At 36.4% G+C, this 944,876-nt stretch overlaps 2 protein-coding genes, 3 long non-coding RNA genes, 1 other non-coding gene and 1 pseudogene across 14 annotated transcripts, besides 13 other annotated features; 4 read left to right on the top strand and 3 right to left on the bottom strand.

The window, feature by feature from the left end:
• USH2A (usherin) lies at positions 39,307–839,864 on the top strand. 2 transcript variants are annotated; one of them, NM_206933.4, is made up of 72 exons: positions 39,307–39,541; positions 40,215–40,903; positions 44,076–44,241; positions 97,670–97,802; positions 135,101–135,164; positions 137,156–137,450; positions 138,403–138,587; positions 139,060–139,281; positions 140,779–140,872; positions 170,385–170,580; positions 173,345–173,475; positions 211,657–211,852; positions 215,529–216,170; positions 230,619–230,802; positions 245,205–245,368; positions 255,324–255,482; positions 262,634–263,128; positions 264,171–264,440; positions 266,033–266,202; positions 272,388–272,532; positions 287,273–287,503; positions 365,542–365,672; positions 373,616–373,742; positions 375,935–376,036; positions 377,878–378,057; positions 379,169–379,299; positions 384,393–384,666; positions 389,455–389,658; positions 389,786–389,866; positions 392,463–392,654; positions 414,108–414,221; positions 416,163–416,324; positions 462,193–462,352; positions 463,697–463,868; positions 469,588–469,735; positions 491,979–492,130; positions 497,276–497,438; positions 527,960–528,139; positions 561,850–562,000; positions 562,538–562,680; positions 573,701–574,329; positions 583,657–583,991; positions 584,875–584,997; positions 595,585–595,748; positions 616,722–616,931; positions 618,259–618,461; positions 624,652–624,764; positions 645,560–645,758; positions 648,851–649,019; positions 663,630–663,848; positions 672,473–672,696; positions 675,881–676,085; positions 679,820–680,017; positions 680,559–680,713; positions 682,714–682,912; positions 695,967–696,074; positions 702,912–703,095; positions 704,003–704,160; positions 719,420–719,578; positions 721,218–721,380; positions 734,371–734,725; positions 782,379–782,606; positions 787,139–788,655; positions 791,462–791,783; positions 811,954–812,163; positions 813,989–814,227; positions 815,025–815,233; positions 822,021–822,197; positions 823,517–823,600; positions 828,052–828,296; positions 833,720–833,941; positions 836,885–839,864. In NM_206933.4, the coding sequence occupies exons 2-72, from the start codon at positions 40,419–40,421 to the stop codon at positions 836,972–836,974; spliced, it is 15,609 nt and encodes a 5,202-aa protein (NP_996816.3). In that variant the 5' UTR covers positions 39,307–39,541; positions 40,215–40,418; the 3' UTR covers positions 836,975–839,864. The 2 variants fall into 2 exon arrangements, with proteins under 2 accessions (NP_996816.3, NP_009054.6); NM_007123.6 differs by lacking the exons at positions 365,542–365,672; positions 373,616–373,742; positions 375,935–376,036; ... (46 more) ...; positions 833,720–833,941; positions 836,885–839,864 and having other exon boundaries at positions 287,273–288,809.
• Positions 69,510–69,611: a silencer, noted in NCBI's record as "fragment chr1:216566486-216566587 (GRCh37/hg19 assembly coordinates)". NCBI's record gives its function as "represses an EF-1alpha promoter that drives an FKBP-Casp9 reporter gene in an ReSE screen in phorbol 12-myristate 13-acetate-treated (for megakaryocytic differentiation) K562 erythroleukemia cells {active_cell/tissue: K562(+PMA)}" and the evidence as "EXISTENCE:reporter gene assay evidence [ECO:0000049][PMID:32094911]".
• Positions 213,171–213,340: an enhancer, noted in NCBI's record as "experimental_4209 CRE fragment used in MPRA reporter constructs". NCBI's record gives its function as "activates a minimal promoter by MPRAs in K562 erythroleukemia cells, with activity observed for the non-introgressed 1:216422842 variant allele {active_cell/tissue: K562}" and the evidence as "EXISTENCE:reporter gene assay evidence [ECO:0000049][PMID:34662402]".
• Positions 215,666–216,272: an enhancer, noted in NCBI's record as "OCT4-NANOG hESC enhancer chr1:216419825-216420431 (GRCh37/hg19 assembly coordinates)". NCBI's record gives its function as "activates a minimal SCP1, AML or CMV promoter by ChIP-STARR-seq in naive H9 embryonic stem cells {active_cell/tissue: H9 hESC(naive)}" and the evidence as "EXISTENCE:reporter gene assay evidence [ECO:0000049][PMID:30033119]".
• Positions 215,734–216,028: a silencer, noted in NCBI's record as "tiled region #8762; K562 Repressive non-DNase unmatched - State 24:Quies". NCBI's record gives its function as "represses a minimal TATA promoter and a strong SV40 promoter by Sharpr-MPRA in K562 cells {active_cell/tissue: K562}" and the evidence as "EXISTENCE:reporter gene assay evidence [ECO:0000049][PMID:27701403]".
• Positions 224,720–269,033, bottom strand: USH2A-AS1 (USH2A antisense RNA 1). 3 transcript variants are annotated; one of them, XR_922596.4, is made up of 4 exons: positions 268,526–269,033; positions 266,830–267,012; positions 237,261–237,368; positions 224,720–224,920 (listed from the first exon to the last, which is right to left on the bottom strand). It is a non-coding gene; the product is annotated as a USH2A antisense RNA 1 (long non-coding RNA). The 3 variants fall into 3 exon arrangements; XR_922595.4 differs by lacking the exons at positions 224,720–224,920; positions 237,261–237,368 and adding an exon at positions 258,389–258,725; XR_922598.1 differs by lacking the exons at positions 224,720–224,920; positions 237,261–237,368; positions 268,526–269,033 and adding exons at positions 258,389–258,725; positions 268,210–268,510.
• Positions 260,929–261,697, top strand: MRPS18BP1 (mitochondrial ribosomal protein S18B pseudogene 1; annotated as a pseudogene).
• Positions 279,188–279,841: an enhancer, noted in NCBI's record as "OCT4-NANOG hESC enhancer chr1:216356256-216356909 (GRCh37/hg19 assembly coordinates)". NCBI's record gives its function as "activates a minimal SCP1, AML or CMV promoter by ChIP-STARR-seq in naive H9 embryonic stem cells {active_cell/tissue: H9 hESC(naive)}" and the evidence as "EXISTENCE:reporter gene assay evidence [ECO:0000049][PMID:30033119]".
• Positions 366,914–367,458: an enhancer, noted in NCBI's record as "NANOG hESC enhancer chr1:216268639-216269183 (GRCh37/hg19 assembly coordinates)". NCBI's record gives its function as "activates a minimal SCP1, AML or CMV promoter by ChIP-STARR-seq in primed H9 embryonic stem cells {active_cell/tissue: H9 hESC(primed)}" and the evidence as "EXISTENCE:reporter gene assay evidence [ECO:0000049][PMID:30033119]".
• USH2A-AS2 (USH2A antisense RNA 2) lies at positions 375,838–390,290 on the bottom strand. Of its 2 annotated transcripts, NR_125992.1 has the most exons (3): positions 390,155–390,290; positions 383,554–383,682; positions 375,838–376,033 (listed from the first exon to the last, which is right to left on the bottom strand). It is a non-coding gene; the product is annotated as a USH2A antisense RNA 2 (long non-coding RNA). The 2 variants fall into 2 exon arrangements; NR_125993.1 differs by lacking the exon at positions 383,554–383,682.
• Positions 404,030–405,229: an enhancer, noted in NCBI's record as "MED14-independent group 3 enhancer chr1:216230868-216232067 (GRCh37/hg19 assembly coordinates)". NCBI's record gives its function as "activates an origin of replication core promoter dependent on BRD2, BRD4, P300/CBP and CDK7 cofactors, and independent of MED14, by STARR-seq in HCT116 cells {active_cell/tissue: HCT116}" and the evidence as "EXISTENCE:reporter gene assay evidence [ECO:0000049][PMID:35650434]".
• Positions 518,384–518,553: an enhancer, noted in NCBI's record as "experimental_4139 CRE fragment used in MPRA reporter constructs". NCBI's record gives its function as "activates a minimal promoter by MPRAs in K562 erythroleukemia cells, with activity observed for the non-introgressed 1:216117629 variant allele {active_cell/tissue: K562}" and the evidence as "EXISTENCE:reporter gene assay evidence [ECO:0000049][PMID:34662402]".
• On the top strand, positions 832,638–832,729 carry LOC124904778 (small nucleolar RNA SNORD116). Its single transcript, XR_007067356.1, has one exon. It is a non-coding gene; the product is annotated as a small nucleolar RNA SNORD116 (small nucleolar RNA).
• Positions 837,232–837,432: a silencer, noted in NCBI's record as "peak696 fragment used in MPRA reporter construct". NCBI's record gives its function as "represses an SCP1 promoter by STARR-seq MPRAs in K562 erythroleukemia cells {active_cell/tissue: K562}" and the evidence as "EXISTENCE:reporter gene assay evidence [ECO:0000049][PMID:32103011]".
• KCTD3 (potassium channel tetramerization domain containing 3) lies at positions 840,948–895,451 on the bottom strand. Of its 5 annotated transcripts, none has more exons than NM_001319295.2 (18): positions 894,987–895,451; positions 888,916–888,969; positions 888,637–888,682; positions 886,781–886,854; positions 885,027–885,085; positions 884,674–884,826; positions 883,618–883,755; positions 882,756–882,846; positions 876,070–876,260; positions 867,284–867,399; positions 860,801–860,888; positions 860,554–860,670; positions 858,453–858,623; positions 854,583–854,738; positions 850,834–850,930; positions 843,685–843,869; positions 843,464–843,596; positions 840,948–842,698 (listed from the first exon to the last, which is right to left on the bottom strand). In NM_001319295.2, the coding sequence occupies exons 6-18, from the start codon at positions 884,762–884,764 to the stop codon at positions 842,137–842,139; spliced, it is 2,136 nt and encodes a 711-aa protein (NP_001306224.1). In that variant the 5' UTR covers positions 884,765–884,826; positions 885,027–885,085; positions 886,781–886,854; positions 888,637–888,682; positions 888,916–888,969; positions 894,987–895,451; the 3' UTR covers positions 840,948–842,136. The 5 variants fall into 5 exon arrangements, with proteins under 5 accessions (NP_001306224.1, NP_057205.2, NP_001306223.1 ...); NM_016121.5 differs by having other exon boundaries at positions 843,464–843,602; positions 884,674–884,754; NM_001319294.2 differs by having other exon boundaries at positions 884,674–884,754.
• Positions 878,253–879,452: an enhancer, noted in NCBI's record as "CDK7 strongly-dependent group 2 enhancer chr1:215756646-215757845 (GRCh37/hg19 assembly coordinates)". NCBI's record gives its function as "activates an origin of replication core promoter dependent on BRD2, BRD4, P300/CBP, MED14 and CDK7 cofactors, with strong dependence on CDK7, by STARR-seq in HCT116 cells {active_cell/tissue: HCT116}" and the evidence as "EXISTENCE:reporter gene assay evidence [ECO:0000049][PMID:35650434]".
• Positions 894,377–895,237: an enhancer, noted in NCBI's record as "H3K27ac hESC enhancer chr1:215740861-215741721 (GRCh37/hg19 assembly coordinates)". NCBI's record gives its function as "activates a minimal SCP1, AML or CMV promoter by ChIP-STARR-seq in primed H9 embryonic stem cells {active_cell/tissue: H9 hESC(primed)}" and the evidence as "EXISTENCE:reporter gene assay evidence [ECO:0000049][PMID:30033119]".
• Positions 894,377–895,319: a biological region, named in NCBI's record as "H3K27ac hESC enhancer GRCh37_chr1:215740861-215741721".
• Positions 895,050–895,319: a silencer, noted in NCBI's record as "silent region_1816". NCBI's record gives its function as "represses an Ori minimal core promoter by ATAC-STARR-seq in GM12878 lymphoblastoid cells {active_cell/tissue: GM12878}" and the evidence as "EXISTENCE:reporter gene assay evidence [ECO:0000049][PMID:35858748]".
• On the top strand, positions 895,398–896,328 carry LOC124904599 (uncharacterized). Its single transcript, XR_922599.2, has 2 exons — positions 895,398–895,475; positions 895,621–896,328. It is a non-coding gene; the product is annotated as an uncharacterized LOC124904599 (long non-coding RNA).

Raw genomic sequence — 944,876 nt, 5'->3', positions numbered from 1 at the left:
GCCATAAAAGGTGGTGAGTTCTATAAAGGTGGAAAAAAAAGGTTGTCTATGTTATAGCCATAATTTTCCAAATATGCCATGTGATGTGGTGTAAAAATAGAAGAAGAGTTATCTTGTGTACTTGAGATCAAACTAAGTTAAATTATTCCGTCACCATTCTTTGTGAGTCAGAAGTAGGAATGGAGTTGGAATGTTAAGTAATGTCAACATTACTTAAAAAGATTACAACTGACTACGTTTACATTTGATGCTTCCCAGGGTATTAAAGAGATAATCACTGACTAGGAGACACTTATAATGAAAATACCATCTTTTATTATATAAGGAGGTACAAAATATATTTAAATAAATACATTTTATTTCATCATTAAACGTTCCAGGTGTATAGCATGCTACTGATGAGTTTGACAAAACTACTCTAGAGTGACATGCAGCATATTCTTCTGCAAAAATGGTCCTGACTACATTGGAATTCAATGTTAAAAATAAGCCAGCATGGAAATATGACTCATTTGCAATCAACTGAAAGTTTTTGTTAGGAAACCTGTCCCAATGGGGCAAACAGAAATATTTAGGACACATAGTTGTATGGTACTTCTTGGTGGCATTTGTGCCAATATTTTTAAAATAATCACCAGAAATTTGATTGATTGGCCTTGGACTAGGCAACCAGAAACAAAATCCATTCCTTGGGAGTCCTCGTCACAAATTGTATTTGTTTCTATAACACTTGTTTCTTTTTACCTCCAGGACTTAAAAAAAAAGATTTCCTTTCACCAGAATTGTGCCTGTAATGTGCAGCCGTATCTCTATGAACAGTGCCTGCCCTATGTCTATCCAGATGAATATGCAATTTGCATGTTGCTGATTAAAATGAAAGTCTGCACATGTATATGAATGTCTGGTCACATTTTAAAAGGAAATCTCAAATGCTAACAGAATACCTTCCCCCTTTCTGTACAATCCAACAGCTGGAGTTCTTGTATACACACTAAGCCTTATGCCATATCTTTTAAACAAAGAATGAACCTGTATATGAAAAGCAGCCAGGAAGACTTTGGCTCCATGGCTCTGCATGAAACAAATGCCCCCTGAGAGCCTCTTCCTGCTCCTCTACTCTTGTGCTTCAGAATCCCTGGCTGTTGGTATTTGAGTGATGTGGCAATAGATGCTCTTGGGATTTCTACAGGCAGTGAGAAGCCCAGTTTTAGATTATAATAGACCAGGTACTGGTGAAGAACACAGAATGTTATCAGTCAGGGTTTATATTGGTGTCTTGGGAAGGGATTTGGGGAATGGGGGTGGAGAGCAAAGGAGAAACTGGGTAGGAGAAGATGCTATACCCTGTTAGTCTCCTGAGTTACACTAGGAGACCACGAAGACATTTATTCTAAACTATATGAAAAGTAGCCATTGGTAAGAATTCATGTTCTTTTAAGAAGTGGCAGGTTGAGAATAAGACAGCCACTGCTGATATGGTCAAAAGGGGTCATTTTGTATACTTACATTTTAAAGTGTAATTAGATAAGTGCTCACAAAACTTTTAACTGCTTGGAGTAAATTATGTGAAAGCTCACTATTTTCCTAGAACACATCAAGGCTGCACATATGAGAAAAATGCCCTGCCTTCTAGTTCTGAAGCCAATATGTCTACCTATGTCAGGTTTCCCATTTAGGTCATTTATTCACTTTCTAACTGGGTAATAATAATAATAGTTGAAATGGTCAAAAGGCAAAGTTTCTTCCTCCCTTATCCAGAAGAGATAAGAGTAGGGTTTATTTTAGATTAATTTGTCTTGCCTCTGCTGTCAGAAGAAGGCAATTCCTTTGACCACACTACTTTTTTATATTTACAAAGTGGACCTAGAAAAAAAATGTTACCTGACATATGTTTAATGCTTGGTGGCCATTGTGTAAAGTGTCAGGAATTATTAAAAAAAGAATAAATAAGTAGAAAACTACAATTCATCATCTAGCACTTAGCTGTTGGCTACATCGTAGAAGTTGAATGAAAGTTTATTAATTGAAGGAAGTCTATTGTAGGAATAAAACCCTATGGGTAGCTATAACAGAGTAGTCTACCCTCTCTGAGAGCCAAGAAATCTTTCTTAGAAGAAGAGACATCTGACTTTGGTATTTATATATGATTAGGAATTCACAATTCAGAGAGAGAAAAAAAGAGCAGGTCATGTTAAAATAGAGAGCCTAGAATGTGTGAACAATACGGAAGCACAACACACAGAGCATATTTAGGAAACTCTGGGAAGTGTGGTGTGAATGGAGCATAGGGTGGACGTGAAGTAGGGAAAGAGGATGGGGTTGAAGCTAGAAGGTGTGATAAGGGCCAGGGCTCAGAGAAGGCATGGACTTGTATTTTACTCCCTATTGCACGTTCAAGACAAAGAGTACCCGGTTTTTAGGAGGGGTTGACTATTTGTTGAGTAAATGAATGGATAAATAAATGAATAAATAGATGGATGAAATGATGACAATGAAGCCACTAATTTATTGTTATAGACAGGGAGAGGTCAATGAAGACTTTTAAGCAGGATAGTGACATAAGATATATAACATTTATGGAAGAGTTTCTGGGCTGGTTGATGGAGAGACTGGGGTTAGGAAGGTCCTTGAATTAGCTATGTATTGTCTGCTGATGAATTTCTAAGGAGAATTTTGTTTAACGTAAATATAGTACTGAGAGAGCTGCATATAAAGCAGAATCAATAAATACTGTTGACTCATTAGATGTAGTGGGTGGACAGTTGAGAATGCCTGGCTGAGCAATTGATTCAGACAAGTGGCTTGTAAGGAACCTGAGCAGGTTTTAGGTAGAGATGTTCTATAGGTTTTCAGACACGCAGGTCTAGATGTCACAAGAAAAATGAGAATTCAAGATAGAGCCCCAGGCACCCTTACACTATAGATGATATCTGAGAAAAAATGTGAGGGTGGAATTTTGAGGATCATCAAACAGAAGGGTCTAAAAAGGAGCTAAAAAATGCACTGAAAGGGAGATTACAAAACAACAACCAGGTAAGAGGACCAGGAAGAAGTAGGACCGGCTATTTCTTGTTTGTTCATTAGGACATTCTGAGAAATGTCATCTACTGGAGTTACTGAATGTAAACTCTTTTTTCGGTCAGTTTCCAATTTTCATTTATTATAATGCTCTAGCACTTTTCTTTGGTTGCTCATTTAATGGGATTGTGCCATACAACTCGGCTTAATGAATATTTAGGATACAATGGTGCTTTGTGATAATTTTCAGAAGACTGCTTCATTTTCTTTATCTGTACTTTATCTGTAATACCAGGTGAAAACTTTGCCCCACATCCTCACTTTCAAAGTAATAGTAATGACACAGGTATTCTGTTAAAATCAGGCCCAAACCTGGGGAAAAAAAAAGTAAACATACTTAAGTTAGGACACAGATTATTTTCCAAAGAAAAGGAGGAAGGAGGAGTAGAATTCAGGGGTTGGGCAGGGGGGCAAACCACATCAATCCTTAGAGATTAGAAAATTTCAAGTTTCCTTTCTTTTTTGAAAACTATTTCCCTTTTGGGATTTAACAGCTACTCAGAGTAACCAGGTGAGTCAAACAGTCTCAAGTGGGCATTTGTCCAGATCCCCAAATTGGAAACCATTTAGCACAAATTGTCAGTCTATGCTGAGAATAGCAGGGGCTGCTTTTTTGCAGTTCTCTAGCTCATTTGACAGATCTTTGAGGGGAAATCCAAGCACTTACTGGCACTAAGTCATTAGTCAGTGTTTCAGTCAGCACTGGCTCACTATGTCTTTCAGGCCCTAGAAAGCAATTGCTGCCCCTTCTAGAAAATCAGGGATAGTGTGGCAAAAGGGAAATTAATTAATTTAGCAAATAATAACAAATACTCATAAGGTAAATGAGATCATGGAAACAAATTAAGAAATGTATTGCACTTTTATTTCCGTTACCATACAAATTGGTTTTTATAAATTAGGACATTAATGTATATATAAATCTGGTTGCTGCTTACACTATTAATTCATTATCCCTTCCCGAGACAAATGACAGGGATTTAGATTCTATTAAAAGTGTTAGTTGAATTTTGAGTTCATTTATGAAATGAGAACTAAATGTCCAGTTTCCTTTGGTATAACTATCATCTATTTTCATTCATTATTTACTTTCTGAGGTTAATTAAAAAGATAGTTTTACTGTTATCTTTCAAGGCAAAGTATTTTTTACCTATCTATAAACTTAGAGTTAATATACCAAAATACACAGGGAGAGAGCTTTGTATGGTAGAGTGTTGTGTTATATTAAAGGTTTCCTTTATTGTAGAACCTTGAGAAAGTTTGGCTGACTTAACCCCAACTTAGCCTTAATGTGAACACTACAGACATTCATAGTTTTAGATAAAGTTCCTCCCATTTTTCTCCTCTTTTTCTAAAAATTGAAGTTCCTTACTGATAAAGACAAAAGAGTACATAATACAGTGAAAAATATATTCTTCCATTGAACAACCACTGATTGCCTTCTATGTTTTAGAAACTGTGATAGGAACTATGAATACAACAGTGAATAAGATGTTTCTTGAAGAGTCATGTGACATAATTAGATATGTATAATTATTGATTTATACCAGCTAGAATTTTTAAATTATTAATTAACTTACATACTTGTACTCAGTTTACTCCACAGAATATTTGAAGTGAAACATATGCACACACACACACACACACACACACCCCTTTACAAGAGTAAAAGTAAATAACCAAGACAGCTGAATATATGGGCAGTAAAATAATAAATAAAAACCAGGGGTAAAGTTGCACTCAGAAATGTATATCATCTGGGCCCATGCAGTTGCAGTTACCAAGACAGTCAGAAAAATTGGTCTGTAAGCTTCCCAGAGACCAAGGCAAAGAGGAAAACAGAGTAAACAGTCATTTACAAGATTAAATGCCCACTATTTCAATGATATCATCTGTAGTCACCATTTATATTGGGCACTTATTTTTTTTGTTGATTCTCCCAATAACTCTGATGGAAGAAAAGTTCAGTAATTTGCTCAAGGATCCACATCCAGTAAATGGTAGAACTAAGATCAGAACTCAGGGCTGTTGGACTTCAAAGCCTGACCTCTAACTAACCTATACAGTCCTCTCCTCTAAAGTTCATTGTCTCACAGAGTGCATGGGAGAAGCCTTGCATGGACTCACTGTAAGGTGATATCCTAAAGGAATTTTGGAAATGCTGTGGACACATAGAGAAGGAAATCCTCCTGCTTGTATATGTGAGAAGAGACAGTGAATTTATACAAACATTGGCATATGTGTACATACTTTTAAAAGAAATAATTTGTATGTTTTTAGAAAACAGTTTTTACAATCACTCAGATTCCTTCCTGGTTGTTTTATTTTAGACATGTGAGCACACCACTATACATATCATCCTGTTCTGCTCCCTAAATTTGTCAATGATTCCAGAAGATAGAATGCTAATTATTGAGATTGGCTCACAAATCTCATATTAAAACATAATCTACAATGTTCAGAAGATAGACACAGGCCAAAATTTGGTGGTGACCTGTCATATCTCTTTAATCAATAGGCCAAGCACAAATGTGTTATTTCAGAGCTGGTTTGAACATTGGTAATGAGTAAAATGGTATTTTTTTATGAGTTGTATAAATGCTTTGTGATGTTACTGAAATATCTTAATTGCATTTATGAATGTATTTAATGAGTTCCATTTAAAATGCGATGTTATGTACCTCATGGGACTAAATGACTCATTCTATCCAGACACAGTGCAAACCCAAAGGAACATTGTTTTTTTGCCTGCGGTGCAGGGTGAACCAGAAAGCTCTAATCCAACTGTTAGTCACTCTGCTCTGCCTGTGTGAGCTGTGTGCTGTGCCCACAGGAGATCTGAGCTGGGGACTCTCTGTCCAGGAGCCTCTGGTCTGGTATCCAGGCTTAATTGAATAACAGCAGGGGCTTCAGCTGGAAGAGACGAGATGGCCAGTCAAGATGGCTACAAGGTCAAGAAACAGCCTCAGAGGAAGCAATGTTTATGTCACAGAGTTGGTAGAAGATCAATTTCAGACAGTTAGTGAGTTGCTGAGAAGAGATTTGCTTTATTACAGAATGAGAAAGAGTGAAGGCAAGTGTAACACCTACTTTGCTAGAACCCTGATAATCAGTGTAGTCCAGAGCCAAAACTCTGATTTTTCTTTCAAATCTTTTTTATTCCCATTCCTCCTCCATGACTTTATAGTTCATTTATGATGCATATGCTTAGTAATAATAGCTAATTTAATAAGCACCTACTATGTGCCAGCCACTGCACTAAACACTTTTACGTGCATTATCTCCTATAGTTTTCCCAGCAATTCTATGCAGTACCTATTGCTATTACTATTATTCCAGTTTTATACATGAAGAAACAAAGGCTTGGCAACTTCGCTCAGGGTTATGTAGCTATTAACTGCAAGAGGTAGAATTTGAATCCAACATTTAGCCACTAAGTTGTCTTTTCATTTATATACTTATATTTATTTATTGTTTTGAGCCAGGTTTTTGAGTTATAATTAACATATAGTAAAATTTACTGGACAGTTCAATGAATTTCGAACGGACAGTTCAATGAATTTTGCCAAACGTACACAATCATGTAATCATATCTCAATGAGGATGTAGATGAAAATATTTCTACAACCCCAAAAGTCTCCCTCATGCCCCTTTGCATTGTAGGAATATTTTGTACAGTCCCCTCCTCTCTCACACAGCCCCTGGTAATCAAATTTATTTCCGTGTTTATGGTTTTGCCTTTTCCATATTCTTTTCCATAATAAAATAATACAGTTTTGGTTCTTTGTTTCTGGATTTTTTTCACTTAGTGTTTGTTTTTTGGATTCGTCCATGTTGCATGTATTAGTAGTTTCCACCTTTCCGTTGCTGAGTCATTTTCGATTCTGTGGAGGTGCCACAATATATTTATCCATTCACCATTTGATGGACATTTCCAGTTCTAGGTTACTATGACTAAAGCTGCTATTAACATTTGAGTATAGGTCTTTGTGTGACATGTCTTTATGTTTTTTGAGTAAATACCTAGTAGCGGGATTAAGTTGTGTGGTGTGTGCTTAACTTTATTAGAAGCTGCCAAATTGTTTTTCCAAAATGGCTGTACTATTTTGTGTGCATTTTAGTTACTCCATATCATCAGCACTTCCTATTATCTATCTTTTCACATTTAGCCACTCTTATATGTGTATAGCGTTATCTTGTTGTGGTTTTATTTTGTATTTTCTTCTTTCTTTTTTTTTTTGAGACGAAGTCTCGCTCTGTCGCCCAGGCTGGAGTGCAGTGGCGCGATCTCGGCTCACTGCAGGCTCCGCCTCCCGGGTTCACGCCATTCTCCTGCCTCAGCCTCCTGAGTAGCTGGGACTACAGGCGCCCGCCACCACCCCCGGCTAATTATTTGTATTTTTAGTAGAGACAGGGTTTTACCGTGTTAGCCAGGATGGTTTCAATCTCCTGACTTTGTGATCTGCCCGCCTCGGCCTCCCAAAGTGCTGGGATTACAGGCGTGAGCCACCGCGCCAGGCCCCTATTTTGTATTTTCTTAATGGCTAATGTTGTAACATCTTTTCGTGTTTGTATTTGCCTTCTGCATATTTCCTCTGTTGAAATGTTCGTTGAGCTCTTTTGTCCATTTAAAAACTTGGATTCTTTGTCTTATTATTGAGTGAAACCACTTTTATACATTATGGATATAAATCCTTCTGTTCATTCTGTTATTTATTCATTCATTCTACCTATCAAATAATCAATAATCATTTGTTGACTATTTCTTATCAGACACTTTAGTGGGTTGATTAGTGTGTCCCCCAGAATTCATGTCCATCTGCAACCTCAAAATGTGACCTTAGTTGAAAATAGGTTCTTTGCAGATATAATTCATTTGGGAAGTTCAAGATGACATCATCCTGGATGGATGGTGGGCCCTAAATCCAAAGACTGGTGTCCTTATTAGAAGAGAAGAGGACACAGTGAAACATACAGAAGGTGGCTATGTGAAGACAAAGGCAGAGATTGAAGTTAGACGGACAAAGGACAAAAGCACCAGGAACCACTGGACACTGGAAAAGGCGTAGAAGGATTTCCCCCAGAATCCTTGGAGGAAGTATGGCCCCACTGACACCTTGACTGCAGACTTCTTGCTTCCAGAACTGTGAGACATAAACTTCTGTTGCTCCAAGTTAATGGTAATTTGTCCCAACACCCCTAGGAAATGAATACAGTCACTATTCCTGGAAAATGGGGCTACTACAATGAATAAGATGTAGTAATAAGATTCTGTTAAGAAGTTCAAGGAGAGCTGATATGAAGTAAACTGGCAGCTATTTACAGAAAGCATCTGCAATATTTTTACAAAATTAGCAATATTTGAAATTATTTTTAAAAGGATGATTAGGCATCACTTGGTCAGATTTAGGGTGGGAGGAAGGAACAGAGATGCAAGGTGGGCAGAGCAGACATAGCAAAGAGTGAAGCCATGAGAGGTCTTGGTGGGGAGGAAAATTATGTGTCTGTGAGCAGAGCATAGAGGGGACAGGGCAGGAGATATGGTTGAAGAGTTTGGGAGGTAGACATAATCTGAACGGCTTTGTATGTCATGCTAAAGTGTCTGTTTTATTCTATAGGCAATGTAGAACAAGCCAAGATCTTAAAGATGGAAAACAATGTAATCAGATATCAGTATAGGGGAGTGATTAAGAGCACATGTGCCTGGGCCTGAATCCTGGCTCTGCTGCTTATTAACTATGGAAACTTGAGCAGGTTTCTTATCATCTGTCTTTCATCTATACAATGGAGATAATAATGGCACCTATGGCAAAGTGCTGATGTGAGGAGTAAATGAGTTAAACAGGCATAATTCTTAGCAGTGTCTAGCATATACGAGACACTGAACTGAATGTTAGTCATTATTATCTGGCAAGCATTTTATTAATGGAAAGTTCATCCTGGCAGGAATGTGGAGATAATTTGAGGCAGAGAAAATGTGTATGAGATAGTAGCAATTATTTAAGCAAATGTGTGAACAATGTAGGGAGGAAGGAGAGATTTGGGGCTGTTTCTTATGTACAATCTGAGTTATGCTGGTCAATACACTGTGAAGAATTGGAAAAAAGAAAATACATTGGCTCAAAGATTTCTGCCTTGAGACCGAGTAGATAGATATTGATGCCGTTAGCAGTGAGCAGAATCATAATATAAGCAATGGCATTTGGGGAAGGTATGGCGAGGAGTGGGGAATACATTTTATTTCAGAGATGTTAAGATTAATGTGACTGTGACATCCAGGTAGAGAAGCTTAGAAGGCAGGTTAGAAGGCATCTTCAAAGGACGGGAATAGATGTAAATTCCTAATGTTTCTCAAGGAGGGCCCCTAGAATACTTTATGAGCATCATCTGGAGCTCTTGTTAAAAACATAAATTCATGAACCCTATTTGTATTAGTCAGGGTTCTCTAGAGGGATAGAACTAATAGGATAGATGTATGTATGAGAAAGGCAGTTTATTAAGGAGTACTGACTTGCACGATCACAAGGTGAAGTCCCACAATAAGCCATCTGCAAGCTGAGGAGCAGGGAAGCCAGTCCAAGTCCTAAAACCTCAAAAGTAGGGAAGCCAACAGTGCGGCCTTCAGTCTGTAGCCAAAAGCCTGAGAGCTCCTGACAAACCGCTGGTGTAAGTCCAGTAGTCCATAAGCTGAAGAACTGGGAGTCCAATGTTTGAGGGCAGAAAGCATTCAGCACAGGAAAAAGATGGAGGCCCAAAGACACAGCCAGCCTAGTCCTTCCATGTGCTTCTGCCTGCTTTTATCCTAGCTGTGCTAGCAGCTGATTAAATGGTGTCCATTCCAGATTAAACGTGGGTCTGCCTCTCTCAGTCCACTGACTCAAATGTTAATCTCCTTCGGCAACACCCTCACAGACACACCCAGGAACAATATTTTGCATCCTTCAATCCAATCAAGCTGACACTCAATATTAACCATCACACCATTCAAGTCCTACTGAATTTGAATTGCTGGCAGGCAGTCCTTAAGAATTTGCATTTAAGGACTCTTCTAAGTCATGCTTGTGTATATAAGAATCACTGGCTTCTGGAAAACCTGTGGGCCTCCAATCCTTAGTTGTTCATGAAAATCACCTTGAGAACTTTAAAAGAATCACCTTGAGAACTTAAAAAAAAAAAAAAAAAAAAAACTGATGCCAGGGCTCCACCTCCAAGATAATCAGATTTAATTGGTGTGAAATGGGGGCCACAGCTTCAGGCTGTTTAAAAAGTACCCCAGGTAATTCTAATTTGCAGCCAGAAACTAGAAGGAAAAAAAAGGTAATATTTAAGAAGATGAGAGAAATGACCTGGTGATCAGAAGAGATCCGGATGTCAGGTGAGGAAAATAGTTTTAAAAGTGGGAAGAGGTAACATTACTAAATTTGACAGTGCTGATAGCTGCAAGAGACATAGAACTGAAAATAGGTTAGTGGATTTGACCAACAGGAGTTCAATGATGATTTTACGGAGGGTATTTTCAACGGAGTGGAATAGATACAGAAACGAGAGAGAAAGATTTAAGAGCATGGAGAAAACAAACACAGACTATGCTTTCACAAAGCTTGAAAAGAGATGGAACACAGCTTACAGCAAGGACAATATATTCTCTGTGTGTGTACACACATAAGCACGGTTGACCCTTGAACAATACGGGTATGAACCAGCAAGTCCTCTTATACATGGATTTTCTTTCATTTCTGCCACCTCTGAGACAGCAAGACCAATCCCGCCCCTTCCTCAGTCTACTCAATGTGAAGGCAAGAAAGATGAAGACCTTATGATGAGGAGTAAATATATTTCCTCATCTTTATGACTGCTTCTCTTATTGGTAAGCCTTCTTTTCAACATTAGACCACTAGTAGTTAAACTTTGGAGGAGGCAAAACTTACATGAGGATTTTTAACTGCACCGGTGAGTACCCCAACCCCTACTTTGTTCAGGGGTCAATTGTATATGTTTTTAGAATGAAAATATGTAGAACTTTTTTAGGCAAAAAAGAAAGCACCAGAGGAGAACATGTTGAGGATATAATTTTAAATAGTTTATTTCATGGAGCAAACTCTAGAAAAGGAGAAGAAATTCAGTTTTCGATGTGCAGTAAGTCTTCACTCAACATTGTTGAAAGGTTCTTGGAAACTGTGATTTAAGTAAAATGATGCATAACAAAACCAATTTTACCACCAGCTAACTGATATAAATAAGAGTTATGTTCTTACATCATATTTCTGCTCATAAAAACACCACCAAACCTAGAGGAAGACTACACACACTTCTAATATTAAACATTGAAGTAAATATGATCTATATATCCATTTTAAAAAGATTAATAAAAACATATAAGATAATTATTTACTCAAGTTTTGGTGAGTTAATGAATGAATGTGGTCATAGTGGTGAGTTCAGTCAAGGAATAAATGTTTGTAAGGAGCCCCTCTCCCACCACGTAATTTAAAAACATTAACAAGTAGGGCTGCTCGCTGAGTGCTTTCCTACCATTTTTGTTTTTGTGCATTTGTATGATTATCATTTACTTTACAAATTTTTATTTTATAATAATTTGTATTCATTATTTTCATTTTCTGACATGCTTATTCCAGTTCTGAGTCATGGGTGACTGCTGGGTGCCCAAAGCCTCTCCCAAAAGCTCAGGGGCAAGGTGGGAATCAGCCTTGACCAATACACTATTCCATCATAGGGTGCACTCACACACACCCACACTCACTCAGATAGGGACCAGGTAGACATGCCAATGAACCTAACAGGCACAGCTTTGGTTTGTGGGAGGAAAATGGAGTACCAAGAGAAAACTCATGCAGACATTGGGAGAACGTGCAAATTCCACACAGGCAGTGGCCCTGGCCAGAATTGCTTTTCTTTTCCTCCGTCATCAGTGTTATACTGAAATGATGTTGAATGAAATGACATTATTTGAGGATTTGCTGACCAGAGGCAAAAGACTGTTCTCCCCCTGAGAATAGGAGGTAAGGATAAAAGAACGGGTAGTTTGCTGGAATGGGACAATATTTGCTATTTGTGGCCCCACTTTTCCAGTGCTGTATGAGGTTCAATCCTCTGTGAGAGAAGGGACTGGGGGTCATTGGAGAGCTTGAAGAGGCAACGAATTGTTTGCGTGGAGAATGTGAGAGGAAGCTGAATAAGGACCAATATAAACAGTGCTGGACAGTGTTCGAGAGTCCCATTGGGATGTGAAGTCATAGATTTATAGTGGCAGCAATTCACAGAGCCAGGTGATTTTCTCTAGCAACACTTAGCAGTTCATACTCAGGAAATAGGAGGCTGCCTCTGGGTTAGGACTGGCAGGGGTGGGGTGGAAGAAGAGAAGGAGAAGAACTGACAGCATTGTTAGAGCACTGTTAAAGTGATTGATATAATGAGTTTGTGGTGTGGGCAGGAGAGGCTAGCCTGGGATAATAAAGAAGGATGATGCAAAGAGTAATAGTTTTTAGGAGCTCCTGATATAGGTTTAATAAAAGTAGGAGAGTGAGAAAAAGGTGGAAAGAGTGAAGGTTATGAAAAGTAAGTGGGATCCTTAGTTTAAGATTTCAGAAGGGGTAAAGATGTTGGTAACTATAATGGCCTTGGTTTAGTTAAGTCAGTGAATTGCTGATTATAGCAGAATAATGGTAAAATGGGATAGGAGAGAGAGACACTGAGATCAGATGCCCGGGTTCTTCATGAACTTAGGTAGTAATCTGGTGGGTGCTAGATATGAAGGATAAAAATTTGACAAGGTGTGGGGTGTGGCCCAGATTTGAGCAAGTCAGAAGGAGAGATGGTCCTGCGTTGGAATCCTATCACCACCTGGGGAGTGTTGGCCATGTTATTTCTGTGAGACTCAACTTTTTCATTTATAAAACCAGATATTACAGTAGTTACTTCCTACTGGGTTTTAATTATTTTATTTCTAGGATAAGGAACTTAATACACGTAAAGCACTTAGCACTGATGCTGGTGCTTACAAATGCACATGAAATACTAATTCTCCAATCTCCTCCCACCTCCCCATATTCTTGCGCCTGAGAGGCCATCAAGTAGATACTTACTTGATGAAGTGCTGTGTACTATGAAAATCTGTAATTAAGGTATGCAAAACTACACTTTTTTTTTCTAAGTTTAATTTCAGCTCATGGAAGTTTCTTTCCAAATTGCAACTAAGTTTTGTGGAGCTTACCTAGCATAAGAAAACAGTGACTAAGGAATCCTCTAGTCTAATAGATGACCAGCCTCCAGGTTTTTCTTTGGCTCTCGATTCAAGCATGCTGTATGGAGAGATTCCTTTTTGCTTCTGTTTCAGTGCAATACTTTGGGGTGTGTGAATCAGCCTGTTGCTTCTGGACCATTGAAGGGCAGGAGTAGTATCTGTAAGGGTTTTGATCTTGTTCAACCTAAACTCACTCTGTAGCCTTTCTTTCTTATGGAGCTTGTCACTTTTTCATGATGCCTTCTGAAGGAACAGGGCATAAGATTCTACTGTCAGAGTCTATAAAATGATCTTAGGACCTGAGAACAAAGGACCCATTCCCCTCTCTCATCTTCTGAACTGCAAGATTCTTGTTTTTTTGTTTGTTTGTTTTGTTTGTTTGTTTGTTTTTTTCTCCATCCCTTTCCACCACCCCCACAGCCTCCATCCAAAATACCATAGGTTAGAAGATTTGGGAAGGATTGACTGGGAGCCCTACCCTTTACAATTCTCAAGACCCCTGCCTACAAACATTTTATGACTGTCTAGGGAGCTCTTTATTTTCTGAAGTGCTTTAGGGTTTTTGATTTATTTTTATTTTTTGAGATGAAGTCTTGCTCTGTCTCCCAGGCTTGAGTGCATTGGAGTAATCTTGGCTCACCTCAACCTCCACCTCCTGGGTTCAAGCGATTCTCCTGCCTCAGCCTCCTAAGTAGCTAGGATTACAGGCATGTGCCACCATGCCTGGCTAACTTTTTTGTATTTTTAGTAGAGACTGGATTTCACCATGTTGGCCAGGCTGGTCTTGAACTCCTGACCTCAGGTGATCCACCTGCCTCGGCCTCCCAAAGTGCTGGGATTACAGGTGTGAGCCACTGTGCCCAGCCCTTAAACCAGTCATAAACAGAACTCTTTTGCCCACTCACCCCTTTTCTGCCCTATCTAATCTCACCCTTGAGGCAATAATCAAACAGATTAGCCATCCAGGAAAAACAGGATGTGAGGGAAAATAAATTTTGTGGAAAAAATAATTCAGAAGGGTCACTCCACTATCTGTATCTATCTATGTCTCTTGTAAATTGTCCCTCTGTAGTTAATGCACTTTCAAATCTCTTATCTAAGCCAGGCCAGAAAAAGCAGTGATGAAAATTCCAGACACAGGAGATGGAGCATTTTGTAGGTTTGTCAGCTCAATTGAGGAGCTGAGACTCCAAAGAGGGAATGAGAGAGAGACCCTGGAATTAGACTGAGTAAATAGCAACCTATTTGGCTCAGCTTCTACATAGAACATAGGGCTTTTACACTTGATCAAATGGTAAATAAACCTTTAGAGAGATTGTATAATAAGGCTGGGGCACTGTATGATATTGACTCATCTCAGAGGAATGCTTATTTCCCACTTTAAAAATTATTCATCATTATTTACCTTAGAGTAGATGTTTCTTGTTTTTAAAAGTCTAATAGAATACAATAGACAGAAATGGTTTTAAAAACCAAACCTAAAGGGCTTACAGACAAATGATAACAATTTTCTTTTAAATGTTCAAAACATTCTGTTAGCCTAACTAATGTCATCTAACTGCATATCACTCTTTTACCTTAACAAATATCAGAAGAGAAAACGTTACCCCTCTGCTTTTCTTTCAAAATAAACCTGCCAGGACTATAATATTGTACTAACACATGGGATGCTATTTACATTTTATTCTACGTGAGGGTTTTTTTTTAAACTTTATTTTATTTTACTTTAAGTTCTGGGATACATGTGCAGAACATGCAGGTTTGTTACATAGGTGTACATGTGCCATGGTGGTTTGCTACACCTATCAACCCATCATCTAGATTTTACGCCCCACATGCATTAGGTATTTGTCCTAATGCTCTTCCTCCCCTTGCCCCCTACCTCCAGACAGGCCCCAGTGTGTGATGTTCCCCTCCCTGTGTCCATGTGTTCTCATTTTTCAACTCCCACTTATGAGGGAGAACATGTGGTGTTTGGTTTTCTGTTCCTGTGTTAGTTTGCTGGGAATGATGGCTTCCAGCTTCATCTATGTCCCTGCAAAGGACATGAACTCATCCTTTTTTATGGCCTCATAGTATCCCATGGTACATATATGCCACATTTTCTTTATCCAGTCTATCATTGATGGGCATTTGGGTTGGTTCCAAGTCTTTACTGTTGTAAATAGTGCTGCAGTAAACATACGTGTACATGTGTCTTTATAGTAGAATGATTTATAATCCTTTGGGTATATACCCAGTAATGGGATTGCTGGGTCAAATGGTATTTCTAGTTCTAGATCCTTGAGGAGTCACCACACTGTCTTCCACAATGGTTGACAAGTGGGATATAATTAAACTAGAAAGCTTCTTTTAAGACACAATTCTATTCACCTGCTATGTGAAAGAAGCAGCAATGTCAAGAAATTAAGAATGGGGAAACTAGGAATAGCTGTGATGTGAAAGACCAGAACAAGAGCATCAAAATCTATTAAATAGAGATCGAAGTCAAGTTGTCCTAAATTTGTGTAAAATTAGTCTGAAAGACGATTCATATAGCAAATAGCAGAAATAAGGATTCTAAACATTTAAAAAAATAGGACGTTAGATCAGGAAGAGGTAATAGTAGAGAGAAGTAAAGGTATAACTATTTCAACACTTCTTAAAACTGAAGGCAAAAGACCTTTGGTTGTATTAATAACTTTGACAATTGTAAATGTGTTAGGAAAAGTTTTGAGACGTGTGATTCAAAATGATTGAATCATGTTTTAGAGGTAAGGTCGGAGGTGCTATAGCATGTAAAACATGTTACAACACAATGGCATGTGCCTGTAGTCCCAGCTACTCAGGAGGTTGAGGAGAAGGGTTTAAGTCCAACCTGGGCAACATAGTGAGACACTGTCTCACTTATTAATAAGACACTCACTTATTAAAAAATAAGTATTTTTTAAAGTTAGTAAAATGATTAAAAATCAACACAACTACACTGGGAGAAAAAGGATAAACCTTAATGCCAGAAGCTATGGGAGAAAATTAGAGATGGTAAGCAGATGGATCCAGATTGAAGAACTAAATTGTAGTTCAACGCTAAATGGCACCTTAACACCAACAAAGGTGGAAGTAGCACCTGGGAGCAGGATGGGACAGAGAGGCATTTATAGGCTGATGACTTCCAGCTGCACTTGTTGGTCGACTGTTGCATCCTCCTGCCCCTTTTCCTTAGGCTAGAGAGAAGCAACAGATAGAGGGAAGGGAGCTTGAATGGAGCCAACTGGAAGGCAGTGTACCCAGAGCCTCCTTAGATGTGAGAACAGGGAACACCAGCAGCCATAAAACCAGTAACCAAGACATCTTGTTTTTTTTTTTTTTTTTTTTTTTTTTTTGAGACAAGAGTCTTACATTGTTGCCCAGGCTGGAGTGAAGTTGTGTGATCTCGGCTCACTGCAATCTCCACCTCCCCAGTTCAAGTGATTCTCCTTCCTCAGCCTCCCAAGCCCAGCTAATTTTTGTATTTTTAGTAGAGATGGGGTTTCACAGTGTTGGTCAGGATGGTCTCAATCTCTTGACCTCATGATCTGCCCACCTCAGCCTCCCAAAGATTTTTTTTTTTTTTGTCGCTTCGGTGGCCTTTTTTTTTTATTGCAGGAATACAGTGTAGCCTTAAATTCCCTATATCTTCTTAAGTAGGCTGCCCAAATAGAAACTGCAGGCTAATGGACAATTTCTACTAAACCGAATTGTACATTCAGAACTCATCAAACATTTGAGGAAAACTTGCCATTTGAGAGAGGACAGATGCAAAAAATTTAAAAGTTTCTAACAGTTTGTATTATAAAAAATAACTGTAGAATAAATATAACTAATGTCATAACAAATGAACTACAAAAACAGATTAAAGCCAGAGAAATTAAACTTTTATTGTTGCAATAAAAAGCTTAAAACCTGATTGAATTGGCTGAAGGGATATAGCCAAAGAGACCAGTTATAACCTGGAAGATGAACAAAGATTACCCAAGATGTGGCACGATAGATGAATGCAAATAAGTAGGAAATATGTAGGATGAATATGTTGGTTTTTATAATTTGGCTAATAAAATATATAGATGAAAAATATAGAATTATGGAAAAGAGAAACTATGTAAACCGGAAACAGGATAATTTCTAAAGTAGAACTTTCACATTGAAAGGGATACTTCTGACTAGCAGCAAACATTTAATAAATGACCCCACACCTATACTCAACATATGGAAATTTCAGAAAGAAAGCTGTAAAACCCCACAGATGAGCGTGGAGTGAAACCCGCTTAGCTACAAAGTCATGATAATCAGATTGACATCATTTTTCTTAAACTGGATATAAGAAGGCAGAGGAACAAGATCTAAGATCTGGGGACAAGGAACTTTAAACCTAGAATCTACGCCCAGTCAAAGAATCATTTAAGTGCAAGAATGAGATAAATACATAATCAACAAGTAAGAACTCAATAAATCTGGTCATTCACAGACATTCTCTGGAAAGGAAAATATTGCTTCAGAAAGAAGAAAATGAATGTAGGAAGTATAAATCGAATGCAAGAATAAACATTTAGGGCCGAGCGCGGTGGCTCATGCCTGTAATCCCAGCACTTTGGGAGGCCGAGGCGGGCGGATCACGAGGTCAGGAGATCCAGACCATCCTGGCTAAAACGGTGAAACAAACGCAAAAAATTAGCCGGGGGTGGTGGCAGGCGCCTGTAGTCCCAACTACTTGGGAGGCTGAGGCCGGAGAATGGTCTGAACCCAGGAGGTGGAGCTTGCAGTGAGTCGAGATCAGGCCACTGCACTCCAGCCTGGGCGACAGAGCAAGACTGTCTCAAAAATAAAATAAAATAAAATAAATAAATAAACATTTAGTTATGTTAGTAAAACTCATGGGTATGGCCAGGTAAATTTTGGCTATTTATTTAAAATACGACTTGAAACAAACATTCCAGATGGCATTTACATGATAGGGAGAAGAGAGGACAGAAGTAGAAGTAAAAATATGCCAAAGTTCTTGATTTCTTTATGTAAAAGACACAGATTCTGATGAACTCTATACATTTTTCTGGAAAATAATATGTGGGCAAAAAAATGGAATGATTATTATAAGAAAGTGAATAAAATATGTCCCTTTTCATCAATGAGGAAAATAAAATGAATCAGAAAACTTGTTCAAACTGTATAAAGGGAAGAAAGGAGAAAAATAATAGGTAGAATAAATAAATTCCAAGAAAGCAGAAAAAAAAACAAATGTTCATGGATTCAACTCACCCATTAAAACGCAGACAATGTCTGATTGGCTTCTTTCTAAATGTTCTATTGAATTATAACATATATACAAAATGTACCAATCATAAATATATATTATAGAACTTGAATGTTTGTGTTCACAAGCTGAACATACTTTGGAATCACAGTCAAAATCAAGAAACATTTATGGACCTGCAAATGCATCCTCCCTCCTTTGGCTTCATACTTCACCACTACCATCTACCGCTTTAACACTACCTCCATTCAGACATTACCTTTTCCAAGGGAAAGCACTATTTTGACTTCTATTATGACAGATTAGTCTTCCCAGTTTCTGAATTTTATGTAAATGTGATCTACATTATGTAAACTTTCATGTCCAGCTTCTGACACTCAGCATCATATTTGTGAGATTCGAACATGTCATTGCATATAGTTGTAGACTATTCAATCTCAATGCTGCAAAGAGTTTTATTGTGACAATATTCAACACTTTATTATTCATTCCATTGTCGATGAACATTTGGATAATTTCTGGGTTTTGGCTATTATAAATAGCACTGTTATAAACATTCTAATTCATGTAAGTATATATCTTGTGGTAAACATATGGGACAAATTTCTGTTGAGTTGAAACCTAGGAATGGAATTGCAGTACATGAGATCTCTAGTTGCACTGCATCTTTGCTACACTTGGCATTTCTTATCTTTTTAACTTTATTTTGGTCGAGGTGAATTGTTTTTAAATTCTCTGATCACAGGAGAAGCTAAGTACCTATTTGTATTATTGCTGACTTTTTTTTGTGAAAACCTTCAAGTATTTTACCCATTTTTCTATGTTGTTTCTATTTTCTCATTGACTTGTAGGTGTTCTTTATATACTCTGATAATAATTGTCACATGTATGTATTGCAGGTATTTTATCCCACTCTGTGGCTTGCCTTTTTACTCATTTAGTGATGTCTTGGATAAGCAGAAATTTCTAATTTTAATATACAGAAGTGGATTAATCTTTTCCTTGTGGATAATCATTCCATGTCCTGCTTTAAATATTCTCCCTAGCCTAAAGTCATGAGTATATTATCCTACAGTGTCCTCTAGATGCTTTGCTATCCTACTATTCACATTTATAAATATAATTCATCTAGAATTAATTTTAGTGTATAGTACAATTATTATTTTTTCTTTCTTATTATAGCAAGTCAACACAGAATCACTTGTTTTTAAAGCAAAACCAAAACAATAATAAATTTTTCCACTACTCTGAAGTGCATCACTTTCACATTGTGTCTATATATGTCTGAATATGTTTCTGGACAGCCTATTCTGCTTTCTTTGGTGCATTTTTCTATTCTTTTCATCAGTGTCACACTATCTTAATCTAGCTTTATTACATCTTGGTGTCCATTAGTGTTCTTTGTTCTTTGCTTACCCCCATTTCTTCTTCTCCCCCTCCTCCTCCTCCTTCTTTTTATTCTTCTTCTTTTTTTTTTTTAAGATGGAGTTTTTACTCTTGTTACCCAGGCTGGAGTGCAGTGGCAGATCTCAGCTCACTGCAACCTCTACCTCCCAGGATCAAGTGATTCTGCTGCCTCAGCCTACCGAGTAGCTGGGATTACAGGCAACCACCACCACTCCTGGCTAATTTTTGTGTTTTTAGTGGAGACAGGTTTTCACCATGTTGGCCACACTGGTCTTGAACTCCTGGCCTCAGGTGATCTGTCCACCTTGGCCTCCCAAAGTGCTGGGATTACAGGCATGTGCCACCGTGCCCAGCCTCCCGTTTCTTTTTACCTGTCCAACTATATTTTTCTTCTTTATAGTTGTCTTGACTATTCTTCATCCTTTCAGTTTTATATACATCTTGTAATTAATATGTCAGTCCCCACCATCAAACCTTGCTTGGATTTTCTTTGGGCTAAAATTAAATTTTGTTGCTCAATTAAGGGAGAATTAACATCTTTATAACACTAAGTCTTTCAATTCATGAATATAAAGTAGCTTTCAATTTATTCGTGACTTATTTTACTTATCAAAATAAAATTTTAACAGTTTCTGTGTCTTTCATTAAAGTTATCTCTTTGATTTGTGTAAGCTATGCTTATAAAAATTTTAAAATTTGCTTTAATTGCATGTTGGTAGATAAAAATGTAACAGATTTTTCTTTGTTTTGATCTTTTACCCAGCCACTTTAGTAAATTTACTTATTAATTTTAATTGTAGATTTTTTTGGATTTTCTACATGTTCATTAATGTTGTCTGTAAATATTGACAGGTGTATTTATTCCTTTCCCTGTATTTCTACAATTTATTTCTTTTATTTACCTTATTGCACTGGTCCAGATTTTCAGTTTCATGATAAATGGAAATGGTGACAATGGACATCTATATCTTGTTCTCAATCACTTCATTTTATTTTTCACAGGTTTGTATATTTGACCAATAACTATAATATCTACTATAATCCTTTTATTTTGTTGGTATTATTATTAGATGAGGGAATTTTTTTTCAATTCCTAGCTTACTAGAAATTGTTTTCTTTTTAATCAAGAATGAACATTAAATTTTATACAATGATTTTTCTGTAATCACTGAGATGGTCACATGCACTTTCTCCCTAGTTAAGTGGCATATTACACTGGCTTTCTAAAGGGTAAATCAAACTTGCATTTTAGGAATCAACTTGACTGTGATGCTTTGTACTTTATAGACATTACTCTATTATGTATGCTAATATTTTTCCAGATTTTTTCACATTGGAGGAAAGATTAACATGTAAAGTTTCTTTTTTTCATATATCTCCTTTTCAGATTTTAGACTTATAAAACTATTTGAAAAATTTCTTCTTTATATAGTCTCTAGAAGAATTTCTATCTTCTTAAAGGTTTGGAAAAATTTCTTGGCAAAGTCATTTGGGTCAGCAGTTATTTGTGGGAATATTTTTAATTATAGAACTACTTAATTTAACAGACACAGAAATATTCAGCTTTTTGAATGTTTCTAAGCATTTTCTCAGTTCATATAATTTTCACTTTTATTGACATACAGATGTTAATAATGTCACATCTTTTCTGTAAATTTTGTAGAATATTGCTGTGATATTGGTAAATTTTGCTTCTTTTAGTTTTTTACTCATTAGTTATTAATTTTATTAGTTTTTCCAAATAAATAATTTTGGTTTTCTCTATTTTTCTATTATACAATTTTCTTTGCATTGATTTCTGTTTATTGGTTTATTTCCTTTCTTCTACATTTATAAATTTTAATTTATTCTTTTCTAAGTATTTGAGATTAATACTTGAGTCACTGATTTTTAATCTTTTTATCATAAGTGCATTTAGATTTCTCATTTCCTCTTAAGGAATATTTGATGTCTTATTTTGATTATTGGTAAGCTCAAAATATTTCCTAATACTTATTTTCTCATTTTTCTTTGATCCATGAATTACCTTAAAATGTATTGCTACATTTCTAAACTCTTGAGATTTTCTGAGTATCTTTGTCATTGATTTCTGGCTTAATTTCACTGTGGTCTGAAAATATACTCTGATTGACTTAAATCTTTTGAAAGTTCTTGGGAATTGCTTCGTGGCCAAGCACATGATAAATTTCAGGAAACAGGCCATGTGTGCTTGAAAACAGTCAATTCTATTATGATTAGAAACTGTGCTCTCTGTATGTTGAGTGGGTAAAGTGTGTTAACTCTCCTATATTAAAAAAATCATTATTGATGTTTATTAATTACTATGATGGATAAGGTAAAATCTTTTCCATATGGTTGTGGGTTTGTTTATTCTTTAATTTTATGTATTTTTCACTGTATATATTTGAAACTTGTAACTACCAACATATATAATTTCTTATGCTGTTTTTGTGGATTGACCCTTTCAGCATTATACAATGTACCTTTCTATCTCAAACACTTCTTCTTTAAGTCTATTTTCCTGAATATTTTATTATGATTACCACACATTCTTTTAGTTAGCATTTGCTTGGTATATCATGTCCACTTTCAGCCTTTCTAAGGTAAGCAGCATATAATCTGATAATCGTGTCTTAAAAATTTAACTATAAACTCTTTAATTTCATTTAATCCCTCCAAATTTTTGTTTTACTTTTGTTGTTAAATTATTTTTTTGGGGGCTGGGCATGGTGGCTCACACCTGTAATCCCAGCACTTTGGGAGGCCAAGGCAGATGGATCACGAGGTCAGGAGTTCAAGACCAGCATGGCCAACATGGTCAAACCCCGTCTCTACTAAAAATACAAAAATTAGCCGGGTGTGGTGGTGCGTGCCTGTAATCCCAGCTACTCAGGAGGCTGAGAAAGGAGAATCTCTTGAACCCGGGAGGCGTAGGTTGCAGTGAGCTGAGATTGAGCCATTGCACTACAGCCTGGATGACAGAGCGAGACTCTGTCTCAAAAAAAAAAAAAAAAAAAGTTTCAATTTAAATGCCAAAAAACATTACATCTATTATTTTGTACAGTAGGTATTTATGTTTACAAACATATTTGCTTTTCATGTTTCTTTACATTCTGCCTGGCATCTCCCTCCCAAGCTTGTTTTTCTTCTGACTGAAGGACTTCTTTTAGTTCTACTTTAAATGAATGTCTACAGACAACAAATTTTCATAAATTTAATTATTGGAGAATATCTTTATTTTATCCTTGATTTTGAAGGTTATTTGTAATGGGTATAGAATTCTGGGCTGTCATTTACAATCCATCAACACTTTAAAGGTGCTGTTCAATTGTCTTTTGGTTTCCATCGCTTCTGTTGAGAAATCAACTCGCAGCTTTGTTTATTTAAACCTTGTTATTAACTTGTGGTTTTAGTCATTATGGTTGGAGAATGTGATCTCCAAAGCATCTTCTTTTTGTAACTTATAGAAGTTTCCTTGGAGTGTAATATGCAATATTTATACATGTTTTATCATGCTGGAAAGGAATTTTAGTCGCACTAGATACAAATATTAACGTATGTCCATATCAATATATTCTAATTATTTTGAAATTTGTCTATTCTAATGTAAATTTCAAATTTTATATTTAAAATGCATTAGAATAAACACATTACATTTTTTCTTTATATTTAAAATTTCGATCTCAATGTATCAACTTTGGGGAAATACATATGTTAAAATCTCTATAATAATTTTCTAAATATTTCTACTTGTATTTCTAATTATTTTTGCTTAAAAATTTTTGACCTCATAAATCCATGCTAGCTTCATGTTCATTGTGAACTGCACTTTGGAGTAGTTTTTTCTTGACTTATACTTTCTTATCTCTGTTTTTATGTGCTTTATATTATTTTTTTACTTTTGTTTCAGTACAGTTCCATAATGATTAACTTTGGTTTTTCAGTTATGCAGATTGGGTTTCAAATATGACCTCTGTAATTTATTGGCCATCTATTATTGAATTCCTCAGACAATAGTTTTCTCATGTGATAAGTATTCTGAAAAATGAGAAGGTCTGAAATATCTTAGCATAGTAAGTGTATCACAGTGTAAGCACTGTCACAGTGATCACCTATCAGAGTGTAAGCACTCAGTAAAAGGCACTGATATTGTAATTGCCTGAGTAATATTAACATTATTTAATGAGAAAAAAACAGTAATTGAATATGCAATGCCAAGTAAGTCCAAGAAAAGCATAAGGAAGAATTTAATAGGGATAAAACAAAAAAAATGACTAAGAATATAAAAACAGTTTATACATTGATAAATACATTTAAGAATGAATGCTTAAAATAGATAAATTTCTGTCAAATCTAATAGAGAAAAGTAGAAAACCAAGTAACAATAGATAGAGGTCAGTATAATTATGAGACCATTTCTATGGTAATCAATTTAAAAACATTGATAATATACATAATTTTCTAGAAAAATACAAACGTAAAATCATGCCAGAGAAAACATGTCAATAATACTGCGACATTTTAGTTATCCAGTAATTACACCCCCTCACCAAATAAAAGCACCAGGGCCAAATGGTTTTGTTTTGAATCCTTCCCAATTTTCAAGAACTTTTAATCTCTGTGTTACATACACTTTTTTCAGAACTAAGTTGATGAAGGAAGGAAAATCTTTCAAATTATTTCATTTAATTAACAAAACTAATATAATTGTCTTACAAAAAATACCATCTGATGCCATGAATATAAGTGTACAACTCCCAAATAAAATCCTAGCACATCTAATTCACCATCAAAAGAAGCAGCCACCACAATGAAGTAGGGTTTTTCCTTCCATAAATGTATAAAGCGTTTCATTGTTCTGCCAAAATAAAAAAAATCTGTTCACAATATGAAAAATGAGAACACATGGACACAGGGAGGGGAACATCACACACTAGGGCCTGTCGGTGCATGTGGCGCTAGGAGGGATCGCATTAGGAGAAATACCTAATGTAGATGACAGGTTGATGGGTGCAGCAAACTACCATGAAACGAGTATAACTATGTTGCAAACCTGTGTGTTCTGCACATGTATCCCAGAACTTAAAGTATAATAAATAAAAATATTAAAGGCAATATGAATAGCACCCTAGAAATAAAAAAAAAAACACATTGGTGACATTTTAAAAGAATAATTGATTTTTGCAGTCAAACTCTGGGTGTCTTGGCCTTATAGTTTTCCAACGGTGTGAGAAGCATTTATATTACATGAAGGAATAAGATAACAATGCCTGCAGTTACCCTTATTATTAAGTATTGTTCTGGATGTTTCAGTAAATGTGATACTGTATAAAATAAGAGCAATTACTATTAGTATTATTAGAATATAGAGGGTAATATTATCAATATCATCACTGATATTCTGTAATTAAGATCTAAATTAATTAATTGAAAGCTTAATATATGATAATATTGTTCAATCAGGTAGCCAGATACATAATTGTACAAAAAATATCAGTAGCTTTTTCACATATGGCAATGATCATTTTAACAATATAATGAAAATAAATGATCCTTACATAATATGTTTAATATGTAAATTACGTAAGAATAATAAGAAATATGTGAGACTTTTATGAATAATTGCAATAAAACACTTTCCTGGGAATTTTCAAGAAGTCTTGAATAAACAGAAAGAAATATCGTGTTCCTGGAAGAAAAGGATAAACATTTTGAACAATGTTAATTCTTTATAAATTAATTGCATGTTTAGTGTCATCTCAAATATGTTTAATTTCTTTATTCAACTTTGAATAAAGCATTTATAATAATTCTAAAAGAATACATGTGTAAGAAGACCAATGAATTTTTCAAAGAATAGGGAAATAAAGGAGTAACATGTTACTTGTTACAAAAATGTAATACAGCTCTTCAATATTTAATTAAGCAATCTATAAGATTCAGTGGAACACAATAACGAATAAGAGTTCAGAAACAAAACTTAGGAAACGTATAAGGATTTTTGTATATGATAAAAAAACCATTATTACATTTGTGGAAGAAATGGAAGTATCTTTAATAAATGGTGCTCTATTAATCAGTTAACTTCAAAAATAATACTTGAGTTAAAACTTATAACATAAAAATGATTGGAATATATAGATGAATTTCTTGCAGATCATGGGATAGTTTGTTGTTTTAAGCATGAAATAATAAAACAATCACAAAACAAGGTTGATTTGGATAAATTAACATCTAAAGAAATAGAAATTACTTACATTAAAACACATAGTCAATAAATACATAAAAAGATGCTGAACATCACTAATCATTAGGGAAATGCAAATCAAGACCACAATGAGATACAACTTCACACCCATTAAGATAACTATTAAAAAAACAAACAAGCAAAACTGTAACAGTTGTTGGCAAGGATGTGGGTAAATTGGAGCCCTGTATGTCACTTTTGGGAATGTCAAATGGCACTACCACTATGAAAAATTGTATGGTAGTTCCTCAAAATATTAAATAGAATTGCCATGTAATCCAACAATTTAATTTTTGGGTATATACTCAAAAGAATTAAAAGCAGGGACTTGTTATTTGGACATCTATGTTCATGGCAATATTATTAAAACAGCTAAAAGGCGCAAGCAACGCAAGCATCCATCAATAGATGAAAGGATACACAAAATGTAGTATTTGTGTATATAGTGTATTTGTGTATAAAAAGGAAAGAAATTCTGACATATCCAACTATGTGGATGATCTTAGAGAACTCTGCTAAGTAAAATGCACTAGCCACAAAAATAAAAGTATGGTATGATTTCACTTATATGAGGTGAGGTACCCATAGCAGTCAAATTCATGCAAAGTGGAATGGTGATTGCCTGAAACTGGAGTAAATGGGAATTGTGTATTGTTTAATGGGCACAGAATTTCTGTTTGGAAAGATGAAAAAGTTCTGAGGGGAATGATGGTGATGGTTATATAACCACATGAATGCACTTAGTGCCACTGAACTATGCCTTTAAAAATGGTTAAAATGGTCTGGGTGCAGTGGCTCATGCCTGTAATCCCAGCACTACAGGAGGCTGAGGCAGGAGGATCACTGACCAGCCTGGGCAACATAGTTGCCCAGGGTGTTCAAGACCAGCCTGGGCAACATAGTGAGACCTTGTCTCTACAAACAATAAAAAATTAGCTGGCTGTGGTGCTGTGTGCCTATGGTCCTATCTACTTAGGAGGCTGAGATGAATCACTTGAGCCTGGGAGTTCAAGGCTACAGTGAGCCATGGTCACACCACTGCATTCCAGCCTGGGTGACAGAGCAAGACCACGTCTCAAAAAAAAAAAAAATAACAAAGTAACAAAAATGGTTAAAATGATAAATGTTATGCTATGTATATTGTACCCCAATAAATAAAATCACATTCACATTCCTTGAAAAAATAAGATACACAATAATCTAGAGAAAATGTTTTCTGCAAGCATGCCAAATTAACATTCTCAATACATAATATAAACCTTTTTTTGAAAACCTAACTCAACAAACACAAGCAAAGAATATGAACTGATGAAAAAGAGATGGCAAATAATCATAACATGTTCAACTTTACTAGCAAATAATTTTAGAACAAGAATAAGATTTTATTCACCCCCTATCAAGCGAGTGAAGAGTAAAAATTGGTAATATTCGGTGCTGATTTTGGTGAGGTGACATGAACACTTTTACATACTGCGTAAGAATGTCAGTTGGTTATGGCACTTCTGGAAAGCAATTAGGACAATATGTTTTGTATCTTTACAATATCCATAGTCTTTGATCAAGTCGTGTCACTTTTAGGAACTGCATTTAGGACAATTAGTTATAATGGAGGCAAAAATGTTCCTGATATCATTGTTATAATAGGCAAAGATAGTGTTAAATACAAAAATGCTAAAAACAATTAACCAAATTTTGTTAAAAATATACGGACCATAAAGACTGGAAGAAAATGTAACAGTGTGTTAGTTGTGGTAATCTTGGTGCTAGACTTATGGGTGTTTTTTCTTGCAAGTTTTCTGTGTTGAAAAATGAATACTGACGTATTAGTTTTATAATTTCTTCATAAAAGGATTATTAAGTAAAAATATATTCTTCATTTATTTTTATCTTATTTCATCTCTCCTCCTGGCTTGTTAAATCATGCTGGGGAACTACTGCATTTGTAACTGAAGAGGAAAAAAATAATGAAGAAACAAAATGCTATAAGTGGCTTAAGACAGGAGTGTCCCAAGCCTGCTGAAGTGACAAAGTACTGGGTACAGAGCAGTTGCTGCTGGTGCAGACTCTCTCTTTGCACCTAGAGGCAAATTCAGTAGACTTTATTTTTCAATATTTTGTCCTGACAAGAACAAGCTAAGCCAACATGTTAACAATGGTGTAATATTTAACAGAATGCTGACTTTTAAAGGCAATTTTATTTTCATTTTCCCTCTGACTCTTTTATTTTCTCTTTCTTCTCTCCTACATCCCTCTTCACCCTAAGTTGGTGTTTTTAGGAACTCTGAAAGCTATTGAGTCTTGTCGTGGTTTTTTGTTTTGCGGGTTCCTCTGATGCTAAATCTGGAGCCCAGAGCATGGCTCTCAGCTTCTGAGTTGATACCCCAGCTATCATCTGCATTATAGATCTGGGTCATCCCAACATGCAGAGTGGCCCTTTCTTTGACTGAGCTGCTGAGGATACAGTGAGTCCCTCAATCATTCTTCCAGGGATTCCCCTTGTGCCCCATTTCCTTCCCTGTTATCTGTCCCATTTGGCCTTTGCCCACACTACTTGAGTTTTTCTAACTACAGCTACATTTGGTGGGTCATTTGTCGACTGTACTGTTCTATTTCAGTTCTGGTGACCAGCCCTGCAACTGCCTAACAAAGAGCTTTTCTGTGGTCATAGTGTCTTGTCAAGTTAGGTTCCTCTTTATTACATTCTCACTGCAAGCTGCAATTCAAATAGAGAATATTTATCCAAGTAGAAAGAATTTTACAGCCCCTATAGTGGTACTTTAGGTTAAAATTATAGTCGATTCATTTGCCCCTACATAAAGTGATTCCCTTATTACCAATAACTTCAATCGTATCAAGTAGTCATTCAAAACTATGCTTTCCTCCTCATTTTTTCCATCCTTGTGGCTTTTTCTCAGATGATCCTTCTGAAAGTGCTCTACTAATGTTCTAGAACAACAGAATTGGAGGCATCTGAGTACACTACAGTCCAGCAGGGCCACCTTTGTGGATCTCAGTTAAACTAAGGGCTTTCCCTTTTGCCCTAAAATAAAATCCTTTATTTATTTATTTATGAAGCAAAAGGTCAGTGCTTAATTTCAGGAGTTGTCTTAGGGTTAGTATCCGTTCACCAGACAGTAAATATTGACAGTATTCCAGGCACTCTGTTACACTACCACCTAAATTACTTTAGAGGATACATTTAGAATATAAGAAAACGTCTAATCTTAGAATGTTCTTTGAGATTGTTGCTTTCAAGGACAACTGGTATTGTGATAAAGGTTTGGATGGAGTTTGATTTGAATCTCTTTTTTTTTCTTGCTAAATATTAATTGTCAGACTTTAATGAATTATTTACTGTCCAAGACTCAGCAATCTCATATATATGAGTCTCAACATTCATATATATATATTCAAATCTCAACATTCTCATATAGTGGTAGCATTATTGCTTGAGGTTTTTTGTATAGATTAAATGACATAGTATTTCTGGGCTTTTTTTTTTTTTTGAGATGGAGTCTTACCCTGTTGCCCAGGCTGGAGTGCAGTGGCACGATCTCGGCTCACTGCAACATCTGCCTCCCGGGTTCAAGCAATTCTTCTGTCTCAGCCTCCCTAGTAGCTGGGATTACAGATGCATGCCACCACTCCCAGCTAATTTTTGTATTTTTAGTAGAGATGGGGTTTTGCCATGTTGGCCAGGCTGGTCTTGAACTTCTGACCTCAGGTGATCCACCCGCCGTGGCCTACCAAAGTGCTGAGATTACAGGTGTGAGCCAGCACGTCCAGCCAAATGACATAGTATTTCTAACATGATGCCTGACACATACTATGCACTCAGTTAATATTATTATTAGCATTGTTACTATTTCAAAAGGATTGCTTACATACTTATGTTCTTTGATTCCTTTTTTCATGAATATTTTGATTTTACATAGTACTTTAATATGTTTGTGGGTATGGAAGAAGGTAAAAATGCTGATCCGGTCCTCAGGGCACATGGACTTTGGTTCAAGCAGTAAGAGTAATTAGCCCCATCAGAGTTGAGCATCATGTCACTTCTCTCATATTTAATTTTCTTTTCAGTAAAATACCTTATGTCTCACATTGTTTTAATTATACTGATAATGATGGTGTTTGCAAATGTTTAGAAACTGTACTGCCAATGCATTTTGCTCAACTTTTATTATCCTGATCATTTTTCTAATTCTTGCTTTTCTCTTCTTTGAAGGCTTTGTCTACTGAACCAAAAAATCATATTAATAAACCACATGAGTAAATTACATAGAAAAGAATTTACAGAACATTTTTCAAAGAGTTTATTGACAGACCATACTCCCTATGATTTCCTTTCAACTAAAACAAACAAACAAAAAAGCTTTCAAACACCCAATGCTGCTTTTTCTCCCAAACAGAACTATTTTTGTTCCTACCATCATGACTTTTATGTCTTCCATTTCACTCTAAATGTCGCACGTATTTTTTCACTCCATGGGACTGTGTTAAGTGTTATTCAAATGGATTGAGTTTCTAAGACCAAACATACCACCCTTCCTGCTTAGCTTACTGTCCCCTGAATCCTGATGTTTTTGTCACATTTCCTCCCTCAATATATTGTCACCTTCTGAAAAACATTTTTTAAAACCACACACTCATGGGCTTCAGGCAATCCAGTGCATTCACACTTTGTGAAAGGGGGACCATGTCATTGCTAGGAGCATAGCTCTTTGTAGAAACTTGACCCTTAATTACTGCCGATTGCCTGTTTGGCTTGAGCTCAGTTCTGTGCTCCGCTTGCCTGCTGTCCCCCTCCACATTGTGTCATTTTCATTTTCAGATCCACACCCACCTCTTTGTCCTGCTCCCAGCCATTAACTTGCCTGCCGCTACCTGTCCCATACTGCTTCGCAGCTGTTATCTCACTGCCAGGCTCAGACCTCGAAAGCCACTCTTGAATTCACCTGCCAGGCTCAGTCTGGGCCCTTGCCCAGGTTGACGAGAATGAATGGACAGGAATTAGATGGCCTGCCACATGCTATCAAAGGTATCAAGTTCTCCCCTTGTCCCAGGCTAACCTGAAATATCAACGTGAAGCTTTTATGCCTCAGACAAATACAACCTTGGAGTTCCTGAGAGTTTGCATAATTTAAGAAGTATAAAAACATGGGTTGAAAAATTTTGACCAAGCCAATAGAATATGAGCTACTAAGACCCAGGTATTGAATAAAAAACTGAAGCTCCTCCAAATTACTTATAATACATTTGTTAATGCTCTGGAAATTTTCAGAAAAATCTGGAAATCTGGTAAGTTCTACATTTGAGATCTGAATTCTGTTACTCTACATATTTCTATAGAAAAAGTCCCACAAATGCAGTACAATCTTATTCCAAACTCAGTTCATGTCTCATGAAATTCTCATTGTTTTCTCTTCCGTCTACAAAAGTCCTCAACTTTCAAGGCACAGTTCAACACCTTGTCACGTCCACAAAACCTCTGATCAGTTCAGCCTTAGTGCAGGGGGACTAAATGTGTACCAGGCTTAATCTAGATAATCTGGACTTCTTCCCAGGATTTTCCACTTGCCAATGAAGTGACTTTAACTAGGCCACTTAACCCATGGTTCTCATTTTCTTCCTGTGTACACTGGGAGTGATACAGGCTCTGTCCAATTTGTAGTGTTGTTATAAAGATCAAATAAGGTAATCTATAAAAGTGTTTGGTGAACTATGATGATAGAGAAATGTAGGGTAGTCTTTCCTCCAAATGTCCTTATTCTCTCTATTATCTTTAATGTACAATTATAGAAAATGTGGTAACTCTAAATTGGAAAAAGAATACATACAGAGAGCTTTGGTCATTGTTCTACATTCTTCATATTTTTTTGTGTGTTTTTTAAATATTTCTTTCACACATGGATCAGGAGCAACATTCTTCACACTGAACCCCTCAACACCCCTAGGAAGTGGGTAATATTATTCCCACTTTACAAATAAAGAAGCCACAGCCAAAAGAGCTTAACTAACCTGCCCAAGAACACACAGCTAATAGTTGGTTGAGCCAAGATTCTAACCCAGGCTGCAGTTTGCATTCTTTTTTTTTTTTTTCTTTCTGTTTGAGATGGAGTCTCACTCTGTCTCCCAGGCTGAAGTGCAATGGTGCCATCTTGGCTCACCACAACCTCCACCTCCTGGGCTCAAGTGATTCTCCTGCCTCAGCCTCCTGAGTAGCTGGGATTGCAGGCATGCACTACCATACCTGATTAATTTTTGTGTGTTATTTTTAGTAGAGACAGGGTTTCGCCAAGCTGGTCTCAATCTCCTGACCTCAGGTGATCTTCTTGTCTTGACCTCCCAAAGTGTTGGGATTACAGGAGTGAGCCACTGCATCCAGCCCAGTTTGCATTCTTAATCACCAAATGGTCTTACCTCTCATAATGCTCTATGTGATGGAGAGTATATGCTCCATTAATTTAACTTTATCTTTTTTTTCTTTTTTGAAATCTCCCTTAAACATACTATGTCCCTCATTGTCTTCTCTGGATCTTATGGGAGATAAGGCAGAGCAACAACAGCAAGACAGGGTACTTTGCTAGTCTTTTCAGTGACTGCCTCTTCAGGCTGTAAAACATTACTTCACTGTGGCCTCCCTAGCCCTCAATGGTCCAGAGGGCAAGTTTCTGGCTACCCCATCAGTTAGTGCTGTGTCATGTGGCTTGTCTCCTTATGTCTTATTTTATTTTTGGCTGTGACAGGTTCTGAAATTTACGAAGTTCTTTAGAAGGCAAATACTCTCTTATCTGGATTCTAGGCCTGGCTTTGGGGATCAAGCAATTCCAAGAAATCAACTTCCACAGAGCGCCTAGGTGAATCCGTAACCTCCAAGGAGGGAGGCTTCCCTTATGTGGGATACTGGGAGATTTCCTAGAATCATGATGCAGCTTCTGCCTGAGACTTATATGAATGAATGTGGATGGTATAAAGGGGAACTTCCTACTTCTCTACTAGATAGGATGTTTGACTGACAGTTTCACACATAATCCCCCTGCCAATGTTTCTGATTGTTTTCTTTGACTTGACTTTGTATAACCTCTGCTGCTTGAGTTCCAGCCATGCCCATACCTGTCATCTTTTACCCACAGACCTTTGTTTGGAGGTTTCTCTATCTCTTGAAGAGTTTTGCTTGCTAGAATGATATGCTAGTACTTGGTAAAATGAATTATCTCTGTATGTAAGATCCATCTGAGAAGATTGTGGTTAGTTTTGTTTGTTTTAAAAATATGTTTATTCTCCAACCATGTCCAACATTTCTAAAGAAATTCGAGCCACTTGTGGGCCAAAGAGCTACTGCTTCCTCAGCTATAACTGAAAAATTAAAGATATAATCACTCCCTTTCAGGCCTCACAAGTAGCTGCTTCCAATCTGCAAGGTCAGGCCTGTCAGCCAACTGAAGGAAATATGTTTTTGTGGATGCAGATTAGGTAATGCTTAGTGTCCACTGAGTGCATCAAACCTTGCTCCCAAGTCCAGTGGATAGGAGTGTCAGTAATTTTCCTAGTGCAGGTAGAGCAAGATGATGTAATGTAGCAGGCCCTGTGCCTCATATAAGGATAGTCTATATTATCATTACAATCTTAAAATCTGAGTGGTTGAAAACCATATGGGTTTGTTTCTGCGTGGTCTTCATGCTACCTGTTCATCACAGGTCTTCAGGGTGTTCTGGGTATTGTAGTCATTCACAGACCTGGATGGTGGATGTTACATTTCAATATTGACACGTCAGGGGAGAGGACATCTTCAGCACTGGCTCTTCAATTTTTACCTGCAAATGGCACATCACATTTGCTTGAATACCATTTCTTAAATTTTACCTTGTAGGTATTAGCAACCTTAGCAAGAATTCAGAAACAGCATAATGTGTGCATTATTGCTGTTCATCAAGAAAAAACTGATTTAATTTGCTGTCTGAAATTTAAGCACTGCAACGAATTGTACTGGTTCAAAAAAATCACAAAAGAAAATAGACAGGAATTTCTGAAAATAGACTGGCTAAATTTTTCAGAACATTGAATCTGTTTTGTGTTGTATACATGTATTTCATGTGTATAGAAAAAGTCACAATTCTAACAGAAGAAGCATAATGGATAGATGACAGTGGGAGGTGGGTGAAGCCTGCAATTTTGTCTCTCCATGTTGCTTGAAAGAAATCTTTTTCTACAGTAGTCATATATTACTTGTGTAATTTTAAAAGACAAAGAAAATGTATGGGGTGAAGGAAGGAATAAACTGATTTTTCTCACCTCGTTAAATATGCCTTCACATATATTTAAAGCACATCAGTCGGAATGGGTACCCCTTAGCCTACCTATCTCAGATTCTGGGAGGTGTTACCTCACCTTCCTTCTCTGTTTCAGAATCAATCTGCTGATGCTGGCAGTCATACTCCTTTCTGTACTGTTTTCAGTAACAGCTCAGTAATTTGCCTCTATTCTCCCCTTCCCTCTCCCCATTGCCTCTCTCTCCTTCTTTATGGGGTATTCATTCCCTGATTTTAAAATTGCCGACCATGCTTTTGTCTTTCCCGCTATTCCTATGTTATTTAGTGAAAGAGAAAACATAGTAAATGCACATGGTACTTGTAGCTTCACCCTGGTAATGGCACATGTCACTTCTCACATTTCATTAGCTAAAGCAAGTCATATAGCCACTTTTACAATGGGTAAAATGGTATGTGCCTTCAAAAAAAAGTATATATATGTGTATGTGTGTGTGTGTGTGTGTGTATACACAGTAAAAAATTGATGGACAGCATTTGTGATGTGTGCATCTTCTCCTCCAGACACCTAGGTCAAATATTTATCTTTAGACTGTGTTATCTAAAGTGATATACAAATTTGATGATCTCATGTCCAGTACTTTTCCTTTAGTATTTATTTTCCTTATTTTAATTCACTGGCAACCAAAATGTTAAATAGAAGCAGTGGTAGTGGTGGCTTTGTTCTACTCCTGATTTTAACAAAAATGCTAATTATTATAAAGAAGGTTTTTATTTTTCATGATGTTAGTAGTTTTCTTGCAAATGACCTATGTTAAGTTACAGAAACTTCTTTCTGTTTTTAGTTTATTCCATATTTTGGGCCTAAATAAATAAATCCTTTAGTCAGGATTTTGGTCCTAAATAAATCATATGACTTTTTCCCTTTAAGATATTTTATGGTCAATTATAGTAATATATTTTCTAATTCAAATCAGTTTTGCAAATCAAATCAAACTTGGTCAGGAGACTTAATCTTTGTATACATTCCTTGATTCAGCTTGTCTATGTTTCATTTAGAATATTTTTTGTATTTATATATATGAATGCAATTGGCCAGTAATTTTTCCTTCTCATATATTCCTGTCTTTCCTAAATATCAATGTTATATTAGCCTCATCAAATAAGTTGCGAGAAAGAGAAAACAATATAAATTGGGAAATAGTCCCTCTTATTGCTTTAATAAGAGGGTAAAGATTGGAATTACATTTTCCCAGAATGTTTGGTATAACTAATTACATCACTATCTGGACCCATTGTTTTCTTTCAGGGAAGAAATTTAACAACAGACTGCTTATTCAGTGAATAAAATGATTTGTGTTTAATATTTTCATTTTTTAAATAATTTATTTTCTTGAAGTATAATTGGGATCAAGCACACAAATCTTGTGTATAACTTGATGAATTTTTTTCAAATGTGACCCCCTGTGTAACTGCAACCCGTATTAAGATACAGAATACTATTCAAGGCACTCCTGCAGGCTTCCCTGAACCCATTCCCATTTGATCCTCTGCCCTAAAGAGAGTATTATTCTGACTTCTATCACCAAAGATTAACTTTGTCTGTGTTTGAACTTCGTATAAATGGAATCAAACAGCATGTTCTTGATATGTCTGGCTTCTTTCACTCAAACCATGTCTGTGAGATTTATCCACGTTGTTGCTTGTAACAGTAGCTCATTTTTCTTCCATCGTGTTATATTATTGAATTGTATGAATATACCATAATTTATTCATGCATTCTATAGTTGATTGATTGACATTTGGGTTATTTCCAACTCTTTCTTCTTAGAATCAGCTTAGGTTGGAAATTGTTTTAGGTATTTGTCTAATTTGTTCAAGAATTCCAGTTAATTGTCATAAAATTATCTACAATATTTTGTTATATTTGTAATCACATTGTATCTGTAGTTTATGCCTCTATTTTTATATCTAATATTACTTATACACCCACTGTTTTTTATATTGATCAGTTAGGCCAGAGTTAGTCAATTTTGATAGTAAATCCATGGGTGCCAAAATACCCAGGAATAGGGGATACCCCTTGTTTCTTCTCCATTAATAGAGCTAAGCCTCAAGCACTTGAAAAACTAAGCTGATTATAGGCTTATTATAGTAAGCTTTTCCAGACTAATGAGCAGAACTTGCTTATAGTTGTCTAACTAAAATATCATTTTCTTGACTTTTTCAAAACAAGAAAATCCTGATGCAATGTGACTTGATGTTTTTACAACTAGAAAAAGAAGTTGCTAGTTACTCTGTAGTAGCTTGCAAAATGTTCACAAATTCTTTCCGTTCCTGTTAGCTGTGTTCCCCTTTGCAGTGCGACTTTGCCATTCAGTCTTTGATAAGGGGAGTTGATTTCAAAACCCTTGAATCTGTGCTAGGTCACACGACTTGCTCCAGCCAATGGAACATTAGCAAATGTGATGTAAGCAGAGGCTTGAAAATACTTTCACATTAGGGCCTCCCACGTTATGTTGCTGGAAAATTTTCTGCTGCTATCAGAATGAGCCTGCAGTAGACTCCAATGCCTGTCAAACCAACTGCTAAATGAGTGAGGACGAGTCAGACCATCCAGCCCCAGACAAGCTTATGCAGACCAGAACTACCTGGTGAATCCACAGAAATGTCAAGAAAGGAAATAGCCCATGGCTACATATGTTTAACTAGAGGTGCCCTCCATATACATCTACTTTCCTTTTAAAAAATCTGTACTTATTTCCCAGGCACTTATAGGGGTGATGGAACTCTTAGTGTCTAATTCATTTATCAGATGCACCCTCAGGATTGATAGCCCTGAATTGCAAAGGTTGAGGGATATGTGAATCCATTGTTTGCCTTTGCAAATAATAGGCAGAGTTTCTTAATGTGGACTAGAGTTGCTAATCTTAGATTATCCATTTGAGTCATGATTTCCTACTATACAAAGCAGGAGTTGTTATGGGGTAGAAGAATTTTTATCCCAGGAATGACAAAGATAAGTTGAAGCACTACAGTAAAAAATTAGAGTTAGACATGGACACGTAGAAGGGAACAACAGACTCTACAGACTCTAGGACCTACTTGAGGCTGAAGGGTGGGAGGAGGTGGAAGATTGAAAAACTACCTATCAGGTACTGTGCTTATTACCTGGATGATGACATAATCTGTACATCTAACCCCCATGACACACAATTTACCTATATAACAAACCTCCAAATGTACCCCTGAACCTAAAATAAAAGTTTAGAAAAAATGAGAATTAGTTCTTGGATTCACAAGATATAAAGAGAAGCCAGCCATTGAATACCTTGTTTGAAAGTAGGTTGACTTCATGTTTTGTAGCAGGTCTGAATAATCCATTTGTCTAATTCACTGTGCTCTATAATACCTATTTTCAAAGATAGTTTCCCAAGTTCTGAGAAGTCCTTACATATTAGCTGACTTTATACTAAAATTTGGGTTTAAAAAAATTTTTTTTTAGAGACATGGTCTCACTCTGTCATCCAGGTTAAAGTGCAGTGGTGGTGTGATAATAGTTTACTGCAGCCTCGAAATCCTGGGCTCAACAACCCTCCCACCTCAGCATCCTAAGTAGCTGGGACTACGAGTGTGTGCCACCATGCCTGGCTTAAATTTTTTTATTTTTATTTTTATTTTTATTTTTTTTTTGGAGACGTGGGATTTCACTATGTTGCACAGCATGGTCTTGAACTCCTGGCTTCAAGCAATCCTCCCACCTTGGCCTCCCAAATCCCTAGGAGGCACAAGCATGAGCCATTGTGCTTTGCCCTAAAATTTGTTTTAAATTAAAGTTTTTCTGGTAAGAATGTAATAGCGTATTTTGACAAAGGGTGAGAAAGGCTTCTTCTGGAAGCAACTAATGCTAATTGATAAAATTGATATATAAATGGGTTGTGGTTTCCAGCTCTCTTCTGGGAGAGAAATAAAAGGGAATCTAATAAAGAACAATGTTGGTTTTTCTCTGGCTGCTTTACTAACAAGAAACACCATGAAACATTTCTCTCATTTCTAAACATTTCTATAAAAAAGATAACTTATAGAGAACAAAATCACAATCGACCAGTTATTTCCCAAACAAATTTTCCATTTTTACAATACAAAGGGAAAGCTACAAGTATTAGCTGATTTAGAATATTTCTCATCTAGGATGAGATGTCCCAGATGGCAGAGTAGAGAGAGTTTTGGATATAATTGAAACTCTATAGAATTGGTGGCAAATGTGCACATATACACACACACACACGTTCCTATCCAATTAAGCAGCCAAAAAGTCAGCAATCCCATTGCTTCTTTAGTTTAATTAAAGTCACTGATTTTCCAAACCCAACATTTAGAGATCACATCAGATGCTACTCATAATGTAAGGAAGCATGTATTATGGAGAGGTTATCCTGGGTGAAAGGTACAGCAACAACTGAATAGTCAACCGAAACTTCTATCAATGGGCCAAGCTTTGGGAGCATCAATATATAAAAGTTTAGAATTCCATTTTGTATCCTCTTCTCCCCCAAAAAGAAAGAGCACTGGAAATTATTCCTTGTGTGGTGTTTAATAGTGGTAGATCATTTTGATTAAGGAATTAAATGGATTGAGGTGCATGAGAGCAAGAAAGAGGAGGGGCAAGAGGGGGGATTATAGGATAAGGTGTACTGCTACTTTAAAATTATGTATGCATGATCCCATCCAGGTCCCTCCCACTGCTTGAGGTACCAGCGGAAAGCTTGGGCAGCTCAGTTCCAAGAGGGCCACCAAGCAGACCACGCTCTGAGCTTCAGGTAACCAAGTGTTTGCTCTGCAGAATACTTTACCTGGGCACCCAAGTCTTCCTTCCAGCATTCCTGCTGCTACAGCCTATTTGCTGAGTAACCAGGGGTTACAGCAGCGTTGCCAGGCAACGAGGGACAGCGGTCCTGTTGAAGAGCCATTTGTCACACTGAGGGGACTGGTTGAAATGCAATAAAGAAATGGTAACTCAGCTTATTTATCAATACAATTACTTGCACAGTATTAGGGATCCATGTGTAACCTACAAATTCATAGTCATATGAGGAAACACAGAAACATTTTGCTAAATATTAAAGCATAGGACAGACAGATGGTGTTGGGTTTCTAATCAGCTTTACTCTGAGCTTAAAGTTGCTGCACATGCTGGGATAAGGGGAAAGGCCCAAAGTCCTTTGCCAGCTTTATTTTGGGCATCTGTAAGTTAGCTCTGGGTTACAATGTACAGTGCATGTGTAAAGAAAATCTACAAGATTCTTTTCCCTGTTAAGTAGAGCTGGTAATGCCATTGCTAATTCCCTGGGGTGAAGTAACAACACAAAATTATTGTATGTGTAATATATTATTAATAATTATATATATATAAAACACACACATATATTATATAAATATTTATGTATAACTGGTTATAAATATTACTGGTTGTCCTGTGGACTTATAAAGTGCTTGATTTGCCCAATGCAATCAAGAGATTTACCAAAAGGATGAGTATTTTACTCTGAGCACTGTGCTTCAAAATGTTTTTTGAGAAGTTCAGTAGTGTTGCTTCTAGGAGCTCAAAGTCCTCAGGCCTGGGATGAGCTTCAGTTTTAAAGGTGCAGCAGCTTTCCCTTGACGCCCTACGTTTTTGATTCCCAGATACCAGCAGCTACTCATGTCTTCGCCATTGCTAAGAACGTCGTTGGTATTACCTTACTCTGAGAACGTGTCTGCAGTTTCCAGAAAATGGAGTATCGCAACATCACTTAAAGTACCCTGCTTCAAAGTATTGCTGGCAAGTGGCGTGGGCCTGATTATTTATTTAGAAATGCTTTATCAGGAGGAGAATGCTTTTTTGTAAACATGAATTGCCCAGTTCTTTCATTGGGCTCTGGCTTCTTGTTTCAGGTCATTGAAATGTTGATCTTTGCCTATTTTGCTTCAATATCCTTGACTGAGTCACGAGGTCTTTTCCCAAGGCTGGAGAACGTGGGAGCTTTCAAGAAAGTTTCCATCGTGCCAACCCAAGCAGTATGTGGACTCCCAGACCGAAGCACTTTTTGTCACAGCTCTGCTGCTGCTGAAAGTATTCAGTTCTGTACCCAGCGGTTTTGTATTCAGGATTGCCCATACAGATCTTCACACCCTACCTACACTGCCCTTTTCTCAGCAGGCCTCAGTAGCTGCATCACACCAGACAAGAATGATCTGCATCCTAACGCCCATAGCAATTCTGCAAGTTTTATTTTTGGAAATCACAAGAGCTGCTTTTCTTCTCCTCCTTCTCCAAAGCTGATGGCATCATTTACCTTAGCTGTATGGCTGAAACCTGAGCAACAAGGTGTAATGTAAGTAGTAGTGTAGGTATAAGCTTTCATAGGTCCCCAAAACCAGTAGTAGTGAAGATCATTTCAGCCTGAATTCCAAACCGGAAGTGAAGGCTATATAGAATTCATGGTATTGAAGACTAACTCTTCCAGTTGTTTCCCCAATTAAAATTTTTTTCTCTTCTATGGATGAAATGGACCATGAAAAAAAATGTGAAAATAGTTTATCAAAGGCAAATGTGTTTATGCAGGAATCATTTATTTTCTATAGCTTAGCGCGACCTTTGGTCTTAGCCTTCAAAGCCTAAAGAAGACTCAGAGTGAGTTTTAAGGCATGGAAACTTGTAATTAATACAAATAATTAATATTTTCAAAATCTTGAACTGGGTTTATATAATCAACATTTCCTTACTAGGGTATAACATTTTCATTAGGCAGATAGTTCTCCCAGTCCTTGGGACTGTTTTCTTCATCCTCGTTTCCCCAAGAAGAGCTGTTTGTTTGACTCATGGAAGATGTTCAGTAATATAAATTGAATATATAAATAACCCTCCATCTCTAAAAACATATAGCTTTTAGTTCTTTATCTTGTGGTATTTTCATTTTCCAATTAGTTAGGAAATATGTAGGTAAGTGTGAGAGATTCTCAAAAGCTTTCATGCTGTTCATCCCAGAGAAATGCCTTCAATGAGTCTGGGTCTTATTACTGCCATTTTTTGTTATTTAATCACCAGTTTTTCATTCTGTAATCTTTTCTCAAGCTGATATCTAATGAGTTTCTTCTAAATATTTATTGCCAACCTGGAGATTTTAATATACAGGACAGTTTTGAGGAATTTTTGCTTATCTTTTTTCTTCCTAGAGGGCTTTTGGCCCTTTCTCTTGTGACATTTTCTGTGTGTGACAGCGTTGGCTGGATATCTAAAAACTTGTGAAACAAACCAGAAAAGGATTACAATCTCATAAGCAAATAGGACTTAAATGTTTTTGGTGTTTAGTTTCAATTTGCCAAGTGAAAGTTGGCATGTCTTCATTTTGTTTTAAATTTGGATTAATCACAAAATTAATCACAAACCATTCCCATTTCTACATCTCTCCTCAAAGAAAACCTTGTTTTCTTACTGTTTGAAATTCTAGTAAATTCAAGCTACTCAGTTTATATAATTAACATCTGAAGAGTCTTAAAACATTGTCTTTTGACAAATAGGGCTAAGATAAAATATCCTTCTGAGCTTGTAGGGACATATCTGTACCAAATTCATCTTCTATTGACATCATTTTGTATAAATAAGACAGAGAAGTATTTACAGGGTTGGAAGAACATGGTTAATGGTTTTGAGAGTTCCTTGTATCAAGGTCGTTTCCATTTTCAAAATTAAAATACCTTTGGGAATTGGGGGAATTTCGGGGTGTTTGCACTAGATAAGTAAAACAAACAAAACATGGATTATCCAATTATTGTTTATTCAGGAGCAGAATAAATCCAGTTCCTAAATATTTTGCTACCTGCCTTCCTCTCACATTTATTATCTACCAAAGCTAGTATGTTTACAAGCAAACAAAATAGCAAGGAAGATAATCAATAACATATTAAGAAATGCATTTTCAGTAAGCTTGGGAAAATAAGTCTGCATTTGGTAAATACATTCTTGAGTAATGGTCGAATTCTCACTTGTAGATTTAAACAGAAGAAAAATGAATAGGGGCAAACTCTTTTCAGGTTAAGACCTGATGGGTAGGGATAAAAACAAATTCACTTCAGTAAATTAGAAATATTCAACTACTGAAGGGTTAAAAATATAATTTGCAGTAGAATTTATATAAAACTTTTATTTCTACTTATATAAAACCTTTATGTCATCTAAATCTATTTGCCTAAATTAAAAATATACTTGCACTCATAACTTTATACCAAATATACATACAAAATATAGTAAAATTGTGACAGTAAATGAGGGACTATTAGTGTTTTACAATCTTATTCTTACCTCCCAACTCAGGAAAAAAATAGATGCAAGTGATAGATGCAAGTGAGAAGAAATTATGTGTGAAAAACATGCCCTTTAAGGAAAGCTTTAAACCATCTTTAGCAGTAATTCTTGATTGGCTCAATTTTATACATTTGCCTCTCTGATACTTCCTACCAAATTTGATCACAAACTCATCATTTTTTGAGAGACTACTGTATCCTAGGTGTTTGTGTGTGTATCCTCAGAATACTCATGATCTAAATGATCTAATGGAGTGTACAGATGGATGAGTGTTATTACCTAGGCAGCACAGTGTGTTAAGTGAGCACAAAGTGAGACCCCTCAACCGACCCTGAGCAGGAAGAAGGGTGCCAGGACCAAGCATAATCATTCAGATACCAAAGCTAAGTAGGAGGTAACCAGGTGAAGAAGAGACCTCAAGGTCTGAAAGGTGTGTCACTCTAATAAGGGTAGAGATAACTTAAAATAATTTGATAACTGCCCTGACACAAGACCTGGAAGTTTTCTGAAAACTCTTCTAGTTTTTCAAAATCTTATTTCACTGTGTTCTAGAAGGCTGAAGGACCTTTCACCTCAGATATTTAACATGATCTCAGTACCTCAGTTGGACTGTACGGTCATGGAGAGGTAGCCAGTCATCTTACAGACACTGGCTTTGGCTTTGTGCCAGTTGATGATGGGGTGAGTAGAGACTATAGCTGTCCATTCTTCATTTCACCATGGGAATTAAATAGAGTGATTCTGACTTCAGGGCTACCAATTTAGAGCCTTCCATGGACACTAAATTTGCTTTACATTAAAAAAAAATTTTTGCACTGATGACTTAATACTCAAGCGGCCTGTAGTGTGTTGTACCACTTCCTCTAAAAGAAATAGCAGGAGAACTAATGAGCCAATAACCTAAATGTTAGTTTTGCAGAATGATTCAACCACTTTAGTTTCCATCATGAATCTCTAATGAAGGGTGCTGAGGCTCTGGGGAATATATTGTAAATAAGAATTCTATTTTTTATTGAAATAAAGGGGCTTCTTCATTGGAATAAAGCTTTCATTGAATATAATGACATTCAGGCACTTATTCATAGTACACCATTTTGAGCAAAGTTTGAGGTCATTTTAACACCACTGTAACTGCACAATACCTTAGCATGTCTTTTTGGTTGGATGCTGACCTTTTCTCTCTTTTCCGGTTGCTTCCTAAGGTGTGTTATAGAAAAGACAGTAGATGGGCAGATTGTGTTCAAACTTACAATATCTGAGAAAGAGACCATGTTTTATTATCGCACAGTAAATGGTTTGCAACCTCCAATAAAAGTAATGACACTGGGGAGAATTCTTGTGAAGAAATGGATTCATCTTAGTGTGCAGGTGAGTAAAATAAAAAATATTTAACATTTGGTTAAACACAAGGATTTGTCTTCCTTTCTCTCTTTTAAATGGCATCTACTCACAAAATCTGCAGCAGTATCTTTTAGATTTCAGGTGTGTATAAATGACAACTAAAGAAGAAAAATATTTAAATGACCTAATGATGTATCTCTTGATATACTAGCATTTCCTCCCCCAAAATTGCTGTAAAAGCTCTCACAGAAACTTAAAGACAATGCTATCTGTAATTGTAATATCCTCAGAAAATTTTTGTTTTCTTGGGTTCGTATATTCTATTTTGTTTAAAAATGTGTAAGGGCTCATTTGATGTCTGGTACTAATTTTACTAGTCATGGATGTATTAATACCCCAGCTTGATTTTTACATCTGTCTTTCTCAGCAGCTGATGATGTGAATAAAATTTGTCTGTTGCATTAAAATGGTGACCTTAGAACTAATGAACTTTACACTTGAGGCACTCAAAAGGTGTTATATTATTATTTTAGTTGTCAACCACAGTTTGTATGAGCCTTAGAAGCTGCTAAAGGCTGAGAGAGCTGTGACATGTCTGGTATTTACAGTCTCCAGAAGAGAGGCACAGTTCATCCTTTTGTTTTTTCAGGGCACTGGAATGGCCCAATACAGTTAAAGCCACACCTGCCTTTCAAACCAGGTGTATTAGTCCATTCTTCCACTACTATAAAAAATACCGGAGACTGGGTAATTTATTATAAAGAAAAGAGGTTCAATTGGCTCATGGTTCTGTGGGCTATACAGGAAGCATGATTCTGGCATCTGCTCAGCTTCTGGGGAGACCTTAGAAAACTTACAATCACGGCAGCAGACAAAGGCTGAGCAAGCACTTCATGTGGCCAGAATAGGGAGGAAAAGAAAGAAAGGGAGGTACTTCACACTTTTAAACCACCAGATCTCATGAGAATTCTATCAGGAGACTAGCACTAGGTGGATGGTGTTAAAGTACTGATGAGAAAACGTCTACATGTTCCAATAACCTCCCATCAGGCCCCACCACCAAAGCTGGGGATTACAATTGGACATGAGGTTTGGGTGGGGACACAGAGCCAAATCATGTAACTTGGGGTGCTGGGTACCACAGTTTCCAGTATGAGCTCTCATATGAGCATCCATCCAGTGGCTCATGTGAACCTCATTTGAACTAGAGGACATTTACATCCTTGTTCATTTTATAAAAATTATCTTTGATTTCTCACTTTTTTTTTTTTTTTTAATCTTGAAGCAGATAATGAGTGTGCGTCCTCAGAGGGTCTTGATAATTGTTCATTGTTTTGGCTTTCAGATACTAAGATATGAGTTTAGCAAATGTGATTGGCAGGGGTCAGAGTTTTCATACACAACTAGGGTTGAAATGATACACAAAGGGGACGTCATGTCTGACGTCAAGCCTTGTGCATAGGACATGATGGTTTCTGATTCTCAATGCTTATTCTCCATGTGTTCAGTAGTTAACAGATAGGAGACCAATTTGTCCTAGTCTTGAAGTTTCCATTGTCTTGAAGTCTCCATTCTGCCCACTGACCAGTCCTACAGAATTGGGTTTTAATATTAAAAACGTAGAAATAGAAACTTTTAAAGACAGTGCCATCTTTGCAGAAGATGCCAAATAGATATGTTTGTTGCATATTTTTGTATCAACAATGACAAAAAAATTATCTTTACTTGCCTTTATTTTGTGTTATCTGTGAAACTGTGCCATGTTTTGGCAGGCAGTAGTACATTAAAAGCTTCACAAAGAAAGTTTAAAATCTAAATGCAGAGCGGTAACCATGACTGAATTACTCCCTTGGGGATAAAATGCTCTTAGAGTGCCTACTGAAATCAGCATTATCATTTCAATACATGTCAAATATGAGTCATTTACTAGTTTAGGCAAAATTTCTTCATGAATCTTTAAATCTTTCTCTTCTTTCAAGAAAAGGTTAAAGTACTTATGATTTAATGAGACTGCTTTATTTCATAACTGTTTGACTATCAAGAGAAAACTTGTCCTTTTCGATTTGTACACTCTTTTATTTATTTTTTTGCATAAGTTTTAAACTATTCTGCATTTTATATTAAAACTACAGAACTAGGCAGTCACAAAATGTTAGAAAACCATTCAGATCTGTCATTTAATCATCTAGCACTTATTAAATATTTGAGGGGTATGCAGCATTATGGGAATCTGGATTTATTCAAATGAAAATTAAAGAGCAATTATTTACTCTAAAATGGAGCTCTATATAAGGTTCCTTTATATTGGACAACAGTCTGAATATGTTTAAGGTATTATGAAATTTATAAAAATCCATATTATAGATTTTTTTTTGAGACAGAGTTTCTCCCTTGTTGCCCAGGCTGGAGTGCAATGGCATGATCTTGGCTCACTGCAACCTCCGTCTCCTGAGTTCAAGAGATTATCCTGCCTCAGCCTCCCAAGTAGCTGAGATTACAGGTGCCTACAACCACACTGGCTAATTTTTTGTATTTTTAGTAGAGAAGGAGTTTCACCATTGTTGGCCAGGCTGGTCTCGAATTCCTGACCTCAGGTGATCCACCTGCCTTGGCCTCCCAAAGTGATGGTATTACAGGCATGAGCCAGAGTGCCCAGCCTAGATTTTGAAAAAGGAATGTACTGATTACTCAAAAGTTGTTATAAGAAATAATGGAGGCCAGGCGCAGTGGTTCATGCCTGTAATCCCAGCATTTTGGGAGGTAGAAGTGAACGGATAGCTCGAACCAGGAGTTCGAGGCCAGCCTGGGCAACATGGCAAAACCTCATCTCTACGAAAAAACACCCTAAAAAAATTAGCCAGGTGTGATGGTGCGTGTCTGTAGACCCAGCTACTCAGGAGGTTGGGGCTAAAGTGAAAAGATCACCTAAGCCTGGAAGTCAAGGCTTCAGTGACCCATGATCATGCCACTGCATTCCAGCCTGGGCGAAAGAGCAAGATCCTGTCTGAAAAAAAAAAAAAAAAAAAAAAAAAGTGACAGGAAGGACAGGAGATTAGGAGTTGGGAAATCTGATTTAGGTTATGCTACTCTGTAGTCTTAAGAATAAAATTTATAGGAATCCATATGATAGTTGTTTAATAAGGAATGTACTAATTGCTTAAACGTTGTTATAAGAAGTAATGGAAGCTGGGCACAGTGGCTCACACCTATACCCTGCCCGCCTTGACGTCTCAAACTGAGTCATTTGACTCAGTTTTCCTATTTACATAAGAAGATTGAACTAGATGAACAAAATGAGGGCCTTTTGAATTCTTCATAAACAAGTAAGTGGAGTGTGGAGTGTAGCACAAGTCATTAAAGTATGGCAAGCTGTTGAGTTGTGTAGGGTTATTTAGGTAGTAAGTGACAGAGCCAGCCCCATTAACCAATGATCAGTCTTGTGCTTTTTTTCTCTTCTCCCATGCTGCTTGGCATTTACATAAAAACATTTTTTTGCTAGATTTTCTGGACAAAATATAGAGAAATGTAGATTGTTACTATTCCATTGTATAACTGCAAGAACATTTCCAGAAAAAATATTTTAGTATAAAATGTAACTTACTGTTGCATGATTATATAATGCATCTAAACTCCATTTAATTTGGGGATTAGGGACTTTTATCATGCTGGGCATAGGACAGAACAAATGATTAATAATCTTGTTTAGTCAAGTTTCAAACTACAAACCTGCACTTTATGTATATGTGGATTTTCACCCATCTTCCAAATGGCCACAAATTGATGAATTTATATAGTGTGTGTGTTTCTGTGCATGTGAAAAAATAAAACATACAACTCTATTCGTGGAATGGCCCAGAAACCAGAATTTTAGTTCGTTGCTTATAGTGATTTTTTACTGGTTAGCTTATACCTGGTGGCATAAAATTAATTAGCAGATCTCAACTTATGCTTTATCTCAGACAGTTCACTTGTATCAGCTTTCCATCAGTAAAATCAGAATTCTAATTTACCAAAATCAGAAAAAAAATTATTTTAAATAATTAAATATCTGGGGGAAAAGATGTCAGGAAATCCAGACATACCAAAATTGGAAATCGAATTTCCTAAACAAACAAATAGACAATATGCTCAATATTGCTATGGTAATGAATCTCACAGCTTTTATTCCAAAACTAGCATTTTAAAGTGTCAATCTGTTGGAAAATGATTAGTGTTTAAATTAATATTCATTTATGGACTTGAATCTGACAGGATTGCCAATTGAAATTTTACTTTGGGGTTTAATATATTGGCTATTTCAAATTATATCAAGCTAAAATTCATTGTGTCATTTTTTATACTAAAACTAGAAAAAATCAATTCATAGTTTTTATTATCATATAGGGAACACTGATCATATTAGCAAAATTTTTAAAGCTTAGTTTTCATATTAAATCAGCACATGCTGTAGTTATAAGATTTCCTTTGGTTACTCTTATAAAAGTTTTGAAATATGTAAAAAAATTTACTTTAGCATTTCGTTATGGATTGGTAGGTAAAACAATATGGAAATAAGTATATGTGTTTAGTGGCATTTCATTTAAAAGTAAAACTTTAGGGTTTTCTTTGACAATATATTTTGCCTTAAGCAGTTCCACACATTTTATAGCCCAAATAGTGTCAAAGAATCATCAGTATAGTCATCCTTCTAGTAATTATGCAGAATTGCAGTAAAACAATTACTACGATTTGAAGCTGATGAAATACTACAGCTGTGGAACCAAGAAATGATTTAGCATTGGGCTTGTTCACATTTTCTATGCTATTTTCAGGGCTCCTTGATACATTGACAATTCAAGAGCCATAGATGACTCTAGCTACAATAGTGTGAAAAAGAGCAGTTCTAATATGATACAATGAAGAAAAAAATGCATGGGTAAATAAAGTTTTAGGAATCAATATATGAAGGATAGGAGTTTCATAATCACAGTTCATGAAGTATGCTCTTTTGATTTATGTATTCAATCTAAGAAAGAAAAACTATTGATAGTTCTGGAGGAAAACAAAATGCAATTTAACCAACATTTGTTAGAATAGATAAACCAAGTCTCTCAATTAATCTCTGAACTGTATGCCCATGTGCACACTTTATAAAGGTGTTTCCATGTTCCTATTGATTGAGGGAACATAAAACATCCATGTCACCTTATGGAAGCCTCCTCATTCAGTTCAGTAAGCTTTATGGCATAGAATTGTCATAGGAATACCATCCCAGCCCCACTCCCATTCTAAGAGAATCTCAACCCATATTATTTCTTTAATATATCATTGCATTTAGCTCTGACTCTGTGTGTGTGTGTATGTGTGTGTAAGTATGCATGCATATGTGTGCTAAATGTTTCTTTGTGCAAAGCCTTCTCTTTATATCTAGCCAGCTGGGTTAACAGCTCAAGTTAGTTGAATAGTTTTGGGTTATTCAAAATAAATTAAGATCAATAGAATATAATGAAGTTTTTCAGAACAATCAGTTACAAATTATCATAGCTGCTATTAATCATTGATTTATGTGCACTATATTAAACATGTTACATATTTGCAGTTATACAATGAAATAGTGACATGCTTGTAACATGTTTAATATAGTGTTAATAATAGCTCTGTGCCACTGACTTATATTATCTCCATGACAGAGATTTTAAAAAATTAGCCTTAGGAAATTTAAACTACCTGCCTACATTTATAGTCCCAAGCTTCTCTGACCTTAAACTAAAAGTAATAACTTGCCATGAACATGGGTCACTGAGCAGATCTAAATAATAGTTTTTAAAATTCTCCAAACCAAAAAAAAAAGGCACAGAATCCCAAAAGAACTGAAAACATATATTTATAATGTAAATATAATTTTGTATATTTATACATATTTGTAATATAAATATTTTCAATGCTTCAGATATTTACATGATTTATACAAATAATTAAAGTCAATATATTTTTTAACTATACCCCTCATTGATACAAGCAATTTAAATGTACAACAGAATGTAATTTTGTATAAAGTTCTGCGCAATATTTTCATGTTTTATGGCAGTTGCGATAGACTACAATGGCTTAAAGAAAGAATATTTCCCTTAAGCCAGCCTGATCACCTGACCCATGCCTTATAGAATCAACCCTTATTACAATAAAATACAAAGAAGGAAGCACTTCCTACTTTATTATGGAAGAGGTAAAACCATCCAAGTAAAAAAGTAATTATTCTCTGTACGTTTTTTGCATGTGATTTTAAAATGCAATATTTAAGCAGAAGGCAAGGCTTTAATTCTTGACCTTTTAGTAAAAAATTGTGCAACCCTGGGAAAACTATGTAACTCCTCAAAATGTTAGGATACCCATTACAAATTGGAAACAAACAAACTTGGCCTATTTAGCTTACACCATAAATTTGAACATATAAAGAAAATATTGTCTACTAAAACACTTTATAGCCTATAACTTCCTGCTATGAAGGAGCTTACAGTCTCTTCAGAGGATAAGCAATCAAATAATTACACAAATAAAGGCAAAATTATAATTGTGGTAAGTGCTACATGATCACATGAAGAATGATTTGGTCAAACCACTGAAGTCAAGAAAAGCTTCCTTGAGTAAATGTTATTGAATATGTGTATTAGTTTTCTAGGCCTGTACTAAAAAATTATCACAAACTGGTGGCTTAACACAACAGTTAATTCATTGTTGAAGAGTTCTGGAGGCTAGAAAGCTGAAATCAAGTTGTTAGAAGGGCCATGCTCTTTCTGAAACCTCTAGAATCCTTCCTTGTCTCTTCCAGCATCTGGTGTTTGCACAGACACCAGAGTATGTGATTGTGCTACCTCCTGGGGTTTGTCTGCCCACAGCAAGGCCGGGAACCCAGAAAAGAAAAGAGGAGTGCCCAGTGTAGCCACCACCCACTGCATGAGAAACAGAGCTGGCAGCAATCCTTGATGCTCCTTAGCTTGTAGCTACATCACTCCAGCCTCTGTCTGCATTATCATATGGTCCTCTCCTCTGATCGTGTGTGTCTTCTCTTCTTATAAGGACATCAGTTGTACTGGATTAGGATTCTTCCTAATTCGGTAGGACTCATCTTAACAATTACATCCAAAAAGACACTACCCAAATAAGGTCAGAGTCACAGGCACATAGGGTTAGGGCTTCAGTATGACTTTTGATGGGACACAGTTCAACTGATAGTAAGATTTATTCAAAAGAATGCATAGGATCCAACTGGGCAAAGAGAATTGATAAGAACATTCCATAAATGCATAGCAAATAGTGTAAATGCCCTTGTATAAAAAGAAATATGTTACATAGACTAAAAAACCAAAGTGGTTAGAGTGTCGCTGGCAAAGTGGGACATGGTGTGAAATGAGGACAGAACAGTAGGAAGAGGCTATGTGTTAAAGAGAATCACTGGATATGTTAAGATTTTTTTTTTAAATGGAACTCTATTGAACTGTTTTATGTGAAGGACAGGAGATGAGGGATGAGGATAAGGAAGGAAAACGTATGATATGCACAGATTATTTTTTCCTAAAGATCACTTTGGCTGCAGTGAGGGAGAATGGTTTGCTTGAAGACAAGTGTGAAGGGTTGTTATGGTATTTTCATGGACCAAGTCAGATGTAAGTGTTACTTACTTACAGCATGAAGACAATAGTGAATATGCAAATGAATGGTCAGCTTTGAGAGGAGTTTAAGAATTAAATTAAAGGGCTTGTTGATGAAGGAATATGTAATATGAGGGAAAGGGAGTTGATGAATCCCAGCTTTCTGGCTTATGTAATTGCAGGTACAGTGATTTCTTTTTCTCAAATAGAAATACTGGAAGAGAATCAGATTTTGGATGTGGAGCACATATGAATTAGATTCCAGTTTAGGGTAATAATTCTCAACTATAGAAATTATTAGCATTATTGAGAAACTTTAAAAAATATTCTGATGTCCATATCCCTTTATGTCTTCATTGGTCTAGGTGGGGCGCAGGCATTATTTCTTTCTTTCTTCCTTCCCTGATGGATTTAAAAAGGTGTAACAAAAGAAAATATCAGTCTACCATTGATGAGCATTTAGGTTGGTTCCATATCTTTGCTATTGTGAACAGTGCTGCAACGAATATACATGTGCATGCGTCTTTATGATAGAATGACTCAGATTCCTTTGGATATATACGCAGGAATGGAATTGCTGGGTATAATGGTAGTTCTGTTTTTTTTGGTCTTTGAGGAATTGTCACACTGTTTTCTGTAATGGTTGAAGTAATTTACACTCCCAACATCAGCCTATTAAGCATTCCTTTTTCTCTGCAACCTCACTAGCACTGTTGTTTCTTGACTTTTTAATAACAGACATTCTGACTGATGTGAGATGGTATCTTTCATTGTGGTTTTGATTGACATTGCTCTGATGATCAGCGATCATATGCTTGTTGGCCACATGTATGTCTTCTTTTGAAAAGGGTCTATTTATGTCCTTTGCCCACTTTTTAATAGGGTTGTTTTTTTCTTGTAGATTTGTTGAAGTTTGTTATAGAGGCCAGCTATCAGACCTTTGCCAGATGTATAGTTTGCAAAACTTTTCTCTCACTCTATAGGTTATCTGTTCACTCTGTTGATAGTTCGTTTTGCTGTGCAGAAGCTCTTTAATTTAATTTGATCCCATTTGTCATTGCTTTTGGCATCTCTGTCGTGAAATCTTTGCCTGTTCCTATTTCCTATGTCCAGAATGCTATTGCCTAGATTGTCTTTCAGGCTTTTAGTTTTGGGTTTTACGTTTAAGTCTTTATTCCAACTTGAGTTGATTTTTATATATGGTATAAGGAAGGGGTCCAGTTTCAATCTTCTGCATATGGCTAGCCAGTTATCCCAACATTTATTGAATAGGGAGTCCTTTCCCCATTGCTTGTTTTTGTCAGCTTTCTCAAAGATCAGATGGTGGTAGGTGTGATGGCCTTATTTCTGGGCTCTCTATTCTTTTTCTTCGGTCTATGTGTCTGTTTTTGTACCAGATTCATGCTGTTTTGCTTACTGTAGCCCTGTAGTATAGTTTGCAGTCAAGTAATGCAATGCCTCCACCTTTGTTATTTTTGTGTAGGATTCTCTGTCTATTTGGGCTCATTTTTGGTTTTATATGAATTTAAAAAGTTTTTTTCTAGTTATTCCAAGAATGTCGTTGTTTGTTTGATAGAAATAGCACTGAATCTGTAAATTGCTTTGGGCAATATGGCCATTTTAACGATATTGGTCCTTCCTATTCATGAGCATGGAATGTCACACAAACCAATGATATCTGTTTGTGTCATCTCTGATTTATTTGAGCAGTGCTTTGCATTTCTCATTGTACAGATCTTTCCCCTCCCTGGTTAACTGTATTCCTGGTATTTTATTCTTTTTGTGGCGATTGTTTCACCTGCTTCTAATCAAATCTATTTAGTAGCTGTTATTAAACTGTGTAGCCATTAGTATACAGTAGTACTCCATTACCCTTGGCTTTGCTTTCTGTTGTTTGTCACCCACAGTCAACCACAGTCTGAAAATATCAAATGGAAAATTTCAGAAGTAAACAATTCATAAGTTTTAAATTGGGTGCTGTTCTGTGTAGTGTGATGACATGTGAGGTGGTCACCATACCTCCTGCCTGGGAGGTGAAGCATCCCTTTGTCCAGCAGCTTCTCCATATTGTCTATGCTCCTAGCCCTTCAGTCACATAGTAGCTCTCTTAGTAATCAGATCAGCTGTTGCTGTATCACAGTTGTAACTTGTGTTCAAGGAAACTGTATTTCACTTCTTAATGGCCCCAAAGTGCAATAATAGTAATGCTGGCAATTTGGCTATGCCAAGAAGCCATAAAGTCCCTCTTTTAAGTGAAAAGGTAAACACTCTCAACTTAACAAATGAAAGAGAAAAGATCATATGCTGAAATTACTAAGAACTTCAGTGTAAGAATGTATCTTCTGTCCATGAAATTCTGAACAATGTATTGTTATAATTATTCTATTTTGATAGTTATTGTTAATCTCTTACTGGGCCTAATTTATAAAAATTAAACTTTATCTTGGGTATGTATGTATAGGAAAAAACATAGCATATATTGGGTTCAGTAATATCCACGGTTTCAGGCATTCACTGGGAGTCTTGCAACATATCCTCAATGGATAAAGGGGGACTACTGTATGCGCAATATATGTATACGCTTAAAAAGAGTTTTGTTTAGCTAGTGTGTGTAAGAAGATTATCACAAGTCACACTGTAGTGTTTGCCTTTTGCCAGTCTGAATGTTATCATCAGTCTAATATTTTATAGCAAAGATTTAAGTTCATTGAAAACTTCCCTATGGAAACACTTCCAATCAAGACCTACAGCAAGCCATGAATAAATTAACATTTAAACATGAAAACTGATATTTGAAGAAGAATTAGCAATTAATAATTTCTGCTAGAAAATGGTGGTTTCTCAGCCAATAGCTATAAATTGTATAATATATGTAAAAGGAAATATATACAAATATCATATGGGACATATATCACATATACTACTAAAATTGAAAATTGCTATAAATAGAAGACTATGTTCCAATGTCCACTGATTTTTTTTTTTTTAACAATCTCTAGTCTTGAAAATGCCACTATGGTAATTCTGTCAAATTTGTAATGGTTGGGATTTGATGGTAGTGCTTTTGAAACCTGTATTATCTAATGGAATTGTCATTTATATTATATCATTTTCACCTAAAAGCCAAATACAATAAGACTTAAATTATTTTTGCTTTTTTTGTGGATAGTCATTTTTGTGCCCAAAGGGCTAACTGATGCCTTCAGTTATACATGAACAATTCGCACTAACGTCAGGAAGAACAGTGTGCATATAACCTAGGGCAGAATTTGGTCTATGGAATGTATCACTCAGTAGTGGAATGGAGATTATGACTTTATTTAAACATGGACTTGAGTAGTTTTATTTTTCCTTACTGTTTCCCTTGGCATTTCTTTCTCTAAAGTGCAACATTCAAAAGTATTCTATGCAGCTGTAGTGTCCTGGATGCATAATAAGGGCATATGTTCAAGGCAAGTTTAAATATCCACATAAGCCAAAGACAGAGTAATTAACATTAAAAAAATTAAGACAACTTTTCCAAGAATGAAAAGCTTTAATAGATTAGCTAATTTTAGAATTATTTAACAACAACTGTGAAAAATTATTAGTATTTACAAATATGTATATATAAATATATGTAATGTCTTATGTTAGACAGCAATTTCATTCTGCTCTCTAATGATTACATGACATACTTCTGAAAAAAGTCAAACAGTGTGTTCTAGAAGGACAAAGAAATAATTGGTTCAGTTTTGCTTATACTTAGTGTTCAATTGTTATCAACCTGGGGTGGGAGGAAGGGAAAGAAAGAGGGAAGGACAGAAGAGAGCAAGAAAAGAAGGAAGGAGGAGAGGAAGGAGAGATGGAAGTCATGTGACATAGCTAGGGATTTGGGGCAAAATTCAAGACCCATGTTTTCCTTGATGGAAAGCCAAGGAACCTGAGAAGGAGAGTCAGCCCATGCCAATTTCACTGTGGTAGAGGTGACCAAGAAAGTTTACATTATGGATGTATAGTAGGTAATTTTAGGTTGTTTTTGTCTGGGATATAAACCCATTGTGTTATTCCAGTTATTTGGCCAAAATGTTCCATGCAACCATTTTGGAGTGCTAGCACTTTAGGGAATTTATAAAAAGGGGTGGTGTTCAGTGTCTGGGTTGAATACAAGGTAGGTAGAAAAGGACAATCAAAGGAATTAGCTGCAAATGAGATGAAATCTATGGGAACATATATTGAGAAAACTAGTGACCATTATAATTTAATCCTCTGAAATACCTGCAACAATCTGAGAACAAGGTAGGTGGCAAGATGCATTTATAAATATTAAAGAAACACAAGACCCCATACACTTTGAAAACTGGGGAGTACCGAACTTGGAGAGGTCTAGTATAGGTAGTGCTTGTTGGTTTGCATATTTTTAAAACCACTTTATTGAGGTCTGATTGACATAGAAAAGTCTGTCCATGTTGCATGTATGCAACTTAATGAGTCTAAAGATAAATATATGCCCATGAAAGTATCACCATAATCTGTGGCATAAACATATCCACCTATTTGTTTATTCTTAATTAAACTTTTTCCTGAGATAATTGTAGGTTCACAGGCACTTGTGAGAAATAATACAGAAGTCCCATGTACCCTTTACTCATTTGTTCTCATCAGTAACATCTTTTATAACTATGGTACAATATTACGACCAGGATATGGACATTAATATAACCAATATTATTCACATTTCCCATTTTTCATATATTCCTATGTGTATATGTTTAGATCCATATGATTTTATTAAAATTTTATCCACCACAGCCGAGTTGCAGAAAAGTTCCATCCCTACAAGGACACCTCAAGCTGCCTTTTTATAACCATGCCCACTGTCTCCCTTCCCCTACTGCTGCCACAGGTGTCCCTAACTTCTGGCAACCACTCACTTGTACTCTATTTCTAAAATTTGGTCTTTTCAAAATGTTGTATACATGACATCACACAATATGTACTCTTTTGGGATTGTTTCTTTCTTTTTTACTCAACATAATTCCGTGGGGATTCATTCAAGTTGTTAAGGGCATTGATAGTCCACCTTATTGCAGCATAGCATTCCACGGTATGTGGGTACCATGGTTTGTTTAACCCTTCACCCATTGAAGGACATCTAGGTTAATTCTAGTTTTGGGTTGTATCAAACACAGTTAAAGCATTCGTGTGGATGTTTTTGTTAACATACATATTCGTTTCTCTGGAATAAATGCTCAAGAGTGCAATAGCGTATGGCAGTTGCATGTGTGTGTTTTAAGAAACTCATTTCCAGAGTGGCTGTTCCATTTTAGAATCCCACCAGTGATGTATGAGTGCTCCAGATTGTGCACATCCTTTGTAGCATTTAAAATAAAGGCTACATTTATTTTACTATTTAAAATAACATTTTAGCCATTCTGATAGATAATATATCACTGTGGTTTTATTTTGCATTTCTTTAATGACTAATGGTGTTCAGCATATTTTCATGTGCTTATTTACCATTCATATGTCCAATTCGGTGATGTCTCCCCATGTCTTCTGCCCATTTTCTAATTTGATTGCTTATTTGTAGCTTGCTGTTTTTATTCTTTTTACAGGGTTTTGCTGAGATTGATTAGGTCCAATTTATCAATCTTTCCTCTTATGTATTGTGTTTTCCATGTCAAGTCTATGAAGTCTTGCCTAACCCTAAATCCTGAGTATTTTTTCTAAAAGATTTTTTTTATTTTATATTGTTAAATTTAAGTATGTGTTTCAGGCCAGGCATGGTGGCTCATGCCTGTAATCCCCACACGTCAGGATGCTGAGGTGGGTGAATTGCTTGAGCCCAGGACTTCGAGACCAGCCTGGGCACCTTGTCTTTACGAAAAATTGGCTGGGCATGGTGCTGTGTGTCTGTAGTTCCACCTATGGGGGAGGCTGAGGTGGGAGAATCAGTTGAGCTCTGGAGTTTGAGACCAGCCTGGGCACCTTTTCTTTACAAAACATTGGCTGGGCATGGTGCTGTGTGTCTGTAGTTCCACCTATGGGGGAGGCTGAGGTGGGAGAATCAGTTGAGCTCTGGAGTTTGAGACCAGCCTGGGCAACTTGGTGAAACCTCGTCTCTACTAAAAATACAAAAACAATTAGCCAGGCATAGTGGAGTGCACCTGTAGTCCCAACTGCTCAGGAGCTGAGGAAGGAAGATCACCTGACCTCAGGAAGTTGAGGCTGCTGTGAGCAGAGATCATGCCACTGCACTCCAGCCTGGGCAACAGAGTGAGACCCTGTCTTAAAAAAAAAAAAAAAAAAAAAGCCTATGTTTCACTTTGAGTTAATATTTTTTTAAGGTGTGAGATTTGGTTTTGAGCAGTGGATGTCCAAATAGCCCTTAGTTGAAAAGGCTATATCCTTCCTTCACTGAATTGCTTTGGCACATTTGTCAAAAATTAGTAGAAGATATTTATGTTGATTTATTTCAGAATTCTATGTATATCCTTCCACCAATTCCACATGTTCTTGAGTACTGTGAGCTATAATATCTAGTAGAGCGACTCCTTCTACTTTATCCTGCTATTTCAATTACAAAAAATAATAAACCTTTTAGGGCCTATGATTTTCCATATAAATTTCACAATAAGCTTGTTGATGTTTTCAAAATATCTTGTTTAGATTTTGATAGGAATTGCATTATATCTATAGATGGATTTGGAGTGATTTGAAATCTTTTACTATATTGAGTCCTCTAATATATAAACATGGTGTAAGTATCACCATTTAGGTCCTCTTTTATTGGCATTTTGTAATTTTTAGCACATACATTGTATTAGTCTGTTCTCACCCTGCTATAAAGATACTACCAGAGACTGGGTAATTTATAAAGAAAAGAGGTTTAATTGACTTGGTTTCACATGGCTGGGGAGGCCTCAGGAAACTTACAATCATGGTGGAAGGTGAAGGGAAAGCAAGGACCTTCCTCACGTGGCGTCAGGAGAGAGAAGAGTGAGGTGTGAAGGGGAAAGATCCCCTTATTAAGCCATCAGATCTCGTGAGAACTCACTCACTATCATGAGAACAGCATGTGGGAAACTGCCCCCATGATCTAATCACCTCCCGCCAGGTGCCTCCCTAGACACGTGGGGATTATGGGGATTATACAGTTCAAGATGATATTTGGGTGGAGACACAGCCAAACTATATCATACATCCTGCACCTGTTTTGTTGAGCTTACCCATAAAGTGTTTCATTTTCTTTTTGGTGATTGTAATTGGTTTTGTGTTTTAAATTTTGGCTTCTGCATGATTATTGTTGGTATATAGCAATGTTATGAATTTTCTAGGGTGATCTTGTATTTCAAAACTTTGCTGAACTCACATTTATAGTAGTTCTGGAAATTCTTTATTTGTTGGAATTTTCTACATAGACAATCATGACATCTGAATTTGGAGCAGTTTTTTTAATCTTTCCAATATGTAGTTTTTATTTCTTTTTCCTTACTGCAGTGACTAGAATTTTTAGTAGTATGTTGAATAAGAAAGGTAAGAGCAGAGATTCTTGCTCTTCTTGTTCCTAATCTTAGGAAGAAAAAGAGTTCAACTTTCACCATTAAGTATGATGTTAGCTGTAGATTGTTTGGGTAAGTGTTCTTTATCAAATTAATGAAGTTCCTCTCTATTCCTAATTTCTTGGAGTTTTGAGTATTAAATATTGTCACAAGGCATTTTCTGATTCAATTGATATGATTATATGATTTTTCTTCTTTAGTCTATTAATGTGGTTGATTACACTGATTGATTTTCAATTGTTGAACCAACCTTACATACCTGAAATAAATCCTACTTGGTCATAGTATACAATTATAGTATATGTAGTATACAATTCCTTTTATATAGTGCTGAATTGATTTGCTCTTCTTTCTCTAGTTTCTTGAGGTAGAAACTTAATGTTTTAAGATCCTTCCTCTTTTCTCATATAAGTATTAGATTTAGCTTAGTGTTGTAATTTAATGTGTAATTTAATTTAGTATTTAATTTAGTTTAGTGCAATAAATTTCCCCTTCCACGCTGCTTTAGCAGCATCTGACATATTTTATTATGTTGTATGTTTGACTCTTGGACAAAATGAGGGCTTGGGGTATTGACTCCCGATGGAGTTAAAAATTTGCATTTAACTTTTGACCACCCCAAAATGTAACTACTAATAGCCTACTGTTGAATGGAAGCCTTACCAATAAGATAAATGGTCCATTAACACATATTTTGCATGTTATATGTTTTACGTGCTGTATTCTTATAATTAAATAGAGAAAGAAAACATTGTTAAGATAATTATAAGGAAGATAAATATATATTTACTATTCATTAAGTGGGAGTGGATCATTATATAAGTCTTCATGCTCATTATTTTCACATTGAGTAGGCTGAGGAGGAGGAGAAAGAAGGGTTGGCCTTGTTGTCTCAGGTGGCAAAGGCAGAAGAAAATTTGTATATAAGTGAATCTGTGTAGTTCAAACCTGTGTTGTTCAAAGGTCAGCTATATTTTCATGTGCATTCAGTTCTATGTTTTTGAAATTTCCTTTGAGGTTTTCAAAATTTTCTTTTACAACTTTCTTTTTGACTCATGGGTTATATAGAGATGTATTGTTTAGTTTCAAATAAATTGGAGATTTTAAATATTATAATTCTGTTATTGATTTCAAATTTGAATCATTTTCAATCAGAGAACACATTCAGTGTGAATTCAGTTCTTTAACATTTGTTCAGGATTTTTTAACAGGCCAGAATGTAGTCTATCTTGGTGAAAGTTTCACAAGTATTTGAAATTAATGTGTATAGTTTGTTTTGTGTTTACACACGCACACAAACACAGATGCATACACATATAAATCTTCTGTTATCTTTTTATTTCTATTTAAAGAACTTCTTTTAGTCATTATTTAAGAGTAGGTGTGAAGAAAACCAATTCTCTTATAAATAGAACTAAGTACATCTACTTTGTATACTTTTCTTGAGTGATTCTATATTGTAATGATGTCCTTTTTACTAGTTCTATCAATTGCTGAGAGTTTGCTGTTGACGTCCCTGATTTAATTGTGGGCTTATCTATTTCTCCTTTCAGCTGTATCAGTCTTGCTTCATGCATGTTAAAGTTCTGTTGTTAGGTGCATACATGTTTAGGATCATTAGGTCTTTCTAGTGGAGATATCATTTTATCATTATGTAATGTCCCTCTTAACCTCTAGATATTTGGTTTGTTCTGAAATCTATGCTATTTGATAGTTACTAGTTATTCCTTTTTTCTTTTGATTAATGTTTGCAGATATATTTTTCTGATTACTAATTTCAACTGACCTGTGTTGATGTCCATGAAGTGAATGTTGTACAGATAGCATATTTTTTGGATACTTTTTTAAAAATTAAGTTTATATTCTAATACACTCTGCTAATCTCTGTCATTTATTTGTATATTTAGACCATTTACATCTGAGATTCTTACTGATATGCTAGCCTTATGTGTGCAATTTTATTTTTTCTATTTCTTGTCTGTTGTGGGTCTCTGCATTTCTCTTTTCTGACCTTGCTGTAGGTTACGTGAACACATTTTAGGATTCTATCTTGGTGTTTTAACAGCATTTTGGGTATATCTTTTTTGTATAGTGTTTTTAGTGGCTCTAGGTATTAAAGTATATGTAAGTCACTTATCTACTGACATGGACATATTACTACTTCCATTAAAGTGTACTTTTATTTCCACTTAGGTCCTTTACTCATTCTACCTTTTCAGTATAATTGTCTTAAGTGTTTCCCCTACATACAGTGAGCATCACATTACACTGAGTTGTAATTTTTGCTTCAACCGTGAAATATTATCTAGCAAACTAATAAGAGGGAAAGTCTAACTTATTTCCCCCTAATTTTATTCATTCTGATATTCTTATTTTCTTTATAAGTTCTGAAGCTTTTATTATCATTTTGTTTCTATTTAAAGAACTTCCTTTAGTCATCCTTTAAGAATGGGTTTGATGAAAACAAATACTCTTATTTTTCACTCATCTGAGAGTGTCTTGATTTTTCCTTCATTCCGAAAGGATATTTTTGCTGGATATAAAATTTATGATTGACAGTTAATTGCTTTCATTACTTGATAAATGTTGTGCCACTCCTTCTGGCTTCTAATTTTTCAGATGAGAAATCTGTTGTCATTTGAACTGGTATTTACTTATAAGTTTTACATCATTCCTCTGGCTGCTTTCAAGGTTTTCTCTTTGCTTGTTTTGTATTTAGCAGTTTAATAGTGAAAGCCCTAGCATGAGTTTCCTTGGTTTTATCCTATTGTATGAGATTTGCTCAGCTTCTTGCATGTGTTTGTTAATGTCTTTTGCCATATTTTCAGTATTTTCAGACATTCTTTCTTGAATACATTTTCACTGCCATTCTCTCCTCTTATTCTAGGATTCCAGTTATACAAATGTTAACTCTTTTGTTTTTAACTCACTGGTTCTTGAAGCTCTCTTCAAGTTTTTTTTTTTCCTTTTAATCTCTCTTTTCTTATTTGTTCAAATTAGGTAAATTCTTTTGATTTCCTTCAGGTTCAGGAATCCTGTCATCTTCCTGTTACCCTTGAACCCATATAGCAAGTTTGAGTTTGTTTCAATGGTTGTATGTTTCAGTTATTTAGTTTCCGTTTGGATCTTTTATATATATATATATATATATAACTTCTATTTCTATGCTGGGGTTTCTCTCATTTTTTTTCTTGCTTGAAAGAATTCACAATTGCTTGTTGATGCATTTTTATTGTATCTGGTTTAAAATCCTTGCCTGATAATTCCAACATATGATTCATATCACTGATGGCATCTGTTGATCTTCTTCTTTCATTCAAGTTGTTATTTTGATGGTTCTTAGTATGACAAGTGATTTTTATTATATCCTGGATGTTTTGGGTATCGTAGTATGAGACTCTGGATCCAAATTCATCTTCTTTTTTTATTCAGAAGCTGTCCTTACATTGAGGTGTGCACAGAGGCCAGGTGGGTGTGTATGTTCATTCATCACCCCGTTGTCACTGCCAACATCATCCAGCAGAAGTGGAGCACTGACTCACACTGCAGCAGATGGGTAGGGTGAAACTTCAGCTTCCCTGTTGACCCCTTCCCAGTGAAAGCGGGCCGCCTATTGCTGCTGCCTTGTTGCCCCTCATGGTGACATATTCCTAACTCCCCACTGAGCCACGGAAGGGAAAAATTCATTGCTTGTTCACACTACTTTGTTGCTGCAGGGTAGGGGTGGAAGCTGAGCTTCCTGCTGGTCTCTGTGACACCAGGGGAGGTGGGGAATGGAGTGTCAAGTAACCCTCCTCCTATCACCTTATTCTGCCTCATTGATGCCAGGTGTGAGAGAAGGTTCTGCTTCTCTCCAGAACTCTCCCAGTTCTTGTGAACTGGGTCCAATTCACAAGAAAGGGAAAAAGGATGTAGAGTATTGATTGGCCCTAACACCTAGCACACAGTCTCACTAATACCACTGGGAGTAGGGGCTCAGCTCCCCTCTAGGCCCTGCTCACTTAGTGAGGGTGGGGTGGGAACAGAATGGAGACTAACCCTGACACACACCACCTCATGTGGTCTTGTGCTGTGAAGAGAGTGGAGAGGTTCATTCCCTCCTTGGTCCCACTGACACCAGAGGTTGGAGTAAAGTAAAGTGCTGATGAGCCCTGACTCTCGTGTCCTTGTTTAGTCTTGTTAATATTGGGTGGATGTTGAGCTTCAGCTCCTGACTGGGGCCCTGCCAGAGCCGGGGGGAATGTAATGTGCTGACTAGTCCTGCCTTGCACCACTTCACTAAGTCTTGCTGCTACCAGGTAGGGGTGGTGGAGATGGTTTAGCTACTTGCTGGGCTGAGGTGACACTAACTTAGTAAAGAGTTGGAGCATGGCTGACTCCTTTCAGACAGGGGATGAAAGATCAGCCCTCTGCTCACTCTGCCAATACTATTTAGAAAAGAGAATCAGAGTGGCACAACTTCCACTGAGCAGAGGACAGAAAATAAGCTCCTTATTTGGTCTCATCAAAACCACCCCTACCTACAGTTAGACAGCTGCCTGTTTCAACAAGTGGAGAATGGAAGATCAGCTCTCTGTTTGGTTTATTGGAACCACCAGGCAAGGGGAATTGGAACACTGACTGCTTCTGCCAGTGGGAATAGAAGGTTAGCTGCCTCTTGGCCCTGTCAACACCACTGTGAAAGGGAATCAAAAACTACTGCTTACTTCTGTTGGGTGAGAGGGTGGGGTGAAAGATTAGCTCCCTGATGAGCTCGGCTGCTGGAACTATGAATGTGTGTGAGTGTGTGTGGGGAGAGAGTGTGTGTGTGTGTATGGGTGTGCTTGTGTGTGTGTGTTTGGTTTTTCCATTGGAGTTTGGCTAAAGTATGACAGGTACTTTTTGCTAAAAAGGTTTTCTCTTGTAGGCCAACATTTTCCTGATCTTCTGTCTAGGAAAATAAGCCTTTCCTTGGAGCTTATTTTGTCTGTGCCTGTTGGTGGTTCTACGTTAGATGTTTCTGGATATTAAAACAACAACGAAAACTAGGGAATTTGCCATGTTGTTCCTCAAGTCCTCAGATTCCTAATTTTTTTTCTTCTACCTACTTCGCAAAGTCATCTTACACTTATTTGTTTTGTTATGTTCAGGGCTTTTTAATTATAGAAAGAGAACTGGGAGGAATAAGGCTGCTCCATCTCTGTCAGGATCAGAAGTCATGTAGTGTTATAAAAAGGACTTTGTCTACCATTTTAAAATAGCTGTTGGCTGTAAGCTCCTTATTGTATTTAAAGTATATTGGCTAAAATTGTGGGAGGTAAGGAAAACTCTTTGTAAAGTGAACTGACATGGTGAAAAGAGAGAGAAGATATGCTTGTCAAATATTGCGAAGTCTATTCAGATCAAGCTAGACATGGTCTGTATTAGTCAGGGTTCTCCAGAAGAAAAGAACCAATAGGAGGTGCATGTCTGTGTGTGTATGAAAAGGAATGTATTAGGGAGAATTTGCTCACATCATTATAAAGGCAATGTCCCACGACAGGCTGTCAGCAAGCTATAGAATGATAGAAGCCACTAGTATGTCTCCCAAGGAAGGTGATACTATGTCTCAGTCCAAGTCCCAAAGCTTCAAAACCAGGGAAGCTGACAGTGCATCCCATAGTCTAAGGCTGAAAGCCTGAGAACCCCCAGATCCCCCAGAGACCACTGCTGCAAGTTTCAGGGTCCAAAGGCTAAAGAACCTAGAGTCTGATGTCTAAAGGCAGGAGGAAGAAAGGGCATTCTGCACTGGAAGAGAAAGAGAGAGGCAGCTCACAAAGCAAGAAAAGCCTGCAAGCTGAATATCCCCCTTCTTCTGTCTGCTTTACTGTAGACACACCTGCAGCTGATTGGATGGTACCCACCTACATTGAGGGTAGGTCTTTCTCTCAGTCCACTGGCTTATATGTCAATCTCCTCTGGAAACACCGCAATAGATACATCAAGAAACAGTGCTTTACCAGCCATCTAGGTATCCCTCAATCCAGTCAAATTAATATTAACCATCACATGGCCTATTCACAATTTAAAAATGTAGCATAAATTGCAGCAGTGGTCAAGTGTATTGGCAAGTTGTAAAGTGCCTATAAGAAACCTATACACGAGCATTTGCAGATTCCCTTAACACTTTTCAGCAAATATTTTGTTACAATTGAAATTAAAAGGCAGTTTGAAATTGTTCCTCTACTAAATATCACACTGGATATGAATAAAATAACTAGATAGACTAACAAGGTACATACTTTATTGCCTGTGATTATTGCAACTACCACTCCTGGTGGAGAGCCATTCTTCTCAGGTGTGCAAGTGGAAGATTAATTCTCAATCAGGAATATAGATTTGATACAAGGAAAGCATTTCACTTGGCATTAGTGTGTCAACATTTCAGCTAATTTGCCTAACCACAAATACTTCAGGGGGAAGAGAAATTGCTAGTGCTTTATATTAAACATTGGATGGAGCTGGCGGAGATAATACAATTTGTACTTTTTTTACATAGTTTCAACGAATTTTGGCAGATATGTCTTTTTGAGGCAACTTTAGATGTTGAAAAGCTGCTTGTGGATATTCAAGACTTGTCTTTTTTTCATGTTACAATGACCATCACCATAGTTTGTATCTGATTTTTTTTGTGTGAATTGAGGAATGTGGAGTCATAATGCAAAAGTCATTGCCATAATTCTTTGCAGATCTTATGACTGGAAATTCTTGTGTATGTAGTTTGATATTCATTTGTAACACATGTAACTGGTTCGTGTAATGATTAAAATAATAAGTAATGCTTGATCATGGTTAAAATAAATACCAAGGATAAATTCTTCTATTAATTAGTGTAAGCTTATCCTAATTAACATCTTTAATTATGGGCTGTTGTTAATTTTTGTCGCAACCTATTAGATATACTGTCCTAAATCATTAACACTAGTGTAACTGAGCATAAACTCTAGGTGACTCACGGCTACAGTGGAAGCGCCCATGGAAAATATATATTTCTAAGTACACAGTTTAGATAATTTCAAGCAGAATCAGAAAATTCTTGATGAATTCTAAATTTAGTATAAACAGAAATGTATTAGGTTTGGTTATTGAGCCAAGCTTCAAACATTGAATATCAGAATTGTGTCCATTTGCAATGAGTAAGCATTTGATTCAAGATTTTTTTTTGTACTCAGACTCATTTTTGTATATCTTTCTGTTTAAGTCATATTGTATTTACTGCGATTACAGATTTTTTACATATTTCTTAAACTGGTTCTATGTTATGCCATTATATAACAGGTGATAAGGAATGTACTGTCACTGCCCCTTGACAATGAAAAGGGGACATCTCTACTAGTGTATGTGTATGTAGCTGTGGAGGAGTTGAAACAGTGTAAGTGAAATGCCTAGAAATTGTCCTGAGTTTTGATTTTGTTTGTGCTTACATTTTTATTAGTATATGTACTTTCTTGAATAGATAATTGATTTGGGGCAATATTTCTCAATCTTGGCACTACTGACATTTTGGACTGGATAATTATTGGTTGTGCCTGGCTTTCCTGTGCATTGTAGGATGTTCAGAAGAATCTCTGGTCTCTACCCACTAGATGCCAGTAGCAAACCTGCCACCTCTCTGCCTACTTCCGTCCTGTCTTGCAATAGTCAAAAATGTCTGCAGACATTGCCAAGTGTCCCCTAAGGGGCATGAGCCTTGGTGGAGAGAAACTTCTTTACAGTCTCATCCTTGGCGATGTCATTTCCTTATAATTTGCGTAGTTAAACATTTTTGTTTTGAGGAGCATAAGTTGTGATACCATACCTGTACAGAAGAGGCTTGGATTTAAGGTTAACCACATTTAACTGAGAGAATTTTATCAAAGCATGAAATAAGAAAAATAGGGGCAAAAAATGAAATTCTAAAATGGCTTATGCAATTTCTAAGGGTAGCTAATAAGAATTCTGAATTGGTGACATTGTTTTTAAAAAAAGTAAAGCATTAAAAGAATTTCAAAGATAAAATATATTTTTTGGAGTGTGAACACTGTAATTAAGGAGACCCAATAATGTTAAGTTACTTAAAGGATGTATTTTTACTTAAAGTAGGATACAAGTTGGAGAAATTAACATTCGGTTGATTGTTAAATATTTTGATTCAAAGAAAGAACATAGAATTGTCAGCCTCAAAAAATATGCTTAAGATAGAAAAATAATTTTGGTTGCATGAAAAGAAAAAGATTTTAGTAAATTGTTGACTTGAAAAGGGGAACTATTTGACAGAAGTCTCAACAGTGTTTTGGAGTGGCATAGTGATTGGGGGGTGACATCAGATGATTAGAGTTAAAAACGACTGGACCGGCTGGGCGCGGTGGCTCACGCCTGTAATCCCAGCACTTTGGGAGGCCGAGGCGGCTGGATCACAAGGTCAGGAGAGCGAGACCATCCTGGCTAACACGGTGAAAACCCGTCTCTACTAAAAATACAAAAAATTAGCCGGGCGTGGTGGCGGGCGCCTGTAGTCCCAGCTACTTGGGAGGCTGAGGCAGGAGAATGGCGTGAACCCGGGAGGCGGAGCTTGCAGTGAGCGGAGATCGCGCCACTGCACTCCAGCCTGGGCGACAGAGCGAGACTCTGTCTCAAAAAAAAAAAAAAAAGACTGGACCAGTTATTAGGCCTTAAGTTGATGTAAACTATATGACAAATTGACAATTTAGAGACATTGTGGGGACATTTCTATGAAACGTCTGTTTATTATTCATTCCTGTGATGATTTTGAAAGGGCAAATAAAATCATAATCACATATTGTATAATGCTTTTTGTCTTTCAAATACATATACATTAAAAATGACTTATATAAAGCAAAATGTACCTTTTTGTGCACAATTCTATTGGTTTTTGTGGATGTATACTGTTGCATAACCACCATCCAACCAATACACAGAAGAGTTCTATAACTTCAGAATATTCCTTTGTGCTACTCTTTTATAGTCATTCCCATCTTCCCATCCCCACCCTCTATTGACCCGTAAACTGTTTTCTGAATAAATATCTGGGAAAAGGATTGCTGTGCCACATGGTAGGTGTATGTTTAAAGTTTCTCAGAAGTTGACAGACTTTTTCCACGGTGGCTGTACCATTTTGCCTTCTCACCAGCAAAATGTCAGATTACAGTTGTTTTGCATCCTGGCCAGCACTTGGTATGGCCACTTCATTTATTTATTTAGCTCTTCTTCTGATAGGTGTTTAGTGGTATCTCATTATGGTTTTAATTTACACTTCTCTAATGATTGATGATTTTCCCCGGTGACTGATGATGATTGAGGATCTTTTCAGGTGCTTATTTGCCTCCCATGTGTGTATCCTCTTTAGTGAAATGTTTGTTCAAATCTTCCCATTTCAAAAAATGTTGGCCCTTTTCTTATTATGAAATTTCTATGGCTCTTTATGTCTTGTGCATAGAAGTCCTCTGTCAAACAGATGTCTGTTTTGCAAATATTTTCCTGATTTGTAGCTTGTCTTCTCAATATTTTAACAGTGTCATTTATAGATCAGAAGTTTCCAATTCTTCAGGTCTGGCTCCCCTCCATAATCTGTTTGCTTTGATTCACTTTTCAGCATCCTCATGTAGTTGCTTTTTGTGTTTGGTCTGAGATTTTACTTGTGATTGGCAGGGAGAGATAGGCTGAACGTGACTGAGTGGAGTATAGCATGAGAAGACTTGCATAATATTTTTTTTAATTTTCAGTGTTTTGCAAACATTATTTTTGATCCATTAATAATGTTAATGATTGCCATTTTATATACGAGAAAATAAAAAAATCAAGAGTCATAAGAGTTTAAGTTCATAAATAATAAAAAGCCACATGGAAATAACCAGTGATCTAAATCACCTGGAACAACTAAAACCTTAAGGTATTATATCCTAGTTTGTGTGTTCCGACCACAAGCCCCTAGAATGCAAATTACTTATGTACCTTATTTAATTATGTTTGCTTTACGTAATTTTAGTACTTTAGGAACTTCCTTGATTAAATTTCAATTCATACATTTGCTGAAAAATAACTAATTTTAAAACTAAGTAAGGTTATTAAGTAACTTTTTTCCATCTGGAGGAGAATTGTTTTTGTTCCAGATTCTTTACTGACACAATAGTAGCACACTCGAATAAGTGCATAGTATGCTTCATGGAAGATCATGTGTAAAAGCCAGGCTTAGTCAATGTTTCTTCTGATAATACATGTGAAAAGTTGAAAAGAACCTTTATGGTCATTTTCCTAGTAAGCAAGTCAATTCCTTTTGCTTAAAGCATTTTAACTTCATTAATGTAAAAGACAATAGATATCTACTATGTATACAACACTTTTTAAGAGATCTTGAGGTTACAGAAGATAGTAAAGCCATGGTGTCTATCCTTAAGAAGCTATACATAATAAGAAAGAAAGAAATCTCACTGTGATATTGAGTATACATTTTTGGAAAGTAATTTTTGAATAAAATCAGATGTTTTAAAAAATCGTAAAAGGTTTTGAATCAACATTTTCAAATATTTAGAAAATAAATGAGAAAAAAGACAGACCCAACCAATTCCTTCCAGTAATTTTGCTCTGATATTAATGTAATTCCCTTCAGCTTTTATGTGCATATTATATATGTTATTAACCATAGTACATCTTTAAAACATATATAATTTTGTCTGCTCACTTTTTTTTAAAAAAACAGCATTGTATCACAGTTTATTTTCATGTACCTTCATAGTTCAAGGTACAAGGGAAGTAACAGAGATTCCCTGAGAGAAGACAATGGATGTTCCTAAGAAAGACCTAGTGTGAGAGTTCAGGGAACTGCTACACTTTGGATTTTTTTTTTTTTTTTTTTTTTTTTTGAGACGGAGTCTTGCTCTGTCATCCAGGCTGGAGTGCAGTGGCACGATCTCAGCTCACTGCAAGCTCTGCCTCTTGGGGTCATGCCATTCTCCTGCCTCAGCCTCCCGGGACTACAGGCGCCTGCCACCATGCCCGGCTAATTTGTTTTGTATTTTTAGTAGAGACAGGGTTTCACCGTGTTAGTCAGGATGGTCGGGATTTCCTGACCTTGTGATCCACCTGCCTCAGCTTCCCAAAGTGCTGGGATTACAGGTGTGAGCCACCACACCTGGCCAGGATTGGTTTTTTAAAATAATGTAGAATGTTTTGTATTTGTCCTTGCATCATGTAAAGATTTATCCTTAAAAGTGCAATTTGTCTTTGGACTATAAACTCTGCGAGGGACAGGACAGTACTTACATAGCATGTTAAAAATTCAAGTATCAATCTACCCATTTAGGTCTATTGGCTCTTTACTGAGTCCAGGGTTTTATTTACATGTATCACTGAATGAATGGCCTTAAGAAGGTACAGATGAGACTACTGAGGCATAGAGAGATTTAACAGAGGCAAGCAGAGCATCACAAGCAGTTTGGAACTCAACACATGTTTCTTGTTTGAAAATATGCACAGACAAAAGAGGGATGGATAGAAAGTTGGTTCAATATAGGATTAAGACCTGGAACAAAAGCACATGGGCACCAGCAGAATCTACTTGAGAGGTCACAGCGCCCAAGGGGAAACAACCCTAGGCAAGTCACTTAACCTCACTCACCTTAGTTCTCTTGTTGGTAAAATGCAGAGTTTATGCAAACTCAATACATGTCAAGAAATATCTGCAAGGCATTGTTTAAAATTGACCCTCTGGATTTTTTTCATGCATGCCTGGTTATTATTTATTAAGATGTACTAGGGGCAAGTCTCAAATGGAAGAAAAAATAAAAGGCACATCTGCAAAGTGAAGAAGTGGGGTTAAGCGCAATGCAACAGAAACTCTTATACTAATCCAGGAGGACTTTACCTGTCAATCAAATCTATATTCATTTTTTTTAAAGATTAATAATGGTTTGTTAACTGAGTAAGCTGGCAGATGGTAAAGTAATGTGATGAGATCTTGGGGCATCTATGACCAGTTGATGACTGACTGACCAATTTCAAAAGATGCTATGAAGGATCATAAAGTTTAGTTCCATGTGGATTTTGATGATAGTTGCATCTATATTTAAAGCCTTCTGTCACTGGAAGCACTCTTGGTGTTGTCAGACTGTCTATTGGACTGGATGAGCTGCAACTTCTCGCAATTGAATGTCAATAAGACCAAAGCAATTTTGGTTGATTCATAGCACCAGCTTAAGCATATTCACTTGCACAGATTACATTTGACAGATAGTTACCTTCAGCTGAACTCTGTGGTTAGAGGCTTGGGCGTATTCTTGACAGTGAGCTTAGAGTTGATGTCTAATGTTTATTTCATATCCTGTTTTTACCTTCCCTAATATTGCATGTGTAAATCTATATTTAAATATATTCACAGCTGATGTTCTTGTCGGTCCACTTGTTATCTCTGGACAGAATGCTGTAATGATTCAATTTAATTATTTTAATAAAAATAACTTGCACCCCTCCAGTTTTAATTTCAATAAATCTGACGAGTAATGATTAATTTTAAGGAGTCTTATTGATGAGCAATTGCAACACTATAATGCAGGAAAATGCCCAAGTGGTGGGAGCATGCTTACATCTATAGTAAACTTAAAACCTTCAAAATTTGGTGTGTGATTATGAACACCGAGGAAATATATCCACATTTATTTACCAAATTATTATTCCTGTATCTTTTTTAAGTTATTTAGGTCCATCAGTTATCTTCAAAGTTTAGGTTTGAAACTATCCATTTCAAGAATATTAGCCTTTTAAGATGATTATAATTTAAATAACATATTCTAAAATGTTTTAATTGAACAGTAGAATGCATGTAACCCAAAACATTATAAAATTTAAAAAGTCACGGCCATTTTTGAATATTTAGATTGGGAAAACACTTAAGATGTGGTTTTATGTTCAAGAAGAGGTGCAATTATGGTATGGATTCATTCATCATTATGGTATTGTATTGTCAACTTTTCAGTTATGTTCAATTTTTAAGATGCTGGGTGGGAAATTTAAGGGACATATAGATCTAATAATCTGAGCCTAAATCTCCTGCTCTATACAAATAACTCTGCAAAGCTTTGGAATCCCTTTATTTGACTAGGTGAATGGCAGTTTTGTTTGCATCAGCCTAAACCTAGCTTGGAAATCATGATTTTAAAGCAAACACGTTTTCCTCACACATTTCCATATTTCCTAGAATCTATGGTTTTAAGATATCAAACAATTCAAATTATGTAGTTATACATTTCACACAGGACAAAAACTCATGCTGAAGTAGGTAAAATATTTTTCAAAATTATTTTCTCTACATTTACTGGCATACTTTCTCTTTCTTACTGTCTTTTAAAACTGACAGTCAGTTTTTTTTATTTTTCTCTTTTACTGACAGCTAGTAAATGTACTGACAGTTCAGAAGCAAGATGTAAATGTAAGTCACTATTATTTTGTTCACCTGATACCTGAGCATTAGTAGAAATGCATGGCTATATTTTAAAATAAAAACTAGATTATTTCCAATGGTTCTGAAGGGAAGATGTATAGAAAAACTGTCCTCTGTAAATAAAAATGTGTTTGAGGCAAGATTGCATTACATTTAGAAATAGCATACTTTCCTCATTAGGATGTGATTGGTATTTGTACTGAAGAAAATGGGCTAATTATTTAAGTAAGATGTATATTTACTTTCTGTTTCATTAGCTGTAAATCTTTATAGCATATAAATCTCCTTTAGAAATTAATGGGAAGTATATAAGTGAGGGAAAGAAAGCAGGTTATGAAGTTAATAAATACCATGTTAAAAATTAGTTTCTACTTAAATATAAAGTTCAAGATTAAAAATTAAAAATTGTTTTATTTTAATTAGAAAAATCTTGCTTAGTTAATTTCTCTGGAAGAAATGCTATATAAGCAGTTAAATGTGGAGAATTATATTCTATTGATAAAAGTATGTTGGGCCAGACTGAACCAACAACATCATAGAAGGACTGATTCCTTACTTCCTTTAAAAAGTGATCTGTCATTTGTCTACATTATAAATAACAGCTGAGTTTTAAAACACAAGGAGATTTTTAAAAAGTGGCAGCATTTATTTATTTACTGCTTAGACAGTATTCACAGTATTTTATTTCATCCTTAAGACTCTTTTTTTGTTTTGCTCCCACATTATTGTTACACATATGGGAATTGGTAAAGTGGGAAAACTTAGCATTTATAGATTTTTATACTGAAGCATGCGATGATAAAGTAGTCACTTTCATCCAAGAACCTTTTCCTCTTTTCACTTACACTAGCTCTTCCAGAAATGGCCCCTTTAGTGCCTTTAATGGTTTTATTCTCCTTCTGTCACTATTTTTAATATTCTTATTCTTATACTGCCATCATATATAACTTTGTGAAAATTTGTCATATAAGGTTAAAATTGATTTGCCTTTAAATACAGTAGTTTCCATTTTCTGTTAACTGTTTGAAGAACACCTATTGAGAGGCAAGGAAAGACCTGCGGGATAAGTTACAAAAGGCAAGAATTCCTCACAGAAAAAGCAGCAGGAGCTTCCTTGTCAAGAGCTTCAGCAAGTAGTGTCAGCAGCTTAGAAGTTGCTATTGGACTGCTGAGTGTTATGCAGATAAATTGTGGCTCTAGCTTGTCCTCCGATGTCATTCTTTGATTTTTCTCTGTTAACACTGCATTTGCATTTGGGTCTCACTGAGAACAAGGACCAGTGCAAATGCCTTATGGCATGTGTAGAAAGCTGCTTTTATGTTAAAAGTGATATGTTTTCTTGTTCACTGTGTTCACAACAAAAATTCATCTTCCGAGTCTTGGAATTCCCTTATGTATTTGTAATTTTCCTTCCAAGTCATAATATTCATATACAAAGAGTGGAAATTTTTCTTTAAAAAAACCTACCAAACAACAAAAACAGTAAAGTTAGTTGGTTACTAGCAGCAACAACTGAAAAGCAGCATCACCAAAACATATGCAATTCATGGGTTTCCAGCAAAAGAGGAAATCTGGAAAGAGAAGATCCTTAAGTATTGCTTTAAAGTGAGCACTGAAGGACAGCCGTTAAAACAATCCCAATTTTTAGAAAAGGTATTATTCCCTGACATTTACTTGTTTTATTCCCTTCTCAATCTGAAGACACATTTTGGACAGATGCTCTTGTCTTACATGAACATTCAATTCATTTGAGAAAATAATGGTTATACTTAAACTCGTGAAGTGAAATGTATGGAAGTCTGTTGCTTTATAACTTTAAATAGCCATGTAACTTGTTCATGGCAGAATATAGTCAAGTCCTGGGCAAGGACTTTTTTTCTCTTCTCCAATAATGCTATTCAAGGGGAAGCTAGTTATTGTGTGACACATGCTTGATTCTCAGGAGGTTTGGACAAAAGAGAGGGTTAGAAGGTCAGGAGAGCCTGACGCTATTCAACTAGATATTTGAGTAGAATTCCCACACCAGAATTTTGCCTCATACCTAATTCAGACAGTGTAATAATGGGGGAAGGGCAGAGAGAGGGAGGGCAGATGGAGGTGTCCTTTCAGGTTAAATGTTAAAATAAGGGTCTTCATTTCTGTCTCTGGTGGCACAGAGCATTAAAAACCCTGTGACACATTTTGGAAGTGTTGCTATAAAATAGATTTTAACGTTTGAGGATCTATAAAGGGTATTATTGAGTACTTAATAGATTCTGTGTTTGCCTACTGAAATCACTACACCGCCGATATATACCTCATTAATTTGTAAAGCAGTTTGGCCCAACTTGAGACAATGTACTGTATTAAAGCAAAGTCTATATCCCAAATTTTCATGGCTAATAATTACAAAACGTTCAGCATCTGAAGAAAATTATCTAAATGTGACAATATTGGTCTTGGATAGTTTAACTTGCGTGAAATATTTCACACAGAAACATTTGATCTATATTGAAGAGTTGTTTCTTTTTTCATCAGATCAGCTATATCACAGTAAATTGTGGAAATAGAAAATGGAAACTAAATTGTTGAAAATGCATCTGATAGTTTGTTTTTATTGCCAAAATGTCATTGTCCTTGAGGTCCATCACTTTGTAGCTTAGTAAAAACAGATTTAGGCATTGCAAGTGAGAAGTCATTGACTGTTTTCCTTGTAACCAATTTATTTATCAAGTTGGTAAGTTTCAGAAGTATTTCCAGTGTTCAGCCTATTTCTTCACTTTTCTATTTTCCAAATTATATCCTATTACTTCAAAGATGTATAAAGTTCACACATTCTGGATTCTTTATCTCTTTTATTGTTTTCTGCTTCATACAAAGTAATTAAATTATGTTCTTGAAGTAATTCCTCCTATCTTACTTAAAATCACCTTCATGATCTGTCAAGAGTTTTCAAGTTGTTCTGTGATAAAGTTCTTAGAGTTTGAGAAGCTAAATGGTGGAGTTGGTGCTTAAGCTCTTCACTGAAAGCTGCAAGAGTATAAACGAAGTCAGAAATTACTATTATTATTATTTTTTTCTCATTGAGACGGAGTCTCACTCTGTCGCCCAGGCTGGATTGCAGTGGCGTGATCTCAGCTCACGGCAAGCTCCGCCTCCCGGGTTCGCTCCATTATCCTGCCTCAGCCTCCCGAGTGGCTGGGACTACAGGTGCCCGTCACCACGCCAGGCTAATTTTTTGTATTTTTAGTAGAGACGGGGTTTCACTGTGTTAGCCAGGATGGTCTCGATCTCCTGACCTTGTGATCTGCCTACCTCAGCCTCCCAAAGTCCCAAAGTGCTGAGATTACAGGCATGAGACACCACACCCAGCATATATATATATATATATATATATAGTTTTTTGGTTTTTGTTTTTTGTTTGTTTGTTTGTTTGTTTGTTTGTTTGTTTTTTTGAGACGAGTCTCGCTCTGTCGCCCAGGCTGGAGTGCAGTGGCAGGATCTCGGCTCACTGCAAGCTCTGCCTCCCGGGTTCATGCCTCAGCCTCCCGAGTAGCTTGGACTACAGGCGCCCGCCACCACGACCAGCAAATTTTTTGTATTTTTAGTAGAGATGGGGTTTCACCGTGTTAGCCAGGATGGTCTCAATCTCCTGACCTTGTGATCCGCCTGCCTTAGCCTCCCAAAGTGCTGGGATTACAGGCATGAGCCACTGCACCCGGCCTGAAATGACTATTCTTTTTAATAACTTCTATTTATTGTTTTGTGTTATTCATAATTGTTGTGCAATTTAATTTATTTCACTAGTAGAACACTATGTACAGGACTGTACTGTGTGGAGGTTTTAGAAGTGACAAAACCAGTTAACTAGGCTCTTGGTCCAAAGGAATTTAGTGAAAGAGATAAGACATAAACACTAATGACTGTAACATTTATGGAATAATAAATAGGAGCTGCTGAAAGTTGTGATTTCTTCTCATTATGATAGTGCTTCTTGGATTATAAAAAATTTAACCTAGAACATGAGGTTTCAAGAGGCAGAGATGGGGAGAGAAGAATTCCAGGTTTGGGACTAGGATGTAGAAAGGCAGAAAGGTGAAAATATTCTTGTGATGATGGCAAACAGTGACTGGTCAAGTTTGCCAAGAGTAGGTTTTATGCAAGAGCGTAGTAAGATGAAACCCTGAAGGAATTTTACTGTCAGATGATAGAAACCGGAATAAAGCTGAGGATACAGTTCAATAATCAAAGGGAACCAAATGAAAGTTTTGAGCAAAGAAGGGATCTTATTAAAACAGCCTTTTATTATTTCTTTTAAGCTAGAGGTAGCTTGGCATTATCTGTGCCAGCTCAGAGTGACCTTCACCCCAAAATTCTAGTTGGATTATGGAGCAGTTAATCTTACAGGCTCTAATAATTCTGTCACCCTTTGTTGTCATTCTATATCTGTGTCCCTTCAGTTATGTGTCTTCTCCCATATTCTCATACCATTATTTCTCTGTCTTTCATTTCTTTACTTTCATCATCCACATCAGGACAATGTTTTTATTCTATAGTAGTTTGTAAACATGTCACATTCTTTAGACTTTCAAGCTCTTTGTCAACAGTTTTTCAAAGTCCTTGCCTTACATAAACACTAATTCTTTCCCTTTAGGGACCCCTTTCCTGGCCCTTCCAAGCAAAGGGTGCTCATTCATCCACTCCTCATGCACCTCATTGCTGGGAGCAAGTAGAGATGTAGGGATTGCTTTCTTCTTTTTCTTTTACCTCATATTGGAAAGAGATGTTTCCTTTAAAGCTCATGTTAAGTTGTTGTGTACCTTTCTTCAATTTTTGCATCAATTTTTGCAAACCTTGCATCAATTTTTGCAGCTGCTGACACCTTGGATACCCCAGCCACCTGCCTGCCAGATACAATGAAAAATTTCACCTCTGACTCACAGTGTTTCTCTGCATCATTATCAGCTTTTGGTTAATGACCATGAAGCTTCACTTTTTCACCTCTTGAAAACTTTTGGCTACAGAATGAAGTTAAGCGCCTAGGTGCTTATATTGTCTTTGAGTCTGTTGGGTTCCTTCTAGGTTCAGTTTCTTCACTTCTAGCCTAGCCCACAAGGAAAATATCTTTAGTAGTCTTTTAACCATTTTCTTTTATTTCATTTTTTTTCATTCTGTTGCCACCAGACACCTATTCTCAAATCATTCACCTGACTGCCTTCTTAATTCCTGTGTATAGATTGCAGAATATTACTGAAAAAAAACAGGTGTGTGGATTGAGGCCACTAAAAATTAATGATTTCCAACTAGAGATGGACCCTTAGTGCAGCCTTAGGGTAAATTTCAGAGGTGCAGCTGATTCAAAGGGTGTGCACAATTTCAGGGGTATATTGACCTACTGTCTTCAGAAAATGTTTGACTAGTGCAGACTCCTACCGAAAGAGAATCAGAGTGCCTATTCCTCAAATTATTGTTAATATAAGGAATTATCTTTTCTCATTTTTTTCTAATTTTATGGGCAAAATAGTATGAGTGTATTCTTATTTCATTTAGCATTTCTTCCCCTACCTCGTACTTATCTTACCTTACATAGGCTTATTAGCCAGCCACATGTATTTTTTGCTTCTGGGTAATAGCTGTGTATTGTTCTCTTATTTTTTTAAATAAAGGGGTCTGCATTTTTATTAATGACTAAGAAATCTTGATATATTTAGAAATTATATGTAAAAATAATTTTAAATTTTTTTTATTCTACTTTAAGTTCTGGGGTACACATGCAGAACTTGCAGGTTTATGTCATAGTTATAAAAAAAGAAAGAAAGCATAGGCAGAGAAGGAAAATCACTCTGGACAGAAAAAAATAATTGGTTAAAATATTAAAGAATAAAATTTGTAGGTAAAAATAATAAATTTTAAAATGACAGTTTAAAAATTTATATGTAGGCTGGGTGTGGTGCCCCATGCCGATAGTCCCAGCACTTTGGGAGGCCTACGCAGGAGGATCACTTGAGTCCAGGATTTCAAGGCCAGGTTGGGCAACATAGCAAGACGTCATCTCTACAAAAAAAAAAAAAAAGAAAGAAAGAAAGAAAGAAAAAAAATTAGCCAGGCATGGTGGTGCATGCCTGTAGTCCCAGCTACTCAGAAGGCTAAGATGGGAAGATCTTCTGAGCCTGGGAGGTCAAGGCTGTGAGCCATGGTCGTGCCACTGCACTCCAGCCTAGGCAACAGAGCCAGATCCTCTCGCAAAACAAACAAACAAACAAATTACATGTGAAAAGAATTATACGTGAAGATAATAATTTCAGACATACAATCCTATGTTAACTCCCATAGAAAATTAAGGGAGTTATCACACCTTTGCTTTTAACAATTCTTTCTCTTCCCACATTCCAGTTTTGTTGAAATAAGCAGAGCTTCTTATCCCAGCTTATTGTAGCAAAATCATTATAGTAAAATGATATTTTTATTTCAAGCATTACAATAGCACTTTATAACTTATTTAAAAATTTATATGATGTTAAAAGGATTCAATACTCATTGAGTATCCTTTCATAACATACATCTCTAATTTCTTAATTTGAATTGAGCTTTCTATTTGGTGAGAGTATTTCTATTCTGAAAAGGAACATGGCCAGTGATGTACCTTCTGAATCTTTGCGTAGTTGAGCCTGTCTTTCTAATGCCTGTACCCATGAACAATGTCTGGATGATGATGGATTTTTTTTTCTTATACCCTTTCGTTTGTGAGCTTTTAATACATTGCATCGTGTTTCTGAAGAGAAATCTGAGACAAGCTTAAGGATTATTTTTCACTGTGGGTGACCCGTTTTTGTGTGCCTGAGTGAGATTCTTACAGGTTTCTTTCTTTATCCTTAAAATCCCAGGACTACCAGCCTATAGTTTGGTGTTAATTAATCTTTGTTTTCTTGAGAATATGGTAAGCTTTTCTTAGCTGAATATTCAGGTCATATTTTTAATCCCTTAATTTTGGTTTCTATCATGTCTTTGAGTTTATATTTTCATTATTTGTTTTCTTCGGGCTTTCATCCTGTGAAATTTAGTGACCAATATAGTTTTATTCCTTTTATGTCCAAGATACATAAGAAGTTGTATGTACTCTAGTGTCCATTCGTTCATCAACTTATTCCAATTACCCCAAACCCCTATTTCCAAGGGCTTTTCTTCTTCCGTTCAGACTCTTTATTTGGGTCTTTTCGTGGTTCCTTGCTTAACACTATGCACTTTTCACGGCACACACTTTCCCTGGGAATTCTTACTCACAACCATGACTCCTAGTACTATTTTCATATGCATAGTTATAAAACCTGTAATTTCTAAATTTATATTGCCACAGTGCTATCAGTGAGCTTTCAAAATTCAAATTCAAGTATGATTTTTCTTAGTTTTAAGATTTCTTCAGTTGGAATGGAGACCCTTAATGACTTAGCTCTGACAACTGTTCAGCCTCATGTTCTGTAAGGTCTCCTCTGGGACCTCACATTCTAGTAACACTGAGCTGTCTAGTCTTTAATTGTATCCATCTTTCTTATGTTGCTACAACTGCACATGTTCTTTACCAAGAATACTCTCCCTTACTATTTATTCCGCTTAATCCTACTTTTTCCTTTCACTCATTTGGCATCAACATTTTCAGGAAGCCTTTTCTTATCTCAAAATCTGAGTAGACATGCACTCATCCTTTCTATGAAATTATCGCAATTTACTCAATGTGCTTTATTTGTGTCCATCACTAGACTCCAGAACTTTTAGATCAAGAATTTTACCTTATTTAGTGTTGTTCCCTTCAGGGCTCGGCATCATGTTTGAATGTGATCCATTCTCAATAAACAAAGTTTGATTGAATGAGTGATGGCATCATCCAGTATTAGAACAAAGTTGATAGGACAGTTTGTTTAGAAGCTCTTGCAAGAATACAGTTGACCCATGAACTACAAGGAATTGAATTGCCCAGGTCTGCTTTTATGTGAATTTTTTCGAGCTAAACACAGATTGAAAATACAGTACTTGCAGGATGTAAAATCCGACTATGCACAGGGCCGACTTTTTGTATCCCTGGGCTCCGCAAGGCTAACTGCGAGACTTGGGTATGATTAGATTTTGGTTATTTATGCCTGGATCCTGGAACCAATCCCTTGAAGACTGTACAGATGAGAGATATTAGTTGATCGAATATGTAGCAGGAGAAAACTGAAAAAGGAAAAGAAATTTATGAAGTAAATTAATGAGACCGCTGCATTTCATTACTACTTTGGAGATTAGAGGAACAATAAAGGTGACTTTAAAATTTTGAACCAACTTCTTTATAACATGGCTTACAAGTGGTAGCTAGAAAGAGGAGGGTTGGTTACTTTTGCTTTGTATATTGCAATACATTTCTGATTGTTCCCTTTCCACTTTTCCCCCTAGTATTGTTGATTACTTTGTCTTTGTAAAAAACTTCATCGTGAAAATTTCTTTCTAAAATGTAAATGTGATTACCTCCTTCCTCTCCTTAAATAAACACTATGCTCACGATTGCTCACACTCCAGAGAATGAAATTTCCTTCCCTTAGCAACATGTTCAAGATCCTTCAAAATTTGTTAGATGGTGCCTCTATAGCTTCATTGTCCTTCTATGTACTTTGAGTTTTAACCATGATATTTTTTTGCCTCCCAAAATCATGTACTTTGTGGTTTTCATGCAAGCTCTTCCTGTTTGCCTTATTCAGTTGCTTCTAGCTTGTACACTTTTCCCTCTCCCTCTTCAACTCCATTTCTTTGTGTACGTATCTCAATGACCACCACAAATACAACTTCCTCTGTAAAACACACTAATTTCTTCTCTCCTTTTCTCCTCTCTGCTCCTATAGCACTTTTTTTTCTTATTGGCTGTATGACATTTATTACATAGGCATATTTTATTAGATATTAAGTAGGTTTTGCATTAGGTATATTTTTGAATGTACTGAAAGGCAGATACTTTATTCATTCATATGTGCTCAGAAGAGCAAAATATCTCTTACATAATGTATGTTTAATATAAGTAAATATACAAACAAATAGAAATATTGAGTTTGGTAAAAGATGATATTGAGAAAAAGTGATATGTGATAGAATGAAAAGCTACATATATTTTCTAAATGATGGGTGGACATTTACAACTTTGCTAAATTATATATTAAATCATCTCTTTATCCTGAAAAAATTATCTTTTCCATGATTAGTAAGTACTTTACAGTCTCTTCTAGGTTATAAAGCTCAGTACTCTAATTAGTTTTAGAAAAACTGTGACTAAACTAGCAGTACTGTTTTTTCTCCCATATTTTGTCTCACACTGAAGTCAGTGATATTTTTTTCTGTTCACAGATATATTCACTCTTAGCCTTCCCTGAGCTCTATTACAGCCTGGAAAATAACTGGAATTTCCTTTAAAATAATACACATTTTCTTAACTTATCATATTAAATGAAAAACACACAAACACTGGCCTCCTTTCACATTCCCTAGAACTTTTTGTTTTTTCTGTATTTGGCATTTCTGATGTCTTTAATTTTTTGTGATTCTGGCTCTGTATTCTGGTGCCTGGAACAGTGTTGCTTCCAAATAAATAGGCAGTAGTGATAGCAATACTCATAAATATTTTAAGCTATTTGGAAAAAGATATTTTTTAGAAGCTGTGTTTTGAATGACCTTCCCATTTAACTACAGTGAATTTCATTCTTAGTTCCTTCCCAATATCTACCCTCTTGCATCTTCTTTTATGTTGTTTCTAACGTCTTTTGCGGTACCTATCAATTTACTGTCATCTACTGTTTTCATTAAGATTGCTACTTGTAGATCATTAATAAAAAGGTGAAATAAAACTAAATTCCTTATCAATTCTCTCCTTAAGTCAATAAGTATCCAGTTTTAAATGACAGTGCTTGAATTCAAGTTCATATTAAATGTTACTTCAAATAAGTTTGGGAGTTTACACATACATGGCTCTTTGGTTCAATTACATTTGTCTTATTTATTTTGTTTTCTGTTCCCTTGTAGTATTCTTTGATAAACTTGTCCTTTAAAATATATATTCCAACTAAACTCTGCTTAGGGCCTAAGTGGTGTAGCCCTCTGGGGAGGGTCGCAAATGTAATTTGTTTGATTGGATACTCAAGCTTTTCAATTGTTTTCTTTTCCTTAGAGAAATAGAACCTTTCTAGCTTTCAGGTCAATTGATGTAATGGTTGGATTCAGATGGAATGACACTTTCTCCCCATTGTAAGTCTCTAGTTCCTCAGAGAAATCCTTGGGAAATCTGTTGACAACTTGCTGTCATCCAGCTGTTCTGATGGTATAAATGACTTAGACACTGATTCCTGGTAGTTTAAAAGTCTAATGGAACAGTGAAATTTTGAGATCTCAAGTGCATCATGAATAAAGCACTTAAGTAGCACTTGTATATACTTCTTACAATTTGTTAACTGGTTTTCTGCTTTTTTTTTTTGCTGGAGAAAGAGATTTACAGTTTTAATCTGATTAGACATTAGCAGCTGGTTGAAGATGCTATTACTGTGAAGTATGGAAAAGAACACAATCATGATGAAAACTTTTTACTCAAATCCTTAGAAGAAGAAAGCAGATGAAATTAGATTGGCAAAGGAAACCAGCCCAAATTACACACAGGAGAGAAATGTAGCAGAGGAGAGTACTGAGTTGGTGCTGCACGCATAGAGCTTACAGCCTCCATGGGCAGGGGACATGTGGGTGTGACTGCCAGGGACAGGAATTGCAAACAGCATTTGGAGTGACAGTCTGGGTCAGCTTCTCATGCTCTTTCCCATCACCAGGCATCAGCGAGTGGAAAGATTTGACCTGATTTTGGAGCACAGAGTGTGGGCTCTAAGGCCACAGGAAGGCAGGTGAATGGGACTAGGATGTAGTGGAGTCCCCATGGCTAAAAAATAAGTTGTATTGCATACCTGCCTTTGCCCCACAATTATCAAATCCAATCTAGGGTGAATAGAAACACATCTGCAGACAGATCCAATGTCCACCTACAAAAAGTTTCAGAAAATGAAAACAGATGGAGAAAAAAAATTATAAAAATATAAAGAATTCTGGTAAAGTTGCCAAAAGAAATGAGTCTTCTAGTCAAATGGGCTTTGTTCTATTAGTAGATGTTGAGACGAATGCAGTGAATTGATTAGAGCTGATGTTATTTGTTTGGGTGCATACATGTGTGCCTGGTGAGGGGTGGGTGAGGGAAGAAAAAAAACTCAAACAAATAAGAAACATATTGAGAGAAAAATAATACCTAGAGAATTAAAATAGTACACTATAACAAAGTTTGTGAGTGATTATTAAGGCTTGTGTGGGTATTCGGGGGCTCTCTGAGGTGTCAATATGTAAACTGAGATCTGACAGTAAAGACTCAGCTACCTTATATCTCTTCATCCCTACATCTTGTTCTAAGAAAACATCAGAAGTCCTGTGATCTCAGCATAAGTTGAAAACTCGTAAGTAGTCATTCAAAGGTGGATTTGTGGAGGGTAGAGGTAAACTACCTTGATTATATTTACATAGAATGGAAGTGATGCTAATTTAGAAATGTCCATTGCTGTAAGTCTTAGGAGATGTAAAGTACCAATGAAAGATCCTGAACAGTATTATGTGACAGAAAATGAGCGTTACACTTTTAAAAAAATATTAGATGTTGTAACTTTAGTCATTCTCACCTTTACCTTTTAAGTATTTCACCATTTAATATCAACCTTCATTATTGATTTATTTCTAAAGATATCTGGAAATAGTTTAGGCTCATTAATTTTCTTTTTAAGAGTCAAATCGGCATGCAAATGTTTCTCCCACCAAGAAATTTTTTTCCTGGACTTCACCTTCTGAGGCATGTCCACCTTTGAGGCAAGCTAAGCCAGGCTTTGTGAAGGCAGAACCATCCGAAGCACACAGCCCCACCAAATTTCTCTCCCTCCTTCCCTCCCTCCCCTGTTCCTCTCTCCTTCTCTTTCTTTTTTCTCTTTCTTTCTCTTTCTTTCTCTTTCTTTCTTCCTTCCTTCCTTTCTTTCTTTCCTTCTTTCTTTCTTTCTTTCTTTCTTTCTTTCTTTCTTTCTTTCTTTCTTTCTTTCTTTCTTTTTATTTCTTTCCTTCTCTTTCTTTCTTTTTATTTCTTTCCTTCTCTTTCTTTCTTTCTTTTTTTTTTCTTTCTCTTTCTTCTCTCTTCCCCCCTCCCCTGCTCTCCCCTGCTCTCCCCTCCCCTTCCCTTTCTTTCAGCTGCTGCTTACCTGGGGTAACATGGTTTGGGAAGAAACATGTCAGAATTGGAGTGAATAAATATAAATGATAAAAAGACAAAATGAATATTATTTTCAAGAGTAATTACCAGTATGAAGTTCTTCAGATGATAACAAAAACTATTGACTTATTTTGTCTAAATCAATGCCACTATCTTATCTGTGTGATTGTGAAGGGAGGAAAGGAAACTGTTCACTGAATATTCTGCATTTGACCCGTAAATACCTACTTTTGTATTCAGGGATGATATATTCTTACCTTAAATTAATGACTGTTTTCTACTGTTCTTTTTTGGTGCAAACAAATTAAATGTGTGCACTTCTCCATGACTGATTGTGCAAAAACTGCTTAGACAATTACTATCTCTCTAGCTTTTGATCAGAAAGGACTACCTTGAAACAATGGCCACAATAATGGTATTATTCTCAATTCTAGAATTTATTTAAACAAACAATTCAAATCATATTTCATAATACAGTTCTCTGAAGGAGCTTAAAGAGATTCAGATTTTTCCTTTTGTTTAACATGGCTCTTCATTTAGTTTTTGAGGCATATTTTTAATAAATTTTGCTCAGTACTGTCTACTGGAGCTGAAAAAATCTAAGAAGACACAAAATGGCTGAAGCATAGGTACTTACAGAAAAGCATGCCTTTCTTTTAAGAATATAAAATTAATACATTATTTATTTATTATATAATGGGATGTTCTACCCTTGTTGAAGATTTTAGCAGATATAACTCATGCACAGTGTAAGTGAGCATTCACCCCTGTTTTGTTTATATGGCAGGACTATTTCTACAAATTTTACAAATTACTGTTTAGGATCTTTATGACATCCATTGAGTGCTGGCATGATAAATGATTTTCTATATATCTGTCTACATATTGAGGGCCTGATTGATGGCCCTTCTGACTTGGGGTCAGCAGTGAGTTCACATCTCTTGGTATACTTTGGCTTATTCCCTGGAAGTATAAACAGAAATCCAATGACCACTATTTTCATTATTTTCCTTCAGGCATAATCTGACCTAATGATATGTAACTGTATTACTGTGATTTAAGAGATTTTTAAAAAACTATAAACATTTTGAGGAAAAGTGAAAATGGTGATTTTAAATTTAACACATTTAAATATTCATTTTATGAAAAGAATATTTGAAAGAATAGGGATTTATCAGGATCAATAGAAGGCTTGGAGTAACCTAATCATTTTAAATTTTATTCCTTCTTGTTTTTTTCTGTTTTCCCACAACTTATTCACTACCCTCTATATTCTCATACTTTGCTAAATCATATTAATCCTTCAAGAGTTGGTTTAGATGAAGCTTCATTCATTTGATAAAGATTAAATGAGTGTCCAGTAGTTGCTAGCTCACCTTGTTCTGTTGTGCTTCACAGACAATGTGTTTTATTTTTATTTTTATTTTATTTTTTTACAAAGTGAAGGTTTATGGCAACCTTGCTTCAGGCAAACATGTCATATATTAGTGCTATTTTTCCAACAGCATGTGCTCGTTTTGTGTATGCTTCACATTTTGGCAATTCTCACAGAAATTTAAATTTTTTTCCAATCATTATAGCTGTTATGGTGGTCTGTGATCAGTGATTTTTGATGTTATTATAATTTCAGGGGGTGCCATGAACCACACCAATATGATATGGCAAAGTTAACCAATAAATGTTGTGTGTGTTATGACTTCTCCACCGACAGAATGTTCTTCTGACTTGTTCCTTCTCCTTGGGCCTCCCTGTTCCCTGAGACACAACAATATTGAAATTAAATTAGACCGAGTAATAACCCTACAGTGGCCTCTCAGTGTTCAAGTGAAAGGAAGAGTAACATTTCTCTCACTTGAAATCAAAAGCTAGAAATGAGTAAGCTTAGTGAGGAAGGCATGTAGAAAGTTGACAGGTTGAAAGCTAGTCCTCTTGCACCAAACAGCCAAGTTGAATGCAAAGGAAAATTTCTTGAGGGAAAATTAAAGTGCTACTCTAATGACCACAAAAATGATAAAAACTGAAACAGCTTTATTGCTGATGTGGAGAAAATTTGAGTGGTCTGGATAGAAGATCAGACCAGCTACAATATTCTCTTAAACCAAAGTCTAATCCAGACAAGGCCCTAACTATTCCATTATGTGAAGGCTGAGAGAAGTGAGCAAGCTACAAAAGAAAAGTTGGAAGCTAGCAGAGATTGGTTCACAAGGTTTAAGGAAAGAAGTAGTTTCCATAACATAAAAGTGCAAGGTTGAAAGAGCAAGTGCTGTTGTAGAAGTTGCAAGTTATCCAGAAGATCTAGATAAGATCACTGATGAAGGTGGCTACACTAAACAACATAATTTCAATGTGGATGAAAAAGTCTTCTGTTGGAAGAAGATGCCACCTAGGACTTTCATAGCTAGAGAAGAGAAATCAATGCCTAGTTTCAAAGCTCCAAAAATAAGACTGAGTCTCTTGTTAGGGGCTAATGCAGTTGGGGACTTTACTGCACAGGTGGTAGGTGCCCTAACCCCCATATTGTTAAAGGGTCAATGGTTTATAGAAATAATATAGAAGTAAGTGTGTGATTCTATCTAATCTATCTATCTAGTAGTATCTGTCTATATTCATATTCCCTATATATCCATAGTCCCTACAGCCATCCACTGAGGGGAGAGAGTGGGCCTGGGAGTAGTAACACTGAAATAGCACGAATCTACTTAGCACCGAATCTTTGTTCCTAAAGACCACTCATCTCTTAGAGGAACCAGGATTCCTTGGAGAAATGGCTGATTCCAGGGCTGTGGTGGGGAAGTACAAAATGAGCCTAGAACATCTTGTGTCATAAAGTAAGAAGATACTTAAAGAATTATTAGAACATGTCAATATGATCCAGAATGCAGCTGTATGGGGTCTATACTGTCCAAACCTGGAACAACTTGAGCACTGAAATACATATTGAGAGTAATTAATTATATCCCACTGAGTAAAATAGAGACTCATGAGTCTATATAGATAAAAATAAGCCTAAGCATATATTGAATTTTTAATAAGCAATAGGATATTTATACAGTCTTGAAGTATCTGCTCGCAAAATGTTTGCTAATTGCAAAGGGGAAAATTGTATTTTTACAGTGTGGAAGCCTGGCAGATATATTAATGCAAATGATTAAAGTTAACATCATTAATAATGGAACAAATAGAAATGATGTAAGACATGATAAGATATAATATGATCACTGTATCACCTGAATTTAATCATGAGGAAAAATTAGACAAACCCAAATTGAGAGGCAATCTACAAAATAACTGGGCGGTCCTCTTTAACAGTATTAAGATCAGAAAAGCCAAGGAAAGATTGAAGAACTCTTTTTTTTTTTGGGTCGGCACTGCTTTTTTATTTTATTTTATTATTATTATACTTTAAGTTTTAGGGTACATGTGCACAATGTGCAGGCTTGTTACATATGTATACACGTGCCATGTTGGTGTGCTGCACCCATCAACTCATGATTTAGCATTAGGTATATCTCTCAATGCTATCCCTCCCCCCTCCCCCCACCCCACAAAAGTCCCCAGTGTGTGATGTTCCCCTTCCTGTGTCCATGCGTTCTCATTGTTCAATTCCCACCTATGAGTGAGAACATGCAGTGTTTGGTTTTTTGTCCTTGCGATAGTTTGCTGAGAATGATGGTTTCCAGTTTCATCCACGTTCCTACAAAGGACATGAACTCATCAGTTTTTATGGCTGCATAGTATTCCATGGTGTATATGTGCCACATTTTCTTAATCCAGTCTATCGGTGTTGGACATTTGGGTTGGTTCTAAATCTTTGCTATTGTGAATAGGGCCGCAATAAACATACGTGTCTCTTTCAGATCAAAAGAAAACTTAGAGTCATGACAACTAAAGGCAACATGTGATTTGGGGCTGGAGGTGTTTTTTCTATAAAAGACTTTTTGGGGTCATTGACAAAACTTGAATGGGCTTTAAAGATAAAATGGTAATGATATACGAATAACTTTGATGTTTACATCGTGCTTATGTAAAAGAATGTCTTTTTGTAGCAAATACACGTTGCGGTATTCAGGGGGAATGGGTCATTAGGTCAAAAATTTAATCTCAAATGGGTCAGAAAAAATTCTTTGTACTACTCTTGTGACTTTCCTGTAACGTTGAGATAGTTATTTTTTAAAGTAATAAAAAACAGAAACTACTGATTGAGCTGCATTACAGATAGAATGGGAAAAGAGAAAATGGACAGAGGAAGTACAAACAACTTACTTGAGGAACACCTCAATAGAGAGAAGAAGAGTAACAGGGAAATATTTGGTGGAGGAGACTTCCAAGATATTTTCACGTTCTCATCTTTGTTCCTAACCACTTTATTCATATTTATTTATTATATTGCCTCCTTTCATTGAAAGTATTTTATACGCCATTTCTATTACAGATTGTAAATTCCTTGAAGAAAAGGTCTGTGCTTTATATACCCCTTATGTGTAGTATATGTAGCATCACACTTAGCATATCATAATGTGCTTGTTTCATATTCAAACAACAGGACCATTTTCAAACAAGTGATTGGATTTTAGTGAGAGTATGAAGAGCAGTTTTCTTTATAAACATGGGAGACAAAAGAGGTTGACTCACTTTTAAGGAGAGGACATTGTAGTTATAACAAGTAACTTCTAGCTCATTGGGATGTAACATGCTGAAAAAGTTTTCTAAGGTATTTTACAGCTAACTTGATAATCTTTTGGAAATCATCTGTTCTCCATGAGTAAAATAGAAAAAGGCACAATGATATATTGAAATAATTAAGAGTATCTAATATTGTGATGAAGTGTGCACCAAAAGCTTTCTTAAATGTAGAAGTGTACATGACACCTCTTTAAGCAGTATCTACAAAAAACCAGCTGGAACTCTCCCTATTCCTTAGGAATTCAATAAATCAGACTGTTGGCAGATTTTCCATCATGTATATGTGTAAATTAATAGCTTTTTTTTGGCAGTAGAGAGAAGAGAGTAATCTAAATGTGTAGGAAGAAGAGGCCATGAGAGTTTCACATCCAGTCAAGATAGGACAAAAAAAAATCTACTTGCATTCCTATGTTAAATTTTTAAAGATCAATTAAATGGAGACTTGTTTGGTGGAGGTTGCAGTATATGAAGAGCTTTAATAGAGATGAGGGGAGAACAGCAAATCCAGAGAATCATACCCAGGGCACAAATGTAATACACGTAGGCTTTTTCTGTAGATTGCTTCAAGAGCCTGGCTTGGCTTGTCTGAGTTACTCAGAGAGGAAAAAATGAAAGTGAGTGTATATGTTGGTTTGGGGTGTGTGAAGGTGTGGGAATGGAGAGAAGTGGACAGAGGGAAAATGTGTTGAAATAAAACACCAGGAGCTCATGGAAAATGCAAAACAGAAACAAAACCAAGAAAAAATCTTTGAGGGGCATACCTGTGTATGAATTCATTTTTCCATAGCACCTTTAACATAGTCAAAACAAATAAAATTTAAGCAGTTATTCAGTCAAACTAGTAGCAGGTGCACACACACATTCCAAACATTACAAATATTTGTGGGCCACCCACCTGGTTAATTTCTGCCAAAGCAACTATCCCTGAATAATTTCCTCAAGTACTTATTCATATTGTTTGTATAAACGTCACTCAATAGAGAATATTTAATAAACTGGAGCATTTATAATTATATAAAAATTCATGTCAGTAAACAAGGCCACTCTGAAAAGTTATGTGAAGAATCACAGTATGACACATTTTGTTAGAAAACGGTGCCTTTTCTTTATTGCTTAGAGTTGTAACATCACATAGTTCATGTTGTTGTTTTCATTTTCGGGGTATCAATTAGTTGATCAATCAGTTAGTGTTTATTAAGCTTCTGTCCAGCAGGTAAAGCATGCTCATCAAATTTGCAAATGACATAAATGTTAGAGGGATGGTAAAGGCACTGCATGACAGACATAGCATCCAAAAAGATTTTGACAGCTCGGAGCAATAGGCTGAATCTAACAAGATGAAATATAACATAGATAAATATAAATGCCTACCTTTGGGTCCACAAAGCCAACTGTACATGTATAGCATTGAGTAGATGTGAATTAGCTGTTGATGTAAGCAGGAAAAAAAAGACAGTATTTTAGTTAATAGTCAGCTCAACTTAATTTATCAGTTTTAGCTGCATGATGTCATTGCCAAAAATCTAGCCTGCAATTTTGAATTGTATTAAGGTGACAATCCTGTACCAGTTTGACAGGTCAGACCACATCTAGAGATTGTAGTATTTCTGGAGCCACATTTTAAGAAGAGAGACACTAAAAACTATGTCATATTTAGAACATCACAGAAACTAAACACATTTATCCTGAAGAAGACTTAGGAGAGGAATGACATCCTTCTTTACATTTATGTAAGCTCTCACATGGAAAAGGGATTAAATTTGTTTGGTGCAGTCTCAATAATTAGAACTGGAACTTGTGAACTGAAGTTATAAGGAGATACCTTTGGGTTCAATCATTTATAATAATTACATATAATAGTAAAAGCTGTTCAGAGAGAAAGGCGTTCCCAAAATCTGCAGAGGCAGAATACTAGCACAGTTTAGCCTGAGTGTCCTCCTTTGCAAAGTGGGGACAACACCATTGTGAAGCAGCGATCTGGGAAGGCAGTGGGATGATATAGGGAAAATGTTCAGCACAATGAGGGGCATGTAGTAAGTAAGTGGTTATAGTACACAGGGGATGTCACCTTTCCTATTGTGGGAGGTGGTGACACCAATCCTGAATCATCACTGGGTAGAGGTATAGAAGAGATGCTAAATGGATGGATTTGACAAACTGACTGTTACTTCAAAACCCTAACTGACTGCAACTTATTAATTAAATTTGCCATTTAAAACTGTCTCTGAAACCACCAGTCACGCTTCTATAGCACCTTGAGTATTTTTTTTTTTTTTTTTTTTTTTTTGAGACAGAGTCTGGCTCTGTTCCCCAAGCTGGAGTGCAGTGGCGCGATCTCGGCTCACCACAACCTCCGCCTCCCGGGTTTAGCAACTCTCTGCTTCAGCCTCCCGAGTAGCCCGGATTACAGGCTCGTGCCACCATACCCAGCTAATTTTTGTATTTTTAGCAGGGACAGGGTTTCACCATCTTGGCCAGGCTGGTTTTGAACTCTTTACCTCTTTACCTACCTCGTGATCCACTTACCTCTGCCTCCCAAACTGCTAGGAATACAGGCGTGAGCCACCGCACCAAGCTATTCTTTTTTTCTTTTTTTTCTTTTTTTGGATAGAGTCTCACTCTGTCGCCCAGGCTGGAGTGCAGTGGCGTGATGTCGGCTCACCGCAACCTCCACCTCCCCGGTTCAAGTAATTATCCTGCCTCAGCCTCCCAAGTAGCTGTAATTACAGGAATGCACCACCACAACTGGCTAATTTTTTTGTATTTTTAGTAGAGACGGAGTTTCGCCATGTTGGCCAGGCTGGTCTAGAACTTTTCACCTCAAGTGATCCGCCCACCTCGGCCTCCCAAAGTGCTGGGATTACAGGCACGCGCCATTGTGCCTGGCCAAATTTTTGTTTTCAATCCTCTGTGCTTATTTTTAATTATCTTTAAAATGGAGAAAAAGGTAAACCTGCCTTAGGTAACTGTAAAGTTAAAAAGAATGAATATGCATAAATATTTTAGAACAATGTCTGACATACTTTTTTTTTTTTTTTTTTTTTGGCAGAGTCTCACTCTGTCACCCAGGCTGTAGTGCAATGGCGCCATCTTGGCTCACTGCAACCTCTGCCTCCCGGGTTCAAAAGATTCTCCCGCCTCAGCCTCCCGAGTAGCTGGGACTACAGGTGTGTGCCACCACACCCAGCTAATTTTTGTATATATATATATTTTTTAAGTACAGACGGGGTTTCACTATGTTGGCCAGGCTGGTCTCAAACTCCTGACCTCATGATCTGCCTGCCTCAGCCTCCCAAAGTTCTAGGATTAGAGGTGTGAGCCTCCATGCCCGGCCCATACTAGCTTTTTAATATATGTTAACTACTTTTGTAATGCCAAAGTAGGTGGCAAAGGATTATTGGAGAAGAGAGGACTTGAGATGTGTGTTTTGAAAAATACTAAAAATTTAGTTAAGTGCCTATATGGAAATAGCTTGAACACATCATGAGATTAAGTGGTGTGTGATCGTCAGACAGTGAGGAGACTTTACCAGTTAGATTGGAGGTCGGCTGTTGGTGAAGGTTAGAAATAAATTGGGTGAGATGAGTGAGGAAAAATCTCAGAAGGCCTTAGGTTTAGGATGGTAAGCAATAGGATGGGATGTGTGGGGATTCCACGTGTTCGTAGGTAGGGGAATACAACATACATGTGATTTTTAAAATAAACTTATAGAGTTTTCAGGATACATTGCCTTACTTTAGCTTAAAAATTATGGATGGAATAGTGGAATCTTTTTATGCAAATCCTTCTTTCACTTAGAAATAGAAATTTCTATTTCAGGGCAATTTCTATTTCAGAAAGTCCAAGACTTTTCTCCTCCATAAAGTTTTCTCTTCTGATTCATATTACAGTGGTTTTCTTTTTGTTTGAATTTCTTAGCATTCAAAATGATGTTCCTTATATTTGTATCATCCATCATGATCTTTTAAGGGGAAATTTAAATTTAAGATACGTTGTCAAATCGCTTAATGTTAATCTATTAGAAAGGTGTTATTCTGAATGCATAAAATGGTTTTGCTTTAAATGAGGCCCTCCAAATTAATAAAACTGCTCTTCCTGGGAAGCTTCTAAGTTGGTTCTGGGAAAGCAAGTCACACAGAGAAGGTCCAAAAATACGTTATACACCACATATATTAACAAATTAAGACATAATTTCTCAAAGCAACTCCTTGGAAAAGATAATCCTTCTTGACTGCATTAAGATTCAGTATTTAAGTTAGAAACAACCATCATCATTTATAGTGATTCAAACACTATCTAGCATATTAAAATGTATTTTGTTGTCATCATACATACAAGCTCCTTGAGAGAAAGGATCATGACTTAACTCTTGTTGGTGTAGCTCATAGGGCCACTGTGGGTACCGAGTTGATGCTTTATGAATTCAGTTTAAATTAGAAGAATGTAGGCAATGGGATTACCATTTGTCCAGTAACAAATTCAGCACAGGTATTCTGTCTCTCTATTTCCCAGCCTGAGTCAGCAGTTTCTTTTAGTTCTGATGGCCAGCAGGAGTAAAATAGCAGCAAAGATCTGGCATTTCAGTGGCACAGGTGATTGTGGAAAATTACTATAATCTAGGTGGACTCGATTCTATTTTCCCCTTGCTAGGTACTGAGATATTGTGTAACTTTCTGGACTTTTGAATTATACTTCTCACTAATCTAGCATGAGAATGGGTGGATAGTGTCAAGAATTCTACTTAAAAAAAAAAAAATCTAGTGTACTCTTGTACTCAAAGGGATGAGTACAATCTATCACAGGGACACAAATGTGACCAAAAAAGTGGTTAAAATAAAATATGAAACTGAAGAGAATGAAGATTTGAGCATGACCTTCTCTGTATCTTCTTTCCAAAGTGTTTTCGGATCTCTTATGAAGGGGATTTAAAGGCTTTTCTACAACTGCTACTGCTTTTGTCAATTCATTCATTCAAGACACACCAATAAACATGCACGAGCTCCTCTTGTCCTCATAGGGCTAGAGAATGAGATAGGTGCAAAGTTTATTTTAGCAGAAGGCTTTCTTTTCACAAATCAGAAATTCCATTGTATGTATTCCCTTAAATAACTGGCAAGGGGACCATCGGAATGAGCTATGGCAAAAATCCACCTCAGTCTTTACAGCTTCAGGGTGATGGGGCCCCAGATCAGAATTGTAAAATAGTTTAGAGAATCTTGGAACATAAAACATGGTGCAGAAAAACCAAGGAAGATTTAATCTTATGTATGGAAAGGTGGTTGGTAGTGGAGGGGGCAATGGAAGAGAGTGGCTTGGGATCATCATTAATCATTATTTAAGTACCTATAAAGTGAAAATATCCTTCTGGAATTCACTGCAAGTGACACTGAATTCTTCTACTAAGCAAATATGTGATGAGTTGATAAAAAAGAAGGTCCTGAACTCTTGACAACAGATATAATACAGTGAATACAGAAAATCAAAAACATGCTTTCTATCTGACTCAAAATAAAGGTGCACTTAAACTTGTAAAAGACAACATTTTTATTTGAATGATATGACAGAAGTGTCACGGGAGTGTTACCTGCTATAAAGAAAGCCTAAGAATTATTACCTTTATTAGACCAGTGACACTGAGCTTTAGCCATACATTTCTAACTTCTGTCCCTCTACAGAGACAATTTTCTTTTCTTAAATAAACTGTCATGCTAGTGTTAATATATTGTTGGCTCTCTCATGCTCTGAGAATACTGCTGATATAAAACATGTATATGTTAGATTGGTAATAGTATCTTTAGTGTAGCTGACTAGAACAAATGTGTTTCCCTCATGGCTGTGCTAATGTGATAAAGGAAAATTGGCTGTTCATCAGCTTTTGGCTGGGTAAAGACAGTAGAGATGGAACCACATTCTTTTTTATGCATTAATACCACTGAGAACTTTTCACTAGTTATATTTCATGTGCCTGCATGTTGTGCAAAGATGTTGTAAAACATGAGATAATGCTACAAATAACAAAGTAGAAAAGCCTGTATCTTTTATAATGATAACAGTCAAACACCAAATGACAGTAACAGGCTGTAAAAAATGGGATGCAAAAAAAATGCAGCCCTACTACCCAACAAAGCGGAATATATCCAGGCCCTTGAGGACTTGGTATATGATTTGAGGTATATTAAAGCTTTGTTTTAAAATTAAATCAAATGCAACACTAGATCAATGGATTTAAGAAAGAACATAGTTTAAATGAAAGTAGGGTGGTTAGAATGGAGAAAAGCCATTGTGGGTAACTTCTTGAAATAATCCGTATTACCAAGTAATTATTGTAGTAACTTCCTGTTTTTTTTGTTTTGTTGTGTTTTGCTTGTTTTTTTGGGGGGGGACATTGAAAAAGATTTTTAAGGCAATAGTACACATGATTTTAAGATGTTTGAGAATAAATGTTTATCTTCATTAATTATTGCAAGTCTTTTTAACATAAAAGCATTAAAAGTATAACCAGTTTCAGGCTCACAGCAAAACTGAGTGGAAATTTCAGAGATCTCCCAAACATGCTGTACCCCCATGTACCCACAGCCTCCCCCTCTATTAAAGCCCTGCACCAGAGTGGTATATTTGTTACAATTGCCGGACCTACACTGATACATCATTACCACTCAAAGTCCATAGCAGAATAGCATGTTGAATGTTTTGCTATCATTTTAATTAAAATGTTAACATCCAACCTTTCCTTTGCATGACCTTAAATCTCACTCTTTCCTCCCCTCTCTCAACCCCTCCCCTTTCCAGAGCCTTTTATTTGCCATTTCAGCTCCTTCACTAATTAGAGTACCAATTATTCCTTTTTCATTTAAGCTAAAAGCACTTGAACAAAAAGACTATTTGCAGAGATGAAGTTGATGTCCAAACAGCTGATTAGTTTATTTAGAAGTGTATGCAATTAAAAATTTTGTGCAGGTATCTATGGGTGTTTTCCATAAAAGTTTGATAGCATTGGCTATTCTGGGCTCCAGTCGCATAAACAAAAATCCCATAGCTTTTTAATCATGTAATCCAAGAGTTATCAAGCTACAACCTGTGGGTCAAATTGGCTGGCCACCTGTTTTTATAAATAAAGTTTTATTTGGACACAGCCATGCCCATTTGTTTATATATTGTCTGTGGATGCTTTTGCATTACAGCATTAGAGTTGGGCAGTTGTGACAGTAACCATTTGGCCCATAAAACCAAACCATTTGACTTGCAGAGAAAAAAACATTCTCTAGCTATTTACAGAAAAAAAAAATTGCTAATCCCTAATATGTGCAGTTATTAGGCTACTTGCTTGATTGATTAGTCTAGAATATGATTGGCAACTTTTTGTTACCCTACATTGGAAAAGTATATCTGAAAATCACCAACCGGATACCAATACCCAAGACAGTAAATTCAAGAAATATTTGATCCTAGTAACTTGAATTATATCCACATGCAATTCTTTGTTGTTATATCTGGTTTTAATTATTTCTTTCCCTTGTACTCATTTTGCTCTATTTCCAAATATAGCCATAACAAATTTAATTTGTATTTAAAGAAGTAACATATCCTCAAAAACCCTGTAAAACATGGCAACCAGAGCTGTTACATGTATGGGACAAACTATTATGTATACCTGTGAACACCCTGGGAGATATCATCACAGCACAAAATGACACTATATAGGTTTATATCTAGATAAACACATGGAGATATCACTGAGCTATTAAAATAATGTTTTCAGTCTTCCCAGCTGAACAAAGTAAAGAAGAAAGAAAGTTACTTAATAAAAACTGCTGAAATGTGTTTAATATAAAATAAAAGTTTATGCACTTAAACTAATAATGGTGGTAATTTCTTACAGGTGCATCAGACAAAAATCAGCTTCTTTATCAATGGCGTGGAGAAGGATCATACACCTTTCAATGCAAGAACTCTAAGTGGTTCAATTACAGATTTTGCATCTGGTACTGTGCAAATAGGACAGAGTTTAAATGGTAAGTTTCTGACTTCAGAATGTTATTTATTTCATCCAATTACATTGTTCTTAAAAATGCATCAAACAAATAATATTTTAAAATATCTACGTGTATTCATCTTCTAGGGCTACTGAACAAATTACCACCAACTGGATGGCAGATTAATGAAAGTAAAATTTATTTTTTCACAGTTTTGGAAGCTGGAAGTCAGAAATTAAGGGTTCAGTGGTGTTGGTTCCTTCTGGAGGCTCTGAGGGCAAATCTATTCCATGTCTCTCTTCGTGGTAGCTACTGGCAATCCTTAGTGTTCCTTTACTTGCTGCTTCCTAACTGCAATCTTGCCTCAGTCTTCATGTGGCCTTCTCCTCTGAATCTTCTCCCCTTTACCTCTGTTATAAGGACACTTGTCATTGGATTTAGGGCCCACTCACAGTCAGGAGGATCTCACCCTGAGTTCCTTAACTTAATTATACTTGCAAAGACCCTTTTTCCAAATTAAAGTCATAGTTACAGGTTCCAGATGGATAATAGATCTTTTGGGATCTACTATATAACTTACTACATTTGGGAAGCTTTCAAATATAAACTTCTTTATTCTGATCAGTTTTTAAGTAATTTCAATGTGTAATAAACTATATTTCCTTTCTGTCTCTTTTCTGAGGGGTTTGCATTTTCATGTAGAGAATTGTTAAAGTAGAACTACGAAGTATTAGATGGAACCTGAGAAATAGTATTGACATGTAATTAACTGGACTGATGTTTACATTTACTACATTAAAAATGGGCCATATAGTTTAAGAAGATATCATATACTATATATTGAATAAAACCAGAAGTTGAAATAAGAAATTATCTTGAAATATCTAGTACAGTGGTCTTTAAAATGCCTGCATATTAAAATAAAAATAGTATTTTATATTATTATATAATATATGCTCATTATAAAAAAATCTAAACAATATGGAACTCTGTGAAATAGAAAGTATTTTCCATATTTCTATCTTCAGAGATAGATATAATTTAACTTTTTTATACTCCTACAGATTTTTAGTACATTTTTAGCTAGAGATATAGTTATAAATACATTTTTCCAAAAATAAAATTACAATACATATGCTTCCTCTGAGCCTTCTAAAAATAAATACTTCTCCTTCAAATGTTATAAACAACGTTTCATGTCAATGTATCTTCTCATTTAGATATATGTTCTCATTTAAAATGGCTGTATTCTATGCAATTGTATAGTTGCAATCCATGAGATTTCTTAAGCTCCTATAATGAACATTTAGGTTTTTTTAATGTTTCAGTGCAATTAGCAGTTATTTTATGGAAAATATTATATATATATCCACATATATTTATATATCTGTGTCTATATCTACATTTCCATTTATATATATCAACCATCAATCTATCAATCATATACATAGATGTATACATACGTACATATGTATTTGAGCAGTTGCCTGATTGCACAGTTCCTTAATATCCTATTTGGTGCCAACCTGCGTGAATTCATATCCCATTTCCTCACTTACTAGCTATATGGCCTGGCAAGATATTTTAATATCTCTAAAGTGTAGTCACCCCAACTTTAAAATGATGATGATGATGATCATAATATTGATTTCCCATAGGGCCAATGTAAGGATCAAATGAAGCAATGTCATGTAAAACATTACTGTGTTTCAAGCACCTGGCATGTATTAGATATTCAATATTTATTTGTTAAATGAATGAATGGATGAAGTGCTAAGCACAATGCCTGTATATAAACTATATTTTCTCTTTCTTGGGCATGGGGCTGGATTTTAATGTACAGCATTGTTAAAGTAGGACTGTACAGTATTAGATGAAAACTGAGAAATAATATTAACATATAATTAACTGGACTATGTGGTTTATATTTTCGCACACTAAAAATTGGCCATGTAGTTTAAGAAGATAACATATATGCTATATATTGAAAAAAATTACTAAACTATATCAGTAAATAATAATAATATTATTATTTTATTATTATTTTTTTTTGACAGGGAGTTTCGCTCTTGTCGCCCAGGCTGGAGTGCAGTGGTGCAATCTCGGCTCTCTGCAACCTCTGTCTCCTGGGTTCAAGTGATTCTCCTGCCTCAGCCTCCTGAGTAGCTGGGATTACAGATGTGCACCACCACGCCTAACTTTTGTATTTTTAGTAGAGATGGGGTTTCACCATGTTGGCCAGGCTGGTCTCGAACTCCTGGCCTCAGGTGATCCACCCACCTTGGCCTCTCAAAGTGCTGGGATTACAGGCGTGAGCCACCGCACCCTGCCGTAAATAATACTATTATTAATGTTATTATAATTATTTCCAAAAAATAAATTCATAGAAGTTGAATGGCTGGGTTGAAGTATATGGTCATTTTATATTTTAATACATATTACAGAGATTGCTCTAATGCATAACAATGGGCTACCTCCAGAAAGGTTGTGAAAATTTATAACCTCATTAAAATATATAGCCAAGTACTTGTTTCCTTAAACACTAACTATCCTTACAAATTATCCACTTTTTTTTCACCCTTGACATTCCTCTAAGTGAAAAATATTGTTGAATGCTGACTCAGAATTATTTGGCCATTAATGAGTTTGAGTAGCTTTTTACGTATGTCTTGATCATTTGCATTTCATTTATGAATTCCTTATTCATACAATGTGTCCATATTTATACTCTATAATTCCTTATTTATTTATAAAAACTCATTTATGTTAAGAATATTATGTTGTATAAGTTTTCTTCAGTTTTTTGATGGCTTATGAACTTTGTGGTCTAGATATTTTAAAGTAATCCTTTAATATTTAAGCAAAATAAAACATGTATGCAAGATAGTGCATAAATATAAAAGGTATAGCTTGATGAGTTTTTAATATTTATATACACCTGTGTAACTCTCATTTAAAAAAAGTCGTAGAATATTTCCAGAATCTCAGAGTCCCCTAATGAACATCCACTGTAAAGATAAAAACAGAATAGCATCAATGTAGCCCTCTATAACCATAGATTAATGTTGCCTGTTCTCAAACTATCATACAAATAAAATCATGAAGTAGGTACTCTTTTGTGTTCTTTTTGCTTAGCACTATGCCAATGAGATTTTTCCATAGTGTATGCAGTTATATCTTTAGCTTTAGCAAATAATTCTGTAAAGTTTTCCAAAGTGGGTGTCCCAACAAGCAACATTTGAGGATTTCAGTTGTTCCACATCCTTATCAACTGTTAGTTTTGCCAGATGTTATCATTCTTTGCCATTCTTGTAGCCATGTAGTGCATTTCCTGATCATTAGTGATACTGAGATCTTTTCATGTGCTTATTTGCCAAATGAATATGCTTTTTTGGGAAGCCTTTTGCCAAGTTTTAATTGGACAGTTTGTATTTTTCTTAATAATTTATAGGAGGTCTTCCATATTTTGAATATGAGTTCTTTGACAAATACATGATAGCAAATATGGTCTTCTGGGCTAAGGCTTACAGTCACATTCTCTTGATGGTATTTGTCGATAAGCAGATCTTCTTAATTTTAATGAGTCTAATTTAGTCATTGTTTTATACTTAATACTTTTTGTGTTCTGTTTAGACTATTTTTGCAAACCCTGATATCACGAAGATATCCTCCTACAGTTTATTCAGGAAGCTTTATTATTTTACTTTTCAAATTTTGGTCTATGTTCTATCTGGAATAGATTTTTTGAGGTTATATAAGGTAGGGGTCAAAATTTTTGTCCCACCTGAATGTGTAATTAACCTAGAAAACCTTGCCTCTTGAAACAAATCAATGTTTCTACCATTCTGCAGTGGTAACGTTGTCGTGAATCAGGTCTCTGTATATGTGAAGATGGGTTTCTTTCTGAACTTTCTATTCTGCCCCAGTGATCTGTCTGTCTGTCTATACTTGGGCCAAAATATTTAGTTTTAATTACTGTAACTTCATACATGTCTTCATATCTAGTAGTTCTCCAACTTTTTTTCTTTTAAGATTGCCTTGGCTATTATATATGAATTTTAGAAACAGTTTTTCAATTTTCATAAAAAATTCTGTTGAGATTTAAATTACTCATTTGTATTTAGGAGAATGGGCATCTGAACAATATCAAGTATCCAGCCCATAAATGTAATATATTCCTTGATTTCTCCCAGCAATGTTTTTAGTTGTCTGTATAGAGGTCTCACTCCTATTTGTTAGACTTGTTCAAACATATTCATTGGTTTTCCTTCTTAATAGACTATTTTTTTAGAGCAATTTTAGAGTCACAGAAAAATTGAGTGGAAAGTATAGAGAGTTCCAGTATACTCTCTGCTCCTACACACGCACAGCCTTCCCCATTGTCAATATCCCTCACCAGAGCGGTATATGGTATATTTGTTACAATTGATGAACCTACATTGACACATCATTATCACCCACAGTCCATAGTTTACATTAAAGTTCACTCTTGGTGTTGTACAACGACAAGTATCCACTACTCCAGTATCCTACAGAGTAGCTTCACTCCCTAAAAATCTTCTATGTTCCTCATATTCATCCTTATCTCTATCCTAACCCCTAGCAATCACTGATCTTTTCACTGTCTCTGTATTTTCACCTTTTCTAGAATATCATATAGTTGGGATAAAAAAATCATGTATCCTCAGATTGGCTTGTTTCACTGAGTAATATGCATGTAAGATTTCTCCATGTCTTTCATGGCTTGGTGGTTCATATCTTCTTAGTACTAAATAATATTCCATGGTTAGATATAGCATAGTTGATTTATTCATTCACCTACTGAAGGACATCTTGGTTGCTTCCAAGTTTTGGCAATTATGAGTAAAGTTGCTATAAACATCAGTGTGTAGGTTTTTGTGTGAACATAAGTTTTCAACTTATAAATACCAAAGAGCGCAATTACTGGATCGTATGGTAAGATATGTTTAGTTTTGTAAGAAACTGTAAAATTGTCTTCCAAAATGACTATATCGTTTTACATTCCTATCAGCAATGAAAGAGAGTCCCTGTTGCCCCACATCCTCACCAGCATTTGGTATTGTCAGTGTTCTGGCTTTTTGGCCTGTTGGTTTTCATGCAATTATACTTAGTATTGTTTTTGAACTTCATTTGCTAATTTTGTTACTATTGCATTAAAATCTAATCAGTTTTTATATTTACCTATGTTTAGTGACCTTGCCAAACTCATTATTATGATAGGTACACAATCCTATCATTTGCACATATCAGGAACTCAACTCTTTTTGAATGTTTGTAATAAATGTATATAATGGACATGCCATAAATATCTCCTGTAGATATTTTTGTCTGATGCACTTATTAATTCTGAAATAATATAAAATGTTATTTTGTTTTTCTGTATGACCTGAGTTATTAGACCAATGTCTAGTTTTAAAAAAGAAGGTATATATTTTTGATATTCAAAACACTGTGGTTAAATTGCCAAGCTCTGGTTTAAATATAACCCAGGTGTGCTTCTTTGATCAAAATATTAACTCTCTTTAAGTCTGGTTTCTAATCTATTAAATGGTGGTTTAATATATAATTCATAGGAATCTTATAAGAATTATGTGAGATGATGTATGTTTAGAATATAAGTTGCTTGTTGTATAGTAAATGTGCATTAAGTGGTAACTATTTTTAAACTCTTTGAACATCAATTTTCTTATTGTGAAACAATAAGATAGGGATAACACTATATTTCCATATGATTGTTGTACCAATCAAAAGAGAAAATATGAAGACCGTATTACTTTAGTTTGTGTATGCTCTTAGATCAAGCTAAACTCATGTGAAGAAGCAATATTTTAAGGAACTTATATATTTAGGAACTTGGTTTGAGTAATTAGTATAATGCATAATCTTATAAAATACTCTGCGTGAAGAATTTTTAAATAACACATTAAATCTTGTGAGCCTTATTTCAATATTTAATCCCCATTAGTACTTCTAAAAGTGTTTTATTGCACCAAATGTTGCTCAAAGTATTTGATAGCGCCATAAATTAGTCCCCTATGCACTGCAGGGTTAAAATGGCTTGCTTCTATTCTACTTCAGTATACTAAATGTTGGATTAATGCTTCAAAAGAACAGTGTGAACTGAAGATGATATTTTTAAACTGTGTAGAAATAAATTTCACTCCTGATTAGAAAACATGTAACAGGAAACCGGTTTATTTCAAATATTATTTAGTTTTCATTACAACTTTCTCCTTTATGTTCTTGACATCTGAGAGCTACAGAAGGAAAAGGATATTTTAAATAATTTTTATCTTTATTCTATCAATTTATATGTACAGTCGTACCTACTGTATCTTTTCTCTAATTAGAGATGGCGTATAGACTGGCTCATTACTTCTGCCTAATGAGCCAGGCTCCATGCCACCTCTCTAATCAGAAAAGAGATAGGTACAGAATGTTCCTATGGACTTATTATAAATCATTTTCTTTCTCTTACTTGCTCCTTTTTTTAATCAAAAAATTAAGTCACTGTCCTCCATACTTTTGTCCATATCCAAGATGGTTTCTTTCAAAAGAGGTAATTGTGCAAGCGATTACTGAGCTGAATTAAAGGTGCTCTCATGCAGTGCCAGGCCGGCTGTCTCTGCTTTGGAACAGACACTGCCTCAAACACAAGCACATCAAATGAAGGCCTATAGCAGATCAAGATGGATCTTTTCTGTCTTTCTCTGATTAGGTTTGACTTGGTTCTCTGTTTCTGCACCCAGAAAGTAACAACCTTCCATATGAGTGTTGGCTACTACAGAGCTTTTTCTTTGAGTCTTATCTCTAGCATAACTCTCTAGAAAAATGTGTTGCCAGTGACACTTTCTGTTACTGCAGGACTTGTCTTTGCTTTCCCTGGAAAAGTAATCAATGGACCAAATGCATGCTTTTTACTGAACCCTCATTTATCCTTATTAATGGTATAATCTGATTTGATCAGGCTGAATTTTATGTATACAAATAGAAACACCTTAGACCATCTATATCAACCAAAGTGTGATGGCTCCTTTTTAGAACATTTTCTTTTAGTTGTAGATTTATTTTAGTGCTTCCAATTGGGTATATAACCTGGAGCACTTGTGTTAGCAGATATGTAGTTATGAGGAGTCAGCAATGTCATCGTGGTAATAAACCATACTAGCTCTCCAAATTTTGGATTTAAAATTACAGAACTACATGAATCAAAACTTTTCCCAGTTATTTCTGAACTTGTTTATCAACAGAGTTCTAGTTGCCGATTAAAGGTGAGAATTTCTACATTATACATTCAAATGTGCATAGCACTTTCTTAAGAAGATCATTGGTCATTAAGGAATCAATAAATATTTGTTGAGTGTCTGTTAAAGTGAATATGCAGGGAAGAAAAGGATCATCGTCTAAAGCTAACTCCTACTTGCCTTCCTTTCTGTGTTTTCAACGTTGTGTGTCTTAGCCCATATGCTTGTACTTGATTCTAAAGTTGGAATGCTACTTCTAATTTCTACCAGTTTCCCATGGGTTCACATTTCTAACCTCTGCTAGATACACAAACTCCATTTTAGTTCAGCTGAAATCATGCTAATTTTTTTCAGAGAGAATTATTTTTGGGAATTAGATTTAAAAAAAGCTTAGAAAGTATTGAAATTGACTAAGAGATTGGAATGGAAGAAGAGTATAGGAATATAGTATATAGATAGGAGTTTACTTAGTTTCAGAACATTGCAGACAAGGTATCTAGCAATATTATCAGACAAGTTATGTTGTATATTTAAAATGATGTTAATGTAGCTCTCTCAACCATACTAAGTAAAAACTGCTGATTAATTAAAATTTGAATGCAAAATATGCAATCATAAGGTAGTAGAGGAAAATGAAGGCAAGTGTTTCTATAATTCTAGCATATTAAGGACCTTTATTAGCACGATACCATGTCCAGAAACACTAAAGGAAAATATTGAAACATCTGACTATTAAACTGGGAATTTAAAATTCAAACAACGATTATCATTTTGTACTTGATAGTTTGGCAAGGACTAGAAAAGCGATTATACCGGTGTTGGAAATAGTTTGGGGTAACCTGGCAAACTATCAAAAGTAAAAATGCGAAAACTACTTAATCCAAGATTTCTACTTCCAGGACACTATCTCGAGAATATAATTAGACAAAGACTTAAATACATACTCAAAATGTTCATTGTAGAATGATTTAAAGTAACAAATAACTGGAATCAGTTAAAAACTTCAAAAAGGAATTGATTTAATAAATTATAATTCATGCCTACTGTGGAATAGTATACACCATCAAGAGGAATGAAATATGTCTCTTTCTATGTACATGGCAATGGGTTCATGATGTGTTATTACATGAAACAAACAAGATTGTATAGTACAAAATTCTATAAATTTAATGTATATGTTATAAACATACATATACATATTAAAGTTCTGGAAGGAAATATGCCAAAATGTTCTTCAGAATGTTAGTAATGTTAATCTCTATGAGTGGGATTGCAAATAATTGCTTTTTAAATTTCTTTTTGTGCAATTTTTTTCAGTAAACTATAATTTTATAATAAGAATTAAAAATATTTTCCAATTTTGGACAAAATAATAAATGGAAGCATTTTCAGAATAGATTTATTCTATGAATGTAACAAGTTCAGCCAGAGACACCTAATTTGTATAGTACAGAGGGTGGTCTTGAAAATGTTAGTCATTTAAATTCTGTACTTGTCACATGGATTCAGGAAACACAAGCGTTCATTGGACATTTAACTCATTGTACATACAATTATTATTACTATAATAATTTGTGCCTGAGAAGCAAAGCATGAGATTTAGAATCAGACAGATTTGGGTTTGAATGCTAGTTCTGCTTCTTAACAGCCAAGTGACTTTGGCAAAGAATATAACTTCTCAATCCAATTTCCTAATATGTTTTCTCATTTATAAAATGTGTTTTATACACATACTTTTCAGGGTGATCAGAGAGCTTATAAATAACACATGTTTGATTCATGTTAGGTATTCAATAAAATTTCGCTATCATAAATATTATTGTTAATTTAGTTATTAAGTTTATTGACTGTGATACTTAAAATTTTAACATAATGGCCATGACCATATTTAATTTTTTTTGGCTGAAAATCAAAATTTACTTAGGGTGAGGGAGAAAAAAAGTCCAGTTTAGATTCATTATGTAGCAGATATTTTAAAATTCTGTGTTTTGTCTATGTAAACCCCACAAAATAATTTCTCTCTCTTTTTAAAGATCTGTCCTTTCTAGTGTTCTTCAATGTTTCCTGTTCATCCTCACTTCCACCTGATGCTATTTCTTCTTAATCCGAAGAACCTCCCTTTTCATTGCTTGTAGCTCAGCCTGCTGAAGCAAATTCTCTCAGCTTGTGTAAAAATGTCTTTACTTTTGCAGGATATTTTCATTTGATATAGAATTCTACATTGATTACTGTTACTTCTTTTAGAACTTTAAAGATGTTGTTTCCTTGTCTTCTTGCCTTCATTGTTTCTGGTGAGATATCAGCCACTATTTATATAAATGTTTTCTTGTATACTATATGTTTCTTTCCTTCTTTCTTTCTTTCTTTCTTTCTTTCTTTCTTTCTTTCTTTCTTTCTTTCTTTCTTTCTTTCTTTCTTTTTGAAGCAGAGTCTTTCACTCTGTCAACCCAGGCTGGAGTGCAGTGGTGCGATCTTGGCTCACTGCAACATCTGCCTCCTGGGTTCAAGTAATTCTCATGCCTCAGCCTCCCGAGTAGCTGAGATTACAGGTGTATGCCACCATGCCAATTTTTGTATTTTCAGTAGAGACCGTGTTTCACCATGTTGGCCAGGCTGGTCTCGAACTCCTGACCTCAGATGATCCACCCTCCTCAGCCTCCCAAAGTGCTGGGATTACAAGTGTGAGCCACCATGCCTGGCCTATATATTGTTTTCCACTTGATGCTGTTAAGATTTTATTTTTATCTTTCATGTTATCAGTTTATGATATGCCTAGGAATGATTTTCATTATATTTGTCCTGCTTGAGGTTTGCTTAAATTCTTGGATATGTACGTTGGTGTTTTCATTACATTTGGAAGTTCTGATAGTTGTATCTTCAAACTTTTCTTTCTTTTTTTCCTTTTTTTGCTTCCTTTTCTTTCTTCTGTAATAAGACTCTAGTTAGATTGATGTTAGAGCACTAGATATTGTCCCATAGATATTGGGTACAGTTTTGTTTGTTCCTTTGTTTTCATTTTCCCCACTCTTTTTTGTGTTTCAGTTTGGATACTTTCTATTTGACTTGTCTTTATTTCACTGGTCAATTTCTCTTTTGTGTCTAGGCTGCTGCTAAGCCCATCTAGCAAACTGTTGATTTCTAAATTATACTTTTCATTTCAAGTATTTTCATTTGGCCGTTTTGTAGACTTCATCTATTGGCTCAAATTCACCCATCTATTTGCATGTATTATTCACTATCACCCCTAGATCTTTTAGCATTTATATTATAGGTATTTTCAAATCCCTATTTGATAATTCCAACATCTGGGCCATGTCTGCATCTCCTTCTATTGACTCTTTCCTCTCTTTACAAAGGGCCACATTGTGTTGATTTCTCATGTGTCTTAAATATTTTTATTGTATGATAAACACTTTGCGTAAAAGAATGAAAGAGGTGGAAGTAAATCATATTTTTTGGCGTTTTTCCCTTTACAAAGAAGAGCACTGCTGGTTCTATGAGACCTTTTGAATGGGGGTGGGCAGTAGGAAAGAAAAAATACCAAACTGACTTGAAGTTGATCTGTACGTGGGCTTTACTACAGTTTTAATATTATTTAGCTCACTACTGGTTTCAGATATCTGTGGATAGAATTGAAAATAGTTAGACACATGTCTGGTGGGGCCTCCTTAGAATTCTAATATGTCATTCTGGCCTCTGTATGGCTGCTTCTTTCTTACTCCTTCTATGCCTGAATCCTCTATTTCTTACCTCTGAGCTAAGTATGGGAGTAGCCCTGGGTCTCGTCCAATGAGTTACATGTCCAGTAAATGTTTGTGTTTCCTACAAAAGGCTTATTACTTTCTAGAATTTAATTCATTTAGTTTTTTCTGTGCGCTCTACATTTTGATTGGTTAAAAAATAATGACTTTAGGGCTTATCTGGCTTGTTTTGGTTGTTAGATTGACAGCAAAGTGATGGTCCCTTACAACTTTTTACATTTAAAGCAGATGTTGAACTATTATAACAACATCTAATTTATACCCCTTTTTTTCTTTGGCACAACTCTGTCTATACTTAACTCTCCAACCCTCTAGATTGTTTCAGCTATGGCTGGTCACTGACTCTGAACAAAAAAGGTGCATATTACTTGGCCCCAAAGATTATTTTGGTAGAATTCAGGCATCGACGTTTTAATTACCTCCTCTAATTTTTCATGGGGATTTTCAGCTTTTGTGGGCCCTAATTTATCCCTGACTCTTAACTTTTATATCTGTTTCTTTGGTTTGCCTGAAATCTGTTTACTGCTAATATTTAAAACTGAAACATGTTTTTTTATAAATCTAGCCATTGGATCTTGTTTCACTAATGATCATGTGGCATCGTTTAATCTCGGTGCCCCCAGCGGCTCTGTTTGTTCAGTTTGTATAGCACATGCATCTCTTGTGTTTCTTTTTCTGTCAGATACATAATCATATTGATTAGTGTATACCCCTTATACCCTGAGTCCAAAAATTCCTCATCCCTCCCGGGATCTTCAAATGATTTAACGACTTTCCACTATCTCTCACTTTTTGATGTGGTCTGTTCCCTCCTTACTCAACTTAAGTTTCATGGCCAGTTATTATAACCACTTCTTTTCATGGAACTGGACTTCCCTGCCGTTTTTTCTTCACTTCTACTATGATCTTGGCACTACCACAGCATAGGTTAAATATACCCAAAGAGGACGACTCTTCCCACCTTAAACTCATGACCATGAACTTCCTATGTTTCCTGATGCTGCCCTGTGATCATTCCATATTTCCCTCATTCATTCACTTTCCTGTCTTATGCCAACTATTTATACATTTTCCTTTCTCATTATCCTGATCCTCAGTGATTATATTACCTCCAACTTTACCATAAAAATTAACAAAAAGAATAAAAGAGCTTCTATAGATTTCCACTGCTATATTTATCCACCACTGGCATACCACCTATTAATAGATCTGACCAAGAATATCTTGCCTCATTTTTCCCCAATTTACTGCTGTATTGTAAAATTTTCTTGTATTAATGGAACATTTTCAAGGGAATAAAGGCATGTTGTTATTTTTCCATGAAAAATTATTCTTGACCCTCCCCCATTTCTTCTACTAGCCATTGTCTTATTTATTTGCTCTCCTTTTAGCAAAACTTCACCAAAGTATATTCAACCATAGGAGCCTTTAATTCCTCTTTTCAAATTCCACCATCTACAGTCAGACTTTAGCTCACCACTGCACTTAAGCTACACTTGTCAAATCTCTACTCACCTTCACATTATAAATCTAATAGTTAATTTCAAGTCTTTATCTTTTTGACCTATTAACATCATTTAATGGAGTTGATCGCTCCTTCCTCCTTGGTATACGTTCTTCACTTGGCATCTAACACTCCATCATCTCTCTGAGTTTCTAGTTGCTGCGTCTCAGTTTGATTTACTGGTTCCTCTTCATCTACTTGACCTCTTAGTATTGGTACCCCAAGCCTTAAGACTTAGCTCTGCTCCCGTGTCTACAGACACTCACTCCCTTAAAGATCACCTCCAGTCTTATAGCTTTAAATGTCATCTAAGTGACTTGACCTCCAAATATAAATCTCCCCACCCCAGCCTCTTTCCTGAACTCCAGACGACTCTGTTACATGTATCAAACTACCCAAAGTCTCCATTTGAATGTTTAATTTACATTTCAAAATTAAACTTACTTTTTTTCAAAATGGAACTGGTTTTCTTAAGCTCTCTCACTTTGATCCATATACTACTTCTTCCATGGTCTTCCTCATCACAAGTGAAGGCAATTTCATTTTTCCACTAAGACAGAGAAAAAGATTTGGAGTCATCCTTGTCAATTCTCTTTATCTCATGTTCAACATTTTTTTTTTTGTTTTGCAAAATCTTGTTGGTGTTAGAATCAAAATATATCCAGATTTTGAATCCTTCTTAGCACTTCCACTAGAATCATCCCAGTCCAATTCATGGTTGCTGCTTTGCCGGGATTACTGCATTGTCTTTTAACTACTTCCAGGCACTCCGCTTTATTCTCAACACAGCAGCCATAATTGTTCTGTTAAATATCAGTCAAGCATATTACTTCTCTGCTCAAAATGCTCTATTGTTTCTCCATTTTACCAGAGTGAAAACCACCATTCTTACTATAACCTACAAGACCTAACTGAGCTAACAGCAGTTACTTCTCTGGCTTTATTTCTTACATTTGTTTATTTTGTTCTCCTTGTTTTACACAAATTGGCCTCTTTGCCGATTTTTGACTATGGGAGGTGCACTTCTGCCTTGATACCATTCGCTGTTCTTTCAACCTGGAACTTTTCACCTCCTGATATCCATCAGGCTGACTCCCTTACCTGATTAGGTCTGCTCAATACCAGTTTCTTAAATACATCTTTCTTATCACCCCGTTTACATCTGCAAACACCACCTCCCCACTTTGGGTCTCATTATGTTGCTCTATTCTTTTCCATAGCACTTAGCATCTTTAATGTATTATAGAATTGACTTATTTTTGTTGAATATATCTGTTTTTCCCTCTATAATATAAAAGAGAAAGCAAGATTTTTTTTATTTGCATTACTCACTGATATACCCCAGGATCCAGAAGATTGCCTATCACATGGTAGCTACTCAATACATATTTTCCAAGTAAATGAATCGATGGGCAGCTTCCATGCAGCATTAAGCCTGTGGGTGTGTGGAATGCAAGAATTGAAGCTTGGGAGCCTCTGCCTAGATTTCAGAGGATGTACAGAAAAGCCTGGGTGTCCAGGCAGTGGCCTGCTGCAGGGGCATAACCCTCATGGCCCTAGAACCTCTATTAGGGCAGCGAAAAGGGGAAATGTGGTGTTGCAGTCTCCACTGAGTCCCCTCTAGGACATTGCCTTGTGGAACTGTGAGAAGAGGGCCACCATACTCCAGAACCCAGAATGGTAGCCACTGGCAGCTTTCACCCTCAGCAAGGAAAAACTGCAGGCACTCAGTGCCAGCATATGAGAGCAGCCACTGGAGCTAAGCCCTGCAAAGTCAGAGGGGTAGAGCTTCCCAAGGCCTTGGGAGCTCACTCCTCCCACCAATGTGCCCTGGATATGAGACGTGGAGTCAAAGGAGATTATTTTGGAGCACTAAAATTTGATGACTGCCCTTTTGGGTTTCAGACTTGCATGGGGGCTGTAGCCTCTTTTGTTTGGCTGATTTATCCCGTTTGGAATGGAAATATTTACTCAATGCTTGTATCTGAATTATACTTTGGAGGTAAATAACTGGGTTTTGATTTTACAGGCTCATAGGTAGAAGGGAATTGCCTTGTCTCAGATGAGACTTTGGACTTTGGAGTTAATGCTGGAATGAGTTAAGACTTTGGGAGACTGTTGGGAAGGGATAATTGTATTTTGCAACATGAAAATGACATGAAATTTGGGAGGGGCCAGAGGCAGAATGACATGGTTTGGATCTGTGTCCCCATGCATGTTCAGTTGTAATCCCCAGGGTGGAGGTGATACCTGGTGGGAGATGATTGGATTCTGGAGGTGGATTTTTCATGAATGATTTATTGTGATAGTGAATGAGTTATCACAAGATCTGGTTATTTTAAAGTGTGTGGCACCTCCTCCCACTTTGCTCCTGCTTTCCACATGTGATGTACCTGCTTCTCCTTCACCTTCTGCCATTATTGTGGGCTTCCTGAGGCCTCTCCAGAAGCCAAACAGATATTAGCACTATCCTTCCTGTAAAGCATGCAGAACTATGAGTCAACTAACCCTCTTTTCTTTCTAAATTACCCAGCCTCAGGTATTTCTTTATAGCAAAGCAAGAATAGACTAATACATTATCCTTTGTTACTGATGTCTAAAAATCTTTTTTAAAAAAATTAAAAGCAAGTATATTAAGACAGTAAAGGAATAAAAAATGGCTACTCCATAGGCAGAGCAGCCCCAAGGACTGCTGGTTGCCCATTTTTATGGTTTTTTCTTGATTATATGCTGAATAAGGGGTGGGTTGTTTGTTAGTTTTCCCTGAAAGGGGTGGGCAATTCCCAGAATTGAGGATCCCTCCCTGTTTTAGGCCATATACGGTAACTTCCTGATGTTGACATGGCATTTGTAAACTGTCATGGTACTGATGGGAGAGTATCAGTGAGGACAACCAGAGGTCACTCTTATTGCCGTATTGGTTTTCGTGGGTTTTAGCTGGCTTCTTTACTGCAATCTGTTTTATCAGCAAGGTCTTTATGACCTGTGTCTTGAGCCAACCTCCTATCTCATCCTGTGACTTAGGATGACTTACCCTCTTGAGAATGCAGCCCAGTAGGCCTCAGCCTTATTTTACGGAGCCCCTATTCAAGATGGAGTTGCTCTGGTTCAAAAGCCCCTGACAATTACCCCCTCCTTTTTAAAAGAAAGCTCTTAATCTTAAGAGTTGTAGAGGGATGAAGATCCATCTTCTCTAACTTCTTCAAGCTGAATAGGGGTGATGATATTCCTGCCTAACAATTAGGGTCTCTTGTCTTTGGGATAGAGAGGAACTCAATCAGAAAATGCTGGTATGTCAAGGTCCATTCAGAATACTTGAGTTCTGACAAAAGTTGATACCTGGAAGATTAATAAGTATTTAATTTAAGAAAACATTCGGTAAGCTTATCCTACACAAAGAGTATAACAGCAATACATTCCGCAGCAGTAAAGCAAAATAAATAAAATTATCACAACTAAACTAAATTAGAAGACTTTCCATGAACTGGGCAATTGTTAGAACCAAGCTAATATGTGGTTGCTAGTAAATCCCAGTATGTGCCCAGAATTAGAATATTGATCCAGATTTTGACATTGCCCATTCATTTTGGTTTTTTTTGAATAGTAGTCAGAGATCACTTGGTGGTACACAGAAATAAGCAGAGTCTGTCTAAATTACAGAAAAAAAACCTTAAACACAACTAATGAGACTAGAATCTAATAACAGGTGTACCATAGTTTTTGAAGCAATTCTTTTTCTTTTCAGTCTCTCATTTTTACTAAAGACAAATTATAATAGAATCGATTTGTGCGCAAAAATGAGCTTTAGTCTTATACTTGGCCTGATTACTTGTATAAAATGCTAAAAAATAACTATTTTTCACATAGGATTTTAAAATTGGCTTTGATGGAACTTTGTTCCATAAAAAGGAATCTCAGATAAGACCTTTTTAAAGCTGAGCCCAGCCCTGGGTTTGTACAATCAAATACCTATGAGTTGGGTTAATTCCTTTACTCTTGAGGTCCTAAGATATCTTCGGGCCCCTGAGTCTATCAGAAAGTGACATTCTTTACTTATCACAGGTCAGGAACCCTGTACAGGGCATGTGTAAACAAAGAATGTGACCAGTTTTCCCAAGGGGTTTTTATTGGCTTTATAAGTCAAGATTGATTCCTTAAAGGAAAGCACACCATTCCAGTGAAAGTCTTGGTAAAATAACAAATTTTTCCAATTGTGTCCTGTTACAAAATAAAACAGATGCTTATTGCACTTATGCAAATATCTATTGTCATAAGTTAAGAATACTCACAAATAGTTTCTAAATTCTGAAGAAATTAGGTAGAATCAAATATGCCCCAAATTTTGTTTACAGGAGTAAAATTTACTCAATTGTTAAAAAGCTGTAAATAGCTTAAAAGAAAAGTTGCCTTGGCTCTGATAGCAAAACAAAGGATCAGCAACATTTTAAGCAAAAAGTTTTAAAAGATTACTTCAGCTATCTATTATTCAGCCCATGCAGTTAACTCTTGTTCAGCTTGATATTCATGAACATTTCAGCTCTCCATCAGTACTGAAAGTTTTATCCTCTCTTCTAATGTCACAATCTTCAAAGTTATTAGAAACGTGCATTCAAGAGCACCTGTCAAAATCCTATAGCTGACTCTAAACTTACTTTTTAAAGAGGATTAAAACAGGTCAACAATTTTCTATGGATGACAAAAAGTTTTAGAACGACATATATTAAAGCCACAATTGATAAAGAAATTTTGGTTAGTTCTGTGACATACAATGATTTTACTGACAATTATAACTATTACTGATAATGTACACTAAGTCATATCAGAATTACAGGACTTTCCCATAATTTTGGAACACAAACCAATAACATATTTTTACAAATACAGTCCAAAGAAAGCAAAGACCATTTCATATTTTTCTATGCTTCCTGTATGATATTTATACCAAATAACCTGAATATGCCATTTTGGACTTTAGGCCACCTAATAGCTAAGAGATTAATTAGGTCAGAAGAAGACATACTTTGTAATTTTATTTTGGAAAGCTTGTCAAATATTAAAGGTTTAAAACACTGGATATCACAAAATATAATTCCAGGTCATCATAAGTCATTCATTAGGCCAAAATAATAACTCAAAAATATTTAAAGGGGAAAAACCTTTACTCATTAATAGAGGGAAGACTTAGATCTCCAAACCATCTGTCTCTTTTCTTTCCTTTCCTATATAAAATTTCTTTTTTAGAAACAACCTCTTTGCATAGTTGGGAATATGGCTAATTCCACATGTCCCCAGGCCTTATCTAGAATCTAAAGTCTCCAAAGTAGGTAAATTGAACAATTTTCAAAAGTCAAAGAAGCAGTTTCTGACCTTAAAGCATTTAGTAAACTTAATATGTGACCTGCCTAATTTAGACCAAATGTCTTTATTTTATCAATAATTTTTAAAGCTGTTTTTATTTCCCAAACATTCCTAAAGTCACATGAACTAAAAGTGATTACACTTTTTACTTTTCTGACAAAATATTTGATTTAGACACTTATTATTTTTAAACCGATTAATCAAAGCTCTTTTATATCACATATGCAGCACATATAAATACACAGACAGAAAAAGATCCAGTAAGATTTTTCATTTTTCGGTTTCTTAACTGGATTACTGGCTTCAGGGTGGAGCCTTAGAGGAACAGAGCCAAGAATGCGTGAAATTTCTAAAGCCTAATAAGCAGGCACAGCTGGAAGGCAAACTAGATCTTCAGGAATTAAGGGTTCCATTTTAATAGCAGATTCTGGATCCCAAAAAGAGGGAATTAGCCCATCTCCCATGGGAGTCTTACCTCTCAGTGGGGAGTGGGGGCATTTCCATAACTTCTAAGTGACCAAGAGCATGCTTCTCTGATCCAAATGTGCAAAGAGCCAAGTATTCCATAACTGCCATTAGCCATTCTCAAAAGTGTATTTCCTACCTAGTTATTGCATACCAAAGCTCTTTCCTAATGTAAAGTGATTTCTGATACCCCCAAAAGTAAAAAACATCAGATAACGCAATGCGAAACACAAGACAGCCTTAGATTTTGAGAGGGATCTATCCATTTCCAATTCCTGGGATTTCATGAGGAAAACAGATGTTTTTTCTCAAAATGGGGTCTGTGGTGCTCCTTTTTTTCCCAAGGAGTCCCAGGCTGTTAGAACTTAAATATCTGCTTTTAATTAAGCTGACTTTTAATGGTACTGCTGTTTTTAAAAAGTCCTCTTAAATTTCTTATTACCTGACTTTAGCCAGGCGAAACTGTCAATAATTCTGGCTTTTGAACTTTATCAAAGGTAACCTCCCAGGTGTTCAGAGAAAGGAAAATTCAAGACAGACCATTGAGGGGAAGAGAATCAACAAATGTTCATGCGCATATCAAACCAGAAAGGACTCATTCCCTAAGCTGGGAATTGAACCCTGAACCTGGGTCACCATTGTGAAAAGAAAGCCTCAGCTACTGAGCTACTCACTGGGCAGTTTCCATTGCTCTTCCCAGAAGGAGTCTAGAGCAGCAGATTTTGAGCTTGCAAAGGTTTTAAATGCTCAAGATAATTTTGTAGAGCTAACTATGACATGAACCCCCAAATTCCTGTTTTCTGGATGGTAGAGACCTAGAGAAAGTACCGCCATGTGGTCACAAGGTCAAGCTCCCAAGGACATAACTAGCCAGTTTGCTGGGCCGTCTTGAACAGTAGGCTTATGGGGTCCTAAGCTTGTGTTCTATCCTAAGGTACCCCTCTTTCTAACAGAAATATACAGGAAGACAAATTCACAGTGCAAAGTACAACAGATTCACTGTAGCTTAAAACTAGCCTCACAAATCCTTTTTCACATTAATCAGAACTTTACAGAGGAGATAAACAGTGATTTTTACCATTCTTTGAACTAGTTTGCACAGAGAGAAAGAGAGAGGACAGAAGTCTCACTGGTAAGAAATTCTTACCCTTTTGCTGGCATGCCAGGCTTCTGGGTTCCCTTTCCCTGAGCAGTCCTAGTGACCCAGCTTGACGCATCATAGCCCTGGGGGCCAAGCTGCAACACAAAGGAAAATTGTCTTTTTTTCTGTCCTGGCCAGAGCAAAATATGTGTGACATAGACATTAGCCACTCTGCTCAGCATCCAATATCAAACTAACAAGGCTCAAATTTGCCCCTGGTTGGACCCTGTCATCATTAATCCAACCTCTGACCAGAAGTTTCAACATGTGGTCTCTGGGCAAGATGGTCACCCTGAGTAAGAGAAAAGGTAAGAAAGGGAAAGGAGAGAAAGAAAGAAAAGCATTGGCTGCATACAGCAGGGTGGGGAAGGCAAAATAATCAAGGATACCAGAGAAAGACCCTCCCATTGCGCAAAAGTTCAGGCTGCCGCTTGAAGGGATCTGTCATGAAGGGATCTTTTCCAGTAGTCCCATTAGCTCTCAAACATCCCCCTTTTGGGAGGAAAAAGCTCCCCAAGTCCCACATTCACATGCATGCCTAATTATGTCACCCACAGCCATCAGCAAAGAGGGCAAGGCAGATTAACCCAACGAGAATAGCAGTTAATATCTCGTATTGCCAAACCCATTATTAGCTGAGAGGGACTTTACTGAGAGGGGCCTGAAACCCCCTAAATCTTAGGAAGGACTCTAACCTTCTTAAGTTGGGCCTTGAATCCATGTTCTGTCAAGTGTCCTTGTCTTTTATTAAGAGGGGCCTTTAACCACCTCTGTCTTAAGAGAGACTCTAACGCCCCTAAATTAGGCCTCTAACCCATTTCCATCCTTTACCCAAGCAAATGTACCCCACTTACCCAGAGTCAGCCAATAAGTGCTGAAGTCTATTTCCTTTGGGTCAGGGGAGTCTCCTCCGTGTTGTCCCTTCCATGGTTCACCAGAAAGATGTTACCAGAAAGAGGTCCAGATCCAGACCCCAAGAGATACATTAAAACAAAGCAAGTTTTCCTTTTGAACTTGTCAAAAATTCCATCTTGTAAAGGATATTAAATGTTGCTTTAAGCTGAACCTTGAGCAAATTAGGTGGTTTGTGTGACCATACATGTATGTGGTGGCTTCTTGTTTGCAACTTCAAGGAACAAGTATTAATAGTTCAGTGTATGATGTTGATTTGAGTTGAGCATTTGCAGTTTGGATAATCTTAAATTTTGACAGACACTAGCTGTGGAGACTCTTTCTGTTACTAAATCCTTTTGTTTTGAAGCTATTGCCATTCGTCTTTCTCTTGTCCTTTATATTTTTTGTCTGTTTCTTTAAGCTTTTATTGGAAATGTGCATAAGTAAAGAATTACTTGTGTTACTTGCCAAGCAATGCACATTTCATAGTTTTAAATCTGTAATCAGCAATAAAAATCCTAAAATATGTATCTAAGAACATCTTAAAAAATTCTTTCTCACTCAAGAAAGAATTCAAGGTGAGTCCATAGAGTAAAGTGAAACCAAGTTTATTAAGAAAGTAAAGGAATAAAGAATGGCTACTCCGTGTAGAGCAGCACCCCCAATGTCTAAAAATCTTAACAATGATAATAAAAGCAGAAAACATATGGTAATTTTTTGGCATAAAACCCTTACTGCAGTGAGCATTAAAAACAAATAAACTGCTTTGGTTCTTCATTCTAGAGACATCATATTTAAAAACTTAGATTTCATTATTTGATTTTCATTTTGTTACAAAATAAAATATTCTTAGTGTCACACTAAACAGAGATCAGATAATTAACCTGACCCCATGATGCATAATTTTAATTTTAATTTCAATTTGAGTTCTTAATAGAAATAATGAAAGGCTGTTATCATATTTTGGTTGAATGGACACAGATCTATTTTTTTATGGTACCACATTGAGAATTTGTTTTTTTACATATATAAATCTATTAATGGTATTGTCAAAATACTGTCTTTTTTTTTTTTTTTTAAGATGTAGTATTGCTTTGTCGCCCAGGCTGGAGTGCAGTGGCATGATCGTATCCTAGTGCAGTCTCAAGTAATCCTCCTGTCATAGCCTACTGCATAGCTGGGAGTACAGGTGCACACCACCATGCCTGGCTAATTTTTTTTTTTTTTTTTTTGTAGAGATGGTTCTTACTATGTTGTCCAGTCCAGTTTGAAGCAATCCTCCTACCTCAGCCACCCAAAGCATAGGCATGAACCATCAAGCCCAGCTAGTCTTTTAAGCTTTGTTGTTTTGAAAATAATGAGGATTATTACTTTGATATCATATTAGAATTTTTTCTAAAAATTTAACAAGAAATTATCTTTAGTTCTGTATAATCTGTGGGCAGCTATATCTATTTATAAGCATCTATGCCAATTATTACTTTACTTCTAGTTGTAATTTAAATTTGTTTTAGTTTTCAAGGACACAGCTAGTCTTAATAACTTGATTTGTTTTTATTTCCATTTATTGAGTTTAGCATTTATAATAACTTAAAAAAAATTTTATTTCACTTTAAGTTCTGGGATACTTGTGCATAACGTGAAAGTTTGTTACATAGGTATATGCGTGCCATGGTGATTTGCTGCACCTATCAACCTGTCATCTAGGTTTTAAGCCCCACATGCCTTAACTGTTTGTCCTGATGCTCTCTCTCCCCTCCCCACACCTGAAAGGCCCTGGTGTGTATTGTTCCCCTCCCTTCGTCCATGTGTTCTCATTGTTCAGCTCCCATTTATGAGTGAGAACATGTGGTGTTTGGTTTTCTGTTTCTGTGTTAGTTTGCTAAGGATGATGGCTTCCAGCTTCATCAGAGTTTCTGCAAAAGACATGATCTTATTCCTTTTTATGGCTGCATAGTTTTCCTTGGTGTATATATACCACATTCTCTTTATCCAGTCTATCATTGATGAGAATTTGGGTTGGTTCCATGTCTTTGCTATTGTAAATAGTGCTGCAGTAAACATATGTGTGCATGTGTCTTTCTAGTAGAATAATTTATATTCCTTTGGGTATATGCCCATTAATGGGATTGCTGGGTCAAATAGTATTTCTGGTTCTGGGTCTTTGGGGAATCACCACACTGTTTTCCATAATGGTTCAACTAATTTACATTCCCACCAACAGTGTAAAAGTGTTCCTGTTTCTCCACAGTCTCACTAGCGTGTTGTTTCTTGACTTTTTAATAATTGCCACTCTGACTGAAATGAGATAGTATCTCATGGTTTTGATTTGCATTTCTCTAATGATCAGTGATGTTAAGCTTTTTAAAAATGTTTGTTGACTGCATTAATGTCTTCTTTTGAGAAGTGTCTGTTCATATCCTTTGCCCACTTTTTGATGGGGTTGTTTTCTTCTTGTACATTTGTTTAAGTTCCTTGCAGATTCTGGATATTAGACCTTTGTCAGGTGGATGGGTTGCGAAAATTTTCTCCCATTCTGTAGGTTGCCTACTCACCCTGATGATAGTTTCTTCTGTTGTACAAAAGCTCTTTAGTTTAATTAGATCCCATTTGGCAATTTTTGCTTTTGTTGCAATTGCTTTTGGCATTTTTGACATGAAATCTTTGCCTATGCCTATGTCCTGAATGGTATCGCCTAGGTTTTCTTCTAGGGTTTTAATGATTTTGGGTTTTGCAATTAAGTCTTTAATCCATCTTGAGTCAATTTTTGTGTAAGGTGTAAGGAAAGGTTCCAGTTTCAGTATTCTGCATAAGGCTAGCCAGTTTTCCCAGCACCATTTATAAAATAGGGAATCTTTTCCCCATTGCTTGTTTTTGTACAGCTTGTCAAAGATCAGATGGTTGTAGAAGTGTGGTGTTATTTCTGAGGTCTCTGACCTGTTCCATTGGTCTATATGTCTGTTTTGGTACCAGTACCATGCTGTTTTGGTTACTGTAGACTTGTAGTATAGTTTGAAGACAGGTAGCATGATGCCTCCAGCTACGTTCTTTTTGCTTAGGATTGTCTTGGCTATATGGACTCTTTGTTATTTCCATATGAAATTTAAATTAGTTTTTTCTAATTCTGTGAAGAAAGTCAATGGTAGTTTGATGGGAATAGGACTGAATCTATAAATTACTTTGCGTGGTGTGGCCATTTTCATGTTATTGATTCTTCCTATCCATGACGATGGAATGTTTTTCCATTTGTTTATTTCTTCTCTTATTTCCTTGAGCAGTGGTTTGTAGTTCTCCTTGAGGAGCTCCTTCACGTCCCTTGTTAGCTGTATTCCTAGGTATTTTACTCTCTTTGTAGCAATTGTGAATGGGAGTTCATTCATGATTTGGTTCTCTGCTTGTCTATTTTTGGTGTATAGAAATGCTTGTGATCTTTGCACATTGATTTTGTATCCTGAGACTTTGCTGAAGTCGTTTATCAGCTTAAGGAATTTTGGGGCTGAAACAATGGCGTTTTCTAAATATAGAATCATGTCGCCTGCAAACAGAGACAATTTGACTTCCTCTCTTCCTGTTTGAATACCCTTTATTTCTTTCTCTTGCCTGATTGCCCTGGCCAGAACTTCCAATACTATCTTGAATAGGAATGATGAAAGAAGGGATCCTTGTCTTGTGCCAGTTTTCAAAGGGAATGCTTCCAGCTTTTGCCCATTCAGTATAATATTGGCTGTGGGTTTGTCATAAATAGCTCTTATTATTTTGAGATATGTTCCATCAATACCTAGTTTATTGAGAGTTTTAACAAGAAGGGGTGTTGAATTTTATTGAAGCCCTTTTCTACATCTATCGAGATGATCACGTGATTTTGTCATTGGTTCTGTTTATGTGATAGATTACGTTTATTGATTGTGTATGTTGAACCACCCTTGCATCCCAGGGATGAAGCCAGCTTGGTCGTGGTGGATAAGGATATGCTGCTGGATTTGGTTTGTCAGTATTTTATTGAGGATTTTCGTATTAGTGTTCATCAGGGATGTTGGCCTGAAGTTTTCCTTCTTTTTTTTTTTTTTGTCATGTCTCTGCCAGGTTTTTTGTATCAGGATGATGCTGGCCTCATAAAATGAGTTAGGGAGGAATTCCTCGTTTTCAATTTTTTGGAATAGTTTCAAAAGGAATGGTACCAGCTCCTCTTTGTACCTCTGGTAGAATTCAGCTGTGAATCTGTCTAGTCCTGTGCTTTTTTTGGTTGGTAGGCTATTAATTACTGCCTCAATTTCAGAACTCATTATTCGTCTATTCAGGGATTCGACTTTTCCTGGTTTAGCCTTGGGAAGGTTTATGTGTCCAGGAATTTATCCATTTCTTCTAGATTTTCTAGTTTATTTGTGTAGAGGTATCTATACTATTCTCTGATGGTAGTTTGTATTTCTGTGGGGTCAGTGGTGTTATCCCCTTTGTCATTTTTTATGTGTCTATTTGATTCTTCTCTCTTTTCTTCTTTATTAGTCTAGCTAGCAGTCTATTTTGTTTGTTTGTTTGTTTGTTTTCAAAAAAAACAGCTCCTGGATTCATTGATTTTTTGAAGGGTTTTTCGTGTCTCTCTCTCCTTCAGTTCTGCTCTGATCTTAGTTGTTTCTTGTCTTTTCCTAGATTTTTTTATTTGTTTGCTCTTGCTTCTCTAGTTCTTTTAATTGTGACACTAGAGTGTCAATTCGAGATCTTTCTAGCTTTCTGATATGGGTATTTAGTGCTATAAATTTCCCTCTTAACACTGCCTTAGCTGTGTTCCAGAGATTCTGGTATGTTGTTTCTTTGCTCTCATTAGTTTCAAAGAACTTCTTGATGTCTGCTTTAATTTCATTATTTACCCAGGAGTCGTTCAGGAGTAGGTTGTTCAATTTCCATGTAGTTGTGTGGTTTTGAGTGAGTTTTTTAATCTTAACTCTAATTTGATTGCATTGTGGTCTGAGAAACTGTTATAATTTCAGTTCTTTTGCATTTGCTGAGGAGTGTTTACTAATAACTTTTTAAAATATCAGTGATTTTTCCAGGTAATAGACATTTATGGCTTTGAAATTTCAAAGTATGTTTAAACAAAAAAATTCATCAACAACCTCCTCCCACATTCTGCATTTACATTTATCATTATCATGTGTGTTCTTATACTTTTATTATTAGATTGAAAAATATACAATTGCCATTCTTATAGATTAAAAATGGTCAAACATTGGCTATTTCAAATAGTTCAATATGTAAGTATCTCAAAATAATATAACACATGCTGTTATCTTTATGTTGTTAGTATTTATGTAAGTGCTCATATATATATATGCACATATATAAAAATACAGAGTATATCTTCAATTTGCCTTTTTCATAAATAATTTTTCTGAGAATTACCCATTTTGATATTTTGTTCATTCATTTTAGTTTCTCTATTAGTATTCCACTTTATAAAAAAAAGTATGGATTATGTATTTGTTTCCATGTGGAGAGTTAGCTTTTCTCTTTATATAATTTATAGAAGATTGCAATTAATATTTTGTATGTCTCCTTGTGTGCATTTGTGAGAATTTGCACAGAAAAAGCACAGTGAAAGGTATCATAGGCTTCTTAAGTATTCTTATCTTCCATTTTGATATATCGCCAAACTGTTATCTAAAGTGGTTGAACCAATTTGCCTTCCTATGGCAACAGGTAAAATACCCATTTGCCTGTGTTATCAACATGTTTTGTTTTCCAACATTTTTGCCAAAATCATGAGTATAAAATACTCCCTTATTTTCGTTTTAATTTTAATTTCTTTAGTAACTATTAAAATATTGAAACATATGGCATTTGAGTTTTCGCCTCTGTGAATTGCTTGTTCTGGTATATCTTTCATTAAATTTTCCATTGCATTTCCTTGTCAGTAAAAGTTACACTTATAATCTGCATTTTACATGTTTTAATTATATTGATTGTAAAAATATTTCCTTCAGTGGTTTGACTTTTAAAATTTTTTGTATTTTTGGTCTGTCACACAAGAGTTTTAAATTTTAACATTGGCGAATATATCAGTTACTTTTTATGGTTCAGATAGTTTTATATCTTACTTAAGAAATTCTCTTTTATCATGATATATATTGCCTTCTATTTTTTCTGAAATTAATTTTTGTATAATGTGTGAGGTAGAGATTTAATTTTAACTTATCTTTATTGGCACATTCTTGTCCCACTGATTTTTATTGAACACACATTATTTCCTCACTGATTTTTAAAGCCACCTCTACTGTATCTCAAGCTCCAATTTGATGGTAGTGTGTTTAACATCTTGTTTCAGAGGTCAATTTGATTAACTTCTTGCCAAAAGCTATAGCACTTGATTATCTTTTGATATCTTGCAGTGGATTCCTTCTTACCAGCCTTCTTCAGCTATTGTTAGGTCTTACTCCTCCAAATGAATTTTAGGATCAGTTTATATAAAAATGTTTATTGAGATTTTTTATTGGAATTGAATTAAATTTATACAACAGCTTAGGGATAATTTATATTGTTATGCTGATTTTTTTCATCCATGATCATAGTATATCATTCTATTTATTTAGATCTTCTTTTATGTCTTTTAGTAAATTTCTATAAATAAAATACTCATAACTTATAATAAAAGGGATAAATATAAAATTTATTCCTAGGTATCTCAAGGTTTTGGTGCTATTGTAAATAGTATCTTTTATTAAATTGCATTTTATATTTATTGCTGATATAAAGAAATATTATAAATTGTTATATATCATTCTTATTTCCAACACCATTTTGGAACACATTAATTCGAATATTTGACTATAGATTTATTTGAATTGTTGAGGTAGAAAACCATGTAATTTGCAAATAATATATTTATGTCATTCTAATTCTTATGGATTTTACTTCTTTTCTTTGTCTGATTGTGAGGTCTAGACATTCCTTTAACAATCTTGGAAAAAAAAGCAGTGAGAGCAAGCATCCTCAACTTGTCATTGCTTTAATGGAAATGGCTTTACATTTTTTCCTTTAAATAAGATGTTTGCCATATCACGTTAAAAACTTTCCCACCTATTCCTAATTGTTTAGGGTTTTCTACTTGTATATTATGTATTTTTCAAGACATGGCAGATTTAATTTGTTGAGATATAATTTTCATGCCTATGCTACCAAGTGAGATTGGTCCTGTCGTTTTCCTTTCTCTTAATGTCCTTGAGAACATGTTTCAGCTCTCCCATTTATGACCTGTTTTACCTTGGGCAAATTTCTTAATATCTATATGCTTCAGTTTCCTCATCTTTAAAATTAGCATCAAAAGAATATCTTTCCATAGTGTTTTTATGAGGATTAAATAAAATAATATACATAAAGCACACAGAACAGGGCCTGCTACTCAGTATGCAATAGTTATTAGCTGTCATTGTCATCATTAATATTAAGATATTTTAAAACACTTTTCCCCTAAAATACTTAGAGTACTTTGATGCATATCCTAAGATCTGTCTCTGGCTGCTATTTCTGGACATTTCTTTGTTGTAATATTTCTGGTAGCTCTTACTTGTGACTGTGAATTGTAGACATTTGATGCCCACAGACTATTCAGCTCTTTCAACTTCTACCTTGTTCCTAAGGAAATCTGAATCAATTCATCAGGGTCTTTCCTAAAGAAATTTGTCGAAGTTATCCAATCCAATGCCACGATTATATTTCTTCTTGTATGATTGTGTTTTTGTTGTTTGTCAAAGAAATTTTTGCCCAAGTCAAGGTCACAAAGAATTTTCCTGTAATTTTTTCTAGCTATATTATAGTTTTAGGTTAGTTCTATTATCCATATTGAGTTAAACTTTTACATAAGGTGCATGATATGTTTTCAGGTGCTTTAAAAAACATAAGATATCCAATATTCCAGGACCGTTCTTGGAAAGAAGAGTATTCTTTTTCCATTTAATTTTCTTTGCCACTTAGTTAAAATACAGTGGACTGTGTATGATTTTATTATCAGCATTTTCATTGCTACTGAAATGCAGTAGGTATGCAATTGATTTTCATGTATTGATATTGCAACTTGCAACTTTGCTGAACTCATTTATAATTCCTAATAGATTTTAGTAGATTTCTTAGAGTTTTCTATGTACAAGAGATAGTTTTACTTCTACTTTTTCAATATGGAAAGATTTATTTCTTCTGCTTGCCTATTTGCCCTGTCTGGTAACTACAGAAAAATGTTGACTAGAAGTGGCAAAAGTGGACATTGTTATCTTGTTCCTGATCTTAGGGAAAAAGCATTTTTTCACCACTAAATATGATGTTAGCTGTTGGTTTTTCACAGATACCCTTTATTAGATGAGGAAGTTGTCTTCTTTAATAGTTAGTTGCTTTTTAAAAATTTTATCATGAAGTGTTAACTTTGACTATGTAGCTATTAAGATGATCATGACGTTTTTGTCCTTTATTTTTCCAAGTTTGTGTATTACTTGATTACTTTTCGTACATTGAACCAGCCTTGCATCCTTGTGATAATTCCACTTGCTCATGATGTATGATCCTTTTTGTTAGTACTGTATTTGGTTCACTAGAATTTTGTTGAAGACTTTTGCATCTGTATTCATAAGGCATATTGGCCTATAGTTTTCTTTTGATGTCTTTGATGTTTTTGGTATTAGGGTAATACTGGTTTCATAGAGTAATTTGGAGAGTGTTTCTTCCTCTTCTATTTTTTGGAAGGGCTTGTGAAGTAATGGTGCTACTTCTTCTTTAAATGTTTGGTAGAATTCGCCAATGAAAGCATCTGGTCCTAAGCTTTTCTTTGTGGAAATTTTTAAAAAATTACTAATTTGATCTCTTTTAGTGGTATAGATCTATTCAGATTGCTAATTTCTTCTTAAGTCAGTTTACATAGTTTGTGTGTTTCTTGGAATTTGTCTATTTTATCTAGGTTGTCTAATTTTTGGCATACAGTTGTTCATAGTATCCCTTATGATCCTTTTTTGTGACTGCAAAGTCAGTTGTAATTTCCCTTTTTTAATTCCTGATTTTAATCATTAGAGTCATCTCTTTTCTTGGCTAGTCTAGTTGAATGTTTGTCAAATTTGTTAATAATTTCTAACAATCAACTTTTGTTGTTTTTCTTGTTGTTTTTCTATTCTCTATTTTATTTGTCTGCTCAAATCTTTATAATTTCCTTTCTTCTGCTAGCTTTAGGTTGAGTTTGTTTTTCTTTTTCTAGTTTCTTAAGGTAGAAGATTAGGTTATTGATTTAATAAATTTCTCTTTAAATATAAGTGTTTACAGCTCTAAATATCACTTTAAACACTACTTAAATCCCATAAAGTGTGATATGTTGCATGTTCACTTCCATTAATCTCAAAGGATTTTTAAATCTTTTTGTAATTTCTTCTTTGATCATTAGTTATTAGGAATGGGTTAATTTTCACACATTTGTTAATTTTACAAATTTGCTTCTGTTATTGATTTCTAATTTTTTCTATTGTGATCCAAGAATATACTTTGCATGATCTCAGTTATTTTAAATTTATAGAGACTTGTTTTATGGCCTAACATATAATCTATCCTGGAGAATGTACCATATGCACTTGAGAAGAGTTTGTATTCTGTTGTTGTTGGGTGGAGTGTTCTGTTGGTGTCTATTAAGTCTAATTGGTTTATAAAGTCATTCAGGTCTTCCATTTCTGTTTGTATTCTGTGTAGTTGCTCTCTCCATGATTGAAAGTAGGATATTGAAGTCTCCACTATTGTTGTTAAATGGTGAATTTTTCTCTTTAAATCTTTAAATTTGTCATTTTACTGTTGTTAGACACATACATGATTATAATTGTTTTATTTTCCTGATGGATTGATATCTTAAAATATTCTTGTCTCTACTAAAAATTTTGTCTAAAGTCTATTTTGTCTGATGTTAGCATAGGAGCTCAAGCTCTCTTTTGGTTATTGTTTACGTGGTGTATCTTTCTTTTCATTCTTGAACATTCAATCTATTTGTTTCCTCGAATGTAGAGTTTGTCTCTTGCAGAACTCCTATAGGGGGTCATGTTTGTTTGTTTTTCCATTTTGTAAATATCTACTTTTTGATTGAAGTGCTTAAGCCATTTACATTTAGCACAGTGACTGATAAGGTAGTTACAATGTCACTTTGCTGTTGGTTTTTTAAAATATGATTTATGTCTTCTAAATTTCTCTATTCTTTCACTGTCTTCTTTGGGTTAAAAAGTTATCTTCTAGTGTATAATTTAATACCCTTGTCATTTATTCTACTATGTTTGTTGCCCAGGATGTTATCATTAACATCTTAATTCATAAAAATCTAATTCAAATTAATACCAACTTAATTTTAAGAGTATGCAAAATTTTGCACCTATATAGTTTTTGTTCACTCTGCTTTCTTTTGTGCCGTTATTGTCTATGGAGATTTTTTACATTGGATGCCCATCAACACAGATATATAATTATTGCTTTATAAAGTCATCTTTTAAAACAAATGTGAGAGAGAAAAAGAATTACAGTAAAAATACATTTATAATCTTTTTAAATATTTACCTATTTAATTACCTTTACAGGTACTCTTTATTTCTTCATCTGGATTACATTGCTCTCTAATATCCTATCATATCAGCCAGAAGGACTTCTTTTGGTATTTCTTGTAGAGCAAGTCTGATAGTGATAAAACCTCTCAATATTTCTTTATCTGGAAATGTCAATTTATCCTGCATTTTTGAAGGAGAGTTTTGCTAGAAAAAATAGTTTTTGGTGTACAGTTTTTTTTTACGACTTTAAATATGTCATTCTTCTCCCTTCTGGACGCCATGGTTTCTTCACAAGAAATCTGTGGTTAATCTTATTGAAGATCCCATGTAGGAGATGGCCTTTTCTCACTTGCTGCTTTCAAGATTTTCTCTTTGTCTTTGTCTTTCAACAGTTTGATTTTTAATGTGCCTAGGGTGTGGATCTATTTGAATTTATCCCACTTGCAGTTCATTGAGCTTCTTGGATGCATAGATTAATAGTTTTCATCAAATTTTGGAAGTTTTTGGTAATTATTTCTCTAAATATTCTTTCAGTCCTTTTACCTCTTCTCTGAAACTCCCATTATGCCTATGCTGGTACTCTTGATGGCGTCCCACAGCTTTCTGGGGCTTTGTTAATTTCTCAACATTCTTTCTCTTTCTATTGCTCACACTGAATAATCTCAATTGACCTGTATTCAAGTTCATTAATTATTTCTTCTGATCATTTAGATCTGCTAGTGAGCTCCTCTAGTGAATTTTTCATTTGAAAGTTTTCTATTTTCTATTTATTTTTTCTTTTTTTGATGAAATGAGGTCTCACTACGTTTCCCAGGGTGGTCTCAAACTGCTGGGCTCGTGATCCTCCCACCTCAGCCTCCCAAAGTGCTGGGATTACAGGCATGAGCCACCATGCCTGGCTAAAAATTTTCTATTTCTTTTCTCATATTCTATATTGTCTAAAGCATCATTGTCATACTTTGCTTTAGTTCTTTGGACACTTTGTTTTGTTTTGTTTTTAGTTATTTGAACATATATAAAATAGTTGATTTAAAGTCTTTGTCTGGTAAGTTTAATGTATGAGCTTACAATTGACCCATTTCCATTGCCCATTTTTCTTCCCCTGTATATTGTTTGTAGGAGTTTCTTTGCATATGCCATATTCTTTGTTGAAAACCAGACATTTTAAACACATAGTGTAGCAAATCTGGAAATCAGATTATTTCCCTTTCCAGAGTTGTTTTGTTGCTGCTATTTGTCACTATTACTACTGTTTGCTTGTTTAGTGGCTTTCCTGAGCTAATTCTGTGAAGTCTGTTTCTTTGTCATATGTGATAAATGAAGTCATTGTTTGCTCATCTTAGTAGTCAGGCAATGACTGAACAGAGAATTTCTTAAATGCCTAGAACCAATACATTTTCCAGTCTCTGGTGAGAGATCTGTACGCATGTTGCAGAATGCCATCAACACTGAGGCAGTTTAACACTCTCCTTTAGTCCCCACTTCCTGCTTGTGCAGAGCCTCAAAGTCGAGCTGAGGTGAGACCTTAGGACTTTCTCAGGTCTTTCTTTAGCATGCGCATATACCTGAGCACATACTTAGCCTTTTGCATGTTCATAATCTTGTAGATTCGCAGGCATTTTTTAAGGATTTGCAAAGCGTTTATGGACATGATGTTTCACATCTTCTCCTTTTAAGTATTTTGGATTGTTTGTTGTTTCTTCTGACTGTTGTTACTGCCTGGGTCAACTGCAATGTTAAGCAGTTGCCAGTGATTATTTTTAGCAAATAATTGTTTTAAACAAACAGAGTAAATGCTGTTTCCAGTGGATGAACTCTGAGTCAATTCAAGCCTTACTAGTGGGGCTTTCCATGGTACTTCCAGGCAGATCGAATAATGACAATCATCTGAGGATAGAGCTTTGAAACAGCTCCACTCCCATTCTGATCCTCTAGCAGTAACTAGGCTGCTGGTTTTCACCCTGATTGCAAACTGTTCATTTTCAGGGCTTCCAGAGAGTGGCAGAGAGGAGTACGGGAATAGGAAAGCTAAAATGCCATAGAACATGTTGTTCTTACCAATATTCAGTCATTTAAAAAATAAACACTGTCCACATTGTTGCAAGTCTTTGCTTTATTTCCAGAGTTCTCAATAAGTTGATGTGATATTCTTTGCCAGTGTTCCCATTGCTTTTATGGAAGACAGACTCTTCCATTGTTTTCACTCTGCCATTGCTGATGTCCTTTTATTCGTTTCCTCAATGTCTTATAGTTTTTACCTATATACATTGCCTTGCTTTAATAGATTTATAACTAATATTTCACATTTTCAGTGCTAATAAAATAGTATTTAAAAGTTTTAATTTCCATTGGTTAATCACTAGTATATAGAAATTAAATTATTACTCATTTAACTTCTATCAAACAAAATTAACTAATTCACTTGTTATTTCTAATAGCTTTTATGTACAGTCATGGAAATTTTCTGAGTAGATAATTATGCTATCTGCAAATGAGAGTTTATTTCTTTCCTTCTGATTGTTGTGACATTTGTTACTTAGCCTTATTATCTGTTTTTACCCTGATTTATATGTTGGATTACTTAGTTTTCCCATTTGACTAATTTTGTTGTGCCACCCAGTTGTAATGCATAACAACTTCTTTCCAGTCATCACCTGTCTATTTTCTGACTAGACAGCTATGAGGTCTTTCTTGTATGAGTCATGTCTATTTCCTTGATCAATTTATATAATTTAGACATATCTTTGCCATATGAATATTTTTCAAAGAAGAATTTTTATGGAATGTTTATCCCAATGAATATCTGTTGTTAAAAAATTGGCAAGTAGCAAAGGAATAAGTAAAATTTATTTCTATGGCTGTCCTTGAAATATTTGATAGTATTCTCACCTCAAATCATAATTCTTTTATTTGGGATGGATGATTCACATTAACTCTAGGTCTTTAGAAAACTTGCTGTAACTCTTTTTTATGAAGAATTTCTTCAAATATGAATTCTTTAGCAATGGATATGATTGCAAGCTCCAAAATTTAAAACTAAAATGGTTTTTAAAGGTTATAAAACCCAGCCCCTTTATTTTATAGATAATAAAATAGATTTCATTATCCCCCTGCAGCAGAGCTTCCCTTTAGCTATTATTAAAATATAGGGAGTGAATTCTAATTTATCAGCATTGAAAGGTACACCTCCACTTCTAATACCCTGGTCTGACTGCCAACATTTTTCACACATATGACTGTAATATCCTCCTAACTGGCCTCTTGGCTTCTACTCTTATCTTCCTATATTCTAGTCTCAGAACTTTTGAATAATCCTGAGATCACATCACTCCTCTTCTCAAAACCCTCCAATGGCTTCCCATTTTACTCAGACCAGAAATCAAATTTCTTACAGTAGGCTATTAGACTTTGTATATATAACAATTTGTACCTCCATCCTCCCCTCTCCCCCAGCCAGCTACTTGTCTGACCTAACCTTCTAATAACCTCCCCCCTTTTATTCTGCTCCAGGATGCTAGCTCCTTGCACCTCCTCTAACATGCCAAGCATACTGATTTAGAGGTCTATGTGCTTATTAATGCCTGCCTGGAACATTTTGCCCCTAGATATACGTATGACTCATTCCCATTCCCCTGTCAATGCCACATTCTCAATGAGGCCTCTCTTGGACATAACATCCCCACTAAAATCTAGCCATGCTCTCCAACCTGCTCTAATCCTTCTGTTTTTCATAAAATGTATTGCATTCTAATATACTATATGAATTTCTCATTCATTATGTTTATCTACGTGAATGCAAGCTCCATAAAAGCAAGGGTATTTTGTTGTTGTTGTTAACTGATTGTACTTTTGGCACTCGTGAAAGTGCCTGGCACATAATAGGCTTCCAATAAATACTTGTGAATGAATCAATACGTAAAAGAATGAAGCCACCCTGACATTTAAAGCCATGGTTCAGGCTTTAGCAACATCACAGTGTTCATCAGTTTTGCTGTCTTTCAGTTATGGTAAGTCTTTCAAAATTATGAATGGCTAGCCCCTGTTTGTTATGATCTGGGTTCTTTGAGATAAAACACTTCCCTAGAGGTTATATAAAATATTTTAGACAATATTTTATCCTGAGAAAGCAAATTGGATAACATGAAATGCAGGTAATTTCTTTTTTTCTCCTTGATATCTCATTATGTTGGCAAAAATAGGAAATGAAGACTGTCAGTTTTCCACGGCTGCCATGCAAAAGTACTGCAAACTGGGTGGCTTCTCCCAGAAAGAGAATGCCTAGGACTATAGCGGGGCACAGAAAGTTCCCCACAAGGAGTATTTCAAAGCTGAGACATTAGGGGCTGTATGAGGCAGAAAAATTGGAAGCAGAGGCAAAATGGGAACCTTAGGGCTGAGAGAGCCTGAAGGTTGTGGGGCATTAAAAATTCATGCTGTAGATTAACAGTGTGGGGTGTAAAGGATGCTAGGAGAGGAAGAACTGAGCATGGTTAGGGATAGTTGAAGGTAAAGAAAAAACGGGACACAGGCCCAGCTTCCTTGACAACATTATCTCTTACCTCATAAATAAAATTTATGCTATGAGGAGTGACTTTCCTATTCGTCTTTCCTATTCCCCAAATAAAAGCATAGGCACACAATGGCTTTGCTGTATTTGCATGTATTCTTCTCATCTTTCTTCTAAGAATGACATGTCCATCTTTCTACCATTCCCTCTTTGTTTAACTTTAGATCCTGGATCCAGGTCAATTGATCATAAATCATGTTGCCTGGATGGCCAATTAACTGAAAGAATATTTTACCATGTTTTCTTATTTCTTGTAACTAATTATAAATTTTAGAACAATTTGTGTTGGAAATCTTCTAAAGATTTCTGCAAAGTTTTAGTAGATTTAGTTTTGTCTTCATAACACCACTTGGAGGAATAATTCTTTGCACTTGTGCCAGCTGCCTGTTTTAGGATAGATAGAGTAGAGAAACTCTCCCTACGGGAAAGTCAGAGCAGGAGGCTGCCTAGAGCACATCTTCTTGTGGGCCTCAGCTCATGGGGTATGTGGAAGACTGAGACTAATGGGTAGAAAGAGAGAGCCTATAAGTGTATTTTTCTTAGACTACATCAGCTGAGAATACACTAATGAAGAAATATTTTTATATGTAATATTTTGGTTATTTTCTCAAATATATTATTTAATATAAATATAACATGTAAATATATGAATATACACAAATATATGCATACACACACTCACACACAGACACATACTCTTTTTAGGCTCCTAAGTCTCACACTTTGCTTGTGAGTTTCTTCCTGATTCTGAGATCACTATCTCAGACTACTTCGTGTGCTAATTCTCCTCTCCATGTTTTATTTATCAGCCATATCCTCACTCTGTCCCAGTTTCCTCCAAGCAACCACCAAGGAGCAGCAGAAAACATAAATCAAACATTCTTTAAAACTCTATCAAGACAGAGTGAAAACTGAATAGTTAAAAGAAAAAACACATTGGGAAAATGGTCATTTGATGATTAAAATTGCTCCAATTTTATTTTTTTAGAACTATTGAAATAAACAATTATTGAAATAAATTTTGTTATTAAAAATATAACAAAAAACTTGGAGTCGGTAGTTTTTCTGCTTTATTCTGTCTCCACTCTCTTGGGCTTATTTGTCTCAGTAAGTTCTGAAAAAATATTTGCCAAACAAATAAAATAATACCATGTGGATTAAGGTTGATAGCTACATTTGCCTTGAAAGGTCACCTAATTCAAAGTAGATTGGTCTTTGAACCTGGTTTTCTTAGAAGATTTTCCCTGAGGCAATAAAATTCTGAGAGTGAACTATGATACTATTGATATATGTGAATGACACAGAACCTACAAGTAGGAAGTCTTCGATGAGTCCTCATTTGGAGATTTTCTAGAACAGACATTAATTTAACTTTAGAGAGAACCCAAACAGATAGCCTGGAGCTTGGAGCTATAACAGGTGGGATGTGAGAGTGAGGAATCTTCCTTTTGGCATTGCAAATACTCTGGAAATTGCAATCAGAAGCAGATGACAATCAAATTTAGGGCTGATGAGATAATATATCTATGGAGTTATAAACTAGAGAGAAATTTGACTTGGGAAGGGACTTCTGGAGAAAGCCATGAGTTCGATCAGTAAATAGGCTGGCCAAAGTATTCACTTTGACTTAAGTCCTACAGTGTCCATGGAGATAACTATGATTATTTTTGTTATTAATGTGGAATTAGCAAACTAGAGATTGATCTGTAAAAGTTTCAAAGGGCAGTGACATAAATATCTTTTTAACCTTAACATCTTCAAAGGAATATCACTTAAATACTTGTCAGGTATTGCTTGGTAAACAGAGACTTCTTATATTATGCACATGTGTGTATTTGCAGGTTTAGAGCAGTTTGTCGGAAGAATGCAAGATTTTCGATTATACCAAGTGGCACTTACAAACAGGTAAGCAGATGTTGCATTGTAAACCTCAAGAACCGAAAGGATAAATGCTGAATTCACTTAAATAAGAATACTATGTAGATTATACCATTTTTTATCTTTATACCATTTGGCAAACTTCACCTAATTAATGTTTACAGTGTTTGCTTTGGCTTAGTCTATGGTTGTTATTCACTAGTGCTACTCTTGAGGAACTCCTTGTAATATGAAATTGATCACATTTTTCCTAAGGATATTCTGTAAGAAAACTTGATATTTGAACATTTTATAAAACTTGGGATACAATGCTTAAATTTTCTATATGAGGTAGTTTCTATTAACAATACTTGAGAAACTTCTACATCTGCCTTTTTTAAATTGGTTTGTTGACTTTATACCTACTAGAGAATGTAGAACAATAAACGTGATTAATTATTTTGATACATGGGAAATTCTCAAGAGACTGATCTATTAGACTTGGAGACAAGAAGAATGAGCATTTGAAGTATTGTGATATATTTTTCTATTTTCAGTGAACAAATAATTATATAGACTCAGGCTAGCTTTAATGACATTATTTCCTTATCTTGAGAGTAGATGGGAAATCTTTCTTAGGGCTTCTTAAAAGCACACAGAATTTTAAAAAATTTAAGTGAAATTCTGCTTAGGATGCCTTTGAACTTTCTTCTTCAGCTTATGATATCATGGTATAATAGTATATTGTTGTATGGATGAGTTGATCTTATTTACTTCTATTAAAAATCAAAAAGAAGAATGTTCATTCATATTTCTTCAAGGCAGATATAAATTAGTGTGGTGGGTTTCCAAATGAGAAGACTAGCCCTTGTAAATTTAGAAGCATTGCTTTTGATGTGGTTCTTAGTCCATGGCAGATCATTAACAATATAAACATTCTTTCTTACCAGGCTATATAATCAAGGTATGCCTCAGTAAAGGGTGCCATGGCCCTGGAACACAGTGTTAGGTGTATTTACTGCCAAAAGCCTTACTATATTTTAGATCACCTTTGTCTAAAATGCTGAAGGGCAATGTTGTAGTAATTCTTTGGGAATAAAGTTTTTCCTTGGGAGTGAAAGATTTTATACTGGATTCTATACTGGTAGCTTTTGGTCCCATTCAAAACTTGGTATCAGTTGAAAAGAATTGATGAGATTTAAAGAAGGTATGACTTCATGTGATTTAATGAATGGAAAAGCTGCCTGACTCCTTCACTGCTCCACTGGGGTCTGAGAGGAAAAGCCTGGTTTCTCTGGTAAGACCTTGATTACTAATTTTGGCCTACCTGAAATGTCTGGGAAGGTGCTATGTGGAAGAATGCCTATAAATAGAATGACTAATTCTGGTCTAGAACAAGTATATTGCCCCTAATGGAAAAATTAAATATATCTACCTGGAATTGGCATTCTTTGACTGTTGGCAGCCGCCATATGATCTGAAGCCAATGAAGCATTACAGGATGTCAGGATCTGTACTGATGAGTCACAGGAAACCATTGACAAATGGCCTTGGCCTCAGTCCTTCACTTAAAACAGAAGCAGATAAAATGATACTTGCTTTCGTACTTCTTTCCCATGGATGAACTGAAAACATTATCTATAACTCTCATTGTTCTCCATATATTATTGTTCACTCTCAGTAGTTAGTTTAGCATCCTAAGTAAATGTGATCATTTCTATATTATCACAAATAGACACGGTAAAATATTGTGGTATTTAAATAAGTATCTTAATAATCAGACAAGGGCTTATGCATGCTTCTTGATATAAATAAAAAGTTAATATTAAAATGTGTGGGTTTTGATATACATTTTATGATAATGAATTTGTTTATTTGGCCAAAAATAAGTTTTATTTTATGTTTCATGCATCAAATTATTAAAACTAAATGGATACTCATGAAAGCACTAAACGAGTGACATTCATTTGTAACGACTCCTAGAAGTTCTATTACTGTTAAGCTCTTTGTCCTTACAGTCTCCCTCTTGACTCCCACAGAGAGATTCTGGAAGTCTTCTCTGGAGATCTTCTCAGATTGCATGCCCAATCACATTGCCGTTGCCCTGGCAGCCACCCGCGGGTCCACCCTTTGGCACAGCGGTACTGCATTCCTAATGATGCAGGAGACACAGCTGATAATAGAGTGTCACGGTTGAATCCTGAAGCCCATCCTCTCTCTTTTGTCAATGATAATGATGTTGGTACTTCATGGGTTTCAAATGTGTTTACAAACATTACACAGCTTAATCAAGGAGTGACTATTTCAGTTGATTTGGAAAATGGACAGTATCAGGTAATGAGAAACGATAAGGTGTACATTAATTTCCTGTGGTTATTGCAACAAATGCCCACAAACTTCATGTCTTAAAACAACAGAAATATATTCCCTAACAGTTCTGGAGATCAGAAATATGAAATCAACATGTTGGCAGGGCTACATTCCCTTAAAGATTCCAGAGGAGGATCCCTCCTTGCCATTTGCAGCTCCTGGTGGCCCTTGGTGTTACTTGGCTTGTGGCACCACAACTTCAATCTCTGCCTCCATTTTCACATGGTGTCCTTCCTTGTTTCTCTGTGAGCATCAATTATCCCTTTTCTTTCTCTTATATAAGGCCCACCCTATTAGACCCAGGATGATCTCATATTGACATCCTTAATTATACTGCAAAGACCCTATTTACAAATAAAGTCACATTTACAGGTTTGGACAGTAGTACTTGGACATATCTATTTGGGAACACAATTCAACCCACTACAAGGTGAAAACTGAACTAGGCAATTGAACCTTGCCTCAATAAAGTAGTGTATTATAATGTATACAATAAAAATATCTAAAAGACAACATGTAGGACCTTATGTTTGAGATTTGTATCAAAATGATATTTATGAAATGTTGAAAATAATTATTTTTATTAAGTAGCAAAAATTAATACAAACTAAGGTGCTTTTTCTAAATTAAGAAGTCTCTATATATGACATTTATTTCATAGAAGTAATGTTCTTTGTTTATGTCTTTATTTGCATGTTGATTTATAAAATCCTTGAGCAAATGAACAGATACACAATTATAGAATATGTTGCTTTTACCACAGGGCTATGAAGTTTCTGGATGTCTAATACATATTTGATAACTATAATTATGATGAAGTGAGCCAATATATTTGAATCTAATAATTCCATGGTTTGATATATACTGATGGTTAAACTTAAAACTTTAATTACATTAATTAACTTTCCATTTTCAGGTGTTTTATATTATCATTCAGTTCTTTAGTCCACAACCAACGGAAATAAGGATTCAAAGGAAGAAGGAAAATAGTTTAGATTGGGAGGACTGGCAATATTTTGCCAGGAATTGTGGTGCTTTTGGAATGAAAAACAATGGAGATTTGGAAAAACCTGATTCTGTCAACTGTCTTCAGCTTTCCAAGTATGAATATTTTTAAACAATTAATTTAATAGACTGATTGGTTATTAATAATGTACAAGTATGCTAGCTCTCTAGGCTGGTGGAGACTTCCCTTCACCACCAACTTCCTTGAGGCAGATTCTCCTAAGTCTTATCCCTAAATTGGGCTTAAAACTATGTTTAAAGTTCTTGTAAAAGACATTAGAGTGACTCTTATTTCAATCTCACTGATGTTTCACAATCTGATTTTCAGATTGTTTGGCAAGTTATCTATGTAAATAGAATTTTCATTATGTTTTCAAGGAACTGTTTTAGTGTGGCTTTCTATGATAATCCTGTATTGTTTATATATGAAATATATGGAATATGCTTTTCCTAGAATGAATAATTTAAGCTTTTATTGATACTGTGTAGTAATTTCTCAACATTTTGATTTCTGTTTTGCCAAAAATGTGAATAGATTTTCATGACATCGAATTTCTTTCATTAACAGTTTTACTCCATATTCCCGTGGCAATGTCACATTTAGCATCCTGACACCTGGACCAAATTATCGTCCTGGATACAATAACTTCTATAATACCCCATCTCTTCAAGAGTTCGTAAAAGCCACGCAAATAAGGTTTCATTTTCATGGGCAGTACTATACAACTGAGACTGCTGTTAACCTCAGACACAGATATTATGCAGTGGACGAAATCACCATTAGTGGGAGGTATTATTATGAATTTTGTTTTCAACAAGGTTTTTGTCATACTTACTGTCTTAACAGCACATTAAGATGTCAGAGCAAGCCAGATTTCAAGCTTTACATTTTGAAATGATTTCATACTCTAAGATTTTAGGGGAAGATCTGTATGTGAGTCTTTTCTCTATATAACATTGTTATATATATATATATATATATATATAAAACGTATTTTATAAATAAATATATATATATTTATATATACAGGAATTGATTTTCAAAAGCTGTTGCTTTTAGAAGCTATGATACTCTGAATCTGACTTAGAAGTGATTTATCCAATATTTTACTTGATTTGTTCTGGAATATAATTTTCAAATATTCTCAAAAGCAAAGAGATGGAGCTGAATTTGGAGTTGTAACTATAGCACCAGAGAGTTTTTAAGTACAGATCTTGATCTACCTGAGTTCATAGTGCACAGTTCCATGGGTAATACTTGTTTTTCTTTAGTGGAAAGATCTGATATGCCCTAAGTAGTTTATAAATGTCTGATCATAATTGAGAACATGACTCACAATATTTAAAAAGAAATGACAGCTGCAAACCTAGGCAGCATACTGTCTAATATAGAAATGTACATATAGAGTATATTTAGAATGGATTGTTCTGGAGGAATGATAGGCCTTGTGAATAAAATATGTCTTTAAAAGCAGACCAAAATACCAGTATATAAGCATTGTTTGTTTGCTAAGTCATAGCATAATGAACAAAGCAATACTATTAAATATTCATCATCTAACTTTGGAAAAAAAAATAAAAAAATTGAAATATGTTAACTGCATTCTGCAGTTTATTGTCAACTTTATATTCTTTTTTCTTTCTTTTTTTTTTTTTTTTGACAGGCTTTTGCTCTGTCACCCAGGCTGGCATGCAATGGCATGATCATGGCTCGTTGCAACCTCGACTTCTGGGCCTCAAGTGATCCTCTCATCTCAGCCTCCAAAGTAACTGGGACTACAGGCATGTGCCACCATGCCCAGCTGATTTTTTTTTTCACTTTTTGTAGAGATGGGGTTTTGCCATGTTGCTCAGGCTGCTCTCAAACTCCTGACCTCAAGTGATCTACCCGCCTGAGTCTCCCAACATGCTGAGATTACAGGCGTGAGCCACCGTGCTCAGCCTGAACTTTATATTCTTAACTGTATTTTAAATAGTGTAGTAAATGCCTTCCCTTGGTACGTGGTTGGTATAGATATAAAAAATTCCATTTCCCTTTAGAGGTTGGCTTGAAAATTATCTTTACAATACACGGGTTTGGATATTGGTGACAGTCCTTCTGACATTTCCAGATAAATTAAAAACGTGTATGGATATCCACACGATTAAGGAGAAACTGATTTTGTATCAATTAAATATACAAAAATCTTCCCTGTTAAATTCACATAATGCATATAGTCCTAGGACCTTAAATATATTCACAGTTGAGTTGGTGTTCCTTAGGAGTGTGTGATGCTCATGTTTGCAGATGTCAGTGCCATGGTCATGCCGATAACTGCGACACAACAAGCCAGCCATATAGATGCCTCTGCTCCCAGGAGAGCTTCACTGAAGGACTTCATGTGAGTTCTATTTTATGCATGGAAATCTAAAAAAAAAATAGTAGAGATGGTGACTATAAATTCTATGAACTTAATCTTGGCCTAACAAATGAAAATAAATTTAAAAACTGATATGAACTTAAAATGTCAATTATTGCAGATTTTTTAAGAAAAATAACAGCCATCAATTAAGTTGAAATTGTAGTTTTTAAAAATAATTTCAGCCAGAGAAATTACAACTGAAACCAAACCCTAAGGTTCTTTTCTCTTTTGTTTTTCTTTCTTTGTTTCATCAGCATTATCATGTTTTATAAAACAATTTTTAATGTGTTTGGATAGCATGGCACTAAACAAAAAATAGTTTGATTCTTACTAAAGGGTATTTATACAAAAGTATCAATAAACAAAAGCATCGTTAGATGAAGAACAATGTTTATGTATTTATGTCAATCAAGGTTCATTTATTGCTAATATCAGGCATTTTAATTAATTGAAAATCTATAGTAAAATGATTTATGAGTTATGTTACTTTAGTTTTCTGTGACGATCAGGGGAATTCCATAGTTGAGGTGGAATTTTAGCTTCATCTTTAGGGAAAAGAGGTAAGTGGAAATAAAATCAAGAAACATTCGTTGGTAGGAATATCTAGCAACAACATCAGAAATAGCTGATATGAAAGACGGTTCAGCAGCAGTAACAATTATACCAATAATGAGAGTAGATAATATAGACTCTTCAGTAAATATGTTTAAGACAACTGGCTGCTAATTTGCAAGAAAATAAAATTAGAGCTCTACTGATTGTATGTACAAAAATGTATGTGGCTTAAACTTTTAGTGAAAAATAACTATAAATATATTAAAATAAAGATTAGAATTCTATATCTTAAGTTGAGGGCTTTTATCAGCTAAGCAAATGAAATACAAACAGAAACAAACATCTGGAGCTATGAAGGAAATTAATGACATATTCTGTTATATAAATATTTAAAATTCTACACAGTATAAGGGTTAACATAAATGTAAGGTAGTGATAAATGATGGATTGATAGAAAATATTTGCATCATGTTAACAGGTAAAGAGTTAAGATTCCTAACACACAAACATTTACAAAATATTAAGAAAAATATAACAGTCTGATAAAAATGAGCAAATATATGAACAAGCAATTTACAAATGAACAAATTGTAACTTTAATAAACATATAAAAGATTACCCAACCTCAGTTTTAATCATATTCAACAATTGTTTTTAACATTTCAAATTAGCAGAAAATATAAAGATTGGTAATATTTAGTACTTGTGGGAATATAACCTTTAACACATCACTGATGGGATTGCCAATTGACACAATAGTTTTGGGGAAAATTTGTCCACCTCTACTAAAATTAAATTTTCAAATATAGTGAACTACATTATATAATTGCTGTCATTCTGAAAAGCAGTTCTTCAATGACAAGTGTATGGAATGGTGTATTAGTCTGTTTGCATTGCTGTACAGGAAGACCTGAGACTAGGTAAATATAAAGAAAAGAGGTTTATTTGGCTTGTGGTACTGCAGGCTATACAAGCTTGGTGCCAGCATCTGCTTGGTTTCTGGTGAGGCCTCAGAAAGCTTACAATCATGGCAGAAGGCAAAGCCAGAAGCCAGCCTCTTTTAAACAGCCGTGTCTAAACAGCCATGAACTAACAGAGTGAGGTCTCACTGCTGAAGGGAAGGCACTTCATGAAGGATCCACCTCCATAACCCAAACATCTCCCACCAGGCTCACCTCCAACACTGGGGATCACATTTCAACATGAGATTTGGAGGGGACAAACATACAAACTATATAAAATGCTTATATTTCTATCATTTTGTTACATAAATATGGGCTTATATGTTAGTGCATTTTAGCTTTTCAGATGGTAGCACTGTCTCATACACTCATGTATGACTTGTGAACATCTCTGCCTCTTGGACCTTGCCCTACACTTGTGTTTTAGTTAGTTACTTCACTTCTCTGTGAAATTTATTTTAGGATATTATAGAGCATCTTGCTTTTTAAAAAACCATCTGTAAAGGTTTTGGCAAATTCCATTTCTGTCTTCTGATTCTTACTCTGATCTAATTTGCTTTTGACTGTAACATTAGTGAGAATAGTTCAATGGTAAGAATATTATCTATAATGCAGACTTTCTCTAGCACATTCAAAACGTAGTCCCACTCCTCAGTTTCAACTAAGAGTCTTTGATTTAGTTATGGCCTACTTTCTTTCTTTCTTTCTATGTGCTCAGACCAAAACTTTCATGTTCTAATTTAGATATTCTTTTGAATTTATTTTCTAGATCACTACTTTATATACATCTAGTCCTCACCATTAGTCAATACTTGCTTTAAAAGAAGAAATCTTTTATGGTTTTCTTTTGGATTTCTAATGCCTAGAGTCTTTGCATTTGATTTCATTAGTATATTATGAGGAAAAATCTTTTAGAAGAACTGATTTTAATATGCTTGATTGTATGGCTTATCATATTGTCACAGAAATGAAATTAATTGGATTAACTTGATTGATTTATTCTTCACTGAGCCATAATTGTGTGTTTAAATTTTTGCCAATTTTATTTGTTCTAGATTTTAAAGTTAAAGCAACATTTATTATATTTTTCTACTGTCTTCTTTTGATCCCTTAAGATGGACACTTACTTCCTTATAATCAGTGATTTCTTTCATTAACCTTGTCCTCTCCTCCACAAAGCCACTAACACCCCAATTAAAAAATGCTTTGGGATGAATTTAGCAGGGCACCTTGAACTGAATATGTCTAGTATTTGCAAGCTACAGTTTGGCTAATACCTTCATATGATATGTTCTTTTCTGAGCTTCTCTTGCTTTCTGTTGACTAGTCAGTCGGTATTAGTCTCTCTCATTTGCTTGTGACGTCCTGTCTTGTTTTATCTTTCTGTCTTTAATTGCTCACAGTTAAGTGTTGGATATTTTCTGATTCTTGGATGATTTCATGCTTCCCCTTAAAAATAGAGCCATTAAATGAATGAAGGCTCATGATTGGTTTCAGAAGACAAGTTGGGATTTTCAGACTTGGTCTCAGGTGGTGAATGTTGGATTATGAACTAGTGAATTAATTAACTATAATTTGGGTTGAGAATACATTTTAATGCTTCTTATTTAGACCTTAAGTACCTTTTGAAAACAAAAATGAAAAACTAAACTTTTTTTGTTATTTTCCTCCTTGACATATTTTGATAGTTTATGAATTTAGCCATAAATTTTAAAAAGCAACAAATATAATTTACTTAGCAAACTTTGGCAAATGCAAATGCAGCTGCAGGGAAAAAGTCAATAGACTGTTAAGTTGAATGATTTCTCAGTCCTATGATATTTTCAATAATGTGTTGAAAATGAAAAATGATTTTATAGAAACATTCATAGGCATGACATTCTCCTTTGTTACCATTCAAAGTATTTTAATACAAGTAGAGACTTACATATCTGAGAAAAGTCGTCTTACGGTAATTTGAAAATATACCTATTCTAATGCTTTTCTTGTTGTTCTACTTTTTAAAATTATACGTTTTAATATAAGCCATTCACTTCCTATTGGGATCCATGTTCTTTTTAAGACCTGGACATAATCCAAAAAGAATGTCTTCAATTCCACAGTGTTATGCTATCCATTAATAATATTACTTAATAAACAGGGCTTTTGTGAATTATATTACAGACATTTGGCAAACAGATGAAAATGTAAGGACTGAAAATATGCCAATTCTTGGCAATTGTCTTTCCTATGAGAAAGTGTTTTTAGTAGAAACAAAAATGAATGAAGTTGAGAAAAGGTGAATGGTGAATTCAGGGGCAGGTTCACATATTTAGCCATCCTAAGGAATTTTCCGTACAAAATACTATTCATTTGTTTATAAGGTCAATGTCACAAATTGGTGGCTCACAGGTAGAAACAGTGTTTAAACAGTTTTAATTTAATTTTCTGCAAGAGTTTTCACTTTAAAATATTTATTTATTCTTCAATCTTTTTTATTTATTTATTTTTTTGAGAGGGAGTCTCACTCTGTCACCGAGGCTGGAGTGCAGTGGCATGATCTTGGCTCACTGCAACCTCAGCCTCTCAGCTTCAAGCAATTCTTCTGCCTCAGTCTCCCAAGTAGCTGGGACTACAGCTGCACACCACCACACGCGGCTAACTTTTTGTATTTTTTTTTTTGTAGAGATGGGTTTCACCTTGTTGGCCAGGCAGGTCTTGAACTCCTGACCTCAAGTGCTCCACCTGCCTCGGACTCCCAAAGTGCTGGGATTACAGGCATGAGCCACCACTCCTGGCCCTCAACTTTTATTTTAAGTTCAGAGGAACATGTGTAGGATGTGCAGGTTTGTTACTTAGGTAAAGGTGTGCCATGGTGGCTTGTTGCATAGATCATCCCCTCACCTAGGTATTAAGTCCAGAAACCATTAGCTATTCCTCCTGATGCTCTTCCCCCCACAGCCCCCACCATCCCTAAGAGGCCCCAATGTGTGTTGTTCCCCGACATGTGTCCATGTGTTCTCATAATTCGGATCCCACTTGTAAGTGAGAATACGTAATGTTTGATTTTTTGTACCGGCATTATTTTGCTGAGAATAATGACTTCCAACTCTATTCATGTCCCTGCAAATGATTTATATTTCTGGTAATACACAGTAATGGGATTGCTGGGTCAAATGGTATTTCTGCCTCTAGATCTTTGAGGAATTTCCACACTGTCTTCCACAATGGTTGAACTATTTATACTCCCACCAACAGTGTAAAGGTGTTCCCTTTTCTCCACAACCTTGGAGCTTCTGCACAGCAAAAGAAACTATGGTCAGAGTGAACAGACAACCTATAGAAGGGGAGAATATTTTTGCATTCTATCCATCTGACAAAGGTATAATATCCAGAGTCTAGAAGGAACTTAAACAAATTTACAAGAAGAAAACAACCCCATTAAAAACTGGGCAAAGAACCCTGAGTTAGCGAGTTGTTGCCAGGGGAGGACATTAATGTCTTCTTTTGAGAACTGTCTGTTCATGTTCATTGCCCAATTTTTAATGGGGTTGTTTGTTTGAGAACAGTTCTCAAAAGAAGACATATGTGTGGCCAACAAACGTATGAAAAAAAGCTCAGCATCACTGATCATTAGAGAAATGCATATCAAAACCACAATGAGATACCAGCTCATGCCAGTCAGAATGGCGATTATTAAAAGTTAAAAAATGACACAAATTTTTAATTCCTCACTTCTCTTAATCAGAACATAGTCTAACACTGTGTCCATTTCCTGCCATCAACAACTCACTGATTCAGGGTGACATTTACCACATTTACAACAGTATCACTCTTGGGCTTGCTACAACATTCACTACTATGTATATCCTTATACATGGGCGACATCACTTTGGTGAACTACCTGGCCTTGAAAGACTCGGAGCTTCTTAACCTCCTAAAGCAAAACTGATGGATAGATTGAGACACTAGAAGCTAGAATACATTTTTAATTATTCTGAGTAGAGAAAGACCAGCTGTTCATTGCTATATTCATTGTTAACTCCTATTTCTTTTACCCCTTTATAAAAATAAAAACTCACAAATAACCGAAAACAACTCAAGAAAATCTATTAGCAAAGACACTGTTTACTCTGAGATGAAATTAAAGCCATGCTTACTTTTTTTTTAATTACATTTTTGACATCTAAAAACATTTACCTTGGGGAGCCTCACTGATTCTCCTCTGCACTCTTTGACCAGGAACTCCGATACATTTTTGTATTGTACTGGCAATTTTAAGGCCTTGACTTTAATGTATGATACATACCATAAATACTTCACTCATAGAGAATACTTTTAGAATACTTGTCGCATTTCTTTCCAAGAATGAAAAAAAAGCAGTAAATGCTTAATTTACTAGGCTCACTTTAGAACTGATTTAGGGTGAAACAAATCCAAAAGCCTAGATGCTATTCATTAACTTTCATACAAAGTTAAATATTTCAAAGTAGAAATTAGAAATACATGGTATTGAACTTGCATGAATCATTATATATCTCACAAGTTACAAACATGTTATTTATAAATGTTTAATTTCATTTGAATAAAAAATAGCCACTGTTACTTGCATTTTTAAGTAAACTTTTAATTTTGAGATAATTATAGATTTATATACAGTTGTAAAAAATAATATAAAGACAATTTGTGTACTCTACCAATTTGTCCCATGGTAACATCTGGCAAAACTAGTGTTTTTTTCTTTTTACATCAAAAGTGTGATTTGTGTACAATAAAATATACCCACTTAAAAATATATAGTTTGATGAGTTTTGGCATATGTGTACCCTGTGTAATCACCATCCCTGTCTAGAGATGGAATGTTTCACTCTCCCAAACGTTCTCTTATGCTTCTTTGCAGTCAGTGCTGTCTCTGAACCCCCAATCCCAGGAAACCACCAATCTTATTTCTATCAATACAGATTAGTTTTGCCTGTTCCAAAATTTCTTAGCATAGTGTTATTTGGTATGTAATATTTTCGTACATAGGCTTTTAAATCCCACCTCACCCCCACTTTTAGATCATTCCCTAATTACATGTGCTGTTAGCTTTACTGCAACATGGTATCTCTGGCCCACTTAATCAGAAATCCATTATAAGTATCAAAGTGTATATATTAAGCTCATAGGTACATAATACAAGCTAGGAATTGGAAGCCTGGGTTTATCTGTCAACTAACATATTTGCAAAGCTATAATATATTTATTACTTCTTTTTCTTATCTAGTACTTTCTTTACTTGATCTAAGAGTTCAAGTGTTGAATAGAATCTAGTTTTAAGAAAAGTGTTGTCAGTTGAAACTTGAATCCTTATGAGTTGTCTTTTTCCTTTAATAACTACATTTACCTTTCGGGGCTCTGGCCAAGAGTGATGCAATGATCAGTGTCTCAGCCAAGCATTGGCACTTCATTGGCTACTTAGCTATTCTTTCGTCATTTTGTGACATCATTACCTGCAAGGGTAGCCAAGCCTTCACAGAGCAATTTATTAGTAACCATGAACACTTCTTATTCTTTGGCTCTAACTTATGACCCTTTTATAACATTAATCATAGATCTTATGAATTAACTACAATCAAACTATCAGTATAAATTTTTGTTAGCATTATAAATAGCACAGCCAGCTTGAAACTTTTTATATAATAAGCCTTCCTACCACTCAATAATTTGAATGGTGCCAACATCACACTCTAGAATGCTTATTATATAAATGAATATTTCTGTTATTTTTGAAAGATTCCTTTAGAGCACCAAAGTCCAAAAGTATGAATCATCATGACTAATTTGTGTCATATTTATATTATATATCAGGCTTTACCACTGCTTATTTTTTCTCTGTTTGTTCGCAGATTTTACCCTAAATATATTTTATTTATATTTTAATTATTGTAATGCTAGTAAATTAATTCATTTTTATATAACTAGCATTCACACAGTTCATATTATAGGATCTACATTTGATATATGTTTAGTAAGTCAAGGTAAAGAATTTTCTTTCCTCACTGACATGATGATATTATTAATCTTTGAAAAACACTTGTACTAGTTCTTTCCGTGAGATAGGTATGTGCATAAATGCTTTTAAAATATAAGTTGAAAACATGAAAAAGAGGTTATGAGCATGGAGATAAATTAAGACAGCCTTACAGAAGAAGCAAATAGAGATAGTGAAAGTATAAACATAGTAAAAGAAAAGATAATATTTGAAGGGATAAGAGTAAAGAATTATCTAAAGGTGAGGAATGACATGATTTTTCTGAATCCCAAGTAGGCTAAGAAAAGTAAATGCATACATAGGTATAATATAATGAATCCAATAATCACCAAAGACCAAGCAGCCAGAAAGACAGAAATCTGATAATCACCAAAGACAGAACAGCATCCTAAAAACAGCCAGAGAGAAAAATACAAAGTGTAAGAAATTAATTTCTAAGACACTACTGATATATTTCTCAACAGCCACAATGAAAGCCAGAAGACAGCAGAGTAGTGCCTTTGAAATGCAGAGAGAAGGCAACCAAGAAATATGGAATTGTATTTGTAGTAGTACCATCAATTAGAAACAAGAAAGAAAGAATGCATTTTTAGTTTACAGATATATATATCAATATTATCACCAGCAGACTCTCAATAAAAGAATTTTTCGAGAATACTTTTCATAAGGATATATAATGTTTCCAGAAAATAGGCCTGGTGTGAAGGAAGGAATTGTGAGCAAGTAAACCAGCAAATATGTGGATAAATATAGAGGAAAATTTACTGCGTTAAATAAAAATAAGGTTATATGTAAGAAAGAGTATAAAAAGTAGCAGGATACCATTAAATGGTCATTAAAAATAGCATTTAAAGGGAAGGGGTAAACTCCAACTTCAGCTCCCTCTAGCCATTCTGTTGCACCTTGGGGTAAGAAGAGCAGTTACTGAGAAATACTTGTAAAGTTCACAGCCAATGAGCACAGGGCTCATTAAAAACTGAAAACTAATCCTAGAATCATAGAACAGGGGTCCCCAACCCCTGGGCCACTGGTCAGTAGTGGTCTGTGGTCTATTAGAAACCGGACTGCATAGTAGGACGTGAGCAGCTGGTGAGCTATCATTACTTCCTGAGCTCTGCCTCCTGTCAGATCAGCAGTGACATGAAGTTGTCATAGGAGCATAAACCCCATTGTGAACTGTACATGTGAGGGATTTAGGTTGTGCACTCCTTCTGAGAATTCCTGATGCTTTGAGGTGGAATACCTTCATCTTGAAACCATTCCCCATGTGCTGCCCTCACACCCAGTTCGTGGAAAAGTTGTCTTCCACAAAACCGATCCCTGGTGCCAAAAATATTGGGGACCACTGCCATAGAACGCTTTCCCTCCCCTCTCATCTTACCACCACACCATGAAAGGCCTGTTTGCCAGAGTTCCCTTTACTCAGTACATCATGTCTGGATTTCAACAAAAAGTTACAAAGCACACTAAAACACCAAAAACAAACAAACAAAGAAACAAACAAACAACCTCACAGTTTGAAGAGAGAGAGCAAAAATGAGAATGAGACTCAGACATGGAAAGGATATGGAAATTATCAGACCAGAAACTTAAAGCGGCTCTGATGAATACACTAAAGGCTCTAATGGAAAAAGTAGACAACATGCAAAAATAGATGGCAATATAAGCTGAAAGATAAAAATTCTGACAAAGAAGCAAAAAGAAAAGCTAGAGATCAGAAACACTTTCATAGAAATAAAGAATGCCTTTAATTGGATCATTAATATTTGGGGACAGCTGATAAAAGAATCTGAGTTTGAAGATGTGTCAATAGAGACTACCAAAATAGAAAGGTAAAAAGAAAAATGACTGAACAAATAGAGCAGAATATCTAAGAACTGTGAGACAGCTACCAAAAATGTAAATACATATAATGGGGAAGAAGAAGAAGAAGAGAAAGGAACAGAAGAAATATTTGGAACAATAATGACTAAGAATTTTTCATATTCCAAATGCAGAAAAATCAAAGTTAGGGAAAAATATCTTAAAAGGAGCCTGGCTGAAGGGGGAACATCTAGCCTATGAAAAAGCAAAGATAAGAATTACATTCTACTTCTCCTCAGAAAGCATGCAAGCAAGAAAAGTGGTTAAATAGTTAGGTGTTGACAGAAAAAAAAAAATCCACCTAGAATTCTGTATCTTGCAAAATTATCCTTTAAAAGTAAAGGAAAAATACTTTCTCAAACAAAAACCAGTAGACTTTTCTTGCCTTGCAAGAATGTTAAAGGAAGAACTTCAGAGAGAGAGAAAAAATGATACAGGTCAGAAAACTCAGATTTATGTAAAGAAAGGGAGAACATTAGAGAAAGAATAAATAAAATAACTTTTATTTTTCTTATCCTTAATTGATCTAGTAGATACCAGTTTGTTCAAAATTATAATAAGAACAATGTATTTCATTATTATAGCATGTGTGTAAGTGAAATGAATGATAGCAACAATACAAGACACCAGAGGGAGGAACTAGGAATACTTTATTATTATTAGGTACTCATGCCACCTTTTAAGTGGTATCGTGTTATTTAAAAGTCAACTTGGAACTCTCGCATGACATTATTTTGTCTTGATAGTTCAAGCTCCACCTGCGGTTCTCCCGTCCTCCATGCCAGGTGTCAGGGGCTGCTCTGGATGTTAACTCTTCCGCCCCATGACTTCCAGTTCCAAAATGGCGGCACAGAAACAAGCTGCCATGCCACAACCCCACCGCGCCCCTCTCCCGCCAAAAAGAAAAATTAACAAATATACATTGCTGAGATTATCACCAGAAATTGTCACGATAGTCCAGAACTCAAATATGAAGATATAACTGTTCCCAGGGCCATAAGGAAATGAGAAACACCAAGTGGATGGTAAGAAACCTGACTTTCACATTTGTAGCACTCGTTACCCCATTTTGCCTGACACCAAATATGCAGAAGATTTTCCTCCAACTCACTTTTTTCTACACTGGAAAAATTAAGATTGAGGTAAACAACCAGCTTCCCCAGCCATTCTGGGTTACCGGAAAGAGACCTGTCCTATCCATGCCTCAACCCACTGGAAGCGTCATGAGTGCCTAAAGGGAGACATATTCCTGAAGATAGGCAGAGACAAAGGGGGATGTAGGTCTGTCATCCCCAGCCTGGGAAAGTCTGCTCTGTAACTTGACCAATGCAGACACAATGTCAGAGTAGCTGCTTAGCAGCACTATGATGCAGGAGGATTATTTCACTGTTCTCCTCGGCACAAACCCTTAGGCAGCCTTCCCATACTGTCAGGATATTCCCTTTGGGACCTCTCTTGTTAAGAAGGGCACAATTGGATTGTTTACTGAAGCCAAGGCGAACCTGGGCTTAAAGCGCCCCCTATAGCTCCCTAGAGGAAGCAATTTAGCAGCAAAGACATAGATGTATGTCCACAAGAAAAACAGCAGTAGGAAACTATGATGTCTCCAAACAGACAAAGCAGGGAACCAGGGACTGGCCCTAACAAGACAGTAATATGTAAGCTCCCTGACCACGAATTTTAAAATGCAGTTTTAAGAAAACTCAGTGATCTCCAGTAGAACACAGAAAAATAATTCAGAAATTCATTAGAGAAATTTAACAGAGATTGAAATTTTAAAAAATCTATCAGAAACCTTGGAACTGAGAAATAAATTTACCGAACTGAAAAATTCACTAGTAGCTCTCACCATCAGAATGGATTGAGCAGAGGAAAGAATCAGTGAGCTTGAAGACAGAATATTTGAAAATATATGGTCGAGGAGAAAAAAAGAACACAAAGAAATGAAGATTTCCTACAATATATAGAAAATTATTAATACCTCAAAAGGCCAAATGTAAGAATTAATGGTATTCAAGAGGGAGTTGAAGAGGAAGGATTAGAAATCTTATTCAACAAAATAATAACAAAAAATTCCAAAATTTAAAAGTATACTTGGATTAGTTATAAATGTATATTATAAGCTTTATAGGGCAACCCCCAAAAAAGTTTTAAAAAGGTATAGTTGATATATTTAATACTTACAAAGGAAAGAAAATGGAACCATGTAAAAATGCTCAACTAAAACCACAAAAGGTAAAAAGTATATAGAAAACAAGAATAGAAACAAAGAACAAGGGCAATGAATAAAAAGTAGTAGATATTAATCCAACTATGCCAGTAACTACTTTGAGTGTCAATGGTCTAAATATACCAATTAAAAGAGAGAGATTGTTAGAATGAATTGAAGAATAAAACCAGCTCATTTTATAATGCCAACATTACCCTGTACCAACATCAGACAAAGAAATTACAAGAAAAGAAAACCACAGACCAATAACTCTCATAAAAATAGATGCAAAAATTCTCAACAAAATATTCAAAATAAAACTATTAAGCAATGTGTAAAAATAATTATATATCAGAACCAAGAGGGATTTATCTCAGGTTTGCAAGACTGGTTCAGCATTCAAAAATCAGCTAAAGTAATTCCTCACATCAACAGGCTAAAGGGGAAAAATTACAAGATTATATCAATAAATGTAGAAAAAGTATTTGACAAAATCAAGCATCCATTCATGATCAAAACTCTCCACAAATAAGGAGTAGAGGAGAACATACTCAACTTAATAGAAAATATGTATAAAAACCTAGAGTGAACATCATACTTAAGGATAAGAAACCAGAATCTTTCCTACTAAGATCAGGAATAAGACAAGAATGTTTCCTCTCAGCACTCCTTTTCAACAACGTATTAGGAAGGAATAAAAACAACAACCTCATTTCAAAATAAGGCAGTAAAGGAGAACGAAAGAAAAAGGATATATAGAAAATAGAAATTCCAAATAAATAAACAATCACAACAAATCTAAATGTGCTGAACATATTAGAATTATGAGACTGTCTGGCTGAAAGAGAAAACAACATCCACCTATTGTCTGAGCAGAGGCTGAATTAGGGCAAGAGAATGTCTTAATCACAAACTTTACAAAAGCACCAAAAACACCCTATTAAGCAAGATCTATAATATTTTTATGTTATATTTCAAAAAGTCAAATGATTTAGAAATGTATAATTAAAAATCAAAATTTTAAGTAAAGACACATTAGTGTTGCTTGTTTTATGGTCCTGTGTTATTTTGTAATGGGAGCTGTTGTTTCTAATCAGTCCATAATTCCTACCTACCAGTTTTATAAGGTTGGCATGTACCTGTCTCATAGAAGGTTTTACAATCGTCTAGAAACAGACTAGGCATGATGGGACATTATACACAGCTATTTTTTTAAAACTGTAGAGTGTTTATTAACTTTTTCCATTTGGCTCCAAAGATTGGTAAATATTTTCTAGTTGTATACAGAGGTTCGTATTTTTCCTTTGCCCTCATGCTGCAATGCAGCTCAGCATGGTACTTGTGCTGAGGGTGTGAGAGACATACTCAAAAAACAAGCACACTTCAAGTTTGAAAATTTAAGAAAGCTAGCATGAGCTACATAAATATTAGGCAAAACAGACATTACTGTTTCATTAAAGAAAAAGAGGCTTATTGTATAATTATAAAGTATAAAATTCTAAGTTTACATGCATCTCATAATATAGTTTCAAAAGTATAAAGCAGAATTTTATAGAACCAGAAAGAGAAATTGGCAAGTTCTACCATCAGCATAGAAGAATTTAATACATCTCTTATTAAAAATGTCTTTTTATAAAAAGAAAGAAAAGCTACATACTAGCAGTTGTCATTAGCAAGACAACACATATATAACTGACAAAGGTAACATTTAAATTAAGCAAACTATTTGAAAAACAGACAAAAGAAGTGAACAAGTAATTCACAGAAGAAGCCAGAAGTGGCAACTGAAATGGTCAATATACATGTAAAGACATGTGCAACTTTACTGGTTATCAGTAAACTAAAAAAAAAGAATGTGATAATATTTTATACTCATCAAGTTGTCAAAGATGGCAAAATCTGGAAATTTCAGGAACTGGTAAGTGGGGACTCATACACCACTTATGGGAAGGTGCTGCTGCACTATGGAAAACAATTTGCAAATGTCTACGTGGAACACTTTACAGTAGTGGATATGAAGGAATATAGCTATCACATCAACATGACCAGACTTCTCAAACAATCATACTACAGAAAGCTTGTTTTAGAATAATACATACACTGTATACACTTATATAAATTTTAAAATCATACAAATAGAAAGAAGAAACTGATAAAAGGATAGGAGGCAGGACTAACTTGCAGCTCCCCCTCGGACAGACAGAGCAGCATGTGAAGACACACATCATGAACTTTTCTCCAAGAACTACTGCAGCAACATACCAGGAAAGCCACGAGAATCCACAGATCCTTTGAAGGAAATAGATTGCTGCTGCAGGCTCCAGGAGACAGCCGAAAAACTGTAAGTGCCCAAAGTGTGAAAGGGGGATCTTCCACCCCTGAACACATAGCCTTCCTGGGGAACCTGAAGGTCCAGGTCACAGGTGATGGATTTGGCCTTACCTGGAGCTGAGACAAACTTAGAGAGCTGAACAAAATATAAGGGTAAAGGAAGCAGGGGGAAGAGCCCTGTGGACTCTCTCAGCCCCCAGGAAAACCATTTCTGACTTTGTCTCCTAGGGTCCTTGGGTAGGACTGCCAGTGGAAGTGGGGAAAGACCACAAGGAGAAGGAAACTTCCAGATGAACTCTGTAACAATTTCGACTGAATGCCAACTTTCCTAGCAGAATCTGGGGGTGAGGGTGAACTGGGAGTGCAGACACAGCACAGAAGTTGCATCAGGCAGGGAGGTGTGAAACCTGAAACCCCTGCTTGCTTTTCCAGTGGGGAGACCTGGAGCAGGGGCAAGTCCTCAGCCCTGTTCACCCATTGCCTGGAAATAAACTCAGTGCTGTTGTGGAGAGTATTGTGGGAGTGAGACTGGCCTTTTGGGTTGCATGGGAGCTGGGTGAGGCCTTTCACTGCCAGCTTTCCCCTACTTTCCTGGTGACCTGTATGATGTAGCAGAGGCAGCCATAATCCCCCTAGAAACATAACTCCATCGCCCTGAGAACCACACCCCCAACACTCAGAGCAGCTTCAGCAAGGCCTGCCCAAGGAGAGTCTAAGCTCAGACACACCTAACCCTGACCCTACCTGATGGCCTTTCTCTACCTGCCCTCGTAGCCAGACAAAGGACATAATCTCTTGAGAGCTCTATGGCCCTGACCACCGCCTGAGAAACTTATCCAGGAGACTCTAGAGCAAGCTTGTATCCTCCCTATGCTACTGCCGTTGATGCTCTCTTGAAAGCGCCACCTCCTGTCTGAAGGCCAACCAACACAAAACTAGTGCAATAAACAAAAATACAACAAAGGACCCTCACAGAGTCTACTTCACTCCCCTGCTATCTCCACCAGAGCAGGTGCTGGTATCCAGGGCTAAGAGACCTGAAGACTGATCATATCACAGGGCTGTTTGCAGTTACTCCCCACTACCAGTCTGGAGGCTGCTAGCTCCACTGGGTGGCTAGATCCAGAAGAGAAACAACAATCACTGCAGTTCAGCTCTCAGGAAGGCACATCCTGGAGCACCCACATCCAGGGAGCACCCACATCTAGGGAACACCCACATCTGGGGAGCACCCTGTGGGAAGAAAGAATCTGAACAACAGCACTTGAGCCCCAGATCTTCCCTCTGACATAGTCTAACCAAATGAAAAGCAACCTGAAAAACAGTTCTAGTAATATGACAAAACAAGGTTCTTTATTATCCCCAAAAGATCACAATAGCTTACCAGCAATGGATCTAAACCAAGAAGAAAACTCTGAATTCCCAGAAAAAGAACTCAGAAGGTTGATTATTAAGTGACTGAAGGAGGCACCAAAGGTGAATATGAACTCAAAGGAATTTCAAAAATGTTACAGGATATGAACAGAAAAATCTCCAGATAAATAAATAGCATAAATAAGAAGCAATCATAATTTCTGGAAATTAAGGACACACTTAGAAAAATGCAAAATACACTGGAAAGTCTTAGCAATAGAATCCAACAAGTAGAAGGAAGAACACCAGAGCTTGAAGACAAGGCTTTTGAATTAACCCAATCAAACAAAGACAAAGAAAAAAAAAAATTAAATGAACAAGGCCTCCAAGAAGTTTGGGATTATGTTAAACGACCAAATCTAAGAATAATTGGTGTTCCCAAGGAAGAAGAGAAATCTAAACGTTTGGAAAATCTATTTGAGGGAATAATCAAGGAAAACGTCCCCAACCTTGCTAGAGATCTAGATATCCAAATACAAGAAGCTGAAAGAACACCTGGGAAATTCATCACAAAAAGGTCATTGCCAAGGCACATAGTCATCAAGTTATCTAAAGTCAAGATGAAGGAAGGAATCTTAAGAGCTGTGAGGCAAAAGCATCAGGTAACCTATGAAGGAAAACCTGTCAGATTAACAGCAGATTTCTCAGCAGAAACCCTGCAAGCTAGAAGGAATTGGTGTCCTATCCTTATCCTCCTTAAACAAAACAGTTATTGGCCAGGAATTTTGTATCCAGTGAAATTAAGCTTCCTAAATGAAGGAAAAATACAGTCTTTTTCCGACAAACAAATGTTTAGAGAACTTATCACCACCAAGCTAGCACTACAAGAACTGCTAAAAGCAGCTCTAAATTTTGAAACAAATCCTTGAAATACACCAGAATACAACCTCCTTAAAGCATAAATCTCACAGGACCTATAAAAAAAAAACACAATTTAAAAAAAAGCATTCAGGCAACAAATAGCATGATGAATAGAAAGGCATCTCACATCCTAACACTAACATTGAATGTAAATGGCCTAAATGCACCACTTAAAAGATACAGAATGGCAGAAAGGATAAGAACTCACCAAGCAAGTATCTGCTGTCCTCAAGAGACTCATCTAACACATAAGGACTCACATAAACTTAAGGTAAAGAGGTGGAAAAAGATATTCCACGAAAATGGACACCAAAAGCAAACAGCAGTAGCTATTCTTATATCAGACAAAACAAACTTCAAAGCAACAGCAGTTAACAAAGAGGGACATTATATAATGATAAAAGGACTAGTCCAACAGGGAAACATCACAATTCTAAATATATATGCACCTAACTCCAGAGCTCCCAGATTTAGAAAACAATTACTACTAAACCTAAGAAATGAGATAAACAGCAACACAATAATGGTGGGGGACTTCAGTACTCCACTGACAGCACTAGACAGATCATCAAGACAGAAAGTCAACAAAGAAACAGTGGACTTAAACTATGACTTAGAACAAATGTACTTAACAGATATTTACAGAACATTCTACCCAACAACTGCAGAATATACATTATTCATCAGCAGGTGAAACATCCTCCAAGATACACCATGTGATAGGCCACAAAACAAGTCTCAATACATTTAAGAAAACTGAAATTATATCAAGTACTCTCTCAGACCACCGTGAAATAAAATTGGAAATCGACTCAAAAAGGAACCCTCAAAACCATGCAAATACATAGAAATTAAATAACCTGCTTCTCAATGATTCTTGGGTCAACAATGAAATCAAGATGGAAATTAAAAAAGTCCTTTAACTGAATTGTTTGATATAGTGACACAACCTATCAAAACCTCCATGATACAGCAAAGGTGGTGCTAACAGGAAAGTTCATAGCATTAAATGCCTATATCAAAAAGTCTGAAAGAGCACAAATAGACAATCTAAGGTCACACCTCAAGGAACTAGAGAAACAAAAACCAAACCCACTCTTATTGACTTAATAAGGAAATTAAAAAAAGTATGCTGAGATTGCTAAGATCTATTATAATAATGAATCTTCTATCTGTGAAATAGTGAAAAAAAAAGAAATTAGTGCTAGATTTGCTGTCAAACCACAAAGTGCAAAAGTTACGGCCGCAGTGCTAGATAAGTGCCTAGTTCAGATTGAAAAAGCATTAAATTTGTGACTGGAAGACATGAACAGAAAATATGTACTATATGGAACCAAAATATGTACTACATAGTACACATAGTACCAAACCCAGTTGCTGTCACTTGGCACATAGAGATCTGGCATCTACTGGAGGTCTTCAAATGTATTCCTTGTGGAAAACAGGACTACTTACTATACTACTAAATTCAGATATTATTAGCGGAGTGGAATATATATGGCAGTATCTTGTTTCTAAGTTGAGTGGTACATAAAATGGTACAATTCTTTTTTTAATTATTCATAAATTTATTTTTAATATTTCAGTATAATTTCCCTTAAACACAATAATATGATTGATTAATCTATCAGGAATGTATCACCTATGTAAATACTCATGCTACTACTAAAGACAGAGTGGAGGTGACTCTATTCACAATGGAATAACCATTACTAAATTCATGATTACTGTGTACATTTATAGTTTTACTGTAAAGATTGATCATTTGCTAGCTTTAGTCACTCAACAAATATTTATAAATGCCTTCTATGTGTAGTGCATTATGCTAGAGTACAGCCATTATGTCTTGATTACAGATGCAAGTATTTGAAAATATTGAAGGACCTTCATTTGTGAAATTCAAAAAAGATTCCCTGGCAGACACCAATTACTATAATAAATAGAGATGACTTCAGTGCAAACAAATGATTCAGGCTAACAATTAGTAATTAACAAATAATATAAATAGTATAGACATTTTAAATCTTAAAGAAAAATTTAAATGCAGCAATACTTAAGAAAGGGTTTTTTAATTTACTAATGTAGTAATCAAGTCTAATACTACAAAAAATTTCTAATATGAAATACCCTTTATATTTAAATAATCAAATACCTTGTATACCAGTTGACTAAGTTTAGAGGAATCTTAAATATTAAAAAACATCAATAACGCCTTATACTTCTTAGTATGTGAATTCGTATTTGTATGATGTATATTATTTTGGAGAGTTGCCTGTAAGCACCATATTAATATAATGAATGAAGCTTTTCTTCATTGAAGTCCTTTGTAAAATAATGCAGGTTATCCTGAATAAATATGGTCTCTATTCCAGGCCATATTTCCTGGAATATCAATAGGGTTAAATTATTATGGTTGCAATAAAATAGAATTGCTTTATCTTGTCCACTATCTACAATCTTGAATAAACTTTAAAATCCTCCTTCTGTTCTCTTAAGGGAACGTGGTGTGTCCCCATGTGTCTTTTTTATTTAGTGCCCTGAACAATCCATAAATAAGAGGAAGAAGGAATAAAGAAGGACAGAGATTTCAAAGGAGAAATCAAATACCTAACAACATGCAGTATTGAAAATTAACAAATAAGAATGCAAGGCCTCTCATGCAAATGGTTCCATCTCATTCAACCACTAGACATAATTACTTCTGTATTCACAAGGCCTACAGTAAGGAAATACTGTTTAAAAAAATAGGCTATCAATTATATTTATATATAGACAACATGTAGACTGAAGGATTATCCGAATAATCCTGCCTAGAGTTTCTGTTTTTCTAAATATAGGTTTTATGTCACGTATTACAATTTGTTTCATTGGATAATTTTCCAATCTTCCATTTCACTTTACCCATAGAATTAGACTAGGCATTACTTGAATTAGAATGTTTCTAAAAATAGCCACTTATATTAATAGTTGAAATATTGAAGTAACTATGTATGATGTGTTTGTCGTCATTGTATTGTCACCTATGTTTGATCAGTATTGTCCAACAGTATTAGTAGTTATTTATTTTATGCTATTAATTTCAGTATCTAGAGAGTGAGTAAGTACATTGTATCTGTGAACACTTTAATTATGTAAGAATTTCTAGCCAAGGGAAAGATAATTACTGAAAAAGGGATATGTCATTGAAGGATAAACACGTGGCATTTCTGTCTTCTCAGTGGTAAAGAATAGTATTTGTTTTGGCTTTTCCAATTGAAATTACATAATCTGTAGGTAAAAATTCACAGGTGAAGTATTATTGCATTTGCCTTTAAACCTTTAATGTTACTATTCAATTAAATGCTAGTCACATTAAAGTACAGTCCTGTAATGTGTCATAAATGCAATGAGTCTGTTAGGACATTCACTCACACATTCACCAAATATATATGATCACCTCCCATGTGCAAAGCACAGAGCCATTTTCTGTCTAGATTCTCTATGTAGTTGGGCACTTTATCTGTGTTCCCCTCTGAAATCTATCACTGATAATAAATTAACAAGTTTGTCTAACATTACCTTTGCCATGGGAACATTAGAGCTACCTAGGGACACTTCCATTGGAAAAAAGATACCTGAGTACACTAAAGTTTTTATGTTTATAAAGATGATTTCTCTACCTAGTAGACAAATCACAGTGAAACTGGATCCTTTGAATTACCATGGAATTGCTCCAGCCAGAGGAAAGGGGAAGCCTTGAATAGAGCCGGAGGACAATTACTATTATTAGAGATTTAGGCTCTTAACATTTCCAACATAGGGGGCTGGTTTCTACTGATGAGAAAGGGAAAATGTACAGATTTTCAGAGGGTCTGCAATTCATTCAGGCCATCTGGGAATAGTTAAAAAAATTACCTCTTTTATTCAGTGAGCAGTACTGTAACAGTACTAAAAAGTGATCATTTTATAATCTTTCACTTTGAAGCAGATTGTCTTTCTCTCCTTCTCACATAGGCAGTGCTGCATCCATATCTCTAAATTTTATAGCCAGGAGTGGAATAACTACATCTTTTGGTTTCTAGGGCTTTGCTGTCCAGTTTAGACTCAGCAGAAAGTAAAGATGGACTGAGCCAGAGTGACTCCAGTCAACACCTCTCTCCCTCGAATACTATTTTCGGTCCCTGAAGCCAGTATAAACATGGAGATTAGAAGTGAGGTCTTTGAAGGAAAACATCCAGATATATAAATTGAGTACCTACTATGTTCTAGGGCTCCTTCTAGGCACTTCTTCAACATATTGAAGACAAGTTGTTTTCGATGACTCATTGTGATCATTATGAACTTAAGCTTCCAAAGGTCATTGACACTGGGAGCTCTCAGGACCTTGAAGGGAAATTTTCTCCCTAGCCCCCAGCCTTTTGCAAGGACTTCATATATCTTTGTCTAAGAGGATATTTTTCTTCCTTCTTTTTTCAAAGATACATAGTAGGCATTTAAGATTGTTGTATAAGTGACTGAATAAATAAATTGCTCTTGCAGTTAAATTACTTAAACTTGTATTTTACACAAGTTTCTACTTTCTCTGTAAATTTGAAGGTGTTAAGAAATAAGTAAAATTGAGTGTGTGGCTTGTCATGGTGGCTCCCGCCTGTAATCCCAGAACTTTGGTAGGCCGAGGTGGGCGGATCACTTGAAGTCAGGAGTTTGAGACGAGCCTGGGCAACAAGGTGAAACCCTGTCTCTACCAAAAAATACAAAAATTAGCTGGGCATGGTGATGTGTGCCTGTAGTACCAGATACTCGGGAGGCTGAGGCATGAGAATCTCTTGAACGTGGGTGGTGGAGGTTTCAGTGAGCCCAGATAGTGCCTGGGCTCCAACCTGGGCAACAGAGCAAGACTCTGTCCTTTATCTCCAAAAAAAAAAAAAAAAAAACATTGAGTCTATCAGGAGTGGAGTTGATAAAAATGCTTTGGAGACTATGGGTTATCTTTGAAAGATTGTCTTTGCTGCTCTGTAATGGTAACGAAGAAACACTATACTTCAGTTTAATGATCCATAAGAAATAACTGTCATTGTGTATTATTAGAATATAATGTAATAAAATAAATTTCATCAGTGTCTTCTAGATTCAATGACTATTCAATGATTTTCATACCTGAACATGTCAAAGTATTTGGCTGCAACTTAGCGGAGTTGATTAGTAGCCTTTAAGAAGCTATCAAAATGAAAGCAGTTAAATGAATCAGTGGTAAAGGTCCTTGACCCTGATATAGCCATTGTCTAATCTCATAATTTGGGCATTCAGGGACATATCGGGGGAATCCAGTTGTTACAGAAGAAACCGAAACATAATTGAAAGTGACAAATGATCAACTGGAGATTGGGAAAACATGAAATAGAAAACCATTTGCTTCAGGAGCTGCCTAAAATATAAGATACACACAGAGTTCTTGATTTTAAATCAAACTTTAAAATCACTGGTAGAAAAGGCAGTTGAAAATTATGAGAATTCAAAAATTTACTTATAATGCACTTACCAATTATTATTTCTTCCATTTTGTCATGGTTATCCTTGTATTATCTGAAACGAGTTGTTAAGAACCAATTATGGGACCAAGAATTTAATACTTCATGAAACTTTATAATCAAAGAATAGACTACAAAGTATTCCTTCTGTCTTTGCAAACCATACAAAATGATAATAGAACAGTATCATCTTTAGGATCAAAGACCCAAATAGGCATTGGTGTGTCATTTAGTTGCATATGTCTTAAATCAAATTTTAAAACAAATTTAGGCATCATCTCTCAAAATCTTTGCTTCTGTATATTAATCCCATTGTTTTGGAAAAAATGTATATTTTTTACAAATCATACTCTGTTTACTGGTGGCTCAAAAACTTTTTAGCTTACATAGTAGTTGAAAAGAGAATCATTTTTTCTGCAGATTTTTGCTCATCTGTGTGTAATTTAAAACTGAAACATATTAATTTTCTTAGGTTTTCTTAGTGAAATGTTACATGCAAATGATGTATAATTATCTTGTAACTATCCATGCAGTTACATTTTATTTGCTCTCAATTTTTAATACATTAGTAATAAATGTACACTGTGGAAAAAATAAAGTTATAAACTTTATCTGTAAACCTACCACCCACCGGTAACCCCAGCCAATAATCTTAGTTTATATACTTTCAGGCATTATATTATTGTTATTATTAGTAAACCTGTCTCATCTGTCTCTATCTTCTTAAAATTGCATATTTATATCTATAGATAAGTCCACCTTTATCTAGAATAGAGGATTATACTCTGTATATTATTTTTAACTTGATTTTCAATTCAAGCTGTATTATGAATATATTTCTCTATTTATATTTATAAATGTTAGCCTTTTTTTTTTTAGGAATTGGAACATCTTAAACCACTCTCTTGCTTTTGGGCATTTAATTTGTTTCCTTCTCTTCAGTATTATCAACACCCCATTATTAAAACAGAAAATCTTTATCAAGCAGCTTTAAAAACATATTCTCGGACAGGCACGGTGGCTCACGCCTGTAAACCTAGCACTTTGGGAGGCCGAGGCGGGTGGATCACGAGGTCAGGAGATGGAGACCATCCTGGCTAACATGGTGAAACCCCGTCTCTACTAAAAATACAAAACAAATTAGCCGGGCGTGGTGGCAGGTGCCTGTAGTTCCAGCTACTCGGGAGGTTGAGGCAGGAGAATGGTGTGAACCTGGGAGGTGGAGCTTGCAGTGAGCCAAGATTGCGCCACTGCACTCCAGCCTGGGCGACAGAGTGAGACTCCGTCTCAAAAAAAAAAAAAAAGTATTCTCCTAAATTCTCAGTGGAATTTCTGGGTCCTGTGGAATGTATACATATGTTGCTCCTCCTAAAAGGAGTGGATAAACTCCTCTCCTACAAGCAGTGTTCTGCACTGGCCCTTTCTACAAATTCCTTTCACCCTGGTATTATCATAATCTAAAAAATAATAATTTGAGAATCAAAAAATAACAGCTATGCTTGTTTTCTTCAGGAAAACAGAACAGGTTATCCATATATCTGCAGGGTTTTTTTCTCCACAAAAGAAAGGCCAGCCATTTTCAATAACAAGTAGTTTGGCAGGACCAGAACCATTCCATTGGGTCACTGGTAAAATTTGTCTTTGGCTTTAAACATTAAGGCAGCCAGGACTGTGTCTTTGGACATTGATACAGCATTTAGTCCAGTCTTATTTACAATTAGGCTTTTTGATAATGGCTTTTGGGCTGACGTTAAGTATAAAATCTGAAATTAGATTTTTTAAAGATTATAATCAAAAAGCAAAAATGTCTTCCTAGAAATAGCAAAGGAATGCTTTTGCTGGATTTGCTCCACTAACTCATGTAGGCAATATACCAAACTCAAACAGCCAGCAGTTGTTTTGTAAAAGACAAACTGCATCTGAAATCAGTATGACAGGACCACAGTTTCCATCTCATCACTTCCACCAACTTACATTTAAGAAAGCACAACTTGAATAATAAAAACCACCATAGAGTAAACAAATTCTTCAATGAGAATGCTTTGAAGTCAAGAGAAAAATAGGCTCAGGGCATTGTGTTACAGCAAAATTTTGCCTTTGGCAAAAGTTTTACGATGGAATAGGGTTTTTAAAATATTGGGAATCAGGTAAATTGCATGGCTAATTGAACTGGGGAAGACAGCTTAATGAGCTCATTTCTCTCCTTCAAATCCAAGAAGTCAGAAGGCAAGTTTTCATCTATTCTTTCATTTATCCAATTAGAACATATCGTCCCCACACATAGGGCTACTAGAAGAAGTAATAGTTATGTCTGATGGCTCTTAGGAAGTATTGTCAATAGATAGGACCTCCTCTGTAGTTATAACTACAGATGATCAAATTAACCAGAAATAAATTTTGGTCATAAATTTCTTCTTGCTCCACTCTGTAGGCTACCTCCTCCAAAGCAGATCGTAGACCAGTGCATTTATAAATCACAGAATCACCTTTTAATGGTTATAGACTATATATAGCATAGTGACAGTCATATACTGCTGGTGCTGGTCAAACTTGAGATCAACAATTCTGTTGGATTTTTACCCCTCTCTTCCTTCTTTTTCCTCCTCTTCCATATTCTGACTTTCAGGTTTGAGCATGTAATAACTTCCAGGATTTGTTTTGGGCATTATTTATATATTACCACTTATCCTAAGATTATTTTGAGTCAGATAAAAGTAAGACATTCTATTAAGTTATCTTCATTTTGAAGATGAAGAAACTAAGATTCATAGAAGTAAAGAGGACTCTAGGAGTAACTAACTGTCCATTGTCATTGTTAATGTTACTTAACCTCTTTAATCCTCTGTCGTGAATCCAATAACGATCAAAGTAGTAGGCAAGTTTGCTGAGGGCCAACTGTGTGACAAGCACTTTGATAACTGATTGGTCTTTACAGCAACCTTATGAGAGAAGTATTATTACTCTCATATTATGAGTGAGAAAAATAAGGATTAAAGAGGTACAGGCAATTACTCAAGAACACAGGGCTAGCAAATCAAGAAACAGAAGTTAGATGTGAGATATTGTATCACCCAGGCCTAAAAGATGCAATGAAACAACCCATTTTAAATGTTTAATATAGTAACCAGAGTATACTCTCATTTGATGAGAGTATACTCATCAAATGAGAGTATGCATTTGATGTTACTTTTCACAGTGGCCTTTTTGCAGTTAGGAAACAGCAGCACCAATAATAGAACTAAGCTGTCTGACTCCCAGCCTGTACCTAAATCTCTAACTTTTGATTTTATGAAATAAATTTGATTTGCAGATGGGCATTGCTGGTGAGGGAAATGTAAAGAGGTCAATTTCCCCACTTTAAATTTTTTTGGCTAAAGACCCATAGCTGACAATATTTTAATGGTTGCCACATATTCTTCTTTTATGAAGTGAGTTTCATTTTATATTTGTAAGTGGTTTTTATTGCAAATCATCACCTAACAGTCAATTCTGAAGACTTTCCATAAATGTCACCTTGTTTGTGAATTGTTCTCATTCTGTCTCCTCTCTAAATTCCCTCAAGAACAACTTTCTTTGGACATTAATATCATTATTAATTGTGAATTGTCAGCTAACAGCTTAGCAATTGTCTATCATGCTCCTAATGCATGGATGATACAGAGAATATAAAGTCAATAACTTGTATTTCCTGAAAGATACATATACAGAAGCCAATCATTTCAGTAGAGTGACAGGAGCAAGATTGAGGTATTAATAGAGTACTCTGAGAGATGAGAAGCGGGACAACTACCTTAGCCTAAAGGTTTGCAAATGATTGTGGGGAAAAATAATCTTTATCACTCCAAAAAGAATATTACAGTGATATTTTAATTGACCATAGAGTTTAACTTGACCATTGTAAAATGACCAAAAGGGTGAATTATTTTTTACCAATTATTAAAAAGTAGCACTACCTGATATAAACAGTGTGACCTAATGTTTACATTCTTATTATTTTTTCTCCTTTTTGTCTTTTTCTCTCTCCCCAGCTAAGTAGAAAAAACTCACTTTGTTTTCATGCTAAAATTTTGGAATACCATTAAACAGCAACACACTGGACAACTACATTCTTATGTTTTATCTTCTCCCTTTAAGATTGTTAAAGGAAGAAATTGAACTAGTGGGGAAAAGTAAATACTGGCCAAAAAAAAATGCTTTTGACTAGTGTATGTTCCAATGATGATTATGAAATATGTCAAACTGTTCTAAAATACTAAATATGTGTTACTATTTATTCTGTATTAAAATAGAACAATAGAATAACCTTTGTTGTCCCAATATGAAAATAGTTTTTAACAATGTTAATATAAAACAAAGAGCAAAGGACCATTATCTTGGATAAACAGAGAGACATTACTTTACATGGTTTGACTCCCCTGATTCATAATTTAACATGTAACTCTGGCATATGCTGGGCACTTAGGGAAGTCACATTAAGTATTTCACAGCAAATGGAGAGTGAGAAAAATGATTTTCAGAAATCCTGGTATTTACTTATTATAAATCTTGTCTTGAATTTATTGTACTTTACATGAAATATAATTTGATAAAATGTAATTGGTTTCAGTGTGTATGCAAAATGAGAATTTTCTGATCATTCAGATATCAAAATTAACTTTATAAATACAAATACATATAATTACCTATTAAAATTCTAAGGTGTATTTATTTTAATAAAAGTCTTTATCAAACCTAGATAAATCTCATTTATGATTATAAATGTAAAACTCCTAAATTTTTTTTTACTTGGCTTTATTTACTATTAATGATGTTGGGTTTATTAAAAAATGCAAGCACAGACTCCAATTAGCCTACTAACCTATTGTATAATTTATCAATTCAATAGGTCAAACAATTAAATCAGAACATTTAATAAAATTGACAATATTTTTTTATTTTTTTACAAAAATCCATATTGGTTGTTTTGAAGTAGCAATTTCTTCTTCAAAATGATAAAAATTGTCTATGTAAAATCAATAGTCAATACTATAAAAGCTGCAACATTATAGACATTTTCATTAAAATGAGTAAAAAGATAATTATGCCTATCACACTACTATACCATATAAATTAACTATTATGCTGAAAATTCTGGCCAATAAAGTAGGGGAAGGAAATAAATATAACTGTATATTTAAAATTATGAACTAAATCTTCACTGTTTTACAGGCAAAGGAAAATTCTAATATCTGATAAAATCTTTAAAGTCAATTAAAAAAGAGTATACTAAAGAAAAATGAATAATTTTCTCAAAAAGGACTATATCTAACCAAGAACTAGGTGAAGATTGGCATTACTAGTATCCAAAGACATAAATACTAAAACAGTAATTGACATATTATCTAAAATCAAAATAGTGAAGATATAACAATTATGGGCAGAACACAAGAAAATGGACATTCTCAGATATTGCTGGTGTGAGTATGAGTTTAATTTTTCTAGAAGGAATTTGACCATATTTAACAAAATCTTTAAAATGTTTATACTCTTTGATAATGTAATTTCATCTCATAATTTTCTTAAGGTAATACTTAGATATATATCCACTCCCGATCCCCAAAATAAAATGGAAAAAAAAAAACTAAATGTGTAATGATTGCAGAAGGGTTGAATGTTATTTTATGAGAAATATAAGAAATAATGCAGCAAAATACATGATGTTTAATTATACAAAACTATGTAGTAATACAAAATATATGATTTTTAATAACACAATACCCATGTATATTCATAATTTTGAAAAGAAGAAATATATGCATATACAAATTTGAAAGAAATTATCTCATGTTGACATTTTGACTTATCATTTGCTAGTCAAATTACCAGTGCTTTTAATTTTCTACCTCCTGCCTTTGTTTTATAAAGAATATTTTTATTATGTCTATAGTTATACTAAACTCAGTTCAGTTGAATTGTTATTTAAATCTATGGAAAAAATTTTGCTTTGTCCATAAATTGTATTTATATTAGAAAGTTAAAATAATTAATTATAAAACATATATCCAGGTTTTTTTATTTGTTCCAGTACATAACAGACCTATTACATAATTTGAGTAAATTTTGTCTTACAGTTATACAGGCAGTTCTCTCCTTACACAATTCTGATATGCATGAATATCAGTTATCATAGTTTAGTTAAATGCTAACAGTCCTCCAACAACGTAACTCAAGTGTTGGGTAACATTGAATATTACTGTGAGTAATTACATAAACAAACATTGCTGCTGGCTCTGCAGTCCACAAATTACCACATAAAATAACAGATGCACATTGTGATCAGTGACCGATCACGTTTATTTTTTTCAGTATCTGTTGGTGATTGCGCACTACACATTTATCATTCAGTTTATTTATAGAAGAGAAGCGTGTGGTTGTGTTGCCTCCTTGTGAGTGATAAACCCGAGTGACACTTTACAAACACAGATATTCAAAAAAGAAGAGGAATTGGACAGCAAAGAGGAAAGCACTGCAAAGAAAGAAAATACTTGAAGTAAAATTCAGATTGAACCTAAGTGGAGTCATAGAAGAAATAGTCACTACTGAGGTTTGAGAGATTCTGAATACGTAGCCAGAGCTACTTAGTGAAGGTGAACTTAACATAAGTGAGGGAAGTGCTTGCCACAAATAGGGTGAAGATGTCCTGGAGGAAGTGACACCCAAACACTTCACATTAGAGGAATTCTCACAGGTACTTCACAACACTAAAAGCATAAAAGTTAAAATGTTGGAAGCTGATTCAAACTTAGAAAGGAGCGTGACAATTCACCAAGGCATAGAAAAGAAGTGGCCGGGTGCGGTGGCTCACGCCTGTAATCCCAGCACTTTGGGCGGCCGAGGTGGGCAGAACACGAGGTCAGGAGATCGAGACCATGCTGGCTAACAGGGTGAAACCCCGTCTCTACTAAAAATACAAAAAATTAGCCAAGCGTGGTGGCGGGCGCCTGTAGTCTCAGCTACTTGGGAGGCTGAGGCGGGAGAATCGCTTGAACCCGTGAGGCGGAGCTTGCAGTGGGCAGAGATCATGCCACTGCACTCCAGCCTGGGGAACAGAGTGAGACTCCATCTCAAAAAAAAAAAAAAAAAAAAAGATGCTTGTGTTCAGTGTGATAAGTTATAGGTGAGATGAAGGCAAGCACTGTTCAAAGTACTTTTAGTGAGTATTTTACAAAGGACTAAAACAACTTCTCCAAGTTTTTAATGTTTTAAATTACAGAGTACTAAATAAATGGTCATTTTTACTGGTTTATTTCTTTACATTTATAACCAGCATTGGAGAGTTGTTAACATGTTGAAGTTTTACAAAGTCTTAGAGCTATCATAACCTTTCCTGTTGATTATTAAGATCACTTTGCATGTTTGTAACACAAAGGTTAAACACTTGAGGGGATAGATGTCGCATTTTCCAAGATGTGATGATTACACGTTGTATCTCTTTTTCAAAACATCCCATGTAGCCTATAAATACATACACCTACTACGTACCCACAAAAATTAAAAATTAAGAAAAAAAAAGATCATTTTCCATGGTTCAAGTTTGCATGGTCACTTTTACAATTCCACCCTACCATGCCCGTAAATATGCTATTTCTGACTTACGAAATATTTTTCAAATAAAATCATTGCTGACTTTTAACTCACTGATATGTGCTTTACTTCTGGTGAAAGGCCTAACATATCAATAAAATGAAAGAAAATCACAGCTTTATTTTCTTTACTGTTCTGATATTTTTTGTTCTAGTGTGATCGCTGCTTGCCTCTTTATAATGACAAGCCTTTCCGCCAAGGTGATCAAGTTTACGCTTTCAATTGTAAACCTTGTCAATGCAACAGCCATTCCAAAAGCTGCCATTACAACATCTCTGTAGACCCATTTCCTTTTGAGCACTTCAGAGGGGGAGGAGGAGTTTGTGATGATTGTGAGCATAACACTACAGGTAAGTAGCAAATAAATTCCTGAGTTGGTTTGGAGGCCTGTGTGCTTCTATCTACAATGCATATTATTTTAAATTATGTTATTGCTATCTTATTTAAGGATGTACTTTCATACCTTTAAGTTTGAAAATCAAAGCTAGTTCACCAAATCTTCCTATTTCCAAATCACTAGGTAGTTTTCAGAAATAGCACTCTAGTCTTAAACTATATCTTTTCAGGAAAAGGATTTTGTTGTTGTTGTTTTGTTTTGTTTTGTTTTTTAAAGAGTTCACACCATTTGACTAAACCACAACCATATTTAGAATAACTCGGGAATGCTTACTTTGAACACATATCCTTAAAGTAAGTTTCCTTTTGTCCCCTTTATTGTCCTTTATGTCTGGATTCTCATGTGGAGATGGCATTCATTCAGATTTGGCATGGACACTGGTAGTCTGAGAATACTCTTTTTGAAAATACTAATTAAATGGAGACGATGATAATCAAAGTCCTGTTCTAAAACTACAAAGCCTTTGACTAGTCATTGAAAAATACCATCCTTATTTTGAAAGGCAAGAAATGGCCAACATCTGAATTTGTGAAATATAATAGCATATATCTGATGGGTTTCAAAGTGGTACTCTTAAGCATGAATCCATTTATCGGCTGATTATTGATAACTTAAATATCACAAGATCTTGGGTAGGTGCTGGGGACATGAAGATGAATAAGACAATGAATTTTCTGTCTTTGGGTTATTGTACAGTGGGAAAGACAGACTATTGAAAGGAATGATTACAAAGTTGTCTGATGATTGCTAAGATAGGGCAAGGACAGTAGGAGTTAACCAGTTGAAAGATTAGGATGGTGAACTAAGGCTTACAATTAGGGAAACATTTTGTGCAGTGGCCTAGAGGAGGGAGAAAAATGACACGTTTGAAAAACCATAAGATGGGCAAATGGCTGGTGGTAAGAGATATTAGGAAGGAAGGCAGGACAATATCATAGAGGACTCTGGAGCCATGATAAAGCCTTTGGCTTTTATCTAAGGTCAAGGAGATGACACTTAAGGGTTTTATATGGGAAAGGGGCATAATGAGTTACTTGTTATTAAAAGATACACCTGGTTATAAAGTAAAAAATGGATTGGAGAAGGTTAGAGTGGTTGGGGAAAACTAGTTAGTGAGGTGCTGCAATAGTCCAGGTGAGAAATAATGTCAGAATACATTTCAGATGGTACGGATAGAGAGAAATGGATCCAAGAGATATTTAGGATAAAAAAGTGAGTGTTTTGTGAGCAGAGTGTAGGCAAGGGAAGGAAGGAGAGCCAAGACTGATACCTAACATTACATTCTAGCTTGAGCAGTAGGCTCAACATTGGTGCCAGCCATTGAGATAGAAAATACAGGAGGATTGAGATGAGGGAGGAGATGGCAAGTTCTGTTGTGGATATGTTCACTCGGTTTCTAAGAGACATAGGAGAAACTCCTGGGGGCAGTTGGAAACACAGTTCTGAAGCTCTTTCCTTCAAGGAAATCCTCTCATGATGCTTTAGAGAAGATCAGAATCACTTACACATGTTAGTGACAACTATGCTTATCATGGTTTATAAATGTGTATTACTCCTGGTATTATTTAGTTCAGATTCCTCTTACCTCCTAGACTGTAAGAGAGCTTTGTGAAAGAGATGCAATGGGTATTGTGTATTTAGTTTACTACTGTATTACACAGCACTTAGCACAGTATTTGGTACATAGTAATCACGCGATAAATATTCATTAATTCATAAATAAAAGAGAGATTTCTGGATTGGAGATATGGATTTGGGAGTCAACAGCATATGTAAATGGAAATAGTCTAGAAATATTATAAATCAATTTAATTTTTAACTAGCTCAATAGCCAATATCTATCAGAATATGAGTTTTCATATTATTGATTATTGATTATTTCTGTAGTCTTCAAATATTGGAGAAATTTCAATATTTTTTGAGCAAAGTACATCATGTTTAAAGGGGGAATTGATAGTCTTGAGTTCTACTTCAGCTTATTTCAATTATCTTATACACTAGTCACGTTCACTTTAAAAATTCCTTGTAGTTTAGGTTTTTTATTACATAATATAGCAAAGGAAATTTGTAATTATAAATTATAAACTATGGGAATTACCTGATATATCTAATATGTCAGGCTATTCTAGTATTTAGTATGAAAAGTACTTGGTATCTCTAAATATAATGAATTTCTATTTCAATCTTTGAAATGAAAAATAATGGCCACTAACATAATCATTTGTTTTTAATTGTGTTAACTACAGAATAATAAATTATATTAAGAGAAGTCTCCCATTTTACATGATTGAGTTCTAGAAAAATATTTCCAATACTACATACCTGCTTGCTTCTTACTGTATAAGTATCATCTACCACATATGTAGAAATTTCTCCTGCTGTATTGAGTTTAGATAAAGTGCCTGGCCCCAGATATAAAGTTTTAAGTTTAGGAGCAAACTCTTTCCAAATGTATGGGCCCCTATAAAGCACAGCTTTTTAGAAGTGTGGTATTATATAACAGATGGGAGTTTAATGAAGTAAAGCACAGTTTGTAACAGGTTCATTGTTTCATATGCTCTGGATCACTAAATTGGCAGGTAGAGATGAAAGGTGCATTAAAACGGACGTTCCGAAAATTATAGAATTCCCTCAAAGGAATACAGTCTTTAATTTTGAATTATGCAGCTGATTTTAATGAATTAGAAGTCATAATGCATAACCTTTCCCTGATGCAGGAAGGAACTGTGAGCTGTGCAAGGATTACTTTTTCCGACAAGTTGGTGCAGATCCTTCGGCCATAGATGTTTGCAAACCCTGTGACTGTGATACAGTTGGCACTAGAAATGGTAGCATTCTTTGTGATCAGGTGAGTTTTTCTGAGTATTTAAGGTAAAGGATTACTCTGTCTGCCAGAAACTTATTTGGATGTTATTCCACTAGTAGAATTGAAGACTGCATTTGCCAGGAAATCCTCTATGTGCATTTGCATTTCAAAGAGATGGTTGTTCGTGTGCAACTTTGAGTATGGACATGAAATATAGCACTAGTTCGGTGGTCCTTTGCATATAAAAAGGCTTATTTTAGTTTTAATTTTACAAATGTCAAAAAATCGAAGGGTAGGGGTTCTAAGTAAATTGGGGTATATGTCTTGGAATTATTGGTGAATTAATATTAATACATGATATAAATAAACAAGAATAGTTTCTCCAAAAATTCCATAGAAGATCATATAGCAAAAGTCACTTACACTTAGGGCCAAATGGAAATTATGATAGCCTCGCTTCTCAATTTCTTAGTCTAACTTTCCCTCTTAAAAGTACAATGGATTTTTTATAATTTTAAAACTTTCTGTTTACTTACATCACAAATATCGATGTCTAGCCTACATGCACACAGATTCTAACTAACCTCAGTTCATGTATCCTACCTCAAGCAGGAAAACAGGCTTCTTATTGAAGCTGAAGTTTTTCCTGTTCTGATAATACTAATAAGTGAAAATTGTGAAAATCGGTAAAGGAGAAATTTACTTTGAAGAATCAATTCAATGATTGTATTAATTTTAAACAGTTATATACTCTGTTATGAATAAATAAGGCTAGGAGCATAAACCACAATCCAGTTATAGAATATTTGTTAAAAAGTTATATTGTGAACATAATACACACAAGACAAAATATCTTTCTCCTATAATTTTGAGAATTCATTAAAAATTGCTTTCCCAAATAAAAGACAAATATAAACCAAGACAAAATATGGATTCAAAGACCTTCAGAGTAACCATCATGTGTCAATAAGGGGGCATTACATGCTTCATTAGAAAGCTGAAGAGTAGAAAAATTATTAATAAAGACAATTTCTACTATTTTTATTTTATAATATTGAGGGACTATTTTCTCAGAAAGTCATACTACAGTTTTCCATATATTAATTAGTAAACTCTGACTGTATCTTTAGATTATATTTCATTTTTACACATCCACCCTGAGTTTTCAGCATGGCTATCTTTTGCTTATCATTCAAATATTGATATATCATATTTTGAGATATCTTTGCTGACCACCCAATTACAAAACATTCTCAAGTCTTTCATATCACCATGTTACTCTCATTACAGGCTCTGTAAAATTAATTTATTTGTTTACTTTTCTTCTTCTCTCTTTCCAACATAAACAGAACAGTTTCGATCATATAAAAAGCCCCCAATAAGTATTTGTCACATAAATGTTGAATGAATAAAGAGAGATTATCTGAGCACTGATCTTATAGTTAGATTGTTATTTTAAACGGTCATTACAATAATCTGAGCATTATGTAAATTTTCACTTGCAGAACAGTTTTTCTCCCTGAAAATCTAAGGTCAAGAGCTTTGTTATATAGTATAGGAAGACTGTAAACTATAGTTTTACCTCCCAGAATCTCAGTTACGTGTCTAACCTACACGAGTTACAGTGCATCAGATTTGTCTCTCCATTTCACCATTCAGATCTACAAGAAATTGAAACCTGATTTTTCTGAACTCAAACTTCTATTTCAAGTCCGTTTTATAGGGATGCTAGACAACCTTGGGTGGTTCTGTGCTTGTAAATAATTAACAACTGACTAAGAAAAAAAAAAGGCCACCATAATCAATTTCAATCTACCAGTGAGATGTCACTGAACATGGATTTCAGAAGAAATGTACTTAATCTGCTCTTATGAGCCAGTGCAGTGTACTCCAGCATACTACTGGCTCTAGATTTCTTTCTTAACATCTTATAAAGTGGAGCTAATTATTGGATGGAATTATGAAAGACTGTACCATTTATAAGCAGGATATTAGCTGTAGATAGTGTTATTTTTTAAGTTGGAGAAATTTTTCTCTATTCCTAGTTTTTCTGAGAGTGGTTTTTATGAATGGTGTTGAATTTTGTCAGCTGCTATTTCTGCATCAATTATTATGATCATGTGATCTTTTTTTCTTTAGTTTGTTAGTGAAGTAGAATACATTGGTTGCCTTTCAAATGTTGAACCAGCATTGCATCCCTGGAATAAAACCACCTTTGTGTGTGTCTTTGTGTGTAATTCTTTTCATATATTGTTAAATTTTATTTGCTAAAATTTTGCTAAGGATTTTACATCTGTATTCATAAGAAATATTGCTCTATGGTTTTGTTTTTATAAATTGTGTTTGTTTCATTTTGTTATTAGGATAATACTCTCGTAAAATGAATTATAAAATCTTCCTTCCTGTTGTTTTTCTATAAGAAATGCAGAACTGGTGTTAATTACTCTTTAAAGTTTACCCCATTCTAATACATAGTATTCTAGTAAATACAGTACCCCATGTATTAGTCCATTTTTGTACTGCTGGGAAGAAATACCCAAGACAGAGTAAGTTGTAAAGAAAAATAGGTTTTTATTTATTTATTTATTTATTTATTTAGAGACAGAGTCTCGCTCTGTCACCCAGGCTGGAGTGCAGTGGCTCAATCTTGGCTCACTGCCACCTCCACCTCTGGGGTTCAAGCTATTCTCCTGCCTCGGCCTCCTGAACAGCTAGGATTGCAGATGCTCACCACCATGCCTGGCTAATTTTTTTCTTTTTTTTGTATTTTTAGTAGAGACAGAGTTTCACCATGTTGGCTAGACTGGTGTCAAATCCCACCCACCTCAGCCTCCCAAAGTGCTAGGATTACAGGCATGAGCCACCACACCTGGCCAGAAGAATAGATTTAATGGACTTACAATTCTACGTGGCTGGGAAGGCCTCACAATCATGGCTGAAAGCAAAGGAGAAGCAAAGGCATGTCTTACATGGCAGCAGGCAAGAGAGAAGTGCCGAGTGAGGAACAGGGAAAGCCCCTTTTGAAACCATCAGATTTCATGAGAACTAATTCACTATCATTAGAACAGAATGGGGGAAACTGCCCCCATGATTCAATTATCTCCACCTGGTTCCTCCCACAACACATGGGGATTATGGGAACTACAATTCAAGATGAGATTTGGGTTGGGACACAGCCAAACTCACACTTGGCCCCTCCCAAATCTCATGTTCTCACCATTCAAAACAAAATCATGCCCTTCCAAGAGTCCCCCACAGTGTTAACTCATTCCAGCATTAACTCAAAAGTTCAAGTCCAAAGTCTCATCTGAGGCAAGGCATGTCCCTTCTGCCTACAAGCCTGTAAAAGCAAAAGCAAGTTAGTTACTTCCTAGATACAATAGCGGTACAGGCAATGGGTAACTACACACATTCCAAATAGGAGAAATTGGCCAAAGCAAAGGGCCTACAGTCCCCATGCAAGTCTGAAACCCAATGGGGCAGTCATTAAACCTCAAAGTTACCAAATGATCTCCTTTGACTCCATATCTTACATCCAGGGCATGCTGATGCAAGAGGTAGCTCCCACAGCCTTGGGCAGCTCGGCCCCTGTGGCTTTGCTGGGTACAGCCCTCCTTCTGGCTCCTTTCACAGGCTGGCATTGAGTGTCTGTGGCTTTTCCAGGCACACGATGCAAGGTGTTGGTGGATCTACCATTCTGAGGTCTGGAGGATGGTGGCCCCCTTCTCACAGATTCACCAGGCAGTACCCCAGTGGGGACTCTGTGTGGGGGGTCTGACCCCACATTTCCCTTCCACACTACCTTAGCAGAGGTACTTCATTCATTAGGGCTCTGCCCCTGCAGCACATCCTCTGCCTGGACATCCAGGCATTTCCATACATCCTCTGAAAGCTAGGCGGAAGTTCCCAAACCTCAATTCTTGTCTTCTGCACACCTGCAGGCCCAACACCATGTGGAAGCTGCCAAGGCTTGGAGCTGCCATTCTCTGATGCAATAGTCTGAGCTGTATGTTGATCCCTTTTAGCCATAGCTGGAGCAGTTGGGACACGGCACCAAGTCCCTAGACTGCACACAGTGGGGGGGCCCTGGGCCCATGGGACCATTTTTTCCTCCTAGGCCTCCAGGCCTGTGATGGGAGGGGTGATGAGACATGTCCTGGAGACACTTTCCCCCATTGTCTTGGTGATTAACATTTGGCTTCTTGTTAGTTATGCAAATTTCTGCAGCCAACTTGAATTTCTCTCCGGAAAATGTGTTTTGCTTTTCTACTGCATTGTCAGCCTGCAAATTTTTCAAACTTTTATGCTCTGCTTCCTCTTTAACACTTACTACTTAGACATTTCTTCCACTAGATACCCTAAATCATCTCTTTCAAGTTCAAAGCTCTGCAGATCTCCAGGGGAGGGGCAAAATGCCACCAGCCTCTTTGCATAGCAAGAATGACCTTTACTCCAGTTCCCCACAAGTTACTTATCTCCAGCTGAGACCACCTCAGCCTGGCCTTTATTGTCCATATCACTATCAGCATTTTGGTCAAAGCCATTCAACAAGTCTCCAGGAAGTTCCAAACTTTCCCACATCTTTCTGTCTTCTGAGCCCTCCAATCTCTTTCAAACTTTCCCACATTTTCCTACCTTCTTCTGAGCCCTCCCAACTGTTCCAGCCTCTGCCTGTTACCCAGTCCCAAAGTTGCTTCCACTTTTTTGGGTGTCTTTACAGCAGCGCCCCACTACCCAGTACTGATTTATTGTATTAGTCCATTCTCACTCAACTATAAGAACAAACCTGAGACTGGGTAATTTATAAAGGAAGGATGTTAATTGACTTATAGTTCCTCAGGGCGGGGGAGGCCTCAGTAAACTTACAATCATGGCAGAAGGGGAAACAAACACATCCTTCTTCACATGGTGACAGCAAGGAGAAGTGCCAAGTGAGGGTGGGGGAAAGTTCCTTATAAAACCATCAGATCATGTGAGAACTCACTATCAGAAGAATAGGATGGGAGAAACTGCCCCTCATGATTCAATTATCTCCACCTGGTTCCTCCCATGACATGGGGATTATGGGAACTACAATTCAAGATGAGATTTGGGTGGGGACACAGCGAACACATATTGCTCCAGTAAAACTATCTCAGATTTCTTTGGAAACAGAAATAATTTATTATTAATTCAAAATTAAATACTACATATATATGTACATATATGTGTGTATATATGTATATATATAGAGAGAGAAAGACAGAGAGAGAGATACAAGGAAATGAGAGTCATATTAACATCATTAGGAATTTAATATTACTAGAAGACAGTTCAGAATAACCTTAAAATCCCAAAAGAAGACATTTTGAAGAAAAACTTGATACTCAGTTCTATCCAAGCTATGGCACCAACATGAGGTTAAGATTCTTTTTGTACGAGAGATGGTCAAAACATTACCATTCATAACCCCATATTAAAATATTCAATATGCAAAGTGAAAAAGGAATGTAAGACTGGGGACAACATTAAACAAAGGAAATGACAAACAATTATGATCCAAAGAAATAAATACATAAGTCAAAAAATATTTTCAAAGTATCCATTGGTCTTTATGGTCTGCAAGGATAGTTTCCTTACATACATGTTTAGTAATTCAATTTTATTTAAGATCAAATCACAATTTTTTGTGATTTGAGATAAACAAATAACAAGTAGAGGGCTAAAAATACTATATCCAAATATTTCAGTGAGAAACTGGATGCTTTTTTCCTAAGATCAAAAGCAAGATAACAATATCCCATAACATTGTACTGAAAGTTGTAGCCAAGAAAATGAAATAAAAGACATTGAGACTGGAAAAAGAGAAGTTATTTGTATTTGCATATGCCATTATCTTATAGATAGAAAATCCTAAGGAATTAATTCAAAAGTATTAAAACTAATAAATTCAGGCTGGGCGCGGTGGCTCATGCCTGTAATCCCAGCACTTTGGGAAGCCGAGGCGGGTGGATCACGAGGTCAGCAGATGGAGACCATCCTGGCTAACATGGTGAAACCCCATCTCTATTACAAATACAAAAACAAAATTAGCTGGGCATGGTGGTGGGTGCCTGTAGTCCCAGCTACTGGGGAGGCTGAGGTGGGAGAATGGTGTGAACCTGGGAGGTGGAGCTTGCAGTGAGCTGAGATCATGCCACTGCACTCCAGCCTGGGCGACAGAACGAGACTACATCTAACAACAACAACAGAAAAAAACCTAATAAATTCAGCAAGGTTGCAGAGTACAATATCAATACACAAAGATCAATTATATTTCCATATATTTGCACTGAACAATCTGAAAATAAAATTAAGAAAACGTCTTTTAAAAATCACCAAAAGATTAAAATATTTAGAAAAACATTTAGTAAAAGAAGTGTAAAATTATATTCTGAAAACCATAAAACATTGCTGAAATAAAGAAGAACTAAATAAATAGAATGACACCCAATGCTCATGTATCAGAAGACTTAATATTATTAAATTAACAACACTCTCCAATTGATCTACAGATTTAGTGTAATCTTTGTTAAATGCCCACCTTACTTCTTTGCAGACATTGACCATATGATCCTAAAGTTTGTATGAAATTCATGGGACTCAAAAATGTCCAAGATAACCTTATAAAAAAAGAGTTGGAAAACTCACCCTTCCCAATTTCAAAATTTACTATAATCAAGACAGCATGGTACTGGGATAAAGATAGACATAGAGACATATTCACTGAAATAGAATTGAGAATTTACAAATAAGCCCTCATATTTATAGTCAATTGATTTTTGACAACAGTGCCAAGACAGTTCAGTGGAGAAAGTGTAGTCGTTTTAACAAATGGTCCTGGGACAATTGTGTTTTTATATGCAAAAGAATGAACTTGGACTCCTACCCCACCTCACATATAAACAAATTAATTCAAATTAAACAAAATATTGAATATAAAAGCTAAAATTATAAAATCTTGAGAAGAAAATGTAGATGCAAATCTTCATGTCCTCGGATTAGCCAGTGGCTTTTTAGATATGACACCAAACGCCTAAGAAACAGAAGATAAAATGTGTAAGTTGGACTTCATTAGAATTAATATTTCAAAGCACACCAACAAGAAAGTGAAATAAACAACCCAAAGAATTAGTTGCAAAGTATATAATAAATCTGTAATAATGAAGAAAATATTTGCACAGCATATATCTGATAAGAAGCTTGTCTAGTATATATGAAGAACTTGAAGTGAATAATCAAAAGACAAATAACTCAATTTTAAAATGCGCAAATAATCTGAATAGATATTTCTCTAAGGAAGATATAAAATTACCAGCAAGCACATAAAAAGATTTTTGACATTAGTCATCAGGGAAATGCAAATCAAAACTACTGTGCAAGCCCACTTCCCAACCAGTGGGATGACTGCAACTCAAAAAAAAAAAAAAAAAAAAAACAGACAAAAACAAAATTTGGTGAGGATGTGGAGAAATTGGAGTCTTCTCATAGGCTGCCTGTGAGAATGTAAAATGTGCACCGACTTTGGAAAATGGCTTAGTGTTTCTCAAAATATTAAAGATGGAATTACCATATAACCCAGAAGTTTCACTCCTCTGTATGTATCATATATCCTCATAAAATCTTATTGGTGAATGTCAATGCCACATTGTTTGTAATAGTCAGAATGTCCATCAACTGCTGAATGAATAGATAAAATGTAGTATAATCACACAATGGAATATTATTTTACATTAAAAAGAAAGAAATTACTGGTACCTGCTACAAAATGTGCTCAAGTCTCAGAAATTAGAGTAGGGAAAGGAAGACGGACGAAGAATAGAGAAAGCTTGTTTTGTTTTGTTTCCAAGTGCAAAAATCTGTTTTAAAAATATATGGAAGGAAAGACATGCTTTAAAATGTTAACTTTTTTGGTTTTAAAAACATTTTTCCTTTTATATAAACTTTTTTCTCTTTCCAAATCTGCTTTATTTATAACTTTTATAGTCAGAAAAAAAGGAGAATTTTCATTCAACCTGATATATAGCCAGAGAGAATTACACATAAGAATAGGAATGTAAATAAGAATGATAGAACTGTTTTCTGACTTTAAACCCCCACATTGTTTATCTTTAAATCACATTCATATATTATCTTAATTTTTATTATTTTCTCATGCTCCAAGTATAGAGACAAAGTTTATGGAGTATCGTTACATGTGGAGATATTGTGTCAAGTCTACCTTACCTAAATAATGTTATAAAAGATTTCAAAAAATGTTTCCAGACATTGTCAATAGGATAACAGAACACACACTTAAAAAGTTGTCAACAGTGTCAGAATTATAAACTGCAAAATTGAATTCAAGGACATTTAAAAAATTCATGCAATTTCAATCCTTAATAATATTAGGGAGCACACAAGGAAATTAGGCAGTAGTTCAAGTCTCATTTTGTTATAATAACTTAGGAATGAAGCCAGCCCCAAATGGCCTGAGTGACTGTGTCGTGCGCTCTATGTTCTGGAAGGGAACTTTCCCTTTGGCACTTGTCATTTGAAACTCAATCCAATCTCATAAGATATGGCATGTTTGCCTTATTCTTCCATAAGAAATGTTGTAATTCTTCCTTATGTGAATGCCAAAATCTTGAGAGGGGCATAAAGTAATGCTCTGAGTCACTGAATCCTAAAAATACTGATGCCACAGTCAAGACAGAGAGAACATCTAAAGCACAGTACTAATATTAATAGGAGAGAGGAAAATGAAGAGTAATAATGATTATTGAGGAATAACTAACATGGAATCCTTGGATCCCTTGGGTTACTATATGAGTGTATATTTTATGTCTGTATAAATTGAGTAGGATACAATTTATGTCTGTGTCATACAACTGTAAGTCTGTGTATTTTTCCTTTTTTTTTTCTTTTGTCTGTATTTTTGAGGGTGAGAGCTTTCAGTACTTTCATCAGATCCAAAAGGGATACATGAACCAAAAAAGATGATAATTATTTCACCATGGAAAAGAAGTCTATCTTATGAACAGGCTGGGTTATTAGTTCAGGTACATATTATGTGAGTTTTTCAGGATACCACTGCACTTCCTTCTTGTTTGCTTGAACTTAATGCATGAATTACTTGACATGCATCCTGAGTTGGAGGTTAACTGTCCTTTTCCATTTCCTCATCTAGTGTGACTTAAGTTCAGATCAATCAAATAGAGTCCCAGGCCTAGATGATGCCTCTTCTGTACTTTGACATATCTGGAGAAGGGTCTGTGAATCCACACCTAAAGTGCATACATCTAGAGATCTCAGTCTGATCCTGACCCAAGGTGGGAGTGAGCCGCTTGTCTCCATCCTTTCCCTCCACTGACCCCACTCCTCCACATATTTTCTGGTAGCCCCAGAGTCCCTGCTATAGCCACCTCCACAGGTGATGGTGATAAGGTAGGGAGACCGGTGAAAGTCCCTAACATAAGTCCCTAGCATATGGCCTGACTCATGTAGAATGCATTCAAGAAATATTGTCTGAGTGCTTTCTTGCTTGGGACTTTTTTCATCCCTGCTACCTTCTCTCCCGTTTACTTTGCTTGTTATTGGGTTGAGCTGAGGAAGCCATGGGGGTTCAGCCACTGTAGTCAAGATGGTGGTCATCAGCTAGGGTAGTCCTCAAACTTTTAATGCACATGTGACTATCCTAGGTATCTTTTTAAAAGACAGATTCTCATTCAGGAAGTTTGGGGTTGGGGCTCAGATTTTACATGTGTAAAAGTTCCCAGATGATACAATTGCCGCCTGTCTGTGAACCACTTTTTGATAACCAAGGAGTTAGAACACTGTATATCAAAGATATGTAGACCAAAGAAGCTGAATGTAGATGGGGGTAGGGGAGTTGTGAGTGTGTACTCACGAGCACATGTATACTCTTGGTCAGTTGTGGGTTTACTTTGCTCCATCCTCTGAATCCCATCTTAAAAGCAAGGATTTTCCAAGTCATCCAAATTAAGTTAGGCTTGAATTGTGCCCTGGGCTCTACCTTTAAAATTAGAGTATATCACCTAATAGCCATTTTTAAAAGGAAATAAAAACAACAAATAAGGGAATTAAAAAGTTGTGTGAAAACCAAAAATATAGTTGTAATTATATAAAAAGAGAGAATAGCAGATTGTAATGCTCAATAAAGCATCAATAGGTTACTGTAATAGCAACAGAACAGAAATAAATGATTAAGAGATATTTAAAAATAGATTAATAAGAAAGGAAACTGAGGTTGAAATGAATTAGACGAAATGGAAAGGCATCAGTGAAAGAAGCATTTCTAGGTCTGACCTATGGAAGATGGAATAATAAGGAACAGAGACCCTACTCATGAAAATTGATTGTTCTGGTGAAGTGATAATTTTCAAAACAATACATTTAAAATTTGAACAGAATATACTTTCTCTGCATAATGTACCATTTTTCTGCAGTTCATTAATGGTTTCTCTTCTGTTCAGAATTAGGTATTTGTCATTAATTACCATAACATGTCCAAAAGTCATCAGGTGAACTTCCCTGAAGTATATTCTTATATTTTGTATGACTCAAATATTAAAGTGTACAAATAGAAAAAATAAGTATTGCATAAGTTTCCTTAGCTTATGAGAAACCTGACCATGAATAGTATGATCCATGGATATTGGATGTATACATTGAGGTGGTGAAGGATGTGAAAAGAGGAGAGTTTTCCCAGAGCTTCAATAGAGACAGAAAGGTCTTGGCACAAGCCACGTGGTCTCTCCTTCAGAGAATTAGGGAAGTTTAGTAGTAATATTTCTCATAGAGCTGGTAAATTGAGTAATATCTCATTATTCTGAGATTGTAGAGGATGAGATTCACAAAGACAGGAACAAAGGTCCTGGGGTATAAATGGGAAAAGAAGGGAAAAATTAATCTTAGCTGGATAGGAAGGTTAGTATTGAGGGAGTTATCCAAGAATCAAGGTTGTGACAAACTGCCTGAAAGTAAAAATAGATGGAGTTGTAACTGAGATGAGGTCTTAGCCTCCAGTTTATGTTGAGTTCCACATGTTTGAATACATCTGACATCTTTTTGGGAACAAGCTCATCACAAGGGCCCAGGTATACAAAATTGGCCAAATACCAATACCTCAGGCATTTAAGGCTAGATTCAATAGCCCTAAATAGCCATAATAGCACTAGCAGAAGCATTAGGTAGTGTCTGGATATTGGAAGAACTGATTTAACTAGTAAGTGCAAGATAATGTGATACAAGGCCCATTGCCTTGCTACCAATAGCAATGTAGTTAGAATAGGCTAAACAGATGTAACAAACCCCCAAATATCTAGTGGCCAAAACAATATACAGGCTCATTTGTTGCTCATATAACCTCTCCAAGACAGCTGTTCCTACCTCCTTGTTGGATCTTCTCTTTGTGACAATTCAGGGACACATGCTCCTTCCATTGCCTGGATATGCCTTTAACTAGGGAAGGAAAAGACAATGTGGAAAACAACTTCCACTTTTAAAATGCTTTGGTCCAAAAGAGGTGTGTGTCGCTTCTGCTATCATTGCCATTGATGATAGCTAGTCACATTGCTAACTAGTTATATAGAAGGCTGAAGACATGTAGTCTCTAGCTGGGTAACCACTTTGCAGCTACATTTGTGTACTATTGAAGACTAGGGAGAATGAGTCTTGATGGGGAGCATGTCATCTCTGCTTAATACTCATGCAACAGAAGGTAGCCCAAGAGCGAAAGGGGCATTCTCTTCTTTTCTACACACAGAACAGGATAACTTCTGTTTAATGAGGACCTCTGAGAATAGAGTACCCCATGAGCATCTCAGGGGTGCCAAGCCATTAATATTGGTGGGACTACCTGCTTGGAGGTGGACCCTGTAATATTGGTAGATGCACCTGTGAAAGCACATATCATAGCAGCATGTATCAGCAAGAGAGAATTGGACATAGGAGGAGAAACAGCTTGTGTGCAAGGTTAAAAGATTTGTTCATGAGCACATGTGAGAGAGAAGCCCCAGGAACAAGGAAATGAGAAAACAATTACTGCCTCCTACATGTTCCCAGAGGAGGGGGCTGGGAGAGCAATTAAGCATAAAGAGCATTAATTGCATAGAAGATGCTGAGGGATCATAGATTTGAAAGCAATTTCAAAATATGAGTATTTTAAGACTTTTAGCAAGAACAGACACCATAGGCTGTATATAGTTTCCTGGAGTTATGATTAAAGGATGAAAACAACTTTTGTTTAGATATGTAGGTAGGTAAGTAGGTAGATATAGATAGATATGAGAATAGTAAGTTTGTTTAAACAAATTATTCATTACATCATAGTGACCCTTAGTGCTTTTTGATGATACTGACTGATATGGTTTGGCTGTGTCCCTACCCAAATCTCATCTAATAGCTCCCATAATTCCCACGTGTTGTGGGAGCAACCTGGTGGGAGATGATTGAATCATGGGGGCAGGTCTTTCCTGTGCTGTTCTTGTGATAATGAATGAGTCTCATGAGATCTGATGGTTTTAAAAATGGGAGTTTACCTGCACAAGCTTTCTCTGCCTGCTGCCATCCATGTAAGAGGTGACTTGCTCCTCCTTGCCTTCTGCCATGATTGTGAGGCCTCCCCAGCCATATGGAACTGTAAGTCCAACAAACCCCCTTCTTTTGTAAATTGCCCAGTCTCAGGTATGTCTTTATCACCAGCGTGAAAACAGACGAGTACACTGGCTTATTGAGGAACAGAATATAATCAGCCTCCTTCATTCCTCACTCACTAAACCAATGTGCTGATCATTTCTAGAGGCAAGGACACTCCAAGAATCAAGAAAGAGCCGATGATGAGGCTTTCTATTATTCTCCTGGACTGGACGTTGTCTCAGCTTCTGCTGGGCCATAGAACCCTGCCTCTACCTTGACTTACCCACATGTTGTTTTGGTGCCAAGTATTGAGTGCTGCATTTTGGGGTGTACAAGACAGATTGGCATATTGCTAAAAATGTGCGAGGACAGAAATGACAGAAACTAGTCTGTAAGATTCTCATAGGTTCCACTTGTCTTGCACTCGTCATGTACAAAAATATGCCAAGCATTGTAGTTCATTAATTCAGTCCTTACCAAAGCTGGTAAAGCAGTTATTAATTTATCCACTGTAAAGTTGAGGACATCCAGCCTTTTGGAAATTAAATAACTCCTCCAATATCACACAAGTAATAAGGAGGTTGTGCAGAAATTGAAAACTTGTGAATTTCCAAAGCTCATGCCCAGCTGGAGGTTAGAGACATAGGGTTCCTACCAAAAATGTGTTCCTAGCACTCAGCATAGTGTTCAGCACTTAAGAGGAAACCTACAGCAGATTGCTAAACTGGGTATTTACTTACACTATCCAAAAGTAGGAAGGAAACATACCCATTTGTTTGTGAATTATTGTATCAAATCCTATTAATTTCATCCTAAATATTAAATAAAATTCCTAAATAGGAAATAGCAATGTTCATATAAAGAAGCAGCAAATTAATTTATTGGAATCGACACATTCCTCAAATGGAGATTTGGTTGATATTAGAGACTTAATGTACCTCCCTTAGTGCTTAATGTATAACAGAGATTCCACTTATCTTACCTATATAACCTAAGAAATTTGAATATTTTATAAAGTTACTTTTTAGAAAACCTGATTTATTTGTTTTCCTTGTCATCTCAGATGGATACCTTCCTCTCAAAATCTATTTGGAATTTATATTTTCAAGTATTCAATTAACTAACATATTAAGCAGGCATTCTCCTGTGTAAGTTCCTAGCAACTTTTACCACTTGTACTAAAATAAAACAGATAGTTAAGCCAAATGAGTTAACTTTTCTGAAAGTGTATCTTTATACAACATTAACTATAGACATGGAAAATACATTTATTCACGTTAGAAATAAATGCTTCTGTGAGATCTTTCATTTTGATAAAGTCAAAACACCATCTTATTAATAACTACTATATTAATTTTGCAGCAAATTACAATAAGACCACACTGTATAGTTGTGCCATTCAGATGACATTTATGAAATGCTCTAATTTAACATGGTGACATATATTACCTGCATCTTTTACACATTATAGCTTATATCCTCTGAGCGAAATAGACCTAAACCATCCAAAAAAAAAGAGAGAGAGAGAGAGAATAATGCAATGGGAAATTATACCCCTTTGAGAACTAGAAGGACTATAATTACATTGCTTCCTCTTAAAACCATTCAAATATGTAACCATTGCTGGGAACAGCAGTATGTGGGGAACCTCTTTACACTCTTTCTGTCTTGAACACTCAAAAGATTGAGAAAAAAATATTCCTTTCCTACTATAGTTTTATTTGAGCATGCTTCAGAATTTTACCTTTTTGCACACTCCTTAGAGATTATCGTGGGGAAGTTTAGAAAGCAGTTTCTTGGAAATGCCTTTTGGAGGGGAAGAGGAGCTATAAAAATATACCAGCCTGACAAATGACAGGCATTGTAGACTGGAAAAGAAAAGACATCTTGGTTTTACACCAATGTAGAAGCTTTTCTTTGCAAATGAGTATTTTTGACAGCTGAGCAAGATGATAAACAGAAGTATCACAAAACACTTAAATGGAAACAAGTATTATGATGTACTTTATTCACCTGGCATTCTCCAATTCATGACATTTATATGTGGCAGAACCCACTGCAGATTCATTTATTTATTTTTGAAGTGGAATGAGTTCCTTACGAAGGTAGCCTGTTACATTAATGTGGACTTTTCTTCTCTAGATGCAGAAGCTTAAGGAAAAAAGTTATTGTATCTGTACTATAAATAAGTGGTAAGTCTCAGAATCCACATCTTAGGGCTGAGAAGGCTCCTAGCAAGTACAATATACTGTATAAATATAGACAAATAAATATAGATATAGATTTTTTGTGTAAGCACCGGCAGTGTTGCAAATGATTAGATATTTCATAAATGCCTTTTCTAAAAAGGTATTGCTGAAACCAGTCTATTTCTAGAACTTATATTCAGATGTTTAGAGGTATAAATGCTTCAATATTGGCTAAGCTTAGAAAGGCTATGTTTCTCTGAGGCTCAGTGATAGACATACCAACAATTTGATGAGATGCATGACTAAGAAGAAAAAGAGAGTAAGACTGAGTCCCTGTGAATTGATTGACTTGGTGCAGTGGCAGAGTAGGTAGCAAGTATTAAAGCAATAGTTCTTAAATGTTAGTGTTCATAAGAATCATCAACAGAACTTTTTAAAAATGAAGATTCCTAGGTTTTAACTTTAGCGACTTTTAATTCTTTAGGTCTGGTATATTTGGTTGTGGGAAATCAAAAGACTCAACTTCGGAATACACTGAACAGTTGCTGACTATAGATTTGTATATTCAAAATTTTTTGGTATTTAAAAATGGTATGTATGGTTTATTGAGTCAAATATTTTAAAAACTATGAATGTGTGCTGGTTTGTTTTTTTTTTTTTTTCTGGATTGGAGGACAATTTGGGGTAAGCATTCTCTATTTAACAAGTCATAATTAACTCCCTGCCAAAACTAAGTAGAAATTGTGATTTCTATAACTCCTATATTTGATAATATCTCCTAAAAATATTTCAGTGATATAGCATTTAATTGCAAATAATTCATCTAGTCACCAAACAAATGTAGGGACGTTCCTATATACCAGGCACTGTGCATATCAAGGTGTATATTACAGTGAATAACAGAAACACTCACGAAGTGTTCAATTGAATTTAACCTTGAAATGTATTATTTATTATTATTATGTTTAAATAAACTATGTGAGGTTTTTTTTTCATTGCCAATGAGAAACCCACCCTAACTTCAGAATTTTTATCTTTAAGTATATCCTATTTTAACCACCCTTACCCATCCACTCTCAATGATTTCTCCTCAGTGTGGGGCCTTGCCGTGGAAGTGTGCCCTGGTCAGTGAGTTTTGAGAGTCCGTGGAAGCTAGATTGCCCTCGGCTCTTCAGTTCCCACTGCAGAACTCTTGCAGTCACTGGCTATTGGATCAGCAGAACCTCTTCTATTTTCAGTCGCCCATTTTCAAATTGGCTCACTGAACTTTAGGTTCTCCAGTTTTCAGGTCTTTCAAAAGTCCGACACCCCTTTACTATCATCTGCTTTCTCCTACACAGGGGCTAATGCCATGCAGGTTTTGTGACTGCTGGTGGTGTGTTCCTACCTGCTTTTTTTGGGAGGCTTCTGGGCACAGCTGGTCACCTAGTTTCATTATAATCATTTTTAATGGCTTTGCTGTTGTTGTGTTGCTGTTTAGTTCTGTCAGCTTTTATCCTGGGATTTAGAGAGACCCAAGAGTTCTGTGGCCACATAACCATTGATCCTGATTCCCCTGGAGTCTCTTTTGACTTTTACTGCCTAATTTAAGCTGAACATATGAAATACATGAAAAAACTGAAAGCTCAAGCTCGTTTGTTGTTTGTCTTCCTAGGTTATGGTTTCCATTTCTCCCTCTTTCTCAACCTATTTTGCCAATCAATGTCTATCCTTCCTTCACTTTTTGCCTACTCACTACAATATTCAATTACACAAACATAATTTTTCCTCTGCCCACCCCAGCACCAGCATTTTTCTGGGAGTTTAAGTCTCTTATGAATCTGGGAAGAAAGGAACTAAAAATGAGCAGGGATGAATAGCAAAATGAGTGAGTCAACGAGTAGCAGGCAGGACATTAGAGTGAAGCTGTTTTCTTACCCAGAAGACTGATGATGGGAAAGGAAAAAAGAACAATTCAAAATTAGTAGAAGAAAAGAAATAATTAATAAAACATGAGTGGATATTAATCAAATAGAAATTGGACAAAAAATAGTGAAAATGAACAAACGCAATAGTTTGTCCTTTGAAAAGGTTAATAAAGTTGATGAGCAGAAAACACAAAGTACCAACATCAAAAACACAAATTACCAACATCAGAAATTTAAAAAAGAGACATCAATGTCGTTGCACATTTTATAAACATTAAAAAATTACAGTTTTATGAACAGCTCTGCTAATAAATCTGATGTCCTGAATGAAATGAACAAATGAACACAAAACCAACAACAAAAAATAGAAATAGCCTCACATATATTAAAGACATTTAATTCATATCTAAAAACCTTTCAACAAGGAAAATCTCAGTCCCAAATGGCTTCACTAATGAATTTGCCACTAACATAAAGGAATAAATAATATTAGTCCTACACAAACTCTTTCAGAAAACCAAGGAAGGGCATATATTTCTCAGCTCATTTTGTGAGGGCTACCTAACTTTAATCCCATAACCTAACAAAGCACTAAAAGAAAAGCCCATTAGAATATTCCATATGAACATAGATGTAAAATACCTTAACAGCATATTAGCAAATGGAATCCTGCAATATATAATAGGGTAATGCATCATAGCTGATTGGATTTCTCCCAGGAATGCAAAGTTAGTTTAACATCTGAAAATCAGTTAATGTAGTAAGCCACATAAATAGAATACAAAAGAATTCCCAGGTAATCATCTCAATAGATCAAAAAACTTTGAAAAAGAATTCAAAACACTTTCATGATAAATACCCTCTGCCTACTAGGAATACAAGAGAACTTCCTCAAACTGAAAAGGGCATCTGCAAAAACCCTATAGCTAATATTATGTTAACAATAAATGTTAAATTTTTTACCACTACATCAGGAACAAAGCAAGGAGGTTTGCTCTTATAACTTCTACTAAAAATTGTAACAGAAGTCTAAAGTAGGACAAAATGAAAAAACAAAAAGCCATGAATATCAAGAAAGAAGTAAGACTATTATTATTTGCAGAAAATATGCCACTGTATAGACAGTGGGAGTATAAAAATTGCTTGGCAAGCATCAAGTCCCCCACATACAATCCCCTCCTCACACTACTCTCCTTCGTAAAGCCATGAAAAACCGCTTTATATTCTAAGTAAGGACGGGATGTTTGATGTGCAAATGCAGCTGTAAGATAAATCCCTGAGCAACATTTTTGGCCACCCTGCCCTTCCTATAGAAAGTCTGGGGCTGTCACTGAGGTAGGGTTAGTAATGGTATGTGAGACTGGAGAGATATGTGGAAACCACCTCATGGTATTTGGTCTTCACTAGTTAGGCAATAGGGAGCTATTGAATATTTCTGAGCACAGGAGTGACACAGAGGTGTACCAAGTAGGTAAGAGGCAGTGGAAACAATCTACCTCAGTGGGGAAGAGTATTGTATCACAAAATTTGTTTAGAATTGCTAGTACTTGGTGATAATTAAAAGCAAAACAATTTTAACTGAATCTTATTATTTTAATTTTACTTACAGAAAGTGCATCCTCTTTTGTGTACCCAGGTGTTTCATTCTCACCACCTTACCGTAGGATTATTATCATCAGAATTAAAGTAGATGAGGCAAGGCACAGTGGCTCATGCCTGTAATCCTAGCACTTTGGGAGGCTGAGGCGAGAGGACTGCTTAAGGCCAAGAGTTTGAGTTTATGGTAAGCTATGTTCGTGCCACTGCACTCCAGCCTAGGCAGCAGAGTGAGACCCTGTCTCTTAAAAAAAAAAAAAAATTGGAATGAATGAAAATTAATTGATAGCAGTTTATTAAATGGATTAGGGAGAGGAACAGACTGGTAGATATCATTCAGTATACAATAGCTGGTTAGTGATGGCAATTCTGAAAGAAGAAGTGGTAGAAACTGGGAGGTGTTGCTAGTGTAGTATGACCTTTCAAAACTCACAGAGTGCATAGCTTGTGGATGTATAGAACAATGTGAAAGAATAAATTCTCCAGAAAGGAAGAAGAGGAGTTAGAGATTTTATAAAAGAGAAGTCTATGATGTTCTCTAGGAAAGAAAAGAATTTTCTGAAGAATATATGCATTGATTAAATGATTTCCTTTTGCCCTCATTTATATTTATTTTCTGTTCAAATGAAACACTTAAACTAACACTCAATTTCCGGGACAGATTTCCTGTTCTTACATTCTTCAATTTGCTTTTTAAATTTTTACTTTGTTTAGCAATATCAACATTGCCTCATTGGCTTTTAGTGAGTTTCTTGAGAAGATGTAATCTATAGAACATTAGTTCTTCTCTCCCACCAGACAGATGAGTGCATAGAAAGACATATAGTTATACTGCTGCTGTTTTAAAAGTGTTGCTTCAAATTACCTAAAATATAGTGACTATTAGATAATCACTGATAAAAACTGTGTTCATCTAATTTATTCATCTTGAAATCATGCTTCATATTTCCTTTAAGCACAAAATAGTTATGTTCACACATGCACAATAAATCATATATGGATTACTTGATGCCTTGAATTCACCCTCATAGAATTTTATCTCCTAATGTAAAGAAAACTGACTGGGGTAATTATTGCAGGATCTTACTCTTTTCTGTTGTCAGTAACCTTCCCACCAAACTCATTGTGACAATTGTCACCCGGTTGACTGTGCATATCCACCATTGCTCCAGAGCCTAGGCCAGCAGACTTTTGCTGCATGGTCCAAAATGGTGAGGTCCTGGGTGTGATCACAAGGCAATATGCAGCAAACATTAGTGACCATCAGTGCTAACAAAGAAACTTACAAAGTAACAACTTGACCACTTGGCCAATTCTTCCACTGTGTTTTCAGCTCTTCACAGGTGTAGGCCATGCCTTAAACTTAATTGAGTCTAGCACTCTTCCTGTTACTATTATTATATTTGTAGCTTATGATAAGCAGAGTGAATTTAACATAGGGGTTATGATCATGCATTTGAGAGTTGGGCCACTTAGTAACTGTATTAGTCCGTTTTCACACTGCTGATAAAGACATACCTGAGACTGGGTAATTTATACAGGAAAAATTTATACAGGACTTACAGTTCCACATGGCTGGGGAGGCCTCACGATCATGGCAGAAGGCAAAGAGGAGTAAGTCACATCTTGTATGGGTGGCAGCAAGCAAAGAGAGAGCTTGTGCAGGGGAACTCTTGTTTTTAAAACCATCAGATCTCGTGAGATTTATTCACTATCATGAGAACAGCACAAGAAAGACCTGCTCCCATGATTCAATTATTTCCCACTGGGTCTCCCCCCACAACACATAGGAATTCAAGATGAGATTTGGGTGAGGACACAGCCAAACCCTATTGGTAACTGCACCACCTTTAATAAGTAATTTGATCTTTCTAAGGTTTAAATTCTTCTTCTGTCAAATGAAGATTCATGTATTTTCACAAATAATAAAATGACGAAAATTCCTGCCACTATGGAGCTTACATTGTAAAGTGATTTGGGGAGTTGGAAGAGAAAGAACAATCAATAAATATAAAAATAAGTAAGTTTATTTACTAAGTTAAATGCTATAGGAGAAAACTAGACAAAGTAAAATGCCTTGAGAGTACCATATTAAGGAAAGGAATTGCAGTTTTGGAAATGTAGCCAAGAGACTTTTAATTGAAAAGATGGCATTTCACTTGAGACCTGAAGGAGATGAAGGAGTTAGTCATGTGGAAATCTGGAAGAAGAGACCTAGGCAGAGGCAGCAGCCTATGCAAACACCATAAGGTGGAAGCACCCCTGATGTATTCAGAAAAGGGGCTGTATAGCTGAAGTGAGCAGAAGAAAGAGTAGGAATGTCCCAAGCCTACGGGATCCTTGTGCAAGCTGCAAATAATTGGTCCTTTCACTTTGCAAGTACTGCCCCACATCCATCAAATACTTTAGAAGGTTTGAAAAAAGTTTGACTATCAATCACTTGATGAATTTTCCTGCCCACTATTTGCTCTATACCAGTGTGAAATGTACAGAGTAATACTTCCACTTCATCTTTACCGAGCACTTACTATGTTCCAGAGATGATGCTAAACATGTTTACATTAATAATCTCAGTTAATCCTGACAACAGACCTATGAGGTAGATATTATTATGCTCATTTTATTGATAAATACGTGAAGACTTCAGTAGATTTAAGTTGTTCAGAGTATAGTTAATTCTGTGGCTAGTAATTGTGGCACATAATCCTAATGTTCCAGGAATTTATATCATTTAGTTGAGGAGACACTCCTCAACTCCTGTCTCAGGTGACAGGAGTAAGTGAAATTCTAAGGCACAATATAGCATGGTGCATAAGCAGGCAGGACTGCAGCCACAGAACCCTCAATTTTAATTCAGGCTAAGTCACTTACTTTCCCTTTTATGTTAGAGACGTCTGTTAGTTTTTCTACAGGAAGTATAATACCTCACAGGGTAATTTATTCACAAATACGAAAACATGTATAAAACATCATAGCAGTCTGCCTGCAATATCGTAAGTGTTCAAAAGGGTTGTGGATATTATTATTGTTGTTGTAAGCTAAGGAACGCTAGAAAAACATCAAAGATTCAATTACTCAAAATAACTTTTGCTGAGCATCTACTACATGTAAAATATGTATACTGTGGGATCAATGGATGATGTAAAGGTGCAAAAGGTTCTGGCCCTTGGGGAGTGTATGGTACACTGGGAAGTTATATTTTCAGACAAGACATAATAATTCTAATACAAGCTAGACCTTAAGGAATTGAATGACAGAGGTAACAAGAAAATGCTGTAAAATGGCTGAGGAGAGAAAAATCCTCTAATTTGGGAGGAGCTCAGTATTGACAAAGGCTAGAAATGGGTAGAGAACACTTTCCCAAAAGAGATGTCGTGGTGCCTGGTGAGACAGGCTGTGAACTTGACTTCTCCCATCCGTTCCATTATTAATGTGTGTCTCTGTGCTCTAGCATTCATTTCATCTTGTGGACATGCTATTGTTTCCATTTAAAAACTCTCTTGATCACAATTTCTTCTGTGGCGATGGTCTCATGTCCTGCTCTCCTTTTTGGCAAAACTCCTTAAAAGACTTGTCTAGGCTCATGCCTCCAAATCCTATTCTGCTATTATTTCCTGGAAATATATCTGTCAGGCCTTCACTCTCATCATTACTTTGCAACTTTTCTTGTTAAGGTCTCCAAGGACCTCTGTCTTTTTAAACAAAGCTAAATTCTGTCTTCATTGTATTTGACATACAAGCAGGATTTGACACAGTTGATCACTCTCTTTTCATTTAGAGGACTCCACATTCTCCGGGTTTTCCTCCCATATCCCTGACTATTTCTTCTGTATCCTTTTTCTGTGCCCTCCTCTTACCTTTGAACACTTATTGTTGGAGTGCTCTGGAACTCTCTTTAGAGGACTTTCCTGTATCTACGCTCACGCCCTTGGTGATATTTTACTTCAAATACCAATTATACACAGACAATACTCAAATGAATTTCACAATCATATTTCCAATTAAACACTTAACATGTTTTATATATATATATAAAATATTATTTGAATTTAATTATCTTTATCTTCACATCAATACATAATAATCTATCAGCAAATCATGTTGGTTCTATTTTCAAAAATATCCATAGTCTTTCATTCTTCCTAGATTCAATAATTCCTTTGCTTGTCTATTTAGTTTTCTATATGTCATTAATCTTCCTCATGCTGACGTCTTTGCTACATGAATATATACATATATATGGTACACATACATATATATTTTATGCACACACACATACATATTTATGCTCAAGGACCTCCTGCCCTGCTATCAGCCTAGAGCTTTTCATATACCTCTACATCCTCATTTCCTGAATCCCATGCCTTCCATTCTTGTTGCTGTTGTCTGTTTACTTTCTTTTTGCTGGAACTATATTACTCAATAGCTTCCTGATATAGGAAGTTAAAGTTTTGAATCCTTGCAAATCCAGAAAATGTTTGTATTCTTTCTTTACAGGCAACCGATAATATAACTTAGCATAGAATTCTGGATTAGAAATAACTTTACTCATAATTTGGAAGGTACCATTCTTAGCTTTTTAGTTTACTATAATGTTGCAGAATACTGCAGTGATATTCTGTATTTTCTATGTGACTTATTTTATTGGTCTCTGGAAATTTTTGTTTCCTTTTTATTTTTGGAATTTGAATGCTTCATGAGATTGCACCTTGATCTGGGTTTTTCCACCAGCATGTGGTGAGCCTTTTTTTTAACTTTTTAATATTTTATTTTTAATCAATCAACACATAATATTTATACCTATTATGGGATACAGAGAGATATTTCAATACATATGTAAAATGTGTGAGTATCAAATCAGTGTAATTAGCAAATCCATTACCACCAACCTGTATCATTTCTTTGTGTTGGGAACATTCAAAATCCTTTCTTCTAGCTATTTGAAAACATATAATAAATTGTTGTTAACTATAGTCACCATACAGTACTATAAAACACAGGAATTTATTCTTCTTACCTATCTGTGATTTTGTATCTGTTAACCAGCCTCTCCCTATCCCCTTCTCCCTGCTATCCTTCCAAGACTCCAGTAACCACTATTCGACCTTCTACTTTCATGAGATCAACTGGTTTAGCTTCCACATATGAGTCAGAACAGGTAATATTTATCTTTCTGTGCCAGGCTTATTTCACTTAACATAATGTCTTCCGGGCTAAACATAATGCCCTCTAGGCTAATCCATGTTGCTTCAAAAGACAGAGTTTTATTCCTTTTCATGGCTGAATAGTATTTCATTATATATTTATATATGTGATATATGATATATATATATATATCAAATTTTCTTTATCTATTCCTTTGCTAATGAGCACTTAGGTTGATTCTATATCTTAGCTATTGTAAATAGTACTGCAATAAACATGGGAGTGCAGATATCTCTTCAACGTACTGATTTCAAAACGTCTGGATATATGTACCCAGTAGTGGGATTGCTGAATCATATGGTAGTTCTCTTTTTAGTTTTTTTAAGTGACCTTCATACTTTTTTCCATAATGGTATGCTAATTTACATTCCTACCAACAGTGTATAAGAATTCCCTTTTCTCTGCATCCTTGTAAGCATTTGTTATTTTTTGTCATTTTTATAACATATTTTAACTGGGAAAAGATAATATTGTGGCTTTTGTTTGCATTTGTCTGATGATTAGCAATGTTGAGCATTTTTTCGTGTACTTGTTGGCTATTTGTATGTCTTCTTTTGAGAAATGTCTGTCCAGACCATTTGCACCTGTTTTAATTGGATTATTTGGGGCCATTGAGTTGATTTTCTTATATATTCTAGGTATTAAACATTTCTTGGATGAATACCTTGCAAGTATTTTTCCATTCTGTAGGTCGTCTCTCCACTTTGTTGGTAGTTTCTTTTGCTGCGAAAGGGCATTTTAGTTTGATGTAATTCCATTTGCCCAGACCAATGTCCTGAAGCACGTCTCCTAGGTTTACTTCTAGTATTTTCATAGTTTTGGGTCTTACGTTGAAGAGTTTAGTCCATTTTGAGTGGATTTTTGTATATGGTGAGAGACGGGGGTCTATTTTCATTCATTTGCACATGGATAGCCAGTTTCCCCAGCACCATTTATTGAAGAGGATGTCCTTTTCCCACTCTTTGTTTTTGGTGACTTTGTTGAAAACCCGTTGGCAGTAAATAGGTGGATTTATTTCTGGGTTCTCTATTCTGTTCCATTGGTTTCTGTGTCTGTTTTACGACAGTATCATGCTGTATAGCTTTGTAGTAAATTTTGCAGTTAAGTAGTATGATATCCTCAGTCTTGCTCTTTTTGAACAGGTGACTTTGTCTCAAGATTGATTTGTCTAGCTCAGTGGGGTGGCTCACGCCTGTAATCCCAGCACTTTGGGAGGCTGAGTTGGACAGATCACTTGAAGTCAGGAGTTCGAGACCAGCCTGACCAACATGGCGAAAGACTGTCTCTACTAAAAATTCAAAAATTAGCAGAGCATGGTGGCGGGCACCTGTAATCTCAGCTACTCAGGAGGCTGAGGCAGGAGAACTACTTGAACCCAGGAGGTGGAGGTTGCAGTGAGCCAAGACTGTGCCATTGCACTCCAGCCTGGGTGACAGAGAGAGACCCCACCTCAAAAAAAAAAAAATTGCTTTGTCTATTCTGGGTCTTTATGGTTCCATGGGAATTTAAAGAATTTTTTCTTCTATTTCTGTGAAGAATATCATTAGTATTTTGATAGGAATCATATTGAATCTGTAGATTGCTTTTGATAATACAGTCATTTTTATAATATTAGTTCCTCTAATCCATGATCATGGGATGCCTTTCCATTTTCTTATGTGTCCTCTTTAATTTCTATTATAAGTTTTATAGTTTTCCTTGTACAGAACTTTTACCCTTTGGTTACATTTATTCCTCAGTATTTTTGTTTTTTTAGCTATCGTAAGTGAGATTTCATTTTTACCTAGTTTGTGCTTGTTGTATAGGAATGCTACTAATTTTTATATATTGATTTGATATCCTGCAACTTTATTCGTTTAGTTTATCACTTCTAAGAGTTTTTTGGTGGAGTGCTTAGTTTTTATTACATATAAGATCCTGTCATCTGTAAACCAGAACTAGTTGACTTCCTCCTCTCCAATTTGTATTCCTGTTATTTCTGTCTCTTGCCTAATTGCTCTGGCTAGGAATTTCTAGTTCTAGGTTGAATAAAGAGTAGTGAAAGTGGGCATCACCATCATGTTCCAGTTCCTAGAAGAAAAGTTTTCACCTTTTCTCCGTTTAATAAGATGTTGGTTGTAGGTTTGTCATATATGGCCTTTATTATTGAGGTACATTTCTTCCATACTAATTTGCTGACAGTTTTTAGCATAAAGGGATGTTGAATTTCATCAAATGCTGTTTCTGTCTTTTGAGATGGTCATATGGTTTGTCCTTCATTCTGTTGATATACTTTTATTTATCCCATTTATTCAATTTGCTCATATTGAATCATTCCTACATCCTTGGTATAAATCACACTTGATCCTGGTATGTAATATTTTTGATGTGCTGTTGGATTCGGTCTGCCAGTATTTTATTGATGATCTTTGCAACTATGGTCATCAGGAATATTGGCCTGTAGTTTTTGCTGTTGCATATTTGGTTTTGCTATCAGGGTAATGCTGGCCTTATAAAATTAGTTTAGAAGAATTTCCTCTCCTTCAATTTTTTGGAATAGTTTAAGAAAAAATGGTATTAGTTCTTCTATTAAAGTTTGGTAGATTTCAGCAGTGAAGCCATTGATCCTGGACTTTTCTTTGTTGGGAGACTCTTAATTACTGAATCAATCTCATTACTTGTGAGTGTTCTGTTCAGTGTTCTATTCCTCCTTGGTTCAATTTTGGCCAGTTGTATGTATCCACAAATTTATCCATTTCTTCTAGGTTTTTCAATTTGTTGGCATATAGTTATTCATAATAGTCTCCAATGATCAACTGTATTTTTGTGGTTTCAGTTGTAGTGTCTCCTTTTTCATTTCTGATTTTATTTGAGTCTTTTTTCTTTTTTTCTCAGTCTAGCTAATGGTTTGTCAATATTATCTTTCAAAATATCAACTTTTTGTTTTGTTGAGCTTTTGTATTGTTTTTGGTCTCAATTTTATATCCTTCTTCTCTGATCTTTTTTATTTCTATATTGTGCCTTGCAGAGGACCTTTCTAGTTAAATACATTTGGGAACTTTTGAGCTTCCTGGATCTGGGTATCTATGTCTGTCCCAAGACTTAGGAAGTTTTAAGTTAGTATTTCATTAATAAGTTTTTATTACCCTTTTTGTCATCTTGTCTTTCTAAGCTCCCACAGTATGAATAGCTGTTTGCTTAATGGTGTCCCACAAGTCCTGTAGGCTTTCTTTATTCTTTCTTATTCTGTTTTCTTTTTCTTTCTGTCTGCTTGAGTTATTTCAATAGACCTGTCTTTGAGTTCATAAATCATTTTTTTCTGCTTGATCTAGCCTGTTGTCAAAACTCTTGATTGTATTTTTATTTCATTAACTAAATTGCTCAGCTCCAATATTTCTGTTTGGTTCATTTTTATGATACCAATTTCTTGTTGAATTTCTGATTTAGATCATGAATTCTTTTCCTGATTTTTTTCAGTTGCATATCTGTATTTTCTTCTATCTTGCTGAGTTTCCTTAACATCATTATTTTGAACTCCTTTTCTGGCATTTTGAAAATCTCTTTTACTTTGGGGTCTGTTACTAGAGGATTATTGTGTTCCTTTGGTAGTGTCATGTTTTCTTGCTTTTTCATGTTTCTTGTGTTCCTACATTGATACCTGCACATCTGGTAAAGTAATTGCTTCTTTTAATGTTATGGACTAGCGCTTATAGGGAAAGATTTACTCCTGTAGATAAGTTCTAGAGTGTTAAGTAGAGGGTGATAACTTGGGTCCTGAGTGGGCACAGTAGTGTAGTCTCTGTGAAGTTTCTTCAACTGTAATCCATGTCAGTAATGTTTGTGAATGCTTCACTGACCTAACCTGTGGGAGTTTGTGGCAGCAGTGACATGACTTTACTGGAATCAGGCTTATTGAGTGAGTTATCAGGATGGAGGCATGTTTGTGCATGTGATGGGTCACCTAGCTTAGGAACTGGCTTGCTTTGGGTGAAGCCGTGGGCTGTTTCTCAGGCCGGGGGCATGAGTGTTCAGTGGATCAGCTGGTTCTGGAACTGGTTCACCAGGAGTGAGGCTGTTGGGTCGTTTCTCAGTTTAGGGGCATAGGCACATGTTGGTTTGCCAGCCATTAAGCCTTTTAAAACTATGGTTTCATGTCTGGAAAATGTGTATTTTATACTAATTCTTTATTAACTTATTCCTTTAATTTTTTTTCCTTTTGGTGTATTTCTGAAAATTTGTTTTCATCTCATTATTATTGTTAGCCTTTCTGATGTATTTTCTTATCTTTCTCTTCTAATCTTTTAGTTGAGATTTTTTTCCAGCCTTTTTTTTTTTTTTTGGATATAGAATCTTAGTATATTGTCTAGGCTGGACTCAAACTCCTGGGCTCTAACAATACTTCTACCTAAGCCTCCTGAGTAGCTGGGACTACAAGCACATGCCACTATGCCTGGCTGTATATTTTTAATATTTAAGAATTCTTTCTTTCACCAATTGTTTATTCTTTTAGGCTTTTTTTTGTTTCTATATTTTTTAATGAATGCAACTTTTATCTTCTGGGGATAACAGAGATATTTTATTAAATTGTTATTAGTTGATGATTTCTTCCATCTCTAATTCCCTGCATTGTTTGTTTCCTCATCTGGATTATCATTTTTCATCCTCCTCCTTTATTTTTGTTTCTGTCATTCACATTGTATATTTTGCACATTTGATGAATTTTGCCATCTGCTTTATTCTGTAGAGAAATGGTAAAACATTTCCAAAATGGCCTTTACTCATGTTTATGAGCAGCAATACAGCTTTACTTTGCAGAGGTTAAAAGCTCAAATATTAGTTCTAGAGTTCTTATCTTTGTAGTATTTTTCTGCCAGTTTCCTCTTTATGGAAAATAACTCTGGCTCCCGGCTTTCTTTAAACTGTGTAGAAGGGGAGTTGTGGTGGTAAAGGGGAGAGGCAGTGTATACAGACTTTCACTTAATCCTTTCATGTCTACCTTGTGCCTCTTCCAATAACAAGTTGTTGATGTTCCAATATAATGGAGCTGGTTAATTTCAATTATTCTTGACAATAAGACTGATGTCACTGTGGAGTAGGATTAGTTTGGCTGGCTGAGTGGGGTTGAAAAGGGGACCTGAAAATCTAAATACTTTCTATGTGGAATACCTCTAATTCATGATTCTCAACCTTGGCACTATGGCTATTCTGGGCTGGGTAATTTGTTGTGAGGGATGGATATGTGCATTGCAGGATGTTTAGCAGAATCCCTGGCTACATATCAGTATACTACATGCCAGTAGAACTCCTCCCCTCACTGGGACAACCAGAAAGTTCCTCTGGGGACAAAATCTTCCTTAGCTGAGAACCATTGTTTAACTTTAGACCTGTGTGTGTCCTCTTACTTCTCTCAATGTTTCATTATCTTCAAGTCTTAAGGCTCTCAAAGATTCTATAGGAAAAATCAGTTTTCATGTTTTAGGAATCCAATTCAGCTAGCACTCAAGCTGTAACTTCTCTGATTATTCAAGAATGTTGTCAATATTTATTTCTATTTCTTAATTTCATTTTCTGTCTTCAAAATTTTTGTAAAATGTATTTCTTCCCTATTGATTTCTCTGCTGGCCTCATTAAAATTATGGGTTATATTTTTTAAAATTCCTATTTTTTTAATTGAAGTATCAAGAAAAAGAGGAAAAGGCACATGCTTGATCTGAACTTTATCAAAAATTGGTAATTGTTTTCATCTCTTACTATTAACTCTTTTTTAAATCGATCCTCTTGCTTTAGGAATCCAAATCAGCCTGCACTCGTACTGCAGTTTCTCTGATTAGTCAAGAACGTTGCCAATATTTATTTATATTTCTTCATTTCATTTTTCGTCTTTGAAATTTTTGAAAAATATATTTCTCCATTATTGTTTTCTCTGCTGGTCTCATTAAAATTATGGGTTTTACTTGTTAAAATTGCTGTTATTTTAAAGTAGTGAGAAAAAGAGGAAAATACATGTGCTTAATCTAAATTTTACCAAAAATTTTATATTTTAGTAAATGTATTCAGATGCATATTTTTCTGACAATGGGCAGTCTTAGTTAACACCTGTATCCTTTTTCTTGAGCAAGAAAATAAATTTATTATAATTTTTACTTATTCTGCCCTAGTATTCCTCATGGATAAATCGTGTCTTAATTTTATTAATCTTTGAATGCATCAATTCTAATAAGTTGGATCCTTTGTCAGAAAGCAGAATGTGTACAATATACTTATCCCTTAGTTTTGTCTTCCTGGGAACTGGCTCTTGATCACAATAGGATATATACCTACAGATCAGCTTCATTATAATTTAATTTACTGTATTTGGCAGCAACATCTTCTAGTGGTAACCTAGACCGAGATGAAATATTCCATTTCAATTGACAGTTATAAAGCTACAGACCATAGATTTCAGTTATTTGAGTAGTTACTACATTAAAACACATCTTTTTTTCCCTTCCTTTGCTCCCAACCACATGTGCAGCAACCAGTATGTTTCTAAATTTTGCTCCTGTTTATAATGCTATTTCTTAAGCTTCTAAACATCGCAGTGTGCATTTCACCTCTGCTAATCTCCATCCAAATTCTGCTATGTTTTGGAGTTTGTAAGAAAGTGTAGTGCTGATGAGGGGATTGAAGTTTCAGGATTCCAATTTTGGCTGCTTAACAGGAACAGTTGAAGGATGGCATGAGGTTTTTGATCCATGGTTTTCCATTTCCCTGGTATAGTAAGCATAGGTATCACTGCCAAACTTCTTTGGAGCTCTATGTTATTTGGGTTGAGAGCTTGGAGCTATGTTAAACAGCTGAATAAATGTTTCCCAATGCAGCTCTGTCTATGATGCAGCTCCTGAAAATTCTCTCTGAATGTTGTCAACTAGTTTTCTCTTAAATTGAGTTTATAGTTGTTTTGTCAGGTCCAAATGTCTTTTTGAGACTTTACTTTGACTGAACATTGTGATAGAATTTATCCTCCTGCTTGAAATGATAAAAATATGGACAAAATGTATTAAATAATTGTTTGCTAGATGTTGGACATCAGGCAATGAGGACAATGTTTGCTGAGAAATAGGAAATAAATTATGTGAATCTTACAATTGACCCGGATTACTGCTTACAGAGTATTTCTAGACCACGACTTAGGGAGAGAAATCCCAGATGGAGCTCAGAGAGTTCTCCAAATTGAAGAGATATAGCCAAGTGTTTCAGGAATTCAAAGTAGTTAGAGTTTGCAGAGAGCAGATAGAGGAACACAGAGATAATTTCACAGATCTACAGAGCATCTTCCTTAAGAATTCACTTTACTACGGTTCACTGCATGTATGAGGCTGCAGAAAGCACAACTTTCAATTATTAAAAGTAACAATAATTAACACTCATGTAATGCTGGGTATGTGCCTATTTCCACTAGCTGAACTGGCGAGAAAATTTATGATTCGTGGGATATTTGATAAGAGTACACAAAAGGGTCTAGCCTCAACAGTGGAGAATAGCCCTAGGCTGATAACTACTTCAATACCACCTAATAAATCTTAAGAGCAAGACTCAAAAGGAACTGTTTCCAAGTAATTTAACTGCATCCAAGAACAAAACACAAATATATTTGTAAGAACACTGAAATATGTAGTACCTAACAAGAAAAAATTCACAGTCTCTGGCACCAAATCAAAGATTATCAGGCATGTAAAGAAGCAGGAAAGTACAACTTATAATGAGGATGTAAATGCATCAATCAAAATTGATCCAGAATTGTGAGAAATGTTAGAATTATCAGGCCAGTATGTTGAAACAGATATTACAACTCTACATAGTTTAAAAGCTACATAAAAATATGGAAGGTACTAAATAACCCCACAGATCAAAATTCCAGAGAAAAACCTACACTGTATGGAATGAAAATACACTGGATATAATTGATTATACATTAAACATAAAACATTTATGTTATATATAAAAAATTAGTGAACTTGAAGTCATAGCAATATAACCTATCCAAAATGAAACAGAGTTGAAAGAGCATTTGTAAAAATGAAAACAGCATTTGTGAGCTGTGGGACAACTTTTAGAGGCTTGGTATATGTGTAATTGGAGTCCCTAAAGGAATGGTGGGGTGGAGGTGGGAATATAAAAAATATTCAAATAATTTATGGCTGAAAAATTCCAAGTACAGTACACTGAAAACCATAAAGCCACAAACCCATGAATCTCAAGAAAACTAAAAAATAAGTAACATGAAGGAAATCACAAAAGGCATATTATAATTGAATTGCTCAAAGCTAGTGATAAATTTTTAATGATAAAATAAAATACTACAGCAGCCAGAGGAAAAAGACGTGTTAAATACAAAGGCAAAACAGTAAGAATGACAACAGATTTCCTATCCAAAATAATGCAAAGAAGAAGACAGTGGGGCAACATTCTTATAACTATGAAAGAAAATAAATAGTGCACTTATGATTCTATATCTAGTAAAGATATCTAAGATGAAGGTGAAATAAAAACTATTTGCAATACATATAATGAAAGAGTTCATCACACAGAAACCTATACTATAAGACACATTAAAAAGAAGTCCTTCAGTAGGAAATAAAATGGTATCATATGGAAATATGGATCTGCACAAAGAAACAAAGAGCACCCAAAATGGCAACTGCATTGGTAAATACGGAGGGTATTTTTCTAATGATTTAATTTTCTTTAAATATAGTTGACAGTTTAAAAAATAATAATAATATAGTAAAAGTTTTATAACATGTGTAAGTAAAATGTTTGGCAGTAATAACACAATAATTAAGAGGGGGAAAAGGAAGTACCCTTGACCCTTGAACGACATGGGAGTTAGGGGCACTGATTCCCTGCACAGTCAAAAATTCAAGTTTAATTTTGACTCTCCAAAAGCTTAACTACTAATGGCCTACCATTGACCAAAAACCTTACTGATAACATGAACAGTCAATTAACATTTATTTTGTATATATTATTTACTGTATTCTTACCATAAAGTAATCTAGAGAAAAGAGAATCTTTAGGACAATCATAAGAAAGAGAAAATGTATTTACTATTTGTTAAGTGAAAGTGGATCATAAAGATCTTTGTCCTCTTTATCTTCACTTTGAGTAAGATGAGGAGGAGGAATAAGAGGAAGAGGAGAGATTGGTCTTGTGGCCTCATGGCTGGCAGAGGTGGAAGAAGATTCTTTTATAAGTAGACTCATGCAGTGATAACCCATGTTGTTCAAGGGACAATTGTATACCGTTGTAAGATCCTTATACTCTATTTGAAGTAGTCTGTCACTTAAAGCTAGGCTGTGATAAAGATGTAGGATAAAAACCACTAAAATCATAAAACAAAGAGTTATAACTAATAAACCAACATGGAGATAATTTGAATCATAAAGAAATATAAAATAACACAAAACAGGCAAAAAAAAAAAAAAGGAAAAAAGAAATCCCAAGCAGATGGGACAAATAGGAAATATCAAGATAATAGATTTAAACATAATCATATCAATAATAATGCTAAATTTACATATTCTAAATACTCCACTTAAAATATACAGATTGGAAGATTGGTTAAAAAAGGAAAAAGTACAACTTAACTATATGCTGCTTACAGAAAAGATATTTAAGTATAAGACACAACTAGGTTAAAAGTAAATGTTGGAAAAGATAAATCTTGTGAACACTAATCATAAGAAATCTAGGGTGACTTTATTAATATGAGAAAACATGAATTTTTAGAAATTTTGTCCAAGATAAAATATTGCCCAGGATGAAGAAAGTAATTTCATTTTGCAAAAGGAGTCATTTTGTCAATAGGACATAACAATTCTTAATATTTCTGTACCAACAGCAGAGCTTCAAAATGCACAGAGCAAAAACTAACGTAACTGAAGGAGAAAGTAAAATCCACATTTGTCGGCAAAAATTTCAATACCCTTCTCTCAATAATTAATAGAACAAACTGACAGGAAATAAGTAAATCTATAGATTAGAACAACACTGTCAACCAACTTGACCCAATGGCCAGTTATGGAACATTCAACCCAACAGAGCAGCAAACTACACCTACTTTTCAGGCCTACACAAAACATCTACCAAAATAAATCAAATTCTGAACCATAACACAAGCCTCAATAGATTTAAAAGAATTCAAATCATATAAAGTACATTATGGGGCTGCAGTTAAATTAAATTAGAAATCAATAACAAAATAACCTGGAATTACTCTAAATATTTGGAAACTAACTAACAAAATTCTAAATAATCCAAGATTAGAAGAGGAAACCCAAAGAGGAATTAAGAAGTATTTTGAACTGAATGAAAATGAAAACACAGCATAACAAAATTGTGAGATACCCAATATGGCAGGACTTAGTAGTATATTAATAGCACTAAATGCCTATGCTAGGAAAGGATGAAGATTTCAAAGAAATATCTTCTACTTTACAAAACTAGCAAAAGAAGGGAAGACCCAAGCCAGGCTAATGAAAGCTATTTCTGAGTTTCTAACTGCATCTCATGGGGATGATCATTTCTTTTCTCTGCTCTTGTGGCTGAAAGCATGTTAAGGCCAAAATTGTGATTCAGGCAAGACCCAAATTTATAAGACCAAGATTGCATTTTAAGCCATAAAGAGCAGGAGAATCTCCATGGCTTGAACTGTGAATAGATATTTGTTTGTTATCAGAGATAGTAATTGTACTGCTTTATCTGTATTTCCTTCCATGTTAGTAAAAGAAAGCTCAGAAGTAGTTGATCACATGATCATAGAGAATAAACTACATTTCTCAGTCTCCTTGGCAGCTAGGTGTAGAAATGTGGTTTAAGTTCTGGTCAATGATATTTTATCTATTAACGTTTGCTGTTTAAGTTAGTGGCTAAAAACAATAAAAATTGCGTATTTATTTAGGATTCTATGGTTTGGCTCAGTGCTGGTGTGCACTGGCTTGTCCAACCTCTTCTGGGCTCTCTCATTTGTCTGTGATTAGCTAGCTGGTCAAGCAGCAGTTAGATAGGAAGACCTCACTCTCATATGTGGTGGTTGGCAAGCTGGCTGTTCACTGGGACAGTAGGAGCAATTATTAGCTGGGGCACCTCAGTTCTCTGCCATCCAACCTCTAATATTCCAGCAGGATAGCATGAGCTTGCTCACAAGGTGATCTCAGAGTTCCAAGCCCAGCAAGAAAGAATGAACTCTAAATTTGCAGGCATTTTAAATTGTCTGTTTGAATCATATTTGCAAGCATTATATGTGCTAGTATTTGGCCGAAGAAAACCAATAGGTCAATCTAGAGTTATTGTGGAAGGATCGTACCAAAGAGTGTCTTAGTGTATTTTTAAAGGAAAGGGGAATGCCTTTCTCTCTTTCTACTTCTTGGTGGACAGCAATTGGTTTTAGAGTATGAGTAGATTTGTATTTTCTCACATTAAAAAGGTAGAATCTACAACTGTGGAATCTATAGAAGTAAACTGGGTATTTTCAGTTGAATCTTGGGAAACTGACTAAAGTTAACATTTTTAAAAATAATAATGCTTTATTTTATTTTTAAACTACATTTTAAGATATAGTTAATATACAGAAATTATAATCTATATGTGTTACAGAGAGATTAATGAAATGGGAGTAAACTTGTTATTTTATTAATTTGTGGCAGAGTTCATATAGAAAGAATTGTTTTTATTGACAAAAATATCTCGATAAGACTTAGGTTTTGGCAAGAATCAAGGCAATATTATACACTTTTGAGATGTCTGTGAAAAAGTGACCATGTAAAGTCAGGTGTATAGAAAAAAGTGAATATGCTTTATAGCAGAGCAAGGAGGAAGAAGAGAGAAGCCACAGAAGATGGTAGATAATTGGAGTGCAAGATGGTAGGTAATTGGAGTGCCAATGAAAATCTCTAGCTATAGGGAAACTAAAGGGATATTATGAATTGCAAAGTAATGATTTAATTCCTCTTTTACCCCGAATCTTTAATAAGGTTTAACGACTACAATTTGTTTGTTTGTTTTGAACAAGACTTCTTGAAATTGAGGCATTAGCTGAGTTTCACCTCTGGGTGACATAGGGCAGTGCTGGCAGAAGCCAGAAAGACTTCAAAATGGAAGAAGCAGAAGTGTAGGGTCAGGGCGACTACGAAATGATCAATACGCATAGAATTCTTATAAACTTAAGGAGGACTTCTGTCATTCAGGGATGGAATTAGGGTCATAGGCTGCCTTATCTAGATTTCAAAAGGCAAGGACGCTCCAGATGATACATGCATTACATGTAAATAAGAATACAACAAGGCCAGGTGCAGTGGCTCAGGTCTGTAATCCCAGCAATTTGGGAGGCCGAGGCGGACAGATCACCTGAGGTCAGGAGTTCAGGACCAGCCTGACCAACATGGTGAAACTGTGTCTCTACTAAAAAGATAAAAAATTAGCCGTGCCTGGTGGCCCAGCTACTGGGGAGGCTGAAACAAGAGAGTCACTTGAACCTGGGAGGCGGAGGTTGCAGTGAGCCGAGATCGCACCATTGTACTCCAAATTTGCAGGCATTTTTAAATGTCTGTTTCAATCATTTTTCAAGAGTTAAACTCCATCTCAAAAAAAAAAAAAAGAAAAAATAACAAAACATATAAAAGATAAAGGTTTTGCACTTTTATTTCTCTTTACCTTTTGCACACTTCCTTGCTCTTTGAAAAAGTATTGTTTACATGTAATGTTTAAGATTATTCTTTGACGGAAACATCACATATGTCCAATGCCTTAAGGTGTTTACTATCTCTTTGGAGAACAGGACTGATCCTGTAAAGTACCAGCAAAGACTCAGGCCTGAGTTATGGGTTGATGTACTTGAAGTGTTACAAGTATGTACCCACACGCCTATTGGATTTTCATGGTATGCCTATATGTTACACATATCCACCAATAAATGCCATCTATTTTTGTAGGCTGAATCAAATCTCTGTCTTGAGTAATGATTTTGTATCCTTTGGACTAGATCTGAATAAGACTGAGAAACAGCCAGGCACAAGAAGGCAATTCATTGTTCTCACTCATCTTTCTAAACCTATATGCATCTTTGATATTGAGGTTCATTATTAGCTACAACTACATTTGGTTTGCATATAACCATTTATTTTTCAGTCTTAGATATTTTCATATCAATTGTCTTAATTATCCTTAAATAAAGCTTCCAGTGAGTCTCTATTTCTTGGATGAGGACAATTGAGGCAGTGATAGTTCTTTAAAAATTATTTAATTTCTAAGTCCTTCACTATATCTTGTAACTGAATCCCAACCTAGATATTTTTAAATATCCTTGAAATTAAATATAAATCAAATAATATCTTTCCACATGTAGGTTACTTCCCTCTATGGTAACTCTGCCTCCAAATGTGAAGAGCTGGATTCAATCCAAGTGAAAGAAAATCAGTGGGGAAAATGTCAGGGACTATAAAAGAGATTTGAAGTCTGTACCCACATTGCTGTGTTAGAGTCCTGAGTTATTAAATTTCTCATATTTATTTGACATTTTATATACATATGTCCACTTATGAAGAGTTTAGTTCTTATCTTTCTTTAATCAACACAGTATTAACTATGCATGTAGTAGATGAACACTGTATTTTATGTATTTGCATTCTTTTCAAACCAGATGCTTAAAGAATAAAATGACACAGTGTTTTAGCTGTTATTTTGCTTTAAAATGCTTTAAAACAAGAAACATTTTTGGAATTTCTTATCACAATATAAATCAGCTAAGTATATTTAATGTGGTGAAATGAATCATAAATAGGCTGAAATAGTCCTAAAAGGGGAGTTGGGTAAGAAAAAAATGTATTAGGATCAATATCAATAGGCATAAATAATTCTATTAACAAATAACATTAAACATTGTTACACTGTTTATGGGATGATATCATTATATCATTATAGAAAGATTCTCCCTTAATTTAAATACCTAGCATGTACAAAACAAGTTTAAATCAATGAGACAGTAAACAAGAGGAATAAAATAGAGAGGTGGGCTGGGTGCAGTGATTCACGCCTGTAATCCCAGCACTTTGGGAGGCCGAGGCGGGCGGATCACGAGGTCAAGAGATCAAGACCAATATGGTGAAACCTCGCCTCTGCTAAAATTACAAAAATTAGCTGAGCGTGGTGGCGGGCGCCTGTAGTCCCAGCTACTCGGAAGGCTGAGGCAGGAGAATGGTGTGAACCCAGAAGGCGGAGCTTGCAGTGAGCCGAGATTGAGCCACTGCACTCCAGCCTGGGTGACAGAGCGAGACTCCATCTCAAAAAAAAAAAAAAAAAAAAAAAAAAGGGGAAGTGGTGTCCTAAAGACTAAATTAACTGCTGACTATTTTCTATTTTCAGTCTCTACATATTTATATTTTTATTTCTTTATATAGCATTGAATGGTTAATTCCCCATTTCCCTTTTATTCTTATACGACTAACTTCTATGGGTTTTATTTTCATTCAGTTCTGTATATTCCCCCTGCTGAAGCCTCCCATGTTGTGTGTCAAGAGGAAAAATATCTTATTACCTTCTTGTCTGTTGAACATTTAGTTTTCTTCTCCCTCCCTCCCTGTCTTGTACCTAATGAGCAAATTATCTAAAAATAGATACGTTCATCATTCTACAAAATGTTGTATCTTCTCTAGATTGGAGGACAGTGTAATTGTAAGAGACACGTGTCTGGCAGGCAGTGCAATCAGTGCCAGAATGGATTCTACAATCTACAAGAGTTGGATCCTGATGGCTGCAGTCCCTGTAACTGCAATACCTCTGGGACAGTGGATGGAGATATTACCTGTCACCAAAATTCAGGCCAGTGCAAGTGCAAAGCAAACGTTATTGGTACGTGTAACGCAAAAGTTTACAGTCACATCTCTATTACCATCTGGAATAAAATTCTCTATTTGATTTCTTAACTGAAGAGTAAAGCAAATTTCTTTGCTCAAGACAGGCTGGAAAAAAAAACAATTTGGATGAAATTAACTGTTTAAAATGATTAAATTAATAATTCTATCAAACTGCAGCTTGAAGCTTAGTTTAATCAACCCTTTAGAAGTTTCTTTATTCTGTAGATGCATTAATTCCCATGGTCCCATACTAATAAGTCATAGAAAAATATAATTTGCTTACTGCATAGATGTTTCTTTTAGAAAATTAGCACTTTTTCAAAATGTTTTACACTTAATGAGTTCTAAGCAAATCATTTCCATGCTAGTTTTCTTAATAGACCAAAATAAGTGGATTTTTTCAAAATATTCTGTGCTACAGGGTCCTTTGTGATAAATCTTTCCATTTTTTTCTGTTATATTTCTTTGAACTGTTCCTATGAAATGCAAAATAAGTCAACATAATTCTACAGATCATGTATATTGCTAGGGTTACTTACAAAGGGCTACATAATTTTAATTTTGTAATTCAGCACCAAGTTGATTATAATAAACAGCTGCCTTCGGTGTTATTTATCATTTTTTTATACAAGACGTGCTTTTTTGTTTGTTACTCCCACAGGTATTTTTCGGAAATTAGATTTGATTATAGCAATTTATTACATCCAACATTTTTGAGGGGAACCACCGCCACATAAGGACAAAATTTATCAAGTGCCTAAAATGCACTATGTTCATAATGCACTTTGAAATTTTGATATATGAGAATATTATGAGAGGAAAGTTTCCTGATGAAGTGAGCCCTGTATTGTAACTGAATATGTCTTGGTTCCTATAGGAAGTTTAAAAAAGACCTTTGCCTTTCTATTGTCATTCAAGACACCAAGTCATCCATGGTTTTTCTAACACTGACCTGAACCTTACAATAGTAAAAATATGCCTGGCAGTGATTACACACACTCCTCTCTCTCTCTCTCTCTCACACACACACACGAATGCTTACATGTACACATGCATATGTACATATCATTCTGAATACTATTTTCATTTCTGTGATATACCTCTAAATCTAATTCTTTATCTTTTATTTATGTAAGTGTACATCATGCTACACAATTCAGCTAGACAAGCGTTTCAATTTAATAAAGAGAATGTAGGTGTGTTTAGTGGCATTACACGAGATTTCTCTGGTTTAAAGAAACATTACATGAAAATCTGTACCATAATTTACCTATATGCATCTCAAGCATACAGAAACTAATTTTTTAGAAAGAAAGAATAACGTGTAAAGAGAAGTACATATTTGTATGTGCTATCCATGATGCTGAAGGAATTCTAAGACCCTGAATTCAATTTGTATGGCATCCTTTGTTCTTTAATGTGAGATATATTTTAAACTCAAGATGTGAAAACAAAAGTTAAAGCAAGACCTTTAAAGACAGTGAAATAATTACTTCTTTGTATCAATGGAATCTTTCTTGTGATGGTTAGATTCCAGAGCTTGAGGAAGGGAAAAATCAAAATTAATTTAGAATGTATAATGCCATCCCTACTATTTGCCTGTTTTGTTGATTGATCCAGATGGTTTTCTGCAGGAAACATAAATATATATTTTGTGAAGACTAAATTACTTCAGTATTATAAATAATTATTATTTCTAGTGTTATTTCTGCAAATGTAGTACTTTTTATAAAAACAAAAACTTGATATGCATATATATTTACTTTCCTAATGGGATCAGCAAGTAACTTTATTCAATTTCACCTTGTTAATATGAAAAAAAAAGAAGCCCAGAAAATACAAGTGTATGTTGTATACGCTTCAGAAAGCAAACTGTTAGAGTTAACAAAACTGTTAAATCTTACTAATGATTCTATCACCAGTAAAATACATTAGCACCAATAATTTTATTAAAGTAGGTCATTCATCTAGAATAAAAAGGGAGAAGAATGTGAATTAAATGCCAAGTGTGCTAACTCGCCTGTACTTGTTAACACCGAATGTGATGCCCTGTAGGCCTTCCTGACTATCGTTAGGAATAGATTACCTGTCAGGAATATGTATGGCATATTCAAATAAGCACTGTGCATATTTTTAAAACTGATATGATATGAATCCATGTAGACCAATTTTAATAGTTCAAAATGAGTCATAATTCTTGTTAACAATACAGTTATTTTTAAAATTTGCAGCAATAGTGGTCCTTTTTTATTTTCCTTATTGAAATTAAATGATATGCCTTAGGTGAGTCATTCATCACTGTTAAAGAACTTGCCTTCATTGGAGTTCTTGAATTTTTATCCATATATATACATATATATTATGTATTTCCTTCCAGTTTAGGAAATGCTTTTCTACATATGAGTTCCTGAGTATGTTTTTGACTCTTATTTTAAGATTAATTTTTAAATTGCAATTATAGCTTGAAATAAATGTTTCAGTTGATTCAACCCATGCAGTGAGTTATTTAAATTCATGGATATTTGGAAACTATCTAAAGGAAGTATTTTGCATCTAAACATTTACTATTCTAATTTTTTTATTTCTTTGCCTTGTAATACCCTTTTATCTTTTAGAATAACCTTACTTGTCAGAGATTTAAGTTTAGGTGATAAAACATTTTTCTTCATTCGTAAAATGTATATGTGTACTCCTTTAAATAGAAGTAATATAAAAAACAGAATTTACTTAGTGTTTAAAGAGGTATGTTCTGAGTCACACAAGATGACAAGCAATGTGATTGCTTTATGAGCCAAGGAGAGCATGATTTATATTAATTGAAAATGATAAAATAGAGGAGCATACAAAAGGATTAAACCAAAAATTGCCCTGGATAAGTTTTATTTATATTAATTACTTAAATGTGTGGATTCAGAAATAAGTGTATATGCTGTTTTCACAAAAATAGTTATCAGCTGACATTTTTTTCTTTTTTCCCAGCTTCACGAAGGTATAATTAAATAAAAATTGTATATATTTATGGCAGACAACATGATGTTTTGATATATGTACACATTATAAAATGATTAATTCCAGCTAATTAATGTATCCATCACCTCATGTACTTATCATGTTTTTGGGGTGAGAACATTTAAGATCTAATCTCTTAGCAATTTTCAAGTATACAATACATTATTATTAAGTATAGTCACCATGCTGTACAATAGAGCTCCAGAACTTATTCATTCTGTCTAGCTGAAACTTTGTACTCAGCTTAACCTTTTATTAAACATCTTTAGAGATTTCTTATCTTTAGAAAAACAACTAATTTGTTATATGTAATTCTACTATAATTTTAAATGAGCACATTTGTTAAAATAGTTTTTAAGATTTGTTAAAGAGAAAAAGAGCTCCAGCATATGTAACAGAAACAACATTTGCATTAAGCATTTTTCTTTGCATTAAGTAATAATTAAAAATTTATGAAGTTCATCGCAAACAGTTGTATATTAAAGCTAAATTAAATATTGTCATTGAATTTTGAGAGTAAGATTGGCCCCCTATGGCATTGCTTGTGAGAAAACACTCAATATTTTGTGTTCGTATCATCTGCAGTAGCATTGTTTGTGTCTCGTCTATCTTGAATGAAATCATTTTCCCATCCTCACCTTTTAAATATATTTTATCTTTAGGGCTTAGGTGTGATCATTGCAATTTTGGATTTAAATTTCTCCGAAGCTTTAATGATGTTGGATGTGAGCCCTGCCAGTGTAACCTCCATGGCTCAGTGAACAAATTCTGCAATCCTCACTCTGGGCAGTGTGAGTGCAAAAAAGAAGCCAAAGGACTTCAGTGTGACACCTGCAGAGAAAACTTTTATGGGTTAGATGTCACCAATTGTAAGGCCTGTGACTGTGACACAGCTGGATCCCTCCCTGGGACTGTCTGTAATGCTAAGACAGGGCAGTGCATCTGCAAGCCCAATGTTGAAGGGAGACAGTGCAATAAATGTTTGGAGGGAAACTTCTACCTACGGCAAAATAATTCTTTCCTCTGTCTGCCTTGCAACTGTGATAAGACTGGGACAATAAATGGCTCTCTGCTGTGTAACAAATCAACAGGACAATGTCCTTGCAAATTAGGGGTAACAGGTCTTCGCTGTAATCAGTGTGAGCCTCACAGGTACAATTTGACCATTGACAATTTTCAACACTGCCAGATGTGTGAGTGTGATTCCTTGGGGACATTACCTGGGACCATTTGTGACCCAATCAGTGGCCAGTGCCTGTGTGTGCCTAATCGTCAAGGAAGAAGGTGTAATCAGTGTCAACCAGGTAAGAAAGAAATGTATTACATTTTCAGTGCACAATGACATTCCTTTTGTTAACTTAGGTAACTTCTCCCTGTTTCTGGTTTGTGGCTTCTACAAATTTTATTTCCAAAATCATTACTGTATTTATATCATTATCCAACACATATATAACTATTTAACTTATTCAAAATTATCTGCATATTTATGTTACTATTTTGAGAGGATACTTTAGATAAAACTCAGCCGATCGGATTTATTTCATAATTGAGACTCAATTTCTACACTTGAAGTAAATCTCCTTTTTAACAGTTTTTTAAAAATCAGATCAACAAGAGTCAATTTTATTTTCCAGAGAAAGGAAAATTTGAGTTGAATATCCATACAATGCCAAATATTCAAATGATGAACTAAATCTCTGAATAAAGCTGGCTAAATGTTTTTGCTGAAGAGGCTATATGTTCTAGTTTTATATAGAAATACCTAGAATTGTTTCCACATGCCATCAAATTAATAAAATAGGCCACTGTTTAATCTCATTATATACAAACTTATCTTTCCATCTCTTTCCCAATTGGGAGAGGGATAGACCCCATCTATGGCTCTCCTTACATTTAAGATTTTAACTAAAATACTATACCTTCTTTACAATAAATTCATTATGATATGATGATAAATATAAGTACTTATCCGTTGTTTAACAGCTGTGCTAATTGTTGTCCTGTCAGCCAATATTAGCTCTGAGTTATATGGGTCTATAAAAATGAGCATGATACCAACTCAAAAGTGTGATTTGCTTGCCAGAGAAGGAGTAGAACAAAAGTTCTGTTAACATAGCAAAGAATCCAGCCTAGGATAATTGGGCCATGCTTTTCCTTTGGCATTGGTCAGTGTGTAAGATCAAAGAGACAAGAAGGAATTGATGAAGAGTTCATTCTTTTTGTGATGTAAGTATTAAAAAACAACTTGAACTGGTTTAAACATAAATGGAGACTATATTATAACTAGATACTCCATAAAAACCTAAGGAGAAGGACCACTGCAGTCAGGACTCAGGAATTAGAATGCTTCCACTGATACATATTCATTTGTCTCTCTCTCTCTCTCTCTCTCTCTCTCTCTCTCTCTCTCTCTCTCTCAGAAGGGGACTTTACCTCTCTCTTTCTCTACATGGGTATATGGCCACCCTATGTCCCCTGAAATTGTTTATAATTCTACCACCAGCCACAACAGAGCGATTTATTAGCTACCTCTTAGTTATAATTTCTAGAGGAAAATTCGAATTGACTCAGTTTTGTTTGGTTGGTTACCTCTGAGCCAATTCATTGTGGCCAGGGGTGTCACGTACTTATAAAATGAGTATAGCTTTTAGGGACCATTTCATCAGGTAGAAGCAAGGTGGTAAGTATCCCAGAAGACAGGAAGATTATGGAGACCTGGGCAGACAGCCTAAATGACAGATACAGCACATTCACTCTTTTTACCTTCAGGTTAATCCTTTCAAATTTGCAATCAATTAACTTTTTGATATCCTAAGATGAGATGTTTTTTTCTCTTTTAGTGTTTATCAATATCTCTAATTTTGGCAACAAAGTCCTTTGTCTCCTACACAGTCAAATAACCATGATTTATACATCCTTCTTTCTAAGTAAACCAAAACAAGCTAATAGATCAAATGTTATATCCTTTTGAGTAATTATCAATTGTTAAAATTTACTGTTCCAGTCTAACTTTAATTGTATGTATAATACAAGTCACATGTTTTAAACAATTTTTCTGATTTTGGAAAAACTCTGAAATCATAGTTACAAACATTTGTTCCCTTTGGTCCTTCCAATGAAAGACCCAATCCATCATCTCAATACTTTGTACACCTACCAGATATCTAAATGATGAACTAAAATTGTTAGAAAACCTTTGTTTTTCTGGTTGTTTTGCATATCATTGCAGAAAAAGCCATGGATAATTTAATCTACACCATGCATAAGACTGTCTCATTTGTTCCCTTCCTAGGATGAAGAAATACTGACTTCATTGCTCTTTCCTTTATCTTTGTGGCTCTCATTGTGGTGATCTCTTTGTTCCCAACTCTAAGCCCTTTTCTCCCACCCAAATCTATGGCTCTTTCCTGTCTACCCTATATAGTATTGGCAGAATAATTCCCCTAAAGCACTTAATTCGTTATGTCATTCTCCTGTAGGGTTACCAAAAATGGGTTTTATTTTGCTTATCATTTGAGTCCAATCTGGGCAAACCTTTATGAGTTTTTATCTTCCAGTCGCAGTCTAGACACCTAGCTTTGCTTCCTGATATTCCCTTTCTCCCATCTTCTTCAGTCACTGCAGCCACTTCACTGGAGCTACACATGTCACATGCAGAGCCGATTTCAATCTACCTGATGCTTTGGTTCATTCTCCTTTCCCGACATGGAATGCAGTATAATCCTCCTTTTCAATGTTAGTTGGCATCCTCTGACTAGTTTTACTACTCAACATACTGCCTAAAATTCTCCATCACTCAGTGAACAACAAAGTTGACATGAGCATCAGTGTTTTAAGAGGTGGTTTAACTCAAACCTATAGAAAACTTGAAAATAAGGTGTTTTTGAAAATGTGCTCAAGCTTCTATTGTCTTCATGTTCAATTTATTATATGACCTTGAAGAGAGGTTTATGTTCAAGAAATAATAATACAGATCTCATTGTAATTACCCCATAATTATGCTTCTTTTTTCTGAAGACCATATGGACCTATAAATGAAGTCAATGAGTTAAGAGTAGGGAGCATTAAACATGGTGAAAATATTTTTATTTACTGAAAAAATTCAACAGCGTATTGTAAAATATTTAGTAGAAAATGTACCAGACTGAGAAAACATATTTGGAGCTCCATTTCTTCAGCTTACTGACTCTCTAAAGGCATTCCCCTGTCCTTCTCTACAGGGAACTTCCATATTTTCTTCCAACTGTCCATTTCTAGCCAGGGGTAAGCAGATTTATCTTTAAGCTGTTACCTGAGTGGAGCCTGTATCAGTTCTACTCATATCCTATTGATCAGAGCTGCTTTGTATATCCATACCTCACTGCAAAAGAGGCTGGCAAATAGATGCTCTATCTGAATATCAAGGTATATATTTAAAACTTGGGGCCTCTTTTATTATAAGGAGTAAGAAAGAGATTGATCCTTGAAGACAGCCTTGGCTATACTAGGAATGTCCTACACCTAAAAAAATTAGCTGGCAGAACATTAGTCAACTTCCGAATAGATGCTTTTAATGACCATGAGTTTTGTACTTTTATTGATAGATCCCATTATTATCATTTTTTAAAAAAATCAGCCAAAGTTAATGAAGGCCTCTTGAGTCCTGAGGAAATATATGCACAAAATCCCTTCTTGGGATCTTCGACTGTTTCTTACATGCTTTGCCTTATAGACTCACTGCTATTCTAGTCACTCTTCCTTCCAAGGACATGCTACAGTTTATAGTGGCCCTGCTGAGTTATTGACCCAGGATATTAACCTGGTTATGAAAAGCTAGAATGATCAAGCTACAGATTTGGATTATTATATTTTGTTGAACAGTGCAGTTATTTTCATATAGATAAACATTTCTCTTACTGAGAAATCATTTTCTTCTGGGTACTGTTGAGTTCTTAATTTAATCAGAGAACATTTTATGTGTAGTAGCAAACGGTACTTTCAGTGAGCTTAAATTTTGATGGGGAAACTGACAGAATAATTTGCAAATAAATATATGATATGAATTTAAATAGTGATGATTTTTGGATCTGTGGCTCTACTCAATTATGTTTCTTTCTTGCTAAGAGTTTAAGATATTATCGAGGTTACCAAATAGACTATTTATTTAGCACTTTTATATCAGTGTTTAGTTTCCAGAAAGGTGAACTGGGTAGCCATGTTTATATTGTACAAGTGAAGTCACATTGATATTTTATTGCAATGGAAACAGTAAGTGGTTTAAAAGGAGGAATGGTGAAGTGAAAGAAATTATCAACCTGTTTCTTTTTATATTATTATCTAAAACTAGTCATTTTTCTGTTTTTCTCTTTTGCATTTTTTCTCATTTAAGATCATAAGTGCCTGTTTTAAAAAGCAGCCCAATGAGATGACCTTGTTAAAACTCCTGATTATTTCTCAGTATCGTCAATTAAATGAACCCCTTATTGTGTGCCCACAATGTACAAGGAATTATATATACATATATATATATTTTTTTTTTCTTTTTTTTTCTTTTGAGATGGAGTCTAGCTCTGTCGCCCAGGCTAGAGGGCTAGAGTTCAGTGGCGCAGTCTCGGCTCACTGCCAGCTCTGCCTCCCAGGTTCATGTCATTCTCCTGCCTCAGCCTCCCGAGCAGCTGGGACTACAGGCCTGGCTAATTTTTTGTATTTTTTTTTTTTTTAAAGCAGAGATGGGGTTTCACCGTGTTAGCCAGGATGGTCTCGATCTCCTGACTTCGTGATCTGCCTGCCTAGGCCTCCCAAAGTGAGGAATTATATTATTATTGTAGTTATGCAAGTTGAATAAGGTAATCCTTGCCCTCAAGATATTGAAACTTTAACAAGGGAAATAAGACATTTGCACAAGTAAATAAAATACGATAATACTTTAAATGTGATCATTGTTTTTCAGTATTAGTGTTGATGCCCATTCTACATCTTCCTCTAAAGAAAAGAAGACAATTTGCAATAAACCTTTGGAAAGGAGTTTTGTTGCGTCTGTACTTAGGCAAATCGTGACTAAGAAGTTATTCTCCTAATGGCCGCACATGGTGGCTCATGCCTGTAACCCCAGCACTGAGAGGCTGAGGCGGGTGGATCACCTGAGGTCAAGAGTTTGAGACCAGCCTGAGCAACATGGTGAAACTCCATCTCTACTAAAGATACAAAATTAGCTGGGCATGGTGGCACATGCCTGTAATCCCAGCTACTTGGGAGACTGAGGCAGGAGAATCGCTTGAACCTGGGAGGCACAGATTGCAGTGAGCAGAGATGGCGCCATTGCACTCCTGCCTGGGCAACAAGAGCCAAACTCCGTCTCAAAAAAAAAAAAACAAAAAGACAAATATATACCAGATAAAGTCCTCCAAAAAAAGAGCCAGGAAAAGAGAAAGGAGACCAGGAGGGGGTTGCATGAAGAAAATTTAGTATTATTATCCAGTATTGCCATTGTTTAACATAATTTGAGTTTTAATCAAAATTTACATTTGCATAATTTAAAAAACCAAATAAAATGTAAAGAGCCCTGCCTTATCATTTTCCTAGGAATTTCCGTGCTTAGAGAAAACACCTTCAACTCCTTTAGATGTTTATTCTGGGCTTTCATGTCTGTAATTCTGGGTTTTACATATATTTCACCTTGATTTTTAAAATGTAGATATTATCTATTGTCTTCCTCCTATAGAAGATGAATGTTTAGCTCCTTTCACCTCCTGCTTAGCAATCCCTTTATTTGGTTAAATCAGTATTCAGAGATTTCTTTATTATGACTATATAAATTTACTGTACAGCTATGCCATATAATATGATTTGACTATATTTTCTTTGCTCAAAAAATTTGTCTTCCTTAGTTTTTCAGGACTCTCTTTGGCATTTCTAGGAAACAAAACTCTCCAAGGGAACTCTGTTCAAGAAATCTATCAGGTTTTGTTTTTTCCCACTAGATATATGAGTGGGAAGTTCAGGCTGGTTGATCTTTAGTTCTGTTGCACAGCTATATCCAAGGGCTAACATTTGCTGCTATACTAGGGATTTCCTTCCCCTGTCTCCTATGTTGGATCCTCCATTTCCTGAATCCTACACGTTCTCTCTTCTTGGTTTATTTGTGTATTTGGTAGAGCACATGTTCTAGTAGCTTCTGAAAAAGAATACAAGGAGGGAAGTAATTTGAGGAGAAAATTTTGAATATCTGAAGTGTCTTTATTGTCTACAAGTGTCTAAACATAAAGAACGATTTGAAATTTTACTATTATATGAAAACTTTTCATTAAAAAAATTTAAATGGTTGTACCATTAGCTGTTAGCAATGTTAATCAGATTCTTTCTTCTTTTCTACTTTTTTTTTTTTTTTTAACGACCTGGAAGTTTTTACCATCTCTATATCCCTGGGCACTCAGTGGACCCTTTTGCCTATCAGTGATGGTTCTTATGTTCTGAGAAAATCTGCAAACACATTCATAGCAACATCTAGACTCATGTTCGACCAAACAGTTGGACACCAAGCCTAGCCAAGTTGATGCATAAAATCAACAATCACAAGCAACCTTTCACATAATGCCTGTTTACATACTTGTTGAGTCCAGACTTTCTTTAGTTTAACTTCTAAAGGAAAAGCTTACTGCATCTTCCTGAAGTGTAAGAGGGACAACTTCCTGGTTGGGGAAGGTATTTAGCACACCTTATATCTGACTTCGGAAATCTCTGGGGCTTTCAATTCCAAACCTTTCTGTCTAGAGTTACACAACTTGAATAAATTAGCTTATTGTCGGGCTCTCCACTGCAAGAGCTTAGCTTTTTCTTATAGGTATCTATAATTGATTGTCATTTTTCTCCTTCTCTCTTTTTTTTTTTTTTTTTTTTGTTTATTTCATCTCTGGGGATTTCAGGAGGGAAACATTATTCAATCTACCATGTTTTACTGACAATGTTCCCCTAGTGTTTTTGAGGTTTTAATCTTTTCAGACCAAATCTTTGCAGACATCCTTGAGCCCTCTCTTTTCCCCACAACCTTTGTCTCATCTAATAAAACCAATTCTGCTGATTTTACCTTCAAGTATATCCAGAATTTGACCACTTCTTGCCACCCTTACTTACACCAGCCAGGTCCAAGCCACCTTCCTCTGTTCCTGGACTATTCAAGTAGCCTCCTACTCCCCTTTATCTTTCTTCCATCACTTCTCAACAGACAGCCAAAGTGATGCTGTTCAAACTTGAGTAACATCCCATCACTCCACCTTCCATTTGCTTTTCACCATAGCTAATAAGAAACAAAGTTGATATTCTTTAATAATCCTCATGGTCTATAATGTCCATGAACTCTCTGACCTCATTTCCACAAGTCTTCAGATCATTTCTTCCTCTCCAGCCAACAAGCCTCATTGCTGTCCTTCACAACTGTTCAATGCTCTATCTCAGGCAGGTATAAAAGTACCTCCATAGCAGTGCTCCCTATATATTTTCTGAATTAATGGATAATTATATTTCAAAAATACCTCAGTGGCATTCTCCTGTTTTTAGGTGTGAGCCTAGCAAAGGTCTGTGGTGTTTTTTTCACAACACTTACGAAAAGCGTTGTGTTCAACCTTGCAAATGAGGAAAAATAACAGTGACCTAAGTATCATATATTTTTTAACAAAACAAGATATAGTCTGCACATATTCATAGCCCACGAAAAGAGCAATGTGTGCTTTGGGGTGGACATTTTTTTATTTTTTATTTTTTATTTTTTTTGTTTTGCTTCAGAAATTCCACTTTAATGTTTTTTTTTTTCCTGGTTTTATGGTCTCTTACAGTAAAACTTGCATTGAAAAGAGAAACCCTTATCCTGAAGTATCTTTATCATAAACAGATGTTTGCAGTAGCCAGCCCTGCAATGTGCACAGTAAAATGTGCTGCTACAATCTGAAGCTTTCATTTACTTATTTAAACATGTCTGAGAGACCTAGATCATATACCACAGGGGCAGACAGCATGCTGGTGTGTGAGCAGTGGGGCATGGAGGGAGAAGGATGGGGTAGGAAGGGATGAGTAGCAAGCTTAAGGACTTCTGCCTCCCTTTCATCTGTGATTGCAAATACTGCTGACCCATAGTAGATGACTGCACATAGATTCTTGTCCCACTTTCCTAAAAAACATTATTAAGGAAGGTGCATGTAATGAAACCTCATGTATTATTAACCTAACCTTACTACGAATGTACAAGGAATAGGTTTAATTCAAGTAAAATTTATAGGCAATTTGTTAAAGCAGCAGTGCACATTAGAAGGTACATTAGAGACACATTGGTTTTAATATGCCATTCAATAACTTGAACAGAGGTTAAAAATGCTGCTTAACCTCCATTAAGTATTTTAAAAATGCTTTAATTTAAAATTATTTGGAGTGTGTGTACATATATGAATGTACACATATCCACACTAATAAATATAACACTAAATATGTTTTCCCAGTTCCCTTTTTCAGTGCTGGATGACCTTATAATGTTCAGCAGTAGGCACTTAATCAGAGGCCAGGCCGAGGAAGGCAGGGAAGGATGTCAACGCATCCCGAGCCAGTGACCCACCCTTGTCCTTGAGAACTAGAGGCAGAGAGTGCATATTGAAGACTCTGTAGCTTTGGAATAAAACAAAGGCTAATTTATAATGAAAACAGCTTCCTATGACATGTTTTGTACTAATAGGGCAGTGCCTCCTGCTTCCCCCTAGTATTTACTTTTGGTTTTCTTTTACAATTCATAAAACAAAGTATCTTGTTTCATTAAGTAGCACATCATATTTATTAAGTAATGAGCTCATAAACTAGAATTGTGTACAAGACCCTGCCAATGGAATTGGAATCAGATGCTGATGTTCCATTAAAAATCAATGCATCAAAGTTGATATCCAATTATGCCACATTTCCTAGTGTTTGGTGAGACAACTTTCTAGGTTAACATGTTTTTCACAGAGAGACCTGAATCTAAAAGTAAGAACCTCTTCCTTGATAAATCATCAGGAAGGAATCTTGTCACAGGAAATACAGACCACAATCTTAGGTACATCTGGAAAACAAAAAAAAGTAAAAGACACTGATAAGAAAAATTTCTCTGTCATAGAAAACTTGCTAATTGACAATTACAAAGATGATAATAGATAATGTTTACTGAGAGTCCGCTGTGTGCCAGGCTCTGTGATAAGGTTTTGCCTGCAAACTTTCATTTAATATGCACAATATTTCTAAGATGGAGGTGCTGGGATTATTCTCATTTTAATCTAATTGGGGGAATGAAATCTAATTAAGTAGAAGAGCCATTTATAAGTCCAGGTCCATCTGACTCCAGAATGTATACTCTGAAAGAGTGGAACTTTTTCTTTTTCTTTCTTTTTTTTTTTTTTTTTTTTAAGACGGAGTCTTGCTCTGTCGCCCAGGCTGGAGTGCAGTGGCACGATCTCAGCTCACTGCAAGCTAAGAGTGGAACTTTTTCTAAATAACTAACTCAATATTTATCTTACACATTCACACAACAAATATTTGAGGGTGAGTTAGATAAATACTGTTTATTTCATCCACTTTCAAGCATACCTCAACTCATGATTCTGGCTTACTGCTTCACATTCTGGGATACCTCATTTGTTGTTCAAAACCCAAGTAGTAGGCATAAAATGAAAATTAACAGAGTCCTGGGAAACCACAGAGTTCAAATAATGATGAGGTAAATTGAAGGGGTCTAGAAATGGAATTATCTCCGAGAACTTAGTTGGAGAAATTCTGGAGATGGTTGGAATGGCACAGGAGACAGGCTTTAGAGCATGCATTTGATAAACACTGAATGGGAACAGAGAATATAAGTTTTGCTGTGGATTTTGAATATGCATACACATACATATATTAATTATAATCTCCAAGATGTAATCAGAGTTGTCATTATTTGGGTTATTTGTTGTTATTGGATTTGATTCTTAGAGAATATGTTAATGAGGGCCTTTCATGGGTATTCACATAAATAGAAAAATTGGATTATTTATGAAACAGAAAATTCCAATAATGTTTTCCCTTACATGAGCATATTATTATGTCCTTTGTTTAAGAGCTAAGATATAGTTTTAGGGTGACATTTTCTTTCTGCAGCTCTGTTCCATCTGTTGCTGTGACGAGCACTATATTTTAAATTTATTGTGTCTGATCCATATACACTCCTCTCTAGACTCCCTGATAGGACAGGCCACTCTGACCAACCACTCTCATGACTCACAGATTTATGTTTACCATTTTCCTTTTCAGTGTTAAAGGGATCATCTCATATTTTAGAGGATAGAAGATATTTATCCATCTATCCACCCATTCATCCATTCAGCTATCTATCCATTTCATTCATACATCTGTTTTTCAATAAACATCTATTGAGTAAATTACCAGAGACTATGTTGGTGTTAAGGTATACAATCACAAATATACTAAGACATTGTGATTTAGTAGGGGAAACTGACTCACATGTAAATGTATCACAATGTGATGAGAGCCATATTAGAAATATACAATATAGAGAAGTAGTAAAGTGAAGGAAATGATTAATTCTTGAAGGATGAGGGGTCTTAGGAACTTAGAGAAAATGATTTCTGAACTGACTTTTAAAAGGAAATAGGAATCAGCAAGCTGCTCAAGAAGGGAGTAGCAGCCCAGAAAAAAAAAATAACAGCAGAACATTTAAAGCATACCTAATTTAATTGAAAAACCCTTAAAAATTGTTTTAAAAAAGAGAAATTATACCTTGGGATGAATAATATTAATATTTATGTATTCACTTGATCAAGTCTAGAAGTAATTTTAGCGTGATTTTATATAAAACTACCAAATGGAGGAAAATTATTATTGTTTTAATTTGAAAACTACCATCATCAACTATACTGAAATATAGTTTACAAACAATACAACAATATTGAAAATATTGATTCATAAAGCCATTACCAAGATAGTCTTTTGTTGCATGGATATAGGTGAGCCACCCATCCCTCCCCAGGCTCTTGTGTAACTATTATGTCCATTTTCTGCCTTAAGGTGAGAGTAGTTTCTTCTAAATGTCTTACAATTAGTGCTTAGCCCCAGCATTGCCCTCCTTTCTTGAATAAAGCCTAGAGGTTACACTTCTTTTCTTTCTCCCTCTCAAGACCTTGGCAAAGCCTAGTTGTTCATGGTCCTCAGGAGAGACATTGCTGGGAAATGGGCTCTTCTTTTATGCCCAGGACAAGTACTGTGCTATGCAAATAGCCGCTGCAGGAGATAATACCAGCTGCCTTGCTAATAACTTTGAACTCTGTAGATTCTTCTCCTAGGCAAAGCCACACTATTTTACAATATGGGTGACTCTTTGTTTTAGCTGGATGATACATTTTTTTCCACTTGAGATTTGTCATGTCTAAAACCAAGGGTCAGCTAAATAATATGGGAAAATAATAAACTAGCGAGCTGATTTGGACCATGTATATGTGAACTCTCAGCACTACGTAATGCAAGGTAATAATGTTGTCCTAATGACCATGCTTAAGAATGTGGTACAAAATCATTCATGGAATGAAATCTCAATATGATCAGTTACAATGCTACAGATATATAAAGATTTGGAACATGAAGAAGAGCTAACAAAGGGGTATCAGAAATGCATTACATTAAAGTAAATTGAGGTCAGTTATAATTAAGCCACATTCAGGAGTTGATGTTTAAGTGGAAGGGAAGGGAAAAGATTGTTTTCTATAGTTGGAAGTCATAAAAGGAGGTAATGGTCTAGAATTAGGCACATTCAGGTAAGGCAAGAGGTAATCTTTAAGCAGGAAGTTACCTGAGTCATCCTAATTAGAACTGCTTAAAAATAGGACAGCTAAAATACTGGTGGGATTAACCTTTATAATCAGGCTCCTGAGAGGAGGAGGGGAATTAACCCCAAGGCAAATTCCCATGCAGTCTTTTCCTGGAAGCCCTACCTTCACTTTCAGTCTCCCTAGGTGCTTTAGCATCTTTTTAGTTCTTCTCTGCTTGTACTTCTGATTTTTCTGTGACATTCTTTATTCCCCAAAACTTGGACTACCCAACTTCTGCACCAAAATGCTATCCCCTACTTGTACTTACAGGTTTATCTAATACATCATTTCTTCTAAAAATCACCCTTAATTTTTCCAAATTCTCTGTGGCTTGGAGCTATTGCAGTAAGTCTAAATTAATTCTACTTGTAAGTATCTGTGCTAATGGGTAATTTATCCAAATTGGAGAGCTGTTAGCACATTCATGATGCCATCATCATGGATTTAAGGGCCTAGATACCTTCACAGGAAGAAAAATACAAAGAATCACAACCACAGTGGCCTTGAATTTAAATGGAAGCCTTCTGAATTTGACTTTGATCATGTGATGAATCAGGTACAAGAATATATACTAATTGTCATGGCCATGCTCTATTTCTGGATATGTATATATAAGGGAAATTGCTGTCAGGTGGTACAAATAAACAAATAGCGTAACCTGGCTGTAAATTATGATAAAAATGATAGTATTAGTTGATTTCCGCCAACTGAATGGCACATATTTTGAGCTCTTTCTTTTCCTCTCATTGAGCACAATGTTTTCTATTTTGCTGCCCTTGAAACTTTGTAAGACAGAATGTATAGGATCTAGGGGAAGGAAAAAAACCCAATTGTTGGTAACTATAAGAAAATGGCTTGTTTTCAACAAGAGCCTGGAATGAGTTTTAGAGTATCCTAATTACTTTTTGCTGTTCCCTATATAATAGATAAGAGAATAGATTCACTTTTTGCTCATGCTCTCCTTCTTTCAATATCATTGCTATTTTATGAACTTTAAATTAGTGTCATGACAATTGTACAATTCATTTTTATTTGCTGTAACTGTATTCATTAGAATCCTTCTGTGATCCTTCTACCCCATTGTTTCAGTAAAATTCTTTGCAGCATTTTGCACGGGCTTGTGTGTGTACCCATGGGTCTGTGCATGTGTGTATATGTATATGTACACATACATGAACACACACATCACACAACACTAAGAACCATTTCTCCCTCATATGCCTGCTCCACATTCAACTGCCTGATAACTTTCTAATTCTATAACAGTTAACTTCCATCTCCTGGGTCTGAAGAGATTTTAAGTAATTTGAATAAACTTTTGAATCATATTTGTATTTCTTTCCTTTTTCCATAAGAAAAAAAATATGAGTTTTAGAGGTAAGCTAAAGTCTCTAAATTCTGCAGGCTTTTTTTGTGTGTGTACTACTTGCAGGGCTCACAGCCTGTTTAATAATTGAACTCATTTTTATTTGTTCATCGAATGTGTTTGGAATGCCTACTATGTGCCAAGCAGTGTACTGGCTGCTAGGGAGACAATGATGAATGAAGCAGATGGGTTTTCTGCCCTTATGGAAGTTAGATTTTGGTGGAAATGAGATTGATTATAATTTTCATGAACACTTAGGAAACAAACAGGATGCTATGCATTTGTAACAGGTATACCTAGCCTGGCCTAGGGAAAGTTGCCTGAGGAAGTCACGAGACCTGACTTACATGAGTGAACTGAGCAACAGAGATAGGTCAAAATCATCCCAGCAGACAGAACGGCCCATGAAAAGGCCTTTAGGTCTCAAGAAGAGGAACAAATATGACTGCAATGGACTGAGCGGGGGGATGAGCCATGAGCTAAAGCTAGAGACGTAGCTGGGACCTGACTGTAGGATTGAAAGCTGAGTGAGAGATTTGGATTTATTTCCTAAAGGGAATAGGAAGTCATCAGTTAGTTTCAAATAGAGAAGTGAAATGTCCAAACTGCACTTTGGAAAAAGACTGCTACGAAGAATAGATTGGAACAGGACAAGAGGGATGCAATTAGAAGAGATGGCCTCCGGGACTGGGTGGTCTGGGTGTAAACCTGGGTTTTGCTATCCATTAACTCTACCATTTTAGGAAAGTGTGTTAACCTTCTCAATCTTCTGTTTTCCAATTGACAGAATAGATGTAATAATAATTCATGCATTATTTGCATTTCTATGACAACTAAATGAGATGCTCAAGATAAAGCCCCTACAGTAGCATCTAGTTTGAAGTATTAGTTATAAAAAAAGTGGTTGGTGACTTTATCTGGGAGGTCGTAGCGGGGATGAAGAGTGGAAGGTTTAAAATTGTTAGGAGGCAACATCCATAGGACTTGGTAATTAGCAAAATATAGGGGGTCAGAGAAGTGGAGGATGCAAGCTTTTGTTTTAGTAAAATACAGAATTAGTTTAATTTGAATTTCAGATAACTTTTTTTAGTCTGAGCAAATGCTGCATGGGCTGCACCTTTGCTAAAAAATTTCATTATTTGTTAGAAATTCAAATGTAACTGGCTTCCTATATTTTATAAGTCTGCCCTACCAAAGGTACCTCAGTGTTCTAGGCAAAGCAACTGAATGACTGGTAATATCTGTTGGAATGGAGCTGATTAGAGGAGGTCAAGTTTTTTGTAGAAATATTGAAATATTGCATGGTAGATTTTAAATACATTGAATTGTAGGACCTGGGAGGCACCCAAGTCCAATGTAGATAATTTACTCAGTTTTTCTTTGGTCATAATTGACACACTGAAGGACAGATATAACCACATTTGTATTGGGAATTAGTGCCTTGGTAGAGTATTCTGTTTTTCTGTGTAATCAATTATTATGCTTTAAATAAAAGAGTGGATAAAAAGTATATATAAAACTTTTAATTTCTTTATTTCTAGGTTTTTATATTTCTCCAGGCAATGCCACTGGCTGCCTGCCATGCTCATGCCATACAACTGGTGCAGTTAATCACATCTGTAATAGCCTGACTGGTCAGTGTGTTTGCCAAGATGCTTCCATTGCTGGGCAACGTTGTGACCAATGCAAAGACCATTACTTTGGATTTGATCCTCAGACTGGAAGGTACATCTTTATAAGCTTTAATAATTTAACTCTTTCTTTAGCAACAGTTAACTTTTTTTGGCAGTTGCAAAGCAATAACTTCTGTAAAAAGTATTTTTTTTGCCCGGCTTGGTGGCTCACACCTGTAATCCCAGCACTTTGAGAGACCAAGGCAGGCGGATCACGAGGTCCGAGGTCAAGAGGTCGATATCATCCTGGCCAACACGGTGAAACCCCGTCTTTACTAAAACTACAAAAATTAGCTGGGCAAGGTGGCATGCACCTGTAGTCCCAACTACTCAGAAGTCTGAGGCAGAAGAATCGCTTGAACCGGGAGGGGTAGGTTGCAGTGAGCCGAGATCGCGCCACTGTACTCCAGCCTGGGAGACAGGGCAAGACTCTGTCTCAAAAAAAAAAAAGTGTTTTTTTGTTATTGATATGTTTTTTGTTCCGTGACATCCACATTTACTTAATGTATGCTAATCTTTGAATATTTCCTAGAGTGGGTTGCTATATATTGATAGATGTGGCCCATCCTAGCATCTGGGAATGTTGAATGAGATAAAATATATTTTCTCTCAAAAAGCTGAGAGTCTGGATGTGGAGAAAGACAGGAAAAGACATATCTGAAGAAGAAAATACACATACTCATACTTTCTCTCTCTCTCTCTCTCTCTCTCTGTCTCTCTGTGTATATATATTATATATATATATTATATATATAATATATATATATATATGGGATATATGTATGTGCTTTGTTCTTCATTGCCCTTGAATTTATTGCATATTTATTAGTTCATTGCATCTATTTATATTTTCCTTGCGTTTCTAATTTAGCTTTAAAGACTGGCAGATGAGAAACATAGCTTTGTATTCTGTGATATGATTTTTTTCAGTATGTAAAGTATATTATGAAAGTAAATCATTTTTCAAAGTTACACTCTCTTTAATATTCTACTTCTTATTCTCTGGGTATCTGTGGCCATTTGCCTTCACTCATTTGTGTTTATTGCTGTATTTTTGAAGATGTGCTATAATGCCAATTCTGTGTCTGTGTGTGTGTGTGTGTGTGAGAGAGAGAGAGAGAGAGAGAGTGAGATTATGAGCTTGTCTAAAGTTCAGACTAAATCTATGAATTCTTTGAAGCTCCTATCCCTGAGAAGCTAGTAGTGTGTGCTGAACTCAGAAAGCATGTAATAAAATGAGTCAAATCTGTCTCTCAATATGTGTATATTTATAAATCTAATTGCTAATTATTTCAGGGTTTGTGATTATCTGGGCTCTTTTAAACTCATTGCCCCCCTGCTGCCTGCCTTTTGGCTGTTCCACTCCTCATTAACACCTCCATTAGAGGGTGGACAGGTGACAGGGTAATTACTGAAAAAGAACTTAAACTAGTTCATTTTGACTTTCTTTTAAAATTTGATGTGATTTTTAAAAACTACAAAAATCATTTAAAATTTTATTAAAATAATTTTTGTTTTCTTGACATACATGCATATATTTTAATCTGTGACGCTCTACTTCTATCACCGTAGAAATGTTACCTTGATGGTCTGAGACCATTGTGACTCTTTTCTACAGATGTTATTATAAATCATCTAAATGAGTATACAAAGCGCATGGTACAGTAAATAGTAAATAAAAAGCACTGTCAGGATTTTGATAGTAAAATAGGAGCCAGTTACTGCACATACTAGCTCCTAGATGTAATTTTTTTGAAATAATATTCTACAGATTCCCCAGTTGGAACTCTTGGGCTGGTTTGTTTCACTCCTGGCCACCTCTGTCTTTTTCATAGTTCTGACCACATTTACCAGGAGAAAAATATCTTCCCCAACCCACTGTCCTCCTTGCAACACTCATTCCCATCAGTGCCATTTTGTGACATTCAATTACCCATTTTTGTTCTACTCATCCCCTTTGTCAGTCTTCCCAGGGTTATCAGCAAAACGCCTGCTCAGTGACCTGGGGATGTCTGATTGTCTCAGCTTTTTCACTTAACTTTTTTTCTTTAAGTGAGATCTGATTCCCTTCATTACACTGCTTCCTCTACCCTACAATGTTCTTAAATTCGTGGCTGAGCCTTTTACCCCATTCTGTTCCTCTCCCATTATCTACCCATCTCACTCTCACTCCCCACCTTACTTTAGTCCAGGAACAAGAATTGCTTAATAAGTACTGTTCCATCACCTGTCACTCTGCAGTAGGCCTGACTAGCACTGGAGCTAGATTCCCTGGGTTAGAAGGTGGATTTAAATGTTTACATAAATTGATAAGGAATAGGAAGGACCAAAGAAGTGGGTATAAGCTACATTTTTAGAAGATACCGAAGTTACAATAAAGAAAGAATTCAGTCTAGGCACTATGGCTAACTCATGTAATCCCAGCACTTTGGGAGGCTAAGGTGACCAGATCCCTTGAGTCCAGGAGTTTAAGACCAGCCTGGGCAACATGGCAAAACCCCATCTCTGTAAAAAATAAAAAGTTAGCCAGGTGTAGTGGCTCTTGCCTGTAGTCCCAGCTACTTGGGAGGCTGATGTGGGAGGACTGCTTGAGACTGGAAGGTCGAGGCTGCAGTGAGTCAAGATTGTGCCACTGCACTCCAGCCTGGGCAACAGAGCGAGACCCTGTCTCAGAAAAAAAAAAGCAAAAAAGAGAGAGAGAAAGCAGACTTCAGATTCGCAAAAAGAATGAGGGGCAGGTTGGAGTCTAGAAAATAGAGCTAAAGTATGAGAAGCTGAGTAGATTTCTAAAAATATGAATGATTCAGATTAAGTGTGGGGTTTTTTTTTTGGACAGAGTCTCACACTCTGTCGCCTAGGCTGGAGTGCAGTGGCGTGATCTCGGCTCACTTCAACCTCTGCCTCCCAGGTTCAAAAGATTCTCCTGCCTCAGCCTCCTGAGTAGCTGGGATTACAGGTGCATGCCACCATGCCTGGCTAATTTTTTTGTATTTTTAGTGGAGACAGGGTTTCACCATGTTGGTCAGGCTGGTCTTAGACTCCTGAACTCGTGATCCGCCCACCTCGGCCTCCCAAAGTGCTGGGATTACAGGCTTGAGCCGAGTGTGTGTTTTAAACAAAAAGATCCACAAGTTTTATATAAATGAGTTTGGATATCTTTACATATTAGTTGGCTCCTGTTATATTGATGGGGGTGGTGAGATTACCTTTTTAAAATTACAAATTGTCCTTGGAAATGGTCGCACTTTTCTTCCATCCCTGTATTAGTCCGTTTTCATGCTGCTGATAAAGACATACCTGAGACTGGGCAATTTACAAAAGAAAGAAGTTTACGGGACTTACAATTCCACATGGCTTGGGAGACCTCACAATTGCAGTGGAAGGTGAAAGACACGTCTCACATGGTGGCAGAGAGAAGAAAGCTTGTGCAGGGAAACTCCCCTTTTTAAAACCATCAGATATCGTGAGACTTATTTACTCTCATGAGAACAGCAGGGGAAAGACCCTACCCCATAATTCAATCACCTCTCACTGTGTTACTCCCACAACACATGGGAATTGTGGGAGTTACAATTCAAGATGAGATTTGGGTGGGGACACAGCCAAACCATATCAATCCCCTTTGTTCTTATCTTTCCAGTTCCAGGTTTTCCTTTTCAGAGGGATTCTATTTTTCTCCCTTTTCTAACTCCTGCCATTATTTTAAACTACTTTGACATGTACTGATGCAGTTCTTTGGCCTCTTCATTCATTCCCCACTCCAGCAACCCATTTCCATGGCTACACCCTGGATTTTGTGATCACTTATAATTTCTCTATTTCTCAAATCTTCCTAATCCCATGAATGCTATTCTATGGATATATCACATCTTTCCAATTCCAATTCACCCTGGAAGCCTCACATAACCTGCTCCTTAACTTCTCTTAATCTTTATCCCATTATCCCTCCTTAATCCTCTTTTGATCAACCCCATCCCTAACTTCACTGTCTTCTACTTCTAGCCTGAGGCAAAACCTTTTTAATTATGACCCTTTTGAGTACCTGATTGTGGGCTCCCTTCTGCTGTACTGTGGGGTCAGCTCCAGAGACGATCACCCTACACCTGCCCTGATCTGTGAGGACGTGGGGAAAGATCATGTGCCTATGCTGATCTGAAGCACTACCATGTATGTACTTCTTATCAATTTACTTTCTTTCCCCCTTTAAACTCCTACCAGTCTCCTCAGTTTTAATTCCATGCTCTTGCCCTTGCAGATAATCTGGCCCTCTGCTCATAGACAAAATAAAGCCAGATATATGTATCTCCAGATTATCTTTTCTCCACCTCCAGCTTGTCTACATTGTCACACATTTTTAATTTTTTATCTAGTCTTAGAAGAAAATCCTGTGTATTTTTGCCTAAAAATAACCTGTTCCCAGTCCTTGATATGATCCCTTCCTGTTTTCCTACTCTTGTTCCTCCATTCCATGATCTTTGCTCCATCAAATCCTCCCTTTATTTTAACTCAAACATCTCTCTATAGGTAATATCATAACTGCCTACAAAAATGCTATTCATTCTACAAACTCCTTCCTTTGATTCTGCCCTGCTTTATGAGCCCTGAAAGTTATTGTCTAATCTCTCACTCTTCATTCACTTACTAACATTTAAAAAGAGCACTATGATTCAAGAAAACATGATTTAAAAAATAAAAGATCAGATTTTTTTTCTTCTTCATTTTGTTTCTTTCTCATTCATTCTTTATTCACCATGTGTGGTACATACATGTTAGCAGAACATACAAGTTAGCAGAACTTGCAACATGCAGACATTCAAGAACTAGTTATGTGACTATTAAATTCTCATCCAAATCAAAGACAAGGTCTATAAAGAGATATAATAAACAAAAATGGGTTAAGGAAAAGACAGAATGAGGGAACAGGTTTCACTGGTGGGAAAAAGGGAGGGGTCAGTGGTGCTTTCCACTTGAGTCCAGTGAGAAGGTCTTATTTGATCCCTTGAAGGGTGACATGTGTCTCCTGCAGTTGGAGAGACCAGTGCATTGATATCTATCTTAGACCTGGCAAATCTAACTGAGAAGAGACAGTCTACCCAGGTTTGGATAGGTAAGCTAGAAGACAGTGCCCTGCATATCTTAGACTCCCAGAGTTCATCATGACAAGGAAGACTACGTATTTCTCATGACCGGATGAAGACCACAAGGAAGAAAGACAGGGTAAGGTTGTCTTAGTCTGTGCTCAAAGTACCACTTAGAAGATAAAGGGGCCTGTGTAGAATAAAGGACAAGATTACTGTGGACTACAGGTTAATAAGCAACCAGTCGAAAAGAAAATGCATCTGACTGCACTAAAACAAAAGGTGAGAGATACCTAATGGTGAGAAAGATCAATGAAGAAGTCAGGAATGTACCACTGTCAGTGATAAGTCAGTTTTATGTATATGCAGGACCAGAGACAATAGACTGCTTTGGGTGGTTCTAGTCCAAGTGAGTTTCTACCCTTCCTGCAGCCTCTACGTGAGGGAGGAGGCTAACCAAGCTACCTTCTCTGATTATAGACTTGCTGCCTTTATCATGTCCTAGCTTGATGAAAGGAAGAGAAGTATGTTCTTGAAAATGTCTGTTCTTTAAATAAAGATTGGAATGTTGACTAATATACAGGATTAGACTTTCTATTTTCTGAATTGAATTTGTATTTTGCAATGTAAAGTAACTGTAGGACATTCTATTGCCTGAGAAAGACCAGAAAAGCCAAGTGACTAACTCATTTTATATCCACATGGAACATGGGGGAATTAGCTCCATATTATATGTTTAAAGGGTCAGTGAAAGACAAAAATAAAACTGATTTATGATTGCTTCTCATGACTTATGGTTTCTCAATGTGCTGGTCATTTCATTGTTCCCATTTATTTCTTAAAATTACCTCTTCCTTTGGTTTCCAAGATTCTACTTCTCTTATTTGTTTTCTAACTCTTTTTTTGGCTACTCCTTTTTAATATGTCCTTTCAATTTCCACAACTGTGTCCCTGATTTCAACCACTACATACATGTTAATGGCTTTCAAACACATGATCACCCATTCAGATGCCTGCCACGCACTCTAGGCCTGTAGCCAGCTGTCTCTCTGAGTTTTACGCTTGCAAGTCCCTCGTGCATTTCATTTTTAATATAGTCAGCACAGAACTAACCATTACTTCCTCATCTCCACCCAAATAAAAATAAGTCTTATGCCATCTCATGCTATCATCATCTTGGTGAAAAAGACGTAAAACTTCAAATAATTATTCAAGTCCAAACTTCCCAAGTTTGAGTGGGGCTTAGATTCTTCTCAGGTTTGGCAGAATTGGCTCTGTTGTTGAGTAGAATGAGTCTACAGGCTACTGCTGGAAAGTGCTATGGAAAGCAAGAGCTACTGTATATAATGCAGCTTCTCTAAAAAGAATAGAAAGAATAAAGCTTCCCATGGCCATATGGGACCCAAGGAGATCAGCAGGATTTGTCTCTTACTAAATCAGTCGTGTGGAATGCTGGTAACTTGACTTGACCCTCCTATCCCACTGATGAATTCAGCTGTCTCTTTTCACTTCAACATTGATAATCATTACACAGGAAATCCTGTAGCACAGAAGGGCATGGAGAAGGATATTTTAAAATGTGACAATGAGAATTGCTTGAGTTTGGACTTTTGTTCAACATTGAAAAGAGATAAAAGTGGGTTCTTTTTAATGTTTTTCCATTCCTCTTTTGAATGATACCGTTCTTGAATCTTTTTTTGACTTCTGGTTGTTATTGTATATACACCAACATTGGCTATATTGAAAATGTGTAACAATTGACTAAGATATATGGGATTCCATCAAGTATAAGAAATTTTTGTTTTTTAAAGGAAAAAATTCACATGTAATGTAAATATATACAGATATGCAGTATAGGAAAACAGCTATGTCCTAATGTTAAAACAATGTTTTTGAAAACAAAGTAGATTCAAAATCATTTGAATCTACTTTGAAATCTAGGCACTGTGGTAGGTTATTACAAATAGAAATGTTTACATTTATAAAAATTACATTCCAATTATAACAAATGGAAATTAAAACATTAATTTTCAAAATATACAGTAGATTATAAGTAACTTATTATTATGAAAGGGGAAGATACAAGTATCATATTATTTCTTCATCAACTTGGAAAATAACCTCACTTCCTTATCTGCCTGGTTCACATATTCCTTACCTTCTTCATGCTCTATTTGTTGGATATAGCAAGGTTTGCTATATTGTTTTCTCTTGGTTTATTTGCTACACAGTTTTTTGTATTCCCAAGGGCAAAATAAATAAAATAAAATAGACCTCGGCCCTAAACTACACAACCAACAACAAAAATCCAGGCAACACAACAATGACTTTTTGTGACCAAGCTGGAAAATCATTTGCCTGTTTCCATCTAAGTGGTTTATTCTTCAAAAGTTACTGACCAGAAAAAGGGGGCATGTATTTTAAAAAGCTGATCCTAGTGCAAACATTACTCCATTTACCTCTGACACATAAAGCAAACATGATTTAATCAGTATCGAAAACAATGAAGCAAAAAAAATCTGCCCACTGAAAAATCAATAATGCAAAAAAGTATATAGTGTTTGTCTAACCCAAAAACAATGAGACAAAAATGGGCCATATTTAATTCATCTCAGTTGGTAGTGGAGACCCATATTTGACACCCTGCACTTACTGGCACTGTCCTCAAGTTGACCTGTGACTATGACTACTCTCCCCCATAGCCCCCAGGACTGCTCCAGTTCATCTGGTACCCCACAGTTTTCTTACATAACAACCACACATCACAACCCCCAAAAGTTTCTTCCCTAATGATATACCCTCTCTATATTCTATGTTACCTTGTTTTAAGCCTTAAGGAGTTAGTGGTATCACTATTTGTCCCATTTACTAGCTGACACACACTGAAGTTGTCCATAGAGGGTAGGACACCAAGGCTGGTTAGGGAGAATAAAGGCTCAGACTTCTGGAGCATAAAATACAGGGAAGTTCTTCTATGCCCAGATTATTTTTGGTTTTACTGCAAATGTTCTACATTTCAGCACTAGGTTATAGATTTGGTCCAGTAATCTTTTCACAGGCCTTTATCCGATTGATCTCAATTGGTCTTTTCTCTGAGAACCAGGTCAATGACTTCAGATGAAAGCAGATAACTTCCTTGTCAACTGATTTCCTTTTATGGTGTGATAATGGAAAAATTAGGGAGTGTGCCTCATAGATTCCCTCTCCTCAGTGACTCTTTGTCAGACAGCTGGCTGTCATCTGGGGTGACAGGGTAAATGGGCCACAAGCCTGTCATCATCTGGCAGCCAAGGCAGGGCTTTCTCACAAGGCAGTGGCAGATTTCCAAGAAAGAAAGCAGAAGCATGCAAAGACACTTGAGGCCCGAACCGTCAGGATGTTACTTTTACCTTATTCTACTGGCCAAAGCAAGGCACGAGGCTTAACCATGTTTGGAAGTGGTGGGGAATAAACAGACTCTCCTTTTGATGAGTAGAACTAATTATACAGTTAGCTGCAAAGGACCTGCACAGAGGGAAAGGTGAAGAGTTGTGATTTTTGCAATCTCCTATGGCTGCCAAACTATATATTCTCTCTTAGTATAGATGATATATGATCTGATAAGAAGTATCAGTTTTTATATATTAGTAGCATTTATTCAACGTGATGTAATAGGAATAACATGCAACTGGACATCAGGATATCCAGGTTTCAGTTTTGTCTTTTCCACTAGACCAGATACAGTAGCTTCCTATTATTGGTGGAATAAATTATCTCAAACTCAGTGGCTTAAAACAACATGAATTTTTATTATCTTATAGTTCTGGAAATCAGAGGCTCTAAATGAGTTTCACTAGGCTAAAATCAGGCCTGTGTTTCTTATGGAGATTCTAGGAAAAAAAAAAACATTTCCTTGATTTTCCCAGCTTTTAGAGGCAACCTACAATCTTTTTTTTTTTTTTTTTTTCTGAGATGGAGTTTTGCTCTTGTTGCCCAGGCTGGAGTGCAATGGTGCAATCTCGGCTCACCACAACCTCCGCCTCCTGGGTTCAAATGATTCTCCTGCCTCAGCCTCCCGAGTAGCTGTGATTACAAGCATGCAGCACCACCCCCAGCTAATTTTGTATTTTTAATAGAGACAGGGTTTCTCCATGTTGGTCAGGCTGGTTTCAAACTCCCAACCTCAGGTGATCTGCCCGCCTTGGCCTCCCAAAGTGCTGGGATTACAGGCGTGAGCCACCGCACCCATCGTACATTCTTTAGCTCATGGCTCCTTCCTTCATTTTCAAAGCCAGCAGAGCAGTGTTTCCTTGGACCTCTGCTTATGTCCTTACATGTTTTCTCTCTGACTCTTACCCTCCTGCCTTCCTTTATAAGGACCGTAGATTACATTGGGCATTCTTGGATAATCCAGGATAATCTCCCCATCTCAAAATCCTTAACCACATCTGCAAAATTCCTTTTACCAAGTAAGGTAACATTCACAAGTTTGGAGGATTAGAACTTGGATATTGTTGGCGTGGGCATAATATGACCTGCTCTACCAGAGTTCAGCAATCTATAGCCTGGGGGTCAGCCACATGTTTATGTAAATAGAGTTTTATTAGAGCACACCAATGTTAATTCTTTACATATTTTCTGTGGTTGCTTTCCTGCTACAGCAGCAGAGTTGAGTTACAATAGAGCTCATATGGCCTGCAAAGCCTAAAATATTTACTATCTCATCCTTTATAGATAAAGATTGCTGACCTTGTAACTAGATTTACTGTCACCTTGGACAAATTAGTCTCACTAAGCATAATAGAATCATAACTTTATAGACTGGGAAAGAACCTTAAAAGTAATTTTGGTTAAACTCTACCCTATACATTTCTCTGCGTAAATCACCTTTTCAGAAAAACTGGTGAATGGCCATTCAGCTTCTGCTCCAAAACATGGAACTAAAAGGAGCTCACTGTCTCATGAAGTAGCTCATGTTTATTTCAAACAGCTGTAATTCTTCAACAAATAGAAATATATTATTTATATTGACCAAAAAGTTGCAGTCTTTTGACTTTCTTGCCTAGTCTTATTTATGCCTTCTGAGACCATAGAGAATAAGTGAAATCTCTCTTCTATCTGTGAGCACTTTAAAAATTTGATTCTGCTATCATATCTGAAAGTTATTTAGTTATTTGCATAAATATGTGGAGTGTCAACAAAGGAGAAAGAGACAGTGTTCTCAGATCAGAACCTTGCTGAGCAAGCTGCCTGGACTTAGCTGTCACTATTGCATGGATGCAAGGGAGTCACTGCCCCTGGTCCAGCTTTTATGAGTTTCTCTATTTGTGCCTGGGAAATTCACCAAAGAGGGTGGGGTTGCACACTGTTAACGTCTCCCTTTCAGATGAGGCACTCGTATTTCCTTGTTCAATAAGCCATGTAAATATGGCTTTCAGTTCACACAGCGTGGATGCCCAAGCCTCAAATCCCTCTCCTATAATTCTGATTCCATCTCCAAGAGAATTCAGATGCTGTTAGTAGTCTGTAACTAAAGCGAAACTAAGAAGCTCAATGAAACCACAGCTCCTCTGTTAATCGGGGAAAACCAAACTCCTCTAGAGGGCACTGTAGCACTCACCGAATTCTGTGAACTGAGAACACTGGTTTAAGAGAATCTGAACAGATACCAGCTCTTAAAGAAAACTGTCCATTCCCTGGGAGTGAGGTTAGCCAGGGGGACAGAGTTAAGCCAATAAAAAGGGGCTCAAAAGAGCTAACTTGTTACTAGAGCTACAAACCATGTTTGGATTAATCTCCGGTGTCCTATCCTAAGTCTAAAGCTTCCCTGGTGCTTTATTCACTATTAATTCCTGTATCCGACAATATTTACTGAATCCTTACTGTGTGCTAGCCTTTGTGTTAGGGACTGATGGAAAAAACTAAGACAAAAACAAACAAAAAAACTCTGCCGAATTTCTCCAATTTGCCTTGAAGTCTCATTCTCTTTTGTTTATTAATAATCCTTATCTAAAATCCCTTAGCAATTGGAGATCTCTTTCTCCTTCGTTCTTTATGTTGAATGATGTCTTCATCATCCCCATTAGCAAGTTAGAAGACCGGGAGTAACTTTATACCTATCCTCCCTTCTCTTTTCAATTCGGCCTCCCATTCTACCAATTTTACTTAACATTTCTCAGGTCTATCCTACTCATTTCCATTGCTCCTTGCCACTGCCCCAAGGTAGCATTATCTTACTTCTGCTCACCTTTCCAGGTTTATCTATCACCATTTCTCATTATGAATTTACATCCAGGAGTACTGAGGTGCTTGCAATTTCATACCCTCTTCTGCTTTTTCTTTTTTTTCTCTATTTTTGCCCCTCCCCGACTTCCCTGGCTTATTTCTACTCATCTTTTAACGTTCAGCCCAAGCATCTCCTCCAAGACTTCTACTTAAAATTACCCTTCCCATCCCTTCTTCTGCTACCAGACTAGTTAAGTTGCCCCTTTTCTGGACCTTTAGAGTCTGGATACATCTTTATTAATGCTGTTTCCGTTTTTTCTTGCATACGAGATTGTGAGCTCCTTGAGGACCGGGGCAATTCTATAAGATTCATCTCTACATCCTTGATGTTTATTCCAGTCCTGGAACATAGCTGGCCCTCAATGAATGTTATTTATGTCAATCAATATTTAAATCAATTTGATAGTACCCATGAGCTGAGGCCCCATAGAGAGGAGGGGTGTACAAAGAGAAATGTCAATAAATTGACCTATATATCTTGGGATATATCTCTGGGCCTCCTACAGCAGTTCTCCCTCAGATGATGAATTTTCTGACAATGATGTGCATTACTGAAACATATTCCTTTCATTAATAGTTAGGTTTCAACAGTAATAATTAGGATAACCATTTCTCTCACTGTTTCCACAACTGGAAGAAATTCCTAAGAAAGGAAGGTATATGAAATTTGTGATGTAGGAGACAGAGGCCAACTTCTTTCCCATTGTAACCAGCAAATACTGAGTTATGTAAGGGTCCAAAGAGAACTATCATAGCAAAGTGCTGGCAGAGATTAGTGATGCTTTACTCCTGTTTTGTTTACCATAATGAACTGGTCAATAAACATCACAAATTGTTTATCTATATAAATCTTGACAGATTACTCTTTATGAAATCCATTTAGCAAGCGAGGTTTTCCCATAAGGATGAAAAATGAAGATTTTAAACAGATTGCGGGAGAAGCTCTGGCTGTACCAAGAGAGTCAGTGTAATAAAGGTTTCTTTATATTAATATTACAAAAACCATTTATCCTGGCAAAATCAATATTGCAATTCATCTTAGTTTGGTGTTTCTCTTTCTAAGCTTAAAATGTCTTTTCCTTTATTATGTATAATTTTGTTTTAATAAATGTGAAATATATTTCATTTAGGAGGTACTCTTGAGGAGGGATAACTTATAAAATGACATCAAATTTGTAGCTTATTTGCTAAAGAGTCTTGGAAGTGTTTAAAATTATATTTGAGTGGCTGAGAAATCTAAAGGAATCATTTTGCTTAATCCTTAATTACAAAATTATCCCTGTGTCCTTTGGGGTAAAAACAAACTACAATTTTCAGAAAAGTCTTCGCTTGTGAACTTCATTTAGGAAAAATTCTCTCTTACTGAAGTCAAGTGATTATAACAAGTCAGATAAGTTGACTATAACAATGGCTTGGATAAGAGACTATAAAATCAAGAATAGACACATTTAATTGCTCAAAACATTGCGTGCTTTGGCTGGAAGAAAATAGAACTACATCAAGGAACGGAATTATGTTATACATTGGAAGCTATTACTCTAAATGTACTGTATGTAAAATAAGTGTGATTGTCTCATGAGTGAATGGTAATAAAAACTGAAATACTCAAGAGACACTTATTCATGAGTGGTGCAGTTACACATACATATATACACACACACACACACACACATACATTGAGAGAAGCTTTTCTCTTATTGTTTATGCTCACTAATATTATATTAAAAGCCTATAAACAATAGACTCTACATAATAGCCTATAAAGAAATTAAGAGCAAATCAAGTATTTTTGCATCTATAATTCCATTTTAATTATAATACATAATTTTCTTCAGCTCTAAAACTTAACCTAAACAAAACATCTATTTGAAATGGAATTCTGATGTAATGTGTATAGATAAAAGACCTAATATAGTTGTTTGAAGGGGGAAAATGTCCTTTTATCATGACCATAAAAACGGCAAACTACAGTACAGTGGTTTTCAAGAAAAACTGTACTTTATTTATTCCCAAGGGGATATTAGTCCATAAAACAAATTTGCAGCTTATTTGGCAGTCTTAGCTTTTATCAGCCTTTTTAAGGGTGTTGAATGATTACCCAAGAGATCACACTGTAAAAATGGCAGTGGGGAAAAGTAACTCCATCCGTTCAGCATCTTTATTAGAATATATAGGTGAATCCATTTGATGTTGTTTTAAACGTACCACAAGGAGAGTACCTTTTAAATGGTGAGTGGTCTTCTTACATGTGCTGTTTTGCTTCTCTAATACCTCATGGCACCAACGTTGCTTATCCTAATTAGTGCCATTGGCATAGGCTACATGTTTGAATAATTCACTGTGAAGAAACAAGTTTTAGTTTCTATCATGGCAAAATGCCACTACTGGTATTTTTACAAGCAACTTTGGGTCCAAGAAATTTAAGTTGCACTAAAGTTATCTTACTATATTTATGTCATTAGCATCTTTTCATAAATCAGAATAATGCTGTATTCTCCAACCATTATGGATAACTAAGTTTAGTTCATAAAACAGAAAATGAAATATAACCCATATTAAGGCATCAAAAATATTTGAACCTGTCTTTCTCAAGCAATTTTCTTAGTGAAATTTAGTCTTCATCGAACTAACTATAGAATTTTAAGATTTTTAGGGAGAGCAATGATTTACCCCTGATTTTCTATTTCGCAATTGGAGAGTCACTTGAAAAGATAATTTTATGGGTACCTAATCTAAATGTTTAGCTGACAGGAACACTGCTTTTGTAAAAGCAAAATTTACAGCATTCTTAATTGAACAACTGGATTCAAACTAATCCATAAGATATATTGTGGGATGTAAAAAAGCAATATAATATCTTTTTTTGCTATTAATTAGTTTATAAAGAGAAAGCTTTATACGGGTTTTACCAGGAACAGTAGTTTTATAAAGATCTTTTCTATTTTCCTTTATTTTATGTTGATTCTTTGTTTGTTTAGCTCAAGCATTCTTTTCAATATATTGGCTAAAACAAGCCGTCTTACTCTACAATGCTATTGGTAGGTGTAACTTATACTATGAATTATTAATCAAAACACTATTCTCTTTGATGGTTTATTTGCCTTGTTTTCAGATGTCAGCCTTGTAATTGTCATCTCTCAGGAGCCTTGAATGAAACCTGTCACTTGGTCACAGGCCAGTGTTTCTGTAAACAATTTGTCACTGGCTCAAAGTGTGATGCTTGTGTTCCCAGTGCAAGCCACTTGGATGTCAACAATCTATTGGGTTGCAGCAAAAGTAAGTGAACTCTGGTTCAGTGCTGGTGTGTGAAGCAGCATCATACAGGGGACTGCATCTCATTGTTTTCTTTCTCCATTTAGAACCCATCAGAAAGGCTTAGTACAATGTGAAGAACGTAGGTAAGAGATGGAAAAAAATACACTGAATGAAATATGTCTGCTTTTCCTTGATTAGACAATTGGAAATGGTAATATAATTATGTTCATGGTGGGAAATTTACAATAGTTTTTTGGAGTGAAATCAACAATGAGGTGATTAAAGTCCTAGGTTTTCCCAGACCAAGGGTCTTCCCAGGACACAAGACTTTTAATGGTAAAATCAGGACTATATTGGTTAAACCAAAACAGTTGGTCACCGACACAAAGACATTTCCAGGTAAGTTATTTTTTTTTGACAAATAAAGGGTGAATTCTTGTTTATTATATGTTTGATATTCTTCCATCCCCCAAATTTTGTGGGCAGTATTATACCATTAGTTGTTTATCGATATTGTAATAATTAGTATCATTCGTCACGCATATTATTCATCCCATAATTCATGTTTCTTTCTACTTTAAGTTTCACTCATTTAAATATCTCTCACATTTATATTTTTAATTCCTTAAAGCCTAAGATTACATGTAAGTATCTTTTGACTTTTCAACATCGCTTTTCAGTACCTTGAATTGACCTCACAAGGTCACCTGCAGTTCTACAATTTCATAACATATTGACCGTTTTCCTATATTTACTTCAAGATCATACATCCTTACCCTTTCCAGAATCCCTAAGAAATGCCTGCTGGGAACATGTGGTAGGAGCCCTCTACAACATATTGTGCTATGCATATTCTCCTTGGGGTGTCCTGAGACTGTCATGAGTCACAATGATAGGAAACGCCACAAGTCATGACAGATCATCACAAACCAGCATGCCTGGAACTCTGCTATCTACATTTAAGGGGGGAGGGAGAAAGATAAGTAATGGGATATTGGACTCCACAACAACTGTACTAGATTTTGAGGTAATGGAAAGCAGGATATAGCTAGTGATTAAGAAGACGTATTCATATTTTGTACCTGTGTAGTTTCTCTTCAGCATCCCGCATTTCATCAGTCCCTCTGGATTTCAGTATAAGTAAAACTGTAGGTATTTATGCTTCTTTTGGGAAAGAACTGTCATAATTCCTTTCATGTATAAATACAGTCTAAACATAAATCTGGACTTCATTGGCCACTTAATTACTATGTGTCATTTATTGATTAGCAATACAATTGATTGCTTTGTATGCAACAAAAATTCTAGCATATTCCTTTTGGATATGAGTTATGGATCGTCATTTATAATGGAATTACAATACCTAATCTTAGTGATTTCTGATTGGTTCTGCCACTAATTTTGTGACAATATTGGCACCTGCTCTACTTTTTGCTACCTATTCCTTCTTGCATTTGAGACATAGTCTGGGAATTATCTCTCAGGCAAAACTGGATAGTCATGTCACTGGAAAGCTAGCCTACAACTCTTAGTAGTGGTAGACATTTAATTTTATGTTTTATTAACTGGACATTCTTTCCAAGTGTTTCTGATTTGTTAGAATTTTTAAAAACTCTCACATTCCTAATGATTCTTCCCTGGACATATTCCTTTTGGTTTTTTATCTCTTTAAAATTATGATATATCATACTGAGCACAGTTCTTCAACTCTTGTGGTTGTTGCTGCTTCTGTTTTAGGTTTTTATTTAACAAAATTTTTGAAACACTGTGTAAAGTTGGAAGCTCAGCATCAGCAGAGGCAATTTATTAGAAACAAATGAGACAACTTTCCTGCCTTCAGAGGAGGTCAAAACATAGCTAGAGTGATGGACACTGATAATAGGAGGGGAGCAGAAAAATGTAAATGGTGGGATGAGGATGAAGGGTCCCAGCCTTCTCTCCTGTTCCAGCTTGATTTTCACATGGTACTTGTGTTTGATCCTAGCAGAAGCCAGCCAGAACAATTGGCTTCACAAAGATATGATGAAATTGAAAGGAATGTAGTGCTATCTATTGCTGACACAGTGAACTACCTCTGACTAGTATTTGTCTCTGTATCCAACAGATGTCAAGAAATATTTTCATTTAAAATTAAAATTTCTCATGGTACCCCACCCCCTACACAGTTTGGGAACTGCAGGATTATAACCCTCATTATATCTTCTAGGGGCCACTAGCAATAATTTAGTAATATCATCTGTGATTTTTATTTTTGGTGGGCTGTCAGGGTGGGAATCCTAGGATGTAATTTCCAAAATGCAAGAGGATTGAATGAAAATAAAGTAGTTAGACCTTTTCTTATAGTAAATTTCCCTTTTGGGTGATTCACTTCTTTCCTTTAAATATTGGTATCATGCTTTCAAAATGATAGTCATTCTTCTTGATAGGAAGCAAAACAAGAATTAACATAAATTAAATAGTCCTATTTTCTGTATGCTTTCCTAGCGAATGATATTCTAGTTAGTTCAACCATCTATGAACCTAACTAAAATTATACACATACACACACACACGTATACAATTAGCCACTTATTGTTTGATAGTGTTTGTCTTCTTGACACTATTCTCATTGTTATTTATTCATCTTTATATCCACATTTTTTCTTTATCTCTCCTTGCCAGAGAGCCTCTTCTAGCTCTCCTTTTATTAACAGCTTTATTAAAGTATAATTTACATATTATATATTTAACAATTTTAAGTATATGGTTTGATGGATTTTAGTAAATTTAGACTTGTGCAATCATTACTATAATCCAATTGTAGAACACTTCTGTCATTTCAAAAAGTTCCTTTGTGCCCATTTCCAGTCAATCATGACTCCCACCTCTAGCCCCAAACAACTAGTTATAGGGTCTTTGATGAGATAATTTTGCCTTTCCCATGAGTTTTATATAAATGAAATTATACAACATTTAGACTTTTTGCAATGTATAGGCTTTTGTATCTAGCTTCATCTTAACAAAATGTTTTTGAGGTTCAGTCATATTGTTGCATGTCTCAGTAGATTCTTTTAATTGCTGAGTAGTATTTTATGGATACACTATATTTTGTTTATCCATTGATCAGTTGACATTTAGATTGTTTTCAGCATTGGTCTACTATGAATAATGCATCCATGAACATACAGTTACAAGTCTCTGTGTGGACATGCATCTTTATATCTCTTTATATCCTGAGAATAAAAAGGCTGGTTTGTATACCAAATATATTTTTAATGTTTTAGGAAACTGCCAAATTATTTTCCAACATGGCTGTATTATTTTACATTTACATTAGCAACTTATAAGAGATCCAGTTACTCTATGGTCTCAGCAACATTTGGCATTGACTCTATTTCATTATAGCCATTCAGTGAGTGTGTAGTAGTATCTTGTTGTGATTTTAGTTTGCATTTTTCCTGCTGACTAATGTTGAACAACTTTTCATGTGTATTGTCATTCATGTGATTTTTGGCAAAGTATCTTTGAAATATTTTGCCCGTGTTTTAGTTGTTAGTCCTCTTACTGAGTTAAAGAATTCCTTATTAATTTGGGATAAAACTTGCAAATAGTCCTCTCATTCTGTGGATTTGTTTTTCATTTTTTTTATTGGTATACTTTAAAAAGCAAAAGCTTTTACTTTTCATGAAGTCAATTTACCAAGCTTTTCCTTTATGGGTCATGTTTTTGTGTCCTATCTAAGAAATTTTGGATTGACTCAATGTGAAAAAAAAAAATTCTCCATTTTTATCTTACAGTTTTATACTTAAACATTTACATTTAGATCCATGAAATAATTTGAATTAGTTTTGTACATGGTATGAGTTAAGCATCTAAGTTCTTTATTTCATTTTTATTTTTTGACACATAGGTATCCAAATGTTCCATTAACATTTGTTGAAATTGCCATCCTTTCCCCATTGAATTACCCAAGCATCTATGCAAAAATGCAGTTGACCCCATAGCTAACATCATATTCAATAATGAAAGACTGAGATCTAAGATCAGACATAATACAGAAATGCCCACATATTAGCCAGAGCAGGTAATCAAGAAAAAGTAAGTAAAAGTCTCCCAAATTAGAAAGTTGATTTTCTTTACTTGTAGATGATATGATTCTATATGTGGAAAATCCAAACAAATTCACAAGAAAGCTACTAGAGCTAGTAAACAAATTCAGCAATGTTCTATGTTACAAGATCAACACACAAAATTAGTTGTGTTTCTATAAGCCAGCAATGAATAATTTGAAAAAGAAATTAATAAAGCAATTTCACTTATAATGCATCAAAAATTTAACCAAGGAGATGAAGACTTGTACATTATCTGTTTTCTGTGTTTCCAGGAAACCTATAGTATAATTGCGCAATGTTATTTCTATGCACTGTTCCTTTTATGCTTAGCCATGTGCTCTCCAGTGTCTCATGAGTTTCATGCAGGATCTGTGTGTGATCACTTTTCTATTAGGATGCTAAGATAGAAGTAATTTTCCCATTAGTATATATTATCTGTGGTAATAAATATATTACTTATTGCCAAATAAGCCATTTATAATTCTTGGGATGTAAGAATCAAGGATGCCTTCCAGCACACTGGAGGGTAGAGGAAATAAAGGTGATATTTATTGAACAATTACTTTATACACATATACACACACACACACCCCTACATACATATGTGCATGCACACACACACACACACACACAAACACACACACACCTTATCTTCAAAATAACCCTGACGGGGAGACATTATCATTCTCTTAATATAAATGAGAAAAGGTTCAGAGAGTCCAATCAATATTTGACTATAATCATACAACTACCAAAGTTCCAAAGCTGGAGATTCAAGCTGGTGGTTCCCAAAGAGATGGATCTAGTCACAATATTATACTCTCATCCCATAAAAGAGAGTCTGGCATATGCAAAGACCATTCTTGGCAATTTTGATGAGTGAATATGTGAACATTTTTTAGGAATTCTACTTCAAGCACATAAAGGTTCAAGTTCTCTCATGCTCAAGATTTAATAATATTATTCTCAAAAGTGTTGGTAAGTCATCTAAACCTTCTGGCTTATGAAAATTTCAACTTAAATACCAAAGAGGTACTATTTATTTATGCTGTGGAGTCAGACAAGATTGTGGTTGACATGGTCATAGCAAGTAATCAGCTTAAATGTTTGGAAAGAGCCTCTGTGTGTGAAGAACTTTTGTTGCCAAGGATATTTTCATGTAATGCAAATCATTTTCTACACCCTTTGACATGGGAGTGAAACATCTATCTCTCTTTCATTTTCATTCATCCCCAAAGCATTTTGCTGCCTTAGAAAATCATCTGAAGGTCAGTTTTGATTGCTCTAACTCTGAAATCTGTTGTGTTCCTGATAGCATGCAGAGTTTTAGATGAAATCACTAATATTCACTAAAAAATGTTAAATTACCATGAATTGCAAGGTTCTTTGAGAGTGCTGTAAATGAGGCAGTTGATGATATTTGTGGCTCCACCAAGAACAACAGGATTTAAAACCCTAAATTAAAATCCACTGAAAGGGTCAAATGCATTTTCAGTGTTCAACCGATCAAAGTGACCATATCAAATATGGAAAATTCATGAATTCAAAAATGTAAGGTGTTATTCGGAAATAATTCTTTTCTCATGTGTCATTATGAGATTGTTGCTACTCTTTTCCTATGTCTAAATAGGCATATAGACTGTTGGAATGTTAATAGAACAATGCAAATTCCAAAGAAGAAAAAGACAAAAGGAGGGCAATGAGCATGTATCTAGTTTGAATATTTTAAAACATATGATGTAAATATTATCTGCCTTAGGATCAGACTTTGTCTTTAGGAAGCCTATTCATAGTACATGGAATTTTATATATTTTACATTCAGTGCTGTGCAGAATAAAACAACATTTTCCCCCTCTGTTCTCACACCACCATCAACATAGTTGAACAAGCAATTCTGCAGCATTAATATCCTACAATCCAGTTCAACTCTTGCGCTATATACCTGGAAGTAGTGGCAGATTCCACGGGTGAGGGGTCAGTCCCCAAGGCTGCCCCCAACTTCTAACACCAATCACAAGCTCCAGGTTATTTTGCCTGTGCTTGTAACCCACTGGCTATAAATTGGGGCTCCTATGACTCCCTCCTTGGGTTCAATTACTTTGGCAGCTCAGCTCAAAATAAGGAAGCACTTATTTTTACTGATTTATGATACAGGATATTGCAAAGATACAGATGAAGCAATGCATAGGACAAGATACGTGGAAAGGGGAGCTGAGCTTCCATGTCCTCCCTAGGTGTCACACCCTCCAGGAACTTCCACGTGTTAAACTACATGGAGCTCTCCCTGTACCCCCACCACCCCCCACCACCCCAAACACCCTTTTTGTTGTTGTTGTTTTAGACAGAGTCTCGCTCTGTCGCCAGGCTGGAATGCAGTGGCGATCTTGGCTCACTGCAACTTCCGACTCCCGGGTTCAAACGATTCTTCCGCCTGAGCCTGCCGAGTAGCTGGGATTACAGGTGTGTGCCACCATGCCCAGCTAATTTTTGTATTTTTAGTAGAGACGGGGTTTCACCATGTTGGCCAGGATGGTCTTGATCTCCTGACCTCGTGATCCGCCCGCCTCGACCCTTTATAGCAACTTCATTGGATAGGCATGACTGAAGCATGGATGTGGCAGACTACCACAATTACTACTTGAGACCATCACTACAACAGTTACTACTGTTACTATTTGAGACTGTCATTACAAGACTGAATGAAGGAGGATGAACGCAGAAATGAAAACTTAAAACAAAAATAACTATTTTACAGGAAGGGTAACATGGGGAAGAAGAAGAGGGGTCCCTGCTTCTTGTGAGCAAGGGCAGCTGCCTGAGCTGCTTCAGCCCTTCATATTTATTGGGTAGAAAGAGCAGGGAGGAGGAGGGCATGATTGGTCAGCTGCTTGATTGATCACAGGGTCATATTATTACTAACAGGCTTCAGATTTGCCTAATAACAAGAAACACTTGTGCCTGGGTCATGACTGCCCTCAGCATTCCTTCCGGGTGCAGACGCAGTTTGTCAGCTTGCCAACATCCTGCTTTCATGAGAACAGTTTGCTGTTTACTCATATAGCCTCCAGTGGTATACTTAGTTGATCACGACCCTCATTCTTTTGGCCTTCAACACATGGACAACTATGTAGAAATGTGATTTAAAAAAAAAAAGGAGTATGATTTCATACTAATCGACTGAGTGGGGAAACCCTGCAAGGCTGCCTATTCAGAGTCTTCTTGGCCTCTCTCTGCAGTATTCATTCCTCCAGGGCATGGGGCAGGACTCCTTCTAAAATGAGGGTCTCATGACCCACAGTCAGACAAGGTAGGTCAGAGAATTTCCTTATGGCCGGCTCTAAGACAGAAAGGTGGAGGAACATTAGAGTATATTTTTAGTTTCCCTGGCCTGCCTTGGGGAGAAAAAGGAACAGGTAGAAGCAGAACAGAACAGAGACAGACCCTATTTTCTGAGGCCTACTTCTGAAGCCTAAATCTCCCCAATATTGTAACAAAAGACTGTCCTTCACCTGTATCACTCTTAAATTGTTCTGAAGCTGCTTCAGGACCCTTGGATAAAAGACCAATACTTCAACAAAAGATAGGCTTATTGTGTTAGTCACCAAGGAAATAGCAAAGGCTATGGAAGTTATGAGCCAGGAACCATGGACAAAAACGTGTGTGTGTGTGTATGGTGTATAAATATCAAAGTGCTCTTGAAATCCTGTCTTAAAATGTAATAATTTGATTATATTATATCTTTTAGACAGAGTTCATATATTATATCTATTAAAAAGAGTTCATCACTCATGGGTCCTGGTGAATTAGCAATAGCTCTGGGGTGGAAGTCTTTGCTTAGTTTGCAGAATAACTTCACTTTACTGTTCCCTACTTTTCCACTTTGCTCTGTCCTCCAAGATTCTATGTGGTTTGCATCAGCAGCCTCCATTGCCCTCTGGCCATCAGTTAGTTGATTTCAGCTGCTAAGAGGGACCCACCAAACATCTGGAGGGCAGGTGGAAAAGGAAGTCAGGATATTTAATTCCCCGCTCCCTGTGTCCATGTAGAAGCAGCCTCAAGCTAACTGCATCCCTCCATGAGTGGTCATAGCTCCTGTCAGGTGATGCTCTTCATACAGTCATTTCTGTCCCTGAGTTCTGTCCCCATTTAAGCTAGAGATAGTGTGCAGAGAAGAGTTAACATAGCAAGCCTGACTGCTTATTTTTAGAAAGACCTGCTTACAAAGTTGGCCTTTGGCTGACATCTGGATCCCCACTATCCCCAGAACTGATAAGAGAGGACCACTGCACTTAAACATTTGTACAAAGTACGGTTTATGCTTAACACCTGCTTTCCTTGTGGGGGTCTTAAATTTGGGTAAATGCCAGATAGAGGCTGCTCATAGGAACAGCCCCCAATAAAAACCCTGTGCACTGAGTTTCTAAGGAGCTTCCCTGATTGGCAACACATCACACATATTTTCATAATGCATTGCTGGGGGAATTAGGCCCATTCTATCTCTACTGGAAGAGAATTCTTGGAAGCTTGTGCTTGGTTTCCCCTGGACTTCATTGATATGCCTTTTCCCTTTGTTGATGAATTCTGTAACATTTCACTGTAATAAATTTTAGCCATGAGTAGGACTATATGATGAGTCCTGAGTCTTCCTAGTGAATCATTAGACCCAGGGTTCAGGGTTGGCTTGAGAAACCCTGACATAAATAGCAAAAGAGCTCTGCAGTTCTGTACCTGAGAGTACTGGACCATCTCTTTTGCCCACCCTTTTGAAAGTGGTTCCTTTATTGAGCTCTCCCCAAGTTACTTTTTTTGAGTGTGCTTTCTTTTACTGAGGCTTCTAGTGACTGTAGATATTTCATATAAAAATATTAATTATTTGATGGATTCTTTTCTGTACCTTACATTTACATATTTCTTAACAAAAAGATGAATGGTTTAAAAGTAAGGTAACACAGCAACCTGTACCCTTGACATCTTATTTAAGGAGAATGTTTGATTAGGTTGTGCTTCTTTAAATGGATGGGGGATTGTGCATCTTGTTTAAACTAGAAAATAGTACGTAAACTGGTGGTTGATTGTCCCTAAAAATATTTAGCTGTTGTTTTTCTCCTTTATCTTTGCGTATTCTGGTGAAAAAAAAGAAAATTCACTCTCAAAAGCAGGGAGACTAAGAAAAATTTACAGTGACAGAACACAATGTTTTCATGGTATATATTTATATTATAGAAAACATCACTTAAGTAGTGAGATGAATGTTCTTATTTCTTATGTGCCTGATAAGCAATTGTATTACATCTTAAAAACACCTCTAACAGGTGATGGTACATTCATATAGTATATTCAAATCGTTTCTTGATAATATTTAGATTATTTAACATCCATAGCTATTTATATCACCAAATATTATTCTTTCTTTTACACTGTGCTCTCTGAAGCAAGATAAAGCATTGTGCTTAATGGAATGGAAAGCTTCCTCTCAAAAACCCAAAGATTATGCTACTTAAATTTCAAGTTTCAATGGAACTTATGTCAACTTTTAAATTAACTATGTAAAAAATAAATGTTGTGCATCCTTGGATGGTTTCTCAAAAAAAAAAAAAAAAAAGGCAAAGAAAGAAATGCTTAATGTAAACTATGGTGGTTTTTTACCCCCAACTATATTTATGCCAGCTGCTTTGACCTAAAAAGTTTTTTTATGCTTATAGATAAAAAGCTTTGTTTTAGAGAACTCATGAACCCTTTGTTTATTAATGTCTTGGTAAACCACATGTCTTCTTGATAAAGCAATCCTGAATCAGAAAGACCTCTTTGCTGGATATCTTACTTCAGTTTGCTTTTCTGTTTATTGATTGCTTTGCTAATAAATGCTCTCTTCATTGTAATTTAGCTCCATTCCAGCAACCTCCGCCCAGAGGACAAGTTCAAAGTTCTTCTGCTATCAATCTCTCCTGGAGTCCACCTGATTCTCCAAATGCCCACTGGCTTACTTACAGTTTACTCAGGGATGGTTTTGAAATCTACACAACAGAGGATCAATACCCATACAGTGAGTTTAAGGGTTTGGTAATAGAAATAAATATTCTGAGAATTGACACATTAGTTAAGTTCTTTGACATTGAGGATAAATGCTGTTGTGGTTTCCTCTGTCTGGCACAGAGTGTTTCAAACAGAGATAAAATTACAAATTTCACTAGTAATCAAAGAAATACAATAAAAATGAGATGCTTATTATCTGATAAATACTAATGCTTATCACATTCTCAAAGATGAAAAAAAAATGACCCCATCAAGAATTGATGGGAATGTGGGGAAGCTGGAACTTTTATAAACTGCTGAGGTGTCTGTGTGAGTTCATTAGTACAACTTTTCATGTACAATAATTTGTTAAAATCTATGAAAAAATCTTTCCTTTTAACATAACATTTGACTTAGCAAACTTATTTTAGGAAGTTTATCTCAAGTGAACAGTCATTAAGTAGACACACAAGATGTCCATACCTATTCTATTTGTAACATCAAAATATTGAAAATGATTCAGATGTTCAACAATGTTTCAGGAAATTATAGTATATGGCATAACAGAATCCTGGTACATTGTTAAATAAATTATAGGCTATGATAGCATATAAACTGATACCTTAGTTCACATATCAATAAATGGAAAATGTTCATGACATATTGTTTAAGGCAGGGGTCCCCAATCCCCAGGCTGTGGACAGGTACTGGTCTGTGACCTGTTAGGAACAGGACCACACAGCAGGAGGTGAGCAGCAGGCCGGCGACATTACTGCCTGAGCCCTGCCTCCTGTCAGTTCTGTGGCGGCATGAGATTCTCATAGGAACAGGAATCCTATTGCGAACTGTGCATGCGAGGGATCTAGGTTGCACGCTCCTTATGATAATCTAATAATAAATATAATGCGCTTGAATCATGCCAAAACCATCCCTCCTCACCTTCCCATCCTGGGTCCATGGAAAAACTGTTTTCCATGAAACCAGTCCCTGGGGCCAAAAAAGTTGGGGACCACTGGTTTAAAGTAAATAAAGTTATTAAAATAATCTGAGAATTATACCATTTTAATTTACAAATACTGGAAGACATAATAAATAGATCTAGTTTTCTCTAATTGTAAATATTATAGAAAATGTATCAAATATTTCTATTATAATGAATTCAAGTTTTTTAATTCTCAGGTTAAAGAACTATTAAATCTGGCAGTGGAGTACTAACACTCAAGCAAATAGTGTAATTTAATACACACATTGCTGTTTCCGCAGAGATAGAACACAGCAACATAAACTTTTGAAAGAGAAAGGATATAAACAAGCCATCAAGCCTATCTTTGCCTTTGTAACTTTTATGAAGATTTTAAAGGAGCTTATAGAAATCAAATTATTAGAATTCATTGACTTTAAAAAACATTTACTCAGATGTTTTAGATACAGTTTCCCTAAAGACAGAATGAAAAAAATAGGAATTTTTACATTATTCCAGCTCTATCTTCTCTGATTTTTGCTTCTAGCCATGTTTAGCTACACACTAGTTTAAGAAACCTCGGAACAGCAATTCCAATTCAAGTTTCTATTTTGTTCTCTTCATTTAATACACAGTTTTCCAAATTCTACTTTAACCATGCTTAATTAGTTGGAGAACTGTTTAAAGCTCTGTCGAAACACTGAAATTCCATAACCTTCCTTAAAATGGTTAGGAGGATGCCTTGTTTTAACATTTTAATTGACTTTAAAACTCCTGCATCGCATAGAGTTTTATTTTGTATGCATTATACTGGGTTTCATTTTGCACCTAATTCATATAACTGGAATTTAGTTTCTTATGTCCACCCCTTTCTCTTGGCTCTACATGTCTCTTCAGTATTCCAAGTCTTCTTTAAAGTTAATGGAAACTCTGAACTTCATGATGCAGATTGCAAAGGGAAATGAACATCTGTCTACATCTGCCATGTTGGCAAAGTATCCTGAAAACCTGCTACTAGAATGTTTATTTTCTTCCAAATATCAGCATGATCCAGGTGTCCTGAAACTTAAACTTTTGTGACAGAGAAAGAGAGGAGTTATAAAAATATTGAAAATGATTTTGAAGATGACAGTACCACTGATTATTTCTGAAGTTGTGAATTAGGGTCACCCTACTTTCCATACAGCTTAATGCAATAGCAAAATTAAACTTAAAACTATCAATGATATTATTCAAGCCAGAGGCATGATTTCCATAGTAACATATTGTGATCTATTTTATAGAACATCACATGTTAGTACAACATTGGCTGTTTTTGACGATTGCACTAATAAGGAATCCAAATAACATTTTCTTACATAATAAATGTGTATTCATTCACTAATCAGACATTTATATAATCCTATTAAACAAGGTATCATTTCCTAAAACCATATTTTTCATTAAAAAATGCCACTTCTGGCATTTCTTGACAATCACTGTAATTAATGATGTGAAAATTATCTGCATGATGGCATTTGAACAGTAAGAACAATTGGTTAACACTGTCAGAACTTTGTATCATTCTAACAATAGCCTCATGTTTATTACTCTATTTCTAGTGCGTGGCTAGCATGTGTAACATGTAAAGGAAACACTACTTATATTCAGCTGGATGAACACAAATCTTTGGGTTAAATAAAGGCATTAGGAATTATAGGTGGAGAATCATTGAACTTTTCAAAGAAAATTAATAGTGTTGTCTTCCAAGCAAGTTTGATAGTTTGTTTGAGACCTTTATAGAATTCTTTTTTAGAATGGAAACTTTTTCTAGCTGGCCTAATGTACTATGGGATTCTCTAAGACATATTTTCCTTCTTAGGATCATGATATACTGGTGTACCATCTTTAAAGCTTTCAAATTATTTGTTATTATAATAGCATGCAAATAATGAATAATTTTAAAGATTGTGAATAATTAACTTTAAAAAACAAGGTATATCTTTACGTTTTATTTAAGGTAGAGGTCAAGCTAGCGCTTCGAGAATCATACATAATCAGCCCTAACAGTATCTCTATTGTAGCCCCCTTCTGGGTTGCTCATAGGTATCTTACGTGTCATAGGAAGGAAGTGAACAGTTATTGGAGGAAATAGCACTCTTCTGTTAGTGTTGCAGGTTTAGGGAGTGGACAGTAACTCATACTGTTTTTTGGTGTTGTTCCTATTTGAGTTTGGAATCAAAGGAGCACTAGACATAGTAGGCAGATCAAATTTAAAAATAAAAACGATCTTCATTACTGATGAAAGTCAGATTAGAGACTATATCCTTTTTCCTGCAGGAAGACAAATTAGAAGAGAGAAAAATCAATGGGCTGATCTGCACATAATTTGCTCCCTACACCCTGACTCCCCAGATTCACAGTCAGATGAGTTGTTCCTCATTTGGGATGGCATGAATGGGGAGATAGCCCTTAAATGTCACTTTAGAGAAATCCTTCCACAGGAACTAGAGGATGATTATTTTTACATGTAACAATGACTTCTATCACCTACAGATATTATCGTAGTTTAAGCTTAGAATTTTAGACAACCAAATATTTTAATGAGCCCTGGGATTTCATTTCTACCCTTATTCATTTCCATCTTTAAAATTATAATTTATAATCTCATACTACATCAAGGGATCAATGTAACAAGTGGTAAGATGATTCAGTTAGCTCTGAGAGGAATAAATGAAGAAATATAAGATATAGAGACAGGATGAGAAAACAGAAGAGAAGATGACAGGCAACTGTTTTTATAAGGCTCTTAATATTCTTAATGCGGTAGTTTCCCCTTATCCATGGTTTTGTTTTCTGCAGTTTGTTACTCATGGTCAACAATGTTCCAAAAATAGGTGAGTCTACAGTACAATAAGATGTTTTGAGAGAGAGAGAAAGACCATATTCACATAACTATTATTGGGGTATATTGTTATAATTGTTCTATTTTATTTTCAGTTATTGTTGTTAATCTCTTACTCTGCCTAACATAAATTAAACTTTATCATAGATATGTATGTATAGGAAAAAGAACAGTATATATACACACATATATATGTATGTATATATATGTGTATATGTGTATATATATACATATATGTATGTGTGTGTATATATATATAGTTTAATACTATTTGTTGTTTTAGGAATCCACTGGAGATCTTGGAATGTATCTCCTGTGGATAAGAGGGGACTACTATATTCTTTCCTGGAACAATAGATCAAATATGTATAGAAAAATCATTCATGTGTTTAATAAAATTTTGTTCAGTGCTTATTCCAGACCAGAAACTGTATCAGTCATTAGAAATACAAAGATGAAAGGAATAGTTCTCCTTACTGAGTGGGGAGACATATAAGTAAACCAAAGTAACAATAGAATATATAAATGTTGAAGCAGAGTAAACTTGGGGTGTTAAGGAAGCACACGGTGGCTTGGGAGGTGTAGGAAATGTAACCATGCCTGTGGTGGCAATGATGTGATGGAGAACCACTGAAAGTTTCCCAGTAAAGAAAGAATATAAGCTGAATTAGCCAGATACTGTAGTTGAGGAAGCGTGATGGTCATGAAATAAATTTTGTATTAAAAGAAAATAAGGTATATTCAGCAATCATGGGCAGTTCCATGTAGCTTTGGTAAGTGGTACAATGGGGGAGTGCTACAAACCAGGAGGGTATCAGCCAAGATCACAAATCAGTGCTGAGCCAAGGACTGTAAATGTTTCTCTGAAAATGCAGAAGTCTGTAGTAACAGCAAATTTTCAAATTCAGTGTTAAAGATCCGTACCCCAACCAAGGAGAGCAACTACCTTGAGATAAGCACTCTTTTAACCTGAGTATTATTTTTTTGTTATGGATCATTAATGGATATCCTATTCATACCCTTTCAAATGCTTTTATATCTTTCACACTATAAATTGCCTTATATGATATTCCTACACAAATGCATATTTCCATCCCAATTCTATCTGATTCTAATTTCTTATTAAGTAGACTGCTCTTGTATAATACATTCTGATCTATTAGGATTATATTCCACTTTTCAGATGCTACAAACATTCAGCAAGTACTGTACTTCTTTTAATTGTCATCAGGTTATAAGTCTTCCAACTTCCAGTTTAAGCTTATGCCAGACAATCTTTTGGAATATTCAGCACTGAAATTTATTTTTTTCTTTTAGGTTTTGGCTTTTGGCATGCTAAATTATTTTCCATCGTTGTTCTAGCCTTCAGTGATTTTTCAAATTTTGTTAATGTTTTCAACAACCTTATTGTGGGATAAGGGTAACTTTAATCTAATCTAGTAAATATTTATTGAAATAACAATGAGCCACAGCTGCACGCTCTCTAGAAAGTCTGAATCTCAGCCCTAGGGGACTTTTCCAAATATGATCCTTCTTTGGGTGCTCTGCCTTAGCACTAAGGATGGTGACTTTCCCCTGTCTCTTCTATTCCTATATTCTTTAGAGTTTTCTGTACCACTTAGAAAGTAAAACCAGGCGACCTCTGGTACCCATGGTACAACTGAAAACAGCCACCAGAGAGAGAACTGTCTCACCTTCCTCGGCTCTATCAGGGTCATCTCTGATAAGACAGTGGCCCTCACCTGAGTCAGTGCCCAAGGTGCCCCCCACAACACCAGCGGAGGCCTCCTCCACTGAGCAGTCGGACCCCAGAGTGCTCTGTAGGAGCTGTAGACTGGGAAGAAGGGCCGGGTGTGGTGGCTCATGGCTGTCATCCCAACACTTTGGGAAGCTGAGGTGGGCGGATTGCTTGAGCCCAGGGGTTCAAGACCAACCTAGGCAAAATGGTGCAACCCTATCTCTACAAAAAATACAAAAATTAGCCGGGCGTGGTGGTGGGCACCTGTAGTCCCAGCTATTCTATTTGGGAGACTGAGGCAGGAGAATCGCTTGAACCCGGGAGGCAGAAGTTGCAGTGAGCCGAGATTGTGCCACTGCACTCCAGCCTGGGTGACAAAGTCAGACCCTGTCTTCAAAAAAAAAAAAAAAAGAAAAAAGACTGGGAATGCCTAGGTTTACACGATGGGTTATCACTCCAAAGATTTGTGTCTTTTGTGGCCAATGGCAGATCCAGGAAAGAAATGAAAGTTGCCGATGGGGATAGGCTGGGGGAGAGCAATACAGATGTGTATGGGAAACCCCAACCCATATATATTGTAAATAGATGGACTAGGCTAAACATTGTTGCTGTTTCAGTCTTCTGCAAACTCAGCTTTTCCACAATAAAGCTCTATCTCCTGTCGGAAGGAAGGAAGGAAGGAAGGAAGGAAGGAAGGAAGGAAGGAAGGGAGGGAGGGAGGGAGGGAGGGAGGGAGGGAGGGATGGATGGGGGGAGGGGAAGGGGAAGGGGAAGCACATAAATATGCTGGGACCTTCATATTGCTATAGGGCACCCCTGCTTAATGGAACCCTCCTCGCATCTCCAATGCAAACAGCCCCATGGCGGAGCAGGCAGCAGCCACTCTGGTATTTGTGTGTTTCGCAGTCCTACAGTGTGTTTCCTGTCCTTAGAGAACAAGGATTTCCAGCCATGTGCCTAATCACCTCCACTCCCTATCTTATTTTTTAAAAACCTCTTTGTAGCTGCTTCTCTTTGCCCTCACAATCCTTCATGCATAGAAGTCCTGCTTATCTAAAACTTCTGTTGTGTAAATTCCTCATTGCTGATAACAAATGTCTCCAAAATTTAGCAGCTTAAAACAATAAACATTTATAATTTCTGTAGGTCAGAAAATAAGAAAATTTTCCATTCAAGATGTTGGCCAGGTGACAGATTTACCCCTTGGTGGTAGTTTACTGACCCTTAGTCTGGTGTGTTTAGTGTTTAACAAGCAAACAAGTTACATAGAGGAAACATAGTTACTTTTCTGTTTTGGAGAACCGCAAGGACTTTCTCTTAGACCTTCTAACAAAAGGACACTATGAAAAGCAAAAGAAGAACTAAAACAAACATCTAAACATTCTTTATTATGAATGATACTTTCTTATACTCAATAATAAAAGCAATCAACCGGTATTTACATTATTTCAATTTTAAAAATATGAAATGTATCCTTAATCAAAAGAGTAGATTGGTATAGTTTATGTAATTAAATAATATGATAGGAAAGCAGTTAGCAATGATTCTTCACCAACTTGTGAAATGTAACTTTGTTTTTTTTTTTTCTTTTCATTTCAGGTATTCAATACTTCTTAGACACAGACCTGTTACCATATACCAAATATTCCTATTACATTGAGACCACCAATGTGCATGGTTCAACAAGGAGTGTAGCTGTCACTTACAAGACAAAACCAGGGGTCCCAGAGGGAAACTTGACTTTAAGTTATATCATTCCTATTGGCTCAGACTCTGTGACACTTACCTGGACAACACTCTCAAATCAATCTGGTCCCATAGAGAAATATATTTTGTCCTGTGCCCCTTTGGCTGGTGGTCAGCCATGTGTTTCCTACGAAGGTCATGAAACCTCAGCTACCATCTGGAATCTGGTTCCATTTGCCAAGTACGATTTTTCTGTACAGGCGTGTACTAGCGGGGGCTGTTTACACAGCTTGCCCATTACAGTGACCACAGCCCAGGCCCCTCCCCAAAGACTAAGTCCACCTAAGATGCAGAAAATCAGTTCTACAGAACTTCATGTAGAATGGTCTCCACCAGCGGAACTAAATGGTAAGAATCCAAGGCTGAGATTCCCCTTTTTGGTCAAGACATGAATGAGAATCTATTGTAATTGTGCAATTAGGAATTTGGCAGTTGTATTCCTTTTTATAACTGCACAATATAATAATTGAGAAACAGTTTCTAAAGATATAAGATAGTATTTGTCCTGGTTAGTGGAACAAGTGTATTTCTTCTAATCTAATAACAAATTCCATTCAATTAAATTGCCCCTTAAAAGGCTAATATTATCTTTGCTCTTAATGACATCTGCCATAACACAAATGATGTTTATAATTTGAAACTCACTTATGAAATGCATTATATTTGACTGTGTCACAAGTTAGGGCACCCACAAGCAGTACATTTTTCTCTTCTAAGCAAGAAAAAGATATAAAATGATACAAAAAATATGTATATAAGCTAACTGACTCCATTAAGTTAATTTTTGCATTCATGCATTTGAACCCTTGGTTATATAGGCCAGACACACATTCACAGATTTTTAATCATTTATATCATGTACATATTATAGCAAAATCTTTCTTTAGATTTGTAAAGTTATTTGGTAAAACTGGGTAGAGATTGACTATAACATTTATGCAAACAGGGCTTATGTTAAACAAGTTAAATTAAAACCTCCAAATTTGAAAGGATACAGACTGGAGCTATAATGATCAAATTCCCCAAAAGAACTGGCCATTCTTAACAGAAATTGTGAATATCAATTCTGAAAAAGATTGAATTTACCTATGATAAAGTGTAGTTATTTTTTGTCTATGTGTTATCCATTTTGGTTTGTTTTCCTCATGAGTATGCCTTTAATAGTATTTTATACATTCATCTATATAGCAGTTTGTTGTCTTCTATGTACCTGTCATCTAGATTACTAAACTACTAAATCACTACATTTTGAATGCTAAAGAAATTGACAGTAATCTAATTAGAAAGACAATGAATATCCAGCACTCTTTAACTGACCTGTCCCTACCCTACCCCTAAAGTAACCCCTTTGTCTGATGAGTTACGTAGGTTCACTATTTAATTTCTCTAGGAATAATTATAAGATATGAACTATACATGAGAAGACTGAGATCTACTAAAGAAACCACATCTGAGGAAAGTCGAGTTTTTCAGAGCAGTGGTTGGCTCAGTCCTCATTCATTTGTAGAATCGGCCAATGAAAATGCATTAAAACCTCCTCAAACAATGACAACCATCACTGGCTTGGAGCCATACACCAAGTATGAGTTCAGAGTCTTAGCTGTGAATATGGCTGGAAGTGTGTCTTCTGCCTGGGTCTCAGAAAGAACGGGAGAATCAGGTAAAGATCAATGTTTTAAATTCTACTTTTAAAACCTCTGAATGCAAATGTTTCCTCAAATTAAAGTCAAAGTACTGTGAAAGTACATTTTGAAAAGCAAGAATTAGAAACTTCCATAGACCAAGGAAAATTTTCATATATATGGATTTGTTACATAAACAACTCAAGGTCATAAAGTACTTGCAGCAAGTTCTAGGGGGCAAAAGTAAATGCTTTAGTTATTAATTCATGGGGCGAAAATGGCTTAACTATAGTTATAGTCTTCTGGGAATGTTTGTCAAAAATAGCATTTGGTTTCCACTCCTGAAGTGGATTGGACACATGTCTCATCTTGCTCCATATACAGCCTAATTTATGTTCAATGAAAGAGATAACTGTCACCAATTCCACAAATTTGTCTTTGTTTTTATTTATCTTTCCAAAATAAATAGTTTAGATACTAGATTGTACATAATGACAGAATCGTGGACATCAAAATCTATAATTCACAAGTGTGCTTGTAAGCAGTTGGCATGATGATAAGGAAGGAGGACAACATATCTAAATTTTCTGGATTATCTTCATTAAGGCAAAAATTTTTAATCCTCCACTTTATTTTTTATATTAAAACACTTCAAATTTCATGAGCCTTTAAGAAAAAAAATACACTTTTGTTATGTGTTTAATCTGTAGATATCAAAGAAACCCAAACCCTGATCTAAACTTGACCTGTTAGGAATATGGAGGATGAGGGTAGCTTTAGGTTGATGTCCAAGGGAATCATTTCATGAATAAAATACGCATTGTGCTTGAGCATCTCTTAATGACTACCAGCCATCTTGGACAAATAATAGAGCCATGATAGCACAAGTGATGAGGCATGGCATTCTGGAAGGGGAAAATCAAGGTCAGAAATGAAAAGTAATGGGTGAAACTGCAATACTGGTCCCTCGTAATCTTATGGGTCACTAGCTAATGAAAGTGCAATGAGTTCCTTTGATAATACACCTTTGGTTAGCACATTTAAAATCCCTGTAAAGAGCTCAGGAGTGGCAGGGGGGAAAGGGAAATGCATGTGTATGTAACCTGAACATTTCAAGAAAAATTTAACAAAAACTTTGAGACATTCATTGGGGTTATTTAGAATGCTTTAGGTTTACCTCTTTCTGAAGAATAATATTCAGCCAGCTGCATTGGATTGGCTCAATGACATATTTCCCTACATGGGAAATCCAGTACATCACCATGCATTTTTCTGAACTTTTTGAACTGAGATGTTCTATTTTTGTGACGTTTTTTAGATACTCGTAAGACTTATAATTTCCTATCTATCCACTTTCCTATCTTTATGAACATGAGCAAATTCCTATGAGATTTTTATTTTGCAAGTAGAAAGTAGCTGGTAATATGAAGATGGAGAATATACTTTCAGATAACATTTTAAAAAGTGAATACCTTTTACATATACCAGCATATTCTTGGACTTTTTCAAAGCAGAATATTTTAAAAGGTAAAGGTATTTCAGAAACTAAATGAATGTGTGAATTAAATTTAAAAATATATAGGGACGACATTCATTGTTTTGATGTTATTGTTATTGTTCTCATTGATAGCACCTGTATTCATGATCCCTCCTTCAGTCTTTCCCCTCTCTTCGTACTCTCTCAATATCTCCTGGGAGAAGCCAGCAGATAATGTTACAAGAGGAAAAGTTGTGGGGTATGACATCAATATGCTTTCTGAACAATCACCTCAACAGTCTATTCCCATGGCGTTTTCACAGGTATTGTTATTTTTAACTAATGTCCTTTCAGAATTGGCTTAGGGCTTCATTTGGACATTTTTTGAGTTTGCAGAATTCTGTGACAGAATTCTCCCTCTATATTGATTAAACAGGGCATTTTTTCTTAATATAATATTATGTGTACAAGCCTCCCTCTTTGTATGTCACTTGTATTTTTCCAGTATAATCATATATTGAAACTAAGTTGGTATAATTTATTTCATAAGACTTGTTTTTTTTCCATTTATCATGTATCCTTAAATATTTTACATGAAGTTGACTTTCATTAACTGTGTACTATCATGTTATTTGGACACACAATAATTATTTAACCAGTCCACACTCAGTTGATATTGTATTGTATTAATTCTTTTGGAAATATAAATAACATTGATAAAACTTCTTATATGTACATTTCATATACATTTCTACTTCAAAAATCTGAAGAATTGAATTTATCACAGCTTATAACAAAATGAATTATGAATATGTTCAAAGTTTTGAATATACAGTCATATATTGCCTTCTAGTAATTCATCCCCCAGCTAGCAGTAGTGAGAATAATTATCATAGCTAAAAGTTACTGAGGCTTTACTGTGTACGTGAACTAATTCATCTGATACATACAGCAATCCTAGAGGATAGGAGGCTCTTGTTCTCTCCAGTTTACAGTTGTGGCTGATATACCTCTCTGCCCATTTTACCAGCATCCAGGTGGCCAATAGCAGAAGCTGATGGAAGGATGTCAACCGAACAAGTTCTTCTGTGTATTTGGCTGTTCAGTGCCTCCTCTGAGAGAGATGCTCTTCTCTGGGCATTAGCATAAGATAAAAAGATCTTTACACTTTATACCTACTCCCATAGATCTAGCCACATTTTTCTTTCCATGAATTCCTAGTTCCTGATCCTTCCATCTTTTTTTTTCATGCCCTTGGCCAATATTTCCAAGCCACTGCCATATTGTCCAGGTACATTTTACCTTGAGACACGTCTCTTTCCACACAACATGGGTGACCAGGTGAACTGCCTGAAGTTCTGCCCACTAAGAGGATTTCTTCGCTCTGCTGTTTCACAGGGTCATCTCTGACAAGGGTTTTAGAGCAACAGCTACCATTTAGACTTGCAGCCACATACCAAGACATCCTATCTGTAAACTAAATTCTGCTTTTTTTCCACATTCTTTCAGCTCTTAAGGGACCTCCCATGGGTCATAGGTATGAGCTGAGGTTGAGCCACCAGTATAAGAATGGTGGATGTCATGGGGGCCTGAACCACCTGCTTGCACAATGTATTACGGCTTTTGGCTCTGCTTATACCCAATCTCAGACATCCACTTCCATTTTATGATGAATTTCTGTTGGGCCCTTCTAACCTCAAGACTTGGCTGAGACAATTCCAAGATTATAAAAAAGTAGCTCTAGCTGCATGGCTATTTGGTGTTCCATGACCAGATGTTCTGTTTTTACTGAAGCCTGAAAGCATGCTAGGGCCATTTAGCAAATGGTATATAGTTTCCATTACATGTTATGCCTTTGTTCCAAGCTCTTGGGGTCTATCTGCCCTGTGATTCTCTTTCTATGTGTGCCTTGCAACATTTTTTCCCACAATGCTTACCTCTAGTGCTGTAAAAATTACTACATGTTATGTCCCAAGTGGCTCATCTGCCTGTACCACAGGCTGGACCTGGTGCAGAGCCCTTTCCGCCTCTGGGATACACTCAAAACTGGCAGCATTCCATATTACTCAGTAAATTTCTCAGAACAGTATTCTCAAATGTGGAATATGCTCCCTTCAGAATGTGAAGAGGTCAACTAGACATTTTGTTTCCTTCTTAGTGGTGGTAGAAGCAAGGTGCAATAATTTGTCCTTTATTTTGGAGGGGATATCCTAGCATGTCTCAGGCCACTTGAACTCCTAAAAACTTCACTGATATGGTAGATTCCTTAATCTTCATAATATTGCTGTCTCACTTTCTAGAACACATATGTCTTACCTCTGCATACCTACCATTTCTTGTTTGTCTGATTCATTTAATATGATGCTATCGATATAAAGAATACTGTCAAGGTGGCATTTATAGTTTGTCTTAAATTGGTGATTAATCACCCTCAGATTTCCTTTGTCTTTCTTCAGTGCATTGATGGCGACCAGCAAGATCCATGCATTGTCCTTATAATTACTAGTTTCCCCAGAGTAGTCCTTGTAATTACTAATTCCACCAAACCAGTGAATTACCTTCTACTGGTAACTCATCGCAGTTCACCACTAATGGAAGTTTAAGCATTGCACCACTAGGGCATGCTGTGGACTGTTAGTACTCTACCTGCTGTCTATGATGAGATCATTGTAAACCAGCAAGTGGATGATGGAGCTCCAAAATATCATTTTAGAGTCTCCTTCCTAGGGCCAGTCCTGTTACGACTATCTTAGGGCAAATTCCCCCGGAAGCAGACTCTTGGTAGAGGACTGAGTACAGGAGGTTTATTGGGGGAACTCTTTCAGAAACAACAAATGTGAAGTGATAAAGTATGTAGGATTGAGCAGCAAAGAAGCTGAACTGTGATGCAATAGTGGAAGCAGCCTCAGCGGATTCCGTGGGTAGTTCTGGAGCTGAAATGACCCTCTTAGCTTATCTCAAATTAAGCTAGGAAGTCAGACCTTTGTACCCTAGAGTATTTGTGTCCTCGGGCTGGTGTAACAAATTAACATAAACTGAGTGTCTTAAAACAACGGAAATTTAGGTGTTAGTACAGCCAGGTCCCCCACAGGCTCTAGGAGACAATTCTTCTCTTCTACCTACCTGTGGCTCCTGGTGTTCCTTGGCTTGTGGCAACATAACTCTAATATCTGCTGCCTCTGTCTTCACAAGTCCTACTCTGTGTCTCTGTCTCCTCTGGGTCTGTGTGTCCGTCTCATTTCTCCCATAAAAATACCAGTCATTGGATTTTAAGCTAACCTGAAATCCAGGATGACAACTAATTAATTACATCTGCAAAGACCTTATTTCCAAACAAGGTCTTATTCTGAATTTTTGGGAGACACTATACAATCCACTACTAATAGGTTTGCCATTTTTTTCTAAGCCTTTTTAGGAGACCAGAACCCATGTACAACACACAATTTTATTTTCTATACTGATGAAAAAGAAGAGCCAATAAATAATTTATGATTACTTATTTTTCATTAATCTGTCTACGTGTTCACTCATTTGCAATTATCTCATGATGAATACACAACTGGCATAATATATATATTTTGACTTAAACAGGTTAGTCTACCGATCTGGTATACCATGGGATTTAAGGTAAAGTTAGTTGTAACTTTCATGTGGTCTTTGCCATGTTGTATCTCATTTATACTCAATGTTTTATTTTGTTGTTTTTACTATTCTCTGGCTTTATAAACTATTCTTTCTTTGTAAAACACAGTTTTGATTTATCTATTACTTATATTATAGTAGTTGTTGTTCTAAGAAAAAAATAAGGTGAGAAATATTATTTATAAAATACAGCCTTAGAAGTCAACCTGTTTGTTCATATTCCACATCTCCCAATTATTAGCTGTATCACACGTCTCTCTGCTTCTGGTTTTATTCATCTGTGAAATGGGAAAACCATTTTTGCTCACCTACCTGCTTAAAGAGCCTGATAAATATTGACACATTATTATTAGTGATTATTATTAATGGTGTGGAACTACATTATACTTTATAAACTAGCTATCATTTAATGGGGCAGGAAAATAAATATTTTTATTATTGTTGTTGTTATTTAAAAGGCTGTTCCTTATGGCTGAACTGGAATAAGGACATAGATATATCACCTTATTCTCTTTTTTATTTTTATTTCTTTGAGACAGAGTCTCGCTCTGTCACCCAGGCTTGAGTGCAGTGGCGCAATCTCAGTTCACTGCAATCTTCTCTTCCTGGGTTCAAGCAATTCTTGTGCTTCAGCCTTCCAAGTAGCTGGGACTACAGGTGTGTGCCACTACACCTGACTAATTTTTTTTTTAATTTTTATTTTTAGTAGAGACAGGGTTTTGCCATCTTTGCCAGGTTGGTCTTGAACCCCTAGCCTCAAGTGATCCACCCGCCTCGGTCTCCCAAAATACTGGGATTACAGGCATGAGCCACTGCACTGGGCCTACCTTATTCTCTTTTGAACTCTCTCTCCTGTGCAAATATTCTCTGTTCAAGGAAATGAAATCAAAAGTAGCAGAACAAAGTCCAATTTTTTACCTTCTCAATGATTAAATTTGTATCTGAACTGACCTGAGTATGTCTTGTTATAATCTTTGTAAATAAATAGCCAAAATTCCCAGGGAAAATCTACTATAAAAATAACTAGTAAGAAACCTTTGCCTAAGAATGAGACAGGGGGGATACGTAAAAGTGGTGATGATGTAGGATTCATTGTGGGGGATCAAGCTGCTGTAGAATTTTTCCTACCCCTTTGAAGACTTATTTCATGAAAAACTTTCAATTAGATAGATTTTATAAGACTTATAAATTGACTCTATGTACATGATAAAGACAAAGTCTATCCAAGTGATAATTTTATGCTGCAAGTTCTGGGGCCAATAATGTATTTTTAAAATAATGTAATTTATAATAATCATCTGTAAAGAAGGAAAAGCCTTTTCAAAATAAATATTAGTGTAGATTTCTTCTTTCTTATTTTATTTCATCGTGGGTTCTTGCTACAAAGAATATTTTGCTTAAAAAATAGTTGTACTTCCTAAATTAAATAAGAAATAGCTTCATGTACTTTATCCTAAAAACAATACCATTTTCTAAAAATTTACATTGAAATCTACCAGGATTATTCTAAAAGGGATGAATATTACAGCAATATTCATAAGTTTAACTCAGTTCAAGGTTTATTTTACTTAGAAAATTTTAAATCACATTTCACAGAAAAGTTTGTATCTTCATTATATCAATAATGATTTTAAAATTAGAAAAATAAAGAATTACTTGGTATTTGATGTTTTTCTTATTTCAAAATGTAATTGCAAGGAAATGGTTTTAAAGTTTTAAATTTAAATTATTCCTAGAGTTTTAGAATCTTTAAAAACACCTTTATTTCTGAATGTTATTGAAACACTGTATTCTACATTCCAATCTCACTGCTTTTTAGAACAACTCATGTAACTTACGAAATTTTAAAGTCAACACCTAGGCAAATATTCCAAATGAATTTTATTTTACCCCTAAAGAGAAAGTCTCTAGAAAACTACTCCAAATGTTACTGAACTTTACATTTATCTGTATTTATATTTATGGAAGATTATTTTATATGACTATGTATCAGTAGCCCTAAGAAAATTAGTTTTGTACTCATAGTTACTGTCATACTCTCTGTTTTAATGACTTTTATTTTCTGAATATAATTTCTAGTGGCCTTTGTACCTACAACCTAAACAAATTTACATGGTTGCTTTTGATCACTTCAAATTATAATGACAGAACCAACTCTCAATGTTAATTGTTTAATAATTTATTTATGGACTGTGAGTTTCCTGTCAGTCTTCTTTGCTCAAATCTGCTATTTTCATTTGAAATTATATGATAAAGATAATATTTCAAATAACGTAACTGTTTGATCTAATCTTTATATGTTTGTTTATATAAGAAAGATGATTGAGAATTGACTTAACGTGGATGCTCAGTAATATGCTTAATGTTTAATTTTTTCCCCTTTTTCTTCTGTGACTTTTTTTCATAAAGAAAATGATAGTATCGATTTAACATAGCAACGGCATTTCTTTCTGTCCTAGCACCATCAAATAGCTTGGGTATTACTGCTCTGGGTTACTTTTGGCCAAGCCCCATGGCTTTGTTTGGACTTTATCATGATAACAATGACAATGTCACCGTCTTTATCTCTACCATTGGTGACAATAACCATACCACCATGCTGCTTTATGAGGCAATAACTTGGTTTTCTCATTTATCCACTCAGGAACTGGATTATTACCTCATAAAACAGTGTGATTGTACAATAATCAATTAAATCCTGGCTTGTCGAGACTCTTCAGAAAAAAAAAAAAAAACCCTTTTCCTAATGGTGGTTGGCAATAATTCCCTCTGTCTGAATTCATGGAACTTTGACTGCCAAGGTTATATTTTCACACTGATTACCTATTATCTTTCTTTCTTTCTTTCTTTCTTTTTTGCCTTGAAGCTGTTGCACACTGCTAAATCCCAAGAACTATCTTACACTGTAGAAGGACTGAAACCTTATAGGATATATGAGTTTACTATTACTCTCTGCAATTCAGTTGGTTGTGTGACCAGTGCTTCGGGAGCAGGACAAACTTTAGCAGCAGGTAAGCAAGTTTTAATGGATATGAAAAATCTGTTGCCTATCAAGAAAAAAAACTTATAATATTCAACACCTTCTCTACTTGAGACTTTATATTTGTCTTCTCCTCCCTCACTAACTCTGATTGCTTCTTACCTCAACAGTTTTAAACAACAACAACCAAAACGTAACTTAAAGAGGTACCTAGGAGCTACGAGTTACAGCTGTGTCATAATAAGAAATATAATTAGTGGTAGAGTGACTCCACTCTACAACTAGAAATATATAGAATATACAACTAGAAACATATACAAATATATAGAACTAGAAATACATAGAAATGTAATTAGTTGTAGCGTGACTCCAGGGCTTAACTACCAACCTGTGTCCTAGCAGTGTCCTGACAATTGTGAGAAACAATCAGGAAGCTTCTTATGAGGACGTTAGGATACCTCTTCCCTCAGTCCAGACATTTTTTGTAGGCTTGGCTCTACTCACTCCTGATCCATGGGAACATCTAGAAATTACTGTGTGGCCTGGTGTTATATTTGGCTTTCATGAAATAGGTAAATGTTTATCTATTGTTTTATTAAGAAGAAGCTTTTAAGTTAATAAAATTTAAATAAAAGAATTGTTATTAAGTATAATCTGAGTAGAAATGGTTTGTATAATTTGTGCTTGCTTCATTCAGGACTAACTGGATTCATACAAACCTGATTACATGTATTAGTAAGACTTATAAAACCCAATTATTTAGCATTAATATATTTTCAAATCAGTGTTTTTCTGATTCTAGATAAAAGCTTAGTTTCCTGGTTATCTTTAAAGAAATGTCCATGTGTAAGGAGGTTAAGACACTCTAGATGAATTACAGATATTACGAAAATTCATGTTTACCTGTAAAAACATTTCCTAGACCTCCTCCCCAAATCCCTTCATCCTATTATTAATAGGTCCAATTATGTAGGGTTTTTTTTCTGGTTCTGGAAAAAATTGCTTAGCTCAAATGATCTCATCCAAGTAATTTATTTTTTTCAAAATTTTCATTAATGCAAACAACTCTGAAATTCTAAGAAATTATGGTTTACTAAATTTATAACTGAACACTTTGTATTTTTATGTATTTTATAGATGTGCATTTCAGATGCATGAATACATTGATGGAGTACCTAGCTTGTACAAAACACTCTTCTCCTATAAAACTATCTGTTTTTGTATACTGTATTATTAAAGGTTTACTGAATGCTGAATATGGACAGCAGAGGAGGACTCTATCTCCTTTAAATGATACAATTTCAGACTAGAAGACAAAAATTAAAATAAGAATCAGTCTTACAAGTTGGAGAAAGTAAAAATGGAGACAACGGAGGGTGAAGACTGGGTGTGTTATAGTAGGGGACATAGGGATCCCAAGCACGTGGCCATGCAAAACTGGAATCACATCCTCTCAGGGTTGCAAAACATGTAAAAATAATCTAGTGTTACTATATAGCCAGTATCAATATATTCTTTGTAATATTCCCCCAAGTGTTCATCTAACCCATGTCTGATACCTTCAGTGTTACAGAAACTACTACGTCTCAGACAAAGCTATACCATCTTTAGATACCTCTTTTAGAATGTGATTTCTTAGATTGGTCAAAAATATCTCCTAGTAACTTCTACTCAACATTCTTATTCTACTTCCTTGGGGGCTGTCGTTAACCTAATTTATCATCCTTCCAATAACATTTTCAATAACATTATATCCACCCAAGTCTTTTCTCCTTTAGGCTGCATATCATGGTGGTTCCCATCTGAACCTCATATGCAATAGTGTCTAGAGCTGTTATTAGTATAATTCTTGTAGATGAGATCTAGTCTGCCTTTTCATAGATATAAGCAAACTAAAGAACCTGAAGAGAGACATGCCCGTCCCTAGAAACTAGCTGGATCATGGAGATGGGAATAGAAGAGCAGGAAACATGTCTACAGAATAGAATCTGCCTGCCCTATGCATTAGTGGTAACATCTGTGCTAATAGTATCCTCATTGGTTGCAGTGGCAAAATCCTGTTGCGTAAAAGATGATGTACCTGGGTGCTCTGTGCAGCTCTCATTTTAGTTACTGGTGAGGCGATTAAAACGACTCCTGTCCACTGGCAGGATTGTGAAGTAAAACTAACTAGTCAGAGCCCTCTGAATCCTCTCTCTATTTTTTTTATCCTTGAAAAATAGAACTGGAAACTTATATTCGCTAAAAGTCATGTGACGTGAAAGTTAGTTGACTTACAAAAATAAGAGTTTATTCATATATGTGAGGGGAAAAAAATGGTTAGCCAAAATGCCAGGGTTTCAATCCGGGCTCTGCCATTGACTAGCTGTGTGACCTTATATAAATTATCTAACCTCTGTGCCTTAGTTTTCCAATTTATAAATAAGCATAACTTATTTGTAGGGTTCTGATGAGGATTAGAATTAGTTAATACATGTAAAATATTTAAAGCAGTGCCCATCACAGTTCATTCTCAATAAAAATTTATTGTCATGATTTTTATCATAATATTATAGAAGACTTTTGTTAGTCACAGTATAAATGTTATGGAATTTCTAATGTTATCAAAATCAAGGAGAGTTTATTTTACAACTTTGATTTTCTAACATTATTATAAAATATAAAATGGAGAGTTCTAAAACTAAGGATTGTATTGTGAAAATAAAACTTAGAAAGGCTTAAAATCTGAAAGCATTATTTATTATTTCTGTAAGAAGTATGTCATTCAGAATTATTATGCACATTTCAAAACTTTGCTCAAAAACAGCAAATTTCACATTTGTTGGTTGCAATATAGAGTTAATAATGTGCCATAAATGTATTATTACTACATTTTATTGTGAATGCTCAATTCAGAACCATCTCTTGAGGGCTTACTATTTAAAGCACTGTGGAGGATTCTAAGATAATTATACTCAGCATTTGGGTTAAGGAGTTGAGATCCAACAGGTAGGATTAACACCATGGCGACATGTGCTAAGGGCTGTGAGAAAGGTGAAAAAAATGCTATGGGAAGGTAGAAAATGAGATAAATGATTTTGATTTGGGAGACTGAGTAGATACCTCATTAAATGCTATTTCAGATAAACTATAAAAGAATGGTAAAGACTTTCGCAGATATTTACTGAGCACATACAATGTGCTAGTTTCTGTTTTAGGGGCTGGCACTGTTCCAAGTACTGATGTAATGAAAGCAGAGATTTATGAAGACTTCCCTGGTGGTAGAGTACACAATAGATTAGAAGAGGGAGTGTAATAAGTGTCTGGTAGACTTTTTTAAAAAGGCAATAAGAGAGTAAATCAGACGAGTAGAAGTGAAGATTGAAAGAAGGGAATGGAGTGACTTCAAGGAAGACAGACCTGGAAGTTAAGCAGTGGGAAGGATGGACAATGATAGCAAATATTGCAGCCCATGGTGGTGCCATTAAATAAAAGGGGAAAGATGAACAAAGAACAGATGGGAGAAATAAACTCGTGAGTTTATTTGATCATTTGATAGAAACACATCCATGCCAATTATAACCATCCAGGAGCAGAAATTGCAAATCTGGGGCTTAAAAATGATGCAGATTTTGTATTCATCTGCATATAGATGGGAGCTAATGCTATAGGTTATAATCAATTAGTGAAAGCAGAGAAAATGCAAAATGGAAGCCCAAAGAAAACACCTTAGTGAATATTCTATCTGGGAAGAAAGAAGAAAGGAAGAGTGAAGTGAACAGAGGTATGGTCAGAATTAGGAAAAGAACTGAGAGGAAGCAGTATCAGAAAAGTCAAGGGAAGAGAGAATTCTAGAAGGAGAATATTGTCTGCAGTGTCATATGGTATAGGGAAAGCAAGAGAAATGTGACCTAAAATGGATGCGAGGTCACTGGTGACTCTCTGGGGATTACCCTAATTAGCATGGTTGAAGCAGAAGCTGGAACATGAAGGATTGAGCAGCGGCAGGAGGAGATATAGTGGTAAATTTCAAATGTGTTTTTTTTTTTTTATTCTTTGCTAAAATTTTTCTTCTACCCAATTTTCATTCTTCAAAAAATTGTATTACCTTTTGTTTCCATATAAAATCCTTTCTTTTCTAAAGAAAAATTTATTTTAGTGTTTGTTTTTTTCTGGAAAAAATGTTTATTTTCTAATTCCTTAATATATTTTGTTAGAACTATCTGATTCTTCACCTGCCCAGCAGAAAAAGAAAGTCTCTTATATGACAAAAGTATGGAAAAATAATTTTTACTTACAGTTGGGTTTATTATAAAATACATCATTTTTAGGGTTGTTCAGATCAGTGAAAATAAACTTATTTGCTTTTATTTGAATACCAGGAAAAAATTATAAATCCATCATTCTTTTTGCCTCCTTCCTTATTCAGTAGATGAATGTGTATTTCTAAATGTTTTTCCAAAACAAAACATCTGAATAGAAAGTATAGACATTAAATCATAGAAATACACTGCAGACCTATAATAAAGCCAGTTCTTTAGAATGGTCAACAATTTTGCTATAGGAGAGTAATAAAAGTTGACTTGCAACTTTACTGTTCATCCTGCTCTGTTTTTTCTACTATTAACATTGCAATTTGGAGAGTATATATTATTCCAATGAACTCCAATGGATTTGTGGGAAATTTAACTCTTATGTCTAATAGCTCATATGAGCTCATTATCAGACATCAATGGAAACGAGTGACCATTCAAAAATTTTGAAAAAGAGCACCACAAATTAGAAGTAGTAATTAGCCTTTTGGAAGCATTTGAATCATGAAAAGATATGTTGCCCCCTTAAATCTCGGTCTCAAAAATCAGAAAGATACTTGTGAAGATTTATCTTGCTGTTTCATTAAAAAGCTTGAGAATTATAATTGGCTCTCTCTTGTTTTAAACATTTTTTCAATTAAATATATGATTAGAATGGGTACATTTCATCCAGAGTATTGCACTGCTGCTTCTTTAGTTTCAATGCCTGTGACAAAGTCTGAGAACTGATTTGAGAGAGGTGTTCTCTCAGGAGCAGCTGCATCTCTCTCCATTGCAAAATCTTCAAGCAGTGTTATTAATGGCTTTGGAGTTGCTTCTGGGTGTATGAAGGTAATGAGTTGATGAACTGGGCCCTCTTAAAATCCTTGTTACACTTTTCTTTAAGATTCTCCTTTTAATCCGAGAAATTTGTGCATTTCCACCCATTGCAAATTGAGTTTAGTTTAAACCCTTCTTATGAGAAATTACTTTTGGAGATCCATTCCTGAAGGGACAATGTGATATTTCCCTTGCCTGTCATAAATTGACCTCCATACTACAAGCTTAGAAGTGCCCATCTCGCATAAAACAAGTAATTGGTGTGCATTAAATTTTCTTTCTGAATGCAAAGTAAAATGTATAGGCTGTTTGCTGCTGGGTTGAAAACACACATTGTTTTGCATTCGGGTACATAAGTCTTTTCCTTGTGAATAGGAGCCAGAGTGATTAAACAAGCACTCTTAATATGTTAATTTATAATTTTAATTACAACAATCTTGTATATATAGTCATTAGTGAATACTAATATAAATATTTTTCTACCTTTTTATTCATAATGCATAAACCAATCACCCAGTTACTTCTCTGAGGTTGCCTGTTTTTGTTTCATAATACAATCTTTGTTCTTAGTTATGAATGCATTTTGTTCATTCCTGTCTTCAATAATCCCTCATTAAGCTAGTCACTTTCTGCTCCATGCTAAAAAGGAAAAATTATCATGCAAATGTGGCATGCCATATTAAAAAGCACATTACCAAACACTTTTGTTGCTGTCCTTCAATTAGTTTCCCTTCTTTGAATTTAATTCCATTTGTTGTTAAACTACTGACTTGATGTATGGACTCATGAATCTGAGGCTGCTGCCAAGAAAGTGGGGAAAAAAAATCAAAGCCTCTTCGAAGAGCTGCAGAGGCGAGCTGAAATGAATTTGCTTCACCTTTGACAAGAACACTTGAACAGCATTGGAATCCTCTGATGATTCAACTTGGCTAATTATCCAATTATTTATTTCAAGAATAAAGGCACCATTTTACAATTAAGGAAGTGTAAAGTAGTCTGAGAAATTTGGTAATGACAGATGACTTAAGTAACTTCTAAGATAAACAGTATCTGTGCAAAACTTGTCCCACCAATTGTTTTCAGGCAGCAGTTGGTGTGTCTTAGCATCAGTGAAATCCTGAGTACACTGAAGGTTTTTTGTTTGTTTGTTTTGCTCTTTCAACAGAAATTATTTTACACTTGTAACCAACATGTCAAATTTCCATGGCTCTTAAGCAATGTTTAAGTTATATTTCTCTTGATTAAAAGCTTTCGGTTCAAAGCAATACTTTTTAATTGCCTAATGATATAAGTCAGTTCTTAGGAAAGAACCGCACATTTAGGAGTTCATTTGCAATATAACTGAAAAATTCATTGCATGGCAGTAAAACAATTTACTGTTAATTACAAGGAGAAGAATTTGCTGTAGCATGCTCGCAGATTGCCATGAATCATGCAGCACTCCTAGAGATTTATAACAGATGTGTAAATGGGATGAATTAGCAGGGTTTAATAACAGAGACACAAATCATGCAGACTTCAAGGAGCTTTAATTGATATACTAGAATGTGACGGGCATGAATCACTCAGCCATTCAACAGCACTGTAACATATGGTCAGCTCAATATGCCGCATCTTAAATCGGTTGGTGAGTCGTAGGTTGTCCCATATGGTGGAAGCAATACATTTTTCATGATTAAAAAAAAGAATCCATTTTTTAAAGAAATATGATTGCAAAGCATGTTATTGAACAGTCTTCTGAATGCCAAACTGCTTTTTTTAAATGCTTTTTTTTTTCTTTAACATGGCAGCTTCTCAAAATAAATAGGGGCTACTCCTTGTAATACCAGATCGCTGGAGGCATTATAAGAACCAAATCGGTGCTTGTTGGCACACTCGATCCACAGCAAGCCTATAGAAAAGCGCAGCTGATGATTGCTGTGATTGTCAGGGAAATCCTTCAGGCTGGGGCAAAACAAACAAATGAAAGGATGATGTCACTTTCAGAGAAGTTCAGGAATGCCCAGCTTTGTAAATTGAAGAAAATGAGTTGGATGAGAGATCCCTGCTTAGCAGGGTAAGAAAGTGGCTGTGATAAATAATACCATGACCCCTAAGGTAACAATTGGATGTAACATTTTATACTAACTTCTTAATTAAATGCTCAGTCCTACAGGGGCATGTGAAAAGAAGCACTGGCTGGTCATCACATAGATGGTAGCACCAATTCCAAGTCATTCTTGAAGAATTATTTCAGTATCTGCAAACAGGTACCCTGGTTGAAGACTGGTAACTGGTAGTGTGCAAACATGTTTTTATTGGAACTGGGATCTGGCAGCTTTTGGAAAAGCTTTTGCTGCATTAGTAAATCTGACAGACTTGAAAAAGGAATATTGCAGCCTTAGAACTGTGGCTGCCAGAATTTAATGTCAACAATTAAAATTTATTTTGATCCTTACCTAGTGTTTATTACTGTTTGTATACACAACAGACCTTACTAATACAGAGATGCACTATTAGATGGAATTACCATCTGTTCAGAGTGAAATGCTGGCATCTGTCTTAGATGCTAAAACTAAAATGATATTATTTCTAACAAAACAAAATTAACTGCTTTTTACTCACCAACTTTAATTTGTAGTGTGTAGTTGTATCCAAGGAAAAGGCTTGATTTTGAACTATGTGATGACCTCTGTGGCCAGGTCTATATTTAGATATGCGACTTTATCAGGGGCTCTACTGGCCTTTTTGGCATATGAAAATGGCATGTAGAAATCACACTTTCAATACACAATTATAGCTTCATAATATACTATGTATCCTATAAGTCATTAAAACAACACAACCAAGCTATGTAAAAATTGACTGAATCAGAGAGACTCTACTATGCAAAATATTTTGACAGATACGCCCTAAAAAACTGCAAGGAAAGAAATTAAATAGGCAAAAAATCATCTGAACAAAGTTGCTATAGGTCCCACAGTGACATCTTTAGGAAAATACAAACTGTATCTTTCTTCTCTGTTAGACTATTTTAAATTTTCTCCCACATGGACATATATAAAAAATTTACATTCAGTGCCCCCTCCTTTTAATTTAAAGCCTAAGTATCCTATTAAAATAGGTCTTTAGCTTTTGGAAGTTAGAGAATTTGGAGGATCAAGGACAATGGTAGTTTCCATACTGATGTTAGATCAGTGACGCTACTTTCTGAGAAGCCAGACTTCTATTCTATATATCACAAAATAATAAATTGTGTCACACCAGCATTTAATGCATGTACACAGTGCATTAACTGTAACTGTAGTACATTTATTTGTGCTGCAGGAGACTTGAAAATGATGAAGAAATCGATACTTTGCTGTCAGAGAAGCAAGTGTTACGATGCATTTAAGTAGTTAATTGCATAAGCCCCATAAAAGCTTCAAGTTTGGGTAGCAAGGATGCCATAATTACAGTCTGAGCAACTACCTTTTATTAGTGGTGGACTTTAGGGAATGGTGGTTGCTGTCATCATTGCTGCTATATGTGCAGTTTAGAAATAATGGATCCTCTTCTCTCTTCATGTGTAGGATGGTAGTTTTGTGCAAATTATTGTGATCGCCAGAACAATAACTGGTTAAGGTAGTGTTTGTTCACCATGTTCACTGAACTTCTCTAAAAGCAGGGTTTTCTTTATGTCACAGAACACATAGACAAATCATATTTGTATGCCATGCTAAGGTAAAGGAACAAGGTGGCTGAGAGCTGAAGGGGATAAACCAGAGGGGCTCCTGCTGGCTTCCCAGGAGCAAAGGGGATCAGGATGTCTGGTACCCATTCGTGGCTTATGAACTTAGAAGTACTGTTTTAAATTATTCAACCAAAGAATTTTGAAACTGGAAGAGGTCCTAGACATAATCAAGCCTGTCACTCTAACAATTGAAGTAACCGAAGAATAGAGAGACCTAATAATGGATTAACCAATGTTCCATAATCAGGGTCTTAAAGAGCCAATCTAGAGCCTACATTTTCTCCTTTCCAGATCTTCTAGTAATATCCTCTCCTGAAGGTGACTTGTCAACAAAGAAGAAAGTGGCAAAATATATTTTATTCTTTCTTCCCTGGTCAGATAATAGACAGTCAACAAGATGATGCTGAGTCACCCCTGAGAGTTTCGGGGGAAAACTTTTCCTCTTTAAGACACTGATTGGTGAGCAGCTGATTCTGCAGCAGTCTCTCTGCAACAGAGAAATCAGGGCTCATGACCTGGACTTCTTGTTTGCGTCCTGGTCCAGTGCCCTTTTGCAAGTGTTCTGGCCTAGCAGTGTTTGGCAAATTGTATTTCCTGGCATAGTTTTGCATTTCTGCGAAAAAGTCAAAATCATATTCTATTGACAGGGTGCTTATTAAGAATGTCTTATGTAGTCTGCTCCCCACCCACCCCTGAAACATAGAAAAATTGTTTATTCTTAAATTCTTGTCATCATCATAGAAAGCTGATGATGCTTTAAGATATTGACACAGCCATACAGTCTTCATAGGCAAAAAATGAACAGATTCCTTAAAAACAAATGAACAGATTCCATTTTAAAGACCAGTACCTCAGAAGAGCTTTGTTCAGCTTTTAGTTCTTATCCTATGGTGCTCAAAATGCTACACTACATAAATTTTGCAAGTCTAAATGTATTCATTTGGATATACTACTAATTATGTTATAAAGTAATAAATGCTGCATAAAGAATGCATATTATAACATTTTATAAAAATATCTATACATCGAATAGATAGACAAGAAATTAGATTACCCCTATTAAAAAATACAAGTGCTATTTTAAAAGTACAAGAATTTTGTACTTTTATTCAAATAGACATTTTATTCTTAGAAATGATGGATAATGAACATTCATTTTAAACTTTGTATATTATCCTTAGAAATAATGAATATTGAAGATTCGTTTTAAACTTTACATTTACAAGAATTTTCTGGGTAAATACAGATAGATTTTGAATATAGATGAATTGTATTCCTTAATCATACATAATTTGAAAGATTTGTTCTTGTAATGATAGCACCTTATATTTGTATAGAAACTTGTTTTCTAAAACATAAAGCAAATATGTATATTGTTGTAGAAGCAATTGTTGTCAATGTATGTCACTGAAAATGTATCCTCATGTTGCAGATGGGAAAGTGGGAGCAGATATAAAGGGATTTTTCTAAGATCACACAGATTTAGACATTAAAAAGTGAAATATAATTTTTAAAAGTCTACCAAATCCCTTTCATTATTCAGTGTTGTCTCTTAACGAACTGTTTTGTAAATTAACAAATCTTTAAAAGTCATATCTACTTTTACCTATAGTTCCTTTTCCTTGAAAATCTGACGAATAATTCATCATTACCCCAATCTCTTGGTGATTCTATGTGCATGTATGTGTGTGTGTTTAATGGTTCAGAAGTATCTATTTTTCTTCTTATTCTACTTGTGTGTATGTGAGACCAGTCTAGTTTAATTGATTGACAATTTCACTTAATTCCCCCTTCCAGCCTTAGAAGAACTCTGAAAAGAATAACTCAGTAGGATGTTCACCCTTTCAAACAGGCTTAGTTGACTCCTCCATGTGAAACTGTAAAACACACCTACTGGAATGTTTTTTGTTTTGTTTTTCTTTTAAGCAAGAGAATAAAAAATGTACTCTAGTTCTATTCATTCTCAGGAATTGACTTCTAAAGGACAGTCCCATTGCTAGATGGAATAATTCCTCTGGGAATCAAGAAGTGCTCTACTACTTAAAGTTTAAATGGTAAACATTAACTTTAATGGACTCTCAAGAATTTCCCTATTGATTAGAATCACTTTGCCAAATTAAAAAAAAAGTGTGCTCTAATTTTCAATAATTATTACACAAAAACGACAGAGTTGCCAGAATTCCTTTTGTTTAGTTTTGTTTCCTATTACTCTTAATCTATATTCCTGTTTAAGACGTAATTTTTGGATTATGCTACTGATGGGGGAAGGAATTTGATTTCTGTGGTGGTGCTGAGCTTCAACATTATCTCCATTGAGTTGAGTGGTTGGAGTAAAGTAGAGATGTATCAACTTTCAAACAAATGGGACCTGGAGAAAGGCTGCTTTCAAACAGCAATGAAATTCTTCAGCTTTTAAGAAGCATAGGAGGCATATTCATACTTCTTCTCAACATTTAGTTAAAATGGAAATCCTATCCTCAACACACCAAATATGTATAATTTGTGATGCTCTGTCTACATCTTTGGTGTCCAGTATGGTAGTCATGAATCATATGTGGCTATTTAAATTCAAAATACAGTTAATTAAAATTAAGAAATTTGACATTCAGTTTCTCATTCTCACTAGCTACATTTCAAGTGCTCAATAGTCTTATTATAAGGCTAGTGGTTACCGTATTAAACATTACAGTCCTAGAACATTTCCTTCATTGGAGAAAGTTCTATTGGACAGTACTGGTAAAGTAGTTTTTGGCTATTGGATATTACTAGGTTAGTAGTTTATGAAACTAAAAAGTTCAGGTTTCTGTGTCCCAAAACCCTAGGGAATCTAGCAAATTTCAATTTAAACATTATGTAATTGGTTCTCCATTGCTTCCCTGAGCCCAGGACTAAAAAATCTTTGGCAGCTTTCCTTTCCTAGTTGAGATTATAGCCAAGAATGGCCTGCTAAAATCTTAATACAAATATGTAACTCTAAACTCTGAAGAGAGACTCTGGGTGAAGAAATTTCTGAATGGCTTAGCCTTTTATTTTGTTTTGGATTATTTTGAAGTGAGATCATAACTTGTAGAATGAAATCTTTGAGAACCTACCATTTAACTGATTTTTAGCAGAAAAAAATGCTAAGAGAAATTATGCATATAATTCACAGATTCATACATATATAAAAATAAAATATCACATGGGCTGCAGTGGCAGAAAATAACCAGAATTGTTAATTATCCTTCTAACTTGATGAACTTTTTGCTCAGTGCCTTTTCTTTTTTACTAAAAGTTAAAATAGAACCAAAATGAATTGTTTCTTTTTGAAAAGCTGGCCGAAGGTCTAAAAAGTAACAAATACTAATTGTTCTAAGCTGCTTTACGGTGAATTTCCTTTCATGGTTTAAGGGCTTCAATTCTTATATCCACATCATTTTGATTTATATTTATTGAAACAGGCAATGACTTTGCGTCTGTGTATGGCTGTGTTAACACAGGTGTAAATTGAAAGTCCACAGATGTAGTTTGGGCCCTTAATAAATAGGCTCGGTGATTATGACATTTGTTCCTTTCTCCACATTCACCTCTCAAATCCAGCAGACATACTTAAAGGGGGAATAAATCTCAGCTCACAAACTCAACTGTTTAAGGGAAAAAAAAATCAAACCAAAACAAACCTTCATTTTCAATAAATCAGCTGTTAATCTGAATGAGCAAGTTGTAGGGAAAACCTTAATCTCCGTGACTCCTAGGGTTTCCCAGGAACCTTCAAAGAATTGCCAGTGTCCCACCACCTGAAAGGATGGCAAGGTCCCAGTGTATGCAAGGGCATGAGGTCACTACTGCTCCAAGGCTAAGCCCACTGCTGGTGGTGGGGTCACTTCAGGGCCAGGGTGCTCTCTAGGACCAAGAGGCTGACCAAAGTTAGTTGCCTGGACCGTTGTGTGTAAACTGCTGAACTCACAGGCTTGTTATTTTGTGCTGATGCTCTGTTTAACATTCAGAGTGCTATTGCTTGTTTGCTTTCATTTAGATCAGTTTTTAAGCTTTAAAAATAGAAAATAGCGTATAAAAGGAGCTTTTTTGACCAAAGAAGATATACAGATGGCAAATACACATATGAAAAATGTTCTATATCATATGTCATAAAGGGAAATGCAAATTAAAATAAGATACCACTACACACCCATTAGAATGGCCAAAATCTGGAACACTGACAACACCAAATGCTGATGAGGCTGTACAGTAGAAGGAATGCTCATTCATTGCCAGTGGGAATGCAAAATGGTACAGCCACTTTGGAAGACAGTTTGGCAGTGTCTTGAAAACCAAACATGCTCTTACCATATGATACAGCAATTGCACTTCTTGGTATTTACTCAACGGAGTTAAAAACACAAAACCCTGATATATAATTAGATGTACACATATATATGCACATCATAGCAGCTTTATTCACAATTGCCAAAACTTGGAAACAACCAGGATATTTCATCAGTAGATGAATGAATAAATAAACTGTGATAAACTATGCTACATCCAGACAAGGGAATATTATTTAGCATTAAATGAGCTAGCAAATGATGAAAAGACATGAAGGAAACTTAAATGCATATTACTCAGTGAAAGGTCAGTCTACAAAGGCTACATGCTTTATGATTCCAACTATATGACTTTCTGGAAAAGGCAAAACTACGGAGATGAGTAGTTACCTGGGGTTGGGGGGAAGGAGAGATGAATAGGCAGGGCACAGAGGATGTTTTGGGTAGGGAAAATTTTCTGTGTAATAGCATAATGATGGATGCATGCCATCATACATTTGTCCAAACCCAGAGAAGGTAAACACCACGTGTGAGCCCCAATGGAAACTATGTACTTTGAATGAAAATGATGTGTCAATGCAGATTTATCTACTGTAGCAAATGAACCATTTGGGTGCCGGATGTTGATATTGGAAGAGACTGTGCATGGGTGGGGAGATATGGTAGAACTCTGTACCTTCTTCTCAATTTTTCTATGAACATAAAACTTCTCTTAAAAATTAAGTCTACTGGGCGTAGTGGCACCTGTCTGTAGTCCCAGCTACTTGGGAGGCTGAGACAGGAAGATTGCTTGAGCCCAGGAGTTCCAGGCTGTAGTGAGCTATCATTATGCCTGTGCATAGCCACTGCACTCCAGCCTGGGCAACAATGTGAGACTCCATCTCTAAAAAAAAAAATAAATAAAGGTTACCCCTGGCACATTGCCTATGGTGTAGCCGTGCTCCACAGGAGCAATCAAAAACAAAAATAATGAAAGTCTTTTTAAAAATGACTTTCTGATGTATTTTTACACAAGCACAAAGTTTTGGCAAACTCGTGTTAATATTCCTTCATTACCCATTGGTTGGCACGGATTATGCTTTGCCTGTGTAAATTACAGCACGGAGTTGATGCCTCTTTAAGGCAAGGGGCTCTGCCCTATGGGTTTAGTGCTAGTCATTGGCTGTAGGTTTCACTGCGGGATCCTGTGGCTCCTGGGTGAGGCAGCTCTTACTCAGCCAAGGGAAGTTCTACGCAGAAGGGGGCAGCCATGAGCCATCAGAAACCAACGGGCACAGAAACTGGGCCATTGGGGTACCTGCTTGGTAGAGGGACTGTGGTTGGGGCACCACCCAGAGTACAGCAGCTACTATAATATATAAGATCTATTATTTAGCTAAAAAGAATAGAGAAGTTATTTTCAAGAAAAAATTTAATTTGAAAGTTTTGTGTGTAGTATATTGGCCATTTAAATTTTGTTTCACTGCATTTAAGATAAACTCTATATTGTGTTTTCAGTTCCTAGAGCCATACAGATACTTGAAACCACAACTGATTTGATTTGAAGTGTGATATATACAAATACATATATACGTATATGTGAATATGTGTGTCTAGAGACAGAAACCAAATTCTTGAATATAACAGGTGTTTTCTAATATTTAGCACCAGCACAACTGAGGCCACCTCTGGTTAAAGGAATCAACAGCACAACAATCCATCTTAGGTGGTTTCCACCTGAAGAACTGAATGGACCCTCTCCTATATATCAGCTGGAAAGGAGAGAGTCATCTCTACCAGCTCTGATGACCACGATGATGAAAGGAATCCGTTTCATAGGAAATGGGTATTGTAAATTTCCCAGCTCCACTCACCCAGTCAATACAGACTTCACTGGTAAGTGTGTTTGACATTGCTTTATTTAGGAGACACGAAGCTCCAAAATGTTTTCTATATTTTCATATCCCTTTACAATGAATTTTTATTATACCTACTTAGAGAAATACTAATTCAGCCCTTTGATAGCTTTTGCCTGATTGTTTCAGCATGTCCATCTTTTTAGAATTCTGGGGAAAAAAGTCAGGTAAGTGAAGGAAAGGAAAAATAAAAGATGAAGATGAAGAAGCAGCCTTATTGGATCAAAGTATGTGCTTTGTATTTGTCTTTTTGTGAAGTATGTGCCAGGACATGTTTCTTGAAATATTATTCACTGTGTTCTCTGAGCAAATGAGTTTGCAAAATGCCCTCATGCTATTGGAGATTCTCAGTATGCACCCCGTTACTGAAACTCCAAAAAGCATTGTAAGAAAGCTATTCAACTTTGCTTAGCTAATCATGCCTAACAGATATTTGATGTAATGTTTTCTTTTTCTTTCTCTTGCTGTTTCCTTCTTCTTTTTTTCACTGTGACAACTTAATATCTCATGTTCTATGAAGAACATTGTGGGGAAAACTAATCCCAGGGAAAAGATAACTTCTCTAAGCCAGGACTATGGTAAAGCAAGTGAGGCTCTTGTTTCGGTCACAAAATTTAAAGGCACTAAAAAACTCAGTGTTAATGTAAATTTTAATGCAATATTTTTAAAAATGAAAATCAATGTGAAAGCACTATAAAAATATTATCAAAAGCTTAAATAAAGACAGATTGAACTCTGTACCAGCACAATCCTGCCTCACTGGCCTTACCCTCCTCCTGGCCTTACTAGTACCGCAATATTTTGGAAGTCCCATGACCTCTGTGACTTACAGCTTCTAATAGCATGATTTCAATATAGCTGTAAAAAAACTCTACTTATGGTACACCATTTTTCCAATTTTTAAAAAAATTTACAAAGTATAAGATATATATTATTATGTAAACTCATAAAGATGTTCATTTAATCATCCATGAGAAAGTCATTTTGGAGCAAATAGCTAGTCTTTAAAATATTGCATATGTGAAGACAATGAAATGGAATTCGAGCTATAAAAATTTGTATTGTTTTATTTTTACTTAAAATAGTAAATAGTTTGCTTTTCATTGAGACTGGCTGCTGATGCACCTTGGTAATGAATCATGATTATATTCTAACTGAGATATATTGAGATTAATGCATGATTAACTACTCTCTCAGTACATCAAAATCATTGCAGAGTATTAGAAATTGAACCATTGAGCTAAAAATGCTCAACTTCTGCTTTATATTCTTAAAATGGCAAAAAAGAAAAGAAAAAAAAGGTAAGGAAAAGGAATACATGAATAATAGTAAAACTCTTTTCTCAAATGAAAATGGAAACTACCTCCCTGATCCAATATTTGGCTTGAGATGTGTTTCTTCCAAGAAATAGCATCCGTTTCCATTCAGCTGGGCATAGCTGCTGCAAGGATGTCAGCTTGGATTTGCAGGCTAGCCAGCAGACAGATTTTTGATGGGATCACCTACTGTTGTTGCAGTGAAAGATAGAATGGCCCGTCCACCGTTAATAAATTTGGTCATCCTCGCTATCTCCCTTGCTGGCCTTATACTCTGAGGTGCAAGGGCTAGGGGCAGATGCAGTGTCTGGGAAGTTTTCCAAATTCCTCTTTAAAAAAGTTAGGCTGTAAACACTGGCCTCACTAAGCAGGATCCTTCTGTCTATAACAAAGCCTCCAGCTGCACAGAAAATATGCTTGGAGTACACACCATTTGAAGGACAAGGCAGGGAGATCACAATTTTGGCTTGAACTACTCCCTGGAGCTTTGGTGATTCCTGGAGAATGAGAAGTTCTTCTGTGTTCAGGCATGTTCTGGGACATTGCTGATGCCCTTTTTAGTGGTAGCTTGGCTTTACTTTTAAGACCCCTTTAACTTTTAATATAACCATGTATATACTAAGTTATTGGTTTGATCCTTTGGCTGACTTGCCAGGTTTGGCTGAATGATTTTATTGAGTTGTACCGAAGCCTAACTAAATGTACCCAATTAATGAGCTAGGACAGGTTTTCAAAACCAACTCAATAACTTTCTGTAAACTTGCATCTTTCCTAAATAGAGAGGTAAGCATATAATTAGCATCTTACATTATTCTTACTGATATATTATCCTATTTAATCCCTCTGCAACCCTATAAAGTAGCTCTTTTTACCCTCGTAGTACAGGAGGAAAAGAGGCTCCAGTGAGTGACTTGCCCATTGTGCCACAGCTATTGAATTTCAGGGTGGAAACGTGAATTGGAGCCTTCCAAATTTAAAGGCAAGGTCTCTGCTACAGGGTGGAAAGGAACTTTTGTAGACTGTTCTTTGGAAGTGATAGAATAGGAAGTATACAAAAGTAAGAAAGAGGGATAGGAGGTGAAATAATTATCACCCAAATATTCCTTATCTGACACTGCTAAACTTTTTGGATTTGTCTTTCAGTTAGTTTCAGCTCACAAACAGCAAGTAGTGTTGGCATTATTTATTCATTTATTTGTATCCCCAAAGACATGTAGGCATCAGGTTTTTTTTTAATAGCAATTAAACCCAGAGTGTTACTAGAAGCTAGATGTTTAAAATATAAATAACATTATGTGAAATGGGCTGAAGTGTTATGCGTTAAAACAGTGCTTTCAACTCACATTCCTTTATATTTCATTCAGTTTTTATATTCTGAGGCAAATTTAATGAGCAAATCCTTGAAACCTCTAATATGATGAATTACATTTTAAAAGTTAATAACTTTAAGATAAACTAAGATGTCCTTTGTTTTGAATTATTCAATTCAAAATCTCAAACTTCAACTAAAATGACTTCTGAATAGAAATATCAATTAGTACTCAAATACAAATATAAGGTTGATGTACATAATTATACATATTTTATATATGAAAAGATAAGTTAGATTGTACCCATCAATGACAGGAATTATAAACGCATTCATAACACATTTCATGGCCATGAACATTATGTTGCAAGTCTCAGTAAGAAATATCTCATTATTGTAGTACAAGAAAGGGATCTCTTACACAACTTATGCCTCTTTCATATTTGCTTTAAATATTTTTATCTTACACAATAGAAAGAGAATAATTCAAGCATATGAATATATGTCCTAAAATGTTGTTTAATATTGTAAATTACCAAGCTTAATACTGTAAATAAACCCTGTCAATATCTACCTTTGGGCAGAATAAAGAACCAGATAAAGCTATTTTGGGACCTATTTTTGCTTCCTTTTCTTTTCTGATACAAGTGTTCTTTTAAAAAATCTAATCTTCAGGAAGAATGTATTATCAGTCATTTACATCATAGTTTAAATTTAAAATAATTAACTCTCTGTATATTATTATGAGGACTTCGAAGAAGATTAACTGATAAATTACTTTCAAATCCAGGCCCCATTATTTATTAGCTAAATGTAATTAGACAACTCATTTAATCATTTTTTGTGCTTCTGTTTCCTTTTCTTTAAAATTAACATAATTCCACTGACAGTATTGGTATCTAGCAGGTAGGTGAGGATTTAAAGTAGATAGCCCACCTAATGAACTTTGCACAGTGCCTACCACACAGATTATTTAGTACTCATTAAACATTAGCTATTAGTTATTATTCATTTAATAAATATTTATTAAGTGCCTACTATGAGACAGGAGCTTTCCTAAGTGAGAGTATTCTGCAGTTATAAAATCAGCATTCTATTAATTTATTTGCTGTTACACATGCAAAATATGTTTGCTCAAATGTTATATCTAGGGCATGAGTAATATGCAATATTCCATATTAAAATGTGATACTTAATTTTGCTATTGAAAATAGTAAAATTAATTGACTTAGTGGTGAGGACTTGGGCAAACTACTTTTCTGAGTGTCTAATCTTGCTCATCTATTAAATTGAGGATTTTGTTGCATGATCAATGTTCTAACCTCTAAAATTCCAATTCTGTGAACATAGAATGTTTAGGAGGCCCCACAATCCAAAATACAGGCTGTAATCATGGCATCTGTGAGTTAAAAAAACACCTAGAGTTTAAAATAAATTGTTTTCTATAATATTTTGTTTATTAATACAATTTAAGATTGATACAAATTTACTGCTTTTCTCTAATAATTTAAGAAATTTAGTGATATGGGCAGAGTTCAACATAAAATAGATATTCAATTATTGGGTCATATCAGATGTTATAAAAAAAGCAGAAAATTAAAATAGTTTCGTGATCTTGTAATTGGGCAATGATATAAACAATCATGGTGAAACAGTGCCCCAGTTACATGGGGTTAAAAATACTTTCTTCTTCCAACACAGAAATAGCAAATAGAGCCTCCCCTCCCATATGCAACTAGAAGGGGATATCATTGTGCCTTTGGAGAGAAAAAAAAATCATGCTCGTTTTTTTCAGGAATGCAGAGTAAATCTACTTGATTTATACAAAGAATTTAGTTCTTTCCTTGTAATGCTAGTAATCCAAGTGGAACCTGGTAAAAACAGCAAGTAAAATACTGCTCAGATTGGCATTCCAAAGGTGACCCTCTTTCTCCTTGTCACTTATTTTTTCCTATTAGCGAAAACAGGTCCATGATCATTTGGGGGAAGGTTTGACTATTGTAGTATCCAGATGCCAATCACACCAGCCTTTTAAACTGCCTTTACTGGTGACCCTGCCCAGAAATCAGGAACTGCCTTTGGGGAGATCTTTGTAGCAAACCACTGGGGAGATGAGCACACACATGCACCTGGATATAATTCCCTTTTATTTGTCTTCACGAGAAATGTGATTACTGATGTTGAATATCTTGCAGATGAGAACTCTATACAGTTTCTTCATAATAATGATGTTCAAGGACACTAAATGATTGTCATACATTTTTGTATCATAGTATTCACCTTCCCAAAAATGGTTGAACTAAAATGCTTTAGAATACGAAATGCAATTAATTACCAAGGGATGAAAAAAGAAATGCAACCACCAAAAATCAATATGTTTAAGAGCATATTCTTTATTTCTTTTACTCCATAATATTTATGCCTTATTGTTATTAGTCTTCTTATTTTTAGTGAATTGGGACATTTAAGCACTTCATTAAAAGAAAGCTGATTATAAGCATTTATAGTGAAGGTGCAAGTAGGGCAAACTTCTTCAGATAGACTAATTAGTAAAAGCATATTAATTCTGACCTTCAACACCCTTGGTGTCCCACTATTTGTTTTCCTTGGAGTGGGAGCAAGTATTTTGACAGAAAGCGCTTGAAAAAAATAAAAAACAAAACAACTAAACAAAACCCCAGTTCTTTTCAAGACAGATTTAAATCACAAATTTTACCTAACCTTTGATGTTAGATTTCAGCCCTAGTTATTGAAAAACAAATATAATAATCTACTATGTGTCCTAGAAGTTTAATGAACAGGCAGTAATTATACTAAAAAAGTAAAGGAAAGAGTAAGAACATGGTATGTGGCAGCAAAGTAAAGGAGAAATAATTCTCAGGCAGTGACAAAACTCTGCTGTGTTTTCTGATTATGAAACAATCAGAAGAGATGAGAATGGTTGAGTTAATCAGTTTGGACTGAGGACAAGGATCAAAATGCATATCTTCTTAGAATAACAGAAGTCACACTGACTCATGATAACTAGAGATATGGAGATGTAAATGTCAAGACTGTTTATTTTTTATTATATTTAGTAGAGAGGTATAAGTAAGTTCTCAGGAAATGCCTTCAGGTGGCATTGATGGCACTGCGAGATGGGAGAGGACCATTATTTCCCCATTCATCAACTACATCATAAGACCAATTTAAGAATGCATGTGTTTTAACCCTTGCCTTTTAAAAGTGACTTATTTTGAAGTACATTCCTGTAAGTCTCCCTTTTTTTTGAAATATTAATGTTAGGTAACTGGTAAGCTGAGCCAACACTGAAAACAAACTGTTTTTGTTAGCTGTTAGCAGTATTTTAGTTAACTTAAAGCATCTGTTTTTGTCCATCACTGTTAAAATTTTTCAAAATGCATTGTCACCTGATATATAAACCACACGTGTGTTCCTATATACTCATCCCACATGCATAAACATATGTTTTCCAGAAGGTCTCTGGGTTTTCCGCAACCACTCAATGGGTTCTCCTTGCCCACTGCCTAGACAGAGCCAGTTTATCAAGACAGGGGAATTGCAATAGAGAAAGAGTTTAATTCACATAGAGCCTGCTGTATGGGAAACTTGAGTTTTATTATTACTGAAATCAGTCTCTTGGAGAGTTTGGGGATCAGAGTTTTTAAGAGTAATTTGGCTGGTAAGGGGTTGGGAAGTGGGAGTGCTGATTGGTTGGGTCGGACATGAAATCCTAGGGAGTCAAAGCTGTCCTCTTGTGGTGAGTCAGTTCCTGGGTGAGGACCACAAGATCAGATGAGCCAGTTTATCAATCTGGGTGGTGATAGCTATTTCATGAGTTAAGGGACTGCAAAATATCTCAAACACTGATCTTAAATTTTCCAACAGTGATGTTATCCCCAGGAGCAATTTGGGGAGGTTCGGAATCTTGCAGCTGGAGGCTGCACGGCTTCTAAACCATCATTCCTTATCTTGTAGCAAATTTGTTAGTCATACAAAGGCAGACAGGTCCCCAGGCAAGAAGGGGGTCTATTTAGGGAAAAGGCTGTTACCATCTTTGTTTCAAAACTAAATTGTAAACTAAATTTTTTCCCAAGGTTAGGTCAACCTTTGCCCAGCAGTGAACAAGGACATATTAGAGTTTATAAGTAAGATAGAGTTATTTAGGCCAGGTCTCTTTCACTGTCATAATTTTCTTAGTTATAATTTTTGCAAAGTCATTTTCATTTCTATATAGTCTCAAATATACCTGCTCAAATTGTCCAGTGTCTTTTCTGCCAGTATGTTGGCATTTTGGAATCTTTTCAAAGACTTCATTGCTTAAAAAAAATGCTGTTGCTTAATGATATTTTGTATCAATATAACACATTAATTTTAATTTCCCCTTCATTCAGCTTAAATGGGTTGGAAAAGGAACTTTGAGCAGAAAAAGAATCATAATTGGTCAGCAATGGTAGTGAAACTAGCACCTTTGAAGATGATTGATTTTTGATTTAGTAAGATGAATTATTTTGTGTATGTTTTCTTGAAAAAAATTAGTTAAAACATTTAAAAATGTATAGTTATAGTTATTTTATACCAGTTACAGCACTCTTGAAGTGTATAGATTAAGTTCCTTTCTATTCAGATAGAGAGGAATCTGGGAACATCATTGTCAAAATGCCATCTCTTTCAAAACTTGGTTCCAGTGCTCTAAAGAAATGTTTTAGAAGATTATGCACTAATGTTACTGGCGGCAAATTCATATAGATCTGTAGCCACCTCAATTTTTGCATTCTCAGAAGAAAGAATTTGATTGAGGGGACATAAGGCATATTAAGAGACCAAGACAAATTTTAGAGCAAGAGTGAAAATTTATTTAAAAATTTTAGAGCAGGAATGAAAGGAAATAAAGTATACTTGGAAGAGGGCCAAGTGGGTGACTTGAGAGATGATTTGACCTTTACTTGGGGTTTTATATAATGGCATGCTTCCGAGGTCTTGCGTCCCTTCTCCCCTGATTCTTCCCTTGGGGTGGGCTGTCCACGTGTACAGTAGTCTGCCAGCAATTGGGAGAAGTTGAATGTCCAGTGTGTTTACTGAAGTTATAGGCATGCTCACTTAAGGCATGTTTCCTTGCCAGTTAAGTGTTCCCAGAAGGTCATATACCGGTTAAGCGCCAACATTTTGCCTCTTAGTGCGCATGCTTGAGCCCACTCACCCATCTCCTGAGATCTCATTGGGAAGCTGCTGATCACCCGTCTCAGGTGTTTCTATCTATAGGGAGACTGCCTTTCCCTGGCACTGGCTGTGACTGATTCTTATTATTTTAGAGAGATAGTGTAACAATTATCACCTGACGGTTGCCTGACATTTCTGGTGGGGCGTTGTGGGGGGCGGTGCTTCTCTGACCCTGCCCATAGTCTAACTGCCAACTGTAACACTAACAGTTTCATTGAAGTGGGGGAAATGTTAAGTAATAATATGAAAACCATATTTAAGGTATATATATATAAGGAGGCTCACAAACATAGCCATAGGCCGTTTGTTTGGAGCTTTGAAAAGGGAGGCTCAGTTCCTTGACTGATGAGCAGTTTCCATTTGGAAATTCTTTGACTTTAGTGCAACTTCAAAATAAAGGCATGAGACAGAAGGAGAGAGGAAGAAACCCTCAAGCCATCTAAAGTCATCTCTGGCAATGGTGGCCATATCATTTTCACAAAAAAGGGGCATCCTTGGGGAATATCATAAAGGAAGAATAAGGACTTAAGGGAAATGTGTGGGAATGATTGACTGATCCTCCCTCCAGCAGAAAATTAAAAATCAATGTAGATGCATTTTTCTCAGCTTCTTCCCTTCATTTTTTTCCTCTCCTGAAACCTGTTCCTCCTTCCGTGTGTACCATCTACAGTGAATATCACTATTGCCTTAGGCGGAAACCTTGGAACTCTCCTTGAATTGGCACTTGAACTATTCACTCATTTCCTCCCATTCTATTAATGATTCCTCCTCTGGCCGTTCTTCCTCGGATACATCTCTTGGAACTACCTGCTGGTCCTACGCTACTGCCTAGTCCAGACCTATGTTGTGGGCTTCTCTGCCAACAGTTTCAATCTTCTCCAGGCTGTTCTTCAAACGAATTATTTTTATTGGCATTCTCTTGTGTAAAACCTTTTAATGGTTTCCCAGCGAGAGATGCCCTTCACAAACCCTTTTCTGCTTACCTGCTTTCTACCTATATACCTCCTCATCTCTCCCACCAAGGACTGGTATACTCTCTAGCTCTAGACCATTTTTTAGTCCCAGTGCTTGAATATAGCACACTCTCTCAGATGCCCATCTCTTTGAACATATTGATACCTTTGCCGGGTATGCCCTCATCTATTTGCAAGTACTTCGCTTTCCTTTCACCTGGCTAATTGCTACTCATCATGAAAGGGTTAGCTTAGCTGTTCCCCTAAATAAACTTCCAGCAACCCCAGCCTCCTCCCATGCCAAATCTGGGTTGAGGACCTCTCTTATGTACTACTATAGAAACCAACAATTACTCTATTTTAGCTCTTACCGCATTCTATTAAGACAGGTTGTTCAGGGAGCTAAGCTATGAGGACGCAAAGGCATAACGATGATACAATGGACTTTGGGGACTCAGGGGAAAGTGTGGGATGGGGTGAGGGATAAAAAAAACTACACATTGGGTACAGTGTACACTGTTCAGGTGATGTGTGTACCAAAATCTCAGAAATCAACACTAAAGAACGTATTCATATAACCAAATACTGCCTGTTCCCAAAAACACCTGTTGAAAAAAAAAAAAAACTGGTTGTTTGCTTATCTATGTTTCATGTAGACTGAAATTATGACTATCTTTTTCATGCTTAACACATTTGTGTCTTGCACGGCATAAGACATTTACCAGATACTCAATAAATATTTATTAACTAAATGAGTGATAGAAAAGAGGGAAATCCAAAAGATGGATCACTTAGCTGTAAGAATTATTTAATGGCAAAATTCATTATGCTTTTGAATATAGTTCACATTTTTAAATCCACGTTTTTGAAAGTATTGATGGTTTAGAGTGATAACTCAATTTGTTTAGTCTCTATTGGCCTTAGATGTGTAAGAAAATACATTTTAAACTGTATAGTACCAGAGACAAAAAGAAATTTCTTGTTAATGGTCCTCAGTTGCTGGCAAAGTTACTTGTACACCAGTTGTTATAGCTAGAGTGTTATATCAGAAATTGTTTTCTGCCCCACCATAGCTATCACATTGTGTTGCTGAAAACTAGGTGGTTGCACATCTCTTAGATACATGATCTCCTTAGGCTTATTAAATTTTGAGGTTAATGAATATTTTGACACTTTTACCTATACATATCATTAGGGCTTATTGCAATAGGTTTAAGATGACAGTCATAATAAACATATACAGTACAATAAAAAGCACTTTTAATCTTGAAAGTGCTTTAAAAACAACAGTGATCAATGCTATGGATGGATTAACAGCATCATGCTGATTGAATTCTATTTCAAGGACAATGGAGGTATTGATGTTGGCAGTCTAGTTCAGAAAGTGGCAATGGCTGTAGTAAATGGTGCAGGTTCTGGAGTCAGACTCCCCAGGTTTCAAATCTGGCTCCCCAACATGCTGGTGTGCGACTTTGCACAAGTCATTCCCCCAGTGTGAAACTCAGTTTCTTCATCTGTTAAATGGCTTATTGTAAGGTTTCAATGCAATCACTGTAAAGGATTAGTACACAGTGTCTTAGTATTGTGTATGCATTTGTGACCAGCATTCTGTAATTCTGGACTTCAATTATGTGCCTTTCCATTGCATACATATATTTTATGTCCCTAAGTCACATAAATCTTGTTGATACTTCTTTATGACCTCTCTCTACTACACGGTACTCTGATCATTCACTTTATTTTACTCATTCTGTGAACCTCTGACCTGTTTTTTGTTGTCATTGTTACCTTTCTTCTTCCACTAGAAGCATACATGTTCTGCATCTCATTTCTCCACATCTATTTAAACAGCCAACTTTAAATGTTATGTGTACTTATAAACCTAACTCTATTATTCCCCCTGTCTTCATAATCAGTCTTCTCGAAAACTAAGACTCTCTATGTGTCATTTTCTCATGGATCAATTACTCCTCAATCTACTGTCATTTGGATTCTTTTCTTCCACTTCTTTATTGTAAATACTTTCTTCTAGATTATCAATAGTTTTCAAGTCAGAGAACTTTCCTTAATCCTCACCCTATGTGCCAATAAATAATATTGGTGCCATTTTTTCCTTTTAAAAAATAAGAAGAAACTAAATATTTCTCACTAGGTTTCTCCTTCTATTTTCCCTAAACTGTGTTTCAAGCTTTGATATTGCTTTCTACATCCACCTTTAAATGGAAGAGTTCAATCACTCATTCGGTTCGTATGCAGTTTTTCCTTATTTCACTCCACTAGCTGATGTTATGATTGCTGTCGTAAAAAGGATACTGAGCAACACAAGAATGATTCCTAACCTTAGGGAGCTTAAAGTCTTGCAGTGAAATCATGCATCAAACATGTAATTAAGTAATTACAAGTGACTTCTGTCTCCAGCTATGAAGCATATCAAAAAATCCTCCTGCTGAGAAAAGAAATAGAAGCTGGAAAAAATTTCTCAAAAATATGGTTAAAGACATAAGTGAGTAACAAAGGCTTCTAGGACTTGTGGGATCAAGATCCTAGATATAAGAAAAACCATGTAGGTGAGCCTTTTAAATTATCTTTGTTTTTCCTTCTGTTTTGTTTGTTAATTCCTCTATTGCATAGTCTTAGGGAAAAAAAAAAGACAGGCAAAAAATTAGAGTCTAGGTGGGGTCCTGGTATACATGCCAGGTTTTCAATTGAAATCCTAGAAGAGCAAATCATTAATAGGCTCTTCTTCCTCAGATAAAGCCTCAATTATTCTTAACTACTAATTATACTGAGATAAAAGTTATTTTTTTACCAAAAATATTTAGATATTTGCTGAAAGATCACATCAACCAGAGTCCCAGAGTGTGCAATTTTTTCCTATACAATGTCGGGCATTCAATCAAATATTAACAGGCATACCAGAAAATAGGGCCAAATAACCAAAAGATAAGATAAATAAAATAAAAAATAGAAACATATCCTCAAGTAATTCAGATATATGGAAATATGTATTTGCATACACACATAGGCATATACACACATATACATGTAGATATATATGCATATATCCAGACACAGACTTTAAAATAACTATAATTAATATTATCAATAAAATCAATGAAAATGTTCAGAATTTAAGTAGCAAATGGGAATATATTAGAATAGGAATTTTAGAGCGGAGTAACAGCTGAAGTTAGCAACTCAGTAGATAAAATACCAATTCCATCCCTGATAAAGTAAATAGCCTTGTTCTTAATATCGTATGCAACAATGTAAGTTGGGAACAAAATATATATGAAACACCTATTTGTAGCCAATATATAGCAACAGTGCAGAGCTATTATGCTTAAGTGAAGAAAAGCAAATGAACTGAGTTGCACACACCTGGAATTATTGAGCTCAAGCAGAGACATTAGTATATCTGGTAAAGGAATAAAAACTGGAATTCAGGGCTACAAAAGTAGATTTGGAGGGTAGGTTCCCAGAGAGAAGATTGATGCTGAAAAATAATTCAAAAATTCTGTGTAACAATTCTTTTTTGGGTGCTTGGCCAACATTTAGAATAATCCTATGAGAAACATAGTAGAGAAGATCTGCTTGGTAGTTGGAGCTAAGTAGAGATTTCACAGGCAACATAGAGCTAAGGATGCACACATGGAGTTTGGACTTAACCACAGTAGAGAAACCTTGGTGAATACTCTGAGCTTTCACTCGACTCTCCAAAAGTCCGTCCTTTATGAGTAAATTCCCATGCTTTAGGAATAAGGGCTATTCTTTAGGAACATTGAGATAATTGAAACAGATTCACCCTAGTGAAGCCTAAAGCCAAGGCTGAGTAAGGTCGAGGTAATCTGGTAATTTTACTTCCCGTCAAAACAGAATTTTGTATTCATTAGTAAAAGGTAAAATAATCCAGAGGTTTTACTATGCGTCATCCATGAAGTGACCAATAATGAAATGTTAATAGTCGATAGAGGCAGACAAAGACTTCAAAATAACTTCAGTTAATGTTAAGAGAAAATAAAGGACAAGGTGGACAGAAAGGATGATAAGATAAAAAATATTTCAATGCAAAATTGAAATCTGTACAGTAATTAATAGGAAAAAATGGTATGTAAAGTAAAATACCTGAAATGAAGAGAATATTGATAAGTTTTGCCAATGAAACATTGCAGAAGGCAAGATTAGAGAACTCAACGGTCAATTGTAATTGTCCAAACTGAAGCATATCGAGAAGGAAATGAAAACATGAAAAAAAGAACAATGAGGTATTTGAGGACCCAGAAGGAAAGAGTGAAAGAATGAGACAATAGTAATATTGTAGAATAGCCAAATATTATCAAATATGAAAAATAAGTTCACACATAGTTTAACAAAGTTTAGCAAACCATAAGGAGGGCAAATATAAGGAAAGCCATATCCAGGTATATTACAGTCAAATTGCTTAAAATAAAAGACAAAGAAAAACCTTCAAAAGCACCTGGGGAGGGTGGGGAGACTTATTACCTTCAGTGGAGCAAAAATAAGAATGATGTCTGAGTTTTCAACAACAACAATAAATGAATGCCAGAATATAATGGAATGATACTTTTTAAATGCTAAAATTATTTTTTTAACAATAATAACAACAAAAGAAAACTACCAGTCAAGATTTCTGTACCCAGGAAACATATCCATCAAAAATGATAAAATAAAATATTTTTCTTAACAAAAGAGTTGAAAAAAGTTATCATCAAAAGACTGGCATTATAAAAATCATAAAGTGTATTAGGACATAGGAAAAGATCCCAAAAGGAAGCACAGAGCTGCAGGAAAGAGTGCAAACCTCTAGAAATGGTAACTAGGTGTGTAAATAAAAAGTAATATTTATGATAAAAGGCATAAAAATCATACTTTGAAGTTGATAACATGTAAGAAAAAATGTATGACATCAATTATTTTGTCACAAATGATGACGGGGTCTATATGGAGCTAAACTGTGGTAAAATTCCTAAAAAGTTATGGAAGTTGAAGAATTAATAATATGAAGTAGGCCATAGTAGATCAAGGATTCAGATTATGATGCCAAAGGTAACAACCAAAAGAATGATTTAGAAAATTAATGTAAGGAAACACTAAATGTTAAATAAACACAGGTTAAGCTGATAAAGGAGTTTGAGGGTGGCAAGAAGAAGCCAGAAACAAAGAGCAAATGTGGGGAATAAAAGGACAAATACCACTGTGGTGAACATAAACTCAACTATATCAGTAGTTGCATTAAATCTAAATAGTCTACCCAAATAAGCATAAAAGTTCTCAGATTGATTTAAAAAATAAAAATATATGTTGTTTATTCTTATAAACATACTTTAAATATAAAGACAAAATTCGAAAACAAAGAAAGAGATAAGATGTATTGATATATAGATAGATTTTAAGACAATAAATGTTAGTAGACAAAATGGAGGACATTTCATAATGACAAAAAGATCAATTCAATAGAGGGACATATAATCCTAAATTTAGGTGCTACTTATAGTTTCAGATATGTATATAAAACTGAAGTTGACAGAAATAAACAGAGAATAAATATATCCTCATAGTTGAAGATATAAATCCCCATCTAATATTTTGACAGGAAAAGTACACAAAATATTAGTATAACTATCAAAGATTTGAAAATGAATAAACAATTACATCTGTATATAAAACATGTGACATTTTATAAGTGTTGTCATATGTAGAACATCACTTCCAACAACTATATAATATGCATTTTTGAGGAACACATAGGACATTTTCCAAATAGTTAATATCCTGGGCTATAGAAATCGCATAATTTTTTTTTTTAAGAGACGAGGTCTTACTGTGTTGCTCAGGCTGGTCTTGAACCCCTGGGCTCAAGCAGTCTTCCCACTTCAGTCTCCCAAAGTGTTAGGATTACAGATGTGATGAGCCACTGCATTCAGCTTGATCTCATAATATTTCAAGTTCTCTGACAACTGTGAGATTAAACTAGAACTCCAAATCTAAAACATAATCCGATTGGAAAATATCCCTGGCTCAAAAAGAAATTATGGAAATTAAAAATTATTTTTATCTAATGATAATAATGCCTTAATACATATAAAAACATTGTAGGATGGACAATATCAGGAATCTGATATTGCTTTATAGCTTTAAATGCATATATTAGAAAAAGGGAATAGTTAACAATCAATTAGCTTCCCACTCAAGAAGAAACCAGGAAATTAAAGCAGCATATGACACCCAAAAAATATTTGAATAAAAGAAATTATAAAAATAAGAGAAATCAATGATATAGCAAACAGAAATGTAATGGAGAAAATAAGACCAAGAATTGATTCTAGAAAATTTGGGGAAAAATTTCTTTGCAAGTGATCAAGGAAAGGAGAAAGTACAGATTACTACTCTCAGGGATGCAAAGAGCCATTACTAGAAATCTTACAGACATTAAAAAAAATAATAATGTATTAAGAACAGCACTACGCTAAAACCTTGACAATACAGGCAAAATACAGAGATCCTTTGCATGGGAGAAAAATCTCCAAATTTAAACTGACACAAGAAGATCTAGAAAATCTATGTGGTCCTAGATGTGTTTTAAAAATGAAATCTATAGTTAAGTCTTTTACATAAAGAAAACCCCAGGGAAGGTGGCCCGATTGGTGGATTTCATCAAACAATTACAGTAGAAATAATAGCAATCCTACAAAAAAACTCTTACAGAAAATAGAAAATTGCAATGGTTTCTATCTCATTTTATGAGGTCAGAAGAACTTATACACTAAAATCTGACAAAGAAATTAACATAAAGGAAAACACAGGTCAATAATAATCACAAAAGTAGATTCTAATATTCTCTGTGTGTGTGTGTGTGTGTGTGTGTGTGTGTGTGTACATAAATAAAATGTTATATCATGACCATGCAGGTTTTATTCCAGTAGTGTGTAATCTTTTCAAAATGTATGTGATTCAACACATTAACATAGTAAAAATGAAACATTCTAAATTATCACCACAGATTTAACAAATGCATTTAATAAAATATAATAACTATTCATAACAATTCTCAGCAAACTAGTAATGAAAGAACACATCCTAATAAATTGTTTTTGTAAAAGACCTCTAATAGTAAAATATCAAGTGCTTTTTCCCAGAGGTCAGGTACAGGACAAGGAAATTCACTATCACCACTTTTATTTAATGTTGTACTGGAAGTATAGTACTAGCCAGAGCAATATAGCAATAAAATAAATAAGTATTAGGTATGTCAAAGAAGAAGTAAACCATCTTTATTTGTAGATGTCATTATTTTTATTGATGTCAAAATAATATATAAACTATTCAGTTTACTCAGTAAACTTAGAAAAGTGTCGAATAAAGGTCAATGTACAGAAATCAAATGTTTCTATTGAATAGCAAAAAACAAGTAGAAAATGAAATGTTTAAAAGTACCATGCTTACTAGAACTAACACACATAAATGACTTAGAAACAAGTCTGCTAAAAGGTAATGTAGGACCTCCACTCTGAAAACTACAAAAAATTACTGTGAGAAATTAAAGACCAAATAAATGGAAAGTTACGCCATGTTCATGGATCTAAACACTTAATATTGTTAAATAGCAAGTCTTCCTAGTTTGATCTGTAGAATCCATATAGTCCCTCTCAAAATCCCAGGATTTCTGTAAAAATTTACAAGCTAATTTTAATATGCACATGAGAGAGGAAAGTACTTAGAGTAGCCAAGGCAATACTAAAAAAGGGCAAAGTAGGAAGGCTTATGTATCAAGACTAACTATAAGACTGCAGTAGGTAAGCATGTATAGTATAGGCAAAAGAACAGATAAGTATAGTAATAACATATTGCCACATAAATACCCCAAATAAATACATATATATGCAGGGCACAGTGGCTCACACCTGTAATTCCAGCACTTTGAGAGGCCAAGGCAAGAGTATTGCTTGTGCTCAGGAGTTCAAGACTAGCCTGGGTGACATAGTGAGACCTCATCTCTACAAAAAGCTGAAAAATTAGCTGGGCATGGTGAGGCACCTGTAGTCCCAGTTACTCAGGAGGCTGAGGTAAGAGAATCTCTTGAACCCAAGAGTTCAAGGCTGCGGTGAGCCTTGATTGCACCACTGCACTCCAGCCTGGGTGACAGAGCAAGATCCTGTCTCTAAAAAATAATAATAATACATACATACATATGTGCTCTAAAAAGCACATGCAAAGTTGTTCATAGCAACTTTATTTCTAATAATCAAAAACTGGTAACAATCCAAATTTCTATCAACAGTAGAATGGATAATAAATTATAATAAATTTATTCAGTGGACTGCATATAGAAATAAAAATGAGCCAACTATTGCTTCAGAGAACAATGTGGGTGAATCTTATAACCTGTTAGTGAGTAAAAGAAGCTAGAATCTAAAGAGTCTAGTATTCTATTTATATAAATTTCTTCTTTTTCATTTTAACATTTATTTTAGGTATAATGGGTACAACATGCGGGTTTGTTACTTGGCTATATTGCATGACGCTAACGTTTGGGCTATGGGTTCCATTACGCAAGTAGTGAGCGTGGTATCCAATAGGTAGTTTTTCCAATTACAGTCCCCTCCCTCCCTTCCAGTGTCTGTTGTTCTCATGTTTATGTCCATGTGTGCTCAATGTTTAGCTCTCACATATAAATGAATATGTAGTATTTGGTTATTGTTCCAGCATTAATTCACTTAGAATTATGAACTCCAACTGCATCCATGTTGCTGTAAAGGAAATGATTTTGTTCTTTTTTGTGATTGGGTAGTATTCCATGGTGTATATGTACCACATTTTCTTTATCCAGTCCATCATTGATGGGCACCTAGATTGATTCTGTGTCTTTGCTATTGTGATTAGTGTAGCAATGAACATATGAGTGCATGCGTCTTTTTGGTAGAATGATTTATTTTTCTTTGGGTATAACAGGATTGCTGTGTCAAATGGTAGCTCTGTTTTAAGTTCTTTGAGAAATCTCCAGACTGCTTTCCACAGTGGCTGAACTAATTTACATTTCCACCAATCGTGCATAAGCATTCTCTCTTTTCCACAGCCTTACCAGCATCTGCTGTTTTTTGACTTTTTAATAATAAACATTCTGACTAGTGTGAGATGGTATCTCATTGTTGTTTTGATTTCCATTTCTCTGACAATTATTGATGCTGCACATTTTTTCATGTTTGTTGGTTGCTTGTATGTCATCTTCTGTGAAGTGTATGTTTGGCTGGGCGCGGTGGCTCACACCTGTAATCCAGCACTTTGGGAGGCCGAGGTGGGTGGATCACGAGGTCAAGAGATCGAGACCATCCTGGTCAACATGGTGAAACCCTGTCTCTACTAAAAATACAAAAATTAGCTGGGCATGGTGGTGTGTGCCTGTAATCCCAGCTACTCAGGAGGCTGAGGCAGGAGAATCACTTGAACCCAGGAGGCAGGGGTTGCAGTGAGCCAAGATGGCACCACTGCACTCCAGCCTGGCAACAGAGCAAAACTCCGTCTCAAAAAAAAAAAAAAGAGATAGAAGTATGTGTTCATGTTCTTTCCCATTTTTTAAATGGAGTTGTTTTTCTTTTGTTGATTTGTTTAAGTTCCTTATAGGTTCTGCATATTAGAACTTTGTCAGATGCATAATTTGTATATTCTGTAGGCTGTCTGTTTACTCTGTGGATAGTTTCTTTTGGTGTGTGTGCAGAGACACTTTAGTTTAATTAGGTCTCAGTTGTCCATTTCTAAAGCTGCAAAGTGAAATCAGTGGTGACAGAAATCAGTAGATGGGGTAATAACTGAAAGGAAGCAAAAAGAAGCCCTCTGAGATTCTGGAATTATTTTATAAATTAGTCTGAGAGGAGTTTATAAGTGTAGATTTATTTTGTAAATGTCCATCAAAATATACCTTGATAATTAGTGCACTTTATTTTTGTTATACTTTACTTTGAAAAGTTACTGAATAAATGTTTCAAGCCTGCAAAGTCCAAAAATAAGATGTGAAAAAATACTGTAACATAACAGAAGCACTCAACCCAGTCTAGAGGATTAGTGAAGACCTCTCCGAGGATGAGGCAAGTTGAGTTAGCTAGGCCAAAAAAAAAAAAAAAAAGAAAAAAAAAAGAAAGAAAGAAAGAAAAAGAAAGAAGGAAAGTAAAGGAGTCCAGGTAGAGAAAGTATCATGTATCAATGTCTTAATGTGGGAGATGACATGTACATAAATAAACAAATTAGTAAGCAAGAAAAACTTGGAAATTCTAATATAAATTAGATTCTTGCCAGAAGGGTGCATGGTGAGGCTGAAATAAAAAAGGGGCCAGATCATGCAAGGGCCATCACATTGAAAATTTTGAACGTAATTTTATTCATCTTTATAAGACCACTGTGGAGGTTACAGCCTGATACCAAGAATGTTTTTAAGAAGGGCATGCTGATATTTTCACTGATATTGTACATGTACCATTCATAGATTGACTCACTAAAAGTTGCAATTTTATTTAATCATCTAATAAGATTATTTATAGAATGTCTGCAAAATGTTAGAAGATCTTCCTTATAAGAATTAGCATAGCTGAATGGTTTAAAAAAAAATGAAATTCTGAATCCCAGCATGGATCTATTGCATTCTTGCAATTGTCCAAGGCAAAAGGTTCTGCTTGCCTGCTTCATAAACAAAATCAATTAACCGAGACTGCAGCATTGCAGTAAAAAGTTTAATTTAAGCCAAGCCAGCCAAGTGGAAGAACTGGAGTTATCACTCAAATCAGTCTCTCTGAAGTCTTGAAGGTTAGGATTTTTATGGATAATTTAGTGGGCAGAGGGGCTAGGGAATGGGTGCTGCTGATAAGTTGAAGATGAAATCATAAGAGCATGGAAAATGGTCCTCCTGTATTAAGTCTGTCTCTGGGTGGGGCAACAGGATGGGTTGAGTCATGAGTCATTAGTCCAGGTGGGATCAGTTTGAAAAACATCTCAAAAAAGCAATCTTGGGTTTTACAATAGTGATGTTATCTATAGGAGCAATTGGGGAAGTCACCAATCTTGTGACCTCTGACCACATTATTCCTGAACAGTAAGCAATTATAAAAATTACACCTACATTTTAGCAGCATTCAGGCCCCTCCCGTAATCCTATTCTTGTGGCCTTTCATTAGTCTTATGAAGGTGGTTTTTAGTCTCTGAGAAGGGAGGAGGTTAGTTTTAGGGAGGGATGATCATCTATGATCATCTTTGCTTTCAAGTTAAACTATGAACTAAATTTCTCCCAGTGTCCAGGAATGGCCAAAGACAGCTTGAAGGTTAGAAGCAAGATGGAGTCAACTATGTCAGATTTCTCTTACTGTCGTAATTTTGTAAAATCAGTTTCATCCTAATCTCTGGAGAAGTACCTAGAAATTTGCATTTGGATAAGATATACAGATCTACACTATTAAAGACAGAGCTATCTTACCCACCCCCACCCCAGCTATTTGTCTAAGGGAAATGAAACAATTTGTACATACAAAAGGCTGGCACACACATACGCATTGCGCCTACATTCACAAGAGCCAGAAACTGGAAACAACTCAAATATCCATCAGTAGGTGAATTGATTAATAAAATGTGGTATATGTATGTGATGAAATACTAGTAAGCAATACAAAGGAAAGAGCAGAAGAACACTTAATCGTAATTCCACTTATATAAAATTCTTAATAATAATTAATGTATAGTGACAAAAAGGAGATCAGCAGTTGCCTAGGCCTGAGGAGGAGGGGGTGATGGAAATGCTGTGTAACAATCAAGGTAGTGGTTTTACAAGTGTGTACATCTGTCAAAACATATCGAACTGAACCATTTAAACAGATGTGCTTCAGTATATATGTAAATTTTTATCTCACTAAAATTAATAAAATATTCTCCAAGTGATTCTTGCAACATTCAAGTATGGGAACCATTGATTTACACTGTAATGAACAAGTTGCTTTAACTTTGTTTGGAAACCAAACAATTTTAATATTATTTTACCATTTAAATTCTGAGCTCTTTCAGATAGAAACTTAAGCAGTGTGTATACTGCTTATCACTCCAAATTTCACCTGAAACAAATTGGTATATACTGTTTGTCATAAAAATAAGAAAATGACTTTCATTAAATTATGCTGACAATGAGAATCTTGTACAATTTCAATGAAATAACTTTTTTTAATGAAATAGGGTTTCTTTTGATCTCATTCACATTCAGAAGGGAATTTTTGTAAATAGAAAGGACTATATTTTATTTTATCCTAAGAAGGAATTTAGTCAGTAAAAATATGAAATAGACACTTGAGTATACAGTTGACCAGTTATTGCCTTGAAGCTACTGCACCTCTGTAATGTATTTTTCATAGCTTATATAATCCGTGTTAATATGCTACATTATTAAGTTCAACTGTGAGAAATATAGTTGCTTGAAAACAGATTTCTTCTGCATACTTATAAATTCAGTAGTTGGAAAAAAATTAAAGAAATATAATTAAAGATTGCAAAATCAATTTGACCCTCACTTAAAATGTGTTGAGTGGAGGCAGCAAGCAGCAGCCTACATCTGATGCTGTTCTCTCCTTGTTTACTTCACAAAACTGTGCAAATTAGAACTTTAATTTACAGAGCTGTTAAAGCCTCATTAAAAACTTTCAGCAAGTATCCTATTTTGAGGGTTTTTTTCCCCTTATATCTAATATGCAGCATTATCTCTGTTTTGTGGGCATGTATGAGGCAATATCTATAGGCATATTAATGTAAACTGCATATATGAAATGAAAGTTTTTCACATGGAAAGGACACTAGTGGTGTCTGTCAATTGCTTCCCAAAGTGATTAATTTCTCCATTTACTTGGTGTTTATTGGCATCTACTAACACTGGATCTCTGTTGGATCATAGGAATATAATTGGGCTCCAGTGAAATGGGAGAATTCCCTGACACCCTGTTGCAGGATATGTGACAGAGGTGTGGCTTGTCTGCTTGACCGCCTTGCACTCAAACTCCTTGCAGGAGAGGGAGCATGCAGATGGGCAGGTGTGGGAGCCAGGGCAAGAACTTTTGGGCTCCAGTCCCATGGTAGTATCTAGGGGTGGGTGCTTGTGACTCCCAAAGCCCCAGTGGGTGTGTTACAATGCCCTTTTAGCTGTGCCATCCACATATGGCTTAAGTGTTAACCAGCTCAGTGCTTTCTTGGTACCTGGGTTCTTGTCCGGTGTCCAAGAAGAATCAGGTTACATGGATAAACTGAAGGATGGTAAATGTGGGGGATTTTATTGCTGGATGGAGGTGGCTCTCAGTGGAATGGATGGGAAACTGGAAAGGGGATGGAGTGGGAAGATGATCTTCCCCTGGAGTTTGGGCATCCGGCGGCCAATCTCCTCTCTGACTAACCCCAGCCGAAATCCTCTCAATGTTCAGATGCTCCTTTTCTTCTCTTCTTCTATGTGGCACTGCTCTGCTATTCTCCTGTTCCTCTGCTCTTCTGCTCATGGAGCCTGGGGTTTGGGGTTTATATGGGTATAGGATAGTGGGGCATGGTGGGCCAAAAGGCAACACTTGGGTGTGAAAACAGAAGTGCCTTTTTTTATTTAGGGCTGTGGGTTTCCAGGCTTCAGGGTGGGGCCTTTGCCAGGGAACTGCCCTCTTCTACCCAGCATTTCCCTGCCTCCTGTCTTTATCACCAGTAGACTTGTTCCCTGCTCTTACAGGATTTCATGCGTGTCCGTGTGAAGAGACCACCAAACAGGCTTTGTGTGAGCAATAAAGCTGTTTATTTCACCTGGGTGCAGGCGGGCTGAGTCTGAAAAGAGAGTCAGTGAAGGGAGATAAGGGTGGGGCCGTTTTATAGGATTTGGGTAGGTAAAGGAAAATTACAGTCAAAGGGGGTTTGTTCTCTGGCGGGTGGGAGTGGGGGTCGCAAGGTGCTCAGTGGGCAGGAGTGGGGGTCGCAAGGTGCTCAGTGGGGGTGATTTTTGAGCCAGGATGAGCCAGGAAAAGGACTTTCACAAGGTAATGTCATAAGTTAAGGCAAGGACCGGCCATTTACATTTCTTTTGTGGTGGAATGTCATCAGTTAAGGTGGGGCAGGACATATTCACTTCTTTTGTGATTCTTTAGTTACTTCAGGCCATCTGGGCGTATACGTGCAGGTCACAGGGGATGCGATGGCTTGGCTTGGGCTCAGAGGCCTGACATTCCTGCCTTCTTAATAAGAAAAATAAAACAAAATAGTATTGAAGTGTTGGGGCGGCGAAAATTTTTGGGGGGTGGTATGGAGAGAGAATGGACGATGTTTCTCAGGGCTGCTTCAAGTGCGATTAGGGGCGGCGTGGGAACCTAGAGTGGGAGAGATTAAGCTGAAGGGAGGTCTTGTGGTAAGGTGTGATATTGTGGGGATGTTAGAAGAAACATTTGTCGTATAGAATGATTGGTGATGGCCTGGATATGGTTTTGGATGAATTGAGAAACTAAATGGAAGATACAAGGTCCGAATAAAAGAAGGAAAAAAATGGGTATTAAAGGACTAAGAATTGGGAGGACCCAGGACATCCAATTAGAGAGTGCCCAAGGGGGTTCAGCGTAATTACTTGCTTGGTTGGCAAGTTTTTGGGCTCTATCCTTGAGTTTTTTTATGTTGTCATACACCAGGCCAGATTGATTTAGGTAAAAACAACACTCCTCATTTAAGAATATGCAGAGTCCTCCTTTTTCAGCATTGAGTAAGTCAAGGCCTCGGCGGTTTTGGAGGACAACTGCAGCTAAAGAGTCAACTTGGGCCTGGAGGACTGATAAAGTTTGTGATATGTGTGTGATGCTAGCAGAGAAGTCATTAGACAGGCTACAGAAGGTCATGACAGACGTTGAAATGCCTGCTATTCCAGTACCGAGAGCAATCATGGAGGCAGAAAGTCCTAAACCGACCATCAAGGGAATTAGTGGAATAACTCTTTTTTGTCATGTCGGTGTCATGAGGGGAACAGGGAGCTCTTCGGTCCCATTTGCAAATTGAATTTTGGGGGTAAGGAAGACTAGTGTACATGTGGCTGTCCAATTGGCAGGTAGACACATGTAGGTAGAGGATCCACAGAGGAAGAAGAGACCTTGTGCGAGGCAAAACTGGAGATGTAAAGTAAAAAGGTGAGAAGGAGTGCTGAAAGGGGTGTCTTGTACCCAGACTCCTAGGGATCCACCTAGGGCGGCAGCTGTCAGAGGTTGTAATGGGGACTGATGGGGTAACTGCGTAGAGGGGGAGGTTCGATTTTCATGGTGTATGAGAAAACGTTGAGTATCTACGAGCAACCTTTCACTGTTATTTTCGGGGCTGGGTATAAGTAAACAAGAAGAGGGCCTGGGAGGAGAGTCTGATGAGCAAGGGGAAGGTAGCCAAGGATGGAGTGAAATACAGGGCACGTGTCTTCCTAAGCAATAATTACTGCTAATGTTTTTAAGTTTGTCAGTATTGATAGAGGGCTTGTCTGTAATATGGAGCTGGAAGGCTCCAATTGTTTCAGTGATGTGTGTAGTTGGACTTCGGAGATGAAGAGTAAAGGAACATCGAGAAGGTGAAAGGTTACCCAGGGGAATTCCAGTGGGTCTTTGCCGAGAGATACATAAAGGAGCAGCCACAGGAATAGTAGTTTGTGTTGTGAGAGGTCCAAATATGGGGGGAGTAGAGTTAATATAAGGAGAAAGGTTTTTTAAATAAGTGCGAAGGAGGGCGGCAGCTTGCTGATGTGAAATGTCTGGGGAAGTCTTGCTGAACCTGTCTAGAAAGTAAATGAGTTCTTCAGGAGGGTAAAGGTGAGGGCTGTTAAAGGAAGTTCGGAGGTGTAGGGAGACGGGAGATGTTGCCCAGTCTGTCTGTAAGACGGGGACAGCTGTGTAGGCACTGGAAGAAAGGGAAATGCAAAGCCAGCAGTTGTTCGCTAAGGAGGGATTAGAAGCAGCTAGGAGAGAATGGGTTAAGGTTGACAGTGTGGTGGAGATAGCTGGGGAGAGGTAGAGGGTGACATAAGAATGGGAATGAGAATAAGAGTGAGTATAAAAGTAAAGAATAGAACTTCATCAGGGTGGAAGTATTGGAGGGTGCCTTGCCAGCAAAGATCATCTATCCACTTTAAGAGGGAGTTAAGAGTGGCAGTTTGGGGATAGCACCAAGAGATATCAGCTGTGATGGCTTGAAGAAACAGTGTAAACCAGCAGTGTAAACAAGAGTAGGGCATTTATAAGTAGTTGAGAATGGAGAATAGGAGTATGACCGGACAGAAGATAGTAGGGATGACTAGTTTTTTGGGGCTCGGCCTAAGTGGTGGGGTGACTTCGTAAAGCCCTGTTGCAAAAAGTAGGGTAAGGACGAACAGACCTAATAGAATGAAGGGATGTATTAGGCTCATAAGGGTTATTACTGTTCTTCAGAAATACGAGTGAGTTTAAGGGAAGTGGGGGAGAGTACTTGCGACTTCCAGGAGGAAGAGGAGGGATTAGGCTGGCTGTCCGATGGACACAGCTTTATTCTGGAATGGTGAACCCAGTGGGGAGGATCCTGCAGGCGGACGGCAGTCGGGGTACTATAGATGACTAAGTAGGGTCCGGTCCATTGAGGTTATAGAGTTTGAGGGGTCAGATTCTTAACAAGAACTGATCGTCCAGCTAGGTTGTCTTCATATGGCTGGGGATCTGGAGTAGGCAAGAGAAGATTAGCAGCCTGGCGAATTTCCTGTCTAGCCTGCTAGAGCACTGGAAGATAGTAGCCTAGAGGGCTGGTGTCTGGGATGAGGTTGGGGCCAAGCAAGAAAGTGCGTCCATATAAAAGTTCAAATGGACTGTACCCTGTAGCATCTCGGGGACAGGCTCTGACTCTGAGAAGAGCAAGAGGTAAAAGTACTGTCCAATCCTTTTTAAGTTGGAGGCTGAGCTTGGTGAGGTGTGCCTTTTAAAAGACCATTAGTCCGTTCTACCTTTCCTGAAGATTGAGGACGGTAAGGGGTATGAAGGTTCCACTGAATACCAAGAGCCTGAGAAACTGCTTTGGTGATTTGGCTAGTAAAGGCTGGTCCGTTATCAGACTGTATAGAGGTGGGAAGGCCAAACCGGGGAATTATGTCTGACAGAAGGGAAGAAATGACCGTGGTGGCCTTCTCAGACCCGGTAGGAAAGGCCTCTACTTATTTTGAGGGCCTCTAACAGTATTAAAGCAGCGGCAGCCGCTGCACACAGACATGAGGGCTAGGTTAAAACAGTAAGGTCAAGTTGTTTGGACAGAAAGGCTACAGGGTGTGGTCTTGGCTCTTGTGTAAAAATTCTGACCGTGCTAACCATGCCTAGGAAGGAAAGGAGTTGTTCTGTAGAAGGTGCTTGGGTTTGAGAGATTAGTCGGACAGGATTGGCAGGGAGAGCACGTGTGTTTTTATGAGAATTATGCCGAAATAGGTAACAGATGAGGAAGAAATTTGGGCTTGATTGAAGTAATGGGGGCTGTCTGTGAAGCTTTGCAGCAGTACAGCCTAGGTAATTTGCTGAGCTTGATGGGTGTCAGGGTCAGTCCAAGTGAAAGTGAAGAGAGGCTGGGATTAAGGGTGCAAAGGAATAGTAAAGAAGGCATGTTTGAGATCTAGAACACGATAATGGGTTGTAGAGGCAGGTATTGAGGATAGGAGAGTATATGGGTTTGGCACCACAGGGTGTATAGGCAAAACAATTTGGTTGATAAGGTGCAGATCCTGAACTAACTTGTAAGGCTTGTCTGGTTTTAGGACAGGTAAAATGGGGGAATTGTAAGGAGAGTTTATAGGCTTTAAAAGGCCATGCTGTAGCAGGCGGGTGATAACAGGCTTTAATCCTTTCAAAGCATGCTGTGAGGTGGGATATTGGCATTGAGTGGGGTAAGGGTGATTAGGTTTTAATGAGATGGTAAGGGGTGCATGATCGGTCACCAAGGAGGGAGTAGAGGTATCTTATACTTGTGAGTTAAGGTGGGGGGATAGAAGAGGAGGATGCAAAGGAGGCTTTGGATTGGGAAGAAGGGCGGCAATGAGATATAGCTGTAGTCCAGGAATAGTCAGGGAAGCAGATAATTTAGTTAAAGTGTCTCAGCCTAATAAGGGAACTGGGCAGGTGGGGATAACTAAAAAGGAGTGCTTAAAAGAGTATTGTCTAAGTTGGCACCAGAGTTGGGGAGTTTTAAGAGGTTTAGAAGCCTGGCCATCAATACCCACAACAGTTATGGAGGCAAGGGAAACAGGCCCTTGAAAAGAGGGTAATGTGGAGTGGGTAGCCTCCGTATTGATTAAGAAGGGGACGGGCTTACCTTCCATTGTGAGAGTTACCCGAAGCTCGGCGTCCGTGATGGTCTAGGGGGCTTCCGAGGCGATCGGGCAGTGTCAGTCTTCAGCCCCTAAGCCGAGAAGATCTGGGAAGGAGTCAGAGAGCCTTGGGCCAGAGTTCCAGGGGCTCTGGGAGTGGCTGCCAGGTGAGTTGAACAGTCCGATTTTCAGTGGGGTCCCACACAGATGGGACGCGGCTTAGGAGGAATCCCGGGCTGCGGGCATTCCTTGGCCCAGTGGCCAGATTTCCAGCACGTGTAGCAAGCTCCTGGGGGAGGAGGTTCTGGAGGAATGCCTGGCCGCTGCGGTTCAGGCGTTTGGAAGTTCTTGTGTGCTGGAGATGTGGCTGGGGTTTGTCTCACAGTGGAGGCAAGGAATTGCAACTTTTTTCTATTATGGTACACCTTGAAGGCGAGGTTAATTAAATCCTGTTGTGGGGTTTGCGGGCTGGAATTTAATTTTTGGAGTTTTATTTAATGTCGGGAGCAGATTGGGTAATAAAATGTATTTTGAGAATAAGACGGCCTTTTGACCTTTTAGGGTCTAGGGCTGTAAAGTGTCTCAGTGTTGCTGCCAAACAAGTCATGAACTGGGCTGGATTTTTATATTTGATGAAAAACAGCCTAAACGCTATCTGATTTGGGATAAAGAAAAAGGAGCATTAACCTTGACTATGCCTTTAGCTCCAGCCACCTTTTTAAGAGTAAATTGCTGGGCAGGTGGGGGAGGGCTAGTCACGGAACGAAACTGTAAGCCGGACCAGGTGTGAGGAGGGGAGGTGATAAAAAGATTATAGGGTGGAGGAGCAGAGGCTGAGGAAGAATTGGGACCTAGCTCGGCCTGGCGAGGAACAACCTGGGGAGGAAGGGAGAGGTCAGATGGGTCTGTAGAAAAGGAAGATTAGAAAGACTCAGCGATGCTTGGGGTTGGTACTGAGGGGACAGGCAGGAGGGAAAGAAGGAAGATTTGGGATGAGTTTAACTGGTCACAGAGACTAGGAAGGGACTGATGTGTAAAAGAATGCCTGGATGTCAGGCACCTCAGGCCATTTGCCTATTTTATGACAAGAATTATTTAGATTTTGCAGGTTGGAAAAATTCAAAGTGCCATTTTCTGGCTATTTGGAACTACTGTCGAGTTTGTATTGGGGTCAAGTGGCATTGCAGAAGAAAATAAGGCATTTAGGTTTTAGGTCAGGTGTGAGTTGAAGAGGTTTTAAGTTCTTAAGGACACAGGCTAAAGGAGAAGAAGGAGGAATGGAGGGTGGAAGGTTGCCCATAGTGAAGGAGGCAAACCCTGAGAAAAGAGAGCATAGAGACACGGAGGAGGGGAGTGGGGTTCTTGCCCTCCAGAAAAGCAGAGAGGGGGTTGGGACACGGAAATAAGGGATTGGGGCACAGAGATAAGAGGTCAGGGTGCGGAAATAAGGGATTGGGGCACAGAGATAAGAGGTTGGGGTGCGGAAATAAGCGATTGGGGGTTTCTTGCCCCCTAGGAAAGCGGGACTTGCCGCTAAGGGTGAAGGAGAAGGGGTTGAGGGGTACTTGCCCCTGCCCCAGGAAAGCGGGACTTGGCGCTAAGGGTGAAGGACCAAGGCAGGTGTCCCTGCGTGGTCTGACACCCTTGAAACGTGAGTGTATAATCAGAGAGGTGTCCCTGCAATGATTAAACACCAAGGGAAGGCTGCCTTCCCAGTCTGTGACCAGCGCCGGAGTTTTGAGTTCACGGATAAAACATGTCTCTTTTGTCTCTACCAGAAAATGAAAGGAATTGAAATTAAGAGAAGGGAGAGATTGAAGTGTGGCACCAAGATTGAAAGGAGAAAGCGGTTGAGGGATAGTGAGGGAGGTTGGAGAAGAGAGTAAAAAAGGCCGCTTACCGGATTTGAAATTGGTGAGATGTTTCTTGGGCTGGTCGGTCTGAGGACCTGAGGTCGTAGGTGGATCTTTCTCACAGAGCAAAGAGCAGGAGGACAGGGGATTGATCTCCCAAGGGAGGTCCCCCGATCCGAGTCACAGCACCAAATTTCATGCGCGTCCGTGTGAAGAGACCACCAAACAGGCTTTGTGTGAGCAATAAAGCTGTTTATTTCACCTGGGTGCAGGTGGGCTGAGTCCGAAAAGAGAGTCAGCGAAGGGAGATAAGGGTGGGGCCGTTTTATAGGATTTGGGTAGGTAAAGGAAAATTACAGTCAAAGGGGGTTTGTTCTCTGGCAGGTAGGAGTGGGGGTTGCAAGGTGCTCAGTGGGGGTGCTTTTTGAGCCAGGATGAGCCAGGAGAAGGACTTTCACGAGGTAATGTCATCAGTTAAGGCAAGGACTGGCCATTTACACTTCTTTTGTGGTGGAATGTCATCAGTTAAGGTGGGGCAGGACATATTCACTTCTTTTGTGATTCTTTAGTTACTTCAGGCCATCTGGGCGTATACGTGCAGGTCACAGGGGATGCGATGGCTTGGCTTGGGCTCAGAGGCCTGACACAGGACTTGTGGGAATATAATCCATGGCTGTTTGACTACTCTGAACTGTTATACTGCTGTTTTTCTGCCCAGGGGGATGTTAAAGCCAAAAGCAAGTAATCAACAAGATTTTTTTTAATCTTAAAATACTGAATTAAGCCTTAACCTTTAAAACAATTTTTGTTGTAGACATAGATTTGCTATTTGTTTCAGACATCCTTTAGGCTTTTGATCTAGCACATGACTACCCCTTCTTACCGCATTGCCCCTGGATCCCCCAAGGAGAGACACATGGCTACCTCCTTTGTACCTTGGCCCTTGCTGTACTGATCACAGCTAGTTAGGACAGCTATGAAAGCCTGCTCCATGCAGAACTGATTCTGTTCGCATGAGAATTTGGAATTGGAATTTAGAGCTAACCAGTTGGTCTGTGTTTGTCCTGAACATAACATAAAAATTAATTGAAATGAGAGACAGAGAGAGGTGTATTGTTGTGGGGGCGGGTGAGAAAGTAGGGTGAGGGAAGGGAAGGAGGGAATGCTGAAGTATAGAGCAGAGAGCAGCAGAGAGGTGAGAAACAGGAAAACATTCCTCAAAGCTTCTCCACTCCCAGTCCAGGAATCTTGCCTAGCCTTGAGTTACAGAACACACTGTTATCTCTGGATAATACATTTCCTATTTTGCTCAAAGTCCTGGTGTGAATATGCAACCAGAGATTTTTAACGTAAAAAGAAGCTATGAGCATATGAATGGAAGTTGAAGACCTGAGAATGGACTAAGGGACTCAGGGTTAGGGACAGACCCTAGGAGGAAAGATGGCATTCAGAGATAGATAGTTAAAAAACAATCAAGAAAAAGTAGCCAGATAAGTAGGTGAAGAACTGCTTGACAATCAAGGAAAGATTGGTGAATTAGGTAATATTCATTTGCATAAAATGTTGCCCAGTGGTCAGGTAGGCGAAAAGCTGAATATAGGCAGTTAGATTTTACCATTTTTATGTTTCTATCCCCTGCTACCTGACTAAACTATTTTCAAAATGTATTTTATAGCTTAGAGCCTTCCCAAAATTCCTAGTATTATATATAAATTTCCAATACATATTGATAGCTGAACAATCATATTTTCCTGGGGTTTATTTTAATAATATATGCATTTATTTTAGCCAATGATATTCACAAAGCTTTGCTGAAATGTGTTTTGTTTAACTTGGTTCTGTATATTTTTCCATGAAAAGCCATACTAAAAGGACATTTTCCAAGTATTAAAAAAAAAAGCAAAAAACCCTGCAGTCCAGAATGCATAATTTGTTCTGGGATAGTTAAAATTCTAAGAGAAGTCTTCTTTGTTCTTTCCTTGCTCTTTCTTTGTTCTCCAAAAGGGTCGTATTTAAACTATGGGTCATTTCTCATCTGAATAGCCAGGGAAGATTAGCTACATTGCTACTGATGCACTTGATATTTTCTCATTACATAACATGTGGCCACAGATTCTAGCCAGTCTGATAAGATAAAATGTTCATAATACTTAGAAGATAAAAGGGAATCATCACTACTTAAGATCCCTTTAAATCCAATCTGTTGATCTGTATGAGATTACATTTTTGGCTCTCATTTACTAGTTCCCCCTAAAGAAAGTCTTGATATAGCTACTGGGTTCCTGGCTTGTATTTTGATAGTCAAAACGGCAGTCTGGATATTTTTCTACTCAGTAGATACAATAGAAGACCAAAGCTTCTTGCATTGTAGTCACTGACCTTGCCATGTCATTTCATATTTTCTGTAGATTTGGTCCTGGAAAATCAAATATTAAGCAAGTTTGACAGTTCAGCTAAATTCCATAAGGTCATCTATCACATTACATACAGTAATTGATTTTACGTTAATTGGTCTTTAGTTTCATGGTTCATGTTTCTGGTTTTCTGGTAGTTTCCAGAAACTTTCGTGTTAAATGAAGAGCTATGCTATGTAAATAAAATTCAGTAAAACTTCCCTTTCATTTTAATTATGTGCTTTTGAAAACTAATTTTATTGGGTTCTTTAAAAAACTCCGTAGGAGTCAGGCATGAATTTTCTACTCTTTAGGGCATTTCAATCATGAAAGAAAGAACCATCTATATTTTTCATCATCTCAAAACAATTTTAGACCACTACTATTTGTAGGTACAAATAATGTTCATTGATTTGCTTTATATTTATTAATCACCTAATAGTTATGAAATGGTGCCCTAAGTACTGTGACTAAAAAATAAATATTAGTAAGTTAATTTTACTAATTTTTATCCTTAGGAGCTTTAATTTATGCTAGATAATATCTGAGAAAAAGTCAATAGTATGATGCTGTTTAAAGAAAGAAAGCAACTGCTATCCTGTGTTGTTGTATTAGCAGAATTGTCAAGGATAAAATAAATAAGGTGAAGATTAGACTCCACTTGGCAATCTTTAGCCCTTGATTGGAGTACCATGTTCCATTTGGGAAGGCACACTTATTACAACATAGACAAGTTTGGCAGAGGTTTCAAAAGAAAGCAACAAAAAAATGATGAAGGGCCTTGAAAATGGGGCCTGTAAGAAAAGGCTGAGAGACGTGAGAATGTTCAATCTTGAGGAAAAAAGGCAGAGGGGACACATGATAACTGTTTACAGATGCGTAAAGAGGTGTTATGGAGAGAAGAGGGACCTATTTTTCTCATTAGTCAACAAAGACACTTCAAGAAGTAATGGGTTTAAAACACGTGGGGGGAAATTCAGGTTAATTATTAGATTAAGTTAGGTAAAATTTAAATATTTAAAATGTTATGATTCCAAGCATAATTAGGCTGTGGAGACTAAATCACATTAGAATTGGCATAGGAAAGTGAGATGAAAACAAATTCAATCTGAATGCAGAGGGTTAATTATTGCAAGTTTATATTTGCATTAAATGTTATCATATTTCAAAATACTTTCACATATATTGTTTTACTGATCTCTGGACATTCTTAGGAAAGAGAGAGTGTATCAGCTAGTTTTACAGCTGAGAAAATGGAATTTCAGAGAGGCAAAATGTTGCTTCGAACCCCCACACTCCAGATTAGATAGACAAAACTGCTAAGTGCATAGGATTAGACAAGCAGGACTAAAAGCCAACTCTTCACATTTTCTGTCAATATGTTTCACATGGTACCTTGCTATCTTTTCATTTGTAATATGATTTCTATTGTGGAGAAATATTGTTTACATAGAGGAACAAGAAACATGATTGAACTTATATCTGCATTACCTATATCTATTATTTATCTCTCACTACTCACAATTGTGAAATAAACTCAGCACTTTGGTATTATATTTTGACAAATCATTGCCAAACGTAATACAATCTCCAGTTGGTATGATGTGGTGAGACCCTACCTTCTACCATTACCTAGAGGTGGAGACACATTTCATCTTTTATGAATTTCATATTCCTCATCTGTAGGAAGAAAATTATAATATCTTCTGGTTTCTTCTAGTTTTACAATAAGGAGTGAATGAGAAAATACCTGTAGAAGTACCTGAACTTGTTCAAAGAAATAAACTTGTTCAAAGCATAAACTTTGCTTGGGGGGAAATGTGTGTTGTTTTTGGTGTACTGTGGATTTTGATAATCCCTTTCCAGTTTTATTTTCAATCCTACCTTTTTTTTTTTTTTCATTTCCTAATTTCAGATTCCTGAGGTCAAGGCCAATGTCTTTGTTGAAGCACTTAAAATTTGCTAGTCTAATGTAGGTGTTCAGTAATAGTTGGTGGGTGACTGAGTTAACAAATGGATGAATAAATACTTTCAGTTGGATATTATGTCTGGGATATGAGCAAGAGGTGATAAATGCCATATATAATCATCTTGTTATACTCCTTTATGTAATGATGTATGTTTAAAGTATTTTATAGAAACATGGTATGCCAGATTCTCAGTTAGATCCTGAGAATACAAGCCACTCAAAGTCTAAAGGGGTTTTGCAGACCACTCCAATGCTAGGTATAGACAAAACTCTTCCCAGCAAAGCAAGGTAGCTGATGCCAAAATGTTACCAAGGAAAGACCCATTGGTTGGTTGCCAAGACCCTTATGGAGTCTGAGAAGATGTTTTAGACTCCCTCAACCATGCACACAAATTGTGTAAAGTAATCCAGGAGGCAGCCTAAATGGAAAGGCTGTTAGTATGCTGAGCTTGCTAGGAAATGGAGGAATTTTACGGAAAATGTCAGCCTCTGTAGACTCCTGTGATGCTCGCTAGGGTGCCAGCCTTCCCCAGGGAGCCCACAGCACCTGGCAGGCAGACTGCAGCAGGGAGTCTCACTGGGAGGATACAAAAGAGCTTAATGGCCCCCTGTGCATAATGTTGAAAGAGGCTGCAATTTTTGTTTTCTTCGGAGATTAACGTGTGTGTATTGCAGGTTCAAAATGGTAAGAATCTTAATTAGAGTTGCAGGAAGTTGCATAATATACTCCATGTCTTACTTTTTCCGCACACCAAATAACAGAATCTATTTGCCAAATTATGAAGGTTGATGGAGAATGAAAACTGTAATTTGAGTAAATGGGAGCCCTGCCCCCATTTTTTCCAGTTAGTCACAAAGTTTAAAATGCAAAGAAGTAAATCTCCCAAGGGAGCAATTCTATTTCATCTGTGGAAGAAAGACATATGTTGTTACTGATGAAACCTCTGTTGTGAAAGCAGAGCCAATGCTGGGAAAAACTTGAAGGAAAAACTAGCTGAGAGCCCTCTGTCTCAGGAGCCTGTGGCCTTTGGGTCCACCCAGGGCTGCCTGTGCCTCTTCCTGAGGCTTTTCTTGAAGGCCTGCTCTTTCCTCTGATTACCTTAGGGCAATTGCCTGCCTCTCTTAAGAGAAAATGTACCTGTTTTGTGCCACATCCCTTCAGGCCCCTGAGCTGGACAGTAGATTGATCTGACAGATGTCACTTTGATATTAAATCAATAGTACCAATATGTTTCTGGGTTTTCCTGGCCTTAGCAAGGTTTTATGTTCACTTACTTAGAGACATTCTGGAGAATATCTCAGAACTCAAAACATGAGATCAAATTGGAGTTCTATGGGAGAGAGGATATTGAATTACTTGGCTTTATTATGGCTGCACTCATAGGGCCAGCCACGTGTAAAAGTTTCATTCTCTTTTTTTGAACAAATATTTATTGAAAACAATAAATTACCAAGAACTGTGTTAAAATATACAGATGTCTAAGCAGACACGGCACAATCTATGGCCCTAAGAAGTCTAGGAGGTACAATATTTTATATAAATTATTCATCTTCATTCAAAGTTATTTATTGAGCATCTACTATGTGCCGTGCACTGTGCATGCCCCTGGAAAGCATAAGAGACAAAATTCCTTTCTTTGTGGGAGCTGTATTCTAGTGAGGTTCAGCAGGTGAACAGCAATCCGTGTTAATTATTTCTTCTTCCACTGAAATGAAAATTCTATGTTTCTAAAAAATATTATAAAAGTACTCTTCAAACCTCATATTAAGAAAGTCAAATTGTCTTTAGCCACATTTGATAAGGATTAAAGATAATCTTACTATTTTATTTTAAACATATTTAGAGCAGTCCTTGTCTGAAGGAAGCTTGTGTTGAATTTTTTATAAAGTGAGTTAATTACCTTCTAATTAATTTTGTGTGTGTGTAGTGCTCACCTAACACAAGATTTTCATGCTGAATTTGCTCCCCCAAAAGAAAAACAATTCCTATATATGTTGTAAAGGGTCGCAAGTCAGAACTGAGATGGAGGCAATACAAATATATAACCAGCGGCCTCAGACAAGTTCCCAAAATTGGGAAGAATGAAGAGATAGGGAATGACTGCAGAGCCTTTTTCAGGAAAGCATGAGATTGGAAGATGAATGCTCAAGTAAATTAGAACTCAGGAAAAGTACTGAACAGCAGGATCATATCATCAAAAATCTGGCTGATAGGTTTTGAACTCACTGAACTGAATCTATTTAGAAGTACATTTTGGGAAGACTAAATAAACATCAACACTATGGTCTATTCTAATTCAGGCTCTTGCTTTGTCTATTTTCCAGGTGATAAAACACTGATTGTTATTAGTGTTATCATCAAGCATATTGAGCAGTCAATCTGTAAGTTAATAGCAATACACAGCCATATAGTCCTGGAACTAGAAGGAAAGAAAATGAATTTTTTCTTTTTTTTTTTTCTTTTTTTTTCTGTAGAGGGGAAGAAAAATTCAACACCTTGAGTCAGCTGCGACTCAAGGGTCCATTATAACTTCGAGATTTTTAACAGCCTGTGCCTAGGGTATGGGAGATGAATTTTGTTCCAAAGTGGTGACATGGGCAGATATAAACCCCTGGGAGCAATTTCAGGCAAGTTGAGAGTCCATTCTAAACAAAAATGGACAGAATGTGGAAGATGGAATTCCCACACTTGCTTTCTGACCTTGGCTGATATTCCTCAGCAGTTGGTAATTAGAGGAAATACTGAAGCTGAGAGGATGAAAGAATAAAGAAGAGTAGAATAATCAGAATTGAAAGAATGTAAATAAGTAATAAGATGGGGCAAAAACAGGAATGGTGTCACTGACAAAGGTGGCCACACTTTGCAGTAAGATGTGAGTGGGACATAGAAACTAGATTTGGTTGAGTAAGAGGAAAACCATATATACACACACATATATATACACACACACACACACACACACACATTAATATATGCATATTTAAAAATATATACATTTCAAAAGCTCATTTATGTTGAATACTAAGTGGGAAATTCATCAGCTGTTTGGCTTCCTGTCTGTTTTATTCTTTGCCATTGCAGACTTGAGTTGTCTTCCTGAAATCTTTCTGGGAGATAACTGCATGCCCAGCCCTTTTCTTTCATCAGAAAAAGGGTATTCTGCCCTGAGTCAGAAGCAGGGGGAAAATAGATGATAATATCTACATGTTATTGCTAGAACAGAGTCAAATAAAAATTAAAAGTCCATCAAGTGATCAGGTTGAAGTCAATAAAAAGGTCAATAAAAAGCAAGGATGAGCCAAAAAAGAGGACTTGGTGTACTGGAAAATGCCAGGAAAAATAAAAGACAGAAAAAACACTGTGGCAAGATCTTCTCCTGTGGCCTCAGGGAAGTGCATGATAAAATTAATTGAAGCTTATCACCCATGAAAAAGGGCTACAGTTGGAGCAATAGCTGCACGGACTACATAACAGTACAGGTTCTTTAGCCTAAGACAAAGATAACAGATTTTTGTTTTACTTTTGCAAGCTTTTTTAATATACTGAGTTAAAACTCTCTTTTTTTGCCTTTATTCAACTGAATGCTGCATTTTTTGAGCAATACTAAGTGTTGATTGGCTTACTTGAACAGCAATTTGTTAAGAGGCCTGCTGTGTACCGGCCATTATCCTAAATACCAGTGTACAAAGATTAGTGATGTGTCTATCTGCTTTCAAAACTCTTATAATCTGTAGCAACATGAGATTAATTTTTACATATGGTTTATATATAACAATCTAATTCCAATACAATCATATCATTCTCCATATCTCATAAGAAATTGTTTTGGGACATTATTTAAAGAAAACTTTATACAATAAATCTATAAATTGTTAGTAGATTTGACTCCTCCTTTAGATGAAAGTTTTCATCTTGTCGTTTTTTTAAATTCAAAATATGTTATTTTAAGTTGATATAAAACAATCATATTAGCAAAATGCATCCACATTGAAAACTTAGCTGGATGGGTAAAGATCGCTCTATTAAACTGTGATGTTTAATACTGAGTGTCAACTTGATTGGATTTAAGGATACAAAGTACTGATCCTGGGTGTGTCTGTGAGGGTGTTGCCAAAGGAGATTAATATTTGAGTCAGTGGGCTGAGAAAGCCAGACCGACCCTTAATCTGGGTGGGCACAATCAAATCAGCTGCCGGTTTGGCTAGAATATAAGCAGGCAGAAAAAGGTGAAAAGAGAGACTGGCCTAGCCTCCCAGCCTGCATCTTTCTCCTGGGCTGGATGCTTTCTGCCCTTGAATATTGGACTCCAAGTTCTTCAGTTTTGGGACTTGGACTGGCTCTCCTTGCTCCTCGGTCTGCAGGCGGCCTGTTGGGAACCCTGTGATCATGAGTTAATAAACTCTTTTACATGATATTCTCATGATAGTGAATAAATTTCATGAGATCTGATGGGTTTATCACGGGTTTCTGCTTTTGCTTCCTCCTCATTTTTCACTTGCTGCCACCACGTAAGAAGTGCCTTTCACCTCCCACCATGATTCTGAGGCCTCCCCAGCCATGTAGTACTGTAAGTCCAATTAAATCTCTTTTTATTCCCAGTTTTGGGTATGTCTTTATCAGCAGCGTGAAAACAAACTAATACAGGCACTGTTCCATCTCCAAATGGTCATAATTTATCAGTTCAAAGGAACGTACTTTGCATGCCACCAAAGGGTTTTCTAAGAATTGGGTCAGCAATTTTAAGTCAAGGTTGTTGGTTCTGAGTTGTACCTTTGAGTCAGTCTTTCAGCATTTTAGTTCTCAAATCTAGTTTTCTACTCTTTCCAATGGGGTTATTCATCCAATAGACATGGGAAAATCATCCTAATCAAAACAAATTTATGATCATTTCTCTCTGGCATGACTGCATCAGGTAGCTTAAACCATAGAAGTTTATTGTCTCACAATTCTGAAGGCTAGAAGTTCGAGAAAAAGATATCAGCAGGATTGATATCTTCTGAGGGGCTGTGAGGAAGAATCTGTTCCATGGTTCACCCAGCTTCTGGTGGTTTGCTGGCAATCTTTGATGTTCCTTTTGCAGTGTCACCCCATTCTCTGCCTTCGTTGTCACATGGCATTTTCTTTGCATGCACATCTGTCTCTTCATATGGTGTTTCTTTTATAAAGACACCAGTCATACTACAGTAGGGCCTCACCCTACCCCATTGTGACTTCATTTTAATTTATTACATCTGCAAAATCCCTATTTCCAAATAAGGTCATATTCTGAGGTATGAGTGGGTTGGACTACAGCATATGAATTTTGGGGAGACATAATTCAATCCATTATAATCATACTGCATAACTGACGAGAAAGTAAAGAATCAATCTGATGCAGGAAAGATAACCTAATCAAAAAGAGGAATTAAACAACTCCAACTAATTCCTTACATTTAATCTATTTAATATAAAATTATAATTTTGCAAACACAGCATGGTGCACTATGGTAACTAAAGCAATTGGATGATATTTCAAAAGCTTTAATAACTAGTATTTAATCACAGATGCTGTGTGTTTTTACCTGAAATTCATCCTGGTAATGCAACATAATTAATTGCACAATTTATTTTAGCATGAGTTTTCTTATATTTATAGAGATAGCATAGCAATCTTGTTTTCAAATTTCCCTCAGAATGCTTGAGATCAGACATTATTAGCATGGAGACAATAGTTTCATTGTCAACTCCTGCTGGTTTGGGTACATTTACAGTAATAACCACAATCCACTAGCTTGAATTATTGTTCAACATTCTATGTGACTTCATGAGGGTATTAATATGCAAGAGAGTTATTTGATACTAATCAAAGATACACATTTGTCTTCACACTTATTACAATATGGTAAGGTAATCACATAAAATACTTAAGATGGTAGACTTCATACATATATATATATATACTTTTAATGAATATACTAAAGCTAACCGTTAATGGAAGCTTTGACAGAAACTCATTGTTCAATATCCAAGCAAATCAATTTTGGACTATAAATGCAGAATTCTAACAAGCAAAAATTCTAATCATTCATTTTATTTTTCTGTTATTCGTGGCTTCTTATATTGTTAAGGCTTAACATATTAAGATGCACATAGGATTTAATCTTCATGAGAGAGCAATGAATACATCATTGAATACATACCAATCATGTGTAATTGTTTTCATATGTATGTAAGCCCAGCGGAAAAGAGTCGTTCATTGACAGTACTCATTTTCCCATTTGGTGTATTTTCCTAATTGTACAGTATAACAGTTATAGTAAATGGTTATAAATATTACCCTTTAGCTGTAACATCTATGACATTTTTGTTGATCATGATAATATGTGATTGTTTAGTCAACTGAGTTTATTGTAATTGAGATTGGAAATCACTATAAGAGTGAAATTGAATATATAGATAGAGAAATAGGATAAGTTAATATGGCAGCTCAACACTGAACACAGACTACAACTTCTTGACCACCGAAATATGCAAAATATTATATAATAGCTTGTATCTGGACAGCGTGCTAAGCTGTTCACTTGTTCTTTATCATTTAATCCTCTTTTCAAATATGTGAGATATGTTCTGAGAAGATAAGCACCTTGTTGAGTCATACAGGTAATACATTTTAAAGGAGGAATTTATATACACTTAAGATTGTGTGTGTGTGTGTGTGTGTGTGTATGTGTGTGTGTGAGAGAGAGAGAGAGAGAGAGAGAGAGAGAGAGTTTCAGGCTCCAAGACAGATATTAATGGTAGACTGCCTTTGTTGCATAACTGTAGCAGTGGTGTACAACTGCTACTCCCATCTTCTCAGTACTTCATCTCTTTCTTTGAATCAACTACAGCTATTCTGATGGCTAGATTATGATCTGCCAGTTTGAGAATCCAACTCTTGCTGGCCAGAGACTTACAGTTAAAAAATAAATCATTTAGAGTCATATGCTTATGTACTACTGGGCTGTGATCCTCACCCTAAAGCTCACTTTGGCATAGCTCTTTACTTGCCATCGATTCTTGACAGCCTTATTTCAGAATTCTTACAGACACAGTGTCTATTTAATTTTAATACAATCAAGCAATGGTTTCTGGACATATTTGGCTATTTCTTTGAAAACAATGGAATCTGTCTTATGGGCAAAATGACTTTTTTCTGCCCTAAATGCTGACACTGAATTGCGTTCAATCATGACAGAATTTGTGCAATATGAAAAGTTTGTCCACTGGGTGGACAATTTCTATCTAGCATTTTTCTCTCCTTCAGGGATGGACTTTAAGTTGATTTGACAAAATTGGTTTCATATGAACCCAAATGCAAACCCTATATTATCTTTAAACACTGGTTTCTGTGAAGTTGTTTGATTAAACTAATACTGTTGACTCCCTGTTTTCTGTTTTATTTCTTTAAGATGACATCCCTTATTCTGTTCTGCTACCTGGGACATTGCTCTTCTCTCCATATTAATTAATTAATATTGTTTCCTAAATCTGTCTTCCTAGTCTCTGTGTTTGTCTTCACCATGTGTATTGGGATATATTCTCGAAGGGTTTCATGTGTGAATTCCCTCTTGAGTCAAATTGTACATGTAATTTCCCTTCATTTTAAAAATAAATAAGAAATATGAGAAGAATTTTCAAAACTTTTATGTTCTATATGCTTTCCTCTGGTTTGGAAATTAATCTCTGAATTTATTTATATTTTAGGTATTGCAATTTGAGAATTAGAAGAGTTGTTTTTACAAAACACAGAAAACAGCTTTTGTTTTAATTATTTTTCCCAGTGTGTCTAAGAGTCAAAAAGACTCTGTATTAGTATTCACTGGCAAACAGAACACAATGCAGAGCAGATATCCTAGAAGCAACATGATAGATCCAATCATCCGATTCATTATAGTACAAATATTGTAATCAATCATAATATTCAGTGTTCCATAAATCCACAATTCTGTGAAAGGGATAAGAAAAAAGAAATTAAGCTATCAGTGAGTTTACTAAAAAAGGAAAAGAGATTTCCTGATTATCATCATTCAGAATTAGTCAGACATATACATGGTAATCATTCATATTTTAAGCAATAAAAGGAAACTCAACACAAAGCCTGGAAAGCAACAGCCTTTTATTTTTATTTTCTCTAAGATGTGAAAAAATAGACCTAGGTGCTAATTTAATTCCCTTTTAAGTTAATGACATAATGGGTTTGTGGAGCATTAAATAGGGAATAAATATGGCCTTACATTTCCATGTCGGAGCTAAATGCTTTCTCTTCCCTCAGCTTCTAATTCCTCAGCTGAGGGAAGTGATCAGCAGTCAACGATCACAATGAGGGAGCTACGCACACATCCTCTGGTTTCCTGAGCTTTGGAACACTTAATGCTTAGTGCAGCTTCTCTATTTTGAGTTCTACCATGAACCCCTCTCTGATGACTCCCACATATGTCTTTTTTATGTAAGCACACCAAGTTCAGCTATCCCTGTAGGTAGACAGCATTTGAGACTTCTCAGTTGGGTATGATTTGAGAAGATAATGGAGCTGATCCTCTTGACATAAACTAGCCTATTGGTCCTGCCCAAACTGGTGTTCCCTGGAACAGAGGCCTAAAAACAAAATATATTTAAAATGTTCAAATATATTTAGAAAATATTGTGTTAAATCAAGTTAGCCAGATTTTTGTTGCTTTCATTGTCATTTTTGTTAATATTGTTGCATGATTTCCAGAATATTCAGTATGCAAATAAATATTCATTATGAATTTAACAAAATAGGTATTTTCTAAACTTCTTTGACCTTGGAACTCTTGTTCTCCCTTCCCAACCCCACCATTGCACTTATTTTAACATTGCACTCAGCAGGGCTATACGCATCAACATTTTGGGAATTTGAGGATGAAGATATGTTTTTCCTATTAAAAATGAATTCTTATCCCACTGGGAAAGAAAACACATTAAGCTTTTATCAGTCTTTAACATTTTAACATGGATTAGCCATTCTGCTCTTTCTGGATTATAAGCAGCTGAGAGCAGGCTTTCATTATAGGGAGAGGGAAAGATGATCTGAAGTGTCATGTGTCCCCAGAGAGGATTTTCAAGTGGAATGCCACCATGAGAGTTCCTGGGCTAGCAGAGGACAACTTCATATAGTGCAGGGTTGCAGCAAGGCCACTGACACCAGCTGTATATAGAAAGTTATGTTTGCCTCAGTTTCTTCAGCCAAAACAGAGGAAATTTACTAGATAGTAGCTATCTCCCTCTTAGCTCTAACAATACAATCTGATTATCTTGATGGCTAAGTGTGGGAACTGAGAGAGTTAGAAGAGTGGGGGTCACTAGTTGAAAAAGCAAGGTTAGAAATGAATGTTTTCTCAGTCATGGCTGGCCTAGGGCTGGCTCTGCAGGAGTTCATGATTCTCATCTCCCCAAACAACAAAGAGCCATGGAAAATTCATCAGATAACAGTAATTCAACAGATAACAGTATAAAGACTATACATATTTTTAAGATAGATTTAAAAAATGCATGACATATTTCTGGCCTCCAATGAGTGTTCAGTATGAAAAAATACCAACTAGATGAATAAGTATAGGCAAGCAAAAGATTCTAAGTATAAGAAAGTGTGAAAAGTAAAATTTATTTTATTTTTCTTTGAAAGAGCAGTCTTCCCAGGTCAAGAGATTAGAAAGACAAGTAAGGTAATGCCTCTTCTCTGAAGTTTAGAACAGATGAAAGTGACACATAAAAGCAGAATAAGATAAATATTATATCATAGTAAAAGGAATGAGAGGTTGTATGTAGAGTGGTTGTGGACTTGGACTCAAGAGCATGTGGACACAAATTTCTAGGTTAAATTCCCTGGATTCAGAACCCATTTCTACCATCTTACTAGGTCTGTGTCCTCTTGTGTAAATGGTAGTGGTGATGATAATTACCATGCCTTTCTGCTAGAACTATTATTAGGAGGATTAAAGAAAATTAATATGTATAAAGCATCTAGAAGAGTGCCTCACATAAAATAACAAACATAAGTATTTACTATCATTAATAATAAATTATATCCAACTAGAATCATTATAAGGGGTTTTAGAAAAGAAGTAGCAATAAGATAATAAGTGAAGAATGAGTAAATTTTTGAAGCTACAAATGGATTGAACATAGTACTCTAGGGAGAGGGACAATCATGAATGAATACATCAAGATGAAAAGTCAAAGGGTAAATTTTAGAAATAGCAAATAGATTGGTTTGCTAATATAACATACTGGCCCTTTACTGATCATGTTGATCATTTTGTGAGAAAACAGTAGGAAATGACTTCAGAAAGAATATAGTTTGGTAAAAACCATTTTAACTGTAGGAGAATGAAACTGGATTCTCATCTCTCACCTTATACAAATATCAACTCAAGATGGATCAAGGACTTAAATCAAAGATCTGAACTAAAAATTCTAGAAGATAACATTGGAAAAACCCTTCTAGGCATTGGTTTAGGCAAGGATTTCATGACCAAGAGCTCAGAAGCAAATGCAGTAAAAACAAAGATAAATAGATGGAACTTAACCAAACTAAAGAGCTTTTGCACAGCAAAAGGAATAGCCAGCAGAACAAACAGAAAACCCACAGAGTGGGATAAAATCTTCAAAATCTATCCATCTGACAAAGGACTAATATCCAGAACCTACAACAAAGTCAAACAAATTAGCAAGAAAAAAATGAACAATCCCATCAAAAAGTGGGCTAAGGACATAAATAGACAGATCTCAAAAGAGGATATACAGTGGCCAACAGACATATTAAAAACATGCTCAACATCGCTAATGATAGAGAAATGCAAATCAAAACCACGACACAGTACCACCTTACTCCTGCAAGAATGGCCATAATCAAAAAAATAAAAAAATAATAGATGTTGAAGTCGATGAGGTGAACAGGGAGCATTTCTTCACCGCTAGTGAGAATGTAAACTAGTACAACCACTATGGAAAACAGTGTGGAGATTCCTTACAGAACTAAAACTACCATTAGATCCAGGAATCTCACTCCTGGGCATCTACCCAGAGGAAAAGAAGTTATTATATGAAAAAGATACTTGCACACACATGTTTATAGCGGCACAAATCACAATTGCAAAAATATGGAATCAACCCAAATGCCCTTCAATCAATGTGTGGAAAAAGAAACCACTGTATATATATATACGTGATATATATTGCATATATATATGTGTGTATATGTATAGTATAGATATATGTATATATATAGTATATATACACATGATATATAATGTGTATTATATATTATATATTATATATAATATATATAAATATATATTTTATATATATAAATATATATGATGGAATACTACTCAGCCATACAAAGGAATTAGTTAATAGCATTCACAGTGACCTGGATGAGATTGGAGATTATTATCCTAAGTGAAGCAACTCAGGAATGGAAAACCAAACATCATATATGCTCACTCAAAAGTGGGAGCTAAGTTATGATAATGCAAAGGCATAAGAATAACACAATGGACTTTGGTGACTCAGGGGGAAAGGGTGGGAAGGCAGTGAGGGATAAAAGACTACAAATAGGGTACAGTTTATACTGCTTGGGTGATGGGTGCACCAAAATTTCACAAATCACCACTAAAGAACTTACTCATGTAACCAAACACCACCTGTGCCCAGTAACCCGTGGAAATAAAAAATAAAAGAAATTTTTGCCCAAACCAATGTCCTGGAGTGTTTCTCCAGTGTTTTCTTCTAGTAGTTTCATACTTTCTGGTCTTACATTTGAGTCTTTAACCTATTTAAATTTGATTTTTGTTTATGGCAAGAGATAGCATTCTAGTTTTATTCTTCTGCATATGTATATCCAGTTTTCCCAGCATCATTTATTAATGAGACTGTATTCTCCCTAAGGTATGTTGTTCACACTTTTGTCAAAACTGCATTGGCTGTAAATATGCAGATTTATTTCTGGGTTCTTTATTCTGTTCTTTTGGTCTATGTGTCTGTTTTTATGCCAGTACCATGTTGTTTTGGTTACTATAGCTGTGTAGTATAATTTGAAGTCAGGTAATGTGATGCTTCCAGCTTTGTTATTTTTTGCTCAGGATGTCTTGGACTGTTCTAGGTCTTTCGTGGTTCCATATACATTTTAGGATTTTTTTTCGATTTTTATAAAGAACTTCATTAGTATTTCGATAGGGATTGCATTGAATCTATAAATTACTTTGGGTAGTATGGACATTTTAGCAGTTACTGATTCTTTTAATACATGAACATAGAAAATGTTTTTATTTTTCATATCTTTTTCAATTTCTTTCATCAATGTTGTATTGTTTTTATTTTAGAGATTTTTCACTTCTTTAGTTTATTCCAGGTATTTTATTTTATTTGTGGCGATTACAAATGGGATTACTTTAATTATTTCTTTTTCAGATTGTTTGCTGTTAGCATACAGAAATGCTACTGATTTGAGGGAAACTCTTCTACACTGTTGGTGGGAATGCAAATTAGTATAGCCGCTACGAAGAACAGTGCAGAAGTTCCTTAAAAAAGCAAAAACAGAATGGCCATATGACCCAGCAATCCCACTGCTGGGTATTTATCCAAAAGAAAAACATCAGTATATCAAAGAGATATTTACACTCTCATGTTTATTTCAACACTAGTCATAATAGCCAAGATATGGAGTCAAACTAAGTGTCCATCAATGGATGAATGAATAAAGAAAATGTGGTACATATTCATGATGAAATATTCAGCCATTAAAAAAGAATAAAATCCAGTCGTTTGCAGCAGCTTGGATAGAACTGAAGGACATTATGTTAAGTGAAATAAGCTAGGCACAGAAAGACACATATTGCATGTTCTCCCTCATAGGTGAGAACTAAAAAAATTGATCTCATGGAGACAGAGAGTATAATGATAGTTATCAGAGCCTGGGGAAGGAAATGGGGAGGGGGATAAAGAAGTGTTCGGTAATGGGTAATGGGAACGGAAGTACAATTAGATAGAAGGAATAGGATCTAATGTTTGGTAACAAAATAGTGTGACTATAATTAACAATAATTTATTGTATATTTGAAAATAACTAGAAGAGTGGAATTGGAGTGTTCCCAACACAAAGAAATGATGCTTGCTTGGGGTGATGCATATCCCAATTATCCTGATTTGATCATTATACATTGTATGCATTTGTCAAAATTTCACGTGTGGCCCATAAATATCTACAACTATTAAGTAACCATGAAAATTAAAAATTTTACAATTTAAGAAAAGTTAACTTGACGAGAAAAAGAATACAGTTTGGAAGTCTTCGAGGATAGATAGGAAGAGATTTTCCATTTAATTTGGTTTTAAATGGGATCTTGTCTATGTTTGCTCAGGGTAATCATATGAAAGGCATTATAATTTGAAAGCTTAATCTCAAAATAGTACTTTTTTTGGTAACCAGTTGTCTTGCAGCAAAAACAAAAGCACTGAACTTGGGTCAAAATACGTGAATTCAAATCCATACTTTATACCTTCAGAATCAAACACTCTAAGCCTCATTGCGTTACTCTTTAAAATAAGGAAAGTGCATCTAAATTACACATTGTTTTTAGTAGCAAATAAGTTAGATGAAAAAGCATCAAATGTAATGTTGGGCATACATAAATTTTCAATCAACTTTTAACTATATAATATTATCTGAACAAGACAAGTGAAGAATACAATTGTAATTTTTTAAATTGCAAGGCAACAGTTTCTACCCTAATAATATCTACATTTTCCTCATAAAAGTCAGTGCATCAGATTCTATACAGTATGCTCTTCAAATTCTTGGCTCCAAAGTTAGCAAATTAAACATCCCATCTCATTTCTAGTTTGCAGTGAAATTCTCAAAAAGTTTCCAGAATCCCTGATGTTACTCATCCTGAGCTACATCTGACTTCTAATCAGCATCTTTTACTTAGAATACAGATAGCAAATCTGGTTGGCAGTTATTTTCCAATGATTCTTCTGCCATACTGATGCTTTATAATGGCTCCAAGGAAAGGCCATTCTACAAATAAAAGCAAAATTAATAAAAGAATGCGGGATAATTGACAGTTTTGCTACAACAGCATTTAATTTGAATCCTTTGAAACTTACTCTTCACTCATTGATTTTTAGGCTCACAAATTCTTTGTGTGAATTCTCTCTTTTACTTTTGCATTGTGAAATGATTTATCATTTGGGTAATTTTCCAGAATTACACTTTATTATTTTGTAAATGGCATGCAGCACAGATGGATATTAGCAAGGTCTCTGTATAAACGCCAGCAATAGAGGTGGTAACATTGCCCTGAGAGTTTTCTCCTGAAACAAATCAAATAAAGAAGAGAAAGCATTGCCAAAGCTGGCCATGACAGAGGAAGTGGATCCAATAATAGACATCTCGATGGATACATATATATGATTCAATATTGTGTGACCTTTACTTTCAAACTCACTTTCAGAAAATATATTCTAAAGGGGTGCCAAGGATATTGCTGTCTACTCTCTACTGACTTCCATGAAAGGAAACACCATTCCTCTGTATCTCAGTCATCAATGAGTACATTTATGAAAGAGTTTGGCCATTGTCAATTCTAATGCCGTTAAGAAGAACTTGAGCATAGCTTACATTTTTTTCCTCATTTTACTCCTACTTGTATATTGCTTTGGCATATACTATTAGTGCAATGCTGTGACTTCCAAAACTTCTCAGAAAGTAACAACTTGGACTGTTAAGAGACTCCAGCATTTGAAATATATTTTAATGCAAACTGTCTCCCTGAAGACCTCTATCCATAGCTAAGATAGTTGTATCCGAAAGCTTTGCGCTTACTTCTTTGCAGTGCTATTTGTAAACATTGGCATAGTAAGAGTGATAAATTTCTATGGAATCATCTTTATCAAACATACATTATAGAAGTAGAACTTATTCCAGCTAACCACATTATCATGAATAGCATTTTCCATATTTCTTTGAAACAATACAATAGAAACAATATTATCTTAAACATTAAGTATCCCCATTGATTGGTCCAGTGAAATACTGCTTGGAATGAAGGCTTCAACTTTAAATCTATTTAATCAAATTTGGTAAAACAATCATGGATCAAATATATTATTAATGTTACGTGGCTTTTATTATTATTATTATTATTGCAAAAATTAGGAGCCTTGGTTTTTGTGGCCTTATTCTATTTCAGTTAGATATAATATCTCCTGGCCTTGGGTGCTTTTTACATACAAATGGGGTAAAATAGTTATTATAAAGAATAGAGATTGAATAGATGTGCTTAGAGTAATGTCTGACACAAAGCAAGCACTCGGCCCAGCACAGTGGCTCATGCCTGTAATCCCAGCACTTTGGGAGGCCAAGGCAGGCAGATCACGAGGTCAGGAGTTCAAGACCAGCCTGGCCAGCATGGTGAAATGCTGTCTCTACTAAAAATACAAAAAATTAGCCAGGCATAGTGCCATGCACCTGTAATCCCAGTTACCCGGGAGGCTGATACAGGAAAATTGCTTGAACTTGGGAGGTGGAGGTAGCACTGAGCTGAGATCCCGCCATTGCACTCCAACCTGGGTGACAGAGCAAGACCTCATCTCAAAAAAAACAAAAACAAAACAACAACAACAAAAAAAGCAACGGCTGTTAATTGCCAGGAAGAAGAGCTCCTACAATTGTTTCATGTGCATTTAGGCACTCTCTTCCATGTGAGACCCCAAGCAGTCAGCAGGACTATCAAAGGAACCCTTTTAAGACTTAGATATCTATTTTTAATTCTTGCACTGCATTTCTACTTTGATAAGGGGAAAAGGCATTAAAACACATTTTTGAAATGTAAATTTCCAAAGTTACAAAAATTAACCCAACACATCATATGCTCTTTGAATCACTTAAATTGGCAGCTGTCTTATAATGATAAAAGACCTACGGCGTTCTTAGATGATGTCTACATGATGCCAGACAGCTAATTGAATTAAGGAATTAAGGAAGATATCAACTAGTCCTTCCCCTTATTTGCCAGATGAAGAAATGGAGGCCAAGAAATGTGTAGTGATTTATTTACATCAGGGGTTGAGTCTGTTGGTCGTGAGAACTTCTAGCCTAGTTATTTTTTCCACCCCATCTATCTGTCCTGAAATTTGGTTTCTTATTGCTGCAGCATTGAAGAGATGGAACCACTAAAAAAATACTGATAAAAAGATGTTTATCCAGAGGCAACTTTAATGGCAACTCAAACTATTTGAAATATGATGGAAAATTTGTTACTGAGTGAAAAGGCCATCGCACAATCAAAATTGATGTTTAAAGCTCGCCTACTAACTCTTCCACACTATCCAATGTAGTGGTCCTCCTTCATTTTGCTCTTTAGAGTTTCCCTAATTTTCTTTATGCATGCATCTGATTTCATCTTACTTTAGAGAAAATACTAACAGTGTATGTCTAGAACATGGCAGATTGGAGCCTTATAGCACGAGAGGCAGGGAAAAGACAGCTAATAGCGATTCACTGATAGGAGAAGAAGGGGTCCCATATTGTTTGAGTTTTAGATAACGTTTAATGATCTTCCTGGATAACAGATTCTATGAGGATTTTTTTTTTTTGCTTGTTTAAATAAAAGCTGATTCAATGATAACAAAAGGAGAGACAGTAACTTCAGAAAAATATAGATATGCTAATTCTTACATTTGTAGAGCCCTTTTGATATTAAGGTTCAAGATCTAAAAATGTAATTCTCATTCAAGACCGTATAAAAATTGTTAGTTCTATATAAGCATATTGAATCACTGATAGATTAAAGCACATTCATCATACTCTAGAAAACAAGGAAATGTGTAATATATTTGATGTCATTTTTATTACAATTGTTAAAATAGTGAAGAATAAACCTGTTAACTAGAAATCTATGCATGCAGAATGTCTTATTACCTAAATAACACCAGATAAATGAGGTGTTACTGTCCACAGTCTCACAACAGAGACATGAAAAACCCTTCTTTACACTGGTAACCCTTAATTAAACTGAATTTTTGGTGTGTCCCTTCAGGAGAAGGTCACCATATCAGCAATAATTAGGGGAAATGGCATTGTGAACATTACTGGATGAGATGTGGTGTATTTCTTACTTTCAATTATTGCCTCCTTGTTTGAATCATTAGCATTTGGCAGATTTGTTGCTGAATTTGTTGTTCTGATTTAAAACTCGGTGTAAGGTTGAATATGTTCTTATCTTGATCTTATATTTCTGCCATGACTTGCATTTCTTGCTGAGTTTCTGACTTGAATTGCTCTATGTTTTTGCTGAGCTTTTGCTTTGTCTTGTTGTATTTCTATCTGGAGGGGTTTCCCTCCGCCTTTTTCTTTTTGTTATATCTCTTCTTTGGCCTATTGTATTTCTCTGGCCCATTCATTAGCTTTTTTTTTCCTTTAAAGTTATTCTCTTGTTCAGTATATGCAGTACCTAATCAATACGCTTCCTTGCTTGCTGCAGGATTTCCAACTTACTGTGTTTTCTGTCAGCTTTGATACTGCCTGAGAGGGGTTTCTGTGCTTTGGCTAATATATTGTTGTCTGAATTCGCAGTGTTTTCAGCTCATTACACTGACTTTAATTTTGATGTATTTGTATTTTATCCAGTTCAAGTCATGTTTCTTTCCTCTGTCAATTTAATTACTTTCTGCCTGGGCAACATTGTGTTTATACAATTGCTGCTAAAGCGACAAAAGGTTTCTATTTAAATTACCACCCAGAGCATCAGCAATTCAGCCTAAAAAATATGCAGAACTCCTCTGATTGATGTCTTACCTTTCTGTGGATAAGGAAATCTAGTCTATTGAGAGGATCTTCTTTATAGAACATAGTCAAGCCTGGTTTATAGCTGTAGAGTCATTAACAGAGGAGATGAGTGTAGGGCTATGGGGTCACTGTATGACTTCTCTGTAAGAAAAAAATGTATGACTAGGTTCTATTCAGTACAAGTCATGTCCTAACAGCAGGAAAAAGAAAACTTTCTTAGGTGTTTAACTTATATTTAGGTGGGCTACCCAAGCTCCAGCTCTTATTTTTCTATGTGTTATATATATTATACACATTTCTGGGTTTGAATCTTGTTCTTTCTAATAATTTTGCATTGGGCTGTGTAAGTCAGGAACATTGAATTTCCATTGTGTACATAAAACTATAGCAACTGGTCTAAAAACAAATAATGTGGGAAACATAGTAACTGTTCCTGTTTTCAAAGGCTTACAATAATGCGAAAAAAAGGGAAAAGCTTATGAGCAATACATCTTTGAAAACAGAAACAGTGAAAACACTCCAGTAAATACATAATTGGTTATTAATAGAATTTTAAATTGGAGAGGCATAACAATTGCAACAGCTCTTGGAAATGCTTAGGAAACTGAGGCTTATAGGTTTACCCGAACATATGTCATAGATAACATTAATCAACTAGCTGATGAACATGACCAGCAAATGCATTGATTGCCTGATCAGCAAATGCTTCAACTGTTTTGTTTTACAAGACTTAATATGTTTAAACAACAACTTACTCTTTACCTACTTTTTAAAAATATCCTTCTGTATTTTCTGCAACAAACCATTGTTGAGTCCCTGTGCTTAACAAAACTGTGCAACTGTGCTATTTACCCAGAGGAAGAAGAAAGATTTTTTTAAGTCAGTTCTTTTCTGGTAAGTGTAACTTTTCTAGTATTGGATAATCTTTCTGAGCCTCAGTTTTCTTATCTGTATAATTGGCATAAATGAACCATGAGAAACAAATAAAATGACATATTCAGCTCAGTGTGTGTCACATGGTGAGAGACCCATTAAGTTTGCTCTTTTCCTTTTGCCTTTCTCTTTTCAGTGTTCAGTCATTATACTGTCAAATAAATTGGAGTTTCTGGCTTTTCTCACACTCAAGATTATTATGATATACTACACTAGTACATCTGACCTTGATAAAAAGCAATTTTCTATAGTTTAATTGTATAGCAATAGGATGGGAAAGTCTCTGATTCTCACTCTGTAGCTTCTTCTTCCCAGGGCTGGAGTCATTTAATCTCTACCTTTAGGCTCATTCTACCCTGGTCCCTTGGGTCATGAATTCATCTGGAAGATTCAGACTTATGCTTTAAGGCTCTCAGAAACTCAATCTTGCAGAAGAATCTGGCCTCCATTTTGTACACACTTTGTTCAAAGAGCCTCCTAGCACCTTCCCAAGACCCACATATACCACTCCCATTTTCTCTCTTGGTTCTGGTGATTGACTCTCTTTATGTTCTTGGAAAGCTGCCTAGTATCCTAAAACCAGTATTGCTGCCTGGCTGTTACCAGGCTGCACCCTCGACTAAAGTTGATCCCCTGCACTCATCTTTGGACTCTAGATTTCTATTACATGCACATCCCTTGTGCCAAATTATGCTGGCTTGTCTGGCCTTCCAAGTTTCACCTATTGTTATGCTTATTTGTCAGTTCAAGTCTCTATTCCAGCTCTATCCCACTTCCTTCTTTCTTTAGCCTGTGTCCCTCTCTTGGATCCCTGAAACATTTTGAGTACTAGCTACTCCTATGTCCTGCCCATGTGATTAAGAATGATACTTTTCTCCCGTGCTTGCAGCTGGGTAGTCATACTCCATACCCACCCAGGTAAAAATGTCTGGATCCAAATCTACCTTTCATAACAGATCTGATGTGCTATTCTAGACAGCTTTACTCCATGATATATTGCAGACTTTATGTAGGTTAACAAAGCATTATGGTGTCATTCTTGTGACAGCCCTACATTTTCATTATGATTTTTGTGTTTGCGGTCCTTTTTGTGACAATTTCTTTTAGATGAAAATGCTTTTAATGAAGCCCTTTTGGTACTTGGGAGCCTCACTGGAATGGATTTAGTACAAACTTGCCTTATTTCAAATTTATGTTCAATATTGAACAACACTGTTACCCATATTTAGGACAGTAGACAGGTAAAGGTTGCAGAATTTTTATGAAATATAAAGCAATATCCACTGTTATAATGAAGCACTACATAAAATTGTATAATACGTGAGTTTCTTATTCCTCAAATAGTCTAACTGATTGTTCATTGGGCTCACTCAGCCAAAAGTAGAGGGAAACTTTGTACAGACATCATTAGTTTTTCTCCATTTAGAGATTAATCATGAAGAGCTCTGGCTCTTTAATTCTGTAATTTGTATATTTAATGGGCTGCTGCAGAATCTATGACAGTAATTAGCATAGCCTGAAAACTCATTAATACGCAACAACATGATTAATGCAGCATTAATGCAAACATGACTGAAGTTATTTGGGTTATGTAGTAAGAAGATTAAAGCTAAAATGTCCTGTTTGTTTTACCAGTGGTGAGTATAATAGAGTGGCAAAAAAATAAAATAAAAACAGGTATCAAATTAGCTGTTTAAAAAAAAGAAAAAAACCAGCAAAATTTAAATCAAGGTGATTTTATTTTTCCCTTAGGTCTAAAATTTGGGATATAAGTTATGTTCTTTACTTTTATATTTATTCATTTATTCATAAATTTATCATTACTGAAGGAAAGTTCATTCAACCTTTTAGTTTAACATAGTTAACCTTTTAGCAGCTTTAACATAATATTATTAGTCTTACATTGGAAACAATTTTAAATTGTACTAATCTTTGACCAATACATTACACATTTCTGTTTTGAAACTAATATATATTATTGGCTATGCCAAATAATTAAAGGATTTGTTCCTACTTATTCAGAAGTTACATATTATGCCCTCTTCTCACTGTGTTCACCTCTTAAATAAATGTTCAAATACTTTATAAAATACTACCATAAAACTCATTTTTTTAAACAAAACTATCAAATATGACATGTTAAATACTGAAATAATCAATAATGTTTGGGGATGTAAAAGTATATAAGTTTTGCTTGTTCTTGCTGTCTCATGTAATCATATTGAAGTCCTCTCATTCTTACTTTTTTTTGGCTTTTCTTTTTTGAGACGGAGTCTCACTGTGTCGCCCAGACTGCAGTGCAGTGGCGCCATCTCGGCTCACTGCAATCTCCACCTCCCGGGTTCAAGCGATTCTCCTGCTCAGCTTCCTGAGTAGTTGGGACTACAGGTGCCCGCCACCATGCCCGGCTAATTTTTGTATTTTTAGTGGAGACGAGGCCGGGTGCGGTGGCTCGCCCTTGTGGTCCTAGCACTTTGGGAGGCCGAGGCGGGTGGATCATGAGGTCAGGAGTTCGAGACCAGCCTGGCCAAGATGGTGAAACCCCGTCTCTGCTAACAATGCAAGAGATTAGCTGGGCGCTGTGGCGGGAGCCTGTAGTCCCAGCTACTCGGGAGGCTGAGGCAGGAGAATGGCGTGAACCCGGGAGGCGGAGCTTGCAGTGAGCTGAGATCGCGCCATTGCACTCCAGCCTGGGTGACAGAGCGAGACTCCATCGCTAAATAAATAAATAAATACATAAATAATACAGACGGGGTTTCACCGTGTTGGCCAGGCTGGCCTCAATCTCCTGACCTCAGATGATCCATCCACCTTGGCCTCCCAAAGTGATGGGATTACAGGCGTGAGCCACAGTGCCCAGCCATTTTTTTTTTTTTTTTTTTTTTTTTTTTTTTTGCTATTTAGTATGACCTGTTTTAATAGCGGTCCTAAACTTTAAATGACTTATTTTTCAATCTTATAGTCAAATGTCAAGAGTCATTAATAGTATCTCAAACAAAACTTGCATTTTAAGGTTAAGCAATCCTGGATGACTGAAAAAAATATGTATCTGCTTTTTTGTACTTATTTTATTCTAAATCCACATTAGAAAAATGTTTATGATTTTATTCTTTTTCAATAAAAAAAAACAAGTGAATATCCACGAAGTACCTGACTCTTGGCTAGGTGTTGAGGAGGAAAAGCAAACCCATCAATGTCTGTGCACTTGGAAATAACCATCTGGGAGAAGAGAAGCTCCTTTCAACCTAGGGATGTCTATAGATAAGAATGAAATTGCACCATAGAAAGAAAGCATATCAACATTGCCTGCTACCAACAGATGGCACTGTTAATGGTTTGTATCACAACTGTATTTGTGGGACCAATAGATTTGCTAACATTCTCAGAAGGTAGTCTGGAAGGAGAAGAGCCTCTGTTAAGGCAGTGAAATGATATACATGCTCAATTTTGTTTAATTATCTTGTCAAAATTCCTGGAAAAAAATAAAAAAATATATTTATATGGGATATTTCGTTTAATTAAAATACATCATCTTTTACCAAAATTAATATATGTGAAATTAAATTGTAGTAGAACTTTAAAACAACATAGAGTTCCTATTGCTTTGAATAATTGGTCTTTACATTTAGTATTATATTATATGTTATATTGTTATGTATACCATATATATAATGTTATATTATATACTGTAATATTAGAGTAGCAACTGATACTCACAAAGCTAAACAACTCAGTTCCACTGAAATATACCAGATTTTGACTTAGTTTTAAAAGGGAGGACCTAGAAACAGAGAGAAAATGCATCAGTGGGTAAAATCATTTACCTCTAATGTTTTATTTCACCTCTATGGTTTTTAGTGTACTAGAGAGCTGTTTAATCAGACCATTACCAAATTGAATAAATGGCTACTTAGTGATTACTGAACTATTTAGTGATGGGGTTGGGGAGAACTCCTTTTTTAAAAATAAGCCTTTTGAATAGTTCATATAAGACCATCCTAATAAATAAAATGGAACAGAATGTGTTTGCCATGTAATAGCTTAGTGATTTTTAATTTCTGTATTGTGATGAAACAACCAGCTTTTCTAGAATGTAGCCAGTCCTTTGTTTCTCAGAAGCTGTGCACACTTGCGGCATTCAGTCCTAGTGCTGCCATAACAGAGTTTCTAAACACTAGTTCAGAAATGAGACATTTTTGTTTAGTCTCTGTTTGGGCACAGCCAAGAGTTTAAGACTGTACATGGAGAGAAACTTGCTTTTTTCTGTGGATGTAATCCAGGGGACCTGTTGAGGTCTTTAATGGGTGGCTGACAGGATGAACTGGGCATTCAATATTAAAGGGTGGTATCATAGCAAGGGGGTTACCCCAGCAGAGTTTGTAGATCAGGAATTGTTTAGAGCCTAGATCTTGGGAAAGTGAACAAGAAGCATGTTAACTAAAGATAAAAAACAGAAACCAGGTATTGTCTTTTTAAACTCTGAGCTCTTGGAGTGGCGATCATGTCTTTTCCATATTAGTATCTCCAGTGATGAGCATTGTCTGTTGGAGACACTCAATATACATTTCTTGAATAGAGTAAGGATTTACTGGACTTTGACACAGAACTAAGGTTCTGTGTGATAGAGGTCTGTGTGCTTATGAGAAGCTGGACTGTGTAGGTGAGGATGCTAAGGCTCCTGTTCCCATAGAGAAGTCCTTGAGATGGCTCAAGCTGCTGGTTCCCTTTTTTCTTGGACTTTGCAGGTATTCAAGGTGTCTCTAGTTAGAAGCTTTATGTTTTGTAATGGGTAAAAATAGTGCTAAAATATATAGCTCTTTGCTATTTATACCAAATTGAGGGTCTCTCAGAACAAATACAGTGGACGGATTTTAATAATAATAGCTAATACTTATATAGGGCCAAATAGTTCTGAGTACTTTTCATGTATTTAACTCATTTAATCCTCCCAAAAGACTTGTGAAAGAAGAAACTCTCGTTGCCCACTTCTAGAGGAGGATATTAGGTGTAGAAAAGTTAAACGATTTGTCCAAAGTTACATATAAATTAAGTGCAGAAGCTAGTTTTTGAAAGCTTGGCTCTAGCATTTGTTTTTTAATCATTAAGCCAAACATCAAATTCCCCTTCCCACACTTTTTTTTTCACTTTTACCAAAGAAATATCTTAACAAAATGACTCCTTTGGAGGAGGAATACATGCATATATATATCTGTGTATACATGCATATATATATCTATATATGTGTATACATGCATATATATATCTGTGTGTGTATATATATATCTGTGTATATATATATACATATATATATGTGTGTCTGTGTGTGTATGTGTGTCTGTGTTTCTGTGTGTATATGAGGTCAGAGTGAGGGCCAAGAAGCTATTTTTTCTCTAAAGTGGTTCATATATTGCAAGTGATTTAATTGAGGGAAGATATAGTTGTATTAGCTAAAACACTTAAAAGTTTATAAATAGGTGTGTCTACACAAAGGCAAACATTCCTCTAATTTCTAAACAGTTTTTACTTCTATTGAATTGAATATGCCTAATATTTTAGTGTCCTGATGATTAAAGTATGAGGAATGAATTAATAACCAGGTTCAAATATGTGTATTGTTACCATGCAGATCTGTTAATACTTATTAATTCCCACATCAGTGTGAACTAAGGAAAATGAAATTAAGTTGCATTAAGAATGTGCTCAGTTATATATAAAGATTTACTTCCTGTAAGAGTGATTATATAATTATATGGTTTACTAAAATAGTTATGAGATTTTATTCTTTCATTCATTTGACATGCATTATTGGAATCTTAGTATTTTCAAACTACGTATTTGGAGATAAATATTGCAGTCTGACCATAATGATAGTTTAGGTATTCCTTGGCCTGGAAGGAGGACACTAGTTCATTTTATTAACATGTTCTTTGTCTGTGGAGAGCCTCCACAATGCCATTTTAGTAAAATACTGGATCTTTACTAAACCATGGCTACCAAAGACAAAGTGTCATTCTAGGCAGCCAACAGACTTCTTGCCCTACTCCTGACAAGCAAAATAAAATAGCCTGGGGTAAGAGAGGTAATGGCCATGAGTTAAGTCATTTTCATAGTTATGCTAAATCAGCTTCCCTCAGGAGCACCCCCTTCCTTTCCTTTCTCTGTTTAAATGAGGTGGAGTATGATGTGACTATTCCAGCACACTCAAAATTAGATGTGTGATCAAGTATTGATCTTCAGGAAGTTCCTAATCCTGTCTGATGTTTTCTGTGTTAGCTTTTTTTTTCCTTCTGTCATAATGTTAGATTAGCCAGCACCTTCATTTTGTTATTCCCTTACTTTTTAAGGCAGGATTCTTCTGTACAAGAACCCTGAAGCGACCCTAATATTGTATCCAAAATGTAGGGTCAGAATCAGGAGTGGAGACTGTGAGTTCATTGTGAGTTAACAGTCTATTATTTAAAAGTGCAACAAGAAAAATAGTTTTGCTTTCATTCCATTTCTGGGACTCTAATTTTTTCCAAGGGAGTCTGGCATAAAGTATCGTATTGGTCCAATTGCTTGGGATCCACTGAGATTGTTACTAGAGAGGGCTTTGGTGTAAAACCCCAGAGTAAAATTCTTTAATGTCCTTTTGGGTCATTGAACACTTTCTACCATTATGCTTGACATGGACACCATTGAAATCATTCCAAGGTCAAGGTCACTCAGCAATTTTACTAATGCTTCAAGTTAGTGGAATTTTATTTTTCCCCCCATAATGCTTGTTTTACAAAATAAAATACAGTATATTTTAGTAGATATTGTAAGATCAATTTTTGAAATTTCTTTTATCAAAATAAATATAAATTTTATGAAGTATCTGTATGTTTATTATATGTAAACGTGCAATTACAAATATGAAATATAATTTATATACATGTATCTATGCATGCACCTGGATCTTATTTGAGGTATAAAACATGAAACTAGAACTAATGTGTTTTACAAATATACGTAAAAAGTTATTATTTTTTTAATTTTATAGAAACACAGAGTAAGTAATGATAAAAATTCATTTGTATTAAAAATATTTTTATAACTACAATTAGTACTAACATTTTGCTTTAGCCTAAGCTTAAATGCTTTATTTGCTAGAGTCACTTGTTAAAATACTAAAAATTTTACAAGGTATGAAGGTAAAATAGAAATTATTTCAAAAAAACAAAAATGCATGCTGAATTTTCTCTTTTCCTTTATAAAACAAGCAAGTCCTTTATGTAGATTTCTACAATTCATAATTCAATGTCATTAAATGGCATTCAATTTATATTTTAGACTATTATGATTTCAATTTGAGACACAATTGTTTTCCAAATGAATTCAATGTGGGGTATATTTATGTAATAGATGAAATGTATTTCATCTATTTTGGAATTGAATAAATTCAATTTATTCAATTGTTTGGAATTGAATAAATACAGTACGTATAAAGGGAGGATGAAAATGTACAACTATTGGATGTTGATAGAAGCATTCTGAATAAGAAGCATTTTTACAATAAACTCAAGTATATTTTTATAATGTACTTTTTAATAATACACTGATTTTAAAAGTCTTTTTTATAATGTACTTTCATATATTTTTTCTTGAGAAATCTTGATCTTGTATTGACAATTGCATAAATATATTTGTGCCCAGCACAATGGCTTACGCCTGTAATCCTAGCACTTTGGGAAGCTGAAGAGGGAGAATTGCTTAGTCCAGGAGTTCTAGACCAGCCTGGGCACTGTGGTGAGACCCTGTTTCTACAAAAAAGTCTTTTAAAAATTAGCTGGGTGTGATGGCACATGCTTGTAGTCCCAGCTACTCAGGAGGCTGAGGTGGGAGAATTGCTGAGGATTGTTTGAGTTCAGGAGGTCAATGATGCAGTGAGCTATGATCACGCCACTACACTCAAGCCTTACAACAGAGAAAGACCTTGTCTCAAACAAAACAAAACAAAACAAAACAAAACAAAACAAAAATAAATAAATATCTTGGTATGTAAGGGCAATTTGGGGTTGATAATTTGGAGAGGGATGGAAAGATACATAGATGCCTATATCTACATAGATAGAGCTCTCTCTATACATACGGATACAGATATAAATAGATATCTATATGCAGATAGATATATATCTATGAAAATACACATCTAAATAACCATAGATATCTATTAATATCTATGTATCTGTATCTATCTATACATTTTAACTTAAAACTTTATATACACATAAGCCTATAGTTCTATATTTGTAGCTAAGTTTAAAAAGCTATTCAAGGGAAGCCCTGAGTTGTTCTTTTATGGCATCTGGTGGCATTTCATATTTGACGTGTTGGTTGCTATTGGTGTTTGCACTGGTGAATCCTTCCACTGGAAATTTCATTTCTTCAGGGTTTACCAATCACCTAAAATGTTTTCTTTCTGGATAATATCCCCTGACTGCTTTCTTCCTCTTTTAGCCTAAAGTTTCCTAAAAATTTAAAATGCATTGTAGTCAGCTTTACTTACCTTTCACAGAATAGCAACTCAAGAAGTGTATGCTAAGAGGAGGAATAAAATTATGTAAAAAATGAACTAGAAACATAGTTACCTAAGACAAAAATAATAAGTGGACAAACCAAGAGTAAACATTTTACTTAAGGGTTTAAAAATGATATCAATTTTTACTAGTTAGGGACAATGAATAATGCTTATCACCTCCACTGTTATTTAGTGTTGTTCTGGATGATATAACCCATGTGTAATGACAGAAAAAAGAATTATGGCTGTTGAAAAGGAATAGATGAAATTTCCAGAAAATAAGTTTATACCTAAAAAAGCCATCAAAACCTATTATAAATAACAGAAGTACAATAAGATGGTTAGCTATAAATAAATACATAAAAATAAATATTTTTTCCATAATTCAGCAATAACAAATCTGAAAATGATCTGATTCTTAATATCAATTAAATATATAATAAGTACTATAGCTTAACAAGAAATGTGCAGGATCTATTTAAGGAAAAGAGAAAAGAAGAACTTATAATAATCATTTTAATACAAAAGAGTGAATTAGTTGATAGGTAGCTAAAAGCAGAATTTTAAAAATTTACTAAAAAAAGCAATTTTGTAAGTAAATTTGTAAGTAAGAAAGAAAACTGGAATATATCCCTATCTCACTTTACATGTCAAAATAAATTACAAATTTTATATTTAATACTTTATTTTTTCCAGAAAATTAAATATAAAAATACAGAAAATGAACAGAAAAAATATAAGTAAGTTACAAATTCTGGGCTAGGAAGCCCAATTATAAAAAGCAAAGGAAGACGCCATTATTGAAAACATTTAGATTTTAAAACAAAAATAAACCCCCTTTTTACATTTAAAAATAACATTTAAAAGTCAATTGTTAAAAAAAAGTAAATGACTTTAACAAGTGACAGACAAAGAAACCATACCCTTAATGTGGAAAAAACGCTTACAGATCAATAATAAGGATGCACAAATGACAAAAAAGTATCCAAATGAAGAACTACGATGAAAGTTCAAAATCACTATTCATCTTGTAAATACAAATTAAAACTAGAATAAGATTTCATTTTAAATCTATCGAATACTAGTTGGCGTCTTTCAGAAATGCCAGGCCAAACTATTCCTGATGCTAGAAATGTTTTGCCTGACAGTGGCTGAAAACTATTTATAACATATGGAAAGGAAATTACACAACTTGAGAAATTTCTTGCAGTGAACTCAGAAATGAAAAGGCGGTTAGATGACAATTTCAGTTCATTAATTTATAAATTCACATGCTACCACAGATTTTAGAGATCATGCAATTCAGTATCTCCATTTAAGAGTAGGAATCTATGGGCTATTCTGCTCAGGAAATCAGCACTATAGCATGTATATGTATTTCATAAAGTATCTGGTGGATATTACTTTCTTGTTTTGTTTTTTTTTTTTTTTTTTTATCATTTGGAGGTTGTAAAGCATGATCAGTCCTTATAAGGGTCACATTTAGACAGCTACAGATTTTAATCGTTCCAAGGAAGGAATGGGGGATTATTTCAAAAGACGAAAGAAAACATTCTTTGATCTAAAAGCAGAACCACCATTTGACCCAGCAATCCCATTACTGGGTATATACCCAGAAGAATATAAATCATTCTACCCTAAGGACACATGCTCGCGGGTGTTCATTGCAGCACTATTTACAATAGCAAAGACATAGAATCAACCTAAATGCCCATCAATGACAGACTAGATAAAGAAAATGTGGTACATATACAGCATGAGATACCATGCAAACATGAAAAAAAACAAGATCATGTCTTTTGCAGGAACATAGAGCTGGAGGCCATTACCGTTAGCAAACTAATGCAGGAACAGAAATCTAAATACTGCACATTCTCACTTATAAGTGGGAGTTAAATAATGAGAACTCATGAACACAAAGGAACAACAGACACTGGGGTCTATCTGAGGGTGAAGGGAGGCAGAAGGGAGAGGAGCAGAAAAGATAATTATTGGGTATTAGGCTTAATTCTTGTATAATGAAATCATCTGTTCATTGAACCCCCGTGACACAAATTCATGTATGTAACAAACCTTCACATGTACCCCACAACCTAAAATAAAAGTTTTTATAAAACACATTTCTTTGTTTTATACAGACCAGAATGAAATCATTTCTCAACACTTCTTTTACATTAAAGCACATTATTCTTGTTTTTTTCCTCAGGTATTGCCCTACTTTTTAATCCTAATCTATAGTTCCATTGTAATTTTTAGAATGCTAATCTAATATTTATTGAATTCTTTTGTAGTAAGCAACTGAAAAAAATTTAATTTTCAAAAGGAAGAAAAAATACATGTTTAAATAATAAGATAACACAACTTTGGTATTCTAAGGAATGTTTGGGGATTCATTCCAGGGCGCTCATATTTTCAGGTTAGCTTTCAACTGTTATTTTGTCGAGTATAATCAATGGAGATTTTGTTATTCATGTATTTATAGAGCTGGTTAGCCATAAATAGTTTATGAATGGAGACATTTCTAGCACCACCTAATGGCAGTCAAGTAAAAAGAAAAAGTTTTTCTAATTTAGGAACTGTTTTGCATAATTTAAATTAAACTATATAGCCAGAGTTACTTCCATATGAAAATGAACTTTTACATTCCCTAATGCACTAACTAGGCATGGAAATCCATCTCTGAGCAATTGGATTGAGTAGGAATGAAGCTGAAGGGATATTTGATAATGAAACCAAGGGGTTTCTGCTGTCTTTATGTGTGCAAGAATAAGAAAATACCTAGCTAATAGAATAAATTAATTTTATGTGAAAATTTTCTTTTTAGTTTCAGAAGCCTATGCATACTAGATTTTCCATACTGTAGTTTCCTGAAAAAAGTATATTTTGAGTATTGTATTGGCATATTTTATTTGTCTTGTTTTTCAGCAGTTATTTATACATCTTTGACCAATTTATTCTACTAGTTTAATAAAGCGTTTTTTAAAGTTTCTGATAGTTTTTTTAAACTGAGTCATATCATTCTGATTATAATATTGGAATTTTCTGTTGAATATGAGTCAAAGAACATGCTTTAGATCCGTAAGCTCTACTCATTTATTTCATGTGTTTCCTAGCAGGATTTGAAGAATGTGTTGTCTGTCATAACCCTAGGATTGAGATCAATGGATTTGGTTAATGTATCCGAAGGAGAAGGAGAACTTAGCGATAGCAGCAGATTCTGACACCTTTCATCCTCGTCTCAACACTTTGGTTTGATACTTTCTTCTATGATATAAACAGGGAATACTAGGCAGACTGCAGATACAGGTAGTTTTTTGTTTGTTTATTTGTTTGTTTGTTTTTGAGATGGAGTCTCACTCAGTCACCCAGGCTAGAGTGCAGTGGCACGATCTCGGCTCACTGCAACCTCCAACCTCCGCCTCCAGGATTCAAGTGTTTACCTTGCCGCAACCTCCTGAGTAGCTGGGATTACAAGTGTGCCAACGAGCCCAACTAATTTTTGTATTTTTGGTAGAGATGGGGTTTCACCATGTTGGCTAGGCTAGTCTCAAACTCCTGACCTAAAGTGATCCGCTTGCCTTGACCTCCCAAAGTGCTGGGATTACAGGCGTGAGCCACCATGCCCGGCCAGATACAGGTAGTTATAAAAATCAACAAGAAAGAGACAGTCTGGTGGTGGTAGTAGTTTCAAGAAAGTGCTTTCTCTTCGACTGCAATTTCTTCCTTTCTATGAACATTTATTTATTGATGCCCTGTAATGCCCTTCACTTCTTTGTGCACACACTGAATTTTAATTCAGTCTTCACAGTCCTGCTTAACCATCACAGCTTCTGTGAACTTTTTCTGTATATCATTTTGCTCTCATTTCAACAAAATTAATCACTTTTGCTATTTTATAGCTGTAGATTACATATCCCTCTTGTACTGGGTCTTTATAATATTTTGTACTCATTTGGATACAAATACTTCTACTGCTATAGGATGGGTTTCCCTTAAAGTAAGTATTATGCCTTTCTTGTTTATCTTTATTATTCAGAGCAAACATGTATTTTGGTGAAAGCAAAGGCAAGTTAATGGAACTGATGTATCTTTAAGTTATTGTCTACTGTTTATTTTCTCTAGTTTTATGTTTTAATGTAGGCTGATGTTTTCATTTCTTCCTTTCATTAATCCATTTCTTTATTACTGCTAAAAGTTAACTAGTATTTGTTGTTAGTTTTTTGTTTTCTTTTGTTTTAGAGACAGGGTCTCACTATGTCACTATCTTGCCCAGGCTGTACTCAAACTCCTTGGTTCAAGCCATCCTCCTGCCTTGGACTCCCAAATAGCTGAGACTATAGGCATATGACACTGTGCCTGGCTGGGTTTTTGTTTTGTTTTGTTTTGTTTTGTTTTTGTTATTTTTAACATCATATGATACTTGATTGACTTTTCTAAACCCGTGGATTAATATCTGCTTCTAAAGTAAAAAATTGTTAACCTTGTTATTGAAAGCTAGAAAGAGAAAATGTCTGGCTTAAAGGCTATCCTAAATTTTTGAAAAATTCTTATGAGAATATAATCATCTATATAAAGGGTACATTTGGAAAATACAGGTATATCTTTAAGAAAGATTCAGAATTTACAAGAAAAAATATTGAATATGAAGATGATTAGACAATTGAACAAATATGTAGATAAATACATCAATTTTTACAAAACATGAAATAGCATTAAAAAGAGAAGAATTTATCACTGCTATCACTTATCACTGTTGCAGAGGTCCGATTAATGCAGTAAGAAATAGGAGTTTAAAAGTTGGACATAAATTGATCAGATAATTATTATTTTCTGATAATATTTCCTGTAAAATCCAAGATAATCCACTGAAAATATAGAACCAGTTGAACAATCTACAAATTGACTGGAGTCAAGAGAAATATATATAAAACAGTTGCATTCCTGTTCTCACAAAATTACTCATAAAATAATTAGAAACTTCTGTTTCAAATTGGGATGTAGAACAGTAAGAAAGAACTTCGCTTTCATGGTAACAACAAGAAAACCAGACTAAAGAAATATCTTTTTCTATGAGTCTGTCAAGGAGCAAGCAATGCAGAAAACCCTGGCTGAATTGAATTTTAGGAAGAAATAAGTGCTTCATAGGTGATCAGAGTGCTGTGGCAGCTTCCATATCTGAGGCTAAACACTTGTTCAGACAGCGGAGGAGTATGCTATTGTAGATGGGGAGAATTTTTAAGGTCAAGGGGAAACCATCCACCCTTAGACAACAATGTAGCCTAGTAAGATGAAATTAGATCTAAAAGTCTAAATGCCAAAGCAAGTAGCTCAGCCCCAGGTTACACTATTATCCTCCACACTTGAATTTTGCTAAGATAAAGTCAGTTGAAGAGGCCCTAGAAGTGGATTCCTATGAAATTTTGCCATGATTGGATTCCAGAATTATGAATAAATTTAATCCAAATATGAGCCAAAAATATTTATAGTCCCAGCCAAGTCCCCCGCTAGCTCAAATGAGGATAAGATCCAAAAGGTGGCATCACCAATGGTTGAAGGTTGAGCTAAACACAAGTGAACTAAATACAATTAAAGCCCAACTTCAGTTCTACATAAGTCAGTAGAAATGTATCCACAGATTGCCAAATTACTGTAATTAGAAAGCAAAGAATTTAAAGCAAATATTGTAAACATTTAAAAAAAATTAAAGGTAAAATTCATATAATGGATGAAAAGATAAAATATTTTAAGAGATAAATGATAGCTCTAAGAAGAAATAAAATGGAAATTCTAGATCTGAAAAGTATAAATTTACAATAAAAACTTTATTGGATAAGTATAATAGCAAATTGGTCAGTGCAGAATAAAAGATTAATGAATTTAAACACATATCATTATGAAGTAACCAAAGAAAAATGAAGAGAAAAATAGGTTAAAAAATAAACAGATCGATAACATGTGGAATAATATCAGGAGATTTAACATACATGGAGATGTGGGTTCCAGGAAGAAGAAATAGGCAGAAAAATATTTGAAGAAATAACTGTTGCTAAATATTCAAATTTGATGATGAAACAACCTAAAAATGCAAGAAGCTCAATGAATTCCAAGTAGAATAAGTATAATATAGCCACATATTGTATACTCACAGTCCGATTACTAAAAAAAAAAGATTATGGAAATAAAAACCTTAAAATCAGCTAGAGAAAAGGAAAAAGGCACTACATAGAAGAAAACAATGAAATGAATGAAGGCTAACATTTCATCAAAAATAATTGAGGCTAGAAGATAATACAATATCTTTAGAAACTTTAAAACACCAATCTCAATTCTATATTCAGTGAACGTATTATTCAAAAATAATTTGAAAGACATTTTTAGATTAAAGAAAGAGTTAGTATATCATGAATAGTCTTGCATTACAAGAAGTGCTAAAAAAAGTTTTAGGCTAAAAATACCAATAATAACTCAAGTGTGAGGAAAAAATGAAGGAAAATGGAAATTAAAAATGTGAATAAACAGAAAATATTATTAAAAACTCTTTTGAAGACATTTGATTAGTGAAAACAAGAAATTTTAAACATATTCTGCAGTTTACAACATATATAAAATTAAACTGTATAAAAAATAGTACAAATAATTGGACAATGGTAAATGGAAGTATGTTGCTGTAAGGATCTTATATGTGAAGTAGTATAATGTTAATTTGTGATAGTATGTGTGTTAAGAATGCATATGATGATCCTTAGAGAGCCATTTTAAAAAGTCTAAAGTCTACCTAGGGAGATGAAAAAGGTAGCAAAATGGAATGTTAAGGTAACTCCTCTAATCCATAACAAGGTAGGGAAGGCACAGCAAAGAAGCAAACAGCAAATGCAAAAAAAAAAAAGAAGAAGAAAGTAAGAAAAGAGAGAATTCAAATAGCAAGATGGTAAAATTAAGTTAAAAACATATTAATAATTATGTTGAATATAAATGCACATAACACAACAATCAAAAAGAATAGATTATTAAACTGGCTAAATAAGCAAGACTTACAAAGGGTGTACAAGAAACACACTTCAAGTATAAAAACATAAAAAGCTTAAAAGTAAAAGGATGGAAAAAATAAACCATGAAACATTTATCATAAGAAAATGGTAGTGGCAATATTTATATCAGCCAAAATTACCTTTAAGACCAGTAATATTACTAAACAGACATTTTATAATGATAGTCAATTGATTAAGAAGAAATTATCCTAAATGTGCTTATATGTAGTAATAGAGTTTCAAAATACATAAAGCAGAAGTTTACAAACCAAAGGACAAAATAGACAAATTCCCTTCTATATTTCAAGATTTTTAAATGACTTTCTTAGTACTTAATAAAAGAAGTTGATAAAAATCTATAAAAATACAGAAAAATCAAACACACTATCAACAAACTTCAGTGACAGTTATTGTACATTCTATACAAAACTGGAAAATAGCTATTGTTTTTCAAATGTACATGGAAAGTATGTATATTTGAAAGTATGTACACTACAAACATTCTACAGCTAATATGCTGGGCCATAAAAGAATCTTAATATATTTAAAAAGTTGAAGTCAGAATATATTCTCTGTTTATATAGAATTAAATTAGAAATCAGTCTGAAAATGCTATCTGGAAATTTTCTAAATACTTCAAATTAAACAACACATTTCTAAATGCCCTACCAATTAAGGGGAATTTTTTAACAAAAAATAAAGTATAACATGAACTTTTTGGAATGCACCCCAAGTAAGGCCTGGAGAGAAATGTATAGGTTAAATGGTTATCTTAGAAGAAAAAAGTCCAAGCTTTCCTAAGCTTCTTCTTAAAACAGGCAAAAAAGAACAAATTAAGACCAAAGTAATAAGAAATGAAAAAAATTAAGGCAGAATTGGATATCAATGAAATGGAAACAGAAAGCAAAGCCCAGAATTGATTTGCAAGAATTATGGGTGTTGGGGAATGGAGAGTGGTAAGGGGAGAGAAGGAGGGGGGAGAGAGAAAAGGAGAGGAAGAGAGAGAAAAAAATATTTTGGATTAATTTTAAAAATCTATCGATATGATTTACCACATTAATAGAGGAAATAGTATAGCAAAATATCATATTATCTCAATACAGCTGAAAGACATTTCACAAAATTTTATACCTATTCATAATGAAAACTTTCAGCAAACTAAGAATAGGAGAGATGAAGGACCACTACAAATATTCTACAGAATACATATACATATATATATATATAGTATACATATATGAAATGTACACTACAAATATTCTACAGCTAATATGCTGGGCCGTAAAACAGGCAAAATATATATACAATATATATTTAATATATATTTATTATATATACTTATACATACTTAATATACTTATATATTTATATATATAAATATATAAAAGTGAAATAGTGCATGTTTTGATTTTAAGATAGGGATCAAGTTTTCGTTCAAACTTTACCAGTAGTTCTAGCCACTGCTAAAACAATACGATAATATAAAAGTCATAAATATAGAAAAGGAAAAGAAAATGTATTTGTCATCGACATAATTTTGTATGTAAATGCTTTAAAAAATCTTTGAAAAAGTGTTAAAACTAATAAATGAACTTGGAAAGATTGCAGAATACAATGTTAATATAAACAAAATTAATTGAACATACTAGCAATAAACAATTTAAACAAAGTTGGATTTAAAAGAATATTCAAAACATAGCACTTAAATTTAACAAAATAAATGAAAATATTTGTATAGCCAAAGCTATAAAACATAACTTAGAAAAATCAATGTAAACCTAAATAGATGAAGATTTATCATGTTTGTGGATGAAAAACAAAATATTGTTAAAATAGCCATTTTCCTGAAGTCAATTTATTCATTTAATGTAATTCCAATCAAAATTCCAGCAAGCTTTTTTGAAGAAATTCCCAAGTTGATTCTACAAGTTGAAAGACCTAGAATATCCAAAATACTATTGAATAAAGTATTAAAAAAATGGCAAACTGAGCCATCTTATTTCAAGATTTAAAATAAAGCCATAATAATTAAGACTTCATAGTATTTGTACTGGCAAATTAATCAGAAATAGACTCAGACTTCCAATGTCAATTAAAATTTGATAGAGGTAAGGCAGTTCAATGGGGCGAGTACAATCTTTTCAACAAATAGTACTGTATAGTGTATAGGAGTCAAAAAAAAACAATAAAGCTTGACCCCTATCTCACATCATGCATACAATTTAATTTGAGATGGGTTCATAGACCTAATAAATAAAAGCTGAAATTATAAAGCTTCTAGAAGATAAATGAGAAAATATCTTGATCATCTTGGTGTTGGTAAAGATTTCTCAGACAAGGTACAAACAAAGCGCTAACCATTAAAAAATGGTAAATTCAACTTCATCTAAAATATTAAGAAAATGATTGCCATTCTAACTGATGTGAGATGGTATCTCATTATGGTTTTGATTTGCATTTCTCTGATGGCCAGTGATGAAGAGCATTTTTTCATGTGTCTGTTGGCTGCATAAATGTCTTCTTTTGAGAAGTATGTGTTCATATCCTTCGCCCACTTTTTGATGGGGTTGTTTGTTTCTTTCTTGTAAATTTGTTTGATTCTGGATATTAGCCCTTTGTCAGATGAGTAGATTGCAAAAAATTTCTCCCATTCTGTAGGTTGCCTGTTCACTCTGATGGTAGTTTCTTTTGCTGTGCAGAAGCTCTTTAGTTTAATTAGATCCCATTTGTCAATTTTGGCTTTTGTTGCCATTGCTTTTTGTGTTTTAGACATGAAGTCCTTGCCCATGCCTATGTCCTGAATGGTATTGCCTAGGTTTTCTTCTAGGGTTTTTATGCTTTTAGGTCTAACATTTAAGTCTTTAATCCATCTTGAATTAATTTTTGTATAAGGTGTAAGGAAGGGATCCAGTTTCAGCTTTCTACATATGGCTAGCCAGTTTTCCCAGCACCATTTATTTAATAGTGAATCCTTTCCCCATTTCTTATTTTCGTCAGGTTTGTCAAAGATCAGATGGTTGTACATATGTGGCATTATTTCTGAAGGCTCTGTTCTGTTCCATTGGTCTATGTCCAACAATGACAGACTGGATTAAGAAAATGTGGTGCATATACACCATGAAATACTATGCAGCCATAAAAAATGATGAGTTCATGTCCTTTGTAGGGACATGGATGAAGCTGGAAACCATCATTCTCAGCAAACTATCGCAAGGACAAAAAACCAAACACCGCATGTTCTCACTCATAGGTGGGAATTGAACAATGAGAACACATGGACACAGGAAGGGGAACATCACACACCAGGGCCTGTTGTGGGGTGGGGGGAGGAGGGAGGGAAAGCATTTGGAGATATACCTAATGTAAATGATGAGTTAATGGGTGCAGCACACCAACATGACACATATATGCATATGTAACAAACCTGCACGTTGTGCACATGTACCCTAAAACTTAAAGTATAAAAAAAAAGAATCAAAACTTTAAATTAAAAAAAAAATGAAAAGGTAAGTCAAAGACTGGATTCGGCTAGGTATATGTTTAACTTAGAGAATGCCAAGCAGTTTTCCAAAATGATTGTTTAATTTTGCCTTTACATTAGCATGTATGAGAGTTTCCATTGCATCACCTATTCAGCAGATTTTGGTGTTTTTAATTTGACCAATTCTAGTGAGTATGGAGATGTGTCTCATTGTAGTTTTAATTTGCAGTTCCTGGATGAATGATGACACTGAACATCTTTCTCATGAGCAAATATGGTTATTTGCATATCAGAATTTTTAGTCAAGTGATTGTTTAGACGTTTTGCTCATTTTCTATTGGGTTGCTTGGCTTTTTATTGAGTTGTAGGATTTTTTTATGTATTCTACATGTCCATTGTAAGAATTTAAATTTCTGATAAAAGATTAAAAAAATCTATAGTAACTTTTTAGCAGCTTTTTCATTCATACTAGGGACTTGTATTACAGGTTCCTTCTCTTGATTTGGATTTTGGAAGGCAAAATTTTCATCAGCTGAAATGTATTAGTTCTTGATTTCTTTTTGTTCTTACAATAGCTTTGTATGGCTATTACTTGACAATTTCCAATCATTTTGAAATGTCTTACATTTTCCTGTATCTGCAATAACAAAGTTAAGTTGACAGGGATAAAGGCTTTTGGATGGCTTTTTATGTTTCTTAGTTCAAGAGAGACACATTTGGTTTTTGAAAAATGTTTGTGTTGAAGTCTAACATACATACAGAAAAGTGCAAAAAGTAGCAGTGTGCAGGTTGACCCATTTTTATAACCCGGATAGCCTTGTGTACCCAGCACCCACAGTACAAAATAGAACACTACTGGGCCCCCAGTGGGCCTGCCTTGTGCCCTTTCTAAATCCCAGCCAGGATTACCTCTATCCAGACTTCTAACATCATACGTGGATTTTTGTCTAGTTTTGAACTTGATATAAATGGGATCATACAGTATATATTCCTGTGTACTTAGTATCTCTTACACAATCCATGTTTGTGAGATTCATGTATATAGTTGTTCATTCTCATTGCTATATCTGTTGTTTGTACAGTTGAGTGACACGTGTGTATGTTTCAGTTTGAAGGTGTAATGAAAGGTCTTGCTGTAAACATACTTGTATATCTTGTGACCCTATGCATTTGGGTGGGGCTGGATGTAGATCCAGGAGTAGAACGGCTGGATGAAAACATACATATATCAAAAGATACAAGGGTAACTTTTTTGTTTGTTTTTGAGACGGAATCTCGTTCTGTCGCCCAGGCTGGAGTGCAGTGGCGCGATCTCCACTCACTGCAAGCTCCGCCTTTCGGGTTCACACCATTCTCCTGGCTCAGCCTCCCGAGTAGCTGGGACTACAGGCGCCCGCCACGACGCCCGGCTAATTTTTTTGTACTTTTAGTAGAGACGAGGTTTCGCCGTGTTATCCAGGATGGTCTCGGTCTCCTGACCTCGTGATCCGCCTGCCTCGGCCTCCCAAAGTGCTGGGATTACAGGCGTGAGCCACTGTGCCCGGCCCACAAGTATAACTTAATAAATACTGTCAGTTTTTAAAAGAGGTTGTACGCTCCAACTAGTAGTTTATGAATGTTGCATGTATAGATATTATTACATTATATATTATAAATTTAACATTTTACTTTTTAATTTAATATTATATATAAAAATATATGTAATATATACGTGTGTGTATGTGTACATACACACATATACAGTAGTTGCACATATTTGGCTACACTTTGTGTTTCCTTTTCATTTTAGCCATTCTAATGGATATTTAGTGGTATTGCATTTCATTTTGCATTTCTCAGATGACTAATGATACCGACCATCTTTTTCATATTTTTTTTTTCTGGCTATGTATCTTGGTATCAGATATATGTATTGCAAATATCTGCTTTCACTATGTCATTTGTCTTTTCATTCTCTTATTCATACCTTTTGATAGCCAAAAGTTGTTAATTCTAACATGGTCTAATTTATCAACTTTTCCCTTTATGTTATAGCTTCACATTTATCGTTTAAGAATTCTTTGCCTAATCCATGGCCCCGAACGTGTATGATTTTTATGATTAAATTTTAAAGTTGTAAACCTCTTACTTGAAAGTTAAATATTTCCATGTAGAACTTGGATTTTTCATATTTTTAGAATGTTAGGCCATGGATGTAAGTTTATTTTACACATCTCATGTATACCATTTGTACAAAGTATGTGTTCCTTAAATATTTCCTGAATGAATGAATATAGAGATGCATGAAATGCTCTATTGTTTAAACACTAGAAACCAAAACACTGAACTTTAGAACATTTCCTGTCTCATTTTTTGAAAATCAAAGTCTAAATTTCAGAAAGTGAGAAAAGTATAATTTTCACTTGTCTGCCCATTTTAGTCAGTGTTTCAGCTTAACACAAACATTAAAAGCAAAAATATTTTGGCACTGCTGGGCTCTGATCCACAGCTCTTCTTATTCCTGGGCCCAGGATGATAACACATTCATGAGGCAGAGGGGAAGACAAGTTCAACTACACAGCTGTATTAAAATTTCTGCTCTCCTGCGCACACCGCATGTCCACTTTCATTTCTTTGGCCAACACAAGTCACATCACTAAGCCTAAGTCAATAGTTGGGAATCTGTAAATACATAATCTTCTTATAGGAAAAGAGAGTGTTAATAATTTTGAATAGTTATGCATGTTACCATTCTGTCTCACGGTAGAGTCAGTAATGTTTTCTTTAAAATGTTTTATATGTTAATCAAAATATTATGTTTATATTTAAATGTATTCTTTTTTATTTAGTTCATTTAAAGAATTGATTACATGATTTCAGCATTTGGCTCAAAAGATAGAATTTATCTATATCTATGGCAATAATTAATTGTCAAGAATATGTTTCAGTGAACGTGTGCATTTTTAATTTTGTCATAGATTTTGCACAAAAGACATTCATTATTTATTTTGGCAGTGTAAAGAGAAAAATGAGAAGATTAAATTATTTGGAAAATGCTGTGGGAAAGTCTCACATACACCATCAATTCCAATTGCCTTTTTTTATACTATAGCTTCCCTTCTTAAGAAATTTTCCTTGATCTGTGTAAAATATTATATTTTAGTTGCACTAGCAGTGCATTTTCTCATATAAGCATAAAACTTGAAAATTAAATAATATATTTTAGAAAAACACACGAACTTGCATATTTCTTAAATAGTGCATAATTTTTATGAGATTCCCACGTATATCTTGTCTAAATATTCCTGTAATTCTTACTGATTTATTTTCATTCATCAGATTTCTCTTGAATTAAAGACAAGTAGTTGTCTTCCCAGATTGAGCAATTATTGATATCTTCCAACACCCAATTCCTTGTTTTTATTCTCCTCTCTACTGCCACATAGATGACTCCAACACACTGGTAGAGAGTTTTGCTCTCTTCATGTTCCAAATTATAGCATTTTTGTGAAATAACCTCAAGCTGAGTAATTTTATAGGAATAGGTTTTATTATAATATATGATACCAAATATCACATAAAAAGTGGTGACAGAAAGATAAGATTTCTCAAGTAGTGTTACTCTGAACCATAAGGAGAGAAGCTTAAGAGAAGAAAAGAGTTGGTAGAAATATAATTGTTCTCTGCTCAGGTTGTAGACCAGACTCTACGTCTATGTTTCTGCTGGTAGATGCTTCCTTTTATCTCCCTGGTCTACCCTGATAATTAATTTATATGTCTCCCATTTCTTTCTCTATCAGATTTTTCTAATTCGTGTTCTGTACCCACCTTCTACTCATTCATTTCCTCAGTCCTTATCACCCAGCAGTCAAGAGTCTGTCCATTCTACTTAACTGAAAAAGATTATGTCATTACCAGCTCCGTAAGTTTTTCTTCAGTTCTAATTATTCTGGACCTATTGGAAGTGTTTACACAGTTAACTAACCTTGCCTCCTTAAAGTTCCCTCCTATCTAGATTTCCATTTTACAATATTATCTTGATCTAACTTTATTCTTGCCCTTGTTTTTTTCTTTTCTGAAATGTGGACATTTCCATTAAAGGCTCTTGTTCTTTTTCTACAATCTGTCTCTTAGACATGGCTTTTGATAGGTGATTGCCAATGTATTTTCCTAGCATCGTCTTCTCTTCTAAGATTTAGTTTCTCATTTCCAAATGGCAGGCAGAGTTTTCTGCATCATAAGTTCAGTATGCCTAAAACTAAAGATAATTCCTAACCCCAGATTTCCTTCCTTATCTGACATTTCTATTTCTGTTATTAATGCCCCATTTTCCTCAATAATTGGTGAAAAGAATGGACCATTTTGCCCCACACCATCACCTCATATCAATATGTCTTAATGTGCCTTTCCTGGTATGTATAGAGTTTATCCTTTCAATTACTAATTCAGTTACTTGTCTGTCCTTGTCTTATTCTCCCAAAGCACAGCACTCACCTCTTTTCTGTGTAGCTAAGTTACGTCTCCTCCCTACATTTCATCATGAATTTTGTTGCCTTAGTCTCAATTTTGAAAATCCTATTCCTGCTCTCCACTCAAATTTTAATTTCTTCCATTAATTTATGGGATATGTTTCAAATGGGTGGCTCAATCATTTCAGTGCACTTAATAGGGGAGATGAGAGAGAACAATACATCTAGTAGCAGGAGTCCAAGTGTGTTTGACTACTGAAAAGCAATTTGTTGGGGCAAACAATTCTATTCTGTGGAGTGGAAGAGTTGCCAGGAAGGACTGCATCCTGAATCTGACAGCAAGAACACAACATTCAAGCAGGCCAGAGTAAGAGAAGAAGAGAGTGTGTAACAATGAGAAATAAAAATCACTAGGACAAGTTTGTTGAAAATGACCAAGAGCATAAAACGTAGAAGATGGAGATGCAGAAGTCAAGAAGGCCAGGATAAATTTGATTTGCCTTCTTGGAAAGTCTAAAGCTTGTATCCTAAACTTAACCTTTGCTGTGACTAAAGGAATAGCACTCTAAAAATGACTTAGAACACAGCATTCTTTTTCATCTTTGTCTTCTATACAAACTTCTCAAGCCAGATTGTACAGATGTGGTCTCACCTATTTCTCCAGATTTATCTAACTGTCTCCCTCACAACCAGCCTTCCTCAAACTTTCCATACCTCTAGGACTTTGTACAATTCCCGCCAAATCCTTCATATTCTCTAAAAACAAGCTGAAGTACTATATTATCTAAAACTGTCCTCAATTTCTTTTAATCAGGTATTTTGTATACATCCCTATACCATTTATCACATTGCATTACATTTTTTTAATTGTCTTTTTTCTCAACTAGAACTCAATGTCAGTTATGGGCTTATTAGTTTTTCTTCTTTGCTGTGTATCGGAGTACTATTCAACAAATGTTAGTGTTCCATAGATGTATGTTGAAAAAACGACAGTCCAATGTTCACCAAATGATATCTGCTTTCCTGCCTTCAAATCCTAGCTAAAGTTTTTCTCTTCAGACATGGCTTCTGGAGTAGTTGCTGTCTATTGAAACTGAGTTAACCACCACCCACCTATGTAGGGCTTTTGGTTACCAGCCCAGCCTGAAGGAAGATCTCCTTCCTTTAAATTTTTATTATCCTGCCTGACTGTATTTTTACTCAAATCAGTATTCATTCATTATTCACTATTGTGTTCTTGAGATGTTATTTGATTTTCATATATGGTCTTGAGCTCTTATTTGATTCCACAGGATAATTTGTTAAGACATATACATTTAATATTTTCAACTAAACTGGAAATTCCTTGAAAACAGAGATTGTGTCTCTTACCAGTTTTAATGCATTAAGCAAAAAGCCTTATACAGGGCAAGAGCTCCACAGTATGTGTTGAGTACGTGGGATACTGAGTAGAGTGGAGATGGGGCCATGTAATGGTAGGACTGGAGATGGGGCCATGTAATGGTAGGGGGAAGGCATCATTCATAGGACTGGAGATGGGGCCATGTAACGGTAGGGGGAAGGCATCATTCATAGGACTGGAGATGGGGCCATGTAATGGTAGGGCGAAGGCATCATTCATAGGGCTGGAGATGGGGACATGTAAAGGTAGGGGGGAGGCATCATTCATAGGACTGGAGATGGGGCCATGTAATGGTAGGGGGGTGACATCATTCATAGGGCTGGAGATGGGGACATGTAATGGTAGGGAGAAGGCATCATTCATAGGGCTGTTGCATATTGCCCCTGCTTCCTAAGCTGTGGAAATTTCTATGAGAAAAGAGCATTGTATATCCTATGATATGCAGGGCTAGTATGTGCTCTGAAGGGTCAGTAAAGATCCCAAAATTCTGAAGGCTGCAAACCATTTGGTTATAGGGTGGTGTTTCAGGAAATTACCTCTATAGGCCTCTTCATGGCAGGTCTTTCCAATATTAACTTCTATTACTGAACCGATTCTTTAAACTTCATAAATATTTTAAGCAAGACCCTCTGTGTTTCTTTCACTCTTGTCAAAAACCCATTTATTTTTATGACTCTCTGATAATGTTTTCACATTGATACTCTGAGTATCCAATTTTGGGTTGACAATATGTCTTTTTGGGTTGATGAGTTTTGCATAAATTTAAACTTCATTATATATTGATTAGCAGGAATGTGGGCATAAGATTCCAAGTACTGAATGGCATTTAAAATGGGATATATTTAAAACCAAATGGCCTAGACCATGCGAGTATATTGCTGTGTATAATTTCCTGACTGTACTCACTACATCATAAATAATAATGAAAGTAAATGTACATTTATCAGAAAGAATCAACAAAACCCCAGCACTGATTTGCTGATCACACTTGTCTTACCAGGCATTAAGGCCAGCTTTCGAACAAAAGTGCCTGAAGGTTTGATTGTCTTTGCAGCATCACCTGGCAATCAGGAAGAGTATTTTGCACTTCAGTTGAAGAAGGGACGTCTTTATTTTCTTTTTGATCCTCAGGTAAATGAGAAATCATAAACTTTAATATTTTTAAGAATTTAGTAGGTGCCTGGTACTGAGGTAAATGCTTCTGTTTTCACACTGAATCTTCATTCAAACCTTGTAAGGTAAGTACTATTATTATCCCCATTTTGCCAATCAAGAAAATGAAACTTACAAAAGTAATGTGACTTGCCCTCAGCTAAAATAGCGGAGCTAACTTTTAAACCATCATGGTCTGACTGAGAATCTGTGGGCTTAACAACCAAAATGCCACCTTATAATGAAGATTAAAACTTTTAAATAAATTTAAAGAGATCTATTTTTATTTTTCTTAGTAGCAAAAAATCATGTCCCCTTTTCTTCCTTCCCTGTCTTTCTTTTTTCATTGTTTCACCAGCAAATATTTAAGTGGCTATCGGGTACTATGGTACTGGGCGTTGCAGACTACCATAGTTTCAAAGTTAAATATGACCATGCCCCTGCAAAGGATACAGTAAAATAATCAATTTAAAATTCTTATAAATTGTATCAAAATAAAGATTTAGGATTCTATGTATTATAGGAACATAAAATAAAGAAATAAATTGTTTTCTGAGTTGTCAATTTTCTCTGGAAATGTGATATTTAACTGAGATACAAATCAATGAAGAAAAGTTGGTCAGGACAAGATTATATGTCTGTATTTGAGGGTGTATATTTCAGGTGGGGCAGTACAGGGGAGATTCTGATCTCCACCTGGGAAGGTGCTGAGCATAAAGTTTCCAGGCAAAGTGAGCAGCAAATATTAAGGAAATAGCAAATATTAAGTGCCTGAGGTGGACGAGAACATGGCACATTCAGTACACTGAGATGAATCTCTTATGGCTGGGAACAGAGACAAAGGGAAAGGTGGTAGATTGAAAAGCTGGGTAGAAACCAAGTCATTTAAGACCTTGTAAGCAAATGTGAGGATATGAATTTTTCCTAAGGGCAGTGAGAAAGCACTGAACAGTTGTCTTCACTTGAGTTGAACAAATATCAGTGAGCATTTGATATTAGGTATTGTATTAAGCATGTGAGATGAGTAAGAGAAATGAGTAAGACTAAGTAAAATATATTAGCTTTCCATTTTCTCAGTTCTTCAACTTAAAACTGATGATCTAAATCACACGTTATGCTTGACAAATAAATGTTTTACATTTTATTGGTAAAGCAGACACAACGTTCACCCTCTGTATCCAAGTTGCGTCTAGGATCATGGACTGAGTGATCTGACTGAGGATCTCAGCCTCATGAACCCTGGAGATCCATTGACCTTAGAGAGAAAAGGCAGGGCCTATTGTACCAAGTGTATCTGAGGACCCTGCCAGACTCAAAAAGCAGGCCAAAGTCCTCCTGCTTTATGAAGCTGGGAGAGCCGCACAGTGGCCACTCGAAGGACCAGGGACAGAAAGGCTCCCTCCTCATGACTTGACAGGGCTCTGCTAACTCCCTGGCTGGTGCACAGCAGGTCCTCAGACACAAAGATTTCTGAGCGTCCCCTAGTAATGCAGCTTCTTAAAGGATGCCAGCAGGTGGGCAGTGAGTAAGCAAAAGGAAATAGCATCACACCTAAGCAGATCCTGCAGCCAGAGGGAAAGGAAGAAGCAGCAGCTATCGCAGAAGGCAAGACAGATGGCAACTGAAAAAAATTTTTAAAAAATCAGCTGAAGTTGATTCAATTACATAATGGAAGATATTATTTTTTATTTGAAAACTTTAAGTAGATTAATTAGAGGAGAGACACTGAGCCTCAGATTAGTAGGTCAGAAGATTAAGTTGAAGAAATCTCTCAAAATACATAAAAATGTGACAAAAACAAGAAAGTTAGATACTACTACTGTCACTAAGAAGCGAATCGGAAGGAGAACAAAAAGCACATGCTCAAGAAAAAGAGGGATAACATAAAATGATGAAACAAAAAATAGGAGAGAATATCTGATTTAAGAGGGAATTTAGTATAAATCCATTGAAAAGACTCATCAATTTCCTGTCAAGATTAAGCAAAACTAATACTTCTATGAGACCTCTTTGTGCCAGGCATTATTCTAAGTGGTCTCTCTATACATCAGTTTGTACACTTACATACACACATATGCCTATACACACACACACACACACACACACCTACACACGCACATAAACTCATTTGAACTTTTCAACAACTCTGTGAGGTAGATACTCTTCATATTCCCATTTTACAGGTGAGGAATCTGGGCCACAGGTAAGTTAATTTTCCCCAAGTCACAACACTAATAAGTGACCAAGCCAGGTTATAAACACAAGCAATTGAGCTCCAAAGACCATGATTTTAGCTACAGTGCTATACTGCTTTTCAACATGAAAGAAAGATGGTTGTTGATATCCATAAATTCAGAAAAAAAAAATCCATCTCTGCACCAGGTTGGAAAGAAATATTTCAGTAAGTAATCTAGCCAAAAGGAAAAATAACAGAGTCAGAAATATAAAAAGAAGAAGCATCAGTGAATAATAAATCTAGTAATATTAAGTTATGCCTAAATATTTAATGATAGAGTGACTAGAACTCTGTTTTACAGTGCCAAATGAGAATCTTTGAAATAGAAGAGAAGTATAGCAAAGGCAAGAAAAAAAACGTGAATAATCATTTGTTGCTAAAATTAGTAAGATTTGAAGGAGAGGAAAGATGAGTGAATTAAAAGTTCTGAAGATACCAGCTTAGTGGCGGGGTGTGGGTGGAATAAGGGAATAGATTATACTGACGTTTTGTTTTCGTTAAATAAATAGGGCAAATGTTTGATTTCAAATGTTATAGAAAAATAAGTTACTACTAATAAAAAGTGCTCTTCAGGACATCCAAATTAACAAGGTTAAAAAGGACAGCAAATGCTAAGTTAAAAAATCAACAAAAATCAGAAAAAGAAAGGGGAGAGTACAGTAAAATAGAAGACTGTCAATGAGAAAGAAAAATCTGGCTCTGCTTTTTCCCCTTCAACCTGTTAGTATCTGGAGATATTTAAGAAGAAGCCAGATGGAAAAAAAACTAATCACAGGACCACTTGTTTATAGAGCTTTAAAGTATACAAAGTGAGTTCCTGTTAATGATCTCATTTCATTCTTGAAGTAGCCCCTTGAGGTTGATTTTGTTTTCATCCCTGCTTTAGATGAAGTGGCTTAACTACGGTCATAGAGTGGTTTAGGGATAGAACTAGCACTGAATTCAATTATTTGAATAGCACTGAATTATTTTATTCAATGAAACTTTGCTAAGAATTTATTGGACTTCACAGTTATGCACTGGGAACACAGAAATGAACAGAATGACACTCATTGGAATTCTGGCCATTGGTTGTTCATCACAGATTTTGAGTATTTATAGCCACCCCCCTACCAAACATGGGACAGTCATTGGAGAATTAATCCAAAAATGATTTCCCCAAGTCTGAAGCATGACTGCCATCTCTTTTGACATGTGGTGTTGCTATTTCTAAAGGATGCGATACCTTAAGACTCTGTAGGATAGGAGGGTAAAGGGGTCAAACTGCTTAACGGAGAATGGCTGCCAGGAAACTCATCTGGCAGGTCTAGTTGTTTTCATATCCTTTACGGTGATCACCTGGACAGGCTGGTGCAAAGCGTGGTAACAGAATTCAGGGAAACATTCACAGGGCATTTGCCCATCATTTCCGCCCCCTTACCCTTCTCATTCACACAATTGCTTAGAGTACTCGTCACTGCTATTAGTTTTCCCAGTTGCTCTGTCCCTACCCTGTATAGCCAAACCCTAAGCTGTATACATAGTCCGCAGGTGCCAGCCAAGTATTAATAAAATTGTTAAAGCCACTGGGCGTGGTGGCTCATGCCTGTAATCCTAGCACTTTGGGAGGCTGAGGCGGGTGGATCACAAGGTCAGGAGTTCAAGACCAGCCTGGCTAAGATGGTGAAACCCCGTTTCTACTAAAAATACAAAACTTAGCTGGGCGTGGTGGCAGGTGCCTGTAATCCCCGCTACTCGGGAGACTGAGGCAGAGAATTGCTTGAACCCGGGAGGCAGAGGTTACAGTGAGCCGAGACTGAGCCACTGCACTCCAACCTGGGTGACAGAGTGAGACCTTGTCTCAAAAAAAAAAAAATTGTTAAAGCCAAGTTGGGGGCTAAAGGGAGTGAGGAAGGTTTAATGATGTCTAGTAAGTAAATTTTTATCTGAAATAATCTCTCTCCATAAGGTAAAACTGCTTGAGTTTTCAGGAAAGTGACAATTATTTTTTAAAATACAAGATATGGGTTGAGCAGGATGGCCTTAGGATCTAGCTGAGAAAATGTAATCAGATGCATTACACTATGTGCTCACGGGCCATGAGGCTCTCTATATATGAAACAACGAGCTTATGCTAGCAAGGACTGTGTCCTTCCTTACTTCCAATGAATTTATACTCTAAAACAGGTACTAAACATATTTTCTAAATTTATAATGAAAGCCCCACTCATTTTTAGACAAAGAAGTGTTAAAACTGAGGGATGGTGAAAATTTTGAATACTCTTCTCTTATTTGCTCTCTTTTTCCAAAGTAATATCAATGCAGCTTCTTGTATGAAGTTAGAGCTACTCTGGGTTTTAAAAAGTATAGAAGTTTATTTCATATGCCTTCTATTGGCATTACATTTATTTATATTTTAAATACTTTGGGTACCACTTTAAGTCAGTTTTTCTCCTTTAATCTTTAAATGCGGACGAGATTATCTAGTGAATACTTTTTATACTCATCACACAAGTAATTATGTACTTAGTGTGTCTGTCTTATCAGACTGTATGATCCAGTGAGGGCAAAGTCTATGAATCTTTTGCCCACAGGTACTTCCTCAGGACTTAGAACAGTCTTTGGAACATAGTAGATGCCCAGTAAATAAATGACCATTGACATATTACCTGGCTGATTGACTCAATAACTGTTGGTAGGATACTACTACTCATAACTGAAGAAAATTATCCATTTTTCTGGCTTACAACGTCTAGCTTTGTAATGATTACACAGATATTTTGTGATGTTTGTTTTATTTTTTTTTATTTTGAAAAAATTAGAGAAAAAGTCTTGCTGTTTTGCTCAGGTTGGTCCCGAACTCCTGGCCTCAAGCAATCCTCCCACCTTGGCCTCTCAAAGTGCTAGGATTACAGACATGAGACACCATGCCCAGCCTTGTTCAAATTTGTCTGTTTTTCAGATAATTTGATTTTTATCAGGAAAAAACGAGATGCTTATTTTTAAATTGTTTTTACTGAATTCATTCAAAATAGCCAAATTTTGAATTATGAAGAGAATTTCAAGGAATTTTAAAGTAGTTATCTAGCACATATTTATAAAATAACTTGAAGTCATTGTGTACTTTGCTCTTTTTAAAATATCTTAATAAAATTGAGTATTAAATTCCTTACAAAACAATTTAATACAACGTAGAGGCTATAGATATAAAAATGTATTTGGTTTGTCATCCAACTATCCGAAGCATTCTATTGAATAAATGTTTAGGGAAAGGGAGATTCTTCATAGTACATAAAATTGGAAATGTGTTTGTATATTACAAACTGGGCACTTGCCATTGTTAAAAGATACAATAAAGAAAAGTTAACTGCAACTTTTAATTACAGTTTTTATTGTTATCTCCAACAATTTTCTATAATTTTCCCATTCTTCACTTAATTAAATTCAATTTTGAATATACTTGATCAGATAATATTTTAGTGACCAGTAATGATCTATGTTTATCCCTTAAATATTCTATGTTCAGTGACATTAACAGGAAATTCACATCATATTCTGGGCTTACTTGGAAGGAAGCTGTGAAAATGAAAGCTTTAAAACAATTCTGAATAGCATCTATTGAATGTGTCTGATATGTTCCAAATAGAAAGAACAACATGCATAATATGACACCAGAAGTCATCACAGAATTGTTCTTTCAACATTGATGGGGGGAAGTAATCTTAAAATAGTCTTCAAAAAATGATATTCTAAATTGCTGTAAGTATAAAGTGAGTTTGTCATGCTGAGGCTGTAGGTAATGTACTTGAATTTGTCTCCAATAAACTTGATTTCTGATGTAGAGAACTATTAATGCTTCAGATTGTTGCCAAACAAAATATGAAGAACCACTTATTCAGACACCTGATCTTTAGAATGCAGCATCGTTTGTAACAATTTTAACGCTAACTAAGTACACTTTGATGAGACAGCATTTAATAAAATGCTCATTAATTTCATCATTAGCAAGGGTATGCTAAGAAGTAAGCCAGTTTCTTATGTCACGCCCAATTAGCATCCCATGCTAGTAATCCCATTAGTATTGTTGAATTCACTAATGGAAAAACTAATGGGCATGCTACCAGGGCACATTAATTGGGCACGACACCAGTTCTGGTTTTAATTATTAAACTACGATAATGAAATGTGTGTTTGTAAAATATTAAAATGTTGAAATAGGGTTGAAGAAAATAAAAGGGTGTGTAGACAAAACAGATATAAGGAAAGTCAACCTACAAAAATACGAAGACTAGAACTTGCCAGATGGTCATGTTTCTAGCTGATGGAGTTGTCTGTAAAAGTTGGGATATTGTCCATGTGAGAGACAACCCACTCATACTCATGGGAAATTAAAAGCTTTTTTTTTTTTTTTTTTTACTTTGGTAACATGAAATTCTGTATGTCATACATGTTGTCGAGCTCTTTATGAGGCCCGACAGGAACCAATTAAATGTGTAGAGTGGACATGTTGTATCACTGAAGCCATTTCAGAGAAAGATAAACAGAAATCATACTAAAGATGGTATGATTAACATTGTATGTTTTTCAATATACATCTTCAGCACCATTACATCAAACAATTATCTATTTTCTCTTTTTGAAAAAAACAGCATAGCAAAATTATTAGAGTTTGGTGAAATTTTCTGGTAATTAAGTGTTTTGGTAATATTTTACCCAATCTAATTTTTTTAATTTTTAAAGATTTTATTAGAATGAGCTTTATTCTTGTTAAGTAAATCAACTTTATTAAGAAGAAAATTCATTCCCATTTAGAAGTTGTAATTTCTTTTTTATTTTTATTTAATAGTAGTACTAGTAGCTGTTGGTGACAAAGTTGGGATATCTTTCACTTAGTCTTATTCACTTAACACAGAAAATGTTACTATAGGTAACCAAGGCTACTATAACATACTGGAAAATTGTTTACTTTTCTCGAAAGTAGTGAGATGGCAGGTGTTTCTTCTATTTCTCTTTCTCAGTTTTTTTTTTTATTCTTACCTCCTATTTGCTAAACTCTGTTCTTAATATCTGCCATTTCCTATGTCTTATCACTTAGGAACATGTTTTTAACTATTATATGATTACCTTAGCCAGAACTATAATTATTGGATTTTAACTACAAAGCATTGTGTACTACATTTAACTCCACCCTTATGTTTAATGTATCACAACTGGCTAGTTTTTAAGGTGAATGTCATTCCCATTTGTTATTGATAATTTTGTGAAGATAAGAGTGACTTGTCTGACATCTCTCTATCTTCAGAACTCATTTTGAGTGGTATTTTATGAGTTTTAAATTTTTCTCTTCTTTTTCATATTTATGCCATGAAACTTAAAGTCTAAAATTTTAGAATAGAAAATTCTTTACCCTTCTGATGAATAGCTATATTCATCAGAAAATGCAAGTGACTTTGTAAGAAATTCTTACTGCAAAGGTGAGACCTTTACAGATCTGTACACTGTGGTGCACAGGGAAGTATTAATACATCACAGGAAAGCCAGAATGATGCTAGACATCAGCTTTAATTTTGAGTTCTGTTTGAAATGTATGCATGCTTGTATCAGGATCATAATCTTGAAACTTGTAAATTGGTTTATAACAAATATGTGTGTGTTTATTTGTAGATATGCATGTATAAACATTTATTTATTCATTCATTCCCTTAAGGGGTCACCAGTGGAAGTAACTACAACTAATGATCATGGCAAACAATATAGTGATGGAAAATGGCATGAAATAATTGCTATTAGGCATCAGGCTTTTGGCCAAATCACTCTGGATGGGATATATACAGGTAAGTACTTTTTGATATGTATAAATAGCCCTGTTGATATGTTGGTGTTGCCATACTTTTCTGTTGTTTATATTCCTACATTCTTATTTCACCATAATTTCTACTCAATTCCATATATATTGCTGTTGAATTTGCCTTTGGGATGCTCCTAAAAGGATGAAGTCTGGCAACCAGTTTTTCATCCATGAAGGTCTTTGGTAAAGAAAAAAATAACAATGAAGTCACCTATGTCTTTTACAGTTCTTTACAATTCGTGTGGACCTTTAGTTATGTTCTGTCATCTTACTTTTGACTTCCAAAAAACACATACAGTAGAGGAAAGCAGTTTTTGTCTGCATTTGGAGATGAGGAAACCAAGGCTGAGAAAAAAGTAAATATTTTTTCCTAACTTACACAGTTGAGAGGAAGCATTCTTGGGACACACATCCTGTTTTTTCACATTTAAGTTTAGTTTTTGCTCCAGCCTACCCTATCTGCCACATTTATGTAATTATAACATGATCACTGTACCTGTATAATGATGCAGGCTTTTATTAAATTATTCAGGAAATATCTAATTTTAATCAGTACCTATTATGTTCCAGGTATTGTTCTAGGTGCTCTGGATACAAGGAGCAAAGAGAATACTGTAAAACTTACATTTTATGGGAGGAATGGGGCAGCAAAATACAGAATAAATAAATTTAAACAAATATCAAGTGGTGATAAATTCTGAGAATGAAAAAGCCAGATGAGAGGGAAAGTTGTGTGTGTATGTGCGTGTGTGTGTTAAGAAAGGTCTCTCTGATGAGGTGACATTTGAGCAGAGACCTAAAGGGACAAAGGGGAAACCATGTAAATATCCAGGAAGAGGATGCTTTGGGTTGCGAGGACAGCAAGTATCAGGGCCCTGAAGTGAGAGCACACTACATGTGGCATGTCAAGGACCAACAAGAAGGCCAGTGTGGGAAAGAGGGTGTAAAAGAGCTAATGACATGACATAAGGTCACAGAGGCCATTAGGGATCAGATTATATGGGACCTTGTGGGCTTTTACTTTGAAAGAAGGAAACTGTTGAAGGATTTTGAGGGAAGAATGACATAATATGACGGCTTTCTTTAAAAGGATCACACTAGCTGCTCTGTTGAGAATAAATTTTAAGGGGAATGAGGGTGAAGGCATGGAGATCAGTTAATAGGCTTCTGCAATAACTCTGTAATAATTCAGACAAGAAATCATGGAGACCTGAACCAGGGTGATAATTGAAGATATAATAAGAAGTATTCAGATTCTGGTTATACTGTGAATGTCAAATTAACAGGATTTGGTGATGAGATTGAGGCAGAATAGGGGTTGGTAAACTATCACCATGGGCTAAATCTAGCTCATGCCTGTTTTTATAAAGTTTTATTGGAGCACAACTACACCCATTCATTTACGTATTATCTATGGCTGCTTGAGTCTGAATAGTCTACAAAGACACTGTCTGGCCTTTGACAGAGTTTACTGGCCCTTAATGTCGAGCAAGCCTGTCAGGTTTGGGTCTCAGGCAACTGGAAGAATGTAGCTGCCAAAACCAGGGAGTGCATGACTGTGGGAGAAGCAGGTTTGGGGAGAGACATTCAAAGTTCAGTTGAGAACATGTTAAGGCTGAGATTTCTAAGACACCCAAGGGGAGATATCAGGCAGGCTGCTCAAGAAACAAGTCTAGTTCTGAAGTCAGAACTTCCAGCAAAGGATGGTATTGAAAGCCAAGGGAACAGATGTAAGTAGGGCTAATTGGAGTGGATTGGGCTCTGGAAAAACAAACACAAATAACTTTGCCTCTTCTCTCAAAGAAGGTGGGCATTAGAAATATGAACAGGGATTTCCATTGTTATGCCACACAGTCAGAGACCCAGGTTCCCCTGGCCTTTGGCCCTGGCAGTTCGTACTGGAACCCAGCCCACTATTCATCCCTCTAGAGTACTTAGGGGGTGCCTATGGGTAGAGAAAGGAAGAGGCCTGAGAGGCAGGCGGTCTGGATCATTCCAACATCATGATGCTGGGATGTTGAGGAAGAGCCAGTGAAGAAAAGTAATGAACAGGCAATGAGGAGAGAGGAAAACCAAGAGAGTGGTATCCCAAAGGCTGGTGAAGGATTTTATTATTTGCTGAGCTAGTAAAACTAGAGTATCCTGGTGAAGGTGTATTTCTCATCTCCTCTTCTCTAGGTTCCTCTGCCATCCTGAATGGTAGTACTGTTATTGGAGATAACACAGGAGTCTTTCTGGGAGGGCTCCCGCGAAGTTATACCATCCTCAGGAAGGATCCTGGTGAGTTTAGTAAGGTATATTATATGTTGTCATCCAAACTTAGAATAGAACCTGTTTACATTATTTTAAAGTAAGAATAAGTATTATGTTCTACCTCATGCTATATTTTCTATATTAATGTGCCAAAAATTTCCTTTAGGTCTCTTTTTTTTAAAGGAACCATGTATTCCATATGACTTGTATTTATATTGTTAGTACTCGGTTCTTGATATATAAAAGGAATTCATTAAAACTTTTGCTGAAATGAATTATAATAATTTCAGTCAAAGGTATGTTATTTTAGGACCTATGCATAGTTTTTTCTAAGATTTTAAATTGAATGTGAAACAACACAGAAATGGAAAACTATGAGCTTGATTTATACTCTAAATAGGGTGAAGAACATTCCCTGAATACTATGTGATAGGCACTAAACCAATCCCTAGATATTCATAGATGAATAAAATGTGGTCTTTATCACAATAGAGGTCACAGGCGTATAAACAGACAATTCCAGCCTAATGCCATTAGTGCTATAATTGAGCTATAGACAAAGTGATTCTCATATTTTTAGAACAAGAGCATAAGAACATATTCTAAAATGAAACTAATTAAAATGAACATGAATGGAATTAACCTTAGATAGGAAAAAAAATCACCCTTCAAACGCAATGCTAATATTCTAGGATTGTTTCCCAAGTCCTCATTAAGAATCACAGGGTGCCTCCCAAGTCTCTCCCAGGAAGTTAAAATATAACTACATAAATATTACAAATAAGCTAGAACCCAGATAAGTATAATTTGTTCATGGGTTGCAGTCTCAGGGAATCATGATGAAGATCAAAAGGAATAGAAAGTGTTCATCAAATTTAGGAGAAGGATATAGTTGAATCCTCAAGGCTGATTATAGTTACCTCCTCAGAAATGTCTCTAGATTAGAGAGGGTTTTCATTCAACTACTTGAGACTGACAGAGAAGTCCCTCTAAAACACACACACACACACACACACACACACACACTCACGTACACAGCCTTTGTTTTTTGCCCTTCTGGGAAATAGTATCTTCAGGTACTAGGAGAGAATACCCTGATACTAAGTACCCTTCCTGTAGAGGACACATCTCCATTATGAATAACCAATTTTACTTTGTCTATGTAAATTGGCCTTATAAAACTCTCATAAACTCAAAGCTGAAAACTAAGCTTTGCCCCCATAGGAAAGGAGGTGGCTGTGTGAAATTCGACCTCAGTGCACCTTCTCCTCCTCTTGATTTTTTTTTCTTGCTTTTTCTCTAATTCTCTCATTTGCACATTTTCTCTCTCAACCTTCTGTTATCACCCTATTCACTGTATTTATAAAGCCACCTCTACCTGGTCTGGAGAGTTCCACATTCAAGATCAACACTATATACATTTCCCAAAATATGAAGCCAAATTATTGATTTACTTCAGTAACAGACTGGTTCATAGATGAGGAATCTAAACTGTAAACTATATATTAAATAGAAACACTCCCTTCCAATCTAACTTTTAAAATTATAGTACTTTATTTTTGAGGCTAGTGGCAGATGAATTTTCTGTGTTAGTTGAAAAGGCAATATTCTTGCTACTGCAAAACCAAGGTTTCTGCATAAACATCTGTTTCTGCAGATATGATGGGTTTGAACCAGCACTAAACATTATAATTGCTATCATTTACTATAGCTGATGGTGTGGTGTTTACATGAATCATTAAGAGGCTTGCAGTAAATAGGTAGTGAGAGCTAGTGCCTATTTCTTTGACTTTAATGGCACATAAAATTAATTGCTTGAAAATAATCTTTCAAAATATATATTTCTTGATATCTATAAACTCCTGCAGAGATAATCCAAAAAGGTTTTGTGGGCTGTCTCAAGGATGTACATTTTATGAAGAATTACAATCCGTCAGCTATTTGGGAACCTCTGGATTGGCAGAGTTCTGAAGAACAAATCAACGTGTATAACAGCTGGGAGGGATGTCCCGCTTCATTAAATGAGGGAGCTCAGTTCCTAGGAGCAGGTAATGCTCTAAAAAAGACATGAGTGTTCACTTAAAATCTATGTTCTATCCTTTGTATAATTTAATCTCTCCTGTTTGATTAACTTGACCTCATATGAACCTAGTATCACAGAAATACTTAGTTATTCCAATGGTGCACACAAATATATTCTTGACATCTGAATATGCAATATAAATTATAAGACTCATAAGTATACATCCATGTATGATATCTCTGGTAACTCATGCAGTTCTTGATTTACATATGTTAGCATCACCAATGTCCATTTGCAAATCAGTTGTTTGGAAACTAGAATGCAGTTAGAGAGGTGTACTTAGAATGCACTCAGAAAGATGTTTCAAAGAGTTTTGTTTACTAGGTTAATCCACAAATGCCTATTTATCTCATTATATAGAAGAACAATGTTCTTAGTTAATTCTCGGCTAGGTAATGGGTTAAGTAGGCCATTGAGAGAGAACTGGAGACTAGAACCACCATCCCTGCCATTGCTCAAAAGGCTACAATGAAAGGGGAGGTGTAAGTGTCTGTAGCTTACCCCTGACATGCATGCACATTGAGTCTCTGCCTGATCAGAGCAGAGACTTCCACCCAGGGGAAGGGGAGAGGGATGATGGTGGCTTGGTGCACCCGGCTTGTTCATCAAATAAAAGCCCATCACTGCCTCCTATATTTACAGCTAAGTTGGTTGGTTATTAAGTTGCTTAAACTGCCTTCAGCACAAAAAGGCATATGATATTAATAATATAATCTACACATTTTTTATTCTGTTTTCATCAAGGTCATTCTGAGTTTCTTTTAGTCAATGCAAACTACTTATTGTTAATATTTATCTGAAACAGTAATAATCTTACATGATACAGACAACACATGATTTAGAGAGCAAATTTCTTCCTGTTAAAAAGTATAATATATATCAAAGTCTTTCTTAGTATATCAAGGTCTTTCTGTCACTTCTGTGCAATTACAAAAGGAATTTCTTAACATTGATTTGCATCTTCTTTTGTGAGATTTACTCAGTGGCAGACTGTGTCCTAGAGTTTCTTAGCACCCTTACAATGCTGGCAATATTGTGTTACACATGCTAATATGTACATATTTTTATCTTTAAAGGGTTCCTGGAACTTCATCCATATATGTTTCATGGTGGAATGAACTTTGAGATTTCCTTTAAGTTCAGAACTGACCAATTAAATGGATTGCTTCTTTTCGTTTATAACAAAGATGGACCTGATTTTCTTGCTGTATGTGAATTAATTTGATTAAAATTACTTTAAAATATAGGACCCAACTTTAAAATAAATAAACCATGTGTTGGCATTACACTTAATTGGGGTTTCTTTACAAATTCACATTTGTTCATTTTTTTTCCCAGTCATTTTTAGTTTTGAAGTCCTGTGAAACATTTTGTATTTTATTATCCTAGTAATTTTTTAAGATGACAATTGTAACAATTATAATTTTAAGAAAACAGACTAGATATAAGGAATTAAGAAAATTCAATTTAGTATCTTAAGATATGAAAAACACTATTTCCCTCATTATCTTTTGATATGAGTTTTGAAAGCATATATATTATATATTTTTCATATGACATATAGATAATCAAGTATAATAATATAGTGAACACTCCTGGACCTACCACCACGCCTGATAACTGAATATTATCATTTTTGGTCTATCTATAAAGTCTTTCCTATCTTGTTTCCATCTCCTTTCAGATGTCATAGGTAATCAGAATTTTGTATTTGTTATTCACATGCATTTTTATAGTTTGAACACCTAATGAATGCCTACAAATTCTTGCTTTTGAAATTTATAAAATTGGTTTTATACTCTCTCTTTAGCACTCAACATTGTTTCTGAGTCATTTATGTGTCCACATAGGTATACATTTTCTTGGCTGTGTAGTATTTCTCTTCTCTTACCAATGATGTATTGGTTGTTCCCATGTTTTGCTTCAATGAATAAGACTGCTATAAACATTTTTATACATTTCTCTAAATACAATGGGCAACTGTAACTGCTTTTCCTTGTCTTTAATCATTAGTTTGATACCACTGTTAAATACGTTATTAAAATTTTAATTCTTAAAAGTTGTTTTAAAGAACTAGCATAGAAACAGGAGAAAAATATGAACATCTTACCCTTAGATTCTTGATTTCTAGGCAAATAGACAAATACAAGTCTTGGCTTTTAAGAGTCTAAGATACGTTCATCTTTTTTTTTTTTTTTTTAACATTCCTAGCATACACAATGCCAATATTGCTAAGAAGGGAAATGGAAATTTATCCCTTCATAGTATTTATTAAAATTTCTGCTTTTTTAAATATTTGTTTGTCCTCTTGTGTATTGTTGGCTTCTTTCTCTGAAACGTAATGTCTATGAATCTTCTCTGAAATGTAATGTCTATGAATCTTCGCTGAAACGTAATGTCTATGAATCTAAGGACCTTGGTTCTCTTCTTTATAGTTGTATCTTCAGTGCCTAAGCCTTAGCAATTATCATGTTAATCAATATTGTTGAATGAATGAATGAGTGAACATGTGAATGAGCTCATGCTGTGGTGACCTTCACTGAGCATCGTTGAGTCATCTACATGTGCATACACTGTGGAGGATACAAAGATGTTTACCATTTGGCTCCTCCTCTTGAGGACCATATGCCTGAGCTGGAGGTCTATATGCCCTACTATGCCATGCTTCCACCCTCCACCTTCCTCTATTCATTGCTTTGTTACTGTATTAAATAATACTGTTAACTTTAAGTAACTCTTACTAAAAAAAAAAAATTAAAAAATTAAGGCTGGGTGCAGTGGCTCACCCCTATAATTCCAGCACTTTTAGAGGCCTGGGATTATAGGAGGGTAGCTTGAGGCCAGTAGTTCGAGACCAGCCTGGGCAATATAGTGAGACCCTTTTTCTATGAAAATAAAAATAAAAATAAAAAGTTAGCCAGACACTGTAGCTAGTTCCAGCTACTCGGGAAGCTGAGGCAAGAGGATTGCTGAAGACTGGGAGTCGAAGGCTGCAGTGACCTGTGATTGCACCTCTGCACTCCAGCCTGGGCAAGAGAGCTCTGTCTCAAAACAAACAAAACAAAAAAAAATCAATACACTTAGATAAATATATACGGAGTGCCTATTATGTGCTTGGCTTTCTTTTAACACTTCCCATGCAACTGAAAGGAAGCAGTCTTTCATAAAACTTAACATTACGGTCTGCCATATCTGAGGACTGAGGCTGCTCCCAGATTACCCCTCAACAACTCTTTCTATTATACTGACTTATTTCAATATGCATGGTTATCCCCTGGAACTTGATAAACTCAGAATGTTTCCATTGCTGAAACCTTGAATCTCAAAATATAACCTCATATCCCTCTAGCTCTCTCAGTCTCTCTCATTAAGTTCACCAACGCATTGACACCATTGGCTATTAGCCCACTTTCTAGTTAACTTACTTGCTCCTTACCTGAGCCACTATAATGTATTTCTTCAACCATATTTCTACCAATACCCTGATCTTGTGTCTTGTATTGGGCTTCACAAACCTTGATCCATCAGTCCAGCCACCTCGCTTTTCAGTTCTAGTAGCTAGATTGCTAAACACTATAGGAAAACTAATACGGGTATGAGAACTTGTTTTGAGCTCTCCAATTCTTTTATTAAACAGTATCTATTGTTTACAGGATTTTCTAATATATTTTAGATGTAGAAAGTGAAAGAAAAATAATCTTAGGATCTAGAAACACTATAACCTGAATGTCTTCAGGTAGTCTCACACTCTCCTGATAAAAACAAGCATGCATATTCAACTTTCAGTCTCTCTATCAACTTGACCGTATTTGAGCCAAGCCAGATTTCACTCTCTACCGACTCAGGGGAACAAATGAACAATTACCATGCTTACAACCAAAGAAAATATGTCTACCGTCATCCTAGATTCTATCCCTTCCTCTGTAAGAACTTGTTCTACAGTCTCCCCTCTTTGTATGTTCAACTGTTCCCTCTCAATTGGCTCTTTTCCCTCAATATATGGAATGATTGAAATTTATTTTCCTTAGTGTTTTTTCTTTTGTCTGTGAAGCCTCCTCCACTGTACTTTTCCTTACCTTCATGGTCAAGTGCATTGAAAGTGGTTACTTTTGTTATTGCCACTTTTTCATCTCACTTCAGTCCCTAAAATGACTGTACATTAGGTTCCTGCCCCTACCACACCTTTCTACAAAATCACTTTTCTAAAGTGGTCAATGACCCCCACATTTCCTAGCCCAATGATTTTTATTTCTTATATTTTTTGTCCTTTTTCTGTCATTCTGTTTTTTTCTTATTCTTCCCTACTGATTTTCCAAAATACTAGTTTCTCCTGATTTCATTAAGTTCTCTTAGCTTCTTTAAGGAGATCATTGTCACTTAAAAGAACTATTTTCTACTACAAGACCCTTAAAACATTGGTCTTGCTGAGGACACTAATCTTTTCCCTTTTCTCTCAGTCTTTTTACACTCACTGAATAATCTTATTTATTTTGTCATGTATTTTCTCCTTTTTGCTGGGCCATCCCCAAACTGTGTATCTTTATGTTTGACTTCCTCAAAAAGAGTTTCATCTGGATGTTTTATAGGCATTTCAAACTCAATATATTTAAAATGAACTCACCCCTCCTCCTTGTCAACAACAACAGTCAGCATTTCTTTCAAATGCTTTTCATAACGTGATGATGGCAGAACACCCTCCTAGTTACCCAAAAAAGATGAGATGTGTTCTTAATTTCTTTTTAATTCATCTAACTCATTTACCTTTTTTACCAGGTCCTAATGAGTTGCTTTTACAAATACTTCTAAGATTGAGTCTTCTCTTTCATCAGCATCATCATTATCCTTATTTTAATGACTCTCAATATGTTTTCACAATTAAATGGATTTCCTAATGCATTTCCTGAATTCTAGTCGAGATTTTGTTTTCAATGTGTACTTCTTATGTCTGGTAGGCTAAGCTTTTAGTGCAAGGTAATACTGGGAAGAATATGAGTTTTGGTTTCAGACAGACACCAAACATTCTTTCCATACCAGACCCTCCTATCACTGAAAGTCCTTTAAAATCTGGCTTCTACATAGCTGGCAAGACACTACCTCACCTCCCACCTCCATATGTACCCTTTGTCTTAGCTAAGTTGGTGCCTTTCTCTGAACCTGATGTCCTCATGTCATGCATATTAGTCCCCCTCCTTGGGGGACCCTCCATGAATCTTATATAGTTTCTAAAACCTTGCTTTAAACCTTTCCCAATTTCCAGGGAGCAAAAAGCCTTCTCTGTTCTCTGCTTTCACTTTACTCCTTTCTTGTCTTGATTGTTGTATTGCTCCCACATGTTTGCCTCTGCTACTAGACAGTATGACTCTTAGGAGCAGTGTTTACCTTAGAGCAGCAGGTATATGGCACATTGTAAGAGACTCGATATTTATTGAATAAGTGGTTAGACAAATGAAAAATTGCTTACCTGAGGTCCTTCCTGAAGATGATGCTTTTATGGAAAAATTCATAATTTTTATCTGGCATGATTTAATTTGTTTTACTCGACACAATTGATCTCAAGATTTTAAATATCATATGGTTACTGATATGGTTTCTAACAAAGTAAAAATATATTAGGTAAAATAATTATCATGAGACATTTTGAAGGAAAACCTATGAACTTATTTTTTACTATGAAAATTTGGGTGAAATATGTTCACATTAGAAAATGGTACAGTCATCTAATAGAATACACATAGAAGCAATTATGTTAGTTAAAGATTTAGAATAAAACCGAAATATTGAATCAAAATATGTCTTACATATTTGAAATTGAGTTCACTAGCCAGTTAAAATAAGCTTAATCAAGCTTGACATTTCATTTTCTTATTGTCTTGCCATATTTTCCCCCAAATTAAATTGATATATGAAGTAGTATTTTCTCATTTTCTAAAAATTCAAAGAGTCATAGTTCAAAGTGTTCTGTTCTCTTCAGTCATTCAGTCACTTATGCAGGGGTTTAATCTTCTAACTATGTTGCAGCAAAAGTAAACCTTAGGTCTACATAACATCGCATCACATCCTATAATCATTAGTAGGTATGAATTTGTTTGCATCAATACAACATTCTTCATGTCAACTATAAGCTAGAAAAGTGTTTCCTATGTTCCTAAGCAGAAACTTAGGGTAGAGTGACACATTTCTATAGAGTGCTTTCAGGGAACTGTTTTGCTTTTCTTCAAGAAATTGACTTTCTGCTCTCTCCCAAACTGCCCTTCTGCAGCCTTTTTATATACCTACTTTCTTTTTTAATATAAAATACAGATGGAGCTGAAAAGTGGAATATTGACCTTCCGGTTAAATACCAGTCTTGCCTTTACACAAGTGGATCTATTGCTGGGGCTATCCTATTGTAATGGAAAGTGGAATAAAGTCATTATTAAAAAGGAAGGCTCTTTCATATCAGCAAGTGTGAATGGACTGATGAAGCATGCATCGGAGTCCGGAGACCAGCCACTGGTGGTGAATTCACCAGTTTATGTGGGAGGAATCCCACAGGAACTGCTGAACTCTTATCAACATTTGTGTTTGGAACAAGGTAAGTTCCATCTGGAGGAATTCACAAATCCATACAGCCCTGGTGCTAACAGTTTTTGGTGGTTCTGTGTTTCAAGAGATAGCAATAGACTCAGGCTAAAAGCAGCACCCAACAGCATCTCTTTTTCTGGAGAAATTTAAACCTTAAAAACTAATGAAAACACTTTTTCAAAGAGTTTTGTGTGTTACCCTTAACAATGTGCCATCATTTATAATCAGCATATTTATTTCAATATGTCCTCAGTAAATAGTAATTAATATACATATTATTATTAATGTGACATATAATTATATATGTGGTACATAATTATATATATAAATTACTATTTACTGAATAAATATCAAAATAAATATGTTGATTATAAATAAGGTAACTGAGGTGCTTCCCAAAGATGATATTTATATGGAAAAATTAGTAATTTATATATTTATTTAAATATGTAATGCAATTATATGTGAGATACATAATTATATAAGAAATATATGTGTGTACATACATAATTATATATATAATTATATATATAATGCATATAAATGTATTTCCTCATATGTTGGATAATGATCATTATCTGTATTTACAGATGAAAAAATAAATTAAGTTGGTATGCATAACTAGTAAAAAATATCAATGCAATTCATTGCCTTTTCTTTCTTTGACATAAATGCTAATTGTCTCCATAGTTTTTCAGTAGAGCTTTCATGTGGAAAAAAAATGTGGGGTGTATGTGGTTGACTTCCAAACATACTTGTGAAAATCTATATATTGTAGATTATTAATAACTATAAGAGAAAGGAAAAGTGCATTATTTACAATTTAGGTGAGAAGTTAACTCATAGACGTTTGAATGTAATCAGAGAAATAATTAATTTGAAAAGGCTAACAATATCTGTGTATCATTTCTTGTGGCAGTCATGGTTCTGAGAGCTTACATGAGAATAGGTGAGTCAATTATTCATAACAAGTGTGTTAGGCATTATTATTTATATCCTCATTACAGATGAGGAAACTGAAGAGCAGAGAGGAAGGTAACTTTCCCAAGGTCACATGGCTAGTAAGCAGATAGCAAGACACTAAGTCTCTCAGGCAGCCTGTTATAAAGTCAACTCTCCTTTTTACAGTCAATGCTCTCTTTTATGGGCATTGGTCAATGCTCCTTTGTAAAGTGGGGAAAGCATAGTAACTTCCAGCATAGGACCAAGCACCCTCCCACGTGTGAAAAAGGTCCTTTACGTATTTCAAAATCTACATACCCTGAATGGTTAAAATTTTCATGAGGCAATCTTTGCCTATTTGGTAAGTACATAAAGATTTAAATGCCTTTGAATAGAAAATATATGGCAAGCTCTTAGGAGACTTTTAGAAGGGTAGTAGTAAGGAGTTAATGAATAACTGGGGTGTAAGACAGTAATGACATTTTCAAGGCACTTAAGATGTAACAGCAGCTAAAAATATTACATTCATATAAGAGCTTCTCCAGGTTTTCAGGTTTCTGAGGTTAGAAAGAACTTGAAAACCCTTCGTATGAGTGAGATTACTTAATCCTGTTTGCTTCTGGGAAAAAAAAAATAAAAACAAGAAACAAAAACCCTGCATGTACAGCCTTGTTCTTTGAATTACCCCTAAACCCATTACTATTGATGGTCCTAAAGACGTGGCTAAAACCAAAATTGTAAGATAATAACAGAAGTTTAAAACATCACCATAGACCCAAAGGGAATAATTTTACCTACACACTATGACTAAGTCTGTGATACTGGAAGATATTTTATTAGTGAGTAATATTAAATTTTTATTACTGTAGTATCATCCATATCAGTGGTCTCAAAACACTGAAAAAATATTGACGTATGGTAGCTGGAACGTAGAAGTCAAAATTAGCCATTATTTTTACTATTCAAGATACATTGACATCACCTGGAATGGTTATTAAAAATACAGATGTTAGGGACCCCTGTCCCCTAAGATTCTGACTCAGATGCCTTGAGAGACACTGATCTATATAAATAGCTGCATGTTTTATACGGTGATCAGGGAGACTAGTCACAATACAGAGGTGCAGCATGTATGTAGTCAATTGCAATTAAAACAAATCATGTTCATTTAATGTATTTCTTTCAACCCACTATCAATTGTCTTAAAAACGTTTTTCCTTTTCTCTGCTTCTTAATTAGCACCTTTTTTTTTTCATCAGAAGCTCTATTTTGTGGTCATATTAGTGCTATTTTTTTTTTAATCTACTAACGTTGCAATCTTCCTCCGAACCAGATACAAGACTAATTTTCTTTCTTGTTTTGAAAATGCTGGGCAACATAATTTGCTGAAGATGTGCCAGCTCAGATGATGAGAGTTTATCTTCTTAGAATGATCAATGAGGATAATCACTTACATCTAGGTTGGGCATGACTGGGTCTGGCATGTGGTCTCACAGGCAATGCTCTGCCCAAACCCCTCCATGGAGAGGGAGAGAGTGGGGGCTCAAATTTAGCAGGCCTGCCAAGCCAAGCACTCTGCAGCAGTACTGCCTTCCCTAGAGGAAGGGCTAATGTTTTTCTGATTAGTCATCTTAGAGCTCTGGGCCGCCTTTTAGGCATTTAGAGGCCCAGGGGTGGTGGTGTGGATGGGGATTTTTTTGGATTCTCACAAGGGTAGTGGAGTAAGAAAAGAAAGCATTTCCACTCCTCTCGCAAACATCCCCTTTCTCCTTTTGTTGTCCTCGCATCTCATTCAAATGTTTTAGGTCTGGGGAGCATTTCTGGTGGTACAGAGTTGAAAGCACGGGACAACCTTAACTGAACTCTTTGGTTGCCACTGGAAGGACCCTGCACTAGAGCTCAGCAGCTTCAAGAGCTCAGCAGTCTCCAAGGCCAGAGGCCAGAGGACCATTTCCTTAGGAGGATTAGTGCTTACAAACTTCATTTTATAACTAACTCTCTAGGCCTTTTTCTTCATCTCCAAAATGAAGAAAGATGTATCTCCCTGGGCTTTCCCAAATTGAAAATTTCATCTTGTGAATTAATTTTTATGATGTTTTTTGCTAAATTTTTAATTTTTTAAACATTATGGTAAAATATATGTAACATGAAATTTACCATTGTAACCATTTTTAAATGTACAGTTTAGTGGCATTAGGTACATTCACATTGTTTTGCAGATATCACCACCATCCCTCTGAAGAACTCTTTTCATCCTGCAAAGCTAAAACTATGTACCCCTCAAAAAATAATGTAGCATTTCTTATAACAGCACTTGTTTGCCAAGCTGCCCTTTCACTGTTCTGATTTTGTTGGTAGGGAAGTTAGGGTACAGAGAATTTTGATAATACAGTTATGTGCCATCAGAAAATTACTACTGATAAATACATTAAAATTCTTAGCTTCTGAATTTTCCAGCCAATGATTTCATATTGAGCTTCATTGCTTTCAATTCAATTCACCCAACTTATTGAGTGTCTACTGTGTGTTTAAGATAGACTAGCAGTATTGATCAGTCAGGACTAAAAAAATGTGGATAATAGTAAAAGACATTTAAAAGGAAATAGGCTGCAACTTAATGTGTTAGAAGGCATAATAAGACATCATATGAATGCTGAGGAGAACAATATGGTCATTGTTACTATTAACTTATTTTACTGTTATGCATTTCATTATATTTTATTTCCATTTCCTGCTGCTGTGCTTTAATCTTGAAAAGAGCTGATCATGTGTTTGAGGCCTTTCAAACTTTACAGTGTTTTGTTCGGAGAGAGAGAGAGAGAGAGAGAGAGAACATGCACGCTACAGCAATCTCAAACTCGGTCCTGTTTGTCCCAATTTCGTGCAGTTTTCTGCGCAGAGTACTGCCAGACTTCACTGAGCTGATCTCTGTTTTCACAAAATAGCATGTAATTCAAAGCCACTGCTATTCCCTGGCTAACTGGATGCCTTTTTTGTTTGCTGTCTAACAAAAAAGTGGTGAATACTCTAAATTCATTTCATCCGCATTCTCTGTTAAACTTCACAGAATGGTACTGCGCAGTGGGTGTTCTAAGGTCACCTGTGCAGAATGCACATTCCATGAAATCTCATGGTGTTGCTATTGCCAACAGTGAAGGCTGGCCCCTGTCATGCTAATGGGGATGTAAAACTGGTGACCATTTTGTATGTTCAAGATTATGGAACTCTGTGAAAAATGATAGAGCATAGTGACAGCTCTTCTGTAGGCTGATGTAACTCGGGCTAAATTCTATACCTCTGAAGTGATCATTATGCCATTCATGGCAATATTTCAGGACTAATATATTTTGAAATTATGTTCTCTCTCCTGGTATTCTACATAAAATGCTCAGAGTGTATTTTTCCCCAATGAGCTTACTGAATAATCATGCTAATTCAAATATTATTTTTTGGCACTTAAAACTGACTTATATAGTAACTTAATCTTTCAGAATTAAGAGACATGGGGCTATCCCCCTACCATAATATGAAGTTGCCTAAATTTTATTTTATGGGAAGAAGCGGAATTTAGAAAATGTGGGCCTAAGGAGGTAAAATAAATGCTTTTTCAGTACCAAAAGTTAAATTAGAATTATCCATTAATGTGTTTTCCAAATAACAGAACTATATTTCTTTGCAACAAATTAGCTTGTTAAAAAGTAGGAGGCATAAAAGGTTTTCCAAGGAAGACTCGAAAGTCTAGCAATTGTATCTAACCACCCCCCTTCCTCAAAATGTAGTGCTGCAGAGGACAAAAATGATTGGTAATTAATGACTCAAGCCCTTTATGCGATACTAATCCCTTACTATTTGCTAGGTTTCGGTGGTTGCATGAAGGATGTTAAATTTACACGGGGTGCTGTCGTTAACTTGGCATCTGTGTCCAGCGGTGCTGTCAGAGTCAATCTGGATGGATGCCTATCAACTGACAGTGCTGTTAACTGCAGGGGAAATGACTCCATCCTGGTTTACCAGGGAAAAGAGCAGAGTGTTTACGAGGGTGGTCTCCAGCCTTTTACAGGTAATGTGGAGGTCCTCTAAATTAAATGTTACATGTCTCTTATTCATCCCCCTTTCCCTCCCTGCCAGCCCCTCATTAATCTATATGAGTATTATTTTAATCTTGCTGCATCTTATTTCCATTTAAGAATACCTGTATCGAGTGATAGCCTCGCATGAAGGAGGTTCAGTATATAGTGATTGGAGTCGAGGACGTACAACAGGAGCAGGTAAATACTTATCTTCAAATGCATATGTGCACACACACACATGCATGTATTTGTGCATTTATATAAAAGGAAGGACTATTACCCTGAAGCAGTAATATTTTTGTAGTCTTCTGACAGAGCATGCCTTGGTTTGAAAATACATCTGTCAATGGCTAAAATGCTTAGTAGATCAGTGCTTTTCATTTACCAAGAATTCACTAAATACTTGCTCAGACTTGATCCTTTCCTCTTAGGATGCAGAAGTAAGGAAAGTTCAGGTTGTCTTAAGGATGTAATAGTCCCACCTACCTAACATGTCTAAGGATAGGTAACCTTTACAGATGGTGTAGATAGCAAGAAGCTGAAGTCAGGGATTAGGATTATCCTTGGCTGGGAGTGGCACCTTCTTGACTTTCTCACAGAAAGCACATTTGAAACCTGCAACTGGTTGGAATCAGGGGTGTCTATGACATCATTGCAGATGTTTGCCCCGTTGTTGACTATTAGAATCTTAGAATGACTCTCCCAAGAGAGAAATTGCTGATTGGTTTAATATATTTTGAATTGGAAAAGAACCAACTAGGAGACAGTATACATTAGACCTAATCTCAGACAACTGACTTGTTTTGTACTTCTGACTGGCCACAAAATCTTTTCCCAAAATACCACCACAGGAAGGCATTCAGCACAAAGAGTTTTGTGAATCAGTGACATTCTACTATTTTGGGTCAAATATTTGTCAGGAAACTGAACACATCTCCAGATGATTGCCACTTATGTCTCAGCAAGGAAGTTTATTCAGCGAGTATCAATTTGTCTAAAGACGTGTTTCCATCAAGGTATTCTCTTATACTTAATCAACAGTAGGTTACTATCCCAGGCATCCTTTGAGGAATCTTCTTAATCTAAAATATAATTAAATACTGAGATGAGCAACTAAGAATAATTTTCAAGACTCTCTACCTACATATTTTCCAGAAGAGGACAACTTGACACTTTTCCAGGATGATTTAAATTATCACCTATTTATAGGCAAGACAATGAGCTGAACGATCTCTTAAAATTCTTTTCAACTTCAGAGCTAAGAGAAAGCTCCAATATAAAATACTCACTTGTTACTGACATGTTCTCTGCTCCTATTTCACACTCTTCTACTTTATTAACAAATATAAAGCCCGCTTTGAGTATAATTCAGCAACATTAATAGGCGTCTGGAAAGCACATTGCTTACTTAGCTTAATAGTCCCCATTTTGAGTACTACTGAGAAAGTACACAAATAGAGCTCTGAATTTATAGCAATGATCTGACCACAGCCCTATGCCATAAATTCATATTTACAATCTGACCACAACACTGAGCAGCTACATGCTCCCAAGGGTTGGAGAATAATTGCACTATTTAATTATTTTTGAGTCAGTTTTGCTCTGTCCCTTATGAGAAGACCATCTGTTAGACTGTACTGTACTTTGCCCTGTACCACATTTCCGAACTAATAAAATCAGCGTCACTCCCATTGTCCCTTTCCTTGCAACTCGATCTTGTGGCCTGTGTGTTTTCTATAGGTGTCTGTAGTGTTTTAACTGCTCAGAGAGTGGTTCTCCCCTTTGGTGTTTCCTCTTATCTTTTATGTTCACTTTGTTTCCCTTAAAGCTGTCCTACTTTATTGGTCTGGACAGTAAAGTCGGAGAGGAGGAGATTTGATGTGGAAAAACCAGAGTGATCCTCCATCGACAGGGCTCAGGAGTCCATGAGCAGCTAGAGCAGGTCTCTCATCCATCATCCTGCCACGGAGTTCCTTGGGCTCTTTCTTTGTGTCCCCAGTGCACTCAGCTGTGATGAAGTTTTTACTGATCAGAACTGTAGAAATGTCTAATAAATAGTTAAAGGTAATAGATTTTTTAAATTAGGGGGCTCAGCTTGTAAGTAAGGTTTTGCAGTTCTTTTAAACTTCCTCATTTTGTGATATTATTTTGAAATATTCTGCAGAACAAGACTTTGAAAATGACTTTGTAGAATCTCAAAGGCACCAGCTCCTTTACCCCACCCCCACCCCCAAAAACTGCAACTAAGAATATATTCCATATATCATATCTGGTAGAACTTTGCTTTTTAAAAATTAATTAGAAAAACAATTGCATTTGGAAAATGGGTCTAGGCATTCAAGTACAACACAATCACATTTGTGATTTTTTTTTTGGCTAATACATCGAAGATATAAAAGTGTCAAACTACTATGTATAATAACAGTCTAATTATCTTGCTTCAAAGGGGGTACATCATTATATTGCTTGAACTTGTTATCTGCCTACCATCCACCTCCTTCTTTATGAGTGATGTTTAAACATGTCTGATACATTAAATGTTTTTGGAAAACCTGGACTAGACTTGAAAGAATGTTATGTCGATGGAGTTTTGATGGTTTTGAAATATCGCTTAAACTGAATGGCTCAAGATGTGCAGTCATATTAAATCAATGCTGAAAAGTTACAACTCTAATAAATTGTATTTATGCTAATGGTTGAGTCTGATTTACTGCGGCCATTAAAAGTGAAGAATAGGAGCAATAGTCTTCTCAGAACTGCCATTTTCCCTATTTTCTCTTTTATTCCTTCACAGCTCCACAAAGTGTGCCAACTCCCTCAAGAGTCCGCAGCTTAAATGGATACAGCATTGAGGTGACCTGGGATGAACCTGTTGTCAGAGGTGTAATTGAGAAGTACATTCTGAAAGCCTATAGTGAGGACAGCACCCGTCCACCCCGCATGCCCTCTGCCAGTGCTGAATTTGTCAATACAAGCAACCTCACAGGTAAATGCAATCCTTTAACAGAGTAGACCCTATTAACTTCCTTTTTGTTTGCATTTTAAATAAAAATCTTCTGCAAATGTTTTTTAGAAAAATGTATTAAATATACATGTATTTTACCTGATTAAAAACAACACCCATCTAAAGTAGTGGAAGCCTGCATCTACCTAGGATAAAAAGGATAATTCTACAATGCGCATGGGCTCTCATGGATAATTTTATTCTAAGGTAGATATTCTCTCCATCCCCCAAAGATTACATCATAGGTGGCTATAGCCCTTTAACACCTTATAGACATCTTTTGGAAATCCTATGTATAAATACTTATTTCACAAAGCAAAAATTTACTCTTTGGGACTAGCCCCAGTTCATACCACTATTATTTATTGTAAAATTGCTGATTAAACCTAATTATCTCAAGGTGGAGGAGTCTTAGAGCCCCAGTTAGTTGGACTGGCAAATCAGTGAATCGATTTCTCACAGTGTGGTGTGCCATGAAGAATGATTATAATGAAATATACTCATACACACCACTAACACATCTCACACTCAAATTCATGCGTGTGTATTAAGAGCATTTTTCAGCTTCATGAAATATTAAAGCACATTTAAAGGGAGAGTTTAATTTAAGCCTTTGATAAAAGGGAAGTAAATGTGTCAAATTTGACAGAAAAAAAACATTTTCCTCTATCAAAAAATCCTATAACGTGAACCATCAGAATGGACGTTAGAAAAGCCTTAAATATTTTCCCAACAAACCTGTTGGTCAATTCCCTCAAGACTTTACTTCCTTCTTTAGACACTTTGGAATGCACAGCCCAAATATACTACCAACTTTTAGCAAAAGAAAAACAAATTCACACCCTTCACTTCTTTCCTATTTTACCCTCCTTATCAAAGCCCAGCCTGAGTAAGCCCACAGCTTGCCTTTTCACAGGTTGCATATGGCAGCTACATGGGCTGGAAAATACCAAGTAGTTTATTGCTAAAAATGCTCAACCCCACTTTCAGATGAGCACTCAGTAATGACACCAACCCTACTGTATTTCCAGAATAGCTCCTTCCCCCATTCTCCTCATTAAATATTTTATATTTTTCCAAACTATACACGTTACCTCCCTTTCTCATCCCACTCAGCTGACAGCGTTCTATTTTAGATTATATTAGACACCATAGAAAAAACAATTTATTTTATAGGATTTCTATTACTTTCTTACTACCAAATGTACATATTAATTGCATTTTTCTGCCTGATGGAGTTGTTATTAGGGGTTGGATGAATGAATGCATGCTAAAACACATAAAACCATTTTGATATACAGGAGGTGTGTGCTATGCTATAATTTTATTTTCATTATTATTTTTAATTTTCACGCTTTTTTTCCTTTCTGTTTTACAAAGCTTCTCTTATCCTATCAAAAATAGAAATCTTCACAAGTCCTCTGGACCCTGACTCTTTCTGTTTCTTCAGAGATATTACTGATAGCTTATCGTCCTCTCACTTATATTTTTAACGCCTCTGTCTGCTGCAGTAGAGTATGGCCCAAGGACCAGCATTACTAGCTTCACTTGGGAACTTATTACTAATGCACATTCTCCTGCCCTGCCCACCCCACACCCGCCAAATCAGACACTCTGCAGTGTGGCTCAGCAGTCCTTGTTTTAACAAGCCCCCAGATACATCTGATGTATGCCAGCATTTGAGAACCACTGACTGGGTGGATTCTTCCCAGGGTCATTCAAACTCTTTTATCTCCCATTGTTAAAAACCAACACACTAACCCAAACCAATCACAAAAATCTTAATTCTGTCCAAACTCCCAGCTATTGCTCCCTCTCTCCTCCTCTCGGCCTTCGTCTAGCATGAAGTATCTAAGCTCATTTTGTCCTCACTTAACTGGCTTCTGCTCATTACTTTCGTGACGAGCACCAAAAACTGCCATGTTTACATAGGCAAAAAACACTTGACACTCTATGTCTTCACCACTCTTCAGCATTCTCCACAGTAACTCTTTCATCATTTCTAGAAATATTTCTTCACTTCTGTGACTTTTCTGCTTACCTCCTGGTTCTCCAGGGGCCCTGTTCTCAGTGTCCTTTGCTCACTTCTTCTAAAGTGTGACAAAATATTGAAGAGTCTCAGGATTTAGAACTGGGCCGTCTTCTCTTTCTCTTTCATTTTTTTCTGGCTTGCTCCAGAAGCCTTATTGACTCTCATAACATCAAATACCAGATAGATGCTGCTATTGACTCCTAATTGTACATCCCACCTAGACATCCAAATGCCTGCATCCAATAGGCGTTTGGACACAATGACATTTCCAACTGGATGTCTCTCACCTTCTACCCATACCAAACCTCAACTCTTGCTTCTCCTGCATTCTCATAGATACCTCCAGCCACCCAGTCAATACAATTTGAGAGTTACTCTGGACTTTTCACCTCCTTCACACCTCATATCCACAGTTGTCATTCTATTTTTCAAAATATGTGTTAAGGTCATCCATTTCTCCTCTAATCTACTGGCCAGCCCAAACTACTACCATCTTTTTCCTGGACAACTGCAATACTTACCTTCATCTTTTTCATAGCCTTTTTTTTTTTTTTCTCTCCCTGGCCGTGAGTGTATTCTACAGAGCATCCAACATCATGTCCCTCTCCTCAAAAACTTTCTTTCTTTTTTTTTTAATTATACTTTAAGTTCTGGGATACATGTGCAGAATGTGCAGGCTTGTTACATAGGTATACATGTGCCAGGGTGGCTTGCTGCCCCCATCAACCCGGCATCTACATTAGGTATTTCTCCTAATGCTATCTCTCCCCTACACACACCCTCCACCGCTCGACAGGCCCCGATATGTGATGTTCCCCTCCCTATGTCCATGTGTTCTCATTGTTCAATTCCCACTTATGAGTGAGAACTCGCAGTGTTTGGTTTTCTGTTCCTGTGTTAGTTTGCTGAGAATGATGGCTTCTAGCTTCATCCATGTTCCTGCACTTCCTCTCTCACAATCACACTTTGTCTGGGTCTCCCCCTACTTCCAGGGTTTCCAACAATTACCGTTGTAATTAATATAATTTAAAGAAATTTGTATGTAAATCCTTAGGAGAATTCCTGACAATGATGATATAATAAATCCCTAGCAGTGGAATAACTGCATCGAAGGCTTTTAAGACATTGTATAGTCTTGAACTTTGAAGTCAGACATTGATATAAATCTCTGCTATATACCTTCCCTGTGGATAAGTTCCACATCCTTCTGGATCCTAAAGTCCTAACCTATGAAATGGGAGAGTGATATTTACCTCAGAAGAATATTGAAAATATTAAGTGATATGATATTCTAGCTCTAACCCTTTTTAGCTGTGTAGCTTGGACAAATCAATAAACCTCTGTTTGCTTTAAAATCCTTCTAGGTAAATAAGAATGAGATACAACTACATGCCTCCCAGGGCAGCTGTGGGGATTAAACGAATTCATATGTATGTAAAGCACATAGCACAGTGCTTGACATGTGGCATGCACTGTATCAAAGTTACCTACAGGATATCTGTAAAGTGTGTAACATTATGCTTAATGCTTGGTAATTTCTCAAGAAATGGATAGCAATTATTATTATTATTATTACTATTATTATTTAATGAAGTCTCACTCTGTCGCCCAGGCTGTAGTGCAGTGGCGCAATCTCTGCTCACTGCAAGCTCCGCCTCCCAGGTTTACGCCATTCTCTTGCCTCAGCCTCCCCAGTAGCTGGGACTACAGACCTCCACGCCCGGGTAATTTTTTTTGTATTTTTAGTGGAGACAGGGTTTCACCATGTTAGCCAGGATGGTCTCGATTTCCTGACCTCGTGATTCACCCACCTTGGCCTCCCAAAGTGCTGGGATTACAGGCGTGAGCCACAGTGCCCGGCCAGGATAGCAATTTTTACACTGCCCAAAAAGCTGTACAAATTATGCTTCCACCAGCAAGCAGAATGCAAGATTGTGCATTTCATTTTATCTAGCCAACACCAAGGTTTACACTTGAAAAAAATTGCAAATTTAAAAGGCAAAATATATCAGAATATTGTTTTAGTTTGTATTTATGTGATTACTAGAGAGATTAGTTTTTTAATATTTATTGACCATTTCTACTTCTTTTATGATGTGCCTAGGTAGGTCCATTGTTTTTTATTTTTTATTTTATTTTATTTTTTTATTTTTTGAGACAGGGTCTCACTCTGTCACCCAGGTTGGAGTGCAGTGGTGCAATCTCAGCTCACTGCAAACTCTGCCTCCTGAGTTCAAGAGATTTTCCTGCCTTGGCCTCCCAAGTAGCTGGGATTTCAGGTGTGCATCACCACGCCAGGGTAACTTTTGTATTTTTAGTAGAGATGGAGTTTCACCATGTTGGCCAGGCTGGTCTCGAACTCCTGACCTCAGGTGATCCACCAGCCTTGGCCTCCCAAAGTTCTGGGATTACAGGCATGAGCCACTGCACCCAGCTGCATTGCTAATTTTTCTATTGAATGATTCACATTTTCTCATTAAAGTTTTTCTCTGCATATGAAGAATAATATACATGTTTATCTCATCTAATGCAACTCCCCCAGTTTTGTCATTTTTTAAAAAATTTTGATTTGCATTTTTGTGTAGAGATTTAAAAAATATTTTATGTAGTTAATATAACACCCTTAAAATGTTCAATATTCTATGTGTGATTTTTTAAAAATATATATTCCCCATTTAGGGTTGATTATTGTTTATGTTAGATATACCATATTGATAACATATAATGCATATTCCTCAAAATAGTAATTCTAAGGTTAGGATAAGAACAAATCAGAAACTGGATGCAGGGAGGCTTTTCAAATTAAATCAGCCTCTCCCAAGATTCTGAAGGATACCTTCTTGAAGGCGAGATCCCACAGATTGTAAACCAATGTAGGGCAGTACTGGATGTTACTCAAAAGGCATGTCATACATGGTAGTGATGTATAGGGAGAAGAAAATCAGAAAACTGTTGAGCAATTGTTATTTATTTTTATATATCAAATTTGTCACAAACTAAGGGAAGAGTTAACTATGTTAACTATGCATGCAGTTTTGTCAATTTCTCTGAGATTTTTTTGTTTGAATTTTTTGAGTTTTTATTACTTTTACACTTATTATTTATGTTTTAACCTTCAAAGTCTCATTGCTTTAGGTACAGTCATGCATTGCTAAAGGATGGATATGTTCTGAGAAATGTGTCATTAGGAGATTTCATCACCTTGCAATGTGCTTACATAAACCTAGATGACATAGCCTACTCCACACCTAGGCTAGATGGTGTAGCCTATTGTTCCTGGGCTGCAAACCTGCACAGCATGTTACTCTATTGAATAGTGTAGGGAACTATAACTCAATGGTAAGTATTTGTGTATCTAAACAGATCAAAACACAGAAAAGGTATAGTAAAAACACTGCATGGTAATCTTATGGGACCACCATCCTATATGTTGTCTGTTGTTGACCAAAACATTATGTAGCACATGACCACATGGCAGCAACTTGGCTAACATCCTTTAATTCAACATTGTTTTCTTATAAGTTTGATGAGAAAATTAAAAAAAAAAAAACAATCCCTAGCAAGGGCCACTCTCTGCATGGAATTTTCACATTTTCCCCATGTTTTTGTGGGTTTTCTCTGGGTACTCCAGTTTCCTCTCACATCCCAAAGGTTTTCCCCTTACATGAATTGAGTTGTCTACGTGACCCCAGAGTGAGTGAGTGCAGGTGTGTATGAGTATGCCCTGTGATGGTATGGTGGCCTGTCCAGGGCTGATTCCTACCTTGAGCCCTGAGCTGCCAGGATGGGCTCCAGCCACCCACAACCCTAAAGTGGAATAAGCAGATTGGAAAATAAATGAATGAGTAAATAGAAATCATTATAAAATAAAAATTCATAAAGTCTATGATAATCATACAGATGCACAGCAATAAACAATTCAGTATGACAGGGCTCAGCAAGCTGCCCAGTCTGTGATTGCTGGGGTTTGAACTTCATGCTGGTAGGCGGTGCTCCTTACAATGTTCACTTGGAAAGCATTTATTCCTTGATTTATATACCACACCACTGTCACTCACTGATTCACCAAAACTTGAGTAAATCATTATTTCGTTTTGATTAATCTTTTGTAAATGCATGTATAGCACACATTCATTTCAATGTTTAATATTAGTAGTCTATAGAAATTTGGTGATGTTTTGTGACCAGAAATATGCCATAGGATCTTAATTCTTTTTTACATCAATTAGCCTGTGGGAAAATTGGGTTTGTTGTATATCATTTCACTTAAAAGTGATAGTTTACAAAAAATTCCAATGACATTAAGTGAAGACTTCTATATATCTCTGCAGTTTTAGTTTTATCTTTCACTTGAGATTCTCTGTATTTAAGTACGGGAGTCACTCATTCATACTTGTTTTTATAATTGATATAATTGGTCTTCTCTCTGCCATCATGTTTTATGCTTTCCAGTTTTATTATTTCTTGTTTTTTAGTGATTTTTTCACTACATTTCTTGCCAATGTGTACTATGAATTCTTTGATTTTTTTTCTTTCAAGGAGTTTGCTTCTCTCAATGCTAAATTGAGTCATCAAGGACATAGGTAGAAGGTAATCTTAAAGACTAAGAAGAACTCCAGTATTGCCAGGTGGACTTTTCATTGTGAAGACTCAGGATAATGAGGAGGGAATGTGAATTGAGAGTCACCAAAGCCAGCTTGGATAATTATCAAAGTCAGAGAATTTCCCAGTAAACAAAAGGAATACTAGGAAGTGAGATGGAAGGAGCTGATAAAGCAGAGAGCCAGAAAGCTGGATTTGGTGGAGACGTTAGGGGTGCAGAGATTGTTTTGAGGCAGCTGTTTTGCCAGTTGGTTGAGAAACCAAGGTACCAAAAGAGAGAAAAATCGGTGAAGCCTATATAAACAGTTTTGCTATTGAGCAGTTTTGCTACTGATCTTGAAAATAACCCTTATTTAGCATTTCTGAGGTGACTTTTGTTGAGATTTTAATATTTAAGTTAATTTTGGTTGTTAGAGTCATATTTAAATAAAATAATTCTGACACTGAATGTACAAGGCAATTTCGCTTTATTAGTTAGCGTAGGGTTCTTTACCAATTAAGTTTAAAAAATGCTAATCAGAAAATGTGCTGTTTTATTTCATTAATTTTTTGTTGTATAATAAGCTCTTTTATTCTTCAGATTTGGGTCTTTCTTCAGCTTGGAAAATTTGCCATTGTGTTTATGATCATTACTTCTGGTGAGAAATAGCAATTTTCAATATTGTATATTTCTTCCTAGGTTGTCTTCCTCATTTTAGTAGTTCAGAACACGGCTTGTAGAGTCAAATCAATCTAAGGTCAAATTCCGCCTATGCCACTTTTTAGCTGTGTGATCTCAGACAAATTTAAAAACATATCCTTACATTGGAGTTTCCTCATTCATAAATTGGGGATGAAAACCTTATTTATATTATGGAACTGCTATAAAGATTAAAATGAGTTATGTAAAATATTTTGCTCAGAAACAGGCACATAGTGAGTGTTCAATGAATTCATAGTTACCTTTATAATCTCTGAATTACAGTTTCTGATTTCTGGGTTATTGTCCCATAATTGTTTTTATTTCCATTTTCTGATTTTTGCACTGTTGATTCTGCTCTTTGAAACTTCTAAGATGATTTTTAATTCTTCTAGTTCAGTCTTTGATATGATCTGCCTTTTTCCTCATCTAGCTTGCTTTGATTTCTGCCTGCCTCTTGAAATTCTCAATTTTTGTCTTCATCTCTTGTTTACTGCTTACCTTCTGTCTCTTACTTAGTGGATTCCAAGTTATTTTAGATCTAATTAATGGCATGCAACTCGTGATTTTTAAATTTTACAAGTTTCTTGAATTAAATCCTCCCCAGAATATGACAATCTTCCATAATTTGAGGGCTATATCCTTATCCTTCTTTCAAGTTACAATTTTTCCATCAGCTAAATGTCCTCCCCCAAACTCAACTCCATAGTTTAGTTGGCTCATCTCTAATATAACCTTCTGACTGGGTGTTTGCATGGGAAAATTAAACTGTTTTCAAATCATCTTACTGGGCATCCAGTTGCTGTTAATAAAAGCCTTTGCTAAGATGATGACAGGGTTAGTGGGGTAAGTTTGCATTAGCCGCGCAGCCACCCTACAGTTTCAGCTTCTTTCTTCCCAGTGTTTGGTAGAGTAGGAGTGCTGAGAGCTTGCTGGCATTTTGCTTCCAGTTTAAGTTTGGGTTTGCCTAGGACTTTCCTTCTAACAGTCCATTGTCTCTGCCTGGTCTCGTTTTAGGTATTTATAAAACTTTGGTCGTTTCACTGGGATTCTTACAAGGTGGTAGTTCAAAACTATAGCTGTATACTGAGTCAACTGGGGAGCTTTAAAAAATATACTGATGGCTGTGTGCCCCACATGCAAAATGTCTGATTAAATTGGCCTGGAATGTGGCCTGGACATTTGTACTTTTAAATTATCTCAGGTAATTCTGCTGTACAGCCAGCACAGGGAAACTCTATTTAAAGGAGGAGTTTGTCACCAGTGATCACATTTAAATTTTATCCAGATATTCTTATAACTTTCATTTCCCCACTGAAACTCAAAAATGTTAGGAAATAAAAAACTAAATGTATATAAAAAATAATAAGCTATTAAAAGTAAATAGAAAATACTAGCAAAGGAATATCATAAGATGACAAAAATTAAGTGTAATAGTTATTGGGAAGTGGGATTTTATGTTCAGACTTACAAAAAGCAGAAGGTAAAAGCAAAGAAAATTATTAAAAATGAATATCAACTAAGATAACTGAAGAAAACAGAATAGTGAAGCAGAATATTTACCATTCATGAATTTGTCTATCAGAGGATTAAATGAGATAAATCCCAGTTGCAATGGAGAGTCCAAGGGTTAACAGGCCCGCTCAGGAGCAAATGGGCCCCTTTGGGCCACAGGGTCTAGATTCTGTGCCCTCCCAAGGCCAAGGTTCAGAGCAAGGAGTTCTTTAAGGTTCATTCCCTCAGCCAGAGCCTCAGGGTAGAAAACCCTTCAGTTATCACTCCTGTGTATCTTTAGATTTGTTGAAAGGGCTCCAATTAACTCTGGGTAGCTTTTGCTGATTTTTCCTGCAGCCCTGTTAACATGCAAAGCTGCAGCCCAGAGAGACAGGACTGGCGTTTCCCCTCAAACTGAGGACTGCTCAGAAACTGACTTCATAATTTGATTTGAAATTATTTCAAGAATGAATGGATTCAAGACTTCGCACATATACGAATTATTTTTTCCGTAAGGTGTTTAAACATGTAAACTTAATTATCAGCATAATTACTACAGCACCTGGCATCAAGTGTTACAGATATAATTGGTGTATACAAAATATTTTCTCAATTTTATTGTTGCATTACATTGAGCTAAAGTCTAGGGGTTATATTGCTTCTTCAGGTAAAATGATAAATAATAGTAATATTTCTTACTATTTGCTATAGTTTGGCAAATGAATCAATAATGATAAGAATAATCTTCCAGATGACTCACATATATCTACATTTATGTAAAGAAAAAGACATTTTAATTTATAACACAAATAATAATATAGCTTTTGCCACTAAAATTGTTTCAGTCTTTACATACAATGGACTTAATTTTTTTACCTGAATGAAGTGGGTTTCATACTGAAAATCTGCCTCTAATTTTTGCCTCTTTTACATGGCTACTGTAATAATTAGTGACTCTCAATTCTACTGGTCATAAGGTGATTCTCAGATTACTTATAAAATGCAGATTTGGGGGTCACTCACACATGATTCTGTACATCTGGGCTAGTATTTAGCAATTTGCATTTTACCTAATGCTCCAATTGTATTTTTGGAAGGTTTATGAACCACATATTGAAAGACACTAGTGTAGAGGAGTGGTCAGCTTAGACTGGAATACTTTCACCTGCTAGGCTTGCAACTATCCCTGCTTTATTCCTGCTTCTGGTTCTGACTGTGTTAGCTTTGCTGCCAGAAAAATGCCAAGGCAAGTGAAGAAAGAGAGGCAGTGTCAGTAGGACCCCTGAACCCCAGTAGGACTCCTGAACTTCTGAAAATTCCCAGAAGAAAGAAAGTAAGAATTGGGGATCTTGATAACATGGATTCTGATTCACTAGGTCTGGGAATATGGTGTTAGATTCTGCATTTCCAACCAGCCCCCTCCCACTCTGTCATGCCCCATATAGAAAGGCAAGGAGCTCACTATTTATATGGGAAATGGAAAACAACAACAACAACAACAAAGAAAAAACAGTAAAATAAAACAAAACCCAATTCTCAATTACAAGATGCCCCTTAGGTTCATATAAAAGTGAGAGCAGTATAATTCAATGTAGGAATTATCATTGCAATGTCTTGGTAGAGCCTTGCCTGCATGCATTTAAGTTACAAACATTCAACTACATATTTTGGAAATGGGTAAGGGATGGAGGAAAAAGTAAAAAAGCAAAAATTAAACAAAACAAAAACCTATAAAAATAGTGTCATAGGCAAAGGATGCTATCCAGTATGGAAAATGTCAACATCTGTTAGCTGGAAAGAATGTTTGAATAATTTTAGGGTTTCCCAGTCATTGACAAAGAAGTGATACTCATTGTTTGGGTGTCTACAAAAAGAATGAAGACTTCAGAGCCCTGAAGAATCATTGATTTCTGAAGAGTTAGAGGCATACACAAAACCAAATGTACTATACTTTATGGGCCATATAAAGAGTTGTCAAGGGAACTTTAAATCACGTTATTTTTGCCTTATGCCTGATTTTGGAACTTAAACTCAGCTATGCAGAGTATCATCAGTAAGATTAAATTAAATTAAAATGCTACTCTATATATGTATGTATATGTGTATGTTATGTACGTTCATATATTATATAAATATGCTCTCTCTCTATATATGTATTCTCTCTATATATATGTAACCATACTTACCTGAGAAGTCTGCAGAGAAATGACTGTAATTCAACGCCGTGAAATTTTTTTTTCTATTCAACTGAAAGTTCTTACTCCATAGTTGCTAAAACTGCCTATGGTACTCTCTGTGCACCCATGCTATTTCTTCAATAGACAATAAGCTCCTGGAGGACAAGTTTCATGTTTCATATTTATTTTAAGCCTCGTTCACTACCTTGCTCAAGGTAAGTGATTAATATACTTATCTTAAAAGAATGAATGAAGGAATCTTTCAATTAGCAAATGTAGCTTTCTGCTACTAACCCCATAGTTAACCTAATGTTAATATTTTTTTGTGCTGAGTTGGACTGAGTATTGAACTACTAGTCCTTACTAAAGTCTCCTCAGTCTTTTATCAACAGTTCTTTAATTTTATAGAAGAATGCACAGAGCTATCACAACTTAAATGTATATTTGGAACTTAATACACATTTCCCAATAGAAAAAAAATATGTTGGTAGGGTAAGACTAATAAATAACTAATAAAGACTAATTCCAAAACTTAGACCTCAGAATAGAACCCAACCACTACATATTTGAAATGAAAAATAATGGAAGCCAATACTGCTGCAATGCTGATAATTATAAAGAACAGAAAATATTCATTTATTTAAAAAAGTGATCTACCACGTTCCATGCTAGTGCTAGGCCCTATCATTGTAACATGATTTTTATAACACTAAAATATAGCCCAAGCACTCTCTCTGAAGTATAAGATTATGTAGACAATGAAAGTTTTATAGGGAAAACCTAACAGAGATGGGTTTATCATTTTTAATTCATTATTTCACTTGAGATACTGAGAACCTAAAATAATAGCGATGAAGTTTTTCTCTCACTGGTAATAGGTGTCCACAGTAAGTCAATGCAGAGGCGGGATGTTCATAGGCGAGACCCACACACTTCATCTTTTTGCTGTGTCATCCTTATGGACAAGGCTTCTACCTCATAGTTCAAGATGACTGCTTGAGCTCCTGCCATCCAGTCTGATTTTCACCCAACAGGAAGAAATAATGGTTAAAGAATACTCACATTCACTTTAAAGACATATTTTAGAAGTTGTTCCTCCACCTCTGGTTATCTTGCGTGGCCAGAACTTAGTCACATGGCTGTACCTAGCTTCAGGGAATGTTGAAAAATGCTGTCTTTATTCCAAGTAGCCACTTGCCCAGGTAAAAAGTGTTTTTATTTTACTGAGGAAAAGGAGTATAATACATAATAAGGAGCAATTAGTAATCTTTGCCACAATAGGAAATCGTCAGAAGTAAATAAAAAGTAATTCTTTTTGTTGGTGTTATTAAAGATAAAAGCCAGTTTTTATAGTAGACCATAAATTAATATTCCAATATTTGTAGTTTATTACGAACTTTTTTTTTTAATTTGAGATGGAATCTTGCTCTGTTGCCGAGGCTGGAGTGCATTGGCACCATCTCAGCTCACTGCAACCTGCGCCGCCCGGGTTCAAGCAATTCTCCTGTCTCAGCTTCCCAAGTAGCTGGGACTACAGGTGCATGCCAACACATCTGTTTTTTGTTTTTTGTTTTTTTTGTTTTTGTTTTTGTTGTTGGTATTTTTAGTAGAGATGGGATTTCACTATATTGGTCAGGCTGATCTCAAACTCCTGACCTCAGGTGATCCACCTGCTTCAGCCTCCCAAAGTGCTGGCATTACAGGCTACAAAATATTTCTTTAAATGTAAATCTTGAAAGAAACTGGTCTGAAAAAATTCACAGGACGAAAATATGGCCTATGACATAAATAGTAAAAATAGAAATGATGTAATGTTCCTGCTTAGCTAATGTAGAAAGATTTCATTAGGTAATGCAGTGTTGATGAGTTAATAGCTTTGTCTAACTCTCCTGAATACATAATGTGCCTGAACTACTGGTACATTGTGAAATCTTCAGAGAGAGTTGTTTTTTAAAAAAAAAAGTTTTTCATTTTATTTTATGCAATAAGAATTGACACCAAAGGATTTGCATTTCTTTTTGGTAACATGTTGAGCCGTAGTTAAAAATGATGAAAATATATAACTTTTGTTCTACAGTGATAATCAACTAGGCATGTCCACAATGCTTATAAACATTCAATACAAATACTTCAAGGTTATCAATCATAGTTGATAAAGAAGAAGAATGCACAGCCAGACTTTTCTGTTTTCTACCTTTTATGATCATTTTATATTTGTGTTATATTTGGAACAAATTAAAAGGGTTATATGTATAATAAACAAAGGTCCAATATTGAACCCAATCTCTCTCTCTCACACACACACACACACACACAAATGCACACATAGAATTTCTTATAAATCAGTCATTTTTGTAAAGGAATATTACAGGCATACAAACTTGCTCATTTTGGAGGACAAGACTTCTAATTTCTGTTTGTAAGCAATAGGTGTCAGTAATAAATTTGAACCTCTTAACACATTTTAAGGTGCATTTTAAATAAGATATTTTATAGTAAAAAGTGTGCTATTATTGTTTTTAATTACCATTTTTCAACACTTTTTTCTTGTTTGTGGAACTGGAGCTTAGGTCAAATGGGAGGAGTAATGATCTTGGGGTCAGAATACAGGTTCTAATATTGGCTCTACTGCTTTTTAGCTGTCTGGACTTGAGCACCATACAGTACACTCACTCCAAAAGCAGCCTCCTCTGTACAATGGAATAACAATATCAGAGGCTTGTAGCAGGGGACCTTGGACACTGATCATAAGGGATGACTTTCATTTCTCTTTCTTTTCTTTTCCTCTTGTCTCCTTGCCTGTCTCTCTGCTTAGTCAGGTCCAGTGTTTTCTTGAAGAGTTTCAGTAATTTCAGTGTGAGACCTTTATGTAAGGTAAAGAGTTAACACAAGCACGTGGCTTCAAACTTATTGGCAAATTAGAATAAAAATGGCAAAGACTCTGTAGTTCTTACCACAAAGGCATTGATTAAAAATTTGAGGTTAGAGGTAAACCTGCTGAGAGAATCTTAACTGGATAATACTTTGAGGTCAATTAAAATCACTGTTTAAACCGTCCTCTAAGACTGGGATTAGACCACATATTTTATAAAGAAATAAAGAATAATGTTTTTCCTGTTTGTAAGAATCAACATCTGCATAGTCTTTGATAGGTATATGATATTCTATGCTCTCTACCAAAAGTTTTAAACAAGGTCAAAAAACCCATTTGAAGGAAATTAAATGTAAGAAAAATTAGTTTTGAAGTTTCCAAGGGATTACCTTAGGTTTGGGTTAAGTGTATTTATTGTTCCACCTTTTGGGTAAAATGCAAATTGACTTTCCCTTTGTAAATATTAGAAGTCCTTATTTTTATTGAAAATATTATCCAAAAACAACAATAACAAATCCCACCCTCCTGGGCTAAGAACCAGAGGAGAAGCATCCTGGATATGTTTCCAGATCTCTATTAGATAGTTAAGTTTTCATCCATATTTAACAAATGTCATTATTCAGTTTCATGGGATCACTGTGTCAAAATGTCTGTGTTAGAACTTTATTTTCAGAGGTTCCTTTAAGTGGTCAGGAAGCATGGCATATTGGATTGATTACTCTCTTTAATCCATCCACTGGGTTGGTTTGGGATGTATACTTAAAAATTAGATTTTATCAGCACTGCAGCGGGATCCTCAGCCAGAAGTCTCTTCTTCTGCCCTCCTTCCCCTAGCCAGTTTTCTTTTAAAAAGTGGGCTCTTCCATTATGTCTCCAGGTAGCAGTAGCAGCTCTGCCTGTGTGGCATCCCTTACCAGATGGCCCTCTTAATAAATGTCTTGCTCTTGCCCACCCTCACTTTCTTGATCCAAATGTGAAATGCCAGCAAATAAATAAGAGCATTGTACTCTGATGAGTTCTCTTGAGATGGGGGAAAACCCTGGGGAGAGGAAGCTAGAAACAGCTTTTCTGTTTGCTGTGACTGCTCCTAATTACTGGCCAGTAGTAGAAGATATCATTTAGATGCAGTAGAATATAAAGATAAAGAAAAAAAAATGAGAGATAAATTCTCCATGTTATCCCAAATGCCTTTGCTAACGTGGAAATACTCTTGGATTGTTGGAGTGCATTTGAAATATTGTGCATGATCCTTACAAGGGGACCCCTGACTTTGGACTCAGGGTAGACAGTTGCTGCATGCAGATTTCACCGCCAGACTAAAAGTGCAACGGAAATGAGTGGGTGATGAGAGCAGAGCAGCCAGTTCTTTAATTGAATTAAAAGCTGGGTGACATCAATGCAGACACCTGTCCAATTACAGACAGGCCAAGGTGTTTACCATTGCTGTACAAGCGATTCGAAGATGACAGAAATCTTTCCGCCCACAGATTAACATAATGAAGGAGAACAGATTACAGTGGATGCCGGCCAAACACCTTGGTTGGCAGCTGGGGGTGGGGTGGGGGAGGGAGGAGGAGTCTGCTGAAGTATGTAAGTAGAAACGGAGTCCTTTTTTCTTCTCTGAAATATGCTCGGCTTTAAAAAGGATCCATTTTGCTTTGTGTCTTAGGCTCGGTTTCCAGGCAGAGCATTTATACTTGTCTGCATTTAGTCAGAGGAGTTAATCATAAAATTTCAACGTGAAAGCAGACTCCTCTGTTGTTTTGCTGCTTCTCAGCATACGGTGTCCCATTAGAGGTGCAAAAGCTTGCAGAGCTGGTGTCAGCTCCACAATGATTTTGTCTTAGGTCGTCAGGCTGCCTCCAATTATTAATATTTTTCTTTGGCTCCTTTGAAACTTGAGGTTACAGCAAAGGAAAGAGAGTGTTGGAGATAATAATGTATCAGTCAAAAGAAACAATGTCTGTCACTTTGCTTGTTCCCTGGAAGGGGCGTGGTGGGAGTCAGGCTCTCCTATAGTGAGAGAAATAGCCGAGTGGAGCTAACAGTCTGCAAAATCTTAATTTTCAGTCACCCGTCAAGTGCTAACTTTTGGTAAACCATACTAATAGCTGCTGGGATAGAGGATAAGGAAAGCAGTAAAAGGCTATGCCCTCTGTGTTCAAGGAATTCCCAAATCACTGTGAAGGACTTCTAAGTTGCAAGTTCTCTAGGCCAATGCTCTTCCCCTCTGTTAAGTGGAAACCCTGAGTGCACAGAGTTTGGAGCCATATGCAGTAGGCCTCTTAACCTATCTACGGTGATGAGTTTCCTTCCCTTAAATCAAGTCCCTGCCCCCTGATCTTTCAGCTTGGGCTTTCTGCACCCACTGTGGCCCACAGGACTTCAATTCAAAGGGAATCTACTTACTTGACTTCAAACTCCCTTGGTGTGGCATGTCAGGATTTCTCAATGTTAGGCATTAATGCAAAATGCATTATCGCTTAGCAGTGAGAGTTATGGTCCTGCTGGTGCCAATGATTTTAATCCGGATACCCACGCTCCTGTGTTTCATGGGATACTAACACTTTTAAGACATCAATAATGCTTACTTTATGCTTATTGAATGTTTCTTCAGCTTGCCCTCTTCCATTACCTAGAGGGACTAGCAGGTTTCCTGACATGATTGGGACCATTTTCTGATTTCACAGAGTTTGTGGCTGAAAGGCAGTTTGCGAGGTCATCTGGCCTGCCTTGTAATAGGGACACTCTCAAAAAAAAAAAAAAAAAAAAGACTTCTCTGGGATGTGTCCCAAACAAAGAGATTCACAACCAAACCAATTTTAAAGTTCTCCCTTTCAGGATATACTTCTTCAGTATAAAAACCCCAAGTGTCACAAGTATCATAAAAGGCAACTACCGCATTTTCTATTTTTGGGCTTTCTGTCTAGGATTCCTTTAGATATGTCAATTCTCTATTTCCCAGTATTCTTTTTAATATAATACCAAAATATATATTTAAATTAAATTTAGGCTTCCTATTATCTTGAACTGGTAAGTCTGAATCTTATAAATGTCATTGTCTACTTGGCCCGTATGCAAACATTCTTCTTTATGTATCAATCTGTTACTGTAAGAATTCTTCTAGTTCCAATATTTTCTTATGTTAGAAACCTTGTAAAAATCAGTTGTATTCTATAGCACCTTTTCCAGACGCATATAGCGGAAACATTGATAAATGCTTTTTGATGATGATATATCTTCAGAGTAACACTGTATTTTCCAGAGAGTACCTAATCTAAGTAGAACCCTGACACTTAAAGCAAAGCCATTAGGATAACCACTCAATGATCTCAAAGGATATATCCACAATCTACATAGTCTTGGAGAGAATGTGTTACTCTCTTTCTTTGGCCATGGCACAACTTTTCAACTTGAATCCATCCTGGTGAACACTACTTACTGAGAATCAAAGGAGATAAACCACGTGTCTCCAACAATAAAATGACCTTGTCTTGATTCCAAGTGAATGAAGACCACATATTTGACCAGCCCCTTGCCCTTGCATAACCCTTAATTTTTAACCTGACAGGAGGAGAAAGCACAGTGAACCATTATAGTGTTCTTCTTCCTGAAGTAGGTAATTCTAACTGCCTTTAAGGAAAATTATCAGTTGGTTTGACAAACTTTGTCTCTGACACACAGCATGATGAACAAGATTCCCTACTGGAAATAGAAAAGAAATGGCACTCCAGCCTTAGAAAATGCAGCACATTTTTTGAAAGTGTGATTTACAAGCCATCTAAAACCTTCCATCTTTGATCCAAAGTTGGCAAGAACCAAAACATCAGCTTTCTTCTTTTTCTTTCTTTTTTTTTTTTTTTCCTTTGTTTTCTATTTTTCAGCTCTCATTTCTCAGGGCTTATTATTGTTTCACCGGGCTTGAAATGGGAAATGTGAGCACTTTGATAAATGGCTTGAAAGATGATCTAGTTTCTCTCCAGCATCTTTCTTTAAGAGTCTCAGGGTTTTTCTATGAAATACAATACAATTTGGTAAAGATCTCTACCAAATCAAAGCTGAAGAAGCAAGTTTGCTGAGATGAGCAGTGCTTGCTTTTAAGGTCCTTAAAATAAGGAGTGGCTAAAATTAATAAAAGACTCTCACTATACACATGTTATACACAACGTAACTCCTTTAGTGAAGACAAGAAACATTAAATAAAACACTAAAGATCACTTAGTGAGTTGTGAACTCAGGATCTGGTTTGATACAATCCCTCTGAAAGTCTATAGAATACCCTTCCTTATAACTTGATGTAACAATTAAAATTTCAACATTTCACTCTAGTTATGATTTGGAAAGAAATGTCTTAGTATAAGGAATTTTATAAAGCCAGGCTGTAAAATTGTACAATCATAGAGCTGCTTTTATATTTCTCAATGATAATACTTCCTGAATGTACAACACATCTTCATGCTAATGATTGCAGATAACCAACCTGTATATCAGCATTGTTTCTTTTTGGGCATGGTGTTCCTATGCCTCAGCTGAAGCATGCTCATCTATGAAGGGTGCTGCTTTTCACATATGCCCCATAGGTTAAGTGATGATAAAGGGAAACTAGCCTCATATTCCAACATGCTTTTCCTTATTGACATTAGGATTAAAAGTCTTATTCTCTGGGGGCTGATTCATTTCTTGTTAGCATGGCGTTATACTAATTCAGCCATGCAAGTCATCTTATTTAGAATCTTACGGTAGTTTCCAACTTGGCAATAGGAAAGACATGGCAAATGCCAAAGATTTGCTAAAGATAGAATGGCTAAAACACATTTTATGATGATAACTTTAGTTTTGAGCCTGGAATTTGGGTATCGTGGTGGAGGCATTACAAAATGGAAAAATGAAGCTTACATAATTATTTAGAATGTTGATTCTTGGTTGGGGCACGTTGAGTATGAAATACCAGTGGGACATCCAGGTGTGGTTACATGGCCTGCAGATAGAAACCCAGAACCAGGGCTTGGGAGAGATGTGAAGTCTGTAGATACAAATGTGATCACTGAAAGATAAGGCTTAATAAGCTAGCAAAGGCGAGTGTTTAGAAAAAGAAAGAAGCTTGACAACAACCCAATCTTGAGAAACAAAAGCTATTTAAGAGACTGTGAGAGGAACATGAGTCAGTAAAGGAAACAAAGGAGTTCTCGGTAGTTTAGGAGAACAACTAAAAAGTTCAATGTCACAGAAGGAAGTTGAGGGAGGATAAGGACTGAGGAAGGGCTATTTGATTTGGTATTTAAGGGATCACTGCTGATCTTTAAAAGATACAAAGCGTCGGCCGGCCGGGCACAGTGGCTCACGCCTGTAATCCCAGCACTTTGGGAGGCCGAGGCGGGTGGATCACGAGGTCAGGAGATCGAGACCATCCTGGCTAACACGGTGAAACCCCATCTCTACTAAAAATACAAAAAAATTAGCCGGGCGTGGTGGCGGGCGCCTGTAGTCCCAGCTACTGTGGAGGCTGAGGCAGGAGAATGGCTCCAACCCGGGAGGCAGAGCTTGCAGTGAGCCGAGATCGCACCACAGCACTCCAGCCTGGGCAACTGAGCGAGACTCTGTCTCAAAAAAAAAAAAAAAAAAGAAAGAAAGAAAGAAAGAAAGAAAGAAAGAAAGAAAGAAAGAAAAAGATACAAATTGTCTAGTAGCATGTAGAGGCAGAAACTGAGTTGCAATGGTAGCCTAAATTGGAATGGCATAGCTCTGCACTAGAGCTCTTGACTGGCAATACTCCATGTAAGTATTCTAAAGTCCTGAACTTGTTCAGTCTTAATACTAACCCTTTGAGGTAAGTACTATATTATCCCCATCTCACATGTGAGGCCTGCAAGGCCTTTCCTTCAAGACCGAGATTATTATTATCTGTTTACAGACTAGGAAACTAAGGCACAGAAGTCTGAACAACTTGCCCATGTACATATGGCCAATCGGCAGCAGATTTGGCATTTGGAGCCAGCAATCTGGCTTGAGCATGGGTGCCCATTTCCCCACTACTCCATTATGAAGATGTGCATGTGATAATGTTAGCTTGCTTTTAAGCCATTTGGTGGAAGGAGAAATAACTTCTTAAAAGAAAGTAAACTCAGAACGTAGGTCATGATCTGGGAGATTTAACAGGAAATGACAATCGCAGGGGCAGGAATGAGAGAAAGCAGGAGGTTCTGACACGAGAGGGTTTTGAAATTAGAGAGAGCTGAATTTGGCATGAGATGGTCACACATGTGTGTATATTAGTTCGTTGGCTTGCTGTCTTCTTTGGCCATGAGCTAAGATGACGGTGCCAAGTGGATGAATATTTTCATGTAGAAGCATGGCAGACAGGATTCAGTAGCCCACGGAGATGCCTGGGTCGTTGCTGGAATGAAGACTTAGAGACAGCCCTAGGAACTAAGGGCAAGTGGGAGGTGTCAAAGCAAAGAACTGGTCTTTGCTCCATCCTGGCTTGTTGATCTTTTAATTCTTTAAATTTTCTACTGGGGAGGGAAATTATGGAAACATGTATATTAAAATTTGTGTTTGAATGATGAAAGCTGTCATCAAAATTGGCACCTTAAAGCAATAATGTATTCTCTGAGCGATTGAAGGTTTCATCAATAAAGAGACACCACGAGTGGGGCCATCTTTTTATAAAAATAGTCATAATCTATGTGGTTAGGATTAAAGATTGCTCTGAAAAACGTCTTTGCGGAAAAACAGTGGTGAGCAAAAGCACAAGTTATATTTTGGATTTTTTTTAATTCACAGGATTAACTAAATAAGGAGTCTCTGCCTTGCTTATGAACACTAGTAAACAAAATGTGTTTTCATTTCTACACATACTTTTAATTGCTGAACAAATCTCATATATCTACCAGCAAGCCATGTTAATTCAATACTTCCACGTGTAACACTTCCGTTTAAGACAGGTGTCTTAATTAAATAAACTAATAATTTTGCAAGTAGAAGTACAAAAGCATAATTATCTAATTTGCTAATTGTTCAACTATGTTAATTTGCATACTTGTTAGCTACAACATAAACAAATGGTTTGTATATGTATCGCCTACTGTTAAAATAATGAAGCCACTCTTGGGAGTAGCATTTTTAAAGTGTGTTAATAGGTGCCCTATAAAAAGGACTCCTTAGTTAAATACGGTTGAAAAATGCTAGGTTAAAGAAAATTAAATAGTTTTGTTTCTGCAGGAGGTCTAGGATCCTGGAATGAGATAATATATATCTTAGCTATTGGAAACATTGTGCTCTGCCTCACGAACTATATGTGGAACCCCCTCCCCATTTTAATGGGAGAAACATCAGATGCTGTTTGAGAGCTGTTTTAACAATAAGTTGGTCTCACAATTTTTTCTCATGAGTCCTTCCATTCAACAATCAGCAGAAAGGGAGGAAAATGACTGAAAGAGGAATATGTTTTTGATTTCTGTCTCTGGTCTCTTTGTTTTTGTCTCTCTCTCTTATAGACACACACACAGATATACACACAATGCTCTTTATTGATGCTTATGGTAAACACGCAACCCTCTTTTGTCCCTTTTTATTATAGGCATATTGACAGGCTTGCTACCCTTCAAAAACTATGCAGTAACCCTAACTGCTTGCACTTTGGCTGGCTGTACTGAGAGCTCACATGCATTGAACATCTCTACTCCACAAGAAGGTAAAGTAATTTCAAAGGTCTTGACTTCCACATTTCAGTCATGAATAATAAAATAGGAGAAGAGCTAAATGCTACAAGGCCATTTGCTGGCAAACCCCAACCTAATTTGATGACAAAGTGCATTGCCAGGCCATAATTGCTCCATTTTTTGGGGGGGTGCGAAAATGAATCAAACTCCATACCCTTTAATGACATGCATCTTTAATAGCTGTAATGCAGATTAATGGGCTTTTTAATTGCTGTTACATTGTTCATGCAAGAGCCTTGTCATTAATATGAAGCATCTGAAAGATTAATGAAAGCTTCCTCATTTTACTATGGCTCAGAAGTAAATCTAGAGACAGTCTGACTAAAAAGAATTGATTGTATGGCACAGTATGAAATTGAGAATCAAACGGTTGATTTCCATGGTCTTTTTTAACTGCTAAACAGCAGCACAGGCAACAATTATTTCAGTATGATGAAACCTCCAAATGCCAATTGAGGCATTATTAATCACTGCTTAGTTCCTTCCAACTTAAGTCTCACTTCTGTTGTACTTGGAACTTACAAACTGTTGGCATAAATTAAGGTTTCAGAAAGCATATGTTAAGAAGGCAGTGAGAAAGAGAAAATATTTTAGCACGCCAAAGTGAAAGCTTTGCTCAAGCATCAGAATGCATCACTTCAAGAAATAACAGCTCTCAAAACATTTGAAGCATTGTTACTTCATATTTCTCTATTCTGGATAAGAGGAATTGTACATATCTTATACTGTCTAGTTGAAAAGTTCTTTAGGAGATTTAAACGCTTGATCTTTAGGGAAAAAGAGTCAGCCAGTCTTTCTCTCTCTCTCTTTCCCAGTATCTATATATTCCCCCCTTCCTCTTTTAAACCCTTTACCAAGCACCACTTGCACTGAAGATATGTAACAGAAAGGAAGACATGGACCCATAGGATGAAACCAGGACAGGATAAATGACTTTGTAAAATCCTTCTTGTGACCCTTAATATGCTGTATTTTTTACCTAAACCAATCAGACTCCCCTCACCTGAACTATGCTGTCAGTGACCCAGCCTCAGCATTTTCTCCATCTGGTCTACTGGTAATAGCACTGTTTTTGTTGTATCATTGCATCTGCTGAGGACATGATTATCATCCCCTCTTACAAGGACTTTGACCAGCCTCAATATGGGACAAATGGCCCTATGTTGCATTATTTTCTCCGTATCCACTAAATCCTTTGTCCAGGGTTTACCTGGTACCCTTCATACCAATTTCAAGCTAAGCCCCAGAGAGATCCCTGCTCTTGTTTATATTTCCTTTTTTATTTTTAAAGACATTCCCAAACTTCTAAATATCCACGAAGTAATTCTGAATTTACTAAATGATAGAGGAGTTTAGGAAAATTTAAAAAAAATGTTTAGTTCTTAGGACCCCCCAATTCATTGACAACTATATAAAATACACAGCTCTTTTTAAAAAAATATGCACTAAAGTTTTCATATGTAATTGACTAATTTGGTTATGCGAGCTCTGGCAATTCTTATCATTACATATAGGTTTTTAAAAATTTATATTATGAACCACATTCACCAGCATTACTCATCTCAGATCACAAGCTCCTTGAGGCTAGGGGACTCTATCTGCTTAATTTGCTTTAATAGGTACAGTCCCACATAGAGATTATGGGTTAATAGTACTTTTGGTGGAGTAACACAAGCATCAGTCAAGTGAACTAGTGTAAGTACTCCTCATCCATCATTGACACAAATTCTCATAAATGTGGGACAGTTATTTAACACTGTTCCTAAAGCAATTACTGACAAGCTGCCCACGAATCGGGAATATTTCCATGCATGGGATTTCAGGTTTATTCCATGATTTATTGGTTTGGGTCTGAAAAGTTTGAATTAGAAAAGTAAACTAAAATTAGACTCTATAAATCTTTTCTTCCACAGCCCCACAAGAGGTTCAGCCACCAGTAGCCAAATCCCTTCCCAGTTCTTTGCTGCTCTCCTGGAACCCACCCAAAAAGGCAAATGGTATTATAACTCAGTACTGTTTATACATGGATGGGAGGCTGATCTATTCAGGCAGTGAGGAGAACTACATAGTCACAGGTAAGACCTCTAGAGTTATCAGCGAATTGTTATAGTCTATATTCAAATATAAACATACATATAGTTGGCTCTCGATATCCAGGGGTTCCATATCTGCAAATTTAATCAAGAATGCTTAGGAAATATGTGAAAAAAATAACAACAGAACAATTAAAAATAATATAAATTCTAAAAACATAGTATAACAACTATTTACATAGCATTTACATTGTATTAGGTATTCTAAGGAATCTAGAGATGATTTAAAGCATACAGGAGGATGTGGATAGCCTATATGCAAATAATACACCACATTGTAACAGGGACTTGAGCATCCATGAATTTTGGTATCAGTAGAGGGTCCTGGAACCAATCTCTCACTGATATTGAGGAGTGACTGCACACACACACACACACACACACACACACACACACACACACACACCAGATAAATAGAGTCTATAGTTATCTGAAAATGTGTTTTTGAAATTGGGTTGCTTATTTTTATCTCCTGTTAATCACTCCAATTGTATGATCTTGAAGGTCATATTAGATTCATGGTGAAACTGAAGCTAAAAAAATATGGAAAAGTGCTCATGTTACCTCCCTCCACCCAGGGCTGTCCTACTGTGTGTTCTCTTCTATAGAGCCCACCACCCCTTACCTAAATCCTTCTAGCAATTACCTTTGCTCAGATGCAGAGGAGGCCTGGAAATGCACAAATGTGCTAAGCACAAAGAGCTCAGCACATGACTTCTCTGACTTCAGCAGACCACAAGGATTGAAATTGGGAGCCAGTGTTTTCCCAGTCAGGCTCACAGTGTCCAGTTGGATCAATGACATCATCAAATAAATGCCTCTCTCACATGAGCTATTAGAGTGGTGCAAAAGTAGTTGTGGTTTTTGCCATTGACAGTAATTACTTCTGTACCACACGAATACTTTAAAATCCTCACTAATGTGTAATAGTCTTAAGACTCAGAAGTGTGACTCAGTGTGGTTTGAATTTTAGATCTTAGAGGAAACATAGTATATCTGCCCATATCATATTATAAAGTGTGATGATACTGAAATTAAATGAAGTAAATTCTTGAAAAACTTTCTAAATACAGAAGACTTGCATTATGTATGCTGCCTGTACTGTGTTTATATTTGTATTATACTTATAGTGGTTTTGTATTTCATATTATTTTATATACTGTATGTGACTCTCATGTGAGACATTATTAATCAAATGTTGACTGATGAAAAAACCAAGGCCTAGAGATATTAACTTCTTCATAAAGGTCATAACAAGTTAGAGTCAGAGGTAGGATGAATTATTTATGTATTCACTCACTCACATTAATGCCAGGTACTAAGGTTGTAATAGGGAACTGGCCAGATACTGTCCCTCTTCTCTTGGTGCTCACAGCTTCATGGGGGCACATGTAGATGCTGGAGCAAGTCGTGTGGACAGGGCTGTGTATTCATCCAGTTGCATTCTCAGGTTTACATTTTTTTGGCCCCCCTCTAGTCTGAGAACCTTAAAAGGACAAGAACAATTACTTTTATATTTTATTATTCATAATTGGATAGAATTCCATAATATTTATTCTACAACATAGGTATTATTTTACACCCCAATTTTACAAGTGAAGAAACTGAGGGAAAGAAGGATTAAGTAACCCAAGGTCACACAGCTTGAGTCGGAGGCTTTGGTACTAACCCAAGCATTCCGGCTGTGTTGAAGAATGTGGTCTTAAAAACAAGTGTTTTAACTTGTCTTAGTTTCTGAATTTGTAAAATGGTGTTAATTACATTTTCCAGTATTTTAAAGAGAATTAGAACTATATATAAAATATAACATGTCATTAGCAATTGGTAAAGAGAAGTTATAATTGTTATCTCCTGTACAACACAGAGTTCATTGTAAAAACTGAATAGGTTAATCTTACTCCAACAGTATCTTATGGCATGATTTTAACTAAAAATTATAAACCACAGAAGTTATTTCAGAAAAAATTAAATCACACCATGGAAGGAACTTTACATATATTACATCTTTGAACCTTTACATATATTACATTTTTACATATATTACATCTTTGATGTAACATATTAATAATTAACATACAAAGCACTTCTGTGACCAAGAGGTAACATTGCATGTAATGGGATATCATAACTTTTAGAACCAGAATAGACATGTCCTCTGAGAATCCTTTTGCTCCCCACGTGTGACACAGGTATGCCCCGTATGCTTACTGATTACCTTTATATTACATCGCTGCTTTTTGTTTGTGTCATCTTGAATAGGACTGTTTGTTTGTTCATCGGTTTGCCCTGCTGAACCATAATGATCATTAAGGACACAACTATATTTGTTTTTTTCATTACTGCATCTCTTGGACCTATCACAGAGTGGGAATGGAATAAAAAGTGTTAGAGTGAAAGAATGAAGTCAGATGATTCCTGGGAATAAAAACAAGAAGATAGCAAAGGGGAACTGATGGAGGATAGGATTAGGGTAGGAATAAGGCAATAGAGAAGAGAGAAAAATGGAAAAGATACAGCCAGGGGAAGAGAAACTAAGACCCCTTCCATGCGCCTAAACGAAAGCTGCATCAGTCCACAGGGAAGTGGTGCAGCTAATGGCAGGTCTCAAACTGTGGGCCTTGACTCTTTCCAAAATGTACAGAACTCCATATGAGGTTACACTGGACAAAACCGGAAAAAGGGCAGTGTAGGGAGAGGAGGAAGAATTCACATCAATTTCTAATACCACCTGCAAAATGACACTGAATTCTGTATTTTGTTTGTTTGAATTATCAAGAACGCCATGTGACTATAGGCCCTGAAGAAAGATTGTGGTAAATGGCACCATAGTGTATTATTACAATAGAAGCCCCAAATATAAAGAAAGTGAAATATTTTTAAAGTGCCTACATCCATGGTAATAGATTGATTCTTCAATGGTTTTCTATCTTTATGTAATATTTTAAAGAATATATCTCCAATACTACCCATAGCATTTTTTTTTCTGCTGTAGCTTTCTTGGCATTTCATAAGCAACTATGTTCCTTGTTGCTTTCATCTCCAAATAGTTTAAGATATGAAGCATATTGGGACTGCAATGCTGGTCAAGGAGGGGAAATAAACTGAGAAAGTTAATATGGGGTTCAAAGATGCACATGATTATTCTAACTTTATAGCTAGAAAAACTGAGACCTAGATGGGTTAAGAAACTCTAGTCAGTAATCAGAGGAACTAATTCAAATGTAGATCTGTCTGGCCCCAAATCCTCTGCTTTTAATTTCTATACATTCTGCTTGTTGCTCATATTTTATTTTCCCTTGCCAGAACTCTAAAAGAAAGACCCCAGAACACCTGTATTAGTCTGCTAGGGCTGCCATGTCAAAATAACAAAACTGGGTGACTTTAATAGAAAAGTATTTCTCACAGTCTGGAGGCTGAAAGTCCGAGACCAAGATGTTGGCAAGCTTGATTTGTCCTGAGTCTCTTTCCGTGGCTTGCAGATAGTGGCCTCCTCACTGTAGGTGCACATGGACTTTCTTTCAGGTGACTTCATCCTTGGTATTTTTTCCTCTTCCTCTGAGGATGCCAGTCCTATTGGATGAGGTTCCCACTCTTACGACCACAGATTTTATATCAGTGATATGGACTAAGTTCAGGTCATTTATATTTTTAAAGTTTAGCTATCTACAGAGACTCTCAGAGAAGACTAAATAGGAAAGGGACTCTGTCTGTCTGAAGTCAGCAAGGGAGAAGGCTGTGGAGAAACTGATCTAGCCATTGGGATGGGCTTTAGCTTCTATGGGCAGTTTAAGTCTACACCATAACATGTATCTATCTACAATGCTATTGGTACTTACTGCTTGTCTTTGTGTCAGGGTATTTGTGACATAGTATCTTTTCCACACTGAGTGGCTTGTGGGTAGAACTTCTATTCATGATGTCTGGTGATTTCAATAATAGTGTCAGTTTAGGTCTACTAAAGTGGATCTGTATAGAGCTGAAATATCTCTTCATAGAGAAACCGAGAAGTGGAATACAGAGTTTACTAGATAGGGAAAATAATTGATAATATCTTTAATTATAAAAGTGATAAATTCTTACAGAAGATAATTTAAAACATGCAGACAAGTAATACCTGAGAATCCTGTCATATTGAAACTCATAATATTTGATGGAATTCCTTCTACTACTTTATTCATGTTAACAAAATTGAGCTATAACCTATGTATGATATTGAATACATATTCCCTTATTATATTATGACTATATCCTATCATTAAACATTTTTGTAAAAATATTTTGAAATGTTTTGAATAACATTATATTCCATCTCATATAGCATATAATGGATATTTATTAATGCATTTAACCATTTGAGCAATAGTATCTAATCTATCTCTATTTTAAATATCTTGACATAGATATTCTTATACATAAATCTTTATTTGCTAGGTTCCTAGAAGAATAGCTAAATCAAAGGTAATGAACATTTGCAGAATGTTTGGTATAGTTTGTCACATTATTCCAGGAAAGTTGTCAGCAGTGAATTTTATATTCTTAAATATTTGATTATTTTACAAAAAAAAAAGTTATTTTATTTTAATTTGCATTTTAAAGTACTAGTTATAGTGAATACTTTTCTGAATAATTATTAACCTTTTATATTTTCCTTTCATTCATCTAATCACATTCTTGATGAGCAAAAATTTAATTGGGGTAAGGAATAATTTTGAGACTTCTCCACGAGCTATCCTGTTTTTTCTGGTTACAATCACCCACACTGTTTAAAATGTTTTACCCTCTACAATATCAGAAACTTCCCTACTAACTTGGTTTAATGTCCCCTCCTAAATATTCAAAGTGTCAACAATTTTTTTCTCACTCCTACTTCATTTACTTGTAGTTTCCCTTTAGGTTTCCATATAGAATCGACATTCTTCCCGTAGGGTTTGCCAGTGGATCTTGCTGCCATGGGGGGCACAAGCAAAGTAAATGCATTTCAATTCAGAAGCCACTTAGCATCCAGGTGGCTTGGATTTTTTTTTCTTCTTTTTCTTAAATATGAAGCATTAAAAGTCAAAGGCATTGCTGCACCTTGAGTTAGTACAAAATTTATTTTAAAATGCATACAGTTCAAATTTTTTACCTTGCATAGGCCATAAGCTAGTAGTATGGTGGGTCAGTTCTGACACTGAAAAATGAATCCAGTTAGAGAACCTCCCGAAGGCTGTTGATGTTTGCTATAATAAATAGCACACACTTTAAGTCAAACTTTTTCATTCTGTATTCAAAGGTAATGGATTTTTCGTAACCATAGTAACCTTGGTGTATTCTGGATAAATACGTGAGGTATATACATTCTAGTTTTATTTTTGAATATAAACTACCACATTATGTATTACTAATAATATGAAAAATAGGATGTAGGTTAGTATAATGACAGCTTAAACTAGTATGCATTTTCCTTCTGCAAAAAATAAATATTTATCAAAAGTATAGGTTCAATTAATTTTTCTCCCAGTTTTGTGGTATTCTGGTGGTGCCATTTATCTTTTTTTCCAAGATCTCCATTAATCTCTTATTTCTGTCCCATAACAGATTTTTAAGAATTTTGAGGTAAAAACAATTGTACTTTAAAGCTTATGATTAAAAACATAATCGAAAGATTGAAGGACCTATATTGATATCACTAGCAGAGCTATTGTGGGCCACTTAAGATGTGTGTATACAGTACATTCCCAAACAAGTAGACAAAAGAAATCCTTCATGAGACTGTTCAACATACCAGGATTGTTTCAAAGTTCAGGCTGGACAGCACCTGATCGATGATGACTATCCAGACTGTAGCCACAGATTATTCTTATTTTAAACGAGCACCCTACCAGAAACTGGCCGTTTTTAAGAAGTTTATAAGATGTTTCCAAAAAGCCTACAAACTTTTTAGAAACAAAAATAGCAAGATGGTGCTAATCAGGACAAGTCTCCACCAAACCCGGCAAGGAGGTTTATGCGAGTTGTGCTTCCTAGTTAGAAAATACTACCTGAATTGCTTTTGGTTAAGCCAACCTAAGCCATTGCTGTGGATAATGACTAGAACTCCAAAAGAGGAAAGGTTAATAGGGACATTATAGAAAAATAACAACTATCTCACACCAAGCCATAACACGTGTGTTTTCAAATGTATCATCTGATAAATCTACATAGTCATCTTATAGTTAAATAAGAGTGACTGATATCTAGAACCATAGATAGTGTCTTCCCACTGCTGTTCCATCAGGACCTGGATTTCTATCACTAAGACTGAGGCAGTAAGATATAGATAATAGCAATGTAATGAGTGTGTGCATGCGTGTGTGTGTGTGTGTGTGTGTGTGTGTGTGTGTGTAATTGAGAGACAGAAAAATAAAGAGAGGGTAGAAAGGCAGATGTGGGCAGGGGGAAAGAGGGAGGAAAAGTGGATGAATTCTGGTAAAATCATATAGGCAATAATTATTTATGTCTAACCAACTAAAAGTGCTAAAACTTTTTTTTTGGTCTTATTTGCCAAGGTCAAAGAGAACTATGTGTAAATAGCAAAATAGAAATGCTCATCTTAAACTTTCCAAACACTTAAGTCTTACGATGGGAAATTTATTGACGAAGAAGCTGTATTGCTTATGGCACAATAAAAACACATTTAAAGGTTAGGCACTTCTATCCGAGCGTTATAAGGAACCTTATCAGCACTCTACAAATTTGAGCTAAATTATACTCATTCACACCAATGGCTTACAGAAGCTCTTTTCTTAGCAAAATAGAATTTTACTTTAACCTAGATATTTTCTTTATTTTGCATATTTAAATATCACATTGCAGTACATTGAAATAACTCCTCTTACATAAAAATACTATTACCTAAAGGAATGCTGTTAACACGCCTGTGTTCTGTTACAAGCTCTAATATTAATAAAGCAGAGCATGTGAGGATTTCCAGGTAAGATGACGGTCTCATCCATGAGTCACCATGCCACTCTATTACAAACGAGGTCATACCATGTTTCCCTTTGATGTCTCAGTCATATAGTATTAAATTGTACAAAGTCTGAGAAACTTTAAGGACACGAAGGAACAAAAGTCAAGCTATGCAATAAGTAGAGCCTTCAAAGCCAAATTACTAAGCTACTAACTCTGTGACCAGAGACTCCAGAATAGTTGTTCAAGGTTGTTCTATATACCAGATCTTTGGGTTAATGAACAGTGGATGCTATACTCTCAAGAGTCTTATTCATCGAGCAACAAAGGGTCAAATGAAATGAAATAACTTGTACAGAATGTTTGAATATCAGTTGTGGTTAGCTGTAAACAATACAACCTAAGTGTCGTTCTTCCATTAAGGTGCTTCTATAATGCACCCGTATGTGAAGAAATAAAATATGTTTAAATTTACATTTTAAGACCCGTACCCAAATATTATATGATCTGTTAACCTAATTAAGGAATATTATGTTCGTAAATGATAGGGAAAGATTCTATGCTTAAAGGGATTTTAGAAGAATCATGGGAATAATATTCAGTTAGAAAAGCAATGGAGTTAAATGCTGGAAAGATAACGGAATATGTCCTTCAGTTGAAAGTGTTACAAATAGAGGTGTCCTGTTATTTTCAGCATTTTGAGAGTTGCTATGATTTTTTATGTACGTTTTAAAGTGCTTAAATTGAGTTATAAATTAATACAGAAAAGTGGACACATCTTAAGGGTACAGCTTGATGGATATTTACAAAGGAAACACATCTATGGAATCTGTACCCAAAACAAGAAACAGAACATTGTCAGCACCCTGTAAAGCTCCTCATTTTGTGGCCTCAAATCTTGACTCAGGTGATTGCTTTCCTGAGTGTTGACACCATAAACTGATTTTGCTAATTTTGTACTCAATATAAATAGAATAAGAAAGTGGAGGGGGGGTCTTCAAAAAGCTTATGGAAAATGCATATTATGAAAAATGTGAGGATTTCAATTTTTTCCACCAAAATAAACTCATACTAACTTGTTATAACATTCCTGAACCAGATCTAGTTTGAGGTGGTAAGAAAGTTAAGACATCAGTCTGAAACAAGCCCCTACCAGGGCAACATGAATTCAGTAAAATTGAAGCAAGGACAAATATCAAATTTCTGGTGAAGCTTGCATAGAAGAATAGTGAAATCATTGATGTTTTACAAAAAGTTTTTGAGGACAATGCCCCAAAGAGATCGGCAGTTTACAAGTGGATAACTCATTTTCCTTAAAGGACAAGGAACAAGACAGTATTAAAGATGAAGCCTGCAGTGGCAGACCATCCACATCAATTTAGAAGGGAAAATATTCATTTTGTCTGTTTCCTAATTGAGGAAGACAAACAATTAACAACCAACATCATACACATCTCAATTGGTTCACTTTGTACAATTCTGACTGAAAAATTAAAGTTGAGGACATTAAACTTAGCAAGCTAACATAGGAACGGAAAACCAAATACCACATGTTCTCACTTATAAGTGAGAGCTAAATGATGAGACTCATGGACACATAGAGGGGAACTACACATACTGGGGCTTTTCAGAGGTGGAGGGTAGCAGGAGGGAGAGGATTAGGAAAAAAAAAAAACTAATGGGTACTAGACTTAATACCTGGGTGATGAAATAATCTGTACACCAAACCCCCATGACACAAGGTTACCTATGTAACAAGCCTGCCCTTGTACCCCTAAACTTAAAATAAAAGTTAAAAAAAAGTTGAGTGAACTTTCTACTTAGTGGGTGCCAAAACTGTTGCACCCAGATCAGCTACAGACAAGAGCAGAGCTTTCAATGGAAATTTTAAACAGGTGGAATCAATATCCTGAAACATTTTATCAAATAATTGTAATAGGAGTTGAAATATGGCTTTACCAGTACAATCCTGAAAACAAAGAACAATCAAAGCAATGGCTACTAAGAGGTGGAAGTGGTTCACTCAAAGCAAAAGTGGACCAGTCAAGAGCAAAGGTCATGGCAAAAGTTTTTTGGGGATGCTTGAGGCATTTTGCTTGTTGGTTTTCTGGAGGACCAAAAAACAATAACATCTGCTAATGATGACAGTGTTTTGAGAATGTTAGCCAAAGCTTTAGCATTAAAATGCCCAGGACAGCTTCACTAGAGTCCTTCTTCACCATGATGATGCCCCTGCTCATTCCTCTCATTGAACATGAGAAATTGTATGACAGTTTTCACGGAAAATCATTAGGATCTTACAGTTCTGATTTGGTTCCTTCTGACTTCTTTTCGTTTCCTAATCTTAAAAAAATCTTTAAGGAGCACCCATTTTTCTTCAGTTAATAATGTAAAAAAGACTGCATTGACATGGTTAAATTCCCAGAACAGTCAGTTATTCAGAGATGGACTAAGTGGCTGGTATCATCACTTACAAAAATGTCTTGACCTTGATTGAGCTTATGTTGAGAAACAAAGGTTATATTTTTATTTTTTAATTCCATTTTCCATGAAATTTTTGTAGTTCCCTTATATGTTCTCTTTTGTCACTGTCTTTTTCTTAGAGATATAGGAGGGAGAGTAAATCAGTACAACAATTTTTTGTGTTCCTGTACCTACATTCAGAACCCTCTGATCTACAGGCAATTGCTAAGATGTTGTTAGTTGTTAAATTCCTGTCTTCCAGAAAGCCATTGGAAAATTTGCAAACTGAAACATCTACCTCTTTCTCCAAGTTCAGATCTAGAAAATAATTATAGAAATGCTTCATCTGTGCAATTAGAATTTAGCACATGAAGTCACTGACCCGTGTACACTAGCAACAAACAAACCATATAAACCATTCTGAGTTTCCAACAATGTAATGTTGTGTGACCATAAAGTTTATGATGCTGTAGAAAAATATTTAATTTGGAAAGATAATAACAACAAATATTTTACACATATTTGAGTCTAATTCGTTAAAATATATGTGTATATACATAGATACATATACATGGATGTGTACATATACATATATAGGTATGTCCCCATATGGACATATACCAAAATACTAATAGTGATTATCTCTTAATAATGGGAGTCTGGTATTGCTTTTTTTTCTTTTCCTTGAGAGTCGTTCAATCTTTTAAATTCTCTACAGTTTGGATATTAGAAGTCAGATTCTTTTTGTAATGTTATTCCCAATTTTAATATATGTGATAAAATTGATAGAAAGGAAAGAAATTTCGGGAACCTGACTACACTTAACCATTAATACTTATCTCTAGTTTTCCCTAGTCTTCACCTTATATTTAATCAGGTTGATCGTCTTACTAATTTCCTTCTAGCCAATACCATAGATGACCTCTAGCACTATCTACCACCATCAAAACGTTATGTATATTTGATGATCTACCTCAATTCCCACATCTTCATTTGACTCATAGACTCTTCCATATCAAATTCCTACACATTTGTCATTTGGACACATTCTATCTTGCAATATTGACTTATTTTCAAAGGAGTAAATCTTGATTAAAAATAAGAATGTAAGTGCATTGGTTACAGTTATTATGCCATTATTTATTTTCAAAATTTCTGTAATATCTCACATAGGAATAAGGACCCAACTGGCATCCAACAAACTCACTGAATTGAGTTTAAATGAATTAAGTTGAAAAAACACTGAGACTCAGTAAATTAATATTTTAGAGAAAATAACAATAAATACCAATGCATAATTTGGATATAATTAACATGCTAAACTTGGTAAACAATTTTATTGAGGTAGGCTTTCCTGTAGCTTAGGATTTTTCATTTAATCATCCAATATATAGCAAATATATACAAATATTTGTTGCTCAATTATGTGTTTTAGCTTGCTAAGACTATTGTAACAAAGTAACACAAACTAGATGGCTTAAACAACAGAAATTGACTGTCTCACACTTCTAGAGACAGGGAGTCCCAGATCAAGATATTGGCAAGACTGGTTTCTTCTGAAGGCTATGAGGAGGAATCTGTTTCATCCCTCTCTCCTTGTTTTGGTTGTTTGCTGGCGATATTTGGCATTTCTTGATTGTATATGAATCATCCCAATCTCTGCCATCATCTTCACATAATGTTTTCCCTGTGTGCTTATCTGTGTACAAATTTCTCCTTTTTATAAGGACACTAGTCATATTGGATTTGGGCCCACCTTGTTGAGCTCATCTGAGCTAATTACAACTGCAGTTCTAGAGGCTAGGACTTCAACATATGAATTTTGGGGAGAACACAATTCAACGTGTAACTCTAGTGCTGTGCATTTGATGCTGTGATTAATAACATTCTAAAACTTTCCTGAAATACCTAAAACATATTAGAGAATTTAAGGTGTGTGTTCACAATCAGTTTTAAGATGGATATGGCCCATGACAGTAATGAAAATATTTAGAAAAGGTGATAATCAATTCCATCTGGAATGCTCCCAGCCTTACTTTTTGCATCTTCACAATCACATCTCTTACTTCCCTGGCTTGCTTTCTTTGATTCTTTATAGGAGTGATTAGTTTCCTAGTGCTGCTTAATACAATACCCAAAATGGGATGCCTTAACACAATAGAAATGTATTCTCTTGAAGTTTGAGAGGCTAGAAGTTTGAAATGAAGGTATCAGTAGGCCCATTGTCTCTCTGAAAACTGTAGGGGAGAATCCTTCCTTGCCTATCCCGCCCTCCAGTGGTTTCTGGCAGTCAGTGGTATTCTGACAGTCAGTGGTTTCTGGCAGGTGTCTGTCAGTCAGTGGTATCCTGGCAGTCAGTGGCTTGCAGTTGCGTCACCCCAATCTCTGCTTGTATCATTACATAGTGTTTTCCCTTCTTCTAAAGTTCTCTCCTCCTCTAAGGATAACAGTCATATTCAATTTAGGGCTCCCCGTCTTTCAGTATGACCTCAACTTAACTTCATGACATCTGCAAATACCTTATTTTCAAATGAGGTGACATTCACATGTACAGGGAGTTAAAACATGGAGATACCTTTTGGGAGGACAAAATTCAATCCACTACACCTCCATTGACTCCACAACTACTTTGCCACTCAGTTGAAACTGTTCTCACCTAGATTGTCAATGTTCTGGTAGTCTCCAATTCAGGGACAGAGTGGAGGTTGTATAATTCATGATGTTTTATTGATGATTCCTCCATCTCAGAACATTCTTCTCTTGGTGTCTGTGATACCTCACCTTCTCAATTTTCCCTATTACTGTTCAAGCTCTGGTGTGATCTCTTCCTCATTTTCTTCCACGCACAAATGTTGGTTTCCCCCAGGATTCCTCTTGAAACATTCCACACAATCTCCCTTTGAAAACTCAGTAGTCCTTGTCTTCAGATATTTTTCCTAAGCCATGAACATTTTTCTCACTGCATATTGGGCACTCCTGCTACAAGTGTTTTTACTCCAACTCCTTAAAACTGAATTTATTTTATCTGCCACATCCTACCAATGTGCTCTTTTTTCTGAGTTTTTTATCTTTGGGAAAAGTAACACTATTCATTCTTTTTCCCAAACAAAAACCCAGCATTAATCTTTGATTACTCCTCCTTCATCCTTCACATCCAAACTTTTTTGCTGTTCTTGTTTTAAGACAGGGTCTTCCTGTGTCACCCAGGCTGGATGGAGTGCAGTGGCGCATTCACAGCTCACTGCAGCCTCGACCTCTTGGGCTCAAATGATCCTCTTGCCTCCCGAGTAGCTGGGGCCACAGGTGCATGCCACTACACCTGGCTAATTTTTGTAGAGATGAGGTTTCACCATGTTGCCCAGGCTGGTCTTGAACTCCTGAGCTCAAGAGATCTGCACATCCAGTCTTAAAATCCAAACTGCTGTTGCCCTATTACACTTATCACCTGGCTCCTATCTACTTTCTTAGCCTTATATCATTCTTTTATTCTCATTTATTTCTACAACACTACATTGGTTTTCTATTTCTGTTGGTTTGTTTTGTGAAATACCACATGCCTTTTCCTACATGCAGACTTTTGAACTTTCTGTTCACTCTGACTGGAATTTACTTTCCCCAGTTCTTTACATGGCTGAATCATTGTCTTCCTTGAGTTCTCAGATCTTATAAAACCTTCTCTATATTTGTTAGAATAACCTAGATGTTATAAGCATACACACATATACATACAGAGAGATGATAGTTTTTAATAGTGAAAACACAATAAAAGTTTATTTCTTGTTCACTTAGCATTGAGTGCATACAAAGTTTGGTCCACAGAGTTTCCTTTTTCTGCACAGTCATTCAGGAATGCAGGCAGATGCAGATTCAGATTCTGTCTTATTTAACACATGACTTCCAAGGGAGCTCTGGAGTTATTTCCATTGCTACAGCAGATGAGGAAGAAGATTGAGAGATCATCATGGCAGATTGTTATGGGCCAGGCCTGGGAGTGAAGGTATTAAAGCAATACCTTGTACTAACTCAAAGTTCTGTAAATCAGAAATTTGGGTGGATTTAATTGGGTTCGTAATTAGGGCTTTACAAGGCCAAAATCAAGAGTTGGGGCAGTTTGGGCTCTCATCTGAAGGCTCTGGGAAATAATTCACTTCTAGACTCATTCAGGTTGCTGGCTGAATTCAGTTTCTTGCAGTGGTAAGGCCAAGGTCCCTGTTTCCATGTTGCCTGTCAGTCATGAGCTGCTATCAGCTTCTAGGGGCCACCTCAGGTCCTTTCACATGGCTCCCTCCATCTCAATGATGGAGGATATCCAGTCCCCCTCATGCTTCAAATCTCTCTGACTTTTGCCTCCAGCTGGAGAAAACACTCTGCTTTAAATTGCTCGTAGTTAGTTTGCACCCACCAGGATTCATTTCCTTTTCTCCATATAAGGTAAGATAATCATAAGTGTGATATCTCATGAAATTCACAGATTCCACCCACACTCAAAGGGGGAAAATTGTATATAGGTGTGTGTCACTGGGAGTCATTCTTAGAATTCTTCCTACCACAGGTTCAGAAGCAGAATCACTCAAGCATGGTTCTTACCCTGTGACCTTACTAAGCCTTGGTTTCCTGGTAGAATGGTAACAACAGTACCTACTTTAGGGATTTAGTATAAAAATTAAATGTGATAGTGCATATAAAAAGATTAGCATAGGTCCCATAACTCTTCTAAAAATGGTAAATAATCAACAACCCATGCTATTAGTCGCAGAAATAAGGAAATTATTGTTATATCATCATAAATATTCTTAATGCAAAACATCCTCTGCATGCAAAAAAAAAGCATGTCTCTAAACTTCATGTTCAATTTAACTCAGAAAATATTTGTTGAGCAGGTACTATGTACCTCAGAGGTTAGAAGTTATTTATAAAACTAAGATACTGTCATTCTTCCTCAAATCATTCCCAGTTCAATTGCTTAGACAGAAATACATAAAACTAAATAGAATGCTGTCCAACCTGTGGTAAATTCTGTAACATGTGTGACAACAAAAGAGAAGGGTTCAACCCAGTGTGGAAGATAAAGTGTCACAGAAGAATGTTCACAGGCTTTAGAGTCGAGTTTAAGAACTGAGGAACAGGCAAACATAAGGACCATGGTTGCGTAGTCACTAGACACAGAACTATTAATGCGCATTTCACAAAAATTAAAGAGGGAAGAGTTTAATATGAGTGTGCACCCTGGGTAAGTAATCAATAGTGAGAAGCAAGGTGGGATTGAGATTATCAAAGGTGCTAAGTTATGTTGAGATATTTGAACTTTGTTCTGAAGCAAGAGAGAACCATTGAAGGATTTTCAGAAATACCACAAGACAATCAGTGCTTTAGAAAACACATAGTTGGAACATATCATTGCTTCAACATAGCGAAGACTGAGTCTGTGTAGCTGTTTTCTCCATTTAGCAGGCATAAGGACAAGTGGGTTAGAACACTAAATGCAAGAAGCTAATTGGACTTAACAATACAGATGGCAAAAGGATGAGGAGAGGAGAGAAACGCATTATGTTTATTTGTTAACAGCTCTATTGTATTGTATTTATATGCATTAGTCAGTGTAAAATAAAATCTGCTTATTTTAAATCCTTTTAAATAGTGTTTAAATATTTCCTGATGACACAATCTGCTAAAGTATTTACCCTTGGTGCAGATTTCCATTAACCTTGCTGTAGATACTAAGCCTACAACCATATATTTATAGGGGGCTCAATTATGGGGTAAAGCCTAGTGACATCATTATAAAAGCACATCTGGATAAGCTTTAGGGTCTTTGTCTTTCTATCTGATTTAGGAAATTTAGTAAACTGTAGGAGAATACCATTATTAACAGCCCCTGAATTCTCAGATTATGAGGATGTCCTTTCTCTCAAAATAAAGGAAGAGAGGGATTAAAATCTCTAAAGCTGTAAATGATATAGAGAAATGCCCAGTACACAGATATCAGGGATATTAGGGGAATCCAGTTGTGTTGGATATACAAGAAGAAAAAAAAGGCAGAAATTAAATTCAAAGTATTCTTTCCTCATGTCTTTTGTCAGTTTTTTTTTATTGTTTTTTAGAGAGTCTATATAAATCCTTTGGTTCCCTAAAGGACAAAATTCCTTTGATAATTTTACAAATTCTTTTCTAAATAGTATCTCTGTATTGTAGATTAAAAAAATTAATACCTAGGAAAGGTCAGGTCACTTCTTTCAGTCAAGGAATGACTCATTCATGAAACTGGAAAGAAAACTTCTTTTTCACTCACCCCAATACTTGATAGCTATCTTAAATTGAATATGTCTTTAACAGTATATTTGATATTATCAGTGTATTTTGATTTATATATATATATCGTATATATTATATATCTGTGATATATATCTATATATCATTTATATATCTGTGATATATATCTATATATCATTTATATATCTGTGATATATATCTATATATCATTTATATATCTGTGATATATATCTATATATCATTTATATATCTGTGATATATATCTATATATCATATATATTATATGTCTGTGATATATATCTATATATCATATATATTATATGTCTGTGATATATATCTATATATCATATATATATCTGTGATGTATATCTATATATCATATATATTATATATCTGTGATGTATATCTATATATCATATATATTATATATCTGTGATATATATCTATATATCTTATATATTATATATCTGTGATACATATCTATATATCATATATATTATATATCTGTGATGTATATCTATATATCATATATAATATATGTGTGATGTAGATCTATATATCATATATATTATATATCTGTTATGTATATCTATATATCATATATATTATATATCTGTTATGTATATCATATATACCATATATTATATATCTGTGATGTATATCATATATATCATATATTATATATCTGTGATATATCATATATACCATATATTATATATCTGTGATATATATCATATATATCATATATTATATATCTATGATATATCTATATCTCTCTCTATCTATCTATCACATTTTCTTTAACCATTCTATCAGTGATGGGCATTTAGGTTGATTCCATGTCTTTGCTATCATGAATAGTGCTGTGATGAACATTTCTTTTGATTTTTATTGTCTGTGTTAGGACATCATAACAGGGCCCTCCTAATACCATTAACAACGCATCATGACCCTGGTAATGGTTTTGTAGCTGAAGTCTAGATAGTTTAAGTGCCCTATCTTATTCATTTGTACATATTCAATATATATAATAACTACTATTTTCTGGACGTTAAGAGAATTGCTGAAAATACAGTGGTAAACTGCAATGACCCTATATATCCTGGTTTGTACACTGTTTTATCTTCTGTTTCAGTTACCTTGCTTAAATCTTGTGGCTATATGACACTAATAAAAGTTACCAAATTTGTAATAAATAGCATCACAAATATTTCATTGTGCTTGAGATTGTTTCAAAGGTTTTGATTTTTCTGGCTATACACACACATATGTAACATAACATAATTAAAAATGTAATGAACATCACTAGACTACTAGTTAAACAAGTTATGGCTAATAACTAATATGTACACAAAATATGTGGACACAATAGAACAAGCAAATCTTTATCAATAGGAGAATATCTTCAAAGTGTATATTGTAAAGCACTTGTGCAGAAAAGTATATTCTATATTCTGCTAATGTTTATTTGTTTGGTTATATGTATGTAGACTACATCTGGAGGCATACATATAAATTCAATAATTGCTAAATTCCTAGGAGAAAACTGGGTAATAGTGACACAAAGGTGGAGAGAGTCTTAATTTTTATGTAAGGTCTTCTGTACATTTTGGCTATCGTACCATGAATATATATTAATGCATTATTCATTCAAAATTAAGTACAATTTAAAAATAAAATTACTACAAAATGGTAAATTTTAAATGTTAAAGAAAACTTGGAAAAATATAAAGAAAAATTCAAATTGTCCACAATTTTATCTACCAGACACAATCACTAATTATATTTTGGCTTATGCATTTAAAGTCTGTTTTTTTATTATTAAAGCACAGATACAAACATATAATTGGGACCAGACTGTTTTACAACTTTTTACCACTTTATAATATACTAAGCTTATTACCAAATTGCTTGCTCAGCATTCTTTTATGTAACATTTTGTGTATGTGCATTTTAAGTTTTTTAAAATTAATACCACAAATGTGTTTATGCATTATTTAAAATGATATATTCTTCTTCCTATTTTGTAAATGTTTTAATATATATGAAGGATGCTAACCATTTGCATGCACTCTATATGACAGTTATTTTTTTCCGCTTTGTCTTTTGTATTTTTTTACTTTGTTTATGGTGGTTTTTAAATTAAGACATTTTTAAAACTTGTAGTCAATTCAAATTTAGATATATTTTCCAGCATAGTGTCTTCCTTAAATAGAAACACTTAGATTTTCTTCACTTCAAGAATAGATAAATATTTCCTGAGATTTTCTTTGATAATTTATACTTTCAAAAATATTTTCACATATTCCAGCTTCTGTGAATATTTTTATTTATTTATTTATTTATTTATTCATTTATTTATTGAGACAGGGTCTCACTCTGTCGCCCAGGCTGGTGTGTAGTAGAATGATTTTGGCTCACTGCAACCCCGCCTCCTGGGTTCAAGCCATTCTCCTGCCTTAGTCTCCTGAGTAGCTGCGATTACAGGCATGCACCACCACACCCAGCTAATTTTTGTACTTTTAGTAGAGACAGGGTTTCACCGTGTTAGCCCGGCTGGTCTCGAACTCCTGACCTCAAGTATTCCGCCCACCTTGGCTTCCCAAAGTGCTGAGATTACAGGCATGAGCCACTGCACCCGGCCACTTCTGTGAATCTTTAAATTACCCAATGATGTGTATAAGGGTTCAAATTTTATTCCCATTTTCTCAGTGAAGAAATAGAGATTCTGAAAACTGATTTGATATGCCTGAAATCATAAAGTTAGTTAATGTCATCGCTAGGACTAGAATTTTGGTGCTTACACAATGTGCTGACTCCCAAATCGTAAATTTCTACCAGATGTTTAAAGTAAAAGAATGATGGGAAATTTCATTAAACTATTAACTATATTCAGTGGTTTCAAAATATTAATACAACATTGATATCTTTAGTGCATTATCAATGTATTCTTGGAGACAACATGTCAATTAAATTGTCTCTTATTCAAATGTTAACTTCAGTTTTTAAAATTTAAAGCTAGTCTGCTGATTTTCAATAAGAGCTGTCTAATATTGTGAACTAGTGAATTTGAGGAGATAAAAGTGGAAATTATAGGTCTGCAGAGTGTAGCATTGATAAAGAGGGGGCCATTTCTTCCAAGTCAGTAAAGAAAAGTGATGAAACATAAACTGGAATTTTTGTGATTCTACTGTTGCATGACCTTATAACACCCCTGTTTTAATTAACTACGGACCTGAAATAATAACGTATATTTCTAATCCACTCACAGGAATGGTAGGTATATTAGTTAGCTAGGGCTGCCATGACAAAATACAGGCTGAGTGGCTTAAACAACAGGAATGTATTGTCTTACAGTTCTGGGTGCTAGAAGTCCAAGGCAAAGGTTTCCATAGGTTAGGTTTCCTCTGAGGCCTCTCTCCTTGGCTTACAAATTGCCGCCTTCTTGCAATGTTCTTACGTGGTCTTTTCTTTGTACACGCACACCCTGGTGTCTTTATTCCCATCCAAATTTTCTCTTCTTATAAGGGCATCTGTCCGATTGAATTAAGGCTCATCATAATGGCCTTATTTTGACTTAATTACCTCTTTAAAGACCACATCCCCAAATATGGTTACATTCTGAAGATTAGAATGTCAATTTATGAATTTTGGACGGACAAAATTCAGCCTATAGCAGAGGGTCTGCTTTGCAATGATTATGCACTATTACTCACCAAGGTAGTAAAAATTAAGCAAACATTTATATACACAAGTTTTTGAGGGGATAAAGCCTACAGAATATAAGAACAAAATATTTTCAAGAATGCCTGTCTGTGGTTCTTTCATTAATTCACTTCTTCATTCATCTTTATTGAGTACGATAATGAGGCAGGGAAAATATAACCATCTGACTATGAATTGACCTGGTGCTTGTAGACATATGTGGTTTAACAGTTTTCCACTTTGTGTACCCCTCTCTCATAACATGTAGCATACTCTGCTAGAATTATTGATTGATTAACCTCATTGTCTTTCTCACTAGATCATGAGTACTTTGAGGGCAGGAACTTTATCTTTCATCTTTCATCCTGAAGACATGGATCAGCATATGTGTATAGTAGGAGAACAATAAATAGTTTTCAGAATGAAGGGGAGAATTAATTTTTTCATGAAAACTAGATGTCATTATGTGGAGAATTTATCAGAATGCCAGACTGGTAAGGATGTTCAGAGACACAGTAGTTGACCTAAGACTAACCTAAATCTGTTTGTATCACAGAAGTGTACCAATGCTTGACATACATTGGATAAAATGTTTATTTCCTATTTCTCTGTATTGTTTGGCCACATGACTATTGCAAAGCTCATAAGCACAAAATTTGCACAAAACCCCTGAGAGATGCCATCCATGGCTACAAATACATGTTTTGATTATATTAAAGTAAAAAAATTGATCAATTATTTTAAATATTCAAGGTAGTTAAGTGAATAAATTCTATGTAATTACAACCACAAGGTTGGTGCATATTTTAGAAATAAATGCTTGTTTTACTATGAGAGGAAAACTGCGAATGGCACACGACCTAAACAAGGGCATCCTGTTTGCTTGGATGAAAATTCCATCCCCATGTTTACTATACCTTCCACTCTCATTCAAACCTAGAACAGGAGAAAAATAGTTCGAGTTTAAAAACAAATCCAGTAGAGTTTAGGAAAGTTTGTCTCGTATACCACACCTTTAAAAGGCTATTTTGCAATGACAATATTCTTGTATTGCCCTCTCTATTTTTCCCTCCCTATTGTATACATGAGCCCAGCAACTTCTAGAATATACTAGCACATATGAAATTTTTGAATATCTATTTCATGTAGGGAGATTAGAAAGTCACTTTCTGCCACTTGTGTAGCTCTATTATGCAAAAATCAAGAGGATGCAGATCATAAATCCCATTAGGGTGGAACTCTGGATGTGGAAAAGACTATATAGATAATTTTAAGAGATTTCCCCTCAGCTGAATCATTGCTATAAAGTTAAGCATGGTTTTTAAAATATAAATCAAATAAATGGTTTCTATAAAGGCACATACCTTTACTGTAAACTGAACTCCAACAAACTTTTGAGTGGACATTTCTCAAATACAGCATCTATTGAAAACTTCCTCTGAAAAAACATTTCATAAAAATTGAAGCTTGCCTTACATATTTTCATACTATGTGGTTTTAATGACCGTTGTATTCCACTCTATCACCATAAATAAATATGTGACTTTAAAAGATATGTTGTAAATAAAATTAGCTCGAAAATACTAACACTAACCAAACATTAATCACAGAATTTAAGGAGACTATCAGAGACTAATTCAGAAAATAAAAATATTGTAAAATTACTACCATGAAAGCTCTAAGAAAAGTTCATGATAATTTCAGTGATGCTAAGGCTACAGACCAAATATAAACTTAGAAACAAAAGTATTTAGTCTAAGACAAATTAAATGTGTATATATTAATTTATTTTCTCTGTTTGATGGGCATAGAAGCCCATCAATACTCTGAATTTATATTTTATTAATACTCTCACAATTTACTTTCATATGTGACTTACTATGTAATATAAAAAACAAAAGAGCTTGAAAAACTGAGATCAGAGGGCAACAATAAAATATTAATGCTAATATTATCTTGAATTTTTATCTATACATATTTAAATGTTGTTATCCTCACTGAAATTTGTTACTAATCAGTGAAACTTTAGTATTTACCTAAATTAGTTCTTCTTATAAGTAGCTCAATCTCCATAATAGGAGATAGACTATAATTTGTACTTTAGCATAAATATTCTTCTAAAATCATTCACCGTTTTATATTGTAATTGACTGAAACAATATAAAGTGGCTTAAAATCATTGGTATATTATAAAACCTATGTCAGATAAAACATGGCATCTGTGAAGTTTGGGAATTATAACCCAGAACAGTGTATAATTCAAAACAGATACCTGAAATTATCTTGTACACATCTCGCTATCTGCTATATCTCATCACATAAAATGCATAGTAGATGCACAAAGTAGCTGTCCAACAAATACTTATGGAATTAATAAATGAAGGAATGACAAAAATGCTTTTCCTCAATGTGCTAAGTCAAATACATGTTTCCTTTTATAAAAATTTAACTATATGTTTTAGATTTAGTTGAAAAAATCTATACTGGAATTTACATAATTACATAATACATATTTTAAAGTATTATTCCCAGTATTTATGAACATTCATTAATGAGAATGGCTTCTACATTAAAAGATCAGTTAGCCTCTGCTATTTTTGATAATGATTTAAACTTGTTAATTCTTACCTGTATAATGCATTCTCCTTTACAAAATGCTGGTATGGCCACTTGTTTTATGTTATCCTCACAACAATTGTAGGTATAGATGTGATAAATAATATACTCTTCCTATTCTGTTTTTCTTTTTAACAAATGAGAAAACTGAGGCCTAAAGCTCCAGTGATTCACTCATGTTTACACAAATAACTCTAAACTGGCGCTCAGCTCTTGCTAATTCTTTGTCTCCTCTTTTGTTTTGTTTTTGTTTCATTTTGTTTCCCTAAACCATAATGCCATCCAATATTATTTAAAGTTTGCCTGCCTGCTTTTGCAATGGTTCTTAGCTTTCCACAATAGCAAGTGCATCAAAGAAGAAAAAGGAAATGATTATATGGTTATTAATCAAACTCAGATATGGCTAGTACCACCTTTATAAGTGAAACTTATATAACAATCTCAGTTTATGTCAGTCTCTTATCCCAGTGTTTAAAGTTTTAAGGACTGAGCTGGGAATGTGAGGAGGCTTTTGCTTTTCATTTTGTACTCTACTAGTTTTAATTTTTCACTATGTGCATACATCTGCACCCCAACCTTTAAAGAATTAGTTTCCTGAAAAAAAAGGAAAATGCAATTCATCGTACAAATAAAAGCATAATCCCTTTTATTAATTTTTAGCTAACAAACACATAATACCATCCTATTCCAGGTACTGTTTTTAAATGACTTGTATCTAAATGTAATGTTAACGCATACTTTCGATGTGCATAAATATAGCCAAGCAGTCCTAAATTCAGATAAATTATCTTCCATCTACTGTATATAATTATATAGTATTTCCTAATTTTTATAAAATATGGTTTGTGTGTATGTATACTGTTACTCAAATGAGGTTTTGTTGTTTTTCTCTCCTCAAGGTCAAAAACAATATCTCACTCTATCTTTTGTGTCTTTTGTTTTTTGATTTTTTTTTTTTTTTTTTTTTTTGTCTGCTTTGAACAGTTTTTAAGAGGAAAAGAAGAAAAGGTGTTTGGGGGTTACATAAAAAAAGGGAGAAAGAGACCCAAATCTCCTGTCTCTTTTATCACCTACAAACTGTATTGATTTTCACTTTCCTTTCCTAAATCCATGCTTTAAAGACATTGTCCATCTAAGAAACATAGAGTCCCAAAGCACAAGTTTTGATGTAGTGAGCACCCATTGATTGTACCTTGAAGTGGATGTAGGTAAACAGATGACAGATAGATCAGGTAGATATATAGATATAGATATAGATAGATTTATCTTGAATTTTCCTAGATCCCATTAATCTGAATGTACAAATAAGTCTCATTAGTTCTAATATTTGTATTTCACTGCCTCATTGCCCTCACCTGCTGTAGATGATCTCTGCCTCCAGCAAACTAATCCTCATGCATTTCTGGGGAGTCCATATGGGTTTTCTCACTTGCACTTAGGATCAAGCTGGACACCAATTGGCTAAGTGCCACGGTTACTCCACTGGGCATCTCCATGTCCCTTCTCTGGATAAACACCATCATCTATGGGCATAAGGAGCACTGCTATTCTTCCATTGCTGCTCCACCAGGTACCTGAGCTCTCCCACTGCTGTGCCAGGTGGAATAGTTTTCCACCAGGGGCCACCTTAGATATTCCTCGTCAGGTGAGTACCAGGACTGCTTTGCTAGGTAGAGCTGTCCCAGTCGATTCTAATATGCCCCTCTGCTGTTATATCTGTATCACTGTTCTGTATTCTGCTAGTACCAAAGCTGAATGAGACTATGTTAAAAGTAGTGGTGGAAAAATGTCTTTCTTCCTTGCCTCCCTCTTTCTTAAGTGAGTCCTAAAAGAATACTGAGTAGATTTTGGTATCTTAAAGGTTTAACAAAACAGATCTTCTTTGTTTTACTCTAAATACAAATCTGAGTAAACTAGCCAAGGCTCTCAGAATGATCTCTCTCTTCTGAGAACCAGGGCACCATACCTGGCTCCGATTTCTCTCATGGTGAATTCTTCAAAATGTTTTCCAGTGCATGGGCTTTCGCTGGGTTATCTCCCACGTTGTTCACAATGTTCAGAGATATCTGAGTTAACAGCACACCCAGAGGTGTTCCCTCTTTCCATGACTGTCCCCCACAACCCCACGCCAAGAATGCCACTCCCCAGTTCTAATGGCAGTATGCTGCTGGTAGCCTGGCCACCTGTCTCAGTCCATTTAGTGTTCCTATAAAGGAATCACCCAAGACTGGGTAATTTATAAAGAAAAGAGGTTTAATTGGCTCACGGTTCTGGAGGCTGTACAGGAAGCATGGCAGCATCTGATTCTGAGGAGGCCTCAGGGAGCTTTTACTCATGGTGGAAGGTGAAGGGGAGCAGATATATCATGATGAGAGAAGAAGCAAGAGAGAGAGAGAGAGGAGGAAGTGTCAGGCTCTTTTTCAACAGCCAGTTCTTGTGGGAGCTAAGAGTGAGAACTCATTCACTCCCATGAGAATGATGCCAAGCCACTCATGAGGGATCTGACCCCAAGATCCAAACACCTCCTAAAAGGCTCAGCCTCAATGTTGGGGATCAAATTGCAACATGAGATTTGGCAGGGCCAAACAAACCCTATCCAAACCATAGCACCACCCAATTTGCCAGATATACCCAGGCAGATCTAAATATATCTTACACTCACAATCAGGTCCTCCTTTTATGAGATACCAAAGATGTTCCATTAGGGTTCTCAGACAAACAGAATGGAGAAAGAGAGATTTATTGTAAGGAATTGGCTCACATGACTGTGGGAGCTGACAAATCTAAAATCTGAAGTCTGCAGGGCATGTTAGCAGGCTAGATATCCAGGGAAGAGTTAGTGTTGTAGTCTTGGGACCAAAATCTTCAGGGCACGTATTAGTCTGTTCTCACGCTGCTAATAGAGACATACTCAAGACTGGGTAATTTATAAAAAAGGAGGTTTAATTGACTCACTGTTCCACATGGCTGTGGAGGCCTCATAATCATGGCAGAAGAGCAAGAGATGTCTTACATGGCAGCAGACAATAGAGAATGAGAACCAAGCGAAAGGGGAAACCTCTTATAAAATGGTCAGATCTTATGAGACTTATTCACTACCACGAGAACAGTATGGGGGAAACTGCCTCCATGATTCAATCATCTCCCACCGGGTCCCTCCCACAACACGTGGGAATTATGGGAGCTACAATTCAAGATGAGATCTGGGCAGGGACACAGCCAAACCACATCAGGGCAGATGAGAGGTTTTTGTTCCTCATGACACAAAATGTGGTGTCTTTTCCAACACCACTTCTTCAATTCTCTGACACTCACTAGGCATGCTATAGTTCAGCTCAGTTCTGACAGTAACTACCTGGAGTTAGAGTAAGACTCCATAGATTTAAGAGCCCAGTCCCACAAGACTACCTTCCCTTCAGAGGCCAGGCACAAGTATTGAGTCCCCACTTTAGCCACAATTCTCTCCAGCTGAGCTACACAGTCTTGGGTTCCCACAACCCCCTCTTCAGGGTTGATAATTTGCTAGAATGACTCACAGAACTCAAGAAAATGCTCTACTTACTATTGCAGTTTATTTTAAAGGATGCATATAAACAGCCAGATGACAAACCTCCTCAAATTCTGTTTAGGGGCTTTTAGGAGGTTTCATGACATAGGCATGATTGATCAAATCATTAGCCATTGATGATTGACTCAATTTCCAGCCACTCCCCTTCTCCCAAGCGGTTGCTGATTGAGTAGTGAAGCTGAAAGTTCCAAGCTTCTAATCAAGGTTTGGTCTTTCTGGGGAACAGCCCTTATTTTGAAGTAGTCTAGGGGCCGTCTGACAGTCACTTAATTAGAACAAAAGATGCTACTATCATCTTTATCACTCAGAAAATTCCAAGGATTTTAAGAGTTCTGTGCCAGAAACCTGGTACAAAGACCAAATATCTTCTTATATCACTGCAGGCCAGCAGACTGGAAACTCCCATAGAATTTTTATCATGCAGTCTTGAGGCAGAATTCTTTCATCTTTGGGAAATTTCAATCTTTGCTCTAAAGGCTTTCAACTGATCGGATGTGGCCAACCCATACTATGTAGGGTAATTTACTTAAAGTCAACTATCTATAAATAAATGTTAATCACATCTAAATAATAACTTTATAGCAACATTTAGATTGGTGTTTGATCAAACAAGTGGATACCATAGCCTGGCCAAGTTGTCACACAAAAGTAACCATCACAGATGTATTATTTTATTTAAAATCATCAGTATTATATGAATTAATTCAGAAATAAAAAAGGTGTTGTCATAGTGTGAACACTTATAAGTGTCTTTCCCACAGAAATGTCAACAGACTGTGATTTGAAAATTGCTGTTTTAAAAGAGAAAAGCTCATCATTCTACAGAAATGATTCAAAGATAGACAATCCATTAAATATCTTATAATGGGCCAAATACTACTAGTTGTTAATTTACACTTGCAACATCAAACACTTTACCAGCTTTTTAACATGCAACTGTTGCATATGATGCATTGTGTTTTTTGCAAGTAGGTATACAGCATAATTCTAATAGGATATTTATTTACAACCTAACCTTACAATTTAAAGTCTGCTACTCCATTGTGCTCATCCTACCCGCTGTCTTCTTATATTCAAAGCTATTAAGGAGTACTTGCTCAGCATATCACTCCAAATTAAACTGCAAGACATTTTATGATGAATTAAATGGGTGACGCTCTCCCAGCCTTTGTAACTACTAGAGCAAGTATCCAAGAAGCAGACAATTTTATCACAAAATTCTGATTGCCAAGTTGTTTTTATTAAATAGACATACAGTAGAGAATTTAATCTTAGAAAGCATCTAACATAAACACAGATTTCTCGTTTTATAGATGAATAAACTAAGATCCAATGAGGGCAACTATTTTTTTCCAAGTTCATGCAGGCAGCTAACACCAGAACAAAGACTAAACAAAGCTCTTCTAACTTCTCCCCCCATTTTTATCATCCATTGCATTCATTACTACAAAATTACTACAAAATTATTAGCCTGGTCTTTAATGGTGGCCCCAAAGAATGGTTTTTAGTATTACTTCCTTCACTTCTTTCGTATGTCCTGTGCTCCAGCTAAACTGAACTATGTTGAACTAAGCTAAACATTTCTCCTTAAGCTTGTACTGCATTTTGCTACAGTCTTTTTGCCAACTCTTCCCATCCAGAATGTCTTCACTCTCTATCTCCACTGCTTTAAAACCTAAGCAATTTTCAATTTAAGTTCTATCTCCTTTTTGAAGTATTGTATATTCTTCTAGCCAGATAAAATTCTAGGAAAATATTGTCATACTTGACTGCATAAAGATTTAAATTGTCTATATAGCAAAATAAAACCATTATTGAAATGATAAAACAAGTGACAAACTAGAACAAAATACTTTATAGCATACTTATTTAATAAATATCTATTGATAGCTTGCTAAGTAATAGGCACTATACTAGGTGCTATATCCAAGTAATGTTGACTTATTAGCTTTCAATTAGAAAAAGAGAAACACTATTAGATATGGGTCAATTAGATAAACAGGCACATCCAAAAAGAAAAAAATATGTAAATATAGTCACAGAGATAATAATAATAATAATAAATGAGATGCTACTTAACATTTTTCAAATGTGTAAATATTTTTTAAAATTAGATTTTTCCATATTGATTAGAAGATGGAGAAAAGAGCTCTTTCACATAATGCTGCTGTGAATGAAAATTGGCAATTTATATCATAATGTGCCACAGTTTTGTTCTGTATGGTCTCAATCCCCCCTGTAAATGTGTGCTCTACTTTTCTCTACCTTGTCCTGAGCTTTAGCCTCTGGATTCTCTTTGGGTTCTGCCAACGTAAGACACAATAAAGAGAACAACAGACAGGAGGGAATGAGGCCGAAGTGTTTATTCCTCAGGCTCTGTGCTTGCAAGGGTCCCCAGGCTCTGTGCTTGCAAGGGTTCAGATGGGCAGTAGCTGTTCCTCCATTGAGGGGAGGCCCTTCCTACAGTACAGCTGTCTTTCCAGCTGGATGTGGTCCTCAGCCTAAGGCAGCAATGGCTTGGTCTGTGTTTAGCCACTAGCTGCGTTCTTATTCTTGAATGTGCCCCTTAAGCCTGGCCCAAATCCTGTAAATAGTCCCTGACATATTTCTCTTCAATAATTCCATTTCAGTGTGCCATCTTCTCCCTTGTCAGGAGGACCCCAAATGATCCCTCTTTGACTGGGAAATTCTACTTCTAAGAGTTTATGCTTAAGGTGTAATTAAGAATGTACCCAATAATACAGTAATCCATATTAAATGTTATAATAGTAGTAAAAATGACACTAGTGAAGCACAAAAGAGAAATTAATCCAAACTGAAAGAGTTTGAGAAGGTTTCTTATAGGGTGTGGCATTTGATTTGTGTCTTAAGGGTAGCATGAGACTATGCCAAAAAAGAAATGTGTATGTCTTGCCACCCAAAAGAGATATCTTGGCCATTGAGGATAGAGATTCATTACTTTCTTATGCTATATAAGGCGTAGTATAGGGCTAGGTTGAAATAGTATTAAAATAATATTTAAGGATTGATTATAGGTTTTCATTGAGAACCATTCTCAGGTGATACTTTACTAAGCTGACAATAGACTTAGCACTGCCTGGCAAACAGCAAGTAGCAGTCAGTGATATAGCCATGATTATTACTGAATTAACAGCATCTTAATCTTCACTACGATATTTGAAAGGGAACACTGATTCATAAACCTACTCTTTTCCTGCCACAGGTAGTCAGGAACTTATTATTCTTATTATGTCTCATTATTAACTTCTGTTGCCTAACAAGATATTATATATTGTATGTCACATGAATATTTTCTTACAAAGTATTAATTGATTCCTAATCTTGTTAAAGAATATGATAGTAGCAAATATCCAACTAATTCTGAGAGAAAAACCTCCAGTTTTGCAAGAAAGATTTAGCCAAGTTATGCAACTAAGTTTGTTCAAATAATAACTCTATAAAGTTATCTCGATTATCTCCTCTTTAGTTTATGAATCGAAAGCATTGATGAAGATCAAAAGCTAACTGATGCCTCCCTAATTCTATATCTATCCTTGTGCAGAGGCAAAGTAGGGGAGTCAGTAGGATGTTTGTGTGTGTGCGTGTGTGTTTTTGTATGTGTGTGTAGATGGAGACAGAGAACCATAGCAAGATAGAGAGAGAACACGAGAGGAGACTGAGAGAGAAGGAAAGAGGGAGGAAGGGATGGATGGATGAAACGAGGGGCTTTCTCTCATTTTATATCATAAAAGTAACCAAGAAAAAAATCCTGGGTTCAATATTTTATAATTATTACAAATGGGGTATTAGAGATGTTCAGGAAGCCAGAGTAGAAGGCAGCTAGCTAAGAATGCTGTCAGCCTAAGGAGTTTTTCATGGACGCCTTTTTATTCTAACCAGCCACAGAAGAAAAGAGGGAAATGAAGAAGCATCATCCTTCACTATCACAACTGACAATAAGGGTTCTCCCTTACCTCCCACCCCCGCCCCCACTACACACACACACACACACAAAGTAGTGACTGAAAACCCTCAGCAGGCTGGGCTCCCCTACCACATGCCACCTGCTGCAAATGTGTTGGAGGCACCAGGTCCTCCTTTCTTTTTTGCCAGTTTTCTTATTGCAGAAAGGTTTTACTATTCAACAATTAGGAGTGTCCAAGGTGTTAGGGGTCATAAGATACATCCTTGTTCTCAAAGCGCTTATAACACTGTAACTACTGATGACTGGTATAAGGATGCTTACAAGAGAAATTTATTAAAAGGGCAACTCAGTAGAGTACAAACTACGCATATGTTGAAGAGAGTCAGGAGATGTTTCATGGATAATGCAAACATTGAACAGGGTTTTCATGAAAGGGAGGGATGTGGATTTCTCTGATAAGGTGGAAAACATAAGCACAAATGGAAGAATTTGTTGAGTTTAGTATGTGGTTTGTGTTCAGTTTTAAATATAAGTCCTTATCATAGCAAAGCGATTTCTTTTCTTTTTGTTTTTGTTTTTTCCTTTTTTAAATTATTTTACTTTAAGTTCTAGGGTACATGTGCAAAACGTGCAGGTTTGTTACATATGTATACATGTGCCATGTTGGTGTGATGCACTTGTTAACTCGTCATTTACATTAGGTATATCTCCTAATGCTATCCCTCCCCTCCCCGCCCACCCCCCAGCAGGCCCTGGTGTGTGATGTTCCCCACCCTGTGTCCATGTGCTCTCATTGTTCAGTTCCCACCTATGAGTGAGAACATGCGGTGTTTGGTTTTCTGTCCTTGCAATAGTTTGCCCAGAATGATGGTTTCCAGCTTCATCCATGTCCCTGCAAAGGACATGAACTCATCCTTTTTTATGGCTACATAGTATTCCATGGTGTATATGTACCAAATTTTCTTAATCCAGTCTTTCATTGATGGACGTTTGGGTTGGTTCCAAGTCTTTGCTATTGTGAATAGTGCGGCAATAAACATACGTATGCATGTGTCTTTATAGCAGCATGATTTATAATCCTTTGGGTATATGCCCAGTAATGGGATAGCTAGGTCAAGTGGTATTTCTAGTTCTAGATCCAGACACATGAAAAAATGCTCATCATCACTGGCCATCAGAGAAATGCAAATCAAAACCACAATGAGATACCATCTCACACCAGTTAGCATGGCGATCATTAAAAAGTCAGAAAACAGAAGGTGCTGGAGAGGATGTGGAGAAATAGGAATGCTTTTACACTGTTGGTGGGACTGTAAACTAGTTCAACCATTGTGGAAGACAGTGTGGCGATTCCTCAAAGTGATTTCAACTCTACAGATCAGTTTGAAAGCACAGGACTGGATCTCAGTGATGGTTAATTGCTCATCTGGCCAAAGAAAAGCATGTTGCAAGGTTAAGGCTCCTATGAGGAAAAGGAGAGCAAGGATGTTCAGGCTGAATAAAGCCCCTGTTTTTATTAATTATAAGGTCAGAATCTGGTTCTCCTGGAATCAAAATGCTGAGCAAGCAATTGTGGAGCAAGGGCTACACAATGGCAGAGATGAATGCAACCTGATATTCCACATGCATTCTGGCGCAGCTCATTGCTTTTCAGGCATCTACGAGAAACATATCACCCCTTAGGTTTGCTGCCGAAGATGTGTTCTCACTGAACCATAACCTAGCAGAGGTTCTCAGGTTGGAATACCAAATAGCAAGATGATGTGGTCAGTGCTACCTATATTGCTCTAAAATTTTTAAACATCTAATTGATGATTTGTGGGAAGGTTGCACAGAGAGAAGAAAGGAAAACCAGGAAAAAGCTGTGTTTTTAATTTATGAAATATTAAGAAGTTTTCGGAAGAAGACCCAGACAATATGTATTAGATCATAAAGAAGCAAAAAAGTGCTATGTAATTTTCTGATGGTAGAAACAAATAAGAAGATATAAATTCCTCAGTTTACACCATGAGTTTAAAGAAAATCATCACCTACTTACTGGTTCATTTTGTAAATTGAGATCAATGAAATTCTCTGAACAACAGCATGAAATCAATCGTAAAATAGCACATAATTCATGGCCAGTATTGTAAATTATAGTTTGCTTGACAGTAATCGGTAAGGTTTCCATGCACTGGGATGCATTTCCTTGTAACACGTCTAAGGATAATGCCTGTGGATCCATTTCTAATGCATATTAGAGTGATCTGTTTTTCCCTGTCCACAACTCCCTGTGTTTGATCTTATGCAAATGATGCAATCAAGCAAATGGAAAACAAGATGTTGTTGCTCAGGGGCTCTTACAAACAGTGGCCTTATGTTTTCAGGGTTTCCCCACCCTCCATTTACCCAACTCAGATTTGTGTACATACCTGCAATTGTTTGAATCCGTTGATCCATTTGTGTTGCCCTTGAAGTGCCTAATCACATCTATAGAGACATATTACCAAATCAGTTGCAGTTAAGCTAGGAGGAGAGTTGTCATTACTTTCCTCTTTGCTTTAAATTTCAAATTGGTGGCTTTGTTTATGGCTTCACTCTCAAAGAATTTATCAGCCTCACTTCCCTGTAACCAATCTTTTTTTCATTTCTTTTTGTTAACTGTTTTTAAAAACTCTCTCATTCCATTCATACATTTTACACATGACTACTCCTTCCCCCCACGCCCAACCTGATGCCTCCTCCTCTTCTCCATTTTTTTCCCTTTCCCTCATCATTTCCTCCTGTTTTACCAAGAATTTCCCAATCAGATCACCGTGCAACTTTCTCTGCCACATGTCAAATTAGGTTCTCTTCTCTCTCTCTCTCTCTTTTTTCATGCTTTATTATTCAAAGAACACTAGTAACATTTCATCTTCTTATGGAAATACATTGAGAATAATCCACTTTGGGATGGACAGTACAGGCATAAAAACAACTTGGAACTCAAAAAAGCTATTTAATCACAATGGTTTTCTTTGTATTATGTTTACAGTTTTCAGATTTTTAAAACCAAAAGAAAATACCCAATTTCTATTGTAGTGACTTTCATGTGAGTCCGTGTGAAGAGACCACCAAACAGGCTTTGTGTGAGCAATAAAGCTATTTATTTCACCTGGGTGCAGGTGGGCTGAGTCCGAAAAGAGAGTCAGCGAAGGGAGATAGGGGTGGGGCTGTTTTATAGGATTTGGGTAGGTAAAGGAAAATTACAGTCAAAGGGGGGTTGTTCTCTGGAGGCCAGAGTGGGGGTCACAAGGTACTCAGTGGGGGAGCTTTTGAGCCAGGATGAGCCAGGAGAAGGAATTTCACAAGACAATGTCATCAGTTAAGGCAGGAACAGGCCATTTTCACTTCTTTCGTGGTGGAATGTCAGCAGTTAAGGCAGGAACCGGCCATCTGGATGTGTACGTGCAGGTCACAGGGGATATGATGGCTTAGCTTGGGCTCAGAGGCCTGACATTCCTGTCTTCTTATATTAATAAGAAAAATAAAATGAAATAGTGGTAAAGTGTTGGGACAGCGAAAATTTTGGGGGATGGTATGGAGAGATAATGGGCGATGTTTCTCAGGGCTGCTTCGAGCGGGATTAGGGGCGGCGTGGGAACCTAGAGTGGGAGAGATTAAGCTGAAGGGAGGTCTTGTGGTAAGGGGTGATATTGTGGGGTTGTTAGAAGAAACATTTGTCATTTAGAATTATTGGTGATGGCCTGGATACAGTTTTGTATGAATTAAAAACTAAATGGAATAAGAGAAGGAGAAAAACAGGTATAAAAGGTCTAAGTATTGGGACGACTCAGGACATCTGATTAGAGAGTGCCTAAGGAGATTCAGCATAGTCCTGCCAGCAAAGATTATTTATTTACTTCAAGAGTTAAGAGTGGCAGTTTGGGGATAGCATGAGGAGATGTCAGCTGTGATGGCTTGGAGAAACAGTGTAAACTGGCAGTGTAAACAAGAGCAGGACATGTATGAGTAGTTGAGAACGGTGAATAGGAGTATGACTAGACAGAAGATAGTAGGGATGACAAGTTTTTTTGGGGCACAGTCTAAGTTGGTCTGGTGTCTGGAATGAGACTGGGGCCTAATAAAAAGGAGCGTCTATACAGGAGCTCAAATGGGCTGTACTTTGTAGCATTCCGAGGACAGGCCTGACTTCTGAGAAGGGAAAGTGGTAAAAGTATTGTCCAGTCCTTTTTAAGTTGGCGGCTGAGCTTGGTGAGGTGTGTTTTTAAAAGACCTTTAGTCCGTTCTACTTTTCCTGAAGACGGAGGACCGTAAGGGATATAAAGGTTTCACTGAATACTAAGAGCCTGAAAAACTGCTTGGCTGATTTGGCTAATAAAGGCTGGTCTGTTATCAGACTGTATAGAGGTGAGAAGGCTAAACTGAGGAATTATGTCTGACAGAAGGGAAGAAATGACTGCGGTGGCCTTCTCAGACCCTGTAGGAAAGGCCTGTACTTATCCAGTGAAAGTGTCTACCTAGACTAAGAGGTATTTTAGTTATCTGACTAGGGGCATGTTGAGTAAAGCTAATTTGCCAGTCCTGGGTGGGGGCAAATCCTTGAGCTTGATGTGTAGGGAAGGGCCTGAATAATCCCTGAGGAGTAGTAGAATAGCAGATGGAACACTGAGAAGTTATTTCCTTGAGGATAGATTTCCATGATGTAAAGAAAATGAGAGGTTCTAAGAGGTGGGCTAGTGGCTTGTACTGTAGCATAGCCTGCCTTTGCTGGTGTGTGATGATTAGGCCTGGTGGAACTGCCATCAATAAATCAAGCGTGGGCGCCTGTAGTCCCAGCTACTGGGGAGGCTGAGGCAGGAGAATGGCGTGAACCCGGGAAGCGGAGCTTGCAGTGAGCCGAGATTGCGCCACTGCAGTCCGCAGTCCGGCCTGGGCGACAGAGCGAGACTCCGTCTCAAAAAAAAAAAAAAAAAAAAAAAAAATCAAGCGTGATCAGGCTGAGGAACAGGAAAGAAGGAAATATGGGGAAATGGGGTGAATGTCAGGTGGATCAGAGAGATACAGTCTTGGGTGTCAGGTGTGGTATCAGGAATAATGTGGGAGGCTGGATTGAAGTCCGGGCCAGGAACAATGGTAATTGTGGGACTTAACAAAGAGTGAGTACAGCTGAAGGAGCCGTGGAGCAGAAAGTATATGCGTCAGGTATGAGGAAGAAAATAGATTTTGGAAATTATGAGAAATGTAGAGAGTAAGTTGAGCATAGTTTGTGATTTTGAGGGCCTCTAAAGTATTAGGGCTGCAGCAGCCGCTGCACGGAGACATGATGGCTAGGCTAAAACAGTAAGGTCAAGTTGTTTGGACAGAAAGGCTACAGGGTGTGGTCCTGGCTCTTGTGTAAGAATTCTGACCGCACTAACCATGCCTATGAAGGAAAGGAATTGTTGTTTTGTAAGGGATTGAGGTTTGGGAGATTAATCAGACACGATCAGCAGGGAGAGCACATGTGTTTTTATGAGAATTATGCTGAGATAGGTAACAGATGAGGATGAAATTTGGGCTTGATTGAAGTAATGGGGGCTATCTGTGAAGCTTTGAAGTACAGCCCAGGTAATTTGCTGAGCCTAATGGGTGTCAGGGTCAGTCCAAGTGAAAGCAAAGAGAGGCTGGGATGACGGGTGCAAAGGAATAGTAAAGAAAGCATATTTGAGATCCAGAACAGAATAATGGATTGTGGAGGGAGGTATTGAGGATAGGAGAGTATACGGGTTTGGCACCATGGGGTGGATAGGCAAAACAATTTGGTTGATAAGGCATAGATCCTGAACTAACTTGTAAGGCTTGTCTGGTTTTAGGACAGGTAAAATGGGGGAATTGTAAGGAGAGTTTATAGGCTTTAAAAGGCCATGCTGTAGCAGGCGGGTGATAACAGGCTTTAATCCTTTCAAAGCATGCTGTGAGGTGGGATATTGGCATTGAGAGGGGTAAGGGTGATTAGGTTTTAATGAGATGTTAAGGGGCGCATGATCCGTCGCCAAGGAGGGAGTAGAGGTATCTTATACTTGTGGGTTAAGGTCGGGGGATACAAGAGGAGGACGCAAAGGAGGCTTTGGATTGGGAAGAGGGGCAGCAATGAGATGTAGCTGTAGTCCAGGAATAGTCAGGGAAGCAGATAATTTAGTTAAAGTGTCTCAGCCTAATAAGGGAACTGGGCAGGTGGGGATAACTAAAAAGGAGTGCTTAAAAGAGTATTGTCTATGTTGGCACCAGAGTTGGAGAGTTTTAAGAGGTTTAGAAGCCTGGCCGTCAATACCTGCAACAGTTATGGAGGCAAGGGAAACAGGCCCTTGAAAAGAAGGTGATGTGGAGTGAGTAGCCTCCGTATTGATTAAGAAGGGGATGGACTTACCCTCCACTGTGAGAGTTACCTAAAGCTCGGCATCCGTGATGGTCTAGGGGGCTTCCAAGGCGATCGGGCAGTGTCAGTCTTCAGCCACTAAGCCGAGAAGGGGTCAGTCAGAGAACCTTGGGCCAGAGTTCCAGGGGCTCTGGGAGTGGCTGCCAGGTGAGCTGAACAGTCCGATTTCCAGTGGGGTCCGGCACAGATGGGACGTGGCTTAGGAGGAATCCTGGGCTGCAGGAATTCCCTGGCCTGGTGGCCAGATTTCTGGCACTTGTAGCAAGCTCCTGGAGGAGGAGGTTCTGGAGGAAGGCCTGGCCGCTGCAGTTCAGGCATTTGGAAGTTCTTGTGTGCTGGAGATGTGGCTGGGGTTCGTCTCACAGTGGAGGCAAGGAATTGCAACTTTTTTCTATTATTGTACACCTTGAAGGCGAGGTTAATTAAATCCTGTTGTGGGGTTTGAGGGCCAGAATTTAATTTTTGGAGTTTTATTTAATGTCGGGAGCAGATTGGGTAATAAAATGTATATTGAGTATAAGACAGCCTTTTGACTTTTTAGGGTCTAGGGCTGTAAAGCTTCTCAGGGTTGATGCCGAGCGACCATGAACTGGGCTGGATTTTTATATTTGATGAAAAACAGCCTAAACGCTATCTGATTTGGGATAAAGAAAAAGGAGCATTAACCTTGACTATGCCTTTAGCTCTAGCCACCTTTTTAAGAGTAAATTGCTGGTCAGGTTGGGGAGGGCTAGTCATGGAACGAAACTGTAAGCCGGACTGGGTGTAAGGAGGGGAGGTGATAAAAGGATTATAGGGTGGAGGAGCGGAGGCTGAGGAAGAATTGGGACCTAGCTTGGCCTGGCGAGGAGCAGTCTGGGGAGGAGGGGAGAGGTCAGATGGGTCTGTAGAAAAGGAAGGTTAGAAAGACTCAGCCACGCTTGGACGCTTGGGGTTGAGACTGAGGGGACAGGTGGGAGGGAAAGAAGGAAGATTTGGGACGAGTTGCACTGGGCACAGAGACTAGGAAGGGACCGATGTGTAAAAGAATGCCTAGACGTCAGGCACCTCAGACCGTTTGCCTATTTTATGACAAGAATTATTTAGATCTTGCAGGATGAAAAAATTGAAAGTGCTGTTTTCTGGCTATTTGGAACTACTGTTGAGTTTGTATTGTGGTCAAGCGGTATTGCAGAAGAAAATAAGACACTTAGATTTTAGGTCAAGTGAGAGTTGAAGAGGTTTTAAGTTCTTAAAAACACAGGCTAAGGGAGAAGAAGGAATGGAGGGTGGAAGGTTGCCCATAGTGAAGGAAGCAAGCCCAGAGAAAAGAGAGAGTAGAGACACGGAGGGAAGGGGTTCAGGGGTTCTTACCCTCCAGAAAAGTGGGAAAGAGGTTGGGGCATGGAAATAAGGGATTGGGGCACAGAGATATAAGAGGTCAGGGTGTGGAAATAAGGGATTGGGGTGCAGAGATAAGAGGTCGGGGCACAGAAATAAGGTATTGGGGCACAGAGATACGAGGTTGGGATATTTGCCCCTCCCCCAGAAAAGTGGGACTTGCTGCTAAGGGTGAAGGAGAAGAGGTTGGGGGTTTCTTGCCCCCCAGAAAGGCAGAGAAGGGGTGAATAATCAGAGAGGCGTCCCTGCAATGATTAAACACCAAGGGAAGGCTCCTTCCCAGTCCGTGACTGGCGCCAGAGTTTTGGGTCCACGGATGAAACATGTCTCCTTTGTCTTTACCAGAAAATGAAAGGAATTGAAATTAAGAGAAGGGAGAGATTGAAGAGTGGAAAGGAGAAAGTGGTTGAGGGATAGTGAGAAAGGTTGGAGAAGAGAGTAAGAAGAGGTTGCTTACCCAATTTAAAATTGGTGAGATGTCCCTTGGGCTGGTGGGTCTGAGGACCTGAGGTCGTAGGTGGATCTTTTTCACAGAGCAAAGAACAGGAGGACAGGGGATTGATCTCCCAAGGGAGGTCCCCCGATCCGAGTCACGGCACCAAATTTCATGTGCGTCCATGTGAAGAGACCACCAAACAGGCTTTGTGTGAGCAACATGGCTGTTTATTTCACCTGGGTGCAAGTGGGCTGAGTCCGAAAAGAGAGTCAGCGAAGGGAGATAGGGGTGGGGCCGTTTTATAGGATTTGGGTAGGTAAAGGAAAATTACAGTCAAAGGGGGGTTGTTCTCTGGAGGCCAGAGTGGGGGTCACAAGGTACTCAGTGGGGGAGCTTTTGAGCCAGGATGAGCCAGGAGAAGGAATTTCACAAGACAATGTCATCAGTTAAGGCAGGAACAGGCCATTTTCACTTCTTTCATGGTGGAATGTCAGCAGTTAAGGCAGGAACCGGCCATCTGGATGTGTACGTGCAGGTCACAGGGGATATGATGGCTTAGCTTGGGCTCAGAGGCCTGACAGTGACGACATAGCAGTCAGATTTCCCAAACCAGAAATCTGACCTAACAAACTACTTTTTTGGTGTGAATTAGCTTATCTTAAAAACTTAGAAAACATTTCAATTGTACCTAGGTTCTGAAAATCTTGTCTGTGTGGTTATGATAAGCATAGGTGAGGTGCTGGTTGAGTATGTGGCATTCATAAATTTCAGTCTTCAAGACATATATGTATGTCTCTATCTCTGTGTACAGTTATGATTTTATTTCTATAATTCAGTTTAATATCTGACTTTACTCCCATGCAACTTAGTAGTAAGTAAATCACAGTCACTTTGGGGGTCCCCCCACCTCTACTAATTATGTAAAAGCTTCTGGGGTCTTACCTAGTTCCTTAGCATCTGGAGTGTGGCCACCCAGGATGCTTTCTTTCTCTGTGCAAAGGGATAACTATTGAGACAACCCTTCCACATTCAGTGGGTATCCTCAGTGCTTCTACATCACACTTGGGCAACTGAAATCTTTACAAGGTTTTCTGTGGCCCTGCCTGAATACAGACACCAAAGTCTTTCTTTTTGCTCTGGTCTTGCCCCCGACCTGGGACTCTACCTTGAAAACAGGGGTCAGGGCCCCTCCTTCAGAGAGCTTGCACATTTCTACTTCCTTTTATCCTTATTCCATCAGGCAGGGAATTCTGAATTAGGGAAGTGGAAGACTCCATACTTCCTATTTCTCCCAACATTATATCTGAGGGAACAGAGTCTTCCTTCTCTGTTCCCTCAGTCACTCTGTCCAGAAGATTTTTTTGTTTTTTTTTCTGCCTCCTGACCAGTCACATTCTGTTTTACAGAGAAATCTATTTTATAGTTAAATTCTGATTTTATAATTTAATTGAGTGTACTAGTTCGTTTTCATGCTGCTGATAAAGACATACCCGAGACTGTGTAATTTGTAAAGAAAAAGAGGTTTAATGGACTTACAGTTGCATGTGGCTGGGGAGGCCTCACAATCATGGCAGAAGGCAAAAGGCACATCTTACATGGTAGCACACAAGACAGAAATGAGAGCCAAGGGAAAGGGGAAACCCCTTATGGAACCATTAGATCTCATGAGACGTATTCACTACCATGAGAACAGAAGGGGGAAACTGCCCCCATGATTCAATTATCTCCCACCGGGTCCCTCCCACAACATGTGGGAATTATGGGAACTACAATTCAAGATGAGATTTAGGTGGGGACATAGCCAAACCATATCACTGAGAAGCATTTAGATAAAAATTAAATGCAGAAAACATATAGGGTCGGTAGCAGGGAAGGACGGAAGAAATAAAATAGGTTAGTATGACAATCAGATTGATCTCAGTACCCATTGAACAAATCCTGAGCATTGTAGGAGTTTAGAAGAGGAAGCTCTAAGGGCTTCAATGTAAACCCTTACTTGGTTCCTCAAGAGAATTGTCCAAACTATGAAAGGAGAAGAAGGAAAAACAAATCAATATAATGAAGAGAGTCACAAAGGAACAACATAATTATGGCTGAAAAGTTCCAAAAGCCCAGTTCAAACTGGAAAACCTGAAATTATACTAGACTCTTTCAGTGTGTTCAGTGACATCTCTCGGAAACATCTTAGAGATATGAGAAGTATTAGAGACATAAGATGATAAGATTTATCCAGAAGTGGGAACTGGGATAGCCATATAGAAGAGGACTGGGGATGTGAAGAACCCTATGTGACCCAGGGAGTATGGCTTTGTAATGGATGATCAAATTTCATTGATGAGGGAAATGAAACTATTGAAAATATCTGGGAATAAGAAGGTACCAAGAGACTGGACATTGTGTAGCGGCATAGGAGTGATTGCATTGATGTGACAAGTGGAAGAGGTGGGAAGTAACCAGTTTGTGGTCAGAGAGTGCAGGATTTAGATTTAGAATCTTGGAAATCATTCTGAAGATTATGAAGTAGTAGGTGTAACTATGCTGAATGTTGAATAAATGAAGTAGAGGTGAAGGGCATTGCATTTGAGGAAGTTAAAGTAAAGCCAGATTCAGAGATGAGTCATTATTGAGGATGTTAGAGTTGCCAAAAAGGGATTATGATTGAAAAGAAAACTGAGCCAATGCTGAAGTCATAGAGGAGAGAAGCAGTGTGACCGGAGATGTGATGGGGGCATGCGTTAACTAGGTTGGGGCATATCTTCTTTTAAATAATGGATTGATATTAACTATGGCTATTTTTTCTCCATCTATGATATAAATATATATCACAAAAAATTTGAAAAATATATGTAACAAAAATTAAATCCTCTATATGCACTCACTCAGAAAAACATTGTTAACATTTGGTTTACCACTATCTCCTGTTTTGTTTTTATTTTTTTTATTGTTTCTTTCTTTTACAATGAAGCACTGGTACTTTAAAATTATGTTTTGGCATTCAGACAGGTACAGCTTTGCCTTTTTCTCGTATTTAATGGTAAATCTCCTTTGTCTTACAACTATAGACCCCTACATTGGCCCAACAATTATATTCATTATATTCTTGGAGACTTTAAAACATGTTTAGACATTACTATATTTCTGAGAAAAAAAAATGGCAGCCTGGGTAGAGGGCATGGGGATATCCTTCTGGTCTTGCTCATTCATTTACAACAAGTAAAATTATGCGAGTTAGTCATCACACCATTCCTGGAGATATCCTGCTGAACATGATAAAAAATATTTATCTGAACTCAAGAAGTTTACATTCTCCTGGGAAGGATATAATATCAAGATATAAATGAAAAGGCAATATTGAACTTGTTTTAGTAATTATGATATGGAACTAAACAAGGTGATATAACAAGAACCTGGGGATGATGGTGGCCATATTGTTCAATTATCAAGAAAGACCACTCATAGAAGGATGAAGCTGAAGCATAAGAAAGAGCAATCCAAGTACAAAGAGAGAGAAAATAGATTTCAGTCAGAAGGAGCAGCACCTGCAAAGGCCCAGAAGTGTGAACTTGTTGTGTTAGAAGAACAGAATAATGTCTAGTCTAGTGTATGAAAAAAATAGGGAGAATGTTACATCAAATAGGATCTCATTGACCATTATTAGATTTCGTTCTAAGAGCAGAAGAAGGGTACTACAGGGTGTTACTCTGAAGAATCAAAAGATCACTCATGGTAAATGGTCTTGTTTTCTTCATTGGGAAAATTGAAGTAGTTAGAGGATAATGCCCATAGACTCTGCTACCATCTACCCACCTACCAGTATTGGCACCCACATAGTCTGCATCCCCTCCCATTACTATAGATTGTCTCTGTTCCAAGTTCAACTCTTTCACTTTTGAACTAGATTCTCCTCTTTCACATATTCAAGGACAAAACTCCAGCAATTTTTTTCTCTTTCATCCACTTCATAGTTTTCCCTTCACTAGTGGGTCATCCCATCACATACAACAAATTTTTCTCTCATTTAAATTACTTTAAAAATCTTCTCTTGATTCTACTTACCTTTTATCTATTGCTACATTTATCTGTTCTCCTTTACCACAAAACTTTTTGAAAATGTTCTTTTATTCACTGTTTCTAATTCCTCTTCTATTTCCTTATAAGCCCACTTAAGTCAGGCTTTAGTGCTGACAAGTTCACTGAAACTTCAATTGTGCAATTACTGATGACTGCCATATTGTTATACCCGATGGCCGATTTTTAATTCTCATCTTATTTCACCTTTAACTCTTAAAAATTACTTCCTTTGACTTTCAAGACACCATAATCTCAATGTTTTCCTCATACCTTACTGGTCACTCTCTGTCTCCTTGGTTGATTTCTCCTTTACTCATTGGCCTCATATGTTGGTATCCCAGGGTTTTCTCTTTTATATCTATTCTCACTCCGTTTGCACTCCTAGCCATCTATATGATGATGACTTACCAAATTATATATCTCAAGCCATGAACTCTTCCTGTAATTCCAAACTTCTGTTCAAATATCCTGACAATCTCCTCTTGGTTATCTAACTAACATAGCAAATGTCTAATTGACATTCATTATATGAATTCTTATCTTCCCCTCCATGCCTTCCTCAACCAATAAAATGGTTACTTTATCCTTCCCTTTGCTCAGGTCAAAAGCCTTGGAGTCAACTCTGGGTCTTCTCTTTCATACTCTACCTACAATGCACTGGGAAATCCTGTTAGCTTTGCCTTTAAAACATATTCAGAATTTAACCATTTCTTACTTGATTATTACTGGCCCCCACTTACTTGATATTACAAATAGCCTCTTCAGTGAGATGTATTCTTATGCTCTTGCTCACTACCATCTATACGTCTGGCAGCCAGGATGATACTCATGAAGTCCATGTTTGATTGCATGACAGCTCTGTTCAAAATCCTTAGTGTCTTCCTAAGTAGAACCTCTTAGATTAAAAACCAAAATTCTTACAAAGACCTACAAGGCCTGCATGAACTGACCCCTCATTAAATCTCTAATATCATCTCTAACTTACTTCTTCCTAATTTGTTCTGCTCCAGCCACCTCAGCCTCCCTGCTAGTCCTCAAGAGTGTCAGGCATGTCCCTCCTTCCACAGCTTTGCTCTGCTTGTTCCCTCTCTTGGAATGGTCCAACCCAAAAATTCCCATAACTTTTACACTCATCCCCACTTCAGGTCTTTGCTCAAAATGCCACCTTCCCAATGAGGCCTCTGCTGACTCTTAACTATTAAAATTACCCAGAACTTCTAATTCTCCTTCCTCTGTTCTGTGTTTTCTGCAGCAGTTTTCATGTAATGCAGCATGAACATCTTAAACTCCGTTACACATTCACTTTAAAGACATGCTATCTTCTAAAATGCAACACCTTTCTTACCCATAAACTTCATAATACCTTGGATAATCTAGAGGCAAACCCTAACTAGGGATGGAGGATTTGACAAGCTCAACTAAACTATTTCTATTTCAATCCTGGCTCACTAGCCATTCTAACCCTCTCAAGCAACATGAGAGGTATACTTGTTCTAAGTATACTCACTTCCCATCCTGACCGCCCCCTGCCCCAGTCCCAGTTGTTATAGAAACGGACACTTCCCACTCCATGGAAGAATCCGGGCACGGATAACAAATCCTGAACTAATTGCTTCAGGAAGCTCCTTCCATCTGAGGCGGATATTCTGGGTGGGTTTAGGGCTTAGGTGATCATAGTCACCTTCAACGCATGCAGTTTATAGGGGAAAGGTGAGTGGGGCACTCTGTGATAAGCAGACACTGCGATATGTGATAATATGATGATGCATTCTTGAGATACCTAAGTCCTACCTTGAGATACCTAAGTTCCAGATATGCAAGTCTGTACCATGGAAACATACGCAAGCAAGCATCGGGCCTTTTTGAATGGAGTAACTTCTTCACCACCTACAAGTTGGGTAGCTAAATCCCCACCCCAGCAAAGTAGAATGTAAGAAAGAAGGAAAACCTATCCCACTCCAAAGAGTTCACTGGCCAAAGAATTTTGTAGCATCCAATCTCGGTTGCGGCTGACCAAGACAATCTGATATGGCTATTATATATTTCAAGGTCACGTGGATTTGGCCACATGGAATATAATTTCTGGCTGGAGCATGTTCTTTCAGAAAGTTGGATGTGTTCTCAGTTGAAACACTATAGGTTTTCTCCAATTGCACTGAATTACCCATCAGGAATTCCTCTAAGCTTGGTGACCTCCTTGGTTTTGCTCCTGCAACGGGACTTAGAGTCAAATCCCCAGCTTCTCTTTTTCAGGGAGGACAAGGAATTCAGACAGATGAGAACAATGAGAGAGAGAAAGGTCACCAGAGAGCGAAGATGAAGAGAACAGAGGAATGGCAGATACAATATGTTAGCATATAAACACATTATAATTTTGGCCAAGATTGGCCCTGTCGGTAGGAGTTTTTCTTTGCATAAAGTTTTCTCTCAGTAAATAATAGTCTACTCTCTCGGTAGCATCTGAGGCCACTGCTGTAATGATTTTTTAACTTCATAAGTTTCCTAGAACGTTGGTCCAAATGAAGGCACCCCAGTTATGTCTCAGTCGTGTACCTATAGTGCGACTGTTGCTGCCATCTCTCAGCAGTCCCTGGCAATGCCACACTGCTTCACCATCAGCTTCAAAGTGTCCTTGAAGTATATATTCTGACTACATTGAATGGGAGTGCCCCATCTCAACTTGCAACCATTGGATTCCTGTAGGATAGAATTTGTAAAGAAAACAAGGTTTAATCAAAAGCATTAAGAGTCTCTTCTTGTTGACAACTTTTTGTTCTAAGGTAACCATATTTACTGTAAATTATTTTTTTAATCTCTCTTCTAGTGACCTACATGTTTAACCAATTGATTGTACTTTGCATGAAAATCAAAGTGTTCTTTCCCCAGTTTACTTTTGTTATCAGTGCAATGCAAAATCTGTTTGCCTGAATTAGGTTGCATTTCATTAATCTCTTCAATATGAAATTGTGGTGGCTCATGGTTAATGAGATTTAAGAATCTGTGTTACTTAAATTGTGACTAACTTATTTTAAAAGTATGTCAGAAAATAATGATTGTTTCTAGTAGTGTTAAAGTATTAATGATTAGTAAGTCTTGGTACACCTGACTGAACTTTGGTTAGATTACCAAGTGTAATGAAGTGTTCAGGATATTTCAGAATTGAGTTAGTATATTACAGATTAGTTTAATCTAATACAAGAGAATGTGGTATCTATTAGAAAGACAGACAATATAAAATACCAGGGAAGTTCAGGGGAGGGAGAGATTCTTTCAGCCTAGGGCACTACCCTAGTCTCATGGTCATCTTTCAGACCTAGCTCGTTTCATTCATTAATTATTCATTCATTCAAACACACATATTCAAAACCTACAATGTGCCAGGTATTGTGCTACATACTAAGGATGCAAAATGAATATATTACCATTCCTGCTCTTAAGGTATTTAGTGTATCATATAGTCATGACACAGTGTTTTTAAGTGTTAAGCTAAAAGTATGTACAAAGAGAAAGAGAAGAGGCTAATAGCTCCATCTTGTGCTGGGGTGACAGCAAGGAGTGTTAGGGACATCACAAGGAAGAAACAGGCATCTGCACTGCACCTCGACAATTTGAAGGTCAAATAATAGTCAGGTGGTGGACAGGAGAAGAATGGAATCTGACAAACGGAATTACAAGCTCAAAGTCATTGTTACAAGCTATGTATTGGCATTTCAAAGGCAACTCCTGTTGTCTTCAAATATGCTTTAAAATAATTTAAACATCTCATTTATTTTTAAACAGAGCCATTGAACTAAGACTAAACTTAGCAAATGATTTACCTGGTCACAGACGTTCAAGAAAACAGTAAAACTGTTAAAATGAAAAAGTCAAAACAAGAGTTTGATTGACACTTGTCTATTTAAACATAACCAAAGTATATTTAAGGGATGAAGCATCCTATATGTTATTGCTATTGATTTTTATGGCTATTTATTCATATTTTAAGCCTTATCTTAACAATTCTCTGAGATAGGACTATAGTGGAGGAGTGAAATCTCCTCAATAAGAAGTATAATGCTGAGTAAATTCTTGTTTCTCCCTATCCCCTAGATTTAGCAGTATTTACACCCCACCAGTTTCTACTAAGTGCATGCACACATGTGGGCTGTACAAACAGTTCCTGGGTCCTACTGTACACAGCACAGCTGCCACCAGAACACGTGGATTCCCCAGTTCTGACTGTCCTGGATTCTAGAACTATACACATACAGTAAGTAGAAATGTTGTCTCTCTCACATGCTGGTTCATGCAAGAATCTCAGTGAGTTCAATCAGGGGAGGAGCTTGTGACATAAAATTAATTTTATTGTGATTAAATGCATAGAAGTGATTAGTTCAGTGGATCTGGGAACCTTTGATTATCACTTGCCAGCCTAATTTCCATTTTGTCTTTATGCAATCAGGCTGAGCTACATAGGTACACAGATTCCATGCAAACTTCAATAAACAAAAAACTGACCACTTTCATGACTGCCTTGAATATTTTATGTTTGGGGCATTATTTGTAATAATTTGGAATTAGAAAGTATGTATATCTTTTTGAGTATAGTCCAGGACCTTCTTATTCCCTTATTACCTGCAGTTGATGTCAGAAAGGAAGTTTCACATATAGGCATGTTCTGATGATTTCTGGTATTACTGATTCTTGTCCATTTCCTGATACCTGAGGTATAAGGTGTACTATTGTGCTGAGCTAAAATCTAATAGGTCTCTCTTATCAAGAGTTAATACTTGTTCATATTTATCTCTTCTGGACTCAGTTTTCTTATCTGTAAAATAAGAGTTTAGACTAAATGAATTCTGACATTTATTCAAGCCGAAAAATATTATGATTCAGATCTCATTGTTCCATGTCTAAATTCTCCTGTTGGCTTCATTGTGCCCCTAAGCCAAGCCACGTTACTTAGCCAAAAAGATTTCCCACGACTCAGGTGTTTCTCAGCTTAACAATTTCCTGTCTGTTCTATGACTTGCCCTTCTCATTTCCACTGCTAAGTTGTAACCCTCATCTGAAATGCCCTCTGTTCTTCCTTCTACCTATCCAAATCCAATCCATCTGTTAAGAATAAAATCTTATGTATCTAAGTAGTGTGTCACTTCATTCAAGAAGTCCTGCCTGATTTTTTCAGCCCTTCCAGTCATCAATTTCACTGTTTTCTCTAATTACATATTAACCCTGTGTTGGATTCCTGGATTTTCCAGGACAATTATATTATTCCCTCTTTTCCCCATATCTAAGTTCTCAGAAGTTCTGCTTCTGAAGTTTTTGTTCTACAGCTTAAATTCAAAATAAATACTCGCTTATACATTTTTGTATTGTTAGCTAATTAAAATTACAGGTAACCAGATGGCAGGAGCCATATCACATTTCCTTTTTGCCCCTCAGAATAGGCATTGGATAACTACTTCAGTGTTTTATTTTAAATGAATCAATTTTGAGATTTATGTTTTTTAAAAAAGTGTCACAAATCCAAGTTCAAATGTGTCCTTTGAAAATCCTGTATATTTTAGTTTTGACTTGAATGAATGATAATAATGTATTTTACCATTCCCAGGTGGAAACAACCAAGAAAAATAAGTGGGATTCTGGAACGCTATGTATTATATATGTCAAACCATACACATGATTTTACAATTTGGAGTGTCATCTATAACAGTACAGAACTTTTCCAGGATCATATGCTACAATACGTTTTACCTGGTAATAAATATCTCATCAAGCTGGGAGTAAGTTTATTTCCATCACTTTCTCTGTCCCCATTCCTTCCACTTCTTCTCCCCTTCCCGTGGTCCATCTTTTCTTTCTCTCTCACTTAAAAAAAAAAAAGTCAAAATCTTCATGTATTGCTGTTTATACTGAAAACTCTCTTCCCATCCTAAATGTGAATTCTGGTGATCTAATACCTACACATTTATTTTATATTATGCAAATGATAGAATAACACCCTGAGTCAGTAGATTTTCCCAAGTCAAAGTTGGGATTATCAAGATTTTCAAAATTACTTGTAGAACATCATAATTGTTAAGAACTTTTTCTAAAGTGCTAGGATTCATAAGGTTATTTCCCTGTGGCATTTGTATTCATTTAAAAAACAATGCACAGTATGAAAATTTAGATCTTATATTTTTAAATGGAAGTTTAAATGACCGTCAAATATTCTTGATTGTTATTACATTCTGGTTTATATTATGCTCCTATCTCAGAAGAACAGTCACTTAATAAAACCCCAGAATCAACATAGTTTAGAGGTTCCCTTAGACAAACAATAGCATTTTTTAAATGCAAAAATAGCACTTTTACACAAAGGTCTTTTAAAAGACCTTGATATTACTGTGGAATTTATACTCAGTAATTCCTTTTGTTTTTTGATGAAATATAATCTTTTTTAAGTTTAATAGCACGTCTGAAAATAACTGAATATAAACATGAGATTGTCCCTATTTGTTTTAAACACACTCTTCATTTTATAGCAATACCTATATAAGGATATTTGCTTTGATAAATGCCATAGAAAATATTCTGCTCTTGATTATGAATAAATTTACATTTATGTAGACACTGTGTATGCATTCATTTTACTTAACATGCTCTTGAATGCTCTAAATATTATACCATGAGAAAATAAACTACACTCAACTATTGCTAACTGTCTGACTTAACACCACAAAACAAGGGCAATCAGACAGTGGTTAAAAAAATACTGTTCAAAACTGACTCCATGTGCCTAGGTGTTCTGCACAGCAGTTTATGAAACAGCACTTTGGTTATGTACAGTTTTATTACCCATTAAGTAAGAAATATACTAACTTGATTTTCAAATGCTAACACAGAAATACAAACTATTTTCAAAATAATGGTAGTATCAAAATTAGGAAGAGTCTTAATTTTTTGGAAGCAACCAAAACTAAACCAAAAATTGTGCTCTTGGTTGTTTATCAGAAGTAGGCAAATGACATAGAACAGATTCTCTTCCTAGGGCCGTTTTTAGGATGTGCTGTGCAGTCAATCAATTCATATCAATCTCCTAGATTTTATAAATCTATAATACCTTGAAAAATACATACTAGTAGATTAGGAGTCCTCTGCCCTGAGTATTAATTCAGATTTTACTACAAACTGTGTGACCTAAGGCAAATTCACTTAACCTCACTGAGTTTTATTTTCTTCAAGTCTAAAATTAGAACATTGAACTAAATGATGTTTAATGTCTCTGAGCCATAAAATTCTATGATGCTAAAAAAAGTAATCCCAAACACTATTCTATGGAGTCAAATGCTATCTGTCAGCCGCTGAATAGTGTTGATGCAAGATGTTATAAAGATGTGAAAATCCTTGCCTTAACTCTTGGTAGGGAAATAAACTTGCTCACATTATTTTCAAGTTCACTATATTTATTAGGGCAGAAAATAATATATTTTCAGGGAGGATTCAACTAACAGGGTTTTTACTTAACTCTGTTAAGCAGTAAATTAAATGAACCAGAACATTTTAGGTTCATCCTGGTTAATTGAGGGATTATTGTATATTTCACAGTTTCAATATAATAACTGGCTTTCAAGGTCATTAGATTAGTAGATCGAGAGCAGGTTCTCAGCAAAGTGGAGTTGCCTTTATAGATCATTTTAGCATGTCGACTAAGAGCTGGAAAACAAAACATAAAGATAACAAAGCCTTTAAGCAGCATTTGGAATAGAGGAAGCTACACGGGGATTTGAACCACTATGATTTACCCTAGGCTTGGAGCAGGTATGTTACTTCATGTAACGTCATTTAGTTTTCACATTTGACTGGATTATAAACTGCTGAAACATAAGGACTGAATCTTTCAAAATTTGATCTGCAGTTTCAAGCACAGGGCCTATTGGAAATGGGAAGCTGAGCAAACAATTCCTGAATGAATGATCACCAAGGACATCATTTCATAAAGGTTCTAAGACTTTTGATATGAATTAAATAATTTGCTTGGAAACACTGGAATTAGGAATGGTGTGGTTCCAAAACATACTCTTTCCACTGCAAAAAAAAAAAAAAAAAAAAAAAAAAAAAAAAAAACATAATATGTTGCTACTCTCAACAAAGGCTATTTTGAAATGTGATAAAATGTGATAGCTCCTAATAAAGAAGACAATATGTTAAAAATAAAATAAAGAAGCTATTAATACAGACAGCTATCAAGACAGGTGTTGCTTGATAATTTTCATACCACTGCTAGCCATTTGTAACTTGATGAATTCTAAGTATTATATATTCCTGAAAGATTCCTGGAAGTGGCTTCACTTTTTAAGTAATTATGGATCAAGTGGCCTTTTTCTTTTTCTTCGTGCTTTAAAATATGTTGCACTCTTAACATCCCCAATCCCTGTGGACCTGAAAACTTACTGGAAAAGAGAATGCTAGTTTTGGTCCGGGCACACTGGCTTACATCTGTAGTCTCAGCACTTTGGGAGGCCCAGGTGGGCAGACCAGTTGAGGCCAGGAGTTCAAGACCAGCCTGGCCAACATGGCGAAAACCCATCTCTACTTAAAATACAAAGAATAGCCGGGTGTGGTGCTGCAAGCATATAATCCCAGCTACTCGGGAGGCTGAGGTACGATAATCCCTTGAACCCGAGAGGCAGAGGTTGCAGTGATCTGAGATCTGCCACTGCACTCCAGCCTGGGCAATACAGCAAGACTCCATCTCAACAACAACAAAAAAAGAGAATGCTAGTTTTGGATTGTCTTAATAGTCATGATTTCAAAAATAATTGATAAAATTTTATTATTTATGCATTTTATTGTACCAAAATTGAATCCCTTATTTGGCCAGATGTTACTCATCATTTCAAGGCAGAGTTATGCCTTTATGAATTTTTCAAAATGGCTGTAACTGAGAAAAGCTATAGGCGATGGTTAAAACAACTTATTTTAATGGCTCTCAGGCTTTCAAAGACCTTGCTATTTCATAAAGGCATTTTTAATCAACCCCACTATTTTGTTTAGTTTTTCCAGACCAGAATTTTAATCAGCATTCAGCTGTATTGAATGTAGTGGCCTCTGGTGCGGGCAGGTCAAACAAGATACTGATTGGTTCAATTTCATTTAGATGATGTCAGATTAGACCAATTGGAAGCAGCTTTAAGAACATTTATTTTCCCATCAAAGGAACTAAGATAATGTCCTGCTTACTTAGGACCCTCTAAATGCATCCAAAAAGAATGTGGGCAAAACAAAATAAAATAATTTGCAGGTAATTCTGTTATTTCAGCAGCCTCTTTATAAATAATTTCATTTACAAGAAAAATGCTTTCATAAATGCCTTACATTCTTAAGAGATTTCTTTGTCAAGTTACTGGTTTATGGATCTCAGATGACATAGTAGATGAAACAGTCCTTCTAAACCAAAGGATGCTTTTACTTATCCTAGAAGACATCATAAAATCCTCAAAGTAAATTTTAATTCACACTGTGTTTTAAAAATATATACTTATATGTTGTATAGTATAGAATTTATTTGGGGAGAGTTAGCAGGGGAAATATTTTAGTATACAAATAAGAAAAAAATAGTGACAAGTAGACTATCAGAATTAAATCCCAGTGTGTTACAAGTTTAACAATAAGAAGCTGCAACATTTTTCCCTTCTAAGGAAAAAAAATCTGAAAAATGCAAATGGATGGATTTTTTTTCTCCCTGAGAAGTGGGAAAAATTTGTCTTTGACCATTTTTCCTTTGATAACTCAGCTGTCTCATATGGCCTCTTTTCCTGCCATATTTTCTGGTGGACTTTTAGCACATTTGAAATGTCTGGGGTCTTCAACTTTTTTTCTATTTTAATCGTTGGGCAATTATTTTTTGAGCTCACAGTGACCTGTCCTAAAGCTTTGAGTCAGAGTTTGGCCACATTTGCAAAGATTCCATTCTCTAGAGGAGTATGGTTTTTTTCTTGCACAGAAAGGCACATGCCACAGCTGAGAATTAGAGGAAACCCACAGAGGTTAATTAGGTACCCAATCTTAATGCAATTTTCATGCTCAGGCCACAATTTAACCCATCTGAAAGTTGCTTAATTAAGCTGGTAAGAAATTATCCTGAAGACATGGGCTATTGCTATAGTCTTGTAATAGCAAGTGAGATTAATTTCCATGTTTGTTGACCATAAACTGTTGTTTATGCTTATAATGAAGAATTTGCAACTAGTTGCAACAACTTTGCAAATAGTAGTGTACTCCCATATTTAAAAAAAAAATCTAAAAATCAGTCAGCTTCCTTCTGTCTTTGGGGAAAAGAATATCGACTACTTTAAGAATCACAAAATCACTCACTCAGTATCAAACTGAAAAATCAGAGAGACGCCTAAAGAAAGAGATGCTTTAATTTTTTATCTTAGTAATATCTGTCTTACACAAAAATGAGCTAAATATCTCTGCTTTTTTACATTGTCTTATGATTTTGCTTTATTTTCTTTTTGATTTTGGTAAAATTTAGTGCCTTTTGAAAGATTTTTAAACTTTGTTGTATCAATTGAAATTGTAACTTGAAGAGATACTGAACCAAGCTTAAGTATAGTTTTCAAATATCATTGTTATATAAGGATATAATTACTAATATTTGCTAGCAAATATGGGCTGAAAACCCCTTAATGTATTTATCAATTTCCTGGAGAAGTGCTTGTCCAGTAAGTTTAAAACATTATTTGCAGTTTATTATGAAATTGCACACGGAAGTTTCTGTAACATTCATGTTACCATTTCTGACATTAGTGATACTTAATTAGGGAACAGAGAGTTCTGTGATCATGTTAAATTTGTCAAACATGTTTTAATGAAGCCTATCTACTCTGACACATAAGTAAATTATGTGATCCTTTAAGCCATTAAACATTCACTCAAAAATTGCTTTGTATTTGTTGTTTTATGAGAAACATTGTTTTATTTAATTTTATTTGGTGTTATGCTATAAACATATTGGTCACACTGTAGAAATAAAAGGCAATTGTATTTGCTGCACATCTTTTCTTCCCTAGAAGTCAGTTGTTTTGTCTTAAAGTAGTCTTCATCCTCTAGTACTTTACTTATGTTATGTGTACACATGCTGTGTGTGTGTGTGTGTGTGTGTGTGTGTGTTTAATTCACTCTGGGAACCTTTGTGCAAGGCTAACTTCAGCAGGGCTGTTTATCCAGTCAATATATGCCCTACATCTCTAGGCTCTGACTTAAGATGCTTCCTTAATTCATACATTCATACCATCTCAGTTATTCTCTAACTATTGGGGATGGCTATCTTATGTCTTAAAAAGCAAATTAAATAAATGTTAAATCTTAACACTGAAATGAATTTATTTTGGGGAAGTAAAGGTAGCACTATATAACAAAATCTGAAACTCTTATTATGAATTCTCTTTCCTCAATGTTCATGAAAACTTTTGGGACCAAGAGTGAAATGAGCATTTTTGCATCTCTGTTTAGGCTTGCACAGGTGGTGGGTGCACAGTGAGTGAGGCCAGTGAGGCCCTAACTGACGAGGACATACCCGAAGGCGTGCCAGCCCCCAAAGCCCACTCATATTCACCTGACTCCTTTAATGTCTCCTGGACTGAGCCTGAATATCCGAATGGTAAGTGAACTCTTTTAGCCTCAAGTTAAAAAGATGATTAGCAAAGGTAAATTAATATTCTAAATGGCAGCTTATATGTGGTGCTTAATTTTTAATGATCATTTTAGCACATAAAATACCTAAGATAGTATCATTGTCTCTAGTTGGGGAGATTGTGGTTTTTAGGCTAACACACAATTTTGGTGGCTCAAAAGTGCTCCCTTTTGATAGTTTTTGTGTACTGCATCTCATTGTTTAATATGCTCCAGGAGAGGTGAAGAGAGCAAACGGGGAGGATTCCCAAAGAATGCCGTAGTGAGAGTGACATTGTATTTTCAATGACTTTCTGTTTTTAAAAGCCATTAGTTCTTCCTTGGCGAAGGAGAGAGGTGGAAAGTTCATGTACATATTGTGTCAAAACGCTTTTGATTTAATAAGTTTATCTTAAAAGAGGCCACTTGGAACTCTGTATTTTTTAATATACTATTTATAAATATTTCAACATGCTGTTTTTAAACAATGCATAGATTAAACATACATATATTTATACATATTTAGCTGGAGGCAAGTTTTGTGCATTTCTAAGCAATATATATGTTTTTGTACAGTTTAGTGAATTAAGCTAGTCAGTTACGTTTCACTAAAATAAAATCTCATTATGAAGAATTTGTAATAGTTTTGGGTAGAAATTGCTTTATTCATTTAGTGGAAATATCTTTAAGGTTCATATAACATAGTACCATTGTTTCACACTGATGGAAGCTTACTTGACATTAAATTTCATTCCTCTTTGAGACAAATATCAAGAAGACTTTTAATATAGAAACTCTTTTAAGAAACTCATTACTGAAAATTGAAATGGGCTCTTTTAGCACAGCCAAAAAGAATGAAAGAAAAAAGTTACAGTTTTATTAGTTTGTCTTATGTTTACTATGATATTAATTATTCCAGCCATCTCATTTTAATTAAACTTTTGGCAAATGCACTAGATATATTTGAGGTAATGGAGAGAATTCTAATAATCAGAGTGAATTATTATCTCTGCTATTGAAGTTATTCCTGTACTATTACAAATTTTCCAAGAAAAAATAAATGGATGCCTATTTGATACCATATTAAGCAATCAACAATCTTGTTATGCTTCTTACTTCACAAAGTACCCTAGTTCATAGATGACAATGAAAATGTTAATGATTTATTTCAATTGGATTGCTGTGAAATGCTGTTACATGATTTGCATAGTAGAGCACTTCCCTTCATCCCAATTGGTTAATACAACTAGAACTACAATTGCTCTCAGAATCTTCAGCTGTTCAGGGAAACATTTTCCACATTACAAAGCTCTTTGAATGTTTTGTGTATTTGCGTATGTTTTGTATATTTGCAAGCAGTTTTAAAATGTACTCATCAAGCAAGAAGAATTTGGGAGATTTTGGAGATTTGTATTGACACTTCCATGGTATTCCAAAGTCTTGTGTTTAATTAGAGTGGGATTTTTAGAACTTTAATTGTGGTACAATGGTTAGACATTTAAAAGGCAGTTTTATTTTTTTTAAAACGACTTTTTTTGTTTTTACTACTTCTCCCCACTTTCCCCCAATTTTTTAGCTTTTTGTTTCTCTTGTTGATTGTCTAGAGAGGGATAATCTGATTGTTGGAAAACATCTTGTCTCTCCATCTGTCTTCGAAGTCCCCACACCTCTCCTCAAATACCCAAAGAATAAAGTCTAAATTTTTTAGTCTGGTATTCAGGTTACTACCAACTTGTGACTCAACCTGAATACACATTGCCTTATAACATATCTTCCTTTCTAGCCATGCTGGAATATTTATGGCTTAATGTTGGGTTGGAAAACATGGGTGGAGTCAAATAGGCCTAGAGTCAAAAATTGTTTCTGATGTATAGTGACTGTGTTACCTCAGGAAATTCATTAACTTCCATGGACCCCAATTTCCTTGATTAGAAAATTGAGATTAACAGGCTGGGCCTGGTGGCTCACGCCTGTAATCCCAGCACTTTGGGAGGCTGAGGGGGGTGGATCATGAGGTCAGGAGATCGAGACCATCCTGGCTAACACAGCGAAACTCCGTCTCTACTAAAAATACAAAAAATTAGCCGGGCATAGTGGCAGGTGCCTGTAGTCCCAGCTACTCAGGAGGGTGAGGCAGGAGAATGGCATAAACCTGGGAGGCGGAGCTTGCGGTGAGCCGAGATCACACCACTGCACTCCAGCCTGGGTGACAGAGTGAGACTCCATCTCAAAAAAAAAAAAAAAAAAAGGAAAATTAAGATTAACAATCCCTGTCATCACCCTGTCCTTACCTGTAGAAATACAACTCATTCTTCTAGGCTAACCGTAGGCCTCTTATTCCATGAAATCATTCTACTCTTCCTTAAGTTTAAAGTAAACTTTCCCTCTTCTCTTGACTATGTGAACTGTTTCTATGCCTTCATAATGGAACTTCATTCAGCCTGTGCTTAAAGTTATTTGCGTATATGTCAAACACTCCCACCAGATGCTAAGGACCATAAATCATTAATTTCTCTTTCACTCCGCAGAGCCTAACACAATGTTCTACTTTTTATTGGTACGCAATAATATTTAATTCATTTAATGTTTCTTGTGGAAATTACCTTTGATCAGTGGCATATATACTCCAAAGCCCTGGCTCTTTAATGATACCAAGAGAGATGATAGAAGTACTTACCATCCAGTGTCTGCAATATATTTGTTCAAAATGCATTTGTTCCTAAAATATATTTTTCTAGCTGTGTAGATTCTGAGGCTGGGTTTCTCTTTTGAGAATACCGATCTTGCATTTGACCAAAGAATTTTTAATTTTCTTTTCTGGATTATGCCCAATTCAAAGTTAATGGTACCAGGCTCACATGGCAATATATGCTACCTAATGGTTGCTTTCTAATTTCTGAATATGCTGCTGAAGAGAAATACAATTGGAGAATAAGATAGACTTCATTCTTGTGTAACTAAATAAACCCTTTCAAAAGATTTTAAATGGTATTTCTCAAACTTATCTGATTCTTAGAACAATCTTGGGAGCACCAATTGAATAAGTAGATTCTAGGCTCCACCACAGACCTCCTAAATAATCAGAATCTTCCACTGCCTCGGTTATCATCAAAATACCCCTGGGTATTTACTACATTTTCCAACTGAGACCTCTCACAAAATCCTCCCCCTGGATTTTTGTTACATCTTAAACCCAGCATATCCAAGTTGATTTCTCCTCATGGTCTCCATCTCTCTGCTTGCTCTTTCTCCTGTATTCCCTCTCTCATGGATTTGCACCACCCAGCCCTGCCAGCCAGTATACTGGGCAGCAGTCTTCACCTTAAACCTTGCTCACCCCTGACTGCTGTCACCACACAACCCCTCGACTGCACTTCTCTAGTGAAGGCCATTAATATTGCTCACCCAGATCGCTTCAGGAGCCTCCTCATGCCATGCAAAAAATTTGCATTTGTTCATTCAAAATATGTATTTTGATGACCTACTAGGTTCCTTCACTCTTATCTATACAGTGCATTTCCTTGCTTCTTGATCTCAAGGATATCAGAGTCCTCGGGGAAAATATCCATATAAATGAATTCTCACAAGGTGGGGAGGTGCACAAGGTGCCAGGTACACAGAGAAGCAGCTCCTAGTGGTTCCCTATGAGATGTGGACATGTCATCCCTCTGCATCCTCACGAAGATGTTGCAGGACCAGATATAGACATGTGTTTAGTCTGAAACAGGTATTACTTGCCTGGTTTTGCACACTCAGGTTTCAAAATCTTGACTCTGTTAATCAGTTATGTACCTAAAGGTATGTTTGTTCACTAGGGATTTATAAACATGAACAAAGACTTGTTGAGAAAAATTAAACTCAATTTCTATAATGAGAACTAGGTATATTTTTATGCTTGCCTATATATGACAAAATATGAAAGGTATAAAAAGTTCTAATATAAATGTCCAGTCCTTGCCAATCAAACAATTGGTAGCCTTTGGCCAGCGTGGCTTAGGAAACATTCTGTCCTTGTCATAACTGATTCTGACTTAAATGATCATCTCCTACTCGTGAAAGTCTGATGGTAATCCTTAACCAATGCTTTAAGAAAAGATCCTCTCCCCTTGTTATTTCAGTTCTCTTCCTTGTCTCCCAGCCTGGTCCTGCTCCACAGTGTCTGTGCTGGAAAGCTTGCTAGTTGGTTCAGTACATACTTCATGAGCCCTGAGAATTTTTCCTAATTTGGTGTCTTTTGTTCAGCAGTGTACCAGCAGCTCCAAGAATAGTGCCTGAGACATAATAATTGCTCAGTTAAAAAATTGTTGATTACCATTATTAAAGAAAAAAACAGAAAACAACATGTTCTGGAAAGGATGTGGAGAAACTGGAACCCTTAAATACTGTTGGTGGGAATATTAAATGGTGCATCTGCTATGAAAAGTAGTGTAGAGGTTCCTCAAATAATTAATAATAGAATTATTAGATGATGTAGCAATCCCACTTCTTGAAATATATCCAAAAGAATTGGAAACAAGATGCATTGCAGCATTATTCACGGTAGCTACGAGGTGCAAACAACCTAAGTGTCTATGGACAGATAAGTAGATAAGCAAAATGTGATATATTTACACAATGGCATATCACTCGGCCTTAAAAAGAAGGAAGTCCTGTCATACAATATGCTCTGGATGAAACTTGAGGAGATTATGGTAAATGAAATAAGCCACTCACAAAAAGACAAATACTGCATGATTGCACTTACGTGAGTTTATCTATAGTAGTTGAATGCACAGAAACAGAAATTAGAATTACGGTTACCAAGGTCTGGGTGGAAGGGGGAAATGGAGAGTTGCTGTTCAATGGGTTTAGAGCTTCAGTTTTCCAAGACGAAAAAGTTCTACAACTCTGTTGCACAACCACGTGTATGTAGATAACACAATGGTACACTTAAAATGGTTAAGATGCCCAATTTTACGTTGTGCTTTTTACTGTAATAAAAAAAAGATACAGAGAGGATGTAATAAAATGCTATAAACTAAACTAGAAAAAAAGATTAAGAACAGTGTTAGTTTAAAACAAAAAAAAATTGCTGATTAATAATCACATAGAGATCTATGCATGAAGTATGCATTTTTTAAACAAGGGTGAGCTCATACTATTTGAGTTGTTGTGGAATTTACTTTTCTCACTTCACAATATGGTGCAAACATCTTTCCTTGCAGTTCAGTGGAACGTGACCTCATTCTTTCAAAAGGCAGTATGCAATCCCACTGAATGAAACTACAGCTTACAAGACCCATCTTTTTATTGATGGACATTTCTGTGGTTTTTGCTATTACAAACAAGGTTACTTGCTATTAATTGCCTCAGTCTGCCAAGTACAGTCTTTAAGTACTGAGTCATTATCACTTGATTCACACCTAAGGCTTTGCTTGCCTTCAAATATGTCCTGCTTAATTCTAGTCCCTTGCTTCACATACCTGCAAAAATGATGGTGTGACACTCCAGCTCTGTTTCTCTAATCAGAGTCCTTTGCACCCACGTTCCCTCTGGCAAAGGTGTTCTTTACAGGCTGTGATTTCAGACATGATTTTAAAACCGCTGAAAAGAGCGACTTTTAGGTCCAAGGTCTATAGGAACCCTTATTATGTAGGACCTTGACGCTTCCTTTGTAAGACCATTAGCTATCACAGAGAAGTAGCACAAAGGATTACTGTCTAATACATTTGTGACCTGTATTGTGTAGATTGCAATTGCGTAATTAAAGTTCTGCTTTTGAGAGCTTCCAAATTCTCATGAGCCATATTCCTTTTTAGAAGCTTAGGCCTTAGAATCCTGAAATATGTTTTTTCTTCACACTTCAAGTCTACCTTGCTAAAACAGCATAGCTATCTGACTATGCCAAACTTATTCGTCATTATCTAGCATAACATTTACAGTGACATTTTAAACTAATTAGAATATGTGTTTTTTTTAAATACTAACTAAAAATATAGAATATAAAATGTTTATCTTTTATTAATAGCTATAATTCCTTGTAACTAACCTCTATCTTTACCTAAGTAAATCGACCTAAAATAGTTTCTTTATTAGACTGAGCCCCATGAGGGCAGGAATCATATGTATCTTTTTCACTGCCCTAGTCCTGGCCTTTGGCAGAGTGCCACGGAGTAGAGGCATCTTATAAAGCTGTCGAATGAATTAATATTTACCGATGATAGGGACAATACCAAAATTGTAATAGTGTTGATGTGAGAAGCATATTCATATGCAATCATACAACATACACAAATGCACACTGTGAGCACATTTGATGATTATGTAATATAGGTGGGATGATTTCAAAGACAGCAGAGAGGAATCTTCCTCTTGGCCTGCTGAAGGCTTAAAGCACACACTTAGAGACCTAGTCCTTTTGCTTAAGATTTCATCAGCCTGGTAATCTGTAGATTTCCTAATGAAAGACAGCACATAGACTTGTCTTGTTTGTGCTCTGCATGTCTCAGTATGAAAGGATATGTTTTTACTGTGGTCAGGATTTGTTAATAACCACATGGGCATAATTAAGAGAGAAGCATGTGGCTGGGCGTGGTGGCTCACCCCTGTAATCCCAGCAATTTGGGAGGTCGAGGTGGGCAAATCACCTGAGCCTGGGAGTTCAAGACCAGCCTAGGAAACATGATGAAACCCTGTCTCTACCAAAAAAAAAAAAAAAAGAAAAAGAAAAAAGAAAAAAAAAATTAGCCAGGCGTGGTAGTGTGTGCCTGTAGTCCCAGCTACTTGGGAGGCTGGGGCATGAGAATCGCTTGAACGTGGGAGGCAGGGTTTGCAGTGAACCACAATTGTGACACTGCACTTCAGCCTGGGTGACAGAGTGAGACCACGTCTAAAACAAAAAAGAGAGAGAGGGAGAAGCATGAGAGCTGGGCACCCATTAGACATGGTCTAGCATCTTCTTGAGAAGTGAAGGGGACCTGAGAAGCTTATGGAAATATTTTCCTAATTTAGTCTTTCATATTGGCCCATCTTTGTGAGAATTTATATGTGAACATATGTCAAAATGGTGGCAATCATGTCAAAAATAATAGAAACATCTTAGCAGGTTGATTATTTTTGTAGACTTACACGTAGTACCTTGAAGACAATAGAACGTTATTTAAAAAAAACATTTGGCTCAGTGTTTTGAGCTTATATATTCTGTCAATAATGGGTGGTAGAGAAATCAATTAACTATAGGTCTCTTATACACACTCTATACATGTTGTCCTTCACATTAAGAGATGATGCTATAGAAATAAGTTTTCATAATGTATGCACATGAAGATATATGTATAAATACAAATTAAATATTCTATGCATGCATAGAAATAAATACTTGATTTCCTGTTAACAATAATAACATTAGTAATAATAATAATAGCTATAATTTATAAGAATTTGCCAGGCACTTTAATTCCCATAACTAGCCCATGAAATAGGTATTGTTATCTCACAAATGTGGAAACTTAGATTTATAAGTATTAAACAGTTTAATTATTCAAAATCAAGACAGCTGGTTAAGCAGAAAGATTGTATAAATCAAAGCAAGGTGTGAATGACAAAAATTCACGGTTTTATTCACTATATTATCTGCCTCTACTTTTTGTAGAAAGGCTTATAATGTAGAATTTAATCTAGCTGTATGAAAACAAAATTTTGTTACTTTTACTTGTTCAATGTCCTGTTCTTAGTGCCAATATTTAAAATTCATAAGATCTGTGTTCTGGTTTTTCTCTGGTTTTGGAGAGATAACTGTTTGATATTTCATTTGATTTTCTTACTTTTTATTTTAAAATAACTTTATTTTTAAATGGTCAAAATGTGATTCTATTTTCTTTCCTGGAAATGCTCAGTTTTAATAAGTGAAATGGATTATAGAACTCAGCGAATCACTTAGGAAAACTGCTTGACAGTTTTGAGCAAACCTTGCGTAACTTTTATGAAACACCTCCAGTCAGTTTGTCAGGTAGAATTTCCCAAGCACAGTCTTTTTTAGATTCCGTTGATTCCATTTTTAGGAGAGCATAACAGTAATAAGGCATTATCCCGCAATGTGAAAGCTCTTCTCTCTTTTCCTTTTTAATTGAAGGATCAAGTATTCACACAGGGAGATATCTGCCACATTCAATCAGCATCTGGACCTTGAGGGGAGCCCTCAGTTCATATTCCTATTGCCATGCTGCACTGGAAAAGACAAACAAATATGTTTGGAGCATCTATATTCACTACACATGTTATTTTTATGACACACTAAAGCATTGTTGTTTAATTCTTACAGTAAACACAATTCTTCAGCGTAAATAGAGATACCTTGTATTAAATTTACATTGTATTGTACTTGCATTGAATTTCCTTGGTTATATATGACAACCTATTGAGCACCTTAGGAAATACAATTTGACATAACATGATGAAGAGGCACAAAGATATATATCCCAGTGGATATGCTTTATGGACAATTATCATCCAGCTTCCCTGTGAAAATTAAACACCTTAAAAACCCTATCATTATGGAAACAGAAAGGTGATAAACTTGAAACTCCTTCTGTTGTACAGCCAATGGGAATTAAGTATCCATTTTGTGGATTATCCATTGAAGAACTGAATGTCTAGAACTAGATTAAATTAAACTGAATTAAGCCAGAACCTGACCCCCTTTGCCACATGGCATGTTACAGTTTTATTTTGCTTCAGCTGTCTTACTGATTATTAGTGCCAGAGAATAAGCAAGAAAAAGCCTGAAAAAATACAATATGGTACAATATAATAGAGTAAGTGATTTTTTATGGTGAATATTTCTCTTTTGCTTTTCTAGATTCACTCTTTTTCAACTCTGCCCCGTGCCCTGTAAGGCTGAACCTTCCTCACAGTGGCAATGGGCTTCCTCTCTCTCTGGCTTCCTGTTGGTTTGTCCATGGGCAGCAACGGCAAAAGATGAGAGGGTGAGAGGAGCATGGAGTCTCAGAACTCATTCTCCCTGGCTCTCTTTCTGCATGGCTCTGGATTCCAGGGTTGCATTCCTCCAGTAAAGGCTACATTTCCTATTTGAAGCCTCTTTCTTTCTCCAGGTTCCTGAATTTGTTCTCACCCTTTCCTCTAAAAACATAAAGAAGTTTACTGGCTCCTAGCCAACTAGTTAAAATGGTCTAGGAATCTTAGCTAGTACTAGCTGGGAATGCTTTATTGTCACTGGTTGCTTTCCCTTAACCCTGTCCGCATCTTTGTAAATAGGAGTTCCACTAAAATCTTTTCCATGCCATTTGAGTTGTCATTGGTTTCCTGTTGAAACCCTGACTCATTCCTAAATTTTATTTAATCCACATTTAACACGGAGAGGTGTTTTTTGTGTGTGTGTGTTTGTTTTTTTGATGGGGGGGTAGTGCGTGAAGATAAATTTAAAATGACTTTCTTCATGCTAAGAGTGGCAAGAATAAATAAGTAAATGAACAAAATTTCCATTTTCTTAAACTTTGTTTCAATACAATAGACATCTTAAAGGCCAATAAGAAGAGCCAAGCTCAAAGATTCTAGTGGCGGCTTGCTTATCTAATAAACCCATCATATTTAATTTTTCAAATAATAATCAACTTATTGATATATCTTTGAAAGCTTTTCACTTATTGTTATAAAATATTTCTTTGTTATCATTAGTGAAATAATGGCTTATGACATCTTCCTCTTGATGAAGTAGCTCTGAGTGCCAAGTTTAGCTTATAGGTCAGTTTCGGCCAGGCGTGGTGGCTCAAGCCTGTAATTCCAGCACTTTGGGAGGCTGAGGCGTGTGTATCACCTGGGGTCAGGAGTTCATCAGGAGTTCAAGACCAGCCTGGCCAACATGGCGAAACCCCGTCTCTACTAAAAATACAAAAATTATCTGGGCATGGTGGCAGGTGCCTGTAATCCCAGCTACTCTGGAGGCTAAGGCAGGAGAATCACTTGAACCTGGGAGGCGGAGGTTCCAGTGAGCCGAGAGTGTGCCATTGCACTCCAGCCTGGGCAACAAGAACAAAACTCCATCTCAATAAATAAATAAATAAAATTAAATAAAAATCAAGGTCAGTTTCTCAGATAAGCCCTATTACGTATCCTACCCAGACTAGGTTAGCATCCACCTCTCCCTTCTCTATCCCATGTTTTCCTTCTATCCATCTGATTTTTAAAAAGTAAACTTTACATCCTCATAATACCTCTAATGTCTGTTCTTTCGCTTAGATTGAAAGTTTTGTGAAGGAAGTAACCATGACTGTTCTGACAACTTCTGTATTACCAGCATGCAACACAATGTCTGGCTCATAGTAGCTACCCCATAGTTACTGATGAGCCAGATGACTACCAGAAACCAAATCTAAATCCAGCAGACTTACAAAAATTATTTTACAGTATTTAGTAAATACTTGTTTCTTTGCACTTTCTGGACTTCATTGGAAAGGAATGAATTTTAAATGAAAAGATAGCATACAAATATAAGAAACTATTGGCTAATGACAGATAGTGTGCCACGGAGGAATACAGACCTGCCTAAGCTTGTTTTTGAGAGATGTTAGTTTAGTTTTTACAAGAGAAGTGCAGCACATGACATAGGTCAGAATTGGAGGAGATAGTCTAAGGTGAGCTTCCTATAGCAAGTAAAACTTTAACTCATACTAGAAGCAAGGGGACAGTTCTGTGTGTGTCCCTTCTATGTGCACAGTGCTTATTACTAAAGCACATTCATATATGCTCACTTGTTTGATTCTCAGATCAACTGTCAGGCCACCAGGGCAAGGAATATTACCCCATTTTGTTGGTCAAGAAATGAAAGCTTAGTGAGTTTTGCTATCTAACCAAGTTTTAAAGGTACGTGGTCATGACAGAAGGGCTGAAGTGGTTGGAGGAAGATCCCTGAAAAAGAAGACAATTGGCTTGGAAGCTTTTGACTTTGTTTTGAAATAGTTCCCAGAACAGGAGACGCACTCAAGAACTAATTTGTTGATTGAATGATTACTTACGTAAATGTATATGCACAAAATTGATACTTCAAAATAATTGGCCATACAATTTATCCTGTTCTGCAACTTGCTTTTTTTCTCTAATTCACATGGAGTAAACATCTTTTTATGTCAATAGCATAGTGCTCCCTCATTTTTCCTCAAAGCTTAGTAAAATGCCATTGAATGAAACCACAACATTTATAGAGGCTATCTGGTAAATGATTAATATCCATTCCTTGCTACAGCTACATCTCATTAATGCCAGCTAACCATTAATTATAAAAGATGTTGACAATAAGGTTTGGTGCTTGGACTAGTAGATAGTCCTCAAATGGATTCTCATTTATTTGGATTTGGTATACTCCTTGAGGTAGTGTTGCAAGGAGTGTTTAGCCAATAGTTATATCCTGAGGAGTCCTCAAGGCCTGAGGAGAGGACCCTGAACTAGCTGTTAAGCCTCCTCCTCTAAAACAAAGTCAAACAACAGGGTTGAAAGTCAAAGAATGAAAGAGAAAAGAAAGCTGATGTGCCTATTTTAATATCAGACAAGACTTTACAGTGAGTAGTATTATTAGTTATAAAAATGTAGTTTCATAATAATAAACGAGTTACTAAAATTAACATTTATTTTTTATCAAAATATACTATAAGGGCCCACAAAGATAAATAATAAGAGAGATGATATTTAGAACACATGTAACCATCAGAAAACTGTATCCAGAATATATAAAACATGCCTACACATCTATAACAAACTGGAGTTAACATCTGAAAAGTCATTTCACAAAAGAAGAAAAATTAAATGTCTGATAAACATAAGAAAATGGGCCAACTTCTGTAATAATCCAAAAGTAAAAGATAATACCCAAACAAGATACCATTTTTTACATCTAATACTGGCAAAAATTTCAAAGTCTGACAATAAGGTCTTTTTGAGGATATAGAACAATGAGAACTCACATGGACTCACATGTACACTAGAATTGACATACTTTCAAAAAGAGATGAGCATTGTCTAGTAAAATTGAACATATATCAACAATTCCTCTCCAGGACATTTGTCCTAGAAAATTTGTGTATGCGCTTCAAGACACATATACAAAAATGTGTATAATTACATTGATGTCATAGCCAAAGTATAAAAACATTCTAAATATCTATCAAGAGTAGAATAAATAAATAACATTTGCCCTGTAGGAATACTACACAGTAATGAAAATGAGTGAAGTATGGCTACTCTCAAAAACATGTATAGAACACATGAATATCATGTTACACAAAGCAAGATGAAAAAATTATATATACAACATAACTCTATTAATATAAGTTAGAAAACCATGAGAAACTTAATTATGTTGTTAAGGGATGCATTTCTCAGTAGAAAAGCAAGGACATGGTTCTTCAAAAGTCCTCATATTTATCTGTGAGGAAGGGAAAGGGATCCAATTATGGACAGGAGATTTCTGGGGTGCTGGCAACATTCTATTTTTTCAACGTGAGTGATGGTTACATGGCCTTTTGCTTTTAAATTTGTCATTAAAATAGAATTGATATTGTATATATTTTTATATGTTATGTTTTATTACGTGATTTTTAAAATGTAGAAAGAATAGGTATATGGAAGCCGTAAAGTTGTATGCACTGTAGAGTCTGAATGCTTCAGTGCCGACACATAGCTCTACCACTTCCTAGCTGTATAACACTGGCCAAGTTACCAAACCTCTCTAAAAGCTTTTCTTGTCATCTATTTCTCTCATCTAAAATAGAACCCATTCCACTATCAAGAGTTTTTCCTGAAGATTAAATAGTACTTGATTAAAACGCTCAATCCAGTGATTATTGCTTTAGCATAAACTTCTTTGGACTTTAAAGTGTTTGTGTCTTCTTACCTGGCATGCTCCCCTGCACAACAGTATTTTTTAATTTAAATATTTTATTTTGAGATAATTACAGATTCACAAGAAATTACAAGAGACAGAGATTCCATGTATCTTTAATTCAGTTTCTCCCAATGTCAACATCTTCTAAAACTATAATACAATATCACAACTAAGATTTTAACTCTGATATAATCAAGACACAGAACAATTCCATCACAAGACATGGTTTCTTCTTATCCTCACACTGAAAAACAATTCCCTTTTTAACCAGGAACAGAAGGGTAAGTTAGTACTTTGGAAGTAGGCTTTTATGAGATTAACGTCATTGTTCATGTTTGATAAAGGAACACTCTTTTCTGAATAGTGATTTTATCATACCATATTGCAATCTAACACATTCCATCCCTAAGTGTCACAAGTTTTTTTTTTAATTAAAAAGAAAGTATATATAACTGCTAAAGATATTTCTTCTGCCACAGACTACTGCTGAAATGCAGCATTCCCACATCCCTGCCTCATTCACGACTACTTCCTATACATTCAGGAAAAGACGTCTTTAATAATTATTTTTCCTGTTTGATATTTTTAACCATCTCACTGTTACTACCTGCATGGGCTTCCCTACTCCAGTCTATTTTACATGTGATTCTAGATTATTTTTTCTGTATATGACTTTATCTTGTCGCTAGTCAGTTCATAAAAACACTAATGGTCTCCTGTGCATCATAAAATCCCAACTCCTTGTAGTGTCATTCAAGGCCCCAAATTCCCTTTGAAGTTTTGTTTTCTATTAGACTTTATCGAGTGATATGGTTTGGCTCTGTGTCCCCACCCAAATCTCACCTTGAATTGTGAAAATCCCCATGTGTCATGGGAGAGACCCCGTGGGAAGTAATTGAACTATGGGGGGCATGTTTTTCCCATGCTGTTCTCCTGATAGTGAATAAGTCTCATGAGATCTAATGGTTTTATAAAGGGGAGTTCCCTGCAAAAGCTGTCTTACCTGCTGCCATGTAAAACATCCCTTTGCTCCTCCTCCACCTTCTGCCATGATTAGGAGGCCTCCCTAGCCATGTGGAACTGGGGAGTCCATTAAATCTCTTTCCTTTATAAATTACCCAGTCTCAGGTATGTCTTTATTATTAGCATGAGAAGGGACTAATACATCCAGCTACAGGAATAACAACAGATTATTGATCTATTTGGGATACCTTTACTGAACCTTGCACTTTCTTACTTCTAGGCAGTGGCAAATGTCATTTTCCTCACCAGAAGCATCTTCCTGAGACATAGGTATTTCACATATTACCTTTCATGGGAGACTTAGCTTCATCATATGACTTATTGAAGTCCCCACTACCGTATGTGGAAGACTTGACTGCTCTAAAAAGCCTGTAACACTTCTTTAGCCAGAGTGATTATTCCCTGCTAGAGGGTCCTGTACCTACTGTCTACTATTTAATTATGTCATTTGTTTGGCATAAAGTTGTTGTGGTGCTTATGATCCTTGTTTAACCCTTGAATTGTTATTTAATTATACCTATGTTTAACTCTTTTCTTACTTCCATAAAGGTAGATATTATTCTTATTCTGTTCTTACTTCCCAAAATACCAAGTATAGTACTTTGCACTTGATTGACTTTCAATATATTTATATTAATCTTTTTATTAGGCTTATCTTGATTGCTTTGAGAACCAGAGCATGTTCACCAGTTCTTAATTCAAGTGAAATTCCTAAAAATTTTAGAAGAGGAAATTAGACCAGAAACATATAACAAGAGTAGTGACCAGAGTGGGGTAAGATGGCCAGTTTCCACAACTAAATTTATATTTGTATGGCCCTGTAAAATGGGTTAGCCCCTCTAAGAATCCATTCCCTCCTCTTTACAGCAATGACAACAACAATTCTTATTTTTTGGAGTTGTCAGTGTTAAAGAAAATAATGCATAAAAGCATGTACCCTATTGTCTGTCTCAAAGTAAGTGATCAGAACATTTTAATTTTCTTTTTTAAGAAAGGCTCTCACTTTGTCACCCAGGCTGGAGTGCAGTGGTGCAATCATGGCCCACTGCAGCCTCGACCTCCTGGGCCTGAGTGATTCTGCCACGTCAGCCTCTCAAATAGCCAGGACCACAGGCACATGTCATCATGCCCAACTAACTTTTTGCATTTTTTGTAGAGACAGGGCTTTGCCACATTGCTCAGGCTGGTCTCGAACTCCTAGACTCAAGCGATTCACTTGCCTTGGCTTCTCAAAATGCTGGGATTATAGGCATGAGCCACCATGCTTGGCCTGAGCATATTTTAAATTACTTTAAATTATTTTGGGCTGGTGGCAGTGGCTCATGCCTGTAATCTCAACACTTTGGGAGACTGAGGAGGGTGGATCACAAGGTCAGGAGTTCGAGACTAGCCTGGCCAATACAGTGAAATCCCGTCTCTACTGAAAACACAAAAATTAGTTGGGCGTGATGGCGGGCACCTATAATCCCAGCTACTTGGGAGGCTGAGGCAAGGGAATCGCTTAATTCGCCTCCTGGGAGGCGGAGGTTGCAGTGAGCCGAGATCATGCCACTGTACTCCAGCCTAGGCTACAGAGATAGACTCCATCTCCAAAAAAATTAATTAATTAATTTAAAAAATTATTTTAAGTATTCTATAATTTTGAAAATACTTACATGGCATTTCAAGGACTCAAAATCTTACTTTCCCCAGAGCTACTCATAAATCAAAACTTTGTTTAAAATAAATGAAAACAGAGGTACAACATACCAAAATCTCTGGGATGTAGCAAAGACAGTGTTAAGAGGAATGTTTATTGTGCTAAATAGCTACCTCAAAAAGTTAGAAAGATCTCAGTTTAACAAACTAACATCTCACCTAGAAGAACAAACTAAACTCGAAGCTAGCAAAGATTTTTTTTATTACTGATTCAATTTTCGAACTTGACATTGGTCTGTTAAGGGTTTTAATTTCTTCCTGATTCATTCTTTGGAAGTTGTTTGTTTCTAAGAATTTTCTCTGTATTTTCTAGTTTGTGTACATAGAGGTGTTTATAATAGTCTCTGAGGATGTGTTTTGCTTGTTTGTTGTTGTTGTTTTTGGTAGGAACTGCCTCCCCTACCCCGCCGAAAAAAAAGAAAAAAAAAAAAACTGGACCAGGTGGATTCACACCCAAATTCCACCAGATGTACAAGGAAGAGTTGGTAATGATTCTACTAAAACTGTTACAAAATATCAAGAAGGAAGGACTCCTTCTTAACACTTTCTATGAGGCCAGCATCTCTCTGATAGCAAAACTTGTCAAAGACACAACTAAAAAAGGAAACTACAGGCCAATATTCCTGATAAACATAGACACAAAAGTCCTCAACAAAATACTAGCAAACCAAATTCAACAGCACAGCAAAAAGTTAATTCAACACAATCAAGTAGGCTTCATTCCTAGGATGCCAAGTTTGGCTAAACATATACAAATCAATAAATGTATTCATAAATCTCCTTGAGTTGGAAATATATTTAAAAACATGATTCATCATATAAATAGAACTAAAAGCAAAAATCACACGATCATCTCAATAGATACAGAAAAAGCTTTCAATAAAATCCAATATACCTTCATGATAAAAGCCCTCAACAAAGTAGGCATCAAAAGAACATACTTCAAAATAATAAGAGCTATCTATGACAAACCCACAGCCAACATCACACAGAGCAGGTAGAAGCTGGAAGCATTCTATCTGAGAACAGGAACAAGATAAGAATGCCCACTCTCACCACTCTTACTCAACATAGTTCTGGAAGTCCTTGCCAGAGCAATCAGGCACAAGAAAGAAATAAAAGAAATCCTACTAGGAAAAGAAGAAGTAAAACTATCTTTCTTTGCTGATATGATTTTATGCCTACAAAACCCAAAAGATTCCACCAGAAAGTTCCTGGAACTGACAAACAACATCAGTAAAGTTTTAGGATACTAAATCAATGTGTAAAAATGAGTAGCATTTCTATACACCAATAATGTTCAAACTGAGAGCCAAATCAAGAATGCAATCTCATTTACAATAGCCACAAAACAGTAAATTCCTAGGCATACATCCATCCAAGAAGGTGAAAGATGTCTACAAGGAGAACTAGAAAACACTGGTAAAAGAAATCGTGTATGGCACAAATGGAAAAATGTTCCATGCTCATGAAGTGGAAGAATCAATAATCACTAAAATGGCCATAGTGCCCAAAGCAATTTACAGATTCAATGCTATTTCTATCAAACTACCAATATCATTTTTCACAGAATTAGGAAAAAGCTATTCTAAAATTCATATGGAACCCAAAAAGAGCCCAAAAAGAGCCAAAGCAATTCTACACAAAAAGAACAAAGCTGGAGGCATCACATTACTCAACTTCAAACTATACTATAAGGCTACAGTAACCAAAACAACATGATACTGGTACAAAAACAGACACATAGACCAATGGAACAGAAAAGAGAATCTAGAAATACAGCTGTGCACCTACAGCTATCTGATCTTTTACAAAGTCAACAAAAATAATCAATGGAGAAAGGACTGCCTATTTTAAAAATGGTGCTGGGGTAGCTTGCTAGCCTTATGCAGCAAACCAGACCCCTACTTTTCATCATATACAAAAACTAGCTCAAGATGGATTAAAGATTTAAATATAAGATCTCATATTATAAGAATCCTAGAGGAAAACTTAGGAAACACCATTCTGGATGTTGTCCTTGGGAAAGAACTTATGACCAAGTCCTCAAAAGCAATTGCAACAAAAATTGACAAGATAAACCTAATTAAACTAAAGAGCTTCAGCACAGCAAAATAAACTATCAACAGAGTAAACAGACAAATTACAGAGTGGGAGAAAATATTCACAAACCATCCATTTGACAAAGGTCAAATATCCAGAATCTATAAGAAACTTAAATCAACAAGTAAAAAACAAATAACCTCATTAAAAAGTGGGTAAAAGACATGAACAGACACTTCTCAAAAGAAGGCAGACAAACAGCTAACAAACATGCTCAACATCACTAATCATCAGAGAATTGCATATCAAAACCACAACGAGTACCATCTCACACCAGTCAGAATGACTGCTATTAAAAAGTCAAAAAACAACAGATGCTGGCGAGGCTGCAAAGAAAAGGGTTGAATGCTTATATACTGTTGGTGGGAATGTAAATTAGTTCGGCCACTGTGGAAAGCAGTTGAAGGTTTTTCAAAGAACTTAAAACAGAACCACCATTTGACCCAGCAACCCATTACTGGGTATGTACCCAAAGGAAAACAAATCATTCTACCAAAAGAAACATGCACTCGTGTGTTCATCACAGTACTAGTCACAAGAGCAAAGACATGGAATCAGCCTAGGTGCCCATCAACAGTGGGTTGAATGAAAAAATATGATACATATACACTACGAAATACTATACAACCACAGAAAAAACCCTGAAATCATGTCTTTTGCAGCAACATCTATGAAGCTGGAGGCTTTTGTACTAAGCAAATTAATACAAGAACAAAAAAACAAATATTGCATATTCTCATTTATAAGTGGGAGCTAAACATTGGGTATTCATGGACATAAAGATGACAATAGACCCTGAGGATTAATGGCAGGGAATGGGGAGTAAGGACTGAAAATCTAACTGTTGGGTACTATGCTCACTATCTGGGTGATGGGATCATTCACATCCCAAACCTCAGCATCACACAATATACCCATGTCAGAAACCTGCACATGAACCCCCGAATCTAAAATAAAAGTTGGAAAAAACAGCTATTGATACATGTCCTGTGTTCTAGTTAAAGAAAAAAGCATCTTCTTAGGCTTCAGTTTAAAATGTCCACTACATTATATTTGTTAGTTTTTGTTACTCTGTTTAGGAATCTGAGGTCAATGAAGTTAAAATTGTCATGTTAATAGGTGTTTTAGACTTACCGCTTATTAAAAGTATGTTTTAAAGCTGAATCATACAGTGTTTTATATTATATTGATTTTGTTTATATTGAAATCAGCTTAATATGATGTGTGTGTGTGTATCAATATAATACTAGTCCTACAGTGTGGTTCCACAATTCATCCTTCAGCCCTTCCTCCATATGCTGTCAAATACTGTTTACCTACAGGATGCCGGGTAACTCTGTGTTTGTGTGTGTGTGTGTGTGTGTGTGTGTGTGATCTCACCTATGTTAAAGTTAGACTTCATTCTCATCCACCTCTCAATTAGATACATCCTGGATACTAAAAAGTTTTTGAGCAGTTGAATTAACTGTCACAAATATCACTTAATTTCATTCTCAGCTTATTTGCCATGTATTCATCTTAGTCTAAGCCCTTCTTTCAATAACTGTCTGCTCTTCCTATATCCATAGTTCCAGATGTCAAGGTTATCTAGCTTCTCAACATAGATTGCTAAGGGTTGACTTACTAGAGTCAGATAGACAAAAAAAAAAAAAAAAAAGAAGAAGAAGAAGAAGTAAATTTGGAGAAACTGTCACTGAGAGAGGATGTAGAAGAACTCAAACAATGACACAAGAATTGGTAAGGTGCAGTCACTGAGTGATGTTTAGGGTAAAAGCTGGGTAAGAACCCTGTATCTCATCAATCACTGAAGCATTATAGAATTAGAGAATGTAGTCTTTGGTGTCCATAATCAAAGTTTCAGTCTTCACAAAATGATTCAATTATATTCATTATATTCTGTGTGAGAAGACAGGTAAGTGTGTAGAACTTACTAGAAGGATTTCCTTCAAAAGTGGTTAAGATTTTTAGAGTTCATACTTAAGGGGATGAGATTTAGTTTCAATGAAAATTAACTTCTATAAAATATCTCATTTCCCAATATGTCAGATAAATGAGATATTATGCACATAATCCTAACATAAAAGACATTCTCTGTTCCCCAATTATGTAAGAAAAGGGAACTATTGATTTAGGTACTTTGTATCTCAGTTAAAAAGCAGGTCAAATAGGTAGCATTTCAAGGGTCTTATGGTTTCTTTAAGAGATTCTGTAACACACTATTTGTACATAAGATTTTTTTAGGATCAACTGACTGCTTCACAGAGAGCCTGACATGTAAGAATTTTTTGGTCATTGTTATTACCTGATCATATCTTTTTTCCCTTTAAATTTTCTATGTATTATAGGTAGGTGGTGTTTTCACTATGTGTCTTTCACTTCTTAGCTTTAACTCATTTGTGTCTTTGTGTGTCAAGTACTACATAGAATTAAATCAAATACCTTCCATAGGTATTCATAAAGTTACCATAGATGGTCACACCAGAAATAAAGAAAAACAGATACTGGCAGCCACATCTTTTTGTGTGTTTAGAGCTATAAGTGGTACCTGAGAGTAAAATAAAAGATCTTTCCCAAAAATTTGGAAATAAGGGAAATGGACTTATCAGAATGGTAAACTATACAAGGTTGTCTTCTTAAAGGAAAATGAATCACAGCAGTGGCTTTTTAAAAGTATTAACTCATTTAACAAAAAATGCTTTAATCCTAAATGAATGTATTGTCCTAGATCTGATTGGTATAAGAGAAAACATTTCAGATATTCAAAACAGAGGGTATTTTATACAAGTAGGTTGTTCTCAAGGTGTTGTAAAGAAGGGCTGGAAGAACAAAAGGGAAAGGTGGCAGGTACTGGATGGAAGAAAAGGATGATTGACAGGAGCTGGTGCTTACTGCTACACTTGCCGATTTGACATTTGAACCATTATGGGACGCTGCCCCAACCAGAGCTGAAATGCCAACAACATTCCACTACCGAAGAGGCAGAAAATGCAGAAGAGATGCTTCTTCTGTCTGGAATGCTTGAGGCTGCAGGTGCTTTGTCCCCTGCTGACACAGCAGCTGTCAACAAAGCCCTCAGCTCTTGGAGCTAGAAACTGGACGTTTTCTTTCTTCCTGCTTCTGTCCTCCTCACAGTGCCTCCCACTGGCAAAACCCAATAGAAGGCCAACAAGCAAGAGAGTTGGAAATGTAGTTTGTAGTTTGTAGGTTCAGCCGTACAGAACAGGCTATAGAAGCGTGGATGTGTAGCTGGGGCGGACGTCAGATGAATCACCTTCTTAGCTACTCGGCATTCACACACACCCTTGTACTTTTCACCACCTTTCATTACCAATAGCAATCACTCTATGCTTCCAATGAACATGATACTACTATGCTTTGTACAAATGACGGTGCTCTCACCTCCCTCATCACATTCTTATCTGGGTGATGTTAATTCCCCTTTTAGTTCAGGCACAACCCATCTGGATATTCTTCAACATAAAAAAACTAAACTATAAATTAATACCCACTAACCCTATTTACATGAATCAATGGGGAAAGGAGGACGGAAAATTGGCTACAATATACAAATCTCTGTGTCATAAGCAGAAATAAAATATGATAGCATTTATAATTCTTGTTTATATAATTAGTTGTGAGACCATAGCTGATATTTACAACTTCTTCTCTTTGCCCTCAGCTGGTAGTTCATTTGTTTGTAGTTCTTTTATTTTTATTTTTTGTAGAGATAGGGTCTCTCTATGTTGCCCAGGCTGGTCTTGAACTTTGGGGCTCAAGTGGTCCTTCTGCTTTGGCCTCCCAAAGTGTTGGGATTACAGGTATGAGTCACCACACCCGGCTTATTTGGAATTTTTTACTTAGGCCACTGGATCTTCATTACTAAGGGGGTCTATGTCCTTCCTGTTCTATCTTGATTGGGTTGCTGCAGATTTTCAATGCTTATATGATTGGACCTGGTCATATAAAGAGATGCCCTTTTGAATGTCCTGACTGACAATGTGCAGTAGGAAGCCAGTTTCTCCTCCAATATGATACCTTTTCTCTTTGCCTGTTATAGGAATGCTATGAAGAGAGGGTTAAAAAGAAGCCAATGTGTACCAGGTGCTTAGAACAGTGCCTGATACATTATGAGTCATATAGAATGCATTAACAAATAAGGTCGATTTACTTCTGGGGCATATCTATTAAGAATATCTTCTTTTAGAAAGCAATACAAATTATAAGTATGCTTCACTTATTAATTTTTGATCTGGAACACACATGACAACAGTTAACAGGATGCAATAGAAAGATTCTCATGCTGGAACTGTTGGGTTCTATTTCTGTCTCTGTATTAATTAGGTTTACAGTTTGATATTCAAGGGTAACATCTATTTTATCCTTTGGTAAGAGACAGAGTTTAGACAAGGAGAAATACCAGAGTCTGTGATTTAATGATTCCATGAAACTAGAAATCACATCAAGAGTGCTTGCTTTCTTAAGACCTTCTTTGCTATTGTCTAGTAGTCATACTGAAAGGCAATTATTATCTTCCCAGGTGTTATCACGAGTTATGGATTATATCTAGATGGTATATTAATCCACAATTCCTCAGAACTCAGCTATCGTGCTTACGGATTTGCTCCTTGGAGTTTACATTCCTTCAGAGTCCAAGCATGCACGGCCAAAGGTTGTGCTCTGGGCCCACTGGTGAGTATCTAAATTTACATTCTAGGAATGTGTTAAATGTCAGATGACACTGAATATTAAGGAAGAAGTAAGTGGCGGTGACTCACCCTCTGCACAGCTAGCCTTTCAAGCAGGATGGGAGATTTTTCTTTTTATAAAAGTTCATTTAAGAGTTACTAAGATTTTATATTCGACATAAATTTCAAGACTGAACATAGGTCCAGTGAAGGGCAGAGTCTACATTTTATTGAAAGAAAGATAAGTTGGCTAGTGTAGTAGGCAAACATGAAATTTTTCCTAATTTAGTGACATATTGAAGGCAGATGTTTTTCTTTCTAATCATGGGCTCAACATCTAAGTAAGTTTAAGATTAAGAAGTAAAAATAATTGAAAGTCCATAAGTGCCACAATATGGCAACACTGCTCCCCAAAAAGTAATCAATTAAAAGGTTGAGTTTACCTCATCTGTTAGGATAAAATAGTTTCATGTGATACAGCTTCATAAGAATGGTATTTAAAATTACATCAATATCAGCTTTTGATATTCATATTTCAGAAATCTATATCTGAAATGTATATCTATATTTCATTAGCAGTTAACAGCTTGACAAGATTATGTTTTCTATTCCTAATATAATTTTTCAAACCCAATTAATAGCACTTAATTATCATAAACTAGCAGGACAGTCTTCAGTTTCAAAACATCACATTACACTTTGGTGCATTTTTCTTGATTAATTAGATTTTGCTTCTTTAGATGGAAATGCTCATTAGTCTTAGATATTTTTTGGCAATGTTTGCTAATGCCCTATCATTTTAGTGCATGCTGTCTTCACTGAAGAGTATATTATATAAATATTACCTTGGAAGACAGCTCTATGTTTTAATTTCTGCTTCCTTATTTTTGATCACACCTCTCTTTTTGTTTCAGAGATTGGTTGCTTTCCAAGCAGCTAACACCATCCATCGGCGGAGCTGAGCTGTAGTCTTTATTGCCATTAAGCATTTTATAGCCCAGACCCCTCTGATGGATACTTACCCTTAAATGCAGGAATGGCAATAGGCCAGCTTTTCTTATCCATTCAAAAAAAAAAAAAGAAAAAGAAACAAAAGAACACGTCACATGAGATTGAAATTTACACTTTTTGAAAATGTAAGCTGCAAATGGTAGTTCTGGCTACAAAATTGGCTCAGCGGTGTCTCCTGATGTTCTGGCAACTTTAAATAAGGGGGACCTGCATTATCAACCTGCATCCTGCACAGACAGTAGCTACGTTAACCTTAAGAAATCAAATGCCACAAAGCTCTGATAGGAAGGGGGGAATAGAATTGGGTTGTAAAACCTAGTCTGCCATGGCTTCATTCATTCCAGACTCAATCCTGACTTACAGCACAGAGTTATTTTCTCCCTTGGTACTTTTCTTTATGCTGTACTCAGTATGCAAACGCTTTTCCCTAGTCAATGATCCATCTCTAATCACTGGGATTGAAGAGCAATGTCTTTATTTAGAACAAGTCAACTATATGCTACCAAGAAGTTAAAGCCCATGGTCTTCAACTGGTTTGTGAAATATTTTTGTGCCCATTAAGTGATTCCATATCTGAGTATTCTAAATAGCCCTGGATGGCTAGCACAATCATGAAGGATATTACAGATTCAGCTTCTTTTTGTTGATGATTCTTTTAATGTGTCCTTATTGACTTAAGAAATCTATGAATCAATCTTAAAAGGCAGAGTTTTCTATCATTAAATTATGATGTGATACTCAACAAAATTCAGTCAAACGTGGCAATGGTGTACAACGGTTTCTTAAGATATTCATCTAAATAGAGCCCGATGCTATGACATTTTAAATAAAAAATTTCATTGAAACAGAAAATTTATCATTTCTATTTTTAAATATTTTGCTGGCAGAAATCAGAATAAATTTTGAAAGAGTTCAATTTTTTTGTTCATCTAATATTTCTTAATGATAATTCTTGTTCTTTAGATTATCCACACATGCAGGGAAATACTATTCAATGTTTTCTATGAGGAATATGCTTCACAGTCCCAAATATGATATGGTTCATCCTCCAAATTGCAAATTGTTCATATAATAAAAAATATGAATTTGATGGAGAATTTTTAAAAATAAAAAGACATACAGAAGTTCCATATTCTTACCACTTGAATGTAGTATTAGCTCATTTTTTTTTCTAATCTGACCAGTTTGTTAGCTATTATTTATGGTTCAGAAGGAGTTGCCCTGTACCTATCTGGAAAAAACAAAAACAAAACAAAATAAACAGCAGCAACAACAGCAACAAAAAAAACCCACAATGATTCTCCTGTGGTTTTTTTCAGTTCTTACTCAACCAAATAATGTATTTGACTCTTATGGAAATTTCAATATAGAAAACAATTGACAAAGCCTTTGAACCTAATTTTTAGATGCTAATGTGCATTGTCAAGTTAAATTCAATAAATTGGGGTTTTATAAATTTTGAAATAACATAAAAATTAACAGAATGCAGCAGGAACTTTTTAAATGCTTTCCTTGCTTTCAATTGTATTAGAGGGAAACCCTTCACATTTTGTAATATTCTTTAATAAAATACAATAATGTTTTCCATAAGAAAATCACTTTGCTTTCTTACTCCCCACTTAGCCAATGTTACATAACACTAGTGGAGTCTAAGATTGAGAATTTTATGACTGTGTCTTGTATTGTAACATTCATTGGATCGATTCTCCAGGGACTCTTAAGGATGATATGCGAGACTATAGGTCATTGCTATGTGATATGGCTAAAAAGTTGTCTTGGTTCCTTAGTGATGTCATACTTATACAGATAAATACACCTGGATAAATACACATGTACAAACACATTCACCCTTTCACATTTTTTTTTTTTGCAAAGAAGCAAATAAGTGTGTTATTTAAGACATCTAAATCTTAATGGCAATATATAATATAGTCAAGCAAACGCTATAGGGGAAGTCTGCCTTCAACCTGCTTAAACCCCTTAAATCCCTATACCCCCTTAGGAGATATACTTATTCTACAAAGCCTCAGATTTCTCAACTATTACAAAGAGAAATAATGTCTACTTTAAGAGAGTTGGTGTAAAAAATTAAATATAACTTACACAAATTTCTGGCGCATTGCAAGAGTTTTATTAAGAATAACAGTTTATGGCCAGGCATGGTGGCTCACACCTGTAATCCCAGCATGTTGGGAGGTCAAAGTGGGTGGATCACAAGGTCAGGAGTTCGAGACCAGCCTGGCCAATATGATGAAACCCCATCTCTACTAAAAATACAAAAGTTAGCTGGATGTGGTGGCGGGCGCCTGCAGTCTCAGCTACTCCGGAGGCTGAGGCAGGAAAATAGCTTGAACCTGGGAAGTGGGGATTCCAGTGACCCGAGATTGTGCCACTGCACTCCAGCCTTGGAGACAGAGTGAGACTCCATTTAAAAACAAACAAAAGAATTACAATGTATTAAAGTGTTTGTATGTTTTATTGCACATTTGCTCTCAAATATTTTTTCTGTGTCAAGAGAGGTTCCCAGGCCAAAGCCAAGCCAACTTTTACCTTTCCCAAGTGCCTTTTCCACATATTCCTTTTACAGCAAGGTAGATAAACAAAAAAGTAAAATGAAAAAGAAAGACCAGGTCAGAGCAAAATAGTACAATTGCCAAATTCAATGTATAGTAAAAACTGAAGTGTTTATCCAAATATTTAAGGAAATGTTACAAAACATATTTATTTTGAATTAACCAAATATTTGAGGATTATAATATAATTATCTGGAATTGCCCTTAATTCTTCAACTTTTCAAGTCTCATTTTATTTGGAATGCTTTAAAATCATTCTATGTACAATAATATGAACTATATAGATAGGCATAATAAAACAAATTACATTGTCATAAAATATTAAAATGATGAATTGATATTTTTCTGGCCTAGTTTCATCATTTTTGTATGTAGCTATTAAACTAAAAACGAAAGAGCAAGTGTTATAGTTCTAAAGAATCCCATAGCTTTTCTCTGATGAAAATAAAACATGTTGTGACCTCATAGTTATTAAAAATTAACACTTTCTTTTTCACATTTATTTTCATAATTGATAAGGTATAATCACCCTAACAAATAAAGGTTTTCTAATTGATAATATTTCTGCCTAAGGATTTCATGTTTGATCACCTCCTTGGGAGGCAAGAGCTTGTACCTTAAGAATAAAGTTGAAATTATCACATATTTAGTAAATTGTGAAAGGTCAAATATCTATGAGTGATGCTGATGAGTTTGTAGTGATTAGTTAACTGAATTTAAGCTAATGATTAAAAGATATTAAAAATTTCTGAACTCTTTTCTACTTTCTTGCCAACTACATCTTCCTCTGACCACTTATTTTACTTATTTATCTATTGAAATCTTCCTGACCCCGGTACAGCTAGGGATTGCATTTTATTTCAGAGTCTTTCTCTTCAAATAATTCATCTTTTGCTCTTTTCTGCATAGCTTCATTAACACAATCAATATTTTTTTGTGATTGTGCCTTAGGGATAGAGTCCCTAGGATGCATGTATTTCTTAATGTTAGCATGATGCCATTTTTACATAACTGATAGCAACATAGCTCATAAAAATTTTGCGTGTGTGTGCGTGCATGCCTGTACACACATGTATGCATGCGTGTGTGTGTGTGTGTGTGTGTGTGTGTGTGTGTGTGTGACAGAGAAGAGAGAGAGTCAAGATATGTGGTGTAGCTTTTTGACAGAGGCCAGAAGTCTACCACCTAAGTCAAGGACTTATAAAAACAGACTGCGTGCATTTCTTCTCTTTTGCAATCACATAAAAATTATTTTAAAGCAGTCCTAGAATTGGTCTATGGATATGTACAGCCATAGGCACAGTCACAGTGTGAGCAGATCCACATATTCTGGAAATCACAAATAGCTGCCTTGGTCAAGAGCTCAAATTCTAAGCTTTAACAGCAGGGGGAAGAAAACATGAGGTGTGCTTTGATCCTGCTGACAAAATGAGGTATTCATACAAGATGCTACTGTCAAAATAGTTTACTTCACAGCAAAAAGAGATTCTTTGAAGAAATATGCTCAAAGCGAAGCATGTACTTATTTTATTTGCAAACAAAAATAAATCTTTTTATACTCACAGGTGGAAAATCGAACTCTAGAAGCTCCTCCTGAAGGAACAGTAAATGTGTTTGTCAAAACACAGGGATCCCGGAAAGCCCACGTGAGGTGGGAAGCACCTTTTCGCCCTAATGGACTCTTAACACACTCAGTCCTTTTCACTGGGATATTCTATGTAGACCCAGGTAATTTGTTTTTATTTTCTAAACTTTAAATAACATTAGAAAACAACTCATTTTTATTTAAAATCTTTCTTTTGGCTAAAATCTTTCTTTTAGCCACAGATGTTGGTTTCTTTATTTTCCTGAAAATAACCTATACGGATAAGCTACTGCCCGACGGTTCTCAGAATGTGGTTCCCAGAGCAGCAGCAACAGCCACATCTGATGAACGCTTAGAAATGTACGTTGTAGAGCTTCTGCCCCAGCCTAGTGAATCAGAAACTCTAGAGGCTAAGGTCTAACAGTCTGTGTTTAAGCAAACCCTTTAGGTGACACATGCTGAAGAACTAGTATATACTCTTCTTCCCTTGCTAAAAAGTGGTTCAAACCTAAAACATCGTGTATGCAAAGAGTTGAACTATAATTTTGCAGTCCATCTTAAACAAGCCATTTTTGTGACTGTTTTAGATTTCTGAACTATCTTAGTAATTCTGCTGTGTGTTCTGATAAATTTACTGAATGTGGATTAGGCTACATGGGGTTCCTTGAAAGTATTTTCAAAAACTATCTGATTCAATAAGTTAGGTGCTATGGTAGCATGATGTTTATTTTAAGCAAACTCTACCATAAAAAGAGCAGGTATATATTTTAATAGAAACTTTGGATCTGTATTAAGTGCTGTTGTTTATCATCTTCCAGGAGTGGCCTTACTATTTTTGTAGGAGGAAGTTTGAACCTTTATTTTTAAATGAGTAGCAAATATGCAATATCGTGGATTCAGTCAGACATGTTATTAGCATGTTAGTCTGTTGCTTAGGCTTGAAAACGTTTCTTTGTTTCTGAATTTTCTATGAGTCTTTGTAATACTTAATAACATCCTCCAAGTGTAAAAACAGGTGAAGAAAGAAAAAAACAGGCTTTTCTAAATTTGAAAAGGGTGGTTATTTGTGTACTGCACTGGCAAGCAAATGCGAGTCAAGTGCGTGTCAGAGTCTAAGCTGATCCCCTCAAAGATTGGTGTGTCCCTTTTTTATGCAATCAGGGCTTTCATGTATTCTGCTGTAAAGCACTTGTAAGATTATGAGGTGAAGGAGTGATGATCGATTTGAAAAAAGAAGCAACATTTAGGCCGGACCCATGACAGCCCAGCTATTTCCGCCAAGGCAGCTGGGTGAATAATGCAAGAGCCATATTCCCCCTCGTGTTTAATCTTGCATTGTTTTTGCAGAGAAAATTTCTGCTTGCCTTCTAAGTCATGTCATCTTCAGTTGTCATCCCGTCTCTCAAACCATCAAAACGGTATTAAATGTTGCAAAGCTGCGCGGCAAGAGAACTTTCAAAAGTCAGAACCCATTTACCGAACAGCCCTTGTAGAAAATGTATTCTGTTCTCGGCAGAATTTTCCTTCAGTTCTTTCCACTGAGAAGTTTACTGATTTCTCCCAGTGGAATCTGCTGGAATTTATCGGTTCATGGTTGGCAGTCACAGATTAAGGTAAATGTCGATCCGTAATGACCCTCTACATGTTAGTATTGCAGTAAAGCTGGGCTTTTATGTCAAAGATATCGGAGAGGGAGCTATTACACATGACAGGGGTGATCAAGGGACTCCAGACCAAGGCAAGCATTATTAAATATTGACTAGTTCTGTGATTTATGTAGAGCTGGAGGAAAAAAGTGACTTTTTAACCATTATATATTCTTCAGCAACGAAAACCAGCCATTTATCTCCTGCTGGTAATAAAGAACAGAGTGCCTGCATATTTTAGTGGAGGGAAAACCTGGTCTTATAAATGAGATGAACTCCTTCGTGATAACATTTCAGTTTGTTAATTGCCAAAAGCAAAACAGACAAATTGGAAGCAATTACGAGATTTGACTTAAAGAATTTTTGCGGTACGGGTTCAACTCAGGGGTTGGAAAGGGGTGAGGTTGGAAGCAAAAGGAGCATCTGAGATGGGCCCCAGGAAAATTCGTGTCATTGGTTCACTGGCACTGGAACTCTCATGTCCACTGTTAACTGAAAGGATTTTGAATATTGTCTTGTCCTGTCACCCATCAGCAGCTGGGTGACATTTACACTGAGGGTAGGGAGGTCTGCATGGCTCTACAAGAACAAATTAAACATTAATTCATCAAACTTATTTAAGATATCATCTGTTCACTAGATTTATACAAAGCTTATTGAATTGTCTAATGGCTAATTGGTTATTTCCTTGACATAATGAACAACTGTATTTCATCCTTTCCTGTGATGGCTGCTAAAGAGGGGGTGGTTAGAATTTATAAGATAGGGAAATTCAGCTAGTTCAAAGCAAGTGTAGTTTCAACATAAAAGTGCCTGCAGCTGGGTCACTATTTTGCAGGAGAAATTGGGCTGTGTCTGTAAGACACCCTCATGGGAACCCTATTCTTCATGTCAACTCGTATCCTGAACTAAAAACTTTACAAAAACATTAGGTTTCGTAACAACAAGTGAAGTGGCACGTATCAAAGTGTGATTTTTCTTAAAAATTGTTCACTTTTGACCACGTATTATGTTCTCATGAATCAAAATTTAAAAGATAGAAAAAAAGGAAGTAAAGTACCAAGCCTGTTCTGCAGTCTCAGAGGAAAAGTAGTGTGCTCAGCTTCTTATATCCTTCTAGAAATATTTGTCTTATAGGTGTGTGTGTGTGTGTGTATACATAAACAAACACATATTTCCCCCATTTGTAAATACATATAGTTTTCATCTCACACATGCAACATTTTATACTAATGATACCAAGTGGTACACATTATTTTGCACCATGCTTTTTTTCCATCTTAATAATTTCAGAGAAATTATCACAGCAATTCCTAACGAGCTTCCTCATTCTTTATATAGCTTGGTAATATTCAACGGGTTAGAGCATACCATCATTGGTTTAACCAGTTCCTTATTAATGGCCATTTAATTTGTTTCTAATCTTTTATTATTTCAAATAATGCCTCAATGAATAAACATATGGGAATGTCCTTTCACACTTTGCAAGTAAATTAATACGATAAATTCCTTGAAATGAATTGCCAGGTCAAGGAAAAATGAATTTGTAACTTTGTAAGATACTGTCAAATTTCATTCCATAGAGACCATATAATTTATATTCTCAGAAAAAGTATGAGGGTGCCTGTCTCCCCACAGTCTTGTCATCAGAGTGTTGTCAGACTTATCTTTGCCAATTCGATATGTTAAAAATGGTAGCTATTTCACAGTATCTTGAGTAGTTATTAGGAATTAGTTGGAACTTATGAACATATTTTCTTAAGTTTAAAAACTGTGTTTCTTTTTTTTGTGAATGCTTCATTTGTATCTTTTGCCCACATTTTTACAGAGGTTTAAGAAGTTCTTTATATATTAGGAAAATCTGTTATATTAGTAGAAATTTTTCCCTTCATTATTGCTTTTTCCTAGCACTCTACTGCTTTCTTTTATAAAATATTTATATTCAGTTCATCTGAAATTTATACTGATATAATATGTCATGTATGGGTCAAACCTTATTTTCTTCCCAGAAAATTTTCCTTTCTCTCAAAACCATTTACTGAATAATCCTTATTGTTCCCCACTGGCTTGGGTTGTCATCTCCAAGAGCTCCTAAATTTCCATCTTTATTAATAAATACGTGTGGACATATCTGTACCTTTATTTACATTATCAAGGTATCTTAATGATTAAAACTGTAGAATATATTTTATTGCCTTGTAGATCTAGTCCTCTTCATTATTTTTATTTTATATAATTTCCTACTTATTATTTCATATTTATTTTTTTCAAACAATATTTATATATTTCTAATTTTACCCCAGAAGTCCTGATGCTGTTTTTATAAGGATGGAACAGAATTTACAGGTGACTTAGGTAGAATTAATATCTTTATACTGTCGGGTTTTTCTGATCAATGATATCATTATACTTTCTATTTTGTGTCTTTTGTGTCTCTCGCAAGAGCTCAAAGTTTTCTTCATATAGATCTTGCATATTTCTGTTGTGTATTCATTAATATTTTATAATTATACATGATTTAAGTAATTATGATAATATATACATTTTACATATTAACATTAAAATTAAATAACTGAAAAGAGCTACTTTCAATAATTATATGTAGACTTCACTCGCAGATACCTGTCTTCTGAAAGCCACGATTTTAAATGTTTATATCTATTAGATGATCGTTCATCTAACTTTTACAAATATTTGAAGTTTTTTTGCTGCTAAGATTATTGTCATTTTCTCTAAAATGCAGGCATCTTACCAGGGGAAAATGATAATCTAATTAATTAGACTCTCAACTAGTTTGTGGTGTGTAAAATGGCAACAAAGGTTGGACCTGAAGAATCTCTGTCCTGACAGAATTTACAAATAAAAAAGCTAAGGCAGACAAACTTAGCCAAGTTATTCTCAAGTGCATGAGGCAGGAAAGAAACTAGATGGTGTGACAAGTGGAACAGAAATAATTAAGGGAAGATTTTGGTAATACTGGGTCTTTCTCTTTAATTATGGATGAGAATAAACTGAATATGGAAAAACTAAAGAGAATGACGGAGAGAGCACAAACACATGTGAATGGCAAAAATTAACAGATCAACCAACCTACACTTGGTTATATTAGAATGTATTTTTGCCATTTGCTAACATCCACCATAAAAGTAAGGATTAGCACTTTTCTATGGGATTCTACCTGATTTGAAACATCTATTCAATTATGAGGAACATATGATCAACAAATTAGTTTTTCTAGGGTGTGCAAGTGCCATTTACTGACCTGGAATAAGTGCTTTGCTCAATGACTCTCAAGGGTGCACCATTCACCTTGCACAGGTGAATAGTCAACTCCCAGTGATCACTTTACAACATCTTCAGTATTTTTTCACACATATGAATTAACTATCAATTTAAATTATAGATAACAGGTTTATAATCATTCCTTGTGAAACATATTGAATATATAATTTTTAAAAAATAAAACAAATGTGTAAGTTTGGGAATACAAATAAAACTTTACAGCATAGTAGTAGCAACCTGGCTTATGTAAAACTATTTATAAAATTATAAATTCTATTCCATTTAACTGGTAGATGAAAGTATTGTGCCATGATAATTTAGGGTTACATCATTATTTTACAGAGCTTCAAAAGTATTCTCAGCTACAAATATAAAACAACCTAATTGTCAAGAAGAAAAATAAAAACTATGAAAAGATAAAGAAAATATTCTGAGATCCTATAGAATAATTTTTACAAATGGCAGCTTCTTTACTACTAGACTTCCCTTGGATTCTTCACACTGATCCTGTACTTAGTAGACAATGCCATGTCTTAGTACACATATCCTGCTTTTTTCTTAAGTGGTTATTGTGGAGTCCTCTGCGAATTGTTTAATTCTTCATTATCCTTCCTTTTGAATGAATTGGGACGTGATCTTCATTGCTTGATATCCTGACAGATTGCTTTGTGTCAGAGTTTCTAAGGCAAGGCACCAGCGTGTGCTAATTGCTGAGTCCTTTGTGCACTGTTAACTCTCACCTGCTCTGAAAAACTGGATTGCAGCTTAGTTTTCATCTTCAAATGTCTCTTTCTCCTAATCCCCTATTTTGTGCTGTGCCACAGAATAAAGATATTTATTTGAAAAAGAGAGATATGGATTACTGTGGGGGAAAAAAGAGGGTAAATGAAAATGATCCTTAAGCATTAGCAAAGGGAAATGGCATTTTAGAAAAACAAAAGAAAAGCAAAGCAGAATGATCAGTTTTTAATGTTGAAACTGAATCATTTCATGGATCTCAGATAACTCTTTCTGAATGTGGAGAGGTACAACAAACAGGTTTTAGGTGACTTTTCCCAGAGTAAATATGTCTAATCCAAAATAAGTCCTCAAAAGTAAGGGTGGAAGGTAAGGACCGGGAAAGAAAGGAAATGGAAGATAGAAAGAACAATTTTTAAATTGTTAAATGCTCATGAAATGAGCATAATCAGATGCTTTTTATTTGCTTATAAGACCTGATGGTCCTGAAAAAAAGAAACCCAATTAGTATTTAAGAATGTTTTTAAAAAGGCAAATGAAAATTTGGGAAATATATCTGTTATCTCTAGGTGGTTATATTATGAATGGTTTGTCTTCCCATTTTTCCTTTTATATGTACTCAACTTAAAAAAAATTCTATAATATATACATATTATTTTTGCAAAACATTATAAAAAATAGCTCACAAGAGCAGATGATTCAAGAGCAGAGTAATTTGGAGTAAGCATGGTGCTTCTGGCTCCAAGGAGGAGATCCGGGTGGTGAGTCAGAAGTCCTAAGGTGGAAGCTTACAGAAAGAAGGGCATCTTCACATATTTCCAATGATTATTCAGGAAAAGTCTTTTGGTGACTTGTGGGATGTTAAATTTAACTTTCTTCTTATGTTTTGGCTGCATATGTTTTTCCAACAGTTGCTAGGGGTAATCAAACAAAAACACCAAGGATTCTGCAAAACAGAAAAGAAAACTAAATAGGAGTGGTCAGAGAAATAAAAGAGCCTCTTTATACCTGAGACATAATGGTAGTGTTAGGGGAGGACTGAGGCATGGGAGATTTGGTTTTTTTGAGGTTACATTGTGGGGATCAGGAGGGGCATAAAGTTTTTACTGCAGTGGTAACATCTGGAAGGAGTGGGGTGCCTTAAAGACCGATTAGGATATTTCCAGGTAGAAAAGATAGAGTATAAATGTGATGGCTCCCCATCCCCCATTCTCTGAGCCTAAACTTTTTCTTCTGTTATAATTGGAGTCCATATCTCATTTCAATATTGGTATCAAGTGTTTGCTCTTTGGGATAAATCCCCATCTAAAAACAAAAGAAATTAAAGGGGAACGGAAACTGCAGAAATGCAGAAAGTATTTCATTGCTGGTTTAAACTAGATGAAAGTGTATTTTTAACTACAGTTCCGAAAAATCCTAGCACCCAGAATAGGCTTACCTTCTCCTGGAATTGCCAGTTACCAGAAAGAGTGCTTTAGAATGTCAGTATATTCAAATGCTCTAAATCTCTAAAAAATCTTGAAAAACCAAAGAAATGCAGTTGATTTTTCAAGGTTACCCAGAGAAATCCAGTGTCCTTTTCACACACTCTGGTTCTCTGGGTGCTTTTCTCCCCAGAATATACTGTGTTTTATAAAAATTACAAGATGGAAAAAAAATATACAGAAGCGTTTATTTTCTTGAGAAGGTAAGGAAAATAATTATATGTGGGAACCTCTTAGACTTCCAAAGAGTCTGTAGGAAGGCTAATGCTGTTAGGAAAGGGACAGCTTTGTTTTATAGTCCCTGGTATCTGTTTTTTAGTGTGGAGGGAAATCTGCGGTTTCAGAGCTGTGCTTGCAACCCATGCAGTATATCTGACACGCTGCCCTCTGGGAAAACCCGCCAGTGGGGGAATTGTTCCAGTGATGCAGTACAGCTTGTAACTTGGAATCCCGTCGGAGAACTTTGTAGTTGCTTGTCAGTCAGTGGGAAGATAAAAGAGGCAGCTTCTTTTCAAGCAATCTGAATTCATTTTCCCGTAATGAGTTAGGGGGTCAGGCAGCAGGAGTGAGTTCACCTGAGATCTTATAAAGTATATTTCCTGGTGGAAGAAAGAGAGGAGGAGAAAAGGGAACATAACGTCCACCACGCAGCTGTAGAACGGCGTAATGTGGCTTGTCGTTGGTCTATTTCTTTTTATGCCCACATATTCTGATTTCAGAGCATATATTTTTAGAAAGAAAGGTCAAAGAAAGTACAGCTTTATCTCATTTAAAAATATAAAACCCAATCTGTGAAAATTGAAACCCAGTTAAAGTCTAAAGCAGCAAGTGATAGTGTTTCATACACAAATACTCATCAAGCAACAACATGTTAAAGATATTGTACTATGTCTTCTGACATTACATCATTATTAACCACACAATTTATTTTAGAGACTTAGAAGAAATTAAATGAGTGTCATGATAAGGAGTTCTTTTAGTTACAGACAACAGCCCCAGACCTCTCTTCCTGACCATTTCAGATGTTGTTTCTAAATCAGCACAAAAGATATTAGGAATAAAAACTGTGGGAGAATGTTCTTATGGTCAAAGCAAGTATTAATATAAAAAACATTGGGAATGTAGGGGAAATAGAGAAAATTACTCTGTTTCTATTTGTTTGGAAGCAAATGTCTCTTATGCAAAAAAGAAAGTATAGTTATTATATCTTTCTGTAAGTTTCCAACACATTTCTGGATGTATAAATACATACAAATCTAAACACTTGGGAAATCAAAAGGCATTTTTTCTGGACTACAAATTATGGCCATATTGTTAATGAAAATATAAACGGGCAATAATAAGATATCTGTCATTTCAAATATTGGGCTATAGAATGTATATGCACTGAATGTATTGACACTTCTGATTGTATATCATGTCATGGCCAATAAAGCTATAGAAATGTTTAATTAGGACATATTCTTCCACAAGAATGGAGTTAAGCATTAATTTATCAAACTTGTTTAAGACCTCATCTGTTCTCAACACTCACACAGCAGCTTATTGAATTTGTCTGATATCTAATTGGCTATTTTCTTGACATAATGAACAAGTGCATACTCTATGCTGTTGTGTCTGTTGAGGCGGCGATGTAATGATGAAATGGAAATTGTAACCATGGGTCGTACACTGATTCAGGATATGCAGCCCACAGAGCCATGAGAGGGCACAGGATTTCATTGTCCTCATGGCTTAACTTTATGTTTCAAACTCTGCAGAGCATCTCTGTGGAGGAATCTCTCCATTCTAACTCCTCATGAAAGGAGCCTGTTAGAAGCAAAATACAATCAGCAGATCACCCAGATGATGTACCTTTGGCTTTGGAAGGCTTTGCATAATTTAAAAAATAAAATAAAATTCTCCTATTTAGAGAAATTTTTAAAGCATTTAAAAATACTCACACCATTTTCAAACCCACACCACAAGTGATTTGGGGGATTTCTAATACATGCATGATAAAGTTCAACTGGATAAGCCAGCCGTGGGGCAGATATATAATGTTTACCTATAGTTGTGTACCACTGATATGCCTGTCTAGTGTTGGTTTTTGCATGCTTTGTTGTGGCAAGAGTTCAGTGCTTGTTGAATAAATAGTAATATTAGAATCAGTGTTTAGATTTTGGTAGACTGAACATATAGCCATTTTACCTAGGAGGTTCTCAGTAGGAAAGTGTCAGCTGTGAATTGATGTTAGAGGGAAACAGAAGAATGGATTACACAGAGAAATAGAAAAAAAATCTAGCCATCTGGGGCCAATGTCCTTCTCTAGCCTCTAAGACACACCCTACAGCAAGGAATTCCCTTCTCTGATTCCTGAACTTCTCCTGTGGGAATCTAGGGATCAACTTCCTTGGATGGTGATGGGTCCTTATCATTATACAGAGTTATGAGGATTACAAACCATATGTTTGGCCCCTTAGAAAGTGATAATAGGTGACTCCTAAATCATAGTTCTATATACCAAGAACAGCCCACATCAAACATATTTCCCAAATTTTTGTGTGAAATTCTTCATAATCAATGTGTTACTTTACTCAATTATTAGTGTTGCAGAATCTAAGGATTCTAGTGGGCTATTTATGAAAAAAAAAGTATATGGCTTTTAGAGAATTTGGATTCTTTATTTATAAATCGGGTTGCAAATAAAATTTATGTTTTTCCTTCTAGCAATATGCCTTTGGGGAGAAGCAAAGGGAGTTTTACACCCAAGAAGCAGAAATCAAAAATCATAGAATTAAATTAAGAAATTTATTTGTTTATTTGGACATTCATTCATTTGTTCATGTAGAAAGCATGTATCTAGCTTGTTTTATGGAACAAGACAGAAACTAAATGATAGCTGCTGGAGTTGAGTAGAGAAATTTTCTCTATCCAGAGTTGAATCATATGTTGTTTTATTGTGCTAAATTTGTTAGACATTTAAATTTATACGAATGATGGTGCCTGTTTCTGGGATATTTATTCCTTCCCATTGTAAACCTATTTCTCCAAATCATCACTATGCTAACTTAATCACTATGCTTTCAACATCTGAAACATTTAGAAAGTACTTAAATATCTGGCAAGCATGGTCTGTGTGCTGAAGGGGCTTGTGGTTTAACAAGGGGAGCTAGAAATTACCCAAGTAATCATATAGAAATATAAAATTACAGACTTTAATAATTATTAAAGTAAAAGTATATATAACTAAGATTTTCATAATAAGAAGCTTAATATAAATTGGAGGGTCAAGAAAGTTTCTTTGAGCTGATGACATTTAGGGTAACTGTAACATGACTAGACACCAACTCAGAAACTAGAAAGAGGATTCCAAAGTGAATGGCATTTGTAAAGGATGTGAGGAAGGTAAAATTGTGGTGGATTTGAGGAAATGAAAGAAGGACATTGTAGCTAGGCTAGGGAGTGAAGAAAAGAATGGCACAGATGAGACTAGAAAGTTAGACAGGAGCTACTTCATGCAGCAGACTGTTTTAAGGACTTTGGCATAAAGTAAAAGTGTAGTTGCAATAATTACAAAAAATTTTCAAATTTTCAATTGTTTTTTTTTATTATTATTATACTTCAAGTTTTAGGGTACATGTGCACAATGTGCAGGTTAGTTACATATGTATACATGTGCCATGTTGGTGTGCTGCACCCATTAGCTCGTCATTTAACACTGGGTATATCTCCTAATGCTATCCCTCCCCCCTCCCCCCACCCCACAACAGGCCCCAGTGTGTGATGTTCCCCTTCCTGTGTCCATGTGTTCTCATTGTTCAATTCCCACCTATGAGTGAGAACATACGGTGTTTGGTTTTTTGTCCTTGCGATAGTTTGCTGAGAATGATGGTTTCCAGCTTCATCTATGTCCCTACAAAGTACATGAACTCATCATTTTTTATGGCTGCATAGTATTCCATGGTGTATTTGTGCCACACTTTCTTAATCCAGTCTATCATTGTTGGACATTTGGGTTGGTTCCAAGTCTTTGCTATTGTGAATAGTGCCACAATAAACATACGTGTGCATGTGTCTTTATAGCAGCATGATTTATAATCCCTTGGGTATATACCCAGTAATGGGATGGCTGGGTCAAATGGTATTTCTAGTTCTAGATCCCTGAGGAATCGCCACACTGATTTCCACAATGGTTGAACTAGTTTACAGTCCCACCAACAGTGTAAAAGTGTTCCTATTTCTCCACATCCTCTCCAGCACCTGTTGTTTCCTGACTTTTTAATGATTGCCATCCTAACTGGTGTCAGATGGTATCTCATTGTGGTTTTGATTTGCATTTCTCTCATGGCCAGTGATGATGAGCATTTTTTCATGTGTCCTTTGGCTGCATAAATGTCTTCTTTTGAGAAGTGTCTGTTCATATCCTTTGCCCACTTTTTGATGGGGTTGTTTGTTTTTTTCTTGTAAATTTGTTGGAGTTCATTGTAGATTCTGGATATTAGCCCTTTGTCAGATGAGTAGATTGCAAAAAATTTCTCCCATTCTGTAGGTTGCCTGTTCACTCTGATGGTAGTTTCTTTTGCTGTGCAGAAGCTCTTTAGTTTAATTAGATCCCATTTGTCAATTATGGCTTTTGTTGCCATTGCTTTTGGTGTTTTAGACATGAAGTCCTTGCCCATGCCTATGTCCTGAATGGTATTGCCTAGGTTTTCTTCTAGGGTTTTTATGGTTTTAGGTCTAACATTTAAGTCTTTAATCCATCTTGAATTGATTTTTGTATAAGGTGTAAGGAAGGGATCCAGTTTCAGCTTCTACATATGGCTAGCCAGTTTTCCCAGCACCATTTATTAAATAGGGAATCCTTTCCCCATTTCTTGTTTTTGTCAGGTTTGCCAAAGATCAGATAGTTGTAGATATGCAGCATTATTTCTGAGGGCTCTGTTCCATTCTATTGGTCTATGTCTGTTTTGGTACCAGTACCATGCTGTTTTGGTTACTGTAGCCTTGTAGTCTAGTTTGAAGTCAGGTAGCGTGATGCCTCCAGCTTTGTTCTTTTGGCTTAGGATTGACTTGGCAATGCGGGCTCTTTTTTTGGTTCCATATGAACTTTAAAGTAGTTTTTTCCAATTCTGTGAAGAAAGTCGTTGGTAGCTTGATGGGGATGGCATTGAATCTATAAATTACCTTGGGCAGTATGGCCATTTTCACAATATTGATTCTTCCTACCCATGAGCATGCAATGTTCTTCCATTTGTTTGTATCCTCTTTTATTTCATTGAGCAGTGGTTTGTAGTTCTCCTTGAAGAGGTCCTTCACGTCCCTTGTAAGTTGGATTCCTAGGTATTTTATTCTCTTTGAAGCAATTGTGAATGGGATTTCACTCATGATTTGGCTCTCTGTTTGTCTGTTATTGGTGTATAAGAATGCTTGTGATTTTTGCAAAGATACTCCTCGAGAAGAGCAACTCCAAGACACATAATTGTCAGATTCACCAAAGTTGAAATGAAGGAAAAAATGTTAAGGGCAGCCATAGAGAAAGGTCGGGTTACCCACAAAGGGAAGCCCATCAGACTAACAGCTGATCTGTCGGCAGAAACTCTGCAAGCCAGAACAGAGTGGGGGCCAATATTCAACATTCTTAAAGAAAAGAATTTTTAACCCAGAATTTCATATCCAGCCAAACTAAGCTTCATAAGTGAAGGAGAAAAAAAATACTTTACAGACAAGCAAATGCTGAGAGATTTTGTCACCACCACACCTGCCCTAAAAGAGCTCCTGAAGGAAGCATTCAACATGGAAAGGAACAACCAGTACCAGCCACTGCAAAACCATGCCAAATTGTAAAGACCATCGAGGCTAGGAAGAAACTGCATCAACTAACGAGCAAAATAACCAGCTAACATCATAATGACAGGATCACATTCACACATAGCAATATTAAGCTTAAATGTAAATGGGCTAAATGCTCCAGTTAAAAGACACAGACTGGCAAATTGGATAAAGATTCAGACCCATCAGTGTCCTGTATTCAGGAAACCCATCTCACGTGCAGAGACACACATAGGCTCAAAATAAAGGGATGGAGGAAGATCTACCAAGCAAATGGAAAACTAAAAAAGTCAGGGGTTGCAATCCTAGTCTCTGATAAAACAGACTTTAAACCAGGCCGGGCGCGGTGGCTCACGCCTGTAATCCCAGCACTTTGGGAGGCCGAGGCGGGTGGATCATGAGGTCAGGAGATCGAGACCATCCTGGCTAACAAGGTGAAACCCCGTCTCTACTAAAAAGACAAAAAATTAGCCGGGCGCGGTGGCGGGCGCCTGTAGTCCCAGCTACTCGGGAGGCTGAGGCAGGAGAATGGCGTGAACCCGGGAAGCGGAGCTTGCAGTGAGCCGAGATTGCGCCACTGCAGTCCGCAGTCCAGCCTGGGCGACAGAGCAAGACTCCGTCTCAAAAAATAAAAAAAATAAAAAATAAAAAAAATAAACCAACAAAGATCAAAAGAGACAAAGAAGGCCATTACAGAATGGTAAATGGATCAATTCAACAAGAAGAGCTAACTATCCTACATATATATGCACCCAATACAGGAGCACCCAGATTAATAAAGCAAGTCCTTAGAGACCTACAAAGAGACTTAGACTCCCACACAATAATAATGGGAGACTTTAACACCCCACTGTCAACATTAGACAGATCAACGAGACAGAAAGTTAACAAGGATATCCAGGAATTGAACTCAGCTCTGCACCAAGCAGACCTAATAGACATCTACAGAACTCTCCACTCCAAATCAACAGAATATACATCCTCTTCAGCACCACACCACACCTATTCCAAAATTGACCACATAGTTGGAAGTAAAGTACTCCTCAGCAAATGTAAAAGAATAGAAATTATAACAAACTGTCTCTCAGACCACAGTGCAATCAAACTAGAACTCAGGATTAAGAAACTCACTCAAAACCGCTCAACTACATGGAAACTGAGCAACCTGCTCCTGAATGACTGCTGGGTACATAACGAAATGAAGGCAGAAATAAAAATGTTCTTTGAAACCAATGAGAACAAAGACACAACATACCAGAATCTCTGGGACACATTCAAAGCAGTGTGTAAAGGGAAATTTATAGCACTAAATGCCCACAAGAGAAAGCAGGAAAGATCTAAAATTGACACCCTAACATCACAATTAAAAGAACTAGAGAAGCAAGAGCAAACACATTCAAAAGCTAGCAGAAGGCAAGAAATAACTAAGATCAGAGTAGAACCGGAAGACATAGAGACACAAAAAACCCTTCAAAAAAATCAATGAATCCAGGAGCTGGTGTCTTGAAAAGATCAACAAAATTGATAGATCACTAGCAAGACTAATAAAGAAGAAAAGAGAGAAGAATCAAATAGACGCAATAAATTTTCAATTGTTACACAGTTGAATATTAGTTACATTTAGTAGCTAAAGGCTTAGATTGGAGTGTCTTTTTTCTTCAGAGACAGTTTTGTTAAAATGGTACCAGTTAGACCAGGTGCAGGGGCTCATGCCTGTACCCAGCAGTTTGGGAGGCTGAGGCGGGTGGATCACAAGGTCAGGAGTTCAAGACCAGCCTGTCCAAGATGGTGAAACCCCATTTCTACTAAAAATACAAAAAAAAATATTAGCCGGACATGGTGGTAGGAGCCTGTAATCCCAGCTACTCGAGAGGCTGAGGCAGAGAATTGATTGAACCCAGGATTTGGAGATTGTAGTGAGCCAAGATCACGCCATTGCACCCCAGCCTGGGTGACAGAGCGAGACTCTGTCTCAGAAAAAAAAAAAAAAAAAAGGTAGCAATTATAAATGTGTTATTGGCTTGCAGTCATTTTTTCTATGGAGATATACATATGTGTATTCATGTGTTTGCATATATAATGTATTGAGATCTTACTACAAACACATATCATATTTTACACATTTAACATTATATCATGAATGTTTCTTGTATTACACACAAAAAACTCATAACAAGTATTTAATATTCAATAGGTACTTAATATACTATAGTATAGATGTGCCAACATGTATTTATCAATTCCTTATTGTTGGATATTTAGGTTTTTTATTCTTACTATTTGAAAGAATATTTATTGTTAACACATACTTCTACATTTTTCCTTAATATGTATAACAACAAAGGAATTGCTAAATTAAAGGTTGAGTATATTTTTGAAGACACTTGATATGCATGGCAAAATGCTTTCAAAAAAATTACATCATTTCACATGGCTTCTAATAGTATACAAATGTGTTCATCTGTCTGTAGTTATATGCATTTGATAGATAAAAATGGTAGGTTGCTCTAATTTGCATTTCTTTTATTCCTATTGAGACCAAACATTTTCCATATGTTCTTTTCCTATTTGTTTGTCTTTCTTTTTTTGTCTGCTCACACACTTTGCCCAGAATATTTTAGAGGTTTTAAAATTTGTTTTGGTATTTATGGAAGCTAAAATAATATAGATAGTAATTCTTAGTCATTACAATTTTAAATATTTTATCTGATTTATCTTTTTGGTCTTTTTATGAGGTTTATGATGTAGTACTTCAGATTTTTGATAATTAAATCTTTGCTAATTTATTTTTATAAAAAATATTTTCTCCGTCTACAGTTGAAACATATGTTGCTTTATTTTGCTAAATTTATCAGACTTAAATTTGTATACATGATGCTGCCTGTTTCTGAGCTATTTATTTCTTCTCCTTTTACCTGTTTCTAATCTGATTGAATTGTGGTGCTTTCAACATCTTAATTATTTAGAAAATACATTTGTATCTTATGGGTAAAGTCATTATTTTCTCCCTTCAGGTTATTATTCATTTCTGTTAAAAGGTCTTAGTTCTTTTCATATGCATATTCTTCCAGTTGAACATTAGATTGAGTTGAAAAAATGACAGCAATATTTTTAATGGAGTCTCCTTCTTATACATTAATTCTTCTGAAACTTACATCTTAAAATATTTCTCATCTAGAAATGTGTTATTTTTCCATTTACTTAAGCAGCTTGTATCTCCATTAAAGTTTTGTTATTTTCCCCATAAGGACCTCACATTTTTTGTTAGGGTTATTCCAGGTATTTTTACTTTTGTGATGGTGTTCATTTATTTTTATTATAATATTTAAAAAATCTCTGGTATTACGTCAGTGTTTTTAAAACATGCCATTTTTATTCAATACTTTAAAAATATTTATAAATCTCTGAGTTGGCAATTTCTCCAGCTCTAGGAAGACAGAAAATACACAGATCTGTACACTCAAAGAACGTGAGTCCAGCCCACTCAGTCATATGAACTTAGCTGGATATAACACGTTAACAGACAGGATAGACATTTTTACCTTGAACAGAAAGAGCTGTAATTCAAGTTCTGTGTCACAGATACAATCCGTACATTATGGTTTCTTTAAATAAGCCATAACCAATTTTTTTTAGTAATTATTTGCTTCCAGTTATTCATGTGAGATTATTAAAATAAGCTTATGAAGTAAATATAAGATGTTTCAAATATTCCTATCCATTGAGAACCCCAGAAATTATCCTTATTGAAATTTTTAGAAAAAAATTAGATAGGTGCACAGGAAAATCCTTATAAAATTATGTCCCTGACAGAGTTTATATGTATAATAAAAATCAAGAGGGTGGGTGTTTCTAAATATTCAACTATATGGATTGAAGGCATTGTGGTAAATCCATTACAAAGATTATACTGTATATTTGTTGATGAGAAAATATATATTCTTACAGCTATAAAACAATGAGCATCATAAAATTCTATGATTGCAATATATGACAGTAGATCATATATGTATAGATGTATGTCCATATATACGTGTGTGTGTGTGTGTGTGTGTATATATATATATATATATCTGAACAAATATGAAGGACACACACCAAAATATACCAAAATATTAATAACAATGATTATCTTCACATTTTAGGTAATTTCAGCTTTTCTCTTTATGGTTGCTGATATAGCCTTAACATTTATAATAAAAAAAAATTCTTTTGTAGTTAGACAAAGAAGAAATATGTGAAGCCAAAATAGGAAAACATGGGGGAAGGAAGGACTTTATATCATGTTTCATCTCATAGCAAAACTATTGGAAGCATTTCAGAAACAAAAGACCTTAAAACTTCAAACTCTAATAAGAAATTGGGAACAAAAATCTTGAGATTGTTATACAAGAGATGTTAAAGACCTTAGGCCTCAGTTTCTTTCAGAAGCCCAGCAATTGCAATTATTATTTATTATCACTTTACTTTTGCTTGAATCTCTTTAGCTAAAGGTGGTTTACTTCCACTTTTCCCTAATAATTTATGTCTTCATGATAATAGATTTTCTTATTATCTTTCTGATTTGTACCTGTTTCCTATTTAATGATTTACTCTGTATGGCATACATGCCAAAGTTATCATGCTAGAAAAATTATTATGCTATAATAATTATGATACCATCAAACTGAATTAAATTATGTTTCATTGTAAATAGTAAAATGTATTAATTTTTTTAAAAGCTTTTTTATGCCAGCGGAGATAAATAAAGTTACCTTTATGTACTTTCATTAAACACAATGACAGTACAAGCCAAACTGATAACAAATCAACGCACTCCTTCTTGTAACACTCCTAAGTTGTTCTGAAATCAGCTTTCTTAGGACTATGAATTCAATGCAATGTATTAAACAGAATCTGTGCCTTCTGTGAATAAAAGTTTCACCTCCATCTCTTGTGAGTATATGTAGGCAGATCTTTGAACAATGAGGTTTTCTTCCATTGATTTAAAATGAAAATGAACCTGGATTTTAAATGTGCATTCTAATTGTCCCTTTAGCACATCAGAACAGCACTGCCTAATAGAAATATAATGTGAGCTACATATATAATTTTGAATTTTCTAAAATGCACATTTTAAAAAAGTAAAATGAAACAGTTAAAACTAATTTAGTAGGGCTTGGTGCGGTGGCTTACACCTGTGATCCCAGCATTTTGGGAGGCTGAGGGTGGCAGACCACCTGAAGTCAGGAGTTTGAGACCAGTCTGGGTGACATGGCGAAACCCTGTCTCTACTAAAAATACAAAAATTAGCCAGGAGTGGTGGTGCATGCCTGTAGTCTCTCAGCTACTCAGGAGGCTGGGGTGGGAGAATCACTTGAACGTGAGAGGCGGAGTTTGCAGTGAGCCAAGATCACACCACTGCACTCCAGTCTGGGCGACAGAGTGACTTAGTCTCAGTTAAAAAAAAAAAAAAAGTAATATACCTTATTTAATACAATCTATCTAAAATATCATTATTTTAACATGTAATTAAAACCTAAAAGTTAATGAGATAATACATTATTTTTTCTACCAAATCTATGTCTGTATTTTACACTTATAGGATATTTCAATTTAGATTTTTTATCAGATATATTCAGTCTGCATTTAGATGTCATAAGTTTTCAGTTGAGAAAGTAGATCCACATACCAAATTGTTTCAAATGTATTTAAAAGTTTTCCAGTAACTGAATCAATGATCAATTTTTAATTTAAATTCATTAAAATCAAATTAGAAATTCAGCTCCTCAGCCATACTACCCACATTTCAAGTGCTCAATAGCCATATGTGGATAGGGGCTATTGTATTGGACAGCAAAGGTTTAGAACACATGTATAAGATGTTAACACAGAGGAAAAGTTAAAAGTTAAATCAATGCCAAACTATTGGGAATGTTTTGTCTACCGGGTTTCAAGAAATAATGACATGACTGATATTTTTCTTATTGAATCAGCTGCTCGGCTGGTTGGCTCAACTAATAGAGTCAAACAGTTGCTGGGTTTTATAAACAAATCATCTCCTTTTTTATTTGGTCCTCCAATTTTCTTAAGGCAAATATTTGTGCCAAATTATGCCAAAGTCTGTCTCTCCTGAATATCCCTGTTATCCTCGAATATTGTTGAGTGTCCCATGAATATAACTGTTAAATGCTGTTTTGAGTTAAAACCAAGAACACCTATATTGAGAAAAAAATTAAATGTAGTTAATGTTGTACCACCATGTTTTGTTCTAGCTTCTCAACTGTCTCATGTAAATAAGCACAATAAACATCTACTGAGTGATTCTGTAATAGTTTGGATCTATAGGTCCATCATTTGTGATGACACATAGAAGTTGGCCCAGGAAAGCTAAAAGTATGTCATATGTCAAATAATGCCTTCCACCAAGTTTAGAGCAGCATTTCTTCCCCAGCATTACAACTTCATGTAATGGCACTTGGCAGTATTGGCATTTCTGATATGACTTCTTTTGGCTAGTTCAGAATTCTTAAAAAATAAATAGTTTTTCACCCTGTGATTGAAAGGGTTAAATAGTACCAATTCATTACACTCACAAAAGGATTTATTTTGTTCTCATAAATCAGTTTTATTCCACATTTTTATTATTCCCTTGGGTGAGCTACTCCAATTGAAATCAATACAAGTGCAAGTGAGACAATCAATCTCGATATTTGATTATGGATTGGAGATTCCCAGGTCCGCTTTTTAGCCAGTTTCTTTCTGATCATCTCCCCCAAAGAACTGAATATTTTTATTGACATCTATGAGTTCTGAACATGTTTAGAAAGAAGATAATAATCTTCATTTGTATACTGACAATGGAAGCCCCACAAATGAACAAGGATTAAAAAATAAAGACTTAAAATATGTAGCTATAACATCATCAGCAAACTTCAAATTTCTCAATATTTTTCTTAAGATGTAGTCATGTTTTAAAATAACTTTATTCTTTCTTTTAAAAAAAGACCTGTTAATACAACTGGTGGCTACAAACCACATTCTTAGGGTGCTATTAGGTAAATGATTATTTTTCATGACAAAGATATTATTTATTTTCACATGCTTGTTTCAGAGCTGAACCATATCAACTGGTCTAGGTTAACAATAAGAAAACAGTTAAGGTGAATAAAATGCCTTTGAAGGTATCCAGCCTAGGTCTTTTCATTTCTATAATTGTCCAGGCTGGAAAGCCACCATCTGGGGGATTTAAAAGAGAAAAACAGCTCAACTTTAAATTAGAGAGCAAAATTGATTAAGTTGTTCCTCAATGAGGCCAACATTTATATATCAAACTCTCTTTGCTTTACAAACAAATTTATATCTTATGATCCTTTACATATCGAATGCTTATTTTGGGACTCATGGTACCATATTATTGTTCTCTTGCCTCTGACTCTAGCCACCTGTTCTAGGTTCTTAAGCAAAATTTTTGAAAAGGCACAATTAAACCTTTCCGTAATTCATTATTTGATACTTAGAATAAGGCAATTATTTGATGCACTTATCTAATCATATTCTTAAAATAAATTTCAAGGTAATATTAACACTGCATTTGTTACTTTCAGCAAACATTTTAGCCTTATTTAGCCATTTACTAATTTTCACTAGAATCCATTGGAAGGGGATGTTTCATGTTTTGGACAAATTACCTACCACTGATTTTTTTTCAGGAAGACATATAACTTTGAATGTTGTAAAAAAGTATTTTAGAAGGAGTTAAAATAGTAAACCCATATTTCTTTCATTTAAGCAACATTAATTACTCTTCAGTTACTCTTATTAAGCCTTTAGAATAGCAGCTGTATAAGCCATATAAGCCAGGCACTTGGATTTCCACTGGCAAACTTCCTAGGCATGTGGAATTAGGGGACTGTCTAGAACTTATTTTTGTCCAGCTTCATTTCCTTTTCAGTAATTTGCATTTATTAATGCTGAATAATGAAAGATAATCAAAACATTAATGAAGGTATGGTGCAGTGATGTAACAAAGGGCTATATCAACAAAATATTCTTTCCACGTGCTTTGTTCCACTCTTTAAAAAAAATATTTACTCAAGAGAATCATTCTAGAAACTGGAAATTGCTCCCTTTATTCAGGAAGGCAGTATATTTTTTAAAAGTTAGCTTCTTTAATTGTTTAATTCAGAGGTTGGCAAATCTTTTCTATAAAGGGATAGAAAGTAAACACTTTAGACTTTGCAGGCAATATAGTCTCTGCCATAATTACTCAATTCTGCAGTTATATCATGAAAATTCCTAGAAAGATAATTACTTTTGTTCTAATAAGCCTTTATTTACAAAAATAGGCAGCTGGCCAAATTTGGCTTGTAGATTGTAGTTTGTGGGACCCTGTTTTATTATAACTCGTTTATACATTAAAATGCAATTTACATACTTTCCTTGGATATTTCAATCTTCTCATGATTCATTTGATTTTGCAAAAATTATGAATGCTAATTTAAAAATCTATGTAATACAGAAAAACAACATCCACTAAAATCCCACTACCCATAAATAACCAATGTTAACAAACAGTAAACATTATTTTAGAGCTGTCTCAATTCATGGGTGATTCTTGGTAGCAAACAACAGAAACAAATTTGGTTAATTCAGGCAGAGATGAATTATATTAAAGGAATTCAACAGTTCAAAAAGTTGTCAGGAAAGCTGGAGAGTCAGACTTGTGGAGAACCACAAATAACATAGCCCAGACCAGCTTATGCCTTCTTAGGACACCCCCACTGGCACCATCACCATTCAGTCGCCTTGGAAAATTATCACTCTACTTCTGGATTCTCAACAATTTTAGAGGCATCTTGAATAATCCTTAGTTGACTGTGAGCCATTGTTTCACTGGATCAAGCTTTGTAGTCCCCAGATGAAAGCAATGCAACTGACTGGCAGTCCCATGGTCTTACCACATGAACTTCAGGTGTCCTTTCATTTACAAAAAAAGAGAAAATTAAGTTATGTTTCTAATCATTTCTTTCTACATACCTATTATCTTCTCCCTGATTGTTAGAGTTTCTTGATCTTTTTACTTATGCATTAATTATGATTCTCTCAAGGCTTTTCATCATACCATTGATTTAGATTTTAGCTCTATTCTGTTCCTGGCTTTTTCTAACTTGTTTATTAAATACTTACTGCATTTTTTAATTTCCAGATTGTTTCTCTGTCTCTGCAATATCATTTTATCATATTATAGGGAATATATATCATTTTTTCCCAAACTACATGGTTATTTTGTCTTTTTATGTTACAATCCTTTCTTTAGCTGTATGTATAATACTCGATATATTATTTTTTTCTTCAACTTCATCTTGCTTATGCCTTGTATGGGCAGCTCTGTCCAGATTTTGCACTGGTTCTGAGCTTGGTCTACTTCCTTTCCTTTCTGGTGCTAGTCAGTCTTCTTTCGACCTAAATTTTGAGCACTAGGTGTTGCTAGAGGGTGCGAAGATGCACTGGGCAGAATTCTGGGGAATCCAGATTTTCTGTCTCCTCTGAGATCCTATTATATAGCTTTTGTGGCAGCACTTGCTGCATTTATTCACATGTATCTCCCACACCTGGGAACACCAGCTTTTTCCCCCAACTCAGCACAGTGCTTGGCAGGATGGCCAGCCCTGATTTCTCTTCCTGTCTCTGCAGACTCTACTCAGTTCATTTCTCTACATATTGGAGAGGATTTTTTTTGGCTTATACTCCTTCCTCTGGGAACAAAGTTAGGAGCTGCGCTATACTAAGAAGGAATTTACCATCTCTTTCTTCTTTTAGGTTTCAAAATTCATGTCGGTCATTTTTTTCCTTTTCCTTTATACATTTGTACCTGGAGAATCTTCAACTAAAATTGTTAATGTTACTGTTTTCATAGTTTGTTTCCATTCTGTCAGGTATTTTGGAAAGACAGTTGTGTGGTACCACTTAATTTAGAAGCTGTGAAAGTTCACAATTTGTCCAAAATCTCTTTCTAGCAAGGTGATTCATATATACAGTTCAGAGACTAACAGGGAGACTGTAAGGTGGCATCTGACTTTCCCCACCTCCTGGTGTTCATGTCCTTGTTTACTCTCCTTCCCTTGGGTGTCTTCAAAACCTGTGACTTGCTGCTCACCAGTAGAACAGAACAAAGGTGATAGCATGCCACCTCCATAAGATTGTAACCTGTCTTGCTAGAAGACTCCCTCTTTTTGATACAGCAAGTGGTCACACTGGGGAGGCCCATATGGGAAGAAATGAGGGTGAACGCCAGGCAACACAAAACTGGTAACTGAGAGCAGCCTTGAGTCAATAGCCAGAAAAAATTGAGACCCTCAGTCTCGACAGCCTACAACAAATTGAAAACTATCAACAACCACCTGAGCTTGCGAGAGATCCTTCCTCATTGGAACCTTCAGATGGGATTTCAGTCCTGGCCAACACCTTGACTGCAGTCTTTTGAGACCCTGAGCACAGGACCCAGTTAGCTGTGCCAGACTCCTGACTCACAGAAACTATGAGATTCTAAATGTATGTTGCTAAGTTCGTGGTGATACCATGACACATCGATAGGTAACTAACACAGGAACACCTTACTGTGTGACTGTAGCAAATGAAACAGGTAGAATTCAACAGCAAAACATGATATCATTCTCATCCAGACCCCCAAGTCGTTGCTCTTCTTTTACAGAGGAACCATCTCAAGTATATATCTTCCAGTAATTAGAAGAAAATGTTAAACATGTCATTAAACAAAGAATGGACCATAGGCTTTGTCTGGGATCAATAATGGTTGTCAAATTACTTGTCTGATCCTAGTAGCACCACAGGCTCAGCAGGTTCAGCATGGTTAGTAAGGCTCTACCAGAACTTTAAAAGGAAACACGTTTTGGTGATAAAATAGTTGTATTCATGTCCAGTGTTTAGTGTGGAAGCCGGAGACCACTTTCTATGAGAGTATATTTGTTCAATAACTTTTAGCTGATTGAGATAACAGCATCAGTTTGTTCAGCTGGAAAAAAGTTTGCCCAAATGGCAAAAAAAATAAGTCAAAGTGGAAAAAAACCCTGACATTTCAGAGCATATATGGTTAGTAAAAATAGACCATACTTCTACAATTTACAATAGTCACAGTACATCTCTGAATTTACTCTCTCTCTCTTTCTGTGTGTTTATATACATATATATAGTGAACTGTACTGAATTTTATATATCGTAGTGAACTTTATATATAAAATGTATAATATACATGCATATATACATATATCTTTCATTTTTATAACTATTTTTAGAGCAGTTTTAGGATTACAGCAATATTAAGCATAAGGTACAGAGATTTTTGTCTATCCTTTATGCATTATAGTTCCTTTCTGATATTCATAAAATGAGATACATTTAGGAAAATCTGACTGTGGTACATAGAGAGAGCTTGATGGGGAAAAATAAAACATGCTTCAACAAACTTTAAAAAATAATTTGCGATATTTAGAACAGTAATTGTGCCTACACGTTAAAAAAGATCTAGAGAACAAAACATAAAGATTCTCGATATCTATAGAGTTGTCATTGCTCTTGTATGGGCACAACCAGGACAAATGTGTCTGAAGCATCTTTTGGTGAGTTGATAAAATAGTGCATGTATTTATTCCCTGCACTACAATTGTCAGGCTAGAGGAATGACCAATTTAAAGAGGAGTCAAAGAAGTACAGCTTTGACTAGATGACAACTAATTAAAATCACTATTACAGTAATTACAGTAATGTAAGAAATATGATGCATTAATCGAGCACCGTCCTCAGAAGGTCTTAGTGGTTCATAGGCTATTTATTTCTCTTTCAAAATATCCTGTGGAGAAGACAGCTTCGTAGGCATATGTCCATAAATATTTTATACATTGTCAAAAACTTAAGGCCAGGAATAGATTTCTTTCACCATATATTAATTACAAAATAAACAAATACTCAGCACCTTTCAGATTCCTACCAACATGAGATCTATCAGAAAAATGGAATCTGGAAGAAACACTTGCTTTTTGGTTAAAATAATTTAAAATAATATTTTTAGAAGGAATAAATAAATGTAACTTAAATATTAATACAGGGTATATAGAGAGACCTGAAATTCTTGGCTCACAGTAAAGGCTGATTTTGCCAGTTTACCTTGATCACAATTCAGTGTCTTCTGATTTTGGTATTGGCAGAATTTCGTGATAGTGAGATGGAACTGAACAACTCTAAAATTGAGACCTTAATACCAGAAAAATATAGTATTTCTTTGTACAGCAAGAAGTGGGAAAAATTAGTTAATACCTTTTCTACCTTAAGGTGTAATTGGATTCAGAAAAAGACTAACTTAAAGCAGGACCAGGCCTGACATATAAAATCCTCACGAGGTAACAAGAATCAGTTTGGTTTGTTCACTGTCATTTCTCATTATAATCTTTGTCATGAGAATGGATTCATGTTGTGCCATTTTCTGTTCCTGTTACAATCTTTGTCACATGAATAAGATATCAGGATGTTAATGCCTGGCATACAGTATTGTGTGTGTTATGATACTGTACAGGACTACGCTGACCTTTGCAATATTATGTATTCTGATTGGTTGTTCATGTCACCTCTTTCCCACAAGTTAATAAGGCTGTAAAAAGGAGAGAACTGAAATGGCCAGCCAGTCAAATTATAGAATATTGAAAAGGTCAGAGCAGTCCAGCACAGAGAAAAAAAAATTATGGAATATATGGTGCATTAAAATTCTTGTGACAATGATTGTAACAAGAATAGGAAAGGATACCCATTTATGTTATTCCAATCTAGAGAACCCCATAGGATGGTATTCTCGAGACAGCAATCATTTACGCATCCCTGAGTCATACATGTGAAAATATCCATTTATGCTGTTTTTTCCTTAAAAATAATTGCATAGATTTTCTACTATTCAACAAAAAAGAGCATTGAAAATAAGATTTTCATCTCAGAAAAGGGGCATTAATATTGTTAACATTTCAGTTAAGACTTTATATTTGAGACTAAAGAAAAGGTTTTTTTATAAGTAAAACCTGTTGTTCATATGAGATTTATTTGGTCTATTTTTTCATGTAACACTTTTCTTTGAAATAAAATAGGAGAGTAGGACTGAATGAATTAACCTTTTTCAAGACCCTTTAGAATGTGGGATAGACCGAAAGAGCAGTTAGGAGTTTATGTAGAAATTCTACATGATCTATGCAAAACTTATTTTATCTTTATGATGTGTGATGTTGGCCAATACACAAAAAATCTTTTCTTCCTCTGCATCTTCAGTGGAAAGATAGTGACAGAGAGAAAGAGGTATAATACTTAAATCAGAAACCCTGATGTTATTGTTCTTAAGTGTGCAATAATTACTTATTTTTCAAATTGTTTTTATGCATATTTTAAATTTTCTTGTAGAACAACTTCATTGGATTTTGTAGCCTATAAGGAGACATCTGTTTTAAACCTTAGCTTTACACTTATTTCACTAATAGAGTAAACATGTTATAGTCCAAAGCTAGTCAAAGCTAGTGATCCCAGCACCCTATGCTCTGATGCTCATCCAGTAGGCCTGGCGTAGAATTCAGATATATGAATGTTTATGAGGTAACCCCAAGTGATTTTGATGTAGGTTGTGCCTGGAATATTGGTATTGGCAACCTCATTTTGCAAAGAGCTAAGTGAGACCCCCAGTTAAAGCCCAATGGCTCAGACCAAGCCACAGAGGGTGGAGGAGGGCAACTCAACTTCAAATCACAGTGCTTGGGTGGGGGCGAAGCAGGCAGTGGGGAGTTGCGGTTCCAGAACTCAGAAGCTTAAAAGGTCTTGCACCATCCACTTATACTCACAAATAGGGTCAGATTGGAGGGCCAACCAGACAGGAATGGTCGCCTGCGATAGGACACACTTATCACTTTCACATTTTCAAGCTTGATTTTTGAGGCTGAACCAACGAGGCTGCATTTTCCAGCCCACTGAAAGCCCAGTTTATGCAGTGAAAAGTGGCAAAGCACAACCATCTCAACAAGAGGAACCTGAGCACAAGCATTTTAAAAATCTACCCCTCCCCGCCCATATTGAGGAGCCCAAATTCCTAAAGTTCAAAGGAAGAAAGGAAAGACAGTGAGAGTGAAATGGAGGAAGAGCTAAAATCTGTGGATCCTGCTTTGGTTTTGAATCTGGAAATTTTTGAGCTTCATTGAGGGCTGAAATCCTGTCAGTTACTCTAGGTCTGTGAATTGAACTGTATGTTTGTAGGGGTGAGAGAACATTAGACTCACTCAGCTGTATAGTTACTGGAGATGTACAAGTTCTTTTTTGAGCTGAGCAAAATGGTTATGTAATTGCATACTTCTCATAATTATTGAGTAATTATATACTTCTTATAATTACTGAGTAATCATTGTTCTATAACTAGAACTTAATGTTACAACTAATTATATAATTACCATGTATTAATGTTGTTATCTAGGAAGCTTAGAATGAAGTGCTACTTATATATCTCCCCCTGCCATGCCATTTTCAAAGCAAGCAGTAGTGTTTGTTTTTTGTTTGTTTTACAGTTCAAAATTTCCTTAAAAAACAAACAAACAAGCAAAATGCAATGGAAAAAACTTCACCAATATTATACTCATACATATTTACTCATTGATTTTGTATTTGTCCCTGGCTGAAAATTTGTAAAATTATATTCTCATGGCTTAATTTTAGAATTTCCATTGTTGCTTTACAAATTTCAATCTTTTATAAGACCTGCACAGTTACGCTACTTGAGAGTCAATTGAATATCTGCTTGAGTCTATAGGACAAGCTGACCTTTTTGAAAGTTTACAATTGAGCATGTAATGACAGCAGAAATACTTCCAAGGAGCTCAATATCATGGGGACAGGAGGAGATCTCCCCATGCTGACCATGTAATTGTTCTTAGGCAATGGTTAGGATGGTCATATTTAATCTTAACCAGGTTTCTTGAGTGCAAGAATTATGTCTTATGTACTTGGGGCATGTTCTCGTCAGTGCCTAGAAAAGCCTTCTCCTTGCATGCAGTTGGAGCTCAATAATCTTCAGTAGAAGCAAGCTGACTAGTTGTAAAGAACCTAGGAAAGCTAAAATGGCATAAATTGGAAATGTCTTTTTAGTGCATAATGAAATTATCAAAGGCTGCTTTGTAGGTTTCATAATGTCTTGCTAATAAGTATTACACATATAGAGGAGTGCATTATCTACTTACATTTTAGGACCTTGAAATCATTCTTTAAGCTATGAATATGTCTTTATCTGCCTTTACTGAAAGTGAATAGAAATTATCATTGTCACGTTTTAGCCCACAAGCACTGTTTATTTCCTTTGAAGTAAACTACTTATTTGGATGTGCCAATTTTGGGTCCAGAGTAATAAATTATATTATGCCATTAGGGCTTTCTTCTGCTCATGAAAAAAACTCCTGAGTATTTTGTAACAGTAGATTTTTCAGTGACTTCCTCCATCCCTAAATGGTTATAAGTATCTTTTTAAATAACTTTTTGTATGTTTTTACAATTTGTTGGACCTACCCATATTTCATGAAAATAGTCAAGTAATAACCAGATATCAGACCCTCTTTTGCATTATTTGATCTTCATTAATTTCAGTTTGAAATATAATCTGATGGGACAATGACACATTGGTAATGGATGAGATTAGTGCTGCTTTATTCATTGAAAAACCTTAGAATTTTGATGAATAATACATTGTTAGGTTGGAAGGGGTAGAGAATAGGTAGGTAATTGCTACTGAGAAAATGAAATACAGAGTACAAAATTCTTAATCACTTGCTAGTTCTGAATGGCTAGAATGTATCAGTTGTATGGATTACAACAAAAACAATAACATCATTCCTAGCTGTTGTTTATGAGCAACTATTATGTGCTGGATATGATAAAGAAATAATCTCACTTAATTTTCACAATAGCACTGCAATGTAAATACTGTATTATCATTCCCAGTTCACAGATGAAGAACCAGACATTCAGAAATATTAAGTAAATTAGCAAAGAGCACATTGCTAAAGAATACAAGAACAAGTTCAAATGCAGGACTTTTGACAACCAAATTTATGTTCTTTCCTTTGCACTATACTTTGCTACTAAACTGTGTTAAAATATAATGTTTTTGTAAATATTGTAAACCTTGCATTTTGTATACTATACGATGCAAGATCACTTTTAGTATGATGCCATCTTTTACTTTTTAAGCATTTGTTCAATAAAGATTATATCAGTATCTGGAGATCTTGCCAGTATGCTTGTTCTTCTCTTTGAAGCTCAATATCATGTGTTTTTTAATTCATTTGTCTATATCTGCAGAATTTGTGTGTGAAAGATTGAATGTACATATAATAAAAAGTGGTTTTATATAGGAAAAAGGTTATTTGAAGTAAATATTGGTGCTCTTTTAGATAAAAAAATCTCACTCTGTGACCCAAGCTGGAGTGCAGTGACACAATTATAGTTCACTGTAATCTCAAATTTGTGGGTTCAAGTGATTCTCCCACCTCAGCCTCCTGAGTAGCTAGAACTACAGGCTCATACCACCATGACCAGATAATTTTTAATTTTAATTTTTTGTTTTTAGAGATGAGGACTTGCTATGTTGCCTAGCCTGGGTGGTACTCTTAATCATTCATTTTTCTGTTTTTTAAGAGTTATTGTATCATTTCTAAAAGTGACAAACATTAAGCAGCATTTAAAAAATTGTCTCATAAATTTTTCAGGAAAGCATCTAATATAGAAAATGTTACAATTTTCATCTGTAGCCCTTTTCTTATTTTAACCCTAATTTTTTACTCTTAACCTGAAATTTAACCTAATGGTGTAAGAGAGAGAGATAAAACACTGTTACTAGGCAGAAGTATTTTCCTGCATTTTGGACTGATGAGATTTAAGAATGGGTTTGCTAAAGCTTTGGAAGGACAGTGGTGTTGGGACCAGGGTGAGGATGTATTAAAAGTGATTCTTTTATATAGCTAGGCAGCTTCTGCATTTTCTCATAAAGCTAAAAATATTAGATCTTCTGATCAAAGTGGACATATAGTACCTCCCATCCCCAGTTGCTTTTCAAGATATTCTGACTAATTGAAATTTAAAAGGGCATTAGATAGAAAGAAATCCACCCACATTTCAAGCAAAGTGAACAGAAAACACCTCAGTTTGTGAAATATACAATATCTGACAAATATGTCTGAGTATAATACGTATATCCAGAACAATTCTATTTGAGGAATAATGTGTTATTTCTTCCTGTCTGCACATCCAAAAAAATTCAGGGATTTTTATTGGAAAAAAAACCCTCAAAAAAGTATAAACAACTCATCAAGTAATCAATTTCTACATTTGTGCAATACTTTTACTTATATGCTTGATACTTGTGATATGGCTTTATCCTACAGTTATCTAAGAATATTCATCAAATTATTTCGATTGCCGTGATGAATGAATTGGCCAGGTCAACTCAGATAGCACTTTTGTTCACAAGATAATAAAATCCAAATATGTGCATTGATAGAAGCACATGTAATGCCTCTTAGAGTGGTAAAGTTACAGACCTATTTGGTACAGTATATTTAGAAACTCAAGAAAATACTCAAATAATAGCAGGAATGAATTCTTAAATATGTATTTATTTTAATAATTTTCTTTTTTAATCAGTAGGTAATAACTACACCCTTCTGAATGTCACAAAAGTCATGTACAGCGGAGAAGAGACAAACCTTTGGGTGCTCATCGATGGGCTGGTTCCTTTTACCAACTATACTGTACAAGTGAATATTTCAAATAGCCAAGGCAGCTTGATAACTGATCCTATAACAATTGCAATGCCTCCAGGAGGTAAGTCTATGCAAATGTTGGCTATCTAATTTTATATAAATGCCCTAGAATTAAGTTTCCATTGAATACCTTGTTTATTTTTAGAGGTATTTTATTTTAGAACTTAGAGGCTCAATTGTATTTCTGGTTCTTTTAATAGTTGTTGTTTTGCTTTGTTTATTCAGATTCTTTAATTGACGATCTTTTATTGTTTTGTTGAGACTGCTTTCATCCACCTCACACTGTGTGTATGTGTGTGTATATACCATACACACATACACACACACACATATATATATCTGGATTTCTGCATGTTAAGAAAATTGGGAAATGATTTTGTTCAAGGCGTTACTTAAAGCCAAAATTTATATTTGCAATTTGAGCTTCCATTTTCTACTGCAAATGGTTCTCATTCCTGGTGTTCTAAATAACTAGTTCAATTGTATACTTAAAGTACTTCATTTGGCAAAAAGGGCAGGGTGCAGATGATAGAATAGGAAAATTCCATTTGCACTACTGGAAAACACCTTTAAATTCCTGATCCTAATAATTACAGTTCAGCAGGGCCACATTCATGTGTGAAATGTGATACAGTCTGCATATTTTTATTTTAAATATTTCTATAAAAATCGACCTATTCACAATTACCATTATTTTGATGTGCCTTCAGCTTCACCATGTTTTAACTCGTTGCGGGAAATAATCGCATTGAGGAAAACCCCTCTAGGGTTGACATGGATGGCCCTTGAACAGAAAGCATGCCTCAAAATGTTAAGAGCATGACTCTCAATTGAGTGCTAAAGAATGTGTGTTTTCTGAAAATCCTGAAGGCAAAGGACCCCAGGACATCCAGCATCTGCCCTGTAGCCCATCTCCCAGGAATGAGTATATTCTGAACTAAGGGAGAATGTCACAATCTTTTATCAGCAATCCGAAGGGCAGGTTAACCCCACTTCCAGTTATGAAGAGTATAAGAACACAAAGTGCTTTATCACTGGAGAAAAATAAAAGGGAATCTTCAGTTTGTATGGAACCGCTCCCCTGCAAAAAAGATTCATTACTTGTTGTATCATAAAACCACACACTATTATCTACCTTTTATGCCATTATTAAAATTAATGAATTGATGTTTACTAAAATACTTGAAACTGTAAATGTCAGAAGCTACATTACTTAAGAAAAGAATGCATAAAAGAAACTTTTGAGGCTGATCAACTCAGGTTAGTATCATATTTATTGAGACAATAATTTTAAAAGGGAATTGAATTTAGATATATTTATTTAAAAATTGAGACTGAAACCCAAAATAAAACAAACTCCCCCCGCTAAAATAAACCTTAGGTATTCATATCTTCATTTTTCACTTCAATACACATGCTAGGAAGGATAGAAAACTGTGATGGCTCTAAACCTTAGAATATAATATCCTTTACTCAAATTTAGAAATTAAAGAGTAATCAGTGCCATAATGGAGGTTTTAAGTTATATAGTAATACCTTTTCTACAGGATATATACAATATTTAATAAGCGTGTTTATTTTAGGGTATTTATACTGATTAAATAGTTTGTGATTTACAGTAATTTATATCATATTCATAAAATAGGGCAAATTTAATTCATTGTTTATGTTTTTAGGAATGTATGGTCTAATAATTTGTTATTTATACATATATCAAGATTCAATTAAAAATAGCAAGGTCCTACTGCTAACGGAATATGCGCTATGTGAATATACCTGTCAGTAAAAGGGTTAATATTATACAAATAGAAAGAAACTAAAATATTGTTTTATAGTGGTGCAGTCAAACTGAGTAAACCATTAACTGAGGCTTATCTTCATCTTTGCTCTGTGGATGCTTATCTGTGTCATTACCATAATGCACTGCAGGCCCACACTCTCTGGGCCTGATGCAATCCTCCACTTTATGTATTCAGAAATCTAGAATTTGGGAGTCAGTCCTTCACCAAAGAGGAAGCAAATGTCTTCAAAGACAGACAGTGATTCGCTAAAGTTTATTATGGCCATTAGGACATACTTTCTTTTTTCATTAGATTGTTGTTGATTACAATTAGGAAACGTATAGCTTTAAAATTATCTTTTTTATGACCTTGTGGCAGTTTAAAGGTGATACCTCATTGATTAAATAGGTTTTAGTTCATGCTTCCTTTTACTTAATGATCTGAAAACATATTATCCTGATTTACACATAAAAATCATGCTGAAAAGCATGTGGCATTCACTAGAATATGTGTGTTTAAGTAGAATTAAATTAGTACTGAGAGTTATTAAAGAAATCTTCCATGCCTTTGTCCAGTGAACTGTGTTTCATTCTGAAATGAATAATAAATGGACCAATATACGGAGGCAAACCAACTTATGGGCAGAGAAGGTTCTATATGCTATTTACTTTTCCATTATAGTTGGATTGTTATCATTATTGCCATTTCCTTGATTTCAATATTAGATCTCTCTTATGGTGATGTTGAATTCCTAGTATCTTTCAATGCTGGGTGATGCAAGATTTGTGATGATAATATCCTTAGCTATGCTTCTTTTGCATACTTTTAAAACATAATAAGAAAAGAGTTGGGCAAAATAAAATGCTCTTTTTTACTTCATCAAATATTTGCTATCAAATATGACCTGGAAAATCCCCTTTACCCGTTTAATCTGGCCAAATCCTACTCATTTTTTAGCCTCAAACCTAGAAATTGGTCTATCAGAAAGTCATGTTTTGCCAACAGAGGCTGAGATAGGGCCTTTCTGTATCCCAGAGAACAGTTACATTATACTGAAATTGCCTGTTTAATCTGTCACAATCACTGGTTATAAGATCCTATAGAGTAGGAACTGTTTCTTACTCACATTTCTATCTTCAGCACCTAGACTAAACCTGACACATGGTAGGTGCATAATGAATAATTGGTGAATGAATAAATTAGTCAAGATTGCTTAACGACTTGTTTTAAATTTTAAGCTTATTATTACTCAGGCCCTCCAGGCCTCATCTCAACCTCAGCAACCTTGTATTTTAGCCAGCTGTGAAAGAGACCTTCTCTGTACACCACTGTCCAATGTAGGAATGCTCTGGTTATGTAGATAAAATTGGGAGCTCAAACTGTAAGGAGGGTGAGTGTATTGGAGGTGAGAAATATTCTCAAGTTATGCCAACTCTTCATTCTTTTATTCTTCCCTATAGTGGTTACTTTTCTCAGGTGAGCATAGAATAAACAATCCTTAGTTTAGATAGTAATTTGGAAAGGAGAGGTGAAAGGGTCATACTCCAAAGAATTTTACCAGGATACATCATCTCTTAATTTGTAGTCAGGACACATCTTATTTGCCAGTCCTACCTCTATTTTTCTGATGAGAAAAAATATATAATTAAGAATATGATAAACACAAGTTATTTGAAGATAGAAATTAAAGTAAGAAGATGGTGCTACTAATAACTTGGCACATAGATGAACAGTGGCAAATCCCAATTAACACACATTTTTTATTTGAAAAATTCACTTTAAATATTATTTGGACAACTGGAGGGGCGTCTCTGTTTTTTCCAATTATGTAGCAGATCCTTCCCTACTTCTGCACACTCAAGTTTTTTGTATTTCTACAATTACTATATTTTTAGGTTGTTTGTAATAACATAATGCTCATATTTAGCACTAAGGTATTCTTGGAAATAAAGGATATATTTAATCAGAGCTCTTGAATAGTATTATGGTACAGGTTCAAGAGTTCTAGGAAAAGAATTAAAAAAATAAAAACGAATCCAAATGTTAATCCATAAATATGAAACTTTCCTATGGCCTTTACCCCTTCAAGGTCTGGAGTTACTAATGGGGTTAGGATTTCAACGCTTAATGGGGCTCAGTGCATTAGTGTTTTGTATGCATGGAATTCAGCATTCAGTTTAATAAGTGGTTGACATTGGTGATGTCCCTTAATTTGCTTAAATCTAATTGGCTCTTTTATCAGTCAAACCTGTATGGATTGGCAATTGATCAGAAAGGGTCAGCCATGACTCTGCATGTAGTTAAATGATGGAAGCACCAGTTAAAGTCACAGTTGCATGATAATAAGCAAAAGAAGAACAAATGAGCTTAGAGGAGGAAGGCAAAGAAGCTTAGAAGTTTTGCAGGATCTTCAAGTTCAGAACAAAGGCATTATAGAGTATATAAATTTTAAATACACTGCATTTTGCCTCCAGACTTAAACCTTTTTTTTTCCAGATGAACTGAAATCTTGTCTGAAACTGTCTTTGTTACATCAAAGAACTACTCAGAAAGCTAAAAGAGACAGAAGAAGCATAAAAGGGCATAGTTTAAAATGATTAGTGACAAATTCCATACTGACGAGCTAGAAACAGATTTTTAATGAAAGTTTTATATTATTCCAAAAGGAATAATTCTGTTTATCTTTTTCTGAACTGCTTTATTGTAACAGTGAAAGGAACTTGGAGCCACCCTGGTTTGTGAACCTAATCCAATTTTCCTCTGAGAGTAAATAATTTGTCATTTGTACTTTTAAGTTGATGAGAATTATTATAATCTACAAACAGTGTAAAATACTAGGCTTGAGAAAATCTGTTTATTTGCCCAAATGTGTTATTAGAGAACCAAAAATTGAAAAAGGCAAAATGGTTGCGAGTAGTTTGTTTTACAGGGTCTTTTCGACTCTCTCTCCTTCCCCTGAACCCCCTCTCCACTTATCCACCTAAAATATCAATGAGAAAAAAAAGAAAGAAAGAAAACCATTAGGAAGTAAAACTTAGGCACATCGCAAAAGCATAGACGTTGGAGTCCTAGAAACAAGGATTTAAATCCACCTCTTTCACTCACTGCTTGAGTGACTATGAGCAAATCTGCAGATATAACTGAGCTTCAGTTTGCTCATCCATTAAAGAGGCTGGATGGTAATTCCCACCTGACTGGAGGATTGAACAACATATTATATGTAATGTGTTTAGCGCATTGCCTGTCTTGGTAAACATTTGGTGCTTCCTACCTCTTTTGTTCTATTTTCCTACTAAGACTCTTTTTGGGGACCTGGAAAATGCCCTATAGAAAAAGTAAGTAAAAAAACCTGTCTTTCACATAGACTGCAGAGACCAGAATAATTTCATCTTGCTACATCCCTATCCTTTCCTACACTTACCCCTTAACATGTTGACATACATATGGCCAGGCCAGTAACCCTGCTAAGGGGTGGTTGTGATGCATATTAGATGATGAAGTAAGCAGGAAGCATGGGAAGTGATTTTCTTTTTGAAATACCTTCAGCATCCTCCTCCATGACCTCCAGATCATAATTTGCGAAGATTTTTACATCAAGCTCTCATTGGTCATCTTGGGATTTCACATATTTTCTTAATAGAACTCTTCTTCTGTGTTTATATAGAGCTACTTATTAAATATAATTATGACTTTTTAAAAAATGTCTATTATTGTATATTTTATTCACAAATGCTTTTTTTTACATTGTTAATGCTAGCCCAAAGCAAGTAATTTGAAATTTTATCCTAAGATGTTTTCATGTTTTCTTAATTGTCCTCAAATACATATATTTAAAAGTTACATCTTGGAATTCAAACTTTTTTTCATTTTTCACTAAATAGGAAAGTTTACTAGTTGTTCAGCCAATATGCTTTTGAATAACTAAATAAAATGTTTGCTTTTAAAAGATGTTAGTATATGATTTTTGCCCAATAATACCACTAAAGGAATAATATATTAATGACTAACTTTTTTAGCTTGAACTACTGAATTCCATTCTGTTTAGAATTTAAGAGACTGGAATATTCTTTCGGGTATTGCTGTGTAACGAGTCACTCCAAAAGTCAGCAACTTAAAACAACCATTCTGTATTATTTCTCACCTGATTGTGTGAGTTGTCAGCATGGTTCTCCTGGCTTAAGGAGGCTGGACTGGGCTTCTTCAGAATTCCCAGAAAGAAACTCAGGGTTTCAAGAGTCAAGCCCTAGTGTACAAGCCCTGAAAACCTTTGCTTGCCTCAAACTGTCCAAAGCAAATTTCTTGCCCAAGTCAAAAAGCATGTATGCTGGAATGTATGATTTACTGGAGCCTGATAATTTGTCAATCTTCCATAAATGTCTAAGTGATTGGTTTTTAGATTGTGTATGTGTATATGTACAAACACATACATGCAAGTATTACAGATACATAATTTTTCTTTTAAATTAGTTCTGCTTTTGAAATAATGATGTACTAGCACCAAAAAAAATGAAGAAAGCAGTTTACTAAATTTTTCCTTGAAGAAGATATAAAAAAAAATCTTTCCTTACATGACAATTAATTTTGATGTTTTATTTCAGTATAAAGATCAATAAATGTATATCAATAGATTCTTGTTTAAAATGTTTGTAGCTCCCTATTGGAGGGAAAATTCTGATCTCTTCTTATAAGTAGGTGATTTAAAAAAAAATCTTAGCTATTTCTCAAATCTAGGCCTTGGGTATTCTGATTTCTGCTTGTAACTTTGAACTGTGAGAGTAGAAACTGTGTGTAATTTGAATATTTTCTGTAGCTCCAGTGTCTGGCATAAACTATTTGCTGAATAAATTACCAGAGCCCTTTGTGGCAGTGATAACTTGGAAAATAATCCTGAAAGTTATATTTTGCTATTGCTGTGTCTTTTACTTGGATAAACATTTTCCAGAATTAAATTCAACATTTAGGGTTTAATTCATCCTAAAATTATTTTTAGTCCTGTTAAGATTACCATAACAGTGTAAAAATACATAATATAGGACCCTCTGGAGGTATGTTTATAAATTTGTGTGTGTGTTTAATTGTCTATTTTACCTACCATTTTATTTTTTATTTTTAAATAATTCCATCTTTTATATTATGTTTAGGGGTACATGTGCAGGCTTGTCACATGGATATATTGTATGATGCTAAGGTTTCAGGTATGATTGATCCTATTGCCCAGGTAGTGAGCAGAGCACCTAATAGTTTTCAGTTCTTTGCTTTCTCCCACTGTTCCCCTTCTAGTAGTTTCCACTGTAACCACCATTTTCAATTAACTTATCTATTGTGATTGGTGGTTGAACACTTAACTGAAAATAATGATTAAAACAGAACATCCAAAAATTTAAATATATATTAAACACAACTTTAATTTAGAACACATAAATATATTTATCTATATATTTATCCAACAATCTTGTTATATAGGGCCAAGTTGTTTTCTTGGAGTGTTAATTTAGTATTTATAAGTCCAGCATATTTGCTGCCAAAACTATATTCATAATGCATAGTTTGATTTCCACTTTGAAAACTCCTTTAAAAGGAGAACAAAAATTTAGAGATAATTAAGGAAGAATCTAATTATAGAATTTTTCAGGCTTTTGTAATATCCTAAGTCTTTTAGTTATTTTTCCTGAACGAATTTCACAGTATTGTTTTATTAAGTCCTCACTGAAAGTTTTTCAAAGCAGTAAATTTTCATAGAAAACGGTTTCTGTTAACAGTGCTCATCAGTTTAAGCATTATTTAATTAAATGACATAATCATAATGACAACCACAATTGACATCACAGGTTTAAAAAATACAGCTGACTCTTTGTGAGTGTATAATTCTACCTGCGACTGCAGAATGTTGCCCTTGAACTACAGAGTAGTCAACTATCCATCTCTGCAATACAGAGTAAATGTAAATTTTTTATTAATCTGGCAAGTCAGATAAGAATAGGTAGGTAAGGCTGGGCGCGGTGGCTCACGCCTGTAATCCCAGCACTTCGGAAGGCCAAGGAGGGTGGATCACCTGAGGTTGGGAGTTCGAGACCAGCCTGACCAACATAGAGAAACCCCATCGCTACCAAAAATACAAAAACTTAGCCGGGCATGTTGTAATTCCAGCTATTCGGGAGGCTGGGGTAGGAGAATCGCTTGAACCCGAAAGGCGGAGGTTACAGAGAGCCAAGATTGTACCATTGCACTCCAGCCTGGGCAACAAGAGCAAAACTCTGTCTCAAAAAAAAAAAAAAAAAAAAGATAGGTAGGTAAAGCAAGTGTCTACTATTTAGGAAAAAGACACGCTTCCAAAGTGGCAGAATGATCCACCCTCAGAGCAGCCTACCCAAGTAGGAGAGGCAGGACAATGCTACCAAATTCTTCTCTTAGGTTAAGCATTACCACAGCTCTGCCTTAAAAGAAAAAAGAAATTATTGATTATATCCCTTCAATTGATTAGGGACTGAGTCTGAGATTTGTGGCATAACTTGCTCAGTGAACTTATTTTTCTCCTTCAGTTTTTAAAGGAAAGAACTGAGCTTTCTCTTCTATTTTCAAATTTCAACCAAAATCTCTTTCTAAGACCTTAGAGCAATGAAATGTGTGGGTAGCACTATCAACCAGCCAGGTGGAGAATGGTATTTTTTTTTTTTTTTTTTTTTTTGCAGGGTCTCTAAGAGAATTAGGGGCAACTAGAACTGGCTCAAAAAGCAAGAATATACGAAAGAGCAAAAGAGTAAATAAATAAGAATTGCAAAAACAAACTCTATTGTATCTTGCACTTTCTTCATGCATTGTAGCACTGAGAATTGTAAAATATTTCTATACCTTTTGTTTGTTTTTGTTCTTGTTTTTTTGAGACGGAGTCTCGCTCTGTCACCCAGGCTGGAGTGCAGTGGCGCAATCTCAGCTCACTCTATGCCTTTTAAAATCAACTTAGTACAATGTCAAGATGCTACTTTTTAAAAATAAAACTAATGGTTCTCAAAAATGTGAAAGCTTGCTTGCCGAGTACAGATATAAAGCTCCTCAATATGTGTTTTCCATTTTTCATCTGCTCTGTATCCACTTAGATTTATTTGAAATATATAAATAGAAACATTAATGTGCAGGTGGCAATGGGATATCTTAAAAATTGAAAGAGTACAAAGGGATGGAGATTTTAAAAATAAACGTAGGTTAGCAGCTGAAATAAGCAATAGGCTAAGATGGTATATTCCCTTATTCAGAGGGTAGAAGGAAAGATGAGATTAACTGCTTTTTATAATGTAAAAGCCACAATGAAGATACAGGATGGTGAGGAATAGCATTCTTTAAAACGACAACATTCTACCACATAAACAGATGGTTTGTCTTTACCTTCAGTATATTAAAAGCTACACAATTTATATTACATCCAGTTCATATGAATCTTTCGAATAGTTGTGCATAATGTTTTACTTCTGTGTATATCTTCCAAATGTGCTGCTATTTTTTCCCTGGAAAAATCAACCCATTGAAAGTAATAAAGTAGGAGAATTCAACAAATAAAAAGTATTTAAATTCTTAATAAAATAAATAGTGTGCTTTCAAAAACACATACCAGGCCATTTAATTTAACCCATGCTTTCTCCCAGGTACGAGAATAGAACCAAAGGATTTATGACTGTCTTAAACATGCTCTCAAATCCTTTCCTGAAAAGTGTTACCTTTACTTTTTTGGAATTGATAGTTTAACCTGCTTTGTGTGTGTGTGTGCATGTATGAAGAGGTATATGTTTGTAATATTACATATCATAAGCCAAAGAGAGGGATAAATTCCTGTTTCATAATTTGTGAACAATTTTTTCACTTTTTGTATTCACCATCTTGACAATGAACTTCCTGCTTATAAAAACACCTTAGAAAAAGACTAACTTCTGAGCTATGGAGAAGAGGGAAGGAAACTTTGAAGTGTGCTTACTATGGACTCAACAAGCCTCCAGCAAAGGGCTGCCAGCTCTCCATATTTGCATACTCTCATGTGGATTATATAGAAATACACACGCCCACACACACAATTAAGTGCTATCTTTAAAGCATCCTGGGGCAAGAGAGAGAGACTTAAAAAAATAAAATAAAATCACATCTTTTTCTTTTTTACCAGGGGAGAGGGGTGGGAAATATTGTTCCTTTAAGTTCCATTGATATTTTCTAACTCACATTTTTAAAAAGAATAAGTACAATTCATTTTCTTTTTTTTTCTTCGAAGACGGCTTTATCCATAACTTTAAGCTTAAAAAAAAAAATCATGTCTGTCTGACTGACACTGCAGTCTAAAAGCAACTTGAAGTTTTATTTGAATTTTTATAGTGCCCTAAAGAAATTTTTGCTTTATTTCTTTAAAATAATATCTTGTTCCTCATTTTTTCATAGACAAACTGTATGCCTGACTTGCATAAAATTCTATGAACATTTACCTGCCTATATAAATACTCACAAAAGTGAGAAAATTCTTAATATGTCTTAGATACTTAGAGACCATATTTCCAACCTCTTTTCATCAGCAGCATCAAGAAAATCCCTTTTTCTATCTCTATAAAGGCATATAGACCCCCCAGAGTCTAAAAGAAAACTTAAAAACTTAAGGAAGAATAGATTTTGACAACAGTAGGGAAATTCACTTACAACCACTATGCTTTTCATGATTGTTAATTAATTGGGACAAATGAAACTAGAAACATGAGGGTATCTAATATATACTTTATTAGATTAATCCCTCTTACACTTTGATGACCATTTTCAAATGTATACTATCTTTCATTTTTATTTAAATGTTTCGTATGCTTGTATCATGTCTTATCTACTAGATGGGGAAGATAAAACGAATGGGCTGGGTGTGGTGTCTCACACTTGTAATCCCAGCACTTTGGGAGGCTGAAGTGGGAGGATTGTTGAGCTCAGGAGTTTGAGACCAGTCTGGGCAACATAGTGAGACCCCATCTCTATTTAAATTTTAAAAAGAAGAAGTAAAATGAAAAAAAAAATGAGTGGGTGAATGGAGGTAGACAGAGGAGTCACAGCTGGTCTCCCTTTTTCTTTCTCTATCCCTCTCACCATTTACCTTGGCTCAGGCATATAATAGGATATTAGTAATGATTACTATCATGCTCTTGTGCAGTCCTAGTGGCCTGGGGCTATTTTTGCACCCAGCATACCTTCACCCTTTCTTTTGATGACAGGGCTCCAATTTCCCTCTCAGCACCCTGGGCTCTTTCAAGATCAGAACATGCACATGCGCTGTGTGTGAAGTTGACTGCATCACCAGGTCTGACCAATGAGGACACTGTATTCTCCTAACCACAGTGATTTTTTTTCAGGAATGACAGGCATTCCAATCAAAGCCACTGAATTGCAGTAAACCAGTACAGTAAACAGAGGCATGTCTCTTGCCCTGTATTTGAATATGGGATTCGGCTCAATTTGCTGCCAGCCATGTTGCCCCTCAAAGAGTCTGAGAAATTTAGTCAGCAAGGAAGAAAGCAGAGTGGGTATGAGAGAAGGAGGTAGACTAGATTCTGGTGACGTCATTTGATCCTTTGAATCCAGCATTGCCAAAACCCAGCTCTTTCCCTTGAGTGTTTTTTTGTTTGTTTGTTTGTTTGTTGATTACAGGAACCCACTACCCATCTCATTGCTTAAGCCTCTATGTGTTGTGTTTTCTGCCACTTGAAAACAAAAGCATTTGCCACAATGCTTGAGAGAAAGGAAAACAAGTAGAGAGCATTTAGAGAAGTCTCATCACTTCCTGAAAATCATGCCAAATGCTAAACTTAACATATGTGTTTGGCTTTTGCTTGGGCTCTCAAATTAGGAAACCTCAAGAAGTAAGCTGGATGTCACATGAGATAATATTTTCTAAAACTGTGAAATGGCTCATCCCATTCTGAAGGGTCTCCTCAGAGCCACTTCATTTGACAATCTTCTGAGCTGTTTCTCCACTATTTTCAGGTCTCAGAGCCCTGAGTTCTAGTAATAACTCTTGTGCTAATTAGCTGTTTGGTCTGACTTAAGTAACTTTACCTGACTATGATGTTGGTCTCTTATCTCTAAAATGGCAGATGTGAATTAGATCAGCAGTATCTATAGTGTGATCCCAGACCAGGAACTTCAACATTCCTTGAAATTTGCTTGAAATGCAACTTCTCAAACCCTACTCTCAACCTACTTAACCAGAAATTCTGAGGGTGGGGCCAAGCAATCTGTGTTTTAATGAGATTCCATTACCAACTCCCAGGTCACTGGGTGCCTTCACAAGTTTGAAGACCACTGAGCTAGACCATCTTTAAAATACTTTCAAAGAAAAAATATATGATCTTGTCTATGACTTTATTCCATATTCATATTTGAGACAAATACTCAGGGAAAAATAGGTATAATAGGCCTCCATGCTCAACTGGTCTTTGAATATATAAGTCACATTCGTAGGGCCAGAGGTCTTTCCAATGTAAGAAAGCCATCGTGTTGCTCACAGTCTTCCTGAATGGGCCAGGAACAGATACCAAAGATAACCAATTCCAGATGTTGAGTTCTACCTGTGGCACCAGAAAGCAACAGGCATGATGTTTTATGCACTGGGGAACACTAATCAGCCCTACTGTGAAGACACTGTCAGCTAAATTTCCTTTGCTCTTCAACTTCTTCACAGAACATCTGCTATAAGAAACTCCTTGTAACTAAAACCTGAGTCTTTCCCCTCTGGGGAATTTTCTTTAATGAGCCTCTTGTGGCTACATCTGTACAGTTTTGAAATATGTTTCCTCAAGTCAGTTACATCTTCATCCTGGATTCTAGGGTTTGCTGTCTATTGGACCTCATAGCTAAGATTTTTCCTTCTAGGAGTTCACAAACACAACTCCAGAGTAGGTTGACATAGTGCCCAGTATCTAGAGAAAAATTAAGATCATGTAACCTTTTATTTGCTAAAAAGAGATTTTTGATGTTGTGATCACTCATACCAAGATAGCATTTATTAATACTAGGTGCAGGTGTGGTTTTGCATATATTAACTCATTTTATTCTCCTCACAAACCCTGTAAGGCAAGTGCTATTATTATCCCTATTTACACATAAGGAAGTTGAAGAAACAATATTGGCTTGCAACTAGTAAAGGTCATCTTACTAGTAAAAGGCAGACACTGTATTTAAACCTAGAGACTGACTATAGAAGCCTAGTTCTGAGCCACTATACTCTATTGTTCTACTGACTGTAGAACTATACTCTATTTCTTCTACTGACTGTTCATATGCTCTCTTGGCAGCAGCAACACAGATTTTGATGCCCCACTAATCAATGCAGATCTGAAGAGGTGACTTGACTCTATAGTAGGGTCAAATATAATTTTAAGGGTATTGTTGGTTGAACTAGTAGGTTTTTAAATCCTGTTGCAGATGGCCTAGAGAACTGTCCTCAGTGACTGTATAACCCATGCTCTAAAGTTTATAATGTCATAAGAGAAAAAAAATGTAGGTAAAACATGTTTACAGCCTTACAAAAAAGCATTAAGCAGAAGCAATATTATGTGGTACGTACCCTGTGTGGAGAAGGCAAAGAAACCAACCAGTTGGACTCATCCTTTGCCAGTGTGGATATAAGTACTTAACTTGCCCACCAAGTATTTTGCCCAACTTCTGTCATATTTACCTATGAACTTCTATTATAAATTATTATAAATTGTGATCTTCTGATTGTACATAGTTTGCATTCTTGTGAAGAGACTTAATTTATCTAATAGTGTTAATTTTGAAAAATTAACAAACTTTCTTAAAAGAGAGCAAGAAAACTTATATTTGTAAAAACTAATGAAAGAAAGAATCTTTTTCTTCCTGTACTAAAACAATTTTCTGTGAACAGTTGAAAAAACACTCTAGTCAGGTGAAGACACTTATTCATATGTGGAATATTCTAGAAATAAGCCATGTGAACAGTATGAGTATGTGGGAAAATTGTTCACTGGAATGGCCACAAAATGACCATGCGTGACCTCTGGGCCATAAGAAAGCAGGAATACTTTCCTCATCAAAATCTGAAGTTGAGGGCATGATCACAGGAAAAAGCTTAAATCTTATTCCCATGGTTGATGCTATAAATCAAGTAAGCGTGTATCTTAGACTGTGCATTTGTAAAGCACAGTGTCTATCAAAATATCACAATTCAACTTATCCACCACTTGCTATCCCCAGCATTTTCATTTCCTGATTGTGTGACCTTGAGAAACTTTTCTCCTCTCTAAGCCTCATTTTGCTCATCTGGGAAGGGGTTTCATAATTACAGAACTTTCCTCAATGGGTTTAGACAAGGAATAAAGAATGTGTGTGCACTGAGATTAGCTGGCACATTAGGTAGCTGCTCAATTCTTTGTTTAAAGGACATAAAGCATGATATATAAATACAAAATATATGTAAGCTTATCACTATTCAGTTGAAAATTAACCTGTAAACATCTACATTTTTATCTTCTTTGATGATTCCAACAGCTGTCTCTAAAACTAAGTGTAAGGAAACAGCAGACTGGTTGTGGCATATTAAATTATAAGTGAGGACTAATTTGAGGATCAAAGATGCTCTTTGGGAGATATCGCCTGACTAGTAGGAAAAGCATTAGCTGTCTCCCTCTGTCTCATGTATTTGTTCTCTCTGTCTTGGAAATATCCTTCCCCACAGTTTCTGAATCTTGATGTTTAATTGAACACAAAGGTCTTTGAGAAACACAACAGGGGGTTGTTCCTGGTAGTTCTAGCATTGAGGAAATTGAAATGTACATTTTTTTTCTCATTTATCAAAGAAGGGCAAGAATCTAAACTGACATTTTATATCAAATGAATTATGAACTGTGTACTTTGTACCTAAGGGAACAACAACTAAATTAGAGTTTTAGTTAAGAGAGAGAGAGAGACAAAAATAGGCTTTGAATAAAACATACAGTAATTTCTGCTACTGTGCCTGACAGTGACATGGCCAGATACAGTTCTATTGTAGAACTAGTGACTGGATGCAGGCTACTCTGAAATCTTTAAATGTATTTGAGAGACCGTCTCAGAAAAAATTAAACCTAAATTTCTTATGTTGTTAGACTTTATGGTCAGTGAAATAGTCTTGATAATCTAAAGTTAACTTTCAGCTTTTTATCAATGCTTACTTTCTTAAAAAAAATAATAGTTGCAAAGTTTTACTTCTTGAGAAAGTATGAAATTATAGGTTGCTTGAGAGGGAAAATACAATGCAGAATAAAAATAATATATATGAAAATGCCACATTCCATCTCTCCTCTGATTATCTGTAACACCTACACAAATACTACACACTACACTCATATGTTATTGTGCTCATAAAGAGTGTGAATCCTAAGATCAGTGGGACTTGGTTCAAATCTTAATTTCCCCCCTCCTACTAGCTGTAAGAGCTTCGGCAAGTTATACAATCAGAGTCTGCTTTACTTTGTTCTTCTGTAAATGGTAGTAAATAATAAGCACTATCTCACAGGATTGACACTGAGAACTTAATTATGATGATGCCTGCAATAGATACAACGTGATGCAGTACACATAGTAGTTGTTACGTTGCACAGTTGTTTCCTTCCCTATGTGAGAAGATTAGGCAGCAGCAAATTAGAACTCCATTATTTAATGGCTGCTGATTCCTGAAGTATAGGAAGTATTAGAATTAAAATTTTAAGGAGAAGGACCCTATAATGTCTGTGCAATATATCTAATAATCATTTTTTAAATAACCAATTGAAAATTCTTGGGAATTGGGGGTGATTCATGCTTTCTTCTTCTGGACAAAGCTATGTATTGATTACCATATTTTTCTTCACAAATAAGTATTCCAATTTATGCAATATAAAAATAAAAGAAGCGTTATTAATATGAATACATTTGTTTTAGACTTCTAAATCCCCCTAGGTTCATAAACCTAAAAGTGACAAAATTCCTTGATATTAATCCCATATGCTTTCTGATGCCAATGCTATACTGGATAATAATTTTGTGACTAAATTACTAGAAACAAATAACTATCACTGATAGCCTGATTACAAATTTTCTTCATATAATTATTGATCATTGCTGTGGTAAAATGAATATCATAATTTTTATTCTCAAATGTTGATTCTAACTCTACTACTTATAAGGTGAAATCAGTTCTTAGAAGTCTTTCAGCAGTTTAAATTCTGCCAATGACTATTGTTTTATTCTTACTAATAGATAATGTGAAATTAATGGCATGTTGAGGTAAGGGATGCTGTCTTGTCCGTTTAGGCGGCTACAACAAAATACTATAGACTAGGTGCCTTACAAGCAACAGAAAAGTATTTCACACAGTTCTGGAGGCTGGGAAGTCCAGGATCAAGGTGCTGACAGATTCAGTGTCTAGTGAAGGCTCTTCTTCATAGACAGTCATTTTCTTTACTCTAACTTCACATGGCAGAAGGGGTGAGAAGTCTCCCTTGGGTCTCTATTACAAGGGCACTAACCGCATTCATGAGGGCTACAATATCATAACCTGATCACCTCCCAAGGCTCCATCTCCTAATATTATCTCCTTGGCGGTGAGAATTTCAACGTAAGAATTATAGGAGGGACATAGACCATAGCAGACACCCCACATTTAAGTATTTTAATGCTAGATCTAGTTAGTATTTGAGTAATTTAATTAATAAACTTGAATATTATATCCAATCCCGTTGTTACAATGACTTTTATAACCAATCTGCTCTGATTCTTCAATCATTAAATGACTAAATTTTTCTCCACTATTCAAAGATCACTTAATTTCTTGGTATTTGATTGTATCTTAGAATAGTGGATTCAATGGCACCATAGAGGAAGAGTCCAACTCTAAAATATAATGGTTTATTTTCTACACGACCTCAGTCATTTTTTGTTTTGTTTTTGAGAAAGGCTCTCACTTTGACACCCTGGCTAGAGTGTAGTGGCACAGTCACAGCTCACTGCAGCCTCAATCTCCTGGGCTCAAGCAATTGTCCCACCTCAGCATCCTGAGTAGCTGGCAATACAGGCATGCACCACCACATCCAGCTAATTTTGTATTTTTTTTTTTTTTTTTTTTTTTTTTGTAGTGATAGGGTTTCACTATGTTACTCAGACTCGTCTCAAACTCCCGGGCTCAAGCAATCTGCCCATCTCAGCCTCCCAAAATACTGGGATTATAGGTGTGAGCCACTGTACCCAGCCCCTCAGTAATTTATTTTGCTATTTTTCTTGTTGGATACATTCAACAAGGGATAATTTAATGCAGTCTTCCTGAAAAGAGTGGCTTTGACTTGAGCTTGAATTTATTTATTGTTAACCTTGCTAAGCATATCAATTTTTAATTTCACAAAGACTAAATTCTTCAGTGAATTATTTTAAATGAAGTCAATGAGCAATATTAGAATCAAAAATAAAATAGAATTAATTGAACAGTATTGTTGTATATATTTTAAATTATTTTTCCAATTGAAGATATGCTTTAAACAAAGGGCTCAAGCAATCAGGTACTCAAGGAAAAAGAATTTAATCTATGCTGCCTAGAAACTAATTGGATGAATATGATCGTATTCAAAATAATAGGAATGCTAAGAAATGCTCTTAGGAATACTAAGACGAATTCAAATGTCGAAAGCAAAGGCTTAACTAGAGTGTCTAAATGTAGGAAGTCTCTGTAAGGAAAAGGAAAAAAATTTGGTTGGTGGTTTGAGACATAACAAAAAAAAATTCTTCTGGGCATTATGACCACCAACTTCAGGGCCTCTAATTAGTCTGACAAAGTGACAGTTCTACATTCTAGTTGAACAAATAATGTATCTAATGAAATTCAAAATCGCTATTTTTCTCTGAGCACAGTGAGCTGCATCATTCACAGCTTTGGGGTATTTCAAAATTAACAGAGGATGACTTCAGTCTGTCTGATGTTTCTTGGTTAACAAATTCACTGAAATTGTCTTGCAGAGCAATTTTAAGCAATTCTTTAATCTTAAACCACAAAGAGAGGTGGAGGTGGAGGTGTATTACCTTGGTCCTATGGATGCTAATGTGAAGTGGAATCTTTTATTTCTCAAAATGGTCAACAGCAATTAGTATTCAGTGGTGTCTTTTTATTCTGGTGCCCTTGACCCACCTCTGCCCCCCTTTCTATATTACTCCTATTATATACTGTAACTGGGGATATTCTTGCTTCTTTTCCATTCTAATTAAAGCATTCTTAGTGAACATGGGAACCATTTTTCATTTCATGAAGAATAATTACTGGACCTAGGTGAAATCTGCCCATTGGGTTTTATATAATTTTTGACAAATATTTGCACGAATTTTGACTGATCTATTCTTACCATTTCTCCGTGAAATGTTGGAGAAGTTTTCAGTTCCCTCAGAACAATAAACCTAAATATGTACGTGAAAGACCAAGATAAATGTTGTACCACCTTCAGGTTGTATTTGCTAATGTACTTTAAAATATTTTATTTTGTCACTAATATAAGAAATAATGATGACTTTTTAACAATTTTTTTTTTTATTTTTGCACATGTTTCTTTCCTAGTCAGAGTTTGACCTAAATACTCTTCTACTACACTAGTGACAACCTTGAGAAATATCATTTATTTAGGTTGGATCTGTAAAACCTATAGCTCTTGTTATACATCTTGTTTCTTTTTTTTATTTTATTATTATTATACTTTAAGTTTCAGGGTACATGTGCACAATGTGCAGGTTTGTTACACATGTATACATGTGCCATGCTGGTGTGCTATACCCATTAACTCGTCATTTAGCATTAGGTAGATCTCCTAAAGCTATCCCTCCCCCCTCCCCCCACCCCACAACAGTCCCCAGAGTGTGATGTTCCCCTTCATGTGTCCATGTGTTCTCATTGTTCAGTTCCCACCTATGAGTGAGAATATGCGGTGTTTGGTTTTTTGTTGTTGTGATAGTTTATTGAGAATGATGATTTCCAATTTCATCCATGTCCCTACAAAGGACATGAACTCATCCTTTTTTATGGCTGCATAGTATTCCATGGTGTATATGTGCCACATTTTCTTAATCCAGTCTATCATTGTTGGACATTTGGGTTGGTTCCAAGTCTTTGCTATTGTGAATAGTGCCGCAATAAACATATGTGTGCATGTGTCTTTATAGCAGCATGATTTATAGTCCTTTGGGTATATACCCAGTAATGGGATGGCTGGGTCAAATAGTATTTCTAGTTCTAGATCCCTGAGGAATCACCACACTGACTTCCACAATGTTTGAACTCTTGTTTCTTTATTTTTCTCTAGAGTCCTTTCTCAGAGCCAAGGGTGTCTTGACAAGTAAAAGAGAAAAAAGTTACTAAACAGAGAGAAAGAGAGAGTAACAGACTAAGAAAGACAGAGACAATTTCTTCAAACCTCTACTCCAAAAAATCCTCCTCAAAATTTAAACGACACATTTGTTTAAAACCTCAAAATTCTTGCATTCTTTCAAAACACTGAGCTGTTAGATTCTACCAACAGTATCCGCTCTCCAAGTTAGTTCTTTAGGTTCCTGTGTGTTGGATGGGGAAGAGGTAGGGAAAGGAGGCTAGCTACCTTTTATGTCTGTGAGGAAGGGCAAAGGTCTGGTTTGGCTAATTTTAAACAACATTGTTTAAAATAACAGGAACTTGAACTTTGGAGACAGTTGCTAGATTCAAACAGCAGCACAAACCCCTCATTACTTGTGTGGTCTTGTGCAAGTCATTTATGTTATGAAGCTTCAGATTCCTTGACCCACCTACTTCACACCTAGGACTATTAGGAGGATTCAGTGTGATGATACATACAAAGCATTTAGTCCATTGCCTGGTGTACAATAACTGCCCAGCATTAACTCTGACATTGTAGTGTGCTTATGTTTACAAATGAATATCAAGATGTTAGCATTGTTCAAGGGGCAATTAACCAAAGTCATTCATTAAAGTTGTTGAGTTGTTTAATAAACAACTCAATTAACATAAAGACTCTTTACCAAAACTTTGAACTTTGTTCAAATTTCATTCATCCAAAAGCAGTTGCTGAGCTCTTTCTAGCCACCAGGCATAACTCTAGGTCCTGTGCAAAACAGGCTTTTGGAGCAGATGGCGTGCATTCCCTGATGGAACTGAAGGCCCTGGCCACCATTGTGGTGAAGTTCATAACTGCACTTACTGCATGTTCTGGCTGGCTACTTAAGAATTCCCTAAGGAGATATTGGATAGATCAAGGTACTTAGAGCTTGGTTTCACCTTCTAGGGGGAGAAAGGGTTGCTCTTAACAAAAACTAGGACAATAAATTTAAATGTGTTTATAAATAATGATGTAAGACAACTATGTCAATGTTGTTAAAGTTGGCTGTTACTTTTAAGTACAAAATTGCATATTCCTTATTTGGTGGGATTACTGTACATAGTTATTTTTAGAAATCAGAAAAGTTAATTGATTTACTGTGATTCTCTCGTTTTACAAAAATGCAAATTGTTTTATTATATAAGAAGAGTCCATTTTAGACCAAATTCATTCCCATAAAATGAAAACTTCTTGGAAAAACAACAAAAAAGAACTTTTTAAGAAAATGTATTGATTGGTAACTCATGACATTTCTTTTCTGTTTTGCTTTTTGGCTCCTGTGAATCTCAGAAAAAAAAAGTCTGTTGCTACTCAGGAGGCTGAGGCAGAAGAATCGCTCGAACCTAGGAGGCGGAGGTTGCAGTGAGCAGAAATTGCACCACTGCACTCCAGCCTGGGTGACAGAGCGAGACTCTGTCTCAAAAAAAAAAAAAAAAAAAAAAAGTCTGTTGCTTGACAATGGCTAACCTTAGTAGAGGTTTTGTGGTACAGTTCACTGATCTTTTTCCTTCATTATTCAGCTTTGTTTTCTTGAGTTTTATATTAAATGTTTTTAAAAATATTTTGGTAATTATGCAGGTTAATAAATTATAAAGGATATCTATAGTTTTCCCCATCTCTTTCTGGCATTCTAATGACATGAATGCAGATTCCTTATTGATCCATATAAGAATGAGCTCCCAGAAGTGAGTGTAATGGAATCAAGTAGCCAGAAATACTTAGTAATTGGATTGTTTTTCACATTCTGCACTCAACTTTTATGGAAAAAAAAAACTCGAATCAAAGTATATCAATAAGATGATAAATCCATTCATTCCTTTTCAGTATCCAGTCCAGTCCATTTACCAGGGAGTAGCCACCACCATCTGTGCCTCAATATTTTCAAACTAAACAACAATTGTAGTTTCTGTGCTTAAAATATTGATGGAATTAGTGATTCCCCATCTCCTTCGTATACATTTCAGACTCTTTATCTGTCCTACAAGACCAGTGTCTCCCACCCTTGCTGCCTTGCTTTTAATTCCTCAAACAGTGAGATCACCATAGAGCTTCCGGCCCATAACAGGTCAGCAAAGTCTTAGTCATTTAACAGGTCCAAACTTAAATACCACTTCCTTAGAAAGCCTTTCTTCTTTCAACCAAAATTAAGTCGGCCCCCTTTAATGATACCTCTTAGCACCTCTGTTCTCCCTCCTAGCACTTTGTGTACATTTTAACTACATATTGCTTTCTATTTGTTTGATGCCAGTCTTGCTCCACTTGACAATATTCTCATGCCCATAATGGTGTGACTCTGGCTAGTTTGTTCTTCATTATGCACCCATCACCTGGCACGATGCCTGGCAAGGGAGTAAAGGAGGATGGGTAGATCAGTTTTTCAGGGAATATAAAAATGACAGCACAGTTTTATCACAAATGTTTAATCTTTCTGTATTTCCATATTTATAGCTTGGAGATTGCATAGTAAACAGGAAAGAGGATGAGGTTTTGAATCAAAATTCTCATGTTTGAATCCCAGCCTGGCACTTAGCACAATCACAAAGAACTGTAGGAGGAATGCAATACTCACATCATCTAATTCATGGTATGGCTGCAAGGCCAAATGAGAAAAATGGAGATGCATTCAAAAGGTGAGAGCTACATGAGAATTCATGAACACAAAGAAGGGAAAAACAGACACAGGGCCTACTCGAGGGTGAAGGGTGGGAAGATGGAGAGGAACAGAAAAAATAACCTTTGGGTACTAAGCTTATTACCTGGGTGATGAAATAATCTGTACACTAAACCCCCATGACTTCAGTTTACCTACATAACAAACCTGCACATGTACCCCTGAACCTAAAATAAAAGTTTTTTAAAAAGTAATTGAAATGTTCGTAACTCAAAGGATAAATGCTTGCGGGGATGGATACCCCATTCTCCATTGTGTGACTAGTTCACTTTGCATATCTGTATGAAAACATCTAATGTACTTCATATATATATATATATATATACACGTATATATATATATATATACACATATATATATATACGTATATATATATATATATATATACACATACCTACTACCTACCCTCAAAAATTCTTAGAAATTTTTTTAAAGAATAAAATTAGACCCCTATCTCTCACCATGTACAAAAATAAAATCAAAATTGGTTGAAAACTTAAGTCGAAGACTTCAAACTATCAAGTTACTACAAGAAAACATTGGGGAAAATCTATAGGACATAGGTCTGGGCAAAGATTTCTTGAGCAATATCCCACAAGCACAGGCAACCAAGGCAAACATAGGCAAATGGGATCACATAGGTTAAAAATCTTCTGTACAGCAAAGGATGCAATCAACGAAGTGAAGGAACACCCCACAGAATGGAAGAAAGTATTTGCCAACTATCCCTCTGACAAGGGATTAATCACCAGAATATATAACAACTCTATAGGAAAAAAACTAATAATCCAATCAAAAAATCAGCAAAATATTTGAATAGACATTTCTCAAAAGAAGACATACAAATGGCAGTCATATGAAAAGGTGCTCAGCATCATCAATTATCAGAGAAATGCAAATCAAAACTATAATGAGATTTCATCTCACCCCAGTTAAAATGGCTTATGTCCAAAAAACAGGCAATAAATAACAAAAGCTGTCAAGGATGTGGAGAAAGGGAACCCTTGTACCCTGCTGGTAGGAATGTAAATTAGTACAACCACTATGGAGAACCATTTGGAGGTTTCTCAAAAAACTAAAAATTGAGCTACCATATGACTCAGCAATCCCATTGCTGGGCATACACCCAAAAGAAAGGAAATCAGTATGTTGAAGAAATATCTTCATTCCTATGTTTGTTTCAGCACTGTTTACAATAGCCAAGATTTGGAAGCAACCTAAGTTGCATCCATCAGCAGATGGATGGATAAACAAAATGTGGTACATATATACAATGGAGTACTATTCAGCCGTAGAAAAGAATGAGATCCAGTCATTTGCAAGAATTTGGATGGAACTGGAGATTATTACATTAGATGAAATAAGCCTGGCACAGAAAGACAAATGTGGCATGTTCTCATTTATCTGTGGGATCTAAAAATCAAAGCAATTGAACTCATGGGTTTAGAGAGTAGAAGGATGGTTACCAGAGGCTGGGAAGAGTAGTGGAGGGTTGGGGAGAGGAGGGGATGCTTAATGGGTTAAAAAAATAGAATGAATGCATAAGACCTACTATTTGATAGCACAATAAGGTGATTATAGTCAATAATAACTTAAGCGTATATTTTTAAATAACTTAAAAAATGTAATTAGATTGTTTGTAACTCAAAGGATAAATTCTTGAGGGGATGGATACCCCATTCTCCATGATGTGCTTGTTTCACATTGCATGCCTGTATCAAAACATCTCATGTGCCCCAATAAATATACCTCCTATATGCCACAAATTAAAAAAAAATTAAAAAATTAAGAAAAAAATTGTTCTCAAGTGATTAAAACTAAGATGGCTGGGTAATTTAAGCTCTGTATTGGGTATAAGCAGAACATACTTTTTCTAAACCTTGTGAATTTTTTAAGTGGTTACAAAATATTATAGGATCAGACTTTGTAATTTCATAAATATTATTATTACAAATAATGTATCCAGAGCGATCTCAATTATGAAGTCATCAAGGATGGGTAAGAAAATTACAGAGAGAAGCAATAAATCTGAATGTACAGTGCTTATCTTCAAGTAACTTAAAAGGAACTATGAACAAATGTTCATAGTTTTTTGGGATACATTAAATGACTTAGTGATACTTAAGAAGATACTTTGATTGATGTTACTAAGAAATAATAAATGAGTAAAGCATGATTGTAGTTATGGTGTGAGTAATGATATGACAGGATCATGTGATAGACATTGGGGGTAAGATAAAGATCATAACAATAGCAAACACTTATATAGTACTTATGATGTGTACTTTATTATATTATGTATATATTATATTGTGTAACCACTTGATACATTAACTTATTTAATCCTCCCAACCACACTCTATGAAATATATACCATCTTAATCTTTCTTTCGTTGATGAAGAAACTGGGGCACATAGAGATTTTGGTACTTGCTCAGTAAGTAGCACAATCAGGATTTGAACCCAGATAAGTTGGCTCTTAACCAATACACAGATCTGCCTCTTTTGTGATTTAATCAAAATAAACTCTAAATAAAGACATTACAATAAAGACATTAATTAGCTGCTAATCAGCTAATTAAGTTAAAAATGTAAAAAGTGCTAATTGAACATAAAGGAGAGTGACAAAAGTGTGAAATGTTCAGGATTATCTAATATAATAAAAAGCTTATCAAAGGTAAAAAAGTTTTCATTGGAAAAGATTCATGAACAAGCATTCTAGAAATTAAGAAATGGTAAATGGCCAATAAGCATGTTGTAAATATTTCAATCATAGTCTTTTGGTTTTCAGTGCTATCTATAGACTGACACCTTCCTTATGTATATGCTCAGGCCTAAACACATGAACTCCAGTCCCCCGTAGTCAATGGCCTTCTAAAAATATCTTAGGCAATCCAGAACCAACAAATTTTTTTTCTTCCTACACCAAGTGTCCCTCCCTTAGACCAGAAGCTTAGGAGTCAAGCATCCTTCTTTCATTCTCTACATCCCTACATCTGTTCCATCACCAAATCCTCTATGAACAATACTTTCCAGACTCACGTCAATGAGGCTTCTGCCTTGGGTCTGCTTCATTTGTGCTTCTCCCAGTGATCTGCAAATCTCAACTCAGATAAAACCTCATCAGAGATGCCTTCCCTGCCTATCGCATCTAACATGCTAACTTTGCTCCACTCCCTCCCTCATCACTCTCAATGCCCTTATATTAGAAATGCTTCTTTTTTTCTCATTAAATGTTAGTAGACTTTATTTTTAAGAGCAGCTTTAGGTTCACAGCAACATCGGGCAGAAGGTGCAGAGTTCCCATTTATCCTTGCCTCCACACGTGTATACCCTTACCCATTATCATCCTCTTCCACAGAGTGGACCTCCACTGACATGTTTTTATTACCCAAAGTCCATAGTATACACTAAGATTCGCTCTTGGTGTTGTACATCCTATGGCTTTAGGCTAATATATAATGACATGTACTTACCATTATAGTGTCATATGAAGTAGCTTCACTGCTCTGAAAAGCCTCCGTGTTCCATCTATTCATTCATACAGCCCTCCCCCAACCCCTGGCAAACTCTGATCACTTTTTATCGTCTCTATAGTTTTGCCTTTATCTTTTTTTGTCTTTCATCTCACCCCTCTTAATAAAAACCATTTTAATTTGTTCATTACTATATTCCCAGGTTATGGAATAGTGCTAGGCATATAATAGATGACTTTTAAATAGCTGCTGAGTTAATGAATTATTATATATATACACACACATACATTATATCAGTCATATGTAATTATATACAAATTATATGACATGTAGATATATAATATATTTAATGATATACTTGTATTATTATTATATATGTATATATAGATATATATAGGCATTATATAAAATACTCATTTTGATGGGGATACTGGGAAGTGGACCACTCATATCTTAGTGATGGTAGTATAAATTCAATGTTCTGGAAAACAATTAGTCAACTAATATCTGAAATAGTAGAGCATTCATCAACGTTTACCCGATAACTCTAAAAAGTGTCCCTAAAGATGCATCATTCTGTATCCATCAATGTCAGCTTTGTTAAGTGAATGTTCCACATCTATAAAAATAGTACATGCAATTATTTGAAAAGTTATGCTACCAAAAATACTGACTGGCATATATAGTAAAGCAAATAAAGTTTACTAAATAATATGTAAGTATTCATCTTAATGTTTTTCTTAATTATGTGCACATATATTTGTATAGAAAAAAGACAGGAAAGATTATCTATAATAATTTTACCATGGCTATCTCTGGGTAGTGTAATTATGGATCATTGTTTTCTTCATTTGTTTTATAATCTTTAAAGTTTATATCATAAACATATTTGTACTTAGGAAAATACAGATAGTACTTTTAAAAGAGTTCTGTTTAGTTCTCCAAGAACTAAATTTTATCATTTGTTTAATAAGTATTTCATGAGCAATACTAAACTCTCAAAATTTGTTAAGTGCTCTGAAGTTTACAAAGATAAATAAAAAGCATATCTGCTCTCAAATGGTTTATGTTATCATTACCTTGGTTTATCATGGGACAAAGCAATAATTAGACTTAAATTTAAAATTTAATGGGGTTTTGGGAGATGAACTATGGTCTTGAAAACAAAAGGGACATGTATGAAACCACAGGTTTCTATCTACTATTCATTGAGACGTTGCTTAGCCTTTTCTAAACTCAGTTTTTATATCTGTGAAATAAGAACATTGAGAGAAACGAATGATAAAATGAATGTACTCTAAAGTAGTATTTCAGATTTCATTTGATAATACCTCCAAGCAATTAATCTCACTTATGTTAAAAATATTTTTCACATTTTTTTGTAATTTATTTGTAAATAGAAAATATGTTCGGGATTCTAACAATTGTTGGGATAATGACAGAAATAATTTTCTCTGCAGATCTTTCCCCCATCAACTCATCCATCTTTCCCCCATCAACTCATCCATCTTTCCAACCATTGATTCATCCATCCATTCATCCAGTTTTTATAGGATCTTTCCTAGACAAAGCACTGTGTTGGGCACCATGGTATCTCTTTAATTACTTTTCTCCTTTAACAGTCCTTTAAGACTATGTATACATTAGAAAATAATTAATCTGGTATGGTCAGCTATCTATATGACCATTTTGAGTCAGCTACATAGCTGATATGAATGAACTTGATGAACTCCAATATTAAGCAGGCCAAAATTAAGATGCTCAGTGAAGTTTCAGCAGCATCACTTGAAGAAAGGAAAGTCAGTGCCTTCCTGTGTTGGGCTGTGGCCCAAACACACAAGGAGTGTAAGTTTAAAAGGCATTCTCAAACTGGAACACATCCAAATCAGTTAACAAGGCTAGAAGATGGTTGAGAAAACATACTATATGGAAACTAGTTGGAGAGAACAGAGATGTTTAACCTGAAATGGGGAAATTTAGTGGAAAGGAAGGCAAATGCTTAAAAATACCTGAGGTTCTAGCCCACGAATGGTACCAGAGGCTTGCTCTCAGGGATTAGAGGTAAGGTTCTAAGGAGTTCAGTGTTGTTAGCATGACCAACCATATGCACTTTTTGCCCAAGATAGTCCCAGTTTATGCCTGCTGCATGCAGCTCAGTTCACTCCTATTAATTACTTAGAGTGCCCCATTTCACTCAGAATGTCTCAATGTGAACAAAAGGTTATATTTGCCCTAAGTTTTGTAGAACCCATACAATTCTTTGTTCTACATCAGAAAGAGCTTTCCAATGATAAAGACTATTCAATAATGTGATGGGACAACTTGCCAAGTGACTATTTTCCTGTCACTGGTAAGGCACAAGCAGAGACCTGGGGTCACCTGTCTGGGATGTTCTAGGTAAGGATTCCTTATTTGGTGAGAGGATAAAGTTGGTGACTTTTAAGTTTTCTGCCTTCTGATTTTAAGATTCTGTTGTTTTGTTTTTGAATATTCTATGGTCAAATATCAGTTCCATGACATACCTACGAAAACACAATTTTTAAAATATACTCTTTCTCTCGCTAACATGAAGACTTCTCCATTTTACATTTCATTGAATTTCTGTGGATGTTGACTAATTCTGGAGATGTGGCAAATTCATACTAGTAGTTCTGTGTGTGATACCTTGTGGAATGATGGGAATCCCTGCTATGATAAAGAAATAAGACCGGGAGGTACTGTTTAAGAATATGACCTGGACAGAAAATAAATCCAACATTTATTGAAATTTGTTTATTTAATATTGTAAATGGTTTGCTTTTATATAGATTTAATATATTTAATAGTTATTCTATATTATAAATCATTCACTATAGCAGGCTGTTTCAGGGTGTAAAATTAAGAGCGCACTGCCTTTGAACTTAAACGGCCCATGTTAGAATCCTCAGTGTGCCAGTTACATCAGTTCTGCGATTTGAAATGAAATATTTAACTTCTCTCTGAGCCTCACCTTATTCCGTATATCCTACAAAGAGAAAACACTACAATTTTGGAGTGTAATTCTGAGGATTAGAAATAATTATGTTAAATAACCTTGTACACAGTATGCTTTCAAAAAGTTCGCTCTGGTGAAAGACTGTTTTGTGAACATGAAATCTATTTTAACCTACTTGTCACTATTTAATGCTGCTCTGTTTGTGCATCCTTGTGTTCAAGGTTGACTGTCCATTTGTTAGCACATCTGCATATTCCTCATAATTAATATCTTTTTAAATGACATATGGTTTAGTGACTGGAAATCGAGTCTTGCCTTCTGTTTTCAATTTGTTCATGACTCAATGACTCAATATATGTGTCTGAACTTTAATTTTCCATTCTGGAAAGTAGAATTTAAAACCCTTGCTCATATGTAGCTATTTCGGAAAATGATGAAGAAATGTGTAATCCAAGGATTTTGAATATGTGCCAGGCTATTCAGCGATGCAGCATATAGGTAAAAGGCCGCAGTTTCTCTAATGTTAACAGAGAAGCCTAAATGAGAATGCCAAAAATGTAATCCCTGAAGTGAGGGGATAATTTGGGGTAGGCTAGAGTCAGATTCCTAGTGAATTAGCAAGAAGCACCACATCTAAATGGAATGAGCACAGGAAGAGTTGGTGGGAGCCCTAGGGAATGAGGCTGAGAACATCATTAACCTGGATGAACAACTGATAGTACCCCCAGGGCAGTGCTTCTGCAAGCCAGGGATCTCTGAAAGACAAGGCCCAGTGCACCCCTGGAAGTGAGTTTCTAACTTCCGAGTCCCCCGTAGCATTTATACCTCTTTTGTGCTGAGTACTCTTTTTTTGGTGATACAGTTATTTGAGTCAGGTCTAATCTGTTAAACATAAAGTAGATTATTTGATTCCGCCTTCTACCTATTCTGCCCTTTCCCTGCCTCTAACAAGAACCTTGTGCAGAGTGGTATTCAGTGTCTTGTATTATAGAATTGAATTTGATACAAAATATTACAGGCTTATTTGATATTTTAATGCAGCATTTTATTTCACTATTTTGAAATGCACACACACAGGCAAAAAACAAAACACACCTCAAAAGTAACATGTTGGTGGGATGTCCTGAGAAAGAATTCAGTGCATATGGAAAGCACAGTGAATTCATTTTCTCCCTAAAATATTCTTCTTCTTGTCCCCACAGACTTGGTAGCCACCAACTACGTTTGTAAAGCCTCTGTTTTTGCCTTTGAGAGCTCACTCCCAGAGTTTTATAAATCTGCAGGGAGCAAAGGTTTAGGACATGTGTAAATAAATCATTTTATATTTTTTCGTTTGTTTTATTTTGTTTTGTTTTCTTAGAGAAGTTTAGGACATGTATAAGTCATTGTCTATTTGGTGTTTTGTTTTCTTTTGTTTTTCATATAGATGAGAGTCCAGTGGCGTATATCATTTTTAAAGTTTAATAAAATTATACATTCAAAAGATTATACCATCTCAATTATTCCAATCTGTGATTTAATTTATTGCTTAATGTTTTGTATGAATTTGATTTTCTGAAGCAGGTTAAATTTGAAATTTTATTAAAAACCCACTTCCTTTGAGTTTATAGATTGGGATAGCTGTTTTATCTAGTCGCTGTGTAGAATTAGTATTTACTGGACAAGATGTGTTGATTCAGGAGGTTGTCTTGGAGTGTTTGCCCCGTGAGGGTCATATTAAACTTGAGAGAAGTTCTTTGAGCAACAGAGCATCTTGGAGACAATATATCAAGCTGATGGATACAGGGCTCTTCTGTTAAGAAACCAGCAGTGGAATTATGGCTGGCTCCCAGTTATTGCTTTGGTGCTAAGGAGCCTCTAAGGATTAAATCTAGGATAAAAGGGGTTAAACAGAGGGGAAAGGAAGGTTTCCAGAATTCAGTGTTACTGGAAGCATACAGAATGAGTAGTTATATACAAATAATTTAAGATGACCATTCTGTTTGGAAATATTTCACAATTTAATATATTCAAAGTGTACCAATTTAGTGGAGCATATTGTTTTGTTATTACTCAGAAGAGAATTCGTGACATCTTATTATTATTATAAAGCCTACTTTGGGGCACTTCTTCCTACTGTCTTAATAGAAAGGTAATGTAGTTTTTAACACATAAGGGGTTTTGTGTGCATATTAAAAACTAATTTTTTCAGGGCTAATGACTTGAAATTCAGAATTTGGATTTTCAATTACATTATACTCCTTGATGTAGAAAAATTAGACAAAAATAATCAAAAGAGAGACATGGTTTTATATGTTATACATTGTATGCATTTTGCACTTTATTTTTTGCCTGTGTTTTCACAGTGCTCTTTTTTCTATGTATGCACTTATTATAAATCAATTAAAGTATATATGTCAAATAAATTATGATTGTTAAAAACCATTTGTGTTCATAGATAAAAATATCAATTAAAAAGCCTTTAGCAATGAATGTCCTTCAAACCAAAAATGTGAAGGTAAGAAGTGGATAGTTGGCCCTGGACAGCAATCTTCTTGCACTTTCTAGTCATGCCACACTTTTACTAATTGAGAGAATTATTTCATATCATTTCCTCTTTCTTCAAGCCTCCATTTCATCCACCCAATTTGTCACTGAGCCTTTGCTTTTATTTTGCTCACTAAGAAACTGCGCATCATCAAAGGAGATCTTTGCTATTATTCCATCACTGAATCTACTCACTGCTCTACATCTTCATCTGTGCATTCACTTTTGCACAATGGGAGAACTATCCCTGCTCTGTTTGGCAGCCAGTGTGCACTGACTCTCAGTTGATTCAAATGTGCACTGGCTCACCTCTCTCTTCCCACACTAGGACTTTGCTCTGGCAATTCTTTCTTTTACGGTATCATTTCCCCTAATCTGTGTTAGATTCTTCCAACAAACATGCCTATATGCTGCAACATCTTCCAGTCTTTAGAAAACCTTCCTTTGATATCATGAGCTTTTCTAGCTGCTGCCCCATTTTCTAATCCCTTTTAGAATAAATTCCCTCTAAGTGTTGTCTAAGCTCACTGTATCTGCCCTTTACCCCCTCGTTGTCTTCACAACCTTAGCTCAGACTGCTATGCCCAGCACTGCACTGCATCTGCTCTTTGCAAAGTTATCAAATATCTGCACTTGGCCAAATGCAAAGTTTCAACTCCCAGTCTTCTTCCTCCTTAAACTCTCAGCCGAGTTGATACAGCTGATACGTTCTTCCTTTTTCATGTGCCTTCTTTCTTTACTCGGCTTCCAGTCTGCACCTTCTCAGTTTTTCTCCTACCTCACTGACCATTCCTTCTCAGTATCCTTTCCTAGAGAGGCCTCCTCCTGACCTCAACATTTTGGTGGATTCCAGGGCTTGGTTCTCAGACCTCTTCTATACTCATTCTATCAACACTCACTTCCTAGTTTATTTCACCATCTCAGCCTTTAAAGATCACATATATGCTGACCTACAACTCCTATGAAGGCTACAACTCCTATGAAGACTTTTCCTCTCCCTCTCCTCCTTAGTCCGTGTTAGCCACACTGTTCCTTAAACACAACCAGAATGTTTTCCTCCTTACTGCCTTTGAATGTACTGCTATCTCTGGCTGGATTACTCTTCCTCCAGACATTCGGATGGCTACCTCCCTCATGCCAGTGAAGTCTCTGTTCAAATATCACTGAATTGCATTTTCTTCCTATAATCTTCCCATCGAATTGAAGTTGTTACCTAGTAACTAAAACTGCCCAATTCTTTTTACCTTCTCTTTCCTTACACTGCTTTATTTTTCTACAAAGCACTTATGGCCACCTGGTATTATTGTATACACAGTATTCATTTGTTTACCACCTGCTCCCTCCACTTGAATGTAAGCTACCTAGGGGCAGGAGTGGTGTCTATTTTATTCAGTGCTGTTCTTCTTCCACATGAAGAGTACTGCTTAGCACAGAGTGGAGCCTTAATAAATGTTTATTGAACAAATGAATGAATTATTAATGAACTCAAACCCATTACAGCAGATTGATGAAACATGTAATCTAATTCTTCTGTTCTCATCACTGGTCATTCATTAGCCTCATTGTTCACAGACAGCTTCTTCTGAATTGGAGAGTATGTAAAATTGACACACTACACAAGGTTATGTATAAAATAAAGTTGAAAATGGACCCTGATATTTCATTTGTTCTCATTATTTTGATCACTTCTCCTTCTTCACCAATGGCCTCTGGTAATTTGTGGTCATTAGGAACCTATATTACAATAATCAGAATGTTCCCAACAAAGTATATTATACTAGCAATTAAATTATGCTAAAGAAAGTTCAGGTCAGTCCAATGTAATAATAGTAATAATAGTTAGTGACTAATAATTACCAGGGTCTAAAATCAGGTGCTTTATTTATATGATCTCTGAACTTCACAACAATTCTATAAAGGAAAAATATTATACCTACTTTAGAGATCAGAAAATATAGGCTCGGAGTCATTAGGTCATTTTCCTAAAGGCAGAGTTTTGCTGAATTTGCTTTCAAGTTTCTGAATAGCTTTGGAACAAACTGATATGATTTGGAACAAGCTGATATGACAGGCTCATTTGAGTTATACCAGTTGGAAAAAATTAATTAAATAACCAGAGTCATCTTATCAACTTTTTTTAGTAGAATAGGCTTTAGTTTTACACATTCCTGTTAGGCCTTCTAGAACCATTCAAAGAGATTTCCCTGGTAGATTGTACCAAGCAGGTATGTTGAAGTCAGAACAGATTTGCCGGAGACTCAACTAGACTAGAAAAAGTGGTATGCATGTTCCAACTTGCAAAATTGAGTAAGGGCAGGAGAAGGGATAACTCTGAGAAGGGTAATTGTATAAAACACATAGGGAAAAAAGTTTACTTTTTATATTTTCATGGGTGAGCATTAAGGCTGGAATACACTGTATTCAGCCATTCATGTTTATTTATCATTCCAGAAAAATACAATTTTAGCTAACTTCCCTTCCTCCAAAAAAAAAAAGAAAGGAAAAGAAAGCCATTGTGTTCACATGTAGTGGTGTGATTAAGGCAGCAATGGATGATATCGGGGGGAAGAATATGAGATCTGGACTGCTTCAGTGTTCAATTGTTTGGTCTGTTGAACAAAGAGTTAAATGAAAAAGGTACTTTAATATTTGCTTCACTAAATTCCCTCCATGTTTTCAATTAGATAAACAGAAGTACAGGTGGGAATGTGCTGCATATTCATTTGTCTTGCTGTTTGGGGGCCGGCTTTTAAGACTGAAATACTAATGTAATTGTGTTGAAATGAACAATAAGGAAGTACAGGAGTTCAGGAATGAAAATGTTAAATTAAATGGACCATGTTTAACATTGTTGTTGATCCTGAGGAACAGTTTTTCCAGTATATGGAGCATTTCGATTCCATCCAGCATATGTTCTCCACAGTTTTCTCTGCTCTAATTCATCTGTGTTTTTCGACAGCTCCAGATGGCGTGCTGCCTCCCAGGCTTTCATCTGCCACTCCAACCAGTCTTCAGGTTGTCTGGTCTACACCAGCTCGTAATAACGCTCCTGGCTCTCCCAGATACCAACTCCAGATGAGGTCTGGCGACTCCACCCATGGATTTCTAGAGTGAGCATTCTACTTTGTCCATTCTATCAGCTGGGTTATACAATATAGACATAACATTTTTGAAGAGTAGGTCAGTTCTCATTTGCAAAAAATATAGGTTACCTTTTAAAAGTACAAAAAAACCCCAAACAATTAGAGGATAATCATTTGCTTTGCAAAAATATCTATTTTTCATTTATGTAGCATTTAAAGTAGGATTTCTTCCCACTGAAACTTTTCATGAGCACATGCATTACATAAAGCAATGAAACTAACAAAATGATGTCTGAACTGTCGCTAACAAATTATAATACCTATTCTACAAATCCACATGGCAGTCAGTCTCAATACTACTAGGATTTACATCTCGTATAAACACAAGATTACAGACTCAGCCAATGGCTACTTATTTTAAAAGAGATCTCATTTGATGGCAGAAAATTACAATACTTAAATGTATGTTGACATCCTCTAAAATTTTTTTGTAGTAAGAAATTTACTTGCTTTTATTTCTTTGAATGTCGAAAACTTCCTAATTGACATTTATTTCCCATACAGGTTATTTTCCAATCCTTCTGCATCGTTAAGCTATGAAGTGAGTGATCTCCAACCGTACACAGAGTATATGTTTCGGTTGGTTGCCTCCAATGGATTTGGCAGTGCACATAGTTCTTGGATTCCATTCATGACCGCAGAGGACAGTAAGTGGTCTGAACAATACACAGCCAAATGTCTTCTACATAGGGAGCTTAAAATGTCTTCAATTTTTTCCAAAGCAAAGAAATGAGCCTCCCTTATTTACTTGTTGTTTAGTGACAATAACCTTTTCTAGGGCAAGAGAGTGAGCAAAGGTGGTCAGTCTCTCCAGAAAGAAGAATAATGTGGTCTTGGAGGGTTGGAGGGTTAGGCCTACAGACAGGACAAAGTAATTCACTATAAATTATGATATGGCCCCATTCTATCCTTCAGGGTACATCTTAGCGCCCTGCAAGAGAAAGGTTGTCATCTTCTGCTTTATGACTGAATGTTCTCTGTTTCGGAGAAATTCTGGCAGGCAGAAGAAAATGAAATATGGACCTTACTTCATGAGGCTGCTTACATATACTTGTTCCTGGAAACAGGTTTCATTTTCCTGCTTCTACTCATACCCCAAAGACAGCCTTCAGCATAGAGAAGTATAATCTGATAGCAGTATATTACAAAAGGTGGATTAAGATTTCTTTATTCAACCAATAAAGAGAATTTTCTAGTTGTTCACTAAAAAGTTATTTTTGCATATATTTGCTAGATTATATTTGGGAATAAATACATGACTATAACATTTGGTTTTATACAAATTACCTCTATAAAAGCATATATATGAAAGTAGAGGGGTTTTTAAAGAAAAGTTAGAAATTAAATCAAGCTACACAGAGTGAATAAGGACATTGTATCTTTGAACAGTTAGGTTTTTTGAGTTAATCTTGTGAAGTCTTTTAATCATAGGCTTCTTAGGCAATGTTCTCTGCTGGCCCATTGCCATGCTGGCTCTATATCCAATGAGAACGTTAAGTGACTTTCAAAAGCCTAGATATTAACACAAAAGTATGGTATTTGCAACAATATCAATTGTTTATTAAATGTATTGTTTTATTTCTATAATACCTTTAATTGCATTATTTTAGTGAAGATAAGACATCAAATTAGACATTATCAGTACAATCTATCTTGTTTAAAGTTGACTTTATTTTTACAAAAAAAAGCCACCTTTATGAGCAATAATGTATGTTACTTAATTCATTTCTTCCAATTCGTAATTACTCCCTGGGAGAAAGTTAGCTACTTTGCAAGGGGACACTCAGTGTTTTTGTTCTCAAGGGTATCATTTAGTAAATTATCAGCACAGTACGATAAATGGCACCCAAAGTCCAGAAAGCATTAATTCACCACCTTTTAGGAGGAACATTACATACACTCTGGGGAATCTGGACACCATGATCACCAGATTTATGGACTGAAGACTTCACACTCAAAATAGATTTTTGAAGAAACATTTGAAACAACTGAAGATAGATTTGTAATCTCCTTCTTATATATAGCAGCATGCTTGATGGCACTAAATAAAGATTAGCCAAAAATAATTATTCAACCCACTGCAGAGGTGATGGCTCAATAGAATGCTTGGAAGAAGGGAGAAAGCATTTTTTTTTTGGCACAGCATTCTTTATTCTCCTAGAGAAAGGGCAACACTCAAACTTCCTCAGCGGTAATCTCCCCACAATTTTCACTGAATGAGGGCCATGACCTGCCATCTATAGGCAGGGAGGTAGCACATAAATAAGCAAAAGTCCAAAATATTGTAAAATACCAATTAGCATAGCATCCTTTGTTGAGCAAACTTACCTTTGGTCTCCTTTTTACTATAAAACAAGCCTTATAGACCACACATACACATCGTTAGAATTTTCATACCCAGAGACCCTCCATTGTTGTGGTATTTAGGGCTTGAGTTTAAAGTGAGTGGTATTAACCCTTCATTTTCCTTAAGTAAGAATTAGTAACACTTGAATAAATAGCAGGTATCAACTCATAACCATTATTTGTGTTTAAATCCGTTCCCCAAAATGAATGAACTCTTCCTTCCTCTGCTTTGTGTATACACTGTGAAGTCACATACATAGCAAAGAACTGGAAGGAGGCCATGTGTACCTGCAGGTTACGTTAGCAGTGCACCTGAGACATGGTGACAGGGTACTGTATATTTTAGATGTCAGTGGAGATGGATGCCATCTCTGAAAGGATATGCAATTGAGTTGACAAAGACTGAGTGATTGGCATTGGGCACAAGCAGTTTTTCTGTCAAGGCTACAAAGCATTGCTTATAAAACCACCCATGTTGACAGCTCCATGCCAGAATCACACTTCTTACTTGATCCTGACCAGCACCTCCTGCTCACCAAAGTGCAATTTTCTTTCTCTTTCTTTCTTCTTTCTTTGTTTCTTTCTTTCCCCTCTCTCTCTTTCACTTTCTTTCTTTCTCACTCTCTTTCTCTTTCTCTCTCTTTCTTTCTTTCTCTTTCTTTCTTTTCTTCCTTTCCTTCATTTTTTGAGACAGCGTTTCACTCTATCGCCCAGGCTGGAGTGCAGTGGCACCATGTCAGCTCACTGCAACCTCTGTCTCCTGGGTTCAAGCAATTCTTCTGCCTTAGCCTCCCAAGTAGCTGGGATTACAGATGCCCACCACCACACCCAGCTAATTTTTTTAATATTTTTATTAGAGATGGGTTTCACCATGTTGGCCAGGCTGGTCTCGAACTCCTGACCTCAGGTGATCCAGCCGCCTCAGCCTCCCAAAGTGCTGGGATTACTGGTGTGAGCCACCTCACCCAACCCAAAGTGCAATTTTCAATGTAGAAATTTCACATATCGTCTTACAGAACGAAACAGAGAAGTCGCCTCGTGCCCACATTTAAATTCCATACCATCAACAGGCACCTTTCTGCATCAGCCACAGCCTCACAGCTTTCCAGTGCCAAAATGGGTCACCAATGGCAATATTTTTAGTGTGACATTTCAAGACAGTGATTTTCAGCAAGCCTGTGACACAGGTGAAACCACAAAGAGAAATCTAGGCAGGCAATGAGCTACAGCCAGAGAAGCAAATGCATGGGTGCAGAGAAGTTATCATGGACAGGGAAACAGGATGTGAAGAATTTTAATAGATTTTTTTTTCAAATAATTTGTCATTTACACCAGTGTGCCACCAATATCCAGTTCCATGCATTTTTAAAAATCTAGTGTGCTGATGCCAAATAATCATAATGCACATTTCCTATGAATATTTTAAATCCTGTTAAATGTGTGTTAATAAAAGATGTTTGTTCCAGCCAATTTGGTCAGTGTAGTGTTTAACTGGTTGCAACCAGATAAATACAAACAACACATTATTTTTTAAATGTGCTGCTGGCAGTCCAAGCACCTGGCATGTCCACAGCTTGCAAAAATGTCCTAAGATTATGTTAGGCTTGGGAGCATGTGATTAATAAAATGAAGGCACTTGCCTAGCAGCTGAAAATGTTGATATCTTGAAAACAAAGATAACCATCACTCCTGATTATATGATTGTTCCTTCTCTCTCGTATGTTTGCAATTGTTTTCTGTATAGTACATGCATGTAGAAATTAGAGTTGGCAGGGAGGGCAAGTTTTTCAAACCTCAGCTTAAATGTGGATGTATTCTTTTGCCTACCGAAATCCTGCCTTGTGTTAACTATGAATTAACCTACTTTTTCTTAAAATTGTGGATTCCCCAGCCCAAAAAAGTTAGATAATCTGTTTCTCTTAAGATTTCCCAGGAAATAAGATTGAAATATGGAATATCTAATTTCAGTCATTTTAATGACAAACATATATGGCATACACAAGCAATTAGATCAACTAATGAAATTGAAATCATTTTCTAAAAATCACTTCCCTACCCTCAAAAAAAAAAACCCCAAACTTGAATTCACTTTAGATTTTAACAATTTAGTTGTCATATATTTAAAAATGTTTGATCGTTTCCCAAATTTGTAGTTTAAAATTCCATATTTATATTTTTAACCACTAGTCTAAGAGGCACTACTGCATAAAACCTGTAGAATTCGAACAGTTTATTCTGTAGGTTTACTTAGACAACTTTTCATTTGTTCATTATTTTGATGACACAGTGATATTTTAAGTACAGTTATATGCTGCACAACATTTCAGTTGATGATGAACCACATATATGACGGTGGACCCATAAGATGATGATATCATATTTTTACTGTACCTTTTCTGTGTTGAGATACACACTTATCATTGTGTGACAAATGCCTACAGTATTCAGTACAGTAACATGCTGTACAGGTTTGTAGCCTAGGAGCAACAGGCTATACCACACAAACTAGCTGTGTAGTGGGCTATACCATCTAGGTTTGTGTAAGAACACTCTAGGATGTTTGTACAACAATGAAATCGCCTAATGGTGCATCTGTCAGAATGTATTCCTGTCATTAGGTGACACAAGACTGTACCATTGCCATGCTATATTTGCTCATTGCATTACATCTTGTTATTTTTTCACATTTATAATTGCACTGTGAACAGAGGAGAGGGCAATGAAGGAAATTGTCTTACTGCCTGGGTCCTGCTTTACTTTTCCCCTCAGCAACCTTCATCCATCCTTCAGATACTCACAGTAATTTACAAAGGAACAGAGGTTCTTCTGGAGTAAGACAGAAAGGCAATGTGAGGTCAATTGAAATCTAGATCTAACAGAACATGCTTCTTCCTCTTTTGTTGCCTGACATAATTCTACACATTCATCAAGCCCCAGCTCAAGTGTCACTTCCTCTGTGAAGTTTTCCTTCTTGTTGCTCCCTTAGAATTTTGGTTTGTGTTTACTAGTGAATCATCAATATCCCCTTCTGAATTGTAACGTCTCAAGACCTAGGGATCTGTCTCAACTATCTTTCTATCACCAGTGTCTGGCGAAGGGTCTGATATAGAGTAGGTGCCCCAAAATTCTTACTCAAAGTACTGATTAAAAGCAGAGTTTGATTGAAGTAAATCCACAAAAACTCAATCAAGCAAACATTTACCGTGTACCTACTGTGTACCAGGGACTAAAAGAGATATGAAAGTTGCAAGGATGGATATGATACTGTTTTTCCCTTGAGATTTCCTCTGTCTGGCAAGGAGCACACACAGTAAAACCATAGTTAGAGTGAAAGAGCTGAGTTGTCCATGAGAGCAAGCTCAGAGGAAGGGCATGGCCCCTCAACATGAGGGCCAGGAAAGCCTACCCAGAGAAGACCAGGAGAGGAATTGGAAATGATTTATATTTGGAGTGCACTTTAATATCAAAGTTCAAATTTACACCATCTCCACTTGTTCAGGGTAAGGCTGGAAAGCAATTGCTGTAAGAGAGCACTGACATATGAGACCTGAAGAGGGACTCTCAGGTTGTCCTGTCGGTCGTTCCAGCCTCTGAGTATGAGGCGAGGAGGGTGGGGACAAGAGGTGAATGTAAGAGAGGGACATCCCAAAAGTGATTCTCATTTTTTTACCTTGGTCAGAGGCAGGCTTCTGGCTGTCCCTCTGATTCAATATTGGCTGCTGTCTTGGCTAGGTTAACGAATGTTCTAGTTAGAGAGGCTTCTGCCAGCCCCAAATCATGTGCTATTCGGAATGAAGGGGAGGGATGTGTAGAAAGAATTCTAAAACAAAACCATTTTTCCTGTTTTTATTCTCACAACCTGTAATAAGAGTAAAATACTCTGAGACCGTGTAACAGAAGAGGAAGGAAACATGTGGTATAAAATTTGATAAATTGATCAAGATAATTCTAGAGTAGGACTTCCGAATCATTTAAGTGCACATATGCCCTTAAGATTACTGAAATTTTAAAACTAATATTGCATGACAAACATCTTATGTTTAGGGCATTTTAGAATTTAAAGTTTCACTTGCATCCTTAAAATCATTCTACGCAACACAAGGAAAATCGGAATATTTTTAAATGAGAGTGGAACATATTTATATGAGTACATTTTATTTAATGAAGAAAGAGGAACTACAAGTTTCAGTAGTGCTACACAACTATTTTGCTTTCTCCATTCCAAATATTTTTCCAGTTGCCTTAAGTACTAACCTCTGATTGCTGACATGTTTTTCCTTTCAAACAGTAATTCAGGTATCTATTTTGCATAGAACAGAAGACCCATGATCAAAAATAACATTTATAATCTTCTGATTTTGAGAGCAAAATGGTTCTGCATGTTTTCACTACATACTTTGTTTTCTGTTGCATAGATTTTCTCCACAAATTCCTGAATTTTCAGAATTAACAAATTCAAATATTTACAATTATTTTTATATTTTATTTTTATAATGTAAGATCAAAAGGAACTTATTCAAGCCAAAAATGACCAATACGGAATCCTTTGAAAGGATGGATTGATTAATCAAAAATTCTATCCACCTTGCCTCAATTTCCCACTTAAGCTCTCGAATCTCCCCTGGGCACTTAAAGCACACTCCTCTTCCAAATATAGAGTGCTTGTAATGTCTGTGTTTCTTACAGCTGAAGACTGCAGGTGAAAGTAATGAAAAATCAAGTTTTTTATGTTTACTTTAAGAAATTAATGAAAAATAATTTTATCATAGCTGCCTTATTATCACTACTTAAATTTTATTGAGGGTGTATTATATGCAAGACACTTTAGCAGGAAAAGTATATCCTCTCATTATCCAGAAATGCTATCTGCTGGCCTTCCACTATTTTTAAAAACTATTCTTGTTCTTTAGCTTTGAAAAAGTTAAATTGTCAATATTTGAAAACTCTCAGTGGACTATGTGAGATCATTCAAAGATAATTGCCACAGGTTGATATTTAATGGCATGAGTTTAGTTTTAATTCTCAAATCTTAAATTCTTAGAGAGTCAAGTATCTAAAAACTGCTGGTTATTAACAAAAAGATGGATGTTTACCATAATCATTTTCTATAGCATTTTCTATAGCACCTGCCTATAAAAGAACATTCTGCAATGCTAAAACAATACATAGATTCATTTAATCTTGTTGTCTTCCTCATTTTGATAATGTACCTGTAAACAGAGTTGATTTGCTATATTTGGAATAATTCAGATAAGTTTTGCCCAAATATAAGGAGTGAATGTGATGACCTTTAGGTTTTTTAGGATGTTTTCCTGACTTCATGAATTCTCACATCAATGCATTTTATTTTCTGCACCAAATTATCGCAGATGCATCTACTACGATTCACCCCACAATATGCCCCAGCTCTAGAGGTTGAAACATTCTTTCTAAACAATACTCTCCTGATATCAGGAGAAATAGAGAAAAATAGTTCCCGAATATTGGTTCTCCTATTTGCAAACTATCAAATAATGTCCTTCCAATTCCAACAGCCTTTTAGCCTTCAGAGGTTTCTTTCATTAAATAATGTTACTTATGTTATACAGCCCATTTCCTTTTTTATCAGAGTCAGGCTGAAAGTTCATTTTTCTGCAAAACTGCAGTGCCCATTCTTAATTTTTGTTTTGAGAAATAACTGTTGTACCCTCTTTATTATCACAAGATTAATAATATTTCTTTATTTTATTGCTCCTCTTACATTTGGATCTTTTATTATGAGCTGTCAAAAATTCTTTTGGGAAGTAGTTGGGGTATAAATAATAAATCGATAAAAGAATTCATGATTAAAGACAAGATAGAATCCATTATTCTGTTAACATATCAGTAGTGAATAACAAAAGGCTACATTGACAATTAGCATGCAATATATTGCTTTATATAATTATACATCCATATATTTGCCACTTTGATTTTTAATTCACTGGTAAATTTAGGGGATACTCATTTATGGAGTTAATATTACCAAAAAGAGTTTTTAAACTGAGCGAGGCTTTAATTAGAATGGTAAAATATTGCTTCAGGGCAACAATGAGAATGTAACAAGAAAACTGACTGATCAGTCATGGGTAACTCGAATAGCAAACAAGTAGAGAAGACTCACAAAACCACTGAAAGTTATATACACACTCAAGTTGTGAGTCATTCAAACTGGGTATTCATACACATGTATACAAATACAAACAAGTGTGTGCGCACACACCCTTTCCAATATACACACCTGAATATAAAACTAAATAAGCAGATTCCTCTGTTAACAATTTTATTACTCTATTTTAGGCTGGGGCTGAACTTTTGAAGCTGATGAGCAAAATAGTTTCCCATAAAAGATAATTTCATTTGCCAAAATGAAACTACTTTCCGTTATTAATGTTGCAATGAAATGGTTTGAAATATGAGTCTGTGATCTGGACAGAAAGGATGCTCCTGTTCCCAGCTCCAAGAGGGAGTTCTCTAAACAATTACACCCACGGAGAGCGCTGTAAGGTTGTATTTTCATCACCGGCCAGCTGAGCTGTGTGCCTGTCATACTCCCAGTCTCCCCTCCAGTGACAGCCGCATTGACAACATGTTATACTCCACATTGATTTTACAGTTAAGGAGCTGATTGTGATATATAGAGATTTTAAGAATTCAGCTGAGAGGCTGACTTTTGCCTTTTATCATTCCATTAAAATTTTATAACCATCTTTTTCATGTCATTTCATCCATGAATTCTTACTTTAGAAAGTGATAGCTACTGCTGTGAGCATAACTTTTCTCATGTTCAGAGCTTTTTATTGTATTAGCAAACTACCCCAATTATAGTTATTACTCATGTTTTACATAATTGTGGTGGCCCTTTCAACCATGCAGTTGCAGGCCAGTTGATTTGTATATAGAATTAGATGATTCGGCTTATCATTTTAAAGCACTAAATTGAAAGAGTGCCAGGAGTCAGGTTTTAACACTTCCCTAGCCAAAGGAGCTAATTAAGCTGCTTTCAGCTTCCTCTCCAGAATCACACAAGTTAAAGGACCCTTCTGCAACAAGAGCAGCGAATCTACTCAGCCAGAGCAGGAAGCTAATAAAATGTATGCTGGCTTTTAAGGGGGAAACAAATCATGAAATTGAAATTGAACACCTCTCCTTTCCCAAGATAAGAGATCATCTTTAAGAAAAGGCTGTGTATTGTGGGGGTTTGAAGTGCAAGTTCATCTCATTATCATGGATGTTTCACCCATAATACTATCATCATATGCAGGAGAAATAAAAGCCTTATCCCCCAATCACAGAGAACAAACTGCATCATTGTTGTTTCTTTTCCCTGAAGATGCTCACAGTTTGATAGTTCACATATGAGGAATAATTATGCAAGACCCAGATGAAAACCCTAATAAAAAATATTCTGATTTTTAAGTGTATATTACTCTCTTTGGGGAAGAGAGGGTGAGATAAGGTTAGACATTAAAGACTTGAATCTCCACCATTGATTTTACGAAACCCAATCTCAGGGGATTTGGGGGTTTTTTTAGATTTCAAAACAACATTGATATCTTACAAGACTCGTACTTGCTTTTCTCTGGGAAATAGCCAAATCTAGATGACAAGCATAAATAAGAAAGGAGCTGTATCCCCATTTTGATATAATAATTGCTACTGCTACTGTATACCAGAGAGCAAAAGTAAGAAATGGCATAGTGGTTTTAAGAAAGCTTTAAAATGAAAGCTAACAAGAGACTGAAACGGAAAGTGTGATTTATACCATGACTGCTGGTTTTAGGGTTTTTTTTAGGGATTTCTCTTCAAATAGGATACATTACCAAATTGTCAGAAATAGCTTGATTTCAGAGTTAGTGCACTATAACATCTTTTGCTTCGAAAAGTGATTATGATTCTACCATCAGTCCAGTTGGTGACAAATACGTGGATCCTGTTGTGTGAAAGTGTACTCATATAACCAACTATTATTGCAGTCACTGGCCCTGCAAAGCAGTGGTTGCATTTAAAATTTCAACCTTCTTTGTAACACTGAATCGCATACACACACTCACAAGATCAACGCTGTTTTAAACAATTACTAAATCCAAGTATATCTTTTTTAAAGATTTTCAATAAAATCTAATGTTCACAGAAAAATCTCATAAATGTCAAAATTGCTGTGGGCAGAAAAGGGGGGATACAGTATTTTCTTGATCTGTTTTAGCAATTTATAGATTTCAGGCCGTGGTTTATAAGAATGCTAAATGTTCTGGAATTACAGCTGTTACTGATCAGTGATTGAGCCAGATTTGTGTTATTGCACCATGTTCTTGCTTGTACCTAGAGAGCAGTAAAGCCTCAATATAATAAAAAGCACCTGCATTTTAAATGAAATTTCAATTGAAAAACTTAACAGCCCTTCAAATTGCAGAATTTAACGCAGCCCAGTAAAGCTTAAATAACACTTTGCCCCCGCAGGCTGAGGGGTTTGCATTCAAGGTGACTTGATTGTGTCGCATGGTGAAATTATTTACAATTAAGGAATTTCTCTGGAGGGCTGCAGAATATTTGCTGTTCCACAACACCTATGCAGGCATATGGTGGGCCTTTTTCAGTATTCATGGAGCCTCCTGAACCTTTATGATAATTGAATCAGTTAGAGTGCTGAGTGGAGCAAGCATAAAACCTGTTAACCTAAAGGTCAGATCTGTGCATTGTTTATTTATCAGTAGGTGAAAGAGCTAAATCGGCAGCTTCTGTCACAGCCACAGTAAAAAATCGCCTATAATATTAACAGGGAGTAGATAAATTGCAAAACATGGATTAGAATGATAAACAGAACCAAGTATAATATAGAATATATAATGAGAGATGCTGAAGGATTTTACTGGGCTGTAAAATATGCAAGTTTGTTATGATAGTGTTATTGATTATAATTAGTTACTGGGGCTCTAGAAAAAAATGTAGGGGAAGCTAGAACTTTAGTAACAACTACCCTCTTGTATGTTTATTAAATTTATTTTTTTAAATCCTCATTTTTTAACCAATGGCTTGAATAAAAAGACATGATTTTGATAAAGCTGTCTTAGAGAGGAAAATGATCATTTTAGTTTCATAATATTCAACAAGTATTTCACACGCAAAATTTATGAGCAAAGCAATCACAGTCCTTGTCTTTATGGCACTTATTTATTTACTTATTGGCCTTTACCAAGTGTTCATTTTCATATCCTTGTAGCAGAGCTATCACTCATTTTAGCTTTGAGGAGAGGTGGGACATTTCCAAGAGGTCTGACTTTCTGGATTTATTTTACTTTACAGAACCTGGACCTGTAGTTCCTCCGATTCTTCTGGATGTGAAGTCAAGAATGATGTTGGTCACCTGGCAGCATCCTAGAAAATCCAATGGGGTTATTACCCATTATAACATTTATCTACATGGCCGTCTATACTTGAGAACTCCTGGAAATGTCACTAATTGCACAGTGATGCATTTACACCCATACACTGCCTATAAGTTTCAGGTAGAAGCCTGCACTTCAAAAGGATGTTCCCTTTCACCAGAGTCCCAGACTGTATGGACACTCCCAGGGGCACCGGAAGGGATCCCAAGTCCAGAGCTGTTCTCTGATACTCCAACATCTGTGATTATATCTTGGCAACCCCCTACCCACCCCAATGGCTTGGTGGAGAATTTCACAATTGAGAGAAGAGTCAAAGGAAAGGAAGAAGTTACTACCCTGGTGACTCTCCCGAGGAGTCATTCCATGAGGTTTATTGACAAGACTTCTGCTCTTAGCCCATGGACAAAATATGAATATCGGGTACTGATGAGCACTCTTCATGGAGGCACAAACAGCAGTGCTTGGGTAGAAGTTACCACAAGACCCTCACGACCTGCTGGGGTGCAGCCACCTGTGGTGACAGTGCTGGAACCCGATGCAGTCCAGGTAAGATACTGACTATTCTCTCTCCTTTGCAGACTTAGGAATGTACCCTGGATTGACTCTGTGTTGAACAGAGCCATCTACTGACTAAACAAACGCATTTGTTGTTTTAGGCATTCACTGGAGAAACTGGGTTTTGGCCTTTGGCCCAAACTATCTTAAATTCGATGTCAGTTTTTCATTTATCCCTGTATCCCCTTAATTATATTGTTGAGATGCTTCCATTTGCCTCGCACACCTGAAATATTTTGAATGCCACAATGATGCTTAGCTTAACCACCACGTCAGATTTAAATAGATCAGAAAATGAGAAGAGATGGGAAAATAAGGAGGAATGAATTAGCATATTAACAAAATTTTCCATTACCAATAGTCTGGTATTTTTTAATAATCAAAGAATCAAAGTAATGGGGAAAGAAATAAAAATAGCATATTAACGGGCTATCCAGAAAGTGTTCAATTATTCACCTCATTCTATTGGGAATGAACTCTAGTGGACAGGATAACTACCATTGTTTTGGCTGGCATACAAACTTCATTCAAGGGAAATTAGTGTAACCAAACAGGAGGGAGTTTTGTAGCTTAGAAGCCTCTTTTGTGTAAATACACACAGGCTTCCATGGATTCAGTCTTGTACTACTGCCAAAAGCATTGGTACAGTAGCTTGCTCACCGGAGCACAAAACAAAGGACATTTGCATAACAGCAAAGTTCATCTGCTGAAATTATTACTTGGATCTATGTTGTGTGTTCTCTCTCCCCCACCAAAAGCAAACACTAGGTGATGCTAAACAGTGTAAATTGTTGGAGAAATTTAATTTAACCTACAAATTAAAAGCTATTTTTAAAAGTCTTTGTTAGTTTTAATATGAAGCTGGTCAAAGCAACACACATTTTTGATATAAATATGTGTATAGAATTCCATTCATTAAACACTAATGGGAAATTAATTTTAAGTACACGATATACGATGTTTATTGTATGAACTGAGCAATGTAAAGAATTGCTCTTGATTCAAAATAAAAACAAAACCAAAAACAAAACCCAAGCATAGAGTTAATAATCATTCCAGAAATGACTTTTTTTTTCAATCTTGGGGGAGTTTTGTAAAACTTTGGTAGCAGTACCAATCACTATGATGCAACAAAACAAACACAGTCTCTTTACAAAGGCAACACTACATAATGGACATTGTTCTGGATTATTTCGAATAAAAATCTTATAACTAGGCGTTACTGATTGTGGCCGATCTGAAAAAGAGTAAGTATTTTCAGGCCGGGTGCGGTGGCTCACGCCTGTAATCCCAGTACTTTGGGAGGCCGAGGCAGGCAGATCATGAGGTCAGGAGATCGAGACCATCCTGGCCAACACAGTGAAACCCCGTCTCTACTAAAAATACAAAAAATTAGCCAGGCTTGGTGGCGGGCACCTATAGTCCCAGCTACTCGGGAGGCTGAGGCAGGAGAATGGCGTGAACCTGGGAGGCGGAGCTTGCAGTGAGCCGAGATTATGCCACTGCACTCCAGCCTGGGCGACAGAGCGAGACTCCATCTCAAAAGAAAAAAAAAATAAGTATTTTCAGAGGAGGAACTCAGTGTACAATTCTGCTTGATTCAGCATATATAAACAATAATTAAAAGTATCAGCTTGCCTGGCTTTTTCTTCACATTTTTACCCTCTTTTGATTTTGTAATATCATCCATGAATTAAACAATATACATGGCTTGTCAGCCTGCTAGAGAAGTTTAGATTAGCGTGGCTAGAAAGCTGAATCTCATAGGCACTCACCTGAGGCCACAAGGCATTGGTAACCCCAAGTCAGGAATCTCAATGTCTCTAAGAAGGTGTCTGAAATATATGAACATGGTACACTAGTAATATTCTAAAAATTCACACTTTTTATTCTCATCTTATAACTAGGAAATAAAAAGTTATCAATAGAATCAGCAGGAATATTCAACTGAGTCTAGTATTTAATGCTATATACTATTTAAAGAGTATTAAGATAACATATCTGTCCTTCAGTATTATTGGCTCACATGTTCAGAACGATCTTAAGACTTTACCGAAGTGGACGTTCTCGTGATATAGCTTAGCTGGTAAACAGAGGTATATGACAGCTAAACAACGACTTCTCTTTGTAAAATATGAGATTTAAAAGTCCAAATTGCAAATAGAAAATATTTTATATGAAATAACAGAAGGATAGTCATTAATGCATTGGTTAAGAAATTAATTCAACTATTTATCATAGAGGGTTGTTCCAGGTATTAGGATGGATGAAGGAAATTGACAGTAATATTAACAGCAGTAACAATAATAATTTCAGTTCTATTGACATTTACGGAACATCAGTACATGAGTGAACATCTTTGTAAGTGCCTCTTTTAGGCAGTAGGGACACAGAAGAGATCAAGATGAAGTCCCTAGGCTCATGGCGATTACATTTTAGACAGAATGCAAACAAATAACTATGTAATATACCTGGAAGTAATAAGGACTTGGGGGAGAAGAACAAATTGAGTGTAGAGAAATATGGAATGCCAGCTGATAGGGTGGGGGATAATACAAGGAGCAGAGTTGGTATTTCACCTTAGTGTTACTCATTTTGTGCAATGTGGTTTTTTTCTCCATACAATGCCACCTGTAAGAATTACAGTCCAATAGGGAAATCAAGAGAGACAACACATACTTAGGCTAACTAGAAAATAAATGCAATGTAACATATTAGTAAGTACTAAAAGAGGTGATATGACTTGGTATAAATATGAGCCTTGAGAAAGGCAAATTGGAGAGCACAGCAGCATAGATGAAATAATATGCTTAAAATCTTATTTGATTACAAGAAAAATAAATATATAATGTCAAAGAGTTGTGTCACCTGAATAAGTGAAAGCCATGCACTTTTATTTAATATTTAATCACCTAAGAAAATGTATTTCATTTTATAAGGTTGGTAAAAATGCTCTACCAAGACCTAAAACAGTTCAATGAAACTATAGACTAATTTCATTTATGAGTACAGATTCAAAATTTCTAAATAAAAGATTACCAAATTGAATTAAGCAGTATATTAAAAGAATGATATACAAGGACAAATTGATTTCATTTTAAAAATGTAAGGATGGTTCAACATCAAAAAATCTATCAACATATGTCTTACATCAACCAATTAAAGTAGAAAGCCCATATGGTTTTTTTTTATCAATAGATGCAGAAAAAAAGGCATACAATTAAGAAGTTATTTCTAACAAAAAGTCAAAGTAAAATCAGATTAGGAAGAAGGTACTTAAATGGGATAAAGTCAATGTATAAACTGCTGTACTGAAGCCTTGAATTGAGGATTGATAAGAAATAACATGTATAAATAACTAAGTTGCATGACTATGATGCACCAAAAAAAAGAAAAAAAAAACTTCTTTTATGATAACATCATGAGCCTGTAAACCTTGATGCCCCTGTCCACTTTTTCACAGGTGAAGCAGAATAAAATAGAGTAATCCTGCAGCTGTCAGCTCCTCTTATACAGTAGGGTCCTCACTCAGCTCAGACAGGTGAAGCCACCAGCCTTGGCAGGTGCGCCACAAGGAACAGTGTCACCCAGACCACAAACATGTGTAGCTTCCTTCCCTCTGCTATGTACACTTAGGGTCACTCATTTATGGGTTTGATAATAAAGCAAAGTAAAAGAAGTTGAGTCTTAATCATCATCCTCATTGACTTTTAAAGATGGGCCAATGTTTGATGTCTACTTAAAATAAACCACAGACAAAAAGTATAAAACAGAGGAAATAAAATAATAATGAAAATATATTCACTGAGTTCATGTTATGTTCTAGAAATTGCTTTCATTTAATTCTTACTACAACTGTGTCAGATAGATGCTATTGTCATTCCCATTTTACAGACAGGAAAACTGAGAATGAGGGATTAAGTAATCTGCATAAGATTACATAAGGAGTAAGAGTTGGAATTCACACCCAGGCAATAGGGTTCTGGAGCCTATGTTCTTCTCTACTTCTTTACACTGCAACAAATGGAAAAAAAGTGCAATCTTCCTGGATGGAAGGACTTAACTCCATAACAAGACAATCCTTCCAAAGTCAACATATAAACTGAACATCATTCAAATCAGAATGCCGATGTTTTTTGTTTGTTTTATTTCAAACTGGATAAAATAATTTTTTATTTTTTATTTTACTTTAAGTTCTGGGATACATGTACAGAACGTGCAGGTTTCTTACATAGGTATACATGTGCCATGGTGATTTGTTGCACCTATCAAACCCTCATCTAGGTTTTAAGCCCTGCATGCATTAGTTATTTGTCCTAATGCTCTCCCTCCCGTTACCCTCCACCCCTTGACAGGCCCCAGTGTGTGATGTTCCCCTCCCTGTGTCCATGTGTTCTCATTGTTCAACTCCCACTTACGAGTGGGAACATGTGGTGTTTGGAACATGAGGTGTTTGGTTTTCTGTTCCTGTGTTAGTTTACTGAGAATGATGGCTTCAAGGATGAAGCTGGATAAAATGATTTTGAAGTATAAATAGAAGACTAAATGATTGAAAATATTATAGAAAATTGTGGAAGAATAATGAGGTGGTACTTTCTGTAGTATGTAAACTTACTTTAAAGCCATTGAGTTATAATAATATGGTATTGGCATGAAAAAGACAAATGGTCATTGGAACCAACTAGAGAGTTTAGGTATAGATAACGAGTATTTGTTGAAATGACTTATTGTAGGTAGAATCTGCATTTTATTTCATTGGTAAAGAATGGTTTGCTTTAAAAAATGATACCAGCCCGACCAACTATCAATGTGTACGGAAAAAACAGATCCCTTTATCATATCATATTATAAATAAATTCCCATAAATTAAAAATGTTAATGTTAAAAAAGTAAAAATCTTAGAAAAAAAGGAGAATTTCATGTAATCTAAATGTAGGGGAGCACTTTCTAAAGAAAAAAAGAAACTCAGTAGCTTAAAAAAAAAAGATAGCTATATGTAGCTAGAAACAATCTGATTGATTTTCTAAGGCATAAACTTCCCCCCCACCCACCAAAAAAAGTTAACATCCAAAAGATAGATCTGGAAAGTACATCTGTAACACATACTACAGACAAATCAATTTCACCTTAATATGCATAGGCCTTCTAATAATTTATAATACAAGATACTTTAATAGAAAATAATTTAGGTAAGAGGATATATTAGGTTGGTGCAAAAGTAATTACGGTTTTTACCATTAAAAATAATGACAAAAACCACAATTAATTTTTCATTCATACCTCACATAAAGTCAAGGGAGTGAAAATTAATTAAAGAAACAAGTAATATTAGCAAAAACGAATATCAGTAATTTCAAGAGTTTGTGGAGGCACAGATCACGGATAATTTCATTGTTTATGATAAAGTGAATTTCCCCAACTTTTTAAGAAAGTAGTATATCAATAATGATTAAAATTAAACATGCATTTTCCTTTTGGCATGGCAATACTTGGTAATCTTTCCAATATGAAATAAACACAAGAGCACATATTGCATACATTTTCAAATTTTATTTTTAGCATAAAATAATGTCAGTAGGATTAACAAATAATTTGTTTTCAACCATGAAAGGAATATTATGCAACCATAAAAAATAATAGGGTGTGTCCATAATCAATTAAGTCTGAAAAGCAAGTTCCAGCATAAGTGGTAGAGAACTTTTTTTCTGTGAAAAGTTTTTAAAAAATAAAAGAGAAAGAGAGAGAGACCTAGGATATGCAGGAGTATATTTGCTTTGCTTGTACGAGCATACAAAAAGTATGGAAGAATAAACTTCAGACTATTAAGTTTTCACCTGAGTGAAATAAAACAGAGCCACAATTAATGTTTCTTGTATTTATATATTTGTACTCTTTCTCTGTCTGATTGAAAAAATACAAATAGAATATTTGAAATTAAAAATTAAGATTAATATTTTTAAAGGAAAGGAAGACATTGTGAAAGACAACTTTATTTCAACAAATATTTATTGCACATCTTGTTCTGTATGAATTTTTCAGGGGAGTCCATCATAAGAGGAATTACTACACTGTACGGAGTCAAATATTCCCACATGATCTTTCTTTATGGTACATTTTTATCTTCTATTGACAAAATACTCTTAGAATTATGCAATCTTATGTCTACACACGATGGCAAGGATTGTCTCATCACATTAGACATGAGGGTTCCGAGGCCTGGAGATGTTAAATGTTTTGCCTAAAGCCACACCGCTTTGAGACATTTATCATCTCTTAGTCCATTCTTAACCCATATATCAATCTTTATAAATGCTCTTATTCATGAAGTTCTTCAAAATAGTTTGATGGAGTTAAAGAAGTGAGGAAGTTGCTTACTATGCTTTTGGGTGTTACTCTTTTCAAGCCTGAAGCCAATCAACTAACCTGCATGTCTAAGTTTCTGCTTAAAATGGGGAACTTTGAAGGTGCCATGATTCTTTTTAGAGAGACTTTTCAGGGATGTAAAAGAGCTGCTGAAAGTCAATCGTTCCTTAAACACTTAACCGGCAATTTAGCCGTCCTATTTTCTGAAGACTTACAATAAACAGAAAAAATGGAAACCTGAATCATTAAGAACCACTCAAATAAAAGAAGTCATTGTGATAGGAAAGCCATCTCTGAAATAAACATTTTATTTCCAGTGCAAAACTATAATTCTATTTAAAAGTTTTAATGTAATATTATTGTTTTAAAGAACACATTTCTTGCTTATTCAGGCCAATAACATGTTCTTTTGTCTGAATTTTTAGGGATGCAACAATATTTCATAATCTTTCTTATGTACAATGGATATACAAAAGGTCATAGGAAATTAAACAAACTGAAAGTTTTAATCTCATATATTTTGACCACATATACAATAATAAATGTGGTCTTAAGCATAGAAAAGAATAGAATACAATATTTAGTTAACTGGCTCCTTAAAATTCTTGGACATGGGCAGGGCGTGGTGGCTCATGCCCGTAATCCCAGTATTTTGGGAGGCAAAGGCAGGTGGATCACCTGAGGTCAGGAGTTCGAGACCAGCCTGGCCAACATGGCAGAACCCCTCTCTACTAAAACTACAAAAATTAGCCGGGTGTGGTAGCACACGCGTATACTCCTAGCCACTCAGGGGGCTGAAGCAGGAGAATCGCTCGAACCCAGAAGGCAGAGGTTGCAGTGGGCTGAAATCGCACCGCTGCACTCCAGGCTGGGTGACAGAGTGAGACGCTGTCTTAAAAAAAAAGAAAAAACTTGAACACATTGATTAATTGATTGATTGATTGATTGAGATGGAGTTTCACTCTTGTTGCCCAGGCTGGAGTTCAATGGTGCAATCTCTGCTCAGTGCAGCCTCCGCCTCCCTGGTTCAAGCAACTCTCCTGCCTCAGCCTCCCAGGTAGCTGGGATTACAGGCACCTGCTACCACACCCAGGTGATTTTTGGTATTTTTATACCTTATACAAACATTAATTCAAGATGGATTAAAGACTTAAATGTTAGACCTATAACCATAAAAACCCTAGAAGAAAACCTAGGCAATACCATTCAGGACATAGGCATGGGCAAGGACTAAGTATTAATGGTTTAAAGTGTTGCCAAGCTCTGACCTGAACTCTCAAAGTATTCTGGTCTAAGAGGCAAGAAAGCCGTATTCTTCAGATTAGTCAGGTTGAATTTAGCTGTGATAGCTCTTCTTTTTTTCATTTCTGTTACAAATACCAGGAAGCTCTCTGAGTTTGACCTTGACTCATTTTCCGGGTCCACAGACAGCATTGCACCTCCAAAACAAATAGCGTCCTATATCTGTGCTACAACCTTTGCTAGTTTTAGGGTGTTTTTAAAAATATTCCCCACATCCAGGCAAATCCTCTATGTTTATAAGGAACACATCTAAAACTTCTCTTCATCCCAGCCTCTCTTCTTAGAACTCTCCAAAAAGTTTTTTTAAGATTCACAATGATTTCATCCCCTGTAGTATAATTTGGTAGATATTGGCCCATTGTTAATTATAAATTACCAAAGTAATCATCAAGCAATTGTCCAACTAGCATGTGGTGAGAGCCCTTTTGTCACCAATTATTAGTAAGAATACTCTTTAAAAAATCTCAGGTCATAGTCTTCCTGGATGAAACCTTCTCCCTTTGATTTAAGATAGAAAATTATGGTCAGTCCTTCTCCATTTTAATTTCTATATTGCTCCTCTTTGGTTTGCATAGGGGTACAAATGTACATATAAATATGTCACCTTGTAGAAACCTGTCTCTTAAAGTTTCAAAATAACTGTATGCTAGGGAAAAAAATATAATCTAACAAAACATGACTCTAATTACTAACTGAACTCCACCTCTGTGCACATGGTACTAAGTGAATGTAGAGTTTATCCCTGCTATGAAGAAGCTTACAGGCTGGGACATGAGATATATATCCTGGCATTTATATAAAGAGCACTAGAAGGTACCAATAAAAGAGATGAAAGAGGATAACATGTAAATAAATGATTTTTGTCATGGCCTGTGCACATTTTTTAGGATCTCTTTCCCCATAAGAACATGAGTGTGTTACCACTATGCTCCTGTAGAGTTTAGCCAGAAAAGAAAATAAACTTCAGACATTCTAGAATTCTACTACAAAATGTTGTTCTTTCTTCTGATGCTCAAGTCCACATGTTAGCTAAGCACAAACATCTTTGGCTTCCCTTTTTCAAAGCTTTCTATACATTCCTTATCCCTGAGAAGAGGATGTGCTATTAATGCTTTAATTGCTAAGTTATATATAAATAAGATTCAGGAACTCAATTTTGCATCTTCGGAAAATATGAATAATGATTTCTCTTTCCCTTCCTCCAAGAAAAAGTGACTTATTTGGCAGTCACACTAACAGTGCAAAGAAATGAGTTCTGATGTTTCATTTAGTTGAGTTATAAACATGAAAACCATCAAATCCTATGCAACCCTATTGAAGCATGTGGATGTGTGAATTTTCTCCATGTGTTTGCTCTGTGTCCTTCAGAACACCCACAGTGGCGATGAATCGCTAAGGTGTGTATCAGTCTGACAGTCGTAGAAAGTGGCAAGACTGAAAGCCAAACCCAGGAAACAGCATTTCATTTAGCTCCTGGAGTACTGCTAATTGATCTCAAACCCTTCATTACTGTCTAGTCCAAAGGCCTCAGGAGAATGTAGCCATTTAGAAAATGACTTAACTGAAAACAAGAGCAAAATTCTAGGCCTCGTGAACTTCAATTGCTCTATTCCTGTATCGTCACACTGATTCTAAGTTTATCTTTCATTTCAGGTCACTTGGAAACCCCCACTCATCCAGAACGGAGACATACTTAGCTATGAGATTCACATGCCTGACCCTCACATCACTTTAACCAATGTGACTTCCGCAGTGTTAAGTCAAAAAGTTACTCATCTGATTCCTTTCACTAATTATTCTGTCACCATTGTTGCTTGCTCAGGGGGTAATGGGTACCTTGGAGGGTGCACAGAGAGTTTACCTACCTATGTTACCACTCACCCCACCGTACCTCAGAATGTTGGCCCATTGTCTGTGATTCCACTAAGTGAATCATATGTTGTGATTTCTTGGCAACCACCATCCAAGCCAAATGGACCTAATTTGAGGTAAGAGAAGGTGACTATGATTTTTATGTTGCTGTAGTCCTTATCTCTCTGAGAAGTAGGGAAATGAAGGAGGCTTTTATTCCTATATGAACATAGAACTAATTTGGCATTGAATATCCCCTGACTCATAACTTTCATACACTATCATACTGTACACTTCAACTTATTATGGAAACATCAAAGTTTATCAATTTGAAGAACTAAAAACCCTTGAAACCACAATCACTATTGTCTAAGGATTCGCTACATAATCCATCACTTCATTTTCAACATATGCTTTTATTATATGTTAGGCAAACCTGATGTAGGTTCTATATGATACATTTGCACAAATGTACCTCAGAATTCTAAGGCTAACACAGTAATTCTTTGGCATGTTGTTAGCTTATGGAAACTTGTGAGGAGTGTGGTCAGGGAGCCCGATACGATGAAAGAAAAGAGCTGTGATTCAGAAATGGTTTTGCAACCACCCAAACTTGATACTTGGCCAAGAATACAAAGTTGATAATATTATCATCGTTTATAAAGTATTGATAGTCATAGGAAACCATTAACTTGATAAGCTTTGTGTATTTCTACTTTGTGCGAAACTGGCAGTAAAGATTTGGCACATCTAACTTAGAAGAAATCTAAAATGCTATCATTCTGGGAGATAATAGTAAAATGCGAATGTAACTGATTCTTCAAAATATTAAATATATGGAATTTGGTCCAGAAAAAAAAACGTTCATCTGAAACAAAACCACGTAACTGTAAACTTAAGATGTTATTCTTTATGCTTCCACGCATATATCACACGCACATGCCACAGAACAGCCTGAGTTTTGGTAATCTCAATATGAGTTGAGATAATCCTGATGTTCCTGCTTGTCTTTTGCTTTAGATATGAGCTTCTGAGACGTAAAATCCAGCAGCCACTTGCATCAAATCCCCCAGAAGATTTAAATCGGTGGCACAATATTTATTCAGGAACTCAGTGGCTTTATGAAGATAAGGGTCTTAGCAGGTGAGATTACAAAAACTATAAAAACAAATGCTGGCATTTAGTTCTGGGCATGTTGAATAGTTCAAAGTATCTCAGTGTCTTCATTGTGTGAGCGTGTTATCAGTTATGCAATAAAACATGTTTGGTTATTATCTGTGGCATTAATCACCCAGCTGTAACAGTCAGCATGTTTAATGTTTTCCATCTTAACTGCATGCTTAAAATAAGCCTTTTGAAGTTGAACTTGTAGATGTTCAAGCCTTAACCTATTGCCTTTGTCACGGCTCCATCTAGACATAAAACGTTATGGAAGAATTTGGAAATATTGAACACATACAAAATGGGGAAAATTCCTGGGCACTTGTAGAATGCTTGCTATTTCTAGAAATGGCTTATAAATGAATTATAATGACTTATAATTGATTGTAAGTTATTGATTCAGTCCGCAAAAGAAAACATTAGTGAACAGGATTGGGACTTGAAAGAATTCAATCTAGAGTTCAAAGACATTCAGTAAAGGCTAATAGGTGACAGTAGAAAAGGGTGCTACATGGGAGAGTTAGGAGATCTGGTTCTGCTTTAGCCTGTGCTGGAGAACTAGCTTTGTGACTTTAGGCCACAAAGCTTCACTACTTAAAAATCACTTAACTTCTCTGGGCTTCATTTTTGTTGTCCATAAAATGAGGTGATTTTATAGAATTAAATGACTTCTAAATCTTCATGAGTTCAAGCAATGTGATTAAATTTCAGAAAACATGAACGTTATTTTATGAAAACTCCTCGATCATATGTTTCAGTAACTTTTCTATGTGGGTCATTATTTTTCTAGACCCACCACTGGGTAGCTGTAGTCTGAACCCTGTTTACCATTCTAGCCTTGTCTCCCATCCCTTTCTTACCAAGGCCTCTGCATTCCAGCCACATTTGTATTGCATTCAGTACCTCCAACATACAACACTTGCTCTTTCAGCTTTTCCCCATAGTTGCCTTTTCCTGTTGCCTGACTAGATCATCTGCCACGTCTTAGCCTGGAGGTTTCTTCCTCTAGGAGGCCTTTCCTGCCAACACTCTTGCTGGTCTGATTCAGCTCCTCTGTAACATTTCCATAGGACATCCCCTAACATATCACTATTGTCATTGTAGTGTACTGGCCTGACTGCTTGTCTAAACACCACGTTATATTATCAGATCTACCATAAGGCAGGGGTGCGGTCTTCGTGACTCTGTCTTCAGTTCCTAGCATGGTGTCTGGCACATACCAGCACATAGTGCCCTACACCTGAATACTTAAAAATAGGTTAGCTCAATCAAGAATTAATTCACTGCTCTGTACCTTAGGAATATTAGCTGTAGTGTTCTTCTCTCTGGGGAATGGCAAAACTAAGGAAAATTCTCCTGTCCTCTTAAAAAGTTGTGGTGGGAAAACATCCTAGTTCTTGTAAGATTCTCAGAGAGAGGCATCTCGTAAATCTGATCAAGCAACAGAATGAACTATATGAAACTGCCACTTTTATAGGTGAAGATTGGTCAATTACTAGCAGATCCATGTTGCTTATCCTAAATTATAATGCTCATTATACTATTCTCAACTACTTTTAATTCATTATTTACTTAATTTGGCATCCCTATATGATTATCACTTCAGTAGAATAAATTCATTTATTTTTGCTTATTTGTGCTTACTGTGTGCTGAGGCACTGTGATAAGGAACAAAAGATAAATACATCTTAGCCCTTGACCTCAAAGAACTTATAATCTAGTGGAGGAACCCTTCCCCCCGCCCCCTCCATAGAGAGTGTGATATAATATGTATTTTTATATATTATATACATTATTAATTATATATAATAATCAATATATATTATATATTTATATATTGATTATTATATATAATTAATAATATATATAATTAATATATATATTAATTGCTGTCCTCAGAGTTATCTACAAAGTCACCAATTCTGCCTAAAGAAATCACTTCAAATAGTAGCTTCCTGTGACCTATGAACTCTTAAGTGCTTAAATATAACTATTTCAAAAAATAAATAGAACTTGACTCTTTAACATTACTGAATCTGAGTTTTAGCCATGAGCTACTCAGCAAAAACAAAGAATAAGTTTCCAAAAGTTAATTTTGTTTCTTTATACAAGAAATGAAAACTTATTAAATAATTAGGACCAAGGCCATGAAGTTAGTTATGAATTTTTAGTGATTCCTCTAAGGATTCTTAATGAGAAGTTCAAATCTAAGATTTCAGGAAAAAATAAAGTGAATTTCCACAACTTAAATTGAAACATGAATTGACATAAACACACCCATGACAGCTGCTTCCGGAAGGGAAGTGTGCAGATAACAAAATTGTGTTAAAGGGATATTTTGACTAGTTTCATAATGCCAAATGTCATTTTTTTCCGGTAGTACTTGCACAGATTTTTTTTATTTATTAAAATAACAGCTACAACTTACATTAAGCTTGTAGAAAAAAAAAAAGCATTTCTTCTTAACATTCAGTGTAAATGGCGTGAGTCTTTATAAGAATCTCTTTTTCTAGCCCTCTACCCTTTATAAGTCCATAAAAAGCTAGGAGTGCCTTTAGCCCAAGGGGGAGTGTCTTGCAAATATGAGAGAAAACCAAAACTTGATCCCCTGGCGGGCAGGATATTTTTCTCTTTAAAGGAAGTGATTTTGTTTGGTTAGATGGTGCCACTGGCCACCTTGGCAACATCCGGGGCTCCTTGTTCCTGCTGGTCAGCTAGTGGTCTGTCAAATTGCAGAGGGGGATGAAGCTGAGTGTTCATCATGTGTTGGTTCACCCCTGTGTTACTGTTCCTTCATGGCCCTTCCTTTGCCTATATTTGTTTTGCTGATTTATTTGTTTGGCCAGGTATGTTTTCCTGGGTTTTTAATTGAATTCTAATATCTTTGGGAGGATTATGTAATTTCCTATTCTCCCCAGATTCCACCATCCCAATTTCCTTCTTAACTTAACGTCTGCATAAATAAAAGGAGCACTGAAGTGTTTCTTACCATCTTGACTTGAATATCACCATAGTTACATTTAGAATCAGCTTTTAAATGGCACTTCTCCTGATATAAAAAGTAAAATTAAGATTCACTAGACATCTCTTTATGAATATATTTGTGACAGTAAATATAAGTTGAAGCCAATTTCCTAGTTCAAGTGGTCTATTTTGGCTAAGTATGTGTTTATAACGCATAGAAAAGCACCAATTTAATTTAAAACATCATTATATTTGGAACTTCAGATCATTCTAGTAGTTATTTTTTCTTTTATATCTACATGTACAAAACAGTCTCAAGTCAATTATCCAGATAATTTAATTCTAACAAAAATACTTTTTGCTCTTATGATTATCTTAGGTAAGGAGTAATTTTTGTCTAAATTGCACAGCTAGTTGCCTCATTATCGAATTTTGCTCTGCCTGTGTAGACACGAATTCCGTATAACTACAGGTTTATACTGCTTGTCAGTTTCTAACTTTTCTTCCTTAATAATTCCTTGCAAAGTGAGCAAGTTATGGTTGTTGGGGGAACTATAACTTTGGGTTTCCTGACATTTTCATCACTTAGAAAATCTGGCGAACGTGCTGTTATCATCTGAAGCTGCCGAAGTGAGTCAGGCAGGGTTTAACAAGAGGGCGGCGACCTCCTTCATTTTAAGCATCAATCTACCTTCACAATTTTCAGCACCTAACAACACTGCCTTGGTTCCTAAGTGATCAGATAAAACTGCTAAGAATACAATGAGCATGTTCTCCTTTTCGTTGTGGATTTAAAGAAGAACAAGTTATAATAAACAATAGGGTTATTTTACTATTATAGAGAAAATATTGACTGTCAGATTATAATTTAGATTTATAAATTAGCTTTCATTAAGTTTATGAAGGAATGTATGTTCTAATTGCTATTCCTTTTAATTATTTATACATTTCTCAGAGTATTTTTTTTTTTTTTTGCAATGACAATTTGGATGGAGACCTCTATGTGATTCCTCGAGAATCCACTAATTGTATTACATTTAAATTAAAACATTCAAAATTAACACATTTTCGTCTTATTTTTCAAAGAAGGGTAAGACTTAAGATGTAAATGCTTAAGCTAAATATATCATAAATTCTAAGTTTAAATCTTATTGACATATATTTTCATATATATTTTTAAATCTACTAAAATAAAGATGTTTCAAGTCCTAAAAGAGGATGCCATTTCTGTGGGGGATAATATTCAAAAGAACATAACTTTTGTTCCTCTTCTTTGTAATGAGATTAAATATGTATAGATGACATCTGCATCTTTGCTAGTATGAAAGACTGGGTCAGTTCCATGACACGTGTTTCTATAATATAAATAATGTCAGATTGTAGCTATTAAGTGAAGAAGTTAACTTTGTACATAGAAAGGGCAAGTGAAAGGAAAGCTTCTCCCGTGACTACCAAGATGAGATAGATCCTGTTAATTTATTCCTTAATATGGGAATGTGAATAAAAATTGAGTCTAAGAATGAAAGCCAACTTCTGTCAACACTAGTATGCCATCTCATAGCCATGCACTTAATTCAAAAGGAGTAAACATGTCTTTCACATTCAAATTAAATTGGTCACAGTGTTTTTTCCCATTGGATTTTTTTTTCAATGCCTTACATGCCCTACACGATGTCCTTTTCTGTGTCATCATATTATGTGTTACCTCCTTGTATTAGCCCATTTTGCAATGCTCTAAAGAAACACCTGAGACTGGATAATTTATAAAGAAAAGTTTACTTGGCTCATGGTTCTGCAGGCTGTACAAGAAGCCTGGTGCCAGCGTCTTCCTCTGGTGAAGGCTTCAGGGAGCTTTTACCCGTGGTGGAAGGTGAAAAGGGAGCAGGTATGTCACATGGCAAGAGAGGGAGCAAGAGGGCGCTGGGAGGAATGCCATGCTCTTAAACAACCAGCTCTCCCCTGAGCTAATATTGTGAGGGCTCACTCACTACCACAGGGATGACAGCAAGCCATTCATAAGGGATTCACCCCTATGATCCAAGCACATCCCATTAGGGCCTACATTCAACATTGGTGATCACATTTCAACATAAGATTTGGAGGGGACAAATATCCAAACTATATCACTCATGAAAAATGAACTTCTAAATCCAGAAGGATGTGTTTTGTCACAGGAGGTTTTTTTCCCCTAGTGTTTTCTTAGAATAAAAAAGCAGAAAAACTACTTTCATTGGCTGTATTTCTTTCTCATGGTGATGACAAAGTAGAACAAAGATGGAAATTACTGCAAAATTATCTTAGGTCTGACAATTCTGGTAGTGTAGATATAGATAGCAACAGAAACATAACAGCTTCAAGTTTCACTCACAATCTAAAATGTCTCATATTAAAAATATTCAAGTGTGATCAACATTACTCTTCAATTTTTGAAGCAAAAATCTTCAATACTATTTTTAGAATCAACAAATAGATTTTTTAAAGTGTCTACCATCAGCTGAAAATTTTAATAGCTATAGACTTAAGCAATGGAAACAATATTGCATTTCATTTTTCTTTGTTTGCTATTCCCACAAAAGATTTGAAGATGTAAGGAAAAGTATGATTTATGAGATTTCTCAAATCCACACTTGTGTGATGGTGTACTGAAAAATACTTTGGGTTGTGGCAGAGATGAGGAAGAGTTAGTGGAAGAAGCAACTAAATAACCTGCATTTTCAGAAGCGTGATTTATATTGGTGACAATATTAACACATGAATTCTGTTAGGACATCAATAAAGTTGACACATTTTTAATTCTGATGAAAATAACCCCAGGCATTCTGCAGCTGCCCTGAAGAATTTTGGTTTCCCACAATATATCAGTCCCTTCCAAGATACAAGCCTTCACATATTTTGCCCTGGACAAATGTCTTCACTGGATAAAATACCACTTCTTATCAAAACCTGCCCCAAATGTTACCTCCTCCGTGAAGACTTCCCAGCTGGATATGGTTAAATTAGATGCTTCATCTGATGCGTGTTCAAAGAATAAGGAATAAATGAATAAATTAGATGTTCTCATTTAAAAACATATTTCTGTAAAATTTTATATACATTATGGCTCCAGGTGGACAGATAACAATTTTATTATTTTTAACACCTGGCATATTGGTAATATCCAATAAATATTAAATGAATGAACAAATGAATGAGTGAAGTGATGTATTAAATATGAAAAAGCAATATAATTTGTTTTCAATATATTTTTAAAAGCACTTTGCTAAGTTTCAGCAGAGATATTCTTTCTATTGGACAGGTAGATTTTTATCTCACTAACCTAAAAAATTATATAAGTGACCTGAAATTTTTGAGACTGAGTGCTTAAATAACTATGAAACATCTATTCATTCATTTATAAAATTATCTATTCAGTAAATAAACAAATTAAAACTGCATCATTTAAACATAATCTAGTTTTCTAATTCATTGGAGTAATAACACCTGAACCTTGAAATGAATATTGTTCCACAAGTAAGATTTTAACACATATTATTTTTTATGAGGAAAATTACCATAGTCATGTCTATACCATAATAAAGTTTACAATTTGCTGTTTGGGGAGTGGAGGAGGGAGAGACCGGAGGATGGTCTCAAGCAAATGGGGGAAAAACTATTGTAATAGTCCAAGTATTCCTAAATGGACCCAAAAACAATTGGTTTTACTGGCTACATCATAGACTCAATATAAGTATTCACTTACTTTGAATACTTATATTGCAAAAGTTTTTTCCTACAGAGTTTAAAATGGACATTTTTCAAGACATGCCTAGAGAACACACTTTGTATTTAGAGAAGAAATTGATTGATACACATAAGTTTTGTCATAAGTATATGATGTTAATTGATCTAGCATTTTTGTTTTAAAATGTATTCTTTTATCATTTATTAAATGGAATGTCCCATTTAATATCAACAATCAACACGTAAGTCCATTTGAAAAACAGTATACATAGAGTGAATGGAAAACCACTTCAAGCCAACTAATACATTCTTTTTTTGATATGAAGTGGTGAAATGTGAATCAACATATATATGTAGACAAGCCATAGGTATATATTCTTACTAAATACAGATTGGAATTCAGATGAAATGAAAACAGTATATTTTAGTATTTAAGAGGATTCAGGATCTTGTTTCCTCGGCCAGGCGCGGTGACTCACGCCTGTACAGAATCCCAGCAGTGGGAGGCCGAGGTGGGTGGATCATGAGGTCAGAAGATCGAGACCATCCTGGCTAACACGATGAAACCCCGTCTCTACTAAAAAAAAAAAAAAAAAAGCTAGGAGTGGTGGCTGACACCTGTAGTCCCAGTTACTCTCAAGGCTGAGGCAGGAGAATGGCGTGAACCCGGGAGGCGGAGTTTGCAGTGAGCTGAGATCGCGCCACTGCACTCCAGCCTGGGCACAGAGCGAGACTCCGTCTCAAAAAAATAAATAAATAAAAAAAAAATAAAAAATAAAAAAAAAATCTTGTTTCCTTAAAAATTTAACTTAACAATGAAAGTTAAAGTACAAAAGACAAATGTACGGCCTCAAATGAAATATCTACTGATTTCTCAATTAAATTTTTAAAAAGTGGAAATAGTGTAATATTGGAAATGAATAAACCCTATGTCCAGCTACCCCATTAACTAGTTGTGCAAACTTACACAAATCCACTTGTTTCTCAGGGTCTCAGGGTTTTTTGTTTAATCTGTATGATGTAGCACACACTTTATTATTTGTAGCAGATAAACTCTAAAGCCATCTCTTACTCTAAAATTTTAGAACCACCTTGAAAACAGGCATGCAATTGTGTGTATCTATGTGGCCTGAGTTTTGTAGACGTAAATTGTGTATTTCGCCATAACTAAATTATTGTGAAATCTCTTAAAGTATTATAAAAACTAAAGCCCTATAGAATTTATTTACAATCAACCATTTTAGCGCCACCTGATATTGTTAATTCCACATGTAGGAAAGAACCACAAACATGGTATCACTTTAAATCCATAAAGATTATTAATTGTATAATAGCATAGACATGTGGAAGAAAAATTTACATATTATAGGAGAGGAGGCTAGGTATCCAGACTCTAGCTACATTTCTTTTAAGTCATTTTATGAAGTAAAATATAATTATAAGTATTTTACCCAGGGAGAGAGCTAATGAAGCCAAGGTCGCTGGTTCAATTCCCTTGTGAGCCATTAGCTTCATTTCATTCCATTGTCATAGGCTTGCTACCCTCTTAACCCCGACTCATCATCCTTCATATTCATACTATTGGTTGCAAAGGAAATTTGGCCAGACTGTTTGAATGTGTAAGCAAAAATCTATTCCCTCTGCTAGAAAAATAACGCAAAGTTCAAGCCTTAGTGATATGACATCATCCAAGTATGGACAGAACAGATTATCATTATGATTGTTATTATTACTATTATTATTATCATCACTATTATGTTGGCAGTATAGCATCATGGTTAAAAGAGCAGGCTCTGAAATCAGACTGCCTATATTTGAATCTCAGTCCTCCTACTTATTATCTCAATGACTTGGACAAGTTATTTATCTCTCTGAGCCTTGTTTTTCTTATTTTCAAAATAGGTATTATAATAGCACCTTATAGAGTTTTGTGAGGAATGAATGGGTTAACATCTGTAGAAAATGCCTGACAGCTATTAAGTAACTATTATTATTTTTTAGTTGTCTGGATTATGTGGACTATTCAGCACTTGCTAAAAAGCATATGTATTCATTTTCCAGGGCTGCAGTAACAAAATATCACATACTGGGTGGCTTGAAACAACAGAAATTTATTCTCTCACAGGTCTGGATATAAGAAGTTGCAAACCAGTTTGTATTCTGGACCAGACTCCCTTCCAAAGCTCTGTAGAAGAACCCTTTCTTGCCTCTTCCAACTTCTGGTAGCCCTAGGAAATCCTTGGCTTGTGACAGCATAACTCCAATTTCTGTTTCTGTTTTTACATGGCCATCACCTCCCTGTGTGTATCCATGTGTCTATAAAATTTCTCTCTCTTTTTTCTTCCAAAGACATCAGCATTGAATTTATGGTGCTGCCTAATCCAGTATGACCTCATCTTAACTTGATTACATCTGCAAAAACCCTATCTTCCAATAAGGTCGTGTTCACAGGGACCAGGGGCTTGGGCTTGAAAATATCTTTTTGAAAGATACAGTTCAACCCACTACAGCAGACAAAGCAGAAATAAAAGAGGCATTAAACACCTGAGAAGAGATGGTAAAGCAGGGAGGTGTAGAAGATCTGATGCAAGCACATATTTAGGAGAAATAGATAAATAGCCTCAAAAAGTCACTAAGTTTTACCTGTAATTACAATAGAGCAACACCTTTCAATGTGGGTCAGGCAGAAACCTGCAAACGTATCTTCGGGCTATGAATAAGAAACAGGATGAGTCAAGCAGATTTCTTCTACCTAGGTGGCAGTAAAATGCTCTGAGGATCCTGATATAATTTTGGTCAAATTATTTAACACAATCCTGCAAATGGCACCTACCCACCCATGCCACACCACCTTTGCATCGTCAAATCAGAGATTGTGACATATTGAGACAAATACTGTGGGCCTTACACTGGAGATGAGGTATCCTTGATCATCTAATAAACCCAAATTAGGTAATGATCTGAGGCCAGTGTTTGCCCTGTGTCCTGGATGCCTCTGGGATGGTCGTGTGTTGCACTACATGTTTAAGCAAGTATCTCAGTCTAAGCTATTGTCCACTCATAGACTGACTGTGTCTGTTTATGGCATTTCCTTACACAGGTAGTTCTGAACCAAGCAAAGGAAGCCTGATGGTCTTCTGCCCAAAACTGGTTAAAAAAAAATGGTGGCTTTACTCTATAGTCAATTTAATAAATGACTTGGAAAGTCCTCCTCATATCACATCAGCATGTCAGTTTTTGCCTTCTGCAAAGTAATATTCGGTTTCCACTGTATTGACTCAAGTAAATATGTTCACACTATGGCAAAATACAGCTCACTGTAGCAAAACTCTCAGCGGGAGAATGTTGTACACTTTGGTCACAGTTACAATTTAATTTAGGGGTTTATCTGTCTGCAGTGAGATTATGGGAAAGAAGCATAGGTATCGGAAGAAAATGTTGATGAGGGATTCTGATATTTGAAAATGGATGAGTTTCCAAAAAGAAGAGCATAAAACTCTCTGGATCAAATTCAGATAGAAAGCTGGCAGGTTGCCTGATTTGTAATTGCATCTTGAATTGAGCTGTAATCCTCACCACTTCTGAAAACAATAAGAATAAGAAAATGATAAACCACATTTGTTTTCAATAGCAATATTTGTTCAGCATTCCTAATAAAATATTTCCCTGATGTTTTGGTTTATGCTGGCAAGTCACAAAATTAATGATATGTGTTGTGTAAGGAGGGAAAATAAAATAATGTATTTTCTAGGGAGGAAAAGAAAACAGTATTTTGTAGAGGGGTGGAAGGAAATCCTGTATTTTGTGAAGAAAAAAAGAAATTATTTGTTAGATTTTCTGTAAAGTAGAAATTCATATACTTTTTTTAACAAAACAACATTTTAGGTTTACAACCTATGAATATATGCTCTTCGTACACAACAGTGTGGGTTTTACACCGAGCCGAGAAGTGACTGTGACAACGTTAGCTGGTCTTCCAGAGAGAGGAGCCAATCTCACTGCGAGTGTCCTTAACCACACAGCCATCGACGTGAGGTGGGCTAAACCAAGTAAGTAAGCTTCTCATACCTGTGTTAACACTTTGTGTATTTTTAAAAGCATATTCTTTCTTTACTATGAACCTCCCCCATGTACACATCATTTTGATAGTGAAGTGTTACTGGTAAATTTTTACCAATTGCAGATTGACAGGGCTGTCATTGAAAACTTTAGAAGGGCCATTTTTATTAGTACCCAAATAAATTAGAAATGGACACATTAAAACTAAAACCCTGGGGCCCCTGTGCCATTCTTAAGATGCAAACTCTCTCCTACTTTGACATTGTTCTTGGGCCTCCTGCTCTCCCTCTGTCATTTCCTTTGCATGAACAACGTAATTTCTATCATACCAGGCAATTGTGATAGACATGTCCATGTATTAATTGGATACAATGTACTATTGTTCACCTTCCTTCAGAGAGCTCTGCCCTAATATCTTGTAACTCGTCGCTCATTAGCAAGAACCATTTAATTGGATTGCAATAATGGAACAGATTCTTCCCAGTGGATCATCTTCAGACTGGCTATGGGCAGAATTCCAGCTTGATCCAGTAAAAGGAAGCCTAGACATCACCACTGGATCCACTTAAATAATGCAGGGTCGACCCTGGACCTGCTGGGAACACTTTTTTAACAGGCATTTGGAAGAGTTCACAGAGTAATCTAATCTGTTCCTGCAACGTTAGAAACCACAGTAACTGAAATTTCACAGTTACTTGGTCAGTAGGGTAGTATTAACATGTTAATTTGTTGTGATCTGTTAATTTGTGTCAATCCCTGACGACTATCAGGAAAAAAACCCTGAATCTACCATGAGAATATGTATTAAAATCAGTCTTATAGGTATAACTTGAGATCTGGCAAATAGTTTCATCAAAACTTGTCAGAATAACACCAAATATTGAGAAATACCTGATCAGGAAAGACCCACTCAAAACATTTTATTTATGAAAGAACACTCTGCTCACTGGGGTAATCATCTATTGATGATATAAAAAGATGAAAAGTCACTACTGGTTGGGCAATGTAACCATGTGATTTTGGTTACACTGGATCAGCCTTGAATTTGGTTACAGCTTAAGAAGAGAGATGCTCCATTTAGGACACCTGAGTGATATCAATTGTGAATTAAAGCCAGAATTGAGGATATCAATTGTGAATTAAAGCCAGAATTGAGGATATCAATTATAAATTAAATCAGTAGGTTAGGTTTATCTGTGTTTCCACAAAATAATCCATCTTTACAAAAGAAAACTGTCTTTCTCTGGTTTTTATAAGGCTGCAGGTTTCTAATGATCTGTGACACTTGTATTGGGATCTCTTAAACCATTTTAATGGAATAATATAAGTTAATTGATGCTTATGGCTACCCTCTGAAACACCTCTGGGAAAAATACAAAGTTTTTATCTGGGGATGTGTTTTAAGGCATATTTCCATTCATCTCCCTCTTGCTCTCTACTCCACCTCACTAACTGATTCATCTTAAAAGCCTACTCATAAAGGTAGGCTCTCCCCCCTCATCTGACATTTGAATACTTCTGTTAAGATCCGGCTGGTGAATTTCCACCAATATAGGTCCTTTATGTTATAATTGCATTCCTGAAGTAACTGTGCTTATAAAAACTGACAAACCTAATAGATCTGAAGCAGCTCACTGAAGTTTCATTACCTTGGTAATCTGAACCTCTGACCTTCGGGATGTAGGTAATGCAATCTGCTGTTATTTCCATTCATACCTTGGAAATTTTTCAGATAACTATTTGTGAGCACAAAGGTTAACTCTCAGAAGAGGGTCAGTCTTGCGAAAGCTTGTTGCATTATCATTTTCTTCTTTTGGGCAACTTGCTATCTTAAGTAAATTAACTAGTCGATCCTCTGTGAAAGGTGGCCTATTTTTTGCAATTTTAATTTTAAATTGTTGTCTTGATTGGATAGGAAAAACATGGCATACAGTCTAATATGCTCAAAGGCAACAAACTATAGATTGAAAATACTTTGCAGTGGAAAATCATGTTTTAAATTTATAAATATTTGCTTATTAAAAATCACCTTCCAATGTATATATATATATTTTAAAGCATGGTCTTTGTCTATTATGACCCTCCCCATGTACACATCATTTTGGTAGCAAAATGTTTCTGGTAAATTTTTATCAATCACAGATTGATATGTATAAGTTATTAAAAACTTTTGAAGGGCCAGTTTTAAACATTAGTATCACATACATGATATGTGAGATAAAAGCGTCCCTGTGTTACTTCAGTTCATTTTTGGAAGGCAGATGTTGCAAATTGGCAACACAGTGGCCATATTTCCTTCCTCCTCCAGCTTCCATACACTGTTTTGCCCACAGTATTTGAAAAAATAATATTTGCAAACATTTAAGAATTATACATAAAGATAATTTGAGGATTCACTTGACAAGTCAAATGATGGGGTGAAACAATACCCACATTTCTGGAAGGAAACTATCAGCTGGAACTGGCTTCCCCTTTAGACAGATCATGCCCTAAAAATCTGACCCGGTCCCCATTTTCCTGGTCCCAATAGACAGGTGATGTTTATCCCTGCTTTATATGATAATACAAAATATTTTGCCCTAAACAAAATACACCAAAGATAAATTATATTGTAATTTTGAAAAATCACAGTTTTTGTATTTGAAAAATACCTCACTTAAATTATTTATACAATCCTCAGAAAAGCACAATGAGATAGAAACCAGCCCATAGTAACTTACCAAAAATTATAGAAAGTACCAGTTCCCAAACTCAAACTTAGGACTCAGGCATCAAATTTTCTATTTCTCATGCGTTTAGACTTAACAGTCATTAACACTTTAACAAGAAGGATTTAAAAGGATCCTTCTCATCTTGACTGCTCAGTCTAAAATAGAAGGCAAAATAAGAAAATGCCTACCAAAGGGAGTACAGTGGAGAGATAGTGCCTCCTTTGAAGCTGATTCACTAAGGAAGTCAGTTGTGGCCAGAAAAGAGCAGTAAAACACTGGAGGGAGTGAGAGGGCAATGCTTTGTAAAAGAGGAAATGAAAAATCATCAAAATATTGTCTACTTTACTGTCTGTCAAGAGCTCACCCCAACCTTCAGATGTTCATATCTTGTATCATATAATCCTCCTGGTCTTGCTCTCTCCTTCCTCTTTTTTTCCATCTTCCTTCTTTCTCTATTTCCTTTTTTAAAATGTTTTTGTAGAGACAGGTTCTCCCTATGCTTAGGTTAGTCTCGAATTAATGGGCTCAAGTGATCCTCTCTCCTTGGCCTCCTAAAGTGCTGGAATTACAGCCATAAGGGACCATGCCTGGCCATTTGTCTATTTCTCTTCTTCTACCCTCTCTCTCTCTCTCTCTTTCTTCCTATTTTCCTTCCTTCCTCACAGATACATTTATCACTTTCTCTGTCCTGAGCACTCAGTGAACTCTGGAAAATGCATAAAGTATGAGGGTATCATCATTAAGAGGGCAAGTTTAAAACCACAGAAAAAGCATTTGTCTCATCCTGATCTCTTAATCAGAAACTACCAGGTTTGATAGCTAGAAGTATATCTGACTTTGCCTGAATTTATCTGATTAAGGTGGCAATATCTGTAAATAATTCCAAATCTCATCTCTTCTAAAAAGCACCTACCATTGTTGCCTCACCTTGTTCCTCTGTTCTCTTTTCCATCACTTTAGTTATCAAATAGAAGAGACCACATCTGACTTTTCCATTGTCTTCCTTCTCAGTCACTTGTGCACCTGTTGTAATCTGTCTCTCTTCACTTGTACTCTACATGGTTTTCTTAAAGTCATTAGTTATCACCTAATGACCCATTTCAAAACTCTCTTCTCAATGCCATCCTACTGTGTTCCTCTTGTATCCAGCACTGTGAATGATCCCTTACTGACTATAATTCTTCCCCAATAATCATTACTCCCCTCTTCTCACCAACTACTTCTTCTCATCCCTAAAGATGTTTCTCAAAGTTCTTTCCTGAGTCTTCCTATCATACTCCTGTTCTCTTGTTGGTGATTCCATCTATACTCAAGGTTTCAAATTCTTCTAATTACAAAAATGACAACCGCCAACATTGTATGCAGCCATATGAATAAATAGTTTTAAAATAGACTTTGGGATCAGGGATACTTAAATTTGAATCCCAGTTCCAATATGTTTTGGCACTACGACCTAGAATTTAACCTGAGTTCCAGTTTTCTAATCAGAAATATGAAGATAATAACTGCCCTGAAATCTGTTAAGGACTAAATGAAATAATATATGTTTAACAATTAGTAATCACCTAGTATTTGTAATACAGAGTATTATTCTATTTCTAAAATGTGCATGGTCCTTTCAATACCATTTTATATAATATATAAAAGGGGAAGCCATGTCTAGTAAAAGCTTGGAAGTTGATTTTGCAAGACTATTCAGATAAAAGCATTTTTTTTATTATTATTATACTTTAAGTTCTAGGGTACATCTGCACAACGTGCAGGTTTGTTACATATGTAAACATGTGCCATGTTGGTGTGCTGCACCCATTAACTCGTCATTTACATTAGGTATATCTCCTAATGCTATCCCTCCCCACTCCCCCCACCCCACGACAGGCCCCGGTGTGTGATGTTCCCCTTCCTGTGTCCTAGTGTTCTCATTGTTCAATTCCCAACTATGAGTGAGAACATGCGGTGTTTGGTTTTTTGTCCTTGCTATAGTTTGCTGAGAATGATGGTTTCCAGCTTCATCCATGTCCCTACAAAGGAGATAAAAGCATTTCTACAGTGAGTTGAAGATGCATAAAGAATATATGTTATTTTATAATTACCTGACTTGGCTAAAAGATAGAAATTTAAAAATCTAGTTAAAATGTTGAAAACTTAGTCTGGGTTCCATGGCTCATGCCTGTAATCCCAGCACTTTGGGAGGCCGAGGTGGGCGGATAATGAGGTCAGGAGATCGAGACCATCCTGGCCAACATGGTGAAACTCCGTCTCTACTAAAAATACAAAAATTGGCCAGGTGTGGTGGTGCATGCCTGTAGTCCCAGCTAGTCGGGAGACTGAGGCAGGAGACTCGCTTGTACCCGGGAGGCGGAGGTTGCAGTGAGCCGAGATCGTGCCACTGCACTCCAGCCTGGTGACAGAGTGAGACTCTGTCTCAAAAAAAAAAAAAAAAAAAAGCGAAAACTACTAACTATTGCATGGCATCCATTCTCCTCTTTTTCTTTTAGTGATAGCCTTGCCCCTTATCTAGAAACTGCATTTACTAACCTCCCTTGCAATTAGTCATGGCCAGGTGAAATACCAGTAGTATGTGTTTGTGTCAATAGAAAGTGAAAGACAATCTGCATCTTTTTGGGTATTAACCAGAAAACACTGGGTGTGTGCCTACTTGTTCTCTTTTAGCCCTTCCCCTGGACTGGAATGAGGACATGATCATGTTCTCAGGTTCAACTATGCAGTCGTGTACAACACCCAAAGAGATCCAAAATCCCCATAAGAGAAAGTTCCTGGGTTCTTAAGTGACCACATGGAGCACAGTCTGTTTTGATCACTTTGAAGCTATTACATGAGATACAAATTAACATGGATTTTATTTAAACTATTATATTTTGGAGATTTTAGGTTTCACCAGCTTCGCTAACTAACTCATTCCCTGTTTGCCCATATCAATTTACCTTAAAAGTAGAAATTAGCTATCCTGTTTTTTAACTAAATATAAAATGATGAATAATTAATATATCTATTATACTATCTCCTTTAAATACAGTTTTCTCTGGCAGGCCCCTGATAGAAGCTGGAACACTATGAGAGACTAAAGTAGCTCTGGAGTTTCCAAAGTGCAGGTGTTTGGTTTTGACAGATGGGTAAACTAGAGACAAGACAGGAGATATGCTGCTCGGAAAACTAAGGAGGCTGACTTGAAGGATTATTGCCCAAGAAGTTAATCTTTCCACTTCATGTCAGCAGTAGTACCCTCAGGCAGAGTAAAGAATTTTCTCAAGAGCAGTTTTGACAAGCTCAAATTTTCCAAGAGCTGCTTAGTTGGTGACGCAGAGCCCTGCACCATAGAACTTGGAAAATTGGACTCTAATTTGGAGATTCTGCGAGCAAGATCAAGACTTCCATCATAAAATCAGCTTAATAAGGTCCTTCCAGGTTTTTACATTTGAGCAACATTACCTCCCAAAATGAGCCTGCTAATGTGAGATGTCTGAAGAATTTAGTCCTAGACAAATAAATTAAGAGATCTAATAAATGAAATGATTTACTATAATTGATCTGAATCAGTACAACAAACTTTTTTTGTAAAGTGTCAAATATGTATAATGTTAGACTTTGAAGCCCATACAGTCTCTGTCTTAACTCAAATTTGCCACTGGAGCACATAAACAGCAATAAGGTGATTCTGATTTTTAAATAAGCATGGCCATGTTCCAATAAAACTTTATTTTGGACATTGAGATTTGATTTTCATATATTAGGTTGGCACAAAAGTAATTGTGGTTTTCGCCATTGAAGTAATGGCAAAAACCACAACTACTTTGCGCCAACCTAATAATTCTCACATGTCATGAAATACTTTTTTTCTTTTGTTTTTTTCCCCCAATCAAATAAATGTACAAACCATTCTTAGCTTGCAGGGGGTGGGCCACACTAGGCCAACAGGCCAGATTTAGCTCATGGAACATAGCTTGCTGACCTCTAATGTAGATGTTAAAAATCTAGAAGACATAATTGACATTGATAATTGTCTTGGTCTGTTTGTGTTGTTATAACAGAATACCTGAGGCTGGGAAGTCAATAAGGAAAAGAGTTTTGCTTAGCTCATGATTCTGCAGACTGTACAAGAAGCATGGCTGTAGTATTTACTTGGTTTCTGGTGAGGGCTTTTGTGATGCATTAAACATGACAGAGAAGGTCAAAAGGTGAGTGGACATGTGCAAAGATGCAAAATCCAAGGGATGCCCGGCTTTCTAAAAACCCACTCTTGAGGGAACTAATTCATTTCTTCAAAAACTAACCCAGCCTTGCCAGAGCAAGACACCAAGCCATTCATGAGAATCTGGCCCCATGCAACAAACACCTCCAACTAGGCCTCATCTTCCAAAACTAGTACACTGGAGGTCACATGAGGTTTGGTGGTGATATAAACCCTTGATCCCCCTTTGCTGGGAACCATGGCAATAATTTAAGGCCATGTAAGAAGCACAATCTACTTGCTGTTGCAGGATAACTTTTAACTAGCCCGTCTGTTATGGACTAAAGCCCTAATTCTCAGTGTAGCTGTATTTGGAGACGGGGCCTCTAAAGAAATACAGTCATCCCTTGGTATATGCAGGCGATTGGTTCCAGGACTGCCCCCTAAGTACACCAAAGCTGTGCATACTCAAGTCCAGCAGTCAGCCGTGCAGAATCCATGTATATGAAAAGTTGGCCTTCTACACGAGTTTTGCATGGGAGAATACTACTTTATTTTTTTTGGAGATGGAGTCTCATTCTGTCACTCAGGCTGGAGTGCAGTGGTGTGATCTCGGCTCACTGCAACCTCCACCTCCTGTGTTCAAGCAATTCTCCTGCCTCAGCCTCCCAAGTAGCTGGGACTACAGGCACATCCCACCACGCCTGGCTGATTTTTTGTATTTTTAGTAGAGACGGGGTTTCACTGTGTTAGCCAGGAAGGTCTCAATCTCCTGACTTCGTGATCCTCCCGCCTCGGCCTTCCAAAGTGCTGGGATTACAGGCTAGAGCCACCATGCCAGCTGAGAATACTATATTTTCAATTCTTGTTTGGTTGAAAAAAGTCCCTTTATAAATGGACCCAAGCAGTTCACACCTGTGTTATTGTGTTGTTCAAGGGTCAACCGTAATTAAGGTTAAATGAGATTATAAGAGTGGGACCTCGATTTCATAAGTTAGCACACAGGCTCGCTTGCTCTTTCTCTCTGTCTCTCCCCCAACCCCTTCTCTCCCTTTCTCCGATCACAGAGGAAAAGCATGGGAAAACTCAGCAGCTAGAAAGTAGCTCTCCAAAAGCCAGGGAAAGAGCCCTCAGCAGAAACTAAATTTGCTGGCGCCTTGATCACGAACCTCTAGCCTCCAGATTGTGAGAAATAAGTTTCTGTTGTTCAAGCCACCCAGCCTTTAATATTTTGTTAAGGCAGCCCGAGCAAACTAATACATATCTAACTACTGTTAAAATTATTTAGGAATTCATTATAAAGGAGAGGAGCCTGTTCTATATTTGAGAATTTGCTCCAGCTAAGATAAAATTTCTGACCAAGGATTGGAGGTTGCAACTAAAAATAACATTTAATAGCAAAGCTCTTATCCAAAAAGGTTACAACCTTTTTCAGCTCACTGAGATTGTAATAGTCTGTTCTCACATTGCTATAAAGAAATATGCAAGACTGAGTAATTTATAAAGGAAAAAGGTTTAATTGACCCACAGTTCTGCATGGCTGGAAAGGCCTCAGGAAACTTACGATCATGGCAGAAGGTGAAGAGACGACATGCGAGATAGGTGAGAGAGAGAATGCACACATAGGAGGAACTGTCAAACACTTATGAAACCATCAGATCTTGCGAGAACTCACTATCATGAGAACAGCGTGGGGGAAACCACCCCCGTAATCCAATCACCTCCCACCAGGTCCTGCCCTTGACACATGGGTATTATGGAGATTACAATTTAAGATGAGATTTGGGTGGGGACATGGGACCTAACCATATCAGAGATTAACTTGATATTCCCACAAGTAGGGCAATACCTGCTCAGATAAATTTATGTGGTCCACAAAATATGCATCATACATAATAGGATTAGAATATCTGAGAAAATATATCCCAATATACACATATTTAACATAATCTCACAGGAAATCCCGATTTCTTTCTATTGCATCAAATACAAGCAAGTACAAGCCTTAACTCCATATTGTATAACTGTAACTCAAACATTCACATTGTAGTTTTTAAGTTCACCTAGTTGCCACAGAAACACTTGAAAGATAACAAAATCCTAAGCTCCAACAACCATCTGAGTGGATCCCCACTTGGCCAAGGGGACACCAGAGCAACCTTGAAAACTGAGTTCTTGGCTACAGTGGGATGGGAAGTCAGACACCCCTCCCTGGCTATACACCATTAGGGTTACTTCCCTAAGTGCTAAGCAGAAACCACCCTTTCAAAAGATTCCACCACTGATATCAACCAACCACCTGATGCTGCCCCTCTTCTACTAACTGATGAGAGACCTCTGGCCACAGAGTTGTCATGGCCAGTGTATGGAGAATCTGCAGTCAGGGTCTTCATGTCCTCTTCTTCACTGCTTGATGTCAGAGGGCTGAAAACTCCACCCTCAGATTGTGCTAATGCTGCCATTTTTGTACGTGGGATGCACCAGGGGATGTAAAACTCAATTGCACATGTGCGTGTTTCTCCTTTCATAAATACTCATGACTCTTCCTGAGGCTTATTGAATATGTATATTCAGTCACCCCACTCAGCATAAATTCCTGTTGCTCCTCCCTTGAAGAATCTTTTCTGGCTTCTGGCTTAAGGCTACCATATGCTTCCCAGGCTGTCTGAATGGCCATCCTGCAGGCTGCAACCCTTTATGAGAAGTAAAGCTCTCCTTTTCAAATTTATGAACCTCTTCTGTTGACACACTTCAAACTCAAGAAGTCTCAAATGAAACAAGTTTCAAAATCTCATCCCATAATTCCATGTTTTCTATCTTATTTAATGGGATTCACCCAGAAACTAAAACCAAAAATCTAAGCTATAGCTGTATCTCTTCCTTATCCCTTTTTAATTTGTTTATTTACTTATTTGTACACGAATAAGTTCTTTAGTGGTGATTTTTCAGATTTTGGTGCACCCATCACCCAAGCAGTATACACTGTACCCAATGGTTAGTCTTGTATCCGTTGCCTCCCTTCCACCCACTCCCCCGAGTGCCCAAAGTCCATTGTATCATTCTTATGCCTTTGCATCCTTACAGTTTAGCTCTCACTTATGAGTGAGAACATATGATGTTTGGTTTTTCATTCCTGAGTTACTTCACTTAGAATAATGGTCTCCAGTTCCATCAAGGTTTCTGCAAATGCCATTATTTTGTTCCTTTGAATGGCTGATACACACACACACACACACACACACACACACACACACACACACACACCAAATTTTTTTATCCACTCATTGATTGATGGGCGTTTGGGCTGGTTCCATGTTTTCACAATTGTGAACTGTGCTGCTATAAACATGCATGTGTAAGTATCTTTTCATATAATGACTTCTTTTCCTCTTGGTAGATACCCAGGAGTAGGATTGATGAATCAAATGGTAAATCTACTTTTAGTTCTTTAAGGAATCTCCACACTATTTTTCATAGTGGTTGTACTAGTTTACGTTCCCACCAAGTGTAAAAATGTGTTCTTTGTATCACATCTATGCCAAGGTCTATTATTTTTTGGTTTTTTGATTATGGCCATTCTTGCAGGAGTAAGATGGTACCATATTGTGGTTTTCATTTGCATTTCCCTGATCATTAGTGATGTTGAGTATTTTTCATATGTTTTTTGGCCATTTGCACGTTTCTTGGCCATTCTTCTTTTGAGAATTGTCTATTAATGTCTTTAGCCCACTTTTTGACTTGATTGTTTGTATTTTTCTTGCTAATTTGTTTGAGTTGCTTGTAGATTCTGGATATTAGTCCTTTGTCAGAAGTAAAGATTTTTAAGACTGTCTCCCACTCTGTGGGTTGTCTATTTACTCTGCTGGTTATTTCTTTTGCTGTGCAGAAGCTTTTTAGTTTAATTAAGTTCCAACTATTTATCTTTCTTTTTGTTGCATTTGCTTTTAGGTTCTTTGTCACAAAGTCTTTGCCTAAACTAATGTCTAGAAGGATTTTTCCAATGTTATCTTCTAGAATTTTTGTGGTTTCAGGTTTTAGATTTAAGTCTTTGTTCCATCTTGAGTTGATTTTTGTACAAGGTGAGAGATGAGGATCTAGTTTCATTCTTCTACATGTGGCTTGCAAATTATGCCAGCACCATTTGTTGAATAGGTTGTCCTTTACCCACTTTATGTTTTTGTTTCTTTTGTCAAAGATCAGTTGGCTGTAAATATTTGGCTTTATTTCTGAGTTCTCTATTTTGTTTCATTGGTCTATATGCCTATTTTTATACCAGTACCATACTGTTTTTGTGACTATGGCCTTTTAGTATAGTTTGAGGTCAGGTGATGTGTTACCTCCAGATTTGTCCTTTTAGCATAGTCTTGCTTTGGCTATGTGAGTTCTTTTTTGATTACATATGAATTTTAGGATTTTTTTCAAGTTCTGTGAAGAATGATGGTGGTATTTTGATGGGAATTGCATTGATGGGAATTGTGTTGATGGTAATTTGATGGGAATTGCATTGAATTTGCAGATTGCTTTTGGCAGTATGATCATTTTCACAATATTGATTCTACCCATCCATGTATATGGGATTTGTTTTCATTTGTGTCATCTATGGTTTCTTTCAGCAGCATTTTATAGTTTTCCTTATAGAGGTCTTTCACCTCCTTGGTTAGGTAGATTCCTAAGTATTTTACTTTTTATTTTTGCAGTTATTGTAAAAGGGGTTAAGTTATTGATTTGATTCTCAGCTTGGTAGCTCTTTGTGTATAACAGTGCTACTGATTTGTGTACATTAATTTTGTATCCCAAAACTTTGCTGAATTTATTTAACAGTTTTAGAGGGTTTTTGGATGACTCTTTAGTCATCCAAATGTCTCTAGGGTTTTCTGGGTACACAATCATGTCATCAGAAAACAGCAACAGTTGGACTTCCTCTTTAGCTATTTGGATGCCCTATATTTTTTTCTCTTGTCTGATTGCTTTGGCTAGGATTTACATACTATTGATATAGGAGTTAAAAAGAAATTAGGCAGATAGGGATGGTAAGAGAGTCCTCAATAAGGTTTTCCTTTTAATGGAGAGCAGCAGCCCCCAAATTATCTCTTTTCTGACAAAGAGCAGCCTGTTAAATTGAACTGCAGACATAGATAAGCAAGCTGGAAGCTTGCATGGATGAATGCCAGCAGCTGCACCAACAGAAAAAGGCTACCTGGGGGCAAGGCATGTTCAACATAGTGGCTCCATCTGCCCTTTTCTTTGTCGAGCACATGTACAGTAAGAAACAGACAACATGGCACTGGCCAGGTAGAGAACCCATCTGCATAACAAAAGATTAGGATGGGGTGACCAGGTTATTCATGCACTATGTAAATGGCACACACAGTCCCATCAATCTTTAGGCCCTATGTAAATCAGGCACTGCCTCCTCAAGCCAGTCTATAAAGCTCCGTGCACTTTGCCGTGGACTGGAAGACCCATTTGGGAGCCCTTCTTTCTCTGCAGAAGAGAGAGCTATTCTCTTTTCTCTTTCTTTTGCCTATTAAACCTCCACTCTGAAACTTACTGTGTGCCTGCATCCTTGATTTCCCTGGCATGAGATGATGAACCATGGATATTTACCCCAGACAATGATGCTGCTTCAGTATGTTGAATAAAAGTGGTGAAAGTAGGCATACTTGTCTTGTTCCAGTTCTCAGGGGGAATGCTTTTGATATGGTTTGGCTGTATCCCCACCCAAATCTCATCCTGAATTGTAGCTCCCATAATGCCCACATGTTGTGGGAGGGACCCAGTGGGAGATAATTGAATCATAGGGTGGGTCTTTCCTATGCTATTCTCATGATAGTGAATAAGTCTAATGAGATCTGATGGTTTTATAAAGGGGAGTTTCCCTGCACAAACTCTCTTTTCTTGTCTACCGCCATGTAAGATGTGCCTTTCACCTTCCACCATGATTGTGAGGCCTCCCAAGCCATGTGGAACTATGAGCCCAGTAAGCCTTTCTTTTGTAAATTGCCCAATCTCCAGTATGTCTTTATCAGCAGCATGAGAACAGACTAATACAGTAAGTTGGCACCAGTAAAGTGGTATGCTGCTGAAAAGATAGCCAAAAATGTGGAAACAACTTTGGAATTGGGTAACAGGCAGAGGTTGGAACAGTTTGGAGGATTCAGAAGAAGACAGGAAAATGTGGGAAAGTTTGGAACTCCCTAAAGATTTGTTGAATGGCTTTGACCAAAATGCTAATAATGATGTGGACAATGAAATCCAGTCTGAGGTGGTCTCAGATGGAGATGAGGAATTTGTTGGGAACTGGAACAAAGGTGACTCTTGTTATGTTTTAGCAAAGAGACTGGCAGCATTTTGCCCCTGCCCTAGAGATTTGTGGAACTATGAACTTGAGAGAGATTATTTAGGGTATCTGGCAGAAAAAATTTCTAAGTAGCAAAACATTCAAGAGGTGACTTGGGTGCTGTTAAAGGCATTCAGTTTTATAAGGGAAGCAGAGCATAAAAGTTCAGAAAATTTGCAGCCTGACAATGTGATAGCAAAGAAAGTCCCATTTTCTGAAAAGAAATTCAAGACAGCTGCAGAAATTTACATAATTTACCTAAGTAATGAGGAGCCAAATGTTAATCCCCAAGACAATGGGGAAAATGTCTCCAGGGCATGTCAGAGGTCTTCATGACAGCTGCGACCAACACAGGCCCAGAGGCCTAGGAGGAAAAAGTGGTATCAAGGGCCAGACCCAGGGTTCCCATGCTGTGTGCAGCCTAAGGACTTGGTGCCCTGTTTCTCAGTGGCTCCAGCCATGGCTGAAAGGCCCCAATGTAGAGCTTGGGCCACGGCTTCAGAGGGTGCAACCCCCAAGACCTGGCAGCTTCCACATGATGTTGAGCCTACCAGTGCACAGAAGTCAAGATTTGAGGTTTGGGAACCTCCACCTAGATTTTAAAGTATGTATGGAAACACCTGGATATCCAGATAGAAGTTTGCTGCAGGGGCAGGCACTCATGGAAAACCTATGTTGGGGCAGCACAAAAGGGAAAAGGGGTGGGTGCCTCCACACTGAGTCCTCATTGGGGCACTGCCTAGTGCTACTGTAAGAAGAGGGCCACTGTCCTCTAGACCCCAGAATAGTAGATCCACCAACAGCTTGCACTGTGCACCTGGAAAAGCACAGACAATGCCAACCTGTGAAAGCAGCCAGGAGGGAAGCTGTACCCTGTAAAGCCACAGGTGCAGAGCTGCCCAAGACCATGGGAACCCACCTCTTGCATCAGCATGAGCTGGATGTGAGACATGGATTCAAAAGAGATCATTTTGGAGCTTTAAGATTTGACTTCCCTGCTTGATTTTGGACTTGCGTTGGGGCCTGTAGCCCTTTTGTTTTGGCCAATTTCTCCCATTTGGAACAGCTGTATTTACCCAATGCCTGTACCCCCATTGTTTCTAGGAAGTAACTAACTTGCTTTTGATTTTACAAGCTCATAGGCAGCAGGGACTTGCCTTGTCTCAGATGAGACTTTGGTCTGTGGACTTTTCAGTTAATGCTGAAATGAGTTAAGACTGTGGGAGACTGTGGGGAAGGCATGACTGGCTTTGAAATGTAAAGACATGAGATCTGGGAGGGACCAGGGCAGCATGATATGGTTTGGCTGTGTCCCCACCTAAATCTCATCTTGAATTTTAGCTCCCAGAATTCCCATGTGTTATGGGAGGGACCCAGTGGGAGATAATTGAATCATGGGGGCGGGTCTTTTCCATGCTATTCTTGTGATAGTGAATAAGTCTGATGAGATCTGATGGTTTTATAAAGGGGAGTTTCCCTGCACAAGCTCTCATTTCTTGTCTGCCACCATGTGAGATGTGCCTTTCACCTTCTGCCATGATTGTGAGGCATCCCCAGCCATGCGGAACTGTGAGTCCATTAAACCTCTTTCTTTTGTAAATTGCCCAATCTCAGGTATGTCTCTATCAGCAGCATGAGAACAGACTAATACAGCTTTCCACTTTTCCCCATTCAGTATGTTAGCTGTGGGTTTATCATAGATGACTTTTATTACATTAAAGTATGTCCTTTCTATGCCTATTTTGCTGAGGGTTTTAATTATAAAGGGATGCTGGATTTTGTCAAAGGCTTTCTCTGCATTGATTGAGATGATCATGTGATTTTTGTTTTCAATTCTGTTTATGGGGTGTATCACATTTATTGACTTGCATATGTTAAACCATCCCTGCATCCCTGGTATGAAACCTACTTGATCATGGTGAATTGTCTTTTTGATATGCTGTTGGATTTGGTTATCTAGTATTTTGTTAAGGATTTCTGCATCTATGTTCATCAGGGATATTGGTCTGTAGTTTTCTTTTTTGTCATGTCCTTTCCTGTTTTTGGTATTAGAATGATATTGGCTTCAAAGAATGATGTAAGGAGTGTTTCTTCTTTCTATATCTTTTGGAATAGTGTCAATATGATTGGTACCCATTCTTCTTTGAACATCTGATAGAATTCCGCTGTGAATCTGTCTGGTCCTGGACTTTTTTTGTTGGTAACGTTATAATTACCATTTCAATCTCACTGCTTGTTATTGGTCTGTTCAGAGTTTCTATTACTTCCTGGTTTAATCTAGGAGAGTTGTATATTTCCAGGAGTTTATCTAGGTTTTCTAGTTTATTTGCATAAAGGTGTTCACAGTAGCCTTGAATGATCTTTTGTATTTCTGTGGTATCAGTTGTAATGTCTCCTGTTTTATTTCTAATTGAGCTTTTTTGGATCTTCTCTCTTCTTTTCTTGGTTAATCTTCCTACATGGTCTGTCAATTTTATTTATCTTTTCCAAGAACAGGTCTTTATTTCATTTATCTTTTGTATTGTTTTGGTTGTTTGTTTCAATTGCATTTAGTTCTGCTTTGATTTTGGTTATTTCTTTTCTTCTGCTGGGTTTGGGTTTAGTTTGTACTTGTTTCTCTAGTTCCTTGAGGTGTGACCTTAGATTGTCTATTTGTGGTCTTTCTGAGTTTTTGATATAGGCATTTAAGACTATGAACTTTCCTCTTAACACTGCTTTTGTTATATCCAAGAAGTTTTGATAGGTTGTATCACTATTATCATTCAGTTCAAATAATTTTTAATTTTCTTCTTGATTTCATTGTTGACCCAATGATCATTCAGGAGCAGATTATTTAATTTCCATGTATTGGCATCATTTTGAGTGTTCTTATTGGAGTTGATTTCCAATTTTATTCCACTGTGATCTGAAAGAGTACTTGATATGATTTTAATTTTCTTAAATTTGTTGAGACTCATTTTGTGGCTTATCATATGGACTATCTTGGAGAATGTTCCATGTGCTGATGAATAGAATGTATATTCTGCAGTTTTGGGGTAGAATGTTTTACAAATATCTGTTAAGTCTATTTGTTCTAGGGTATACTCTAAGTCCATTGTTTCTTTGTTGACTTTCTGTCTTGATGACCTGTCTAGTACTGTCAGTGGAGTATTGAAGTCCCCTGCTATTATTATGTTGCCCTTTTTAAACTCCTATGTGTCAATTAAAGACAGGCTTTTTCCATCTAGTGAATCCACCATTCCCCAGGGCCTTAGAGTCCTACCTTAGATGGGAAAACTAGACCCTCATAGACGGCCAATTGCTCCTTCACATCTCAGTCCAGATGCATGGGGCCCAGAAAATGTAGTTCAATGATTTGACAAGAAGAGAAAAATGTTGGTATTAGGGAGTTCTAGAAATCTTTGCCTTCAGATTACAGAAGATAGCTTTTATCTTCCGACTATATTTTAAAATTTAAATGGTATTAATGATATTAATGGTTACTAATGTCTTTCTCTGTTTTTTCATGCCATTCTATTTTATATGTAATAAAGAACTTAATATGCTGTTACTTTTCTTGCCTTTCTCATCTGCTGTTTTCAATGTTCAGTTTATTATTATTGTTAATATTGTTGTTATGATATAATTTTTTTATGCAACTATTTTCTCTAAATAGCTTCAGTACTTATCAGCAATTCTTAAACTTTCCCAATCTTGAGTTCTGGATCTTGATTAATCTTTCTGTCTTCTGAAGAAGATTATTGGATAGTTTTATCATGAAACTTAAAAAGATCAATTAATTAGTTTTATGTTCTCTAAATGTTTGGTGATATAAGAAAGTATTTCTCTCATCTTTGCACATTCTCTTAAATTTGCCCAAATAAGAAAGTATGTCTGTTGTTTTTACACATAAGTAACCATTTAAATGTGTATAAAATTCTTGGATTAAACTATTTCCCCTCAAAACTTGTTGAAATTGTTCCATTGTCTTTCAACATTTGACATTCCACATAAGAAGTTTGAAGCTTATCTGATTTTTTTCTCCTTTATAAATGTTCCTAATTTTTGGTTTACCTTTAAAATGTTTCAATATTCCATGATATGTCTATGTTTGGATATATTGTGATTATTTTGGAGAAAACTGTATTAGTCTATTCAGTTTGTAGACATAAGTCATTTTGGGTAAGGTTTATTGGGGCATTTCATATCCATAATTATTTATTGCATTTATTTTTAAGGTAATTAGACTTTTTCTGTTCTCGATGTCTATAATTTTTACTTTCACTGATGTCCTTGTCATTTTCCTGTTAATTCTTTGATATTGTGCATTTTTAACTCTGCTCATTTCTGCTTTCAACGTACGTTTTAATTCTGCCATTGCTTTACATGGTTCCTTGCTCTCCTTTCTTATTTAAGGCAGACCCCTTTACATCTCTGTCTTTGTGGCTGTCTTTTTATGATTTTACAAACCTACTTCATAGAGGCTTCTTTTTCATAAAGTAATGTCCCTTTTTTATTTTTGGTACACCATGCAAATATTTTATAAAACCTCCATCCCATTGTCATAGAAGTAATATACACAAAACTTCTGCCTTGGAAGGTTCTAGACAAGATTTCCCTTGTCTTATGCTAGGAAGAAGCCTTGTAACTTATGTTTTTCTATTTAAAAAAGGAGAGATACATTCAGACCCAGCTTTTCTCAATAGACAGGGAGGGTGAAATTTACTTGCCTCTTCATTCAGCTGTTTCCATGTTAATAGCCTTCCTCTCTCAGAGGTAAAATCAAGGTCATCAGCCTTTAATTTTGTGCTGGTCTATTGAACTGAAGATGTATCTTCTGTTTCTTAGATGGTTCACTGACTTAGGAAGAGTACATCAAAGTTTAAAGACCTTATTTGAGCAATGAAAAAGATGCTTCTATGCATGTACTGCTCCCAGAACTTCTCATGTGATAACCAGGAACATGTATAAAATTGTATGTGTTTCTACATTTTTCTATGTTTTGGACTTCCAAGTGTAACATCCACATGAGTGGAGAAACAAGTGTTGAAGCAAATGTTGGAAACAGGGAGAATAGGCCAGAAATCCGGTACTTGTTACCCAGAAGTGCTGCCTGTTTCTGTTCTCAAGAGCCTCCATATCATGCAGTAAGACATAAACAATGGAACGGAATCACCATCTTTTCCTGTTGTCCTAGGTTCTGTTCTGTTTCAGAGGGACTGGCATACGGTGCATGGCTAAGAAAGGACATTTAATGGGGTCTCATCCAGACATTGACATGTGATCTTTGCTCATCTTGAACTTGTGCTAGTGGAAATATATTTAATGTATCTACATAGGTATATTAATTGGAACTTGATAGTGCAGATAACAGGCACATTTAATAACCCAAGTGAAATTAATTTATATACGTAAGTGAAGTTTGAAAGCATTTCATTAATATTATATCTTTAGGGCTTGACTTTATAATCAGCCTGCTCACTTAACAAACTAAAATTCAACATAAACTACAAATCTAGTACACTTTGCATTATACCATAGCAGCCACAAATTAATGAGTAATAAATAATGCTGTGAGACAGTAGAAAATGATGCTAGTAACAGAAGAAACGTTTGCACTCACTACACCCATGGCTTTGCTGTACTTGACGAATATTATCATTCAGGAAAATGTTAAGGGATTTTAATAGTCAGTTCCTGCCGATGATCAATAATGACCTCATTATTGCATGTGCTTACATTTTTGTGACATCAGAGGAAAGAAACACTGCAAAACCCAGAATTTTCCAAATTAATTGCTAAAGGTCTTCCAATACAAACTCTTCCAACTACACTGGCACATCATACCCTTTTAACTATTTCTAGAGCTAAAGTGAAAGCAGTAGTGTATTTAGGAAAAACAAAAAGAAAAACCTAGTATTCAGTTTTTATGCAAAATCACCAAGACTTTAATGTAAAGGGGTCCTTTAAAGAAACATACTATTCTCAAAGCTATATTACTTTATATGGCCATATGCTGGGATCTCACATATAAGTGAAATTGGACTTCAATAGCCATAAGGAGAAATGCCACTTTTTCCTCCCAATCCTTGGACTAATGCTGTTTAACTTTTTTTCTTTTTTTTTTTTTCCTGAGACATGGTCTCATTCTGTTGTCCAGCCTGGAGTACAGTGGCACGATCTCAGCTCACCACAACCTCTGCCTCCTGAGCTCAAGCCATCCTACTGCCTCAGCTTCCTGAGTAGCTGGGACTACAGGTGTGTGCCATCACACCTGGTTAGTTTTTGTGTTTCATGTAGAGATGGGGTATTGCCACGTTTCCCAGGCTGGTCTCGAACTCCTGAGCTCAAGTGATCTCAGCCTCATAAAGTACTAGGATTACAGGTGTCAGCCACTGTGCCCAGCCTGAGCAATTTTTGATGCATAATTTGACATGAAATTTCAGAAGGCTTGTAAGCCAACACTCCACCCCCATCCTAACAAACTAAGGTAATCGTTTCTGCTTAAAAGTCTCTGAAAATAATACTGATGTAAGTAGAGCAGCATAATACTTCCTACCTAAGAAAATATGGCTGTTTTCATGTTCTCTTGTTAAAGAATCATTGTGGGCAGATAATGAGAAGCAGAGCCTAAGGAAAAGAATGGATAAATTGGGAGGAAGAGGAGAAAAAATAATAGACTGGTCTTTGAAAGGATAAGGGTTGAAGAATTGATGAGTTATATTTGCAAGACAGTTAGTGATTGATTTTGGTATCTTTTAAAGGCTTCTCTACATTATAGAAACACATTGAACTAGAAGAGAAGGATGAGAGCCCTGATAAAAATTTAAGTATTATCCTGAGCCAGTCCTTAAGGGGAGCATGCTATGTAGCCCTGCTACATTGACAATGTATATAAAAGGATATCTTTCTAAGCATCCTTCTAGGTATCAGTTAGCGAATGTTGTTAGCAAGTTAAAAAAATGTCTCTAGGATCTGTGTCAGGAAATGCTCTTATTTGTATTAGCCTAGTCTTCTCTCTAAGATTATGTTACTTATGAGCAGAAGTTGTTCTATGTACTGTATACTTTCATTTTCATCTTAGTTTCCTTTCATAAGTGTTATATCAAAGTTCTGATGATTCATTGAATAATTATAAGTAGCAAAATTAAAATATTTAAAGGAAATTAAAAAGATGAGACTTTTATAAGACTCATATTCCTACATAAGACTGCAATTAATTATGAGATTGGGAAAAAACGCAAATTATTAAAAAATAAAAACTGACCAGGTGCAGTTGTTCATACCTCTAATCCCAACAGTCTGGGAGGCTGAGGTGGGTGAATCACTTGAGGCCAGAAGTTTGAGGCCATCCTGGGAAACATAGCAAGACCCTGTGTCTACAAAACACTGATAAAAATTAACTAGTGTGATGGCCTGAGCCTGTAGTCCCAGCTACTTGGAAGGCTGAAACAGGAGGATCGCTTGAGCCCAAGACATCAAGGCTGCAGTGAGCCAAGATTACACTACTGCACTCCAGCCTGAGTGACAGAGCGAGACTCTGTCTCAAAAATAAATAAATAAAATAAAAACTATCACCACCAGCACCACCAAAAAGGAGATCTCATAAGCTTTTTTTAACATTTCCAAAACAAAGGCTCTCTAAACTTCTTTTTTTCTCATTCTAGAAAGCTAATGATAGAATTTTTTTTTTCCCCTGAAAGCCTCAGCTACATTCACCATGTCCTGCATTTATTGTTGACAGCTGTTCAAGACCTACAAGGTGAAGTTGAATATTACACACTTTTTTGGAGTTCTGCTACCTCAAACGACTCTCTAAAAATCTTGCCAGATGTAAACTCTCATGTCATTGGCCACCTAAAGCCAAACACAGAGTATTGGATCTTTATCTCTGTCTTCAATGGAGTCCACAGCATCAACAGTGCAGGACTTCATGCAACCACTTGCGATGGGGGTGAGTCCAGATTCTAAAGGATATTTGCCTCAGAGATGCGAATGAAATTGATTGATTCTTGCCGGGGTTGAGATCAGTCATCCCTCCATTATAAAATTTCCGGTGTGGGAGGGAAGGGGGTGGAGGCTAAAATGCTTAAGTGCTCACTGTCATCAGTAGCAGATCAATAAGCAGTCCCATTGAGACAGAAGCACAAGCTCTAATAATGAGATATTAGCCCAGTTTGTTCCTGTTCTTTTCAGTGTATACTTATTTTAGAACTGAGTTCACATCAATAAATGGTGACATTTAGAAACTTTTTTTTTAAGATTTGCCCTCAGAAGCAGTACGTTTTTCAAAACGACAGCCAAACACAGTGAGAGCCCTCCCTGAGTCACCAGAAATGGTAGGTGGAAGTTCAGCCACTGAGAAAAATTGCCTGTGACTCATTTCTAAGCCAGTTAGCAAGGGGGAGGAAGCAAGGGAAGCAACTTGTGAATCTGAAATGTGTTTGGAATGGTCTTTCTAATCTTTTTTGGCTTTATAAAGTCTCATTATAAACATTATAATATCATTACCTCCCAAGCAAGTGTTCCAGGTCATTAGCAGAGCTCTTTAAGTGTGGAACCCATTTCCCTTTGTGGTGCCAAAGGTCGGCACCTTTTGTTTATAAAATAGGGTAGATCACAAGGACAATTCTTCAACTAGTTAAGATGGGTTCTTATGATAAAAATAGGTCTTTGCATAGTTATTTCTGACATGCTTGAATAATTATGCAATTTAACGCTAAGCAAGATTTTTTTCTTATGTTAGATTTCATCATTACCTATGGTAATCAACATTCAAAATCATTTACATAATGACAATATTGCATTATTGCTTCATATTGCTTGAGTTACAAGCTAGTAACATCAAATGATTTTTCACGTTCCACCAGCCTCATTGTATTTGAGTTTTATTTTTTGCTCAAGGAGCAAATTTTATTTCCTTCCCTCCCTCCCCTGCACCTTGGAGGTATAGAGTGAAAGGATGGAAAAAAGACAAAAAATAGATAAGTGTTAGTGGTGCAGATGGGTGAATAATTTATCATCATATCCCACTGGTCACATAGTATTGAAGATTAGCACTATGCTGGTGGTATAAAGCATTTTACCACCAATTCTTATGGTTTCTAACTGAGAGTATAATAAGCCAATTTACAGAGGACTACAGACTGTGATAACTTCATCAGCGAAAAGCAGATAAGCGAGGAACCCTTTGCTAAACCTAAATACTAATCTGCATTTAGCTTAACATGTGCTTTTTCAGAGACAGCTGGAGTTTATTCAGTTTCTTCCTTTAATTCTAGAGCCTCAGGGCATGCTTCCTCCAGAGGTTGTCATCATCAACAGTACAGCTGTACGTGTCATCTGGACATCTCCTTCAAACCCAAATGGTGTTGTCACTGAGTATTCTATCTATGTAAATAATAAGCTCTACAAGACTGGAATGAATGTGCCTGGGTCGTTTATTCTGAGAGACCTGTCTCCCTTCACTATCTATGACATTCAGGTTAGAACATTGTTTTTTGATGGTTAGGCTTATGGATATGTTAAATAAAACATGCCAGGCTATGTCTTCAAGTGGATATCTTCTGTCTTGGTTACAGATTATTTCTTTGGTGGGGAAGGGAAAAGAGAGAAGGGAAATTGATCAGAATTAAATCTGTGTGCTGTAGGCAAACATGTGAGTCTCTGGAGAGAAGATAATGATAATATGGAAAACGATGGTGATGAGGATGGTGATGAAATTCTCACTGGCAAAATAAAGCTAATCATGTATTCTAAATAAATCTTGTTGAGCAGCTTACCTTTTCCCAGGATCTTTTACTGAAATCAAAATCAGAATCAGTTTGTAAATGTGGAGATGTTTTTTTCTCTTCCCATTTCTCCTATTTACTAATTTAATATCTCCAGAGAAGTTATGAAACTTCACTTGGTGTCAATTTCCTCTTTTGTAAGCGCAATGGACTAGATGTCTTAAAACATTCTAGCCACCTCTAGCATTCTGTGATTCTGAATGCAACAGGAAGACATATATAAAAAATATAGCAGACAAAAAATATTAAAAGGTTTTATCTGAAGGTGAAAGAAATATATTTATTCATCACTCAAAAAATGTTCAATGTTCTCCGCATATGTGAGAGCAATTGTGGTTAAAATTTTTTGCCCTTGGACTTCTTTGAGAATCTTATGAAGTCAGTGTACTCTGCCTTAGAAAAATATTTATGCACTTGTATGACAAAATTTAACACATAATTTCAGAAAGTGCACTGATCACTTGAAGTCAAATTCATAGACTTCTTCAGGGGCTACTGGCCTTAAAAGTAGAAAAAGTATAGGGAATACTAAGGCATATAAAACAAGGAACTTATCTTCACGGAATTGGAAATCTTGTTGGAGTACCAAGCCATAAAAGATAACAAGGCTAAATGTGCAAATGAGTGATAAAAAAAAATCAGAGTATTTCAGAAACCCCACATTTAGAGAAAGCTTGCAATTTACAAAATTTTTTAATAAACTATGCTACTTCTAAAATTCATAAGAGCTTCGTAAGATAATTTTCAGAAGATATTAAGCACAGAAATTTTATATGACCACAGAAACTTTTTACTGGTTCTATCCATTTAATAGTACTACCTCATTCAGGTTTCCATCTCCTTTTCCTGACATTTGAGGTTAAGACATATAATCATCTGGCTACAACCAACACTTTAGTCTCCCCTACTCTGACTCATAGACCTAGCTTCCTAAGAAAACCAAATAAAAATATCTTTGAATAAAGAAGAAAGGTACATTAATTATTTTTCTTTTTTTTTCATTTAAATGTATTTTATTTTAAGTTCCTGTATACGTGTTCAGGACATGTAGGTTTGTTACCTAGGTAAACGTATGCCATGGTGGTTTGCTGCACCTAACAACCCATCTACCAGGTATTTACCTGTACATGTATTATTAGCTATTTATTCTGATGATCTCCCTCCCCTGATGCCCCCCCAACAGGCCCCAGTGTGTGTTGTTCCCCTCGCTGTGTCCATGTGTTCTCACTGTACAGCTCCTACTTATAAGTGAGAACATGTGATGTTTGTTTTTCTGTTCCTGTGTTAGTTTGCTGAGGATAAAATGGCTTCCAGCTCCATCTATGTCCCTGTAAAGGACATGATCTCATTCCTTTTTATGGCTGCATGGTATTCCATGGTGTACATGTACCACATTTTCTTTATCCAGTCTATAATTGATGGACGTTTGGGTTGATTCCATGTCATTGCTATTGTTAATAGTGCTGCAATGAACATATATGTGCTTGTATCTTTATAATAGAATGATTTATATTTCTTTGGGTATATACCCAGTAATGGGATGGCTGGGTCTAATTGTGTTTCTGGTCCTAGGTCTTTGAGGACCCACCACACTGTCTTTCACAATGGTTGAACTAATTTACATTCCCACCAACAGTGTAAAAGCCCTTCTATTTCTCCACAGCTTCACCAGCATCTGTTGTTACTTGACTTTTCAATAATCACCATTCTGACTGGCATGAAATGGTATCTCACTGTGGTTTTGATGTGCATTTCTGTAATGATCAGTTATGTTGAGCTCCAGGTGCCCACCACCACACCAGGTTATTCTTTTGTGTATATTTTCAGTAGAGACAGGGTTTCACCATGTTGACCAGGCTGGTATCAAACTCCTGACCTCAGGTGATCCACCTGCCTAAGCTTCCCACAGTGCTGGGATTACAGGTGTGAGCCACTGCACCCAGCCAAGTATCTACTTTTTGAATAATCCCTTTATATGTCCCTTTTACAAAGAAATAATAATTTCATTTTTATTCAGTTTTACCTCTTTTTAATATAAATATAGTAAGCTTTATATGTTTGTTGGCCGCATAAATTCTTCTTTGGAGACGTGTCTGTTCATGTCCTTTGCCCATTTTTTTTGATGGGGTTGTTTTTTCTTGCAAATTTGTTTAAGTTTCTTATAGATTCTAGATATTAAACCTTTGTCAGATGGATAGATTGCAAAAATTTTCTCCCATTCTGTAGGTTGCCTGTTCACTCTGAGGATAGTTTCTGTTGCTATGCAGAAGCTCTTTAGTTTAATTAGATCCCATTTGTCAATTTTTGCTTTTGTTGCAATTGTTTTTGATGTTTTTGTCATGAAATGTTTGCCTGTGCCTATGTCCTGAATGGTATTGCCTGGGTTTTCTTCTAGGATTTTTATAGTTTTGGGTTTTACATTTAAGTCTTTAATCCATCTTGAGTTACTTTTTGTATAAGATGTAAGGAAGGGATCCAGTTTCAATTTTCTGCATATGGCTAGCCAGTTTTTCCAGTACCATTTATTAAATAGGGAATCCTTTCCCCACTGCTTGTTTTTGTCAGGTTTGTCGAAGATCAGATAGTGGTAAATGTGCAGTCTTATTTCTGAGATCTCTATTCCGTTCCATTGGTCCATGTGTCTGTTTTTGTACCAGTACCATGCTGTTTTGGTTACTGTAGCCTTGTAGTATAGCCTAAAGTCAGGTAGTGTGATGCCTCCACCTTTGTTCTTTTTGCTTATGATTGTCTTGGCTATACAGGCTCTTTTTTGGTTCCATATGAACTTTAAAGTAGTTTTTTCTAATTTTGTGAAGAATGTCATTGGTAGTTTAATGGGAATATCATTGAATCTATTAATTACTTTGAGCAATATGGCCATTTTCATGATATTTATTCTTCCTATCCATGAGCATGGAATGTTTTTCCATTTGTGTCCTCTCTGATTTTCTTAAGCAGTGGTTTGTTTTCATTGCACACCATGATTCCCATAGCCTACCTGAGTTGTCTTAGCATGGAATATGTGGACTGATGTTTATGTTCATGATTCTTATGGTGAGTCCATGTATGCAGGTAGACCATAGGCCAAATTATGAAATAGAAATCATGCTCCAAATAAATTAGAAATATAGCTATATAAAAAAGGCTAACACAGGAAGGTGATGGAGGATTTGCCGTATTGTCTTCTTTTGACCAGTGTTCGGGAAAGCTGAGTTTTCAAAGGCACCTTATTCATTTGCTTTACCAAGACTCGAAACACACAACCTAGAAGTGAGAACACTGTGTGCTGTGCATGCATGTGCAGCTCAGCTTTCTGACTCTGGATCAAGAGTTAACGTTTAAAAGTGTTTAAGGCCTATTCTATGGAAAAGGCTTTATTTATACCACTACTGGTTTGAGTCAGGTATAAATAACTCAAGCCAGTAGGTATAAAGCCTCCTCTTCTGGTAGCCTGAGGAGAGTGGAAACAGATGAAAATACAAAAGATCAAAGTAGAATCCAATAATAGAATTTTGTTATTAGTGCCTAAGATATTCTTATTACTGATTACTATATTTTTTGTGAAGCTTTTTGCAGTCCAGGAATACTGTACTTGATATAGCTGTTGCATTTCTGGAAATTTGAACATCAAATTTCAGTGATTTTCATTACGATGTCAAAGGTGATTTAGTTTCATTTAAAATAAGCATTTGATTGGAATGCCTAATACTTTAGAATTAAGGCTCTCTATGCTAACCCCATCTGTAAAATAGCTATTGATTTTAAAGCACATAACACACTCAAGTATCTACTTTTTTTTTTTTTTTTTTTTTTTTTTTTTTTTGAGACAGAGTCTCACTCTTCTCACCCAGGTTGGAGTGCATTGGCACGATCTCGGCTCACTGCAACCTCTGCCTCCTGGAATCAAGAGATTCTCGTGCCTCAGCCTCCCAAGTACCTAGGATTCCAGGTGCCCACCACCACACCAGGTTATTCTTTTGTGTGTATTTTCAGTAGAGACAGGGTTTCACCATGTTGACCAGGCTGGTATCAAACTCCTGACCTCAGGTGATCCGCCTGCCTAAGCTTCCCACAGTGCTGGAATTACAGGTGTAAGCCACTGCACCTAGCCAAGTATCTACTTTTTGAATAATCCCTTTATATGTCCCTTTTACAAAGAAATAATAATTTCATTTTTATTCAGTTTTACCTCTTTTTAGTATAAATACAGTAAGCTTTATATTTGTGTTTCATTCACATGTTATACAATATCGTTTTAGCACTAGAAATAGGTCCCAAAATGGAGACTGGGAATGTTAACATTAGTAAGAATAAAAACATATTGGCACATTTCTCTAACATTTGAGGTTAAAACATATATAATCATCTGGCTACCAGCAGTAGTCATTGGTCATTTTCCTTTGACCAATGAATCAAAAGAAATGTTTTCTGGAGAAACATTTGAATATACCTAAGTAGTTTAGAGCTTAAAGTTATGTTTAACATTTAGATGAGAAGCCAGTAGGGTACAGTGGAGAACAACTCAGATATCCCAAATCTTACCAGCTTGACAATATTCCCTGGCTTCTCTGCAAATTTGTTTAAATGGAGTTATGAGGAATCAATACGATTATTTGTGCATATATCCATTATAATATTTGGCACATATTAGATACATAATAAATTCAGTTGAATTGATTCTGGGTTATCTCATTATGTATCACAGAATCAAATTTTTCCAATATGTATAAAGTTCATTTTCATTAATTATATTACAGCATTATATTTTAAGTTCATCTGCCTTTATTTCAGATTTAATTGGACATGCTCAGAATGTAGGCCCTTGATAGTGTTTAAATATCCACTATTAATACCTCAAAAGACTATATGGCATCAATAAGTAACACAACTCATACAGCATTATGAACATATGCCTCAACTAACATTTAGGTACCCTATGAATAAAATAGCATATCTAGTAAATACAAGAATCCCATTTGCCTTTCCTCAACCACCAAAGGAACAGAGAACTGTTTCACATAAAAGCTCGGAATTAATGTTTAAGATTCATCAGTACCTAGCTTGCCTTCTCTATTTATATATTAGATGCTTAAAGTAAATTAGCACTGTAAAAAGTACAGTTTCTCTTTGGTTTATCCTTTAATTGAGAGCAGAATGATATCGCTTTGCAGATGTTCCCAATCTTTTGCATATTCATTTCTCTCTCCTCCCTCTTGGTTAACGTGTTCCTTTTGTGTGACTAATGCTTGATGAACCCCATTTCTAATCTTCAGTTATTCCACCCTCCTCGGTTTTTATTCAGATTAGGTGGCAGAATTAAAGGGATGAATGATGATTTTCTGCTGTGATTAAGGTAAAAATACAATTGCATCTGGAACAAATGGATATAAAATACCTCAGCCATATTGGAAGGCTTCTCTAGGCCTCATTTTTCCTCCATTAGACATTAGCATTTAGGCTATTTGTTTTACAGTGTCAAGACTTCCAGAAGATACCATCATTACACTACTTAGTTATAGATTTAGAGAACAGTGAGCAGTGATAACCTGTTATGCTTGCAAACTGTCACTTGGGCATCTTCCATTCCTTGACTATGCTCTTCAGTAGATTAATGTATCTTTCTCTTTGTGAATAGTTGCAACCAGAGAGTAAACATCATCATTCCCATTACTAAATCAATTATCTTGATCCCAATTCCGTACCTTCCTCTGAGCTCATTCCTTTGGAGTCAGTTAACATCAAAAATGAATATTGATTAAACCTCAAGAGGCTATAGAGAAATACAAGAGATTCATGTGAAATGAGGGAAGGTGGGATTCAGACTATTGTTAGTAAGTATTTCAAAAATGGTTGCATTTATTTTTTCTAAACTAATGTTTGCAGGTTGAAGTCTGCACAATATATGCCTGCGTGAAAAGCAATGGAACCCAAATTACCACTGTGGAAGACACTCCAAGTGATATACCAACACCCACAATTCGTGGCATCACTTCAAGGTACAAAATTTTGTGTCAGTTAAATCTAAGGAACTCTGATCAGAAGAAATGAAAATAAAAATCAAAGGTATCCTCTCAGCCATGACAATCTCATTTAATGGGTTATTATAAGTATGTGTGTAAATCAAATTTTTGATATTATTTCACAGATATTAATCTTCACTGGACATCCAATGGCATTTAATCTTTAATTTCCCTGATTGCCCAGCCTCAGATTTCTTATTTAGTAACCTGTAAGCAAATACTTGAAATACATGTCTCCTTATTTGAATGTGTCCTTTAGTGAATCCTTTTGCGGAGCATAATACAAGCTTAATTGTAATGACTACCTTCTAACTTAATCTTTTTGAAAAAAAATTGATTTATATACATCAGAGTGCCCTAAAGCTAGAAATCTGTAAAATTAGTAGGGCAGATAATGTTTAGATAAGCATTACCAATTTTGTCAGCTTCTTGGTAGAATCACTTTATTTTTCTTTATTCTTTTGTTGCTGAGAAATGACCATAGTTTGAAAGCGAGTCTCTTTATAATTCATAATTAGTAACAACAACAATAATAATAATATTTGGTATTGTTTCCAAAGCTGAAAATAAGATGGTAAATTGTTCATCCGTTTGTATCAAGTTGAGGCTGGGAAAAGAAATCTTAGTGCTTTCACATTATACTTTTTGCTTAAGCCAAATGAATCACCCTTCTCTTACATGTGCAAACAACACACACACACACACAGACACATACACACACTGAAATAATAAGTCTATTATTAATGTTTCAATTCTGAAGGATTTCTCTATGACATGTTGAAATTTCTGGATCTTAAATCAGTTCAAAAAATTAGTACTGGTTTTGGCAACCAATGGTTAAAATAATTAGAAAAATTCAACTAACCTGACTGTTAGCTGTTCGTGGCAATAATCATATCTTGTCTGCTTGAGTATATCTTCTATCAAACACATGATAGATACTGATCTAATTTTTGGCATACTAATTAGTTTATAATCCCCCCAGCAGATATCCCCCAACCTATTCACAGTATTATCTACTATGCAGGGAGGAAATAGTCATATTAAATGGGCGTTAGAGACCTTTATTCTTTAGCAAACACATCTGTGGCTATAATAATATAGAAGGCAAGGTGGGGCGTGGTGGCTCACGCCTGTAATCCCAGCACTTTGGGAGGCCGAGGCGGGCGGATCACAAGCTCAGGAGATCGAGACCATCCTGGCTAACATGGTGAAACCCTGTCTCTACTAAAAATACAAAAAATTAGCAGGGCGTGGTGGGGGGCACCTGTAGTCCCAGCTACTCGGGAGGCTGAGGCAGGAGCATGGCGTGAACCTGGGAGGCGGAACTTGGAGTGAGCCGAGATCACGCCACTGCACTCCAGCCTGGGCGACAGAGTGATACTCTGTCTCAAAAAAAAATATATATATATATATATATATATTATATATATATATATAATATATATTATATATATATAATATATATTATATATATAATATATATTATATATATATATATAATATATATACACACACACATAGAAGGCAAAAGTAATACAAAAGAGCATAAGACATGATTCTAAATTTGCAAAGTTCCAGTCCACTGGGGAAGATACTCCCCTAAATAAATGTTTATAGAACAATGTAAAAAACACTATAATAAGAGGTTTAGATGTGCAAGAACATAAAGAGAAAAATAGCAAACTTTACCCAGAATTATCAGTGAAGGCATCATGGAAGATGTGACCTTTGACTTCAGTCTTGAAAAGCTCAAGGAAGAATTATAGTTAGGTGGGTGGATGTTTTCAAATTCTTGTCTGCTGGCATCCCCATGACTCAAGCCCATGTGAATGACGTAACAGAATATGCCTCATAGTACATATTTATTTATAACTAAAAATAACGTCTAAGCTTTATAAGAAATGGAACAAATGTGACTGTGTCTCTAGGTTTTTTTTCCTTTAAGAAGATTATTGCACATAATAACAGAGGACAAATATTTTTAGTTGCTATTAAAAATTGCTTGTATCCAAATACATTAAATTGATGACAGAAACATTAAAAAGAGTATTATACAACAAGAACAAGGAAAGTGAGAGAGGAGACAACAACAGAAAAGAGATTGCAACACAATTTTGTAAGCAATATTTGTCAGAAAGAAGCAAATGATTTAATACAGTGGAGAAATTTACAACCAAAATATTGGTTGACAAAAGACAATAATGACAGGAAACAAACTGTTTTTTCCACAGAGAACTGGAGAGGCTGAGCACTTAGAAGTTTTAAGGATGTAAAGAGGAGGAGAGAGGGTAGGGTTTAAAGCTGAAATCATGGGGTGAGACACAACTGTTAACAAATAAGTGTTTGGAATCCCAGGTCTCTTGCATCTTTGCTGTGCATCCAGGGGTCTATTTCTCTTCCTCCACATGACAAAGTCCACCGACCAGGAGATTAGACATTTATTCTCTGGAGAAACTGAGGGCTACTAGGCAGAGGGGAGCTGAGATGAGACACAGAAGTAAAAACAGTGATAAAGTGAGACTACAACCTGAATGGTGGGCTTTTTGGCTAAGTTTCCCAGTTCTGCCCTCAAAAGCAAGTAGACAAGTCATAAACACCTCCAGATAGGAAACTGAACATAGTTTTCTAGAAAAAAAAGAATGATCTCAAAAAAAATACCTCCAGATAATAGCATATAGGGATCCCTAACAGTAAAAACAACTTGTCCTCTGGTCACCCAGTAGGGAAGTATGCCAATCAACAAGGCTCACCTAACTATAAAGCTTTTAGTCAGCTTTTTTTTTTTTTTTTTTTTTTTTTGGTGCATCACTCTTAAAGATAAAAAGGGGACCAAAATAAACAAAAGACATGATACAATAGATTCAGAGATAATGCAGGTGAGGAAAAAAAATTATAGCCTCAGACAGATAAAAGAAAATTCTCTAACCATAAAACAAAACCAGCATACTTAAAAAAATAAATAAATAACCAACGAGGAGAAAACTTCATGGAAATTAAAAGGGTGAAAAGCTGAATTGAAACTTTTGAAGAAAGTTCAAGGGAATGTCTCTGAAAATGCAATGAAACACAAAGATTTAAAAGAGAGAGAGACAAAGAAAAAACAATAGAGAGTATCCAGGAAGTCTAATATTTGAATAATAAGAGCTTCAAAAGAGAATCAAAGGAAAAGAGGGAGAAAATTTAAAAAAAAAAAAGACAAGAAAGTATCCCAGAACCAATGTACTACTGTGCAGATCAAAAGATTCCCTGGATACCAACAATATGACTAAAAAGTGATTACATATAAAGGGATATTATCAGGAAATTGCAGAGTACCATGTTTAAAAAGCACATCCAAAAAGCTGCCAGGAAGAACAGACACTACCACAATCAGGATGTGAAGCAGCATCATGATGTCGGTCTCCATTATTGCTAACCCCTCTTCTACCCTTCCTAAAACTAAGCAAACACTGCCATGTTTTGTTATGTATAATTCTGCCTTTTCCATATTGTCATGTAAATGGATCACATAATATGTAGCCATTCAAATGGCTTCTTTTAGTTAGCATAATGCATTTAAGATTTGTCCATCTTATTATATACATACTAGCAGTTGTATACATACTAGTAGTTGTCAGTTTTTGTTGCTGAGTAAGATTCCATTATATGAAAGTTCTACAGTTTGTGCACAGTTTGGATAATTTTCAGTTCTCCGTGACCACGATTAAAGTTGCTGTAAAACATCTATATACAGGTTTTTGTGTGAAGATATATTTTCATTTCATGTGGGTAAATACCCAGGAGTTGGATTGCTGAGTCATAAACTGCCAGACTGATTTACAAAGTGACTGTAACATCTTTCATTCCTACTAGCATTGTATGAGAGTTCAAGTTGCTCTACATTTTTGCTAGAACATGAGATACTATGAGGTGTTTTCCTCTTATTTTTTAAATAGTCATTTTAATAGATGTTTGTGGTGTGTTATTATGGTCTTAAATTACATTTTCCCTAATGACTAATGATACTGATAAGCTTTGCAATTGCTTTTTGCATGCACTTTGGCATTTGTTTACTCTGGGAAATGGTATCTCCAAATCTTTTGCAAATTTCTTAATTAGATTCTTTGTTTTCTTATTTTTTGAGTTTTGAAAATTTTTTAAATATATTTTGGATTTGAGTTTTTGTCACATATGTGATTTACAGATATTTCTTCTCTACCTTATGATTTGTTTTCAATTATCTTATTTGTGTGTTTTTAAGAGAAAGAGTTTTAACTTTCCAAGAGAGTTAGATTTGTTACTTTTTCCTTGACAGTTTGTGCATCTGGTATTTTATCTAAGAACTTTTTGCCTGAGTTAAGGTCACAGAGACTTTCTCTTGTCTATTTCCTAGAACATTTGTATGTTTACATGTTGAATTTATGTCTATGATTGGTTTTGTGTTAATTTTTGTATACACTGAGGCATGAGTCAAGGTTAATTTTTTTTGGCATGTAAGTATTTAATAGTATCAACAAAATTTTTGGAAAGATTATCTTTTCTTTATTGAATATTTTTAGATTTTTGTCAAAAATCAATTTAAACACGTTTTGTAGGCCATTTTTGGACTCTCTTTTATGTTCAATTTATCAATATGTATATCTATACCAATATCGCACAATCTTGATTACTACAGCTCTATAGTAAGCTGTCAAATCACATTGTATGAGTCCTCCAACTTTGACCTTTATAAAAATCATTTTGGCCTTTCTCACTACTTTGCCTGTCCATATAAATTTCAGAAACAGGTCATTGATATCTACAAAACATGTGATTTTGATTAGAACTGCATTGAATTTGTGGATCAATTGGTAGAGAATTGACATCTTAACAATATCAAATGTTCTGATTCAAGAACACACTCTTGCTCATTTATTTGCATCTTCTTTCCTTTATTTTATCAGTGTTTTATATAATCCAGTATGCAAATACTGCACATATTTTATTAAGTTTATACCTAATTACTTATTTGGGGGGTGCTATTATTATTGTTTCTTTAAAACAAATTCAAATCCAATTGTTGCTAGTGTGTAGAAACACAATTAATTTTGGAATAGTGAGCTTACATCCAGCAAACTTGCTAAACTCCTTGTAAGTCTTAAGAGCTTTTTTGTAATTCCCTAGTCTATATAGATCTTCTACAAAGAGAAACTGTTTATTTTTTTCATTTCCAATCAGTATGTCTTTTATTTCTTTTTCCTGCCTTATTGCACTGGATAGTTTAATAACGTGATAAGAGCATATCCTTGACTTGTTCCCAATCTTTGAAAGAAAACTTTCAGTCTTTTACCCTTAGATGTGATGTTACGTATGAAATTTTTGGCCATGCCTTTTATCACGTTGAAGAACTTACTTTTTATTTTTAATTTGCTGACAATTTTCATTATAAATGGACATGGAAATTTGTCACATGCTTTTTTGACATTTTAAATTTGTACTATGATCGATTATATTTACTGATTTTAAATTATTGAACTAGTTTGTATTCGCTGGATAACCAGAACTTCGTTGTGACATATTTTCTTCTTCATATATTGGGGGATGCAATATACTATTATCTTATAGAAAATGTTCATCTGTGTTCATAAAATATATTGGACTGTGTTTGATTTTCTTGTAATACCTTTGCCTGGATTGGGTATCATGGTAATTTCTGGTCTCATACTAACTTGGGAAGCATTTCCTTCTTTTCTATTTTGTGGAAGAGATTGTACAAAAGTGTTATTATTTCTTAAATCTTGGTAAAATTCACCAGTGAAACCCATATTTGCCTGGAGTTTTTCTTTGATGGAAGGTTTTTTAACTTGGAATTCAATTCCCTTAATAATGTATGATATTTGGCAATTTATTCTCCAGTGAGTTTAGTCATCTTGTGGGTGCAGAAAATAGGTTAATTTAATCAAATTTGTCAAATTTATTAGCAGGAAGTTGTTTGTAGTATGTTTGTACTACAAACAACAATTTGTTGCAATTGATTTTATTCTTTCATTTCTGATATTGGTAGTAAGTGCCCCCGTTTTTCTGTTCAGCCTAGAGTTTTATCAATTTTGTAGATCTTTTCAAAGAACCATTTTTGGCTTTATTTATTTTCTATATCATCTACATTGTTTTCTATTTTCCATTTCAGTGATTTCTGCTCTCTATTGTTTTCTTCCCTCTTGCCTTGCTATTGCTTCTCTAGTTTCTTAAAGATGAAAACTTTCATTATTGATTTGAGACCTTTCTTCTTTTCTCTCAGTCCTGCTTCGGTATGAAGCTCACAAATTTTGAAATGTTGCATTGCACTTCATTTATTCAAAATATATTTTAATTTCTCTTGAGACTTCTTTAACCCATGGATTATTTACAAGGGTATTGTTTAATTTCCAAGTATTTGGGGATTTTTCAGATAAGTTTCTATCTGAGTTTCCAGTTTAATTCTATTATGATCTAAGAACATAATTTTAGAATTCCAATTCTTTTAAATTAGTTACAGTTTTTTCAGGGCCCAGAATATGATCTATCTTAGTGAATGGATGTGCACTTGAGGAGAAGGTACAGTCTGTTGTTGTCAGATAGAGTGTTTTGTAAATGTCAATTAGATCAAGTTGAGTGATAATGGTGTTCAGATCATCTATATACTTACTGATTTTCTGCCTGCTTGTTTTATCAGTTATTGTGAGAATGGTGTTGAAGTCTCCAAATGTCATTGTGGCTTTATCTATTTCTTCTTCAGATCTATTAGTCTTTCCTTCATGTACTTTGATGTTTTATTATTAAGTGCATACATGTTTAGGATTGTTAATGTCTTGATAAACTGGCTCTTGTATCATTATGTGATAAGCCCTTTTACTTCCTGATAATTTCCTTGTTCTTAAGTTTATTTTGTCTAATATTAATATAGCCACTCCAGCTTTCAATTGCTTAGTGTAATTCTGGGTGATTTTTCGATTGATTCCTTCACATTTTGAATATTACGTTATAAAAATCTGACTCCTGTTAAAATCCTTTGAAGAAAGTTAGAGTTCTTATTTACTTTTTTCAGCAGGTTACCAACTGGTTAGCTTCAGACTCCAAATTCTGTTTTCCTTTGCCAGTGACTACAGTCAGTTCCTATTTTTTCATAAAGTAGCATAACAAAGCTATAAACTTTGCTTTACTACTCTGTGTCTGCACAATGGCTAATTTGGGATTTGGCTGTAGAATTATGTAATAGTTCTGATCTCAAAATCTTCGCTGTGCTGCTTGCATAGGCTATGCATGTGAGGCAACCATAAATGTGCAGCTTGGAGTTGAGTCAGGACTTGCGTTCGTTCATTCATAAAATTAGCTTCTAGCTTTCTTCTCTCTGAAATGTCCCCCATCTTTCCAGCTCCTTTGGACTTCCTTCCCTGGATTTTTGGCTAGAATGATATGATTTCTTTTGAAATGTTTGCCTCCCAGCCTGCCTCCAAATTTGCATAACTGGAGTTGTTCTTAGGCAATGAGGTAAGAGGAATTCGAGAAAAAAAAATAACAAGGACTTCCCCCACATTCTTTGGACTATAGAGGCCCCATTTCCTGATTTCTCTGGACAGAAAGATTTTTCCCCCCGTTGGGGCTTTAGATTCCAATTTGGCCACAGCTGCCGCAGTGCAGCTCCTTGGCTCTGATCATCCTCGGAGCAGGGCCCAGCAGAAAGAAGACAAAACAAAACAAAAATGGGGGTTTTCCCTATACTCTCTGGCTTGCAAGGCATTTTGTTCTAGATACTCTAGCCGGAAAAAATTTACTTTCTCTAGGATTTTGCTTCCCTAGTTCACAGTTTCACACTGATACTGCCCTTGGGTTAAAGATGGGAAGTAAAGGAGGGGGAAAAAAAATGGGAAACTCACCCTGTAACATTCATTCTTAAAGTTTTGTCTCCCCTCCTGATCAGCCTTATTGTTAGCTTTTCAGAGTCCTCAGGTAGTTACTTTATATAATTTTTGCAGATACTGAGTTGTAATCAGTGGGAGAGATAAGCTGTAATGGGCTTATTCCATATTGGCCTGCATGGGAAGTCCCCCTCCACCACAGTTTTCTTTCTTCCAATGCCTTTGGCAACTTTCCTTTTCCCCCCCAGTCAGAAGCCTAGCAAAAACTTGATAGAAATCATTCATAACCAAATATTGGCATGTAAAATCTTTCCTTTCTTAAAATGATCCATAGTAGCAGAGTAACATTTTCCAAAGGCAAGACTCTAATGAGCAACTATAGGCTGCCAAGCCATTAATCAAAATTATACCAACACCAAAGCAGTTAGCCTTGTGTGTGTATGGTATTGTTTGTGTAATTTCATTATACTTCTGGCAATGTATACTTGTTAGTTATGTTTCTATTTTGGTTTTAAAAAATCTTTCATATTAGCAACATGCAAAATGAAATGTGAAATCCTTCCAGAAAAACATCAGCAGACGGGGTCTACTTCTCTAGCATTTAAAATAATTTGGTTTCTAAGAAGCCATACATTTCTTAGATTCTTTGTTTATTTTTGGTGAAATTCAGAAGTCAGTAAAATTTAACTCATATATTTCAATAACATACAGATAGCATACCAGCCTGTTTGATTATATGCGTGCAGTGTACCAACTCATCTTTGTCTTTGGCCTTAACTTATGCCTTGTTTTTGACTACATCTTCAGCAGTACAAGCCCTTATGCATGTTTTTCCTCTTATATATAAACCAAAGATTCCATAGCACACAAATAATATAGAAGAATCAAATGGACCCTTCTAGTTTTATAAGCTGCTGCTTCAGAGACAAGCCCTGTTTCTACATTGCATTTTCCATACTTCTCATATTATCATCAGCTCCTTCTATATCCCAAAAGAATACTAACTACTGATCGATAACCCGGACATGTCTGGCCATGGCCTACATGTGCCCTGGGTAGTTCATTTATTTGTCTTGGTGGATTTGCTAGAGTGGAATTTAATCAATAGCTAATTCATTAATTCTGGTCCTCGAGAATGTAGAGACTGACCTGGATGAAGATAACGGGCTGGGTCTGGCTTTGATAGAAATATGACAAACACTGCAGCTGACAGCTTCACTAGGTACTGTGCTATGAAGTTTAGTTATTTATTCCCCATAAATGGAGACACTAAGAAAATAACACAAACAAGAAAGATGTTTTATTACATTACTGTTAGTATTCCAAAATGCATCATTTCCAGGCATGAGGCTCAAGGGAAAGTAGAGAAAGAACTCAGATCATGTCTTTTAATGTCTTTAATTGGAACCATGGCAGTTTTTTCACATCCAAATCAGTTTGGGGATGTGTTATTGATAAGGAGTGTGAGGTATAAAGTCTTCGTAGCACTCACAAATAATTGTTTTAAGATTTGCTTCTAGATGCTGAATGAGATCAATGATATTCTTATACACAAACTTTGCAGAAATCTTTCTGATAACAGCATAGGTTAGATGTCTCTAAATGAATGCTAAACCACTATCGTTATTAATGAATATCTATATATTTTTTTCTTTTTTGTTGTTGTTGTTGAGACAGGATCTCGTTCTGTCACCCAAGCTGGAGTGCAGCTCACTGCAGCCTTGACCTTCCAGGCTCAAGCAATACTTCCTCAGCCTCCTGAGTAGCTGGGACAATAGGCATATGCCACCACACCCAGCTAATACATTTTTAAAATTATTTTGTAGAGTTGGGGTCTCACTGTGTCGCCCAGGCTGGTCTTTCGAACTCCTGGGCTCAAGTCATCCTCCCGCCTTGGCCTCCTAAATTGCTGGTATTACAGATGTGACCCACACAGCACCCGGCATCCCCCTATATTTTTAAATTACTTAATGTGGGGTTAAGTATGGTTCAAGAGGTCAGAGCTTGTGGAGAAAGAGGATTCTCCTTTTTTCCTCACCAAATTTTATGAGACATGCTATGATATACTTTTTATGCTATGACATTAGATATCAGGGAATCTCTTCTATCCTTGATTTTTTCTGCCTAACTTTTCTCAGTGAATGATAGCTTCAACTGAAGTAATGATTTTACAGTTTTGTAAAATTAAAAGAAAAAATTAATATTTTACATTTAATTTAATTATTTAACATTACAAGAAAAAATTAAGGCCACATTTCTGTTTGTTTGCTTTAATAGGGAGAGTGTTGGGCTGAAGGATACAGAATGTCAAATCACTTGTTTTCACCTGTATACCAAACTTGCTTACCAATATGGGCAATTGTAGACTATTTTTAATATGGACTAAAACTGTCTGCTTAAACCTTTAAAGGATATGGGTAGAACCTTGAAAGAGAGAATTTGGACTACACTAAGTGCAATTCGTACAGATCCAATCAATAGCCTTATGGTCACCATGGCTTTTAGGAAATATTACTCATTTGATGGCCATGAGTTCTGATTATCACATTCTGTTTAAGGAGACCTTAATAGAATAGTGTCAGAATATAGAATGTAAACAGAAAGACAGAATATATAGAAAAGAGAATATTGGGCTTATTATTATGGCTCTGCTATCACTATTTTCATTTCCTTACCTCCCTCTTCTTCCCAAACTCCTCCTAACTTCTTTACCTCTTGTAGCTCCCATAGAAACAGCTCGGTCGCTGAAGTAGCCTTTGAGTGCCTTTCAGCAAAATCCAGTTCTTCCTCCTAATTCACTTTAGCCCTCAACTGCCACTTTGTCCCTGGTTCTCTAAACATTCATTGTTTTGTTTTGTTTTTATTGGTTCCATTAAAAACCCACTTATGCATTCTGGGTGTCCTCAGGAAAAAGACTCCCTACCTTGCTCAGGTAGTTCAGTCTTGCAATTTTAAGCCATACTGATGTCTCAAAGATCTCTGGCCCTGTTTTCTTCCTAAACTCTAATCCCACATACCCACTTGCCTATTGATTTTATGTCATGATATTCACCCATCACTTCCATAACCATGAGATTCACAAGTTAATTCTTATCTAACTCATCATCTTTTCCAACACTCACTTCTGCAAATGTACCACCATCCTGCATATTATCGAGGACATATATCTTTGAAGTATTTTTAATCCCCTAAGTTTATTAAACACTGATTTTAGTACATTTTCTGTTGGAGCATCTTCTCATATATGTTACTCTTCTCCATTTCCACCACTACCACCCTGGTTCATGTTTTCATCGTTTAAGTTTATATAACCATTTTATGGAGCTGTCTTAATCCAATTAGATACAAAGAGAAAAAAAAATCCTTTACTTTTCACCTGCTACTTACTGCCTTAAACACACTGTTTTGGCTATCCTTCCCTCAATTCTCAAATACCCCACAGGAACATCTTATGGGTTTCCAATTATTTTTAGTTATGAGTCTCACTTTGATAATTAAGATTCATGATCAAGTATTAAAAAGTCCATTCCATCACCATCAAAATATTAGCCTCGCATCTAGTTCAAAGATTCTATCATTTCTAAAGCTCAGGCCTAATTGTAGCTTGCTCTTTTCTTCCCTCTTACTCTTTCTTTCCTATTCCATTTTATCCAAATATGTTCCCTTTCAATTTTATTACTTCACTGCCATCACTGTTTGACAATCACAGCTCTCCATTGGCAAGTGATGCTTTCTTGGGCAATTGTATGTTTTTCTTGAGAGGTCCTCATGAGAATCTTTGAATAGCCAAATTCCCTCACACGAGTGTTGCCCTTTATAGCTGATCACTTGTGGTGCCAAAAGAGCAGAACATTCCAAAGACTCTTCCTGCTGGAGTCTCCTCATGCCAGAAGGCCACTGTCCTGGGCCATGTACCTTCAAGTTAGCTCAAACCTAGCCATCTTGCAAGGCATCCACTTGGCTCTTGAGAAACTCATCCATCTATGCCATGCTATAGATCAATATTGTGGTATTCTAGGCTTAACCTTTCATTGCAGAACTGCTCTGGCCAATCTCTGGCCACTAGAATTCTCTAACTGAGAAGTAAGCTTTATTTCCTATGCTCATACAGACTGCCAAATTTAAGAGTTCCCTGTCAAGCTGTCCCAAGATCTCTTCACCACATTTTCCTCCAAGGACAAAAGGAGGGAAATGTGTGTTCCTTTTTATTAAAAGAACATGGGTTTTGCATTTTGACTTTTTACCTACTACAATTTATAATAAACATCTCAGTAGGATAATTAAATATTCAGTGACTTGACTTGAAAGCAAAGAATTAAATTTGTCATATTACATTTATTTCATCTTTGTTAAAAGTGTTCTGATCATTTTTGATAACCATGATCTGGAATAATATTGAAGAACTTGAGTGTTACATAAATGATTGACAAAAATGACCAAATCGATTAGAAAAAAAGCCTGTGTAAACATAACCAGATAATCTAGAGCTATTTAATCCATAACAATTTAGGTTAATATCTTAGAGTGTATGAAGATTTCTTTTCTCTGGTCAAACAAAAATGTTTTGAAAAAATTGGGGAAAAATATTAGAATGAAATGTTAAAGAATAGTAATGTGAACCTGTCTTCATAAAAATTTGATCTGACTTGTATCATTTTGATATTCACCTGTGTAAAGGTAAGTGATATCAAATTATTTTCCCTACACTCCTTTGTATCTTCAATGGTATTTTGTACTTCAAGGGACAACTGGAAGTGATGAGATCTGGGGAGGGTGAAATGCATCTGTAATCCTAACTAGTTGGGAGGCTGAGTCAGAATTGCTTGAGGCCAGGATTTGAGTCCAGCCTGAGCAACATAGCAAGATCCCATCTCTAAAAATAAATAAAGAAGAAAGTGATGACAACTGTGGGGGTGGCACAATAGTATGTAGTAGTAACAGTAATAAAATAGTAATTCTGCTGACAATATGACATAATTAAAAAGAAATAACTACAACTAGAATGTCTGAACACTTGATGAATTCATGTACCAAAATATGTGTAAAGAACTTCCAGTTCCAAAATGATGACATAGAAGCAAGCTGGCTTCACTCCTCTCCACAGAAAACAGAAACAAATGTACAGAACTGAGATTATCACAGCAATATCCCAGAACTCAAATATGAGGACAAGACAGTTCCCAAAGTCACAGAGAAGTGAAAATCTCCGAGCAGATGGTAAGAAAATTGGACTTTCATATCCACAATGCCCATCTCCCCAATATATTCAGCACCACGCTTGTGGAAAATATTTTCCTGACCCTTGATTTCTGCACTGGAAAAGTGCGATTGAAGTGGACAGTTTCCCGACCGTCTTAGGTTACCTGGCAGGAGACCTTTACCTGCCTCAACCCACAGGAAGCATCAGGAGTGCCCGAAGGGCTCTATCTCTGTGAGGACATCCAGAGACAATGTGGGGAGATGGGACTACCATCACCAGCCCTGGAAATTCTGCTCTGTAACTCAGTAAAAGGAGATGCCAAATCAGAGTGGCTGTTCAGCAGCACCACACTGTAGTAGTTTTGCTCCACAGGTTTCCTGGGCACCAATCCTCAGCCAGCCTCCTCACACTACCAGGATATCCCCTTTGGAACCTCCCCTATTTGGGAAAGGTGGTATTCTGATAGTTTACTGGAGACAAGGCAAACCTGGACCTGAGGCACCATCTAGTGCCAAAAAGGAGGCAGTGACCCAGTGAATTAAAAAAAATGAAAGAAAATGAACAGAAAAATTACAAAGAATCTCTATGCAAACATACCTAAGAAAAACCAAAGCAAGCCAGAGAAGACTGCAATAAATAACTAATCCTTCAATGCAAAGACATAGACATATATCCATAAGAAATGGAGAGAAGAGTAATATATGAGAGGATGCTCCAAAAGAAAATATACTAAAGTTGCTGTTTAATAAATTCAGGGAATTAAAAATAATTCAAAGATACATATCCTTGATAATATGCAGGACGGTGGTGTGTTTGCAGACATACAACTTCTTTAAACAGGGAAGTAGGATCTTCTCAAGCTGACAAAAGCAAGGAAACAGTGAGTGACCCTAACAAGATGGTGATAGGTGAACTCTATGACCAAGAATTCAAACAGTTTTAAGGAAACTCATGATCACCAAGATAGTACATAAGATAAATTCAGACATTTCTCAACAGATTTAACAAAGAGATTAAAATGGTTCAAGAAATTAAAAAAGAAATCTTGGATCTGAGAAATACATCTGCTGAAGTGAAAAATTCATTAGAGGCTCTCAATAGCAAACTAGATCAGAGGAAAGCATCAACAAACTTGAGACAGGCTATTTGAAAATACAGAGAGGTGGGGATAAAAGAATGAAAACAAGTGAAGATCACCTACAAGGTATATAGAAAACTACCTGAAAAGACAAAATCTAGGAATTATTGGTGTTCAAGAGGAAGGTAAACAAGAGCAAGAGGTAGAAAGCTTTTTAAAAGAAAGATTAACAGAAAACTTTGTAAAATGTAAGAAACAGAGAAATATCCAGATATAGAAAGGTCAGAGAAGACCAGATTTGATTAAAATAAGATTATTCCAAGGCATATAACAATCAAATTCTTAAAGGTCAGTGACAAAGAGAGGATCCTAAAAGCAGCAAGAGAAAAGAAGCAAATAACATATTTAAAAGCTTCAGTTTGTTTGGCAACAGTCTACTCAACAGAAACCATACAAGCTAGGAGGAAGTGGGATGACATTTTCAAAGTGCTGAAATAAAAAAACAAATGCCATATAAAAGTACTGCATACAATAAAGCTATCCTTCAAATATGAAAGAGAAATGAAGTCCTTCCCAGATAAAAAGCTGAAGTAATTTACCACTATGAGACCCATCTTATAAGAAATACTAAAGAGAGTTCTTCAAACTGCAAGACATAAAAAACTAATGCACAGAAAGAAAACATTTGAAAGTAAACCCACTGATAAATTAAGTACACAGACAAACCCAGAATACTCTAATACTGTAATTGCAGCATGCAATCCACTCATCACTTCAGTATGAAGCCCAAAAGACAAATTTATCAAAAACAATAGTAGGTACAGCAACGTGTTAAGAGATAGACAACATAAAAATATACAAATTGAGACGACATAAAGTCAAAATATGGAGAAATACAGTTAAATTTTAGAGTTTTTTCATTGTTTCTTTGTTTTTGGCAACCAAGTACAATAACCATATGATCATTTCAATAGATGCTGAAAAAGCATTTGATAAAATTCAATATGGCTTTATTATAAAGTCCCTCAAGAAACTGGATATAGAAGGTGCATACATCAAAATAAAAGCCATGTATGACAAACCTATGGCTAACATTGTACTGAACTGGGAAAAAATGAAAGTCTTTCCTGGAAGAACTGGAACAAGACAAGGATACCCACTTACACTTTTATTCAACACAATACTGGAAATCCTGGTGAGGCAATTTGTCAAGAGAAGAAATAAAGGGCATCCAAATCGGAAAGGGATAAGTCAAATTAGCCTTGTTAACAGATGACATGCTCTTATAATTAGAAAACCTAAAGACTCCACCAAAAAACCTGTTAGAACTGATGAACAAATTTAGTAAAGTTGCAGAATACAAACTCAATGTACAGAAATCAATAGCAGTTATATACACCAACAGCAAGCAATCTGAAAAGAAATCAAGAAAGTGGTCCCATTAACAATAGCTACAAAGAATATAAAATACCTAGGAATCAATTTAACTAAAGGAGTAAAATATCTATACAAGTAAAACTATAAAATGCTGATGAAAGAAATTGAGTAAGATACAAATAAATGGAAAGATATTCCATGCTCTTGGATTAGAAGAATTAATATTATTAAAATGACAATTTTACCCAAAGTAATTTACAGATTCAATGTAATACATATCAAAAGACCAATTACATTCTTCACAGAAATAGAAAAGTATTTCTAAAATTTATATGGAACCACAAAACACCCAGAATAGCTGAAGCAATCTGAGTAAAAAAAAGACAAAGCTGGAGGCATTACACTACCTTACTTCAAAATATAGCACAAACCTAAAGAAACCAAATCAACATGGTATTGGCATAAAAACAAACACATAAACCAATGGAATAGAATAGAGAACCCAGATATAAATCCATGCATTTACAGACAACTCATTTTTAACAAAGGAACCAAGAACTTGCAATGAGGAAACAGTCTTTTTAATAAATGGCACTGGGAAAACTAGATATCCATATGCAGAAGAATGATAGAAGAGACAGAAGAGATAGACCCCTATCTCTTACCGCATTCAAGAATCAACTCAAAATGGATTAAATACTTAAGTCTGAGACCTGAAACTGTAAAACCAATAGAAGAAAGCATTGGGGAGATGCTCCCAGACATGATCTAGGCAAAGGCATTTGTGTAAGATCTCAAAAACACTGGCAAGAGAAGCAAAAACAGAAAAATGGGATTACATCAGGCTAAAAAGCTTCTGCACAACAAAGGAAACAATCAACAAAGTGAATAGACATGCCATAGAATGGGAGAAAATACTTGCAAACTGTCTATCTGACAATGAATTAATAACTGGGATATATAAATAGCTTAAACAACTCAAAAGCAAAAAACAAAAACAAAACATCTGATTAAAAATGGGAAAATGATCTGAATAGGCATTTATATTGCCTATTGCCTATTCAGAAGACATACAAATGGCCAACAGGTATATGAAAAAATGTTCATCATCACTAAAGAGATGAGAATTGCAACTCAAAACCATAATGAAATATTATGTCACCCAGATAAAATGGCTTTGATAAAATAAAAAAGCAGGAAATAATGGATGCTGGTGAAGATGTGGAGAAAGGGGAACTCTATTTACACTGTTGGTGGGAATGTAAATTTGTACAGCCACTATAGAATATTGTATGGGGGTTCCTCATGAAACTAAAAATTGAACTACTGTATAATGTAGCAATTCACTACTGGGTGTATATCCAAAAGAAAGGAAAACAATATATTGAAAAGACACCTGTACTCCCATGTTTATTGCAGTGCTGTTCACAGTAGCCAAAATATGAAATCAACCTAAGTGCCCATCATGAATGAATGGATAAAGAAAATGTGGTACATATACACAATGGACTCTTATTCAGCCATAAAAAAGACTTAACTCCTATTATTTACAGCAACATGGATGGAACTGGAGGTCATTATGTTAAGTAAAATAAGTCAGGCATAGAAAGACAAACATTGCATGTTCTCTTTCATATGTGGGAGATAAAAAAGTGAACCTCATGAAGGTAGAGAGTAGATTGGTGATTACCAGAGGCCTGAGAGGGTCATGGGGAGAGGGAGAGGAAGAATAGATTGATTAATGGATATAAATTTACAGTTTCAATGAAGAGATAAGACCTAGTATTTGATAGATCAGTAAGGTGATTTATAGTTTACAATATCTTTTACATATTTCACAATAGGTAGAAGGGAATAATTTAAATGTTGTTAGCATAAAGAAAAGACAACTATTTAAGGTGATGGATATGCCAGTTACATTGATTTGCTCTTTACAAATTATATGAATGTATTAAATTCTCACATGGACCCTGAAATATGTACATCTATTATGTATTGATTAAAATATATTTTTTTAAACTCCAGGCTTCCCCAAGATTGTAATCCACCTGTAATTTAACTGACTGCTAGTAAAGCCTGTTACTTTCAGAGGAAAACAATTCAACCTAGAGACTTTGCAAAGTATAATCCACAATGTTGTGTGTATGTGGGCTGTGTGTGTGTGTGAAGGAATGAGAAAATGTAACCCAAACATTTGAGAGAGAAAAAAATGTGTGTAGACATGGTGACTTTTATCAGAAGTTGTATTAAGGTATCTTAAATTTCAGTTCCTATTACTTTAAAATCTAAAAAAAACTATAACAGTTATTTCATGAACAAATCTACCAAAAAAAATTCATTCAAATATTTGCAATCTGTTTATGTTTATGCATGAGTGCCCAAAAGTATCTTCAGCTCTTTTTCTCCAATATTTAACATTTATTCCTGGGATTGAAGAATGTTCCTTCTATTTTACTCTTAAACATCAAAGCAATGAAACTATTAATCCCGCTAATAATGATGCATATTTCTCAAAGATGCCTTTCATTTTCAGATCAGCAACCAAAGGAGTTTCAATTGTCTCTCCAGTTGGCTCTAATGAGAGATGTACAGATGTTAAACCCAATACTCTTCTTAATCATTTTCCTTCGTGTACTTGATTAAATCCTCAAAAGCAAACTGTTCATGTTCTTGCCGAAAATATAGGCGGTCTCACTTAACAGTTATGTTGCACAAGAAAGGGAAGTTATAATGGCATGGAACGTGCTCTACGTGGTATTTTCTAGACTTTACTAGTTCACGAGCTTTTGTGGATAAGTCAAACTCTTGAATGTCACTTAAATGTAATCTTTTCTGTAGTTGATTATGCAGAGAATACAAAAGGTATCTGCAGAATGTGGAATTAATTTTGAAAGTTTGATAAAAACTTCAGAATAATAGCTGTGGCTGTACAAGTCATCTATGAAACTGTTCTCTCATAGGTGACATTAATTTCCTATCTACAGAGTTTTATTACTGAATGTGTTATGTTTGTACCCCCACAAAACTGAAATAATAGTTTTCTTTTTTTAGCAGTCTATGAAAATGTTGAGGTTTATCTTGACTGCCGCTTTTTAACATAAATATTTGGGCTTCATTGAATTCCTAATATGTGATGTCACTTGGAATTCTGATAGGGTCCAGTAATTTGGCCTGCAAAGACATATTTTACCTTAAAATGAAAGGGATAGTTGAAATGTTATTTTACACGATAGCAAAAAAGCATCCAACATAAGTTGTGAGATTTTTATTGCTTAACTTTTGAAATAGAAGGACAAGGTTCTTATGTGCTTGCTTTATTCCAAAGTATATATGGGAATGCTAATGCTTTATATGTAAAATGTACGCTACACATATTTGTGATTAGTTAATTTTTATGGCTAGAAATTCTAGAATCATAAAAAAGAACTAATCTTGAATGTCAGAGCTTCACCTATTTTTTTAAAAACAATGAGAACAAAAAAATCATTATAATTTTTATATTTACCTTGTGTTTCACAAAAAGGAGGTTTTCTTTGCTGTGCTACACTGCAAGAATATGTCATGTTCAAATCTCTGGGGCTTTATTAAAAACTTTAACTACTGTCTTCTTATAGAGATTATTAAGCAAATACTAAAGATAGCATAGATGTGTGGTCTAGGCAGTATTTTTCTGGCAAGTAGACCTAAGTGCAGAATTTAAGTTCTGTAACATTAACCTGAGACTAAATCATTTTATTCAGGGTTGTCTCCTCTGTGAACAGCTTTATGTTATGACCTCATTTGCTACAGCAAATGAAATATTAATAGATCATTGAAAATGCAGTAAAGTTTTGATCAGATGTTATACCTTCATTGTATACCAAACCCTGCCTCTCATAAAAACTTTCTACTTGGGTTTAAATTGAAATTATCACTCAATTTTTTAAAATCAAACATTTTCTTTAAGAACATGACAATGTAAACATATTTCTTACGGGAATCTTTAAGTTCTATATTTTTCACCAAAAATCATTTCAGACCATGCTAGTTAAAGAGTTATTGAAAAAAAAAAGAATCTATTTAGATGAGTCAAAAAATTAAGCAAAGTATGTTTTAAATAAGTTAGTGACTATAAAATTTCTCAATTTGGGCATTTATTTTGACTGCAAGTAACAAAACACCTGACAAAAGAGACTTAAGTAAATAGCTCTAGATATATAGTTGACTCTTGAACAATGCAAGGGTTAGGACTGCTGATCCCCACCCAGTCGAAAATCTGCATATAACTTTTGACTGTCCCAAAATTTAACTACTAATAGCCTACTGTTGACCAGAAGCCTTAATGATAACATAAAAAACTGATTAAAACATAGTTTGCATATATATTTATACTATATTCTTACCATAAGTAAGCTAAAGAAAAGAAAATCTCATTAAGAAAATCATAAGGAAGAGAAAATATATTTACTATTCATTAAGTGGAAGTGGATCATCATAAAAGTATTCATCCTCATTATCATTATATTGAGTAAGCTAAGTAGGAGAAGAAAGAGGAAAGGTTGGCCTTGCTGTCTCATAAGTGGCAGAGGTGGAAGAAAATCTACATGTAAGTGGATCTGCACAGTTCAAATTTATTTTGTTCAAGAGTCCGCTGTGGATAGTTGTTGGCATTGGTGAACCAATGCCAAATATAATGGCGGCATCTTTGTGATTGTTTTGGCCTTTTCAAATAACTGAAAGATGATTGCTGAAGTTGTAGACATCATGTTTAGCGGAAAGAAAGAGAAAAGGAGAAGGTGGCAGCTCTTTCAAGAAAGCTAAAATTTCCTAGGAACCTCCATAGGAGTCCCATCATGGTGTTCCCGTGGCATCTCTGAGCAGTTATGTTTCATATCACAACTCCTAGGTAAAGTAAGGCAAAGGAGAAGCAGGTTAGAAGTAGGCATTAAGTTGCCACATGTTCTAATTGTCACCTTGTTTACCAAGTCATGTATGTCTTATCTTTGCTTACCAAACAAAATGCTCTGATTTTCTTGATTAGCCATAGTGACACTTGCTTCTTGTCTTTGAAACTGAAAGTAATAAACCACCTCACGCCATGTGTTATTCTTCCAAAAGCTAACATAATTTTGATTGATTTGAAAATATATGATTTCATATATAAACATATATAATTATATATATATATTAGTATCTATTGCTGCCACTTTTTACTTAAGACTGATAGCATCAATGTTAAATAGTGTCTTTTCAGAAGTATTGATTATTCTCTCTGTTGCAGATCTCTTCAAATTGATTGGGTGTCTCCACGGAAGCCAAATGGCATCATTCTTGGATATGATCTCCTATGGAAAACATGGTATCCATGCGCTAAAACTCAAAAGTTAGTGCAGGATCAGAGTGATGAGCTCTGCAAGGCAGTGAGGTGTCAAAAACCTGAATCTATCTGTGGACACATTTGCTATTCTTCTGAAGCTAAGGTAAGTCTTTTCTAACTAATCAGTGAACCATGTTTTTCTCACTCAAGACTCCAAGTGAAATTATTAGCTTCTCACACCATGATGTATTATGATCAATATTTCCACTACTCTATGAAGAAGACTCCACGGAAAAGAAAGGATGCTTACAAAAATCACTATCACCCTCATGAGCACTTTAGCCTTCCCATTTTTTATTATCTTCACAAGAAATATAAACTTATTAGAATAGGGTACATCCCAAATTTTATTTGATTGAGTGACTTAAAATTTTCTTTACAACAGATCTTTTCAGCTACAAATAGGTGTTTGTTTATATGGCACTGATGAGTAACTGTGAGGAGGACATTTTATGATTTGTCAGAAATATTTTAGCATTATAGTCATTTGTAGATTAATGTTCATATTAGATGCGGTTTAGAAATCAGATCAATAATACAGCCAGACAGAGGAGTTTGTAAATGACTTTTATTGACAAACAACACAAAATCCTTAGTTTGAAGGTAGAATTTTATATAATGAAATAATGTTCCTATTTGGCAACAACAGCATCACACATTCAATGGCTAAAGCTACTACTAAATTTATAAGATTTACTGCAAAAGAACACCATAATTAAGAAAGTGAGTTACTGAAGCAATATGGATCAAAATACAAATTATTATGGCTGACACAAATTTAGCAGGAGTTATCATCTAAGAAATGCATAAAGCCAGCAGTTACTAACTGTGCATTTTTTGATACTTAGACTCTAAAATTATCATTATGCCTACATTTGACATCATTTTATGCCATTAAGTATGCACATATTTAAATACACACATCTGATGAACATATTTGTATAAAATTAAATTTGGGATTTCTGAGAAGAAAAATACTAAAATAAATTTGCCCATTAAACATATCCTCCACTTAAGAAAAACTTGGGAAAATGTTGGCAAAATACGGAATTCACTTCTCAATTTTTTTCTTTGCTTCTATTATTTTAATATTTATTATCTGTTACGAAGTGGACAAAGAGAGAATAGTTGTATAGGCATACGAATAAATGATTTAAAGTTTGTGGAGTGCAGAAAACAATGTGTTCCATCAAAGTAAAAACTGATTCTGGCCAGAAACTGTCATAGTAGTTTAGGTGTGTATAATGGATTTGATAAGTTTCAACCCTATAACTTTAGTGGCAAAATCAAAGCTAAGTAGAGTAAAACTAGTAAAGATAATGTTTCCATTTAAGTTTATTCTAAAAGATCAAAAGGTGGATGTTCTTAAAATGTTCATATTAAATTAGAATATACCTGAGATAGGGTGAAGAAAAAGTAATGGGATGAAGAAAAATATTAATAAAGTATTAACAGAATAATATTTACCTATGTTTAGGCTAAATTATTTATAAAATTACTCCTACCTTTCTTTATGCTGTGATTTCAGAAACCGCTTTTTGTAACTTTTAAAAATTTACTGAAGCTTTGTACCAAATAAGTGACTGGTTGGTGTAACATTCCTAAATTCAGTGAATGACAAAGAACCGGTTAGTTTAATTTTAAATCAATTTAAAAATGATTTAGACAAATCTACTCTACAAAAAAAAAAAAATCATACGGGTCACCTTTTATAGAAAATAAATGTAAATTGATGAATAGGGAAGCAAAAGTTAGGCTTTAGAAAACAGGCGTGTGCAAATCTCACCACATAGTCTTGAAAAGAAACATCACATTTGGTTATTCTTATAATGCAAATGTCATACCTTATTACACTAAAACGAGACACACTATTTAATGATGCCTTAAACAAAGTCTTATTTTTATTGTTGAGCTTAAAGAGGCAACACAGGTATTGCGGTAAAAGAGAATAAAGGATGTCAGTTAAATTTCAAAAAAAAAATTGTAAAGTTCAGTTTGGGACTAGGTACTAATACACATTTCCTAGCATGAAAGATTGGAGAGAAGTAGAAAAGAGACTTGTATTGCGGGTTTAAAAGCTTTTTGGCTAAATCACTGTAAACATCAATGTTTCCCAAAATACTTAAACAAGCTTTACCATAAGATTACAGCCATGGTTCACAAATCCCAGTGAACGTAAGACCTGGGGGAATTGTTAAAACCTAGGATTTCATAGCTCTAGTCCCAGAGATTCTGATTCAGTAGGTTTAGATTTGGCTGTGAAAATTTGCATTTCTAAACATGTTCCCAGGTGTCTTAGTTCGTTTTCACAGTGCTATAAAGAATTACCTGAGACTGGGTAATTTATGAAGAAAAGAGGTTTGACTCACAGTTCTGCAGACTTAACAGGAAGCATGACTGGGAGGCCTCAGGAAACTTACAATCATGGCGGAAGGTGAAGGGGAAGCAAGGACCTTCTTCATGTGATGGCAGGAGGGAGAGAGAGCGAAGGGGAGAGCTGCCACACTCTTTTAAACCATCAAATCTCGTGAGAACTCACTCGCCTTTAGACCTACAATAAAAGTCTCTTTCCTACTTCTCTCCAATCTTTCATGCTAGAAAATATATATTCATACCTAGCCCCAAATGAAATTTACAATTTTTTAAATTTAATTAACTTCTTCTGTTGTCTTTCACTGCAATACCTGTGTTGCCTCTTTAATCCCAACAATAAGACTTTGTTTAAGGCATTATTAAAATTTTATATAATAAAAAATGTATATATTTAAATATATCTATTTTTATTATAAAATTTTATATAATAAAAGATCTATATCTTATGTATATATACATATGTGTATGTGTAAGATATAAGATATACATCTTATATCTTTTATTATATAAAATTAAAATTTTATATAATAAAATAAAAGATATAAAATTAAAATTTTATATAATTAAATACATATTATATTATATAGTATTATAATAGAGCACAAAGCATGGTTGAAGACTTCAAAAAAGCTGCATTCTATCAAATAACATTTATAAAATTCGAATGATCCTGGAAAATACATTTTTAAACCAACGAAATATGAGTAATATGGTCTCAGATCTTCTATGCCTTACAAGAAAATAATTATATTACATGAGATACAGTGGTATAACACTCTTAACTAAACTGATATTTCTTTAAAACTGTTTTCAAACTTTCAGGTTTGTTGTAACGGAGTGCTCTATAACCCCAAGCCTGGACATCGCTGTTGTGAAGAAAAGTATATCCCGTTTGTTCTGAATTCTACTGGAGTTTGTTGTGGTGGCCGAATACAGGAGGCACAACCAAATCATCAGTGCTGCTCTGGGTATTACGCTAGAATTCTACCAGGTGAGGGTTATTTCCAGGTGTACTCAAAAACTATGGGAACCTGAAAACATAAACACGTGGTTCATGTCAGTGAACTATTTCAAACACCTCCCTCTCAACAAAAATTGAACCATAAACACATAGCCAATGGCCTGCTCTAAATATTGTTTCTTCCTTCTGCTTTGTTAAAATATAAGCAAGGCTAAATATTAGAAAACGAGAGAACAGAAGGAATTTACAATATCTACTACAGAAAGAAATAAATCTGGAGATCTGGCTAACTCCTTTTATCTTGTGGCTTTTTTTATTAACATGACTATATATTTTCACTATTAAATATGTGAATTGCTGACTGTTCCACCCCATGAAGCTGTTCCCCACTTCCTCCATTTCTAATCTGAACTACACATGCATTGTTCTTGGATAGATCGCAACTGCAAATTTCATTTGTCTGAGAATTCTAGGCCACTGGCAATATTCTCTCATCATAAGTCAGGCAAGGGAAGGAAGAATGCTGCAAAGGGTAGCAAACTGGATTTTTTCCTTCATCCCTTTTTAGTATTAGCCAACTTAGCTAGCCATTTTGCTCCAAATTTCAACTACATAAAACAATGCCTAGTGAATATAATTGGGAATGATGCTAATAATAACTGCCATTTTTAAAGTACCAAGTCTCTCGCAGGCTCTGTATTGAAGACTTTACATGGGATACCTTATAGAATCTTCACAACTCCAGGAAATTTGTATTATACAAGGCAGTTTACAAGTAAGGAAACTGTTTTAGAGAGGATCAATAACATATCCAGATTCACAGATGTGCATAGAAGTGAAAGAACTAAAATGTGAATATAAGTATGTCTCTCCTAAATCTATGCTCTTTTGTGTACTTTACTGCCTCTTTAACCAAAAAGCATCAACCTCTTTTGACAATTTTTTTAAAAGGACTATTTAAGACTTCTAAACTTCTTCATTACTACCACTGTCAGTTACAATTTATCCTGCAAAAGTAATTGAGAATACAAAAGTAATTGAGAATACAAACTTTTTTCTACTACTTAAGTTTGATACTGATATCTTCTTTAAAGAGCAGGAAATGGATATAGGAGAAAGACAAGAAAGCCAAGTTTTTTGGAGGCCATAGGAAAGCTGAATACTTTGAGATATCTAGTTTAGGGTGAAATTTATGCCCAACGTCTGGTTCCTGTAAATTATGTTCAGTATAACTATATCCATCCAAGGCATGTGAAATGAGACACTGTCTAACCCAGTGTCTGTTTTGCAAAATACTGGAGCAAATATAGAAGGCGTGCAATCACCTGATGGGTTCATCTTGCCCATTGCACAGATAGAGCCAATTTACCAAAACAGTGGTATTGCAACAGAGAAAGAGCTTAATAAATGCAGAGCCAGCTAAGCAGAACAGGAGGTTTTACTCAAAACAGTCTCCCAGAAAATTCAAAACCTAGGGTCTGTCTGGGCACGGTGGCTCATGCCTGTAATCCCAGCACTTTGGGAGGCTGAGGCGGGTGGATCACCTGAAGTCGGGAGATCAAGACCAGCCTGGCCAACATGGCTAAACCCCATCTCTTGTAAAAAATACAAAAAATTAACTGGGCGTGTGGCAGGCTCCTGTAATCCCAGCTTCTCGGGAGGCTGAAGCAGGAGAATTGCTTGAATCTGGGAGGCAGAGGTTGCGGTGAGCCGAGATGGTGCCACTGCACTCCAACCTGGGCAACAGAGTAAGACTCTGTCTCAAAAAAAAAAAAAAAAAAAAACCCTAGGGGTTTTTTTGGTTGGTTTTTTGTTTGTTTTTGTTTTTTGTTTGTTTTTTTATTTGTTTGTTTGTTTTGAGATGGAGTTTTGCTCTTGTTGCCCAGGCTGGAGTGCAATGGCGTGATCTCCGGCTCACTGCAACCTCCACCTCCCAGGTTCAAGCGATTCTCCTGCCTCAGCCTCCCAAGTAGCTGGAATTACAGGCATGTGCCACCACACCCGGCTAATTTTGTATTTTCAGTAGAGACAGGCTTTCTCCATGTTGGTCAGGGTGGTCTCGAACTCCCAACCTCAAATGTCTGCCCACCTTGGCCTCCCAAAGTGCTGGGATTACAGGTGTGAGACACCACACCTGGCCCAGCCTAGGGTTTTTTTTAGGATAGTGCAGTAGGCATAGGGCTAGGGAATGAGGAATGCTTATTGGTTGGGGATAAAATTATAGGGAGTCAGAGCTGTCTTCTTGTCCTTAGTCAGTTCCTGGATGGGGACTATAGGATCAGATGAGCCAGTTTACTGGTCTGGGTGATACTAGCTGGTCCCTCAGAATAAAGAGTGTGAAAAATAGCTGGTCCCTCAGAATAAAGAGTGTGAAAAATACGTTGAACACCAATCTTAGGTTTTACAATAGTGATGTTATCTATGGAAGCAGTTGGGAAGGTTAGGAATCATGTGGCCTCTGGTGCCATGAACACCTAAGCCGTAGTTCCTTGTGGCTAATTTGTTAATTTTATAAAGGTGCTCTGCCCCCCAAGCAAGGAGCAAGTTTGTTTCAGGAAAGGACTATCATCAGTGTTTCGAAGTTAAACTAAACACCTCTCATAGTTATCTTGGCCTATGCCCAGGAATGGACAGGGTAGCTTGTAGGCTAGAAGCAAGATGGAATTGGTTAGGTCACATTTCTTTCACTGTCATAATTTTCCAGTGTCAGGATTTTCTTACTGTCATAATTTTTGCAAAGGTGGTTTCAGGTGTCCTGATTAAATACTGCTCAAGTTTTCTCAAGGCAGAGAACCTTCACTCATTATTTTTCCTTATAATTAATAGAAAAAAAAAGTTTGTATAGCAGTGCTGTTATTTCTTATTCTCTATCAAAAATATTTCAAAATTGAATAAGTTCTAGTAAACCAGATTTTCCACTTAAGAAAAAGTAAAAATATATATGGAAATAAGGATTTTGTAGAAAACTGTTAAACTTCTTCATACTACAGCTCACGATGTCAACAATGGATCAAATACTGTTAAATGCTTTACTTTCTCGAAGTAACTTAAATTTGGGGAGTTTTCATGTATGATTCATATCTGCCCTTGATTACAAATCATTGCTATAAAATTATAATTACAGTGATCAGATGGACGTTTTGTGTTGTTCAATTCCTACCATTCTTCACACCAGTAGACCAAGTTGATCATGGAACTAAGTAATAGTGTTTTCATTTCCACATCACATTAAAATTTTTATGTTATGATTTGCAACAAACTATTCAAACTCTACAAAATATCCTCTGTCCCTTAAAACTAATGAAAAATTCTTAGTTACATCTTCACTGCTGCTAACTCAGGAGACTGGCCTGTGACTTTCTCAATGCTAACATAAGTAGTCAGATTTTGAACCGACAGCACAATCTACTTTTGTTAGGTTTCAAAATAAAATTTAACATTTTTCTTAAAAATGAAATAACTCATGGAAGCTCAGAAGTTGTCATTGATATTATATAAGCCTTTAATAATTAATTTTTAGACCAAGGATTTAAAAAATATGTATTGTCTGTATGTATAAATACATGTTTCTGCACACCTAAAGCATTTTAATATCTACCAAACCATTGAGCATGCCCCAAATTTTGATTCTTTTTTAAATAGTTCATTTTTCATAGCATTAGAATGCATACCCTGGTGTCAAGAAAAAAGGAAAAAAGCAATCTCATGAAATAATCAAAGAGTGTTTTGCTCCAATCATTAATCCCACTGTACCTAAATGAAGAGATTATTTTGTGACCTCTGTCCTCAGCCCCGTGGTCTTTGTTAGCTAGTTTAACACTGGTTACACTGAGGGGGAAAAAAGCGCAATGGTCCCAAATCCTGTTGCATCTAAATGTGATTTAAATCTGGTCACTAGTCTGCCAGTTCAAGGCCAAGATGGGTATAGGCATTTTGATATTTATGGATTAGCCTGAAATATTGGTAAATACGTACTTTATTTTTTTTCTCATGACTTTCTTCCATAACACCCCATAACAAACAGCAGAAGAGGAAAGAATGCTCATTTCTCTCCCTTTTTTAATAAATATGCTAATAACCCCAAGTAAATGTTAATGTGGGTCATTCTTTGATAAGAATAACAATTAACTGTTAGACTGCATGGTAGTTTTTAGAGAGAAAACATTTTCAAGCCTGGCCTGAAATAGATTCATTTTGAGAGGTTAATGAGAAGGTGACTGATCCTTGTATCTTATGTCTAATAGCCCCTTTTTGAGGAAAAAAAAATAGTTTTATTTTTTATTGATATAATCCACATCTTTTTTTTTTTGAAGACTTTTCTTCTGTCAGTAACTAAATAAGATTCTGAGGGATTCAGAAAGACATAGCTAAAATATCTAAACCAATTAACATTTATTATGCTCAAAAGAGGCTTTAAAAAAAAGTATTGGCTTTCGCCATGTAGATGTGTATACTATGTTTCCTCTAAGCTCACCATTGTCCTGAGTGGTGTTTAATTAACTGTTGTTGCCCTGTACCATGGGATACATTATCTTAAAGTTTACCATAGAGGGACATTATGTTCTTTGACTGTGAAGACAAAAAATATGGCAACTACATTTCAGACGAAATAGAATTATTTTACCCAGGGGAAGATAACAAATACAGTAACTTTACTGTTTACAATAAGCTCGTTGCTCCTTCATTGGTCTCTGGTAGCATCATCATGGAAACTTTTACTAAGTTCCCTTTTTCTTAGAGATACCATATTATAGGATCCTTTCAAAGATAATTGACTAAGCCAACTGTCTCCTGAATTCTAGAAATTCATATTTTGAGAAAATCCTGAGTATGTCTTGATCCGGTCCTGGATATTTACCCTAGAGAAAAGCAAATTTATGTTTACACAAAAACCTGTACATGAGGGTTTACAGCAGCTGTAATCATTACTGCCAAAACCTGGAAACAATTCAAATGTCCCTAAGTGAGTAAATGGACAAATGTGGAACAAAGGAATACTATGTAGCAATAAAAAAGAACAAAGTATTGATAAGTGCCAAGAAGATATCAAGCCCAGTGAAAGAAGCCAGTCTCAAAAAGCTACCAACTGTGAGACTGCATTTACATGACATACTATACAAGACAAACCATAGTTTTGGAGAAAAAAGTTGACAATTGCCAAGGGTAATGGATGGGAAGGGAATGTGACTATACAGGGATAGCGTGAGGGTGTTCTGTGGGGGTGATGAAACTCTTTTGTATCCTGATGGTGTTTCTTCATTAAAATTCATGGAAGTGTGCACCCAAAAAAACTAATGGTCCTGAATAATATTTTTAAATGAAATATTTTTAAAACACTATTTCCATTTTACACATAGGAAAAATGGGACATAGAAACATGACCAAGACACTCAGCTAGTCAAAATAGGAATTTTCATGGTTAAATTTTAGGTTGAGCTCCTAGAGATGGTGTGTTTTATAATAATGTGATGACTGTGTATGAGTGACTTAATATATTTTTCTCATATGTTAGTAGAACAGTAAGATAGCAAATATATTTCCATTAAAATTACAATGAACATCCCTATCTTTAAAAGAAAGCAAAAATGTCTTAGTCAGTGATGACTATTTCAAGTAATATTTTACATGATCACATTCTTATGAAAGCATAAGTTTTGTGTAGTGTTTCCGTGGTTTGATGCTGAATAATTAGTGAATAAGATATTGGTTCTGGAGTCAAACTGCCTGGCTCCATATCCCATTTCTTTCACCTCTTAGTTGTTTGACCTTCATTAAGTAACTTTAGGAATATTAGCAGGGTATTAATGTTTCTGATGTCCATTGGGCTGCTGAGTTAGAATACTCAAAGCTAACCCTATCTTTTATATCTAAATAGAAAAAAAATGTTTAGTAATTGAGGAGCATATGAGTAAAGAGGGCTAACAGGCCTCCTTTAAATGACAAAGTTTCTAATGAATCTTTCCAGAGCAAGGACTCAGGGGTGTCCACTTTCATCAGATCATGTAAAGGGATAGCCAGTTCCCAAAAGCTAAGATTCAAACATCTAATGACCTTTGAGATCCTATGAAACAAAGGATCCTTGTTGATCCTATGAGGCCAAGCAATTCTCTAAGTTGACTTTTAGCAACTAGCCAGGGAAAGTCATGAAGAGCTTCCAAACTTTGAAGAGAAAAAGACTTTCCATTTTGCAAAATGTCACAGCCTAGAATTTAGGTCCTAGAAAAAGCATTTTGTTCTGACAAAATTGACATTTAGAGACTTTATGTCGATTGTATGCTACCACTATTGACAAATAGAGGGAATCAATTTTTCAAGTCTATCTGGAGAACGTGACAGATGATCATTCACATATTGCACAACAGTTGAATCTTATAGGGGAAATTAAATATCGCTCAGTTTGTTTCCTATTGCTGCTATAAATCATGACCAGACACTTCGTGGCTTAAAACCACACAAACTTACTTTATACATCCAAATATCAAAAGTTTGAAATGGGTCTCATTGAACTAAAACTAAGAAGTTAACAAGAGCTGCATTCCCTTCTGGAGGAGAGAATCCATTTTCTTGCCTTTTCCACCTTGCAGAGGCTGCTCACATTCTTTGGCTTGTGGACCCCTTCCATTTTCCAGGCCAGCAATGACCAGTTGAGCCTTTCTCACTTCATATTATTAAACTTAATCACATCTGTTGTCTTCATTCCCCTTTGCCATGTAACATAACATAGTCACAGGTTCCAGGGATTAGGATGTGGACATCTTAGGGAGGCCATGTTGTGCTTACCATGGTAAGGTAATGGTTAAGCAGTTGTGAGAATTAAGAAAGCATTGTCGTAAACTCTTGGGGAATAACTGTCACAAGTGAAACAAAAAAAGATACTGTGAGCCTGAGTGCAAGAATATATGAAAAAAATGCTAAGTATAGATTTGCTATAAATTAAGCAGCTGCCTCAGGGAGTGGCAGTAGGATGATATTAGGGTTGGGAACTACAGGGAAATGGGGGAGTGCAATCTTGTTAATGACACTTAAATCTTGTACAAAGTGGTACACAAGTCTTTTATCATTTTGATAGAGTGAACAGTGAACTACAAGGACTGGTACAGGGGATAATGGGGTGTTATGCCAAGCGAGGTAACTTTCTAGAGGTATGTAGATACAATGGACCAAGTTATTAAATATTGTTCTTTTTAGTAGATTTTGGGACAGTTTCAAGAAATGCATAGCCAGATTGATAGACATCTTTAAGGGGTTAGCATCCTGTATGAATCCCACATCTGAGCAGTTTTTGCCCCAGAGGATCTTGGAGACACATTCAAAGTCAGAGATGTTGATAACAAAGGCATCAGGTAATTAGCTGGTGCTACCACCAAATTATAGGCCAGGCATTCTTCTCCTGGGAGTTACAGAAAGAGACTTTCAGGTGCACATTTAATGCTGGTATCTCATTTACAAAGTGGATCTCTTCTCAACAGATGCACTGAAGTGGAATTACTAAACAAAAAATATGTTGATTCAAGAGAAAGAAAAGAAAAATAAAGGCAGAATCTGAAAATTATTTGATATGTGTACCGCTGAGACATTTGGTTATTCCTAGAAAGGGATAATGGAAAATTAGAAGGGTTTTTGATAGATAATATACCTACCACCAGTATCAATCTTCTATTTTTACAATTGCATAGAAATTTCTCACTTTCTATGTCAAGGGCAGTTATGGATAGATGAGAGCAGCTACTTTCACAGAGAGGTGCTGTTTTGTCAGTTTGTCCTTTTTTTTTTTTTTTTTTGATTGTGTCTTTCTAAGATACACTAATAAAGGCAAAGTAGGTGTTCTCCCAGTGTCCCTTACAATATTGAAAGTTGTTTTTGTGCAGACTAGACATAGAGGTGCCCTCATTCTTGGCTTTATCTAATTGCTTAATCCCAAAAGCTGTTAATGTGGTCTGAATTTTTTTTCTTTTTTTCTGAGCCAAAGTATCTTCTAAGTGCTTAGCAAGCTCTTGTAATTTAGAAGGAAGGGACAATCTACTGTCTTATCTTCTGTTTTATGGGAAGTTATGATACCTTCTTCACTGATCTTTAGAGTATTCTGGAAGGTGGTAGTTAAGTGATCTCTGAAGCCAGGCATGGATTTATTTTTTCCTTGTTTACAGGACTTTTTTGTGGTAAAGTATACACCACATAAAATTTATCATTTTAACCATTTTTTAAGCACACAATTCAGTGGCATTGAGTGCATTTGCATTGTTGTACAATCATTACCACCATCCATCTCTAGAGCTCTTTTATCTTCTCAAGCTCAGACTCTGTTTCCATTAAGCACTAACTTTCCACTCCCTGTTATCTTCAACCCCTGGAAACCACCATTCTGTTTTTGGTCTCTATGAATTTGACTACTCTAGGTACCTAATATAATTGGAATCATACAATATTTGTCTTTTTGTGTCTGGCTTATTTCACTTAGTGCATTTTCTTTCTTTTTTTTTTATTATACTTTAAGTTTTAGGGTACATGTGCACAACGTGCAGGTTAGTTACATATATATACATGTGCCATGTTGGTATGTTGCACCCATTAACTCGTCATTTAACATTAGGTATATCTCCTAATCCTATCCCTCCCCCATCTCCCCACCCCACAACAGGCCCCTGTGTGTAATGTTCCCCTTCCTGTGTCCATGTGTTCTCATTGTTCAATTCCCACCTATGAGTGACAACATACGGTGTTTGGTTCTTTGTCCTTGCGATAGTTTGCCGAGAATGACGGTTTCCAGCTTCATCCATGTCCCTACAAAGAACATGAACTCATCATTTTTTATGGCTGCATAGTATTCCATGGTGTATATGTGCCACATTTTCTTAATCCTGTCTATCATTGTTGGACATTTGGGTTGGTTCCAAGTCTTTGCTATTGTGAATAGTGCCGCAATAAACATACGTGTGCATGTGTCTTTATAGCAGCATGATTTACAATCCTTTGAGTATGTACCCAGTAATGGGATGGCTGGGTCAAATGGTATTTCTAGTTCAAGATCCCTGAGGAATCGCCACACTGACTTCCACAATGGTTGAACTAGTTTACAGTCCCACTAACAGTGTGAAAGTGTTCCTATTTCTCCACATCCTCTCCAGCACCTGTTGTTTCCTGACTTTTTAATGATCGCCATTCTAACTGGTGTGAGATAGTATCTCATTGTGGTTTTGACTTGCATTTCTCTGATGCCCAGTGATGATGAGCATTTTTTCATGTATCTTTTGTCTGCATAAATGTCTTCTTTTGAGAAGTGTCTGTTCATATCCTTCACCCACTTTTTGATGGGGTTGTTTGTTTTTTCTTGTAAATTTGTTTGAGTTCATTGTAGATTCTGGATATTAGCCCTTTGTCAGATGAGTAGATTGCAAAAGTTTTCTCCCATTCTGTAGGTTGCCTGTTCACTCTGATGGTAGTTTTTTTTGCTGTGCAGAAGCTCTTGAGTTTAATTAGATCCCATTTGTCAATTTTGGCTTTTGTTGCCATTGCTTTTGGTGTTTTAGACATGAAGTCCTTGCCCATGCCTATGTCCTGAATGGTATTGCCTAGGTTTTCTTCTAGGGTTTTTATGGTTTTAGGTCTAACATTTAAGTCTTTGATCCATCTTGAATTGATTTTTGTATAAGGTGTAAGGAAGGGATCCAGTTTCAGCTTTCTACATATGGCTAGCCAGTTTTCCCAGCACCATTTATTAAATAGGGAATCCTTTTCCCATTTCTTGTTTTTGTCAGGTTTGTCAAAGATCAGATAGTTGTAGATATGTGGCATTATTTCTGAGGGCTCTGTTCTGTTCCTTTGGTTTATATCTCTGTTTTGGTACCAGTACCATGCTGTTTTGGTTACTGTAGCCTTGTAGTCTAGTTTGAAGTCAGGTAGCGTGATGCCTCCAGCTTTTTTCTTTTGGCTTAGGATTGACTTGGCAGTGTGGGCTCTTTTTTGGGTCCATATGAATTTTAAAGTAGTTTTTTCCAATTCTGTGAAGAAAGTCATTGGTAGCTTGATGGGGATGGCATTGAATCTGTAAATTACCTTGGGCGGTATGGCCATTTTCGTGATATTGATTCTTCCTACCCATGAGCATGGAATGTTCTTCCATTTGTTTGTATCCTCTTTTATTTCATTGAGCAGTGCTTTGTAGTTCTCCTTGAAGAGGTCCTTCACATCCCTTGTAAGTTGGATTCCTAGGTATTTTATTCTCTTTGAAGCAATTGTGAATGGGAGTTCACTCATGATTTGGCTCTCTACTTGTCTGTTATTGGTGTATAAGAATGCTTGTGATTTTTGCACATTGATGTTGTATCCTGAGGCTTTGCTGAAGTTGCCTATCAGCTTAAGGAGATTTTGGGCTGAGATGATGGGGTTTTCTAGATATACAATCATGTCATCTGCAAACAGGGACAATTTGACTTCCTCTTTTCCTAATTGAATACCTTTTATTTCCTTCTCCTGCCTGGTTGCCCTGGCCAGAACTTCCAACCCTATGTTGAATAGGAGTGGTGAGAGAGGGCATCCCTGTCTTGTGCCCGTTTTCAAAGGGAATGCTTCCAGTTTTTGCCCATTCAGTATGATATTGGTTGTGGGTTTGTCATAGATAGCTCTTATTATTTTGAGATACATCCCATCAATACCTAATTTATTGAGAGTTTTTAGCATGAAGCGTTGTTGAATTTTGTCAAAGGCCTTTTCTGCATCTATTGACATAATCATGTGGTTTTTGTCGCTGGTTCTGTTTATATGCTGGATTATGTTTATTGATTTGTGTATGTTCCCATTCATGTTGTCGTACGTGTCAGGATTTTATTCCTTTTTAAGGTCGAATAATGTCTCATTGTATGTATATAACACTTTTGTATTCATTTATTCATCAGCGGACATTGGGGTTATTTCTGCCTAGTGACTATTATGGTTAAAGCTGCCATAAACATTGATGTAGAAATGTACAAATTTCTGTTCAATCTCCTGTTTTCAATTCTTTTGGGTTTATACCCAGAAGTGGAATTGCTGGATCATATGGTAATTCTATGTTTAATTTTCATGTTAAGAACTGCCATACTGTTTTGTGGAACATTTTAACATTTTATATTCCCAACAACGCATAAGTGTGCCAATTTCTCCATATTCTTACTGTTTATTATTTTATGTTTTTTATAACTATCCTAATGAGTATCAAGTGGTATCTCATTGTGGTTTTGATTTGCATTTCCCTACTTATTACTAATATTGAGTATATTTTCATGTGTTTATTGGCTATTTGTATGTCTTCTTTGGAAAAAAGTGTCTATTAAAGTTATTTGCCCATTTAAAAAATAAGGTCTTTGTTTCATGTTTTTGAGTTATAGAAGTTCTTTATACATTCTGGATACTACTTCCTTATCAGATATATAATTTTAATATATTTTCTCATGAGTTGCCTTTTCACTTTGTTGACAGTGTTCTTTGATGCCAAAAAGTTATTAATATTAATTATGATGAATCCAATTCATCTTTTTTCCTTATTGCTTCTGCTTTCAGTGTCATAGCCAAGAAATCATTGGCAGACCCAATGTCATGAAATTTCCCCTTTGCTTTCGTCTAAGAATTGTAAGTTTTAGCTTTTACATCTAGATCTTTGATCCATTTTGAGTTAGTTTTGGTATATGGTATAAAGTAAGGGTTCAATATCATTCTTTGGCATGTGGATATTCAACTTTTCCAACATTCTTTAAAAAAAAAAAAAGGTCCTTTCCTCATTAAATGGTCTTGGCACTTTTGTTGAAAATCATTTGCCCATATATGCAAGGGTTCATTTTTAGGATCTCTGTTCTATCCCATTGGTCTATGTGTCTGTCTTTGTACCAGTAACACACTTTTGATTACTGTAACTTTGTAGTAAGTTTTGAAATCAGAAAGTGGGAGATCTCCAACTTTGTTCTTTTTCAATGTTGTTTTGACTATTTGCAGTTTTTTGAGATTCCATGTGAATTTTATAATGGCTTCTTCTGCTTCTGCAAAAAGCATTGGGATTTTGATAGGGATTGAATTGATTCTGTAGATCACTTGAGCAGTACTGGCACCTTAACAACATTAAGGCTCCCAGTCCATAAACATGGGATGTTCTTCCATTTGGTTATCTTCTTTAATTTCTTTCAACAACATTTTGTAGTATTTCAGTCTTTCGCTTTCTTGGTAAGCTCATTCTTAAGTCTTTCTTTTTTTGATGTTATTGTAAATGAAATTATCTTATTAATTTTATTTTCATGTTGTTCATTCTTAGTGTATAGAAACATACCTAGTTTTTCTATGCTGACTTTGTATCTTGATACTGTGCTGAATTGTTTATTAGTTGTAACAGGTTTTTTTTTTTTTTAGAATCTTTATAGTTTTCTCTATATGATATCATGTTGTCTGAGAACACATAGTTTTGCTTCTTCCCTTTCAATTTAGATGCCTTTTATTTTTTTCTCTTGCCTATTGCTCTAGCCATAATATCCAATATTATGTAGAATACAAGTGGCAAAGGGTGGCAACCTTTTCTTGTTTCTGATTTTAGAGGAAAAGTTTTCCGTCTTTCACTGTTGAGTATGACATTAGGTATAGGTTTTTCTCATATACTCTTGATTATGTTGAAGTAGTTTTCATCTATTCCTATTTTCTTGAGTGGATTTATAATGAAAGAGATTGAATTTTGTCAAATATTTGTTCTACATCAACTGAGATAATCATGTGTTTCTTTTTTTTCCCCTTTGTTCTATTGATATAATGTGTTACATTGATTAAATTTTCATATATTGACCCATCCTGGTATTCCAGGGATATATCCCGCTTGGTCATGTTGCAGAATCATTTTGATGTGCTTTTGAATTCAGTTTGCTAGTATTTTGTTGAAGATTTTTGCATCAATATTCATGAGAGCTATTGATTTTAACTTTTTTCTTGTGGTTTCTTTGGTAAGTTGTATGTTTCTAGTAATTTGCTCATTTCATCTAGTGAGATGGATTTTTGGCCAATAAATTTGGAAAGAAAAGATCTCAAGGATAGCTGCTGAGAGTTATTGTCTTATTATTTATACTCCTTATATATCTATGTTTAATTAAATATTGTCCCATATTTTTATATCATTTTGGTAAACAGTACATCTTGCTTTTACTAAACAAATTTTAGGATATCCAGGGCTCACCAAAAGGTGAACTAATTGAGAAGAAGTCCAGGACTATAAATCCCTAAGGCAGTCCTAAATTCTTCAGTGGATTTGTGCCATTTCTTAAGAAAGCTTGACAAGTCATTAATTGGATTATAGAAATCTTACCTGGACCATGGTTGAAGGCCATAAGACCCATCAGATTGGTCATCATACTCACATACCTTATAAGATATAATGAAGAGATGTTGTCCAGGGGAAAAGATATGTTCAAGAAAGAACGGTAGAGAAAAGGGAAGAAGGTCTGTTGAAGGTGTAGGAAGAAGAGGAGGAGCAGGACAAAAGAGAGAAGGAAGTCAGGGTTCCGAAGGCCACGAGGGAAGACAACCACAGTGGGGTCATGAGATAGAGAAGAGAAATGAAGCTTGGATTTCAGATCCACCAAGTTTTTATTAGTTCTTTTGAAGGTATCCTTAAGGGAAGCCATTTACAAAATCTTCTGTCCTTTAGAGTTGTCTTTATACCAAACAAACAAACAAGCTAACTCTTGGTATTTAGAGTATTTGAGTCCTTTGATTTTAAGGTACCAGGCAAAAGATTATCTAATTCTGTTTTTTGTTTTTTTTGTTTGTTTGTTTTTGTTTTTTAGATATGCCCAGGCTGGAGTGCAGTGAAACAATCCTGGCTCACTGCGCACTCTGCCTCCCGCCTCCCGGGTTCAAGCAATTCTCGTGCCTCAGCCTCTCGAGTAGGTGGGACTACAGGCATGCACCACCAAGCCTGGATAATTTTTTTATTTTTAGTAGAGATGGGGTTTCACCATGTTGGCCAGGCTGGTCTTGAACTCCTGGCCTCAAGTTATCCACCCACCTAGGCCTCCCAAAGTGTTGGGATTACAGGTGTAAAGCACCACACCTGGTGGATTATCTTATTCTTATCCCAAATTTCCCAGACTGTCATGTGAAGAGAAATGTAGTAAAATTCAGTGTGTGACATAGCCCAGAGAAGTACTAGCACACTGACTTAAATACAGTATTTTTTACCTCCTCTCATGTAATTAACCTTCCCAATGGGAGTATTTTGTTTGGTTGAACAAATATAGTTTGGTCAAGGAAATTATAGTCATAAGCAATATAAATTTATCAATAGTTGGTTTTTGAATCCACTCTACGTTCCAAAAGAAAATTACACAGAACAAAAAAGTATTCCTAGATGTTTTTCTATAATGCCACATAGTCCATGTCACCAGACCTGATGGTGAGGAAATAGACAACATAGACTTACCTGTAAGTTGCCATGTGTGTATCTGATCTGACACACGTTTATACACAAAAACTTTGGAGTCATTTGGAAATTTTGCAACTCCAATATGATATTATTCTCTTTAGTAATTCTGTCAATCAGTTGGGATCTGCAAGATGATTGTGATAAAAGTTAATTGTTAGTCATAGCATATTTTTTTAACTGATGTAATGATTATTATTGTCCTAAATTGACAGGTGAAGTATGCTGTCCAGATGAACAGCACAATCGGGTTTCTGTTGGCATTGGTGATTCCTGCTGTGGCAGAATGCCGTACTCCACCTCAGGAAACCAGATTTGCTGTGCTGGGAGGCTTCATGATGGCCATGGCCAGAAGTGCTGTGGCAGACAGATTGTGAGCAACGATTTAGAGTGTTGTGGTGGAGAAGAAGGAGTGGTGTACAATCGCCTTCCAGGTAAGGGGCCCAGGTCTACCTTTCAGTAGATGGAGGATCTGAGAAGCAGAGAGAGTGAGAAATTTGCCCTAGAAATAAAACAAATAAGTAATTAAAGCTCACATTGGTTATATCTAATGCAATAATTAGGAACATATTGTTTAACACATAACAATGTAATCTCCCAATTTTTACATGTATCTCATGTATTTCATAAAAACGCATCAATTTTTTTTCCTCTTGAAAAGGTCATGTCCTCCAAAAAAAATTCCACACATGAATGCATTGGTTATGAATGAAAAGAATATTTCCTAGCAAATAGTATACAAAATTATTATAATGATATTTTGTTATAATTCTTTTACTCCCTTATTCTACTGTATTAAGCTAACACTAATATAAATAACAATAAGTATCATTGAATGAATACTAACAGACACTGTGCCAATATTTTATATATTATTACCTCAAATAATCTTCACAATAATCTTACATGATAGGTACTATCAATTATCTGCATTTTAAAAATGAAGAAACTGAAGTTCAGACATTAGATATTAGACATTATCTTGCTAAATACCACACAGTCAGATCCAGATTTTGGGAAGCCTGACATTTATGTTATTGGAGGTGGGGCTTTTAAAGACAAGAAAATTAAAATATGAAGTTAATGTTCACAGTATCTTCACCAGGCATAGATTCCATCTCAAGAAGCCACTTTCTTTGCTCCTCCCTAAGAAGCAACTCCTCATCTGTTAGTTTTATGATTGCAGCAATTCAGTTACCTCTTCAGGCTTCACTTCTCATTCCAGTTCTCTTGCTATTTCCACTGCATCTGCAGTTATTTTTCCCATTTTGAGTCTAAAACCCCTTAGTCATCCATGAGGGTTGGAATCAACTTCCTCTAAACTCCTGTTAATGTTGATATTTTGACTTCTTCCCATGAATCATGAATATTCTTAATTGCATCTAGAATGGTGAATCCTTTCCAGGTTTTCAATTTACTTTGTCCAGATCCATCAGAGGAATTACTATCTATGGCAGCTATAGCCTTACAAAATGTATTTTTAAATAATAAAACTGGAAAGTCAAAATGACTACTTGACCTATGCTGTGTTAATAGGCATGTAAACATTAATTTTCTTGTCTATTTCCATCAGAGCTCTTGAGTGACCAGATGAATTGTCAGTGAGTATTAATATTTTAAAAGAAATATCTTTTTTCTGAGCAGTAGGTCTCAATAATGAGCTTAAAATACATAGTAAACCATATTGTAAACAGATATGTAATCATACAGCCTTTTTGTTCCATTTACAAGCACAAGCAGAATAGATTTAGCATAATTATTAAGGGCCCTAGAGTTTTTGCAGTGGTCAATGAGCATGGGCTTCCACTTAAAGTCACCAGCTGCTTTAGCCCCCCAGCAGGAGAGTCAACCTGTCCTTTGAAACTTTGAAACCAGGCGTTGACTTTTTCCCTCTACCTATGAAAGCTCTAGTTGGCATCTTCTTCCAGTACAAGGCTATTTCATCTACAATGAAGATCTGTTGTTTAGTGTAGCCACCTTCATCAGTGATCTTACCTAGGTGTTCTGGGTAACTTGAGGCAGCAGTTTCTACATCAGCACTTGCTGCTTCACCTTGCACTTTTATGTTATGAAGATGGCTTTTTTTCTTAAACCTCATGAACCAACTTCTGTTAGCTTTCATCTATTCTTCTGCAGCTTCCTCATCTCTCTCAGCCTTCATAGAATTAAAGAGAGTAAGAGCCTTGCCTGGACTAGGCTTTGGCCTAAGGGACTATTGTGACTGATTTGATCTTCTATCCAGACCACTCAAAGTGTCTTCATATCAGCAATAAGGCTGTTTCACTTATTCATAAGTGAATGATAAGTGAAATAGAAATCTTACCTGGACCACGGTTGAAGGCCATAAGACCCACAAGATTTGTCATCATTCTCACATACCTTATAAGATATAATAAAGAGATACTGTCCAGGGGAAAAGATATGTTCAAGAAGGAATGGTACAGAAAAGAGAAGAAGGTCTGTTGAAGGTGTGGGAGGAAGAGGAGCATTTTGATTTTCTTCAAGAACTGTTCCTTTGCATGCATAACTGGGCTAACTGTTGGGCATGAGAGGTCTAGTTTTTGGCCTGTCTTGGCTTTCCACATGCCTTCCTCAATAAGCTTAATCATTCCTAGCTTTTGATTTAAAGTGAGAGACATGAGACTCTTCCTTTCACTTGAACACTTAGAGGCTATTGTAAGGTAATTAATTGGCCTAATTTTAATATTGCTGTGCCTCAGAGAATAGGAAGGCCTGAGGAGAGGGAGAAAGATAAAGGAACGGCTGGTCTGTGAAACAGTCAGAACACACAGGACGCTCATCAACTAAGCTTTCCGTCTTATATGGGCAAGGTTCATGACACGCTAAAACAATTACCATAGTAACATCAAAGGTCATTGACCACAAATATAAATATAAAATATAAAAATTAAAAATATAAAAATATAACAAATATAATAATAATGAAAAAGTTTAAAATATTGTGAGAATCATCAAAATGTGACAGAGACACGAAGCGAACACGTGCTATTGGAAAATTGGCACCAATAGACTTCTTGATGCAGGGTGGCCACAAAACTTCAATTTGTAAAAAAATGCAGTCTCTGCAAAGTGCAGTAAATCAAAGCACAATAACGTGAAGTAAGCCTGTGATACTAAACTACTATATGCCTTTTTAACTCTTATTCTCTCCTATGTGTACAGCAGAGCTTTTCAGATGTTACATGGCATGATTTGCAACAGATCGAATGCAGACTCAGAAAGAAAATTAAATTGACTTCTCTTAACTAAACATTTAAAAAGCTTGCAAAAATATAACACAATGTCATTCTTCTATTTTTTATTTGAAAAACATTTATTTTCATAAATATGTTAGAATGTTATAGATTTATTATTTTATGTCTAAATGCATTAATAAATATTTCAAAAATTTCTGCCGTAAGTTTTAACACAGTACATATCAACAGGTAAAACCCATATAAACAAAAGGTATTTGGGGTCCTCAATAATTCGTAAGCGTATAAAAGGATCCTGAGACCATAATTTGAGAACCACTGCTTAAAGTCATAGTAACGTCTACTAGAAAATTATGGCAACTAATTAGTTATCCTGTACTATGACTAACCAGTTGAATACCTCCTCCTCCTTTAGATGAAGTAGCTAATAACAGGTCTATTAAAGATAGAACCAAGGTGGCAGGGAGGGTGCAAAAGTGTTACCTCCTGTGTACTCTAATACATCAGAGTTTAAAAATGACAGCAAAATATTTGATTTTAGTGTGTTTGTTCATCTGTAGCTTTTTAAAAGAATTAGTCAACTGCTATACTCCGTCCTTTGTTAAATATGTATTATGTAGTAACCATATTCAAGACATCATTCTTGGTGCTTTGCAAGTGTAAAAATGGCCAAGATTCCGTTTTTATCCTCAAGAACTTACAACCTAATCAAGGAGAAAAGTGCCTACAAGGTTATACACAGACCATAAGAGAGGGATGAATGCATGCATATTCTTAAGACGGAGAGATCACTCCAGTCAAGGTAATGAAGGGGGTTGTTCCATTGGATTGGAATCTCAAACAGTGAGTATGATTTTGGCAGGTGTGGCTTGAGCTAAACTGTGAAATTAGCAATCTGCAAAACACAAATAATAGCGTGTGCTTTGGTTTACAGGAGGTATACACTCTGTGTAAGGAAGAAAGGAGATAAATCTGAGTAGGCAAAAGGATTTGAACATTATTTAGCACTCAGGGAAGAGTCAATATGATGATAAGAACTGTAGTTTAAGATTAAATTTAGGTGTCAGAACAAATACAATAGAGAAGGAAAGAGAAGTCAGAACACCCCTGGCATGAAGTAAAATACATCTGTTCTAAGAAGTGGAATGGAGGTTACCGTCCACTAGGACAATGGTTCTTAACTTGTTTTCCTTTTGAATCTTTTGGAAGTTACAAACCCTCACTCTGAATAATAGTGCATGGAATATACACAAAAATTTGCCTGTAATTTTATCCACCCTTGAACTCCATCCATGAACTCAAATTTCAGAATCACTTCTTTATTTACTCCAAGATGATGTCGCATGCCAGTCAAACATTTCTTACACAAATGGTGACAGCCCTCAACTCTTGCGAATCAAGATAAGCTCTAGAGTTTCTCATGGCATTCTACAGCTCTGCCAACTCTGATAATCATAGTGGACTTAAGGAATAATAGTTTTACAAAGGAAAAAATATATCTTTTTATTCTCTTGACTTTCTTTCTGCAGGTTGCACTGAAAATAGACAGATTCCACATGTATTTTTCCTCTCTCTGCTGCCGTTCACTCCTGTAGCCCCTAATGACTGTGACCTTAATGACCTTCCAGAATATCCATATGGCCCTTTTTCTCCTCAACCTAGCAACAAACAGCATACCTGCTACATAAGTGTTTGGATCTCATAATATCGTTCCTAAGCCTGGCCTCTCTCGCTGCCTGGCATTGTGTGCCTGCCACGAGACCGGGCTGGCTCGTAAAACATCTCTTTATGTACTTTATTACTTAAACTCTTTTATTTGCCTGCAGGAGCCCTTTAACAAAATCACATTGAATTGACTTTCTCACACCAAATCAAATCTCCCTGGTCCCAGTTCAGTTGTCTTTGTCAATATGTATTTTATAAATGGAGTGAATTAACAGATGCTGTTGGAACAGAAGTGCTGGGGTGGCGTTTATGTTTTTAGTGCTCTCTCTGGGCAGATGCGTTGTGTAGAAGTGTTATACAGGTATCTCGGGATGAAAGTCATGCGTGTCATTTCAGTGGATATGTATTCTTAGCCATTTTCTTTGAATAGATTTTAAACCTATTTATTACTCATTTTTTTCTTAGTGTTTGCTTATATAGCTTTATCATTTATGCCATTAATCTTGGATTGGACTTGATTATATCCCTTAGTATGAAAAGGTGAAAAATTAAAACCTCCGTTTCATTCAAAGAGGACAGATTTTTCTATTAGCCATGGGAAACTGATCATGAGATGACTTTGGAATATATTGACTTATTTATATTATAAACTTTGTCCATGCGGCCTTTGATGTGAAACTCTGAGTTGAAATTGTTTCAGAATACAAGACTGAGTTTTCATGTCCTGGACTCTGACTTCAGTAGAACAAATGACTATCGCTGTTTGTTTCATAAGATGGGAATTTGGGAATTTTGCAGAGGGAAGTATAATTACAGAAGTCCATGGTGTAAGGGTGGCATTGAAAAAACATTTCCCTGGAAGATTTCCATAAAACAGAATGATTTTTTTTTTGAAAAGTGTAATATATCAGTGCTATAAAATGTATCACAATGATTTGGGGAGCATTTTTACTCTACCCTCTGTTTTGTGGTGGTAGTCACAGAGCCATCTACTGGTGAAGACAAGTGTGAATTTCTTTTCTTTCATGCTCTGCCACAAATGTTATACATTTGTCCTAAGGATGACTAATCACAAACCTTTTTTTTCTTCTAGGCCTAAAATATCCCTTGGCTTAAAATTTGGTCCCCATGAACAATCTCAGAGTTTCACAATGATTTGTCATATTCCAGACTGGATTTTACTACTATACTATTTTTATCTCAAAGGCATGATACATAATTCTTGGTCTTCTTTAAAAAAAAGTGGAATCCCAGTTTTGCAGTCTTAACTATTTAGAAATTCATCCAACAGATATGCTTATAAATGCTTTTCTTTTTAGACATAGATATGAAATAAGCATTGGTAACATATTTGAAGTATTAATAATATTGTGAGTAAAAATTTTTTCCTCCACTATTTTCTCAGTTGTGTCCAATCAATGGAAACCATTGGATATATATACAGTTTAGAAAGACAATATATGCTTTTTCATCTGAAAAATAAACACCTACTAGTTTAATGTGTACTGTACCACTTTACTAACATCTGCATTTTGTTCAAAGACACACTCCACCTTTTGTACAAATTTAATGAAGAGGCTCTGGAAGAATGGACCAATCCATCAATAATGCATGACCTATTTTGTTTTTCTTTGGGCATATTTAAAATCGTGCATTCCGTGTGTCAAAGTTCAAAAGTCAAGTGCTACATGTGATAAATTAGGTAGGGGTCGAAAGTTATTGCAATGCAGTTTCGGAAGATTGTCTGTCTCTGAATTTGCAGCTCATTCATGCTGAAGTGATGCACTATGGGAATTACTACCAAACTCTGCTCCGCAACATCTGCTCTCCCTAAGTGAGTTAGTGCACGTCAGACATCTTTATGTCAGAATATTGCAGTGATGGATGCAGTCTTCAGAAAATGCTGCATAAAAATCTGGTGTGCCGTTCTGGCCATTAAGTGAAATTACTATTTAAATTAATGGCACTGTCACAGTTTATCTGTGCAAAGAATGAACGCTGATTAGGGTATTAAGTAATTAGCAATTTATCACACTGGAACAAGGTTGATAATAATTAAAGAAGTAATGGTTTACCAAAGAATCTAAAAAGGGAGTCACTTCTTGTTATGTGAGTGAAATCTTGGCTGAAAATTTCAATTCAGTAATACAAAGATGAAGCTCTTTGTGAAAGAAGGCATCTTTTTTTTCTAGTTTAAAAACAGTTCATTATCAAAATTTTAGTTGACCTGTCAGAAGTCCCTCAGAGTGATCAGATGACTGATTAGGAGTTTCAAATTAGGTCAATGTCTGCATTTTTATTTTATACTTAAAGCATAGTGAAACCATGAAGTAATTTGGGAATGAGAGGGGGAGAATATATTCCGCTCCCTAAAGGGCCAGTTTTCAAATTTTGATTGCTCTTTAAAAGAGAAACATGAATTGTCTTCAGAAAACTGCCAGAGAAAAAATTAACAGTAAAAAAATCCATGGTTGTATTTAAATGTCTAATCAGAAGGGGCAGAAAAATGCCCGAACAATATAAAACTTGAAGCTACGGATTTTTCTTTTTAGTTTATGTGTGTGTGTACACTCATGTATGTATATATTTATATGTATTTGTGTGTGTATATATACACATACATATGCATACATACATAGCTACACACACATAAATATGTGTATTTGGGTATGTACTTATACATACACACATATATACCCACCATAATCCAGACTCAGACTAAAATGAGCCCTGCTCTTTGTATTAATTTGAGATAACTTTTCCTAGAAATGTTAAAACCACTAAAATTATAAATATAGCAGTTAATTTGTAAACCAATTACTTCGAAGAGTTATCACATTAGATAAACATGGTATGCCAAAGCTCTGTTAGAATCAGTGTATATCATTAATCATAAATAAGAGTTTTTAATATTAGAGACTTTTGTAAGTAAAAAGATGAATGAGAGGGTTCTTTGGAGTCATGTGTGGATAAACATCTTTCTTAAGGCATGTGCCAAACCAATGTCTACTTTCAATGATTTTTTTTAAAAGCACTTTTGATCTTTTATTTGAGTGTCTTTAATAATGTAGATGTTTACACAGGACCAGATTAAACAATTCAGGACCCCAGGGCACTTTGAATTTGAGGTTCTTTATGTTATCAGTCGGAACTAATAATAAACAAACAAAATTCCAATTAAAATAAATCATTCATCACATTGTGCTGCTATATAACTGGATATAAATTCTAATATAAAAACACTGTGACATGCAGTATAGCCACCTTGATTTCTAGCTTGATCTGTCTCTAGAGTAGTGTTAATTTATTCCTGCTTTAATGTTAAAATTTCTGCCATTTCTCTTTGATGGCAATATCTAAATGATGCAAATGCAGGTAATTAAACTAAATTTGGTGGGAGAAAATGTCTATTTGGTATCTCAGGTACGTGTGTCTTTCGTTTAGATGTGGGGATCAGTGATCCTCTCTACAAGGTCTTTCTGCGGCTGCCCCCAGCCTGTCACCTGTGTCTGTGATGGGTCTAGAACAGAGTGAGGCTCAAAAAATAGTGGCTGATTAGTGCACCTGATCAGTGAACATGCTCAGCTGATTATGAATAAATACCAAATCCATCTCATGCAGAAAACATGGTTACCATTGCAGCTAAATTCACAAGAAACAAATATTTGTACCCTAAATAAAGCTAAGCCAAAACTTGCACTGCTTCTCCCGCAGGGCTTCCAGTTCTAGGATGGTGCTACCTTTCCACTCTGCCTGGGCTTTTATCCCAGAGTACTTGGGTGACCTTTTCTCCCTTATGAATTTCTAGAGCTTTCTCAGAGTCCCTATAGTTTAACTAACCTTCTTCTGCAACAAGATGTTATCATCACAAAATGCGCAGGCAGTTTTCATGACAGAAATCCTATCTCTTTTTATGGAGCATGAGAGAAGTTTGGCCCAGCTGAATGATTTTCGAACATTTCCTCTTGTGTGTTCTTTTCCTAATTAGTGTCTAGTGCTCTTGGTAAGAAGGACCCTCACTGCACATTTAAATCACCTTGGTAGGGAAATGCTACCTTAGGTATTGCACCATTTCAGCAACTGCCTGAGCCTGACATTTTTATACCAAACTTTATAGCAGCCTCAGTTTTCTTCCCTTTTTCTATTTCATATTCATATATAACATTTTATTGTTGCAGGTATGTTCTGTTGTGGGCAGGATTATGTGAATATGTCAGATACCATATGCTGCTCAGCTTCCAGTGGAGAGTCTAAAGCACATATTAAAAAGAATGACCCGGTGCCAGTAAAATGCTGTGAGACTGAACTTATTCCAAAGAGCCAGAAATGCTGTAATGGAGTTGGATATAATCCTTTGAAATATGTTTGCTCTGACAAGATTTCAACTGGAATGATGATGAAGGTAATTGATAGAAAAGCTCTCGGAGGCGCTGATTTGACAATGGAAAGAGAAATACATTGTTCATAACTATTTTTCTAAAATAGGAATATAAAAACTCCTGTGTGCATTATTCATTTTCACATTACATCCATATTAATACCGAATGAGTTCGCTATGATTGATGTTATTGCAATGAATTCTAAAGGAATTAATAATGATTAGCTGTTCTCAGGGAAGCTTTACCCAGCACTTCAGATTAGTGCAGGACTGAAAGTCTGTGTGCCACTGAAAGAGCCAGCACAGGTCGTCTGGGGCCTCTGCATGGTGCCATTTCATGCCTGGGAGCACTGTGGATGGAGGCAGGAGGAAATTCCCGCTTCTTCTCCCTAGCCCGCCAGCCATCATCCACCACTTTCCTTTGATAGAGACCTTAGATCCAGCAAATTCGCTTAGTTGCATTTATATCATATTCCCTTGGACAATGCAAGATGAGCAAATGCCTGTGTCAAAAGTGAATGAATAGGCTTCTGGGTGTAATCGCTTATGTTTTTGTATGGTGATGGTTTGTACACAGCCATGTCATGTATGTGGGTATTAAACTTGACCCAGGATACCAGAAGCCTATCAATTTAAGGAAAGGACCATGGACACTTTAAAAATAAACATGCTACCGTGTTCTGTAGTAATTTGTCATTATAAGACCACTAAAAATGGGTGTCTTGGTCACAGACAATGGAAGGACGCTTGTTCAATGAGGCAACTACACAGTCCTTGTGTAGACCACATACACTTTGTACACTTTGGGATGTAAAATAACTCATGAGATTGTTAGAAGCCCTGCAAGCACTTTGTATCAATGAATGATTAAGATAACACATAAGGTTGGTTAAATTATTCTAATGAGGACAATATTTCTCCATGCTGAATCAAGTAGTGTGTATACATAATAATGTTCAGTCTGTAGGTTTCATTTTGTTTTCTGAAGACCTACCACCTGGAGACATTTATATCCTGTTCCAGTCTGGAATGGATCACCATGGGATTTTTACATAGCTGGCCCATTCGGTCTTCCCTAAGCTATCAATTCAGGAATTCCTTTTACCTCTTTCCTGTGTTGATTCCCCTGTTTTTTTGTTTTGTTTTGTTTTGTTTTGTTTTGTTTTGGATTCCAAGTTTCATTCCATTTGGAGAATTATCTTCTTGTATATAGATGTATGGAGGGTAAATTTTTTAAAAGCTTAATGTATAAAAATACTATTATTTTACCCTCCAACAGGATTGATAGTTTGGTCTGATATACAATTCCAGGTTAAAAATTATGTCTACTCAGAATTTTGAGGCATTTCTGCATGTTTTAAGCTTCCATTAATATTTTGATTCCTATCTCTCTGTTGGTAACCATGTTTCTTTTCCTATGAAAGCTCTTGAAGATGTTCTCTTTATCCTGCTCCTCTAAAATTTCATGACAATGAACCTCTATGTGGAAGTTAGGATGGTTTCTTTTTGCATTTTGTTTTCCATTTTTGTGATGAGAGCATTTAGGATCTACTCTCTTAGCAATTTTTTTTTTACATTACAATTCATTATGAGTTAGGCAGTTGTCTTCCAAGTAACATCTCTAGAACCGAAGCCCCTTACATCTTGTGATGCTTCATGCAGCCCTTGGATCATAATGGAAAAGGCGCAAGAGGGGACAATTGCACACAGACAGTTCCTACCTGGATATAGAGTACATCCTTTCTATGCACTAGTCACACAGACATATCTAGTCAGGTGGCTTCTCCTACTGCAGCCAGGTTTCAACATCCCATGTTCCCAGAGAGAAAAGGGAAACATGGACATCACTGAGCACATTGCATTGTCTCTGCCACATTCATCTACTTTCCAGCTTCCAAAAAGGTATGCACTGTCTTGTGTGTATTATTTTTCTCCATTTTTTCTTAGACTTTCAACACGTAAACCAGTATTTTACTGTCATTTAGTTGGGCTTTTAGAGGATAGATAGATAGATATAGATAGATAGATACACACACATACACACACACACATATATATATAGTGGGATTCTATTTATGTAGTGTCATCTTGGCTCACTGCAACCTCTACCTGCTAGGTTCAAGCGATTCTCCTCCCTCAACCTGCCAAGTAGCTGGGATTACAGGTGTGCGCCACCAAGCCCAGCTAATTTTTGTTTTTTTAGTAGTGACAGGGTTTCGCCATGTTGATCGGTCTGGTCTCGAAATCCTGACCTCAAGTGATCCACCCACCTCCGCCTCCCAAAGTGTTGGGATTATAGACATGAGCCACTGCGCCCAGACCCACTATATATTTTTGAATGTACTATTTTGATCAACTTGGTAAGAATAATTCAACTTATTTTATGTAAGAGAGAGGCTGAATGGAGATCAATTTTAATAGCAAAAAGTATTCTAAATACATTATGCTACTTATGTAAAGGAAAGGCAAAGTAGATCTCCACATTATAAAACTATTACCTTACTTATAGCTCTTGTAGTGTGGGATGATTAAGTATTTAATTTCCTTGGATTAAAACAAAGTGGTACTTATCAAAAACCATAAAAAATCTGGAGATGTGTCAGAGAAAATGTTTATAAGCGTAAATAATTATAATTACAATGACAGTTCATGAAACATTTATATTTTTAAAAACTTGGATCAGTAATACTTCTAATGGGACCAACTTCCCCAACAACACAGGAAGTGTAAATTCTCAAATATCACATTCTTTATTTTCTCTAAAATTCCATAGGAAAGTATCAAATAGCAAAAATAAAATATTTGTAGTGTGTATACTAAGTTTAAAGACTTATCAGTTTTGAGTCACACAACAAACCTTGGTGGTAAATTATATGATTTGAGTCACACAACAAACCTTGGTAGTAAATTTTGTCTCCATGTTCCCCACTGAAGAAGCTGAGGTTTTGAAAACATAAGTGACTTGCTCAAGGTTACAGAGCTGGGAAGCTGCAAAACTGAAATTTTAATCCCAATTTGTGACATTTCAAAGTCATTGTTCTTCCTAGTATACAAACTGCCTTCATTTCTTTTTATAAATTTTGAAATATTCATTCATCAAGTAAGTGGAGGAAAAATTTCATTTGAAAGTCACAAAAGCCTACCCTATGTATGTCTAAATGAAATTTTTAAATACCCCTCTCTCTCTCACCCCTGCCACTTGACTCAGGAAACCAAAGAGTGCAGGATCCTCTGCCCAGCATCTATGGAAGCCACAGAACATTGTGGCAGGTGTGACTTCAACTTTACCAGCCACATTTGCACTGTGATAAGAGGGTCTCACAATTCCACAGGGAAGGCATCAATTGAAGAAATGTGTTCATCTGCCGAAGAAACCATTCATACAGGGAGTGTAAACACGTACTCTTACACAGGTAACAGAAAGCAAGCTGTCTGCCCATGGCTTAATGGGGTTAGTGAGAAGCTGCTGAAAATGCAGATTTATTTCACTCTGACATCAACTCTCCTTAAACTGATATCAGTACATTCCATCATACTTTGAGGCCAGCTAGTTACAAGGTAATTAAAGGCATAATCTGGATGTATTCAAAGTCAGTACTTTAAAATGTGTTAAAGTCTATTTAAACAAGGTTGTATTCCATATTAAGGTAAATCTGTGGAGATATCTGTGACCTTTACTGCTATATCCAGTTAATTTACAATAAATCCAATTTCCTTTTTCAAAAGCTGCAATGCAGCTTCCACTGAATGCATTGAATGAATACTGCTATACTCTTAAGCAGAAAGAAGGATGAACCTGTCTGATTAATAATAAAACCTAACAGTGCTACTCTGAGGATGAGGTAAACCCAAGCATGACATTTCTCCAAGATGGCTGGTCATCTCCAAAAGAATAACCTTTGCAGTTATTGTAAATATTAATTTCTATGTACCATCTTGGCCCTGCTGAATTAGTCCAAAATGGTTATGCTTAGTTTTGGCTGAGCTGTGTGAGAAACACTGTTAAGTTTAGAATTATCTCTAAAACAGTTCTGCCATCAATTAAATTTGTGTTATTCATCCATTTACTTAAGTCCCTACAAAATGTGTTCTTGTTTTTTGAAAAATCAAGTTTGTGTGTGTGTGTGTGTGTGTGTGTGTGTGTGTGTGTATCATCTATCATCTTGATTCAATAGAATCCATTTAAGTGACATAATTTGAGCAAGCTAAGGTTAATAAACAAGCAAAACATTGCTCCATTCCATCATGAATCATCAGTCTGCTTTACTCAACCAAGGGGCAATAATGGCTAACCTCAAGAGTGCAGAAAGTAAGGCAGGCTACTAAGATAAGAGGAGGAAGATTAGGAAGGGAAGAAAGGAACAGAGATAAGGTTGATTGAACATTATTTAGTCTCAATGTTATACTAGGTACTTTAATTTTTTTATTATACTTTAAGTTCTAGGGTACATGTGCACAACGTGCAGGTTTGTTACATGTATACATGTGCCATGTTGGTGTGCTGCACCCATTAACTTGTCATTTACATTAGGTATATCTCTACACTAGGTACTTTAAAACCTTATCTCAGTTACCAACAAAGCAATCATATAAATATGGTCATTTAACAGATGAGGAAACTGAGGGTCAGATCTGTAAAAGTTACTCGCCATGAGAAAGAAACATATTCAAATAATGCCATCATCAAAAGGGACAGACTTTGAAGACTCCACGTGGTGCAGGAGCTCCTTTCAGAGTGCTCCAAATGCACTTCAAGCTGTTATTCCACCTGAAATGTCCTCCTTTATCATCCTACTCAAGGCCTAGGTCAAGATTCTTTTCCTCAATGCAGTCCCTGTGCTGCTATGGCACATTGTTCACAAAGCTCACTAGCTCTCTCATGTGTCATATGGATTTGGACACTTGTTCCAGCTCTTCTATTAGATTGAAACATCCTTATGAATAGGGCATTTTTGTTTACCTTTGCCTCGTTATTTGGATTTAGAACACTATACAAACAAAAAATATTTCTTGGAATGAATTTAATTAGGAAAGGCCTCAGATAGAGGACAATTTGTCCAACCTTCTATTGTGTTCCCAGTCCCAGTTATAGATTTAAGTCATGGACTTTCATTTTTAAATTATTGAGTTTCCATCTAAGAGAGTTCTCTACTTTTATCTGCCCCTTGTAATCAAGATCAAGATTTTGAAGGGCTTTTAATAAATACTTGTAATAGCCCTCTCCAGAAGTGAATAGATGTTTCCACCTACTGATATAATGTTATGAGGGCTTTTAAAATCCATATTTCAGATTGCTTTGCCTGCAGAAAATACTACAAATTGAATATGAAAAATAACAAACTGTTCTTTTTCATGAAAGATGTTCAGCACACAAGTGGTGCTATGATAATTCCATTGAGAACAATTTAGATTAAGTCAGACTCTTTTAGAAACTTACACTTGAAAGCTGACAATACCAGTGCTGACAAAAATTTATTCATTTATGCAATCATTTATTTATCAAAAATTATTTATTAAATACCTACTAATAACTAGTCACTACATTAGGACTAGCAGCTATGATGACAAACAATAATTTTTCATTGAGATTTCAACCCTATATGAAGAAAGAAGGAAGCAGCAAATGAGATTTGAAATGGTAATGTGGGCTTGAGGATACAGAATAACAGTCATTACCAATAAGTAGTTTAATTTGCTGTAGCAGAAATGTAAAACATATTGACCATCTGAGGGTAGGTAGATGGTCTAGGCAACTGAATCGCACAAGGTCATTCAGGTATCCAGAATCCAGAATGGCAACCGAAGGTATGCAATTTTCTCTTTATAAAATGATGTGGAAGTTGTCAGTGTCTTTCTATACTCCTTCAAGTATTGAGATCTGAGTCATGTGACCACTAGAAGCTACAAAGAAAACTGGCAAATGTGGTTTTCTAAGCAGGAGGCCTCTGACCAGGATGGAAGGGAGAACTGGGGACTCATGGTTGCCATCACAGGCAACAAGTGGCAGATACCCCCGAGCAGAAAAAAATGGAAAAGGAAGATAATGCTTTACATTTGTAGAGCAATCTGCATTTTATGAAGTTCTGCCCCATAATTTATTGCATTGTATTTTCATATTAGTTCTATACAGTGGGCAGGGAAGGGTTTATTGTAAGGAGATGTATATAAGGAGAATGTCTCTCCATTAATCTAAGCATAGAGACTGAGAATTAACTCCACGTCCAATGGAGATGAGCAGGTGGCCAGGCAGCCAAGGAGGAAGGCCTCCTTTTCTGATGCTCAATCTGAGAAAGAGTCATCCAGAAGCTAACACACAAAAATACATACATACTTACTTAAAATTCATCAAATTAGAGACATGGAAAATAAATTTAAATAATTAAACTTTCAAGTAAGTTTTTCAGGGGAAATGTGTAGCATTGGTATTTCCGAAGTTATTAAAGCCTAAATGGAACTAAGACTTTGGGGACACAACTGAATCACATGAGTGTTCATCTAATACAATTTTTGCCAGTTTGGAAAGCTCAGCAGGCTTGGTTTTATTGTTTTAATAAAGTTGGTTGGTTTGTATTTTGGTTTTCAGTTCTGGCTTTTGTGGAAGAGGGAAGGAACTAGATAGCAGAGTATGCTTTCATTTTTATTCACTAACATGGTACCATGATAAACTAAGTTTCAAATCCTGTATATTGTAACAACATTATAATCCATATGATTTAAAATTTTTTAAGTAATATTAACAAAGTAACAGAAAGCAATAATTTATAAGTTCTATGATACTAAAACTATAAAAGAATGTTGCCAAACCTGTCTCATGTAGGAATCAAAACTACATGAATTTGTGAAGCACTAAATCTTATTATACATGATTCCAGTGCTTTTATTTTTCATTTATTTAATATATCCCTCTTTCTCTGCTCAGAAACAGGGAATTCTATTCTGTGCAATTCCGTATCCCTGCATCTAATAAATACTTTAAATGTTACTTATATTTAGAAAATAAAGATATTAGAGTTTTATTTATATACAAAGCGTTTAGAGCATTAAACATTTATTTTTAAATGTCTAAAGTTTTTGATATTCACTTTTAATATGATGGTTAAAAAATGAAAATAAGAGAAACTTCCCTGTCTATTTTTTCTCTTTCCAGATGTGAACCTCAAGCCCTACATGACATATGAGTACAGGATTTCTGCCTGGAACAGCTATGGGCGAGGACTCAGCAAAGCTGTGAGAGCCAGAACAAAAGAAGATGTGCCTCAAGGAGTGAGTCCCCCTACGTGGACCAAAATAGACAATCTTGAAGATACAATTGTCTTAAACTGGAGAAAACCTATACAATCAAATGGTATTGAGATACCTTTAAAATACAAATAACAAAATCCCATAAATTCATAAGAAAATTGAAATGAGTACAATCTACATTTAATTGCCCTATGCATCTAACCACTAGAAAAGTATGTTCCGATAAAGGGAACTGTAATTATGTGACAACTAATCACTCACTTTGTGGTGTAGTCCTCGTAGATTTTTAGCCTAAATAAGTAAAAAAATAGAAATGAAAGTTCCTTGAATCCCAGAATATATCTGAGCTGCTTTCAAAACAAGCAAGGCATATTCAGAGAAGGGGAAAGAGTTTTAATATTGAAAGTAAATTTGTTTCATAGTGAAAGGAAATAAACATAAATGACTCTTATCATTTATGTCAAGAATCCATCTCCTCCATAATAGTATAATTAGGAACTGCTTGAGACAGCAATATAATAGGAAATTAAAATTAAATAAAGCTATAGTATTGCATTTCTTCCGAACACTAAGATTTGTAAGTTGTTTGCAAATAGTTAAAATGATATCACATTCAAATGCAGTCATTTTTCTGCTTCTTTTAGGTCCTATTATTTACTACATCCTTCTTCGAAATGGAATTGAACGTTTTCGGGGAACATCACTGAGCTTCTCTGATAAAGAGGGAATTCAACCATTTCAGGAATATTCATATCAGCTGAAAGCTTGCACGGTTGCTGGCTGTGCCACCAGTAGCAAGGTAAGAGGAGTTTGCCTAAACTCTGGGAAAAGGGGTTCAGTGTGAAGATTATCTGAACATCCAGGTTGTGACTGCTTTTTTCATTGAAGAAAACAATGTCCCTCCTCAAAGTGGTGTTAAGTAGCGTGTTCATGTGTCACGTTAACTGAGTGCTAATACCTATGGCTGGAAGGAGAGATCATTTCAAGGGAGATTTATCCAAATATCAATCTTGTGTTAATGAAAAACAAGTGAAATCTTGAAGCAGTACCATCTTTTCTTCCACATTCTTTCCTCACCAACCAATTTTAGGTAATCTATAAATCTATAAAAATGTCCAAATCATTATTCAGTTAAAGAAAGTTTCTATTTAAATATGATATGAACAAAAATTGTCTGATTTTAAAAAATGAAGAGAAGGGCAAAAAAGCCTGGCACGGAAAACAAAATTGTTCCAAGCCTTCTGCTATAGCCTTGTCAAGAAATAATGAAGACCTGAATTTAGGCAGCAGAGGTCAGAACCGAGAATACAGAATGATACAACAGACATGGGGGATAAAATCTACAAAACTTGGTACTCAATTATATTTACAGAAATAAAAGGAAAGAGTCACGGATATTGTCAAATATCTGCTTGAGTAATTTGTGGATCATGGTGCTATTCTGCAAGCAAATTTTTAAAAAAGAGAAAAATGTTGAAGGTAAAAGAATAGGATTCTGTTTTGTTAAGTTTTGTAAAAAATATATTTAAAGAGAAGGATCAGATAGCAGGGTGGCGGAAGCAGATAGTACTTGGCACTTTATGTGAAAATATCTGGTCAGAAACCAGATTGAGAGGTGACTGAAGTTTCTAGAAAGATCTGTATGGGAAGTTGAAGTAATGAGTATAAATATGGACATGGAAGGAGAATAGAGAGAAACAAATATGGAATATTGTGGATGATGAGCACTGGGGAATGCTACCAAATGAAAAAGAAAGAAAAGCCCACAAAGAAGACTGGAAATAAACAATCAAACAATGTGGGAGTAAAATAAAGAAAGGGACATTTCATAGAAGCCAGCCTTGACAGAGGAAGCCCAGGAGGAAACAAACTTACACAGAGTAGCTCTGATTCTTTTCATATGCTTAAAACTTTAGAAGAGCAACATCTTTGCACACTGTGCAAGAGCCATCCAAATGAAACATTCAGCCACACTGCTCAGCCACAGTGCAAGAATGCAACATTTTGTTCAACAGACTTCTGGAAACCTTTCTGAGTGAGCCACCATTTAGATAGATAGATGGCAGCTGATTGGCCCAGTCAAAAGTTATTAGTCCTAGAACAATTCCATGCTTTTTGCATAGGCACACTTCATGCCTGCTACATGCAAAGCAATTGTTTACAAAGTGAAAAAAGTTAATTCTATGAAAGAAGCCAATTTTTGTCCAAAACTATGTTTTGACAATATTGACTAAGTAATTGATTTATTTTTTTCTTCTGACTTGTTTCTTTCTTTAGAAAGTTGGTGCAGACACTATAAAGTCATCCTAGGTATCATGGGAAGAGTACCGAAATGTCTGCCCATTTATTCTGTTCAAAGCATATTGTATGCAAGCAAGTTCAGATGTGGCTTTTGCTCCATATTTACTGGTGCTTAAAATGTATGAAATCAGGCTGTTAAAATGCAAAGACACTGATGGGCCATATGGAAGAGAGTTATCAAGAGTTCTCTAGTAAGACAGTCTGCCAGCCAGATTTTACTTGTTTAAACACTGAGGGCTGCACTCTGCCGTCAAAATTGTTGTTGAACCTGTTGTGATAAATGGTAGTGTGAGACTTATGTAATATATTCAAGGTCAGATTTCATTGTTTAAATAGGTTGGGAGGGAAAAAAATGAAAAAAAAGGGAAATGCTTCTCCAAGCCCCTGCTAATGATATGCCAGGCCAGACAACATTTTAAAACAAAAGTGACATTCTCATTGATCAGGATAGCTAGTGCACTATTACAATAAATTGCTGCTTAATTCCTACGTCTTCAGGTAGTTGCAGCTACTACCCAAGGAGTTCCGGAGAGCATCCTGCCACCAAGCATCACAGCCCTAAGTGCAGTGGCTCTGCATCTGAGCTGGAGTGTCCCTGAGAAATCAAACGGCGTCATTAAAGAGTACCAGATCAGGCAGGTTGGGAAAGGTCTCATCCACACTGACACCACTGACAGGAGACAGCATACGGTCACAGGTGAGAAAACAAAAAAAAAGGAAATCCTACTGGAGGAGTCTGTCATTGTGGTTAGGGGGGCAAAGCATCCCAGGGGTGTGTGTTTGATATATGAGGTCACTTCGAAAGGACGTGTTCTCTTGACATATGGTCAGGTCCCACTTATCCATGCTAATAGAAGAGCCCACACTGGCAGCAATACGCCACAACAGCAGATAACTTCAGAAATAATTTATATTTGGCCTTGATATGCATTATGTGAAGGGTTTTTGCATCAGTATTAACTTTTTTTTTCAAACAAACAGTAAGATGCATTTTCATTCCCCAAGGATATACTCATAGTTAATGGGACTAAGATAGCCAAGAATATACTGGAAGGCAGGGGAAAATCAGCCAGAGGTTAACATTTGTCTATCAAGTGGATAATTAATACACAGGACTAGTTGACAGTGGAGTCATTGTGACTGTTTGTTACTATTAGGAATGTTAATTAATAGCAATTGTGTTTTTTTAATTTATTATAATGTTTATTATCATTAGCCTTAATAATATACTATTAGTACAGTACAATGATATGTTAGATAATTGCTAGTAGTGATTATGATAATAATTAACAGGTTTTAGCTTAAATGCCACTTCTGAAGGGAGGAGAAGCATTTTCTGACTTACTTGCTCGAATAGGTTCTCTAACACACCACCACATCACTTTGTTTTATTTCCATCATAGACCTCTCACTGCCTGATATTTTAGTGTTTGTTTTTTGTCTTTTTATGTCTCTCCACACTTGAATGTAGGCTCCAAGAGAGCAGGAACCTTATCTACTTGTTCAGTGTTGTACCTCTAGCACTTATAGTCCTGAACACATTAATAGGAGCTAAATAAACGTTTGGGGAAGAAGGGAACTTAATATGTGCCAGACGCTGTCCTAAGCACTTTGAGTGCACTATGCAATTTGATTCTCCATCACCAACCTAAGATGTACAGTGAATTACTACCTTCATTTTACAGAAAAGAATACTTTGAGAAGTTAAGTAATTTAGTTCATTATTCGAGTCTACTGAATCATCCCAAACAACCCTGTTAAGTTTAAATTCTAAGACCATGGGCAAGATTGTATAAACTTTCCCTTTTTTCCCATTGTCAGCCACCTCCTTCCAAGACTTCCTGAGTGGATGACCTCCTTCCATTGGACTGCACTTTTTGCAGGGGGTGTTGATAGCACAGATAATGAAACTCACAGAAAAGTGCAGAAAGGCCTTGGAAAAATGTGACTGATTTTTCCTAAGAAGGGACACAGGTTACACTTACACAGGGTGGCAAAATAAATTCATCACTTTTCACTCTTAAATGCCACAATTCCCTAACACATAAGCAAGCATTCATTGACAAAATCTCCAGTATTTTTCCAAAAGGGCCGTAAACCTGCAGAAGGTGCTTAATACAACTCTTGGCCTGGCACATTGTATTCCTTACCTCAAGATCCTGGGCTAAATCAATGATGATAGTGTTGAGGCTGGGTGCGGTGGCTCATGCCTGTAATCTCAGCACTTTGGGACGCCGAGGCAGCCGGATCACCTGAGGTCAGGAGTTCGAGACCAGCCTGGCCAACATGGCAAAACCTCGTCTCTACTAAAAATACAAAAATCAGTTGGGCATGGTGGTGTGCATCTGTAATCCCAGCTACTCTGGAGGCTGAGGTAGGGGAATCACTCCAACCTGGGCGGCAGAGGTTGCAGTGAGCTGAGATTACACCAGTGCACTCCAGCCTGGGCAACAGAACGAGACTCTGTCTCAAAAAAAAAAAAAAGATAATGGGGTTGGGAGAAGCCCTCATATTTGAATGATCAAAATTATTTCTTTTATCTTATTTTACTTGAAGTGGAAATCATCACAAGTGATTGAAATAATGGTGTTTTACATAATAAAACCTTACTTCTATGTGGTGCTTTATCATTTAAAGAAACGTTTGCATTTTGACTTCTCTGACTCTCATCACATCCTTGTAAGAGATGTTTTTAATAATCATATCTGAAAGATGAAGAAGAAAGCCAACCTACTCAGCGTATCCAAGGCATTCACTGCCTGTATCTGAAAGGAAATCAGAATATCATTTCGTTCTCCCAAAAATGAATTGCCAGCTTGCAGTTTTCCAGATAGTACACTAAGTGGTCTAAAATAAGACTGCTGCTCTTAAGATCCTCTCACGTACAGGGAAGACTGACAAGAAAAGAAATAACTGAAAACAGAGCTCTATACAGGATGCAGTGGTGAAAAATCAAATGAGTCACTTGGAGTAAGCAATGGGATGTTAATTACAGGGTTTTGAAAAGCAAGTTTAGGCACATTAAGACTGTACCAGCAAAGGTTTCACAATAATTGTGATATAAGGCTAAAGAAATTTCTTCTTGTAGTATCTATCAACTTAACCAGCATCAGCTTCGAATTGTTGCTACTTTATTGGTTTGCATTTTTTAGAAATCAGCATTTATACACCAACAGACCAAATTCAATTGTAATGTTCAAACCAACAGGATTGATAGCCTCATTAATTATAAAATAATTGCAAAGATTTTTCTCTAAATAACTTCACCCTACCAGTTCTTCCTTTCATTGACATTTTTAATGGCTATTTTTATGTCAGAGTAGATTTCATACATGTATCTTGGTGCCAGAAATCCTATTATTAGCATAAATATTTTAAGGTTTTTTAATATAATTTTAATTTTTACTTAACAGTAAAAAATCATAATCTGGTAAAAGCCTTTAGGAGTCCTTTGACCAATCTCCCTGTTCTACTTTTGATTTGTTTTAATTTCTATGGATATTGTTTTAAATAGATTTAGAGAGTATTTCACTTGCCCAATACAGCCCTAAAGAGGGGTTTCTTTGTAGAATAAAGAAATAAGTCCTCATTCAGCAAAACCTTACCAAGTACAGAGCCTCCTATATGTAGTTCTTTGGGGACAGGAATGGTGCTAGGCATTAGATAATCGGAAACTTGAGATCTATATAATGTTACTCATTTGCCCAGGAAAATTCAGTTCCACGGTTAGCTGACTGACCAAATGTAGTACTGAAGTATTTTATGGTGTGAATGACTGTTTTATTGAGTTCATGGAATGAACTAAAATAATCAAATTTATTTTCTGTTCCATCTTAAATGTTTGATGGAAATGCTGCCTGAACCCCCTAGGATAAATGTTTTGATTTTCTCATCATTTCCAAAAGCTTGGCATTCCCTAAGCAACACAGCACTAATAAAGCTGTAGCACTAGTCGTCCTGGAGCCTGAAAATCTAGGTCCTTAGGAATGACAGGAGGGAAAGGGAGCACCTTGCCTCGGCCCCATTGTCTCCATGCTTATTTTTAATTACCTCAAAGCTTTAGAAACATGATCCCGTAAATGCTTTGTGGGAATAGTGGCGAATGCACTCATCATGTGAAATCCATAAATTGCTTATAATCCTCTCAAGATGTTAAAAAAAGCATTAAGTAATTGAAGACAGGAAGTCCTCGGTTAATTATTTAGAGGTGTTATCAATGCTTTAAGTAAACTGAAGCGTTTTCTGCTATCTCACTGAGCTGAATACCATGGGGACGAAGGAGTAGCAGCCATCATCTTCTCATATTCGCTAATGCAAACAGCGCATGGCAGCTTGTCAATAAAAGACCTTTTCATATCATTTATTACTAAACACATCCACCATCCTGTACAGAACAATTTGGACATCAGTTATGGCATTGTTTCACTTTGGGCTACCTCTACATTATACGTAGGCCTCCTAATGTGAGTTTAGGAATAGAAGAAAGGATTAACTAAATAATTAAGGCCACTGAGAAAAAAATGAATTAGTCATGTCCTGTTTAGCATAACGTATAATAAGGGCCTATGTGTCTCTTACTCTGGAAAACTATTTTCAAAATAATTAATTAGAAATTACTCATCATTGCATTTCATTTAAAAGGAAAAACTCACCAGCATTAAATTAGCAAGGAAAGAATAATTTACTTTCGTTTCTCATCTTCCTAGAAGTTAATGAAAACTTTGTGTGCTAAATAGAACAAACCCTAACAATGCTGGTTGTAGCAGAAAATGTAATACTAATGTTATACTGAAACAGATACCTTACACTTCACCTTGGAAAAAGAGAAAACATACTTTAACCACCAATACAACAAAATGTAGAAATTCTTTGTAAGGGATTTTATTTTTAGATAACTCTGCTATGTGTTCCCATATTATCTTTGCTCTCGTAGTAATTATCACATTTTATTCTAATAGCCTTTCCTCTTGTCTCTGTTCCACACTTAGTAATAGGTAATGCTTTTTAAGTACAGAGACAGTAGCTTCCTGTTTGCCATTGTGTTCCTGGTACCTATCACAGTACTTAATATATTCAAAAAATGTTTGTCGAATGAATAAATACTGAATAGTAAACTAGTATTTGACTACATTCTGTTTTGAATGGAGATAAAAATGCCACTGTCAAACGTATCTAAATCGCAGACAGATCTGGCAACAAAATTGTGGGGTCCAGTGCGAAATGAAAATTCAGGCCCCTTGTTCAGAAATCATTAAAATTTCAAGACAATGGAAGCAGAGCATAGAAGTAAGCTCATGTGCTTCCAAGCATGGTACCGTGTTTGATTGCACAGTCGAAGCCCACAAAGCCAACCCTGATCTCCAGCAGTCTGGAATTAGCTGCAGTATATTTCTTTAATTAAAACAGATAGCAAGAAAACTAGGATGGTGATAATGTCCTCAAAAAGCTTTGGGAGTTTCTTCTATGGTTGTTTGCAATGCTCCAGGCTGCATTCCCCCCAGTTACTATGTAATTACTGACCACCAAGCACTGGGGACCTGTGAAAATAGAGATAAGAATTTGTTTTCTTTTCATTTTTTCAACTCTGAGAACAACTAAATTTGTGCCTGACCAAAAAAGTAAAAAAAAAAAAGAAAAAAAAAAGTGTGGCATCAACCACTTTTTTGTGTTTTAAAACCTGCCTATTGATAAAATATTAAGGCCAAAGAACTATAATTGATAGCTGCCTAGACAATGATATTTTTTAAAATTCCCCTTAAATCCCAGATATTCCAATGTACTTTGCCAGATACTAGTTCTGTTTTGTCACTCCAGTTCTGGCCACCCCCTTCCCTCTGCAATGTCCTCATTGTCTCACGTTTGAGCAACATCAGATTTTGCTGCCACCTGACATCACATTTTGTTTTTAGAGAAGAAAAGTCTGCCTGGAAATGCAGAGAAGAATCCTCAGTCTAGCATAACACTGAACTTGAAAGAGGAAAAGTATTTATTAAAATATTTATTAAAATACTGTCACTAAAATCAAAATATATATATCACAGATATAATTCATATTATATTTTTGTTGTTATATTTATTCCAGATATACATCAACATTAAGACTATTATTTAGACACCACCAAAGAAAAAGGGTCTTTCCTTGGTGGTGTCTAAATAATAGTCTTAATGCTGATGTATATCTAAAGAGAGTCTGCCAAAGAAGTAACTTGTTTAGGAAAGGCGTCTTGGGATCAGGAAGATATTGGAGAGAGGGGCCTAAGCTATGGCCCAGAATTTCAAATGAAATATAGAATTAATAACGCAAGTTAGCTTATAGCAAGTAGTCAGAACTAAAAGTCATGAAGTGATCTTACTGGCATGTGCAATGCAAGAGTCCCTTTGTTTTGATGTTTTGATGTTCAGTTCATATGAGGTAGCAACTGAATTCATAAAGCATGAATACAGAAAATGGACAGTACAAATGCTGCTCAATGGGGGGGAGGAAATTGGCTTGGGTAAGTGGAATGGGCAGCTGTTGAGATTGTGAAGAATGATACCATCCAGAAAAGATGGCTTTAGCATGTGAACTCCCGAAATAATCCTTAATCAAATCCTGTAAAACAAATTCTAATTTAAAGGTACCTTAGATGTCTGTAAAGTAATTCCATGATGCCTTTGTATACCAGTTTTGAACATCTGGATTTTCACAGATTGTCAGATTGATCTAAGTAGAATGCTGATATGGCTCTATCCATCACAGTCAAGATCACCAGGGGATGCTGGAAGTTCCTGGGAATCTCAGTAGGCAGAGATGCTCCGAAAGGGATCACTTAGTGAGATCCCAGGCAAGTGAGGGCAAAAGGAAGCAACATCATTATAGTTGTCTGGGTATATACTCTGGGGCTCGTTGTCTTGCGCCAAGAAAGAATTCAGGACACAGACACATGTGGGTGTGTTAAGGAGTGGAAAGTTTAATAGAAGAAAGGAGAGAGGAGAGCAGCTCCTTGTGAGAGAGAGAGAGAAAGACAGAGAGAGAGAGAGAGAGAGACAGAGAGAGAGAGAGAGAGACAGAGAGACAGAGAGACATCCGTAAAGTGGGGAGGCAGCGGACCAAAGCAGATTTTACAGGCAGGCTGGAGAAGGCAGTGTCTGATTTATATAGGGCTCACAGATTGGTTCGATCAAGTATGACATTTACATAGTGGGAGGGGAAGGCTGGTCACCCCACCCTAATCTTATTATGCAAATGGGCCTTCCAGTTGATTGGTTCCATCTTGTCTGAGCCTTACAGTACAAGTGGCTGACAAGGAGAAGGGAAGATGGAGCCTCCATCTTGAACATGTACAGTCCTTAGTTCCTGCCCACATTCACCCATGCAAGCACCCAGCTTGTTTACCTATGTCTGCAGCTCGATTTTACATGCTTGCCCTTTGTTAGAAAATTATTTGGGGCTTTTTACTAAAAAGAAAAGGCTTACCGAGGACTCCCATACCTTTACTATCTGCCTAAGTGATTTCTTCTTAACTCCTGTATCATTAGCAAGGACTGAATGTGAGCAGCCGAGGGGCCAGACCACACATCCAGTTTGGGTGAACTGGTGCCAGGACAGATGACTTACCCGCAGGATGGTTATTCACAATACTTTATAAGCACCAAACAAAAACTTTTTAACGTAACTCAGGCCTCTCAGTGCTTGAGCTAATCACTAAACATGCTGATGGAGGAACTCACTGAATTACACATCCTTTAGGACTATTTGGTAATTCTTTAGAACATAGCAGATGACACTATAGAATAATTGGCTGAATGTTTTGAAGTAGCACTTGCTATGTGAAATTATAATGGCTAAAGTGCCTTTTTTTGACTATTTATCAAGAGATTAAAAATTGGAAGCAAGCTGTTCTTTATAGAGTACATCAAATGTTAACTTTCATAGACATGGGTTTTGTTTTCCAAATCATATTTTTATGAACTAAAGGCAGACTTTTTGCAGTCCCTTTTAGCACACATTTACTCTTCAAAGTAATGTTACTTGGAAGTGTAATTGTAATGAGTTTGGTTATATTATGCTTCTTTCCTTTAAAAAAGAACATGATTCCCTGTAGGGAAATTCAGGTAATTTGCAGCCACAGTAATCTTCACTATACTGAAATGTTAAATACTTGGCTTTTCTCCATGTGTTTGCCTTTCTGTACTCTACAAGTGCTATTTCCTACTCTTCTAATTCAATGCTGAGCACTTGAATGATGTTTTCTTTTCTCCTTCTACTCTTCGACTTCAGGATTAAGTTACAGTTGGAATGGTTCCTTTGAGACATCTCTTTATTTCCCTCTTCTCATCCTGATCAATTCATGAGTAGTTTTCAATTGGTGTGCCCTTTTTATTGCCTGTTGCTAGTATGTCATATATATCTCATTTTAAGGACTACCGATAGAGGCTTACTTAAAATGACAGCAAATTCCAGTTGAAATGTGTTCATTTTATTGAGTTTTACAGAGTCGTATATATGAAAGGTCATCAGGTTCATGTAAATCATCTATGCCTGATGGTAGTTGATGCTTTCTTACAGATTATCTGAACCAAGCCTATTAGTAATCCAGTCCTCTAACAATATGAAAAATATAAAAACTAAAAGATAGAATATGGTTTTAAATTTTCTAAATTATGGATTTAGATATTGCCTTCCCTTAAATTAATCTGTAGGCCTATTAAGCAGTCTCTACTATCATGCCTACAGTTTATAGATATAGAAACTGAGGAACCTAGAAGCCAGAAAACTTCCTTGTAGTCTAGTACTTGGTAAGTAGATAAGTATTAGAACCCAAATAGTCTAATTTCAGACTGCTCTCTTAGCACAGAACATGACTCAGTATCTCACTACATGACTCATAATAATATTCAAAATGAAAATATTTAAATATATAGTCCCACTTGAATTTTTTTTTTTTTTTTTTTTTTTTTTTTTTTTTTTTTTTTTTTTTGAGACGGAGTCTCGCTCTGTCGCCCAGGCTGGAGTGCAGTGGCGGGATCTCGGCTCACTGCAAGCTCCGCCTCCTGGGTTCACGCCATTCTCCTGCCTCAGCCTCCCAAGTAGCTGGGACTGCAGGCGCCCGCCACTACGCCCGGCTAATTTTTTGTATTTTTAGTAGAGACGGGGTTTCACCGTTTTAGCCGGGATGGTCTCGATCTCCTGACCTCGTGATCCGCCCGCCTCGGCCTCCCAAAGTGCTGGGATTACAGGCGTGAGCCACTGCGCCCGGCCGAATTTTTTATATTACTGGAAATTTGACTGGGCTTTGAGCTATTTATGTCATCGTTTTTGTTATAAGGCTGGGAAGCCTAACCCAGTTGCTCTGGGCCACATTTCTCAGTGTAATTGCCCAAGTTCCAACCTTGGCCTCACCCTTTCCTTTTCTTTCTTTCTTTTTTTTTTTAGGCAGTCTAGCTACTATGTCACCCAGGCTGGAGCATAGTGGCAGGATCTCAGCTCACTGCAACCTCTGCCTCCCAGGTTCAAGCAATTCTCCAGCATCAGCCTCCCAAACAGCTGGGACTACAGGCATGCACCACCACGCCTGGCTAATTTTTGTAGGTTTTTTTTTTTTTTTTTTTTTTTTTAGTAGAGACGGGGTTTCACTATGTTGGCCAGGTTGGTCTCAAACTCCTGACCTCAAGTGATCCACCCGCCTCGTCCTCCCAAAGTGCTGGGACTAGAGGCATGAGCCACCGTACCACCGGTCCCGGCCCTTTCTTATGTCTGTGATCATAGGTACTTTCCTCCAACTTTCTGTGCCTTAGCTTCCTTATCTGTATAATGAACAAATAATAGCGTGCACAGCAGAAAGTTAGTGTGGGCGTTAATTATATTAACACCCATGAAGTGCACAGAAGAGGGCCAACTAGTAGTACATGCTCAATAAACTTTTGCTAGTATGTCATTTACATAATCTTATAACTAACTTCCTTGAAAATAACTGCAATTCTCATAAAATATATTTAGATAATGTATAGAGTCCAATGAAAAGAGAATTAAAAACAGACCAACAAAAACAAAAACACCCTGAGTTTTGTCTGTTGGGTATTTTTTTTCTTAATTTATAGTTTTTGTGCTGGTGTTTGAACTACATTCTTTTAACTTTTTTTTTTCGTTTTGAGCAACTACAGTGTATACAATTATGACTTGCCAATTAAAATAATATTAATTTTAATAAAGAGCAGCTGCAATGGTTTCTACCATTTTTATGTCTTCTAAATGCTGCTTAATCTTCAGAGGGAAGGCAGCCATTGAGTAACTTAAATACTGTTAGCTCTAGCTCTTATGTGATGGAGAACATAGAGCTTGGTATTCAGGCTTGGGTCATCTATGCACTCCTCAGTCCAGGTGAAGTCAACGCTAAATAAAGTACAAAGCCTGATAGTGGACAAATGACTGGCTTATCCAAGGAAAATGTGAGTTTTGTTATAAAAAGCAGGAACAGACCCTGGAAGGTAAATATGGCAGATGTGAAGTTGCTTGACACACATTAGCAAACATCATTTGAAATGAGCCTAAGTATTACTACCCTTTGCCCACATGGTCCATTAAACTGGTCAGCATGGCTACATTTCAGGGACAGACACAGCTCTTGAGGATAAAGTGCCAATGAATTAGAGTAAAACTGTCATTCTCCCCATATTCACTTGCAGACATGTCTCCCACTCTCATCCTCCTGGTTCTTCAATCTTTGTCTCCTTTCCTCAGTGCACCATGTTGACTCCTCTTGATTTGATAATATGTTTGAACTCCTCTGACTTCTTGACGAAGGTTTTCTGCTCAGTGCTGAGTCTGCCATTCCTCCTTGATTCTAGTACCCCAGTAGCTTCAAGAGAAGCAAATTCCTTCCACCAGCCCTACCCCCATATCCTGCTAGGTGAACCTATCCCATCTAATGTAAACACCTGTAGCAAACTCCTTTGATGCACTTTCCTCCCTCTATCAAAAATCCTTAAGGTGCTGGATGCTCTACTGCTGTACCATGCCTAAACACCTGCCTTCTCAAATTCTAGGCTGTAAGTAAAATGGAGACCACTCAACTTGCAGCAGAAAGGCTTTGTCAAGAAATGACAATTTATATTTTTATATACATTAATTTTCCTTTCAGCTACGATTCTCATTACAAATACGCTTAATCCTCTAATCAACCTTAGCAAACCTCTGTGATTATGAATTTTCTTTTTTCCCTAATGCCCATCCTAAAATTTTATTTAACAGTCACTGCATGTCTGAAATCAGACCAGCCACGACCACAATGAGGAAGATAACTGAGGCCATTGTTTTGCTCAGAATATTCGAGAAAAAAATTTAAATATCTGTTTACTTTTAGCTACCATATTTACATCTGGCATTCAGGAAAAAATCTAGAATATGTGTATTGCCCACAAATTATATTAGTTTCTGTTATTTTATTAATATTCTGCAACTAAAAAATATCTCCAACTCAATGAAATCATTGCTGTGGACAGGGATACCGATGGAATTATGAGGAAGGACCTTTTTGGTCAGGTCACATGGTGATAAACATCGTAGCCTCATATCCCTGCAATCCTTATGGGACACTATGATGGGCATGCTCTTCTTTAAGCAATATTTGTTCAACATTGAATGCCTAAAAATGGGCACTATAGGGGAAAGTGACCTCCCAAAAAGACTCGCTCAGTGATGCCATTTCTACTCTCAAAGGGCTTATATTCTAAATGGGGAAAATAAGATATTCAGGTAAAATGGTATCACACTGGTCAAGACCCCTTTTTGTCGGTAAAGAGAATGAAGGGGAGACATTGTCGAGCTAAACGAGTTTGCCACTGCAACCTCTGAGTTTCATTCTTGAATGTTCCCTTCCATTATTTTGAGCTTTACATTTTGTAATCATAGCATTTTCCGATGAGCTTTTATCAAACATATGTGGCTTGGGTACGGCTTAGATCTTTAGTCATATTCTTCATCTGTAAATCAGGTAAATATCAAAATTATGTAAATCCTCCAAAGCAACCAAATGGAAGATTGTAATCAAATAAGTGCCTGCATCTTATCACTAAGTTGATAAAAAAAATACAAAGGGCTCTGAAGCTAAACCTTGGAGCAGCTCCAGCTGCAGAACATTATTGCTTTAGCAGAGAACCCAGACTACTGCTCTCATTCTAAATGGATGAGATGGGTAATTTTTTCATTCGTTTAACGAACACACACTTTGTGCCTGTCACAATCCTAAGGATACAGATAGGCAAAACAAAGTTGTTGTTCTTTCAGAGCATACATCTAAAGCAGGAGACAAATATCAAATAAGCAAGAGACACAGCAAACATCAGAGACGGTTGAAGGCTCTGAAATAAGAAAATTATGTGAGGGGATAAAAAGGGATGGGTGGATTGTTTAGATAAAGTGGTCAAAATTTTTTAAAATGTAGTATTTGAGGAGAAATCTGCATAAATAGACAAAGTGACACATTAACATCTCTGAAGGAACAGTCATTCCACCAAAAGAACAAAATATGCGAAAATGTAGCTCAAAATACGTGAAAAAATAAGCATAACAATCATTGGATTCATCTGTAACTTAGTTCAATTATTTAACAAATAGGCTCAGTCCTGTTGTTTTAAAATACTATTTTTTTCTCAAAGAGAGCTTTGGCATTGTTTGAACTTTCCCAAGAGTCAAGAGAGAGATGTCTTGTAAGCCTCAATATCCTCCTTGTTGAATGCTGCTGAGCTTTAAAGTTGCTTCTGCTAGAATGAAATACTACTTTGAGTATCCTATTTCATCTTCTCTTGTCTGCTAGATGCTATAATGATTCCCCATTTTACAGATCAGTAGACCAAGGCAAAGAGAAGCTAAGTAACTCTAACAAGGTCACCAGCCACGCACAGAGCAGCGAAATCTAACAATATACAACTTCTATTTTAGATGGATTGTCATTCTTTTCTCCCTGAAAACTTACTGAACAATTACCATACTGCATCATATTCTGAATACGAAAGAAGTAATAAGCACCATCTCTTCTCCAAATTAGCTTTAATCTATGTGTAAAGACAAAATCAACACACCTCAAAAAAGGGCGCATTAGATACAGTGCAAGGTTTAAAAACAAAAGTGTTGGTTAGCGTTAATATGAGTTGAATATGGCTTGGGGCAAGAAAATGTTGGATCTAACCTTCTTTTTATTTTCCTGCCCGTATTTATATAAGAAGCAATTGCAGAGACTGGGATGGTTAGCCTGGAGAAGAGAAGACTCAGGGGGGATTTGATAACTGTCTACAAACATTTGAAGAGCTGTCATGTGGAAAAGAAATTAGATTTGTTCTATATGTCCCCAGGGGTGAAAGTGATAGAAAGATTTCATCACAATATAAGGAAGGACTTTCAAACAAAATAAGGATAACTCTAAGGCTCTCTAAAGATGTAATGGGCTCTTTGAGAGACGGAGTGCTCTGATCCGATAGGCAGGACAGCCTTTTCAATGACATCTTGTATAGGGAATCAAGAGAAGGGTGGATGGTTCACATGAATTTTAAGGTCTTTTCTATGGCTGAGAATTTATTAGTTTATCAGTGATAAATGAAATTTTGCCCAATACTTAGCCTCTTATGAGGTTCAGACCTTCTTTAAAGAGTGTTTTAGAGAGTACTCTTAAATGTTTTGGCTATCATATCTACAACTCTGCATGTTACTTCTGGTACTTAATTGATAATAAATAATCCTCTTAAGGTGCACTTTATTTCTTGCTTGCTTTTTCTAGGTCTCCAGCCATACACCAACTACAGCTTCACTCTTACAGCTTGTACATCTGCTGGGTGCACTTCAAGCGAGCCTTTTCTAGGTCAGACACTGCAGGCAGCTCCTGAAGGTAATGAAACAATATCCATGGTTTGAGGGAAGAAATTTTCACATAGCATTTTGAGGTGGAATCTGTAAACTCCTTCATAACAAATAAGGAAGAGGCAATAAAGTTGATAGGTACAAAATAAAATAGCATTCTAGGTTCCCATTCTTCAGGCTTGATTCATGTAGGTGTAGCTTCCCAAGGTCAGTTCGCTTTCAATTCTTTAACCTTTATAGAGTTGATTTTCTGTGGAAAGAAGAATTATTGAAATTTTTCAAAAACTCAGATGTTAAATATTTTGGGAGCATCTAATATATAATAAGCACCATGCTCACTGCTGAAGTTGTTTAAAATGTTCTCTGCCCTCAAGACTGACAATCAAGTAGAAGTGATAGGAGAAAGATCTGTATGAAGAGAGAAAATCTGAAAGTTGATGTTAAGAAAGAACAAATGAATAGAGTGCTAAGGTTGGCCTGAAGAGGAAGAGATAGAAACCCATCGATGACATCAAAAAAGGCTTTATGGAGCAGATGACTTCTGAGATGGACCACAACAAACAAGGATTTTGACAAATGAACAGTGATGTACAGAGATGTACAACCAGACACAGTTGGAAGGAATGTAAGATGGAATCATCACCTTAGAAGGCAAATTGCAAATGTCTATCACATTTAAATTGTTAATTTCCCATGATACAGCTGTTCTATTTTCATCATTTATGCCAGAAACTGTGCCACACTGCTCAAGGAGGCATGCACCAGGATGTTTATTGAAGCATTTATTTTGTTTAATAGCAAAATGTTGGGAGCAATTTTAATGTTTGTGAGTAGAATTGCTAAATAAATTCAGCTATTCTCATATTGTGGAATTCCATGCACCAGTATAAAAGAATGAGATGATCAGTTCATACAAAGAGGAAGTTATGACATTATATTAATTTATAAGAACAAACTGAGAAAATGGCATTTATTGTTAATGGTTAATAAATAAATGCATTTAAAAATCCAGGAAGTATACACACCAACTGATAGCAATGGTTACCCATGTGTTCAGAGGTGGGATGGCTGGTGTCATTTACTTTCAAAAGAAAAATATACTCAGTGGCATGTGTTAGTGATCAACTAATTATTTTGTTAATCTTCATTATCTGCCTATTTTTCATATGGGGAAACCAAGGCATAAATAAGTTTCTAAACAGAAATGCAATGTTAATTACCACCATAGACTCCTGAACTACTTGTCCATTACTCTTCTAATGAAATGGATTGTTGTACCTCGGAATATTAGACCTGAACTTCCTACCAGTAAATGGGGAATAAAATGGAAAATTCCACATATGGGGCATATGGCTCCTCACCAGGAATTCACTAATGATGTTTTCTATATAAAGAATGTTTCATGTCAAAAAGCTTAGTGTTCCTTTGAAAGGAAGAAACCAGCAGTGGATTTTTTGGAAAGGTAAACTATCAAATGGATACTTTGATGATAATGGATAATTTCTAAAGGATCTATCAACCAGATTTGGCTGAAACTCAACCTGATAAAATAACAGAATCTCTTGTTCCATTTCTCTCTACCAAATTCATATATTTAAATTCATTGGAAATATGAAATTTTCCCAACAAAATTTCTTGAAATGACTTACATTTTATGACTTAAAAATTGTAGCTTTCAACAGTGCAGGGTAATGTGATATGAGAAATGCCCTTGATTTCTTTTTTTTTTTTAACTTTATGTATCTTTCCTCTAACACAAATAATCATGCAAAGAAATAATAGATGAAATGGACTTTCCTCTGCAGAAGAAACATGGATTTAGGGCCATTTTCTGGCTGAATAAGTGCCATTTATATATAACCCATATATGAAATAAATATAGTGTGAATGCTTAACTTGGGAACACCTTAGCAATCACATTAAGTTCTGTTGTTTTACTGTAAAGTGAAAACAAGTATACCACTTTAGATTATCCACCCAGACATAACTAATTATAAAATGCCATTTTCGAAGTACATCAGATATAATTTGAAGATCTCATATTTGAGTATTTTAAGTGGACATGGAAAGAATTAAAAGAAGTGTTTATGCATAGCCAACGCAAGCTGAGCTCTTTTCACTTGCCTCTCATTTTCAATCTAAGAAAAAGTCAATGTACATTACAACCTCATTGACAAGTTGGACACAGTTCTCTACAGTTTTATCCTCATAGAAAACTGTGTACCTGTACCTTTAGTCAAATAACAGGAAGATTTTGAATTGAATTATTACTCTTTTTTTCTACAATTACTGCCATCCATGTGAGTTCTAATTCATTTTAGAGATAAATCATGCAAAATTGCAGACATACTTTCCTCTAGCATTGATAATGTGGAAACAGAAAGGAAAAGAAGACCCAGTCTTTTTCAGTTCATTCCAGATTCCTCTTCCTCTGCCCTTCTTTTAACGTTTACACACCCTTGGTTTTTTCCTCTACTCTTTACACTATAGCACCCAGGCTCTTCTGGAATTTTCGAGTACTGGCTTTATCTCCTAATGAAGGCTGAGAGCTACCAAATACTAAAGCTCTCACCAAAGCTACACTTATGGATTTAAATCCTATGTATTTACTGGTCTACTACATGTTTATATTTAGGTGTTTTTCAAAAACTTTAACCTCAGTACTTCGCCACTTAATTCTTCCACTCCACTCTACTCCTCAACTTGCTTTTCTTCTCTCAAATACTACCACCTACCTATCACCTAAGCCCAAAGCTTGACACTCTTGATGGCTCCCTTTTCCATATGTAATACATAATTTTTTATAAAATCTAATTAGTTTTAAATCTTAAGAATTTTTTTTAAAAAAATTGTTCTTCTTTCCCGTCCCTTTTAACACTGCCTTAGTTCAGATCCTCATAGCTATAAGAAGAGAAGTTCTCTGGATCCTCCTAACTAGGATCCCTTCCTCTAGTCATTTTTCCTCTTTCTCACATCCCACATCCTGATTCTTTTTCCTCTTTTGACAAAATAAGAATATGTCATATTATTCACCTCCATAAAGTCCCATTTCCTTCCAGGAAGACATACATCCATATCTCCTTAGCAAAGCAACATGGACCCCTCAAGTTTTAACTTCCATCAATTTTTCAAGGCTTTCCATCTTCCCCACATGCCATGCAGTGCACCAGCCATGCCAAGGTATGTGCAGTCCTGCCATCCTTGCCCACATTTCTACGACTTTATGTGGGTTCCCCTCAGCCTGAACTCCCTTTCCCTACATCCTCACTCAGTTAACGCTCACCTTTTCAAAACTTGGTTCACGCATCTCCCCTTCTGGAAATCTTCCACTACAACCACCTACTTCCTACCCATCTCCACTTCTCCCCACAGTCTGTGTCAGGTTACCCTTTCTAAGTGTTCTAACAGCTACTGTGCCTCCTTCTCTTAAAGCATGTATCATACTGGAGTACAACTTTTTATCGACTCATCTTTATTCACCATGATACATGAACTCCATGAAGGATAAGAAAAAGTCTTTATCTTCCCATCCACAGTGCCCAACACAGAAAATGACACAAAGTCGGGTAGAATGTTGAGTGAATAAATTAACAAATACTAAATTGTCCAGAATTCAGTGCATCCCTGACATCAGCTAATACAAAATTTGTTCCTATCACCAGATTTCAGGAGAAAAACAATCCACAATAAATGCTGGGAATTTTGAATTGGAATGAAGATTTGTAGGGACATGAGAAGTGGGTAATATGGCATGCAACTCAAGATAAATTTAAAACAAATACAGTAGACATGTTCTACTTGTTGTCACTGTGTAAAAAGGCCCACCAAGGTTTAATTCTACCTTTCCCCTTTTAACCTTGCAGCTAGTTTACCCCACCCCATCCTCCTAGGTTACTTCCCTCCCTACTATTCATTTCTTTCACTTGAACTGCCTCAGTTTGCTCCCTTATTATATAGAATAGGTTTTTCTGGTTTCACCTGAGACTTAGGCCAGAGTTACATGGTGAAGGGGACAAATTCCCCACCTCGGACTCATTAATATATCTCACCAAAGATTGTCTTACTCTAGCAAAGATTTCTTGCAGCTGCCAAGATAACGATGTCCCCATATCACCATCCAAGTAAAAATGCAGCACTTTCTAGTTATATATACATTTGAACTCCATATTATCAATCAAACCAATGGGCATGGAGTTATTACCAACTTGAAAAGAGCTTTTGCCAGCCGGTATAAATAATAAACTCAACTTTTACCTAAAGGTTGAAACAAACCCAAAATTATGTTTCATTTTATTTTATTAGCTCCTCCACATCCACAGGCTTTATTGACTGGTTCAAATCAGAAACCAAGCAATAGCCATTCTAGTACCTTGGTGATTTTTAATACATCGTTCAAGGTGAAAAAGATATAACTGCAGGAAGCAGATTATGAATTAAGATTTTATACTTTATCTTTTGAATCAACAAATTAATATCACATTTAAATCAAAACTCTGATTGGTTGAATCATCTAGCAGCTGTTGGCAGAGAAACCCACATACAAATGTGTACTATGATTTGTGAATTTTACCAAATATCTAGAACAGAGCAGACTCTCAGAACAAAATGAACTACTTTCTTCTCAGGAATATATTGCTCCTTAGAAAGTTGGGATGTTTGAGACATTTTTGAAATCTATCTTGTTTCTTTCAGGATGCTGCTAAATAAATTGCATTTTGTTCTTCTGAAAATTTTTCTTCTAAAAGTGTCAAAATCTTAACCTGTACGGAGTAACTTACACAGGAGATACAATCAAGCAAAAGCTATTGATTACAGGGAACCTAATATTGAAATGAGTTTTTTTTAATCTCCAGAAGAGATTTACAGTGTCTAATCAGAGTATAACTAGATGACAACATAAAGTGGTAGGACTGAACTTTCTCACTGCTGGCTTCTCCATCGATGGATTTGTACATCTATAAGAGTACTTGAATGTTTGACATTGAATTACAGTTGTTTGTGTGTATATTTTATTTTTTAGACAGAAGTATAAACTCCTTGAAAGTGAGCCACATCTTAGTCATCTTTGCATTCCCTAGAACTGCCTGCAGTGCTTAGCATAACATTTTGCAGGAGATATATTTACAATAAATCTACTCATTAAACATGTATTAGGCATTGTGTTATCCATAGAGATACATTGACGAATAAGACAGAGAAGATCCCTGCTACCATGGAACTAACTTTGCATCAAAGTAAGAGAAAGGAGAGGACTGCACCATCATATAATGTAAAAATAATAGTATGTCAAAGAAAGAATTTGATTATGATGTCTTGAGTGTTAAGAAGGAAATAGAAAAGGCCATGCGATACAGAGAAACTAGGTTGGGACTCCATTAGATGGGGTTCAAGTTAGAGTTAAGAGAGTGCTAAAATGAGGCCTTATCAATAAGGTGATAGTTACACAAGTAACTGAACTATGAGAACATATGAGAACATTCTACATATAAGAACAATTCTACATATGAGAACAAAATGCAAAAATGTCATGCTGTAAGGGAACAAAGGTGTTCCAGGCCAAAGGAACCGAAGTTCAAAAGCCCAGGTGTAGGAAATAACTAGAAGCATTCTAGGGATAGAAAGGAATCTGGTATGGCCACAGCTCTGTGAATGGTGCAAAGAATGCTGCCACTTAGGCCAGAGCCAATAAAATGTGGGACCATATGGGTCACAAAAAGAAATTGGGATTATATTATATGAATAAATTCAAAAGGGTTATATGGTTCATAAAGATGACACTGGCTTACATATTCACTTTATACACTTTTACAAAGATTCCAATGGAATATGGAAGGCCAAGATTTCGACATGGAGGCAAGTTTAGAAGCTATGACAGGAGTTTATGAGAGAGAGAAACGTGGCTTGGACCAGGAGAAGTGAAAGTAAAGATACAGGAAAGTATACATTATAGAATCTTCTGGGCTTTATGTTAGATTACATTTGGGCGTATGAAAGGTGAAAGTCTCAGGGATCATTATTTTTGTGTGTTTTGTCCAAGAAAATGGATAGATGGACAAGATTGGGAGGTACATAGATTGTAGACAGGAAAAACAAGAGTTCTGTTTTGCATGTTTTTAGTTTTTGATATATCATCAGTCATCCAAATGGAGGTGTCAAGCAAACAGTTGGATTCTTGAGTCTCACACTCAGAGTTTCAATCTAGAGATATGCCTTTGGGGGTCTTCAGCATATGCATATTTAAAACCCATACTGAATGAAGATCACCTGGGAAGCCGGTGTTGGAAGAGAAGAGAAGAGAGAAAAAGAAGAAGAGAAAGGAAGAGAGAAAAGCAGAGGGGAGAGAGAGAACAGAGCATACTGCTCTGAGGCATTACATCCTTTCAAGGTCCAGGAGGGGAAGAGATCCCAGTAAATGAGGCCAGAGGCATAGCCAGAGAGGAAAAGAGAAGCATCACACTGATGTGCAAGAAGAAGGGAAAGTGCACTCATTTGTTGAATTGTATAATTCAGGTACATACTCGATTATGCTTACTTTCACATATTCCAGGTAAATTGTATTAAAAAGTTTGAAATCCCCAGATGATCTCTCAGGCCTTGATTTAAAATACTCTCAGAGTGACAACCAAGGCAGAGAAATTATCCACTGCTAGTTGTCTGACATTCACTTTCCAAAGGCAATTCAAAAATAAAATAATCAAAGTAATAAAAATATATTTACACCAATTATGTATTTTTGTTCCATACAGTTAGATATTTTTTAAAATCAACAGAAAAAATATCACAGTTCATGGGGGGGATGGTGTGACTTTTGATACACTGTTTATTTTCTCCTAACAATAAAACCTCATTGCGTTATTCTTGCCAGGAGTTTGGGTGACACCTCGACACATTATCATCAATTCTACAACAGTGGAATTATATTGGAGTCTGCCAGAAAAGCCCAATGGCCTCGTTTCTCAATATCAATTGAGTCGTAATGGAAACTTGCTTTTCCTGGGTGGCAGTGAGGAGCAGAATTTCACTGATAAAAACCTGGAGCCCAATAGCAGGTAAACTAAAAGAAAACTTTACCAATCATACAGCAGGATTTGTACATTTCTCTGGGTTGATAAGAAATGCATGTCCCACTGAAAGTTGTTAAATTGTTTAATTAACTTCCTCATTCATTGGCCATTCAATAACTGATGAAAGTGCTAAATCATTCAGTCTTTAGACTTCACGAAATTTCTTAAAAATATAAATAATTCGTCTTCTGTTTGACATAAAAGCATGAGAATTTTTAAATATACAAAATACATGAAGTATTAAACTTTAAAAATTACCAAATTATCTTCAAAAACACGCATCCTTGAACTAGCAATAAAAGAGATGTAAAGAGTTTTGTTTTCCGTCAACTCTCTTTTCTTCTTGTACAGTGTTTCTCTACTTGCTACACCACATATAGTTGTGAATAGTTTTAGAGGAAAAAGTTCCACATATTTGCATTTCATTCCCATTCATTTCTCAGCAGAGACAAAAACATATCTTAAATCAACAGATGTTTTACTGTAGAAAGTAGAGATCAATTTCATTTTATTGTAAGGAATAGCAGATCAATTTAAAAACATCTTTCTCTAAACATATTTCCCTGAACTCCAACCTATTTAAAAATGGGGAAGATTAATTTGAATCCTCCACAATCCACCAGCACACTCCAAGACTTTCCTGAAATCTTCAAGAAAAGCTATGAATTACTAGCAGGTTAAAAATAAATTTAAGAGCAGCTGAAATTACAATGGCTTGGAGACAATGTTGCCTGTGCAAGAAAAACTACCAAGTCAAGTTTCTGGAAAGGGGGCAAAGAGTTTGCAATTTGTCACAAATTTAGGACTAAGCAATTGATACAAAAACTAGTAATCATTGTTCAAGTCTCTTGTGCATGGCCTTACCACAATTCTTCTTTCTTTTTAAATATAGATACACTTACAAGTTAGAAGTCAAAACTGGAGGTGGCAGCAGTGCTAGTGATGATTACATTGTTCAAACACCTATGTCAACACCAGAAGAAATCTATCCTCCATATAATATCACAGTAATTGGGCCTTATTCTATATTTGTAGCTTGGATACCACCAGGTAAAAAAAAAAAAGAAGTATGTGTGTGTGTGTGTAAACATTTTAAAGGAATTAATTAGAGATAAGAATAGAACTGTTAATTTAGTAAATCAGAAAGACATAGTCGGTCTCCTGGATAAATATGAACAGAAAAATCTAAACCACACTTCTAAGTGTATAGACGCATGAGTACATACATACATACGTAGAGATATAGGTATCTAGATGTCGATGTAGATATGTAAGTATATACAGCTTTCTATGAAAGCAACACTTTCAAGTACAAGAGACTAAAAATCTTTTTACTCATCTATTTTTTTTTTTTTTTTGAGACGGAGTTTCACTCTTGTTGCCCAGGCTGGGGTGCAATGGCGCAATCTCAGCTCACCACAACCTCCGACTCCTGGGTTCAAACAAATCTCCTGCCTCAGGCTCCTGAGTAGCTGGGATTACAAGCATATGCCACCATGCCCGGCTAATTTTGTATTGTTTTTAGTAGAGACAGTGTTTCTCCATGTTGGTCAGGCTGGTCTCGAACTCCAGACCTCAGGTAATTCACCCGCCTCAGCCTCCCAAAGTGCTGGGATTACAGGCATGAGCCACCACGCCCGGCTTACTCTTCTATATATCCAATGCAAGTCATATAGGTCAGAATTACCTTGAACATTCATTTCCATGGGACTCCTTAGATTGGATCATTGACATTATACCATTCCTTTTATATTAAATCAGTGAATGGGGAGTTTGGAAAGACAGTTGTTCACTTCACCCATGTACCTTGGGTTGTGACCACTTATGGTAGCTGCATTTTTCCTCTGTAAGCTGAATAGCCTTCATTGAGCCATTTAGTCATTATTGGGTTGCCTTGTGACTTAGTGCAACATTATATTTTGAGGTAAGCACCATCCTCAGGTAAAATCCTGACTGCATTAATACTGTGGAGTAAAGAGTAGAGTGAGAAAGGACATATGGAGGACTTTTCTTTCCAAGTAAAATTTAAAAATGGTTAAGATGTTAAAAACACTTCAAAATTATGTGACTTTATTTTTAATATCTAGTCTTAAGATGAAATTGTGACACGCCCTTTTTGTCGCCATCAGAATAAGTTTAGCCACAGTTCAAAGTGGCACCAAATGGTTAACAGCCATTTGAGCCATCGGTAGATCCATTCCATAACATAATTAACATAAGCCTATTTTTATTGAATTGAACAGTCAAAACAGGTACTATTGTATAGCTATAAAGAGAGCGTAAAGACCTAATACATAAAACTTAAGTTTCTTATAGACCAACACCTTCTGCTATAATCTAAGATCAAAGAGAAAAAGTTATTTTCCCCTAAAATTCAAAAGAAAGTTTACAAAGAGCTTTATAAGCAAAGAAAAATATAAGTTGCTCTAAGATATTAAATGTACATGATTTCACCCACTTTTGTTTAAAATAAATGTGCAGCATATTAAACAAAATATAAAGGAATAATTAGTAGTGGCAGAATGCATCACAAAGTGCTATAATCTTTATGTTGTAAGAGCATAGATATTCTTGAACTCTGTTCTTAATTTCGATAGAGGAAAAGACATATCTTCTGCTGTGGGAAATATATAAATTTACAGCCCCCTTTACAGAATTTATTTCTACTTTTGTTTAATTTTATTTATTTATTTATTTATTTATTTGTTTGTTTGTTTGTTTGTTTATTTTGAGACCGGGTCTCTCTCTCTGTCACCCAGGCTGGAGTGCAGTGGTGCAATCTCAGCTCACAGCAACCTCCGCCTCCCAGGTTCAAGCCTCAGCCTCCAAAGTAGCTGGGACTACAGGCACACACCACCATGCCTGGCTAATTTTTGTATTTTTAGTAGAAATGGGGCTTCACCATGCTGGCCAGGCTCGTCTCGAACTCCTGACTTCATGATCCGCCCACCTTGGCCTCCCAAAGTGCTGGGATTACGGGCATGAGCCACTGCACCTGGCCACGATTTTTTAGTATATTTCTCCTTGGCATTTTTATTGTGCTGTTGTGTTTTTGCACCACAAAATAAAATGAAGCTGGATAGAGCCAATCTAATACCATATTTAGCCTATTGACAAGAAAGTTTTAGATTTAGACCAGGGTCTTCTACAATCCAAATTCTCCAAGAGCAATACGGGAAATTTCAGGGTGATGAGCAAGGTTGATGATTTCTTTGCCATATGACTGGGAAGTCCCATGGTTTATCAAAATATCTGTTATTTTAACATTATTTAACATATCAGTTGCCATTGCTAATCTGAAGACTTCATGTTCAGTACGAATTTGAAAATATCTTTATTTTATGACTATGCAAGTAAGAGAAATGAAAAAGCCTGGATTCATATCCCAATACTGCCACCTATTAGCTGAACTTAAACGGTCTCTAGGCCTCAATTTTCTCCATCTGTGAAGTGGAGATAATGATGATACCTACATGTAGGCAGGTAGGGTTGCTGTAAAGATCAAATGAAGTAATTTATATGATAAATATATTATCTAGTTCTATATAATATTCTATAGATACCAATGGTGATTGTTTGAAGAATTATTTTTTTATCTTTAATTGCTCATTTTTAAAACGTATTTGTTCCAACATTTGCTGGGTCTCAAAGCCCCAATTTTCAAAATAATAAAACCACCTACTGAGGATTGGATTAGTAAATTTTCAAGACCTCTTTCAAATTTCCCAGCGTGTCATTTTTTTCTTTGAATTCAATATCACACTTAAATGTTTAATGTATCATGTTTCCATTTAGAAATGTATCATTGTGGAATAAAACACAACTTTCACTTGTTTAATATGACCTTAACTCTCACATACCTCAGGCTTTGTATAAATTGTTCATTCTGGTCCAGCCTAGGGGATATTGTAGAATGCTTTACACACTAACTCTGACCATTTAACCAATGGTTAATAAATCTATAATATTCAGACCTGTCAATCTTATAGTTTAAGATGCACAGAATCCATTTCAGAAACCATATAATATAAGGAAAGATTAAAATCTTCAATTAAATCTTTTTCCTGGTGTCTAGAAGGATTTCAAACTCAGTAAACAGTCAGATGATTTTGACTTGTGTATAATCTACAGTTGATTTTATTGGAAAGTACCTCATGCTGTGTTTTGATTTGGATAATAAAAACATGTTTCTATTCCTGAATAGTCACAAATATATATATTTTAAACAGAAAGAAAATAAATTTGTAAGTGGAGATTGTTTATTTGCTCACAATATAAAGAGTTTTCTAGGTATTCATCATACTCCCTGCCATTACAAAATGACTACATCACAGACAGAGCTGAATAATGGGCAAAACAGTCCATGCCTGCAGTTCCCAAACCTGAATGAGCATTAGAATCACCTAGGAAGCTTGTGTAAAGACAGATTCTCAACCCCAAATTTACTGAATAAGAATCTCCTGGGATGGAGTCAAGAAATCTAGAGCTTTTTAAAAACTCCACATATGACTTTGATGTGCTACCAAGTGTTTTTGAAATAGTAGCCCAGAGGACCAAGGAACAGATCTAGGTATTGCTGAAACCAAATGATTCTGGGAGAACAATGTTTGACTGGGTGTGTAGTGGCGTGCCAAGACTAGAAGAGTTAATTGTGGAAAATGGCAAGCCGCTGAAGGGAAAACAGCCACGTGACAGCAATGATCTCTGCAGCATGAAGAAACTAGTAACTAGAAAGCTTTACCTACCCATCCAAAAATCTAAAAGGAATAGATGTGATTTACCAAAAACATGGATCACACTCACCAAGTGAGACTGGTGAATTACAATAACTGTTTTCTCTGAAAACATGAGTCCGCCAGTTTCTCTTGAATGTCTAAAGCAAGCTTATCCAACCTAAAGCCCAGGATGGCTTTGAATGCCACCCAACATAAATTCAAAAACTTTCTTGGGATCTTTGCAATTATTTGTTTTAGCTCATCAGCTATTGTTAGTGTTAGTGTGTTTTATATGTGGCCCAAGACAATTAATCTTCTTTCATTGTGGCCCAGGGAAGCCAAAAGATTGGACACTCATGGTCTAAAGCCAAAATACTGGCTAAATTGTATTTGTTTTTTTAAATATGCATTTTTTTTTTTGTGGTCAGTGTGAACAGAGTAACCTTAGACAGGTAAGCTGCTGGGAAAAAAAATGTCTATGTGGTTACTTGGCAACTGAAAAATTACCTAAGCAATTAACTGAATTTTCAGTTTTCAAACTATTGTTCTAATGCTATAAATAAACTAAGCCTTAGTACATGTTTATAAGTCCTACTAGTGAAAGGGTAAGGTCTAGGGAATAGTGACAATACCCAGGGGAAGAGTACCCGTGATACTGATAACAAATGTCGTGTACATACGTTCATATTACTTGGTGTATTTGCCATTTGTTAAATTCCTACTATATGCCAAACACTGATAAGCTCCTTCTCTGCCTTACCTCAGTTAATTTTTATGCAAACGCTAGAAGACAGGTAATAATATCATTATCCCCATCTTAAGATAAGAAATTCGAATCTCAAAAAAGTAATATAATATGCTCAAGGTCACACTGCAGAGCCAGGATTCAAATTCAGGTCTACTGTCTGCTACTGCCTTTTAAGACCAGTTCCTTTCTGTCTTTGGCTTAACCCTTAAATCCAAATCGACTTTTCATTTCTTGACCAAAGTCTCTCAGATTTATGATGGATCAACTATGATGTTTGAAATAGTAGCCCAGAGGGCCAAGAAACAGAGCTGGGTGTTGGTGAAAACCAAATGATTCTGGGAGAATATTTTTTTTTAATTTTTTTTCTTTTATTATACTTTAAGTTTTAGGGTACATGTGCACAACGTGCAGGTTTGTTACATATGTATACATGTGCCATGTTGGTGTGCTGCACCCATTAACTCGTCATTTAACATTAGGTATATCTCCTAATGCTATCCCTCCCCTCTCCCCCAACCCCACAACAGGCCCCGGTATGTGATGTTCCCCTTCCTGTGTCCATGTGTTCTCATTGTTCAATTCCCACCTATGAGTGAGAACATGTGGTGTTTGGTTTTTTGTCCTTGTGATAGTTTGCCGAGAATGATGGTTTCCACCTTCATCTGTGTCCCCACAAAGGACATGAACTCATCATTTTTTATGGCTGCATAGTATTCCATGGTGTATATGTGCCACATTTTCTTAATCCTGTCTATCATTGTTGGACATTTGGGTTGGTTCCAAGTCTTTGCTATTGTGAATAGTGCCGCAATAAACATACATGTGCGTGTGTCTTTATAGCAGCATGATTTATAATCCTTTGGGTATATACCCAGTAATGGGATGGCTGGGTCAAATGGTATTTCTAGTTCAAGATCCCTGAGGAATCGCCACACTGACTTCCACAATGGTTGAACTAGTTTACAGTCCCACCAACAGTGTAAAAGTGTTCCTATTTCTCCACATCCTCTCCAGCACCTGTTGTTTCCTGACTTTTTAATGATTGCCATTCTAACTGGTGTGAGATGGTATCTCATTGTGGTTTTGACTTGCATTTCTCTGATGGCCAGTGATGGTGAGCATTTTTTCATGTGTCTTTTGGCTGCATAAATGTCTTCTTTTGAGAAGTGTCTGTTCATATCCTTCTCCCACTTTTTGATGGGGCTGTTTGTTTTTTTCTTGTAAATTTGTTTGAGTTCATTGTAGATTCTAGATATTAGCCCTTTGTCAGATGAGTAGAATGCAAAAATTTTCTTCCATTCTGTAGGTTGCCTGTTCACTCTGATGGTAGTTTCTTTTGCAGTGCAGAAGCTCTTTAGTTTAATTAGATCCCATTTGTCAATTTTACCTAGGCAATACCATTCAGGACATAGGTATGGGCAAGGACTTCATGTCTAAAACACCAAAAGCAATGGGAGAATAATATTTTACTGGGGGCATCAAAACCAGAAGAATTATTTGTGGAAGTGGTGAGCCCCTGAAGGGAAAATATCCACATTGCAACAATGACTTTTTGCAGCGTGAAGGAAGTAGTAACCAGAAAGCTTTACCTACACATTCTAGAAGGAATAGACGTGACTTAAAACCAGATTCCAGGTGTAGGAAGATTTTAGTTAGGTGGGAGGGGAGGAGAGTCACTTCTCAAATTGCTGTAAAGAGATCATCCAAATTCTATTTTAAAGCCTTGGTAAATATTCCCCTGTCTCCCATGTAAACCTTCATCCACTTTACCTTATTCTTTCTTGATAAATGTCAGTAGTAACATTACCAAAACACTCTAAGCTCTAGAAAATCAAGATCTCTAGCCTTTTGTGTATCATTTGAACCTCTAAATCAGGTGACATACAAACAACATATCCTTATAAAAATTTTGCTGAATTAATGGAGGAACACAATGGTGAGCGAGCCTCCACAATTTATTATGCAGTCAAATGTAAATTGTGGATATCCTGCCATTTAAAATTACTCAAACATTTGATTTTCTCTTAAAGTCATCCTTCGTCTACATTAACTTAATCTTAAACAGAGACATACACACAAAGAGAGAGAGAGGCAGAGAGACAGAGAGAGAGAGACATTTCTTCTTTAATGACAAACAGAGCACATACACATATTTTCCAAAGACTGCATCTTGTCTTATGGATGTGCAATTTTTTCACCTTTCAGAAAAGGTGGTATTGTTTTCTAACATGGAATGGGCTTCACTATTTAGTTGTCCTCTGGCCTTGGGCAAGCTGCACAATGTTTCTCAAATTCAGGTTTCTCATCTGTACAAGGAGAAATTAAATGCCTACCTTATATTGTTATATGAAGTAAATGAGATGGCATGGTAAAACTCCATTATTGTTTGAACCTTTAGGTAATGTAAACAACCTTAGATTATTCCTAAGCATTCCCTCTCACCTTTTACCAGCTCTCAACATTGGGTCAGGACTTTTGTATTCATATTAAAGAGAACATTTATATTAAAGAGAGCAAAGGATATATGTTACCTTAATAGGTGAAAAATTATGGAAAATTAAATAGCAAATGCTTCATGGAACATAAGTGGTTTACTCAGAATGACAATGGAGATAGATATCCCTGCTGTTTAAGAATCTAAACATTCAAAATTATTTAAACTCTGAAGGTAATAATGAGTCTTTCTAATTTATCGAGATGATGACTATATTTTGAACTGTTCTAGCCCTTAATCATGTTCTAATTAACAATGCCATTGCATTTAACACATACTTTTTCTCACTAAGGATGGTGAGTCATTTAGGTTTAACGTACAATATAGAAATACTGGTGCTTTTCCTTTAACATTAATATCTTACTCCATTAAAGAAGGAATTAGCAAGAATTCTACTGATAAATAATTTTTATTAATATTGCTCTAGAAATACAAATTTTTTTATTTATCATTTTGATTAAAGGTTAGCTGGCCATAATATGGTCTATTTATGGACATTAGACATCTTGGCATTCAGTTAACTCATCAGCTGCAGTGTATTATTTCAGATACTATGCATTTAAAGTCAAAATTTACATTAATCTTTCTAAAGGATTCACATTACATTAATTGGGATGATTCAACATTGACAGTTGTTTCACTTTTCTTAACTTATAAATGCAATAACCAAATGACAAGGAGTGGTGAGTTTCAGAAGAAAATGTGAAACTCACTTCAGTGGTTTGTATTTTATTTTGGATATTTTAAAATGTATCTTTCATTACTGAGCTTTAATATATGCTAGGCATTTTGCTAAGAGATTAACATATATCTCATTTAGTGTTCATAATAACTTAATATAGTATGTCCTATTGTTTTGCTCATTTTACTAATGAAAAAGGTCAATTTAGACACTCCAAGCTATTTTCTCTAGGTTATTCTTCAAGCAGGTGTCAGAGCAGGGCTGACCCTCATGGGTGTGAGTCCAAGTCTGACTCAAAACTACTATTCTATATTTTCTCAATATTTTTCCACCTAAACGTGCGGAAAGCAAATGATTTTTCATGAGTTCTACTGTAATCCCATTTAAAAGCTAAAAAACTGATTTTTGCTTTATATATAGGAAGTATGAATGAGGACAATGTAATTCAGGATCAGTCGACCCAGTAACCCAATAGAATAATTTTATTTGTGGCTCAAAACTTCATGAGATGTAATTCATTTGCCTTTGGGTATATTGATTCCTCTAGTCATTTAACTAACGTGGAAATTATTTCTGAGCCCCACTCAGGGGCAAAACATGATGCTGGACACCCTAAAAGTTACAAAGAGGAATGAGACACTGTCCCTCTTGTCAGGAACCCTACCATCTAGTAAGGTAGAAAAGACATAAATGATAACTATTATACAACCAATGTTAAATTTCCATACAATTGGTATGAATGAGTTCAAGAGGGTCCCGTTTTACTTCTGTTCCCCCAAAAAGGCCTAATCAAGGTTTCCCTACCTATACAGTGGAGAATTTAGCTCGATTTGTTAAAAGCACCATGTTAAGTGCAACCAAGTGTTTTGAAACAAATGCCTCTATCAAACCGAATTAATAGTTTTTCCTCTTAGAATTTTTCCTGTTCCAGCTCCTAAAAAAAGACTTAAAAAGGATTATTGATTGACTTGTCCCATTGTAAAGTATGCACCTGCTGTGAAATGAAGCCATGGAGAAAAATAGTTGAATAATTTAACTTTTTTATTTGTAAAGATAATCAGGGTTTTTCTGATTACATCTTAACTTCATAAATGTTAAATAACCTATCAGCATCTAGTTGTTGTAAATTATGAAAAGGAGCATTGCAAGGAATATTAACCAACGAAATCCTTGTTCTTTAGTGAACAAGAAAATGTGTTATGGCAGCTTGTCATTGTGCGACTGGTAACTTTGACACCAAATAACAAAACTGCCATTTGCACTTAGGGTAAATTGGTTCACTTGAGCTTCCACTGCTCCTCTTGCTCTGACATAAATTTATGAACTCAGGAACTAACCAAGTCGTGTGGCTTCCCAGCTGACTTTAACAAATATGCCCATTTCATTTCATTTAGTCATCAGAATACCAGGGGGCTCAGTCATTTCAGACTCATTGCAGATGGTATAGGGTTTGTAGGAACACCAGAGACTTTCGTGTCACAGTCCTGGAAATTATGATAGTGGAGGGGGCCCACTTTCCTAAATGCATGCCAGTGTTTTACGTGTTCACAGCTTAGAGGAGCATTTTCTGTTTCAGCACCTCATAGGTATATGTAAAGGACATTTATTTCCAATTAATGAAGAGGTGAAAAATACATTTTCTATGCTCATGGTTTGGCTAGCCATGTTTAAATCTGGATTAAGATTATGTTTATATTTGACATGCGGTAGAAGCACAGTTTTGTTCCTTCATCCTCTGGGAGTCCTGTCCTTTTTATAACAGAAGTTACTTCTTGAAGGATGCAAGGCCTGGAAGCAGAACAGTAGGTACAGACTGAAGACATAAAGTAAAACAACCTCAGATGAATTGGAGGGAACGCCACTCCAAATTACTGCTAACAATGAATAATACAGTATTTTCGTAGGAATGCAATTTGATCATATCCAAGTACACATAAAAAATAAAACTAGATAACAAAATAGTGTTACAAAGACATTAACTTGAATGAATGTAACATTTATTTGTAGTTGGAATAGCAACTTTATATGAAAGATGGATTCAAAAGTGTTTGAGGGCACATGGAAACAGTGCCATAGTTGTTTTTTGTTCTTTATTTCATTTTGTTCCATTTTGTCTTGTAGAGATGTCAGCCATTTATTAAGTACTTTCTATGTTATGGGAATATATTGAAAGGCTTACAGATATTTTCTAATTTAATCCTCACAACTCTCTATGAGGTAGCTATTAGTATCATCATTTTACACATGAAGAGACAACATCCATAGAGGTTAGTTAATTTGCCAGTGGTCGCTTGGGAAATAAGGGCAGCAGAAGGATTTGATCTATCTGACACCACTCTGTGGTTTGTCTAGTTCAACAAGAATGATGGCATGTTTCTTATGAATGTGTGTCTGTCAAACTTTTCTGCAAGAACTGTCCTAGGAACAAAGAAGACAGGATGAATATGCAATCCCAGGAGGTCTGAAAACAGAGCCTGAAGCAATCATCATTAGCTTGCAGTTTCTTTAAGGTCTTGCTTTTTATCTTAAAAATTCATGTAAATTTGCCATTGTATTCCAGTGTTTGTCTTCATCCAAAAAATAATATATTATACAACTTATCATTTGGGAAAACATTTTCTACTAATCTCATTGGCTAAAGAGTGATAATGCTGTTATATTTCATGATATTAGGAAGATCTAAAGAAAACTAAGCCCAATAACAGGTTCAAGGTCCCGGCAATTCTTCCCCTCTTCATTTTGTCATAAATATGTGGGTTCACCGTGAGGCAGAGGTTGCAGTGAACCAAGATCATGCCACTGCACTCCAGCCTGGTGGCAAAGCAAGACTTCGTCTCAAAAACAAAACAAAACTTGGGAGGCCGAGGCGGGTGGATCATGAGGTCAGGAGATCCAGACCATCCTGGCTAACAAGGTGAAACCCCGTCTCTACTAAAAATACAAAAAATTAGCCGGGCGCGGTGGCGGGCGCCTGTAGTCCCAGCTACTCGGGAGGCTGAGGCAGGAGAATGGCGTGAACCCGGGAGGCGGAGCTTGCAGTGAGCCGAGATTGCGCCACTGCAGTCCGCAGTCCGGCCTGGGCGACAGAGCGAGACTCCGTCTCAAAAAAAAAAACCAAACAAACAAACAAACAAAAAAAAACAAAAAACCTGTGGCTTCAAACAACAGCCTTTTATTCCTCACTGCTTTACTGTTATGGCAGGGTAACAATAGGGAGAAATGCCCAAAATGTGATATGGAATGCTTTGTCATTCTAGGATACTCTGGATGGAAATTTCTATCAGCATATCCTCCTGCTGAAGGTCAAATTGCAAACTGAGAGGGTCCCCGATTCCTTCTTCAATCTCTCTTACCACCTCAAGCAACACCCTCCAAAAAATACTTTTTGCGGAGAGGAAGAAGAAACCTGATTATATTACTTTTTATTTTACCTCTGGCACAGTACTTAAATTTTTCTCATCCATTAATGAACTGAGTCTCAAATGGTCTCTATAATCAATTCTCCTTATCCAGCTCTCAAATTTCATTTTAATTATTGCAGTCTTGTTGAGAGCAGTAAAAACTGCCAGTTTTGTCGTGGAGTGGTGAATTAGGCCTCGAAGAATAGCCTTTAAATAGGCCTATTATGTGTATTCACCATACCAGTAAAGAGAAAAATAAAGTTATTTTTTAGGCATTTAATTTTTGTTATGATATCTTTTCCTGTTTCTTTATGGAGAAAAATAGTATAGAACTCTTTATTACCTGAAACAAAGTGGAAGTGTCATGGGTCAGGCCAACTTTTCATCCCATGTCTAGGGTAGAAAATCCACATTGAGTTCACTTTAAAGCAATAGCGAGAGACTAACATTACATTGTCCTTTGGTTACAGTATGAACAGTTATACTTGTTCAGCACACTGGCACATCAGCATAAACATTTTCTTGTGTCCTACAGTTGGTTCATTCTGTGGTGACTACAGAGTCTTCAACTCTACAATTGGCTAGCAAAAATTCTAATCACTCACCATACATACAATTCTCTAATCTTGAACTTTTAGAAAGAAAAATTCACACCCAATTTTTGTGAACAAAGAAACGGGGATTCTGCTGGTTCCCCTTCCTCAAACAGGGAAATCCTGTGTTTCCCAAATTTTCCATATCAAAGTGATACTCCAAAAAAAGGCACAGTAAGTCCTTAAGGTCATGATAGGTTCTTGGAAACTGCAATTTTGAGTCAAAAGATATATAAGGAAACCAATTTTACCTTAGGCTAGTTGATATAAGCAAGATTTAAGTTGCAAGGAATATTTGTGGTCACAAAAACGTCACCAAACTAAATATCATCAAAGAAAGACCAAAACACTTCTAATATTAAACTGAAATAAATATGAGCTATACATACATTTAAGAAAGATTAATAGAAACAAGTAAGATCATTTTTAACCTAAGTTTTGGCAAGTCAGCGAGTGACAACAGCCATAGGGATAAATGTTTTTGAGCAGAAATTAGAAGAAATTCTTCTTACCACCATGCACTAGTAAAAACAATCGCAAGTAGGGCAAGCTCACAGAAGGCTTTTGTACAGCATTATTTATTATTATGCATCTATATGATAGTAACACACTTAATGAATCTTTACTTTACAATTATTCATTCATTCATTCATTTTCTGACACACCTTTTCCAGTTCAGGGTTGGGGTGGCCAGGGCCTAACCAGGCAGCTCAAGACCATTCCGTTACAGGGCACACACACACACCCACACTCGCTCAGACTAGGACCATTCAGACACACCAATTAATTTAATGGAAACATCTTTAGGATATGGGAAAAATCCAGAGTACCCATAAAGAAACCACGCAGACATGGGGAGAATGTGTAAATTTCACATAGACAGTGGCTCCAGCTGGGAATCAATTTTTTTCCTCATAAATATTAATGAAACAATGTTGAATGAAACAACATTATTCGAGGACCTACGGTACTATGTTTGTTCCTGTCTTTGAATATACTTTGACATGAGCCCACAAACCTCCAAAGCAGGTGTATTTCAGGTTGGGATACTTGGTCTGCAGAACTTTAAATTTCTACCTATAATATGCTTGTTCCATCAGTAATGATTTTTACTTATCCATCATTTGTTTCCTTGCTTCGGAATAGTCTCCAAGAATGGCTCTGCCTTACTGCACAAATTTTCTCAAACCTATCTTGTCATTTTTCCCCAAGTTGTCCTACTCTAAGACTCCATTATCAAGGAAAAGCATAAGTATATTGATATAAGTGTTGATATCAGATGGGCCTAAGTTCAAGTCCTTGCTTCTCCAATTAATCAGTGTGCAATCTGGAACAAGTTATTTAACTTCTCTGAGTTTTAGTTTTCTCATCTTAAAAAATAGTAATATTTACCATGCAGTATTGTCTTGAGGGTTCGTTCATTCATTCAATCAGCTAACATTTATTGAGCTGCTACTTTGTGCTAAAGTCTAGGCAGTGGAACCACATTGGAGAAAACAAAGTCCTAATTTATACGGTTGACATTCTAGTAGTATTAAATGGGATAATGCGTGTTGCCTGGCATAACACAGGGATGCATTGAAATGACTCTTGTTTGTACTACTTCTGCAAACATTGTAAGACTTTCAAACTGGTTTCCCTATGTCTTGTCTCTCATGTTTTTAAGCCACTATTCATTTCCCAACAGTGTTATCATTCTAAAATATAGGTAGACTCTTATTTTCTTATTTATACCTGCAAAGTCTCCTTGTTGCTGATTATATATGAAGCCCAAATTTCTCAAAGAATTAATTGATAAAATTTAGTAGTCACTTGAGTTTTGGAGTGAAGAAGGCAGGATCCACTCTAAAAGTCTTACTCTAAGATTTCCATCCTAGGAAAATGGGAAGATGGTATTATGACTTACTGAAAGAGGAAACCTAGGAAAAAGAACAGGTTTGGGAGTGGAAAATACAGCTAGTTCTGTTTTAGAATTGTTGAGATCGTGGCCTCTGAGGAATATCCATGTAGAAATACCTAGCAGGCTGTTGAAAATACAAAGCTGTAATACCGGAAAGATAGAAAGCTAGAGATAAGAGTTTAGGAATCAATGATAGAATGTTAGTAGTTTAACCTACTAGAATAAATGTACCAGATAGTTTAGCCATGATGCTCTAAATTTAAAATAAACATTCTCAGTCTAAGCTGCCAAATTTAACGCAATCTAGCACCTTTCCTGAGGAAGCAATTGATCAGTACTTCTGAAGATGATCAATATCTCCTTCAGACACCTCTTTTTCATCTATCCTACACAAAATCCTGAGCATCTTTGGTTTGTACCAGCTCTTCCACTCTGTAAATACAGAGGCCACATCTATAAAAAGCAAAACCACATTTCATTCTTTAGACCTCATCTCTCTTAGGTCATTGAGTCCTGTGCTTCCTCAGTAATGTTATCTCTAGATTCCACTGTTTCTAAAGTAAAGATAGACTTATGTGGGTACTACAGAAGTAAATAACTAAACTCATAAATGTTAAAAACTCTCAGATCAAGGAGACAATGTAATAGAAAATGCCATTATATTCTTCATTCAAAACTCATATCCTCTCCTTGAAAAAGTATGCCTGTTGTTCATGACCAAATAAAACTTAACAAGCATTTAATTATATAAATAGACTTTGACGAGGCTAAACTGACAAGACCTACTTTCTTTAGGAAGGAATGGTGAAAAATGACAATTGTTGAACCCAAATTTTCGCTGTATTTAGGGCCATAAGTCTCACTGACAGTGAACTGTCCTGGCCCAATAATTAATGCACTGGGAATTCTCTAGGTAGACCATGATTTGGATATTTCATGGGCTATGTCAAGGATCCATGTCAGACAGGAGGCATACACAATGCTCTACAGAAAAATTATTGTCACAAGCAAAATTGGTGTTGTTTTCTATGAACTTTAAAAGTAAGTAAACCTAGAAAAAATATAGGACAGCATAATTGCCTTATATGTTTTAAGTGAAATGTGCCTTCATTTTTATTTGCCAATAGAGTATATCTTTAAATAGAAATATTATGCTTTTAAAAATAGATTATGTACATTTCTTACTTTTGGAATACACAATCTAATATTTGCCAACTTAACTTTTGTGAAGCTTTTAATTGCTATATTAAAAAGTAATTTACTTTTCTATTACAACTTTTTTTTTTTTTTTGGAGGCGGAGTCTCACTCTGTCGCCCAGGCTGGAGTGCAGTGGCGTGATCTCAGCTCACTGCAACCTCTGCCTCCCGGGTTCAAGCGATTCTCCTGCCTCAGCCTCCCGAGTAGCTGGGATTACAGGCACACACCACTATGCCCGGCTAATTTCTGTATTTTTACAGGGTTTCACCATGTTGGCCAGGATGGTCTCCATCTCCTGACCTTGTGATCAGCCCACCTCAACCTCCCAAAGTGCTGGGATTACAGGCATGAGCCACCACGCCCGGCCTCAATTACAAAATTTTAAATAGACATTATTTTTAAAAGACAAACATTTGTTGCCCATTCTGTTTTATTTATATATATATGTGTGTCTATATATATTTATTTATATATATATGTGTGTCTATATATATATACACACACACACACACACACACACACACACATATATATATATATATGTTTTTAATGTTCTCTCTCTCTCTCTCTCTTTAAAGGGATCCTCATCCCCGAAATTCCTGTGGAGTACAATGTCTTACTCAATGATGGAAGTGTAACACCTCTGGCCTTCTCCGTTGGTCATCATCAATCCACCCTTCTGGAAAATTTGACTCCATTCACACAGTATGAGATAAGGATACAAGCATGTCAAAATGGTGAAAGTCTTTCAGACACTTGGCCTGGGCTTTTATGAAAAAGTATTTCATTAAAAAATTTCATTAAAAAGGAATACATTCTCAGTCCAAATATAAAGACTAACGTTTCACTTCTTATTTGTAGTGGACTGTTTACCCAGAAAAATCACAGTCTGGCATCGAGTAAAGCATTATGCATTTCTGCACATTAAATCATAAATATTTAAATATATTAAAATGGTGGTTTTGCAAAGTCTTGTTTTATAAGGCCCTTTGAAAGAAAAACACCTAGCTCACATAAAGGAGTCTTTGGTAATATAAAACAAAAATGAGTATTCCAAATATTTCATAGAAAACATATTTACCTTGGCCTTATTTAAATTTTATCCAGGAGGAGGAAGTGAGAAGTTATTTAAGAGTTGAATTACACCCAAATGAATCCTATATATTTTATAGTGCTTCCTTGAACCCTATTCATATATACAAACTATCACCTTGTGTTTCATGGCTTAGGCTGTGGTCAGTGAAATTTTCATGTATCTGTGTTGTGTTAAGGAAAAGCCTCCCCCATTTCCTTTATCACTCCAAACGGATAAGTAGCTAAATGTAAACTGTGATTTAGGAGGGGAGAACAGGGAATCAAGAGAGCTATACATCATTTTATTTATCTCTTTTAAATTAAGTATAAACTTTAACAGATATGGATATGTTATATATGTGTATATCATATATAACATGATATATGTGTATATCATATATAACATATGATATATATGATCTCATCATATATGTTATATAACGTATAATACTCATTTGCTAAATAAAGAAAACATGTAACTTACCTTAGTATAAAAAACATTTTGCTTCACCTTAAAGAAATTTATCAGACTCAATGTGTAGTGGAAACTCCTGTATTGAATGTCCTTAGGAATTTCTGTTTCCAAATAGTGCTAGTTCTCATGGAGTTGGTTAGAATTATGAGTCTGCAATTTTGCTCTGCTGAACTCATCAGAAATGGCTAGTCAGTTTGTCCTTTTTTCTCTAAAAAATAGACCATGGCATTTTTGTTTGAGGGGTATTGCTTTCTCTGATCTGTCTTCACCTGATAAACGTGAAAATAATTTTAAATTAATGTTTTCTTGACTCAAGTACAAAGTCAACGTCTGCATCTCCGTGTCCCTGAAACTGTGCAATGGAGGTACAATATCCTTCAAATAGATTGTTTTATTCCTGTGTGTTTGAATAATGTTCATGAGTTTAAAATATTGGCAAAATAAAATATTATTAAAAGCATGCAAGATGTGTAGGTCACACATACACTTGTGAAATTCAAGTGCATTATCACTTTCTGGTTAGAATGACTATAATAAACTAGAGAAACTTGAGTTCAGACAAGTTTCCTTATTATTCCTTATTTCCAGACAATATGCCTTATTGTTTATGTCTATATAAATATGTGACTAATTAATGGGTTTTCCAAAAATAATTTTCTATTTAAATGTTCAAATCCCATAAAAATTTATTTAAAACACATGTACAAGTATATATGCAAAAGGACAGGTTAAAATAATTTTCATGATATCATTACCCTTCTGTATGAATATGTAGTTCTTTTCCTTGCTTGAAAAATAATAAAGACCTCAATTTTTTTTTTTTCAAGGAAGTTGTGGAGTTAGCAGTAGGATGTTTGTCAAAACACCTGAAGCAGCCCCAATGGATCTTAATTCTCCTGTTCTTAAGGCACTGGGGTCAGCTTGCATAGAGATTAAGTGGATGCCACCTGAAAAACCAAATGGAATCATCATCAACTACTTTATTTACAGGTAAGATTGGCTGTTACTATTATTTTTAGTTATTTAAGAATGCGTACTGCTCCAACACAGCAGAATCAAGAGCATTTTATATTTCCATAAGAGAATGAATGGGAATTCATGTTGTGTTTTTTTTTGTTTTGTTTTGTATGTTTGTTTGTTTGTTTGTAGCACCTACCAGTGAGGACTAAGACTGGTGCTCAAACTTTTACAAATTAACCAAGGAAAAAAGCCATAACTGCCATATAACATTTTTGATTGAGATCTGTTTGAAAACTGAGACCTTATAGCCCACATAGGCTTATATTTAGTGATGGGGCAGAACAGTCCTCTAAAGCAGGGGTTCCTAACCCCCAGGCCACAGAGTCCGCGGCCTGTTAGGAACCGGGCCACACAGCAGGTGAGTGGCTGGTGAGCAAGCATTACCACCGGAGCTTCACCTCCTGTCAGATTAGTGGTGGCATTAGATACTCACAGGAGTCCAAACCCTATTGTGAACTGCGCATGTGGGGGATCTAGGTTGTGCCTTCCTTATCAGAATCTAATGCCTGATGATCTGAGGTGGAATAATTTCATCTTGAAACCGTACACCCTAACTGCATTGCCCCAGTGTGTAGAAAAATTGTCTTCCACAAAACCAGTCCCTGGTGCCAAAAAGTTTGGGGACCACTGCTTAAGCAGCTCACTGACCAAGAAAACATAGTCTTTCCAGAGAGGAAACCAGATACAAGACAAGAATTCTAATATTTCTCATTAATTATTATGTAGAGATTAAAAAGTTTTTTCTCCTCCTCCAAAGATGGTGCTTTTCATAAGCAGAAAAAGGGGCTCTCCTCTCCAGTTTTCCTTCTGTTTTAATGAGCCTCCACTCCACTGGTTAGATGGTGTTATAGCAACTTGTTCCATCATGTGCAGAATTTATTAAGTGTACCTACCTAAAATAAAGAAAAGAGACAATAGGGAAGAGAGGAAGAGAAAGATTGAGGAAAAAGAGAGACAAAGAGAGATTGAGAGAGAGAGAGAGAAAATAATGGAAGAGAGAGATACACTATGAACATTTTGGTTTGAAGGATATTTTGCTCTCTGATCTAGTCTTCACCAGATCAACATGAACATTGCTTTAAATTAATGTATTCTTTAAATAAATAATGAATGAGGAGGAGAAGGAGCAGGCAAAGGAAGAGAATGAGGGAGAGATGGAGGGAGGGAGAGAAGAAGAGAAAAAATAGAGAAAGTGAGGGGAGGTGAGTAGAAAGTACAATGCAAAGAGCCAAGGGGGCAAATAACCTGTCAACTGATGGCTTGCTACTTAAGACAGAAAATACAATCATTGGTAGACATACAGGACTTGCAGATTGAAAAACCCAATCCCATTCTGAAAGCAATGTATTTCCTTTAGCGTACAAAGCAGAACACCCTTCTTCTCAGATCCTCATACCCCGCACCTCTTCAACATCCTTTGTTAGTGTCTCTAGCAGCCTCAGGCCTTCCCTTATTTGGTCCTATGCCCTGGAAACTTAGTGAAACTTACTTAGGCTCCTCTTATAACTTTAGATATTGAAATCCTTTGATTCACATCAGTCTTCAGTGATGAGCTAAGGGCTTATAGAAAAAAATTACGAAAGGAGAAAGTATTATTGCATTTCTGGTTATGTAAATGACATTACCAAAAATGAACAAGCCAAATTTCTTCTCAGCAAACATTAATTTGAAGAATAATATTTCTGATTCAAAAACACATGAACACGTAAAAATGGTTAATGTGAATTTCCATTTTACGCTAAGCACATTAGTGCAGGCTCTAAAATGTCCACCCTCTTGAAATAGTTTTCTTTCATCCACTTAATGCTAATTGCATGAGAAAAGCACATCAAATTCCTATTCAGAATAAAGGGAAATAGAGTATCTGTTATAGACCAGGACGTGGCTTCACTCTGTTGGTTTTGTAAATAAAGCTCGTGATTACAGTGCCTATTCCATGGCAGCTATAGAGAGGGAAAACAGGAAATATAATGCAGAAAGCCCGCTTCAATGAAAAATACTGTAAATTGAATTTGACAGCATTTGATGGCATCTGATTATTCTAATCACAGCCAAACAATGATATAAAGAGTAATATGAAACAGAATGTGTTACTGCCTAGCAGACTCAAAAGCAATAAACCTTCCTCCAATGTGACACAATCACTTCACAATCATAATTGTAGCCTGTTTGATACCTCTGAGTACAGCAGAAGGGCACTGACTGACATAGATACATTTTGTTTTTTATTTAAAGTGAAATGAAAATGGCGCACTGGGGCTCCAGATACAATCGTTATATTCACCTACATAGGCATGAATCACTTGGCAGTTATTTCAACTGAAGTTTAAATGTGCTTAGACAACAACAATATCAAATTTTTCTTAGATAGCTGCAAAAAATAATCAGAAATTTGTAAGGACAGAAATAGAATGGAGACACATAGTTCTTTTTCATTCTGAGACTACATAGAGCCCTTTATATAGTTATAGCCACCAGCCTGCAGTATTTCTGAGGAGGTTATGGCATGTAATTTCAGCTTCATCATTGGCCTTCTCTTTCTTCTATCGGCACCAAAGGAAGTACATTTAGCTCAAACCAAAGATAGGATTTGGCCTATGCAGATATTTTTATTAACTTGCAGGAAGCCCACTTGTAAATCTCATTTGAAATTGTTTGCCACTCTCTTCTCACCAAGACCCTGAATCATTTTCTTTTCTGTAACTGTCCTTTATTTTTTAAATATTTCCTCTAGATATTATCCTATTAAAAAATATCTGACCTAATAAAGACAGAAGATGTTTATGACTTCAAAAACAAAGCAAAATAACCTAAATATTATCCTATTAAAAAGCGTCTGCCCTATTAAAGATAGAAGAATGTTTATAATTTCAAAAACGAAACAAAATAACCTAGTAAGAACAAACTATTAATATGATTCCCTCTGCTTAGTTTATCTGTTTAAGCTATTTTGTTGACTATATATAAGTCACAAAAAAAGATTTGCTACAAAAAGTTTTGTAAAGAATAGAGACCAACATTTAAGTTAGTGTTTTGCAACCTGTTTATTGACTGAGTATAGACAAGACTGTCTTGGACATCTGCTTCCTCCTCTCAATGAGTTTGGCTGGTATGATAATGATTCTTCAGTATTCCCCCTTTATTTTATATCTGCAACCTTGCAAATGGCAAAAATCTCATCACTTACGTCTACAAAATCCATCAAACACATTAAATTGAGACTTTACAAAACATGTAATAAAATAATCTCCTCCCACTAGGTGCTTTAATTTTAATAGAAACCAAATTTCATGGGGTTTATTATTCTCATGAGCTTTCTCTTTAAATAAATAAAAAGATTTGATCAATGTGCACTGAGAGGCAAAACTATATACAAACACCCTGTAAATGCTGTAAAAATAGAAACAAATGATGGCACTTCCTTCTGAGTATTTAGTAAGATTTAAAGGATAAAATCTGAAATAATTTTGAAGACTGTATGATATGAAAGGGTTTTCAAAGCAGATAAGTGAAAACATTTTATAAAATGGATAATTAAGCTGATTGAATTAACTAAGAAAAGACGAGCATTGAATCAAAGGCAAAGGAATTTTGATGTAATTCAATTTGTATTGGGTGGAAAGATGGATATAGATATGAATATTTATATAGATAGATACAGACAGAAGACAGACAGACAGACATCTACCTATCCATACATGTACATATCTACTGAGAGAGACACAAAGATCTATGAGACCTAAGCCCTTTTACCAATGATCTTCACTACAGTGGGAGATATAAGACAGGCTAAATAAACAAAGAAAAGAGTAAAATATATAGTGGAAAAACAGAAATATTTACCAGAAAATTTAGAGAATAATTCTGTGTCTAGAATATTCATGGAACACTTCATCAAGTTGATGTCATTGAGACTAGGACTTATAAAATAAAGATTTAATGACTATTTAAATTGTAAGAGAAATACATTTGTTAGAAAAAATGTTTTAACAGTACAGAAGATTACTAAGGTTATTATTCATTCTTATGATTTACTCATGGCATATGTAATTTTCACTAATAGAAGTAACACTATTAATTTTAATATATTAACATTAATGTTTTCTATTTGTATTTTCTTCTTCATGAAAGAATTATATTGCCCATATTGTTCTGCAATTTTCTTTGGGCATTTTATATATATGCCCACACACATATACACACCTAATTTCTTTTAATGACTCATCAATATTCTGTTATATGGATGTGTATCATATATTATTTAGCCAGTACCCTGATGATGGCAAGATAGGTGATTTTCAAGTTTTCGTTACCACAGCAATTCTCTAATAAATATTCTTACGGTAAGTATACAGAGAATTATTCTTAGTACTAGAAGTACTGGGTCAATTAAAATTGTTGAGGATTTGTCTTTACTAGACCATATGCATTTAAAATTGTTGAGGATTCCTAAGTTGTCTTCCAAATATCATATGTAAGAATTTCTAATTCTGAAATCTTTTAATACAGGGTCAGTCTTCCAAATCTGTCAGCTCAATATTTTCATTTGCACATTTTTGTTGTTTTAATTCAAGTTTTGATGATTATAAGTAAGATTGTTCATTTACTTAAAATATTTATCTTCTATTTGGGAGGGGTATGTATAATATATTATAAATTCTTAGACTAATTTTTTCTACTGGATTATTTCTTATTGTCTATATTCTTTCCACATTAAAGAAAATCTCCCTTTCATGATCATATTAAAAATAACACATTAATTATTTCTTCCAGCACTTTTATGGCTCTACTCCTTATTTCTAAATATGGAATTAATATTGTTATTGGAAATTAGATAAGAATTCATTTTCTTAAAAAATGCTAACTAGTTTATCAACATTATTTCATAATCCACTGATTTGAAATGTCACTCATACAAAATTCCTATGTGCATCGGGTTCATTTTAGGACTTTGTATTCTGTTTCACTTGTGGTAAATAGGGATTTTAACAAGTACAGCCTGATGGTGAAGACATGATAAGTGAATAAAATCAATAGAATAAGCAAAATTTCCAACACATAAGCATAGGATTCAAGGAATGGTCAGGTTTATCTGGAGTCATTGCTATTAGTAGGGGACATTTAGAAGATCAGCTTAATGATAGATTTTAGATCTAAGGAGTTTAGGCTTTATATTCAGAGGCAATGTGAGCTGCTGAAGGTTTAGGGGGTAAATAGAGAAGCAATGTAATAAAGTGGAAAGAGTGTGGCATTTGTAGTCAGAAGATATGGCTTCCAGGGCCTGGCTCTAACACTTACTAGTTATATGACCTTAGGCAAGTCACTGTGTTCCCTAATTTTCCATTTTTACATGAAGTGAAGATAGTAAATATAAAAGATAATTAGCCTCTTGGAATTCTGTAAGAATTAAATAATATGTGTGGAATTACTGTTAAATGTGAAGCATGATAAAAATAGAAAGTTATCCTAGATATGTTGTCCAAAGCCATGTTTTAGAAAGACAAATCCATCTGGCAGTTATAGATGTACATTTAAAGTCAATGAAAGAGGTTCATGGTTATAAAAGTAGCAGCTTGCATAACAGTATGCCTGGTAGGATTCTGTTTTCCTTTAAATATATAGTATATTTTTTACATATATATGTATATAAAAAAATGTCTGGAATGTTAAACACCAAAATAGTGCTAGCAGTGCTTATCTCCAAATATTAGGCTATCAGTGATTCTTTTAAATACTTCTGCTTTTGTTCATCTGTGTTTTCTTATTAATTTTTATAGTCAATACATCATATGGTCTAGTAAAGACAAAATAATAAATTTGTGAGCCCAGATGCAAATCTATCATCACTGTCTCCGATTTTCCTATTTCCTTCTTTGTGTGAATATCACCATCACTTTCTGTAATAATCAAAGTCTGATCAAGAAAGAGGAACCACACTACTTACTTTAACAGAAGGAATTTAATATAAATAATTAGTAAGTAGTTATAAATTTGTTAACTAGGTAACTAAAAGCATAAAAAGAGAACTCTAAGATATCATGGAGGTGGCAACTACAGGAAACAGCTAGCACCTTTAGAACTGAGGGAACAAAGGGGAGTTGTTAGAATTATTAAAATGTAAATGCATAGAGGAGGGTGCCTGTGAAGCTGGGACTCAGACAGTTGAAGAGGGGTACCTGCCACTGGTGCAGTTGTATGGAGGAGGAAACATGAAATTAAGTTGGTTTTCCAAATGTCGGAAAAATTGCATGCTGCAATCACTTGCTCCCAAGGTATTTCTTTATTGCAACACAAGAACAGCCTAATACAGAAAACTGGCACCAGGAGTAGCGTGTTGCTATGAAGATACCTGAAAATGTGGAAGTGACTTTGGAAATGGGTAACGGGCAGAGGTTGAAAGAGTTGGGAGGGCTCAGAAGAAGACAGGAAGGTGAGGGAAAATTTGGAACTTCTTAGAGACTGGTTAAATGGTTCTCACCAAAATGCTGATAGAAATATGGACAGTGAAGACCAGACTAATGAAGTTGGAGATGCAAATAATTGAGAACTAGAGTAAAGGTCACCCTTGTTATGCCCTAGCAAAGAACTAGGTTCCATTACATCCATGCCCCAGGGATTTGTGAAAGTGAGAACTTAAGAGTAAAAACCTAGGGTACTGGTGGAAGAAATTTCAAAGCAACAAAGCAGCATTCAAGACTTTGCCTGGCTGTTTCTAACAGCCTACAATCAGATATGGGAGCAAAGGAATGACTCAAAGTTGGAACTTTTATGTAAAAGGGAAGCAGAGAGCAAAAGTTCAGAAAATTTGCAGCCTGGCCCTGTGGTAGAGAGAGAATTCAAGCAGACTGTGGAGTGACCACTTTCAAGAGAGACTAGCATCACTGTAAGGTAGCCAAGTGTTAATATCCAAGATAATAGGGAAAAGGCCTAGAAGGCATTTCAGAGATCTTACAGGCAGCCCCTCTCAACACAAGCCCAGAGGCCTAGGAGGAAAGAATGGTTTTGAGGGCCAGGCCCAGAGCCCTGCTGCCCTGTGCAGGCTTGCGAACTGTTCCCCACATCCTGACTACTCTTGCTGCAGCTGCAGCTCGAAGGGCCTCAGATACATCACAGGTAGGTGCTTCAGGGGGCGTACACCAAACCCTTGGTAGCTACCATGTAGTGTTAAGTTGGCAGATGCACAGAATGCAAGCATGAAGGAGGCTTGGCAGCTTCCCCCTAGATTTCAGAGAATGTATGAGAAAGCCTGGGTGCCCAGGCAGAAGGCTGCCACAGGGGTGAAGCCCTTACAGAGAAACTCTACTAGGGCAGTGCAGAAGGCAAGTGTGGTGTTGGAGCCACCATACAGAGTCTCCATCAGGGCGCTGTCTGTTGGAGCTGTGGGAAGGGGGCCACTTCTCTCTAGGTCCCAGAAACCATGGACAGCTTGTATCCTGAAAAAAGCCATAGGGATTCAACTCCAATATATGAGAGCAGCCACAGGGTCTGCACTCTGCAAAACCACAGGGTTGAAGCTACCCAAAGCCTTAGGAGTCAGTGCTTGCAGCAGTGTGCCCTGGAGTGGGACATGGAGTTAATGGAGACTATTTTGGAGCTTTAAGGTTTAATGTCTGTCCTACCAGGTCTCAGACTTGTGTGGGCCCTATAGGCCCTTTCTGTTAGCCAATTTCTCCCTTTTGCAATGAGAATGTTTACCCAATACCTATATCCACATTGTATCTTGGAAGTAAATAACTTGTTTTGATTTTATAGGCTTATAGGTGAAAGGAGATGAGTCTCCAGATGAGATTTTAGACTTGGTACTTGAGACTTGGGGCTTTTGAGTTAATGCTGTAATCAGTTAAAACTTCGGGGAACTATTGGGAGGACATGATTTCATTTTGAAATGTGAGAAAGAGATGAGATTTGGGAGGCCAGTGGTGGAATAATATAGTTTGTATGTTTGTCCTCTCTAAATCTCATGCTAAAAACAGATTCCCAATGTTGCAGATGGGGCCTAGTGGGAGGTGATTGCATAATGGGGTCAGATCCCTTATGAATGGTGTAGCACCATGCCCTTAGTGATAAGTGTGTTCTTGCTCAGTTTGTTCATGATGGGAGATCTGGTTGTTTAAATGTCTAGGACTCCACCCGCCCCCCGCCCCCCCGCCACCTCTCTCTCTTGCTCCTGCTCTCTGCACGTGATGCACTTGCTCTTTCTTCACCTTCCATCATAGTTGTAAGCTTCCTGAGTCTCTCATAAGCAGATGCCAGCATCATGCTTTCTGTACGCCCTGCAGGACTGTGAGCCAGTTAAATCCCTATTCTGTATAAATTAGCTTACCTCAAGTATTTTTGTAGCAATGCAAAAGGAGCCTAATACAAATTAGAAAAAAGAGGTAGCACATAGAAGGATATGATAACTCTTATTTGAGAGAAAAGCAAGGAAAAGACTTTCTGGAAAAAGTGATATGGGGCTAGAATTTTAAAAGACGAGTTGTAGTTAGTCTATAGAAAAAAGGAGAGGCCAGGTGTGGTGGCTCACACCTGTAATCCCAGCACTTTGGGAGGCTGAAGAGGGCAGATCACAAGGTCAGGAGATCGAGACCATCCTGGCTAACACAGTGAAACCCCGTCTCTATTAAAAATACAAAAAATTAGCCAGGCATGGTGGCAGGCACCTGTAGTCCCAGCCACTCGGGAGGCTGAGGCAGGAGAATGGCGTGAACCTGGGAGGCGGAGCTTGCAGTGAGCCGAGATTGCCCCACTGCACTCCAGCCTGGGCAACAGAGCAAAAAAAAAAAAAAAAAAAAAAAAAAAAGAAAGAAAAAAGGAGAATAAGAAAGAGGATTGGGAGGGATATTGCCAGAGAATTAGCAGATACCAAAGCCATGGAACCGTGAAATATAATGGAATATAAGAAACTATAGTCAAGCATTTGATGATAACTAGAATATAAAATGGGACTAGAAATTTCAGAAAGGTGAGTCCTTTTGAGAATCAGCAGATTAAGGATAAGCATAGGCCATTTTACATGGTAAATCTCTAAAGAATTTTTAAAAGGACTGTCTTAAAATTTTTGAAAGGTTTGTGATGTCTCTTCCCTCAACAGCCAAGTCTCTACTCACACCAAAAACTTGACGATTCAACCTTCACAAATCATTTTGTAAATCACCTGTGTTTCCATTTGTCCTCTCAGCAATCTAGTTCAGGGTCTGCATTTATTCTTACGTAAACTGTTGAGATGACCTCCTTGTTCAATGCCAGATGCACATCATCTCCATGATAACTTCATTCAGATCATGCATTACATTTTACCCAATGATTTTTATGTTTTAATTTTTATAAGAATTTTCAGAGGTTTGTTATACTCTATGAGGTTATTAACTCCACTTTACAAAATGAAATAGAAACTAGAGGACACAGACAGGCAAGTTCACCCAAGGTCATTGAACTAAGTGGCAGAGCCAGGACCTCCAACCTATCTCCTCTGACTACAGATGTTTCTGATTATCTATTTAAACTCAGAATATTTGTAATATTCTTCATGGAATGGGGTTGGCAGTTTCATAACCTCAAAATTGTTATGGTGCATTGGGTTCTAGGATTTTGTTTTAATTGCTTTTGAAAATAAGCAGTGACAATTGCTGGAGGGGAGAGAAGGAGTAAGGAGCTCCTAAAAGCATTGTACATTGAGACCACAGAAGTGTGACTGCCTTTAAAAATATATGGTTCCTAGTTTTTATACTTATTTTTGTTTTCCTCTTAGTGTTAGGCAACATTAAATTAACTCTAGTTGGAAAATTACATTCCTGAAGTATCTCCCAAATGAGCCTGAGCAAAGAATAACCATTTGGCTATTCAGAGAGAACTGAAAATGTGATTTCTCTAAACACAGGCTACTCAGGAGGAAACACTTCCAGTTAAATGAACAGGTGATGCTTAAATCTTAAATAATTAGGAATAATTGTGGTCTACTCAACCACTTCTGCTCTAAATGTATTCAGACATAAAGAGAGACTCTGTTTTTTAGCAGTGCAGATGGGACATGTACTTCTCCACGATATTAATTTTTCAAGGATTCAATAGCGATAAGAAATACTTAACCAGGCTGCACCTTTTAATTCTTTTGGTGAATAAACTTGAGGCCAACATAATACTCAATCTTTTAAATAGTATATGTATTTAAAACCCCACTTTTAGGCAAATTTTGTTAAGAATGTCGGCTTTATAGAAACCATGACTACATCTCAATTTGGGAATTCGTGAGAGTTTAATAAAAATTAATTGAATTGTCATGGAAAGGCTGAAGCTAGACAAAATAGAAAATGTTACTTCCCCATAGACCATCATAGGTTTGTTTGCTGTATTGTGTTCCTAGCAAACAACTTTTTAAAAATCACTGAGAAGAGTCCTTGGCTATGAGCCCTGCAGTTCTCATTAGAATGGATCTCTCCCAATGACACACCTGGTACCTGATATCTGTAGCAAGTACAAAGGCCAAACCCTGCAAACCTTCACTGAGTGCAGAATCTGGTTCACGCATGGTAGTGAGCAATAATGAGGTGGGCTGCCGAACCATAATTGCAGGTGACTGAGAGGTGTCTATGAAGCCTCTATAGCTTCCAGCATGAAGCTTGTCATTGCTCATACTTAGGTCATCGTGATTTATCAACTTAAGGATCATCAGATTCCCAAAGCCAAAGATTTTACATATTCTGCCTTTTTGTGAAAGGTAACTGTCATTCACTTTGTCTTAATAACCCTTTACATTTTGATGGAGCTGGTTAATCTGATATGGCAGCATGTGAATTTTTCAGCATCTGAAGAGTGTGTTAATTAAATACTTCTAACAGCCTGGAAAATATTACTGTATTCATCACTCTCTTCTCAACTAGAGAGAGAGCTGAAAGAGGAGGGTCAATGTCTTGGTTACATTCTCTCCCAACCTGGAATACTGCCCTGATAGGAAATAAGAGCTGATGGAGAAGAGGCAAAGATGCAGGGAAGTAATGGGATTCCATAACTTTTAGCCTTTCACTTGAAAAACATGATTGAACACTTACTGGGCTCAGATGCTGGGAATATAGAGATATGCCAACCACAGTTCCTCCAGAACTTTGCTTTCCATCAAACCTGCATCATGTTTTTACATCTGGATGAGAAAAGAACTGTTCCAAATGAAGTATCAGATATATAGGGCCGTCTCAACAACTCACCATTCCATTTCTCTTACTTCTATATTTAATGCTATATATATTTAGTACCAAAAGAGTATGCATTTGGCCCTAGTTTCCCTATCAACAAAATCTAAAGATGAGCCTAAACAATTCCATCCTCAGACAGTTGAAAGAATTTTGGGGTCATACTCTGCATTTTACCAGGTTTTGGGGAAGACATCTAAAAGGAATTTGACTTTTGTCCTTTAAAAATCTCTAAAGCAAGCCAGACATGGTGGCTCATGCCTGTAATCCCAGCACTTTGGAAGGCCAAGGCCAGAGGCTTGCTTGGGGAAGACCAGCCTGGGCAACATGGCAAGACCTCATCTCTACAAAAAAATTTTAAAAGTTAGCCAGGCCTAGTAGCACACATCTGTAGTCCTAGCTACTCAGGAGACTGAGGCAGGAGGATTTCTTGAGTCCAGGAGTTTGAGGCTGCAGTTAGCCATGATTGCATCAATGCACTCCAGCCTGAGTGACAGAGTGAGACCCAGTCTCAAAATAAATAAATAAAACAAAAAAACTCTAAAACAAATTCCTATTATATTACTTATCATGTTATTTTCATTAATCTGCACATAGCTCCATCTTCTCTACTCAGCTACCTATTCCTTTAGGTAAGGGGTGTGTTCATCTTTTTACCCTTGTTTCTAATACAATGATGGGCATATAACAGTGCTTAATAAAGTTGTTGATGTATAAGTACAATAAATGTAGAAAAAACAGTGGTCTTGATGTATAAGAAAAGATTGTCCATACTTTGAGAGGTTATGGTTTAAATTATAGAAGAGAAAATTCAAATGAAGAGAAATTAAGTGGCATCTAAGAAGTGAATTTAAAATACTTTGTAAACATCCTGGGAACAATTGCAAAAGAGCATTGTGCTGCATGAGAGAAAATAGGAACTGTGGACTTCCCTTCATAGTTCTTCATCATCCAGTATGCCAACCTGGGCTTTTTCACACAGTAATTTTATGGTCCTAAGAGCAGCAAAAGGATCATCCTCAATGTGCAAACACTTTTGAAGTCTCTGCAATCATCATATTTGCTACTGTCCCATGAGCCAAAAAAGTCATATAGCCAAGCTCAGAGTGAGTTTACGAGCATACTCGCAAAAGGCCTGGATACAGGAAGACAAACACATTGGGACCCTAGCTGCAATCCATTTATCATAGAAGGGTAAGGATTCCCAATAATAGCTTCTACTAATTCCATATCCTGTGGTTCCAGTTGTACAAAAAATAAAACCCCGATATAACTGCATGCATACATGCACACACACACAGACACATACACACAGATCTGGAAAATATATAAAAATGCATTAATAATGTTTAATATATGCTTCTGTATTTTTAAAAGATTTTAAATATGTTTGTTTTCTTGTATTGCATATGTATCTTGTTATTCAGCAAAAACATCTGGAAGATAATAAAATGTGATTTTGGATGAGGTTTCACCTTTTGTGCTTTTTATATTTCTTCTGTGTTTTCCATGTTTTCTACAAAGCATATGCACTCTTTTATAATCAGTCAAATACGTGTGTGTGTGTGTGTGTGTGTGTCAACTACACTTTAAAAATGATATGGAGTTAGGCCACTGGAGTACTTCTCCATCTGGTTTTTCTTTACTATGACACCAGGAAGAAACAGCTGAAAAGTTAAGTTGATAACAAATTCTAAAAAAAATGTTTTTACTCCATCTACAAACTTTGTTTTGAAGTGTGCAGCTGTCACTGGTTGCCTGCTTGGTTTCCTTTCAGACGCCCTGCTGGCATTGAAGAGGAGTCTGTTTTATTTGTCTGGTCAGAAGGAGCCCTTGAATTTATGGATGAAGGAGACACCCTGAGGCCTTTCACACTCTACGAATATCGGGTCAGAGCCTGTAACTCCAAGGGTTCAGTGGAGAGTCTGTGGTCATTAACACAAACTCTGGAAGCTCCACCTCAAGATTTTCCAGCTCCTTGGGCTCAAGCCACGAGTGCTCATTCAGTTCTGTTGAATTGGACAAAGCCAGAATCTCCCAATGGCATTATCTCCCATTACCGTGTGGTCTACCAGGAGAGACCCGACGATCCTACATTTAACAGCCCTACCGTGCATGCTTTCACAGTGAAGGTAAGACCCTTTAGAAAAGTAACAGACATGCAGATTATCTGGTGAATACGTTGAAATTAATTTTCTTGTCCAACTTCTCATTTTTCTTCACTTAGGGCTTAAATATATGAAAATCTTTCACTTGTGAAAAGTTGCAATGTAGTCACGGGGATAAGATACTGAACTGAGTATGAGGAGTATTGGAGACCAGTTTGTAGACCACGACTAATTTTGATTACCTCAAAACCAATAAATAAATTTTATTTATTCATAAAATTGCCTGATTTCCATTTTCCATATTTACTAAGTGGGAATATTTTTTTTTTGAGACAGGCTCTCATTCTGTCACCCAAACTGGAGTGGAGTGGCGTGGTCTCAGCTCACCACAGCTTCTGCCTCCTAGGTTTAAGCAATTCTCCTGCCTCAGCCTCCTGAGTAGCTGGGATTACAGGTGCCCACCACTGCCCAACTAATTTTTGTATTTTTAATAGAGAGGGGTTTTCACCATGTTGGCCAGGCTAGTCTCGAACTCCTGACCTCAAGTGATCTGCCTGCCTCAGCCTCCCAAAGTTCTGGGATTACAGGCGTAAGCCACTGCGCCTGGCCTAAATGGAAATAATTTAGTCTTGATTTCCATTTTCCATGTCTACTAAATGGGAATAATGTAATGCTTTCCTCCATACCTCATAGAGATGAGGTTCAGATGAAATTAGACAGAATATTTAATTTTCTACTTCCCCAACAAGCTAGTATAATATATAGCTATATATATATGTATATGTATATATGTATGTGTATACATGTTTGTGTATATATGTATTTGTATATATGTGTGTATGTATGTGTGTGTATATATGTATTTATGTATATATTTAAATATACACACACACACATACACAAAGTTGCATACACTATGGCTTACTGGTGATTTTTTTCAGGGATGGCTTCCTCTGGCCCATAGAACGACTTAATTCAGTTCACCTGAGCACTTAGTAGCTCCTGAGTGCTTTCTTTATGTCCAGCATAACCTCATGGTCTATGGAATATACAGAAACAGGATGGTCCTTGTCACAGGGAGTGTTCCGTTTTATAATATTGCAGAGATGAGAATTGCACATAAGGGGAAAAGAATGAGAAGCAGTTGAGTACAGCCTATAATGTCCACTACACTGAGACTTAGATCCCGAACTCCACTATCTACTAGCTTTAAACCACAGTACAAGAGAGAGTAACATCATATACCAAGTGTTAGGCAAGAAATGCTCTGGGAGATCAACTCTCAAACTGAAGATGCTTCATGGATAAGATTAAATTTTGTGGTCTTGGGAGTGAAATACAAATATGTGCCAAGACCTTATTAAATATGGAAAACCCTCAATAAGAACAAATAAACAGACAAACTAAAGCATTTATAAAAAAACCAAAAAACTATGTTTCTATGCTTTAAATCCTGGAAGGCCAATTTACATGAAGGTTATCTTATGGAGGATAACATTTATCAAAATATTTAAATTACAGTGAGCAAATATATTTTCATTAAACTCCAGAAGAGCCCTTTTAAATTAATAGTTTAAAGTACAATGTTTTCCCACTGTCCTCATGTTTAATTTTCTCATATGACTAAAAAATAAGCAATATGTAAATGAAAGGATAATTGTTTTATCTTCATTTTTATCTGTTTCAGAATTAGTACTATATTTTTATTAGATAGTAAATTATGTACTAGAGTCTTTTATATTATGTCTTCTAGTTCCTATATGATAAGCATTAGAAGCAGTGTTCTTAAGTGTAAAAGATACTTTTTAGTGGATATGTGATCCAGGAGGAAGTTCGTTACTTCCCACCATATCCTTCAAACTCATGTTCTAAACTTTCACCCTTAAAGTAAAACGTTTATGAGTATACTGAAACACCCTTGTTAATAGCTTTCTGAATGAGGCACCTTAATTTAAATATGTTTTTATTGAAGGCATCAGGATTATAATGATTAAACCTCTGATCTTTTAAAATACAACTTTCAGGGGTAGGAGCCTAATAATCATTTAGTCTCACGAAACAGTTCTATTGGAATTCCCTTGTGGAATAACCCTGTAAGTCATCCCTTCATAACCAGCTTCATTTTAAAACACAAGATTTAAAGTATATGATGAATCCATGAACTCTGTTCTTTATTTAATCTTCTAGGCTCTATTTTTATCACACTAAAAAGCTTCTGAAAAGAGGCAAGTGTATGGCCCCAAGCTTTAAGCGGCACAGGGCTCTTTGCACATGGGCCCTCCCTGATGTGGCTTTCATTTTGACAGTCCAGTACTGGTGTGCTTTTCTATTTTTCCAAAGATTTTTTTTCTTGCAATGTCGAATAGATTAGCCAGAATAATTTTAAAAACAATACTTCTGTGTCCTATTTTTGAATGTGTATGTGTGTATTCAAAGTGGCCTCCCAAAACCTAAATCTTTGGCTCTTAGAATTTCAAGAGAAGGCTTCATTAGATACACCAAGAAAGGTCCCACCTGATCTTTTCAAGCAAACAAGGACATCTTCCACAAAGCAATCTAGGCAAGTGTTCAGACCTTCTGGCCACTGGACCACGTTTTCAGGGCATCAGGGCAACTATGACTCTTTATGATCTGACACCTTTGAAGGAAGTCATCAGGAAAATGAACTAGTGTTTTTGTGTTTCACTTATTCCCACAGTCCCTGTGTAGGAGATTGTGTTCAATATTTTTGTTTAAAAGATATCTAGGCCAGACGCAGTGGCTCATGCCTGTGATCCCAGCACTTTGGGAAGCTGAGGCGGGCAGATCACAAGGTCAGGAGTTCCAGACCAGCCTGGCCAACATGGTGAAACCTTGTCTGTACTAAAAACACTATTTTTAGTATTTTTACTATTTGAGAGGCTGAGGCAGGAGAATTGCTTGAACCCAGGAGGCCACGGTTGCAGTGAGCCAAGATCATGCCACCACACTCCAACCTGGGCAACAGAGCAAGACTCCGTCTCAAAAAAAAGTAAAGGAAGTTCTATTACTTATCCAGGGTTCTATACTCCTCACCGTCACAGAAGAATGTTTCTTTTATCTCAGACAAATCCTGCCTCCTATAATTTAAGTCTATCTCCCTTTGTTCAGAGCAGCATGACTTCTCCATAATAGCACAAAGGGGCTTCAGGGTCCAACAAATTATTGACAATTCAATCTGATTTGGCAAATAACCATTGAGTACTATATTCAATATGTCAATATTGAATACCAAACTTAACTATGTTGTTGAAGTCTACTGTGAGACTTGGCCCTTGAGCAGAGCAGAGACTGTGAGGAAGAATGAGTGATTCGTTCTGAGGCACAGGCTATTACTGTTGGGCATTTTGGGTTTTTAAGCTTCTTGCAGCTGCGTTTCTGCTGCCCATGTTTAGAAGACCCCATTTCATTTTTATTTTTGTATAAACTTAATGGGTCCAAGTGAAGTTTTGTTACCTGGATATATTGTGAAGCAGTGAAATCTGGGCTTTTAGTGTAACCGTCGCACAAATAATGTACATCGTACCCATCAGGTCATTTCTCATCCCTCACCCTGCTCCCTCCCTCCCTCCCACCCTTCCGAGTCTCCAGTGTCTATTATTCCACACCCTATGTCCACATGTATATATTATGTAGTCCTACTTATAAGTGAGAACGTGCGGTATTTGACTGTCTGTGTCTGAGTTACTTCATGAGGATAATGGCCTCTAGTTCCATCCATGTTGCTGCAAAAGACATGATTTCATTCTTTTTTATGGCTGAGTAGTATTCTACAGTGTGTGTGTTTGTGTGTGTGTGTGTGTGTGTGTGTGTGTTTCACATTCTATATATATCCATATATATAATTACATTCTATGGTGTGTAAAATTATTCCTATTTAGTAAATATGGAAAGTGGAAATGGAAATCAGGAGATATATAGATATAGATATAGATGATATAGATATAGATATAGATATAGATATCACATTCTGTTTATGCAATCATCCATTGATGAACACTTAGGTTGATTCAATATCTTTGCTATTGTGAATAGTGCCGTAATACACATACGAATGCAGGTATCTTTTTTAATATAATGATTTATTTTCCTTTGGGTAGATGCCCAGTAGTGAGACTGCTGGATTGAACGGTAATTCTACTTTTAGTTCTTTGAGAAATCTCTATATTGTTGTATATTGAGAAATCTCTATAGGGGTTGTAGAAGACTCCATTTTAAATCGCATCCCAAGTACTTCCCTAGATCTACTTACTGTTTATCTAATTTCTGCACCAGGTAAACAACTTTACTGTCTTCTTTCCTTTCTGTGCCTGCTGTAGGAAATTTTTCAAGTTTTTGTTTATTGGCCACTCTGGCTAAAATTCTTCAGGGCAAAGGAACTACAGAACCTTCTCCATTAATGAGGCACAGAGTCCATCCCCACAACTGTAGGATTGCAGTTCAGTCCACAAACTCGCAAGAGGTACTGCTAATGCATTAGTCCCTTGTTTATTAAGATCTCATCTCTGCCCAAGGGGCCATCAATAAATTGCCCATGTTGTGGTGCCATCACTAGCTTGCCCCAAGGTCCCCCCAGAGTTGTTTATAGACAGGTGGATGTTGCTGAGAGAGCCACATAAAACAGGTGCAATGGAGGCATGAATTCTGCTTGTGGTGGCAGTGGATGGAGAACTGGCAGTGGGGGCCCTCCGTGGGGGTGAGAAGCGTATGTGTTGGCAGGAACAGCAGCAGCGGCAGCAGCAGCAGAGGCAGCAGGAGCAGAGAAATGGAAAGAGTGTGGGTTTTAATGCATCACTAGCTGCTCTCCCAACCTCATGAAAAGTTTCACCTCCCTACTCATCTCTATGTAGGTCTTTCTAAGGAAGAAAGAGGGAGATCAAGATTCTTGGGGTCTCTTTAGACCAATACCTTCCATTATTGAAAACAGCTTTAATTAGAAGGCCTTAAACTCCCTTCCCAATTAGCTCTGTGATGAATTGTGCGGTGTCAGGAAAGAAACTGTATTTAGCCTTGCTTGGCATGCAGGAGTTCCATGGTGGTATTTACAGGGAACACTCCTGGCAAGGTTGGCGATATTGCTACCACCATTTGGGTTTGTTTGCTTTTTCTCACTGGCATCTGCCATTGTGCTGGCAGAAATAAATCTGATAATTTGGGATTTTAAAGAAAAAGGTGGTTTACCTATTATCTGTGCCCTAACTATATCCTTGCTTGTTCCACGGGGTTATAAAACGTCAAGCCCAGATCATGCATTTGCCCAGTATCCTAAAAGATAAATGGTACTTCACTCTGTGTAGAATCAAGCATAAGGTGCTGAGAAATAAGCAAATTATATGGGTCACTAAAAATTGGCTTCCAATCTGGGAATAAAATCCAGAATTACTAACTCTAGTTTCTAGATTCTAGTTGCCAGGCTTCCTTTCCCAATGTCAAGGAGGAGGTAGTCAAAATTTCCTCAAGGGTTTGTTTCCTATATCTTTACCATTAAGTAGATATGTGGCAAAAATAATAACAATAATAATAAAATAGATATTTCACAATTGCCATGTTATGAAGAGTGTGTGAGTAAATTGATAAATTTATTTTTAATCCCATTTTCATTTTGGCTTAGATAACATAAAATATTACTGCTCTTTACATATGATCTTAAATTAGTTTCAACTCTTTTTAATTTGATGATTCTTAGCCTTTTCTCCCCAGACACATTTATTAGACAACAGAAATACTCTGGGAGATGTAGCTTTCTAAAAGGACTCCTTTGGTGACTATCTTTCTAATGTGAAGAAAAATTCAGTAATAAAAATAATTATCATATTTCCTGGGTCGGTTCTATAAACTGAGATTTTCACATTTTATAATAAGAAATAACTGTGTCATTCTTCTATATAAAAGATAGAAAACATGGGTGAGTAAATATCACACAAAACAATGAATATTTGTCGGCCTAACCCTTTTTTTTTTTTTTTTTAAAGAGACAGGGTCTTGCTCTGTCACACAGGCTGCAGTGCAGTGGCACCATCATAGCTCACTGCAGCCTTGATGTCCTGCACTGAAGTGATCCTCCCTCCTCAGCCTCCCAAGTAGCTGGGACTATAGGTGCATGCCACCATGCCCAGCTAATTTTTTAAATTTTTTGTAGAGATTGTGTCTCACTAAATTGCCCCAGCTGGTCTCAAATTCCCGGCCTCAAGAGATCCTCCCGCTGCGGCGTCCCAAAGTGTTGGAATTACAGGCTTGAGCCACTGACCATGGCAAAACTTTTTAGTTGTGATGATATTTTAGCTTTAATATCAACTTTTCATTTACTTGCCTTACATAATCTTTAACCCTTTTGTCTAATTTGGGCTAGACAAATTAGACTTTCAGACAAATATGTATTTGTCTGAAAGTCATAAATACATATAAAGAATCTACCTTTTGCTCAACATTATTGGGGATGAAAACCATGTAAGTCTTTTGAAATTTATGTAATTACATCTTTGAAAGAGCCATATTTTTCTCCAACCACTTTATCCCAGCAAGCTCCATCAGGATTCCCTTGCTCACCCATCAGTAACATCTAAGGCAGGTCCCATGATTTTCCAGTCACTTTTCAGTGGCAAGGATCAACGCAACTGGTGATTAAGACTCATTCCAAGTGTTTTTTAAAAACTTCAGTCTAGACTGGGGGCGATGGCTCATGCCTGTAATCTCAGCACTTTGGGAGGCCGAGGTGGGTGGATTACCTGAGGTCAGGCGTTCGAGACCAGCCTGGCCAACGTGGTGAAATCCTGTCTCTAGTAAAAATACAAAAATTAGCCAAGCATGGTGGCTGGTGCCTGTAATTCCAGCCACTCTGGAGGCTGAGGCAGGGGAATTTCTTGGACCCGGGAGGTGGAGGCTGCAGAGAGCCGAGATTGCACCATTGCATTCCAGCCTGGGTGACAGGGCAAGAACCTGTCTCAAAAAACAACAACAACAACAACAAAAACTCCAGTCTAAATTAAAACCTGATATGTGCTTAAGGATCTGCAGTGGGGAAAGAGGGCATGGTCATTTTCCTCTTTCTTCAGTTCCCTCTTCTCTTATTTATTTCCCCAGGATCATGGCATGAAAAGAAAGAATTAGACAAAAAGGAACAGAGCTTTACTCAATAATATTGCTCTAATTAATCTTCTATTAATTTTGAGGGGGCAGATGCCTCATGGGATTTTCTCTGTGGGTTATATAGGGGTCCCCATAGGAAATTCCATGCCTCATAGTCCTCTGATGCAGGCAATACACTCTCTGGCTAATTTCTTACTATTTGTTATTGTCCAAGAGGTCCACCCTACAACCTTTTTTTGCCTCTGGGGGCCCTTCTCCCAAGCAGGCAGCCAATATCAAGTCCTATCACGTTGACAAAACTCATTCCTTTCTTGGCACCCACTAGGATTGCAGAAAACTTTGGTTTCACCAAATAATGAAGGTACAGCTTGTCCAGTACTATATTCTCTGCTTGACCTATCATGCTGGATGAAACCTAGCCAGTCTCCTAACTTTGGAATTCATTGACTAAGACACAGGTATTAGCTTCTGTGCTAGCCTATTATCCCAAAACTATGGGATCACTTAAGGATTTCAGAAGACCCTTTTGACTCTAGTCATTGCATCAAAATTGTCCTATGAATTTCATCAGTGCAGTAGGAAGCCTCTTGCCAAGACCAGACTGTTCATCTCACTTTTCTGGCAACACTCCCAATTTCTTCAAGAGCTTCTCTTGGATATTCCTTGCATGCCTTGAAAGGGGAGTGTGGAGAAATCCCATTCCCTCCCTGAAGTGGGAAAGATATAACCAAAGCCTCTTTCTTCTCCACTGAATCCCCTTCTTTAATTTTTTTTATGAACTTGGATCTTCTCATATAGGTTGTCTACATAGATCTTCATAGGAAGATGGATCTTGAAGTCTGTTTTTTCCATAAGTCATGCAGTGATATGTCTAGCTGTTCCAGTAGAGTTACTTACCACCTATTTTTCTAAATCATACTCATTATTCTCCAATACAGTTCTGTTTCACATCCTATTATATAACTAAATGGCCCTATCATCTTTCTAGTTGCACAAGCCAGATCATTTTTGAGTCCTCTCTCTTCCTTACTTCCATATCAATTCTTCACTAAGTGCTATTGATTCTATTTCCAAACCATATCTTAAATCCTTCCACTTGAAGACAACATTAGGATCTTCACACATGTTAATCCCTCCTCCTGGAATGATGGCTCATTCTCCTATAATTCATCTGTCCTCATTCTTACTCATCAAGTCTGAACTAAAATGTTGCTTATCTCATAGGGCTGCTGCAATGACTAATAAATTAATGTATATGCAAAGTACTGTAAAGGGCAATATAAATAGACTATAAACCTTTAGCAGTCCTTCTTTTTGAAAAAACAGAGACTGGAATAAATTAGCAAATGTAGATAAGGTTCTGGTTTGTCTAGGCAACTGTACTAATTTGGTCATGAGTGAAAAACCTTATGTTTTATACATTTTAAGTGTTCCTCACCTTGCAATAAAATTCTGAGCTTGCAAATTTACATGTTTCCTGATACCACATTGTTAATTTCCCTGTAATTTTCCAAATACTGGATTAGGTTCTATTTCCTTTCTAAACTGCCTGAAGCAAGAACATGCTTTTTTTTTTTTTTTTTTTTTGTCTCCTGAGGTTTATTACGGTCTTATCCCTGGCCCCCCTGCCCCAACAACATCACATACCTGCCAGTCTAAGAGCCCTCCTCAGGAGATTTCCACCCTATATGTAGTTCTCTTTACCTGACATGACACTCTTAGGACCCTACCCTTTCCCTTAGATCTGGGATTATATCAGCAGAACATGATGAGGTATTTTAGTCACACACACACACAGACACACACTCTCACACTTCTCAAATCATACAAATGGATTCTGCCAAATTGGCATCTACCTACTTCCCCTATGCCAAATAGTAGTTTATCAGTACATGAGGGACAGTTAGTTGGTGGGGAGACTGTTTGACCTGTGAGTCAAGTATGTTGCTATTTTCTGGCCTTTAACCAACTTACAAGGAAACCCTCTTTAGACACCTAAGACTCCCGTGGAGCCTTGTCAAAAATGTCTGTGAAAGTAAAATGAACTAGTCCACATACTAACAGGCCCAGGCCATAAATTCAGAATATATGCCATTTAGCAGAGACAGCAAGCTGTAAATGGCAGTGAAGGGCAGAAGTTAATTGAACTACTCTGCTCTTGTCACAGATGGAAAGTAGCCACTACCTGAGACAAGATGGCTGCCCCGAAGTACCCTATTACAGCCAAGAGATCATATCCTTAGCTCTGCAAGGGCTTATGGGTGAGGGGGAAATCATACACAGATGACCAATTTTTTTATGGTTCACAGCCGATAAAAGTGAAATTCAGCAGCTGTTCAGGACAAGTGACCACTGTAACAGCTGTAATATAACCTACTAAATAGAGAGGGAATTGCATTAGAGCAAGAGGTTAGCTGTGATCATCGGCAGGTGAGTGCTTTATTGAAGTTGAAAGACCATTAACATTGATAGAGTAATTATTTCAACTTGAAAGTAATTACCTTGATGGGTGATAACTTCTCTAGTGTTCCCAGATTTGATTGGGCCAAACAATTGTGAGCTCCTGAAGCCTAGAAAAATATTACAACAATACTGTGATTTTTAAATTACTGAAACCACTGTTGGAATATTCTAATTATGCCGAACAGTGAAAAGATTTTGCCTTACACAAGCTAGTGACCTCTCATGTAGAGAGAGACATTTGCTTTTTAATCCAAATGCAATGACCCACACCCACCACCTGTGAATACATATGTGATGGGTTTGCAAATGAATCTTTTTATCTCAATATAATTTTTAAGGTGAAACATCTTGTTAGTGCTGTGCCTGGGTAATAGTAAGCTAGAACTGCTGACATTTTTGATCATATCTATGGACTTGAAGTCTCCAGAATGGCAACTATCTTCTATCTTTGTCACAGAGGGTTTAAATTTGTATAAATTAAATATTTTGATAATGACTACACATAAATTAGAATTTCTGGATGCCACGTACTTTGGATCCCAAATTTCAGATATTATCTAGTTACATAATCAGTTGTTTAAATAACTTTCTCGCCTGATGTTATGCAACTCCACTACAAACACTCCATTGTCAGGGTATTTTCCGTTTACCTACACTGGACATCAGCAAACAAAATTAAAGTTGAAAACCTGGGCTATTGCTTCTCTGTAGTCTCATGAATATATGAAAATTGCAAGTTATTTGCAATTGAGGGCCAAGACACATCAAATCTAATTCAGTGATCAAGACCAAGAAATACAGGGCTCTTCCATTAATCAGTTTTTCACCATATTTCTCTTTTGAGAATCTACTTGGTCCAGAAGCTATAACAGATACAAACAAACGAGAAATAGTCTTTTCTCTCTGAAACTCGTCGTGTATTTGGAGAAACAATAAGAAAAGAGACAAAATACAATGTAATAAGCAATCATTTTGTCATGCATGGTATTGATTGTACTTATAAATAGTTACAAGAACCTAGGAAGACTCTAGCCCATACTCCTGAATCCAAACCCAGCACTCATTCTATGGAACCACAAACCATTGACAGAAAAAACACAGGCATCATGATTCTTAGTCATGTTGTCAGAAAAGATGAATGTGACATCACCTTAAAGTTCCTGGATGATTCCGTAGACCTTTCTATCATCTTGGCAGGGTTTGATCAGATGATCAGCCAATGAATGACTATCTTTTTGGCGGCACTTCCCAGGAGTTTTTTCTAATCAAAATCTCAGACTCTCCTAGGGACAAAACAGGTTTCTACTTGTTGTCTAAGAGCCAATAAGGAATGTTTTACCAAGCAGTTAATGGGTTTCTTTCATCTCTCCATCTCGGCTCTGAATTCCCCTCCATAGACAAAGTCTTTGGGTCTCTGTTTCAGAAATTACCGTAGGGTAGAAATCTCTGCCAAGCCAGAAGACATTTGCCCACTGGAAAGTAATGTAACTGGCTTGAATTTGGTAAAAGAGTGAAGGTTTGAGACAAAAACATACCACTTGGGAAAGTGATAAAAATTTATGAATTGAATTGTAAATCTTGCCATTAAGCCAACCAAAGAGTAACAAAATCTGACCAATCTGACAGCACATCAGAGTTCTTAGCACAGCAGGCTCACCATGTGTCATATACAGCCAGGCTAAAGATTGTATTAAGGACCCCCTTAGGTACTCTGAATTTAAAATAAGTGTAATAACTCATTTTTAAACATTTTATATGATACTTGAATTATTAAATATTCACATTACAAAATCAGAGAATTTTAATCCATTCAAAAGGGTGGGTTGTCTAACACTGAAAGATAATGGTCATGTCTAGATAGTAAAATTACAGTATATTTTTAACGGATGTACATGTTACTTTTTGACAAGACACAAGTAGTGAATTTTATCGTACAAATTCCTATTGGGTGATTATGATACAGAGTTTTATTTTTGCTAAAGCAATTACTAATGTCATGGCTGGATACCTGTGCCCATTAGTGGCTGGTTCTGTGTTTTTTTAGGATGGTTATTGATCTCTTGCTGAGCTGAGATTCAGGTTTTATGCCAGATAGCTTGATTAATGGGTTGGTTTCTATAAGTGGACTGAATGGGGATAGAAAGCAGGGGCAGCCTGCTCTGCCAACCCCAAATCCGTCAAGACGCATAGCTCATTATGAAACAGTTATCAAGGATACATGAAAAATTAATTGGGCTCAGTTTGATTCTGAAAAGAATCGGCTTTCTACTTGGCGGGCCCCCCCGCCCCCCTTCCACTCTTTCCAGATGTTCTGCACCAGCCCCTAGAGAAACAGCAAAGGGAGACGTATTAATACATTGTATTGATTAGATCAAGACCCCTGACAGTTATTTGTAGAGATACCATCTGGCTGCTGTTCGAATTCCTTCACCAAAAACAGGACGTGACATGTTATTAATCTCAACTCTCTAAGTATAGACAGTTGCCTTTTCTGCTAAACCGCATTTTACCATTCCGTAGGAGATGGAGGAAGACCTGAAGGGTGCAGAAATTAAGGTTATTACACAAATTGAGCCATATGGTCCAAATATTTCAGCAAGAAAATTGCCAGGCAATAAAAATTGCTCCTGCCTTCCTAATGGTGTAAATTACAGTTTAACCATGGCTCTAATGATGTCCTTCTGCCGCGCTTAACTACTGTTACATGAAGGACATTGTTTTAAAAATATAAAAAACAAGTAAATGCCAGCAGCGTGTTTTACAATCTGTTAGTGTGTCATTAAGAACACTGTCAGAATTACATAAACATAATGGCAGGCAACCCAGCATACAAAGGAACTCGTATGGAAATAGAAAGTGTCTTGAAAACTCTCTTCATTATCTCTGAAATGTCAAGAGCACTGTCCCCTCTGGAAGTTTTCTAGGGAGAAAAGACCTGTCCATCTAGTGCTTTATTCTAATTCTCATGTGTGTCCCAACAGCAGTGTTTTCTAAATCAAGTGTCACAACCCATAGTGAGACTAAGTACACATCTGGTACCACAACCCTGTCCATATACAAAAAATGAAGCAGACAAGGTGAGGAGACAGCTAATGAATTCTAAACAAAATGATAGACGTTGACCTTTTGAAGTATTTTTGTTTTTGGGGAAAACAGTTAAGACTCCACTATCTTCCTTGATGATGACATCAACAATTAAAAGTATAATTTCTATCCTCAGCAAACTAACCTGGCAACAGAAAACCAAATACCACATGTTCTCACTTGTAAGTGGGAGCTGAACAATGAGAACACATGGACACAGGGAGGGGAACAACCCACACTGGGGCCTATTAGGGGGGTGAGGGGAGGAAGAGCATCAGGATAAGTAGCTAATGCATGTGGGGCTTAATACCTAGGTGATGGGTTAATAGGTGCAGCAAACCACCATGGCACACGTTTACCTATGTAACAAACCTGCACATCCTGCACGTGTATCCCGGAACTTTAAATTAAATTTTAAAAGTATAATTTCTGTCATCCCTATTTGGGGCATGATATTAAGAGGAAGCTTACTTAAGATAATCAAAAATCTTTGGGAATTACAATAAAGACCATTAATATTTGAGTAAGACTTGAACCCTTCAAATATTTTTAGACCTATTACACCAAAAACACCTCGGCACTTAAAAATTCCATATAGGTCATATTGATGTTTTATTCTCTAAAACTGCACAATCCTCCAAGCTTTTTGGTCTTCTAAGATGTTATAAACACAGTTTGTTAAAGGAAAAGTCCAGATAAACGTTTGTAGAAAAATTTGAAGGGAAAACTACTTTTAATTCCCAGAGGAGAGTTGCCTTATCTTTAAGCCCTTTTTCCTTCTCCATTTCCCCAAAGGGAGAAAGACCAGGATATAAATTGCCCTTTAAACTAAAAAAGAAAAAAGAGAGGGAAAAAACCTAGGAAACCAAAAAATTATTCTTTTTGCATGCATGCATTAATATTAATGAGAACCCATTAAGTTATTATTTCCTCATGGCACAAATGGCAAGGCTAGCAATCTATTGACTAGAGCATCTTCTGCCTGGAAAGCTCTTACCCAGGTGTCCCCATGGTTGGCTCCCACACTTTCTTCTGGTCTTAAGTGAAAAGTTACTACCACTAAAGCCTTACCTGGCCTACTCAGCTACAATTTCACTCCACTCTCCCTCACACACACTTTCTATTCCTCTTCTGTCTTTATTTTTCTCTTTAATATTTAGCTTTTATTTCTGGTTTCTTGCTAACCTGTAATCATATTTCAGAAATTGTTTTTCAAATGCTTTGTTATGCTTCTTATTTCACCTAAAAGGAAATCTGTATGTTCACAGCTAAATCAAACTGAGAAAGCATCATTTATATGTTCCAATTTCAATTTATAAGCTGACAACTTCCACATAAAACATATTATGGGCACTTTACACATGCCATCTTATTTCACCTCAATAACCAATCTGTGGAGTATTATTACCTAAATTTATTAATGAGGAAATGGAAACTCAGAGAGGTTAAGTAGCATACCCAAGGTCACACAGCTAGCTGCAGAGTTTGGATTTGATTGCAGCTCTCTCAGCTTCTAAAGCCTTTTCTTTCTGTTATCCAGTATTGCTTCTTGAGTTTCAGCCTAGTGGAACAAGATGTTATTTATGAAAAGCTAAACATCAATGAAAGCCACAAATTATAGTTCAATAGGACAAAGAGATGACACAGAGCTTGATATGATTCATTGCCTAGTATAAATATAGAAAACAATTGATAAAAGTTTCAAAGAATTAAAAGATCACTTGGACTGGAAAAGTTCAGAGAAGGCTTTTGGGAGAGGTCTGTGCTTTGAACAATGGGTGAAATTCAAATAGAAGAAAAGTAGAACAGATATTACCTTATTCAGGCAAAGAAACAGAAGCCTGGTTTTGAAACATCTGATGGCAAGTCTCTGCTTCAGGAGGTCACATGGGGAATATTTTTCCAATATGCCCCCATTAATTGGGCTGATATTAAAACAACTGATTTAAAAAAAAAATCAAAATACTCCCAAGAGATGCCTAGCAAAGCTATTGAGTGAGGTGGTTAGCAGCATGGGTCTGGGGTCAGGAAACATAGATTAGAGACTGGCTTTGGCTTTTTTACTCATTGTATGCCTTCAGGAGGTTATGCCTAATAGTGCCTCCCGCAGAGAGGCAGCACCTCTTAGAGTCGCAGGAACTGAGACGGCACTCAGTAAATAGTGGTGAGTAAGATTCAAAATAGGTTTTCAGAGAAGAAATCAGCACATGAAGATATCATGGTGTCATAGTGTGTTGACAGGGTCCTGTCTGGAGATACTAGTCCAGAATTTCAAAAAAAGGAAAAGTTTTCTTCTGGCCGGGCGCTGTGGCTCATGCCTGTAATCCCAGCACTTTGGGAAGCCGAGGTGGGCAGATCACCTGAGGTCGGGAGTTTGAGATCAGCCTGGCCAACATGGCAAAACCCCATCTCTACTAAAAATACACAAATTAGCCGGGCATGGTGGTGGGCACCTGTAATCCCAGCAACTTGGGAGGCTGAGGCAGGGAGAATTGCTTGAACCCAGGAGGTGGAGGTTGCAGTGAGCCGAGATCTGCCACTGCACTCCAGCCTGGGTGACAGAGCAAGACTCCAAAAAAAAATAAAAGAAAGAACAAAAGAAAAGAAAGACAGGAAGGAAGGAAGGAAAATTTATTATATTTTCTTGTTTCCCCTGCATTCCCTAATACCCCTTTCCCAAAAGTATGGATTTCTTCACTAAATATGTTAGTAGCAGAATGGTCTTGTGGCAGTTGACCCAAGACTCCAGGTAGAGCAGTGGGGAAAGAAAAGACAAGGCCAGCCAAGAGGCCAGCCAAGAGGACAAGCTCCTCCAAAGGTTGACTTGAGATATTAAACTCATTGAAAAAGTTACTCAACATCCACAGTGTTCTGGTGGTACCTCACTTAGTCCTGGACAATGAATCACAGCCCAAGCTTCATCATTGAATTGGTGACACTGCCGAGGGCCAACTCACCAGCCTTCAAAAACGACAGTGCTGCTGACAGCAAAGGCGATGAGGACACACATGTGCATCCACCCTTGAGATGCTAAAAGAGGCAGGAAAGAACTTGAGGGAAAGAACAAATCACTCTTCTGAGATTGTCCTATAAACTTTATACCAGGACCTATGCTATCATCCTCCTTACCTAATCATGTTTAATATCTGATTTATAAGAATCTAAATGTGTACCTAAAAGTAGCTTTCTAAATATTACTGGGCCACATTAAACTGTGACCAATTTTCTTCCTTCCTGGCCTACCACATTTTAGAAATATGATAGCATATTTGGGTTGGGAGTCGCTAAAGGCCTCAAGAGAGTCCATCTCTTTGTCCTTTCTGACTAGGAAGACCTGGTCATCACGCCACAAGCCTTGGTGTCTCGTTTTTAACAGAGCAATAATTATTTATTAGTGGAATATATGCTTATTATATCCAGAAATTAAAGTTGTTAGGGGACATTTGTGTATCCAGGTCCCTGTGGCTGGGTGATCGCATCTGTTAGAAATAAATCACTTTAAGAAAATTATATTAGCCCCACAGACAGTCAAGAATGGAGCAAAGGGAGGGAAGTGTGAATAGGGTGAGGAAGCTTGATTTTAAATCTTGTGAAATAGAGTGTGGTCAATATGTTGTCAGCACATTACAGTGTGCAGACATCAACTCCATTTTTCCCCTCTTTGAACCTCAGGTGGCCAATTAACAGTATATGCTATTTATTCATTACAAAACAGGCAGGACAAATTGAATGGTTAGAATGACTAATAAGAATTCTTAGCAAGGAGTAAAATAAAAAATGATACATAAGGAGAGACCCCCCAGAAAAACTTTAGGGATTTCCAGAAAAAAAAGTCTTGAGGAGTTTTCCTGTTAAATGTATCTAGAATTTCTACTGACATGAGGAAATTAAAATGGAAAGATTCTCTTTGAATACATTTTCTTCCTAAAATATGTTCTCTTCAATTCCCTCATTTGTATTTCCTTAGAGTTTCATTCCTTCCTAAAGCAGAAAGACAGTTTTAAATTACTTCTAGCAATTATAAGTATCATTAGGGTGTTTTGATGCTGCATTTTTACAACAAGCACTGTGCTTGCCTTCCTTATTTGTCTCTCAGTTCAACTCCAAGTCGCAACACAGGAAATGAAAACCTTGTAAATTGACTTGATCTTATGAATACTCACTTTTGCAAATATGAAAGAACTTAAGAAGGGATTATAAAATACTCCTTATCTATATAATTAAAATTCAGTTGAAATATATGAATTCAATATTTTAATTCATGCATTTCATTTTGCGGGCATTCAAAGATTATATGCTTCTATATGTCTGCCATTGATTTCTGTAAATAACATTATCTCTCTTATTGCAAAACGTACATCAGAAGAAGTTGGAAGAAAGCGAGGGCTTGAGGGATGTTAAACTGAAGCAGCAGTGACTTACTATGCAGTGTTAGTAGATTGCTTGCCTTGAGGATCTAGAAGCCGATAGAAGAAATGGAGCCAGCAAATAAGAAATTTCTTATTTCTTATTCCAGAAATAAGAAATTCTGAACTTTTACCTTCAAAGATCCAAAAAGAACATGCTAATGTTCTTTTTTTTCTAACTTTTGAGTAATTTAGTCATTCTCGTTCAGAAAATTAAGGGTCTACATCTGGCAGCAACTGAAATAAATGGCTCAATTGAGTACACACTTGAATGTCAAATATATCACTTTAAAAGTCAATATTTGTTTCAGCTGTAAATGTTTCTGAACGGAAATGATGCTTTTAGTGTCTGTAGTCTAAGGAGTAGTTTTATTTTTGAACCCTCAAATTGAGTGCTCCACCTAGAGCCGTAGGACCCTTTCCTTTCCATGAGGAGAGCGCCCTCTACTGGGTATGTTTACTTACCACGCATGACTGTTAAGACCCTGAGCTAAACGTATGAGCAGTTGAGATGTACATAAGAAAGAGTTTTTGGAAAATCTTTGCCCCTGCTTGTACTAGAATGATTGCAAGTGTGGAAGTAGCCATAGTTCACTGTAGTTTTCTTTTTACTGCTGTATTATTGCACCCTGTTGGGGGATACATCTGAGCATTTCATGTGTCCTACTTTTAAAATGCCCAGATGGTGGCTACGTGCTTTGGTTTGAATTGGGCAGCCCTCATCTTTCATGCTCTGTAGTCTGCCTCGTTATCAGAGAGACATGAGACAAGGAAAATTCTTCCATTTTTCAGCTCCTCTTCATCTGTTTCTAGTCACCCACAGTGAATGATGCACTTGCACAATTGTTAAAATGACAGTCACTGTGATAACTGAACATCACTTCCCTGGGATGGGGAGTTCCCTATGTACCCATAGCTTCTTGATTCCTTCCCAATACAGCACCTTTTTCAGTGTAACTGATCACTTGCAATCTTGTAAGTAACACAGCAGTGAGAGGCAGTGTAAATATTTTATACCTTGCCCCAATCACTTGTATGTGCATCGGTCTTCTTCACTCTAGCCTTTAAGCTTAACAGAGATTTTAAATCAAATCATTCAACCCTAGAAATAGTCAAAAGAATTAATAAAATAAATGAAACAGTGTAACTGGTTAAAATAGCCCCAGTGCACAATACAGGTTTAGTATGATTTTGTGACATACACATTTTATAGGGCTTTTGTCTCCAACTACATTCTTCAAAGAGCCATCTGGGCAATGACCATAGGTATCATTTTTACCAATAATAGTCAGCACTTCCCACTGGGAAATTAGTCAAGGGAATGAGTTTTTTTTTTTTTTTTTTTTTTTTTACAAATTATCTTCAAGCATCTATCTTCCAAAAAGTATTACTGGACTTTGTCCATTACAAGGCAACAACCTAAGTGAGTTACTTGTGCTCTTATTTTAGAACTTTATTCATCAGATCATTGTGATCAAACTCAATTTCATTTTCAAAGAGGAAAAAGATTTTGCTCTGTTTTTCTTCTTAATAATAGGTTTGCTGAAGGAAGAACATTAATACAGGTCAGCGATCTCCAAACTTTTTAGAATATTCACTTGTAGAAATAATAATTTGGGGAGCACACATCTGCATAATATGTATATTTACTTATTTGTAAATTATAAAATATGTACTAGTTAAATAGTATCATTTACACTATAGAAATAGACATTTTTAAAGGAGTGGAAATAGATAAAATTATCAAGAAAATATTTTATTATGAGCAACTACTATCAATAATACCTCAAGGCACAATACACACTGAAAGATTAATCATTAATGATGCTGAATGTCAATCTCTTTCCTGAGTGTTCTTGATCATTTCAAAATTTTGTTGACACTTCTGATCAAATACAATTGGACCATTCATGTTTATACCTCATGCTGTGGTTGATAAGGAGCTTGAAGGAAGGAGAATCAGACTGGCCATTTATTTGTTCTTCATTTATGTTTGTATTGTTAGTGTTATATTTGAATCATAAATTTGAATTCTAGGAATTTTGAAAGCCATTCATGTTTCCAAAGTTAGTATACTTAAAACCAGATAATATAATCCATAAACCCCCTTAGCATAGAACCATAAACTACAATATGTCACTTGACACAAGGGGTCCAGAACCCCGGGGACGCAGACCAGTACTGGTCTGTGGCCTGTTGGGAACCAAGCCACACAGCAGGAGGTAAGTGGAGGGTGAGCCTCACCACCTGAGCTCCACCTCTTGCTGTGCTCCACCTGAGGAGTGGAGCACAGATCTGCTCCACAGATCAGCTGTGGCAATTGCTTCTCACATAGCAAACCCTATTATGAACTGCGCACGCAAGGGATCTAAGTTGTGTGCTCCTTATGAGAATCTAACTAATACCTGATGATCTGAGGTGGAACAGTTTCATCCTAAAACCATCCCCACCTCCCCCTTCCATGGAAAAATTGTCTTCCATGAAACGGATCCCTGGTGCCCAAAAGGTTGGGGATCACTGCTTTGCACTAAAAGCAAACAAATAGATGAATATTGTTAGCTCCTCGCTGTAAAACTCCCATTCTTCCTTTTCCAAGGACAGATACAGAACTTAATTGATTCATTCATTCACTCATCCAGTCAGTATGTGTATGCATCTAATATATGCCAACTGGGTATATGACAGTGAATAAACCAGACAAAAATGCTTCCCTCTTGAAGCTCTTACTCTAGTGGGGAGATAAAGACAATAAACAAGATAAGGAAATAAAATATATACATACCATACATAAGCTAAGGGCAATGGAGGAAAATAAAGCAGATTCCAGAGTCTCCATTATAAAAAATACAACTTTTGCAAATTGGTCTTTAGTTCTTATTGAGTTTAAAAGGATGTTTCCCTTCCACATCCTTCTTCCCACTGTCTTCTGGGATTTTTGCTTCAGATATGATGGTCAAATTGCTTATTATAAATTCCCTTCTAAGATTCTATGAGTTTTAAATTTGTTTTAATTGTTCACATGTTGCATTGAATGATGCAATTGTACTCTTCTAGCACACAGAGCTAGTAAATTTCCTATATATTGATATTTAAAGCCTGTCCTTTTATGGAGTATTTTGTGACCACCTAAACCCATGATGATTTCTTGTGTATACACCTTCAGTGCTTGGTTCCCATGTATTTCTCTAGTGGTTTCAGAAAGGTGAGTTTTACATTCCTAATGGATTACAGTTCCTAAAATCCAGTATGTTCATACTTTCTACTTTTATTCCTTTCCATTTAGTGCCTAGAACCATGCCAGAAAAAGACATAATTTGACTGTGGATTTAACCCTCAGATCACAAACCAATCTCAGAGCTTTATTTTTTTGCTGAGAGTTTTAAATAAACTATAAAGTCAAATTTAAACAATTATCCTTTGGAATCAACAGAACCCCACATTTCCTTAGCTTTCCTTAGCTGTTCCTATTCCCAAGGATCACATTCAGAGCACTCTTCTTGAGTGACAGTGATGTGCCAGGTACTTCACAGAGGTCATCTGTTTTAATTGTCACAAAAGCCCAAGAGAAAGATACTAACTGTTAGAAATCTAGCTCAGAAAAAGTAGATGATTTACCTAAGGTACATCTAGTGTGAGTGACAATCAGAACTTAAACTCAATTCTTCTAAGTTGACTGCTGTTTTGATTAAAGCGCCTGGGCTCTCAGAAGTGGACTCTTCCTGGGTGTTAGTCACAAGGGCTTCTCAGAATTTTTCTCCTACATATGAGACAGCAGATCATTTCTGCCTCTCTGCTAAGATAAGCCAAGCAAAATAATAGATTGTAGAACAATTAATAATGCATTCAAAATGCCAAACTCAGCACACTTTCTATCCTTTGTGAAAAATTTTGTTCCCATTTTGTCCAAATGTCTAATAAAAATGATTGTGGAAAAATAAAAACAATCTTTGATCTGCCTAAATGAAAATAAGAACCACAACTTCTAGCTCTCAGAACAAATCAAAGTTGTTTTTATTTTTAATTAAGTATGCTAAGCTTAAGTACATTTTCTCTTAAGGTGTAATTACTAAACCATGATGATTTCTTTTTGTTTATTCATTTAAAACACAAATAAAAGCAGATAATCAATAGATCATAATCTAAAACTAGAGGATTTACAAGTTAATAAGCTTGAGTCAATAGATATTCCATAACAAAGCTTTCAATGCTGAACCTGACATAATTTGCTTTGCACTAAGCTGGTTGACTTAATGCTTTAATTTAATTCCAATATTAACTGAAAAATCCAAAGAAAAGGGGAAAATTTAAATCCTATTATACTGAAATATGTTCAAAGCAACAACTCAATATCCTGCCACAACTGCTTAAGTGTGCCACCAAATGTCTGCTTAATCACCTGGTTTCTGATTGGTGATAACCAGTTAACCCGTTTGGAGCCTGGTACAAGTGAATTGTGGAAGTTTCTCAGTGGTCCATTCATGCAATAGCTTTTATCTTAGCCTCAACAGTCATCATATTTTCATCTCATAATGTCTACTTTTCCTGACTTATGGCCAAATTATTGGAGTTGTTTTTATTTGAAAAGCAATTTCTCCTTGTCTCTTGAGATTACCATCCAGCCTGACCTCCCAAAAAGCAGAACAGTAGGCAGGCCTAGGTCAAAGAACAGAAGAAAGCCTTTCTTAGTTCCCTGAAAGGAAGATGTAAGAAGCTATCTGTATGAAGAAATAGCATTAGATGGCATCCATCATGCAAAGTCTGGTAGTACTAGTAGAGGTAGTGAGAGGGATGTGAGGCAATATCCAGCATACCTTCAAGGTTATGAGCACAGACTCAAAAGACAGGATCCCCCCAGGCAAATCCTGGTTCTTCCCCTTACAATTATATGACCATGGACAATGTGCTTCGACTCTCTTTTCATCCATTTCCTTATCTGAAAAATGAGGGTCATAATAGTGTCTATCTCATAAGGTTGTTTTAAGGCTTACACAATTTAATATACATAAAGTACTTGAAAAGCACTCATTGTTATCATCCTTTGAGATACTCTTGAGGCATAAGGAACTTATGCTAAGAATAATTTTGAGAACAGCAGCATCAGTCACTGAATATAGTAGTCAGATGTGTCTTTCAGAAGAGTTATGTGTGCACGGCCAAAGTCCTAAATATTCCATTTGTTACCATCCTTAAAATATCATTTGTGAATTTGTAACTGGTTTTTGCTTTGTGTCATTGCTGGTCGACTGCAGTCAGGGTGGCAGTGTTTTGGCTGCCCCCTACCATCTTTAGTTTTCTGGTCCCATTAGTGTTGTGACCAAGAACAAGTTAGTGCCCTTTGCTCAAGTAAATGGGCTAGAAGTTAAGCACTGACCTTTTACCATAGGGGACCCTTTTCTATTCTGAAAGAGAACTTAGAAAACAGAACAGAAATCTCATTGATTTTTACAATGCACATTTTTTCATATTTCTCCGTCTCTGAAATTGCATGCATCTAACAATCTTATAATCACTGTAGATGGCAGTTGTTACATACTTGTCATTTCCTGTGCCTGCACAAACTCTCGTCACTTCACTTGAGTTCTGTGCACCGTTGGTACGACACACACATTGAGTTTAATTGCCACTTAAAATGGCTTCAAAAAATCATACTATGATTTGGCATTAAAATAAAAAGTATACACAAAAGGCACAGAAACAGTCACTTCATATAAAACTTAAAAAGAAAAAACAAACTATGCCCATGCAAGTCTAAAGAAGTCTTTCAATAAGTATAAAATACACATCTAAGTGATAAAGGAATCACTGTGTTCTTGTTGAATTAGCAGCATATTTTTCTCTTTCTTAGGGATACATAAAATAGTTTTTAAAAAAATAACAGTGTGTTTAAATAGATGAAATCCTGGACCCCAAAAATAGGTGTGTTTTATAATAAATATTTTTAAAACAGCTAGCATATTGCCAATAAGATAATGTATTTAAATAAAAGATAATTTATTCATTCCGCAGACATCTATAGAGCACCCATATGGTGCCAAACATATTTTGTATCCCTAGTCCCTGTCCTCTAAGAGTTCAAGGTCTAGTGGGGAGAAAAGGCAGGTAAATAGATCAATCTAATATAAAAATGCCATAAACAGCAGAAAGAACAGAGAAGAGAGACAAGTAACTCAGTCTGGGGAGTCAAGACACTCTTCCAAATGGAGATGACATTAAATTTGTATTTTCAAGGATGGAAATACATCCTTTCCAGGCATAGAAGGGCATTCTAAGAAAAGAGGAAATCATGAACAAAAGCGCAGCCTCATTGAAGAGTGTGTTGTAACTGGGTCTGAGTCATGAGTCTAGGGACAGGGTGTGAATGAAAGAGGCAGACCAGGGAGAGGCTAAGGATGTGCCCAAAGAGACAGGCTGCAGGAGATTTTGCTGGTAAGGGCTGGCAATCAAAACCACCCTGCTTCCTAACCAGGTCTAGGCTCTGGCATCACTCTGACTTTTAAATTAGGAAAGTTAGAGCTTGATTCTTGCACTTGACTCTGTCAATGCATTAGGATCTAGGAGAGATGGTAAGTGATGTTGGAAAGCAGTCCAAAGTTCATAAGCAGTTAGCTATTTCCATCCAAGGATGCCATGATTTCCTCTCCTGAAACTAAGTGAACAGCCATGGGTAAAAATGAACTGAAGGCAGAACATGGGCCTCTCATGTAAAAGCAGAAGTAGGGGATTCCCAGGCAAGATGGCCAAATAGAAACAGCTCCAGTCTGCAGCTCCCAGTGAGACCAACACAGAAGGTGGGTGATTTCTGCATTTCCAACTGAGATACCCGGTTCATCCCACTGGGACTGGTTGGACAGTGGGTGCAGCCCATGGAAGGCGCAGAAGCAGGGTGGGGCGTCGCCTCACCCGGGAAGTGCAAGGGGTCGGGGAACTCCCTCCCCTAGCCAAAGGAAGCCTTGAGGGACTGTGCCATGAACGACTGTGCTATCTGGCCCAGATACTACACTTTTCCTACAGTCGTCACAACCCACAGACCAGGAGATTCCCTCAGGTGCCTACACCACCAGGGCCCTGGGTTTCAAGCACAAAACCAGGCAGCTGTTTGGGCAGACACTGAGGTAGCTGCAGGAGTTTTTTTTTCCATACCCCAGTGGCACCTGGAACCCCAGCAAGACAGAACTGTCCACTCCCCTGAAAAGGGGGCTGAAGCCAGGGAGCCGTGTGGTCTTGCTCAGTGGATCCCACCCCCATGGAGCCCAGCAAGCTAAGACCTACTGGCTTGACATTCTTGCTGCCAGTACAGCAGTCTGAAGTCAACCTAGGATGCTTGACCTTGGTTCGGGGAGGGATGTCCACCATTATGGAGGCTTGAGTAGGTGGTTTTCCCCTCACAGTGTGAACAAAGCCACCAGGAAGTTTGGACTGGGCAGATCCCACCACAGCACCGCAAAGCCGCTGTAGCCAGACTGCCTCTCTAGATTTCTCCTCTCTAGGCAGGGCATCTCTGAAAGAAAGGCAGCAGCCCCAGTCAGGAACTTAGAGAAAAACTCCCATCTCCCTGGGACAGAGCACCTGAGGGAAGGGCTGGCTGTGGGTGCAACTTCAGCAGACTTAAACGTTCCTGCCTGCTGGCTCTGAAGAGAGCAGCAGATTTCCTAGCACAGCACTTGAGCTCCGCTAAGGGACAGACTGCCTCCTCAAGTGCGTCCCTGACCCCTGTGTCTTCTGAAAGGGAGACCCATCCCAGAAGGAGTTCATAGACATCTCATACAGGAGAGCTCCAGCTGGCATCCGGCAGGTGCCCCTCTGGGACAAAGCTTCCAGAGGAAGGAGCAGGCAGCAGTCTTTGATGTTCTGCAGCCTCCACTGGTGATACCCAGGCAAACAGGGTCTGGAGTGGACCTCCAGCAAACTCCAGCAGACCTGCAGAAAAGCGCCCTGACTGTTAAAAGGAAAACTAACAAACAGAAAGCAATAGCATCAACATCAACACAAAGGAAGACAATGAAACAACCCCATCCGAAGGTCACCAATATCAAAGATAAAGGTAGATAAATCCATGAAGATGAGAGTAAACCAGCGCAAAAAGGCTGAAAATTCCAAAAACTGGAATGCCTTATCTCCAAAGGATCACAACTCCTCGCCAGCAAGGGAACAAAACTGGACGGAGAATGACTTCGACAAACTGACAGAAATAGGCTTCAGAAGCAAGGTAATAACAAACTCCTCCGAGCAAAAGGAGCATGTTCTAACCCAATGCAAGGAAGCTAAGAACCTTGAAAAAAAAGGTTACAGGAACTGCTAACTAGAATAACCAGTTTAGAGAAGAACATAAATGATGGAGCAGAAAAACACAGCACTAGAACTTTGTGAAGCATACACAAGTATCAATAGCCAAATCAATCAAGCAGAAGAAAGGATATCAGAGATTGAAGATCAACTTAATGGACCAGTGCAAGAAGATTAGAGAAAAAAGAATGAAAAGGAACAAACAAAGGCTCCAAGAAATATGGGGCTATGTGAAAAGATCAAACCTACATTTAATTGGTGTACCTGAAAATGGCAAGGAGAATGGAACCAAGTTGGAAAACACACTTCAGGATATTATCAAGGAGAACTTCCCCAATCTAGCAAGACAGGCCAACATTCAAAGTCAGGAAATACAGAGAACACTACAAAGATACTCCTCAAGAAGAGCAACCCCAAGACACGTAATCATCAGATTCACCAAAGTTGAAATGATGAAAAAAATGTTAAGGGCAGCCAGAGACAAAGGTCGGGTTACCTACAAAGGGAAGCCCATCAGACTAACAGTGGATCTGTCTGCAGAAAACCTACAAACCAGAAGAGAGTGGGGGCCAATATTCAACATTCTTAACGCAAAGAATTTTCAACCCAGAATTTCATATCCAGCCAAACTAAGCTTCAAAAGTGAAGGAGAAATGAAATATTTTACAGATAAGCAAATGCTGAGAGATTTTGTCACACCACCAGGCCTGCATTACAAGAGCTTCTGAAGGAAGCACTGAGTATGGAAAGGAAAAACTTCTACCAGCCACTGCAGAAACATACCAAAATGTAAAGACGATCAACACTATCAAGAAACTGTATCAACTAGTGGGTAAAATAACCAGCTAGCATCATAATGACAGAATCAAATTCACACATAACAATATTAACCTTAAATGTAAATGGGCTAAATGCCCCAATAAAAGACACAGACTGGCAAATTGGATAAAGAGACAAGACCCATCAGTGTGCTGTATTCAGGAGACCAACCTCACGTGCAAAGACACACATAGGCTCAAAACGAAGGGATGGAGGAATATTTACCAAGCAAATGGAAAGCAAAAAAAGCAGGGGTTGCAATCCTAGTCTTTGATAAAACAGACTTTAAACCAACAAAGATCAAAAAAGACATAGAAGGGAATTACATAGTGGTAAAGGGATCAATGGAACAAGAAGAGCTAACTATCCTAAATCTATATGCACCCAATACAGGAGCACCCAGATTCATAAAGCAAGTTCTTAGAGACCTGCAAAGAGACTTAAACTCCCACAGAATAATAGTGAGAGACTTTAACACCCCACTGTCAATATTAGACAGATCAACGAGACAGAAAATTAACATGGATATTCAGGACTTGAACTCAGCTCTAGCAGATCTAATAGACATCTAACAGACCTAATAGACATCTACAGAATTCTCCACCCCAAATCAACAGAATATACTTTCTTCTCAGCACCACATCACACTTATTCTAAAACTGACCACATAATTGGAAGTAAAACACTCCTCAGCAAATGCAAAAGAATGGAAATCATAACAGTCTCTCAGAACACAGTGCAATCAAATTAGAACTCAGGCTTAAGAAACTCACTCAAAACCACACAACTACATGGAAATTGAACAACCTGCTCCTGAATGACTACTGGGTGTAGAATGAAATTAAAGCAAAAATACATACGTTCATTGAAACCAATGAGAACAAAGATACAACATACCAGAATCTCTGGGACACAGCTAAAGCAGTGTTTAGAGGGAAATTTATAGCAATAAGTGCCCACAAGAGAAAGCAGGAAAGATCTAAAATCAACACCCTAACATCACAATTAAAAGAACTAGAGAAGCAAGAGCAAACAAGTTCAAAAGCTACCAGAAGACAAGAAATAATTAAGACGAGAGCAGAACTGAAGAAGATAGAGACATGAAAAACCCTTCAAAAAATCGATAAATCCAGGAGCTGGATTTTTGAAAAGATTAACAAAATAAATAGACTGCTAGCTAGACTAATAAAGAAGAAAAGAGAGAAGAATCAAATAGACACAGTGAATAATGACAAAGGGAATATCGCTACTGATCCCACAGAAATACAAACTACCATCAGAGGATACTATAAACACCTTTACATAAATAAACTAGAAAATCTAGAAGAAATGGATAAATTCCTGGACACATACACCCTCCCAAGACTAAACCAGGAAGAAGTTGAATCTCTGAATAGACCAATAACAAGTTCTGAAATTGAGGCAGTAATTAATAGACTACCAACCAAAAAAAGCCCAGGACCAGAAGGATTCACAGCCGAATTCTACCAGAGGTACAAAGAGGAGCTGGTACAATTTCTTCTAAAACTGTTCCAAACAATAGAAAAAGAAGAACTCCTCCCTAACTCATTTTATAAGGCCAGCATCATCCTGATACCAAAACCTGGCAGAGACACGACAAAAAAAGAAAATTTCACACCAATATCCATGATGAACATTGATACAGATATTCTCAATAAAATACTGGCAAATCAAATCCAGCAACACATTATAAAGCTTATCCACCACGATCGGGTCAGCTTCATCCCTGGGATGCAAGGCTGGTTCAATATACCTAAGTCAATAAACATAATCTATCACAAAAACAGAAACAATGACAAAAACCACATGATTATCTCAATAGATGCAGAAAAGGCCTTCAATAAAATTCAGCACCCCTTCATGCTAAAACCACTCAATAAATTAGGCATTGATGGAATGTATCTCAAAATAATAAGAGCTATTTATGACAAACCCACAGCCAATATCATACTGAATGGGCAAAAGCTGGAAGCATTCCCTTGGAAAACCAGCACAGGACAAGGATGCCCTCTCTCACCATTTCTATTCAACATGGCATTGAAACTTCTGGCCAGGGCAATCAGGCAAGATAAAGAAATAAAGCATATTCAAATAGGAAGAGAGGAAGTCAAATTATCTCTGTTTGCAGATGACATGATTGTACATTTAGAAAACCCCATCATCTTAGCCCAAAAATGCCTTAAGCTGATAAGCAAATTCTCAGGATACAAAATCAATGTGCAAAAATCACAAGCATTCCTATACACCAATAATAGAAAGAGAGCCAAATCATGAGTGAACTTCCATTCACAATTGCTACAAAGAAAACAAAATACCTAGGAATACAACTTACAAGGGTTGTGAAGGACCTCCCCAAGGAGAACTACAAACCACTGCACAAGGAAGTTAAGAGAGGACACAAACAAATGGAAAAATATTCCATGCTCATGGATAGGAAGAATCAATATCCTGAAAATGGCCATACTGCCCAAAGTAATTTATAGATTCAATGCTACCCCATCAAGCTACCATTGACTTTCTTCATGAAATTAGTAAAAATTACTTTAAATTTCATATGGAACCAAAAAAGAGCCCATATAACCAAGACAATCTTAAGCAAAAAGAACAAAGCTGGAGGCATCATGCTACCTAACTTCAAACTATACTACAAGGCTACAGTAACCAAAACAGCATAGCACTGGTACCAAAACAGATATATAGACCAATGAAACAGAACAGAGGCCTCAGAAGTAACAACATACATCTACAACCATCTGATCTTTGACAAACCTGACAAAAACAAGCAATGGGGAAAGGATTCCCTATTTAATAAACAGTGTTGGGAAAACTGGCTACCTATATGCAGAAAACTGAAACTGGACCCCTTTCTTAGACCTTATACAAAAATTAAGATGGATTAAAGATTTAAACATAAGACCTAAAACCATAAAAACCCTAGAAGAAAACCTAGGCAATACCATTCAGGACATAGGCATGGGCAAAGACCTTATGACTAAAACACCAAAAGCAATGGCAACAAAAGCTAATATTGACAAATGGGATCTGATTAAACTAAAGAGCTTCTGCACAGCAAAAGAAACTATCATCAGAGTGAAAAGGCAATCTACAGAATGGGAGAAAATTTTTGCAACCTATCCATCTGACAAAGGGCTAATATCCAGAATCTACAAGGAACTTAAACAAATTTACAAGAAAAAAACAAATAACCTCATCAAAAAGTGGGCAAAGGATATGAACAGACACTTTTCAAAAGAAGACATTTATGCAGCCAACAAACATATGAAAAAAGCCTCATATCACTGGTAATTAGAGAAATGCAAATCAAAACCACAATGAGATACCATCTCACACCACTTGGAATGGTGATAATTAAAAAGTCAAGAAACAACAGATGCTGGAGAGGATGTGAAGAAATTGGAACACTTTTACACTGTTGGTGGGAGTGTAAATTAGTTTAACCATTGTGGAAGACAGTGTGGTGATTCCTCAAGGATCTAGACCCAGAAATACCATTTGACCCAGCAATCCCATTACTGGGTATATACCCAAGGCATTATAAATCATTCTAGTATAAAGACACATGCACATATTTATTGTGGCACTATTCACAATATCCAAGACTTGGAACCAACCCAAATGCCCATCAATGATAGACTGGATAAAGAAAATATGGTACATATACACCATGGAATACTATGCAGCCATAAAAAAGAATGAGTTCATGTCCTCTGCAGGGACATGGATGAAGCTGGAAACCATCATTCTCAGCAAACTAACACAGAAACAGAAAACCAAACACCACATGTTCTCACTCATAAGTGGGAGTTGAACAATGAGAACATATGGGCACAGGGAGGGGAACATCACACACTGGGGCCTGTCAGGGGCTGGGGAGAAAGAGGAGGGGTAACATTAGGAGAAATACCTAATGTAGATGACGGGCTGATGGGTGCAGCAAACCAGCATGGCACATGTATACCTATGTAACAAACCTGCATGTTCTGCACATGTATCCCAGAACTTAAAGTGTAATTAAAAAATAAATAAATAAAAGCCTGGGTGTGGTGGATCATGCCTGTAATCCCAGCACTTTGGGAGTCCGAAGTGGGCAGATCACCTGAGGTTGGGAGTTCAAGACCAGCCTGACCAACATGGAGAAACGCCATCTCTACTAAAAATACAAAATTAGCTGGGTGTAATGGCACATGCCTGTAATCCCAGATACTCGGGAGGCTGAGGCAGGAGAATTGCTTGAACCCGGGAGGCGGAGATTGCAGTGAGCCGAGATCGTGCCATTGCACTCCAGCCAGGTCAACAAGAACGAAACTCCATCTCAACAAAAAAAATATAAATAAAAAATTTTTTAAAAGCAGAAGTAGGATTACAGAAAGCAGAGAAGCCCAAAAGATTTGAATGTTCACTGACAAACACAGCAATAAAGTATTTGATATTGCAGGCTTCATTTGAAGTAAAGCTTCAGGAATACCTGGAAACCAAGCTACAGGTGGCACTCAGCTCCCTAACCAGCCTTTGCCAAGAGGAGGGGTCTTTCCAGAGACAACCATAGAGAGTAATCTTTAGCCATGTTATCGTCTAATATCAAAAATAGGGGGCAGGCCAGGTGAGGTGACTCACACCTGTAATCCTAACACTGTGGGAGGCCGAGGCAGGCAGATCTCTTGAGCTTAGGAGTTCAAGACCAGCCTGGGCAACATGGTAAAACTACATCTCTACAAAAAATACAAAAAAAAAAATTAGCTGGGCCTGGTGGCACATGCCTGTAGTCCCAGCTACTTGTGGGACTGAGGTGGGAGAATTGCTTGAGCCCAGGAGGTCAAGGCTGCAGTGAACAGAGATCATGCCACTGCACCCCAGCCTGAGTGTCAAAGTAAGACCCTGTCTCAAAAAACAAACAAACAAAAAAAAAAGAGGGTGTAATGGAAGTGTTTTAATATGACCACGGCATCCTCTCACTGAGATCTGCTACCATTTATTTTATTTTGTTTGTTTAGAGACAGGTCTCACTATGTCACCCAGGCTGGAGTGCAGTGGCTCCATCATAGCTCACTGTATCCTTGACCTGGGCTCAAGTGATCCTCCCACCTTGGCCTCCCAAAATGCTGGTTAGAGGCGTGAGCCACCATGCCCCCATTTGTAATTTAAGCTGATAAATGAGAGCAGGGGCACAAGTCTGTATCCGCTAACTCTTCAGCAACAGCTGACCCAAGGCCAGCAAACCCATTGCATAGCCAACAACCAACCAGATCCTGTCTTTCTGAAGACACACAGAGACAGTAGTCAGATGGTTATGACTAATAAGGCTGTAAGGTTGTTTAGACTGACAATTGGTAGCCATGCTGGGCAAAAGGGAAAGAAAGAAAATTAAGAGAAAGGGAAAAGAGAGAGAAGTGCCATGCAGCCCCTGAGTGACAGAGAGAGAAACTCAGTTCTGACAGTTTTCCAGTTTCAAAACCCAAACCTGTAAAGTTGACCCTTGAACAACACAGGTTTGAACAGGTCCACTTACCCATAGCTTTTCTTCTGCCTCTGCCACTCCTAAGACAGCAAGAGCAATTCCTCCTCTTCCTTCTCCTCCTTGACCTATTCAACAAGAAAATGGCAAGGATGAAGACCTTTATGACCTTTCTCTTCCTTATGATTTTCTTAATAACTTTTTCTCTAGCTTGCTTTATTGTAAGAATGCAGTATATAATACATATAACAAACAAAATATGTGTTTGTTGACAGCTTATGTTGTTGGTAAGGCTTCTGTTATTAGTATCCTGTTAGTAGTTAAGTTCCGGGGGAGTCAAAAGCTATGTGTAGGCCAGGCACAGTGGGTCATGCCTGTAATCCCAGCACTTTGGGAGGATGAGACAGGCGGATCACCTGTGGTCAGAAGTTCAAGACCAGCCTGGCCAACATGGGGAAACCCTGTCTCTAAAAAAAAAATACAAAAATTTGGGTGTGGTGGCACACACCTGTAATTCCAGCTACTAGGAGGCTGAGGCAGGAGAATCCCTTGAACCCAGGAGGCAGAGGTTGCAGTGGCCAAGATCGTTCCACTGTACTCCAGCCTGGGCAATAGAGAGACTCTGTCTCAAAAAACAAACAAACAAACAAACAAACAAAAACAGAAAGTTATGTGATATGTAGACGTTTGCCTGTGTAGGACATTGGATCCCCTAACCCTTGCATTGCTCAGAGGTCAGCTGTAGCTTCTGTACAGGCTTGGGTTCTATACTTGCCTTTTCTCTTCCTTACAAAACCAATCAAAATGAGTTTCTTTTCCCTGTAACTAAATTTCCTTGACTAGAATATTGATTACTGCCAATTCCCACCTTTCCTGTAAGTTGTAAGTTTTAGAATCTGGTTGTTTTTTTTTATTGGGAAATACAATTGATTTTTGTATGATCCTAAAATTGCTGAACTCTATAATTGTTTATTTTTAGATTCTGTGGACCTTTTAGGTAGTTAATAATCATATCTCATGCTTCAAAACCCATGTACCTTGTGTTAGAATAAGATAGGATAGGATAGGCTCTGGTAACAAATAAAATTCCAAATCTCACTACCTAATGCAATAAAAGTGGGAAAGTCAAAGGTGGATTTGGCTGCCCTTCTCCATCTTATATCAGTGTCAGATCATGATAGGGGAAGAGCATGCTGCAGAGTTCTGCAAGAAGCTTTTAAGGTCCAGACCTGGAAATAGCTGACATTCCTTCTTCTCACATCCCATTGATAAGAATGTCTCATAACCTCTCTATTTAGGGGCAGGGAAACTAGCAACTGCGAAAAAAGTAAAATAAATGAATATTTGGTAAATTATAATAATCTCTGCTGCATAGCTCTTTTTATTTCCTTATCTTACATTGCCTAGGATTACCACTACAATAATAAATAGAATGCATCTGTCTTATTTGTTATATTAACAGGAAGACTGCTAAAGTTTTATCATTAAGTATGATTTTGCTATATGAGTGCTGAATTTTTCTCTTGAGATGATTAAATGTAAAACAACTTTTCTAAGGGCTAAATCCTATATGGTCATTGCTCTGGACTGAATGCAGTTGCCCACTCCCTTTCCAAATCCTTACAATGAAATCCTAACCCTCAATGTGATGTTATTAGGAAGTGGTAAGGGGACAAACAAGTGAAGAGACAGATACACTAGAGTATAAGATCTATCAAGTAATAAAGGTGGACCTGTGAGTAAATTCAAACCATTTTTCTCTCTTGAGTAGCCATGCTTATGACAAAGAAATTTTGAATGCCTTGTGGGTTGTTTGTTTGTTTGTTTTGAGATGGAGTCTCTCTCTGTCACCCAGGCTGGAGTGCAGTGGCGTGATCTCGGCTAACCGTAAGCTCCGCCTCCCGGGTTCACGCCATTCTCCTGCCTCAGCCTCCCGAGTAGCTGGGACTACAGGTGCCCGCAACCACGCCCGTCTAATTTTTGGTATTTTTAGTAGAAACGGGGTTTCACAGTGTTAGCCGGGATGGTCTTGATCTCCTGACCTCCTGATCTACCCGCCTTGGCCTCCCAAAGTGCTGGGATTACAGGTGTGAGCCACCACGCCTGGCAAGAAATTTTGAATGTCTTGTTTTCAACAAATAGTTTTAATTTAAATCGAAAAGAGTGTGTAGGTATGAGTTGCGAATTTGTAATTCATTTGCGATTCTGGTATTGATGGATTGTCTTATCTTGTACAGGTCATTTGGGCCCTATGGACTTTAGGCTCAACAACAAAATCAGACAGTTGGAGTACAGTGCCAGTCACAATTTTTAGACTGTTTAACCCTAAATGTCTTTCTAATAGGCCTTATTTATATGAGAACATTTTATAGTTAACCACAAATATTTTGTCTGTGTTTATCAAGAGTTACAAGCATAGCAGCCCTTTCTTTACTGAATAAAAGTTCAAACAAATTGGATTCATCTTTATTTGGAGCTGCCAATTAAAGTGGGATATAGTATAGTTAAGCAGTACTCAACATGTAGGCCACTAATCTCTTAGGGTCCCAAACACTCTTTCAGGGGCTCTGCCAGGGAAAAACTATGTTCATACTAACAGTAAGAACTTACATGTCTTTTTCACCTTCATCCCCTTCATGAGGGTACACTACAGTGGAGTTTTCCAGAGGCTCCATGATGTATGAGGATGTAGTCACTCTGCTGGCTAGTCGTATACATGTCTCAGTATTCTTTTCCTTTAAACACTTCTCTACTTTAATTTTCAATATGGTACTATTGATCGATATAAAGATCAGAAACAAAAGTTCTTTGGGATCTTCAGTTGTTTTTAAGAAACAGGGGTCTTGAAATGAAAACACTGGAACTACTAATACACTTCACAAGTACATTTTACCTCCACATAGCACAGAAATAAAATCATAACCCTGTCTCTTGTCAGCAGTATGACTCTAGGTAAGACATTTAACTTATCTAAGCCTCAATTTCCTTATGTATAACAATACAAATCTCCTAGCTTCATGTGAAGATGAAATGGGATACACCAAGTCTGACATAGTAGGAGCAAAAACTTTGCTCACAAATAATCTACCTTAGGAAGGATAGACAAGAAAATGGTAAACTGGTTGGGTGCAGTGGCTCATACCTGTAATCCCAACAATTTGGGAGGCCAAGGCAGGTGGATTGCTTCAGCCCAGGAGTTCAAGACCAGCCTGGGCAACTTAGTGAGACCTTGTATCCACAAAAAAAAATACATATGTGTGTGTGTGTATATATATATATATATACACATACACACACACACACACACATATATATATATATATACACACACAAAAATTAGCTGGGCATGGTGGCACACACCTGTGGTGACTCAGGAGGCTGAGGTGGGAGGATTGTTTGAGTCTTGGAGACAGAGGTTGCCATGAGCCAAGATCATGCCACAATACTCCAACCCGGGCAACAGAGTGAGACTCTGTCTCAAAAAAAAATTAAAAACGAAAAGAAAATGGTAAATAAATAACTTTTGTTACCATAAGGGAGGAGAACTAAACAACTGGGGCATGGGGGAGGAGATGGGGAACTTTTCATTGTTGCTGCACCCTTCACTTAGAAGGTCCAGTTTATGAAAAGTAATAATTTAGTTAAAACCTTCAAAAATGATTTTTAAAGAATTTCCCTGCTCCTCATAGATATAGCCTGGTAGTTTACATACCACTTCATTTTCTATGAAGTACTGTTGTTGCAAATTTATCTATGCAAAGAGCTAAGCATGCAATGATTGTTGCTGTGGGTATAAAATACTGCTTTGCTAAGGATACTGTAGCTAACTCACAGTTAATTGGCTGAGGCCTGAGCACACCCATATCAGTTTGCCATATACAGATTTTTGGTTAACTTGATTTCCATATGCAAAGTGAGAAGAAAGTTCTAATTCATATATATATATATATGTAAAATATCTTTCTCTCCTGAGTCATCAATCTCTACCTCATTATTGAAAAATTGCCATCAATATAAAAATATACTCCTGGTATCTCCCATTTTTTAAATATGTGACTCCACGGGCCCCTCCAGCTACCATCTCCTGTTCCTGTTCCCCTTTACAGTTTACAGCCAAACTTCTCAAAAGAATATATTACTATTCCCTGTTTCTACCTCTACACATCTGTTCTCCCTTCCACCCACTCCAACCAGGTTTCTGTCCTTATCACTCCATTAAAAGGCTCATATCAAGACGATTTGCCACGAAATCAAGAGCTCTTCCTATGCACAGCTTCCTTAACATTTCAGCAGCATTTGACACTGCTTACCACACTTCTTTAAAAAATACCCTCTTCTCTCAGTTTCAAGGAGAACACACTGTATTGGTTTTCTTCCCTTTATTGTCCTGGTCTCAGCTTCTATTACTGATTTCCTTTCGGCTGCTGTCCAAGTCAGCCTCATCCTGCATCTGCCACTGAGTTTGGTCCTGAGCTCTCTCTTCTACTTGACCTACACTCTCTCCTTAGACTATTCCTAGACTCATTCAAGTCTACTTCTTAGACTTCACTCTACATTCGCTTCTTCACCCCAGCCCTTCAGCTTAAATTCTGTCCATATTCACTGATAATACAAATACTTTTGAACACTTACTCTAGCCCAGCCACAATTAGAGGCATTTGGGGTTTAGAGAGAATGAAGTAGATGCAGGCCTTTGACTCTGTGGAGTTTACATTCTGGCAAGGAAAGACAGACAACAAGCAATAATCATAAAAAAATATGGTATGTTAGAAGGTGATGAGTGCTTAAGAAAATAAATCAGGATAAAAAGAATCAAAATTGGGAGGAGACAGGGAGGAGAGTGGGTCAGTTGCAGTTTTAAAGAAGAGTGGCTCATTGAGAAGATGAGCTGAAGTTACTCATGCAAACCTATGCATAAAGTGGGTTGCAGGCAGAGAAAACAGCCAGTACAGAGGCCTCAAGGCACGAGCTTGTTTAGTATGTTTTAAAATTTTCAACAAGACTAGTGTGGCTGCAGTGCAGTTTTCCCAGGGGAAAATGATAGGAGACAATGTCAGAAAGGAAGTGGAAGGGTGGGCAGAAAGAACAGGCTTTGATTATGAATAACTTGAGGAACTAGAACAGGGTTTTGAGCAGAGGAGTGACATGATCTGACTTGTGTCCAAAATACACTTTTGCTATGTGGACAATGAGGATTTAAGGTTAAAAATAGGCTAACTGGCTGGGCACGGTGGCTCACACCTGTAATCCCAGCACTTTGGGAGGCCGAGGAGGGCACATCACAAGGTCAGGAGTTCGAGACCAGCCTGGCCAATATGATGAAACCCCATCTCTATTAAAAATACATAAATTAGCCTGGCCTGTTGGTGCTTGCCTGTAGTCCCAGCTACTCAGGAGGATGAGGCAGAAGAATCGCTTGAACCTGGGAGGTGGAGGTTGCAGTGAGCCAAGAGGCTGCACTCCAGCCTCAGTGACAGAGCGAGATTCCATCTAAAAAAAGAGAAAAAAAGGCAAACTGAGGCTACTGCAGTGCTGAGAGTGGGAAAGTATGGCTTGGATCAGAGTGGTAGTAGTAGATGTGGTGTGAACTGGTAGGATTCTGGATGTATCTTGAAGTTAAATAAATCCAGTCCTATTTCCTAATGAGTAGAGTAGATGTGAAAAAAAAGAGAAAATGAATCCAAAGTTTTTGGCCTAAACAACTGGAAGAATGAAGTCGTCATCAACTGAAAAAAAGGGAAGACTGCAGGTGAAGCAGCTTTTCTAGGTACATCAGAATCATTTCAGTCAGGGAGACTGAACACTATGGGTTTTGAGATAGAAAGTTTATTATTATTGTTCATTAGAGACAGGGTCTTCTTATGTTGCCCAGGCTACACTCAAGCTTCTGGGCTCAAGCAATTCTTCCACCTTAGCCTTCCAAATAGCTGGGACTGCAGGTTTGCATCACCACACCCAGCTAAAGATGAGCGCTTTCTCTAGGAATTAGACCTTACGCAATTGTGGGAATAGCTGGGAAAGTGAAGATTTGGGGAGGAGAGTAAGAAGATGGGTAAGGGAGTTGCCACCATGCCCATTCAAGAAGCCAAGGATGGCCAGCCACCTTAGTGTCCCTACCACAGATGCCTATGGAGAGGTCTATGGAAAGCAACTCCTCTGTTTAGCTACCATCTCTGTGGGGCCAGCACTAAGTGTCAGGTGGTAGACCTGGGCCACTATTGGTTAAAGAGTCAGCAGCTGGAAAGAAGAGTCAGATTGGAGTAGAGGAGAATGAGGACAATCTGGAACCCACTTGCACCTCTGTGTCTATTCATCTTCACATCTAACTTCAACCAACTTCGAAGAGTAATGGCCACTGATTTACTTTCATTCTCCAAATTGTATGTAAATGTATCTTTAATCCAGAACTAGATAGAGAAGATATATTACTGCTATATATAACAAAGTACAACAAACTTAGTAGCTTAAAAACAATTTCTACTTGTTATCTCACAGTTCCCCTTTGTCAAGAGTCTCAGGCCTTTTGTTCGAGGTCTCATAAGGCTACAATTAGGGTGTCTGTTGGGCTGTGTTCTCATCCGGAGGTTTGAATGGAGAAACATTTACTTCCAATCTCATTCAAGTTGTTAGCAGAGTTCATTTCTCTTGTGTGGGAATGAGAGGGAGGCCCTGGCTTCCTGTTGGCTGTTGGCCCTCATGTCCTAGAGACCACCTAGTTCCCCTCCACAGGGGTCCTTCACAGGCCCTCTCATAGCATGGCAGTTTACTTCTTAAAGACCAGCTGAAGGATTTCACTTTCAGTCTGCTGAGATGGTGTCTGCCATATTTATGGCAGTGACATCCTAGAGTTTTGCCATTTTCTATTAGTTAGCAACAAGGCATAGGCCCTGACTGCACTCAGGGGGAGGGAGAATCACACAAGGGCATGATTCATTGCAGGGGTCACCTTAAGGTGTGTCTCCCACAGAAGGAATTCTGAGATATGCAGTTTCACCTTAACCAATCTGACATAATACAAACTTCAAAAAAGGGAAAATCAAGAGATCATATGGAGACTTGTTAAGTTTCAGATGTATTAGACATCCAAATGAAGAGGTTAACAAGACAATTGGATACAAGACTGGATTTTGGGAGATATGTCCAAGGACCCTCAAATGTGTATTCCTAATTCAGTCTCTTCCCAAAACTATAGTTTCATTGGTCTGTCTACTTGACATCTTGAACTTAACAAGACCAAAGTTGTTCCTTCCCTTCCCAAATCTGTTACTGCTCAGACTTCTACATCTCATTAAATGGTACCCTCACCTACCCTTTCTCTCAAGAAGAAAAACCTAAGAGTCGTCCTTCATTCCTCTCTTTCCCTTGCCTTCTACATTCAATCCATCATAATTCTATTGGTTCTACATTCAAAATATAAATCTATCCCCTTAATTCTATGTCTACCATTACCACCCTAGTCCAAGCCACTATTACCCCTTCCTGGCCTTCAGCAAAAGCCTTTGAATGTCTCCCCTCCCTCTCTTGACCCATGTTATGAAATGGATTGTGTTCCTCCCAAAATGCATACACTGGAGCCCTAACCCCCAAGGTGACTGTATTTGGAGATAGGGCCTCTAGGAAGGTAATTAAGCTTAAGTAAGGTCATAAAGATGGGACCTTCATCCTATAGGATTAATGTTCTTATAAGAAGAAGAGACACCAGAGATATCTCTCTGCATGCACACAAAGATGACACGGAAACACATCCAGAAGACAGCTGTCTATAAGCCAGAAGAGAGGCTTCACCAGAAGCCAACCATGAAGACACCTTGATCTTAGACTTCTAACCTCAAGAATTGCAAGAAAATGAACTTCTGTGTTTAAAGCAACTCAGTCCATGGTTCTTTGCTATAGCAGCCCGAGTAGACAAATGCAATGGCCTCCATATATTGTTCACACATCAGCCAGAATGAGTTCTTCAAAACCTAGATTAAATTGTGTCACACCCTTGTTTACAGGCCTTCGATAGTTTTCCACTGAAATTGGAATCAGACTTGAACTCTTTACCTTGGCCTCCAGGATTGATACCATCTAGCTCCTGCTCATCCTTTTGACCTTCTCTTGGGCCATTCTTCTCTCCATCACCCAGCTTGGTCGCACTAGCTCCTTTCTGTCAACAAAAACACCAAGTCTGTTCCCATCTTAGAGTTTCTGTTCTGCTCTTGCTCCCAAAACTTTGTCCCCTGATTCTTCACACAGATGGTGTTTTTCTGCACTCTTGCCTAAATGTAACTTCTTCAAGGACCTTTCTTACCCGCCCTTGTAATCAAGAATTTCATTCACTCTTCCCCAATACCTAAGCCCAAACACTAATTAGTGCACCACCCTACTTATTCCCTTCATAATTTACCACAATTTCCAATTCTCTCTCTATGTCTTGATCTCTCTATCTCCCTCTGTTTATATATTGCCCATTTGTCCTCCTTTATAATGTAAAATTCGGGAAGGTAATGACCTTGCCTCCCTTGCTTTCTATTGTATCCTCAGAGATTAGGAGCATGCCTAGTGTATAAGAAGCTCTCAATACATGTGTGTTTAATCAAGGCTTAAATAAATCTAAAGCTATGGCCCAAATGAAAATTTTTATATGAGTTTTAGTACAGTTTTGCCACTATTTCCATAGAATAGATTATCAGAGTGAAATTGCTGGGTCACAGTGTATGCACATTTTTAATTTTGATAGATCAGAAGTACTGCTTTTTAATATTTAGTGTGACTGATTTGCCACTTTAAAATTTAATTATCACAAATTTAATTTTTTTCCTCTTCTCCTTTGAAAAATGAGGCATTTCAAAACCATTTTTCCCCCAATGTTTTTATGGTAACTGAAGCATCATTGTTCATTTTGCAATAACTCTAGCTTTTGCTTTATAGGTTAAATTGATACAGCCAATTTGTCTATAAAGAAAATGTCTGTGAATTGAGTCTTCTTTTTGAATTGACCCCTCCATTACAAAATGAATGATGTATTCTAAAGAGAGGAAAAAAAAAACCTTCTCCCTTTTCACGTATCATTCTTCTTTTCTGAGTGTAGAGAGTTGTTGGAGTAAAAGCATTAAAGTGATCCCAGTGTTAATATGTGGATCCTCCAAGCTGAACATTTTAAGTTTGAAATTTACAATTGTTATAACAATTGTCCCCTGCCTAATCCATTAGGTGACAGCATTAGCTAGAACCCAGAGCTAGGAATGCTTTAACACTTATGAGTACATTTGAGTTGGCCTCATTGTTACCCAGTCGTCAATAGTGTCCTTAACATTTCCAGCTGCCTCATCACTGTTTGATATGTACAAGGGGCTGGGACAAGGGTGTAGAGGGTTCCACTCAAACATGTCCCCAGTATCAGGAGAAAACACACTTCAGGAAGGCATGGTTCTGATAGTGGGTCAGGAAAGAAAATAGGAAAATTGGTTTTAACACCATTCAGTTATTATACTTCCTGCCTCAATTGAAATCAAAAGAAAAATCCTTGTGTCTAAAGAATAATTACAAATTTTGAAATAGAGTGAACGTTCCATAAAGAAAATTTTAAATCTTTTTTCTAAGAAAATACTTTTCCTATTACCTTGTGCAAATGGCAATCTATACTTATTGGCTGAATAATAATTGAGTTAATTAATTAATTCCTGGCAGATTTATTATTTCATTAGTCACTGACCATGATCTATACCACGATAGGGTGAAATTTAAAAGTTCTTCCATTATTCCTTCAAATTGCATTGCAGAGCTCTTCACACATAATTAGGTCTTAAATTTTTTGCCTAATGTTACTTATTGTTTCCTAACAAATGCAGTTCAAAAACTTTAGAGTGACATTCACAGCCCTCTTTAGTCTTATCACAATCCCCTTTCCAGCCACAATCCCTACTATTCCCCTGCAACCATCACACTTCTGCTTTGTTGAACTGCCACCCAGGTATCTCCAGAACTTTCTACTGTTCCTTCTTCTAATCCTTCATCTATTTTTATCTGCTCAAATTCTACATCTTTCCTGACCTGGATCAAATGCCACGTCTCAATTAAGTCTTCCCCAAGTCCTCACCCCCTTTCTTCTGAATAACAAGTATTTCCTTAGTATTTCTCTGGTGCTTATTATAGCACTGCCACACTGAATTGTGTGTATGTATATACATTATTGATTTGCTCTATTAGATTATAAGTTCCTCAGAGTCAAGAGTCTGTGTTACCCATCTTGTATCTTCCATTGCAATTTTATAGAGTCTTTTGCATAAAAGATGCTCAAAAATGTTTAAAGAAGTAAACCAGCTGCTGAGAAACTGCTAAATGTTTGCACTGAGCATTTTGGCAGCTGTGTCATCCCACTTGGTGATGCTGCCTAGCACATACACACTAAAACAATAGGCCTGAACACTAAACAATAGGCCATGGTCCTAAAGGGTATTTTGTTCTACCTTTCTTGTATTGTGAGTTGATCTTTGATTCCGGAGCAACTCTGCATGTACGTGTTTGCTGTCAAAATAAATGTCTTTTTTGTCTCACCAGCTGAGATACATTTAGGTGAAGATGGCACTGGTAAAGGAAGTGTGCAGGTGAAGTTGGTGAAAATGTTCTGACAATGTTTATATTTTGCAGGCTTGGAAGTCTCATGCCAAGTGAACCATGGATAAGTATTCAAGTTTGATATTTGCCTAATGCGTGGTAAAAAAATAATAATAATAATTTCTGTATCAAGACTGATTTGATGGCCAGGCTCTGTGGCTCATGCCTGTAATCCCAGCACTTTGGGAGGCCATGGCGGGTGGATCACCTGAAGTCCGAAGTTCAAGACCAACCTGGCTAAGATGGTGAAACCCCGTCTCTACTTAAAATACAAAAATTACCTGGGCGTGGTGGCGGGTGCCTGTAATCCCAGCTACTCGGGAGACTGAGGCATGAGAATCGCTCGAACCCAGGAGGCGGAAGTTGCAGTGAGCTGAGATTGCGCCATTGTACTCCTTGCATTTCAGCCTGGGCGACGAGAGTGAAACTCCATCTCAAAAAAAAAAACAACAACAACAAAAAAAAAAAACTGATTTGAATTTTGCAAAATAGTATTAGACATAAATATGTTGATCAACTTTTGGGGAACTTAAAGGTTAACTTTATAAATGGAGAGGAAAAATCGTCCTGCAGAATCCACGCCTCAAATTATCTGGCTTTCAAAAATCTAGAAAAATATTTTGTGTTGATTTGTCTACATTACGACATATAAAAGTCATCCAATTGCCTGGATGTACTCTATCCAAAGTCATGGCTTTTAGATAACAGTTAATGGGAGCTCGAACTGCTTCTCACATTTTATTTGTAATCTAAATCAGAAACTCTAGGTCTCAGGTATAATCATTCCTTATCATTAAGACAAAATAAAATATAATTAATGATAAAGGATCTCGGCAGTTCAACTTAAGAATACAGAGGTTAATATACTTAAATCTAGATTCTTCTGAAGTTCTCTTTGCACAAAAAGGTGAATTTTTGATGTGACTTATTCTCTGGTTCTTGGTATTCATCATAACTAAGGAGGCAAGGGAACCCCGTGACTTGGTTGGGATGCAGAAGCCAAAACTCATCCATTTCAGGATAAAGAGCCCAGGATAAGGGAGAATCATAAATGAAAGACAAAGCCAGAAGAAATCCCACTGGCTTAGAATGAAGTTGATGGTGACCAGGAAGATTAACCCTTTCCAAAATATAATATGGACACGTAATACTCTGTTGATGAACACAAGAGTGCCTATACATCATTGTTTTGGTTCATTACTGGGAGCAGGGTAAAAAGATTCCTAAGGTCTACAGTAAGTGAGCTTAGTGAAAATACACCCCAAAGACCAGAGGGAAAGCTCTGGAAACTGCTGGATCATCAGATCAATAGACTCAAAGATGACTAAGTTGGGAAGCTTTATGCAGTTTAAACATTTGTGCAGGGAGTATCCCCACACAGCCTTTTATTGACAGCTACAGATCAATGGTAATTTTTGATCATTTTCAACTTACATAAACCTATTGACCCCATGGCCACCTTTGGGGCACTTCAAGTCATCAAAAATAATCAGAGGAGATGGTGTAAAATTGTCAGACTGCTGAAGACTCCAAGTAGTTGCATATGTCCCCAGGAGCTGAGTCGAGAGGTTAAAATATAGTTCAAATTGCCAGCAGAACCTCAACTGACAGAGTGTTCCAGAGAGTCTTGTCTTTATGTCTCATAAAATGAGGCACTGATTTGTATCCAAACTCTGACCTTCATGCATATAAAGTTAAAGAAGGAAAAAAGAGGCTGAATCCCATTGAAGATATTAGATTGCAAAGAATGGATTATTCCTAGTAAAATATTTCTTCCTGTTTTTCTTTGTTGAGTCATCTTCTTCATCTGCTGCCTAACAAAAGTAGCTGACATGCTTGTAGAATTACGTACAATATGGACGTGGACATAGAATGAACAAAGACAAAACAGAAGCAAGTGCAAGGTGGCAGGCCAGAAGTCAGGGACAACAAAAAATGTAGTCAAAAAAATCATTAGGAAGAGTGAAAGGAAGGAAAGAGCAAAATAATGGCAATAAAGGGGAAGAAGTAAGAGTATTGAATTAAGATAATCTCTATAGAGGAAAAGGAGTGAGAGAAGAAGGAAAGGGTGAATAAGAAGAAAGAGAAAGGAAGAAACGGAAGAAAAGTGAAGCAAAGGAGTAAAAGGAAGGAAAATCGTCTTTAGTGATGACTTTTCCTAGTTAGTAAGACAGAACGCTACATCTCCAAAGGAAGGAACTGAATCCAAAACATCTAAGATCCACAGTGCTCAAGCAAATATCCTAAATTTAAGAAAAATAACAAGAAACTTAGTACGTAAATGAGAGCCAACCCAATTCACAGAGTGAACTGCATCCAAATTTTGCAGCAGGATTCTAAAATAGTGAACTTTGATGTTGGAAATTCATTCAGGAGAGAATAATATAAATTATTTCCTAAAACGTCAAAGAATAAATTGGCAAGGATTATCTTGTCATTTTTATGTTTTCTTCATTTTTTAATATAGCTTTTACTAAACATTGACAAAAACCATGGCTATTGTTTAGATCTATTTAAGGAGTCTATATGTGGTTTGTGTGTGTGTGCGTGTGTGTGTGTGTGTGTGTGTGTGTGTGTGTGTGTGTATAAAACTATTCAGGAATAACAAAGTAGCCAGATGCAGCAGTGGCTTGCACCTGTAATCCCAGCACTTTTGCGCAGCCAAGGCAGAAGGGTGACTTGAGCTCTAGAGTTGGAGACCAACCTGGGCAACATAGTGATACCCAATCCCTACAAAAAAAGGAAAGAAAGAAAGAAAAGAAACATTTTGTTTTAATTAGCCACACACGGTGGTACATGACTGTAGTCCCGGCTACTCCAGAAGCTGAGGCAGGAGAATCACTTGAGCCCAGGAGTTCAAGGCTGCACCGAGCCATGATCATGCCACACTCCAGCCTAGGCAAAAGAGCCAAAAAATAAGAATAATAATAATAAATTAAATAAATAAATAAATAATGTAATATGAGAACTTGTCCTCAGTATAATTTCATGATACAGAAATTACTTTTACATCCCAACATGTGGTTATTTCTCTCCCTTTTTTTTTTAGATACATGTAGACCAGGTTAAGCAAAACAACTGTTGTAATGACCCTTTGTAGGAGTATACCCCTAAAAATTTTCTGTGCCAGGCATGCATGAACTTCAGCTTGCAACCTACAGGCCATATTTCTATATTAGATGGTGGAGGTTTGGAAGCTAGGGCATTTTGAATACTTCTGCTTTCAAGGATCTGAGCCGTAAATGTTTATTAAACGAATCTATAATGAAATCAGTTTTGTTATTTTTTTAATGGTTGCCTGGAGTGTGTTGGATGACTGAATGCCAGTTGTTAATCATTAAGTACTCATGTTACCAAAAGTGTTTGATAGTATTGCCATCTAGGGGCTGAATGGAATTCTCAGCTCTGAAATAAATTATAATTGAGCAGGTGCAGCTATTGACAATATACATATGTTTTTGCTTTATAGCCCACATGCTTTTCATGTTTCTTATGACAAAAGCTTATGAAAAAATGTCCCCCAGCAGCCCACCTTTTTTATATATAATCTGTTAGAGGTGATTACTATTTGCTTTGGAGCGTATGCTTTTTTGGCATCTATTACTGAATATTCTGAACAAAGAATTATTCTTTTTTGCATTATTAATCTTGCCCATGTTTGCCCTATTTCCACAGAAAAGGAATCATTTATCAGAAAAGAGTGTTTGTAATCGGGACTTGTAGCATCTTCAGATTTAATATTCATTATGGTCATTCTAGTTCTGTGCTATATTTATCTAAAAGGCCAATCCAATGTTATGGAGAAATAAGTTTTTAAATATTTATGATCTAACTTTTAATATTTTAAAAAAGAGAAATTAGTATTTCTGTAAAATTTGTTTCAGAGTCTGATTGCTCAGCAAATGTTTAAATATTAAAAGATTTCAAGAGGTTAGCGTGTAATATCATAATGGGACTTATTGAAATAGGAAAATTGACTTTACAAGTTTTTGATATGTGAAGGAAATTGTATTTTCTCTGCCTATGTTTAACACATAACAAGAAATAACACAGTTAAAATATACAGCCAATAATGTCAGAAAACAGCACCAAAACCTATTTCTACATTGTTTTGTTTTTGTCTAACCAGTTTGTTTGGAAAACAATTCTGTTTGATTTTGTCATCTTGTTTTAGATTTTATCCAAAATGATATTTGGATGCCCCCACACATAATTTTTTCTGATGTTCTTGGGTGCCTACTTTCAGAAATAACTTTCACTACTCCACTTTATATTCTTCTTCCCTTGTTCATCAAGGAAAGAAGACAATTGAAGACCATGTATCACATTCAAACATCTAATAAACCAAAGCAGATCATTGAATGTAAATATCCTACTAACCCAGTCAAAACTTTCTCATGATTTCTTATATCCAATGGGGATGGTACGCAACAGAAAATGCCAGTGTGTGTGTGTGTGTGTGTGTGTGTTCGTGTGTGTGTGTTTACCTATGAACACATTACTACCCCACTTGCATACATAATTCCTACTTTAAAAGGACATATCCTTTCAGTCCAGATGTGGAAAGAGCACCCCAGGGCCTTTAGAAACATTAGGATTCTTAGCTCCAGTTTAGTTATGCCAAATATGTTAATGCTGCTCTCCAAGCAGAAAAACAAACAAATTTTAAAAATCCTAATTAGGCTATCCCTTTTTTTCTTTTCTTTTAAAGCAACAAAGACCAAATTCTCCAAGCCTAGCTAACAATTACTTTTGGTAGGTTTCATAGTTTTACTTATGGTGCTTTTAACAAATGAAAATATTTTTATATCTATATTAATAATAGACTTCTCTAAGGGTGTTTGTACATGTATAGTTGAATTGGCTTGTTACTGTTTTCTTGTGTTTATTTGTTTTATTGAATTCGTAAGATATATATACATGCCAAGAGAATGAGAGAGGGAGACTGGGAAGATGGAGAGTCTTGTGTACAAACAGATTTGGAAATTAGGGGTGTTCAGGTTAACTCTCCAAACCCTTAATATTAACCTGGCAGGCAATTATCCCAGTCTCAGACATGCAGCTTGGCACCACTGATTTCCATTTTGAGCTGGATGCAGCACTGATCTGAAGCATCATGTTTTGTTTTTTTTTTTAATGTTTATATATCACACGCTTTGGGCTGCAAGCACTGAAAAGTCAAGGATGCTATCTGGTCCACTTTCTGAGTGTCTGAAATCATACAACATTGGGTAATATATTCACGGTGTCAACAAGAATAAGAAAAAATGCGTTGTTTTCTTAATGATAATTCAAAACTCTGCTGTAGTGTTTGCGCTGCTGTTGCCTACAAGCTTTGGCCATGAGGTTCAGAGAATGACTTTCCAGCAATATTGTCAGTTTCAAAAAAAAAAAACAACAACTTAACCTGTTAATTTTCTTACAGGGAACAAGCCATCAAGCCCACCTGTACGGGTTAGAACCATTCACAACATATCGCATTGGTGTTGTGGCTGCAAACCATGCAGGAGAAATTTTAAGCCCTTGGACTCTGATTCAAACCTTAGAATCTTCCCCAAGTGGACTGAGAAACTTTATAGTAGAACAGAAAGAGAATGGCCGGGCATTGCTACTACAGTGGTCAGAACCTATGAGAACCAATGGTGTGATTAAGGTAATGTCTACCCTGCATAAGAAATTATGTTTGGTGTTCTCCAGATAAATAGATGAGCCCTGACATGCCATCAGGTCACTGTGGGAAAACTCCCTTCACAGCCTGTTTAATTCTCCTTGATAGCTCCTCCAGGCACTTAATCATAGATCACAGAAACCTAGCTTAGATGTGTGATGCTTCCTATAACCCAACACTGAGCTAAATGCTCTCCATGGATTATCTCATTTAATCCTCACATCAACCCTACTAGGTGGGTACCACCAAACCTCATGAGGCATATGCAGGCTAAGTAACTGCCCAAGCCTACACTGTAAGTAATTGAGTTGGGATTTGAAGCCAGGAACTCACATCAGAACTGAACTCTAAATGACTGTGTTCTTACTGCCTCCTGAATTACCCTACCCAGTTATTTGCTTAAGACTTGCCTAATTTATGCTTCAAACAGAGCTCATTAAGCAAGCCACAGGTGTCTGCTAACTTCCCAACTTCTGTATGTAGCCGTGAGAAACAATGTTATAAATGTTGTATACGTATCTCAAGCTCTGCCAGCCCATGAGTACAGGGGGACTGTATTTTCATGAATAGCCTGCATTTTGATGTTTTGAACCTTCAGCCACACAAAAACCAGCCTTCATCTACCTCTCTGATGTTCCTCCCCAAGGATGGTGGCAGACATACCTGTTAGTTCATACTACTGCCTTTACCTCCAGTCTCTCCTGGCCGTGGTCCATCTCTTAGGCCCTCATCAACTACCTTCTGCGGGCTGGGACTGCAGAGTCCCCCAGCCTGCAGCTGCTATAGACACACTACCCTTTTCTTTGCCACTCCTTCTCCAAGAGGCAGACTCCCACATCAATTCCACATCACAGGGTTGAGACTAAGCTGTTACTTTTAATAAAGCCTCCCTGAAAACCCTAAGAGAGGGATGACAGCAGGAAATTACGTGCAGCAATAACTAAGAACTGTAACTAGAGCTCACAGTCCCAGGTCCATCCTGTGGGCTGCCTCTCTGCCTAGCTTCAAGGCCTGCTGCAAGTAGCAGTAGCAAGCTGCTTCCCACCAGCCTGCCTACATGTGGACAGAAGCCAGACTTCTCCCCCCTGGGGCAAGAGGCTTGAGCCTTAGGATTCATGACCTTAAAATCCAAATCACGGCCCCAAGGCACCCATCAGAAAAGAAAGCTCCTTTTCCCTCAAAGCACTTCTCCTTGTGGGTATTTGGAGTCATGAGAGCATCTGCTTCTTGGTGGCATAATTGACAATAAGAATATTGACTCCTTGGACCTTTATTTACATTTCACCAAATATTAAGCAAATATTTGGTGAAATACTTCTACTAAGTGCCATATACTTATTCAAGAGTGAACAAGACAGTCAGGTTCCCTGATGTTACAGACCGTGTGTGAGTGCACGTGCGTGTGTGTGTGTGTGTGTGTCTGTGTGAATAAATGTGGCAGAGTATATGAATGGTGGGGGTACAGAAAAGCAAACAATAAGCTAGTAAATAAATAAGCAAGGGAATTACTGAGAGCGATGAATGCTATAAAGAAAATTAAATAGAATAATGTAATTATGCCTGCTCAGGCTATTTTAGAATGGAATATCATTTGAATCAAGTTGACATTTGAGCTGAGTCCTGAATGACAAGACAGAGTTAGTCATGTGAGGATATGGGGGCAAAATGTTCCAGACAAAATGAACAGCAAATGCAAGGCCTGAAGCCAGGAATGAACTTGGTGTATTCAAGGAAAGAGAAGAAAGCTAGTGTGTATGAAGTATTTGGGAGAAAGAAAGATGGCACTAGAAGAGGTTGGAGGGACTGGTAGGAGACAGATTGTCCCAACATTGTAGGCTGTGGTAAAGTTTAGAATTTGTTCCAAGTGCAATGAAAAATTACTGAAGGCTTTAAGCAAAGGAATAGCATGATCAAATTTACGTTTTTAAAAATCACTCTGGCTACCCTGTGGAAAATGGACTATATAAGGACCAATGGAGTTTGAGAACTATTAAAGATTTCAAGGTAGAATTGAAGGTGGGTCAAATTAGAGTAGCAGTTGTGAAATCATGCACTATAGGTGAATCGAAGATACATTCAGAAGATAGAGATGACAAAATGTGTTAATGAGCTGAATGAGAGACATGAAGGAAAGGGAGCGCTTTGAGATGAGTTTTGGGTTTAGGCTTTGGGCTATTGATGAGGAAGGGGAGACTGGAAGATGAACAAGTTAGGAGCAAGTAGATAGTGTGAGGTACAAGTCTAAAACTCCTGAGAGTGTTCTTTGCTGGGATAAATGTTCAGAATCCGTTAGCAGGTGGATGTTATATAAACCCATGGTGCCAGAGGAGATCAGCTATGGAGAGAATGTAACTCAACCTGTTGAGAGTCTGGGATCAAGCCCTGAGGCATAAATGTGGGGGTCAAGAGGAGGAAAGAGAGCCAGCAAAGACTGATAAGAGGGAACTAGGCTAGAAGGAAAAGTGCATGAGTGGAGTGTCCAAAAAGAGAAGAGAAAATATGCCAAAATGTTGCTGAGAGCAGAAGTAAAATGAAGGCAGAGAAGCCACCCCGAGTATAGAAATGAGGAGGTCACTGTGATCTCGACAAGGAGAGTATGCAGTAGAATGGGAAACCTGGTTGGCATGGCTGGTTGAGGAGAGAATGGCAAGGGAGGAAGTAGGACATCAACTCATTAAAGCCATTTAGATGAAAAGAAAAGCAGAGAAATGGAGCAATAGGTGGAGACTGTGGGATGGGAAGTTTTATTTAAAATCATTGAAAAATACTAGAGTACATTTAAACACGAATAGAAATAACCAGTAGAGGGAGATAAACTGGTGACGTAGGAGATAATGAGAATAACGGCAGTAGTGAAGTCTTGGGGAAGGAGGAAGGGATGGGATACAGCGCTTAGGTGGCCTTCAGTAGGTACAGAGATATTTCATTCATAGCAAAAGGAGGAAAAGCAAATCATGTAAGTCTAGATTCACATGGATACAGAGGTCAGAATATATAACATGGAGGCATTCTTCTCTAACTGCTTCTATTTTCAGTGAACGATGTGGTTATGTCAACAATCAATCAACGGTGAGGGAGGGAAGAGGGTGTTAGTGGTTAGGGGAAAGGAAGAAATATGAAATAATCACCTGGGAAAATGACAGAGCAAAAGCATGAGGGAATAAAATAGGATTACAAATTGGTAATCGCCTATTTAAAATGTATGGATAGAAGTTTAAAGTGAGACCAATAAAAATGTTTGGGTGTTTTTCTACAAACCCATTTCAGAGCTTGAGTATAGAGGGACAGCTAAATTTTACACTAATTAGAGATTTGCCGGGTGAATATCAGGGGCAGCAAGGGGTGCTTGGGGGGTCACAGAGGCTGCAAGCTAGTTATGGAACCTATGCTCCCTTCAGAAGATATGGCAGTCCCCTTCCCACATGGGGGTGGTCTTGCCCTGGGTCCTCAACAAGAAAATCACACCAACATACAACATTCCAACATAAAGAGGTTTCCAAACTTCTAGGCTGTGTAATCTTAGGGAAAAAATGGAGTATGTTAACAATTTAGTCTAAATTAAGCTTGCCCAAGAACCACTTCTGGGAATGTTTCAAGGGTGTGCCTTCCAAGGGCTGTAAAATGTGTCCTGTCCCCTCTTGAGAGTCACCATGATAGGGAGTCATCGAAAGGAGTGTGTCATCTCTCTCAGGTTTGTTGGAGCAGGAAAAGGTTGGAAAATCACTGTTCAAAAACACCTGCATTCAGATTAACTTACTTCCCATCTTTCAAAAAAAATGAAAACTTGCTCTACATTTGTACAGTATAATAAGCATTCAGATGTTTTTTTCCAGAACAAAAGACTACTTTGCCCCCAAAGGAGCAATCAGTTCTTCCATGGCCTGGAAGAGAAAACAGGGTGTTTTTTTCCATCCCCTAGTCATAAAGATTTATATACATGTATATATGTACATGTATATATATGTATGGATATTTGTACTTATGTATAAAATATAGGTGTCTGTGTGCCTAAACACACACACACACAAGCATACTCTTTCAGCCCTGGCACTCTGTAACAACAAATGATTAAGCGTTGTAATTCCATTTCCCAGCAAATGCCGTGGAAGGTAGACCCTACTTTAGTCAGTATGAGATCAGAAGCAGTTCATATCCATAAAACAGGAGACTTTAATACTATTCTCTACTTTAAAAAAATACAAATAGGAGAAACCTTGTGAATACCATTTAAGTCAAAGAATCTGATTCAATAGCCCTTAGTTTTGAGATAAATGTTTATGTAGTTCCCAAACTGAAAAAAAAGAAAAGAAAAAGGCAAAGAAAAACATTGTTTGTCTCTCTGTGGGCCTTATGTTAACTGAAAAAAATCACATATCCCCAATTAATATCAGAATACTTCTTCTAAATTAGGGTCATCAAAATAAGGAACAAGGGGGTGAAGGTTAAAAAGGGGCTAAGTAACTACACAAAGAAATTGTATGCTGCAAGTTATCCCTTTTGCTTCTGTCCTTCTGTAGACATACAACATCTTCAGTGACGGGTTCCTGGAGTACTCTGGTTTGAATCGTCAGTTTCTCTTCCGCCGCCTGGATCCTTTCACTCTCTACACACTGACCCTGGAGGCCTGCACCAGAGCAGGTTGTGCACACTCGGCGCCTCAGCCTCTGTGGACAGATGAAGCCCCTCCAGACTCTCAGCTGGCTCCTACTGTCCACTCTGTGAAGTCCACCAGTGTTGAGCTGAGCTGGTCTGAGCCTGTTAACCCAAATGGAAAAATAATTCGCTATGAAGTGATTCGCAGATGCTTCGAGGGAAAAGCTTGGGGAAATCAGACAATCCAGGCCGACGAGAAAATTGTTTTCACAGAATATAACACTGAAAGGAATACATTTATGTATAATGACACAGGTTTGCAACCATGGACGCAGTGTGAATATAAAATCTACACTTGGAATTCAGCTGGGCATACCTGTAGCTCTTGGAATGTGGTGAGGACATTGCAAGCACCTCCAGAAGGTCTCTCTCCACCTGTGATATCCTATGTTTCTATGAATCCCCAAAAACTGCTGATTTCCTGGATCCCACCAGAACAGTCTAATGGTATTATCCAGTCCTATAGGCTTCAAAGGAATGAAATGCTCTATCCTTTTAGCTTTGATCCTGTGACTTTCAATTACACTGATGAAGAGCTTCTTCCTTTTTCCACCTATAGCTATGCACTCCAAGCCTGCACGAGTGGAGGATGCTCCACCAGCAAACCCACCAGCATCACAACTCTGGAGGCTGCTCCATCAGAAGTCAGCCCTCCAGATCTTTGGGCCGTCAGTGCCACTCAAATGAATGTATGTTGGTCACCGCCCACAGTGCAAAATGGAAAGATTACTAAATATTTAGTTAGATATGATAATAAAGAGTCCCTTGCTGGCCAGGGCCTGTGCCTGCTGGTTTCCCACCTGCAGCCTTACTCTCAGTATAACTTCTCCCTTGTAGCCTGCACGAATGGAGGTTGCACAGCTAGTGTGTCAAAATCTGCCTGGACAATGGAGGCCCTGCCAGAGAACATGGACTCTCCAACATTGCAAGTCACAGGCTCAGAATCAATAGAAATCACCTGGAAACCTCCAAGAAACCCAAATGGCCAGATCAGAAGTTATGAACTTAGGAGGGATGGAACCATTGTATATACAGGCTTGGAAACACGCTATCGTGATTTTACTCTCACCCCAGGTGTGGAGTATAGCTACACAGTAACTGCCAGCAACAGCCAAGGGGGTATTTTGAGTCCTCTTGTCAAAGATCGAACCAGCCCCTCAGCACCCTCAGGGATGGAACCTCCAAAATTGCAGGCCAGGGGTCCTCAGGAGATCTTAGTGAACTGGGACCCTCCAGTGAGAACAAATGGTGATATCATCAATTATACCCTCTTCATCCGTGAACTATTTGAAAGAGAAACTAAAATCATACACATAAACACAACTCATAATTCTTTTGGTATGCAGTCATATATAGTAAACCAGCTGAAGCCATTTCACAGGTAGGTAGCCATGTCTCGGTTTTCTGAGAGTAAGCCACTGCTGACCTTTCTATTGCCTGAGCCCTTGGTCAGTTCTAATGAAGACTCTAAAAATGGGATGCAAGGTGTCCCCAACCTCCATCCACCTAAACGTGCATAGTAGACAAAGCACATCCTCACCCAAGCAAAGCCTGCTTGCATAACCTCCAGAGAGCAGAATTCTTTCAGGTGATGTTTTGAGAGTCAGTGTTTCAGAAAGGTTTGCAATGCATCCTGGTATCTGAAATAAGTAGGACAGAGATGAGGCTAGTCCCCCTGGAAATACGCAGGCCCCTGGACAGTTCTGACAGCCCCGATAGGGTCATCTGGCCAGACTGTGAAGAAAATGATGTATTATTTTAAGGTTAAAAAGTGCCAATCAATGAGCGCAATTACCAGCCAGAGTTAGACTAAAACAAAATTTGTTTCGTGAAGAGCCTTCTTATCAAATCCAGCACTTCTTCCAGGAATAATAAGGCTTCTCTGACTCTACTTTCTTATGGTTTCTCAGGACAGTGCCACTTTGCTAGCTCATGTTTTCCTAGCGGTCCCATCTGGGCTCTGTGACATGCATGGAAGTGCGTTGTTCTCCACACAAAAGAATCTTGCCCATTGTTTAAATAATTGTTTGGCAGTTTTCCCCATCACATTTTAAGTAACTTACATCCCCAGAGAGAAGGGTAATAAGAGACATTTTATGCTTAAAATTTAGTAAAATGAACAGAATCACTTAAAAAAATTAAAGGCTGAAAGAGTGTTGATTTCCAACTACCTCAGGTAAAATTCAGCTATTATTGTAATCTAGTGATGTGTAGATTAGATCCTCCTATAATTACCTCTGATATATAGTGCTGTTGAAATGAAACATTCGTGGTTTTATGCATCTACTCATGACAATTATTTAGGGTCTATTAAATATTAAACAGTAATTAAAACTTCCTCAGGTATCCTCTGCAGCTAATCCACATGCTATGTGAGTTGGCTTTTATATTACCTTACACTGATTCAGGGCATTAAAAAGGTCCACTGTAGCTGCAGAGCTGTATATTCTAGACTGGCTTCCTCTTTACCTGACTGTACCTCCAACTTTCAAAAACCATATCAATTTGCTCCCTTTTGAAACTCTTATTCAAAAAGTATTCTAGAGGTGAAAGAGTTTGTCCAGGCATGAAAGGAATGCTTTTTCCAGGCTGGAAAGAAAAGTTTAATTTATCTGATAAATTGCAAGGATATTTAAGAATGTGAGAGAAATCTCTTCATTATCCACTCTAACTGAATCTGTAAGTGGCATTGACATAAAACAGAGTATCACTTCTATATGAAGTTGGAGTTCATGCGTGGTTTTTTGTTTTTGTTTTTAGTGGATTAATGTTCACTGAATATTGCAAATGTGTGTGTCCTCCTTTCAGCACCCCCAGCTGGTCAGTAAGAAGAAATAGTCTGGGAAAGTCCTAAGTAGCAGAAGGAATCCAGCCCAAAATTTAAAAACTACCACGGATAACCCAGAAAATGAATAATCTTTATGTGGGAAATCAAAATTGACTTCACAGAATTGCTTAGAAGTCAGATCTACCATACACAGCTATGGATTTGATCACCAATAAACTGGTAGCCCTGTCATGGTGGAGATCGGCATGAGAGGAGAACCAGGGGAGGAGGAGAAGAAAGTGGGAATAAAATAAGTCACAAAGGGAAAAAGGTGTAATTAAGAAAGCAAAAAGGTGGAAGAGACAGAACATGTACAAGAACAGAAAGCAGTGATTCAAAGAGCAAAGAGGGGAGGTAGAAAATAGAAGAGGAAAAGGCTAGAACTAAAAGGAATAAAGGTAGAAAGAAGATAGCTGGGTGCCTGCGGGAAAATTGAAGGTGTCATAAAATCAATGGTGGTTGGGAATAGAGAAAAAAGTGCTCATTTACAGCCATAGGCACTAAATACTCACAAAAACTCATTTTGTTGGAAAGGAGAAGTCCCTGCTATGTAAATAGACCTTTTCAAGTAGCAGAGACCAGCTATGAGGCAAAACATAATTGATTAGTTGAATTTAACTGGATGGTGATAAGGTGTCTTCATGATTGATAATCTGGTGTGTAGTTGGGTTAACTTTGGCCCCGCAAGGTCTTTGTATCATGTAAGGGAGGCTGTTTTAAGCTGTTAGGTATCAGGTGAGGGGATTTATTACCACTGAGACCGTAATTCCATGATGTTCCTTCATGACCTGGAAACATTCCTGGGGGATCATTCCATGATGTTCCTTCATGACCTGGAAACATTCCTGAGGGATCATTTAGCTCTAGCTGCAAAGGTAGGAGTCCAGGACTGCTGAGAACTGCTTCATACTTTCTAAGGTCTGCATTCTTCATTGCTATGTTAAGTAATTCTGAAGAGTACCAGAATTTTCATGCCGGAAAGAATCTTGAGAGTTATTTATTCCATACATCCTTGTTTAGGGGAAGAATTGCACTCACCCCTTTCGAACAGATCAGGAACTTTAGTTTAGAAAGCCAGGGGGATTTTGATTGTTCAAAAATTTCCATGGAAATATAATTTTTTTTTGAGACAGAGTCTTGCTCTGTCACCCAGGCGGGAGTGCAGTGGCGCAATCTCGGCTCACTGCAAGCTCTGCCTCCCAGGTTCAAGCCATTCTCAACTTTGTTATTCTTAAGAATTAGCTGTGAATAAGAATACATGTAAGCTTGTCTTTTTTTTTTAAGGCCTGGTGTTTTAAAGATTCTTCCCATGAAAATCTATTTTGCTGAAAATCACTAATTTCTGCCTTATGTCCTGAAGGTATGAAATACGAATTCAAGCGTGCACCACCCTGGGATGTGCATCAAGTGACTGGACATTCATACAGACCCCTGAGATTGCACCTTTGATGCAACCCCCTCCACATCTGGAGGTACAAATGGCTCCAGGAGGATTCCAGCCAACTGTTTCTCTTTTGTGGACAGGACCGCTGCAGCCAAATGGAAAAGTTTTGTATTACGAATTATACAGAAGACAAATAGCAACTCAGCCTAGAAAATCCAATCCAGTCCTAATCTATAACGGAAGCTCAACATCTTTTATAGATTCCGAACTATTGCCTTTCACAGAGTATGAGTATCAGGTAAGAAATGTGTATTATAAACAATTCGAGCTGATTGTTTGCACCCGTCAGCACCTGCCTGTAAAAATGGTGCACAATTTGAAAAGGCACTTAAAGAAATGTAGGACTTAAGGAGAATAATAATATTCCTTAAAAATTTTTAAGTGGTAAATGAGGAAAAACCATGTTCATTGCCTTTTTCATTTTCTTGGTTTTTGAGCCATATTATATACGTTGTTTTTCTTAAGTAGATTCCAGGTGAATTTGCATTTCTTATTAGTAAAGTGGTTTCTGCCATTAAGATTCCCTCTGTCAGCGTTGCCTTGGTAGGAGACACTCCTTATTTAAAGATCACTTTGAAAATAACTCATTACTCGTACCAAAATAAAATCAAATAGCAAACATCTCTAGCCTCGGTGCTCAAGAAAGATACAGAATGTTGAAAAAAGTCTAGAGGAATACAACTCACCTGCCCATGGCGATGAGTTAAGTTTTCTCTGAGGATGGCCTAAAAAAATAAGACTGCATTCTTAAAAAGCCAAGAATTAAGAATAATATTCAGAAAATATGGTGAATTCTGTGGAGGACTTCTGTTAGGTTTGTTTTGTTTTGCCATCAGAGTCCATTTGCATTCTTCTTGTGATAACAACCTCATTTCCTGTGGGAGAATGTGCTTCCCCCACCCTTTGCTCAGGCGTGGTGGGAGTGTCAATCAATGTGTCAGGCTGTCTTCTAGCCAAGTGGTGGGCACATGAGCCGCTCAGCCCCTCAGATTTGCCTGGGGCTTGATCTTCAGCAGAGTGACTCAGAATTTTAAAAGGTGGAGGTGAGAAGTCGTGATAAAATATCCCTAACCTCAATCTAAAAGTTTTTCTTTTCCCTGCTATTTCCAAGCATGGTTCTTCAACCGTTCTTTTAATTCCATAAACTCACAGTAAATTCTCATTTGCTTAAGTCAGAATCAGTGCCTCTTGCTTGCAGTCAAAGAAAGCTTACTGACTGATGTAAGCACTTAAGTGCCAGGAACAATGCCAACAGAAATTTTCTAAAAGAGGAAACTGAGCCTTAAAAAGCTTATTATAACATGAAATACTAAAAATAATAAGTCACCAAAAAGATAGTGACCAAATCAATGAGTACAGTGAATACAGGGAACATTTTAAGCATGAAAAGAATATTTTAGGACAATAATGTATGGGACAAATTACCGAATTAATAAGATTTAAAAATATAAATAAATTCTCGAATGGTTTGGAAAAATACACAGATATAAATCCATAATCCCTTGTTTGCAATTCCAAGTCTAAAAATCTCTTAAAAGTATTTTCTTGCTTTACCACAAGTCATTTGGCAACAAAACCCAATCTAAACAGACTTGAGACTATTTACAGTATTTATTTATCCCATTTAATATGAATATTTATATGTTTTGCTACAAAAATATTGCTTTATTATAAGATGGCTAATCAGATCATGGTATGGATATTACAAAATATACAGTATATACATTTTATCCTATTTCAAAATCTAAAAACAAAATTATTTTAAAACACATCAGGCCCCCAAGGGTTTAGGATAAGAATTGTGGTTTATGTCATAAAGGAACAAAATACTTACCGATGCCACCATCGGAAACGTAACACTGTTAGAAACAGCCAGAACCTACGTGCCTGCCCTTTTGTTCTTTTCTCATTACCTTTATTGAGAAGTGTCACGTTATCAAGCTGTCAGTTATCTAGTCTCCCTTACAAATAAAAATGGTACCTTCGTGAGAGAGCTGGATGAAATCAGCATAAAATCTTCAGCCGCTAATTAAACGCAACTTAATGACCCATATATAAGAAACACAAACTTTCTCTGGTATTGTGTTGTGTCATTGGGTTAAATTCTGGTCACATGATCTGTGGAAGTCTCATTCCAGTTTTTGTTTGTTTGTTTGTTTCTTTGTTCGAGACAGAGTCTCGCTCTGTCACCCAGGCTGGAGTGCAGTGGTGAGATCTCGAGATCTCAACTCACTGCAACCTCTGTCTGCCAGGTTCAAACGATTCTCCTGCCTTAGCCTCCAGTGTAGCTGAGATTACAGGCATGCACCACCACACCAGGCTAATGTTTTTTTGTATTTTTAGTAGAGACAGGGTTTTGCCATATTGGCCAGGCTGATGTTGAACCCCTGACCTCAAGTGATCAGCCTGCCTTGACCTCCCAAAATGCTGGGATTACAGGCATGAGCCACCATGCCAGGCCCCATCCCAGTTTTCTATGGAATGGAAAGCTCCAAGCATGTGCCTTGTCTCTAGTCAGATTTTTCATCAGGCACTAAGGATGACTAAGAACAAAGGGACCCACATTTCAGAGGAGAGGCAAGTTAAGAACCTTAGGCTGTGTGGTTTCTTTTGTAACTGTTACTATCGGCTCTGTGTTACACTCCTCCTCCATACTCATCTCACTCAAATGAAAGTATTTAATTTGGTTTTTGATCTCCAATTTTTATTTATTAGCTAATCCCACGTAGTTACAACATAAGGATAGAAAACAAAGAAAATCAAAATCTAGCTTAGCCCAAAGGCCCAGTTCTTATGGAAAATAATATTTTGAAAAGCATAGATTAAATGCTGAAATAAATGATCAGAAAATATTAGTTTCATTTAGCCTGTGTAAATATTGAGTCTATGTGGACCCTGAGTAATCTTACAGAAGTCATTTAGGAAGTTATATACTAAAACAATTTATTTTTCTTTAACAAAAGAGCATTTTTGTATTTGTGATGAATTTGCATTGCTCTCAAAACCACTTGAGGGTTACTTCATCTGCAAGTGGCCTTTGAAAATACCTTCATTGTCCTATATAAATCTGCTCACCCAGCAACTGACAGTGATTTCACCCTTCTGCAGAGGAGTGTGTTTTTGAGGTAATTGTAGATTGTAGGGAATAAAAACAAAGACCTGAGAAACTTCCTAGCAGTGGGGAAGGATTAATCAGAAGATCGTGAGGATGTATAGTTGGGGAGGTTGCCACCCACATGGTGTGCCTTGCAAGTATCAGCTGGGGCTCCCCACCACCTTCCTACACTACATTACATCATTGTACTCATTTCTGGTTTTGAGTTAAATCATTGAAGGCAGTTGTTAAAATTTAGTTATGTGAAAAGAACAAGACAGTTTTCACTAGTCTAAATCAACTCATTCCATCAGTTGGCCAGTGATAGAAGAGGGTATCGCATGGATAAGTTCTTTTGTTTTTCTTTCTTCTTTTTTTTTTCCTTCTTCTTTGTTTTTTTCCTTCTTCTTCTTTTTCTGAGACACAGTCTCGCTCTGTCACCCAGGCTGGAGTGCAATGGCACGATCTTGGCTCACTGTAACCTCCGCCTCCCGGGTTTAAGCAATTCTCTGCCTCAGCCTCCTGGTAGCTGGGATTACAGGCGCCCGCCACCATGCGTGGCGAATTTTTTTTGTATTTTTAGTAGAGACGGGGTTTCATCATCTTGGCCAGGCTAGTCTTGAACTCCTAACTTCGTGATCCACCCACCTCGGCCTCCTAAAGTGATGGATGAGTTCTAACGGGCAGGAGGGTCAGGAAATATCTGGAGAAATGGATACTTATAGAGAGGGAGGAGCTACTCACTGCAGAAAACCAAAGAGGGAAATTAAATGAGCAGCAAATGTCACTCACCTCACCACAATTCATATAACCAGCTTGATAACTAGCTCCTTTGAAGGTGAGCAAAATCCATGTGATATCACAAGCACCTTCTAAGTGTTCACTAATACTTCAATATGGAATGCCCTAAAGGTAGCATCCCCACTGTTTACAGTACAAGTGGAGGACCTAAGAGCTTGTTCAAAGGGCAGACTCCTGGGTGGAATGGGAAGGGACCCCAGCAACCAGTATTTTTTTTCTTTTTTTGAGATGGCATGTCACTCTGTGGCCATGCTGGAGTGCAATGGCGCAATCTTGGCTCACTGCAACCTCCAACTCCCCGGTTCAGTCAATTCTCCTGCCTCACCCTCCCAAGTAGCTGGGATTACAGGCACACACCACCACGCCCAGCTAGTTTTTTGTATTTTTAGTAGAGATGGGGTTTCACCATGTTGGCCAGGATGGTCTCAATCTCCTGACCTCATGATCCACCCGCCTCAGCCTCCCAAAGTGCTGGGATTACAGGCGTGAGCCACCGCGCCTGGCCTAGCAACCTGTACTTTTAACAAGCAGCCTGGATAGTCCACAACCCACTTTTTTTTGGAAATACTGCCTCAGAGGGTGAGACATTGCTGCTATGCTACTTAAGCCTTATTTTCAAGCGGTGATTTTCTGAATCAGTGGTTCTCAGCTTTGTGCATTAGAATCACCTGGGGAAATTTCACAACATTCTGGGTGCTGATACCCAGTCCCCATTCCCCTGTAGTTCTGATTCTGGGATGGGTTCTGGAATCCCTGCGATTCAAAAGGTTCCCAGGTGATTCTCATGTGCAGCCAGAGTTGAGAATCACTAGCCTAAACTGTCATAAACAGCCCAAATAAGTGAAGCCAGCTCCCCACAAATGCCTAATTTACATGATGATCATTGATAATAGCCTATTGACGTTGGTCTATCCTGGCTTTCCTAAAGAAGGGTCCTATTGTTTTGATGTGAAACTAGAAAGGAGAACAGAATATATTATCTACAAAGTCCATGTCTCAGCTACTCATATAATTTATTTTAATCTTCCTCATGGATTTTATTTGGATTTTGTTATTGTTGTTTTATTTTCTTTTGTTTCTTACTTGGGAGGTCCGGTCTTTGGTGGTAAGAGTAAAGTTCACCATCATTTAAAACAGGGGATTTTTCTAGTTTGAGTCATTTCAGCATAGCTTCCAGAATTCTGGGATTCTGAAGGATAACACTCTGGAGGATTAGCTTTAATAAAGCCAGTGAGATCTAAAATATGAATCAAAAAATTAGGAATATTACTTTTTCTTGTTTTCCACAAGAATGGGTTGGTGGCTTTACAGAGTGCACTGCAGGGTCCCATTAGAAAGCAAACATTCTCTGTGAATTTCAAATGCAACTTAGTTTACCAAAATCTAATTCTCAAACAACCCTGTGAATGTATGTTCCATGCATAAATGCGATGCATCTGTACTAAATAAAATTCTTCCATTGCACAGACCTCTTCCTTAAACAGAGATCACAGTCTTGCTTGTGCTACAGAATATTTACAAATCCAAGAAGATTTTTTTAAAGACAATAATCATTTCTATCTTCAACCCTTTCAAAATTGGGCTATTCTAATACATGCAGTGTGAACCTCCAAATTCTATGTGGAGCAGTTCTTAACTGTTTAGCAGCAAATTAAGACAATATTTTTCCCACAGGCTTTGAGAGGGACCTGGGTGTGAGTCTACTCTGTTAAGACATTTTGGTTTTTACCTTTGGGGAGTGAGCTGAGGCTAATGAATAGCTCTCAGTAATTGTGCATTCATATTCATACTCTTGCTTAAGGCAAAGACTCACCACGGATTTGATAGGGCCCGCCACCACCCCCCCTTTCACTGATTCATGCTGTCAGTGACTTAATTAGTTTTCCTGAAACTATCTCACTTTGACAGATTTTTGCGGTAAGCACCCACGCACACTCAGGGTCTCTGAAGCATTCTGGTGCCTCATGACTGGGTGACTGAGAAGCAGTAGGTCAGTCTTAGAGGAAACTCTGTGACTCATGGCATGGGGTCTGAACTTAGGGCTAGTGCTGCAGGAGCCCATGCAGAATGGCAGTCTGCTGCTTTCTAACAGACCAACACTGCCCCCAAACAAGAGGATGGAAAGAAGGGCTGTGGAGGAGACACAGAAGGGGATCCTCACTGTTGCTGCCAGTGGCAGCTGCCTGAAGACTGCCAGAGGTACTGTGGAGGCCTTCCCTGCACCAGCCCCCACCATAGGCTACCAAATCGTTGGCGATGAGTTAGAAGTGGGAGGGAGAAAGGCCAACATCTTCTACTCCTTCTCTCACTACTTCTGGATATTTGAGCACATTAACCTCTTTGGGCCTTTCCTCATAATATAAATTAGGCCTGCTATGATGGAATATCATAGACTGGGTGGCTTTAAATAACAAATATTTATTTCCCACAATTCTAGAGGCGGGAAAGTACAAGGTCAAGGCACCTGCAGATTCAGTGTCTGGTGAGGGCCACCTTCTGGCTTACAGATAATGGTCTTCTCCTTATATCCACATATACCAGGTAGAAGAACACTAGTCCCCTTCATGAGGGCTCCACCCTATGCAACCTAATAACCTCCCAAAGGCCTCCATACCATCATATTCAAGATTAGCCTTCAACATATGTATTTGAAGGGGACAAAAACAGTCAGTTCATAGCACTCATCTATAAAAGGAAGCACCCTCCAGCTCTGTATTCTATGGGCAGAGTAGTGGTAAGCTACAGGTATATAATTTTTAGAAAGTCTAATCAAACTTTATCTTCTCTTGATTGGTTTTTGTAATCTACAGTTTGTAAAACCCTACAAAATAAATTCTCACCCAAAGCAACAGAATTTTCTAATGGTATTTAGCTTTAAGTTGTGTTGATGCAAGTGAATGTATGAAATCAGCTTCAGATAATAAATGGATATATGGTTATTCATCACCAAGATGGACACATGGAAATATAATTAGTTGTGTCTCTCATTGAAACCTAACATATTTATTCACTAATATATTTTTTAAAGTATAGCTATATTATAACATATGAATGTAAATAAATAATAAACTTATTTAGTTAGCTACAAATAAGTCTCATTTATGTTCCTGAGAAAACCCACACTATCAAAAAGTTGTCATGACTATTTCACTACAAGTAACAGAAAGCCAATGTAAACTAAGTTAAACAGAAGGGAATTGTTTCTGCTCTCGCATCTGGGAAGGGCATTGAAGGAATCCCTTGAAACCAAAGAAAAGATATGAACACCAGGTCCTGGAAACCTGGGATGCAGGACTCGGATGATGTAGGATTCATTCATTCTGTCCCTCCTTGCCCCATCTCAGCTTGTCTCTGTTTGGCTTCATTCTGCACACTTTCACCAGGCATCTGAGGAAATCACTCCCAGATTCAAGCCCTTTCTGTGCATCAGTTTTCTTGTCTTTAAAATGTGAATAGATATAGCATTGGACTCATAGGCTTGCTCTGAGGTTAAATGAGTTAATATGTGAATGTGCTTGGAACAGCACCTCATACATAGAAACCACTTCGCCCATATAACAATAATGATTATTATTATTACCCATCCACCTTAGAGTGGAAAGAGGACTATAAGTCAACCAATACAGGACTCTGACTGATCCTTTTGCACTACCTGCCTTCCTGTGAACCAAGAGAACAGAGGACTATGATTGAGCAGGTGTGGTCGCAGGGCCCACCTCCTACAGGCAGGGCTGCATGAGGTATGCGGGAAATGCTTCCAGCCAGAAGCAAGAACTGCCCTAGCACGCTACACACACCAACCACGGGAACAAGTACTCCACACCTGTGAGATATTGACAATCCTTGTGCTCTTTCACATTGGATGCTCACACCCTTCCTGTTTTCCAAATGAAGAAGCTGAGTTAAGATCACATAGCTTGTGCAAGAAAGATACTTAATTTCTGATAACTTCACCTTTCTCATTTAAAAAAATGGGTGTGTTATGAGAACTAAGAAATCTGTGTGTCTAGTAGGATGCCTGCTACTTAGTAGGTCCATGCCCCCATCCGATCCCCCCAGGATCTCACTAGTTAAAAGAAGGAGAAACTTTCATTCAAGACTGTAAAAAAGCCAGGTTAAGACATTTCTTTTGTCTATATCAACAAGTCATTGATAAAATGTTAGAGTGTAAAAATCTCAATCAGGAGTACAGTTGCCTCTAAAGGTGTGATACTCCTTCCGCTAGGAAGTTCAACCCTCCTCATCCTTGCCATTTCTCTTCTCAGAAAAAGAGTAATTTACCCACATACCCATGACTAAAATTCCAAACTCTGATAGTCTGACTCTACTTTTATGCAATTAGCTACTTGCTTTGTATTGCCTGTTTTCTATTGCTGTCACCCTTACCCCATCTCTTTTCTATATCACATTTAGAGAAAACATATTGAACACATTTTCTGTTTAGTTTTGGACTTGCATTTAATTAGGTATTAATCTCACTAATGTATTTCCGACCAGCATGGAGGTTTTTGTCTGGTTAATTTCTCCCACAAGAACTAAGCTCCCCACACCCACCCCAACTCCCACAGCTCAAGGTTTTAAATGATTTATTGATATTGTCTGACTCAGGCAGTGTATTTATTCTAAAACTTTAGGGCCTGAGTGCACAGGTTAGACTGAAGGCCACTGGGACATTTCCATGTATAGAAAACTAAAGTTCGCCACTAGGCCCAGGGCCTGATCATTTTTTGCATCGAGCCTTTTGTTCCCACGGGAGATCATTTCCACCTGTCAGTGTGAGCACATTCAGGAGCATGCTCTAATTCTTTTTGTTCTTGTTCCATCTCTCATGGCAACCCTTAGGACTTTATTCTGAAGCTTCTGTTGTTGGCAATCTTCATGGCGCCTTTGGGACAAGTTATCCATGTGAAGATGGGTTGGTTCTCACCCTCTTGCAGATGCAACTCAGATTTATATTTCACTTAAGGTGATGTTGATCTTCCTGTCTCTGTGTTGGAAGTTTGTTTGCTGAAAATAAAATGTTAAACACAACAGATGCTCTTCAACTGAATGTAGATAATATGCCATTCCAGCCTGCCCTCATGGCTCTTCAGATGGCCATGAAAACAAAGGCTCCCAAAGTCACCTAAAACTTAGGTCCTGTAAAAACATCTAGGAAAGGGTAAGATGTGTTTTACTTATTTTCCTCCATCCTGTAAATTGAGTATTTAATAAACTGTCCTTATTAAGCACCTACAATGTTCAAAGTGTATACCTAGTTACTAGGATTGAGGCAGGAGGCTAAAATCCATGCACTCTCCCCTTCAGGGACTTAAATTATAGTTGATAAGTCAAATAAAGATGCCCATGAATAATGTATCCATAAAAATATGGCTAGGAACGTTGATGTTTGCAGGATCTGAGTGATGGCAAAACAGACCCAGGGAGGAAGAAGCAGCTTCTTTATCTTCAGGGACAGCACGATTTCCACACCAAACTCTAAAGGCCACTCTTATTCTACTCTCTGGCCAGATGGTTTTGTGCAGGACAGGTGGCACCTTGATATTAAAGAGGTACTTGACTAAAATCATTCCACAGAGACATGAAGGGGCACCATTTCTCTGTTCCTTCAGTCTTACAAAAAGAAATCCCTTTCTAAATCTCCATCCTTATGTTTAGAAGCCTCTCTTAGCCCACCTACTGTTATTGGTACCCATGTAATGGTTCAAAATATTCTCCACTGTATCAATCGGGATCTCAGCAGGAAACATATGGCACATTCAAAGGGTATTTGAAGAAAATTTAATGAAGAGGCTATTTATGGAGGTGTGGGTAGAATTAAGAGAATCAATAAGGGATGTTGAAGTACCCAGGGAGTAGGAAGAGCCAGAAGCTGTTACCTTCTAGGCCTGCAGGGACAATGGAAGAAAGTGGGTCATTGAGAGGAAATTCAGCCTTGTCAACATGCAGTGCCAAAGAGAGGAGCAGGAGAAACAAAGAACCTGAACTCTCTCTTCCCTTTGATCAAAACCTAATGGAAAGGAGCCAGAGGAGAAAAGATTCCAGGTGAGGCAGTCTGATGAAGTCAGCATTCCAGAGTACAGACCAAGCCAGAGAAGGGCAGAGGATGGATCTGGGGAAAAACCAGCTCGTCCCCCACACTCAGATTGATGCTGCTTCTCAACCAGTATATAATAATGCCTTCACCAGTAGAATCCTTTCTGGGCTAGAGGATCACCTGGCCAGCTTTGGCTTGTCAATCTATGATTATTGATAAACCACTAAGTAAATCTGAAGACTTAAGGAGGATTGTACTTAAGTACTTGAACCAACAGCTTATTACCTTTAAATTGTAAATAAACATCTCAGGATATATGAAGCAATCTAATCTGCAGGTGGAAACAAAAATGTTAACACATTCAAATAAGTCAGATGCCTTAAATGGTAATTTGTAAGAACATAGTTGAGACTTCTTCTTGTTAATTGATTTATCTGTTGATGGAGCTGATCATTACTAATATGCCTATAAGCATCTAGAAAACTGTACGGTTCTCTCTTTGATTCCTATAGGCATATTTCTAATGGAAACCAGTAATAAAATTCTTTTCTCTAAAGAATCCATTGAATTGCTCTAATTTTTTCTTTTGTTCATGTTTGAGGACTTTTTGAGAAATTTTAACTAATTATAAAACAAAGTAGAGAAGCCATCCAATTAACAAATTTCATTGTAGAGCAATATTTTTGAAAAGCCAGGCTTTTATTTACTCTAACCCTCAAAGCTCTACAGTACAGAAGTACCTGGAAGAAAGATACACAGGGAGGTGTGGGCTAAATTCCAAATGCTGTGGGGAGTTTTCCAATCTTATTAATGTGTAACAACTAACTGGAATCCAGGAGTGAGTTGCACAATTGCTATCTAGCCCCACTAGATCCCCCAAACTGTTAAGTCATTCTCTCCTGTCTTTTCACACAAATAATGTGATAGTAATCACTATTATTTATTTAGGGTTTGCTGTGTGCTAAGGGCTGTGTTAAGAACTGCATGTATATTAACTAATTTAATCTCAAACAACCATTTGAAATAGGTGTTATTACTGACACTATTTTACAGGTGAGAAACATGAAGCATTGAAAAATTAGATACCATGCCCAAGGATATAGAGTTGATAAGTTGAAGGACTCAAATTCGAACCTTAAGATTCAGTTTCAAAGACTGGTTTCTTAAATTCTACCCCAACAGTTACCTCCAAATTGCATTTGTATGCAGCTTTGGGACTTTCAAAAATCAATGAAATATTTATAAATGTATTCATCCCCTACCCCATTCCTCAGAAATTTCTAGAAACAATATTGCATGTAAATCTTAAAATAGTCCTGTGGGATAGATGTTGTTATTTCTTAGCATAGTCAAGAACCTGAATGATTTAGCAAGTTACCTAGTCAAAAAGCAACAGAGTCAGAACTCAAGTCCTGACTTTCTGACCCCAAGTTCAAGGTGGCTCTGCTGAACTGCAGCTTCTTCAAGTCACCTCTATCAGGAGCACAAATTCCTGACCCTGTGAAGACAGACCGATTAGGGTTGCAGTCTAGGCTACATGAATTACCAATTCTGGATCCTCAGCTATTAATTTAAACTCACTAAACCTCAGTTTTCTTATCTGTAAAATTGAGATTAAAAAAACAAACAACAACAAAAAAAACTTACCCCAGGAAAGTTGCTGTGAACTTTAAATAAGTTGACTTTAAGGCTAGGGTATTGTCACTTACAAAAAAAAGTAAAATTTAATATATAAATACATAGAAGGTGTTCAGTATCCAGCATTCCTGCAAAATGAAAATCAAATAAAGTCACTCTCCTACTGCAAACCCTACTTCCCCCATTCCATAAGATGCAAACTCCTCTCTAGTTCCATGAGGACTTTCGTGGTCTCATTTTTGTCCAATTCTGTCCTCATCCCATTGCTTTCCGGCCCTTACTCACTAAGGTCAGCCACACTGGCCTTCTTGAGGATCTAGCCTTAAGGCCTTTGCACATGCTTTTCTTTTCCATAGAATGCTCTTCCCTCAGATCTTCATCTGGTACTTTCTGCCAATTGTTTCCCAGCTTGATGGTCATCTGTTGAGAGAACCTCCTGGATAAGCCAACCATTTTCTGCTCTATCACCTTATGTATATCACCCTACAATCTCATCATTTCCTTTCTAGCATATATCCTAACCTGTTTATTTTATTTGTGTTTTTATTGATTGCCTCTCCTCACCAGGATGTTAATGCCAGCCTTGTTCACTGTTGTATCCCCAGCTCATAGAACAGCATCTGGCATATAGAAATGGCTCAGTCAATATGTGTTGAATTCATGGATGATAAATGGTCTTACCTAATTTACTATCCTTCACGGAGATGTTAATCACAATTGGTGATTGTGATCTTAGCTTCTTCTAGCAACTTATTGTGGATAAAGTATATATTTTAATGCTATATCCATTAGGGTATAGTTATTATTGCAGAGAACATAATGGAATTTCAATGCATTTACACATGTTTGAACAGGATGAAATATATGAGTAGTACTTGCTTCTGTGTAATATGCAATATTGCTGAAAGCATGATAAGTGGCACGAGAGATGGATGTCACGTTGTTTGTGATAGTTTCCCCTGTCTCACTTTTAGGCTACCCTCCACAGAAAAAGCCAGTCCACGCAGGGCTCTATGAAAAGCCCAGGACAGCAACCCACCCATGTGGAAGGTGTGTACAGGCCTTCTTTTAATGGCCTTATGTAGGAAGATGTAAAGAGTTTGGGCTTTTATGTCACATATCTGTATTGGAAAGCCAGCCTTACCACTTACCAAGTTGCATAAATTTCTGTGTTCCTCAGTTTTCTCATGTGTAAAGTGGGGATAATAATACCAACCATATAGGATTGTCGAGAGGAAAAATGCAAAATTAGTACATAGAATACACTTACAAAAGTGTAAGTGCTCAATAAACCCCAAAACTACTTTTACATATCCTCCATGAGAGTCGGATGGGGGTGGGTTCCTGTTTCCTCTTAGGGAGAGCAGATATAAGAAAAAAAAAAAAGTATGTGATAACTCCAAATTTTGATTATTTAGTTTTATTGTTAAAAGTGAATCAGGGTTGGGAGGCCAAGGCGGGCGGATCACGAGGTCAGGAGATCGAGACCATCCTGGCTAAGATGGTGAAACACCGTCTCTACTAAAAATACAAAAAAATTAGCCGGGCGGGGTGGCGTGCGCCTGTAGTCCCAGGCTACTCGGGAGGCTGAGGCAGGAGAATAGTGTGAACCTGGGAGGCGGAGCTTGCAGTCAGCCGAGATCACGCCACTGCACTCCAGCCTGGGCAACAGAGAGAGAGAGACTCTGTCTCAAAAAAAAAAAAAAAAAAAATCAGGGCAAATTTCAGTATTTCACAGTGTTAGGTCAGTTTTTCCTTCTTCAGGTATTAGAGGAGAACCATATTCACAAGTATTAAATGGCTCCAAAGAGCAAGGCGGTATGAGAAGCAGTAGCGACAAGACACCCAATTCTAGCATGGGAAATGTCTTGTTATTTTTCCAGTAGCTTCACGTCTCTGAACTTCAAAAGTGCTCATGGAAAGCAAGACAATGTCCTGCTGTACCCTCTTCCCCTGGGTCCCAGAATTCAATTAAAATCACGTTCTATCTTGCCTAATCCAAAGTGTTTTAGATGAAGGGAACCTGGAAAACGGGACTATATCTGTAAAAGTGTGACTGTATTGTATCCAGCAAGGTTCTATGCAGATAGAGATGCTGGAAAACATCCATTTGATGGTGAAAGAAAATCAGATAGATAGACAGTTAAATAAATAGCTCCTAGAGCTTTTCAGCACATTATTCCTTCATAACTGGAGCCTGCAGGGCTACTCATGAAATAAAACAATCTTGTAATCATGTAATTTCAAATTCATTGCATTGTCTTTTTTGCCAACATTCTTTAACCGCGATTCCAGCAAAGAAGATTTCAGCATATTGCTATTCAAACATATTCAAAACCTATGACAAGCTACCCTTTAAGAAGGCATTAGCGTGAGTGCCATGGGAAAATGTACTCCAAGGTTGTAGATGAATTGATATGATCTCCTTGATTGTATCTTTTTATTTATGAGGCATAATTTCTGAGCACTGGAAAGCAAACTGCAATGAGTGATGACTAACAACAACCAAAGTCATAAATCAGCAGCAGTGAAAGAAGTAGTGATTTTGATCGAATCTATTGAATTAGCTGTTGGCCTTAGCCAATACAGGTATTGGAAAGACCTTTTTAATATCTATTTGTCCCCCTCATGGGAATGTGATAACAATCTCATTACATGCCCCTAGGAAACAAATAATTTAATTGTTTGCCCGTTAACATACAACCTGTTTACTTATTAATTACTGGCATAGCTGTTCATGCTAGATTTTTTGTTTATTTCTGATGTGAATTGTTACAAAATTATGTTCACATTCCTTAGTTTTTATAAACAATTATGTCTCCTTAGAGCTTCTTGATATAAATTTGTCCTCAGAATTGTTGAAATGCTTTTTTTAATCAAATATTGTCATTATCCCACAAGGAAGTATGTTACAGAGTTTCACAGAAGTTGCAGAGAGCTCAGATATTCTTCCCTCTCTTAATCTCTGACAGTTAACACTTTTACTAATACAACTCTTGTAATAAGCAGCCTGGATAAAGAACAAAAATCTCAAATTGCTCCAAGCGTAAAGACAGTCATCATCACTTACATTAGGAGTTAACAGATTAGAGATCTTTTGTAAAAGATTAATCGGCTGAATTTGGTTACTCCTGTATTACAATTTTATGAGGAGAATAATAGCAAATGTAAGACCAAATAGACATCAGCTTGGTGCTGACCCATATACAAACCATCCATAAACCATATATTATGAAGTATGTTCCCTTGATTTGAACAAGACTTGTAGCATTGCCTTGGCCAAAAGAATCATAAAATATTTTCACAATTTAGGGGTTTTTCTTATGATACCATAAAGGAAAAATGCATCAGGAACCCCCTTGAAATGTACATTAATAACTTAGCTTTGCTGTAAGACAATACTTGGAAAACATCAGTCCTAAGGAAGGTTATTTCAGAAAGATATGAGACATTGAGCGAGGCAAAGCATTAAGGTGAAAACTACTTTGTTTAGCCAATACAGGCATTAGAAAGACCTTTTTAATATCTATTTGTCCCCCTTATGGGAATGTGATAACAATCTTAACAAGTTAAGTGTGGAAATTGTGCTAAAAAATAACTAGCACAGGCCGGGCGCGGTGGCTTACGCCTATAATCCCAGCACTTTGTGAGGCGGAGGTGGGCAGATCACTAGGTCAGGAGTTTGAGACCAGCCTGGACAACATGGTGAAACCCCATCTCTACTAAACTACAAAAAATTAGCCAGGTGTGGTGGCAGGCACCTGTAGTCCCAGCTACTCAGGAGGCTAAGGCAGGGGAATCACTTGAACCCAGGAGGTGGAGATCGCAGTGAGTCGAGATCGCGCCACTCCATTCCAGCGTTGGTGAAAGAGCGAGACTCTGTCTCAAAGAAAAAAAAAAAAAAAAAAAAAAAAGAATAACTAGCACAGTAACAGAAGCATCCAAAGGGTCACCATTCTTGGAGATTTCTGATACATTTCCCCTTCTCCCATCCTGTGCAGACTGATGGTCCCTTCTCTTTCCCATTCACAAAAATTATTACAATGCTTCTGTTCACAAATGTTTGCTTTTCTCCTAGAATAAAATTAGGAGGAGAAATGTTGGGTTGAGAGAAATTGGGAGCATTTAGAATAATGTTACTCTGCACTGAGAGAAAAATAGACTCAGCAATTTCTAGAAATATCAAGGTTTCAAGAAATTACTCCTTAAGTGAAAATTAGGAGGCAAGAAGTGGTTCTACAAAGTCAGTAAACTCTAGTTCTGTTTGGAACTGTGAAAAAACACAGTAATTAACTCTATGATGATTATTGAATTGTGACATATTCCAAGATACATTTATTGTGTTTATTTGAATGACTAAAGTTAATGTGAAGTATAACTCTAAAGAGACATAACAAATAGAAATTGAAAATGTACAGTGCCTATATTCTGTACCTGGCTCTATAAAGAATAGGCCTTTGTATTTTTCAAATAATATTGGGTGTAAAAAGCGCTTGGAAATATGTTGAAAGGGCAGAGTCCAAGGTCTTCTCACCAGAAATTCTGATACAGGTACCCAAAATCATTTTGATGACCATGGCTAAGGAATATATTGTGACAAAGACTTCTCTTAAAAGAAGATTTCTAAGAGGCAATTTTCAAGAGAGAACAAATGATTAAATTCATTGTTTTCACAGCAATGTGATTATGGCAGCTTAGTGGCAGATGTTGACACTCCATGTAATTAAAAATTTTTAAGGCAAAATACAATAATTAGTCCTTTGGGGTAGGAAAGAGTAAATAAAAGAACAATTTCATTTTTTTAATGAACAACAAGCATAAATATGGTAATAGTCTCTAGTTAGATTTAAAAATATATTACATTGAAAACAGAAATTCCATTGAAAACTGACATATTAATCTATCATTTTGCTAGTTAATTACAGAATTTGTGGCTAAACAATTTTAGTTTTTATGCTTATTAAAAGTAGTTAATCTATGTTTTCTATGACATTTTACATTGTAACTTTCTTCATGGTTACAACAGAAACCTTAGAGAAATAAATCAACAAGTCAGTCAGTCCTAACTTTTCATTATTAACGACTAGGGAAGTTTCTGACTCTACAATCATAACTGTGTGTGCACCCACTCATTCACATGTGAAAGTGTTCACCAAACCCAAATAATAATGTATTTCAGCAGCAACTTTAATCATCTTTAATCTTTTATTATAAAAGAATAAATATGTTCAGTCTATGAGAACACATGGACACAGGGAGGGGAACATCAGACACAGGGAGGGGAACATCACACACCAGGGCCTGTAAGAGGGTGGAGGCTGGGGGAGGGATAGCATTAGGAGACATACCTAATGTAAATGATGAGTTCATGGGTGCAGCAAACCAACATGGCACATGTATACCTATGTAACAAACCTGCACGTTGTTCACGTGTACACTAGAACTTAAAGTACAATAATAAAAAAATATATATATGTTCAGTCTAAACACTGTAGGAACAAAAATATCCTGAATAAATCAAAGATGAAGAACATCTTGGCTTTTTTTTCTCTTGGCCATAGAATTTATAAGCCTTACTTGCTTTTCTTCCCCAATAATAACTCTTCCATTTTTCTAGGAGAAGCCCACACACTAAAGAAAGAGAAAATACACAACTGTTTGTTCACAAGATATTTTATTTATTGATTTTTATATGGGTTCATTGCAACTAAAAGATCGGGACATATTGCTAAAAAGTTTTCTATGTGGGATCTCTGCTGCTTCTTTCTCTACCCTATAAAGACAGAATCGAATCTTGGGGCATTGTTTCTCAGTGGGAATCATAAGCATAACCTGTTAGTATTTTTACCCTGAACCCTGAACTACACTTCAATACTTTTATCTCTTGCTTAGCCGGGCATAGACAAAAATCCACAGTGATATTTTAGACAAAGAACGTTTTTACCTCAGCAGAGACAGAGACAAAGACAGAGAGACAGAAGGAGACAGAAAAAATATTATTCACAGGTTCTTTTTTCCTTTTCTCCTAGTGGTTTGATATAACAGAGACACTGCCTCATCATACAAGTTTTGTGAAATTCATAATGCTTCATTATCTCAGTCAGCTTTCTCTTCATTCTGTTTTCATTTTCACAGTAGCTCATGTAAATAGGTTGATCCTGCTTTGCATAAGCATGTTGATTTATATGAATGCTATTTTGATCTCAAATTGATTGAATACTAAAAAGAAAGTCTAGGAAAAAGAGTAATGTATTATGAAGGACTCCTGCCAAAGACAAAATAGCCTGCATACATTCCCTATTAGTGATGGGGAATTTTGAATTGCCTGGTTTTCAAAGAGAATATTTCCAAGGAAATATAGCAAAACACTATAATACTGAGGCCCAAGTGTTTTTAAAATCCAGGGATTAAATCACATTTTGGAACTAGAACTCCACCTAGTAGAAGTTCACGTAACACAGGAAGGCTGAGATTTAGTACAATCTACGACACTACCATTAAAAAGCCTTAATAGTATTTATGATTCTATATCTACATTGAAAATGAAAGAAAAGTTAATGTTCATAAGCCAGAGCCAGAACTGTGCTGAGCACTTGCTATGAATTATGCTTATTTCATCTCATTTTCTTTCAACACCCTATGCCTGCACTACTTCCATCTCCTATTGGTGCACAGTAATTAATTGGCAAGTTGTTGAATTTTTCTTTTATTATACCTAGTTGCACTTTCTTCCTCATTTTCCTCCCCATCCATTGTAGCCTGAATTTAAATTCTGCCTGCGCTCAAATCACCAACCAAAGTTCTGCTCTTGGCAAAAAACGTCATATCAATATTTGCACCTTACTTTGCATTCCTTTGTCAAGAATATTGTTTTAAATCTTGTCATTCATTGTGTAATAATAGGTGTCCCCCCCACCACTTCCCAGAAAGATATTTGCAGTAAAAGAGGTTGTTCTGGGGCACAGTGAGGAGACAGGAACCCTCCTCATCAGCCCTGAAGTCTGACTTCTTCATGAATAACCTCCACCTCCCCTCCCTAGTGTAAGTCTGACCTCACCTATTTCTGAGGGGACTCTGAGAGCAGCTGCAGTTGTATTCTGATGGATGGACTCTAACTTCCATGAAATCTGGCTCTCCCATTGCTAGCTCCTTACTTCCCTGTGCTTACCAAAACAAACCTCCCTCACCTAAGACAACTTGTACATGTCTATCCATCCTTGCAAGCTAAGACACCTTAACCTAATCTAGAATTGCAGGTATTCGTCTATGGACAAGTCGTTTAATTTTCATGATTCTGACTATTTTATTTATGCATATGGATGGCATACAGAATCAAAAACCCTGCTCATTGAAACAGGCACTGGAGAGCAGAATTCTTGTTTCAGCACTTGTAACTTTTGTCACCTTGAACAAGATAGTGAAATTTTCTGAGGCTCAATTTCCTCACCTTTAAAAGGGGACTAGTAATACATTCTCGGCTCACCTTACAAGGTTTCCATTGGAAGGACTAAATAAGCTGACATAAGTTAAAGTGCTTTGTGAAATGTAGAGTTTATACAAATGTGAGTGATTATTATGCAAATGATGAGAGGATGTATCCGAGCTCTAAAAAGAGCAGGTGTATCTATGTAAGTAGGTTAGTTGTCTCTTTTAAAAAATGAGGCTCCTGGCAATCCTATCAGCAAGGGGCTGGAGATTTGCATTTGACAGCAACCTGAAAACAATTCAACATCAGAAAATTTACTTTCACAAAGGAATCCGGAAAAAAAGAAAAGTATGAAAACCACTGATAGGAGTTGACCTAACTACTAAAAATCTGTCTAATGTTTCTTCTCTTGAAGATATTATTGATGCAAAAGCAAAGTAAACAAAAATGAAACTAAACTCTCACTGCAAAATATTCTCATAGGTTTTTTCTTTTTTTCCCCCACAAATATCTCCTATTTTGAACATTCTGCATGCTTTTTTTTTTTTTCAATACTGCATGCCTGGAATGTGTGTACTGTAGAATCAAACAAGTTTTTCAGATTTGTCTTTAAAAGCTCGGGGGCAAATTTTTAGAAAATATATAATGTAGAAGAAACACAATGAGAAAAAAATTTCCTGAAGTTAGGCTTTCACATGAAAGCTTACTAAGGAATACTACTACTCCTAAACACGCAGACAGTCTTCTTGTATTGCCATTTAGATCTATCATTCTGATTGATCACTGTGTAGTTGGCTATTATTGGGCCTAATTTAACCCTATACACTCACACATCCATCTACTCTGTCTATTGTACCTGACATTCTACAAATTACTTACTCATGCAAATGACGACCTAAGGCAACCTTTTAGGATATTCGTGTTTAATTATACAAATGGTTCTTGATAAATAAGATTATACATCGTTCCATATGTTTATTCCCTCCTTGATGAAAGGAAATTTAATTTTCATGCAGATTTGGTGGGGACAATGTTTAAGAATTGCTGAGTTTTTTGTAGTCTGCAGATCCATCCAGTCTGCAGAAGCTGACAAAATCACTCCACTTCCCACACAGAGATGAGCAGTTTTTTCATTAGGCTTAAATCAACGTGCTGCATTCTGAAATCCTAAACGGCCCCCTTTGTGTTCACATGGTCAAAGGCAAAAGGCAAAAAATAAAAATAAAAAAGGAACAGCCTGCTCTCCTTGCTCTCCTGTGTGATTACAAGGTTGCAAGATCAAAGTTTATCTCTTCCTGTTGTGTTTAGTTGCTTTTGGTTGCCAATTTCGTTTTTTTTCCTTTCTTTTTTTTTTTTTTTTCCCAGCCTTAGGGTATCTTGCTTTTGACAGTCTTGTTGATTTCTCTTTGGAGGTCTGGGCAGTGAATTCTGCAGGAAAAGCCCCCAGTAGCTGGACATGGTGCAGAACCGGGCCAGCCCCACCAGAAGGTCTCAGAGCCCCCACGTTCCATGTGATCTCTTCTACCCAAGCAGTGGTCAACATCAGTGCCCCTGGGAAGCCCAACGGGATCGTCAGTCTCTACAGGCTGTTCTCCAGCAGCGCCCATGGGGCTGAGACAGTGGTGAGCAGCAGAGCTAAAAATCCAGGACTGGTTGACTTTTAAAAATCATTACTATGAAACCTTTGTTTTTATGTTTTTGTTTTTCCCTCCATCTTTCTTATCCTTCTGTTCTCAGTTGCTCTACGGTGAACTTAGTAGCACAAATATCCCTCAGAGAAGAAAAAGTGAACCCTGAGGAAACATACAGAAAGTATGTAAACTCTTAGGGAGAGGGATGCTAAAGGTGGTATTAAAGACTCCACAAACGTAAGAAACTAAGACTTTAAAGGCAATCACACTAATTTAATTTAATTTAATTTAATTAGAAAACAGATCAACCACTTAGAGTGGTGGCACATAGTAAGAAGTTGGCAAATGGTAATTATTGGTGGTGTAAATGTTAGTATGAAAACAAAATAGAGCAAAGAATATCCTTGGAATCTCTATTTTGACATGCACAAATCTCTAATAATACATGGAAAACTCTCATTCCTCTGGTGATTTCAAGAAAGTTCTAACCCTTTAGAAGAGAGAGCAGAGCAGCTCCATCAGCATAGCCCTAGCTCCACTGTTTGTTCGTTAACACGTTTGAGGCACACTGGGAGACAGGAGAGATTGCTCAGGGAAATCATCTTTCACATTGTGCGTTAGCCAAGCCACTTCCCGGAAGCGATGCTAAGAATCAACTAGACCAGTTCCTGCATTATTTAAATGAAGATACCAGCAGCCAGCACGATGAAGACTCTTGTCTCTGTGGTATAGCTTGTGTCACTCTCAAGTTTCTCATGAATAAGTGGAGATTATAATACTTTGTTCACACAAACATTGTATAGAGATTGTGCAGATCCTGGTATTACACTATGCATTATTTAGGCCAATTTAGGGAACAATTTGGGCAAGTGTGGAGAATTCCTCTGAGACCAGAGTGTCAGGTATTGAAACACAATTTCAACAGATAACTTACATACAGGGAGGCTTGGATTGAATGTTAAAGGAATATTAGCATATTTTCTATAGGGCTTCGTACTCAATAAATATAGATGATGTAAATACAATCAACCCTTGATTATCCATGCTTATAAAATGATAATAAACTAAAATAATTTATATTTGGAGGGCATTGTATGCATTTTTTAACAGCTCTTCTTAATCATATGTTCTTTATGTCAACATGAACATTAATTTCAGTTTCTGAACTCTTGTTCCGAAGAGTACTTATTAAAACCACAATGAGGTTAAAAATTTGCTCAAAATAAACCAAAACTTTATAATCCTACAAAGATGATTGAGAGAAGACTATGATATTTTGTAAAAACCAACACCCTCAGAGGAAGAGATAGACTTTCAAGCCCTCCAATACTTATACCTGATTTTAATGTAGATCTGAAAAGATTTTTTGACTGAGAAATTGCATGCAAGTAACCATGGCAGAATATGGACCTTGGTGAATGCTGACTAGACATATAATTGGAAGGCAGATTTTGTTTTTTGAAAAGACATCACTCTGAGGGTCATAGACTTTGATCAACACTTTGTGTGTTCCGTGCCATTTTCTAATACCTTTCTAAGGTAATAGATAATCGATAATATTATGCCTTGTGATTTCCATCCTGCTACCTCAAACGTCTATTTAACGGTTACATTATCAGATTTTTCACCTATTTGTCATACCTCTCTAACTGAGTTGGTAATTTTTTGAGGATAAATGTCATGCTAAATGCCATGTTGTGTCTCCCAGAGTGCCTGGCATGGTACTCCATTTGTAGGAGGTGGGATCTTGGATAACATTCATCAAACACCTTTAATGTTTGACACTGCCTTTATCTAGCCTTCCTTCCTTCCACAGCTATCCGAAGGCATGGCCACCCAGCAGACTCTCCATGGCCTTCAAGCCTTCACTAACTACTCTATTGGAGTAGAGGCCTGCACCTGCTTCAACTGTTGCAGCAAAGGACCGACAGCTGAACTGAGAACCCATCCTGCCCCACCCTCAGGACTGTCCTCTCCACAAATCGGGACGCTGGCCTCAAGGACGGCCTCCTTCCGGTGGAGTCCCCCCATGTTCCCCAATGGTGTCATTCACAGGTAATGGGTCAGGCAGAAGGATGAAGAAACTAACAAGGCATGTGTACAGACATATGAACTCATGGTATAGCCTACTCTGCACCTAGGCTACAAACCTGTATAGCTACCTGGCACTCCCCAGGGAGGACTTGCTTATTGAACAGATATCTATAGCAAAGTAGACAAACAAATTGATTTGAGTGGTAATGTTACCTGCGATGTATTTAAATCATAAAAGCAACTAATGATAGAAAGGAGAACAACGAAATGTTTTACATTAAAAAGACAATGCAATGTGTTCGTATTCAATATGCTCTTCCTAATGGTTATCTGGAAGCATTCCTTCTACCAGCCTTCACTGGAACATAAGATACCTCCACAGTTAAATCAGAATTGCCCTGATCTAATTTAAAATATTGTCATAAACCACTGTTTGAAAGGAAAAAGAAGACACTTGACTCAAAATCATTTAGAAAAAAAATTATTTACTCTAAAAAGAGAAGAACCATTTATGTCTCTCCTCTTAAAAGAGGGAAATGTCTTATCTCTACCAAAAAGGATCACTAGTTGCTGGGTAAACAGCAATGTGTGTGTAGATGGTGACTTCTCTTATCATTTCTCTGGTTACATCTGCTGCTCGTTTCCAATAGCATTACATAAGGTGTTTCTGAGAGCAGTTTCCTGCAAATGGAAATTTTAAAGAGCCTGTAGCTCTGTGAAAACAAAATGTCTCCTCACAAAATAGAACTGGTTTTAAAAGAGAGAGTTAAACTAATTCCATTACCCGTCTTGACTCTACGTATCCATTCTCATTTTAGCTATGAACTCCAATTCCACGTGGCTTGCCCTCCTGACTCAGCCCTCCCCTGTACTCCCAGCCAAATAGAAACAAAGTACACGGGGCTGGGGCAGAAAGCCAGCCTTGGGGGTCTCCAGCCCTACACCACATACAAGCTGAGAGTGGTGGCACACAACGAGGTGGGCAGTACGGCTTCCGAGTGGATCAGTTTCACCACCCAAAAAGAATGTGAGTATAAGTGGCTGCTACCATAAGCCAGAGAGATTGGAATGTGGTCAGGAGAAGCTTGCCCTGAAACTCGGAGAAGCCACTTTTAAAAACAGATTGAGTGGGCTCAATAACACTGAATGTTACTGAAGCATTGATGAGGATGACTACTGAGGAAAAATGCCTACTGGATTTAATAATATGGAAGTCAAGGGAAAATTTAAGAAGGATTTTCTTGTGGGGATAGGGTAAAAATAAATTTAGGGGAAGTTAAACGATCAATGGGAAGAAAGAAAATGAACAAACACTGGTAGACCATTTTTATAAGAAGTTTTGCTACTCCTTTTCTTTGTAAATTACATGGCATAATCTCTAGTATGTCCAGAGAGCATTGAGACATAGCACTATTAGGAAAAGCAAAAGGGCAAGTGAGTGAAGGAAAGAGCAATCAACTAATTAATTGGGGGCTTCCTTACATTTTTATATAATACAGTCACGCATCGCTTAACGATGGAAATATGTTCTGAGAAATGCATCGTTAGGCGAGTGTCGTGAAAATATCATAGAATGTACTTGCACAGACCTACATGTTATAACCTACTCTGCCCCATAGGCATGTGACTGTGCTGAATACTGCAGGCAATTGTAACACAATGGTTATTTGTGTATCTAAACATAGAAAAGGCACAGAAAAAATCTGATATAAAAGATAAGAGGGCCAGGCACAGTGGCTCACGCCTGTAATCCCAGCACTTTGGGAGGCCAAGGCGGGTGAATCACCTCAGGTCAGGAGTTCGAGACCAGCCTGACCAACATGGTGAAACCCCATCTCTACTAAAAATACAAAAATTAGCCAGGCATGGTGACACATACCTGTAATCCCAGCTACTCAGGAGGCTTAAGCAGGAGAATCACTTTAACCCAGGAGGCAGAGGTTGTAGTGAGCCGAGATCACGCCACTGTACTCCAGCCTGGGCAACAGAGCAAGACTCCTTCTCAAAAAAAAACAAAAAATGTAAGAGATGGTACAGGGCAGCTCCATTATAATCTTATGGAACCACCATCATTTCTGCAGTCTTGCTCAAAATGTCATTATGAGATATATGACTATAACTTAGATTTTATAAGGTATATGCTTTCATTGTTTAATAATGGCAAACACAAAAAGTATTAAGAATAATAAGTGCTTATCAGAACCAACTGCATAATTTATGGAGTCCAGTGGAAAATGAAAATATGGAATCCTTTGCTGAAAAATCTTTAAGAATTCCAAGACAGTAACAGTACAGCATCAGGCTAAGTCCAAGACTCTTCTATGTCACAGGCCCTTGCAACAGCACAGGTCACATGCCAAGGAAGCTGGTCCAGCTTATTATACCCCAACCCAGAGGCAACCACTACTAATATTTTGGCATAATCAATTCTTTTAATCTCCTTTCTATGGGTAATTTTTACTATATGGCTGAAATACTATAACTAAAATTTCATAGTCAGCTTTTTATACTTGACGTTATTGTATTTGCATTTCCCGTGGCATTAAAAAAACTCTTTAGCCACCAATTTTAATGGCTATACAATATTCCATATATAAATTAATTGGGACATTTTGTTTTTTTTTTAATTTCCCATTAATAAATATGATGAAAAAATCTTTGTGAACAGATCTTTGAATGTCTGGTTATCTTCTTAAATTAAATTTTGACAAATAGAATTTGCTATTAATACATCAAGTATTTTAATATTTTAAGGCTTTGGATACTAGTTTCATGTTTGCTTTCAAGAAAGATTATGTCAGATTATAAATCTTACCTAAAATACTCTATCTGGCATTGAATATGATGCCAATTTTAAAAGCAAGAATTACGCATTCATAAAGACCAATGTCTCACACAAGGAGCTTAATGTGTCTGAGCAACAACATGGTAGGATGTTAGTAACAGATCACATTTACAGAGGACTTGTTTGTTCCTGGCAGTATTTTAGCATTTTACAAATAATTCTTACAACAGACCTATTATTATCCAAATTTACAGATGAAAAAACTGAGGCAGAACTATAAACTGTGTACTGCGATTCCAGGATGCCATTCATATAGACTATGATCTGAACTGAGGCTCTTGGAGTTAGACAGTGACGTGGCCCTAAACTAAGGCCAGAGCTTAAGTAACCTGGCCAGTTTCCACATCTAGTAAGTGCAGTAATTACTCTGAACTCATGGTCACTGAGCTCAGCTGCTGTCTCAGTACTACTCTTTCCCTGATCAATTCATTTCCTACTCTCTGTAATCAAGACTTCAAACCATCTCCACCTTCGCCAAACCTCCCTCTGCCGCTCACCCTTTCTCCCTTCATGCCCACAACCCAGCTCACCCATTTCTCCCTTTATTCTCTGCAGAACTCCTTGTCTTGTAATTTTCCAGGAAAAGAGATGTCTTCAGTCAGTAATTTGCTCCACTTCCCACTGCAGACAAAGCTACCTGCATATACCCCATTGCTGTCAGTGACAAGGAAAGGGTGGTCCTTCTTCCGTCTGAAATAAACCTGCCTTCCATGCAGTGAACTTCATCCACTTCATTACTCACCATCCCTTCTCTCTCCTTAATCTTTCTGTGTATCTCACTTTGATTCAAAGTTCCTTCTACCCTTCTAATGTTAAAGCAAACAAGCTCCTCTTCCCCTGCAGTGATGTGGACTCTACTCTCTCTGACAGCAAAACTTTCCTGAGGAACGGTCTGCAGATGCTTTGCCCATATCCTCTCTTCCACTTACTCTTTAACTTCCTCAGCACTGGATGAAAATCCCTTTCTAAGTTTGCCTTTGGCCTCCATACTGATATATCCAGAAGGCATGTTTCTCCAGGAGTCACCTTCACTGACTTTCCAGTAGCATTCAACGCAACTGAACTTTCAATGTTCAATCCTTTTTTAAAAAGTGGTTTACCCTCATTTTCATTACCACCCTCTCCTGGTTTCTCCTCTACTTCTTTGGATTTTCATTTTTAGTCAACTTTGTTGGTTGATCTTCTTCCGCTGCCCAAATCTTAATCCTAAACATTTTAACTTTGTCCCCTTGCCGTTTCTCTACTCCCTCCTTTCCTCCTCCCTCATCAGGTGAGTTCATCTGCTCCAAGGCTTTGGTTCCAAAAGCCAAACTCCAGTGGTCACCTCCTAGTCAAGTGCTCTGTTTTGAAGTGTATACCCCTCCACCCAGATTCCTCACAGACATCTCCCTCTGAATTTCTCATAACCAGCTTACATTGGACAGGCCCCAGACAGAGCTTGCAACTTTCCCCTTCAAGCTATGCTTCCTTTAGTCCTCACTTTCTCCATTTTCATCTCCAGCACTGGGCACAGTATCTTAGATTCCAATCAATGTTGTTTAATGAATAAGCGAGTGCACCTAACACTGCATGTTTATTGTTGACACTGCTCAATCAGCATTTTTTGTCACCCATACTATATTCAAAGCAAACTGTAATGATTCTTAATGTGTGCTGTCTGATTTTGTAATCTCCTTTGCACTACATCCAGAAGCCAATTTTGCTAAATGTTGCAGTTTTTTGGTTGATGTGGCCAGAAAGCCAGAGAACAGCTAGGTGAGCTTTGTAATTTATAACCAATTCCCTTTTGAGTCATGAAGCTTAGCTTTTGCCAGAATTTTTTTTTTCTTATGCTTGGAAGAACAAAGTGAACTGATTTAAGATTTTCTTCCTGTGGCCAGGCACACTGGCTCACACTTGTAATCCCAGCGCTTTGGGAAGCCAATGGGGGAGGATTGCTTGAGGCTAAGAGTTCACGACCAGCCTGGGCAACATATCAAGACACCTATCTCTACAAAAATTTTTTTTTTAAATAGCCAGGTATGGTGACATGCGCCTGTAGTCCCAGCTACTCAGAAGACTGAGGCAGGAGGATTGCTTGAGTCCTGGAAGTCAAGGCTGCAGTGAGCTGTGATCATGTCACTGCACTCCAACCTTGGCAACAGAGCAAGACTTGGTCTTTAAGAAAAAAAAAAAAAGGATTTTATCTATTTGTGTTTTTTTATATTGGAGAAGCAGCTTAAACCTGGACTAGCACCATAGGAGAAGAGGTTCCCTTAATCCACTACTGGGTCAATAGTTACGGAAAAATACAAGAAATGACTATGATACAGGTTCTAAAATACCACTTATGCTACTTTTAACTCATTATAAATACTGGGAGCACGAAAACATGCACCAGAGAATACAAACCAGAAAATAATTTGGGGCCTGGTGTGGTGTCTCACGCCTGTAATCTCAGCACTTTGGGAGGCAGAGGTGGGCAGATCACTTGACGTCAGGAGTTTGAGACGAGCCTGGCCAGCATGGTGAAACCCCATCTCTACTAAAAATCCAAAAAAATTAGCTGAGTGTGGTGGCACACACCTGTAATCTCAGCTACTTGGGAGGCCGAGTAGTGAGAATCACTTGAACCTGGGAGGCGGAGGTTGCAGTGAGCCGAGATAGCGCCACTGCACTCTAGCCTGGGCAACAGAGCAAGAGTCCAACTCAAAATAGTAACCATAATAATTTAAAAATAGAATATGCAGTTTTATATAGATGTGATCACATGTACACTCAGCAACGGGTCTGGAGAAGAAGCCTAACAACACATTTAGTTCCCTCTGCTTGAATCCCCCTTCAGTGGAGAGAGAGGTGAGGTGTAAATGTTTAACAGCTGGCCTGCTTGAGGGAAAAATGGCCTGATTTGAAGTGCTTATCAGTTTCCATGGTGTGAATACCCCCATTACTGCTCTCAAGTGACCAACATGACAGCACTGAACAGAGTTAGGAAGGGATGGGTTGTAGCGTATCATTATATAATATTTCCACCAGCCAGATAGAGTGGATGTAAATGACCTCGAGCACACAGACGGTAGTAAAATGTAGTGAAACAAATAAAAAGTTATGAATTTGGAGTATTTATAAGCTTTGTTTTAATATAATTTATTTAAGTTTATATAATTTAATTTTTAGTAGTGGCCGGATTTAACAATGACTCACAAAATTCCTGAATATTTAACAGTTGGGGTGAGCCAACTTCAGCACACCACTGGAGAGCACCCATAGGGTGAATTGGTAAATTCTGTTCTTTTCAACAAATGTGTACCGATGATAACAAAGTAGCATGGGCCTTATTTAAGCAAGCCTAGGTTCAGCTCCTTGGTCTCCTACCAGCCACTGACATAGAGCAAGATATTTGACCTCTCTGAACCTGAGTTTTCTCACCCCAAAAATTAGGAATCAATCTTTACAGGATTATTTTGAGGATTAAATGAGATAAAGTATGTCAAAAGCTAGGAGCGTAGTGGTACTTACAGCTTTTTCAGTCTTCCTTGGGGAGGATTTGTAAACTCATTATTCTCGATTATTTTAATTGCTTACTCTTTTTCCTCAGGAAGGTCTCCAAACCCTACAGGACAAATAAGACTCCTATCTTTCTATTTTCTTGCTAGTTACAAGCTGTTTCTTTATCTGTGCTGTTATGATATAGGGAAAAAGTGAAAATCTACTGAACTAAGGTGATGGAGAGAAGTCATAGACAAATAACAATAGAGTATTCCTTGTGATATCAGGCAGAATCAATGTTGGAAAAGCATTGAGATTTAAAGAGGGCTTGATAACTCTTGTTTTGGTGTTTGCAGAAAATTTTTCTTATGGCTTTATGAAAATATCTTATTTTGAAAGATAACAATCAACTGTGTCTTTACGGTTGAATATTACAATTACAAAAGCATAATTATTCCTTATTTTGTTATATTTCCTAACATCAGAAATAGATGGATTGATTTTTAAAGAAAAAGAATCAGATTCAATTTAGTCTCACTACTCACTCCTTTCTTTTCTTAAAAGCCAATTTGGTATATAGGTGAATCTTAATGTTTTTACAAATATATTGATTATTTTGTAGAAAATAAGATCTCATGAAATAAATCTCTTCTGACTTGACAAGATGACATGGTATCCCTTCATTTGTTTCCACAAAAATTATTCATTTAAAAGGTGAGCCCCAGTTAAGGATTTTCTTTTTGTTTTAGTAAGGAACTGAAAAATCAAGAGAATGTGCCTGTGAAATGCACACAAAGTTGCTTCTATATGTGATATAATACTTAGGACACCTGAGCTTGATTATATACTAATGTACTATGCTATTGATTGATTAGTCAGGGCCATGAATTATTATACTTGAATTACTGTTTGCAAGGCTTTTTAACTATCTTAGAAAACAAACTAACAGTTTGAGAAAAAGCTTTAACAATAAATGGGTGCCAAAAGGACGTAATTCACCATCTAAGCAGTTTGGTTTGGAGAAAAAAATATATTAACTTCATCTAGTCCTTGGGGCTTTGTGGCAATAAATATTGATTTGATATGAAAAATAGCTATCTACTGTACTTAATAGTATTAAGGATACTTTACCTGTTAAAAAGAGGGAAAATGCAACAAAATATGAGCTCCAGGGTTATGCTGGTGAGCAGATCCATTGTATGTTAATAGTTTTATTTATAAAACACCACTCTCTATCGATTTTTTTTAAAGCAGGCATAAAGTTGCTGAGAAAGCATTTCACACATGTTCCCATTGGTTTTCTTTTCACCCCTGATACTGGTTGTTTCGTAATACTGAGGAAAAAGTGAAGGATTCTAGCAATGTTGGTTTTCTTTTTTTTTTTTTTTTTTGTTTGGATTGGTTCGGTTTGATTTTGCTCATATTTTTTTTTTTTAAAGTGCACACCTGCACTCCTTCAAAGAGGTTACCCTTTTTAGAACATACAACTTTCTCCCCACAGTGCCTCAGTACCGAGCCCCATTTTCGGTGGACAGCAATTTGTCTGTGGTGTGTGTGAACTGGAGTGACACCTTCCTCCTGAACGGCCAACTGAAGGAGTACGTGTTAACCGACGGAGGGCGACGCGTGTACAGCGGCTTGGACACCACCCTCTACATACCGAGAACGGCGGACAAAAGTTAGTTTCTGACTCCTGTTTCTCAGTGTGGAAGGCGCTCTGTTCCCCAGCTTTACGGGATGCTAAATCTGAAAGCTGACCAGCAGATGCTCACCATTAAAATGTCTTGGTTTAAGTGCCCCCTTCTTGTGAAAAAGTTACTGCTCAGGATAAATAAGGTTTTCTTTCCTTCCCATTTGCAGCTTGACAGCACTGCAGTTATAATGCAGTTCAAGGGGACAGCGCTGCCTCCACAGGACTGGAGGGTCCCCAGGAAGGGATAAGACCCAAGGGCCAGTTGGGTTCACAAAAGAAATAGCACCCATACATAGTCAATGACTACCCTAAAATAATACACTTCTAGCAACTTCATAGATTTTCTTGCTGTATCTCCAGTCTCCAAACAGAGCCCTATCAGGAAATAACTATCTCCAACTCATGAGGACCTGAATAAGGGGTTTCCTTAACCTTCCTTGATATCAGCCCCTGAAAGAACAATCTTGACCCTCTAAAATGGAGTTCCTTCTTCCTGTTTACTTACATGTCCCTTTTCTCCTTGCCTTGTTTTTAAATTGAAATGAGAAAATGCTTTACAAGGTGCTAAGTATTTTATAGTGATCAGCATGCTCACAGGACCAATGTTCACTATATAATGAATTGATTAATGAGTATTTTATTTTGGCTGTAAGGTAGAGGTAAACAGTGAGCTCCAGCATTGCATGTATAGTAATAGAAACTTAATAACATTTTTACAAAGATTCAGCTACACATGTTCATTGTTACAGTTCATGGTCACCTGGGCAGCTCTTTGGGAAAGGAAGGTGGCCTGATGGTTGGGAGACACAGGTTCTACCTGGCCAGGCCTATAACCATCTGTGTGACCTTGCAAGGGTCACTTCCCTCAGGTTCCTGGCCATTGGAAGAGCAATTTAGACCATGTGATTTCTAGGATCCCTTTTGAGCTCTCCTGTTCAGTAAGAAACTCTAGGTCATTTAGTGGAAAGTACACCTGTAAATTTTAAAGGAAGGATTTAAACCGTGTGCAGAACAAGATGCGCTTTGTGTATTACCCTTTACTCGTCTGATGTTCTTTTCCTTTGCTGTATAAGCTCTAATTTTCCTTAGCTCTATTACTTATGGATAGGCTATTATTACACTAATGATAGCTTTTTTTCTTAAACATTTTAAAATTAGAAGTAATTTTGAATATTATATAAAACGTCATAACTTGCTTTGGAATCCTATTTTTCATGCTATGATGCATTGCTCTTTTAAAAGCATGTGCCCTATTTGTAGGTGTTGAATGAACAAGTCATTTACCAGTTCTTCCTTTTGTCTAGCCTTCTTTTTCCAGGTCATCTGCACGACTGACGAAGGAAGTGTTAAGACGCCGTTGATCCAATATGATACCTCTACTGGACTTGGTAAACAACTCATATTATACTTGGCGTAGCACCTATTCATCTTCCTCAAGAAACACACATATGTTTGTTTATACATACTTGGAGTCCTAATATATTAGCATAGACTATACAGAAGAAATTGTGCCAAGTGTTGTCAGAGTTTTTTTTTTTGTTTTTTTTTTGTTGTTGTTTTTTTTTGAGACGGAGTCTTGCTCTGTCACTCAGGCTGGAGTGCAGTGGTGCAATCTTGGCTCACTGAAACCTCCACCTCCTGGGTTCAAGCGATTCTCCTGCCTCAGCCTCCCGAGTAGCTGGGATTACAGGCACGGGCCACCACACCTGGCTAACTTTTTGTATTTTTAGTAGAGACATGGTTTCACCTTGTTAGCCAGGCTGGTCTGGATCTCCTGACCTCGTGATCTGCCTGCCTTGGCCTCCCAAAGTGCTAGGATTACAGGCATGAGCCACTGTGCCCAGCCAGAAATTTTTTAAAAAGTCCTCATGGAACTTATATCAGGCAAGGAGTTACAATACACTCTTTTTTTTTTTTTTTTTTTGAGACAGAGTCTTACTCTGTTGCCCAGGCTGGAGTGCAGTGGTGCAATCTCAGCTCACTGCAGCCTCTAGCTCCAGGTTCAAGCGATTCTCCTGCCTCAGCCTCCTGAGTAGCTGGGACTACAAGTGTATGTCACCACGCCTGGCTGATTCTTGTATTTACAGTAGAGATGGGGTTTCACTTTGTTGGCCAGGGAGGTCTCGAACTCCTGACCACAGGTGATCCACCCACCTTGGCCTCCCAAAGTGTTGGAATTACAGGCGTGAGCCACTGCACCTGGCCAGAATGTACTCTTAAAATGCCAAATATTGAATTGTAAATATGGAAAAGACCAGAGAGCTCAAACTAAATTTTTCTCCTAACCACAAACCCTGTCAATAAAGAATTGTATGACTTCGCGTGCATAAAGGTGATTTACAGAGGAAGTTAGAGGAGAGATCAGAAGAAGAAAGAAAATATTCAGCCAATTCATGTTGATCATAATGTTAATATTCTAGATTCAAAGCCTAGAATGATAAATTTGGAAAGTGTCTTTTATTCTCCATAAAAGATTATGATTGACTGTTGATATCGGGTAATTTAGCTCAACGGGTACAATTTTAATTTTTAAGGAGCATCTTTTAAACTGAGTTTTACTCATAGTCTCTGAATCTAAATTTGTGATACTTTATAAAAGCAAATTAGAGAAATGCCAAATCTTTTCCACTAAAACAGATTCGGGATTGATATCCTATTTTAAATTCCAGTAATTAATGATATATCAAATTTGCATGTATAGAGTTTTTTTTTGAAAAATAAACATGTCCAAAATTTCTGAAACACAATTTAAAAAAAAAATTTTTTTTAATTTTTTTGAGACAGAGTCTCATACATGATGAAACATGTATATTATTGTCAAGGATAGTTTCAATTTGTAAAAATAACGTATTATTCTATGTTTCCAAACTTTACATGTCTGGATGTCATATAAAATTTCCTACAACACTTAATTCTTCTCATACGGCTTATTTCATTTAATAGCAGTGGTAGGATAGAACAGATCTCATTTAGTATTCTGTTAGCAACTCCAATATTTCCCCAAGTGGACAAGTGGAGGTATAAGGGACACAGGAATTTATCCAGGAATGCTCTGCTAGCTTGTTACTGGGATGAGAACACCAACACAGATTTTCTATTGACTTCTGGCCTGGGACTTTTTCTTTGCAATGGTTTGCCAAGTTAAGTACGCATAGGAATCACCTCATGTGCTTGTTTATTGTAGTTTCCCGGGCCTCTGGCAGAGATTCAGACTCAAGGAGGCTCAGAATCTGCTCTTTAAATAAGTCCTGTCCAGTGATTCTGACACAGGGCTCAGAACCACGTGTTGAGTGATGCCGGAAAACCAAGGTTGCTCGCCTTCTAAGCCCTGCCAGTCTAGTTTCCTTGGTGAATGGGAAGTGTGTTGTTCCTGGAGGCAGGCCATCAACAGAGACGGATTTACTCTGACACTGGCTGTGGTTTCGGTTTTCTTTGGATCTGAGGCCCAGCCACCAGAGTTTCAAACCCTGACAGTGAACCTCCCATGTGATGCACAGGTAGAGTCCCTTAAGGTGAAGGGGTACTTCAAAAAGACAGAAGGGAAGGGATAAAGGGACACCATCCTGATCTCGAGGTCTTCATAAAAAGGAGAAATCCCCCGTTGGCTCATGAATACGAATTGAGGTTTCCACTGTGTCTGGAGGCCGGGCTTTGGGTAGAGCAGAGGGGAAGAACTCTGAGGATTGTGCAATGCTCTGGCAGATTCCAAGATGTGCTGCCCAACTAATATCCATCGTCAGTTCTAATTTTCATGATGTAACTTTTTTAAAAACATTCCTGTTCCCTTGCCTGAAGGCAGCCTCCAAGCAGGAGAGTGGCAGAGACCTCATTTTCCTCTGACTGTTCTAAGGGCTATTTCCCTTTTGAGGCTTCCCTCGGGCAGGCTGCCCTCCCTTCCCCTGCGTGCTGTGGAGCAAGGGGCCCACTGGGCCCATCAGATCAGTTTCTGGAGTTACAGCCAACAAGTTGTTTTCTCTCTGTGCCACACACAGAGGAAACAACTCTTTTAGTGTGCAACCTAGGCTGGTTTGTTTTTAATCAAACAACACACATTGGTTCCTAATTAGGGGAATTTCGACCTGCTGGAGCTTGATTGGAGTGTTGACTCAACCCTTTATTTTAGAGATGAGAAGCAAAGGTCAGAGTCCAACATTTAATCACAGAGCTGATCGGCAGCAGAGTTAGGGTTGGCAAAGTAATATCCCTCCTCTTACGGAGTTCAAAGTTTAGTTTTAGTCACCATCTGTTCCTGCCTTTAATAGTTTCACCCCAGTTCTGAACTTTTTTCCTTTAAGTCTTTCCCTGCTAGTGTGAGTGTGAAGTACCACGCAGGCCCATGGAGTTCTAGAGGTGTTGAAAAGGGGGAGATTTGTCCAGTGAGTGAGTGGGCTTTGCAGTTGTGTCTGCTTGTTCTTCTGACCTGGCTGTGGGTATTAGATTTAGATGAGCAGCTCTCTGGCTCACATCTCCACACCAGCCTGTGTGGCCGCTGCATCAGATCCACAGGTTTCTGTGCTGGCCCCAGCAGTGGCTGGATGGGAGCAGATCTCTGGCCACCCCACCCCCACCCCTGCCGCACCCCTGCTTAGCTTGCCAAGCTGACAACATAATTTCACTGCCTTCGCCTATCCTGCATGATTCTTGTCAGCCTCTCTCCTATCTTCCCCACAAGACTTAATAAACCTGCCTGGCTGGGTGCGGCGGCTCATGCCTGTAATCCCAGCATGTTGGAAGGCCGAGGCAGGCGGATCATGAGGTCGTGAGATTGAGACCATCCTGGCCAACATGGTGAAACCCCATCTCTACTAAAAATACAAAAATTAGCCAGGCATAGTGGCGCACACCTGTAATCCCAGCTACTTGGGAGGCTGAGGCAGGAGAATCACTTGAACCCAAGAGGCAGAGGTTGCAGTGAGCGGAGATCACACCACTGCACTCCAACCTGGGTGACAGAGCAAGACTCCATCTCAAAAAATAAATAAATAAATAAATAAATAAATAAATAAATAAAAATAATCCTACCCACCCTTCATCCCTGTAAAGCTCTAAGCATAGGACCTGGCACCAGGTACATTCTTGTTAAATGTGAGCTACTTTTATTAATACTAACTTCATGTGCAGAGACTCACACCAACTGAACTCTCAATGTGTGAACGCCAAGCAAAGGTAAGTGGCTCCAGTGCTAAAAGATTTCTTTCCATAGGAAGCTTTCCCAGTGCATTTGGGTGATGGTTTGCTGAGCTTTGCTCTTTAACAGAGAGGCCATGTAAAGACAACATGGTAGCAAACACAGGCTGTTAATATCATAATGGAAAATGGAATCTGATGCTTCAAAATCCAGTTTGCACGAAGTATCAGGAATTGGACTGTTGCATGAAGCAAGTACACCTCAGATCTCCAAGGAGTGATTTTGTTTGTGACTCTGCAGCAATAATAGTAAGGGTCCCAGTCCCTCATGAGAATCCAAGCAAGGACTTTGCTCCCAAGACACACAGCTATGAAACAGGTGACCCTCAAGGTTACTTTGGTAACCTCTTTTAAAAATTGCTCCCCACACTCCCATCTTTCCCAGGGATTTGTCAAGACAGTGGTGATTTCCAACCTGAGCAGCAGCGCCAGAAGTGTCAGCAAGGCCTCTCAAGGGCTGTAAGCATCTCGTTATAACCCAGCAACCTGCTGAACCATTACCCCAGGCTGCACACAAGTGCAAACAAGCAGTAAGAGACAAACTGCTTTCTGCTTTCAACTCCTCTCTAATTTACTATCAAATAGCAGGGCCAGAGATGACAAAAATGCTTTCTGAAATAACATTTCCCCTTTCTTTCTCTGGGTTTTGCAGGCTTGGTCCTAACAACTCCTGGGAAAAAGAAGGGATCGCGGAGCAAAAGCACAGAGTTCTACAGCGAGCTGTGGTTCATAGTGTTAATGGCGATGCTGGGCTTGATCTTGTTGGCCATTTTTCTGTCCCTGATACTACAAAGAAAAATCCACAAAGAGCCATATATCAGAGAAAGACCTCCCTTGGTACCTCTTCAGAAGAGGATGTCTCCATTGAATGTTTACCCACCGGGGGAAAACCATATGGTATGTTTGTAGAGGTGTGGCCCCATTTCCCTATCACTGGACTAGAATACTTGTTTTCCTTCTGAGAAAAATGTGTCATAGCCATGGTAACAAGGAATTAGATGTAAGTTATGTTTCACTAAGTGTGGGGACCAAGAGAGGCTAACCCTAGAACAGCTTTCTCAACTTTGGCTGCACATTAGAATCACCTGGAAAGCTTTAAAAAATATCACTGCCTGGACTTCATCCGAGAAATTCTCATATCCTTGGTCTTGAGTAGGGCCTGAAGATTGGTATTCTTTTCTTCACTCCAAAACTGATTTTAATGTGTAACTAGGGATGAGTATCTCTGCCCTGTAATTGTAAGCCAGGGCCTGGTGGAGAAGAGTTGTATGTTGAGATTACCTGGGGAAATTATAGGTTGTATTACTGTGTAATTTGGTGGCGGGGAATGAACATTAAAAGGCGGAGATGGGGAGGAAGGGGCTACAGTGCTAGTGGTGCTCGGTCTGTCCTCTGGTCCTGACACCCTGTGCCACAGAGGATGGATGGCTCCTCTTAGCTATAGACCACTCACTCCCAAAATAGGAGGTCCAGTAAAGGTCTAGTGGGAGAGGGCCCCATCACTTGGTATTACAGGACAGTCATTGCCCAGAGCACTCATTGAAGGGTAAAAGGTGATTTAATTCCATGGTGCAGTCTGGTGTGGGGCTATGTCTACCTGGAGGAGGAAAGGCTGCGTTTTCTAATCCTCATCAGGTACCCATCTGTTCACCAAAGCTGGGCGCCCACAGGGCTACGTCTCCCTGAGGAGGTGCCTTTTTTCCAGTTTGCACTAAGGTTCTATATTAGCTAGTGGCTACCCTAGGCAGTACTAAAATTAAGCACAGAAGCCTGGTCAAGCTGCTTACACTTCAACATTTAAAAAAACAGCAGTGAGTGAACACAGCAGCACCATCTGCCTTCCAGATCTCTTCACTTTTCCAGCACTCAGCAATGAATGACCACTGGTTAAGCCCCAACATAGCTGGATCAGACCTAAGTAGCAGGAGTGTTGGGAGCACAAAAGGGCAGTGGGCCCTCCGAGGTCCACGGTTTGTGGTTTTTGTGGGAAGTAGCAATGGGACAATGACGTGGTGGTGGAGAAGCAAAGAAGGCACTGCCCAACACCATCAGGGCCTTGGCTCTCTACTCACATCTGTCCCACTCCTCTACTCACTCATCCTCCTCGGAGCCTCCTTCCTCCCTGAGCCCATCAGACAAGCTCTAACCACAGGGCCATTACTGCTGCTGCTCCTTGGGTGGCTCACACTCTTGCTTCATTCACATCTCTGCACAAATGTCACCTCCCATTCTATGTAAAATTTCCTAGCCCCTTAACCCACTTCTTTTCTTTTCTATAGCATTTACCACATAACACTAAGTCAGATATGTTTGTCTGACTCCTGAAATAGAAGGTAAGCTCCCAGGATCAATGATCTTGTGGGCCTCTTCCTGTTGTATGTGCCCCGGGACCCAGAACGGTGCCTGGCATATCATAGGCACTCCACGAATGTTTGTTGAATGAATGAATGTCGAGTGATCACTTCGAACCATGGGCTGTTTGCTCCTGTTCAGTGAATAGTCATTAGGAGATTCTCACTGAAGAGCAGATATTTCAAAATTTTTCCTTGTTAAAGAATAACTTTCTTTAAGGAGCCCATGTTCCTAGAAGGTGCACTGCTGCTGGAGGAAGGCAGTGGAAGAGAGAAAAGAAGGCAGGAGAGATCTGTTTAGCCTGGGAGATGAGCTAAACTGAAACTAGGGTCTATGGAGTGCATGGAGTGGTGAAAGGGAGGTTCCCAAGCACTGCTAGGCACATCTACTGTATAATGTGAGGTGCGGTTACAGGAAAGTGTACCCACATACCAGCAATGTCCAGAAGTCATTTCAGTGATACTTTCTCCTGTCCTTTGACCCAGTCCCTATAGGCAGGCACCTCTGTGTCAGAATCCTCCATGAGGAAGAACACTGTCTTCCTTACTTGGTTAACTTAGTGACCAGAAGACACTCCCATCATTCTTGTGGAGATGTTATGTTACTCTGGATATAACCCCATTGCTCAGGGTTTTAATGAGTCTTGTTAAGCTTCGTTTTGTCAAAGTGAGGACCATGAACTATCTGCATCAGCATCACATAGGAGGAGCAGGACCTGAAGTTCTGAGGGAGAAACTCAATAATCTGCCATTTTAACCAGAACCTCAAGAAGTCTGGGCCAGGCTCGGTGGCTCACACCTGTAATCCCAGCACTTTGGGAGGTTGAGGCAGGAGAATGGTGTGAACCCAGGAGGCAGAGCTTGCAGTGAACCGAGATCACGCCACTGTACTCCAGCCTGGACAACAGAGCGAGACTCCGTCACAAAACAAAACAAAACAAAACAAAACAAAAAAAGAAGTCTGATGCACAGCAAGATTTGAGAACAGCTGAAAATGAAATAATAATATAATACAAAACCTGTATGCAGTGTACTGTTTGATAACCAGTAGAAACAGGTGGTGGGAGGGTGCTGGTTAGACCTTGCTGTCCTGACACCACACAGGCTAAGCCGCCTCTGGGGACAGACTTAGGCTTCAGCTGAGAAAAGCGGACAAAAGAATGTAAACACCCTGTTCCTGCACACCCTTTACCATCGGGGAAATGCACAGTGGCACCCAACTGATTCTTTCACTGAGTGGCCAAGACTGAGTCAGGTGTGAGGATGGGAAGGCATAGAGGGACTGGCTGGCTGCCAGGGGCTCTGGGCCCAGGGAACTGGCTCATCCTCAGCAGGGAAGCCATTCATTGCAGGCAGGTCTCAGCAGAAGTGAAATCTGGGATACACCAGGGCACCGGGTGGAATTCCCCTGAGCCTGTTGAATCATAATTTAATCCTATCCAGTTGACAGTGTATTTGCAAGTCTTCTTCTGTTGCTTTTTACAAATATTTTTAAACCAAACTGCTCTCACAAAGTTGGAGACCATGAGAGACATTGTCAAAAATTAGCCAAACTAAAGAGAGTACAATTTGTATTAGTAGAGCAAAATGAAGTCCCTGTTGGTGACTGTGGGCTCCTCATCTACTCAGGTGGGAAAGAATCCAGTCAAGGGGAAGAATCTGAATAGGAACAAGCCAGATTCACCTGCTCAGTTTTCCAGATTGACTGTCTTTTCACTTGAGTAGGTCAATGAGCTATGCCCCTGCAACACCCACCCACACACACACACACACACACTTCTCCCCCTCATGTGACAAGCTCTGGTTTCAGTGCTGCTGTGACCCTCTTCCAAGCACCCGTCTTGTGAACAGGTAAGATACCCTTTGAACATCAGACCCAAACTGGCAAAAGGATTTTAGGCTATACTCTGAATGGAGAGAAATAGGCAGAGGTGCCAAGGAATGAGAGTGTCTTTTGTATTTCATCAACATTTTTCAAGACCATACAGTATACAGTATAGCTAAGTTTAAGTTTTGCTTGTTATTTAATTACTGGTTTGAAGATCCTTTCATTCCCTGCAATACTAAACAAATACTGGCAGTGGTACTTACCTTAGACACTAATCAATTAATTTCCACTCACCAAGGTTTTTTTTTTTTTAATTTGTTTGTTTTTGAGACAGAGTCTTCTGTCATCCAGACTGGAGTGCAGTGGCATGATCTCGACTCACTGCAACCTCCAGCTCCTGGGTTCAAGCGATTCTCCTGCCTCAGCCTCCTGAGTAACTGGGACTACAGGCGCCCGCCACCATGCCTGGCTAATTTTTGTATTTTTAGTAGAGACGGGGTTTCACCATGTTGGCCAGGTTGGTCTCGAACTCCTGACCTCAAATGATCCACCCGTCTTGGCCTCCCAAATTGCTGGGATTACAGGCATGAGCCACCGCACCCGGCCTCACTATGAAGTTTTAGTTGCAAAACCCAACTTTCTCTCTCTCATATATATATATATATATATATATATATATATATATATATATATACACACACACATACACATACATATATATTCACATATATATGTATATATACACACACACATATATATACACACACATATATACATATGCAGGTATGTATCCTAGGATATATATGTACATCAGAGCAGTATTAAATATGGGTATGATAATGCTGTCATTGGAGAAATGCAAGGAATGTGTTTAAAACTGTTCCAAACATGGACTGATGCTGCCATTTGTTCTCAGTTTGACTCTGTGGCTGATATATCTGATGTGTCAAGCAATGTCACCCTAAAAAGTTACACCATGCACTTTGAGGTACCTCTGTGTGCTGCATGAATGCATGATCTTTTGCATGGTGTGTTGACTGCACAGTGAAAAGCAGGAACAGATCATTGATGACTTCCATATATCCATTCCTTGGAAAGCTGAACAACATGAGTGAAAACTCTACTGAAAAAAGAAAAGAAATGGGAGGCCGAGGCGGGCGGATCACAAGGTCAGGAGATCGAGACCATCCTGGCTAACACGGTGAAACCCCGTCTCTACTAAAAATACCAAAAATTAGCCGGGCATGGTGGCGGGCGCCTGTAGTCCCAGCTACTCGGGAGGCTGAGGCAGGAGAATGGCGTGAACCCGGGAGGCGGAGCTTGCAGTGAGCCGAGATTGCACCACTGCACTCCAGCCTGGGCGAAAGAGCAAAACTCTGTCTCAAAAAAAAAAAAAAAAAAAAGAAAAGAAAAGAAAAAGCAGAAACATTTCATTGATTGGACCAGCTAAATCAGAGCCCTCAGATATTTAGAGCAACTATAGTTTATCTTACGGCGCGTTCTAGGTCTAAATTATGTAGTGACTTTTTCTCTCTGATGTTAATATCAGACCTGATGTAATTTGGAGGCTGGAATCCTATAAGAAATGGAGGAATATGGAATGAGAAATGAGGGAGGGAGGAGTCAATTTCCCTACACAAATCCAGGACTTTTAAAGTGAAAGACAAACGGAGCTCACATAGTGGACCACCATGAAATAATATTGTTATCTTTGGCTGTTCTGGGGGAGGAGTGTTCTCAAGAGGGAGGCTCTGTGCTGACATGTATGAAGAAGATACCTTGTTCACCCATCATCCGTCTGCCTTGCCCCACCACTTTGCAATGCAGCAAGCCCTTGCCCCACAGGGAACAACAGCCAGAGCACCAGTGCATGAGCTCTCTAGGTGCCGAAAACACTGGCCACCTAACTTGAGTATTAGCTCATCATCTCATCCTTCTTACCAAGAAACCCAGGGTCACCGTGTTGTGGGTGCTCATAGCTGCTAAATTCTGTAGGTGACAGTTGTTCCCTTCATTGACAATGTGACAATTGTCAGGAGACAGTCATTCCCTTCACTGACAATGTGTGAGACACAATTCTCTGTCATATTTCAAGCCCATATTCTTTATATGTGAAATACTCACAGCAACTTCCTTCTCAGGGGTTAGCCGATACCAAAATTCCCCGGTCTGGGACACCTGTGAGTATCCGCAGCAACCGGAGTGCATGTGTCCTGCGCATCCCGAGTCAAAACCAAACCAGCCTAACCTACTCCCAGGGTTCTCTTCACCGCAGCGTCAGCCAGCTCATGGACATTCAAGACAAGAAAGTCTTGATGGACAACTCACTGTGGGAAGCCATCATGGGCCACAACAGTGGACTGGTGAGTTGGTTTCCTCATACAGGGCCTTTGCTAAATATCCCAGAAAAAATATTGGTACAGAGCTGCCTGTACTTCACCGAATGCTGCCCCATGGCACTCGCCTCTGAGCACTTAGCCAGTGAGGTAGTAACAACCGGTTTACTAATGTTACTTCAGTTGTTTGATAAGCAGGGTAGAAACTTTGTCTTGTTCTTCTGGTATGCAATAGATGCTTAAAAATAAATGCTTATTGGCTAGCCGTGGTGGCTCATGCCTGTAATCCCAGCACTTGGGGAGGCCGAGGTGGGCGGATCACCTGAGGACAGGAGTTTGAGACCAGCCTGGCCAACATGGTGAAACCCTGTCTGTACTAAAAATACAAAAATTAGCCAGGTGTGGTGGTGGGCACCTGTAATCCCAGCTACTAGGGGGGCTGAGGCAGGAGAATTGCTTGAACCCAGGAGGTGGAGGTTGCAGTGAGCCGAGACCGCGCCACTGCACTCCAGCCTGGGTGACAGAGACTCCATCTCAAAATAAATAAATAAATAAGCAGCAAACAGGTTATACTTCATATACTTGGAGCAGATGACAGGAAACATTGGAATGGGCCTAAAACAAGGCATAAAATACAAGCACTTGTTTTACTAAAACAAAAAGGTACTTTTTTTGTTTTGCCTTTTCCTATTGGTGTATGGGTAGACGCAAAAAGAATATTTTGTATCAACAGGTGAACATGGTTGCTTTCCAAAACCTTAGGAAATGATGACAAATGAGGGTGTTACTATTTATAAGCTTCATCTTTCATAATTTCAGTCCAGTGGGTACAAATCATTGGCTCTTTGAAAGGTAACCTCTTCGTGATATAACATTTATTATCAGTCTCTGAGCGGCTACAATAACAAAAATCCTAGAATTTTTGCCAACTATCAAATTTCATTGTGCTAACTTCCTAGATGCCCGCTGCAGTACCTACCATTCCACTGGGCCTGTTAGAAAATAAACAGATAGGCCAGGCACAGTGGCTTACGCCTGTAATCCCAGCATTTTGGGAGGCCGAGGTGGGCGGATCACGAGGTCCAGAGTTAGATAGAGACCAGCCTGACCAACATGGTGAAACCTCGTCTCTACCAAAAATACAAAAATTAGCTGGGCGCGGTGGTGCGCACCTGTAATCCCAGCTACTCAGGAGGCTGAGGCAGGAGAATTGCTTGAACCTGGGAGGTGGAAGTTGCAGTGAGCTGAGATGGCCCCACTGCACTCCAGCCTGGGTGACAGAGCAAGACTCTGAAAAAAGAAAAAAAGGAAAAAAGGAAGGAAGGAAGGAAGGAAAGAAGGAAGGAAGGAAGGAAAGAAGGAAGGAAGGAAGGAAGGAAGGAAGGAAGGAAGGAAGGAAGGAAGGAAGGAAGGAAGGAAGGAAGGAAGGAAGGAAGGAAGGAAGGAAGGAAGGAAAGAAGGAAGGGAGGGAGGGAGGGAGAGAAAGAAAAGAAAAGAAACATAACCAGCTAGGAAGTTAGCTCCTGTGTTTACTCCTCTGGGGTAAAATTATTCACCTCCACTTCTTTCAATCATCTGCTTCTGTTTTTGGATTTGCTCTCATCTTTCTCCTCCAAGTTCTCACTTTTCCTTCACTGAAAAGTTGATGACTTCCATGAAGCCTTTCTTGACTAATAGCAAATAATAAAGGGAGTTCGCTGGACCCAGGTTCCCTAACACTATATAAAAAAATGTACCATCCTTCTGGCCTGTTCAGAATGATTGTATAATATATACATATATATAATATGCATTTTAAAATCACAGGCTGTTTGATGTTGTTGTAACCTCAACTACATGAGTCCATTTCAGATCTAAAGTTTTTAAAAGGCAGGGATAATTATATTTGGTTGAAACAATGAATTGCTAACTGATCATTTTTGACATGCAAAACAGCAATTGCTATACATTCAACATAATACATTGAAAGTTCAGATGAATTATTACATCTAATCTTCACAAACTGTAGGAAGTAGGTTCTATTATCATCCTCATTTTTTACAAAAAGAACTGAGGTTTAGAGAGATGAGTGATTTAATGAGAGATTACACAGCTAGCAATTATTTTTATGGGTTTGGGTTCTTAAAAACATCATCTGACTACAGAGCTCCTATTTGTAACTATTATACTGTATTGTCATTTTTGCTTGCTTTTTACGGTACTAATAATGGGCAATGTGCAAAGGGACTCAATAACAAGCTTTTGAAGGTGCCAGTACTTGGCAAGTTATCTGTTTATTATAACATTATAACCAACATTACTAACCCTATTTGATAAATACAAAATACAGCACAAGAGTGGGAAGAAATGGAGCACAAATAGCTAGCATTCTGCCTCTTCCATTTACCGTTTGAACTAAATCCATATATATGTGTGTATATATATGTATATATACAGATCACCAGAGGTCAGGAGTTCAAGACCAGACTGGCCAACATGGTGAAACCCCATCTCTACTAAAAATACTATATACATACATACATACATACATATATATATATAGTGTATATATACACTAAAATATATAGTATATATATGTAGTGTCTATATAGTGTGTATATATATACTAAAAATATATATATATACCCCCAGCTAATTTATTTTTATCAAGTATATATGTACACACACACACATCCCACTCTACAGATGAGTAGACTGAGGCTTCTGAGGCTTAGGTTAAAATATGACACAATATAACCCTCAAATCACATATACATTTTGAATTAGTCTATAGTTCATGTGTGCATGTGATGTGATCCTTTCAATAAGAGAAATTTAAGGCAAGGTCTGTTTTAGACCCCACCATGGTGTTGAGAATAAAAAAGCCTTTAATACTTATTACTTTTTACACTTAATTGATATAACTATAAATTGATAGCAAATACTATTGATAGCAAGTATGTAGCCAATGATGATTGGCTTATTTTTCAGTATGTGGATGAAGAGGACCTGATGAACGCCATCAAGGATTTCAGCTCAGTGACTAAGGAACGCACCACATTCACAGACACCCACCTGTAAAGGATGGAAACCCAGAAGACGTAACCCTGGAATGCAAGGTCTGCACCCATTTCCTCCTGGGTTATCACTCACACATCATAAATGCTGAAAAGCCATTGTTTATTATCCTATAATTCTTTAAAGAAATGATGACTGTTTTTGAAAGTGTTCCTTCCTAATAGAGGTCTAAGAAATGATATTTTTCTCATCTTAAATGAGAGAGAATATTCATATGAAAATACTTGATTTGCTCTTATTTTGTAGAAGACAAAGAAGTATGTAATTGTCACTTGGTTCTGTTTGGCAGTGATGCTCCTGGTTAACTGAATAATCAGTGGCAATTTCAAGATGGCTCACAGTTGTTAGAAGTAGTAAGTTAGTTACTGGCTCAAAAATGATTCTGTTGAAAGGATGTCACTGCTGTTCATTTCTATCTGCCATTTCTGTCAGGGTTGACACAATCCTGCAAGAATAGTTATTCTAATGATCACAGCTGCTAAATGAATCCCAAACTTTGCACCAGGTCGACAAACTTTTCTGAAGGTTCTATTTATTTACCATACATAGGGTTACTTACCAAACTTTTTGACAAGGCTGAAGGTTCTATTTATTTACAATACATAGGGTTACTCACCAAACTTTTTGACAAGGCAACACATAACTTACACATAAATGTCTCTGTTCTTGCATTTATGAATTTTCCAAAAATCTAAGGAGTAAACAGCTTATTTATACATTTTGAGGAGAAAACAAAGTGTTTCACTAGGAACACCTCTACTTGAACCAATGTTTTTATTTCATATATTTTATAGTTTTGAAACTAGTTTCTCATAAAATTCTGTCAATTCACTGAATATCAGAGAATACTGACATCTTCAACCTAGCACATTTCAAATGGAAACTACTGTTCTATTTGCAATATTAGGCTGCGTGAAATTTTAAAAGGAAAAATGTATCTGTTCCTTCTAGCATTAACATATATACATGTAGAGACAAGACTATACCTATGTGTATATATATGTATATCATGTATATATTACTCTGCACTATATCCCTTCTTTTTGGAGAACTAGCCATTATTTTAGCCACAGAATCAGTAAGAACAGATGATATGCAACAGTACCAATTACGGTTCAAAAATGTCTGTCACCTGCTCTAGTTGGATTACAAAGTCATTGGTGAAAGTCCTATGGCAAGAAAAATTTTCTTGCAAATCATCCACATAAAATCAGATATTTAAATTTGTTCTTCATGGAAAACAGAGTAAGAAAACCTCTTGTCTTCCTTCATCCTTAAAGGTCTTTGTGACCCCAGGAAAATATTGACTCTGTCTAACACACAATAGTCACAATACTTTTTGTGAATCTACAACCAGAGACAGGCAAAAACTTGTAAAGTAAGGGATAGTCTTACTTATTCTGCCTGAAAACAATGTATTACCCCAGGGCCCAACAGTAAAAGATTGTGGACTTTTTGGGTATTGAGATTTCATCTAGCTCTGTGAGAGAGCAGCTCCTCAGACTGACCAACTCCTAGACAAAGTTTGCCAACCATAAGTGTCAAAAGCACAGGCCAGTATTAAGCAGAAGTTCTACCACCTTATTAGAACTGCTATAAACAAAAGCATCTGAAATAATTGTGCACATCTGGCAGTGACTGTAGAAAATACGAAATATATATTTCTCGCCAAGTTTTTATACTTTCTGAAATGAAAACATAGGATTGACTAGTTTACTGGTTTTTATTCCCATATGCCGATTCTGGGACAATAAAGTTGTTTAAAGCTGGCACAAATAAGCATTAACCAAGGCTGTGTCCACCTTCTGTGAGCTACTTAAGGTATATAGGAAAGGAGTGGTCACAAACTTGCATCCTAATCCTTGGTGGACTCTTCTAAGAATACAGTTTGCTAGTCACAAAGAATAGTCTACAAATATGCTTTGCTAGGTTCAGAAGATTGAGTTTATCCTGATTTTTGAAAAATTAACCAGGTATCTTTATCACTGTGTATTTTTCCAAGCACAGTATAAAATTTTAACAACGCACAAAAAAATACAGAACTGCAGGGGATTTTATCTTGGATCATTATCCATTTAATCATCTAATTAGACATGAACTCAGTTAGCTGAATCATTTACATTTTGACTCCATAGCTTAGGGCAGACAGAAGCCTGTATGGCTTCTGCCCAGAACTCTGTCCCCTGCTACATGTCTAAGTTTACTTGTATTTATTTCAGAGAAGAACTCTAAGATGTTGCTTTGCTACTTTAAGTGGTATTGCGTGCCAAGCCTCTATTATACAAACCATGCAGACTCGCCTCTAGAGATTCTGATTCGGTTGATCTGGGGTGTGTGGCTGAGGCATCAGTACTTTTTAAAGCTTCCAGGTGTTCTAATGTTGAGACCCACTGATGTTCCACAATCTGGAAGAAATCATGTACAGGAATAATATGCTATGCACAGGGACTATGCTCCTTGGCTCACCCCTTCTCCCTTATAAACAATGAGCAGTTCTTGATGAACCTCTTTAAATTTAAATCTCCTGACTCACATTTTACCAATTGTACATGCCACATTCTCAGCTTACGAACTACCATGTTTTGTTATTCTTAATATCAACTGTTTGGTAAGAGTACAGTTGTTTTTATACACTCTAAGAAATGTGTTTATAATCTACTGTAATTTCCACTAAATGGAACCCAAATATTAATGTTATGGTACCATATACTGATGTAAAAATCATGCTGGCATCCATGAACACACCGGTAAATAAAACATAGTCCAAGTGGAAGAATTCATTAATAAGGAACTTTTAATTATGTCACAAATGAATAGTTGGTTTCCAATGCACAAATATCATGTAAACTAATCTAAAGATGGTTTGCTTAATAAATATTTGAATGTGACCTAATTCTGGCTTAATCATCTATTTATTATTAAAAAATAATACTCTTAACAGCTCTGAGTTACACATAAATGATGATAAAGCTATACCTATTTAAGAAAGTAAGTAGGATGTTCTGGATAATTTCTCAACCAACAATGTACATTATTAGAATGAAAACTGTTTTATTTTTTTTTCCAAAATATACTATTATTATGTCTCAACCAGCAGAGATTCAAATTCAGCAGGACTGGAGTGGGAGTGAGGCCTGGGCAACCATGTGTCTAACCTCAGCCATTTCTGATACATAAGCCTGCATAAGAGCCAGGAACAGGACCATAGACTCTTGAAATAGAAAGATTTGGGTTCAGAAGTTGGCTCAGTAGGTAATAAGCCTTGTCACTAAGTTAGTTATTTAACCCCTGTGGGTCTCAGTGATCCCATCTGTGAAATGAGGATAACAACAACACTTACTTACTTACCCTATTGGTATGAAAATACTTCTTTCCATGAAAATAATTACAATTGTTTTCATTTTTCATCATCAATCACACAAAGTACACAGACTCATTTCAATTTTTTTTCTTCCCACCACAGCGACCCTAATGAGGTAGGTATAATGAAAAAATTAAGGCATAATGGGGGCAATCTGAGAAATTAGTGTCAGAGTAGACAGACATAAACCACTGCATCAAGGTTCAATCTCCTGTAAGCAAAAGAAAGAAACGATTTGACTTGTACTGTAATGCAATCTAGTATAGTCAGTTTCCTTTTTATGCGATTCTATTACATAATAGTTACTATCTTCTTTTTAATGGCCTTTTATTCCTGGTCACTAGAGTCTAGTTTTTTCTTTCATTTTCTTACTTGCCCACCCAACTTTCACATAACTGTCATAAAGAGGAAGAAGGGTGTAAGATAATTACAATCTTAGTAATTTTGAAATTATGCTTTGCCTAATATTTTCTTTCATTGATAATAACTTATTTTCCACATATATTAAGTTCTCCCTCCCCCCATTTTTTTTAAATTATGGGAAGAAGCAAAGAAATGAACAAACATATATAGCACACTTTAAACAGAACTGTTACTTAAATAACTGAAAACGCATTGACATAATCATTTTTATTTGATTTAATTGATAAATAAATACAAGAGAACTGTTGTGAAACCACTGGCAATATAGTAAATTTTAAAGATTTTATTTCAACTTCACTCACTTATATTTCTTGGAATGGGGATATATACATTATTCACCAATAAATGCTAATGCTTTAAATTTACAATTACCCTATTTGTAGAAACCTGAAGATCATTCCAATTAAATGAAAAAAAATTGTACAAAAACGTTCTTTTGCTCTTACAATTCAAAATACATTCAAATTCACATTCTTACAGCAGCCAAAACCTTTAACCCAAAATTCAGAACTGCAGTCCTACAAGTGAACAAACTAGTGTTTTAATTTAATTATCATGATTGTTGTTAACACTGAAAAAAAAACATGGTGGCTCCTGAAACAAGACAGGTTAGCAACTGGTACAGCTTTCCCTTCTGGGCACTCAAAGCTTTGCCCTTGATTATTATTTTTATTTCATCTTTTCAAACACAGACAATTGCTCCAACTTGAAAGTTTCAATGGAATTTTGGCATTTAATATTGCTAATGCTTGCTAAGATTTAAGATCTCCCAATGATGAGAATCAGAAAATGACGCACGACTAAATTAAAATCATCCTAAAAGACTTACTACATAGTGGTATCTGGTATTCAATATCAATAGTGTTTTTGAATTACATGATATGTTTTTCACAAACATAGCACCTCATCAAATATCTGGTAAACACTTTGCAATCACAATAAGTGTTGGGAGACCAAGTTCCAAAGACAATTATGTGATTCACTTAAAGGTAACATTGTAAGACAAGTCTCAGGCATAATGAAGATTAGGAATGCAGTCTGCTGGTTCCCATGATCTAAAGGGATGCTCACCTATATGGGCACCATCCTATTAAGACGTGGTAATATGTTTCCAAACCAAAAAAAGTCGGTAAGTGTTAAAATGGACTCCTGCTTTATAAATGATCTGTTAAATGTACTTGTAAAATTAAAAAAATTTCCAAAATGTCAAAAGAGATATGATTATTGTATCTCATTATTCCAAGTAATTCTGTTAAAAAGATACTAAATGAAGTCCAATTTTATCTTGTAAAGTTTTAGTGTAAAAACTAATGTACTGAAATTCAGTAAAGTTTAACTTTCATCTAAATGTAACGAAACAACTATTCATTTTGGTGAGTTTTCACAAGCTGTACTCCTGACCTGAAGAATCACTTTTTTTATGCCGAGGAGATGGAGTAGTCTTTGTAGGAGATGGGGACGCAGTACCAGGTGAGTCAGTTCCTCCATCGGAAGTACTTGGTGATGACGCCAGATAGGGAACTTTCTTTCTTCCAAGGAATCCTCCCCCTTCAAATCCTCCTTTCTTCCTAAACTCTATTTTATTTTCATTTTCATCTTCTGATGACCTTTTCTTGGATTCTGAAAAACCTTCAGCTATTTTATGCACTTCCAATCCACTATCCAATTCTCTCAAACTTTTTATTTCTACTCCAGGAGACTTTCTCTCAGATATATTACATTCCCCTGTTGCCCCTTTCACTTCAGCTTGTATTGGACCCAAGTTACCATTTTCAGGGACAGCTCTTTCTACATTTCTGTTCAAATTAATAGTCTGGAAGTCCCTATAACTGTGAAAGCTCTCAGTCCTTCTTGCCCTTGCTAATAAAGGACTTTCTCTGTAAGGCCTCATGGAACCGTAAGTAGCTGCTTCATGGGTGGTATCATGGTGCTGAAGCTGAAGGCTGAAATACAGTTTTTAAAAATGACAGTTCAGATTTCACTCTGTGATTTCTCAGGAACATATTAATTATACAACCAATAAAACACACTATATAAATACATAAAGTGTATTATATCCATATTTCTCTTTGTAAAAATATACTTATCAAGTACTCTTTATTATATAGATGGTATATAAAATTACCAATGCAAATAATACCATCATATATTCACAGACATGCTGAATTTTTGAACAGCTAAAAAAAAGATGGGAGGAAAAATCCTTGAAACCAATGTGAAACCATCATAATTCAGTATTTAGCCCTTGGTTCTTCAGACTTTGGAATTTATCAATATGATAACTAAAAAGACATTATGGAACTTTGTATTAAAATTACATAATGCTTAAATGTAAGACTAGACAACATAATAGAACCACAGATAAATATTGTCCCTGAGACAGGACAATAATTAAAGCTTCACATACTAACCAAGGTGACATGTAATTTTCCTAATTTCCTTTGAATAAATTCTTGATCACATAATAGGCTTCCAATTGGGCAGCAATTCACAAAATAAGTTAAAAGGTAAAAATGTTTTTCTATGAAAAGAACCAGATATGCCTATCAAGAAATTTGGTAAAACTGTTAAAAAGTTAACATAATGTCTGAATTTAAAATGTACCTTGAGAAGTATGGCTTTCTAGAACAACTATGTGATTACAATATTTCAGTCAATTTCCCCAAAAGAAATAAATTTTGTTTATAATACCCAACTCTTTAACCTACCTAGAATTTGATTCTCGTAAGTGGCTATGCTGAACTACGGAAGTTGCTGGACTGATGTTAGGAGTAGCACAGCGAGATGTGCTCAAATCACATTGATCGAGTAATTTGAGTAGCTCTTCTTCGGTTGGACCACCTACATCTTAGGAGAACAAATAGTCATTAAAATCACTTAAGTGAAAAGCTTAACCTTGTGACAAACATCTTTCTGTATGAGAACCTACCCTTATCTTCACTTTTGTTAACCATATCCATAGCAGTGGTCAGATCCCACATTTGAATACTGCCATTTGTATGGCCTGTGAACAAGTAGCGCCTTGGTCTTGAGCCCATCCTACTGGATCCCTCACATTCCCTCACTGTAAATGAGGATATTGTAGTACAGTCAACAGCCTGGATCTCACATATTCTGCAAAAGAAAAGCAGAAAGAGCCCTGATGGGAATGAGCAATTATTTAAAAAGAAGCTATGAAACTAAAAAGACAGAAAGAAAGAAAGCAAACATGTTATACTAGAAAAGACTTTTAAAAAATCATTTAAAATTTATGTGTAAATCTTTAAAATCTGAAACCAGAAAAAATATACAGCTCTATGGAGATGGCCCATATTGTATCCATCATTAGGATAATACTCAACTTCAAAAAAAGATTTTTATGACTTTTTAGTTGATTTTCATAAAAGATAAAAGAACCTGAGAGAGAACAATTTTTATCCACATTGACGGATCAGGAAACAATGGGATAACATCAGCAAATGATTGTTCCAAAGTCACGTAAGGGCTAACTGAATTGTACTTGACTGAATTAGTTATCCCAGCCTACTTCAAAAGAGTTGAGGGAGTTTATTAAAAAAGAAAAATCAGTATAGGCAAACGCAAGGTCAAAAAAATAGACAAAAAAAAATACAATCCACATGAATTTGAGAAGCATACAGGAATAGAATATGAAGCTTAGATGAGCTTCCTAGTAGGCCGGACAAAAAGGAGGGAAAAAGATAATTCCTACATGCCCACATGTAGTGATAAAGACTATCCTAGTCTCATTCTTGAGCTCAAGGTTTGTGAATACAGGAATAAACAAACCAAAGTATTTTTCCTGTACTCTCATGCAACAATCAACTCTAAGGAAAGTGAAAGTTTACCTCCAAATGCCCTTTTAGTTATGTGGGCTCTTGGCTGGATCTAGAAACCAAACTGACACCACACAGACTGACAAGAGAGAAGCATATACATTTTATTAGTTTTACATGTACATGGGAATCTTCACAAGAGAGTGAGGTCCAAAGAAGTGGCCACAGCAAGATGCTTTTATACAATTCAGACAAAGAATGATAAACTGTAGAACAAATGACAGGATAAAGAAAATCTGACTAGAGGCAGTAAATTTCTAAGGGAGTCACTAGAAGATATACATATATATTATATATATTTAATATATATTACGTATATACTAAATATATGTAATATATATTTAATATATATTAAATATGTATTATATATATACATTATATATATATATAGTGGGACAATGTAAAACTAGTGGAAGGTAAGCATATTCACTCAGGTCCACTGCAGCCCCCAGTTCCCACTCTCCTGTCCTGGTACAGGGAGGATAAAACTCCGAGAAAATCTTTTGGCTTGCTGCATGTAGGAAGAGAGAGGTCAGCTATCCCCTTCTGAAATGACAATTTCTCTAATGTTTTCACCTCAAAATAATCAATATACCAATTTGGCCTATTTTGGGGCAGAATGTCCTTCACTCCTTGGCAAAAAAAAGGGTTCTGTGACCAAATGGGGTGGAGGGGTTCACCAAACACCAAGCAAGCAGTCGATTCTGCAGCAGACACCAGCTAAGTGTCCTCTAACTCAATTTAATTCTGACACTATCTGTCATATCACACGGGTAGAAGACTCGGTCTCACAAAGCTGAGCCCCACTTCAGAGGCTGATCACAAGCCTCAGGTTATTTTGCCTGTGCTTCTAACTGACTGACTGTAAATCAGGGTTCCCACAGCCTCCTCCTTAGGTTCAACTAATTTGCTAGAGTGGCTCACAGAATTCAAAGGAAAGCTCGCATTTACGAGTTAATTACAAAGAATACAGATGAACAATAGATTCCCAGGGTAAGGTGTGTGGGAAGGAGCATAGAGCTTCCATGCCCTCCCTGGGCACGCCACCCTTCAGAACCTCCAGGTTTTCAGCTATCTGGAAGCGCTCTGAACTCAGTTTATTATTATTATTTTATAATGGCTCCATTATATAGGCATGATTGATTAAATCATTGGCCATTGATCAACTTAGCCTTCGGCTCCTCTCCCCTTCTCAAAGGTTGCTGGGTGGGGCTGAAAGTGCCAACCTTCTACTCCCATCTTGGTCTTTCTGGTGACCTGCCATCAGTCAACTCATTGGCATACAAAAAGACACTTATCATTTGGAAGACTTTAAGAATTTTTGAAGGAATATACCAGGAAACAGAGACAAAGACCAAATATGTATTTCACAATATCACACAAAGGAAATTATTATTTTTTTTCATTAGACGGAGTTTTGCTCTTGTTGCCCAGGCTGGAGTGCAATGGCGTGATCTCGGCTCACTGCAACCTCTGCCTCCTGGGTTCAAGCGATTCTCCTGCCTCAGCCTCCTGAGTAGCTGGGATTACAGGCGTGTGCCACCAGGCCTGGCTAATTTTGTATTTTTAGTAGAGATGGGGTTTCTCCATGTTGGTCAGGCTGATCTTGAACTCCCGACCTCAGGTGATCCGCCCACCTCAGCCTCCCAAAGTGCTGGGATTACAGGTGTGAGCCACCGCACCCGGCCTGGAAGTTTTTAATATTTCGCCAATATAAAGTTTGAAAGAATTATTTTCATGGGCATTATCAGATTTTAAAATTTCCCTTTTTTTAGTTGCTAGGGTTTTTTTAAATCATAAATAGGTGACAAATTATCAGATTTTATTCCTGTATTTATCAAGATGATCATAATTTAGTGAATTACATTTATTTTTAAATAATATCTGTAAATTGATTTAAAATGTTCAACAACTCCCTCCTCAGAGTCCTGTTTATGTTTCAAATAAAACAAATCAACATTTGTATGCATATGAAAACTTGGGTCTCAGAAAATACCCTCAGAAGCAAAGTTTCTCTCTGACCTGCAAGGCAAGCCATAGAGACAATCTTCTTTTTCCCCAAGGTGGCTCACAGAAACCAGAACGCTCTTTCCCCAAAGCTAGCCATGAAGCATAAAAATATTACCCTAACATGTCCCTATCTTTCTGTGAACAGCTAGCCATAAAGAAATTAAGGCCCTCACTACAGAGGGGTTCTGCCCCATCCCTGGGAGAAAGGAATGCCACACAGAGACAGTCTCCACTGGAGTTCCCTACTCAGTCTATTTCTGTTAACTTACAACTTTTTGTCCAGTCACAGTTCTACATGGCTGTCCCTGCTTCTTCTAACCTAAGCATAAAAATGGACACTTTTCCTTGTGTCTTTGGGTCTTCATTCTGAAGGCTCTCGTGTCATATAAAAGTATAATAAAATCAATTTGTAATGTTTTCTCTTGCTAGCCTATCTTTTGTTAAAGGGGTATCTGCTGTGACCCTTCTGCTTCCACAAAACAAACATAATTTTGAACTTTTTTCCCCCTATGCAGATTTCTTTTTTTTTTTTTTCTTGAGACGGAGGCCTGCTCTGTCGCCCAGGCTGGAGTGCAGTGGCGCGATCTCAGCTCACTGCAAGCTCCATCTCCCGGGTTCATGCCATTCTCCTGCCTCAGCCTCCCAAGTAGCTGGGACTACAGGCACCCGCCACCACGCCTGGCTAATTTTTGGTATTTTTAGTAGAGACAGGGTTTCACCGTGTTAGCCAGGATGGTCTCAATCTCCTGACCTTGTGATCTGCCCGCCTCGGCCTCCCAAAGTGCTGGGACTACAGCCGTGAGCCACCACGCCCGGCCGGGATAGATTTCTTAAAACTACTCCTTTATTTAAAATTTTCTACAAGGTTTTTTCTTGCTTCCTTTAAATAAAACCCTTTCATTTCACTTCTCACTATTAAGAGCCTGAACTGTCCTTAAACAAAATCTTTGGTTCACTATAGCTTTATAAAGGGCTAATTTTCTATTCAATTCTACAGAGTAATTTCTGCATGTTATTTTTGTAACTATAGCTTTTCCTTTGGAATCATAAACTTAAAAATTATAAAATTTGTTTTATTATGCAGAAATTGCACAGTGTTACTGTTAGAAATAACAGAAAGGGGGATATCAGAAATAACAGAAGAGGGGATATTAGAATTGAATAAGTAAATATGATATACTACATTGTTAGAGAATGTTATGATACCAGTTTTAATAACATTTGGCAGTTTCTTCACTATGCAGAGAACACTACATCACAGTCATTTATGCAATTTGATAATGAACTTTGATGTAAAAAATTCATCTCAAAGAATTTATTCATCAAAATATTAACAGATATGTTGAAAATGCAGCCATAAAATTTTAAAATGAACAGGATTAGTAACATTAAAATGAAAATAAAATGATTCTATACCTAGAAAACCCCACAGTCTCTGCCAAAGGCTCCTACATCTAATAAACAACTTCAGCAAAGTTTTAAAAAACAAAATCAATGTACAAAAATCAGTAGCATTTCTATACACCAATTAACATTAAAACTGAGAGCCAAATCAAGAATGCAATCCCATTCACAAAAGCCACAAAAAGAATAAAATACCTAGAAATACAGCAAACCACAGAGGTGAAAGATCTTTAAGACAAGAATTACAAAAACACTGCTCGAAGAAAGCAGACAACACAAACAAGTGGAACAACATTCCATGACCATGGATAGAAAGAATTAATATTGTTAAAATGGCCATGCTACACAAAGTAATTACATCAATGCTATTCTTATCAAACTACCAATGACATTTTTCACAGAATTAGAAAAAACTATTTCTAGGCCGGATGCAGTGGCTCACGCCTGTAATCCCAGCACTTTGGGAGGCGGAGGTGAGCGGATCATGAGGTCAGGAGATCGAGACCATCCTGGCTAACACAGTGAAACCCCGTCTCTACTAAAGATGCAAAAAATTAGCCAGGCGTGGTGGCATGCATTTGTAATCCCAGCTACTCAGGAACTGACGCAGGAGAATAGTGTGAACCCGGGAGGCAGAGCTTGCAGTAAGCTGATATTACACCACTGCACTCCAGCCTGGGTGACAGAGTGAGACTCTGTCTCTTAAAAAAAAAAAAAAAAAAAAAAAAAAAAAACTATTCTAAAGTTCCTATGAAACCAAAAAAGAGCCCAAATAAAATAGACAAAGCAATCCTAAGCAAATGAACAAAGCCAGAGACGTCACACTACCCAACTTTAAACTATTCTACAAGGCTACAATAACCAAAACAGCATGGTACCGGTACAAAAACAAACACATAGACCAAAGCAACAGGATGCAGAACCCAGAAAACAAAGCCATATACTTAAAACCACCTGATCTTCAACAAAGCTGATAATAAACAATGGGGAAAAGACTCCCTATTCAATAAATGGTGCTGGGATTACTGGCTAGCCATTTGCAGAAGATTCAAACTCAACCCCTTCCTCTTACTACATACAAAAATCAACAGAAGATGCAGTAAAGACTTAAATGTAAAACCTAAAACTGTAAAAACCCTAGAAGGAAACCTAGGAAATATCAACCTGGACATCAGCCCTGGCAAAGATCTCATGACAAAGACTCCAAAAGCAACTGCAACAAAAACAAAAATTGACAAGTGGGACCTTATTAAAGTAAAGAGCACTTGCACCACAAAAGAAACTATCAACAGAGTAAACAGACAACCTACAGGATAGGAGAAAATATCTGCAAACTAAGCATCTGACAAAGGTCTAATATCCAGCATCTATAAGGAACTCAAATCAACAAGTAAAACATGACTCCATTAGAAAGTGGGCAAACGACACGAACAGACACATGTCTGGAGGTTGCAGTGAGCTGAGATCACACCACAGCACTCTAGCCTGGCAAAAGAGCAAGACTCCGTCTCATTCATAAATAAATAAAATGAAAACAATAACCTTCCTAATGGACTATTAACAGGAAAGTTACTTTTTTCATTTGTTTGACATGCAAAAAACTTTTTCCCTGTAACTTTTAAGTTCTGGGGTACATGTGCGGGATGTGCAGGTCTGTTACACATGTGCCATAGTGGTTTGCTGCATAGATCAACCCATCACCTAGGTATTAAACCCAGCATCCATTAGCTATTCTTCCTGATGCTCTCTCTCTCCCCGGCCCCGCTCACCCCCAACAGGCTCCTTGTTGTGTGTTGTTCCCTTCCATGTGTCCATGTGTTCTCATCGTCAAAAAAATTTGTTTAATGCAGAGGAATGTTGAAGCAAAATCTGAGGTTATAAATAATAATTTTAAAAGAAGTAAAATTTCAGTCAATAGAAAAGGAAGAGGAAATTAACTTCTACTGTACATCTATTATGGTTAGGTACTATGAGAGATATTTCATTTTTGAAATTTATTTTATCCTATGAAATCCTGCCAAAGTCGTTGAACCTTATTTTATAAAGAAACTGGGATAAGGGAAATAAAATAACTTGAGTTGTATTTACATAGCTAGTAACAGGAAGTGCCAGAATTAGTTCAGCCGTCTGCCAGCAAATTCACTATGTTCTTTAAGTTTGAATAGAAATCATTTCTGAAGACAAAAGCAGAGGAATACTGCCAGTGCCATATAATGGAAGCATAAGTGCAGCATTCACAAACAAATACTGAGGAGACTGCATAAAGACAGGAATCCTACTCTCACGGAGACAGACAATTTCTCTCCATGTTAAAGTAGATGGAAATAGGTCTAAAATAGAAAAAAAAAATGTGTGCTATGTTGTAAGCTGTGCCAAGATTATGCAAATTAGTGTTATTAATATCATTTTTATTTTAAAAGGGGATACTGAATCAGGAAATCTGTAATGTTTTATTTGAGAAACATCAATAATGTATACAGATTTATATGGGATGGAAAATATTTAAGTTCCAGGTTTTTTAAAGATAGAAACTGTTTATAATAACAAAATTAATAAGTATTTATGTTTGGCCATGAAAAAAAGTTCACTGTGTTCTTATTCTATCACTAGTCCCTCCTAACTGTCCACAGCATCAGTGAAACTCTTAAATCCCAGAAAGTAAGCATAAAGTCTACTGTCTTAATTTTGAGTTATGATTATGAGATAACAGACTTCTGTCCCAACAATTTGTTTCTAGTAGCACTCTTTGGTCAATATGTCAAATTATGCCATATGTTTTGTAAGACAAAAGGTGGCTTCTGAATACAAATATTTTTACAATAAAGTGTTACCTTTTTCCAGTCGATGAGAGTCTTACAAATAGTTTGTTGGTGATGGGAACAACTTTCTGGATAAACACCTGTTGATCGTCTCGCTCTCCAAAAGGTCCTTGATCAGAAAACAAAAATGTCAAAAAATTAATTAAAATTTTATTTTTTCTCATTTTACAAAAGGAACATTAATATTAATATAAGAAAAGAATTTCTTATACGTACCAATATGGTATCACATTTCAGCTCAACATCAGACATGCAATAAATGTATACAAGTACTTCAATTTGCATTAGAACATTTTTAAAGAAATACACAATTATTTCTAAATTATATTTTATATATAACTAAGGCTGTAAAAGCTAAAAGAAAAAATTTCCTAAGGTGCCACATTAACAGTACTAGCAGGAGACCTGTTAAGATATTTACTATCTTTGGGGATGTGCTTAGATTCTTATAACTTAAAAGAGACGTATACATTAAGTCATTTCATGTAGTGATTTTACTTTTTAGAAGACAACACACAAAATCTTAAAATATAAAGTGAAACTTCATCAGATGGAATGTAATTAGTTGAAGCTTCTGTTAACCACATTTCTTCTTTTTAAAGATGCAAATTAAAAAAACACACACACAATTTTATATAAGGTAATTGGTAAACCAAGAGAAAAACACAGTATGAAGATTAAAGTACAGTATAAAATGTACTACTGAGTTGCACCCTGAAGCTTTTCAATCTAAAAGGAAAGATTCAATTATTTTCACTTTATTGTATTTGGCAAGACAGATAAATAGCCCATTATATTTTAGAAAGATCCTGAACAACAATGTAAAGAAAAAAAGTTTTTGTTTAAAACTTAAACATAAAATTTTAATAATTCTCTTTTCCCATTACACTTAGTAGCTAAAATAATATCAACTTACAATTCATAAAAAGTATTGTAAAAAGATTTACAATAAAAATTTTAAAGACAATATATCCCGTTATGTTACATGAATCATACATGTACTTATTAAATGAACCAATGTCATCTTTATTATTAGCTAATACTTACACTGTACTTACTATGTGCCACCGTAAATGCTTTCCAAATATATACTCATTTTAATCACCATAATAACCACATAAGGGAGGTACTATTATTTACCATCTCCATTTTACAGATGAAAAAAATAAGGCACCAAGAGATTAGTTAACCAAAGTTCTCATAGGTCCTATATGATGGAAGTGGAATTCAAACAAACCTGTCTGGCTCTTCAGTATATTATGCAGTTGCTCAATTACTGGAACCTTCTGATCTCTAATTTTATTAAAATGAAATGACAATCCTCATTCAATAACTCATAAACAAAGTCAAAATATTGACAATGAATAACTCAGAATAAAATAACTAGGAATGAGAAGACTATAGAACTGTATCTTCTCTCCCTTTGAACTTCATGTTGACATGAGACTGACCCATAACCTATTCTTCATACCTTCTTTGCCCTCGCTTCCCCCACCTCCCATTTATAGTTTCCCTTCCCAAACTGGCTCCTTTCCTTGGAATACAAAATATTCCTAGGTCTTTCTTAACTTTAATGAGGGAGAAAGTTGGAGGAATAAAAAAAAATGACCTTTGATCGCTTCTTGGCCTTTTGGCTAAGATCATGTGTAAAAATATGACCTTTGAACTTCCCTGCCTTCCAACTAGCTCCATTACTTCTTTATTTCATGGTCACCTCCAATATCTATTACCCCATTACCCATTACAATGTAGATTTCACCTTTACCACTCTACTGAATCTGGACTCTACTCTGTTCCACTAATCTGTATGTCCATTTGTCTATGAAGATATATATATTTTAAATACCACTATAAAGAGGAATGAAAAGCCTCCCTGTCCCCTTTATCTTACTGGGTTTTATAATTAATTTACAGGGCTGTTTATAAATATCTTTTTATTCACAATACACATGCTCTCCCTGAACAATACATCTACTCCTGGGGCTTTCAGGTGCTTCTTATATGCTGAATACTCATAAACATAACTTCTAGTTAAGTTCTTTCTCCAGAAACCAGGTATATCTTCATACCACAGAACCAGGTATATCTTCATACCACAGAATAGTATCCATATGCATCATCACTCAAAATATACAAGTCTGAATTCATCTTTGTTTTCAAAATAAGTTCTTCTTCCTATATTTCTTTATTTAGTAAATAATACTCAGCTACTCCATTTCTCAAGAATCCTTAGGGTCACTTTAGACTCCTTCCTCTCTCATGCCTGCCACATCTAGTCAATGACCACCATGCACTTTGGTTAATAAATTCCTCCTTTCTGGTTTCCTTGCTTCACTCTCTCATGTCTTCACTGTCAAGTCTTCTTGCATGCTCTTGAAAGATGAATTATATATATCACAAATCTAGTATCATTCTCAAAATTCTTCAAAAGGTCTCCATTACTTACAAGATAAAATCTAAATTTCTTAGTTTGATGTATAGATGCCTTCCACGATCCGGCACTGGCCTATTCACTCAGTATGTCTTACTATTCTTACCCACATATCCTATAATCCAACAATTAATGACCTTCTTGACATTTTCTAAACTTGTCAAGTTCCCTTGGCCTCTACCCTTTTAACTTGCTGTTTTCTCTGCCAGGAATGTTCCAACCTTAGAACCTTCCACACCCAACAAATGTCTATCCTTCATGTATCAGTTCAAACATTAAAACCTCTGTGTGTTCTCTGTCTGAATGTCAGCTTCTGTCAACATTAAGTGGGGTATCTACCTCCTAAATTGTCAAGATTAAACGAGAGCATATATTACAACCTCTAACATAGATCCTGGCACTATCTCCTCCGGGTTCTTTTTGACCTATGCCTTTAAGCAAAGTTGCAAAATGCAACTGTTTTATTTTAATTCCCACTGCTCACTACATTGTAAGTTGATGTTCACCGCACTTTTTAAAATTTCTAATATCTAGAACACAAGTACTCGATAAATATTTGTTGAATAAATAACAATATAAACTTCCAGTGCCTAGAATCATGCAGAGAACTGGGATTATATAACAACTGTTAAAACTGGTAACACTGCATATTTCTCTTTCTAAAAATAGTAAGGCTGTGGTAGTAGAATTCTCTTAAGTAGCTTATAAGGACAGTGAGATTCTTTCAAATGGGGCCGGGGGTGGAATGATCTATCTCTATGAAGACTGTATATGTGTATGCACACATGTGTGGATGTGTGAGTGCCCATGTGCACACGTATGTATGGTGTATAGAGAGAAAACCTAAACTAAACTTATACACCTTTTGCTGAAATCAGAGAATATCAAAGGAGACATACTACATTGTTTCCTAATGAATATTACGATGTCATCAAAATGACTCTCATTTATAGGGACCAACGTTTTTCTAGCTTCAAATTTTATTTTCAGTAGATTAACAAAAAAAATTTCAAATGTCAAATGTACACAGTTATCATAGTTTTAATAATAAATAAAAGTAGTTAACATGTGAAGATGACATTCTTTAAATGATGAAACATTAATAAGAGGAAAAATTTGCTCTAACATTTTAAGGAAAAACGCTGCAATAAAATAATTTTGTGAATTTATAGAATTTAATCAGAAAAACACACTAAAATTCTGTTTAGAATTTCAAAATTAAAATGGAAAATTTGTATTTAAAACTCATTTTTGTGGTTTTATTAGTTGATATGCTTCTTCTGAACAGTTAATATAGTACCTAAAAATGCCCTAAAATAACCTAACCCACCTATGTCATTTCCAGAGGAATAGCTACCATGACTTTCTGTCTCCTCCAGGGATAGTATCTTGAATGACGCTAAAGGAGTAGAACCTGGCTGAGTAGAGATCATTCCTCTGAATCGTGTTACTGTCCACGTCCGGACATGATTATTATCTGCACAGACTAGCAGAGAAAGAGAACACAAAAGAATACAAAATTACTTTTAAAAACTCATTTTAACTTTTTTCACTATCATCTATATTACACAGATCAGAGTATAAGTGGCAAATGACATATTTATCTTAAAACTATACTTGATTTGTGACTACTTAACAAAAGTGAGAAAACTGGATGTTTTACCTTGCTGCAAAATATAAGGTACATTAAGTAAACCTACAGATCCTCATAAAAATAGCTTGTAGGTTATAAATGTAGTAAAGGTTAAAAATAATGTGTGTGTAAGAAAAAAGATGCTGAATATTATCCTGTTCTGTGGCCAAACTACATAGTAAACAGTTTCCTAGTTTATTTTTCCTAACTATAGAAACTGTTTCTGCTTATGCTACTCAACTATTAACCTAGATCAGAACTTACCGAAAAATTATTGGCACAAATGACATTTGTCAAACATCTTGAGCAATCAGCTATTTATTGCCAACTCATAGTTACATTAAGGAAAATTAAGATTCTGTACTAAAGCTGAGCATTATTTTTATATAAAGTCTGTATTTAAAAAACATACTCCAATTAGTTTTATTTATTTTGTGAATAGAATATTAACTGAGCATATACTGAAATGTCTCCTCGTCTAGCTGTACTTTTTTTTGTCTGAGTAGATACTCTATTTGAAAATATACACCATAAAGTGTATCACTAATGCAAAAACTACTTTTTTTGGCATGCTTTAATAAAAAATATACTGATTTTGCCATTTATGATTTTAGAAAATATGTTATTATTAGCAATGAACTATGAACTCATCAGTAAATATTAGGAAAGTATCTAAAATTTCTTATATACACACATACATAATATTTACTACTGGGTAAAAATGTGTTACATATTCTACAGTTACACATATTTTAAACAAAACTTTAGAAAGAAATTTAATTTTGGCAAACAGCAATAAGTAACATCTGTGTACTTTCTATTCTTATATAACAAAATTCTCAATTATTAGACTGTCAGTTTTCTGGTGAAAAGGGGACATTTTGTTCTAGGCTATTTAGTTTCACGGGAAATCATTTCCTGATTTCACTACTAAGCTTACTAGGATTCAGAAAAATAATTTAAATATTTTTAGTTGATTCAATTGGACAATTACGTCAATTTTGCTAATATTAGTCATTATCCAAAGTTTTTCTTTAAGGGATTAAAATGCACTATAGGGAAAACAATGTCATTACATATGTGTTAATATCCACCAGGTGGCAGAATAACATAACTGAGTATACACAAAATACTCCAGATTTTTTGTTAAAAAGGATATTTCTCTTGACAAACTTACAAAAGTTTCAAACCTACATGAAATATCTGATGTTAAAATGCAAGTTTTACAAAGTAGTTCCTTGGTATCACATCCCACAATAACATTATAACCACCAAAATAATAGCAATTATTACAGAGTATCTCTATACATTATCATCTAAACATCACAATAACCCTTCAAAACGGCCCATTTTCTCAGAGAACTGAATTGCCTTATTTCATAACATTTATTCAGCATCTTTTACGTGTCAGAATTATGCTAAGTGCTGAGAACACAACAAAGTTTCTGCTATTGGAGAATTTTCTAGAAGAGATAGAGATAATAAACAAGCAAATAAATGAATAAGTGATAAAGCTATGAAGAACACAAAGCAAGGTACCGTTAGAGAAAGTTATTGTTGGACAGAGGTTTGGCTAATTTAATTTAAAGCAGGTGGCCAAGGGGCACTCATTGAGAAGGGCTTTGAAACGGCACCAGAATGACAAGAATGCAGTCAAACAAATACCTATGGGCAAACCATTTCAAATAAAAAGAACAAACACAAAAGTTCGAAGGCATTTTTAAGAAATAGAAAAGCCAACAGGTTAGAGTGTTATCAGCAATGAGAAAAGTGACATGGGATTGGGAAGAAATTTTAAAGGTAGGTAGAATCTAGAACAAGAAAAGCCATACAGGCTATGGTAGAAATTTAAATTTATTCTAAATACAATTAGAAGCCATCAGGAATCAAACTTCGTTTGTGTTTCTAAAAGATGCTTCTGGCTGCTGTGTGGAACATGTACCATAGAGAGGGAAAAGTTGAGAAGTTACTACAGTCATCTAGGGGAGAAAGGATGATGACGTGAGACACTAGACTGACAGCAATGAAAAGTGACTGGATTTGTGACATAATGTGGCAGCAAAACCAACAGGACTTACTGATGAATTGTACTATGTGGGAGGTGAAAGAAAGGGAGAAATCAAGGGTGATTCCTAGATTTTCAGCTTGAGTAGATAAGTAGATGGTGATACTGTATACTAAGATGGCTTTTGAGGGAGAAATCATTAAGTTTTATTTTGTCCAACTTAAATTTGAGATGCCTATTAAACATACAACCAGAGATCCAGACACTGGATATACAGGGTTTGGAACTCTTTGGATGGTCACAGGTGGAGGAAAGTTTGGGAACCACTGACATATAATTACTATTCAAATAACTAGGAAAGTGCAGATAAAGAATACAGAGTCCAGGAAAGAGCTCAAGGGCAATCCAACACTCAGCAACTGGGCAAAAGATGAGGAACCAGCAAGAGTTAGAAACTCCTCAGTGGGGCAGGGGAGTAATGTTTTATGAAAACCTAACAGAGACTGTTTTAGCAAGGCATACTTATACCACAAACAATTACACATTCAATAAAAGCATAATCATTCAGCTATGGACTGAATTTCAGCTCCACATGGTGTTTAATTAGATTGAGAAACTTTCACTACATCTTTCACAAAAGATGCATTATCTTCTAGCCAGCCTTCACAAAAACAAATCTGACACATGAAAACCATGTTTGTAAAAATTTTAAGTTGGGCAAGAACTGCTCTACAAAAGGAGTTAATGTAAGACTCCTCTAGAAAGCAAGCTTTACTGACACACCCAACTCACAATGCAATTTTCACAAAGCCTTTTAGAAATCATCTTCCATACACAATGAATTTCTTCAATAGAATTTTACTTTGTAATCAGAAAGTACTATTCGTTAAACTTGAAAATTAGTATTTAATTTTTTATGTATCCAATTAATATTTAATTAAAAATTTTATATTATGAAGAACTACAAACCCAAGAAAAGCTTATTTTCTTCAAATAATCTCTACAATTGTAATTTTTATTATTTTTGAGATGACAAAATATCAAAATACACATTTAAATCTACAGTTTTAGCATTAAACCATAATATAATCAACCCAATTTATATTAAAAGTAAAACTTGAAAAATTTAATAAAAATTCCTCTTAGCAGGGTCATAATAAATATTTTGCAATAAGATATGCCAAGAGAGCAAAAAAAAAAAAAAAAATCACATCTCCTAAATTTAAGTATATTAAAACCAGGTAAAATAAAAAACATCTTTTTTTTGTTTTCCTCTTTTTTGGTAGAGGTGGGGTTTCACCATGTTGCCCAGGCTAGTCTTCAACTCCTGGGCTAAACCAATCCACCTGCCTTGGCCTCCTAAACTGCTAGGATTTATAGGCATGAGCCACCACGACCAGCTCAAAGAAATCTTTAAAAGACAATCATAATTTCTTCAGTCATTAAACTTTTCTAGTACTTCTTTTAGTATATTTTTCTCACATAAACACTGCGTTTTCATTCTTTTAATGAAAATAACACACAGAGCCAAGTTCCTTACCAGTATAATGAAATCATTTTACCTGATACAAGATGCTTCTCTGATAGCATGATTTTTGTTACGGGACTTCGGTGAACTGTGAAAGTCTGAAAAAGCTGAGGACCTGACCCAACTGTCTCTGGGTGTTGTACAATCACTCGTACTGCTCCAGAGCTCGTACCATAGGCGATCTCGATCCAGTTACCACTGACACCTATATAAAGTCAAGAGTTGACAGGTGATACATTATGGAACGATAATAAAAAAGCTACCCTCGCAAAGCTTCCCTATGATAAAATAGGCAGAGCTGGATTCACTGTTTATATCAGCCCCAAATCCAGTTCAGTAAAAAAAAAAATCTTAAGACTTCTCCGGTCATCTTAAAATCATTATTTCCTTGATAAATCTTTTCCTAACCCTCACTCCAAGACGTAACTATTCACCTCCTGCCTTGCACTATTAGGTTCTATCACAGTAATTATAACACACTAATTCTGTACTTATTTCTATGTCTAGCTACTTCTATTCCTTATTGACAAAGACTGAATCATAATCATCTTTTTATCTGTCACCTCACAGAGTGCCTGAGACACCGCAGGTACTCAACATAGTTTAAAGAATTCATAAATCTGCCATGCCAAGAACACTACTGAAACAGCATAGTATTCCAAAAGCAATATTCCTTATTATGTCTAGCCTAGAATTACCATCTGCTTTACTTAAACTACAATACTAAATCATTCTCAAATAATCAAGCATTAAATATACTATTTAAGTTTCAAAACACTGTGCTAGGGAATAAACATACCCATTACATTGCTTACATCATACTTAAAATATGTTGTTTCTTCTAATCATCTAAGGTTCAGCTGTGTCTTTTGTTTTCTTTTTTTCAAAAAGTGCCCAGACCCCATTGCAAATTTAGATAGGAAAAAATTCAGTGACCTATACTCTTAAAAGCTTCATGGATAGAGAACATCTTAGCTTTACTGGCTGTTCTAGTTTTACTAACTGATTCATCTGAAAATACTTGAATCAAAGGAAAAAAAGCATGTCATGAAAAACACCTCCTAGAACCAGAAAGATGACTCCATTTTTCATGCCTTAAAATCCCCCTGCCACTACAAAAGAAGTGCTTTGATTTGTAAAACTTTCCCAGTTTTATGCCTGCCTTTTAACTAGATTTAAAAAAAAAATCCACAGCTCATTCTAGAGCAGGGGTTGGTACACTTTCCGTAAGGGGCCAAGTAGTAAACATTTTAAACTCTGCATGCCACACTGTCTCTGTCACAACCTCTCAATTCTGTCATTGTGGCATAAAAACATCCAAAGACAGTGGTATCAAAAAGAGCCAGCTTGGCTAGAAATCCGTGGTTTACTAAACCCTATTTCTAGAGCAATACAATTTAAGTCCTACTATGGTTTCAGTCAAATTCATAGGTATACTCTTGAATATTTCTTTCATACTAAAAATTATGGTTTCTTTTAATAACTTAAATGAAATGATGACTTATATAAGTAGCACATCCAAACCTATTAGTATTACTGAATACAAATTGTTTCTTAGAACTCCTTTCATTACAGATAAATTTTAAATTTCCCATTTGTGCTTATCTTTTACTCCAGAATACAAAAATTCTTACTACTTTACAGAACTAGTCTGTTACTTTTATTGCAATGGCCTCTAAAATGCACTGAAAGTTATAAAATGCCTTTTTTCTACAGCTTAAATTTTTAAATTCCCAAGAAAATAAGCTTAGTTTCCAGCAGTAGTCTAAGAACTTTTTATTTTTTAAAAAGCTCCTAATTTTTAAGTGAAAAATTAGTTATTTTAATAGGAAGACAAATGTGCAGAATTTTTTTTTTTTTTGAAATTTCAGCTAACATTATAATAATATGGCTCAACAAATGCAATTCAGCGTAAGGGGAGTTCCAATTTTCCACCTCAAATTATGTTTGTTTACTGGTCATGTTTGACTTCAGTATAAAACTGAATACAAATTTTAGACTTAGTAGAGATGAAATCCTTAGGCACTGCAGTTCTCAAAAAGAAATAAACCAGTTTAATTTGACCTAGTCACATAATAAACTAATGAATAAAAAGATAAAAAGTCAAGAATGTATATAATTGGCCATGTACTAACTTGTTTTGGGTGTGAGGTAAACACTCAGAGCAGTAATAGCATCATTTGAAGGATCATGATACAGTTCAGTTACAAGAAGATCATTATCTTTCATTCGCAAGGGGAACTTCTGCATATCTAAAACATAAAAATTTTAAACAGCATTAAAATAAATAGCATATCTATTTAAAACTGAAAGGTAATGTTTTCTTGTTCTCATTTAAAAAATTACATTAAGCAGGAGCATTTTAAGTGACTGAACACTTACCTATGTAATATATTGATCCATTGTTACATCCAAGCAGAAGGAATGATCCAGCAGTGTCATAACTAGTTATAGGAACAACATCTTGAACCTGATGTAGTGAGAGTATTATCAGATGTTAGATAGTAATTATAATTTCTATTTTCTGGTCAATTTCCTCAAAACTTTGATTCTTCTGGTAAAGAGGCAACCAATATCCAATTTTAGTAGGGCTTAGGAAATAAACTTTCTTTAGGTGCACGCGTGCACACACATATACACAAACATGCTACAGAGGAGAACCATCAATATACTTCCTTCAAAATATTTTTTTTAAATTGTATTTCCCACAGCAGTACTTTCCTTTCTCAATTTCGATTGGTTGTCTCCTCTTTTTTTGCATGTGATCACTAGATTGCAGCCCACTAGAACTGGAAGGCCGAGTCTGACCAGGTCCCTCTCTTTTCCCTTTCTCATACAAGAGATTAAATGACCTGTCCAAAGTTACACAGTAAGCAAGTGACAGAATCAGAACTAGTAAACAAAGCAACTGATTTCCAGAAAGTACTTGCTCCCTTGATAATTTATTATTTCTCTGAAAAGGTGGTATTCTCTATTTTTCATTCTCCTTGCTAAAGGTTACTTCTTTTCTAGGAAATGGCAAGGGAAACAAAGTCTCATTTGTATTTATTTTTTTAAAGTATAGGAATAAAAAAATTAGTTTTTCCAGGAAAATCAATCTAGTTTACAAATTAATACCTTCCCATATTTGTGCTAAAAGAAACCTGCCGAGGCAGGCAGATCACCAGAGGTCAGGAATTCGAAATCAGCCTAGCTAACACGGTGAAACCCTGTCTCTACTAAATATACAAAATTAGCTGGGCGTAGTGGCGCATGCCAGTAATCCCGGCTGCTCGGGAGGCTGAGGCAGGAGAATTGCTCGAACCTGGGAGGCAGAGGTTGCGGTGAGCGGGGATTGTGCCACTGCACTCCAGCCTGGGCAACAGAGTGAGACTTGGTATCCAAAAAAAAAAAAAAATGTGTTTGCTAGGATAGTTGCAATACTATTTTACTAGAGTGATATTCTACTATTCATCAAAATGAATCTTCCCTGTTTACAGCCAGGCCAGACAAGCCTGTTAAGCTTCTTCACAGATGACATTTGAATTACTAAGACACCAAGTTTTGCATACAAGTCTAAAAGATTTCCAATAATTTAAAAGTTAAAAATGTTAAGGGACTTTTACTTTTCATATACTATACCTGGCTTTCATTTGAAAAGTTAAAATCTAAACATTATCTGCTTAACATTTAAGTACTTTTTATGTACCACATATTATCCAAGAAAACAAACAATGAACTAGAGATAAGGGATGTGAGGTATCCCCTTGCTCTCTAGGAGCTGGTAACTTGTGAGAAAGAAAAATAACAGACAATTATAGTGTGACAGGCACTAAAATAGACTACAATACAATCACAGGAGAGAGGGGAAGAACTGCCATCTCAGTGCTGGTGGGTGAAGAGCAAAGATCAAGGAAGGTTCACAGAGGAAGTGAAGCTTGAAGACTGAAGTCAACTATGAGTTAGGTAGGGCAAGGGGAAAGGGAATATCTGAAGAGCAAGTAAAAAAAGCACAGAATCTAGGTTCATTCTAATTAAAAACAGAAATAACTAAAACTTGGAAATAATCATTCCTCTAAGCTCTTCCTGTATATAATCCTAATTTCTGTACCCTCTCAATGTCATGCAGTTATGAGTTACACAAGAAATATCTCAAAGAACTCAATCATCATGCCCTATCCTGAGGTCAGGCTTTTAATTAAAGCCAATGCCAAAACATTTTATACCAGGAAAACATTGAGTACTTTTCAGTGATATCAGTAAAGATGTCTAAAGGATGGAGGGGAGACTGCTTTACACACCACTAACCAATTTTCTTACTCAAGTTAGCTAAATCATTTTAGTTCTAGCACTAAAGGAAAGGGCTTCAACTCCTGCCCCAGATTCTTCATGGCAGGAAAATGGGGACAGATAAGGCCATGAGATTCTTCTCCCTTTGGATACATTCTTTTTTTTTTTTTTTTTTCAATGAAAGAGCAGCAGGAGCCTAGCGCTTCCCAAGGCACAAAGGCAAACATTTTTACCATTTATTCTCTGGGAGGATGGGCTCTAGGATTAAAGCCTTGCTACTTCTCCTTCTGTAACCTTTAATCATGATCTGCCTTTCTTTCCATGTCTACCCCTCCATACGGGAAAACAGAGAAAGCAGAGGATAAGCAGAGTTACAGTGAGTTACAACTGCTGAGTTCTTCTCTCCCAGCACAAGCAAGGAAGCAGCCACTGTGTGGCCTCCTCTTCTTCGTCCTAACAACTTCATGGCAAGAATCCAAGAAACCATACTGATTAGTATGCATGGTTCAGTCATGTGGTCACAAATATAAAATGGAAGTGGATTTTTCTCTTATAAGGTAGCACACAGTGATTACCACTAATTTCTACATGTAAATTTAAATTTACAGTTTTAAAATACCAGTCTATCTTCCCATATAAGGCCCCTAGAATCTTTTAACTACAATCTCTATACCTGTAAACTTATCATTATTTTTTACAGGATGTTTTAACCTTCGTCCATTACTTTTTAAATAATCACTTATCTAAATTTACCATCGTATTTACCAACATCTTTCCTAATCACTGCTTAATGCATTCCATTTCTTCCCCTTCAAATATAACGTTCTTCTCAAAAGGCATTTTTCTTTAGTAGTCCTTTCAAAAATTCTCTCTGAAAAAAAACCCTTCTCATTCAGGTTTGAATGATAGTTTTGCTGTGTATGAAAACCTAGGCTGAAAGTTACTTTCTCTACCATTTGGAGAATGCCCGTTGTCGTCTTCTGGTGTCTACTACTGGTGATGAGAAATCTGATCAAAGTCTAATGACAGGCAAACTGTCACTATTCTATGAATACTTTTTATCATAATTTATCTTTTATTATAGCACATTTAAACATTCAGGCTGCCAAGACTTGGTACATTTCTTTAATCAATAAATTCATGCCCATTTTCATTTCTCCAAAATGTTAGCAGTTGTTATCTTTTTCAATATGGCTCCTCTAGTCTGTTCCTATCTGAAATGCTTTCTCACTTTTTCCTTCTTTTTCATATTTTCTATCTCACTCTTGGCTCAACTGGAAATGATTTTCTCAGACGTGTCTGTCAATTTACTAATTTTCTTTTAGCTGCGCTTCTATTTAACCATTAAATAAAATTAAAAATTTTTTTTCAATGACCTTTTAATTTTCAGTATTTTATTTCCCTCCATTTTCTGATTTGTCCTATTCCTTCAATACAGCAGCTTTCTAATTGTTCCATTATTTCCAATTTGGGGATTGCAAATTTTTTCTTGTTTAATGACTTTTCGTTATTTGTTTCCATGTGAAGTTTATAAGTTTTGGGAGGTTATTTTAGCAGAAATTACTCTTTCTACAGGATTCTTGTGTGCTCTCTTCTGAGAAAGTGTTCTAACTGGTGTCATATCTGTATCTAGAAATGTCAATAGTCCTAGATCAGTTTCTCAAATTGGAGTTCTCATAGAACAAAGGCAAGTCTTTGTGCTTCAATTCACTCCTAATTTGAATATGTTGGTTTCAATTTCTAATGGTTTCCTCTTGCATCTCCTTTTCCCATTCCAAGACACCAAACACACATCAAACTTTCTTGTTCCAAGATTACTGGGCAAACTTTTCCCAGTCTTCTCAGGGACTGAGAAACTTAAAACTTCAGATTTTTGTAGGAGGCTCAATTTCTACTGTCCCATGAAATCATGCCTCCTACTTTTGCTAAAATCCCAGATCCCAGAGCCTTTACTTTGGTATGTGGTATGAAAGTGTGTATAAACAAACTAGTCAATTAACTTAATACTTAGTATAAACAATATACATTGTTTCAATATTTGTATCTAGTATTTCTATATATAAATTTAGAAAGTCTAAATCTAAGTAAGTATCTCATATTTCTTACTATAAATTCTGTAAGTAAGCAAACAGACCACAGTTAAGACAGCAGTCAAGACAATACTGAAAAGTCAATCCCCTCTCTCCCCAACAAAATGTGGGCCTAGGATTCCTAGGATGCCTGCCTTATTCCTATTCCTAATATGCAGAGGTCTGTAAACCTATCACACACACAGAAAAAGTGTGCTTCTAACATCAGTGCTACAGGTGCCTCACAACAGGAAAGAGAGAAGCTAAATCAAACAAGTCTCCCAAATTCTTGTCCAGCCTAGCCCATCAGACCACAGAAATTCACTTTGAATTCTTGTTCCCAGAACCAATATTTCCTCCCCAAACTCAGCCTCCACTGTGTATTTAGAGGCTAGGCTATCACTCAGATGGTACTATGGCTGAAGATCTCTTATTTCTCAGAATACACACAGAGTTATCTGATTCTTTAGGAAGTAAAGTACATAATGCCTTTCTAGAGCCAACTTCCAAAGCTGTCTACGTTGATATGAGAATGAAACATGTATAACCTATGTTTCCAATATAAATCTAAATTTAAAATATCAACTTGGGAAGCAGTGCCTAAAAATTGCTATTAGGCTATGTAACAGCCTAGGCTACCTATTTGACAATACCAATTAATTCCTTATTAATATTCTTTTGTAACGTAATTCTGTGTGTGTGGGCGAGGGGGTGGAATTAAACAAAAAAAGGAAACAAGAAACTGAAACATTTCTTTTTTTTTTTTTTTACTTTTCTTACCCAAATCAGAGTCAACGCTTTTATAACATTTTCATTAATATTTTATTGAAACTGTCCTGATGATTTTGCAAAAAACTTTTAAGATTACATACAAACCTGGTTCATTTGACTCAAATACTTAAAATCTACCTTGATTATGTAACTAAAGAACTACATGGGATCCCAGGTCTACTGCAAATGTACGATTAATCTCTGCAGTATTTGATAATATTCTTCAACGTCTTTCTCTTTACTCCTTCCTTACCCTTCTGTCACAGAGAAAGAAATGTCTCTACTCCCTGTTGGGTCAAACCTTTCTAGCTGTGCTGTAGATCCCATATACACTCTTGACTTTTATGGGACCGGAAATAATCTCCATTCTTTCAGTCTTCAGGTCCTTCTGGCAACTCTCCTCTCTAGCTACAAGTGTGCTCAAGCCTGTCCTAACCTAGAGGAAAAATAAAGCACCAATTATCTTTTTTTTCAAACCAGCCTTGATCCTTAAGCTATCACTTGGATTCTCTGCTTTCCTTCACCACCAAACTTCTTGAAAGGTATTTGAATTTGCTGTCTCTCTTCTCTGATCTTTTACTTCCTCATTTCCTGCAACCTAGCTTTCTTCCACCAACACCTAACTAATATATATTTGCAAATGATATCTACTGCCAAAATTAATGTCATTTCTCCATCATATAATGTGTCCCTTTGGCTCTTGGTTGTCTATCCTGTCCCCTTAAATGCTAATGTTCCCCCAGAGTTCTAATTTTGACTTTTGTTTCTTTCTATATACCCACTCAATGGAAAATCTTATTAATTTTTTATCACATAAATATTATGGACTCCAAATATTTCTCACCCTTTCTTCTTTCCCAAATTCCAAAGGAGTACTTCCAACTATATACTTAACATCTACACTTGAACAACCATAGGGATCTCAAAGTAAACATATTAATCAATCTAATAATTCTTCACCCTACCCACCAGCCTCTCTGCTTCTCTTCCTATGTTTCCTATCAATTCAAAATACTACTAGCTACTGGATTGTCAAACTAGAAACCCAAAATTAGAAATACATTTCTCTTCCTTTAATTTCTCACATCAATCAGACAGCAGACCTGTCATTTTAGGAAGGTCTATGAAATATTCTTCAAATGTACTCATCTTTGCCACCTCGACCACCACTGCCATTAGTTGAGGTGCTCTGCTTCTTGATTGCTGGATTGCTGTAGTAAATTCCCTCCTGACCTCCAGTCCACTTTTCATTTTAGCAACCACTGTTATCTTTCTAAAACATGGATCTGATTATGTCACTCCCTGCTTAAAGTCCTTAATTTTTTCCTCTTTCCTTTAAGAATCAGGTATTAACCTTTTTAAAGTCTTATCTCTTTCTTATTCCTCTCAAGTACTTGAGAGTATTTAGCATGCTATCATCTCTGAACAGATTATGGGTTTTCACACAGATCTGTGCTCCTATTCTGGAAATAAAATTTGCCTGGACTACCATGCTCAAGGCATAGAACTTCGAACATTTAAAATAAATGGAGAAATGCAAAACCACAGTTTAAAAAACTCACTTATTTTCCAAAGTAACTTAAACTCTTGAAAATATGCTCAAATATGCATCTAGCAAAAAAATTTACCACTACATTTATTCAATATTTGTATAACCAAAACCAGAAACAGTACGAATTCTACAAGGAAAAAAAAAATACATAATCAGCATACATTTCAGAAATATTTTCACTTCTGTAATATGCTTTAAACTAACCTGCCAGTGCTGAGTGACAGCATTCCACACTCCCACTTTCCCTGTATGACTCGTGGCCACCAACTGGTTACCAATAAAGAAGAGAGCATCTACAGGAACACCCAGGCTGAACACTCCTTAAATGACAATAAAAAATAAAAAGGTTAATCAGTCACCATTTTTAGAATTAATCAAAACCTGGATTAAAAACATCTTAAAGGTGACTAATTTATATTCTCATTACTACAAACTATGTGCTATACGTGTTGGGGACTAGAAATAAGAAACTCACAAGCTCTTAAGCAGCTTACAGAACTACTAAAGCAAGGAAGAGTCTGCTCCAAGCCATCTCATACTGCTGTATAACACCTTATCCTGAAGCTTGGTTCCTAACCTCAGCTGATCATCAAAATAACCTGATTGATAGATTTAAAATAAACAAAACAAAACAAAAAGGATCCTGGGATCCATGCCAGACTCACTAAATCAGAAAACCCACTGTATTGTTACAAAATCCATAGGTGAGTTATATGCAGCTTGCTCATGGACCCGATATTTAAGAACTAGTGATCTGAACACACAGACTTGGCAGCCTTAACTATCTAGAATGTGTCTAAATTCTGGAAATAAGCAAAAAGGAGAAAAAAGCAGCAAGAAGTCACATGATACTAAAAACAAACATTCGGGCCTTTTACTCAGAGCTTATTTTTAAACCCCATGTGTTCCAGCACTGCAATCTCCATTTAATTAATTCAAAAGACACTATATCAGGCTTTAGGATTAAAAAACACGAGAAGACAAGACATTACTAAGAACTTACACTTTAGTAGAGAAAAAACTGCAACCAATTATAATTTGATACAATAATAACAGAAGGATGCACAGGGTATAATAGTATCTATGGGGTAAAAAGGGTATGGAAAGGGGGTTGAAAATATATCTTAGAAAAGAAGCCATCTGAGTTGGAGTTTTTAAAGGTTAATAGGAGTCCATCAAATTGGGAGACTGAATATGGGCAAGCTCAGGGAATCAGAGCAAACAGAAGAGTAAGTGTAGGTGAGAGAGGTTGTAAGCAGCACCTATCACACATCAGTAGCAAAAGACCCAGCAATGCCTAAGCAGAGAATTCTAGGCTCACCTTGGTGCGGCATATTGGCCTTATACACTTGTCTCTCTTTAGCAGAGTACTGCACTAGGAGTCAGGAGAACCAGGGTTGGGATCCTGGCTCTCAGAGTACCTTTGTTTGCCACTTTTTTGGTTCTTATCTCAACTACGAAATAGGGTCTAAGCTAAATGTTTCAATGATCACTTGAGCTTAAAAATGTTATAATCGGCCGGGCATGATGGCTCATGCCTGCAATCCCAGCACTTTGGGAGGCCAGGGCGGGTGGATCACTTGAGGTCAGGAGTTCAAGACCAGCCTGGGCAACACACTGAAACCCCATCTCTACTAAAAATACAAAAATTAGCTGGGTATGGTAGCACACGCCTGTAATCCCAGCTACTGGGGAGGCTGTGGCAGGAGAATTGCTTAAACCCACAGGCAGAGGTTACAGTGAGCCGAGACCATACCACTGCACTCCAGCCTGGGTGACAGAGCAAGACACTGTCTCAAAAAAAAAAAAAAAAAAAAAGTTGTATTCCAATTCTAGCACTTAAATAGCATTATCTTAATCATTTGAAAAACACTTTATGGGAAATATATTTTTATCTAATAATGCTGGGAAATAAGTCTCACCTCTACAATACTGTTTTATGTAGATCTTTGGCTGCTTCAAGTATCAGTTTATTTTTAAAAAGTACCTGTGCCAATACAGACAACTTCGTCAGCATTTAGCTGAGAAAAAAAATGCATGAAACCTTGAAGAACTCATGGGAAAAACAAAGCAACTAAATGCAAATATAACATGCTTTAAAAGCATAAGCCAGAAAGATTACTGATTTCTTTTGAATCTTATACTGGTGCTAGGTATTCTCTTTTTGTTCAGAACTGTACTATACTCAAGACCAGTGACAAACAACACCTTGAAAACTTTTAATCAGTCTTGTAAAAGCAAGGCATCTAGCAAGAAGACGATACATGACAAAAAGAAACCAAAACAAAAAACCTGCTAAGTATTGTTAGAAGTATCTTCTATATAAACATTTTTAATTATATGTATAAAATCCATATTTATACAAGCATGTGCATGAAACACATTATCTCAGCCCAAAAAACTAGAACAAAATAAAGTACAACACACACACACAAAGCTAAGTCCGTTGCCCAGAATTGGTTAAGAAATGAACCTGCCACTTCAAAGCATAAAGTCATTATTTTACGTTGTATACAATTTTAGGGATTCTACATAATAGTACTTTAATGATGATAACAAACAATGTGAACATGTCTTTTTAGAACATGTGAAGCCAACTATATTCAGTATTATGGGCTATGTGAAAGGCAGAAATGAAAACAGGAAAACCAACTAACATCGATTACTCCAGAGGAGGATGAGGTTCTAGGAAATCAACAAAGACACTCTGAATGGTCTCACGAAATTTAAAGTGTCACTCCTGCTTAGGCTAAACAATCCTGAGCACCAGTGACAGGGAAGACAACAGAAGTAATGACCAGTTCCTGTCTTAAGGGGCCCTCTTGGTAAAATATTGCTTATAGCAGAAACCCAGTAACTCTCGTCTTATCTAAGTTATAATGAAGGGAGTTCAGCCTCTGGGAGAGCTTTATCATGGATATACCAGCCCTAACAATTTTCTTTGGATAGTGTTGTCATGTTCTGAAGAATATTTGTTAACAACAAATGGCTCCTTTTACAGGGCATGAACAAATTACTATTGTACCAGCTCATAACATAGCTACCTATCACATTAGCCTTTGAACACCAAGCAAGTAATAAAATTTCTTTCACTTATTGGTATGTTACAAATAGCTACTTGAAAAAGGAAAAAGAAATCACAACTGATTTACCTTCTGTTTAATTACCAGTGTATTATAATTTCAAAATTTTTTATGTTAAATTTTCTTTTCTTAAAGTTGTTTGGGAGGACTTAAGCTGTCGATCACGATAGAATAAATGGCACCCGATTATTCTCCACTTTAAAACAGCAGTAACAACAAAAAAAAAAATGGACAAAATATATGAAACAACTGTTTTTAGGTATTGGACAACAGGCAGCAGAGGACCTGAGAGACAGAAACACACTGACAAGCCCCACATTCCCCCTGGCTTGCTGCATAAGAGTACTTTCTATCACAGCATAGAAAGGTGAGACCTAAGTGATACAGTTTGGTTCTGTGCCCCACCCAAATCTCATCTTGTAGCTCCTGTAGTTCCCAGGTGTTGTGAGAGGAACCCCATGGGAAATGACTGAATCATGGGGACAGGTCTTTCCTTTGTCGTTCTTGTGATAGGGAATGGATTGTCTCACAAGATCTGGTTTTAAAAACAGGAGTTTCTCTGCACAAGCTCTCTTTGCCTGCTGCCATCCACATAAGATGTGACTTGCTCCTCCTTGCCTTCTGCCATGATTGTGAGGCCTCCCCAGCCATGTGGAACTGTAAGTCCAATTAAACCTCTTTCTTTTGTGAATTTCCCAGTTTTGAGTATGTCTTTATCAGCAGTGTGAAAACGGACTAATATACCAAATAAAGACAGATGATTTCCCTGAACTGAGGAGGCGAAGAACTTGAGGCTAGAGTTAGTAGATACAGTACAAGAAGGAAGGGAACTGTGCCAGAGGGGTGGCATAAAAGTTGCATAAGCGTTTCCCTAAGACCTTGGCTAAGGCCTAACTGCACCTGGGCAGGGCAAGAATCCTCAAGGAAAGAAAGGCTGCTGGCCGGGCGCGGTGGCTCACGCCTGTAATCCCAGCACTTCGGAGGCTGAGGCGGGCGGATTACGAGGTCAAGAGATCGAGACTATCTTGGTCAAGATGGTGAAACCTGTCTCTACTAAAAATACAGAAATTAGCTGGGCGTGGTGGCATGTGCCTGTAGTCCCAGCTACTCGAGAGGCTGAGGCAGGAGAATCCCTTGAACCTGGGAGGCGGAGGTTGCAGTCAGCCATGATCACGCCACTGCACTCCAGCCTGGAGACAGAGTGAGATTCTGTCTAAGAAAGAAAGAGAAGAAAGAGAGAAAGAGAGAAGGAAGGAAGGAAGGAAGGAAGGAAGGAAGGAAGGAAGGAAGGAAGGAAGGAAGGAAAGAAGGAAGGAGAGAGAGAGAAAGAAAAGAAAGAAAGGCTGCTTTAGGACTAAGAGGTAACGGGAGATAGCTGCTTTAGGACTAAGGTAACTGGAGATATCAGATATCAGAGGTCATATGTGGGTAGATGGAGTAGTTCCAACTCAATAAAAGTAGAGAGTTCTTGCTGAGCCCCTCTGGCATTCAGTTAAATAAGATTCCAGAAAAGCAACATCTTAAAAATAAGAACTACAGCCTTGAAAAGGAGCCCTGCCCTAAAATTACAAATAAAGCTAGAAGAGGATACCTACTCCTAACAAAGTACTGAAACAAGCCTAACAGGTTCAAGATCCTTTAGTAATTTAATTGCCTGCCAGAACAAAGCTCATAACTTTTAAAGAAAGGTAACATAATTCATAACCCTACAAAATGTATCACACACAAGTACAGCACATAATCAAAACTCTCTAGACATGTGAAACAGGAAAATGTGACCCAAAATAAAAACATGGTAACCAGATATTGATATTAGCAGACAAATACTTTAACAAATTAAACAGCTGAACATAATGAACAAAAAGACAAGAAATCTTAGCAGAAGAAACAAACTAGAAAATGGAATCAAAAAGTAATACTAGAGCTAAAAAGTCCAACATTTCAGATGAAAATTCACTAGATGAACTTAACTGCAGATTGAATACTGTAGAAGTATAAAAGACATTAAAGGTAGATCAATAAAAGATATCTAAACTGAAGAATGGAGAAAAAAATGAAATAAAAAATCAGGGCTCCCACAACCCCAGGTTAATATAAAGTGATCTAGAAAGCTCAAAAGGAGGAAGAGGGAGCGAGCAAGGGAGAGATGGAGAAAAGAGGAAGGGAGACAGGTACAGGCCTCCCTCAACTGTGTCAACCAAAAATGTCTCTAGACATTTTCAAATATCCTTTGGTGGATAAGATTTCCTTGGTTGTGAAACACAAATCTAGAATATGTAAAAAACATTTACAAATAAGTAACAGGATGACAACCTCATTAAAAAGGGCAAATGATTTACAGAGACACTTCTCAAAAGAAAATATACAAACGGTCATTAAGTACAGGAAACGATGCTTAATATTATTAATCATCAGAAAAATGCAGTTAAAGCCACAATTAAAATCACTGAACCATTAAAATCCACAATAATGGCTCAAATTAAAAAGACTGACAATACAAAGTGTTGATTAGGATGTGGAGAACCTGGGACTCTCACACACTGCAAGTAAAAATGTAAAAAGGTACTTTTGGAAAACAGTTTGGCAGTTTTTCTTAACCTTAAACATACACTTTCCATATGACTAAGAAATTCCACTCCTATATATTTACCTTAAGAAAGTAAATGTCCACAGAAAGACTTCTACTTGAATGTTAACTGCAGCTTTATTCATAATATCTCCAAATTGGAAATAAGCCAAATGTCTATCAACGGGTGAATGGATAAACAAATTCTGCCGTATTATTTCAATGGAATACTACTCAGCAATAAAAAGGAACAGACAACTGATACATGCAACAACATGGATGAATTTCAAAAGCATTATGCTTAATAAAAAGCCAGGCACAAAAGAATAAATACTATATAATTCTACTCATGAAATTCTAGATAAAGGAAACCTAATCTATGGTGACAAAAAGCCTAACTGCATAAACAATGCAGTTTATGTTGGACACCTTCTTTCCTTCTGGGAATCTGGAATCTTCCCTCAACTTTATAGATCTTAATAACTTAACCTTATTGTGCTTTATGTAGCAAAACATTTTTGCATAGTATCTATCGGTTGTAGGTTCACTGAGACTGAATACCCAAGAGTTTAAACAAAAAGAAATTGGCCAGGCACAGCGACTCATGCCTGTAATCCCAGCACTTTGGAAAGCCAAGGTAGCAGGATCACTAAAGCTTAGGAATTCAAGACCTGGGCAACATAGTGAGACCCTATCTATACAGTGATTAAAAAATAATAGCCAGGCGTGGTGGTGCCTGCCTGTAGTTCTAGCTACTAAGGAGGCTGAGGTGGGGGGACTGCTTGAGTGCCTGGGCCCAGGAGGTTGAGGATGCAGTGAGCTAGGATCACATCACTGCACTCCAGCCTGTGTGACAGAGCAAGACCCTGTCTCAGAAAAAAAAGGAAAGAAAAGAAGAAAAAGAAATTAAGTATTTTAAATAAAGATGTAAAAAACTCATTTAATCCAGAAATTGTTTGGTATAGACCTTCAAACTAGAAATGAAAAATCTAATGAAGTATCTCAAAGGTAAGTTACGACATCACAGTGGCTAGAGAAGTATACCCAATTGCTGAGAGACTAATAAAGCCTTGAACAGATGACAATGCTGAATGCCTGCTAGATGAAAAGTCCATGAAGAAATAACATGGTAACTTTTCAATAATACAGTAACTCTTCAATCTAAAGATTTGGCAGAGAGTCAATCTCTTGTCTGTAGAATTGTATTTTTGCCTTGCAAACAGATGAATATATAGATGTGGCTGGACCTGGTATTTTACTTGTATCCAGCTGGTATTAGCTAGACCTGGTGTTTTACTTGTACCCATCTGGTATTAGCTCCAACTGATCATTAAAAATCCTTTATGTGAATGCATAGCTACAAACACAGGAAGTGCTGAAATAGTCAAAGTGTTGAAAACTTATATGAATTTCATGGCTTATTCTAGAACATCTGTGTTGACATTTACACTGATGATGCAAAGCAACGTTTGGTAAAAACAGCAGGTACCTTACTTAGCACAAACCAGGACAGTGGCACTAAACTTTACTAGTGACCATTGCATTCTTCTCTGCCATAGACTTTCAAGAACATAAAAGGCCAAATCAAAGATTTAAAGATTAAATTAAAGATTTGGCCTTTTATGTTCCCGAAAGTCTGTGGCAGAGAATGTAATGGTCTTAGTAACTAAAGAATGTCCTTGATGAAGCAGTAAAAATTTGTACTGATAAAAACTTAATTTCAACTATATATCTTAATATTCTGTATGACTAAGTACTATGGCTATGTCAAGGAAAAGCACCTTCACAAATGCTGGAGCAAAGAGCTACAGGAGCTGCTCTGTTCATTAAGTACCATTTTAATTTGAGATGACTATGGTTATTCAGAATTGGGTGTTTGGCAGAACTATCCTCAAAAAATAAACAAAGTAAGCCTGTTATCTAAAGGAAAACCACTGATGTTATTTGTTGCCAATGATAAAAATTCAACGTTTCAAGTGAAAATCTGCAGTTTGGAAAACTTTTATCTGCCACAGTGAGTGTGACAACTCCCTCACACGTAGTCAGCAGGGATACCAATGAATGCAATTTTTTTTCATATTATACAATGAAAGGTATCAACATTTGGTAGATCTACATAACTCAGCAAACCAACAATTTCCAAATGCCCAACATCTTATAAAAGCATGTATGATAAAAGATCCACTCAAAGTACAAAATAGTCTGATGGATTTTAATTTAACAGAATATGAAAAGTTCACTGATATGATTTTAGAGTTTTGATAAAGAATCAAAGAAGACTATGCACAATTTTCTGAAAAGACTGAAAAAAGTTTTTTCCAACTACATATCTGTGTAAGATCAAGTTTTCTTCATATACTTCAATCAAAACAATGTATCACAGCAGATTGAATGCAGAAATAGATATCACAGTTCAAAAAGAGATTTACAAAACTGTAAACCAATGCCATTCTTCTCACACATTTTTGGAAAATGAGGTTCTCATTAAAAATGTTACTTAAGTTATGCAATGGATTATTATAACTATATTAACATTTATAAAAATTTCCATTTTAATTTCTAATATAGTAAATACTGATAGAAAATAACCTACAGAAAGGCCGGGCATGGTGGCTCACGCCTGTAATTCCAGCACTTTGGGAGGCCGAGGTGGGCGGATCACAAGATCAGGAGATCGAGACCATCCTGGCTAACATGGTGAAACCCATCTCTATTAAAAACACAAAAAAATTAGCTGGACGTGGTGGCATGTGCCTGTAGTCCCAGCTACTTGGGAGGCTGAGGCAGGAGAATTGCTTGAGCCCAGGAGGCAGAGGTTGCAGTGAGCTGAGATCATGCCATTGCACTACAGCCTGGGCGACAGAGCGAGACTCAGTCTCAAAAAAAAAAAAAAGGAAAAAAAAGAAAATAACCTACATTCTTTCAGGTCCTGAGTAACTTTTTAAGAGGATTAAGGGGTTCTGAAACCAAAAAGTTTGGGAATGTCTGGTCTAGAAGCAACAATGAGGAGCAAGAAAGTGACTTACCCCACATTCAGGTTCAGTAGTTTGAGAGGGGTGGAGAGAAAACAGTGAAAACATCCACCACTAAGTGGGATTCAGGAAAAGCAATATTTTCATAGAGCAGCCAGGTTTCACTTAAAGTGGTGAAAAGATGTTCCCCATGTCTTTTCTAAAACATCATTTTTCCTTCATTATCAGATCATTCCTCCCACATTAAATACTGTGACAGCTCTAGCTAACTGACAGTCCAGGTTAATTTTCATATTCAGTGTCAATCTCTTTTATAAACTTCAAAATATTAATATCATCAAATTGCAACATAAACAAGATTCTTCCTACCAATTTCACTTCCACTTCCCCCATCCTGAACACTCCACAAGATGATGCTACTCTCTGAGGCAACAGCAACCATTTTGTCTTTGTCTCCATGTGGCCCTCCAACCACCTTTGCATTTAAAGCTACTCGTTCGATAGTCCAATCCAAATATGGGCTCGTAAACACTTGCTGCCATCCTGAAGATTCTTTGATTCTGTTAAGGAAGAACAGGCACATAAGGTAGACTCAGCAGCAATGAAGCAAACGGAATACACATCAATGCACCAAAAACAAAAAACAACAACAAAAAACAAAAAAAAAACTAAACAGTTACCCATCCACCTTCCTATTACAAATAAAATTTTGTTGATCTATATTGCCTATGAAGCCACAATATTATCCTTGGGGTATTGTATACTTGCATACATAGCACATATAACGACTTGAAAGAGACTACAGTTCTATATTTCCCCAAAGAATAATTTAGTAAAGTCCTCCAAATTTTAAAAAATTTCAGAAACTTTAAAAAAAGATAGTTTTATCTTTCATGTTTCTCTACACACACGCACACACACACAAATGATACTGTCATCTTCTGTGAGTATGAACAATCAGCAAAAATCTGAATTTCAGAATTATTATTCCTTTCAGTTATTAATCAGCTTTTCAGGGTTTATTAACTGAAATGACACATACTGAATCTCTTGCTTTTTGTACTTCAGATGGACAGTCTATCCAGAAACACTGAGTGTATCACATGCATTCCAATACATTAGCACTATTATATAAAAAAGGATAGGGTGCAGGATATCCTCTGAAGACTAGTTTTTAAAGGTCTAAATGCAAAACTCTATGGAACTACAGTTCCATATGACTACCCATATGTAAAAGCTAATGTATTCTTTAATACCTAATTTCTCTAATAAATATCCTGTCAGTTTTTAATAATTCTTTCTGCCCTATCTGAATTTAGGTTTTAAAGAAATGTTTTCTATGCGATTATATGTATAGCAGCCTTCATACATTTAGAGCTTTAGCAGTTACGTAATCATAATAATGAATGAGTTGAACTATGAAGTATCTATTTTTAAACTCAACAAATAATGCAAACATAACTATAAAATTTCTCTTTTGGCTTACCTAAAGAGAATATAGAAGATGAAGGAAAAGAAGCGTTCTTTTGCACACTACCTGACATTCGCTGCAAAAAGCAAACTTAGGTATTCATAAATGATGGTCACCTAAGGGCCTAAATAAAAATACATCAACTTCATTTTCCCTTAAATATGTATGCCAAGTAATACAACTGTAATTCATAAGAATATACAATTGAGCATATTAATTTGAAGAACTAATGATTTCCCTAAACTTCAAAGCAATAGAGAAAAATGTATCAATTTTTCCTAAGCATTGTGTAATTTGTAACCACCCTCTTCAGCCACCAGATGGGATTCATTTGTTAAGATAAACAAATGAAAATACTTAAATACTTACCTAATAAACACTAAAATTTGCTGACATTCTCTTATTCTTTTACTTTCTTAATGAACTTGCTTTCACTTTACTCTAAGGACTCACCCTGAATTCTTTCTTGTGAGAGATCCAAGAACTCTTTTTTGGGGGTCTGGATGAGGACCCCTTTCCAGTAACATCTTCCTGGGAAACCATGAAATGAGATAGTGGAGAGACCCCCAACCCAAAGGAAATAGACTGCAGCACCAATTAGCTGACTTTGGAGTCAAGAACACTTTTCTTTCGAGATTTTGCAGCTTTTAACAACTGAGTAAAGTATACTCTTATAAACAAAATTTGGAGCATATTTCTTTCTCTCTATCTGATTTCTCCAGAATTTGGAAACTATTTGTGAGTATTCTTAACTTACAGCAATATGTAACTACAATAAGAATCTGTTTTCTTTTGTAACAGGACACAATTGGAGAAACTGGTTATTTTACCAAGACTTTGACTGGAATAGCATGCTTTCAGATATGGACTTGTTTAAGGAATCAAATTTGACTCATAGAGCTGATAAAAGCCCCTGGGAAAAACTGGCCACATATCTTGTCTACACGGTCCCTGTACAAGGTTTCTGACCTGTCTGGGGTAAGTAAAGAAAGTCACTTTCTGACAGGCCCAAAAGCCCCAAGTTATCATGAAACCTCAAAAGGAAAGAAACTTACCCAACTCATACAGGTATTTGCAGGCAATGATAAACCCATGGCAAGGCTCAAGGCTTTAAGAAGTCTCATTTGAGATTCTTTATGGATCAAAGTTCTATCAAAGTCAATTTAAAAAGAGCCTATATAGGAACTAATTATTCTTGCTGCACTTTATACAAATAATCAGGCCAAGTATAATAAGACTAAAGCTTATTTTGCAAACAAATCAGTCCTACCATGATTTCTTTAGTAAAAATGAAAGACTGAAAATAGGAAAATTGTTTCAAAAACTATGGTATGCTTTTTATTAGATTTGTCTCATCAGTAGTTTTTGAGTTCTTTCTGCAATTTGGACTCATCCTGCTTATCCTTGTGGACCAAGCAGTGATCTGTGGCTGCTGTTCAGAAGAAACAAGAGGCATGGGTAACACAGAAATCTGGATCAGTATTCTAATTGTGGGCATGTATTGGAATTGGCTAGCACATCAGCTTGGTTCCAACTCCATATCAGCTTGGTTACAACAATTTCCCAGTTCATGAAAAGCCTTCTTATTTAGTTTACTTGGGATAATTTTACTTATTTTGCCTTGTTATTGTAGAATATACTGCTGTTGTTCTCTTTGTGTAGGAATGCAAGATAAGCTTACTCAGTGCTTTCTTAAATCGAACACTTATTAATTTTTCAGTCATCACTTTTTGTCAGAAATCAGAGTTCTCACCATACTGACAGTTTCTAACTGAGCTCTCCTCTACTCTGAATGCAGAAGACCCTAATAGGCAGAAATACCATCATCCCTATTCAGACTGCAGAAGTTACAGAAGATGAATCTTCCTCCCTCTGAAACCCTTAGGATTAAGAGTACCCTTGTAAAAGGGAAGGGGAAAACATGTCAGAGGTGTTCAAACCAGAGTTGAATGGGGACTGAGTAAAATAAGGCTGAGACCTGCTGGGCTGCATTCCCAGGAGGTTAGGCATTCTTAGTCACAGCGTAACAAGGAAGGTCAGCACAAGGTAAAGGTCACAAAGATCCCGCTGACAAAACAGGACGGAGTAAAGAAGCCAGCCAAAACTGAAACCAAGATGGCAACAAAAGTGACCTCTGGTCGTCCTCACTGCTCATTATACGCTAATTATAATGCATTATCATGCTAAAAGACACTCTCACCAGCCCCATGATAGTTTACAAATGACATCTAATGTCTGGAAGTTACCCTATATGGTCTAAAAAGGGGAGGAACATTCAGTTCTGGGAATTGCCTGCTCCTTTCTGAAACACTCATGAATAATCCACCCCTTATTTAGTATATAATCAAGAAATAACTGTAAGTATACTCAGTCAAGCAGCCCTCAGGGCTGCTCTGGCTATGGAGTAGCCATTCTTTTATTCCTTTACTTTCTTAATAAACTTGGATTCACTTAAAAAAAAAAACTATATAATCTCATCTTTTACAGACATATTACTTCTAAGTTGTTTTTCTCTATAGTAATTAGGGTATTACACAATAAAGAGATGTCAAAAAAGGATAAAAGAATCAGGACAGCATATTTAAAAATAACTATAACAACTACAGAATTTAACTCTTAATAAGATATGTGAATTTACCTGTTTTTTAAAAAATTACAAAGAAGGTACATATTTGCTCTATAACTTTCCATACAAGTAATACATTTAAAATATGTAGAACAAGGCCAGGCACAGTGGCTCACGCCTGGAATCCCAGCACTTTGGAAGGCTGAGGCGGGTGAATCACTTGAGATCAGGAGTTTGAAAACAGTCTGGCCAACATGGTGAAACCCCGTCTCTACTAAAAATACAAAAATTGGCCAGGTGTGGTGGTGCACACCTGTAGTCCCAGCTACTCAGGAGGCTGAGGTGGGAGAATTGCTTGAACCCAGGAGGCAGGTGTTGCAGTGACCCGAGATCACGCCACTGCACTCTAGCCTGGGTGACAGTGCAAGACTCTGTCTCAAAATCTCAAAAACAAAACAAAACAAAAAATATATAATAATAAATAAAACAAAATATAAAACAAGAATATGCTCTGTTATTTCACCTCTCCATCATCTTACTGCTGCCTAGTGAACCAACCCTCTGGTTAAGACAGCTATGCGAAGAATAGAGTTACGTCTAGTTATTTCCTACATGAAGACCTCAATAAAATACAGTAGAGAGGACATGCCCTGTGAGATTTTGAAACTTATTATGAACATACTTCACCTCAAGTTGTATGAGAATAGACATATGTCTTAAGGAAATGAGAGAACTGAAAAACAGATCCAAGTATATACACACACATAAAGCAAGATAAAATGGGCTATCAGATTCACTGACAAAGAATGATTTACGTAATAAATTGTCAGAACATAATTACCTACCCACTGAGAAGAAAATAAATCCTTAAATCTCATACCACATACAAAAAAGTAAACTCCACAAGGATTAAAGATCTAAAGTGGAATATAAGCCCCAAGGGGGCAGCAATTCACACAACTACTCTTCGTTAATAGAAGTAACACTGTCATAAACTCAGCAAGAAAAAGGGACATAAACATAAAACCTAACCATGTAGAAAATTAGTGAAGCTAGGAGAACATCATACAGGTCTTCACTGTACTACTCTTTTTTTAAAGGTTTTGTAACTTACTGATACAAAAACTTGAGGAAAAATAACTTGTAAAAAAGATTACACTTTTAAACAGTTTAAATATTTTTCTTTCTTTTGAAATCTTTTTATTGCCATTGTGTTGAATGATTTAACTATATGTGAGGAAATCCAAATATGTCCTCAATTGTCTTCCTTCGTCACTTTACATGAGTATATTGCTCTGAAATGTCAGACACTTGGTGAAAGCACAGAAAGATCGTGATCAATGCAAACGCAAAGACTGGAAAATGTAATAGCATCATCCTCCATACAATTATTACCCAGTGAGTTAAATTTTGCGTAATAATGTGGTGGTTCTGGAAAAGAGCAATCTTTAGTATTGTGTACAGTAACAAAACGGAAGTTATGCTGTTACACTTGGATCACTTATCATTTCACAATTCTTCTGGAATTCCTTATTGACAAAAATATGTACATAATATGTAAACAAGGGTCTACAAGTCACCTCAATTCAAATATATAAGATGATAAATTCAAAACAATGCTTCCTAAAAAAAAATTACTTTACCAAATTAGTCTTGCCTCATACAAAACCATCCCCAAAGAAATTATGCAAAAAACAATTTCCATGCTATTTCATAATTAAAATTACAAATCCACAAAACACTTTTTTTAAAAATTTGTTTATTTATTTATTGAGACAGAGTCTTGCTCTGTTGCGCAGGTTGGAGTACAATGGTGAGCTATCAGCTCACTGCAACCCCCACCTCCTGGGTTCAAGTGATTCTCCTGCCTCAGCCTCCCGAGTAGCTGGGATTACAGGCATGCATCACCACACCTGGCTAATTTTTGTATCTTCAGTAGAGATGGGGTTTCACCATGTTGGTCGGGCTGATCTTGAACTCCACCCATCTCGGCCTCCCAAAGTGCTGGGATTACAGGCGTGACCCACCGTGCCCAGCCAAAACACTCTTAAAACATAAAAGTCTGCACTTAATCATTACTACAAGGAAAATATAAACCTGAGATTACTGATATAAACAGCACTTACCAGACATGCCAAACCTTTCATAAATTCAGATTTTTAAAAAAAAAATACATCTGGGATTCTTTAAACTATATCTGTAAACTTTAGAAGACATTTTAGATATTTTTCAGCTTATTGTGACTATTTTTCTTAACCGAACTCAACAGTGATAAACAAATAGTTTATGTATCTTTGATTTTTCTGCAATTAAATGAAATAATAATCTAAGCTAGTATATTCCAACCACTTTTGTGCTTCTACACCATTCTCTGTCATCAACATTTCTCAATGAGTACAGTGATTTTGAACTAAGAGTCCTATCACTTTCCCAATTAAAAAAAAAAAAATCACCGGTCTACACTATTCTTCATTGCTTCTCAGGCTCTGAGAATGTAAGCATTAGTAAAACCAAACTACTTCTTTGTAAGTTTCACATATTAGATATTAAACTATACCACTTGTGCAATAACTGTCCTGCTTTACTACCTCACTTCCCAAAATGTGGTATTTATGACCAATGTACTCTCCCTTGCTATAGAATACAAAACACTGAATCATTAGAGATAGACCATCAGGGAGCTCACATTAATAATCCTGTCTAACATCATTATATACTACAGTCTCAGAAGCTAGGTATAAGCAATAAATAATACATCAGGATATCTCAGTTACATGACAATTCACACTTGTCTGCTAAATGTTTACAACAGATAAAGGCTATCAGAAACATTTACCAAATTAGCTGTGAAAATAAAAGTACACTAAATCTTAATCAGATGATACAGACATGGGTAAAATATGCAGGGAAAAAACTTGATGACTAAAAAAAAATAGCTTTTCAATCTAAAAATATAAAATCACAATTAATTTTCAAACTGCCACCTGTAAAAGCAAAGCATTATTAATTATACACTACCTGTAACACACAGCAAAATGGGCATATGCAGCTACAATCCAGTTGTGATGGCCAGCTACTATTAGCACCTTTCGTGGATCCACAGGAAATCCTGTTGATTTTGGAAAAAGAAATATTTTACATTCTAAACCGGGGGTTGGCAAATTACAGCCACCAGGCCAGTTTCAGCCTTCTGCCTGTTTTGGTTAATAGTTTTGTTAAGAGCCGGGCACAGTGGCTCACACCTGTAATCCCAGCACTTTGGGAGGCCGAGGCGGGCGGATCATGAGGTCAGGGGATCGAGACCATACTGGCTAACACGGTGAAACCTCATCTCTATTAAAAATACAAAAAATTAGTCTGGCATGGTGGCGGCCGCCTGTAGTCCCAGCTACTCCGGAGGCTGAGGCAGGAGAATGGCGTAAACCCAGGAGGCAGAGCTTGCAGTGAGCCAAGATGGCACCACTGCACTCCAGCCTGAGCGACAGAGCGAGACTCCGTCTCAAAAAAAAAAAAAAAAATAGTTTTGTTAGAACCCAGCCATGCTTACTTGTTACATATTGTCCATTATGTGTTCATGCTACAATGGCAAAGTTGAGTAGGTCTGACAGAGAACACGTGGCCCACAAAGCCTAAAATATTTAATCTCTGGCTCTTACCAGATAAATTTTGGCAACCCTGTTCTAAAGATTCAGAGAAGATAGAAGATTACACAACATTTTAAATAAAAATTAAGTGTTAAATGAGACCTTTCCAAGATATAAATGATAAATCTGGATAAAAAAGGAGATGAGGCAAAAATCTTTAAAAGTAATTACTCAATATCACCCAGCACTAAAAACATACGTATTTTTCTTTTTCTATTTCTGTAATCTTTGCTTACCTAGCCTAACAGTTTCTTCTCCCGTTCCAGAGAGAACAGGCTGTGTACCATTTCCCCGGGCTTCACCTTCTGTAGAATTTAGACCATTCCTAGAATCAGCAGATCTGACTGTGTTGTTTATTTTACGACTAGGAATACCTATAAAGAGAAGAAGAAAACAAATACATTCCTAAGTTCACCTTTCAAAAATTAAAAATATCACATTGTGACAAAGAAACAAAAATGTGAATTTCATTAAAGCCGAAATACATCTTCCAATATAGCAAATTATTACAAATAATTTAATTACAATTAAAAAATAAAATGAAAATGAAAAAAACAAAGACAAAGACAAAATTCTGTCAACAGATTTCTGGTATTGTCATACTGTTTACAATAAATAAGCTTTAGGTTACTGAATTAATGGGTAATTAATTCAGTCTGCCAGCCACTCTTTACAATTATGGTACAGGTATTATGTGTTAGGTACTATGTAATAATTTAACTGCTTTAGAACTGAAATTCCCCATACTTTCAAACATTTTTTATTTGACAGGGGAACATTTTTTAAAATGAAATCTTGCTCAGAAGTCCATTATAACACAGGTAAAATCAGGCTCTTCTAACTAAAGTGGGGCTGAGGTGACACTGACTTATCTCTGCAGAATTCCTTAAATTTTGCAAAAAAGCAGTTTGACAACCAGTGCTCTAACATATGGGTCAGCAAACTATGGGCCATGGAAAATCCAGCCCAATCAATGCTATTTATGTAAATAAAGTTGTAGTGGTTACAGTTAAACCTAGTCTTCATGTAGTATACACAGCGGAGTTAAGTGGCTGTCACAGAGATCCTCTGGCTCACAAAATCTATCTGGCTCTTTACAGAAAAAGTTTGCCAAACCCCTGCTCCAATATATAATGTGACTTAATTTCTATAAAAATCAAAAGTTCTTACCATTTCTAATAGATTTATAGACAAAAAACTCAATAATCAAGGAGCAGTTTTTCCTATTCATATGCTTGTACTTGCTTAATGATACAAGGAATTTTTTAAAAGATTTAATAAAGTGAAAATACCTGGTGGGGGCAAGTAACCATGAAAAAGGACACTGCCACAAGAGGAACGCTCCAATTCTTCACATAAGAGAAGCCTTCTTACTAAAAACATTTCAAAGCAAACTTGTCAAGAGTACATGCAAACAGAAAAACAGTACTCCATTTTTATTTTCTCTAGTTCAAGAGGATAAGGAAAGAAAAGGAAAATTTTAATTAAGTCAGAGTTGACAACATCTTTTTACTATGAAAATCCACAAAAACTAAGCACTGAACAAGTCCATCAAAAATTAGGACCTGATATAAACACATTTCATTTAGGGCAACTTTCATACATGAGTCAAATCATAAACACCAAATATTAAAAGAGCACATACCTAATGGAGTGATCCCGTAAAATTCTGCTTCATGCCTGAGAACATTAATACTCACTCCCCTACAAAGAAACAAATGATGTAAATTCTCTAACACTGGAAACCTGTATTATCATCTGACATGAAAGGAAAAAATTCTAGGTTCTTCATGTATATAGTCATAAGGCTTTAAAAATTATTTTCCTCCTAATACTCTTTATTTCTATTATCCTTAATCATTAAAAAGTGTAAATAAAAACTGCATGTGAACAAAAATATTCTGTTATCTACTTAAAAACCATTCATATATATACATATATATGAATTGGGTCACTAAAGGAGAGATTAGGGCTCTATCAGGCTAGTACAAATAAATTGTCTAGAAGGCAAACGATAGAATGGAAACCATTCTTTTATGGCATTAGTTGCTTTTAACTTTTTATCGCAATTATTTCTATACATATCTATCTTAATCTCCCCAATTACACTATAAATTCCCTGCGAGCATGATCTATTTCTGATCTATGTTTGTATACCTCACAGTGCCTAGCATAGTGCTTGTATAAAATAGTTATGTAATAAATATTTGTTGAACAAATAAAATAGAAAAAAAAAAAAGACTAGCCTTGGGAAGGGCTATGTTATCCAGATGAAATGATGCTACTTCATAGTAGTAAAGTTAAGTAACATGAAATAAAATTTTTAAAAAATGGAAGATTCAGAACTTATAATACTAATAATTCATCTTAGGTTTCAGTTGTAATTTGTCCTTATTTTAAAAATATTCCCCAGCCTTGATAAATATATACAATTACTATGTTAAATTGTTTTTATTTGTGAAACTGGTTATGACTAGTTTAACATTAAAAATGCTTAAAACTTTGTGTCTGGGGGCGGTGGCTCACACCTGTAATCCCAGCACTTTGGGAGGCCAAGGCGGGTGGATTACGAGGTGAGGAGATGGAGACCATCATGACTAAAACGGTGAAACCCCATCTCTACTAAAAATACAAAAAAATTAGCCGGGTGTGGTGGCGGGTGCCTGTAGTCCCAGCTACTTGGGAGGCTAAGGCAGGAGAATGGCGTGAACCCGGGAGGTGGAGATTGCAGTGAGTCTGGGTGACAGAGTAAGACTCAGTCTCAAAAAAAAAAAGCTTCAAACTTTCTTATTCTATTTCGAAACTATTTGTGTTAACAGTACAGCAGTACTGGCCAGAGGCATGATCATAACTCACTGCAGCCTCAAACTCCCGGCCTCAAGGGATCCTCCTGCCTCAGCTTCTTCTCTAGAGTAGCTGGGATTATAGGCGTGTACCACCACATCCAGTTTCAGTGTGAGGAAACTTTTAATCAAAGTCTTAGTAAAAAAAAAAAAACCTTTTCTGGCTGGGCGTAGTGGCTCATTCCTGTAATCCCTGCACTTTGGGAGGCTAAGGCGGGGAGACTGCCTGAGCTCAGGCGTTTGCAATCAGCCTGGGCAACACAGTGAAACCCCTTCTCTACTAAAATACAAAAAATCAGCCGGGCATGGTGGCATGTGCCTACAGTCCCAGCTACTCGGGAGGCTGAGGCAGGAGAATTGTTTGAACCTGAAAGGCGGAGGTTGCAGTGAGCAGAGATCATGCCACTGCACTCCTGCACTCCAGCCTGGGCAACAGAGCAAGACTGCAACTCAAGGAAAAAAAAAAACAAACAAAAAAAACCTTTTATTTCATAAAACATATTAAAAACACATATTTATCAGTAAGAATTTACTTTAAAAAGAGTGCATTTCTTACCTTAAGTCTAGTTCTTTTGTCCGAAGAAAATTTAAAATGGGTGCAAATGCTGCTGGATCTCTATCAATAAATATCTGTAAAAAAGAGAACAGTTTTATTTTCAAATTACAAATTAATCTTTTAACTTTAATATCTGTAACACTAATAGGGAATGAAGTCTTAATTACTTAAATACTACATTTCCTTGTTTCCACTCTTAAACTTTAATGTTTCTAAAATTGGAATGTAGTCTGTGTGCATTTCATGAGATGGTGTCTTTTTCTTGAGATGGTGTCTTTTTCTTCCTCTGAATAGTTATTATTAAACTGATATTTTAATACATAGAAAAAATCTTGTCTAATAAAATCACTTGTATTGATACCTTTGGTAAAAGTGACACCTGAGGAAACATTTTTATCTGAAACAGTCTAGAATTCAATTAATACTTCGAAAACATGAATAAATAATACTTTCTTATACTGTTCAATCATTAAAACTACAATGTACTTTAATAATGCACACAGGGGTACTTGAGAAAAGTAAATACTGCACACTGCTGTCAAAAGTGGAAAAGAATACTATTCTCATAATACTTTTACTAATCTCAATTTCCTTCAGAGCTGGGGAAAGGTAATGACAATTTTTTTTTTTTAAACTAAAGCACCACAGAATACATAAGAGGAAAACAAATTGCTTAAAAATGTAAAATACATAATTGGTAACTTTTGTTTGTTTGTTTGTTTTGAGACAGCATCCTGCTCTCTCATCTAGGCTGGAGTGCAGTGGCACGATCTGGGCTCACTGCAACCTCCACCTCCTAAGTTCAAGCAATTCTCCTGCCTCAGCCTCCTGAGTAGCTGGGATTAGAGGCACCTGCCACTATGCCGGGTTAATTTTTCTGTTTTTAGTAGAGAGGGGGTTTCACCATGTTGGCCATGCTGGTCTTGAACTTCTGACCTCAGGTAATCCACTTGCCTCGACCTCCTAAAGTGCTGGAATTACAGGCATAAGCCACCCCACCCAGCCCATAATTGATAACTTTTTATGGAAATTTATACCAACACCTATTTTGAATCATTTACAAAAGATCTGGCCATAAAAACGGAACATCTTTTAAAGCTTATGTAAATCAATTAGAAAGGGAAATGGCAGCCAGTAATAAAACTCTTCCTACTATGATCAACTATATATATACAATCAATGAGATTCTTCTAAGCTTTATAAATTTTCTTTTGTTTTCATTAGAGCACATCAAAAATCGAAGAGACATCACAGATTTGTGGAGATCTTATTATTGATAACTTTTTATAATTTCACATGGACATATCTGCATTTGTTGCCTTATTTCATCTGCAAATCTCACCACAGCAAATAAATACCATTGGTCACTTTGTTGCCTCCAAATGGATAAACCAATTTTTTTGCACTGAAACTTTACAATTCTTTCCTTCCCTCACTGTACCAATGCTGTATAAACAAATTCGCAAGGTTATTCTCCAAAATAAAATAAAAAACTGTAGGAGTTTACTAATTTAACCTCTTATATTCTAATATAAAAATATTAGAATATTTACATTTATCCACTTACTGTTAAAGTTTCAATTATTGATCTAAAAAAATTTCTTCTAATGCCAATGTAAGCTCATATCCTACAATCTCTCTAATCATGAATACTTAAATTGCCATATATAGTATTCCCTACTTAGGGATCTTCTCTGATTATAAAAAACTACATATGACAAGAAATAAAATTATGCCACTTTCATTCAGTGATTATTAAAATATCAGTTCTCCTATATTCTTAGAGTAACTATATGTTAGGACCAAGCACTATAAGCATTAATTTAGGAATATGTATCAATTATTATTATACTCACAGCACCAGTTTCATCTCGAAGTGTTGAAATTCTCCCACTCAGCAAACTGGAAGTCATTAATAATCTAAAGTTAGTTTTTAAAATCTGAGTATAAACAAATGTGCTAATTCTTTACCAAATGTTAAAGACCACTAAAAGTAAGTTATCTATCTTCCAAGTTCAAAAATATATAATTTTAAGAGTTAACCTTTTTTATTAAAAAAAATTTAACTGACAAACATTATTATATTTTGGTAAATAAATGTATTAAAATATACACTAAAGAATTATAAGACATACCTGGAAAAAAAAGAATCTGGAATCCACATAAGAGTTTGTCTTGAGGTACTAAATCTGCAATTAAAAATCATCTGGTATTATAAGTGAGAACATGATTTGAAATTTCAGTATTAGTTAACTTGTTTTAATACACTGGCTAATGATTTACAAGATGTTTTATAGTTATAGCTGTACCAATATATTTATTACAGTTAATATTTTTAAACGTTGCTACTTTCAATTCAGAGTTAAGATTATACAAGCAGCTCTCAATAACAATAAACAACTTGTTATCCGCCATATAATGCATCTTAAAACACTACTTTCCAATAAGCTAATCTCTGCTGAAGAATCAACAATTAGCCCATCACACCAAGTCTCAACTTCTCAGTATAACATTCAAAATTACCTTCAGGTTCCATCTCATCTCTCCAGTACAAATGCTGGTTTTCCCCTCTAATAGGACAAAACTTCTTCATATCCCCAAAAAATTCATGCTTACTACCATTTTGGTATCTTTATTCAGCTAGATCACTCTCTTCATGTCCAATAATTCAAGATCCGTCCATCTTTCTTGATACCACTCAGGTTTTACCTTCCCTGTAATAGTTTTTCTAAATATCCAATCCTGTATTATCTCTTTTTAAGCTCATAGTAATTTCACTGTAAATTACTCATTTAACACCTTCTTTATAGGCAGTCTTGGGCTATCTGCAACTGCTGACTTCATTCATTCAAAAATCATTCAGCCAAATACATCACTGTTCTGAGGTTGTCATTTGATCAAGCTTGTATATTACCAAGGGAGGATCTTTACCAAAGTACAGTATAATAGACTGGGACAACAAACCAATAATTTATGTAAACTGATATGGCAAACAAAGCAATATAGTACTTGTTCAGTCCAGCCCTTCTCTGAGTATTTTCATTTTAAGATATCACCTTGAACTACAATGTTATCTCACCCAGCCTAGCAAACCTCTACTTTCACTCCACATTTATTTTCTGGCATTATATGAAATCCCTAAATTTATTTTTACCTTTCATACTTAAACTAAACAAGGTGACTGAATAGTGGCACTAGTTACCATGCACTATCACCAGGAAACACAGGCCAAACCCCAGCCAAAATGGCTAAGGGATGTTTCCCAGGCTGTGCATGTATACACTGTATCATCCATCTATTGTCTGCCATTACCTAAATTAGCAGCCTGGAATTATCAAAAACGTGGAAGTTGCTTACTTTTTTTTATTATGCTCACTGCAGCATAACAAACCTCAAAATACATCCTACTTCCCATTCCCATCTTCTAAGTGGGCTATTAAATAGCACTGGATTGCAGGCCAGGGTGACTGTGACTACCAAGGCTTATACAGAGTAGTGTCAGAAGTCTCACAGATCTCTCAACTTTGCAAGTCCATCCAGGCACCTGAGGCAACAATGGCTCATAATATTTTACATATCTTGATAAATGGATTATCTGTAAATTCACTTTTCAAACTCAGTTTCAGAAATGGATTTTGTATTAAAAAAGTAGATGTTGTTTTTTCTTAAAGCCAGAGAGGACCACCTAAAAGCATTGTTCTTAGCACCTAGCACACACCCAGTAAATGTTTATTGAAACTTATGTGTGATAAACAGAATCACACTCTAAAACTCAGTTAAATGTTCTGTACAAAACGGAGACTTGATTCTTCTGTACGATCTGCAGGCATTTTATGGTTACAACAGAGCACTTTCAGAATACACTGGTGTTGACACACAGATGTCACTAAACTGCCCACTTAAATCATTTAGCAGTATCAGTCTCAGTGTCAGTAACAGCAGAAGCCGTGTATGCACTGTTCCATAAAAAGTGCCTTAGTCTCCAAAATAAATTTTCTATCATTATCAAAACATGCTTTCCAATCACAATTAAAAGTTTATCTCGGCTAGGCGCGGTGGCTCACGCCTGTAATCCCAGCACTTTGGGAGGCCGAGGCGGGCAGATCACGAGGTCAGCAGATGGAGACCATCCTGGCTAACACGGTGAAACCCCGTCTCTACTAAAACTACGAAAAATTAGCCAGGCGTGGTGGCGGGCACCTGTAGTCCCAGCTTACTCAGGAGGCTGAGGCAGGACAATGGCGTGAACTCAGGAGGTGGAGCTGGCAGTGAGCTGAGATCGCGCCACTGCACTCCAGCATGGGCGACAAAGCGAGACTCCGTCTCGGAAAAAAAAAAAAAAAAAGTTTATCTCCACTTCTTCCCACATACAACTTTACAATTTGTAAGGAAAAGTATTCTTTCATTGGCTAACTGAAGGAAAGACAGTAAAACAATTCATTTATTAAAGACATTTAAATGTAAACTACAGTAAGGGGTACTTTAGGGAACACATAGAAGTTGACTACTAACTAATTTCACAGGTTATGGACAGTCTAGGTGTTTATAAGCAGTTCCTACGCCCATTTATCTGATTAACAAATGAGTCACTTTAAGAAAACACTGCAAATGCTCCTAAATGCGTTTCTTAATAGACTCTTAAGAAAAATAAAAAATACACAGATTACCCCAGTCACAGAAAACTGACTTGGTCCAAAATCAAAGCAAATCCACTCAATGGTAAATTGAAGGATCCAAGGATTCATACATTGCAGATTCACTGTTTTGGAGGCCATCAAATTCATTCCAAATGAGGACAGCTTATAACTTGCAATCTTTTATATTCACCACTTATTCACCAATTGTATTCCAAATAATTAAAATTATGTGCTACTTAGAAAATCACAAAGGTCTGCTTAAAATCATATTATCAGTTTCAATTTTAATCAGCATTTTGGGGAAAGGTTAGTAACCTGGAATTTCTGGGCAAAGGAATTAGACCCTCATCCCCACCAATTTTTTTTTAAACTTCTGGCCCCAAAACCAGTCTCGAATATAACTTCATGAAAACTAACACACTTAAAATTACACATGATGAGCATAATCATTTGAAAGCCTTTTCTGTTTTGATTTGTTTTTTATCCCATACCCATAGTGTCCCAAGAACAGAGTCATGTACAATCTGGTTTCAGCAAAGGACTAAAGAAATTTGCATACCCACAGTTATACTTCATGCAACTTGCCTCCTACTAAATTAACTTGGTAGCAATCTAACTAGTTATTTATTCTGCACTGTAAGTACTGATAATGCCACTAACCCTTGCATTTCACATTTATTACTTCAAATTCCTATAACAATCTGATAAGATTGGTACTACTGTCTGTCACTTTACATTTTAATAGACTAAGTATCAAAATATTTGTCCAAGGTTGCTAGGCTAGTTAGAGATAAAGCCTGGGAATTGGAAACATATACCTGACTCAAAAGCTCTTTGTCCAGGAGTCCTCAATGGCTAGTCCCAGCCCTCTTGCATGAGGCCCAAAATCACACTTGCCCATAACAGAATTAATCATAAATTCAGTCATAGTGAATTCACTTCATTACTTTTTGTAAATAACGAATACTAACAATTCTAAATGAAACTTCATCTACTCTACTTTCTGAATCACCCACAAAGTATTAAACCATAAAAATTAGTCATTTCTATAATTCCTTTGAGTATATCCATTTTCATGTCTATTCTCCTGAGGGAAAAAAAAAAAAAGACCTTACCGATAGCATATGCTTCTCTGCTCCCAACAAACTCTCCTTTTGAGTTTTACTCTATCACTTCAGAACTTCAATTCTATGCCACAGCAGTTCCTGAACTTCAGTGGCAATCATATCAGGATTTTTCTCTTACAGTGGCTTAAGTGACTATGTTACACTGTGTTTTGTACAAGATACAGGTGACTTCTAGATCTCATCTAGCTCTAAAATGCTGCACGAGTGTAGGATTCAAAGCAAATCTAGAAAATATTCTTAGAATATGGAGTCGGATGTTGTTTTCTACGGGCCATACCATTACTACTTATTTTATAAGCCATTTTATCTTAACAATTTTCTGAAGTTTTTTAATGTTTCCATTCCCACTAACAATTTCATGTCTTGTAAACTGTTCAAACCAGTAATATATGTACTATTTTGTATCTTTGCTAATATCACTTAGAAAAAATTAGAACCTGATAAGCTCAAGTTTCATAAATAATGTAAACACAAGATAAAATGTCACAGTGCCAGGCTGAGACAGGAGAATGGCGCGAACCTGGGAGGCGGAGCTTGCAGTGAGCCGAGATCGCACCACTGCACTCCAGCCTGGATGACAGAGCGAGACTCTGTCTCAAAAAAAAAAAAAAAAAAAAGTTACAGTGCCAAGATAACTGCCTTATGAGTTAAAACTTTTAAATGAATTCTGCAGTCTCTAATAAGAGTTCACTCAGTATTAAGCCATCCACATAGTAAATAACAATACTGCTTAATTTTTACAATAATACTGTATGTCCTTGTGAATGTCTGAATAGAAATATATTAACTATCGGCCAGGCGCGGTGGCTCACGCCTGTAATTCCAGCACTTTGGGAAGCCGAGGCGGGAGCATCACGAGGTCAGGAGATCAAGACCATCCTGGTCAACGTAGTTAAACCTCGTCTCTACTAAAAATGCAAAAATTACCCGGGCGTGGTGGCGCGCGCCTGTGACCCAGCTACTCGGGATGCTGAGGCAGGAGAATCGCTTGAAACTGGGAGGCAGAGGCTGCAGTGAGCCGAGATCGCGCCACTGCACTCCAGCCAGGCGACAGAGCAAGACTCCGTCTCAAAAAAAAAAAAAAAGAAAATTAAAGAAAAGAAATACATTAACTATCAATAGCAAGTAGAAACCAGTGTAGGGATTGTAAATGATTATACTGCTACTCTTCAGTATAATCAACACACATTGCAGGCCTCCTCTTTAGGGGTATTCCACAAGTTACCAAACTTCCAATATTTTAACGTGATTTTAGGAAAAACTCCATTTCTTACATTAGGAGACATAAATCTCCATAAGACTGGTTTCTATACAACTGCAATAACGTTGTAAATTATCTAAGTTTTGATTTGGGGGAAGAGGAAAAACCCTAAGAACGAAGTACCATGGTTTTCTGTGTTAAATTCTAGAAAGCTATCAAATGTTTAGGATTAAAGCACTACAGTAGACATTTTTTATCACTATGGTTCTAAGACATTAAAATACTTTTAAAATGCTGGTTGAAAATCATATTCTCAAGCACAGAAAAATTAACTGTATTCCAGAGCATTTCCTTGTTTATCTCCTTACCAAGCCTAAAACTCAACTAATCCTTCTTTCAAACAGCTGGCAAACTCCCTTTTCTGAGAGGAGTGACTCATAAGTTATAGGAAATCCACAAAAACTACGATTTTTTCCCCCAACAAACTTAATAACAGGCACAGAAGGGGCGGGGGGGGGGGGGGGCGGAAGGCCAGAAAGAGAACAGACAGAGAAGAGCATTCAGTCTGTTTACTCCAAGGGCGTCACACCGTGCCAATATCCAGAGCTTCCTAAAAGCAAATGTTCAAACTGCAGTTTCTGGACACACTGTCCTAGAAGTTGAACAGATCCTTCAAGCCCATGCACCAAGAAATTCTGAAAATAAATAACTAGGTACTGCAAACCTACTGCACTCCCATCACAGAAATCTTTCAAATTACAAATCCCCTAATTAGGCGCGGAAAAGAACACCGCACTCTTCCCTAAGAAAACCGACACCTCGTTGACCAAAGAGAAAGGAAAGCAAGTTCATCTCCAACATCCAAACCACAAAGCCAGGTTTCTACTAAATAAAGTCCTCAAATACACTCTAATCTGAGATGAGGTAAGGAAGGCTGTGTAATGGTTCTCCTTGCCTGTTGGGAGGGGCAAAGGTTGGCATTCTAGGACAGCAGCTACTCTGCCACATGGGCCTGGTCCTCGGTAATTCCAAGCGTCCCTTCTGCCTCTCCCTTCCCAGAGCAGATGCTTCACCAGCTCCAAAATCCGCCCGACGTTCTTGCCGCCTGGAGGCCCCCACGTTCCCCTCCAGGCTTGGCCTCCCACGCTCGCCCTCGTTCCTGCGACTCTCGGTCCCCGTCGACACCAAAGGAGGAGGCCGCCAAGGCATCCCCGCTGCAAGCCCGCTACCCGCCGACTCACCTGGTCCCCCCTACGTTCAGTTGGACGATCTCGCCGCTGCCGGCCGCCGCCGCGGGGAAGCTGCCGCAGTGCCCTCCCGCCATCTCCGGCGGCTCCGGACGCGCTCGCCGCCCTCCTTCCCCAGCCGGGACCGCCGAGCCCGGGGCTGTAGCCCGAGGCAGCGGCGACGGCTGCAGGGCCAGCGGGGCGGCGGCGGCCGGAGGGCGGGGGGTGCACGGGGCTTCCCCCACCTTCCCGGCGGCCGGGCGGGGCTCGCTAGCTTCTGCCCCTTCCCGGGTCAATCCTGCGGTGCACAAGGGCGGCCCGGCCTCCACCTTTCGCGGCCTCCAGGCCGCCGGGCCGCCCGGGCCTCTTCTCCGTGCTCCGCTGCCACCGACGCCGCCGCAGCCTGCCTGGGAGGAGGGGTCACCGTTCGGGACAAAATACCGCAGCGCTCACGCTTCGCCCGCCACTGCCGCCTAGAATGAGGAGGAGGAGGAGGAAGGAAAGGTCAGGGAGGAGCTTCCCAACGCCGCGGGGCTGGCGCGTAGGGAGGCTAGGGGAATGTGCTCCTGGCCAGCCGCCTGCCCACGCGGGATTCCATTTCGTTCCTCCTCCCCACGCGATCCCAGCCCCTTTCCCTTTTACATTTCAGATTTTCTAAAACGAGGAAGCTGATTCGCAGATTGAGGGCAGATCTGGGCAAACGATCTACGGATCTTTATGACCCACTTTGTCAACATGGATTGGGAAAGGAAAAACTAATCCTAGAGGTAGTAAAAGTTGATGCCTAAATGTAGACAGTGCAAATGCAGGGAACATTTGGAGATTTTAAAACCTTACAGCGTTTACCCCAGAAAACTGCTTACTTTACCCTCTTCAATTTAATCCCCAATCTCCCAAGCAGTTTTTTTGTTTTGTTTTTTGCTTTTGTTTGTTAAGCAGGAAGGAAACCAAAGGACAAAAACCCCTAGACTGTGTAATGCCCAGCAACCTATTTCTGGAATATAGTAAGCACTCAACTAATGTTAGACACACGCAGAAAACACACAATTTTATGCGCTTGTTTATTTATTTGTTTTTGCTTTAAACGGTATCTATTCAAACCCAAAACCTTAGTGGCTATTAAAATATTTTTTAAATCGGAATACTATAATACTTGATGCCCTGCTAACAAAGACTAACAAAGATAGTGCGTTATGTTTCAGAGGTCATTAGTTTGTGGTACTAAATTCTTAACATGAATTGTTTTGTCATAGTTGTATCATAATAATTCAAACTGATAATGTATCTGATGTTAAGTTTTTATTGTCATTGTCATAATTTTTACCAAAAAAATAAAAAATAGCCTCTGGCAAGCATACTAATGTTGTGATATGCTCTATCTAGATTCGACTTGAAAGATGTTAATAGTACATATGGATGTAAGATAAGTATTATTTCTCCCAGTTGATGATAAGCTTAATAATAGCTAATTTGTGTTTATCATATACCCGGTGGTTTAGATATTTTGTCATCTTTCTTCGTCACAACTAATGTTATAATTATTTTTAAAAAAGGAAATTTGGGAATGAAAATGATCAAAAAAACTTGCTCAAAATTACATAGGTAGCAAGTGGGATGGCAGGAATTTCAAGGCAAGCAGCTTGAATTCAAGGCCACTGTTCACCATCCTTACCACTGCATTGTACCTCATTATCTTCACTTTAGACAGGGAAGATGAGTAACAGTTCAGATTAAAGCAGCAGCAACTAGGAATCTAAACCAGGGTGTCCAATCTTTTGGCTTTCCTGGGCCACATTGGAAGATGAATTGTCTTTGGCCACACATAAAATACACTAACACTAACGATAACTGATGAGCTGAAAAAAAGAAAGAAAGAAAGAAAGAAAGTTTATGAATTTGTGTTGGGCCACATTCAAAGCTTTCCTGGGCTGCATGCGACCCATGGGGCTGCAGGTTGGACAAGCTTGCTTTAAACAATGTTAACTGCCTTTGCCCTAACACATAATATCTGGTTCTATCAGGATCTGAAACTTTGCTTTAAAATTTGCAGCGAAGATTTAAGTGGTAAAAGGGCCATTTAATTTTCCTTAGGTCCAAACCTTGGAAGAATATGAAAGAATAGTTGCTAACAGCCTTTGAATCCAAGAGGCAAGTTGGAGTTAGAATAAGGCCTTATAAATTTAAAAATATATATATTTGTGAAAGGCTTCTTATTTTTCCTGAAATAAATGAAACCGTGTTCATTTTATTATACTGTACTTAAAAATTAGGAGAACATCTCTTCAAGAGAAGGAAAAGTTCTCAGTATTTTATAAGACAAATGGTCATGACTTCTTGATATGTCCAGAACAATATAGAGATATCTGAGGCATTTCTTGCTCATAAAACTTAAAGTTAGGGTGTGACTTAATTTTTAAGAATAAATTGGAACACCATTAACAAAAACAAATAGCAGAATGAGAAAAGATATTTGCAACATATATCAAATGATTGAAAATATATAATATCTGATCATATATGTATATATTATTCTACAAATAAATTGAGAAAACAAGTAATGAAAAATATGGAAAGAATATCAACAGCCAATTGATAAAAACACTAAAATGCTTATTAAAACAACAGAAAGCTGGGTGTAGTGGCTCACACCTGTAATCTCAGCACTTCGGGAGGCCGAAGTGGGTGGATCACGAGGTCAGGGGTTCGCGACCAGCCTGGCCAATATGGTGAAACCCCGTCTCTGCTAAAAATACAAAAATTAGCCAGGCGTGGTGGTGCGCGCCTGTAGTCCCAGCTACTGGGGAGGCTGAGGCAGGAGAATCGCTTGAATCTGGGAGGCAGAGGTTGCAGTGAGCTGAGATCGCACCACTGCACTCCAGCTGGGACGACAGAACGAGACTCCATCTCAAAATAAATACATAAATACATAAATAAATGAATAAAACAAAAAATGTATTTTTACTCATGAGATTAGCAAAAATTAAGAGAGGTTTGATAAAATTCAAGGACAGTGAGAGTGTGAAATGATCATACTCATGCATTGCTGATTAAATTATGAATGGGTACAGAGTTTCTGGAGGGCACCTCAAGAATATCAGCATTTTAAATGTAAATACCCTAGACCCAGCACTTTTCTTCTAAAAATATATCCTATACACATTTTGCTCAATTGGCAAAGGTACATGCAAAGAAGTAAGTGCATATTCATGGTAGTAGTGTTATAATAGCAAAAACATGGAATATTCAACAACAAGGGAATAATTTTTAAAATTATGTTGGAAGCTATTACTATTTTGGGGGCAAATTCATGTGAACTGACCAGAAATGATCTCCAAGTATATGATTTAGTGGGGAAAATAATCAGATTACAGAATAATACATTATGAGTACAATCTCATTCATTTAAATAATGGAAAAACTAAAATCATGTGTATATCCACTTATATTTCTATATAAAAATACATATTAAACTACGAAGAAACATAACCTCTAGACAGATCATTAGAATCAGTGAGGAGAAGGTAGCAGTGGTGAATGGACAAAACCTTTTACCCCTATGGTCTTTCATATTGTTTAACTGTTTACAGTGAGTTTTCTTTCATGTACTACCTGTATGTATGTATGAATGTGTAAATAAATAGAGTAGATACATTCAAGGTTGTCCCCATGACAGCTTTTTAAAGTTTATGTTATTTTAATATTTAGGCAATACAAAGTAAATAAAACATTATTTAAATAATATTACCTTCTTTAGTGACTATATTGAATTTGTGATGTCTACTCGACCAGTCCTTGTCAAACTATCTCAGGTAAGAACTAGTTCAATTTCCAATTTATGGGGTGATTTAGTCAGGACTCTCTAGAGGGACAGAACTAATGGAATATATATATGTTTTATAATATATGTATTTATAAATATATATTATATATATGGAATATATATATGTATATTCCATTAGTTCTGTGATGGGTAAACTCCCCTTTATATATATATAGCTCGGGCGGGCACTGTGGCTCACACCTATAATCCCAGCACTTGGGATGCCAAAGTGTGCGGATCACCTGAGGTCAGGAGTTCGAGACCAGCCTAGCCACATGGTGAAACCTTGTCTCTACTAAAAACACAAAAATTAGCCAGGCGTGATGGCACGCTCCTGTAATCCCAAGTACTCGGGAGGCTGAGGCAGGAGAATCACTTGAGCCTGGGAGATGGAGGTTGCAGTGAGCTGGGATTGCAGCACTGCACTCCAGCCTGGGTGACAAGGCAAGAGTCCATCTCAGAAAAAAAAAAAAAAGTTTCCAACCTCTTAGTCTCATTTTTGTGCTTATTTAATTGCAGACTATTCACAGTTTGTGGATGGGCATCAATTCATGAACCACACTTAAGTGGCCACACTTAAAGTAGTGTTTATTATCACTTAAGTAGCACACTTAAAGTAGCATTTACTTGAAGTGTGGTTATACTAAAAGTAGTACACTAAAAGTAGTAACCACACTTAAAGTAGCGTTGTATTAGATATCCAAGTAAGATGTTGAGTAAGCTGTTGTATAAAGGACCTAGAAGTTTCAGAAAGAGAACTAAGCTAAAAATTCTCTTATTTTTACTGAAATAAAACTTTGGGAATGAGTAGTATATAGATGGCTGTTAGAGCCATGAGACTGCCTAAAATCATAAGGAGGTGAGTGTAGAATGAGACAAAAATAGAAATCAGAATGGAGCCCTTGACTATCCAATATTAAGAGACTGGGGAGGAGTTCCAGTGAAGGAAACTAGAAAGGAGTTTCAGCCAGATGGGAGGAAAACCAAGGGAGCATGGGGTCCTATGAGATCACAGGACAAGTAAGATAAGAACTAAGAATTGACTTTGGATTTAGTGACATGAAGAAAAATAGTGTGGTGGAAGTAAGGGCAGTTCTAGTGCAGAAGTGGGAGAAAAAGCATAATTGGTGGGGTTTTGCTATAAAGAAGAGCTAAGAAACAGACAGTAGCAAGCTAGGGAAGTAAGGCCAAGAGAATGTTTTGTAAAGATGTTTTAAAAAAAAATAACCACGTTGATGAAAAGCAATCAGTAGGTAGCAAAAATCTGACCATTCAAGAGAGGCAGAAGATAATTATTAGAGTAACGTCTTTGAGTAAATGAGGAAGATATCTAGGCATCAAGTAAAGATAAAGAAACTGAGCCACAAGGAGGATCAGTAATTTGCCCAGTGTTCGTTGTTGCTGCTATTATTGTTATCTTCTAACCCACTCTATATTTAGATATTATTATTATTATTATTATTATTTTGAGACAGCGTCTCACTCTGTTGCCCAGGCTGGAGTGCAGTGGTATGATCTCGGCTCACTACAACCTCTGTCCCCTGGGTTCAAGAAATTCTCCTGCCTCAGCCTCCCGAGTAGCTGGGATTACAGGTGCCTGCCACCATGCCTGGCTAACTTTTGTATTTTTAGTAGAGATGGGATTTCACCATATTGGCCAGGCTGGTCTTGAACTCCTGACCTCAAGTGATCCATCCACCTCGGCCTCCCAAAGTGCTAGGATTACAGGCGTGAGCCACCACCCCCAGCCTATTTTGGGTATGATTCTAATGATATACTCTGCAAAAGAGCCCTTAAAACCACAGGCTTGAGATTGGGAACAAAAACAGGGAAAACTTTCTGCCACAGAACTGTCAATATTTAAAGGCAGACGTTGGCAAATAGGAAGAAGACTAGAAGGTTTGCTGGATCTCGTCTATCAAACCTAAACATATGAATATACATTTCTAGTCTGATAACACAGTCACCAAAAGGTGTGGATTTGGGACAGGTGGGAGAGACAATGATTTGGAAGTAACAGTGAAAGGCCAGTGTGCTATCTATCTTCCAGGACAATGTTATAAAGCTCATTGGAAAGAAAACATTTGAGAGAGAAGTAAAGAATTAGCATCCACAGGGAAGTGCCGGCTTCCACTCTGTACCCGGAACATTCAGAAAAAGAGTATGAGGATAAAGGGGATTTTTGTGATAATGAATCATGAATTTCAAAGGGCACATTGGAAAGCTCATATTTTGGGGAAGGAAAGAGAATGATGAATGAGTGACGACCTGGGTACTGGACTTTTGTGCAGACCATTATAAAATGGGCAAATAGGCATAAACAGATTAGTCCAGAGGTTATATTAGGCAGATCGTGGTGGTGATTCGAAAAAAGCTTCATTTTACTTTGTCGGAGTAGGGGGATGGCGGCAGGCACCTTTGCTTGAAGCAATGGAAGTTCAGAAAACTCTATTCTTCCAAAGACTTCTACGTGCCCAGAAATGAGCTTCTAACCCACCCACAAACTCCCAATCCCTCTCTACTGTCTCCTCCCTATGTTTATTCCTACCTCTCTACTCCATTCCGGGCACACCAGTCACCTGTTATTATTCCATAATGTCAAATATACTTCTGCTTCAGGACCTTGCACTTGCTCTTCCTTCTATCTATAAAGCTTTCCCTTGAGAAAACCAAAGGGCTTGCTGCTTCACTTCTTGCAGGTCTCTGTTCAAGTATCACCTTATTAGAGAGGTCTTCAGTTTTCTAAACCATCAAAATGGTTTAATAAAAATGGAATAATAAAAATAATCCAAAAGAAGGCAAAAAAAGAGGAAACTCAGAACAAAGAACATGAGCAGCAAAGAAAACAATGAGCAGAATGATAGATGTAAACCCATCCATATCAATAATTACACTAAATTTAAATCGTGTCAACACAATTAAAAGGCAAAGTTTTGCAGACTGGATGAAAAGGCCAGACCTAAGTATATACTGCTGTATTCATTCATTTTGCATTGCTATAAAGGAATACCTGAGACTGGGTAATTTATGAAGAAAAAAGTTTTATTTGGCTCATGATTCTGCAGGCTGTACAAGTATGGCGCCAGCATCTGTTCAGCTTCTGGTGAGGCCTCAGGAAGCTTTTATTCATGGCACAAAACAAAGGGGAAGCAGATGTGGCACATGGTGAGAGAGGGAGCAACAGAGAGCAAAGGAGGTGCCAGGCTCTTTTTAACAATCAGATCTTGTGAATTCACTCATTATGGAGAAAACAGCAACAAGCCATTCATGTGGGATCTGTCCCTATGACCCAAACATCTCCCACTAGGCCCCACCTCAAAGATTGGGGAATCACATTTCAACATGAGATTTGAAGGGAACGAATATCCAAAAGATATCAACTACCTAAAAGAGAACCTGGCCAGGCGCAATGGCTCACACCTGTAATCCCAGCACTTTGGGATGTTGAGGTGGATGGATCACCTGAGGTCAGGAGTTCAAGAGCAGCCTGGCCAACATGGCGAAACCCTGTCTCTACTAATAATACAAACATTAGCTGGGCATGGTGGTGCATGCCTGTAATCCCAGCTACTTGGGAGGCTGAGGCAGGAGAATCACTTGAACCCAAGAGGCAGAGGTTGCAGTAAGCCAAGATTACGCCATTGCACTCCAGCCTGGACGACAACAGTGAAACTCCATCTCAAAAAAAATAAAAAATAAAAATTAAAAAATTAAGAAAGGGAAACCTTTAAATATAAAGTCACAAATGAATTAAAAGTAAAAGAATAGAACAAAATGAGCCATTCTAACACACATCAAAGGAAGTCTGAATAGATATCTTAATATCAAAGAAAATAAATGTCAAAGCAAAAAATATGATCAGAGATAAAAAAGGTCATTTTATAAATGAGAAAGGAATCATATCTTTCAGGAAACATAACAATCTTAAACATTTATCCCTTTGATAACTGAAAACTTAAAAATACAGAGAAAAAAACTAGTAGAACTGCAAGGAGAAAAAGACAAATCCACAATTATAGTCAGATGTTTCAATATCCCTCTCACAATAATTAATTGAACAAATAGATAAAAAATTAGTGAAGATATAGAAGAGTAAAACAATGCAAATAATACTAGATGTTACTTTTGACGTTTACAGAACATTCCACCAACAACAGAATGCATATTCTTTTCACGTGCTCATGGAACAATTTCCAAGATAGATCCTATTTTGAGTCATAAGACAAGTCTAAATAAATGTAAAAGGATTCAAGACATATAAATTATGGTGTCTGACCACAATGCAATTATATTAGAAAAATATCTGGAATATCCTCAGATACTTAGAAATTGCATAACATAGTTCAAATAATGTATAGATTATAGGGAAGTGTAAAGTGTTTGAAAGTGTTTTGAAACAACACAAAAATCTATAGGTATCAAAAATGTATGAGATGCTACTAAAGTAAAACTTAGAAGAAATATTTAGCATTGAACTCATCTCCGAAAAGAAGAAAACTCTAAAATAAATTCCCTCTGGGGAAACCTTTAGAGAACAGAAAAACAAGAGCCAAGTAAACCCAAAGGAAGCAGAAGAAAGAAAATGACAAAAATCTAAGTTGAAACCAGTGAAATAGAAAACAGGAAAAAAATTCCAAAAACCTGGTTCTTTGAGATCAATTAAATTGATAGACTTCTAGCCAGCCTGATTAGGAAAAAAGAGAGAGGGTACAAATGACCAATCTCAGGAATAAGGGTGGTGACATCACTACTGATTATACAAATATTAAAGAAAAATATTAAATGTTATGAACAACTTTATGCCAATACATTGGACAACTTAGATGAAATGGCCAAATTCCTTGAAAGATATACACTACAAAAATTCAAAAAGAAACAAATAACCTAAATAGCTCTATTTCTAAAAAAGAATTTGTAGTTTAAAACCATCCCAAAAGAAAACTGCAGGCATAGAAGACTTCACTGGTGAAGTCTACTAATATTTAAAGGAAAACATTGTATTCCTTCTATAAAACTCTTCCATAAAACTTAAAAATAGGGAAGAATTTCTAAGTCATCCTCGGTGGTCAGTATTACTCTGATGTGAAGATCATAAAGAGACATTATAAATAAATTAAAAACCAATATTATTCATGAAAGTAGACACATAAATGCTTAGCAAAATATTAGCAAAATGAATCTAACACACGCAAAAAGAATAATATATCCATGACCAAGTGAGGTATATCCCAGGAATGCAAGATTGGCTTAATTTAAAAATAAATCAATGTAATACACCATATTAAGAAATTAAAAATTAAAGTCATTGTTTATGACACATAAAAAGAATTTGAAAAAAATCCAGTATGGGCCGGGAACAGTGGCTCATGCCTTTAATCCCAGCACTTTGGGAAGCTGAGGCAGGACGATTGCTTGATCCCAGGAGTTCAAGACCACCCTAGGCAACTTAGTGAAATTCTGCCTCCACAAAAAGTAGAAAAAATTAGCTGGCCATGGTGGTACATGCTTTCAGTCCCAGCTTCTCAAGAGGCTGAGGCAGGAGGATTGCTTGAGTCCATAAAGTTGCGGGTGCAGTGAGCTGTGCCACTGTACTCCAGCCTGGGTGAAAGAGCAAAAACCTGTCTCAAAAAAAAAAACAAAAATTTCATTAAAAATCCAGTATCTTTTCCTGATATTAACCCTCAGTAAACTATGAATATGAGGAAACACCCTTAACTAGATAAAGGACATCTATGAAAACCCAGCTGTTATCATATTAATGGTAAAAGATTAACTGCTCTCCTCCAAAGGTCAGGAACAAAACAACGATTGTCTTTCCTCACCACTTCTACTCAACATTGCACTGGTAGTTTTAGTCAGTATAATAATGCAAGGAAAACATACAAAAGGCTCCCAGAATGAAGAGAAAGAAATAAAATTTTCTTTGCTTAGAAAAGCACAACCACTTATGTAGAAAACCTAAAGGAATCTATTAAAAAGCTACTAGAATGTATAGGTGAGTAAAGCTACTAGAATGTATTTGTATTTGAGAAAAGATGGGAAAACCTTGTGTTGGTAGAGGGGCTTCAAGATGGCTGACTAGATGCATCTGGTACTTGTCTCTTCTATGGAGGAGAAACAAAATAGCAAATAGATAATCATAACTCAAATAGATTATTTAAGAGAGAACACTGGCATTCTACAGAGAAGTGCTGGGAAGCACTGAAAGCATGGAAGGAGAGGTCAGCCAGGTAGCCTGCTTAGCTGGGATTGGCTGGGATCCTGGTGAGCTCCCTAAAATGGGGAAAGGGTAAGAGAGAGCCCTCAGTGGTCCAGATTCCTTTCACGGACTCCCACAATCCTTGCCACTGGAGAGTCCCTCTACCCTTGCAGGCCCTGAGATTAACATAGGGAGCTTCCTGGAGGCTGCAAATGACAATTCAAAGAGAGAGCCCAGGCTGAGTCCCACAAATCCCTGAGTCCTGAGCAGCTGCAGCACGGTGCCTTTTTGAGAGCCCAGCTCTCATCAAGCTATGTTCTAACCTAGGGCCCCAAACCCCTGCATCTTCATAACCCTGGAGCCACAGTGATATTCCCTTCCTGCAACTGCTGCCACCAGGGCTTAGGTGGGAGCCACTGGTTGTTATCCTGACTCCCAGCCGAAGGGCAGCCATGCATTTTCATGTGCCCTGAGGACAAACTCCACTGCCTGCAGCAGCTGCCACTATAGGCTACAGAGGGGCCGAAATATGAGCAAAGCATGCCCTGCCAGCTGCCTGCCTATAGCTGCTCCCACTGAAAACAATGCACCTCTCCTCAGTAGCAAGGCTGCAGCACACCCATTGCTGCTCCCACCAGAGCATTCTTCTGAAGGCCAGGGAATCACCCCACCTCTGCCTACCACAGCCAGTGCATGCACACCTCACCAGGGGGCCTAAGGATGGGCCCACTCAGCCCACCTCTGCCACTCCCCTACACACAGTACAAGGGCATGCCATTTAGGCCTCTGAGAATTGCTCAGCCCAGTCCAACACTGTTGGCAACTGAACATTTTTCCAGGGTCTGAGGTCAGGCCCACCCAAACTACCACTACAACCACAGCTTGCACCCACCCACATGTGTCACCTGCAGGCCTGGGAATTGACCCGCCCAGCCTATTGCAGCCACTGACAACAACAGCACTGACAGCTTGGGTCCCAGAGCATTGTTCCACTACTGCAACTGCCATCACTCACACCATGCCTACTACTGAGGGCTCAAGAATCTACCCACCTGCCCACCCCACTGCTGCCATTTCTGGAACTCACACAGGCTATCTGGAGGCCCAAAAATTGACCTGCCTAGATCTGCTAAAACCAGTGTCAGTGTATGCCAACCTGGGACAGAAGGACAGGCATACTCAGCTCACTGATGCCGTCACTGGTGCCTGAAGACTAGACATCGTGGCATCCCAAAACTTCGCCATAGCCTCCGTTAACAACACCATCCTGAGCCACCAAGGAAATCACAGACACCACTGACACTATTTATAGCCAAAGAAATCATGCAGAGATTGCAATACTGCACACACCCAGAATATCAAAGCCAAAGTGCCCTACCCATCCAATACCATAGGTACACCTTTAGGAAAAAATTCTCCCCTATAAAAGCAAATTCAGGCCGGGCGTGGTGGCTCACGCCTATAATCCCAGCACTTTGGGAGGCCCGGGCGGGCGGGTCACGAGGTCAGGAGATCAAGACCATCCTGGCTAACACAGTGAAACCCTGTCTCTACTGAAAATACAAAAAAATTAGCTGGGCATGGTGGCGGGTGCCTATAGTCCTAGCACTCCAGCCTGGGCAACAGAGTGAGACTCCATCTCAAAATAAATAAATAAATAAATAAATAAGAAATAGAAGAAGCAACTGTTACCACCAGAGGCATAGATATTAACATAAGGACATATGAAACATGAAAAAAAGCAAATATGACACCTCCAAAGGAACACATTAATTCTTCAGCAACAGATCCCAATCAAAAAAAATTTTTGAAATCCTGGTAAAATGACTCAAAATATTGATATTAAAGAAGCTCCAGTGAGATAGAAGAGAATACTGAAAAGAGATACCAAAAAAATCAGAAACACAATTATGGATATGAATGAGAAAGTAACCATTAAAAAGAACCAAATGGAAATTCTGGAACTAGAACTGAAGAATTTATTGAATGAAATACAAAATATATTTGAAATATTCAGCAATAGACTAGATGCAGCTGAAGGAAGAATCTTTGAACTTGAAGGTCTTTTGAAATAACCCAGTGAGACAAAAATAAAGTGAAAAGAATGGGCAAGCCTATATGACATATGGGACACCATAAAGTGACCACGTTTTTGAATTTTCAATGTCCCTCCCAGAAGGTGAAGAGGAGACAAAGGGTTAGAAAATCTATTTAACAAAATAACAAATGAAAACTTCCCAAGTCCAGCAACAGGTTCAGACATCCAGATACAGGAACTTCGGATCTCCAAATAGATTTAATTTAAAAAAGATCTTCTCCATGGTGTATTATAGTCCAACTGTGAAAAGTCAAAGACAAAGAATTCTAAAACCAACAAGAGAAAAGTATCTAGTCATTTATAAAGGAACACCAATCAGACTAACAGAGATTTTCTCAGCAGAAACCTCATAGGCCAGGAGAGAACGGGATAATATATTCAAAGAGCTGAAGGAAAAAGAAAGTCAGCCAAGGATATTATATCTAGCAAAGTTATGTTTCATAAATAAAGAAGAAAAAAAGTATTTTCCACACAAGCAAAAACTGAAAGAATTCATCACCACTAGACCAGTCTTACAAGAAATGCTTAAGGGAGTCCTATGCTGGGAACCAAAAAATGATATCTACTCTCATGAAAACACACAAAAAAATAAAAACCACTGATTCAGCAAATACTTAAATAAGGAAAAGACTCAAATGTTACCACTACAGAAAACCACCAAACTGCAATGATAAGGAGTAAGAGAGAAAGAAAGGAGCAAAGGATATGCAAAACAACCAGAAATCAATTAATAAAATGATAAGAATAAGTCCTCACATATCAACAATAACATTGAATAAAAACTTACCGCTTAAAAGATATAGACTGTGAGTGGATAAGGGAAAAAAGGCTCAACATAGAATAAACTAATCTCACCTATAAAGACACATAGACTGAAAGAAAAGGGATGAAAAAAGACATTCCATGAAAATGGAAATCAAAAGTGAGCAGGAGTAGCTATACTTATGTCAGAATAGAAGAAAGGCTTTAAATCAAAAACAGTAAAAACAGACAAAGAAGGTCATTATATAATGATAAAGAAATTAATTCTGCAAAAGAACATAATAATTCTAAACATATATGCACCTAACACTAGAGCACCCAGATGTATAAAGCAAATATTATTAGATTTAATGGGAGAGACAGATTCCAATACAATAATTGGTGGGAAATTCAATACTCTAAGCATTAGACTGTTGATCTAGAATATTAACAGAGGAACACTGTATTTAAACTGCACATAGGACCAAATGGACCTAACAGATATTTACAGAACATTTCATCTGACAGTTACAGAACAAACATTCTTCTCATCAGCACATGAAACATTCTCCAGAAGAGAGCATATGTTAGGACACAAAGCAAGTCTCAACAAATTAAAAAAATTGAAATCATATTGTTTCTTCTCAGACCACAATAAAATAAAACTAGAAATCAATAACAAGAGGAACTAGGGAAACTGTACAAATACATACAAATTAAACAACATACTCCTGGATAACCACTGGGCCAAGGAAGAAGTTAAGAATAAAAGCAAAAATTTTATGAGACAAATGAAAATGGAAACACAACATACTAAAATGTATGGCATACAGCAAAAGCAGTGCTAAGAGGGAACTCTATAGCAATAAACACCTACATAAAAAAACTAGAAATATTTCAAATAAACAATCTAACAATGCACCTCAAGGAACTAGAAAAGCAAGAACAAATGAAACCGAATATTAGTAGAAGAAAATAAATAATAAAGAAAAGAAGAATTAAATGAAAGAGACTAAAAAATAATAGAAGGGATCAGCAAAATGAAAAGTTGATGTTTTAAAAGAGAAATAAAATTGATAAACTACTTAATAGATTAACCAAGAAAAAAGAGAAAAGATCCAAATAAACAAAATTAAAATGAAAAGGGAGACATTAAAATTGATCCCACAAAAATAAAAAATTTTATTGAATATCATTAGGAACAAGTATACATTAACAAACATGAAAATTTAGGGAGAAGGGATAAATTCCTGGACACATACAACCTACCAAGATTGAATCAGGAATAATTAGAAAACCTGAACAGATCAATAATGAGTAATGAAATAGAGTCAATAATAAAAACTCTCCCAAAAATGAAAGTCCATGAATGAATGGCTTTACTGCCAAATTCTATCAAACATCCAAAGAAGAGCTAACACCAGTTCTTTTCTATTCCAAAAATTGAAGAAATGTGACTTCTCCCTAAGTCATTCTATGAAGCCAGCATTACTCTGATACCAAAACCAGATAAAAAAAAGGAACCCACAGACCAATATCCCTGATGAACATAGATGTGAAAATCCTCAACAAAATAGTAGCAAATTGAATCCAATATATCCCAAGAATAGAAGGGTGGTTCCACATATGCAATTCAATAAATATAATACATCACATCAACAGAATGAAGGTCAAAAACCATATGATCATCTCCACTGATGCTGAAAAAGCATCAGATGTTGTATAGAATTCAACATCTATTCATAATAAAAAGCCTCAACAGACTAGGCATAGAAGGAATATATCTCAATGTAATAAATGCCATATATGACAAACCCACAGCCAATATTATACTGAATCGGGAAAAGATGAAAGCCTTTCCTGTAAGACATATAACAAGGCAAGGGTGTCCACTTTTATCACTCTTATTTAACATTGTACTGGATGTCTTAGCCAGACCAATCAGACAAGAGAAAGAAATAAAAGGCATCCAAATTGGAAAAGAGAAAGTCAGATTGTCCCTCTTTGCTGATACCATATTATATCCAGAAAAACCTAAAAACTAAACCAAAATACTTCGATCTCATAAATAAATTCAGTATAGGCCGGGCATGATGGTTCATGCCTGTAATCCCAGCACTTTGGGATCTGCCCGAGGCGGGCACATCACAAGGTCAGGAGTTCAAGACCAGCCTGGCTAACACGGTGAACCCCATTTCTACTAAAAATACAAAAAATTAGCCAGGCATGGTGGAGGGCTCCTGTAATCCCAACTACTCAGGAGGCTGAGGCAGGAGAATCGCTTGAACCCAGAAGGTGGGGGTTGGAGTGAGCTGAGATCACGCCATTGCACTCCAGCCTGGGCAACAAGAGTAAAAACAGTGTCTCAAAAAATTAAATAAATAAATAAATTCAGTATAGTTGCAGGATACAAAATCAATGTAAGAATATCAGTAGTGTTTGTATATACTAGTAACAAACTAGCTGAAAAAGGAATCCAGAGAACAATCCCATTTACAAGTGCTACCGAAAACAAAACAAAAAAAAAAACAACAAAAAAACACAAAACAAAAAAACGTACCTAGGAATAAATTTAACCAAGAAGATGAAAGATTTCAGCAAAGAAAACTACAAGACACTGATGAATGAAATTTAAAAGGGAACAAACAAATGGAAATACTTTCTACGTGCATGGATTACAAGAATTAATATCATTGAAATCACCATACTGCATTAAGCAATCTACAAATTCAGTGCAATCTCTATCAAAATACCAATGACATTTTTCACAAAAATAGAAAAAAACTATCCTAAATATTGTATAAAACCAAAATAGAACCGAAATAGCTTTATTTAAGTAATCTTAAGTAAAGAGGGCAGGGCCAGGTGTGGTGGCTCACGCTTGTAATCCCAGCACTTTTGGAGTCTGAGGCAGGCAGATCATGAGATCAGCAGTTTCAGACCAGCCTGACTAACATGGTAAAACCCTGTCTCTACTAAAAACACAAAAATTAGCCAGGCATCGTGGCATGTGCCCGTAATCCCAGCTACTCCGGAGGGTGAGGCAGAATTGCTTAAACCCAGAGGCCAGAGGTTGCAGTGAGCTGAGATGGCACCACTACACTCCAGCCTGGGTGACAGAACAAGACTCTGTCTCAAAAAGAAAAAAATTAAAAGGAGGGCAAAGCTGGAAGCATCACACCACCTGACTTAAAAATATATTACAAGGCTATAGAAACCAAAAAAGCATGGTATTGGTATAAAAACAGACACATTGACCAATGGATAGAGAATAGAGAATCCAGAATAGAGAATCCAGAAATAAACCCATATATTTATAGGCAGCTGATTTTTGACAAAGGCACCAAGAATATACATTGGGGGTAAAAAGTCAACCTCTTCAATAAAAGGTGCTGGAAAAATTGGATATCTGCATAAACCTAGACCCCTAACTCTCACCATATATAAAAATAAACTTATTATGGATTAAAGACTTAAACATAAGACCTGAAACTATAAAATTACTAACAGAAAACATAGGGAAAACACTTCAGGATGTTGGCCTTGGCAAAGATATTATGGCTAAAATCTCAAAAGCAACAACAAAAAAATTGATAAATACGACTATATTAAACTGAAAAGTTTCTGCAAATGAAACAATCAGCAGAATGAAGAGACAACATGTTGAGTTGGAGAAAATATTTGCAAACTATTCATCCACCAAAGGACGGATATCCAGAATACACAAGGAACTCAAACAACTCAACAGTAAAAGTAACAAATAATCCCATTAAAAAGTGGGCAAAGGACATGGATAGACAGTTTTCAAAAGAAGACATACAAATGTCCAACAGGTTTATGAAAAAATGCTAAATTTCACTAATCATCAGGGAAATGCAAATCAAAACCACAATGAAATATCATCTTATCCAAGTTAGAATGACTATTATTAAAAAGACAAAAAAAAAAAAAAGATACTGGCCAGGATGCATAGAAAAGGGAACTCTTATACACTGTTAGTGGTACATAAATTAATACAGGCACTATATAAAACAGTACAGAGATGTCTAAAAAAACTAAAAGTAGAACTACCATACAATCGAGTAATCCCACTACTGGGAATTTATTCAAAGGAAAATAAATCAGTATATCAAAGGAATACCTGAACCTTCATGTTTATTGCAGCACTATTCACAATAGCCACGGTATGGAATCACCCTAAGTACCCATCAATGAATGAACAGATAAAGAAAATGTGGTATATATACACAATGGAATGCTATTCAACCATGAAAAGAATGAAATCTTGTCATTTACAGCAACATGAATGGCACTGAAAGTCATTTTGTTAAATGAAATAAGGTAGGCACAGAAAGACAAATATTACATGTTCTCACTCAGACATGGGAGTTTAAAAAATTGACCTTATGGAGCTAGAGAGCAAAACAATAAATACCAAATACCAAAGGCTGTGAAGGGTGTGTGGGTGGGAGCAGGGTTAAAGAGAGGTTGAACAATGGGTACAAATACGTAGTTAGATAGAAGGTATAAGCTCTAATGTTCAATAGCAAAGTAGGGTGACTGTAGTTATCAACAATGTATTTTATATTTCAAAGTAGCTTGAAGAGAGAACTTGAAATGTTCCCAAAATAGAAATGATACATACTCAAGGTGATGGATACCCCAAATACCCTGAATGGATCATTACACATTTTAGGTATGCAACAAAATATCACATGTACCCCATAACTATGTAAAATATTTTGTATCAATAAAAAAACTTGTACTGATAGTTATAAAACACTGCCAAAAGAAATTATAGGGGACCTAAATAAATGGCTAGATATACCAATCCTTCTCAATATATTAATTCTCCTGAAATTGATGTGTAGATTCAATGCAATCTGAAAAAAAATCCTAGCACACTTCTTCATATATATAGATAAGCTGATTCTAACATTAATGTGGATATGCAAAAGTTCTAGAAAAGCCAAAAAAATACTTCAAAAAGATAAAACAAAGTAGGGGACTAACACTACCTCATTTCAAGACTTAGTTTTTAAAAATGTGAACATAAAAATGTGTGATATTCTTGTGAAGATAGACCATTCAACCAATGGGACAGAAGAGTCCAGAAATAGACCCATAGATTTTTACAAAGGTGCAAGTTGCAAGGTGCCAGGTGCAAGTTTTAAGTAGAAAAAAGGTCATTTTTTAAAACTAATTATGCTAAAACAGTTTGATATTTATACATAACAAAAATAGCTTTAATCTATTTGCACTAACAAAAATTATTCAAAATTGACCATAGACCTAAATGTAATCTAAAAATGTAAAATTTTTTGAAGAGAACATAACAGGAAAATTTTGTGACCTTCATGTAGGCCAAGCTTTTTTTAATACACCATAAAAAAGAAGTTGATAAATTGGCCTTAATCAAAATTAAAAACATCTGAATTTTGAAATCAACTTTTAAGAGAAAGAAAAGGCTAGCTACCAATCGAAAGAACACATTGCAAATCACATAGCAGAAACGGACTTGTATTCAGAATGTATAAAGAACCCCTGAAGTCAATAATAAAACAACAAAACAAAAAAATTAAACATGGACAAAAGATGTGAATGGACACTTCAATGAAGAAAGTATATCGAAGGCAAAGTAAGCACATGTAAAGATGCTCAACACTGTTAATTGCTTAAAAATGCAAAGTAAAACTAGAGTCAGTTATCTCTCGACGTTCCTAATCTACTGGCTAAAGTTGAAAAGTCTGACATCCCAAGAGTTGGCAAGGATGTAGAATAACTAGAACAGTGCTGATGAGAATATAAAATGGTACAACTTTGTAAAAAAAGAGTTGGGCTGTTTCTTAAATAGTCAAACATATATCTGGCATATTATTCATTCATTTTACTCCTAGATATTTACCCCAAAGTAATGAAAGCATATTGTATTAGTCTCCTATAGCTTCCATATCAAATCACCACAAACCTGGTGGCTTAAAGCAACAAACATTTATTCTTTCACAGTTCAGAGACTAGAAAATCAAGTTAAAGGTGTCAACAGGATGAGCTTCTTCTGAGGGCTGTGATGCACTGTTCTGTGCATCTCTCCTAGCTTTTGGTGGCTGCAGCATTTCTTGGCTTATAGATGCCTCACTCCAAACTCTGACTCTTATTTTCACATGGCCTTCTGCTCACTCAGACTGTGTCTTTCAAATCTTCCTCTCTTCTCTCTTATAAGAATATCAGTCTTTGGATTTATGGCCCACCCTAAATCCAGGATGATCTCTTCTCAAGATCCCTAACTTAATTACATCTGCAAAAATCCAATTTCCAAATAAGGTCACATTCACATTTGTTTGGAGGCTAATACTTCGATATATCTTTTTGGGGAACAATATTCATTCACCCCACTATACCTACGTTCCTACAAAAACTTTCACAAAAATATTCATAGCAACTTTATCTGCAATAGCCAAAACCTGATAAAACCCAACTGTTTATCATCAGGTGAGTGAATAAATAACTTCCATTCCTTATAATGAAATACTTCTCAGCAACAAAATAAAATGAACTATCTCTACACACAAGAACCTGTATGAATCTCAAAATAATTATGCTAAGTATAAGAAGGCAGACAAAAAGGAAAACATACTGTACTGTTGATTCTACTTAAATAAAATTCTAAAAAATGTAAACTAGCCTTTAGTCATAGAAAACAGGTAGATCAGTGGTTTTCTGGGGATGAGAGTTGGAAAGTATGGGAGGGAAGTTACAAAGGGACTTTAGGAAACTTTTCCAGTGATAGATATGTTCATTATCTTGATTGTGGTGATAGTTTATGGATATATATGTATGCCAAAGCTTATAAAATTGTTTACTTTGCATAAGTGCATTTTAATTATGCTTCAATAAAATTAAAAAATAACTCTTCTTCATACATCTTATTATGCTCTTTTAATCATCAGTGATCGTTCCTGGAAATAATACTGAGTCACCGTTGCACTCCCCAATTTATTCCCTGCCTTTTTCTTCCTTTCTATTTGCCATGGGAGACTGTTATAGACTGCAACACCTGGAATCCCTTGCTCTCTGGTTTCCAATTTGTGTCAGCCAATGGCAGGTACCAGCAAGAGAATAAAGGACACATGGGTGGGGGCATAGTGGTCAGAGCATTTATCATTCCATGTTTCTACATAGTTCTGGAAGTGCCTGTGTGCTTTTATGGCCACATATCATGTAAGGGACCCCTCTTGGAAATCTAGCTCTGACCAGGCTCCTGCAGACTATGTCCTTCCCTAATAAAGGGAAAAGAGTTTCCTGTTATTCCCAGATCTTATGTACTTCACCATCACTTGATGGTCCTCTCAAATCTCCCCACACATCTCTGAACAGTGCCTTTATTTAACTGTCTGTAGTTAATTACTACTCTCTCTCTCTCTCACACACACACACATACACACACACACACACCTCCTAAGGTGAAACAAAATATTTTCAGTGATAATACTTATAATAATGAAAATATTATCTGCTCAGATTTTCTGTGGAGATAGAATTTTAAATTATTAGGTAGATCTGTTTCAATTCTCCCTTCTTTATATTCTTGTTTCTGGACCAGAAGTCAGCAAACTATGGCCCAAAGGCCAAATGCTGACGCACCACTCTTTTTCATAAGGAAAGTTTTATGGGAACATAAAGTTGCATTGGAATATAGCCACACCAATTTGTTTATGGCAGTTTTTGCACTAAATGGCAAAGGTGGGTAGTTACTACAGAGACCATATGGCTCATGAAAGCATAAAATACTATTTGGCCTTTTAGAGAAAAAGTCTGTTGATCTAGCTCAGTGGCTGCAAATGAGTAATGGATGAGGTCCATGATTGTAACTTTCCAAAGAACAGAGCTATTGCCATCTTTAGACAAATAACTGGTAGAAGCTTTGAAGTAAAAGTTTGTATTTACCTTCAATCAATTCCTTAGGCAGAATTATTTTCCACATTGTCACCATAAATAGAAAAGAAGTAATATAATTCTCTCACTTTGTTCAGATAAAACTCTCTGGAATTAGGTTGTTTCCTCATTTATTTCTTATTCTGTGCTACATTATATCAAAAATGTGTGTTGGTTTATTGTAATAAGGCACAGTAGATTAAAGAGGCTCATAGTGTTTAAAACCTTGAACATAACCAACTATAAATATTTGGTTCCTATTTACACAAAATTAAGTGCCAACTGTTGTAGAAAGCATAGGAAGAACTAAGATGAAGACTATTTTGGCTACAATGACATTTCTGTTTTGGAAAAATCTCTTTAATGAGTATGTCAATTCATATATTTAATACATTACTTTAATAAATCTTATACTAGTAATAAGCAAAAGCCTTTCAAAACCATTAATTTATATATACTGAGTTTTCATTAAAAGTCAGTAAATTATAATATATAGAAGTGCTTTGAAAACAAAACTATAAACCCAAATCCTATCATCAATAGGTTTGAGAAAAAGGGGAAAGAATCTGAATAATTCCAGTGTTCAAATTGTAACCTTTTCCTCTATGATCTAGTTTTTCCCTATAAAAACACCAAATACAGAAACATTACTCCTGTAACTGATAAGATTCCCTGTTTATCACTTAAGAGGGCATTAGTTTTACTGTCACATTCTTGGAAAAAACATTAACAAATTTCATTATTTCAGAGGTGTTACTTTTTAAAATATGTTTGCTAAAGGCTTTTTGTGGTGAGGGCTACTTAAAAAAACAAATAACAACAAAATACGTACTTCCTTATTATACTTAATTTATCAGAATATATGTGAACCAAGAAATCTGTACAGTTGTGTTGTACATGAAATTTTGAGAAAGCACTTCTTAAGTCTATGGTTTAGATAGGAAATAATATCACTGTAATTTGAAGCTATGGTTGCTTTTTTTCTGTCAGAAATATTTTTTCTTTAAGTCTCAGTCTGAGTTCATATGATGAATAGAAAAAGTGAATAAAATAAATAAGATTTTCTTAACATATCTACCAATGTGCTAGCCTACTTGAAAGAATAAATATATCAATGCTAAATGGAATTTGACTATCAAAGTTTTCATGAAATCTTTATTCTATTTTATCAGAATCATTATTTGAAAACCATTAGGTATAGAGAAGACTATTACTTCAAACATTTCTCAACTCATTACCTCCTAATTATTCTTTTTTGGTTGACTAAATTGCTCAGACTCAATATAAATTTTTTTATTGTAATATGATAGATAATGATGCTGTTTTTGAGGTTTCTAAAAGCCATTGAAGAGCCATTTTACAGATAAGAAAATGAAACTTTCTCCAAATTTACTGAGTGTTAGTAAGTGGGAGATTTCAATCTATTTAATATTTTCTCATCACAGGGATCATTGTTTACATGAGTAATATATTCACTTTATTCTATCAGTAAGATAAAAATATTTTGTTCACCATATAGCTGTGGCAGAGATTAAACAAATAATTGACACATCAAACAATCTAAGTTGCACTGTAATTCTCCATTCATTCTCAATACAAATGGCCTTTCTCATGTATCACACATCCTAGTGATCTGGGTGGTAATGAGAGGCCACCATGGTTCAGTGAATTCTGGATTACATCTGGTTTGTGAACAGAACTATATCTCAGATATTGTAGTAAAGGTTTGACATACATGAGCTTCCAGGCATCATTATGTAACATAGAGATGACAAAATAGAGATGTCACAATGATTTTTTATCTGTCCTGCCCCAACATTTTGCACCTCAAGAGATGATAAATTCCTTTCCTATCTTTGGCACTTGGGTCATTAGAGAACATTACTAAAGGTCTCACTGTCCAATAATGTGCTGCCATCACTAGTGTTTATCATAGTTTACACACAAATTAATTTCTTTATCTTGATTTCTACCAAACCTGGCCACTGACCTTTAAAAACAGAAGATGTTATAGTGATTAAAATATCCAATAGTTTTTCTCCGGGGTGAGGGAATAAGAAACTCATTACCAGCATTATTGAAGGGAATGGTACTCCGTTAGGGTCATTATTCAGTTAACTATTCAATTAGAGATTTGCTGTCTTTCCAAACTGGTTTCTAGCCACAGCCAACTTTTGGGCAGGTGGCCACAATCTGCTTTCCATCATATCCAGACAGCTGTTTTAGTAACATATCATCTTGATTTATGGTCACATATAGTGCAAACGCTCTGCTGCTCAGCATCATCTCCCATATCCCATTTATTGGAGTAATTTTTTCATGCCATCTAAAAATAACCAGGTGGTAAGTATGGTCTGGAAACGGTGAATGGAGTAAATAGCTGTAATTGATTACCGGAAAATGAAATCATTAGCAGTGCTGTGTCTCCTTTTTTATCCATGTTACGCAGGTAGAATCTTTAGGTAGAGCTTGTAGAACACCAGAAATACAATCTTCATTCTCTGGAGAAAAGTCCCAAGGTTTCTCCCAAGACTGGTTATTAGTCAGCTCCAAATCTTGTTCATAAGAAATATATCTAGATGGGTCAAACTGATAGATAATTAACTCCCCAAACCTTTGTCTGATCATTTGTTTGGAATGGTGATTTTTAGTGCAAGATAGAAACATGTCTCCAGCTCCATGACTTTTCACTCTTAGGAGAGTAAAGTGTGAGAATATTGCAACCATTTCATTGATTAAATTGGTGCAGAATACTTCAGCAGTCACCCAGTTCGTATGTTTAAATGGACACAACTAAATCATATAAAATGTTTAATCGACCCGAAAAAAGTAAAAAAAAAAAAAAGGAACAAAAAAATAAAATAACTAGTTAATAAGAAACAATTTGCTGGAAAACAACTAGAAAAATAGTAGGGTTAAATCTAACCCTATCAATATTATATTAACTGTAAGTGGCCTAAATATCCCAATTAAAAGGCAGAGATTGTCAGATTATACACAAAAAATTAAAACCCAACTATTTGCTGTCTGTAAGAAACCTGCCTTAAATAAAAATAAGAAGACAAGAAAAAGATTTTAAAATGAAAAAAGACATACTATACTGTCATTTATCCAGCTATTGCCTCTCCACTCTAAATTTATATTTTATTGCATTATTTATGAAAATAGATCTGGGCCATTAATATACATATTTTTGCCAAATGTTATAACATTAAGATTTTTGTCAATAGAGGGCAGGAGGAAAGGGCGAGTTCCTGGAGAGCTCATCTTTTCTGCACTTCTCAGCTAATGCAATTTCTCTTGTGAGGGTTGCCTGCTGAGTACAGTTTTTTCCAGGATTTCACTGTATCTTGGGCTTTTGCTAGCTCTTGATGCAAGCAACAGTGGCATAGCCAGGAACTCCAGATAGTGTGACTTGCAGTCCCTGCCTGCCAGTACACAGAGATAACCTTTATCCATGCACTTGCCCCTCCTCCAGCAATTGGCTGCTGTTTTTTGTGGGATTATGGTGAAGGGAATGAATTATCAGTTGCCCTGATTCAGCCTCAGTCATAGGCTAGCCCTGTACTCTTGAACTTTGCGGGTGAAGGTTTCTCAGTATTCCTACCACTTCCTTGTTACAGTACCCAACTCTGCTATGTTTCTGTGAAAGGTTGTGAGCAGTACAGAGTTTCGCAACCTCCTTCTTCTCACTATTCCTGCCAGCATTAATAGATTTTCACTTTGTAACTGCAAGGTCTGAGCCTCAGGGATTTCCTGCTCCCTTGCAGGGCAAAAGCTTTTGCTTCCTTCAGAATCAGTAGACCTTTCTCTGGGTTATGGGGGAAAAGGGAGGGTTTCCTGAACTTCCCACGGGACATCAACAAGAAGTACTCTCCTCCACCTTCTCTTTTGCCCCCAGAATTTATTATAATCATCCATTTGAGGCCTGTGCAAAAGAACTTGTGAGCTGGTTATTTCTGGAGCTCCTAGTAACTGTAAATTATCACATTTGCCTACACTCAGCCTTTAAGAGTTTTTAAACATTTCAATTTCTTTCTTTTTCCTTGCTTTAAGGTGTCTCTTAGAACAACCACCTTATCCTTTCCTGCTCTACCATAAGTGAAACTGTATATGGGTCACCTTCTCTCTTCATAGGGCTTTTCATGCCTTCAACTTTAGCTTACCTAGTTGCTTTGTGGACTCAGCTCTATGATGGACTCTATAGAAAAATATTACTCAGCTTTTTCTCATTGTTAGAGTGGGAGCAACATTATCTTGTGGTTCTTTACATCCTATGTGGAAATGGAACTTAAATGTTATTTAAATTATAATATCAAATTTTATATTCTACATTCCTTAGGCATCCTTCTATTCTTGATTTCTGTATTCATTAAATACCATTTGGAGAGGACAAGTCAGTGTTGGTTCATAATTAGCAATGTAGACAAGCTTGGGTAATCTGGGAATACTCTAGGTTAGAAACAAATGAGAAAATTTACTTTTATAATTCAGAAGTTGTCAATATTTAACAGGATTCGCTGGCCAGAGAGAAGATGAGACATCTTTTTCCCTAACAGTGATCAAATTCATCAGTTATTTTTAAAGGACAATGAATAAAAGATGTAGAATTCTAAGAGATGGGCATTAGTCAGAAAGCTCAACAAAGTCTCTTTATGTTTTATTTAATATAATATTAGGAATAACCTTATAATAGCCACATTGTTTTTATGGCTTCCACTGATGAGGTGTTTTTCTTTTAACTTGTTAGTAGTCAGGGCAGAACTAGAAAGCAAATCTCTCCTTACCTTAGGCCAAAAAGATGTTCATTCATGATCAAGCTCTGTAGGCACATTCTGGCCATTTGGCCATTCTTTCTCTCCTTTCAAAAATCCAGTATCTGCAAAATGCAAAATAATTGATAGTCGTTACTCCACTGGCAACGTACCCTTTCTCATTCAAGGCACTGAGAGGTCAGCTTCTTTTCTTCCCTGACAGAGGTAAGCAAGCATGCTGAATTTCCCATGACAGAGTGGGAGGTATGAAAACTGTGAAACACCTCATTTTTTAATTCTCTTTACTTCTTCTAACTTATTTAGAGTATCCTATGAGGATGGAATGGCCAAAGCCATTTCTTTCTATCAGCCTATGTGTCGGTAGATGAAGGAAGTATTGTCTCATGCAAATGGACAGGGAGCAACTGACCTCCAGGGGTAAGGTTGTTCAAGTCCCTGGTGCACAGACTCACAGAATTTGAAAGTCAAAGTACTAGTGATACAGTAGTGAAACATAGGGACATTCAGAGTTACTGAAAGCCAGGAAAATAAGTGTTCAAAAGTTCAGAATCAGAAGCTAAGAGCACCACAGAAACAAAAGAATCAAAGCAAGGGAAGAAAGAAAATGGATTTGAGGTTCTAAGCAAGGAAAATTGGTCTTGAGGCAAATATTTATCTCAGTCAGAAATTTCTTTCTTTAATGGGCTTTCTTTTGAATTAGAGGCCAATTTCAAGTCATAGCTAACCCAGGATACTTAATGATCAAATCTGAGTAATTGGGTTATCCAACTGATACCTCTCTTTTTTGGTATAGTGGAGTGCTCGGTATTCTTATCAATAGTGCAACACAAATATCTAATCAAACTCTTGTGGTAGCCAAGCACACAGCTCCTAAGTAAGAAAAAAGAGGCCTTTTACAATGAAATAGAATGCTTAAAAAACTCATATTTCATGGTGAGGTAAACGAATTAGTTTGAAATTAAGAACTGCCAAGAGCTTCACAGCTACCACATTTCATACTTTAATTTGAATACTCTGAATTTTCTTTGCTTTTACAAAAACATGATTTAATATTTGAGAGAAAAGCCCCAAACAGAACTTAAAAGTAGCTTGAGAGTTGAAATAGCTCTTATGAAACAATGTTTTCATGAATTAAGTTTAAGCAAATCAGAAACACATAGCAAATTTTGCTTGAAATGCACGTCAGTAGCACAATTGCACAATTCATTATAAATCTGGAAGCTGTTTATTGATTTCTTAGAGTAAACACAATAAGCCTCTAATCACAATAAGCAACACATGAGCTACTTATCTTCCTCATATATATATTACACACACATGTGCATGCATGCATACACACATCTGCATACAGAAATGGTCTCTTGACTCTGTAATGCAATGACATTATATCACCTCTGACAGTAAAGTTGTGTCACCACATTAAGCCAACACCTTTAAAATAAATAAATTGAACATTTGGAGGAGCTTTAGTATTAAAAAAAATAGAATGTTGGATTTTTATAAACTTAAGTTATTCTCCAATGTGTAATGTATGGACTTCAGAAATGATGGCTTCATGTCAGGTTCTGTTTTAGAATTACCTACTATGTACTTAATCATATTAGTTGTGTCAGCAGTGTATACAGATGGGATAAAAGAGTAAAAAGATGATCTCCCTTCTTATGCTTTCACATAGGTCCAAACCATATCTTTCTTTAAAGAAATATTGTTCTGTGATAGGTCCTCCACCAGGTTACTTAAGGTTGTATTTCCACCGCCTAAATCTTGAAGTCTGGGCACTGAGCCAAGGCCATGGTGCCCAGCCAAGGAGCAGATGTCCCTGAGAACCCAAACATCCTGGAGAGTATCTGAAAATCTACCAAGAAAAACAGTCTCATCATTCAAACACCACAGGCAGAGAGCCAGAAAACTAGCTTAAAAGCAGTTTAGAGAAGGGAGGTGGCACAGGTCTCTAGGGCTGTCCTGCCACCAACCAGGAATGTCCTATATATTAAGTTCTAATAAACGCATCTATTCATCATGCTGGATTTGCCCAAATGATTCTTTGGTGTCTCAGTTTTTTCCCAGTTTGTGGGGGGATGTTACAGTCCCAAGCTTTTCTTATAACAATTGGCATGATGAACAGGATCCAAGAGACAAAATAAGGAGTCAGGAAGAGGTATCTGTGGGAGGAATCCCAAGGTTGTTGGCAACATGCACGTAGGGTGGAGTTGCCTGACTGCTCAGCCTTTGCGGAACGCCACATGACTATAGGGATGCTCAGAAAAACCTGGCAGGGACTGAGCACATCTTGGAAGAAGTTAAGATATTAAAGTACCATGAGGGTAGCAAGCACACTGTTGTTGCAATAAGGCTAGCTACTGATAAATAATTAGATCAAGAAAAAGGGTAGAAACTCCTGCAGAAGTTCAAAAGCATCCCAGGTTTTCTGTGACTCCAGATGGTTACATATTTTGGCCCGTTCCTGTGCACATTTTAAAATTGATGGACAAATTATAACAAGAAAAACTTAGAGCTCAAATGGTTGACCTGTAACTATAGAGTTATGTAAAGTCTTCTAAAACTGTCATCTATTTCTCTATTTCCTTTGTACCTGCTTTGAATCTCTTATTATTAAGCTATGGTATTTACATAAAACTCACAGTTTATGGTATTGCCAGTTTAAGGCCACTTGGAAACTTTGGTTTTTTATACAGTTCAGCCAGTTCTTGCCAAAATGTAAACATTAAAAACTAAATGAAACGGAAGGGGAAAGAAGGGTAAGGATGTTTTTTAAGATAGAATTTCTATAGAAACTGCTTTACCCAAAATTTTGCTCTACAGATTTCACTGGATTACCTAACAGTGCAAACAAAGTATAACCATGTGAGCAGGTCCCAATTGTATCAGAAATAATTTGGACCCAGCTGTCTTTTGTAAAACAGTGAGTTTGTAATGCTGTCTCATAGCTAGAGTTCTGAGGTAAAGCCTCTTGGATTTTTGTTTGTGTGTGTATACATGTTTAAATATATTTGTGCCTGTACATGTATTATGTTATGTGTCGTGTCTAACATGGCTACCAAACTGGCTTATAAGTAAATGAGTACTCATAAATTCAGTCCAAATGCTTTTCACAAGGTTCGTGTGAATTCAGTAATCTTTAATAAATAAGCTGGCTTTAAAATTATTGGTGAAATAAAAATAGAAATGTCTTCAAAATTGTCAGCATACACTTTTGTCTGGGTTTACTGATTAATTAAGTTTTATATTTGCCTCTGCTAGATATTTCAAGGTGTCAGGGTTTGATTTAAAGATTAAGAGACAGGGAAAAAAGGAGAAATACACAAGAACCTGGCTGGGCAGTTGTTTTTCAGCAATGAATCTACATTGATGGGAATCACACGTATTTGGTAACATTTAGCTATCTCTGCCACAGGAATGGAAAACGATTGTTCATGGATTAGGGCATATTATGTTTCTTTTAGTACTTTAAGATACTGCTCCTTTGTCTTCAGTCTTGTTGCTGTCTTTATTTTTATATGTAATGTGTCACTAATTCTCTATCTTTAAGATATCCTCTTTATCATTGATTTTAAGCATGTGATTATGACATACTTTAGCATGATTTGCATTGGTTTATACTGTTTGGAGTTAACTGAGCTTCTTGAAGTTGTTGGTTTGTAGTTTTTATCAAAGGTAAACGGTTTTGGCCATCATTTCTTCAAATATTTTTTCTACCTCCTCCATTTCCTTTTCTGGGATGGTAATTATATGTATATTCAAACATTTATATTGTACTACAGGTCATTGAGGCTGTGTTCATTTTTAAAAGTTTTTTCTTAGGTGCTTTTTAAAAATTATTTAGTTATTTATTTTTTATAATTATACTTTAAGTTCTAGGGTACATATGCATAGCGTGCAGGTTTGTTGCATATGTATACATGTGCCATGCTGGTGTGCTGCACTAGTTAACTCATCATTTACATTAGGTATATCTCCTAATGCTATCCCTCCCCCGTACCCCCACCCCAAGACAGGCCCCAGTGTGTGATATTTCCCACCCTGTGTCCAAGTGTTCTCATTGTTCAATTCCCACCAAGAATGAGAACATGACGTGTTTGATTTTCTGTCCTTGCAATAGTTTGCTCAGAATGATGGTTTCCAGCTTCATCCATGTCCCTACAAAGGACATGAACTCATCATTTTTTATGGCTGCATAGTATTCCATGGTGTATATGTGCCATATTTTCTTAATCCAGTCTATCATTGATGGACATTTGGGTTGGTTCCAAGTCTTTGCTAGTGTGAATAGTGCCGCAATAAACATACGTTTGCATGTGTCTTTATAGCAGCATGATTTATAATCCTTTGGGTATATACCCAGTAATGGGATGGCTGGGTCAAATGGTATTTCTAGTTCTAGATTGTTGAGGAATCAACACACTGTCTTCCATAATGGTTGAACTAGTTTACAGTCCCACCAACAGTGTAAAAGTGTTCCTATTTCTCCACATCCTCTCCAGCACCTGTTGTTTCCTGACTTTTTAATGATTGCCATTCTAACTGGTGTGAGATGGTATCTCATTGTGGTTTTGATTTGCATTTCTCTGATGGCCAGTGATGATGAGCATTTTTTCATGTGTCTGTTGGCTGGATAAATGTCTTCTTTTGAGAAGTGTCTGTTCATATCCTTCATCCACTTTTTGATGGGGTTGTTTGATTTTTTTCTTGTAAATTTGTTTAAGTTCTTTGTAGATTCTGGATATTAGCCCTTTGTCAGATGGGTGGATTGCAAAAATTTTCTCCCATTCTGTAGGTTGCCTGTTCACTCTGATGGTAGTTTCTTCTGCCATGCAGAAGCTCTTGAGTTGAATTAGATCCCATTTGTCAATTTTGGCTTTTGTTGCCATTGCTTTTGGTGTTTTAGTCATGAAGTCCTTTCCCGTGCCTATGTCCTGAATGGTACTGCCTAGGTTTTCTTCTAGGGTTTTTATTGTTTTAGGTCTAACATTTAAGTCTTTAATCCATCTTGAATTAATTTTTGTATAAGGTGTAAGGAAGGGATCCAGTTTCAGCTTTCTACATATGGCTAGCCAGTTTTCCCAGCACCATTTATTAAATAGGGAATCCTTTCCCCATTTCTTATTTTTGTCAGGTTCGCCAAAGATCAGATGGTTGTAGATGTATGGTGTTATTTCTGAGGGCTCTGTTCTGTTCCATTGATCTACATCTCTGTTTTGGCACCAGTACCATGCTGTTTTGGTTACTGTAGCCTTGAGGTACAGTTTGACGTCAGGGAGTAATGCCTCCGGCTTTGTTCTTTTGGCTTAGGATTGTCTTGGCAATACGGGCTCTTTTTTGGTTCCATATAAACTTTAAAGTAGTTTTTCCAATTCTGTGAAGAAAGTCATTGGTAGCTTGATGGGGATGGCATTGTGTCTATAATTACCTTGGGCAGTATTGCCATTTTCATGATATTGATTCTTCCTATCCATCAGCATGGAATGTTCTTCCATTTGTTTGTGTCCTCCTTTATTTCGTTAGGCAGTGGTTTGTAGTTCTCCTTGAAGAGGTCCTTCCCATCTCTTGTAAGTTGGATTCCTAGGTATTTTATTCTCTTTGAAGCAATTGTGAATGGGAGTTCACTCATGATTTGGCTCTCTGTTTGTCTGTTATTGGTGTATAGGAATGCTTGTGATTTTTGTACATTGATTTTGTATCTTGAGACTTTGCTGAAGGTGCTTATCAGCTTAAGGAGATTTTGGGCTGAGACAATGGGGTTTTCTAAATATACAATCATATCATCTGCAAACAGGGACAATTTGACTTCCTCTTTTCCTAATTGAATATCCTTTATTTATTTCTCCTGACTGATTGCCCTGGCCAGAACTTCCAACACTATGTTGAATAGGAGTGGTGAGAGAGGGCATCCCTGTCTTCTGCCAGTTTTCAAAGGGAATGCTCCCAGTTTTTGCCCATTCAGTATGATATTGGCTGTGGGTTTGTCATAAATAGCTCTTGTTATTTTGAGATACATCCCATCAATACCTAATTTATTGAGAGTTTTTAGCATGAAGGGCTGTTGAACTTTGTTGAAGGCCTTTTCTGCATCTATTGAGATAATCATGTGGTTTTTGTCTTTGGTTCTGTTTATACGATGGATTACATTTATTGATTTGCATATGTTGAACCAGCCTTGCATCCTAGGAATGAAGCTCACTTGATCACGGTGGATAAGCTTTTTGATGTGCTGCTGGATTTGGGTTGCAGTATTTTATTGAGGATTTTTGCATTGATGTTCATCAGGGATATTGGTCTAAAATTCTCTTTTTTTTTGTTGTATCTCTGCCAGGCTTTGGTATCAGGATGGTGCTGGCCTCATAAAATGAGTTAGGGAGGATTCCCTCTTTTTCTATTGATTGGAATATTTTCAGAAGGAATGGTACCAGCTCCTCCTTGTACCTCTGGTAGAATTCTGCTGTGAATCCGTCTGGTCCTGGACTTTTTTTGGTTGGTAGTCTATTAATTATTGCCTCAATTTCAGAGCCTGTTATTGATCTATTCAGGGATTCAACTTCTTCCTGGTTTAGTCTTGGGAGGGTGTATGTGTCCACGAATTTATCCATTTCTTCTAGATTTTCAAGTTTATTTGCATAGAGGTGTTTATAGTATTCTCTGATGGTAGTTTGTATTTCTATGGGATTGGTGGTGATATCCCCTTTATCATTTTTTATTGCATCTATTTGATTGTTCTCTCTTTTCTTCTTTATTAGTCTTGCTAGTGGTCTATCAATTTTGTAGATCTTTTCAAAAAAACCAGCTCCAGGATTCATTGATTTTTTTGAAGGGGTTTTTTTGTGTCTCTGTCTTCTTCAGTTCTGCTCTGATCTTAGTTATTCCTTGCTTTCTGCTAGCTTTTGTGTTTTCTCTTGCTTCTCTAGTTCTTTTAATTGTGATGTTAGGGTGTCAATTTTAGATCTTTCCTGCTTTCTCTTGTGGGCATTTAGTGCTATAATTTTCCCTCTACACACTGCTTTAAATGTGTCCCAGAGATTCTGGTATGTTGTGTGTTTGTTCTCATTGGTTTCAAAGAACATCTTTATTTCTGCCTTCATTTCGTTATGTACCCAGTAGTCATTCTGGAGCAGGTTGTTCAGTTTCCATGTAGTTCAGCGGTTTTGAGTGAGTTTCTCAATCCTGAGTTCTAGTTTGATTGTACTGTGGTCTGAGAGACAGTTTGTTATAATTTCTGTTCTTTTACATTTGCTGAGGAGAGCTTTACTTCCAACTATGTGGTCAATTTTGGAATAAGGGCGATGTGGTGCTGAGAAGAATGTATATTCTGTTGATTTGGGGTGGAGAGTTCTGTAGATGTCCCTTAGGTCCACTTGGTACAGAGCTGAGTTCAATTCCTGGATAGCCTTTTTAATTTTCTGTCTCATTGATCTGTCTAATGTTGACAGTGGGGTGTTAAAGTCTCCCATGATTACTGTGTGGGAGTCTAAGTCTCTTTGTAGGTGTCTAAGGACTTGCTTTATGAATCTGGGTGCTCCTGTATTGGGTGCATATATATTTAGGATAGTTAGCTCTTCTTGTTGAATTGATCCCTTTACTATTATGTAATGGCCTTCTTTGTCTCTTTTGATCTTTGTTGGTTTAAAGTCTGTTTTATCAGAGACTAGGATTGCAACCTCTGCTTTTTTTGCTTTCCATTTGCTTGGTAGATCTTCCTCCATCCCTTTATTTTGAGCCTATGTGTGTGTCTCTGCACGTGGGCTGGGTCTCCTGAATACAGCACACTGATGGGTCTTGACTCTTTATCCAATTTGCCAGTCTGTGTCTTTTAATTGGAGCATTTAGCCCATTTACATTTAAGGTTGATATTGTTATGTGTGAATTTGATCCTGTCATTATGATGTGAGCTGGTTATTTTGCTCATTAGTTGATGCAGTTTCTTCCTAGCCTGGATGGTCTTTACAATTTGGCATGGTTTTGCAGTGGCTGGAACTCGTTTTTCCTTTCCATGTTTAGTGCTTCCTTCAGGAGCTCTTGTAAGGCAGGCCTGGTGGCGACAAAATCTCTCAGCATTTGCTTGTCTGTAAAGGCTTTTATTTCTCCTTCACTTATGAGCTTAGTTTGGCTGGATGTGAAATTCTGGGTTGAAAATTCTTTCTTTAAGAATGTTGAATATTGGCCCCCACTCTCTTCTGGCTTGTAGAGTTTCTGTCGAGAGAGCCGCTGTTAGTCTGATGGGCTTGCCATTGTGGTTTACCTGACGTTTCTCTCTGGCTGCCTTTAACATTTTTCCCTTCATTTCAACTTTGGTGAATCTGACAACTATGTGTCTTGGAGTTGTTCTTCTCGAGGAGTATCTTTGTGGCGTTCACTGTATTTCCTGAATTTGAATGTTGGCCTGCCTTGCTAGGTTGGGGAAATTCTCCTGGTTAATATCCTGAAGAGTGTTTTCCAACTTGGTTCCATTCTCCCCGTCACTTTCAGGTACACCAATCAGATGTAGATTTGGTCTTTTCACATAGTCCCATATTTCTTGGAGACTTTGTTCATTTCTTTTTACTCTTTTTTCTCTAAACTTCTCTTCTTGCTTCATTTCATTCATTTGATATTCAATCACTGATACCCTTTCTTCCACTTGATTGAATTGGTTACTGAAGCTTGTGCATGTGTCACATATTGCTCTTGCCATGGTTTTCAGCTCCATCAGGTCATTTAAGGTCTTCTCTACACTGTTTATTCTGGTCAGCCATTCATCTAATCTTTTTTCAAGGTTTTTAGTTCCTTTGTGAAGGGTTCGACCATCCTCCTTTGGCTCGGAGAAGTTTGTCATTACTGATCGTCTGAAGCCTACTTCAGTCAACTTGTCAAAATCATTCTCCGTCCAGTTTTATTCTGTTGCTGGCGAGGAGCTGCATTCCTTTGGAGGAGAAGAGGCACTCTGATTTTTAGAATTTTCAGCTTTTCTGCTCTGGTTTCTCCCCATCTTTGTGGTTTTATCTATCTTTGGTTTTTGATGGTGGTGACCTACAGATGGGGTTTTGGTGTGGATGTCCTTTCTGTTTGTTAGTTTTCCTTCTAATACTCAGGACCTTCTGCTGCAGGTCTGTTGGAGTTTGCCGGAGGTCCACTCCAGACCCTGTTTGCCTGGGTATCACCAGCCAAGGCTGCAGAACAGCAAATATTGCAGAACAGTAAATGTTGGTGCCTAATTCTACCTCTGGAAGCTTCGTCTCAGAGGGGTACCGAGCTGTATGAGGTGTCAGTTGGCCCCTACTGGGAAGTGCCTCCCAGTTAGGCTACTCGGGGGTCATGGACCCACTTGAAGAGGCAGTCTGTCCATTCTCAGATCTCAAACTCCATGCTGGGAGAACCACTACTCTCTGCAAAGCTGTCAGACAGGGACGTTGAAGTCTGTAGAAGTTTCTGCTTCCTTTTATTCAGCTATGCCCTGTCCCCAGAGGTGGAGTCTACAGAGGCAAGCAGGCCTCCTTGAGCTGTGGTGGGCTCCACCCAGTTCAAGCTTCCCGGCCACTTTGTTTGCCTACTGAAGCCTCAGCAATGGTGGACGCCCCTCTTCAAGCCTTGCTGCCACCTTGCCGTTTGACCTCAGAAGGCTGTGCTAGCAGTGAGCGAGGCTCCATGGGTATAGGATTCTCCAAGCCAGTTGTGGGATATAATCTCCTGGAGTACCATTTGCTAAGACCATTGGAAAAACACAGTATTAGGGTGGGAGTGTCCCGATTTTCCACCCTACCCAGTGGAAAGAGGACAAGGAAACCTGTGTGTGAACTGTCTGTCACAGCTTCCCTTGGCTAGGAAAGGGAATTCCCTGACCCCTTGTGCTTCCCAGGAAAGGCAATGCCCTGCTCTGCTTCGACTCACACTCCATGGGCTGCACTCACTGTCCAACAAGCCCCAGTGATATGAACCAGGTACTTCAGTTTGAAATGCAGAAATCACCCATCTTCTGCATTGCTCACGCTGGGAGCTGTAGACTGGAGCTGTTCCTCTTTGGCCATCTTGGAACCTTGCCGCTGAGGTTCTTGAGCCACTTGCTTGAGCCAGTTCCCTCTCTGTGGAGTGTACTTTCACTTCAATAAGTCTACATGTTTGTTGATTCTTTCATTACTTTGTCCTTCTGTTGCATTGTTTGTGCCTTTGTTCAAAACACCAAGAATCTGGACTTGTAGTTAGATTGGTAGTCAAGACCCTCCACCAGTAACACTTGCACAGTGCCTGGCACATAGGAGGAATTCAATATAATGTTTTCTGAATAAATGATCAAATGAATTAATGAATAACCCATCATTTATAATCACAGATGACCTGGAATGAATGGGAAATTTACCTCAACATAGACGAGTGTTGAGAATAAATAGGTTTCTTCATTTTGTTTAGCTTAAGTCAGTTCTATAGCTCTTCTGTGCACACATAAACATTTGAATCAGATTTCATACAAGCTTCCCTGTGGAATTTCCCTCCCCATTTCAGAATACTTGCAGATGTACATTAGTAATTCACTAGTCCTTAGTTAATATCACTTTCATGTTTTCAGGGTCTGAGATGCATTTCAGGAGGCAGAAATGGATCTCAGGTGCATATGGCTTTGAACATATGATTCCACTTCGATTATAGTATTATTACTTAGACATAGTCTTGATGTTTGCCCTTGAGCATCATTTGCTAAAGATGACTATTAGGTTTTCCTGCATCATCCATTAAGCAACCCCCAACCCCATCTAGCCCAGCTAGCCTCTCTTCTACAGGAAGGGAGTCAGATATTCTCGGCCAACAAGATGAGTACCACACTAATGCCTTCCCAGTCTGGCCCCTAGAGAATTTGGTATTGTTCTTAACCAGAGTAACCTGTGTGCCTAATTGAGTAAGGACATCTTCTGAGTGTTCAGTCATCTAAACTTGGTTGAAAATCTAGTATTACTATGATAAAACATCTCTTACTATGTTCTTAGGTAAGAAAGAGCTGTAATTTTTTGCAGAGAAGTTGAAATGCAATGCAGTGTGGGTCCCTTGGAGAATGATAGAGAAAGAGGGAGTTAAGGATTTCTCCATTTGCTACATACACATATCCAAATAAGCACCAGCCAGATCTTATAACTGCCTAGTGCTCACGGAATAGGAGCCCCAGAAATACCAGTAAGAGGGAGCTTAAATCCTCTAGCCCTATAGCTAAAACCTGCCCCCTGGATTTCTTTCTTCATGACATCGGTAGTCAATGAGAAACATAGGTTACGATAAAAATTTTTTAATATGGTAAAATACACATAATATAAATATATCACCTTAACCACTTTTAAATGTACAGTTCAGTAGTGTTAAGTGTGTTAAGTACATTCAGATTGTTGTGCAACCAATCTCCAGAACTCTTTTCATCTTGCAAAAGTGAAACTCTGTATCCATTAAGCAACTCCCCATTTCCCCTCCTCTCAGCCCCTGGCAACCATCATTCTATTTCCTGTCTCTCTGAATTTGACTACTCTGGGTACCTCCTGTAAGAGGAAACATACAGTATGTGTCCTTTTCTGACTGGCTTATTTCACTCAGCATAATATCTTCAAGGGTCATTCCTATCGTAGCATACGTCAAAATTTGTTTCCTTTTTAAGGCTGAGTAATATGCCCTTGGGTGATATAACACATTTTGTTTACCTATGCATCTGTTGATGGACGCTTGGGTTGCTTCCACCTTTTGGCTATTGTATATAATGTATTATGAACCTAGGTGTACAAATATTTATTTAATACCCTGCTATCCACTATTTGGGGTATATGCCCAGAAGTGAAATTACTAGATCTTACGGTAATTATAATTTTAATCTTTGAGGAACCACCATACTATTTTCCACAGTAGCTGTACCACTTCCACCAACAGTAGACAAGTGTTCTAATTTCTCCACATCCTCCAGAACACTTGCTATTTTCGTTTTTTTTTTATCATAGCCATCCTAATGAGTGCAAGGTGGTATCTCATTATAGTTTTAAGTTGCATTTCCTTAATGATTAGAGATGTTCAAAGGCTACATTAAGGAAGTAATTATACTATATATTTCATCTGGTGACCACTTGGGCTGTGAAAACACATTTTTAGGAATAGGTACACTGATTCTGAAAGTGCTATAGCTGATCCACAATATTCTTGGCATGGGGATAATACGTAGAAGGCTAACAGTACACATATTCTTTTAAAGAACATGTATAAAATAAAAGCCCTTTGTCATTAAGAAATTTATGATGTTATTTTGGATTAAAAAACAAATATAAAATACTTTCAGAATTTCTGAATTATATGCTAATGATGATATAAGTTTAGAAAAGGGGAAGATGAGTATGGGCTTGAAAATTTAGGGGTGGATTCGTGCATGACAGCAGAGTTGGAAGACAGTCTAAGTCAGAGTAATCGCATGAACAGAGGTACAGAGATAAAACAGAGCTTTGCTCATCTGGGAGCCATGAGATAACTTACCCACTAGCTAGGAGAAAGTGTGCTAGTCATTCTGCCCAGCTGTTTATTGGTGCATATTACTTACATGTAGGACTATGCTAGATGCTGGGAGAAATACAAAGATGCAGACAAACAACTTTTCTTCATAATACATGCTATCTTGTGGATGGGGCAAGCCACAACTAACTGCATTAAGAGTCAGAATAGCTCAGAGCTTGCCAAAGGGCACAGGCCCTGGAGTTTCCCTGAACAACTCCATCACTCTTGAGGGATGACCTCGGGGAAGATAGTACTTCACTTCTCTAAGCCTTGGTTTCCTTACCTGCGTGCACAGTTGGGGTTAATCTCAACTGGTCTGGATTGTTCATGCTCTTATGCAGGGAGCTACTGACCCTTGGCTAATGCTATAGTACTTATTAACTAAAGACAAATGCTATTCTGTATGGGTCTGTGAGTTGTTCTGGAGCAGGATGTATCAGTGTGTCATCATTGTTTAGAAATAACCGGATTTATGATTTGCATCTGGTTTCAGTAGAGGTTGGGAGCAGGGGGTGATGTTTCAACAGTTAAGGCTGGTCACATAGCTGAGATGTGCCTAGTGACCAGGTTATGGTGAGAGATTCCTTACCAAGAACGGACTTTGGACTTCCAGATGCTGATGGTGGTTTGAGACCTAGAGACTAAGTGAAGTTGGTATGACCCTACCCAGTGGAAAGAGGACAAGGAAACCTGTGCCTAACATTTTGGGACCATTTTGAATGCATGTCCTTCTCCTGCCATTGCCATAGGTATCTCTTGCCTGGTGATGATAAACGGAGCCTTGAGTCCTTTCAGCAATCAGACCCTTAGAATGATTAATGTGTAATTACTGGACTGAAAAATAGTAATAATGATAATCCCCACATTATACTGTTGTATTGAGAAAGAAATAAAACGATCTAGGGCTAGTTCTTGGATTCATGTCTGGCATGTTATAGGTGGTTAATGAATGATTGTTATAATATTTACCAAATAGTGCGTTTGGGATAAAACATGTTTTATCCCAAGCATTCAGAGGCAAAAACCAATCCTACAAATTATAGTGGTAATCGGAAATTTCATAGAAAGGGTGAAATTTCATACTGGCTTTGGATAATGTGTAGAATTCATGTGCAGAAAGAAGTGTAGAGGGACAGACAAAATAGGAGCAAAGTGCAGGATCAGGAAATACAATGGCATTTTTAAGAGACAGGTGAGGATGTAAGCTTGGCCAGAAAGAAAATATTATTAGGAGATGAATCCCCAAAGGTACATGGAGATCTTGTCTGACATTGTTTACAACAGCAAAAATTGGAGAAAATCCCAAATTCACATCCTCAAAGACAGTAGATGAATGATCTGTTATAGTCACACAAAATACTATAATGCGACACTCAGTGAATGAACTGTGATGATGTGCAGCAACACAGAGGAATCCTAACATAATATTGAGATAAATAACTAAAATAAAAATATATGCCTTTAAAAAACAGATAGACAGATCGAATAAGACCATGTTAAAAAGAGAGAGAAGGAAAATGCACACCATATTTAGGATGGTAGTTACCTTGGGAAAGGGGTAGCAGATAGAAGGGATGGGGACCACACAGCTAGATGTGACTGATTGCCAAAGTTTCAGCTTCCATATTGGCTGTTAGGTCCACAGGTGCTTGTTACATTATTAAAATACACACATACGTACATGCATAATTAATGGAGGAGAGATATGCAGAAACCATCAATAAGTGTGCCATGAGCCAAGGATTAAGATTAATACAATTCTGTGATCTTGAGGTCCCTCAGAGAAAAAAAAATACAAATAAAAGCAAAAGCAGGCCAGATGCAGCGCTCATGCCTGTAATCCCAGCACTTTGGGAGGCCAAGGCAGGAGGATCTCCAGAGGCCAGGAGCTCAAGACCAGCCTGCACAACAGAGTGAGACCTCTGTCTCTACAAAAAGATTTAAAAATTAGCTGAGTGTCATTGTGCAGTAGTAGCAGTAGTCCCAGCTATTCGGGAGGCTGAGGCGGGAGGCTAGCTTGAGCCTAGGAGTTTGAGGTTACAGTGAGCTATGATTATGCCACTGCCCTCCAGCCTGGGCAACAGAGCGAGAAGCTGTTTGAAAGGGAAAAAAAAGCAAAAGCACATAAATGTTTTTCTAACCCACACAATCCAAAATATTTATACTTTGTATACTTAATATTTGAAAAAATATTTATATACTTTAATATACTTAATATTTGAGAAAAATGGAATCCATCTCTGCAGCAGAGCATAATCCTCCCCAAACCTTCAATTTGCTACCTTTTATTTTACATTTCCCTTCAGCTAGACAATGGAAGATGTGAGTTTATTGCTGAACCAAAGTGCGAAATACACTTCCATCATGTTAAACTACTGAGATTTAAGAGTTGGGTTTGTTACTCCATCATTAAGTAGCCTGTACTGACTAATTCATCTACATTATGAAGACCTTATGCATTTCACATTCCAAACTTACAAAACAGATGTTACTCACATCACATAAAGAACTTGTAACTTTATCAACAGAGTTAATGATAAAATAATCATCTTTAATGCATCAAGAGAAAAGAACACCAGAACTGAAGTCATCCTGACAAGTTAATTCTTTGCATGGTGGTGTTAGGTGAAATTACTGACCCTGTTATGTTTCCATTTCTTTATGTATAAAATGGAATAATAGTAAAAGTTTTTATTTTTTTACAATGTGGCTCTGAATATTGAATGAGACAAGGTGTATGAAAGCTTTAACAAATATGGCCTTCTTTTGAGGATCTTATTTTTCTTTGGAGACACTACCTCCTTGAGAACCAACAGGCCAAATAAAATTAAATTGTTATATCCTCCAATAGTTAAAAGTAAATGAGAAATTATTAACTATTAATGAACAGAAACATATTGATTTGGTATATAACAGATTAACAAATATTTTTAAGAAATATAACGAATACATGTAAGTGAATTTCTCAATTTGACCACTAGATGGAAGCATTCTCCCAAAAATTGTGCACCTTTTTTAGGCCGTTTGTCTTCTAATGCAAACACGGTACCTCTCCAATGCAATAGCTTGAAGACACGTCTTACACTTAGGAATAAACACATAATAGGATATCCCTGGATCACAATAATGTAATGCATGATTTTTAAAAAGTGATTCAACCATTCTTTTCCTTGTTTTATTTTCTGCTGCAAAACACTTTAAAGATACACGATAACAAAACAGAGTAATGGAAAAGACATAATGGAGACCTAGAAATGGCCTACCAAACACACTAGACAGAATCACCTCCCAGTTTCTAACATTGTTTTCAACCACACCTTTACTTGTTATCCTTGGGCTTGGAATTTCTTGAGATCCTGTTTCCCAGGTGTTACCTTCTTGGTCAGGTCTTCCACTTCCCCTTTATCCTAAGGGCAGAGAAGACCATCTCCTCTGTGATTCTTCCCTACATCTCTGCACCCTGCGTGCACATCTCCAGTACAGCACGAGCCCATTGTCCAATAGTTTATTCATGTGTCTGTCTCCCAATCTCTCTGGGCACTTCTGAGCACAGGGAATGGGGTCTTTAGCCTGGCAGAGGTGCCTGTTACATACAGGGAACCAATAGCAGTTTGCTGAATGAACCTTAATCTTACCTGAATATGTATAAACACTGCTACCCATTGGACTAAGATATTGTCTGACTGGTCCAAAATGTATCAAAAAAAGCTGTCTTCTTCTTCCTCTCCACACTTTTCCAATGTTGTCCGCACCCACCCAGATGCAAGTGTTAAAACAATGCTTAAAGACAAAGTTTTAAACTTCCTAAGTTAATTACATTGTTTTTGTGAATGTGGAAAACGTTTTTAAGTTTAAAGTCATTATGTTAATTTTATGACAATAATGTAATATAGAATATGTAGACAATCTTATTTAAGAACTTTCTAGAACTTATTTTATGGTTAAAAACTAATGACGTAAGCAAAACCAAATATGGTGAGTTATGGAAATTGAAGAGCATCTGAAAAGTGCATGAAATATACCATCTTGATGATCCTTTTTTTTTTTTTTTGAGACAGAGTCTCGCTCTTGCTGTGTTGCCCAGGCTGGAGTGCAATGGTGCGATCTTGGCTCACTGCAACCTCCATTTCCCAGGTTCAAGCAATTCTCCTGCCTCAGCCTCCTGAGTAGCTGGGACTACAGGCACCTGCCACCACTCCGGGCTAATTTTTGTATTTTTAGTAGAGACGGGGTTTCACCGAGTTAGCCAGGATGGTCTCGATCTCCTGACCTCGTGATCTGCCTACCTCGGCCTCCCAAAGTGCTGGGATTACAGGCATGAGCCACTGCGCCAGGACCTTGATGATGCTTTTAAGAACATCTTATGAAGTTAGAATTTTCACCTACTTCACAAGAGGTAGTTTTCTTTTCTTCTAGCCAATTTTAAAAAGCTAACTAATCTAAGCTTGTTATAATGCTAAGTCCTGTGAGCTATCTTGATTTCCTTTGTGTACAACATTTGAAGGTTTTTATTAAGATTTATCTAATATCAGTAATTACTATAAAATTGTATTTAAAAGCTACCTTTTTGGGAATGTAAATTAGTTCAGCCACGTGGAACGCAGTATGGGGATTTCCCAAAGAACTTGAAACAGAGCTACCATTTGAACCACAATTCCATTATTGAATATATATTCAAAGGAATATAAATCATTCTAGCATAAAGACACGTACATCTGTATATTCATCCCCATGCATCACAATAGCAAAGACGTGGGATCAAGCTAGGTGCCCATCAATGGTGGATTAGGTAAAGAAAATGTGGTACGTATACATCATGGAGTACTAAACAGCCATAAAAAGAATGACATCATATCCTTTGCAGCAACATGGATGGAGCCGGAGGCCATAATTCTAAGCAAATTAATGCAGGAACGGAACACCAAATACCTCATGTTCTCACTTATAAGTGGGAGGTAAACACTGAGCGCCCATGCACATAAACGTGGGAACAATAGACACTGAAAACTACTAGAAGGGGAGGGAGGAGGGCATGGGTCAAAAACCACCTATTGGGCACTGTGCTCACTATGTGAGTGCAATATACCCATATAACAAACCTGCACATGTAGCCCCACATTTAAAGTAAAAGTTGAGGATAAGGGAAAACTTCCTATACCACAGATTCTGTTTTAACACATGTAAAATACATATATTATATATGGTGAAGGGTCTTCACTAGACCAAGAATATAATTTGCATCCTTAAGGGAGTGCATACCAATAAGAAATTGATCATTAGTATTTTTCAGGCTGACATAAAAATCCCAATTTTGAATGAATAATTTAAGCAGGCATTTTAGCTTAGGTTACAGTTACAGTGTTTACTGGATTTTCTTTACTCCTAGTAATTCTTAGTCTATTGTGGAAGCATTTTCATATTGTGGTGGTAGCAAGGAAGTAATAAAAACACTAATGTTTATAGTGCTTCACAGTCTGTAAAAAGATCTGTTATGGACTATATTTCATTTGATTGATACAACAGTCTCCAAAGATAGGCACGGCAAATACCATTTCCTTTTTCTATTTATGAAAAAGAACTAGAACTTACGGATTTAAGTGACTTGCTTAATAGCACACAATTAATCATGTGACAGAGCTTAGTTGGCAGCCCTGGACTTCTGACCCCTAATCCCACATGTTCTTGTATTCATCAAGATGTACTCACAAGGACCCAGAAGCTGAAGGTTTAGTCTCATCTCTGTCATTTAAGTGCCTTATAAACATTAACAGCCAGATATTTTGAGTTTCAGTTTTTCTTGTTTAAAAAATGAAGGTTTTAATATCTGTCCTTTGTAATTGACAAGATAGCTATGAAGTACTTTGTGAGCTATTAAAGTGGTCTATTGAAAATATATGCGTGAGCAATATAACTGATTGTGTAGACCTGTGAAGTCAGGATCATTGATATTGGTAGAGAAGGGAGTTTTTTAGATTACAGAAGTCTTAGCTTGGATTATCGGTTATTCAAAGCACAGGAACTGAAATAAATTATCAATTGTAACCACACTGTGGCACTACTTACTCACGTAAGATTTTTCATTTCAAATTTTCTCCCTAAATTGAACTTTATAAAATGGAATATCACACTATGCCTGAGGAATTCATTGTGTTTTCTTACATATCTCTAAGTATTTTAATTATTTACTACAAACTTTCATAAAGATTAACGTAGTAGTTCCAAAAAATTGAAAAGTAGAAAATTATCGTCTTGATATTCTGATACCAAATTCAGAAAACATTGTAGCTTCTCGCTTTGATTGTGTTAGAGTGTGCGTGCCCATGTATGCCCAAAGCTGCTGAGTAATACAAGTACAAACTCCAGAAGACTTTAGCAAACTGCTTGACTATTATTCCCCTTAAACCTGGCATTAACCAGCTGATTTGGTTCCCAGAGGTGCACTGCCCCAGTCATATGCTATAATGAGTTGTCAAACGCATGACTTACCAGGAACAGAAACAAAATGATAGGCTTAACTGAGGAGAGATGGACTCAAAGAACAAATAAAACTTACTGAGGGCATATTATATTCAAATTACTGGAATCCATTACATTTGCATGTGACCCAAAAAACCCTGTAAATGAAAGGCTGCTTAGAAGTAGTTCAAGTTTTCTTTCTTTCTGGAGATGGGGTTGGGGGCAGGTCTTGTTATGTTTCTCAGGCTGCCAGGCTGGTTCCACTGGAGACTTAATTAATTACATGGAAGAATATGCAATGGCACTGGGAATGTCTAAAACATTCTAGACAGGAAGACACACAGGTTTGTTTGAGGGTGAACCATCTTGGAGACTGACTTCCTTGGGAAATCTAACCTAGAGATACCCTGGTGCGATGGAGAGGATGAAGCAGGCCACCATGTCCCTCTTTACCTTGACAAGTTAAGGGAAGGATGGAGAAGGATCATGTGAATTTATCTGGCTCCGAAAAAACCCACAGACATCTGTGAGACCCAGTTGCTCACACTCTACACATTTATTGAGCATCTACCTTTTCAGACACAGACCATCAGAAAAATTACCTGCTTGTAATTCTAATCTCAAAGAATACACACTCTTGAGTAAGAATAGACACAGGCACAAATAACCATCATGCGCATCCAACCGTGGAAAGTTCCTTACAGAACATAATAAATATCTGTTGAGTCTGAAATTATTTCCTCAAATGCTTGAGCACATAGAATAAATGTAAATTTATAAATTAAAAATCCTATTATATATTTACTGTTTGCTGGATATCATGATAAATTCTTAATCTAACAATCGTAATTCTCACAAAACTCCTAAAGGTAGATATTATCATCGCAATTTTACAACTTAGAAAAGTAATATTGACTGACTTGTCACAAACTGAGGTCTGTCTGATTTAAAAACTCATGCTTTGAAAAACACAATTTCAGGCTGGGCACGGTGGCTCCTGCCTGTAATCCCTGCACTTTGGGAGGCTGAGGCGGCTGCATCACCTGAGGTCAGGAGTTCGAGACCAGCCTGGCCAACATGGTGAAACCCTATCTCTACTAAAAATACAAAAAATTAGCCAGGCGTGGTGGCGTGCACCTGTAATCCCAGCTACACGGGAGGCTGAGGCAGGAGACTCGCTTGAACCTGGGAGGTGGAGGTTGCAGTGAGCTGAGATGGTGCTACTGCACCCCAGCCTGGGCAACAAGAGTGAAACTCTGTCACAAAAAAGAAAAGAAAAATACAATTTCAGGTATTCTGACTTCAACTGCAGTGCTCTTTTCATGACCCAAAGGACAGAAGGATCACTGCGTACAATTAGTTACTTCTGACTCCAGTGGTAGGAGAAAGGGACACAGATGTGGAAAGTACATTCTGGAGTGAAGGAACAATGGCACAATGAACACAGCTCATCAGGCTTGCTTCTAATTGCCAGTATTGTTCATGAATAGAATAGGATTGACCCAGGCCTCATATGTTGGGCTACACCCAATCATTCATTCATTCCCTAAGCCTTTTTAATTGCATAATAAATTTTCAATGGCTCTGTGCTTGGGGTAGAGCCAAAGCATCCACACAACATGATCCTCAGGGCCTGGCAACAAAATCAGCAGGGCTTTATTAAGGTGACAAAATATTTGATGGATGAGAAAAACTTCAGTAGAATTGATTCACCAAAGGGAGATGCTTCTCTAATGATTTCTATCAAACTCTGAATAACACCCAGTGGCCTAAAGCCATCACGTGACCGGGCCACTTCTTTAACCTAATTTCCTACCATTTTGTTCCTATGCATGTTCTCCTCCAGCCACACAATGAGGAAGCCTACAAAGTCCTCTCTTGCATGAAGATCTTTGCACATGACTTTCTCTCTGCCTAGAGTGCTCCTCATTCAGATACCTGCTTGGCTAGTCCCCTGACTCCCTTCGGGTCTCTGTTCAGATGGCACTCATCAGGGAGTGTGACGGTCCTATGTAAAGGAACTACCACACCATTCCAGCCTGCTCCCTTAGCCTGCTTGGTTTTTCTCCATAGCTAGCACTCATCACCATCTCACATAATGTACTCTATATTCATGTATTTGTTTGATGTCGGAAAGTTCTGAGATGGCAGGGAGTTTGCTCGCCTTGTCCATTTTAGCAATATTGGTACTCAGAATAATAAATATTTGTGGATGGAATGAATGTTATTCTTTTACTAATAATGTGGAATGTGTGTGTTTTTTTCCCAAGTCTCCATTAAAAGACCATGGGGTATTCAGTTAAACAAATAAATTTTGAGCACTTTGTGTTTATGCTAGACACCATAATAGGTGCCGGCACAACAGCAGAGATCAAGACTGAGTCCCTTCAAGGACTGCAGGCAAGTATAATCAATAGGTAATAGAAGAATAAGAGGATTCATTCCCAAGGTGCTCTGGGAACCATTGATGGGCACCTCACCCAGGTCTAGGGAATCAGAATAGATAGCTAAGAGAAGCTGCCATCAAAGCTGAGATATGAAGGACAAGTAACAGTTAACTATTAATTTAAAAATCACACAGTCTATAAATTTGGAAAGGAGATTTTTTTTTTTTTTTTTTAAATAAAGGGTTACGGCCTGCAAGGTACCCATCCTGAGAGGCTAGGAAGCATAGCCTCTGGCAGAAGCAGTTAGCAGGCACTTTGTGGGAGGAGAAGGTGGAAAAGGGATTTATGCTGATGGGTTTGCTAAGTATACATACTCAACAGGTTATAGGAGGAGCTATAAATGAAGTGGGTCCTAATGAATGTGTACTGAAATAAACATGCATTTGCATGCAACCCATGTTCACTTTGAAGTGGAGACAACATTTAAATGTATTACAATTAGGCCTATACATCAAAAGGTGAAGCAGGAACATGAAGACACTCAAGTGGGCAGCCTTTGTAAATTGGCCAGAACCAGTCTATAATCAGTGGTCTTCTTATCAGGATAAAGTTATTAAAATTAATGTCTTGTCCAGTCAAAGCTGCAGTTATGGCTTGTGGAAGAGGGAGGTCAGTTAGTCAGTGTCTGGTAGTGGTGAAATCCACTTGCTTCAGTATTGCTCATTTCTAGGCCAGTGCTTATTTAGGTGATAGAGAAGAAGAAGAAGAAGAAGAAGGAAAAAAAAAAAAAAAAAACTCACGGCAACTAGAACATAGTTTATTCTTTCTTTATTTTTTAATTTTTTTTTGAGACGGAGTGTTGCTCTGTCACCCCAGCTGGAGTGCAGTGGTATAATCTCAGCTCACTGCAACCTCTGCCTCCTGGGTTCAAGCAATTCTCCTGTCCCAGCCTCTGGAGTAGCTGGGATTACAGGCACATGCCCCCACGCCTGGGGGGGTTTCACCATGTTGGCCAGGTTGGTCTCGAACTCCTGACCTCTGGTGATCTGCCCGCCTCGGCCTCCCAAAGTGCTGGGATTACAGGCGCGAGCCACTGTACCCGGCCCATAGTTTATTCTTTAAGTATAGGGATGCATCACTTAACCATTGTCTGGCATGGCCTTGGTCCTGTTTATAATTTGGTAAATTATTGCCCCAAGAGTCCATTCTATCAGTCTTATGATCTCTATTTTAACGTTAATGCTGGTCAGTTGTGTCTAAACTGCAAGAGGGTGGGAGTGTAATGAGGCATGTCTGACCTCCCATTCCATCATGGCCTGGAACTCACTTTTTTACGGTTTCTCTGAGGTCCCCTTGGCCAAGAGGAGGTCCATTTAGTCAATTGGGGGGCTTAAGATAGTATTTTTAGTTCTCATAACTAAGCAAAAAGAGAATAATATTGCAAGCATGTGTAAAGATGAGTAGTTCTAAACTGAAATCTTGTGAAAAATGCAATATTCTTAATTATATTGTCACTTTCTATTAAATATGGTAGTTATATTTTTAGTAACTCATTTTAATAGATAGTAGGAACAAATTTTATCTTAGATCATCTGTCACTGACCATTGAGGAGGCCATTGAACTTGGTGGGCACACATACTCCAGTTGCTAAGGATTGTGGCTCTGACCACCAAATTTCATCAACCCTAAGATGCTATCATCTGTAAGGTGTGCTAATGTTTGCTAAGTTGCACTAAGAAAAAAAACTGCAAATAAATGCTTTTTCAAATAGTGTTCACTTTTATACTCACAAAAGATATTTTTTAAACTTATTTAAACATAAACTTTTATTACATATTACTCTTGTACAGAGAAAAATGTAAGTGAAATAATTGCTTAAGGCATTCCTAAAACCTCTTCACCTTTACAGTTTATTTTTACAGTTTTTTTTTTGGTCTCAAAATCATTAAGATCAGTATCTCCATCAAGACTTCACTACTGTCAGTAAGATTTTCTTACAAGCTGCTGCAGAAAGTATTGGTGATGAAGCTTTCTTGATCTGACCAGGAAGTGCCGAAAGAAGGTTTTTAGATGTCAATCAGGAAGGACACACCTTCCTCAAATGGCCCTTAAGTGATTTATCAGCTGAAGCATCAAGATTGCAGTTATTCAGTCATATTGCAAGGACCAACAACCATGTTTGTGGGTAGATAGTTAATAATAACTGGATCACGATTGCAATTTGGCTGAGAGTGATGTGTGAGAAAGCACATGTTGGTAAGATACCAATTTTAGGAATCCTCAAATTTGAAAAAGTGTGCCTTAAAAATGATGAAATATGCCAATTTTAAGAATTCTCAAATTTGAAAAAATGTGCCTTAAAAATGATGACCTATGGAAAGTAAAACAACAACAACAACAGTTTATCAGGCTATTCCAGATAGAATTTTGCTTATATCTATATAATTTATTCTACATACCAAGGAATCTGATTTCTTTTCTTTCAAACTTTGATGCCAGGAAGGTGGTCCTGCATTGTAGACTTGCATTTTACAGTCATTAGAAAGATAAGTTATAAAAGTGCTATCAGCTGACACATACCAGTATTTAACATACGCTTGATACTGTTTTAAGTGCTTTGCAAATATTAACTAATATCATTCTCACAACTACCAGGAGAGGTATATATTGTTATTCTCATTTTACAGACGCAGAAACTGATGAATAGAAATTAAGTTGGCCAAAATTGCCGTGCTAGTAAGTGGCAGGACTTGGATTTAATCTGAGGGAATCTGGTTCCCGAGTCTTCACTCTGGTGTAAATACGTTATAAATGCAAAAAATTAACATTTACAAATCTATTTATATGCGAGATATTATGCCACAACATCTGATCTGGCTTTTAGTTCTAAGTCTAGCTTAGCATCTGACTCCTATTCTGTCCCTGGATTTGAGTTTAATTCCTTGGTAAGAAAACAACTTCCTGTGAATAATAGAATCTGGGAACCAGTTTTGAGGTTTCTCAA

This window comes from Homo sapiens, chromosome 1 (assembly GCF_000001405.40).
Source record: "Homo sapiens chromosome 1, GRCh38.p14 Primary Assembly".
Taxonomy (NCBI): Eukaryota; Metazoa; Chordata; class Mammalia; order Primates; family Hominidae; genus Homo; species Homo sapiens.
This window is presented reverse-complemented; position numbering and strand designations above follow the sequence as displayed.

Coding starts and splice junctions, on each gene's coding strand:
- KCTD3 (NM_016121.5), bottom strand. CDS start 895,069: ATGGCGGGAGGGCACTGCGGCAGCTTCCCCGCGGCGGCGGCCGGCAGC. Junction 885,086..886,780: donor ACAAAAGAACTAGACTTAAG/GTAAGAAATGCA, acceptor GTTTCTTTGTAG/GGGAGTGAGTATTAATGTTC. Junction 858,624..860,553: donor TTACCTCACACCCAAAACAA/GTTAGTACATGG, acceptor GACTTTATATAG/GTGTCAGTGGTAACTGGATC.
- USH2A (NM_206933.4), top strand. CDS start 40,419: ATGAATTGCCCAGTTCTTTCATTGGGCTCTGGCTTCTTGTTTCAGGTC. Junction 416,325..462,192: donor GGAGAACTACATAGTCACAG/GTAAGACCTCTA, acceptor CCTATCCCCTAG/ATTTAGCAGTATTTACACCC. Junction 676,086..679,819: donor AAACACGTACTCTTACACAG/GTAACAGAAAGC, acceptor TTCTCTTTCCAG/ATGTGAACCTCAAGCCCTAC.